The sequence below is a fragment of the Triturus cristatus genome, chromosome 4_1 (assembly GCF_964204655.1).
Source record: "Triturus cristatus chromosome 4_1, aTriCri1.1, whole genome shotgun sequence".
Lineage (NCBI taxonomy): Eukaryota > Metazoa > Chordata > Amphibia > Caudata > Salamandridae > Triturus > Triturus cristatus.
In genome coordinates this window covers 501,576,550-502,467,123 of record NC_140585.1, presented here as the reverse complement: position 1 = coordinate 502,467,123, position 890,574 = coordinate 501,576,550, and the positions used below count along the sequence as shown (strand labels likewise).

At 45.2% G+C, this 890,574-nt stretch overlaps 2 protein-coding genes and 1 non-coding gene across 3 annotated transcripts; 2 read left to right on the top strand and 1 right to left on the bottom strand.

Annotated features, from left to right (window-relative positions):
* Nucleotides 1-123,532: 123,532 nt before the first annotated feature.
* On the bottom strand, nucleotides 123,533-170,282 carry LOC146855155 (uncharacterized). Its single transcript, XM_085652736.1, has 5 exons — nucleotides 170,246-170,282; nucleotides 132,376-132,483; nucleotides 126,619-126,697; nucleotides 126,005-126,105; nucleotides 123,533-124,602 (listed from the first exon to the last, which is right to left on the bottom strand). Exons 2-5 carry the CDS (start codon nucleotides 132,412-132,414, stop codon nucleotides 124,345-124,347), a joined length of 477 nt encoding a protein of 158 aa, XP_085508862.1. The 5' UTR covers nucleotides 132,415-132,483; nucleotides 170,246-170,282; the 3' UTR covers nucleotides 123,533-124,344.
* A 105,372-nt stretch (nucleotides 170,283-275,654) lies between these two features.
* On the top strand, nucleotides 275,655-827,434 carry ST8SIA1 (ST8 alpha-N-acetyl-neuraminide alpha-2,8-sialyltransferase 1). Its single transcript, XM_085652735.1, has 5 exons — nucleotides 275,655-276,290; nucleotides 420,698-420,842; nucleotides 626,298-626,407; nucleotides 701,165-701,257; nucleotides 823,206-827,434. The coding sequence occupies exons 1-5, from the start codon at nucleotides 275,662-275,664 to the stop codon at nucleotides 823,678-823,680; spliced, it is 1,452 nt and encodes a 483-aa protein (XP_085508861.1). The 5' UTR covers nucleotides 275,655-275,661; the 3' UTR covers nucleotides 823,681-827,434.
* Nucleotides 656,159-656,262, top strand: LOC146855154 (U6 spliceosomal RNA). The gene has a single exon (XR_014958928.1). It is a non-coding gene; the product is annotated as a U6 spliceosomal RNA (small nuclear RNA).
* Nucleotides 827,435-890,574: the final 63,140 nt, after the last annotated feature.

The following is an 890,574-nucleotide window of genomic DNA, read 5'->3' as shown; positions in this document are numbered from 1 at the left end:
TCTCTTGCCGATAACTGCACCTCTCGCCTCTTTCTGTACCCCTCTTGCATCTTTCTACACCTCCTTTGCCTCCTTCTGCACCTCTCTTGCTTCTTGTTGTACCCCTCTTGCCTCTTTCTGTACTTCTCTTGCCTCTTTCTATACCTATCTTGCCTCCTTCTGTACCTCTCTTGCCTCCTTCTGTACCCTCTTGCTTATTTCTGTACCCCTCTTGCTTATTTCTGTACCCCTCTTTCCTCTTTCTGCATCCCCCTTGCCTCTTTCTGCACATATCTTGCTTCTTTCTGCACCCCTCTTGCCTCTTTTTGCACCTCTCTTGCCTCTTTCTGCACCTCTCTTGCCTCTTTCTGAACCTCTTTTGCCTGTTTTTAAAAACTCTGTTGCTTCTTTCTGTACCCCTCTTACACCTTTCTGCACCTCTGTTGCTTCTTTCTGTACTTCTCTTGCCTCTTTTTGCACCCCTCCTGCCTACCTCTTTCTGCACCTCTGTTGGTTCTTTCTGCACTGCTCTTGCTTCTTTCTGCACCTCTCTTGCAAATGTATGCATCCCTCTTGCCTCTTTCTGCACCCCTCTTGCCTCCTTCTGCACCTCTGTTGGTTCTCTCTCTGCACTGCTCTTGCTTCTTCCTGCACCTCTCTTGCCTCTTTCTGCAACTCTGTTGCTTCTTTCTGCACCCCTCTTGCTTATTTCTGTACCCCTCATGCCTCTTTCTGCTCCTCTCTTGCCTCTTTCTGCAATTCTCTTGCCTCTTTCTGCAACTCTTGTTTTTTTCTGCAATTCTCTTACTTCTTTCTGTACTTCTCTCGCCTCTTTCTGTATTCAAATGGGAAGTGCAAGCTGTCAAGTTTAAAGGTCTGCGTGCTCTCGTGACTGAAGGTATGTGTCTACTTGTACATGTATTCTCACGTGTTATGCATCTGAAGATGGTAGCCTAAAAAGTGGGTAGCTTCTCCTATAGGTGGTCAAATCTTCTTAGTTCTGCTCTGTCATTCGGTTGCACTGGCAGATGTCTTATATATACAGGTGTTATAGAGCCCCTCAAATATACTATTGAATACCCATGTGCCCTGTATTATGAGCAGAACGAAATGCATACACCTTTTTGTAAACAAATTTACAGAGTATGCTGTTTGAAACACAGGTATTCAAGTATTTGTATGTATACTTTTTATGTGACATGTCACTAGGTAAAAACAGAGAAACGCATGCATACCTTCACAAACTTGGTAAGACTTACAACAGTGATATGCTTAGGATTGCTGTTTTATATTTGGTAGGCCTAACATTCCGAGCAGTCGATTAATAGTGAAAATTCAAGAGAAGTGAGGTTTAAGACATCTTGGGAGAAGGATTAGTGATTAGGCTACTTTGTATGAGTCTGTTGTAAGGTACAGTCGAAGTAGGCCTCTTTCTGCACCTCTGTTGCTTATTTCTGCACATTTCTTCTTTCTGCACCGTTCTTCCTCTTTCTAAACTTCTGTTGCCTCTTATTGCATTTCTCTTGCTTCTTTCTGCACCTTTCTTCCGCTTTCTGCACCTCTCTTGCCTCTTTCTGCACTTCTCTTGCTTCTTTCTGCGCTTTTCTTCCACTTTCTGCACGTCCTACGTATGTAGGCATAGTTAGAAATTAGCATTTAAAAAACCTTAGAAATACACTGAAAAAAGCTGAAGTTTCAGGGACGTTATATTTAGTATTAGCATGTAAAAAACATAGAAATTCAATGAAAAAACAACGGTTTCAGGGACGTTATACTTAGGAATTAACATTTTAAAAACCTTAGAAATTCACTGAAAAAAACACAGGTTTCAGGGACGTTATAGTTAGGTTGACATTTCACTTGTACATAACCAGAGAAATTTGGCCGTTATATATAGCTGAGATATAACTCGTGTCCCCGCAATGAACTGCTGATGACGTCACATATTACATCACTCATGACATGGTCAGTGACATCACTGATGACATCTCAAATGTATCACTGATGGCATCATCCACTTGATATCTGATGTACCTCCTCACACCTTATTATATCCTTTCATACACCCACTCGATAATACATACTACCTTTCTCGAAACCATAGACATACCAATACCCGTTAGTACATTCCCTCTCACTGATTCATAGGTCTACACACAAATCCACTCACCCATACAGTCACTTTTACACGCAGTCACTTATCAATACAGCCACTGATATATGCACTCATACAGACACACACACACTGCCATTCACCTATAGTTACTCACACACGTAGCCAGTCACCCAAAGAATCAATCATACTACCATTTACTCATCTTACAGTTATACACACACCACCTGACTTATTCATACAGATAGTAACACATACTTACACTCTTCTACAATCACTGACCCAAGCACACACTCGCCCATATAGCCACTCTCACACTCACTCACAAATACAGTCACTTATATACTCTAACACTCACATATATTGCCTTTCACATATGCAGTTACTCACCCATATACCACTAAGACATCTATACACTCACTGACACAGCCATAAGAACATTGACACAGCCATAAGCACACTCACTCAACCATACCGTCCGTCACAGATGCACTCATGAACCCATACACCCAGGGATTCACCCCCTCAAACATCCATGCAGGGAGTCACACAGCTTCTCACCCCCCCACACAGACACTCAGGCACCCATACAGGTACTCAGACAACTAATCAATAACCCATATAGACACTTGTGTACCTACTCACCAACCCATGCAGCCAGTTACACACTACTGACAGACTGATACACACATTTACACAGATTATTTACTCACCCATACATTCACTCGGACATGTTTAATCACTCACTCATACAGTCAGTCACGCACCCAAGAAATCATCCATACAGACACTCATACACCCACTCATTCTTCGAATACACCTTGGTGTGTGTGTGTGTGTATATATATATTTATATATAACATTCTTAAACTTTTTATAAACATTCACAGGATGATGTCATCAGTGATGTCACTGATCATGTCATGAGTGATGTAATATGTGATGTCATCAGCAGTGCATTGCAGGGCACAAGTTATAGTTAGCTCAGCTAACTATAATGTCTGAATTTCTCTGGTTTTCTACGAGTAACATGTCAGCCTCACTATAACGTCCCTGAAACCTGTGGTTTTTTCAGTGAATATATATGTATTTAAATCTCTTCTATCAGTCTTTCAGTCTGTTTGGCACTTTAATTTTTTGTACACAATAAGGAGCATCAGAGGGAATAATCAATCTGGTTGCCCGCCACTCAATTAAATCACAACATATAGAAGACCTGATTGTACTTAAACACCCACCAAGTTCCAAGGATACCAAGAACAATGTAATATCTATGCTCAAATGCTGGCTTCTCAAGAATGCCAATAACATCCGGAATCTGAGTGTACAATTCTTACTGTTTGTCAATCCACCACAATACAAAAAATCTTGTTAAAGTAATCAAGAAAAAAGTGTGTGTAAGGTCAGAAAGTACCTCATGTAAGCATCACCAATGGAGCTGCTGGTTGGTACTCACCAGTTTGCTCATGTTTTCATCATTGTTGACTTTCATGACCGTGGAAAAAGAAAGAAAATTGGTATCAAGATAATGTTCAAGAGGTGAAGAAAGAAACAGAAATAATATGTGCGAGAATGCACGCAAGTGCTAGTGTCATTCTATACCCACTGGACCCCGTGGTGAAAAAAAGAGCAAAATTTGCTTCTCCAAGCTCAAATGAGTTGTGACTCACTCGCACATACATGTACTTTATTGGATGCTGTGAGCACACTCAGATTAAAATGAACGGTATGCTTCAGACCATTTCATTTAGGAAAGGTAAACATGTTTCATTGCCAATACCTTGTGGCAATTTCATCAGGGCTTCGGGGACCAGTCTTCACCTCACTGGTACTTCAAGCTTAGCCTATGGTGATTGACAAACAATAAAAGAAAGAAAGATGGTGCCAACCAATGAAGACATTTTGAAAGGTTAACCAGCATTGCCTCAACGTTAAAACATGAAAAGCAGTGGTGGTAATGTATTTACCAGGTGGTTGCTGTCTGAATTCATACCGGCAATGCAACTCCTGGGGAGTGTTCACACTTTTCAGCCACGAGGTCCAGGAGGCGTCAACGATGACCAGGAGCTGGATTCGAGCTGTGCCACGAAGTCTGTCAAGTGCTGCGGTGTCAGCGACCAGAATGGACCCAACAAGCCTTGGCAACGGCAATTCAAGTGGAAATAGAAGAAAGACGTCAGTGCACACCAGCAAGGTCTGGGGAACTCACCCAGTGAGGGTAAGTCAGGGCACGTCTAGAGCAACCAGGAATGCCCAAGCAGAAAAGGAGTTGCATTCGTGGGGACCCACTAGCCAACAGGCTAGCGATTGAGAAGGAGCCTCGCGCAGTCGCACTGTAAACTGGCCCACGGGTCACTCGTGGAGTGGAGGCCAGAGATCTTCGGTGCAGTCGGTGCTCAAGGCTGGGGCTACTCAGAGCCCAAAGCACAACTTCGAGGAAGACCAGAAAGATGATGTACCAGCAAAAGTTTACGGTGTCCAGGGGTCATGGTTCCACGTCACCCACGAGAGCCACAGGCCTCAGCTTTGCTGTGGACTCAAGGTAGCCTTGGGGGAAGTCTGGAAATCTACCTCTGGTGATGCAAAGACTTTGGCGTCCGGCAGGAGCTTCAGAGTGCAGACTGGACAGTTGCTTCTTTGGTGCCTGCCAAGCAGGGGAGTCACTCCTTGACCCCAAGGGAGATTTCTTCAGTCTTCTAGTCGAGATAGAAAGTCGAAGGTCCAGGATATATGTTGCAGAGTTTCGTCCAGGGTAATCCAAAGTCTCAAGGACTGGGTTCCTATACTTATACTAAGATAGGGGGTTGGACATACTCTGGGGACCCACCTATGGGAGGGTTTGGAAAGAGGGGTGGTTACACCCATTTCCTTTGTTCAGTTTCACGCCAGTCCAGGGGCAGGTAGCCCCTGCAACCGGTTTGAACTGGACTATGCACAGGGACACCAAGTGTGCCCCCAGTGCAGGGCTTCAAAGCACCTGAGAGTGCTCCCGCCCAGCCCCAATACACATCTGCCTGTCTGGGGAGGTGGTTACACCTCCCTGTGACAGGAAACCTATTGTCCAGGCCTCCCCTGCCGGAGTTTCGGTCAGCAACAGGAGTCCAGACCCGTGTCTGTGGCAGTGGCATCCATTTTGTGATGCCAGGACTCTAGAAAGTCTTTACCGGTTAGACCAGTGGGTGCATGTCTCTCCCTCTAGAAGGGTGGAATGCTACCCCCGCCACCAGAACTGGCGGGGAGGCAATATTCCAAAGTGTTTGACACCAAACACGACATGTTTCCGTGCAGCCAGTCCAAAGTTAGCATTTACCGCGAGGTTATAATGCACTTAAGAGTATATAGTCAGGCTGCACTACAAACAGCATCAGAGGAGGTACTCCGAATGCTGCAGAGGGGCTCTGCTCATGCAGGGGCACCCTCCCACATAAAAACCAAGCACTCTGCCTTCAGAATTGTTAAGGCCTGCCATCGGAGTGACTTATAGGTTTTATAGGTTTTATATGTGTGTGCAATGGTAGTGATATAGGTAGCCTATACCACAGTAAGGGGTGCATGCACCACCTTACCCAGGCTGCAGTAGCAGACTTGTGGTGTCATTTTGGAGTGCTTCCCAGGGGTGGCATAATACATGCTGCAGCCCCTGGTAGGCTTCTGAGGTACCTATGCCCTGGGTACATAGTATTCCATATACTAGGGACTCATAAGGCACTCCAGAATCCAATTAGAGATGTACCTAATGTACATGGAAACCATTTTAGAGAGGAAGCAGCTAGGCTGGGGTCCTGATTAGCAGGGCCACATCCAGACTAAGGTCAAAAAACAGTGAAACACCAGCAAAAAGTGGGGGTACCCATGTGAAGCAGATCCTACTCTCCTACACAACCCCACCCAAACGCATGAACATTAAACTAACCCTGACCAGTTGAGTCTTCATGTTCTAAGTGGAAATACCTAGAGAGTCCATCTGCATTGGCATGGTTACTCCCAGGTCTATGTTTCACTGTAAAGTCCATCCCCTGCATGGAAATGGACCACCTAAGCAGTTTGGGGTTTTCACCCTGCATTTGTTTTAGCCATAAGTGGGGCTAATGGTCTGTCTGAACAAGGAAGTGAGTACCAAACAAGTATGGCCTCAACTTCTTCAGAGCCCAAACCACAGCAAAGGCCTCCCTCTCAATGGCTGACCAACGTTTCTCTCTAGGAGTCAGCCTTCAGCTTATGAAAGCTACTGGCTGATCCTGACCTTCATCATTCAATTGTGACAGTACAGCCCCTACTCCCAATTCAGATGCATCTGTTTGGACAATGAACTTCTTGGAGTAATCAGGACTCTGTAGAATGGGAGCAGTGCACATGACCTGCTTCAGGTCATCAAATGCCTTTTGACAGCTAGCTGTCCACTGAACATTTTTGGGCATTTTCTTAGAAGTTAAGTCATTCAGTGGTGTCACTATTGATCCATACCCCTTGACAAATCTCCTATAGTTCCCAGTCAGGCCTAAGAAGGCTCTCACCTGAGTCTGGGTGGTTAGAGCAAACCAGTCCATGATGATCTGGATTTTGCTCTGCAGGGGTTGAACCTGGCCTCCACCTACAAGGTGACCCAGGTACACAACCTGACTCTGCCCTATCTGGCACTTGGTGGCCTTGATAGTGAGACCTGACTTTTGCATTGCCTCCATAACATTCCTTAGGTGGACCAGGTGATCCTCCCAGGTGGAGCTAAAGACAGCAATATCATCTAGATAAGCTGCACTGTAGGCTTCCAGACCTATGAGAACTGCATTCACCAACCTTTGGTAAGTGGCAGGTGCATTCTTCAAACCAAAGGGCATCACCACAACTTGGTGTCGAAAATGCTGTTTTTGGTTTTGTATCATCAGCTAGTCTGATCTGCCAGTAGCCAGCTGTCAAGTCAAATGTGCTAAGGTATTTGGCTGGGGCCAAAGTATCTATGAGCTCATCTGCCCTTGTAATTGGATGGGCATGAGTCCTAGTGACTGCATTGAGACCCCCTGTAGTCCACACAAAACCTCATCTCTCTTTTCCCACCACTGGTGTGAGGTTTTGGTACAAGGACCACTGGACTAGCCCAAGGGCTATCTGAGGGTTCAATAACTTCCAAATCCAACATGTTCTGGACTTCTGTCCTGGTACAGTCCCTGACATGGTCAAGTTGCCTATAAATCTTATTTTTAATAGGCAGACTGTCCCCAGTGTCCACTTCATGAGTACACCTGGTAGTCTGACTTGGAGTCAGAGAAAACATGTTTCTGAACTGATTGAGCACCTGTCTGCAATCAGGTTGCTGCTGGGCAGTGAGGCTGCCTGCCAAGGCCACACCATCAACTTACCCATCATCAGGTTTCTGTGAGAGGAGGTCAGAGAGTGGGTCACTCTCTTCCTTCTGTCCCTCATCAGTGGCTATGAGCAAGGCCATGTCAGCCCTGTCAACATATGGCTTTAGCCTGTTGACATGGAGAACCCTGTGGGGACTCCTGGGAGTTCCTAGGTCTACTAAGTAAGTAACCTCTCCCTTTTGTTCAACAATAGTGTGGGGTCCACTCCACTTGTCTTGGAGAGCTGCTGGGGCCACAGGGTCCTGGCTGGTAAACAGTCAGTACAGCCTTTTGGTCATGCCAGGCTTTTTTGCAGTTCCTGGCTAGCCTCAAGGTGTTTAGTTGCCTTTTTCATGTACTCAGCCATCCTGGAGCAGAGACCAAGTATGTAGTCCACTATGTCTTGCTTTGAGGGCTTGAGAGGTAACTCCCATCATTCCTTCAAACACAATGGACCCCTGGCAGGGTGACCAAACAAATGTTCAAGCCAACCCCCTTTTGTGGCACCTCCCTGTATGCAAACAAAAGGCAGGGCAAGAGAATGTTCCATCTTCGCCTGAGCTTTTCTGGGAGCCCTTTAATCATGCCCTTTAAGGTTTTGTTGAACCTTTCAACCAAACCATTGCATTGTGCGTGATAGGGTGTGATGAACTTGTAAGTCACCCCACACTCCTTCCACATTGCTCTTAAGTAATCAGACATAAAGTTTGTATCTGTCTGATACTACCTCCTTAGGAAACCCCACTCTTGAGAAAATTCCCAACAGAGCTCTTGCCACCACAGGTGCTGTGGTGGTCCTAAGGGTAATAGCTTCTGGGTACCTGGTAGCATGATCCACTACCACCAGGATAAATCTGTGCACAGATGCTGTTTGGGGATCCATGGGAACAACAATGTTAATCCCCACCCTTTCAAAGGCCCCCCCCACCACAGGTAGTGGTATCATGGGGGCCTTTATAGTGCCACCTGCTTTGCCAGTGGCTTGGCAGTTCACACAGGAGCGACAAAACTCCTTTGTGTCTTCAGACATGTGGGGCCAGTGAAAGTGGAGGACAAGTCTGTCCCAAGTCTTGTTCTGGCCCAGGTGTCCTGCTAAAGGAATATCATGGGCTAGGGTCAATAGGAAGCCCCTGAACTTCAGAGGTATAACCAACCTTCTGGTGGTACCAGGCTTGGGTTCTCTACACTCTGAATACATGAGTCCATCATCCCAATACACCTTATGGGAACCACTAGCATTCCCATCAGCAGCTTGCTGTCTGAGGGGTTCAAGAGAGGGGCAGCTCTGCTACTCCTGGCTCAGACCTGCCCTGGAATGGCCCCCTGTACCCAAGAACTCAACCTGATCAGGCTCAAGCTCCTCTGGGACAGTTCCTTCTTCAGGACTGTGATCATCTCCCTCAAGAGACTGATCCTCCTTCTGAGTCGGGGGGGAAGGCTTAACCCTTCTGCTCCTCCTCTTGGATGGCACTTGGTCCATTGTTCCAGAATCCAAGGCCTGTTCAGTCTCAGACATATTGGCCTGTGACCTGGTCACAACAAACACATCTGCAGGGATGCCCAGCATTTCTGCATGAGTCCTGAGCTCTACGGTGTGAGACGCTGACGCTTCGCGCTCACGCTGGGAGGCAAATCAGGGCTGCGAGAGCAACTTTCAGGCATCTGGCATTTTTTATATTTGTTCCTAGTTTTAAAAATATTTATTAGTACCTCTCTCCCTGCTGTCACCTGTGCTATTCCGACCGGTAGCGGGGCCCGTCCGTGCGAGTTGGCCCGTCTTCCGGTGGTCAGCACTCTAGTCTTTTTTGGCACTAATATAAACAGCGCCCTGGCGGGAGCACGCAGCGGACGCGCGCAGCGGGCGCGCCGAAGGCACGCTAAAGGCAAGCCAGTCTGCGCCAGTCAGCGTCTGGAATGTGTCCGTGGCCACGACCCCTGCTTCAGTGGCATCAGTCCATTATACTCCTCAGGTGCTTTACAAGCTCCGGCCGCCACCCTGTGGGGCCGGTGTCATGTTCAACCGCTGGGATGATCACGGTCTGCGCCGTTGCATCCACTGTAATTTTGCACCATTTACCAAGTTTAACATCACTAGGCCGAGTCATGCTGATGTTGCATGCCACACCGCGTTGGGTGGTGAGGACACTCTTTCTTCTCCAGTTGCCCTTCGCACAGGCATATTACCTGTCGCGAGTGGGACAGCGGAGCATACCCCACTGAAGAGGTTTAAGGGCATTCTTTTAAACGTACTTTTGGTGGCCAAGCACAAACTTGAGCTTGAAATTCTCTTAAGTGCACGTAATCCTGACATGTCTTTTTTAACCGAGACCTGGGCGGAGGCTTCCTCCGTCCCTGATTGGAATGTCGCTCTGCCCCCAGGTTATGCTGTCATGTCATTGGATCGCTTAGGCAGTAGAGGTGGGGGTATCGCCATTGTCTATAAGCAAACTTTCACTGTCCAGACCAGGAATGTTACAGAGCTTCATACTGAAGCACTTCATTATGTCGTCAAGTGGAAGGAGGTTATGATTTTTCAGGGCCTGTTGACTTATCGACCCCCTGGCCCTGTGGCTCCCTTCTCTTTGGCTCTTATGACATACTTGGAATCCTGCACGGATTCAGACTCATTTTCCATCTTGGGTGATTTTAATTTCCATTTGGAATCGATTACTTGTTCTGATACGAGCACACTCTGTGATGTTATGGCAGCTTTTGGCTTTCATCAGTTAGTGACTGCACCAACACACGAAGGTGGCCATACTCTCGATGGACTGTTCTCTAATCACCCAGATTCTAACTACTGTAGGGCTGTCCCGCTTCCATGGACTGATAATAAGGTCGCGGCCAGGTTTGCCGGTATGAGCACCCCTCATAAACCAGTTAAGGTCGTGTTCGGGCGGTGGTCTAAAATCACAAGCACTGATCTAGTGGCCGCCCTTATTAATTTTCCCCCAATCTTAGATGCAGATAATGAGGTGGCTACGGCACAGTTTGATGACTGGGTCAGAGCAGCAATTAACCTTGTTGCCCCTATACAGACAGCCACTCTTAATAGGCGTCCGGCGAGGGCCCCATGGTATAGCCCTGATTTCAAACTTTTAAAAGTCCAATGTAGACGGTGTGAGCGCCGGTGGAGACAAAACTATACCAGGGCCAGTAAAGATCTTTACAACGTCGCCCTTTATAAATATAAAGTGGCCATTTATGCAGCAAAGACATCTTATTTTACAGGGAAAATCTTGGCCGCTGGTAACTCCACTAAAGAACTTTTTAAATCGGTATCTTATTTGGCCAAACCTCAGCAGGGCTGTTCATTCAGCCCTGATCAGGGTTTCTGCGACCAGCTGGCTTCCTTTTTCTATGTCAAAGTTCAAACTATGTATGAGGAGTTGTCGAATCTTGCAATCCCAGCTCGTGGCCAAGACATCTCCCACCAACTCTGCCTGTTACCTGCGACCAGGCACAGCGGTTTTTCCAGCTTTGGTTCCCTGACGGTTGAGGCTGTAACAAATCTGCTAAAGTCCACTAAGTCAGGGTCTGTCTCTGACCCCTGTACCCCGTCAATTTTGCATTCGGTTGCAGACGAGATCAGTTCCATCCTTACGCCTCTAATTAATCAAGTTCTGCTATCAGGGAACTATCCCATTGCGTGGAAGACGGAGAGTGTTAGACCAATTTTGAAGAAGGCGTCGCTTGATCCTGCTGAGCCTAAAAATTACCGACCAATTTCGGGTCTGCCTTTTGGTGCTAAGATCTTGGAAAAGCATATGAATACCACGCTTGTTGAATAGCTAGACCGTAATTGTCCACTTGATCCTGCTGAGCATGGATTTCATTCCAATCATTCTACTGAGTCTGCTCTCATTGCTGCAGCAGATGGAATCCGTATGGCAGTCGACGGAGGGGGTAGAGCTATTTTAGTTCTCCTCGATCTGTCGGCTGCCTTTGATACCGTTAACCATACGGTCTTAGTGCAGCGTCTAAAGGAGGCAGGCATTAGTCACTGAGCCCTGGTCCTTCTTTCTTCATTTTTGCAGGACAGACAGCAAACTCTCAGTTGGGAGGGCTTGAAATCAGACAATTTTAGTCTGACCTGTGGCGTTCCGCAAGGTTCTGCTTTATCCCCTACCTTGTTTAATCTCTATGTGAGACCCCTTGCGGGCGTTGTGAGGAAGCATGGCTTTTCTTTTGTCTCCTACGTGGACGACTCGCAACTGGTCATTTCGCTAGCAGATACTCCTGAGTTAACTGCAGGGCGGTTCCACCTGTGTCTTAAGGACATTATGGCCTGGATGTCGCTTAGCTTTTTAAAAATTAACATGGAGAAAACCGAAGTTATGGAATTCGGGAAGGGACCTCCAATCTGGAACAACCTCTGGTGGCCACCGGAGGTAGGACTTTGTCCTCTCCCTGTGGGAAAGGTTAGAAACCTTGGCGTCATATTTGACACAAAGATGAATATGTCAGCGCAGGTTAATAGCATAACTTCTGTTTGTTTTCTCCTGCTTAAGTCCCTCCGTAAGATCTTTCCTTTTATTCCCGCTGCTCTTCAGAAGACGGTGATGGCTGCTCTTTTTATGTTAAGACTTGATTATTGCAACGCTATGTTTTTGGGCATGGACAAGTTTCAGATCAGCAAACTTCAATCTCTTCAGAACGCTGCTGTCCGTGTCCTGTTGCAAATCCCCAAGGGCCACTCCATCTCCTCTGCTAGGAGATCGTTGCACTGGCTCCCGGTCCAACAGAGAGTGGAGTTTAAGGCTTTATGCCTTGTCCATAGGGCACAATATGGGGGTGGTTCTACCTACTGCCATAATATTTTTTAACCTTACGTTCCCCGTCGGGATCTACGCTCGGCCAATCTTGGCCTTATGTGCATCGCTAGATACAGACGTGCCAGATGGGGCGGCCGCTCATTTTCCATCTGTGCCTCTCAATTATGGAACAGGCTTCCAGCCTCTCTTCGACTGGATCCAGACCTTCTTTCTTTCAGGACAGCTTTGAAGTCCAGGCTGTTTAATGTTCTCTAGTTCTCCAGCCCTCTCATCTCCATTGCTCCTCTCACACCTCAGCGCCAAGACGCCGTTGGCATTAGAGCGCTTTATAAGCCTTTTTATACTTATACTTACTTCTGCCCAAGCTGAAGTCTCTAGATCATTGCCAAGCAAGCATTCGACTGGTAGGTCTGCACTCACCACAACCTTCTTAAGGCCAGTTACCCCTCCCCGGGAGAAGTTAACAACTGCCAGAGAATGGTCTGTTCTGACGTTGCTAGCATTGGTCACTTGGTACATTTCACCAAGTATAATCTGCCCAGGGTCCACAAGATCTTTCGTCACCATAGTGACACTTGCTCCTGTGTCCCTGAATGCCAAAGCCTGTACTCCATTGATTAAAGGCTGTTGCCTGTACTTGCCCAAGTTACTGGGACTCACAGAGGGGGTCATATCCATGCCCCCATCACAGACAAGAACAGCCCGAGTGGTTTCTCTGACTAGGCCAGAGCCCAGCTCAGTACCCAGGGTCAACCGTACTAAACCCTTGGCTTGTGTATTCTCACCACTAATTGTAACTGCACTAGGGGGAGCAGGTGCCTTAGGGGCATTGGTGGGGGCTGGAATATTCTCTTTGAACTTGGTGCAATCACTGGTCCAGTGTGTCTTTTGCTTACAGACTTTGCACCATGGTTTCTTTTGGCCTTTCCCTTTCTTAGACTGTGAATCCCCACCTGAAGAAGATTTTTGGGGACCTTGTGAAGACGTCTGGTATTTACCCTTCTCCCCACCCTTGTCAGAGTTCTTAGAATCTTGCTTCTTAGGGTCACCACCTTGGTTCTGTACCTTCTGCCTCACCCTGGTTCTGACCCATTTGTCTGCCTTCTTTCCCAATTCTTGGGGAGAGGTCAGATCAGAGTCTACCAGGTGCTGGTGCAACAGCTGATTTTGACAGTTATTAAGAATCTGCTCCCTCATTATCAGATTGTACAATCCTGTGAAGTCACATACCTTACTGCCCAATACCCAAACTTCCAGAGCCTTAGCAGAACAGTCAACAAAGTCCACCCAGTCTTGATTGTGTGCCTTTTGGGTATCCCTGAACTTCAACCTGTATTGTTCAGTGGTTAGGCCAAACCCATCTATCAGCGCACTTTTCAAGACCTGGTAATCATCAGCATCCTTTTCTCTTAGAGTGAGGAGCTTATCTCTACCTTTGTCTGCAAAGGAGAGCCATAAGATTGCTGCCCACTGCCCTTGGGGGACCCTCTGTACTTTACAGGCCCTCTCCGAGGCAGTTATCCACTTGCGGATGTCATCCCCACTCTGGTAGGGAGGGGCAATCTTACTTAGGCTTCTATGGTCATGAGACCTTTTCCCTATCTCTAGGGAAGTTGCTGCCACCAAGGGACTCTAGTCCCTCCTTTTTCTGTAGAGCTCTAGGGCTTCCTTATCTAGGGCCATCTGCTGTTTTCTGAGGTGAAGCTGAGCTTGCTCATACCTCAGCAGTCTCTCTCTCCTCTCCTGGGAGGTTTCCCTCCCTCTGTGAGAAGAAATAGAGGTCCCTACAGATTAGGTAGACTGGACAGACTCCCTTGAGAGAGATCTATCCCTTCTAACCCAACCTTCAACTCTTCCTGGAGGGACAAAGAGGGGAGCATTGTGCTCTTCCTCCTCCTCCTCCTCCTCATCCTCATCCTCATCCAGTGGAGCTGGGTTGTCCAGATCCTGATCATTGTCATTAGTCTTGTCAGCAGCAGAGGTTGGGCCAGGGGGAGTTCCACCCCTAGGTCCACCCTCAACTGCTGCCCCACCCACTCTGCCTACCCCTTCAGGTCCACTAGGCCCTGAGAGATCATCCAGCCCGAGTATCTCCAAGAGATGCTGGGTGGTTGGGCTTTTGCCTGTCTTCAGCTTCCTAATAGAACATAAGGCCCTAAGCTGAGATCCTCATACTTATAGGGGAGAAGCCCACTGGCTTCTGGCAGGGACCCTGTGGTGTGGTGTATTGCAGTATCTACACTAGTGTGGCCTACTAAACTCTCTTGAGTTGTAGAAAGGGTGTGCTAAGCCCTTGACACACACCTCTAAATTCAGTAGGACTTACTGTATACTAAGCTTGATATTATATGTATCTAAGGTACCTTTAGTGGTTTTCAGTTGATCAATTCAATTGAGATTATCTGGTAAACAATAGCAAGCTGGAATCCCACACGCTGCACACCAATGTGAGAAGTTGGCCTGGTATATGCTGTCCACTAATTAAAGTGGGCACCCTGCACCAGTCCAAACAACCCCTTATGGTGATAGGTTAAAGACAACCTTTATTGAAAGCTATCCTAGTGGTAGCTATGAAGAGCAGCCTTCAGGCTAAGTCTTGAAGGAATGTAAAGCAGCTTGTTTTACCAGTCTATAATCTCTTGAATGACCAAATGAAAGGACAACCACACCAGGTATATATTCAAAATATATGTATTTAAGATAAAACACACCCCTCTAGTCTCTTTATGAGGCTGGAGTTCGAAGTACTTAAGTTACAAGTCAGTATTCAACAGTAAAAGCACAAATACACGTTTGGGCCCTAAGGGCGTACCAAACCATATACCAATAAAGTGGTATAAGAACCACGACTGAACTAGACACAAGGCCTAGAGCCTTTAGAAGTGCTTGGGCCCCAAGGAACCACCCAAGGTAGTGACGTAGGGGACCCACGGGGAACGCATGCAGTGTTAGAACACAGGCGCAAATCGCCGTTTACATCTATGGGGAAAGTCACGGTTGGAAAATTACAAGTTAAGGACACTTGGAGGACGAATACAAGCAAACCCTTTTGGACTTAGAGGTGTCTATGGCCAACACCCACGGGAGCACCGGAGTACTCGTGTTACCTCAGACCTAAGTCTCTGAGGAATGTAAAGCAGCTTGTTTTACCTTATAATCTCTTGAATTACCAAATGAAAGGACACCACACAGGTATAGACGCCGGCTCCCGACATTTAGCGGCCGGTTCTCGGCTCTGGCCCTTTGGCCCCCGCTGACTTTCTGCCTCCATACAACCGTTGAGTCACGGAGGGTGATCAGCTAAGTGTGGCAGAGTGCAGTCGAGTCTCACCCCCCCACGCTCCGGTCTATACTGCTGCTGGGAGAGCATTGCATGGAGCTAGCGCCGGAGGAGCGCTAGAGTAGCTGAGGGGTGTGGGGCGAAAGCTGCGAATTCAAGCGGCAGTGTGCTGTGTGCAGTGTGGAGCTGAGAACAGGAGCAGCAAGCGGAGTGGAGCCTGGGTAGCAGCTCGGAGTTTTGGAGACGCCTGAGACGCCTGAGCCTGAGCCGGGAAGTCGCTAGAGGAGGAGGAGTCCGCTCACGGAGCTCAAGGAGCTGGAACTGAGGGTAGTGCACCGTATGGAAGCTTGGAGCTGGAACTTGGGGGACTGACCGGACCGGACCGGAGCTTGAGCTCGAGCTCGAGCGGGACTTGAGCGGGACTGCTACGGCCATTGTTTTTGCTCGCCTGCTCCCGTCTTTCTGTCAGCCCCTTCCCAGCCCCTTTCCAGCCGTAAGAGCTGCCGTGTTGTGCCGTGTTGATCGGCGGTCTGGATCGGTGGGCTGGAGAGGAGCGGAAGAAGGCTGAGAGGCTGTGGCGGCCTCCAGGGGGGTTTGGATACTCGAGACCTGAGGACCACAGAGGACCGCAGAGATAAACAAAGGAGGAGTCGGTGGAGGAAGAAAACGGAGAACAGTGCACAAGATACAGCGGGCTGTATGGTGAGGCCTTTTAACTTACTATCTTACTACCTTACTGACTCTACTGACTAGTGATTACTGATCCGTTGGTTTATCGCACAAGCTTGCAAGCTTACAAACTTAGAAATTCTACCACACTCCGGATACGCTTCCCCCCCCCCCCCCAAATTGCTACGAGGTGTGCCAAATGCAATCTATTAAGAGCGGAAGATAAGATATCAATTCATGAAAGACACGACACTAGGAAATTTTACAGTAGCTTCAACCTAAAACCGGCCTGCAGTATCCCGCACGGAAATATGCGATCCGGAAGGATAAGGCAACAGGAACCTGGTAAACCTGCCAAAAGAACCAGGAGAGCAAACAAAAAGTCTACAAACAAGAGTAGCACCGAAGCACTCGTGAGGGCTATAGATGATGTCCACTGTCCAATCTCCCCGCTCCTTACCAGTCCTGAACCCTCATCAAGTGGTATGGCTAGCAGCTTAAGCTGTGACTCCAGATGGCCTAAGTTAACATACCAACCGAAAATGTACACAAAATTCCCATTTTTAAAAGACGCTGGGCCGGTACTGTGCTTACATAGTAGTAAAGTAACCAACCTCCCTGACCCACTTCAACCTCTCAATGCACACCAAACGGAACACCAGCTGGTACAGCAGCGGCAGCAGCAGGGGTCAGACTGGAGAAACCTATCAGCTACTGGAAAAAGCTGCGACATGGGCATTTGCGATGTAAGCCTTAAAGAGGGAAAAGACGCACAAGCCGTAACCAAGGAGGCAAGGACCCAGGTATTCAAGGAAGATAATTACCTGGGACACGATGACCTGAATCAATTGGAGACAACCCTGCCGACAAATAAAGTACTAGATAATGGGAGGCGGCATATCACACTCGAACAAGTGGCGAGTCGCAGAGTGACCACCGCAGAGGGAGGACTTGAAGGTAGGGAGGGAAGAAAGGGGGAAAGCACTAACAACACCATCCTCTACAAGCAAGATAAGGATGGACCCTTGTTCAAAATGTTACCACTGCAATTGGGAGGAGAGGCGGAGGCTCCTGGGAATCAGAAGCATAGCCCTGCCGCTCACGGTTCGTTACAGCGACCGGATACGGCTTCGTGGGCTAAAACAGAAGATAACCCTAAGAATAACTGCCCCAACCTGGGCTTTTTTTCTGGACAGGACTCACCGGATTCACTGGATAGACTTGGATTACGTAAGCACCCGGAGGTTTGCACAGCTAAGACGACCACGTCTAATATGAGCAAAGCAGATAGCACAGACTCTTACAATACGACAAAACAAACAGAGGCCGAAATATCACCAACCTTACAAGACGCGCACACTCAACTACTCCGGGCAAAATCCAATACCCAACTCAGCCCGGTCACTCCACAACTTGAGTGCATTACAGAACGACCACCAATGTCTCAGGAAATTGAACTAGAGACATCTTATCTTACACCCGAAGAATGGGAGGGACTAGTCGCGTCCTATTCTGCCGCCAACGGAGGCGAGTCAGAAAGAAGAAATAACAACTCTCCAAATTTCAACATCGGAAAAGATACATCATTGGATAAGGACGACATCTGGCCCACACTACTGCACACAATGCAAATGTCTGTGAACGCACTGCAGTACCATTCAGACAAGATGGACCTCCAGTTGTCAGTCCTCAACTCACTCTCCATCTTTGTCGCTGGCATAGATGACAAGCTGGCTGACCTCAACAATTTGATCAAGAGGGCACAGTCAGAGACAAAATTCGCCCAGGCCAGCTGCACCTGCATAACAATTGTAGACAAGCTAGCAACATTACCATCGGCACTGCATAATCTCCTTGCTGACATAAGGAAAGCAGTGCCTGCCCAATCAATGCCAGGAGAGATCCCCTCCAGCGTCAGTGGCCAAGAAATGACCAAGCTAAGCAAATTCCAAAGACGCAAGGAACAGGCTAAGCAAATCGTAAGTGCGGCACTAACATCAGATGGTAACCAGCCTTGCGAAGATGGGGACTCATCCATACCAGGGCCAAACGCCAGTGCATTATCTGAAGGAGCAACAGCAGCCCTAATGAGTAACACTACTCAATCCAGCAACTCCCTCGAAAAACAGGCACCGACTGAAGGGGCACAACTATCCGCCAAACAGCGGAGAAAACAAAGAAGGAAGGGGAGAAACCAAAACCTCATGCAGGCGTCGCCTCACAACAAGGATAGAACCAACAGGACCCGGGACGAACTAAGGGATGACCAACTAGTGCATATGTGCAGGGGGGAAGAAGATGCGGCCCTGGGGCAGGAGAAAAAAAAGAGCCCAAATCAGGAAAAAGGATTATAAACTATTGTACGAACAACTGCCATTGAATTGATTAGTGATGGACTGGAGCAGAAACCAGGGAACAACAGCGGGAGTTCTACAGGGGAACCTCCGATACTAAAAATAATGGACTGTACTCTCAATAAGGTAATACAGGGTTCAGCTTCATCATCAACTAATGGCTCGCGGGAGTCAGCAGGAGAAAAAACAGTCCCACAAAGCAGAATCGGCATGGAGGTGGTGATAATTAAAACATCAGTACTGAATATGGAGAAAGCTTTAGTAAGCGACAGCCAGTCATTAGGCTTGACTATGACATCACGGGGGCTATCACTGCCAACAGAGACCTCAACAGCGGCAGAGCCCATCATGGCTCAACAAACAGGGCGCTCAGATGCTATGACAGCAATCATGTTCCACCCAGAGTACATATCAAGGGGTCGGGTCGACATACTAAATAGGGGCAACATCTTGCGTTTACTGAGGTCCATCAATACGCTTGAGAATATAAAAACTACTGACCTGGAGTCAGTTGAGTTTATAGAGTCACCTGATTGTCCAGGATCAGAGCTAACAAAAACAGTATGGGCTTCACCAGACTTAGCCGGGAGAGTCTTAAAGGAACAAAATAGGTTCAATGAATGGGGCATCAAACTTCAGCCACTACCAAAACCAAGGTATCCCGACCCCCTACTGGCCGAATCAAAGTACCAAGAAGGAAACCCCGGTCACGAACATTTGAGCTCATGATTATTCTCAGTTCTGAGAGGGGCGCGCAGTAAAAGCATAGAGTACAGGGCAAACGGAGAACACAATGTATTGAGGGCACCCGTGGACAGAAGCAGACCCACACTGGAATGGAGCAGGGTCTCCAGGACAATAAACACCAAAACTGGAAGACCATGACACTCTAAGCATAATGTATCCCCACATAAGAACTTATTGAAAATCTGTTCCTGGAACATCAATGGGCTGGGAGACAAGACCTCTGACCCAGAACTGCTAGCCTATCTACATAAATTTGATATAATTTTGCTTCAGGAAACATGGAGCGAACTACCTACGGCTCTGCATGGCTATAACATGCTCCATTTACCGGCAACTAGAAATGCAAAATTCGGTCATAACAAGGGATGTCTTGTTACATACACTTCCATAAACAGTATTTACGCAATAGAACCCCTACCATACAATCTAGCGCCACCAAATGAAATGCAAGTAAACCGAATTACCCTACAGGGGAAGACAAGTAAAGAACATATAATACTTGTAAATCTCTACCTGCACCCACGTGACAAAAACAAAGGGAGCCAACAACTAAAGGAGGAGTTGGTGAAAATTATAACAGGAGAGAAGACAAATAATTGGAAAATCACCGAAGACTTCAATTAAAACATGCTGAGGAGACGAGCTAATGACATCAATCCAGAGGAGGACCCATTTGCTTGGGAGGAAATGACCCAAGACATCAGCACAGTTGGAAGACTCACTAACACCACGAAAAATCTATTATCGTTCCTAGAGCAACTGGGCGTACATGCATTAAATGGCAGATTCCCGGGAGATCGCCCGCAAACAGCAACGTTCAATAACACTGTAACAAGGACAACAATTGACTACACATTCTGCTCATGTTTACTAAAATAAAAAACTTTTGCATCGGGAGCAAAGATTTTAGTGACCATTTACCCCAGGAAATCACGGTAGAAGAGCCATCACTCTATAAACTGCCCCCAGCAAACACATTCTACTCAGAATATACCAACAATGAGAGAAGAGTAAAATGTAGTACTAAAGACCCTGAAGGTCTACTCTCTCGAGCGAAACAACTCTGAGAAGAAGGGAAAGCAGCCACCCCCGATATAATTGGAGGCTGGGAGGCATTCACAAACACCCTACGTAACAGCTATGGAGCTACAAACGGCAACCCTCCAAATGGGAGAGAAAAACATCAGCAAAATCCTCGCCCAGGCCTCACTATATGGAATAACATCAAATTAAAAAAGTTAAAAACACGGATAAACTTCACACTGCGGAGACTGAAGAAAGATCCTTCGGCATTGCAAGAGCTGAGGCAGTTAAAAGCGATTCGGAAAAAAATTATCTGGCAAAATAAAAAGGAAGCCGAAGAAACTCTTTGGGCCAAACTCCTGTATGATATTAAGAACAACAACAGCGCCCAATTTTGGAAGAAAATTAATGCCCTATCTAATCCTCAAGGTCAGTGTATCAGTTCCAATGTCACAGAAGAAGCATGGACAACTTTCCGTGAACCTCATTTTAATAAAAATCAGACCCCCCAAACTGGCTCAAACACTCCTGCGTCCAGCATGGAAACTCAACCGTCCCAGCTGAATCTGATTGCAGAAAATGGGCAGAATTGTACAATTATAATAACAAATACACAAATTCACAAAAGAATCTTGAAAGGTAGACGCAAAGGAGCTCCTGGGCCTAATGGGATCCCGCCGATATTATTCAAACAAGACCCTGAATTTTGGGCTACCGCCCTAAAACCGTTTTTTGATAGAATCCTGCAGACGTCGATAGTACCATCATCATGGAGAGGCTCAATAATCTCTCCTATCTACAAAAAAGGCAACAGGAACGATCCAAGGAGCTACCGATTGGTAGCCCTTTTGGATAATGACGCCAAATATTATGCCGGGGTGCTCCTCCAAGAATTAATAACATGGTCTACAGAAATTAAAGCAATACCCTATAATCAAACCGGCTTATGTAGAGACATGGGCACTGCTACTAACATCTCCGCCCTCTCACTAATGATAGACGCTGCACTTCTAATCAAACAACCTTTATACATCTGTTTTATCGACTATAGTTCCGCATTTGACCATATAAACCAACATTCTGTGGCAAAAACTAAAAAAGCTAGGTATTCCACCACTGCTATTAACACAACTAATCCTTCTGCACAGTAACACCTGGGTACAAGTAAAGTTGGGGGAAGGAGACCATTTATCAAAAAAGATTAATACAACCTCAGGATTAAAACAAGGGTGTGTATTAGCCCCGACACTATTCAACTTATTTATGTCCGAGCTCTCAATCCAACTTAATGGAAGCAATGCGCATGCTCCGAAGCTGGGAGGTTGCCAGCTAGCTAACCTCCTATACGCAGATGATTTAGTTCTCATCAGTCCGACACCCATAGGATTACAACGCCTGCTGGACATCACATCAATACTCAGAAAACAACAAACTAAGTATCAACCAAGACAAGACAAAAGTCATGTGTGTAAATTACCGGAAAATAAAAACAAAATACAACTGGCACCTGGCAAAATACAAGCTTGAAGTCATTCAAGACTACAAATATCTGGGGGTTATGATCGACAGCAAAGGCAATTACGAAGCACAGTTCGAGGCAATAAAAAAGAGGGGGTTAACAACAGCAGTAGCTTTAAGAAACTTGAAGAATATAACCGCTGGACCAAGCTATCTCCCACTGACCAAGGTGATTCAGGCCAAACTGATACCATCAATCACCTATGGAAGTGAAGCCATGAGAGGGAGGGATGCGGAAATATTAAATGGCACAATCACAAGAGCACTGAAAATAATTTATGGGCTGCCTGGATTTACCTCTCCGGCACAAATGAGGTTGGAATTTGGGATACAAGGGCAGGAGCTAGCCAGAAAAGGAGCTTTTGTTAAAACCTGGTTCATGATAAAAAAAGGGCAGCCAGGAACGCTGAATTTTTACTTGTGGAGAGAAGTGGAAACAATAGGAACTTGCCCAGCCAGATATTACTTGAACACTGCACTGGACCAGCTGGGGCTACGGCAACTCTGGGCAATGCCTGGGACCATGGCTAGCTTCAAGAAAATTGTAAACAACTTAGTCAAAAAAGAGCCCATTTTACAAGATAAAGCAACCTTGATAAAACGCTCACATGGCTGGCTTACGATACAAACCTAGAGGAAAGCGACTCCTCAAGCCTACCTCCTTTCTAACTTCTCTAGAACCATTAAAGAAAAATTCTTGAAATTTCGGTTAGGTCTATTACCGATGGCATACCATCTGCCTCCTTGGCTGCGCCCTCCTAAACCAGCAATGTGCTGTCTTTGTGGTGAAGGAGAGGAGGACATAGTTCACATCATAACGATTTGCCGTGAGCTGATGCGAGAACGCCGGTAACTACTTAGACCTATCTTTAACAAAAACCAATTACGGTCGTGCAGACAAGCGGTGCTTGCAAGCTTCTCTGGTGAAGACGTTCAACTAACCTGTTGCTTAGTAAAGTTTTTATCTGTAGCTGACCTTCGTTTTAAAAATACGTGTACTGCAACAGTGTTTTAAGCACATTACCTCAAGCTTTTTTTGCACAAGTAAATGCCCTAAGAAAATCATCAAAAGGTCATTTAAATGGCCATCTTTCCTCCTTGTGGTGGCACTATGCACTTTAAATATGCACTTTAAATCTGCACTCCTCGGCCTGATATCATTTTGCAGTTAAGACTCTGATTAGGGGGGGTAATTTTACCTCACGTACTGCTGCTAATATTCCCAATAGAAATGAAGAAATAAGATTATGGGCTACCAAGGCAGGGGGAGTGGATATTCTCTGCAATTTTAAATGTGTGTTTTTAATCAGCTGTTTATTTTTCTTTTTTTTTCTTTTACTTTTCATGTTAATAAGAGATGGTCAATTTTTGTAATGGTTTTAATTAACTGTACAATAAACATATTACTTACTTACACACAGGTATATATATAAAATATATATGTATTTATTTCTAGAAACACTCTACTAATCTGTTTATGAGATTAGAAGTCAGGAACATATGCACAAATCAATGTTTCACAACAAATTAAGCACTTATATGGCTGGGGCCCTAGGGGCGTACCGGACCATATACTAAAAAAGAGGTATAAGAAGAACGACTTGAGAAGGGCTAAGGTCTTCAGAAGCACTGGGGCCTCACTAATCCACTTAAGGCAGGTCAGTAAAGGACCCACGGGAGACGCATGCAGTGTGAGAACACAGCCGCGGATCCCAATAGACTTCAATGGAGCAAGTCGCGGTTGGAATTTTAAAGTTTTAGGGTACTTCGGGAGAGTCTACAAGCAAGTCACTTACAGGGTAAGTAGTTCTAGAGCCAAGTTACCTCACCCAGGGAAGCCGGGTGCATAGGTGTCTTTTGGTGTTGGGTCGCGGCGTCGTTTTCAATGGGAGCCAAAGAAGACTTGCTGCTTGTGAAGACAGGAGAAGTGTCCGGTGGAATCCAAGGCTGGATTCTGAAGAAAGAAGACCTGAAAGCAGTGGAGACAGTGTTCAAAGTGACTTGCCAGTGACCCGGGGCCAGGAAGCTGGATGCCCACAGAAGTTGGGTGTTTTCAGGTGATCATGGGTGTCTTGACTCTTCAGCCACGAGGTCCAATGCACAAGTTTGTAGAACGTCGTAAAGGGGTTGCACTCCACAATAGTGCACGGTACCCAGGTATTGCTGTTCCTCGTCACTCGTGGGGTCCACTCGCCTCAGTTTTGCTGGGGACTCACAATGGCCATCGAGAAGTCAGGAAATCTACTTCTGGGGCTGCAGGAACTTCGGACTCCGGCGGGAGCGGGAATGTTTGCAACCATTGATGCAAAGTTTTGGTGCCTGCCAAGCAGGGGAGTCACTCCTTGACTCCAAGGGAGATTCTTCAGTCTTCCAGAGGTAGTGGAACGTCGAAGTTCCAGGATTCTTCTTCAGAATGTCGTCCAGGGATATCTCGTTTGCAATGGCAAGGTTTCCCTATCTCATACTAAAGGAAAGGAAGGGACTAGCTCTATGACCACTCCTATGGGTCCCTTTGTCCAGTTTCGCACCAGAGCAGGAGCTGGTAGCCCCTGAACCGGTTTGAGCTGACATATGCACAGAGGAGCCTACTGCTCCCCCAGTGCAGGACTTCAAAACACTCTAGGAGTGCACCCACCCAGCCCCAATACACTAAATCCTGTCTGGAAGGTGGTTACACCTCTCTGTGACAGGATGCCTATTGTTGGGCCTCCTCCACTGCAAGTTTCGGTCAGCAGCAGGAGGGCAGCCCAGTGTCTGTGCTGGTTGCATCCATTTTGTGATGCCAGGGCTCTTTCAGGATCTACTGTGTTTCCACAGTAGGTACATGTCTATCCCTCTAGAAGGGTGGGATCATACTCCCACACCAGTTACTGGTGTGGAGGTATGATTCCAAAGCGTTTGACACCAAACATGACATGTTTTGATGCAGCCATCCCAAAGTTAGCATTTACCGCTAGGTTAGAATGCACTTAAGAGTATATGGTTTAACCGCATCCACAAATAGCCACAGAGAATAGACTCTGAGGGCTGCAGAGGGGCCCTGCTCAGGCAGAGGCACCCCTTCATATGTAAACCAAGCACCCTGCCCTCAGGATTGTTACGGCCTGCCTTAGGGGTGACTGATAGGCTTATATGTGTGTGTAAGGTGAGATATAGGGAACCTATACCTCAGTGAGGAGTGCTAACACTACCTCACCCAGGCTGCAGTAGCAGGCCTGTGGTGTCACATTTAGTCTGCTTCCCAGGGGTGGCATAATACATGCTTCAGCCCCTGGTAGGCCTGTGAAGTACCTATGCCCTTGGTACCTAAGGTACCATATACTAGGGGCTCATAAGGTACCACAGTATCCAATGACCAGTGCATCTAATATGCACTCCAAGTTGTTTAGAGAGAACAGAGAGGCTGGGGCCCTGATTAGCAGGGTCCCAGCCAGACTATAGCCAGAAACCAGTGTATACATCAGAAAAAAAGTGGGGGCAACATAAGTGCAGATCCTACTCTCCTATACAACCTCCCCCCAAACGCAGGGACACTAAACTAGCCTTGACAAGTTGAGTCTTCGTGTTCTAAGTGGAAATACCTTGAGAGGCCTTCTGCATTGGCATGTTGGGTCCCAGGTCTATGTTCCACTGTATAGTCCATCCCCTGTAGGGAAATGGACCACCTTAAAAGTTTTGGGTTTTCACCTTTCATCTGTTTGAGCCATAGGAGGGGCTTGTGGTCAGTCTGAACTATGAAGTGAGTGCCAAACAAGTATGGCCTCAGCTTCTTCAGGGCCCACACCACAGCAAAGGCCTCCCCCGCTATAGCTGACCAACGTTTCTCTCTAGGGGTCAGCCTTCTGCTAATAAAAGCTACTGGCTGGTCTTGACCTTCATCATTCAGTTGAGACAGTACAGCTCCCACACCCAGCTCAGAAGCATCTGTTTGGACAATGAACTTTTTGGTGTAGTCTGGACTCTGTAAGATGGGGGCAGTGCACATGGCCTGCTTTAGGTCTTCAAATGCCTTTTGACAGCTAGCTGTCCACTGAACCTTTTTGGCATTTTCTTTGAGGTAAGATCATTTAAGGGGGTCACTATAGATCCATATCCCTTAACAAACCTCCTATAGTACCCCGTCAGGCCCAACAAGGCTCTCACCTGTGTCTGGGTGGTCAGAGCAACCCATTCCATGATGGTTTGGATTTTGCTCTGTAAAGGTTGAATCTGGCCTCCACCTACAAAGTGGCCCAGGTACACAACCTGACTGTGCCCTATCTGGCACTTAGTGGCCTTGATAGTGAGGCCTGCTTTTTGCAGGTCCTCCAAAACATTTCTGAGGTGGACCAGGTAATCCTGCCAGGTGGAACTAAAGACAGCAATATCATCTAGATAAGCTGAGCAATAAGTTTCCATACCTGTCAGAACTTTGTTCACCAACCTCTGAAAAGTGGCAGGTGCATTTTTCAAACCAAAGGGTATCACCACAAAGTGGTAGTGCCCACCAGGGGTTGAGAATGCAGTTTTGGCCTTGGCATCCTCAGCTAACCTAATCTGCCAGTAGCCAGCTGTTAGGTCAAATGTACTCAGATATTTGACTGAGGCCAAAGTATCAATCCGTTTATCTGCCCTGGGAATTGGATAGGCATCAGTCCTGGTGACTGCATTGAGGCCTCTGCAGTCTACACAAGACCTCATTTCTTTCTTACCACCCTGGGTATGAGGTTTAGGCACAAGGACTACTGGACTAGCCCAAGGGCTATCTGAAGGCTCAATTACACCTAGTTCCAACATTTTCTGGACTTCAGTCCTGATACAGTCCCTGACATGGTCAGGTTGCCTGTAGATGTTACTCTTGACAGGCAGACTGTCTCCAGTGTCCACCTCATGGGTGCACCAGGAAGTCTGACTAGGGGTCAGGCTAAACATATGTCTAAACTGTTGCAGAACTTGTCTGCATTCAGTTTGCTGATGATCAGTGAGGCTGCTTGCCAAAGCAACACCATCTACTGACCCATCATCAGGGTTCTGTGAGAGCAGGTCAGGGGGAGGGTCACTCTCCTCCTCCTGTTCCTCATCAGTTGCCATCAGCAAGCCCTGTCAACATATGGTTTCTGTTGACATGGAGCACCCTAAGGGGGCTCCTGGGAGTTCCAGGATTCACCAAGTAGGAGACTTCTCCCTTTTGCTCAACAATTGTATGGGGGCCACTCCAATTGTCTTGGAGAGCTGCTGGGGCCACAGGCTCCAACACCCACACTTTCTGTCCTGGCTGGTATACAGTCAGCACAGCCTTTTGGTCATGCCAAGTTTTTTGTAGTTCTTGGCTGGCATTCAGGTTTTTAGTTGCCTTCTTCATGTATTCAGCCATCCTGGAGCGGAGACCAAGTCCATAGTCCATAACATCCTGTTTGGGAGGTTTGAGAGGTAACTCCCAGCCCTCCTTCACCAAGCATAATGGACCTCTTACAGGATGCCCAAACAGAAGTTCAAAAGGGCTGTAGCCAACCCCCTTCTGTGGAACCCCCCTGTATGCAAACAGAAGGCAGGGAAGTAAAATGTCCCATTTTCGCCTAAGCTTTTCTGGGAGGCCTTTAATCATTCCCTTTAGGGTTTTGTTAAACCTTTCAACTAACCCATTGCATTGTGGGTGATAGGGAGTAGTGAATTTATAATTTACACCACACTCCTTCCACATTGCTTTTAGATACCCTGACATGAAGTTGGTACTTCTGTCAGATATAACCTCCTTAGGGAAACCCACTCTGGAGAAAACTCAATGAGGGCTCTTGTCACCACAGGAGCTGTGGTGGTCCTCAGGGGAATTGCTTCTGGGTACCTGGTGGCATGATCCACTACCACCAGGATAAACCTGTGCCCAGATGCTGTTGGAGGGTCAACGGGACCAACAATGTCAATCCCTACCCTTTCAAAGGGTACCCCCACCACAGGTAGTGGTATCACGGGGGCCTTTGTTGTGCCACCTGACTTGCCACTGGCTTGGCAAGTGACACAGGAGTGACAAAACTCCTTGGTGTCCTCTGACATATGTGGCCAATGAAAATGTGGAACAAGCCTATCCCATGTCTTGTTTTGGCCCAAGTGTCCTGCTAAAGGGATGTCATGTGCTAGGGTCAAGAGGAACCCCCTAAACTTCTGAGGTATTACCAACCTCCTGGTGGCTCCAGGGGTAGGATCTCTAGTCTCAGAATATAGGAGTCCCTCATCCCAATAAACTTTATGGGACCCACTAGCACTCCCAGCAGCCTGCTGTCTGAGGGGTTCAGGAGAGGGGCAGCACTGTTGCTCCTTGCTCAGATCTTCCCTAGAAGGTCCCCCTGCCCCTAAGAACTCAACCTGATCAGGTTCACGTCCCTCTGGGGCAGTTCCTTCTTCAGGATCTGCTTCTCCTCCCTCAGGAGGGGAATCTGTGATCTGAGAGAGAGGGGAAGGCACAGCCTTAACCCTACTGCTCCTCCTCTTGGGTAGCATCTGGTCCATAGTTTCAGGATCCAGAGATGGTTCAGCTTTATGCATTTTGGCCTGTGACCTGGTCACAGCAAATACCTCTGCAGGTATGCCCAACATCTCAGCAGGAGTCCATAACTCTACTTCAGACCAGGCTGAAGTTAGATCATTGCCCAATATACATTCGACAGGGAGGTCTGCACTGACTGCTACCTTCTTGAGGCCAGTTAGCCCTCCCCAGGAGAAATTCACAACTGCCAGACTATGGTTGGTCCTGACATTGCTTGCATTGGTAACTTGGTACATTTCACCCAGGATGATCTGCCCAGGGTCCACAAGATCCTCTGCCACCATGGTGACACTAGCACCTGTGTCCCTGAATGCCAAAGCCTGTTTGCCATTTATTACAGGCTACTGTTTGTATTTGCCCTGATTACTGGGGCTCACTAGGAAGGACATATCAATGTCTCCATCACAAACCGGCAATGCCTGAGTGGGTACTCTGACTAGGCCAGAGTCCACTTCAGAACCCAGGGTCAACCCTACTACACCCTTATTCCGAGTACCACCTCCACCAGTAGCTGTACTAGGGGGAACAGTTGCCTTAGGGGCAGGAGTGGTGGTGGTTTGGTCTTTGGACTTGTTACAGTCAGAAGTCCAGTGCCCTTTCTGTTTACAGAATTTGCACCAGGGCTTCTTTTGGCCTTTTCCTTTGTTGGACTGTGAATCCCCACCAGATGCAGATTTTTGGGGCCCTTGTGAAGACTTCTAGTCTTTTGACTTATCCCCACCTTTCTCTGAGCCTTTAGGACCTTGCTTCTTAGTGTCACCCCCTTGGTTCTGGGTTTTCTGCCTCACCCTGGTTCTGACCCATTTGTCTGCCTTCTTTCCCAATTCTTGGGGAGAGGTCAGATCAGAGTCCACCAGGTACTGATGTAACAACTGGTTTTGGCAATTATTAAGGATCTGTTCTCTCATCATAAGATTATACAATCCCTTAAAATCAGTAACTCTGCTACCAACCAGCCAAGCCTCCAGAGCCTTGGTTGCACAATCAACAAAGTCAGTCCAGTCCTGAGTCTGTGCTTTCGGGGTGTCTCTGAACTTCACCCTGTACTGTTCAGTGGTTAAGCCAAACCCATCTATTAATGCACTCTTCAGGACTTACAGGGTAAGTTGGAGTGCAGTTGCAGTGCATCTAATATGCACTCCAAGTTGTTTAGAGAGAACAGAGATGCTGGGGCCCTGATTAGCAGGGTCCCAGCCAGACTATAGCCAGAAACTAGTGTATACATCAGAAAAAAAGTGGGGGCAACATAAGTGCAGATCCTACTCTCCTACACTAATGTACATGGAAACCATTTTAGAGAGGAAGCAGCTAGGCTGGGGTCCTGATTAGCAGGGCCAGAGCCAGACTAAGGTCGAAAAACAGAGACACACCAGCAAAAAGTGGGGGTACCCATGTGAAGCAGATCCTGCTCTCCTACACCACGCAAGAATTTCACTCGGCCTAAAAACCCCAGTACTTATGTTGGAAAGCCAAACTGTTATCGTTGTGGATCCAACGCGCATGTGGCAACTAGTAAAGAGTGTCCTGCATGGGGCAGGATCTGTCAAGCATGCGGAAAAATTGGACATTTCCTTAAGGTTTGCAGAACTTTGCGTTCTAAGAAGATTTACACGGTAAATGAGTCAAAGTCTGAAGTAGAATCAGATGAGAGTGAACTACTGGAGAACTTGGTGCTGCTGGTCGCCATTATCAACAGTGAAGATGCACAAAACCAACCAAGGTGTGATGTCGGTGTGAATGGTGAAGATGTCGAGATGTGGGTGAATACTGGGTCAAGAATTACAGTTCTGTCTAAGGACACTTACAGCGGTCTCAAGTGCAAGACACCATTGGAATCCAGCAGAATTATTCCAGGTGCATATGGTGGGTTCAAAATAAAATTGGAAGGGGTCTTCAAGCTGGATTTGTCGTTTAAGGGGAAGAACACCTCAACAGGGGTCTTTGTAGTGAATTCCAATGTGAACATTCTGGGTTGGCTGGAACAACAAAAACTTAAGATGATGATTAACCCTTGTCAACCACCGTATGTATTCAGCATTCAAGATGACGGCTTGGAGACCATTCTCAAGGAATTCGAGGGGGTGTTCAACGAGCGATTGGGATTTTGAACACCAGATTATCCTGAAGAGTAAAGCATACCCAGTGAAACAGAAGGTCAGGAACATACACTTATCTGCCCACGCTGAAGTCAAGACAATCCTGGAGAATTGGTGCAAGGACGGTATTATTGAGCCAATCAATGCATCTGAGTGGTTGTCACCCACCATGGTTATCGCGAGGAAAAGGAACAGAAAGATCCGTTTGTGCATTGACATTCGTGAACTAAGCCGCCACGTGGTAGCTGATTGCCAACCCCTGCCTTTGATTAACGAAATGGTAATGATGTTAGGTCAAGCGAAGATCTTCACGACACTAGACTTCAGCACCGCCTACCATCAAATACAATTGCAAGATGAATCAAAGAAATACACAGCATTCATCACACCGGAAGGAGCGTATCGATTCCGCAGGTTACCCTTCGGGTTGTGTTCAGCGTCAGCTGTATTTCAACGCACGATGAACCAGTTGTTCAACGGCATGGAAGGAATCAGATCGTTCCTGGACGATGTTCTGATTTACAGCAAGACAGAAGAGGAACACCTGATCATCCTGAGGAAAGTTCTTCAGAGGATTCAGGACAGTGGTCTCACATTGCAAAAAGGCAAGTGCAAATTCCTAAAAGGAACTGTTCAGTACTTGGGACATCTCATTGATAGAAATGGTGTACGACCCAAACCGCCCTTGATTTCTGCAATTTCCTGTTCACTTTATTCAAAAAATAAGGAAGATCTTGCATCTTTCTTGGGAATGTGTGAATTGCATTCCAAATTCATACAACATTACGCAGCCAAGGTTGAACCGCTTCGGAAAATGGTGAAGAAGGATGCGGAATTTATTTGAGATGAAGAATGTGAACAAAGCATAAAGACCATTAAGATGGAACTTGGGCAAGCACCATCTCTCCAGTCATTCGATGAGAAGTTTCAAAGCACTGTAACAACAGACGCCAGCCAAATCGGGTTGGGGCTGTGCTTAGCCAAATGACTGAGAACAGGGAAAAAATCATCGCATTCACATCCAGGAAGTTAAGGGGCCCAGAGACAAAGTACTCAGTAATTGAACATGAATTGTTGGCTTGTGTTTGGGCTGTCACAAAGTTTAAAAGTTTCCTGTGGGGCAAGGAATTTACCATCCGTACTGACCACACACCGTTGGTCAGTATACTTGATGGAAAGGGTTCCAGCCAGCCTTCGCCAAGAATTGCGAAGTTGGCATGCAAATTGCAGCAGTATCAAGTTAGGATGGAAAACATTCCAGGCTGACGGAATGTGTCGGCAGATTACTTTACACGTGCCCCATGTGAGGATGATTCTGAGTGCGAAATGGATGAATAAGATCATCTACTTTTTGCATGCTTATTTGAGGTTCATGAATCCAATGGTACCATTACTAAATCAGAATGGCCAGAAGCTATAGAAGATGACACAGCGTTAGAAGGAATTAAAAAATAGGTGATCAAAGGTTGGCCACGTGAAAGGGCACTTGATGAAGCACTTAGACCCTACTGGAAAATTAAGGAGGATATTGGTGTTGTCGAAGATGTCATTCTCCGGGGTGGAACTTTAGTAGCACCACTGTCCAGGAGAAGCAGGTTGGTGACTTTAGCCCACGATCGGCATGTAGGAATGACAGGCACCAAACAGATTGAGGGAAAGGTACTGGTGGCCCTCCATGGATCATGACGTTGATATATTTGTTACTCACTGCTCAGTTTGCAATGAAGCTGACAAAACTTTGACGACACACCATTGCCCCATGACCTCTGTTGAACTACCAGAAGGTCCATGGATCAAAGTTGGCATCGACTTCATAGGTCCCAAGAATGCTTTGAGTCTAGAATTACGCTATGCCATAGTGTTGATTGATTATTTCAGCAAGTGGGTGGAAGTCAAATTCGTGTCTCAACCTTACCACACGTGAGGCAATTGACTTCTTGAACGAGTTGTTTTGGAGGGAAGGTTTTCCCCATCAGCTTGTCTCCGACAACGGAGTGCAGTTTGTGTCCTCGGAGTTAGTCTCAGTCTTTAATATAAATGGCATAGAGCATGTGAAATCCTCTTTATATTACCCACAAGGCAATGGCCAAGTGAATTAAAGAAACCATCCAAATGGCCTTGAAGTCACATATTCCTGTTGAGGCAGTACTACGCACTAGGTTGTGGTCGTACCGTACCACCCTCCACAATACCACTAGTAGAACCTCATTTGAACTCATCAGGGGTAGGGCAGCGATCAGACGTTTGCAACCACATTGGTCATTGGCTTGGAAAAAATGGGAAAATGAGAACCACAAAGAGAGTGAGAGCAGGATGAGAAGTCTGGTGGATGAGCGCCAGAAGCGCATGCGCATAAATTATGACACTAGGAATGCTGTACAAAAGATGTCTGTGTAGGAGGGTGATGTGGTGGGAGTGAGGTATCCCAGGAAGGGTGCCAACATGAGCAAGTACAGTGAACCTAGGCGTGTGGTCAAAACAAAGGGTACTGCCGTTCTCCTTGACAATTGTCAATGGTGAAATGGTTCGAAAGTTGCCAGAAGCAGGATCTCGGAGCCTGTGAGCAGGCCTAATGGATTGCAGAACGATGGTCTGGTGTCCTCTGCTGAGTCACGCATGGGTGATGCATTTAGGGATAGCACTAATCCTGTGTCTATTGACGATATTCCCAGAGTATCTCTTCCTGGTTCGGCTACTGGTCCTGTTGATACCATTCGGAATAGGAGAAAAATTGATCCACTTATAATAGTTAAGGATTATGCAATGTTTTAGCTCACCTTAGGGATAACAAAAGTGTTTCCTTTGCTTATTTGAAAACAATGTATTCCAATGTTGTTTTTTAAAAAACAGGAGAAGATGTAATATACTGTCACCTTTCATCCTGTCTTGTCCCTTCCCCGTTCCCGTCCTACCTGCTGTGTCTGTGCGCGTGGCTCTCGGCGCGCGTTTAGAATGTTAAGGTTGAGCGTGTGGAAGCCGTTACTCTAACGGGCATTCCGTGTCATTCTATGAATAAAGCTGGTTGCTTCCTTCACCTCCGCCTGTCGCCTCATCATTACACATTCCTGCAACTCACTGCCTGAGGCCTAGGCAAGCCACCCCTCTAGCAGGATGTGCATACCCTCAGGTAAGGGTGCAGTAGCTTGAGCCCTGTAATCCTACAGTGTCTATGACCATTCTTAGACATTATTAGTGTAGTAACGCCATAACAAGTATATGGTCTGGGAGTTGGTCATTACGAGCTCCACAGCTCCATAATGGCTTTACTAAAAACTGGGAAGTTTGGTAGCAAACTTCTCAGCACATTAAACCCACACTGATGACAGTATGGGATTTGTGTAAAAGGCACTCAGAGAGCATCTTAGAGATGTCCACCTGAAAAATGACCAGCCCATGTGTAGTTCCTGAATGGCTGCTTGCTATTTGCCACCGCCAGAAGGGTAGAGAGCCTCTGCTCTCTGGGTCCAGAAACAAAGCCTATCCTGGTCAGATGTATCATGCCTACTCCCCCAGGATGGGCCTGGTCCACATAGGAGAAGCATCAAAGGACAGCTACCTTTGGAAGCTGTCCCTGCCTTTTGCTGCCCCCCAGCAACTGGCTTCCACCGGTTCTGCCCCCCACTTTGGTCTGGAGAATCGGCAGGAAAACCAAGCTAGGAAGAGAGGTGTGCACACCTTTGCCAACCCCACCTCTCAGGGGGTGGAGGTGAGATTAAGCACACATCTCAGTCGCCTCCCTCTTAAAGTTGAGGGGTCTCAGCCAATTAGTTAGAGGCTCATGCCGCCTCCCACTGGAGGGTGGCATAATATGGGGTGTACCATCACCAAGGAAGGGGCCCATTGGTCCTGACCAGCACACCCCTTTTAACGCCCCTAAATTTAGTATATAGGTGCAACCCTGAACCTTGCATCCTCAGATTCGGGGAAGAAGAGGACACCAATTGCTTTGGCCTATCCATGACATGCCTAAGGCGAGAACACCGGCGTGTCCAGCAGCCAGCAACCCCCAGAGCCTCGAGGACCTGCCTACAGTCAACTAACTAACTCTGTCTCCTGTGAGCACCGGGTTTGCTCTAGCCAAGACTCACCCACAGAATCCAGATTCAGGCCGCTCTGCGATTCTGCACCCAACACCCACAGCCCGAGTCTGAGTAGCCCAACACCACAAAGAGGTATCTTCAATGATCCTGTCCTGGGATCTGGCGATCCCTGACCACCGTCAAACTTCAAGACAACACCTGCAGCCCCAACCTAAAGGGTCCCCGTGACAGGAGCTGATAAAGAAACCAGATGCCAAAAGACACCCCTGCACCTGATGCCCCACGGCCTTGGATGGCCCAACCGACTGTGTCCAGACATGTCCCAAGAAACCAACTTACCTCTCCAGACAGTGGTCGCCTTCAGAAAGTCTCCCTGCCCGACCCTGCCGCAACTTTGCCGAATAGAAGGTCTCCATTGGAAACCACAGGGTCCCCGACATTGTCTTGGTACCCGGCCGCCCCTGTGCAGCTGGTGGTGCAGCTCCTGTGCTGATCGTTTAACAGAAGGCCCCCCCTTACCCAATAGGCTAAAATTGGGCCCCTGCATTCTGCACCTGGCCGCCCCAGAGCTGCTGGTGGTGCAATTTGAGTGCCTACCTAGACCTTGGAGAACCTTGCTCCTAACCCCCAAAACTCCCACTCGTATGTCGAATACTTGCCTGTGAAACCGATAACCTTTTTTCTCCCGTAAGGATCAATGGTATGTGTTTTTGGCCCTAAAAATGTTTCAAGTGTTGAACTGATGTTTAAATAGTAACTAACCTGCAAATCTTTAAAAGTCTTACTTACCTTGTACTGTGAGATCCCTTGGTATCAAGGCATACCACCCCAAGTAGTCTATGTAATCTAAAAGTAATTTAAAAGTATACTTTAATCTAGTTTTTGAAAACATACCAACCTGTAACAATGGCAAATCCATTCCCAGTTGCATTTCTGTGTAAAGGTTTACAATTGAAAGTACATTTCACCTACCTGTACCAAGTCCTGCTTGGTTCTAGAAATAAAATATAAGTATACCTTTTTTCATACTTACCCAATTGGTCTGGATTCTGTCTCTGAGCATGTGCTATCAGGCTTGATTGACTGAATACAATAAATGCTTAACACACCCTCTGGATAAGCCTAACTGCTCGCCCACACTACCACAAAGAGACCTGTTAGAACTTACCTAATTTAGCCTCTGCTATACTTCCGGGGACTCAGTGCACACTATATCTTACTTTGGTATAGTATATGCAGATCCAGCTTTCTACATTGGTGGATCAGCGGTGGGATGTAAAGTCTTGCATTTATTGGACTAACTTAGTTAACCGGTGACCACATGACAAGAATCCAAAAAGTGACTTTAGTACAACTCATTTTTTAAATTGACTATTTTTCAAATTCCTAAAAAATTCTTATCTGATAGACTTCTTGCTGCAGATTCTTACCTTTGAATTTCGCAGGCATCAGGCTGGATCTGGAAACTTTTGATCGAGCAGTACCCCTTGTGTGTGCCGGCAAGTGGCTCAATTTGGTTCCGCGTGACATCGATGGCGTCTGTTATGACGTTGCGGTAACCTATACAGGCGCCAACCATGCGCACGGACGTTAATACTTTTCTTTCCAAGCAAGTTAAGTGCCGATCCGGGAAGAGCTACCCCTCTGTTGCTTTTTGACAGGCCTTTTGTCGACTTTGAAAACATATCAAATTTGTGTGCGAGGTTGCCTTTGAGGAAGACAGGGTTTAAGCCATGCAGTGCTTATCACTGCATGATGTAGGTTACCAACCCCCACCTCGTCTGTCTCTGGTGTCTCGAGCATGACCACAATTTGCAGTTGTGCTCGGACTGTTGGGCAATGGCTCCAAAGGCCTTGCGGAGCAGGCTAAGAAGCTCCTTGTGGCCCGGCAATCGGCACTGTCCAGCGAGACACCGTGGAGGTCCCGGTCCTGATTGAAGAAGAGAAGGTTGCATGACCACTTCCGGATAGCCAAGTCCTCTTCGTCCCACTCGAAGTCTTCAGGACACTTGGAGAAGAGGCACAAGAAGAAGTAGTAGTCCAAGAGGACTTCATCCTCGCCTCGACTGTCGTGGGTCGATGAACAAGGTAAGCACCAACTCTCTAGGCATGGTTCTGCAGAGCCAGAGCCAGGGCCGACTTTGATCCCCCCTCCCTTTCCGGGAGCCAGAGTGAACCCCTCTCAAATTAAAGAATTTTACAAAGCCATGCTCTGCGTCTTCAAGCGGGCACACCCCTCTGGTGCGCCCTCAGGACCCGCGGGGTCAGAAGGGGCCCCATCGGATTAGATGCCATCGGCTCCGGCCATGGCGCAGGTGGGGCCTCAGGGATCTGGATCAGAGTCGATGGCAGTCGTGTCATTGTGACCTCTCCCTGTGCCTGTGCCAGTCCCATCCTTACCACCAATGACACAGAGTCGGAATGGGGTAGCCTGATGCTGCTTGAACCCAGGGGATTTATTTTGTCACCTGAACACTTTGAAAATGTTTTAGACTCGGGAGAGGAATGGTAGGGGCCTATGGACCATTCGGAACACCAGGATGACTCTGCGAAACAGATGAACTGGTATGGGGCACCTGGGGAAGCCAGTGGACTGGACAATTCCCCCATATATTGGCATGATGTCTCTGCCAACTGTGGCTACGGAGTAGGGGGCATCTTATGCCATGGTGATTAAAAGGGCAGCCGAGGTCCTCGGGCTAGAGCTGCCCTCAGTGCAGATCAGGACTAATTTCCTGACGGAAGTGCTTCAGCCTGTGGCTTCCACCTCCAAACCCATTTTGCCCTTTAACGAGGCACTAGCTGATGTCCTTCTAGGCATGTGGTCCAAGCCTAGCACAGGGGCTCCTGTGAATAAGACAATTGCTCACCGCCATCGCCCAGCTCCGAGCAACCCAAAATTCCTCAGCCAACACCCCAACCCCGAAAGCTTGGTGGTGCAGGCTTCTACATCCCAGGGCGCATTCCCTTCCGCCCCTCCAGATATGGAATCCAATAGGCTGTAGTCACTTGGTGTAGGAGGCTGGCTTAGTATATGGTGCTCACTTATGTAAGTGTAGCACCCTGCCTAAACCAGACAACCCTTATGGTGATTTTAGTTGTCTTAGACAACCTTAGAAAGCTCTCTAAGTGGTAGCTGTGGAGAGCAGCCTTCAGGTTTAGTGTAAAGGAGCTTGTTTTACCAGCACTTAATCTTATGGTATGGGCTAAGTGAAAAAGAACCTCATAGTGTAGTTAAAAAAATATGTTTCTATTATTAACACTCACTAACACAATACAATATCTCCTACCCGGAGATATATGCACAGTACACACAATACTTTGTCAATAGACTACATAAAAAGCACAGGCTACACAGTGGTCTCCAGGAGGAGACCAAACCATATACTAAAATAGTGGAATGCAAACCACGACAAGTCAAGAGTGGACCCCAAAGACGTAGAATAGTCGGGGACCCAAGGAACCACCCAACATGAGTAAGTAGGAACCCCGCGGAGGCCGTGTGCAGAGTGGGAACATGACCACAAACTCAATGGAAGTCTATTGTAAGTCGCGGTTGAAATGTTAAAGAAGAAGGACCCTTCCCAGTGAACCCTGAAGAAACTCAGTGGAAGACAGATGGTTGGAGACCCACCCCTCCCGTGGATACCCCAAGAACCAGGATACCTACACCAGGGAAGCCGGATGCATAAGTGTGCAGTGGCATCGGGCACTGCCGTAGACTACACTGGAGGACTTCAGGAAGATGCCACTGGCGAAGAAGGTGAAAGTGTCTGGTGGAACCCAAAGGTGGATTCGAGATGAGAAGTACCTACAAGCAGAGGGAACAGAGTCTATTTCACTCAGGAGTGACCAGGAGGCATGTAAGACGAATGCCCACTGATGTTGGGAATGCAGGAGAGTTGACGGTGCCCTTGAAGTTGAGCTGTACGGACCAGGAATGCTGATGAAGGCCAGGAGCCATGCACGAGCTGTCCCACGTTGGATGTCAAGAGCCAAGGGGTCAGTGTCTGGCAGGGGCACCCACAAGCCATGGCAGCGGCAAGTGACGTAGTTGGAGAAAAAGGTGCAGTTTCGGGACTAGCAAGGTCCAAGTGAATCACCACAAGCAGGTAAGTCAGAGCAGGCCTTGAGCAAGCAGGGGAGCCCACTGGAGTCAAAGAAGACCCTCAAGAGGACCCACAAGCCTGAGGCATGGGAGTCACAAGAGGACCTCGAGCAGCGCACGAAAGGATGAAGGCCCACGGTGCAAAGGATGCGGTGCAGGCGAAGATCTTGGTTGCAGGAGATGCTTGAGGCTGGAGCTTCTTGGAGCCCATAGTTCCCGGGTGAAGAGAGTCAACAAGCCTTGGCAATGGCAAGTCGGCACTGTGCACAGGGGTGCTGCTCCGGTAGTTCCGATGAGGGATACTGGCCTCGAACTTGCTATGAAAACAGTCCAGGTCTTGAAGGAGTTGTAGAGTCACCACCTATGTTGCTGAACCTTTCGGAGTGCGTAGGAACTGGGAAACAGCAGACCGGTCAGCAGGGTTGCGGTGCCTGCAGATGCAAGGAAGTGATTCCTTCACTTTAAGGGAGATTCCTTCAGGTGTCTTGGATGTCCACCGGCCTTATGAGGAGTTTGTATGGAGCACAGGCACAGACATTGCAGAACGACTGGCAGGACAACAAGACCAGGAGCAGCAAGAGTCTTGCCAGCTGCAGTCTCAAATTCAAGAGCAAAGTCCAGAGTGCCCAGATGTTCGAAGATGAAGTGGTTTCTAATCTGAATCTTATTCTATGATGAATCTAGGGACCCACCCACAGGTAAGCCCTTCAGTACCCTAAGGAAAGGGTTGGAACGATTCAGCTGTCCCTCTTAGAGGAGGGGCTGGACAATGGGGAGTATACTCCCATGTCCTTTGTCTAGTTTCACTCCAGAGTGGGAACCAACGGCTCACTAGACTGGACAATGCAAGCAGGGCACCAAATGGGCCCTTCAATGAGTCTGAGGGGTGCTGGCCAGCACCCCGCCCTGTCCCACTACACTAAGTCCTGTCTGAGAGGTGGTGACATCTCCCTGTGGCAGGAAACCTATTGTCCTACCTTCCACTGCTCGAGCTTGGCTCAGCAGCAGGAGGGCAGTATCGTGTCTCTGGTCAGCAGCAGCCATAGTCATAGTTTTCTGTCCTGGTCTAGAAGACAGGTACCGGGAGCATGGAAGGCCTCCAAGAGGAGCTTTACAGTGCGTGGAATCATACCCCCACACAGTCTACAGTGTGGGTGTATGATTCCAACATGTTTGATACAAAAAACAACAGGGTTCATTCTAGCTAGTTTAGAGATGGTCACCGCGTAATGACGCATGGCCACTCTATATCTCGTAATGGATGTTGCACTTACAACCCGGTGAATTGACTCCGTGGGTTGTAGGGGTGTCCCGCTCATTCAGGGGCACCCACACACTTAGAACTGAGCACCCTAATTTCAGGATTGAAAGGCCTGCCTTAGGGGTGACTTATAGGTTTTAAGTACAGTGACCTCTGATATAAGGAAGTTTATATCTGTTGTAAGTGGTGCTAGCACCAGCTTACACAGGCTGCAATGGCAGGCCTGTAGTAACCATTTGAGTGGTCTCTCATGGGTGGCATAATACATGCTGCAGCCCATGGTGGACCCCTGGTGTACCTATGCCCTGGGTACCTTAGTGACTTATAAGGGTACACCAGTAGCCAATCAGGAGTGTACCTAAGTACTCACTGTAGTGCTAGAGGCACTCTTGTGCTTTGACACCCTGTAATGACCTTTGACTACCATTATTTTAATTTACTCGGTGTGTTATTTTATCCTAGCCTGAATGTACAACGTCCTACATATGCCTGTTTCTCTTAAAAGTTTCTTTTTTGTAATCTTGCAATATCTCAGTGGGAGCTGTCACGGAGTAGGACAGCCTTGCCAAGAACAGAACGTGTGGGATGTGCATTTGAAAGCATGAGGGAGAGCGGTGTGGAATGTTCTTTTTGGTCTCGAAAGTGAGGTGTTGTGAGCAGTGGTACACAAATGTACACTGTGGTGTACATTGAGAGATGAAGTATGTGATGCTATAGGACATTGAGAGATGAAGTATGTGGATCTATAAGCAGTTGTGCACAAATGTGCATTGTGTTGTACATTGATAAGTATTATGAACTTCTTACTATTGGCTTTGACATGGCCTCGTGTCATCTTGTTTTCTGACTCTGCCTTGCTTGAGCTTTTTCTGCATGCACAGCAGCACTTGTAAGTTGTTTGGGTTAATCACGTTCAAGGATTTTTTTGTGAGAGATTGTTTAATTTACCCTGAAAGGCTTTCGTGAGCTTCTTCAAGATAAAGGCTGGAACATGCGAGATTGGAGAGGGAACGTGGGAACTCATTCCTGCCATTGGAATGCTTGCTTGGAAGCTGCCCAGTTTTGGTAAGATTCCTCTGGCACGGTGGGAGGTTTCTCTCGAACCTTCTAGTGTGTTTTGAGATTATAAAGCTCAGGGTTGTTGACTTAGAAACCGGGATTTTGGAATCCGAAGGGGGACTGACGCGTCCACTTCGGGGCTCTGGTTGCTGAGGCTCTTATCCCCGGCTGTTTAATTCCCCCGGTCAGGAGTGAGCTAAAATGCAGTGTTTGCACCAGGTAAAGTGTTGAGTTTTGATTATTGCCCATTGTGATGTTTGGCCAGTGGCTTTGATCATTTGAGGTGCTTGAGTTTTGATTATTGCCATTGCGATGTTTGGCCAGTAGCTTTGATCATTTGAGGTGCTTGAGTTTTGATTATTGCCATTGTGATGTGTGGCCAGTGGCTTTGATCATTTGAGGTGTTTTCTTTGTGATGTGTTAGTGAGTTGAGGTGCACATCCAAAGTAATGATTTGATGTATCTAGAGTATATATATCTTGGTGATCTCTTGCAGGACGTCCATTATATAATATTTTCTTGAATGTTAGATCATATTATTTGCTGCTTATTCATTCATATTTACCAAGTGTGTTATTATTGCTGGCATATAAACATATATATATATATATATATACACATTACCTACTGGCAGTCGCCAGTAGGTAGTTATAGTTAGTTAGGACCTATTTTCCATAGAAAATCCGCAACATTCTATTTGGAATCACGTTGGCTCCGGTTGACGAATCTTCGCAAAATTTTAAAAACTTTTGGCCAGTTCCGGTCCGCTCCTATCCTGAAAATTCGTCAAGCGGGGGCCGAGAAAAAAGGGCGGTCCCAAAACGCGTTTTCCCCATGCATTTTCCCATAGGACCTGTTGACGCAGCTGCAGCCCGAACTGCTGAATGGAATTACACCAAATTTGGCAAAGAGGTAGTCCTCAGTTCAGACTCGTACCTTTTGCTTAAATGGTGTAAATCCGTTCAGTAGTTCCTAAGAAAATTAGAGTTAAAAAGATAAGTATATCTGGGCGGAGCCTAACCCCACATCTCATCGTGAGATCTGATTGGCTGTCAGTACTTCATCCAATAAGTGTTCGCAGCCATCTTGGGACCAATATACATGATAGCACCTCATTAAAAAGCATTGCAGTTAATAGAAGGTTTTAAGACTTTAGTTACATTATAAATCATTTGTTGATGGTACCATACTCACTTTAGGAATTGTGGTGTGTTCTAAGGTGATTTTACCATGTGAAAAAGCCTTCTGCTGTGATATCATGAATCATGTTTGAGAGAAACTATTTTCTCATGCTTTTCCCACAGAGGTTTGGAAGGTGATCTATAAGGTAAACTGAGAGCATATTTTCTGTAAATTCACATTATCTTTCTCAGTTAGGTGAGAATGAAGTCTGACATTCTCAGTAGAACATGTACATCCAACAAGGGCAGAGACTGTCAGTTGATTCCTTTGTGTTCTACTGCAGCTTTCCAGAGTGTTCTAAAGAACAACTAGAGCTCTAACAGTCCTACTTATGACAAACGTATTGCACACCTGAAGACATCTTGATTGGAATAAAGTGGTAACTCTAAAAACATTTAATTTAAAAAGGAACTAAATGAGGGGGTTCATTTTGCCATAGAAAGTATGATTAGTGCTGCAGAAAGAAAAATTAGGGCACATTTTGAGTGACTTCTCAAATCCTCTTCTATTTCATTAAAACATTCTGACATGCAGACTGAAACATGCACTTTCAATACCAGCAGCAGACTTCCCTGGTGAGCAGTAGCTTTACTACAGTGATCTAATGTGCAACTAGAGTGCTAACATTCTGAATTTATGGCAAATGTGTGACACATCTGAATGCCTTCTTGATGGAATCAAAGTAAAAAACTGAAAGTATTTCCTACTGAGGAGACTGTAGTAAATGAGGAAATTAGGAAACTTCATAACAAATAAGTCTCCCAAAATGGCCACCAGAGACAAAAGAGCCCAAATGTAGAACAAATATCACCCAGATGTAGCCCAAGTATAGCCCAATGACAGAATGTCCCAGAGTGTTCTAACGAACAACTAGAACGCTAACAGTCTTACTTATGACAAAAGTGTGGCACACCTGAAGCCATCTTGATTGGAATAAAGTGGTAACACTTAAAACATTTAATTTACAAAGGAACAAAATGAGGGGGTTCATTTTGCCATAGAAATTATGATTAGTGCTGCAGAAAGAAAAATTAGAGCACATTTTTACTTCTCAAATCCTCTTCTATTTCATAAAAAAATTCTGACATGCAGACTGAAACATGCACTTTGAATACCAGCAGTAGACTTCCCTGGTGAGTAGTTGCTTTACTACAGTGATCTAATCAGCAACTAGAGTGCTAACATTCAGAATTTATGGCAAATGTGTGACACATCTAAACGCCTTCTTGATGGAACCAAAGTAAAAAACTGAAAGTATTTCCTACTGAGGAGACTGCAGTAAATGAGGAAATTAGGAAACTTCATAACAAATAAATCTCCCAAGATGGCCACCAGAGACAAAAGACCCCAAATGTAGCCCAAACATCACCCAGATGTAGCCCAAGTATAGCCCAATGACAGAATGTCCCAGAGTATTCTTAAGAACAGCTAGGGCGCTTAATGTCTTACTTATGACAAAATTATGGCATACCTGACGCCATCTTGATTGGAATAAACTGGTAACACTTAAAACATTTAATTTAAAAAGGAACACAATGAGGGGGTCATTTTGCCATAGAAATTATGATTAGTGCTGAAGAAAGAAAAATTAGGGCACATTTTGAGTGACTTCTCAAATCCTGTTCTATTTCATTAAAAAATTCTGATATGCAGACTAAAACATGCACTTTTAATACCAGCAGTAGACTTCCATGGTGAGCAGTAGCTTTACTACAGTGATCTAATGAGCAACTAGAGTGCTAACATTCAGAATTTATGGCAAATGTGTGACATATCTGAATACCTTCTTGATGGAATCAAAGTAAAAAACTGAAAGCATTTCCTACTGAGGAGACTGCAGTAAATGAGGAAATTAGGAAACTTCATAACAAATAAATCTCCCAAGATGGCCACCAGAGACAAAAGAGCCCAAATGCAGCACAAATATCACCCAGATGTAGCCCAATGACAGAAGTGTGCAAAACACTTATTGTTTGTGTATTTGCAGTTTTATATAGTGCAGATTTGTCAGGTATTGGAGTGCTTTACATGAGCATTGGTTACATCACACAAGATCAAATTTATTTTGGTTGTAGACATGGGGAGATTAAGTGATTTGACCAGAATCACAGAATGTTGAGCTGAAGCAGAAACTCCAACCTGGTTCCCCAGTTGCAAAGTCTGCAGCTCTGGAAGTAACACCACATCCTCTCCCCTAGGTGCAACATTTAATCAAGTGGTCAACTGGATAAAAATACATAAAGATTACAAATAATTTAAAAGTTCTTTGTCGCTATTTGAAAACTCAGAAAATATGTCCTCATTTTAGTTATTTAGAGCATTAACCATAATTTTGATGCAAATAAGCCCCTCTCATATATGTAATTTCTAAAGGAAATGCTCTAGGTATTACAGTTTTGATTACATCAAGATGACGTCAGGCGTTCCACACTTTTGTAATAAATATAGAATGTTAGCAATCTAGTTGTTCATTGGGATACTGTTGAGAGGCAGAGGCCAGGGGCACGGACTCTGAAAATTGAAGGCAGGTAGGAGAGTGCAGAGGCAAAAATTTGACCACACTAGGCAGGCAGGAAGGGCAGTGGCAGCACAACAGACTATGGAGGGCAGTGGAAAGGGGGGCAGGGGCAACAAACCAACAATACAGGACTGGCAAGAGAGTGTGTGGCAAAATAATAGACCATTGTGGGCAGAAGGAAGAGGCAGTGGAAGTACAACCATACATGCCAACAGACCCATTTCAGCCAGGAAACGTCCAATGTTTTTAAGCGCAAATGGGCTTTATTTGGTCTGTCTCCTGTCTACAATCTCCCCTTTTTCAATGTAATTCAAAGGGGAAAATCAATACCCCAGTTTTTTTCAAAATCTCCCTCTTACCAAGTTCAAAATGTTCGCAAGTATGGTACATTGGATCATGGTAGGCAGGAGGAATTGGGGTAGGGACATGGACTCGGATAACAGAGGACAGGAGGGACATGGAGAGGTGCACCAAACTGACCATACAGGGCAGGCATCAGGGTTTGCAGCAGTACAATACACCACACAGGGCATGCGGGACGGGAGTGCAGCGCAACAATCCATAGAAAGCAATAGGGAGGGGACAGGACCATGCACATGAACAACAGAGAACAGAGGGGAAAGAGGCAATGGTAGCTACTGACCATAATGGACAGACAGGAGAGAAAGCTGCATAACAGACCATAAAGGGCAGGAGGGACAGATCAGGGGCATTACAATGGAACAGACAAGCACGGAGGGAGGAAATAGGGGTCTGCACATGGAAACAGAGGGCTGGGGGCAAGGGGGCAGGGCAGGAGCAGCAAGATGACCACAGAGGTCAGGCAGGATGGGCACTAGAAACAAGACACACCATGGAGAGCAACAGTGGGACCATGGAGGGAAGGTGGGAGGTGGTCAGGGGCAGCTAGCTGACCACACAGGGAAGGTGGGAGGGGCCATGGCAGCACAGAAGACCACGCATGGCAAGCGGGAAGGTTAGTGGCAGCACAATGGCTATGATGGGCAAGAAGGAGGGTGCAGGGGCATGCACAAAGGACCATGGAGGATAAAAGGGAGGGTCAGGACCCGGGCACAGACAAGAGAGTTCAGGGAAAGGGGCCTCACAACAGACCACGCAGGGCAGGCAGGAGGAGCAGTTGCAGCACAACAGACCAGGGAGGGCAGAAGGGTGTGGCAGTAAAATGGACCATGGAGGACAGGAGGAAGGGGATAGGGGCATGGCATGTGGACCGGCAGGGTGGAGGTGGCAGGGACAGGTTACAGTCATCTGACAATGCTAGGCAGGTGGGAGGGAAGTGGCAGCTCAACAGAACACTCAGAGTAGATAGGAGTGGCAGGTCCATGGAATATGGTGGGCAAAAAGGATGGAGCAGGGGCATGCACAAAGACATCGGAGGGCAGGGGGAAGGAGAATAGGGACAGCAAGCTAAGCACAGAGGCTAAGCAGGAGGTCAATGATGGGCCATAGAATTGGGCAATGGAGGGCAGGAGGAGTGGACTGGTACATCATGCTAAATGGAGGGCAGTGGCAGCACATCAGACCATGCATGGTAGGCGGGAGGAGGCTAGTCCATGGATTCAGACAACAGAGGATAGGGAGGAGGTGGATGGGGCAGCAAGCTAACTGTTCAGAGAAGGTGGGTATTAGGAACTTTATTGTTTTTAAAATGTGTGTCTGTGCGAACTACTTAAAATATGAACAAGTATGCAGCATAATCTCACTTTTATTCAGGAAGAAGAGGACGTTTGTGACTGTGACTCCGTGCTCACTTGGCAGAAACACCCCCTGACCCTCCACCCCCATCGCAAAATGTAACGCCCGTGAAAAGGGTAGGTGGATGCAGTGTTATACAGAACATAGTCCTGAGAGCACGATTGAAAAGGAAAACTAGATATAGTATATGGTATAAACTATGCACCAAAAAGTGTGATATAGGATGAACCGGGGTGTGAAATATAATATGCAATACATTGTGCGCAATGACAGATTCATTGGAGAGCGCGAGATAGCACAGGCACTAGCGCGTGCTATGCGATATGCGCCTTGGAGTGTAATATGCACAGGGCAGTGTTGTGTAACCTAACTAGACTCTAAAGTTGTAATATAAAATATGTGCTGGGGAGTGTAACGTTGCATATGCACTGTGACAAAGATATGGATCCCAGATTGTAATATATATGGCATAGCACTGTGCGTTATAACATAGGCATCGAGGAAGGCACGTTAGATGGGGCAATATAACCAGTGCGAAGGCAAGGGTGGCATGACATATTCACGGGCTGGTGGTACAGTGCACATGGGCTAGAGAGTGTCATAGCAAACGCACTAGCTGGTGGAATACAACACAGAGGTGTGTGGCACTCGGCGGGCACTGGTGGGTGTAACACAGCATTGGGCTCAGCCAGGAGCACGCTGTGACTCTCAAGTGAGGTTCGTCTCCTTTCCAGAGAGTAAAATAAAAACTATTACACATCCGGCGGTAGATGTGTGTTTTATTAACCGCGAGGGGAGTTTCTTGCATAGTTTGGTCAAATTGTTGTCGAATCCCCTTTGAATGGCTTGGTGTGGGTATGTATTAAATGTGCCCGTCAATAGCTACCCATGTTTGTATAAATAAACAACAAGGGTGTCTACTTGGAGAGTACCCACCGGCAGGGGCGCCGGGATTAGGCACGGTAGGGCGTCAGACACGTCAGAGGTCACTAGCGGTGTAAATACATTCCACGTGGATTCATTGTATGCATAGTCGCCTTTTAATGAATATCACGCAAATCGTCATGGTGATAGGTACATAAGGTTTGTCCAGCATGTCCTAGGTGTTTCTATAAATATATATTTTTTTTAAATAATAAACAACAAAGGCCGGCCCCGGGGGATGGGGTCCCCGGGGCCATAAGTGGCCTGAGGAGGGGAGCAACGCAGAGGTACCTATTGGTCTAGTTGGACCCTAGGGACCGTCAGGATTCAAGGGGACTTAATCTCCCAACTTAAAACGGCCACAGGGTGTGTTTACACAGTGGGGACAGGGCCTGAGGTGACGTGTGCAAACACGCCCTGTGGCGCGTTTTAAGAGGTTGTTTTAATCCCCTGCCCTATTATAGACTAGGGGCTTACAGGGGAGGTCATGCTAATCACAGGGGGACCCCAACGCATAATTTTCCCTAGTGTATGTAGGTGTTTTCACTGTATTCTAAGTGTCTTTTAACATAGCACTGGCTCTAGGACTGGTTAGTCAGACTCAGTTACCACCAGTATCCGTCTGAAAAAGTTGAGGGTACAGGATGATTTTTTTGTTTCTGCTCTTCTGTTTGTTCTTCTGCACGTTATCCTTCTTCCTGCACTTTTCTTCGTCCTTGAGGAGTTCTGTTGCTTCTTTCTGCATTTTTTTTTTCTTTCTGTGAGTTTTTTCTTTTTTCGTCACATGTCCTGTCTCTGTAGGCATAGTTAGAAATTAGCATTTAAAAAACCTTTGAAATTCACTGAAGAAACCATAGGTTTCAGGGGTGTTATAGTTAGCTGGACTTTTCACTCGTACAAAACCATTGAAATTCCCCCGTTATAGTTAGTTCTGCTAACTATAACTCGCGCGCCCGCAATGCACTGCTGATGACGTCACATATTACATCACTCATGACATGGTCAGTGACATCACTCATGACATCACTGATGACATCTCAAATGACATCACTGATGACATCACTGATTACATCATCCTTGTGATAGAGTGGCAGACCTTTGATACACACATTCAAAAATAGAAACTAAAATTTTCAAAACAATGGACATACCAATACCAGTTACAACAACCTATTCAGTAATTCTAGGATCCACATACACATCCACTCATTCACTAACAGTCCTATACAGTCACTCATACATGTACTCACTCATCATATGTACTCATACACCTATACATCCTGTTACACAATGCCACTCATCCATAGAGTTACTCACACACATAGTCACTCATGCTAATAAAGAATCAAACATCCATTTACTTGCATATACAGTTATACACACACCACCACACTTGCTTCTACAGAAACTTACACATATTTAGTCTTTTAAACAATCACTTATAGAAACACATACTTATTCATACAGGAACTCTTCCAATCTCTAACTCTCTTATATACACCAATAGTCACATATACTAGTTTAAAACATATGTAGTTACTCATAAAGACACTATTGAGACAGTCATTCACTCACTAACACACCCATGCACACACTCATCCACCCATACTTTCCTGCACACATGCTGTCTTCAACACATACAAACAGTGAGTCACTCATTCATGCACCTATGCACTACTGAACCATACAGACACTCGTACTGATACTCAAAAAACCAACTAATAACCTATATAGACACTCATGTAGCTACTCACCAACCCATGCAGCCACTTATACACAAAGTGAGAGACTGATACAGATATTTATATATTTAAACATTACTCACTAAGCCATGTATTCACTAAGATACACTTAATCAGTCAGTTATACAATCAATTTTTCAAAAACAAATCATCCATTTAGACACTTATATACCCATTTATTCTTCCATCGACCTTGAGATATACATATATAAAACATATGTAATTTTCAGAAAAACACACATTCACTGGATGATGTCATCAGTGATATCATCAGTGATGTCATTTGAGATCTCATCAGTGATGTCACTGACCATGTCATGAGTGATGTAATATGTGACGTCATCAGCAGTGCATTGCGGGCGCGCGACTTATAGTTAGCTGAACTAACTATAACGGGGGAATTTCAATGTTTTTGTACGAGTGAAAAGTCTAGCTAACTATAACGCCCCTGAAACCTATGGTTTCTTCAGTGAATTTCTAAGGGTTTTTAAATGCGAATTCCTAACTATAACGTGCCTGAAACCTATGTTTTTTTTCAGTGAATATATATATATATATATATATATATATATTATCTACTGGCGGTCGCCAATAGATAGTTATAGTTAGGACCGTGTTTCCATAGGAAATCCGCAACATTCTATTTTGAATAACTTTGGCGCCGATTGACGAATCCTCGCGAAATTTTCAAAATAGGTGGGGCGCTTCGCTCCGCTCCTTCCCTGAAAGTCTCGGGGGGATTCGTCAAGCGGGGGCTGAGAAAAAGGGGGGGTCCCAAAACGCGTTTTCCCCATGCATTTTTCCATAGGACCTTTAGTCCAAGCTGCAGCCCGAACGGCTGAACAGAATTACTTGAAATTTGGCAGAGAGGTAGTCCTCAGGTCAGGGATGTGCCTTTTGCAGGTCTGGTGTAAATCTGTTCAGTATGTCCTGAGAAAATAGCATTTAAATCAATATATATATCTATAGGCGCGCACCGTGCGCGTACGGTAATCCTTACCGTACGCGCACGCTGATGTACGCGGGCGCGATTCTGATTGGTTGTTAGATCTTAGTAAACATTCGAATCGGTCGAAACCAGGAAGTGTCGGCCGCCATTTTGTCTCTCGCAGTCTGAGGGGGTGAAAAACAAAGGTGGATAACGTGAAAAGGGGGCAGGCTGGACAGTTCCTGACCCCCTAGCCTTGGTCAGGGGGTCCCAGAAGGATCCCCAAGGGCAAAAATGTATTTTAATTTTTTTACTAAAAATCGCAGAGTGCGCGTAGCGTACGCGCACGGTAGAAACAGAAAAATTCCGTGAACTACGTAACGTGGGAGCGCGGTGCGCGAAGCGCACCGTGCGCGCACGGTACGCGCACGGTGAAAAACCTTAAAATAAATAAATAAATAAATACATAACTTGGCATTTAAAAAACCGTACAAATGCACTGAAAAAACCATAGGTTTCACACACGTTATAGTTAGGAATTAACGTTTAAAAAACCTTGCAAATTCACTTAAAAAACCATAGGTTTCACACATGTTATAGTTAGCTGGGCATTTCACTCGTGAAAAACCATTGAAATTCCCACGTTATAGTTAGTGCAGGCAACTATAACTCACGCGACCGCAATCCTCTGTTGATGCTAATACTGTATTTAGACACTTATTTACCCATGTCTTCTTCCATTAATTTTTAGCTATACATATATTACAAATATTTTTTTTTCAGAAAGACACATATGTCATCAGTGATGTAATATCTGACGTCATCAGCAGAGGATTGTGGTCGCGTGAGTTATAGTTGCCTGCACTAACTATAACGTGGGAATTTCAATGGTTTTTCACGAGTGAAATGCCCAGCTAACTATAACATGTGTGAAACCTATGGTTTTTTAAGTGAATTTGCAAGGTTTTTTAAATGCTAATTCCTAACTATAACGTGTGTGAAACCTATGGTTTTTTCAGTGAATATATATATATTACCTACTGGCGGTCGCCAGTAGGTAGTTATACTTTGACCTTTTTTACATAGGAAATCTGCAACATTCTATTCCCAATAAGTCTGGCGCCGGTTGACGAATCTTCGCAAAATTTTCCAAACTGTTGGCCAGCTCCGCTCCGCTCCTACCCTGAAAGTTTTGTGGTGCTTCGTCTAGCGGGGGCCGAGAAAAAATGGGGGTCCCAAAACGTTTTTTCCCCATGCAATTTCCCATAGGATCTGTTGTTGCAGCTACAGCCCGAACCGCTGAACGGAATGACACCAAATTTGGCAAAGAGGTAGTCCTCAGTTCTGACTTGTGCCTTTTGCATAAATGGTGTGAATCCGTTCAGTAGTTCCTGAGAAAATTAGATATAAAAGTACATAAATATCTATGGCCGGGGAGGATCCGCAGACCCTACACGCACCGTAAGCGCACCCTCCCCGAATAAGCGCGCACCCTCCCGATCGCACGCTGAATGCTAATTGGCTGTCGAGTGTCTGTCTACATTCTAAACCAGGAACTGTTGGCGGCCATTTTCTGCCTCGGTAGAAGCGAGGTTGAAGAAGCAAGGGGAATAAGTGTGTAAAACATATAAAGGGGGCAGAGTGGAAATACTCTGACCCTCTAGAGGTGCTTAGGGGGTCCCAGAAGGACCCCCTGGGCACCCCTTTTTAAAAAAAAAAAAAATGGCAAGATGCGCGCATCCTATCGCGTTGGATGCACGGATTCTCTCGCGGTGGGTTCGCGGATACAAGGAAAAAAAAAAATGAAATTGTTGGGAGATAAAGATTAAGGTTAAGTGTTTTGTTCTTGAGTGGCTCTAAAAAGAGCCATTGTGTTCATTCAGAGTTTTTGGTACTTATTAGTAAGTACCTATACAGAGTCTAAAGTTGTTGAGGAAGACTCATCAGTAAAGTGTACTCCATCTCTCCTATACATCTCTTGCATATGAAAGCGCAGATTGTTATTGTAAATGGACCCCATTCTGTAGTCTTGGAGAAAAGCAGAAACAGATTTATTCACATGTTTCCTAGCTTTCTCAATCTGTGGACAAAAATGATCGGACCAGTTCCATTTCTGCCTTTGGCATATGTTAGAATACACAAAGGAAGTTTTAGGGAAAAGTGAAATCAGTTCTGCAAAGGTGTCCTTCATAAGCATTTCCAGACCTACCCCAGTCAAAGTGCCTAGGTCATTGCCACCTCAGTGCACTATTATGAGGTCAGGGTGTTGGATTTGCATGAAGGATTTCACCAATGGCATCAATTGGTGCCACTTTAACCCTCTCTGTCCAATCCAGTTAATGTCTACATTTGGCAAACCTAGGTCTTTGTGAATGCCTTTGTTTTCTGCATACCTTTGGCTCCAGAAAATGTAGCTGTGTCCCACAATCCACACTGTAAGCATCTTGTAAGGAGGTCTGGATGCACTCAGATGGTCTCTGTAAATGAAATGGCAGTTTGGAAAGTAAGATGTTTGTAAAATGGTGGCTAAGATGCAATTTTGAAAAAAGACAAGAAATCATTGGTTGTTTGACAACCTTCTACACTGAAAGGTAGGGTGTATATTTCTGTTTTTTAAACACATGATTCTCATTGGTTAACAAAAACGGATTGTAAGGAACATTATATATGATAAGCTGATATGTTGAAAAGTCAAGCACACTTGCTGTCTTGATTAGCAACATTGTGTGTGCTGAACTTGTGACCTGTGTGCTCAGTACAGTGTTCCATGGCCTGTTTCTATGGTAACGGGCAGAAGGCAGATTGGGGGAAGAGTTGAAGTTTATGTCATTTGGAAAGGGTTGAAATGTTTAACCAATAGAAATGTGTGTTTGCTTTTGAATTTATGTGGGAAGGAATGTGATTTGATGTTTACATGTATATGTGTGGAAAATGAGAGGGAAACTTTGCCATTGTTTGGTTCTGCTGACAGGTGCACTATGCAGAGATTCTGTATAAGAAAATCTGGTGTGTGACTGATATACTTCTTAATCTACAAAACATCTTGAAAGGTGAGTTATTTAATTGTGAGGGGATGTATGTAGACTATTTTTATTTTAATCAGACTAATGTATTTCTTCTGCTAAAGTGTAGGGAGTACTTTTTTTTCTCTACAATCTTATTGACAGTGTGTGTGCATGTAGAAACCATTCTGTGATAAGCATTTGTTTTTTTCATGTGTTTGTAGACAGATAACTATGCAGTTTTTATATTTTGGTAGAATTAGAAACCAGTCATTGTTTATGAATTTGTGAAATGAGTTATGTTTCTGCACTAAAATGTAGTACTCCTTGTAGATGAAGAAATGTGTTTTGGTATAGTGCAAGGGATAGTGTTGTTTGTCTAGAATCACACAGTGAGTCTGTGTGCATTTGGGAACCACTGTGAGAGAAGCATTTGGTAACATTGTGTATTTTCTGACAGATAACTCTTTTAAAACGTGTCATGTTGTCAAGTTTTGGTAGTATTAGAATCCAGGCTTTGCTTATGCGTTCATTAAATGAGTCAGGCTTTGACACAAAAGTGCAGTCCTGAAATATGTAGATTGTGTGCAGTTCCCTTACCACTTCTACTGTAGTGAATGAGTTTTGGTAAACTCCTAGGGATAGTGGTGCTTGTCTAGAATCATACTGTGAGTCTGTGTGCATATTGGAACCACTGTGAGAGAAGCATTTGGTAATATTGTGTATTTTCTGACAGATAAGTCTTTTAAAACGTGTCATGTTGTCAAGTTTTAGTAGTATTAGAATCCAGTCTTTGCTTATGCGTTGATTAAATGAGTCAGGCTTTGACACAAAAGTGCAGTCCTGAAATATGTAGATTGTGTGCAGTTACCTTACTACTTCTACTGTAGTGAATGAGTTTTGGTAAACTCCTAGGGATAGTGGTGCTTGTCTAGAATCATACTGTGAGTCTGTGTGCATATTGGAACCACTGTGAGAGAAGCATTTGGTAATATTGTGTATTTTCTGACAGATAAGTCTTTTAAAACGTGTCATGTTGTCAAGTTTTAGTAGTATTAGAATCCAGTCTTTGCTTATGCGTTGATTAAATGAGTCAGGCTTTGACACAAAAGCGCAGTCTTGAAATATGTACATTGTGTGCAGTTCCCTTACCACTTCCATAGTAGTGAATGAGTTTTGGTAAACTCCTAGGGATAGTGTTGTTTGTCTAGAATCACACTGTGAGTCTGTGTGCATTTGGGAACCACTGTGAGAGAAGTGTTTGGTAACATCGTGTATTTGCTGACAGATAACTATTTTAAAACCTGTCATGTTGTCAAGTTTTAGTAGCATTAGAAGCCAGTCTTTGCTTATGCTTTGATTAAATGAGTCAGGCTTTGACACAAAAGTGCAGTCCTGAAATATGTAGATTGTGTGAAGTTCCCTTACCACTTCCACTGTAGTGCATGAGTATTGGTAAACTTCTAGGGATAGTGGTTGTTGTCTAGAATCACACAGTGAGTCTGTGTGCATATGGGAACCACTGTGAGAGAAGCATTTGGTAACATCGTGTATTTGCTGACAGATAACTGTTTTAAAACCTGTCATGTTGTCAAGTTTTAGTAGCATTAGAAGCAAGTCTTTGCTTATGCGTTGATTAAATGAGTTAGGCTTTGACACAAAAGTACAGTCCTGAAATATGTACATTGTGTGCAGTTCCCTTACCACTTCCACAGTAGTGAATGAGTTTTGGTAAGCTGCTAGGGATAGTGTTGTTTGTCTAGAATCACACTGAGTCTGTGTGCATTTGGGAACCACTGTGAGAGAAATGTTTGATAACATTGTGTATTTGCTGACAGATAACTGTTTTAAAACATGTCGTGTTGTCAAGTTTTAGTAGCATTAGAAGACAGTTATGGCTTATGCTTTGATTAAATGAGTCAGGCATTGACACTAAAGTGTAGTTGTGAAATATATAGATTGTGTGTAGTTCCCTTACCACTTCCACTGTAGTGAATGAGTTTTGGTAAACTCCCAGGGATAGTGGTGCTTGTCTAGAATCACACAGTGAGTTTGTGTGCATTTGGGAATCACTGTGAGAGAAGGATTTGGTAACATCGTGTATTTGCTGACAGATAACTGTTTTAAAACCTGTCATGTTGTCAAGTTTTAGTAGCATTAGAAGCAAGTCTTTGCTTATGCGTTGATTAAATGAGTTAGGCTTTGACACAAAAGTACAGTCCTGAAATATGTACATTGTGTGCAGTTCCCTTACCACTTCCACAGTAGTGAATGAGTTTTGGTAAGCTGCTAGGGATAGTGTTGTTTGTCTAGAATCACACTGAGTCTGTGTGCATTTGGGAACCACTGTGAGAGAAATGTTTGATAACATCGTGTATTTGCTGACAGATAACTGTTTTAAAACATGTCGTGTTGTCAAGTTTTAGTAGCATTAGAAGACAGTTATGGCTTATGCTTTGATTAAATGAGTCAGGCATTGACACTAAAGTGTAGTTGTGAAATATATAGATTGTGTGTAGTTCCCTTACCACTTCCACTGTAGTGAATGAGTTTTGGTAAACTCCCAGGGATAGTGGTGCTTGTCTAGAATCACACAGTGAGTTTGTGTGCATTTGGGAATCACTGTGAGAGAAGGATTGGGTAACATCGTGTATTTTCTGACAGATAAGTCTTTTAAAACTGGTCATGTTGTCAAGTTTTAGTAGCATTAGAAGCCAGTCTTTGCTTATGCGTTGATTAAAAGAGTCAGGCTTTGACACAAAAGTGCAGTCTTGAAATATGTACATTGTGTGCAGTTCCGTTAACACTTCCATAGTAGTGAATCGGTTTTGGTAAACTCCCAGGGATAGTGGTTGTTGTCTAGAATCACACAGTGAGTCTGTGTGCATTTGGGAACCACTGTGAGAGAAGCATTTGGTAACATTGTGTATTTAGTGACAGATAACTCTTTTAAAACCGGTCATGTTGTCAAGTTTTAGTAGCATTAGAAGCTAGTCTTTGCTTATGCATTGATAAAATGAATCAGGGTTTGACACTAAGGTGCAGTACCATGTAATATTCTCTTCACTGTGGCAGAACTGAAAATTTAAAAGTTTTACCAAGGCACTGTCCTAGAAGTAGTCTGATGATTTAGTAAGTTTCTAAGTACTTATGTTGTGAACCATTCATTACCAAATAGACTGCTTCAAACGCCTATTCACTATGCATGTAGTCCTCTAACCACCTACACAGTTGTTTTTCACACCTTCAATTCCCTAGTCAGTATCCATACACTTCCAGGAAACACCTTGTCACTCCCTTTGCAGTCCTCTAGTGACTCATTCAGCACCATGTACTAATCCATTCACTGTGCCAAAATCCAAACACTTATAAATTCACCAAGACACTCTCTTTGCAGTACTCTAATCATTCAGTCAATGCCTAAGTATTCATGCACTGAGCCAGGCCTTAGCACATGGACTGTTTCAAACCCCTATCCACTATGCATGCACTCTTCTAACCACCTAGACATTTGTCTTTCAGACTTTCAATTCCCTAGTCAGTATCCGTACCGTCCAGCAAACATCCTGTGACTCCCTTTGCACTCCTCTAGTGACCCATTCAGTACCAAGTACTAATCCATTCCCTGCGCCAAAAGCCTACCACTTATAAATTCACCCAGGCACTCTCCTTGCTGTAGTCTAATCATTCAGTCAGTACCCAAGTACTCATGCAGTGAGCCAGGCCTTAGCACATGGACTGCTTTAAATGCCTATCCAGTATGCATTCAGTCCTCTAATCAGCTACATAGTTGTCTTTCACACCTTCAATTCCCCAGTTAGTATTCATACACTTCTAGCAAACACCCTGTTGCTCACCCAGTGTGTCTCCTTATAGTACTGTAATCATTCAGTCAGTTAGCATGTAGTCTTTTAGTAAGGTAGGCTTTAGGGCATGAACTGCTTCAAAGTAGTATGCACTATGCATGTAGTGTTTTAACCATCGTCACACTTGTGGTTCAGGGCTATAGTTTCTTAGTCAGTTTTTATACAAAATGTGTTTGTACAGTAATGGAATAGTGTAAATTTGAAAGTTATTAATATACATTTATTTGTGATTCTTTTTTACAGATACTGTTTTTCAACGTTAAAATAGAGAAATTATGCCAGAAAAAGAAAAGAACAGAGACAGGAGGATTATTTGAAGAAACCTCAACCACAAGTATTGAATGAACAAGATAATGTGGCTAAAAGGAAAAAATCTTCTGGTAAGATCACAAAGCAATTTATAAAAAATGTTTGTAGGAGCAAACAGAATGTAGATAATGCTGGAACTTCTGAGAATTTTTCAAGTAAGAAAAAAATTCAAAATAAGAGGAATAGTAAAAAAGCAAATGTTCAGTCAAAGGAGATAAAGTATGGTAAAACAAGGCAAAATCAGTATAAGGAATTACGCAAAAAAATATTTTACAAGAGAGTAGTGCATAATTTGCTGAAAGATGTGAAGAAATGTAAAAAGAGAGCTTTATTTTATAAAAAGAAGAAGCATATTGAAAGCATTGTGGAAAAGGCTTTTGAAGTCAAAAGAAAACTGTTTATTTTAGTGTTCAACAGAATCCGATCACTAGATAAACCAATATATGTAATGAAGGCCAAAAGTAGGAGGAAAAGAGTTATTAATAAAAAAAAACTTTGTGATGTTTTTTTGGGAGAATGGAAACACAGTTCTAGTTCAGAGCCTTTTTTTAATGAAGAGAGTTATTCACTGAGCGAAAAATTATTGTATGCAGTTGACACCAGTGGTAGAGGTTATGAGGTTAGTGACGGTTGTCCAATGGAGAAAGAGAAAATGGTTGAAAGAAATGCAGAAGAAGTGATAGCTGATGAAGTTTTAGGGAGACGTCCTAAAAACCCTGTGTACACTTGGGATTGAAGTAGTGTTTGCAGTGTACGACAGAAATCTATTGAAAAATTATGTCGTTTTTTAAGAGCCTATACTAAAAAAAGTGTAAAACAAAAGATTAAGCTGTTGCAAGGACTAGACCCTTGCAGAGTGAGAAAACATACTGGTTTGCAAAGTCATTCTCTGGCTTGTCTTTCTAGGAAAGTTTGGCAAAGTGTTTTTCACTATTTCAGAATGCTGGCAGTACATCATACTCAAATGCGGAAGTTAGTGAGAAGGTTGTATTATGCAAAAAGTCCAGCACTAAAGTTAAGTGAGTTGAACAGTGCTCTTTTGCATGGGTCAGTATCAGATGTGAAGCAGGTCTGTGAGGATATTGAGTTTTGTTACTTTGGGCCTCAGCAAGAGAGTGAAGAAACTGACACATTAGTAGAACAAAATGTTGAAGATAATGTAGAACCCGTAATTACAGAAAAATTTGAGGATGAAATCACAAAGTTTAAGGTAATTTCAGGTGACAGACCAAATGTTTATTGTATTTGTTGTCGGCGAAGTCACTATAAAAATCAGACTAGGGGTGTCAATCTGTATTTTAAAAGTGAAATAGAAGATAATGATAAGTGGATGGAATTTGCAACTTATTTGTTGGTAGAGGATTGTTTTGATTTGGGATGTGAGCAGCGTATTTGCAAATATTGTTATAACAAATTAGATGAGAATAAAATGCCTGCTAGAGCTGTTCATAATAATCTAGAGTTGGTTGCTATTCCTCCAGAGCTGATAGATTTAAATACGTATGAGTCTATTCTCATACAATGTGTTCACCCGTTTCAGGCTATTGTTCGAATGGAGCCCAAAACAAGTAAATAACCTCCATCAGAGTTGCAAAGAAAATTGAAAGGAAGAGTTGTGTATTTACCATTAGATTTCAGGAAAAATATTGAAACTATTGGTGTAGATCATGCAGAAAATGAGCCACTAGTCATTCTAGTTAATGGTGTTCCTACTAAGAATAAGAAAATCTGGCAAGAGTTAGTGGATGTTAGAAAAGTGCAAAAGGCATCATTGTATCTGTTAAAAAATAATGAGTACTATAGAAATGTGTTTGTTGGAGAAGAAGAAATAGATTTAGCAGAAGATACTGAAACATTAAGTGGACAAATTGAAAAAGTGGACATGTCCAGATGTGAAGAGATCTATGAACATTACAGTGTACATCCACTTCATTCCAAAGAGGTGATGGGGAATACGATTGAGTTGTTTCAAATGAAAAAAGCAACAGGAAGTCCCATGAGTGTATGGGAAGAGAGCTTGGAAGCTCGTTGTTTCCCGCATTTGTTTCCAACAGGAAAAGGTGGACGATATGATGAACGTCCTGTGCAGATTCCTGCCTCTGAATATCGGACAACAAGATTATATGGAGAAGATCCAAGATTTCGTCAATATATCCCTTATATGTTTCATCTTCTGTTTGAAAGTGACTTGTCTGGACTTTCATATGCAGTAAATCACATTTTAAAAACTGGAATGCATCTTCAAAATGTAACTGCAAAGGATTTTATGGATAAAGTGCATCAGAGAGATGATCATTTAGAATCTCAGTTGATTAATCTGATGGCATGTCAGCGTGAGACTAATGAATATTGGTACCGTCGACATGGAGAACTGAAATGTATGCTACGGAACTCCTACATGGTTCGTTACACTAAGCTGCGCTGAGTATGCTTGGGATGATTTACTTGAATTTCTTCGAGAGGCAAATTCCAATATAAAAAATATTGAATACAAGACACCTGGAGAATTGTGCTCTTTGGTTCCTGTCAATGTATGCAGATATTTCAATCATAGATTTGAAGCTATGATGTCTTTCATCTGCAATAAAAAGAATCCTCCTCTTGGAGAAGTTGTGGATTTCTTTTGGAGAAAGGAGTATCAAGCAAGAGGTGCTCCTCACATACATATGTTGTTATGGGTCAAGGGCGCCCCCAAATTTGGAATAGATTCAGATGAAACTGTTTTGTCTTTCATTGAAGATTATGCCACATGTGCTCTTCCCAATAGCAGAGAAGACAAAAACTTAAAACAACAAGTCTTATGATTTCAAAGCCACAGGTGTGGAAAATACTGTCGACGAAAGTACAAGTCAAAGGATAAGTTCTATACCAAATGTCGTTTTGGATTTCCACGTCCTTTATTATCCAAAGGAAGAGTGAACAGTTTTATGTCAGCTGTACGACATACCATCACAAGAAAGTCTCAGAAAAACACCTACAACTTAAGAAGAAGCGAAGAATCAAAATACATAACTGACTACAATCCATTTATTTTATCTATGTTGAACGCTAACATGGATATTCAGTATGTTGCGGACAATTCCATTGCTGTTGCTCGATGTGTAACGTCTTACATTACTAAATCAGAAAAGACTGAATTGAAAGAAATGTGGGAAGAGATTTCTCACGAGAAGACTCTAAGTAAGAAATTATACAGTTTCAGTTTGAAGATGTTATCGCATCGTGAAATTGGAGCATATGAATGTTCAGATCGGTTATCATCTGCAGGTCTATATTCCAAAAGTAGGGGGGCACTAGGTGGCGCTGGACCGACATGGCCGCACTCTAGTGAGGCTCCAGCCAGCCAGGAGAAACTACACCCTGCAGCACCATCCTCTTGCCAGACACAGATGGATAAATGACACGGATGTGTAGCGGAACATGCAGTGACCGCTTGGCGAAACTTTGACGGAGATCGGAGGTGTAGCGGTGAAGATATCGGACCTCAAACTGGCCGGGGGGAGCACAGGGAACGTTGCTGAGCACCAGAGCGGCTACCTCTATCACCCTACACCGGGGATCCGTGGGGCCTGCCTGACCTTGCTCGGGACGCCGGCCTGGGTCCGTTGCTGCCGCCGCTCTCGGTCGCTTGCTGGTGAGGTGCCCCCCCCCCCCTTCTTGTGGACTGGAGTGCTGCCGTCGGGGGTGGCGATCATTCTGGGAGCGGGCTCTGAGGGCTCGAGCCTGGAGCATTGCTGTGCCGGGAAGCATCGGCGCCATTTTAAGGAACGGTGAGGACGCCGCTGCCACATTTATCTGCCCGCGCTGAGTGCCCCTGGGACATGATTTGATCTGTGTGCTAAGGGGCGCCTGTGTGGAACTGGTAGAGACACTGAGGGACAGCATTGCCTGGTTCCCGACGGGGGTACTTCCTTCTTGCTCCCCCTTGCCGGAGGACGCTGGGACCGAGTCTGCGGAGGGACCTTGACCCTTTACCTGGCTCACTGCCCGGATGCGTCCACACCGGTAGGTGCACCGCCTAGACATTGCTGCGGCGCGGGGGGCAGTGGAGGCACTGTGGACCCTGACCGCATCTGGACAATGGCGTGGCCCCTTGGTTGACTGTCTGGGCGGACTACACTCCAGGCGCTGGGTGGGCTGGCTCCTGGTTTACCTACCTGAGACTAGAGACAGAGTGTGCCGGGTGGCACTGTGGCGCACACGGACTGCTGCTGGATCCTCGTGGCCGGGACATACGGCGCCAACCGGAGGCCGCAACCCGTACAAAGACCTACCTCTGTGGTCTGGACTAGCGCACTCCGACAACATGGGAAAAACAGACACGAAGCAGTCCACGCTGCACTTCAGTGCCTCAAAAAAGAAAGCACGAACACAATCCGTGGGTAGGGTGGAACCGGACCCTGACGACGAGCCTGAGGTGGATTGGAAGGCCCTTCTTGTGGGCAAGCAGAGGAGCCTAACCTCCATCGACGCCAAGATTGATGGCATGAACACTCGTCTGGATGAGGTGGTGCACCGGCTGGATCAGCACGGGGAGCGCCTGAAGGAGGCGGAGGGACGCATATGTGAACTGGAGGATGGAGCCGGGGTCGGCACAGCTAAACTATCTCAGATGGATCGACTGCTCAAGGTGATTGCGGAGAAGAATGAAGAGTTGGAGGCGCGTTCTTGATTGAATAATGTCCGCCTGATTGGCCTTGCGGAGTCCAGTGGAGGGGGACGCATGGAGGAATTCATAGAGCGCCTACTGATCGACACCTTCGGACGGGACTCCTTCTCGCCGCAGTTGGTTGTGGAGCACGCCCACCGTTCATTGGGGCCACGCCCGGTCCCTGGAGCTCCGCCGCGGCCTGTCATTATCAAGTTCTTAAACTACAGAGACCGTGATACCCTACTGCGTCTTGCCCGGGAGAAACAACCGATACTACATGAAAACACTACCATTTCGTTCTATCCGGACATTACCCAGGCGGTACAAGAGGCCCGCCGCAAGTTCATGGGAGTGAAGAAGAAACTCCTACAGCAAGATATTCCCTATTCTATGCTATATCCTGCCAAGCTCAAAATCATGTGCCATGGCAAACCCTTCTTTTTCAGTAACCCACAGCAGGTGGAGGACTTCCTGAAAGAGCAGCAGCCTGCCACTTCGCACCGGCGCAGTCCCGGGGTGATGTCCGGATCCCGATCTCCGACTTCTGCTCCTGACTGATGAGTGATGCTGTCATGTTGACATTTCTTGTTCTTTTCTCTCCTCTTTGCTCATGCCTTCTTCCAGATGCAGTTATGGACTGGCTGAATTCACGGGACGACTGCTTTGAATGTGGTGGGTGCCATCCCAGTCTTTTTGTTTTTTCTGAACTTGATGCGGGCAAGAGGACATAGAAACTATGGGCCCCACTCGTAATCCTACCCAATACCTTTGACGTACTGGCAAGGACATCGATGCTACTATTCGCCTTGGCACTCCCCCCCACCCCACTTATGCCCCTCGCCAAACATGGTGGTGGTGCAGTGGGTGCAATATTGGGATAGGGGAGGGTAGGTCCAGCTCACTGGTGTCCCCCAGAGAGGGAATACCCCACAACACTGGTTATGTTTCTTATAGGGGACGGGAGGGGTCTGGATCCCGACAGGTTTGGGCTGTCGTGGTGGGAGGGGGTAGGACGGGGCATGGAATCATTGACAGGAGAAATGTTCTTAGGGAGGGTCTCCTCCGACGAGTTGGGGAAGTCGGATGGAATGCGAGGGGGGGGAAATGTAAATGCAAAAACACACTTGGACATCGGAACACACACTCTTATACACTTAAAATTGACGTTTTGCAGTCCCCATGCTGGGTCCTGGGGAAGGCGGTACGACATATTAATCATGTGGAGGGGAGGGGACCGCGGGGTGCGGTGTTCGGTTGTGAGACATGCCCGGGACTGCCACTTGGTGCAACACCGTGTGATGGCACAAGGGGATGAGTTTACACAGCGCGACCCACATAACAGGGTCAATGTCTTGACGTGGAACATACGGGGGTTGGGAGACCCGCATAAGCGTAGACAGGTCCTGGGTTACCTCGATCGCCATCAGGTACACATCGCACTGCTGCAGGAAACCCACACAGACCCCCGTCGATTACCGACATTTGCATCTAGGTGGGCAGCTTACAGCCTTTTTTCCTCATACTCGACATACTCCAGGGGAACAGCCATACTAGTCAAAAAACATACTCCATTTGTGCCTTTGGGGGAGAAAACTGACGTGGAGGGGAGGTTCTGTATCGTGTGGGGACGGGTGGGAACTGCTACCATCAGCATTGCATCTTCCTATGGGCCCAACATTGACGAACCCGCACACTTTATCTCCCTGTGGGAGGTCATACTGGATATAGGATCCACACACCTAATCTGGGGAGGGGATTTTAACGCCCCCCTGAACCCTGCTCTGGACCGATCTAATGCAGGCACTAAATACCACACGCGCACTCAGGCGTACATTTCTGATTTAATGGTTCATCATTCGTTGCTCGACGCCTTGCGCCACATTCACCCGGATGTGCAGGAAGGCACACACTGGTCGGCGCCGCACTCTACCTGGACTAGGTTAGATTATATTTTACTCTCCAGAAGTTTGGGGTCCTCTCTGCTATGCGCACAACACTTATCTCGTACCTATTCGGACCATGCACCTGTGTTGATCACTCTGGCTAGGACTGGACTGGTCGGCGCGCCGCTTCCCTGGCGCACGCAGCCTAATATCCTCCTAGATGAACTTTTTAAGGCCGAAATGTCCCAAGAGATCACAGAATTTCTAGATCGGAATAGGGGGTCAGTGGACTGCGTGGCGACGGTGTGGGAGGCCTTTAAGGCCACCATGCAAGGAGTGTGCATTTCCAAGGGCTCGGGGGTTCTGCGCTCTCTTCGCACCATGCTGACCTCCTTGGAATGCGAGTTGCACGTGTTAGAGACTGCCCCCAATTTCTTGGATGACCCCAAGGCGCAACTCGACTACCGCACCAAACTTACCGAGTTCAAGGCCACTGCTGAGAGAGAAGTCCATTTTCGCGGTAAGCATTTTGTTGCGCGAGCGTATGTGGAGGGTGAACGACCCGGCAGATTTCTGGCGGGAGTGGTCTGCCCCCCGCGCTGCGCCAACCACATACTGTGAGTCAAGACCCCTGACGGCACCTTGCAGCGCAACACGCACTCTATACTCTCCACCTTCGTATCTCATTATTCCGCCCTGTACACATCCAAACGTGAGTCGCCATTAGAGATGTCTGAGTACCTGTCAGAGATCACTCTCGGATGGATCTCCGATGCCCAGCGAGAATTCCTTGCGGCTCCCATAGGGCTAGCCGAAATCAAAGACGCCATAATGCAAACGGCATCGGGCAAGGCGCCGGGCCTGGATGGCTTCCCTACAGAGTACTACAAAACCTTCATTGACCCATTAGCGGCAGTGTTTGAGGAGGCAAATGAGACTGGGTCCCTGCCGCCCAGCATGTCTGAGACCCTAATAGTCTCTCTTCTCAAGCCTGGAAAGCCCCCGGACTGCTGCGACTCCTACAGGCCCCTTTCTCTCATTAATTGCGATGTGAATATCCTAGCCAAAGTCTTAGCGAACCGCGTTAATCTCTTGGTCGGAGGCTTGATTCTGCCAGACCAGGTGGGGTTTATCCCCGGCAGATCTACCTCCCACAACTTACGGACGCTTTTCTCGATCCTGGAAAACGCTGACCACTCTCTCGCCCTGGTGGCGGTGTTTCTAGATGCCACCAAGGCATTTGACTCGGTTGAAAGGGACTACCTCCATTTGATTCTAAAAAACATGGGTATGCCGTTGGCCTTCTCCAGATGGATTCACATCCTGTACCGCCGCCCTATGGCAAGAGTCCTCATTAATGGGCGTGTCTCTGATCCATTTCTCGTCACCAGAGCTACCAGACAGGAGTGCCCACTGTTGCCACTCCTCTTCGCCTTGGCGATAAAACTGTTGGCGTCCCGCCTTAGGCAGATTACCTTGTGGCATCCCTGAGATGCCAGCGGCGGCAAATTTTATTGTCACTGTACGCGGATGATCTTACACTAAACATCAAACATCCCCGGGATAATTTAAACCCCATACTTAGGGAATTCGTGAGATTTGCGCTGTACTCTGGCATACAAATAAATTGGGGCAAATTCACTATCTTCCCTCTTACAGATGGTATTGACAGAGTCCCGCTCGACTTTACACTGGAGTGGCGCGAGACCGACGTGAAGTACCTGGGTGTGTGGGTTTCCAGGGACAGGCAGGAGGTGATGTGCATGAACTATGGCAGGGCCCTTGAAACTATACAATCGAATGTGATCAGGTGGCTGATCCTACCGCTGACCATGGCCGGTCGGATCTCACTTATAAAGATGATTATACTCCCCAAGCTGCTCTACCTCTTCCTCAATATACCGTTTCACCCGGGTGGCTATTTCTTTAGGACATTATGATCAGAACTCATCCGTTTGGTGTGGGGAGGAAAAAGGCAGCGGCTTAAATGGAGTGTGCTTGCGTGCCCTTACATACAAGGCGGGTTCGATATGCCTGACTTCGAACTTTACTATAACTGTGCGCAGGCACACTATGCGTACTATTGGTACCGGCCTTCCCCTTTCATGCCACAGACTGCGGTTGAACACTGGCTGGCGGATCCGATCCCGCTTGAGGGAGCGGTCCTTGCTGAAGTGCCTTCGTCTTGCGCAGACCACAACCTCGTTCATTCCACGGCACATGCCTGGAGTGTTCTTGCTGGCCACATGGGTACGACGCTCCTCTATTCCCCACTGATGCCCCTGGTGTATCACCCGACCCTCCCACTCTTAGGAGATAGGCTGTTCCAGCACATAAAACTAAAAATGGGGATCACGAGCTGGGGTGACTTATTCCATGAGGGTAGATTTCGCGACCTCCCGCTCCTCTACAGGAACACTGTCCCCACCCCCCTGGAGGTTTTCGCTTTTATCCGGCTCCGCAGTGGGCTACAGAAAATATTGCCGGCATATCCGGATGAGCCTACTGTTCTGGAACGATTCCATTATATGATTGACTCCCCTTCCCCATCGCACATGGTCTCATCTCTTTATCGACGCCTATATAACCGTATCGGGGGGAAGTGTTGAGGTCCCGGGCCTGTTGGGAGGCTGAGATTGGCATTGCCCTTACGGATGACCAGTGGGAGTTTTGTTGTCTACAAACTGAAATGATCTCCTCTAGAAGTAGGTTTCGCGTTATCCATTGTAAGTTCCTACACCGCCTCTACTGCACTCCGGCGCAGATGTACAGGTTTAATCTTCGCGATAATGATCACTGTGACAGGTGCCGCTCTCCTCGGTCGGATTTCCTACACCTGGCCTGGACCTGCCCGAGCATAGATGAATATTGGAGCCAGGTATACACGGCCCTGGGGGAAATGCTGGGGTCTCCACTACAGCCCTCTCCTTTACAGGCACTACTGGGGTACACCCGAGACATACCTAAGCCAGATCGCCGCTTTGTTACTAGCGCATTATTGCTTGCCAAGCGTCGCATAGCGTGTCGGTGGGGAAGGGGGAGAAGCCCCATATTCAAGGAATGGCTGCGGGATTTGCTCACTTGCCAGGAAAATGTCCTTCTATACTCGGAGCCGCTCCCGCCCACATCCCGCCCCCCTGACATTTGGGGACCCCTGACGCGGTACCTCGCTGCGCATGGCGATCGGCCATCGTCCTCTGCTGTCACTGAGGGATAGCCCCCCTACTGTCTGGTTTCGCCGGGGGGGGAGGGTGCCTCGCGGGCGCCTTTCAAGGATGGAATTACATGCTATCTGCCCATTCTTGTAACGATACTCCTGGGATGGAGCCTTCCCTGGGGATGACTGTTCGTTGCCTGTGGCGTCCCCCTCTCGACCCACTTCCCTGCATTCACATAACACTTCAGCACCGACACTCCTGAGGACGGACGGTGCGTGGTTCCCCCCGGGGGGGGGGTGCGGAGGAGGGGGATATGAAGAGGGAATGAACTCGACCAATAATGGCCTTAGAAGACTTGCACAGTTGGATGTGGCCGGAGGTATTCCGCATACTGAATGGAATCGCTGAGTGGGCCTGACCGGTTGGATGGGGCCTTATAATAAATTGACCGACGCTCTGGGGGCCCATAGTTACTATGACTATGTAACAGCCTCAAGTGTAAAAAGTCAAGAATAATGATGATATTAAGATTATTCCGTATATGGACAAGTGTGTTGCATTAATGTATCTTGTTGTATAAATACTAAATAAAGAGTTAAAAAAAAAAAAAAGTCTATATTCCAAAAGTAGAAGAATCATTTGGGTGAGTCTAGGTCTTGCAGGAATGCGAAATCGGGTACTGAGAAATTGAATATTTAGCAGAAAATGACCCTGAAAGTACAGATATTTTGAAAACCAATGTGTTGGACACATACTATCCAAATAGAAGTCATCATCTTGAGGACATGTGTCTCTATGAAGTGCTGCAAAACTACACTTTTAAACGGAATACTACAGAGAACATCAACGATGGAAAATATGGAGTGATTGGTTCCGAAGGATGTCTGGTGAAACAAAGGAAAGGAAATTTAATTAATCACAGAAAACTGAGTTGCGACACTGCTGACAAAAGGGAATTTTACTATTTAGCCCTTTTGCAAATGTTCAAACCATGGCTTTCAGAACTGGAATTACTTGGAGATTTTCCCAGCTATGAAGATTCATTTAATGCTTGTAAAGATAGCATACAATGCAGTGCTTTCGCAAATTATGTCAAAATGTTGAATGATGAAATTGATAAAGAAGCTATAATTGCAGCTGAGATTGCTAGAGACAGTTCTCAAGACAGTCAAAGTTCTGCTGCACTGAGTCAAGATCCACTAGGACAACCAATTGTTGAAAATGAAGCAGCGATTGCAATCAATGATTTGGAAACAGCGATGTTTCAAGCACAAGAAGATGCAATACAGTTAGGAAACTTGGAAGAGCAACTAAATATTGAACAGAAACAAATATATCAGCAAGTGAAAGAGCAGATTGACCATGGATTACTTCATGAAAAGAGAGGGTGCTCATGTACATCATTCCAACCTATCCGAATGTATGTGAGTGGCCAAGCTGGAACAGGAAAAAGTTTCTTAATTAAAGTAATTACAAGTTATCTGCAAAACACAACTGAGTCGCATTTGTCTTGTGTTGTCACTGCTCCAACTGGGTTGGCAGCACATAAAATTAAAGGAATTACTTTACATCGTTTACTAATGCTACCAGTAGAGCATGAGAACAAATTGGAATACCACAAGCTATCTGGAGAAGCTTGTTGTGAAGTTTCAAGAGTCCTGAAGAAAATTAAACTTCTCATTATTGATGAGGTAAGCATGGTTTCAAACTTGATGCTTGCCTTTGTGCATTTAAGAATGCAGAAAATTCTTAAAACAGAGTATGACGTGTTATTTGGAGGAAAACATGTCATCGTTTTTGGAGATCTACTGCAACTGACTCCGGTAAAAGGACAACCGGTATTTAAAACACTTGCTCATGAAGATACCAGAAAGTCTCTTGGCGGTGTTGGTAATGTGAACATTTGGAGTTATTTTGAATACAAAGAACTGACACAAATATGCGACAGGCAAATAATGCTGAATATGGAAGTATTCTTCAAGATATAAGAATTGGAATTCTTTCAAAACAAGGGAAAGAAGCTTTGGAGAGTTGATTACTTTGCAATGTCTTTCCAAATGAAAATGCAGTTCCTGCAAAAGTGTACGTGGAAATTGCTAAAAATAAGTTAGTGATTTGCTTACTGCCAACAATGCATGAGTGTTCAATATTCAACAAAGAATTATTAAAACTGGAAAATGAAGAAATTGTAAAAATGGAAGCCATTGATAAAATACTGCATGAAGGAATCACTATTATTTTGACGGGTAAGTTGAGATCAAAACTGGATTGTTTGGAAAAAAAAATATCTAAAACTGCTGGTTTACAAAAGACACTATTAGCGTGTGTAAACTGTCGGGTAATTTTAAGGCGTAATTTGGATGCAGAGAAAGGTTTAGTTAATGGTACAATGGGCAAAGTGGTGGATTTTGTGAATTATCAGAAAAAAGAAGGAATTGAATTTTTAAAAATTAAATTTGATCAGATTGAAGAAGTTAAAGAAATTGGTCGTTGTTCAGTTAGTTTTTTGCTTGTTAAAGATTTATATGTCCTTAGGAAACAATTTCCATTTTCTCTGGCATATGCAGTGACTATTCATAAATCTCAAGGATTAAGTATAGACAGTGCATTGGTGAACATTGGATCTACCGTATTTAAAGAGGGTATGGCATATGTTGCTTTGTCGCGAGTCAGAACAATATCTGGATTATTTTTGATTGATTTTGATGAGACAAAGGTTACTGCAGATGCAAACTGTGTAAAAGAGTATAATAGGTTAAGAAGGGTGTATGCTCCAAATTTAGGTCAATATCCTGTATTTGAAAAGCGTGTGGTTGGTCGAAATAGAAGGTTAGAGAATATCTGTTCTGAAGGTGTCAAAAAAGAAAAGAACAAGATAATGTTGTGATTGCAGGTAAAAAGAAATTGGACACTGTTGAAGGGATTGTTGGTTATCAGTTTGAAAATAGTTCTGGTGTCAACTGCTATGCTAATGTAGTGGTCAATGTTGTTTTTTTATCTTGAAGGTTTGCAAGAACATATTATGGAGAATCGGCAAAAAAGATTTTGTTCTCTGTTGCATTCTGTTTATGAAAAATTGACAAGTGATGGAAGTAAAATACAATCTGTTTCAGATGTTCGTAGTCTTTTGGATGTGTGTTCTGGTTCTACACAATTTACACAAAATATCCAACAAGATCCTCAGGAATTTTTAATGTATATGCTTACCATTTTTGAAAACGAAGGTGTAGAAATAGAAAATATTTTTGGCCTTTCTTACAAATGGGAACATTATTGTGAAAATTGCATGTATACATGTAGCACCAATGTAGACACTGAGAGATTTCTGTATTTAACATTATCAGACTGTAAATCAGTGTCTTTCCTATAAATAAATTAGTGAAAGGTGCAATTCAAAACATGGAGTGTAGCCAATGTAAATCAGAAATGTTATCCACATTATTCTTAACAAAATATGGAAAATACATCATTTTAATGATGCAACGTTGTACAGCTGACGGAAGAAAATTGGATACTTTAATAAAACAATTTGTAGCAGCACAACTATCAATATCAGGATGAACTTTTGTAGCAATTGCAATAATTTTCCATGATGGTCCTTCCACCACATCTGGACATTACACTGCCTATCGAAAATGTGACAAAGGCTGGACACTTTGTAATGATGCCCAGTTGGTTTTCAAACAACGTTTGCCTAGTGAATTACCAAATTCCTACCTAATATTTTTAAAGTCAAAGTTTTAGGAAGATAATTCACTCTCTGAGGAATTTATTATTATAATTTAATAGGACAACCATTGGGCAATTTACATAAAGAAGAAGTGCAAAAATACCATTTGGCCTCAAGGAAAGGTATATTTTTGATTTATGGACTTTTTGGTGGTCATTTATTCGGTGATTATTTGAATACAGCAACATTTACAGTTTTTATAAATTAAAGTTATACAATTTTGTAATCTGTAAGCATTTCATAAATGTGTGATTTGTATTTTCTGGTATTTTACTGAGAATAGTATGTTGTTTTTCTTTAACAATCTTTCTGATTGGTTTTTTTTCCCCGCTGTTAAGTGATGAGTACGATTGAAATCACTATTTCTAGTGAAATTCAATATATTCTGAGAACAGCGAAAAAGGCAAACAAATTACTTTGTGGAAATTATGCTGTGTTATAAAAAATGTATCATTACATGTTATAATTTTTTTTTCTTTTCTTTCACAGATCCAAATTTTAAAACAAGCAATTTATATGAATTTAGACTGCAATGAATATATGAAAAAAATGTATACCATTTTTTATTCCTATTATTGTGAAGGTAAGTTTAACTAAGTCTCAATATGCAGAATGACGAGGTCTGCAAGAAGCTACAGAGTTGAAACATGTTTCTAAAAACACTCTGTTTATACGTATGTAGTTTTCAAATCTGACGATAATCAGATATCATGTGACCTGCAAAACAAGAGATTTGAGGGGTTCATAATATTTCTCATTGTACCTATTGAAGGACCGCAATCATTTCAATCATTCTTCTTTGAACATCTTTGGAGACAAAACTCTGTGCTTACCTTCTATCACTCGCAAGGAATTTTGAAACCGGAAATATGTCACTTTTTGTAACATAGTTATTGCGCAAGACACTCTTTCATATTTACAAAGAGAGGAAAAGGCACTCTGTGCACTTTCTATACTCCATGTAAATACAACCTCATCATACACACCACTTTGCGTTTAAAGGGTGTTCTATAAGTGTTGTTGTGCATGATTGCACTGAATACTCATAGAACAAGACACATGTCCAGATTTATCAGTAATCATGAATCTCGATGTGTGTGAATGGTGCACCATTCTAAAATTGGTGTAGGAAAGCACAACAAAGAGAATTGTTTTAATTTCTCCACATTTTTATATCTTCAATGCATGCTAAAATGTTCAGCATACATTGAAGGAGAAAAATGCGTTTTCTGATTGTTTTTGTGCAGGAAGGTGTGTCTTCCTGCACAAAAACAAACAGCACATGGCACAGATATCCTTGCACTATGGTGCAAGGGTGCCTGTGTCACCACATGGCTGCAATTTAAGCAGCCGTGCAGAGAGAAGCATAGATTTGCAACATATTTATGTACATATGTTGCATCCCTGTGCTTCGGAAGTACTACAGCACACTGTAGTTAAAGAGGTTACTGTGTGATGCTGCAGCACTTCCTCATAGTTCTGCAGTTATACATTCACCATACGCTACTAATGCATTAATTCAGTCAATTACGTACTACACATACATTCATCTAAACTTTCACACACTAACAAAGAAATGTAGCTCTTTTTTTAAACCAGGAAAGTTAGTTCTTACAAGAACTTTTTTTTTTCTTCTTTCTTCCTTTATAATTTTTTTGGGGTTTTCTGAACAATTTTTCAATTTTTTTGGTTTTTCTGCAAAAACAAAAAACAAACAGGAGAAACCAAACAATGAACTTCAGGGAACAATTTAAAAAAAACCCTAGCAAATGTAACTTTCTTGCCGGCGGCAGATCAGATCGATCGACTGCTCACCATAGCACAAAGTCGCATTGCACTTAGTGCAGAGTATTTTTAAATATTGAAATTGAGGACGGATGTCCAAGGTTTGGGCTGATGGATGCACTCTTGATGTGCTCGGCTGTGATGAGGTGGAAGGCGCAGGAGCAGGAGTGTTTCTCATCCGTCGACACTCTTCTCGTGCAAGATTGTTTGGATGAAGGGTCCTCATGTGCTTCATCATACTTGCTGTGCTGCACGAGTATTTCTTGTTAGGATCCCCTCGCGACAGGACTCTTTTGCAAATCTTGCACGTGACCAAGGTGACATTGGTCTTATTCTGCCCCTCGGGAAAAGTAAAAAATTTCAATACCACTGAAGAAAAACGTTCTTTGGGTGGTGCCTCCTCCAAAAATTCATCCTCAGAAATATGAGGAGATGCAGGTGATGCCTGCCGCCCTAAAGCCATTTTTGGTTGAAAAAAGTTCGAGCTAAGTGTAAACTTAGTCTAAAACATCTTCTTCTCTCCAAAGAGATGGTCCTCTAAAGAAGGTCAAAGAAGAATGATTGGAATGGGTGGGGTCTTTCAATAGTTAGAAGAGGAAGTGTAATGAACCAATCAAATCTCTTTTTTTGCAGGTCACATGGGATCCGCGCACCCTGCGCTTACGCATCGCGCATCCGCGAAATTGAATTAAAAAAAATTATAGGATTAGATGTAAAAATATATTAGTTTTAAGACTAGTTTAGAGTTTATCTTCAATTAATATTCACATGAAATACATATATATGTTTTTTAAATGTTAAATATTTCGTGGGATCCGCGCACCTACCGTGTCATAGACGCAGATGACGCATCGCGGAAGCGCGTAAACGTCGCGTTACGTACATCGAACGTGTCGCGTAAAGGCTGGGAGTCACGTACCGGTCGCATTGCAATCGCGCACTAAACACGTACCCAACGCTTACCATGCGCTAATGCTATCGCGTAGGGATCGAGAACGGTGCGCTTAGGGTGTGCGGATCCAAAAACATTGAAAAATATATATAAAATAAAGTTTTGAACATATAGTTAAAAAAATATGCTTGAAAAACCCATTAAGTTCAAATAATATTTTTTAATTTTTAAAAGAATTAATTGAAAAAATAAGTTTAAGAAATGGTGATAAAAAAGTATTTTAAAAAAAACTTAATTAATGAAATTGACACACTGAATTTGAAAAATATACAAATCTAATCAAAATCATTAAACATGATATCTTCAGAGATACGTTATAGATAGGAATTAGCATTTAAAAAACCTTTGAAATTCACTGAAAAAAACATAGGTTTCATGCACGTTATAGTTAGGAATTGGCATTTAAAAAACCTTTGAAATTCACTGAAAATACCAAAGGTTTCAGGGGCGTTATAGTTAGGAATTGGGATTTAAAAAACCTTAGAAATTCACTGAAAAACCATAGGTTTCAGGGGTGTTATAGTTAGCTGGACATTTCCCTCGTACAAAACCCTAGAAATTCCCCTGTTATAGTTAGTTCAGCTAACTATAACTCGCGCCCCCGCAATGCACTGCTGATGACGTCACATATTACATCACTCATGACATGGTCAGTGACATCACTGATGACATCACTGATGACATCTCAAATGACATCACTGATTACATCACTGATGACGTCATCCATGTGATAAATTACTGCATCTTCTCACACCCTAATTTAACCGTTGATACACCAACTCAAAATTACAGACATCCATTCTCAAAACCATAGATACTCCAATACTAATAACTACATTCCCATTCATTAACTCTTAGGTCTACATACACCTCCACTCACTCACCTGTACAGTCACTCATACTTACAGTCACTCCGTACAAGACTATCATATGCATTTTTCTACACCTACATAGACACTCTCACACCACCAATCATCCATAGATGTACTCTCACACCTAGTCAGTCATGCAAATAATTAATCACACTCCCATTTACTCACCTATGCGGTTATACACACTCAAGTTCACTTACTCATAAAAATAGTACCACATTCTTTCGCTCTTATACAATCATTGATACAAGCACACACTCATCCATACAGCCACTCTCACAATCACACACTCACATATACCCACTTATATACTCTTACACGCATATATACTGCCTTTCACATATGTAGTTAGTCACACATGTACCACTGAGATATACATTCAATCCCTAACACACCCATACATACACTCACTCAACCATACAGTTCATCACAGATGCACTCCTAAAACCATGCACCCATAGAATCACCCACTCACACATCTATGCACAGAGTCACACACACCCTAACCACACAAACACTCAGGCACCCATACAGATACTCAGACAACCAATCAATAGCCCATATAGACACTCATATAGCTATTCACAAAACCATGCAGCCACTTATACACCAACAGCCAGACACATACAGACATTCACACAGTTTAGTCACTAGTCTGCAGTAAGATACATTTAATGACTCACTTATAGAGTCAGTTACGCACCTAGAAAATCATCCATTCACACACTTGTACACCCACTCATTCTTCCACAGGCCTTTCACTATAAATATATAAAACATATTTATACTTTACAGAAACACACAGTCACTGGATGGCGTCATCAGTGATGTAATTTGAGATGTCATCAGTGATGTCATCAGTGATGTCACTGACCATGTCATGAGTGATGTAATATGTGACGTCATCAGCAGTACATTGCGGGGACGCGAGTTATAGTTAGCTGAACTCACTATAACAGGGGAATTTCTAGGGTTTTGTATGAGGGAAATGTCCAGCTAACTATAACACCCCTGAAACCTATGGTTTTTTCAGTGATATATATATATCCAAGAAAATGTTCTCCAAGCAAAGGGGCCCCCATCCCTGCAGGGCGGCTTCACGGACACGGGCATGGAGCGACCCGTGAATTGGAACACCAAAACACACAAAAGAAGTGAAGCCCAACGTAGAAATCACTGGCTTTATTGCATTGCATGGGTAGCAGGACATCTCCTTACGCGTTTCAGCCGTTATTGCTTGCCTTGCTCACAGGTGAGGTGAATCTTTCACTAGGTGAACTTGCACTTTTAAACCCTCAATGTTCACATGACCCAGTGCAAACCTACAATGTCCATAATGTACCTGGGTTGTTGTTACTAACCGAGGTAAGTATATAATACAGCTTACTAGCATCCAATCCCCACAGTTTGCTGACATCATTGGCACAGTGCCTAACTCTGGAAAACCAAGTGCACTGTAATATTTCAAAATAAAGTGTCACGTACTTTTGCAAAGTTCACCTAAATGTTTAAGATCCTCCTGATGTACTGCAACATATCACACTCACAACGCAATGCCATGAAATCCAAACTGGCAAAAGGAGTTTTGCCTCCTCTTTTCGCTCCCTTTCGCGCTGTCATGCAGAAATACCTTGGAAGTCCTTTTGTCTGCATTGTGGCGCGCGGGACATGCTCCCTTATTTAAATCCAAGAAAATGTTCTCCAAGCAAAGGGGCCCCATCCCTGCAAGGCGGCTTCACGGACACGGGCTTGGAGCGACCCGTGAATTGGAACACCAAAACACACAAAAGAAGTGAAGCCCAACGTAGAAATCACTGGCTTTATTGCATTGCATTAGTAGCAGGACATCTCCTTACGCGTTTCAGCCGTTATTGCTGGCCTTGCTCACAGGTGAGGTGAATCTTTCACTAGGTGAACTTGCACTTTTAAACCCTCAATGGTCACATGACCCGGTGCAAACCTACGATGTCCATAATGCACCTGGGTTCTTGTTACAAACCGAGGTAAGTATATAATACAGCTTACTAGCATCCAATCACCACAGTTTGCTGACATCATTGGCACAGTGCCTAACTCTGGTAAACCAAGTGCACTGTAATATTTAAAAATAAAGTGTCACGTACTTTTGCAAAGTTCACCTAAATGTTTAAAATCCTCCTGATGTACTGCAACATATCACACTCACAACGCAATGCCATGAAATCCAAATTGGCAAAAGGAGTTTTGCCTCCTCTTTTCGCTCCCTTTCGTGCTGTCGTGCAGAAATACCTTGGAAGTCCTTTTGTCTGTATATATATATATATATATATATATATATATATATATATATATATATATGTCTTTGTGTATTTCAATGCTGTGCATTTGGCATCTGAGAAAGCCTTTCTGTTAGAGAGCATTGTGTAAAATAAAACCCCAAGCCTTATTCTAAAAGAGAGAGTCTTTGCATTTTGTAAAATAAAACCCTTTTCTAAAGGTGTTGTTTGTTTTGTGTTAATGTGTCCTGCTTCGTTGGGTTGAGCCACTGTGAGGGAGATTCTGTATTATCTGATAAGCAAAGCAAGACACTCACCATGTCTAATTTAGGGAAAAAGCACAGAGACAGGGGTCCCGATTAGCAGGTTCCCAGGCAGACTAGTCAGTAAAACATAATGACACCAGCAAAAAGTGAGGGTAAGCATGACAGCAGATCCTACTTTCCTATACTTGGTAAGAAGATGTTTTCTTCCTCCAACCTCGCATTCCGGTCGGTGAATACTGCATGCTTATTGGGCCATTTTTCCCACTCCCTTTGGGTAAACGGTTGTTTAATTGCTGCTACAAATCCCAGAAGAGGCTCGGCCTCTCAGGCAGTTAAGGATGGGAGAGATACATCAAAATTTGCCATAAGGTGTGGCCTTAACACAACGGATTTGCTGGGCAGATTGATTTCCACAACATAGGCCTTCAGATACCATGCCTGGCTTAGGACAACTAGCTTCTCAGGCGATGTCCAGGCAAATTTGATGGACAGGCTGTTTGACCCGTCTTTTTGGGAAGAAGCCAGCCCTAGTGAGGTTCAAGTACTCTCGAGTTATGGCCAAATCCTTGGGGCTCTTTCCTACACCTCGTAGCCAGTCTAGCTTTCGCCCCTTTGGTGGTAACAAAAGGGGTGGCCAGCCATGTCTGCCCTATCACAGCTATTGTCCTGCACAGACTTCCCAAGATTTGCAGGGACGTGGACGCAGTTCATTCCGACAAAGGAATGGAAGCCAGAAGTCACCGGCCACCCTGCCCTCGGCAGCCGCAGTCTCCAAGCATTCCTAGTCTGACTCTGCAAGACCACACCACTCCAGTTAGTGGGAGAATCCATCATCATCTCCCCGCTAGGGCTCCATAGCATCGGACAAGTGGGTCTTGCAGATCATTTAGGAGGGCTATTCTATGCCTTTCCTTTCCTCCTCCCGTTCTGCCAAATCAAGAACGGCTGGTGGAGGATCATTTGAAATTGCTCCAAAGGGAAGTTACAGCTCTCTTGGCCAAGGGAGCTATAGAGAGGATCCCAGATTCAGTAGTAGGCAGTGACTGTTATTCCCACTACTTTCTGATTCTGAAGAAGAACAAAGGGTTGCGGCCCATTTTAGATTACGTGACCGTCAATCTCTTCCTCAAGAAGAAGTTAAAGATGCTCACTCTAGCTCAGGTCTTGTCTGGGCAACAAGACTGGATGGTAGTGTTGGACCTGCAGGATGTGTATTTTCACATCCCCATCCCGGTCCTACCAGGCCACAGGTGTTACCTGGGGTTCAAGGTAGGCCGTGAGCACTTTTAGTTTACCGTGCTCCCCTTCGTCCTTACCAGTGCCCCATGGGTGTTCACCAATGTGATGGCGGTAGTCGCAGCTTATCTGCGCAGGCTAGGGATGTCAGTCTTCCACTACCTCGACAACTGGCTGTTGAAGGTGTCCTGCCACCTTCAGACTACGGCGGACCTCCTATATTCTCTAGGGTTCTCTATAAAAGTGCCGAAGTCACGCCTGACTCCTTTTCAGATGCTCCTTTTCATCGGAGCGGTTCTGGACATAGTGCAGCTTTGGGCTTATCCTCCCGAGCAGCAAGTCCAGGATATTCATGTTATGACTCCGAGCTTTCTAAGGTTGTCTAAGACCACTAAAATCGCCATAAGGGTTGTCTGGATTAGTGCAGGGTGATAGACTTACATAAGTGAGCACCATATACTGAGCCAGCCTCCTACAGTCTCTTTCAACATTGGGGAGATCCTTCGTTAGATCTGTTCGCGTCTGAAGAGAACGTGCAGTGTGACTAATACTGTGCGCTGAAGTTTCCAAGGCAGCTATCGCTCGGCGACGCCTTTCGTGTCAAGTGGAACTCAGGCCTGCTGTACACCTTTCCGCCCACACCACTCCTGCCCAGGGTTCTGAAGACGATCAGGAACAGCAGGGCCCAAGTCATTCTTGTGGCTCCAGACTGGGCAAGGAGAGTTTAGTATCCAGAGCTTTTTAAAATGAGCATCGATCCTCCAATCAGGATACCCCTGATCAGGAGGATATTCTGTCGTAGCAGCAGGGGAGGGTTCTCCCCCGAACCTGTCAACTCTGCGTCTCCATGCGTGGAGATTGAGCGGCGGCAGTTGATGGCTTTTGACCTTTCTCCCAAGGTATGCAACATTATCTTGGCGGCCAGGCGGCCCTCCACTAAGATGGTATACGCCTGTTGTGGCAGAAATTTGTATTATACTGTACAGAAATGTCTATTGACCCTCTTTCTGCTTCTCTTTCCACTGTTCTTTTATTCATTCTATCCCTTCGCAGCAGGGCTCAGTGTTGGGTACTCTCAAGGGTTATCTTTCTGCTCTGTCTGCTTTTTTGCGGCTGGCAGATCAACCCTGTCTCTTTAGATCTTCAATTGTAAATAGGTTTCGGAAATAGCTGTTTCACTTGTTTCCACCCAAGCCCTTTGTCATGCCACAGTGGGACCTTAATTTGATCCTCCCTTTTCTTATGTGTGCTCCTTTCAAGCCTCTGCACAGTTGTTTTCCCCGTTCGCTTACAATAAAGACAGCCTTTCTTGTGGCAATAACATCTGCCCGGAGGGTTAGTGATTTGCAGGCGTTATCTTGCACGCCTCTCTACATGAAGTGTTTCCCAGACAAAGTGGTGCTTCGCACCCGTGCTTCATTTTTGCCAAAGTTTGTGACCTCATTCCATCTGGGTCAATCCATCACGCTGCCCACCTTCTTTGCTCACACACGTCCCTCTAAGGAAGAGGAGCATCTCTACTGACTGGACCTAAAAAAGAGCGTTGTCATTCTACCTTTACTGCACCAAAGAGTTCCGGGTGGATGACAAACTCTTTGTGGGGTACGTGGGAGATAAGACAGGTCGAGCGGTGCAGAAAAGGACCATTTCTCACTGGGTATTTCTCTGCATTAAGATCTGCTATACCCTGGCTAAGAAGCAGCGCCCTGCGTGATTAAGAGCCCATTCCACCAGGGGAAAAGGCTGCAACTACGGCCTTGGCTCAGGGTGTCCCAGTCCAGGACATCCGTCAGGCAGCAGGGTGGGCATCTTTGCACATGTTTGCCGAGCACTACTGCATGAACAGTCCGGTCCGCAGGGATGAGAATTTTGCCCATTCAGTCCTGCAGGACTTCCTAGTGTAAGGTATTGGTCCGCAACCCACTGCTGGGATGATACGGCTTGGGTATCTAATTCAAAGGTAAGGAATCTGCAGCTAGAAGTCTATCAGATGAAAAAGTTAGTTACCTTCGGTAACACATTATCTGGTAGAGACTGTATCTAGCTGCAGATTGCTTACAGCCGCACCCATGATTCCCCACTATGCAGACTGATTTTGTTAGGGCTAGGGTTACTCCCCTGTTCAGGGCCCTAGATTTGCACAACACTATGCCAGTTACTTCGCAGCTCTGCACTTCTGGTGTGGAAAAAAGTTCTGATATTTGCACGTCTGGGTGGCGCCTATATAGGTGACTGTGACTCCTTGATGGATGCTGCCGACTACGTCACGCGGAGTCATATGGAGCCAGCCAACGCAATACCCAAGGGGTATTGCTTGAGCAAAAGTTTCTGGATCCAGCCCGACGCCCGTGAAATTCAAAGGTAAGAAATCTGCAGCTAGATAGAGTCTATATCAGATAATGAGTTACTGAAGGTAAGTAACTTGTTCGTTAGGACCTTGTATTAAGTCACTGTAGCATTTTTTTTGAAAAAGTAAAAGTCACTGAAGATAGAGGGGAAGTACTTAGAACGTTTTGTGTAGGTCTTCTAAAAAGAACCCCACTTTAGGAAAATAATGAGCAACACAGGTAATATGGCTGAGGAGCTCAACCTCAACCCTTATTCCAACCTAGAGGTTGGAGAGTTAAAGCGTCTCTGTAAGACTAAGCAAATAAGAACTGGGTCCAACCGCCCGGTCTGAGAACTGCTCTCTCCCCAGCAACTCCGCTGTCTGTGTCTTCGCCGCTGACCCCGCTCCAACTCCTCCCAGTAGGAGTTTGAGGCTGCCCAGGTCTGTGATTGCGCCCTTTCTGCTGTTTTGTGGTTCTGCTCTGCCTTCCACGGTGTTGTTCTCTGTTTAACTGTTGCCTGCCTTGGACTCTGTTTTGTTTAACTATTGTGCCTGTCTCTGTAATTCATTGTGCTGTACTACTGACTGTTGCATGTTTCGCTTATTGTGCTCGTTTTTCTCTGTATTTGTTTTCCCTGTTTTCTCCCCGCTGCTGACGCCCCTGCGGCCCCTCCCCCCTGACAGTTCCCGTTCCTGCCTCCCAGCTGCACGTCCAGCCCCTCTTCCCTATTTTATGGCAACTGCTGCGAGGGAGTGTGAACAAGACCTCCGACCTCCCGGTCTGAGAACTGCTCTCCTCCCAGCAGCTCTTCTGTCTGTGCCTTCGCTGCTGACCCAGCTCCACCTCCTCCCAGTAGGAGTTTGAGGCTGCCCAGGTCCGTGATTGCACCCTCTCTGCTGTTTTGTGGTTCTGCTCTGCCTTCCACGGTGTTGATACAAGATTCACAGATAGGACTGACTTCACCGCTCAGGAGGAGGGCCTGCCATCGTGCACAAGAGCTCCCTCCGACTCTCCACCTCCACCATGAGCGATCCCCTCTCCAACACTGAGCACCTCCACTTCCAGATCCAGACCAGCCCTAGAACCACGCTGTGCGGGACCCTCACCAAAAGATCCCCTGGCCTCGCCCCTCTCCGGCTACCACCATTGCTGACCTCGTCGCACCCCACTCCATTGCCTACATGGACTACATTCTCATCAGAGACCTGAACTTCCACCGTGACAACCTCAGCGACCCAGACTCAACCACCCTCCTGGACAACCTCGCCACTAAAGCAGCTCGTCACCACTTCCACCCACAGAGCCGGACACATCGTTGACCCTATCTTCGCAGGAGGGACAAACATCCACTTCAGCCACACCACTCGTCCCCTTTGGACTGACCACCACTGTGTACACTTCACCTTCAACACCACCACTGCACCCAAGCCAGTCCCATGCCCACCATGAATGAACTGGAGCAAGGTCACAGAGGAGCAACTCATCACCACCCTCCTCCACGACCCCCCCTCCGCCACAACTGACGCCAACTCTGCAGCCAAAGAACTACACCGCTGGATTACAATCTGCGCAGACAAGCTCGCACCCCTCCACCACCCCGTCAGACAATGCCCGCTGAAGGCCGCCTGGTTCACCATGACCTCCAAGAAGCCAAGTACTCCTGCAGACACCTTGAGAAACTCTGGAGGAACAGGAAAACCACCGAAGACCATAACACCTACAAGAACGCCATGACTGAATACCACCAGCGCATAATATGGGCAACCGCCCTCGACTGGATCTGCTCCTTCCTCACTGGCAGAACCCAAAGGATCAGACTCCCACCCTTCCTCTCCGAACCCACAGAGATCAACTGTGGAGTACCCCAAGGATCCTAGCTCAGCCCCACGCTCTTCAACATCTACATGGCACCCTTCGCTGCCATCATTAGACAGCATAGGCTCAGCATAGTTTCCTATGCCGACAACACCCAGCTCATCCTCTCCCTCACGAAGAACCTCGAAGACACCAGACTCAGCTTCCAGGAAGGAATGAAAGAAGTCACAGCCTGGATGAACAACAGCTGCCTTAAGCTCAACTCGGAGAAGATGGAGGTCCTTGTCCTTGGACCCTCCTCCACTGCCTGGGACAACAGCTGTTGGCCTTCCGCCCTCGGAAACCCACCCAATCCATCAGACCACACCCGAAAACTCTGCATCATTCTAGACTCCGCCCTCACCATAACTCGCCAGATCAACTCCATCGCCTCCATCTGCTTTAACTCCCTCCGCAAGACTTTCAAGTGAATCCCCCCTGAATGCAGAAAGACCGTCACCCACGCACTCACAACCAGCAGAGTGGACTACGGTAACACCCTCTATGCTGAAATCAACAGAACCCTGCTACACAAGCTCCAAACCATCCAGAACACCGCAGCCGGACTCGTCCTTGGAACCCCTCGACACGAGCACATGACCCAGCACCTATGAAACCTCCACTTGCTCCCCATCGAGAAGAGAGTAACCTTCAAGCTACTCACCCACGCCTACAAATCGCTCCACAACATCGGACTCAAATACCTCAACGAAAGAGTCTCCTTCCACGTACCCAGAAGGAACCTCAGCTCTGCCGACTTCGCCCTGGCAGACGCCCCGCGCATCCGGAGAACCAGAGCAGGCGGAAGAGCCTTCTCCTACATTGCAGCAAAGACCTGGAACAAGCTCCCAGTCGACATCAGACACTCCCCACTCGGCACACTTTCAGGAAGAGCCTCAAGACCTGGCTTTTCGACTGATCGGGAGCTGCACCCCCTCTCCCCCAGTGCCTTGAGACCCTCACGGGTGAGTAGCCTGCTTCATAAACCCCTTGATTGATTGAACCCTGCCAGAATACAACTCCAGGAGTTCTTGGCAGGGTACATGAGGGACCACCCCACAGAAGAAGGTAAAGGCCTTCAGGAGAATGGGGAATTTATTGAAGATGATGAGGTCCTAGACTAACCACCTCAACTACTTAGGGAGGAAGGGAACTTCGTGTCCTACCCTCCACACCCAAGCGGTACAGGGTCTGGCTCCTACAGAAGTAGGGCTAACTCCATACCAGACTGTGAAGACAACTTTAATGAGGAGGATCTCCTTTTAGGAAGGATGACCAAAAGACTAGGCCTGGTGAGTAGGCTCCTAGCTCTAGAGAAAGAGAGAGCAGAGATGGGCCAAGGACCCATCAATGGTAGCAGCATTTTAAAAAGCCAAGAGAAGGAAGAATCCTATGATCCTAAAATCCTCAGAGGGATTGTCCCTAAATTTGAGCATGTTGATGATATCACCTTTGAAAGGGCTTGAGAGTCCGGAAAAGTGAGGAAGACTCCCTGTGGGGCACTTCTTTGGGAATTGTGCTCTGGTAAGTGCAGCGACTGCTTCTGCCCCAGTAAGGGTCAGGAGTCTGAGTCCAATGAAGGGCACCCTGATCAAGGGATTTGGACTCACTACTGAGGAGTACAGAATTAAACTTAGAGGTGCTCAGAGATCAGAGTCAGTCCTGGGTGAGGTTTGTAGACTACTCAATAAAGACACTAGGTTGCTGGTTGGCTGGAAGTAAAGTGCAGAATTATAAGAAACTTTATAATTTGTTTATGAAGAAACTTATTTTAAGAAACTGCATTAATGAAATGTTGCATCACTACCTGGTAGACCGAAGTCCAATTTCTCCCCAAGAAATGTGAAAGAAGTGAGACCACTGGGTCAAGACGAGGGAAACCAAGGCAATAACTGGGGGTGACCAAAGGAAAGGGGTCACAAAGCATCCCCAGGGGAAAGAGGGTGAGAAACCCAAAGATAAAATACAAGAGTCTTCTGGAGGACCCCAAAATCCTGGTCAGGAACATTTCTCAACCCACTAGTAGGTACAAGGGGAAAGGTTTTGATCCTGCAAAGGCCTGGTGTTTCCACTGTAACAAGAAGGGACACCGAACTGAGAGATCCTGCCTGTCCCCAAAAAACCAGCCCGTAGTCCCCTTTCAGTTTCCACTGGTGTGGAAAATCTCCAGATGAGATCAATAGTGTGCCCAGAGCAAATAAGGGTCCACCCTGAGGCTATTTGGTCTCTGAAGGGGAGCTAGGGTTAGCCACTTTGGCTGTCTGGCCCCCTGATTTAGAGAAACACCTGCTGTACCCCTTAGAGAATGGGACTAAGATATAAGCCCTGAGAGATACAGGTGCCAGTATCACTATGGTGAGAGATGAACTGGTTTCTCCAGAACAATACCCAATTGTAAAAACGTATCCAGTTACTAATGGTGACAGTGTCACCACTAACCATGGTGATATTAGACTGCGGGGGAAGTTTGCTGGCCTGAAACAGGTTGTGGTCTCTCTAAAGTTCACAGCTGCCTGCTTGGAAATGATCTGGAAACCCTATCATTGGCTGAGGTAGAATGAAAGATGCATGCAGCAAGTCCCTGAGATAGTGTGTGATAGAGCACAGTGCCTAACCACCCAAGAGAAAAGTAAGGAAGACTGGTGAAACAGCTTCCACACAGCAAGAAGATCAGGACCCCTCTCCTCAGGGAGAGGACTTGTCAGCCCCAGAGGAAACTGAGCCCATGGAGCTTGACCCTTACGAGGTAGGGATTTTGGGACCAGGGTGATCCTCTAGGGAATAGCTGTGCCTTGGGCAGCAGGACTTCCCCTCTCTTGAAGGCCCGAGGCAGCAAGCTGCTGCACATGAGCATGGAGATGTCAGTGGCTCCCACAAGGTGTTTTGGGAGGAGACACTCCTATACACTGAGGCCAGATACCCCAAACCTGGTTCTACTAGGAGAATGGTAGTGCCTCAACTGTATAGGGTTATTTTGTTTACTCACTCTAGCCCATGACATCCCCCCTAGCTGGACATCTGGGCCAGACCAAAACTTGGGGGAAATTGGTCACCCACTTCAGAAGGTAAAGGAGTTTGTGAGCTCCTGTGTCACCTGCCAAGCCAGTGGCAAGACAGGAGAACACCCAAAGGCCCTCTTAATTCCACTACCGGTGGTTGGGGTACCCTTTGAGACGGTAGGTGTGGATATAGTGGGACCACTTTAATCTCCCACAGCCTCAGGAAACAAATTCATACTAGTGGTAGCGGATCATGCCACCAGGTATCCTGAAGCCATTCCCCTTAGGACTACTACAGCCCCTGTGGTAGCCAAGGCCCTCATTGGTGTCTTCACCAGGGTAGGGTTTCCTAAGGAGGTAGTATCAGAACGAGGTTCCAACTTCATGTCGGCATACTTGAAACACATGGGAAGAGGGTGGAGTGATCTATTAGGTCACAAAACCTTACCACCACAAACCAATGGTCTTGTTGAGAGAGTCAACAAGACAGTGAAAGGTATGATAATGGGACTCTCTGAAAAACTCAAAAGTTGATGGGATGTTCTGTTACCCTGTCCGCTTTTTGCCTACAGACAGGTGCCTCAGAAAAAAGAAGTGTTTTCAACCTTTGAAATTCTGTTTGGCCACCCTGTAAGGGGATCACTGTCTCTTGTGAGGGATGGATGGGAGAAACCCCATTGTATACCAAATCAAGATGTGGTGAACTATGTACTAAGCCTTCGTTCCAGGATGGCAGAGCACATGCAGCAGTGGTGGCCAGCACATTCACAGAGTGGCGGGGTGGGTATCGCGCAGGAGGGGGGATTGCGGAGGGGTAATTTAATAATAAAAAATGAAAAAAATGAAAAAACGTACTTTAAGGTGCCAGCTGCGTCCCGCATTGCGCCTGGTCAGGTTCTTCTTCCTTGTCCTAGCAGACACTGCGGCTGCACCAGACTCCCTCTCCAATCCCCGCGCTGCTCTCATTGCATGAGAGCAGCGCGGGGATTGGCCTGAACGGGCTGATAATACACTCGCTCAGGCACAGGGGGTCTGTGCTGTTTCTCTAACCCGGCTGTTCAATACAGCCAGGTTAGAGAAACCTAAGTGGGCATGTGTGTTTGGCTGGCCTGAGACAGCTGGCTAAATACACATGCTCAATTAGAGAGTGCACAAACCACTCCTCCTCCCCCCTCCCATCCTCCGGCCCCAATGCTCCCTACACACGCTGGCTAAGCCATCTGCCTAAAAATAAAACGATAATGAAATATTGTTTTATTTGTAGCTGCTGGCTCTGAGCCAGTGGGGTGATGCTCCTACGCCATGGTGGATAAGCTGTTGCTGGTTGAGAGATGTGTGGGAGGTTAGTACCACTAAATGTGGCCCACTGCAGTACATTAGTGCCCCTTGAGTGAAGTGGGAAAGGTTGGGCAGGTGTAACATTGCTTACCTCTAGCTCTTGTGAGGATTGGAGCAAAACACATTTCTATGCTGTACAGCAACTTTACTAACTGACACCAGTGTTTTTTTTGTGGAAAGTATTTCTATCTCTTGTTTATTCATTACAACGTTGGATTAAACTAAGACTGATTTATATGTCAGTGATACGAGTAGAACATCAAACATCCACCACAGAAAAACATGATCTGTTTCATTAGTCACCAACATATACCATTTATTTTGATTAGCCTTCTGAGAACATCAAAGTAAAGCAAGGCCAGTCCTAGCGATTGCCCAGAATTGCAATTGTCCCTTGAATTAGTAAGGAGCAATTCACATTCATCTAACTTAAAGTACAGCAAAACTTGAAATTCTGAGTTTATCGAATACAACTTAAATCTACATATATTGCCTTCCTTATACACATATACCTTCCATGTACTTTTGTATCTTTATTACTTTGCTTCTAATTCAGCATCTCCAATGCACTACCCTATATCTCACCCTATACCTCTCACAGTACATCCTCTACTTCCACTCACCGACTCATCTCAAACCTCATTCTACTACTCTCTTCAATTCACCATCCAATTTCTTACCCTATACCTCTCGCAGTATATGCTCTACCTCTACTCTCCGGCTCATCTCAAACCTCATTCTACTACTCTTTCCAATGCACTACCCTATTTCTCACCCTAATCCTCTCTCAATATATCCTTTATCTTCACTCTCTCACTCATCCCAAACCCCATTCTACTACTATGATCCCCAAAAGCGAAGGCTTTCCCGGGAACAAATACGGATTGACATGCAAATTGCCTGGAACATTATTCACAATATATTTAAATCCTTTGCCCTACTTGAAATTGACTTCTTTGAGGCATGTTTAAGGATTTATTTTATTGGGATAATTAGAAAGGCAATAAAGACTTCGAAATACCATATCAATGATTAACACTTTGGCAGTGCATTATGGACATTGGGAGTCCAGGACTGAACATAGCGAAAATGTGCAGTGAAAATTCAGGTTTTCATGTGATTGTAAACATTTTAAAGAAAAAAAATAAAAGCAATGTCAAGGATATTTAAATAACATAATTTCAAGGATTTACATTTTCACTGCCTCCCCTTATGGCACCCTGTACAAAGTCTGATTAATGAATGAGCTATGTTATCCTGTTCAAAGTCTTGCTTTACTGTTGATGGAAGTTACGTTTTAAAAGCAGAGTAACTGGTCACCTGGTATTTGGCATATGATTAAGACATGCAGAGGTTGAAACGAGTTATGCTGGAATCTTTGCTGTGAATAAACATATGACCAAAAGAGGATCGGATGGTGGGCTTGTTTCACGGTGCTGTCCTTTTGGCTCATGTGTCTTTTTTGGAACATGGAAAGCGGTGATGCTCACTCTACAAGCCCCGACCCGAAAGGCTGGGTGTCCCTTTCTGGCGTCCGATTCAGTGGGTGTATTTTGGAGAGTGAACACCCGCCGGTCGCGACAATGACTGCTGAAGGAAGTGAGCTAATCAAGGTGAGGCCACTGTGAGAAAACGGGGGGGCCGCCAGGAGAAGGTTACATTTCACAACACGTGAAGGCGGCAGGGTTTGCAATGAGGTATCCACCTCTGCACATACCGATCAGTGATTCTGTGAAATCACAGCAAAAGCTTTCCTGGGAACAAGTATGGATTGACATGCAAATAGCCTGGAACAGTATTCACAGTATATTTATATCATTTGCCCTACATACAATTAACTTCTTTGAGGCATGTTTAATGATTTATTTTGTTTGGATAATTAGAAAGGCTATAAAGACTTCGAAATACCATATCAAGTATTAACAACACTTTGGCAGTGCATTATGGACATTGGAGTCCAGGACTGAACAACATGGCGAAAATGTGCAGTGAAAATTGAGGTTTTCATGCGATTGTTAACATTTTGAAGAATTAAAGATAAAAACAATGTTAAGGATATTTAAAGAACCAGGGGGCATATTATCAAGCCAGGCGATAAAATTATCGCCGCTTACGGCAGAAAACTGCCGCTAAAACGGCGATAATGGGCTTGATAATATGCTCTATGGAATTCCAATTGAAGCCCATGTTAGACGTCCTTCGCATTTAACATGGGCTTCAATTGGAATTCCATAGAGCATATTATCAAGCCCATTATCGCCGTTTTAGCGGCAGTTTTCTGCCGCTAAAGTGGCGATAAGTTTATCGCCTGGCTTGATAATATGCCCCTTAGGGGCATATTATCAAGGACGGCGTTAACATTATCACCGGTTTAGCGGCAGAAAACTGCCGCTTAAGCGGCGATAATGGGCTTGATAATATTCCCTGGAGAATTCCAATAGAAGCCCATATTCACACCAGAACATGGGCTTCTATGGGAATTCACAAGGGCATATTATCAAGCCCATAATCGCCGGTTTAGAGGCAGTTTTCTGCCGCTAAAGACGCGATAATTTTTAACGCCGTCCTTGATAATATGCCCCATAATTTCAAGGATTTACTTTTCACTGCCCCACCTTATGGCATGCTGTACAAAAACGAACTTGCCGGCATTTCCAGTGATAGCATTACTGTTTGCTCAAATACCACAATTACAGTCCGATGGGCATATAATTCGAGATACCGCCTGCAGCATGGGCGATGCCCGTATTTCCTTTCATCTCGATGTTCCCTGACAAGCGACGTGCTTGAACTCACAGGATTTAGTGGGATGCTCTTGACAGTGTGAGTGATGTCCCCGAGGGGGCAATGGAGCAGCTCCGACAGAGCATCATTAATGGAGAGGACTAAATGTATTTTGGGACAATGATTTGCTGAACTGATAATTGATTGCTGGGATTTCTCGAATGATCTGCCCATGGGAGTTTAATTGTGGTATTGGAGCATACAGTAATACTATCACTTGAAATGCCGGCAAGTTCGTTTGACTGTATTATGGACTCATCAGCAAGATGACAACCATAGTCATTAAGTGATGTAACATGATTGTGCAGTCCGCTCTTGATGTTCAAATGTAACCCACTTATTGGGACTTCCTTAGGATACCTTTAAAAAACAATAATGACCCTTCTTGTACATCTCATTAATTGGAGGCTTTGAGTCTGCACAATTAAGGACAATGGATGATTTTATACGTGCCTGCGAGTGCCCGTTATTCCTTTTGGGAAATGTCTTTGCAATATATATATATATATATATTCCAGTTGAGAATTTCACCTACGTATATTGTGGGCAGCAAACAGGTTGTGCTCTCCCTGCCAGCAGATATGCCAAACATGTTTCGGGCCAACAGCCCTTGATCACTGGCGGCATGCAAGGCAACTTGATTCTTTTGGAATATTTATTGCGGCGAGCCTCGCCGCGGAGACGCCCCACCCCGTATCCAGTGGACCTGTAGTGCTGTGACGAGTGGCGCTACGTGGAGTTGTGAATACCAGTCTTTCTGGGACAAGGCAATATTGGACAACGCTGGGTTCCCCTGCCACTGGACCCACTTGGGGATAATTTTTGGCACAAAGTACTGTACAGCACCCACTTGGTTTCAGTAAGACTACTTACCCCAGAATGCATTGGCAAATGAAAAGTCCCATCTGGGCGGGGTTATGTTAATAAAGTCGACACAGCTGCCTGAACTTTGAATGCCGCCAGTGATCAAGGGCTGTTGGCCTGAAACATGTTTGGCATATCTGCTGGCAGGGAGAGCACAACCTGTTTGCTGCCCACAATAGACGTAGGTGAAATTCTCAACTGAGCTGGCGTTTCCTTGCAAGGCAACTTGATTCTTTTGGAATATTTATTGCGGCGAGCCTCGCCGCGGAGACGCCCCGCCACGTATCCAGTGGACCTGTAGTGCCGTGACGAGTGGCGCTACGTGGAGTTGTGAATACCAGTCTTTGTGGGACAAGGCAATAGTGGACAACGCTGGGTTCCCCTGCCACCAAACCCACTTGGGGATAATTTTTGTCAAAAAGTACTGTACAGCACCCACTTGGTTTCAGTAAGACTACTTACCTCAGAATGCATTGGCAAATGAAAAGTCCCATCTGGGCAGGGTTATGTTAATAAAGTCGACACAGCTGCCTGAACTTTGAATGCCGCCAGTGATCAAGGGCTGTTGGCCCGAAACATGTTTGGCATATCTGCTGGCAGGGAGAGCACAACCTGTTTGCTGCCCACAATATACGTAGGTGAAATTCTCAACTGAGCTTGCGTTTCCTTGCAAGGCAACTGGATTCTTTTGGAATATTTATTGCGGCGAGCCTCGCTGCGGAGACGCCCCGCCACATATCCAGTGGACCTGTAGTGCAGCGACGAGTGGCGCTACGTGGAGTTGTGAATACCAGTCTTTGTGGGACAAGGCAATAGTGGACAACGCTGGGTTCCCCTGCCACTGGACCCACTTGGGGATCATTTTTGGCACAAAGTACTGTACAGCACCCACTTGGTTTCAGTAAGACTACTTACCCCAGAATGTATTGGCAAATGAAAAGTCCCATCTGGGCAGGGTTATGTTAATAAAGTCGACACAGCTGCCTGAACTTTGAATGCCGCCAGTGATCAAGGGCTGTTGGCCCGAAACATGTTTGGCATATCTGCTGGCAGGGAGAGCACAACCTGTTTGCTGCCCACAATATACGTAGGTGAAATTCTCAACTGAGCTGGCGTTTCCTTGCAAGGCAACTTGATTCTTTTGGAATATATATATATATATATATATATATATTTTCTTTTAATCGATCATGCTGCAAGAACGCAAGAATAGTCGCACTCAGGATTTACAATTGACGGAGTAATTAGTATCTATTGACTTGACGCGTTTCGACAGCACGGTCTTTGTCAAAAAGTCATACAATGACCCGGAAGTAGCAGTGACCTTTAAAAAAACATTTCCTGTGTGGTAGTAAACATAGAAACACTGTGCAGGTTCATAGTCTGTCTTGGAATTCAGAAAACAGACTTAAAACTTTTTCATTTCATTGTAACAAAATAATCTGACAATTCGTGAAAATGAACATTAAATGCAATGCAACATTCGATAAAAATTCTTGTGTGAATTGAGAAGAAAAGAAAAAAGGAAGCACAATCCAAATTGCCAAGTGGCAGATTTAGTTAGTGCTGCAACTTGCTAGGCTACTCTAGAGCTCCGCGTGTTGTGCGCTATGGGCTTCGCTTTAAAAAAATTCTAGTGAGTGACATAACATAGGCTCTCATTAAATCAAATGGCCAGTGCCAGAATTAAATGTTAAAACCAGGGAAATGTCCAAAAAGGGGGGGGGGACACTGGGTTAAACCCACTCCGGATCAAATAAAAAATAAAAAAAAATTACCGGTTTTCACAGAGAGAAGGGGTGGCAGACCAGCATTGGTCAGTAGAGTGGCCGCTCTGTGGACATGGTTGGCTGTGGTGCATAGAGGGGTATTGGTATGGGCTCAGGACATTGGTGCTTGGATGCATCCAAGTGGGTAGGGTAGGTTAAGTTTGGGTGATGTTATACCAGCGGTGTCTGCCGAGGGCTTTGACAATGCGGTAATGTTAAAAAATCATCAATATCTCCCTAGCCTAGGTGCACATGGAGGTCCTCCTCATGGTTGAGGCCTCCGGGGGTCTTGCTTTGAAGTCTCACAATGTATTCAGTGTCGACGTATATACGTATCCGTAGCTACATATGCAACGAAGACTTGTTCAAACATTGATGACTTCAATTAACAGAACTAGGACTAGAAGTACATAACCTTTTCTTATACGCGGAACTACTCCAACTACTCTATTGCTCCCTCATCCTGAAGATAGCACGTTCATGACTCCTGGGTGGGCTCTCCTGCAGGCAAAATAAGCATATTTACATTTATAGTAAGGCATTATTACACCCTATTGAAAGAAAATGGCACTAGATGTGTTTAGGCCTATGCATACAGTGGGCTTTGCTTGCACCCCACAGTATTACTGTCATCTCAGGCTATGGCTAATTAGTATATGAATATTATCTTCCTATGTCTGCAAGAAGGACTAATTTATATCTCAGAAGTGCATTGAATCCTGAGTAAATAAATGTATTAATCTCATAGATGTGTTGTACACAGAAAGCATTTGTTTTTGTTTAGCATTTTTTACTGTAGCGTTTTAAAATATATATTTTAGTCTGGGCTCAAAATACAAGCCAGACTTATTGGCTTAGCCAATGCTTTTTAATCCTGCATTTTCAATTTAAGAAAATACTACTATATAAATCATTAGATCATTTTTTCATTTAGAAGTGCCCAACATAAAGTTGTATTACTCTGTACTTTGCAGGTGTTGTTTATTATGTGCACTACATCCTGAAATCAAATGTTTTATTAGTCTAGTTGTTAGCGATCATGGCTATGCACCAAAGTTCGCATAGGCACATGGATGAAAGCATAGTGTTGAAAATATGCGCTCTTCAACTTGCTCTTAACCACGAAGCTGTGCTATGCAACCTACAACGTCATTTGGTAGGGAGCCATATCTCCAGTCTGATTTCAGTAAAAGCCTGTCAATTTGAAAGGTAACTATTCAGTGCAGAAAAATGTGATCTTCTTGTTAGATATAATGAGAGTTTTGGGAACAGGGCACTGTGCTCTCCGCACTGTTATTAATTATTTTCGTTGTTTGAACCCACACACTTATATCACAGTTTTATTAACATTCTTTGCAAAGTCACCCGTTTTCGAACAGAAAGACTTTCCAAGAGGGCTTTTGTCATAGGTTCTCATTATCCCAAACAATGGAAATAATAGATGCCGTGCATACATAACATGACCGATATCTTGACAACAAAAAAGCCGTTCCAGCTGCCATCATGATAGGTTTATGAAAACAGAATCACGTTTTTAAAATGCTTGATGTGTATCTTGGTGTGAAGCATGAGCTATACTCTCGTTTGTTTTAGCAAATAGAATTATATATGGGTAATAGTGAATTAAGGGGATATTTTCCACAGCGGGGTTTTGAGTGACATCAAATAGGCAAGGAGTTGTCCATGAGGTCACGCAGAACCCCTTCATTCACTATTTATCTATAAATTTGTTGTGTATGGCCCCCCAAATCACCTGCCCCTGGTTTCAACTGCTATGCTGAGACGTCACAGGATTTTATACCCTATAGTTGAGGTCTTCAAGAAGGAAAAGGGGCTCAGATCTAGGCTGGAATTAGTCTCCCTGGACCTCCAATATGCTTACTTCACCAACTGACCCTCCCCACTCACAGGAGTTACCGCTTATGCACAGTGGGAACCCATCACTTTCAATATGTAATTCTGACAACGCTTTGCAAGTGACCAACAAAGAATTGGCAGGTTCCCTATGGAGATCGGTAATCCCTTTATTCCCATACTCGGATGATTGGCTGACGAAGGCTGAGTCCCCTGTGCTACTCAATCAGCATGTTCAGCTCACCATTAACTTACTGCATGACTTCGATTTACCATTAATGCCCAGACATCTCACCTCCTCCCCTCAAACAAGTTGACTTTCATTGGTGTGGTATTACAGATATTTGGGATACAATTACAGATATTCAGGATACGATTCTGATGTTTCTGAATTATACTCTGGTCTGGATCCCGAAAGTCCTACCCCTGCTGGGCTGATGGCCTCATGTATTATTTTGATACTGCATGGCAGATAACAGATGAGAGCCTTTCAGTGGTGCCTAAGATGACAGAGGACCAAGAACCAGGGGAGCACGTAGCCAGCCATGTGTGCAGATATTTCATTCGGCTCTCCCAGATCACTGTTGGTGAATGTGCTCCTCCAGCTTTACAGCGGGGCATCCCTTCAGTCCTCCACAGTCACAGGCTACCATTAAGCACACCTCCACATTGGGTTTGGGTACTCATCTGGGCCTCTGGTCCACATAGGAGCAACAGCTGCACAGAAATGTGCTGAACTTGCAGGCAGTCTGCCTCATCCAGAAGGAAGATCCTATCAAAGAACACAAACACCAACCACTATATCAACAGATAGGAAAGTGTGGAATCTAGATTCCAGTTTTGGGAGGCCTCACATATGTGGTAGTGGCCCTGGCGAAGGGCGCCATCACCAGTGCAGTGGCTCAATCCCTGGAATCAATGGTCTGCACCAGCATGCCTGGATGCAATCCATAAGTTATTTAGGGCATGTCCAGGAGTCCCATAATGAACATGCTCTTCGATGGAGATTTCCTCTTCCAGGAGAAGTCCAAGTCCACTTTGGAACGTTTTTAAAAACAGTACAGCCACTTCCAGGGATTCGCCAGTGGGTGGCCCGCATGATAACAGAAGTCTTCACAGCCAGTCCAGGATCCCCCACTGTTAAACCGCTTCTTTTAGAACAGGGGTCGACCTAAGAGAATGTCATAATCATAAGCAGCTTCCGACTCATAGATTCTTTGACTCTTCACACCACCACCAGTTTCCAGTAGGGTCTCCTACTTTATCACCAATTAGGGGATAGTTACTGCAGAAATGCTGTTGCTCCCTCTTACTGCAAGAGCTACATCTTTCCCGTCCTAACCTCTCTCCCAGGCCATCCTTCTATCAGTCCATGCTCTTGAGCACACTCCTCTATACTGGAGATAGAAGTCCTTGACCTGTTGAACAATTGAAGTGGTGCCATAGAGGAGTGGGACACCGGATCCCTCAATGTGAGGAAAGATGGTGACTTTCCTCTCACTAGAGCACCAGCAGTGGGAAGTTCATCAAGACATAGGGCACAAGATCTTCTCCAAATTGGGATGACCAGGCATGAAACTCTTCACCACAGCCCAGAACAGCACGTGTCCTAAATGTTGCACCTACACTTCCTGCTCAATAGTTTCGAGCAAAAATTATCTTAATTATCCCAGATTGGCATGGAGGATTTGGTATTCCAGACATTTGGATCTCAGCATTTGGTCCTCCTCTGCCTCTACAACACAGGATGGATTTGCTTTCAATAGAGAATTCTCAGGCCCTATATCTCAACCCTTTGAGCCAGTAGATTGAGCAATACCAACCAGACTCCTACCATCAAAAGCAGCAGACCCCATCTTGGCTGCCAGAAACCCAACTACTAAATCAGTTTAAGCGGGCTGCTTGGCGAATTTTGTTGCTTGGTGTGAGTTGAAAGGTGTGAACCCTTTCCAGTCCTATCTATCCAATGCTCTGTGTTTGAGCTTTATCTTCCTCAGCAGGGCATTGCAGTGTCCCTGTGTTAGGATATTTGGCAGACTTGTTTACGCACATGTGCCTTTCATGATCAACCCTCTATTGAAGTACCCTTAACGGTGCATTTTTTTTTTTACAGGTTTATTGAATCTGTGTCCTCTCACACGACTGATAATGCACAGTTGCCCGGTCTGTTTGCTTACATTAAAGACTATGGGTCCAATTTAAATCCTGACAGAGGTGCAGCCCGCCAAATTTAGAAATGTGTACTGGCCCAGTGGACATTTCTAGCATTGGCAGGAACTGCAGTCACAGTTGTTCCTATCAATACAGTGTAAGTTTGATGGGTGGCTCCATCAGCATGACTGTGCCGTATGGCAAACTTTCAATGTTACAAAAAAACGAGTCAGGTTATTATTAGTGCGGTATGCGATGGCGCCTCACAGAGTCCCGCAAGTTATGCAAATTACAAATTCAATGTGGTGCTACTGGCAAAGGGAAAACCTCAAACCCTTTATGGGGGACAAAAATGTCCCACAAATTATACTTAATGGCCTGTGTACACACGAAGTTCGATGTAGACAACTAGTACTGTCTTGTTCTTGATCCTATTCTGACTATATATTATTCATACACATCAATTCAAACACAATGATATGTGTTGAACACTTCAGATGATTCGTGTTCGTTATGTTTATTGGAGATCTCAATGCCCAGCCGACACGTGTTTCGTCAGGGTCAACACCCACGACTTCTTCAAGGCTGGAATAATATACAATAGTAGGTTTCAACATACAACAAGCTATGCAACATACTGATGATGACTTAACATCAAAAGTGAATCACCCTGAGTGACAGCCCCGCAACACAAAAAGAGAAAGTAACGAAAATAAACATGTTTTTCATATTTCTTATTACATGTCACAGAGTCCCAGTGCAAAAAATGAAGTGACAATATATAAAACACGAATAGATTACTCAATGGGCACAATGGACCTACATAAACATCTATGTACGTCTATTGAATCAATGTTCTGACATCACAGTATCCTCAACAATTCAGCCAAAAATTATTGTTAAAGCCCTGAACATCACAAACAGTTTTCTGGTATGTTTCAGATTTGCAATACCCATCTTTAAACAGGTTTAGTTCAAGAAAAGAATGAAAGAAGGAAGGGAGAAAGTTAAAACCTAATCCTACCTTCACGGCACGAAAAAGATACAATTCATTAAGTTCTGTAAAAAATACACACAAAAGAACACATAAAAAAAGAGAGGGTGGTGAAATCACTAACAAGTACATGTCATGGTGAGATTATTGCAAGTGAAAATGCACCCAGGGGGGACTTACCAGAGTGCCAGTAATCATTCAAAACGATGCTAGTACTCAGGTCAAATCAACTTAAGAGTTGTACTTCAGACCCAAAGAGCTGCAATTACGCACAAGTGAAACGCAAGGATCAGGTTACGCTATCTACTATAAATAAATAGCCACCAATACTCAAAATTAACGTGTTCAATGTTAGTTTGCGCAACACATAAATTCAAATCCGCCATGACAAAGAAAGAATCTCTCTAAATATGTACAAATATCAAGAGGAGGAAAAACTCACTACAATTTGTTAAACAAACTAAATTACACCACCAAACGGCTGATAAATCCAATGGCAAAAAATTGCAGCTGATAATAAAATGATCCAAAAGTGACAAAATGTAAAGCTTATCACCGTGTGAGAGCTGGCAAATCTATTAATTGTCTAACACGGTTGTAGTGTACATAATTGTTTGCAAGTGCAACAAACAGTATGTTGGCAGTACCATCAGCGAGCACATACGTGCCCTAAAACAAGTAGATGCCAGGTATCCCATGGCCATTCATGCATCATTGTGTCCTGCACAACAAACCTATAAACAGTTCAGTTTCTTTGGTATTGAACACATCCCACCAAATATGCGGGGTGGTGACAGAGAACTGATGTTACGCAGGACTGAAGCGACTTGGATAATGAAATTGAAATCGGCTCGGGCTCAACACTGATCATGAGTTACAATTATTTCTAGTGAACGGAGTTGGGTTTCTAGATGTATCTGTACCATTATGGCAAGAGAATTCTTGCAAATGATGTTTTGTGTAAAAACCCCTTGCCCATACATGTTTGTGTGCGAGGCATCAGGGGTGAATCCAACCTATTGTGTATTCTTAACATGTAGCAGTACTTAGTCTGGATTTTACGGACATGTGCACTGAATTAATTTTGAAATTTGTCTTACTTGACTTCATTCACTGGTCATTGTGATGTTTACATTATTCACTTCATATTTTCACACTTTGTCCATTTCTACTTGTCTTTTGTGTCTCGTTATTGGGCAGTGATCTGATTAGTATTTGCATGCACATTATCACCTCTGTGTGGTGATGCGTTCCACCGTTTGCTGTTCTCCGTTTTCTTCTTTGATAATCATTATTTGCAAATGATTCATTTATATCATTACTTAGACGCGGTATGGTTTTACAGTGCTCTTACATTCTATTTTAACCATGTGATTAGACACCTCATTATTTGAGGTGGCCTTGTCCTGAACGAGGAGCATCTCTAAACTTATGGTGAATTCTCCCGCTTGGATTTGCTCCGTTTTTTGACTATGGGTCCAATTTAAATCCTGACAGAGGTGCAGCCCGCCAAATTTATAAATGTGTACTGGCCCAGTGGACATTTCTAGCATTGGCAGGAACTGCAATCACAGTAATTCCTATCAATACAGTGGAAGTTTTATGGGTGGCTCCATCAGCATGACTGTGCCGTATGGCAAACTTTCAATGTTTTTGTTATTTTCAAAAAGAAAATCCCGAAGCAGGAGTTTCCTCCCATGTAAAGGTGGGCATTAGTCACTTTTCAGTGCCCCTTACCATGATGTTTTTTCTGACAGTGACGAGCATTGAAAATTGCCTGTATGACCGCCCATCTAAATTAGGTGGGAGGACATACAGCCAAACCTCTGACAGCCCTTGCTCGGTTATGCCCTCGCAGAAGTTTGACCACGGCAGAGAAGGAGTACACTCTGCCGTCGTCAAACCTATTGTCTGCCTGTTTCTAAATTAGTTGTGCGGACCATAATGTTCGCAGGGAACTCATTCACCGTTGCTACGGAGCACCGTTTCTGCCAACATTATAAATCAGGCCCTTTATTCCTCTGTTTTTTCCCTCTGGCGTTCATGCCCACTCCACAAGAAAAAAGCATGGCTGCGTTAGCTAGTATCACCTGAGCCATCCTATGGCTGAAGAATACCTGGCAGCCACGAGGATCACTTGACAAATTTTGTGAAATATTACAGTCTTGCAGCTCAGGCATGCAGTGATGGATACTTTGCCAGGACTGCGTAGTATGGCTTTGCAGTTTAATCAGCCCTATACGATCCCACCTCCTTGGGGGTATTGCTTTGGGGCCTTGGGTCCTTTTCATAATTTGAGAGACTGACGCAGCACAAAGAGCATTGGTGCAGCTTAGATAGAGGCGTTGTGTCTTCCTACACACTATGCAAGGTGCCCAAGTAAAAATCAGGAAAGTGTATTTTCCAAGAAGCTGCAGAACTCTCATGATGTTTGCAAATGGTGGTGGCCATTCTTTAAATTATTGAGTACAAGTACCTTATGACCCATAGCGTCTTTGCTAGGCAATCGAGGTGCATTGTTGTAGCAGCGAAGACCTTGTTACCATAATTAATGGAAAACTTTGGAGATTATTAACGTTTTGGAAGCATGCTTGAAGTCCAAGCTGAATAAAGAGACATTTTCTTAGGAATCAAATCATATTGTGGAACCAACTTCCTGTTTCAGAGATAACCTTTAAAGACTCTGAACTCGCATTTATTTTGCACATTTCTTTCCTGAACAGGAAGGATGCTCAACTCTAAAAATCTTCTTGTACTTTTCTCATAACATATGTATTATGTTTATGTAGTGATATGAGATTAGGGAAGTGAATATGGTATTAATGTGAACTGAATATTACTGATGAATATTTATTATATTACAGTTTAGGAAAACATGATTGCATATTTATTTGAACCAGAGAGTGAGATATTTGTAAAACTCATATGACCTTGATTACATAGATAATGTTTATGGTTTGGTTCCAGTAATGGCAGAGTTCGATAACACAGTCTGCGAGGTCGAGATTTTCTGAAGGTATATCATTTTCAAATGTTTCACATTTGGCTCTACCAGTATCTCTTTTCTCATAAAGAGTCTCTCATAAACTGCACCAAACCTCAGCATGAGGAGTGCCCCAGAATCCCTATTCATGTTAACGCAGATACCTTTAAGTGAAACTAAATCAGAAGGCTGTTAATTATTTGGTATCGGTTAATTATTCTCACAACACAAATTTCAGTGATTTGTAATACAAATTATCCACTGTTGAAAGTAACTTAATTAATCCTGTCATTCACACCTCTGCTGCAGCATTTTCCAAAATGCCCCATATTATACATGCACACTTGATGGCAGGATGTCCTTTGCGATAGGCCATGTTCCCTGAACTTTTCTGCATCCTTGCTCTGAAAAGGAGTTTTAGATTAAGCATCTATAGTTTTAATTGACTAATTTGAAGCCTCTGTGTCATTCTTCCACACACGCTAACGAGAGTTCAGAGGTTTGCCTACAGTTAAAACTTAATTCAATTTGGGATACCATTTCAACCATAATTATTCTTTAGCTCTGATAATTGATACCTAAGGCATTCATCAGTGGATTCTCAAAGTTACATGTAGATACTAATTAAAAACTATCTTTATAAAGTTTTTTGGGTTTTTTTTACAATCCAGGTACAATTCAAAATACACAGTAGTTAACAGATCACTTCATTTGGCAACTTGCATGATAATATTGCTCATGTGCTTTATCATATGTTCTGTTGGCAGTATGTATAGTTGCATTGGCAACAAAGGCACAGGGTATTTCAATCAGACGCAGTCAAGTGTGTCCCCCCCAGTGCATTGCCTCCTCTTGGCTAATAGCATCATCATATCCGGCGAGCGCCAGTCGGGATGTCCTTGACATAGCAGGTCAGTGCCACCAGAGGTATCCTTGGTACCGGGCGGCCAACCACTTCCTTAAAGCAGGTTTAAATGTCAAACCAAAAGGCTGCCATCCCAGGACAGCCCAAGGCCAAGTGTACAAAATCAGCATCTTTCCAGCTACACACTGAGCTCCTAGCGTCAGGCAGGTCTATCTTGCACAGCCCAGTCAGAGTGTGGTAGATACAGTGAAGGAATTTTATAAGGATAAGTCATTGTCAGTAGTTGGAGGAGAGCATGCGTGTCGTGGCACAGCAATATCTCCATTTCTCCTCAGTTAAGTCTTCCAAGTCTGCTTGCCACCTCTCAAATGCCCTTGGGCTTTTTCCTGCATAACTATGTATACTCTAGTAAACGGTTTCCTATGGGAGGAAGTATTGAAGATGCAGTCGTGTGCATGGAAAGTGTCCGGCTCCTTAAGGAAAGGTGCTATAAAACTCTCCTGCAGGTGCTCTGTACTCAATAGTACAGGGCAATATCTAGCCGTATGCAGTGCTTGCAGGCCTGCACTTCTTGTAGGGAGATGAACATATCCATCAGGTATAAGTCGCCCATTCTCTCAAAGCTCTAATCTCTTAATTGTTATTGCACCCTCTCTTACAAGGTAGGGACAATGTGGGATTATCAGGAGCTGCAGGCCAGCACAATAGAGGCAGTTCAGTCGATCCCTTCAATCTAGCCTGGCATATACCCAAGTTGTACACCTAAAAGTGTCAATCGTATCTAAGTCTTGTCGGCGTGGCACAGATAGCCATAGGTAAAGGGCATGAGTGCACATTGTCCGCGTCTATTGCAGTGTGAGGCAAATTTGTGTGGGATAGAAACAAAATAGGGCAAATTGGGCCTGCGTGCAGTAATAATACAATTCTATCTCAGGAACACTCAATCCTCCCTGCTAATGGGCAGGGCCAGAATTTCACAGGAAAATCTTGGTTGACGACCAGCCGACTCCAGCTTGGTCAAGAGTGAATGAATGCGATTAAAAAAAGATCTAGTAAGGGGCATGGGAATATTGGCAAACAGGTAAAGTAATTTGGGTAGCACCACCATTTTTGTAATAGCTAATCTGTCAGCAAGAGACAACAGCAGGCAGTTTCATGCTGGTACCTGCTCTTCTAGCCACATTCTGGCTCTTCCATAATTCGCTCACCAGAGAATGGACAGATCTCTACTGTCATACAAAGACAGAGAGGACATAAGGCCCTGGTCGTATCATCCCTATATTAAACACAAACAGACAACCAGGTGAAGGTTATTTTTATCAGATGGCAGTTCCTGTAAGGAGAATCACGAGATTTTGGTGTAGATACTTTACCCACAACTTGTCATGGCATGCTTCTTCATATGCGCCTAACCACCATGGCTGACTCAACCAATCATGGAAGTTCTTACATAAAGCACAACTGGATAATAGCAGGGATCCAGGTAAATACAAATATCTTGGGTATACCCAAGAGATTTCCTTTTAATTTTTTTGAGTACCCTAGGTCTGGCTAAAATCAAAACATGACAGCTGTATGATGGGTAATCATGACTCATCCACCCTTACAATAATGCAAACATGTTTTGGACTTTTTCGTAAGGGTCAGAGACCTTTGTCAGGGCTGTTGGCCTCTCTGTCTAGCTACTTGTTGGGTCATCTTTTCATTCTTTCAGAGGATAGTTGAAAGTATGTTTAAAGGTATGTCCGGAGTCATGGCCTTCCAAGATGGTGTATGGTGAGGACCAGAATCAGCATAATGATAGATTGTGCAAGGTTTTGTCTTTGTTAAAATCAAAGGGTGTCACCCTTGGCATGGACAAATGCAAAATCAATTGCACAAATTTGGACGACTTAGGGTACAAATCATCTGCTGATGGTGTTCAACCATAGCACAGCTTGGTTAAGGCCATTGAAGACTGCAAGATTCCTAACGATAAAGAACAGTTGAGATATTTCATGGGTCTCATTGAATTTTATTCCTGTTTCATTCCCAATTGCGCGTCTAAAACTTTCAACATTAGATCTCTTCTCAAGAAAAATGTTTGTTTCTCTTGGAGTGATGCATGCACTAAAGAATTTAATCAAACATGAAGTAGCTCATGCCATTCCTCTTAAAGCTTTTGATCCGTGTGATAAAACTATTATCATGACTGATGCCAGCCAAAAAGGTTTGGGTGCCGTTCTTTTACAGAATAGAGATGGCAAGGATTAAGTTATCGTGTTTGCCTCAAGGAGTTTACATGGAGCTGAGTCCTCTTATTCTATCATTGAGCGTGAAACTCTTGCTTGTTGGTGGGGCGTCATCATTTCAAGCATTATTTGTAAGGATCAAATTTCGTAGTACGGGTTGACCATAAACCACTTATTGATCTGTTCACTACTAAAGGCGGAGGAAAAGCAACCCCCAGAATTGCAAGATGGCAATTCAGACTTATGGAACACAACTTTAACATTGACTATGTACCAGGAAAAAAAAATCTACTTGCTGATTGTTTATCTAGGCTACCATCTGACGACAACATAGGTGATCTGACCATAGGTACTCATGAGGATTCCGAATTGGTTTGTTCTGTTATTGATCAATCTGAGAGTGTTATTTCAGAAAGGGAGTGGAGAGATGCTTCTGAATGTGATTTGGAGTTTAAAGAAATTTAGAATTTTATATGTCAAGGATGGCCTCACAACATTGACTAACACAATTGTGCTCACAAGTACAAGCATGTTTTTGATGAACTATCTACTGTTAATGGTCGTTTATATAGACCATCTTTATTGGTTGTCCCTGAAGCCATGAGGAACAAAGTTCTTAAATTGGCCCATGAAGGCCACATAGGTATGCGTGCCATGAAAAGAAGGATAAGGGAGAATTTTTGGTGGCCGGCTTTAGACAGACAGGTAGAACATCTTGTTAGAGATTGCATGTAATGTGCCATTAGAGACAAATCGCAAGTAACCTGTCCTTCTCCTATTGAAGCCATAGAATTTCTTGACAAACCTTGGTTTAAGGTTGCTGTTGATATCATTGGCCCTTTGAATTTATCTGCTAATTTATCTGAGTATGGCATTGTTCTTATGGATTTTTACAGTCGCTGGCCAGAGATCAAGTGGGTAAAGTCTGCTGACTCATCCTCTATCAAATTTCTCAAGTTACTTTTCAGTAGTGAGGGTGTTCCGCAAGAACTTCTTTCTGATAATGCCCCCCAATTTATTTCAACTCAATTTGAAGAATTCCTATATTCTGTTGGTATTAAACATGTTACAACTTCACTGTATCATCCAAGAAGCAATGGTCTTTTGGAACGCTTTAAAAGGGTCATTAAACAGAATGTACAATTAGCTAAAGCTAGTGGATTAAATTGCAAGGCAGAAATTGAAAAACTCCTATGGGCTGTTTTACTACTCCAAATTCTGACACTAAGGTAACTCCATTTGTTTTGTTAAGAGGTCGCATACCTTCCACTAAACTTTTGAGAAGATGGATGGGTGATAATGAGTTTGTTGTGTCCAAAGGAAAAATTGATGATGTTAGCAGGAAACGTGTTGTTGCACAAAACAAATATAATCAGACACAGTTCAATCCTATTTCTAACAATTGAATGTTTGTGTGGGAGACTGGTGAGGGTGAAATGTTCTAGGATTTTACCCAAGGGAGAATCGAAATTTTCTGTTCTCAAGAAAGTGGTAAGGGTTAATAAAGGTGCTGTCAAATTGGATGATGGTAAATGGTGGAACAAAGGGAAGATTGCTGTGTCCAAAACAGGTTTGGGTGTTCAACCTAACAAAAACATTAACAGTAACACTAACTCCACTTCCCGTTCTCCGTCTTCTAGGACTGTCAAGTTACCCTCCAAGTTTAACGATTATATTTTGCAATAAGTTTTATGAAATTATATACAATGTTTGAATATTTCTACTTTCCTTGTTCATAATCATATTTTATGTATTATTTGTAATTTACCTTCAATATCAATTTTCTTAACTTCCTGTTCTCATTGTTTTTGTTTATTGCATTTTATTGTAAGGGAAAAGATGTGTTGGGTCATCTTTCCATTCTCTGGACGTCTAGAACCTTTGCACGTCAAGAGAATGGAAAGAACTTTGTGGAGCTGGGATTCTGCAGCAGTTGATCACTGCCTGCTGAAGAGTCGGATCGTGTTTTCTTGGTCCTGTTGACTTACCTAATAAATCAATTTAAAGAATTACCTGTATCCTGGAATATTTACACTACTCAATTGTGCCATGCAGAACAAATGAGGCCCAATACTCTCCCCTAATTGTAGTCACTTCTTGGACATGAAAACCTGTAGAAAGAAAGAAAAAGAAATCCATTTGGGAATAAACAGTAATGTTACATCACATTGTGACTCACATTTATATTCTAATGACCATACCATGCATAACTTTTTCATGCTGCAATAGGTTGGAGAATGTTAGTCAGTCGCTATAGACTTATTGGCTATTTTCCATGACTCAATGGTGCAGCACTGCAAAATACTACACAACACACGTTTGAGCATGCAAGAGTGTCATTCACATTGAACATGAATACCTTCCCGACTACACCCCCCCAATAAGGAGTCCAAATGTGTGGAGTCTTTTGGGAAGAGGGTATTTTCTTCCACCATCTTGGCCTTCAGTCCTGTGAATGCCAGCTGCCTCCGGGGCCACTCTTTCTAGACTCTTTAGTATTCAGTGGCCCAAGTCTTCCCAGGAGGCCGGACTAGTCCTAACCCAAGCCATTCAAGATTGATGTTATGCAGCCAAGTTCACAATTCGTTGTGGTTTGGACACCACGGATTCCTTTGGGCGGACCATTTGCATCAGTGACCCCATTTGCCGTCACGCCTGGCAGCAGTCAACTGTTTTTTCAGGCGATGTCCAGTCGTAAATTCTGGATCTGCCCTTTGAAGAGACTCCTTTTTGGGGCCTAGGCAGATTCTATTCCTTGGTGGTTCAAGGAAAGCAGAGTCACAGCACGCTCCCTGGGCTTACCTGTCATGCCTCACCAGCCACATCAACCTAATAGTTCCTTTCGTGGTTTCCTCAGACATACCCAATACCATCAGAAAATTCAGCCACTGAAAGGTGCCCCTCAGTTTCACAGCACCTACTTCTCCTGCAGTCAATGTCAGTGAGCCTCTTAGTCCACTGCCTGCCACCCCCTCCTACAGCCCCACCTGCCAAACCTGTTTAGTGTGCCATTAGTGGATAACAGCCACCTGATTGGAGGTAGGATCCAATAATTCTTGCCAGATTGGCAGACCATCACATCAGACAGGTGGGTCCAGTAGATAGTCAGGAAGGGGTGCACCTTACCGTTCTTTGCCACTCCTCTGTGCTTTCCACTGTCCCCAGAGCAGCAATCAAAGTGCATAAATTAAAGTATGGGAACTGTGATCCTGGGTACAATGTGGGACGTGGTTAGCAAGTGTGGGGGAAGGGTCAGAGACATGGCTAAAAAAATATTCTGCAACTTTGTTGGCTTTTCACTTACAGGCAACTGCATATAAATTATAATACACACCTTAAATGCAAAATGAAGGCTATTTAAATTCATTTTTCTGATAGAAGACCTCGGTTGGTCAAAGTGATCACTTCAGATGTTGTGCTCATAGTGCTAAGAGTTCTAAGCATGTGACAGAAAGTACTGTAAATAAGTCAGTTTAAAAAGTGTATTATATACAGTATAAGATAGGTAGGATGTTGCAAAATGTGCAAAAAGCGATATATGTTTACACTGATTTCAAATGTTATCATTTTAGTAACCGCCAATTATACCTAGCGCACACCCTTTGTAATGGTTCCTATCAAAGGGGCAGATTCTGTCAATTAAAGGCTATACTGGCTCCCAAGTAGTCTTTAGATTTTCTGATTAAACAACTGCACATATTTAAATTTTTCAGGTAGCCAGCACCTTGGAGAAAAGGCTTGTTTCTTCTTTAGCTGCCAGTCTCTTCTTTCAGTTTATGGTAGAGGAGTCCCTTCATCCCCCTTTCAACCAGGAATGGTTGTTTTTAGATAAAAATATGCCACTTTTTTGATCAAATAAAGCTTGGGAACATCGTTCCCCTACCCAATTCAATCTTTGCCCCAGAGCGACTGAGGGAGGACCATCTGTCCATCTTACAGCAGGAAGTGCAAACCCTTTTGCCCATCGGGCCTATTGTGAGGGTGTCAGCGCCAAAAGTACACAATGGTTGCTATTCCCACTACTTTCTGGTACCCAAGATGAACAGAGGTCTTCATCCTATTTTAGGCCTGCACCCTCAACGCCTTCCTTCAGAAGAAACAATTCATGATGCGCACATTCAACCAGGTATTGGCAGCCCTCTTCCCTGGAGTCTAGATAGTGGCATGGTGTAGGACACCTATTTCCATATACACGGCCTGCAGCACTACCTGATGTTTGTGGTGTGAAAGGAGCATTTAAAGTTTGCGTGCTCCCCTTTCATGTCACCATTGCCCCTCGGGTATTCACAAAAGTGATGGCAGGGGTAAAAGCACACCTTCTGAGGTGAGAGTTTCCAGTCTTACCCTACCTCAACAGTTGGCTGTTGAAGCAGCTTTGCCTGAGGGAATCATCAACGACCTCAGCCTACAGCAAACCTCCTGTCATCTTTGGGTTTGTACCAAAGTCATACCTGACTCCTTCTTAGACACTCCCTTTCTTCTGACTCATTCTGTTTAGTGTGCTTCCCCCCCAGAAAGCAGAATCCAGGCTATAATACCAATCTTTCAGATCCTGTCCTGGATTTCAATGAGGCCAACTCAGAGACTACTGGGACTGATAGCCGCCGGCATTTTGCTGATCAAGCAAGCCAGGTGGCATATGCAGGCTCTTCAGTGCAATCTGAGGTGCAGTGAACCCAACATCAAGGGTATCTCTGACTGTGTCCAGATGTCAGAAGAACTGTATAAAATCTGCAATGTAATTACCATCTCGCAATTGAGTCATAGGTAGACCATTCTTCATACCCCACCCAGAGTCGAGTGGCGACCAATGGGTCCCTTCTGGGCTGGGGCAGCCATCTGCTAGAAGTAGATCAAAGGCCCAGCTCTATATCATCCTCTTGAAGCAGAGGGGTATCAACTTGGCTCTGAAAGCTTTCGTTCAGTCCATGAAAGGGGAGCTGGTGCAGGATCTTACAGACACCACTGCCAAGTGGTATTGCAACAAGCAGTGTGGTCAGGGCAACTGTTCCCTATAATGTGCGCGCTTGTGCACGCGCGCACGGAAGTCATTCTGAGTGCACAGTGTCTCATAATTAGCATGCACACACCACATCCCGCTAGGGCTCGCTTTCAACAGCAATTGGCTCTGGCACTTGCTCCATTTATTTTCTTAATAGTGCGAGTCTGCGGGGCAGATTGTGGGCCTTTGTCTAGGTATTCGTGTTAATCGCAGCGCCGTCATGTGTTGCAATTAACATTAATACTTTTACAAAGGCAAAAAGCACAAATAAAGCTAAATAAGAAAGTAGCAGGTCCAGTACCCAGGCTCCCAGAGGTAAACGTAATAATTACTAAGGGGTGACCGTTCCTAAAGAGAAGAAAGGGGGATAGGACAACCTATTCTGGTTGTGAGAATGTGACTGTCTCAGTATGGTTGGGTATAGTACAGGGTGGGGAAATTCTCCTTTGGTATATAGTGCCCTCACACACCCTTGTGAGTGTCATGCTTCATCATTGGGAATTGCTCCTCGTGGGGGTGGCGCTGCAGTCCCTCACGGGCCCTGCGAGAGGGCTCTTTAGCGGAGATCTTTTTAGGAGACGCCGCAGTTGTGCATGCGGGTGTGGGGGCCTAAAAGTGGTGGGTGAGTGAGTTAAAATTGTCTTCGACGATACCCAGAACTGTGTTTTATTCAGGGGTCCTGAAGACAAGGTTAAAAAATGCCAATGGGATGTGGAGATCCTCCTTCAAACAAATGTGGAGGAGTGGTGAATATTTTTCACTGCTCTCGCATCCGTGAAGGAAAAATGTGTGTGAAAAGATCTATTTCAGGTCAATATGTTTCGCTCTGCGAGCGGTCCCTAGTGGATCCAAGAGCGCTTCGTCAGGACCAAATACAAGAGCGAAAAATCAAGTGAAAATAAAGAGAAGGAGTCAGGGGAAAGACGCCCTATAATCCTTTGATACCTATAATGCGGTTGCAGTGTGTATTAACACGGACTAGAATTCCGAATAGAATCCTGTGTTCCAACCCCTATTTAGGATCGGTCAGTCTTGCCAGCGGTCAGGGACAGATGCGGATGAAAATATTCAGTTAACCCGCATACTGATGTGAGCCTACCCCTCCGTTCTTGCCACCGGTGGTAAGTTCTGTGTACCGTCGAAAACAATTTTAACTCACTCACCCACCTCTTTTAGGCCCCCACACCCGCATGCACAACTGCGGCGTCTCCTAAAAATATCTCCACTAAAGAGCCCTCTGGCGGGGCCCGTGAGGGACTGCAGCGCCACCCCCACGAGGAGCAACGCCCAATGATGAAGCATGACACTCGCAAGGGTGTGTGAGGGCACTACATACCAAAGGAGAATTTCCCCACCCTGTACTATACCCAACCATACTGAGAGAGTCACATTCTCACAACCAGAATAGGTTGTCCTATCCCCCTTTCTTCTCTTTAGGAACAGTCACCCCTTAGTGAATATTACTTTTACAAAGGCCCACAATCAGCTCCGCACTATTAGGAAAAGAAATGTAGCAAATCTAAAGCACGACGTGTGCTTTCAGAATCTGAAAGCACACGTCGTGTTTGAGACTCTGCATTCCTTTTCCTAATAGTCCACAGCTGCGGGGTTGATTGTGTGCCTTTGAAATAGAACTCATGTTAATTGCAGTGCACACGGGTGCTGCAATTGACATGAATACAATCTCCAAGACGCACAATCAGCCCGCAGCCGTGCGCTATTAAAAAAAGAAATGCAGAGTCTTAAACACGACATGCGCTCTCAGATTCCGAAAACACACATAATATTTGAGACTCTGCATTACTGTTTTTTTAATAGTGCACGGCTGCGGGGCTGATTGTGGGCCTTTGAAATAGTATTATAGCTGCTAAGGTTTCAAATTGCTTATTCTCAGTCCACTCTTTAAGGGTGAGCCAGGATCTTCTGACAATTTACTTTGAATGCGTTGACACAGATGTCTCCCCAATCTGCATCCGCTCAGGCTTCGGCCACGGCACCTAAGAAGTTAAATCCTGCCAGGATGCTCACGATTTGTTTGGATGACGCCTTAATCCACAGAACACAGATGTCACCCTAAAAGACTTCAAACTTTCTGAGATCATTTGAATGGTGTAGAAAAAGTATAAAGCCTGTTGGTGACCGAGGAAACCTGCAGGGTCTTGAGGACCCCGGGAGGTGCTGGATGTTCCCTATGGGCCTGACACCCTACATTTTGCAGCGCTGGGCACACGAGGGGTCTAGGCTTTATCCTGTCTATGGGCTGACCCCTGCTGCTGTCTTCTGGGACCTGCAGGCTCACCAAGGGCCATGGCAGTAGTGGGATCGACCTGCCCTGGCATTTACATGAGGGAAGCCCCACCTGGCACGGCCTCCATGAGGTCACTCAGACATCTCTTTCGTGGGCCTTGCTCCCTGCCTTGCACCAGTGAAACCAAGCCAATGGAACCCAAACTGATGAGGGGATACTGGAACTCATGAGGTGAGACAGGGCAGACCCCAACAGCGCTTGTACTTCACACCTGCAGAATGGGGTCATCCTAGGGCAGCCCTCACCCTTTCCCCACTCTTCTGCCGCTCAGAGGGTTGCCGAGCCTAAGTGAAGCAGGGCAAGACGACCTAAGGGACCACACCAGACTGCGCATTTGACTGTGGGTGACTAGCTCGTAAGCATTCTATCATTGCCCCATAATGATGGCCTCAACTGTTGTGGACCTGCGCCACATTGAAGGGGAACTGGGGCCGCAGACTTGCTCATACCCCACATGAACTAGATTTCGCTACTCAGCTCAACGCTATCATGATGGGGAAACCTTCATCTGTCAGGCACCTGAGCCCATGTCCTAGCGAGCCTACTGCCTCCACAGACCAGTCCATGGGTGCCCTGCAACCTCTAGAAGCCACCCTCAACACACACTCTTCTCAATTCGAGAAGGTACTCCATGCTATCTTGGACACTAAAACGTCGCACTTAGGGCGAGAAAGCAAAAGAAACACAATTGATGGATGGAATGCAGAACAAATCAAAACATTCACCCCCCAGTGAAGAGATCTGGGTTAAATCCATCATTCTTTTGCTCACCATGCCACCCCAGTTTAGACCTGGCCATATGCAAATCCGTCTTGACCCTGTGCCTCATGGGAACAGTCCAGCCCGAACTGTCAAGCCAGGTCCTCCCTGGACCGGAAACAAGCATCCTAGGACCAGTTTTAGGGTTTCACCCCGAATGGGACGAGTATGCCCAGATGTGGGTCCCGTGCTCTCCATGCCACTGGAATCAAGCTATCCTGGCTGAAGAGGGGTGAAACCCAGAAACCGGTCCTAGGATGCTTGTTTCCAGTCCAGGGAGGACCTGGCTTGGCAGTTCGGGCTGGACTGTTCCCATGAGACACAGGTTCAAGACTCATTTGCATATGGCTGGGTCCAAACTGGAATGGCATGGTGAGCAAAAAAACGATGGATTTAGGCCCAGATCTCTGTACTGGGGTGAATGTATGATATTGTTCTGCATTCCGTCCATCAACTGTTGGTTTTGCATTTGTCACCCCGAGTGGGACGGGTATGCCCAGACGTGGGTCCCGTGCTCTCCATGTCACTGGACTCAAGCTATCCTGGCGAAGAGGGGTGAAACCCCAAAACCGGTCCTAGGATGCTTTTTTCCAGTCCAGGGAGGACCTGGCCTGGCAGTTCAGGCTGGACTGTTCCCATGAGGCACAGTTTCAAGACTGATTTGCATATGGCTGGGTCCAAACTGGAATGGCATGCTGAGCAAACAAACAATGGATTTAGGCCCAGATCTCTGTACTGAGGTGAATGTATGACATTGTTCTGCATTCCGTCCATCAACTGTTGTTTTTGCATGAAAGAAGAGATAGCCTCACTGCACTGCAGAGCAGAGGAAGCTGAAGGGTACTGTGGCACAACATCTGCTTTCTCGGCTTCCCGGAGCACTCGCAAGGCCCCAGTGCTGAGCTCTTCATCGAAACGTGGCTAATAACCATGGTACTGGAAAACAAAGTTCCAAAACTACTCTCTGTGGAGTGGGCGCACCATAGCCCTGGCAGGCTGCCACCACCACTTGGAGCGCTACCATAACAAATCATTGCTCGTCTCCTCAATTACTGGGACTAAGACCTAGTCCTGCAATGATTTTGAACTAAAGACTCCTTGCGTAATGAAAACGTGGAGATTGCAGAATATCCTGACTTCACAGCTCATGAACAGTGGCTTTCGACTCCTACTTGAAAGTTAAGTAACGTCTCCGGGAGCTGCAGCTAAAGTAATTGAATGCAAGACTAATTCCCACTAGTCTAGTGGGAATCAGTCTTGTATTCAATTGCCCGCCCGTTCTCAGACCTTGAATGTTTTTTAGGGGGTACCTTTTTTCATATAGTGTTTGCAGCAGCTAAAGTACGCACTCTTGTTCTCAACAAAGCTCAAAGTACTGGATGTTGAGACCTCCCACATCTTCTCAACACCAAAGAATGTCTGTACCTGGCTCCACGCTAAAGGTTTGGCTCACAACTCCATGGAGAACCAGGCAGACGATCATGGGTGGTCCACAACCTAAACGCAGGAACATTTGTACATGACCTGCTCAGGACCAGGCAGCCGCAGAACAGGCACAAGGGGTAGCACTGGCTTCACAGCAAAAATCCTTTTGCCCCTTTAGTACATGGACTTGCGTCGGACATTAGCAATTCCAGGACCTCTAATACAAATGCTGGTCATGGTCTGGGGCTAATACCAAGATCAGCTGATGATCTACTGTGAACACCCTCCCTGGACTGAACACCAATTTCTGGCAGGGGAAGGGAACTGTATAGGCATGCGTTATCATTGACAAGCGTAGGGTGGGATCATCGGAGCCACAAGACGAACCCTCATTTTTAATGAGGAAAAAAGAGCTCCTGCCGATGTGGTGGCTTTGCCACCCTCAGGCCCCATGCTTGCCTGCTGCAGGGGGTGTCAATGACTGACGGTGCTGGAGGCTGTGGTACTGCTAATGGCCTCGGCCCTAGTGAGGAGTCACATGCAGCATCGCTGAGCAAGGAAGCTCTGGGCCTTCAGCATAAAGAAGACTAACAGCAAAGAAAACAGCTGCGCACATGCACTTCTTCAGTTCTGCCATGTATCCCCTTCCATGGTCTGCTATGGCATTATGTCACTGTGCATATACGAATCCTGATGTTCAGCTCCCTGGTATCTCCTGTGCATGCACATATTGTTGTATTTAAAGTAGAACCTTTCTTTACACCCCTGAATTTCCCTCATCATTCCTGTGCACGCAAGAGCCCTTACATTGGCCCCTCACAGGTATTTGTATTTGTATTTGTATGTTGATTTATAGAGCGCGATTGCTGCCCGGGGGCGTCCAAGCGCTAAGAAGCCAACAGAACAAGAGGAGGTAGCCAGGGCGTTATTGAGCAGCATTGAAGAGGAATGTTTTTAGCTGTTTCCTGAATGAGGTAAGATTGGGATTTTTCCTTAGGTGGAGGGGTAGGGTGTTCCATAGCTTAGAGGCGTTGTAGGTGAAAGTCCTACCGCCAGTTCTGGATTTTTTTATTTTGGGGATTGTGGCCGTGAAGGTCTGGTTGGATCGCAGATTCCTAGTGGGAAGGTAGTGTGACACTAGGTTGCGAGTGATGAGAGGGCCCGTTTTCCAGAACGCCTGGTGCGCAATGCATAAGGCTTTGAATTGTGTTCTTTGGGAAATGGGTAGCCAATGCAGTTTTTTCAGTCCATTTTTGACTGATTGACGTCGAGGGATCTGAAGCAAAGTGCGCGCGGCACAGTTCTGCACCGTCTGTAGTCTCCGTATCGTGTACTCTGGGGCGGCGAGGTAAAGGGCGTTGTTATAATCCAGTCGTGACTGGATAAGGCCCTGAATGGCTACTTGTTTTGCCTCCATTGGTAGAAGATGGAGTACCTTTCTTAACACTCTGAGGAGGTCGAAGCAGGTGGCTGCCAGTTTGGTGGATTGGGTGCCGAAGGACAGAGATCTGTCTAGCCACACCCCAAGGCTCTTGATGCTGTCCTTTGGGGCCGGAGGGGTACCCAGGCAGGGTGGCCATAGAGTGCTGAGGGAGTTAGGGTTGGCAGGGCCCAGGAGCATAAGCTCTGTCTTGTCTCCATTCATTTTTAATGAGGAGGAGGACATCCAGTCCTTGACTTCCTCTAGGCATTTCCTCAGCCCTCCTTTCGAGGTCTGGTTAGCTTCCTGTGCCAGTGAGACCACTAGCTGAGTGTCGTCAGCATATGAAATGATCTTAATTCCATACTGACGAACAACTTCAGCCAGTGGCCTCATATATATGTTGAAGAGTGCCGGGCTCAATGAGGAGCCCTGCGGAACTCCACATTTTAATGGTCTGCTAGTAGAGGAAGATGTTCCATCAAATACCCGAAAGGATCTGTCCTGTAAAAAGGATTCAAACCAAGATAAAGCATTGTCCTTAATGCCGATGATTGCCATGCGGTCCAGCAATATATCATGGCTGACCGTGTCGAAAGCCGCGCTTAAGTCAAGGAGGATCACTGCCACTGATCCTCCCTGGTCCAGGATGTTTCTGGATTCCTCGGTGATCATGAGGAGCGCAGTTTCGGTGCCATGTCTTGGTCTGAAGCCCGTTTGAGTAGGATCAAGAAGCTGGTGGTTTTCGAGATATTTGAACAACTGGCTGTTGATGTGTCTCTCTAGAATTTTACTAAGCCAGGGAAGGAGAGAGATTGGGCGGTAGTTGCTGAGGTTCGAGGGATCCAGGTTGGGCTTCTTTAATAGTGCTCGGACCATGGCTTGTTTCCATTGTGGCGGGACTACGCCAGTAGAAATGGAGGAGTTAAGGAGGTCCATTATGACGGGCAGGGTGATAGCCGAGGCTGACATAATGATGTCTGGCGGGGCTGGGTCCCCCGGAGACCCGGATTTGACTTTTTTTGCCAAGGACTCAAGAGTTGAGAGGTTAAGAAGAGCAAAGTGGTCCAAAGTGGGGGAGGAGTTCAGGTCAGAATTGCTCGCGGTAGAGGGGGTGCTGGGAGGAGCGGGGAATGATTCATAAATGGTAGTAATTTTTTGCAGGAAAAAATCTGCCATGTTGTTGCAGTGTTCTGCGGTCTTGGTCTCATCTAGACTGGGTGGGAATTTGGTGAGGCTTTTCACGATACGGAAAATTTCCCTGGGTTTAGATTTCGCTCGGATAATTTCGTTGGCGAAATAAGCTGTTTTGCTGGCCTTGATTTGTTCTTTATATATTTTAAGTAGTTTTTGGTATTGGATTTTGTTTTCTGGCAAAGAGTCCAGGCGCCATTTCCTTTCCGCTTGTCTACACTGACGTTTTATAGCTCTGAGGGGTTCAGAGTACCACGGAGCTGATTTATGACAGCGTTTTGTGGTGGTTTTCCGTTTAGGTAGGGAAAGATCAAGTGACTTGGTAATCCATTCCTCATAAGGTGGAAGCCTGCTTTCCGAGGTTACCTGTTCACACCTGAGCTGCTGCAAGTGCATGGCCTGTGGGCGCAGGCCGAGCCCTCCCCTCACGTTGGACCTGGGATCCTCGGGGCTCATGCACCAATGCACACCTGTCAGTGACTGATGCCAGACAGGGCTACCGGGGGCTCGTGTGCAAATCACATGCTTTTACATGTGAGTGCATGCAGTGTTTACCAGGAACCCTCTCCAAGGTAGACATGCCCAGTACAACGCTTCCCATCCTCGGCCTCATGACATCAGAGCTGTGTAATCGGACAGTACGTAAAATGCTTACTTGAAACAATGACACAAGCAGTAAGCGACTCGTTCGATTTTCCAGTGTCCCGCCTATAGCACTATGTGGCCAACACTTGCCGCAATGCTGTTAATTCAGCTCCAACACTCGTGGTCACTGACTCCTTTTACACTGGCATTGTCAAGGTGCTACAAATAAGTGATTTATGCATTTTAATGTGGTGTTGTGGACCATGCCTAATGCGTGCAACTTGGCAGGGCTGGGGTATTCATGTTAATTGCAGCGCACACGCATGGTATGGTTTCCAGCGCACTTAGCCTTGGTTGCAGTGCACAGTGACCATACACTGCCGTACATAGAGGAAAACAATTAGAGGGAACATTGGTCCGGGCCCTGTGCCTGTTGGGGTTATTTATCTGGAAATGGCTGGCCCATCAAAAGAGCTTCCTGGTGGGAACCACCTGGCAGGATCTTTGAATGCCAGGGTAGACAAGCTCAACTGTTGATGCCTGGAAGATCAGTATGGTATCCAGAGCTCATGGGCTTCAGCATCTGCCCCTTCACCCCCGATCAGACTTCCCTTGCCAGAATACCGGTCACATCAGAAGGGTAGGGTTCTGCATCCAGGGCCTTTGCAATCTCTAGGTTCCTGCATGGAGATTCAGTGGCGACAGCTGAACACCTTTGACCTTCCTCTGGAGGTAGTGGTCGTTATCTTAACAGTCAGATGTCACTCTTCAAAACTGGTCGTAAGGACAGATTTGTAGTTTGGTGCAGCACACTCCAGATTGACCCACTCCATGCCACATTATCTTGAGTTCTGTTTGTATTGTCTTTTGCCCGGCAAGTTTTTTCTTTGGGTATAATTACAAGCTACCTTTCAGCTCTTTGGGCTTTTTTTTTTGTTGCAGTTTCCAGGCCAGCTCTCTTATTTAATTCACTGGTCGTGATGCACTTTTAGAAACTTCTCTAACACTGGTTTCTTTCCTCTCCTTTTGTCATGCCTCAGTGTGACCTTAACTTGGCACTCACATATTTGATGTGCACTCCTTTGAACCTTTACCCAGCTGTCCTCTGCAACTCCTCCCCCTCAAGACAGTGTTCCTCATTGCCATCACCGTGGCAGGTGACCTTCAGGCTCTTTGTGCTAATCTGCCGTACACCACCTTCTTCCCAGATGAAACTGCCATTATCTTTCTTACCAAAAGTCTTGACAGTTCCACATCTGTCAAACCAACACCCTCTTGGTGGTCTGTGATCCACCTGACCCCTCAAAGGAGGAGGGCCACCATTGTTTCGACCCCAAAGGAGCGCTGAGCTTTTACATCAATTGTACTAAATGCAGGTCAAACTATCAGATTTCTGTGGGATTCACCAGGGCAAAAGAAAAGGTCATGCAGAAGATGACCATCTCCTCCTGGATCATACTTAGGACTCACAGTTTTATGGCATTTCTTTTTTTAACATTTCCATATGAATTTATTCATATTTATTTTTTGTGCCATTTTATTGGTGTTTTTCAATATTTATTTTGTGCTTTTAGAATAAATGGACCTGTAAAATGGTACATTTCCATGTTTATTTAACTCTTGGACGTGCACTCATACATGGATTCTTGTCACGTTGTAGCAAATTAAGCAGCCAAGTATCACAAAACACTACACTCACAGGTACATATTAGCGTTATACTGTAAATATATTTTAACAAATGCCTGCATTTAAGGAAATCTCATCCTATTTTTTTTTTTAACTCACCATGCTGTGTATCTGCTCAGCTCTTGCCTGACGCCACTGGTGAGTTCAGCCATTAAATATTGGCGATGTGATGAATGTCTGGGTGAAATCATTGACGTTGTAGCTATGCAGTATGGGTGTGCACCACATGTACCTTGCCTCCAATGTGATGTTTTGAGGAAGTGTGATGTGTACAAATCAGTGAGTGAAGATGGAGCAATGCATATGTCTTCCTGATGTAACTTTGCACATCCCCAGTCAGTGATACCCGTGCAAGTGATATCTATAGGTTCTGTCAATACAGCACATGCATGTGGATTACAGAGCATACAGATAGGAGAGGAGACATGTGAGTGGTGTTGCTGAGGAGTATGACTAGACCTGGAATGCATGTACATCCTTGACTGAGATGATTGTGCAAGTGGGCCCGATCATGCGCATGGAGGTAGTGGTTTTCATGCAGTGCATGGTCAGACAGGTCTGCACAGTACTATTGTAGGTATGCTGCATACCAGCTTCACAGAAGTACCAGGGCGTAGCTTTAAGCCAAGGATATAAATCGCACGATCACCAAACACCTAGCAAATATGGCACTATGTATCTCATTGGCATGTTTTGCCACTGCAATGGTATTGCCAAGCTGTCTCCTTAGGGGTCATTTCCCCTGGTAGACTCAGGGGCAAATGTACAAGCCCTTCTCACCGAATGTGTGACATTACTCTGCATGCATTTACCCCGCATGCTTTTGCTCTGCAGTTATTTCTGCGCAATATATTTTACAACACAGGCGGACGCAGCTGAGTGCACCGCTTTCACTTGTGTCCTTATAGCGCTTTCTGATATAGCGACTTTTTAACAGAGTACAATTGAAGATTATTACCTTTTTAAAATTGTAGTTTGATGTTCTGAATCTTGTGCATTGTGCCGCGCTGCTCCCCGGTCCACCTTGGGTCCTTATACCGCTTGAGTGGAGGGAGTATTGGTAACGCTACAATCATTTTCCCCTCTTCCGAGTTGGAGACCAGAGGGGGTGGAGTCTCAACCTTCTATTTAATTTCATGCCATTGCTCAAGCGCAGCGGACGCACCAAAGGCAAGCCAGTCTGCGCCCGTACAGGACCAGGGGCCACACATTATGCCCGTTTTGTAACCTATTCTGCACCAGACCTTAAATCATTGCAAGGGACTTGGCCTATTTGCTCTCATACCAAGGCTATATTAGATACACTTGGAATTCTGTCCTATGGGAACCCCCTCTCTGATAGCCCACCCAAAGTCTCAGACCAAGAGCCGACTTTTAACGACCAAAGCCAGCCACCACCAACTATGTTTACACATCAGAGGTCGGGGGGGACTTTCAGTGTATTATCTTAACACATGCTCGATGGTGAAACATCAACTTGAGATTTTCTGTCTTTTGGACTCTTCTAAACCCAATATCCTCCTCCTCTCCGAAACTTGGCTGACAGTGGATTCTGCCCCCGATATCCTTGCGGCACTCCCTGGCCATTACTACATCCTCCAGGCAAATAGACCTGCGGGCAAAGCAGGAGGAGGGATTGCAGCGATAGTTCACCAGAAACATAAATTTACTTCACTAATCACCTTAGGTATTCCCTTAGTTGACAGTCTCCTACTAAAATTGAAGTCCCATCTCTCTCTCCATTCATTTGTGCCTTATTTTACAGACCTCCACACCATATGCCTACATTCCCCCAGTTGTTGGGCGATATGATTGCAGAGGTGTTCATCAACAACGCTCAAATTTTGATCAGTGGCAACTTCAACTTCTGGCCTAACGACCCACAAGAAAGTCTTTGCTCCATCGAACTTGCTGAACTCTCAGTAGGAATTAATTGTATCCAACACAAAGGTAGCCACCCATGCCAAAGGGCATACCTTAGACCAGGTTTGGAGTGCCAATCTGGAAATCTCTCATCTACAGGTTCTTCCAGGTACATGGTCTGACCACTACCTTCTCACCTTTCTTATCCCTAATGTCCGTCTAGACCACGTCCCCCTGCCTAGCAATTTTATGGCCAGAAATTGGAGTCAAGCAGATATTGATGAACTCAGTTCTCTGTTTCAGCCCTGGTGGTTCAGAGGAGTCTCCCCCCACACAAGCAGAAAATATTAATATCTGGCTAGACTCTGCCAGAGATAGATTAGTACTACTGAGGAAAAGTTAAAACAAAGAGGCCTCACGATGCCCAACTTTGGTTTTCGGCAGATTTGTAAAGAAACTAGCCTTGAGGCAAGCAGAATGCAAATGGCGACAGGACTACTGTCCTAATCAAAAGGCTATTTTTGTGTCTCTGTTAAGAGATTACAAAACAAGTATCCTTCAAACTAAGGCAGAATACTTTTCGGCTAAAATATTAAGTTCACCAATAAAGCGAAGGATATTTTCTCTATAGTGGATGAACTTTCCAAACTAGACAGTCATTGCTAAACCTGTCCCATCACAATCTTTATGGGACACGCTCAATACCTTTTTTATTGATAACATGGATACCATCAAAGCCAGCATCCCTAAATCTATTACACCTCTGGTTCCCCAACTCTTTTGTATGAACTCTGTGCTCTTTGATCATATTCCACCTATTACTAGGGATACCCTCCTCGCCCCACTCAATAAAGTTGGGTCTGGCTCCCCAATGGACAGCTGTCCTCCCTATATACTTCGGGAAATTCTCGCACAGTCCCGATCCTCCTTTATTGCTTCTTAACAAATCCCTTGCTCAAGGGACTGTCACCAATCTATTTAAGATGGCAGACGTTGTCCCCATTCTTAAGAAACCCAGCCTCGACCCACTAACACCTGGTAGTTACCGCCCCATCTCCTTGCTAAGTAAGGTCTTAGAAGCTCATGACGCCACCTGTTTTAGCTCTTTCATATAAAAGACTCACTACATGGATTCCCACAAGGCAGGCTTCAGACCTGAACACTCCACCGAGACGGTTATCTTGGCAGTGATGGATGAACTGAGAAGGGGGGCCCTGGTGCTTCTTGACCGGTCGGCTGCCTTCGACACAGTCAATTACCATCTTCTGATCAACCGCGTCGGTCACGCAGGGATCCAGGGTCTGGCTTTGAAATGGACTACTTCCTTTCTTAGCAATCGCTCCCAAACAGTACGCCTGGCCAGCTTTATGGCAGAGCAAACAAAATTGACTTGTGGAGACCCGCAGGGCTCATCCCTTTCACCTTTACTCTTCAATTTGTATATACTTCCTTTGGTTTTGTGTAAAAGAGAGGTCGTAGTCTTTATACACTGACGACCTTCAGTTGATATTTAACATCAACACTTCTGTATCATCTGTGTCCAGCTTCCAATCTACTATGAATTTCATCAGGGAATTGGATGAACACCAACCAACTTAAGCTAAACCCAGACAAAACTGAGCAGATTCTTACTGGCGGGTGGGCTAATCCCTGGAATCCCAACTTTTGGCCACCATCGCTAGGAAGTCCCCACCCCCCCCCCTTCCAGTCAGCTCAGTAAAAAGTCTGGGAATTATCAGCCATGATTTAACCATAAAGGCTCAGGTTAGCTCAGTGGTCTCTGCGTGTTTTTTCCACCTCCGTAGAATTCGGAAAATTAGAAGATTCCTTTCCACCGCAGCTGTGACCCAAGTGGTTCTTGCCTTGGTCATCTCACGTATTGACTACGCCAACGCTCTGTATGCTGGCATACCAGCCTACCAGTTACATCGGCTGCAACTAGTCCAGAATCAGGCCACCAGGCTTATCTTTGGTCAGCCTAAACATCAACATGTGAGTTAGTCGGTGAGAAGCCTTCATTGGCTTCCTTTACTCCCAACGCTGTATATTTAACTTGGGCTGTATCATCTCTAAAGCCCTTTCAGGACACGGGCCCGCTTTCATCACCTCCAATATACCATGGTACATTCCCTCTCGCGACCTACGCTCTTCAAAAAAAAAATCTTGCTGTTCTCCCATTCTTTTAAATGAAAAAAACATGGAGGTCTTAGATATATGACCTTGGCCCCCCCAGTTCTGGAACTCCCTCCCCCAAATCTGCGTTCCACCGAATCCATACCAAGTTCAGGAAATTACTTAAGACCTGGCTATTCACCCAGCTATACAATTGAAAACCCACTCTTTATTTTGTAACTGCCGCAGTCCTTCCTCAGCGCCAAGAAACCGCCGTCTGGTGCGCTCTATATATCATAGATAACATAGCAGGCCTCAACAATACTATTCGTTAAAACGCATTATAACACAATTACCATTAGGACTCCAGGGGGGGGCGTTACTTTGGGGAATGCATTGTAAAATTGTCAGCGGAGTAAGAATTGCAGATTTATAAAATTTTAATAAACTACGTTTCCACCTCACGCCAGTACCGCGTTACCCATTGTTAAGGTGTGGTGGAAACAGGGCCTGCGCCTCATGTACAAGTCAGTGTTCAGCCACCTAACGTGTTTCCATGTGTGCTGCTTGTTGCAGCACAAATGCAAGTATGGCTGTTCCAGGATTGCTCATGTGTAGGAAGGGTAACCTTCTTACACATAAACAAGCCTCCCCTGCACACAGACACTTGTGCACAGGTACCTGTGTTAGCACTGAATTGATGAACTTCATGCTGTCACGGGGGGGGGGGGCATGCAGGGCTGTACCTCATTGTACATATGATGCAGCACTGTTACAGAAGAGGATGAGCAAGGCGCTACACCCAGAGGGCTAATGCCTCCCTCCTCCAATTCCTTGTACATGTCACCATCAGAGTATGTCACAGCACCATCATTTGACACTGGCAGTCTCATTTGGTTGTGACACTACAGGTCACATGCCATGCACTGTCATGTCAGTCTCCCCAGCATGTTGTTACTGATCCTGGATTCAACATTTAATTGTCCAGGTCACTTTCTAACTTCCAACAGTTACCTTAAAGTGTAGGCTCCCATGTTTCACTGACCTTTTGTTTCTGAGTTAAATGGAAAACATGGACGTAGGGACATGGGCTTGAGCAGATATTTGACATTGCAACTCTCATCCATCATGAAGATGGATGTATGCGCATGAAGATGGATGTATGCGCCGGGTACCACAAGTTCCGTCCACCCCCTGCATATCACATGAGCCTGGCGCCAATTCCATCTGCCATGCACAGACATCGGCACACTTGATGCATAATGCAAGTGTGTCAGCATCATTTAAATTGAATGTTCCTCTTCATGGAGGCTCAACCTCCTGCCCATGCAGAATGTTGTCATTTTGCAGATCAAATGTGCACGGCCTATGGCAGAATAGGCCTGATTCACAAAAGGGATCTGAGAGAAAATCCTAACTATACGACTTACGGTATTCACAAAAGGCATTTAGGAGTAGTAAAGTTAGGAATCTTAACTCTACTACTCCTAAAAGCCTTTTGTGAATACCGAAAGGTTAAAGTGAGGATTTTGGCTCAGATTACTTTTGCGAATCAAGCCCACAGTTCTGCTACACATAGGAGGGGAATGTAGCATTGCTCCCTGTCGGGCCAGTGTCATAGCCACTTCTCCAAGCTGCTACTTTTGGCATTTGCTCATAGTGATGCCACCCTTGAAACGGTGGTAGAGCATCTAAATATATGCTGACAGTGCACTACACATCCCTAGACACATTGCCCTATCCGCTCACAGCATGAGAGGGTTCCTTAATTATGAGGCATTGTTAGGCCACAGGAAGGGGCTGACTGAAGTCTTGCACTATGGAATAAGCCCCTATTGCCAACACCACTTCACTGAAGCAGGCATTGTTGTTCCAATAGCAGCTGGTAGACATATGCCCCAACGATTCATCATCCATGTGAATCTGGTGTGCTCCATCTTGGAATGCAACAAGCCCCATCACAACAAGCTTTGTCCATCCCGTAGAGTGAGTAGATCTGCCAAGTGAGACTTAGTAGCAATGGTGAAGGGAGACACTACTTGTGGCATGCGACTGACTTGGACATATATGCACACATGCCTATTTCCATCATGTACGTAGGACTAAATTGAGATCTTGCTAGACTGGTGTATTTGAGCAATGAAGGCACAGCTAGTTCACACATACCCAGTCATCTCACTGCCTATCTGGGACACAGTTAAACATGGACATTTCTCATATGTCCCTTGGTGTACATTTTGATGGATTCACTGACCCAACATTTTTACAGACTTCTATACTTGAATGGTCATTGACCACACACCTGTGTAACTTAAATTTTTATTTTATTGCGCATTGTCTGTTGGGAGACTGGGCCAGTACTTGGCTCAAACAAGCCCCACATTCCAGAGATGCCCAGGGGAGGGCCTGAGAGTACTGCACAAGTGACATGTCCTGAGGAAGACGTTGAGTTCAGTCAGCAGGGTCAATGGGAACACAAATCATGGCTGTCCATACTGAGGTACAAGGTGAGTGTCAGAGTGAATCTGGGACAGTGGAAGCTGATGTTTCAGGGCATGATGCTAAGCACTGATCCAAGGCAAAAAAGTCAATTTCGCACAGAGGATGCTACCACTTTCTTCTTTGCAGTAATGCAGATTCATCCACATGTTAGTGCTCGGATGGGTCATGTGACTCACATGTGCATGGTGGTAGATTGGCTGCAGCATTGTGAGGCACTGACACATCAGGGGCGGAGATGTAGCAGCAGCAGCATTCATCTATGCCAAACCTTGATGCAGTGATGATCAGCTCCAGGGCATGGAAGATTCTAGCTACGTCTCGGTGTGCAGACTTGGCAGCCATTTGTTCCGCTTGCATCTGCTCCATTATCATTCGCATGCAGGCCAACTCCTGGCTGACAATCGCTGGAGCCACTCTAACTGGACAGTTGTTCTTGTCTGAGTCATAACTCCAGCAATGTCAGCCATGGAATGTCATATAGCATGGAGAGGACTGGACTGTAGGTGTCTGATGTTCTGTAGGTGGTCCCGAATGGGACTCAGACACCCACGTACGGCATCAAGTTTGGCCACAGGCTGACAACCCTGCCCAGACCAGCCATCTCTTGCTGGACCTCTACTGCACGGCATTGAAATGCCAGAAGGGGGTGCTTAAGGTCCTCGGAGATGGCTGTGGAGGTAGGTGCTTTCTGGTGGGTGGTTTGTGCAGGGGATGGAGTTTCCACAACGCATCTGATTGGCCTTGCTTCCGGAGATGGTGTGCTAAATGAGTAAGGCAGCTGTTGGCGAGTGTCCTGGTTGATGGTGGCAAGTTCCTCATTCCTTCTTCAGTGAAGTGGGACAGGCTGCTGTACAGGAGGTGATGTTTCTCTCTCTGCAATGTAAAGGGAAGATGCAGTTAAATGTGTTTCAAGTATGATCATGCATTGGTGATTTTACAAGCAGACTGCATGGCGATGTCTATTCTGACTGTTTAGGAGGCAATGCCTGATAGTGATTTGTACAACATCATGGATGTGATATTGTACATAATCACAGTTTAGAGCTATGTCAAATATGAATGGTCAATTTCTATACACAAGCGGCACCAGTTGTGTCCTCTGTTTAGAAGTGATCTAGTTTGTACCACATTGTAGTGAAAGCTCAGATTTATGTGTCTGTGCACTGCATTGTGAGAGTCACCCTGCAGCTTTGGTTTTACTGCCACTTATCCCTTTCAGCCAGTGAGCCTTTCACTTGTGTGCATTTACAATGATGAGATGTTGCAAGTTGGAATAAATATGGGGTTAATCATAGTTGGGACACTTGTGCATCGCTTGGCAGCAGATGTCTTCTTTACATCAGGGGTTGTATGTACAAGAGGCAGTGTCTGAGTTTGACCTGCTCCTTTAAGGATGAACTCCACACTCCTCTACTGACCATGGCCTGCACCATGTTACAAATGCTTAGGGTGCAGGCATGCAATTTATCATGCACTGTTACTTGTCAGTGTGGCTCAGTCAACTTTGCTGGGTAGTGCATATGTGCATGGGTTTCATGCGAGAACTGTTGTGTGGGGAGGGACCCCCTTTAGGCAGATTGGCAAGGATGTGCTAATTTCTGTTTCCATGTGCGCTGCACTTGTTAAAAACAAATGCAGAAAAAACAAATTTAATCATTCATTAAAAACTGATAAATGAGTTTTAAAAACATTCTGCTTGAAAATCACGTTATATAAATAAGATGAGACAATGTTATCAATACCAACTAAGGCAACACAAATAATATACCTCTAGACAATTCATATACAGGGACAAACATCAAAAAAGCACAGGAGAATACACACAAAAGACCGTACAATTTGTCATAAAAAGATACACATCCGTGTTCCTCACAATAGAAAATGGAACTCGATAATATGTGCCCTCTTTGTTATCTGTAGTTCATCATTACACGGATTATGTAGAAGGGCATCTATGCGTTTCGATGGAAAATTTCAATTAGACCATCTTTCTCAAGACCAGAAGTGTGACTCAAAACATACATGTTGCCAGAAAGGGATAAAACTATCTGTATGATGAAACACAAGTATACAGATATAACACTATGTAACTCATCCAAATTGTCTCAATTCAGTAAGCTCAGCAGTAAAATATCTTAAACACACCAATTAATTGCATCACACCTATAGATATAAATGAACTTCATAGTTAATTCCACATTTTTAATAAAATCCAAATTACTATTGGCTTAAAATTATATTTCGTGGTTTTAGCAGACTAGTCGGGCATACATACCAAGACTCCCCTCCTGAATCCCATAGTCACTCCATCAACCTCACTCTTCATGTAACCTGGCACACGGTCTTTCAAAACCGGAACATATTGTGCAGGTTCAACTGTCGTTCAAACACAGAAGCAGTATACAAGTCAGTTAAAAAGACTCACCCTCATGCTCCATTTGTCACCTCGTATTCTTAATTACACTTTTTAGAGGTAGTTGGAATCTGCCAGTATCATCAAAACCAATGTGGAGATGGTAATCCCTTCCACTATCTCCTCCTAGGTTAAAAGTCAGGAAGTATCCGTCAATGCAGATAAATTTAATTTGCCTTGAGGTACTATAAATCAATTACAATTTTTCCTTCTAGTTTAAATTATTGTAAACTACGACCTTCTGATACTATCTCACCTCGTTCTATATATAAGAGATGGCTAGATATATTTAGATTCCTTTAATTGTGGCTTCTCTTTTGAGGCGCTACAATGAGGCTGCCACCCTCCAATCTCTAGGTAAATCCTCAGTTTTCATAATCTGAAGAGATAGCACAAACCTTCAATCTACAATGCTGTACCCTTCGCCCGGAACTAGTTGTTCCCACATCACCCTCAATCTAAAGTACTTCACATACCAGTAGGTAGGGGGGCCCATCCCAAACCTCGTGTGGCACAAGCTGGTTTAGTTGCAGCAGTACCCTTCATAAATTGGGTCTGAAAAAAACCAAGAGAAACAGTAGAAAAAAAATATATATATCCACTCCCCCAAATCCCACCTCGAAAGATTTAACTTAGCCCATGGTCCACGCCTAGGTTTTTTGCATAATGGTGGCTTTGAACTTATCCCTCTTGTGGCTCATTACTCAAAAGCCTAATCCTCCTCCACTTATTGCTAACCTCTTAAGTCACCCCTGGTTTTTGCCCATGCATCGGGTTACATACCTATCAAAGTGCTAATGCGCTGTGCGTGTTCGCCGCATAGTATTGGAAGCAACTTACTTGAGTCAGACTGCCTCTATATATGTACCAGAAGACAGTTCAAGATACAAAGCTCACCTATCCTGTCTTTTAACCATGTTCAATCGGCATACTCGTTAACCTCAGCGGAGGTCCTGCATGGTGTGACTCTACCAGGTTGGAGTCAGACATAGAAGTACTTCTGCAAGTCTGAATAAATTGACAGCTATATTGAAATGTGCAATGAAGCCGATAAAGCTACAGTTTTTGCCTACTAGATACCACCCCTGCAAACACCAACATCGTAAAAGCTAGTCCATGCCCTAAGGTAGAGAACTCATTCGTACTATAAGGCCTAATTGTTAGCTCCTTAGCACCATTTCAAACGTTATAAAATATACAGGTAGAACATACTCATAATAGCAAAAAAGAGAATTTAAGAAGGCATCTAAAGCATCAGACCTTCCAAGTTCACCTATTAACATCCAAAAGGTGAACTGCATACAAGGAAAACAGGCAAACCACCTTGTTACATCTGAGACCTTGTGTCCCCTGTAAGAATTTAATGTATCCCTAAGATTTGCACCAAACTGATGAGTCTGAATGCACTATCAAACCATACTTAAGGGGAGACGTGGACCAAGAGAACATACCCTTACAGTGTTTGGCTTATGCCCACAGATAGTCATGGTGTTTTTAGGTAATGGTGTCCCAATTTGCACATATACCATTGTTCCCACTTCTGTTTTTTCATGTTACTTTCCCTGTCTTGTTAATCTTGATTTTCTCTCAAATGTACCACAGTCATCACAAGCGTGGTTGAACCTGAAGTAATGATCAGTAAATGGTGCATTTTCTCTTTGTAACGTGAATGTGTTCCAGTAGTCTGAGTCTCAATTCCCAAGGCACCTTGCCTACGTAGCCCAAGCCACATGGGCAGACCAAGATATAAACCATATTTTTGCTGCGGCCGTTGTTTAATGAACCAGCAGTAAGGGTGGTCGCATTAAAACAAAATCTCTTGGTCACTATATAATTGTCGCAAAATGAGCAATTACCACATTTGTGGTTTCCTACTGCTTTTTTAAGAGTGGTTTGTGTATTTTCATCAGTGGTTTTAGATGTATTTCAGGGAATTCCATATATTTGTTGCACCTGAACCCAAAAAGGTTTGTCTAAGCGATGTTCACGACCTTTTTAGAATTTTCCAGTTCCATTAACTAGGTTTCACCTGGTTACTCAGGTTCGGGAATTGGCTGACAAATACCACCCTCCATTTCCTTTTTTTTTAAGGTCTCTAGTCATATCGAGCATATACTCACGATCATAAATTCTAGCTCACTAAAAGAATTCAATTTTTGAGGGCAGCGACAGGGGACCATAACACCAGACGTTTTGTTGCCAAATGTGCGGAATAGACAAAAGCCGTATCCAATCTGTGGTTATGGCATACAGCATACCACCATGCTCTATAGGAAATTTGTGTACAATCTTTCCAATTAACAGTAATTTGTTGAAAAGCGACTGCAATTAGCAAATCGATAATCTTAACATTGGACAATGTGTTTTCCCAGGCAGGAGAGACTGCCAAGAAAGACATTGGTGAAGGCAAAAGAACATGTAGTACCAAAAATTAGATTAATTTGAGTCCAAACTTGCTTCCAATAATCACTTACATGTGTACACGAAAACATGTGGAGCAGGTCAGCGTTTGGGGGAAGAGCACGTCCAGCATGTATCCGGTACATCTGAAAAGCGTTTATGCAAGGCCTGTGGTGTTAGTAAGAGCCTGTTATATATAAAAAACAATGTTTGTGTGATACTGGCAGCCCTAGAGGATTTACGAATCTTAATCCTTAAACTCTTCCAGACAGGAGTTTGCCAAATCACGTTCCTTTGCTTCCTCTATTTTTTATTTCTGCCTGGTTACGTGAATGTTCTGCAAGAAACTGTATCTGGTAGAAGCTTTATGAGTACTCTAACATGTTGTGAAATTGCAGCAGGGAATCGGAATTATTGGAAGAGCTGGATGCGCCGGGTAAATGGGTGAAAGCATTCATCGCAGCTTCCTTTAGAAGGTTATATTTGGTGATGAATGAAGGAGGGAGGTTAAATGATTGGCTAAGCGAGGGAAAAGACAAAAAGTCGGAATGGGAAAATAATTGGTGAACCCAGAGTAATCCCCTCTGTCTCCAAGACTTCCAATAGAAGGGCCTGTTGCGAATGAGAAGATTTCTGTTATGCCAAATGGGTGTTTGGAGGAAGAAATCTTTAGTAAGTTTAGTAGGGGGATGCAATAGCCGGAGGAGCTTGGAAGTCAGTTTGATAATAGGAGTCGTAATAGATTGCAGTGGACGCGAAAAGGCGAGGTATTCCTGAAAAGAAAAGGGAGATATAGAGAGACATTCGATTGAGGTCCATAAAGGACAGTCACCCGTAGACTCGAGCAACCAAAAAGATGCCTGGTGTACAAGAAATGCTAGGTGGTACATTCTGAAATCCGGAAAATTAACTCCACCTTTATCTTTGGAGCAAATTAACCGTTGCAATGACATTCTGTGCGTTTTTTTATTCCACAAAAAGGAAACTAGTATAGAGTTAATTTTATTAAGTGATTTAATAGGAATCGGAACTGGCATATTAGATATAGTATACAAGACTATAGGTGACAGCATCATTTTTATTGTATCCAAACGACCCCACCAAGATAAGTAAAGAGGATGCCATCTAGTGGTCAGGTCCGAAAGCTTCTGATTGCACTTGCTCATACACAGTGCCACTGTATCTGAAATATTAGGTGTGATATACAATCCTAAGTACTTAATATGCTTGGGGCTCCATGTGAAGTTAGTCACTATAATCTGGTTGGAAAGTAAATTTGGTTAGGGGTAAAATCTCACACTTGTCGTTATTCAGCTTATATCCAGAGATGAAGGAGTATGCTTGGACTTCAGCTAGAAAAGCAGGAATCGATTCGCTTGGTTGAGAAACAAAAAGCAAAATATCATCAGCATAAGCTGCCATTTTAATATGAAAGTTAGAAGTTTGAAAGCCATGTAAGCAGGGATTGTGGCGTAATTTAGAAAGGAAAGGTTCTAAAGCAAGATTGAACAGAAAGGGGGATAGGGGACACCCTTGACGAACTCCCCTACCTAGGTCAAAGAAAGAAGAAATTAAACCATTAGCACATACTGCAGCCCGAGGATTAGAATAAAGAAGGGAAGCCAAAGAAATAAATTTAGGACCAAAGCCGAACCAGTTAAGAGTGTAGAACAAGTAAGTCCACTCAACCCTATCAAACGCCTTCTCTGCGTCCAATGCTATTGCTGCTAGGGAGTGCGTTAGCCGAGACGATTTAGACAGGATGTTAAAAAGAAGGCGGGTATTGTCCGTGATAAAACGCCCCTTTACGAAGCCAGACTGCTCTTTCCCCAGTAATTTTGGCAAATAAGAATCTAATCTAATAGCCAAAGCTTTGGAAAAAATTTTGTAATCAATATTAACTAGGGAAATGGGTCTATAATTTACAGAATTTGGAATCTTTACCCTCCTTGGGAATGAGACAAATATGCGCCTCAGAAAAGGAACCAGAGGATTTCTTGGCGGAGCAAAAAGACTGTCAAGAGGTATGATTTAGGTAATAGGGTCTTAGCAAAATGGAGGTAAAATTCAACAGTAAAACCATCCGGGCCAGGCGCTTTATCTTTAGGGTGTTGAAGCGCATCTGCCAGCTCTTGCTGCGTAACATCCGATTCCAAAGGGGATAGATCCAGAGAGGAAGGATTCAGTTTTGGTATAGTAGAAAAGAAACATGAGGGAATCAGTGGGTTGCGTTTCAGAAGAATATAGAGATTGATAAAAACGGGAGAATTCATTTAAGATTTCTTCATCCTTAAATTTTAGATTGGAATTACTATCGTAGACCGAGTCAATGTTCAATTTGTTTTGCTTGACTTTTAGATATTTAGCCAGTATTTTCCCGGCCTTATTCTTGCCACCATAAAACTTTGCACTGGATTTCAGCAAGTACAAGGAAGCATCATCTGTTGACTTCTTATTGAACTGCAGTTTAGCATTAATAAGAGCAGCTAGACATTCCTTTGAGTGTGATGTGTAGTAAGTGTTCCAACTTTGATGTCTTGAAGAAGAATCTTGGTATGCAAACGAGCAGACCTTAGTTTCTTAGCAACATAACGGATAATAAAGTCCCTTGCCGATGCCTTATATGCATCCCATATTGTTGAGAACGATAGGCAATCAGTTTGATTAAGTTGAAAATATTCATTAGAAAAATCATTGAAAGAAGCAGTAAAGTCTGGGTTTAAGAGAAGCGCATTATTAAAACGCCATCTCCGAGGGGTTAAGGATTTGGGTAAAATATCAATACCAATCACAACGGGAGCATGGTCTGAAAGTAAAATAGGGCCTATCTCTGCACGTGTGAGTGTTTGCGATATGTTATGGGACACAAAAATATAATCAATCCTAGATTGGTGTGGTGGGTAGGTGAATAAAAAGTGTATTCTCTGATTGCAGGGTTACACAAACACCACGCGTCTAGAAGCTTGTGTTGGGTAATGGCATGAACAAATGACTTGTGCTGTTTGGTAGGGACAAAAGGGAATCTGGAATGCCTGTCAATAAATGGGTCAAAAACCTGGTTACAGTCACCTGCCAGTATAAAATTGTCCTCCATAGCATGTGCAATCTGTCGAGCTAGTGTAGACCAAAAGGAGGACTCGCCCGAAGTAGGGGCGTAAACATTAAGAAGAGATGCCGGTACTCCTTTTAACAATTTGACAAGCAACCATCTGCCCTCCCCATCAGATTCTTGTGATACAAATGAGATTGGAAGTGACTTGCGACATAATATTGTTACACCGTTGCGCTTCCCATCACCCGGGGATGAGAAAACTTCTCCCACCCACCCTCTTTAGTTTTGATGACTCGATGTCCGTTAAATGAGTCTCTTGCAAAAACACCAAGTCAGCATTCAACTTGGCTAAATGGGTGAGAACTCTTTGCCTTTTGATGGGCAAATTCATACCCCTTACGTTCCATGAAATAAATCAATGACATAAGTAATTAAAAAGATAATGATCCAAACCTGTAAAACGCATAACCATTCCACTAGTGCAGCATTGCATGTAAATGAGTAAGAATAAAGAAAGTGAGAGGAAAATGACTCATATAAAAGATAAGGAGAATCAAATAGCATAAATGTTGAGGAAAAGAGGAAAAGCTGGAAAAAAAATAGACAAAACTTATTTGTGAGGGAAAGATAATGACGCCATATGCTGGAAAGAAAGTAGGAAAGTGAACGAAGATAAGTAGGACAGAAAATAAGACTGGATAGGAATAGAAGGGACACCTGAAGCGAAAATAAGGGAAAAAAGAAATACTGAACAAAAGAAAAAAACGAAAGACATACCTACAATTAGGGAACGAGAAGTTGGGGGAAGGTGGAGCAGCATGAAACAGACGGGCCTTGCGGTGAAGCTCAAACCGGAACCAAGGGGAAACACGCCAAGACATAAACGAGACTGTGGAAAAATCGTGAAAGGTAAGAAATAATTTAGCCATTTCTAAGAGAAAAGAAGGAACAATATACTTAATTATCTAAATAAATAACAACTCCTGCAATCAACTGGGGAAAAATAAAAGAGAACAGTCTTAACAAGAGATTTCAAACCAATCAAGTTCCATGAGAGGAAGAGGGTCTCGAAGAATCCATTAAGTATATCTTGTGTGCATTGATGAAACTCTGCAGACGCACTGGGTCCTCATAGGAAGTAGTCTTGTTGTTGTAGGTGACTTTGAACAGACATGGGTGGTACAGACCATATCTAGCTCCCATGGATCGAAGAACCGGTCTCATGTCTAGAAAGGCCTTGCGTCTTGACGCCGTAGCTCTGGAATAGTCCTGCGCAAAGAATAATGTAGCTCCTGACCAGGTAATCTGTTGACGAGCTTTAGCAGCAGCTAGAACTTAACAAATCAGTGTACTCCAAAAAATAGAGAATGACACCCCTCGGTTTCTGTGAGGACGCTGTTGCAGAGGCAACACGCCCCAGCCTGTGAGCATGTTGTATGTTCAGCATGGGGACCTCTGGCAAATGAAGAACTTTCGGGAGGAAGGACTTGAAGAAAGCGACAGGATCTGTACCCTCAACTCCCTCTGCCAGATTATAAATGCACAGGTTGTTCCTTCTATTTCGATTTTCAAGGTCCTTGACTTGTTTATGTAACGTGGATACCTGGGATTGTAAGGACGTAACACATTTGGTAGTGTCTTGAAAAGAGGAGACATTCTGTTCCACTGTTGTAAGCCTGGCATCCATCTGTGACCAATTATCCGAAAGAACTTGTAACTTGGAATTAGTTTCCTCCATAAACGGCCTGAGGGCTCGTATTTCCTGCACCAGTTCCATGGAAACCGGAGAATTCGATTTAGGTGGTGACGGGGGGGGGGGGGTCTTTTTTTTGACGTTTCATATTAGCCTTGCGGTGACGGCCTGTGCAGGTTCCATACTTGCGTGACAAATCCGGTGTGAGGAGACCTGAAGCAGTAACTGAGAAAGCTCTGTAAAGACTTTTGAATTTTTAATGAAAATGCGTTTAGGTTTCGAAGTGGCATAGGAGGTCCCTTTAGTGCGTCCCATAAATTCGCTATGGTCAGAATGTAGGACACAGACCCAAACCTCAAAAAATATGTAGGAAGCGCGAGGTGGGCAGCAAGAGAAGAAATGACTAGGTAAATGAAAGGAAAGTGGACAAAAATAAGCAATAGGACCTAGTGTTGATCTTGATTCTATTTGGTTACCAGCGCAGGACAATAGCTGGCAAGCCTGAATGAGGCAGTCAATATGTGAGGAGACAGGGACCCCCCCTATATGGGGAAATAAACGTTAAATTGCAGCGTCACTGGCTTATAGAAAGTTGCTGACCTCTTAACTTAAATGAAGCATCCGTTGGAATTATTAGGGCTTACCTTGGCGGTTCAGGTGCAGTCACAGAAAAATTAACAGGTGAGGCAAAATGGCGGCTGCATCCTAGTCAACCCGAAACATCCAGAAAAAATAAGGGAAACTTAGGTTGCTGCGCCCCCACATGAAGACAAAATAGCCAACTGAAGTTTAAAAGGGCAAAAATAATGAAGAAAGACCACTTCATTTGTGAGCTCGTGTCCTGTCAGCCACGGTAAAAAAAACGGAAAAAAACCAAAATGGCGGCCGGCATAGCGCGATTTCACCGATGCGCTCAAATTGCCAAATAAAGCCACAAAGATTACCAGAAGGGCTTCTGCCGTTGCAGCATCCGTGCGAGCGTCAATTCACCCGCATGCGTCTCCACGAAGTAGACGAAATGTGAAGAGACAGGCGCTGTTTCCTCGCTCCGGTCCGGGAGCCTCACCCCGGCACCGCCATCTCCGCTGGGCTCCAAGCCACACCCCCGCCCATAAGATTCCTGATCTAGACTGGTTGCTGTTCTGTGGTTCATGAAGATGTTCCTCTTCGCTTCTAGAGCCAGACGTTTCGGAGAAGGGGATTCTTTTATTTCCTTCTCTCAAATACACTGAGAGTTGGGCTTATCCCATCTTTGTTCCCTTCTGATATTGTAATATTCTTTCCCTAAATAGGGATAAACCACTTCCGAATTAAACTTTCCTACGTCTTCCTTTAATTTATTGGTTCATGTTAATACTCTGTAGCTATTGGTTTCTTGTTCAAGTTTCTTTTTTGCCTCTTTGAATGCGGAGATTTTCCCTTCTAATACTTTTTCTATAATCACCGCTTCTTGTGCTGTTTCTATGATAAGAATGATCCAATCGTGGCTTCAACGATTTGCAATACGAGTCCAAGTTTCAATAAGTTTGTTCTATGAATGATCCGGGCTCATTTCTAATTTGAAGCTCAATGGTATCACTCCAGGTTTTAGATACTCAATGAGATTCAGTGTGTAGCTGAGTGTGGATCAGTTTTTTCTTTAAATTAAAAATCTTAGTTGTTCCTGGTTCAACTGATTTGTGGTAGTCTTGGTACTATTACGTGGATTCTGGTAAATTAATCGAATAAACTGATCTGGGAATCCACAAGTTTTGACATTTTCCAAATTAATGGTCACGGGTGCTCAGTCACCTCACAGTGAAAGATCCTGAATGAGAACGGTTGCACTCAATTATAGAAACAAACAAACCCCTTTATACCAAAGGAATAGGGTTCAAATAATCAAGAGAAAAGAAAATCTTCCTTTGGATTGTTTCTAGTCCATGCTATTTAGAGAGCAGTCATCTTTTGTTCCTCATACACACAAGGGGGATCCTGCAGTCAACCCAAGGTCAAAACAAGAAAACTTTTAGAATATATATCTATTTATTCTTCTAGAAAAACAAATACAGAATAAACACAAAATGAATAATTCATTAAAATGATAAAAGCTTTAATATATTTGCTTGAAAATCATGTTACATAAATAAGTTGACAAAATGTTCAATATCATCTAGGAAAACTAGTATACCTCTAGACAATTTCAATTAGACCATCTCTCTCTAGACCAGTATTAGGACTCAAAACATACATGTTGCCAGAACGGGATAAAAATACCTGTATGATGAAACACAAGTATACAGATAACACTATGCAACTCATCCAAATTGCCTCAAATCATTAAGTTCAACTGTAAAATATCTTAAACACACCAATTAATTGTATCACACCTATAAATTAACTTCATAGCATATTCCAAATTTTTAATAAAATCCAAATTACTATTGGCCTAAAATTATTATATTTCATTGTTTTAGCCGACTAGTCAGGCATACATACCAAGACTTCCCTCCTGAAACACTTTCTCCATCAACCTCACTTCAAGTAACCTGGCACACTGTCTTTCAAAACAGTTGAATCTGGACCATATGTCCCGGTCGTTCAAAAACAGGGAAGTGGCATTTCCAAGTCAGCTCAAAAGACTCACCCCCAGTCCTCCTTTTGTCACCTTGTATTCTTATTAAACTTTTTAGAGGTAGCTGGAATCAGCCAGCATCAAACCCGATGGAGAAAGTGATCCCTTCCACTATCTCATCGTCTCAAATTAAAAACCAGGACGTATGTGGATGCAAATAAAAGTATTTTGCCTTGAGGTACTATAAAATCAATAAAAATTTTAATCCTTATAGCTATACTATCTCTCACCTTGTCCTATGTGGAAGATAGAGATGATTGCTCGATATATTTTGAGATTGCTTTATCTGTGGCTTCTCTTGAGGTGCTACAATGAGACTGCCACACTCCAATCTCTAGGTATATCCTCAATTTTCATAATCTGAAAAGATACAGCACAAATCTTCAATATACAAAGCTGTACCCTTAACCCGGAACTAGTTGTTCCCACATCACCCACGACCTCAAAGTACTGCACATACCTGTAGGTAGGGGGCCCGTCCCAAACCCTCAAATGTTTACTCAAAGCTGGTTTAGTTGCAGCAGTACCCTTCACAAATTGGGTCTGAAAGAAAAAAAGCAAAAAAATCTATCTAATCTGCCAAAACCCACCTCGAAAGATTTAACTTGGTCCACACCTATGTTTTTTTGCATAATGGTGGCTTTGATCTTATCCCTTGTGGCTCATGACTATCTTCATCCACTTATTGCTAACCTCGGTTAAAAGTCACCCCAGGTTTTTGCCCACGCGTCGTTACATACCTATCAAAGTGCTAATGCGCCGTGCGTATTCACCACGTAGTATTGAAAGCAACTTACTTGAGTCAGACTGCCTCTATATATGTACCGGAAAGTGGCTCAAGATACCAAGCTAACCTATCCGGTTCGGTCTTGCAACCATGTTCAATCTCATGGTGCGACTCTACTGGGTTGGAGTCAGATATAGAAATACTTCTGCAAGTCTAAAAATTGACCGCCATATTGAAATGTGCAATGAAGCCAATAAACCTACAGTTTACCTACTAGATACCACCCTGTTAAAAATCAAAGGAGCAAACAGTCATAAATGCTAGTCCATAGCCCTTGGATAGAGAACTCCTATTCATACTATTAGGCCCAATTGTTGGCTCCTTAGCTCCATTTCAAACATTATAAAATATACAGTCAGAATGTACTCATTAAGGAAAAAGAGAATAGAAGAAGTAATCTAAAGCATCAGACCTTATAATAAAAAGAAACACTGGCTCCATCAACTGATGCTTCAGTACGAACCGGGTCTTCACATTCTGTCTGCAGTGAGTACGGAAGACGCTGATCTGCTGCCTCACGTCTCAGTTCACCAGCTCTCGGACCTCAGCCCCCAGCCCCCACTGGTCCCCGTTGATTTCTTTCTTCTACATGGAGGCCCGTAAAACCATCTTTGACTGAGGCAACCAGCTGAGTTGCCCCCCCCCCCCATGGTGGGCAGAGCAGGTTGAGCTGCAGCAGAAACAAAGCGAGAGGCAGAAAGCGGAGTGGAGAAGAGGGGACAAATGGAGAACTGAGAACGGTGACAGAGGGAAGCAGATTGAACAGCAACTGTAAACAACCCCCCCCTGTCTTTTTGCCCCGCAGAAGCAGCTCAGTGGTCTGAGACCGGGTGTGAATTGCAGGTGTGGCCAGTGGGCTCAAGGATAATTGTGGTAAGTGGTGTCACCACAAACAGGGGACCACGCCAGAACTTAGGAAACCTTCCAAGGTCTTCCAAGGTCCCCAACCTCAGTAGGTACTGTTCTGCCTTACATCTGCATCGGGTCTGCCTCATAGCTGCTTCCACATTAAAGTGGAAGTATAAATTGGTAAAACATTCAAAACGCTCGCTGGCTTGTGTGTTTGCTTGTCTGCCTGCTGCCAATTTCACAATATACATCAGTTATTGTCACCCATTACTTTACTTCAGATTAACCAGACCATAACCCATTCACTTACCATTTTGTCAGAATTACCAGACTATTAAACCCCCTGAAAAGTAGTGGCAGAATTTCCTAAGAGTTGACTGATTGAGTGAACTCACTGGATATACGTTAATTCAAGTCTTACGCTCGCCCAGTGTGTTTTATTGGTGATTGTTGGCTGCAATATGAGATCTGGTTGCATAAGGGGTCAAGTGCAACTATCATTTCAAGAACAGTTACAAAAAATGCGAAGAGTTGCCAGGAAAATGCTAACTCGCTCCAAAAAGAATACCCAGGAGGCAAATGAGTCTACCAACGAGTGTGTATTGGGCAAAAATGGGATAAGAACAAACCCGGGTGTTGCCTTGAGGACTGTGGGGCAAAGTAGTAACCCACTCTGGAGGAGGGGAAAGTATTAAGGATTTCTTTATACAGAAGGGTGTTCAAAACTAATACAATGGGGATGCTGAACTGCCCCCTGTATTTGTAATTTCGACAACAGATCTAGCCGCACTTGAGGACCCTACCGACCATACCGCCCCCCCCCCCCACCTCCCCCCCGGAGGAGTTGAGAGATAGTGGAAACCAGTATTCAGCTCTATACAATCAATACAACTAGTCAAATTAAACCAGAACATATCTTCTGTGAAAAGAAATCGCCGTACAAAATGGTAGTTAATGCACAAGTTCATCCTGTCCCAACCAACGAGTATATAAAGGTGGGGACAATCAAAATGATGACGCAGCTTGGTGCTAAAGTTGACCAGACAGCGGACACTTTCCTGGACTTTTCAAGCTGCTCCATGACCTTGAATGACACGGATGCCTCTTGTATGTATGAGGGAAGTGCAGGTTAACAAAGTGTTACAAGGCCTTTTGATACCTAGGATGCCTGCTTTTGGGGTGGACGAGAAAAGTGGGAAACCAGGATCACCTATTTGAGATAACAAATGATAATATATTAGGCATATTTGGTCTAACAATGTGATGAACAGGCTCCGGATGATCATGCAATTTTAATTCCTGTAAAAAAATGAAATTACAAATAACCATCAGGGTGCTCATATTTTAGGTCAAGTTGATACTTCACTGAATCCGGTTGATCTTATTCCTGGTAAGCCTGACCATTCACTGAACACTGCTGACCTTTAATTCCTGGACAAATATGATGTTTTACCCAATGTTGATGCACATACTATAATGAATAAAAGTGACGATGATATTGGTGTATGGAAAGTTTGCTAAATACAATGAATGTTATAAAAAGTGCACTTGATTTCCACTCAAATAAACTTGAAATTCAGGTGGATCTAAATACTTTAGCACTCTATGTGGCCAGTATGGACTCAAAACCTGACAGGATTGGTGGTGAAGGCCCAGACTGAGGTTAATGACCAATTGATAAGATGCACATGGTCTCACATTTTGGATAAAATGTGATCTCCCAGAAATTGTAGGGTCCCTTGTGAAAGTTAAAACAGTAAGGTATCCTGTTTTGGGTCGCTGTTCGGTTTGTACCAAGAAAGGGGGCGATACCGTATATTGTGAAAATAAGATGCAGCAAGAAGTTGTGACAAAGGTGGGTTGTGATAACTCTGGATTTCTAGAGAAGTAGAAAGGGAGTCTGAGGTCAGCTTGTGTTCGGATGTACAAGTAGAGGATGGCCAGGTCTTGCATGGAACCAAGTATGGCAAATCACTGATTACTGCTAAACCACAGTGCTCAAGCTCTGTGGATAGTCTAAGCAATTGTCCCATTATCTAAACGTTCAAGGAAAAGGCTGCGGAAAGCGCAGAAGGCCAGGAGGTCAGCTGCCTTAGTAGCTACAGCATCAAAACTTAAGGATTATCCTATATTTAAATCAGTTAAAAAAAAATGTACCCCGGGTTGTCATGGCAGATGGATTCCACTATAGTATTGCCGGTTCCAATAAGTAATAATAAGGGATTTGCAAATGGTAATGATGTTCTTAAACCTGATGGTACAATAAGATTGGATTTGGGAGTTTCCAATGATGAAGGGGTGTCTAGGTTGGACAATAAACCACAGGGGTTTGCCTAAAGCTACCCTGAAGCGGTTACGTACTGTAGCTCTGTTAGAATCTGTTAATACTCAGTCTCTTTTACAAATATCTTCTAAATCTGCTTTACCAAAATATAGTAATTTGCTTATATTGAACTCTGTGTGGTAGACAGGATCATAACTGTAGAAATGGGGACACCAAGCTAGTAATGCATCCCCTGTATGAATCCCAGGGGCCCTATGATAGTCTTAATCTGTGTTTACTCCTGAAAATTCTTTCTACTATCCCCAATTTAGAGTTTATTAAATCCACTGATTTGGAGTCAGTTCAGTTTAAACAGGTACAGCCCAACTCTTGGAGTCCACTATTACAACTTGGTCCTCTAACGATATTGTTACTAAGATCTTAGAATCAAGTTTGTATTTTATGGAATATGGAATTAAGGTTGAGATTTGGGCTAGTGTACAATATCCTCGGATCTTGAAAGTACTGGCCCTTAAGGCGGATAAAGGTTGCAAACCAGTAGAAAGTAACAAGCTTAATCCTGTACTTACAGCAGCAGGCCCATTAAACAAATCGATCTTGCAGTTCTGGGCTGTTGATCACCAATTCCCAAACAGAGTAGGCTCTGCGAGTGGCTACCCAAAAATGTGAGAATGGAGGACTGGCCTTGGCGGCCTTCATCATTGGCAAAGGTTTCCTGTGGAGACAGTAATTGAATAACCAGAGCTATGGATGGTAATTTAAATGAAATAAGTCTATGCTCCTGGAATGTCCACGATTGCTCCATTTGTCAGACCCAGATAAAATATTTTTAAATTAATTTGCAATACTATTATTCCAAGAAACATGGTGTGAACAGATGACCCCTTTGTTTGGATTTAACGACTATAGTATACCAGCAGTGAAAACCAAAATATATGGCCGTGCTAAATGTGGATTGGCATGTTACATTGCGGCAGACTTAAACCTAGTTGTGGATATGGTAGATTTCAATCTGGGTTGGCTACAATGTCTTGTGGTAAATACCACTGATCGTATAATTGTTAACGTGTATCTGAGTGCCAGTAAACACAAGTCTGCACAGTTATACATCTTGCGGGATGTGCTGACCACATTAATAGATCAACACCCTGATGCTGGTTTAATAGTATCAGGTGATTTTAATTTGCAACTAAGCCGGTTCTCAGATTGTAACCAAGTCTGAAGGTCTGGCAAAAGAACGCTGTGACATTATGTCGGAGGCTGGAGTCAGCCAGTTAAAAGAAAAATCTAGGTTTACTCCAATGTTTAAGAATTCTAAACATGGTTCAATCATTGATTGCACATTGATTGCACATTTGTATCAGACATCCTGAGATCAAATATGTCTGACTATAAGGTAAATCGGCCAGCCAGAAAGTGATCACAACCCTGAGGTTGTAAAACGTAATCTTATGAAGTATCACTAAAACAAATTATCTTCCCAATATAGCCCATTCTGCATATAACCTGAAGAGGCTGGTTTGGCATTTAGCCAAAGAGGAGGAAATTATACAAACCGCTCAGGTATTACTAAAGGAATGTGACTTGGGAGCCCAGGGAGTTATGAATATGATTAATAAATGGAACTTTATTACAAGGTCCCTTGTGGGAAATTTGTAGCCGGAAAGACTAGGAAAATTAATACTCATGTAAATACTCAAAATATGGTTTCCCGCCAAACTACAACAGTTAAGGAAATTACTTAACAGAGCTGTTCGGGCAGCATATGCACAGATTGCCAGTCCTATTCTGTTTATAGAGAATATTTGAAGGAACTTAAGACCTAATAAACAAGTCTGGAAAGCTAAACTTAAACACCAAACTGGGTTATGGAATGGCTTATTTTCCGCCTCAAAGCAAAACAATGCAAAAAATATTTCTGCGGTTATTAATAAGCTTGAAAGGGGAGGCTGTAGGGCTTTTTCTGTAAATATATCAGAATCCAGTTAGGTAACGTTTATAGCTAATTTGTATGGTTCACCGGGCCAGAGGGAAAATCCTATTGATACATTAGATGGATGTGTGGAGAATATTTTATCAACCAATGTGGGGAATGGAGTGTGCCTGGATTTGAATTCCATTGACCATCTTATCGACCCCAGCTTTGATCCAAATCTTGACCTGGAAATCCCAAGTTGTGGTCAAGTATTGACCCTGCTAAGTAGGCTTCGAGCAAATGGTGCCCCCGGACCCACTGGGTTACCCAATGCCCTGTTTCGTGCTAATGGTGACATGTGGGCTGGCATTATGCATAGTCTATTCGGGAAGTGCTAAATCTGGGAATGGTCCCAGAATCTTGGCAAAGCAGCATACCGCAACCTATTTAGAAGAGCGGCCCAGTGGCCAACCCTGCTAACTATGGATTAATATCGCTTACTGATATCGATGCAAAGGTGTTTGCTTCTACTCGATAGAATTGGAAGATTGGGCGACGCAGGAGGGCATTATTCCATTTAATCAGACTGGTTTCCAGGAAGGACAATCTACTATCACAAATCTGCTGGCTTTAACCTTACTTGTGGAGAGGGCTGTCATAAATAAACAAAATGTATACATTGCTTTTATTGATCTTAAGGCAGTCTTCGACTCTGTGCCACGAAACCTGTTATGGAAAATATTGGTGGATCGGGCATTTCAAGGAAACTGTTGAAGGCTCTCGTTCTTTTGTATACCGATACTTGGGTTCAAGTTAAGTTGGGTGATGGCAATTCCTTATCAAGGAAAATAAGAACATATAACGGCCTAAAGCAGGGTTGTGTCCTTGCCCCCTGTCTAATTTATTCTCATCAGATCTTTCCCAACATTTGGATGTTGTTAATGGGCATGTTCCTAGGATTGGGGGGGGGGGGGGGGGGGGGGAGGAGGGGTCTGGGGAGGAGAGGGGGGAGAAAATTAGTTACCTCCAGTATGCCGATGACACCATCCTCGTGAGTCATACTCCTATCGGCCTACAAAGACTTAAACGCCTTTGATGACTACACCCAACAGAACGGCCTTTAATTGAATGTAAAAAAAACCAAAGTGATGAAAATTGGTGTAGCAAAACAGAAGTTTAATACCTGGAAGGCCAGAGCAGGTATAATTGACACTTAAGACGTATAGATACCTTGGGGTGGCGTTTGACAACTGTCTTTTAAATTTCATCTTAAGGATCTAAAAGGGCCAAGGCTGTGACCTTGAAACGCTTTTAAATGTCTTAAAAAAAAGTTACTGAACTGCCAATCATATGATTTTATTCTTAAAAGTAATTAAAGCCAAATTACAACCAACCCTCATATATGGTTCTCCCATTATTAGAGGGAAATATTTGAAGATGCTTGACCTATTGGTTGTCAAGGTCTTCAAAGCAACTTTTGGGATTGCCAAATCAGTGTGTCAAGCAGGAATAAGAATGGAGTTTGGTCTCCAGAGAGCCTGGTATCAAAAGGAGCTTTTTTTTAAAAACGCATGGAACGCATTGTCATCAGTACCAGCATCCTTAGGGAACATTTCATGGCAAGAAATAGACAAGTCTGTCTACGCGGCTAAATGGAGATCTTACATTTTAAACTTCCCTAAGAGATATCGTCCTGCAAATTGCACTGCAAGACCTGAAAATGCTCAATTACAATTTTTTTTAAAAAGATTATTAAAACTGAAGCGATAAAATTGAACTAGCAAAGAAAAATTATGCATGGTATGTGATTAATTCATACCAATACCTGCGTATTCAGCCGTATTCAAATGTTTTTTTCCTCAGCGAAGTTTAAGGTTACGTATGGGATTAAACCCAACAAAGGAGGGCACGCAATTGTGGATCAAGCAGTGGCCACACTCTAACTGCAGACTTTGTGGTTGGCCACAGAAAACACTATTCCATATAGTGTGTGCCCCAAGTTGATTAAGCTTCGACGTACCGTTTTGAGACCACATTTCTTGAAGAGCTGGGCGAGATCTGCTTGTCAGGTCTTAATCAGGTCACGATCTCGTGAATCTACTCCATTGTGTCATTTGGTAAAAAATGTATTGGCAGTTGGAAAAATGTTTGATACAATAAAGTAGATCTCCAGTACTTTTATGGTTGTGCTGACTAATAGTATTTGGCTTATAATATTTACTACTTATTAGAACATTGGAACGTTGGCAGCTCCATTGAAGACAATGGAGCGCTCCGGGCTAATACTGGCTGGTATAAGCCCGGAGCTCCAACATTCCAATGTTTGTCTTTGTTCACAGCTCTGGCTGTGAACAAAGACTTCAGGGAGCCGGAGGGGATTTGAATCCCCTCGCGCTCCCTTACGGGCTTCGTTTTGTTAGAACATTCTGCCCTCTAGTGGCAGAATGTTCTAATAGCCTTATAGCCCTTCGTAGCAGGGCTATACCGCTGTTAATGTCCCGCTGCTGTTGTTAAAGTCCCTCGCCTTCGGCTCGGGCCTTTAACACTGCAGCGGGCCATTAACAGCCGGTATAGCCCGCTACGGCGGGCTATAAGGCTATAATAATACTACAAGTGTGACATTGACATGTTAATTCAGATGTGCCACTACCACTGTAATTGATGCAATTCACTATTGTTTTACTAGTATGGTCGTAATTATTGCATATTAGCACTTTACAGTACATTGACGCACTTTATTGCTCCGATATGGTTGCTGCAATAATTGCACATTAGCACTTTTGAAATGTAATTTGTGCATGAAATTTACTTTAGAAACTTTTGGTTTTAGGTAATTTTGCCTCGCATCAATGCTTTGAATTACATGTGTAAAGTTTCCCAGCTGAAATTAATGGTTATTCGTTAGAATATCTTTCCATTACATACAAGGAAATAGTATGCTGTGCACGCCATCACCTTTAAAATATAAAATGTGCAATATTATTCTGTAATTGAGGTTATGTGATTGGATTTTATTTTGATAGGTTTTAAAATTGTATGTATAGGACTGTTTCTTATTTTATGTGATGGGAAGAGGTTTTGCTCATAATGAATTTACTGATTAATCTAGTTTAAGATTGAGATGTGAAGTTGTTGCAATTGCAATGATTTTAAGTAATCAAGCAATAAAGATTACTTTAATACAAAGTTCACCTATTTACAGCCAAAGGTGAACTGTGCATAAAGGGCAAACAGGCAAAACCACCTTGTTACATCTGCGACCTTGTGTCCCCTGTAAGAATTCAATGTATCCCCAAGATTTGCCCCAAAGTAATTGGAGTCTGAATGCACAATCGAACCACACTTGTGTATGTGCAGTAAGGTACCCCTTGATGCACATTCTTGCACACGACTCAGCCACACAGGCACATGCAGATGCGTGGTGTTAGAAAGGGGGACAGTTTGACACCCTGCCGCATCTCCAGTCAATGTGCCCTTTGCCATTTCATGTTGCCCTTATTTTGTGGTCGGATGTGAATCTTGGACTAGATTTGGGTTACTTTTCTATGCACATTTCCAAGTCTGTGAGCCCACCAATATTTGTCTTGCAATGTATTGGTCGAGTAGGGTGAGGTGACTATGCCACCAGGGACAAGGGTATCCGGGACATGATCCACAGTCATTGTGGGTGTGCACCGAGATATTTAATTGGGCACGAGTGCCATTGGGCCAATCCACCCCAGTCCCCGGTTGTTACTCACCCTGTTGCTGGTGTCTGGTCAGCAGTATCCTGTCCTAGACCTCCAGCTCTTTGCTGATGACAGCAGACATCTGTCCTCCAGCGCATCCAGTATCTCCTGTGGCGCTGGACTCCCACCTCCAGTCTGCATTGCTGCTTTGAGATTGGCTGCAAGTTTCGCCTTGGTCTTGCGTTTCGCATGCCGCCAGCACTTCTTGCAGTCATCTGTGGTCCTCCTCAACTCTCAAGACCGCATTCACCTTGGCTGCGATGGATTGCCATATTGCATTTTTTGTTCTCAATGACTCGGAGCTGACAAAAAACGGTTCTCCTGTCACCTCCGCAATTAGTACCTGGTTTTTCTGCTGACTGAACTGTGTCTTCCTTCTCTTCGCCTTGCCTTTCCCCTGGGTCTCTGACTGGTCCTCCTGGGTGTTTGGGGGGGGGGGGGGGGGGAGGGGGTTTGCTTAGATAGTGGATCCAGCTTCCTCCATGTTTTTTTTTTTTGTTTTTGGGCTACAAAGCGGGTGTTTTATAGTGTTTTTCTTCAGCCTAACATGAAAAATGTTCTGTTCTTAACGTGGGAAAGTTCACCTTGTAAGAGAAACTATCCCCATTTAGCAGTGTGTTGTAAATACACCCCTAACATGGCAATAGTTTTCCAGGGTACACTGCAATAAAAAAAAAAAAACTCCCGCTAACTAGCGTTGGTTATAGTTCTCCAATTCTTGTATATATGCCCCAGGGTTTCTTTTAACAAGGTCTCTATAGAGAGCATTACTAAAGAATTCAGTCTTTCCTCAATGATGGTGTTCCTCAGGAATGTGTTAATTCGGTTTAAAATGGAAAAAGTATTCAGCCTCTGCTGTTGTCATAGGTATGGCAGTGACTTTTTTTTAGTAAAGCCACAATCTCTGTAAGTAACTTTTCCATATTAAGTTTCTGAATGAAAGAGCAAAGAAATGGCACCAGTGGCCTCCCAATACATATGCATCAAGTACAGTTAACTTGTTTTTCTGATCCTATTTGTTGATCATAGGATAAACTACCACAGCCTCATTCAGTGCTTGCTTTGGGAAGGAAGTATCATTTTGCAGCAATGTGGCACTCCACAAATGCTTTGTAAAAGAAAAACGTTCCTGTGCATGCACAATTAGTGTCCTATCTCCTTTGCAGTTTGGACCAGACTGCTGTTTTTCCTGCGGTTTGAGGAATAAGAATCTAGTGGCAGCCTGCTGACTAAATAGCCAATCCCTTCTGGCTTTGTTCATGCTGGTGACAGACCAGTAGCTCTTGGCACAAAGATAGTATCCATTTCTAATTTTTGTAACTGGTTGTATGATATGTTGACATGATACATTTCATGAAATAACAGAAAGAACTAAAACGGTCTTTTGTTCTAGCAAAGCCATGGGCCTCATTCGGACTTGGATTCAAAATTGGTTTCTATGGTGTGAAAACATCTCAAACTCGACCCTATATTAGGTTATTTGAACGTATGTAAAAGTTCCAGTGAGCTGAGGGTGACCCCTGGAAGCCTTTTGGCCTCAATTTCCTGAATACTTCTGTTCAGTAGGGTAGGGGGGACAGGACCGCCTCTTATATCCAAAAAGAAAGTGTGCCTCAACTTTGCTACAGCTGGTTGCATAAAAGATTTAAATTGTTGATCATACCAGTGCATATATTGGGCAGTGGGGCACACAACTAGTTTTTGTACTCCCAAAGATTCCATTAATTACTGAAGCACCGTCATAGCGTTGTGCAATACGTTTGAGGCTACTCTGGAAAACTCACTCAGTTCATGTAGTATAGCTAAAGTAATGATTTCTGCACTACAGTCTCTTAAATGTCTGAAACCATAGACCCTCTCCACAACTTCACTGTCATAGTCAAGGTACCAAAAGAAGAATACAGACTGATTTAGTGGGCTCAGTGGGAGTAAGCCTGAAAAACCACAAAGTATTTGTTATATGCATATAGCTTCTTACAATCTCTAGGATACACTCAATTTTGTGTAGTTTTAGAGGTGCTCTTAAAGACTGTAGCACTTGCTTAATATGCTATAATTTCACTGTCTGTGCTGGCTATTAAATTCACAAGGCCTCTGAATATACCAGGATTTGAGGAACATTTTCAGATTCAGCATGCCCTTGTAATGCCAGTTCATAAGCACCACAGAAACGAATGCAATCATTTCTTTGACAGTATGGGCCTATCAACTGCTGGTGTGTTCCTTTGATTTGATGCACGCGCCTCTTATGTGGGCTTCAATCTGTACGTCTTCCAACATCACCAGTCTCAACTTTTCCATATGGATTCTTGTATACAGGTTTCTTTATTTTATCCGACAAATGCTTTAAGTCTGTTACTCTTTTTGTCCAAGGAATGTCAAACAGCAAGCAGAACAAAATGTTAAAGTACACCCCGTAGCCCAATCAATGTGTGTACCAAGTGTTTGAGAATAAGTCTTCACTCCATCTTGTATCTTCGTTCAAGTTTTAGGTCCGGCTGGTCAGGTCCTAATTGTTTTACAATTAGTTTCTCTTTACGTCTCAGTCCAATGAATGGCCTTGCAAGTAGCTGCTCTGCTGTATTCATGGTGTCTTATCAATATTAAAGTTACCTGTCAATCAAAATACAATGAATAATGTTTAGTGCAAAAACATCAAATGTCTGTAAATACATATCTTGTGCATTAACACAATTTCCAACAGCTCCCCTTTGCACAATAGGTCTTAAAAATATAGCCATATAGCCTGCTGCCTCTGTATGCCATTCTGGTTGCAGATTGTCTGATTCAGTGCCTTCAGCATCGAGCCACAGGTGAGGGCCAATAGTAAGGCAAGGATAGGGCCTTTTCACAACCAGTACAGCCAGAGGCAGCTTGGCTATAAGGCTATTACATTCCATCCACTGAAGGTAGAATGTTTGAAATTAAAAGGGGGAACAGAAAGTCAAACATTGGAATTATGTTGGAGCAGAAGGCTTACACAAGTTATCCGAGAAGCAATTCATAGTCTTCAGTAGAGCCCTCAGTCAATTTTTTAATCATTACACAGTTCAATCCCTTAAATTGATATGGATGGCACCCAGCATGTAGACCACATACATATCCCTTAATTACAATGTTAAATACATGGCATCAGTTAACTAACCTTAAAACGCTGGGGTTGTGTTGTAGGCGTGCAAGAGCAGGAAAGAAGGTTGGGTTCGCTTTTGCTTTGTCAAATTAGAAAGTTTGTCAGGCTTTACCAGATGCTGAAATTATAACACTTTGGTCAACCAAACAAATCACACCAAAGTCACATGATGCCTGAAAATTATTTTAGGTGAGTGGAGTGCCTTTGGATCCCAAGCTTTAGTTTTGGCAATTTAATGGTAGGCATTGGCAGACGTGCTGTTACTATTGCTCACAACAAGCTTTTTTAGAAATTAGGATTTTGGAGTGTGGCTTGAGGCATCACGATGGCAGTTGCACTCTAAGAGGGCTCCGTACCCCTCGGTCATCTGCCTTTACTGCCAGCAGAACCCAGCACCATATCTAGATCAGCAAAGGACCGCAGCAGCCTCCTGTAGATGCACCAGTAAACCAGAGCCCTTCATCAATGTGGTCGATGCAGGAATTCCTGTTTTCCGTGCAGTGGGTGCTTATGGCCTACAAGATGGTGACCCCGACTGGACACTGAGCAATGCAGTCGCAGCTGGGGCAAATGTGGTGCACCACAGGAGAAGCAGCTGTAGCAGGAGAATGTGAGCAGACTTCTGGAGGATTCGTATTACCAGCACTCCACCAAGCGCAGCCATATGTAGGGGTTTACAGACCACTGGGTGGGCAGACCAGCCTGCTGCACTGTTGTGGCCTGGGAAACCCCTCACAGGCTATCATTGCAGGCGTAGGGCAAACAACCTGCACTGAGCCCTCTGTTGTATGCTGCTTTCCCTGGAGTATGGAACCTGCAGATCCTGCACATGCTTGGCCACGGCAGCAGGAGACTAGCCCAGCGACTCTTGCTGATCTTCTGGTGCTGTTGCCCCTTTCTCTGCTAGACAGCCTGCTGGGCACCACCCATAGGACGCTGCAACCAATTTAACCGAGTTCTTCAGTGGGTCTCACCTGCTGCGTTTCCATCCTGCTGGGCCAGAGCAGATTGCAATGAAACCAGTACGGGGAGTGTAGGGGTGGAGGTGTGTAGATGTTCCAACTTTTCCTGCCTGTGACTGGTAGAGCTCCAGTCTGAGCAGTCCAATCTGACTTCATGGGATTTGTGGCCCATAGACCTGTGTTCTTTAGGAGTGGGACCCTCTTTAGTACCTCCATTCTGATGGACACAAATCAGGCTGGCTATGCTACCACTGACGCCGCATCCTGTGTCCAAGGCTTTGGGGCACAACTAGCTGGAGCTCACCTCTGTTGCTGCCCTCCCCTCCAATGAGTATAGTGGCTGCAACCCACTGGGCTCCTGCAGAACTGGTTCCTTTGCCACTGCTTCCTGGTTTGGCCCAATGTGGGCAGAAAAGTTTGCAGGGCTGTCAACTTGGCTGTGCGACTCCACTAGGGTAATTGAGAGCTGCCTAGATTATAGTTTTGTTACCAGAGGGAAATGGGGGAAGAGACCCACGAAGCCACCAGCCATCCCCCTCGTTTAACTGTGTAGCAACTAATACACAACACAGACAACCGAAGCTGGAGGAGATTAGACAAATGCGTCAAAATCGAAGGTGTTCTTAAGATCCTCCAGGCCATACATCCCTCATGGGCTGCTTTTGAAACCAAGATTGGTGATGTCTGCCTAGATGTGGCACTTCACCAGGACCTGCATAATGCCACCAGTTGCATTGTGGCAGCAGAGTGCCATTTCTCCACAGTGGAAGATGAGGTCCCGACCTCAAAGCCAAAGTGGCCCACCTCCGAACCCTCACAGGAACTTTATCGCGCTGAAGATACCAAAAACCTGTCAAGACGCAATAACCGGCGCTTTGTGGTATTCAGAGGACAGGATTCTGACCCATACAGGTTTCTGGAAGAATGGATTAAATCCTAGGTGCCAAAGTGTGGAAATATGGATTTTTATGATCAGTTATGTCCCCTATCTTGGACCCCAACGGTTCTATGTGCATGTTACAAGTACATGTATGTTTCCTCCAGTTCCAGTTATGAAGACGCAAATACATGTGCGTCCACCGTTAACATGTCCTCTTTCAGATCCGCCATGAATGGGCCGGATATTCCATTCCTAAGTACGAAAGGCCACCGCCTTTATATGGTTCACTTATGCCATTTTACAGTCCAGGCAAGTAGGCCCTGATTCTGTCATCAAGCTTTTCTTGCTTTCTGTCTCTGAAGCTCCAGTCCGAGCCTGCATCTGTGACCATGAACTTTGTCTCATCCTCTGCGCGGCTCACGATGCCTGACATCAGCTTGCTGCCTGCCAAGAACTGTATTTCACCTTCGGAAATTATCTGCTCCGCTCCCTGCCCAATGCATTCCTGTCTAGTAGCTTAAGTAAACATTCTGCCAGCTACCGAGCAAAGGCCCGGCTTCTCTGTCTTTATGCAAGTAATTCATAGCACTGTTACCATGGAAGATTCCTGCCCTTGCATCTAGCATAGACACTTAGACGCTTGTACACGCACTAACAGTCAGTATAGTCAGTATAGAATAAGATTCTACTCCAAGAAGGCCTCTCTTTTGGATAACATAGTTCTTTAAACATAGGATGTTAGATATGATTTGGGATTAGGTTGACTTGACCCTCCAGACATTTGTCGCCACATGTAGAGCTAAATGTCAAGTCCCCTTCACCCCCTAGCTGCACGTCAATCACACGTCATGCTGCTGCGCGCGCATTTCTGCCAAGTATTTCTGCTGACATTGCGAAATTCTTTCATGTAACCACCCTCTTATGACATCACATCTGATGACGTTCTTTAAACACACCCAGTTACGCCTATCTTTGCCACGTATGAATATATTATCTCCACTATCAATTGTTACGCCTCTTGTATTTGCTTCACTGTAATGCTTATTGTATAAAAGTAATTGATTGTCAATAACGTATGTACTTCACTTCCTGAACCTTCGTGGTGATGGAACCTGGAGCAACCGATTATAATCGACCATTGGAATAAAGCCCATTCCGAACCTCTAATACCACGGATTCTGCCTCTTATTTACTGAGCTATTTTATTATGTTTCTGTATCAAATTAAGTCCCGGTAATTAAATTATTTACCACAGCCTAGTTTGTTGTGGAGGGGCACACAGATCTGCCCCCCCAAGTCTCCTCAAGAGGTCTGCAGACATCCCAAGACTTCGCAGCCAGACCGAGGACCGTGATTTAGACGTGCACTCACGTTAGCGTAACTAAGATTATTGAAGCTGAATACGGAAGTTACAATTTACGGATTTTCACCATATATGCTTTCCAGACTGATACACCATATTCCCTGCTTGGGTGGCCAGGACGGAAATAGGACTGGTCCTAAGGTTACTGTCCTGAATCGTATTCACCGCCTTACCCTGAGGAAGTCGCGGGCACTCCCGGGCAACGAAACACGTGTTTGCTGGACCAACGAAAGAGAAAGAAAAAAGAGAAGATAATTAAACTGCAATAATTCTTGGAACTATTCTGTCTATATTTTGTGGATAATATATCTACATATGATATGATGGTTGTGCTCGGGTTTTGATACAAGACATCCCAAGATAGTGAGACTCTTCCACTTTAAGTACAGAGACTGCATCCTGAGGGAGGCCATGTCCCATAAAGAAGTCCACTATCAAAATATTAATCTTCCAACTATACCTGGGAAGTCCAGGCTAAACATGGGTTGCATTAAGCTGTTAAGCAAAATCTCAGATCTCCGGACGTTCCCTGCTCATCTCATTATCCAGGAAGGTAGATCCCATTTTTTTTATATCCCTAAACTGCCTAGGACTGGCTTGCAGAGAGGGCAACCGAGCCACACATTTCCAATAGTCCTCATTTACCCAGCAGGCCTTGGCCACTGGGCAGCAAACGATCTGACGTCTGAGGCAGACCTGCAGCTGCTCCCACCCAGGTGTAATGCTGGGACCAGGTCACTCCCCTCCGTTGGAGTTCAGCAATCCAATTTGTCTGAAATCCTGTCAGACAGGAGGGCCCCGCAGGGAGAAACCCCCGCCACAGAACACTTGAGCCAAACTCCCTCACCAATTGACACGGTCCATGGCTGGATCTGTAATGGAGAGTTGAGGTTCCTGAACACTATTGTTAAGTGTCCTGAATATGCACAGTTGTGCGTGTCATGCTGTATTGATCCTACTAACAAGAGGGGTCCACCATACCACACCCGATCAAATTTTCTTGCTTCGTTTTCTTACTTAGTTCTATATAGTTTGGGTTCCTGTTAATAGGGCAACAGATGCTTCTTGCATGTATGTTACTGTTTTATTATCCATTTAGGTCTTATTTCTTCCTTCCATTGTTGCATTGACCCGATATGTAAATGGCAACAGGCATCGTACACTTTAGACTCTTCTCCAGTAAAGCTCTGCCCTCCTTGGTGCACAAGACCAGTGGGTTCCCTGCTTAAGTCCACATTGACACCGAAAGCCCTACCATGACTCTGTACAGTGTAATATTGCGGAAAGTCAGTGGTCTCCTGGAAAAAGTTAAAGCATTGCCATGCTGCGCTACACTCCCCGCTTTCTTCCCTCTATTTGAATGCTTCAAGAGACTCGCCTGCTGAGGACCAAGGGTCAGTTTCTCGCAGGACAGGGCCCATCATCCCTTGTAAGCTACTTTTTTCCCCATGGTGGTGACCTGGACCCACTCCGATCCAAGGCCAGTATCTCACCCTTGCAGGCTCTTTAGAAGGAGAGTCCTTAAATCATGGATTTACGCCCCTCCAGTGGCATTAGACTCCTTCCTGAAAACTCGTTGATGTTGCAGGGCTTCCGCCTTACCATTATAGGTACGGGTTTTTACTGCAGTCCTGGATCAACCCCAATGGATTCCACAGGCCCCATGCCACTCGAGCTCGATCATTGCAGAACTGGGTAACCACACTAGGTCTGTGCAATATCTGGAACCCAAGGCAGCAGCAGTACACACTGCAGCTGCACATCACACGTCGATGAGCATTAACGATTTTAACACCAGCTCCAGATGCTCTAGTTTCCCACATTCAGATACACCAATGTGGACTTTCCAACCACACTCCAATGCCACTTCAAATAAAGGACCCAGATACACTCAGCTGACCAATGTGGCGGCTTAATGCTTGGTATTGCCAAGATAAGACATACTTGGGCAGTGGGAAAGGAAAGACTTTCCAGCTTAAGTATGGGTCGATGAGATCACCGGGTATCCTCTGGGCGGTATGCAAGGCCACACTGCAAGGTCATGCCAAAAATATTCGAGAAGCACAATGTAAGCAGTACTGTTGTGTCACATAATTGGAGGCTGAAGCGCTCCCAACTGGAAAGACAACTTGCCCGTGGCTCTGCTGGAGGTGCTGGAAGGCAACGTGCTAGTCCAGGAGTAGATTCCCCTCCACTCTAGAAGCAGCATTGCAAATTTGGTGGGCCATGATGGCCCCCGTCTAGGGGTAGGGACAAAAATGGGTAACTATTGCGCTGGCTTCCCGGCCTTTAGCAAGTAGGGTCATCCCAGGAATTATAGCAGATGCAGGCCATGCATATCACACCTCCTCAGACATTGCCCAAGCGTTTGCAGATTACCATTCGTCTCTACACGCCCTCTCCACTCCCAGCGGGTAAAATGGAGGCACCTCTCCTGCATGGGAGCACTGGCCCGATTCAGCTGCTGAACATAGTGTACTCCTATTACTTTGGAAGAGATTGGTGAGGTTCTCATTGATGGCGGCAGGCAAAACATCCAGCCGGGTACCCTACTGAATTCTATGCTGAATAGGACATACTTGCCTGCTGCCTCCTGGATCTTATAAAGGCATTGAAGGCTGGATCACGACCTCCCCCACCCCCTCGGTTTCCTGTGCAGACTAGCGACTCATCTCCCTTATCAATGGGGAGGTGAAAATCTTTGCTGCAATTTTTGCCTTGTGGCTCCGGCAGGTCTTTTGGTCTTAATCCATTCTGATCAGTGCAACTTTATGCCTGTGCAAAGCACAAGACATGGCTTGTGATGCCTTAAAGTGGCACTTGCACATCGCCACCTCTTGCTGCATCCACTGGCCCTTCTTTTAATACTATTTGAAAAAGCATTCAATACTGTGGACTGGGGGTATTTGGCCAGGGTACTTGAGAAAACATTTTGGAATCCATTTCTGGAACCTGGGTAGGGTTCTGTACACTAATCCTACTGCCAGAGTCCATGTAAACAGCAGTGTCTGCTGGATTCCCCACACAGCAAGGAACCGGTCAAGGATGCCCCCTATCCACAACCCTTTTGCACTTGCAATTGAACTCTTAGCAAGGCTCATACAAAGCACAGATTCGGGGGTGGGAAGGGTTACACTGGCATGAGGACTGCATTGCCCTATATGCAGATGTCCTTTTATACCCAACAGACCCAGCCTACAGTGGCACCGGGCATCTTTGGATTCTACAAGTCTTTGGAGGCCTTGGGTCTACAAGTCAATGCACCCAAATCTGCATTGGTCCCTCTGGCACCCTCCTGAGCCTGTACTAATTGGCAGACGAACATTCCCATCGGTTATCGCAGATTACAATACCTGTGTGAGTGGATGGCCCTGCATCCTGAACTGGCATGGTCCCTTGATGTCATCCTGCTGGTTCGCAAGAGTACGGCAGATCTTGAAAGATGGCAAGCGATCCCTCTGCACTGAATGGGGAGAATAGCATTAAACAAAATGAGACTGCTGCAAATTCCTCTATCTCCTGCCAATCTTTCCCCACCAGATTCCTCACCACTTGTTTTGCGAGATGGACTACGATAGCATTTCTCTGGCATAACTCACAACCTTGACTAGCATTTTGGACTGGTCAGCAGGCCCCCTATGATGGTGGGTTGGGCACATCCAACCTCTACTTATACTATCTGGCATAAAATCTACTGGTCATTAAACAAATGGCAGCAAGGCGGTTGGTCGAATCCAGCTGACAAACTGGAATTGAGTAGACTGGACTTCCCCAAATCCTTGCAATGCTATATGGAGGTACAATTCCCACTACACTCACCGAGATAACCCAGCTGGTGTTTTGGGGGAGGGGTTAGATGGCAGCCCACCAACATGGGATGGTGGGCCACACTTACACAGCAAACTCCCTTATGGCATGTTGCTGAGGGAGACAGCATCCCTGGAGGGGGGGGGGGGGGGGGGGAGGGGGGATCGTATTGTTTTCAATGAGATTGGAGCATTTTTTAAACCAACCAATAAAATAAAATAAAGTTTTCCAATGATGTAATGTGATCAAATAGATCTTTGCACTGTATCCAATGCCTATCCATGTACTTCTGCATTCTGGAACTGGTCCCAAGGCAATGGTAATGTGCAGAGCGTTAATATGCAAAGTACGTGCCACATGCAGATCACACAAGTGCATATAATGTAGATAGTTCAATGGGTTACTGCTTTTGTTACTTGCAGTTTAAAAGTAAAATTCCTAACATAAGAGCTATTAACTCCGCTGCATACAAACAAGCTGCACATGCAAGGCATAAGTTAGTGCGTTATGATTTCTCCAGGCATTATCCTAATGTTGCTAAAAAAGGATTCATTTGAGTAGAAATAAGTTAGTATTTTCAACACAACGACGGTGTTTTAAATGATGAGTTTGTGGGGCTCCAAACCACGCAGCCAGTTTTAAACTATACTGCCTAACAGTATGTATAACTGGTCACGGCTTCATCGTGTAGTCCTTTGTCTTATGTAACATTCTCTGCATGGATTTACACAAGTCTGATCCATGGTCTCCAAGTAATGTATTTGAGATGTAAAAGGATCCGAGACTACACAGCACTAAAACAGGAAATACGAGACATGGGAGAGGAGGGACACTGTTGGAGCATGGTAGTGAGGGAATCTGGAGAAGGGTGAGCAACCATCTGTAAATTTCAGACCATCTGCAAATTGGACCTCACGTCCGTGGTCCATGAGGATCCCTTTTACGGACGCCTTTTGTCCGTAATTTCGGGCCTTGCAGGGAACAGAACTGTTCCCTGCATGAAGCCACAACTCCCTAATAGGGGCACCTCACACTCTACGGAGCACAAGAGCAGCCCCATCCTGCCCTTTTTAGGTAGAGGACCGTCCGGTCTGCCGAAGGCAGAACCGGAAGTCGGAGATTTAATGTTTGAGAGTGGCTCCTTAGCCCGCCTCTTTTTGCCTCTCCTCCATTGGCTGGCTTCCTAAACGGAGGCCAGCCATTGGAGGAGAGAGCCGTCCCTCCAAATAGGCTCCGTCTTTTTCAGATTCGGGGGCGTGTTCCTTGCTGTTCTCTTTTGTTTTTCCTCGGAGAAAGGCGGTGGTGTTCATGGCGTCCTCTCCCCCTGCTCTTGGTTCCCCTGTTCGGCTGTCTTACGTCTGCGAGCGCCGCATCCACGGGCCGTTTGTTGTTGCTGCTTTCATTCTCCTCACGTAGGTTGTGGCGCAGTTGTTGTGTTGTGCATTAACAAGGAAATGTCGCCAGTCTTAATTCCGCGTGTCTGATTACAGACGGTGAACAGAGTCGATGAAAGAAAACCCTTTTATGGCTTCGAGGGAAAAACGTGCTCTTAAAGTTTTAAGACTGAAAGAGATTGTTTGTATTCTTACAAGGATGTATGCTACCACTAATCGTTGATGGCCGGGCTGCCGAGTCACTAACGAGGGCTTCCTGCCCAGGGCCCTAAAACAGGCATGTTGTTTCCTGCTGAACCCAACACGCCTGAACTGCGAGCAGCAAACATCCCCTCCTGCGTGATCCAGCAGGGGGGCAAAGTCAGCACAGATCCAGGGACGCCAGGCGAGGGCAGGTACTGAACAACCAAAACCAAGGCACTTACACGTCCTGATGCCCACTTATACCCGGGGCCGCTAGAATTATGCAGCATCGGAGGACCGAATTATGAGGCATCGTAGATTAAGGCGGTGTAGATTAAGTTATGCAGCAAGAAAAGGACAATTGTGTGGCTTAGTCATATCTGTGGCAATATTGCTTCACTATTTTGTCTAACATAGTAACAGTGTGCAAATCCATCACCTTATTAGTGCTAGTTTAACGCCTGCACACAGCAATCAGCAACTGAAAGGGGAGTAGGTACACTCTGTTGCTGTACACCACCGTGTGCGATGCTTCATTGGTACCCCGAGATCCTCTGTGCTACCCACTTTTTAATTCTGCAAGTGATGTAAAGCCATAAATACGTGGACAACGCTGAGGCCGCAGAAATGCAAAATTCCAATGCCCTGCTGTGCTCCCCTTACCCACAATCACTGCAAGCAACCACTTATACAACCTGCCCAAAGCCGGCAGTCTGCAGGCTCGAATCGAGGCTGGGCTGGCCCTTCTGCTACTCTGGCATTTCCCAGGAGGCTGCAGGCTAGGCGGCTACTTTCAGAGCAGGACAGGCTGTTGTGGCCCAATCATGTCGCCATTACCCCATTCCGGTTTCGGCCTGGGGCAATATGAGGCTGGTTTGAACATTCCTGGCCCCTGAATTTGCATAGAGGGCTTTGTGTAGCGTACTGCAGTCTAATACTTCATAGCCACCGATAGAAGAGACAATTTAAACACAATCTTGAAAGTGTGACTGGAATACAAAAGAAAATGTCAGATGGACACCAGGCACGAAGGGAAGTACAGTTTCAAGGCCAGTGCCAGATGGAATAGGTGTAGTCCTTCTTTGCTTATCACAGATTCAGAGACAGGTTGGACTAGGCCATTCAATTACTGGGGAGGGGCACAGGGGTGAGACTACACACCAAGATGTCCACTGTCTTGGTTGACCGAGAGGCGACGAGCTTCCAAGCCGGCCAGCAGGGCACGCACATGGCAGCACCGCTCCATAAGGCATATTGGTTCCGCTCAGTAAAGTATTTCCGTCTCACCTAATGCGAGTGGCTGATTGGGTGTATCCTTCCTACCTCTACCATGCCAATCGATGTATTGAACTGCATGAGGGATTACTTTACAACAATAATCCTCTCTATCCACCCCTACTGGCTTCCCTCTGTAGTCTCACTCTAATATTCTAATGCTGCCTGCATCGGTACATTAAAAACAGGCCTATTGGCTTTGCTGGAAATGGAATATTTACTCTAAAGTCGAATTAGAAGGAGGTGGAGTCATGGGGAGTGGAGTCATTAAATGCAGCGCCGTGATGCGTGGAGTGAATGACAGCAGCAATAATACTCTGTCCCCAAAACACGGCAACAAAAAAAATGTGATAATAAAGCATTCCCGGGTCACAATATGAATCATAAAATAGAATAAAAAGTTAATGTGCCCACTAGAATAAAAGGTTAATGTGCCTTCGGCAAAGCAGAACGTGTAAGTGACAGATTTAAATTTCATGTAATGCGGCACAGTGGGTTAATACGTTTGCTGCAGATATCCTCATTTCACCTGCTGGTCGTAAGTTACAATCTTTGTAACATACCTCCGTTATTTATGTGCTCATGTAACCTGCTAGGCATCACTTTGAAACCCCGCTGGTTTAGAGTCAATATTTAGTTAGTCTAAGGGTCATAAGGTTTAGTAATAGACATAATATTAAAAGCCACATTATCCAGTTTGCATTAGGTGCTATGTAAATTATTCAGATTAGTGTACTTACACACAAATGCACTGAAAAATTTGTTTTTTTACAGTTTTATATAGCGCGAATTTGATGCAGAAGTGTTGGAGTGCTGTATGCGATGAGCACCAGTAACATTACACAAGGACACATTCATGTTTGGTAGGCACAGGAAGAATAAGTGATTTGCATAGAATCACAGGACATTGAGCCGATGCCAAGACTAACCTGGTTCCCCAATTGCGTGGTCTATAGTGCTTTCTTTATGTTGTGTTATTGGCTTTTTAAATTTGCATGGTTAGCAGGCTGACTCCTCTTGAACCGTGATCAAGGCTACAGCCGAAACGCGTTGGGACTTAGCTGCATCTCAAGGAGCAGGAGTCCCCTAACTGAGAATATGAAAATATATATATATCTCTACACACTGAAAAAAGGTACAGGCACGTTATAGTTGGGCTCAGATTTCACTTGTACAAAACCTGTGAAATTCAGCAGTTATAGTTGCCTGAGCTATAACTTACACCCCACAATGCACTGCTTATTACATCACTGATGACATGGTCAGTGACATCATTGATGACATAATTAAGGGGTGTGTTTTTAAGAGATTATGGGTGTTAAACATATATACTAACCTACTACAAAAGTTAATTTAGTATACTAGGTGAACTACTACCAAGTGATACTACTTCTAACATATCAAGTGAGTAGATGTGTGACTGTATGTATCCTTGTATGTATGGGTGTGTAAGTGGCGTTATGGGGCACCTGCAGCGATGCCTACGCCTTTTAAATATGCTTTTCCTTTCCAGAGCTCGCCACCCGGTGAGAAGTGTTCATTAGGGCTCTCCATCTCACTACCTCACTCTATCTACCTCACTCTGTCACTACCTCACTCTCTATTTCAATACCTCATTCTCTCTCTCACACTACCTCACTCTCTCTCTCTGCTAATGCAATAGGTATCACATATGCAAAAAAAAGCTAATGCCAATAGAAATGACAATGCCATTTATTTAGGGATACTAAAATGATAAAAAAAATAATGAGCAATACCAATAGCTCTACCTATAATATTGCCGAGACCATTGCATTGTAAATGCTTGTTCATTCTGTATGTGGCCGATTGCCACATACAGAATGACAATGGCCCAGTCTGGGCTGTTGAAGCCTGTGGTGGGCCTCCCCAGCCTCGGTCTAGGGCAGGGCATTCTGTCAGGTGGCAGAAATGTGCCAAAAGGACAATGCTGCTAGGTGAGAATCCAGTTCAAGAGAATAAGCTGGTGAAATGTTAAGGGGCTAGAGTTCAGTCTCGTCCTTTTAGAACGGACGCATTTTCAATATTCAAGGAAGCCATGATTGCTGCTTTTTTTTATTTTATGCAACTAACCATTGACAAAGCCAATAGTTCTGGCTTGTTGCAGATGTAACATTACTTGTTGTATCCTATATCTGGATACAATGGCAGAAGAGGCAAAATGCCAGTTGGGCAGTACACTATACTAAGCACAGATTTTTTTAGCTTGGGTGTTTTAAGCCACACCGTTAATTACATCAAACACCCCCTTTGGAGAGAACCCCCCTCGTTTTTTCATCCCACTTAAAGCACTGGAAACACCATGTCACAGTCACCTCATGGCCTGGCACTGTGCATCATGCATGACTCATGACTTCAACTTTTTCAGGTTGCCTATGTGCAGGGACATAGTGAATCCAACCCCTTGCTTTAGGAACTACAGCAAGGGTGATATTCTTGATGGGCCTCTTCTGTCTGCAACTCTGCCGACAAAGGCTTAGCTCATAATTTGAAAAGGTGGGCAAGTGTGTAAGTTAAGGGATGGGTGGATGACTAGATAGATTAGTGAAAGGGTGAATGGCTGATAATGAGAGAAAGGGTGGATGAGTGAGTGCAAGGACAAATGAGAGAAAAGGTAAATAGATGGATATATGGGTGGAAGGGTAGATGGATGGGTAAAATGGTGGCTGGATGAGTGAAATGATGGATGGATTAATTGATTAGTGAAAGGGTGAATGGATGGACAGATGAGTAGAGGGACAAAAGGATTGATTAATGAGTGGAGGAGTGAAAGGATGGATGAGAGAAAGGATGGATGAGTGATAGATCAATGGATAGATTCATGAGTGGATAAGTAGATGGATGGTGGAATGAAGGATGGCTAAGTGAAAGGGTCAAATGAGAGAAAGGATGGATGACTGAAAGGGTGAATGGGTGGAAGGATGAGTGCCTGGGTGGATGGGTGAGTAAGTGAACAGATTGCTGAATGGGTGAAAGGCTAATAGGCTGGATGGATGGATTGGTGGAAGAGTGGATGGATAAGTGTACCGATGGATAGGGTGAAAGGTTGGATGATGGATGAGTGAGAGGGTGGATGGATAGGGTTGCAAATGGTTGAATATGGATGGGCTTAATTATATACTATTGTACGGCCTCGTCTGATGTGTGTCTGTAAAACGTACCTTTTGTCCCGAAGTTTTGTTCTGAATTTTGACCCTTTGTCCTGAATTTTTACACAGTCCTGAAATTGCACACATGCCAGATGTCCCCCTACAGCACAGGTATAGTGGAAATTTAAATCCAGCAGCAACCATCTGCGTTACAGCGCCAGCCAGCGTGGGGCTGGTGGCCCTAGCCCATGCACAGCACGAAATCGGAGCTGGGAAGTGGAGGCACACACGCACTACCATGATTGAGGAGAAACGGGACCTGCCAGGTTCGATCGCAATGCGACCTGCGGGCGAGAGAAACAAGCATTGGCATAGCCAATAGGTCTCGCTTTTGGGACCTTGTAAGTGTTTAGCCATGCAACAGTTGCATAACTAAATACTTGTAAGGTCCCAAAAGCGAGACCTATTGGCTATGCTAATGCTTGTTTCTGTTTATTACTGCTCTGTATTAATGGCGGCGCATGGGTGCCACCATTACTACATAGAAGTAATAAACAGGAAAAAAAAGCGGAGAACATCAAAGCGGCTGTGCTGCTGCGAAAGTGAGGCGCACGCGCCCGTGCACATGCACTGTAGCTCTAGGCTACAGCGGTAGCACTTTTGAGCCCTCACAAAATGTCTTGCCAGACCAGCGCATGCGCTGGGTCAGGCGAGACCTAAAAATTGACACCAGGGGTCAAAGGTTGAGCGATATCACTTCCTGTTATATCTTGGAAGTCAAAAGTCCTGTTACATCATGTTATGTGAAATTATCTGTTCAAAAGTTGGCCAGTGCCATTTTCGTTATCCCTGTGTGTCTTTGAAGAAGTATTCCAGATCTGTACAAGCTGGATAAACACACCGGAGCACTTAACAGGGACTTCTTGGGGAAGAGAAAAACATGTAGCGCCATGGATACCTAACCGGGGTTGTGAAAAACGTAAAGCATCTTACAAAAGCACACTCATGAACTCTTGCTATTTTACGAGAGGTCTCGTAAGTATTTTGCTACAAAATTATATGTCTCCTGGTTTTGCAAAAATTTGTCCCATCATTTTATGTTGTAAAGCAATTTGATACATTTGGGCCATGTCCGCGCTGTATAAAGTTGCCAAAAATAAATAAATAAACCTAGATTAAAAATGCACGCTTCTGTCAGTTTTTAAACATGTGCGAGGGTTTGTTTACTCTGCCGTCAATCGCGGGTGGCTTTTTATGAGCAGCAGGAATTCAGTGCCTACAAGCTTAACATTTTCTATCCTTCGTTTTAGGCACAGCTCGGGTTACCTGCTTCCGTGGGGGCCCAGCTGATGCAAAACCCTGTGCATGCAGGCTGCCTGGGAAGAAGCAGGAAGTAAACTTACATGAAGCCATAAATAAAGCGCTTCTCTGAGGGGTGGCAGTGGGATGAGAGGGACATTTGTTGTGCTTGCAAACATTCCAGGGCAGGCTGCAGCTGCCAGCTCGGATTGCCATGTCCATGCTGTGACCCGAGGCAGCAGCAACCCCTCCAGCTCGCACCTTGGCAGCGGTGATCAGTGGTGTTTCCTGGGCCAGATCTCTGGTTTTCAGACCCAGCCACAAAGACCTGCTATTGATTTCTGTTCTTTGCGTCCGAGGGCATCTGACAAGATGTTATTTTCTGCGGACTATTATCGCATCTGTAACAGCCCAGATGGGAGTCATGGAGCATTAAAAAAGAAAAACGCTGTAATGCAATACTGCCTCGCTCACAACTAAAATATAGCTAAAGAAAGCTGGTGTGAACAAAAAAAAGCACACAAAATCAAAACTCTATAAATACAATACTGCCTCACTCGTTACTGAAGCAAAACTAACTAGACAGCATGCGGGAGGAGGGAAGTGAGAGCAGAGCATCAAAGGGCTGGGTGAGAAGGGAGGGGGGAATGCAAGGAGCAGAGGAGCAGCTGTGCACGTGCACGCCATTGTGCACTCAAGCTCTAGGCCAGCAAAACCATGTGGGTAGCACTTTTGAAAACCCACTTACAAAATGTCTCAAAGAGACAGCTTTCGCTGTCTCAGCGAGACCTAACAAAAGGCCCTACAATCAGTGAGAATCCCCACACCACATGACTGGAGGAAACTGGTCGGAAGGCACCCGAAAACCGCACTCCACTGCGAGGACCTCCATCAGAACTACCCATAATGGAGGGGCTTTTTTGACTAGACTGTGTGAAGGGTGGAGCAGCCTTGACAATCAGTGGAAGCAGACCCTGCTTAAGGCCTGCAGGGAAGAAGAGGCTGAGCCACGGCAGACTCCATATCATGCTGGGTATTCAAGAAAACAAGACTAAATTTAATACACAACCTGACAGGTGCTGCAATCTTAGTGTTACACCCTCCTCCCCCACCGAACTGCTCACACCGCCTGCAACTACTCCCCATGGGGAAGCAGTCCAACCCAGCACCCCGTGAAGCACCAACAATAAAACTAGGATCACGGACTGCCACCCAAAGGCACCCCAAGTACATTTTTGCAGGCACGAGTAAGACATACTCCCCATCAATCAATATTCGTCCCAGTAGAAGCAGTCTGATGTGCACGAAGCAGTGCTCATGGAAAAACCAGGCTCACCCAGTTATTACATTTCTTGCCACCAAATCCCACTTCAATCCCCTTCTGGCCTCCCCACCCCCCACTAAACTTGGTCTTTCCTTTCCTGGCTTGATCGTAAATGAAGGGGACTTTTTTTGGACTAATTTAATGTTCAGTCGACAATATTGTGCCACCTACAGTACTACCAACTTACTTTTGCTCAGAAAATAGACTCAAGTCCCAGATCCGAATCTGGACTACTCGACCCTGCCTGGCCACAGCAGCATCAGCTGAGGCTGGTGTGTGGTCTAACTCCACCTTGTTTGCCGAGGGGTGGTTGGGAAAGAGACAGGCTGAAGACATCCCCATAAGCCAAAGCATTGATTGGTCATGCTCCGTGGCTACTAGCCTCCCATCCCTACGGTCCCATATGAACAACAAACTCTGCACCAGAGGACTATATTAGGCATGGCAAACGCGTCCCTCAACAGTCCAGACACACTTCTCTTGCCGTTACACAGCAAGTGTAGCACCAGGATTGGCTTGTGCAGGTAAATTCACTGTTTACTAGGTGAGGGGGGTCTGCAGTATTGAGTAGCCCCCCACTCACCAATATGCAGCACAGAGAAGCCGCTAGTGTGCATGTCGGGCTGGCCAAGAATGGCAGTCATCCAACCAGACAGGCTCACTTTGGCCTAGCTCCCTTGTGCTTGTTTTTTGCCACCCACTAGCAGCATGTCCATGTCTATCACACTGTTGAAGCCCCACCCATTTCAGAGCAGGAGTCACGGGCTAAGAGTGCACATTTGCACAACTTGATATGAGGGACAAAATATTGAGTTGGGTAATGCCCCCAACACCCCAAGACAGAAACCGCCACTGGACATTGCTTCATGTGTTCATGAAGCACTGTCTTGACAGCTAGGTTCTCCAAGAGTGGCATTTTCGCTGCTCAGTCCTACAGGACATCTTGGTTTGAGTCAATGTACAGACCCACTTCCTAATAAGTACTGCACTGGTATCACATTTAAGTGGTGAGGAATCTGTGGTTAGAAGTCTATCAGAAGAACAAGTTACTGCTCTCCAGTATTGCTCTTTCTAGTAGAAACCATCTAAAAAAAAAAAAGCAAAAATTGACAATTTAACAAGGGCATGGAATGACGTAACCAACACAAGGAGTAGTCTAGGGTAACAGACATGCCAAACTAGTGACAGTGTATGGTCAATGAGATGACATAGCACCTCAATGATCAAGTAGTTTGTTATAGGGCAACAAGTAACTACTCTATTTTGCACAGGGTCGGAGTCATCTGGTGCGACCAACCCTGGATTTTCTAAAATATCAGTAACCAAATGTTTAATCTGTAAATCAGTCCATCCTCAAAACAGATCTTTCACCCAGTGATGGAAGGAATGTAGAGAATCTGTTAACCGTCATCTAATAAACACAATAGGGTCACCACTAGGGAGTGACGAATGATCACTGCTAGTGAGGAGTCATGCCTGGGAGATCTGAAATGTTAATCAGAGGAGCATACTTGCAGAGACCAAAGTCTTAGTCACAATTATGGGAAGGAGGGGCGCAAGGGAATCACAAGGGCTAAGTAAATGTCTAGTTTTGAGCAGGACCATAGATATGAAGAATGCCATGGTCTCTTCTCCCTTGCTCACTTTTCCACTGATTCAAGCAAGCCTGGCTGAAGACGGCTGAAATGCCAGAAACTGGTCCTAGAAAGCTTGTTTCCGGTCCAGGGAAGGCATGGCAGTTCTGGCTGGACTGTTCCCATGAGGGACAGGGTCAGACTGATTTGCATATGGCCATGTCTGAACTGGGGTGGCAGAGTGGGCTAAAGAACGGTGATGGATCAAACCCAGATCTGTTGACTGGGTGAGAGTGTTTGATTGGTTCTGATGCTCCGTCCATCACCACCCCTTTTGTACCGCTATGGTCTCTTCTCCAGCATAGGGAATTGGGACTTTGTTCTGATCTATAGATTTATGCTGGAGATCAGTGCAAATCTAGCACTTTCTTGTAGTTGAACTTCAAAACAAGCCTCTTTCACATCCTTGTCAGTAAGAAAGCAGCATAGTGGATCAGTCCTTGTTGGAGTATGTAGCTGCCAAACATTTTATCCTGCAGCAAACCTGGGAGTGTTCATGCATTGTGTATTTGTTGAACAGTACATTCAAGAGCTGCACGGTACAAACCATCTCCAGATTTTCCGAACTGGCAAGGTTGGTGTCAGTGGACTGGTTCCCATGGTGCAAAACAGGCAGATCATTCTCTAGTAGTGTTCTAAAATATGTTAGCTACTCATCTGTGATCATGATGTAAATTGAGACAATGCCCAGCTACGAACACAGACCTACAGAATAGTGAGCTCTTGATAAGCCAATTTAGTGGCCTGTGGAAGAATCAATGTGTAGTAATCAGATTCAGTTTGAGCTAGGCATAAAATCAAGAATGTTGAATTGGATTAGTAGATTTGGCTACTCCTGGTTTGTAGCCCCATAGCAACGTACCTTGTCATCGACTCAGTCTAATGTATTTAATTGCATGGTTAAAACCTTTGCTAAACTGCAAGCATAAAAAATACAAATTTAAAATGAAGTGCAGTCAAAGTTACGGTAAAAAGAAAAATTAACTTAAGACCTAGAATTGTGCTTAAAGTATCAAATTGCCAACACTGTTAGGAGCATATTTAAGTGTACTTAAGTGCAAAAGCGGTTTAAAATGGAGCCAGTAAAACCTGCCTGTTCAGGTAAGAGACCAGTTGAGTTTAAGACCATTTGGTTAAGGCTGGAGTCTTGACCACAAAGTCTAGCTGTTAAAAACCATGTACTGGAGTACCACAGTGCTAGAGCTGTGAAAGATAAACTAAGATCAGCCGCTTCAGTATTAGAGACCATTTTGTTGACAAATGCTCGAGGAGGGGTACTGGAATCTTTGCCTCAAAATCTAGAAGTGTTAACACTTAAGTTCAGCCTGATGTTCGACCCATTGTAGCGCTCCATGACAGCTCGTCTACAACTGCACACCCCCAGAAACATGAGATAAGGGCACACCAAGAGTTCGTGCTCTAAAAGGAGTGCCAGGTAAAAGCGGATAATTGATTCTTTTGCTTCATGGCACCATCTGCATGACGAGTCAGTAGTATCTGCCAGTCATCTGGGACCTTAGTCCAGAGATGGAAAGGCACCCATACATTGAATCATGAACGGAGGCTGGATCTTTTGAGTAAAGACTAACCAGATAGAGTATGGTTTGTCGGGCGCTCTAACAAAAACGCAATAGTATATTTAAGTAGTTGAATTATTTTTTTTCTTAGTATCTTTTGATATTAAAGTATGAAAGCACATAAGATCTGTTACAATGCAATTATTCCATAGACTACATTTCTAGCCAACTTCAGTCAACACGTTTCGCAGCAAACAGCCTCATTAGGGCGGAAAGGAGATTAATTAAAATTAATTCCCAAAATACAAACTGAATTCTCATTAGTGTCAGCTATTTAGTATCCAAGTAACACTTTTTAAAGTACATTCACAAATATATACTGTATCCAACGGCACTATACATCTTACGTTTTGACAAGTACATGATACTTAGTTAAACATTACAAATCAGGTCCTATTCAGCAGTTACTATTTGCCCCAATGGGAATATTGATAAATACAATGTTTATATACACCACTATACATGTACGTATAAAAACGAAATCTCATTTCTAATTTATCCAATATGACCTCCCCTCAACCCAGAGTCTGGAATGCATGGTAAGGCAGGCCCTGCGACCTAGGCCTGAAGCAACTGATTTACCGATCAGGGGTGGGAGAGGACATGTTACCCTAGAAACTAATGCACAAACAGCAAAACCCAGATCAATCCCACAGATAGGCATTCCACAATGTTCCACAATGGTCTTAGGAGATTGACCCCCAATGAAACAAAATTAATAACGCAGGGTTTTAAGCTTTGCGGTATGCGATGGCGCCCACAGTGTGTACGTAGAAGTCTAGGGCTGAAAATGGAACGGTGCAAATAGGACGAGGGGAAAAACAAACCCTAAATCCCTCCAGTAGACCGAAGTCTAAAATGAGAAAACATAGGATGCCTATGCACACGTTGTCAGATAATACTGTATCAATACAGAAAGTAATGGAGAGAACAGAAATTTAGACAATTTCATGAGTCCAACCTTGTTGGAACCTTGTTGGACTCATGAAATTGTGTCTAAATTTCTGTTCTCTCCCATTACTTTCTGTATTGATACAGTATGATCTGACAACCTGTGCATAGGCATCCTATGTTTCCCCAATAAAACAAGTTCGGCCAGAGGGGTACACGTACCCAAAGCACAATAAAGTCAGATGCCACCCCAAGTTACATTTTGAATACCACATGCACACTGATCTCATTTTTCCTGTTGGAGATGTGCCACATAGCTCCACATTGTGTCCATGCAGTGTCAAGACCCACCTGCGCTTTTTACCAAATGAGGAGATTGGAGTAGATTACTCCATGACTAGGCCCAGATTCCCGTTCTAAAAAGAATGCACAAACTGTTTCATTACACTTTGTGAAATGTTTAAAATGATGGCCAAAACCAAGGTACTTTGAGACAGTTCAGACAGACTGTTGCCTGCTCTCCCAGCCACTGCATTTAATTAAACAAACTGTTCCTGTTTTGCCAAACGCCTCTCCTCTCATTTTTGAGGTAAATTGATATGCAAGCAACCCAGCGCCTCGAGACCCTCAGGGATGAGCAGCCGCACTCGGAATTGAGTATTATGTGAAACGTATAACATTTTGGTAAACAATGGTCAATGCTCACCTTTAAAAAAGATTGTTTTTTTTAAAAACACCTCTTGAGCTAGTAAGGTGAAACATTACCTGTAATTATCATTACAGGTAGCACCAAAGTTTATGGATTGAATTTTAAAGTTCTGTTTTCCCACAGATATCTACAAACGTAAAAGTTCAATTGGACTCATATCAGTAATTCCAATACTAAAAAAAACACAAGAGGGGTGTCTCTGCTTACCTCTTATATGGGCTCTTCACAGAAATATCACAGACTATTGGCGTCTTGTCCTTTCCGACTATTCCATGCCCATAAGGAATCTGTCGCACAAGAGTAAAAAAACAAACCAAAACAAAGTGCTAAAAGTACTTTGCTTTTCAAATGCGGAATAGGAACAGACAAACCACCCTTAACAAAACCAACCATCGAAAACGGACTATATTCAGCTCAAATGGAATCAGTGCAGTTCAGGGTCGGCTTTAGTGCTGGGGGCGCCCGGTGCGACCATCATTTTTGGTGCCCCCATGACCTGCTCCTCAGATTCTTACTACCGCCGGGCAAAAGTGCCTCATCTCGCCAATCATTTTATTCCTAAACACAGCGCCCCCCTGTGGTCAGTCCCTTCCTCCACTGTTCAGCGCCCAGTGCGGCCGCACTGCCCTAAAGCTGGCCATGTGGCAGTCAACGTGATAGACATGATAAAAGGAGTCAATTCGGAGCATTCGAAAACGGATTCACTATTGCCAAGGTGAAAATACAGCCAGCTTTAACCAGACATGAACGCGATGCGATTCTAAGCGTCCCGTAGTAGCCACACTGATGCCAAATTGAACTACTAAACAAACAGTTCATTGGGCTACGTAGTGACCGGCCAGATTAACACATTGGCTGCAAGGAACGATAGTTGGAAGTAAAAATCCGTTGCTACGCGTTCCATATTAACTATATATAATCATCAAGATATGCAAATTATTTCTCTCCAACAGGACTAGTAATTTTCACTTTAGAACTCCATAAAAGAGCAATCCGAATCTCTAGCTCGAAAAATCCCGCACTTTACTGCCATTCAACATCAATTCAAACAGCGCGCGCGCGCGCCTGGTAAAGGCGAGGCGCTACCCAGTCTAAAGACTATGAAATTCGCCATCATCCGCCTTCACATCCTCCTATCTAGCTGGGGGGAAAAAACGATAGAAAACCAATCAGAACACTTGGGTCCGGTGTATAGCGAGTCCACGCTGCAGCGAAGACCATGGACTGTCGCATTAAAACCACTTACCTCTCCATCAAGGCAAACGTTCACCCGGACGTCCACGTTTCCGAGGAGAAAGGGGCGCACAGAACCCGCCTTTATATATACCCTACACCTGATCACATCATCACTAATTGGTTGCACCGCAGCCCAAGAAACATTCAAAACACGTTTGTTCTCAGTGAGTTGTTAAGCCCGGACCGGATTTGTGAGCTGAACTGGCACAGAAAGAAAGCTGTCCAGAAGAGGATGACAATATATTAGTGGCAAGCATATCGGTTCTCATCCAATCAATCTAATTCAACAAATAAACCGAAAAGATTCATATGTGTATTCATTATACAGATAAAAAAAGATAAAAGGAAAACCAGTAACTATGAAATCGACAAATGTGGAAAAAAACCTAGGGCCTCATGTAGGAAGCCAAATACCGGTCGGTAACGGCCGATTTTCGGTAATAATACCGTTACCGACCGGTATTTTGGCCATTGGTATGTAGGGGGAATTCGGAATTTACCGAATCGGTAAAATTACCGATTCGGTAATAATACCGAATCGGTAATGTTACCGAATCGGTAATTTTACCGATTCGGTAAATTCCGAAAGCAAAATCGAGATGTAGGGGGAGTGTGTGTGTGTGTTTATGAGTCGGTATTTACCACCAACTTATAGTTGGTGGTAAATAATGAATGTATGTGTAAATGCATTTTTACGCGCGTAGCTGTGTGCAATGTGGCATACATACATGCCCTTAGGGCATGTATGTGTGCCACATGTGCACACATGGCCGAAACAGGGGTGCAACAGGGTGTCAATGTGACACCCTGCCACCCTTGTATGTGTTCCCCCCATTACCGAATCGGTATTTACCGATTCGGTAATGAGGCATACCTTCCCATCAATGGGAAGGTATGCCTCATTACCGAATCGGTAAATACCGATTCGGTAATCACCGACTAGTAACGAATCGGTAACAATTACCGACTCATTACCTACATACGAGTTACCACTTCTTAAATACCGAGTCGGTACGGCTCGGTATTTAAGAAGTGGTAACTGGTACGCTACCTACATGAGGCCCCTAATGTGAGGGGTTCGAGCTCATGACCTCAGAGCATTGATAACCACTCCACCCTCCCTACCAGTCGGCTATTCATAATGGCCCGCCGCCGTGAAGCTTGTGAGATGTAAACTAAGCCCAAAGTCACACTCAAAATCATTCGCTCCCAATCAGAGTTACAAGTTTAAAGATACAATCAACCCTGTCTCGATTTTTTTTAAAGAAAAGAGAAATACATTCAAATAAAGTATATCAAGACGGCCTTTCGCAGAAAAACCAAACACTTATATAGCGATCCTCTATGGGGATCCGAAGTCTGTATCTGACCACTCTGGTACTATCCCCCTTTGTAGTTTGAAGGTTGCTTCCCACGAACATGTGCCCTCCAGGTGGCTTCTGCCCCCACACCCTCCGTGCTGCTTCTCACTACCCAAACACGCAGTGTTACTATCTCCCACCCGGTTTAAAAAGCTAATTCGTCCCACATTGCCAGCCATCTTCATTGATTTGTCTGTTGCCATTTACATTTTTCTTCCACACCCTACAGCATGGGGACAAAAAGACTTCCACTACGTCAAGAACTTCTACATTGACGTTCTCACTCAGCGTAGCCTCCCTGGTAATGTGTTTGTCACTGTCCTGTACGTTTACATGCAGATCTCAACAGCAAGGGGCAGATTTACAAGAAACTAACGCAGCACGGTGCAGCAAGTAATTTTGCTGCGCGGTGCTATGTTAGTTTCGAAGCACAGCGATGCGACATATTTACAACAATATGTCGCATCTCTGTGCTTCCCCCTGCGTTGGCGCACCAACTGCTGCCATGCGCCAACGCAGGCACCCTTGCACCATGGTGCAAGGATGCCTGCGTCGTGGGGAGATTGTTTTTGTTCAGGAAGGGTTCCCGTCCTGCACAAAAACAATCTGAAATGCCGTTTTATATGTGTGCTGCATTAGCACACATAGAAGTTGAAAAACAGCATTCTTTCGATGATTGTTTATGTGCAGGAAGGGCACCCTTCCTGAACAAAGACATTCATTAGAGGTGATTTCCTCTTTTAATGTGTGCTGCAGAATGCAGCAGGCATAGAAACAGGAAACAACAAGCATTGGCATAGCCAATAGGTCTCGCCTTTGGGACCTTATAAGTGTTTAGCCATGCAACAGTTAATCTTGTTGCAGTAAGGATATTGTGCCACATAACTAAATACTTGTAAGGTCCCAAAGGCGAGACCTTTTGGCTATGCCAATGCTTGTTAGCTGGTAGCGGCTGGACAGAGCACGCGCATGTGGTTTAAAAGGCCAATCGTTGCCATAGAAACAAACGCCGTCACACACATGGCTGCCGGAGACATGGCGCACCTAAACGAACTACAGAGTCAGACACCGAAATAACCCCTATGATGATAGTGGTATTCAAGCGGGTATCCACTAGGTCTATGCCATAGGATGCAGACTCCGCATTTGATGTGCCCTCGCGATGCCTTGTTAGCGACCTGACGCGCAGCTCATCAACGGGCCTGATTTACAAACAAACAAGCACATTCTAACCAAGTTCAAACACAATCTGTAATTAAACCGTTCCACCAAAGACACCTGACGCTTGAGCCGGGTGTATGGAGAGCGCGCGGCTAGCGAGGTATTGAAATAGCCATTATTTCTTTTTATTCTGACTGCTGCTGCTTATTTGCACATTGCTGATCTTGCTGAGCTCATTTGCACATTTAGTGATTTTACCCGCCGAAGCAAGGCGGAGTCGCCATCTTGGGTGCTCCGAGGTTAGCGCTCTAGGCTTCCTCACTGTTCTCTACTTAATGACGATGCCTACACGAGCGCGCAGGGGACGCGCGCAGCGAGCGCGCCGCCGGCGCGCCCAAGGCAAGCCCGTCTGCGCCCGTCCGCGCCAGACCGGGCCCAGGGGCCAGGCACGCTGCCAACTACATCACATACTCGGCCCATTCACTTAGAGATCTGCAATTTTCATATCCCCCTCCCTCCCCCGCCACTTCCAGACGAATTATTACAGCTGGCCTCACGCGCCCTGGTGTACATCTCTCCAGTCGGCCTCTGCCCCCTGCTAACTCAGCCAGGAATGACACCCCTATCCGGGTGCTGTATTTGAACACCCGCTCCCTAATTAAACATCAAGTAGATATTTTCATCCTTTTATCTAATGAGAAACCAGATATACTTCTTCTTACAGAAACCTGGCTGACCTTAGATTCGCTTCCTGACATCCTGGCAGCCCTCCCCCAGATTACTATATTCTCCATGCCGACCGTTCCGGCAATCGCTCTGGGGGCGGGGCGGCAGCTATTATTTCTAAACACGTCAATGCTACCTCCATTCCACCTCTTGCCCTTCCGGAAGTAGACAATTTAATCATTAGCCTGAAAACCAACGCAGGGGTTTTAATACTCCTCCTCCTATATCGGCCTCCACAACCTATGCCGCTCTTTGCTTCCGCTCTGTCCGAACAACTCTCTGACCTACTGACATCCTACCCCAGACTAGCTCTTTGTGGCGACTTTAATTATTGGTTTAATGATGTCAACGCTGGGCCACACGCTACAGCACTCTTTGATGCCCTCTGTAGCCTTAATTTGACCCAACAAATCTCCTCGCCAACCCATATCAAGGGCCACATCCTGGATCAAATTTGGACCCATAATATAGCGCTCTCCAAGCCATTTGTGTCCCCTTGTGTCTGGTCAGACCATTATCTAATTGATTCCACCCTTACGGTCACTGGTTGGACTCCTGCCCCTTTGCTGGCTGGTGACCTCTCTCGTAAATGGAACTCTTACGACTCCCAAAGCTTCTTTACGACCTTAGCTAACACCCGCCCTGCCATTGACATCTCCGCCAAGATCGACATGTTGGACAGTGATATTGGCACCTGGTTAAAGGTGGCTAGCGATCAATTTGCCCCTCTTACTAAATTCCCCAGTACTAGGCATTCCAACTCTCACAGATGGTTCTCGGGCGACCTTAAGAAGCACAAACTGAGGGTGCGTGCTATAACCTATTGTTGTTGTTGGTGCATCTTCCTTACTACTGTCCTGTCCCTTGCTGCTCAGCCATGAGTGATGTCACTTGGAATGTTGAGTGTGTGGGATTGGAGGAGTTGGCAGTTGGAAGAGATGGGCTGAGCAGCAGGGAGGCTGCTCCTGGTGGGGCTTTACTAGAGATCTACAGGGCTTTACAGGAGCTCTACATGGGCTTTACATGGACTTTGTAACTTGATGAATAAACCTATAACTTGTTCTAAGTGACCTGTCTACGAGACATCTTTCATTATTACAGTGCGCCAGCTGGAACGGACTTGGAGACGTGACTACTCCGAGTCAGACAGATTACTTTACATTATAGCCCGCAGAGAATACAAACACGCAATTCTCCTAGCCAAATAGGAACATTTTGCTACCAGAATCCTTTCTGCGGATAACAAATCGAAGGAGGTTTTTAAAATCATGAATGAACTAACCTCGGATGATAGAACCCTCCCGGGTCAGACCCCTACTCAAGAGACCTGTGATGCCCCCAATCTTTTCTTCATCGAGAAAATTAATAAAATTAAGGATTCCATTCCCCCCCTCTCCTTGATACTTCCCCCAGTCCTTCCTTTGAACAACTCTTCTACTTTCACTCACTTTCCCTTCCTCAACCCCACCTCACTAGCTGATCTGGCAATCCGGGTAAAATCAGGTTCCCCCAACGACTGCTGCCCCCCTGCGATCCTGCGGGACGTCTGCCTCAAATTACCCAACTGCATTCTACCCCTATTGAATGGCTCTCTCAGCACCGGCAGCGTTCCTAACTCCTTCAAAGAGGCCATTCTGGTGCCGCTTTTGAAGAAACCTGGTTTGGACCCTGCGGAACACACTAACTACCGCCCTATATCGCTTTTGCCTTATTTCTCCAAACTTATTGAGGCTCACGTCACCCAGTGTCTTTCCAGCTTCATCGAGACCTCCGGTTACTTGGAGCCCAACCAAGCTGGCTTTCGGCCATCCCACTCCACTGAGGCTGTTATTTTAGCAGTTCTGGACACTCTGAGGCGGAATGCCGATATAGGGATCCCCCAGGCCCTTGTACTCCTGGATTTGTCCGCCACGTTCGACACGGTTGATCATAACATCCTTCTCCAACGTGTCGAGCAGGCGGGCATCCAGGGCCCGGCCCTGCAGTGGACCCAGACCTTTCTGAAGGACAGAACACAAGCTGTCCACCAGGGTCCTCACACTGCGCCCAAAACCCCCACCACTTGTGGGGTCCCTCAGGGCTCTGCCCTGTCACCTCTGTTGTTCAATCTTTACCTCCGTCCCACTCGCTTCACAGCTGGGACGTCACAGTGTTTAATTATGCTGATGACTTGCAGATTATCTTTCCACTCGATTCTCCGGATGCTGCAAACAACTTCCGTTCCACCATGATACACATCCAGGAGTGGATGGACTGCAATCAGTTAAAATTAAACCCCGGCAAAACGGAGCTTCTCCTCCCTGGCTCTAGTTCCTCCTATTGGGGCCCACAGTTTTGGCCTGATAACTTTGGGCCTCCCCCGGTCCCTCTGAAATCAGTAAAAAGCCTAGGCGTGACCATCGATGCCGAACTTTCTCTCAGACCTCATGTGGGCACTGTGATCTCCTCTTGTATGTTCCAGCTCCGTAAAATCGGCAAAGTGAGTCACCTACTATCATCTGCCGCTCTTATCCAGGTAGTCATTTCCCTGGTACTTTCCTGTCTGGACTTCTCTAACTCCTTGTACTACGGCCTCCCGAAATCCCTGTTGCACCGTCTCCAGGTTGTACAGAATCAAGCAGCCCGTCTAATTTACAACTCTCCCAGATGGCAGTCGGCCAAACCTCTGCTACATAAATTGCACTGGCTACCCATAGAACAAAGGGCGGCATTCAAGCTGGGCTGCCTCACGTTCAAATCTCTCCACTGCCCCAGTCCTGCTTTTCTGACGATTCTCATCAACCCTCACCGCCCTACATGCAATCTACGCTCAGCCCTCCTTAACCTGCTTGTTGCCCCTAAATCTAAAACCAACAAATTTGGCGGACGCCGTTTTTCCAACCTTGCTCCTCAGTTTTGGAACCCTCTTCCCTTACCCATCAAATCCAGCGACTCTCTTCTTCATTTCAGGAAATTGCTTAAAACTTCTCTCTACCTGCTAATTCCTACCTCCTCTGGTCCCCCTGACTCTCCTCGGTCTTTTTTAGCACCAGGAAACCCATGGTGTCAGTGCGCTCTACAAATATCACTTAACATAACATAACATAACATCAAAAAATAAAAATCTATTCATAATGACAAAATAAGGAAACACGTCTCTCTGCACTCACCAAGAGATGTGAACTCTGAGGGTAACCAGCGACGTCTGATTAACCAGCAGCGGCAGCATGAACGTACAGTTGCAAGCAGGGGGCGGAAGAGAGAGAGAGAGAAAGGGAGAGAGTGAGAAAGAGAGAGAGTGGGAAAGAGAGCAAGAGAGGGGGAGAGAGAGCGAGAGAGAGAAAGAGAGATCGGGAGAAACAGAGAGGTAAGGGGACATGCATCATAGTGGACATGCATTGGAGTAGCACCATTACACGAGGCCAACAGATGGAGCCTGGTCCTTAAGTTTGCTCAGTGTTGTAATGATAGGACCCTGACCGAGACTTGCAGACATGTTGTTGAGAGATTTAAATGCTAAACAGATTGCTTATGATTTTTTTTTACTTAAGTCAGATTCTTTGAGCTTGTAGTACCGCAAGTGGGTTTGATAGGTACAACATGGGATAGCTATTAGTAGGGTGAGGGGTAACTGATGTGGGCTTCTTTCACGACTGTGACTTGCGTTTTCTCCATTTCCCATAAAATAATATATTTTATTGCAACAGATTACATTCTGATTGGACTTTGAGCTTTACATGTATTGATAGACAGATGTTTACAGGGTTGGCCATAATAGATAAGATACACTGCAAAACACGTAAAGCCATCCTGATATATTACTTCCTTTCTTACGCATCTTCACTAACTGTGGAACTCATAAATATTTGCTGTTAAAATGGATTTCCTCAAAATGAATATATTATGCATTCCCTAATTTATTGTCAGCACTACTGTTCAATGTGTTAAACACTGGCCACTGGCATCTGCTGTGATCTGCAGGTCACATGCTCTATACCCACTAAAGCTAACACAGCCTTCCATCATTCAAAGGCCAGTAAACCGAGTACCAGTAGGTTGGGTAAAATCTACATTATTTACACCACTAGAAATAAAGAAAACTGTGGACTGAGGCATTGTAGATAACAAACTAGTGTTATATATGCTTCTGCAGGCCCCTGCAGCACTTCAATAAAAATAGGTTCGGGTTGCACTGTAGAAGATGCTAAAATATACACGTTATTATATGGGTGGACTGATTGGCTGCCCAACTATATTACAAATGCGATAGTGTGATGCAAATGATAGAAAAAGACAGTAGACATGCTTCCTGGGAACATACATGTTTGGTTGTGAGTGACCTGTATAGCCGTTTTACATTTAAAATAAGATGAAAAACAGGAATGGTTACAAGGAGGTTACTACCATCTAAAGGAACCACTGAAACGTGATCTTTCCGCCTGTCCACACTTTCTATGAGATGAACAGCTGAAAGAGTTTTCCAGTTCATGCCAGCCCTGAAAATGACTGCGCTATCCAATGAAACAATATGGAGTCTAAAATACAGGTTGTTGGATGCATCTGGCCACTCACAGGACTTCTCAAGCTAACAAAACCTTTTAATTTACACTTCGGCTACAAATAATCTAGGTAAAACGAAACTTCAAAACAAAAGTGCACAAAGAAACAGGACAGCAAGAAATGGGATAAGAATGTGATAAGAATTGTATCCTGGTTCTACTTTCGATAAAGTTGCGGAACTTGTAAACCGCGCATGCGCTGTGGACGGGGAGAGCATGGGACGCGGCACTAGGACCTCTCTTAACATCCTTGAGGCGCGACTATCTAGAGATAGGCAATTTTAAAAACAAATGTTTAACCAACGTCAACTTTTACTCACATTGCCCAGAATGCACGAAATGTGTGCTTCATGTAAATAAGATAAAAACCCTAGTATTACCGTATCATATTATTAGCTTCAGATGCCTATATTGAGGGATCTTTGAAATTTCAACTGAGGGGTTTAATGGTTTACTTTACACAGATATTTATTTTTGTTGTTCCTGGCATAGGCTGCGAGATTCAATCAAAACAACCACATAACTGTTGAACTCTGAGGGCAACCAACGACATCTGAATAACCAGCAGCAGCAGCATGAACGTTCAGTTGCCAGCAGGGGGCGGGAGGGAGAGAGAATGGGAAAGAGTGAGAAAGAGAGAGAGGGGGAGAGAGAGAGCGAGAGAGGGGAAAAGAGAGAGCGAGAGAGGAGGAAAGAGAGAGCGAGAGAGAGAAAGAGAGAGCGGGAGAGACAGAGAGAAAGAAAGAGAGAGAAAGCGAGAGGAGAGAGAGAGCGAGAGAGCGTGCTCGTGCAGTCTTCTCATTTTCAAGCACTGCACTCGTGCTTGTGGCGCGGCGCTGCGTGCTCCCGAAAAGTGGATGCCGCCACATGCACGAGTGTGTGCTTGAAAATGACCAGAGCGATGGCTAAAGGCCCTCCTAAGCAGCACATGCGTGCTGCGTAGGCGAAACCTAAAAAGACTGGAGAAATGAATACATTTCTCCTCTTTGCGCCTCCCTACGCCTCCCCTGGGGAGGCTTAGCATTCACACGCATTTACAGATTTACGATTCCTCGTAAATCTGGAAATGTGTCTCGTTCCATGGGTGTTGCGTGGAAACACCCACAGCAACACCCATGGAACGCCCCTTTCACTCAAAGTGCTGCGTGTAAAGGGGTCATATTCACAAGGACAAGAAAAACAATGCAGGGTGGCTTTTCCTGTCCTTGTAAATATGGGGCAGTGTATTGCCCTGCCAGTGCATCACAAAAAGTGACCTACTGACAGCGCAAGGGGCTTGTAAATCTGCCCCTTTGTGTTTTGGCAGGAGGGCCAGAATGCACTGTTTAATAATAATAATAATGTTTCACAGTGGGCTCACGATTAATGCGTGTCGCTTACCTTAAGTCACAATCTCTTCCCAGTATTTCTGTACCTACCTGCACACCTAGAACATGTATATAAAAGTTATGCTATAGGTTCCGCATCCAGGACAACTTGGTGACTTTTGCAGAAAACTTTTATGTAGCCTTTTCGGGGGTGAGGTAAGTATGATGTATGTTAGACCTGGCATCTTTGGCGTGGTTACCCCTGACTTTTTGCCTCTACCTCCTGTATTTTTGATGCTATGCTGGATTTCGATTTTGCTGGTTTAGATGCTTTGGGCACTTTGCCACTGCTGATCAGTGTCAAAGTGCAAGTGCTCCCTTGGTAAATTGTTGTATTGATTGGTTATCCATGATTGGTATATTTGTTTCACCTGTTAGCCCCTAGTAAAGTGCACTGCGTGTGCCAGGGCTGGTGATTCAACTGCTACTAGTGGGCTGCAGCACTGATTGTGCCACCCACAGGAGTAGCGCTAAAATGATGTCTTAGGCCTGCTTGCAGTGCCTATGTGCAGTCCAGGACTGCCATGTCGACCTGGCCAGTGCACCTACTGACCAGGCCTTATCCTTCCCTTTCTGTACATGTCAGGCATCCCTATGGTGGCCCTAGGTACCCCCCTGGGCTGGGTGCAGTGTATCTGAAAGGTAGGGCATGTACTGAGGTGTGTAACATGCCCTGGTAGTGAATTACAGCCATTTTCGTTTTTCACTGCTGAGAGGCTATCTTGCCCATAGGATAGAATGGGGAAGGCTGTTTACATGCCTATCTTCCCATAGGGGCAAGATAGAAAATCCAAGTTTGGTATCTCTGTGTTCAGAATTTAATTATTCATCTTTTTAGCAAGATGGTTTTTAAATTCACTGTGTGGGAATAGCACTTTTTAGAAAGTAGCTATTCTCCTGTTTAACCTTCCTGTGTGCCTGTGTGCTGGTTGGCTGACTGGTGTCAGGTGATGTGCTAGGTGGCTCCAGGAGCCTGGATGAGTCAGCAGCAGGGTGAATAGGGAGATCTGCTTTAGATGGGTGGGAGGAGTAGTCCCTGGGTCTGAATAGGGCTGCCCCTGACAAACACAAAGCTGGCTCCACCCCCTGCTGGCCAGGCTGAGGACTCTGCCTCTGCTGGCACAAAGAAGGCTCCACCTCCTGCTGAGCGTCTAACGACCCTGCCCCTCACTCTGAAAGGAACCAGGTGCTCCAGAGCAGAGCACACCCAGGAACCGGTTTGAGCAGGGGAATCCCCCCACTGGAACAAAGAGAGACAAAGACTTGGAGGGGTATAAGAAGAGGACCCCAGACACCTAAAACTTTAGATCACTTTGGAACTAAGAAGAAACCTCTGCCAAGGAGAAAGCTGGAAGAAACTGAAGAGGAGAAGACTGCCTGCTTGCTGTTTTGCTTTGCTGCCAAGGAGAGGGGAAGGACTTTGCTGTGTCCCCTTCTTTTGATTCTGATCTCCAAGGGCCTGAGAAGAGCTGGCTCCCTGTTAAGAAGTCCCAGGAACAAAAGGACTTCACCACCAGCTCCCCTGGAACTCTGCTGAAAGAGTTCTGACCTGCCTTGGAGTGCTTGTCCAGTCTTGGGGCCTCAGGAGGTCGTTTTGCTGTGTTTGGGAGCTGGGAAGCAGAAGCGTGAACAAAAGTGACTGGTACCCGACGCATCATCCGATTGCGTGTCGCAAGACGAGAGTGCGAGGAAAATTTCATCGCGGCACCATCGCAACACGCAGGGTCTCCGCATCGCCGAGTGCGTCGAGCATTGTCCCGAAGCGTGAAGCTTCCTGCCATTGCGAGGGTTGTCGCAGAACCAGTTTGCGGGCCGCACCACTGCCGGTGCGTGAAAAGTCTCCAATCGCTGCGTGCGTCGACGCAGAGTCCCGTTCCGTGGCGCATCGAGAGTTGCGGCGCCGGAAGGCAACGCTGCGCCACGCATCGCACCACATCGAAGAGTGTCGCATCGAACCTGTGCGTGAAGCTTCCCCCTAAGAAACCTACGCAACGAAGGCCAAAGTCATCGCATCCTCCCCTTACAGATCGGAGCCAGCGCATCCACCTCTGCTGCGTGAAGCAGGGCTGCTGCAAAGCCTCCCCAGGATCTCAGGAGTATCGCATCGCCTTTGCAAGCTTCCTTGTTATAGCTTTTGGGAACCTTATCGCAACTACAGGTACTGTTGGGCACGAAAGTGTCGCATTTTGTGCATTGAGAGTCGCATTGTGCAGGACACTGACTTTTACATCCTGGAGTACTTTCTGCAAACTCTGAACTATCTTTAAAGTAACCTTTTTGAATTATATGTTGGTTTGTCTGTAGTATTTGGTCTTGTGAAGTTTTTAGTAAAGATACATTATTTTTCTAAAACTGGTGTGGAGTAAATCTGTGGTGTTTTCACTGTGTTACTGTGAGTGTTGGTACAAATACTTTACACATTGCCTTTGATAGCCTAGACTGCTCAGGCCAAGCTACCTAGAGGGTGAGCAGGGGTTATCTTAACAGTGTATCCCCCTTTCCCTGACTAGAAGCAAGGGTCCCTTCTTGGACAGTGGTACCTACCCTGCCAACTAGAGACCCCCAGATCTAACATTGGTGGTCAGCGGTGAGGATTGAACTTGTATTTGTACTTGACCCACAGTAATTGGTGTACATCACTAGTTTAAGTGCAGACCAATAGACAACCACATACTATATTTTTGATTCTATTTTTGAGTAACTCTTCAAGAGCATCATGTCTCAGGTGGCAACAAGCGAGAAGGCAGAAGTGGAGTTTTCCATTGCGGATTTGTATTCGTACGGAGTGGTAGCACTCAAGCAATTCTGCAAAGACCGTGGTTGCCCCTTTAAAAGCGGAGCTAGAAAAGATGAGCTCCAAAAAATCTTGAAGGCCTGGTGGGAGGCCCAAGAGGAGGATGATGCAGATGAAGAGGATGGTTTTGTTCCCCAAGATCTGCCCGTGGGCAGAACAGTCTCAAGGGCTGGCAGCTCCCATTCCAGTAGGGGGCTCACTCCAGAGGAGCTGGAGGAGAATCAAAGGGTGAGAGACCATGAAATGGAAATGATGAAAATGAAAATGAAGCAATTGGAAGTAGAGAAGGACAAGGCGGCGGAGGAGAGCAAGAATGCCCGTGCCTTGGAAGAGAAGAAATTGCTTCTGGCTCATGAAGTGAGCATGAGAGAACTGGACATCAAGGCCAAGCAGGTGGAGTCCGGTTCAAATGGTGGCAGCGCACAGCCAGTGCAGGGGGGTAAAGTATATATCCCCAAAGATTTAGTACAGAATTACAATAGGAGTGAAGATATCTATGCCTGGTTTACATCGTATGAGATAGCATTAAGAATGAATGGTGTGCCTGAACAGCATTGGGGGGCGGGCCTGTGGAAACATTTTGAGGCTTCTGGGAGGAGTGCTCTAGAGCCCTTAGAATTAGCAGGTGCCATGACCTATCCCAATATGAAGGAGGCCCTATGTCTCAGGTATGGACTTACTCCAGAGCAGTATAGACTGCAGTTTAGGAATTCCAAGAAGAAAGAGTCTGAGACTTGGATGGAGTGTGTGAATCTGTACTCGCGGGCACTGGAAGGTTGGATGAAGGGCAGCAAGGTAACTGATTATAAGGGGTTGTTACATTTAATTAGTTGGGAGCACTTGAGTAGTCTATGTGTTCCAGAGCTGCGCCAGCATCTTTTAGATAGCAAGTTGACGGACCCCATTGAGCTTGCTAAGGAGGCGGACCGCTGGACCAGTACCAGGGTCCACAGAGGAATTGTGGGTACCATTGCCAAAGGTGGGCAGGGTCCCCAGCAGAAGAGTGGGGGGGACAAGGGTAACCAAAAGGAGTTCTCACAAGGGCCCCAAAATAGTTCCCAGGGTATGCAGTCCCAGCCCCCCAAGTCCAAACCCAAACCAACCTGGCCCCCTAAGGGCAGGTCGGATAACAAGGGTCCCATTAAGTGTTATCACTGTCAGGAATTGGGTCACAAGTCTCCTGTGTGTCCCAAGAAATCCCAGGCACCCACTGGTGCTCCAACACCGGGGATAGCTAGTGTAGCTTTTGGGGGGGATTTAATTTCTAGTGATTTGGAGGGTTTAGCAGTTATGTCCCTTGTCTCTTTAGGAGACACAGAGATGGTCCAGGAAACCCCTGTCCCTGATAACACTAAGAAGTACAGGCAGTGGGTGACCATCAATGGGAGGAGGGTGGAGGCTCTCAGGGACACTGGAGCCAGTGTGACTACGGTCAGGTGTCAGTGGGTCCCTGAGGAGCTGATCATTCCAGACGTACTTCACCCAGTAGTGTCAGCTGACAACTCTGTGTGCCTTTGCAAGGTAGCACATGTTCCCTTTGAGTGGGGGGGGTCTCAGGTCCTCTCAAAGTTGTTGTGAGTCCATCCATGCCAGTTGACTGTCTGCTAGGTAATGACCTGGAGAGTTCCCCGTGGAAGGAGGTGGAACGCCAGGCTCATTTGGAGATGTTGGGTTTGCCTGAGTGGGTCTGTGTGACCACCCGGTCCATGGCAGCCAGACAGGGTTGTGAAGCAGACCTGGAGCCTGAAACAGTGGCCCAGGTCCCTGCCAGAAAGAGGAAGGGCAGGGGGCGTGGTGCGTCCACCCCCGCTGTTCCCACGGTCCAGGAAGGAGCAGAACCTACGGGGGATGCCCTGGTGCCTACAGGGGAACAGGTCGCTGAGCTGGGAGACATACCTGAGCTGACCCATTGGCAGCAAGAGGGTGGTCCCTCCAGAGAGGAGTTCTGCCGTGCGCAGAAGACATGCCCTACTCTTGAAGGTCTGCGGCACCAGGCTGCAGACCAGGCAGCAGGTGCTGATCCGAAGAACTTTTTTCTCTACTGGGAGAATTACTTGTTGTACAGTGAGCCTAGGTTTGCTGAGCCCAGTGGATCACGTACCCTGGTGGTACCCGCAGGGTTCAGAGACTTCCTACTGGGTCTGGCTCACGACGTGCCGCTTGCAGGACATCTCGGGCAGGACAAGACCCGGCAAAGGCTTGCCACCCACTTTTACTGGCCCGGGATGAAGACGGACGTCGCTTCCTTTTGTAAATCATGCCAGACTTGCCAGGCAAGTGGCAAGGCTGGAGGAAAATGCAAAGGCCCTCTCCAGCCTTTTCCGGTAGTGAGCACCCCTTTCGAGCGGGTGGGAATAGATATTGTGGGGCCACTGGACCCCAGGACCGCCTTAGGCAACAGGTTCATCCTGGTCCTGGTGGATCATGCCACCCGGTACCCGGAGGCTATCCCTCTCAGGACAACCACAGCCCCGGTGGTGGGCCGTGCGTTGATGGGGATCTTTTCCCGTGTGGGTTTCCCCAAAGAGGTGGTATCTGACCGGGGTACCAACTTCATCTCCAGGTATATGAAGTCTCTGTGGGAGGAGTGTGGGGTAACTTATAAGTTCACCACTCCTTACCACCCTCAAGGAAATGGGTTGGTTGAAAGGTTCAACCGGACCCTGAAAGGCATGATCATGGGGCTGACAGAGCCCATGAGACGGAAGTGGGACGTCTTTTTGCCATGCCTATTATTTGCCTACAGGGAGGTACCACAAAAGTCTCTAGGGTTCAGTCCCTTTGAGATTTTGTACGGGCACCCTGTTAGAGGACCTCTCAGTCTGGTGAAGGAGGGTTGGGAGAAATCCCCGGGGAAAACCCCTCAGGATGTGTTCAGCTATGTGCTGTCCATCCGCAACCAGACACAGCGCTTCCGGGCCCTCGCTCAGGCGAACCTGGAAGCCAGCCAGGATGAGATGAAGAGGTGGTATGACCAGCATACCATTCTGATGGAATTTCAACCTGGGCAGATGGTGTGGGTGATGGCGCCAGTGGAGCCTTGCGCGCTCCAGGACAAGTGGACTGGGCCATATGAGGTGGTGGAGCGCAAGAGTGAGGTGACCTACCTGGTCAACTTGCGATCTCCCAGGAACCCCATGAGGGTCCTACACGTGAACCGCCTCAAACCCCATTTTGAGAGGTCTGAAATAACAATGCTACTTGCTACAGATGCAGGTATGGAGGAGGATAGCGATCCTCTTCCTGACCTCCTGGCAGCTAAGGAGCAAGATGGGTCAGTGGATGGAGTGGTCCTCTCGCCCACCCTGACCCCAGAACAGCAGAGGGACTGTCGCCATGTGTTGGGTCAGTTTGCATCTCTGTTCTCCCTGACCCCCGGTATCACCAACTGGTGTGTCCATGACGTGGACACGGGAGATAGCATGCCTGTGAAACAGAAGTTTTACCGGGTGGCTGACAAGGTCAGGGCCAGCATCAAGAAGGAGGTTTCTAAGATGTTGGAGCTAGGGGTGATTGAGCCCTCCAGCAGCCCCTGGGCTAGCCCAGTGGTACTTGTACCGAAAGCTGCTGCACCAGGTGCCACTCCAGAACTTAGGTTTTGTGTGGACTACCGTGGGCTCAATGCTGTCACGAAGACTGACGCACACCCCATCCCCAGAGCTGATGAGCTCGTGGATCGGTTGGGAGCTGCCAACTACCTCAGTATGTTTGATTTAACTTCTGGGTACTGGCAGATTGCCTTAACTGATGGGGCCAAGGAGAGGTCTGCGTTTTCAACGCCAGAGGGGCACTTCCAGTTCCGTGTCATGCCCTTTGGGTTGAAGAACGCCCCTGCCACATTCCAGAGACTGGTCAACCAGGTACTGTCCGGGCTGGAGCAATTCAGCGCCGCATATCTGGATGACATTGCTGTGTTCAGCTCCACTTGGGAAGAACACTTGCAACACCTCTGCGCAGTGTTGAAGGCTCTGCATAGTGCAGGCCTCACTATCAAGGCCAGTAAGTGCCAGATAGGGCAGGGTTCGGTGGTGTATTTGGGACACCAGGTAGGAAGCGGCCAGGTGGCGCCCCTACAAGCCAAGATAGATACCATCCGGGCTTGGGAACCCCCCAAAACCCAGACAGCGGTGAGAGCCTTCTTAGGACTCACCGGGTACTATCGCCGTTTTGTCAAGGGGTATGGCACCATTGTGGCTCCCTTGACAGAACTAACTTCCAAGAAGTTACCGAAGAAAGTGATTTGGACCAGTGCCTGCCAAGAAGCTTTTGATGCCCTGAAGGAGGCCATGTGTACAGCACCTGTACTCAAGGCGCCTGACTTCTCCAAGGAATTCATAGTGCAGACAGACGCTTCTGAGCATGGAGTGAGAGCGGTGCTCTCACAACTAAATGATGAGGACTTGGACCAACCGGTAGCTTTCATTAGTAGGAGGCTACTTCCCAGGGAACAGAGGTGGAGTGCGATTGAAAGGGAAGCTTTTGCTGTGGTCTGGGCGCTGAAGAAGCTGAGACCCTACTTGTTTGGGACTCACTTCCGGGTTCAGACGGACCACAGGCCCCTCAGATGGTTGATGCAGATGAGGGGTGAGAATCCTAAGCTGTTGAGGTGGTCCATTTCCCTACAGGGGATGGACTTTACGGTGGAACACCGCCCCGGTACAGAACACGCCAACGCTGATGGTCTGTCCAGGTTTTTCCACCTTAGCGATGAGAACTCCCAAGAGGGTGGGTAGTTCTCCCCACTTTCAGCTGGAGGGGACACGTGTTAGACCTGGCATCTTTGGCGTGGTTACCCCTGACTTTTTGCCTCTACCTCCTGTATTTTTGATGCTATGCTGGATTTCGATTTTGCTGGTTTAGATGCTTTGGGCACTTTGCCACTGCTGATCAGTGTCAAAGTGCAAGTGCTCCCTTGGTAAATTGTTGTATTGATTGGTTATCCATGATTGGTATATTTGTTTCACCTGTTAGCCCCTAGTAAAGTGCACTGCGTGTGCCAGGGCTGGTGATTCAACTGCTACTAGTGGGCTGCAGCACTGATTGTGCCACCCACAGGAGTAGCGCTAAAATGATGTCTTAGGCCTGCTTGCAGTGCCTATGTGCAGTCCAGGACTGCCATGTCGACCTGGCCAGTGCACCTACTGACCAGGCCTTATCCTTCCCTTTCTGTACATGTCAGGCATCCCTATGGTGGCCCTAGGTACCCCCCTGGGCTGGGTGCAGTGTATCTGAAAGGTAGGGCATGTACTGAGGTGTGTAACATGCCCTGGTAGTGAATTACAGCCATTTTCGTTTTTCACTGCTGAGAGGCTATCTTGCCCATAGGATAGAATGGGGAAGGCTGTTTACATGCCTATCTTCCCATAGGGGCAAGATAGAAAATCCAAGTTTGGTATCTCTGTGTTCAGAATTTAATTATTCATCTTTTTAGCAAGATGGTTTTTAAATTCACTGTGTGGGAATAGCACTTTTTAGAAAGTAGCTATTCTCCTGTTTAACCTTCCTGTGTGCCTGTGTGCTGGTTGGCTGACTGGTGTCAGGTGATGTGCTAGGTGGCTCCAGGAGCCTGGATGAGTCAGCAGCAGGGTGAATAGGGAGATCTGCTTTAGATGGGTGGGAGGAGTAGTCCCTGGGTCTGAATAGGGCTGCCCCTGACAAACACAAAGCTGGCTCCACCCCCTGCTGGCCAGGCTGAGGACTCTGCCTCTGCTGGCACAAAGAAGGCTCCACCTCCTGCTGAGCGTCTAACGACCCTGCCCCTCACTCTGAAAGGAACCAGGTGCTCCAGAGCAGAGCACACCCAGGAACCGGTTTGAGCAGGGGAATCCCCCCACTGGAACAAAGAGAGACAAAGACTTGGAGGGGTATAAGAAGAGGACCCCAGACACCTAAAACTTTAGATCACTTTGGAACTAAGAAGAAACCTCTGCCAAGGAGAAAGCTGGAAGAAACTGAAGAGGAGAAGACTGCCTGCTTGCTGTTTTGCTTTGCTGCCAAGGAGAGGGGAAGGACTTTGCTGTGTCCCCTTCTTTTGATTCTGATCTCCAAGGGCCTGAGAAGAGCTGGCTCCCTGTTAAGAAGTCCCAGGAACAAAAGGACTTCACCACCAGCTCCCCTGGAACTCTGCTGAAAGAGTTCTGACCTGCCTTGGAGTGCTTGTCCAGTCTTGGGGCCTCAGGAGGTCGTTTTGCTGTGTTTGGGAGCTGGGAAGCAGAAGCGTGAACAAAAGTGACTGGTACCCGACGCATCATCCGATTGCGTGTCGCAAGACGAGAGTGCGAGGAAAATTTCATCGCGGCACCATCGCAACACGCAGGGTCTCCGCATCGCCGAGTGCGTCGAGCATTGTCCCGAAGCGTGAAGCTTCCTGCCATTGCGAGGGTTGTCGCAGAACCAGTTTGCGGGCCGCACCACTGCCGGTGCGTGAAAAGTCTCCAATCGCTGCGTGCGTCGACGCAGAGTTCCGTTCCGTGGCGCATCGAGAGTTGCGGCGCCGGAAGGCAACGCTGCGCCACGCATCGCACCACATCGAAGAGTGTCGCATCGAACCTGTGCGTGAAGCTTCCCCCTAAGAAACCTACGCAACGAAGGCCAAAGTCATCGCATCCTCCCCTTACAGATCGGAGCCAGCGCATCCACCTCTGCTGCGTGAAGCAGGGCTGCTGCAAAGCCTCCCCAGGATCTCAGGAGTATCGCATCGCCTTTGCAAGCTTCCTTGTTATAGCTTTTGGGAACCTTATCGCAACTACAGGTACTGTTGGGCACGAAAGTGTCGCATTTTGTGCATTGAGAGTCGCATTGTGCAGGACACTGACTTTTACATCCTGGAGTACTTTCTGCAAACTCTGAACTATCTTTAAAGTAACCTTTTTGAATTATATGTTGGTTTGTCTGTAGTATTTGGTCTTGTGAAGTTTTTAGTAAAGATACATTATTTTTCTAAAACTGGTGTGGAGTAAATCTGTGGTGTTTTCACTGTGTTACTGTGAGTGTTGGTACAAATACTTTACACATTGCCTTTGATAGCCTAGACTGCTCAGGCCAAGCTACCTAGAGGGTGAGCAGGGGTTATCTTAACAGTGTATCCCCCTTTCCCTGACTAGAAGCAAGGGTCCCTTCTTGGACAGTGGTACCTACCCTGCCAACTAGAGACCCCCAGATCTAACAATGTAGTACACTAAAATGTGACAATTTGAAGCTCGTGTTACTGGCTTTTTTGTGTACTAATGCAGGGGTGACTCTCTACTCCTTATCTACAAGGAGCACCCCAGGTCCTCCTTCCATTTTGATTAGACTGCCATTGGGGTTTTCACTCTGTCCTCTTTCAGGGTTTTAAAAAGTCTAGCTATCAAGTGGCCACCCACACCTCCCTCCATCATTGTCTCCAGTGTAGCAAATGCTCAATACGGATTCGGGAACTCAGTCTAAACGTCTCTGGCTGTATTGCTCAGTTTAGCAAATTGTTGAAACTGGCCTTGGCTGACCCCAAAAGTCACACAGGCATCCTTAAAATGTATTAATGAATCCACCTACTATAAAAAGCCTCTCGCCCGCCATCCCCCTAATGACATATGCCGTTCTGTATCCTGGAATGGTTTAGCCCACTCCAGCTGCAGAGATCTCGAGAATGTTGGTCTACATAGCACTCTTGTAACTGTCATGTCCCATGCTACTGCAACTTTGGTGACAAGTCCAAGGAGCTCAATGATTTCATGTGACCCCTCCATTAGACAATATGGTAGCTTTTCCATCTCTTCGTACCCTTCAGCAATGCCTTTGCCCTGTTATCTCTCACCGCATGCCTGAGAGGCTCCCAAACAATTGTAACTCATGAATGAATCTGGAATCGCCGTTTTCGGAGGAGTTAAGTAAAGATTTGTCTGCGTACATTGATACTACATATTTCGTGTTTCCTTTTTTTTTTTTTTTTTTTTTTTTAATTTTTTTTTTTATTGTTGAAACTGAAGGTGTCATACAACATTCAAGTTAATACAGAAAGTGTCGCATTACAAAAACCAAAACATCTCAGATACAATGAACCAAGATCTTTGTACAATAACAAAAGCAATTTGAAAGTGACCTGAATGAAAAGAGAGTCAAAAAAAGTTTTCCCAAATTTTTTCGAATTTTCTCCCCCCACCAATCCTCGCTGCAAAGTTACGCTCACTAATCTTAACTCTTTGCATTTTACGCAACCATTCATAGAAGGATGGAGTCTGAGTTGATCGCCAATTCTGAAGAAGCAATGATCTTGCCACTGCCATGCAAATAAACAGAAGTTTAGCATGTGAGACAGAGATATTTAGATTCTGATCCAAACCGTGCAGCATCAAATTGGAATTTAAAGATAACTGGATATGAAAAATAGAAGATAAAAAAGCAAAAATATCTCTCCAGAACTCTTTGATCATGCAACATTCAACTGTGACGTGTGTCCAGTTAGCGGGGGCAAAACTTTGACAACGAAAGCAGATCGGTGTATAATTACTAAACATTTTGGCAATTACCGCCGGGGTATAGTAGAGGAGCCATTTCCCAAAAAATATCATTCTACGCCAATTGGCTCCCCGTAATGTGGAGAAATTATAATTATTAATGGTCCGCCACGTCGTTAAAGATAGAACCTGCTTTTCGTGTTCCCACCATTTTTTAACTGCTTTCGATTCTAAATCGTCTTGTTTGATCTGAGCAAGATGACGTTTCCACTCACCAGGTTTCCTTATTAAAGTACTATTGAACAGGAGATCGTTGTTAAAAGGGGAAATCTGAGTAAAGGAGGTGGGAGCAAGCGTCAGTAAAAGTTTATAGATTATATGATAAGACCCGGCTAACAAAAAGTTGCCTGAAAGTAGTAGGCGCATCTCGGGCGAAGTTAACCACCTAGAGTGATGTAAAAAGTCGCCTACTGTGCTAAAGCCGGCTTTAGACCAATAACCCATTAAATGCGGGCTTACCCCCTGCCCTCTTGAGGAGAGTAAATTAATCAGCGAGGAGGAGGTATTGAAAAGAGAGAGAGAGTATCGACTAATCAAAGCCTTACGCTTCATAAAAAACCAAGCAATTATTTTATACCTAACCAATTTTGGAGATTTGGGTATTTGAAGAGGGGAGGATATTTGACTCTCTGAAAAAATTAAATCGAAAAAAAAACTAATATAATCATTTGGAATCGGAGTAGGGACCTTGAAACGAGTTAAGTACTGAGCAAAATAGGCGTAATAATACTCTCTAATGTTTGGAAGTGCAAGACCGCCAATATCTAAACCCTCATAAAGGGTAGTCAACGCAATCCGGGGCTTTTTATGTGACCACAGAAAGCTTGAGAATAAGGATTCTATTTTAGAAAAAAAAGACCCTGGGAGAAAACACGGAATTGTTGAAAACAGAAAGTTAAACAATGGTAAAATGGACATTTTAATCAGGGCGACTCTACCTAGTAATGATAAAGGTAATTTATTCCAGCGAGTTAACATCGAACGAACCCTTTGGAGAAGGGGAACAAAATTTAAACCGAAAAGATCTGTAACTGAAGAAGAAAAAAACACCCCCAAATATCTTTTAGGTTTATTATTTATGCAACCGCGTAGATCCGGATATAATTCTGGAATGTGATTGCCACAAATCAAAATTTCGGTCTTTTTTTTATTAATCCTGTAGCCCCCAAAAGATTCATATTGCTCAAAAATCTGAAATGCCTGAGCTTGAGACTGCAAATCGGATTTAATGAGCAACATGATATCGTCAGCATAAAGTTTTATCTTAGACATAAATGGGATTGGGGGTGAAATCTCTGCAGACTTTCGAATAGCTATTGCGAGGGGTTCGATAAAAAAGGCAAAAAGAATCGGTGATAAGGGACACCCCTGACGAGTTCCACGGTTAACTGCAACAGATCCAACCAAATGTGAATTAATAATAATATTAGCTTTAGCACCAGAATAAAGATTACGAATGAAGTTAATAACGATACCTGGAATATGAAAGTGCTGCAAAATAATAAAAAGTGTCTCCCAAACCACCAAATCAAAAGCGTTTTCTGTGTCGAATAACAAAATAAGTGCAGGGATTCTCCGTGTCTCCAGGTAATCCAAAGCTTCTGCCAGATAGTGAGTATTAGTCATAAGCTGTCTACCGGTAATAAAACCGTTTTGGTCTGTATGGATCAAATCAGAAGAGATGCGATTAAATCGAATAGCCAATAATTTAGTAACGATCTTGTAGTCCGAATTTAGAAGAGTAATGGGGCGATATGAATTAGGATCAGTAGCATCTTTCCCCTTCTTCAAGAAGCTGACCACAGTGCCCTCGCGAAAAGAGTCAGGGATTGAGGCTCCAGACAACATAGAGTTGAACAAAAGTAACAACAAATTAGAGAAAGAAGAAAAAAAAACCTTAAAAAACTCTGCAGGCAGTCCATCCGGACCGGCAGCTTTCCCTGATGGAAGATTTTTTACCACCCCCTCCATCTCTTCCAAAGAAAATCCATCTGCCATGGTTAAATCTTCGGGGTGGGAAAGAGAAGGAATCTCAGCCTGCCGTAAAAAGGAGTTTAATTTAGACTGGTTAATTTTAAGCTGGTGTGAATATATATTTTGATAATGGCAATGCATTATTGCACCTATTTTATCTGGGTCTGTTGTGGATTGATGTGAGACCGGACATTTTAACTCCCGAATTAAATTAGATGCTGCTTGTTCCTTGGCCTGCCAGGCCAAGAATCTCCCAGTGAAATTACTTTCTTCATATATTTTTTGATATTGGGTACGAAAAAATGCCTCGCCCTGCTCATATAAAAAAGTAGTGTATTTTTGTTTAGCTTCAACTAATTGTTCTTTAACCAATCGTGAGGGGTTTTGTTGCCTTTGGACGCTAAGTGTCTGTATACGAGATTCCAATAGTTTGATTTGAGCCCTGGATACCGTTAACATAGCCGCATCTTTCCCTATGATGATTCCGCGAATGAAAGCCTTTAGGGCATCCCAAATTATACTTATGGGGGCAGTGCCCATATTAAGAGTTATAAAATCTTTAATCTTGTTTTTTAATTCAGAGACCCATTTATCATCCCTGAGATAAGCTCTATTGAAGACCCATCTTTTAGGGGATCTTCTAATATCCCCAAAAACGAACTCCCGAATAAGCATAGCGTGATCTGAAAATACATTGAACACCGTATTACAAAAACCGAGTTTAAGGTTACGTGAAGCTATAAAAAAATCAATGCGGGATGAAGATTTAAATCTACCCGACCAGCAAGTATAATCTCTTTCATATTTCGTGTTTCCCATCATGATTCCTCATTCCCTCATTGTTAGATCTGATACCATTGGCGTGAGTCTCCCTTCCATTTTTTACTGATTGCCTCCTCTGTTTTTGATCTGTTTGTTGGTTTTAGATGCTTTGGGCACTGTGCCACTGCTATTCAGTGCCACAATGCAAGTGCTCCCTATGTTAAATTGTTGTATTGATCAGTGACTCCATGATTGGGTTATTTGGTTTACTTGTCAGACCCTAGTATAGTGCACCATGTGTGCCCAGGGCTTGTAAATCAAATGCTGCTGGTGGGCTTGCAGCACTGGTTGTGCCACCCACAGAAGCAGCCTGTAAAGTGTGTCTAAGGCCTGCCACTGCAGAGCCTGTGTGCTACAGTAATGCCAAGTCGACTTGGTAAATGAACCCGCTTGCCAATCCCTAAACTTTCCCTTTTCTTAATATCAGACACCCCTAAGGTAGGCCCAAGGGCAGGGTGCCTTGTAAGTATAAGGTAGGACATGCCCTGGTGTGTGTAGCATGTCCTGATAGTGAATTACAGCCATTTTCGTTTTTCACTATTGCAAGGCTACCAGTCCCCATAGGCCAGAATGGGCAGTTTGATTATAACACCTTATAATCCTAACTGACCCAGGGAACATGGTAGAAATTCGAGTTTAGTATGCCTGAACTCAGAATGATAAAATACATCTTTTAGTAAAGTTGGTTTTAACATTCTGGGGCCGATTCCGATTCCGGCCGCAAAACGAACCAACCGACATGGACCCGGACCAGTTACCGACCGACACGGACCTGCGCCGTACGACCCGTGCAGTACGATGCAACGCGTGTGAATTACAACCGACGCGTACGGAATACAAGCCGTACGACTGAGCCGTAGGGAAAATAGTGAACCGGCCGGAAAACCAACGCGATTTTCACCGACCGACACAAACCCAGAATGAACCCGACCGACCCGTACCCGCGATGTCCGATCCGCGCAGTACGATGCAATGCGTGGAAACTCAGACCGACTTGCACGGAGACCAATCCGCACGACCGACACGCACAGAAAACCGGCCCCACAAGCAATAGAGAACTTTGCGACCGACGCGTATGAAACACAGAAGATAGGCAGCGTGAACGAGGTGGAGAAGCTCGCACGAGACAACAGCAGCGTCCGTATCTGTCAGATGAACCTCTCCTTCATGCCTACAAAACCCAAAGGAAAAAAGACAAAAAAAGGACCAAACAAGCAATGACAAAGCCAATAAATATTTTAAAAAAACCTGAGACAAAGACACACCCACAACTCCAAATATATAAAGGACTACAATCACTACCATCATCCCTTGCAAACAGGAGATACAGCCAGCACCAAACACCATTACACAGCAACCACAGACACACTCACAACTCACCCATCACACAACTCACACACCATCAGCACCTCATCCAACATCACACATACATACAGCCAGCAAAACCAACACCAACCCACCCTCACTTGCACCCTCACATATACATCCCTCACCACCACCACCCATCACCATGCCCCCAAAGAAGAATCCAAAGTTCACAGATAGTGAGTTAGAAGTGCTGGTAGACGAGATCATCAGAGTAGAGCCACATGTGTTTGGTACATTGGTCCAAAGGACCCCCATGTCACAGAAAACCAAGATGTGGGCGAGGATTGTGGACAAGGTGAAGGCTCAAGCATCAGCAAGGCAGCAGAACAGGTGGTATGACGTGCGCAGAAGGGATAAGAAACTCATTGAAAAAGATCACGCCCTGAGTTAGTGCACTGGCGGTGGCCCTCCTGCTAAACCAGTCTACTTCAGGACCTGGGAGGAGAAGGTGCGGGACATCCTACCACCAGAGAGCGTCCATGGGCTAACAGACATACCAGAGCCTGATGAGTACACAAACAACATACCCAAGATTGTGTGGCAAGGGCACAGTGAAACCATGCACAGCAAGCAAAGCTACAGTAACCAATAGATAATCATCCCAAGATGTGTATGCCAGTCAGACAAACACAATACCTGCCATCTCATAGTGACTTGGAACTGTGTCATGACATGCACCAACCTACAAACAAATAGAGAAAGGCAGTGGCACAAATCTAAATAGACACTGCCAGACAGTTTGCCACCACAAACACACTACCTCACAGTGCAGCTGACTGACAGGAAGGAATTGTGGGGATGCAGGTGAAGTGAGTGTACCCCAAAGCATGATGGGGTTTGTAGTCACAGATAATGCTCCCCCTCAAAATTGGCCCATCAAGACCTCTCTGAAACATGCCCACATCACAGGGAGTGGAAAATGACTGACAAGATGGCTGACACTGGGAAGGGGGGTGTAGCCAAGAGTATGATGGGAGTCGCAGTCACAGACAATCTACACCCACTCACATGGCCCAGCAAGCATACACTGAACCATGCTCGCCTCACAGGGACTGGGAAGGGACTGACAAGATGTATGACACTGGGCTCTGTTGTGGGGAGCACAAGGCCCTGCTGGGAACTGGGCTACAACAAACACCAGGACTTCACAGTCAGCCATCTTGCCATTGATGTCACACCCCCTCACAGGGAAGCAGAGTCAAGAGGGAGGAAGTATGGGCATGCTGGGAAGGTGGGTGTAGCCAAGAGTATGATGGGAGTCGCAGCCACAGACAATCTACACCCACTCACAAGGCCCAGCAAGCATACACTGAACCATGCTCGCCTCACAGGGAGTGGGAAGGGACTGACAAGATGTCTGAAACTGGGCTCTGTTGTGGGAGCACAAGTCCCTGCTGGGAACTGGGCTACAACAAACACCAGGACTTCACAGTCAGCCATCTTGCCATTGCTGTCACACCCCCTCACAGTGAAGCAGAGTCAAGAGGGAGGAAGTATGGGCATGCTGGTAAGGGGGGTGTAGCCAAGAGCATGATGGGAGTTGCAGTCGCAGACAATCCACACCCACCCACATGGCCCAGCGAGTTCGAACTGAACCATACTCACCCCACAGGGAGTGGGAAGGGACTTACAGGATGTCTGACACTGGGCTTTGTTGTGGGGAGCACAAGGCCATGCTGGGACATGGGCAACAACAATATCAAACTCTGTCCGTGACAAGCTGGGAAAAAGCAGTGTACAGGCAGGCATCTGTTCGTACAGTAGAAAATGTCATGTTTGTGAACCATCGATGCATGTAGAAACATAACTCACATCGTGTGTCTCTTCCAAACACAGGTGGTGCTGGGGACCCAGCACCAAATGAAGAGGATTCCCAGGCCCAGACTCTGGTGGACATGGAGCTCTCTGGTTTGACTCTGTCTCTGTCCTCTTCGGATGACGACGACCAACCTGGCCCCTCCGGTGTGAGTCATCGTGCAGCACCAGCAGCATCAACATCTGCACCCCCTGTACCCACGCCTCCAGCATCTGTAAACTGACAGGGCACCCCTGCCAACACAGACAGACCAAGGCCACTGAACACCCACAGCACAGGGACACAGAACCCCCCGGAAGCTACAGCAAACACCACCAGCAACACCACCCAAGGGGTCCCAGTGTCACCTGTGCGTCCCGCCGCTGGTCCTGCCCATGTGGATAAGGGTGCTGGGAGGGGTGGGAGGCAGAGGGCGCGCCTTGCAGAGGGGTCTGGACTGCATGATGACCCCCAACTGGTACGCATCATAGATGCGTACCAGGATAGCACCGGTGGATTTGGCCAGGTAGTGGGGATCCTCAAGGACATGCAACAGGAGCAGGCGGCCCACCATGGCTGCATGGAGGTCAAGTGGGATGCCCTTACTGTGGTGCATCGGGTCATACTCCAATACCTCCGCCAGATCAACACAAACCTGTCCACACCTCCCTGTGTGGCCACAACATCTGTTGCAACACCATCTGCCAGCGCCACAGGGAGGGAGGAGGACTCTGGCGGAGAGTCCCCTGTACCGCAGAGACCTGCACCTGAGGATCCCCCCCCCCCCAGGAAGAAGAGGGGTCGTCTGAAGAAGGACATGTGAGAGGCAGATGTCCCAGCACATCCCCCAGGGCCTCTAAACCTGTTCTGGACAATGTTCTTTGTGCGCAACTCGTTCACCTTGTTCAATCGCACACAACTCGCCCACATGACATGGAGGGTTCATGTTGGGCCAATGTAGCAGATGACTGTGGACCCTACTCCGAACATTTCATCTACCAGCACTTCCAACTCTAATGTGAACTTTGGATTCCAAAACCAATGTACAGCACCCACCATCCTGTGCACTTTCCTCACACATGTTCAAAAATAAAATCACCAGTACACCATACTTGCCTCTGTTGTGATTCCAAATTGTCATGTGTCATGGAGATGTCGATATGCTACACAACACAGTGCATGCCAAATACTGCAACAATGTGACCAACGTTAGGTGAGTCATGGTGATGTGACACGTGTGAGGGAGACACACCACTATGGCACCACAACACATACTCACCATGACCATGTTACTCATCACGCACAATGATGTTGACTTGAAACACATAGGTATGCACAACCACAACACCTATCCACAGTCAGTGGTAACAAGTCCACAGGTGAGGTAAGCAAATGTCAGTCAGATGTGGGAAGACTGACAACACACCTAACAAAGCATAGCACAGGTTCATTACACATCAGCAACATGTTTATTCAAAAATAGTTGCAAGGCAATTGTATGTTACGGTGGACACACGGTCACAGAGTGTCTGAGAATTGTAGTCCAGGGGTGTGTGGCACATCACTTGATGTCAATTGACTACTCCCACACTGGTGTCGGATTCTGGGTGTTGGGGGTCAGTGTTGAACATACAACAGGCAAATTACCCTGTGAAGGACAGACACAAGACACAGTCAAAAGCACAGCAGAACAGGAGAGAAATGCAATACACATGCACAAAACATGTCGCAAGAAAGCTACAGAAAAACAAGTCAGCAGTACTACCCTACTGTGGAGTACACACCACCTGAATGGACACATCACTGCACACATCCAGTCAAGTGGCACACAGACACACTCAGATAGCAACAGAGCAGCCACAACACATTCCAGGCTAACTCCATACATTGACATAACAACCCTGGAAACTCACATTCAGGTGAAGAAGTTGTTGATGAGCTGTGAGCGGACGTCACCCTCATCTTTATCATCACTGGCATCTTGGCCCAGGCCGGGATCCTCCACAGGTGCCGGAGGTTGGTCATCGTCATTCTGGATGAGAGGCACCTTCTTCCGCACTGCCATGTTGTGTAGCATGCAGCATTCAAGGATTATTTTGCACACCTTTGCAGGTTCATATGGGAGGGCCCCTCCGGTCTTGTCCAGGCAGCGAAAGCGGCTTTTCAGGAGGCCGAATGTCCGCTCAATCACCCTCCTGCTCCGACCATGTGCCTCATTGTAGCGCATCTCAGCTGGTGTCACAGGGTTCCTGAGGGGTGTCAGCAACCACGGCATGTTGGGGTATCCGGAGTCACCTACACACACAAAAATGAACAAGTAGCTGAGTTTTATAGGAGGGCGGAATACAACATTGACAAACACACACAATGAGAAACAGTCAGTACACACCGACAAGCCAGGCATGCTGAGCTGGCATCTGTGACATCAGCGTAGAAATGAGACTACTCCTCATTATGTATGCATCGTGCGCAGGACCAGGAAACCGTGCACACACGTGTGATAGACATGTCTGCAAGACATACTACCAGAGGATTGATCGAGTGGAAATGTTTCCTGTTCCGGTATGCCTGCTCATGTGTCTGTGGTGGTATCAGGGCCACATGTGTCCCATCAATAGATCCGATGACGTTCGGCATCCTCCCCAGTGTATAAAAGGCATCCTTTATTTCAGGGAGTTCAGCTGGGCTCGGGAACTTGATGTACAGGTCTAGGAAATGCAACATGTCCTCCAAGACATCGTGTAGCACCCGACTAAACATAGTTTGCGACATACCACCAGCAGTAGCCACAGTGTACTGGAAGGAACCAGTAGCAAAGAAGTGAAGGGCTGCCATCACCTTCACCTCTGGGGTCAGTGCTGTAGGGTATGTCCGGCCAGGTAGCAGATGTGGCGCCAACTGCTCCGCCAACTCCTCAATCAGTGGCCTGGTGAAGCGGTCTGGTCGATGCAGTCGCGTTCCTGCATGGTTGCAAGGTCTGGGAACGGTCGATAGACAGCTGGTGCCCTGCAGAACAGAGAAGAATGTCGGTTCATCCACCCATGTGGCCATGACCAGGCTCAATATCAAATGATAGATCATGACATTACACAATGTACTGAGGTGTGTGCTGTTGGGCATGTACACATATGTCACCTACATGACCATCACCTCAGATCTCAATTCCACATGTCCACATGAGTCCCATGTAGTGCAATGGCCCATCATCTGGCTGTGTCACCCGACCTATGTAGTGCTGTGACGTTCCAAACAAACACCACAGTGACAAGTGAGGCCTGATGTCTCCCAGGCATCACAGATCTTTGCCATGCAGAAACCCAGGGTCCCTGTATTGCCACATCGACACTGGCATGGACATGCGTATCACGTACACACCACAAGGCAAGCATGAGTCCCACAGGTAGTGGACACTGTTGTCCCTCTAGGCCCTACATGTACGTCTCTTAGTCACACACACCATCAAGGTTGATGCATATACCACATGGATGTGGACACTGTCACCCATTGGGCACATTTGATCAGACACATCTGAGACACAACATGCACACAGACTGTGGGTGCACATCAGTATTGTGGCTCCAGGTTTCACTGGGACGTACATGCCATCACCCCCAGGACAGGGTGTATGTGACATGGCCCAAACATATCCAACATGAAACTGTGTCCGTGACTCATGCCCATTACTGTACATTTGCACATCACAGTGGTAATGTGCACGACACGCAAAGGATTCTGCCCCCATGTACATGTGCACAGCCTGGGAGTGGCTGCACAAAAGTGCCACCCAACAAACCAAATGTGCCCCCCCAAACACCCAGGGAATGCAGCCTTACATGCCATGGGACACTGTATGGCCAATGCTGTAGTGTGGTAGGTGTGCACAGGTGTCCCTGGCAAGACATTGTGTGTTGAATCCGTTGAATAGTCACACCAATGAGGTCCGACGCGGGTGACAATGCGTACGCATTGCACGGTTCATGACCGAGCCGTGCGTACGCTTTGCCATTGACTGCAATGAAGTCCGACGCGGGTGACAATGCATACGCATTGCACGGTTCATGACCGAGCCATGCGTACGCTTTGCCATTGACTGCAATGAGGTCCGACGCGGGTGACAATGCGTACTCATTGCACGGTTCATGACAGAGCCGTGCGTGCGCTTTGCCATTGACTGCAATGAGGTCCGACGCGGGTGACTATCATGCATACGCGTCGGGCAGGCTGGTCCGAGACAGGCGTACACCTTGGCCATTGAATCGTATGGAGACGGGTGCGTTGTACAGTCAGTTGACCGAGCTGGGCGCAACCATTCGCTCTGGACTGTCATGAAGACGGATGCGGATTCAAAACTTGTACGAGTTGTGCGCTGGAAATTCAGTTGGATGCCTACAACAATGTTGCAATTACTAGCGTTTCATGAAGGTGAAGATTTGAACTATGCGGAAGGCGTGTACAAGTCGTACATTTAATTGGATTGGCCAGATTCATAGAATGCAACCGTGTTGGACCTATCACTTGGGTCACATGGCACAGATTCTGCCTCTGCAGCACAGATATAAGGCTGGCCGGCCCCCAGGGAGCTCACTTGCCTGCACTACATGCTACTGGACCACATCCCTGCTACCACTGCTGCTGTCTCTGCATCCTCTGGCTCCTGCTATGGCACGTACTCTGGAGAGGGCCCCAGCCTTCACTGAGGAGGAGAACCAGGCCCTGCTGGACAGGCTCCTTCCACAGTACAGCAAACTGTATGGGAAACCAGGGGAGCAGGTGAGTGTGCAGTCCACTGCCTTCCTAATTGTGCATGTTGTCTGACTAGAAGTACTAGCAGTGTGTACACCAGTGGCAAGCATTCTCACTGACTACTTTCATCACCCAAAGTGTGTAGGTACATGTAATGAACAGATGTCCGGCTGCTAAAGTGCATTAGTGCAAGCTTAAACTTCCGAGGCATTGTTAATATGTCAGACATGCAGGTGATTTGTCCTTCCCCATGGTTGCACTACCTGTGTAACTCATTTCCCTTTGTGATGATGACATTTATCTCCAAATGTGTGCAGCACAAATATGGGGCATATTTGTTAATGTACTTTTAACGTTGTCATCCTCACAGGTTGATGCCCACCAGAAGCAGGAGATATGGCTGACCATTGCCCGGGCAGTTCGTTCAGTGGGGGTCTACAAGCGCCGGATCCGCAACTGCCAGAAGAGGTGTCAGGACCTTCAGGGCAGGACCCGGAGGATAGCTAGAGTCCAGCTGAAGCTGTCACCTCCACGCAGGAGAGGCGGACACCGAACCCTGACCCCCCACATGCTCCGGATCCTGGCGATGGTCTTCCCGGACCTGGATAGGCAGTTGAAGGCCAGACAGCAGCAGGAAGGGGGTAAGGCCATGCCTAATCTGTGTACTATGTCTGACATGCTAATTGCAGTCTTTTGGCCTGGTCACACTTCCACATTACGTAGGTCTTGTAGTCCAATACTCAGGTCCCTCAATTGTGTGATGCACCCTACTCATCTGTTCCACAGGTGTGGCCCCTGCAGTCAGCTATGCTTCAGCTACCGGACAGCATCTGTTCCCGTGACTCTGTTGTGTGTTTCATGGGTGGTTCAATTGTTTGCCCAATGCCTGAGATCTGACATGTGATCTGTGTGTGCCCTTAAGATGTGTTCCAGTTGCTGGTCTGACTCGCCACATGTGGCTGGGGTATTCCAAACAAACCCATGCAGCAGGGGACTCCAATTTTGGGGCCTCAGGAGTATGTATATCAAGTATGTCACACTTGCTTAGCCACCTGACTACTGTCCAGGGCCAAACACTGTTTCACGTAGACCTGGGAAGTCATGCCTCCTCAAGGGCATTTAGAAACACTCTGTAATCCCACTTCTGTGTATCAAATTACAGGTTGTGCTTAGTGACATGTGCCTCCAGGTGTCTGCCTTTGTGTCATTATGGTGTGGCTTGTTGTTACGTCCAAGTGGGGTGTCCATGATTTAGAGGGTCAGCAGGACATCTGAGATGTGACTGTGAGAGACAAGACCTGTGTGACATATAGGTGTGTGATCATCTGACAGCGCACAATGGTGTATGCCACTGTGTCCTTCAGGCTGCTGGGTTACATGCATGGCAGACTGTGATGTCAAAGTCAAAGTCAAAGTCAAAAGTTTGCTTTATTCGGTCAAAATTTAAAACCATCAAAGCACGATACAATAATTCATGGTACGGGCATGTACAGAAAGACAATCCCAAAAAACTATAATACAAAACATTGGCGCAAAACACAAAAAAAGTATGTCCAATAAATACATCTAATTAATTACAATTCTCTAAAAACATTTCTATATCACATTCCAAATATCATGATTTTAAAAAACGGTTCTCAGAGGGCCTAGGGATCATTAATAATGGGAATTAAACCATATTTCTGCGCCTAATAGCACTTGTAATGAAGCTTGCTACCCTAAAACATACTACCGGGGAATCAAGCATTTGCAAATAGACCAATGCAGGCCTCACTTGTACAAAGTTTAGTTTCTTCAAGATAGGCACAATGTACTTTTTACGGGGTAAAGAGTAAAATTCACAAAAGAAAACCATGTGCAACAAATTTTGTTCGGAAGTGTTATCACAGACTGTGATGTGTTAATGTACAGGGAGTTGTGTTTTCAGAGACTCATATGTCTGATTTGCATGATGTGGGGTCTTCTGAGTCCTGGATATGTTGTTTGCAGGGGATGGGCAAGTGCACCTGTCATCTGCAGAGTTAGCTTTACCCCTGAGCTATGATTGTGAGACATTGCATACTGTTGTTGTCTGGATGCCCTGCCCCTGTGACAGGAGACAGTGTTGACTGACTTTCAGGGCATGCCAGTGCCATGGCATCTAACTTGCTATGAGTGATCTTGCATTGTGTTCAAGTGTGCACCATACACCCCATTGTGGCATTGCCCATAAGGACATGAGAACATCATAGTGTGTGTTGCTGGCATGCATCACAAGCATGTGAAATGAGTCTCTGCCCATCCCTTCACCCGGACACCTGTACTGAGTGTAGCAAGAGATGTGCTGTGTGTATAGTGACATACTCCTACATGTTCACTTGCATGTCCAACAAATGTGTGGGTGGTGCATGTCGGGCCATTGGGGTATTAGCATCCAACATGCAACGGACATATGTGTGAAAGTCAAGGAGGGATATGTGTGCCATGGTTGATGTTGAGAATGACAATTGGCTTATTATAAACAGTCTTGGCACTTTGAGCTGTGTTCAGCTGATGATGCCAGGGCTTGCCCTGTGATGTGATGTACTCACTGTGGTGTGTGCAGTCAGTGCAGGTGACTGATGTTGTTCTCTTACTTCCTATTCCTATCCAGATACATCCACGGCCACAGGAGGGGACAGCTCCAGGGACGAGGAGGAACCACAGAGCCTGACAGGGAAAGAAGGAGAGGAGTCGGGGGGACCCAGTGGCACGGAGGGCGAGTGGAGCCACACAGAGGAGTCATGAGCACCATCCCCCCCAGCTGAGGGCCACAGAAGCTCTGAGGATGACTCCTTTGTGGAGGCGGGTGTCAGCAGCCACCAAACCCCAGCTAGTGAGGCTGTCCCCGCCACCACCCCCACCACCACCACCATCACCACCCTCCCATCGGCTCCCATCCCAGAGGTCCCTGGAGCCTCCCGTTTTCGGGAGCATGTCTCCTTTGTGCCGCGCACCACACCCCCTTCCCCTGTGTCCCCTGCTGCCCTGAGTGAGGAGTCTGTGGACTTACTTAGACAGATCCATGTAGGGCAGACGTTGATGCTGAAGGTCTTCCATGCACACACAAGTCTGTTGACGCAACTGGTGTCGTTCATGGAGGGCATTTCCTCGGGCATGTCTGCCCTACAGAGGACCAATCAGTCCATGGTCTTGTCCCTGATGGCAGCAGTGTCCCTCCTCCAACAGTCCCGCACCCCTCCTACCCCTGCACCACCCATGTTTCCTAGCAGCCTACCTGTCCCAAGCACACACACACCTGCACATTCTCACAAAGCCACAGACACAGGCAGCACACAAACACCCAAACCAAGGTTTAGACATGCACACAAGCAAGCGCAGGGGACTGATACCACACTCACAGGGGATGGTTTGCAGACTCACACACAGTCATCCACAACCAATCCGCAGTCCTCCGAAACCTCTCCCTCCCAGCCCCCTTCCATTGCCTCACCTGCAACCTCATCTCCACAGAAGCTCTTCCTCTGTGACCTTGGCCTCTGGCCCACCGACCCAGCAGATCCAGATTACAAGGGGAAGAGGAAGTCCCCACACACAGAGGGGAGTGCCCCTCACACCCGGACACCCTCCCCCAGGCACAGTCAGACCCCAACCGGCAAGTCCCACCGGAGCCAGAAGAGCAAGACCTCACCGTCGCCATGCAGCTCCAAGGCGAAGTCTCCGTCCTCCATCCCCCAGGCCACCACTCCAGAGGTTCCACCGCCACTCCCTGCCCCGGGTTCCCCCACCCACAGATACACCATCCCCAAAATGCTGAGGCCCTCCCCCCCTACCACTTGCTCCTCCACACCTGGTCAGACGGTTAGTGCCACTGATGTGGGGACCGTGTCCCCCCCCCTCTGTCCTGCTGACCTCACCTGCACCCTATTCTGCTCACATGGATTTAGGCACTGCAGTGGAGTCCACGACCACCCCGTCTGACTTGGGCACTGCAGTGGGGACCCAATCTACTCCATCTGACCTTCCCACTGAAGTTGTGCCGGCACCCACCCCATCTGACTTGTGCCCCACAGTTGTGACTGCACCCACCACTTCATTCAGCTCCACTGCAGTTGCAAGTGTCTCTCCTGCATCCACCACCTCTTTACTGCCTCCTTCTGCTGCGCCCTGATCCTGATCCTGTCCCTGTGGTGCCTGGCCTGCCCCCATGTATGCCCCTCCGAGGGGATGTCCCCTGTCCTTAGCAGTGCAGGCAAGCAATGTGTGACAGTTGTCACTCTCCTTGGCATTTGATAATGGACTGGCCATTGGCCTTTTGTTTGAATTGACGTTTAACATTAAATATGCTGAATAAAGCTTTTTTTCTTTATCCCTGTGAACTTGATTTAGCTGTACATTAGGTTGATGATGTGTAACATGCCCTTGCACCTGTAATGCTTGGTTTCCAATGTTGAATACTGATGTGAGGTACTCCATGTGGTCCATGAGATATGTATCCTATTCTGGTCGGTATCCACGTCATCCTTTGCAGCTACCTGGGTGTGTCATGATCAACTATTTGTGGACATCTCTGTGAACATTTCATTTGCATGGTCACATCTCTGGCTTGCACCCATGCACATTTGATGTGCTTCCCATTGTCCAATTTGTCTATTTCACAGACTTTGTGCGCATCACCACTGGACCTACAGGTGTGGGCATCATTGGTATAGGAGCCACTGGGTCCTATGTGCAACTTGCTGTACATATGTTTTGAGTATGTGCAGATGACTTAGGGGAGACTCCCGTACCCAGGCTGTTGTGACCAGAGCCTTTATTGTGTGGTAACTGATGACTGACTGACCAAGTGTTCTGCTGACATGACTGAGACGTGCTGTGACTATGTTTGGCACAGCTGGGCTTACACAGGAGTTGGGTCCCCTCAGGTAAGTGTGTTGTCCCGTGACATAGCCTGGGCCCATGGTGTGTGTTGTATGAGCATGTGTGTGTGTGTCCACATCCCTTTTCATACACAGGCAGTGTTCCCTTGATATGTTCCTGTTGTTGATGCTTGCTGAGTGGTACTGTGTTCTTCCCACAACTTTGCCATGGGCTACCAGATGTGTGGGTGCATGACACACTACTGTTAATTGGTCTTTCATCATTGGGATTTGTCAGTTCTGAGTGGTGATGATGTTGTCAGACACAGATGGAACACAGTCAGGGGTCCCAAGGCACTTGTTTGTTCGCAATATCACGTAGTTGTCCCTAGGTGGTACCTTTCAGTGATTGAGACATGTGTATGTGTGTGTGACTGCTCCCACTTGTCGGATTCAGGGCTGCAATATTTGCAGGTGTCAGCATGTGTGCCTTGTGGTTCCCCTTGGCTTCTGCATTGCCCTGGGACTGTGGCAGGTATTCGGAGGGTTACGTGAGCTTTGACGTAATGGCCATGTACCGCATACTGTGCAGTATGTCTGTCATTCACCAGGGTTGTAAACTGTCCTTGTGTGATGAGTCTGTGCACCTTAGTTCCTCCCAACATTCCTGTGTTTGTCATGGGTGCATGTGCAATGTCACCTGTCCATGTGTGCTTCACAGATGCACATTGTTGCAGTTCAGGGTGTGTGGTGTTGAGGGTGGACTGATGTAAATGTTTGCATGGATGGGCCCCTAGCTCCCGTTTGTCCATGGATGACGGGCCATGCTGAGTGATTTGTGTTTGTGTATGTGTGATGTACGTTTGTGGAACAGGACACATGTTGGGGTTTCCCAGTTTGTACGACATCTACCTTTGTCATCACAGTGGAGGTGTCATGCATGCTTGTGTCACCCCAATGTCTGGTCCCTGGGGGTAGTGCTGTTGGGTGTCAGTCTCTTGCTGTGTTAGTTGGTGTTCATTCCAGCTTGTGTCACATGTCTGGTGTGCTCCCTCTCATCTCACAATACCTGATTGCCCACTAAGGGTGTCCCAATGATGGTTTACTTTTGTATGGCACTGTGTCCACATCCGTGTCACTGTGGTTCAGCCCCCCTCATGTGTTGTGTAGTTGCCTGGGGATACTGAGACAAACACACACACACATGTTGTGTCAGATGTGCAGTGTGAGGTTGCCTGTTTGTGCATCTGCATCAGTGCATTGGTATTGCTGTTGTGGGCCATTGCCTGGATGCTGTTTCTGTGATTTTCCCTGCTGTCCCTGTGAGTCATATCACATCATTGGGCACATTCATCCTGGTTGTTAGGTGCCATTGCTGGCATGGAATGTGAGTTTGTGACCTGACACCTACAGTCTACACAGGTTGTTTTGATTAGTGTGTCTATTTTCGAGATGTGTGTATGCTTTGTGATGGTCACTTCTGCTCTTGTGTCATTGTACACTGTATGCATTGTCAGCCCCCATGGGTGGTGCTTGTCTGCACATGGCCGAGAGTATGTTAGGTTTTCACAGCAATGTTAGCCTCACCACATCTGGTATGGGATACAACCACTACTTTGCCCCAGAAGTGTTTGATGTGTTGGGACCGGGAATCATACATGCTGTTTGGCATTTGCAGCTTTGACCATGATGACACTTACCTTTTGGTCACTGTGATGAGGGGGGGTTTAGACCCCATCACCACAATGCTCGACATTTGCTGCAGTTTGGAAGCCCACACTTAACTTTTGTTCTACACAGTGAGGGGTGTTAGTATTACAATGACACAGTGCTATAGTGATGCTTGCCTTGTGTAGGGCACACTCATTTGTTGGTCACACATGTGCTGTTAGTTACAGTGTATGTTCGAAGTCTTAATCACTGTTGTGGGCATTTGTCACAGACTACACACTGTTGTCATGATGTTAGGGGGGATGTATTTTGCTGACATACCTAATGTTGGAGTATGATGGATGTGTGGCACATCACCCATCTTATGAGTGGGGATGGCAGTGGTGATGGACAACATAAGCCCTATGAGTGGGGGTGGCAGGGGTGATGGGCAACAGGTCCCCTATGTGTGGGGGTGGCAGGAGTGCTGGGCAACAGGTCCCCTATGGGTGTGGGTGGCAGTAGTGCTGGCCAACAGGTCCCCTATGGATGGGGGCAGCAGGGGTGATGGGCAATAGGTCCCCTATGGGTGGGGTGGCAGGGGTGATGGGCAACAGGTCCCCTATGGGTGGGGGTGGCAGGAGTAATGGGCAACACAGTCACTATAGGTGGGGTGGCAGTGATGCTGGGCAACATATGCCCTATGAGTGGGGGTGGCATGGGTGATGGGCAACAGGTCCCCTATGGGCAGGGGTGGCAGGAGTGCTGGGCATCATATGCCCTATGAGTGGGGGTGGCAGGGGTGATGGGCAACAGGTCCCCTATGGGTGGGGGTGGCAGTAGCGCTGGGCAACAGGTCCCCTATGGGTGGGGGTGGCAGGGGTGATTGGCAACAGGTCCCCTATGGGTGGGGGTGGCAGGCGTGATGGACAACAGGTCCCCTATGGGGGGGTGGCAGGAGTAATGGGCAGCATAGTCACTATGGGTGGGGGTGGCAGTGGTGCTGGCCAACATATGCCCTATGAGTGGGGGTTGCAGGGGTGATGGGCAACAGGTCCCCTATGGGTGGGGGTGGCAGGAGTGCTAGGCAACAGGTCCCCTATGGGCGGGGGTGGCAGTAGTGCTGGGCAACAGGTCCCCTATGGGTGGGGGTGGCAGGGGTGATGGGCAACAGGTCCCCTATGGGTGGAGGTGGCAGGGGTGATGGGTAACATAAGCCCTATGAGTGGGGGTGGCAGGGGTGATGGGCAACATTAACCCTATGAGTGGGGGTGGCAGGGGTGATGGGCAACATAAGCCCTATGAGTGGGGGTGGCAGGGGTGATGGGCAACATAAGCCCTATGAGTGGGGGTGGCAGGGATGATGGGCAACATAAGCCCTATGAGTAGGGGTGGCAGGGGTGATGGGCAATATACACTCTATGAGAGGTGGTGGTAGGGGTGATGTGCAACATAAGCCCTATTAGTGGGGGTGGCAGGGGTGATGGGCAACATAAGCCCTATGGGTGGGGGTGGTAGTGGTGCTGGCCATGCAACCCCTATCTTGGCCTGTTGTTAGTGGCCAGGATGTGGATCCCCTGTGTGTTTGTGTACCATTTTGCAGGTACGTGTCGTTTGTTTGTGTGGTAGGTGTCTGACTTACCTCGTGGCGCCGCCTACTCCACCGCCCTGATCGACAATCTCGCCAACCTCGGACTCAAACAGCTCGTAACGACTCCTACTCATGCCGCTGGACACACGCACGACCGCCCCTTCTCCGCAAGCCCCCACGTCTCCTTCAACCACACCACCGAACCACACTGGACCAATAACACATGCGTCCACTTCACCTTCAGAAAACCCACCACACATCCCCGCACCCAACAGCTGCCACGCCGCTGCTGGGGCAAGGTCACCGAGGACCAACTGACTACCGCCCTCGCCCTGAGACCACCCACCGACCCCACCGACCCAGACACTGCCGCGACCAACCTCACACAGTGGATCAATGACTGCACCAACACCCTCGCCCCTCTGAAGACCTCTACAACCAACCACACCAACAAGAAAGCCGCCTGGTTCACCGAGGACCTCTGGATCTCCAAGCACACCTGTCGGGAGCTGGAGAAGAAATGGCTCCACGACCGACAACCACACAGCCCTCAAGAGCGCCACCCGCAGACACCACCAACTCATCAGGACCGCCAAGAAGACCACCTTCAAGGACCGCCTAGACAACAACGCACACAACACCAAAGAGCTCTTCAGCATCGTGAAAGAACTCTCCAACCCCAGCTCCAACACCAACGACATCCCGCCATCTCAAGACCTGTGCGACTCCCTGGCCACCTTCTTCCACCGCAAGATCACCGACATCCACGACAGCTTCAACTCCGACCCCCCCGCACCCAACACCGAGGCCACCTCCCCTGCAACTACCACTCGCACCAGTCGCCTGACCGTCTGGTCCAGCGTCAGCGATGAAGACACCATCAAAACCATGAACTCCATCCACTCCGGATCCCCATCGGACCCCTGCCCTCACCACGTCTTCAACAAAGCCAGCACAACCATCGCGCCCCACTTCCGAAAAACAATCAACTGTTCCTTCGAGACAGCAACCTTCCCAGAAAGCTGGAAGCACGCCGAGATCAACGCCCTTCTGAAGAAGCCCAAGGCGGACCCCAAGGACCTCAAGAACTTCCGGCCCATCTCCCTGCTCCCATTCCCGGCAAAAGTGACTGAGAAGATTGTCAACAAACAGCTGACCCGCTACCTCGAAGTTAACAACATCCTGGACCCTTCCCAATCTGGTTTTCACAGCAACCACAGCACCGAGACCGCCCTCATCGCCGCCACTGACGACATCCGGTCTCTGATGGACAAAGGAGAAACAGCCGCCCTCATCCTCCTGGACCTATCAGCAGCCTTTGACACGGTCTGCCACCGCACCCTATCAGCACGCCTCCATGACACCGGTATCCAAGAGAAGGCCCTGGCCTGGACCACATCCTTCCTCTCCGGCAGAACCCAGAGTGTCCACCTCCCACCCTTCCTCTCCAAAACCACCGAGATCATCTGCGGCGTCCCACAGGGATCCTCCCTCAGCCCGACGCTGTTCAATATCTACATGGCACCTCTCGCCCACGTCGCGCGACAACACAACCTCAACATCATCTCCTACGCCGACGACACCCAGCTGATCATATCCCTCACCGAAGATCCCCACACCGCCAAAGCTAACCTCCACAGAAGAATGAAGGCCCTAGCCGACTGGATGAAGGACAGCAGACTAAAGCTGAACTCAGACAAGACGGAGGTCCTCATTCTCTGCCCCACCCCATCAGCCTGGGACGACTCTTGGTGGCCCACATCGCTAGGGACAGCCCCGGAACCCACGGACCACGCACGCAACCTGGGGGTCATCCTCGACTCCACTTTCTCCATGACCAGGCAAGTCAACGCCGTCTCCGCGTCCTGCTTCAACACCCTCCGTATGCTCCACAGGATCTTCAAATAGATCCCCTTCGACACGAGAAAAACCGTCAACCAGGCCCTCATCACCAACAGACTCGACTACGGGAACACCCTCTACTCAGGAACAACAAACAAGCTCCTGAGACGCATCCAGAACGCCTCGGCCCGACTCGTCCTCGACGTCCCCCGCCGCAGCCACATCACACCCCACCTGAGAGGCCTGCACTGGCTCCCCGTCAACAAAAGGATCACCTTCAAACTCCTCATCCACGCACACAAAGCACTACACAACACCGGACCCACTTACCTCAACAACCGACTCAGCTTCCACACCCCCACCCGAAGCCTCTGCTCAGCCAACCTCGCCCTCGCCACAGTCCCCCACATCCGGAAAACCACTGTCGGCAGCAGATCCTTCTCCTACCTCGCCGCCAAGACCTGGAATACTCTCCCCACCATCCTACGACAGACCCAGGACCTGCTGGCCTTCAGAAGACTCCTCAAGATCTGGCTCTTCGATCAGTAGCACCCCCCCTCCCCAGCGCCTTGAGACCCTCTCGGGTATGTAGCGCGCTTTACAAATGCAGTGATTGATTGATTGATTGACTTACTGTCTGCGCCTTCGGCATCGGTTCCTGATCCGGTCATAGATGTAGAGTACTGGTATGACCTTTGCGATGGGATTCATGATGTGTTCGTCTCGTACACGCTGGTTGTTGCTCCGTCTCGTACCCGCTGCAAGATGGTCCGTCTCATAGCCGTGGATTGAGTTGTGGCGCGAATCGTAGCTGATATGCTTGTTTTCCAGATGCTGTCACGTGCCATACGTGGCGACCTGTCCGGCACGTAGGAAGTACGCTTCGTATTTGTCAGGGCGGAAACTGCTGTGGAGACTGCTTCCGGGCAACTCGGTTTGGCGTTAGGTGTTACGGCTCGGACGGAGAATGAAGCTTGACACAGCCCACATGTCGGTCGTGTTTTTGGCAGTTATGCGCATCGTACTTCATCTACAGGACGGACCGGCTACGGGAACGTGTCGGTCGCACGGTACGGCTACGAACAGCTCTCGGAGAGCTGTCCGACCCGTATCTGAATCGACCCCTTTGTGTTTGAAAATACCACTTTTAGAAAGTAGGTATTTTCTTACCTAACCCTCCAGCCTGCCTCTGCTAGCTTGTGTATTGTGTTTCTGGTTTTGTGAGTGACAGGGGCTGGGGGATTCCAGGAGACAGGGTGAGTCAGCGTAGGGCTGAATAGACCTATCTGCATGTAGAGTGGTGGGAGGAGATAGCACCTGTGTCTGAATAGGGCTGTGCCTGCCTTTCACAATGCTGGCTCAACCTCGTGTGGTGCGTCTGATGTCCCTGGCCCACACTGTCAAAGGAAAGAAGGAGTCCTGTCAACAAAGTGCTCCAGAACTGGTTTGGGGTAGGTACAGGCCCCTCTGCCTCCAGAGGAAAAAGGATTTAGTAGTATAAATATGGGGACCCAGACCCCAAGACTTTAGATCACTACTGGAACAACAAAACGAACCTCTGCCAAGGAGAAGAACCAAAGGAAGCTGTAGGAGTTGGACTTCCCCCTGCCAGTGTGCTGTGTTGTTGTGTTGGCCTGCAGTGGTGTCTTCATAGCCAAGGAGAGGAGAAGGAACTTTTAAAGAACTTTCATCATCTTGCAGAATATTGCTCCAAGGGCTTGAACTTGTGCTTGCCTCCTGCTGAAGTCTCAGGGACAAAAGACTTCACCACCAGCTCCCCTCGGAATTTTCTTGCTGGGAATTCTGTCTCCAGAAGCCTGCGTATCGCTGGGAGCAGGAAGCGTGACTCAACGAGAAGAAGCGTGTTGCCGCTGCAGCTGTTGCTGTCGCATTTATCATCAACTGGAACTATGTTACTTCTAACATCTTTAAGCCAATTTTAAGTACAGTTTAATGGATTTTTGTTGTTTGTGGTCTTATGTTAAGTCTATATAAAGAATACTTATTTTTTATAAAACCTGTGTGGTGTTCATCTGTAGTGTTTTCACTGTATTACTGTATGTATTCCCAAATGCTTAACATACTGCCTCTGAGATAAGCCTGTCTGCTCATGCCAACCTACCAAGGGGGTGAGCAGGCGTTATCCAGTAGTGTAATCCCCTTTCCCTGACTTAGAAGCAAGGGTCCCTATTTGGTCAAAGGTACCTACCTCTGCCAACTAGAAACCCCCAGTTCTAACGCTCATTTATTCCAGGAGATGAAGTGCCAGGATTCTAGTGCCAAAGTGAATGACAATGCCAAAAGAGGGCAACCTTGACTTGTGTCCCTCTCTATAGCCCATTGCTCTGAGACACATCACCCTGTTTTGACTCTGTTTACTGGATCAGTATATAGCAACTTGATCTATCATGGGAACTTTGGTTCGAATCTGAGGCTTACCAACTCTGCATACACAGAGACCCAGTCCAATGAATCACTATCTTTATCAATGTCCAGCATAATCAATGCTTCTTCAAGATCCGTATCTGCCACCACATCCTTGACATTGTGGAGTCTGCACAAGTTCATATGTGTAATAGGGCCAGGGATGAAGCCACACTGGTCCAGGTTAACCAGGCAGGCCATCACTGCGTTCAGTCTATAGGCCAAGATCTTGACTAATATCTTTATATCAGCATTGTTCAGGGAAAGAGGTTTGCAGGAGCCAAGGTCACTTTGGACCCTATCTTGTTTCAACATCATCAAAACCAGGTCTCCCGCATAGATTCTGGAAGCCTGCATTGGCGAGGCGACTCCTCAAAGACGTCCAAAGCTTTCCATGAGTTTGAACTGAAATCAGAGGCAAAACTCAGGTGGTAAGCCAACTGAGCCAAGAGCTTTGTACGGAGCAGACTAGTACATATCTACGGGCCATGTTTCCAAACAACCGATTACGATGCTGGATTCAGACAGCCTTTCTGAATCGTGTTGTCCGACTCAAATCTGCAGTCAGAATCAGACTCTGGGGTGCATGGTGGGCCTACCTGCACCCGGAGCCTTCCCAATCGTGCCTGTGGGAGTACCCATGGGTCCCCCCCTTACCAACCGTACACAGTGTGGCAGGCAACAGGGGGTGCCCGCCACAGGGTACCCGATTTTCCCCAGCCACCCCTTTCTTCAATGGGAGCTTATGCATTCATTCTGGAAAACAAAGGCCCCATTGAAGTCAATGGGAGTCCAACCAAATCGTATCTGGAAGCATCCGGATGCATCAGACTCGGTTGGGTGGACTCTCCTAATCCGAGTCGGTCGTAAGCCATTCCCAAACCGATTTAGTAGAAATGATTTCCTAACTGCATCGGAATCAGGCCCTAAGTGTAGACACACCAATAGTACTGAGGTAATCAGCTACCTGATCTGCCAAAGCATGTGTGGTTTTTCTGTACAATGCTCTCAGATTTTGGCAGTGCTTAATTTGTAACATAATAAGTGCCGATGCCCAAAGCACTGCTCCAAGACAGTGGCCAGTGCTATTAAATGTTCCTGTGCCAAATCCGAAGGCTGCATAGTCCTGAATCTACTTCAGACCTCTTTAATTCACTGCCAGATGCTGCCTGTCCCTTTATCTCACTCTTGCAGTCTCCTGCTTTCTCACATATTGTCTGTTTTTCCGTCTTCTCTTCCTTCTTGTTTTCCTTTTGTATGTTTTCCTCTCTGTTGCTCTTGGGGAATGTTGGATAAAGAAAAATAGGTGCAGGTAGGCCCAACCAGCCCCAAAAACGAGTGCCGGTGGGCCCCACTGGCAACCACCGGCTCAAACTAAGCATTAGGTTTAAAGTGATATAGATGCGAGCTTGGATGTTAAAAATTGAACTATATGGGCCTTGATAACTGACATAATATTGTTGCATACAATATCGAGACACAAAAATATTGAAAATTAAATATTGATAGCAAAAATATTGACATCCTATACTTAACTATTAAAACCAGGAATATCTAGAACACAAATATTGTTGTTCAAAAAATATATTTTTTACTTATATTGAAAACACAAATATTGGAAACAACAATATCATTACCTTTAAATAAACATCTCATATGCCAAAAATCTTGGTTCACCCAATATTGAATACAATAATATCACCAAAATAATTGGTATCATTAATAAATATTTAACATATCACTTTTTACATAAAACAATTATTTGAAATAAGCATTTAACATTGTATACACATGTTCAAATTAAATATAAATATATTACTTCACCAAAATATTTTGCTTTCACCCCGATAAATTATATAATTAAATTAATAACAATACAACCCTGAAACATTTCGACAACAACCTAAATATTTATAAATATATATATAAATATATTTATATTCAAAACTATCAAGCCATATAAAATACATTATAAATAAAACCTAAATTAGCGTTTACCATAGAAGGATGGAACTGATAAAAAAAATCAAACTAAAACTAGACCACCCAATAAAATACAATTATAAACAACTTTAACCAATAAAATCATACAAACAATTAAATCACCAATATAAAAAGCACACTAATTTAAACAACTAAATAGTTCAAAAACTACAAACTTTGCAAGACGAGGAAACTTTGCTGGATTCTCTGACCAGACCTAAAGAAGAAATATGTAAATCTCAACAACTACCGGAACAAGTAAGTAAAACTTATATTTAAACTAAAGTGTGCTTGTTAAGAATCTAAAAAATGTAAAATAGCAAATAATTAATAATACACTCTCCAACGTCTATCCCTTTACATATACTTTCTAAAGGAGGAGGGAAAAGGAAGATGGCGGATTGATTCCGCTTCTGAGGACGCCTCCTCCATCTCTCCCATGGCGGCTCCCGCTGGTCTACTGCTATACCCTTCCTGATGGCCAGCCGTGAATAAACTTCAAAAGATAGGGAGTAATGGATTTAATCGTCTGAATGGGATAATTAAAGAATTAAAGAAATCGGAAGCTGCTTCGTTTCCTTACCTGCTGCCGCCGCCGATGTGCCGTCTAACGGAACTCAGGTGCGCGGTGTTTGGCGTCCGCGCGGCGAGCTGGCTGACGTTTGGAGCGCCTGCATCGGCTGCACCTTGGACACTGTCTCCTCGGCGCTTCTCTCGCGGGCTTTGTGGATGTGCAGGTAGGCGGGAGAAGCTGGGCTGTGGCCGTGGAAGTTTGTGCGTTTGTTACGGAGGGGTGTGCTTCCAGCCAAGAACAGTGGGTCCTCCAAGGACGACCCGCCGAGGTCGGGCGGGTGTTCCAACGGCGGTAGCAGCGAATGCCGTTGGCTTTGCTGATGGAGAGGCCACGGACGGTGTAGGTGGGATAGAACTCCCGCCAGTTGTTGACTGTGGGGTAGTGTCCGAGAAGTTTCTGACAAGTAACGGAGCGTCAAGAGATGGTTCACTCTCCGACCCTCAGGTGGGCAAGCCTATGCTAAAACGTTTCCGTTCTGGCAAAGTTACAGCGCTGCTTCATTCCTGCGGCTCAGAGTCAGCGATTCCAACTGCTCAAATGGCTGATGTTCTAAATGCTGCAGTCAATGAGGGTTGGGGTGGACCGGTAGACTCTGCAATAACACCTACTGCTTTTTCTGAAGGAGACTCTAATAGTAGTACAAAATTGGGAATTTCTGCTGCGGCTGGTGCAAGTTTGGTCATTTCTACCCCAGAGGTAAATACAGAAGTGGATATGTCAACGTCGTCCTCTAACGAAGCCTCTGGAGACATTCTGATCCCAACTGTACCTCCCAAAGCTGATTCTACCCTGCAGCCATTGGGTCCAAATAATGAGGGCTCTACGGTGCTACTTAATAGCTCCCCAGAGAATATGGTTGTGAACAGACTGGGTAGCAATGAGAGTGATGTGATCAGTATCATCATCATAAAATACTTTATTTCGTTTCTTTTACAAACCATAAAAGTGCGTATACAATATACAATACTTTGTCACAGAAGAAAAAACCATACATTTCACCAAGTGCCAGTGCAAAGGAGGAAAGACATTGATGGTATAGGCACATAAAAAGGACAGAGTTTCATGATTTAAACATTACTGGTCCAGACAGTTTTTCAGTCTGACAGATAATTTTAAAAACTCCTTGATTTGGAGGATACTGTCACTGTGCAAAAGCTGCAAATACAAAAGTGCCGGCCTGATTTGTTTAAAACCAAGTTATTTTAAAAGAGTTACTAAGTATCGCTTGCGTGGAAATTCATAAAATTTACATAAAAAAATAAAATGCAGCATATCCTGCGGAGACTTTCCGTCGCAGCCGCAAGGCACTGCTGATTTATTAAAAATATCAGTCTTAGGTCTAATAAGCAGGTGATGGAACAGATTAAACCAGAATCTGGTCAGTGAACCTGCCAGGTATGGTTCAAGAGCCTCAGTAGTCTTTAGCATAACAAACTTCCTCACACTATGTTTCTGAAGCTCCACTTCTTCTCTCAGGGTCCTCCTGTCCATCAAGAAGGCCTGTTTAACGAACTCCAGATCTCCCTTTGAAATTAGGCATGGATTGGCAAAAAGTTCAGATCGTCCAAGTTTTGCAAAGTTTGACTTTAAATAGTTTAGCCAAGGGGTACACATTGCCTTGTCCAGGCCCATAAAGTCCTTCACAATTAAATGTGTTAGGGGTATGTCCTCATTTAGCCATAATTTGAGCCAGCAGGTCAAGGGACGTAGAGAAATCAGATCACATAAATATTGCGTCCCCAACTCCTCATGTACAACAAGGTTAGACGTACCAATGGGGACACACAGTAGGCGCTTCATGAATGAATTTTCCACGATCTGTAATTGCTCCCCGCCAACATACCCCCAGATTTCGCTGCCATAAGATGCAGTTGCCACGGCCTTAGCATTATACAATTTCAGCATGGCGCAAATGGGTTTTTTCCCCAGTTTGGCAGCAAGGTTGAAAATAGATGCATTAACCCTCACCATTTCTCCTTTCTTTTTTACAAGATGAGGTTCCCAATTTAGTTTTGTATCAAAAAGAATTCCTAGATAGGAGAAAGTTTTAGATAAGGGAATTACTTCTTCACCAATCTTAAATGAGAAGGACCTTTTTGGTTGCTGACCAACTTGTAGAACAAACGATTTTGTATTATTTACCAGAAGGTCTCTGTCCGTCATAAACAAGCTAAAAACATTTAACAAGGATTGAAGCCCCTTCTCTGTTCTTGAAATTAAAACCGCATCATCTGCATAAAGAAGTATTGGAATTCCACGCCTGCCTACTCTTGGGCAGTCAGCACAAACATCCTGTAACACACCATCTAACTCATTAATATAAAAGTTAAAAAGAAAGGGGTCCAGAATACAGCCCTGCCGGACACCCTTTCCAATGCTAAAGTTATTTGTTACTCTCAGATCTTGGGAGTATCTCACGTTGGCTCTGGTATTACAATGTAAATCAACCAGAAAATCAACCAGACCGCTATCTACCCCCTTCGACCTCATGGACTGCCACAGCTTTCCCCTGTTTACACAGTCGAAAGCGGAGGACAAGTCCATAAAGGCGAGATGGATGGTGCCTTTTTGTATTATGGTGTATTTGCTTAATATCAAAAAGAGGTTGAGGCATTGGGTTATTGTCGAGCGGCCTTTACAAAAACCATACTGCGAGGGGGACATAATATTCTTTTCCTCAACCCAATCTGTAAGTCTTTGCAGTACAATTCTTCCTACAATCTTGACCATAGAGTCTATCAGTGTGGGCTACCCTTGTCCCCCTTCTTAAAAACCGGGACAATTGTAGAAACACCCCACGATTGTGGACATCCTTCTTTCACAGCAGCATTGAAGACAGACTCTAAGATGGGTGCCCAAAAATTAGGTTCAGACTTAAATAAGTCAGGGGGAATCCCATCAGGCCCATGGGCTTTCCCACCTGTGAGCCCCAAAATGTCCTCAAAAACTTCACCTCTGTTAAAAACAATTTGTTCACCAGTATCAATACAGGCAGAAGTCGTAATCGCATCCACTGTACAACAGTATAACTTCTTAAAATGCGCTTCCCAATCCTCCTTGGATATATGGCTTTCTAGGCCGTCTCCCGGCTCCTGGGTCAGGAACGGTTTCCTCACCAAGGCCCAAAATCCAGTACTCCTCCGAAGGGTGGCAGGATCTAGAATCTCTGACCACGCCTCTTCCCTAAGGGATTCCTTGTGTAGCAATAATATTTTTATAGGTCTTTCGACACAACTGGACATCAGCTTTAATCCTAGGTTTTGACGCCAGTGCCGCTCTTAGATTTCTGGCGGCTTTTGAGCAGTCGTGATTAAACCACCTAGGTCCTTTAAGATCCGACTTCTTTACAGGTGCTGATAATAACTGAGACACCTTATCCGCTAGACATTGAAAAGCATTTAAGACAGTATTTGGGAGTGCACCCTCTTGTGTACATACCGTGATTTCATCTGCACATGTAACTTTAATTTCATTATACAGCAGATCGGGGGTAACCGTGGACCATCTCAACCGGCGTCTGCCGTCTGTGGTATTCACCCTACCAATGGAGGACTCTACTCTTTCTTTAACTATCAGTGGACCCCTCATGAAAAGAGTGAGAGGATTATGGTCACTGAATTCATTAGCTTCAATGGAGAAGGATCCCACAAAAGACTGCATTACTGGTGTTAACAGAACAAAGTCTATAAAGGTTCCCCTCCCATTCCCCTTAAATGTTGGGGTATCAAAGCACTTGATAGGGGCCATCAAAGCCATCGTAGTTGTTAGGTCCAACTCATTAAGCATGTCATTTAAGTGTTCCCCCTCAGTTGTATGCTCAAAATGGAAATCCTCACAACGTGAGCAATGAAGTTCTGTAATCATTTTAAAAAGGGGATCTCCACAGGGATGCACGTTAAAATCCCCCATCACCATGAGGTTGTGAATGCAATCCTTCATAGAGTTACTAATAAAGGCGTTCAGTGTTACTATCTGACTGGAAACAGTACTTAAGTTAATAGCATTATAGAAATTGACCAGGCCGGCCCTACAGTTATCCCCTGTTAAAACCAACCCAATAATACCAGTATGGTTTGTTGTGATTCTCCGTACCTTACAGCAAAGTGCTATAGAAATAAACACAACCATTCCCCCTTTGGGTCTGCCCCTAGTGGTCGCTACTGCAGGAACATAGTAAGCCTTACACCCTTCCAGAAAATGATTGCAGTCAGTTGACCAGGTTTCCTGCAAACAGATAATTTGGTACTTCTTAATGTACCCAATCCAGTTGCAGTCCACCATTTTTGAGCCTAAACCCGCAATATTCCAGGAGATTACGTTATTTGAGTTTGTTACTGCCAAGGTACTCTCCATACATCCCAGGTCCTCTGATCTTCGAGTTACCTACCTCATGTCAGTCACATGACTCTAATCCCGAGAGAGCATCAAATCTATTATGTGTTGCAATATTGAGACCATTCCCACTCTGGCTACCAACATTGTACAAATAAGCTCCATTGGGGGTCAATGGCTGTAAAGATATACATGATCTAAGAGGCCCAGGGGTCGGTGGATTTTTAATCAGGTGGGAGTAGAAGTACCCCAGAGGGCGTATGCAAATACTATTAGGAGTATGAACCATTGATGCTGCTCTTAGTAAAACTGTGGCAACATGTTGAGGATGCCTGAAGTTAACAATAATACAGTCACCATTTGTTAACTTACTAGATGGTCCGATCCAATTCACCCTTCTTGTTGTTATTATTTGGTCAGCAAATTTAACAGGAAACCCACAATTTTTATTGAGCCAAGAGACCGTTCTATTCTTTAAAGAATCATGAGTTTCCTTATGGGCCTGATATGCATGGGACTCAATGGGAGGGACATTTGTAAGTACAGCCACATAAGGTGCACAGTCAGGTGGAAGATTGACATGGCGAGTTTTCTTTACATAACTGTGGACTGACATTCCCATAGGAACTACCGTAGCCCTTATGTTCTGCATAATTGGTGGGTTGGGATCAAATGGGGCAGGCTCAGCAGCAGATGTATACTGCCTAGTATTTTTTAAATTACCTCTGCCTGTTCCCAGACCCTCAACTGTTGGTTTGTTATTCTCTACATTTGAGTTTCCTGGTGCTAAAGCCAAATGCGATGTTAGCAGCCCACCTAGTCTTTCCACTTCCAGAGCCATTATGTCTAATTCAGATAACAGGGGTTGCAACAGCTCAGTGATTTTTGCCTCTATTTTTTCTGCCCCAATTACGGGTTTATTAGCCTTAACCTTAGCCATTTTGCCAAGCTTGACAGTAATCCTCAGCACGTCACAAGTTACCGGCGAATAAAAAACAAGCTACTAACTTCTAGTGACAAACAAATCAAATTAAAACAAATTAAAACTCACACTTTGGTGAGTAAAACAGGTCCAAAAGGTCAGAGTACAGGGTCCATGGCCCAGCCCAGCCTCTTCTGGCCTCTTCTGGCCTCTTCTGGCCTCTGAGGGCCTGCCCTTTGCCCGGGCTTAGCCCAGCTTGCTCCCGCGCGGGCAGTCAGGTAAGATTTATGTGCCTCCTGGCGCTCCTTTGCCTTTGCCGTAGGCGGCTTCCGGCCGCACTGCACGCTGGGACTCGTAGTCCCCACAACCCTGGCTCCCCTCCGCACTGCGGCCGCACTGGTGGCAAGCAGGAAGTGCGGCGGCGGGAGAGAAGCGGGAAGAGTCGCAGATCTGCCCCGTCAGCAGGAGTAAGCAGGCGCTGGTACTGGTGTGAGAGCCACAAGTGCGCTGGTGGCTGCCAAAGAACTCAATTGCACACAATACCACATCAATCTTCGAAATTCTGGCAAACTGACCCAGCTAAAGCCAAAACCTCTGCTGAATATCAGCTCTATGCCAAAAGTTTATGTGCTCGCAATATGTCTTTTACAAAAGCAGCCCCTGATTTTTAAGAACAATAAGGTCCGAAAAACAGAGCAAGATAAGGGAGTAACCGGAAGCAGCAGATTACCGGCAGAGGCCAGCTAATATTGCAGATATTTATTAGCTTAGCAAGTCAGAGAGAAGATTTCAATGAGCTTCAATCCGTCGGGTAGTGTGCTGCCTTACGGTCCACGCCGTCCTCCTTCAGCTGCCTTCCCCTCCTCACCTGCAGCCAAGCTGTGGAACCTTTTGTGCTCAAAGTACTGTGGAAATATGGATTTTTCTGGTCAGTTATGTCCCCTATCTTGGACCCCAACGGTTCTATGTGCATGTTACAAGTACATGTATGTTCCCTCCAGTTCCAGTTATGAAGACGCAAATACATGTGCGTCCACCGTTAACATGTCCTCTGTTGATCCGCCATGAATGGGCCGGATATTCCATTCCTAAGTACGAAAGGCCACCGCCTTTATATGGTTCACTTATGCCATTTTACAGTCCAGGCAAGTAGGCCCTGATTCTGTCATCAAGCTTTTCTTGCCTTCTGCCTCTGAAAGCTCCAGTCTGAGCCTGCATCTGTGACCATGAACTTTGTCTCATTCCCTGCGCGGCCCACGAAGCCTGACATCAGCCTGCTGCCTGCCAAAAACTGTATTTCACCTTCGAAAATTATCTGCTCCGCTCCCTGCCCAATGCATTCCTGTCTAGTAGCTTAAGTAAACATTCTGCCAGTTACCGAGCAAAAGCCCGGCTTCTCTGTCTTCATGCAAATAACTCATAGCCCTGTTACTATGGAAGATTCCGCCTCCGCATCTAGTGTAGACACTTAGACGCTTGTACACGCACTAATAGTCAGTATAGTCAGTATAGAATAAGATTCCACTCGAAGAGACCTCTCTTTTGGATAACTTAGTTCTTTAAACATAGGATGTTAGATATGATTTGGGATTAGGTTGACTTGACCCTCCAGACTTCTGTCGCCACATGTAGAGCTAAATGTCAAGTCCCCTTCACCCCCTAGTTGCACGTCAATGACACATCATGCTGCTGCGCGCGCATTTCTGCTGACATTGCGAAATTCTTTCATGTAACCACCCTCTTATGACATCACATCTGATGACGTTCTGTAAACACACCCAGTTACGCCTATCTTTGCCACGTATGAATGTATTATCTCCACTATCAATTGTTACGCCTCTTGTATTAACTTCACTGTAATGCTTATTGTATAAAAGTAATTGATTATCAATAACGTATGTACTTCACTTCCTGAACCTTCGTGGTGATGGAACCTGGAGCAACCGATTATAATCGACCTCTGGAATAAAGCCCATTCCGAACCTCTAATACCACGGATTCTGCCTCTTATTTACTGAGCTATTTCATTATGTTTCTATATCAAATTAAGTCCCGGTAATTAAATTATTTACCACATGAATGGCGCCCGAATAGGGACCCTTTCTCATCTCACGCGCCGGCGGTGCGTTGCAGGCCCGGTCTCCTGCCACAGCTGGACGGACAACAACGCGTACCAGCAGGATTTCCTGTATCTCCCTCCGGTCAAGCGGGGGCGACTGAGGCTGCGATCAACACCCAGACGAGGCGGTGAGAAGTGCGAAGTATCCCGACCAGAGCCTAGCTGAGAGAGCAAGATCCGAGGTATACAGAGGCCCACCAGTTTCCGAAGTCCTAAGTCGAGTCCAGTGTCCGAAGTGTTCGAGTCGAGTCCAGTCCGGTTCAAGTTCAGTCCAATTTCCGAGGCCTTCCGTTCCGAGCTACCCGGTGAGTACCATTACTGGGGAGGCGTTCTGGCGTGCACATAAGTCGTGCCGGTCCAGACGGGTTTGGGTACACAAATCCGGTCTGCACTGTTTCAGCAGTGTATCTATACTGTTTAGCAGTATATCTAGTATATCAAGTATAAAAATTCAGAATAATTCAGTTCAAGTCGAGTATCATGTTTAATGATTAAGTTTTTCTTAGATCATCGTCGTCATCACTGTTGCTCAGTTAAATGTTAAATGTTAAATGTATTGATACGTCCTGCATATTGTGGTATGAATGACTGTTCATTATTGTGTTTTATTGTATAAAGTTTGTTCAAGATCAAGTAGCAGACCAGTTCTCAATATGCCGCTCTTTTCAAAATTAAGACAGATCACAACTAGAAAAGGGGTACTCGAAGAAGCTGTTCCCATTCCTCCTAGGGACACTCCAGGGTACTTCATGTATCATAAACATGGCCTAGACGCCATATTGTTTCTCGATTTATGGGTAGACTACACTAAGGAATTACCAGAAAGTCAGAGGTGGCCCGCAGCTGGGACCTGGGATGCAGAGTGCATCGTGAAAGTAGAGGAAGAATTATGGAAAAGGAAAGCTAGACAATCACAGAAAGACGCCATTGAATTATGGCGTAAAGAATCGTTTACGTACAGAAAAAGCACGTAGACAGGAAGAGAAGAGTAAAGAGAATTCAAATGAAGTCCGAGAAAATCTATTAATTAAAGAAGGTGCACGAGTGAAATCGGAACAAGTAGACAGACAAAGAAATGCCCTTATGAATGGTATGTATCCCCTTCTGGCTGAAGGATTACCTAAGGCTACTCCAGGGATACCAAAAGACTTGCCAACCCCATTATTTCCGATAAAGATACATCCTAAGGGGCATCCTAGAACCGCAGAAGATGTTTTTCTTTCCTCATATTTAGATGACGCAGCTCCCGAGTATGCTAATCCCGCCCCACATAGATCGCCTGCCAGGGAGGTTCATCGCCAAGATCCAGTACCCGTATCCTTACAGCAACAGGTTCTGACACAAGTTCCGGCAAGCACATCTGTTTCTGCATCTGTCCCTACAGCCACTTCTATAGCTGTCACTGCCACACCTATAGTTGCTGTATCACGTTCAACGAATCCTTTCGCACCCGATACCCCAGACGGGGCTACCGGAGGTGCTACCAATATCTTTTCTACGCCACCTAGAATAAATAAACTTACTTTTCAAGAGTCAGCACATCCACGTACCCCCAAACTCATAAATGCCCGCACGCTTAAGGAACTTCTAGTAGATTGTAGATATGACCCTGTGCCCGGCAAAGAGGACGAAATGATCATGGCATCATTACGTATCAGACGAGCCGCGGTGTATTTAGGGAAGTTACCTGGAATGACTATGCATCTAGATAATATATATCATTATGTCCAAACAGGGCGAGACTCTGAATGTATTAACAGAGCTATGGAATACCAGAAAGTGGAGATACAGGGGGAACTGTTACGTTTCCTCATAAATTAGCCAGAATATATCAGAAGAGAGACATGATAGGCAAAAATGTATAATAGCCATGTGCAGAAAGATCCGTAAAGAAATAGAACGCCTACACGAAGAAAGATTAACGGTAGACCAGTTTGAACAAAACGAGGAGGAAGAAGGATCAGGACCGTCCACAGGACAGTCAGAAACCATAGCCTATGTAGGTAGAGGAAGATCTTGTAATAGTACTAGATATTTCACTGACCCGATACGTCCGATATGTCCAGATAATAACAGGAATTTCCAAACACCTATAATAAATATGAGATCCCCTGAGCATTCATTCCAAGCCGCTGACAAATTACTACGAGAACGAAGGGGTTATCATTTTCGCGATTCTATGGATGAACAAGAATTAGCCAGGTCAGCCGTTCATTGGATTGACAGTCCCGGAATGTATGGTGATAATACAGTAGCACACACATTTTTGAATCTCACCCCAGATGAACAGCGTTTAGCTGGGATTTATATGATTCAACAACTTCTTATACTATATAAAAGCCAACATTCAGATCCTGGTCCCTTACCTGATATATTGACCGAATTACTCACGAATAGATGGAAAGGTTCAGGTACTAAGTTAATTAAGGAAATACTAGAATCTAGAAAACAGTACATTCTTTTTATATGCCCAGAACATGTCTCACTGCCCACTAAGGAAAGAACCACGTATTACATGGACAGACAGAATCCCTTACGAGAAGTGCACCCAATACAGGGCGAGGACAATCAGTTTAAACGTGTATATGTGTATACGCCCATATCAAAAATAGAATTGTTAGAAATGAAGAAAGTGGTACCCAGTCATGACAAAGACCCAGCGGGTTTCCACCGAGAAATTAAAGACATGTTACTCATGGGAGAGTATACCTATCCCGACATTATGACAATATTAAAGGTATTAATGCCTGCTGGCATTTATGAAAAACTCAAGGAAAAAGAATGGGAGGTAGGAGACCAAAAGATAGACTGGACAGCATTAGAAAATGAAGAAAAGGCCCGAGGTCCAGGTTCAGGGCTTGGGGACAAAACTAAAGCACTGCCAGGTTTATTAGTACAGGTACTGCCACGTTTATTAACTACGAAAAAGGAAGACTGGGGTGCAATTTCAGCCTGTAAACAAAAGCAAGATGAAGACACTAGTGATTTCTATGCACGATTTGAAAAATGTTTCGGTATAAATAGTGGCATAAAAGCAAGTAGCGAATCATACCCACATCTGTTTGTGACAAAATTAGTTGAAAATTCCTTGCCCCAAGTGAAGAATAGAGTATTAAAATTCGAGAGTACCTGGCAAGGTAACACTCCATCACAAATGTTACAAATGTTACAGTATCATCACAATAGAATTAGAGAGGAACAAGATCATGAACAAAGACGCATGAAAGACACGAAAATGAAGATGCTAGTCTCCCAGACAGTTCCAGCTGAAGGACATAAAAAGGGTACGACACATTCTGGCGATTTAGCAGGACCTGTAAAAGGGACATGCAACTATTGTAAACAACTAGGTCATCATGTACACGATTGTCCAGTCCTGAAGCGTAATATCGCCACGGGTATTACAAAAGAAAGACCACGGCCACTTAGACAGGATCAGAATGAACAAGGAGCTTTGCAGCATGCACAGTCCATGTCAGCTCCACCACAGACTATACAGTTTGTGCCAGCTGCACCAGCGCTGCCTGTTGCTGCCACACAAACCACGACACGACAAATGTACCAGACCGCACAGTATGACTATTCTGATTATCAACGATATGCATGAACCAGCCTAGAGAGGGAAGTTGACTTACCCCTTATCGAGGTCCCTGTAGACCAAGAAGGACCTTATGTACATAGTGAATTATTAGGCCAAGACAGAAAATTTTTACTCGATACAGGGGCAAGTCGAACAACCATAAAACGTAGTGAAGTTCCAGGGGCACCCCTCTCAGGCTCACAGAATATTTCCCTTGGTTTTTCAGGAAAACCTATTGTTAATGAAGTATCACAGCCTCTTCCACTTACGATAGGACCTTTGACCCGAACTACAGATTTGTTGCTTACTAAATCATGTCCAGAAAACTTGTTAGGAATAAAGACATTGAAAGCTCTAGGAGCTATAATATGTTGTTCTCCGGAAGGAGTAAGATTGTTTTTACGTGATTTTAAAGGTCATTATGTGTCTAGAGACATGGATCCCCGATTGCAGACTTTACCTACACATCTATGGGCACAAGGCCCTACTGATGTTGGTTGCATGAATATTACACCATATCGAGTTACACTAAAGGCAGGAGTGGTACTACCACGAATGCGACAATACAAGTTACCCCCAGATGCTGTAATGGCTTTACTGCAAATCATTGACGAACTCATTGCCCAAGGAGTGGTTGTAGAAACAGACTCCAATGTATGTAATTCACCGATAATTCCGATTCTTAAACGAACAGATCCAAAGGCCCCGCCAGTATATCGACTGATTATTGATCTGCGCGAATTAAACAAGTGTATTGTGCCACAATTCCCTGTGGTCCCCGATATCTCATCATTACTGACAGCTATTGATTCCGAAGCAACATTCTTTACTGTAATTGATCTCAAAAATGCCTTTTTCAGCGTCCCAATAGATCCGGAAAGCCAATATTTGTTCGGATTTAGTTTAAATGGACGTAGCTTTAAATTCTCACGCGCACCTCAAGGATTTACAGAAAGCCCCAGCATCTATAGCCAAGCACTGAAACGAGAACTCGACAGTATCCACATGCCAGTTAACACTGCTTTGCTTCAATATGTCGATGATCTGCTGATCACCGCCCGAAGCGAACCTGAATGTGAAAAAGCATCACTGACGGTTTTACAATTTTTAGCCGAAAAGGGGCACAAGGTGTCCCCTACTAAGCTGCAATTCTGTGTCCAGCGAGTTATTTACCTTGGCCACTCGCTGTCCAAGGAGGGAAGGCAGCTTACATCCGACCGCATTCAGTTAATAGCTAACATGCCAATACCCAAGACACAAAAGGAGGTGCGGGCTTTCATAGGCCTCACTTCATATTGTAGACAGTGGATCCCTCAGTATGCATTTCTAGCAAAACCCCTCATTCAGTTGACAACACAGGAGGCAGCCACATCGACTGTTCTCCCTTGGACTCAGGAACATACACACGCTTTTGAAAGCTTAAAGAAAGCTCTATGCCAAGCACCTGTTTTAGCGACACCATGTTACAGTAAACAGTTTACACTCTTTATTACAGAACGCGAAGGTACTGCCTTGTCAGTACTCACACAGGAACAAGCAGGAGCACACAAACCATGTGCTTATTTTTCTAGTACATTAGATCCCGTAGCTCAGGCTCTGCCTGCGTGTCTGAAATCAGTGGCAGCAACAGCTTTAGCAATCAGACAAAGCGATGCCATAGTGTTAGGACATCCATTGACAGTACAAGTACCACACGCCGTAGAGGTTCTTGTGAATAGAACACAAACACAACACTTAACTATTGCGCGACTCACTGGGTATGAACTGACATTGTTTCAGCCACATATAGAAATCAGACGTTGTAACACATTGAATCCTGCCACACTTTTACCTGTAAATGGAACAGACCCATTAGCCCACGATTGTATTGATGTTATTACAATCACGACGAAACCCAGACAAGACTTGACAGATGTCCCATTGTCAGATCCAGACCTGACGTTGTATGTAGATGGTTCATGTATGAGAACAAGTACAGGAGAGTTAGTGGCCGCTTACGCAGTCACCACAGACACTGAAATTATTGAAACCAAGTGTATAAATACCTTGTCCGCTCAAGCAGCAGAGCTCGTCGCTCTGACACAAGCCTGTATTCAAGCCACAAATAAAAAAGTCAACATATACACTGATTCACGTTACGCATTCGGAGTTGTACATGACTTTGGCGTGCTGTGGCGAGAGAGAGGTTATTTAACTTCTCACGGTGCCCACATTCAGCACAGACCCCTCATTCATGCCTTATTAGATGCAATACATTTGCCCACTGCAATATCGATTATGAAATGTAAAGCTCATACGAAAATTACTGATATCGTTTCTCAAGGCAATGATCTAGCTGACAGAACAGCTAAACAGACTGCTCAAACTCAAACATCCGACATGACAAAGACAATAGTCCAGATACCACTACATTGTATGATGGTTAAGGACCCCGCTCTTGATGTAATTGACATACAGACATATGCTACACCAGACGAAATAAAGAAATGGACTGAATTAGGAGGGATCCAAACCGATCAAGGATGGATGATGAAGGAAAAATCTGTGTGGTTCCTTCCTGATTCAATGGTCCAAGTTATAATTAACACTATACATAGTCCTGCACATCTAGGAGAGAAAGCAATGCTAGACAGCATTCAACATATTTGGTTCAACAAGCATTTACGAGCAGCAGCGAAACAAAAAGTTCGTACCTGCATGATATGTTGCCAGTTCAACCCAGGAAAAAGCGTTCCCGTAGAACAGGGTGGATTTCATCCTCCTGATCATCCTTTTGAAGTCCTCCAGATGGATTATATCCAGATGGAACGATGTAGAGGATTTAAATATGTTCTCGTAGTTGTGTGTACTCTTTCCCGTTGGACGGAGGCATACCCGGTTTCAGATTACACTGCCCCGACTACTGCCAAACAGTTGGTTCGAGAATTCTTCCCACGATACGGTTTACCACGTGTTGTTCACTCAGATAACGGCCAACCGTTCTCATCTGAATTAATGAAACACGTTTCACTTTTGTTAGGCTATCAGTGGAAATTCCACTGTGTCCGACACCCCGAAGCAGCAGGTCTCGTAGAAAGACATAATCAGACTCTGAAAATAAGATTATCCAAAATATGCAGAGAGAAAGGTGTTGACTGGGTAGTAGCATTACCAGTTGCACTCTTTTACACAAGAATGGTAGCACACTCTCGAACAGGGCTATCCCCGTATGAAGTGATCTTCGGCAGACCACCAAATATGTGGGGGACGCCTATACCACGCAAAATAACTGATATTGACTGTAACATGCTGACAGATTACTTGGCTTCCTTGATGTCTGCACTACAATCTTGTCGTTCACAGGTAGCTGCAGCTTTTCCTGACAACACTGAGGTGAAACCCCATGACGTGGTTCCGGGAGACTTAGTCCTCGTGAGGAACTTTGATCGCAAGACTCAGCTGGAACCTAGGTGGAGGTCCCCTCAGCTGGTGTTGCTCACCACAAGAACAGCCGTGAAGATCGAAGGCAGAAAGGGATGGATTCATTCAAGTCATATCAAGAAATTTCATGGACTAAAATCAGATGTGAATACCTCACCTTGTGTGTCTTCACCCATTAACTCAAAACTTCCTTTTGTGGAAAAAAGTGACTCTGAACACTATAAATTAAAGCTCAGGTCCAATCAGTCGAGCAATTTGATTGTTTAAGTCCTCTCCAAGGTGAAGCGGTTGAATTGTCTCTGACATGTATCCCTTGGACCTGAATAGAGAAAACACCCGAAAAATGTTGAAACGACAGGCGTACTGTAAATCACTGTGTAGTCATTGCATAGTGACGTTATTAATTTTATTTTTCTCAAGTCTTCTAATAATTATTGCAAGTATATTGTTGCACATATATTACCCTATTTCTAGACATGTTTACAATGTTACTGCTGAACATTCTTTTAGTAAATTACCTCCGCTTGAGTTGTCTTATAGATTTGCACTGCGCAATAACACGTTTATTAGTATGTTGCATCATTCCCATCAGGTTAGCAATGCTACAAATTGTTGGATATGTGGCCGACTCCCTCCCTATCAGAATTATAAGGGAATTCTACCTCTTTTTCCATACCCGTTCACACACAACGGCTCCTGTGGAGCATGGTTTAGTTTAATTAATTCCCAAGATTCGAACTCTGCGGTTTATCAAGACAATGGGGTATGGGGAAATCTGAACTTAGTTTTACTTAAGGTCTGCCACCCCAACAAGGAGGGACTTCCCAAAGGAACAGGAACTGATCTAGAAAATGAAGTATATGGATTAGGTAACTTTACGCTTAATCTCCTGATCTTGAATGTCGAATCCGAAGCTACTTCAATTTTGCCCGCTATGTCAATACTTCCAGTAAAAGGTGAATTATGTATAAGAAAGAATGGTTCCATACACATGGGCCATAGTAAATGCACCACTGTAGTGAAATTTAGTGATCAAGGCAAGTCTACATTTAGAGCTTCCCGCCATTCCTATTTCATATGTGGTCAGACGGCATATGTACGTTTGCCTCTAGATTGGGATGGTACTTGCTACATTGGATTCCTTTTGCCACCTGTTTTTCTAGCTCCTCCCGATTATCACAGAAATATTCATTTAGTATATAATAGAGTAAGGAGAGATCTCCCAATAGTCGACTACACTGAAACAGCATGGGAAAAATACACAGATTTCAATAAAGGTCTCTTTCCCTATATAGGTACCGTCACTAATAGTAAGCTGATACGTAGATTAACTAGAACCCTTGAAGCAGTAGTGAACGAAACTATTTCCGCCTTAGGCAATTTAACAGAAGAGCAGTCTGCTATGCGGATTGTTGTGCTTCAAAATCGTCTTGTCCTTGACGTCATCCTGGCTGATAGGGGCGGAGCTTGTAGGGTCATCGGATCAAGCTGTTGCATTTTCATACCAGAAAATTCGCCATCTGTATATAAACCCATAACTCGCCTTCACAAGATTGTAAGCCAGATACACCAGAATCCAGGCACCTGGACTTGGTCCGGTTGGTTTTGGAGTGTATTATCTACCTTTGGATGGAAGGTCCTATCCTTCCTAGGTATTGGCCTTCTCATACTATTCAGTTGCTGCTTATGCCTGCAATGTGGACCAGCGATTTGTGGTCTGTGTACCACATCGTGCATTCCACATCAAGATTTTCATTCAAGATCCCGGAAAAAGAAAGAAGAACAAATGATGCTATATGAACAGATCAATGGATTAATGAAGATTGATATCTCTTGACGGGCAAGTAGGGGACAAGGAGGGAATGTGGAAATATGGATTTTTCTGGTCAGTTATGTCCCCTATCTTGGACCCCAACGGTTCTATGTGCATGTTACAAGTACATGTATGTTCCCTCCAGTTCCAGTTATGAAGACGCAAATACATGTGCGTCCACCGTTAACATGTCCTCTGTTGATCCGCCATGAATGGGCCGGATATTCCATTCCTAAGTACGAAAGGCCACCGCCTTTATATGGTTCACTTATGCCATTTTACAGTCCAGGCAAGTAGGCCCTGATTCTGTCATCAAGCTTTTCTTGCCTTCTGCCTCTGAAAGCTCCAGTCTGAGCCTGCATCTGTGACCATGAACTTTGTCTCATTCCCTGCGCGGCCCACGAAGCCTGACATCAGCCTGCTGCCTGCCAAAAACTGTATTTCACCTTCGAAAATTATCTGCTCCGCTCCCTGCCCAATGCATTCCTGTCTATTAGCTTAAGTAAACATTCTGCCAGTTACCGAGCAAAAGCCCGGCTTCTCTGTCTTCATGCAAATAACTCATAGCCCTGTTACTATGGAAGATTCCGCCTCCGCATCTAGTGTAGACACTTAGACGCTTGTACACGCACTAATAGTCAGTATAGTCAGTATAGAATAAGATTCCACTCGAAGAGACCTCTCTTTTGGATAACTTAGTTCTTTAAACATAGGATGTTAGATATGATTTGGGATTAGGTTGACTTGACCCTCCAGACTTCTGTCGCCACATGTAGAGCTAAATGTCAAGTCCCCTTCACCCCCTAGTTGCACGTCAATGACACATCATGCTGCTGCGCGCGCATTTCTGCTGACATTGCGAAATTCTTTCATGTAACCACCCTCTTATGACATCACATCTGATGACGTTCTGTAAACACACCCAGTTACGCCTATCTTTGCCACGTATGAATGTATTATCTCCACTATCAATTGTTACGCCTCTTGTATTAACTTCACTGTAATGCTTATTGTATAAAAGTAATTGATTATCAATAACGTATGTACTTCACTTCCTGAACCTTCGTGGTGATGGAACCTGGAGCAACCGATTATAATCGACCTCTGGAATAAAGCCCATTCCGAACCTCTAATACCACGGATTCTGCCTCTTATTTACTGAGCTATTTCATTATGTTTCTATATCAAATTAAGTCCCGGTAATTAAATTATTTACCACAGTACCTCAGGCAGGAATATAAATTTGGCTGTGTTTTTTTTTTATGCTCTCACCGAGCACAGACACAGCTCTTGCCAGTGCCAGCAGCCTCCAGCCTCCAGCCTCCAGCCTCCAGCAGTTTAGCAGCTCACATACCTCCTTAACACTCGAGGACTCAGTCTCCGTGTCCTCTGGCTGCCCTTTCATCAGAGTCCAGAAATCACAACTCAGATAGAAATTCGGTTCGTTTTGGCTCCGGAGCTCCTAACACAAATGCTAGGTTCACATTAGCTTATTTCTACTGCTCTGGGACCGAGAAAAGGCCCTGGCAGCGTCTTGGCGTTCCCTGCGTCCATTACAGCCTTCACTGCTGTCTCCTCTGCAGTGGGCGGGGCACTGTGATCAGTATCGATGTTGTCATTGGAAAGGGGGGGGCTATTGGTAATTTAGAGAATGATTTGGAATCTGCTTCCCATGGTATTGTCCAGCTCCCAGTCTCTCAGAGCAGTAGTTGTTGCTCTGACAACTGGGGGACTATTCGCAGCTCTAGAAACAACACCCCGGAGGGGGGGGGGGGAACTCAGAAGGGAAAAGGCCCAAAACAGGGTAGGACTGGGAAAGGTGGTAGAGGTCGTGGGGGTGGGGCCAGTACCAAGGCTCAGTTATCAGAGGCACTGGATCGATTGAAGGGGGCAGCGAATACCACTAAAGCGGGCTTGGAGTTGAGCCCTCTACGGAAATGGGTCTCTTCAAAGGGTGAAGTGAGGTCAATTGTTTCCAGACTATCTAATTCAGGATCATTTGGCCCTACTGCAACCACAACTTCTTCAATTCGGAATAGTCAGTCAGATTTTGCTGCTGTTACCCCGCCAGCTAATCTCTCTGAGTCCTCGCAGGTAGCTGAAACAATCAAAGCACCTACTGTTTGTATGTTGGCTCAAGACAGCTCTCAGAATGGGTCTCAGAAACTACCTCTTAAATGGGTCTGGAGCACATTCTCATGGAAGGATCTGCTTCCAATATATTAAATAACCAACCTGCGATTCTTGGATCCTTGCTTTCAACTAGTGACTTGTTGCGCAAGGAAGTTTTGGGAGCTGACTGCAATCCTGGTCTGAGCCTGCAGGATGAAGAGCAGGATGATGAGCCATCTCTGTTTAGAATCATGCAGGCACTTAAGATTCAGAGAGCAGAAGCACAACTTCACTATCTACAAGCTGGGGTCGATAGCACTGAAATTAAAAAATCACTGTCGGATGTTACCACTAAGGTGTCCCACCTCATCTCTGAGGTCTCCAATCTCCAAAACAGGGTGGCAGTCGTGGAGGAAGGTAATACTTTAATCACGAAACAGGTTATATCACATGAGTCACAGTTGGTCATGGTTCAATCTAAGCTCGAGGACCTTGAAAATCGACAGCGGCGTCTGAATTTGAGGATTTTCGGGATCCCGGAGGGCAGTGAAGGATCAGACCCCCGGGCATTTATTGTTGGTCTGTTCCAAAGGGCATTTCCGGACCTGGAAGACTGGGACATGGACACACAAGTCCAGAGGGCTCATAGGTTACCGCTTTATCTTTCACAAGGCACTCGGTCCAAAATAAACTTTGCTAGGCCGATTTTGGCTTTTTTGGGTAACTTTTTGCTGCGTCAGGCTATATTTTTTAAGGCACGCCCTACAGCCCCTGTTAAAGTGGATTCTTTTTCAATTTTTGTGCGGTCCGATCATTCTAAGCATACTATGGAAAAGCGTTGGCAACTCCGTCAGCTTATGGACTCTTTCAAAGTTATCTGCTCACAGGTTTTGTTACAGGAGCCCGCTCGTTTGAAAGTTATTAAAGATGGTCACACATATTTTTCCTTTAATGAGCAGGAAGCAAGAAAAGCTCTTTGTAAGTGGCAATCTACACCAAAAGACTGATTTGTAATCTTATTTGCCATGATTTGGTTGTAGTTGTTCGTGCCATTTTACAGAATTTAAGGGGCTCTATCAACTTATTCCGTTTTTTTCTTTTTTATAATATTTTCTCCCTTTGGTAAAACATCTTTTCGGGCTGGCACGGGAAGGTGTGTGGGGTAGTGAGTGCGATGGGTATCCGTGGGGGGTGGGGGTGGGGCGCTCTCTAAATGCTGTCAGATCAGGACAGCTAAGTAGGGGGTTGATTCCTTTTCTCAAGATACTGGGTGGGGGGTGGGTAATGGTAGGGGTGGGAAGAGCTGGGATGCATGGTAGTGGAAGGTGGGGGTTAAATGGCCACGTTACAATTGTAATTGCACAGAAAATGTTTACACAAGTTTGTTACTATAGGTTATTTACAGATGGAAATGGAGATCGATGTGACATAGTAAAAATACCTTATGCCGAATGTTAAATTTATGAGTTGGAATGTTTGTGGGCTGAACCAAGCCAATAAAAGACGGCTGGTTGCGGAAGAATTGAAGGTGTTTAAGCCCGACATAGTGGGACTTGTTGAAACTCATATTGCCTTTAAAGATAGAAACTATTTGAAACAGATAGGTTACGAGCTGATTGTATGTACCTCACAGTCGGCATCCATTTGGGGGGTTGCATTGTTGAAGACTAGACATTTGGATGTCAAGGTTTTACGCATACATGATGACTCCAAGGGAAGATGGGTGATTGCTCACCTCTCTGTGTGCGGTCAAAAGATGACAATATGCACGATTTATGGCCCTAACAATGATTATCCCGATGTGATTTCATATCTCAGTTCCGAACTGTTGGAATGGTCTGGGGATCTTATTATAATGGGTGATTTTAACTGCATATTAGATAAGAAAATCGATACCACAAACATAAAAGCAAGACTTAGAATGGTTCAGGTGAGGGCAGCTATACAAGATTTGCTTCATCTACACCAATTGGAGGACGCTTGGAGAATGCTATACCCCACAATGCCAGAATACACTTTTTTTTCTTATCCGCATAAACAATACTCTCGAATTGATATGATTTTTACCAAATATGCTTTGCTGGAGAAGTCCTCTATGGTGGTTTGTCCCAAGATCACATCGGACCACAATCCTATTATGCTCACTGTCTTTATTGACCCCAATGTTGCAATACAAACCAGGGAATTCTCGTTTCCGAGGCATCTTCTCAATAATCTAGACTATATTACTCACATGCAAGAGGTCCTCAGGGACTATATAGAAAATAACCTACATTCCACATCCCTTGCTGTGGTTTGGGATTGTTTAAAGGCATATGTAAGGGGGTCACATTTCAGTATATTGTTAAACAGAATCGGTCTTATTTCAATCAGCTTGATAACGAACATAGGTTGTATATGAACTTAGAGCAGCAACATGCTCAAGCAATGGCCATGAAGGATACTGAGGGACAACGAATATACTTACAGATTATTGATATAAGAGCAAAGCTTAGTAGAAGGCTTAAAGATAAAGCAGCCAGTAATTATACTAAGTTTAGAACTAGGCAGTACGAGTACGGAGATCGGGTGGGACGAGTTTTGGCCTATCAATTAGCTGATCGAAGAGCTAAAGTTCATATTAAGAAAATCAATGGGGCAAACGGTGTTGTTTTTTCGAAACCGCAAGAAATTGTGGAGCAGTTTAGGATATTCTATGCGGACTTGTATAATGAGGCAAGCAGTTTCAATTCTCAACTAGCCATAGATTATATACAAGAAAGTGGGATACCTGTGTTAGACTCTTTTTAAACTTCGATACTGGAGGGAAACGCTGATCTAGCAGAGCTTAATCTTGCAATTGGGGCTTTACCCACTGGTAAAGCAGTGGGTGAAGATACTATTCCACTTGAATTTTATAAAACGTTTAGGGATGTTCTGACCTCAGTTCTTCTCGAGTTGGTTAATGAGATACTCGAAGGAGGGGATTCCCCCCTCGTGGAACAAAACTAACATTATTGTTTTTCCAAAAAAAAGGCAAACCAGCTGAAAATATGAGCTCATATAGACCAATATCCCTAATTAATTCAGATGCTAAAAAAATTTCAAAGCTTTTGGCATCTCGCCTAGCTCCACTGATTCATTTGTTAGTTTCAGAGGAACAGCATGGTTTTATCCCTGGCAGGGACACCGCTGCACATATAAATACTGCTATTGCTGCATTTGATGCCAACCATTTGGATCAGTGAATTGGGATGCTGATGTTGGACGCCGAGAAAGCCTTCGACCGGGTGGCCTGGGGTTCACTGTGGTGCACAATGGCCTCTTTTGGTCTCGGTCGGAGGTTTGTCTCGGCGGTACAGAAACTTTATGTAGACCTACCGCCGTAATTAAGTACAGTGGTTTTGCTTCTTCTTCTTTTAGTATTTTTCGAGGCACGCTGCAAGGTTGTCCGCTTTCTCCCTTACTATTTGCGTTGTATATCGAGCCTTTTATTAGACACCTACTTCACAACATGCTTATTTCACTGTTTTTTTTTAATGGTATCTCTTTAAAAGTCACTGCGTATGCAGACGATATTGCTGTATTCACTACAAGGCCAGTAGAAGCTATAACACTGATAACCCAAGAGGCGCAACGGTTTGGGTCCTTTTCTGGATACAAACTTAATCTGAATAAGACACAGTCAATTCTTAATTTTACACCGATAGTAGTCCCACCTTTGTTAGGCATCACAGCATCTGCTATGTATTTAGGTGTGTGTCTCAGTTCTCGTACCGATGACCTTTTTGACTTAAATTATACTCCACTGTTGAAAAAGGTCACTATTGATCTCCGTCGGTGGCATAGGCTACCACTGACTATTATTGGGATGTGTAATATAGTTAAGATGAATATACTACCTAAATTTCTTTATTTCTTTCGCGCCATCCCACTAAGAATCCCGGCGACCTTTTTCAAGCGTTTGGATAGCGTTATTGGAAGCTTTGTCTGGGGGTATCGGAGAGCGAGAAGAGCTCTTAGATATATTAAGCTGTCTTTTGAGCAAGGTAGTTTTAAACTTCCGAATTTCAGAATTTATTTCTGGGCTGCTTTTGTTAGTCGGATCCAGTGTTTACTTAAGGGACCTGATATGGGTAAACCTTGGCTCGCGTACCAATTAGACCCGAACTACTACAAAAGAGTTCAATTTAAGATTATTCAGCATATTTTTCGTATTTGGCAGGACATATGTACAAAATTTAAATTGCCAGAATAGGATGAATTTATTTTTCTATGGGGTAATCCGAGGCTCCCTGGTATTTTCTTTGATTCAGTTGGGAGAACTTGGTAACAACAGGGTATTATACTGTTGGGGCATCTATATGATGAACACAGCTTGAAGTCATTTCTTTCATTGACAGAGGAATTTGGGGTAGCCCATAACTCATTCTTCAAATATTTACAAATTAGGATTTTTTTTATGCAGGGCAAAGGCCTGTTGGCTCTTTCCCCTACAACAGAGGTTCTTTGGGTAATTTTTAAAAATGTGGGGCGAGGCCTCATAGGGAGAGCATATCGATGTTTTACAGATGTTTCAGAAGATGATGTTATACAGGTCACAGCCAAATTGAATAGCATGTTTGATACTGAGGTGACTCCTGATGAGGTTTCGGAATCATTGGCTAGAATTAGCTCCTCAGTCACTTCAATTAACTTAAAATTGCAACAACATTGTATCTTGTTTATGCTGTACTATACTCCAAAGGTTATTTCTAAATGGGCCGTGTCGCACAACTCTTTTAAGTCTTACTGCCCTAAGTGTAATGAATTTGCTGTGGATTTACGTCACATGTTTGTTTCATGCTTAAAGCTTGCTGATTTTTGGCATACGGTTGCTCAGGAGCTGAGTAAGCTAACAGGTAAAGTTACAGTTCTATCTGAGAAAGAAATTTTACTAGGGTCACTGTCGGACACTGGTAATGTTTCAAATTCTCTAGTGTCAATTTTTATTACATGTGCTCGTTTGTGTATTGCCAGGGCATGGATCGAAAAATCTAGTCCTAATATTACTGATTTCTGGTTACTTTTGAGGGGGGTCTTTGAAATGGAATTGGCACTTGCCAAAGCAAGGGGATTGCGATCGATGGTTAAATTTGCCAGGCTTTGGTCCAGCCTTCAGTGGGGCTAATAGCATTTAGCACATATTTTGGTTTTGTATTATTCACTATGATATCTGTTTTTTTGTATTTAGTGTTTACATTCATCTGTAATTATTGTATCATTTGGGATGATAATATGACATGTATATTTTCTATCTGTGTTTAAGTGGCCAATAAAATGATTAAAAATAATAAATAAAAACTAAAACATATACTTTCTAAAAGAGGAAAATATGACTTGGAAAAATGATAACCTGCCAAAACAAAAACAACTATCACAAATCAGCAAAAATATATAAGAAAGTAAGCATACATAAATTACTAAAAACCTATAAACTCACCCAAACAGTGAGTAAAAATAAATCTAATGACCTAAAACCTCTACAAACTACCAACAAAGTAACATTTAAAATGAAACTGACATTTTTTTCATCCAACAGGAAAGAAAGCACCTGCTTCACATTAGAACAACCCCAACAAAAAAGCTGCAAAACAGTCTGAAACAGCTCAGCAAAACATACACGTAACTATACAAAAAAGAAGCAGTTTCATAATTTTACTTATAAATAACAAACATACCAATTAAATAAAATTGTGAATATATATATATATTTGTCGACCGGCGCCAAAGTTATTGGAAATAGAATGTTGCGGATTTCCTATGGAAAATAGGTCCTAACTATAACTATCTACTGGCGACTGCCAGTAGATAATATATATATATATATACGCGAAGCCTCTGAAGAAGAGAATCCTCGAAACGCGTCAGGCTTCATAAGGCTGTTTTAATCTACTGGCATGCTGAACTGTGTCCATACCTTTTCGTTAAAGGCTGGTAACCTTTCATCCCAGCTCGAGTGCGTCTCAAATGGGTTACCATTGTTTGTGCATATATATATATATATATATATATATATATATATATATATATATATATATATATATATATATATATATATATATATATATATATATATATATATATATATATATATATATATATGTGATCAAGGGCTCTTGAAGTCTGAAACGCATCGTGCGTGGGTTGTAAATCGTAATAAACACTTTACCTGAAGTTCAGCGGGGTCTGAGTCTCCTTCTTCGCCGCCGCTGTGTGGAGGTCGGAAGTAGTGGGAGTTGGAACTTTTCGATACATATATATATATATATATACATATATTCACTAAAGAAGAAGTATTTGCCGTGTCAGCCCCCCGCCACTGCAATCCGAGGAATTGGCGAACACTCGGCGGTCCCGTGGTTTTGTTAACGGCTGAGTGGAGTCGGAGGACGCCGTCAGTTGCTACCAACTCATACGGGTAAGCAGGAGTGGTTCCACCTCTGTGCAAGTAATGCGGGTTTTTGGGACTGTGCAACAATGAAATATTGCCGACATTGAGAACTTTAATACCTTTAGTCGGTCATACTCAGTGCTTCATTTTCTAACGTGCATCCGACAGCAACCATGTCATCATCAGCAGACGCACTGCGGGCTAGAGAAGCCGTAGCAGATGCTTTATTTTCAAACATACCGGACACTAAAGCTGTGCCTGATGAATCAACTACAAACACGAGTACTAATCAAACTCTGAAAAGCCTGCTTAAAAGCTTGGAAAAGTTATTACGGACTGAGTTAACCAAATGGTGGGAAAAGAAGAGTTTGGAAAAATACAAGGAAGTAGGAAGAGTGCCCCGGGGGCTTAGAATACTCATTGCACCATCTTTTGAGAAGCCTAACCCATTAATGCTAAAAGAATGGGCTAACAACAACTTAGAGGCCTCTATGAACATGGTATCTATCCTCATCAAATATGCCGAAATTGACAGAGAAGAGATCAGAAAGGAGATAGATAAAATCAATGTACAATTAGAAGGTCATGAACAAAAGGATTTTATCAAAAAGAGCAGAGAAGATATCGATATAAGGCTCAAAAAACATGAAGAAACTATTAAGGCCCGAAAAATTTGGAAATTTGCTCGTGACAAAACTGATTACGAGACTTGCAGAGTATTTACATTTTCAAAGAAATTTGACAATGCAAAAAGACAAGCATTGGCTCCGAAATCAACAGCTAGTAACATCACAACCCAATGCACTAATGACCCATCCAGCTCAGAGCTTAGTTCTATAAGCAGCAACTATGAGTCTGATGAGAGTAGTAACAACCAACTCACAAAATTACCTACCGGCTTTACACCATCAGAGGAACTAGGTTTTCTCATAGAGGACCGCCGACAAACATTACGTTCTTACGATCCAGAGAAGAAAAACGGCGATGCAAAAACATATCCAGAAAGCAGAGGCGGAAAATCCAGAGGTGTAGGCAGAGGGGGCAGAGGGAGGAAATGGCCCCCAAAATAAATGAAACTACAATCTCAGACAAAACAGTTATTAACTTATCTGATATAGAACTATCAATTCCTGAATTACAATTACTTTCGCTTGGTCTCTCATATTGTCCTAACAACAATTTCAAGTATACTCAGTCACGAGTGGATGTCTTCAAATTTATTCGGAAGTTAAAATTGCTTAAACATTTTAAACTGAACAAAACAGATATGACTACCAATATGGCTCCCAGCAACACATCTGAAGGCAATTTACAAGTATCAGACATTCAGTTACTTAGATCTATGCACACATTAGCTCAGTCCAATGAAATGTCTACTAATTCGACTCAGGAAGATCTATCTGAAGTGGGCATTAACAACACTGCTATTAGTTTAACCCCCTTTCGTCCACCATCTACATTTGTACCAATGATGCCTAAAGATGCCATCGATATCTTTAGTGACTGTGTAATAGAGGATTTGAAACAGCTCAATAAAGCAGTTTTACGCAAAAACAAACAAAGAAAATACAAGGAAATCCAATATTCCATCCTCATGCGTAAACTACAGTCCAATGGAAACATCATTATTAACAAATCAGACAAAGGGGGCAATATAGTTCTCTGGCCCCGAGAACTATACATGCAAGAAGCCTATAAACACCTGAATGATGGAAACTGTTATAGAAAAGCTACGTTCAATGATTTAAAAAACATCAAAGAATCAACCTATAAGGAACTGCATCAATGGAAAAGAACAGGACTCCTCAGTAAAAATGAATTTGAATTCCTTAAAAATGACTATCCCATTACACCTGTACTATATTTCATCCCCAAGGTGCATAAAAATATCACGCCCATACCTGGGAGACCTATCATTTCTGCCCAGAAGGGACTATTAGAACCGATGTCCAAATATGTGGATTTTTTCTTGCATGAATTTGTAGAAACTCTTCCATCATACATACGGGACACTGGTCATTTTTTATCTAAAATTCAAGGAATCGAATGGAAACCTGAGTATGTTCTGATTGTCATGGACATATGTTCCTTATACACGAGCATTCATCATTTGGATGGAATAACAACAGTAAAATACTTTCTCTCCAAACGCAACATTGAGTTTTATCATCACAATGTAATGCTATTGAAAATGATTGAAATTTGCTTGCAAAATAACTATTTTCTATTTAACAAAGAAGTTTATCAGCAACTACGCGGAGTGGCGATGGGGGCGTGCTTCTCTCCCAGCTACGCGTGTCTTCACGTTGGCTGGTGGGAGGAGCACGTCCTCAGAACCACCCATGGGGTGCTGTATGACACTCATGTCAAACATTGGTGGCGTTTCATTGATGATGTTTGTGTTGTATGGGAAGGGTCAATGGAATCAGCCAGTCATTTTGTCAATGAAATTAACATTAATAACTTGAATCTGATTTTTTCTGCTACAATCAGTAATGAATCTGTGCAGTTTTTGGATGTGGAAATCTATATTAAACATAATACAATCCACACCAAATTACGTAGGAAAAGTACTGCAGGCAATGCAGTACTTCACGCTAGCAGTTTGCACCCTAACCATTTAATAAAAAGTATCCCCTATGGGGAATTTTTAAGAATAAAACGTATCTGTAGTTCTAAAAAAGATCAGACGCTCTGTCAAAATGAAGCATTCCAAAGATTTATGAGACGTGGGTATAAAGCCAAAGATCTAAAATTGGCCATGGATAAAGCCAATGGTCAGTCTTTGGATGCTGGTTTATTTGACAATTCTAATGCTAACACCCCGAATATTCAGAAGTCAGAACCAACGAGAGGTGACAATATGGTCAGACTCATTACTACATTTAGCTGTCAGGACAAACAGTTTAGGAAAATTATATATAAAAATTGGCCCATTATTAAAACTGACCTGACTATGTCTCGAATGGTGCCTGTTTTACCTACTCTTACATTTAGACGCGCACCCTCTATGAGAGACGCATTAGTGAGAACTAGTCCTGAAGTTATCAGTTCTTCTAACTGGCTCAGTAAAAGAACTGGTTTTTTTTAATGTAGTTCGTGTCGAGCTTGCAAGTTTGGAAAAAATACTCAAGAATTCATTACAGCATTTGAGTCTAAACCGCTTAAAATCAATACTCTGCTAACCTGCCGGACAGAGTATGCTGTCTACGTATTAGAATGTTCTTGTAAATTGAAATACGTAGGCAGCACCAAACTGCAAGTATTTAACCGAATATTGCAACACTTACGAGCCATTGTGAACTCTGACCCCAGCTACCCAGTGGCCAGACATTTTAAGTATGTCCATAATAATGACCTCAAAGATCTGAATTATTATGTAATTGATTCTGTACCAAGGTCAATCAGAGGTGGCAACAGGGAGAAAAGGCTCAGGCAGTTGGAATCTCACTATATACTTACATTAGACACGAAAATGCCGAATGGTTTAAATACAGGAGAGGACCTACACAATTTTTTATGAATTCCATTCTATAATGTAAGGTTTTCCCCTTCAGCCTAATGCATACAGCTATTTCGGTCTATATTAGAATTGTCCACCACACTGACTTCAATTTATTGCTTCGTGTCAGGGCTCCTGGGGTATGCCCTGTTTTAGTTAGGTTTTTACTACTGGTTTTATCTGGATTCTCTGGCTTTTACTCGTGGTTTTAACCTGGCTTTTACTGGATGTGGCTCTTTGAGGGCAATGATATGAACAATGTTAGAAGGTCTCTTTCTTTACGATTTCATTATTATAATCACTCTTATTTCCACTTTTTAGATTGCAGTGTTTATGCCTTGTTGTTATGCATTTTCATTATCTTAATGTCATATTGATGCACTTGCACTTTATCTTGACATTTTATACAACCATCATATTGCTCTTACACAGTAAAGATGAGCCAGATTTATGATGATTGATAATGATATGCACTTTAGCAGGATATTCACACTATAAACGTGATATCTGTTCATCTTTTTGCACTTGCACTTTAATTTTATCATCTACAACCAGTATTCAAACTCTGAGAGTTAAGAAGTTTTTTTTGTATATAAATGTTGATTTATCAGGATATGCACTTTAGAGCACCTTTCTGCATTTTATACTTGATATACGATAGTAGCAAAGTATTTAGACACATATAGAATTCTGTGAAAGCATCTTTACGGCGTTTTCTAACATTCCTTTATAAATAACTGAATTTTTTAGCTAATAAGTTACATAACTGAACTGGTTATCTATGTGCTATAAGTAACCATGATGTAATGAGTTTACTGTAGACACTTAACATTTGCATTGTGTGCAGTGTTTGAAATTTATTTGTTTGACTGCGATTGTATTATATACAACGGAAGTATTTTGTCTATTTTTATTGATTGCAGCCAAAAGAAAGAATGTGTTTTTTTAACTTTAAAAAAAAATGTATTTAAAGATGATTGGCCCGTGTTGCGTCATGTGATCAAGACAGCGTCTTGCTGTCGAAACGCGTCATGCTGGGCACTTGCTGTTTTGAAATGTAGCTGAATTAGGATGCAATAAACTTGCACTGGAAACGCACGTTGTGGTCCGTACCTGCTTTCTCTGTGGAGTGAGAATCGAGTCAGGAACTCTTATCTTTATATATATATATATATATATATATATATATATATATATATATATATATATATATATATATATATATATATATATATATATATATATGTGATCAAGGGCTCTTGAAGTCCGAAACGCGTCGTGCGTGGGTTGTAAATCGTAATAAACACTTTACCTGAAGTTCAGCGGGGTCTGAGTCTCCTTCTTCGCCGCCGCTGTGTGGAGGTCGGAAGTAGTGGGAGTTGGAACTTTTCGATACATATATATATATATATATATACATATATTCACTAAAAAAACATAGGTTTTAAAAACGTTATAGTTACAAATTAGCATTTAAAAAACCTTAAAAATTCTCTGAAAAAACATAGGTTTCAGGGACGTTATAGTTAGTTGCACATTTCACTCATATAAAACCAGAGAAATTCGCCTGTTACTTAGTTGAGCTAAGTATAACTTGCACCCCCGCAATGCACTGCTGATGACGTCACATATTACATCACTCATGACATGCTCAGTGACATCACTCATGACATCACTGATAACATCTCAAATGACATCACTGATGACATCATCCACAGACTGTGATTTCTAAAAAGTTCAAGAATAGTTTATGTTTATATGCTAATGTCTATTCAAGAATGATTTGTTGCGTTAGGACCTGTGTATGTGCTAAAGTGTCTGTATGTGTGGGTGGGTGTGTGACTCCTTGCATGGATGCGTGACTGAATAATTTTGTGCATGTATGCATTTGTGAGTGTATGAGCTAAGGACTTTATTGGTGACTGAACGTTTGTATAGCTTGATTGGTAAATGCAACGATGTGTTACTGATATATGTGTAAGTAATTACATATGTAAAAGGCAGTATTTTACAGAATTAGAGTATATAAGTGACTATATGTGACAGCAAGTGATTGTGACAGTGGGTCTATGGATAAGTATGTGGTTATGTCAATAATTGTTAAACACAGTACATATGTGTATGAATAAGTGATGTGCTGTGTGTATAACTGTGTAAAAAAAGTAAATGGCATTGGAAAGAATTCTTTGGGTGACTCACTATGTTTTAGATTAACTGTTAGGGTAAGTAGCAGTGAGTGAGTATTTATATAGGTGTATGAGTGGATATATTATTGGCTGTATTGATGAATGACTGTGTGTATAACACACTGTATGAATTTGTGGGTGGATGTGTATGTAGACCTATAAATCAGTAAGAAGCTGTGTAGTAACTTCTGTTTGCATGAGCATGGTTTCCATATTAGTGGTATGTACTTTTGAGTGAGTGTATGAAAGGTATTATTTGGTTCTGAAGAACTGCATCAGAGGATCACGTGAATGATGTCATCAGTGATGTCAATTGAGATGTTATAAGTGATGTCACTGAGCATGTCATGAGTGATGTAATATGTGACGTCATCAGCAGTACATTGCGGGGCCGCAAGTTATACTTAGCTCAACTAACTATAACGGGCGAATTTCTCTGGTTTTATATGAGTGAAATGTGCAACTAACTATAACGTCCATGAAACCGATGTTTTTTTCAGTGAATTTCTAAGGTTTTTTAAATGCTAATTTCTAACTATAACATTTTTAAAACCTATGGTTTTTTCAGTGAATTTCTAAGGTTTTTTAAATGCTAATTTCTAACTATAAAATTTTTAAAACCTATGGTTTTTTCAGTGAATTTCAAAGGTTTTATAAATGCTAATTTCTAACTACAATGTCCCTGAAATCTATATTGTTTTTAAGTAAATTTTTAAAACAAACGTGCATACTTTTTGGAGTAAAAAACTAACTGTAACAGTAGTCTGTTATAAGTTATAATTTAACAATTTAACAATGTTTAAAACTTAATTAGCTCTAATTAACATCTTAGTGTGGAAAAAATGTGACTTCGAACAACAGCGTTCACTGTTCGATTCCCAGCTTGCCGGCACGTTAGCCCAACACTATGTCACTGTGGGCAATACCTTGCTTAATCTTCCCGAAAGCCCACGAGTGCCGGGACACCTCTCTGGAGGTAGCTGTACGCTTTACAAATACTGCCATTTTTTACATTTTAAACCATAGTGATGAGAAATATTGGCACGTATTTTTTTTCTTCTATTCTGAACTATATTTTTTTTATATCTTCTATTTAGAATTACGGGAATTAATAGATGTTTTTAGTCACGAGAAAGGAAATGACTAAGTTTGCTGGGTAAAAGTTTTTAAGCTCTCCAACGTATGTACATATTAAGGAGCTTATATGTGTGAGGATCGAAACCTTTACCGCTTCACATTTTGTAACTTTTCCCAAAACGTGCAAAAGTTAAACAGTGAAAATGTGAGCACGTGTCAACTGTAAAACGTGACATCTAAATGGGCTGAGCCGCATGTTACTCCCATAGACTACTCAATAACCAAAAAGTATATAAACCACACCCGTTGATCAATTCGTTTTGTTTTTGTGAGTTAATTACGCGTGTCCATTCTGTGATGCAGGTTCCATTTTCTAGCGTCGGATTCTTCTTTTGCGACGACAAAACATATTACGGAGTTGTAAGTTGTTTGATTATGGCATAGCAGATATTTATAATAGGTAGCTATTTGTGATTATTTAAAGATTTGTATTTAGAAAAAAGTGTTATTGATTGTTTTTGCCATTTATATGTAACGTCAGCAGCTTGTATTCAGAAACAGACCGAATAGAGAAAACACTTTTCCTTTTCTGGCTCCTTTGAGCTCATATAGTGTGACTTTGTATATTATAATATTGACACTATACTTGACCTCAGAGGTGTTGGTGACCCGTGGGCGTGAAGACTAAAGATTTATACGTCAGCAGCTTCTGGTTCTTACTCTGTTTCTCCCCTGGAATCATATAGTGTGAGTATGTATTTTGTAAAATTCACATTCATACTGACCTCAGGGGAGTGTATGACCCGTCGACGCGAAGACGAAAGATTTCGAAGTCCCGGAGAAAAGAAGCTTTGAACATATTCACCGCTGGAAAATATTTTCCTTATTATACTACTATCCTGTATGTTCTTAAAGGAGTACATGATCTGTTAGCAGAGCAGTGAGCGACCTCTAAGCACTACGACAGAACTTTCCCAAGTTCTACAGAATAGAAATTGTAAAAATTTTGATTTTTTTTTGTGGTCCTTATTCTTGTTCGCCTGTGGAATACTATAAACTCACCCTGTATATTTTAATACTGTGACTTTATACTAGTTCAAAGGGGTTGAAGATCTATCTGTGCGAGAAATTAACAACATATACTACAGTTATTTCCGTTGATAACTTAGTGCCTCACAGTTTGTAACACTGCTAATGTTTTATAAAATAGTAGTTGCTAAAAAAAAATTGTATACATAGTGCTTCATTTAATATTTTGATAAAGCGTACATTTCTATGTACTATGATGTCATTTGTGTCTAACTGTTTTTTACTTGTTATTGTTGTTGTGACCTGAGATGATGTAGTGTGGGAGTGTTTCTTGTAGCACCTCTTTTCTACTTTATCTAAAAGTAACTGATGCCCTTTTATATTAACAAGAAAATGGTCAACACTTTTACAAACTATAGGTGACAAAAAAAAGTGAGGGTGTGGCCACGCTTAAGGGTTATTTTATGAACTGCGTTTTTATTTGTCACCCCTCTGATATATACAGCTTCACTCTCCTAAGGAAGCATATTTGTGATTCCTTAATAAAAACTGTTTCAAACCTAGACTGAAATTTTTGCAGCGCAACCACACCTCCCCATCAGAAAAGTAAACACCACATTCTAAGTAAATAGCGCTCCTGGGAAGTATCCCACCCGCGGACTTAATAAAAAGAAGACCGCAACACACTCCCGCCGTGATTTGTAGGCCCCACACAAATTATATAAATGGCCCTTAAAATATATAAAAAATATTTTTTACCTTCACAGTCCCTGTCCACCACCTTGTGACCACTGTACAGAGTTACTAGTGTTCCTACCCTCCCCTCTACTACTTTTTTTTCTGGTACTCCTTTGAAGTGCGTAACAAAATGGATGACAACAGTGAACCGTTCCCAGCCAATAAGGAGCAAAATAGTACTCGGAACCCTTTAGCCAATAAAATGTCCATGGTGTTCCGCAGAGGGGGAGGGAATGGCTGCCAACAATGGGTTACAGCCAATGAACATTAAGCTTGGGAAGGTCCTGCTTGGAACACGTCAGCCAATCAGATGTCCCTGCTACTCCACCGAGGGGAAGGGAATGGCTGTCAACACTTCTACTTTCAATGGTTCGCAGCCAATGAACATTAAGCTCTGGAAGGTCCTGCTTGGAACATGTGAGCCAATCAGATGTCCTTGCTACTCCGCGGAGAGGGAGGGAATAGATAGCAACACTTCTACTTTCAATGGTTCGCAGCCAATAAACATTAAGCTCGTTGTTGGAACACTTCAGCCAATTAAACGTTAATTTTCTTCCGCGCACAGGGACAGAACAGGCCCTCCCACATAATATTAAATTTCCTCTAACAAAGTGATGCTATCCATGATAAAAGTGAACACCGCATTATAAGTAAACATTACTGCGCATTATATTAAAGGAAGGCCACAATACGGCGCATTGTTGTTTTCCCGATATGATTTCCACAAGCCTACTGAACATTGCCGCAATACCGCGCTTCGTTGTTTTGCAGACGTGATTTCCACGGCCTACGCAACATTCACACTACCTGTGTGTGCACCCTACACACTGCTTGCCGCAATACGGCACACTGTTTTCCCGACGTGATTTCCAGCGACAACGCAACCTTTGCCGCAATACCGCACCCCGTCTTCTGCGGACGTGATTTCCATGGCCTACGCAATATTCAAACTCCCTGCCTCTGCACCGTACAGACTGCTTAAACTAAGTCCACAGTGTTCCTACTATACCCTCTTGCTCGTAAAGCCTCAGCCAATCAGATGTCAGAATTCTCAAATATCGATATCTGTAAATTTGAATATTTCTCAAAAACTACTGAACGGATTTATACCATTTAAACAAAAGCTTGCTTTCTGGACCAAGACCTTTCTCCCTGCCAAATTTGGCGTAATTCCTGACCTGTAGCCTTGTCTAAAGTTTCCTATGGAAATTGCATGGAGAAAACCTGTTTTGGGACCCCCTTTTTTCTCAGCCCCCCCTTGACGAATCACCCCCAAACTTTTAAGATAGGAGCCGATCTGAAAAAATTATATTTTGGGAAACTTTCATAAACATTCGTCAAACGACGCAAAAGTTATAAGCAAATCCAAAAATGCTTTTCCTATTTAAGCTTGGTCCTAACTATAACTACCTAGTGGCGACCGCCAGTAGGCTATATATATATATATATATATCACCAAAACTGCCCAGCAGATGAGGCCGCAGCACACAGTAAGTGAAGGAACAACCTTTATTTTCCACAACAGACAGCTTACGATTCCGTTTTTTATTCCTCCTGGCCTGACGCGTACGATTCGGGGTCCCAATCGGGGCTTGAATCAGACTCTTTAAAAGACTTGTGACTCTTGGGACCCACTGGAAGGTTAAATTTGCATTATTTTACCACAAGGACCAGCATGCATTGGTTGAAAGGAACGAAGAAGGCACACCTGGTGCCAATTGAAAGAAACGTTAAAACATGCAGGGAACTTGTGGCAGCACGAAATCCATTTGCACAAGGGGCCTCTGAGGAGAAGGGGGACACCCTTTGAAACGCGTCAGGCCGGGAGGAATAAAAAACGGAATCGTAAGCTGTCTGTTGTGGAAAATAAAGGTTGTTCCTTCACTTACTGTGTGCTGCGGCCTCATCTGCTGGGCAGTTTTGGTGATATATATATATATATATATATATTCACTTAAAAAACCATAGGTTTCACACGTTATAGTTAGCTGTACATTTCACTCGTAAAAAACCAATGAAATTCCACGTTATAGTTAGATCAGGTAACTATAACTTGCGCGCCCACAATAAACTGCTGATGACGTCACATATTACATCACTCATGACATGGTCAGTGACATCACTCATCACATCAATGATGACATCTGAAATGACACATTGTGGATTGCGGTCGCGTGAGTTATAGTTCCCTTTACTAACTATAACGGGGGAATTTCATTGGTTTTTTACGAGGGAAATGTCCAGCTAACTATAACATGTGTGAAACCTATGGTTTTTTTAAGTGAATTTGCAAGGTTTTTTAAATGCTAATTCCTAACTATAACGTGTGTGAAACCTATGGTTTTTTCAGTGAATATATATATATTTATATCCAGAAAGTCGCTCCTTCCAACTGCTTGGGCTCACGCCGGCAATTAATCCTCAAACAAGTTTTCCAGTAAAATGCGCTCTCAGCAACAAAGGATCCACCAGGTTTGCAAAATCCAAGGGTGTTTATTCACTTACAACATGTTTCGGCTTACACGGAAGCCTTGTTCACGTAAATGAATGTGTTTCAAAGCAGAACTAATAAAGCATTGGGCAAATACTGGACACAAACAAAGGACTGACATAAAGTAGTTTTTCGTCAAGATGCGTGGCAGACATATTGTTATGTATAATAAATATACGAATGGAAATAGCTCATGTATGCATGCAGGTCGTAAAGATTACCGCAATGGTGTCACAAAAGAAACGTAATAAAACGTTAAAATCATACAAGTTTTGTACACTTAAATAATGTACTTAAAAACAAAACTGAACTGATAACGCTTTAGGCAATTGCAGGACACAAATGAAGGACTGAAATCGAGTACCTTACGTCAAACTGCGTAGCAGACATATTGTAATTTGCGATAAACGTATAGAAGCAAAATAGCTCATACATGCATGCAGATCGTAAACGTTAACCCAATAAAGTCGCAAAAGAGACCTAATGCTACATTAAAATCATACGATCAATACATTCTATAAATTCCCTCAGTTGAGAAGGTTTATGATGTAAACATAATGATGTAATCATAAATAAATATGCTCCTACAAGCATGAAGTCTGAAATGGTGCCAAACATCAAAATAATGGCTAATGTCCCACCATATATACATCCCATATCAATATGGATTGGCTTGCTACCTAAATAGGCAGCGGCTAAACCAATACCAATTTCCACATACAAAACGTCTCTTCATAACCATAGGTCAAATCAAATTGATAATCAAATTGTTACATACCCATGAGATGTTGTCAAATTGCAAACTGCGAGGACAAGGACATGAATAAGTTCAAGTTACCACGTAGAATACGTAAAAATAAGTGGGTGCATGTATTAACCATCACATGGAATTAGTCCAGTGTCAACCATCTTATCTGAAAGTTCACAAAGTCTATGCTGGATAAAGATATATATAAAAAAAGTTATGTATAAAGAAAATATATATATGAGAAAACATGCACGATCCGTCCGCCAAATTAGGCCAATGTCCTCAACATGTAAGTAAACTGCTGGATTGTTGTGCAAATGACCAGAGTCACAGGGCGTTGGTGTAAAGTGATAATGGCTGTATCACATAATAGAATTGTTGTAAAGAGTTGGAGACGTAAGGTGGTACTTGCCAGAGATGCCCATCAGTGAAGGCGTGCTCAGTGATAAGATGGTGAAAAGGGTAGGTTGCCCGTGAAAAGTGAGTGTTGTGGTTGGGCCCCTTCCTTTCCTCCTGTTAGAAGAAACATAATAAAACAACATCAGATGCTATAAAAATGTAAAACAATACAACAGAATAAACTTCTTCTTATGCACTAAACTGAATGGTAGGAGGTAGAGGAAAGAATAGAGCAGATATGGAGCAAACATGGTCAATAAAAACCCGTAGGTGTAAAGCAAAGGAAACCTTATGGAGATGGCGTAATGTCACTATTACTCCCTAAGATGTACTGCTAGTTCCTCATCTTGATTAAGACCCCCCCGGGTCTTTGGACTGAAAATCAACAATGTACTTAGACTCTCTCTGCCTGAGTTTTAGCACCCTGTTGCCTCCTCTGGGGTACCTGGTGATTTGCTCTAAAATAAAGAATCTAAGTAGTGATGTATTGGAGAAATGTTTGTCCCTGAAGTGTCAGGCCACCGGGTATTTTTCATCATTATGCACGATGGCTCGACAGTGCTCAAGAACACGTTTCTTGGCTAGTAGGGTGGTACTCCCTATGTACCAAAGTTTGCAAGGGCATTCAATCACATAAATCACGTAGGTAGAGCTGCATGTGAGAAATTGTTTGATCTCTTTCTTGATACCATTGTAGTTGACCATGTTGGTAAAAGTGCTGTTATTACATGCCTTACAATGGCCACAAGGAAAATATCCCTTGAGGCCATGCTCGTGCCCAGTTGAATAGATGGTAACATCACTTTGACCAACATATCCCTGATACTCCTGCCTTTCCTGTAGGTCACGCTAGGCCTGTTCGAGATACATTCCCCAATTATGTTATCACATTTGAGGATGTCCCAATTTTTGGATAATATCCTATAGATGTTTTTAAATTCTGCATTGTAAGTCATGATCAGGCGGGTGTTACAGTCAGTATCATCTTCAGCTTCAAGGGGCTTGTCAGATAGAGTCAGAGATCTAGGAACATGATCAGCTCTATTTTTGGCTTTACGAAGCACCCAATTGGGGTAGCCCCTGATTTTAAAACGTACTAGCATTTCACTGCATTCTTGCTGGTATGCCGATTTTGTATTGCAGTTTCTTTTAGCCCTCAGCAGTTCCCCATAAGGGATACTCCATTTCAGGGTATCCGGATGGCTGCTGAGGGCATGAAGGATACTGTTGCCTGCCGTGGTTTTCCTGAAAAGTGTTGTATGCAATTGATTGTCCTTGATGTCAAGTCTGACAACTAAATATTCAGCAGAGGTTTAACTAATATGGCTGGTCAACACAATATTGTTTTGGTTAGTGTCCAGTTCATCAATTAACTGAATCGCTTCCAGTTCCCTCCCATTCCAGATGACGAATAAATCGTCAATGTAACGCCACCATGTGGTGATATGTGTGAGATGCCCTGCATAAGCCGGGCTGGCAAAGATCGCCTGCTCCCAGCGCCCCAAGAAGAGGTTCGCGAAGCAAAACACGAACCCGTCGCGGTACCAATCAACTGCCTATACAGGACACCATCAAATAGAAAGATGTTATTTGCAAGACAGAATTCCATCATGCTCAGCAACATCCTGTTGTGTTCCCTGAAACGTAAGGGCCGAGATTTTAGGAAATGATCACAAGCTTCCAGGCCCTGACGATGGTCAATGATGGTATATAATGACTGGACATCCAGTGTTATGAGGAGACAATCCTCATCCCACTGTACCTCCTGAATTTTGGTAAGGAAATCCTTAGTGTTTTTGATGTGACTGGACAAACTGCTGACCCATTCCCGGAGGTAGTGGTCTACATATTTAGAAACATGTTCGGACACACTGCACCTGAAGGACACTATGGGCCGTCCAAGTGGATTGTCCATCTGCCCTATTTTAGATTAAGGTCGACCTAATGGGTCTGTTCTGAAATATGAGTTCCAGATTTGATGCATTAGACATCCCAAGCCAAGAAAAGTGAAACAAAAATTAACCATATTCTCTGGGGTGTAGAGGATGTGCTCTGAAAATGCGATTGTGGCAATAGGGAATAAAACGTTAGTGCAATAGATCAAATATTCAAAATGCAAAAGAATGCTGAATTACTTGAGTAATCTGATTTCTGTCATTATAAATGGTTTTTAAAATTGTTTCTGGAGTAACCATTTGCTTCTGCTAGCAGCTATGGTCCATCTGCCTGTGAATGCAGAAGTAGATGCAGAATATGTCATCTGTGAATGCCAGGACTGTGAGCTATATTTTTGTAATCAATTTAAATAGTTTTTATTGTTGCACACTTAGAAGCAAGTTAGTGAGAGTTAAGGCAATTCAATCAATTGTGAACGAATTTTGTGGCATTTTGTTTGTGTTGTGGCCAGTACTGCACGAACGCCAACCTTAAGCTCCAGGATGAAGGAAGCCTATGACAGGTGACAACTGACCCTGTGTCCTGTCAAAAGTTTTGCATTTTTATTTTTTCAAAGGTAATGCCTATCAATGTTCACGACCACCAGGAAATACTTTTTTAAAGTATGCATGTGAGGGGGAGGGAGGAGCCAAACGTTGTAATCTCACCACCTTGCTCAAGGGTTGGGGATATTTTCAGTACTCCTACCTTCACTGCCTTGCCTTGCCCAAGGGCTTGTGTCATTCAGTGCCTCCATCTTCACCAAGCACATTCTAAGGCCAGGGGGTATTTATTTACTCCTTCCCTCTCCTTGCTCAGGTGTGTGCATTTAGTGTCTCGCAACCTTGAACAAAGGCAGCAATGTCAGTCCTCTGACGTGCCAAAATATATAGGGTTATTTAAGCACCCCCCGCCTTGTCCAGGTGTGGAGGTTGTCGGAAAGTGGATTTTTAGAAGTGGCAGATATGCATTTACCACTGGCAATAAGGCCACTGACACAATATAGGGCTCAGAATAGGTCTTTGAAAATTATTCCCATGCTCAAACCCTTGGCAGCTTGGCTGCGAGCAGGCAGGCTTAGCTTCAAAGACAGGTTTGTAAAGTGTTTAAAAACACCAATTTAGTAAATAATTAAGACACAATAAAAATCCAACACCAATGTATAAAAATAGGCAATATTTTTATCTTTAAAATATCACCAAAACAAAAAGAATCCACTGTAGGGAACCAGAGCTATGAATTTGTAAAGATTAAACACTTTCTAGTGCTTAGAAACCAATAGTGCCACTTTTGGACATTTGGTTGCCTCTGACCGGGACAAAGTGAAAGTTTGAGGCTGACTGCGATAAAGCCCTGGTTGCATACACTAAGTGGGAGCCCCTGGTCAAGATTTAACACCAGGAGAGATTTTTAAAAACGGTGGGGCTTATTTACAAGCCCCTTGCGCCATCATGAAGTAACTTTTTCCCATATTAAAAGTGACGCACCCCGGAGCAAGGGGCTTGTATTTGTAGTTATTTTGTAGTTTCCTCACCTACTGGGGTATGTTTTAATAGTCACTCGTATGACAGAAGGGGGGGGAATATTGAATGCTCACCCAAGCTGCCTCATAGAGCTTTTTTTCTTTATTTAAAGCCATGTCACATTGACAAAGCCAATATTACTTGCACAGGTGAAACCTTTTGCCAATGCTTGTTAGAATAGGGCAGCAGGACAACTCTGAAGAGCCACTTGGTCCTCCTTGCAAAAGTGAAAGTGGTTTAGAGGTGTGAGACAGCAGGGCTATCCCACTTCTGTCTTCTCCGGTGTGAACAGGGCAGCATGACTGCATACCTGGGCCTCCTTTCATCCTTATATTTACAGCGGTGGAGGAGGCCTGAGACAGTTGCCAACTGTTTGCAAATTGTCAACAGCGAAGTGAAACCGCTGTCAGCAGTCCTGGCCCCTCATTTTTGCACATATAAAGCGGTCCGGGACACCTGACATCTCCACCACTGCCCTGTGCACAATTCCAATCCAATCCAAATTTTCTTTATTTCGGCCAATTAGGCCATAAAACATACAATCACACAATACATTTAAAACAGTCACTAAGAATAAAAACAATTAATAGAGTCAATAAAATCAGTATACAAAAGGTTACAGACATATAGGTAGTGGAATTCATTAAACAGAACAGTTATTAGTTAATTTAGACCTTATCTGCCACATAGCCGTTAAAAATTTTGCAACTGCAAAGACTATATGCGGATCAGTGTTCGTTTTCAATATTCTGTACAGCTGCAGATGACTCCTAATGCCCAGGTTTCTGCATAGCGGAGCTAGCCAATATCTTCTTGGTCTATTATAAGCTGGGCAAAAGAACACAATGTGGGTTTCTTCCTCATCATGAATGCAGCAGCCTGGACAGATTTTATCATTCTTTTTTGTCCAATTGTGGGTAAAAATTTTAATAGGGAGAGTCCCTAGCCTCCATTGTATGAACAATTTTCTAGATAAGATGGGGAAAATAATGTCCATAAATCCCTCAAACTGATAAGAGCCCTTGAAAGTCAAGAATCGATCAGTCAGGGACCCTTTGTTAGGTGCAGAGACCAGGGAGGCATAATGTTGCTCCCTATATATACCCACAAGGCGTTTGCGAGAAACCCCATGACAGCCTTGCTCAGGCGACTCCCATAATTCGGGGAGTCCCAGCCGATGAAGTTCTTTCTTTATGGAGGCTAGCGAGGGGATTTTATCGCAGGAATTCAGATTCATGACATGTACAAGCTCTTGCCTATAATGTAAAAGCTCAACAGTAGACCAGAGCCTGTGCCAGAACCTTAATGGCATAAGTTCCAGGTCATCTTTTATAGAGGGTAGGCCCATATCTAGTCTTAGGGGAAGAAGGGGTGTACCTCGGGGGAGGGCCAGGAGACGCCTTAAGAAATTGTTTTCTACATTAATAATTCCTGTGCCCGCCTTGTATCCCCAGAGTTCTCCACCATAGGATGCAGCTGCTTTGGCTTGAGACTTGTACATTACAACTGCCGGGCTAATTGATTTGTAGGTGGAAGAATTTGCCACCTTCAGAATTCCCCCCGACAGTTGTGCAAGTTTTAAGCGACTGATTGCTACGTGAGGTTCCCATGATAGGTTCTCATGCAGCGTTACCCCTAGATACTGAAAGGTTTTTACTCTCTCCAGTGTTACTGAACTCAGGGATGGGTTTGGTCTAGTTTTGGCTGTAGGATTGAATATCATAAACTTGGTCTTCCCTGTATTTATTTCCAGGCCGTGTTGGCTACAGAAAAGGCCAAAACCATCTACAATCCGTTGGATCCCCATCGGAGATTTGGACAGCAGGAGGGTATCATCCGCAAACATAATGGCCGGTACCCTCCTGCCGGCCAAAAACGGGGCGTCATTATCATGAACATTGTCAAGATATGCAATTACATTGTTAACATAGAGGCAGAACAGGGTCGGGGCAAGAACACAACCCTGTCTAACCCCTCTATGAACTGGAAATTTGGATGTCAGCGCACCCGTCCTTCCATACCTGACCTGTGCAAAATTGTTTTCATGGAGCCTAATAATGGCATTTAATAGATGGAGTGGGACTCCCAGCCCCATTAATGTCTCCCATAATTTCTTCCTGGGGACCAGGTCAAAAGCTGACCTCAGGTCCACGAACACCATGTACAGCCTTCCCCTCTCAATGCTCACAATTTTCCAGTATAGGAGTACGAGGCGGAAGATCTGATCCATGGTGGACGTGTTTTTCCTGAAGCCAGCTTGTAAGGGGCTGAGAATTTTATTTTCCTCCATCCACTCCGTGAGGTGGTTTAGGAGTAGGCGGGAATACATTTTCTGGGGGACATCTATGAGACTTATTGGCCTGTAGTTGGCTGGGAGTAGAGGAGAGCCCTTTTTGAAAATGGGCACTATCTCAGCCCCCAGCCAAGTACAAGGAATCTCCATCCCACCCAGAATGGCATTAAAAAGGGTGAGAAGATAAGGGCCCCATATGTCTGGGTATGAGCGAAAAAGATCGCCAGGCAACCTATCAAGACCAGGGGCCTTCCCCCTCGCCAGGGCTAGAATAACACTGACCACCTCAGAAAGAGTAAATTCCAAGGCTGGTACTGGGGCAGGAGCAACAGTAAAAACCCTGTCCCTTCCACCATCAATTTGAGGTGGTTCCTGGTACAGTTGGCCAAAATGGGCCTCCCAAACAGATGCTGCAATATTTGGCTCTATTGCAGCTTTGGGATCTGGCATACCAGTATTCACCAGGGACCAAAATTTCCTCAGATCTTTCGCTTCCAATGCTGATGTTAAATCCTGCCATTTGTTCCAGTCCCAGTCAGCTCGCGCCACTGCCATGGTTTTCTTATAAATCCGTCTAAGCTCAACAAGTTTGCGCTTGTCCGAACCTTTTTTAACACACTTCAATAGTTCGGACTTAGCCTTTTTACAAGATGCATTATACCAGGTTGGGGTTCGAGTTATTTTTTTCTTTAGGGGTAACACTGGGTAAAAGACCTCACCTAAAAGGGCCACCAGTTCTTCATGGATGCGGGCTAATTTCTTATTAAATTCCAGGTTTCTTGGCTGCGAGATTAGACTGTCCGTTTCCATTAGCTTCGGGAGTGCTAGCCGAAAAATTTTACTTAGGGACTCTTCTGAACTCGCCAGTTTCCCCCATTTAATCCTACGTCTATTGGAACTAATTAGCAAGTTCCCAGGATCTTGACTGGGCTCAACGGCAAGTGATCGAGCAGCACCTTTAGGGTGCGCCATATACATTACAAGTGCATTATGATCACTGTCCGTTCTTGCTATTATTCCAAAATCCTGAATCTTGGGCCAGAGACTAATATCTACAAAAATATAATCTAACCTAGATTCATGGTTCATCCTATTAAAAGTGCATGCAGAAGGGGTATCTGAAATACTACGGCCATTGCATGCCCTTAAGGAGAAATTTAGCGTTAAGGACAGAATTTGTACTACTAAGGGAGACCAGATTTTAACATATGGGGATTGGCAGCGCGGAACACCCCAAAGGTCATCTTCCGCTGCGAGGGCTCCTTCCTTAAGGCCTTCTAAGGGCTCAAAGTGACAATTCAATTCGCCTCCCAGGACTATCTTAAAGTCATTAGGGAGGCTGGCCAGGAAGCAAGTAAGATCATCAAGTGTGGGAGATTCCATGGCCAACTTGGTGGGGCGGGAGTATACATTAATGATTGCTAAACTTAAAGCGTTAGGCCACCTGAGTAGAACACACTGAATATCCTGCGAGAGAGTCGGTAGACTCTCCGCATTACACCCAATGTGACTAGCTACCCAGATCGCCAATCCTCCGGAGGGCCTCCCTCTACCTGACCAGATCGCGTTTATTTCAAACACAGCATACCCCACTCTAGATAATGGTTCCCTTGCCCATGTCTCTTGGAAAAGGCAGATGTCGCTATTTGCTATCAAGGAGTCCCAGTCGCTCGTGTCAAGTTTATTGACAATGCCAGCGACATTCCAGGAGAGAACCTTTAAGTAGTCGTCAAACGGGTCTGGATCATTTCCACCACTTTTAAGCGGGGCAGCTTCCGTTGGTGAAGCCAAAAGCCTGGGCAAAGATATTTCCAAAGTTGATGGTTCCATCGGGTCTACTTTATGATGTGTTGAGACTGGCAATTTTAACTTGTTATTAGTACAGCACAATATAGTTTTGATTTTGGATAAATCAGTTTCTTGACCATGGGGGTTAATAGATGTCAGGTTCTCCCCACGAGGGGCACCATATTCTTGAATGGCGATATCTATTTCGCATCCGCCATGCCCCTGACCCTTAAAAAGTCAATCTATCTGTTCAAGACAGCTGTATCTATTAGGATGTAAAAAGTTACCAAAGTTGGTACTGGGAGCATTACGGGTGGGCCTGACTCTGCGGCCATCAGCAGCAGATCCGACCCGGGTCCAACCATTGTCATTGTTCAGAATTGGCTTATGGATATTGGGATAAAAATATGACAGGTGGACCACTTCGATAGATGTAGACCCTATGTTCCCAGTCCAATTGCAAATATAGGGCACAATTTTAGGGTTCCTAAAATTTACAATTATGCAGTCACCAACACATTTCTTATCGGTATAACCGATCCATGGAACTCTTCTTACCATGAGAATTTCTCCCTTAGTATTAGGTGGTAATGGCCTATGAATATTTAGCCAGCTAGTGACCTTGTTGTGTAGAGAGTCGTAAGGTTCCACCACACTTCCCTCAAACGAGGGTACTCCCTTCAGAACAACAGAATAGGCAGCAGCCTCGGGAGGCAAATTTATCACTTTGCGCCAGTTTTGTTGGCTGTCTTGCCTGTCTGTAAGGTTCCTTGCATCATTTGGTAATTTTTCCTGATCAGAACCAGAGGCCGGACCGGATAAGTTCGGCCTGCTGGTAGATCCTGTGATGGATTGGTGGTTACAGGGTAGTGCGGGAACAGATTTTGACAAAGAAGCTGGCTGAACATTTTCCAATGGGGTAACTGTGGGAGGTGCAGGGGACGAGGTGATAGGATTAAAAGGTAAATTAGAAGTCCCTATGGGGTGCCCAACTACTGCATGCGTACCTGCTCTTTGGTCTGAGACTAGACCTAGTAATCCCTTACGCAGATCTATTAAGCAGATTTCTATGTTGGCCAAGCGGTCTTCTAAGGGAGTGAGCAATTCCCTCAAAAGGGTGCGTAAACCAATGAACATACTATCATGCATCCCGGCAGCGTTTTGTTGGCTAGGTGGATTTTTTGCCGGGGTGTGTTGGTGCAGGGCTTCGGGTTTACGGGATGGGACCAGCCCTTTGCTAACTATGTCCTGTTTAGTTCCCCTGACCCTAAAGTTGGCTTTAGGGGCTTTAGATTTCCCCCCCCTTGTTGTATAAGCCCTTTTATCCATTTTCGGGATTGCTCCCTCCTTCTCCCCTGTGTGGGCTGGATCAGGTCCTTGGTAATGCTTGTGATCAAATCGGTAACAACTACCTCAGCAGTGGTGTGTGCTGTGGGGCCCTTGCAGTTTGGAATACTAAGCTCTGCTTGCTCAGAATTAACACAATCAATAGAGGAGGTAATGGAGCAGTTAATATCAGATGAGACTGGGAGAACAGACAGCCCAACTACCCCCCCTACAGGAAGTGTTATGGGATTTGGTGGCTTGACGGGAGTGGTAACGTGTGCAATGGGTCCCAAGGAGGATCTCCTCACCCAGTCTATTTCTTGGGAGATGCGTCTTTCAAGAATGGAGATCTCATCCACAAGAAGAGACCCAGCTTTAGCGAAGTACGTATCCAATGTACCTGTTGGCCTTCCCGTCGCCATGGCACTCTTGCTCCTGGTTTCTCTCGTAGTTATAGTGTCACCAACAGCACCTGGTATATGGTGGATTACAGACAGGCTGAGGTGCCCCACGCCCTCCCTCGCCCGTACTCGAACGGCCTCAAACGGCCCGCTCTTTGCCCGGTCTTCGCTCCGGGCGCGTTCCGCTGGCGCGTTCGGGTGATAGGCTTATACTAGGGGTCGATAAGGGGGCGGGGCCGGGAAGAGTCACCAGGTGTGCCGAGTAAGTTGGTGTTCTGCTTGGGTTTTCGGATCAGATAGAACCCGCTCATCAGAGCCTCACTAACCCTGCCAGAACGTTACCCCCTCCCCCTCCCTAGGGCCTATTTACAATAGGTAACCACATATATCTACCACCTAAGGACAGGGAATTCCTACTATACATACCAAGACCTCTTATAATCGGCGGCCTCGCGATCCCATACGAATCCAGACCTCTCTACCCAGACGGCAGTCTCAGCACAAGTGGCGGCCTCGCGATCCCATACGAATCCAGACCTCTCTACCCAGACGGCAGTCTCAGCACAAGTGGCGGCCTCGCGATCCCATACGAATCCAGACCTCTCTACCCAGACGGCAGTCTCAGCACAAGTGGCGGCCTCGCGATCCCATACGAATCCAGACCTCTCTACCCAGACGGCAGTCTCAGCACAAGTGGCGGCCTCGCGATCCCATACGAATCCAGACCTCTCTACCCAGACGGCAGTCTCAGCACAAGTGGCGGCCTCGCGATCCCATACGAATCCAGACCTCTCTACCCAGACGGCAGTCCATACGACAGTTCATCCTATGATCACCATAACATACAAAAAGGGAATCAGTCTCACTATTCATCAGATCACACAAGGACTGCCAGTTCGAGCATAGCCTGTTCTCCGGTTCGAGGGGCTCCTCTCTCCCTTATTCAGTTACCACTTACCTGATCAGGGTTAACATCTGTTCATGTAGCCGCAGCTGACTAGAAGAATAGGCTACCCTCTCATACAAGAACACGCAGCACATGTTGGTTCACTACAAACTGGGTACTTTATTACTCATTATATACGCAATCACATAACATTACAATATAACACATAACCTGCAAAGAAAAGTGAAAGATTAAGTTGTGCACTCTAATAAGAAAGGGTCGACATCACCTTAGTAGTGTGTAGCCTGCACTCAGTGGTCATCTAGGTTCCCTTCTCGTCTGTGCCTCGGCTCGCCTGGAAGTCACACCTCCGCAGTCACGGATACACGTCTGCACCACTATGCGCTGTTCCCTTCACCCTTCTCCGAGTCATTGGGACCTCTTCCTTATCGGCTACTCTCTCCTCTCTGGCTATTCTGCTAGGAGAGTATCTGTCTCTCGGTTTTTCTCCGCCTTCAAGATGGCGTCTGTCTTCCCTGGAATAAGTAGTAGCTTTACTGCTAACGGCTAGATGCCGCCTACGGACTGAACATGTAACTGCCTCAGACTTTCACTAATATAGAGGTGCGTTTCCTCATGGAAAATTCCGGCCCGTAACCTGCCGCCCACCAAATTCTTGTACCTCCCCGTACCAAGGACACGTTCCCAGCCGGCCGGCCTGATGTAGTGTCTTCGGCATGAAGAAAAATACAATCCTTCGATAAGGGCCGGCCTGAACCGGTTCTCTCCAAGCGAATAACACCTCATAACTAAAACATTACATTTGACCTAGAAGCATCCCAAGCTGCCGGAGCAGAAAGAAAGATGGAGTCTCTCCCGTTTGAGGCCTACCAGGCCTGAATTCAGCACGGCTCCATGAAATACCCTCACTACAGGACAGGTTATCCCTAATACTAACGAATCTATCCCCTAGGCTATGTGTGCAAGCCCTGATCTATGGGGAAGAGCACAGGATCATGTCGAAGTGCCTAGTAAATAGGCTCCATTCACTACTCTAACCCTTAGACTTGAATGGTAAGAGACTGAAGTCACATTCAATCACCTTTCCTCACAAGAAGGCCGGGAAAATCGAGCAGAACATTTCACCCTTGACTTCAGTCTATTATACATTCATTAAACAGAACTAATATCTGTGGAAGAATAATATGAAACAAAACTAACTGATCTATGTCTAGTACCAGGTGTGCAGAATTGAAGTAGTGAAGGAATACACTGAATAAAGCAACAGATAGAAATCAAAATGCCGATAGTAACCAGAATACCTCCTAATATCGGACGTAACATATGCAAATCAGGTAACCAATTAAAGAGCCAGTCAAACCAGCCCTGGTCAATGTGTTTTCTAACTTCTTCTGTCAAGTCATGTAGTTTATCAATGTGAGCTTGAATGGATTTTGTATGATCAGACAAGTTAAAACAACAAAGACCCTCAAAATCAGAACAATCGTGTCCATGTTTAAGCAAAAGATAATCAATGGCCGCTCGATTTTGCAAGATAGCTCTACGTTCACCCTGGGCGTCTAATAGCATGTCAGACAGGACTGTAGAAGTATGATTAATGGATTTTACCATCCAGCAGGCCATTTTCCCAATAGATTTGGCATTATAAACTGCCAAAGCAGGAACACCAACAATTGAAATAGCCAGGCTAAGGTATTCAGACTTGGAATATAAATGCAAAGATGAGTCACAATCCTCCTGTAACCTCACTGTATCTCGAATCACACGAGAGTTGGCATTCGGATGTGATGAAAACATTAACAAGCTCAGTCTAGTAATGGCACAAGGGCCTCCAGAAATATTTGCAGGGATATATGGCCAGGAAGTATTACCACATGAGAAAAGCCATCCGGCAGGTAGTAACATTGTGCGATAATGACTGGGGGTAACTACCAAACTCTTGCAAGTCATGTTATTCTGAACAGAAGTACATGTTTTCGGTGTCCTTTGAAGGCACAAAGTTCGTTCATGAGCGGTGAATGAAGTGGCACCTTTCAATCTTAAACGCATACATTCAGAAATCGCACTAGGATCACAAGTAAGGAAAAAACACAAATCACCCTGTGTGATATTATAGGTAACTATTTGGGACTGGATGGGGGGTATCGGGTCTGACAGTCCAGTACACAAGGGGCAATACTCATGGGTAGCAAAATCGCCCAGAAGAACATTGGGGCGAGCATTCGATATATTGAAAATATGAGTCAAAGTCTCCAATGAAGCAGGGACAGCAACTAAACAAGTCGCTAGAATGTCAGTCACCGATCTCATCGGTGTCAAGCAGAAATGAGGGGCTTTAGTCACTCGTTTGGCTAACGTAGTCCAAAAGTTCGACGACGAATCCCACGCAGCGAAGGAACGCGACACTCGGGTTCTCAACTCAGTCCGGGTTGATGGGATCCCTCCTCTCTCGTCGTACCAGCCCAAAAGGAGTCCAACGCCGACACATCCTGCAGCAACAGTCCAAAGAATGATCTGAAAGAGAATCAAATACAGGCATTATTCATTCTCGTAAGTAACATTTGTCAGCCGGGACTGCTTCCCAGCTATCTTTCCCTGGTCTCATAACTAAAATGGTGTTGTCTTGACCGGTTGCAATGACCTCTGCTTGTTCAGGGGGATTCTTAGGCGACTGCACCCAAACTCTGGCCCCAGGATTATCTGTGGAGCCAAAACCTTTCTGGCCTCGTACAGTTAGCAACGTTGGGGCAGTGCCTTTTGTGATCTCACCACTGAAAACAGGCATTATTAGCAATTGAGCCACTCGGTCAGTTTGATGTATCAGTAAGTCAACCTCACTGCTATTCAGCAGGAGCACCTTAATCTCTCCCTGATAATCACTGTCAATGATTCCTCCAAGCACCTGAACGCCTTTTACAGCCAGCCCCAATCTAGGGGCGATTAATCCGAAATTCCCAGTTGGTATATGAACACCAACACCAGTTTCAATGATGACTCGATTCTTACTTTCTATAACGGTGTCATCCATGGCATGCAAGTCTAAACCTGCCGACCCTGGGGTCGCTCTACATGGAGCCAAAGCTCCGGGAGTAATTTCCCAGTACATCACAGTCTCTCTGATTTCATTGGGCTTAGCATCAACATTCGGAGGAAACAAACGCATAAGTGGGGATTCAGCATTTAGAAAAGGACGGTTATTCAAAATCAATAGCGTTGAGGCAAAAAGTCTCGCCAATTCTTATACTTGTCATCTGTTAATTTACGTAACTGATCTTTCAGCAGGCCATTCAACCTCTCCACAAGACCCGAGGCCTGTGGATAATATGGTATATGAAACACCCATTCAATATTGTTTTCCACACAGAATTCCTGTACCAATCTTCCACGAAAATGGGATGCATTATCAGATTGAATTTGGAATGGCACACCATAATACATCATAATCAATTCCAATGTTTTAATAGTATTCAATTGGGTAGCTTGCTTACAGGGAAGGGCCACCAGCAGGCCACTGTATGTATCAACAATAGTGCAAACATATTGACAATTCCTACTCATAGGAAGTGGACCGATGTAATCAATCTGCCAAATTTGAGCGGGCAATTTCCCGCGATGTAAATGACCTTTAACAATTTGGGGCACTTTGCGCTGCCTGATATGCTGACAAATGGGACAATGTAGAATAACATTTTTGATTAAATCTAGGGGAATATAAATTCCTCGATCTGCAGCCCACCTTCTAGTGGCTTTCTCTCCAAAGTGTCCTGCTTTCTGGTGGGCCCATTTCGCCAATCCCGCAATATCAGAATCTTGCCTGTCCACCACTGCCTCAGCAATTTTAGATTTCTCATCTGCAATGTTATGAAAGAATTTGTCAAGAGAGTCTATCGGGGTATGAGCATCCACATGGAAGACTGTAACAGTACTCTGTGGGAGCATTTCCCAAATCTCCTGCCATAATTCTTTTCCCCACAGTTCTTTTGAATGCAATTTCCAACTATGGGAATGCCAAGTCGGTAACCAAACTGCCAGTCCATTGGCAGTAGACCAAGAATCGGTGAAAATATGACATGTGCCAGGTAACTCCTGTTTCAGAACTTGATAAACAGCATAGAGTTCAGCAAATTGACTGCTCTTACCCTCACCAGTTGTACTCAGCAATTTTTGTGTGATCGGATTATAGGACACCGCCTTCCAATGCCGTTTCGTCCCTATGAACCTTGCTGAACCATCCGTAAACCAGACATGGTTTCTGTCCTCCGCGGACAAATCATCAAAAGGTCTACCCCACTTAACAGGAGACTCCTGTACTAAAGGTACGGAACATTCACTCTCAGTCTCAGTCGATGGCGCCCGCGCCACCTGCTCATGCAAAGATGCAACTCCTTTTTGTCCCACACGTGCCCTGTCTTGTATATACCATTTCCATTTAATCACACTCGCCTCTTGAGCGTGTCCAATTCGGTGAGTTTTCGGCGAACTCATAACCCACTGCATGATAGGAATTTCAGGTCGCAAAACTATATCATGTCCCAAAGTCAATTGCTCGGTATCCACCAGAGCCCAATAACATGCAAGTAACTGTTTCTCAAAAGGTATATAACGCTCACCAGCATCAGGTAACTTTTTGGTCCAGAAACCTAACGGTACTCTACTCTTGCCTTGTTTCTGCCACAAACTCCAATTCGCATAAAGGCCTTGTACAGACACATTCAAATCCACATCACCATCACATACAGGCCATAAATCCAGAGCATGCTGAATTGCTTCTTTTGCCAGACTGAACGCATCTTGCTGTGGTTTATCCCATTCAAATGCATTCTTTTTACGAGTGACATGGTACAAAGGGGCCAATATTTGACTCAAATGAGGAATATGCTGGCGCCAAAAACCAAACAAACCAATGAAGCTTTGGGCTTCTTTCCTATTCCTCGGAACTGCAAAATCAAGAATTTTCTGTTTAACCTGAGGGATCACTTCTCGGTGCCCCTCATGCCAATTAATACCCAAAAATTTCACAGCCTGGGACGGACCTTGTAATTTATCCGGGTTGATTTCCCAACCTTTCTCACGCAGGCACTCAATGACTCTGTCCAATTGGGTCTGAACTTCCTCTTGTGTTTCGCCTTGGATCAAAATATCATCAATATAGTGACATATCTGAATTTGCGGATGAACCGGTACCTCAGCCAAATGCTCTGCCACCAGCCGGTGACATATCGTAGGACTATGCACATAGCCCTGGGGAAGACTTCTAAACGTCATCTGACGCCCGTTCCACGTAAAACTGAATTGTTCCTGACACTCAGGGGCAATCGGAATCGAAAAGAAAGCATTAGCAATATCAATGGACGCATACCATGTACCTGGATGTTTTTGGATTCTTTCAATTAGGGTAATAACATCCGGTACTGCAACAGTCAAAGAGGGTGTGTGTCTATTCAATTCTCGATAATCAACAGTCATGCGCCAAGAATTATCACTCTTACGTACAGGCCAAACAGGATTATTCCAAGCAGAAGTAACTGGGGTTATAACTCCTGCATCCACCAACTCCTGAATAGTGGTACTAATCTCTTCATGACCACCTGGAATACGATACTGCTTCTGACAAACCACTTTTGTCGCCTGGGGAACTTTTATGGGGGGCATTCTTAAACGACCAACCCGTACAGGCCTGGACGATATATAATGTTTAGTTCCAAATTGGTAACATCCATCATCTAAGTGCAAAGTCATTCCTTTCAAAATATCAATTCCAATTATGAATTCTAAGAGTGGCACCACTAATACAGAGTATTCTTTTCTAGGAATTCTACCTATTCTCATTTCAAGTAAAGTTTGAACTGCTGGAGTTTCCTTTCCACCTAATCCGGTAATTGTAAAAGGCTGACCTTTAAACTTCTTTGATTTTCCATGAATAAGAGTGGCCTCCGCTCCTGTATCTACCAATGCTCGGGCCCTTTGGACATTACGATGTCTCCAATAAATATCAATATCTACATAGGGTCTATTATCTCTGTGAGCCCATCTGTGTACTGGAGCTTGACCTATTTCCTAGTCATTTTTACTGCGTTCTGTGTACCAGGATAAATCAGGATAAAGACTCTCACGTTTCTCAGGTATCGATACCTCCTGTTCATATCCATCTCTATTACGAAATGGATTCCTGTCCTCTGCATTGTACTGCGGGTTTCGATCGGCTAATCTGTGTCGATCCTCTCTCCTTCTCAACTCAGGGGATTGATCCCTATCATCTCTACGTCTGCTGTTAACATAATCATCTCTCCCCCTTTCTCTTTCCCCCTCTCTCTCTCTGTCTCTCTCACGACGGGGGGACAAATCACGTACATAACGTCGATCATCACGACGATCAGAGCGCCCACGGCGGTCGTCATCACCGCTACCGTCAGAAAAACCACGATCACACTCAGTCGTCCGAACACGCCGGGCACCCTCCTTTCGATCCAAGCCACGTTTGCGAAACATTTCCCACAAACGAGAAGTAGTCTCACCGTCAATGTCCTCCTTCCGCACACCATCGGCCATAAGACCAAAAAACATATCACGTCTAGTAAGTTTATTGTCACCAGGAGTACGAGTGTCAGGCCGGGACTGCCGTTCAGGTTTACACCACTCACCCAACTCACCGAGTTGGCGTACCGATTCCAGCACCATAGATAACATGTTACCAGTCTGATTAATCAATAAAGTCATCATGACCTGCTTATAAGCAACAGGGGAAGAACGAATAATGCGATTCCGCACAGAAGATGTCAACAAACCATCAAGCAACCTGTCAGCAGTATTCAGAAAAATTGCCGTTTTCATCACCTCCTCTTTGAGACGTTGTGTAGCATCGCGCAAAGTATACCACGGTTTGTCATTCACAGGCCAGTCAGACTCAGTAGGATATTTTTGATTACAACCCTCAGTCGCCAATTGAAGCAAAGTAATTTGACCACCACCATTAAAGTTACGAAAATGATCCTGTACAGTAGAATCCGAACTCAGGGAACAAAACTTCAAACAATCGCCAGCATCCAACATAATGCCAGCAGCGCCCAGTTCATAAAGGCGCACCATCCATGTGAGTAAGGTCTCACCAGCTCGCTGCCGAAATCGCTGCAAAATATCACTAATTTCTTGTTGAGTAAAATCCTCCAAAGAGTCTAAAGCAATTACATTCGGAGCACCGGGAGCCTGCTGCAACTTCCGCCGAAAAACTGGATGCACCGAGACCGCGGGACGAGCATCACAAGGAGCTCGATCAGTACACGTAGAGGAACAATCAGTGTAAGAAGCATCGACCCCACTCGAAGGACGAGCGCAATCACGGGGTGCACCATCAGAGGCGCAAGAAGCAGACTTACAATCACGGCCGGAGCGAGAGGACTCGCGCTTGGCAGACTCCTCACCCGAGGAACGAGAATCACTCGAGTTCCAGATATTACCATCCCATTCATCAGGATTCCAATCCAGTCCGGCTTTCGCCACGACCAGACGCACCTTTCGCGTCGAAACCCGACCACGCCGATTCTTGTATTTATAACGAGCAATTCGCACAGCCGCCCTCTCGGCAATAGTTTGGTACGTCTCAAGTTTGTCAGCAAGCAACTTATTTTGACACCGCAACAAAGTATGAGCATTCTGAATCTCAACAAAGTTCGCTTCCACATCCTTATGCAATTTCTGTAACTTCAACAACCTCTCATGCAGAATCCTGTACGCAGACAGAACAATCCAACCTCTGCGCCCCAAAACGGGAAGCTCATCACCCTTAGATACCGGCGCCTTCTGTAAACAAGTAATCACATTAGCCGGCTCCGCCAGCTCCAAAAAAGAATTCCAATTCTCACTCAAACCAGTAGAATCAGCCCACTCACGGGCTAAGGCTTCATAAGGCGTTGAATCCCAGCCGGGAATATCAACGGGCAACTTAAAAGTAGATTTCGACTTTCTAGAAAACATCTCGGAAAAGAAAGAGAAAAAAAACTATACACACAATTATATACAAATAATATACAAACGAAACCACGCACGCGCCGAAAGCAAACACGATACAACCACAACGCACACAGGTTTCGTAAACGGTTCGTGACGCCAAATGTTCTGCTTGGGTTTTCGGATCAGATAGAACCCGCTCATCAGAGCCTCACTAACCCAGCCAGAACGTTACCCCCTCCCCCTCCCTAGGGCCTATTTACAATAGGTAACCACATATATCTACCACCTAAGGACAGGGAATTCCTACTATACATACCAAGACCTCTTATAATCGGCGGCCTCGCGATCCCATACGAATCCAGACCTCTCTACCCAGACGGCAGTCTCAGCACAAGTGGCGGCCTCGCGATCCCATACGAATCCAGACCTCTCTACCCAGACGGCAGTCTCAGCACAAGTGGCGGCCTCGCGATCCCATACGAATCCAGACCTCTCTACCCAGACGGCAGTCTCAGCACAAGTGGCGGCCTCGCGATCCCATACGAATCCAGACCTCTCTACCCAGACGGCAGTCTCAGCACAAGTGGCGGCCTCGCGATCCCATACGAATCCAGACCTCTCTACCCAGACGGCAGTCTCAGCACAAGTGGCGGCCTCGCGATCCCATACGAATCCAGACCTCTCTACCCAGACGGCAGTCTCAGCACAAGTGGCGGCCTCGCGATCCCATACGAATCCAGACCTCTCTACCCAGACGGCAGTCCATACGACAGTTCATCCTATGATCACCATAACATACAAAAAGGGAATCAGTCTCACTATTCATCAGATCACACAAGGACTGCCAGTTCGAGCATAGCCTGTTCTCCGGTTCGAGGGGCTCCTCTCTCCCTTATTCAGTTACCACTAACCTGATCAGGGTTAACATCTGTTCATGTAGCCGCAGCTGACTAGAAGAATAGGCTACCCTCTGATACAAGAACACGCAGCACATGTTGGTTCACTACAAACTGGGTACTTTATTACTCATTATATACGCAATCACATAACATTACAATATAACACATAACCTGCAAAGAAAAGTGAAAGATTAAGTTGTGCACTCTAATAAGAAAGGGTCGACATCACCTTAGTAGTGTGTAGCCTGCACTCAGTGGTCATCTAGGTTCCCTTCTCGTCTGTGCCTCGGCTCGCCTGGAAGTCACACCTCCGCAGTCACGGATACACGTCTGCACCACTATGCGCTGTTCCCTTCACCCTTCTCCGAGTCATTGGGACCTCTTCCTTATCGGCTACTCTCTCCTCTCTGGCTATTCTGCTAGGAGAGTATCTGTCTCTCGGTTTTTCTCCGCCTTCAAGATGGCGTCTGTCTTCCCTGGAATAAGTAGTAGCTTTACTGCTAACGGCTAGATGCCGCCTACGGACTGAACATGTAACTGCCTCAGACTTTCACTAATATAGAGGTGCGTTTCCTCATGGAAAATTCCGGCCCGTAACCTGCCGCCCACCAAATTCTTGTACCTCCCCGTACCAAGGACACGTTCCCAGCCGGCCGGCCTGATGTAGTGTCTTCGGCATGAAGAAAAATACAATCCTTCGATAAGGGCCGGCCTGAACCGGTTCTCTCCAAGCGAATAACACCTCATAACTAAAACATTACATTTGACCTAGAAGCATCCCAAGCTGCCGGAGCAGAAAGAAAGATGGAGTCTCTCCCGTTTGAGGCCTACCAGGCCTGAATTCAGCACGGCTCCATGAAATACCCTCACTACAGGACAGGTTATCCCTAATACTAACGAATCTATCCCCTAGGCTATGTGTGCAAGCCCTGATCTATGGGGAAGAGCACAGGATCATGTCGAAGTGCCTAGTAAATAGGCTCCATTCACTACTCTAACCCTTAGACTTGAATGGTAAGAGACTGAAGTCACATTCAATCACCTTTCCTCACAAGAAGGCCGGGAAAATCGAGCAGAACAGTTGGTCAGAGAGCACCCTGGTCCTCGCAGTCCCGGCCTCTCAAGCTCCGCAACGGCCTCTCCACAGGCAGCGCGACTTCCCCTCCAGTCGGTGTGGCAACAGCAGGGCACAAACCAGCTCCGAGGTATCCCACAGTCCGTGTCAGGTTCAGCGATCTTACAGGCTCAGGCCTCACACAGCAGCCGTGTTACTCTCCAGCCTTAGAAGTATCACAGCTGTGCACAATTGCCAGCAGTCCACCCTTCTTCGTCTCATTTCTACCCGTGTGAAACAGCGGTGGGGCAGCTGACAGGGCACCTTGGCTGTCTTCAAAGTGTAAGCCCCGTACACTCAGAGCACCCTGAAGTAAGTCGGTTCAGGGTCTTCGCTACACATAAAACCTGACTCCGTGTTTTTATAGACAACAGTGTTTCCCTTTTATAATAACAACAGTGGCCGTGTAAAAGTTGCACATACCAAACCGACATCTCTTGTTTCGCTGAGGGCATCTTTGTCAGGGCATCCAAGTTTTCTTTTATGTTTCTAAGTTCAAGTTTAGAAACCAGCACTTTTAGTAAGTACAACTCAGTGCAGAGATATAATTTAATATTGTAAATTTGAAAACAATTGTTAATGGTTTTGTTTCCAATTTTAAAAACACTTTATCATATTTTACATGACTTTCGTTGCGCGATTTTCATGCTGAGTTTTTTTTTTCCACTTCAAAAAAGGCCGGGAAGTTCAGACTTGGTACGAGTAGAGAGTTTCGATTGTTTACAGAAATGTTTAAAGCGAAGCTCAGCAAATCTTAAATCTCGAATGTTTTCAGAATTCAACGGGAGATCGACGGCGGAAGTGAACGTCGGACAGGATTTGCGAAAAAATGCCAACGGAAGTTTCGTTTATTGCCGACAGCAGTGTACAGATGCCCAGAGTTTAATCTGTAACAAGATTAAATGAATAGATGAATGAATAAATAAGTAAATAAATAAAAGCGAATATACCAAAATCTGGGTTGCCAAATACCAAGGCTGCCCAGTCCTGATTCAGTTCCATTTCGTGTTTTTTGTCCTCCAACCATGCACTTCCTCTATTTTTCTCACTCTTACCGGTTCTTTGTCATCCGTTTTTATTATCTATTTGTCTTTTCCTATCGTTCTCTTCCTCTTTCTTTTACCATTATCTTTTCTATCTCTCTTGTTTCGGGTCAAAGGTCGATGTTGAATTATAGGTCTGGACTGGTGCCCCCCCAAAAAGTGCCTATGCCAACCATCCACTTGAGATGTAATATGTCGAATGATTTTGGAGAGTGGGTGAAAACCACATAGAAGTGTTGCCCCGTGTGGACAGGGTTTGGCGGGGCCGGCGGTACACTGGACAAAATAGACAATCCTCGTCAGATGTTTTTCAGGCAATATTTTACTCCGACAGATATGGAAAATTCGTTAACGGTATAAGCAGGCACTAGCAGTATTTTCGATCATAATTGTGTGAAAGCCATCGTAGACAAAAAAAAGAAAATGTCATCTTAAAATATGAACGAGTTGAATCGATAGTTTTTGGGCAACTGATACCATCGATTACGTACAGAACAGGGTTAGCCACTTTCCACTTCTGCAAATATTCCATTTAAAACTAGTGTTATGCAATGCATTGTTTCCACAATGTCACTAATGTATTTACAATCTAAGATGCTTTGCTTTTTCTTCGGTCTGTCGACAATACTTGGCAAGTTAAATCCGATAATTCAGAGGAAGACCGCGGGGTGGCGCAAAAGAGCAACGATTTAATTCTCCATCTCTTGTATCACCCAGTTCGCGGTCCTCAGCACTGCAGCCCCTCGGCCTGCTCCACAATAAGGAACCAAGGGGGCTGCTGCAGAGCGGGCACTGCCGGTTCACCTTCGGTGAGCTAAAGAGTTGGAGGAAGTGATGCGGCATGTAGCCGGAAAAGTGCCCCTGTAAGCCCCCTGGAGGTGTGCTACTGCGATGGGAGGGACCCGAGTGCAGGGCACTCTCCGCGGTCCGCAGACCGGTGTCTATTGAACATTCATTTAGTATGAATGAAGGGCAGTGAGTGTTTGCACGTGGGGGAGGGGGTGTGGAGGGGGGAGGTTAGGGAGCTGTGAGGGGGTCGAGCGGGGATGTCCACCATTAGCCCATGCTGTCACATTCAGGATCTAACCGGGCACAGGGGATATTTCGGAAAGACAAAAAAAAAAATCTGCGTTTCATCAGGGGTTTGGCTGGAAAGGCTTCGGCGCCCCCTCCTGTAGCCTGCCGGAGCAGGAGGGGAGGGGAGCTGCAGTGCACACAGGAGGCGCTTCGGTGGGGAGATCCAGGAGCAGACAGGGCGAGGGAGCCCACTAGAGGGAAGCCCACGGAGGATGCTGCGGGGAGGGGGTGGGTGGGGAAGAATGAGATGAAAACCGACCACACCTCAGGGGGAGATATTAACCGTCAAGGACTGGATGGAGGGCCGGGACGCAGGGCTGTGCTGGGGAAGGAGGGTGCTGGTGAGATAGAGGTCAAGAGGCGGGGAGATTTACTGCTTCAGGCAGGAGGGGTCACTGGAAAGGCAGTGACAGCGCAGAGGGCCAGGAGGAAACACACAAAGGCAGAGCATCCCCGCCCCCCTCACACACCCCCCTCACACACAATATGGAGATGGAGCAGGAGGGCTGCTGGCGCTCATAGGGCCGCCAGATCTCGGAGGGGCTCCGGGGAGAGGATTCTGGCGCCGACAGGAGGCTCCGCGGTGCAGGCGGCATGGCTGCCTAGCGCAGCTGACTCCCGGTCAGGGGGCTGCTGCATGGAGCCGATGCTGGGGCGGCACGGTGCGCCGGCCCGGGGCCTCTCGCGGAGGATGCTGTGGTGCAAGTGGCCCCGCACGCGGCTGCCCGTGGGGGCCAGCGCCCTGTGCGTCTTCGTCCTGTGCTGGCTCTACATCTTCCCCGTGTACCGGCTGCCCGAGCAGAAGGAGGTGGTGCGGGAGGTCCTGCAGCACGTCGGAGCCTGGAGGAGGAACCTGACGGCAGCCAGTCAGTTCAGGTACCAGCGCGAAGGCGCCGTCTGTGCTCTGCCCCACACCCTCATCCCCGGTCTCTCCGCTGCCTCACACCGCGCACCAGCCTCTGCAACCCCGCCGTCCCTCGAGAGGCTCTCCTAACACCCCAGGCATGCCGTGCCCAAGGGTTCCGGTCAAGTACAAGTGACATGGGGCTTACTAACCCAAATAATGCGCTCAACGCATCCCTGCACATTCGGGTACCAGAGTAACTGCTCGTCTGCTCCACTGTCTGCAGTTCAACTTACCTCACCCATTCATTCATATATTCACATACCTTCTGACACATCCGTTGTTCGCTATATCCGCCGCTCTGCTTCACACTTTTAATTTGTTTATGTGCTGAAAAACACCAGTCCATGTTTCAAACCTCAGCGCTCATCTTTCATCCCTTGAGCCTGAATTGTGAGTGTTTGCGCGGATCATAGACCCCTCAGAAGTGAGTATGAGAGTGTATGAAGGCTGTCTGAATGCATGGATCGCTTGCTGGACCACGGCGCATTTGTTAAAATGAAGCCCATTGTCCTCGTGTAGCCGTATATGGTATATCAGTAGCGCGAACCTAGCCGAAGGCAGCGGAGCGCGGCGGAGAGTGTACCACTGCTGGGGAGGGTAAACGAGGCATAAAGTTACCCCGTAATATGAAAGATGTGTTGTGGACGGTTAACGCACCGTAATGTAGAGTTCTTTAACGAGGCGAGATTCGACTATTTCCTAAATTGGAGAAGTGTGTTTAAAACATGAACTGTGGTCCACGAAACTGAGCGTCAAGTCCCGGGTGCAGGCTGTCAGTATACGAGAACTTGGGCTATCTGGCTGCTTGGTCGTGTTAGAAGTTTGGTTCATGAATCATTCTTATGCTATTTTCGAGTGTGCTCAATTTTGTTAATTTGGGGTTAATACATAAGATTCTCCTAAAGTTATCAATCGGCGATTTTTTTAAACTTCTTCCTCTCAGAGACTGTGATAAAAGCGCCTCATTGATAGCAGTGAACGCCGGCGTGAAGGGGGTCAGCAGCTGTTTCCTGCCTGTACTACACGTGACTCGGCGGAGTTAGCTATCGGGTCTTAGACGGGAAGAGGCCAGGGCTGCCGGCGCCGCAGTCCGCGGATCACATTCCTGGAGCAAGGAGGCTCTTTTCGGACAAAGAGGGAATGGCAACTTGTGCCGCGCTCCCTGGCAGAGCAGCTGCCCCCTGGCGGACAGAGCGATACACCCCGGGATGATGGGGGTCGGGAGGAGGGTCTCGGCTCGTGAGTGGGGACCAATTGGAGCCCTCAGTCGGCACTTCCTCTTAACTCAGGGTCACTTCCAGATTGTGGAAACAGAGGGCTGCCACTGTGTTCTGTACAAAGCCCAAATAATTGTCAAATCTCGCGCACTGAACTAAAACAAAGTTGCCTGCTGAGGTGGTATGGCCCAGAGTTGTCCAGCGCTTGCTCAGATGGCGGTAAATACACGCTCAAAAGATATGACGGCTGGATGGGACAATATATTTTAGGAGATGCAAAAATAACGCTCCATTCAGACCAATAGAAGTGTAAGGACATTAAATTCCATTTGCAATAACATAGCGTCGGACACGTGGTTTGTCGGCCTCTTTACAGTGACTCCGCTTGAGATGCTATTTTTTTCGACATGCTTCATATTTAAATCAGACACGGATGTCGGGAGCTCTCGTGATTCAAGAGTTTGGAGTGTTGCTGACGCAGAAAGATAAAAACAAATGAACAGCCGCTCGAGACTTACGGAGAGGTGTCATTGCATTCTCTGTTTATTGGGTCTAGTTTTTGCCTATTCCCTTAACTGATATACGTTCGTGTTTTCTCTGAATTTGGTTAAATTCCCCAGAGTCCCAGATATCTCAACCTAATCTTCCATGCGCGAGCTGGGCAATGTTGATGAACTGAGACTGCGCGCGCCACACAACTAACTGCATCCTCGGTGCTGCTTCCGGTCGCCGCTGTGTTTGCAACGAGTACATGCTGGGTACTAGCCTTTCCTTCAAGTCGAGCCAATCTTAAATCGCATATTTAAAGATAAGTGCGCGCAGCGACTAGGCTGACGTTCGCAGGCACTGACGTGCACACAGCAGTGTTACAAAGTTTGTAAAGGGCAGCATAATTATCTAAAGGTGAGTGGCAGGTTTAGATAAAAAAAAGATGTAGCTGCCAAAAACAGCTACTCTGTTGTGACTGAGCAGCAGGGAGAAAGAACCTAGTAGAGCAGACCTAAAGGTTGTACAAACGTTAGGGTGACCTGATATTGAGAACCAAAACCGGGACATTTTGGAAAAATAGAAGGTGTACAATTTTTCATCCACGGAATGGCGCAGAATGACAGCTCTCATCAACATAGAATCACAGAAGACGCATTAAGAAAATAAATAAAATGTAATTTCTTCAGCCAACATCATACCCATTAATTAAATTGCTTACTTATAACAGCTGCTAAATAGCACTGCTTTAGGACACCCAAAAAAGTGTCTCTCACTGTCTTCAGTTGTCCCCCTATTAAAAGCGGGACAGAAGCCAAAATTGCCGAAATCTGCCGGGACAACTGGTGAAAAACCGGGACTGTCCGAGCAAATCCTGGACGTCTGGTCACCCTAACAAACATGGGAGTCGTTATGGATAGCAGGGGGTAGCAGCTGCTACCCCGGCCTTGTCCCTTAGTACCCCTGGCTACACCTGACTTTGGCAGTTGCAAAGGCAGTGCTAAGAAGAGATAGACTGGCATATTTAAACAAGCATTGGCAAGGCTAGCTGTTAAAGGTTAGTGCAGGTTTATTAATTTTGCCATGCTTGTCCGTATTGGAAAATGAAAGATCAGGGGCAGGGTTGTCATGTAGAAGAACTCATGCGCTCCCTTAGAGTGTTGAATAAGAAAAAGGTCTCCTCAAGTGAGTTGTGGAAGTATACACCTCACCCAATCAGAAGCAATGTAAAGCAGCAACATTTCTGTGGTGGAGCAAACACAAGAATGGGGAGGCAAGTCACCAAATAAGGGACAGAGAATTGAAATAGGCACAACATCTATCCATCAAAGTCCAAGGGGCTGACCCAAAGCCCACTCTATAGATTTTATTGTTAGCAATAGGTCTTCAAAAAAAACAGCTAAATCTGTCTGTAGTTGAGACTTAAAAATGACCTACTTTCAATTTCCACTCACTTCCTTTACTAAAGTAGCAACTCGCCGCATACTGTGCATAGTTGCAATTCATAATTGTTTAATTTTGGCCTTTTCGGCCAAGGTAGTGCCTAGCAAACTGCTGTTGAAAGTCCTTCCTGGAGCAGGACAACACCAAGCATGAAAGCAGGATTTTATCTCAGTGGATTTGGCCCTTTAGGCTCGCTCACACAAGACCAGCGAGACAGATCATGTAATGTCTACCTGTGCCTGAGCCCTTCCACAGAAAAGCCACCATCTAAGTAATCAATGAATTACTAACTTCGAGCTGAAGCGTCATGGAAACCTTGAGGCTAAGTCAGTTGGAGAACTCTGCATTTGCAAAATATGCATATGTGGTAGATATAGGTGGAAAATTGCAATGTATTTTAAGTGGGCTTTACAGAAACTGATAAATGTACTAACTGGCGTTGAGGAATTTGCACAGTGTGGATTAGGGGTGCTTGCTTAAAACTTTCAAATCATACATAGCTATTTGGACATAAAGGAAACTTACACATTATAATACTAGCGCATAATGGAAACAGGCAATTGTATTTTACTTGTATATTGCCCATATTTCTCTTTCCTTTTCTTATGCTCCAATTATTTATGTTAGTCACTAGCTTGCATTGTCATTCTTGAAAAGTCTCAAGTGCTGTATGCGTTTTAAAATAATTAATGTGTTTTTAATCTCATCTGTTTGACAGATTTGAACATGTTTTAATACATATACCATTATGTCTTGTGCGCTCAACAATAATTCGTTATGGTGATGAAAACAAATCTTCTCAATCCGTTTGACAGTATTGCACTTTGGCTCTTTGAATTTCAGTCATAGTATACAATTTGTGCCCATTTACTTGGACATTTTATATTGTCTTTTTGTCCTGTGAAACAGTTGTATTAAGTGTGCCTGCTATGCAAGCTAGATGATGCTAGCCTGAAATCTAATGAGTCGCAGATTAGGTATTCGTTTGTATCTCATGTCTTTTATTAATTTGCTTCATGGCTCTTGCAGTCCTGCGCTAATCATTTAGAAAACAAAATGACATGTACCATGATGTGAAACAAATACACGCTTGGGTTTACTACTGACATCTGACATGGGGTATTTCTCCCCAAACTCTCCAAATACATTTTTACTGTTGTGCGCAATGTCACAAGTCCTTCTGCAAGAGCCATCACCGAATGTTAATCATAGCTGCTTGCATGCAATGCAGATCTAACCAGTGTTTTAAATGGAAAAATAGAAGTGCAGGTACTCTGTACCAGATTACCTGCTTGTTCCTGAGAAGTGCCGGTACTCTCTAATTAAAAGTATACCATTTCTCTTGAGAAGTGCCAGTACTTTCCCTCCCAAAATAAAAAAGTGCTGGTACTCCATACCGGACAGTACCGGTCCATTTAAAGCACTGGATCTAACTCATGGGAGTGTAATGATTCTGGATGCAACACAAGAGCAAGTGGCACAGCAGGGAGTCTTGGTGTTTCACCACAGCAGGGCGTCTTGGTGTTTCACCACAGCAGGGAGTGATGGTGTTTCACCACAGAAGGGAGTAATGGTGTTTTACCACAGCAGGGAGTGATCGTGTTTCACCACAGCAGGGAGTAATGGTGATTCACCACAGCCGGGAGTGATGGTGTTTCACCACAGCAGGGTGTAATGGTGTTTTACCACAGCAAGGAGTGATGGTGTTTCACCACAGAAGGGAGTGATGGTGTTTTACCACAGCAGGGCGTGATGGTGTTTCACGACAGCAGGGAGTGATGGTGTTTCACCACAGAAGGGAGCGATGGCGTTTCACCACAGAAGGGAGTGTCTGTGTTTCACCACAGAAGGGAGTGACGGTGTTTCACCACAGCAGGGAGTAATGGTGTTTCACCACAGCAGGGGGTGATGGTGTTTTACCACAGCAGGGAGCGATGGTGTTTCACCACAGCAGGGAGCAATGGGGTTTCACCTTAGCAGGGAGTAATGGTCTTTCACCATAGCAGTGGGTGATTACTCTCATACATATGGCCCTCACAGAAAACTTCTTCACCTATGAAGACCAACTGTATCTACAAATACACGGAACTTCAATGGGCAGTACATTCGCCCCCAGTCTAGCATGTATGTATGTAGGTTACTTTGAAGACCAACATATATGGACACCGAATCCGTTTCTGAGAACATCTGTAAATGGTACAGATATATTGATGATGTCCTGATGATTTGGAAGGGAGCTATGACGAGTCTTAACAACTTTAAGATCTGGATCAACTCTCTAAACCCCCACCTTCACTTCACAATGAATGTACATAAAGAGAGTATTTCTTTTCTGGATGTCACACTTACAGCTAAAGAAGGTACACTGGAAAGCTCCTTGTATTCAAAACCTACAGATAGGAACAGCCTACTTAGGTTTGATAGTGCTCACCCACGTTCCTTAAGAGAGAATCTCCCTGTAGGTCAGTTCCTTAGGATACGCAGAAACTGTTCCAATCTTCAGACATACAAAAAAGAGGCAGTCATTCTGACAAACAAACTGAAACAAAAAAAGTACCCCATTAAAATCATTGAGAGAGCAAATAAAAGAGCACGTAACACTCCACGTGAGGACCTCTTAGAGACACATATGAAAGAACAGCAGGACCAACTAATATGTGTCACTACATACAACTGTTCGTCTAATGACCTAAAGAAGATAATAAATAAGAAGTGGCCTATACTTACGTCTAACAAACTATCATTTGAGAAACCAATGTTTTCATTTAAGAAAAATTCAAGTCTAAGAGATGCTCTGGTACATACTAATACCTTTACACCTAGATCTACCAATCAGATGACCCTATAGGAAACGCCACCTGTTGTGGGACACTATCCTTGTGGTTCATGTGTGGCTTGCCAGTTCACTGAACATACAAAAACATTAGAACTAGGTTTGCAGTCACCATGGGAACAAAGATCACATACCAATTGCAACTCCGAGTCAGTCATTTATATGATCAAGTGCCCGTGTAACATGGTGTACATCGGGATGACTAGCCGGAAAGTGAAGATTTGCATTAGCGAACACAGGAGTACTATAAGGAGAGCAGTGACAGCCACTAGACTCACAGCACATTACCACGAAAAGAACCACAAGGACACAGAGATCAGATGGACTGTATTGGAAAAAATCAAAAGTACGGGGAATCAACAGAGAAAACTGCTAGAGCGAGAACAACGATGGGTGTATCGTTAAAAAACCCATGAAAAGGGCCTTAATGATTCTATACCATGGAACCAACTGAATAAGTAAAAACTATTCACCCGTCATAACTCTGCCTCTAATACCCGCATTGTGATTATATTCTCAGTATATCTGAAATGAAAATCCTAAATAATAATTTGATTACCATCTGTGGGCATGACCTCCCCCCTTTTTACAAAATTTATACAAGCTTCTGCTAGTGGGGCTCCATGGCACTTGTGACTCAACAAATCCATCTAATCCTATATGACAGGTACATTAGATGCAATAATACCCACTGTGGGGGCATCTTTACAAACATACACTAGAAACAGTTCATAACTGGACTCACGCACAATGCGCCCAAGCAACCCGCGATTTGACATTAATATCTATTTGTCATTCCAGGACATTGTGCCGTCCCATTCGGGACAAAATTAAGTAGTCAGCAGTAAGATCAAGACCTTTTTGATTTTAGATGATAAGAACACACATTTGGTGTATTCTCTTCTATCGCGGTTCTCCTGTAATAACAGACCACATCTCCCAGGTTTCTCTGAACTATTGGGACTACTTGTGGAGTTTACCCTCCTCGGGTCGTGTATAATCAATCCCTTGATAAGCTACATCAACAGACATACTTTTTTCCCCCACCGTGTTTCGTGTCAGTAACTCGCTTTGAAAAAAATATTCTTGTGTAATAATCATATTAAAACAGCCTCTAAATTGGTTTGATCTAAACACAAGTTTTCTTGTTCACAAACACGATAACCCGGATGTGAAAACTACAATTCCCTTGGTTTCCATCCAGGGGGACTACAATCTGACGTCATTGACCACGGGTTCAGGCAGAACCAATCCCGCGAGAAACACGCAGATACGGAAGTATAAGGTAACCGATCCACGACACAACGGCGCAAAAAGCCGGAGATCGGGACCGAGTAGGTTGAGTGGCGGGGCAGGACTCTTGACAAAGTAAGTGGGGAGAGCACTGTGAACTATCTCAGATATGGGCACATTTGACCTTTCTACCAAGACGAAATCTGATACTCCTATTTTTTAGTTTTCTTGCCACGCTGCACTCCCAATACTCCTCCTCTCCTTTTCTTCTCTTTTCCATTCCTCTATACTTTGGGAACCCCGCTGACAGGGTTTGACTATAGAGCTACCCCGTTTAGCCCACTGATCTCCTGAGGAATGGATTACATCTGAAGTTCGGGTAAGAGACGGGTGCATTTAGAACAAATAACGATGCACCAATGTATCAAGGATGTTTTTAATAATCATGCATGGTACATGCTACTATGTTATTGCACAAAAACGGGATGAGTGTTGTTTAAGAGCGGGATATGTGAGAGTTTTTTTACATTGATAGTACTCACTAACTGGCATGAAGAAGCAGTTAGGATGCGAGTAAAATCGCCACCGCACAATATATCTGTCACTTTGATTAATTGTGTACAGATACAGTTGCGAGTGGCACATGTGTGGACACACGCGAGCACCATTTTGTCATAGAAGGACCTGGCACTTTTTGGTGTCGTTGTGTTGTCAAAAGCACGTTGTGGGACACATTACTTTGGAAAATCCCCCAAAAAACCTACAAATATTAGATGTATGTTTGTTTGTCCATGTTTTTCTCTTACATATGGAATACTATGAGTGACGGATTAATCTATCAGTCATCTACGCAAGGAGCAGCTACTCTGCACTTGCCTTAATAAACAGAATAGGGAATTTCCTTTCTGCTTTCCAGGGAGGCCACTCTAGCCCTGAAGAAAGTCCTGGACCTTTACGGCCACAAAAACGGACTGAAACATGTTGGCACTAGGGTCTTAGGACCATAACCCTCCTAAAAAGACCCCATTTTAGCAATTTTACTAACCCAGCCAGACCCAAAAATAAAGGGAAACTGGGGATCTGCCTGAGGTTTTTTAGTATTTAGTCCCCCCTGGTCTACATTATCTTCAAAGAGCTCCCAACATTGTGGTTGAGCCCACCCCGACTTTTAGGCGTCGGGGTGACCCGATGATGAAGCATGACACCACTAGGGTGTGTGAGGGTACCTAAACCAAAAGGAATTGCTTCCTTGCTCACCTATTGGTGAAGTTAAAATTTCCCTCACCAGACACTTCACATCATTCCAGCTACGTGCTAAAATACCGACCACTAGCTGGCTAGTTGGAGTAAAACCATTTGTGAATTTGATTATATAGGGAGGAATTACTCTGACTCTGAATCCTCTCCACCCTCTAGGCAATGAAAAATTTTCAATAGCCTTTTTGTATCCTAAAGTGATGATATGTCACCACAGAAGGGGGTGATGGTGTTCCACCACAGCAGGGAGTAATGGCATTTCACCACAGAAGGGAGTGATGGTGTTCCACCACAGCAGGGAGTGATGGTGTTTCACCACAGCAGGGAGTGATGGTGTTTCACCATAGCAGGGAGTGATGGTGTTTCACCACAGAAGGGCGTAATGGTGTTTCTCCACAGCAGGGAGTGATGGTGTTTTACCACAGAGGGAGTGATGGTGTTTTACCACAGAGGGAGTGATGGTGTTTCACCACAGCAGGGAGTGATGGTGTTTCACCACAGCAGGGAGTAATGATGCTTCACCACAGAAGGGAGTGATTATGTTTTACCACAGCAGGGAGTGATGTTGTACCACAGAAGGCAGCGATGGCGTTTCACCACAGCAGGGAGCGATGGTGTTTCACCACAGAAGGGAGTGATGGTGTTTCACCACAGAAGGGAGTGATGGTGTTTCACCACAGTAGGGTGTAATGGTGTTTCACCACAGCAGGGGGTGATGGTGTTTTACCACAGCAGGGAGCGATGGTGTTTCACCACAGCAGGGAGCAATGGTGTTTCACCATAGCAGGGAGTAATGGTCTTTCACCATAGCATGGAGTGATAATGTGTCACCACAGAAGGGGGTAATGGCGTTTCACCACAGAAGGGAGTGATGGTGTTTCACCACAGCAGGGAGTGATGGAGTTTCACCACAAAAGGGAGTGATGGTGTTTCACCACAGCATGGAGTGATGGTGTTTCACCACAGCAGGGAGTGATGGCGTTTCACCACAGAAGGGAGCGATTGTGTTCCACCACAGCAGGGAGTGAGGGTGTTTCACCACAGAAGGGAGTAATGGCGTTTCACCACAGAAGGTAGTAATGGCGTTTCACCACAGCAGGGAGTGATAGTGTTTCACCACAGAAGGGAGTGATGGTGTTTCACCACAGAAGTGAGTAATCGCGTTTCACCACAGCAGGGAGTGATGGTGTTTCACCACAGCAGGGAGTGATGGTGTTTCACCACAGAAGGGAGTGATGGTGTTTCACCACAGAAGTGAGTAATGGCGTTTCACCACAGCAGGGAGTGATGGTGTTTCACCATAGAAGGGAGTGATGGTGTTTCACCACAGAAGGGAGTGATGGTGTTTCACCATGTGTCTGAGTCTTATTATGCTCAATACTGTTTTGTGTGTACTGTATTGTTTGTCAAACAAGGACTATGTCTGGGGATTCTCTCCTCGCTCTCTATTTGCTGTATCACGGATGGATGTCTGTGAGAGTGATGTTGTGCACAAGATTTTGGAGTCCGCCAAGGATGAGCTCCAGTCCTGCCATCTGTAGAAGGTAGATGCAGGAGTTAAGAGAAGGAGTGAGCTACCAGAGTGGCAGAGTGGGAAGATGGACACCTGAAGAGATAGGGGGTTAGGTGTGATTCAGAAGGGGCAGAGGGCAGGAGTCACAATATATTCTCAGGAGTAAACAACATAGCTCTTGAGGTAACATATTTCATAAATCACCCGGTGCTTTTCTTGGAATTGGACTGAGAGAGTCCGGAGGTTCTCTGGAAAGCCAGAAGTGTTTTAATGATCCACACTAACTTCATCATCAAAAAGAGCTTTGGGTGGGGTGGCCCCTCATTCCATGTCATTACTAACAACACTCTTGTCAGTCCTGGACGTTTGTGTGACATAATGCATTCTGGGTATTGCAGTCTTGGTTTGAGCCCATTGGCTAATCTAATTAGACTAGCAAAGCGGATACCAATTACCAGTACTAGGAGCAGTGTTGGTGATGACATGGATTGCAGTGGCCGCCCTCGCTGCAGACGGGAGAAGGGCCCCCAAGAAAAGCAGCATTTGACTAAACTAACAGGATTCCTGATAATAGATGACACGGTGGAACTGGAGTCGTTCGTATGAGATTAGGAAGTAACGGAGTGAAAAAGCCAGTGTTGACTGAAAAGGTGGACGTATGGAATGTGAGAACAAGAGCTCAGAGCAAACTGTAACACACTGTGCTGTACACGTACTCAAAAAGAGCACCACAATCCTCAAGAGAAAATAAACAAAAGTCTATTCTCTTGATCTGTTGCATTCACTGAGATGTTAGTGGTTGACCATATGTTTTAGGAGGATGTTCTGTAATTTCCATCTCAAGCTGACACACGTGTTTGCATTATATATAGGCTTGCATTGTATAGTAAGAACTCAAGAGGAAACATATTTGTGGAAGTTGAGCCCGGCACAGTACTGCGGTCTGTACATTTTCAGTTTCCTGGTCTAAGTTAAATGAATTAAAGACAGTTAAACCTAAATTGCTGGTGTAGATAGTTGTTAATAGTACCAGCCCTAGGCTTCATATGATGTGGTTTTGATATATCTGCCCATCAGGCTAGTAGATACTCAGCACCTCAAAGTTGAGGCACTTTGCTTTCATGGACAAAGTAAATATTTAAATATTTAAAAGCGTAAGGAAAAAATATTATTGAATGAAAGGCAACGAGAGGCAAAGAGAAACATGATGCTATATTGTACAAGCCTATAGCAGATATAAAAGCTAATAAAGATATAAAGAATAAACTGAGCTGCAGTGTTGCATAAATTATGACTTTGGCGTAACTCTACAAGGTGTGCTTTTCCACCCACGGGTGTCAAAGGTGAACTTGATTCAATGCGCCAGCAATGAATGTAAGAGACAAGTTATTGTAGCCACGCAAGACACTATTCAATGTGTAATTTGTTTAGGAATGTTTGACATTATGTGCATCAGGGTATGCATCCCAGACGTTTCCTTATGAACATATAAGGCAAAAGGATGTCAATTCAGACTATGTTATTTCGATTATATGTCTGTATGTGCTCTTATTTAGACATGATGAGTAGGAGACATTTGACCTAGATGAAAGTTGCTTTAGAAGCTGTATCTATGTCATTAATTGAAGAACTTGACAATATCATAGTTCCTAGAAAGATAAGGTCTGGCAATATCTCAGTTGAAAGGCAGACATGACAATGATTCTGCATATATCAGGGAATATGGTGGCTTTCAATGTCTAAGTTAAGATAGATGGCAGTCTCAATGAGCCAAGATGGAGTCGGGCCTACATAAGGGCTTTCAATGTCTAAGTTAAGATAGATGGCAGTCTCAATGAGCCAAGATGGAGTCGGGCCTACATAATATGAGGTCAAAACCTTAAGGACAGCAAGGGCATGGGTAAGTAAATATAACTTGTTTTAGACATGTGAAGTACTCCATTTGCAAATCATACTCCCTCAACCCTTCAGTTCTCCTTGCAGTTGTGAGAATTTCCTTACCCAAATCCTTGCATTGAAACACCTGTACCAAAGGCTTATGATCCAATCTTATCACAAAAGCCAGGTGCTATAATAATACTCTAACATAGTGAACAGCCTAACTGTATTTAAGGTATCCCCTTTCAATTACAGAGTCATTATCTGATCCCCGTAAAGACAAAAGCAACAACTTTCTCCTGTCAGTTGTCAATCAATGAGAGACCCTTCAAGGAGGAAACAGCCATTACAACGCAGCTTTTCCCCCGCATATACTTAACCACGCATGCGTTACAAAGCATGCACTGTTACCACGCACAGCTTTAACCATGCATTCCTTTACGTTGTAAAGCTATGTGTGGAAAAGTTATGTGTGTGGTAAAAGTGGTCTATCGGCGTCCTTAAAGGAAACAGATCCTTCCGTTTCTTCTGTATGATGTGCGTCGCATCTCAGAAGGGCTGGAGAAGTGACGTCGTGGAGAGGTAAGGGGGATTTTAAAGTAATGTGTTTAAATGTATTTAATGCATTTATGTTTTAGCGTATTTAGGGGAGGGGTAGATTTTAGATGGTCTGGGGGCCGGAGAGGCAACGGGAAGAGGGTTCCTCTTCTAGGGCACAGGGGCGTGGTAGTTGGAAGAAGGGCCCGGTGGTTGGGGAGAAGGGAGTCGCGCATGGGGTCGTTTTTAGGGTTCAGGGCAGGGGAGGGGTATATACTAAAAGGTCCACTTTTAGGGCTCAGGGCAAGGGAGGGGTAGTTTTTTGACAGGCTGGGGGCCGGCGTGAGTGAGGGGTAGGGGTCAGCTGCTAGGGCTCAGGGGCATGATAGTTTGAAGAAGGTCTGGAGGAAATGGAGTGGCGCAGGGGTCTGTTTTTAGGGTTCAGGGCAGGGAGGGGTATTTGTTAGAAGGGTTTGGTAAAGGGAATGGGTACTTTAAAAAAAGGACAGGGCGCAGGGACTGGACTTGGAGCAGGGTTCAGGAAACCACACATATTCCCTTAACTTGCATACTTTTACAAAGCTATTCGATGTAAAGGTATGCATGGTTAATGCATATTCATGGTAAAGGTTAATTGTGGTAATAGCAGTCGTGTGGTAATCCATGCATTGTAAAGGTATGCGTTGCAATGGAATGCGTTCTACTTTCATACAACCCTTCAAGGTAGCTAGATCCAGTGGTCACTATTGTCCCCTTCATGCTGAATTAACTTAACAAAGTGGAATAAGCAAGCTCTTATTTAAGGACATCTAAAGTTTTTACATTTTTCTGTTCCCGTAAATCCAACACCATTGTTGTGTCATGAATCCCCTTCTTGGGACACTCAATCTGTGCACAGTTATGCACAAACTTAGACTTATAGTTTAGTAGCTCTAAGAATGACCAATTTCATCTTTATTTTAGGTACAGAAACTTTGAGACCAACCTCCAACAGAATTGATTTAGGTTTGATTTCTTACCTAGTTATAACGTGGCCAAGATATTCCACTATACTTACTCTGCACTGACATTTCACTGATTTCACCATTGGGTCCCGGTCTATCAATCTCTTCAACACCGTACTTGACACTACATAACGCTCTTATACTTTGTCGCTATAAACCAATATATCCTCCTGAAAGAATATATTATTTTCTGTAACCACTTGAACATTCCTCATGTTTTTTTGGAAAACTGCCACAACAGATAAAAAGCTAAATATCATGTGCGTAGATATTAGAATGCCCCTAATGGAGTGACAGGAGAAGTGAGCTGTCAAGAATCTTCTTCTAACTTCACCTTAAGATAGGCAAAAGTTAAATCAATTACACAGAAAACACTTTCACTCTCTAAGTTAACTAATGCCTCTGACATTTTTGGATGTGGATAATGGTCAAATCAATGTTTTTGTTGAGGTCACAAAAGTCAACCCACATACAGGTACCTTTGACATCTGCCTTAGTCATCTGCACAGTCTGTGCCAACTACTCCAAAGACTTACTTTCTTCTATCACTACTGCCTTCACAAGCCTCCTTACTTAGGGGCTTATTTATTAGCCCTTGTTTCACGTTTGCGCTGCTGGTGCGTCACTCTTCGTGATGCACCAGTGGCGTAAAAAATGCAGCATGTTGCGTCATATTTACAAAGTGACGCATCTAGGTCGCTGCTTCACTTTGTAAACCCCTGCTCCACATTATACCCGCGTCTGGTATAATGTATGCAGGGTGGGCGTTCTGACGCAAGTAAGCCTCGTATAAGTGACGCAGTGAAATCTATGAGATTTCACTGCTCCACTTCTAGGACGCAAACGCGCCAATATCTTACGCCTGCCTCACAGCAGGCGTAAGACTGACGCAGGCACATTGAAATGGGACTTGGCCATGTTAAATGACCCATTGCTGAAGTTACGTCGCTTTTGTGACACACTCCAGCAATGCGTCATTTTTGCGCCTACAAATACTGACATATCTGTAACTCCTTGCGACATGATGCGTCATATTGTAAATATGATGCATCCAGCATGTCGCAAGGAGGGCGCATTGAAAAGTGACGTATCGCTGTTTTCACGCAGCGATACATGACTTTTCATAAATGAGGCCCACAGTCTTTTAAATGTTTCATCATTAAATTAGTCACTGGTCTTATTCCTTGCCTGTTTTGCTCCCTTCTAAATTATGTTCATGTTCAATGCCCTTTAAGGATCCACTTTTTGAGTATATTTCACCACATCCTCACCCTCTGAGTACCTAGACCCCAACATTACCTACTCTTTGATTCTTTGATTACTTTCCACCTCCCTTTAAATACTATATCCATATGCAACATCCCATACAATCTTTTTTGGTCTTATCATATAACTCATAACTAATAACCCATTCCTTTAACTCTCCCAGACGCTTTCCAAAAGTAATCTCAGATTCCTTACTGAGGAAGCTGTAAAGAGATCCTGAATGCACCAACACTTTTATCTCTTTATTAATACCACATTCTTGCATGATCTTTTTTCTAGACCTGTGATACTTTTTTGTTACTGTAGAACATATTACTTTCACCTACTTTCAACTACCCACTAGTTGAAACTTCCTCATGAGGAGCACCCTAGCATAATCTCCTTTTTTCCACAATTAAGAGAAACTGGATTTCTGAAAGGACATGTGACCCAGATTGTCACAGTAAATTTGCTTCTTCCACCTCAAGATGTTTAAGTATTCCATTGTCGTTATTTGTTTTCATTACTTCCTGTTAAGGTCCACTTCTTCACACTCGCTGTATCACAATCTGCTATAGGCCTTCCAATAGGCTTTTGTCTAGTCTGGGTTTTTAGCCAGAAGTTTTTCTTGAACCATCGAATTATTTGTGCTTTGCTACAGCAGGTCACAAATCGAAAAATCAGTCAGTTGCCCAATGTTTCACCTTCTCAGACCAGCAATATAGTTATTTTCATGCTCCTTCTTCCCATGTACCTTATAAAAGAACTTGTATCGCTCTAAGACTACATTGATCCTTGGCACAAAATGCATTCAAAGCATTCATGTAAACATTTCATATATAATGTTGCTCATCTTAACCCTTACCATTTTCTATTTCAGAAATACTTTCATATATGTTGTGCCCAAATTGTAGAGCAGTGCATTTTGTTTGTGCAGAGGAGAGAAAATCTTCCCTTCAGTAGCTATTAGTTAGGAATCAAAAATTCTCTTTCACTGTTTCCATGGAAGTAATTGTTTACATGCTTTCAGAAAGAATCAGCAGAGTTTACAACATGTTTACAGCCACCAATTTTATAACAGGCTAACATAATAAAATAAGCTAAACAAAAGAAAAACAAAAACTAATATTGCAAGCAAACTCCACAGTTCAAACTCTTTCCACCAGTATAGTATCCTACTATTAATAACATTCAGTTTAAAGTTCAATAATCCTTTATAGTTCTGCTTAGCAGGTTCCTTCTTCGTGTATACATCGCTTTCATTATTGCCACACCTGCCACATTCCTTCTTCGTGTGTACATCGTTTTCATTATTGCCACATCTGCCACATTAAAACATCCTTAGTGATCCAGGCACAGTATCTGTGGTGAATACTTATACAACAAGGGAAACTAGAGCTCCCGGCACCAATAGTTTCTACTAAACCAATCGTTAAAAGAAGGAAGGACTTGCATTGGACACCAAGACAAAAGATGAAATCCACTTAAAGTGAAGTCTACACTGTAATACCAATTCACCACCAAAACTGTGACTGCCTTCCATTCTTGCCAGGCTGATTGACTACATTTCATGAATTCCATTGACCCTCACTAGCTGACTGACTACCTCCCATCAGTCAATGTCTATGGCCAATTTCTGCAAACACAATACGTTTCAGCTCATTCCAATACAACGGAGGACACTTTCCGCTGCTCAATAAACACCTCCAAAGATCCTTTTATGGCTGTCTTCAAACAGCAACTGCCAAACTGGAAACAGTGTTAGACCCATAGCGGCTGGCAGGAAATGAGGATGGAGGGCAGGAGGGAAGGAGGGTGGCAGGGGGAAATAAAAAATACCACTTACGTCTTCGCAGGCCACGTCTCTCCTCCACCGAGTCCGGAACAGGGAAGCATCCAGGCTCTCCATAGCCAATCACAACACTGCAATGCAGCGTTGTGATTGGTCTGAGCACCGTGGATCGACACTCAGATGGGGACTGGGGTTCTGGGCATGTTTCCTACCGGCTGTGTAATGCAGTCTGGTGGGGAACATGCAAAGTGCGCATGACTGTTTGACCGCCCTGTGCCTCCAGCCCCGCCCTAACCCAGCACCGAACTTTCCAATAATAACTACGTTATTATCATTTTATTTTTCCTGCTCAAAGAGCAGTGGGGCGATGCTCCTCCACCTTAGCGGAAGACCCGCCCCTGTGCTAGACACACATTCTTCTTGATAGAGTAACATTGCAGAAGTGAGGTGGACAACATACCAACATTCCAGCATGATGAAAATTCATGTACCTGTAAATTCCAAGTACAAATCATAACATGTACCTCCAAGATATCTTGTATCAGTGGAAGCACGAGACCACGTTCTGAGTTGAGATAAGTCACTGTATATTATAGAAATAAAATACACACTGCCATACACAAAGGGACATCCCATTGCACATTCGTTTACTTATAAATGACCCCAGCCTTTAATTTTGATAGTTTAATGCGCCACACAACTCTTCTATGACTTAGAGTAGTTTTATATCAAATGAAAAGGGGTGCTATGTCCTATATATTATTGTTAAGAAGTTTATTTAAAATATACAAATGGCACATATGGTCAGATATCTATAAGGCCAGATTAACAATTACATAGACTTCTGCAATCAGATATTAAAAGCGTTGATTACAATAGAAATAGAAGAGTTGAATTAGTTATTTTTTATAAGTTTCATTTTAACAATCAGTGAAAAACAAAAAAGATTGTAAAAGATGGTCCATTTAAGAACAGCGCAATGACGCTACCATAGAAATAGAGAGGAAATGCCTATCTTTTTATGTAGAGAGTTCACCAGCCTTACTGCGGAGTCTACGAGCCATAAAGATACTATTAAATCATAGTTTGTGAATACCGAAAAAGAGTAAACTTGCACAAGAATGTAAGTTTACCTGTGTGAACCAGGCCCCCCACCCCCCGCCCCGAGTTTCATGCCCCCGAAATCATGTACAGGAATGGGCATCAAATTAAACAGTTTTTGGGGATTAGTTTTTTAGGTCTCGCCTGACCCAGCGCATTCGCTGGTCTGGCAAGACTTATTGAGAGGGCTCCAAAAAGTGCTACCAGGCCAGCCTAGAGCTACAGTGCATGTGCGCGGGCGCGCCCGTCGCACTTTAGCGCGATTGCTTTCACTTTCGCGGCCGCGCGGCCGCTTTGATGTTTGATCGCGATCACTTTCGCGGCCGCACTGCCGCTTTGATGTTTGATCGCAATCGTGATCACTTTCACTTTCCCGGCCGCAAGGCCGCTTGGCATAGCCAATAGATCTCGCTTTCGGGACCTTATAAGTATTTAGTTATGCAACTGTTGCATGGCTAAACACTTATAAAGTCCCAAAGGCGAGACCTATTGGCTATGTCAATGCTTGTCTCTCCTTGGAATCCGACAGTTCTAGGCGATGCCAAATCCTCCCACAATTTGAAGGTGGATAAAACCACCAGTGAATTCCGATATCTGTCAAACTCATTAGTCGTGAAAGAAAAGCATACTACGGAAACACACCCATGCACATATCTCACTAGGTACAGAGAAGTACATTTCAAACAGAGTTGCAAAAAGCATTGCCCGTAACTCCCTAAAAACCACAATACGCACACATGCCCGAAAGCCCTTTCTGTGACGTCCCCGCTGGCCACGTGAGTAACTTTGGATTTGGAACAGAGCCCAGGCTGTTAGAGAGTTATGCCTATCACGGTACATTTCCTTTTGTGACGACAGAGCTAAGCAAAATCACAAGGCCGCCGCCTATGCCACAATCCAGGCAGTGTTCTTCATTTCAACTACTAAAATTACAGTGGCTGCACAGATAAAAAAAAACATATAATTAAATAAATAACATAATAATATTGACTTGATCAGGGTGTTGTTATTTGTACTTATGCATTCCATTAAATAGTCAACATAGCCTGGACCATGAGAACAGGACGGTATTTGTGGCAATTTGACTGAACCCACTCTCAGTACCGGCAGCGAAGGGAACTCGCTCACATTTTGGTGATCTGTGTTTTTGTCCTGCAAAGAGGTGGATCAGCGGTGCACTCTCTGTTTTCGTGCCTTATATGTAAGATACAGGGAGTAATAACCATAACCATCCTGATGTGGAGAGCATGGAGAAAAGGCACCAGTGGCCATTTTGGAGAACTCCACACAAGAAAATAGACCCCTAGGGATATGTCACATCACATTCCTAGAAGTGTACCTAGAAACCACAGCTTTCCAGACATACTTTTGGGAATGCTTGAGAATAGAAAGAAAATGTACAAATATGCTCAGAGGGAGATGTAAATCTCCGCCCGTACCTTTACGTAATTTTTGTGAATGGGGCCAAATATAGTGGGTTAACAGTTAAAGTGAGAAACCGTAAGTAAAATGAAAAAGGCATGCATTGAGAGATATATTCAGGGAAACTATAATGGTTTATTTCAAGAGGTTCCTTCAGTCTGTGTTTTTATATCTGGTATATGTGATTCTGTTTAGTGACTTGTTTCTCTTTCCTGTCTGGTATGCATGTATGCACGTCACTGGAGCCAGCTGTGCTTGCATTGCCTTCTGATTCACTGTGGCTGTTCAGTTGATGTGTGAATTGAAGATGTTTCCTTGAACCAAAACTGCGAACTGTGTTCTTGGAATAGTGACTCGTTTTTAAAACGTGCTTTCCAAATCATACTGGTATAAAAAATATATATATATATCAAGCTCCAGGTTGTCCCTCTCATAGAAACGCTGTCCACAGTGTTCAGAAGAAATCCTTTTATTGGTAAAAATGCCTCCAGATGCTATCGATCTGGCCAGCTGTAACATCGATATAGCCTGACGTGTTTCAAAGCCTCAATGCTTCTTCCTTAGAGGCACGACGAACAGTCACGCATTGATAGGCACACCTCCTTTATGTAAATACCACGCCCTCAAATGGGCAAAGAATTCTGGATCTTGTGGTGTGCCTAAACGTAAAGCCCTGTATGGGCACATTTTAATTAACACTGGCATTTCAAATTCAAAAGCCCTCCATGGGCCTTAGCGCCCAGACGCATCATAAATCCACGAACAATGTCCCACTATTGAGGCCAGGTGTATACCGAGCCCCGCGGCCCCCAACAATCACAGGGTGGTGCGTCACTCGCTGCAAGGGCTGCCGCGTTTTAACATCAAGCTCCAGGTTGTCCCTCTCATAGAAACGCATTCCACAGTGCTCAGGAGAAATCCTTTTATTGGTAAAAATGCTTCCAGACGCTATAAATCTCCCAATCTGTAACGTCGATATAGCCTGACGCGTTTCGAAGCCTCAATGCTTCTTCCTCAGAGGCTCGACGAACAGTCATGCATTGATAGGCACACCTCCTTTATGTAAATACCACGCCTTCAAATGGGCAAAGAACTCTGGATCTTGTGGTGTGCAACCTGGAGCTTGAATATATATATATATATATATATATATATATATATATATATATATATATATATATATATCCACCACGATCGTTTGTTTTTAGTCAAAAAATTAATGATGCCACAGCCACCAATCCTTTGAACAGCGTGTTTATTTTACTTCAAGTTTTGGCCAAATAACTCGACGCGTTTCGGAGAAGACCTCCTTTCTCACGAGTACGAGTGTAACGTAAAGTGCAAGTGTTTATACACCATTAGTGACACACCTCCTCTTAATAAACAGTGAAGACAGATCCAATGGCATATGCGAGTACATGGCGCTAGAAAGACAGACTTTAAATGCATTCAAGTTATTTCAAGTAATCTTGTAAAATTGATGTGTTTCAATGAATGAACATTTGATCAAAAATACATTTTGGTCGTATTTTCAGAAAAATAAATGACATAAATTGCACAATTCATTTCTGCGCCCTAATTTTCATCGGCTTGTGTCAGCCATGTTGTCCGTGAAATAAAGTTGAACCAACTTTATTGTTCAAAATAACGCCCAAGGTTATGACGTCAGTGTTGCCCTAATGGGCATTGCGACTATTACAGACGCACGGCCTGACTGTACCAAATGTCCATTTATATACAAACAACAGTATAAAAGTGTTGATAGGCACATTTATTGCACATTGTATAATTCCAATTGACGTGCTACTTATTAATTTCATATGTAAACTCAGAAACCTATTTACAAATTCCAGACGATAGCCCCCGCGCATTTAAGAACACTTTTTACCACAGTATGAAAGTAGAACAAATTCCCACTGGGGTTTGACGTGAGTGCCATTACGGCAAATGTCCTTAAAGGGCTACCTGTACTGTCTTTAAAACCACAGAAGTCTTTTGATCCAACACTTAAGTTACAAGGGGGTTGACAACTTAGATGTTACCACGCAACCCACGGGGGCTATACGTCTGGAATTTGTAAATAGGTGCCTTTATATTCACACAGTCAGTATGTATTGATGTGCTGACCTTGACCCTATGACCACTGTAGGTTTTATATATCTGATCTGTGAAGAGAGCATTCCATCTTCCTCTTTTTAAGTCCCAAAGGACAACCAAGACTAACTACTCACAGAAATAACCAACCAACAGCACACTATAGAGCCACCTTTTGTTCTAGTATCCTCACCCTTCATATGGTATAGTAGTTCTTTCCTAATCTGGGCATCCTTTTCACGCAGTTGTTATACAATTGTTTAAAAAGAGAGGGAAGGAAAGAAATAGATGAAATGTGTGTGTATGTGTGTGTCTGTAAGTGTGTGTGTAGAGGCTGGTTGAACTACAGTGCAAGACATTATGTTGCGACCAGACTCTTTACAAATTAGCCCCTAAGTCACGACCAACTAACTCTCTGAGAGGCCTTGAGTAGAGCCTTCGATATCTGCGAGTATCAGATAAATCGCGAATACCCGAAGGTCTGCAGGCATAAAGTGTAATATAAAAAAACTTGACATAGTAAGAGAAACAACAGAATGTATTTCAAGGGTAAAAAGTACACACGACAGCAGTTTCTTGCAGGGAGAAACCGCACAATTTCGTGGGGCACATGGGTATAAGGCCATATTTTGTGCTGCTTAGGACTGTAAACGGATCAAAACATTAGAAATATGTAAAAATCCACATTAAACTGGAAAAAGAGCGTTATTCTTATTTGGGGGTTCTAAACCTTTATAAAATGTGGGTGCCTTAACTGCAAAACTGTTGATTTTTTAAAGATTGTACAGTAGCAGACAGATATGTATTTAATGCATAATTTCATTTTCTCCCAATGTGGTTAAAAATTAGTTCAACATAGGAGACGCTTCACGCAACCATCATTCTTACGCCCGCCTTCGACCACATTTCCAATTAATCTATGGATTTAAATGAGGCTGGAACTAATGGAGCGCTAATAACCTGACGCCGGGGTGCTATCAAACCGGCCGGCTCCAATATTACAAGTCAGATTCAATCAATCAATCAATCATGTAACTTGTAAAGCGCACTACATACCCGGGTGGGTTTCAAGGCGCTGGGGGGGGGGGAGGGGAAGATGTTACTGGTCGAAGAGCCAGGTCTTGAGTTGTCTCCTGAAGGTCAGCAGGTCTTCGGTTTGACGTAGGTGGAGGGGGAGGGTGTTCCAGGTCTTGGCGGCGCAATGGGAGAAGGATCTGCCTCCGGAGGTAGTTCTCTGGATGCGTGGGACCGTGGCCAGGGCGTGGTCAGCGGAGCGGAGTTTTCTGTTAGGTACGTAGAAGGAGAGTCGGCTGTTGAGATAGGCTAGGCCGGTTTTGTGGAGTGCTTTGTGTGCGTGGATCAGGAGCTTGAAGGAGATTCTTTTGTCGACGGGGAGCCAGTGCAGGTTTCTCAGGTGGGGGGCGATGTGGTCGCGGCGCGGGACGTCGATGATCAGGCGTGCAGAGGTATTCTGGATTCTCTGTAGTCTGCTGATGAGCTTGGACGAGGTTCCGGCGTAGAGGGCGTTTCCGTAGTCGAGCCTGCTGCTGACCAGAGCTTGGGTGACAGTTTTCCTCGTGTTTGTCGGGATCCATCTGAAGATCTTGCGGAGCATGCGGAGGGTGTTGAAACAGGTGGAGGAGACTGCGTTGACTTGTTTGGTCATGGAGAGTTTTGAGTCGAGGATGACTCCCAGGTTGCGTGCGTGGTCGGTGGGGGCCCCCAGTGACGTGGGCCACCAAGAGTCGTCCCTTGCAGAGGGGTTGGACCCGAGGATGAGGATTTCTGTCTTGTCTGTGTTCAGTATGAGGCAGCTGTCCTCCATCCAGTCGGCGACAGCCTTCATTCCCTGGTGGAGGTTGGATTTTGCGGTGAGGGGGTTCTTGGTGAGGGAGAGGATCAGCTGAGTGTCGTCGGCGTAGGAGATTATGTTGAGGTCGTGTTGTCGGGCGATGCGTGCTAGTGGTGCCATGTAGATGTTGAACAGCGTCGGGCTGAGGGAGGATCCTTGTGGGACGCCGCAGATGATCTTGAAGGCCTTGGAGCGGAACGGGGGGAGGCGGACTCTCTGAGTTCTGCCGGAGAGGAAGGAGGTGGTCCAGTCCAGGGCTTTGTTTCGGATCCCTGCGGCGTGGAGGCGCGTGCGTAGTGTGCGGTGGCAGATGGTGTCGAATGCGGCGGAGAGGTCTAGGAGGATGAGGGCCGCCGTCTCGCCGTTGTCTAGCAGGATCCTGATGTCGTCTGTGGCGGCGATGAGGGCGGTCTCGGTGCTGTGGTTGCTGCAGAATCCTGATTGTGATGGGTCTAGGATGTTGTTGTCTTCGAGGTGTCGCGTGAGCTGGGTGTTTACTATCTTCTCGATGTCCTTAGCTGGGAACGGGAGCAAGGAGATGGGCCGGAAGTTTTTGAGGTCGCTCAGGTCTGCTTTGGGGTTCTTCAGTAGGGCGTTGATCTCTGCGTGCTTTCAGTTCTCAGGGAAGGTGGTGGTCTCGAAGGAGAGGTTGATGATTTTGTGCAGGTGAGGTGCGATGGAGTTGCTGGCTTTGTTGAAGATGTGGTGTGGGAGGGGGTCTGAAGGGGAACCGGAGTGGATAGATCCCATGGTCTTGATTGTGTCCTCGATGCTCACGTTAGCCCAGGTAGTCAGGGTTTCGTGGGTGGTGGGGTGCGGTGGGTTAGGTGCGGTGTGGTCGGCAGGGGTCGTCCGGGTTCTGAAGCTGTCGTGGATGTCGGTGATTTTTCGGTGAAAGAAGGTGGCGAGTGAGTCGCACAGGGCTTGTGATGGAGGGATGTCGTTGGCGTTGGAGCTGGAAGAGTTCCTTCACGATGGTGAAGAGCTCCTTGCTGTTGTGCGCGTTGTTGTCAAGGCGGTCTGTGAAGGAGGTCCTTTTGGCGGTCCTGATGAGGTGGTGGTGGTTGCGGATGGCGTCTTTGTAGGCAGTGTGGCTGTCTCGCATCTTGTCCCTGTTCCGTGTGTTTTCCAGTTTCCGGCAGGTGCGTTTGTAGTCGAGGAGTTCCGGGGTGAACCAGCTGACTCTTCTGCTGGTGCCTCTGTTGGTGGGGTTTTTCAGCGGCGCGATGGTGTTGGCGTAGTCGTTCATCCAGCGTTCTAGGGAGAGTGCACCATCATCCGGGTTGGTGGGGTTCGTCGGAGGGTTGAGTGCGAGACTTGTCTGGAGTTGTTCTTCAGTGATTTTGCCCCAGTGGCGGCAGGGGGTCTGTAGGGTGCGGTGGGGTGTGAGTGGTTTTCGGAGGGAGAAATGGATGCAGTGGTGGTCGGTCCAGGTGAGTTCGGAGACGTGGCTGAAGGTGACGTGGGAGCTTGAGGAGAAGATTGCGTCAAGTGTGTGGCCGGCGGTGTGGGTCGGCGTTGTGACGAGCTGTTTGAGTCCGAGGTTGGCGAGATTGTCGATCAGGGTGGAGGAGTTGCTGTCGTTGTTGTTTTCCAGGTGATAGTTCAGGTCTCCGAGGAGGATGTAGTTGGTGGAGGTCAGTGCGTGTGAGCTGTTGAGGTCGGCGATGGAGTCGCAGAATTGAGCCCGGGGTTCTGGTGGTCTGTAGACGAGGGTGCCTCTTAGGGTGGTCTTGGGGTCCGTGTGGATCTGGAAGTGCATGTGTTCGGCGGTGCTGAGGGTGTCGTTGGTGTTTGTAGAGATCTTGATGGTGTTTTTGTGAATGATGGCGATGGCTCCTCCGGCTCTGTTTACGCGGTCTCTGCGGGTGATCTTGTACCCGTCTGGGATGGCTATGGTGATGTCAGGCGCAGAGGTTTCGTTCATCCAGGTTTCGGTCAGGAAGGCGACATCCGGAGATGTAGTGGCGAGTAGGTCCCAGAGTTCAACGGCGTGTTTGTGTGCGGAGCGAGTGTTGATCAGGATGCATCTGAGCTGGTTGGTTTCCGTTGTGGTGGGTGTCTTGGCGCTTTCGTTGCAGGAGAAGTTGCAGTTTCGGCAGGTGAAGGGGCAGTGAGTGCGCCTCAGGGTGACCTTGCAGCAGGTGTGGGTTCTTCCTGGGTTGAGAGCGATGAGGGTCTTGGCATCGTAGCGGAGGCGGTGCTCCTCGTGGCTGGCGCGGGGGCCAGGGGTTCTGGCGCTGGGTGCGGTCCAGGCGCGGACGGGCACAGACGGGCTTGCCTTAGGCGCGCAGTGGCGCGCCCGCTGCGCGCAGTGGCGCGCCCGCTGCGCGCGGCTGCCATATATGGAGAGGTGGGGAGGGAGGAGCAGCTGGGAGGCGGGAGGCGAGGGACGGGAGCGGCGAATGGGTGCGGAGGGGGCGGGCCGCAGGGGAGGCAGCGGCAGAGATGGGACACAGGGGACCGGCGAGGTGGTACAGAAGATAAACGGGGCACAAAACAGGGTCACAGGCACAAATTAAGCACGCGGACGGCGAGGTGGTACAGAAATAAAAAGGGGGCACAGAAGCGGAGCGGCGAGCGAGGGGCAGGGGGCACAGACAGTCACAGGTACAGAATCAGGGTCACAGCGGCAAAAAGCAGAGGAACAGCACAAGGGGAAATGGCACAGAGCAGAGCGGCGAGCGAGGGGCAGGGGGCACGGCAGTTACAGGCACAAAATCAGGGTCACAGCGGCAAAAAGCAGAGAAACAGCACAAGGGAAATGGCACAGAGCAGAGCGGCGAGCGAGGGGCAGGGGGCACGGCAGTTACAGGCACAAAATCAGGGTCCAGCGGCAAAAAGCAGAGGAACAGCACAAGGGAAGTGGCACAGAGCAGAGCGGCGAGCGAGGGGCAGGGGGCACGGCAGTTACAGGCACAAAATCAGGGTCACAGAGGCAAAAGCAGAGGAACAGCACAAGGGAAATGGCACAGAGCAGAGCGGCGAGCGAGGGGCAGGGGCCACGGCAGTTACAGGCACAAATCAGGGTCACAGAGGCAAAAAAGGCAAAGAGACAGCACAAGGGAAATGAAACGAACCTAAGGCCACCACTGGCCACCAGGGATGAAGCGCAGGTGGAAGCCTGCGTGTGGTGGAGGGCCGCGACTTCTGCAGCGGCGACTGCGGGGGTGCAGGCGGAGCTGCAGCGGGGGGGGGGGAGCGACCTACAAGAAGGTACCGGCTGGCTCAAGGCGCGCGAGACGCTCTTCGAGCGAGGAGGAAGGCTCATTAGAATGTCGGCTTTGAGATGAAAGAGGCTATTTCCTCATCCAGCTCGCTTCGTTTCTGTTGGCTCGTGTGTTTTATTGAAATTGCTTGGGAAACATAAGACAACAGGATGCAGGAGGCGATCTACTGAACTCAGGAAAGACCGAGATAATTCTGTTTGGAAAACCCTGCCCTAACTGGTTGCCGGCATGGTGGCCGGATGAACTGGGTTGGGTTCATTACCTACCCCAATTCAAATGCAAAAAACTTTAGGGGTAATAATTGATGACAAACTAAACTTTGAGCTCCAAGTCAATGCGGTCACCTCTTCCAGTTTTTATTTACTCAAAATGTTAAACAAAGATTCGACTGCATATTCCTTAGCACAGTAGAGAGGTCATAATCACCTTGCTAGTCTTCTTCAAGTTAGACCACTGCAATGGCCTTCACCGTAACACATATGTGAAACAGCTGTGAATGCTACAGCCGGTTCAACATGCTGCTGCCAGGCTTCTGCTGGGTATTCCAATGTTCCAATTGATGGCTAAGCACATTCATAATCTGTGTTGGCTTCCGGTAAGAAGCCACATCAAATCCAAGGCCTTGTGCATCACACACAAGGCGTTGCACAACATAGTTTCAGAGGCGGTCGTTGAAGTGACACCCCCCCCCCCCACCCCCCAACAGATCGCTCCGCTCGGAAGGGGCAAAACTTATGCTCCTACCCAGGTTCCAAAAAGCCAATTGGGGTGGCAGAAGCTTTACAGTAGGATCCATCACACTCTGGAATAGCCTCCTGATCTTTATCAGGGCCTTGCCGACAATAACGGCCTTTAGGAAGGAACTCAAATCCTGGCTATTCTGCAATTAGTGCAAGTCTCTCTTACTCGGGACTGCTAGCGCTAAGACACTGGTTGGTAGTCATGCGCTTAACAAATCACTATAATATAACATCTACAGCACCCCTTCACCAGGAATGCTTCAGTGTATAATGAATATGAGAATGGAACGTTTTAGTGACCAAATGAAGAAGCATTATGATGCCAGACTAAAAAATAATACTTAGTTGGTAGACATTTCAGAAGGCCTAGAGTGGAGGGGGACATGCCTACAATAAATTAACACATGAGCGCCGACATTTACAAATACATTGTGTTAGGGTTATGCTCCTTTTGTAATGCAAGTCAGACACAAAGTGTAGTGTTGGTATTTGCAATCCAACCCAAAAGAAAAGTTAAACTGCACAATGTGCTGCCTTGCGTTATTTTGCTTCAAGGAGGCGTTGCATGGGTTGTACCTGGGCGTGCCCTTGCAGCACCCAGGAAAATTGACACAAATCCCTATCTACAAAAAATTGCCCACAGGAATTTGCACCACAATCCTATGCCTCCTGCAGGCAGTTGACATGAAGAGAAATGCATTGATTTCCCTTGTTTTTCCCTCTTTGCATGTGTTCTGCATTCTACTGCACACATACAAAGTAGGAACGCCTTAAAGCATAGCTTTGTAGTGGAGGGGACCCCTTCATTAAAAAAAGTTTACAGCAGACTATGGCGCAAAGGTTTCTGCATTTGTGCGTGGCAGACAAACATGCACCAGAAAATGGAAAGAGCAGAACAGAACCACCTGTTAGTGGATAAGTTTACTTGCTGTGCTGCTTTGCTTTGGTGTTCAGTAAATCTGGGTCTAGTTCTGTTGAAATGTGAAAAGAGTTGTTAGGACATGTCAAATCGAACGGTGTATGTTCCAGTGATTGGTAGGAATGACATGGGGAGAGAGGGCTCTTACGTGTCCCTATTCCATTATTAGCTCTACACATTACTCAATTTTGGCTCAAATCGTTTTTACCTTTTTTCCTGCACCGTTCTAGTTTCTGTGATATGGCAAATGGCCCGCGTTCAAATGATGTAGCCTTTAAATCGCCGACCTAGAATAAACTATGCTACCTTAACTGTGGGTTTTTGCCTTAGGGTTCATAAGACTGCTCTTGCCAGTGCCGCCACTGGCATTATTGATTACCACAATAGTATTTACCACTAGTAGCAATTCCAGGCTGCTAGCGTTTGGCATGTATTACAATAAAGTCCACAGTACAGTCTAGGTGGATGGTACTTTTGACAGCATGCTCCTTTACCGCCCGCTGTGTTTCCTCTGGGATTTAGAAGTGTTAGTTCACTGAAGACATTCCTAGAACTCACACTTCCTGCTTGGGCCTCTAGACACTGATTTTAATAACCTGCTTAACCAAACAGGATAGACTTGCAAGTGTCACGAAGCCAAAGGATTACCACCTAACATCCATAGGCAAATATCAAAGGGGCCTATGCGTAGGGACATCCTGGCTAGATTGGCTGACTAAGAAGACACAAGCCAGGCAAGCAGTACAGCCAGGATGGCCCGTGGAATTCCCCATGTGGCTTACAGGTCAAGCAAGCACCCTTGTTGGTCATTAACAGCCATTAATGGGCTGGCATGTTGGAAGATTTCCCTATAGGATGGTTCATCACTGGGGCAGATGGTGGAGGAGCAGGCAGTCATTACTGTGATTTATCTTTGCCTTCCAGAAAGTGAACACAGATATTGAGTGCTCTTTGGATGGGGTGCAGAGGATACATCTACAGATCCCATTTGCGTAATCACCTACCCTTTTAAGCGTCTCTGCTATTTCTGTCTTTCTCATTGATAAAGAAATAATATTATTTTGCTGTCAGTTTCATGCATTTGCTAAGGGTCTGGCCAGGCAGCTTACACTACCCCAGCAATGAAAAAATGTGGCTTAGAAAACACCCGGTGGTAGAGTCACAAAATGACAGATGTCAAAAGCGATACTGCGAAAATCCCTCAACTGAGTGGAATGCATTACGAGAAGGTAACACATCCCAACATAATGATGCAGAACAGCTTCTGTCATCTGTTTGTATTCTGTTGGCAGCGTACCACTCTGAGTCATGTGAAATGTTACACTTTAATCATAAATTAAGATTAAGAGAGCATGTATTGATAAAACACCTGATACATACAATTGAGTTATTTGCAGACTTCTTAGCATAATACAAATAATGTTCAATAATATAAAAAAATAGGTCCTGTTAAAGAAATATGGTTGAGACAGTATATCTCTGTAGGGCATTTATTATTTAAAACCATATTTCAGTTGTGCTGGTAAGTATTTGGAATGTTACGAATTGAGGGTTCTGGTGGTGCAGTTAGAATCGCTTGGATTGAGGCTCACAGTTTTATCTGATGACTGTTCACCACATAAAATAAAGCAATATTTTCTTCAAATGTTCAGTTTATGTTAAGAATGGACCACAAATCTTTTGTGGGGATATTGTTTCCTAGTAGTAGATTGACATCAACTACCATTCAGCTGAGTTGAGTTGAAAATTGTACTGCATGGAGGCCGAATTTATTCCAGTCAAGAAAAATCTGTGGGGGGATTGTTTATCTCAGCTTCCTTGTGTTATACCTTGTCTGGGAAAGATGTTGATGGACAGGAGCAAGCTGCAGTGAATTTTTTGTTATTTTGGGGAGTTTAATATTCCTGAAGGAGTGAGAGTTACAACAAACGGATGTTATTATGACTCGGGTGAAGCAATGCGAGCAGGAAGGTTATTCCTGTGTCAAGACATTGCAGGTTGTGGTGCACCTGTGCTGAGAAATGTTAGGGGCATTAGGAGTCAGTTCTGTTGTGTTGACTATAGCAGGCAAGTTCATTCTGCCAGAAGGGGTAAACTCTCAGATCTTGGTGCCTGCTTGTGATTGTGAATGCTGGTATAGCTGCAATGAGTAGATTGTTCAGAAGTGATGTTTGGTGTTTGAGCATGGGTTTTGAGGCTGATAAGTGGCCATGTGATCGTGCTCTCTGTGCTTCCAGTGGCAATGTGTTAAAAGTGGATTTGGCACCTTTAATACCTGTGAACTGGTCTCAGTAGGAGTGGCAAAAGTGATGCTTGATATCTTGATATTTTTATCCTATTTCAATGTTGCCACAAACTAACCATTTATTATTTGTGTGGTTATTAATTACTATTCAAATCTGTGGTAACATACGCCGAGCGCGGTTGTAGAAATTTTAGAAGACTTTTTTTTTAAAACCAAGAAAATGATTACAGGTAATGATCTGCAGCTAGCTTTTATTCAGATAAAAGTGCAGTTAAGTGAATACAGTATCAAGCCCATCATAATGTGTAGTATATAATCTGCAATGTAATTCCCATGTTTAATGTTGAAAAAAGTTCCAAAGGAGAGTTCGTAGAGTAAATTGAAGAGTGATATTCCATGGTTGGAAGTTAGAGACAAAATGGGGTATTATAGGATTCTGCCAAATTCTACAACAGGAGTGTTTCCTATCAAGTTATTGGAAGACAGTACTCATGTATCAAGCATTTGTCTCTGCGGTTAAAGAACAACGTGCCGATGAGAAAGAACAACAGTGGTTCAAGTCTAAGGTTGGTCTGAGCCTGAAGGGGAAACAGCAGACTTCATAAACGTATTATGATAAAAAAAACTGAACATTACAACACTTAGTTTTGTGGTTTATAGTTCTACAATAGTGTTGAGGCAGTGGTGACTAATTAAAAATCTACATTTCTGAATCCTTTTGAAGTAGTGATGTGAGAACATAGAATGTTGGGCATGTTGCTGGGTGTGGTAAGTGGTGTGAGGATTTATCTGAAAGTGAGTTGTTAGATGTTTGTGATGGTTTGAGTGAAGTTGCAAGGTTTGATGAGATAGTGTTTATTTCAATTAGGTTAGTGCTTCGAAGTGGTATCATTTAATGTTGTACTTGTTCAAACGTCCCCTATTTGTTGCAGTCTTTATCTCATTTTTATGTGAGCCTGTATCCCCATCTTACTGTTTCAGGTTACTAGTTTTCTCTGGGTATCTTTCTGTTCTCATTTTACTATTCCTTATCCCTCTCAAGTGTTTCTGCATTGTTCTGACATCATCTACTTTCAGTGGCTCGTCATATCCATTTTGCAGCCAATGGCCTATTGAGGTCTCCATTATGTTCCTTCTTTGTTCCCTTCTGTTAATTACTGCTGATGCTCGCCTAAATCTTTTAGATCATCACTAGATTGCACTCTGTCACTGCCTTTAATCTAATTTTACTTACTAGGAGTGAATGAAACCTTGGACCTCCAATGCCCTCCTCTATTACTTTTACAGAGCTGCATGGCAGTTTGTGCTTTTAGGGTGCTGTTACATCTGTCACTTTTTCTCTTAAAATTCGTGGTCTTGTTTTTCAAAGGGACAGGACACTCATGCATTGCTTTATGAAGCCTAACTCTCGAACATGTAGTAATAAAAGCTATCATTTTCACACAATTTTGTAGTATTTGTGAGCTCCACTGCCTTTTGACTAGGTTCATGTTATAGACATATCACATATGTACCTACATACACACATGCGCTATTGAACCTGGGCATTCTGACAGAAACTTTGGGTTGTGGGTTCTGTGGTTGTATTCCCTTGGGCTGAGAATCAGGCTCTGATGGGACGTTTGTGGGCTGCGTTAAATAAATGCCTATTTTCTTCAATTACCCCTATAGTTTTACTTGCTATACAGTGTCACTTCTAAACACAATAGCAAGGTGACCTCCTCTTGAGTGTCCCTTCTTAATAACTGTTTGAGAGCACAAGAAACTCGAGGTGGATTTTTCAGACCATGTGGGTGGTTATCCTTGCCACACCAAGGCATGCAGAAGAGACACTGTGAGCGTCCTTTTGTCTTAGAATTCTTGCTTTAGTTTACCACAAAAGTTGAAAACAGAATTGCCCACTTCTCTATTTAATTAGGAGTTCAAAGGACAAATAATTTCTTAGTGTTCCTAAGCCCCTTTGCCTTTACATGCGTCTGTACCACAGCACTGCCACAATTCACCAGCTAAGGGCCTGGTTCACGATTATGTTTCTATTAGGAGAGGTGACGTGTTCTTGAAAGACTCATGGCTTACTCCCGCATCGCAGGACTATTCCAGGACTTAACCAGTAGAACACTTGGCTTACTCCTGGAGTTTAGAAGTTAGGCAGAAGTAATACAAGAGTATGTCTCAGCAAAATCCATTGCGCGAGGTGCCTCAGGATCCAAGCTATACTGATGAGCCTAGTAAGTCCAAAACCAGTCTAAGTTTGCTTGTGATCCTAAATGGAGCTGGCCTTACCTGGCAGGTCACGATGGAGATTTCCTGTGAGGAACAGGGTCAGTGCTGATTTGCATAAGGCAGGCGTCTGTCTAGAGTGGCACAGTGGTTGAAAAACGATGGGGTGGAATGCTACCCTAAGCAATTGCCATTGTTTTAGACTATTTGCAAGCATTCCTCCAATCACATTTTTTTGTGGTTGACAGCAAAATATTTTTCAGCATGTCCGAAGTATTTAGGAAAGGCCAACAACAGGTCAAGAAACAGAGAATTGATTGAGGCACAAATGAGCTGGCTCCTGTTGCATGTTTGTGTGCGCGCCTCTTGCTTTGCTAATGATGTCCTTCAATTAGAAACGCCATGGACATCCTTACAGAACAATAGACACACAATGTCGGTTTATTCGATGCTAACTGAAAGAAACCAGGCCCCTCCATTGCTACTCTCACTCATGGGCTGACACAACACGAGAAATACATTTAAAACCAAACACACATGCACACTTTATACCTACCAAAGTGCAACAAAATAAAGAACAGATGGCACCCAAAGAATAATATATTCAAACTCCTATATTAGTTACTAAACTGATGCATTTTAATCAAAACTTTTATTATATTCTTTAGCTACAGAAGAGGATAAAGCCCATTCTTCTTAAACCATTAGATAAATCATCAATAAAAAGAATCATGAATTAAAAAGTGCTATAATTTCAAACTTAAACACCTAGTAAAATAATATATTGTAGTTCATTACATATAGTTCATATTTAGCGCACTGTTAAAACTGCTTGAGTTATAAAGTGTGAAACCAGATTTATGTTATTGTGAATTTCTCACCATCAAGTAGCACTGGCCCCAAAGGGCTAATAAAAGGAAATTGCAGTGGCTTCATAAGCCGTTTTTATGCTCTCCTTCCCTTGCCTCTGGTCCCCGAGTCCAATTACAGAATGACTCCTGTGGGTCATTACTTAATTGCCCATGAGTCTAAATGACCCCTAATTTAAAACAACTAAATGTATAAGCGCCCTGTGAGCCCTCGGATATAATTGTTTTGCCTACATTTACCCTAATTTGGTTTGAAATTGCTTTGCATTGAAACTTTGGAGTTCACTCAAATAAAAGTATTCAGTTGCGGTGTTGATTTTAAAAAAAACCTTAGGAAAAAAGCGAATGTGCATAACTGTGAAGCAGTGGTCAATCGAATAATGTTTTTCCGGGTCAAGCCTGTGTTTTTTTGTATTCTGTGCTGTGAGAGTCCTTTTATATCAGAGCTGCTGAATTAATTTTGTGTTACAAATCAGGAATGATTCAGTCTGTACCAACTGGTAACATTGGAGCTACTGTTAAGCAGTTCGTGCATGAATAGTAATGCTGCAATTATTTACTGGTAATAGCATTGCTCTGAGTCCTTCTCTCGCTGTGCTCTCACAATGTACATACAATCCATACGGCACATCTTAGAAACCCTTGTGAAGGGATTCGGTCGACTGAAATATATTTTCTTATCTACAATCCTCTTTGATGCTCAAATAGCACAGGCTCACTTGACCTTTCCCTCAGATTACAGGTCACTTATTTTTACCATGTGGCTTCTGTCAGTACCAGTTTGGTATGTCACACTGACTATGCACACCTACACACCCAGGGAGTTGCATACCTCTTCAATGGATTAATTGATAGAGGTGGGCCTACCACAAAACTAACGCAGAGAACTGAGCCAAAGCTGAGCCATGCCAGTGGATCAGACAGGGAGGTCAAAGGTAACTCCGTAGGTTGGTCTAGGAGCCCAGGGCTTGATATTCTGGGTGGACAATGATTAGCCTGTCTTCACCCTAAGATAGAGCCTTCCATCCAACTACCTGAAGATGTTGGTGAGGGAGTAGACATAAATATTGAAATGCACGAGAGACAAGGAAGACTCTCTGACACTCCCATGGTGCTTTGAGATTGAAAATGGACCAGTTTTACTGATCGAGTTGAGTATTTCTAGAATGATGAGTGTCCCTTGAGGACCTCATCTTCTTCTCCCGCACAGCATCGTCTTCATCCATTACAGCTCTCAATTCCTCATTTGGGAATCAGACCCTCTGAAGGGCGAACAGCCAGGTGGCAAGGATAAAGATCATTACAACGTGTATAACTTACACAGTACACTGAACTTGACCACTTGTAGGTGTTCCTTTATTTTATATTTTAAAGGTGAATGAGCAACGTTGAGGTAAAATAGTTCGTCCAGGATCACGTTTTTGGCCAAGTGTGGACATTGACAGTTACAGACCATGAATTCAGGCATATACATGCTCAGCTCTGTGTCTAGTTTTGTAGGTAAGCCAACGATTTTTGTCTTGTTGTCTTTCATGAACTAAATTAGTTCCCTATGTTCAAAAATGCTGCAGTGCAACATTTATGCAATAAATGACAGATCAACCTGACACCATGGAAGAAATATTTCTAGAAAAATAAGCCATGTGTGATTTAACCAAAAAGGGGGCAAGAGCACAGCTAAGAGTGATTATGTGAAAAATTTGTGTAAAGCAAGCTACATGGGTTGAAAGAAATATATACATCATGTATTCTCCATAATGCCAGGACATCACACCATGCTGGCATCCTTTGACTTATGTGACAAAGCTACTTCAGAAAAAGCCCCACGATTCACTAGTTGTACTAAAGGCAAGAAGGAGGCACACAGAATGACCAGTCTCCTGGGTCACATTTTCTAATTGGGACAGATATGTGAAATTCACTGTAGTTGATGGCATTATAGTTTCACTTTTTTCATTTATGCTTATACTATGTTGAACGCCAAGATCTTTCATTAGTAGGACCATGTTTTCTGCAACTGGGGATTGGGTAGAAGTTCCTTGGCTCGGTTGTGGGTCATATTTAAAATGCATCCTTTGACTGAACGAGACCGAGGCATTTGGCTTCAGCCAGTCCCGGGCCTCGGTTGGCTCACCTAGCTATAGTGGTAGATCTCTGCTATGTCTGTGCTCTGACATATAAACAGGTCAGCAAGTTCATTTAAATCATGGCACTCCACTTTTTAAACAGTGTTCCTCAGTCAGAGCTGCAGCATCCCTTCCTTGTGCATTGCTATGGTGTACATGCAGCATCTCCAGCTCTACTTAGTTTGAGCCTGTAGCACACCTGCTGGTCCAGAACAGAAGCCCGCCCACAACTCAGTTAAAACCCAAAATTATTTCAGTGTAGAAAGTCCTTGCTTTCTTAGAACTCGACCATATGCCTCTACCACCGCACCTCAATCCTGATCTGCCGTTCCACAGGCTGTTCCCCTGTGGACCCTCACACAGATCTGCCTATACTGAGCGCTGCCTTGTATCAGCCCGTGCTAGTCAAGGACTCAAATCCACACACAGCCAAAGCAATGCAACTCAAACCCGATGTGTAGAATCCCTTGCTTTTTCGATCTGCTGGTGATACTGCAGCTCTACAAATCCAGTGCAAATCTCACCTGCAGCACCCCTGCTGTTCTGTTACTTGGAAGTGCACCTCATTTTTAATGCACCTAATTTTAATCTCCAGCACGTCCTAAATTCTCAGCTGGCTTCCCATCCTGTGCTGTTATAGTGCAGGGTACAGCAGCACAACTAATGTACCTCAGTTCTGGCCCGCGGCACTCAGCAGTGGTGTTGTGTGTGGGGGTCCAGAGGGGCGGTTGCCCCGGGTGCAAAATTCTTAGGGGATGCAACATTTTAAATGAAAGTATTGCACCTCCTAACCCGTGGACCATTAGCACTTCCTGAGCTAATGGTCCACAAGTTAGGGGGTGCAATACTTTCTTTTAAATTTTCACCCTGGGCGCTGGCAACCCACGCTATGCTGCTGGCACTCAGCACTGCAGTTACCTGGGTACACACACACATGCAAACACACATAGACCGGACAATGCAACTTAATCCTCAGCCACGGCATCTCTTGCTATTCTGATAATCCCATCCGGCCACAGTTCTGCCAAAGCTCTCAACACTTACCTAAAGTAACCCATAATATTCCAGTACTGAGACCCCCACATAGTCCTTCCACTCACCTCTGTAATCAAATTTGCCCTTCCCAGATGCACACAGCCCTGCCAGTGCAGCTCCCTCCTCACCTGCACTGTCCCTCCTTTTGAAGGATTGGGGAAATCTATCCCTACAAACGCACCTCACTCATTGACTGAAGCCCCCTCTGCTCTTTCCCCTCTCTGCTGCACCAGTGAACATCCATAGAGATTTGCAAACTGCACACATGCTGATGTTCCAATACGGAGATCCACCCATAGCTTTGTCAACCTACAGCAATCCTGATCTCCAGCCAGCAGAACGCTTACATTCTCTCTCACCTTCTGCATAGAGTTCGAAATTCCCAATGGCATAGGGATTTTTACACAAGGCACGTCTTGTACTCCTTTCTTGTTAGCTGGATAGGCGTGTGGAGCAAAGGTCAATTAACCTGGCTCCCTCCAACTGAAATAGAACTGTGTCCACCCAGTGCACTCCAGCAACACCCTAGCTGATTGGCTGTTTGCCCTGTGCTTAGAAATGCGCCTGCAAACTTCTCATTGTGATTTGTGTATTGAATTCACGAGGGCACTCTGATACATTTGTTTGCTCGGTACCCACGGGAGGCGATGGTTGGAGTATTAAGTAAGCCCCATGGTCAGAAAACATCCATTGGTTTTTGGTTGACTGCATAGAGTGCTGTGGACAAATTGCAGCGTTATATATATTCATGCTGCATCATGGCTGGACCCAGGCTCGGATTTCCATAGAATATTGCCCCTGATATCGGGTGATTATGTGGTGAAGTAACATTTTATTGTGTTAGCTTGGCGGTACGAGGGAGTATTTGTGGTCATTTGGTGCAGTAGAAGATTTTATTCTGGACTGAGTTTCCCTCTGCGAGAAGTTTCTTTGCTACTGGGCACAGATGGTGATTTTAAGCCAGAAAGGACCCACATTCTGGAAATCCGCGTCAGTCACGAAGGCAGGTATAGGGGAACAATTTTTGGTATAACTTTGCTAGTTAATTGCTGAGACGTGAATGAAGTATTTGGATATTTAATAGCAGCACAGTTCGTACTACTGATCATTTTTTTCAATGATTACCTACATTAAGCCCACTATGTGGCATATCGACTGAATAAATGGAATGCGTTCATTATAATGACATGCAGTTACTCATATTTAGCTTCACAACCGTATTGTTTTTTAAAACATATTTTATTAACTTTTTCCAGAAGTCACCCATATACTATAGACGATTCCCCCATTCCCACTCTCGCAGGTTCCTTTGTACATCATCAAACTCTGCCTTCATCTCATTATCAAGCATGTCACGGTTTACCAGACATTATATTCAATTTACAATTTGTCACGTGCCTTGTCTCATAGTCCGGTGCAAGGGAGGTGTGCTGCTCGTACCATTCCAGCTGACCCCCCTCCCTCATAGTTCTCCCATGTTATTACAATTTGTGTAAATTCCCTCAAGTGAATCAACAGAAGCAGGTTCCAGCGGCGACTGGCATTTAGGAAGAGTGGGGGAGGGGGAGGAAAATGGGTGGTGGGTGGGTGCATGCAAGCATAATGAGTGTAAATAAAAAGAAAAATAACCACTTACCTTGCTTGCTGCATGACTCCGTCATGCTCCTCGCTCCGTGTTGTGCTCTGTCTCCTCAATTCCTCTAACCAATCCTGGCACTGCTCTCATGCTGGTATGGAGCAGCTGGCTGGACACTGTTTCAGGCCCTGGAGGCCTGTACTTGGTCTCCATCCAGCTGTCTCAATCAGCTGGGTGGAGAGGTTTAAAGTGCGCATGTCAGTTTGGCAGGCACATGACAGCCAGCCAAAGTGACATGTGCACTCTGAAACATCCAGCCATCCACTCCTCCTGTCCTCTGCTGTCAATCGGCAGCAGAGGACACACCTAGCATGTCTTTGGGCACTGGACTGGCGCTGCTGTAGCACGCACAATGGAAAAAAAAGGGCAACAAAATCTTTTCATTGCCATTTTTTTCCCTGCGTGGCTCGCAGTGGGCGGGGGGCGCAGCTCCCCAGCCTCGAGAAGAAACCGCCGCTGGCAGGTAAATGAGGGTCTCTCATCTGACTTCTTAATAAATTACTCTACACCAATATCCTACTCCACCAGTCTATTACGCTTGCATGTCCAGATGTCTATGGAGCGAAGCATGCTTTTTCCATGACCAGTGAACCTCATCTGCTTCCCATGCCTTAATCTGTGGTGGCTCTGATGCTTTCTTGAATATACACAACAAAGTACCTCTAACGCCATCAATCGGTTATTCATTCTGCCACAGTGGTTATCTCAATTGAACCTGGGCTACCATTTATTTATGGAATCATTCAATATTTTTCAAATGCAAAGAAGAGGTTACCATCACATAGTATTTTCAAGACATATGACCCCTTCTATTTTGAAACAAAGTGTTTTAAACACAAATACAAAAACACATATACACTATTTACATTGCAAACATTAATGTGACCTAATACTTAGACAAACAACATACAGACAACCATGTTCTAGGTTAGGACAGTGCTAATACACATTTCTTATTGACAACAGTAGTCAGTCCTACGTTCTTATCATGTAATTGGGACTTTATTATATTCGGTCCTCAATTATTTCTTAGTTCAGGTCCTAGAGAGGTCAGGGACTTATTAGCAGACTCCAATGCAGAGCATCAACTATTCAGCTCGAGTGTGCCTGATATAAAGCAATGTCTTCGAGTTAGGTAGGTCTCAACTTCTCTTTTTGACAAGCCAACGCGTTTCGACCTTCAGTTGATAGGACCAAATGCAATCTTTCAAGCGAAGGTCTTCTTCAGGGTGGGGATTTAAGGTGATAGGACTTTAAATGCCGTTTTGTGGCTCACGTGGCAGAATAACTTAGTATTCCTATGTTCCTTTGTGTGGCATTTCAGTCAGGGCAAAATTCATCAAGTCTTAGATTGCTGTCACGTTTCTTTTGAGGGCTCTTCTTTTGCGGAGTGCGGCTCCCGGTCTGCGGTGCCTTGAGGATTTGGTCGCTCAGTCCATTATAACTCCGTGTCAGCGATGTGTTAAGTTGCTTCGGCATTGAACTCCCGGTCCGCAATTGTCTGATGCTTTCTTGGGCATTGCTATTCAACGTTTGGCTAATTCTAGCATCAAGTCCACAACCCTGCTTTGAAAAAGCATTCAATAAACACACTTCAGGCGACACAGGCACCGAGATTTCTATGGCATTGTTTATATTAGTCACCACCTCGCACCAATACTCCTGAATAACAGACCACTACCACATCATGTGGAGCAGGTATGCATTGAGTGAATGACACCTTTGACAAAATGTTCTTCTTATTTTAATCAGAGTGAAGTAAACTCTGTGCAGGAAATTATACATCAATTTGAATCTGCTGATTCTAGACACATGGGCTACATATGCTGCTGAGATTTTCCAGGCCTTATCGCTTAAGTCCTTAACCATAGCCTCCTCCCATGCGCTCTCAAACCTGTTAGTGGCTGCCATTAAACCTCCTTCATCTGGCTATATAACTGTGACAATACTGTACGACCCCTTCCCCGTGTAATGGTTGCCTGGTACACAATATCTATTGCCAAGAATTACTCTGGTGCTATCCATTCCAGAGTCCCTCTTGCACTTCCTTAAAGTCCCTTAACATCCTGTGGGTACATATCTCCCACCGTAATAGACAATAGATTCTTCCACAACTCCCCTGCTGATTCAGAAGGTATGCCTGTCCATCGCTTCAGGCCTCTGATAGGATTCTTGTTGCATGAATTGAAGCCTCATCTTTTTAATTTGTGTATCTATCTCCTCTAACAGTATATTGCTACTGTCAGTATTGTAGTGGGGTGTTTACTGATGGGTCTCGCACCAAAGACAGTGTGTGCCCCTCAGCGAGTCTGGTGATGTGGCTGCTCTCAATAGCTTTACCACCTGGGCTTTTAATTGAGCACCAATTTTCCTCCAATTGTGCTGCGATGTAACAGCATTTATAGGTAGGAGAATCAAGTCCTCTGTACTTTTCTGGTCGCTTCGATTTAGCTAGTGTTACCCTTCTTTTTCCTCCTTTCCAAAGCAACCCAATTAACAGTGTTTCCAGGTCTTTAAATAATGAGTGGGGGCAGTTCTACAAATGAGTACAGGAACCTAGGCAGCATGATGTTATGATATGTTATGTTATTTAAATTTATGTCTAGGCGCGACAGCTACCCAAAAGGGTTTCCCGGCACCTGGCAGAAACAACAGAAGATAGGGGAGCAGAACTTACTGATTAAAAAGCCATGTTTTAAGAGATTTACGAAAGAGTGTAACGTTCATCTGTGTACGAAGTGACAGCAGAAGAGCATTCCACAGAATAGGGCCCAAGCAGAAAAAATAACTGCAACCCATGCAGTATAGTCTGATCTTTGGCACCTGTAATTTAGCCTGAGTGTCTGAGAGTACGGGAAGGCAAATAGAGATGGACTAGATTTTGCACATACATGGGAGCCATGCCGTGCTTAATTCTGAACATATAGTTCAGAGCTTTAAACTTAAACTGATCATTTTGGAAAGGGCTATCCTGCCCATCATCAAGAGGGGGTTCTCTATTCGAAACTGTATTAAGCTCCTGAATACCTATGTCAACCTCAAGATGTTCTATAAGGTCTCTATCCACATGCTAGACTTCAATTTGCTTAGTACCTAATTGTCATAATTCCAAGGTTCAGAGGGGCGGACTTCACCACGGTAGTTCCGCTACTGCTGTGTTGCTTGGAATACATATGAGTACCCCAAATTTACTTTCAACCCCCATAGTCCCATGTTTCCACCTGCTTTATTTCTGGGATTTGTGTTTTTGGTTCTTTAAGATACATTAGAATGTCAACTGCATAGGGGAAATTGTGCACTTTGATCCAGCCACTTACAATGTATCCACTGTTCCGTATCACCTGAACTTCTCTGCCAGAGATTCAATGGATAATGCAAAGAGTGTGGGCGACAGAGGGCACCCCTGTGTTATGCCTTTTCGTATTGCCATACTTTTGAAAATATCTATTCTGTTCAGATTCTGGTTAACAGTTTAATCCAGCTGAGCTCTGCAGGCCAGATCACCTTTTCACTAAACCAGCATTTACAAAGGGCCTCCCAGGAGGTCATGGGCAATTTCATTATCAAGTGCAGTCCCTGATGCAGGCTGTCGGGTACCCTACTGGGGCTTCCATCAGCACATGAAAAACATACTCAGGTTTTTGGATGTGCTGAGACCCAGCACAAAGCAAATTTGGTCCGGGTCTATAAAGGCTAAGAGCACTGGAAGCAGGTCAGTGGCGTCTACAATGTACTTAGGACCTAATAGTCTGCATTGAGCAATGCCAATGGCCTATATGATGCTTTGTCCACTGGGTCTTCGCCCTGCTTAGGAACGACCATGATTACCGCCTCTCTCGTGGTTTTTGGAAGTGTTCCTTTATCGCCCCAGTCATTAAACAACTCCAGCAACGTTTTTACTCATTTGGGTGCGAATGTGTCATAGAAATCAATCAGTAAAATGTCTGAGCCTGATGTTTCATTTTTACGCATTGTACATGCGGCTACCCGTATTTCTTCTATTGATACCAGCTGCTCAAGTGTGTCTTTTCATTGGGTAGAAGTTATAGATTTGTTAGTGCTCATCAATTTGAGAGCACCACTGAGTGTGATTAATAGTGGAGTTGAGCTAAGCCTCTTCAAAATGCAAGTCCTGGTTCAGGTGATTGTTTGTACATTATTTTCTGGTAGCCCACAATATTATTTATTTCCTAAACATAGCTTCGGCTTTTAATAAAAATTAAAAACTGCATTAAAGCAGAATGTTCTAAATACTGTCAAACAGATGTCTATGCAATAAAACATCAATCATGCCAACAGAGAATAGCAAATAAACTCACACAGTGACTCATGTCACATAGAACGAATGCTCTGATTGCTCTATTGAAATCTTATCAAATACCCCTATTTCAAAGATAGGTCATGTAAACTGTTTTTGTTAAAATGGTTAGTGTTGCGGGATCACTGAAGTATAGACTGAATTTACTTACTGACAATAGGGTCCAGTACAAAAATGAGAGTTTGACCCTATTCACGGGCATCGTGTTCACCTCTGTACAGTGACAATATTTGCTGATTATCTTCTTGGATTTACGACCAGAGTCACAAGCCAAGAGAATGGGCCAGCTTTGAATAGAATTAGAATTTATGGACATATCTAAAAATAAATGCCAGAATATCGTAGCTGGACTATTGGCTGACATAAGCAAAATCCCCTAAATATTCTTTACAAAAATATCGCCAGCTTGTAGTTAATACTGGAAAATCTACACCCAAAGGGATACATTTTTAGCAAACGATATTTAGGGGGCGGTGTTTAAGTCAGGGGCTATTTCTGACTATGGTATTCTGACACACCTGCTCATCTTCACGCATTCCATTTCGTCTTATTCAAAACCCATTGGTTTTGGCTACTACTTTTATTTCTCAAACATTATTAATACCTTGTAGCAGAGGATATTTAGCTTGTCACTGAAACACTTGCAGGTGTCTACTTCGTTAATCCTGTCTCATTTTACTCCTCGTTTTTCTTGCTCACTGAATGGATTTGCTGTTCTGTACAGAGAGCATCTTAATTCAAAGCAACACAGGGTTTAAACAATGTACCAGTCAGAGGTAGCTCAGTTTGGGAACTGATTATGTGCATCAGCTTGCTGGCTCAATAGCTGTTTGACTTGGGTACAAATATATAAATCCATGCTGCACAGAAGTAGATCTCTCTTACATGGATGAGAATGTCTACATCATTCATTCATTAATTGTGAATTGTGTCCCATATATTGTCCCATATGTTGTTTACTAACATACTTAATTTTAACCAATAACACTCTTTACTTTTTAGCGAACGACAAACATTACGTTCTACCAAACTTCAGTGGTGTAAATAAAATTAAAGCCTGACAAATATTTAAATGTGAAGCCTCCCACTAATGAATATAACATTTGTTTTTGTATTTCTCAAATGCAACCGCAAATTACATTTGTTTTCCAAAAGAAATTTAAAAACAACTTCGAGGTTACATTGCTCAAATATATTCATCCCTAAATATCCTGCGTTTCGTTTGACCAGAGAAACCCCATTTTCCCACTCGGTGCATCAAAAGCCTCCATCTTTCCACTCCACTCCCAGGTACCTTCTTTTGTGATCGTGGAACTAAACCAACAAACTTACAAAGTCAGAAGGAGATTCGTATTAAGATTTCCCAGCAAGAATGTGCTGCACTTGTACCTTTTGAATGACTCACAAATACATTCTCCTAAGGGTGTTGTACTTCTGCCTATTTCACCAACCACCAGGCCCAGCTTTCCACAGCCCACCTTGGCAATGGAAATGATGGGGCCGGATTCTTGCCTACCTGGTTACCTCCAAGAATCCTCTCAGGTCACCAGGTTCTTTTTATCTGCTAAATAGTGTGGAGGGGAGGAAATATAATTATCAGACCATAATCACCAAAATTAGACTTCATTTGGAAAGGACTACTGATTCCGAATCTAAAATTTATAGGATTTTATTACAACCAAAAATAGCTGAACATACAGACACCTCAATACAAGGTGTAGGTGGTAAATGGGCACTAATACAAAGGCAAGCCTAAGCAGGATTCTCATCCGACTCAAAACAAAGAGAATCACTGACTCCAAAATCATCAAGAAAGCGATTGTTAAGCCAATATCCAAATTAGTAATCATCAGTCTAAAAAAGGAAAGCGTAAGTCTATCCCTACACTAGCTCTAAGGTGACCTCCCTACTTAGCATTCCCCTTCCCAGGCAAGAGAATCAAAAGGTGTCAGAAGTGAAGACTTCCTAAGAAGTGCATTCACTTAGTCAGAGCTCGATCTAAGATGCTCTTTCTAGCTTCCCGTCTAAACCTCAACTGCTCAACCCTCGGGGCACTGTCCCTAATACAAAACCCCAAAATCGTAGAACACGCCTTTCGGCACACCTCTTCAGCCAGGTCTTCTCCCAGTAGTTTTCCTATAACTTTGTCTAGCGTCCAACGACGGTTAGCTTGACCTTGGGTCCCAGGCACCTTCTCCGCTGAACGTATCATCCTCACATTCCAGTGTACTCCCCTGTTGGCTTCTCGCAGCATCCTAACTCCTAAAACAAAGAGCTAGTCTCACTAACGAGTTAAATGTCCTTGCACCTGCAACAGAAACATGGGAACAAAAACATTTCACGTCTCCAAGATTTTATGTCTCCCTGCAACCTAAAGCCTTTACTAAGGGAAATCATTTTCGGCCTACAATGTCAGCTAACATAAGAAAAAGAACAGGCCTTTCTCTTTACATATATGCGATCAGGCCTTTACACTATTAATCACTTTATTGAATCACATTCTAAGCATTGATTAATTATTCTCATGTACTTGAGTAAGCAACTTGCACGTGTAATTCTAACATGGCACACGTTAACTTAATACATTGCGTTGCACAAAACTAATCATTATACATTTTACTGAATACATTCACCATAAGTTGCAGCGTTACTCTTCACAAAAGCATTATTACAATTCTAATCACCTCTATGTTAAACGATTACAGCAATACATTTCTATGGCACTACTTAACATACATCGATTAATATGCGGGTGCTGACTAACGGTGAATATGATGCTCTCCTACAATTTCAGAATCACATGACGCTCTATCAGTTACTTAAAGCAATCCAACTCCTTCCTAAATGCACAGCCTGTGCACCTGATGCCCAGAAACAAATCTACCCCCTCTCTTTTCTCTTCTATGTGCTTAATGCTTTACGCAATTGTTGATAGAATGAAAAATAAGCATTTGCAATGCAATAGGTTTTGCATTTGCGAGAGTTTAAGCTATTGGCATTGTAAATGACAATGCCTTTTATTTATCTATTTTGATAACTAACACATAAATAAAATCATTGTCATATCCAATGCCAATAACTCAAACGCATGTAAATGCGAGACCTATTTCATTTCAAATAAGACCGCGCCATTGTTCCGGGCTGCTTGGAAAGTGAAAGCACGCATGGCATGCTGATTGTTGCAGGAGAGCAAGTCGTGCCTGTAATAGGAGAAACTCATTAAAGAAAACAGAAGACAAGCATTGGCATAGCCAATAGGTCTCGCCTTTGGGACCTTATAAGTGTTTAGCTATGCAACAGTTGCATAACTAAATACTTATAAGGTCCCAAAAGCGAGACCTATTGGCTATGCAAAGCGGCCGTGTGGCCGCGAAAGTGAAAGTAATCGCGGTAAAGCGCGGCGCGCGCGCCCGCGCACATGCACTGTAGCTCTAGGCTGGCCTGGTAGCACTTTTTGGAGCCCTCTCAATAAGTCTCGCCAGACCAGCGCATGCGCTGGATCAGGCGAGACCTAAAAAAGGGCCAGTCCTCATGGGAGGTTACAAATGAAGACAAGGTGGTACTACGGAGAGACTAACCAGCCTATTAACAAATTAGAAGCCAGCATTCACCAAGGACAATGACACAAGCCAATGACAAATATGGGCGGGGAGTGGGCAGGGCTTCAAGTCTATACTCAAATACAGCATGCCTCACAGAGTAGCACATGCGCTGCCCAGGCTCGACCTAAACAAGGACACAACAGATGGGAAAGAAGAGTTCAGCAGAGTGACTGAAATCAGTCATGGAAAGAAGCCCAAGCACACAATAATGTGCACTTTCTCATTAACATCTAGGAAGTTGGGAGACTGGGCGAGAAAGAAAGAATTACATGGGAACTTAATTCTAGAAGCGTAGTGTATTTTTGGAGATAATTACTTTTGTTAGCTCAGTTGCTCGGGTTCAAATTCCTTAAAAATTAAAGACAAGAGGCATTTGGCAAAGAAGGAGCAGTTTCATTTAATTAAACAATGCGTCCGGGAGAACAGTTACAGGCACAAGGTCTGAGGACTGTCTCAATTTATACTGGGCTGCCTCAGAGTCATAAATCAATGGTCAAATGGTAACTTCAGTTGGGTCTCAACCTTGCGTGGACACAGTGTGGCCAGTGGTGAATGTGTCCAGATGTCCAGCGTGGGGAGCGTGTGCAAGGTCCTGATTGGCTATGTGTTCCTAACTCATGTGGCATATGACTTTATAGAGTTTTTCGAAGTGCGTGTACCCCCTCTGGCCATGTGAGCTTTACTGTGGGCAATCTCTCATGACCATTGTGCCATGTGTTTGCCTACCAGCCATGCACTCTCCCACCTGTGACCCATCAATCAGGGATCTAGGGCCTAGGTCACAGGGAGGTACTTCTTACTGAAGCCTCAGCACACGTGTTAAATATACGTGTTTTTGTTAAGTTCACACATGAAATATGAGTACATAAAAAAAAATTCTTTTTAAACACAGATTACAATTTTCTTCTTGTCTTCTTTATTAAGACGAGTCTTGGTGAGATGTCGAGATTACAGCCAACACGTGTTTCGTCACATCGGGAGTGTACTCCCGCGACTTCCTCAAGGCTGTACAAATAAACAGAAAGATGCCAGCTCATACCGTGAAAGTACATACAGTAACTGAAATCCACAGTAGTCAACAATAAGTTTGGCATTGTGATCCCAAACACAGTGAATAATTGCGTGGTGGAAAATTAAATTTCCAAAAGAAAGATAGGAACCCATAAGGGGAATGATGAGCAAAAAGTCTTCGAAGCAAACCAAACACATGGAGAGAGAAAGGCCCGATTGTGATACTACGTGATAACTTGGTGAGCTACTGGTTGTGCGAATTACTGATAACATTATCGCCGTCGTGGGAGGTAAGTGCCATGTCATCGTTAAAACAAAACGTGACTGAATAAATAACACCCAAAATGCCGAGGTGGATTATTTACCTCTCTTTGTATTCTTGAAATCTCTGGTAACACCGGGGAAATAAAATAAAAGTGAAAAAACATCAGAATATGATCCAACCGTCATTTCAGTGAGCAAGTTTTGAGCTAAAATATGGCCAAACCTACTTTAATTGTGGTTGTAATTCCGGCCCACAAGGGGTTCTAAGTTCAATGGTAGAAACAAGGGATTCCACAGAATCAACAAGGAGGTGTTCGTGTGCAAACACTTCTCTATGGAGATGAGAAATACATATGTCAAGGTCCGGACATACTGTAGCGTAATCTTGTTATTCCAAACGACACTACCTATCAGAGAAGACAACTTATGGTCTAGGCTCGTTTTCCCGTATCTGCTAATTTCAAAAAGTCCCACCGCAAGTCAAATGCAGAATATGCACGACCAACAAACAAGCTATGATCTATAAGTCTCTAGATTCATAATATCTTTTGGAAATTTAATTTTCCACCACGCAATTATTCACTGTGTTTGGGATCACAATGCCAAACTTATTGTTGACTACTGTGGATTTCAGTTACTGTATGTACTTTCACGGTATGAGCTGGCATCTTTCTGTTTATTTGTACAGCCTTGAGGAAGTCGCGGGAGTACACTCCCGATGCGACGAAACACGTGTTGGCTGTAATCTCGACATCTCACCAAGACTCGTCTTAATAAAGAAGACAAGAAGAAAATTGTAATCTGTGTTTAAAAAGAAATTTTTTTTATGTACTCATATTTCATGTGTGAACTTAACAAAAACACATATATTTAACACGTGTGCTGAGGCTTCAGTAAGAAGTAACGTTAAGCTCTGGCTTACATTTGTAGAGTGTGTGGTGTCTCTACGCCTTTCAGCACCGTCGTATTAGAGAACCAATAATACTTGTGCACTTTCTCTGTAGCGCCATATACCTATGACACATACCACAGACCCGTGAAACTTGCGTCTTGAGGTAGATGTAGAGTTCGGGGCAGGTGATTTTATTAATAGGGATTATAGTTCATTTTTATAGATAAACATATCGATATCCATATTAACATCTCATTTGCTGGTAAATGTTACTCTTTGATCTCTGTTCCCATGCTCACCGTTGCTTCCCACTTCGAAATACCTCTGCCCTTAGTATTTATTCCTTTTCTCCACCTACTGCCACCATCACTTACCCTATGCCCCTTCAAATTCTACCCTCTGCCCCACAGCTTAAATTGTGATCTCCATGTTAGCCAGGCAGATTTTACTGACCAAGATGATTCCATGTGTTCCAAATTTCCTTTGTCCCCAAAGAAGGTCACATGTATTTTTCTGAGTTACAAGACAAAAATGCCGCTTGGCAGCATTTGCATACTAGTTCAATGTAACTTACTCCGTCCTGAATTCCAATGGATAGAAGGGCTTAGGCGTGGCCCACTTTACTAAAAATAATACCGACATTTATAAAGCGCAAACAGCTACCTCAAACAGAGGTCGAACTTGTGGTAGATGTGTCATCATCTCACCCTGCATACCCTGGCATTAAATTAATAATTGAGGCTGTGATGAAACATCTTGGATTAATCACCTTTTGCAGGTAAGCATCAGTGTACATCAAGGAGGAGGCTACCCCCATAAAACAAGAAGTTCCAGTATAAACTGGTATGTCTACTACCAGATGTCAACGATGGTAAAAAGAACAACAGTTATACAACTAATAGATGCAGGCTGCTGTGTGCTAAAAAATATAATTGTTTTTAGTTTTCTTATTAACCTTAGCATTCTCTCACTTAAGCATCTGCTAGTAGTAAAAATACTTTTTTCACAATCATACAATTCTTTGTTTTGTCCACTTGAAATATTTATGTTGAATGACATTTCTAATTATGGATTTTTCACATGATCTAGGATATTTCCATCTTCCTTTGGTAACTATATACTGCTGAGATTACTATGGGCTCCATGGCCACTTGTGTCATGAAGAGTACATGATACTTGCTGAGGACTCATGATTGAATAGTGCACAGTACAGCATAAATGGATTCTCCTTAACTCCCACAAACAATGTCACTATATTTGCACAAAGATTTACCGACTCATTCAAGATTTATATGCCAAGCATATTATTTCTTATCACTTATAAGACATTTTTTAATTTGAAAATATGTTTGCATTAGAAATCAACAGTTATGAATAAAAAAGGAAACAAGAACACACATCACAATTATATCCCTCTTACTTCCAAACATGAATCCATATATCAACATCATTTATCTTGATTCTGTATGTATACATCAGCTAATTATTGCAAAACGTACTTTAACAAAAATATATATTAACCATGGTAACAGTAATGCATTGTAATTAGGTGATGCTCTGTTGTGTTTCAGTTGTTTATGATCTTCTACGCCACCTTCCTCAGGACAAATGTACATTCACACAGAAGTATACAAACAATCTACTGTGACTTTTCGTCAAGTGAGTTCTTCTAGTAGCTTCCAATCACAATTCATGGAGTCAGATATATAGTTCGATTTTCAAACAGGTTGCTATCCCTAGCTGAGGGATGTATGTCGTTACAACGCACACTTTTACAACGCATGCACTTACAACGCATTTTTTACAACGCAAAATCCATTACAACGCATTCCATTACAACGCATGACACTACAACGCATTTTTAAAAACTACCTTTACAACGCATTCCATTACAACGCATACTACCTTTACAACGCATACCATTACAACGCATAATATTAAATTGCATTTAAGGTAAGTATTAGATAGTATAGGGGTAAAAATTACTTTTCTAACTCCAGGGGGTGCAACAGTAGGGTAAGTGTTGGATAGTATAGGGGTAAAAATTACTATTCTAACTCCAGGGGGTGCAACAGTAGGGTAAGTGTTGGATAGTATAGGGGTAAAAATTACTATTCTAACTCCACGGGGTGCAACAGTAGGGTAAGTGTTGGATAGTATAGGGGTAAAAATTACTATTCTAACTCCAGGGGGTGCAACAGTAGGGTAAGTGTTGGATAGTATAGGGGTAAAAATTACTATTCTAACTCCAGGGGGTGCAACAGTAGGGTAAGTGTTGGATAGTATAGGGGTAAAAATTACTATTCTAACTCCAGGGGGTGCAACAGTAGGGAAAGTGTTGGATAGTATAGGGGTAAAAATTACTATTCTAACTCCAGGGGGTGCAACAGTAGGGTAAGTGTTGGATAGTATAGGGGCAAAAATTACTATTCTAACTCCAGGGGGTGCAACAGTAGGGAAAGTGTTGGATAGTATAGGGGGAAAAATTACTATTCTAACTCCAGGGGGTGCAACAGTAGGGTAAGTGTTGGATAGTATAGGGGTAAAAATTACTATTCTAACTCCAGGGGGTGCAACAGTAGGGTAAGTGTTGGATAGTATAGGAGTAAAAATTGCTATTCTAACTCCAGGGGGTGCAACAGTAGGGTAAGTGTTGGATAGTATAGGGGTAAAAATTACTATTCTAACTCCAGGGGGTGCAACAGTAGGGTAAGTGTTGGATAGTATAGGGGTAAAAATTACTATTCTAACTCCAGGGGGTGCAACAGTAGGGTAAGTGTTGGATAGTGTAGTGTAATATTATGCGTTGTAATGGTATGCGTTGTAAAGGTAGTATGCGTTGTAATGGAATGCGTTGTAAAGGTAGTTTTTCAAAATGCGTTGTAGTGTCATGCGTTGTAATGGAATGCGTTGTAATGGATTTTGCGTTGTAAAAAATGCGTTGTAAGTGTAGTGCGTTGTAAAAGTTGCGTTGTAAAGGTTGTTCCCCCTAGCTGAGCTTTCAAGTTGTGCTCATTATTAAAATCCCTTTTCAGATTTTTCATTTATTTAATGTCCCATAGGCATTCCCCTATTAGGATCACACCTCTTCTATTGTTATGTAGTGGCATACGGAGACCTCACAATGTCTTTCTTTATATAAAGCCAAATCACCGAGCTAGAGAATCCTCCTGGTTTGTCTGTCTGTGATAGCTTTAGTTACCCTCCTGCTCATCAGTTGCAGTGTTCAAGGAATGAACTAAGGGTTATGGTCATTAAAAGGGCATAAAACTGATACTATATTTCCCCTTTCCACACCTCTGAAGTTGGTGATATGATAACGTTCCACCACTGAGAAATCCTCAGTCAAGTAAATAATCATTTTCAGAAATCTTTATCAGTCCTTCAAACTTATTGTTGCAAAGGATCTCTTTGGCTTCAAGCAAAAGTTAAGCATTGTTACCCATTAAAGACCCTTGGGTCCACTTGAGTCATTCCTCACATCCACAAGTTCCACGTTGGCGTTTGTGTCTTTTCGTATTTAGCTGCAATACTGTGGAAAAAATTGCCAATTTGAATCCATCTACTGGATGATCATTTCCTTTTTTTTTTTTAAATAAACTTTATTAGCATTTCAAAAAGAAAACTCAAGTACATGTATCATTTTGATGAGCATAGACCTTCAATACTCTCTTATAGCTGGAATGTCCTCCGCTAACCTTTTTACATGTTGGTACAGTTTTCAAATTACAGCTTTATATTTTGACAGTTCCAATTTTTTAATCTTGTTATTATCAATGTTTTTCCAGCATATTGTGTCGTAGTGCCAAATTAACCCTGCAACTCTCTCCCAACCTCCCTGTCGGATAACTGTCGGGCCACTGTATTCCTTGCCGTCTATGTGAAGCGTCTGCGTAATGAGTCATCTGTTCCATTAACCTACGGTCTTGTGTTCCCCAGAGTCTGTGAGCTGTCTGTCCCAGTCTGTGAATTCGCTCCTATTGGGGGTTGTAGCTCGTTTATCATCACCGACCATGCCTGGAGGTCATCTGCTAGTTTTCGTCTCTTCCAACTTGCGCCATTCTCACTCTCTCAGCAATTGCCCATTCATACATGTCTTTCAGCCATCTGTCAAGCTTCGGGGGTGTCGGTTTTTGCCATTCAATTGCAATGCGTCTCTTTGCGATTATTATGCCCAGAATCACAAATTTCCTGCTCAACTTTTAGTTTTTTGGTGTTGGGAGAAGAACCAGTATTACTGTCTGCACCTCTTTGGGGACCTGCCAACCCGAGGCAATCCTTATTTTTTGTAGTACCTCCTCCCAGAACGCTGCCACTGGTGGACATGTCCATACCACGTGTAGGAAGTCGGCCTCTGGTTCTCGGAATCTGGGGCACGCATTGGAGCGCTCTGGGTAAATCTTGCTGAGAATTTTCGGCATGAGATAGGCTTGATGGACATAATTATGTTGTAGTAATTTAAAGCAGGCGTTGGAGCACCCCTGTTTTACCCCTTCATGAATCCTACCCCAGTATGTGTTCACCTGTCGCTTCTTCCCATCTTGCCTGTACTGGGAGTGTTTTCCTTGGTAGATCCTCGCAGATCGCTTTGGAGAGGTGGCTTATCATATGCCGTCCTTGTGCCATAGCATCACCTGTAGAGTTCTTGTTACCGGTGGTTCCTCTGGGAATGTTGGCCATATCTCCCTGGCCACCTGCGATAATTTTGTATATTGTAGGTACTGTCCAGTACCTAGTTCAAAGGAGATCTCCGTATTTTCCTGTGAGATAAACTGCCCGTTGTGGTATAAATCACCCATTGACTGAACACCTCCCTCTTTCCATTTTTGGATCTACATTGATTCCGCAATCTTAGCAAACCCAGGCATTGCCCATAGAGGGGCTTCGGGTGCATATGGTGCATGCCTCACCACTTTTCTGACCGTGTTTTCCCAGACCTCCTCGACCTCCCTAATAAGGTTTGGTACTGCACCGGGAACTCCTCTACCCCTCATTAATAATTCCGGAAGAGAGCCGCCCTCGTAAGACCCCTCCAACAGTCTTTTTTCCCAGTTATCCTGGTCATCCAACCAGTGGATTGAATGCTGTAATTGTGCGGCCATATAGTAGTGTTCCATACATGGGACCTCCACTCCCCCCATCTGCCAGGACCTCTGTAGCGTTGAAAAACTAACACGCTTGCATTTGGGACCCCACATCAGGTCCGTCATCAGGATTTTAAATTCTCTAAAGATGCTGGGCGGAATTTTATATAATGAATATTGGAGTGTAGATAAACATCTCGCTAAAATGACCATTTTCGTGATTGCAACCTTTCCCATCATAGATAGGAGCAAATCCCTCCAAAAACGTACCGAGCCACGAATCCCTTCTGTCACTCTGCCCATATTGAGTTCTAAGAACCGCTCCACTGGCTGTGCCAGTCTGATCCCCAAATATCTAGGGAGGTCCATCGTCCAGGGCAAGCCCACTTCAGGTAGCGCGTCCACAGGCCGGCATGCCAAACACCCCAGTGGCAGCAGTTTCGATTTCTTTGGGTTCACTCTGAGGTGCGACACCTTCCCGAACTCCTCCAGAATAGTCCGCAAAACTGGAATTGAGTTACTTGGCTGACTACAATACACCAGAGTGTCGTCGGCATACATTGAGACTACATGGCTAGTATTCCCTAGTTTAATACTCCATTCTGTTAACCGATTCCTGAGCTCCCATGCCAGGAGCTCCATAGCCATAGCGAATATTAGAGGAGAGAGGGGACAACCCTGTCTCATGCCCCTCTCCAATTGGAACGCCTTGGAAATTCTACCTCTGGTCTCCACCCTCGCGCTGGGCCGAGCATAGAGCAACTGTACCCAATTTCTAAACCCCCAGCCCATTCCCATTTTTTGCAGTACTGTCCATATTAAGGCCCAAGCCACCAAGTCGAACGCTTTTTCAATATCTAGGACTAGGGCATGTTCCCCCTGTAATAAATTTGGGTCTTGCCATACATGGGCTAATCGTCTCAAGTTAAGCATGGTGTTCCGCCATGGGATGAATGCTGCTTGATCTGGGTGGATCAAATGCGACATATGGGGGAGGAGTCTGCTTGCCAGAACACCGCTCAGCACCTTCACATCTATATTGAGGAGCGAATTCGGTCCGTATGAATTGGGTTGTTGTGGATCTCTGTCTTGTTTTGGGATCATAATCACTAAGGCTTTCCGCATAGAGTCCGGCAACCTCTTCGCATGCAATGCCTCGTTATACACCTCCACTAATCTGTCCACTAATATTGGTGCAAATTGTTGGTAAAATTCCGCTAGGAAACCATCGTTCCCGGGCGATTTTCCTGATTTTAGTTGTTTAATAGCTCCCAGAATCTCTTCTCTTGTGATCGGCCCCCCTAGCGGTTCTTCCATCCCCTCTGCCAGTTGGGGCAATTCCACTGATGCCAGAAACTCCTCTATTGCTGTACTCGATGGCTCGGTACCCCTCCCATATACTTTAGCCAGATGCTCAGCAAACAGGTCCGTGATCCCCATTTGTGTATACACCAGTTTCCCAGTTCCATCTCGAAGCGACAATATTGGTTCCTGGGACAGTAATCTGGCTAATATGGATCCCGACTTATCTCCCTCATGATGGAGTCGCTGCCGGTATGCCCTGTAGTCATACTTTTCCAGTCGCTTCCATGCCTCTAACAATGCAGCGCTGGTCTCGCACCACTCCCCCCCTCTGCGGGGTTTCATGTAACCTCTCCTCAAGCCTGGTCAGTCTATGTTCCTGACCCTCTATATCTTTTATTAATTGCTGCCGTACCCCGTATGCTGTGTGAATGCAGACCCCCCTGAGGACCACCTTCATGGCATCCCATTCAAATGCTCTGTTCGAGGCTGACCCCCAGTTTTCTTCAAAATATTTCTTTAGCGCCATTGCTACCGCCCTCTCGAACGGAGGGTCCAGCAATGCGTCTGCCCTAAGGCACCACGTAGGAATAGCTGGATGATCATTTCCTTATTAGGAAAATCCACAATGTTGTACATGTTCTATTCAGTTAAATTTCCAGTGCGAGGATTCCAGCTAGAGCAATTTAAAGCTGTTAAAATCGAATCATTATCATCATTTGATTATGCATTCATATATGTTTGTGCATAGTTGGCTGTGACTAGCGTGTGTGTTTGAATGAAGCTGGTGTTTTGTGTGTATATGCTCCACAATAAACAGCTGTGCATACACGAAATGTAAGCTCTGGGTGAGTGTCCATGCTTGTAACATAATGTCTACAGATACTGCACATGTTCCTGTTGTCAAATAATATTTACCTAATTAGGAAGAGCTAGTATCCATCTTATTTGACTCGGGCTGCTTCAATTAGAGCCATTAGATCCAAAATAAGGGGCTGTTTTTCTGAACAGGTATAAGATTCTGGAGACAGTGGCTTTTTGCCTATTAGTAACCACATGATGTACGACATGATCCACATAAATAGAATTTAGAGCAAAATGTACAAAAAACTCAATTGACAATGCGCTAAATGATATGAATTATTGCTAAAAACCCCTGGTTACCATGCAACTTTGTCTTAAACAATTTGTTATGTATGCAAAGTGCATATTACATACACAAAAGCAATACTTCCTGCAATACTGGCTTTTGAAATGTTTTATATAATCTTTTTTATATGGTATTTCGGGATTTTATTTTATTTATGTGTAACAAACATTTGAAATCAACTGCGATTCAGAATGTATTTGGTATGGGTGTGATACAATCAACTGCTGTTTTTATTTTTAATTTGTACATTTTTATGGGATTATTTTAAATAATTAAAAATAAAGATCTATTGATTCGAAAGAATGGAAGATAACAATGAAATGATGCCCGTTGTGTCTCTGTCACAGTTGAGGGTCCTTCCTGTCCAAACCATAATCTTCCTGAATACAAATTAAGCTGCTATACTGAATATAGTTTTGTAAAAGATTTACATGAAAATGGTGCTCAATTTTAGGCTGACTATAACTTTCTAAGCACACATGTTAAGCGAAAATACTTTGTTTTGATCAATTGCAGCTCCTCAATATACCCTCAAGTGAACCCTGGATTGTACACCACAGAATCCAGTGAGATTATGCCGTCACAATACCTTGTGCATACGTCTAATAAACATGTACGGCATTTTTCTCAGAATCCTCAATGTTGCTCATACATATTTTAGGTCCCGGATATTTGTGACCATGGTGAAAAATCATAGCGCAAACAGCTCACATCACTTCATGCATGTGTCTGGTTGGAATAAAACTGCCAGAAAAAATTACAGAGCTATATGGACCGGGTATTATTGATGATATAATTGTAATGTATTTTTTAAACAAACGTAATTAAGCAACAATGCCTACTTGTTAGAAACTTACCACACAGAACAGTCTCCTTTCCCCTCTTGCGACAACTTCACTGGCTCGATACGCAAGATAGTTAAGTTCAAGATATGTTGCATTGTATACAAAGTTTTGAATGGCAGAGGACTCAGTTATTTAACTGAAAAATGTATCCCATACCAGCCAAATAGATCCCTACGATCAGGAGAGAAATCCCTGCTTGTGACTCCTCATTTTAGAAAAGATCGTACGGGTGGCAAAGCATTCTTCTATTTAGCCCCTCCATTATTGGAATCAGCTCCCGATCCATCTTCAAAAATGCTCTGAATATCTTCTTTTTAGAAAACTTCTTAAAACAGAGCTTTTCTGAGTCTTTGTAATCTGGTCTGTACTGACAGCAATGTTTCCCACAGCGCGGAGATACCCCTTTGGGGGTGATTCAGGTGCTTTATAAATTAAATAAATAAAATGTACAAGTAGCCCAATGAGAAAGGTCAGTTAGCAAGAAAATGCTGAAGACAGTCACGTCCAATTGGCCTTTACAACGCGATTAGGAATTGCTTTGATAAATCTTAAAGTAGCACAAATACGTTTGCACCTTCTAATCCTCAATTCTTTTGGGGTGCTTTTTTTTATCCCACACAGACCTGAGATTACCATTGGTTTGTGGGATTTGTTGACAAAGAAATTGGTGTCAAAATTCACAGTAGAGAAGAAAGTGGGCTAACAAATGCTTGTGTTAAAGGGATGTAACAATACAAAGGGCAAAATATTTCTGTTGCTAGATGGAAAGCAGTGAGCACGAAAAATCTCAGTGGAACCTGCACCATTAAAACGAGAGATTCCTCTTCTGCCAGTGGGCCACCGACTCAATCATCATAATCCTATATAAATTATAAAGTAGAAGATATGTTGTCTTCATCCTGATAACAAGGTGTTGTAAAGGATCCATTTCTCCTGGGCATGGCATGTCACACTGTGCCAAGTGTATAATCCAGGTTGAACACAGGCACTGAAATTGAATCTGTGGACCAAACGGAGAAAGCTTTTTCCATGTTTATCCAAAAACTTTTATCGACTGTGTGCAAAATTGACTTGTGGTTCACAATGCCAAATCACAAGTGATAACTGTATGAGAAGTGTTCGTAAAAGAGTGTCAAAGAGTGATTACAGAAGAGAAAAAAAATTAATGAAAACCAACAGTCACACGTGTGTGTCTAATGCATTTACCATGCTTATTTCCAATTCGCATATTCTACCTGAGTGGTCCAACTTTCCATATTGAAGCAAGTTTTTGAAAGCATACCAATGCTTTCAATATTCACAGGAGTACAAAAGGAAGAAAGACTTTTCCCGGATAAAATTCTTTAGCCCTCAGACTACAGATTCTGTATTTCCTAAACCTATGTATGACACAAGTGGGTTTAGGAAAAAACGGTTTCTGTTAAAAATTAATATAAACACCATACTTTAAAAAAAATATTTGCCTGACTTTGGAGGGAATTTACAAGCCATTTTAGCAACTTTCCAAATGAAGAAAATGGTCATAAAACTCTGTACTGTGTACTGTACACCATCCATTAGAATAATTATTACTGTCTTTGTGAATCAGTCACAATTTCTTAACATGAATTTTACGGTAATAATCTACAAAAAGATACAAGGAGACTCATTTTGGGCACCTGACATGATACGTAGGACTATGGTCATTTATTTCTGAAAGTAACATGAAAGTCTTATACAAGATACTTTGGTAATCTTGAGTTTTTTTGAGTTTAGTGGCAACTTCTGTTTAACAAGCATTTTCAATGCAATGGTCTCGGCATTGGTAAAGTTAGAGCTATTGGCATTGCTCATGACATTATTTTTGTTTATGTTTTTGTTTTTAAAACATTTAACCCCTTCCCCGCTCATGACGGAACCGTTCCGTCATGAGCCACGGTTGAGCTGTGCTCATGACGGAACGGTTCCGTCATGACACGCCCGTTGGCGGCCGCTCCGCCTGCGCGGCGCTGTTTCCCCGCCTGTGCGGGGGGACAACGCAAATGGGCGGAGTCATGACGGAACCGTTCCGTCATGAGCACAGCTCAACTGTGGCTCATGACGGAGCGGCTCCGTCATGAGCACAGGCCCACCGCGCTGCCCCCCTGCCCCCCCCAGCGCTGCAGCGGAATGTCCGCAGCAGCGAAGGGGTTAAAGAAACGGCATTGTTATTTACAATGTCAATAGCTTAATCACTCTCAAATGCGAGACCTATTGCATTTGCACCCACACACAGAGCCACCTACACACACACTGATTAAGCAATTGACATTGTAAACAACAATGCCGTTTCTCTACATGTTTTAAAAACAAAAACATAAACAAAAATAATGTCATGAGCAATGCCAATAGCTCTAACTTTAACAATGCCGAGACCGTTGCATTGTAAATGCTTGTTCCCATTCTACCTGTATATGGTGAAACTTAATGCCTGACTATCTTTGAGCTCAGCTAGATTTTCTAAGGTTTAGGAAACAACTGAAAACTTGGCTTTTCTGCTCCTTTGTTTAAAACTCAGTTCCATGCATTTGTTCTGTCACCACATTTGACATTAACGTCAAAGCGCCAATTGGTATTTGTGAGCTTTATAAAATTATTAACATTAACAAAATTATTAACAGTAACAAAAGTATCCATCAGAAGAAAAGTTACTCAACTGCGGTAATGCTCTTTCTGGTGTATTTTCTAACTAACCACAGATTCCTCACTCACCCACCCACCTCCCTATTCGGTGGAATGGACCTTTGGTCAATACTAAAAAAGATTCCGAATTAGAGATCTGCACACTGGCACAATCTGATAACTAAGGGCTCCACATCCACTAACGGATATCAGCTTGTGAAAGTGGCAGTTATATTGCAGCCCCTTAGAGAATTGATTAGAAAGGTCTTTGCCCAGGCACTTCCCGTGTACGTCTTGCGCAGCGGGATACCCGGCGGCTGTAAATAGGCACCTCCTTGTGCTGGGTGCAACGTTGGTGTTGTGGGCTGCTCCTGTGGCGCAGATGTCTTTGGCTTTGAGTCCTGCCCCTGCACTGTCTGTGGTGTCCCGTGTAGCCAGATTCCCGCGGAGGTAAATAGGTGCCTCCAGGCGCTGGGTGCATAGTCAGCGGTGTGGGCAGCTCCTGCCGCACTGATTTCTGGGGCTTCGAGTCCAGCCCCTGCACTGTTAGCGGTGTCCCGTGCAGCGGGTGTCCCGCGGCTGTAAATGGGTGCCTCCGGACGTTGGGTGCAATGTTGGCGGTGTCGGCGACTCCTACCGCATTGATGTCTGGGACTTCGAGTCCTCCCCTGCACTCTTTATTCTAGTATTCAGGGGCCCTCCTTTGTTCTTTAGGCAGGGTAGGAATTGTTGTAATTAGTGTCTCCCCTCTACCCCCTCCCATGGGGGCTCGGTCTAGGTGGGAGGGGAGCCCTCACGCTGACTGAAGACAAACTAGAACTTTAGAGGGAAAACAGTCCCGGGCGAGGTGGAACAGCAGGGCACCCCCTCCTAATGAAGTGGCAAGTTCAGACTTCACTCGCTGCTGCTGCCTGCCTGGTGCCACTGCCTTTACTGTGGCTTCAGCCATGCCACAGCAGTAAGCGGCAGTGGTCCACCCTCGCTGTATGCGCTGCCTAATGCTCATATTCATTTTTGGGCGGGTGATCCCGGCCACAAAAAGTATTCTTCTGGCTGTGAACGCGACAGAAGCTCCAAGCCTGGGAATTCCCCCTCCAAAGGTGCGGCGCATCCTCCCTCCCCAGCGCGCCCGACTGGCCGTATTCCCGGGGCAGGTGTCGAAAAGAGTCTGGAAATGCTCGTCTTTCGTAGACAATTAAAATGTATATGTAGATTCTTTAAAAAAAACGCTCAGGATTACAAAATAGTTTCTCGCTAACATGATGTCACCTGGTAATCAAATGTCTGCCGCCATACTGCCTGCACTCGAGGAGGCCTGGGTGTAATATTTTCAAGCTGGCTTCCTCATCCACAGCAAGCTGTTTTCTAAGGACAGGTTCCACTTTTCAAATCAGACGCCGGGACACCACCGCCTTTCTCCGAGGCGAAGCAGAAATGCCTCGGAGAAACGCAGTGGCGTTTTCGGATTCGGGGGCGTGTTTTTCTTTTCTCTCCTCTTGCCATTGGCTGGAGGAGATAATTAGAAAAGTATCGAAAAAACACGACCCCGAATCCGAAAAGGACGGGGCCTGTTTGGAGAGACGATCCTCTTCTCCAATGGCTGGCCAGCATTCAAGAGGCCAGCCAATGGAGAAGAGGAGAGAAGAGGGGCGGGTTCAAGCCCCTCTTCTCCAAAACATTAAATCTCTGGACTTCCGGTTCTGCCTTCGGCAGACCGGATGGTCCCGAGACCTAAAAATGACTGGTTGTGAAATTGCAAACATGAATATTTAATACTGAAATATTTTTTGAAGCAGTCACCACATCAACACTGTCATGAGTCTTCAACACTTTAACCATGATTACGAGTATAGGTGCTATTTATCGCACCTAATAAATACCAATACCAAAGAGCAAGTTATTTATCGGGTGCCAAAAATAGCAACTATTATGAGTTTATGAGTTTATGAGGAATAATATGCAGATTTTGATGTTTAACGCACTCAACTTTACATGGTACTTTAAATAGAGTATGCTTTTCCCCCATCAAATTTCATCAGTTTTGACTTGCCAAAATGTAACGACGGTTGAGCCATTTAACGCATTCGATAGTTATCAGATACGTTAAATACCTTCCCCCCCGTAATACCGACCCATGTGTAAGAGTCGGAATACACAGTAATCAGGCCCTTGGAGCAGGAGAAAACTCAGCACTCTTTGGTGTCTTGATCAACTGACTTCTAAAGAATGTTCAAGTACACTTTAAACAGAGTTCAAAATACATCACTAAACCTACTCTACCTCGTGGCCTACATGGCCAACTTGACAGACACTTTCAACAGAACACCACAGAACACATCCCTATCTTTTCAAAACAAAACGTGTGGAACAGTTCCATCCACTAAATATTATAAGGAAAGAATCCATAAAATGCATGAATTCATAACCTTTGTATAAAACATGAGCAAAACATTACACAGAAACAATATAAATCAGAATAAAGTAGCAATCTAATGACCCATCTAAAGGGACAAGGATATAATGAGAATACATTTAGACATAATCCTTCAGCCATAGTGGCTTTCTCTTGAGTCAGGACACATTTATGAGCAGAGCTTCCACTACACGTTCCTTCCCTTAAGTTGGAAATGAATTCTCTGACCTTTTGGATCCCAAGGAACAATCTCAGCCTCTTTCTTCTTATTGCACCACTTGCCTCCTGCAACACGAATCACTGGCCTAGAGACAACATCAAGACGCCCCCCTCCCCCAGACTGATATTCAGTATCACCAGCTTTGATGTCTCTTTTCTTGATATGATGCCTGGCATTATATCCAGTCTTTTTTTGATCAATTCTTTATTAGATTTTTGAACATTTTCTTTTACATTTTATTAGTACATATTATCATAATACAGCCAACAATAGTGATACAGAACACGCTGTGCTGCCCTCATATCCAGCTACTACAGGATTCAGCCAAAAGTGCATATCATATGCTTAGGGTGTTTCACAGAGGGGTAGAAGTTTTTTTCATATCCAGTCAAATATTCAAGTTTTGTCTTTCTAAGTTTTACTCATGTGTAGCTAGAAGCAGGAACTCCGCAGACCACATTCACTGTGTGGGTATGGCCGTATTTCTAGAGCGCCTGATGATTTAAATCTTTACAAAGGAAAGGGCAGTCAACATACATCTCCTTCAGTGTGAAGTAGCATTACCCAAGTCTGACAGAAGTATTTAATTTGGCTAATTTGACAAGGGGTTGTATAAGGCAGGTATTGGTGTCACACAGTGTATGCAATACATCATTCTTGTAGTTTGTTAGTCATATAGATACCCATAGAAAGTTCATGAGGTCACACTCATTTGCCCCACATCTCCAAACAAATATCATCTGCCAACCTTTTGGCCCTTTTTATTAGGTCTCGCCTGACCCAGCGCATGCGCTGGTCTGGCAAAACTTATTGAGAGGGCTCCAAAAAGTGCTACCAGGCCAGCCTAGAGCTACAGTGCATGTGCGCAGGCGCGCGCGCCCTGCTTTACCGCGATTACTTTCACTTTCGCGGCCGCACGGCCGCTTTGCATAGCCAATAGGTCTCGCTTTGGGACCTTATAAGTATTTAGTTACGCAACTGTTGCATGGCTAAACACTTATAAGGTCCCAAAGGCGAGACCTATTGGTTATGCCAATGCTTGGTTTATATTGGGACCAATAGTGTAAGTATTTGTATTTAAGCCTAGACAAGTTTCTGTTGTGACCGTCAAGTTAGTTTTTCCAGGGTTTATATGTGATGTATGTTTCCAGTTGTGCCTGCCATAGTTGTTTTGTTTCCTACTTGATTGTGGTAGAGTAGATTCCGGTGATAAGAACTTGCGATATGCCTGATATCATACCTTTGCTCTCTGTGAGTAGTTTAGGAGTATTGGGTCAGGGCCAAATCTACCCCTTATGCAATGTTGGATTTGCCGGTGTTTAAAGCTCTGTGAGGGAGGCAATCCGTATTCCATCTACAATGTCTACAATTATTTCAAGGAGTCATTCTGAATCATATCATCCAGCATAAGGATACCACACCTTTCCCAGATATGCCATGGAAACATCTTTCTAACGAGGTTTCTGTCTGCATGTGCCAGATGGGTGCTATAGCATGTATAAGGCCATTTTGACCCGCTTCTTGTGTAAGGAGGACCACAATATAACAGTGGGTGGGTCTTCCTATGGTCACTTGTAGAAGAGGACATGAATGTTAGGTAGTTGTCTCCGTGTTTGCCCTCTATGGCCACCCACAATGGTGGATCTTCTTGGCTGTTGGTCAGTTGTTCTAGTTAGGAAGTCTGGTGGGTTAGGTGATACAGGGTCATTTCAGGGAGCCATAACCCCATAGAGGATGCATCAATATGTAGTTTGGAAAGTTTGAACCTTGTTTTACTGCCTCCTCAGACAAAATCATGTATGCATTCGTTTATGACATGCCTGATGACCTTGACATGGAATATGGCCTTGGGGACTAGGAGAGGTAACATCCCTAGAAGATACTTGAACACAGGATTTGCCTCTCTCTTTATTTATGGCGCTTCAGTTATCTATCTCTTTCCGCCCATTTCTTGATGACCAGTCTGAGTCATGCATGTTCTGAAGGTGACGCCTCATTTGTCCATCATATTCTTTCGAACAACATGAGTCGAATGAGCTGTGAAATTTCCATTACATATATGTCCCTTAATTATTGAAAATGTTCCAAGTCCCCATGTTCCGAAAATTCCCTACTCTTTCTGTATATAGTTATTAACATCATGGCTAGTTCCAGTAGTCGATATCTAATTTCCCATTTTCGAAGCTGTGATCGCAATGCTAAAAATGTCTTCCTTTTGATCGTAGTCTCCTGTGGAATCTGTTGATAAGAAGATTTTCTGTTCTCTGTACAGGAAAGGACCAGTTCCTTTTCACGCTATGTTGCTCGCCTAGCATGGCTGTTGGTGCTACAGGAAGAATGCAATCACCAACCAGAATGCATTCAGTTTCTGGTTTGCCCTGTAGCAGATCCTGTGTGCTCTTTAGAAATCAAGGGGAGGGTCAAATTGTTGGCGATTTCTGGGACAAATGTTGGGAAGTCGATCATCTAATCAAAATCCAGCACCTTGGGTGTACCCAAAAAACTGACATTATTTTTGTGCCTCAACCTTCCATATCACCATATGCTTTTTTTATGTGCAATAGTTCTTGTCCTATATTAGGAGCTTCTGCCATGCGGCCTATATGATCCTCCAGGGTTCCCATTCATTTGTCTGGAGCCTAATCATGTTTGTTATGTGGTCAGGTTGGACCTAAGGGACATCAAGTCTCTCACCAGCGTCTCAAGTATAATTTCCACCATTTTTCTGATGCCGCTTTCAGTTTACCTGTGAATGCCTCTGTGAAAAGGAGCAAATGAGACAGTTTGTTTTTAGACATTTGTGAGGATTTGTTATGATGGTGATTTTTTCAATAGTGAAGCTGTAAATGGCTTGGATGTTATCATGTGAATGACGCTCCAACGGCATACCATGTCATCACTCTGGCTAAGAAGGAGGTATCAGGGTTATGCGATGGAGAATAATTACCCAGTCTCTTACTTGCTCCTTTACACTCGGGTCACATAACAGGCTGAGGGAAGGGCTGCTTATATGCACCCAGTGAATATTGGAAAGGCGGCATGAAAACTCCGAGAGCAGGTCTGTACATATAAGTCACTGGTTCTCAGTTCTCAATGGTTCCCCAGAGGTAAAAAGCAAGGTGGATAAGGAATATCTGTACCCTAGTGGCAATGAGGGTTTCTAGGCTTCTCTCTCCAGGCTTGTCTCTGACCTGTGTGCCCACTGGCGGTATTTTAAGGGATTTTATCATGGAAGTAGGAGGAACAACAACTTTGCTTGTCTTAAAGATCTCTTGTTTTACTGTTAAAGTGTCTTTAATTATTTGCCCCTATTTTGTGCTTTGTGCTGGTGGCGCCTCCTTGCAGGTCACTGTGTTGAAAAGAGGTGGTGGGGGGCTCCACTGTCACCCCATCCGCAGCAGCCTAGTCACTTACTCTGGTTCATATATAAAGTGGTCCAGAGCTCCGGTCCAAATATGCGCAACCACTCACCACAACCTTTCAATACAATAAGCAGGGTGACAATTCAGGCAGCCAGGCAGATCCGTATAATTCACCCACTCCATTCACCACCATCCTCCTGCCTTCAGGGGCGATCGGGACCTCTCAACCGCATTACATATTGATGCCTTCTGTTTAAGGTGAGAGTGGGCTCTGTGAGGGGTGCTGTATCACTGTGATGGATGTGCTTAGTACTGTGTTTCCTGGAAGTTTCCACTCTTCATGGTCATCTGTGTATTCCGGTTCATAGGCTACTGAGCGGCTTGCTTTTTGTACGCCTCGTTGGTACTCCATTTGGTGGGACCTTTACCTGACATGGACCCTTCCTGGCTCAAGGGACATTGCAAGGCTGACCATAGGTCCACAGTAACGTTTCAATGTTTGGGTGCTGCGAAGCTGAAGTGTTTTACTGGGACACGGCCATCAGTTTGAGGCCAAGCTCTGCCCCACCATACCTAGTCTTGGCTCTGTCTTGCTTTGCCTTGATTCTGGCATTAATGGTCTGCTTGCAATAAGTCCCACACTTCCTTCCTCTAATACTGCATTTATGCTTGTGTGACTTCACTGAAGTGCCTCCCTTGTGCCCCTAGAACACTTCAAAAGGTGTGACCTTTGTCGTAAAATGGGGTGTTGAGAGATGAGCCCACATGTCTCTCACAACTTCCTGTACACTCGCATGCTGTGCTGCTGCCAATCAGATACCTTCACTGATGACCTTTCACATTTCCAAGCAAACCATTTCCTCGCGGAGTTACAAGGTCATCTTACAATGCTTTCATTACTGTTTATCATTCGACATCATTTGGACACCATTGTCATCATTGTCTGATGACAACTTTTTGCAAGCCTTAGTGTGAAAAACTTCGCCTCAAAAATCAGAATACGTCCCTTGTGTCTGAGTACCTCACAAATGTCTCTTCAGTCCATTTCGTCCTGTAGTCAATCAACACCTACGCAAAACAGAGCACATTTTGCAAACCTTGAAAACCTTGAAATGGCTCAAGGAAATCTATTGCTACCTTTTCTCACAATTAATTTCAAACTGTTTCAACGAAGCACATTGAAAGAAAAATGAATTTGACCATTTTACAGCCTGTGTGGTCCATGGAGGGGGTCAAGGCTTGCATCCAAAAACCTGCCCAATTAATTGAACATGCCTCATCAGAACACTTGGTTTGAAATAAAATGTTGAAAGGCAAATCCCAGTTTCAATCACCCAAGCTCTCCCACCAGCATAATCCTCACAAATAGCACCTGGTCATAGAAACTGCTACCTTCTCAAATAGTGCTCACGCATGATGGGGTGCGTTAATCGGAAGGCATAAATCAGGCATCAAGATGTATAATGCATACAAAACCCACTGTGCTAGGGACAACTAAACTCACCTTTTTGCATATATGCATAACCTTCAACAATAATCCACTTCTCTGCCAACATTCTTCCATAACTCAGTTTAGCCTAAATCCACATTCCTTTCTTTTAAATTGCTGCAGAAAGAGGCTAAAAAATAGATCTGACCCCTGATGTCATAGATTTGTGCTTGTGGCACCTGGGCAGAATATCAGTTATTTTGGGACTGCTGATAAAAATACCTGTTCCCTTTGAGTTATCTGCTCAACAAGGACTAATGCTTGAGGCTCATACTGCTTTATTCCAATTATAAGTGAAGACCCGTTCGTTCATTTTCAACAATTTCTTAATATTTAGTTTATTATTTATTTTTTCATTCCTTGTACATTCCTTGTACTTGTAGAGCATATGATTACCCATCGGGGCGTCCTGCCACTTGCTGCAGGGCAGACCCCTCATTTCTTTGGAGGGAAAGTGTATTGTTTGTTGGGACTGACTGTGCATTGTTTGTGTTCTCGCCTCTTTATGTGAATGTTTAACTCTGTTGTACTTTGCATGAGTGCCATTTACTTTGTTGATTTATGATATATGGTCAAGTGTTTAAATGATGGTATAGACTGATCTAACGCTCCGACACTCAGCTCTCAATTATCTGATGGAGGTAAGATTTTATTTCCAGCAGTTGAAGGGGCTAAGGACTACCAACCAGAATGAAAAATAGAAGAATGTTTTTTCCACCCTAGATGTTGTTTATTTATGGCTCACAAAAGCATGGGTTCATATTCTAAAAGGCTGTGACTCATGCTATTGCAAAATGCCAACCCTAACGGGCACTAGCACAATTGTGTATACGGCGGATGCCGGCACAAGTAAACGTGGTGAGGCAGTGCAGGGTGGGGGGAGTCGACAGACGACAGAATAGGTATAGTTAAATAAATAAAATATACCTATTCAGTCATCTGTCAGCTTCCCCCCTGCTGCGCCCAGCCCCGCCCACCGAGCTTTCCTGAGCCGGCCACCGCTGCGTGTATAGTTCCTAACTCGTCTATGGTTCCCATCTCTTTCAGGACCATGGTAGGCCAACCATTCACCTAAATATACATGCCCGACTATCACCTTCGATAAGAGCTATTACAAGTCCTGAAGCATGCTCAACTGCAATGCTTAAAACTCTAACAAAACTGCAGACATTGCCTTAGTAGTTCTGCACTGTGGGCACCAGCTGGAAGCCATACTTGGTCACTCCGCAAACCCTGGTCTCACCCAGCCTGTCTGCCCTGTGCTCTATGCAGCATTGCACCTGGTCTGTTTAGTCATCGGGCGTGCTGTGCTATGAGGTGCCTTTTTATCTTTCAAGTGGACTTTTCCCCACCATTCTATGCCACAGGCATCAGAATGAAAGGAGGGAAAGACCCATCTCAAAATCTTTGTAAATTATTTTACTTTATTTGTTTGTAGGAGGCGCTTAGTTCACCTACCTCTGTATTACACGTGTTGAAATAGTATTACTTTTACTCCTTATATTATATGGATTGCAGCTGAAAAAATACTTCGAACCCCACTTACAAGCAAACCTATTCTGGGCTATACATAACAAGAGAAAACTGGGGATTTTAATTATTGCCTTGTGCTGGCGCTTCCCTTCTTTGGAAGGTGTTCAGCAAATATTACGCGTTTTCCATTGAAATCAAAAAATAAAAATATTGGAAATACATTTATCACATTGATGAAATGTATGCCTCGTTCAAGGACACTAAATAATTCACCGTGTAATGAAAGTTCCAGCCTAGAATGTTTTATGGCTCTTTTTTAATGGAAAACACTACTCAATATGCATAATATACTTGTATGATTTCATTGTGGTACCTGATGTAGTACAGACATTTAGTCAAATATGCTTTCCTTCCATTTCCTCTCTAGGCAGGGGGAAGCTGGCTGGAGTGAGAACTGATCACTATTAAGCAACTATCCAGCCACTGGACGGAAGATCTTTTGGAGGAACGTTAAGCGAAAAACTCACTGAAATCATTTTCTGACCTATTTCAGGAACTAGGAGCATCTTCTAATAATTAGCACCAGCCCGAGAGTAGGATCATCGATCATGGAAGAAGGGGCCAAGTTCAGTTTCCACAGACTCTAGCACTTTCAATTCAATTTAATTTTATGTTCTCGATGATTCTAGCAGCTTTTCTACTGTGGTTCATCAAATGATTGCCATGTGAGGCCAGCAGCCCTCAACTACATGCACAGGTAAGTGGCCTCGGAGTGTGTCAGAAGTAGGCAGCTTTTCTACAGATAATACTGTGAGTGTCAACGTAAAACGTAGATTCAGATGAGAGCTAGCCATGAGCAGTGGCCATGGTTTGTTGAATTTACGCAACGACAAGTGAATGGTTAGACACGGAGCTGGATTCTATTCTTAAGGCATGACTGACATATCACAACCACGCACCAAAAACAACAACTTTCCTGTTGTTCATATTCTTTCCCCCAAGTGTTCTTGCTAGGGGGCTGATTACGAGTTTGGCGGTCCTGAGACCGCTGTACCTGTGGTGGCGGTTCGACTGCCGCAACTTAGGCAGTCCGACCGCCTGATTACAAGTTTGCAGTCGGACTGCCTCCAGCCCAACACAACACCACAGACACCGCCAGGATCTAGGATCGCTGCGGAGGTGAAGGCGGTGCTGATTGGCAGTGGTGCTGAGGCAGACACTGCCATCGGGATTATGACTTCCCTTTTCAGCAGCCTTTTCATGGCAGGAGCCCTGCCATGAATGGCGTGAAGGGAGGAAGGGGCCCCAAACAGGGTTCGTGGGCAATTTCACCCGGGGGTTAATGCATGGGGGTACTTGTGCCCCCTCTCCATGCACTGTCATGCACAACATGGTGCATGGCACACACTGCATGGACATGCAGATGGCGCTGCAACGTGGTGACATCTGCTTTGCACCTACTCAATGGCCGAGCCATACTGCTGTGGTGGGACTTCCGACTACGGACCGCTGGCCCAGCGGTCCACTCGGAAAATGGCGGTCTGAACACCGCAGGTTCTCCCGACCGCTACAGCGGCAGTCGGTGTACGGACCGCCAATGTCTTAACCAGGCCCTAAGTGTTCATATGTAAAGCAATACATTCTTACGTGGAATCTCCTTTCTTCAAAGAAGGACATTTGTATTGAACTTTGCTCCACTATATCCCTTTTCTGTCTGATAAATATATCAATTTATATTACAGTATGCGTCTTCAGTTCAGATGCATTGGCCGGCATATACTGAAAGATAGTATTAAATATATATTTTAATGCCCACTCAGGCAGTGTGAAAATCAGAAGGTCATCAATATACATTAGAAGAGTACAATGAATCTCTGAATTATGGGTGTTCAGGTTTGGGTTTTACTGTCATGAAACAGACTGAGAGAACGAAAACCTTAGGCAGGCAGGAAGTCGTCTGTTGAAATTTCACACTGACAAACACACAATGATAAGAACAAGGCTCATTCCACTGTGTAAGAGGTTCATGGTGCCTCAGGAAGAAGGGAAGTTGACACAAACAAAATCTTGATACCCTTCCAAGAATGCCTAGCACTGTCCTTGGAAATATAAACTTACCTAAACGTTTGGAAGTAAGTGATCCAAAACACAATTGTACCTGCCTTTTACACTGGAAAAAGTTAAACTATATTATCTAAAAATAGTTGCATGGAAATTGAACTGGTTATAAAAAATATTTCAACTTACCAGCCTCCACAATTTTACAAGACATGCAGTTTCAACACTAAAAGCTATCTGTCAAGCCTTTTCCTTCTCTACATCGTATCCTGACCCCAGCTCAGAAGCTTGTCTCTTATGTTTCACAGTGCACTATTCATGTAGATGTTGTTCTCTGGTATTCACTCTGCATAAGGGTTTTGATGTCGATGCAGTGAGTGAGTGGACAGAAGAGCTATACTTCCCAGGCCCTTTATATTTTACTCACACACCACAAACTCTGAGATTCAGCGGGTCTGCATACAGGGCCTTGTCGTCTGTACCCAAAAGAACCCTGAGAATTGAATGCCAGATTCATCAAAGTGTTGTGTTGCCCTTGCGTCACACAAGGTAAAGCAAGGGCAACACTAAAGTCAGATTTGCCAGACTACTCAAGACCACCGTGTGTGGCCCTTTGGTGCTTGGTGAACCTGGAGTAGCGCAAGGTTGCTGCTTTGCTTTACTCTGCCCAGGGAGGTGCTCAATGGGTGGAATGTCGGATTTCTCTCATATCCCTCATATCCTTTAGTCGCATTCCCAGATTTACCATGAGTGGTCAACCTGGGAATACGTAAAAATACCACATTTTCCCTGGGGAGGTGTAATGAGGAGAAATATCTCTATTCTCTTTGTTTTTTCCTCTTTCCTCATATGCTGCATTCTACAGCACACAAAGAAAGAGGAAAAAGCCTCAGAGGATTGTTTTTGTGCCGGAAGGTGTCTGTTCCTTCACAAAAACAATCTTGCCTGCAATGCAGATACCCTTGCACAGTGACAAATGGGTGCCTGTATTTGCGCTAGGCAGGCAAAAGTGCACCAGTGCAAGGAGAGGATAGAAGTGCACCATATAATGTTGGAGCTAACTTTGCACCTCACTCTGATCAGGTGCAAATACTAATTGTGCCCAACTTTAGCTTTTTCCCAGATCAAGCATATTAGGGGCATGCATATTCACAAGGACTTATCTCCGATTTATCTCCACCTTAATGCAACAAAAGCGGAGATATATTTAACATCCCATTCACAAGCAGGTGCAAACCGCAGACATCGCCAGTATTCCCGCGATAACTGCCCCAAAATCTAACACCACGGCGGACACCACCAACTAACTCTAATGAGATGCAGAGTAGGCGTACCCGTGCAAAAACACACGAAACAACCACACTACTTTCACAACGATCTGACAGAACTGCGAAGAGAACCAAAAACTGATGATAAGCCACGGTGGCCACAGGTATTTAACACCTGCCTCAAGCAGGTGTAAAGACGGACACCTACCTGCAGTTGGCTACAGAGCCCCACACACAACCATACCTGAAGAACAAACGATGCCATGGAGCTACTCATCATGCAGCTCGAAGCCCCAACAGGGCCACAACACCCACCGCCACCACCCCCCGGGACCAGCACCACCCCCAGGACCCGGACCCGGACCCGCAACCTTCCCCCCCAGACCACCATAGATGCAGCGTAGAGTAAGACAGTGGACCTACCGAAAAAGCACCACCCTCACAGACCTAACGCCCATGAAAGTCATTGCACATTACAGGCTCAAAAGGACAACCATTCTCCGCATCATGACACACATCGCCCACAGGCTGACAGTACCAACACAGCGGAGACAGTGGACCTACCGAAAAAGCACCACCCTCACAGACCTTATGCCCACGGAAGTCATTGCACATTACAGGCTCAAAAGGACAACCATTCTCCGCATCATGACACACATCGCCCACAGGCTGACAGTACCAACACAGCGGAGAACCAACATCCCACCTCAGACAAAGCTGCAGGCTGGGCTGCACCTGTTGGCCTCGGGGACAATCCAACCAACTGCTAGAGTGGGAGGAGTCTCACAGCCAGCCCTTTGAAAGTTCATCACACCTGTCCTGGATGCCATCCTCAGCTTCATACCTCAGTACCTTCACTTCCCCAACACTGCGCAGGAACAGCTGGAGACAAAGCAAGGCTTCTACACCATAGACAGATTCCCGGCCGTGTTGGGGGCAATTGACTGCACACATGTTCCACTTGTGCCCCCTTCGGATACTGCACACCACTACCGCAACAGAAAGCACATGCATTCCATCAATGTGCAGGCAATAGTGGACCACCGGGGACTCTTTACCAATGTCGTCGCCAACTACCCAGGCAGTGTGCACGATTCCTCAATCTTCCGACAGTCCATCATCAACCAGCGCTTCAAGGATGGCACATATGGAACTGGACTGCTTGTTGTTAAGTACCAAATCAACACACCACACATCCCACTGCCAACTACGCACAAAACACATCAGTGGGGATGCACACGTGACAAAGCCACATTCGACATGTCAGACTACACGACCACCTACCAGACACAACTACACCACTCCATGGTCATTCGTGGCTACTCCCTGAGGGCTGGCTTATACTCACCCCACACTTAGCCAGCACAGGCGTCACTGAGTTAGTGGGCCTGCCATCACATCCTGCCGGACCAAGTATTGACTCTTTTCTCCCTGCACTGTCACAGGTGATCAAGGATATGCACTCTGCCCTTGGATGATGACACGCCTCCGGGACCCGAACACACCCGCCCAGAGGCAGTACAATGCGGCCCACATATGCACCAGGGGCATCGTTGAACGCACATTTGGCGTATTGAAGTCATGTTTCAGGTGCCTGGACTGCACAGGTGGGAAGCTCCTGTTCAGACCGGACATTGTGTGCAAGATGATCATTGCATGTTGTGTGTTGCACAACATCTGTGTTCGCACCAGGGCCCCATGGATCCCAGTACCAGAGGTACAGAACGATGATGATGGTGATGGGGCAGGTAGGCCACATCCCACTGCAGCTGCGGCAAGAATGGCCCGTAGGAACTACATCATTGATACCTACTTCTCATGAGCACGTCACATTGTGTCGGTCCGTGGCAATCATGGGACAGTAGTAGATGTCCAATTGCACTGCATGTGTGAATTAAATATTTTTGCAGGTTAACGTTTGGAACTGTGCATTGTCATTTTACATATCCCTGGGGTTACAGATGTGATTTGCCTGGTTGTGCACATTTGCCGGTCCAGTTGTGTCCTGTGTTCAGTTGTGGAGGGGTTGATGTTTGTACCGGGATGTTGCCAATGTCGAGGTGCACTTCTGCTTATGTGCGTATGCTGCACGGTGGGTGTGTCGCTCCAGCGGCTCCGATTTGACTGCCACTGGTCTCTTTCATGCTGTGTGCCTTTCGGTTCTTTCCTTCCACAGTGCTTGGATGTTGTGGTGTGCATGTTGTCCTCTGCAGTTGGCCAGGGTGCATCCGTGGTACTCCGCTGTTGCTGTATTTTGTTCAGTGGCAGATTTCATATGCTGTTCTTGTGCTTGTTCCTGCATTGCCCGTGAGTTTTGCTGCCCTCGCGCTGCTTATCCCTGCTTTCCTCATCGCGGAAGGGCTCATCGCAGGTTTTCTGGTGTGGTTTGTGTTTTTATCTCTGTTGGGGTGATTGTATCGCAGACATTGTCCACGTTATCTGATGGCTATCAGATGCTAACACCTTGTTGTGAATTCCACGTTGTCACTGGGTTATTTTCCCGCGCTAGGCTGCAATATTGAAAGTTACTTTACGCTACTCTTGCGGTAGTTATCACACGTTCTTGTGAATATACCCCGCAGTGTTTCCTCAAGTCGATGACACTAAATGTTGAAAAATGTTGTGATGGCTTAATAACCCTTACACACAGGTACTTGAAGAGCATTCTTCTAATTTTGGGCAAGCTTTAGCACGGAGAGTTTCACTCTCATCTATCTACCTTCTACTTGCAGCCCTTTAAATTGTGAGATGGATGCGGTTCAAGCTAAGATGAAAGGGAGCTTGGCTCAAGAACAACGAAATCTTGTTTTCTGCAGTTTACTGCTTCACCACCGCCCACCTTTTCCTGCAGCCACCTCTTATATAAATTGGCAAGTGCGTCCTCTCAGCATCAGCCTCATAAACGCGAACGGTGCCGCGCACGATGGTGACGCAAGTCCGTAGTCCTTGCAGTGTCATTACTAAATGGCACAGTCACTGAATGACACATTTATAATCAGCACTTTTGGGCCGTAGCAGTCGATGTCGGAGAAATTGCCACCTACGCCACAGTACACTTGTGTTGTTAGTGCGTCGTCGTCTACCCTCCTCTTCAGTCGCTGGGGCTGCAAACTGCACACGCAGCAGGATTGTAATGAAACGCCTCAGCCGCACAGTGACTTCCGCAAAGGCATCTCCCTACGCCAGCACTGCATTATTTTAGAAACCATCAATAACGTGCAGAAAATTATGTCGTAACATTTGCGTCTTCTATTAAGACAGCTGGCGTGATCAATGGGTTCTCTTTTTAGCGCGTTTTGTCTGAAATGCCAAAGATTGGGGCCGCGTAGTTTCCGCTACGTCGTGTCAGAGGAAAACCGCAGAGGAAATTAAGGTAATGTAATCAAAGTAATATAGGTGCCAGCGAGAGCCATCCATCTTGCAGACACTGCTAGTACTCCCCAGCGGTTTCCAAAAGAAGAGACGAGTGAAGCTTTCTGCTGTAAATACCGCTCTGAGCAGGCGACGGACATCCTATCAACATACACATCATTATGCAACAAAATCCCCAAATAATAAAAAAGTATTGCCAATATGGTTTGAAACAAATAGAGGTGCTGATGTGTTTATCACTAAGTAATCATAACCTAAACTGAGGTGGGAGAGCTGTCAGTACATTTGGTTTCATGTTGTAACCCCTACACTGTGTTAGTACCTTATAAACTCATCAGACACAGCTGTGTGCGATGTTGGTAAAGTCTGTTTTCCAGCTCCATCAGGCAGGTCCGGTGTTTTGTACAGAGCTCGTTATCCTTGTGCAGTGACTGTGCAAGGAAAGGTTGTGCAACACGGAGAGCAACCCCTGCTTCTGATCCAGGTGGAATGAATCCGACCTTGTAAGGAGTCAGCCAATGGCCAAGCCATCTGAGTGGGTCGTCGAGTGTGTCTATACAGTACACACTGTATTCCGATGAATGACATTTGCGAGTCACAACAGATTGCTCAAGGTTTGTCCATAATTCTCTCACCATGCGCTTCAAAGTATATGTAAGAGGCTGTGGAGGTTCGAAGACTAGCTAGCTCTCACTTGTCGTCCCTGCTAAGAGCGCGGTCATAGATTCCCCTTATTGTTAATTCTTGAGATGTTCTTCGTAGAGTAGACACATACTGCGAACGATACTGAGATGGCCAGCTTGTTTCCTGAAGGTTCCGGATGCAGCTTCTAGATGAAAATGTATTTGGATAACAACCTGCCTTAGAACAGAGCTCAACAGGAAACCTAGAAAGTAACAAATGATCAAGTTGTTGTTGCCTGTTTATTCACTGTGGGCAGTTGTCCCCATCACTAACCATTGCGATTGACACTAATTGGCTTTGTAGCTGTCAGTTGTTGCAGAAGGCAGAGATCAAATGCACGGCTGTGCCAATCTTATCGTTACCTTACGCCTCTGTAGCCAGAGCGGGACTACTATCATGGGTAGGGAACTATCGAGGGTATATGTGACGCTGCTGTCAATGCTGTCACTGATTTCAACATAAAGGAAGTGCTATGGTTCGAAAGCTTTCCACCCATCACAAAGAAGAAAGTAGAAAACACTCCTTTAATCCTCCAAGATGTGACATATATGCTGTGTGAAAAGGTTCGCACTATGGACCAATATTATTTAATGCCGAAATGTGGCTTACGAAATATTGCTTTCAGATTTTGATGTGGGACATGATGTGTTTCCACTCTTATGCATTTAATTTGTATCATGTTCAAATGCTTTAACCCCTTCGCTGCTGCGGACATTCCGCTGCAGCGCTGGGGGGGGCAGGGGGGCAGCGCGGCGGGCCTGTGCTCATGACGGAGCCGCTCCGTCATGAGCCACAGTTGAGCTGTGCTCATGACGGAACGGTTCCGTCATGACTCCGCCCATTTGCGTTGTCGCCCCGCACAGGCGGGGAAACAGCGCCGCGCAGGCGGAGCGGCCGCCGGCAGGATTGTCATGACGGAACCGTTCCGTCATGAGCACACGACAACCGTGGCTCATGACGGAACGGTTCCGTCATGAGCAGGGAAGGGGTTAATACATTCCTTATTTACTCTGGTTTGATATTCCCTTTAACCTGGAAAGGAAGAATCAGCAAAGTAGGCCATAGACAAGGGTGCACGGATCTTTATCAGGACTTCTCAGGGTTGTGTTGAACCCATCTTCCCGAGGCATTTTAACAGCTATGGTTTTCACACTGAGCATGTTGCACAAGGGCTCCCAAGACATTTGTATGGACTGCTGCAATGACGCTAGGAAAGAGTCATAGTCTTTCAATTGTTTGTCTTTACATTCTTTTATTCAGATTTTTAAATGATATCATACACTAAGAAAAACTTTGGATACACGGTACACGTTGGATATCGCTCAATAGCAAGTGGTGAGGGATAAAAAGTACTGCACCGTATTCCCTGAAAGAGAGCATAAGGTTAGATACAAGTTTCATACAATTATATGTGAGGAAGATCAAACATGGCTTATCTACTTCCATCAACAATGGGTCAGAGACAACATTTCTTAGGGTTCCTTCCCCGACCTCCCCTTTGTCAAATCTGGTGTCTCCTCCTCGTCTTCCATTTCCAGGCCATAATACTCTAACCATGGTGGCCAAATCTTTCAGAATTTCTTGGGGCACCCCCTCGCCTTGTATGTTATTTTTTCTGCTACCATGTACAAGTCTAGACACGTCCTCCATTCTTTGAGCGTAGGAAGTTGTTGGACACTCCAGTATATAGCTATGTCCCTCTTGGCCATAACCAACCCCAAATTAGCAGGCATGAGTTTTTTTACACAGTAGATCAACCTCTGTAGGGATTCCCAGTAGGACGTATCTAGCGTCCAACTCAAGTTGAGCTTCCAGTATATTATTAAGTTCCCTCAGTATCTTGGTCCAATGTGTTTTTTGATTAGGCTACACTCCCATAGGGTATGTATGAATGTGCCGCGTTCTGTATGGCATCTAAGACACTCCAGGGTGCCTGCTCTCCCGATATTGTGTAGACTAGCTCAGTCATAATAAGTCCTGTGGAGAATTTTATATTGAATCAGTCGTAGTCTCTGTTTTATCGCCACTTCACGTGGGTGCATAAGGGCAGCTTCCCAGTCAATGTCTTCAAGTGGACCTGTGGTGAGTTCCCATTTGGCCCTGAGTGGACCTAGTTTGTCAGGCATGTTATTAAGTAATGTCTTGTACGTCAGTGACATAGCCTTGGTAGGGATCTCTTCTTGCAGTAGTCTGCCCTCTAAGGGGGAACATTCTGGCAGTGTTGCGGTGTCTAATCCCTCAGCCCGCCATGCATTGTGTAACCTAAGATAGGCATAGTTTTGGGTGTCGCTTAGTTGAAATGTGGATTGAAGTGTGCTAAATGGTGCCAAAGTACCTTTTTCCAATTTCCTTTCCCCCAATTTGGAGATCCCTATCAGATCACACTGTCCAAAGCCTCTAAGCTTCCTGATTTCAGTTAATTTCGTTCCTTCCCACAAAGGGGTTTCCCTCGTAGGCTTCTTGTCCCAATTCATGGTCTTTTCGGCACTTTTCCATGCCTCCAGTACCCTTTGAGTGGCAGGCAAAATGCGACTACTACCCTTGCCTCCATAAATATAATGCGAATGTGAATGATCTCGCAATTAAAGTCGCTCCAGTGCATACGTGGGATGGTCTCGCATTGCATTGACCCATTCATTAATTACAATGAGATGGGCCGCTCTATAATAGGCTCTAATATCAGGGAGGGCCAGGCCCCCATTGTACGGGTTCTGCTGCAGCGTTTGCAGCGATATTCGTGGATGGGCTCCATCCTAGAGAAGTAGACGTAGATCATCATTTAGAGATGCGAAAACGTCTCCGGTATTTTACAGTAGGTGTTCTGCAACACATAAAGTAGCTGTGGGAGTGTGACCATCTTGTACATGGCGGCCCTACCCATGATTGTCAATGGGAGTTTCCTCCACCTCTTGACATCTTCTTGAAAGTTTAAGAGGACTCGTTTAATATTATGCTCTAGGCTGGTGGCCACCTCAGTGGTGATATAGAGCCCAAGATAAGTGAACCCCTCCGTTGAGGTCTGTAGGCAGCTCGGGTAAATATGGGGGACCGTGACCCCACCCACTGGGTAGAAGGCGGATTTACTCCAATTGATCTTATAGCCTGAGTGTCGACCATAGTCTTCAAATATTTGCAGAATTTTGGGGAGTGTCTCGGTCGGTTCCGTAAAATACAAGAGGATATCATCCGCATATAAAGATATGCGTTCCTCATCTAGGAGGCGGGACTCTTCCACAAAACCGCCTAGTCCCTGATAGGATCTAATGACACATGCCAACTGTTCTAGAATTAGGGCAAACAACAAGGGCCACAGGGGACATCCCTGTCTAGTACCTCTCTGGACAGGCCAGCTCGTCGTCATTACCCCATTGACCTGGACGTTCGCCTCAGGGGCATTATATAGGAGTATCAGCCATTCCCGGTAGACTGGACCAAATCCAAATTTCTCCAGAGTACATCGCATGAAAGGCCAGTGTACAGTATCGAATGCCTTTTCGGCATCAAGTGAGAGGAGGACGTGTGGGCTGTCCCTATTGTGGACCGTGTCTAACCAGTTAGCCAACCATCTTAGGTTAAAACGTGTGGTCCACTTCGGCATGAAACCTGATTGGTCTTTATGTATTAGGGGGATAATAATTGCCAGAAGGCGCGTCGCCAGAATACTGGCCAATATTTTGGTTTCAATATTGAGCTACGATATGGGTCGAGAGGACCTGCAGTCCTCTGGAGGTCTCCCTGTTTTATGAATCACTACCACTGTTGCCATTCAGAGATCTTTGGGGAGAATCCCTTCGTCTTTCGACGCGTTGAACATGCGCAAAAGATACGGGCCAGCAGACTGCTGTTTAGTTCCACCTGTAAACCGTTAGGGCTCGAGGTTTTCCCTGACTTCTGCCGGCCAATGGCCTCCGTTACTTCTTCGATTGTCAAATTCTCATCTAGCCTATCTCTCTCCTCCTGGGAGAGTGAGGAAGTTTCAATTGCATCTAGGTACTGAGTTATTTGTACTTCACTCGCCTGTGTTTTGCTTCATTGGGTGTGGTGTATATGTGACCTCGGGCCTGTATGGCTGTCACCTATCTCGCCTCTATTTCTTTTCTACTCAACCATGCGAGCAACTTGTCTGCTCTGCACCTGTTTCGTATAGTTGATGCTGAACTGCTAACTGGCGAGCCTTCACCTCCTGCGTGACTCGCGCCTGATATTCTCTTTTTGTTATTTCTATTTGGTGGAGGGTAAGGCTGTCTATAGCAGGGGGGATCGCTATTCTCCAAACTGAGTAAAGTACATTCTAGGGCCTATATCTCTTGAGTTTCTTGTCTTTTTTTGTGGGCAATCATATTTTGTGCCCTATCGCGAATTACTGCTTTAAAGGCCTCCCATCGGGTGACCGCAGATTGCACTGAGCCGTCATTTTCCTTAAAATATAGTTCAGAGTCTATCCGAAGTTCTCCAGCCACAGCCCGGTCTTGCAGGCCCCAGGAGCTCAGTCTCCAGTGGACTTCCCTATCTCTACATCTTTCTGCCACCGTCAATAAGGGCTGCGAGTGGTCAGAAATGCCTCTAGCCAGATATTCCACCTTATCGATATTTCCAATCTCACCCGCTGGAGCTAAGAGATAATCAAGTCGAGAAAACACCCTGTGAGCCCCAGAGAAATAGGAATATGCTCTCATGGTTGGATGATGGCGCCGCCACAGGTCAGTCAGTCCCAGGGTAGCCTGAAATTTGGCTAGATGTGTGGGTCCATGTATCTCGGGTCGTGACTAGTGAAGGTTCAAGCACATCGTTGAAGTCTCCTAGAACGTGTGTATCGGACTCGGAATGTAGTGGCGCAGTCAATTTGTCTAGTGTACGTTGTTGCAATCGTGGGGGAGCATAAACACTGATAAGTAAAAGTTTTTTATGATTCCAGGTCCCCTGCACTGCCACGTATGTCCCGCCCGGGTCTACCCATTGTTTCATAACAATGGGTAGACCCGGGCAAGGAGATTTCTTAAATTAAAATCGCCACCCCTCTAGAACCTTTGGTAAACTCTGCATGTGCCAAGGTGAGATATTGAAATCTTCCCAGGAAGGAACAATGAGAGCCCATCAAATGCATCTCTTGTAAGAAGACTATATCAGGTTTAAGTCTCTTAAGATAGCTAGCTACTAAACCACGTATTACTTTGTTGCCTAACCCATTGACATTGCATGCCATTACTGTGTATCTACTCTCAGCCATGGTGAGAAAGCCAACGAGTCATCACAGTTCCAACCCTCTCCAGGAGCACAAACATCATTCCTCAATCCCCTCGCAATCTCGGTATCCATATGTATTAAATGAGAAAAACAATCCCCCCTCCCCTCACCGGACTCGTCCCAAAACAGTTAACTGTGCCCCACACCCCCCCCCCACCCTCCCATTACCCACACCGCCCCCCAACTCGTCAACATGACATGACAGCTGTGGCACGCGTAATCTACCAAGAGGTCTGTAATCCTCCCACCCCCCTCAGTTCAAGTAATTATTTAATTACACCTCACATTGTACTTCCCTCTAGTCGGGCCAAAGATGTGCAATGTCTGCAAGGACCCGAGAATGTCTTACTGTCTGTTGGTGGCGGTCTGGCCCCGGGAACTCAGTCCTTTTCGCCATTACTACGGTGTTGTTGCTGCTGGATATTGGCTTCCGTCAGGATTCGGTCTGGAGCCTCCAACCACTGAATACTCTCAAGCAATGGAGGCTCACTGTCTACATCTGCCGAATCTTTTCTCTCTGATTGTTCTGTGGTAATATACTCACTCGACCAGCGCGAGAAAGGCGCAGCTGGCCCAAGAGTCATGTCATCCTCTGAATCTGAAATTTGCGGCCTGCCCTCCACGTGTCTCAGGGGCCTCAGCGGTGTTCTAGTGGTGGGTTTCCGTACCTTCAACATTCGTCTCTGCCGCTTCTCTTTGGGTCGTTCTTGACTTGGACCCTGTCATCCAAAGGTTCTTGGCCGGAGACAGCTTACGCCCTAGCGAGGGCCGTTCCTCGATCCAGGACCATGCTTCCTCTGGGGACTGAAAGAACTGTGTGGCACCCTGAAAAATAACCTTGAGCTTGGCAGGGAATAATAGCATGTACTGAATCCTGAGTGTTCTGAGTTTCACCTTGATTGGGTCAAAAGTACGTTTCTGTTTTTTCACATCACGTGAATAATCCGGGAATACCATCACTCGTGAATTTTCGTATTTGACCTCTCCCTTTTTCCGAAGCTCATGGAGTATTAAATTCCGATCTTAGAAGTTTAAGAAACAGGCAATCAAGGGGCAAGGAGGGGTCCCCGGTGGTGGATGGACATTTCGCATCCGATGTGCCCCCTCAATGCCAAAACAGGTAGAAAACTGCGTGGCAGGGAGGACATTCTTCAAAAAGGTCACGAGGAACTGGCCTGGGTCCGCACGCTCTGCATCTTCCAGAAGGCCAATAAATCTGAGGTTATTCCTGCGGGTCTTGTTTTCGGCGTCATCGACCCTCCAAGCCACTTCTTTCATTGTGGCCATAAGCCCTGTCACATCTTTGCACATAGTATGGTCCAGTTCAGAGACGCGGTGTTCTGCTTCAGTAACTCTCTCTGAGACTTTTCTTACATCGTGGCATAGCAGTGTGACCTCAGAGCATATCTCCACCATCTTCCCCTCCAGGCTCTCTCTAGATGTGTGGATCACTTGCAATATGGCCGCGTTATTTGGGAGAGCTGGGGTACCTCCCTCTGCCCTCATCGATGTGGGGAACACCTTAGTGACCCGGTCCAGCTTCCCCTGCCTCAATGACCTAGGCTCCTTGTCTCTAGCCATCTTAGACGAATCAGGGGGCGGCTGCAGGTAGGCGTTGTCCCCTCAGCCACACTATCAGCATCTGCAGCCCGCCAGTCCACGGGTCGCCAGACCACCAGACGTAGGAGTGGTATCTGAAGCGCAGGAGAGGGTGGCTCGCACACCACCTTTTCTCTTTAGTTATGTCGGTCTGGAGTTTGAGGTATCTTGCAGCCTCCTTTCCCAAGGCAAGGACAGTACCAGGTCCAGTGAGGACTCTAGGCGACGGGCACTTCAACTCGTAATAAACAGGGCCTGCATGGATCATGAGGCGCTGGACTCTGGCAGCGTGGCCACTTTGGAAATCAACTCAGAAGGACTATGTGTGGCTCCTACATAGATCGGTATGCTGTATGCCAACCAGGCTAGTCTGTGGTGTTGCTGTTACACACACTCAGAGTCTTTGTCCCGGCCACGCTCTCGCCCTTCACCCCGGTGGCCCACACTCCTCAAGGAGAAACCCGGGGAGGAAGGGAGAAAAGGAATCCGACTGTGGGCCCTCCAAGTTATTGCTAATTGTCCTGGGCTCCTAAGCCCACTCCACCTCCTCAGACCAGCAGCCCTCGGCCCGCGTTGCCACCACTCCTGTGGGTATTCCCAAGGGGTAATGAGGGTCGGATCAGCTTCTCTCCCGCACCTGCTGCCGCTGGTACCTGGAGAGAGGTGCATGCTCGAAATCAGGTGCCGTAGTGGGTCGCGGCCTCCCTCTCAAGCCACCCCTGTCGTCTTTGCCCGAACGCGGAGAGCCAGACAGCCCCTGCGGCTTCCTTCCGACAGGTCCGCTCCACCTCAGGGTGACAGGGACGGCACCTCTGCCAGTCGGACACACTCCGCTCCACGTCACTGCCTGGGCAGCACTTAGGTCTCACACCGCAGTGAGGTGGCAGCTCAGTGATCCGCAAGAGTGCGCTCACCCTCTGCCTCACCGTCTGGGCCGCTCATCATATTGCGGACTCCTTGCAGAGTCGACGCGTCTCATCAGTCCGTTTCAGTGGGCACCATCTTGGGAAACGCCGTGCGGGTCACGATCAGGAGTCAAAGAAGTTTAAATCTCGGCCGAACTCCCCCGCTACTGCTTCATAGGGCCAGTTTCAGCTTCAACCCAGCATCCGATCATAATTTGTATATTTAGACGGCGTCAGGGGACTGGATAAAGAGCAGGATTTGGTCAGGACCGGAGGAGCCGACGAGAAACGCTGCTACTCGGCCATGTTGCTGGCCACGCCCCTGTCTTTACATTCTTCAGCACATGAGCCGTCCCAAAAATTAGTAGACCTCAGGCAGAGCAGAATGCGGAACTCCAGACTTCCAATCGAAAACAAAACAGGGCAAAACATACAAAGGTAGAATTGATCACAAAAATCCCAACGCATTCTTGTGGTGGATGGGCTAGTAAAGCTGGGCTAGGTTGATGGATGCCTCATTCGATGTAATGCTGCACAGGAATCCCTACCTTAATAAAATGCGATCAGAAGATCCAAAGTTACAGCTTTTTCAGGAGTTGGCCTAGCGGCTAGGGCGGTCGACCCCCAATCTGGGGAACTGGGTTCGAGTCTCGGCAATGATGCTGAACATCCTGTGATTCTGGGCAAATCACTTAATCTCCCCGTGCCTAACAAAAATGAATGTGTGTCCTCTTGTAACATAACTGGTGCTATGTAAAGCGCTCTGATACCCGATTCGGGTCAAGTTCGCGCTATATAAAATGCTGCAAAAAAAGAAAACAACAACTATTGCTTACTTAGGGTCCAAAAGGATTACAACTCCAGGCTACAAATGTGATATGATATTTTGTCACCCGGAGAGATTAAGTGATTTGCATAGAAACACAGGATGTTGTGCAGCGCCATCGAGACTCGAACCGGGATCCCCAGCTCTCAAGTCAGCAGTTCTGGCCGCTGCACCACACCCTCTCCACTCCTGCGTTATCTGTCAGGGAGTTCTTTCCTTCTCCCAGACCATGATTGATGAAAACTGCTCTTTATTCATTACATAGGTGAAACCGATGCATTACCAATGCTTGTTAGCTATGTTTTCACCAATCATTGATGCTCAGTTTTTGTGCTTGTTTTTTTCTGCAAGTTGAATTTGCTGTTATGATGCAAAATTTTGGAAGGCTTCCATTATATTGGTGATAGCTTATTGCACTGACCAGCTGAATGATAATGGCATATTAAAATTGTGCACTCTCTTCCAGATATCTACTGTTATAACCGTTTCTCTGAAATAAAAATCAATCAGGTATTAGATGATGAAGTATACAGAGATAATTATGTATGCTGAATCCACACATGCTTTTTCCATCAGTGGCTGTTTTCTAGTGTTAGTAGAATTATTCTATTTGCTGTAACATTCATTTGTTGAAATGTTCCCCTGCTCTGTCCTCTGTGAGTATTTTAGGTAGAGGGGACACCGAGGCCACCGATCCCTTGTTTTATGGGGTTGATTGTTTTTTAACTGCTCCACACTGCTTTCTCTGTGAGTTGCTTAGTGTCTCTGCTGTCCAGTGTAGTTTCTGGATACACAGTGCTGTCTGTATAGTTTCACTGCACTGCTCTAGATGAGCCTGAGATGTGGCGAACAAGCTGCATTGGCACGACTTCCTAAATCCACAATGCACCAATGCTGTCATTGTACTTTCGACTGAGAGATTCGCTCAGTCCCTCAGCCATTCATTGACTCCCTCTGCACTCAGTGGGCACCACAGGGGGACTCTCTGTGCAGAGCAACGTCAATGTGAAAGATGGAAGCAAGGGCGAAGAACTATCTTCAGATGCTAATCCAACAGTGTGGCTCTGGAAAATCTCTGGAATCTCCAGGAGAAAGCTGCCTAAAGGAAGGTTTAGCCTCCGGGTGTGCAGGGATGCTGGGGGAAATGACGTTTTACGGAAGCAGGTGGTAGTGCTAACATGAGCAGATGTTATAAATGTTTTTCCATCTCCGGAGGAATTATAATCTTTGCAATTATGCCTCTAGGAAATTTAAAGTCTCTTTCAGGGAATGTATGAATTACCAACTGCAACTATTTCTGTGCACCTCGGTGGCACTCAGAGGACCAAAAAAAACACTTAAAAATGTGCATTCTACATCTTCAGTCCCCAAGCGTGTTTGCAGCAGATATTGGTAACATGTTATTAAAGCAGGGGAATACAAGGACATCTCCACCAAACAAAGATGCACTTATTTATTTAGTTAAGTGGAAGTACCCCTGTTTGGTGGAGATTCACCTCTTTGTAGTCTCATCGTCTTCTCTTGACGAGGATTCAAATTATCACAGATTTGTGGATGAAGACGCTTGAGGAACAATCACATTGCTGAAATTTTATGCACACCTAATGGTCCTTTATATAGCTGTAGTATAGAATATGCACGAAACATTTACCCAAAGAGGTAGCACCTACTAATTAACCAAATGAAAGTACTCCAGTTGGGTTGACGTTTTCTGCAAAACCGGGAACTTTTCATGGAAAAAATTAGGTTTGATTCTGACCCTGGTGCTGATTTCATCGAAATTAAACCTCAGCGGGAACCACTTACAAATATAAATTTAACAGGTGCCACAATTGAAGCTCTACTTCAATAAAGCACAAACGATCTTATCTTCTTGGGCTTGGCGAAAGCAAAGCAAGTGTGTTTCCCCTCTTATTCCACATTTAAAAATGATATGAAATTCATAATAATGTTGATCTATTGGAGCACAATATGATGTGTAGTGACAGTGATCAGTGGTTTCTTTCTTGTCATCTCCTGGTTAGAGCAGAGTCCATGATTCTCCTGTTTAAATATCCTAAATATGAAAATGCCCCAAATCCATAGCACCACTCACACACTCAATTACAGACATACACAGGCACTCATACACCCACTCACACACCCACACAGGCACTCGCAGACCCATGCAGGCACTCACACACCCACTTAGACACTCATACAGGTACTCAGATACCCACTCACAGACCCACACAGGCACTCACAGATGCACACAGGCACTCAAACATCCACTCACATACTCACACAGGTACTCGCATACCCACTCACAGACCCACACAGACACTCACACAAGCACTCACACACCCACTCTCAAAGGTGACAGGTTAGAGTTAGAATAAAAAAGTTTTGAAACGGAGAAATTCACTGAAAAAAACAAAGGTTACAGGGACGTTATAGTTAGGAAATAAAATCTAAAAATCTCTTAGAAATTCACTGAAAAAAACAAAGGCTACAAGGATATTACAGTTAGGCTCAGTTTTCACTTGTACAAAGCCAGTGAAATTCAGCAGTTATAGTTACCTGAGTTAACTATAGCTTATGCCCCTGTAATGCAGTGCTTATGACCTCACATATTACATCACTCATGACATGGTCAATAACATCACTGATGACATCACAGATGACATCTCAAATGACATCACTGATAACATCATCCACAGAACCACTCACACACCCACTCACACTCCACAGAACCTCTCATATGACCACTTACACACACACACCCACTTACAGACCCATAACAGTACTCATATACCCACTTACTCCTCCATAGAGGCACTCACTCACTCACTCATACAGCCCCTCACACAACCATTTACTCATCCATACAGCCACTCATACAACCACACACTCACCCTTACAGCTACTCACACACCCACTTATTTGCCAACATAGTAACTCACACACCCACTCACTCAACCCTATAGCCTTTCAACACAGCTGCTCACTCACCCATACAATCATTCACACACACCCCCACAAAACCACTTACATACCCATTCACTCATCCATACATCCATACAAGCACTCACACATCCACTCACTCACCCATGCAGCTATATATATATATATATATATATATATATATATATATATATATATATATATATATATATATATATATATATATATATATATAATCTACTGGCGGTCACCAGTAGATAGTTATAATTAGGACCGTGTTTCCATAGGAAATCTGAAAATTCTATTTTGAATAACTTTGGCGCCGGTTGACGAATCCTCGCGAAATTTTCAAAACTAATGGGGCACTCCGCTCAGCTCCTACCCTGAAAGTCTCGGGGTGATTCGTCAAGCGGCGGCCGAGAAAAAAGGGGGTCCCAAAACGCGTTTTCCCCATGCATTTTTCCATAGGACCTTTAGTCGAAGGTACAGCCCTTTATCACTGTTACGGATCACAGTTTCTTTGTTAAGTTTAAGTTTAGTCATGAGGTTATTGTATTTGATTTCTTTCTCACGATATTGTCTCTTGGCCATCATGGTTGTCTTGTTGAGCCTCTTAATTTTGGTTGTCACTGCTTCGTGGAATGCATCGATGGAATCATGCAAAGTGATAGGATTAAAGGTGGATTTAGGTTTGAAGTGCGTCAATGCAGTCTTTGTAGACGATGTTTGTGTCATATCATTATCGGGTTGCTGTGAGGATTTGGGGGTTTCTCTACCATCCCACAAATCTTGTAACTCCTGGGTTAGCGAGAGGTTCGTATCATTGATGTTATCTTGATGTGTTTGATGACTACTCAACATTTGATTACTGTTGTTTTCCTCTGAACCCCTAAGCATGTGGAATTTCTTCAGTTTTAGTTTTCTCACCCTTTTGTAAATATCCATTCTTGTGGATGCGTAGTCAAAGTTTTTCGATGGGCAGTAAGAGAGGCCTAAGCTTAGGATTTCAATCTCTTCAGGGCATAGTTCAATTTTCGAGAGGTTAATGATCGTGTTGTTATTCTTATTGGTTATATTTATTTTCGTTTCCAATAACCTCGACCCCTCCACTTGTTGCCGGCGTCTTCTGTTCGCTTTCCGCCTTTGCCTTCGTTTGAAGTAGGCGTTGGTCCTGAGAAGTTTTTTTGCGCCCTTGGTCTGAGAGTTGCTCTCCTCTCTTCGCACAAAAAATTCAATTCTTCCCCTGGGGAGGGTTTATTTTGTGCAGGTGTAGATTCAAGTACTCGCATTTCGGATTCTGAGTCACTCCCTGCTGCCGAGCTGAGATCCGAATGAGTCATTTCAATATTCACTTTGGATGCAGCTATTGTTGTTTTATTGTTGTTTTATTTTTAGAGACTCTGAGGGCATCGTACTTTTTAACGAAAGTGAAGATTTGGCCTAATTCGTAATCATTTTTGTCCCTTATGAATTTCGTGGCCTTGCGTTCTTTGATTTTGTCTTCCTCTTTCTTAAGCCTTATAAGCATCTCTTTACGTAGTTTAGTAATTTCCTCAGTAGTGGTGATTTTATCAAGATCATCGTTAATTTCATCGATTTCATTCAATAACCTGGCTCGATCTATGTCTGCATATTTTATTAGGATAAGTGTGAGCTTCCGGGAGGAGTCGAGATTACATTCAGCCCATTCGCGCATGAGATCGGGGTTTGGATCTTCATATGTGGGGGCAGTAGTATGCGCAAGCCTCGTGGTATTCTCCCCACTTCAATATATCGTTGTAATGAGCGTGACTCCCACCATTTACTTTGTTCTGCGCGCATTTTCTTCTCTAGTATTTTAAATTTGTATTTAATTGAGTTTGTTTCAGCTGTGCTCGCTGTTTCAGTTGGTTTAAGGGTGCGTGTGGTCTGAGGGGTATATATATATATATGTATATGGTCAATACTCCTTTTCTTGGCCGGTTCCCTGTACCCAGAACCAGAAAGGGAACGGACTCCGCCTAATTTTGTGCAAATTTGTTTTATTCTTTCGTGCTATGCCGCCATGACACGTTTCAACCCACCAGGGGCCTTGATCACATGACATGCTGACGTTGCCCCCCCCATTTAAAGTGCCCAGTGTATGTAAACTTCATAAATACAGAAAACAGACTACCCGTCTGAATTTTGATTTACACAATTAAAGCATTTCAAGTTTTTGCAGAATAAGTGCATTTTGACATAGAACTGATCCATAGATGTTGTTATTAAATTCATGTATAAAATACACTTTGTTTTTGTATACATACCCAATATATACACGATTCGAAATTATCATAAAATCTTAATGCAAAATTTTATGAATTTTTTAAAACCCTGAGCAAATTACGCAAAATTATTTTTGTATAAATACAGTCAGGTGATGATTACTTTATAAACAAAAAAAAATCCCCAAAGACTTTTGGCATGTATACTAAATGCACCTGTAACTAAACAGGTCACACCTAATCTGTGTAACATATTCAGATTATTGCCTTATTCTCAAATGTCTTTTTGGCAGATGTTGCTAGGAACAGTCATGTCAAAATCATACATATGAGTATATTGCCCATGTGGGCCTATACACAGCTACTTGAACAATGCATAAATATGTGCAAAGTTACAAAAACCGTGTTAATTTGCATGTTTTTTTACTGCTCTCATATGATACCCATGCAAATAAAGTTCAAAAAGTGCCTTAAAGTGCAAATAGATAAAATAATTATTTTTCCAAATGCGAACCCTGGTTCACAATAAAACAAGGAAAGAGAGGGGGGGAGTTTTATGTCTGAAGAGGGAGCAGCTTATTAAACTCCAAAATCAGGTATGTTTCAGTTTTCTTATAGCCTGAACTGATATGTATTGCTAGATTGATCTATAGCCAAGTGTACAAGTCTTCGGTAGTGTTCAGCCCATGTGGGCTTTTGCTATCGAATTCTAGGATGAGCCTGGTTTCCAACCTTCTAAGTATTGCTTCTCTGTTGCCTCCTCGTCTTAGTGGTGGAACAGCATCCACCATATAATATTTTAAATGGTCCAGATTGTTGGCATGGACCTCTTTAAAATGCCGGGCCACCGGCTATGTAGTATCCAAATTATTTATGGCTAGAAGGGGCTGGAGAATTCTCTTGTGGACCTGCAGTTTTGTGCTGCCTATATACCACAGTTCACAAGAGCACTCCAGCACGTAAACAACAAATTCAGATTTGCATGTTAGAAACTTGTCAATTTTAACGGGCCCAACCCTGAAAGGAGTGCAATAGGAGGTTTTACTCACTCCATGTTTACATGCCTTACATACTGTACACCGGACAAACTCTTTTGGTCTATCATCCAATTGGCTTCAGTCCGAATTTTAGGACTACTACTGACTAGAAAATCACTTGTGCTGGGAGCCTTTCTGAATGTGATCACTGGAGTAGTTGGAAGCTTATCTCCAATGATCTGATCACTACGCACTAAGTTCGAATTCTTTTTGATGATTTTCCTCAAATCATCTTTTTATTTATTATATGTTAGAATCAACCTAGGGTTGTTTTCAATAGTTCCTGTTTCATTTGTCCCTTTCTTTTTTCTGCCTGATGGTTTTAGCAATAGGTCTTCTCGTGACAATTCCGTAGTGCGGTGTATTGCTTCCTCAATGGTGTGTTGTGAGTAGCCTCTGGCCAGGAAGCGGTTTTTACATTCCTCCTGTGCTGTTAATAGATCTTCCTCATTGCTGTATATTCTGCACATTCGCAGAATTTCTCCATATGGGATGCTGCAGATAGTGTGTCTGGGGTGGAAGCTGCTCGAGTGTAAAATCGTGTTTCCTGCTGTAGGTTTCCAATGTAATTTGATTTCTAACCTACCATCTACCACATAAACTTCTACATCTAGGAAGCAGATGGAGCTTTCACTGATGTTATAAGTGAAGTGCAGGTTTATATGGTTGCAGTTTAGTTTGGTTATAAACTCTTCTGCACTGTGTCTGTCACCCCTCCAAACCACGTACAGATCATCGATAAAACAAACACATTTTATCACATTATTCGCCATTATGTTCTCATACAGTGTTTTTAAAATCTTCTCCTCCCACCATCCCATGTGGAGGCAGGCACAGCTTGGCGAAAAGCTCGCCCCCATTGCTACGCCCCTTACTTGATGATAGACCTGTTGCTGGAATAAGAAATAATTATTTTCCAAACAGAATTTTGTAAGATCTATCAGCATCATGTTATGAGCATAAAATTCAGTGGGTCTGGTGCCAAGAAAGTGTTCAAGTGCTCCTATTCCATTGTGATGGTGTATTGAGGTGTACAGATTAGAGACATCCATTGATATCAATAAGTAGTCTTTTTGCCAATGGAAATCCTGCATTTGTTTTAAAAAAATCTGTAGTATCCCGTATGTATGATAGGGGAGCTTTTAATATATATATATATATATATATATATATATGTACACATATTGGGATTTCACGTACCTTACAAATGCTTACCTTGCATTGTAAAGTCATGTGTGGTAAAGGCTTACGTCGTAAAGGCATTGCAAAGTAATTGATGTGTGGTAGAGGCATGTGTGGTAAAGGCATTGCGTTGTAATTGATGCATGGCAAAGGCATGCATTCTAAATGCATGCGTGCTAATGTCATACAACTGTCTGGGGTAAGGTGACCAGATATTGAGAATCAAAAACCGGGACAGGTTAGATATAAAAGTAGGACTAAAGTCTTTCATGTTAATTTCATGTCAGGCCTGTCCCGGTTTTTGCATATCCATGCAAATGTAAATGCATGTGTGTGTGTATATATATATATATATATATATATATATATATATATATATATATATATATATATATATATATATATATATATATATATATATATATATATATATGAAAAGAACTTCGTCAACTGCTGCCACAATCACTGGAAAGACGAAAACGGACCCAAGTCCATTCGGTGCAAGGTAGTTTTATTTCACCATGGGTGCCCCACGCACCGCCATGACGCGTTTCGGCCTCAACACGGAGGCCTTGATCACATGACGCATGTGGTAGAAGCCAAGAAATTTAAAGTGCAAGTATTCATAACACGTGACAGTCGGGCCAATAGATATAGAAAAAAAATATATATATAGCCATGAGATCTCAATCCGAACTCAGTGACTGCAAGGATTTAAAATGTTGATACAACTGTTATCGATTTCGGCGCAAAGTGTGCAAAAAACAATTGTGCAAAATTGCAAAATACAGAATATGCCAAGTTCATCAAAATTGACAGTCCATATGGACAAAAATGGTATTCAATTAGAATAATAATGCTAGATGTTTTTTTACATAATACCGTTTAGCCAATGCATAGACTGTGAAAAATACAATATATCAGTTACTCAGTGTGATAGCAGCAATATTGAGCAAATGTGCAAACTGGGCAAGGTGCAAATTTCAGAAATGTTCCCCGTAATGAGGTAACAACTAAATAATGTATAACATGCTAAAGTGCAATGCAATCACATCTTTTAGCAAACAGTTCTGCTGCAATATTGTTCCTAATGAAGCAGCAACAACACCACAATTATTGTTCTCGGAGACCCCAATATTAACACACAATTTGCCAAGATTGTCATCAGAGTATCTGGCCTACAATCTCATCGCACTCAGAGAAATTAAAATAGAAAAAAACATACATTAAATAATGACAGTTTCCCTAAGTCTCCCCACATACTAGACCTGGAATCTTTTACTGGAAGAAAATTAATATCAACCATCTTGATTGTAAAAATCATACAACTTTCTAGTTAAAGGAACAAGATTACTAAGTCTCTGGGAGAGCATTGATAAATATCTATTATTTCATAAATATTTAAACCATAATCTAAAAGCTGCGATGATATGATACCAAAAGCCTTGTTGATCACACATCTAATCTGCCCTAAAAGGTCACGAACCAGTGAAGTGTAAAAAAAAAAGGGGGGAGGAGTGAGGTGATTTTGGAATGGAGATAACTAAAATACTAGTAATCTGTGCTAAAAATATATACAAAAAAACAGCGGCTGAAATGGACAACCCACGCTTCAACCATATATGAATGCGGGATATGACCCAATTCTAAAGATGTCGTGCCGTTACAGTCAACTGCCTGATGGGGTACTGAATGAAATTATAGACAGGCAAAAAGATCCTCACTCGAATTAAGGCCATTGGGGGTTCTGGAATCCAGCTCAAGAATGTACCTGGTCTCCAACTGCCTAAGCTGGGACTTACGGTCACCCCCCGGCTTAGCCGTGGGACTGCATCCACTACAAAATAACTCAAAGAGTCTAAACAGCTGCCGTGGATCTCTTTAAAATGTCTGGCAACTGGGTAAGTTGCGTCGTTGTTGCTGATAGCCCGCATGTGCAGGAGAATGCGTTTGTGAACCTGCAACTTGGTACTACCAAAATATTGCAGGCCACACGCACACTCCAGCACATACACGGCATATTCAGTTTTACACATCAATTTTTTCGATATCTTAACAGGAACGTTACTGAAAGGAATATTGTATGTTGTCTTGTTCCTACCCAATTTGCAAGCTTTACAACTAGCACACTTGATGAAACCTTTAGAGCTCTGTAACCACAAATTACTTGTGTTGATTTCTGGGCTGCTCTTCACCAGCATGTCATTCATGGAGCGAGCCCTACGAAATGTGATAGCCGGGGATTTAGGCAACAAATCACCCAATATTGGATCGTTACGAACAACCGGCCAATTTCTATAGAAGATCATGCGCAATTTGTTATGTTGCCGGTTGTAGGTGGTGATTAGCCTCAGTGGCTCTAGGTTGGAACTAGAAGATTCGGATGATGCAATAGAAACGGAACTGTATTCTAGTGCTGCAGAGCGAGAGATGGAATTAGCTTTCTTCACCGCTATGTCAAGCATTTTAGCGGTGTATCTTCTGGCTAAGAAGCGTTGCCTACTCTTCAATTGGGCCTCCACATAATCAGTGTCCATACTGCAGATCCATCTGATGCGCAGCATTTCCCCATAGGGGATACAGCGTATCAGATGGTCAGGGTGGTGGCTGGAAGCATGCAGAACTGTATTACCTGCCGTGACCTTACGATGTAATCTGGTCACTAGGTGATTGTCTTTGATAAACACTTCTACATCTAAAAAATTCACAGAAGCTTTGCTCACATGTGCCGTGAATTCAAGATTAAGGTTGTTCACATTAATTTCTTCAATGAACACATTGGCTGTTGATTCAGACCCCCTCCAGATTATAAAAAAATCGTCTATATAACGATACCAGGCTACTATATGATTGTCCATAGCATAGCCGAAGCGGGTCCTGAGGACCTGCTCCTCCCACAGTCCCATATGTAAACAAGCGTAACTGGGGGAGAAGCAAGCCCCCATAGCCACGCCTCTCATTTGTTGAAACACCTGGCTTTGGAAAAGAAAATAGTTGTTATTCAAACATGTCTGAATCATATCAATCAGGATTTTACTGTGTTGCAACATGTGAACAGATTTAGTCCGCAAATAGTGTTCTACTGCCCTAATTCCATCCAAATGATGGATGCTGGTATACAGGGCAGTGACATCCAGCGTTATTAGTAGATAATCATCCTGCCAGGTTACAGTTTCTATTTTCCTCAAAAAATTCCCCGTATCCTGCAAATAAGAGGGTAGGTTCTTGACATGTTCCTGGAGGAAAAAATCAATATACCGTGAAACATTTTCCATCATGCTGTTTCTTGCGGAGATGATAGGTCTCCCCGGAGGTTTAGCTGAGTCCTTGTGCACTTTAGGAATAAAACAAAACCAGGAATGACCGGATGGTTGGTTTTTAACAACTTAAACTCATCACCACTGCGTAAACCCATGCTCTTCCATGATAGCAGCTTGGCATTGAGTTCATTCCAAGCCCTATTGACTGATTGCCAATCACCCCGTCTGTAACATTGACGATCGTTTAGATGATGGAGAGCCTCTGCCATGTACATTGATCTGGGCCAGAGGACAATATTGCCCCCCTTGTCCGATTGTCGAATTACCACATTGTCATTGCTTTGCAATTTTTTCATTAAACTACCAAAGCAGTTGTTCTGTCTCTGTCATTTCTGTTGAGCCTGCAGGGTCGAGATATGCAGTTTTTTAAGTTGGGTAATTACCAAATCATTATAGATGTCAATGTTATCATGTACCATGATGGGATTGAATTTAGACTTGGGTTTAAAACCGGAACATCCAGGCATATCCAGTCTTGGCTGCAAATTGTACTCAATGGGTGTTTCGTCTAATGTGCCTTCCCTATGTAAGTCCTGTAAGTCACAAAGTAACTCATATTCCCCTACTGTTGTTCAAGATGGACTCAAGTTAACAACTGTGGTTGTATCTGGAGTTGCGCGTTTGGGTGTATTCAACAGGTGGAACTTCCTAAGTGTCAATTTGCAAATGTATTTGTACAGATCAATGCGGGTCTGCGTGTAGTTAAAGATGTTGGGTGGACAAAAAGATAATCCTAATGATAGGATTTTGTTTTCAGAGGTAGTGAGGTGCATATCAGAAAGATTGATGATGGAAAGAGAGTCATTAAACAGAGGAATCATTTCCGATTCCATTTCCTCTGTGACTTCTTGAAATTTGGTTTGTCCCCGCTGTCTGTTCTTGCGGCATTCTCTGCGCTCACGGCATTTAATGTTTGCTCTTTGTCTGTTTTTCGGTTCGACACCCGAGGTCTGAGAGTCTGTCTGCGATCTTGGCGCAGACAGTCCACCTCTTGGCCCAGGGAACATTTTGTAAACCCCAATCGTGAGCTGGTGGTAGCTTGTTCATTCTCAGATTCGCTGCCAGGTATAGAGCTCAAATCTGATAGAGAGGATGATGATTGGACTATAGGATTTACATTCTGTGGCACAGGCTGCAAATGTGCCGATATGTTGGTCTTTTTGAACGAATCAAATGTCTTTGCGAATGTATATATATATATATATGCACACGCATTTACAAGGCTACCTTAAATAAAAGCTGTGGCAGGTCCTCCACCCTGAGGACCCCCCCTGCTCTGTTTTTCCTCTGCTGTGCGCAGGCAGCTGACCTCCTCCTATGTTGCCTGAAAAGGCAGATAAAAAGTTTAATCACTTTAGAGGCATCTCTTGAAAGGAGAGTAAAAGTTAAATTTCTGCTTAGCAGGATTACTTTATGTTATTCCTAAAAAACGGGACATTTCTTGAAAATTAGGAAAAGTGTCGGGACACTGGGACAGTCCTCTTAAAACCAGGACTGTCCGGGGAAATCCGGGACGTCTGGTCACCCTAGTCTGGGGGGGACACATGCTGGACAATTGTATGCCTCATTGAGCATGGTTGTTAACAGATTCTTGAAGACTGGTAGGCGAGTTAATCCAAAATTAATATCATTATTTCTAATAGTGGTATGCTTCTGCATCCCTTCAACCACTATCTCTAGCCCCTTTCTCTTTCTCTCCCTCTCTCCCTCTCTCACTGTTTCCCTCACTCTGTCTCATTGTCTCTTTCTGTCTCCAACTCTGGGTGGGTTTGTTTCCTTCTGTCTAGTTGCTTAAACTAAGGAGCCGATTACGAGTACGGCAGTCCCAAGACAGCCATACCCGTGGTAGCGTTCCAACTGCCACCTACTTGTTGGACCGACCACCCTATTATGAGAAGGGCCGTCGGACCTCCTCAAGCCTGCTGCAAGACCGCCACCACTGACAGGATCGTGGAACGTGTGGTGTTGGGAGCCTGGTAGCAGGGGGGTATGGCGGCAGTGCAGATGTAGGCACTGCCGTTGGAATCTCAGGTTGCATTTCCAACGACCTTTTCATGGCGGGGACCACGCCATGGAAATGTCATTGAAAAGGCAGGGACCCCAAACAGAAACCCCAGGTGTTGTAGCCCATTGTAAAGTGTGGCTGGGGGCACATGTTGTGCTCCCCTATGCCTGCACTGATGTGTGAGCACTGTTTGCCATGCACAACATGATGCATATCAGCAGTTGGCACACGACATTTCAGGCGCTGTAAGGCAGCGGCAATGCTTACAGGCTCACTCTGTGAGTCTAAGCATGCTGCCGCCATAGGACTGCCGCCAGCACACTGCAACCCCGGTGGTCATCTCAAAATGTGGCGTTCGGTATGCTGCCTGTTTGGCCATCCGTCGATCGGACCGCCAATCTTGTAATCGGGTCCTATGTCCTTACTTTAGACATCTGTACTATTATCAGTGTGCCATGTACAGTCTCATATCTCGCTGATACATTTTTGTTTTATGTTTAGCCATCCATTTTTAGATTTAGTATATGCTGATGTACCTTCCTTGAAATCCAGATAGTGCCAACTGAGCTCTCCAATGCATTGTATGAAAACAAATACATAAAATGTGCAGGGATATGCAGATCTGTTATGTAGCATGTATTGTGTCACGGACCTCATTAGCGGAGGCCTGTGACTTAAACTGCTATAAGAAATGTATAATCTAAGGAAGTGGTTTTTGAATTGCTGATAAAAGCAAGGCAAATAAATAACTAAACATGCTTAAAAATGAATTTTTGGTATTTTTTAGTCCTGGCAGTGACAAAGCCTTTATGGTTTTAGTATAATTAGATGTGTAATATACCTACTTAGAGCCAGCCCTCTTCATCCATTGGTCTGTTATTGTGTCATTCACATTTGTTCCACCCCCTGTAGAATACAGCATGGTGTCATGGGTCAGCCCATTTCAGCTATTGGCTTATTTCACTGTGAGTCACGCCATTCTGCACCTTCACAAGGAGCACATCCACGCACAAATTCCCTTCAGTACCAGGGACTACTATCGCAATGTGTGCTTTATGAGATCAAAAAATATATTTGTGCTTTTAGCGAGTGTTTTGTTTTTCAGATTGATGAACGCCTTTCAGCTTCCCCAACAATAATGTTTTGTTAAAAAATGACAAAATAAAACAAGCATTGGAAAAGCCAAAAGGCTGATAGCCAACGCCAAGGTTTGTTAACATACTGGCATTAAATAATTTGTGGGCTATTTTCAATGGTGTTTCATCAGTTTGTTCGGCTAAAGAAAACATTAGTTATAAAATAAACATGGTGTAAAGAGTTATTTAAAATTGTGTAGGACATTAGAAGCAAGAAAGTGTGCTTGCAACGCAGTTTTGCACGAAACCCATTTTCAGTTTTTTAAATGAAATATGTGCTCAAAATTGTCCTGGTTCAAGGTAATGTTGCATTGTTTTCCCTGTTAGTTAACTGCATGTGCTACAAGCATTGAGAGCAGTGATAGTCTTGTGAGAACACGCGTTTACTTTATTGATGTGTTTATTTTAAATTCATTATTATGCTCGATTTTTTTAAGTACTCCGTGCAAAGGTGTGTACTTTAATGATAGTTAGATTTTTAAACTTCACTGCCAAATACAGTATCTCATCAAACATGCATAATCATGCAATGTAATATCTTTAAAAAAAATTCTGTCCGCCTTTTATTTTCTCGTAAGTTTAAGAAATGACTAATACAAGTTTTCGCTTTACAACCAAGCATTGATGTGGGTGAGTGAGTGAGGTCTGTCATGGTCTTGGGTTTGGAAATATATGTTTTAGATCGCTCGGCAGGTTGTAATTAGAGGAAAAGAAAAATAATGAATGCCTTTTTAGGACTTGCTACTGACTTCATTATGTTCATCCAGACTGTATGTCATCAATTAATTAGTTGATCCAATTCAGCCTTTGGTTTGTTAGGTTTGCATCTTTTGCCCTTACATGCTCAATAATGATGTGATGTTCTAAGAGAGAATGCATGGATGAACACAGTGAGCAGTGAAAGACAAGCAATATGTTTGGGTTTTAAATTATCTTACCACGTGAAGTAGGTGAACATGGTATCCTGCTGAAAGCGGTAGGGCCCTGGAGAAAACCAGGAAAGCCAGGATCAGGCCCCACAGTATATAGTAGCACTGATTTTAAAATGTATTGCTTGATTAAAAGGAACACAGTAACACAAAACTGTAGTTTATATTTAGATAATTGGAATGTGAATGCTGTGCCTAGGAGCTGCATTAGCTTAGTTTGAAGAAGTACCATTCAATGTCAAATGTTTTTGTTCTGACACAGTAGTCAACATTGTCAACATTGTGGTTGGGACACACAAACAAAGTAAACTCACTAGACGCCACAGTTTGGATTCTTTTTGTGATTGTTTAATGCATTTGACTGTTATTATTCATATGTTCCTACAATTGGCTTCTTGAATACTATGAGTTGCATCATTACACATGAATCTGCTTTTTTAATGTCCTTTATTTTGACTGACCTGGCAGAATTGGGTGATCTGGCCTCTGGAGGCACATTTATATCTGTAGAACAATTTAAATCTAAGATGATTATAATGTACTGGCATTATACATATGTCAGATTCAAACGTGATCTACATCAAAAGCAATGCATAGCCCTAAATCCCTAAGCACAATGCGAAAGGGGCCTAAAGCTAGAAATTGCAACAAACAATGAGCTATGATTTTCAGATTAATTCAGCATTTATCCATAAATTATCATTACAGATGTGTATAAAGATACTATTACACATTTGGACGGCTGTACAATATTGTTCATAACAATATGACAAATATACTACATGCTGGGTGGATAACACTGGGGTTCTCACTATGGCCTTGTACTGTGCTGAGGTGAGACTTTTTTTAGTTCAAGGTTCGGCACATGATTAAGAGTGTAAATGATTTTTAATTGTGACTAGCTAATACAATATATTTTCCAATGCTTCCTTGATGCTTTCGAAAGCTTGATCACGCTCTTCAGTCCAATCGTACTGAGAACCCTTTTTTTTAAAAGCACTCTCAAAAGTTGAGAAATACTGGTGACATTTTTAATGACTTTTGAAAAACATTCTGCCAACTCCAGAAATGAATGTATCTGGTCTTTGTTCTCTGTTTAGGAGCCTAAATTATGCTGTTTGCCAGGTCAATTTTAGGACTTATGCCCTTACCTGGAACAGTTTGACCTAAATAATCTACAGTTGAATTTACATTTCTCGTTTTTTATGACCAGTCCTGCATCTTGCAACTGCTCCAACACATTCCTTAAACCTCATTATGCTGCAGCTGATTTTTTCCATTAACTAGTATGTCACCCTGAAACAATAAGACTCTATTCAAACCATCAGACAGCTTCTTCATGACCCTCTGAAAACATGCTGCAGCTGAAGAAAGACCAAAAGGTATGCGAATGAACCAAAATGCTCCCAGAGGGGTCACAAACGATGTCAAAGGTCTAGAATCTGGATGCAGCATAACCTGTTGGAAAGCAGAGGGCGAGTCCATCACACTGAATATATGCACAACTTTAATTAGGGACAATGTTTCTGAAAATGCTCGACAAAGGCTGCCTACATTAACCACTGACTGAACTTCCACTAACTGTTGAAAAAACTGCGCGCTGTCTCCTTCTCACTTGCCCGTACTCCCTGCATCTACCGAAGTAGAAGTGGAGTATGCTCCTTATCCCACATTGCAGCAAAGACCCGGAACAGCCTCCCTACGCAACTCTGGATCATCACCTCACTCCGGAATTCTGAATGGCTCTCAAAACCTAGCTGTTCGAATAAGCCTCCACGACCTGCTGGCACCTGGATACCCAAGCAAGTGATTGAATTTCATAGCGTGGTACGGTGTCTTCCATACCTTAGCACCTGTCAGCATACAGCCAAGCAGCCTGCCACCACTGAAGATGAGTGCCGCTGTGCAGGCCTACCATGCTAACTTCATCCTGCGGTCCCTGTTCCAACGTGAGGTCAGGACATGCCCCAGCAGAAGTGAAGATGCTGTTACGGGGTTGGCTATGTGAACCACAGATGCCATGCTGTTAGAACTGCAATGCCAACTAATAGGTAAAGGTTGGGCTTGTTAGAAGGTGGTTCTGACACTCTGGGCCGCCCGGATTTTTCGCTTTTTGAGCACCTAATTGTTGAGCTTTTACTGTGGGGGGAGCCTCATAAGTTGGGACTCACCCACAGTGAACTCAGGATGTAAGAGACTGCATGGGGATTTTACTGGTGTTCCCCTGGCTTGACCAGGCCACTGCACAGCAGCTGGAGTAAGGGACACCGGGCTGGTTATTTGCAGACACATGTGTACATACATGTGCACACATGTACGGGCTGCGCAGGGGAGATTCCTAGTGTGCGCAGTCCAGGAGCAGCTACAAAGTGAATGGTGTGGCAGGACTTATGCAGTATTGGGTGGTGACATGAAATAGGCTTTATACACTGGAAAGAAACATTCCAGGGAAAGTCAGTGTGTTTTACTGTGTTTTCACTTCATTATTCCCCTATGGGAATGTGGGGCCCATGTATAGATTAACTTCCATTAGGTTTACAGATTCCAGACACGCACTTAAGTCCAGTGTAGCGAATGTGAAAAGAAGTATTCTGCAGAGTCCACAATCATATTTGCACTGCTTTTGGGTCATCCAGAACTGTCATATTTCTCTGAGCCAGCCAATACCAGACCCAGGCTGAGGGCTGACCTCAGCTGGATGGATTGAAAACCTTTCTTCCACAAGCTAGGGCCGACTCTCCACGAAGAGAAGATGGGTGGGGCTACAGGCCAATCCATCAACCGCTGTCGCTGGGTGCCAGGCACCAGGCTGCACCAAGGAGGGAAGGCACCGTGGGCGGAAGGGGCTTCCGAGACATGTGGCCTGAGACACTGGATGACGCCATTTTGAACAAACCCAGAGGCTGGACAAGAAGGAGGGAGCAGGGGCAGGGAAGTGATGTGTCGCTGTTTGATAGGACCAACAGAGACTTCCTGCCTGCCCCCTACTCAACTTTTAAAAAGTGCTTGCACAGGAAGAGAAGCTCTCTCTGGGGTGTGGTCTGCTGAGGCTGAAGGTGCTGGAGCCTGGCGCAATGGGCAGTTGGAAGGAGAGACCCCCTGACTGCCCCCAGGACCCTAACAGCACCAGAAGAAGAGCCCAGGACCGGTGCGCAGGAGCAGTGGCCTCTGCGCTGGGAGAAGAGAGGCCAAGGAGGAGAGCCAGGCGAAAGGCTGGCGCAGGGAGCCAGTGAAGACAGTTCCCTGCTGAATCCACCCTCTCAGAGACCCAGAGGGCAGAGGAGAGTGTTCTCAGTGGCTGAGGCTGAAGGTGCTGGAGCCTGGCGCAATGGGCAGTTGGAAGGAGAGACCCCCTGACTGCCCCCAGGACCCTAACAGCACCAGAAGAAGAGCCCAGGACCGGTGCGCTGGAGCAGTGGCCTCTTCGCAGGGAGAAGAGAGGCCAGGGAGCACAGCCAGGCGAAAGGCTGGCCCAGGGAGCCAGTGAAGACAGCTCCCTCATGAATCCACCCTCTCAGAGACCCCGAGGGTGGAGGAGAGTGTTCCCAGTGGCTGGGGCTGGTAAAGAGGAGCATGAAGCGCCCCATAATGCCTTGCCAGGCATTTGGAAATCTGCTGTTTTGGTGCTTTGTGGCCCCCAGAGGAGGGGGGTCACCCTCACTTGTGAAAAGGTGCAGGGGGAGCTGCTGGAGAAGCGCAGTCTTCCCCCCTCCCCCCCCCCCCCAGCACGAAGAAAAGTCCCACCCTCAGTGTCATGGGGACCTAAAGGAAACTACCCCTCAAGGGCTCAGCTAGCATTTAAACACCTTCTAGGCTGGAACTTTTGTTCTACAGATGAGGGTGTGTGGAGAAGTGCATCATGAAGTGAAGGGCTGAGTTGCGGATGTGTGGAGAAGTGCATCCCCTGGAGTTGAAGTGGTTTAATTGCACCGAAATGCATTTACTAGTGGTTATTTCTTTTTAGGTGGACTGAAAGTCACATGTGTAAAGTGAAGTACCTGTGTAAGGTGATGTTAAGCTAAATGGAGTTAGGTTGCTGGAACTTCCTGCTAGGGGGTCTGGCTGTATATACGTAATCCCAGGCTTTTACCTGTGATTCCTTTTAAAGTGAAGAGGCGCACTGCAGGAGAAGTGTAGTTGCCAGGAGTACTTCTTTTGAAGGGACTGTAAGTCACATGTGTAAGGAGATGTCATAAGCCAAGTGGAGTTATGTTGCCAGACAGTCCTGCTAGGGTGTCTGGCTGTATATGCGTAATCCTGTGATTTCATCTGTGATGCGTTAGGGGCTGTAATTGCAATGCATTCAAATGATCAACCATGGTGATGAGTACTGTCATTCTAAAGTGTGCGTAAACATGGATTCTTGCTGCTACGCTTAGGTGATGACCCCAGACTGCTAGCCCTTCAGATATAGAGGTGCTTACTTTATGGTCAGTAGGAGATGCTCAGTCAGGGTCATGTGTCACCAAGGCAGGATTACCCCTTTTTAATGCTTTTTGAGGTAATGGTGTGGGTCGCCACTGGGATGGTGCCAGTGCGCAGGGCCCTCGCTCCAGGTTATGTTCAACTAACTGCATTGGGGCAAGTTGATGTGCATACATGGGAGTGGTGGTACTAGACCCCACCTCCCCCTGCGGAGGGGTGGAGATGTTATGCAATGTCACAAAGTAATTCCAACAGCTTATGTATATTTGTAAATTGGTGCATAGTATTGAGTAGTGTGGGTGTTTAATAAATGTACTCTTACTTTTATAAAGCAAAGTACAGACTGGACAATCAATTATTGAGTGTTATTTTTGCGCACCTGCAAATGGCGATTACTAGCCCACACCACCTCCCTTGAGTAAGCCTCAGACTGCTCTGCAACGCTACCCTCTGAGAGTCAGGCGCTACAATTGGGTGTTTGGTTCCCAGTGAAGGACAAATGTAGTCATGTTATTTGTGCAGGCCTCACAGATGCTGCCTCGTTTTCCAACAGGGCTTAGCCTGCAACTGGTACAAGCAACTAGAATGTGCAGCCTGCTGTCTGGATATTAGACTTAGGACTTTTTTGCCATGTAATCACAAGAGCTAACGATATATGAACTGAATTGCACATTTGTTCACTAGCATCTTTGAAGTAATCTTCATCTGAGCCTAATTAATATCTTCGCTCTAGGGCTGTAGTCATTAGATACCTCATATTGCAGAGAGACAAAATACCAGAAAGATGCGCTTTGCCTAACAGGTTATAACTCTAACTGCAGTCCATTTGAACGGTTTAGTATTTACTTTTGTTGCGAGATCAAAGTACTTTCTTTTAACTAAAACATACGCACTGGGCTGGACAATACACTATCGTGTCTGTTGGTTGATTATTGAGGTCTGAGCTCTGGTCCCCTACACTTTCTTCCTGAGAAGCCAATGACTGCACATCCTTCTTATCTTGAGAGTCAAGTGCATAAAGGGTGTATGTTGCCCAGTTTTTGCAGAGCTGTAGTAGGGTGGACCACAGGGCCTCAGTAGCAAGCAACAGCAACCACTTTGGTTGGGGCCCAGTAGCCTCTGCCTTCCCTGTGACCCACAGATGGGACCTGATAAAGTCGGAAAAAAATCCCTTTGGATCTTTCCCCAGCTGCTCTAAACCTAAAGGGCATATTTGCAGGTTAAGTGGCGAAGCGTGTGGTTAAGCTAAGAAGGCTAACGACATGCTCCGTCACTTTAGAAATGCAGGACTGCACCATATTTATAAGAATATGGTGCAGCTCTGCGTTTCTCCCTGCGCTGGCGCTATATTTAGCTGCCACGCGCCAACGTAGGCACCCTTGCTCCATAGTGCAAGGGTGTCTGCATGCAGGCAAAGATTGTTTATGAGCAGGAAGGTGTCCCTTACTGCACATAAACAATCTTTAAATGCTGTTTTGTAACTTCTATGTGTGCTGCTCAATGCAGCACACATAGAAGTTGCAAAAAGTGATTTTTTTTAAATGATTGATTATGTGCATGGAGGGACACCTTCCTACACACAAACAATCATTGGCGTTTTGCTGTTTCCATGTGTGCTGCACAATGCAGCACACATGGAAACAGCATAAACAAGGAGAAAATAAAAATGTCTCCTCATTTACCCAAGGTAAGACCAGGTTTTCCCTGGTCTTAATTTTGACGCTGCCCCAATTTACGCTGCCCTTGTAAATATGGGGCAGCGTCAAAATCAATGGGTGTTGCGGTGGTACGCCCACAGCAACACCCATTGCCCTCCCCTTTCACGCTAAGCATAGCGTGAAAGGGCACCTTATTTACAAGGCAGCGTTAAGCCACGTTAAGTGGCTTAACACCACCTTGTAAATAAGGCGAAGCCTATATCGCCACCACAACGTCACTAAGAGTGACGTTATGGTGGCGATAGGGGCTTGTAAATATGCCCCTCTGCTCCATATTGCTCACTGGTATCCCGCCTCCATACATCAACAGTGGTTTGGGCTAACCACTGGGGGTAATTAGCAGAAATGTGGTTTATATTGTTATAACCCACCAGAGGATACACTAGAGCTGCTCAGAACTATATCGAGGCACCTCTGGCTGCTTGGTAATGCACACTGGCATTGCCTCAGTGTAGGTATTAACACACTGTGCAGCAGGGAAGCAGCAAGGGGGCTGAAGGAGTACGAGGAATAATTTAGACCTGTCAATGTAAAAGAGGATGACATAAAGGGGCGAGTTATAAAAGGGAAATCTCTAAGGCTGCTTTACTAAAATTCAGACTCATATTTGGGCGCAATTTACGACTCCTCTCACATGTATGAGGTCATGTTTCGCGCGTCCTCAGACACAAAGGGAGCTGCGTGCAGAGGAGCGGGCCAGGCCAGCAGTGCAAGGGCTGCTCGGCTCTTCTCGACCGACCCTCCATAATACAGGCGTCACCGGCTGCAATAGTGTCCGGTGACCCCCAGAAACCATAGGAGTGGAGGGACAAGGGCCTGCTGCCTTTAGGAGCCGCCACCCCTACTCTCACATGTCAGGAGACACTGCTCTGCATAAAGGCGCCGCCGCCGGGCAGGGTCATTCAAATTTCCTATTTTTGCCCCCAAATTAGGATTAAATATAAACCCTACACATCCGCTCTCTTGCAGGGCTTGAGCGTGAGACGCCCTTCTCTGGCACTCGTGGAAAGCACACTGAAGATGTTGCATCCATCTCGGTAAGCGCATTACGGCAGATGGGATGATTGTATTTACTTTTCGATTCTTTAGCAAGTACTTGGCCAGCCAGTGCTTGAAATGTCCCTGCGCGTGCTTCGCGCTCGAAGGGGTGCTTGCTTGCTGCCTATCAGCAGCTACTGTGAAAACACAAACAAACTGTAAGTGCCGCCCCCCTGTCGCGGACAACCAGAGAGCGGTGCCCCTTAGTGAACAGTGGTCTCCCGTCTGCATTCCTCGATTGTGCCCTGTGCCCAATCCGGCCTTTCGTAGCAGAACGGGCAGCAGTCACCGCGGGCTCCTTGTGAATCAGGGGTGCACGCCTATCTGCCACACACTATTGGCCGTGTTCACCATGATATAAAACATTCCCATTGACAATGTGTACGCAACAGATGCCCTTCCACTGATATATGTATGAGCAGCACGAGAAATAGAGGGGAGCTGTTCCTGACCTCTTTTCACCGAATAATCCACATTTCATTCCGCCGCGCATTCCTTGGAGTACGTGAATGCACATATAACTACTACCCAGCAATGATTATTACGCCTCTTGTGTTCTGTGTCGTACTTCTCTTTCTCCTCTCTTGTCACCCGGTGCCGGCCCCTCGTGGTGTGAATATCTCCCCGTCTCAGGCGCTGCTTCAAGGCCCGCCATGGAAGCCTGTTGTCTGCCTTTACCTGCCAGTGAAGAGAGGGGCAGCAAGCGGCAGCGGGACATGAACCACAACACACGCCACGGCGACCGAGCGAACACAAGACATCCTTTGTTGCCGAGAGCAGCTTCATGAAATGATGTCCATACAGAGCTAGCGTTACCCCGAGCCCTGTGCATAAAGAGCCCAGTGTGCAGCGTAATTGGAAATTGGCCGAGCGGTGAGCAAGGAAAAAGCCCGCCTGATGTTAAGCCCTGAAGCAGGCCTTGAAGGGATACTAGCCGAACGTGCTGAAAAGATCCTGTCAGGCTTGAGTGGCGTCTTCTCATCAGCAAGTGATAATGGAAGCATGTTATGTGGCTGATAGAAACTTCTTTAGATCAACTGTTGCTGTCCTGTAGTTTACATCTTGCCTGCTTAGGTAAGGGAACTGTCGTCTAGTGATGCAAATACAAGGGTGGAGGAGCGTCGGCCCACTGCTTTCTCGCAGTGCGAAAAGCAGAAACATAAAATGGTAAAACTACCGTTTTATGTTTCTGCTTCTCACACTGAGAAAGCAGAAGTGTTTGGTTGCGGGCGGGTGGGTGGTCGGGTCTGCTCTACGAGCAGGGCTGGGCGGGGTAGGAGTGGTGTACCCACTCCTTAGTGAGTATGACTGGTTTGGTCGGCCCTCTGGACCCACCCAAACCAGTCATGCACACTCTGCCCTTTCCCCATGCAGGCTGCAATGCAGCCTACATGGAGAAAATGGCCTCCCCATAGGTGCCTGGCTGGGCGCCGTCCCGATCAATCACAATGCTGCCATTGCAGCGTTGTGATTGGCTTAGGGGAGGGAGGCTGCCTGCTTCCTGTTCCTGCCGGAAGCAGGAGAGCAGGATCAGGAGCCGAGAAAGCGCGGGACCTGGCCTGCCGGTGGACAGGTACGTTTTAAAAATGTATTATTATTACATTTGCCACCCCCCCAGCACGACCCCCCCGCGCGACCCTCCCCACGCGACCCTCCCCACGCATCCCCCCGCATGACCCCCTGCCCCCACACCCGCTAATAACGCTGGCCGCGACTGTTCAAATAATTCATAGCTGCCAGGGTTTCGGATTGCTTTGTGTGATATTTTCATAATTGCAGTGTAATTATAAGTGACATTTCAACGACTATGAGAGACGCTTTCTCGCAAGAAATTCAAGCAATAAAGAGGAGGGAAACATATAACTAATATCAGAAATACACCCAAAGTCACTGAACTTAAGTGCGCTCACGGCAGGCAGCTGAAAATTGAGCAGAGCAGAGTCAGGCTGCGTGACTGCACAGTTCTCAGACTCAGCACACTACAGGCCAGGGGGTCTAGGCAGCATAGAATGATTGAAGCATTAATTGTATTTATTAATAGCAGCCATAGCAAGTTAGCTAAACTACTAAAACACAGATGCCTTAGCCACCCTTTGCCCACACTGGGCCCCCTGCAGTGGCGGCTCCTCCACTATGGCGGAGGAGCGTCACCCTACTGCTTTCAGGTAGTGCAAGAAGCAAAAACATAAAATGATTATAACTTTCAGTTATTATCATTTTATGTTTGTGCTGCTTTGCAGGCGGATGGGTGGGCGGGGCTGCTCTGCGAGCAGGGCAGTGGAGGAGTGGTTTGCCCACTCCTAAGTGCGCAATTACTGTTTGGTTTTGCCCTCTCTGGCTGCCCAAAGCAGACATGCGCACTTTCCAACTTCTCCGCGCAGGCTGCATTACAGCCTGCATGGTGAACATGCCAACCCCTTCAGCCCCTGACTGAGCACTGTGTCACAGCACTCAGTGTTGGGATTGGCTTAGGGGAGGAGCCTGGCTGCCTGCTTCCTGTTCCTGAAGTCAGAGGCAGGAGAGCAGGAGCAGAGACGTGGGACCAGGTGGCTGCAACGTAAATGATTAAAAAAAATATTCTCCCTCCCACCTGTAATCGCGACCCTGTGCTACTCCTAGACCCCCACAACCTCTGTGCCCACCCCCCCCACCCGTGAGCCATGCCTGTCACCACTTGCCCCCTGGATCCTCCTTGCTGCTAGCAATCAATCAATCAGATCAGAATGCAGAGCATTAGTGTGGACTCGAGGGCCTCTCTGTCTCACGTGGGACCCGGCCTACAACAAATGGGTGTGAGGCCCCAACATGAACAACATGGACCTCAGCTGTAATGGTCTTCTAAGTTGCAACAGTGGTGGACTTGTTGCTGTCACCTATGCTCTCTTGCCTGTTCAGTGCTGCAGTGCAGGAGTCGGACTCACTGTGCAGGCATCACTTGCAATGCTAGCAGGGCAGCGGAGGAGTGGTTTGCCCACTCCTAAGTGCACAGTGACTGTTTGGTCAGCCCTCTCTGGCTGCCCCAAGCAGTCATGCGCACTTTCCAACTTCTCCATGCAGGCCGATAGTTATCCCAGGCAAGCGCTAAAAAGCAAAATTGCCCCTCAGAGCGCACTCTCTTTGCCACTTACTTGCGAGGAGAGCCACGGCATTCTGATTTACAGGTCGACCTCCTGCCTCCTCAGAGTCTGGCCACAATGACGCACTCCCTCTGCATGGCAAACGTGCACTGTCCCCGGCATCATACTCACTCAGGCGCAGCTGAGAGCTGGCTACACTGTGGGTTCCAGCGGCTGCCGTGGTCCGTGAGGTTGGGTCCGCCGGTCACGAGGTCATTTAATTTTAATTTACTGCAGTGCTGCCATGATCCTAGCCAGCCTCCCAAACTTTTAACTGCAGCCGGCAGCAGGAGAACGTGGCGTCCCTGCGGCACCTCTCTGCGCAGGGCATTATTTTAGTTTCCTTCTAAGTATTGATAGATTGTAAGCAGCCAGTGAACTAGTAGCTACTTGCTCAGCCAGCCGCCAAGCATGCTGGGAGCAGCGTGCATGCCATGGTACGCTGCCACTCCAGCTTTAGTTTAGTCATGGAAGCACTGTGAAGGCTTGACAGAGTAGGCAGGCCAACGTGACTTTGCATTTCAGTGCAGTGATGCAGAGCAGCACACTAAAATGCGTTACGCTAATGCCTGATGCGTGGTACTTGGCAGGGCTGCAAATATACCCTTTTTACATACGTGTTCATTGTAATTGTAATTGCATTTATATAGCGCTTACTACCCCTGACGATCATGAAGGTATTAGAGGTGAATACTGGGCGTAAGGATGAGATGATAAAAATACTGCGTGTTAATACTATTGGATGTTTTTTTTCAAATGTAAACATGTATTGACAAAGGCAATAGGTCTCTCAGTTTCGTCCTTTTCCCTTGCCAATGCTTTCTGTCAGTGCTGTGAAGTATTGGCAAAAAAAAAGAAAGGAGCATAATGGCATGAACACTCGTATATGTGTCATATAACTGTTGGATGCTACTTCATTTCGTATGCATGCACATACTTGATGGTGTACGGGCACGCATGTGTGATGGTGTATATGTGCATATGGCTTATGGGTATACGCATGTGATGGCATATGGGCACGTATGGGTCACCACGCAAGTGCATGAATACCGAATGACGTGGATACCATTTTATATTTTTTTCATGTACCATACCAAGATGGCGGATGCCACTTGAAATGATAAACAATATACATTTTTACTAGTGCTAAAGTGCTTTTTGAAAATGGACTAGCCTCGGGGCTAATGGCAGCTGCCAGGAATGTGAAAACTCTGAAACAAATGGGAGGGGTGGGGGAACAGTGGAGGGGAGGGTTTGGGTGGGGAGCGAATGGGGCGGAAGTTAATGCGGGTGTTGGAGCAACAGGAAGTGTGCAGGGGTGAAACAGAGGAGCTTGAGATGAGGAGGCGGGTAGGATTTAAATAAAAAAAAAAGCAAAATAACCTGGGTGGGGAAACAATAGATGAGATTCGGATAAGGGGGAAGAGGGAGCAACACAGAGTGTGTAGGAGTGGGTTGAGTATTTGGGGTGAGAAGTAGCACACGAGGGAGAGAGCAAGGAAGCTAAGCACCTTCATGAAGCCCATAAAAAAAAGAAGAAAGTAGTTCATTGAATGTGAGCAGTGAAAGGATGAATGTAATCCATTCAAAAGTATGGCCTAGGGGAGCGATAAACACAACAAGAGGAAGGAAAGCCATCAAAGAAGAAGCAAGCTAATAAGTGTGACAAGAACGTCAAACAATGGTATGCAATAGACTGGCTCAAAGTCTATTTTAACTTTTGTATCGTCCGCAAGTGGTCTTTCAAAAAAAGTTAGAAGCGGTGTGTAGGCTAGACATAAAAATTAGGAATAACCTGCTATAAACATGTTACCATACAATTTATCATGTTTTTACCTTATATGTTCCAGCAATATTTTGCTGGTTGTTTTGCGTGATGAAGTGAAATCATGTCACAGTTCAGTCTTTACCACAAAAGTTTAAATGTGCTCGAACAGTAAAATGAGCTACTTGGATAACCACTCATATTGGCAGTTTATCAGTAGTTTGAATGTACACTTATTTTTTTCCACCAGGGGGAAAAATTCCTGTGGTCCTAGAAATCCTAATTAATTCAGTTTCACAACATGCAACTACTGATCCTGGGTTTGTTTCTGAGAATTGTGAAAGAAAATAGCTGGAAAAATCACAAGTTTGCATCCCTAAAGGACTGGCTCAGCCTTCCATCCTTCTGGAGTCGATGCATTGAGTACAATTACATTGAGTAATAGAACACCTGTAATGTACAGCTCTTAACTGCCTTACATACAGAATGTTGGGATACTTTAACCGCATGAAGAGTATTGGGCCAAAGAGGAGCAGCACAGACCACATACTCAATTCTTGTGTGAAAAACGCTGCCTCATTGAAGACAGGTGCACATCACAGCAATAAAAACCCTAGGACTTCGCTTCCCATAACAAAACCTCACTATACAGAAATTCACCTAATTACACTTGCCCCCCCACTCCTAACACTCACGCCAACTTTACATCTTTATCTTGCAAATGTGTAATTCTTACCCTATTACTGAACTGTTGACCTTTAAATTCCAAAACACTTTAACCTACATCGATTAACATCTAACTATCTAAGTTTCCTCCATCTTAAATGTGTTGCTTCCTCCAGGTGTAACTTTATTGCAACCCCTCATTGTCCTGATTCACTATAATCTTAATCTAGAACCATGGCAATTAAAACTGCCTATTGCTATTCAGAAAAGGCCTCCCCTTGACATTCCCCCCCTCCCAGGAACTCCTATCATACCTCTTCACATTCAGTGTTCTCTCCAGCACTTCCTTCACTTGCAAAAAATAGAGCTCCATCCCGTAACGAGAAAAATAAACCCCATCACCCCTAAAAAAGTCAGGGGAATCATATCTGAACTCCAGATGCTCTACCCGCCCAAACACTTCATCCCTACAAAACATTTGCATGTCCCTATTTATTTTGCGCCTGGCCTTATCAATGGCGGTCCGCTTCGTCACTCTCCTCCACTGTCTCCTCAGAATAAATGTCGTCCACAGGACGAAGGTTCCTGACCACTGTCTATTAATTTCAAACATATTGCTCTTCATCTCTTTCAACAATGTCAGCCCTTTGTATACTACCAAATCGTTTTTACCCAGGTGCAAGGCTAAAACATCTGGACATCTATGCCTCTTCAATAACTTATTGAAGCATTGTAGCATTTCTCGCCATCTCATTCCACCCTTCCCGTGCCAAGTAACTTTAAAGATGTGTTTGTGAAGCCTAAGTTTAGTGCCTTGTCCTTCCTGGAGTTCGTGCCTTTCCGCCCATTTAATAAAGAAATGTCCTATGATCCAAATCAACAAATCGATTGCCTCCAGCTCAGCAACTGCACCTGAAGAGAACAGCATATGTGAGCTACAACTAAAATGTCTCATGTCATAAACCACCCCTTTCCCCCAACCGCACCTACTGATGATAACACTCTGGTGACCAACTCCCAACCTGTATGATCTTACCCCTGCCCCATCCCTGCTGTGCTGGCCACACCAATCCTGAAAGAATGTGTTCCATAATCACCTGAGGATTCCCCCAGACTCAACAATGCCTTCTGCAGCACCTGCAACAACTAGGATGAAGTCACCCACCCCATTAGGGCGGGTTAAAACTGCTCCCTGAGAGATCCACCAATATTCCTCAGCATTGCACCCCACAATACCTGGCACAATCCCGTAACTGGGAATGCCTGTAACACCACAGTCTTCCTCTTGGTCCTTTGGTCCATCTTATATTGAAGAATGTGCAATTCTATACTGCCACTCATGCTCCCCATGTCCGTCCAGTCCACCCCAAGGACCCTTTTCCTCCCCAGTTGTTCGGACACCTTTAAGGACCTGAAAAGCATCCACAACATTATTTGTCTGGAATAAAACCGTCTCCTCTTCCCCATTGCATAATGTTGGCAGCATCCCCAATACCTTGCTGAGCAAATGCCTTGATAAAGGCCTCCTCACCCGCGGCCGGTGACCCCGTTCCCTCACCCACCCCTTCAGCATCTTCTTTCCCAGCTCTCAGCCCGATGGTGCATAGCCAAAGAAAAGCTTGCCCATGAAGGCACCATTGGAATGCCTTTGAAAACCTCCAAGAACCTGCGCCACATATGCAGGTCCTCTCTCACACCCACAGACAATTGCATGTGGTGATGAAGCAGCGACAGCCCAGTTAAGGACATGCCCAGTCATCTACAGGAAGTCCTCCCCGTCCATACTACCCGACAAGTAAAATTCAAGTGTCCAGGAGGACCTGCACTTCCAGTCACCTTGGGCTTCTCCAACATTTCCTCTAACCACAGTTGCATAGGCACTTTGTTGTTGACTGGGAGTCGCACCTCCATGGATGCTGAGTCCAATTCGATACTCGGAAATGAGAGTACTATGCTCGGCCCCATTGGCTTTTCCTGACCCGGCCGCACCCCAATGTCACCCATGAGCTCTTTAAAACTTGCAAATTGTTGTTGACAGTCCACAGAATGGGGTTGACCCACCATAAAGGTAGTGCGCCACGTCCTCTTTCTCATGTGCCACCTGAAAACCCACTGTAGGAAGGACCTGAACTGCTCAAACGGAGCGCAAGAGATGGAACACCCCACGGGTGTACTGGCTATTGCCAAAATGCCTACTTAATGTTGAACTTAGCCATCTGCACATCCTTTCCCACCTTTTCCACCAAAGCCATGGCCACATCCACTGATGAATAGGATACAGATGCTACCTCCCCTGGAATGAAATCATTGATGTAACTCCATTTTGGCCATGACAAGTGCCGGATGAGGCAAAACTACCCTTTTCCTTTTTGGCACTACCACAATGGGTGATACAATCAAATTGGGCATCGACCATGTAGTGAATGGCTCAACCATTCAGCCCTCCTGCACTTCCTTCTGTAGCATTGCCCGCACCACCTGCTTATGGGACTGTGTTGATTTCAAGTTCTTCACTCACCTATGTACCCATGGGCCATTGTACCCCAGCCTAAACCCTCTTGAAAGCCTACACTCAACAATTGTGCACCCCCCTTGTTGTGTTATTGTGTCAATTAAATTTCCTAGCGTTCCACTTCAATTGGCGTATGAGCCCTTGCCAAGATTGTCATGTTTGCCACGCCCCCCCTATTTCCTATCACCTGATTACCCTGTTGTCCACTGTATAACCTCTGATGTTGGTTCCATTGGCCATCCTGAGCCCCCTGTTTACTACCCCTGCCCATAGCATTGCACAAGGGTGTGCCTACTTGGGCACTTGGTGAATTTGCAGGGCCGGCTTTAGTGCTGGTGGCGCCCTGTGCGACAATGTTTGTTGGCGCCCCCCCAATGACCACCTCCACCACGGATTCTCTCACTAGCACCCTTTAACAGTGACCAAGTCTCCATAACCACACTCTCTCAGATGCATTGAATTAGTTATATAGCGCCACTCATACCAGTGTAGGGTGTCCAAGCACTTTGCATCACACACACATTACACAGAGACAATTAATCATACGTGTGTAAATCAGTGTATAGGAAATGTTACATAAGCCAAAGGACTAAAAGTGTAGGAGTCACATGTCATCCATACTGGTAGGCAATATAGTTTAAGAGTGCTTGGTGTGGAGAAGCACAAACTCAGAGTCGAAAAAGAAACAGCATAGTTGGGAGTTTTCTTTAATAATAAGAATCGATTTTTAGCCAAATTAACCCTTTTTGCAACATTAATCAATGTTCTAATAATGTATACTTTGCAGTGTGTATGCAGTTCTAGGATGAAAGTTAATAGCTCACTATTCTATATTAGAACTTTAAGTTATAAATTGCAAGTAACAAAAGGATGCCTCTTGAAAGCAGTAACCTGCTGATCTGTTTACATCATACGCACTCTGTAATCTACTTGGTACACGTTCTTTGCAGCAGGCATATTAACCCTCTGCACTAACTTCACCTAAGTCAAAACCTCAACTATACAAAATGGTGATCTCTCTCCAGGAAGATAATTAATCACACAAGTTATCTTGATATTTATGTGAGGCCTGGTAATTGCGGGGGAGGGGTAAGGAACGCTGCAGCAGGTGCTTCAAAAGCATAATAAACTTTCAAACACGGCGCCCCCAGGAAGCCAGCACCCGGTGCGGTGGCACCGCTCGCACCGCCCTAAAGCCGGCCCTGCGAATTTGTGCCAGAATTTAAAGCACTCCCTCATACAGAGGCCTTTATTAAAATCCCAGCATGTCCAAAGTGCTCCTCCCTGCATCTTGCCCACCATCCTCACCCCTCCTCTGGTGGGGCCGGGCTGAAAAGGCCAGGATACAAATGGTAGGCAACTTGCTGTAAATGTGATTTTACTGAATTTGACTGAGCCCATTGTCTGCTGGTATAGATCAGTGTCAATCTCTCCCCATTTTCCTTCATGATCCCATTCTAGCTGTGCACAAAACTCCTCATCATAATGGGCCCAGGCGTATCCGCCGTACAAGATCTGCACTCTTCTGGTCATGTCCATGTATTTGAAAAGAAAAACACACCTTTCAGGGTATTTTTTGCCGTATACACTCAATCAAATTAAAAACACTACCGTCCAGTTTTGGATTGTCGTAGGCACCTTAGGTTTTTATAACTCTAAGTCTACCTCCTTGGAGTCCTCTTTAGCCCTAAGTTTTCTATCGGCGAGCTTCAGCATCTCTACATACTCCCCTTTCCATATCTTTTCTTTGGTTGCCAACATTAAATGAGCATAGAAGGCAACTCATTAAACTTGATTTCCTCAGGCTCCTTCACTACCATGTCCTGTGCTCCTGCCTTATCAAGGCCACCCACCCCTTCCCCTTTTGCAGGTGGCGTGCCCTGTTCCCCTTTTGCCCATGCTTTGGGTGACCCTGCCTGTGATGCCTGTCCAACTACCCCTTCTATCTGCACTTGGCCGACCCTGGACTTACCCTCAGGAGGCTGTGCCTCTGTATGGACCCTGGCAGCCATGACATACAAACCTTTCCTTAAAAGTAGTGCCCAGCTGCCTCCTTTCCCCCCAGCATTCACCCCCGCGGACACCTTCTTTGTGTCTACTGCTTTAGCTCTGTAATCTCCAGCACCCTTACCTGGCATCAAGGTCGGATTCCGCTCTGGATCCAGCCACCTAATCCTCTGCAAAGCACCACCACTAACCGCTAATAACCGACATGCTCTCCGTCCGGCATGACACTCCTGCAAAATACTAAGAACAACCCTATTATCTGAACCCCCTGCCCGTACCGCTTTGCCACCATCTGTTTTCCTCCCTCACTTGATCCTCATCATCTACCAATTTACCTTCTTCCAGACTCAATTCCTCGTAATCCAACTGTGAAAGAGCTTCAATGAACCCTACCTTGCTTCTGGAGCCCTCCTGGCCATGCCTCCACCTGCTATTGCTCTGTGCGCTGCCCGCCGTCCCAGATGCCACACTGAGCCATCCAGTTTGATGCACTGCCGAGGCCATGCTAGACCTTCATGTGGTGGTGTTGTTACCATCCCATGTCACTAGGCTGGCCACTCAAGACCCTGCCATTTCTTCCCCTCCGGGTCTGTGATCCGCACAAAGCTTTCCTGAGTCCGCATGGCTGCTGTGGTGCTGAGCCTGGAATATAAAAGGAAGGAGCAGCACCATGGCGGCGGGCACACTCAAGGCCATTACTTGCCTCTATCAGAGAATCGCCACGGAACATCTAGCTCCTTTGACTGCGTTGAAGGATAAGTGGGAAACTGATATCGGGAAACCTATCCCGGAACTGATGTGGCCTACACTACAGAGACGGGCCTGGAAGAGCACGCGTAATGCCCGGTTTCAACTGGTGCAGTACTTCACCCTGCATAGGGCATACCTGACGCCAGCTAAATTGTTTCAGTATTTTGGGGGCCCCACACCGCAATGCCCTCGTTGTGGGGAGGAGGGGGCTGACTTTAAGCACATGTTTTGGTCCTGCGATGCTTTAAGCGGCTACTGGGAAGAGGTTATCGACTGCTTGGCCCAAGTGACAGGGCGGGAATTGCGGGTGGAGATGGGAGTTTGTTTGCTGCTATGGTTTCCACACACGCCGCGCACGAAAATCACGAGCAAGTTTTGCGACCTGGGGCTGGTGGTGGCCAAACGAGAAATTACCCTCCACTGGAAGTCGAGGACGGGTCCCAGCTTCACGAGTTGGAGAGCGACATTTACCAAGTGGGCGGGTAGCGAGGGCACGCTCCGGCTGCAGCTTGCGCTTAGGGGAAGCGATGACAAGGCTCTGGCCATGGCTCGGGCATGGGAAGCACTAGTGGTTGATCTCCAGGGGTGGGGAATAGAGGGGGAGGGGGGCCCTGCGGCACTGGAGCACCCGGCAGGAACCTAGGGGTGGGGGAGGCTAGCTGATTAGCTCATGGGGGCCGGGGGCTTTCCTTTTCCTTTCTGCTTGGGGCCTGTCTGTGGTGGTGGGGGGTGGCTCGTGGCTCCTAACACGGCTACTTCTGATAGAGGTTTATCCTGGTAGTTGTCATCTCGGCACACTGACATGTGGGTGGGGGGGGGGATGTATTCGTTCAGGGGAGGGTTTGGGGACAGCACATTGGTAGGTGGAAGTGGCCCAGATTGTACTTGGACGTGGTTTTATATGCGGATGGCGGCCACTGGCCAGATGAACATTGTGGATGTCAACTGTGTCTGAGTAATGCAATAAAAATTGTTTTTGCAAAAAAAGGAAGGTGCAGCATGCCAAGGTTAGTGGCCTTATCTACCTGCTTGTCACCCTGTTCCAGTGCCCAAAGCCAACACCCCCTACTGCCCTGCCCCGGCCGTCCTACCACCTCTACATCACCCTTCTGTGCCTGGTCCCCTGCCAGAACCCTGGCCCGGCTCACTGCTGCCGAGGTCCCCCCTCGCCGCTACGTAGCAGCACCCCTCTCTGAACCCTGTTGAGTATATATATCCTATGAGAAGGCCTTACTTCAACTCTCAGCCTCTCCCCCTCCTCATACCCCCGTCACTGTCATCCTGCTTGCTGTCCCCTGTCCCTGTCATCCTGCTCCTCTTCATCGCTCCATTCTAGCATTGCCCCTACCAATGCTGTGGCAGGAGCCCCATGTGGCCCATGGCGTCTCCTTTTTCCACCCCTCTTCTTCATCTGGCCGCAAGTGTGAGACCGGGGCAGACTCTGGGACTCACCCGTCCTCTTCTGACCATCGGGATTGCAGAGCCCTGGGTGCCCTCTCTAACCATTCTCCATTCAACAGCAACACTAGGGGCCTCTGCCCTGCTAACCCGTCCTCACTATCCATTCCCCTACCTCCCTGCTCTGCCATGTCCTGCATGGGCCTTCTATTCGCTTCCTGTATCATCCTGCCTCTGTTTGAAGGTGCCCGGCCCCGCTGGCCCCCATCTGCCTCTTGCCTGCATCTCCCTTCCTATGCATAAAGGGGCCAAGACCCAGAATGCCACTCTTCTGGACAAGTGCTCAAGACCTCCCTCACACCCCTCCTGCCTCTCCTCCATGCCTTCACCCTCCCACTTCTTGCCCCTATACGATGTACTTCCCCCGGGGCCTCGGAAACGCCCAGCTGCTGCCTCCTGCACCCCTCCCTCTTTACAGCTTGCAGGGCTCCGACCTGCCCTGCAGGCCATGCCCTCACCCCGCTACCGTCCTGCTGGCAGTGTTGCCAGATTCGGCTATTTCCAGCCCAAATTGGGCGACATTTTTCCCATATATGTGGGGGGAAAAACTAATTGCGGGCGGCTACTTTTTGGGCATTTATTAGCCCATTGTGCACATTTTTTTAAGCTGGGGCGGCGCCTCAGCAGTGCCGGATATTTTATCATGATTGGCTGCCAGCCCTGAGCGAATGGGCACAGTAGGCGCACTCGCGCAGCATCACTGGGCCTGATTGGCCATTTGCCGCACTGCACGCACCACCTGAGAGGATACAAAAAGTGTACCTTCATGTTTGGGTTTCAGGGTCGTCAATCTGGTAACGCGCGAAAGCATTACCAATGACGGCCCTGCAACCTTTATTGTCCAGAGCACGCCCACGGCAGTCAAGGAGCAGCACGTGCATATGTGTGTCTGCAAGCACACCTGCTGCAACGTGTTGCCAGCCACCATAGTGAATAGTGCGGTGGGCGTTCAGTCTGTGGGTCACAGGGCCATCAATCTTGTAGTGTGTGAAAGTGCTACCAGTGACGGCCCTGGCAATAACTTTTGCCCAACGCCTGCGGCACTCTTCAGAAGTAGCGGTCACGCACTATACACGTCAGTCTCTCGGCAGGCGGTGGTGAAGTGAGTTGGGATTTGCTTTTTCACTCTGTCACTGTCTTGTCACTGTTCTAGAGATACAGTGAGTAACTGAGTGAAACCGACGCAGCAATGGACTTCAAGAGTCCCACTTCGGGAGACCGATGGAAATTGGAAATCAGCCAAGGTAAGCAGACAGGCAGTAAGGTAGAGGCTGTTGATGAGGGTGGAGGAGGGTTGTGAATGAAAAGGGAGGAGCACTAATTGAGGACTATTATATGGGAGAAAGACGTAACTGCTCCTAAATATCGTCAACTCCCCAGTGCTATGTAAATTCCCACCAAAGACTATTTGAATATTGTGAATCCCTCTAAATGCAACGCAGGCCTCTCATGGATACTGCGAGAAGCCAGCCTGAATATGCATGCCCCACCTAAATTACGCAAAGCCCAGCACCCATGAGCCCCTTCCTAATGCTGAGCGATGTTATTGTGCATACTCTGTCACCCAGTGTGACTCCCCCACCCCGTCCCCGCTCCTAAATTCAGTGCCAACTGTCCCCAAAGTCTCCATGGATACAACTTTTCAGATTCTGCACATTATTTACTAATCACTGTTTTCTGGTGTGTTAATCGAAATGGTCAAACTGAACTACACCAAGACTACAAGTCCTAGAATTAACCAACTAGGGTAAATTAAGTACTAAGCCAGAAAATGTGTGCTTTTGATATGGACTCTTACGATAACCTTAATATGTCGCTGTACTTAATTAAATATACCTTGTGTGTAGCCCTCTTCTACCAATGATTACCCTGTGACGTTCCTCTGAATTTCTTAAAAAGAATGCACCGGGCAGAGAGGGGGTAGCCTGCCCGAGGGCATCTACACGTACAGTTCCACTCAAGGACCATATCCAATCCTGGTCTGCGGGCTTGTTATTTCTGTCTCTGTGCCAACAGTACACTATGACCATACAATAGGTTGCTGTGTTGTGAATAAACATGTTTGGAACAAATCCACATGTTGCTCTGCAGGACACTTTGGTGTGCAATGCATATGTCTCTCTATGGTAGGAACTGTGCCAGCATTGCTCCAGTCTAAGCTAAAAGAAAGATTCTTCCGTGAGCCAGGTGCTTAGCGAGTTTTTTACAGATGCTTTTCGTTAAATGAAAGATGGAAAATATACAGTGGCAACTTTTGTTATCACATGAAGATGCTGTGAGCCCTATTTATTTAGTTGGCTTTTTTATCATGCTGAATAGACCGCGAGGTAATGAAGTGCTTTATTTAGCTGTATACACAGATTAGAACATCCTGTTACTGTATTCACGTCATTGTTTAGAATAATGTAGGGCGGCATCTCACTGTGACAAAAGGGTGTGTTTGATTGTTTGATTGACCATTTCGCAACATCTTTATTTTTCCCTACCAGAGTGGCACCTCCTCTGGTCGAGGCGCAGCCCTTCATTGCTGCTTTGTGGCAGAGCTTGGCGCGCTTCACCGGCTCTAGGCAAGCTATTTTTGCAAGTACTGCTACTCCTTTGCCCCCTTCCAGCCCTCTGCCCCCACCCATGCTCTGCCCCATGGCAGACATTGCCACTGCCCAGGATGGAAAACATCTTCCCTGCCCTGCACATGTGTGGTGGGGGGCGGAGCGGACGCCCTGGCTGTAGTAGCGTCTGAGCAGCATGTGCACTGTCCCAGTGCGGCGCAATGCACGGGTTGACTCTTGAAGCCTGTCTCTGGCCTGTTATTGAGCCGTTTCAGGTGAGCAATGGCCATACACAGGAGCAGGGAGGCACCGTCTACATGCTGCTTACATGCCATCATTGCGTTGCCAGCAGCAGACGTGTGAACTGCGGCGCTGAGAACAGCTCACACACTGTGGCCGCAGCGATGAAAAGCAATCGAAGAGCTGCACTGTGCTTTTATTTTGAGGTATATTCTTCCTTTGTTCGTCCAAATAATTATCTTCAATGGTGTTCTTAGCGCAAACAGGTTATATTCTTTGTCTTAATAAATAGCAATTGCTTAAACTTTGGCCATTTATGCATCTGAAAAGAGAATCAACTAAAGTTATTTTGAAAATGATTCTTCCATTACACTGCAGCAATTGGGTTAGGAGAAAGGCTGGTTAAAAGGAGTTAAGGAAAAAGAAACTTGCATGAAGAAAACACTTGAGCTAAATCATCTTAAGAGGAAAGGGACACACACAGAGGAGGCAGAGGAGTTAGAGGGGTGATGAGACACACAAAGAGGAGGCAGAGGAGTTAGAAGGGTGATGAGACACACAGAGGAGGCAGAGGAGTTAGAGGGGTGATGAGACACACAAAGAGGAGGCAGAGGAGTTAGAAGGGTGATGAGACACACACAGAGGAGGCAGCGGAGTTAGAAGGGTGATGAGACACACACAGAGGAGGCAGAGGAGTTAGAGGGGTGATGAGACACACAAAGAGGAGGCAGAGGAGTTAGAAGGGTGATGAGACACACACAGAGGAGGCAGAGGAGTTAGAAGGGTGATGAGACACACACAGAGGAGGCAGAGGAGTTAGAGGGGTGATGAGACACACACAGAGGAGGCAGAGGAGTTAGAGGGGTGATGAGACACACACAGAGGAGGCAGAGGAGTTAGAGGGGTGATGAGACACACACAGAGGAGGCAGAGGAGTTAGAGGGGTGATGAGACACACAAAGAGGAGGCAGGTGGGATATGAGAGGAGAGCAAAATATGCATAGAAATGCTTAAGATTCAAAAAGGACCAATTTTAAGAAAGGAAACTAAGATAGACAAGGAGCAGAGAGAGGGGTGTGATGGGAGGAGAGAGACATACTTAGTAGAAAGACAGATAGATGGGAAGGGAGGCAAGACTGGTAAAGGGAGCAGAGATGGACAGATAAGAGGATGGAGGGAAGAAAAGACAAAGGAAACATAAGCTAGAAAAGCAGCAAGATTAGGAGGAGGAAAACGAAGGGAGAATGAAGAATCAGGAGGGAGAATATGGAGCAAGGAAAGACTGAGTTGGGAAGGGGGGATGAGACTGGCAGAGTAGAGGGTGGGATGGAAAATTGGGAGGAACAAGCCAATAAAAGAAGAGAGGGGAATCAATAGCAAGTTGCAAGATGGAAACAGAGGAAGTGGAGATGATGTCAAGATAGTTTGAATGTGTAACAAAAAAGGGAAGAGAGGATTGTGCTAATGCGGAATCTAATGTTTTCTGAACAAAGTGCTGAATCTGGTGGGGAACCTACAGTTTATTTTACATCACTTTCCTTGGGGATAGTACTCCCAGGAAATGCCGCCAGTGGATTACCCTTCTTTTGTCACTTTGTAGAAATCTTAGGATTTCCAATTAAACACAACTCGAAATAAGGCCCGCGCCAGGGCCAAAGACAAAAAATTGCATCTTCCCTCCCAGGCTTTTTCCTGGAAGTATGACGCTTAAAACACAAAACAACAAGCCATTGAAAGTAGAAGGGGAATGGTTCACACCTGCAAATGTTGAGGATCTTACTGCAGGCAATCCCTGACTGCTGCCATATGTGTTAATTTTGGACGGTGTGCCACTTGTTATCATGGCCCAAAATCATTCAACAACACAAGGCATCCATATATACACAGTGGAAAGAACATTTGGGTAACATAGGTGCGAGCTTGTCTATGCTTACTAAGGATAGGCATCATTAAGACCTCACAAGATCAGGAGCATTGCATCTGTTTAGAGTCGGATTCAACCTGGTCACATTTTATACAAAATGGGCCCTCTCCGATATTTACTTCATGACACTTAATAAGTGCTTTTTTTAACTTCCTATGAAGTGTCTCTCAAAAGTCACACATAAGGCAGTCACTCCTAAATGCACAGGAAACATGTAAATGTCACACAAGCAAGCGGAAACCTTGGCAGCTATGGTCTAATGTAGCTTTGGAAGGAATACATTTGAGAAAGAACCTTGAAGTAACATTTGCAGTTTAGACCTCAGTACAGCTGAACATTAATGTAACAGTAAAAGTGTACTAAAACCGCACATAAGTTTTGCTCTTGGGTTTCAAAATGAGGTGTGATTGCAGATTTTGACTGAATAATTATACACATTTAATGCTTGGTCCACAAGTGTAAATATTTGTATCAGGTGAGCAATTGCTGCTTCTCTAATCCAGAATCTTTTTTTTACTGTTTGCTGAGCGAAGGGCGGGAATTAAAAAGCGAACAGGTCCAGCACGGACACGTTTCATAATCAACTTAACCACAGAGACGTGCAAGGTTTAGCTTTATCCCATGGCAACTTGGGTACACATGTTAAACAAGCTGTTGAAAAGACTTGGGGCAGACTAGTCTCTTTCCGCAGGTGCCCAGTTAACCCCCTCCCACTATCTGTATACCGAATAGAATTTACATTCATCCTTAAAATGGTTTCTGATGACTATTTCCGCATAATTTGAGAGTTGCGACTTTGCGCTGTTTTTTGGGCTGATGCTGGTTTGCGTTGGGCTTATTTTGGGCTTATACTTGAGCGGCTTTGGACTTGGGACGGGTCTCAAAATCTGGCAACACTGCCTGCTGGGCCGCCGCGCTGTGCCTCTCACAGCACGCAAAGCCTCATGCACTCCCTGGAGCCACACTCTTCCCTCTCGAAGTGGCCGCTGGCGCTTACCTTAGACCACACCTCGTGAGTATGCCTGCGACGCAGTGGCGAGCAGGCCAAAATTGCGACTGCCACACCTCTGTGAGCCGTCATTTGAGTTAGGGAGGTACCACAGACTTTCTAGGACCCTGGTAATTCGAGTTACCGCCTAATTTGCAAATTGCGGCGGTGGGATTTCTTTATTCGAATATGCCTGCAGTTATGTGTTAACCCTGTCCTGAGGAGGCCGAAGAAGGAGTAAGGCCGAAACGCGGTTGCGTAGACACTTCAAAAGGAGGAGTCGCGGAAATATAATATTGTGCTGATTGTGTTTGATGGTACACTAGGATGGTCTATACTAGTTAAGAGACCTCAGTGTATTATCGAGACTACCTCCTAGTGGTCCTTTTAGAAATTGTAAGGAGGACACTAGTAGAAAACAATTTGTTTTAGGGTTAGTATTGATGTCCTACTGTATGTTTTGATTTATGTCATGTATTGTGTATGTACATTTTCTTTGTGTATACATGTTCTTCTTCATGAGCAGATGTCATTTTCTATGTAGTATGAAAATATTTTGATAGAATCTTTTTAGAGTAATTACCTAAGAGAGAGTAATTAAACGTGCTCTACTCAAAAATTTTCTCTGAGTATTAATTCCTTTAGACCATTTTTTGCTTTGTATGATATTACGTAACTTACCCAGGTTTATAAAGGGTCAATTGGGTATACCCCTGTTGTTTGCACTTTTGCCACACCTCTTACCACATGCCGAGTTGGGCGCACCACTACCCGTCCGCTCAATGTGAGGAGATCCATGCGCACTGCCTCACTTCCTACACTAAATTATACAACTACTCAGAAACAACTTGCTACGTAGTGGCCACCGTATCACCTACCTAAATGGTGCCTTTCATCCTAAAATGGTTGCATACAAATTGGTCTGAGAGCCCAGCAGTCTAAAGCCCTACTATAGCCCAATGAAGCCCGATGTAGCGTGGGCTGTCCCATTGTCCCAATCTCCCGGGTAGAGGGGGGGACACACATCCCTTCAGTCGGGTGCCCCCAAAAGCTCAATGTAAATATCCTCTGTAAGTGCACAGCACCGCTGGCAAGCAATGCACATGGCAAACGTATAAATATTACACAGTGCAATGCAGACGGACTTAAAAATCACATTCCATGAAAACACAAAGCATAGAATAATATGAAACCAACATGTAGTTAAAAAAAACAGCTTTGTGAACATCCAGTTCAGATTAAAGTTGCAACAGTTTGAACAGTGCACAGGTTCGCCAGCTTGCATAAGATCCACCAGCGAGCTATTTGAAAGAGCCCCTGCTTGTACACCTAAAGTACTACTCAACCCACACCTAGGTAGCATGACGCGCTCAGCGTTAGATTATTTTAGAGCTCGTGCATATATGTGTTTATATTATGACTGTTTCATCCAACCATGAGTGCTCCAATGTTGATTGTAAGGGAGTGGTAGACAGTTTCATGGAAAGCCTTTGTAACAACGTGTATGGCTTGTCGGCTAAGGCAATTCGGGGACTTTAATACAATTTAATGAAGAATATGATAAAAGGGGTTTATTAATTAATGGAATAGATACTCACGTGGAACGTGACTGCTTCCTGTGACGGTGAACAATGACGTTACTGCTTAGATTTTTCTTGTGTAATTTTAAAGCTGGTGTTTGTCTTTTTGTCATGGTTGGATGGGGCTGCATTTATAGTGCCTACACTGACTAAAAAAATGGAAAACTAAACTGAAAAATTCCCAAATTGGAAGGACTTGAGGGGCAGTCGTGCTGCAGGGGTGGTAGCAGTTGCTGAGTCGGCCTGGGAAAGTTTGCTAGTTCTTTCCTCTTTAAACTCTATTATAGATCATTTAATAACTATACCTTAGCGCGAAGCTGCAGATATAATTACAGTACGCGAGTAAAGACCATATAAGCAGCCAAGCGACAGCAAAAATACTTTAACTTCTTGGAATGAGCCTGCAGGTATTTTTTTAATATGCTATGTGTTGTAAGGTACTCTCAGTATACAATGTCACTATTGCCACCTCACTTAGCACTCGCAGTGACTCGCCACCACCTCTGTATGTAGCCACACAAGATATATGTCCCTACACAAACTATTACAGTCACAGCCATCATATACATTGTTTGTGCAGCATTTCAGAGAGAAATGCTCACTTTTCTACAACAAATAAACACTAATCATGAACCTGAGTAGGGCTTGGGAAGTGCACATACTGCATTGAATCTTACCGCTTGCTTGATGCTGAACCTGCTTGCATTGCAAATATATTGTGTTATCGTCTTGTTAGCACAAAACCACCCTGATATCGCTGTTTCTAGCCTTTCCAAGTGACTTATTACCATGACTGGAAAGGTTCAATCGAAAGCTGTTCAATACAGACATTGTAACCCCTTCACTGCCCATGCAGGAGTTGTTTGGGCCCTTTATCGAGTAATGAGAAAGTGCTTAACTGGTTTTCAGGTAATGTGCCCTCTTGATCTGAGCGTAGGGTTCTAGGGACAACTTATTATTGTGCACTTGGTCAGGTCTTGAGGTTCTCTGTTGGATTTTAGGTGGTTTGACTGGGGAACGAAAGATGCCCCACTGAGGCAGGTATTAATAATTATCTTTACTGTCTTTATTTTTGTTGCCTTTGCATTTAAGCAGAGCATGTCCACAACTGCACATTGCAAAAACATGCTCAAAACCCCGGATTACTTACTGGTAATCTTTACACTGAGTCCTTTTCTTCTGAGCCCCAGTCTTTAATCATGGGATTGTCCTACCTCAGACAAAGGCACATTATTTGCCTTTTAAAACATTTCTTAAAAAATCTAACCCCCTACCTTCCTCAAGGGAGGGGATTCTATGGACAACCTCGAGGAAGAGCTCCTGAGAATCCTTCCTAAACCAGACAATAGGACAATGCAAACCATATCAAGAGGCCTCGAGTCCTTCATCCAGAGTATATCACAAGAAAGTCGCAAATAATCCTAAATAACCTACAGAGGATGCATGCTTAGCGCTGCACAACCAAGTAAAATTGTAAACATACATGCAATAGAACCCACAAATTTCAACAACATTGGTAAACGTGAATGCAAATGCAGCTACTTTTGAGCACACTTTCTATGTTTAATATTTAATAAAGGTAACGCGATGCTCACGTGTCAGCTTGAAATATATCGGTCATTTTAACACCAGTTTTCTCAGCCCAGGGAGCTGCCACTACTCTGGTGGATCTTTCCTGAATCAAAAAAAGTGAGCAATCCTGGCATGCTCAAAAGCCAATGATCGGTTACAGAAATCCGCCTACTACGGTGGGCTGCAGAGGGTTTCCCTTTTCTCTCTGACATAAACATGGCAGACATTGAAGTGGCTATTTAAAGTCCTTAGTGCGCTAAATGTATATCTTCACAACCATGCCTACATCCAAGGGATCAAATGGGTACCATTCCCTCTGAAAAAAGGACTGGAGAACAATATCAAGGTGAAGGTACAACTTTGAAACAGAATGAAGGGAAGGACATAAAACCAGACATCACTACAGAAAATCCAAATAGGGAGAATGACAGAAAACAGCATCCAAATCACCAATGTGTCTAATCGAGGTTAGGAAGGCAAGGAAATAGACTTCACAGAAAAGAAATTAAGTTACACATCAAGAGGATCGTAGAGAGGGTGAAAAAAGAGCATTCAGGACCAGGGACAGGTCTTAAGTGGGAATCAGATCCAACCCATAGGTGAGCCAAATCAAATCACTAAAGAAGCTGAAAAGAAAAGGGCACTCTCATTCCATCTCCGGGTGTAGCTATACATGGAAAGGGGTGAATATGTATGACATTCACATCAAGAGAAGATCATTTATTGGTGACCATATGACTTGTGGTTAAGGAAGCTGAGACTGGTGCTCGCCGAACTTTAAAAGGCACTTCCTCTGATGGCTGCCATGAGGTAAGGCCAGCTAACAGTATTGAAAGCCTTCTCTAGGTCTATCGACACTAAGGCCATATCCCAGTCACTGACATTAATTTCATGCAAGACATGCTTCAGTCTCCGGAGATTATGGGTCGTACTATGAGCAGGCATAAAGCTGCATTGGTCCTCGTGTACCAAGCCAGTCACTACCTCACGCAACTGGTTCGCAAGTATTTTACAGTTCATAATAGTCAGGGGAAGAGAAGAAGATGGATCCTCCGGGGGTCTCTCCAGCTTCAACGTGAGACAGATGACGACCTTGCACATAGTAGGAGGCAGGATCCCAGCCTCCCTCGTTTCCTAGGACACCTCCAACAATTCCACAGTAAATGCCACTGTAGGAACTCAGCAGGCAGGCTGCCCCACCCAGGTGCCTTTGACGTGGTAAGTGAGTGCGAGCCTTAGTTTTTCCAGAGTAACAGCTGCATCCAGGGTTTGTGCCTCCTCTCCTGATATACGGGGAAGAGTCAAATCAGAAAAGAACCTCTCCATCAACTCTGGATGATTATCCAATCAGCCTGGTATACTGCCTTAAAGTGTTTTACAAGGACTCCAAGTACCTCCTGACACCTTGTCACGTATCAGCCAGGAGCCCTCAGGCAAAAAATAGGCAGGATTTCACACTCACGCTTTAATATCCATTCTGGCAATCGACTAGTCTTATTTCCCTCCCTATGCAAATGTCTACGATAATCAGTTAGTGTGTGACGGTTTAGGTATGCCCAATTTTCACCCATGGTACGCTGGATAGCCAGTATGTTCATCCGTGCCTCTTCTGATAATGCTTCCCTCACGTTGAGCTCAGCCAATCTAGTTTCACCAGCAGCGATGTCTGCAAGAAATTGCCGAAGCACCCCACAAGTAACACCTATGCAGGCACCTCGCACTACCGCCTTAAGTGCATCCCATTCCATGGTTCTGGATGCAGCAGTGCCCCAATTGCTCTCCAATTATTCATGTATAACCATTTGCAAAGTCTCCCGACTGGCAGAATCAGTCAGTAGATCAGAGGGCATGCGCCAACTTCCACGACATGTGCACCTCTGCCCCAGTGTAGGCGCAACAGTACTGGTGCATGATCGGACACTGCCCTCTAACAAGGCCGGCATATTGTCAAAATATTGAGCATCATCATTGTTCGGGCCATAGGTGTTCAGTATGATAATGTCTTCCCCATCGAGTTTCTCCTGGAGCAATAGGTAACGCCCCTCTACATCTGCTTCACTGTAGTTGTGTTGAAATGAAACCCCAGGAGCCACCCATATGGCCACCCTCCATGCATAGGATGTATACGTTGCCGTGAAGAGATGTCTCCTCCATTGTTTCATCAATTTGTGTACAACGTCCCCCATTAGATGTGTCTCCGGTAAACAGGCAATATGGATTCTGTGATGCTTCAGAAATGAGTAAACTCTGTAGCACTTAGTATAGCTTCGGAGACCTCTGACATTTCAGGTTACAATACCAACATAGTCAGCCATTGGGTATGACTGTCTCACTTTTCCTACCCTGTCCATTTGAACTCCTGAAGTATTGTAGGGCAACCATAGAGAAAGGCTGCAGTAGCCTGGAGAGTCCCTGCAAATGCACTGCAATGAACAAACAATCTCCCACCAGAACTCGGGAGCTAAAATGACAATCAATCAGTTAACATTCCTCTCCCCTGACAAACCATTCCTGAACAAAACTGTGTGTTCGTCCATGAGTGTTCTGCTGCCAGGACCTACAGCCAAAAACCTCCCTCCCCAACGAAAGCTTACCACTTAACGTGGGCGATTCCCCTACCCTCCCAAACAAAACATGTATTATGCGCCACATCAGTTACATCCAATAAGCAATAAGTGTGGTTGTTCCTTGTGCCCCCTGGTATCCTTATCTCAGATTATCCAGGTCTCCTCTAATCCATTCGTGCCATCAGAGACCACCACTTTGGCTGTTGTAGATACCATACGGTCCAGAGCGTCAGTCACAGGAGTCTCCAGCGCCATGGTGCCATCCTCTTGAACAATGACCCTCGCAGCATTTCCCCTTCATCCATCTGGTTGTTCTCAGTGTCCGTCCTGACGCTCTAGTTGGAGCACTGGGATGCGGCCCTTCCCTGTGATCCAGATTTCCAGGATCCACATCATTCCTTCGCCACTTTGTCCCACATCTCCAACCAGTGCTATACACCCTTAGCTGTGTCAAAAAAGTGTGACTTGCCCTCCGAAATAACTCTTAAACGGGACGGAAACAGGAAAATATACCAAAGACCCCTGTCTCTTGGCCTCCAAAAAGGACCTATGATAGGCCTGTACTTTTTGCGTGTAATCTGGGTAAATGGAGCATTTATGATTTTCATAAAAGCGGTCAATGGAGCTGCCTGTAAAATGCAATCTCTATTGTTCAGGATGCATGGTATAATATGGCGTGGCAGAGACCCTGGTCTTGGGGACTACCAAAGCATGGTGAACCCTCTCGATTACAAACTGCGTCGAAGGGCCAGCAGGCTTTCAAGTATCACGTATCCATGATTCAACAAACCTCTCTGTCTCACCCCTCTCTGCTCGTTCAGGAAAGCCCAGAAGACAAACGTTGTTCCTACGGGAATGCCCTTCGATGTCCTCTGCCCGTGCCTCCAGCGCCCCCGCCTTGAATGCGAGGCCCGCCACTTTTTTTTCAAAGATGTTACTTCAGATTGGAGATCAGCAATGGAGCCTTCAATCGGTTTAACGGTATTGGACACTTTCCACAAGTCGGCGCGCAAGAGATTGACCTCTATAGAGACGATCTCAATTTTCCCTTCAAGGATTTTCCTGGAGCCCTGTATAGCTGCCATGATGTTCGCTTGGGAAGGCTCCTCCGGTGACGAGGCCCCCCTGCATCGTCTGCGAATTCTCATGGCACATCATGTGGGCATGTGCGCGGCGTACTGTTCAATGGTGCTCCTCTAAGGGGGCTCGGGCAGCCTGCCTCTTCCCATGTCGAGGACTAGCCGGCAGAGAGAGAGTGCAAACAGACATGCAAGGTGAGAAAAAAAGGGCTGTTTCAAATGTGCGTCTCCTCACTCCTCCACTCTGCAGTAGTGACCCCCCCAAAGGCCAGCCTCAGGCCCCACACCACAAGGTGAAACTCAATGGTGCCTCCACCCGTTAATACAGCCCCAGGCCACCACGATATGATAATGTCTCAAAGGTCAGTCCAGGAAATCTCAACTGCCCGTGTTAGTTCAGAGCTAGCTAGGATCATCAGAATGGGCTCCACTCAGAGGGGGGAACGCGCCAGTGGTTCCAGCCAGGATAGCTCTGCCCCATGCCCAGCAATATGGCCTCAACGCCGCCCCAGCTGTCACCAAGATCAATACCGCAGCAGGCCCCTTCATCGACTCCCGTAGCCTCACCTCCTCATTGGGCCTCAGATGAGATGCACTTTGGCTTCTCCAGGGCAAAAAAAGACTGTCAGCTTCAGAATGCGTGGAACGAGCCACACAAGCAACCACCAGCACTCCTGTGTCTCCGGGACCTCCGCGAGGCAGGATCTGTTGGGGCACACCCCTCAGCCCCGCTACCCCTGAATGGGAGCCGCCCACCAGTGAGGGCCGCCACACCACCACCGTTAATACCTCGATGAGGCAGAATGTGCCGGGCTTCACCGCTCCTCTTATCCAACACAGAAAACTAATGGTCAAAGCAGTTGTCCTATCAACTCTACTCCAATGCATTTGTATTGCAATATACCAAAATCTTCCAAAAAAGAAATTGCAAAACTTCAACTTGTTCAAATTTGATCCACAAGGATCATTTTCAGATTGAAGAAGAATGGCCATGTTGACTTCTTCAAGGCACAGCTATCATGATAACCACTGAAAACCAAAGACAGCACCTGGTCCTCTGCTTTACGTGGAAATCCATCTACACAAAGACTCTTGGATACCCATCAGACCTCTCCAGTTCCATCAAACATCAAAAGTGCTGTGCCCCTCTTGTGAGCGCAAATAAATCATCACAAAATGGGAGGCAAAACCCTGAAAGTGGCTGGAGGAAAACTATCAAACAACCTTCCAATATAGATTTGGTCACGAAAGGACTGCAAATCCTTCAAAAACGTCCTAAAGCAACTGCATATTTTAAGACAATTATTAACCATTAATGTTACTTCAGAAAAGCAAGTAACTAACTAGCCATCCAGCATTCTTACAGGTGCTCTCACACCCATGGGATCTTTACAGCGTGACCCCTTGGCCTCTTCAACCTTCTGCTAATAGAATAAAATCCATCTTTCCAACGATATCTCACAATCACCTGACCACTCTGTCATTGTGTCCCAATGCCCCTCTCGTACTCCATCTAAGCCCCCATTTTACCTCCTCTCCATTAATTCTCTTCTCTCAAATAGATTGTTACAAGGATAGTTATATTGTTTACTATCGTCAATACTTATCTTGCTATAAGAAGAAACTGACTTTTTTGGAACCGTGCCATTTGTTGCGCCTAGACACCCTTGGATATTAGCGCGCACTATAAATCTAAATTTCATTTCATTTCAATAAAAAGGTTTCCTTTAAAAAAAAAAATCAAAAGCAACTCTTTTTTCCACCCCATTTTCCAATTGATGTGCTTTTCTACCAGACCTAGCATTATTCTTACCTTCGTTTAATGGGTCTTGCGTTAGACAAGACCTTTTGATTTACTAAAATTATATGAATATTAAACTTACATGTAGGTGCTTTCAACCAACCCTCTTTATCCAAAGGGACATGATATTGTGTCATCCACATTTTGTGTCTACTCACTACAGCATGCAGCGATGGACAGTGGGTTAACCCACTTAAGACATTGGCTAACTTCCCTGCGAGTGACGACATTCTGTTCTTTCACAAGGAGGACATCCACATGCAAAGTAGTTTCTTTCAGTGCCTGGGCTATTTTGGCAATGTGTGCTTTTTGAAACCAAGAATTAATTTTGTTTTTAGCTCATGTTTTTTAAGATTGACTGGGGCTCAATAGCTTCCCGACAATAAAGTTTTGGAAAAACCATAACAAAAACACGTGCACTGACAAAACCAAAAGGCTTGTTCTATTTTGAATGTGGTTATCTAGTTGGTTGTTGTGACCAAACACATGGGGCCTTGCATGCATAAATAGGCTGAGTTATGAGCTCAAAACCACTTTCCCAATTCAGGGAAATTGGTTTTGCATTTGTGAGTATATTTACACATAGAACATTTTGCCTGAGTACATCTACTCCTGCGTATTGTTAGTAGTCATTTGAGGACAGAATTACCCTCAAGATTGTGTAGATGTCCAAACGTACATGCTTATGTGTATTCACAAATAATTTTCTGATCCTTTTCATTCTTGGAATAATTCAGACATTTACTCCTGTGAAAGTCAAAATTAAATTTATTTTCAGGGTGGGAAGAGGAAGAGAAGACTTCCCAAAAATTGTGGGGTTTATTATGTACTAGAAGGGCTTTTTCCATGTGCATTACAGTGCAGTACACATGCACTGTTGGAAAAATGTGGTGACTTTTTAAAGTTGCTCCACTATTATGCCTGTCTCGAGGAGGTGTACATTTTTGGCGCAAATCCAGTTTAACAACGATAGATTTGTGAGAAAACTCATGGGTGGTTGCATCTGAATACACATGCACCACCCATAGTATGCCCCCTTGACACAAAGTAGCGCAAAGTAGTGCAAAGTGCTACTTTCTATTAGTTTAGGCAACTTTCCAACATAAATCATGATTTGCGTTGAATCGTACATTTCACCACAACACTTTGCGTTGGGTTTGCGTGAATTTTGTGACACAAATCTTCTCAAATTGTTAGTAAATCTGTGCTTAAATAAATCTCTTCGTACATTTTGCAGTTTTCAAATAATGACTTGCATATTCACAGTGCTTTCAGTCACAGGATGTGACCACGTAGCACTATAAACACGTCACTCTTCCCTGTTGCATGAACTATAATTCAGTCCTGTTACTGGTAACACAGACATCTGGGACCATATTAAGGAAAGGGTCACTGGCCCTGTTTGCACGAGGGCACACCTTTAAACAGCTGTGCTGACCAAAACAAGAGACAGCCAGCGTATTACAAGGAATGCAATGCCCCCCCCCCCGTGCATCCGTAAACTCACACTGCCCTCGGGGCAGTGCATTTATTGAAATTCAGAGTGGCTGCTTCAAAGCTGCTTCGTGTTTCACAGTGCAAATGGCAACCCGCTGGCACTTTAAGGACGTGAGAGGGATCCCCCTGCACACGGGTACAGTGAGTGACTGCACCCGCCTGCAGGCGCTACATGCGTGCCAGTGTTGGCAACATTACGGAACAAGCATCTGTGGCCTCTTCTGTAATACCATTGTACCCCCGGATGTACAAAGCTGGTGCACATGCCTTTTACACCCACGGAGCACAATGTATAATATGGCTCCTGAAATAATTGCATTAATCAACTGAGCTTTCATAAAAGAATGCATTTTCCAGCCATTGCTTTAACACACACCCCATAATTGTGCTAAATACTTCAGTCGGTAGATGAATTGCACAACGTACAGGGAATATGGGGAGTGTCCCTTAGGCCCTATTAACAGTGGAGTCCAGCACACATTAGCTGAAGAATTGTGTGTGTCCTAGAAGTAGCAGCAGCCAAGTTTAAGATGTACATCTTAGCTGCTGTGCAAAATGTCTATTAGTTATTTTTTAAAAGTACCATGATGCTCCAGTGCTCCACATCACAGTGTTTGTTTAGTTTCAGCCTATTGCACAGCAATCCGTCTACCTCCCAACCCTCACCTCTGTTTGTCCCGTTCCGCTGCCCTCCTCCTGTCATGTTGTTGCTTGCCCTCTCCCACCCCGTCCCTTGTGGCTTGTTTTGCGTTCGAATCACACTGAACGTGCAGTGCCACTGTACTGCTGCACTGTAAATATAGCACTTGCTGTATTGTCTGGCGCCTACTTTAGTGCTGTAATTAACAGGTTTCACAGTTTTACCAATACGTCTCCACTTATTTTGCGAGCACATACAGAGTTATACCAGTCACGTTACATTAGGCTTGTCACCTGACCGGTTTTCTACAGGCACCACTGGTATTTGCATGTCTCTCCCAGTACAAAAATAACAAAAATCACCCAACGCCAGGTTTTTTTATCCCTTATCTGTACTTATTTCAAACAGAATATATCAATAGAAAGCACATTTAAATGTGTTCTAGAGCTGCACTAATGACCCCGGAATAATAATGAAAGTAAACAAAGGCAGACAAGTCATGTTACAAATCAATACATTAGATTGTGTTTAAAGCCCTACTCCGCAGGTGGGCCATTGCAGCCTCTTAAACAACAAATGGCTGGTATTTTTCCCGTGGAAAGGTGGCAACCCGTCCCTAATGCACATCGTGAAGAACGTTGAGTCACACTGAATCAACATTTGGAGGAGGAGCTGAGACCTAATAGCAGGAGCGGCCGACTTTGGAATTGGGAAACAGGTTTGAGTCTCGGCGCCCGCTCACAATCCTGTGATTCTAGGCAAATCATTTAATCTTCTGGTGCCTATGAAAAATACAAAAACACAAATCTTATTTTGTATAACGTAATCTTGTGCTCATGTAAAGCACTCTAAGGCATTTTGGGCCAGGTTTCTGCTATACAAAACTGCAGAAAAAAAGAAAAAAAAGGTTCTTCACATCACATGGTGTAAACACGGCCTCCTTGAACGAGCTAGAAAACCCTTGCAAGGAGTAAATTCGTGACTGTCTCTGAGTTAGCACATTCCGGGTTGTAGTGCCTCCCCTGGTCATCGAAGCACAAAATGACTTGAGTAAATTCATGACTGTCTCTGACTTAGCACATTCCGGGTTGTAGTGCCTCCCCTGGCCATCGAAGCACAAAATGACTTGAGTAAATTCATGACTGTCTCTGACTTAGCACATTCCGGGTCGTAGTGCCTCCCCTGGTCATCGAAGCACAAAATGACTTGATTTGAACCGCGTGGGAGGGGCAGGCTGGAAAGGTCAAGAGTGGTGAAAGACATTTGTCAGAGTTGTATCCTGACTTGAAGTAGCTGTCAGAAGTCAAGGGTGGGCGCAGCTGGACACTGTCACACCTTTTCTCTACACTGGGCAGTGCTTCAGGGCACACAATAATGTACAAACTACATGGTCAAACTAAGACGATAAACATGCAGAACACTTAGACAAATGTGGAAGAGACAACAAGCATTGGCAAAATACACTGGGTCTCGCATGAGTGAGATCTGTTGGCTTTGTCAAAGTTTTTTAGCCGTGTTGAACAGGACTGTGCTCCTCTTATTCTCTCATGCTCGCCCTGTGTTTTATTGGGTACTACTCTGTAATTATACCCGACGATGACAGTATATTATTTCGCTGCCACCCTGGCAGCGCTGGCGTCGGTGCATTTATGTAAAGGAGATAACTGGGTGTGTTAGGGCGAAAGGTATTTCACTGAGGAGTCGGACAGTGCCAACATTCATGTTCCGAGGGCGGAAAGTGGTGGCATATGAGGCTACAGTCACGCCCTTTGCCAGTTCAGAGCCCGCTTTTGTGAAAAACACTGCAACACCCATTACACGTTGGGGCGGAGTTCATGTAAGCAAAGCATACCTTTTACACCCTGCTTTTGTGATGCTGCGGCACAAAAACTGCACTATGCAAAATTATTATATATATGTGATGTGTTTTCAATAAACACAGCGCTATAGTACCCTAAAACCGCAGTCCCGGTCGCTTTTTTTTCTTTTCCAGGTCTCTTCCAGCCCTTTGAAACTATGGAGTGTTGCTAACACCTGTCCCAGTGGCTTGAAAGATCTTTCATTGTGACAGCCCCCCACCCTAAGGAGTGTAAATTCCCCTTCACACCCGATTACGGCAGACCTTTCACACGTCATGCTTTGTTAATGCTTCACAATCATCTCACTAGGGAAGCAGGGCGTGAACAAAGGGCCAGGCTTCAGTCCCTCGCGCCACAGCAGACGGCTTGAGCCTCGCGCAGGAAGAGCGCGGATGCATCCTGCCCTTAGCACGGTTCCCTTCCATCACTGGGGCGCGAATTCTTTCTTGAGGTGATAAGCGCCCCCTTCGTGTTACTTCAGATTTAGGCGAAGGCCAGCTGTGGTGCATCCCCCCCCCCCCCCCCCCCCCACCCCTTAACGCATCGCTGCGCTCTAGGAGCCGGGTCACACTGTGACAAGAGAGTAGTAGGACATTTGTTACGGTTTTTACATAACTCTAAAATGGAGTGTGATTGACGTGTGGCGCTTAAGAACTCATCATTTTATAAATAAACCTAGTGATTAAAGCTGGCCTTCAGTGCCTGCTTTGTTACAGAGACCTCCGCTGACATACGGCCTTGTGCTTTTTGTTTGAGTGAAGATATGCAGTGTAAAATCACAGTAAAATGTATAATAAGATAAGATAAGGTTACTAGTGACGTCATTAGAAAGTGAAAACGAGGCCAGAGGCACAAAATATGTGATCATAGGTTGATTGTCTTGCTTTCATTTCGCAGAAACGTTCATGGACAATAGGGCGCTGCTGCTTTTTATCAGAATATTTCTGTAATGCTTACCCTGGCTGCCCTGTCCAACTAGCGCCTGTGGCTAACAATAGCCAGACAGGCTCTGCTTGCCCTTACGAGCCATTCGCTGGGCACGAGCAGCCGCAATCAGTCATTAAAGCAGTGCCTGCTCAAGTTCCTTCCATCCCTCTGGTGACTTGGCCTTGCCCATAAAACAAACTAATAACAAGCATTTGCAATGCAATAGGACTCGCATTTACGCGAGTTTGAGCTATTGACATTGCAAATAGTAATACTTTTTATTTTTGGGTTTCTTTTAAAAACATAAATAAAACGTATTGTTATTTACAATGCCAATAGCTGAAACTCTCGTAACTGCGAGACCTATTGCATTGCAAATGCTTGTTTTAGTAGCGGCTTTTGTTGGACCTGCACGTACTTAATTGTTTCCCAAACTGTTTGAAATGGGTTTTAAAATGTTTAGAAACATAATCAAAATGTTGACGTTGCTTTATCCAGAGAAAGATTGGGTAAATTTTGGAGGGGAGAGGCCCTTGACACCCCATGAATTTACTATTGAACGGCATAATGCACCCCCTGCATATAGCATAACGAGAGGCAATCACTGGGGGCGTAGTTTTGGCAGTAAGATGGAGAGTGTGGGGGTCTAAGTTTTCCCAACAATCACGCTGGTTAAAAATAAATTATATGAGAAGCCGGGCAGGAGGGGCCTTTAGAGGCAGTAGGAAGGGAGAGGAGTGCAGATTGAGAGGGGTACCTAAAAAACACAATATTTTGTAAAATAACCATTTTTAAGACCTTTAAAGAGAGTTGTTGCCCTCGTAAATGGGGTAAAGTATGGGGGCATGGAATAAATTCAGAGGAGGCATATGCGATCCACCACCGGCGCAGGAAGATGAAACCTCAGACACAGACTGATAGGCGAGACCACAGGGCGGACATATGGGGCGTAGATATCAGAGATGTAAAGTTACAGAGAGGTGATATCAAGGGGCTAATGGTGATATCATGTGTTGTACTGTTCTATGCTATGAGAAAAGTGTATACCCAAATGTTATTCTGTACTGCTCTAAAGAAAATAAAAATCTTCATAAAAAAAAACTGAAAAAAAATAAATAAAAAAGAGTTGTGTGTGTGTGTCTTTGTCTGCATGTGTATGTGTATGTAAAAATCTCAAGTGAAATCCGACAAAACACCTCCTCACCCTACTCGATTTAAAGCACCTGTACACAACTATTTACTACAGGATACATTGGGGGTGTAAGACCCTAAACACCCCCCGAAACTATGCCCCTGACAATCACACACAGAGGACAGTGAATAAACAGATATAAAGAAATAGGAAATAAATGCACGGATAAAGTAGTGGGGGTGACCTCTTTTTGGATGTGTCCATAAAATTAACCTTTTGTCCTAAATGTTACCCTTTTTCCTGCATGTTTAGAGTCCTGCCCTGAATTTCTGGTCACCCTAGTATATTCCATAAAACAATAGTGGTGGTGTCACGCTAGTGGCATGTAATGTAACCAAGGCCATTAGAATTATGAGATTATGCGACCACGATGATTTTCAAATAATTATTAATTTGCCGCATTTCCCACATAATCCATCATCTACTGCATAATCTGCAGATTTTAACAAAAAAATGTTTGTTTTCAGCTCAAACTGTTCAAAAGTTTCTAAATAAGCACCAACATGTGTTGTCCTTTGCAAAGGTTGACTTTCTGTTGCTTTTTTGCTCTGTTTGGGTGCTAAACTGGTACTAAAGAGTTGCAACTAATGCCCAAACAGTTAAACAAGTTTAAAAATGACAAAATAATGAAGTACTACTATCCCAAAATGTGCCGCATAATTTGCCTTTTGTTGCCGCATAATTTACTCGACCCTGATACATAATGTGGGCCTCTTCTGCCACATAATTACTGGAGCCTAGAATGTAACTTTAGAAGATGGTCTGGCACTGAAGCGCCTTTGAATTTGAATTTGTGGAGGGGGAGGAGGAGGCAACAGGAGGGAGAAGCACCCGACTCCTCTCCAGCAGAGGCGATAGAAGGTGGAGGCGAGAGCACGGACCCCTGACCCACCCAAGGATGTTCACCGTCAACGTCTCCTCGTCCATGTCCTATGGCCGGAGCCCGGGGCCCCCGCCCCCCAACAGCGCCTGGCGGAGAGGAGGAGAGAGATACGGGGTGGGAGAGGAGGGGGGAGTGCTGAGAGAGCGGAGAGAAGAAGTTACAGGAGTAAAAGAGCTGCGGGGCAGATTAGATTGGGGAGAGCATAGGGCAGTGGAGAGAGAGCGGGGGGTGCTGAGGGGGTAAGAGGTGGGAAGAAGCTACAGGAGTAAGATTGCTGCGGGGCAGATTAGATTGGGGAGAGCATAGGGCAGTGGAGAGAGATGGGGGGGCTGCTGAGGGGGTAAAAGGCGAGAAGAAGCTACAGGAGTAAGAGAGCTGCGGGGCAGATTAGATTGGGGAGAGCATAGGGCAGTGGAGAGAGAGCGGGGGTGCGGAGGGGGTAAGAGGCGAGAAGAAGCTACAGGAGTAAGAGAGCTGCGGGGCAGATTAGATTGGGGAGAGCAGAGGGCAGTGGAGAGAGATGGGTGGCTGCTGAGGGGGTAAAAGGCGAGAAGAAGCTACAGGAGTAAGAGAGCTGCGGGACAGATTAGCAAAGGGAAAGCTCAGGGCAGTGACGAGAGAGGTAATGATGGGGGGACGGGTGGACAGGTACGAAAGGCGGCCGCGGGCAGTGGTGAGAGACCTGAGGGGGAGACAATAGGGTAAACGAGTAGGTGGGGCAGCCTGCCGGGTTGTGATAGAGGGCAGAGGTAAAGAGCGTGTGCCAGGGGGAAGGAGGCGCAGGAGGTTGTCGATAAACTGATGAAGAGGGGAGATGACAAGGGGGGCAGGAGTGGACAGTGGTGAGAGAGCTGAGGAGAGGGGACATATCACGAGGAGGTGGAGTTATTAGGAGTAAGAGAGGTGGAGGGAAGGGTGGCCAGGCGCAGGGGGGATAAACAAGGGGGTGGACTAGAGTGAGAGGGAGGTGGGTGAGAAGTAATGATGGGGTGGGAGGTAACAGAAGAAAGGGAGGTAATGGAGGTGGGGGGGACAAGTAACTCGATGGGGCCATCTGCTTGTCACAGCAGGCTAGCGCCTTGGGTGGTCTCTCTCCACCGGCCCCACCCCTCCTCCACGCAGTGACACATACCCATGGGGGGCGACATGGCACGTTTACGTGCTAGCAAAGTCTGGTTGGGATCTCAGAGCTGTGCACGAGCCGAGCCGTAAACCACTTGCACAAAAATACAACAATTAACATAAAATATGATAGCGAGTCTTCAAAGTTCAAAAAAATGTTTCTTTAACCTGTGGAAGATTTGACATTAACAGGGCACGTTATAGGACTGCCCTGATAAGCACTTATTAAAAGTGATAGTTTTGTACAAATGGTAGCCTGAACTCACACTTTCTCAAGCGCTTTCATGCGTGACGGTGATAACGAAGAAAAAAAGAGTTTTGGTAAAAACAACATTGGCCTAAAATCACACAATGTAAGCAGGTGTCTATCCGTGTTTTCTGGTTACACTCTGTACAAACAGCCAGTCAGTAGGTTTCTGTTTTGTGTTTTAACCTCTTAGTGCATTCTTCTGCTGTTTTTTAAATATAGCGGCCACAGGTATTGGAGCGCTTTACCTGGGCATCAGTTGTATTACACAACTATCCATGCATTGTTTATAGCGGGGAGATGAAGTGACTTGCCCAGAATCACATGATGTTGAGCCGATGCCGAGATTCGAACCTGACAGCTCTGGCCTTAACACCAAATCGCGGGTAGAGGCAGGCAAAAAGCCGCATCAAGGGTCGGCTCGGTATGATCTCGCAGTTACAACAGCACTTCGAGCCGAGCCAGAGCCAGGCTTCATGTTCGAGTCTGGCGAGTGGTCTTCAGTCAGTCCATGCTCTGCGAAGCACGGTGCATTCTGGTACTTGTAGTTCCCGGTTAAACTACTGGCAAAAACACAGCCTTGTTAGGTAAAAGTTAAGGATTCTTTCTTTGAATAAAAGAGAGGCCTATATCTTTCTTTCCTTCTGCCACCACCTAGAAGACATATTAACAGATTATAATTTTAAGATTGCAACTTCGGCGCCTCGAGCACAAAAGAAGTATGCTAGCGCTACAGATGGCGCTAAAGAGCAGATCATAGACAGGCTCAAACATCCTGTGATTCTGGGCAAATCACTTAATCTCCCCGTGCCTGGATGTGTCCTTGTGTAACGTAACCGGTGCTCATGCAAAGCGCTCTGATACCTTCGGTCGAGTTCGCGCTCTAGAAATGTGCAACAAAAACAAATCACTTATCTCCCCGTGCCTAAAAATAAATGTGTCTGTCTGGTATGCAACTGGTGCTCATGTAAAGGCTCTGATACCTTCGGTCGAGTCCGTGCTATACACAACTGCAAAAAGTAAAAAATGTGAATGACATAACAGCGGGCCAATGAATGAAGAGGAGTGGCTGAATGCCCCTATAAGTAAGCGTATAGTGTATGCAATTTTAGCAAAAACAAAAGGCATTAAAAAACACAGCGTGAAAAGAGAATGAAAATAGATGTGCGACAGAGGAAGAAGGGGGGTGGCGGGGGGCGTTCAGTAACATGAGAAACAAGACAAGCCCAGCGGAGCTTGGCGGGGACGGGGGAGCGCATTCCAGGCGGGGGAGCGGACCCTTTGAAGTGCGATGCCAAACGGATTGCATGGCGGCACGATGCACGTGATTGTGCGCGTGCTCGCCATGCAATCCGCTTTTCGGAGCACTTTTGGGAGCCCCTTACAATAGTCTCGCTTTGCGATCGCTTACGCGATAGCAAAGCGAGACCTAAAAATGGTTCTCTGGTCTATCTAGCTCTCACCGAACGCCCTACGAACACAGACCTGCTTTTTAGGACCCATGGCTGTGGAGCTTGCTTTATCTTATTTATTTTGTTCTTTAATTGTAGTTTTTGTAGTGTCATATCCCCTAGGGTTTTTTGGGCGGCTATTGCACAAGTAAAAAGTGCAAAGAACTAGATAATGATATGTCAGTATTTTACCATGGATATTAAGGATTCACACCAGTGACTAGGGGCTCCAGAATATGGGTCAGTGCAAACATTTTCACAGGGGCCAAAAGTTTGGTCTGTGTTGTGACTGAGGGCCGCATCATACGTTTACATTTTCTCTGCAAGATTTCTTTAAAATGAAGAAGGTAAGTTTAGCAGTGCAGGACACATTAGTTACTTCCTTTATTTTACTTCAATTAACCTTCTAATAATGTTTTGCCTGTGTGTGGAGCATTGTTTTTGTTATTGTTGAGTAGAGTAAACAGCAGCCCAGTGCTGCTGTTGACCAGGGGCCGCATGTAAAGGTCAGAAGGGCCGCATGCGACCCCCGGGCTATACGTTGAGTATCACTGCTCTAGAACATAGTGACATCCTGCAGCAAGGGAGCTGCCCGGAGGTTTTACAAGTGACCTGTGGCTCTTGCACAGGTGTAGGGATCTCAGTATTCCTTTTTACTACTGAAATCTTGCCTCATGGACTCATTTGTGAAGCTAGTGATTTCACCCTTTAGTTAACTGGTATAGTCGTTGTTTTACTGTAGTTCATTACAGCGTTGTCTTTTTATTTTGTATATGACTATGCTCCCTACCTTATCAGCTGGTTTAATAAAATGTGGTTGTTCTTACTACTGGCATGACATGCTTGAAAACGCAGAGACAAATGTACTACATCTAGTATATTGTATTTCCAACTGTAACTTGTTAAGGCCAGGGAAGACTTACTACTACACTGTGAACATCTTTTTACAAATCGTACTTGCTATAGAGTTGGAATGAGACAGAGGGTGTACACGAAGAGAGTATAGAATTGGATCCTTTCTCTGAGGTATGGCATGTGAGGTCATTAGGCTGTATACATGATTTAAAAAAATAAGGATAGATTTATTTCTGTATTGTTTGGGCTACATTTATCCAGTATCAATTAGATGTATTTCTATTCACTGGTATATGTGGACAGCTTTGGAGCATGTGTAGAGCTCTTATTTGTAAAAGGTTCCAAGTGACGTCGGAGAACAGGGATGACACCCGCACAATGGCGCCCAAAGTTAGTTCACCTGTCCTGCTCACCTGGTTCTAGCAGAAACCCTTGGTAACTGATCAGCTGGAGTGTGCAGCAGCGCTTTCGGGTGACCAGGGCTATTTTTGCTGGACTCTCAGCAAGGTGGCGCGCTCTACTGAAATGTCTGGCGCTCCCTGCACTTGGAACATTGTGGGGCAGATTTATAAGCCCCATGTGCCACTTTTGCGTCACTTTTCCCATGTTAAAAGTAACGCAAAAGTGGCGCAAGGTGCTTGTAAACCTCCCCCTGTCTATTGTCAGTGTGCTTAAAGTAAGCCGTCTGGCCTCCGCGCTGTGTTCAGTAGCGCTGCACAAACACTCGAAGGAAAATAAAACGAAGCACACTTCCGCCATCAGGGGTGCTGGTGTGAGGCTCCCTCCCCTTTGCACTTCAGAGACAGGAGGTGGCTGCTGAGTGACTGTGACGGTTTTCTCTGTTCAGTGCCGCCTCCATATATCATTAATACACTCCTCTCTACATCTCACATTGTTAGTCAAGTGAATTGAGTTATATTGTAATTAACCCTGTGGTCGCGGCATATTGTACGAGAGTTGTGAAATGGGACAGGATTATGACTTTATAATTTTGTTTTGAAACAAAAACTGCATATATACCTAAATATAGTTATGGCGACGTGGTTGAGATTGCATTTCACATCGTGGCTGATGCGTTTCCCAGCATTTCCCACCGTGGAGCCTGGTCTCGTGCTGAGTTTGGAAGCCAGGTCCCATGCAGAGCGCGGTGCCTTTAATTGAGCTGCAACAAATGACCTTTTCTCCTCTGCTTCCTTTGTTAGGAGTCTGCTGCAGGACTGCTGTGACCCGGGTCACTTCTTCGCACTGACACAACAGAACACCCCCGTGGGAAAGAATCTGTGGTTTGACGGTGAATTTTTTCACTCAGTAACGATCGACAACTCAACGCGCTCTCTATTTCCGCAGGTGAGTGCACAAAAGACCCACGCTTTCCTCTGGATGCTGAAAAAGAGAAAAAAATGCACATTTACTGTAAATCTCTTTAAAAAATATTTCGACCTTATTATGTACGGGCCGATTGCAAGGGAGTAGGCAGATAAATACACTACCTCCCACTCAGAGCTATTTTCCTCGTGGCACTCAGTAAGTGAGGCAAGCGAGCCCTTTCACTTGCTTCCCCAGCCCAGGGGAATTCTGAAAAGTGTTGCAAATGGTACATGCTACACCTTCTTTCTTAAATAATTCGGCCATCTTTCCTCCCTTCTCTTCATTCACCCTCCCCTCTTGTAATCTATGCACCCTTCATCCATCCTTCTTTTCTCCTATAATCCATTCATTCTTTCTCCTATTAATTGCTCATTCTCTTCATCATCCTTCGTTCCATCTTTCTTCCCAGCCATCTCTCCCTCCTGCTATCCATCCATCCATCCATCCATCCATCCATCCATCCATCCATCCATCCATCCATCCATCCATCCATCCATCAATCCCTCCCTCCCTCCGCCCATTCAACCTTCTCTCCATCCTTTTCACAGCGCTCCTTTATGCCTTTCAGTTTGTTCGCTCTTACTGCATGTTATGCTCTACTACTGAGTCTACTCCAACGCCCCATCGTGCGGTGGTTTCTACAAGCTTTTATTTGGGGGGCCACAGAGGGACCACTGTCACTGATCAGTCAAAGCGCCAAACTTTAACGTTTTAAAGGTTTTGTGGTACACTCACTTCCCAATGGCACCCACACCCAGCCCAAACTGCTAAAGTAGGGGGGCTCCTGACGCCTCTGACTGAGCGCTTGGAAGGCACGTTTCAAAGATAGGAGCTATCATGATCCAGCCTGGGAGCACTAATGTTAAACTTCCATTCTCCTCCCGAGGTATTAACGTTTTAATGCTAGTTTTCTGCTCGATTGTCTAGTTTTTTCAGCAGTCTTCACAGGTAGCATTTCAAGCAGAAGCTGTAGTTACCAAAGCTGACATCCAGTGTTGCACGTTCAAAGTTGCGCAGTGCAAACCGGACACATTTGTCAATCAGTCGTTGGAGCACAGGTGACATCATATGTCACACCCTGTCGTGCATCAGTAATAACAAAAGAAGTGTGAGATTAGAGAGGATAGAGATGGGCGCGAGAGTGGAAGAGAAGGGCACTAAAGGGTGAGACATGAAAAGGGAAGATTGCGGAGGGTGGGCTTGATAAAAGGGTGTCACCCACTTCCTGTTATGGGGCTAGAACTTTTATTTATTTATTTAGTTGTGCTTCTCTGTGGCACAAACACATGTAAAATAGTAAAAACAATTACATTGGTAAAGCATCCATATTCCACCGAGTAAGTAAAGCAAATTACAGAATTTGTTTGACTCTTCTTGTGTCTCCGTCTATCCATGGCAAGCCACTGAGTATTCTATACTTAACAACATATGTGAATTAATTTAAAGACATCATCTTGCAGATGAGTGCAGTCAAAGGAATTTACCATAGGATTTCTGCCATCTTGATAGAGGGCAAGTAGGTAATAATGTTTGCTTGTGGTATGAATCCTTCCTTGAGTGAAATCATTAATTTTGTAGCGCTTGTAGCGCTTGGATGTCGGATCTTCCTCCGTAGACACCAGTAGCCCTTTAAAGTATGGGATTTTTATTTGAACATGACCAAAGACAATGTAATGATGAGATTCTGGGTAGGATGTTGATTCTGCATAATTATGGATTTGACACATTTGTCAAATAATCTATTGATCGGTGGCTGCATAATCAACATTGTTAAAAAAATAGTTTCTAAGTCAAACAGAGCAAAGCTTACTAAGAAGATTGTATTTGGAATGCTGCATAGCTTCTGACACCATTCTTAAATTAACTGGTCAGCTTTCTCCGCTTGTTGCTTTATTCAGGAATTAAATAGGTGTGTCTTTCTCCCTTGTGGTGGTAATATTTTTTGTATATTCTAACTCCTGTGGAGTTAGTTGTAGTAAATTTGAATTTTATGTACAACCCTATATATTTACAATAATTTCATGCAAGGAAGAAATAATGAATTTGTTTTTTACATGAAAATGTTTCATTTTATTGATGGTAATTTATGTGAGCGTCACAATGTTCTCGGATCAGGTTTGCATCTTTTGTATGACCGATGTTTTACCTCTTTTAGTGGATCCTTGGCCAACACTTGCCTATTGACTATGTTGTGTTCAAAATTGTTTTTCAGAGCTATTTCTTTTTAGAAAGTGGTGCTTCTTCAAGACATTTGGTGTGAACACAGAACAATTCCGAAATGAAACTCAAAGATATAGGTGTTCACACATAGTTTGCGAGCATAAAGCTAAGGCGGTGCAGTTTTGATTAATGTGTTAAAACATAGGTCTGTGATCGTCTAATTGTAGCACTGCATATATCGTTCAGTGAGGGAGCGGTATAAGTGTTCTAAAACAGTGTTCATTAATTGCTGGAGAGTAACATTCTACAAAGTAATTCATGCAATTAGATATATATTTATTTTCAAACATTCTTTCGAAAGAAACAGTTATATTTTCAAAAAGACCCAGTTCCACCCTTATCTACTCTTGTGTGTTGAAATGCAATAGTAACTAGATAATACTACACACTGTGAAGCATAATTTGCCTCTTAAAGAATAATTTGCAGCATAATATATAATTTGCTTACCTCAGAAAGCAATCACTCCCTCACAAAGCCTGTTCAGCTTTGCTTTATAACTCCAGTGGCTTTAATCATGACATATCATTGAAAAGGCAGATGTCTGCAGTTTTTAAACTATGAAATTTTCATATGCAAAACACATAACCTAGCCCTTGCAGACTCAGCATTTGACTTATTGATTAGGGTCAACATTTTGTCCAAGGTTGATTATGCGTATGCCCTGTCTGTGAGTTTTTAATCTAAGGAATCTACCACAGTTTGGTCTTGTCCATGGAGTTGAAAGTCTAGTTGTTCCTAAGACAAGCTTTTGACAGTAAGTTAGTGTTTTCAGACTATTAGTTCCTAACCCCCATTCCTAGATAGACCCATTCTTGCAGACTGTGAGTAGTTTTAGTAGTGGAGTCAAAGAAATACAGATCAGACAGAGAATGACAGCGAGAGAACAGAACAAAAAGGGTAAGAAATCTAAAAAAAAAGAGGTACGTTCGCTGGCGGTAGCATGGGGAAGAAATGATTGCAGGGCTGGAGAGGGAAGATGAAGAGAAGCATGGAGAAAAGAGATTTGAGAGGCAGATCTCAGGGAAGTGTAATAGATAATAGAAGATTAGGAAGGAGATGAAGAGAATGAGGTCAAATGTGACAGGAAGTGTGTATATGACAGAAGGTGGCATTGTAAAGAGGAGCAGTGAGAAAAGAAAACTGCCACCTTAGTGCATGCACATGATGCACAGCTTTACTTTGTTAAGGGGTTGTAGGGCCCCAGTCTCCGTCTAGTGCATCCGGCTCTGGTGCGGTCACATGCAAACTGGCCAAAGTGCCTCTTTAATAATATTTTAAACTTAAAAAGGGCTCAAATGTTGGACTTTCGAAGCACAAGGGTAAACTACTGATTGCTCATCAAGGGAGCCGTTGGAGGTACCAATTGGGAATAGGACAATAGTTACAGATCTGTGGTCAAAACCATTGGCAAACAAGCATGACAGCAGAGCAGCCTGGATTAGTGAAACAAAGCCTCAGGAGGGGAAGGTAGAGATGTCCTTGTAAAAGCTAACGCACCAGCTCTAAAGCCATCATGTCGCATTGAGTACTAATGATCCTGCTTTTAGGTATGAAAGTGAGGAGCTGAGACAGAGATGAAAAGAGCATCATAAGAGGGCTCAACATTTCAACGAGGAAGCCCTTGGAGACACTTCTCCACAAGAGCCTGGACTGGCTAAGAGAAGAATGGCATGTGAACCACAAACCTACAGGTTGCCAGTTGGTGCTAATCTCAGAGTTAGACACATCAATGCAATTTACCAGCATAAACTGCTGGAGTTTGAGCCACACAGTCCCTTTGAGGAGATACGGTATATAAGCTCGCCCTCGAAACTTCCTATTGAATTTCACATCAAAGGATCTGTCCTGGAAGACTGCATGCATTTATGATAGAAAACAAATTCCATTTGACATGTAAACTCACATACATTATGGAAATCTTCCACAGTGCTTTTAACACCCTTACGTACCATGCATTCACTACCCATATTCTTACTCTCACCAAAGTCCTGCCAAATATGAACTTGTAGGCAGTGCTTCAAATGGGCAGTTACTGTCCAGTACTGAAAACCTACACTTCTTTAATTTGGAAGGGAAAGAGAGTACCTGCACTTCTCACCATTCTTGCAATACATTTAATGTGAGAGTATCATCACTTCTGAGGAGCAAACAGGGACTCTAAAGAGTGAGTACCTGCACTTATATATTTCCATGTAAAGCATTGCTGGTAGGAAAGGAAGAAAGAGAGACTCTGGGAATGACCAGGCTGTCTCTGGTCTCCACAATTTTCTGAGCACCTCAATCTAAAACACATCCTCTCTGCCGGCATCCATGTTCCCTTTTTGATTCCTGTTTGACCTAGCCCCTTTTTCAGGGTTATCCCCAAACATTTGCCTTATTCCTCCTATTTTTCTGACCTTTTTGTTGGCTTTAGGACTCTGGGCACTTTACCACTGCTAATCAGTGTTAAAGTGCATGTGCTCTCTTCGTTAAACATGGTATGTTTGGTTTACACCTGTTTGGCATACTTAATATACCTGTAAGTCCCTTGTACAGGGGTATCCCATATACCTAGAGCCTGCAAATTAAATGCTACTAGTGGGACTGCAGCACTGCTTGTAACACCTACAGAAGAAGCCTTCCAAACCTGTGTCAGGCCTGCCACTGCAGGACCTGCGTGCACAGTTTACTGCCACATTGAATTGCCATTTAAAACAACTTGCCAAGCCTTAAACTTCCCTTTTTACTTCATATAGGCCACCCCTAAGGTAGGCCCTAGGTAGCACTTGGACAGGGTGCTCTATAAGTAAAAGGTAGGACATGTGCCCTTTTTGAGTGGAATGTCCGGATAGTAACAAACAGACTATTTTTTTTCACTACTGTGAGTCCTACTCCTCTCCAAGGTTAGCATTGGCAAATCCCTTATATGTGTTTAAGTGCTAATTCCTGATCTGACAACAGTAGTGTTGCCATGCTCGGTATGTATAGTTTGGTAGTGATAAATCATGCTTACCATTGTAGGTGGATTTCTCCTCATGTTTTAATGTTTCTATATGTGTTGATTTCTGCATCACACATAGAAAGAGCAAAACAGCATGAATTATTGTTTATGTGCAGAAAAGTGTCCCTTCGTGCACATAAACAATCATTAAAAAAGTGATGATTTGCAACTTCTATGTGTGCTGAAAATGCAGCACACAGCCGTTTCAAATCGCCATTTGTGATTGCTTATGTGCAGGAAGGGAAACCTTCCTGAACATAAACAATCATTCCCTCAATGCAGACCCCCTTGCATTGGCACTAGGCAGCTTAATTTACCACCAGGGCTAGGGAAAATGCAGGGATGTGCCTTATCTTTGCGAATAGGGCTCATCCCTGCGTTTTTGGAATGGTGGATTGTGGCGTTAGCATTTTGTGCTTAACCCCTTCGGTGCTCATGACGGAATGGTTCCGTCATGACCCACGGTTGAGCTGTGCTCATGACGGAACCATTCCGTCATGACCACGCCCGCGCAAGATTCCGCCAGCACAGCGGCGGAATCTGCGCAGCATCGAAGGGGTTAATGCCATGCTCTGCCATTCCCTTGTAAATATGCCCCTTTGTGCTCTTCAGCCTGACTCTAGTCCAAGTCTGAGCCCGATTGACAGCTACACTTTGTGCATACATTCCAGACAGCCACAACACAGAAAGGGCTGGGTGTGATGAGAGAGGCATCTGCAGCCACCAGCATAATGATAGCCTTCCTGGGCCGGGAGAGAAGAAGGCGGGCTGCACTTACATTTGCATAGGCTGCGTACTTGCCTCACACAAAGGACTGATTTACCCACTACGGTACGTCTGGAGCCAGGGCTGGGATTGAAAGATGAGTGATGTGCACCTGCAAGGTTTCTTTAGAAGGGCCTCCTAGATCAAAGACATTTGGACTATACGTACAGGGGCTCTGACCCCATGATTTTAGAGCACTTTTGGAACTGGGATGGAACCTCTCTCAGAAGGACTGCTGTGCTGTTTAAAGGACTCATCTTGACTGCTCTTCAGCTGTTGTCCTGCTGCCTGCTACTAGCTGGGTGCCCTAAAGGATTCACTGGTTTGCTTTTCTGCTGTTATCCGACTGCCAGATGCTCCCTGACTCTGTTATGCCTAGAGGATTGTTGGACTGATGGGAGGTACTGCCATTTGGGCCGACTGCCTGATGTCCTGGTCTCCTGCTCTGCTCTTGTGTCCCAGTGCTCTGCAGGGACTGGGTGGTTGGTTCCCCTGTGCCTGCACCTATATGTAATTTAAAGCGCGTGGTGAGCGCTTGGTGTTTTACTTCTCCAGTGTGGATGAAATGCGAAGAGACACTTCATGAGGGGAATCCCAGTCGGCTCCTTTCATCGTCACTGAGAGTGAGGGAAACCCCCCTAAGAAAGACTCTCCAAGGCGCGCTGAGAGCGACGTTGCACCAAAGAAATCCCTCCGTGCGGCCCTCCCCGTCCTAACACATATTGACTGAGGCAAGCCGGAGGAGCCTGCCCCATTTTGAGTGGCTTTTGTAAGGGTTCCTTTAAAGATGATCCAGATAACTTCCGGAAGCGTTAGATTAGGTAGAAAGTAATGTAGTTTATTCCAATACAGATGACCCACGACTTGTTCTTTCAGTAACTCAGTCTTAATCTGAATGTCACACCAACATTCTAGAATCAGACCGAGTCACAGAGAACCCTTACATTACTAAGATACCTTAAAGTAACAACAGCAAAATGGGCATTAAACAATACATAACAACTTACTACACACCCTCCTTTTTTCACAAAATAGAAATTGACTCAAACTATGAGAAAAAAATATCTTTGAGAAAGAAGACAATGAAATGTAAACCACAATGAGATAAAAATAAATACATAAATAAAATGAAGAATTAAGTCATGACGTAGTCACGGAAACGGACAGGTGGTGACCTTATTCTAGAACCAGCAAAAGTGCCACAACTACCATCACCTTCTCCTTTATGAGATTTAGAAGAAGGTGAGACTTGATGTGATGATGTTACATTAGAATCACCTCTATCAGTTTGATCTGAATGACTAGGAGATGAGTGACTCGAGGAACTAGTTTGAGTGCAAATATTGTCGCAGACACCAAACCAATCCGAACCCAAATTTTCAATTACATTGGTGTTATGTTTGTATTCACGAATAATGTCAGCTTGTCGATTGGTTATTTTAATAAGTGCATTTCTGTTCCACCAACCTCTATCCTGTAAAAGAACGGACATGCGAGAAACTCTTATAACTTGAACAGGAGATGAAAATTTTGAGTGACCTTTAGAAAATTTAATTGGTGTCCTGATCAAAACCCAATCACCAGGAAATAAATGTTTATCAGAAACATGCATGCGTTTATCATAATCATGTTTGTAGCTGTCTTGTTTTGTAATTACTTTATCTCTAATTTTGTTTAAATCAAGAGGAGCATGCGAAGATTTCTCAAATAACCATGAAGGGTTAAGTTTAGAAGTTGGTATGCGGCCTCTTAACAACATAAAAGGTGAAACACCTGTGGTAGTGTGTGGTGTGGTATTGTAGTTCCAGACTTTCTGGAATAAAAAAGAAGGAATGTTTAAACCACTACTGACAGCTGTTTGTACAGCATCTTTTATCAACCGGTTGGCACGCTCAACAAGTCCATTTGTAGATGGACTGTACAAAGGAGCTAGGGTATGTTTGATATCTAATTTCCTTAAAAACGAGTTAAAATCATGAGCAGTAATTGAGCAGCCTAATCATGACATCTGTGCTGCCACAAACCACCGGGAAAGAGAAGGCATGGGGAAGTCTGAATTCCATTGTTGAGCATTGTTAAACAGTGGTCCGAGAGGCCCCGGAGGGCCCCGAACATACTGCAACGTCGGATCCCCTTAGTTGGAGGGCTGCAGTGTTTTAAGTAGCTGCGCCATGATTATTCTGCTCTGCTGAACAGCGATATGAGAGGCCGCCGCAGCAGCGTGGTCGCAGGTGGTTGCCTTGCTGATTCTGCTTGTGCAGCCTTGCTCCTGGATTGGGCAAGGTTTGGGTGTGTCTGCATATATCTTGGGGCACTCATTTGATTATCACCACATAGGGTGAGACCTCGAGGAAGGCCACGTTTCGTGCATGGAGGAAATCCCTTCAAGTTTCATATTACGTGTTATAGGCATGCAGGTGCCTCTGAGCCCATGGCCTGTTCCTTAATTTCCATATCTCTACTAACAGGCGAACAGGTGGGCCTATATCTGTGTTTTTTTTTCTGGTGATAATATGCTTTACTGCTACATTCAGGCACTAATGTTTTGTGATATATACTGTTTTGACTCTGGTAGTACCATGATAACAGTAAGGTCGCAAGATGTTTATAATGGGCCCAGTTATCATGCTTCATATGTTTCTGGTGACGTGATGATTTATGCGTTTTGTTATCAAATAAGGTCACCATACTTATACTAATATGGTGATACTCTGGTAATTCATATGTTGTCCTCTAACCTAGCTGCTGCATGTCATGCCCTGATATTCTAGTGTATGCCAGTTTGATTACTGCATTGTCAGATTTTGCATAATGTGCACAGTTTTCACGATTCATGTCGTTGTGGTCTGCATGTTATGTACAATATACGATATATTTTTATACAATCCTGTGTGGAGTCTCTTTTGTGGTGTGTTCATTGTGTTACTGGTGTGCGTGTGTTGAGCAAACGCTTTACACGCCGCCTCTGGGGACAAGCCTGACTGCTCTGTGCCAAGCTACCGGGAGTAGGGGCACACGTTATATTTGGTGTGTAACTTACTTGCCCTGACTAGAGTTGTGGGTTCTAACTGGCTTAGGTGCAAACCCTAGCCAACCAGAAAACCCATTTCCAACATTTTCTTTTATTTTATTCAACATGTAATCGGAACATACAATCAAATCCATTGGGGAGTTTTAAGAGCCACACTGACATTCTTGTTTAGTCAGTAACTGACATAGGTACTTCCCTTGAAGTTTTTTCTATTCTTTAGTTAAAAATATACATGAATACAAATGAGAAGCTAAGAAAAGAAAGAATTGATGGAATTGGGTAAAAAAGCAATTTATACAAAAACCCTTGGGTTAGGATGTGTTTCTTCACTGATTCATGATTATAAACCCGTATTTTCATATTTTATGCTATAACAAAGGACTTGATTTTAACTTTGGCAGAGGGTTACTCCATCCCAAAGGGGATGGCTCTTCCGTCTACCTTTTTATAAGTACCATAGGATATAGAAAAACGTTGACACGCAGTTGTAGAGCATAAACAGCTGTTTATGCTCTACAACTGTGTGTCAACGTTTTTGGAAACTATTGCACATTTGTTTTTGTTCTTGCCATATGGATTGATGTGATTTAAGATTAAATACATTACTGACTTCTAATGGTCAGTTGTTACTTTCTGTGGTGCTGTGCTCTGTTTTCGCATTATTTAACTGGATAGTTGTCATGTTTATGACACAGTAACCCATCTAACAAAATTCTAATTCAGACCTAGAGTCTTCCAAGTATGACCTGTATGATTTGCTCCTGGTAAAAAAAAATATGTGGGATTATTGCGCCCAGGAGTACTTGATGCAATAATACTGCATCACTTCGGTGAGTGTCTTATTATGCAGGAAGAAAATTCATTTTAAGAGCCCGACATATGCTAGGGCAACACCAGGGTTTATTCCAATAAAAATGGAGGCACAAGGCATGCAGAAGTTCAAAAAGTTCTGGAAACGCCAGGCAGACACGTTTCAGCATTCCTCCTTTCTTCAGTGCCGGTTTGAGTTTCCACGCAGAGTCTCTGGCTTAGGGGTCTGTTATGAGTCCTGTGATGCTCTCATTGGTTCTGTGTTTTGTTCCGCCCCCTGCTCACAGCTGTAGTGCATCCTGAATTCCAAATTGGGACCAGAGGCATGCTGGTCAATAGAATCCAAGCGGCAACCCGTACAGTGAGGGGCTGACAAACACCAAGTGGTGTGTCTCGTAGACCTTTAGTTCTCTGATCCCAACTTCGGCGATGTAGTAGCTGGAACCCGGTGTTGCCCCTGCAGTAAAATACTGCATCCTCTCTCCCCATATGCGACACATCGAAGCGAATGCTGTTTAAGCCACTTGTGGGGGTGACACGCTGTATACACATACGAAACATCCAAAAGGTGCTGGCTCGCGTGTCACGCCAGACCGAGAGGGCATGCCGGTAGCCGGTGCCTGTGTTACCGGCAAAACATACTAAACTAATGCCCACTCAGGAAAAAGAATGAGCCCGACATATGCTAGGGTAACACCAGGGTTTTTCCAATAAAAATGGAGGCACAAGGCATGCAGAAGTCCAAAAAGTTCTGGAAACGCCAGGCAGACGCGTTTCAGCATTCCTGCTTTCTTCAGTGCCGGTTTGAGTTTCCACGCAGAGTCTCTGGCTTAGGGGTCTGTTATGAGTCCTGTGACGCTCTCATTGGTTCTGTGTTTTGTTCCGCCCCCTGCTCGCAGCTGGAGTGCATCCTGAATTCCAAATTGGGACCAGAGGCATGCTGGTCAATAGAGTCCAAGCGGCAACCCGTACAGTGAGGGGCTGACAAACACCAAGTGGTGTGTCTCGTAGACCTTTAGTTCTCTGATCCCAACTTCGGCGATGTAGTAGCTGGAACCCGGTGTTGCCCCTGCAGTAGAATACTGCATCCTCTCTCCCCATATGCGGCACATCGAAGCGAATGCTGTTTAAGCCACTTGGGGGTGTGACACGCTGTATACACATACGAAACATCCAAAAGGTGCTGGCTTGCGTGTCACGCCAGACCGAGAAGGCATGCCGGTAGCCGGTGCCTGCGTTACCCGCAAAACATACTAAACCAATGCCCACTCAGGAAAAAGAATGAGTCTGACATATGCTAGGGCAACACCAGGGTTTATTCCAATAAAAATGGAGGCACAAGGCATGCAGAAGTCCAAAAAGTTCTGGAAACGCTAGGCAGACGCGTTTCAGCATTCCTGCTTTCTTCAGTGCCGGTTTGTGTTTCCACGCAGAGTCTCTGGCTTAGGGGTCTGTTATGAGTCTTGTGACGCTTTCATTGGTTCTGTGTTTTGTTCCACCCCCTGCTTGGAGCTGTAGTGCATCCTGAATTCCAAATTGGGACCAGAGGCATGCTGGTCAATAGAGTCCAAGCGGCAACCCGTACAGTGAGGGGCTGACAAACACCAAGTGGTGTGTCTCGTAGACCTTTAGTTTTCTGATCCCAACTTCGGCGATGTAGTAGCTGGAACCCGGTGTTGCCCCTGCAGTAAAATACTATATATATATATATACATACATACATATATATATTGAGAATAAAAAGATTGTGGGTTACAGGTCAATTGCCCGGCGCTTAAAACAGTCTCAGACACTGGTCCCCACCAGTGTAGTACAGTATATTGAACACAGATTCTTCTGAGATCAATGTAAGTCTAACATTCAAAAACAGAAACAGATGATAGGTCTTCTTATTCATTCGTTTTTATTCTTGTTCCGTCAGAAGTCAAAGTTCACAAAAATAACACACAAAGTGCCAACACGTGTTTCGTGCCAACTGCGCTTCTTCAGGGCTGTCACATAAACAGAAAATAGTATACTTTAGAACTCATAAGGACATACTTTTTCATTTACAAACTACACACATTTTGAAAAAAATCAATATTCAAATAAAGAGGAACTCCATCTTTGTATTATTCATATATACATACTTGTTTGTATACAAATTACACATACATTGTATAGATCAATATATTCAAATTAAATTAAAGAGGAACTCCATCATTATACATTTTAACAGTACCCCGTAACTCAATACAGAAAGGAGTTGGAAAAAGGAGTGAAAAGAGAAAGAAAGAGAAAAGTGATAATTGGGTAATTCAGTAATTCGGGGGATTCATGGAGGACTGGCCTAAGCTCGAAATTTTGTAAATGTGAGTATTTAATAGCTATGTGATCTAATAATCGGTTTAATGTACGAAAAAAAATTGTACCTTTTGATTCCTTATGTAATCTCTGTTAGAGTGGCTCCAATGTTGTTCCAAATTATATCAGGCTTCCTATTTTAAAACCAGTTCCTAAGGGATAAATCTATTATTTAATATAATGTTCAATGACTTGTCTGATTAGACCCACGTTTATTTATACCAAACTAAAATAAAATAATCTCACCTTATTTATGTTCAAATTCCACTAATCAATATTAGTCAATTAGAATCCGGTCAAATTGAAGATTTATATATTTAGCGCTCCATGATAAGATCTAAAAAACAATAATTTAGAGCAAACTTTTAGATCACCCTGGACTTGCAAATATAATTCCAAATAAAACAATACCTAGCATCTAAAATTGGGATTCGAACTCCTAACGCTGTAAACACATGATTATACATCTTCTGACCAGGTGAGCTATCATGTTATTTGTAAACAAGATGTGTAATTAGAAGGATAGGTTATTTGAATTTATTACCCTGGACTTGCAGATATAATTCCTGTGTTACAAAAGTAATACCAAGCTGTCTACTGGGTTCCACTCTACTCTCAATGTTCACTACAGACCATCTATGCACAATTAATACGACGTTATGAGTGCAGTGTTCATCTAGATAGAACAACACTGCAAATAATGAAGATAGTACTGAAAGTAGATCACCACAGGTCAAATACCTTTCTATTTACTATCAGATAAGTTCTGAGAGTAGCAAGCAAAAGTACAGCTTCATCTAAGCAAGCAATATTTAAATCCCCACAGTTAGACTCAAATGCGGGTACGCATGGATTCCTTCTTACCGCTCAATCGATTAGCATCCAGAACTCGATCCGTCTGTTCAGCAAGGGAACCAAACGGTGTTACCCTACTTCTATTTATACAAGAATAAAAACGAATGAATAAGAAGACCTATCATCTGTTTCTGTTTTTGAATGTTAGACTTACATTGATCACAGAAGAATCTGTTACATATATATATATATATATATATAGTGCAGCATTCAAGAAATTCAAGAAGAATGCATGTATCCTTTCGATTCTTGAGAGCAGAAGAAGAGACTTGACAATGGTAAATATGGGGTAGAACAGAATGTATAAAAATACAAAAGAAATTAACAAGTGAGAGCAAAAATAGAACAGAATGTAAGTATAGGAAGACGAGAGAAAGGGACAGGCAAGTATGTAGAGAGAAAATAAATTATTAGATAAGGGAAAGGATTGGCGTTTTTATGTCTTCAGCAAACAGAAGAATTCATTCACTGAGCAAAATGATCGCCTCCCTTTCTTGAATAATTTCTGTATTGTCTGTACTGGAGAAATGTGGAGGAAAGATTCAGGATCCTAGAGACTGTTTTTGTGACTGTTTTTATCAGTTTCGAGTGATGGTACAAGCCAAGCACGCAATTGGTTTTTGCTTACAGGTAACAAATTGCACTTGGTTCCACAGTGCCAACCAGCAATTTGGAAAGCAGGGTGCGCAATTTCCAGGAATAGTATTTTAGTTTCTATAGGACCTCACAACAGCCACCTGCCAGCTGCTAAAAAAACCCAGTCTTGACAGATATGGGGTATGAACCAAAGGGTTATTGCATAATTCCTTTAGGATCAGTTCAAATAGACGTAATGTAGATTATAATAAATCATCAAGTCTCAGCTGCAGACAGCTTTATCTGCCGGTTGGCAGACCTATTGTTTCCCTTTCAGAACATATGCTTCGAGTAGGCTTTGAGGCTGTCTGTCTTAGTTTTCTGCTCTTGATTTCTTTATTTAATGGCATTCCTCCTTAACCTTATGTTTATCTCACCTAGAAGCATTTCAGTCACACTCTGTTCTGAGTGGATGAGTTGTATTCTTCCACTGCATAGTTGAAAGGACTCTTGTTTTCTTTTTGCTTTATTTACTCCATGGGAGTGCATGTTTCCTCTCTCTGTCTGTCCCTTTTTAGGTCGAGGCTAGCAACAGCGTGCATGCGCTGCTCGCTCTGTGAGACTGCTGTAGTAGAGTATGGGATAGAAGCTGTGCCCACTCTCCTCTCCTATTTTTCATTGGATTGTGCCATTGTCTCTCGTAAATGCTGCCTTCATATTTGTTAATAGGCTTGTTAGTCCCTCCTTAGTACGGCCTTATCTTCATTTTCACCCTCCCATGGCGACTGGCCCTTTTACTTCGGTTGTTACACGGCACCTGTTATTTAGTCTGGAAGTCCTCTTTACTTTATTGAGTTTCTCTTACTGCAGGCCGGACATGTGCTGCTTCAGCTGAAACCGCTTGTGTCTTTTTAAAGCAGCACAGCCGCCCCTGTAACACGGGCGTCTGCTTTCAATCACTTTAACCAGGCATTATCTCGTGTTTGTTTTAAACCACTCCCCCCCAGTAAAATGGGTTTAGAAATGATTAGCGAAAGTCATGTGAATTCCAGGTAGCACATGATCCTGTGCTAATGGGCTGAAGCTGAGAACCACACATCTGTGTTACAGTCATCTGTACTAAAGCCACCTGACAGGCTGTTTTCAAAAGCCTGTTTTATTAACAATAGCACCACTACCAATACCACCACTACCAATACCACCACCTCCACCAATACCACCACCACCCTCAATACCACCACCGACAATACTACCACCACCACCAATACCACCACCAACACCATCACCATCAACACCACCAATACCACTACTACCACCACCAATACCACCACCACCAATACCACTATCAATACCACCATCAATACTACAACCATTACCACCACCACCAACACCCCCACCAATACCACCTCAATACCACCACCATCAATACCACCACCAATACCACCTCTACCAACACCACCACCAATACCACCAATACCAATACCACCAATACCAACACTGCCAATTCCACCACCAATACCACCACAACTGTCAATACCTCCACTTCCAATACCACAACCAATACCACCCCATCACCAACACCAATACCACTACCACCACCACCACCAATACCACCACCACCAATACAACCACCACTAATACCAACACTGCCAATACCACCACCAATACCACCACCACTGCCAATACCACCACCACCAATACCCCCACCAATACCACCCCCACCACCAACACCACCACAATCAACACCACCAATACCACTACCTCCACCACCACCACCAATACCACCACCAATACCAATACCACCACTACCAATACCACCACCAAAACCCCCACCACCAATACCACCACCACCAATACCACCACCACCAATGCCACCACCACAAATACCAATAACACCACCACCAATACCACCAATACCAACATCAATACACCAATACTAGCACCCCTACCACCAATACCACCACCACAAATATCACCAATGCCACCACCACAACCAATACCATCACCACCAATACCACCACCACCAATACGACTACCACCAATACCACCACCAACACCACCAACATCACCAACACCACCACCACCAATACCACCATCAATGCTACCACCACCAATACCACCACCGCCAGCAATACCACCACCTCTACCAGCAATACCACCAGCAATACCACCACCACCTATACCACCACCAATACCACCACCACCACCAATACCACCACCACCAATACCACTGCGTAAACCTAGAAAATGCTTCTGAATGCTACCACCAATACCACCACCAATACCACCAACACCAATCCAATACCACCACTACCACTAACAATACCACAGCCAATACTAATACCACCACCACCACCAATACCACCACCACTGATACCACCACCACCAATGGCACCACCAATACCACCACCAATACCACCACCACCAATACCACCACCAATACCCCCACCACCAATACCACCACCACCAATCCAATTCCACCACCACCAATACCACCGCCAATACCAATACCACCACCAATACCATCACCACCAATACCACCACCACCACCATTACTACCACCACCAATACCACCACCCTCACCCCAATACCACCACCAATATCACCACCACCAATACCACCAATTCCACCACCACCACCATCCAATACCACCACCAATACCAATATCACCCCCAATACCACCACCACCAATACCACCACCACCAGCAATGCCACCACCAACAATACCACCACCAAAACCACCGCCCATACCAATACCACCACCACCACCAATACCACTACCACCACCAATACCACCACCACCAATATCACCACCACCAATGCCACCACCAATACTACCACCACCAATACAACCACCACCAATACCACCACCACCAGTACCACCACCATCACCATTACCACCAATACCACCACCACCAATACCACCACGACCACCAATACTAATACCACCACCTCAGTGCCTCTCGCTCACTAGTAATAGCAGGGGCACTTTATAAGGCCTGAGCTGCAGCCGAGGCCATCCCTTCCTCCCTCCATGCCTGTCTTAAAGCACAGGCCACTCTGCACCAGGAGGTGAAGCCAGGGCCCTACTACAGCTGCAGTGTTTTTTATGAGGCCAAAGATAGCAATGACATTACACAAATTCACACTGCACACTCAAATCACGGATAGGGCAGGAACTAGCCCCCTCTCCCGCTCTTCCTCCTGAGCAGGAACAGTGTAATCACAGAGCGAAAGGTGTTGGAGCACTTTGTTAGTGTTTATAGCTCGGATCATATGTAACTCTCACTACACACTTTGCGTCTTTGTAATTTACAACACTTACACATATTCTTCACTGCACTATTTATCACTACTTTGAAGATGTTGCAGGCTGGTCTTTTCCTCTGATATTTACAATCTAACAAGCGGTTGAGAAGGCCCTTTATTGCAATGCAATAGGTCTCGCATTTGCGAGAGTTTAAGCTATTGACATTGTAAATGACAATGCCTTTTATTTATGTTTTAAAATTCAAAACAGAAATAAAAGGCATTGGTATTTACAATGCCAATAGCTCATACTTGTGTGAATGCAAGACCTCTTGCATTGCAAATGCTTGTTACTCTTCCTCTCCCTTCCCCTTCTGCATGCTTTGTTTTCTCCATTGCCCCATTCTTCTCTCCCAACTACCTGTGTTCTAATTTTTAGTTTTTTATGATTGCCTAGTACGTGAATACCAACTTCCTGTATTCACACCCATACTTCCCTTGTGCCCACCAGTCGCTCCTGACTGGATAACACTTTATGTTGACATACTAACGAGTGCTGGTCACTAAATGTGACTTCTCCGTGTTATTTGCACTCTAAAATGAGTTATACCTGGAATTCTGCCATGCACCTCCATTACTCTTTGTCCGTCTATCGTTCCACTACCCAATTCAAAAAATAAAATACATGTCCTGCCATCGTCCACAACGCTCAAGGATTTTTGCTACCTTTGACAAATATTCAAAAGTAAAATAATTGATGGCCTGTCACCTACTCGTCCCATTGGTGACATCACGCCGCACTCCCCTGCTCAAATAATAAAAACTAAATTATCTTGTGTGCTTAAACCCACCCACCCCAACTCACTCACCGCCTTACATTTTTCTCCCTACCTGAACCTGTGGTAATAAAAGCTTCATGAGGACCCACTCGCCTCTGTGGACAGCAATTTTCTATCCGCGCGGCTTGTGAAGATCCAGGGCTAACAGGATATAGCAACTGGTGGTAGCTCAACACTGGCTGCATTCTCCTTCCGGTCAGCAGAGACTCGAGAGAGAGACATGGATAGGTGGGCGAGACTGCAGAGCGTCACTCACCATCCACCACTTCACTTTTAGAGGCTTGGGTGAGACTGAGGAAATGTCACAGAAACGAGAGAGAACTCCAGCAGTGAAAAGCAGGTTTTGTTTTTTTAATAGTGTGATGTGAGAAAGCCAAAGAACCGGATTTCTAAATTGCCATTTACTTACACAATTAGCTCCCCGGCTCATGAAAGCAACAGCATAACTCAGGATGTCTTCCAATACTTAGGACATGATCTTGTCTGTCTGCTGATAAGTTTTTTCAGATCCATGAGTAGCAATCGCAACATTTTTTTTTATTTGACAAAGTTAAACATCTAAAAAAGGAAATATTTACAATTAATACCAGAAAGTCTGCATCAATATGGTGTGTTTCTTGGAAGAATACATGTATCGTCAGTGCCTGTACGTGTTCCAGTTAATAAAAGGACATGGCATTGGACCCTGGCTCTTTTCATCATAGGAAGATAACCCACATTTGTCTCAGGGTCACTAAATATTAGGGGGCTTATTTACAAGCCCCTTGCGCCACCGATACGTCACTTTTTGTGACCCACCGGTGGCGCATTTTCCTGCGCCCTATTTACAAGGACACGAAAAACCACCCTGCGTGGCTTTTCCTGTCCTTGTGAATACGGCCCCTTTACACAAGGGGCGTTCCGTGGGTGTTGCTGTGGGTGTTCCCACACAACACCCATGGAATCTAACACATTTCCAGATTTACGAGAAATCGTCAACCTGGAAATGCTTCTGAATGCTACGCCTCCGTAGGGGAGGAGTAGGGAGGCACGACAAGGAGAAATGTATTCATTTCTCCTTGTTTTTTTCCTCATTCTGTGCATGCTGCATTCTGCAACACACATAGAACGAGGATATAAGGTGTCCCTCCCTGCACATAAACACTCACTTAGAAAAATTAAGTTTTGCAAGTTCTGCGTGTGCTAATGCAACACACATAGGAGGTGCAAAACGCCATTTCAGATTGTTTAAGTGCAGGAAGGGAAACCTTCCTGCATATAAACAATCATTCATGTGACGCAGGCATCCTTGCAACCATTGTTGCACCTGCGTTTGCGCATGGCAGCCAATTATAACCACTGCAGGGAAAGCACAGGGATGTGACATATTACTGTAAATATGTTGCATTCCTATGCTTTGAATGTGCCGTAGCGTGGCGCAGCCAAAGGGCATTCGGGCCGCGCTGCGGCACTTTGTTTTAAATGCGGCCCTAGGGCTCCTACCCTCCTCCCTCTTCATTAAACCTGCAAGTCCTTAACCAGTGTTAGAAACGTGACCACTTTCAAGAGGGCTACAGTATCTGCCCCTGATAGGCAGCCATTGACAGCGTCGTTGACGAGACCACTCAAATAGTTCTCTCCAAATAAGGCAGGGAGGGCATAGACAGAGCAAACGGACAGAGAGATATTGTCAAGTTCACAGTGGTTGCATTGAGCTTCTGCTTTTATCATTGCCCATCTATTCCTAATTACTGGCGAAGCATTGTGATTCCAAAAGCTCACAATTCGCTACATCATAGTGGGATGTATAGATCCTGTAAATAATGCTGTGCAACTGGTCCATTATGGGATGTCAGTAATGGTAATCTTACTTTGTAGCATCCAACATGCATGTTAGAATGAGAAACTTGACTATATGATTGTTTTAATCACCCGCGTATCCTTTGTATGTTACTTGCTCAAAGGCATACTTTTTGGGTGCAATACTTTGTCGGTCCACAGCAATGCCTCTATAGTGAGTTGACCACTCGTACGAGCTCCCCGAGTCGCATAAACAGACTTTAAAATACTTCATCCGCTTTCATGGCTGTTTCAACTCTTCTAAATTCTAATGCCAGCTTGAGGTACACTAACCCCTACGTTAAAACATTTAAAAAACTTTTCAGACTTTGTTGTGAGAGCCGAACAAAGTTAATCTTCTTAGGAGTAAAGGTATCTGGGATGTTCTTAGTCAAATCATTTTTTGTTGTATATTTTTTAAGGGCCTCTAAGAAGCGTTGGGTGTTAAGCAGTAGAGTAAAGTCGTTGGCATATAACATCTAGGTAAAAGGCTGATTGTCTAGTTTAGGGGCGAATTGACCCTACTCATTTAAATTGGGTTAAGTGGTATTCATATACATGTTTAAAGAAGCAGGGCATGAAGATGCAGCCCTGCTTGAGGCCATTTAACACTCAGATTTGTCCTAACAGTCAAACCGTCTACACATCTGCACAAGCACCCTGAAGGGCAATTAAAAGATGCAATAAATTGGATCATTGTCCATTAGAGCCAACTTCACCGTAGCCGCTGCCTATCGTTTTTGTCAAATGTATATCTATATTTCACATAGCAGCAGTTGACTGTCTTTCCTGCCAAGTGTCTAAATTGTGGCTGTAACTAACACCATCACACTACCACTGCACTCCTTCTAACTCAAGCTCAGTTGACATGGGCTTAGTGAACATCTCTTAGAGCCTACTCATGATTTCAAACACAACCTACGTGCACACCGCAGTTCCACTGAACTACATGTTATAGGCACCATATTTCGCTTTTAAGAGCACTTGAAGTCCTTTCCATTTAAGACACTGCGGCCCAGATTCTCGTAGCTGCCAGGCAACGCAGCGCAGCACCCGCACAGGCTGTGCTGTGTTGCGTGACAGGGAGAGAGCAGGAGAGTGCTATATTCACAGAGATACTGAACTCTCCTCTTCTCTCCCTAGCGCCGGTGCTGATTTCAGCTACCGTACGCCAGGCACACACCTTAGCGCCATAACTATTGGTTCCCTGTATGTCCAGTTAGGCAGACCAGCCACAATTAGGATGCACCACTAAGGGCCTGATTACGAGTTTGGCGGTCAATGGGACTGCCAAACTCGTTGTGGAGGTGCAGTGGTGGTCGGGGACTGCAGCACCAGTGGTCCGACTGCCATATTACAAGTACGGCGGTCGGACCGCCAGAGAACCACAGCAACTGACAGGGATCCGTTTTCCCTGGTGGTGGCGCGACGGTCTGAGGCTTGGTGGTGCTGCTGCGGCACCGGCAAGCATGTCATGAGTTTCCTCACTGACCTCCTTTTCATGGCGGTGAGCCCACCATGAAAAGGTTGGCGGTGAGAAAACTTAGGGTGGCACATGGAGAGTCCCCTATCTTTCTGCACCCCCAGTTCTAGCACGGCATGGACTTTACAGTCCAGGCCTCACTGGAACGCACTGTGCCTCTCCCACAGCACTGCCTTTCTAAAATCTCCTATGAGCCTTTGAAAGGCAGCGCCGTGGGCCAACAACCGCAGGACCATGCGGCTGGGTTACAACTTATATTCCGGTGGGTGGTCGGTGGTGGAGTTTGGCGGTGTGAGAGCAGGGTGGTGGCATGCCACCCTGCTTCCACACAGCCAAACCCATAATCAGGCCCTAAGTTTTAGAAGCCCAGAACTGAAGGAATCTCTGAGATGGCGACCATTGAATGGATACTCTGAGAGGATGACGACTGAATGGGTGCTGAGTCTCCCTCCCATCCAGCTGCCCGCCCCTCAGCCGCGACACATCATGGGCTGTTATTGAGTTGGACCACTACCCCCAATAGCTGATTCGCACTACCAGCTGGGTTTCAAATGGCCACAAAACAGCGAATAAATACATAAGCGTTCATGCTAGCTCATTTGTTCATAATATTTTGTATGATTCTAAATGACAACAAAAATAATACCTGGATAAGGATACTTATGCATGATGTTTTTGATTTTATTTTCGCTTTAGTAGTATTATTAAAACCTGTACTTCACAGGGCTATCTTTTGCCCCAAATCCCTTCTCCACAAAAATGGCCTCTTGTTAATCATAATGTATATCATGTGGATGCTGTGATGGTGGTGCCATCCTGGGCACTGGTGAATTTTGCAAATGATTCAGCCTTCCGTCTCATGGTTATATTGCCAGCAGAAATTCTCAACGGCGCGTGCAAGCCTTTATGCCCCTTTAACCCACTCAACCGACAATGACATATCCCAAAATATATATTTGTGAGTTCGCAGATTGCATTTTTCTTACATTGCACTTTCCAAACGAGCCCCTCCAACCTCCTTTTCGTAAAAAGAGAAAAGCGCGCACTTGGCACTTTTATTCCAGTTGAATGAATGTTTCCTATTAGCCTCGGAAGCTTGGACGGCAATCTTGCAAACATTAGCAGCCTCACAGAAACATTCAAGCAGTGGAAAGCCACACATTAAAATGTTAATATAATGTCCAATTTAAATGAATTGCTGCTAGGCTGGCAAAATAGGAAACCGTGTTCCTTTGAAACTACAATGAAAATATTGTATTTAGTCTCATGTATTCCTTCGTGGTTAAAGTGCTCGAGCAAGCTAAAGCTGACAAAACTGGGTGCTACAAAGCAGCAGTTACATTGGGGTAACTCGATCCTGCCTTTGTGGTAAAACATTCAGCAACCGCGATCTGAGACGTTCTCACCGTTTTGCTGCATTACATCTGTGCTGGTAATACCGCAGTGCCTCACGCTACTTATGGGCAAAGGTTTCGCACAGTAAGCGGGTGCTGGTGAACCCACCTGCGAAGATCGGAATGAAGCAGTGGTAATAGCTAAGATAAATCTCTATCTAGCTAATTGCATGGAAGGCTAGAACTGGTGAACCATTTATCTCAGAAATTACCGGTGGGTTTCGGTAATGTGTGAAATGCATGTTATTGGAGCCAACAGATTTCCACATCACCTCGGCATGTGTCCAGATGTAGTGATTCTGTATGTTACAAACTCAAGTGGAAACCACCACAAACCATAAAAGCGAACAGATCATACATAGCTATGTAGCATGCTCCAAACTCCGGATATCGGGGCACGTACCAGAGGTGATAGACAGTGTTGGCATTTTACAGGTGTTGTAACCATGAGTTTCCACTCTAGCCAGGGCTGGAAAATGCAAGGGACACGCAGTAGAACCGGTGCATGCAATCACCAGTGTTACAGCATGCTTTACCACATGTCTTTTCCAGTACTGGACTCTCATAATGGTACCATATGGACCATAATCTAAGCGGTGTCAGCACATTTACAATTAAATAAATAGCTGACCTAGAACTATCTAACACTGAACAAAGTGGTATAGTAAGGATTAACGCAATGAGTAAACTCTGGAGCAGGTATTCTTAATGTGTTCTTAGTAGAGAATGTGAAAAGCATAAACCTGGAGAAGCAAAGAACATAGGGAGGGAAGGGCTTAGAGTAAGATGGAGACCTGCTAGGAGGAAGAAATGGAATCTGAAAAATCCCAGAGGTCTTGTTATAAGAAAGCAAACACCAAATGCAAAACACAAAATAAAGTCACGTTGCGAGCAGGGAGACGGCAAATCAAACGGCTGTGAGCCTGCTGAAAGGAAACACCTACAACATCCCAACATTATAACACTTCATGAAATAATCTGGGCAGCCACTCCGCAGACACCAGGAAAGCAGAGACACAGCAACAATACCCACTTGACCCACACACCTCTTCAGTGCATGGATAAAGCAGCATATCATTGATTACTGAGATGCAGACATCTTGTGAGCTCACCTCTACCTCATACCACATGGCTCTGCCCACAAACCATCTGTGCGTGATACCGCAGGAGCAGAAGAGCACGCACAAAAATCATTTTCAGGCTCAGGCACACCCTCCAAGACTACACTGACCAGCAATGCATACAGAAATTCCGACTCATTAGGAATTCATACTCAAAAAGAACACCTCAGTGACCCAGTCCTCCTGTTTGACTTTTTAACTTTTGCATCTGAAGCCTGAAAAGTGTTGCTCCCAGTTTATATCTGATAGCACCCAGAAAACAAATTTAAGGCCAAACATTTAGGAGCTCACTACAGATAAGCCTTTAAAGACAAGCAACATAAGGTTCACTACTGATCAATGTAGTCTGTATGCGTTTAATATGCCCAATTTGTGCAGCATTCAGGGTCACAGTGAGGGAAAACAGTGACGGCTTATTAAGGTCTTGGAGAACAGTACATCCACAGGAAAGGTAGGGAATTATGGCCTGATGTACATACTCCCGAGTCACACGGGAGTCACTGTGTTTGCACAAGAACTGGTTTGCAAACAGTAATTTAACTTGCACTTCATTAGATGTATTGATTTGTTGCAGAATAAAAATGATTGTAAGATTCACAGACCCTTGCAACATTGATATGAATGAGAAAATATTTGCTAACATTCTCTGCATATTGGGTTAGGTTGGGGCTTATCTCCAAGTCTTCCTGGACCTCTCATCCACCTTTGCCACAATTGATCCTGAGGGGCTTCTACACATCCTAGAAACTTTCATAGCTTTCTGGAAAAATGTGGTTCACAAGAGAGAGAGAAGAAGATCAGTTGCAATCTCCCAGATACACTTGCATCACAAAGGGCAACTGCTGGTGTCCGTACATCTGTTATGGATATTCAGATAACAAAAGGAAAGAGAGGAAGGAAAAAGGGCTGGGTCCCACTCGGTTGAATATTGACCCTCCAACTATCTTAGAGTGGAAGGGTATCCAAAGATATTGGAGAAGACGCCTCACTCACTTATTGTGACATGCTTCATCATAGGCGTCTCTCCACACCCAGGTGAGATGGTACTACCTGGGTGGACTCAACCAAAAGATGTTATGGGAGTTCTTATAATAAAATATTGACTGGCCATGCAGGGAACCAGGTGAGTGACGTTAAAAAAACCTATAGGTATACCCAAACCATATATTCATTCATAGGGTACCTGGGGTACTAGATAAAAAATGTGATACAAAAGAAGAGGGGTTTCTTGAACTTTATTTGTTCAGTTATACCCACATCAGAATGCCAACATGTTTCGGCCCACAACTAGAGCCCTAACGGGTCTGGGGCCTTCTTCATTGCTGGAATATATACTCTTAAGTATCCCTGCTAAAAATATATCGCACATATTGCATGCAATTATGAGGCCTAGTGCGATCACCTGTTTGTTTGGTCTTCCAGTAGTATTTCTACTGTGTAACGCTACTGAGCATCATACAGGTCAGAGGTTTGTTGCTGTCTTATTGTCAAACATTTGTCAAAGTACATGCACCGCCGGTGTTCCTACGGCTCTCGTCCTGCCCGCCGCCGACGGTAGCAGGGATACTTAAGAGTAGAGATTCCAACCCTGAAGAAGGCCCCAGACCCGTTAAGGCTCTAGTTGTGGGCCGAAACATGTTGGCATACTGATGTGGGTAGGACTGAACAAATAAAGTTCAAGAAACCCCTCTTCTTTTGTATCACATTTTTTATCTAGTACCTCAGGTACCCTATGAATAAATATATGGTTTGGGTATAGCTGTAGGTATTTTTAACGTCACTCACCTGGTTCCCTGCATGGCCAGTCAATATTCTATATAAGAACTCCCATAACATCTTTTGGTTGAGTCCGCCCAGGTAGTACCATCTTACCTGGGTGTGGAAAGACGCCAATAACGAAGCATGTCACAATAAGTGAGTGAGGAGTCTTCTCCAATATCTTTGGATACCCTTCCACTCTAAGATAGTTGGAGGGTCAATATTCAACTAGAGTGGGACCCAGCCCTTTTTCCTTCCTCTCTATCCTTTTGTTGTCTGAATATCCATAACAGATGTACGGACACCAGCAGTTGCCCTTTGCGATACAAGTTTCTGGAAAAATGCTCTTGATGAGATTCTTCTTCATAACCAGTCCCAAACAACTGATTTAGCTTATCCATGAGCGTCCCCAACTACATGGAACTCTCTTCTAAAAATGTGTTTCAATTTTGAAGAAAACTGAAAACTATTCAATCACTACAGTGGCAACTATTCACAAGTATCCTTGCCTATGTTTTTGTGTAATTATTCCTAACCCCTGTGGCCCTAACTTGAACCTGTATGTAATTATCTGCATTTGGTAACCCTCTTCCTTGCTTTCCTTCCCATAATCCTCTTCTATCGCTTCTCTGTTTGCATTACATTTTATTCTGCTTTTCACTGCTTTATAAAGAGAATCCAGTTTTCTACTGTTATTGTTATGCAAACCACCTAACACCCTTGTTTGGGTGGAGCAATACGGTGTAAAAAAGGTAAAATAAATCTTAAATCGATGGATTATATCATCAAGGGGTCAGCCTATAGTTGGTTTTACATACTGTAATGTGGTATTTCGATATCCTACATCAAATCTGAGTTCAGCATGTACCAGTGGTGTGTGCTGCACAACTGACGATTGACTAAAGCCGATAAAGCATTGTGAGTCCTTTCTGTGGATCTCATCACAAGCCAAGCGGAATTAATGAGATATTTACCACACATGGTAACTACTATTACTACAGAGTGAGATATTTACCACGTGATTAATTCTACCAATTCCGACGTTTTTACTTGCAAATGAGGAATAAAATGTGGAATCGGTATTTAACACTCCAAATTCCACGTATTGCCTTTTTTTAAGTGCTTTTCTCACAATACATTTGAGTAGCTTTGAGCTGACAGAATTTATCAGGAGAAAGCTGTGAGGGTGTAATAATGAACATACAACTCATAATTCTGATGCCTTGTGCACATGGATCGGGTTCTAGCCCTGCACTTATAATCCAAGCCTGAGTCTAACCTCCCATAAACTGAAATTCCTTGTTATTACGCTATTCTGTAAGAGAGTTTGAGTGTACAATGCTAATTCTTCGAATTCATTTAGGAATCTAAAAATGTATCCTAGAGGGTGACAGAACGCTGCTATAAAAAATGAGCTGTTAAAGGCAATTGCACATTGTGTACCGATGCGTTTCTGAGCTAAATGGCGTGTTTTGGACTTCTGTGCCTGTCAGCTTGTTTCTGGCGCATCCGTATGGTATTAATCGAAACAGGGATGCAGGCAGTAATACCCATGCAAGAATGTGCTTCTTAAAAGCAATATTGTACAAGTAGATGGTGCTAAAGGATGTTGACACGTTCACCAGGTACCTAGAAAGATGATAATTTTCCAGCACTATGGGAGTGCATCAAAATGATTTCACATAAAACTTAGAGTATATTACTGCTCTCACAAAATGTTTTATGAAAACAGCAGGCAGTTTCCTGGAAAACAATGACAAGAAAAATACATTAGCAGGGTTATTATAACTGCTAAGGGTCGAGGGCACGGCAAGAACATTTCACCCTGGAAGAAAACGTGAAATCTTTATTTTAAGGGAGCTTATGAAGACAAGGCATCAGAAAGAAAAAGCAGTGTTTTCCTGAATGCTCACCATGGCATTTTATTTATAATATTCCCCTTAGCCCAGCAACATACTTTTTGCCTTTGACGTACGTGTGCTTCTTAGTATTGCCATACAATTTTATTTTTTCTATTAACCATGACAACCATGGAAAATAACAGTCAAAAGAAGGCCTGAAATAAATCGAAATAAACCAGTTTTTCTCAAATTTGAAGCACCGTCAACAACTGTTGTAAGACATTGGGTTCTTGGTTGATGGGCTTGGAGGATCAACTCAGGCAACAACTATAATCCTTGTGAGAGTGAACCACAAAAACACTAAATTAACCTATTCTTAACCCTCTGGTAGCTTGGCACAAACCAGATACGCTTAACTAAGAGGCAACATGTAAAATATACATTCAGCACACAAACAGTAATAAAGTGAAAACACACCGCAAGATCCCAAACAAATTTCACAAATAGTGTACATTCCTATAAATAAAATGATACCAGAACAATAAAAATCCAATCAGTAGAATTGGAAATATTGACTTTTACATTTTTTAGTAAAAATAGCACCAAAAGCACCAAGCGACAACTGTCATTATCTGGTTTGCGCCAGACTATCAGGCCAACCATGATGCAGCAATACACCCTGCCCTATGAGCCTTTAGGGCCTACCTTAGAAGATACTTATATATATTTAAAAGAAAGGTTTAGGCGTGGCGAAAGGATTATTTTTTTAGGTTGAAAATAGCAGCTTAAAACTGCACTACAAGCTGCAGTGGCAGGTCTGCTTGAGACATGTTTTAAAAGGCTGTGTTAATGTGTTTTACAATACATACTGCAAGCCCACTAGTAGCATTGAATTTACAGATCCTAAGTACATATAGTACCATTTACTAGGGACTTACATATAAATTAAATATGCAAATTAGTTGTAGACCAATTTTACCATGTTTGAAGGAGAGAGCACAAGCACGTTAGATTTGGTTGAGGGTACAGAGTCCGAATGCCACCAAAAACGAATTCAGCAAAACAGGAGAAGTGAAGGTAAAGGTTTGGGGGAATACCATAGCAAGGATGTCAGGTTTCATGAATTTTGATAAATGCATACCACATAGATCCCTATTCAAGAGTATGGTTTGTTAAATTACTGATCAGTTTGTGCATGTCATGGAGTTATTTCTGTTCTATTTGCAACAAAAACATGTTTTTCTATCATTGTTGTCATGTACCATATATTGGACGTCTGAACTCTCACGCAAGACACACATCATACATACATACATTATAAAGTTCACATAAAAGACAATTACAGCAGGATATGCAATCCAAATCAAATTATTCTTTATTGGCTACTCCCAATTTATCCCTATGCATTTCAGCCTTCCACCAAATTTCATTGAATCCACTTGTCAATATGAGAGATTGTACATTGCTTTTTAAAATTATTATAGAAGACTTTATTACATTATTAACCATTCACTGGCTTGAGGTGGGTGAGGAATCTTTAATCTATAAAAGGGTTTTGGTCTTGTAATCAAAGGGGCATAAAATATACCTTCATTATCATAGATGAAAAACATACTCCACCCAAAAACTGACATCCCAATTTTAAGAAGGAACTCAAATATTTGGATCTTTGTGATGCAGTGAAATTGCTGCCTTGGGAATTCATTGTTTTGAGGCTAAAATATGCCAACGCTATCCATTTATTTGGGTTTCATAGTTCTGGTTGATGGTTAAAAAACTGAATTAGCAAGTTCACGTTTCTTCCATTGGTGATAATCCAAAGATATGCAGAGTTTATTATTCCGCTAGGCAGCCATTGTTTTTCCATAGTTTAGTAAGATTCGATCATCTTCCTGTAGACGACCAGGCCATGACGTAGTGCAATCTTGAAGTTATGATCCTTGCAAATCAATGACCACAGTTACATGTACAAATCCACTCTGCTGGTCCCTGGGATACTTAGATTTATGAAAGTATGCCAACATGGCTAAGAAAGGATTAATGCTTCCTACTTTAGAAGTTAATTTTCCATACATATTTACTTGTTCCATGAACGTACACATTACTGTCTTTGAGAGAATGAGCAATAATGTCCTCATCAATAAACAAGTAGAATTTGTGTCCTCAGTTAGTACACAAGCAGGGTAAACAGCGTCAGGACTGCACACCTGCAATGTCTTCAGGAAAGAAGCACAGTTACACACATTCCATGTTCTTATATCCATAAGACTGTACATGCACTGATGCTCTTAGAGGGTACACAGATGGAAGGCTGCATGTTCCCAGTGTCCTCAAGGCAAAGGGAGAGGCCAGTGCCATCAATATACATGCAGAGGTTCATCTGAACAAGTCTTCACAGTAAGTTTATGTCAGCAGTATGAAGATATAGCTGCACTAGGGCTCCTCTAAGTGAGGTAGATTTGCTCATTTCTGTGTTCAACATGCAGAAATAAAGATGTAATTTCACTAGTGTCCACTGATCACAGCTATGGCTCCACATGCACATTATCTTCAGCACAGAAACAGCTATGCACATGCACCAGTGTCCTCAATAATGAGATTTGTTCCTACAAAATCAATTCTGCCTGTATTCATCAAGCAACAGAACTTCACATACAAAATGCATTTAAAGGGAGTACTCATTGTGATCCCTGGAGTGGTTTGAGCCATTGACCACTTGCATGACGCAGCTTAACTCCCTCTTAGGACCGCTGCATCAAGCTGCCCCTATTCTTTCCACAGTGTTTGACACCCCACCCCATCCTTATCAACCTACTGCACAAAGCTGTTCTCCACGGTCCTTCACTTTTCTGTATTTGCTCTTTCTTAACAGGCTGCGTCCACTTGATCAGCCCGGCCCCTTTCACCTTGGACACTGTCAACCTCATCTAACATCTATGGGGTTCCTCAACTAATCTAGCTCAGCCCGACTCTGTTTACTGTGCACATGACCCTCCTCACTTGTAACATCCAGACCACAGAATATAACATCCTATCCTGTGCTTACGACACCCAGCTCACACACTCTCTCTCTCTCTCTCTCTCCGATAAGACGCCAAACACATGGACCAACTTCTCCTCCAGCTTGACTAAAGTCGTCGGATGATGAAAATGGAAGTAGTATTCTTCTGCAAAGACACCTCACTTTGTGACTCCACTTGGTGGCCTGCTGAACTCAGACCCACACTCCTCGCCGCAACCCACGCAAGGAACCTCAGAATAGTAATTGACTACCATTACACCTTGCCTGGCCAAGTGAACGCAGTCTCCATTACTTGCTTCCACCCAGTCAAGATGCTTAAGAAGATCTTCAAATGGCTCCTCGCCAACACGAAAGACCACCACTCAAGCACTTTTTACCAGAAAGCAGAGCTACAGCAAAGCTCTCTATGCTGGAATCAACGCTCAACTGACCAGAAGATTCCAGACCTTACAAAACTCAGTAGCCAGGCTTAGCCTCAACCTCCCACACACATATCACCTGCACCTCAGAAAGCTCCACTGACTCCCTAACCTCAAACAAGGACTCTTCAAACTCCTCATGCACAAATACAAAGCTTTAGGCAACATTGACCCCTTATTCTTTAACAACCGGATAAACCTCCACAGACATACCAGACACCTCAGCTCAGCTGGACTCCTATTCACACACATCACCCACATATGCAGAACTACATCTGGAGGTCATTCCGTCTCCTAACTCACTCCTAATGCCTTGAACGACCTGCCCTTGCACACCAGAGCCTCCTCCTCAGTTCTTGAATCCTGCAAATAACTGAAGACCTTGCTCTTCACGTCGTCCTGTCCTTACTCGGCCCATACAGTTCCTGTTTCAGTGGCAGGATGCCGTCCCTGGTGAGGTGTGCGCTATACAAATACACATAACAAAACACAACAAAAAGTAATATAGTATAAAGAAACTATTATCAGGCTGGCTTTAGGAAATCTGTATCTACCATTGATCAGATTTTTAGGTTTAATATGCTCTACTGGAAAACTGTCATGGTTGAAGGTGGATCCCTATACACAGTTTTTGTAGATCTTCGATCAGCCTTTGACTTGGTCCCACGTACCAAGCTATGGGCTGTTCTTCGTGAATTAGGAATTCCACCTTCCCTTCTGGACATCATAATCCGATTACACACTGAAAACTATGCTAAGGTTAGATGTGGGAGAGAGGGAAAATTATCAGCTAGTTTCCCTGTCAACAGAGGTGTCCGCCAGGGCTGCGTCCTGGCTCCCACTCTTTTCTGCCTATACGTAAATGGAGTTATCTCCTACCTAAACAAGGTTTCAAACAGAGATGCCCCAAAGCTGGCTGGAGCGGGGATTTCGGCAATTATGTTTGCAGATGACACCTTGCTACTTGCCAAATCCCCTATGGGTATCCAGCGGGTATTGGATGGGTTTGTTTCCTTTTGCCAGGACAGGGGCTTGGAAATCAATACTTCAAAAACAAAATTCATGATTCTGAATCCCCCAAAAAAATCCCGGCCAAACCCAACCATTGACGGAATTGGTTTGGAGAGAGTCCGTGTGTTTGAGTATTTAGGAGTGACAATAAATGAAAACTTCACATGGACTCAACACCAAACCAAATCACGATTAAAATTAACACAGAAAACTGGGGCGATTGCCAAACTCTGGAAAAACTCCTACATAAAACCAATTGGCCCACCTTTAGAAATTTATAAGGTACAGGCCAGAGCGGCAGTAATCTATGGGGCGGAACTATGGGGCAATAATTGCCTGCAATCATTTATGGTCGTGGAAAATAACTTTCTACGACAATTATCATCTCTACCGGCTAGCACCCCACTTCTTCCCCTTAGGCTGGACCTAGGAATTAGATCCATTAAGGAGGAATTAGCTTTAAAGCCTCTAACCTTTTGGCGACGTTTATGGGCAACCGCGGAACTCAATACATATAGACAAGAACTTTCTGATTTACTGAAGTACCAAATTATACAAAACCTTCCTTGGTTAAGGTATATCAAGACAGAGTGTGATAGGTTGGGTTGCCCCTCCCTATGGAGTTCTCCAGAAACTGCATCCAAGGCCATATCACGTAAAGCCCTGGTAACATTGTTTTATGAAAGAAATTGCTCGGTCTGGCTGACCTCTGATAACTTGGGCTCTATGACAAGATCATTCATTTTAATGAAAGATTATTATAGGTTGGAGATGGTCTTGGATGATATTTACCCCACAACCTTAAGAAAAATGTATCTACAATGGAGATATAATTCCCTTCCCATCCGCGCTCTTACGAATAGATGGCGCCCTTCAACTGATCTTAATTGTCCCTCTTGCACCACCCACCCTGAAAATGACCTCCATGTAATTTTCTTTTGTCCTTTATACATAGAATCCAGGAAAAAATGGATTATCCCCCTATGCAAAAGATGGGGTTTTAGAAAACACATGGAGGCATATCGATTATTGAAAACGGATCTATCGCCTCTAACCGTTTTTGCAGTTAGTAAATTTTTAGATGCAATGTGGAAAATAAGGAGAAAGCATTGTAAATATGATACTATCTAGTTTTACACTTCTCTGTTAGACGAATGATGCAAACTATGTCTGTTAACGTGATTAGTGGCTTTTCCAATCATAACTGTATGATGGATATACTCTTTTTCTTTTTTCTTGATTGTAAAAACTATGAAATTTTATGTCCAATTGTGTTATAATTGTGGAATTTATGTTTTTTTTTCTGTGTTATCTTTTATGACTAATTGTAGTCGAAATAAAGATTAAAGAAAGAATATAGTATAAGACAACACAACAAAGCATTGGACCAAAGGGCTAAAGATAGTACAGTAAACATCCTCATTCGTGGCTTGCAAGAACCAAGCTAACAGCATGTGTTACTTTAGTTGCTGATTAACCTTGATCTGGAGTTGTCTTTTTTTCTATCTTTATTTGATGATTCATACCTAAACAAAGACGTGTAATTTGATAATGCAGCTGCTTTCAGACAATCTGCAGAAACAAAATGTTCTGTCCCATATCGTTTGTTTCCATCAACAAAATCGAACATTAGGGGTCAACACATGAAAGGATAAACTAATATCAGTCCACTCTCAAGCCTGTTTACCTTTCATTCTTTTGTAGGGAAGAACATTAATGATAGTACAACAGAGGCATTCTGAGGTCCCCATTCAATTCAAGTGATTCATTTAAAGTTTTATCTGATGGAAATGAGGACAAAAAAGGTTAAGAGCTCTGATGGAAATCACATTGTCTTCTAGAATTAAACAGATAACGTAGAAATTAAGAGGAGTGAAATTGGTTAGGTAAAATTCGTGTGGTCCAAAATCTAGAACAGGAGCACTCATTGGTAGGTGAGGCATGTGTATCCATTAATGGAGCATTTGTTATGGCTGTCAGGTGGCTGAAAAATCAGTGAAGCAAAACATTGTGTCAGATTCTAATTAAGATAAGGAAATGCCACCGTGACCTTTGAAGCATGAAAAGGGAAAATATCAAAGAAACATGAGGCGAAAGGGACAGCCCTAAAACTGTAGTCTATTTAGAGCTAATTATAATTCTTCCTTTAAAAAAATGTTATGATGAGGAAAATGGAGGGTCATGCAGACTAGCAGACTTTAAGGGTAAAGATTACCACACAGGAGGGTCATGCAGACTAGCAGACTTAAGGGTACCACACAGGAGGACATTGACGTTTTCTGGACACATATGGGGAATATTTAAGTTGACTGCATAAGCAAATCACTATCAAGGGTTAAAATGGGAAGCTTGAGTCTTCTCTCTCAGGCAGCCACAGTGGACAATACAGATCAAATGAGCTCCCAGAGTGCCTTGTTCAATGTAAAAAGCTGACCCAGTCTTTTTGTCCACAGTCCATAAATAAGAGTATAAATATATCATATTATATTAACACTACCACAGAAATAGTTTCAGCAAGGAATTGGCAATCAATATGATTGTCTCATCGGTTGTTTCATCACTTTGGATCACTTTAATAAAAATGATTAATTAAAAATGAACCCTGCCTCATTATAGTTTTACATGAAGTGTTCAAATATTCCATTTAATAGCCATATTTTTTTATTTTTTTATTTTTTTTTTGAAAAAGTTTTATTTGAGCAATAATTCGGTTACAAGTACGGGCCTACAACCACCCGGGCCGGCCGCTAGGTACAGAAGGAAATCTACACATATCAAGGCTACAATCAGTTCCCAGGGCACTGCCCTGCAGTGGCTCCAGATAGTTCTCGAGGAACAGGAAGCGTAAGTCCAACAATCACAAAAACAAAAGGACAAACAATACACAACATAAGGCGAGTTATGAGGGAAACCAGTGCGGGCAGGCTCCCCCCGGGCAACTCCAGTCAGGACAATTGAGCAAACCGCTAAAGAGAGGAGTACCGGGAGGCCGGGGACGGAGGGGGGGGGGGGAGGGGGTCAAGGAAGATGAACGTCCATATGTAGTTGTTCCAAAAGGCGCCAGGAGCCATCAAGGGTCAGGGGGACATGGCGATATCGGTATCTACCAGGGGGGGCGTACAGATGCCTCCGCGATACGCGTTCCATTGCCCCCAAATTCTACCCCATGCCCCCGGCTTGCCACGGGCCACATACACAGTCTTCTCCCTAAACATACACCAGTCCATATTCTCCTTCCATACTGACACGGTGGGCGGCCGTTGAGCGCCCCAAAGTTGCGCTATGTCCCTCTTGGCAATCATGTTCCCTAGGGCCGCCCACCGAGTCTGAGCCGCGCTGTAGTCATTGGGCTCCCACACATTCAGGACACAGCGACGCACCTCCGGCAGCAGCACAACCCCGGTGACCTGTCCCATAACCGTGTGGACCCGGCGCCAGTAGTCCGCCACCTCGCGGCACTCCCAAAGGATATGAAGAAAGGTGGCGCTGAGCCCACAGCCTCGCTTACAGAGCCCGTCGCCGGAAAATCCCATCGAGACCAAGCGCGGACCCGTCACATACACCCGGTGGAGAATCTTGAGCTGTACCAACCGAAGACGAGCCGGAATGGCAACCTCCTTGGGGGACGACAGTGCAGACTGCCAATCTTCGTCGTCCAATTCCACCCCGTCCCCAGTCCAAGCCTCCCGAAGGCGAACAAAAAGGTCCGCCCGGTGATTAATTAATTTTTTATAAATTAAAGAAATAGTACTATCAGGGACATGTCCGTCAAGTATGCGGTCCTCGAGGGGCGAGGAAACAGGGATCTTGGTCCCCTCCCCGAAGACCGAGAGCAGGGCGTGTCGAACCTGGGCGTAGCGGAAGAACTCCCTGTCGGTCAGCTCGTATTCGGCCTGGAGCACCGCGAAAGTCTTTACCGCGCCCTTGTGCCACAGGTCTCCCACTTTGCTGATACCAATCGTGTCCCACTGGTCAAACCCCTTCGTGGTCCACAAGCTACCCAGGCGGTCGGAAGCAAACAAGGGAGTAGCACATGTTAATCGCTCACTCCAGCCCATGGCCGCAGTGGCAGCCCTCCAGGTCCGCACCGCAATCTTAGTAGGACCCGTAAGGGTCCGGCCAGCCAGGCGGGAATAAAGTGCCCTGTTGTAGTTCCCGCCGGGAAGCAGGAACTTGTCCATCTCATACGCCGGATTCAAGCCGGGCGCATACGTGGCGTGGTTAATGGCAGATAGCTGCGAGGCCCAATAGTACCTGCGAATGTCAGGAAGCGCGATGCCCCCGTCATACCAGGGGAGAGTGAGCTTGGCAAGAGCAATACGCGCCCGCCCGTCCCACACCAGTCTCCTCTGCAGGCTCTCCACCTCCCGAAAGTAGGCCACTGGGATAACATCGAAGGAGTTCTGGAGTGCATAGAGGAACCTGGGAAGGGACATCATTTTAAACAGCGCGGCCCGACCCAGCGGGGACAGGGGGAGCCTGCACCACCGGGCCGTGTCCTCCCGCAGCCGCCGAAGTGGACGCAGGAGATTCTGCTCATAGCGAGCCACCGGGTCCAGCGAAACGTATATCCCCAGGTACTTAAAGCCGCTCAGAGATATCTGAATCGGGAGCCGAGGCGGCAGGAGAGGAGGACCACCAGAGATGGGATAAACGCAGGATTTAGACCAATTGATCGTGAGACCCGAGTTGTTCCCAAAGGAGGTCAGAACGTCAAAGAGGACGTTGAGTGACTGCCGCGGTGAGGTGAGATACAGGAGAATGTCGTCCGCATACAGCGAGACCCGATCTTCGAAGCCCGGGCCCCACCGGATCCCTCTAAGCGAGGGCTCCCAACGGAGCCAGGCAGCGAGTGGCTCCAGGGCGAGAGCAAAAAGCAACGGGGACAACGGGCACCCCTGCCTCGTGCCCCTGCCGAGGGCAAAGGGCCGAGAGACCCGCCCATTCACCACCACTTGAGCCATGGGTCCCGTGTAAAGGAGCCTCACCCAGCCAATAAATCCCTTTCCAAAGCCGAATTTATCCAAGACGGCCCAGAGGAATGGCCACTCAATAGTATCAAAGGCCATCGTGGCATCCAAAGAAACCAGCACGGCCGGTTCGGAGAGGAACTCCGCCCTGGCAAGGGCATCGTGAAGACGCCGCAAGTTAAGAGCGGTGTTGCGGTGCGGGATAAAGCCGCATTGGTCCGGATGAATAAGGTCGCACACGACACTCAACAATCGATTGGCCAGGACTTTCGCCAGGATTTTGGGCTCCGCATTGAGCAGTGAAATGGGCCGGTAAGAAGTACAGCGGTCTCGCGGCTTGCCCTCCTTGGGGATAACGACTATAGTGGCCAAGCGCTGGTCGGCCGGAAGGGAACCCGCCGCGAGAGAGTCGCGGAACATGCGGCTGAGGAAGGGCGCAAGCTTATCAGGACGCAATTTGTATAGTTCAATGGGCAGACCGTTAGGACCCATAGCCTTGCCCGAGCGAAGGGAACGGATCGCGGTCGCTATTTCATCCGACGACAAGGGAGCGTCCAGCCGCTCCCGGTCCTCAACGGACAGGCCGGGCAGAGCAATATCTCTCAGTAGGAGGCGAGAGTCATCCTCATCCCTGTCAGTCACCGGGGAGTACACCGCCCGGAGGTGGTCAGCGAAACATTCCACAATCTCATCCGGCTCAGTCACACACACACCGTCAGCAGCACGCAACTCGGGGACCACACGATTCACTCTCTCCTTTTTGTCCAGCCACGCGATCAACTTTCCCGCCTTGTCCCCCGCGTCATACAATCGGCCCTGCTGCTCCCTATACATAGTTTTGGCCGCGTCAGTGACCAGGGACCTATATTCGAACTGTTTCAGGCTAAGGGCATGTAGCCCGTCCGGAGTAACATTCGCCTCCAGGGCCGACTCCAACCCCGAGATGTCAGTCTCCAGCTTCACCACCGCCTCGCTCCTAACCTTCTTGGCCACCACTATCTGGGCGAGGGCGTGTCCGCGTATCACAGTTTTAAAGGCTTCCCAAAGGGACAACGCAGACGACACCGACCCCTCGTTTTCACTGAAGTATTGGTCCATGGCCCTAACCAGGCTGTCACGAGTCGCAGGGTCCCGCAGGTACCAAGGGTTAATAGGAGCTATCCGCCCTGCAGACCGCGACCCGGTGTCAAAGAGAAGCCACAGCGGAGAATGGTCGGAGATACCGCGCGCCAAGTGTCTGACCTCTCGAATCCGACCAGTCTGCGCCGCGGGCATAAGGAAGTAGTCCAGCCTAGAGAGACTCCCATGCGCCCCCGAATGAAAGGTGAACTGACACTGGGTCGGATGCATTAGTCTCCAACTATCCACCAAGCCGAAGGTCTCCAACATCCCACCCAGCCATGACTGGGCAGCGGGGAGGGTCCTCGGTGGGTGACGATCCAGTTCACCCGAAACCACAGAGTTAAAGTCCCCGCCCATGAGCAGGAGGCCGTCCGGAAGGTCAAGCAGCATTCGACCCAAGTCAGTAAAGGTGGAGTTCTGGAGACCCGGGGGGACGTAGACTGAAACCAGGGTAAGGGGCTGCCCCTCCCACCTCCCAATCAAACACACATAGCGCCCTCTGTCATCCGAGACTATCCTCGTGATCTCCACCGGAAGGGAGGTTCGCAGGAGAATGCCCACCCCCCTGGAGCCCGTTGTGAAACCAGAATGGGCTACGAGGCGGTATCCCCCCCTGTTCATCGCATGGCAGACATTGCCGACCAAGTGCGTCTCCTGGAGAAACACCACATCAGGAGTCACACGACGCAAATATTGCAGTACAACACCCCGCTTAATACGATCCCCCAACCCATTGACGTTCCATGACATAAGCCTCAACCCGTCTCCCCCCATCCCCTCCAATAGATCAAGAGGCCCCCAGCCCGCAGCACGGTTCCCAAATATGGACAAAAATCAATACCTCGCCCTGTAAACAAAAAACACACAACAAAACAACCCCCCTTCCCCCCCAACCCCACCCCAAGTCCAACTCCCCCCACCCTGCACCCCTGCGGGCCAATGACCCCCCCCAACTTGCAGTGTGCCTGTCGCCCCCCTAACCCCATTCTACAAAAAGACCCCGGAGGAGGAAAGGGACCCGAACCCGCCCGCACCCCTCACGGGTCCTGGTAAGACACAGTATGCAAAAGAAGTAAGACCCAACTGTACAGTGCAAAACCGCAAAAGCAAGGACCAAATGTCAGTCTAAGGGGACCCGTCACCTGCGGTGCCCCCAGAGGGCCCGGGCCGGCCACCCCCGTCCGGCAGCGAGTCCAGCCAGTCACTTGCGGCCACAGGAGAGTCAAAAAAGGCTGTCCGCTCTCCATGCTCCACTCGGAGTTTCGCCGGGTAGATCATCGAATACTTCAGGCCCAGCTCGCGGAGACGGCGCTTCACCCCTTGGAATCCCATCCGCTGTTTCTGGACCAGTTGCGTGAAGTCCGGATAAAAATTGATGGTCGAGTTCTCGTAGCGGACCGGGCCACGGGTCCGTGAAGCCTGCAGAATAGCGTCGCGGTCCCTGTAGTGGAACAGTTTAGCCACGATAGGCCTCGGGGGGGCCCCCGGCCGCGGCCGGCCGCCCGGAACTCGATGGGCCCGCTCCACGGCGAAGAATTTGCTTAGGCCAGCCGGGGACAGCTGTTGCAGGATAAGTTCCTCGACCACGAGGTCCACCGGGCGGCCGTCTGAGGACTCCGGTACACCAATGATGCGGATGTTGTTGCGTCGGGCCCGTCCCTCGAAGTCCTCAAGCCGCCGGGCCATATGGTCGTTGACCACTCTAATGTCCCCAAGCGCGGCCCGCAGATCCGACACCTCCGCACCCAGGGTGGAGGTCCGTGTATCAAGGGCCTGGACCTTCTCGTTGGTTTTGGAGAGGTCGGCCCGAATCAGGGTGACATCGATTGCGACAGTGTCGATCTTACGGGCCAGGGCCTCATATTGCGTCGCGATGGTTTCCCTGATGCCCTCGATGGCGCCCATAATGTCCTGCAGGGAAAGTTCCGCAGAGACGGTCGTGCCTCCCCCTGCAGCATCCGGGGAGAGGCCAGTAGCGCCAGGGGGCCCCCTGCCCTGGGTGTAGCGGTCCATGTTGTTGCTCTGGACCGCTCCCCCGCGCAGAGAAGCCTTGGTCTTGCGCCCCTCCGGACCCCCTTTGCCCGCCATGCGAGCGCAGTCTCTCAATGGGACCTCCGATCAAAAGGTGTGCGGGCGCCAGCAAAAGGACCACAAACTGCCGATGTGGGGGTCGGAGGCGTCAGGCCCACCAGTAGCAGATGGAAGCAAGCCTCGGGCAGAGGCCCAGGAGGCACCTCGCCACCTTGAGCACGCACGCCAGCCGATCTCCTGAAGGCCAAAATCGAAACCGAAAGCGCTGACTCGGCAACTGGCACCGCGCTGAGGCCGCTGTTGTTCAATTGCAGCCCGGCCCCACGGGTCACCTTCACCCCGGCCACCTCCGCCGGGTGGGTCCCAAAAGTTCCGACGACGACAACTCAGGATTCCCAGGTCCAATTAGAGTTTTAAAAAGAGATATATGATCAGCTGGTCTTCATCTCCCAGATTCCATAAACCAAATCAGGATAATCTCAGGATATATTCCGAGGAGCAGAAAGGGTCCGGGGAGCCCTGTGCTCACGCGACCATCTTAGATGCGCGCTAGGCTCCTCCCCCCTTTAATAGCCATATTAATGCTATCATACACCTCGTATTTGTGAAAGTGAGGGCAGTTATTCAAGACTTATTATATTATAGATTCACTCAGCAAGCAATCTAACGTGCAATGGACTAGAGTAAGTGTAGCAGAATGAAGATCAGCACGGAGGAGTATTTTAGCCAAAAATTCTATGCATATGTTTGCATAAGGTACTATATTTTGAGGGAGGTATCCCAATCAGCATAAATCAGCATATAAATTCATGGGAATATATGTTTGCATTACTCTTCCATCGGCCTATTTGTTAGCTTGTCAGTTGTATGATCATGAATTGTGTCGCATATTGACATGTGTGAGGTTTACTGCATCCTGTGAGAGTAACATTTTGCATATGGCGGTCATGACACTCAGAATGAAACCATGAGTATCTACAGTGAGGGGACAGGACAACATGTTAAAGCAAGTCATGTGTTTTTGAAGGAATTTTACCATCAATGCTTGAAACCCTTTCTGATAACATTTGGCGAGCGAACTGATAGTGATGTTTTTGATTTATGCCTAACTCTGAAAAATGAGGGCATTTGTAGGAAATTGGCCATTTTCTTGAATATCGTTGTATCTTAAATATTTTATGAGGTCGATTTAGCATGTGTATTGTTTATAGTGATATATATTGAAAAAAAAGATTTTTTATTAACATTTGTTATCCAAATATACAATAGCACTAAATATATTGATCTGAGTTCAGATTGATGGGTAGCCCAATAGTCATCCTTGTTAGGACGAGATGTTTGATGAAACAGATCTTTCATGTTTTGTGAAAGCAATTTTAAAAGAGAGTGCCTAAGAAGATATTTATTTTGCTGATTTATCATGACAGACAAACAGACAACTTGAAATGGACCCGACTGGAAGCTTTCAGCATTAAGTCTCCCAGGTCCCTACCTCATCTCTCTGTGACTCTTGCTCCTATAACCAAGGTTCAAATGATACTTCGCTGGATAAAGTGAACCTTTAATTCTTATGCTTTGTTGTGATTACCAATGGGTACACTCAATTTGGCTTTCCAGTTCTTTTAGCTTTTCCAAGAGTTTAGACTTACAATGTGAATGAGAAGTGTATACTTCAGTCTTTATCTAACAAACAGTGGCGGGGTGAGGCTGTAGTACAGTGGTTCCACCGGGGCCAGCTGGGCCTGGGCAACTCTGCACTAACTGGCAGGTCTAGGGTACATAACTGATAGCAGTAACACCCCTCCCCCCCCAGAAATGGTTTGGGCTGATGTGTAATAAACTGTCAGGCCCACTCCTCTTCACTCACAGCGCAGATGACGATCAGTGCTGTGAATGGAGCTGCCATGCACTACACTCTTTGCGCAGAAGGCAGGATGTGCCTGACCGGCTTGAAAACTGCATCACCGAATACAAAATGAAGGACCTTACTTAGACTTTGGCCATTGGGACACTTCTTCAAAACGTGATGAGTATTCTGCCCTGGTATATTACAAGTGATATAGGCTATAATGCATTTGTAACACAGTGGATGGGACAGCCGCCCCTTTTGGGACTGAGTATCCTGCCCATCACACTCTAAATAAGGCCCTACGTTCTTTGAGTGGTCGGCTGCTTGGTTTTAAACAAATTGGTTACAATTTTTCCCACCCTGAAACAAAAAGGCATTCCACTTTGAGTGGGTGAGCTCAGATTTCGAGCTCTGGATACTCACAGTTCAAATGGACCAAGGGAACGCAAGTGCTACATGAAGCCTTTGAGACAAACTATGGCATTCGATGATTGGGGCCATCCTGGGCCACAGATGGGTACTCATGCTTGTTGTTATCTTGAAATGCCAGTCTTCTCCCCATATCGCCATTTACTTAAGGATCTGCTTCCTGCTAAATAGAGGTTGCAGAGGGACCTGTAACTTGCATTGTAAGTTACCTCTTGTGATGTTGAAGACTCATGCTTTCAAATACATTTTCGTGTTGAACAATACCCACACAACTATTACTTATTCACTGGCCCCACTAAAGCAGAAATTATGAAGTTCTAGAAAAAGAATCAGAAAAATTATTTTATTGGTTGTTTAAAGAAAATGCACATGAACTCAGGAGGCAGCAAAAACGAGGGAATGATTCAACAAGCTAAGCAAACACCGGTCTATGACAAATTCTCGAAAAATTTAAAATAATGTTGGTTATAGAACAAAACGAGTTCCTACTTAAATATGTATTAAGTCAAAATGTCACTAAAAAAGTTTCTAATTTATAATGACCATTTCATGTTTCTAATGTTACTTCACTGTCAAGAGTTATTAGACTATTTATTTCCATAAAATAACAATTTTCTGACTTATAAAATCACAGATGATATTTATCTTCTTTAATATGGCCTGTTTAGGGTAGAACAACTCACTGTCAGGCATGGTTCAAACAGAATAATGTATCCCTTTAATTAAGAATAATTACATGATAATGTCTCTACAATAACGAAGATGAATTTGAGAAGCTGAATATTTTGCCATTTCCCTCACCCTCATGGCTAGCACTTTATTAGTTCTTAACAGTACCTACTTTGAGCCGGTGGCTGCAGATGGGGCCCACTGGCACTCATTTTTGGGAACCAGCACTTATTTTATAACATCAGATTTTTACCCAGAGCAAGAGAGAGAAAAACACAAAAGAGGAAAAAAGGAAGAAGTAAAGATGGGAAAACAGTCACAGAGAAAAAAACTTAGGCATGAAAAAAGCCTGAAAGTATGAAACATTGGTATTCAATACCCCTGATATTCGAGAGCGCCAGGGTGTGGACCTCTTTGCAAAACTTTGGGACCTGGTACTTATTCATTTACAAATTAATTGCTGTTTCTTAAACTCTACTAATCACTAACGTTTTTATTGTCAGCTTTATCAGAGGCTTTGATGCCTGAGCTGCTCAAATATGGTTGGATTACACCGACTGTTAACACAAAGACTAGCCGTACTAAAGCACTTTTTAATTAACAACATCTCTTTTTATAGATATGCTAAACATTGACGATAATACAATTTAAGGAACAATTGGAATCTAAGAGGATTTCAAGTAACTCTATTCTGGACTCATGCCAAACCTAGTAACTAAGCAGTTTCAGACATCCTAACTTGCTTATTAGATATTAAGCGCCTGGGTGAGCTGATATTCTCATGCTACACGGCCCGGATATTCACACAATACTTGAATTGTCAGTAGCTTATTACAGCATTTAATTATCCAGGCTAAAGGAGAAAGCAACTTTATCCGAAAACCATTTGTTTGAGAGTGGTTAAACAAGGATTTCATACTAGGCCCGTCCCAGAGACCCCTGGAATAAGCAAATGTTCTTAACCGTCACTGCTTCACTTCATGAAGTTAACAAGTGGTCTTGACTATCACAGCTTCAGTTCATGAATCTGAAATGTGTTCTCCATTGTCACTGCTTCAGTGTTTTTGATTGTCAAAACTTTAATGAGTTAACAAGTGGTCTTGACTGTCACAGCTTCAGTGCATAGAGTTTCCAGGTGTTCATGATTGTCACAACTGAAGTTCAGGAGTTAACAATTGGTCTTGACTGACACAGCTTCTGTTCATGGATTTAAAACATGTTCTCGAGTGTCACTGCTTCAGTTCATGGAGATACCAAGTGCTCCTGACTGTCAAAACTTCAGTACATGGATTTAACAAGTGGTCTTGACAGTCACAGCTTCAGTTCATACATTTAACAAGTGGTCTTGACAGTCACATCTTCAGTTCATAGGGTTACCAAGTGTTCATAACGGTCACAGCTTCGGTTCATGGATTTAACAAGCGGTCTTGATTTTCACAGCTTTAGGTCATGGAAATAACAAAGTGTTCTGGACCTTCACAACTTCAGTTTATGGAGTTAAAAAGTATTCTTGACTGTCAGTGCTTCAGCTGATTATTTCATTGGCCGGTTGTTTACCGACTGTGTGGTAGTTCTGTACATTGTCTAACTTTTTTATTTTAATAGGTATTTTTATTGAGTTTTTCAATACAGAACAATAAACACTTTGACTGATGAAAAATACATAGCATCACCGTGAATGTTATATGTAGCGGAAGCAGGGGATATGGAGATGCGGGATTCAGAGTGCGGGTTCCAGTTGTAACAATGAAGGCCAGAGGTGTCATGCGGCCACCAGCACAGCTGAATGCTAGCACGTGCAGACCTTGTATCAAAGTATGGGGGTAAATGAAGGAGAAGATCAGGAATGGGGTGGAGATCAGGGCACAACTGGAAGCAGAGTATTAACTACATCCGGGCACTTGATTCCAACAGGGCTGGACTATTTTGGCAGTGGCAGGATTAGGGGAAGCGAGAGGGCCCATAAAAGGGATTTGTGTCGCAGGGACCCCAGTCCAGGATGAGGGGACTAAGTACCGCAGGGTTGTGGCGCAGGGTTCCGGGCGGCAGAGTGTCATTGTAAGACTGATGAAGTGATCAAGGAGGATATCCCACACGAGGGAAATGGGCGCCTATGGATAAGATGGACTTCTTCAAAGCATAAGGTCTCATTCTCGGCCGCACGCCACTGCTGCACAGCCCCATGCTAAGACATCAATCAAGGGGGCTGTGGTGAGTGCCAGTTAAGGGTGATAGTGTGCTTAGCGAGGAGTAGTGCAAAACTAACAAAATATGCCCTAACTGCTACGCGCTTCCCATGTTTAAATATGCCCAGGACTCAGGCTTTTTCCGGTAGGTCCTTCACCTCGAGGAGTGTCCCGTGGATCACCTGCCAGTGAGCTGAGGAGGCGGGATAGGAGGAGAGCATGTGCTGGAGGTCTGCTGAGAACTCTTGGCAGCACGGACAGCCTAAATGGGCCATGGGGAAAAATAGTTAAGCTGGTACAGGGTAAGGTATGCTCTATGGAGTAGGGTGAATTGAATGCTCTGAAATCCAGCGTTGCAGGAAACTAGATGTGAATATTCAAGAGCTCAGTCCCATACAGAGTCGTGGAGTTACGGACCAATATCTGTGCCCAATTTATCCCTGAGGCACCCAAGTGGAGCTCCTGTGGGTTCCTTCATGGCCCTGTAGAGCCATGTGCTAAGACGATGGCCAGTTCCCATAGTAAGTAGTGCCTGAATAACAGAGTTTGTAGGATATTCAGTATCAGCTATAGACCATTGACCGCGAAGTGCGTGCTGCATCTGGTGAAATTGCAGGAATTGACCCCTGGGGAAGGAAAAGTCCTCAATCAGTCAGTCAATTGTAAGATTTTGACCATCTAGAAATAGGTTGCTCACTGTGGAGGGAGAGCAGTCATTCCAGGATGTTAGGTTTTTTATGAAGAAGATTGGTAAGGGTGTGGTAGACCCTGTTGGGGAAAGGCTGGGGTGCATGGGACCGGCCGGTAGGTAATGGCCAGTGTCAGCTAAATATACTGTAAATGTGTGGCAGATGTTGGCGAAGGGGGCTGCCCTAAGCAGTAGGAAGCCTTTGAGATCTGAGAAGGTAAGGAAGCATGTGTCTGCGTGTACTACAGCCAGGTTGCACTGCGCTAGCCAGTGTGAGACCCATTGAAGTTAGGATGCCAGGTAGTAAGCCTCAAATGAGGGTGCGCCCAGATTGCTCTTTTCCATGGGGAGCTGCAGTTTCTGTAGAGCTATAACATGGTGTTTGTTTTTCCGAGTAAGCACTCAAAGTAGAGCATCTAGATCACGAAAAAAACTGCAGGGGAGAACAACCGGGAGGTTAGCAAAGTAATAAAAGAAGGCGAGGCAATATATTCACTTTGGATATGGCTATTTTAACCATCGGGGCTAGCAGGAGTGTTTTCCAAAATTGGACCTAGGATTTCAGGGCTGTGAAGGTTCTCCAGAGGTTGCCTTCACAGAGATCCACAGGGGAATGGTATAAACGTACCCCCCCGGTACTGAACTGTGCCGCCCTGGGAGCCCCCTAGGGGAAATATGCTGGATTTTGCTCAAGTGACCTGTAATCCGGTTATGTATGCGAAGGAACAGAGCATAGTGTAGATGGGGGAGGGGTCTGCCTGGATGTCTCATATATAGAGAAGCAGGTTGTCTGCATAAAAGGAAACCGTGCGGGTCGTGCCACTGAGAGGGACTTCCCAGGCTTCTCCCACTTATCGAAGCCAGACGGCCAGAGGTCCCATTGAGAGTGCAAACAACAAGGGGTATAGGGAAAAGCTCTATCTGGTGCCCCTCTCCACAGGGAACTCCGGGGAGACCAATCGGCCCAATCAACTCTAGATTTGGGAATGGTGCACAATAAGGGTGTGTACGCTTGGATACATTCACCCACACCCAGAGTGATCATCACCTGGAAGAGGTAATCCCATTCCAGGGTGTCAAAAGCCTTTTCTAAATTGAGAATAAGGCAAGCAGCGTAGAGGAATCGGTAGGGAGCCTTGTTAATCAGATGAAAGAGGCGGTGTATGTTTTGGGAGATGCTCCACCTGTGTAGAAAACATTTTGGTCAAGGTGGACTTAGTCTGGCAGTATTTGGGCATAGCGGTCTGCAAGTATTTTTCCAGGGATTTTGTAGTCCGTACCCAGTATAGCATGGGGCGATAAGATGTCAGGAGGGTCCGATCCTGGTCAGGTTTCGGTTGTGGGGTCAGGATGGATTTGCAGAGGAAGGCGATAGACTCTCAGTGCACAGGGCTACGTCGTAAACCTCCGCTAAATGTGGGGCAAGGAGTGAATTGATAGTACAGTAATACTCAATTGGGAGACCATCAAGGTCAGGTGTTTTATTTCTGGACAAAGTGTGGATGGCGGGTTGGATCTCTGCGGGGTCGCTGCATAAACCGAGGCATAATATGTAAATAAGGTTTCCAGAATAGTCTGCTGGGTGTAGAGGGAAACCCAGCTAGGTAATGTGATCTCGAGGATGGACCCAGAACGGGAGTCCTGGCAGTCTAGCAAAGCTAGTAGTAGGCCTGTCTTGTCTCCCTTGCAATGTGCTTTAGCTACATATGCCCTAACATTGTAGCAGTGCAGCTGGTCCAGTACTACAGCCTAAAGAGTCCTGGCATCTGCAAGTGCTGTCTGGAGGCACCTAGGACTGCTGCCTTATAAAGGTGGAAAATCAGATGTTCGGCCTTGGTTGACTCCCAATCAAGCATTTCCAGACCCCGGATATCTTTTGAATGCAATTTCCATTCATAACCACTTTAAAAGCGTTCCACTCAACGGCACAAGAAAAGGACGAGTTGACCATGGTGGAAAATATTGGGTGATGTGTAGAGTGTTGGAGTCTTGGGAGAAGGGTTCTCCAGTGTTTCCCGTAAAGGCATCACATGGGTACTGGGGCTAGTGGGACGTTCCAGGACAGATCAACTATGTGGGCATCATGATCAGAAAGTATGCAACCCTGATAGTCCATCTGGTAGATAGTGTCTATGAGAATAGTCGTTAGAAAGGGTTGATTGAGCTGTACGTATAGGTCATTTACCATCAAATAAAAAGAGCAGAGATCCACTCTCTGGGATGGGCCAACCGTTATGCGTCTATCAATGCCCAGCAGTTAGTCCACTCCCATAGGTATCCTGCTTGCATGTTGGGTGTGCGCGGGGCAGCAGGGGACAGGAGTGGTCCAAAGAGATATTGAGTGAGCAGTTATGGTCACCCACCAACATCCGTGGGGGCCCCATTTTGTGTGCCTGGTATGTGATTGTGTAGCCCAGAAAGCGCCCTGCTTTGTGTTAGGAGCATACATATTGACCAGGAGGACCCTAGAGCCATCTAGACAGCCCCTGCAATAATGAAGTGACCCTCCTTGTCCACTATGGCATCAATTTCTTGATGAGTGTGCTGTGTGCAAATGCAGTAAAAGTGGTGGCTATGATATGACCTCATATATATATCTAACACACAAAAAAGGAGCCTGAGGAGGTCTAGAGACCTGCTGGGCCAACTCCCCAAATAACAATATCACAAAACACAGCAAGGCCATCTGGGTCTATATGGAGAGATAAGAGAAACTTTCTGACCTACCCTAGAGTTAGTTTTATCTCACTCACCCTTTCTTTGTTTTTCCTCACCACACTCTGCCCACATCATTGGTTTTAGGAAACCTCTTGGGAACACATTGAAAACAGCCCTGAGCTCCTCCCTCTCAGAGAGGGGGTCGTAGCCTACATTTCAACCAGGTTGCGATTTGAAGAGGTTTCTCTATGATGAAGCATGCCACCCATGGGTGCGTGTGGGGAACCATATCTGTAAAAGGGATATCCCAGATCCTTTCATCTCTTATCTCTCCATATAGACCCAGGTGGAATTGCTGTGTTTTATGATGTGACCTCTCCATCGCCTATGCAGCTGCTGCAATTCAGGCAGTGTAAGGTGTGTCTCCTGGTGGAAGACGATCTGGGCATTGTGATGCCTTGCATAGGAATAAACAGTGTAACGTTTCTTCACCGTGTGCATCCCTCTGGTGTTTAAAGTCAGAAACTGGGTGTCCACCCGAAGGCCATGGCAGTGAGAGGGTATGGCCTCTTGTTCAGGGCCAAATGTCGCGGGAGTCTTCCCCATTATCCTTGGTGCGTAGTCAAGGCAGAGAGTATAGTAGCCCTGGTATAACTACTGTGGACAGAGGTGTGGGTGAGGGTAAGGTGCAACAAAACAATCGGGATGTGCTACAATGGTACCATATCTAAACAGGTGAAAACCTAGTCCCATGTCCGAAAGTGGGGCTTGTGGCTTGACTGGGGAAAAAAGGGCAAAGTGAGAATGGTGAGCGGCCACCTACATTTTGCAGGAGGGTGGTGGTGGGGCCTGACTACTGGGGCAGGCCAAGGGTGGAAAGAGGAAAACAATTATATTGAGGAGGGGTCTGGGAGCCGAGGCAGGGACCATCTGTGGTAATCGAGTCATCATCGGTCGGGAAAATATGTGGAGCCAGGTCTTCCTCCGAGGAGCCAGCACTGTCTCTCAGCAAAGCCACCACCTGAATCACCTGCCATCAGTCCTCGATGAGTTATTCCAGGGGGGTAAGCGTATGGGTTTGGGGGGCAGGGAGGTCCCCCTACTCTGGGCATCTCTTTTGCCTCCCTATCCCAAATGGATTGGAAGACATGACACTGAGGGTTTATTGATGTTCCAGCCTGCTGCTGATCTGACCAGCCCTGCACATTGCTAGGGTCAATAAAGAAAAGTGATTTGCCATCAAGAGTATTTTTAGGCGTGCCAGGAACAATAGGGAGTATTTATTATTGGTGCTCAATAAAGAGGATCTCTGGCTTCGTACTGCAGGAGTGTAGTCAGGGCAAAGCATGACTGTCTCATTCTCCAAAGTCAGAGGTGCCTGCTGTGCGTGCAGCCCGCAGGATGGCGTCTTGATCCCCATAGTGGAGTAGTTTGGTCAGCATTGGGTGGGAGGTTGCGCTCGGGATTGGTGGCCTCGCTGGGACCCTGTGCGCCTTCTCCAAGGAGAAAATTTAGGTAAGGTCTTCTGCGGGAACAAAGGAACAGAACCAGTTGTCTAAGAATCTCAAAGAGTCTCGGCCTTCCAGACCTTCTGGAAGGCCCACAATACGAACATTGCTTCTCCGGGAGTGACCCTCGGCATCATTCACCCGCTCTTCTAGGATCTTTACTCTAGACTGAATGTCTGACAGTGACCACTGTGCATGCAAGGCTGCAGGGCTGCTATTTCCTTTTCTCCCTCTGCTATGTTATCGGACAACTTTCGATAGCCATCTCTCAGGAAGCCGAGCTCAGTCATCGGGGTTCCTACCGCCGACTCTATGAATAGGTGGGAGCTCCTGAAGGCCGCAAGGAATTTGTCAATAATGGTACGGCTGGGTGTGGCAAGCTGTCTTGGGAGTTGTCTGGGTTAGGAGTCTCCAGCACCGTGGTCTGTTGCCCCAGCACTAAGTGCAGTGGTACAGGCACAGGCGCCTGTTGTCTGCCCATAACGTTCGCCGGGGGATAGAAGGCAAAGGAAAAGTTGTCTCCGGGGAAGTTATGGGGCACTAGGGTGCCGGCAAGTGCAGAACAGGATGGGCCGGTCCGGGCATCCTGCTACACTCGTCAGGAGAGGCATTACTTCGCAGGTTGGTCTGCTCTGCAAAGATTCAGTCAACTAAGGGGCCTGCAGTGCTCCAAGGCTTAAACAGTATGTGGAGGGGGAACCAGAGGCCCTGTCAGGGAGTGCCTAAGAAACCAACAGGGGACTCCCCTGCTCCCTCTGCATAGGGGGGTCCTCACCTAGCTGTTCACCCACTCCCCCAGCAAGTGCGGTGTCCCTTCTCTATGGCGCAGGTTACAGCAGTCAAAAGGTCCGAAGCTGCGCCACTCCGTTCTGAGTCTCCCCTATACTTGTCCTGCTAGGCATGGCAGCCTAGAACATTGTATGGGCCATCAATTTGCTCGTCCCTGGCAGCTCCTGCTATCAGTAATGCCCCTTGTCTACAAGGGTAAAGCCCAGACACGAATCAGTAGCTTGTGGGAGCAGGAGTGCATCATCAGTCCCGCGACGGTCCCTTACCACCCAAAAAGTTCCAGATGGCCCCCCCGCCAGGAGGGCGTCTTGTGTTGTAAGTGCAGTGAGTGGCTCCCCGTGACTCCAGGGCATCGTCCGCTGCTGTTCGGCTGTCCCTGGACAAGAAGTGCCCTTCACAGGTATAGCAATGTCGGGCAAAATTGTTGTGACCTCATGGGCCGTGTGCCAGCTGATCTCAAGCCTTTTTGCCTGCGGAGGCTTCTGCTGTCCTCCACTCATGTTCGCTGCCTTCTCCCTGGGTCGAGACAGTGGCTAGTGGTTAGGCTCCCTCCTGGCAGGCGCAGCCCACCCAGCAACAAGTATGTTGTTTATGTCCAGAGGCTGTGCAGCACAGCAGTTCTCGCAGGCGCAGGCCTCAGTGTCTGAAAAGCTATAGCTTTTGTGGCTTTGCAGCCGATGCTGCCCAGGTCGGTAAATATGGCTGAATTTGGCACCAACCGATGCCCCCTGTCCCCACTGTACGCTGAGCTGTAGGCTTGCGAGCTGAGACAGGCCCCGTAGGGAGATGCATCAGGATCATGGTGGCTAAATTTGCAGAGCTCTAGGTAGGAGCGTCCGCCATGGTAGCTGGCTAAGCCACGCCCCCCTGTTCATCATCTAATGAGGGATAATTGACTAACTGAATTGTTTATCGTGCCCTCTATCTGCTATCATCCATTGCTATTCCCGATATCACTCATTTCGCATTTGACTGGTTCTGATCCTACCTGTCTAACCAGCCATTATCTATCTCCTTGGGCTTCGTACTAAAAAGAAATCTTGTTTCCAACTTCTCCCCTCCATCTGTGAATCTCTGGAGATCTTGCAGCCCTGTGTCAATCATATTGTTCATCGTTCTTTAGTTTCTAGCTCTTGAAAAGAATGATTAATTAATTCACCCCAGTGCACCAAGCACCTTTGACAGCTCCATCCTTTCCCCACTCGATGCCACAATTCAGCTCCCGCTGCCAGAAAACACCATTCTGCTGTTCATCTGTAACACGAAGCGGGAGTCGTTTATATCCACTATTCCAATGGCTGCCGGGTTTCAGGAATTAAGCACATGAATCATTCACTCCTGGTTTACCGCGCACTATGTTTCGTGTAGAAATGGAATTGGTTTTTCAAATAAAGACAAATACCTAACCGTACAAATACTTTATATGTATTTCAAGGAGACTAAGCATTGCAGCGTTGACAAGACCGTTGGATTTTAAAAATGTTAAGAGTAAAATGTATATGTTTGTTCAAAGCTCTCCAGCTAAAAAGACACAAAGTTAATTACCTGAAACTGGTAAATTGGACTCAGGGAATCACATACAAATTAACTGCTGAGAACTAATTAGCAAGATTTACAAAAAAAAAAGAAACCTTCATAAATGCTTTAGAATAACATAACATCATTATTTTGCTTAATGATATACAAGGAAAATTACAAATAATGTTCGTTTCTTCAAACCTATAGCAGGCACCAGAGACACAGAATGCAAATTAAAAGGATTTCATGAGGAAAGAGCTGCTTGATTATTCATGTTTTTACACAGCGGTATTTCTATTACCGTGCAAAGAAAATTAAATTCACCAGCTTGAGAGAAATATCCTTCCCAGAACAGTGCTTTGGCGAGAGGGCGGCTACGGGGTAGAATAATAATATTAAAAAGTGACTGCGATAGCACTACATAAATAAATAACCGTTATTATGTGGTCGCTAAACTGTGGAATTCATCAATATAAGCATTACATGTTTTTGATGGAAACCCCAGAATCCGCAAATATCGATTCCAAAGGCAAAGTTGTTATTAATTGAATTCCTATTAAAACTTAACAGCTTCAAATATATGGGGCCACCACATTTATTAAGCAGTGGTTACAAAAATACTGGTCGCAATTTGCAGCCAGTGTAGTATTTTACGAACTGACCTATGTACCAATAGGTCGGTTGGTAAAATGCCGAATCATAGTGGGTCTCAATTCGACGTACCACTTGAATATTAGTGAAGTAGGTTGTAAATTGTGAACCACTGGGATTCGATGGGATCACAGGGTTGGTGGCCAGCTGGGGGCTGCGATTCGCTTTTAAATTAAATAATCTTTTTTTTAATACAGCACATTGTCCTTAAAGAAAAACAAGCATTTACAATGCAATGGTCTCGGCATTGTTAAAGTTAGAGCTATTGGCATTGCTCATGACATTTTCTTTTTGTTTATGTTTTTGTTTTTAAAACATTTAAAGAAACGGCATTGTTATTTACAATGTCAATAGCTTAATCTCTCTCAAATGCGAGACCTATTGCATTTGCACCCACACACAGAGCCACACACACAAAGCCACCCACACACACAGAGCCACCCACACCGAGCTATTCACATAGAGCCACCTGCACACAAATAGAGCCACCCACACAGAGCCACCTACACACACACAGTTACCCACACACAGACATAGCCACCCATGCATAGAGCCACCTACAAAAAAAGCCACCCACACAGAGGCACACACATATACACACACACACACACGCATACACGTGTTACCATCCTTGTGGGGACTATGTGTGAACACCTGCCTTGTGGGGACTAACCTTTCCCAATGTTTTAAAAACATACCAATAACAGAAAAATGTTAAGAAAAAATTCATTATACAGGATCCTGCTTCAAATCTGCAAATATATTGTTATTTAATCACGCGCACAGAACCATCTTTGTGGGGACTTGAACGTGTCTTACTATCCTTGCGGGGACTTACTCAATAATTATCATTTCTGATTGAATACATTCACAAACAAATGACTAAATGTTGTTTTTCTCTGCTTTACCTATATTACATGATAGTTTAGACATATATGAATATCTATTTGTGTCCTAGGACCATCCAGCAGATATAGTTTGAAGATAATGCATTTCTCAGTGGAGAAATATAGTATATAAAGTAAATGGAAAGGGATTTTCAGATATCTAGTCTATTGCTGACTTCTCACAAAAACTGAGGGATAAGGACATAGTGATTAGTTAAATTCCTGTAAATGCCAAAGAGCATACACTGTGGTAAGATGGGAAAGCCAAGTTGAGGTTACTTTGTTTTTGCATGAACTCCACCATTGTCTAGGTATGGATGTACAATAATAGTCCCCAAAGATATAGCATGTGTTATGTTATATAGCTATCAGAGATAGTGTGCTGTGATAGTAATTTTCAAGCCCCCTCAGAGACAGTGCATGATTATATTGATGCCCTGGTTCCCAAAGATATAGTGTTTAATTATAGTCACTCTCAAGTACCCATAGACCGGGTGTGATTATATTTATGTTAAAGCCCCCGCAGAGATGGTGTGTGATTATAATAATACTCAATTCTCTGTAGCGATAGGGTGTGATGATAGTTGTGTTGAAGTCACATGAGATGGTGTGTCAGAGTGATGCCCAGGTTGCTTCACAGATAGCATGTCATTATAGTCATGCTCAAATCCTCCAAACGATAGGGTATGATTATTATAGTCGTGCCCAGGTCCCTAGAGATATAGCGTTTGGTCATAGTCATGTTTAAGTACCCCTAGAGATAGTGTATGAGGATTGTGATGCTGCAGTTAATGCAGAAACAGTGTGTTATTACAATAATTCCCAAGTCCCCACAGAGATAGTGTAGGATTAGTTATGTTCAAGTCCCTGCATAGATAGTGTGTGATTATAGTCATGTTCAAGTCCCCACATAGAGAGTAGTGTGATAGTCATGTTCAAGTCCTACAAAGTATGCGATGATATTTATGCTGATGTTCATGCATAAGCAATCTGTCATAAAAGTTGTGCCCAGATCTCCACAGATATAGCATTTAATTATAATCACTCTCAAGTTCCGAAAGAGTGTGCGTATATTCATATTCAAGTTACCCTCAGGTGTAGGGTATATTTATAGCTATGTTTAAGTCCTCACAGAGTAAATGCATGGTTACACTCATATTCAAGTCCCCATATAAAAAGTGTTATGATAGTCATGTTCAACTCACTATATAAATAGGATTAGGATAGAAATATTCAGGTTCCTGGAGAAATGGTGTATTATATTAGTCCTGCTTAGATTCCTGCAAAAATGATCTTTGATTATAGTGATGTTTAGGTGGGGTCACAGGTAGTGTGTGATTATAGTCATGCTCAAGCCCTGCAGAGGTATTGTGGGATTATAGTGAAGCACATGTCCCCACAGAGATAGTGTGTGATAGCACTCATGTTTAATCCCCCACAAAGATAGTATGCGATGGATTATAAGATTTGTCCTGATCCCCACAGAGATAGTGTGTTATTATAGCATTACCACTGTCCCTAAAGAGATAGTATGTGATTATAGACATGCCCAGGTCCCCACAGAGATACTATACTGCGTGATAATAGACATGCCCCAGTCCCCACAGAGATAGTGTGTGAATATAGAGATGTCCAGGTCCCCATGGAGATGGTGTGTGACTATAATATTACCATGGTCATCAAAGAGAATGTGTGCGATTATAGACATGCCCAGGTCCCCATGGATATAGTGTATGATTAAAGATATGCCCAGGTCCTCACATAGATAGTGTGTGATTATAGGGATGTCCAGGTCCCCACAGAGATAGTGTGTGATTAGAGACAAGCCCCGGTCCCCACAGAGATAGTGTGTGAATATACACAGGCCCAGGTCCCCACAGAGATGGTGTGTGATTATAGTGTTACCATGGTTGTCAAAGAGAATGTGTGTGATTATAGACATGCCCAGGTTCCAGCAGAGATAGTGTGTGATGAAAGACACGTCCCTATGGAGATAGTGTATGATTAAAGATGTACCCAGTTCACCACAGAGATAGTGTGTGATTATAGGGATGTCCAGGTCCCCACAGAGATAGTGTGTGATTAGAGACAAGCCCCGGTCCCCACAGAGATAGTGTGTGAATATACACAGGCCCAGGTCCCCACAGAGATGGTGTGTGATTATAGTGTTACCATGGTTGTCAAAGAGAATGTGTGTGATTATAGACATGCCCAGGTTCCAGCAGAGATAGTGTGTGATGAAAGACACGTCCCTATGGAGATAGTGTATGATTAAAGATGTACCCAGTTCACCACAGAGATAGTGTGTGATTATAGGGATGTCCAGGTCCCCACAGAGATAGTGTGTGATTATAGACATGCCCAGTCCCCACAGAGATAGTGTGTGATTATACACATTCCCAGGTCCCCACAGAGATGGTGTGTGACTATAGTATTACCATGGTTGTCAAAGAGAATGTGGGTGATTAGAGACATGCCGAGGTTCTCGCAGAGATATTGTGTGAAAAAAGACATGCTCAGGTCCCCACGGAGCGAGTGTGTGATTAAATATATACTCAGGTCCTCACAGAGATAGTGTGTGATAATATGGATGTCCAGGTCCCTACAGAGATAGTGTGGGATTATACACATGCCCTGGTCCCCACAGAGATAGTGTGTGATTATACACATGCCCAGGTTCCCACATAGATAGTGTGTGATTAAAGACATGCCCAGGTCCCAACGGAGATAGTGTGTGATTGAAGATATGACCAGGTCCTCACAGAGATAGTGTGTGATTATAGGTCCTCACAGAGATAGTGTGTGATTATAGGCCTGCCCCGGTCCCCACAGAGATAGTGTGTGATTATACACATGCCCAGGTTTCCACAGAGATAGCGTGTGATTATAGGGATGTACAAGCCCTCACAGAGATAGTGTGTGATTATAGACATGCCAATGTCCCCGTAGAGATAATGTGTTATTATAGACATCCCCAGGTCCCCACAGAGATAGCGTGCGATTATAGGTATGCACAGGGAGATTGCACAGAGTTAGTGTGCGATTATAGTTATGCTCAAGTCTCCAGAGTGATGTGTGTAATTATAGGGATGTTGAAGAACCCATATATATCATATTAGTCTAGTTGCTTATTAAACTAATTAATCCACTTGAGGGATATGTGTTTCACCTCTCTCTCACATGTTTGAATCCGTGTTTTTTCACTCAGCCTTTCATACTTCCAAGATTCATACAATAAGTACCATTTACTTGGATAACAATAAAAATATGGAAGTCGGCTCCAAGACACCCCTAGGTGTGAATGTGTACTTTATATATGCACATGAGATGATGTGATGTGATATGATAATAGTGGTACTTAAACTACCACCAGAGATAGACTGGAATTATGACATATCTATTAATCCCACTTCAAATGCAGCATTAACTGATTTAAACTGTGTCCCTCCAGGAAGTTACACACTTCCTTAAAAATCCAAGTATCTGAGTTCTCATTCTCTTTTCTAGCCACCGTCTTAAGAAATCTAGTCTCCATCAGGAAAATAAAACTTTTTTTTTGAATGCAACAAACTCCCCATGCTGATTCTTCCTGACCCTTTAGGATTCTTACAATAGAGAAATAGATTTAAGAACTGGCACATCTTTATAATTTTTGTCTCTATAATTCAAGAATGTAATTGTCCTCGCCTCATAAAGCTCTTATTTCTCTCAAAGTATTTCTTCTACCTGGGGCTTTTTCTAGCTACCCAGGCTCATTCATACTCAAATATGTATAAATGTACATAAACCTTGTTTAACAAACTTAAAACATTTATTGTGTTTGAAGCACAAATTCTGTAATTGGGTTTCCACAATGGGGCTAGTTGTCCTTTGTGCAAGAGTAGAAAAAAGTCAAGTTGGCAGTGTTACATCCGCCTTTTTATTGGATAAGATACATTCTCAAAATGTGCCCAGGTGAAACATGGGAAACTTTCACAAAGTTGAAACATCCATTTTAGAACCAACATTTTATGTTTGGAGCATAGGATAGAAATTCTTAAGCCAGGCTTGTGTTTTTTTGTACAAGAGTAGATAAGGATAGTTTGGCCACGCGGTGCAACAGCCTTCTACATGGAAAAAGGTACCTTCTCAGAAGTGCCAACGTCAACTACAATAGACTTTCTCAGTGTTTAAGGTCTTATTTAAAGGTCAAACCATATGCAAGAGTCTTACCAATTGTATTCCTGAACTGAACTGGTATGCTCATTGTGTAAGAGTAGAGAAAGTTACTTTGGCTGATGTACAGTGGTCTTTTTCATGGGAATAAAAACCTCAGAATGCTCCTACTGTAATTAAAGAAGTCTTTTGCAATGTTAACAAAAACATTTTTGAGGTGTGAGGCCAAATGTTGTACATTGGTGTGTGTGGGGTATTGTTGGACCCGGCCTCGTGGCGTGGTCCTTACCCCCGGGGATTGTGCCCGTTCCCCGCCCCGGCCTTCACGGGCCACCCTTCTGAACTGCACCGAGGCCCTTCATCCTGAGCTGCACGAGGTCGCATACCTCTCGTGGCTCCGCCATCTTGTTGGCATCCACGTGACTCTGTGCGCCAGCCAGCGCGACTCCACTCAACCCGGCCTCGACCCCAGCGAAGCCCCGACATCGGGGCACCACGAACTGGCCAGGGGGTGCCGCAGGAACCATTCATCGCCCCCGGCGGAGGACAGTATCGATGGGACCCCCAACTGTCCTCCCCTCTCGAGGTGTGATCGCCCTGCAACTCCCTTGGGCCTGGCGCCTCTCCTGCTGGGCATCTGGCCACCTCCACCCGGCCTCTCCGCCCCCCCCGGGCGCCTGGGTCCGGACATCAAAGGGCTCCAGACCTATATCTGGGGCGACCCCGCCACAGATCGGCAGTTGTATCCCGGAGTCGAGAGCCCTGCTGATTGAATCGCGGCTGACCCTACGGAGAAGAACTCTTGTCGGAACCATCACGAGCCCTGCTGACTGCGTCGCGGCTCCTTCTTGTGAACACTTTGAAGCCACCTGGAACATCGGAGCCCTGCTGACGCTGTCGCGGCCCAACCTCGCTGAAACCTCCCTCGGAGCCCTGCTGACGACGTCGCGGCTCGAGCTGAGCAGAAACCATCTTGAGAGCCCTGCTGATTGGATCGCGGCTCTCCACGAACTGTACGCCGGAGCCCTGCTGACGCCGTCGCGGCTCGACCCCTCCGAGATCCGGAGGTCCTCCAGCTTGAGGATAAGAACTGGGCCCCAGGTACCCTCGTACCGCACTCCTGCCAAAGACTGTCCCGCTACCCCTACCCTTCCAAAGAGACACTGAGACTTTTGGTGGATCCCTCGATCCCTTCGTGTAAATATTGACCTCGTAACCTTTTTATTGCTGATAAAGAATTGCTTGTCTTGAGACAACCTCCTTGAGTCCTGTGTGGTGGTGTTACTGTGCTAGTACGTGATAGGAGAAGGATCTCTCAGGAGACTTCTCGGCAGCGCTCGGCTACTTCGTACAGTGTGAGGGCCCCCCCTTGGTGGTCTCGCCGACTCCTCGGGGTCCGCCTTCCAACATTTGGTGGCCAGCGACGGGATCCGAGCCGAACGCAGTACGTACCAGCCAGTACCCACTAGCTACCCATCCAAACGTACAGTAATCATGAGCAGCCAGGAAAACAACGCGACAATGGAGTTCCAGCCCGAACGGCTGGAAGAATATACGCACAAAGAGTTAAAACAGTTCTGCAAAGACAAAGGCATTGCAACCACCGGCCTAGGTACCAAAGAAGACATGCAGAAAGCTCTGAGGACATGGCTGGAGGCCGGGGCGTGCCCCTCCCAGGAAGAGGGGCCCTTGCCCCTGACTGAGACCACATCAACCGCACTGACTCCGGCAACCGGAGGAAGAAAGAGCCTAGAAACCGGCCTCTCCGAAGAAGAAATACGAGAGCGGGAGAAGGTCCGGAACCACGAGCTAGAGCTCGCACGACTGCGGCTGGACGGCGAACTCCAGCTGGCGGAAAAGAAACTGGCCCTAGAGCAGCTACGGCTTCAAGAGGAGATAGAGGAGAAGAGACGACACCGGGAGTTGGAGGAAAAGAAACTGACCCTTGAGCACGAGCGCAGTCTCAAGGAGCTCGAAATCAAGGCCAAGAACGGAGGGACCAACGCCCCCAGTACTAGAGACACTCTACCGCCCCCCGAGGCCAAGGTGCATATCCCGAAGGAGGTCGTCAAGGAGTACTACAAGAATGACGACATCCAACAATGGTTCAAGGCCTACGAGGTGGCCATGACCTCTCATCGGGTGCCCCGAAAAGACTGGGGCGCGGGCCTGTGGGGGCGGTTCCTGAGTGAGGGTCGAGACACACTGCTCCAGCTGCCGGAGGAGGTGATGACCTCCTACGATCACATGAAGGAGGCCCTGCTCACCCGCTACGGGCTAACCGCGGAAATGTACCACCAGCGGTTCAGAGACTGCAAGAAAATCCCGGGTACCACCTGGGTGGAGTATGTGGACTTTTTCAGTCGGGCCCTAGAAGGGTGGATCAAAGGTAGCAAAGTAACCACCTACGGGCAGCTGGTCGACCTCATCGTGTGGGAACATCTCTCCAACAATTGCTTCGTGGAACTGAGACAGCACCTCCTCGACAGCAAAATGACCGACCCGCGAAAACTCGCCGTCGAGGCCGATCGATGGGTCAACTCCCGGGTCCCCCGGAACTCAATGGGGGAGTACCAGAGGAACCCCACCGGGCCCCCCCGCCAACGCGGTGGAGGGGGAGGGCCGAACAGGAACCGAGACCCTCCCGCCGGGGCCCCCAGGAGCCCCCCTCGAGGGCCACCGCAGCTACAACTCTCCCCGAGCCTAGCCCGAAGGGGGGCGCCCCCGGCCAGATCCGGACCACGGCCACCAGTAACGTGCTACGGCTGCCAACAAACCGGACACTATGCCAGCGATCCGGTCTGCCCCCTGAACCGAAGAAACGGGGCCGGCGGGCCCCCGCCCCGACAGCTGGCGGCCGCCGCCCTGGGAGGAGAAGAAGAGGAAGAGGAGACCCTCGACCGAGGGACCACTGAATGGGAGCCGGCAGCCATGTCCCTGGTCTGCCTGGGTAGCCGAGAAATGGTGCCCTGCACCCCCATCCCAAGCAACACCCAGAAGTACCGGCAGCAGGTCACGGTCAATGGACAACGGGCCGAAGCCCTTCGTGACACCGGCGCCAGTGTCACCGCTGTCCGCTGCCACCTGGTGACCCCCGAACAGATCCTACCGAATGTGCTGTGCCCCGTCCGGACGGCCGACAACAGCGAAAGCCTGTGCCAGATGGCCCTGGTCCCCTTCGAGTGGGGAGGGGTGACGGACCTGCTGAAGGTGACGGTACGCGACGACGCCCCCGTCGACTGCCTCCTGGGGAACGACTTGGAGAGTTCCCCCTGGGCTCAAGTAGAGCGACGAGAGCACCTCCGAATGCTGGGACTATCTGACTGGGCCTGCGCCATCACCCGGTCCATGACCGCCCGGGCCCCCCGCTCATCCTCGGCCTCCGGGGCCGCCCAGCCCGAGGGGCTCGCACCCCCTCCCGCCAGCAGCGAGGGGGAGGCGGACACCGACCCTGGACCTAGTGAATCCTCCCCCGAAGAGATGGCTTCCCCGTGCGCCCTACCAGAGCTGACACAATGGCGACACGAAGGGGGCCCCACCCGTGAGCAGTTCCAACAAGAGCAGCAGTCCTGCCCCACTCTCGAAGGGGTCCGCCAGCAAGCGTCCGCCCAAACCAACGGGGACCAGACCGGCACCCACTGGGTCTACTGGGCCGAGGGCCTGCTATACAGTGAGCAAAAAGTGGCAGAACTCGGGGCCAGCCGAGTGTTGGTGGTTCCCCTCCGCTTCCGGGAGTTCCTGCTCAACCTGGCACATGATGTGCCCCTCGCCGGACACTTGGGGCAAGACAAAACGTACAGCCGTCTGGTGACCCACTTCTACTGGCCCCGGATGCGGAGAGACGTGGACAACCACTGCCGGTCCTGCCAGACTTGCCAAGCCAGCGGGAAGACGGGGGGTCGGGTCAAGGCCCCCCTCCAACCCTTTCCAGCCGTCAGCACCCTGTTCGAACGGGTCGGAATCGATATCGTGGGGCCCCTGGACCCCCAGACCGCCCTGGGCCACCGCTTCATCCTGGTCCTCGTGGACCACGCCACCAGGTACCCGGAGGCGGTCCCGCTAAGAACTATAACGGCCCCCGTGGTAGGCCGGGCCTTAATGGGGATCTTCTCCCGAGTGGGATTTCCCCGCGAAGTGGTGAGCGACAGAGGCACAAACTTTATTTCCAGGTACATGCGGTCCCTGTGGCAGCAGTGCGGGGTCACATACAAGTTCACGACCCCCTATCACCCTCAGGGGAACGGACTGGTTGAGCGGTTCAACAGAACACTAAAGGGAATGATCCAGGGCCTGGAAGAGCCCCTCAGGCGGAGATGGGATGTCCTGCTGCCGTGCCTCCTGTTTGCCTATCGGGAGGTCCCGCAGAAGTCCCTGGGGTTCAGCCCGTTTGAACTATTGTACGGACACCCGGTCCGCGGACCGCTCAGCCTGGTCAAGGAGGGCTGGGAGACGAAGCCCCAAGGCGCCCCTCCTGACGTCTACCGATACCTCCTGACCCTCCGAAACCAGACCCGCAAGTTCCGAGCCATGGCCGAAGCCAACCTCGAGGCCAGCCAGGAGGACATGAAGCGGTGGTACGATCGGAACTCCTCTACCATAGAATTCGAGCCAGGTCAGAAAGTATGGGTCATGGCCCCGGTTGAACCCGGCGCCCTCCAGGACAAGTGGACCGGGCCCTTCAAGGTGGTGGAGAGGAAAAGTCCCGTCACCTACCTGGTCGACCTGGAGTCCCCCCGGAACCTCCTCCGGGTCCTACATGCTAACAGGCTAAAACCCCACTTTGCCCGGACCGAACTGAGCCTGCTACTGGCGACCGACGAGGGGGGCGAGGACGACTCCGAGCCCCTGCCCGACCTCTTGCAATCCAACGTCCATGATGGATCAATCAAAGGTGTCCAACTCGCCTCTTCCCTGACTCCGGAACAGCGCAACGACTGGCAGCAACTGCTGCAGGACTACGCAGCCCTCTTCTCCCTCACCCCGGGGGTGACCCACTGGTGCGTCCACGACGTCGACACCGGGGAGAGCCCCCCCGTGCGACACAGAGCCTACCGGGTACCCGACCGAGTGCGGTCATGCATCCAGGCCGAAGTAACGAAGATGCTGGCCCTGGGGGTCATCGAACCCTCCGACAGCCCGTGGGCCAGCCCTGTCGTCCTGGTGCCAAAGGCCGCAGCTCCCGGCCACCCCCCGGAGTTACGATTCTGCGTGGACTACCGAGCCCTGAATGCAGTGACCAAGACGGACGCCCACCCTATACCCCGGGCCGACGAACTCATCGACCGCTTAGGGGCCGCTCGCTACTTGAGCACACTGGACCTCACCGCCGGATACTGGCAGATCCAGCTCACCCCCGGCGCCCAAGAAAGATCCGCCTTTTCGACCCCGGATGGGCATTACCACTTTCGGGTGATGCCCTTCGGAATGAAGAACGCCCCGGCCACTTTCCAAAGACTGGTGAACAAGGTTTTGGCCGGGCTTGAGGCCTTCAGCGCGGCCTACCTAGATGACATTGCCGTGTACAGCAACAACTGGGCAGAGCACCTCCTTCGCATTAAAGCCGTCCTGGCCGCCCTCCAGCGGGCCGGGTTCACAATCAAGGCCAGCAAATGCCAGATCGGCCACGGATCCGTGACCTACCTGGGCCATCAAGTAGGGAGCGGGCAGGTGGCCCCTCTCCAACCGAAAATAGATGCCATCCAGGCCTGGGAACCCCCCACTACCCAGACCGCTGTCCGGGCCTTCCTGGGTCTCACCGGATACTACCGGCGGTTTATCCGGGACTATGGGAGCATTGTTGGCCCCCTCACAGAGCTAACGTCCAAAAAGCAGCCCAAGAAGGTGCACTGGACACCCCGCTGCCAAGCAGCCTTCGACACCCTAAAGACAGCCATGTGTACTGCCCCGGTGCTGCAGGCCCCTGACTACAATAAGGAGTTCGTGGTGCAGACGGACGCCTCCGAGTATGGGATCGGGGCCGTCCTGTCCCAGGCCGATGAAAAGGGGCTCGACCGACCAGTGGCCTTCATCAGCCGACGGCTACTGCCCCGGGAGCAACGATGGAGCACCATCGAGCGTGAGGCCTTCGCTGTAGTGTGGGCCCTCAAGAAGCTCCGGCCCTACCTCTTCGGTACCCACTTCCGGGTCCAGACCGTCCACCGGCCCCTGCGGTGGTTAATGCAAATGCGGGGCGAGAACCCCAAGCTGCTGCGATGGTCCATCTCGCTACAAGGGATGGACTTTGACGTTGAACACCGGCCCGGCAATGACCACGCCAACGCCGACGGCCTGTCCCGCTTCTTCCGCCTTGACGAGGAGAATCCCCAAGGAGATGGGTGACTCTCCATGCCTTCGGCTGGGGGGGACGCCTGTTGGACCCGGCCTCGTGGCGTGGTCCTTACCCCCGGGGATTGTGCCCGTTCCCCGCCCCGCCCTTCACGGGCCACCCTTCTGAACTGCACCGAGGCCCTTCATCCTGAGCTGCACGAGGTCGCATACCTCTCGTGGCTCCGCCATCTTGTTGGCATCCACGTGACTCTGTGCGCCAGCCAGCGCGACCCCACTCAACCCGGCCTCGACCCCAGCGAAGCCCCGACATCGGGGCACCACGAACTGGCCAGGGGGTGCCGCAGGAACCATTCATCGTCCCCGGCGGACAGTATCGATGGGACCCCCAACTGTCCTCCCCTCTCGAGGTGTGATCGCCCTGCAACTCCCTTGGGCCTGGCGCCTCTCCTGCTGGGCGTCTGGCCACCTCCACCCGGCCTCTCCGCCCCCCCCGGGCGCCTGGGTCCGGACATCAAAGGGCTCCAGACCTATATCTGGGGCGACCCCGCCACAGATCGGCAGTTGTATCCCGGAGTCGAGAGCCCTGCTGATTGAATCGCGGATGACCCTATGGAGAAGAACTCTTGTCGGAACCATCACGAGCCCTGCGTCGCGGCTCCTTCTTGTGAACACTTTGAAGCCACCTGGAACATCGGAGCCCTGCTGACGCTGTTGCGGCCCAACCTCGCTGAAACCTCCCTCGGAGCCCTGCTGACGACGTCGCGGCTCGAGCTGAGCAGAAACCATCTTGAGAGCCCTGCTGATTGGATCGCGGCTCTCCACGAACTGTACGCCGGAGCCCTGCTGACGCCGTCGCGGCTCGACCCCTCCGAGATCCGGAGGTCCTCCAGCTTGAGGATAAGAACTGGGCCCCAGGTACCCTCGTACCGCACTCCTGCCAAAGACTGTCCCGCTACCCCTACCCTTCCAAAGAGACACTGAGACTTTTGGTGGATCCCTCGATCCCTTCGTGTAAATATTGACCTCGTAACCTTTTTATTGCTGATAAAGAATTGCTTGTCTTGAGACAACCTCCTTGAGTCCTGTGTGGTGGTGTTACTGTGCTAGTACGTGATAGGAGAAGGATCTCTCAGGAGACTTCTCGGCAGTGCTCGGCTACTTCATACAGTGTGAGGGCCCCCCCTTGGTGGTCTCGCCGACTCCTCAGGGTCCGCCTTCCAACAGGTATACAACTAGACTTACTAAAATGGGCCGGTGAATTCTTTGTTCAGGAATATAGAAACATAATTTGATGGTCATGCGCTAGCTGTTTTTGTGTTAAAAGAATCCTTAAAATGTGCCCATGTCAAAGTTGAAATACATGTTTTCAGCAGGGGACATTTTGTACATAGAGTCTCAAACACTAATTTTTCAATTAGGTTTGTGGTTCCTTTGTGCCGGAGTACAAAAATTCACTTACAGTTGTGTAACAACACTTTTCATGTGGAAAGGGACATTTTCCAAAATGGCACATGTTAAATATGGCAATGAAACACACATTGATTCCAAAATGTGATATAAGCATGTTGTCAAGAATATCACCTCTGCAAAAATATTGTGGAACTAAATATCAAAAGTAAGAATATAGGTTCTATTATGCAATATCTACATGAAGAAAATTGTTGTCATTAATATTCTGTACTTTAATATAGTTGTATTAAACACTGATTTTAATTAAATATATATATATACATACTAAGAATATTAGTATAATCATCTTTTTTTAAATATAGTTTGTAATTTTCATTGAGTAATTTAATTTTTATTATGTAATTAGTAGTTTATAATTTAGTAGCGGTCATTTTGTTTGTAGGGGAATATGGTGGCAAGTTAAATACATTTTAAATAGTAGTTTTTAATATTAAGTGATATAAGGTAAAGTAAATATTAATTTTTTTCTTATGTAAATGTTTAAATGTTTTAATTGTTCTTTCATTTATTGGGGTTTCATTTTGCATTTTTAATTGATATTTTGTATAGTATAATTAGTCATCTATAATTTAGTAGCATGTTGTATGGTTTGTAGGGGAGTAGGGTGAGATAATATTTTAATTAAAATTGTTTTCTTTATGTTTTAAGCTATTTAAATATTTAATTTATAAATTATTATATAATTATTTCCTTGATTATTTAATATTGTACAATTGTTCTTTTACTTGGACTGTGTAAGAAATAATTGATAATATTTATAAACAAGTGCATATTATATTACCATTTATTATTTTTATGTTTCTTTTATTTTAATTTTATTTTAATTTTATTTATATTTCAATTTATCTTTTTGGTTTTGTGGTTTTTGTTCAGTAGTAGCGAGTGAAATGAATTCCATGTATGTTTAGTTCAATATTTAATTTATTTATACATTTATTTTGTATATTTATAAATAGGGCTCCCGGTTTTTTGGTATTTTTTTTTTTACATTTCCATCTCTATTTATCCATATTTATTTTTTGCTAATTTTATCTGTATTTATCCATATTTCTTTTGTGTTTGTGGAGAAATTAAGCTGAAATTAGTATATTTCCCAATTTATATAACCGATAAATATGCACACATGCTTGAATGCCTGTCAGGTTTCAATGCTGCGAACATCCACAGAAGATAAATCAATGCACTTATATGAAAATATGATCAATTTCAGTATCAACCTTGTGCATATCTACTGCTGTTAAATCCTCTTTACTAAAATTCCTTTCTTTTTTAATCCCTTACCTATCAATCCATGCAGCTATTGGCCTGGCAGTCATGGCAGACAGTATTTAGAATTACTCCAAAAGCAACCCAATTTCCATTTTTATCCACATTTAAAAATAAATACAGACAAGAAATAAATGTTTTCTGTCTGTATTTATGTGTAAAAATCAGTAAAAACGGAAAACAGGCAGATTTATAATACATTTTGCATCCTATTTAAATTTATACAAGATAAAGTTTTTAGTTTGAATATGGTTAATCATGTTATGTTTTTAGATATTTAAATATTTATTTGAATGCCTGTGTTGGAATGGTATATGGAACCTTTCTGTAGTCCAACCCTTTCACTGCTGTTGCTTAGATTGGAAATAGTAAATCTAGCCGATGCAAATCCAATGCATTCCTTATTGTTGCTTAATTGGAGTGGGGATAGTAAATCTAACAATTTCAAAGTCCAACGCTTTCCCTACTGTTGCTTAGGATGGAGTGAGAGTAGTAAATCTAACCCCTTTGAAGTCCAATGCTTTTCCTTCTATTGTATATATTGAGGTGGAAATAGAAAATCTAATCCCTCGGAAGTCCAACACTTTCCAAGCTTTGCGTACATTGCAGTGGGAATAGTAAATCTAACCTCTCTAAAATTCAGCAGTTTTCTTGCTTTTTCTTAGGGTGGAAAGGGAACAGTATATTTGACCGCTCAGAATTCCAAAACCTTCCCTACTGTTGCTTAGACTGGAGTGAAAATAGAAATTGAACCCCTCTGATGCCCAGCACTTTCCCTACTGTTACTTAGATCGGAGTGAGAGTAGCAAATGTAACCTGTCATAGTCCAACACTTTCCTTACTGTTGCGTAGACTGGGGTGAAAATGGTAACTCTAATCCCTCCTAAATCCAAAACCTTCCCTACTGTTGCATAGGTCAGAGTGGGAATAGTAATTCCAACCCTTCTGAAGTCCAATACTTTCCGTACTTTTGCTTAGATTGGAGTTGAATAGTAAATGTAGCCTCCCTGAAGTCAAAAGTTTTTTCTTGGGTTGCTTAAATAAGAGTGGGAATAGTGAATCTAACCTCTCCAAAATCCAAACCTTACTCTACTGTTGCTTAGATCGGAGTCTGAAGTCCAATATTTTCAATGAGTTTGTTTATGTTGAGTAGGAATAGTAAATGCGACACCTTTCAAGTGTAACACTTTTCATACTTTTATTTTAATTCGAGTTCGCTAATTTTTTTGCTGTTTCTTTTACTTGCTCATATAAATGTTTAAATTATATATCTTTTTATGTTTATTATTGTTTTAAAAAAATCTATATTTATTTTAAATGTATATTTTTATATTAGTTGTCTTTATTTACCCAATTGTGTTATGTCTTTATTATTTTTTCTACAATTATTTTCATTAATGTTAATATTATTCATGTAGCTACAAATTATTGTTACTTAAAAAAAGTGCAGTTCACCCTAAACTCCTATAAAATATATAGAAATTTATAAGTAAAAATCTCCACCTATTGCCACTTAAATAAAGTAGTAATAGATAGTGAACAACCATTAAACCTAATACTAACCTATAAGTAACACCCTAAACCAAAATGCAGCGAAACATAGACCAGAAACCAGCAAAATTATGATAAAAGCTACATGACTGCCTTTTACCTTTGGTAAGCAGAGCAATTAGCAAATCACATATTCACTTCAAAGCCCCATGTATACCATGAACATACCATGGTATAACGAGGCACAATATATAAGTATATTTTTTTAAAGTTATAAGTTTAGCATTACTTACACTATTTACAAATACTACACCATTCCACTTTGTCAGTCCATTATACACAACTACACTGTAAGCTATTCCACTATACGCCACTCCTGTACTCCATCTCACTCCACTCTAGGCCACAACCAAAAATGAACATCATAATGTATATTCCTGCCAAATGACATTTACATTCATTCACACACATTCATGCTACGTCTGTTTCAATTAACACACTCCACTCTGACATCTCACTTTACACCACTCCACTCTATGCTATTCCTCTCTCCACCATTCCACTTTACGTCAGTCCGTTATACACCACTGCACTGTACGCTAATCTACTGGATGCCACTCCTCTGTACTCCACCTCACTCCACTTTAGGCCACTCTATGCTACACCACTCTACTTTATGATATTATACTATACACCACTCTATTTTATTATACTCCAGTCTATGTCACTTTACTGTATATCCCTCCACTGTACAACTCCCCACTGTATGATATTCCCTTGTATGCTACTCCACTCTGACATTACACTCTATGCTACTCTGTGCCACTACACTCTGTGCTACTTCATGGTACATCACTACACTCTACGCTAATCCACTAGATGCCACTCCACTCAACAGCACTCTACTATAATCAACAGCAGTATACCACACTTCACTCTGTTACAATCCATTGTATCCTGCTACACTGTACAACACTACATTGTATGCCACCTCATTGTATGTCACTACACTCTACGCTTTTACAGTCTAAGCTATTCCAATGTATGACCCTGTAAGCTATGCTACTCCACTACATGCCACTCCACTGTACATCACTGGACTTAATGCCACTAAACACAACACTACTCCATTGTACGGCACTCCACTCTATGCTACTCCACTGTACTCAACTGTACTCTACGCTATTCCGCTCTTCCCCACTCCAGTGTATGCTATTCCGCTGTACGCCACTCCGCTGCTCGCCACTTTATGCTACTCAACTTTATGCCACTACACCGTACCTCACCACCCTCCATGCAAGTCCAATCTACACTACTTCACTGTACGCCCTGCCACTCTATGCCACTCTACTCTACGCTATTCCAGTCTATGCCACTGCACTGTATGCAGGTCTACTCAACCATACTTCACTGCATGCTACTGCACTGTATGGAATTCCAGTTTACGCTATTCCAATGTATGCCATTACACTGTACAACACTCCAATCTATAGCACCCCACTGTGTGCCATTACACTGTACACAAACCCACTCTACACTATTTCACTGTATGCAACTCCACTGTACCACTCTCCACTGTATGCTATCCCACCCTATACCACTCCATCATACACCACTCCACTGTATGCCACTCTACCATATGCTGTTGCTTTGTACATCACTCCACTGTATGCCACTCTGCTGTACACCACTCTACTCTATCCCACTTCACTGTTTGCCACTCCGCTCTATGCCACTCTGTCCTATCCCAGTTCACTGTTTTCCACTCCACTCTACGTCACTCCGCTCTATGCCACTCCGCTCTATGCCACTCCGCTCTACGCCACTCCGCTCTACGCCACTCCGCTCTACGCCACTCCGCTCTACGCCACTCGAGTGAACCTCATGCCACTCTACTCAACTCCAATCTAGGACACTATGCTGTATGACAGTATACATTACAACACTATCCTCCACTGTTTTGTACCACACTCCATTTAATAAAACTCCACTTGACAACAGTAAACTATGCATTTTTAAACAACATTTTATTACAATTTTAAAAACCATTGAAATCACATGAAATAAACTAAGGTTAAGGATAAGATATAGTTAGGAAAACTTTATTTCTTCTTTGTACACAAACCAAACAAACTACACAAACATTAGAAATTCTAAAGTTAGAGTTATAACTTCAATTTATAATTTGCGCACCACTTTCAAATTACTATGTCATAGTTATAACTCACATTTATACTTATGCAACACCTTCACATTTCTAGAATTCATGCACATACCTACACAGCCTTGTCAACTCACTTGCCACATTGAATGGACTATAACTCACCACTCTCACAGAGATGGTGCGTAAAAATAAACATGTTCAAATCCCTACATAGATAGTGTAAAATGTAAATCTAGTATTTGTGAAGCGCACAGCTACCCATAGGCATCCTGGCGCTGGAGGCCGTCGGGAAGATTAAGCGAGCTATTGCCCAGAGTCACATGGTGCTGGGCTAACCTGCCGCTGGTGCCGAGAATCGAACCATGATCCCCAGCGTTTGGCGTCAGTTGCCCTGGCCGCTGCGCAACACCTCTTCCCTGTGTGACGATAATGTTCAAGTCAGCACACAGATAGTGAGTGAAGATAATGATGTTGAAGTCTTCAAAGAGATAGTGTGTGACCATAGTCATGTTAAAAATCTGCATAACATGGTCCAGTCCCCACCAACAGAGAGCTTAGAGATTATCAAAGTTAAGTCTATATAATGTTAATGTGTAAAGATAATGATATTCAAGTCCCCACAGGGATAGAATATGATTATAGGCATGTTTAAACCTTCGCATAGTATGTGATGTTATGTTAGGTAAATTTTGTAGAGCGCACAGCTACCCAAACTAGGGTTTCCCAGCGCTAAACCTGGCAGAGGACCAAAAGCAGTAAGATATAATCAAAGAATTAAAATTATTGATTAAATAGCCATGGTTTTAAAAGTTTACGAAAGCTCGGAAATGAGGTTTCATTGCGAATGACAGTGGGGAGAGAGTTCCAGAGCACTGGACCTAGATAGGCAAAGGAACGACCACCCATTCTTTTAAGTTTGACACTAGGCACCACAAATTTACCCTGAGTGGCTGAGCGAAGCACACGAGTAGGCAGGTAAGGGTGAACCAAAGTTTGTAAGTATTTTGGAGAAGAACCAATTTTAATTTTGTGCATATAACTCATGGCTTTAAACTTCACACGGTTTTCAACCTTAAGCCAATGAAGTTTATGCAGAGCACTGGAAGTTGAAGAGTGTTTGGGAAGCCGGCATAACAACCTAGCAGCAGAGTTTTGGACCACTTGTAGTTTCCGTATAACATCCTTATTAGAACCCAGATAGAGGATGTTTCCATAGTCCATTCTCGAGGTCACAAGCGCCTGGACTACGGTTTTCTGGGCGGAAACCGGAAGCATCCAAATGATTTTTTCCAACCATTTTAAGATGGTAAAACAAGTGGCAGCTACATTTACAGCCTGCTGCTTCATAGATAGATTATCGTCAATCAAGACTCCCAAATTGCGGACATAGGCAGAGGGCTGAGGGAAAGCGCCCATTTCACATGGCCAATGCTGAGGGCCCCAGAGATTTTTATTTTTCCCCAAGATGAGGACCTCGGTCTTTTCGCCGTTAAGCTTAAGAAGATTACCTTGCATCCACGATGCAATGTTTCTTAGACCAGTCTGAAGCACTGAAGGTCCGCACAACTGTCCTGTGGAAAGGGAAAAGATGATCTGGGTGTCGTCAGCATAAGAGAACAGGCACAACCCTGATTCCTCTATCATCATTGCCAGGGGTTTGATGTACAAATTAAATAAAAGGGGACTCAAAATAGAGCTCTGAGGCACCCCATAGGAAGAGGGGTACATTTTAGAGGTGGCTCTGGATGAAAAAACTTGAAATGTCCGCTTGACAAGAAGAGACGCGAGCCAGCCAAGTGCTGTGCCAGTAATACCAAAGGATTGAAAGGAGTTTAATAACACGGTGTGGGACACCGTATCAAATGCAGTGCTCAAATCGAGCAATATAAGAGCTACAGTATAGCCAGCATCCAGTCGCTGTCGTAGCACCTCTGATACTCCAAGCAGAGTTGTCTCAGTAGAAAAACCTGCCCTGAAACCGGACTGAGAGGGATGTAAAAGGCTAGTTGAATCCACAAAACAAATAAGTTGCTGATTAATATGTTTTTCCAAAATTTTGGAATAAGTGGGAAGCAAGGAAATAGGCCTAAAATTAGACAGCTGGGAAGGATCCGCATTGGCCTTTTTCAAGAGAGGAAGGACCATCACATGCTTCCAATCTGAGGGGACAACGGCTTCTTGGATAGAGGCATTTAGTAACTGCATAATGAGCATCAAAGAGGATGAATCCAACTGCTGCAGCACAGAAGCAGGGATGAGATCACGAGGAGAGCCAGATTTAATACTATTTAGGATTTTTTTTAAAGAATTAAAATCAAATAATGTCCAGGTTTCAAGTTTCATGGAATAACTCGCTCCATGGTCAGACTCAATCATGGGAGATGACATACCAGATGCCACTGTCTGAGTAGTTTGTAATGCAGAGTATATTTGTTCAACTGTGTTCACAAAATAAATTGCGAGGTTATCGCACTGTTGTTCATTAAGGATAGGTGGCATTGACTGTGTGTCCAAACCAGCAAGTTTTTTTACCATGCTAAACAGAATACGTGAACAGTTCTGGGCATTGGAGATAGTGGAGGATACATATTACTTTCTGGCTAATTTACAAAGGGCTTGATACTGTTTTAAGACTAACTTATGGTTGGATTTAGAGTCCTGTGAGTAATTCCTCCTCCAGATCCTTTCCAGAGTTTTAAATTTGGTTTTCTCAACTCTCAATTGTTCCATAAACCAGGGAGCAGGGGGACGATGGTTATATTTCTTTTTTGTATTTAATGGAAGACAACATTCAACTGTATCCGAAATCCATTCATGTATCATACTAGATGAGTCAGTTGATGTTTGTTCAATAGTAGGGACGTTATCAGTAAGAGTCCTATTAAAGAATTCAAGGTCCAATTTACTCCAATTCCGAATACTTTGAGGACTACTTGCAGAAGCTGTGATTGGAGTCAGTGAAAAAGTGCACTGAAATTTGGTAGCAAAATGATCAGACCAGCATAAAGGGAGAGCAGGATCACAGTGAAGGCAAGTCAAATTAGGATCCAACAAATGCCCGGCCACATGCATGGGGACGCTATTACCAAGTAAAAGATTTAAAGCTACAAGGTCCGCATTCAGTGTACTGCTAATCATACAATCCAAGTTTTCAAGATGCAAGTTGAAATCCCCCAGTACGGTGAAATTTGACGCTTTGAGAAGGTATGGCGCAACTAGCTCTGGCAGTAACAAAGCCCAGGAGTTAGAGGGTCCAGGGGGGCGATAAACAAGAGTACCTGAAAAAGTAATTTGCGGTGTCAATGTAATTTTAAATAAAGCTGCCTCAGAATTTGAAATAGCTACATCTTCCAATTTACATTGATAAGATTTATCATAAATTATAGCAATTCCTCCACCCTTTCCGCTGACCCTGTCCCTTCTGGCTATGGTATAATTAGATGGTAAAGCCAAGACAACATCAGGACCTGAACTGGAATGTAACCAGGTTTCAGTAAGAAAGATTGCATCAGGATGTTCACTATTTAAGAGGTCAAATATATCCATCTTATGTTTGGGCAGTGAACGACAATTCACGTTCCAGAATGTAAAAACTTTACTAACAGCATTCTTACCTGACAACAAAACAGTCTTTCTTAAAGAAGGGGGGAGGGGGAACTAGTCAAAGTTTCGTAGCTCTTATCTTTGGGGAGTGCCGAGCAAAACGAGAAATTGCAACAAGGACAGCAGAAAACATTGTTTAAAACAGAGCTAATGTTACAATTTAAATCTATGCATGGGCTATATTTCAGTAGCTGTTCGGGTGAATACCTCAATGAAGCAGCCAAATTAGGTAATAATTGGCCAGGGTTCATGGCCTCTGGTCCCGGAAGGGCGCGGAAGGGCGCGGACGGGCGCAGATGGGCTTGCCTTTGGCGCGCCTTTGGCGCGCCGCCGGTGCGTCCGCTTACTGCTCATTTAAATAGAGAATGAGACAGTGCGGCGTGCAAAGACTAGTGCGCTGACCAGGAAAAGCGTGTGGCACCCTGAAAATGGCCACCGCACGAAAAATAGCATATCAACAATCAAAGTTTAAAATATTTGTGCAAAGTGGCAATGTTCAATTTGATAAAAGCAGCATAAGTTCTCAGAAGTGAGGCAGAGAAATACAGTACAGTCATGTGCAATTTCATTAGTTTCAATAAAAAAACACGCTGAGGAAAACAAATAGAACCTGTCAGCAAGGTTTCAAGTTTCTACTGATATGCTGTGTTGAAACTATTATGGTCAAGTCCATATAGTGGTAGCGAGAATACCCTCTGGATGATAGGGCACCCTACAAATCTGCACAACATAATGTGGTGTTTAAAAGATAATGATATTCAAGTCCCCACAAATATATTGTGTGATCATAGGCATTTAAGCTGGAGCATAGTGTGTTATTATAGGTGGCCTCAGGTTTCTACTGACATTGTGTGTAAAAAGTCTCATGGTCAAGTCCATACAGTGATAGACATGATACCCTCCCAGGTGATAGTGTGCTCTTCAAATTTGCATAAATAGCACAACTTAATATGAAAATAAAATGATATTCAAGATCTCGCAGAGATAGTGTGTGAAGGTAAGCCTGTTCAAGTACTCACAAAGATAGTGTATGGAGATAATGTTCAAGTCTCTAGACTGCTAGTGTATGCAGATGATGATGGTCAAGTCCCCACAAAGATAGCGTGTGATAATGGGCATGTTCAATAACTCTCTTTCTGTGTGATAATTGTGATGTTCCAGTTACTACCGATTCAGTGTGTGAAGATTATCATGGTCACGTCCTTACAGTGGAAATGCATAAAAATACTGATATTCAAGTCCCACAGAGTTGGTATGTGAATATAGGCATGCTTAGGCCTTCACGTAGTATGTGATTAAAGTTGTGATCAAGTCTCTACCAACATACTTTGTGGAGACTATCATGATCAAGTCCATAAAGTGACAGCCAGTATACCCTCTCTGGTGATAGTGCACTTTACATATCTGCATAACTTAACACAGTGTGAAATGAGAATGATATGCTAGTCCCACAGAGATAGTGTGTGATTATAGTGATGGTCAATTCTCCACAGCGATAGAGTGTGGGTATTGGGATGTTCAATTCCCCACAAGAAAAATGTGTAGTATCTGAGGTGTTCTAATCTTCACAACAATAGTGTATGGTTATTGGAATGTGCAAGACCTCTCAGAGATGGTGTGAAGATAAACATTTTCAAGTCCCTGCATAGTTAGTGTGTGACGATAATGAAGTCTCCACAGAAATACTGTGTGACCATGGGCATGTTCAAGAATCTGCATAACATGTGATTATAGTGATATTCCAGTCCTACCAACATAGGGGCCTATTTATCAAAAAGTTATGCAGTGTAGCAAGTCATCGTGCTGCGCCGGATGAAAGGGAAAGAGCAGGAAAGCGTTGCATTTGACATAATATGGCGCATTCCTGCCTTTTCCCAGTGCTGGCTCACAATGTGCTGCCTAGCACCAATGCAGGCACTCTTGACCCATGGTGCAAAGGTACCTGCGTTGTAATCTGGATTGTTTTTGTGGAGGAAGGGGCACCTTCCTGCACAAAAACAATACTTTGAGTCATTTTCCTCATCCTATGTGTGCTAAAGAATGCAGCACACATAAAAAGAGGAAAAATCGACCGACTGGGGTTTAAGTGGTCACGGAGATAATGTGTGAATTATATGGATATTCAACTCAAACAAAGATGGTGTGTAAAGATTATGAAGTCTAAAGATAGTATGTGATTACAATGCTGCTCAGGTCTCCCCAGAGTTAGTGTGTAGTTTTACTTATACAAAAGAAGTCCCTGCAGACTCTTTTTGTTACAATAGTCATGTTCAAGTTCCCAAAGATACAGGGGTTGATTCACAAACTGCATTCGTAGAACATAAAGTAGGACTACAGTTCACAAACATATGAGTTGTACTCACAAATGTAAACCTACATATAAGTATATCTACAAGTGTAAGTTACACTTTTGAGCAACTTTACCACTTCAGACTGCTCACCATTTACAAGTGTAAAGTTACTGAAAAGTTTATCCTTACATGTCCCCACCCCCTGAATTTAGGGGCAGGAGCCTAATTTATGAGCTTGAAGTTACAACATGTTACTTTCCACACCTTGTCAAGGATCTCCACTACAAGGGCAGAAAACTCTCAATGGTAAAGCGTATGGAAAGATTTAAAACTTTATTAAACTTTGAAATAACTTTATTGTAAATGTAGAGTGACAAAAAAAATACTGCATTACTAAATGAATTTTTTTTAAAATGGTTATTTTGACTGTATACCATTTAAAATAAAATAATTTAGCTGACGGTTAACTGGAAAGAAATTCTCATCTAAAGTAAAAATATATATTTGTATTAAGTATTTAAAAGTATTAGAAGTGGCGGATAGAATTAACAGTAATTTGATTATTTTTGTAATAAATACTAATGCTAGAATAATTTTTATATTTACAAAAAGATCAATGCAATAAAACATTAATAATTATCTATTTGTTTTAGATTTTTTTAAATAATAAATTAAATATAACTATATTTTTAAACTCTTTACATAATTAAATACTGTTCTTTATTTTAACATTAGGCCTTGGGTTTTTTATTTTAAATCACTACCTTTAATATTTTTATGGGAGTGTGCTGCAATACCTGTACCACAAGAAGTGCCATTACTTTTTCACAGGAGAGGGTCTGCTATTAGCACTCAACACAACCCTCAACCTGAGATCAGATCTGCAGGGATTCACCAAGGTAATGTCAGCTGTCTTGCAGTACTTGAGAGGGCCTAGGTTTGCAAATATACAGCTGTTAAAAATATTGGCTTTGGAAGTGTCAACACCTTAGCATGCCTCTGGTTCCCCTCACCAGGTGACATCCTTCATCGTCAACCTCACTATCTTGGCAAACAAGACACAATCTCTCATATTTAAAGGTAAAATACTACTCTTTATTCTGGATTAAATTAGCTCTGAAGGATCTCCCCATTTTCAACCGGTTTTAATAAACAAAACTGTCAGACTTTCATAAGAATCTGGAAATCTTTCAAGCTTCTTCTCAAATCTTTGTCTAAGGAGCGATTCCTTCACCATCTTGGTATCAACACCTCACTTAGAGGCCCATTAGTATGTCGGGCGGATCGCCACCGCCCGCATGGCGGTGGCGATCCGCCCGACATTTTCTCCCGCCCGCCGGCCAATTCCCCCCGCCATATTACTATGGCGGGGGGGACCCCGGCAAACGGAAAGACTGTCCGCCGGTTTTCCGCCGGTAGGCAATCCGCCCGATTGCCTACCGGGCGGAAAAGCTGTTGATATGGTGGCGGTGTCTGTTAGACACCGCCATCCATATCAGGATGCATGCGGGGATTTGCCGTTGCCGCCACGGAAAGGCATGCAGTCTTTCACATTGGGGGCCCGTAGTGGGCCCCCAGGTAATTTTGGGGGGTGGGGGGTGCACATGGGGGTTCCTATGGTACCCCCGCCCCCTGCATTTGCATGTACAACGTGGCAGGCACAGCGCTGTGCCTGTCACGTTGTTCATGCAAATGCACAACTTGCATTTTTGGCTTTGCGGCGGGGGGTGCTTTCTGCACCGCCCACCGCAATGTTAAAAATGTGGGATGCGCCTGCCAGTGTGGCGGGCGCATCCTAATTGTATCTGCGGGACCGCTGCATGCATTGCAGGCGGTCCCATTTCCCAGGGACATGCTTATGGTGCCCTTAGATTATGCTCAGATCAAGTGTGAAAGCATGAAATAAGCTTCTGTTCCAGACAAAACTATAATTCTGTCAGACAGGCCCTCCTATATTGCCTGCTTGGACTTCATTTGAAATCTTTCACAAGTTGGGTTCTGCTTCCTTGTGATCGTATTCACATAACCGGCAACAAGATAAAAGGGTGTGCCAATGCTTAGCCAGTGATTAGCAGCATGCGCTTCTGAAAGTAATACACAAAGCAGGTACATGTGCTACTCTCAATTCATTTTTATAAACATTGTGTTTAGATTTTATGAACACTGTGGTTGTTTAGAGCTAATGATAACGATAGTTGGGCCATGTTTGACATTTTGTTTGGTAAACTTTTAGACCCTTCCTTGACAGTCACATGACTCCCTTTGGGATTTGGAATGCATGGGAATCATATCTGCATGGAGATGGAGGTCATTGGGGTATAGGAGTGGATGTATGGTACTGATATAAGTGATTCTTATTTCTATATCTAAACTCCTTGTTCATCTACTAGACCTTTGTGAAATCTGCATTCATCATCTCTGAAAACCAAAGTAATTGTATGGATGGGTCCATAGCTTATGCTGCAGGTGTCAAATTGGAAGCAACAAACCCTTTTTTGGGCAACTTAACATTTTTTAAATCTCACCAGTTGGCATGGTTTTTATTTTATTTTATTTTACGAAAGCAGCATTAAATGGAAATGTTCTTCATGCTACTCATGTCTGTGGTAAATGGTTTTAGACGGGGAATGCAACAAAGATTCTCCAAAAGAAAAAGTCCCAAGGTGGGCATCCTGGCAGGGGAAAATACCAACCAAGCAACTTGCCAGAAAGTGGCCATTGTGTTTCTCGACTGTCGCCTAGGACTGGTCAATGGCAAAGTAATATCCTGCAGTCTCCTGTATCTGTGGTTGCAATAAAGAGGATGGGGAAGATGCAAAATGTTGCCCTTCTTTAAGGGGACATTGTTTTTAATGTGCATGCCTTTCAATAAAGTGCAGCAGTCACTGAGGTGAATAAGCTTTGCTTACCGGATGACTTTATGCTGAGACACCCATCCAGTTCACAGTTTAGGTTAGCAAATCATTGCATTTTTGAAAGTTTAATCTTTATTCAATTTACCAAACTGGATTAATGCATCTGATTACAATGATTTTTGAACGTGAGGCTCAGACCTAAAAACTTGAGTCCTGGCAAAGAGAGACCATTGAGTTACCCCAGCGTAATAACTTCTTTACTGTGCCTATACCTTTCTCCCAGATATCTCTCCATTTCATCCCCTTAATTTCTCTTACTCGTCCTCATTCCTCATATGGTTACTAGATTTAATTAACATTGTCATGCCACCAAGAAATCTATTTTCCAGTCCTGTACCTTCTAATGAAAAAACAAAATCACTGTATTCTGGTAATTGTTAAGCCTGGGCACAGCACTACGCTACGCTCGCGTAGTTTGCGAAGTTCGCGCTACTTTGCACTACGCGAACTGCACGTAGCAGAGTGCGAACACACGTAGCGTAGTGTTGCGTAGTGCTGCGGTCATTTTTTGCTTGCTTGCGGTCCTCAGCGTCAAGTTGGTGACCGCGAGCAAGCAAAATGACATCCCGGCGAGACTTTTTCCTTGTTCGCGATCAGCAACATCTAGTTGGTGATCGCGAGCATGGAAAATAAACCTCCCGGCGAGATTCCCAACGCGAGGAGGTCAGGCTTCTCAATGCGAGTGGTCACGTATGCTCGCGACCGCTCGCGATGAGAAATTACCAGTTCGCGTTGAGAAAGCTGCCTCTCGAGTAAAAATCTACTCGAGCAGCAGAAAACTACAGCTCGCACTGTGCAAGATGCCATTTTCAATGATTGCACAGTGCTGGTTGCTTGTCCGCACTGTGCAATCATTGAAAACGACATCTGGCACAGTGCGAACAAGGTACTACGCAGTTCGCAAAGTGCTACGCATAGCTCGCGTAGTGCGAAGTGCACTTTGCGTAGCTTCGCGAAGTGCTACTTCGCGAGCTACGCCCAGGGTTAGTAATTGTAGTCCTGCTTCTCATCACTTGATATAATGTAATGGCATTGACTCAAGTAGTTGTTTCCTGGTAACATGGAGTCATGTGGTAATTCTTCAATTTCATCATTTTCTTCTCTGCAGATTTTTCCTTTTGCTTCAGATTTCATTATTTTGTCTCTCACCGATATCTACAGGTTTTCACTATTCAGATGTGATTCAGTTTGATCATAAAGCTTCCAGATGGCTTTGTTATCTGGGGCATCTTCTTCCATTCCTGAGCTCTCATTCAACGTCTTCTTAATACTTTCACAGAGTTGCAGTGCATATCAACTTCAATTCAATGTTGTGAACCAGAAATCTAGATTACAATGGTTTATTGAAAGAAAAGCTGAACTTGAAAATCATGCCCCAGCTGAGATTGGGTCATCCATTTTGCCCTCCCTGAGATTACCCTATCTGTTTTCAACCCAGCCTTCAGTTTTCGCCAAAAGAGAAACTTTATTACTTCATCCACAGATCTACCAAATTCATAGATGACAGCTCTCTATATTGATTGTGGTAAAATGTGATATTGTTCCGGGTGTTCTCTCTTTAAATAATAATGCACACTATGAGATTCAATTCACCTTTACTTCTCACTCTTGGTGGTAAGACTTCTGTCAATGCAGATGTGAGGTTCCAATTGTGCCTAGGATGCAATTCTTTCCACAATATCTGGGGTCAGATTGTGCCCAGGTTTCACTTGGGTCCTCTCAGATGCTGGAAGGGATTGTGATTCAAACAGACTTAGATTAAGGGAGACAGGATTGGGGGCAGCAGGAGGGAATTTAAAAAGAGAAACTTACAGAGGGACAGGGGCACAGAGAAAGACACAAACAGTGAGAAAGATAGCGAGGCAGAGACAGAGGTAAAAAGTGGATAGCCATAAGTATAGATAGATAGATAGATAGATAGATAGATAGATAGATAGATAGATAGATAGGATTTGAAGTGATGCAGATTGAGTTCAGAGTGTGCATGTCTTCCCTCTCCTCTTATATCTCTTTCCTCCTGTCATTTTTGTATATTTCCTTATAACTTTATCACCCCTGTTTCTCTGTGTGTCTGCATGTGTTTCTGTCTCTCCTGCTCTTTCTCTCCTTGACTCCACCACTCTGCCTTTTCCTGTATCTCACTTCCATTCTCCCTCTGCATTTGCCTATACTCCTCAGTCTTTATCTTCCCTTGCTGCTTCGCTCTGTGTCTCTCTTGCTCTTTTTCTCTCAGTTTTTCTCTTCCCTAGTTTCTCCATGTCATTATCTCTGCCTATCTTTTTGCTGTCTTTATCCATCCTCCCTTTCCCAGCATATCTCATGGCTTTTCTCTAGCTCAAATGTTTTTTCTCTACATATTTATTTCGATTTCTACACCCTCTCTCTATTTTTTTGTTCTGACTTTCTCTGTCCGCCTTTATTTTTTTCTCTGTCTCTCTCAGTGCATCCTTGTATTTTTGTGGACTCTCCTCCAGGGGTTTTCTGTATTTCTAGGTCTGTCCAGATCTTTCTCTCTCTCTTCGCAAACATTTCTCTCGAATAGCACTCGTTACATCGCATAGAAATACCATGCATGCCTTTACAAAGCGGGTATTACTACTCGATGTCAATTACAACGAGTACCATTACAATGCAACATTTTACCACAACCATACCTTTACCACGCATGCCATTTCTACGCCAAGGCATGTGTGGTAAAGGTATACTCATGGTAAACGTTTGCAAGGTAAGTGACTCCAACCTACCCTACCCTAATCCCTAATGTAGTTCCACTGTACCAGCCTCCCCAGACCCCCAGTCCTCTCCCTACAATAACACTACACTACCCTGCACAACCCCCGACACTATACTAATTCCCCGACCCTCCTCCAACACCCAGTCCTATCCCTACAATAACACTACATTACCTTGCACAACCCCCCCCCGACACTATACTAATTCCTAAAACACTACCCTACACTACCCTACACTACACAAACACCACAACTCTACCCTAAACCCTAACACGCTACCCCCAGCACGACCCTCCACCTTCCCCCAGTCCTGTCCCTACACTTTAACACTATCCTGCATGCCCCCCCTACAGTACCCTTAACCCTAAAACACTACTCTACACTACACAAACACCACACCACTACCCTAAACCCTAAAACACTATCCCTAGCATGACCCTCCCCTACGTCCAACCCTACACTACACAAACATTACTAAACTACTTTGACACTACCCTAAACCCTTAAAATGTTAACCCCCACCCCAAGCACAATCCCCCTTACCTCTCTCTCCTCGTGGTTCCTCTCTCCTGGTTCCAGCGTCGACAGAGGGGCGGTGCACGTCGTGAGGAAACGGAACAACCCAATTTTCTCACAACGATGTGGATAACCATTACATTGCATGCGTTTTAAAAGCGCATGCGATATAATGGTTTGCGTTGTAATGTTAGTCGTTATTACTTCGCATGCGTTTTTACGCATGAGATGTAACAACTTGTGTGGTAACAGCCTCGTTGTAATGGCTGTTTACCATTTCTCTCCTCTATCTCTCCCAATCACTGTTTCTGTCTGTCTCTTCCTGTCTTTCTATCTCTATAGTCTCTCACTTTCTCCCTGTGTCTTTCTTTCTCCTGCTCCACATCTCTTCCTTTCTCTGACTTTGTCAGTCGCTCTTTATCTTTGACTTTCTTTCTCTTTTTGTTTCTCTGTCCCCATCTCCTTTTTTTGTCTTTCTCCCCATCAGTACAGTAGCTACTGTGTCATGGGCCCTGGTGCAAAGGAGGAAATATACCTACTGACTGCTGTCTGAATTATGAAATTCAGAACGAATCATGGTTCAGTGTGCCCCTCAGTCCTCTGGGCACTGGTGCACTACACCTGCTGTACCAATGTAAGCTACGCCCCTGCTCCCCATCTCTTATCTGTCCTAGTGCTGTCTTATTATCTTGTACAAATTATAAACAATAAAGTGCCCAACGCATTACATTTGTATCTTATGCAAACTGAAAAGCTCTGAAATTCATTGATTGGTGATGGCTCTTCTTAATAATTCCCCATGTGACCAGTGTAGGCAGGATTTGTGGGAGCATGAGTCTTACTTGAGTGCACTTTCTCCTCACATCTGCGTGAACAGTAGACACTTCAATCTCTTCAATCATTATACTTCTTGAGTGTTTACTAATGTTGATTTAAGGCATCCCTCTCCCCTCTCTCATCACACTAACTCTCGTTATTTCTTCCTTTGCACACATTCCATATATCAGACCCCTGTCTATTTCTCTCCCTCATCCCATTTCCACCTGAGCTCTTTCATAATTTCCTTCCTCAGATCTGTTAATTTTCTCCCTCGTCTTCCTTGTGAGACCGACGTCCTATGTTTTTTCATTCCTCATATTAAACTTCCCCAAAATTCCAAACACTCATTTCTTAGATCCTTCAAAGTTCGACGTTCTCCCTCTCTTGCCCCGGTCCTGCCATTTTGCCCTTCTTCTCATCTCTCCATTTGTAATGCGCATTACCTTTCAATGTGAGGATGTTAAGAAAAAGCCCCAAAACACTGTAATATAGCTTGTGAAGAGATCGAGATGTTTTTCACTTTCACTGAGTACAAACCTCTGGACAGAAGGAATTCTCTGTGAATTACAATAAAAACACCAGCACATTTAAATGTCCAATGCACTTTAAGATTACAACTGTTGTTGGTAAAGTAGCTAAAATTTCGAGTCTGAGATTAGAGATAGCTTCTTTTTAGATGCCCGAGCCCCACCCTTGCTGCTGTCCGGGTGTCAGATCCGCGGCATCAGAAGCTCCTTCTTCCTTTAAAGGTGTGCTCTTGGAAGCAGGGCCCATCCCCCAATCTGGGAAGTAAAGTGACTTCACCGGCTTCCAGCACTCGGGCCTTTTGACGTGCTAATGGGCCCTTTGTTATGCATAGATGTGTCTGCATGACGTGGCTGGTATCTTGTCTCAAGCCAGATACATTCAACATCCTTGCTGGTGGACTGAGGGCGAGGCTTTATTTACAGGCTGAGGATAGTAGAGTTAGTTTAAATTGCTCCTCAAATGCAATGTGATTTTTTTTTCCTTCTTACACTTGAAATAGTTCGGTTTTTTACTGAAGTGCATTCAAGATTATATCACATGCACTATTCTCAAAGCGGTGATTAGTTTACAGGCACTTTTGAATCTGTTAGTTATTTCAAGAGTGCACTCCGATTACGATAAAAAATTATGACACAGAAAAACGGGTACTCAGATTTTAAAATACGATCTATTTTATCACATCTCTGTGAAAGGATTTACGGCTTCAGTGTCATGGTGCCTCCTAATAAAAGACCTAAATATGTTATAGATAAATAGGAAACAGGTGAAAATAGGAAACAGGTATATCCAGCGGCTGTATGGCCGTGGCGTGAGCACAGGATAAACTCAAGATACATTTTTAAACACAAACAGGATGTTCAGAATAAAATAAGCGCACATTTTATCACAGGTATGTATATTCTCGCAGGTATGTTTTCCGTGTGCAACATAAATGTTTTACGAAGATTATTTTAATCTTAGAGGTAGAAAGACCAGCATTAATAAAATGGTGTGCATGTATAAAACGGTGTTCGTGTAACACATACAGGAAAACCCATTATTTTTAAAAGAATTTGCTGAGTATACAGTGGATTTTCTATATACACTGTATTGTGAATTAAAGTGTAAAAATTGTTAAATAATAAGGCCATAGAACGATTTGCATAGTTTGCCTTAAATTGCATAATATGCCTTGTTGTTGCTTCATTATTTTGCTTTTTTATGGCACATATTTTGGTGAACCCTGGCATCAATCTTTCCTCCACAGTACTTTTCCTTCGGTGGCCCTGATCAATGCTCTTTACACTGTGCTCATTAATTCAGCATGGAGTTCTGTCTAATGCTGCTCCGACAGATGAGCTCCTTATTGGACATGTTGAGCATCACTTCAGGCCTTCTCCAAGCAGAAAATATAACACATTCTTACTGTCCCCTGGAATCACGTTTAGTCACTAGCTAATATTAAACGGCTGTACTGTAAAGCACACAGTACAAACTATGGGGCAGATTTACAAGCCCCTTGCGACATTTTTACCTCGCTGTTGCATCACTGTTGTGACGGGACGTATACATTGCACCACATTTACAATGTGACGCATCTAGGGAGATGCGTCACATTGTAAAGCCCTGCACCACACTATACCTGCGTCAGGTATAGTGTATGCAGGGTGGGCGTTCAGACGCAAGAAAGCCTCGTAAAAGTGATGTAGTGAAATCTACAAGATTTCACGGCGCAACTTCTATGACGCCAGTGCATCAAAACCTTACTCTTGCTTGAAGCAGCCGTAAGGAGTGACGCAGCACAGTAGGAATAGGCATTCCTGAGCATTGCTGCAGTTGTGTCAAGCTTGCGACACAACTCCAGCAATGTGTTACCTTTACGCCAACAGATGATTGACACACCTTTCAATCCTTGCGCCATGGTGCGCTGCATTGTAAATGTGACGCATCCATGGTGGCACAAGGGTTTTTTTGAGTGACGCAAGTAAACTGACGCATCCCTGCTATAACGCAGAGATGCGTCAGTTTCTTGTAAATCTGCCCCTAAATGTTGTTTTTCATTTCAACAAAAATGTTATGGCTAGGCATTTGAAGAGGAGGATCTGAGTAGCACAAGCGAAGGCTACAACTAATCCGGCAAAGATCCTGCAATTATTTATGTGATAAGCAACAGAAAATGTTTTTATGTTACTTGATGCCCTGACCAATATTGGGTACATTAAAACTTCTGGCTGTAAAATACTGTCGAAGTGTCCCAAGAGTTCTCCCAGTGATAAGATGGGTGTGTAGCTCAGAAGTATGTCAATGTTTACAGTAAGGAAATGCAAACGCCTAAGAGAGAGGCTGACAAGCTGGACAAATAAGCAGACGTTCTGTCTCTTAAGAATCTGAGGTAACAAGGGACTTCTTGATAAGAGCTACTGAGCTTGTGAGAAGCTGCGCCAGGGATTGGAGAACCTGAGCTTAGGGGGACTGACGATAACCCAGAAGAGCGCTGAAAGTCTGAAACAGTCTGATGCACTGGTTTGGCATCTGAAGCCCTGTTCTCCCGGATTTCAGATTGAACAGAAGGTCCCATTCATTTTTACAGTTCTAACACCATTACAATAAGGACTTCAATCACACTCCTTTAATAGTATTTTCCTCTTGCCTCAGCCCAACTATTGAAAGAAAATTGTAATTGAAGTATGCATTGGTTATGGGTTTCTTCTCGGCCTATTATTTAGTGGCGCACATTCATTTTTCTGTTGGTGGGGAAATACATAGATAACAATATAACGACTTTGCAAAGTTTTCGGATTTCAACAGCTTTGGGAAAAAGGTGAATATTTCCACCAAAAGAGTTGTAGATACATATTTATCTTGGGAATCATTATCCCCCATGAGAGGGCTTTCATAAAAACAAATTTGGCATCAACATCTCCAGCTAAAGTAGGTTTCTAATGGATACTGCTCTGTAGATTCCTTTAGTGTACTTCCTCAGACACCAGAGTGGATTTCAAAATATTTTTGTAGCGGTTCAGAGACACCAATATCAGTTGGGGCACTTGACACTCTAAAAAAAGTCTTGTGACTCAGTGGAAAGTGACATACATTAGGTATAAAGGAAACTCAGCCGTTGGTGACATAAGACCTTTTTTCCATTTCTCCATTGACTAAGGTTCCAAAGCAACCGATATTGCTCCAGTCCTATTTTTTATGCATTTACTTCAAATTTGGGGACATATCCATTTCAATGTCGTTGGAGTTCAAGGCCTGTGCCAGCGCTCTCTATTTATGGATCTGCAGTAGGGGGCAGATTTATCATTTTTTCATTCAACACAACGGAGCAAGACACCTTGTTGTGCTGCACTGCGTGAAAGGGAGAGGGCAGGAATGTGCCATATCTTTCAAGATATCGTGCATTCCTGTCCTCTTCTTGCACTGTCATACTCAGTGGCGCATACTACCAATGTAGGCACCCTTGTACCATGGTTCCTACTTTACAGGCAGGATTGTTTTTGACCTGGAAAGGACACCTTCTTGCACGAAAAACAATCCTAAAATGCAGTTCCTTCTTGTGCTGCAGAACATTTGGAAAGAGGAAACAATGAGGAGCAAGAATGATATTTCTCCTTGTTACACTTCTGGTGGAAAGGTGTACAATTCTGATGCATTCCTAGGTCTACCAGTTTTGGAAAATCTGGGAATTCATCAGCATGCATTGGTGGATGCTTGGGAACATCCACACTCCACTAATGTAATGCTGCCACCACACAGTGTAACACAAGGCAGCAACTGGAGAAGTGTGGCTCAATGATTAGAGCGGCAGACCCTGATGCAGAGGTCTAGCCCGGGACCAGGGTTCAATTCCCTGCTTCGGCGGGTCTTGGGCTCAAAAAAAAAAAAAGAAAAGAAAATTCCATGGACCTGATATTTCTCGCCTCGGTGCCTATTCCAATCATGGAGTCCCACTCTGCAACTCTGGGCAATAGCTTGCTTAATCTCCACAATGGCCCCCATAACGCTAAGGATGCCTGGCCTCCACCTTGGGGGTGCCCAGGAGTGGACGCCTCACAGGGAAAGCCAGGATGGGTTCCACAGCGGTATTCGTACAAGCGCCTTGAGACCCTTGCGGGTGAGTAGTGCGCTATACAAGTATCAAATTTACATTTTTTTTTCAAATTTACAACTTGTGCTGCTTTGCGTTACACTAGATTTACCAAGCCATGCAGGGCCACGCAGGGTGACCTTGCATGGCTTGGTAAATTTGAATTTTGCATCGCCCAGCATGACCATGCAAGGGCACAGTAAAATATTGATAAATCTGCGCGTAAGAGTGGATTCGGCATCTTGAGTACCGTCATACTGCCTCAACTGTTCTTTCAGATCAGATTTACCTTTATTCATTTTGGGTTGCAGCCCAAGCCTAGCAACAACATATATTCTTTATAAAATAAATTTCAACCCAAAAAGAAATAAAAGCAGTTGTTTACATGACACTCTGATAGGCTTTGATTACAGAAATGAAAAAGATTAATGATCACCATCAGTCATCGATAATGAAAAATATACAAAAAAGCATTAATAATTTAAAAGCAAAAATATTTTTTTCTGCCATCCATTAAAGTAAAATATGACATACATCTTGATTTAAAACAGGGGTGAGCATAACTGGCATAACCCAGCCTAATTACCACAAAATTACTCATAATTAGTCATAATTATGTGAGAGGCGTAATCCAGCATTTAGTGCTATTTTCTTAGCTCAATATGCACTCTTGCGTCTAAAATGGTCCATAGGATGCATTTTGCACTGTGAAAATAGCACTAAATGTTACTCAGGAGATGAGAATCACAAAGAGTGGAACTGGGTGGTCTGGCATTAACCCTTGATGCACATATCACTGTGACTGACATCCAGGTATAAACTCTGGTCACTCACATGAATAATGTTATGGACATTCAGCTTCAGAGTTGTGCCTGCTGTGGCAGATCTCTTTTATGAAAGAAGATGAAATGGAGGAGTGCCCATTTCAAAAGAAGCAGAACTCCAGTATAAAACTTCAAAGTCAAAGACCCTAAATTACATTTGGTCTCAGGAAAAACTATAAGACGTGGAAGATGAGTTCCCAAAAACTGCCAAGCAGCCACATGGGCTCTGTGAGAAGGAGAAACAATGCAAGACTTCTGCCTGTGACCAGGACTGGGGGCCAAGGCTTGCTATTCTCCATGCTGAGTGAGAGAACATCACTAAGGGAAACCAAGACTACCTGCCTTGGAGTGTGAAGCACCAGTGCCTGCCTGCTTGCAAAGACTATTGTGCTCTGTGAGGAGAGCATTGGAGGGAGATAGGTCCAGTGGGGAGACCTACCATGAGGACTTCCCGTGGAGGTGTGAGGATTTAGCTGTGCACAAATCGGGCCATAGTCCAAGTGGGGGACAGTTTTCAGTGACCCTCGTATGCCAGAAGAGGGCGACCGTAGAGTGAGCCTTGTGTTGAGCAATATGCGTTTCTTGTTACATCTCCACCGCCACCCAGCGATGACCCCATATGCCAGAGAGCGACACCGGAAAAAGTATTTACATGAGTGCCAAGGCTTGTGACTGTCTGGGCCCCGGTGCTGAGGCTGGAAGAGAGTGCAATCTAATTTACCAGGAGGGGCTGCCGGTACCAACTTCATCGAAGGAGAGACTGAGGCTACGACTTGTGGGTTGATCCATGCTGCAAGGGTGCTGCCCCCGGCGAACCTTGGAGGACTCCTGGAGATGCCATGGAGGACGTTGCATCCTTGCTGGCTCCAGTCGAGAGCTCTAAGGAAGGATTCCTCACCCCTGTTGTACCAAGTCATCTTAGTGCTCCCTCAACAGCAAGGGGCCGCTCTGATATCGGGATGACCTCTGGCCAGGCCACTCTGCTCAGAGTGCCTGTGCTGCCGAGTGCTGCAGTGAAGGGCAAAATCAGCCCAACTTCTCTGGGTAGTTAAGGACCAATGTGTGCGAGTCGGAGGTACTCGCTGCATCACTGAACTCTGCTGTGCTGCAAGAGCAATTAAGACAAGAAATGGCCTGTTGGGCACCTTGGGACTTGCTGCTAAAGGTGCTGCAGCGCCATAGATACTTTTGACTGAGATCCTGAGGAATCAGAAGGGAGAACTCTTGACTATGAACTAATACTTTGCATTACCTGATTCAGCCACCAATGAATGGGAAATAACTCTGAACTGGTTACACACAGGAAGGTGGGACAGGGATTTGCCTCACAACTATCACAGCCACGACCCCAAGAGGAATTGTGTTGTTGCCTCTGAATGTCATATTCCTTTGCATGTGTATAGTTAGAAATAAAATACTACTTTTTCCTATAAATTCAAGTATTTGGCAGGACATTGATTTATTGTTCACACTGTTTTCACTTTGAGTTGTGAGTTTTGTTCACTGACCAGTAGCAACCCCCCCCCCCCCCCCCCTCAAGGGAAACTTGACTGCTTGACAAGAGCTACCACTGAGAGCCAGGTGCAGAAAGAGTGCTTGTCCCAGTTACTCAGAATCCACATAGTAGGTCGGGTGCCCCGACACCAGGATTAGCAGGCCTCAACCACCACAGTTGGGCCCAGTAACCCATGCCTGCCCTGTGGAAATCTGAAAGGGATTCATACATGAACTCCACAAGGATACCTTATGTCTCCACTTTTATTTGCCTTACCAATAGAACCACTAGTGACCACTTTAAAACAAGATCCAGAAAACATGAATATTTCTTTCAGGCATGGGACATAGGATTAGCTTATTTGGTGATGTGCTGGCAGCACTCCAGACCAAGTTGGAATATCTGGGTGTAAGTTTTATGCAGCTAGGAAGCTGCTTCTCCACTCTTCTCCTTTCTCCCCTTCTCATGTACTAGGGTGCTTCATGTACAGAAAACAGTACAGGTGTAGTGCTTCCCTACTTTAGATATCAGTCTTTTTGAATCTATAGCAGTGTTCCTTCTCTCACCTGTTCTCTGGGCTGTGGTAGGCCTCAGATTGGTATCCAGCACAGAGTCCTTTTTCACTGGAGACTTGATGGTTGTAGTGAAGTTATGCTGCTGCCCTGCTCAAGTTGGGCTGGTGCAGTCTCCATGACAGTGTCCTGGAGGCAATGGCGGCAGCTATCTTCAGACAGAGACAGCGTCAACAGGAAATGGACCCCGAGGTTGCAGCAGGTCCACTTAATCTGGACTGGTGAGTCTTGGTGATAGTTACTGGGTCTCCCTGGACAATGAAGTGATGGACTCTTCCTTCAGATACCGATCTGGTGAGTTGGTAGCTTCAATGCACTTTTGCAGCAACAGGTGGTTCTAATTGAGCATGCTGAATGCCCCACGGGCAGCCAATGAGTGCTTTGACAGACAGGGACAAAGTGCCTTAACTCAGCAGTTTCTCCTCTTTGCCTGCATTGTCCACATGGCAGAAACTTTGCAAATGCTGGAGGTAGGCCTATGTGTAGTCCATTCAGGGCACCCAATGTTCTTCTTCAGAAGCGTGGACAAGCTTGGGCACATCTAGGGAACACTGCAAGAGCCACAGTCATGGCAACAACTGAAAGGTTGGGAACACTAACCAATGCTGAAGGTCAGCACAATATATATAGAAATCCCACTAGAAGGAGAAACCGGCTGCACTATATGGAGTCCTAAAAAATATTTTATGACAAATCAAAAAGAAAACTCTGTGTTTTGTCCAGGTCTGGTCTTAATCACAGTGATCAAGACCACATCTGGTTGTAATGTGTTGCTGTTTCTGTGAGCTCACCTATCTCCTAAAAGTCTCTAGTGCAGGCTTCTGCATCAGATGTTAGGCTGGTTTGCACATGTTCGCATGAACAATGGTGTCTTTTCTCACACTTTTCTGCATCACATTGTGGTTGCGCAACTTTGCACTTGCTGTGACAATTTGAGCATCCTCTTTCATACTCTCCTAATGCCATAACGCTCCACTGATAGGCCATACAGATTCACACACTTTCAGTCCATCCATTTACCAGCATGTAATGCCAAGACATCCTGGGACCATACCTTTTCACTATGAATTGTCACATAGGATTAATGACGGAATATGAGTATAGGTCATCTACTGTTCTCAGGCATGACATCAAAGCACTACCCATGTACCCCCCTTGACAAACTCACACTCTTCCAAACATAGTACTACCACACAGTAGGTTGTGAAAGGCACAATGCAACTCAATATGTTACCTTCCGATTTATTGCCATTACAGAGAGGTCTCCGGATTCAAAAATCCAGATTAAAAAATAGACATATTGGCTTTGTCAGTGCTGATTTTCATTTGAGTTACACATAACACATTACAAGTGATAGTCAAAAAACACTATACTTTGTAAATATGAAATTAAAAACATTTTAAAAACAATGCCCTGACGGCCTTGTTAGCACTCATACAAGTTTGCGCCCCTTGCAATAATGGTTAAAAATGGGTATGTTTTTTATGCAGCACAGTTATACCCTAATAAGCAATATATATATATATATATGGTTTTGCACAGTGTGCAATGAAATTAATCAAGTGTAGGTAGCAACAAATTTGGTACATTGGGTTAAAATTGCTTGCCAAGGATCACACAATTTTGGAAAAGAAGGTTAGGCATAACTTCTCGGCGTAAGTGCCTCATGGAGACTTAAATAAATATGCTGCATCCAGTATACGTGACATGAAGAGTTTGCAATCACAGCATATAAACAACACTATAGCATTAATCTTTTTGGAACACATAGCTCTTAATGTCAACACAATACTAAAGTGCAATTACAGAGCAACTCGATTTTGCAGACATTCCTGGTTTAAGAAACAACTATTTAATAAGGCCTTAACTTCATTCCCGTCAATACAGTTGATTTGTTTTGGCTTATAACCGTCTGACTCAGAACTTTTACCACAAAAGGCAGAGCCCACTTTGTTTAGAATGGCTCAGGAGGAGGGCAGGGGGGTTAGCTTTAACCTGTTCAATTGTATTGACATGAATGCGCTCACCATTTAATCTTTGATCATCTTATTCAGGCCTCTAAAGACGGGCGGATGTGCCTTCAGTGTCAGAGTAATACATACCTGTTTTTCATCCCATTACAAATAAACGGCTAGAAAAAATATCTAACACTCATTCATAGATTGAAGAAATGCTATGTTTTTTACTGTGGAAAAAGTGTTGCATTTTAAGTAGAAGGCATGGTGCCTGCAGTTGGTTTTGCATATCTAACCGGCTACTCGTTTTACTGACCTGGGCAAATTTCACTATGCCAGGAAAAGAAACTGTTACAGCTGGTCAGTAAATCTCTGCAATATGTGTTTAACGCAGTAGCGCTGTAATAGAGTGTGCACAAACACAATTTGCCTGAGATTGTGTCAATTTTAAACTCAGAAAGAGTGTTTTATTGTTTATTTTTAAAGTTTTGTATTCATTGCGTAAATGTTAGGCCTGTTAGGCTCATGAGAAATTCAGTTAGTGAAACTCACAATTAGGCCTGGGCTAAATTTCCGTTCCGCTCGCGGAAATTGCGATAATTTGACATTTTCGCGTTCTGCGGAGAGCGCGAAAATGTCAAAATTTCCGCATTCCGCAGCTTAGCGATAATTTGTTTCTTGCTCGCGCTGTAAAATAATACATTCTCGCGAGCGAGATCGCCTTACCTGAATCCCCGCGTTCGCCAACAAGTTTTCCCGATCCGGTCGCGTTCTCCACGAGATGTTGGATTGTTGGTAGCCATTTGCGCTGTCTCGCGACAGTTCGCGCCCGCAGTAATGTCATTGGTCGCGCGACCATGTCTTTATTCTCGCGATCATGCACCGCGAGAAGAGTGAAAACAAGATGGCCGCGCCCGCGAGCAACCGCATGGGTAAGTTGGCGAGCCGCGACCACGCAGAAAATACCGCGAACGGGCGGGAAAAAAACTTTCGCATCTTCACGATATTTCCGCGTGTTTGTGGAGAAATTGAAGATTTTCGCGATAATTTGCGAAAGTCACTTTCGCAAATTTCGCCCACCCCTACTCACAATGCATAAAATGTGTGAAATTTTCATTTTGCATATAACAAATTGAACATTTCTAGCAGGAAATGTTCTCCTTAATTCTACACGATAGAGTATCCACTTTTACCAAAATAACATCCAAATGAAAAGGTACTCATATATACTTTCAGCTTAACTGTGAGCACCCATAAGAAACCAAGTTATATTGCGCACAAAAGTAAAGGCCTAGTTGATATGCATTAGTCATGATCAATAATTGAACTATAAGGTAATGTGAGATCTTTAATAGGGAATCGGTCATGTGTAGGAAATGTAAAATAATAACATTCAATCTATTGTGCATTTCTTAGCTTTTCAAAGAAAACAACCAGCAAATAAAATAAAAGTGCAACGTCAATCGCTTCATTTGATTAACGTTTTGCTTCGAAACAAAAGTTACATACAATTAAAAAAGCCATTCTAATCAGTTATTCCGTTTTGTGATGGATAAGCTCCTTCAAAAGCCCTATCTTCTATTGCTAGATTGGATTCAATTACTGAAGTGTGTTTAATATGTTAAGTGTGTTTAAGGCTGCAGTACCACCTCCTGTCTATGGGGGCAGAGCTGAGCAAAAAAATAAACACACATGGTGAAACACAGGTCCCCACAAGGCACTTTTTAAAAAAGTTGTAAAAATTGACACAGATGTTTCTGAAGTCATTTCCAATCATTTAGAAGACTTTACCTTGTGGGGACTTGGGTTCAGGTCCCCACAGTGCAATCAAGTCCCCACAGCGTGAGTGTGTTATCATACTCAAGTCCCCACAAAGATAGTAACACAAACCCACACACACACACACACACACACACACACAGCCTACCATACACACACACAGATCTGAGAGTGGCTGTTGGGGAAATCAGGGACTAAAGACGTGAAAGACTAAATACCGCTCACCTGGGCCGGTATCCCGCAACACTCGCTCCAGCTGCGGGAAGGTAAATTCGGGCAGCTCCAGCAGCGTCCCGTACCGCTCCAGGAATGAGCAGACCACCGCGAAATCCGGCAAGGAGCCCGGGCAGGTGGCTTCTTCCACGGGCGCCTGCGTCTCCGCTGCCTCCGCGGCCGCCATTATGGACCTGCTGGGGAAGGAGTTAAAAATCATGCACATGGCAAAATGAATGCACAAGTAGTCTACATGTTCGCTGTCATAAAAGCCAAGGATGTGCAAAACTTAACTACAGAGCAGGTTCTTTGCTCACTTAAAGATTGAACCGTACCTTTAAGTTAAACAGCAAGTCAGGCTACAGTGACAAGTTAAGGTACACGTGACTACACAAACAAAGATGCTGTGGAGGAGGGAAAAATATAACAGCTGAGGGAGATATGGACAATAGGAAATAGATAATCGACAGTTTTGACGCGTTAAGTATAAAGCAACATGGCCATACAGGAAAAAGATAGTAGGTTTATGGTTATTTGTATTCCGCTTGCTCTTACGAGGCCTATTGGCACTATTCTGGTTGGTATGTATGTATTACTCACAAGGCTGTCAGTTACCCTCGTGCTAAAGAAAGGGTTAAATAAGTCATGAGAATAAAGATGTGTGCATCGTCCGCATGTAAATAGTAGTTAAAGCGAACATCTTTGTATATATCCCAAAGGACCACTTTAGATTTCAACTGGATAGATTTTGTGGGTTGTATAATGCGTATGTGCAATAAAATGTCATAAAATATTGCATGGCCGATTAATTTGGGAAAAGCAGACAGGAGCACCCAAAGAGCAAGTAGTTTAACGATAAAGGGCATGTGGACAATTTTGTGAACCAGTGCATCGGTAGAGTTTGTGATATGTTAAGGGGGGGGCGCGGGGGGGAAGATGTCTGAACCCCCAGAAAAAAAGGAGTACTTTGGAATTAAATGAACGTGAGAATGGAAAGGCGAATCCGGCGCTTCACGAAGTATCAAAAGTACACAGCTCCTTAAAGAGATAAGTAAATTGACCTTTCCCAGTTTTTTGTGCAGTCACGTGACTCTGCTTTACCTATTTTAACGAACACATTTTTACATTACATGCAACATACGCAGAGTGTTCTGAAAGAACTTGAAAGCTGATAATTTCGTATCAGCTATAAAGGACTGGGGAAGAGACAATCACTCCACATAAATACAACGGGCACTACAACGTGTCTCCTTGCTAAACCCACGCCTTATCTGCGTCCTAATTTCACAGAAATATGTATATCTGGTAAAAATCGTAAATAATTAGATTTGCAGCAAATTAAAGCAATACTGCTTTCTCACTTACATTTGAATGCTATAGAAAAAAAGATAAAATAAACATGAATTAACACCTATGTTTAAAAAAAAAAAAAGTCTGCTCCTATTAATTAAGCGCTAATCACTCTGAAACATCAACGCCAAAGGGCTTGGGCCCTGGTCGTCCTTGAGCATGCAGGACTATTGGTGACAGCACTTAGAGCTCGAAAACTCTCGAGGACCCTCTGCACCCTCAGTCAAAGACCCCTCTAGTTCTCACCTTCGTTTAACAGCGACCGGTTCGATGCCCTTCACAAGCAGCAGCAGAAGAAACAGAGGCCGCCTCCCACAACGGAACTGCAGGCGAACACCCGCCCCTCTCCACAGCAGGGGTCAGGAAGAGAGCACTGCACCGATTGGTTCAAAACCTGTCAATCAAACATAAAAAAAACAACAATCACGGTAAGACCCTTCCCCGATTCGTTCCAAAAAGCACGTAAACAATGTGACACGGTAATTTGCGCGTGATTAATGGAGGCATGTAAAATATAATTTTAAAAATGAAGGGGGTAAAAAGCCCTAATGCGTTTATGTGTTCGCAGAAGGAGGTATTTAATGAATTTCATTTTCTTTAAAACAAGTTTCTTGTCCATTGGCGAAAAGTCACTTCTCTAATTTAAAGAAACCGACCTATTGCAATGTGGCCGCGCAATTCTTACCACAGTTCTTACTCTATTGCTTTGCATACTAGTCTTTTGATTCTCACATGAAATAGTTCCTGTGACTTGCCCTCCAAAGTGTTTCCGGGTCGGCGTACATGTGGATGTTTGTGGCTGTCCTGATGCTAGAACGGCTATTAGTAGACCCAGCTGCTTAGCGCCGATCGGGAAACAGAGGCGCAATAAGCGAGTGCATATTGCTCACTGCTTGAGCGGCCTAAAGAGGGCATGTTGGCGCTATGTGAAAGGCATTAAGGCGCGGCGTTTGAAGCTGCAGCGTGGACCCCACTTACCTTGTCTGGGTTCCTCCTCTGTGGTGGCTAAACACCCAGCCACAGACAGCTCTCTTCCACAGACCCCCTGTCTGACTGTCCCACTCCAGCCCCAGACTAGCAGGCCGCCCCCACAGCAATGCCCCTTTAAACTGCTGAACTCTGCACACATGCTCGCTGGGGACCCCTACCGACTCCCAGCCCGCAGGGCGGGGGCAGAAAGACGCATGTGGGCAACAAACGCGTCCTGCTCAACACAGTGCCCATTGCCTGCAGCACAGGCGGGACGGTTAACAAGCACACCACTGCCTTTCTCCGAAGAGAAGCAGAAATGCCTCGGAGAAAGGCAGCGGCGTTTCCAGATTCGGGGGCGTGTTTTTCTTTTCTCTCCTCTTGCCATTGGCTGGAGGAGATAATGAGAAAAGTAGCAAAAAACACGCCCCCGAATCCGAAAAGGATGGGGCCTGTTCGGAGAGACAAAGCCTCTTCTCCAATGGCTGGCCAGCATTTAAGAGGCCAGCCAATGGAGAAGAGGAGAGAAGAGGGGCGGGTTCAAGCCCCTCTTCTCCAAAACATTAAATCTCGGAGCGAGACTGCGCAAGCGCAGCCTTCGAGCCGAGACCTAAAAAGGGATCCATTTAAGTTGAAAAAAAAAGTTTTGCAAACATTTCTTAAGACTAAGCCACTTGGACCACTTCCTAGCCTTAAAATATGTTTTTATCAACATTCACAAAGAGAAAGGTGTCCCTTGGGGACCCCATACCATTTCCGAATGGTTTACCACTACATTTGTGTAGTTATTAAAATATTACTGTTTTGTGACCGGATTTCAGTTTGAACCTATTACTACATTCCATTCTAAATCGCAATTTGGATAGGGTGCCCTAAACATGTGACTTTGAAATACCAATTTAGTATGTAATTTCAAACCCAAGTTATGATTGTTACGTGTTACCGGATTGCAGTTGGTTTTTGGTACACACCAGAAGGTCATTTTGCAGTGGCAAACTGTCTCATTTTGCAAATTCAACCCTTTGTCACTGTAAAAAGCCTTAGTACATTTGGCCTAAAGTTCTTTAATCAAGGGTCAAGCACTTAACAGGGGTGTCAAATCAAAGAGATGCTTTTACCCAAAAATATACAAAAATACATGTGGAAACTGAGTTATGGTTCTGGGGTTAATAGGAAACACCAATTACTTTTACTACTTATGGTCTGCAACGGTCATAATGAACAGCATGAGACATGTTACTCTTGCTAGACTACTTTTTTCCTGTGCCATTGGGAAATGGGTGCTTTGCAAATGGTGGGGGATGTCAATTTTTACGTCAGTTCTGTGGGTTGCATACCATTATGGTGAATTGGATGGTTTATAGCATTTGAGCCAGAACCATATGGCTGTGGGTTTTTATCATGCCATGTCTAGGTTCTTGTATGATACACTATATTCCCAAACCCCCATTAGGCCAGGCCCTGTGCCCAATCCACGTTGCTTTCAACTGCGTGCAGTGTGGATTGGCCGCAAGGTTGTAGGGCTTAACTGTGACAAGATTTCTTCTAATTTGAATTAATAGTTCTAAAAAGACAATTAGGGATTGTTTTTATGTTTTTTTCTTCGAGTTTTCACATTTTTAAACAACTTTTGTGGCACTTTGAAACTTTTGTTTACCAATGTTCTTCTATTCATTGCCTGCCTCTTCAGCGATTTTGTTTGACGCGCCATATATGCTCCTTTTTCTCCATCGAGTAGAGTGCGAACTTTCTGAGGTGTGGATTCTTTTCCTCCCTTTCTCTCTGTAGGATCTTTCCTCAAACACTCAGCAATGAGCCAGCCTCCTGTGAGTCAGCACAAGCACTCTTCCTCTGTCAGCTTCAATGCTCCTTCGTGTGCTTTTTTAGGTCTCGCCTAGCTATTGCCTAGCTATTGCCTAGCAATCGCTATGCGAGACTCTAGTAAGGGGCTCCCAAAAGTGGATTGCATGGCGAGCACGCGCACAATCACGTGCATCGTGCCGCCATGCAATCCACTTTTGGGAAGCGCTTTTTAGGCCTCGCCTAGCTATTGCGTAGCAATCGCTATGCGAGACTCTAGTAAGGGGCTCCCAAAAGTGCTCCCAAAAGTGGATTGCATGGCGAGCACGCGCACAATCACGTGCATCGTGCCACCATGCAATCCACTTTTGGGAAGCGTTTCAGCCCACTGGCGCGTGCACCTACTTCAAAGGGTCCACTCCCCCGCCTGGAATGCGCTCCCCGCCCCTTGCCGCTTCAAAGCCCGCGTTTAGCGAGATTAAAGTGACACTTCAATCTGGGCACGAGACTGACGTACAGCAGCGCACGGGGAGCTCGAGCCCACGGGAAGACACACGCTACTTTTGTCTTCCTTGTTTGTTTAGACAGTTATACAGACGCTGGCTTTTCACTGACGAGACCACTCGATTGTGCTTGATTTCAAACTTATGTCTCTTTTAATAGTCCCGTCCGGTTCATTTTGGGTAGGGGTGGTCTACAGTTTATTTCAACGAACCTTTCGAAGTTTTAGAGCTGTTCTCTCATTCGAGTATTTTCACCAGTTCCAGCTCCCTTTCACCAAGATCACTTATGGCTTTTCTTCTTCACGATGTATGTCGGCAGAGCGCTCCTGCGTCTCATCAAGGGCAGAAAGCGCTATTTAAATGCTAAGCTAATACAATACACCGCACTCTCTTCCCACACAGCTGCTGCTCGCTACTCTCGTGGTGACGCGGTTTTCGCTTACTTATTTGTTGTGGAGAATCTAAATTATATAGATCAATTCGTACTCATAGGGGTGGTTAGTCGCTACAACTCCCAAAATTCATTCAGGTGTTAAATGAAGACTTACGTGGAACATGGTATCTCGGGTGTCGTTTTTTGTCATACCTGCAGTTAAAATGTCTCATTCTTTTCTGGTGGCATGTACACGTTCCATTGTCGAGATTGCCACAATGGGTTAGGTTTTTGGCAACTCTCATATCAAGATTGGGGGACTTAACGTGGGTACTTGATGTAGATGCACAGCTGCTCAAGTGGCTGCTTGTCATGTGTACCACTTTCATCCAGCCATGACTATTTAGTGAACAGCACTTTGCATTCTGGGACTTGTAGTTTATATTTTACAAGCTTGGGCCTTTGCTTTAAGAGGCACAGCATGTAATATGCTGTTGCCTGTCTAAGATGTATAAAATGGCATGCAGCCCCTTTTGCCTTTGTGGACCTTATGCCCTTGCTACCTGGGCAATAAATACACTCATGACGTGCCCGACACCCTCGCTCTTATGATGAAATAAGTGTATGTTGGAAGGCGGTTAGGAAAGAAACATTCCCACAGCGCCCTCTCATTTTCATCCTATCTCTTTGTTTCCTGTTCTGCTTCTTGCCTTGGGCTATCTGAGATTTTGACAGATCGAATGTGTCTGCTTGGATTGTTTGCTTCTGTTAGACTTTCCTGGAAGCGCGTGCTGGGTCCCAGGCCTGTTCCTAGTTTTGAAGCCGCGTGCTTTTACTTTTGGTAATATCGTTCCGCGGATTGAGGCGAGAGCGCTTCTCTTGATGGAGGTCGCTCGCAGGAGCCTTTCTCATGTGACAGGGCGCAGGCTGGGCATAGTGAGAGGAAAGCAAACATTACATCTATCACTCTCTGCCGGTTCACTGCCAAGGGTGGCTTTCAAACATCTGCCACACACACAACCACACAAACAACCACACAACCACAACCACACACACACTGCCACAACCACACACACACAACCACACACACACAACCACACACATACACACAACCACACACACACACAACCACACACACAACCACACACACACACAACCACACACGCAACCACACACACACACACAACCACACACACACAACCACACACACACAATCACACACACACCACACACACAACCACACACACAACCACACATACAACCACACACATAACCACACCCACACAACCACACACACACAACCACACACACAACCACATACCCACACACAACCACACACACAACCACACACAACTACACACACACAACCCCACACACAACCCCACACACACAACCACACACACATCCACACACACAGCCACACACAACCACATACACAACCACACACACAACCACACACACACACAACCACACACACACAACCACACACACAACCACACACACAACCACACACAACCACACACACACAACCAAACACACAACCACACACACAACCACACACACAACCAACCACAAAACCACACACACAACCACACACATAACCACCCACACAACCACACACACCACCACCACACACACAACCACACACGCAACCACACACACAACTAAACACACAACCACACACACACAACCACACACACAACCACACATTCTCACAAACACACATCCATACACATACCCACAACCACACCCACAACCACACCCACAACCACACACACAGAACCACACACCCACAACCACACACACAACCACACATACAACCAAACACACAACCACACACACAACCACACACACACAACCACACACACAACCACACACACACAACCACACACACAACCACACACACACAACTACCCACACACAACTACCCACACACAACTACCCACACACAACCACACACACACAACCACACACACATAACCACACACACAACCACACACACAACCACACACACACACAACCACCCACACACCCACACACACAACCACACACACCACACACACACACCATACACACAACCACCCACACAACCACACACACCAGCCACCACACACACACAACCACACATGCAACCACACACACAACTAAACACACAACCACACACACACAACCCCACATCCTCACAACCACACATCCACACACATACCCACAACCACACCCACAACCACACCAACAACCACACACACACACAACCACAACCACACACACAACCACACACACAACCACACATACAACCAAACACACAACCACATACACAACCACACACACACACAACCACACACACACACAACCACACACACAACCACACACACATAACCACACACACAACCACACACACAACCACACACACACAACCACCCACACAACCACACACACACAACCACACACACACCACACAACCACACACACATAACCACACCCACAACCACACACACAACCACACACAACCACACACACACCCACAACCGCACCCACAACCACTCCCACAACCACAACCACACACACAACCACACACATACACAACCACACACACAACCACACACACACACAAACACACAACCGCACACACACACACAACCACACACACAACCACACCAGGCATTGGCATAGTCAATAGGTCTCGCCTTTGGGACCTTATAAGTGTTTAGCCACACAACAGTTGATGTGGTTGCACCAAGGATATTGTGCTGCATAACTAAATACTTAGAAGGTCCCAAAACCGAGACCTATTGGCTATGCCAATGCTTGTCCTTTTAGTAGATATTCCAAAGGAAACGTGGCCTGATGTCCTGCACTGACTTTCAGCCATAGATTTTCTATGTGACCTTGTGTACATTGATTTTTTTTCCTACCTGGTAGATGGTAGGAAATGGTAGCTGGTAGAACCTCTTGCAGCCATCAGAGTCCTCACTGCCTTTGTCTCACTTTGCTGACTTGCAAAGGCACTGCACGTCTTTCTCCTCCTCCAGTGCTGCTGCTCTTGACGGGTCAGCAAGACTTTACTCTCCTGACTCTGCCAATTCTCAAACTCTGGGAGTGTAGGTTCAGTAACAACCTCTTGCATCTCCCGATTCTCTCAAAATAGTGCCTCTTCCACTTCTTACCAAGAAAGTGTCGCCTTTTCATTTGGATGAGATTACAGGAGAAGCAGCCCATCATAAACTCTAAATGGTCTTTAAAATCCACAGACCATTCAGGAAGTCTTGCACTGTTGCCAAGCATGCTGGGTGCTCTGCCTCGAGAGCTAGACTGCAGACTTGGCACTGCCAAAAAAAGGTTTTTTTCAGTATCAACCCAATCTCCCCTCTCCCCCAAAAATGAAATCTGATATCAATGGAAAGTCTTTTTTTTACAGTTCGCAGATGCCCCTCGGAACTGCTGCAGCCCATCCGCTTACTAAAACGGCCAATATATACAAAAGTGTTGACAAGTTCTAGTCCAGCTAGCACCTTTGTAAAATGCTACTATCTCACAAACTGCTGAATAGATTTACACCAAACCATGAAAAGCACAGTTTCTAAGTAACGTTTTATACTCATATCAATTTTAGCATAAATCTGTTCAGCAGTTTTTGCTACAACCGTGAGCTGAAACTTCTTATAGGAACTAAAATGGGAAAAATGTATTTCTTGGCAACCCCCTTAACGTTTTCCCCATGTCGGGAACTGCAAGAACATTGGCATGCCAAAGCTTGGCTGACTACTCTAATTGACTGCCAAATTTGGTGTAAATCCATCCAAAATGTTTGTTGGAATTTGGCCACCTCTCTACTTGGGAAAAGTACTCTTTCTAATGCCTTCCACCACCTCGATATGCATGCATTGGAATGAATTGATCAGGTTAGCTCAATTTTGGGATTCTAATAGTGCACTGATGTAATCATTAGTGTGATAATTATGGGCTTGCTTAGGAGTACTGATGACCAAGGCGGATTGTGTTCACTATGAGATGGGAAAAGAGAGAAGCTTTTCGATCCTTAGAGTAGAGGTTCTCGTGAATTTCATAGGGTGTCAATTATAAAATTATTGGATTGCAAAGGGCAAATGATGAAAAGAAGATTAGCAAATTGGAAATGTAATCCTTTCAGGTTGCTATCTAATGCGTGGATCATGATATTGGCATTGTTATAAATGGAAATTGACAGTTCAGCCTTGAGTTGGTGGGTGCTGCTACAGGAAATTTGTGGCTGTAAGGAATTTTAGTGACGCGTGTCACTTTAAAATTGAAATTGCATGTGAAATGTGTACTATTGACCAGCTTGTTTGTGTTTGGTGGTGCTAAAAATAGGGAATTTGCGACGCCTTGGCTGTCTCGCAGTCAAGAAACTGTGCATACTGCCGCTGTACAGCTCATGTGTGAATCTTTAATTACTTGTTGATAATCACAGTTCCATTTTTTCATTTCTCCAGCTTGAAAACTCTGCATACATTTGCAACAGGCGAGCTGAAGTAGTTTTCCTTGCTGACTATGGTCAAAGCCTTCTTCAGTCTGGGAGTGTTGCATATTTAAATGTTCCCCCCTCTGTTGGCAGAAGGGCTATCTCATTTTATGGCTGTGCTGACATATTTGTCTGGTGTTAGTTTTTTAATGGTATTCTCAGACTACCTTACTATTTCAAAAATACACCTCTTTGGCAGTGACTGATATTGGTGTTATCCTTAAATAGTTACTTAAATCACGGAATTATAATTGGCAAAATGATTAATTTGCCAATACACAGATATAAGCAAAGGGTCAGAATTTAATCATAATAATTGGCAGTGAATGCAAATGAGGTATATGTTCCTTGGACCTTATATTGGCGATCTAATGTTTTGCAATGTTTAATTTCTCTCATCGTCACATTCCATTTTCGTGTACATAAATCGAGATTTTATACCTCCGCAGACTAGGTAGAAATCTAACAGCATTTTAAGATGTCCGACAGATAAAAGAGCAGAAAGAAGTGAAGATTGAGACACTATATTATGTACTATGAACATGCCCCAGTAACGTTATTTATCATATGAAGCTAACATCAGAGAATACTTGTGAGCTTTCATTTCGGTTTAAAAACATTAAAAGCATACAGACAACATTTCGCACAATACAGTACATCATAGAAATTGATGTCAGTCTTAAAACTTTTACATTTCTTTGCAAATACCTAAAGCTATAACGATAAAACAGGTAAAAGAATAAAATCAATCATATTCAATCTACTCATTAAAATTTCAAGCTCTTTTTTAAGCGTATTAGAATTACAGCAAAGAGGAATCTACTGAAGCCAAAGACTATGGGTTGGGATGTATCTGTTTAGGTCTCGCCTACGCATCGCGCATGCGCTGCGTAGGAAAGAGACCTTTAGCCATCGATTCAGTTTAGCTGCCAAAAACGTGCACACGTTGCATTGCCTTCAATGGCAACACGTGCACGTTTGGCCATTCCCTTGCGGGAGCGAGCTTTGACATATGGTTCCTGCTCACTTCCGCAAGGGAATCGGTGCAGGCCCCCTCCTCTCTCCCCTCCCCCTGCTGCCTCCTCCTCTCCTCGTCAGCGCGAGGCGCGAGCTTGTATTTTTTGGATCCATTTCACAGGGAGGCAACTAAATGAAAGAAGGAAAGAGAGGCAGTGTGTGTTCTTCTGGTATCTGGTTAGGTGCCTGGTGTTCAAAGCAAAGTGTTCTGCTGTGTTCGCAGTTTTCAGAGGGCTTGCCACAAAGTTCGTCCACCTGTTTTGTTATGTGTTTATTACTTGTGGAGAGGTGATTTTTTAACTTTATGATAATGACCACAAATCATTTTTTGGGCGCCTTTCTTGCAGCTTTTTATTATACAGTTACGATTTAGTATGTCGATGGGCGGGTCGGGTGATTACATCCTTCAAATGCGGATTATTGTAAATGCAAAGCTTTACATCCTCCGTCGGATCCCTTGATACCCACGAGGAAGGAGCGCCGTGGTGCTGGAAGAGGCGTATGGCTAACTTTTCATTCCGTGACTGATACTTGTTTGAGCTATAAGGAGGATCCCGCAGGATCCGCCATGTTGCAGGGACCATGCAGGAATCCTGCTGTCTGCTCTACTTCCAGAAGGGATTACCGACAACGCTGATTTGAGATTTTCGGTCCTCGCAGCGTGACTGATGGTGATTGTGAACACAATGACAGCAGTGTGACCCTACCGTGTTAGTTCACCGGGGACATACTGTGCATTTAAATGGACTCTATTTAAAGCCATGCGCCATCCCGGCCCGTGTCACGGGCTGATCTCCGCGTGTGCTCTGCGTTTGCATGCTATAGATCTCTGGCGCAGCATCTTTGTATTGTATCCATATGGCGTGCACACTAAATGGAACGTGCACAGCGCATTTTTTATCTGTTTGCGCGGTGTGATTAGTAATTTTGACACTTCAGTGAAAAACACGTCTTCTTTAATAAATTTTATAATTTCTACGAAGCACGGGAGTAGAATTGTGCCTCCGTAACTCGCCTTGTGATTTATTGCGCAGCTGAAAAACAGGAGTAACCGCGTGTGCGAGTCTGACGATAAAGAGCAGAGATTCTCGACTGTACTGTGCTATGTGCATGTGTGCGATGCGATTCTCTTTTCAAAAGATAGTTTGACCTGCCTGTGTCCTTGTGTAACGTAACTGGTGCTCATGTAAAGCGCTCCAATACCTGCGGGCAGAGTTCGCGCTATATAAATCTGCAAAATATATATAAAAAAAGAAAAGAAATGAAGCCATGCTTCTGAATCGCTATTTCATGGGTGGGTGTGTGGGAGCCTGGGAGGGGTGGTGGTGAAGGTTAGGAGAGCGGAAAGACGAATGCACCAAAAGTGCACATGGACATCTCACTACTTCTCCCCTCCCTCCACGCAGTCGTTTGTATTAATTTTTTTGTGGCAGTGTATCGAGGAGGAAGGCGCTTTCTAGCACATGACCAAGGAGAGGCTGGAGAGCTGGCGTTGCGCATGAAAGCAGGCGCTCTTCTCGCCACTGACTTGCTAACGATGCTGACAAGCGTATTTATTCAGGCATAGTGGTCTCCAAACCCGTCAGTCCGCAACGTACTGGAGATGAATACATGATTTGAATGTTCAACCATGTGCGGCAGAGGTGCAGTTGTGCCAAGAAACTCCCTCTGCCCTTGGCTGCTGGGTTAAATTTGCATGTGTGGGCACCGTGACGTACTCAGATATTTATCGCCTATTAATGATGTGAGGCAACATTCCGTGATGGTTCCAGACTCCATGGATTCACTTCCTCCTTCCTGGCACCCCCGAGGCTTCAGGGCGCTGTGCCCCACGCCCCTCCAGCGGGCGACCATGTTGGCTTTTCAAGGCACATGCCAGGATCCCTCAGTGGAAGACCTTAGATATTGTTTGTGAATATAGAACAAGAGCAAAGCTTTTCACTCCACTGCGTAACGTTTGAGGCGACGCAGTGGGTGACAGGAGCCCCTTGGGGTGCCGGAGGGCCCCCTAGCTCTGTGCCCTGGCCTGAGAGCTGCTGAGGGCTGACTGGGTCCGGAAGGTGGGGGACCGCCTCCATGCACTTTGCAGTGGGGGCCGTCATGTTTCTTACGTCACTGATGGAAACTCGTGCCTGGGGTCTTTAAGAAAACCTTTGCGTAAAACTGCGCCAGGGTCAGCGATCGAAGAATGAGGAATTAAAAGCGGAATCTGTACATTTGGGTTGGAATCCCCTGGTCACCCCTCCTTTCCCTCTGCAGCCGAAGTTCCTGGGGTCTCACGCGGTCCATGGTAACTTCCTGTCCAGCAGGGGGCAGCTCTTCCTGTCCAGCAGGGGGAAGCTCTTCCTGTCCAGCAGGGGCAGCTCTTCCTGTCCAGCAGGGGGGCACCTCTTCCTGTCCAGCAGGGAGCAGCTCTTCCTGTCCACGAGCCATCCCCGTCCTCTCCAAGGATGCTCTTTGAGTTTTCCAGATTACACAGCATTGCTAGTTTCGGAATTCATTTTTGGGCATTACCCCAAAACCCAACATTTGATGGGATGTGGTCAGAAGTGCGCAGCAATGCAGAGTTGAAAAGTGCACGCACAATATCCCCGGATCTCCGAGACTCAGAGTTCAGAGCGGTATGCAATGTGTACATTACAGTACCATGCATTTATTTACATGAAAACCAATGCAATGGTCCCCAACCCTTGAGTCAGCCAGAAAGAATTACACACCAGATTTTTCTAATGGAGTATACCAGGCAAAAGACTGGTAGATGTACCCCACACGGACCCCTGAATATTGTATGCTGACAGCAATTAGGAGTAAGTGTACTCCATCGAGGTATCTACCGACAAGACGTTACCATCCTCAGTGAACACAAATGTGATACTTCTGAAGTTCAAACGCTGCTCTTGGGTGGAAGAAGCTATGGAATTGTGCATCTAAAGCCTGCAATACCCGCCCCTGCTTATCGAATCCATGAGTAACCCGCTCCCTTCCAGGAAAGCTTTAAATCATGGGGCCTCATTTATGAGTTATTGCCAGCGGGCAGCGCTGCAGGCCTTCCTGCTGCGCTGCCCGACGGCAAAAGAAAAGGGCAGGAATGCGCTGTATCTGCCAGATACAGTGCATTCCTGTCCTTTTCCCCTGGGCTTGTGCACAATGGACTGCTGTGTGCCAACGCGGGCACCTTTGCACCATGGTGCAAGGGTGCCTGCGTTGCGGGGATGTTTATTTTTGTGCAGGAAGGAAAACTTTCCTGCACAAAAACAATCACAAGAGGCTTTTTCCTCCGAATGCAGCTCACATAGAACAAGCATTGGCATAACCAATAGGTCTTGCCTTTGGAACCTTATAAGTATTTAGTTATGCAGTACAATATCCTTGGTGCAACATCATCAACTGTTGCATGGCTAAACACTTATAAGGTCCCAAAGGCGAGACCTATTGGCTATGCCAATGCTTGTTTTAGAATTCTTAAGGAATTTCCTAGTCCCCATATTACAACACATTGGTTTAATCCACTTCCTTCTCAGGATGGTGTATGCAGGACAGAAGAGTAGCATGTGTGCGAGGTTTTCTTCCATGTATAAAGTGCATAGTGTGCAAAGGGCCTCACCCTCAGCAATAGGACCAGGTGACCATCTGATCGTGTTTGATTTAATCTGGAGAACATCAAACAGAAACTTCATATATAATTGTTTTCCTATTTGTGGGTGTACATTATCCAAATAGGGTTCAAAATCTGGAAGCGGTTTGACACTCATTTGACACTCAAAAATTGTGTAGTGAGCCTACCTACACTTAGGTTACGATGAACACTATTAAATACGTATTCCCAACAGATACGTTTCAAAATCTTTTTTGAGTAGCCTGTCAATTGGTTGGGGGCCTGCCAACCAGTGCTAAAGTGCTTGCGCTCTCTCCCCATAAACATGGCAGTATTGGTTCATCCCAAATTGGCATATTTAATTTACTTATAAGTCCCTAGTAAAGTGGTAATACATGTACCCAGGGCCTGTAAATGTAATGATACTAGTGGGCCTGCAGCAATGATTGTGCCACCCAGTTAAGTAGCTCTTTAACCATATCTCAGGCCTGCCTTTGCAGAGCCTGTGTTTGCAGTTCACACTACCATGTTAACCTAGCAAAATATACCTTTTGCAAAGCCCAAACCTTCCCTTTTTAGGTCTCGCCTAGCGACGCAGCGCATGCGCTGCTCGCTTGTGAGATCTATTGTTGTCGATTTAGCTTCCGAAGGGGGACAGGAGACGTGCATGCGCCCAGACAGGCGATGTACACGTTTACGGCTTGCGTCGTTTGAGCACAATGCACGCATGGCGCTCTTTCACTTTCCTAGTTAGTTTCAGTGTTGTGCTTTACTTTGTACCCACCCTCCTCCCGTTGTTCGTGCGCAACGCGCACTTGTCCCGCTTTCACTTTCCTAGCTAGTTTCAGTGTTGTGCATTACTTTGTACCCACTCCCGTCCCATTGTTCGTGTTCTCCTTCCTCCCGCCCCCTCCCGTAAACCGCGCGCGTTCCGTGTTGTGCTTTACTTTGTACCCACCCCCCTCCCGTTGTTCATGTTCTCCTTCCTCCCGCCCCTCCCGTTGTCAGCGCGTGTTCCGTGTTGTGCTTTACTTTGTCACCACCCCCCTCCCATTGTCCGTGTTCTCCTTCCTCCTATAAATAGGTTATGGCAGTCTATAAACCTTTATTATATGATCCGATGGCTGTTTGCTGGCATCATTACAAGGCGTCAGTTTCCGGCTCGTAACCTGCTGTCCCAACAAGTTTTTTTTCATTGTCCGGCCCTGCTCTCCTGAGGGAGGCTGCGCGCGTCACAGGGTGAGCCGCAGATAAACGGTGAACCGGAGAGGGGGGGGATAGGATCTCCCAATGACTGAGACCTGGTGGGACGGGATTATAATCAAACCTGTCCTTCTCAGACTAATCCCGCACAGTATAGACTCCGGACCGGCGAGCATCGTCCTTCGGTCTCTCTCTCCAAGGTACAAATTTTGTCATCTGGGAGGGCTCTGGGGACAGGGTGTAGTGCCGAGAACGGGCCGGCAGGTGGAGACTTCTAATTTGAGGGAAAGTTATTACATCATTCATTCCAGGCCGAACTGTTTTTTTGTTTTATTCAATATTTATGTTGGCTTCCGGGACATATGTAGTGCAGCACGGCAATTGAGGGAGAAGTCTAGTAATGTTGCAATTTCAAGGGCAGTTAGTTGACTTTATCTTTTAGATGATTTTCGCAGTTTGGGGGGAGGGGTTAGTTGTTCTCAGAGAGATCTGATTTTACATTACTCATTGCATGAAGGTTACGATGATGAATGATATCAGGTCGATTATTTTGGAAATACCACAAACTCATCTAGGCTCTTCGACGGTGTCTGTGAAGGTTATGGAGGTAACCCTTAGTGCACCCATTTAACCCCTTGTTCTGCTGTGAGCCCCTTCACATCAGGAGTTAAAGCAACAGTTCTTCCTGTGGTCTTTTTTACTAACAGTCCAGCTGGATCACCTCCCGATTTTTAAAACACATTTATTAGGCCATTTCACTTTTCTTTTACGTTATTGATATGAAGCAGCGCGAGCAATTCTTTGAGTAGAGGCTGCACTTTTAAAGTGGCAGGGCAAACACTTCTCAGCATGCAGCGAGCAGACCACGCTTTAAATTAGATAGTATCAGCACTTGTCAGAATGGCTGCTATACCTTCAATGTGAGAGTCAGGGATTTAAGTGGGATGAAAAAACTGGAGGGTCTCTAAAAGGGGCGTGGAAAACCAGTGAAAGTGGCGTGGGCAACACAATTAGGGGCACAGCCTAAATCATGATAATTAGAATTGTGTGCTTAATTCATTCCTAAAGTCACATTCAACAAATGGTAATAAAATAACAAAAAGTTATATTTATTTATTTTAAACAATAAAAACAACAAAGCTCTCCCCTCTTTCGGCTGGGGGGGACGCGTGTTAGACCTGTCAGCCCTAGGGTGGTCTTCCCCTGTATTTTTGCCCTTGCCTCATTTTTTCCACCCTCATTTTTGTGTTGGACTTAGGTGTCCGGGCGCCTTTTCATTGCCAATCAGTGTTAAGGTGCAGGTGCTCCCTTCCCCTAAGATGGCTGCCACAGGCCCCTGCTACTGTGGAGTGGCCTTTCTAGTGCACCCTAGCTGCCAAGAGCTGGCTGGGACCCCACAACAATGTTGCGACACCAGCTCGCCTTTTTTGTCCTATACCTAGAGTGGGGAAGCTCCTGGAATGTGCTGGAACCTTCTAGAAGAAGGGAGGGGTTTTACTTTTGGTCTACTTAACAGAGGGAGGGAACTTTTTCTAGTCAGTTGGAGTAATGCAGACCTGGGGAACCCACGCAGGAGTTTTAGGCGGTAGGGCCTAGGCAGGGACTTATGCCTCTGAAGGTGACAGGGTTTAGGCACTGCCCTTTAAGAGAGTGAGGGATCCTGTCCTACCCACTGATCTAGCCCAGCGGTAGGGAAACCCAGGGGCCATCTGCCAAGCTTGACTAGGAGGGAACTAGTCACCAACTCAACCACCCCCCCCCCAAGGAACAGAACCCCTAAGGGCGCCAGAGACACCTGCGCCAGTCACACTGCTAAAACCTACTGCTAAAACCTATTGCTGAAGTTTACTGCTGAAACTGAATACTGAAACTGATTTCTAAAGACTCACTACCGGACTGCTGGGGGACCCACCAGGCACTAGCGCTGTGACCCCTGCGCTCCCCGACCTTGCCAGGGACCCCCCCTAGCCAGCCCTGCCACAGGCGCTGGGCGCCGACGTAACCCCTTAATTTCTGCCCCCCCCCCGGTGAAGGGATCGAAGGTACACTCACCGCTGCGGCCCGGGGCCAAGAAGCCGGTTCCCATCGTCACCTGGGCCCGCGGAGAAGCCCGGGGCCCGCTGCTGCCGTCGCAGCCGAGGTATCGCAGTCCGAGGGCGGAGAAGGCCGCCGGAAAGCAGCGAAGGCCGCGTAGGCCTGAAGCCAAGCACTCAAGTCACCTGACGGGGGCGGACTGCTAAACGCCGCCCCCGCCGTAACCCCATTGGTCGACTGGGCCGCGCCCCTGCAGACCGCACTGCCATTGGCGGCTGTGGGCGCAGGTTCCTGAGGTAGTGAGGAGGTCCCCAGATCCACCGGTGAGGCCAGTGGAGCTCCCCGGTCACGTCTGACCCGACCGGGAGCCCCGTGCTTTGTCCCCCGTGCCACTCAACTTGGCGGGAGAAGCCCGCGAGGGAGGCCCTCAGCCCGGACATCGCCGGGCGGCCTGGAATTCCGCCGCGAGGTCCCCGCCGGGCAGAGCGCTGATTAGCGCGAGGTACGTGAGGAGGAGGGATCCCCTCCCACCGGAGAACCCGTCGCCAGGGCTGAGAGAAGGCCGAAGAACAAGGTAACCCCTGGGGGAGGCGGGCGGAAGGCCGTAAGTAGGCCCAGAGTTCGCCCCTCCCCTGGGGAGATTCCTCACGAGGCCCAGTGAACCACGGCCCTCCCCCGGACCCGGGTTCCGGGTCACCAGCACCTCTCACCCTCGGAAGGGCTCCCTGAAAATACTGTGGGCCCCAGTGGGGAACTGGCATATTAAGCGCTATTGGGACACAGAGTGCCACGTCCTATTAGAGGGCCAGATGGGGGGATGCTGTGGTTCCCCACCTTGTTGCCAATGCCCCATGTGAAGTGCTAGGAGACTGCAAACAGCGCTAGGTGGCCAAGTCGTGTTGAGAAGCGCTATTCAGGTGTGAGGTGCGGCGCTATGTTCTGAGGCCTGATTTAACGCACTATCCCAATGCCATGTGCAGTGCTATGTTAGGAGCCATGATGCAGAAGCGCTGTTAACTTGCTATGTTGGGAGACAAGATTCAGAGGTGCTATCCCTGTGATATGTGTAGCGCTATGTTCCTAGAGCCTGAGTTAAAGTGCTATTAATTTGATATGTGTAGCGCTATGTTCCTAGAGCCTGAGTTAAAGTGCTATTAATTGGCTATGTGTAGCGCTATGTTTCCATGCCCTGATTTGAAGCGCGATTAGTTTGCTATGTGTAGCGCTATGTTTCCAGGCCTTGTTTTGAAGCGCTATTAATGTGAGATGCGCAGCGCTATGTTTAACCTCTATTTTTGACGCTCCCGCAGGATCACCAGGTGACACGCTTGGGTTCCATACCAGGTTTAGTGTATTCAGGTATTGCCATTGAGTCATAATGAAATGCTTTTGAACCTGACGTTTTACTGTATTCAGGTGTTGCCAATTTAAAGTGTAATGAAATGCTTTTGAATGTATCCTGGTACTGCCAGTGAGAACATAATGAATTGCCTTTGAACCTAATCTGAACTAGATAAACTGATTGATTTTCATTGAACGTCCTGTGTGGTGTCAGTTATTGCGTGCGCTTCCTGCTTCAGGGGATGTGTGTGCTGTATGGTTGCTTCACACTTAAGCCTACGGGTGCCCAACCGCTCGAGTCACGTTACCCCCTTAGGGCCCGGTGACCCCAGGTCCTACATTGTTGGCGAGCGGTGGGATAAGGACCTGTGACCATACAGCACCCTCCGGTGAAGCGGAGGGCGCCGCAATTAGACGCCTATTGTGTTTAAGCTCTGCAACTGTTTGTTACTGCATTGATTGAATTCCACTGTCCAGACTTAGGGTGTAGAATCCTAGTTAGCCTGACACTCTCACCCGTATCCTAGTATTTTTTTCTCCTTGATATCTAGGTCCCCACCTGTCACGACGGAGTTCCGGTTACGTGACCTTGAGGGGTATACTGTAAGGCAGCTGAGAGAATTCGGGCAGGGGATGGGGGTGCCTGGGGTGCGGAGGGCCAAAGGACTGGAACTCCGTACCGCCTTAAGGGCATGGGTAGAGGCCCACCCAGAGGGGAGAGGGGATGAGGGACAGGAGGCGCAGGATGCACCTCAGGAGGAGAGCGCGCAGGAGGTACTAGACCTGCTCAATGTGGAGGAGTCTGAAAATGGGCCACCAGGGAGACGTTCTGGGGCCAGCAGTAGGACAGGGTCTAGGAGGAGCGCGTCCCCAGAGGAGTATGAGGACAGGAGGGAGGAGAGGCGGTTGAAGTAGGAGCTTGCCAAGTTAGAACAGGAAAGGGAAAATAGAAGATGGGCAATGGAAGAAAAGAAGCTGGCACACGAGCTTCAGCTGAAAGAGTTGGAGCTGCGCGCTCTCCAGTTGAATGCGTCCAATAAGGACGATGGTGGCAGCGTACCAAAGACTCCACAGGAGTCAAAATTCTATTTACCCAAAGACGTCATTGCCAGTTACACGAGGGGGGATGATATCGCCAAGTGGCTGGAGGCATACGAGGTGGCGTTGACAGCCCATGGGGTACCTGAGAGTAACTGGGGGGGTGGACTGTATCGCTACATACCTCCCGATGTGAGGGACACCATTTTGTATTTAGCGAAGGCAGATCAGGTCAGGTATGCCCCCATGAAGGAAGCCCTGCTTAAGAAATTTGGCCTCAACCCCAAGAGGTATCGGCAGAAGTTCCGTGGCAGCCATAAGCTGTCCATGCAAAATTGGGTGGATTTCTTTGATTACGCCCGTAAGGCACTAGATGGTTGGGTGCGTGGCAGCGAGGTTCAGGACTACCAAGGGTTGTACAATCTTTTTTTACGGGAGCACCTCTTGGATAAGTGCTTTCCGGAGCTGCGCCAACATCTGGTGGACCGCAAGTTAACAGATCCCCGTGAGCTTGCAGAGGAGGCAGATATTTGGGTGAGCACCCGGGTGTCTCACAAGGGGCCCGGGGGAGATGGCTCGAAAGGCGGACAGGGTTTCCCCCAGAAGAGAGAGGGGGGAGATAAAAAGGTGGAGTTCTCAAAAGGTCCCCAAAATAAGTTTGGGAAAGGAGTAGGAAACCCACCCCCGTCCAATTCCACAAAACCCACTTACCCTGACAGGAGTCAGCAGCCAAGGATTGTGAGGTGCTACGAATGTGGGGAGATTGGACACTACAATGGAGATCCCAAGTGTCGCAAGCGACCCCCAGCCCCAACGGGGTAAGTAGTGTAGTGCTTGGGGTGGAGCTGCCCTTAGATAGGGAAGGGGAGTGGACAGGCCTGACCCTGGTTTCACTCGGGGATAGAGAGATGGTTCCCGTAGTGTCCCTACCCCCGAATACTGCTAAATACCAGCAGAAGGTGAGAATTAACGGGGAGGAGGTGGAGGCTCTGAGGGACACAGGTGCCAGCATGACCACCGTAGTGAGGCGGCTGGTGTCCCCAGAGCAAGTAGTCCCCGAGGAGTTCCATCCGGCCGTATTGGCTGACGGCAGTGTGAGTCACTATCCAGTGGCTCAAGTTCCCTTTGAGTGGGGAGGAGTCAAAGGCCTGCTGAGAGTTGCGGTGAGCCCTGCCTTGCCTGTGGGGTGTTTGCTAGGGAACAACCTGGAGCACACCAAGTGGAAAGATGTAGAATTCCGAGCTCATACAGAGATGCTGGGGTTACCAGGGTGGACTTGCGTAGTCACGCGGTCCATGGCTGCCCAGCATGGAACTCAACCCGGGTTGGAGCCTGGGTTAATGGCCCAACCCAACGCGGTGGAGAGGAGAATGTGGTGGAGGACACGCCTCGTGTGATGGATAGGGAGGCCGCAGAGGTGCCCCCGGAGTCCGCGGAGGTGGATGCCGTTCCCGTGGGGGACTTGCCGACCCTTGCCGACTGGCATGTGGAAGGAGGGCCCACCCGGGAGGAATTTTGTCAGGCGCAAAGGGAGTGCCCCACGCTTGATGGCATGCGGCACCAGGCCGAAGCCCAAGTGGCTAATCAGGAGACTGGCGGTTATCACGTATATTGGGAGGATGGCCTCCTGTATAGTGAGCCTAAGGTGCCGGTGCATGGATCTTCAAGGGCCGTAGTGGTCCCTCAATGCTACCGGGCCTTCCTGTTGGAGTTGGCACATGAAATTCCCTTAGCCGGACACCTGGGCCAGGACAACACCTTTGCGCGGTTGGTCCCACATTTTTATTGGCCCAGGATGAGAGTTGCCTCTGACACCTATTGTAAGATCTGTAAGTCTTGCCAGGCAAGTGGCAAGACTGGGACTAAACTGAAGGTCCCTTTGGAACTGCTCCCGATGGTCGGGACCCCCTTTGAGCGGGTCGGAATCGACATTGTTGGACCATTGGACCCTCCGACCGCAGCAGGACACCGGTTCATTCTGGTATTGGTGGACCACGCCACTCGGTACCCCGAGGCTATTCCTCTGAGGACCATCACTGCACCGGTGTTGGCGCGGGCCCTGTTGGGGATTTTTATCCGAGTGGGATTCCCCAAGGTCGTGGTGTCAGACAGGGGCACTAATTTTATGTCGGCCTATATGCAGGCCATGTGGAAGGAGTGTGGAGTGACCTACCGGTTCTCCACTCCTTACCACCCCCAGACTAACGGGCTCGTAGAGTGCTTCAACAAAACGTTGAAAGGACCGAAGACACCGTCCGCACGATGAACTCCATCCACTCCGGATCTCCCACCGACCCCTGCCCTCACCACATCTTCAACAAGGCCGACGCTGTCATCGCACCCCACCTGCGGGACATCATCAACACCTCCTTCGACACCGCTACCTTCCCGGAGAGCTGGAAGCACGCCGAACTCAGCGCTCTACTAAAGAAGCCATCAGCCGACCCCACCGACCTCAAGAACTACCGTCCCATCTCACTGCTCCCGTTTCCTGCAAAAGTCATCGAGAAGACCGTCAACAAACAGCTGGCCGCCTTCCTCGAGACGAACGGCTCCCTCGACCTCTCGCAGTCTGGCTTCCGGGCCAACCACAGCACCGAGACCGCCCTGATCGCAGCCACCGATGACATCCGTACACTGCTTGACAACGGAGAAACAGCAGCCCTCATCCTCCTAGACCTCTCCGCGGCCTTCGACACTGTCTGCCACCGTACACTAGTGCAGCGTCTCAGCAACGTCGGAATCCAGGAAAAGGCATTGGAGTGGATCACCTCCTTCCTCGAAGGAAGGACACAGAGAGTCCGCCTCCCCCCGTTCAGATCTGAAGCCACCGAAGTCATCTGCGGCGTTCCTCAAGGATCCTCGCTCAGTCCAACACTCTTCAACGTCTACATGAGCCCTCTCGCAGACATCGCACGCCAGCACAACCTCAACATCATCTCCTACGCCGACGATACCCAGCTGATCCTCTGCCTCACCAACGACCCCGCCACCGCCAGAGCCAACCTTCACGAAGGGATGAAAGAGGTAGCCGAATGGATGAAAAACAGCCGCCTGAAACTGAACTCGGACAAGACGGAAGTCCTCATCCTGGGATCCTCACCCTCCGCCTGGGACGACTCATGGTAGCCCCCCGCCCTAGGCAGCGCACCCAAACCAACAGACCACGCACGCAACCTGGGCTTCATCCTGGACTCCTCCCTCTCCATGACCAGACAAGTCAACGCCGTCTCCTCGTCGTGCTTCAACATCCTGCGCATGCTACGTAAGATCTTCCGGTGGATCCTCACCGAGACCAGGAAGACGGTCACCCAGGCCCTCGTCACCAGCCGTCTGGACTACGGCAACTCCCTCTACGCCGGATCCGCCGCCAAACTCCAGAAGAGACTCCAGCGGATCCAGAACGCCTCAGCACGACTCATCCTGGACATCCCCCGTCGCGGCCACATCTCCGGACACCTAAGAGACCTGCACTGGCTCCCGGTCAACAAGAGAATCACCTTCCGACTCCTCACCCACGCACACAAAGCCCTACACAACCAAGGCCCAGGATACCTCAACAGCCGCCTCAACTTCTACGCTCCCAAACGCCAGCTTCGATCGACCGGCCACGCCCTTGCCACCGTCCCCCGCATCCGAAGAGCCACCACAGGGGGACGGTCCTTCTCCTACCTCGCCGCCAAGACATGGAACTCCCTCCCGACCCACCTCCGCCTGACCCAGGACCACCTCGCCTTCAGGAAGCAGCTCAAGACCTGGCTGTTCGAGCAGTAGCGGACCCCTCTCCCCCAGCGCCTTGAGACCCTCTGGGTGAGTAGTGCGCTATATAAATGCTTGATTGATTGATTGATTGAATGATCCGGAGCCTGCCAGAGGGCTTGAGGCGTAAGTGGGACGTCCTCCTCCCTTGCCTGCTGTTCTCCTACCGTGAGGTGCCGCAGAAGGGAGTCGGGTTCAGCCCTTTCGAGCTGCTCTATGGCCATCCCGTTAGGGGGCCCCTCAGCCTAGTGAAGGAGGGGTGGGAGAAGATTTCGCAGAAGCTTCCCCATGATATTGTCAGCTACATGCTGGCATTCCGCAGCCAGATGGCCAAGCTGTGGAAGGCGGCCTCAGAGAATCTAGAGGCTAGCCAGGCCGTCATGAAGGAGTGGTATGACCGCAACGCTCGGGCGGTAGAGTTGGACGCTGGACAGAAGGTGTGGGTCATGGAACCTGGGGAGCTTTGTGCCCTCCAGGACCGGTGGACTGGTCCGTACGAAATTGTGGAGCGACGAGGCCAGACCACCTACGTAGTTGACCTGAAGACCCCCCGTCAGCCCCATCGGGTGCTCCACGTCAACCGCCTGAAGCCGCACCATGAGCGATCTGAGCTTGCTCTCCTCATGGTGATGGATGGGAGCGAGGAGGAAGAGAGTGAGGCTCTTCCTGACCTTCTGGCGGCCCAGGAGAAGGATGGCTCGGTGGAGGGCGTAATTCTCTCCCCATCCTTGACCCCAGAGCAACAGAGGGACTGCCGCCAGGTGCTGGGGCAGTATGCCTCGTTATTCTCCCTCACGCCTGGAATCACTCATTTGTGTACCCATGATGTGGACACAGGGGACAGCCCACCGGTGAAGAACAAGTCTTCCGGCTATCTGACCGAGTGAAAAACAGCATCCAGAGTGAGGCAGCGAAAATGCTGGAGCTGGGGGTGATCGAACCTTCCAGCAGCCCGTGGGCTAGTCCGGTGGTGTTGGTGCCGAAAGCGCCCCCCCCGGGCACCACACCAGAACTTCGGTTCTGTGTGGACTACAGGGGGTTGAACTCTGTCACGAAGACAGATGCTCACCCCATCCCACGAGCAGACGAGCTTGTGGACCGGCTGGGAGCAGCCCGGTACCTCAGCACCATCGATTTGACGTCCGGATACTGGCAAATTGCCATGGCCGATGGAGCAAGGGAGAAAACAGCGTTCTCCACCCCCGAGGGCCACTTCCAATTCCGAGTGATGCCCTTTGGGCTCAAAAATGCTCCGGCCACGTTCCAGCGGTTAGCGAATCAGGTACTATCTGGCCTGGAGTCCTTCTCAGCGGCATACCTGGATGACATAGCTGTCTTCAGCAGCACCTGGGAGGACCATCTGCAGCACCTCCAGGAGGTATTGCAGGCACTGCAACGCGCTGGCCTAACCATTAAAGCCAGCAAGTGCCAGATTGGACAGGGATCTGTCGTGTACCTGGGACACCTGGTGGGCGGGGGTAAGGTGCAACCCCTCCAGGCCAAAATAGAGACCATCATGGCCTGGGAGCCCCCCAAGACCCAAACTGCGGTCCGAGCTTTCCTCGGCCTCACTGGGTATTACCGCCGGTTTGTCAAGGGATATGGCACCATCGTAGCCCCCTTGACAGAATTGACGTCCAAGAAACAACCTCGCAAGGTCATATGGACAGCTGCTTGCCAGGAGGCATTTGAAACACTGAAACATGCGATGTGTACCGCTCCAGTACTGGCAACCCCAGATTTCAGTAAAGAGTTCATTGTACAGACGGACGCCTCAGAGCACGGCATAGATGCGGTGCTCTCGCAACTCAACACCGAAGGCCAAGATCAACCTGTGGCCTTCATTTCCAGAAGACTCCTCCCTCGGGAACAGCGATGGAGCACCATCGAGCGGGAAGCCTTCGCTGTGGTCTGGGCTCTGAAGAAATTGAGGCCATACCTCTTTGGATCTCACTACCTGATGCAGATGAGAGGCGAAAACCCTAAGTTGCTGAGGTGGTCCATTTCCCTACAGGGGATGGACTTTCGGGTGGAACATCGGCCCGGAGTTGACCACGCCAATGCTGACGGTCTCTCCCGGTTTTTCCGCCTTAGCGATGAGAACTCCCTAGAGGTTGGGTAGCTCTCCCCTCTTTCGGCTGGGGGGGACGCGTGTTAGACGTGTCAGCCCTAGGGTGGTCTTCCCCTGTATTTTTGCCCTTGCCTCATTTTTTCCACCCTCATTTTTGTGTTGGACTTACGTCTCCGGGCGCCTTTTCATTGCCAATCAGTGTTAAGGTGCAGGTGCTCCCTTCCCCTAAGATGGCTGCCACAGGCCCCTGCTACTGCGGAGTGGCCTTTCTAGTGCACCCTAGCTGCCAGGAGCTGGCTGGGACCCCACAACAATGTTGCGACACCAGCCTGCCTTTTTTGTCCTATACCTAGAGTGGGGAAGCTCCTGGAATGTGCTGGAACCTTCTAGAAGAAGGGTGGGGTTTTACTTTTGCCGCCTTAGGAGGTGGTCACCTGACCTAGGGCTACTTAACAGAGGGAGGGAACTTTTTCTAGTCAGTTGGAGTAACGCAGACCTGGGGAACACACGCAGGAGTTTTAGGCGGCAGGGCCTAGGCAGGGACTTATGCCTCTGAAGGTGACAGGGTTTAGGCACTGCCCTTTAAGTGAGTGAGGGATCCTGTCCTACCCACTGATCTAGCCCAGCGGTAGGGAAACCCAGGGGCCATCTGCCAAGCTTGACTAGGAGGGAACTAGTCACCAACTCAACCACCCCCCCAACCCCCCCAAGGAACAGAACTCCTAAGGGCGCCAGAGACACCTGCGCCAGTCACACTGCTAAAACCTACTGCTAAAACCTATTGCTGAAGTTTACTGCTGAAACTGAATACTGAAACTGATTTCTAAAGACTCACTACCGGACTGTGACCCCTGCGCTCCCCGACCTTGCCTGGGACCCCCCCTAGCCAGTCCTGCCACAGGCGCTGGGCGCCGACGTAACCCCTTAATTTCCGCCCCCCCCTCGGTGAAGGGATCGAAGATACACTCACCGCTGTGGCCAGGGGCCAAGAAGCTGGCTCCCATCGTCACCGGGGCCCGCGGAGAAGCCCGGGGCCCCGCCGCTGCCGTCGCAGCCGAGGTATCGCAGTCCGAGGGCGGAGAAGGCCGCCGGAAAGCAGCAAAGGCCGCGTAGGCCTGAAGCCAAGCACTCAAGTCACCTGACGGGGGCGGACTGCTAAACGCCGCCCCCGCCGTAGCCCCATTGGTCGACTGGGCCGCGCCCCCGCAGACCGCACTGCCATTGGCGGCTGCGGGCGCAGGCCCCTGAGGTAGTGAGGAGGTCCCCAGATCCACCGGTGAGGCCAGCGGAGCTCCCCGGTCACGTCTGACCTGACCGGGAGTCCCGCGCTTTGTCCCCCGCGCCACTCAACTTGGCGGGAGAAGCCCGCGAGGGAGGCCCTCGGCCCGGACATCGCCGGGCGGCCTGGAATTCCACCGCGAGGTCCCCGCCGGGCAGAGCGCTGATTAGCGCGAGGCACGTGAGGAGGAGGGATCCCCTCCCACCGGAGAACCCGTCGCCAGGGCCGAGAGAAGGCCGAAGAACAAGGTAACCCCTGGGGAGGCGGAAGATTCCTCACGAGGCCCAGTGAGCCATGGCCCTCCCCCGGACCCGGGATCCGGGTCACCAGCACCTCTCACCCTCGGAAGGGCTCCCTGAAAATATTGTGGGCCCCAGTGGGGAACTGGCATATTAAGCGCTATTGGGACACGGAGTGCCACGTCCTACTAGAGGGCCAGATGGGGGGATGCTGTGGTTCCCCACCTTGTTGCCAATGCCCCATGTGAAGTGCTAGGAGACTGCAAACAGCGCTAGGTGGCCAAGTCGTGTTGAGAAGCACTATTCAGGTGTGAGGTGCGGCGCTATGTTCTGAGGCCTGATTTAACGCACTATCCCAATGCCATGTGCAGTGCTATGTTAGGAGCCATGATGCAGAAGCGCTGTTAACTTGCTATGTTGGGAGACAAGATTCAGAGGTGCTATCCCTGTGATATGTGTAGCGCTATGTTCCTAGAGCCTGAGTTAAAGTGCTATTAATTTGATATGTGTAGCGCTATGTTCCTAGAGCCTGAGTTAAAGTGCTATTAATTGGCTATGTGTAGCGCTATGTTTCCATGCCCTGATTTGAAGCGCGATTAGTTTGCTATGTGTAGCGCTATGTTTGCAGGCCTTGTTTTGAAGCGCTATTAATGTGAGATGCGCAGCGCTATGTTTAACCTCTATGTTTGACGCTCCCGCAGGATCACCAGGTGACGCGCTTGGGTTCCATACCAGGTTTAGTGTATTCAGGTATTGCCATTGAGTCATAATGAAATGCTTTTGAACCTGACGTTTTACTGTATTCAGGTGTTGCCAATTTAAAGTGTAATGAAATGCTTTTGAATGTATCCTGGTACTGCCAGTGAGAACATAATGAATTGCCTTTGAACCTAATCTGAACTAGATAAACTGATTGATTTTCATTGAACGTCCTGTGTGGTGTCAGTTATTGCGTGCGCTTCCTGCTTCAGGGGATGTGTGTGCTGGATGGTTGCTTCACACTTAAGCCTACGGGTGCCCAACCGCTCGAGTCACGTTACCCCCTTAGGGCCCGGTGACCCCAGGTCCTACAATATACAAATGTAGGAATATAAATGTTACATTAAGATGCTTGTATGGTTAGCTGGCAGCCGTGCTGGGGTGCCTGCTTTCTCTGATCAGAGCTAAATGGATGGTAGCCTTTTCTGACTCCGAGCTGCCTTTCCTGGTAAAGTATAATTCGGAGCAATGCCCTATGTTTTCTGTAGCCTTCCTTGTTCGATGCCCAGGCCGACATTCGCCTACAGTTGTATCTTCAAGAGCAATCTGTTTTTGTTTTGTGTCGGTAGCTATCTGCTAGTAACAGGCTCCATAGATCTACTAAAGGCATCGGCAAAGCACTTTTCTGGGAGAAAGCTAGGGGTAGATTAGGGTCTATCTGTCATTTCCTGGTTCAACTGTTTGTTCCTGCTTTGGATAAACTGGAATTACACGCTGAGTGGTAATCAAACTGACACTGAGTTAATTATCTGAGCTGCGAAACCTGGCTTAGATAATCATAGGAGAGGAGAAAGAAAATTGGCAAACCATTAGATAGTGCACATTGTCTTCAGGATAAAAAGTCCAATGTGTTTTATTGTGGTTTACAATACCAACGCATGCAATTAAATTACCGCTACTGCAAATAAAATGTACACTAACAACTTAGAATATCTCAAATTGTGATTTTATTTTTGCAGGGGGAAACAGGTTTTCACTCGTCCCCTTCCTCACCACCTCCACCACTTCCTTAGCCCCTCTTCGCCATCCTCTCTGACCCAAGAGAGACCTCCTGCCTAATAACGGCATTTAGTCCTAATTGCTGTGACAATGGCGCACTTCCTTGACTAAGTTTTCTTCTGCAGTGGGTGGGGTGGAAAGGAAGAAGGCAAATGTGATTTTTTCTCCCTCCCCCCATCCGCTTCCAGTCTCCTATGATGGCCTCTAGTTCGGCAAAAAGCACGCTCGCCTCGTGTACTGTTCATTCTTTTAGGAAGTTGGATGTTTCCATCGCAGACTTGTGGCTTCCGTGTATAAACTGCCTTTCCAGTGTAAATCCTGACAAAGAAATGATAGTGTTTCGTGACGATGCCACCTACTCCAAGGATTCCAGCCTTGGAGGGGCAGCTTCCTTGTTGGAAAAAATCCAACGGGGAGGGACTTTCTGTGTTTCTCAGATCAGCGAGAGCATGGCCCCTTAAATACCCAGCCGTTGTTTTAGGTACTTGACAAGAGCGAGTTACGCACAACATTCAACTTCCTCTAGAATTTTGAATGAAGGGCAGTCTTTTAAATCTAAAGGCATGCTAGGGCGGTTAAAAATCAGATTTCTAAAAATGTAAATAATAGGGTCAGTCTTTCTACAGGCTAAAGAGAGGTGACAAAAACGGAGAAAGAAGCAGTTTCCTTACTTTGACATTGCAAAAAAAAAAAAAAAACTCTTCGCTTCCGTAAACGTGATTACATGTGCAGGTGGTTCCTGGCCCTGCAGAGGCGTCCATTGGAGACATGTCTTGAGTTTTCTGGGTGGCATGCACACATGCCGGTTCTCTTCCCTCCACCCAAGAGGGTTCACCGAGCAGCGGTAGCTCTGGCAATGTCTTCTGCACTCAAGGCCCCGAGGACTCAGTGAGCGGTTCTTGGGCTGCGAGCTCACTGGGCGGAAGAGGGCTGGCTGATGGGACTGTTCTGAGGCCGCCTTTTAAAAGTTGTCAGCAAAACTCGAAAAGCGCTGGTAATGCCCTAGCAGCATAAATGAATTTTAAAGATGTGAAAAATAGTCTGCCCCGTAAACCTCTGTAGTATAACTAACTGCACATGCATGGCGTGTCTCACTGGACATTATTTACTCCTGAGTGTCACCTGAACCCAGTGAAAATGGGGGCAGCCCCCGAGCAGAGGATGAATATCCAAATTATTAGGTGTACTCCACCAGTTTTTGTGTTTGTATAACTGTACACTGAAAGATTCCTATATAACAAGCATTTGCAATGCAATAGGTCTTGCATTTACGCAAGTTTGAGCTATTGACATTGCAAATAACAAAGACTTTTATTTTTGTTTTTAAAACATAAATGAAAGGCATTGTCATTTACAATGCCAATAGCTTAAACTTGCGTAAATGCAAGACCTATTGCATTACAAATGTTTGTTATGCATGTAAGTCACCCCTATGGTAGGTTCTGGACAACCTTGAGGGTAGGGTGTACTGTATTTAAAAGGCAGGAAATTAAGTTTACTTTTAGAGAGTTGGCATTTTCTTACTTCAGCCATTTGGTGACTTTTGCCTGTTTCTGATCACATGTCTGGGTGACTTCTGGGCTTTGTGTATTCCAGCTAGACAGCCGCAGCTACACACAGTTGGAACTTAGGTCTGACTTGATGGGCCATCCTGGCAGGATTGGAGGGAGGAGCTGGACCCAGCCTCACTTACACCTTAAAAGTCTGTGTCCTATCCCCTCTCAATGGGCTGCATACCCAGCTGTAGTGAGTCTCGAGCCAGGGCAGGAAGGGCAGGGCCTCTATGAACTTCAAAGGCCTGTCTTTGAAATCTCCCTCACTTTAAAGGCACCACTGGGTAGAAGTACCAGACCTCAGACACCACCACGTCAGTACACTTTTGGACCTGTGGATACTCTGCCCAAAGGAAGGACTGCTCTGCTGCTGAAGGACTGACACTCTTCTGGCCTGCACTATGTTGGACTCTTGCTTTGCTCTGCTGATCTGCTGACTGCTGCCATCTTGACTGGGTGAGAAGGACTGGACCTGCGTCACTTGACCCCAGCACCCAGAGTGACTCAAAGGGCTAGATGACTGGCTTCTTGGTCTGAAGCCTCAGGGACATACCAGGCTTCAAACCACTGCACCTGGACTCTGCTATTTGTGAGTCTACCCTGCCAAGGTGTGCTACCCTGCCAAGTTGGAAGTGGGTCTAAGGTGCTTGTCAGCAGAACTGACACTTCTTCTCTGCTGTATCCCAGAGTGGGACTGATGCATCTCCTCGGATGAGCGGTGCATCCCTGAGCATTACTGACACTATCGTCTGGGATATGAATGTGCAGGGGAGTGTGAGAAGGTATAGCAAATGTTTGTGAATTCTCCAAAGTTATGAGCCTGTGGGGCTTTAGAATATCAGTTTAAATTCATCAACTGACACTTTGATGGTAATTCCTGACAGGTGTCACTTATGACTGTGATAATTCTGCACACTTTTGGCTTGTGTTCATTCCAAGGAGTGACAAAATTGCCCTTGTATTAGTTTTGCATGTACATTTTGTGATTTCAAACAACAAAGCTCAAAAAGGTACTGCATGTACCCCAACAGTGCCCTCTTTAGCATGCTTATATGAGCAATAGCAGCAAGATCAACAAGCGTGCTGGTGTCCATAGCAACTCCTGTGATGCAGTTCAGCACCAAAATAAATTCTATGCTTTACTTAGGTGCTAAGTGTGCCACAAAAAGTCAAATCAATATTCTTGTGCAATTATATTGGCATCTTAGGTCCCTTACAGAGGTTGGAAGAGGCAGGGATTACGGGTTCAGCATTAAAATGTCTCTCCTCTTTTTTAAATAAACATAGCTTTCAAGTCAGCGAAAGGACAATTCTTTCAGCCACCCATTATTTGAAATGCGGTGTTCTGCAAGGCTCCTCTTTGAGCCCGACACTTTTTAATCTGTATGTCCGTCCTTTGTCAGACATAATCTGCTCCTTATATTTCTCTATGTTGTCCTATGAGGACGACACACAGATTATTGTCTCCCTAACTCCCTACACAGTAATTGTCTCACAGCAACTCAATGTCTGCCTATGGCATGCTCCTGACTGGATGGCTGCAAATTGTCTGGAGAAAAAACTGCGATCTTGGTGATTGGCAACAACCTGTCACTCTGAGACCAGCTTAGCTGGCCTTCCTCTTTGGGCGATCGTCCCTTCCCCAAGGCAAAAGTAAAAAGCCTGCAGGTCACACTTGACAGCAAGCTCACCATGGGTGACCAGGCCAGGAAGTTATCTTCCAGCTGTTTTGGCCTTTTATGAGCCCTCCGGAAAACACTTAGTTGGCTCCCTCTCACCGTCCGGAGAGTGGTAGTTCAAGGCCTTATTCTAACTCTCCTTGACTATGGAAACTCCTTCTATTTGGGGAGTCCACTCTCAGTCATCAAAAGACTTCAGGTAATGCAGAATGTCGCAGCTTGAATCCTCTTGGGTTTACCCAAGTTTCAGACTGCCTCTCTGGCACTTACCACTCTACTTTGACTGCTCGTTAGCAAGAGGATTCAGTTTAAAGCATTGTGTATGATTCATCGCGCAAGACATAAGACGGGACCTCACATTCTCCATCGGAGGATCAGCCGTTATCAGGCAAATAGAGCACCCATATCTTGAAGCCTGCACCGTCTTTTCACCTATAGGGTGAAAATGCTAGATGTGTGGGGCACTCCTTTGCTTTTCTTGCCCCTAAACTGTGAAACGCCTTGCCACCTATTCTCAGATTAAATTCAAATCTACCCGGCTTTAGGGAACAATTTAAGACCCATCTATTTGCCTAATATCTCAGAGCCATGCCTAATGTACCTTAGCGCTGGGAAGCCAGTTGGGTAGCCATGCGCTTAATAAAACCCTTACAATTGAATTAGATTTTATGCAGCAGTGGCCGGTTTGCGCTCAGCAAATTTCACAAAAATTGATTTCTTCCAATTCCAGACAAATTGGCAGCCACAACCACACAGCTCTGTTTGCTCTGGGGGAGAAGAAGGGATATCTAAAAGAGAACAAGCATTGACAAAGCCAATAGGTCTTGACTAGGTGAGAGCTAGTGACTTTGTCAGTGTCTTTTAGCCATGTTGTACAGCAATGTGGCTATGCAACATGGCTAAAAGTAGAGTTTGAAAAAAAAAGTGCTATGACGCAATCAGTGCTGTGACCTCGTCATATGACTTTTTTCGATTGGGACAGCCAAAGCAAGGATGGGAGAAAGGAGTGGGAGTAGATGGAAGTAGCAGAAGCTACATGGAGAAGGGGTGGGTGGGTGCAAGGGTGAAGAAGCAACATAGAGAAAGGGTGGATGGGAGGGGGAAGAAGCACCACTGAGAAGGGGGGGTGGGAGGTAAAGAAGAAATAGTACCTCAATCACAGCACGAGCAGCAGATGGCCACTCATTCAGGAAAAAGCAATCGGGGCTTGGTTCATGCTCCACAGAAAAAAGGAAGTGATGCATGGCATGTGCTAGCTAATTAGGAGGAACAAAAGAAGAGAGACAATGACGCCAAGGAATAGTTAGCAATAGGTGTGCTCTCAGCCCTTCATTGTAAACAATACCCCTCACAGAGAAAGCACATGTTCTGTTGGCAGGCAAGACCTAAAAACAGGCAGTGTGGCACCACCTTGTTATTATTTTTTATTCTCCAAGTTGCCTACAGGCTTTCTCAATTAATCAATCAGGATTTATAAAGCGCAGCTAATCACCCGATAGGGTATCCAGGCGCTTGAACAGCCAGGGCTATTCGGAGTTACAGAAGTGAAGTGATGGTCTAGAGGTGTGTGGGGAGGTTGTCCAGGTCTTTGCTGCGATGTGGGAGAAGGAGTGTCCTTTACTTCTGCTTGGGAAGATGCAGGGAGTATGGGCAAGTGAAAGGGAGGCAAAGCGTAGTCCTATTGATAGTTGGTGGAGGTTCAGACAGTGGTTAATGTAGGTGGGTCCTTGGTTGTGTAGAGCTTTGTGTGCATGGGTCAGCAGCTTGAATTGGCATCTCTTCTGTACTGGGAGCCAGGGAGTTTCCTGAGGTGGGGTGTGATGTAGGTTCATCTGGGCAGGCCGAGGATGAGTCTGGCAGCGGTGTTCTGTATGGTCTGAAGTCTCTGTAAAAGATGTGTGGTGACTACTATCTAGAGGTCGTTGCTGTAGTCCAGTCGGCTGGTGATGAGGGCTTGTGTCACAGTGTGTCTCGTGTGTAGGCAAGCCACTTGAAGATCTTATGTAGTATGCACAGAGTGAGGAAGCAGGCAGAGGAGACAGGTTTGATCTGGGATTTCATACAGAGCTTGTTGTCAATGATGATTCTGAGGTTTCAGGCGTGGTTGGAGGGAGTGGGTGCGGGTCCTGGATCTGATGGTCACCAGGAGTCATTCCATGTGTTGCTGCTGTTGCCATAGATCAGTACTTCCGTCTTGTCTGTGTTCAGCTGAGACTTTTGCTCTTCATCCAGTCAACGACATTTGTCATGCATCTGTGGAAGTTGGTTTTGGTGATGGTGGGGGCGTTGGTGAGTGAGAGGATGAGTTGGGTGTCATCTGAGTAGGATATTATGTTGAGACCGTGGGATCTGACGATGTTGGCCAGAGGGGATCTTTGTGCATTGAAGAACGTGGAGCTGAGGAATGAGCCCTGGGGAACACCACAGGTGATCTCCTTGGGTCAGAGGTGAAAGGTGAGAGGTGGATCCTCTGGGTTCATCTGCTGAGGAAGGAGGTGATCCATCTGAGCGTGTCCCCGTGGATGCCGATGTGGTGGAGTCTTTCTGTGCACTGTAGGTGCAAGAATGACAGTATAAAGAACCTGGCAGTGTAAGTACAGAACTCTGGCTCTTCCTCTGCCCTTCTCAGTCATGACTGATATTCTGATTTTGCTGAAGAGTTCCGAGGCGATCCTTGCTCAGGTGCCAACTTTCTGCACGTCTGTAATACCTTCAGGCAGAACAGGTTTAAATCTGGCCCTAAGCACTTAAGCGTGGCTTTTCACTTTTCACAATATTATTGAACTGTATATTACTCTTTTGTGGGGTAAAGCATACGACTGATTAAGTAGAACTTTTTTTTTGTTTCCTTTCACTAATTTAGGTATACTTTAGCTCCCAAGAGCGGATATATATCCTCCTTGCATTCCTAAAATTAAAACAAATATTGTTCATCGTGATAAACATCAGTTCCCATGCTGTCCCTCTGCGAATGAGTAGTCTCTGAGAAAGTGTTTACTCTAAGCTGAATTGTATCGCCCTAAAGTGCAGTGCGATCATTTCACAACAGCGTAATTCATGGTTATTATTTTTTGGCAAACATAGCTGTGTTTAATGGTATTTCTATGTATGCGTTTATTCATTTATGTAGTACATTTAATAACAGGGACGTTTTGCTTAGTTTGTTTTGTGTTCAGCCATTTCCTTTTTGTTCTCTGTTTTTTTTCACAGGCCATACGTATTACTTTTAAATTCTCTTCGTTTCGTTTTTGCACCAGGAATATGTTTGTGTGCACTGTGTAGATACATATTTTAACGAGCCGTCATAGAGAACACAAATACAGTATGTTTCAGGTAAAATTTCATTACCATTTTGCGTATTTAGGCCCAAAATTCTCATAGATTGGGAAGGAATACAAATATTGGCAGATCTGTCAGTGTTCGGGGTGCTTCGTTGCCAGCGCCCAGCACATGCAGTGAGTGCCTCAGAGGTCCCAGGCCCCCCTGACAGCAGTGCTTAATTTGTAAAATATGAAGTCCAGGTGCTCAAAATTTTTCGGGAGGCCACACCCACTTCCTCCCTGGCTCCACCCACTTTCTCTACTGGCTCCACCCAAAAACTATCGGCTCCGCCCACATCCTCAACTGGCACTGCTGAAAGTCAGATGTAATACCCGATCTGAATTTAAGCAAGGGAGCCATCCCGCAAGTAAGGATTTGATAGGAGGTTCCCCTGCCCTCTGAACATTTTGAAGAAGTTTAAATCAAAAGTGCATTTAAAGCACAATTTTGGAATAAATTAGCTAAAACGACTAATGCGTTGGAAAGAGACACTTGAAAAATTCTAGTGCTCTATGTGCCGATTTTGGGAAAGAACAATACTGGGATATGCCATTTTTAACAGAGACTAATTGTATCATGAGTTTGAAGATACAACTATTACATATCTTATGCGTCAAAATAAATCAAAATGTTCTGAAATCACTCTAAACAGAAAAATTGAATAAAAACATGCAATACACTTGAATGAGCCACTTTGTCACTTCCAGTGGCCGAAGGGGGTTTGATTCATAAATGGTAGAGTATTCCGTTCAAGTAAACAATTTTAGAGAAACAAGTCAATAAAGATGATTACCAATTGGGCTTGTTATTATAACTTACTCCCCTGGAGCAATATATGTGCATTTATTAGAAATTCAGAATAGTAAAAACACATGGACCTTAACTGGCGTTTCCAAATGTAGTTCTGTATCACACAGACAACCATCCCTACACTTTGGTCCACCAGTTATCTTTCACCGCAACAAATTCAAGACACCATCTTTGTGAGTGTGTTGGTTGGCTAAAGATAGCCTTTTCGTAACAAAAGTGATGCTGGCACTCCATCATTACCATGTCAAAATATTATCTGACTTTTAAGAGATTCCTTTCATTCTTTTGACAAGAGGGAAGCAAGTTAGCAACAGTCAGTTGCTGTTAAATAAATCATTGCTTGCTGCACTGGTGCTCTGCCTTCCTGACAACCTACATTACCATGTGCAATAAAGATAGTACCTTTCACAAAAGGTCTGGTGTTTCCTGGGAGTCTATGGGAAATGTTGGTGCTCGTGCAGTAACTAAGCAAGCACCAACATTTACATGTTCCCGCAAAAGTCAGTTTACTAGCATAGGTGATAATTTTCACCTCCGATAAATTCGAACACCTCGCGGTCGGATTTATTGGATGTCTGGATTATCACATCTAACACCGGACGGAGAATGCCCAGTGTGCCACAGGGGAAAATGCGCAAGACAGAGAGATGCTGTGAAATGAAAACAGTGATGCCAAATGGGCAGGAATTGGACTTGATGACATGACCAGAAGCCAAGCCGGCCCCTTATAAAAGGCAGGAATACTCCCTACTACTGTAGAATGCACCTCAGCACCTCAGGATTGTGGCCGTAAGAGACCAAAATAACCCGTTCAGCTCTCTGTTCTTCTTGTCCTTTCTCTTCCCAGGTACATATGGGCATATGGGATGAATGAAACTCAGGCTTTCATTCACAACTGCCTCACTCCATTTACTCAACTCCTGAGCTGCTGAGCAAAGGGTCAGAGTCTCCCGCTCTCTCGCCTTTCTTTTCTCAGGATGTCATGCACAAGCTGTTTACGCGGGCTGTCATCACTTCCTGCGATCATTAGGGGGCTTTACCGTCAAGCACTGGATTACTCACGAGAAGTGAGAGTAATGTCTGTGCCTGTCCAGGTGTGTCAGAACCAGTATGATCATCTCAGGATTGCTAAGGCATCTCACATTCCACGTCATGCATCTCAGTGACTGAGAGGACTCCTATAATAGCCATGATCTGAGATCATATATATCCGTTGCTGTCTGTGTATGTAAACCATCATATAGCTGCTCCCAGCCAATCTTATGTCAGGACTGGAGGCGAGGTTGTGCTCATCTTTCTCCCTTTATTTTGACTACAGCAGCTTCAACATTTAACAGAAAACTATCTTTCCCGTGAACCACCAGGAATTGAAGTCAAACACAGTTTAAACCAATCAGAACACATAATGTGCCATAATAGTCCTTGTCTCTCATCGATGCTCCACTTTCTTGCCCCAGCAGAGCACAGATGAGACATAAGAGTCTCTTAGTTAACTTATCCTGCAGACATGCTGTTCATATTTGTGCTTATCAGTCTAGCTTTGCTTTATGTTAATGTTGTGCCTACAAACTGGTCTGTTTTTTGGATTTTTCAGTGACAGAACGCACGTCAGCGGTCTGATCGAGCCGAGGTGTATACTTTTAAGGCATCGGGACAGCGTGACCGCCAATTGACATACACCCAGTAGGGCTCTCCAGGGCCATAAATAACATTGGGAGTGCAAGAAGCGTGTCTCGATGCTCTGGGCACCCTAACTTGTGGTCTTGTATCACTTGTGCATGGCATCCTATAACATTGAAAACAACAGATGCACAACAACCCACACACATATACAAACATGCACAAAGCATAGAATGTTGTTTTCAGGACTCCAGAGTCATCGTGAGCAGCAGAACTTCACACGACTGAGCTTCAAGTGTGTATTCACCCCTCACAGGTACAGACCTGCTACTGTAATTCACCAATCATGGCATGCTGCCATTTCCGCACTCGCTTGAGGCATGAAACTAGTAAACCCACAATAGGGACAGTATGCTTGGTGCACCCCTCCCAGTTCAGGACCGGGTCCAGAACATATTATTGTCAAAATATTGTTACTCAGGCAATTTACACACATGGGATTAGTGTGTGTCATGACAAAAGTCAGAAACCCAGGAATGCAGGTCGGGCATGCAGGTCTGGCAGGGCACATGGGCAGTCATGCAAATTACATTTTTGTCCTAACCATGCCATTTTTTTTAAACTTAGTGTATTTGATTCATAGATCTTTTTTCACTTGGTTGATTTTGTGTGCTTTAAAGGTAGTCAATCATAAACAGTAACAAAATACTGCTAAGTTAAAACATATTTGCCAGCTGCAAAACAGTTTAAAATCCTAAATTTTCCCACAAGGATCCATGAACATACAGAGGTCAGAGGCACACAGCCTGCTTAAGTTGCACAGCAGCTGACCCTTTCTTTTCTAAACATCCAAACTAAAACAGTGCTACAGATAACAGTTGTGTGTTTTTTTTGTTTGTCCCTGAATTTTAGGAAGTGAAATGAGCAGGGAAAGAATGTGATCACTGCATCTTCTCACGAGGGCATGCTTCTCTAACCCCTTCTTGCATGATGGCATTAGCATTTTCTAACAAACGTGACACATTGGAAAGGGAGCCTGTGAAAAGGTGCTCCCTCCCCTTTTGCAAAGCTCAGCCTCTCCTGTGTGAACTTTGGCCTCTTCATCTCTATATATTTATTTTTGTTCTGTTTCCGAGAGGAAGTGTAATAAACTTTTACAAGCTTTCAGTGAGCCCCCCACCCAATTCATCCATGTCTTGAGACCCCGGAATAATAAGTAAGTTTCTGTCTGAGAAACACGTACATGGCCTGGTGTTAAAATAGCACCCTGCTTAAGGGGACGCTGTCAAAGGCATGGGGCTTGTGGCGATGTTTTGGAAGCCCCTGGGCCACTGAGTAAAGCGGTCTCTTCCAGCTTCAATAAATCTATCAAGCCGGTTTCACTTTTTTTCCCAGACATCACAAACTAGGGCACAGCGAAACTAGAATTATCAAGGGAGAATTTTCTAAATGTGTGGGCCTAGGGCACCACCACATTCTGTCACCTTTTGTCCTCTCGATCCCAAAACTGGACTTTGTGTGAGCAGCCCCCACGAGGAAAGGTGCCCACGAGCCAAGGTGCTTGCGCATGTGCGGCCGATGGGTCGGAGGTTGCTGCACAGATTCTAAGAATTAAGTTGCTGACAGAGTGATAATCTCTCTCGTGTATGTAAGAAGGTGCAAACAGCTTGACAAAGTAAATGCAAGTGCGGAGTCAGAAAAACGATTAAACCTTAACGTAGTCTGCCACTGCCCGGCCCGGGACAGGAGAAGGCTGGATGAAGGGCAACAGGCCCGGCTCCAGGAATTTTTATTTGGGTGGGCCAAGGGTGCATTTGGGTGGGCCACTGTAGGCTCGATTTGTCGCATATATGTCTGGGCAGGCTTGCTTCAGGGCTCTCCTTTATCTCTTCTTAGTCTTGTAAGGTGCAGTAAAACGCACTCTTTTCCAAGTCTCTTTCTCAATGTTATCACTCTCAAAAAGTGTTTTTTCAATGTAATGTCCCTTTGATGGGAAGAGGAGGTTTCTGAGGTGTATCGGGCAAGTGACACTTCTCGGGCCCCCTCTGTGCGAGCCTTCAGTAAGAATCCCTCTTCATTGCTACCTCCACCTGACCCCTTACTCTGCAACACACTCCCTTACAGGCTTGATTATCCACTACTCCTCTCCAGTGCACCTTATCTCACAGCTGACCTTGGGCCCATATCAGGCACCATCGGGCTTCACTTTCATTTTTCCCAGTCAAAACATTAGTAAAATCACCTTCAAACTTAAAACATTGAATATAGCAGTAAATATAATTAGCATGCACTTTAAAGTATGTTCCACAGTAGCCCTTATGACTCGACTGCTAATTAAATAAACAAAAACAGAAAGGCCATGATACGGCCGGCTTCTGCGCTGATGCGAAAGTCTTTTTTGGCGCCACACCAATAACCTTTACTAACACCTTCCAACAGTGCCCCGACATTGACCTCCTCGGATTCCCTCACTGCCACCCTCCACCAGTGCCCCTCATCTTTACGTAGCCCCTTTCTCATATGCATTTCATTTGTTGTATAGCGTTACTCATATCAGTGTAGTGTGTGTCAGTACTTTACACCATGCACACTTTATACAGAGACAATGAATCATACAAGTATGTAAATCTGTCTACAGGGAATGTCACATAAGCCATTGAGGATTACAAGGTGTATGAATCACATGTCATCCATACTGGTGAGCCAGATATTTTAAGAGGGTTTGGTCTGGGGAAACACAACCTTAGGATTCAAAGAGTATTCCATGGGGGTCAGCTTTACTGATAAAAATGTATATCTGCTCAAACATACTCTTTTTAGCAACATTAGAATAATGAAAGACTGGGGAAGTTCTAACTATATCACAAAACACAAAAAGCGAAGTTGTAACTATCCCATTCATGTTTGTTTGCAGCTCTTTGGTGACAATTCATTGGTCACTGTACTATGTTAGGATTGTAACTTCTGAACTGCAAGTAGCACAAGGATCTCTGTAACAAAAGCAGTAACCCACTGAGCTTCCACATAAAATACAGTTCATCTGCATTTAAAAACTACCAACAGACAAATGATTGCTCTCCAGCAGGATCATTAATCACCAGCGTTATCTGGGCATTTTGCATTGTCTTATTGTTGTCCTGCATCGGCCACGATAATGATAAAAACTGTAACTGTTTAAATGAAGCGCCCACGAAGTATGTGTTCTGCTGGGCATGTGCAGATATTAAAAAGAAAAACAACTAGTAACACACTCTCTTACCTACTCAATGAGTCAAACTTTGTGTCACAGCCTGATGTGATAAGCAGCTGCAGGGGTCTGGAAAGATGAATAGGAATAAACAAACTTCTTTTCTCCTGCGCTGCATAGAAAAAGAAATATCCACGCAGCAGGACAGTAGGCAAAGGTTACCTTTGTCAAAGAAAGGATTTGTCGCCTTCCGCCATGGTCTTATGTCCTAACGATTAACCCCATTACACCGGACTTCATTGCCGAGCCGGAGCTAGCCTACCACCTGATCTTTGCAGACAGTGTGACACCACCCTTCACGCTCTCACCCCCCAAAAAAGCAGCGTTGCTACTTACAGATACTGCTGGTGGTGGTGGGCAGCCGGGCACTGGCCTGCCTGGCTTAATTCAATAGGCGGCCTAGGCCTGCTACTGCCTGCACTCGACTGGGGAGAGGCTGTGGTCCGTCGGCTAGAGCTGCCGCCTCTGGTGCAGGAAACCAGGGTTCGAGCTTCGGGGTCGCGTCCACATCCTGGGTGCAGGAAACCAGGGTTCGAGCCTCGGGGTCACGTCCACATCCTGTGATTCGTGGCAAATCACTTCATCTCCCCGTGCCTGAATATGTAATGTAAATACGGTGCTCATGTAGTACAGCGCTCCAATACCTTCGGGTCGAGTTCGCGCTATATAAATATGCAAAAAAATTAAACTCGACGGTGGGGACGGTGCGTGCGGGTGCGCCTTGGGCGTGGCACTTTGAAAAAAATCTACGCACGCACAGCTCTCCACTCGCAATACAGCCCCCTGCCCAATGAGTGTCTCCCAGCCCTCCCATTGGCAGCAACGCCTACGGCCGCAGCCCGCCGCCCGCCGCCTGCCGCCTAAAACACATTTGAAATGCGCATCGCATGATCGTCATTGAAATAAATAAAATGAGTCGGGCGGTCTGCGCGCGCGAGTCTGAGCCAGAGCTAAATTAGTTTTAGATACTGAATGTCTACCCACATTTACATTGCCTGACATATGACGTGTCGTGCAGAGTCATAGTTGCAGATGCTTGGTATTATGTAGACCCGGCCCTGATAAATAAGTGCCGGTGCTAAGCACCGGAAAGCACCGGCACAAATTAAGCACTGCCTGACAGACTCAGATTCAGCCACCGGGGGGTCACAGGTGGGAACCGAGACTGAACTCAGTGAGTAGAATAAGAAAATCACTCATTGCCGTTCAGCTCACTCCTGCCAACTACCCGTTAGGCTCACTCCTGCCAACTACCCGTTAGGCTCACTCCTGCCAGCTACCCGTTCAGCTCACTTCTGCCAGCTACCCGTTCAGCTCACTGCTGCCAATTACGGTGCACTCTGATTCTGGGTGCGGCGCAGGAGCTCGCACCCTGCGGAAAGTGCAAGGGCTGCAGGTCATCCAACTCCAGTGGGCGCTGCCACTTCCTGGGAAGATGTCAGAGGCAGGAAGTGGTTGGGGGAGGAGGGATTGGACAAGGCAGTTCACTCTTAGCAAGGAGACAGACGAGTCTGAAGAAAGACCCGTGCCCAAGGATTCACGCACTCTCTACTCAGTTACTAAAGGGACTCAGCAGACTACAAGAATGGCATTCTGCCCTCTCCCTTTAGCCATTTCCCAGTATTCCCAATGCCTGTGGTTGAAAGTTGGATATCGGCATGGGTGCTCCGATGGTCTGGACAAGGTATCGTCATCCCCATTCTACTCCGCGTGTGTTTGAAAGTCTGCCAATGCTTGTGATTGTGAGGCAGCTTTTGACCGTGATTCTCGGTGGAATAGGATAGCCATCGCTGCCTTATGATGGACATATCTCGCCTAGGATGGCCATCTCAGACATCCCACTGCTCACATGTGACGGCCTATCCTGCCATGCGGTGCCCATTGCTGGCATGTGTTGACATTCACTGCCATGTGATGACTTTTACTGTCATGTGATGGTATTGATTGATATGTCATTTCCATCACTGGCATGTTATTACCATTCTTGTAATTTGATGCCTTACTCCATCCAGTTCAGATTCTGTGCCATCAGTGTCCACAGCAATCTCTCATCTGTCTGTCTACTTCTTGATTTATCAGCAGCACTTTATACTGTAGATCATCCCACATTACTTTCCTCTCTCCACAACATCCAATCACATGGCCTTCTCTACAGTGGTCCATATCATACCTCTCTGTCTTCTTCTTCTTTGTGGTATGGGACTCCAAATGTATCCCGCTCATCTCTTTTCCTGTTGGCATCCTACAAGGTGTAGTCTTAGGCCCACTACCATTCTTTCTCTGCAGCCATAGTGATATTATACCCTCATTTGGATTTCCCAAGAATTTTCACAGGATCAACACACAAATCTTTACCACCTTCTCGACCCCCCTCCAATCAAGCATCGCTGATTGTTTCACTATCATGTGCCACTGGATGGCTCTCTAATCACTTATGCTCAACTCTTCTAAAATGGAGATCTGGGCTGGTGTTATTGTCATATTTGCTAATCTTTGGTCTGGATTTCCATTCAAGGCACTCCTTCTATTGATGTGTGGATGGAGGGATTATTTAATCACTTTTAGCCATGCCATGCATTACACATATTGGCAGATCTTATGCCTGTATTCCAGTTATAACAATATTTGGGATGAACTAGTTGTTACCTAACATGTCTTTCTAAACGTAGAGAAGATGGGGTTAAGCGATAGGATCCACAATTAAAAAGCTGTACGAAGTCACCAGTTACTAGCAATTACGCATATGCATAATGTGTACCTTAGTAGGCTTGGAAAAGTGGTTCGCCCTCAACCAATGTGTTGACTGATGAACTACTATGTTTTTATGAAACAATTTAGATAACGACCCAGATTTATGAAGAGCTTGTGTCGCTTTTTGCGTCATGCCATGTGATGCATTATTCTGCCCTGGGAAGGCATTCCATGAGCAGAGCATGGGTGTTCCCATGCATCCACCCATGGTTTTTGATGCATTCCCAGATTTACTTACAGAAGCAAACCTGGGAATGCGTCAAAATGCTACGCCTTCCCAGGTGAGGTGTAACAGGGAGAAATATGTGTTCGAGGCATATGAGCTGCAGATTGTACACTTAGCATAGATCGCCATCTGGTGTTGGGCCCGGATGTTTGCAGTTTGTTTTTGTTCTTTGGACAGTCTTTGGAAGTCACGAGTTCGGTGACTCCGTACTGCGCATGGGCTTCGGCTCCATCCTCAGATTGTTTTTTTCCGCCATCGGGCTCGGATGTGATACTTCGTGCTCCGGCTTCGAACTTCTACGGTTCCAGCCTCGACGGAAAATCCTCGTTTCTTCGAGTTTTCTTCATCATCTTCATCTCTCGAAGCGGCACTTTTCTCCATCCCGTACATCGGCACCGGCCTTCGGGCCCTCCTCGACTCCGGTCCCGGCCGATGGAAAGGACTCAGTTCAAAAAGTGCCCAAAATGTGGGTCTAAATTTCCCCACACCGACCTCCATCAGGTGTGTAACCTTTGCCTCTCTCCAGAACACAAGGCTAGAGACTGCCCCGCCTGTAAGTCTTTTCGATCAAAGAAGACCATCCGGGATCGAAGAGCTCGACGCACCATGGCGCACTCATCCTCCGCAGCTCCACCGGACATCTTCGGAGACGGCGCCGAAGCTTCGGGGCAACTACACACCGAGCAGGAGGACGACGTCGTCAGCGCTTCCGAGGCCGACGACTCCGACGTGGAGGACATCACACCGGTGCAGCGGGTCGTGAGTACTGTACCCCCTCCCACCCCCGCGCCCAAAACCAAAGAGACTCAGGTTACACCCTCGCCTGCAGGCCTGGGTAAAACCAAGCAAAAAGCTTCTATCACCCCACCTTCGGGCCCGGTGTCGAAGCCCCAAAAGTCTCACGGCAGCTCGGGCTCGAGCCAGCCGACGCCTGGTGCCGAAAAACAGCATCCGGCACCGAAGAAAGTAATACCCAGCTCGACTCCGAAGCCACCGGTGCCGAAGCCTGGACTCTCAGTGCCGACCAAACACAAACAAAAATCTGTCGGCACCGACGCTCCGGCGCCGAAAACTCCTTCGACGCCGAAAACACCGGAGGCCCCAAAAAAGGCACAGAAACCATCGAAGCCCTCGGCTCCGAAATCATCGGCGCCAGCGGACGATTCAACGCCACTGGCCCTGTTTACACCAGACCCTTTGCAAAAGACTCTATCTAAAGATCCAAAGACTGGGCTATTGACTTTACTTGTCAAGAAAAGACGCCTTGACACTCCGGCTCCTCCTCCACCACCCAAACGGAAGGACTCTGCTACTTCTCCCCTCAGAGTGCCCTCCCCACTACCTCCTCCTCAGCCTCCTCCACCTCCTCCACCCCCTCCCCCTCCCAGGTCTCCGCCACCTTTACCTCATTACTCCCCGACCCCGTCCCCAGATCCGGATGACGGGGACCCGGATTATGACCCGGCGGACGCCCCAATGGACCCCACTCCACCAGGGACCCCAGACCCATGGGAAGACTACCACAACCCTGACATACCTGATATGCCTCAGGACGACCTATACCCATCTAGGCCGTCTCCCCCAGAGGACTCCTTAGGGTTCCATCACTTAGTGCAGAGAGCAGCACACTACCATGGGGTGGACATGCACAGCGAACCAGTGGAAGATGACTTCCTACTGGACACATTTGACATTCAGGACAAATCCACGTCTATTTTGCCCATGCTTAAGGGTGTCACCAAGCATGCTGCAGAGGTGTTCAAAGACCCTGTCAGGGCCAGGGTACTGAACCCTAGAATAGAGAAAAAGTACAAGGCGGCACCCACAGACCCTGCATACATTAAGGGCCCTGCTCCCTTAGATTCCCTAGTTGTCTCCACAGCTAGAAAGCGGGCTAACTCCCAGTCCTCAGGAGAAGCCCCACCGCCAGACAAGGAATCTAAACTTTTAGACGCGTCTGGCAAACGCACCGCCTCCCAAGCTGCAAACATGTGGCGCATTGCAAATACACAAGCACTATTTGCGCGCTATGACAGAGCACACTACGACGAACTTGAGGCTCTTATGCAGCACCTTCCAGAAAAACACAAGCGCAAGGCTCATGACCTGATACAGGAGGGTAAACTAATTACAAACACCTCCATTAAGTGTGCCCTCGATGCAGCCGACACCGCTTCTAGAGCCATAAATACCAGTGTCCTGCTTCGTCGCCATGCCTGGCTCAGGATCTCAGGGTTCAAGCCTGAAGTCCAGGCGTCCATCACCCCTTTGACCAACAAACTCTCTTTGGGCCAAAGGTGGACGAAGCGTTGGAAAAGATGAAAAAGGACACAGACACAGCAAAGTCTATGGGGGCACTCCAAACGCAAGCCACTAAACGTTCCTTTCGACGCTCATCCTTTCGTGGCACAGGCAGAGGCTTCTCCACCGATAGCGCCTCTACCTCCTACAAGTCCCCTCCTCAAAATACCTTTTCAAAGGGCAATCAAAGGGGTGGTTACAGAGGCACCAACAATAAGGGCAGGGGCAAAACTAACAACACCCGTTCTGCCACCCCACCCGCACAATGACTTCCCTCCGCTCCCCCCAGACCATCCCACTCCGGTCGGGGGCAGGCTACAAAACTTTATCCACACATGGGAGTCCATAACATCGGACAAATGGGTGACCCAAATCATTCGGTCAGGGTACTGTCTCGAGCTAACATCTACCCCACCCAATATCCCACCAAGGCACCGTCCAATGTCTCAAGAACATTCCACACTGCTCAAACAGGAGGTAATCTCCCTCCTCCAAAAACACGCTATAGAGCAGGTCCCCGTCAATCAACAAAATCTAGGGGTCTACTCCCTATATTTCTTAATACCAAAGAAAGACGGGACCCTCAGGCCCATTCTGGACCTCCGGCCTCTAAATGCCTACATACATTCAGACCATTTCCACATGGTCACCCTACAACAAGTCCTCCCGCTCCTCTGTCAGGGAGACTTTCTCACTACCTTGGATCTGAAAGACGCATACTTTCACATTCCAATACACCCCTCTCACAGGAAGTACCTCAGGTTCGTGGTGGACGGGCAGCATTACCAATTCACGGTTCTCCCCTTCGGGGTCACCACCGCACCACGGGTGTTTACCAAATGCCTAGCGGTAGTAGCAGCACACCTCAGACGTCAACATATTCACGTCTTCCCTTACTTAGACGACTGGCTCATAAAAGCCGCGTCCCACCACCAATGTGTGCAACATACAAACAGCACCATTCAACTGCTCCACCAGCTAGGCTTCATGGTGAACTACCAAAAGTCCCACCTCATACCATCTCACACAAAGCAATATCTCGGGGCCACTATAGACACCTCCAAGGGTATTGCCTATCCAAACTCAGCCAGAATCACAAGCATTCAAGCCTTACGCAAAACATTCCTTCCTCAACACTCTCTTCCAGCAGGAGTGTTTATGAAGCTCATAGGAATGATGGCGTCTTGCATTTTCATAGTGCCCCATGCAAGACTCCACATGCGTCCACTTCAAGAGTGCCTAGCACAACAGTGGAACCAGGCCCAGGGTCAGCTGACGGATCTGGTGTTGGTGGACGGCCGCACACATCACTCTCTGCAGTGGTGGAACACCACAAACCTTTCCAAGGGGCGGCCGTTCCTGGACCCGGTTCCTCAGGTGATTCTAACAGCGGACGCATCGCTCTCCGGCTGGGGAGCGCACCTCCTACACCTCACAATGCAAGGTCTATGGACGCCACAGCAAAAATCGCTCCACATCAACCATCTGGAGCTCTTGGCGATCTTTCTAGCCCTAAAATCTTTCCAAAAACAGATTTCAGGCAAAGCAGTCCTCATTCGCACAGACAACATGACTGCAATGTATTATATCCAAAAACAGGGGGGGACACACTCTCCCCAGCTCTCCCGCTTAGCCCAGAGCATATGGAGATGGGCAATTCCCCAAAACATCTTTCTCCTAGCGCAGCACGTTCCAGGCGTACAAAACACCATGGCAGATCTGCTCAGCAGACAAACGCAGCAGCTACACGAATGGGAACTGCATCTACAAGTTCTTCACCCATTCTTCCAACAGTGGGGGCATCCTCACATAGACCTCTTCGCCACCCACGAAAACAAAAAATGCCCAAGCTTCGCCGCCAGATACCCACACCCATTGTCCAAGGGCAATGCGATATGGATGAACTGGTCAGGCAGATTTGCATACGCCTTTCCACCTCTCCCACTAATTCCATTAGTGGTAAGGAAGCTACAACAACACTCCCTCACACTCATTCTAGTAGCTCCAACGTGGGCCAGGCAGCCGTGGTACACCACACTACTACAACTATCAGTGGTACCACATCAAAAACTGCACCTATCCCCATGCCTCCTAACCCAGAACCATGGAGAAATCAGGCACCCGGACCCCGCTCAGCTCAACCTTGCGATCTGGCTCCTGAAATCTTAGAATTTGGATATCTTAACCTTCCCCCTGATTGCATGAACATCATCATGGAAGCCAGACGTCCTACCACTAGAGCATGCTATGCCGCAAAGTGGAAAAGATTTGCAATTTACTGCCGTAATAATACAATAAACCCTTTAGATGCATCCATACAGCACATCATATGCTATCTGCTCCATCTTCACAGGTGTAACCTGGCATATTCATCCATACGCCTACACCTAGCAGCGATCGCTGCCTATCTACAAAACAGACAGCATTTATCACTGTTCAGAGTGCCCGCTATTAAAGCCTTTATGGAAGGCCTTAAACGAGTAATTCCTCCCAGGGCACCACCTTCCCCTGTATGGAATCTAAATGTAGTTCTTACACGGCTAATGGGTCCACCCTTCGAACCAATGCATAAATGCGAGCTACAGTTCCTCACCTGGAAAACAGCTTTCCTCGTAGCTATCACTTCCCTTAGAAGGGTTGGTGAAATACAAGCGTTCACTATACAGGAACCCTACTTACAAATACATCACAGCAAGGTCATACTTCGTACAAATCCGAAGTTTCTGCCCAAGGTCATTTCCCCCTTCCATCTCAATCAATCGGTGGAATTACCTGTCTTTTTCTCGCAACCTCAATCTGTTGCAGAAAGGGCCTTACACACCCTTGATGTTAAGAGGGCTTTACTGTACTACATACAAAGAACGCAACCTTTCAGGAAAACTAAACAATTGTTTGTTTCCTTCTCTCCACCACATAAAGGCAACCCCATCTCTAAGTCAGGGATAGCTAGGTGGATTGTAAAGTGCATACAAATTTGCTATCAAAAGGCAAAAAGAACATTATCTGTTCCACCTAAAGCCCACTCTACTAGAAAGTTAGGGGCTTCTATGGCTTTTCTAGGGAATATACCCTTAGATGACATCTGCAAAGCAGCCACATGGTCGACACCGCACACCTTCACAAAACATTACTGTGTAGACGTGCATTCCAAGCAACAAGCTAGTGTGGGCCAGGCTGTACTAAAGACACTTTTTCAAACCGCTGCAACGGATACCGGTGGTCGCCGCTAAGGTTGGGTACTGCTATATAATCTATGCTAAGTGTACAATCTGCAGCTCATATGCCTCGAACGGAATATGCTACTTACCAGTATGCATCTGTTCTTGGCATGTAGAGCTGCAGAGTTGTACACGCCCACCCGCCTCCCCGGCTACCTGTATCCGTTCCAGTCCATCTTAGTTAGATACAACACACATGGGTTTCTCACTGTTATTACTACGCTCCATCATTTCCCTGCTGGCGAAAAACAATCTGAGGATGGAGCCGAAGCCCATGCGCAGTACGGACCGAAGGAGGAGTCACCGAACTCGTGACTTCCAAAGACTGTCCAAAGAACAAAAACAAACTGCAAACATCCGGGCCCAACACCAGATGGCGATCTATGCTAAGTGTACAACTCTGCAGCTCTACATGCCAAGAACAGATGCATACTGGTAAGTAGCATATTCCTTATTTCGTAGCACACGTAGAAAGAGGATACACACATTTGCAATGCAATAGATCTTGCATTTGCGAGAGTTTAAGCTTTTGGCATTGTAAATTACAATGTCTTTTATTTATCTATTTTGCTAATTACCGCATAAATAAAAGGCATTGTCCTTTTGCAATGCCAATAGCTCAAAGTCTTGTAAATGCGAGACCTATTCAAACAAGCGGCCGCCATTGTACCAGGCTGCTAGGAAAGTGAAAGCATGCGTGGTACGCTCAATGTTACAGGAAAACATTTTGTGCCTGCAGTAGGTGAAAATAGTGCTTACAGATTAAACAAGCATTGAAAATGCAATATGTCTCACCTTTGATTAAGTTAAAGCCATTTGCTTTGCTAATGGTATTGTATAGCAAAGCAAATGGCTTTAACTAAATGAAAGGCAAGACCTAGTGCATTTTTTATGCTTGTTTTAACCAGTTACACACAATTCTACTTGTCAGCACCAAGTATCACTGCTCCCCTGAGGCAAAAGCAATCCTTGCATCAGGGTCTCACTGCGTAGCTGAAACAGATTGTTTGCCCTATTCTTCTTATCTGACACTGGCCAACAATACTCCAGATAGGAGGCAACTCCCATACTTATGATCCTGCCCCTAGGAGTCTTCATCTTGCAGCTGACTCTGGCACCAACATCCATGGCCCAGGTGCAGAGTACAATTCCAAGAAAGCTTGAGCCGAGGACAACTGAGAACATTAGGAAATATATCATTGAGATGTTGCTCTAAGTTTTGGACTTCACACATTTTTTTCCAGGCCTTACCCACTATGCTGCTTCTTTAACAGGACGTACTGTGGATCTCCAGACAGCTAAAGGGACCCCCAAATAGATCTTCCTGCCTGGAGTTAAGTTGGAATACATTTACACCGAGGAATCCAAATCTCTGCCTTGATTCACCCCGGTCTACCTTAGATAATATGATTGTGCTTTGAAGATTTAACCACTTATTTTTAGCTCAAAGCCTACCAGAGAGTGTAGCTGTCTTGTTTGCTAAAGACATCTTGGGGGCATTGGCTTTGTTTGTCTAAAACACATTGGCATCCCCAATGCTGTACAGCATGGCTAAATGAAAAAGTGCCTAGGACGCGGCAGCTGCGTCATTTTATAGGTGCGCACACCATGCATGCGCACGCCTACAAAATAACATGGGTGCTTTTGTTGCCTTTGTCGTTCCATGCTGGATTGGTAAAGAAAATGCATTGGCAAATGCATTAAACACAGGGGGAGGAGCATCATATAATGTGTGGGTGAAAGGAGCAACACAGGGCATAGGGACAGAGGCAAAATGGACGGAAGAAGTAGAAAGAAGAAACAAGCAATACGGCGACGTGGAGAGGGTGTGGGGAGAAGCACGAAGCAACAGGGGAGGACACTGGAGTGAGCAAAACATGGAGGAGGTGGGGATAAGCACAGTCACAACTAATCAACACAATGCATGGGAGAGAAGTACATAAAAGAAACCGCTGGAATACATTTACTCTTGAAGTGCTTAACCAAAAAGAGAAGAAAAAAAGCAGTGCAAGCACAGAAGCTAGCCAATCAAAAGAAGTGGCAAAGAGGTAATAATGGTCTTTGGAAGGGACAAGCAACAAACACCAGATTGACCATCTGGGGCAGGCGAATGAGTGAAAGGAAAGCTAAATCAATGAAAGCAATGGGTGCCCTCAATCCCATGTAAGTCCTTAGTAAGCCCACAACAGGTTTTCTGCAGTCAGACAACTGTGCAATCCGGTAAGCACAATCTAAAAACCAAGAAAACCCAAAAGCTTTAAGGAGGGGCCAAAGGCTGGATGAAGTCAAACTTATCACTACGCTCCTTCCCAAACTGGAATTTAGCATTACAACAAGCCACATCACTCTTCACAGCAGAATGTAACCTCACAAGACTAGTATACAAATAAAGCGCTGTACCATGGCCCTGCCTCTTAAATATATTTATATATATATATATATATATATATATATATATATCTATGATCTACTGGCGGTCGCCAGTAGATAGTTATAGTTAGGACCGTGTTTCCATAGGAAATCCGCAACATTGTATTTGGAATAACTTTGGCACCGATTGACGAATCCTCGCGAAATTTTCAAAATAGGTGGGGCGCTCCGCTCCCCTCCTTCCCTGAAAGTCTCGGGGGGATTCGTCAAGCGGGGGCTGAGAAAAAGGGGGGGTCCCAAAACGCGTTTTTCCCATGCATTTTTCCATAGGACCTTTAGTCCAAGCTACAGCCCGAACGGCTGAACAGAATTACTTGAAATTTGGCAGAGAGGTAGTCCTCAGTTCAGGGATGTGCCTTTTGCAGGTCTGGTGTAAATCTGTTCATTAGTTCCTGAGAAAATTGCAGTTAAAAGCATATATATATCTATAGGCGTGCACCGTGCGCGTACGGTAAGCATACCGTACGCGCACGGTGACATGCGCGAGCGCAATTCTGATTGGTTGTTAGATGTCAGTAAACATTCGAATCGGTCGAAATCAGGAAGTGTCGGCCGCCATTTTGTCTCTCGCAGTCTGAGGCAATGAAAAACAAAGGGGGAAAACGTGAGAAGGGGGCAGGATGGACAGGTCCTGACCCCCTAGCCTTTGTCAGGGGGTCACTGAAGGCCCCCAAGGGTAAAAAAATAAATATTTTTTTTTGTGAAAAATCGCGGGGTGCGCGCACGGTACGCGCACGGCACGAACAACGCATCGTGGGCGCTTGGTGCGCGAAGCGCAACAAGTGCCCACAGCGCACGCACGGTGAAAAAACTTTAAAAAAAAAAAAATACATAACTTAGCATTTAAAAAACCGTACAAATTCACTGAAAAAACCATAGGTTTCACACACGTTATAGTTAGGAATTAGCATTTAAAAAACCTTACAAATTCACTTAAAAAACCATAGGTTTCACACATGTTATAGTTAGCTGGACATTTCACTCGTGAAAAACCATTGAAATTCCCCCGTTATAGTTAGTGCAGGCAACTATAACTCACGCAATCCTCTGCTGATGATGTCAGATATTACATCACTGATGACATATGTGTCTTTCTGAAAAAAAAATATTTGTAATATATGTATAGCTAAAAATTAATGGAAGAAGACATGGGTAAATAAGTGTCTAAATACAGTGATGTAATATCTGACATCATCAGCAGAGGATTGCGGTCGCGTGAGTTATAGTTGCCTGCACTAACTATAACGGGGGAATTTCAATGGTTTTTCACGAGTGAAATGTCCAGCTAACTATAACATGTGTGAAACCTATGGTTTTTTAAGTGAATATATATATATATATATATATATATATATATATATATATATTTTTTCTTCTTTTTTTTAATTAAACACCCTTAAACTGCATATGAATGATCGCCGATAGAATAATGGCATAAAAAGTATTCTACAATAAAAAGACATCTATTAAAACTCAAAGTTATTATAAAAGTTAAAAGGAATAAACAAAATGTTCAAATGATCCAGTAATTGTGGCAGGGATGCAACAACTCACTGGTGTTGGGCACTCGCGAGCCAAGCTAAAGAAAGGTAACCGGAAACTAGGATAAACATTAAAAGCCCCTTTAAAGGTGTCATTTTGGAGGCCACTTCATTATCAATATTATCAATATTTTTTGAACTTATGAAATTTATATTCAAAAATATATCTTAAAATCATACTTGTTCAAAAATCAATTAACTTTGTAGTGTTTTGCCGACGCGTCGAACTCTCAAGAAGGAAAATAATGCGATGATTACAACTTTTAAGTCGGCTCCCTCCCACGAACGCACCTGCAACTTTGTTTTATCGGACTGTGGCACAAATAAGTTAAGTGTTTTTCAAGGAACGACCTGCAGCTTTCGAAAGACCACAAAAATGACTTGAATACAATGCAAAGAAACAAACAGGAAGAATAAAGCCAAAGGCATATATCACTTCCGCACATGAGCTCTGTGCCAAAAATAAACAACCACGCAAGAGTCTCACCTGCCTTCCGTGAATACAACACTGAAGTGCACAAGTGCGATCTCCCAACAACCGTAGCACATAAAAAGTAGGCACACGTCACCTCGCCGATGCAAACAGCGCCCCGCATTTCTCCTAGCCCGCAGGGAGATTAATACTTACTGCCCGCGCTGGTCAGGAAGCAACTTCCAGTATTAGAAAACTAGCAACAGACACGGCACTCCCCCGAGTGCCGCACCTTCGGATCAGTTTCCGGAACACGCACAGCAGTGCCGTTCCAACAATGAAAAATGCAAATGTATACCATATTCTTTTGCATTTTTTTCCAGCCCCAGTAACGTTTTCAGGGAAGCAACTGGACATGCACAGTCACGCCTCCTCCTCCAGGACACACGACATGAAGTCGGCTTTACCACTCAGTGTAAATATTGGGATGTTATCATTTGTGGATCAGTTTAATAAAACTTTCTCGAAAAGACGACCAGATTTGTTTACGGAGGTTGCAGGAAAAAGTTATTTTGAACTAAATAGTCGCTAAATCAAGCTCTCGGCTTTGGCAAAGGCAGCCGCTTGTTTATAATTGCACCGCGCTTTAAGTGAAAGCGCAATGCAAAAATAAACACGCGGCTGCCTTTGCCAAAAGCGAATGCTAACAAAAAAGTGCGTAGCGGCTAATTAGGATACACTGTCTCCCGCCGCTAGTAAGAGATCCAATCCCGCTGGGCGTGGATTAAAGGAGACAGGGTGGCAACAATGAGGGATTCACATGCCTTCGGTGCAATCATTGCACTGCTTTGGCATAATTCGTGACGCCAAATGACGCGCACGAATCAAGGCTGAAGGCGTAGCTGGGACATGGCTTCTGGAATCGTATCGATTCTAAGAAGCCTCGTAAGACAAGAGCAGCGCATGCGCTGCTTACGTCACGAGACCTAAAAAGTCTGAATGAATGATATCAGTATTGGCAATTTTTGGGTTGTGTTCCAATGTATTTTGAGTATTATTTTCTATAAAATGAAATAAACTATGACAGATCAATTATCATAAATAGTAATATGATCTTAATCAGCTTACTGGGAAACATATGAGCATAACATATATGTTATGCACGTGCAGCACAGTTACGTCTCAGCGCCTGAGGATATAGCAAGGACTCTTGGACAAACAGGGCCTGTTTGCTGTGACCGTCCGCCTCTATACATGATGTGCAGACAAAAAGAGGTGTAACATCAAAAGCCTGTCCTGCTGATGTGCCCCATGCATTGCACGCAGTAGAACTGTATGAGGTTGTATGCTCATCTCTGTTGTATGCTTTTAGAATTTCTCAACTCTGAGACTGTGTTGCTGAGGGAGCTTCGCATCTGATCTCAGGTGGATTCTTTGCGGATAGCTGCTCCTTGTCAGGTCACAGATCGCTGGGCTCACATCCCAGGATGTTCGGGGCTACTCTGAAGTGTAAACTGTAGATTGTGGAGGCTTATGGCGGCATTAAGGCCTCCAGCAACCTTGAAAGCTGCACACGCGAGACGGCGACAGCACATGAAGCTCATGGGGGCAGCTGTGAAATGGTGAGGGCTGAACAGCCAGACAGGAGTGGAAACTCATTAAAGAAAATAGTTCTTACAGCCTAAAAAAGACATAGCATGTAACAACCGCAGTAAAAGGGCCAGTCCTCATGGGAGGTTACAAATGAATACAAGGCGGTACCAAGGAGGGACTAAAAAGCCTATGAATGAATCAGAAGTCAGCATTTACAAAGGGCAATGACACAAGCCAATGATAAATATGGCAGGAGAGTGGGTGGGGCTTCTATTTCGTTCTTCAATACAGCATGCCGCAGAGCAACGCATGGGCTGCCCAGACTCGACCTAAAAAACTCAGGGGATTGTTTTTGTGCAGGAAGGTCTCCTTTCCTGCAAAAAAACAATCCTGTCTGTAACACAGGCACCCTTGCCCCACAGTGCAAGGGTGCCTGTTTTGGCACTAGGCTGCACTCAGTGATGCATCGCAGGAAGAGAGCAGGAATGTGCCATATATCAAATTAGAAATAGCACAATCCTGTCTTCTCCCTGTCATGCAACGCAGCGCAGCAAGGTGTCTTGCTGCGTTGCATGTCTTAAATCTGGTCCTATGTGTTTAAAGCTTGAGAACTGATATAGTCGAAACATTTATGATTTTTTTGTGGTATATTCAAGATTCCATACATAGAATAAATAGAAGAGGTTTTGCTACATATATTAATGTCATCAATTGATTGTAAATGGTGTTAAAGCGGTGCCTTTCAAACTTTCTTATTGTAATGTAATACATCACATCTTCAGAGATGCATGTAGGTTGTGATGGACTGATATATCCTGAATAGAAATCAAGATAGATAGTGTATTTGTATTGTAACCGTTGCAATACAATTAAACAGCAGATAAGATCATTATTACTTATAATGGTAGTAAAAAGACATTTACACATTCATATTTCTTAAAAACTATGGCGGCTGAGAAGTAGCTCATCGTAAACGTTCTGTTTTTGCTTTAGCGCATGTTAGAGGGAGCAATTTTCTCAGTTCCAGCCCGCCTCATCCCATCACACCTGATGCCAAGGCTGAAGCAAAGTGCTCTTAGTGCAAAAAGTGCTTAAGTTCCAATTAAAGTGCTGATCACATATTTCAACCCGGCATAATTTACTCGTTGTAGGTGGCGTTTTTCAGGGCTAATGTGATAATTAGAAACTGGCCCCTTCCAAAGTGCCATCTGCAAAGTAAATAAAAGTGAAATTGTTCCAAAGAGACTGTCCTTGGTCAGGTTCACGTCCTTTGTACCGGCATTTTTTCCCCACCAGTCTCAGGAACAAGAGGGCAATTCAGCTGTGGGTGACCAGGTGCAAAGCAGGCCAGCACTGCTTGTCTCCGAGTGCATATCTCGTTGGTTGAAGTGGTGTTTTAGTAATTGTTTCTGTTCTTCCAGCAGGTCTTCACATGTACACAGACGGTGTAGCAGGTCTTCTGGTGCTGCTCCGCATAGGCAGCAGGTAGAACCCGCTTTTTCCTTTAGCCAGTGTGAGAGATGTTGTATGCAGGGTAAAAGGCTAAGTCGGTGCTTCAGGAACTTAATTTTGGTGGCTTTGGCGTACTCCAGGTCAAATTAGTTCTGAGCAAATTGGGCTGTGTAGGTGTTCAAAGTCATCCATCCGTGAGCCCTTTTTGAAAGAGAAGCCTTATCCTCAATCCACGAGAAGTACTTGACCATTTTCCAAACTAGTTTTTTTTAATGTGGTGTTGTTTGCAGGAGTGTCCCAGGGCTGGTTTAGCCCCCGACTAGTCAGGCTACTTTTGAGATATTTAGAAGTGGGTGAGGCGGCTTGTAGTTGTATCCCTTTCCACAGGTATTGATTGAGAGTTCCTGGTGCGGATTTCCGGGCTTTGTCCCAGGTGATAATGTATGCCCGCTGTCTTGCCAAAGACTGTTTCTGTATGCCAAATTCTAGCCTGATTTGTGCTGGTGAGGTATATTTGGGCAGGCCAAGGATAACACTTTACACTGTTTTAACTGTGTTGTCAAGTACCTTTGCATCCCTACCCCTCTGTGCTTCGCTGCCATAGGCAATTGGCGCGTACCACTTGTGCCAGGGTCAGTTTTGACGGGCTGCTTAGCTTGTAATTAAGGTCTTTTAAAAAGACTGCTTGGGAGAGGCCTTTGCTTCTGATGCTGTTTTTCTGGGCAATAAAATGGCTGCCTTTATCTATAATCACACCTAGATGTTTATATTCTGATATAACTTCAATGTGCGTGCTGCCCCAGAACCAAACTGCGGATTTCTTTCGGTTTTTGCTAATCATCATGATCCTTGTTTTCTATAGGTTGATGTTTAGGCCGTTGACTTTAGAGTAATCCTGCTTGGTGTTCAGAAGGTGTTGTAGGCCCACTTGTGTGTGACTGATCAGGACTATGTCGTCTGTATAGAGGAGGCATGGTAGTGTTAAGCCTCCTAGTCTTGGTGCATGTGAAATACAGATGTTTAGTGCCCGGACGAGGTCTGCTAGAAACAAGTTCAACAGGGTGGGAGCTAAAACACATCTGTGTTTGAGCCCTTTTTCAGTTGGTATGCGCCTTGACAGGAGTGATCCATCACCCAGCTTTATCTGGACCCATGTGTCTGTGTGCAAATTGATTATCAAGTTCCGCAGGGGCGCTGTGGAAAGCCCCAGCTCCTCACTTTGGGCCACAAGCTGTTGTGATTTACGTGATCAAAGGCCGCCTTATAGTCGTTAAAGCATAGGTTTAATGGCATTTTTGTTGATTCCGCCTTGTTGATTAGCATTGCCATGGCTAGGATGCTTGTTGTTGTTACGACGGATTTTGCAAAGCCAGTCTGGTTAGGTGATATAACTGATTTCTCTTTGGCCCAAGCCTGGAGCTCTTCTAGTAGTGTTCCTGCGAAGAATTTTGCCTCGTTGTCCAGGAGTACCACTTGCCGGTAGTTTTTGGGCAAGGACTTGTCACCTGACTTGAAGATTGGGGAGATTATTGATCCTCTCCAGGAGCGTGGGAGTATGTTCAGTAGCCTTATTTCAGTGAAAAGAGGTTTGAGCACCTCGGCCCAGAGGCAGTGCTAGTTGCATTTTGTCAGTTGGGTTATATTGGAGGTGTCTCAATGTGTGATAAATTGAGTTTTTAATAAGCTTAATTTTCTTTTTGTCAGTTTTTTTTACGTGTGCTTCATACTGCTGTCTCTCTGTGGGATTATTGGTCTGATCGAAGTGGCATAAGCTGCCATTGTTGTGGTAACATTCTCCCATTTCCCAATTTCGCTTGATCCAACCCATGACTCAAAATGAGGCTTTGCGTTTTCCAGCAGGCTGCTGTCCGCTGCTTGTGCGAACTTGATTCTTCTAAGGTTGATAGTAATCTGTAATCATGGAAGGATCAGAGACTGAGTGAACATAGGCATGTTTGTCCTGAGCATGATTTCTTGAGGGCGATGGTCGCTATCAGCTTTTTCACCCAGCTGAATAGAAATCAGAAGTGCCAGTGAATAACAGATATAAAACGTCTGGTCTTCGGAGCACAGGGTGGCAGTACAGTGCTTACTGAGAATTGGCATTTTACTTCCAGTGAGCTTAATGTACTCATTCTTACGAGCCAGAAAATGGAAATAAATGTAGAAAATCACTTGATAAGTCATAAGACAAGGTATAAGATGTCTAGATAAAAAAGGAAACAAGAGAGCTGATATATAATTGTCGGGTTAGCTGGTACGATAATGATGTTCTGTTTCCATGCCCACTCACTTCCCTACCCTACTTTCTCCATTTCCTGTGTCATCCTCTAGAGGTATGGCTGCACCTTCTTCACACTGTTTTCAAACTATGTCTTGATGCCACCCAAATTATATAATTTGCCGGACATATCGAAAGTGATTTATATTGATTTTAAGGATGCTGGGGGGATTTGGAATGCACATAGATTTGAGAAATAGGAGAGACTAGGATGGACTTGGAGATCAAACAAATCAGGAGTGAAGGTATAACCTTGACAAAAGTCATGTCAAGAGGGCAGTGACGAGGCTGCTCTAAGGTAGGGATACCCAAAGTATTTTACAGTTAACAGTCCAATGATGCTCAGACTGGTATGCCTAAGGACGTGCCCTAGCTTGATTGATAGTGACATCTGTAGCAGAAGTACATATCTACCTCATTGTCCCAATTTTTGCCATGGCACACCCTTAATGAGTGCCTGGCGCAAACCAGCTCAATTGTGGAACAGTGCGGTGTCCCCAGCGCAGCTGCTGTTAGTCTACACTGTGCTCGGGAAAGCGGATCAGTGCATGGAAACTTGGACCAGTTACAAGAGTGCGTAAATTGCTGACACCACAAGGACACATCGAACGCTAAAGTGGGAGGTTTCAGAACAGATTTCAGGATTACATTTCACAAGATCATGGCTTTGTAGTTGGCTTCCAACTTAAAATCAATTCTGCTGACTCCATGAATAGCACAAAGCAGCGCGATGGTGGTCGCCTTCACGGGATATCAGGTCCTTCTGCTGATGCAACAGCTCATCTTTTCTGTTTAAGTAGTGCTGTGCATGTTTTAAATAACTGGAAGAAACGTGGGCCCTTTTTGACTGTAATAGAAAACTCAATTTAGCTGTAGATCCAACCCAAAAATCCCAACGAGTACTGAGGAAGGCTGTGCCTGGACTCAAAACAAAGATCAAAAGCATTTAAGTCTCCCCTCATTGGCTTTTACTCTGTGGTAAAGTGAAGCTGTTCTGAATTATACATTTACATTCAAGTGAGAACTTTTTTTTATGGGAATAGAGAAGGGAGGATAATTTCATATGATGCAATACACTATTCACATTGAATGCACATCAGTGCTGCTCGCAGTTTCCTACCCATGGTTATGGCTTTTCTCTTTGGCTGCTTTCATGGGGCTGTCAACAAGGTTTATATAGATTCACCAGAAGAAATCCCATTGTTTGAGAGTGATTCGGTCAGAACCCATCCTTCAGAGTGCTGCTGCCTAAGGGCATTTTTGCAAGCCTGGTGGGCAACAGACCGCCAGACGCATGGGGGCAAGGTGGTCTTCTGACCGCCCCATTACAACCAGGGCAGTCAGGCCACACATGGACAACCGCAAGGTGTTGCATCGGTCTTGACGCTGCAGTAGGCTTGGCGGTGCCGTTGTGGCCCCCCAAGTGTATTACGAGTTTCCTCCCCACCACACTTTTCATGTCGGTCGAAAGTGTGGTATGTGGAAACAAAGGGGACCCTACAAGGACCCCTGGTGCCTCTGCACCATGTGGATGCACACAGGGGTGCATGCACACCGGTACCTGCACGGCATGGACTTCAGCAGTCCATGCCGTGCAGGTACTACCTTTGACGGTCCCATTGCGGTACTTATTTTATTGCCACCACCGTGGGAATACCAAACAACTGCCCACCAGACAGGAGAAAATTCCTGATCTAGCGGGTGGTTCAAACATGGGTTCGGCAGTGCAGGAGTGGGGCGGTCATGCAAACGCAGGCGATAGAATGGCAAAACAAGGAGAAATACTTTTATTTCTCCTTGTTTTGCTTTTTTATTTGTACAGTATTTTGCAGCACACATAGAAAGTGCCATTTAATGATTGTTTATGTGCAGGAAAGTGTCCCTTCTTACACATAAACGATCATTAAATAATGACGATTTGCTACTTCTATGTGTGATGCGTTGTGGAGCACACATAGAAGTAACAAATCACCATTATTGATTGTTTATGTGTAGGAAGGGACTCCTTCCTGCACATAAACAGTCATTCCCTGCAACGTAGGCACTCTTGCACTATGGTGCAAGGGTGCCTGCGTTGGCGCTAGGCAGCTAATTTTAGCACTAGTGCTAGGGAAAACACAGGGATGCACCATATTCTTGTTAAATACAGCGCATCCCTGCATTTTGGAAATGTCGGAGCGTGACGCTGCCAAGTTTTGCCAAGCTCCGCACTCAGACATTTCCTTGTAAATATGCCTTCATGTTTCCTGAACCAGTGTGATAAAGGTGTGGTTAATTAATGCAAAACTCAAGAATGCTGTGAAAGAGTGGGTAGTCATAAGGCAGCACTATATAACACATGATTTACTCAACGCTGCCAATTCTGCCACAGTGAATGAACTAGCAAACTTTCTTGATGAAATAAAAGCTGTGGTCATTACCTTTGATAGTTTGCTCTTTCTAAGTGATGGATATGGTCATACACTCACAAACTCTCATATACACAAGCATACACAAATGCGCACACGCACACACACATAAACACACGCACCCCCACGTGCATACACTTGCACACATATATCCAAACATGTATTCAGACGCACAAATATGCATGCACGGAAACAAGGAGACCTGCACATAGATGCTTTAGCATACATACAGATAGAATCATGCATGCATCCAGATGCAGGCACGCGTGCAATCAAACACAGTCTCTAACACAGGAACGTTTACAGACATGGCATGTTCAGACACATAAATGCACACACACTCGCACACATGAATAAATACACATGTACAAGGAAGCATGCATATAAACATGCATAAATACAAGCTCAGATGCAGATGCACAATCATGTGCACACACGCACACAGAAGCAATTACATGGATAGTGGCTAGGAACATACAGTATTTTGTGTTACTGATTTCTAAACACGTGTTCCTACCATAGTTGCCTAATTATCTGGAGTAGTGGGCGGGAGCATCCTTGTTAATGTGTTAGCAGGAACTTAAGACCTTCTGAGCATGCTTGTGTAAGCCCTTTCTAAAGATGCTGTGTCTGTGCTCACAGATTTCCTATACTGCTAAAACCTGCTTTTCAACCAAGCATGTCAACTATTGGCTCCAAGTAAGCACTCTTTCACACTGCATCTTAATGCCACATGCTGCAGAGATCTCTGCGATCTTGGCTCAGCACACGGGTTAAATATGCGCATAGGGAAACTCATTAGACAAGTGTGCTTGCGTTCAGACTGAAGCAGGGCCTGGTTGCAGGTCACCTCGCTTTTCTAAGACCTCTTTTATGCTGATGCGAGTTGTGTATGCACACTGCTTGCTCTCTTCTGGCGCGTCAAGGAGCACATATCCTGCTGCGTTGCAGTCTTCCTGTCTATTGATCACAGTAATGTTACCTCCGACCTTCTAGAGCCAAGTCAGAACTCTCGTCCCTTTGGGCACTAGGGACTAAATTTAAAAAAGAAAAGAGGGCGCTTACTAATATAAAATAAACCGCTTTAATACTGAGTCTGCCATACTTCACATGTCCATGGTAATAACTAACAGCTAATGTTAAACCTGGAAAATAAGGACATATATTGTTTAGAACCGTTTTTATTGGTTTCATGTTTGCACATGTTCATACATTCAGTCTCGATTATTCACACTCATTTTTTCTTTGGCTTTCTGGCTGCACCTCTAGCTTGCATTTTCAGTTCTAGTTACAATCTCTGACACATTAATAAAGCATTAGAATGTCACTCCTCTTTCAAGCCTGATGAGTTGGGGTCTTGCTATCGGCTCACTTTGTTTTATCCTGCCACTTTGAATTACACCTGGACTAGAGTTGAATGTGAAATCTTTAAGCAGATGTCTTAAAACCTTTTTGCTCTGAGCCCCAAGAAGCAAAATGTTTTGAAGTCGGATACCCCTCCACATTTTTATGGCAAGGATTGGGGAATAGAAACGGCAAACTGAGCGCAGAGGTCAGGGGTACTTTTTCTACAACTTATAAATCACACTAAATATAAGACGTATACAACAGCAAATGCATCCATCTAAAGCAGTTATAGGCCTAAAAATAGCGCTCCTCATAGTTTGGGTGTTGCGAGCCCCTCGCACTCCTGGGCCCCAATGCAACTGCACCTGCTGCACTAATATTAACTTCCGCCCAGACAAGCCGGCTATCTCCTCTGTACTTTTCACCTCTTAACCCGCCATGTCCGGCCATCCCTCCAATCTTGATATAGGCTCTCTGCCCTTTCAGGAAAAAATGAGCTTCCACATGTTGTTTGCCTTTTTTTCTGCAAGAGAACCAGCAATCTTAATGCTAGAAAGCAAAATAAACTCCTGTGCACCTTTTTTTTTAAAGTGGGACAATCATAATTGTGATGCAGTGAGCCCCTCAGATACCTGGGCCACGAGGGCTTGTGCATCTGCTTCACTAAAGATAGCTACTGCTTTTGCAAAGACGGCCTTCTCCTCTGCCCACCCTTTGTTATAAAACATGTACTCCCATCTTGCCACATCCTTTTCTCTGCCATCTATCTGACGCAGTGCTTAATTTGAGCCTGTGGTTTCCGGTGCTAAGCATCAGAACTTAATTGTGAACACTGGCCCTTTTGGTAGTCTGCCATATGGTGGCGTGGTTTGTCCAATTTAGAGAGGAGCACAACAACAGTCATTTATTAATTATATATAAATTAAAACTAATACCTACTGTCCAAGCCATTTTATATAGCTCTGTGGGCCTGGAATAGTCTACATTTTCACACTTGCAGGAGTGTGATAGTTAGTAGCTGTGCTGATACTGTCACTGGCAGCGGTGCCACAGGCAATGGTTGGTGCCAGCTGCAGTGGTCTCTTGACAAGGGCCCTGGCACCTATTTTAGTACAAATTAAGCACTCATGTGAGGCCAAGCATAGGTGTCTCCTCTGCTTAAATTTTTCCTCCTTTGGGCCATTGCTGAGAGGTCCAAAGCAACACTGGCACAGCAAGTTCTTGCCATATATAAGCAAAAAAAATGAGCCCCACACAGTGCTCCTTCTTCTCGGTCATCTCTTTGACAATGTCCCTGAAACTTGCTCCTTTCCTCTTTCTTATGGACCATTAATTGGAGGATCAGGGCTCTTCTTCTACCTACCACCTTTTCCGAACAAAAATGCCTTTAATGGTAAATGCTCCCTTTGAGGTGCCTCTGCCTGAAAGCGAAGGGTGGGGAGGTGGTGCAGAGAGCTAAAAAAGAAACCGACTTCTTACCTGTCATTAATTGACTGAGTCACTTAAAGCCAAGGCCACAGAAATTATGAGATTCTGCTGTAGCAGGGAGTTCCACACAATTATGTTTTTTTGGCATTTGCTACATATTCCTTCATCTGCTGCATAATCTGCAGATTACAAATAAATGTGATTCTAGATCGAACTGATCCCAAATTACTAAAAAGTAGTGCCATGTGTGTCAGAGCAGTGGAAGGCCCTTCCCAAAGGTTGACTGCCCATCTTTCAGTTGCGTATTGCTGTATTTTGGTGTCAAACCAGAACTAATGAGGTGAAATATTTCCCCAGACAGTATTACCATGAGTAAAAATGACAAAATAATGAAGTAACATTAACAACAAAATCTACCTCTGCAGCATAATCTGATCCTCTCCAGCTTCATAATTCCAGTGGCCCTGTTTAAAGCTTCATGGTGACAAAGTTTTATCCTTTTTGAGAGATAATGTAGAGGTGTTATCAGTTGAGTTCTAGAATAATGGAGACTCATAAAAATGTTTGCAATAGCTACAGTCTGATAAGCTATATTTTGCAAGCGCTTTTTAAAATAATTTTGCAGTATCCAAGTTTAGACTGTGTGTAATAATACTATTTTAAAATAATTATTTATACATTAGCAGTGCTTTCTGTCACGGTCTGAGACCTTGTCCCACTATACATACAAAGGTCAATAGTCCCCAATGTACCAGCTGGGGTTAAATTCTGTGTCTCAGGTTTTACGCACACAGATGTCCGCAGTGCTGGCATCAGCCAACCGAGGTTTCATTATCTAATAGAATATCATTACCACTGGTTAGTTTAACTTGCATTTATGTTTCAATTAAGCTGTTTGTGTGTTTTTTTAAATGCAGTTACCTGACGGTGAAAAAACAAAATACTTTGACAATTTTGTTCTTTTGCTTTAGCCACATCTTTGACCCTGCCACCACACTCTCGACACCCCACCCTCACTGCACTCCGGGTCACAGTTCCATGATTTTTAATGCCCTTCAAGGGCTGTGTGTAAATTAAGACCGCCTGGAAATGTAGCAAATAAACAAGGCAGTGCTTCCAGGCCATCCTCATGTATAAGTTCTTGCAGAGGCTTTGCTCCCCCCTAGGAAACCATCCACGGACCCCCACGGGAGCCTGAACCACAGTTTGAAGACCTCTGTCCTAAAGCAAGGATCATTTGTAGGTTGACCAATAAATCTTTTTAAGCAACCCATCTGGTTTTTTTAAGTTGTTCTCTTTTTGCCTATTTCCCTCAGAGGGCTTTTCTCTGATCCAGGAATCCATGGAATAAAGGGGCATAGCGATGGAGACAGCCTTACAATTGTGTAGGGTGGACTACTTTCTCAGACACATTTATGACTCACCTTAGTTAATGTGTCTAGTTTGAACAACAGCTTAACATGATTGCCACCTTCCCCTTAACCCTTACGTAGTGATTGGTCTTTTCTGCCTTTTCCTCTTACTCTGTGTTGTTCCTGACCTCCAGGTTGCTTTAACTTCTACAGTAACTCATCCCACTTTTGAGCTCTTTCAGGATCAAATAACCATCTCTATTTATCTTTGTGGAGCACTTCTGCTTCCTGATTTGGCCACTTAGTCACTTCTGTTTTCCACTTGGAAATTGAGGGTGCTCTATCAGCTCTCTATTACATTATTAGCCATATTTGGTATATAAGCAGTGGCTGATTGAGAAACCTACTTGTGTTCTTTGGTCGTTTTAAATGTAGATATTAAGCCATGGAAAGCGCTCTTAGGCTTGCATAGATTTGGTCTTCCTGTGATATCCTTGTCAACTCAGACCATTAACTTTGTATTGTTTGGCATTCCCTTAAAATATGCAATATCCCAACCCCCTCTGTCCTACACCTAGGATCTTCAATGTTGGGGAGTCCATAAAGCTTACTCGGAATGAGATAAGTTCTGTGAAGTATACTATATTACAGTAATTACAAATGGGTATTCCCAGATGCCCAGGGTGCCTATGACAGTATAATAGTCCAATCTGTGTCCCTAAGTACCTTACCCAAGTCATGCATCCTTTTTCTCCTTGAAACTCCTAGTTAGGTCTATTTTTGATTCAGATTGAGTCACCTTATGTAGTGAAATACTCAAGCGTCAGGACCTACTCCTACTCTGAGAAGGTTTTAGGTTCCTCTCTCTACCTTAGTGCTGGTGTGTTGTCTTTTTGGGTCCATGATTTTGGCATTGGTCAAAATCTGCCCCCTGGGCACATTTTCAGTTTGAAACTGCTCAAAAAAGTCTTGCATCACTCCATTGGAGAATAAGTCCCCAATCTTACAGATTCCCACTACCTCCCATGTCAACAATTTATGCTTCCATTGCCGACCTAGGAGGCCCGGTAAACACATTATTGGAAGAGTGGGCGTGCAAGCATACTTAACCTTTGCACTGAGCAAGCATTTTTTTCCAGCAGGGTAAGGCTACTCTAATGATCCTGTGCTCTCTGTTAGTGTGACCTATCCTCATGCAGTGGCTTCAGTAGATCTTCTACTGAGAGATCTACCAGTTCCAAATTACTGTTGTACGCTTGAGGCAGAGTCCACCACTTTGAAATCCACTGCAATTGGGCTGCCAAATTACATCACATAAAATTCAGTTCTCCAAGCCCTCCTTCTGTTGACAGCATTTTGAATGTTTGAAGTGATACCCTGAATCTTCCATCGCTCCAAATCTATATGGTTAAAATATTACTCAATTATTTAAACTATTGTTATGGTAGCTGCACTGGAAGTTATGAAATAGCCTAGGGGGTACTACCATTTTCGCTAACATGCTCCTCCCTATTATTGACAATGGGAGAGTGGTCCAGAATCTGACCCAATATCTTATGGATGCTATTGCTTCCCTATGTGTCCTCTAACACGCCAGTCAAGTATTTGACTCCCATTGGCTTCAGCCAACAATACAGGAGTCTTGCCATCTGCACCTTACTTCTGTGTCTGCTCCTCCACCTTGTATCACACAAGCAAATGGGTTCTCCATGGGCAGAGCAAAAATGAGGGGAAAGAGCACACAACCCTGCCTTGCATCTCTTTTGATCTTAAAATCCTCAAAGATTTTCTGAGCCATCCAGACTATGGACTTGGGTTTTGAGTAAATCAAAAAATCTACCTATTCTAGAGTACCCCGTCTCCACTCGCCTGAGTACTGCATCAAGTATTTCAAGTCAACCGTATCAAGCTTTTTCAAGATCAACATAGACCATCAGAGAGCAAGGTATCTCTGTGGTGTCGATTCTAACACATAAAACAGTATTTTTAAGGTGCCCAAAGCGCTCCTCCCTGGAACAAATCCATTCTTATTGGAGTGTATCCTCGGAGCAAGTAACTCAGGATAAGGTTAGATATAATTTTGGTCAGGATTTTACAATCTTAATTTATGTTCCTGGTATGATATAATGTCTTATAGTAGGAATACAACTCCTGATGAATTGTGTTTCGTATGTATTTTGTTCAGGATTTTCAGGATAGTGGGGTACCCTTCTTCCCTCCTGTTGAGCTGTGCATGGAGTCGTACTTGATACATTCCCCTCTCTATTTTAGTACAACATATATTCCCTATAGTTCATATCTCTGAGTATATCCAGGGCCTGAGCATATTCCTCATTTACAGACAAAGTAAGTCGATGAGTAGAGTCCTTCGTTTAATCTTTCCTTTCTAGTAATTTTAGTCTACACTATATCGTTTTAAGATCCATGAGCATATTTCTACTGGTAACAATGGTCATCTTAATACTTAGTCCTCTAATAACAAGCTGTTAGAAATGGGGGTCTCTAGTTGGCAGAGGTAGATACCTTTGTCCAAATAAGGACCCTTGCTTCTAGTCAGGGTAAGGGGGATGTACACTTTAGATAACCCCTGCTCACCCCCTGGGCAGCTTGGCACAAGCAGACAGACTTATCCCAAAGGCAATGTGTAAAGTATTTGTACTCAAGCACACAGTAATAACACCACAAATGGACACTACACCAGTTTAGGGGAAAAAAGTATCTTTATCTGAACTCAACAAGACCAAAATGACAAAAATCCAACATACATGTACTAAGAATATGACTTTAAAAAGTTTCAAGCAACTGGGTCTATAGAAAACTATGGATGTGTGATTTTTTACTGTAGATGCATCACAATTCACAAGGCTAAACAGTCGCAGAGATGGGAAGTGTTGAGAAAGAAAGAGATGCATCAGTTCCTGAGACCATGGGGAGGAGATGCGACAGTTCGTCTGCACGCAGTAGAAGTGATGAGTCAAATCCGGTATGTAGGGGGAAGTGATGTGTCGACTTCAAGACGATTCTGGTCCGTGGGTGACGTATTTGGAAAACTTGCCACACAGGTACGATGTGTGGAAATCCGGGATGTGTCAGCGATAGATGTGGCTGCGTCGAGGCGTGATGCTTTGGTTTCTTCAGCCATGATTCCTGGATGCGTCAGTTCTTGCAGCAGCGACAGGCCCTTCATCCGTTCGGCTGTGGTGTGACGATGCGTGGAGATTCTTCTCGTACAGCGGTGCTGCGTCATAAAAACAGCCACAAGAACAGCGATGCATCGATTTCTTCAGCTCTTAGGTTTCTTCCAGCTCCCAACAGCAGGAACAACCTCTAGAGGCCCAGAACTGGAACAGGCACCTTTTGGCAGGTCAGAACTCTCAGCAGCAGAGTTCAGGGGAGCTGGGGTGAAATCTTTGTGTCCCTGAGACTTCAGAACAGGAGGCCAGCACACACATGCCCTTGGAGATCTTTGCAAAACCAAAGGGGATGATGGACGGAGTGTTGAACATTGCAAGCACTCACCCCCAGTCAACTGATCTGGGTTTAATCCATCATCTTCTTCAAGCACGTTCAAAGCAAAGTTCCAGTCTTTGTTCTCTCCTTGGCAGAAACAGCAACTGCAGGTCAACCCCACACAGCACACAGCAAAGGGGCAGTACTCCTCCTCATAGCTCTTCAGCTTTTCTCCTTGGCAAAGGTTCCTCGAGTCCAGCAGTAATCCAAAGTTCTGGGGTTTTAGGTCTAATACTTATACCCCAAAAATGTTTTTGTTCTCTTTGTGCAAGGGTCTCTGAGCCCAGTCCAAACCAGATCTGTCCTCACTGGTGCAATATGACCACAGGGGGTGGAGACAGCATTGTGCAAGGGAGACAGGCCCTATTCAGTTGCACTACTCTAAATTCAGCCAAGGTCTATTCAGGAAGGGCCAGGCACAGTGAATGCACATCCTCAGCCACCGCCACTCCAAAACCAGACAGTCAATACACAAACAGGCAGAGGCACACATAATAGTTAAACAGGAAAATGTCTACTTTCTAAAAGTGGCATTTCAAACACACAATTTAAAAACCATCTTTACCAAAAGATGTTATTAAATTCTGAGTTCGGAGAGCCTAAACTTTATTCCTCTATCTTGTCCCAATGGGAGGTTATACTTGTAAGATGTTACAAAGGATTTCCCATTCTATTTTGTAGGGCGGATAGCCTTTCAATAGTGAAAAGCGAAATTGGCAATATTTCACTATCATGACATGTCACACACACCAGTACATGTCCTACCTTCCCCACACACTGCACCCTGCCCAGGGGGGCACATTGGGCCTACCATAGGGGTTTTTTACATGTAAGAAAAGGGCAGGTTAGGGCCTGACAAGTGGGTGCATCCAGATTAGCATCTCCCTAGCACACTTAGAATACATTGTGGCATAGAATTGACCTTTCCATCTTCTTTTTAGTTTTTCTCACTGTATCTGGTCTAATTGGATCGCTTGTAACATTGTTATGTGGGCCCCCTTTCTTTTAAGGTATGAATGTATTCTGTATCTTATGCCCCTATTGTTCATGTGAGAAAGTGCATTCTATTTTCCTGTAATTGTTTGTTCCTAATGTGACTTCTATCGCTCTCCAGCCATCCCCAACATCTCCCCCAACCACCAAATGCTGGAAGGAAGATTGGGACCTGAGGCCGAAACTATCCAAACATTTCACCAACTCAACTCCCCATGCAGAATGGTTAAGCAACAGCCAACCGCCCATGTCAATATTTATATATTCGAACTAATTTCTGATCTCTTAGATACTCAGAGAGACTTCCAATTGCAATAAGGCTAGTTCCTCCCGCAGGCCCACTCATTCTATCTTATGAAATCATGAGTCTCAACAGCATCTAAATAGGTGCATGCTGTCTTAGGTAGACCTTTATTTGAGCTCCTGTCCCTGCCTCACAGGGCAGTGCATACTCTATAGAGTAGCATCTTGGGGTGCACCTGGGAAGAACAACAGAGATCAGAAACTGCCTCAGAGATCATTGGCTTGTCTGGGTGAGATATCTGAGGGCTTTTCTTTATTTGGAAAGATTTTCCTTGACTCCTTGATCTGAGAACTGACCAAATGAGTCAGAGGCAGAGTCTTCTTTTGTAAGTCGTGTTCGTAGTCCATCATATCTTGCCACAGTTTCAAGTGGTACTTAACTGCTGGCTTGGGTTTTTGCCACCATTGCCTTTTTAGACACCCCAGGTCCCAATGTTCCTCTTTCTCTTTCTTCCACTTACAGCTCACAGTTCATAGGACTTAATCACAGTTTCAGGAGGAGTGCTTCCTTCCATCCAATCCTAAACCTCTTTCGTGTCTGTGAAGAGGCAGATTTTCCCATCTTTAATTACTTTAAATGTGGCTGGGAAGAGCAATATATATATTGTATCTTCTTGCCCCTTAATTTCCATTTCCAAGAAGGAGGCCTTTTGTTGCTTGACCATCCTGGTGTAGTCAGTAAATATTTGCACTGTGCCATGTTCAACGTTGTGTGGGCCTGCAGTCCACACCCCCTTCAATATTGCGTACCTATCCCAGCAGTGAAGCAATCTAGCACTTCCGGATGAGGAGGGTCCACAAGTATGGTTTTTGCAGGGACCCTTTTAACCCTTTCAAAGGCATTACACTTAGTCAATATTCGGGGGGCTACCAACTTTGCTATCCAGCTGTCCAGGGACTCTATAATATGTGTCCCATGAATTTCCTCAGGGAATCCCACCACCCAGATACTTTATCTTTGAGAATTGCTCTTGGAGCGCTCTGTACCCCAAAAACCTCACCCGCTTGCTGAGTTCCTGGATTTGAATTTTCATACTTAAGGCAGTCAGCTTTGGGCTTCAATGGCCATTTTGGTTTGTTTCACCCACTAAGAGTTTTTTTATGGACTACCCTGAGAAAATGAATGTCAACCACAACAATGTGTATTTTCATTTGAAGGGCATCATTTGCAGCAGTTATTACTTCAAGTATTCTGTTTAGATTTGTCTGCATGGGTTTCTGGAGATTCCATGTGCTCGACAGCAGAGGCTCATTGGCGGTCATTGGGCTGCAATCACTGTTGGTCTTAGAGGCTTCTGATCCTGCCCATTGCATTTCTCTATTAACTGCAGGATAATGCCTTCAGCAAACAGATTTAGATCAGATCAGTTGTAATTGAGATTACATTGCTGTACTCTGTCATTCTCCTTGTTTACCAACATATGACACTCTTTTAGAGGGTCTAGCAATGACACTCAGTAGAACATATTTAGCCCCTCCATGACCCCCATCCCCCATGTAGCCTTCACAATCCCCTATAGCAGTGGTCTTCAAATGTTTTAATGCCATGCTCCCCAGTGAAAAAAAATATCTTTGAGCACCCCTAGAATAAAAACATATATTTATGTGATGAAATTGACAATGTTTAAATATGTTTAAATATATTAAAACATTGTAGTAATCTTCAATTATGCTTTTTAAAAAATGCAATCAAATACATGATTGCAAACATACTATTCTGGTCAGTTAGGTCTTACTAAAGATTAAAGGTATCCACAGTGTGATTCTTTACAACTGAGTTTGAGACCTTCACCCTTTGACACCTACTCCAAGCCACGATATAAATAACAAAAGATGGCAGGGATGGCCCAATACAGAGTAGCTTGCAGCCTCTCTTTTTTCACTAAAAACAGAGCACTGTTATCAGCATGATGCATCTGTTGGCCGGTGCCCACCTGGAATCAATTAAGGCACACTAGGGGGAGCATCCCCCAGTTTGAAGACCTCTGCCCTATAGGATGGCCCCCTAGACACTTTTAGGAGATCTCATGAAGGTAGTGGCTTATCTGTTCTGTAAGACAGTCGGTCCCCAGTCACTATGTCCTGCTTTTAAGATGATCTTAGGGATGTGGCAATCAGCTTCCCACTCGCTGAAATTGCTCTTCGCCAATGAGCAGTTTCCTTCTCAGGGAGGGTGTAGTTAGGGATGGCAGAGAGAGTGCCAACTGCTGCTCAGGTTTAATATGCTGCAGCTCCTCTCCCACATGTTGCCCACCTCCCTACGGAGTCCGCTTGTGTATCTCTGCCTGTGGTTCCTTATCTCGTTATTTGTGCCCAGGCACGCCTTGGTGCCTCCTCACATCAGTGGCAGTCTGGCTTCACTCAACACTTTGATGCATCCAGAAAGCCTAACTGGGCCTGGTCCTCTTTGGTGAATCTCCACCAGTCTCTACCTCATCACACCTCACTGCCACCTGGCACCCGCCGCCACTGAATGGAGTTGGTAGGTCTAATTCCTGCTGCATTGTCACCTCTACACTCAGGGACCAGAGAAGAAGCAAATGGGAGTGCTCCACTGTCCAGCAACAGCTCTGGCCCTTAGGGACCTCGCGCACTCTGCAGCACCCTATTCGGCACACAAATGGGCAGGATCTCTCAATCACCTGTTGTGTGGCTCAGCCGGTATTCTCTTCTGTCCCCTTAGTGCTCACAGGACTCTGATATCTCCATCTCATTCCCTTCACAGAGGCTATCAAATATGAATTACAATGGATAATGGAAGACAGTGGGAGCCACCAAGCTGTGCTCCTTATTCTATTGCTGATTAGCACCATGCCCCCCAAAAAAAGTAGCTCATATTTTTTGTTATAATTAGCTATTTTAACACAGTAGTTACCAAATGTAATAAGCGCATTTTGATTTAGACAGTAAAGAACTTTAAAGCAGTGTTATAAAATTAGACACTAGCAGATGAGTGCACAGGGATCTTTTGAACATCAACAGATTGTGTCAACCAATAGGATAACTTGGTGAAAATTCCTGCAGGAGTTCTGGACAACTCCCAAGCTTCCTATGCCTAACATTTATACAGCCTGGATTGAAATGTAGAGAATTGTCCCTTTAATTGTCTTAGTCCTAAGACTTAAATGCGTTAGTACTAGAGAAGTTCAATGTAGGACCCACACATCTTGCGGTTCATACCTTGGATCTAATTCTGACCAACTCTCCTAACATCAGTTGTGAGGCCCCCTGCCCTCTTACATGGTCTGATCATTCTCTACTTAGTTTTCAAATAAAAGGTTCTAAGGCCACTCCTGCTTCTACCAAATCCTCATGTAGCATAAAAACACGATAGATCGCTTCGCAGACGCATTCCTGGCCAATGTCAACCTGGCATTAGGAAACATCAAGGATTGTTTGGCTAGTTACAACACCATAGTAGAAGCAACTTTAGATCAATTTGCCCCTTTAAAATCATACTCCAATATGACCAGACGCATGCATGCAGCATGATTCTCACCAGGTCTAACTAAGGAAAAAAGCCTTTGTAAATAACTGGAAAGACGCTGGCGTCTCTCCCATGATGCAAATGACAAAAATAGATACAAGATCTCTTTAGCCCAATATCATAAGAACCTAAAGAATGCGTGTAGAGCACACAGTGAGTCGCAACTTAATCAGGCGTGGAATTCCTCTAAAGAACTCTGTTGCATCCTCAACTCCTTCACAAATCCTAAAGTATGTCACAATGAAGTAGCCCCATCACAAGATCTCTGTGATAAGATAGCTAGTCACTTTTCTTAGAAAATTGAGATCATTTATGATAAAATCATTAAAGAGAGGGACCTAATGATTGATACTTCTATCCACCGCCCCTTACTTTCACCTGATGTGCATTCTCTGGAACGCTTTCCCCCTCTTACATCTGATACTGTGGAGACTTTAATGGAAACGATCAAGTTAGGCTCCCCTCAGGACATTCTTCTGGCTAAAGTATCGTCCCTACTGAATAAACAGTTGTCCCCGGCCGTCTGCTCAATCCTCAATCTCTCCTTGAGCAAGGGCCATTTACCATCTGAATGGAAGGCCGCCCAAATAATCCCTATCCAGAAGAAACCCAAAGCCTTGCGGGATGATCTAATTGCAGACCCATCTCTCTGTTAACGTATTTCTGTAAACTCTTGGAAAAACACATTAATAAACATAACTTCGAGTGCATTGAAGTAACGAGTAGCCTCGACCCCTCCCAGTCTGGGTTTCGGCCTAGGTTTAGTACAGAGACAGCGCTGATTGCCGTTACTGACAACTTGAGACATTCCCTGGACAATGGGCAAGCAGTACTGTTGGTGCTGCTCAATTTGTCAGCGGCATTTGACACGATATCCTGTTCCATTCTGCTGAACAGACTGAGGGAGATCGGAATCCACGGTTTAGCCTTTCAGTGGTTATCATGTTTTCTAACTCACTGCACCCAAACCATCAACCTCAGCGCCTTAGATCTCGAAACTCGGAGTTGACCCAAGGAGTACCACAGGGAAATTTTCTTAGACCCAGATTGTTTAACATTTACGTGGCTCCTCTGGCAGATTTATTCAGGGAACGAGGCTCCATTCCAATCTCATATGCAGATGACACTCGGCTTTTGACAAAAACTCTCCAAATATCCAGTTGACCTTTTCAGAAGGCATGACAGCTATTGCTGCTTGGATGAGGAACAACTTCCTGCAGTTAAATGCAGGGAAAACAGAGATTATGCTATTCAGAGATGCCCCTCCGTTCTGGTCTCCAGAATGGTGACCCACCAAACTGGGTCCCGCCTCAGCTCCTAAAACTGTGGTAAAAAATGTAGGCGTACTCCTGGACCAAAAACTTACAATGAAGGAGCACGTCACTACCACCGTAGGCTCATGCTTTCATACGCTAAGCCTTTTACTGAGGTTTTTCCCTCTTCTCCCTCTGAATGTGCATAAAACACTCCTCCAAGCAGTAGTAATTAGCCGCCTAGACTATTGCAATGCTCTTCTGATTTGAGCTAACGAGTCCTCCCTCGATAGATTTCAGGTGGTTCAAAACACAACGGCCCGCCTTGTCTCCAACTCTCCCGCTAGGGCCGCCAGTTTCCCCCTACTTCAAGGATTACACTGGTTGCCAATCCACAAGCGGATCAGTTTTAAAATCTGATGCATTGTGCACAAAGCACTAAATGGCAATAGCCCTAGCTACCTAGCAGATAGGTTAACCTGTTACCAGCCTCCCAGAACACTCCGTTCAAGCTCTAAGTTGCTACTTTGGGAACCTCATGTTAAGAAATCCCGCACAGGTGGGAAAGCCTTTTATTACCTAGCCCCCTCAAATCAAATCAAATCAGGTGTTTGTTAAGCGTGACTACTCACCCGCAAGGGTTTCAAGGCGCTGGGGGACTGTGGGGGGGGGGGGTGTTTGCAGGTTCCAGTCCATCATGGAGGGGGTCTGTCGAAGAGCCAGGTTTTGAGGTTTCTTGTGAAGATGGGGTGCAATGTTATCTCTCTGAGGTGGAGCGGAAGGTCGTTCCAGGCTCTGGCTGTGAGGAAGGAGAAGGAGCGGCCTCCCGATCTGGCCTTTCTGGTGTGGGGGACCACAGCGTAGGAGAGCTGGGCTGATTGTAGGGTCCTTTGGGGTGCGTGGAATTTGAGTCGGCTATTCAGGTATGCTGGTCTGGTGTCGTGGAGGGCCTTGTGAGTGTGGGTTAGCATCTTGAAGGTGACTCTAGCTTCGATGGGGAGCCAGTGGAGTGTGCGCAGGTGCTGGGAGATGTGGCAGTGTCTTGGCAGGTTGAGGACCAGTCTTGCGGCGGCGTTTTGGATGTTCTGTAGCTTGCGGGTGAGGTTTGTGTTTATTCCGGCATAGAGTGCGTTGCCGTAGTCGAGCCTGCTGGTGATCAGGGCGTGAGTGACAGTCTTTCTGTGTTCGAAGGGGATCCATTTGAAGGTCTTACATAGGAGGCGGAGGGTGTGGAAGCAGGAGGACTAGACGGAGTTGATCTGGCGGTCCATTTTGAGCTCTGAGTCCAGGATGATTCCCAGGTTGCTTGCATGGTCCGTGGGGGTGGGCGGGCTTCCGAGGGCGGGGGGCCACCAGGTGTCGTTCCAGGCGTCTGGGATTGGGCCCATGATGAGTACTTCCGTTTTGTTGGTGTTTAGTTGTAGGCAGCTGTTTTTCGTCCATTTGGCGACGGCTTCTATGCCTACTCGAAAGTTGTGTCTGGTGGTGTTGGGTTTGTTGGATAGGAAGAGGATGAGTTGGGTGTCGTCTGCGTATGACACAATGTTGAGTCCGTAGGTTCTGACGGTGGGGGCGAGCGGAGCCATGTAGATGTTCAAGAGCGTAGGGCTGAGGGTGGACCCCTGGGGACTCCGCAGATGGTAGGTGTAGGGCCCGAGAGGAAAGGGGGGAGTCTGACCCGCTGTGTTCTGCCGGAGAGGAAGGAGCGGATCCAGTCGAGGGCCTTGTCTTGGATCCCTGAGTCATGGAGTCTGCGTATTAGGGTGCAGTGAGACACTGTGTCGAACGCCGCTGAGAGGTCGAGGAGGATGAGGGCTGCAGTTTCTCCTTTGTCCAGCAAGGTACGGATGTCGTCTGTTGCGGCGAGGAGGGCGGTTTCCGTACTGTGTTTTTTTCTGAAGCCAGATTGGGAGGAGTCGAGTATGTTGTGCTCTTCGATGAATGTGGCGAGTTGTCTGTTGATGGCTTTCTCAATGACTTTCGCTGGGAATGGGAGCAGGGAGATGGGTCTGTAGTTTTTGAGGTCGGTGGGGTTTCTTCAGGAGTGGGTTGATCTCAGCATGTTTCCAGTCGTCAGGGAATGAGGCGGTTGCCAAGGAGCGGTTGATGGTGTGGCAGAGCATGGGTGCGATGGTGTCAGCGGCTCTGTTGAAAATGTGGTGGGGGTAGAGGTCCGTGGGGGCCCCGGAGTGGATTGACTTCATCGTCTTCAGTGTGTCTTCAGTGGTGAGGGCTGTCCAGTTGTCGATCGCTGGCTTCAGGGGTCGGGGGTGGTTGGTGTGGGTTCAGTGTGTTAGTTGTCTTCGTCAAAGTTGTCGTAGATGCTCTTGATTTTGTGGTGGAAAAATGTGCTGAGTTTGTCGCAGAGGTCTTGTGAGGGAGGGATGTCGGTGGATTCGCTGGTGGGTTGGGCGAACTCCTTGATGATGTTGAAGAGTTCTTAGCTGTTGTGTGCATGAGTGGAGATTCTGTCTTCAATCGCTTTTTTCCTCGTTTTTCTGATGAGTTGGTGGTGGGCGTTGGTGGCGGCTCTGAAGTTGTTGTGGGCTTCTGTGGATTTGGTGTTCCTCCAGGCCTTTTCGAGGCGGCGGCAAGTGCGTCTGGACTCTCGAAGTTCGGTGGTGAACCATTTAGCTTTCTTGGCGTGGGTGTTGTTGTTTTTCTTGAGGGGGGCTATGGTGTTTGGCGCTGTCGGAGATCCATCTGTGCATGATTCGGGCTGCGGTGTTGGCGTCGTTGTTTTCCGCGATGGTTGGGGTGGAGTTGCTGAGTGATAAGGGTAGCTGGTCGTCGGTGATTCTGGTCCAGTTTCTTAGTGGGAGCAGGTGCTGGTGTCTGTGGATGGTGGGTGTTCTGAAGGTGAAGTGGACGCATCGATGGTCAATCCATGGGAATTCGGTGGTGTGGCTAAAGGTGATCGAGTTTCCTGTTGTGAAGAGGGGGGTCGAGGGTGTGTCCTGCTGAGTGCATGGGTTCGGTCACGATCTGGCAGAGTCCAATGTTGTGGAGGTTGTCCAGTAGGGATGTCGTGCTGGGCTCCTACTGGAATCAACTTCTCAGCCACATTCAGAAATGCCCAGACTATATTTACTATTTCGAAAACTCCTAAAAACTGAGCTCTTCTGAAATCTATTCTCCTTTCTAACTGTTGCACTCCCGTAGCGCAGAGATACCCCACACGTGGGTGATTCAGGTGCTTTATAAGTTATAAACTAAACTAAATTAAACAAACACAGCCTCACACAGTGGAAGTCAGTAAAGAATAGACAGAAGGTTCTTTATGAGGAATTGGAAGTGAGCATCTGGAAAGCATGTGATCACTCACAGAATATTGGAAACAAAAATATTGTGTTGACAGAACAGTGTGTCAAAAACATTGAGGACCAAAATATCGAGGAAGGTAAGTGCAAGTAGGTAAGTATAGATTTACTATTCTTAACTGCACATCTATATACTTTGAAGATATATATATTGCCAAGGTACATATATGTGGAGCTACATAGAGCAATACTTTTCTACCAATGGAAACTTACCTTCACTATATTATTGTCCTCTATATTCTTGGCACAATATTTAGTCCTCATAATTTTTTGGGGGGTATTTTGTCTAAAAACCAAAGTTTGACACGTGTTCTTGGAAAAACCTTGGTAAAAGGGGATGTCTCCAGCCTGTCTCCAAGAACCAAACATAGCCAGGAGAAAAGATGCCCTTCGCTGTGGAAAGTTGTGGAATGCTTGACACATCAGAACATAAGAAAATATGGAAAATGACTTCAGGAGAACAAACATGGATAAATGTCTATTATATCCTGTTTTAAGTTCTGGTTACACTTAGACCCTGGAAAAGAATTTTGATAAAATGCAAATATCTGGGATGAGGAATTATGTAGAAATTACGATAATTATTCCATCTTGGGTGACCAGCTTCGGAAGGTAGGTCAGCGGTCTGCAATTCCTCAAAAATGCCAGGATCAATGTAGAGATTCACCATGGTAAACCCCCAGTGCTTTGAGGACAATTTATTTGGGCACAGCCCTCGACATCCGATTCTCCCTACTTCCTTCTGTGCTTTCCGTTGTATGTCCTTTATTGCTTACTACTAATTTGCATTTATTTGTTCAATAACTGTAATGAATGTAACAATTTTGTTAATGATTCATTGCGCCCAGCAGATAGAGCTGTACAAAACTAAGGGCAAGATGTCCAGCACATTTTTCCTTTCGCAATCAGGCTGATTTGGAGACTTGGGCTGTTTGCGACCCAAAAAAGCAATTAAATTGTACAAAATGCAAAATGCAATTTGGCAACTTGTTACCGAAGCGTATTTTGCATTTGTGATTCGGTATTTGATAGGGGCATGTTTAGGACTTCCCGTACAAATACCGGATGGTATGGTATGTATTACTGTGTTACGACCGAATCCCAGTCACATAACCGTAACACTTTAGCACCAGTTTAAAAATTTAAATAATATGTTTTAAGAGCAGGCAGTAGCACCACGGATCCCCTGCCTACTCTTAAAAAATGAAACTTCAAGATTTCATTATTTTCTTTTTAAACACATCCCGTATTTCTTTAAGGAAATTGGGCTTCAATTTAAAAAAAAATGCTTTATTAAAAAGCAATCACAAACATGGTGGTCTGCTGACCTCAGTAGGCCACCATCCCTGTGATGGCTGTGGTTCCTAATGGGTCGCAAACTGCAACCAACCTAATTAATATTCATGATGTAGGTTGATTTACGACCCACAAGGAATCCCTAAATGAAACTCAATGAGTTTCATATATTAGGAATACCAATTTCCTAACTGCGATTCAGAGAGATTCACAATTAGGAAATTGGTATTTTTAATGTTGGTACATCTGGCCCTAAGTTCTATGTATACTTAGATGGAGAGTTGTAAATTGATCACTTACTTACATCCAATGGCACAAGGTTTTTGGCCATCATCTGATTAAAGATCTAAATATCACACTTGCACTAGTAGTTTTCAATACTGTAAGCACCCAAAATTTGGAGGACATTTTGTGATTAGTGCAGACCAAAGCACTTACAACAAAAGCCACCTATTTTCGATGTTTCTGCGTCTTCGGGCTGACAGAGCTTGGCTGTCATTACAGAATGGAGCTGTAACAGATCGTCCTTTCAATTATAATCATCAACTTTCACACAATTTAATGTTCCGTCTATGATGAGAGGTTTGGAATAGATTTTAAAGTTTTATTTCCCATTAAGAGATTATTATTGTTTTGTCATTTTCTTCAGATTAGTAAATTTGCAGAATTATCAAGAAAAGGTTTCATTAGAATTAGCATAGTATAAATAATGTGTTCCATAAAGGAACTAGTTCCTATCGTAATCTAAGATTAAATTTGAGTATCCGCCTTCACGGGCAGTGCATGCCCCGGCCTGTGGACCAGGGGTGCTGCTGAGGCATGCTGCTGCCCCTGCCGGTTGTAGGGACAGGGGCAGACCCAGAGGGTGAGCACATGCCATGATGAGTCCCCATCCGATGCAATCCTGCAGGCGATAAGGGCCCAGGGAGAACCGGTGAGATCCGATGGAACCCCTCTGGATCCCCCCAGTGTTTACCGCCGTGTATAGATCAACAAACAGCGCTGGTTTTGACAATCAGCACCCGATTGTTACAGAGAAGTGTCCCTCAAGATGGTAGAGGAGGGCTGTGACTAGCAGACCCAGCCATCGGCACCGAAGATCTGCTGTTGAGATAGGCCTGGAGCCTGAGACTAGGGGCAGGAGCGATGGAGTAGCAAGAGTTCCTCCGCCCCCTCCCGGGGTGCCTTGAGGACAGACCCTGCAGCGTGTAGGTCGGGACCCAGTGGCAGCTGTGGGTGCTTGAGCCCGGTGGCAGGCCTGCTTTGTGGCAGGGATCTGCCTGCCCCTTAGGCCATCACCAGCTCTGGCATGCCTCCAGACCCAAGCTCACCGCCTGTGAGTGCAACAGCACCTAAAGCCCTTGCTGAACATGCCTCTCAAGAACCACAGCAATCGGGAGATCATGCTGTTTAAATATGTAATACATATTTGTCCAACTCTAATCAGTTCAACTCTTCTTAAAATGTAACTTTGTGTGAATTTGCAACTTGTATATATGTAACTCTAACAGCTAGTATCTGTAGTAGACATACGTACTTACTACCATTCTTATGTGAGTTTAGAGTATATATGTTTTGTATCTTTTATGTCATTCATGTACTCTGAAGTCCTTATGTAATGTAACAGTTTCGATTGTAAAGCGCTCTGACACCTTCAGGTAAAGTTCACACTTTATAAAAACGCATAAATAAAAATAAAATAAATAAGAGCCCTAACCTGAATAGGAACCCATAAAGAGTTCTCTTGGAAAAGAACAAGATTATGAAGCATTTAGTTAGCTAATGAAACAAACTCCCCATAAAGAGTAGTTCAGGATACTCAGCCGAGTATCCTAACAAGTTACAGTAGCAACTGGTACAATAGGTCAAAAAGACGTGATCAAAGCAGTAGTTATGATCAGCTGTATAGAAAATCTCTACACCAAAAGATCAGGATAATAGGAAATCACTGTTAGCAGTAGTTTACAGCAATCTGGGTAAAAGTAAGGGAAAATAATGCATAAAGCATCGACGGTAAGGTAACATAGAAAAAGGTATTAAGGCAAATCAGGACTGAGAACTCTTTTCCTAGGAACATGAATATATCAAAAAATTAAAATCTTTTGCAACATTCAAAATGGCGTAGTCCAATGGAAGCGAGTCTTCCGATGATCTGTCGTCTCTCCTCCCATTTCCCACGGCAAACATTAATTCCGGTGAGTAGTTATATAAGTTTCAAATGTGTCTTGCATTGAATACGAGAGAAGACTCTGATGAGAACCCTTGTGGGTCTATTCTATCAGCTGTTGTCTGTATACCATTGTGTGGACAAAGGGCTAGTCTAAATCCGTGAAACATTTCCATCATTATGTCTCAAGAAGTGCTTGCTAACCAATATCTTCAGAAAGTTTAACATTGCTAATTATCTATTGATTACAAAATATAGCAAAATACCGTTTTCAGTGAAATCAGGAAATCATATGGTGTGAAAAGGCTAAAGAAATACATCATATGGTGTGAGGAAGCAAAGAAATACATTTCTCTTAGCACAGCGCATTTTAATTGATGAACGATTTTACCGTTAGAGGATTAGGTTGACAGTTGCTATAAGCATCTTATTCTAATGCCAAGTAGAAGTTGACAAACTAAATTTGAGTCCTAGTCATGGTGGCACATGAGGTATGGGAGCCCACGGTGGGGCAGATTTATGTTTCCTGGCGCATCCCTGCAAATCAGCAAGGATGCGCCAGGAATGATGCATCACGCAAGTTTACCCTTGCGCCACACATGATGCGCCGCATTTACAATGCGGCGCATCATGGCGCAGGAATAAACAGATGAGTGACGCATCCGATGGCGTAAGGTTGGCGCAGGGCTTCAGTTGCGTCGCAAGCGCGACGCAACTCCAGCACTGTTCCAACCTACCCTATCCCTAACATGGTGCGTTGAGCCTTACGCCTGCTTCAAGCAGGCGCAGGGTTTTGGCGCATCAGCGTTGGGAAAGTGACTCAGTCAAATCTTATAGATTTGACTGAGTCACTTTTCAGGGGTGTTCCTGCGACGGAACGCCCCCCCTCTGTCGACACGCCCACGTGAAACCTGACGCAGGTTTTACGCGGCGCAGGGCTTTACATCGTGACGCATCTCCATAGATGTGTCACGATGTAAATATGGCGCAACGTGGCGCAGGGTTTACACCGCCGCTGCGTCACAAAAGTGACACAACGGCGGCGTAAAAGTGGCGCATCTCCAATATAGATCTGCCCCTATGTATTTAAGCTGCATGCCTATTTTTACTCGTTCAAAAGCATCGTATCCTATGGTTAAAGCTGTGTTATTTATTTAGCACATTTTAATGACATTTGCTATTTTTTTCGGTGTCTCTTCTACAGATATGGTAACGTTAAACACATTTTGTAGAGTCAGGCCCATTTTCTTCATTGTTAACCAAGGCAAATTTTACGAAGAATGTTTTAACCTAGACAATACCATTTTGGATGCATACCTCTAAGTGACAAAATTCTTAATAAAATGGAAAATGGTACAATGCTCTTAACGATACATTGTTCTGTTTAATGATTTATTTGTTTCCAGGTATCTGTTATAAATGTAAAAGGCCAGAAGGATCACCTGCTTCAGTAAAACTCTGAAACCAGATGGTATTTCTGATAAAAGACGCTATCTAGCACAGTTCCGTCATCCACACTGATGTATCATTCTGTAAGCTGCTACTGTTATTGTGTCCACCATCCACCTGCAACTGCCTCACAAACCTAATTATGCAACATACATCAAACGTATCACTTAGATAAGTAGTTGCAGAAGGGGAACGCTTCGCACCAGGCCTTTTAAAGTGAGAACGATCATTTGCTTTTGTGTAGCACAGTCGGCATTTAATGAGCATGTGCGTCTTTTTATTCTAGGCTTTTCTCTTGACGCCTTTTCCTTTCGAAAGTATATTTGCATATTTATGTTTTTGGAGACAACAAAATCCATTGTGTGATTAGGAATGCACATCAAATCCCAATTAATGCATTTCTGGGTAAGATATTGTATTTCAGAACAAGTGCAATCAACTACAGAACCTCAGTTGCATCGGAAATCATTTTGCACAATGTGATATATGAATATAGAGCCATAAGAAAGCATAGTTTTCACTCTGGTGTGCGGGATATTTTCATTTTAAAGCAGTGCTGTTTCTGAAGGTGAATTTTAGGTGCAGGCACACACTGCGCCACTGATAAAATTGGTGTGGCCACCTACAATGGTTGACATAACAAGTAAGTCTTTATATATATTACCCAGCGACTGTTGCCACTGCCCAGTTATAGTTAGTTTTTTCCACAAATTAGCAACTAGGCTGGATTGCAAGAGAAAGGTCGTGGGAAAATCCAAAGATTTTGGAGTAGACGCCTCAGCCACCAGATAGTGACTTCATCATCAGTGCCAATCCACACCCTGGTAGGATGGCACCACCAGGGAGTACTCAACCAAAGGTGGAAGTTATTATATAAATTGGCTCGTGGAGAAACTGACCTTTGCTGCCCTGTGAATCCCGCTCCGAGGGCTGCGAGGTCCAGCAGCCCTTCACTTCCTGCTGCTGCTGCCTGCCTCTTCCTCTGGACCCGCCCCTGGACACAGGTTTAAAACTCGCGGCCCCCGCTCCGCGGGAGCCGCTCGTGGAGAAACTGACCTTTGCTGCCCTGTGAATCCCGCTCCGAGGACTGCGAGGTCCAGTAGCCCTTCACTTCCTGCTGCTGCTGCCTGCCTCTTCCTCTGGACCCGCCCCTTGCTGTGACTATATCCCTCCGTCCATTCATTTCCGCAGCGCGGAACGCAGCGCGGGCGAAGCCCGGGCCAAGGGCGGGCCCGTTTATGCCCGTTCGTGCCCGAGTGGGTCCGGTCCGGCCATACCCTCTTAGTGCTCCAGTTTTGTGAGTATATTTAAGTTTGTCCTGTTTTACAGGAGAACAATGGTGAATAAAAGGGGCCTGAAAACAGGCCCCACTGATCATTTTGCTGGTTCGCTGGACAAATTTATCGTAAGAGCAGCCTCCATACTTGAGAACGAAATCGCTATTACTGAGCGTCGCCTGTCTTTGGATCCATCCTTTTCCAAACGCTCGTCACTGGGTTCTATTGCATCTAGTCGCTCTCCTGTTATTCCTCCTGCTATTATGCCCATCCAGGCTACTACTAACGGCGAGCTTCATCCACCAACCTTATCCACTGTTTCTACTGATGAATTTGCAGTTATGCCTGGAAATGTTCCCGTTGAGGTATCTGGCTCTGCCATTGACTCTGTGGCTCCGGTTCGGGTTACTGGTACCATTCCCAAAAGGAAACGAAACGGGCTATCACCAAAACGCAGAAGGAATAAAATCCAGAAACCTAACCCTGATATTCTGGACTCTTCTTTGACTGTATCTACAGCCACTACCAACCTAATCTGCTCAGAGCACCATTCCCCAGATGTAGTCTCTCCGCCTTTTGATATAGACTTGCTACTTGGGAAAATGTCTACAGTACTAGACATAGCCATGCAGCCGCTCGAGCTTAGATTGGTTGCTATAGAAAAGAGGTTGGTTGCTCTGGAGACAGCAATACTGAAATATGATGAAAACATACAATCTACTATTTCACGTCTGCCCCCATGTCGAACCCAGGTTAATACTCCAGAAGATCTAACAACCCCACAAGACTTAACTAATACCCAGTCGACGCAACATCGGGGAGCTGCATGCAATTCTCATCAGAGTCATAGACGGGTGTGCCTGTTTTACAGAAACCAGCTGCCAACAATATGACAGCTGGCATCCATCAGACAGATATTCCTTGTACAGATCCTCTTGTTGAGATTCCCTACCAACAGGAATTTCCACGGATTGACCTTCCCCCCGAAAGTGCCCCCTACGTGGTTGTCTTGACTAATGTTCCTAAATTGACTTCTAAGAGACCAGAATCCTTTCAGGAACTTAAAAATAAAGTGATGTTCTGGTTGAATGCTAATAGACCCCTGCCTACGAACGTACGGTCATCCATTTTATTTGTTAGAAGAGTTGGTTGGGTGGGCCATAGACATAAAAATGTGGGTGGTGACTGTGTCATTGTTAATTTTCAAGCACATGAGGTGGTTGCCCACATTTGTTGCCCCGCCTTTGATAATCCTCCTTCTAACATTAAAACACTTCCTTTAGGTTATTTCTACCCCCCGTCTACTAAACTCCCTTTCCCATGCCTAAGGCCCCTCGCTCCGTCATATAATTATGCTGACAGAGAGCAATATAATGAGGGAATGTGGGGTAGGCAACCTGTTAATGGAGTTTTGGGGTTTCCTACCCATAATAGGTTTAGCCTGTTGGATGAGGTAGAATGACTAGATCCACAAGCTAGTTGTTTACCTTCCCTCACACACACTGTAGATGAGACCGGTGCTAAGGGAGGCTATGGAGACTCACAAGTGCCTACTTCTGTGGCCTCTGTACCTTTGGTAGTTGAATTTACTTCCCCCAATCCTTTAGGTCTTATGGGGGATGTCCTCGCCCAACTTTCGGCTCTGAAGGCTGTCCCTGTGACTCAAACTGCAACTATTGACACCTTAACCACTCAATCTAACCTTACTGAGCTTTTTCCTGATTCTGATCGCCAGCTTCAAGTTCTTAGCTGGAACATTGCAGGCCTAGCTTCTAATACCTGCAATCCAGAGTGGTGTTCCTTTATGGACCCCTTTGGGATTTGCTTATTTCAGGAAACATGGTCAACCGAATCTATTCATAGACTGGGGTACATCACTTACATGCAACGTGCTATAAAAGGCCTCCGGGGGAGACCTTCGGGGGGTCTGTGTGTTTGGGTGGGTACTCATCTTGGTTTTAATATTAAAAGGGTTGAAACGAATTGTAATGATATAATATGCATTCTTCTGTCCCATAAAAAGACTCCCAAGATTGCACTTATTAATATTTATTCTCGTCCAACTCGTGGTGGTGGTTCATCACCCACCCTTGATTCCTTGTCAACCCTTTTGGAATTACTTACAGACGACGTCGTGTTGATGATTGGAGGAGACTTCAATTGCCACTTTGAGCCTCTGTCTGGAGTAACCTCGCTTACACTTGAGGAAGACGAGGCTAGATTAATACCATCCACTAGTATGTACCCTGCTAAACAGTGGACCCCTCTGGTACTCCAGCTTACCTCCCTCACGTACGCTTTCTCCATGAGAGCGTGTAATGGTCGCTTTAGTGGAGATATACCAGGTCAACCAACGTACAGGGGTATGGGTCACGAAACTGTGATTGATTATGTTATGGTTAGTCTAGACTTATGGCCCCATGTGCTGGACTTTAAGCTAACTAGGCGAACCGAAAGCGACCATGACCCCCTGATAGCAGTATTAAATTTTCACCTATTGAGCACGGGGTCAGATATGGTTACTCTTCCAGCAGATAATCTAAGAGCTATACAAGGGGGGAAGAGGATTCGCTGGCAAACCATTAAACAGTCAGACACTGCGATAGCCAGCTTGTACTTAAAAATACTCCCCCTGCTTGATATGGTGTTTGAATGTGATATTAACAATACTGCAGCTGATGGAACCACGGACCTGGTTAAAATCCATAAGGACCTCGTAGAAGTATTGAGTGGCTCTTTCTACACCACTGGAACAGTTAAAGCAATGAAGTCGGGTAATAAAAATTCCTGGTTTACAAAGGGTTGCAGGTTGGCTAAACAGGATTTACTACAGGCCATTAGGGGGGGCATTCCTTCACATATCCGGGACGCCAGGCGGGTCTATAGAAAGTTAATTCAAACTGCCAAGACTGAGTGGGAAGAGGAAAGATGGGCCGCTATGAGATTAGCTCTTGTGGCAAAAGATCTAAGATCATTCTGGAACCTTGTCCACTTTGGGAAACCGGAGGGTATCTCCCCGATTGACCCAAACATCTCTGAAGATGCCTGGGCTTCTCATTTTGAAAATTTATATTCGACTAATACAATCAGGACTGTTGACCCCCCTGCCACTTTACTAGATAGGGATCCCTCCTGGCTCGTCTCTCCCTGGACCCTTTCAGAAGTTGATCTGGCTTTGGATCAGCTTCAAGTAAATAAGGCCCCAGGGTTAGATCGTATTCCCGGGGATCTATATAAGGACGAACCGAAGATCTGGGCCCCTTATCTTCAAATCCTCTTCAATGCCATTTTACAAGGTTCACCGGTACCATCAACCTGGAAGGGTGCGGAAATTATCCCCATCTTTAAAAAGGGATCTCCCCTTGATCCAGGTAACTATAGGCCCATAAGCCTAATAGATGTGAGCCAAAAAATCTATTCCAGGCTTGTCTTGCAACGGCTATTGAATTGGATAGAAGAGGAAGACATACTAACCCCACTACAAGCAGGATTTAGGCCCAAAATGTCAACTATGGACCAATTATTTAGGCTCCAGATGCTTCACTGGAAACATGTTATACTGGATGGGGGGAGTTTATATATGATTTTTGTGGATTTGAAATCCGCTTTTGATATGGTGGCTCGTAATCAGTTATGGAACCTACTCTTAGTCATGGGGGCCCCGCCATATTTATGCTACCAATTGAAGATTCTTCACGATGAGACTTATGCTAGAGTCCGTTACGGAAAACATGGCAATTTGACTGGACCCTTCCCTGTTGAAAAGGGAGTACGACAGGGATGCGTCCTTGCCCCAACCCTGTTCTCTCTCTTTCTTAACGGGCTTATTGCTGATCTACAGGACTCACCTGACATAGATGCACCTAAATTGGCCTCTAGAAAATACCCTGCTCTTATGTTTGCCGACGACACCCTGCTGCTGTCAAAATCCCCAATGGGTATGCAGCGGGTGTTGGATCAGTTTTCCAATTTCTGCAAAAAGAGAAACTTGGTGGTCAATATAGGTAAAACGAAGTATATGGCCTTTAATGTAAAACCCTCTACCTATCCGCATCCTAAAATGGAAGGTATTGCTTTGGATCGGGTTAATACTTTCGAGTATCTAGGTTTGACCCTGAATGATAAATTGGGCTGGTCACCACAAATGCGTAAGGCAAACTTAAAACTTAACCAGGCTGTGGGGGGCATCCTAAAAGTCTATAAGAACTGTCGTACAAAAATCATAAGTGCTCCCTTAGAAATTTACCGGGTGCAATCTCGATCTTCTACATTGTACGGGGCCGAACTGTGGGGTCATTCCCGTGCAAATGATTTGGTCACCACAGAAAATACTTTTATGAGGAAACTCGTATCCCTTCCAACTAACACGCCGCTTATGCCACTGAGGTTGGATCTTAACATCCGTCCCATCTCCGAGGTCGTTGCCACTAGACCGGTGATGTACTGGAAAAGGCTCTGGAGTACACCAGAGCTGGCATGTTACAGAGACAAATTGAAAGTAATCCTGGGTTTACTTGGGGCCGATAAGATTCCTTGGCTCCAATATGTCAGGCAGACCTTAGTTCATATTGGTCTTGCGCATCTCTGGGTTAACCCAGAGGTTTCTACTCTAGGTATTTCCAAAAAAACCCTTGCTTTAACCTTTAAAGATTACTTCCTAACGAAAGCTTATAGTTCAGTCAGACTATCCAGTCTGACAGACGCTTTCCTCGATGTTAAATCTCACTACGCCTTTGTTCCCGACCTTGATGCTATCCAACCCATTTTAGCAAAGAAGCTGTATCTACAGTTCAGATATGGAACCCTCCCCCTTTATTCTTTTACCGATCGATGGGTGGGTGGTTCCCAGCATATTTGTCCTGGTTGCTTATCTGAACTAGAAACTACGATTCATGTTGTGCTATTTTGCCCCGCATATGTCGGTATTCGGAAAAAATGGATTATACAATTATGTTTAAATTTGGGTACTAGGAGTTATCTCGATTTCTTTAGGATCTTGCGAAGTGACTTAAACTCAGTTGTTGTGGCTGCAGTTTCTAAATTTTTGTTTGCAATGTGGCTAATTTGCAGGAAACTAATAAGTAACAACAGCTATTGACCTTTCGGATTAAATAGGGGGCTGTCTACTGATTAACTAATATGACATTTTGTTTTTTATTATGCATTTTTATATTAGCAGGAATATGTACTTTTAAATGAACTGTTTTATATTGTACTTTTATGATTCAAACAAATCGCAATAACGTTTTTTGGAATTGGAATTGGAATTATATAAATTGTTACTGAATTATAAAGCAGGGATCCAGAAGAAAGTGATAAAAATGCTCAGAGTATACCCAAGGAGATTCCCTTTATTATTTGGGTATCCTAGGCACTGATATGGGGATACTTCTGAGTAAGAGAAATGGAATAGAGCAGAATACAGGATATTGACAGAGACATACAAAACCAGCGGGAGAAGATGTGGCCTAAATTTGAAGATCAGCTAGAACTGATGATCTTCAAACTGAGGAATCAGGTTTAAGTCCCGGCATCAGCTCAACATCCTGTGATTCTGGGCAAATCCATCCATGCCTTAAACAAAATGGGTTTGGCATTAACCTACCAAAAACCAAATGTCAGTTAGGAAGAGAATTAAAATAGATAGAAAAAGGTAAGGTTGCCAGATGAAAAGATAAGAAAAGGTAGAAAGAGTAATGTATAGACAGAGAAATGTAGAGGAATAGGTATTGTTTAGAGTGCATTAGAGGGGCAAATATAGAGGTAAGGAGAATGAAATGTAGAGAGTGGCAGAGTTGTGCATTACTCCAAAGGGTAAGGTAGAGAGAGAGGTAATGTAGAAAAAGACTTGAAGACAGCACGAGGTAAAGGTAGAAAGAGAGACTTGAGGAAAAACAAATAGGTGCTACGAAGAGAGAGAGAGAGAGAGTGAGAGAGAGAGAGAGAAATCAGAAGAGAAAGAGAAAAATGCTTCAGCTAAAGAGAGTAGTAGGAATAAAGAAAGGTAGAGAGAGGGGTGAAGGGTAAAAAGAGAAATGTGGTGTACGGTAAAAAGAGGAGGATTTGAAAAAAAGAGTGAGGTAGTTTGTACAGAGGTAGGGAGTTGCGGGAGGAAGAGATGGTAAGCTAGAGAAGGTTGAGAAAGACAGCTGAGGTGGCAGGAGTGAGCTGAAATGAGAAGAAGGTCTGGATAAAGTAATTCTCAATCAGGAAATAAAAACAATGCTAGTCACAAAATTCAGTTCATAACTTACCTAGGAGCCAGGCTTCCTGTCTGTTGTAATATTCCGTTGTAGCACTCTGTACAGTAGGTGAATCAACTCCACTGAACGTTCTAGAACTAAAGGCGTTTACTATCAAATGAGAGCATAATCAAAAAGCAAGATCATGGCATATAAATATCAGTTGTTTTTAGTCAAGTAAAAAGGCATCTTTGTTTTTAGTCAAGGAAAAATACATCTTTTCAATTAATCCAGTGGGAAATATGTTAGCGGTTTTATGATCTGGGTTTTCTAGACCTTTCTGGAAAGTTATCTTAGATTATTTGAGTGCCCATGGTGCCATCATGTAATAATATCTTTGTTTCAGTGTGACAAAAACATGTGCATAATTTATTCATAAAGAGAGTTGAGAGCACACTGCCTCACATGCCAGCACTGTTTCTCCCTTTTTTATTATGGTAAATGCAGTACACATTTAGTGCTTACTTCAATATTAACTGTCATTTTTCACCAAAGTTGGTGCAGATAGTGCTGTACATCTTTAGACAGATGTGTTTCTGGATTTTATCATTCATCAGTGAGAACAAAAAATGGTTTTATCTGGGGTTGCTGGAAATGCTGCCAAAGTCTACACAGGTCTCAGTCCCACTCACAGGCACACAGGTGCATCTCCAAAGCTCATCAGCTCACTAGCTCAAGGGAACCTTTTTAAACAGAAGGGGGATGAGAGCACACTGCCTCACATCACAGCATAGTTCTCCCCTTTGCGTTATGGTAAATGCAGTATACATTTAGCTTTTACATTAATATTAAATGGCGTTTTGCACCAACTATGATGAAAAACAATAGCTGATATTTAACTAAGCACAAATATTGTACTGTATTTACCATAATGCTAAGGGGAGATCTGTGCTGGGATGTGAGGCAGTGTGCTCTCATCCCCCTTTTGTTTAAAAGGCTCGCCTGAAACCAGCGAGCTGACGAGCTTTTGGAGATGCACCTGTGCACTAGTGAGAGGTACTGAGACCTGAGAGGACTGGGGCAGCATTCTCAGCAGCCCCTGATGTGATTCGTTTTTCTGACCTCCACTGATGAAGAATAAAATCCAGAATCACGTGTCTAGAGATGAACAGTACTATTGGCACCTACTCGGTGATATACTAAAGCTAATATTCAACTAAGAACAAATATTGTACTGTATTTGCCATAAAGCTAAGGGGCAAATTGTGCTGTGATGTAAGGCAGTGTGCTCTCATCCCCCATCCATAACTTTCTACAACCCTAAATTAATTCTAAATGTATAATGTTAAATGGTACTACCATAGGAGTTTTGATTGTGATGAGATATTTATTAATGAGTTATAGTTCCTTGGTAATTGATTATCACTTCATTATAGAGGGGATGATTAGCACCTCTCTCAATTCAAAATTTACTTCTAAGCTTCTCAGACAAAAACCTCCGGACAATATAGGTAATCTATACCTGGGCTAGTCCGAGAGTCTTTCAGTAGACCCGGATATTTAATCACTGTAGAATGTGCACTTGAATAGTGGTGAACAATAATGAACCCTGATATCTGTTTAGTGGGATTATTGAATACTGTTTCATGATGTGCAGTTTTTGCATGGAGAACCTAATGCTGTATCAAGTACATATAATAAGCCTAATAGAAATAACCTAATAAAGAAATTAAATGACATTAGTTATTTTGGTCGTATGATAGGCTTCATAGAAATAACTTCAGGGAAAAAAAATGTTTTAGTTATTTTGAGACAAGGAAAACACAATTTCTGAGGCATATAAGAACCCTCTTCTTACTATTAATCTCTGTCAAGTTGGGATCAATGGATCTTCATGGTGAAAGGTATGACAACGTTAAAATTTGATTTGACTTCAAAAGAAGTACAGTATGGAGAATTTGGTTAAAATTATGAGTCAATACCATGACATTTATGGAATCTTCTAGCTAATAATTTTGCCATATACAAGGGAATGGAAAGGTCACCAAGCTCTACAAGTTATTTTGAACCCATTTATAGTAACTGCATCTGATTGTGACTTTATGTTTCCAAGACCCTTGGGATGATGGATAATCTCACATGGCTTGACTGTGGTTACTTTTAATCGCTTTTCTATATGGTGGGCAACGATCCGGCTCACAGTATGTTAGACAGTAAGGGGCTGATTTACAATCGCCTTGCGCCACTTTTATGTCATTTTTAACATCGGAAAAGTGACGTACTGGTGGAGCACGGGGCTTGTAAATAAGCCCCTAAGTAGCTCTAACATTGTCCCGTGCATATTGTACTGGACACATGGGGGCCGATTCACAGAACTAACTTAAGACAAAATCCAAAACTTACTACTTTTGGTATTCACAGAAGTTAGGATTTTGTCTTAAGTTTGTCTTAAGACAAACTTAAGACAGACTTAAGACAAACTTAAGACAGACTTAAGACAGACTTAAGACAGACTTAAGACAGACTTAAGACAAACTTAAGACAAATTTAAGACAGACTTAAGACAAACTTAAGACAAAATCTTAACTTAAGTCTGTCTTAAGTCTGTCTTAAGTCTGTCTTAAGTTTGTCTTAAGTCTGTCTTAAGTCTGTCTTAAGTTTGTCTTAAGACAAACATAAGACAAAATCCTAACTTCTGTGAATATCAAAAGTAGTACGTTTAGGATTTTGTCTTAAGTTAGTTCTGTGAATCGGGCCCACAGTTTGGACCTGTATTTAAATCAAGGATCAGTAAAGCCATTAGGTCTGGCTTGCATTCTGAGTCCTGACTAAATGATTAAAGAAAATGTTCGCTGGTTAAAAAAACTAAAGAAAAAAATGATTGTTTTAGATGTATGGTATATATAGTAGATAATGAATTTGAAGCCACATGCATCATTGCAAATACCGGTGCAAATCTGCCCCTTTGCGTCCGGTGTTTTTGCATTTGGGATGCATCATCCCAAATGCAAAAATCGCAATTTAGGTAATCACAAAATTTGCCGAATACTGAAATTGCGATTGCATTTAGGGAATCGCAAATTGTGATTCCCTAAATGAAATGCAACAATAAAGAAATTGCGATTTCTCAATTAAGAAACGCAAATTACCATCAATTCAAAGTTGATGGTAATTTGCGAGAACTTTCAAAAATGCACAAAAGGGCGTTTTTCAAAGTTCTATGTTGCACACATACATGTGTCCTTTTGGCACCCTTGCACCCTTGAAATTGCATGCGCAATTTGCGAGTACCTATTTGGTACTTGCAAATTGCGCATGCAATTCCTATTGTTCCTATGGACCTTTAGGCCCATAGAAATGAATGGGAAGCAATTCCTTAATTGCGATTCGCAAATTGGGAGTCGCATTTAAGGAATGTGTAGGATCCGCAATTTATTTTGCAATTCCTACCTGCATTAGCATTTGCGATTCCTAAATTGCGATTTCTTAAAATTCGCAATTTAGGAATCGCAAATGCAAACTTTGATGCATGTGGCCCTTGATGTGCTATGATACCATGTACTTTTGAGACCTTAAATAGTCCTGCATGCATTGCTATTGCCCATACACCAAACAGTCAACGGCATGAGGTGAGATAGTAATACTACTCTGGGTGTACCCAAAACCCAATCATGAAGGGACTGTGATGTCCAACCAGACCTAAAGACATAAAAAATAATTATAGTGGTCCAAGATGTCATCCATTAATGTCCATGTTAAGTACTCATAGATAGGTTGTGCAGATTTGTAAAGAGCACTGTCACCTGGGAGGGTATCCTGGCACTGAGCAAGTGTGAGTCTAGCCCCACCTAGAGCCTAGTCAGCTAATTGAAGAACCAGGTCTTCAGCTTCAAGCAGAATTCAAGAAGTGAGGAGGATCTTATGTTTAGCAGCAGGTCGTTCTACGCTTTAGGAGAGATGTAGGATAAGGCTCCACCGCCAGATGTGGTTTTCCATATGCGTGGGATATGTGCAAGTAGGAGTCCAGTTGAGCAGAGATGTCTGGGGAAAGCAGATGCGATTATTGAGGTATGCTGGGCTAGTGCTATGTAATGCCTTGAAAGTATGGGTGAGTAGTTTGAATTGTGCTAGATTGTGAATGAGTAGCCAGTGGAGCTTCTCCGGGTGTGGCAGGATATGAGTGAGGTGTGAAAGGTTGAGAGCGTTTCTGGCCACAGAGTTCTGAATGATTTGCAGTCTTCTGGTAATTTTTTTGTTGGTCCTGGCATAGAGAGTGTTCCCCTGCTTGCTTGTGACCACGAAGTGCGTGATGGTTTTCCAGATTCTGATTGGGAGCCATTTGTAAATTTTCATTAGCATCGTCAGCATCTTCAAGCCTGAGGCGGTGACAGCGTTGACTTGAGTGGTCATGTTAAGTTTGCAGTTGATGATAATGCCAAGGTTCTTGGAGAGGGTGGTGGTTTTGGGTATTGGCCACCAAGTGGAGTCCCACGGTGATGTGCTCTTACCGAAGAACATGATTTCAGTCTTTTCGGTGTTCAAATTTAGACAGTTGGTCTTCACCCAGTTGACGATTTTAATCCTGTAAGTACTGAACTTGATCCGGGTACCGGGCGTCTTATTACTGACCAAGGGAATGAGTTGCATGCCACTGGCATAGGAAACGACAATAATGTCGTGAGAGCAAATGATGTTGGCTAGAGGGGTCAATCCTGCATTGATGAGGGTCTGGCTCTGGGATGATCTTTGTGGAACTCCACAGATTAGGTCACGGGCAGAAAGGAGCAGATCCATCAGAGTTCATGCCCTTGGATTCCGATGTTGTGTAGGCGTTGGATGTGGATGATGTGGAAGACTGTGCCAAATGCTGCAGAGAGGTGAAGGAGAATGAGGACCATTGTGTCTACTCTGTCCAGAGTCATGCAGATGTCATCTTTGGTGGTAAGGAGGGCCGTTTCCATACTGTAGTTGGGTCTGAAACCAGACTGAGGGGTATCAAGGAGTTGGTGGTCGTTGAGGTATTCAGTGAGGTGTCTGGTAATGATTTTCTTTAAGACCATGGCCGAGAATGGTGACAGGGGGATCAGTCTGTAGTTGGAGAGCGTTAAAGGGTCCACAGAGGGTTTCTTCAACAATGGAGGGACATTTGTCTGTTTCCAAGCATGTGGGAAGTTTACAGAAGAGGTTTAAGAATTCGGAATGGGTGTGAGCATGGCACTGATAGGTTGTAAATATTTATCAAGTGATTGGTATTTAATTTCCAATAATGGGTTGAGCAAATAGAATCCTTCCATTTATTCAGACTGGATACTGTAAAAATCATTCCACCATAGAAAATTACTTAATTCTTGCCAATGTAGCTAATTTAGCTGTAATAAATACATTTTCCTAATAACTGTAGATTTATTGATATAAGGACAGTGTTCATTATGACACCTTCTATGGAAAGTACTTTAGAAGCAGGGCGTCCCTTAGGGGCTTCTCTTATGGGTTCCTGAGAGGGATCCAGCTACTTCAATTGGAGACTTGGCCAATGTTTCACCAGAAGGACAGATTTCAGGTGCACCAATATAATAGTTACAAAAAATGGTGCTTAAAAAGGCTGCTTGCTTGTACCCGCGCGAGTCACTGTCTTTTGGCTAATTTATGCAAGGTGTTGTGTGCCTTCAATAATCCCCTTAAATGTTGTCTCTGTATTATTATTATTATTATTAATATTTATAGAGCGCAACAGCTACCTCCAACGGAGGTGTCCCGGCGCTAGCATCCATCCAATGAGGGGGGTCAGAGAGAAAGACTAAAGGGTGAGATTGTCACTAAGGAAGGCCAAATAACCAAGTTTTAAGGGCCTTCCTAAAAGGCGTCTCTGTAGGCGTTCCTGCTCTCCAGCTGACAACAAAGACTTTTAGAGTTATACTTTGCTGGGTCTTCAGCACTTGCTTGAAAAGCTGGGGACTTATTCTTCAGTCAACAATTTGAGAGCCAATCTAAACAAGTGTAAACTAATGAAGGTATATCTATGAATGGAAGTTTCCACACATGCAGATTTAAAACCTACTTATGTAAAAATCCATACTTAAATGCAATTCTCTAACCCTGAGCATAAAGGAGATCTCAGTATAGGAAATATAGGACAGGCACAGGCTGCTGTGTGCATGCTTGTGAATTACATTGATATGAGTAGTGTTACTGTAGTACTACTAAACCTAATACAAAATGCACTGGGTCCCATGGACTTCAAAGTAAAATGGGTCCACTTTATCTCGGCCAATCACTATACCGCAGGTAATTGGAGGCTCTTTGGGTTTTGTATGGCTCCTCTGGAGTTCTTCTGGACCCTTCACTCTCACCAACCTCTATTTAATGTTGATATTACATCACTCTGTAACACCATCTGTGGGCTGGCAACTGTGTCAGCGACACTCGGATGGTGAAAATTAGGCAACTGGATGAAACCAAACTTTCTGGAACTGAATAGTAAAAACACTGAGATCATGGTACTGGGCTTTCTTCTTGGATTAAAAGTGTAATGTGCTGCCTAAAAATCTCTTCTACTCCTTGGAAAAGAAAAAAACCTTGGGTGTTATGCATGATGTGACTCTAATCAGTGTGAAGTAAATCCAAAAAGTCATAAGCAGTATCCTTTATTCCGTTGTTCTTCGAGGAGGTTAAATCATATTTTATCAGACAAACGGCAAAATTTAGCAGTTTGAGCCTTGTCAATTTAAGACTCGATTATGCAATCTAGGTGGGTTGATGCCAGTCAATAGCATGCACCAAATGCAGGTGTGCCACATGTGCTGGACCTGAAGAAACACAACCACGTGTCATGAGCTTAAAAGAAATGGAGGCAGTTCTTGGTTTAGGAATGTGCTCTCTATAAATGGCTCGGTCTGCATCATCTTTACGTGCATGTGACGTCACCCTACCAAAAGGACAAGATTAGTCTTCCGACTCTAATAGAACCCTTAGGTCAACAATGTCTGGGTTCAGGCTCCCTGTGCCCTTTCTTTTTTTTTTTGTTTTTTGTAAATTCTTTTTATTAAACCAATTCGACTGAAATACATCAATTACACATTACCAGGCGACTTCAGTTTCTATCAGCAACAATTTCTCATTCCAATATATTTTGCAAGCAATGTTTCCTTGCGGCTAGGGGGTTTCACAAGCCTCGTCAACTGCTTGCTGGCTAGGTGGGGAACACACATCACCTCTATATTGGTTCCAGGCTCCCCAGACCCCTACTCCACTTCCCGGGGCATCCCATGGCTACAAACACCGACTTTTCCCTAAACATGCACCAATCTAAATCCTCCTTCCACCTCTCCAAAAGGGGCGGCTGAACCGCACCTCACAACTGCGCGATGTTCCTTTTTGCAATCATGAACGCCAGCGTAGCCCACTGCTTAGTGCATGCGTTGAGGTCAGTCGGTTCCCAGACATTCAGCAAGCACCGCCGCGCCTCTGGCTGTATATCGACCCCTAATACTGTCCGCATGGTGCGATGTATGTCTCTCCACTACGCCTCTATCCGCTGACAGCTCCACAGTATGTGCATGAAGGTCCCAGTGTCTCCACACCCCCGTCTACACTCTTCGCTCTCCGCCCGCCCCGTGCCCTTTCTTATAAGCTCTTTCCAGGGGCTATCACATTATTGAATGCAGGTTTGAGACACAAATCATCTTATAACAAATTCAAATCCATACTAGGAAGTGCTCTGCTCACAAGAGTCCCAGCCCTCCTCAGATTAAAACGTGCTACACAGTCGGCTGAAACTCAACTTACAATGCAATACCTTTTTAATAAAAAACATTTTTTATAACATACAAGCTGTGGAGTCCCTGTATTTCTCTTCTTTTAGCTTTATATGTTGGTGATGTCTTGGGTTTGTGAGATGGGTAGAGCCATAGCATGCTGCAGTTTACAAGAAATGGATAGAGCTTGGCCCTTACCATAGCAGGATCTTGTCTTTTCTATTACACTAGGTCTCTTGCTATCAATACTACCCCATAGCTGCTTCGGTTCACTGACAAAATATCGATGTTAAAAATATAGAAGTAAAAAATATCGATCCAAAAATATATGTCAAGAAAAGTTCGGTGCACTCATGGGGTTTATCACAGGCTTACATAATCCGCAGACGCATTTCTGGCTTCTGGCTTCTGCCTTCTTCAGTGCGGAAAGCCTTAATTAATGCAGCTCAGTGACAGAGCTGTATTCCCCAGAGGCCGGTGGTGGGGTGTCTGCACTTCTGGCACAATACTTTGTTATCCGGGCCTTAATGCTCCATTCCGTGCTTTTGAAATGCCACTGCCACCACCTCCAATCACATTAACTGTGCTTCCATACCCATCGCCTGCTGCTGGATGTTATATTCGGCTTCCCTATGGGAGTCCTTCTTATAGTAGGGCACCCTGGCTTTGTATAAGCCATAACCACACTAGGTCAACAGAGTCTGTCAGCGGCGGTTCTGGGAGCCCCTAAATGAAATACGACCACAATTCCACCTTCGGCCACCGAACTCATTTGGTGGGTGCAACCGAAAATAAAAAAATAAATATTAAATATGTTAAATAATAAAATGTATATAAAAAAGTAGATGTAATATATATGAAAAAAATATGATCAATAAACTTAATTTAAAAAAGTTAAACACACATACATAATAATCCATATATATTTACTTTGAAACAATAAACTATACATTTTCATTTATTTTATAATTTTAGACAGTAGGGAAAGTGTTGGATAGCAAAGGGGTAGAAATTGCTATCCAGTGAGTGCAACAGTAGGGAAAGTGTTGGATAGCTAAGTGGTAAAAATTACTATTCCTACTCCAATGAGTGCAACAGAAGGCAAAGTGTTGGACAGCAGAGGGGTAAAAAATTACTATTCCCACTCCAGTGAGTGTAACAGTAGGCAAAGTGTTGGACAGCGGAGGGGTAAAAATTACTATTCCCAATCCAGTGAGTACAACAGTATGGAAAGTGTTGGATAGGGCAGGGGTAAAAATTACTATTCCAACTCCAGTGAGTGCAACAGTAGGGAAAGTGCTGAACAGTGGAGGGATAAAAATTACTATTCCCACTCCAGTGAGTGCAAAAGAAGGGAAAGTGTAGGATAGCGGAGGGGTAAAAATTACTCTTCCCACCCCAGTGAGTACAACAGTAGGGAAAGTGTTGGCTAGCAGAGGAGTAACAATTAATATTCTCACTGCAGTCAGTTCAAAATTAAAAACAAACAAAATGTTAACAACAATACAAATATTTTAAAAAAACAACATACATTAATAAATATATAAATATGTTAAAAATTCAAATACAAATATATTTAATATTGCATTTAAAGAAACATATTATGATGTTAAATACATATAACAAATAATTACTCTTATTATATTAAATAAAATAAAAAATACTTTTCAAACAAATAAATAGTTTTATAAAAAATGATTTAGAAACAAAAACATTAATTATTACATAAATTTACTTTTTCTATTTCCTACCCTATCAATCAAGCATTTGTAGAGCGCAATACTCACCCGCAAGGGTCTCAAGGCACTGAGAAGGGGAGGAGCCACTACTGTTCGAACAGCCAGGTCTTGAGAAGTCTCCTGAAGGTCAACAGGTCCTGGGTCTGTCGCAGGTGGATGGAGAGGGTTTTCCAAGTCTTGGCGGCGAGGTGGGAGAAAGATCTACCGCTGGTGGTCGTTCGGTGGATGCGTGGAACGGTGGTGAGGGGGAGGTCGGCGGAGCGAAGCTGGCGGTTGGGAGTGTAGAAGGTGAGACGTTTGTTGAGGTATGAAGGTCCTGCGTCGTGGATTGCTTTGTGAGCGTGGTTGAGGAGCTTGAAGGTGATCATCTTGTTGACGGGGAGCCAGTGCAGGTCTCTTAGGTGGGCAGTGATGTGGCTGTGGCGGGGGATGTCGAAGGCAAGGCATGCGGAAGCATTCTGTTTGAGTGGGAGTTTTTTCTGGAGTTTAGTCGTGGTTCCCGCGTAGAGGGCGTTGCCGTAGTCCAGCCTGCTGGTGACGAGGGCCTGAGTGACCGTCCTTCTGGTTCCGGTGAGGATCCATCTGTAGATCTTGCGAAGCATGCGGAGGGTGTTGAAGCAGGAGGAGGAGATGGCGTTGACTTGCTGGGTCATTGACAGTGATGAGTACAGGATGAACCCCAGGTTGTGTGTGTGGTCGGTGGGTGTCGGTGCAGTTCCCAGCGAGGCCGGCCACCAGGAGTCGTCCCAGGTGGAGGGGGTGGAGCCGAGGATGAGTACCTTCATCTTGTCCGAATTCAGTTTCAGGCGACTGTTCTTCATCCATTCGGCGACGGCCTTCATTCCTTCGTGGAAGTTGGTTTTGGCGGTGGCAGGGTCCTTGGTGAGGGAGAGGATCAGCTGGGTGTCGTCGGCGTATGAGACGATGTTGAGGTCATGTGATCAGACGATGTTGGCGAGCGGTGTCATGTAGATGTTGAAAAGGGTCGGGCTGAGGGATGATCCTTGGGGTACACCGCAGGTGATCTTGGTGGCTATGGATCGGAATGGGGGAAGGCAGACTCTCTGGGTTCTGTCGGTGAGGAAGGTGGTGATCCAATCCAGGGCCTTGTCACGGATCCCTGTGTTGTGGAGGCGTGTGCGTAGGGTGTGGTGGCAGACGGTATCGAAGGCGGCCGAGAGGTCCAGGAGGATGAGGGCAGTGGTTTTGCGGTTGTCTAGTAGGGTCCTGATGTTGTCGGTGGTGGCGATGAGGGCGGTTTCGGTGCTTTGGTTGCTGCGGAATCTGGATTGGGACGAATCCAGGGTGTTGTTCTCTTTGAGGAAGCGGGTCTGTTGTCTGTTGACTATCTTCTCAATAACTTTCGCCGGGAACGGGAGCAGGGAGATGAACCGGAAGTTTTTGAGGTCCTTTGGGTGACATTTCCAACTCGATATTCTGTCTCAGCACTAGCTGCTTCATCATAATTCGAGATGTCATGACTGGACTAACATGCAGCTGGATTATTCTTGTGTGTAGCACAGTGTGTCAAACATTTGGTGATTGCCAAGGGAAACCAGCTATATATGTATTTGTATAGTTGTTAAGATATTTATGCCTATGCTCCTTTTATAGCGTCATACTTTTGCTATAAAGAATGTGACCTGACAGGCAGTATACTGTAAAATGTGTCCTCCTTTGGCACAGTTGTGCTATTTAAACTGTATGCACAAAATGGAGCTAAGTCCCCAAGGAGTGTATTATACATGGTGCCACCAGACGCACTGACACTCATTGAATCTAGAAGACACCGAGATAGCACGTAACTCTTGTAAATGGTGTGGAAGCCTTAACCCACCTATAATACACCCACACCTACTAGTCAAACATTCAATGCCCACGTGCAAGACTAGGAGGAGTTGTATGAATGGAAACATTATTGAGACTACATTACATTTTACAATGTGTTTTCGTTCCATAGTCCATGCTCTAATGAATCTTTCACCTGGTTCACACATTTCTATTGACAAGATTCACGTGCGTTAAAACTGAGATCAGGTATATCCCTGCAATCTGTAGCCCAAACCAGGGCATATTTTTAGTCATTTTCACTACTAGAGGGTCCAAGTACCTACTTTTGACGAAAAGTGAGATATGGTAATCAGTTCTTGCATGTGCAAGAAAATAAAAACATTTCTTATTGTTTAAAGATTGCTTACTGAATATGTTACATGGAAGTCATGAATACTTTAGAGCAGATATATTATTCAGCGAGAACATCAATTAGTGTAAAACTTTGCAGAATGTAATTAAAAGAAACCTACCGGAGAAAACCCTTCTAGCTCCCTGGAAACAGAGTGGGTGAGAAATGTCATACTTACTGACACTTACAACCAGATTCCACTGCATTGTGATTGTAAGCCTTAATTACTGTATGCGGGACCACATAGTTACAAAGAAGTAACGTTCTCTCAATCTCTTATGAAGAAATACAAATGTTTTTGTATACGCTTGTAGCTTATACAATTTTTTTTTTAAAGCAAGACATTAGACTAACCACTATTAGGAGAACAGCAGGATATACAGTAATGGGCGTATCCAATGGATTTAATGACCTCCCCTTATTAATAACTGTTTTCAGCCTAGTTCATTATTTCGACAAAATAAGCACTTTGTGAGTTTCCTGCTAATTGATGATTAGGCTGTACACTTTTTAGGTCCAGCCTAGCGCAGCGCGCATGCGCTGCCCGACTTTATGTAAGGGCTTTAGAAATCTCACCACACGCTTGTTTTGTCCCTGGCTAGTGGCCTTTGCGTGTGTCTTTTTAACAAAGACAGCACGCAATTGGGCAAAAGCGGTAGCATGTCCCGCCTTTGCTCCGCCAACGGCCCATTGCTGTGCGGTTACCCACAAAGGCACCATCTGGTTTGAATTATCGTGCCCAGACGCGTGCGGGATAATTCAAACCAGATGTCTCGCTATGGTGCGCGCATGCACCACTCGCGTGCTTGTTCTAGTTACATCCAGCCATTCTCGACTGATATTTTTCTTAAAAGATTAATGAGCGTCCTGTCTTCAAAATTCCAATGACGCTTTTACTTCAATTTGAACACTTGTGTAATTTTCCTTTTTGTTCTTTTAATTTTCCATTTTAATCTTGAAGGTATGCATACTCGAATGCAGTGCAAGTTTAGACATGTTCAAAGTAAAGTTTCGTGCAAGTCTGGCAAGCATGTTTAGCTGGGATTGCATGTATATTGCTTGCTCCTAAATAGCTGTGTTACTTCAGGAAAGACGTGGTCATTTGCTTTCATTTTAAAGTCGTTATGCTATAGCTGCACAATACTAAAGCGCTTTGCAGAGTGCGTTTTTATTGGTTTGTATAGTTAGGTGTAGAACCCACAATTGCGCGTCCGCCTCTGGTGAAGTGTTGCCGGGTGTTATTGCTTGCAAGGTGAGGAGCCCCATGCCAGGGTATAGCAGGATTGTAATAACCACAACAGAAGGCAAGCCTTGTCACGTGGCCATGGTCACTGAAAATTTGTGCTGCCTTTGACATTTTCGGCGGAATTTCCTCCAAACCTAAAAACTAATTTGTTCATTTTGTTTTGTACGAAACGTGCCGCCTATTTCACATCATAGCATCGCGCACTTCTCGCGTGCTTGTTCTGGTTACCTCCAATCATTCTCGACTGATATTTTTCTTAAAAGATTAACAAGCGTCCTCTCTTAAAAATTCCAATGACGCTTTTACTTCAATTTGAACACTTGTGTAATTTTCCTTTTTGTTCTTTTAATTTTCCATTTTAATCTTGAAGGTATGCATACTTGAATGCAGTGCAAGTTTAGACATGTTCAAAGTAAAGTTTCGCGCAAGTCTGGCAAGCATGTTTAGCTGGGATTGCATGTATATTGCTTGCACTTAAATAGCTGTGTTACTTCAGGAAAGACGCGGTCATTCGCTTTTGTTTTAAAGTTGTTATGCTATAGCGCAATACTAAAGCGCTATGCAGAGTGTGTTTTGATTGGGTTGTATAGTTAGGTGTAGAACCCACAATTGCGCGTCCGCCTCTGGTGAAGTGTTGCCGGGTGTTATTGCTTACAAGGTGAGGAGCCCCATGCCAGGGTATAGCAGGATTGTAATAACCACAACAGAAGGCAAGCCTTGTCACGTGGCCATGGTCACTGAAAATTTGTGCTGACTTTGACATTTTTCGGCGGAATTTCCTCCAAACCTAAAAACTTTTTTTTCATATTGTTCTGTACAAAACGTTACAATCAGAAGAGGGTGCTGCAGCCTTTTTGGTAATCTCAGGCTCCAGGCACTAGTTCGCCCTCTGGGCCTGTCATCATTCGCGGCGCAGCACCACACTTCTGTAGTGTCTCCTGCCTGCGTCTCGCTTGTTCTCGTAGAGTGGCGTCCCATTCACATTGCGGGAGTCTGGGCGGATCGTCAGCACCTATATTTTGATTGTTGTCCTTGCTTTGCTTTCAGCTATTGTTGCAGATGTTATTCCTGCTGTGATTGTGGCTGTAGTCTGAGCTGTTGTATTTACTGTTCCTTTTCCTGCTGAGGTCTCTGCTGTGGTAGAATTGTGATTAATGTTGTTGTTGCTGTAATGGGAGTAGTTGTGGTTGAGTCTGCTCCTACTGAGGTTTCAGCAATAGTCCCTGTTGGGGCAGAAGCTCTGGTCATTTTTTTTGTTGCACCTGTAATTGCTACTATTGACTAGTGAACTATAGTGCAAAGTTAATATAAACAATACTAATAACAAGGTAATACAATCATGGAACAAAATGCTAAAATGCTATTACAAAAACAGTAGGTTGCATTTACAAACATGTATGCCTACACATACAAACTTTTTGCTTTACGTCTATTTGCTATAAACAAAAAGCCAATAGGTATCGACTTCAGGACCTTATAAATCTTTAGCCATGCAACACTTTATATTACTGCACATAAAAATATCTGCTGGCTAACTACCCACTTACAAGATACCAAAGGCGAGACCTATTGGCTATGCCAATGCTTGTTTTAGATGGAGTCGTGAACTGATTTGCCTTTCAATATCCACTGCAACATAGGAGCAATGCATATGCAACAATGAGTCATTCTGCTCTCCGGTACTTCTTGCTGCATATGCTCCCTTTCTGGGGCCCTTTTCACATTGCCGCTTTTCCTCTACTACCATTGTCTCATCTCTGTACTACCCTAGGGCCTCGGGGCGGAGTTCTAGTCACCTCCCCTAGCAAAACCAGGCAGCTGTGGGTAGCATTGTCCTTTGTTACAGGTAGCCGCGGCCCGTGCAGGTAAGACCGGTGGTGGTGTGTGTGTGTGGGGGGGGGGGGGGGGGGGGGAGGGTTAGACAGACGTCAATGAGGGAAAATGTATTTTTTTATTTATTTTCCCTCGTCATCATGTGTCGAAATCCCCACCCCCACCGGGCCCCACCGCTCTTACACGCACGGGCCGCTCGCTGCTGGTTACAGGGATGACCCTATGAGGCTGTTTGCTGCAGTCCCATTACGAGGTCACCAGCAGCACTCTATCACTGCAGTGAATGCTACACGTTTTGCTCTTCATCGAAGTTTATTCTATACGGAACGCTAATTGTAGGAAACTAACAAGGGACACCATTGTTATACAGCTCTGCACGGGATACAGGAAGCTGTTGCTCTTCCACAGAGTCAGTTGTTACCACTGGAAGCAACAGTCCTGGAAGGAAGGTCTTAAATTACCCTCCCAGCTTAAGAGTCTATTCAGGCCATACTCTCCATGAACCACACTTCCTTGTTATAACAGAACATCTTGGGCATATTTCCAAGGGGATTGCGCCACTGGAACGTCACTTTATAGGACGTTCCGGAGTCGCAATGCCCTGCACCTTATTTACAAAGTGGTGTTAAGCCACTTTGCATGGCTTAATGCCACTTTGTAAATATGGTAACCTGTGTGAAAGGGGCGTGCAGTGGGTGTTTATCAAATAATGACAATTTGTGACTTCTATGTGTGCTGCAGAATGCAACACACATAGAAGTAGCAAATCACCTTTATAGATTCTTTATATGCAGGTAGGGACACGACCCTGCACATAAACAATCATTCCCTGCAATGAAAGCACCCTTGCACTATAGCGCAAGGGTGACTGTGTTGCCATTAGGCAGCTATTTTTAGCGCCAGTGCAAGAGAAAACACAGGGGTGCACAATAATGTTGTAAATACGGTGCATGCCTGTATTTTTGAAGTGACGCAGCACGGCGCTGTAAATCTTGCTGCAGCACGGCGCTGTAAAACCTGCTGCAGCACTGTGCCATTTCCTTGTAGATATGCCCCCTCATACAATAATCAGGTGATAAGAATTGGTTCCTGAGCTTGTATCATGTCAGACAGCTAAGTTTGAGCTGAATGGATAGTCCTTGTAGTGCTTTTCAACTGTATAAAATGAATGTAGGCCTTGGCACTATCATTGGGGGTTGCACTCTGACATTATGCTTCTCATTCTAGGGATGATTGCTTCCTGCACTGCCAGGAAGGATTATGGCTGCAACATTGTGCATGCTGGCTGAGCAGGTACACCGTTTGCTTGTCTTGACACTTGACAACATGACATGATTTCCATCATTAACGTCACGAATTGGGTGCAGAGTTATAGCAAGCCGGAATTCCTGATTCTGGTAGCTTTATTTACTGCATGCTTCACCCTTATTAGAGACCCGGCAGCTTCTGCTCATAATCAAAGGACATAACGTGGCAGTTCACTGACCCCGTCAATGCTTGTGCATGTTAGTCGTGTTCAGTGAGGTACTTTCATTTCGGAATACAAGACATACAGATAGCTGGTCTGTGATGATTACATCATTAGTAGCATGTGTGACAAACACGATGGCTGTTCCTGTGCGCGACAGATGGTCCTTACTTTAATCAGACGTTACATGGTTACATTTTGAGTGGCTCTACATGATTGTACTATGTGCTCTACAGAACTGTTAGCCACTTTCACCACTGAATGACACACATTTTTACAATAATACTGTACGAGGCTGAGCTCTAATTATTACATGAAGTATTTAGCATCACTCTTGGCTTCCTCTCTGGGGACTACGACCAGACTGAAACTCAATATTGTGGACATTTTGATTGCGCTTGGTGGTATCTGGCGGTATTTAGTGGGTGCCTTTATTTACTCTCATGAGCCTCAAGGAAAAATCTTACACAAGCCCTTTCTTTGAGGTAATGTCAATACATGTCATTATTCCTACCAAGCCTGGATTACACGGCTTCTGCTTGACCATGGTGACAGTAAGCAAGTCTGTCACTTGCATCACCTCTGAGAACTGGCTGGTAGGACCAGGATCAGAAATGTCTCCACTTCACCAGCTAAGTGACCAGCTGAGCCAAAATTTGAATATTCTGCAGTAGAAGTAAGAAAATGAAAACCTTGTACGGTGTTCAACATTACCTGTATTTGGACCTTAAAAGACAAAACCAAAAAGTTGCACGCCGTTATTTAAAAAACGCGAGGGGTACTTCTGTAATGAGGCCTTGGATGTGCTAAATATAAGACTTTTCTTGAATGAGAATATTACATTATTTCAGGATTTACCTGTGGCATTTTTTTTGTTCCAAATGGAGTGTTTTATTTAGTAGAAGCAGTGGACCTTAGTATTTACTTACTTACCTATCATGTATGCTGTTTCTATGATGTTCTTGGCCCAAAAACTACTATATAAATGTTCCTTTACATGCGTTTTATAATGTTTTTAATGATACAAATGTATTAATTAACCAAGCAATATCAATCAACTTGAACTGCTACATAAAGGGAGTAGTTAGGGTTTTGGTTGAAGCGAGACATCCGAAAAAAATTGGTGAACGTCCCATCTGCCTTATTTAGAGCGTTTATCCATTTTGCAATATGGCAGACCAGACATCGACCAGTTTTTGGTAGATGTCCAGCATCCACCAAACTCTAAATAACCCGCCATAGCCTTTTTGCAATGAAAGGGTCATTGTCAGTGCTGTATAAGTATTTAAATGTTTCCATTTTAAATTCAATGTGTTCCGTTGAGTCTACTTAGGACAGTTAATGGAGCATCCTGTTTCCTTGGGTCATTTTGAAACCTACTGAGGTTGAGGGAATCTTACATAAGGCGCAGCCAACATAACCTGTTGGAATCCACCAGCTCTCTGACGGCCTAGGGACATAGGGGCTAGATTTATCATAGTATTGCATTGCCCTTGCATCACGCATGTTGTCGTAAGGGCAACACAATACTAAAGTCAGATGTACCACGCCACGAGGCCACCTGGCGTGGCCATGCGTTGCTTGATAATCTGGAATAACACAAGGGAGCACAAGTCACTGCCTTTCGTTACTCTGGACTGGAAAGGCATTCCATGGGTGAGCGTGGGTGTTCCCACACATCCTCCCATGGATGTTGGTGAATACTCGGATCTACCAAGACGGGTATACCTGGGAATGCGTCAAAATACCACACCTTCCTAGAGGAGGCGCAACGAGGAGAAATATCTTTATTACTCCTCGCTGTTTCATCTTTCTAAGTGTGCTGCATTCTGCAAGAGGAAAATGCCTCAGAGTATTATTTTTGTACAGGAAGGACTACCTTCCGGCACAAAAAGAATCCTGCCTGCAACACAGGCACCCTTGCACCATGGCGCAAGAATGCCTGCATTGGCGCTAGGCAGCAGATTGTGCGTCTGCACATGCAGAGAGTAGAATAGTGCCATATATTGGTTAATCTGGTGCAATTCTGTCCTCTGGTTGTTACACAGTACATCCACTTGCTTACTGCATTGAGCCAAAGATTGCTAAATTTGGGCCCAAATACCTTACGATGGGTCCAAATGCTTTTCCTTTTGTGTACCTGCGACACTACGGTTAGACAGATGTGCGTGGCAGCATTTCATCTTCACTGAAATATGATTGGTTTATGCTTTTTGATTTTTTCAATTGAATCCGTATCTACGACATAACACTCTGATTCACTACTAATAACACGTTTTTGGTAGTAGTTGTCTGAATAAAGGTGAATAGGTATTTTTGGCAGAGCACCTACTTTTGTGTACCTGAGAGAGAAGACTGACTGAACTGACATAGTTAGTTAGTGGGAGTTAATAGGACAATTTCAGTGTGTATATGTAGCAGAATGAGTTTCCACACCCACAGCAGCGATTGTGTTTGTTAGGATGGTCAATCACCCAAGCTAGCTCCCTACAGGAACAGTTAATTAGATTAGTGTTTAGGTCCACGCCACAGGGGAACGCTTCTATTTCTATTTGGCACCTCTCATCGATTGTACATTCATCTTATTGATCATTTGTGGAGACCTTAATGATTAACTTTAGAGGAGCGTAGAAAGGGATCATTTCCCTGCAGGCCATCATGTTAGATTGTTGGGAAGGACCAGAGAAGTGCATTACTTCTCTAGTGCCATATGCCACATACCAGTCTTCAGAAGGTGGAGGCCATAACAGCAGATGCTATGGTACACGCAAAACTAGCTTTAGGTGAAGGTGAGTTGGAAGTGACTTGTCAATGTGAAAAACTAATCGCAGGTGAAAGGCCTTAGATAGAAGCGTGAGGTATCGAAAGAAAATAGCAGGCAAGACTAAATGCCAAGTAGTTTAATAAGAAGGCAGTGGTCAACAGAAATTCTTTTTTGCCCTTGACAGTTCACAAAACCTTTGCCGGAAATAACAGTTCAGGTACCATAGTGTCGGTTATGACAACTTTACAGCAAAATGAGCACATGTTGGTAGATGGGGACTGATCAGTTGTCCATCACAACATCATTTGGGGCGCAATAGACACAACGATGGAGCTCCCCACACATGCCCATTATTTTTCCCTTTCTAAACAGTGTTATCTTTCATTTTCGGTGGATTCACCCATTATCAATATAGCATTAAAAATAATTTGGAACATGACAATGAAAATATGCACAGCACCCTTCCTCGTGGCTTTGATGTGATTTCTCTTTACATGGATATGTTAAAAGCACAAAGTTGAGAATGCACACTCTCAAAGTTTTCCAATTTACAAGTTTTGAAGAAAATGTCCTTCTTATTATTGTTAATACTACCGCCCTGTACCTGTGTCATGTAAAGGGTTCTGCTGCGAGGGATGGCCTTTTTAAACATTATCTGTGAAAAAATGAATGTATAAATCTGAAACAAAGCCGCCATGATTCCTTTTATTGCTTTCCGTTTATTGCAAATCTGTGTGGCCTGTGAATGATGACAAATGGCCTTGATTTCTGTTTAAGGAAACTCCATTTAAGCTGCCGCTGAAAAAGTGCTCTGTCGTTGGAAACGGGGGGATCTTGAAGGGGAGTGGCTGCGGCAAGAAAATCGATCAGGCTGATTTTGTTATGCGGTAAGATGGTTACAATCCTAACAGAGTATTTCCATTTTTACTCAGTATTTTGCGTGCAACAATCTTTTTTTAGCGGTGTTATGATGCGAAGAAGGATCACACGCTGGCGCAACGTGCAAAATGATTTATTTGATAGAAAACCCACTAGCAAATCGGACTCAACACATTTCGGCTCGTGACTGGACGCTTGTTAAGAGTACAGAGCATCTTGGTCATGTTACCATGTAAAGGGAAGCCAAAGAGAGTGAAGTGAGACTTTACATGTCAGCAGCAAATATACCTGTGCCTTCTTGCCAGTCTAATTTCTTTTTTTTCTGATTGCTTTCCTTCCTCTTCTTCTATTTTTCTTTACCTGGAGCACAGCTTCTTTACCAACCTTTTGATTGGACGACTTGTATCCTTCTTGTATCATTCCACAGCTCAGATTCAGTGAACTGCTTTTTTCTTTGACGTTCAGCCCTTTGTGAGAGTGCCTGTGCTTTCCCTCTCTCTCTTTGTCTGTCTCTTTCTATCTTTCTCTTTCTCTCTGTTTTCCTTTCTGTTTATGTCTTCCCCCTATGCTGCTAGCTCAGTATGACATTTCTTTTTCTTTTTTACAATTGCCATTTGTGTTATAAATATTATTTTCTCTCTTTTTCGCTATCTCCTTGCTTGGATTATATATGTTGATTATTCAGATATAAATGTTGAAGTATACAATGAACATTCCTTCATGTCATTATTCATTGAAACGTGACAGTGAAGTCTGCTTGAATATCTTCATGCTATTTTGTATGAATTGAATTTAAACAAAGGGCATGGTTCTGCAGAATATAAGTAAGTAAAAGGATGCCAAGGCCTTTTTGCCTAATTTGTTATTCAGAAAGGTTTAACAATGCTAAAATATGTTATGTAAGCTAAGAACAAAGTGTGAGTTAAAGAAAAGAACTTTGTACCAGAGACTTGAGACTGAGGCCAAACAGAACCGGATCACCTTCCTTTGCTGAAGGCTACTGGGAGGGGCATTTAGCCTTCCCTCGGTCGTCTTTATCTGTCAGCCTGCCTGTCAGTGCAGACAAGAATAGCAGATGCTGCTATTTTGCTGAACATTGGCTCAATTGTTCAAACGATGTATGTGAGTGTGAACGATCTGTGAAACTCAAACTAGGCCCTTTCTTTGGTGCTAAGACCAGTTTAGTTCGCCAGACAGGCAAGGGTGTGACTGTAAATAATGCCACATAGAAAGGTTCATGAATTTACCAATATGTTGGAATGTTATTTGCTCTTCACATTTCAGGTGAATTTCATTGCTAGTTTATTGTTTATATTCACAATGGTTACTATTTACATTGTGAGCACCAATATACGTGTTTGATTTTAAAAATGCATCTGTATAATGTGCCTTCGGTTTCACAGTGTTCTTGAATGTATCTCTCTATAATGCAAAACAGTTTGCGTTCCAGTTCTTATCCTCTCATAGGGTTGATAGCTACCTGAAAAGAATCTTACTTAGGCATTTCTCAGTGGGTTTCGTAGTGGTAGCAGTCCAGTTGGATTTGTGTCTCGGGTTGGCATGAGTGACAAAGTCCTCAGTAAAAGGGGGTCTAGAAAGCCTATTGCCAGGTTGTGTTCTGGAGAACAATACAAAAAACATATCTTTTGCACACTTCCTGTGATGCTGTTTGTTGTGTGTCTTGTCCCTGCCTGGTAAGTTGCTACCAACCCCTCTGCTTTAGAAAAAGTTTTTTCACTGTAGCTCAATTTAATTTTTCTTTTACTTACCAATCCATCTTGAATCGGTATACAATAAAATGGCACGCTTCATTTAATAGGCATGCTTGCTGATGCATGCACATGTATGAGCCACCACACATGCACATGTCATCATCACTCGTGTATGAACGAAGGTCATAACACATGTGTGTACATACATCACAACGCATGCACACACATACATCACATTCCTACAAAGTGAAGTGTCTGTTATTGGTCATTTCACTGCTTATTTTTTCTTTTTCTTCTTCTGGCCATCCTGCACATCATCAGCAAAATGTAGGCTCTACAGATGCTCTACAGCAAAGCCAAACGTTCCCAAAGGCAAGACCCATTGGCTTTGACAATTCTTGTTTACATGTATATGTAGCACCTCTGTACTGCAGTTTCTGTATGCTCTTATTAATTCACCATAGGGGATACTCTATTTCAAAACAGTAGAATGATGTCATTTGCCTAGAAGAATGCTGTTACCTGTTATGGGCTTAATGGGGAGGGATGTGTGAAGTTGCTGCTTCATGTCAAAAGTGGTGTTTCACTGTACTTCCAAGTCAAAGTCAAATCTTTGATACGTGGTTGTATTGACAACTCATTCACATTTCATTCAAATAATAATCATCAATATATTGTAGCCATAATAATCAATTACGATTTATATCCTGTCTCCTTTCCCTCTATCAAATTTAACTTGTTAACATAGAAACTGATGTGGTGAATATCCCTTTTATAGCATATATAAGGGTTTCATTAAAACCTCCCAATCATTAACTCAGTTGAATCTGCCATCATATGGTATTGCAGACTTTTCTTAATATCGTTCAAATTTGTATATAATTTATATATAAAAAATGCTTTGTTACCTTTATTTGAAATTTAAAATTGATTCGTTAGACATGTAGGAGTAATGTAAATTGTATAATCACAAATATATTTTAAAATCTTTTTCGATCTGCTTGTACTATTATTAAAAGTATTATCTCATCTGGAAGTATGCAATCTATCAGAAGTTATATATTATATGTATCTTTACTTTATACATATATAACACAGTGGCAGCTTCTACTGTTTAGTTAAGGTTTAGCCATACTTTCCACTGAAAATGCATTTTTGTTTTGCCTATAACTTATGTCACTAATGAGTGTCATCTGCATCAACTTTGGCACTTACCTAGCATATGCAGCTCATGTTCAGCATATCAGTTATCATGCAGTTCTGTCCAGGGACAAAAAACATGCAAGGGAGAAGCCAAGCAAAATTTATTTTCCAATTTTTGTTTCTATAGGAATGTATTCTCACCACTACAGCAAAAGATTGTGAACATATTTATGGCAAACGTGGTGTGTCTGTTGAACTTTATTAGAAAAAGAGGCTTTTCATGGTTTTGTCTACATCCATTTTCTAAATATTTGTCTTTGAAAAAAGTGCTGGGTGGGCTAGAAAGGGTTAACACTTTATGTGTTTTGACAGTTGAAAGGGCACTTATTGATGTGCTTATGAATTTGCTTATGACAGTTGAAAAATCACTTTTGATTTGCTTATATTTTAAGTAGCTTTTTTTGAATGTACATGAAATGCAGCAGATTCTATGCATGCTAGGCTTCCTCCTAGTATTTTCAAATTGGTGCAGTTCCATTAATGGAGAACCCATTTAAAAAGAGGGGTGGGGGCCGGTGTTCATTTGATTATAACCTTGCCACTGTTGAAGAATCTGCATAAACTTTGGCACACATTTTGAATAATTTGCTTTATATTTGTTAGTCAACTTTTTGGTCAATCCATCAAGGGCGTCATAGTTAAAGAGAGGGGCAAAACATTTTCATTTGCTAATGAAGTTGCATCCAGTGCAGGTATTTCCGTTTCATGGCAGATTCAATGTAGGGGGTGGGTTGCAAGTTAAATAGGGTGGAGTCAAAACATTTTTGATTTGCTAATAACGTCAGCATCATTTGGTGGATCTGCCCAAACGCTAGTAGAGACCTAACATGTTAAGCTTACTCTTGGTGTTCTTGATTTCATGCAGGTCCAGCACAGGGGGCACATTTAAAGGAGGATCAAAAAGTGTTCCTTTGCTAATAAATGTGGTACCATTTGATGAATCCGCAAAAAGCTTGCCAGACACTTAGCATATTTAGCTTTGATGGAATGTCAAGTTTTGAGCAGATCTGTCATAAGAGAAAGGAGGCAGCTTGTCATAAGGGAGAGGGCAAACAATAATGCGGAGTGGAATAAAGTCTCAATCACTAATTACCCCCCACTCTGCATGTGACTGAATGCTGTTTGTATCAGGGATCCTAATTGTGCATGGCAGGTGAATGCAGCACATCATTTGAAATTCACTGGAAAAAACATTTAGATATTAATTGTGGTTCAGGCAACACAAAACCGAAAAAAGCCCTGAAAATCACCAGTTATGGTATGCAATGTACAATGCCTTTCCAGACACATATATTTACGATTTCGAATAAATGTGGGAGGGACAATGGGGAATGGCTGGGAAATGGGGAAAAATTACCACAAAATGGATGAGGTTAACAGAAATTGAAGGAGCAGTATAGGAGGGATATGTTAATACAAAACACACAACCACATAAGAGTAAGCCAATTGCAATTCTTAAAATAAACGTATAAATCGACTTCAGTAGTACTACTGTCAAAACATTCCCAAATTACTCCAGCACAGCTTTCGAGTATGTCAAGCATCATACATGGCCAACCACTGGCAATGCAACACACACCAGCAGAAATCAGTGGAACCAGGCAACACAATAACATATTTTAAACTAAAAAATTGAATGTTCTTTTTTTATGTAAATAACAACATTGTAATAAATTATATTGTAAATGTAATAAATTGTAATACATATATTGTAAATGATAACATACTATTTCTTATTTAAATCACAAATAAAATACATAACTTTCATCCACGATTGTGGCACCTGCAACACAAATGATACTGTAAGAGTTTGGGAAGGGAAACATAATATTTAAATTATTTTTTAATTTTTTATTTTTTTAAATTATGTTAGGTTGAAATATCATAATATGTTAAGGTTTTATGCAGATGTGTTGTCCTTTGTTGCTGTGGTGGTCTTAGTTGTTTAATAGTTTTAATTGAAAACAAATAATCAATTATAGATATCCTTTTAATCTAAAAGTAATTTTCCTAATATCCACTATTTCTTTCTATAGGCACATCTCCAGCCCAGTAGCGTAGATCTTCCCCAAAGAGCTGGAAAGTTACTAATAGTGACTTTTCAATCCTAAATTTAGTCGTAAGAGTGTCCACCTTTTTATCTCAGGTAGAGACTTGTAAGTTTACTTCTAGGTTTAAATCTACACATGAAAATGGTGAATCCATGAGGAGAATTACACCTAGGTGTAGATCTATACATGAGGAGATCTACACATGAAAGCTTACCTTTGTGAATATGTTTCAAAGTATTTATGTAGGTGGTATTGCTATAGCACAAACGTACCAAAAAGGCAGTGGAGGGCTGTTCTAGGCCAAAGGTAAGCATGGCTTGTTGACTGTTAATGCACTGTAATGTAGTATATTTTAGAGATGGTCCGACTTCAACTCTTTCCTAAATTGGAACAGTGTTGGATACGGAGATGGTATTCCAGATACTGGGTATATAAATGGTAATAACCTACTTTTTCTTGTTCGCACTTATTCTTCGGTCTGATAGTATCCTGCCTGAAGGTTTGCTGAGAACCACAGGAGACGGCAAGCTTGTCCGCAAGATAAGCTGGGGTTCTGGTCATGATGGCTTTGTAAATGATGCAGCTGGGTTTGAACATGATGTGGGCTAGCAAGGAAATTTAATGGAGGTCTATCATGATGGGGTAGTGTAATCATATTTCCTCTGGCCCTGGACGAGATGTGTCTTGGTGTGTAGGATGAATTTAGGGGTGATAGTTTGGAGTCTGGAAGTCCATTGAGCAGGGCTTTACCAACACCCAGATGCAAGACTACAAGGGCTTGAACAGCAGTTCTGAAATCGATTTCTAGAAGAAAGTGTTTCACTTTTTGTAGGAGAGAGCTGGTACCAGGCCATCTTTGTTTTATGGCAATGTTTTTCCTCTGGGTGAGGTTGATGTCGAGGTTGTCTGCAAGCTACATGGCATTCATCAAAAGGTGAAATTTGAAGCCACCAAGGCTCATGCCACTGAGCCAGGCTTGTCCTCTAAATTGTTTGTTATTCTTGAGAAATAATAGGGATTTAGTTTTGGTTGAGTTGAGCTTCAGGTAGGGACTGGATATCCAGGTATGCAGATAGTGTTTAAGGTGCTGTATGTCACAAACAGAGGAGACTTTCAAGTAGAGTTGTATATCATCAACATATTGGTGAAACCTGATGCTGTTATCTGTGAGTAGAGTACAATGCAGCTCCATGTACGATTTGAAAGTGAAAGAAGACAGTATGGAACCCTGTGGGACTCAGCAAGCAGGTGGTAGGGATCTTTTGGGACCTGGAGGTGCCTCGGTGATCAAACTAGTGTTGGTTTAAAATGTAGGAGGAAAACCAGTCAAAGGCATTGCTGGTGAATCCCACTCATGACTCCAGGGTGCTCATGAAGGTGGTATGATTGACTCTATCAAGGACAGCTGAGAGGTCTAGCAATATCAGATGGCAAATGTCATCTTCATTTGTGGTCAGCATCTACGATATGTAAGGTAGTGGTATCTATGCTGCAGCATAATCTGAACCCAGACTAGTTGTCATGCAGGAGATGGTCAGCATTAATGTGATCTTGGAGTTGAACATAGACTGCTTTTCTGAAGATCTTGCCAATTAATGGTAGGTGAGTGATTGGCCTTTTCTGGTTGAGGTGATCAAGGTCTAGTTTATGTTTCGTTCGGTGTAGGAAGATTTGCCCTGTCTTGGAAGCTTCTGGGAAGAGTGAGTCATTGTCACCCACGCTGTGCCCTCCCCGTGGGTAGAAGAAGGATACGTCTGGACAAGGGATTCAGTTTGGGGTATTTATTAATCACAAAGTCTTGCTCTCTCTCTCCGGTCTGAGGATTCCCGGTCTTCCCTTCTCCTCTCCGAGGTCTCCCTCCAGCGGTAGGTCTCCGGGGTATATGCAAGGAAGGGAGAGCAATATATTAGTGACCTGCTCTTTCTTTGTGGGATTCTGAGGGGGGAAAGGGTGTGAGGAGTCACCGGGGTCTTCCACCAAAACACTCGTGCTATGCTGAGATTTGTGCGTGTATCGAGTCCTTCCCCTTTTCAGAAGGAACCAGGGCCCCTAGACGTCCCGTGACCTCCCCGACAGCTATCTCCCTCCCCGTGTAGGTAATAGACCCAGGACCCGGCCCCGTACCTTTCCCAGCCACCCTCCTCCAGGAGAGTGGCGGGGCGAGACGCCGTGTAGATGGCCTCCTGGCTCTGCAGCTCTTCCGTCCCGGCTGGTCCGGACCTCCGAGTCGCCTCTTCCGGACTGCTCCACCTCCTCCGTCGTACTCCTACTTCGCTCCGCTCCGCTACCGACCACCGCCTCTCGTTCTCCGCTCTTCTCCTCGCTCGCCTTCTCTGCTACTCCTGGCTCTCCTCCATGGGCTTTCGCGCTGGCTTCCTCGCGGGCTTCCGTCTTACGGGAGATGGGCGCTCCTGATTGGTTCCCTGCCGCTGACGTCACAGGGGGCGTTACCTCGTCCGCGATGAGCCAGCCGGCGTTAAAGGGGCCGCCAGCACCCTGCAGGAGAGGTGGAAAGCTGTCATCAATGAGGGTTGCCTCGTACCCCTCCTCCTCTCCCGAGGCCTGGCGACAGTCATTGACAAGGGTGAGTAGGGATGAGAGAGCATCCCCAGAGAGAGCTATGATGAGGGATGCGGATAACACATCAACTTGATATGATCTTAAGAAGTAGCTTTGAGGGAGTTGAGTATGTCAGTGAGACAGTCCTTTGCAGGGACACTTGCAGGACTCAGAGAATGTTGGCTATGAGTTGAATCCCCTGAGTACAAGAGCCAAAAATGTTTCTCGGCCTGATTTAGTATTTGGTGCATGAACAACTCCATCTCAAATGTGACAGATATCCTGTGCTCCTTATTTGAGGTGCAATAGGGTAGAATTCACTTATAGTAGGAGGGAGGGGATATCAGTCATTTGTAGGATGAAGTAACCCATCTGCCAAACTCTCAATCAAGTCCTATATTTGTAGCTCTTGCAGTGTCCATGGTTATCTCACCTGCTCATCAACTTCCTTTACTTCATAAGTGGAAAAGGCAGTAGGTGACTGTGTTTCATAAGTCAGAAAGTTCAATAACCACAAAGACATAAATCTGCATTCCTATCTTATTAATAACTTTGATGCTCGCCACTCTCTCTGCTCAAGCAAATAGTGCTACTGAACATACTTGCAACAGATAATCCAAGAAAGTATATATTGTTCTATAAGCTATAAACATGGCTGACAAGATGATATCATCAAATATAGTAGTTTCTCCAAGAAACTTAAAATAAACCATGGAGATGGGAAGACATTTTTTAAAGGCTGTAATGAATATATATTTATTGATTTGTCAATAAAAGTGTAGTTAAAAGAGTTTTGTGAACATGTCATGCCATTCAAAATAATTGCAAATCTCTAATTCTTTTTCATTCCCTTCAAAATGAGTGAAAAAAACACTTTTTGTTTGTTAATTTTGTGTTGTAGAGCTTTAAGAAGCCGGTGACATTTCTTGTGAGCCATGTTTTGTGCAGTCAGTAAAATATTTTTTATTTCGTAATGTCAATATAAAATACTAGTATGAGTTAGATATTTTCACTGATGAAAATAGATATGAGACACATGGCAAATTTACATTCACTTCCTTATAGCTGCTTTGAGCATGTAAATCATTTCGATTTATTGAATCATTGATAATGTTTCATTTACGTTGAGGATCCAACATCACTATCATTTCAGCCCTCTCTCCTGGAAACTATATAAATAGAGATATGGTGCATGCATGTGGCTGCATTGAGTGAATAGCTGGTAGAACATAGATCATGTATGTAATGTTACTGTGTATATTCATACCACTGTGTTCCTCAATTAGTTGGCATTTCGGAGGCCTGGTATGGCCTGTCTGCCTTTACCACGCATGCCATTACTCCGCAGGTTTTACAATGAATGTGTCTTTACCACGCATATCAATTCAACAACATGCCTTAGGGAAAGCACTAGACTTTGGAGCATTAACATTTTCTATTCCAACCCCTGCCTGTGCAACAGTATGGAAACCGTTGGACTTTAAAGTCCAATGCAGCTTTCCCTAAGGCATTTTGTTGTAACCATATACGTGATAAAGAAATGCATGGTAAAGATGCACTTGTTGTAACTCCTGAGTTGTAGCGGCAGGTCATGGTCCACACCACATTGTAAATGCTGTTTCTCCATGTCTGGGTCGAATGCCACTTAACTTTACCAGGGGAAAAGATACAGTGACTTGGATCGTCCATTATGAAGCTGTTGCTAATTTCACAAATGCTTCAACTCCTTTAAATGTATCTGAATTGGTGGTAAATAATGAAGATAATTAGATCCTTTGCAAGACCAGGCAAATATATTTACTCTTATAGAGCCATGTACTTACTTTTGCTCACAATGCCATGTGACTGCATCAGAGACAGATAAAGGATTACCAAAATCTTATGAATACATCTTTTTCTACCCTGAGTTTTCATGTAAGAAATCTGTGCATTCTAGAATTTGTTATACTGGTTTAGTTTGATTAAAGAAATCAGACTAAAATGCTTGAAACCCATCATTTTAAAAAGTGAAATCCGGAACTGGAAAAGTTGTATTCCATTCACATGGTTCAATCGGATAACCCTAGCCATATAAGATTTGGGCTAATGGTTTTAAAACAGAGCCTGATGTACAAGGCCATTTAATCAATATACCAACTCAATATCATTGAGAGTTTGAATTTAATCTCAAAACAGAAATGAGAAAATTATATATAGTAAAGAAAAAATTAATCTATTTATCTAGCTTAACCACAGTAATTTTTGTGAGGTGCCTTCGTAGCAATGTTTGGCAACCAGGATTGGATTGGGATATAAATAGGCGCGGTCAATTAAATAAAAGTGCCCCGCGTTACAAAAGCATATAGTTAAAAAAGTGGTAATATATGGGAAATAAATAATAACAAGCATTGGCATAGCCAATAGGTCTCGCTTTTGGGACCTTACAAGTATTTAGTTATGCAGCACAATATCCCTGGTGCAAGAACATCAACTGTTGCATGGCGAAACACTTATAAGGTCCCAAAAGCGAGACCTATTGGCTATGCCAATGCTTGTTTACATAGTAACTGTTGAGTATCAGCTACGTCCTACTCCGAAATAGACAGCTAGCATGTCAACCGACCAGAGTGCGAAAGAGAGAGATTTAGAGAGAGAGGTTTAGAGAGAGATTTGGTATTTACACGTGTGTAAAGGTGTTGGAGGCTATCATGTCTGCTTTTAAGGAACAGAGAACTTCTGTATGTTCCTGTGTCCAATGTTGGACTGATAAATCAGGTTTGATTAGGTCGTAGAAAGGTTTTACTTTCTCTGCAAAATGTATATTCTGCCCAAATTCAGGAATCCTAAAATGGATTGTAAACCTTTCAGAGTCTTTGCATTGAAATATCACATAGTCATTGTCTGTCTATCCTTATGGTGAGCAGCATTCTGTAAGCTTATTAGAGGCATGTTTTTTCCTGGAAATAAACTGAACCACTTTTTTGAAATTTCCAGACTTCATTGTCGCATCTGATGAACAAGAAATGGGTGAAATGTATAGAATGTAGAACGAAATGCAGCCTCATAGGCTTATATTGAAAGCTGAGAAACGTGTATTGTGTCTTAAGACTCCTGGGGCTTCCCCATCCCATTACATACTCTACTGGCAGTTCCCCACAGATGCTTCTTTTTCATAGTTAAATATGTGATGTATCCGTTTTCCAATACCCAAACTGTCCCCTTATTTGTTACTGCAAGTAAGCACCTCTTCTGCATTGTAGGATCTTCATTGATCGCCTAAATGTTAGAGTTGTAAGCTATTTTTCTAGCAGGTTACTGTTGGGCGGCAGGAAGAAACAGAACAAAACGTAGTCTTGAGTGTGAAGAGCGTACTTTGAAAAAAATGTTTATTTAAAGAGATTTCTCAGGGGTTAAATATTTCTAATCCATGCCGTAGTAGCTGCTTTCTCTTACTGATTGATCCTTAGGCTTTTTAAAAGAGGTTTTGTTCGCTAATTGATAACAAAGTGATACAAGCTACTATCTGTGTAGCAATAGATTGATTGGATGTGCCTTGACCCTGCCTGATTTGGCAAAAAGTAACAAAAAGCTGTTGTTTTTCCCCATGTAGTTTGTTTTATCAAGGTAAGCTTACATTTAAAGACGAGAAACTGTGTCCTAAACTTACACCACCTCCAAAAACATCCTTTAGACTGCCAACATATGAATGCTTGTTCAATTTTAATACAAGCATTTGCAATGCAATCTGTCTCTTTTGTGAGAGTTAAAGCTATTGCCGTTGTAAATGATGTTTTTTACCTATGTGTTATGTTTTGGAGTGTAGTGGATGTATGTAGTGGGGAGTGGAATTATGTGGGCTGTCTTGGAATTGTTTGTTGTGGGATAGGTAGTATGTGTAGAAAGTAGTTATTGAACATGAGACGGGAGCGGCAATAGTGTGTGAGAAAGATAGAAAGAAGGTGCGATCAGGCCATAGTTACAAAAAGGGAGGTTTTGTGTATGCAGAAGAAATCCTAAGAAGAGGAGTTGACTGAGAGGGTGGGTTTGAGGGACGTAAACTTTGAAAAGTGACGGGATAGAAACTGGGTATGTAGTGCTGAAGTTTGCCATATGAGAGATGCGGGATTATGGCATAAGAAATCGAACTTAATAATAAATATGAGGCAGAATAAGAAGTAACAAATGTCCCCAATGACGGACGAATCAAAAAGGATTGCAAAATGTAAATACAGTAATTAAATTATACCAGTCCGTACCAGATTTGTGGGCATCACAGATTTTCCATAAACAATCACTGATCTACTTCTGAGTGAATGGGCCCCAAGACTGGTGTTGAAAATGAACATGCAAACAATGGAGCACTACTAGATGGCCTTTGCCAATGTGGACATTAGAAAATAAATATACTAAAACACACAAGCATATGTACCCTTTCACCCTCACAAAAAGTGTATGTTATATTTCAGAACGATGCAACTCCATGGAAAACTCACACTCATTAATTACATTTCTTAGCACCTAAGCAGCAACAACAGAGTAAGTGGAGGACAGCAAACATCAAAGACATCCACAATAGGGAAAGAAAATACAAGCTTTTATCCAAGTACGAAAGGTCAGTGGGATAAAACATTTGCTGCAGAGGACCCTATAATTCCAGGGCAATGTGCAAGTCTGGTTAATAAACTGGGAGGGGCATGCGCCTACTACGATTAGCTGAATGGAACATGCAAATCATTTATTAAAATTATTGGAGGTTTTAACTCAAACATTCCTACCAACGTCGGTGCTCCAAGGTCACAAAGTCCACTGCGGCAGTTAAGTGATTGGGAAAGGATAAAATACTTCTCTGCCAGCTGCGATCTGAACCATCAAGTAAGATGTCGGCCGAACCAGGAAGTGACACAACTGAACAAAAGAGAGAAGACAAACCAAAGCTTTGACCTCTTGCAGTTAGGCCTTATAGACGCTGCCTTCTTGACTGGTTATTTCTGCCTGTCCGCTATGAAATATGAAGTGGTTCTGCCATTTACATTTACATTTACATTTACATTTCTAAAACAGGTCATCGAAGTGCGCCAGGATTGGAAGTGGTGACATCCACAGCAAATGTGAGGAGATAACAAGATTGACAGCCGTGTTTACATATACACACACAAGCACTACGTTAACGAAAGAGAATTAACCAACGCGCTTCATTTTAAAAGAAATAAACAGTAACCCTAAACGTTTTAAACGCACAAGGCTTAAAAAATATATAACTGACATAAAAGTATTTTGCAAAGCAATTGGGCAACACTCTGTTTTAAAAGAGAGAAACAGTGACAGTAAATCGGAAAAAATAAATCCGAAAAAATTTGGATAACACACTATGCTTTAAAATAAGCACACAATTTCAAGACTAGATTGAAACATGATTTACAAACCACGCAGTGCTTGAAATTCCATTAAATATCCATCTCCGACAAGAAACAATATTATGAATAAGGAATGACATTTGTCGTGCGTCATCCTAGGCACAGGGAGGGGACGGGAAAAAGGGTCGCAAATGTGCATGAAATGCTTGGCCTGCTTTCTCCGGAAGTGTCTGCTTCTAGTGCCCCGGAAGTCATTACCTTTGCGGTTTTAAGAGGTCGGACATTACCATAGAGAATATATGGATTAATCTGAGCAGTTTCTTGCTGTGTTGCGGACATTCTGACAGCGGACCCAAAGCATACACTTAGAGCTCCCCCTTGTGACTTAGACGTCAGGGCCTACTGTCAGCTTCTTCACCGCGCTAAGCGCAGGGCATATAGGAGCCCTGAAATGGAAGAGGTTAGTTATCGAGAACACGCAGAATGACTTGCTTGGGACCCTAAATGAGGTGTAGTAACCAAAAAAGAGCATGAAAAGCCGTGCGGCCGTGAAAGTGACGCGGCCGCGTGAGTGCAGAGCGGGAGGGGGGATAAAAAAAGAGCATGAAGAGCCGCGCGGCCGTGCAAGTGCAAAGGGGAGGAGGGGTAAACAAGTCATCGCGATCAAGATCACTGTAAAAGCGAAAGTGATCGCGATGACGCAGTGCTGCTGGCTGGCCTAGCACATGGCGGCTGTGCGCGTGCACTCTCACAGCAGCACTTAAAAATCTCACATACAAAATGTCTCTCCGAGCCAGCGCATGCGCTGGGCTCAGCGAGACCTAAAAACCAGCTCACCTGGCCATAAAACCGGCCCAAAATGGGTAAAAAACAACCAGGCCATACACTGATCTGTCGGACCAAACCATTGGGCACTGTCTGATTGTCCTATAGGCCAGTCCGAACCTGTTGCCAAGCAAATGTTGTCTAAACTAAATGACTGCGTGGTTAGTAATATCATCATTCTAGCCTAATTCAAGCCTACAAAGACTTATCAGGGACAGTGGATCAAGAATTTGTCATGTGTAATCCTGTTTCCAAATATGTGATTCTTAAAAGGCAGCCCCTGTGCATCACCTTTAAAGGCCTTTTCATGCAGTTGATGTTCCAGGCTTGTGGGTATTGGTTATCCTCTCATTAGGCACTTATTCGTTTTTTTTTAAACAAATGGTGTAGCACTGTTTTTTTACAACCAATACTCAGACTACAGAGAGAACAAGTATAACCATGTTGGTGCACCGCTTTTGAGTCGCTGCGCCTCTTATAGTCCCTATGAACTGGATGATGCAGTCTTTCTATCAGCCACTTTCTGTGGCACATAGTTGAATAATAGCACAATTCTTGCTTCTTTACACTGATGATTTGCTTGGGGTATTAGCATAGAATGTATTGGGGAAGCTTAGAAACGTTTGAAATGCTTGCAGAGTTATCTTCATGAGAGGTAGTGTTTGACGGAGTAAAGGAGTATGGATATTTCACTGATTATTTTATTGCTCTCCCAAGATCAGAAAAGTTAAACTAAATTAATGTGATGAAAGTCCTCTCCATAGTTTGGAAATGCTATATCACCTTACCTGTCAATTATTCTGGCAGACCCTGTGTTTCTCCCAGAACCTGGAGAAACATGTGTGTTCTCTAAAAGTGCTCCCTTCTTTTGCTTTTCTGTTTGGTGGGGCCGTGATGACCGGAGGACACAGAAAATTCTACCTATTCTGAGTGAGATTGAGTACTGGTCCCTCAAGTCAAGCAAAACAGTGACCAGTCCTAGTAGCAGTGGATTAATATACTTTAGTATTCAGGTGTCATCCATGGACTGTGCAACTTGGATATGATAGACCTAAGAAGAGCAATGGACAATGAAGAGCTGCTGACCCGAGAAGCGACAACCTGCTGCAGAAAATTGGTGCCAAACCCCTTGCTTCCAGGACTCAACCATCGTGGCCTGCTGTTTCATCCTGCAACTGTTAGGCCTCCAAGAACCCCGGAGCACCTCCAGCCTTCGAAAAATTGCCAAGAAATTCCCTTGGAATCGAGGAGCTACTCTCCTGTAACCGGCAGGCACCAAACCGCAAAGTCCAGTTTAGCTTGTTTTTGCTCATAGGCAACTCGGACATACCACCAAAGCAAGAAGAGGTACGTCAGCTCCGCAGGGTCAAATCTGTCCTCCCACCAAGTGAGAGGACACCAGGGCCTACAGGAGCCGTACCGTGCCAATACCCGGGGTACCGGACCCCTTGCACCAAAGATCAAGAAGACAGAGTCCGATCTGGACTCTAATGACACAGGACACAGACACCCATTGAAGGCTTTTGAGATCCCTGAGACCCGTTCTGTGAGTGGCACAACTGTCCAGGAATCGCCTCTGCAACCTGCCTGCTCCTGACTGCGCAGACCAACTCCTGGCTGCCCTATTTCCTCTGCACCCAGCCCGCCTGGCCTGAGTAAAGACGAACTATCTGTGCTCCTGTGGTCCATTAGGCCCTTGCAACTTGACCTCTTAAGTGGTACTCCCTCATACTTACCTTAAGCCTATTGGTGCAGTGCGTTTTTAGGCAGCCCCCTTTTTCATAGCGCTACTGCTAGAAACTACCTCAGCACCCTGCTCCCATCTGAATCTGGGATGCTCCTGAACTTCTGCTGCTGGAACATTGGACCTGGCTTTGCTACTTACCCTAATCCAGAAGGTGAACCTCGAGAACCCACTGTGTGAGTTTATATGCTTTTCCCTATTTTCTCCTATTGACTTCTATTGTGCGTAATTGCGCACAACAGTGATTTCTTTTTCAAACTTTAAAAATTCATAACATAAAAAGTACTTACCTTAGAAAAAGTGATTGGTCTGAAAAATTATATTAAAATCAATGTTATTTTCACAAATTGGACTTATTATTGAGGGTTTGTTTCATTTATTGCCTCTTATTTTTTCTATCAGCCCCAAGAGCCCACTGGTAAATCTGTCAGTTCTGAATGAACTGTGCTGTTCTTGCAACCCTTACATCTCTTTTTTCATCCTTAAAGCACAACCGTTTAGCTTTACATTTCTCTGACAACCTGGAGTTTTGCAGACTGCTCTACCAATATTGGCAATCAGAGCTTCCCTTGCTGGTCTTCCGAACACTTCTGCTGTATACACACTTCCACTTCCTTTCCACTTTCTCTTTGAGCTTTGCAGAAGGCCTCAGTTCTCAATGCTAACACATCTGTCAATAAGAGCCCTGTTTACTCAAAGTCATCTAAGTTTATCTATCTACATTTTTCCTGACCCCATCCTTTGCTCATCAGTTCCTTCTTTGGATTGTGAGGTCCATATTTGCTGATTGTCACAGACCTTTGACCCCCATTGTTAGCTATTATCTTTACTGATTTCAACCCTCAGAACTTTCCAAACCCTTCCTGCTATACTTCACAGACCATAATACTTTTCAACCATTCAACTTTAGACCCGTCTGCCAATTCTTAGTCCCTCTGCCTCCCGATCCACCCTCAGACCACTGTGCCAGCATTAGACAGCAACTGTCACTCATAATTGAAAGTTGCACATTCTGATTTTTTCAGCTCATACATACCATCAATGCTTTAGGTAGGCTCAAAAGGTGGGGTTCTCTAACAATTGACACGATAAGGAGGATGACTAAAAGCCATTTACAAGAGAGACATTCTAATAGGTGTGGCCTGGGTTCTGTACCAGTCCCTTTGGTTCTCCTTGTTCAGGCTTTCCTGGTCCTCATGATCTTTGTCCACCTTGTCCTCATATCCCATGTTCTGGTCTTCCAACTCCATGTCCTCTTCTCATACGGTCTGGTCCCTTGGGCTTCCTTTGCTTGTTCTGATCCTTCTAGTCCACCTAATCTTCCTCACTCTAGACTCTGGTCCTAATAGCTGTGGTCTAACTGCTCCTGATCTCCATAGTCCTTCTGGTCCTCCCCCCTCTGGTCATGGTACTCCTGACCCTGGTTCTCCAAATTTTCCTGCTCCTTGTAATCCTGGATTTGTGCTAACGCATTGTTGTAGTTCTAATCCTCTTTTTTTCTGGTCATCCTGTTCCTCCTCCAAGCCATCTTGGCCCTAGCAACCAAACTAGGTTCTCCCAGCTCCTTTCATCCTGGTCATTTCCAACTTGTTCTGGTGCTCTTTCCCTCATGAACTCAATCCTCTTTGTCCTATGAGGTGATGTTTTACTCCTCCTGGGCCTCCATACCTTGATCTTGCTGGTCCTCTTCATAATGTGGTCCTCCTTTCTCTTTTGGATCTGATTGTCTATGAATCTTCTCCACCCTGGTCTTTCATATACTGCTCTTGCAGTCTTCCTAAGTCTGGTTCTGGTCTGTCTAATCCTGTTCTTCTTATACCTGGTCTTCACAGTTCTTGTGCTCTGGTCCTCCTTGTTCGGGTCTTTGTATGCCTAGTCCTTTTAATCCTGATCGTGTTGGCCACCCTGATCCCCCTAGCCCCCACCCCCATCTTGGCCCTTATGATCCTGTTGAACCTTGTCCCCCTGATTTGATTCTTCTGATCTTTCTCATCCTGTTCATCAGATTCCTAGGCCTGTTGCTCCTACCAGGTCTCTCATATCCTAGTACTGTCCTGTATGGTCATTTTAGTGGCTGCAGTCCCGGATTTAATAATCCACATTTTTAAAGCGCGAACAATCACCCGTAAGGGTCTCTAGGCGCTGGGGTCTGTCGGGAAGATTAAGCAAGCTATTGCCAAGAGTCACATGGTGCTGGGCTAATCTGCCTCCCGTGCCGGGGATCGAACCGTGATCCCCAGATTCCGGAGTCAGACAGCTGGCCGCGGCGCCACACCTCTTCCCTTGGATCATCCTAGTCCTCCTGGCCATATTCCTTGTCATCTTGGTCATTCTGATCCTGTGCCCACTGGTCCTAGCCCACTGTGTCCTGGTTCTCTATGTTTGGGCTGTCCTAAGCCTGATTATTTTAGACTTGGTCCTTCGGGCCATCGGGCCCAGTTGCATTGGTCTTGCTGATTCTGGCTGTCCTGATCCTCCTCACCTCGATTGTGCTACAACAAGGCCAGGTCTTTCCACTTCTCCTGGTGCTCTGGGATTTGGTTCTAAAGTTCTGCCCCCCTAGCATTCTTGGTCCTCTTCATCATGATCCTTCTAATCCACCTTACTTTGGTCACCCTCGCTCTGATACTTCTGGTAGCCCAGGCCCCCCTAATTTCCTGTGTTTATTAATTTCTACTGGTTCTACTGCCCATTGTGCTCATTTTACTGATCTTCCTAGTCCTCCTTAGTCTGGGTCTTATCCTCCTGGCCTTCCTGTTTCTTGTTCTTGTGACCCTACATCAATTTTTCATGGTCCTCCTAGTTATGGTACTCCTGGTTCCGAACTTTCTGTTCTTCATCCTCTTGGCCATTCCGTAGTTAGCCCTGTTCCTTCTGGCTGTTATCATCTTGGTCCTAATCCTTCTTACTCTTATTCTGCTGATCCTTGTATGCTAGGTCACCAGAACACCTATGCTCAGCTTCGCTCTCACTCGCACACATACCCCTCATTCAGAAGAGCAGAACAGGAGGTAGTTCATTCTTATACACCACATCAAAAACAATGAACGGCCTCCCTCAACTCATCAGGAATTCCTCATCACTTCTTGAGTTCCATAAGAAGCTGAAGACCAGGTTCTTCGTATTACTCTGAAGGGACAATCACCTACACACATGCTCAAGTGCCTGGATACCCTCACTGGTGATTAGTGTGCTATACAAATAGATATAGCAGGGCAGTCATAAGGCCTATACATGTGCTCATTGTATCCAAAGGGGTCATAGGTGCCCTGCACCTGTTCATTTCATGAAAGGTAGCCTTGGTCCACCATCTCTTACTTGTTGCATGTGTGTCAGTCAAGAGTCAACTGCACATGATCATTGCATGCACCGCAGTGTCAGTTCTCCATCTTGTATGCAAGGCTGTTATCAGGCTGCTTGCCCCTGTTGCCTCTGTTGCCCCTGTTTATTGTTCTCCAGCTCTCATTCATTGCATGATGTGCAGGCACCCTGCGCATTCTGAATTTTGTGTAAACTGTTTTTGCACCTCTTTGGGCATGATACTGAAAGAGTAGAAATGATGCTTTTGCTGGAATTTTACGTATACAATGCTTCCAGGTAAATACTGTACAAGTAAGGTATCTTAAGGTATTGGGATATGCTATTGTTGCTTGCTTGATATATTATTGGGTCACTTGCCTTGGAAGTGAACAGGAGTTTTTAGGTCTAGCCTACTAGACAGCATTTGTGCTGTCTGTTGCAAGACATATTGCGGCTAACCACGTATATTCAGTGGCGGCTCCCCGAGGAAGTGCTGCGAGGCGGTGGGTGGGTCAAGGTGGGGGGGGTAGTGGAGTCCGACATATGACCGACAGGAGTAAGGTAAGTAATTAAATAAATAAAACTATTTACCTTGTGCTGGCTGCATCGCCAACTCTACTGGGTAGGCCACCCAGCTCACCGTAAGTGCCTGCCAGCTTAAACCTTATAAGAGCCAGAGAAGGCGACATTTCATGGAAAAAGAAGTCTGAGACACACACAATACTTAAATCATGGCATAGCCTTCATGTCTGTACTGTATCCTTTAATCTTGTTTTGTCTTAAAATTTGAATTACCGGGTTAACACCTTCCATTGCATTATCTGCTAAAAGTCAATTTAAATTTATAAATATCATCAGGGTTCACACTACACTGTTATTTTCGATCATATCTTATTAAAACACAGTTCCGAATCTTTCAGTTTTGACTTTCACCTCTCTGTTTCAGAGCATTCCATGTAACTTTGATTTGGCCTCTATGGGTTGCCTACTTATTGCATCTCATCATCCACGGTTATGGTACTTACAGGGAAACTCTCAAACAAATGTAAATGTTTTAAACCATCATTGATAAATGGCAGCTTTAAAACTGTGAATCACCATTACATGTTTTAGTGTTTAAAAGCGGTGAAAGCATTGGGTGTGTATCCCTACGGTAAAATTCTAGTATGGTTCTTTCAACCTGTCTAAATGTTCTCATAAACACTTTAGTGTTCGACAGGCCCCATGCACAGATGGTGGCCCAGTATTTACAGTGAGGGGAGTGCTAAGAGGCACACTGATGGGTCAGCATTGGAGTGCAAGCAGCACTTTCGTACCTTTTCTAAGCACCTAAGCGTTTTCGGAATCGACAAGTAAATAACTTCTCTGTCATGCATGATTGGAAGAGTATTGGCTTTATTGCATGTGGTGAGCCTCAAAAGAGTGTGGGGGTTGGGGGTGGCTTTCTGTATAAACAGACCACTAATTATTTTCAGTTGAGGCCCATTAAAATGTTTGTTTTAGGGAGCAGCCAGATCTTTATTTTATTTTTTTAATTCCCGGTGATTGCTCATTGTCTATTTTTCCGTAGGTTGATCCAGAACTTCCAATTCTGTGTAGCATACCTAGATGTTTAGTGTGACACACAACATCACACAATTCCACATCACACATTTCAAAATGACCCAACATTATTACATTCCACATAATACCACTCAATGCATCATGATTCAACTCCAATCTGCTCAATACTGCATAAATACACCCTGCCATAAAACCACTCTATGCCGAATGGCAACAATCCACAAAAAAATTCATGCCAATAATTCCAATCAGTATAATTTCACTCAATGCCATGCCACACAATTCAGCTCCACACATTTCCATTTCATACCACATAGTTCAACACCACATAACTCAACTTCACCACACAATTACGGAACACACCACATACATCCAATCCACACCACAGAATTCCACATTAGGCCCCAAAATTCAATGGCACACCACATAATTAAATTCACCATATACCACTGCACAACACAAAATACCATTCCACATAATTATACTCCATGACACACAATCCCACTCCACATAATTCCAGTACACTCAGTACCACATCGTTACTATCCACATAATTCCACTGCACACCATGTCACTTAATTCCACTACACAAGCCCACTCCACACCACACAATTTTATTTTATTAATTATGTGATTTCAAAAATTGGGGATAGTGCCAAAGCGCAACAGTTCATTCACGAACCGCGACGTAGTTTTGGTGTCAAAGCGCAGCAATTTTGCTCTATTTATGGGTGTTGGGTGTGGGGTTGGGCTTTACACTTTCCAAGTGCACACAATAATAATAATAAGATTGCACATCTTTACTTGCTTCTTTATCCTTCCTGCAATTATCACTCTCTTTTCCAAAACTAAAGTCTGATGACAAAACATAGGTGCCGGTGCCCACCATCTGTAACTGCGGCACATATTAAATTAAGCACTGCTGCGACTGCATCATTTTGCTAAGATTAATCTAACAAAGCCTCATGTAGACTGGATAATTCTGCTTTCAAAGGACACATCGTGGGACATACTTTGTTTATCTTGCTTTTTTTTTATTACTTTTTTTCTGCTAGTCCCGTCATCTTCATACTCTTGCTGCATCTGCACACTGCTGCTGAGTCTCTCACTTCTTCATCTGTTGCCCCCCTTACTGCACTGCCTTTTTAAATTAATTTTTCCATTGAGGTCCCCGCAGTTTCTTGCACACCAGGCTGCCTGTTTAATTGTGTCAGCGGTCATGCCCTTTTTTTAATTTACCATTCTTAAATGTGCATTTGCCATGTTGGGACGGTAAATTAAAAGTGGCAAAATGACTGCTAGTGTGTTATGAAAGACACACACATGCATACTGGCAGGCATCTTGGAATGACGAAAAAAAAATCAGTGTTCCAAAATGGCTACCAGAGGCGTGCATGCATGCATCTATCTTAAAACAAACTGGCAGCAGTTTCGTGTTTTTTTCGTGTTTTTTGCAAGGAGTGCCAATGCAAAAACACAGTGGCATAGTCAATAGGTCAGCATTTCCCTTCTGAAGACGAGACCTATTGGCTTTGCCAATGCTTGTTTATCCATGTCATTCCAAGAAACAGGTGCGCACGACTACAACAATCATTCTGTCCTTAATGCACAAGGAAAAAAACACACTTATTACTAACCTACTAACTATTTACCTCTGATCCTGGGTTCGGAATAGCGCCTCGTCAGGGGTAGTAGGTGCTATATAAATACAAGTTACAATTACAGTTTACTCACCTCATGCTGACCGTGCGATTTCCATCACTATCCATTATTAAATACAGGCAGATAACAGATCTTGTAAAACCCACCCTGAATCTATTTCTCTCGCAAGCTACGTGCAGGGAACTGTGGTGGCCATATACAGTACAGACCTGTACGAGGCCGTGTTTTTAAAATAGCTAAGCAGGGACCTTGTTCGTTCAGGAAGACATTTATTAGCCTTCACAGAAGAGGAAGCTTGTCACTATTAAAAAAAAGAAAAGCCAATCATTCTATTAAATATCTCGACGCTCCATTTGATGAGCAAATTATCTGCTCTATTTCTTTTCCATTTCAGCCTGAAATGATACAGTTTCTTTTTAGTAATGTCCACCTCAATCTCTGTGCTGGGACACTTGTTGCTTTTTTATGTTTACTGAAAGTGCGCCACATTCCTGGTGATTCTCTTATCATCCGATTCTGCAGTGATCATAGTTCCTTTTTGTTTGGTGACCACTAGAAGAGTTTCATGAAAACGACAGTCAGTCTTCTTTTGCTGCTCTTGTTTCACTAGTACCCAGTCACCTTCGTGGATCACGGGTGGGGCAGCTCTTCTGCGACGATCTGCATAAGTCTTCATCCTCTCCTTCCTGAGCCGATCAGTGCTAGCTATGTCATCTGGGTCAGACCCATGGATTACTGCCTCATCAGTCCAGTCAACCATGGGTATCCTGGTGCGCACTGGCCGGCCCAGCATCAGGGTCGCGGGACACTTACCAGTTGTAGAGTGAGGCGTGTTTCTATACGCCCGCAGGGCTTCATTTAAGACCTTTTGAATGTCTTGTCGCGGCGCTTCAGCCTGTTGGATGGCTTTCTTTAAAGTGGACATAATCTCTCGATCATTCCGTTAGCCTGTGGCCACAGAGGGGTAATCTTGCGATGTTTGAAGTTGAGATGTTTGGCAAAGTCTGCGAAATCTTGACTGTTGAATGGGGGCCCATTATCTGTTTTCACTATTTTGGGAATGCCCCAAGCGGCAAACACTTCATCCAACACAGGTATTGTGCTGGACGCTCTGGTTGATGTAATGAGTTGTGCAATCGGGAACCGTGAATACTCATCCATGATGGCCAGGATATATTGTCCCGACTTAAATGGCCCAAAAAAGTCTACAGCAATTTGGTGCCACACACCCTCCGGCAATCGGGACATTTGTAGCGGTGCTGAAGGATCAGGTCGACTGACCAGTTGGCATTGGGGACAGTCCTTCAGTGTGATCTCTACCATTTGATCTAGAACTGGAAACCACACACACTCGCTCCCTCAGGGCTCTCTTGGTGGCCACAATGCCTCTGTGGCCTTCATGTGCCAGGTTGATGATGCCTTGCCTTAATTGTTTCGGGATGACTATTCGATTGTCTCTTAGTATCAGACCATTTGTGGCTACTGACAGTTCCTCCTTCACGTGCTTGAAGGCTGCAAGTTCATGTCTGTCAACAGCACTGTTTGGAGTGTCAACATCTAAGTGTCTCCAGTCATTGCCCTGTATACGGCGCTTGACCTCTCGCAGAGTGACATCTTCGGGAGTGGCATCTAAGATGGCTTCCAGCGGGACTGCTGGTGGTCGGGCCTGATCCACCATGAAACAGATATATTCCTCGGCTACAGATGATCTGCACTTTGATGTTTCTTTAGGGTGTCTTGACATATAATCAGCCGGGTTCTCTGCTTTTCCGGGCTTGTGCACAATGGTGTACGTGTTTTCTTGGAGGCGAAGTCCCCAGCGTTCTATTCTCGGTGGCATCTTAGCTCGAGGATTTCCAAAAATGGTAATGAGGGGCCTGATGATCGGTGATTAGCGTAAAGTGTTTTCCGTATATGAAAATGTGGAAATGCTCACAGGCCCAGACAACAGCCAAGCTTTCTTTTTCGGGCTGTGAATATGCTTTCTCTGTCTCAGACAGACTTCTGCTTGCGTATGCGATTATGTATCTTTGATCACCTTCTGAGTCATATTGAGCTAAAATTGCTCCCAACCCCACAGGACTGGCATCTACGGTAATTTCTGTCTTTTTTTTCGGATCAAAGTAGGCCATGTTGTCGGCTGACTCCACAGCCACTTTAATTTCATTGAATGCTTGTTCACATCCCGCTGACCACTGGAATGGGTGACCTTGTTTTGTGAGCTGTCTCAGGGGATGGCTGATGGTTGCATAGTTTTGGATATACCGAGCACAGTAGCTGGCCATCCCTAAGTAAGAGCGAACGTCTCCTGCGTCCCGGGGGCTGGGGGTGTCATTCGGCGCCACCACTTTGTCTGGATCTGGTCTCATTCCCGCCTGGGAAAAGATATGGCCAAAGAACTTCAATGTGGACTTGTGGAACTCACACTTGGCTTTTTTTAATGTGAAATTGGCTTCCATTAGTGCATGACAGACTCGTTCTAAGGCAGTGTCATGTTCTTGTGTTGTGGACCCATACACCAGGATATCATCGCTATAGTTGAGGGCATTGGGGATGTGATGAATCGTTTTCCTAATGGCTTATTGAAAAATTTCAGCAGCGGACGAGACTCCGAAACTGATTCTTTTATATCGTAAGAGGCCAAAGTGGGTTGAAAAAGTTGTGATGTAACGCGACTGCTCATGTAATTCCAGTTGATGATAACCTTTATTAAGATCCAGTTTGGAGAATATTCTTGCTCCATTGAGTGACGCAATCATGTCACTGATATGTGGCCCTGGGTGTCTTTCTCTTTCAATGGCGGTGTTAGGCGCCCTCATGTCGACACACAGCCGGACTTTGTCAGGTTCCCTTCTTTTCGGCACTACAACTACCGAAGAGACCCAGGGTGTAGGTCCATCTGTCCTTTCAATGATGTCGGCTGCGAGGAGATCTTGTAGCTCTTGTTCAACTGCATGCCGGAGATGAAAAGGTACCCGTCAATGGTGTTGCGCTACTGGATCTATTTGTTCGTTGATATGTAATCGAACTTGGAAATGAGCCATCTTTCCCAGGCCAACAAATAGTTTTGGAAATTTCCGAGCCACATCAAGTTCATCATCAACCCTGTACAAAATGTCCACTAGTCTTAGCCGCTCGGCAGTCGGAAGACTCAGAAGGCAGTCAGCCTCTCGCCCTTCAATGACATGGATGTACGCAGAAATGGTACGATCTTTATATGTAAGATGCGTTGAAAACTTCCCTAAACATGGGAGTGTTTTTTTTTTACATCCACGTGTACACCCTCACATGAGCCGGGCTTAGTCGCGGGGGTGGTTTCATTCGCTGATATTCCGCCACTGGCATATAGTTTAAAGAGGCTCCGCTGTCCATCACAAATTTAGTCCGGTGTTTGCCGACTTGGATGCTGAGCCGAGGGTATTTCTTCAATCTGTCAGGGTCAGCGACCATACACACATATTCATCACTGTCCTGCGAGATCGGAGACAGTGACCTTGATTCTTGAGACAACGTGTGTCGACATCTATAGCTTCGGCGAGATTGGCAGCTGGAACGGGAGGATCCTGTTGACGAGTCTCTGTGATCACGTACTGCTTTGGCCTGATGACGCGTGCTCACAGATCGAGATGACCTTTCCTGATCTTTCTGTTTGTTTTTTCTGTAACTTCCACACACGTTCTCGAAGTGGTTCTCCCCTCCACACTTCCGGCATGTCTGACCCATAGCGAGGCACCCGTCCGTTTGGGGAAAGTCATAGCCACACCGATAACATTTAAGATGCCTCTCCCGCCGTCTGTTATTTCGACTGGAGCTACAACGTCGTCGGTGTACAGGCTGCTGTTGCATCTTGGACTGCGACGACCTCTGCTTCACTGGAGAATATCTGTGTGTGTTGCGGGATTGATGTCTGAAAGCTTGTTCACGTTTGTCACTTCTCCCTGCTTCCATCTTTTTGGCATGCTCCTCAGCCTGATCATGCACCCGTGTCATCTCTTCAATTTCGTCCAGCGAATAGCTTTTCTTTAACAGTTTCCGTCTTAATGATACGGACTGACATCCTTCAATGATCCTCAGACGAAGGGCATCTTCGGTCGAGAAAGAGTCAAACTCGCAATAGCGTGCCAGACGTCTAAGGCGAGTGATGAAGGCACACATGGGCTCTTCTTTTTCTTGAGCCGCCAGGTTAAACGTGTATCTCTCATAATCAATGTTCTTTTTATGCAAAAATTTCCAGTTTAAGGCTACACACACATCTGTGTAGGATGCCACATCGGCTGCAGGGAGCTCTTTTATGATTTGGCCGACATCTTTTCCTATGAGATTGCGTAGTGCTATTAGCTGTTGACCGGCGTCCGTCACGTGCGACCCTTTCATAAAATCTTCAAAGTCCTCAAGCCACTCCTTCCACCGAAGACCCATACCTCCTCCTGTTTCAAGGACCAGCGGTTGGGTGGGCGCAGAAACGACACTCCGAGCATCCCCATGTGTCCAGTATTGGCTTGCGCCGAGCCTGCTCGAGGAGATGGTGGCGTAGACATGGTGAGGAAAACAGCCTTTCAGTTGAATTTATCAGTGCTTGACAAGGTTTCACAGTTTCTCAGGTGAGTGTATCAATGCGGGATTGACGTTCAGGCTAGTCAGTCACATTTACTAATGATTGATGACTCTGAAGCTCTTTCATTCGAATTTAACAGTGCTTGATGACTTCCAGATCATTAAGTTGCATGTATCAGTGCTTGATGACTTTTTAGGTTCTTACATTTGAATTCGCCAGTGCTTGATGAATTTCCGACTATTCAGGTGCATTTACCAATGCTTGATGACTTTTAAGCTTTTCCGTTTAATTTGCCAGTGCTGGATGAATTTCAGATCATTCCGTTACATTTACCAGTGCTTGATGTCTTTTAGGCTTTTCAGTTGCATTTACCACTGCTTGGTGTTGGTTTCTGAACCTCGCCTGACTTCAAAATGGCCGCCAGAGATTCCTCGCAGGGGATTGGTGCAGGCGCCTGACTCAAAGATGGCCGCTGTGAACTCACGCGCCCCTCGTGATGCAGCCTCGCACACACAGGCAGCAGCGTCTCAGGCAACTGGGCCTCATCCAGCACTCGGGTACGAAGGAAGACACTCACCCACAGGTAATCAGGGCACAGGAGACACGCGACTGGGGTGGGCACCCAGATCGTCTTTGCGTGCAGGGAACGTGAGACCTTCACGCCACTCCACCGTCGGGGGGGCCGCATCACGGCGCAATGTTACACGGTCCTCCAGTCGGCCTCGCTCCTGTTCTGGGGTCAGGACGCTTCCCGCTCATGTGCTGGGCTGGGGCGGGGAGCCCTCCTGGTGTCCTGACCCCGGGTCGTTCCGGCGCTGGTGCTTTATTGCAGCGTCCGTCCCTCATGTTCTTCATTATGTGGTTGTGGGTGGAGACTGCTGGGCTGCCCTTTTTAGTTGGTTTTTCCGGTCTCACATTGCGAGATTTGCTCGCCATGAATGAGAGGGCTTCCTCTCCGGTGCCTGCGTTCTTTGTCCACGCAGCATGATGTCCTTGAGCTGCAGGAGGGTGTTCTTTTGCAGTTTTTCGTGGGCTGTTTTGCAGGATTGGTTGCTTCTGCTGTCCTGTCTGCGCTGCTGGTACCTGCTGCTAAGCCATCTACTGCTGGTGATGGGGTAGTCGATTTTTCCCCTGCTGGGGTGTGCGTTCAGGGTATGTTTTTTTTTGGTGGACCATGGTCAGGTAGTGCTGGGTTTTATCCCTGTTTCATTATCTCCTGCGTTTTTGTTCCTCTGTGGTTGGCCTGCCCTTTCGTACTGTCCTGTTGGCCGTACTGGCTGAGACGTGGCTTGGCTTTGCCATGCTGGGTATTCCTCGCTTTCTGGGGACACAGTTTCGCCTGGCGGTCTTTGTCACCCGGTATCCTCCAGTTCCTGTAGTCACTTCTTGTTTGCTCCTTTTTCCTCTTTGTTTTCGTAGGAGGCTTCCCTGGCCGTCCAGGTTGGGCGGAAGGTGGATTCCGCTCTCAAGAGTTCGTATGTTGCTTCTCCTTTTCGGGTGCGTGCTTGCTCTTTTTCGGCCTGTGCTTCGCCGGTCCTTCTCTTGGGTTTTGAGTGGTTGTTTGGCTGCTTATGGGATCTGGGGGTCCCTCTTCCTGTCTTGGCCTGGATGGTTGGGCCTTCTCCCCGGCTGCCGGGGCGGTGGTGGCGGGTGTGAGGTCTCTCTGGCCCGCGCTTTGGTGCCTTGTCCCTACCCTGGTGCCTTGGTCCACTGACTGCCTTTTGTGGATTCTTGGCTTTTTTGGCTTCCTCTACAGGCTGTCTGTGTGGGGGTGCTCTGTCTTATTGTCGGCGCTTTTGTGGTCGGGGGGCTGCGTTTCGTTTGGTTCCCAGCCTCTGCGGCGCCTGCTGCTGCCCCTGGGTGTCGGTTGCATGTTGTTGTGCCAAGGAGGAGCCACTGTGGCCTGTTGGTTGCATCTCTTCCTCTTCAGGTTATGTGTTCCACTCCTTTTGTTCGACTGCTTGTGGGTTCCCTGTCTCATTTGCTAACGTAGTTGCGCTTTGGGGGCTGGACTCGGTTGTTCCTGGATCATTGGTCCGGCCTGATTTCCGACTGGTGGGTCCTGTCGGTCATCGCTCTTGGTTGCCGGTTTCCATTCCGGGGCCGTCCACCTTTTTCGGCTGTTTTTGCGGACGCCCCGTTGTCCGTTGGTCCGTGGTGCATTCTGCCATCTTCTTTGGTGTTGGCCTATTTTTTGTCACTGCACACTGTTGTGCTGGTTCCGGTGGCGGAGCGGGACCCGGGGTCCTCTTCCTCTCTGTTCCTGGTGCCCGTTGGTTCCTTCAGTACGGTTCTGACTCCCGGGGCTTTGATCAGGTTGGTGCCGCTGGGTCCCTTTCGGTTGTTCCAATTGCGGTCCGTTGTTCCCCTCTTCCCGGTGGGTGATTTTAGGCTTCCCTGGATTTGGGAGTCGCCTGTTTTTCGTGTTCCCATCCTTCCGGCTGGTCTGCGGTTTCCTGTGGTTTGCTGTGGTTGGGTTCCGTTACCTGTTTTCAGGTGTTGCCTTTCGGCCTCTCTCCTGCTCCTCAGGTTTTTTCCACGGTGCTGGCTCCTGCTGTGGGGATTTGCTGGCCTGGTTCCAGTTTCTGGGGTTCGTGTTGGGGCTGGCTGTTTTCTCGTCTGATTCCTGTTCGGGGGCTTCAGTTTCTCGGGACCGGTTTGCCGCTTTGCAGGGGGCTGTTTTCTTCCTCCAGATCGGTTCTCTGCCCTGTTGCCTCTTCTGCGGGTCCTGCTGGGTCACCCTTTTGCCCCGGCTCGGGGTTGGTTTTGGGTCCAGGGGGTGGTGGCTGCCTCCACGGCTGTGGTTCCTTGGGCTCGCCTGTACCTCGTGTCCTTGGTGTTTCTTCTGTTGTCCTTTTTCCCTGTGGGTTACGGGGCTCTGGTTCCTCTTTCCCCTTTTCTGGTTCCTTCCTTGGACTGGTGGCTTTGCTCTCCCAACCTGGTGTGGGGGTGCATTTTCTGCTCCCTTCTCTCCTCTTGTTGTCCTTGGACGCCTGTCCTTGGGGTTGGGGGTCACGTTGGGGTCCTTGGTGGACGACGAGTCTGTTGTTTTTGCCGGCATTCCAGTGGCTCGTTGTTGCTTGGGCCTTCTTGGGGGTCCAGGTGCATGTCTCTGTTCCTGCTGGCTTCCATGTTTTTGTGTCTGAGCAGCATCTCCTCTGTTGGATTTGAGGTTACGTTCGGGGACGTCTGCGTTTTCGTTCAGGTGGCTTGGGCCTCTTCCTCCCGTCCTAGGTTTTGTGCCATCTGGTGCTCGCTTCGGCGGGACATATCTTATATTGGGACGATGCGCAGGTGATTGGCATGGCCCCTGCATGGGGATGACATGCATATTCATGTAGCGTTCCCTCTGTTCCTTTGTTCCGGGTCCTTTGTCTTCAGTTTGGGACTCTTTGGTTCGGTCTTGTTTGCTTCCCCTCCCGTCTCTCTTCTCCCCCGGTTTTTGTTCCGGGGTGGTCTGTCCTTTGGCTTGGGGGTTGCTCTCCCGTTTCCTTTCTGTATGCCTTCCCTCCTGTTTTCTCCTCCTGGGGGTACTGCGGAGGTTTCGGGGGCGGGGAGTGTCGGTGTCTGTGTTGTTGGGTTGGCCTCGCTGTCTTTGGTTTCCGCTCCTGCTGCTGTTGGCGGGGGTCGTATTTGTCCGGCCTCCCTTGCCTCCGGCTCCGCTTCTGGATCTGCAGCTGTCTTTGCCCTATCTTTGTCGCTTGCTTCTGCCTGCCTGTCTCTTGAGCAGCTGTCTTTGGCGTCTTTGAGCTGTTCTTCTGTGGTGGCTTGTGGCGTGCATTTGTCGCGTCGGCCTTACGCTCTTTAGAGCTGTGATGCACGTTGGGGATCTTTTGTCTCCTGGTGTTCTTCTCTGGGTCTGGATCCGTGATGGGGTTCCTGTTTCTGTGCTGGATTTCTCCAGGATGGGTTTTTTGTTTGGCCTTTCCCCTTCCACTTTGTCTGCTCGTTGACGGCGGTTTGTGCTTGTCAGGGTCTTGGGGCATCCTTGAAGGTTGTTGCCCCTTTGGTGTGTCGGCTTCTTCGGAGCTTTGGGCTTCGTCGTCAGGGCTCTCCTGTGCTCGATTCTTCTTGGGGTTTTGTCTGCTGTTTTGCGGGATCTGCGGTTGCCCCCTTTTGTGTCCTTGTTGGTGGCCGACTTGTTGTGGTTGTCCGCTGCGGTGGCTTTTTTGCTGGCCTTCATCTCCACTCGTCGGTTTGGTGAGTTGGGTGCCTTGCTCATTTCGTTTCCTTATTTGCAGTTCCTGCGGGTTCGGGTTGTTTGCGACTCGATCTGGCTTTTCTGCCTCTGATTTCTTCGAGTTTCCTTTTGCAGCTGGAGGTGATACTTCCTGGTTTGCCTGCTGAGGGGGATTCTCCTGTTCCCCCTTCTTTGGATGTTCGCAAGGCTCATCTGATTTACTTCCAATATTCGCTGGAGTTTTGGGTTTCTCCTGCCCTGTTTGTCTCCTGTGGGGGTGTGGCTACGGGGAAGTGGGTTTCCAATTCTTCGATCAGTCGGTGGGTGCGTTTGGCGGTTTGCCAATCCTGTAAGTCTTTGGGTCTGCCACCTCCATCTCAGGTGCAGGGTCGTTCACCGCGTTCTGTGTCTGCTTCCTGGGCTGAGGCGGCGGGGTCTCTATCCAGGAGATTTGTGGGGCGGCCACCTGGCGGTCCCGTCACACTTTTGTGTGACATTCTCGGCCTGATGTTTTACATGCCTCTTCTGACGAATTTCTGTTGGCGTCTTGTACGCTGCTGTTCGTTGACACTTTCTTGATTAAAGTTTTGTACTTTTGCGTGGATTACTGGTGTCCTGCGTTTTTTCTTCTTGGTTCTCTGCTTGTGAGTTCCTCAGGTAGTAAGGACTGGGACGGGGAGGACCCATGAAGGGGTAATGTCTTATTACTTACCGGTAATCTTCCCAGTCCTCTTCCCTCCCTCCCTCCCGCTGTGTTTGTGTCTGAGTCTTGTTGATAACATCGTCAAGCACACATTATATAAGGTAGCACCACTTTGAAGCCAGAGTGATAAGGGTAGGGCACAAACCAGTATTGGACGAAAACCCTCACTCACCCGAGGGTGACATGCTTCATCATTGGGTTCCTCCAACACATGGGGACCGCAAGGTACCCCATGTGGGCTACAACTTAACCTCTAGTGGGAAGGAGCTGGAGTGCGAAGCACGTATAGAATCTCCCAATTCAAAGGTAAGGAGGGGCAGAGTGCAAAAAAAAGTAAAGTGGTGATTAAAAACTACCTACTCTGGGGCACCAATTTTTCTTCTTCTTCCCAAAAAGTGGTAGTGTTTAAAAAGCAAGTGAAAATAGGGTTAAATATATATACCCTTATTCTACTACGGTCAACATGTTTCAGCCATAAATGACAGCTAAGTTCTTGGCTTTCTTCAGGACCTATAGACCTAAGTCACTCTGCTAAGAAAGTGCAAAAAGATATATATGTAAAAATAATACTAAATATTCATTGCCAAAGCCACAATACTTGACCAATCCTGTCAATCCTCTTTTAGTTGGTAGTCAAGGGGCTCTATATATTGTCAGTGTCATCCCAGTCAACCGTCATCAGAGACACTCACGTCTGTCGGTTTCTACAAATTCGACCGGGATATCCTATATGTGTCTCCGACGGTGTTGATAACAGGCATGGCGGTGGACGGGAGGGGCTTATGTAACCTTTGAACTTTGGATTTCTGGCATTTTGATTGGCAGGGTGGAGGCATTACTGCCTCACGTAGTAAGGACTGGGACGGGGAGGACCCTAATCGGGGTAATGAAGATTACCGGTAAGTAATAAGACATGAGTTGATATGCATCAGAAGCAGTTTGAAATCACTTTTCTCTTGTGACTTGAAAGCAGGGTAAACGTGAATGAATGCGCATTGCAGTCTTATAAAATCATTTCACAACACGTATTTTCTGATTCATTAATAATGGTTCATCCAACTGATTGATTAAATTATTTTTTGAAAATAAAGTAGAGTTCTAAATGCTTGTCCCTTTCTCATTTAGTCTTTTTATTATTGAGTCGAAACCCCATAGAGTTGTAGTCAAAGAGAGAGACAGGCACGGTCATAACAGATATATTTCAGATTTTGTTTTTATTGTGCTATTCCTTGTCTCGGAAAATTACTTGCCTGTGTTTTGTCCCATAGACACTTGCCCCTTCTTTAAAATGATAGTCTTTGAAGGCCTGTGGCCAGCAAACCAAACATTAAACCTCAACATGTGTGTGTTTCCCTGTCAACGCTTTACAAAAGTTCTAAAGTTACTCAGCTCCATGCCTGAGTAGCTCATCCAATCTACGATGTGTTCATTGCAGACTGAGATTTGGGGCCTGTTTTTATTCATTATGAAAATTAAGAACATTCCTGGACTGGCTGAGCTACTTACTCGTGGAACTAGGAGCTTGAGACTGGAAAACCTTTTAAAAGGACCTCTTTTATCTTTTGGTAATATCCGATCTAAGCATGCTATAGAAAATGAGGATTGTCTTACTCTGGCTGATTTCCATTATTATCTCTTTTAAGGCATAGTTCTAGATATAAAGTTACAAAGAACACAATTCTAATCCACATCATGGGTTTAGTTACATGGGTCATGCCCTTAATAAATGTTCCTTAATTATGCTTCTTAGGCCATGCCCCTTCAGAGACCCCTCCACCTTTTCCCATTCCACCTAAAGCTTGCAGCCAGATGTCTTCTTTTCTTCATTTCTCATTTCTGAAAAATTGCATGGAAAATGTTAAAAGCAGGTTATTAGGACCAAATCTGTCATCGTGTGAGCTAAAAAAGGCTTCCCTTGAAGCTTTCGTTTGTAAGTGGCTTAGTGGGATGCACCATAACTGCTCTGTTGTAACATCCATACTAAAGAAAAATGAGGTTTCAACCTTTTTAGGTTTCACCTGCACAGAGCTTGTGCTGTGCTTGTGAAATCATTAGTTTTTAATATATCTTAAAAGGGACTTTCATCTGACATTCACTTTTTATTGGGCATATGCTTGCCAGTTTACTTTGCTCCGTTTCAATTGGTTGTAGCCTGTTCTCCCTTCTGTGTCTCTCTTATAATTTTTCTGTGCCCTAACTACTCATTCCCATCCATCCTGGTGGTTCAAACTTTTCATCAGTTTAACGCTGCATACCGTTTACTGTTTACATTTTGTTAACTTTCACTCTAAAAGACCTAATATTGCTATATTTGATTACTAAACAGGCAGCCTCAAATTCAGTTATCTTGCAGGCGCTAGGGTCATGATTTTAATGGTGCAGCAGGTGCAGTGGCACCGGGCCCAGCAGGTTGTCAGAACTCCTCCAAGCACCTAATATTGCTATATTTTAATACTAAACAGGTAGTCACAATTGCATTTACCTTGCGGTTAAAAGGGGAATAATTGGAATGGTGCAGCGGCACCATGGTCAATAGATCTAAGGACCCCACTAAACACAGATTACTGCTAAATTTTACAACTAAACAGGCAGTCACAAGTGCAGTTATCTTGCAGGGTCTAAGGTCATGATTTGAATGGTGCAGCAGGTGCAGTGGCACCAGAGCGAAAAGTTGCAGAACTTCTCTAAACACCTAATATTGCTATATTTTACTACTAAACAGGCAGTCATTAGTGAAGTTATGTAGTAGGCACTAGGGTCATGATTTCAATAGTGCAGAAAGTGCAGTGGCACCGGGACCAAAAGCTCTAGGCACCCCACTAAACGCTGATCATTGCTCTATTTTACAGCTAAACAGGCAGTCACAAGCGCAGTTATCTTGCAGGTACTAAGGTCATGATTTGGGTGCAGCAGTTGAAGTGACACCTGGACCAAAAGTTGTGAATTTTGTTTCCTTATGTTAAGGCTTCAAAGCTTTTTATTGTTTACCAATACTTATCTTCCCCTGGCTGCATGCATTTAAGACATACTTATTTAACTCTACTTAAGTGGGTGGAGCTTTTTACTAATTTTCACATTCGTTATGATATGGTTCCACTAATAAATTGCATCTTTTTTCTGTGTCATGTGTTTGTTGCTAATAACATTTTCTTTTTTCTGTGTCATGTGCTTGTTGTTGGTGCATTATGTAACGTAAACACGAATGAAGGGATTGCAGTGCTTTACATGAGCACGCACTGTGGTGCTCTGAAGGGATGTTTTAATCTCCTTAATAAGTTGGGACCGTTTCTGTATAATATTACGGGGGCAGATAGCTGCCACATAGTCTTGGATTGTAAACACAGTCATGTACCTGTTCTAAAAATATTCTTCAGGTTATGTGATTGCAGCCTGTTCCTACTACTGGCCAGGAAAAGAGGGTGTATAATTTCAAGAGCAGTGAATTTGAAAATTCCAGCTGTTGGGCATTGTTGTCGCATTCTGTCAAAGCTTGTCTTTGTTAGCAAGCGTGTTTGTTGACTGTATGGGATTTCTGCTGCTGTGCTTTTTTTGGAAAGTATCTATTATTTTGGAGTACTTTTAATTTTAAAAAACTGTTTTTTCTTTTTTGGTGTGAGTTCTCCACTTTTTAACACCAGGGGGCAGATTTATGAAGACTGGCGTATACCTGCATATTAGCAGGGATGTGCCAGTAAAGATACGACACGCAGGAATACCCTTACGCCACCACCAATGTGTGGCATTTACAATGCGACGCACCGTTGCGCAAGGATAGTTAGATGCGTGTTGCATCTTCTGGCGTAAGGGCAGAGCATTGCTGGAATTATGTTGCAAGTGCGACGCAACTCCAGCAATGCTCAGGGGAGCCCTATGCCTAACATGCTGCGTCACGCCTTACGCCTGCTTCAAGCAGGCCTAAAGGTTTTGACGCAGTATGGATGTAAAAGTGACATAGTGAAATCGCGTCACTTTTACGGTGGCGCATTGTTTACGACACCGCTGCATCACAGAGGTGACGCAACCGCGTCATAAACATGTCGCAAAGGGCTTGTAAATCTGCACCCAAGCGTTTAGCTTATTAAGCAGGTAGGTGTTAAGACAAGCTTTTTTTTGACTGCCTTTACTGTGCACATTATGTGGTTCTAGCACCAAAAACATGTTATATTGTTTGCTGTATTTTCCATTGGCCATATGTATAACCAACTTGGTAACTGAGCGATACTCTGTAAACTGAAGCAGTGTGGCTTTCAATTTATGGGATGTTTTCAGGCAGAGGTTCCAAGAGATATTATAGACATTTGAGCAAAGCTAAAATTACTTATGATGTCACCTGGAAACTAATGGTGAGAACTATCCCCCTTGTTGGTAGCTACTTACTAACATTTTTATGTTATTCATGAAATCGCCCACAAGCTTACCGCTTAAGGTAATTTAGAGTGTAGCTGCGGAGAAAGGTAGCAGTCCTGGTTGACGCAGACGTGGAAGGTGCATTCATTGTTCCTCTACAACTCAAGTCAACTAAGTAGCTGCCTATTTCGTCTCATTTAAAATTGTTTGGGATAAAATGCCTGTGTCCTGCCACCCTCAAGAGCTCCCTGAGGTATATTTTACATATATTTTTTAAAGTATCTGGCATCCTGGTCCCATCCCCCCCTGGTTTTTTCTCCCCTCCCTCAATGAACAACATGTTGCTACTCTCTATGAAGGCATGGTGTAAGCACCCTACTCGATCAGACTCTCATTGACAGCCGTAGTCGAGCATGGTAAATATCTGGTGTCTCTCATGAGTCTGTACATGCTCAGTGTTTGCCAGGGAGTCTGTAGATAGTAGCATCAAACTGGCACTTTCCTTTCACTGCTTCAAATGGGTCTTAGGTGACCTGGGAGAGGGGGAGAGATATTAGAGGGGATGGAACACCATTCATCACTACACCACTTCTCTCAGGCCCATTGGAGGTTATGGTGCCGGAATATCAAGTTTATTGTGTCACAAGCAGACTGTACAAAAATATTGATGACCGAACTATTGACATTCAAGTATATATAGATAAATATAGGTGTTCGAGGCATATGAGCTGCAGATTATACACTGTGCATAGATCGCCATCTGGTGTTGGACCCGGATGTTTGCAGTTTGTTTTTCTTCTTGGACAGTGTTTGGAAGTCACGAGTTCGGTGACTCCTCCTTCGGTCCGTACTGTGCATGGGCTTCGGCTCCATCCTCAGATTGTTTTTTTCCGCCATCGGGCTCGGATGTAATACTTCGTGCTCCGGCTTCGAACCTCTCCAGTTCGACCTTCGATGAAAAATCCTCGTCCATCGAGATTCATCAGACAAAATCATCTTCTTTATCTCTCTCTTCTGCACTTCTTCGATTCCAGGCATCGGCGGCGGCCTTCGGGCCTATCTCGACTCCGGTCTCGGCCGATGGAAAGGGCTCCCTTTAAGAAGTGCCCTAAATGTGGATCTAAATTTCCCCACACCGATTTACATCAGATGTGCAACCTCTGCCTCTCTCCCGAACACGAGGCCCGAGACTGCCCCGCCTGCAAGTCTTTTCGATCGAAAAAGACTATTTGGGATCGAAAAGCTAGACGCACCATGGCGCACTCATCGACCTCGGCTCCACCTGACATCTTCGGAGAAGACATCGGAGCCTCGGGACAGCAGCACACCGAACAGGAAGACAACCCCCTCAGCGCTTCCGAGGCCGACGACTCCGACGTGGAGGAGATCACACCGGGGCAGAGGGTCGTGAGTACTCTACCCCCTCCCACTCCCACGCCCACACCGAAAGAGACTCCGGTTACACCTTCGCCTCCGGGCCTAGGCAAAACCAAACATACCGCTTCCATCACCCCACCTTCGGGCCCGGTGAAGAAGCATCATAAGTCTCCCGGCGGCTCGGGCTCGAGCCAGCCTACTTGCGGTGCTGAAAAACACCCTTCGGCACCGAAGAAAACCACACCAAGCTCCGTTCCGAAGCCATCGGTGTCGAAACCTGGCCTCTCGGTGCCGACCAAACATAAATGCCTCGGTGCCGAAACTCCAGTGCCGAAACCTGCCTCGGCACCGAACAAAAAATCGGAGGCCCCGAAAAAGCATGGCACAGATAAACCAAAGAAGCTGTCGGCCCCGAAAACATCGGCGCCAACAGATCAACAGTGCCGGAGGAACTATTCACACCAGATCCTCGACAAAAGACTTTATCAAAGGATCCAAAGACTGGACATTTGACTTTGTCTTCAAAGAAAAGACATTTAGACAAGCCAGCTCCTCCTCCACCGCCAAAACGGAAGGACTCTGCCACATCCCCTTTCAGAGTACCCTCCCCACCGCCTCCACCTCCTCCACCTCCCCCATCTCCACCCCCCCACCTTCTCCACCCTTGCCTCATCGCTCTCCAACCCCGTCTCCAGACCCTGATGACCAAGGGGACCCATACTATGATCCAATAGATGCCCCACAAGACCCCACCCCTCCGGGAACACCAGACCCATGGGGAATTATCATAATCCAGACGTCCCAGATGTGCCTCAGGATGATCTTTATCCATCCAGGCCATCTCCACCAGAGGACTCCCTGGGGTTCCACCACTTGTTACAACGGGCGGCACATTATCATGGGGTGGAGTTACACAGTGATCCAGTTGAGGAAGACTTCCTACTTGATACCTTTGACATCGCAGATAAATCTACTGCCATACTACCCATGCTTAAAGGGGTGACCAAACATGCAGCAGAGGTTTTCAAAGACTCAGTCAGGGCTAGGGTCCTAAACCCCAGAATAGAGAAAAAATATAAGGCCGCCCCCACAGATCCTGCCTATATTAAAGGACCTGCACCCTTAGACTCATTAGTGGTATCCACAGCTAGGAAGCGGTCCAATTCTCAGTCATCGGGTGAGGCTCCACCGCCCGATAAGGAGTCCAAGCTCCTAGATGCGTCAGGCAAATGCACTGCCTCGCAAGCTGCCACTATGTGGCGTATCGCCAACACGCAAGCGCTGTTGGCACGGTACGACAGAGCGCACTATGATGAGCTGGAGACTATCATGCAACATCTCCCAGAAAAATATAAAAATAGGGCTCATGAACTAATACAAGAGGGAAAGACCATTACCAACACCTCTATTAAATGTGCACTTGACGCAGCAGACACAGCTTCCAGGGCTATAAACACCAGTGTTCTGCTTCGCCGCCACGCCTGGCTCAGAATCTCAGGCTTTAAGCCAGAGGTCCAAGCATCTATACTGAACCACCCTTTTGACCAACAACACTTATTTTGCCCGAAAGTAGACGAAGCCCTGGAAAAAATGAAAAAAGATACAGATACGGCGAAGTCTATGGGAGCATTACAGTCCCACACTCCTAGACGCTCTTTTCGCCGCTCCTCCTTTCGAGGCACTGGCAGGGGTTACTCTGCCGATAACGCCTCCACATCCTACAAGTCCCCTCCTCAGACTATCTTCACAAAGGGCTATCAAAGAGGTGGATATAGAGGAAACAATAATAAAGGCAGGGGCAAAACCAACACCGCCCGTTCTGCCACACCGCCCACACAATGACTTTCCCCCGCTCCCCCCAGACCATTCCACTCCAGTCGGGGGCAGACTACAAGACTTCTTTCAAACCTGGGAGACCATAACATCAGACAAATGGGTGACCCAAATTATTCGGTCAGGGTACTGTCTCGAACTAACATCCACCCCCCCAAATATTCCACCCAGGCACCGTACAATGTCGCAACAACATACCACATTGCTGAAACAAGAGGTAATCTCCCTCCTGCAAAAACAGGCTATAGAGCAGGTCCCCATCAATCAACAAACTTTAGGGGTCTACTCTCTGTACTTTCTGATACCAAAAAGAGACGAGACTCTACGGCCCATTCTAGACCTCCGGCCTCTAAATGCATACATACATTCAGACCATTTTCACATGGTAACTCTCCAACAAGTTCTCCCACTCCTCTGCCACAAAGACTTTCTCACCACACTGGACTTGAAAGACGCATACTTTCATATTCCAATACACCCTTCTCACAGAAAGTACCTCAGATTTGTAGTGGACGGCCAACATTATCAGTTCAAGGTTCTCCCCTTCGGGGTCACAACCGCACCAAGAGTGTTTACCAAATGCCTAGCAGTAGTGGCGGCACACCTCACAAGAGAACACATTCACGTCTTCCCTTACTTGGACGACTGGCTAATAAAAGCCACGTCCTACAACCAATGTGTGCAACATACAAACACTACCATCCAACTACTTCACCAGCTAGGTTTCACGGTGAACCACCAAAGGTCCCAGCTGATACCGTCTCACATAAAGCAATACCTCGGTGCCACTATAGACACCTCAAAAGCTATAGCCTATCCCAATTCAGCCAGAATCGCAAGCATACAAGCCTTGCGTCAAAGATTCATTCCTCAGCACTCTCTCCCAGCAGAGTGTTTATGAAGCTAATAGGGATGATGGCATCTTGCATCTTCATAGTGTCTCATGCAAGACTCCACATGCGTCCACTCCAAGAGTGCCTGGCACGCCAGTGGAACAAGGCCCAGGGGCAACTGACGGATCTGGTGTTGGTGGACGGTCGCACCCATCGCTCTCTGCAGTGGTGGAACACCACAAATCTTTCCAAAGGGCGACCGTTCCTGGACCCGGTTCCTCAGGTAATTCTAACAACGGACGCATCGCTCTCCGGTTGGGGAGCGCATCTATTACACCTCACAGTGCAAGGTATATGGACGCCACAACAAAAGTTACTCCACATAAACCATCTGAAGTTATTGGCGATCTTTCTAGCCCTGAAATCATTTCAGAAACAAATCTCAGCCAAAGCAGTCCTCATTCGCACAGACAATATGACTGCAATGTACTACATTCAAAAACAGGGGGGGGGACACTCTCCACAGCTCTCTCGGTTAGCACAGAGCATATGGAGATGGGCAATCCCGCAAAAAGTCTGTCTCCTGGCACAACACGTCCCAGGGATACAAAACACCATGGCAGATCTGCTCAGCAGACAAATGCTGCAAATGCACGAATGGGAACTGCATCCACAAGTTCTTCACCCATTCTTTCACAAGTGGGGGCATCCTCAGATAGACCTCTTCGCCACCCATGAAAACAAAAAATGCCCAAACTTCGCCGCCAGATACCCACACCCATTGTCCAAAGGCAATGCGATATGGATGAACTGGTCAGGCAAATTTGCATACGCCTTTCCACCTCTCCCGCTAATTCCATTAGTGATAAGGATGCTACAACAGCACTTCCTCACACTCATTCTGGTAGCTCCAACATGGGCCAGGCAGCAGTGGTACACCACACTACTACAGCTCTCAGTGGTACCACACCAAAAGCTACACCTGTCCCCATGCCTCCTAACTCAGAACCATGGAGAAATCAGGCACCCGGACCCAGCTCAGCTCAACCTTGCGATCTGGCTCCTGAAATCTTAGAATTTGGATACCTTAACCTTCCCCCTGATTGCATGAAGATTATCAGGGAAGCCAGACGTCCTACCACTCAAGCATGCTATGCCGCAAAGTGGAAAAGATTTGTTGTTTACTGCCGTAACAATACAATCAACCCTTTAGATGTATCCATACAGCACATCATATGCTACCTGCTCCATCTACAAAGGTGTAACCTGGCATACTCATCCATCCGTTTACACCTAGCAGCAATTGCTGCTTACCTGCAAAACAGACAGCATTTATCACTTTTCAGAGTGCCTGCTATTAAAGCTTTCAAGGCCTTAAAAGAGTAATTCCGCCCAGAGCACCACCCTCACCTGTGTGGAATCTAAACGTAGTTCTTACAAGGCTGATGGGACCGCATTTCGAACCAATGCATAAATGTGAGCTACAGTTCCTTACTTGGAAAACAGCTTTTCTCGTAGCTATCACTTCCCTTAGAAGGGTTAGTGAAATACAAGCGTTCACTACACAAGAACCCTTTCTACAGATACATCACAATAAGGTGATACTTCGCACAAATCCCAAATTTCTGCCCAAGGTCATTTCCCCCTTCCATCTCAATCAATCGGTGGAATTACCGTTTTTTTTCTCGCAACCTCAATCTGTTGCAGAAAGGGCTCTACATACACTTGATGTTAAAAGGGCTTTACTTTACTATATACAAAGAACGCAATCTTTTAGAAAGACTAAACAGTTGTTTGTCTCGTTCTCTCCACCACATAAAGGCAACCCCATCTCAAAATCAGGGATAGCTAGGTGGATTGTAAAGTGCATACAAATTTGCTATCACAAAGCAAAAAGAACATTATCTGTTCCACCTAAAGCCCACTCTACAAGAAACATAGGGGCTTCTATGGCGTTTCTAGGGAACATACCCTTAGATGACATCTGCAAAGCAGCCGCATGGTCAACACCGCACACCTTCACAAAACATTACTGTGTAGACGTGCACACCAAACAAGCTAGTGTGGGCCAGGCTGTATTAAAGACACTGTTTCAAACCACTGCAACGGATACCGGTGGTCGCCGCTAGGGTTGGGTACTGCTATATAATCTATGCACAGTGTATAATCTGCAGCTCATATGCCTCGAACGGAATATGCTACTTACCAGTATGCATCTGTTCTTGGCATGTAGAGCTGCAGATCTATACACGCCCACCCGCCTCCCTGGCTACCTGTATCCGTTCCAGTCTATCTTATTTAGATACAACACACATGGATTTCTTTACTATTATCACTACGCTCCATCTTTTCCCTGCTGGCGAAAAACAATCTGAGGATGGAGCCGAAGCCCATGCGCAGTACGGACCGAAGGAGGAGTCACCGAACTTGTGACTTCCAAACACTGTCCAAGAAGAAAAACAAACTGCAAACATCCGGGCCCAACACCAGATGGCGATCTATGCACAGTGTATAGATCTGCAGCTCTACATGCCAAGAACAGATGCATACTGGTAAGTAGCATATTCCTTACTATCTTCACTTCACATCGATGTACCTTGATGTTATCTACCATCAAGGTACAAATATTTGGAGTTAAGATTAATAAATGTATTTTTAACAATATATACTTACGGCTGCAACATTTTGGGTGTCAATATTTTTGTTAAAGTATTCTTGTAGCACTATTTTTTTGAAGTTGATATTCTAACATACAACCAAATGGAAATCTGGAGGAGGCATCAGATTTGCAGTGACCCGTTCACTGATTCTCTTGAGTCTCATGTGGTCAGCTTTAAGTTCATCTTTTTAACTGCTCTTAATTCACAGAAGTGAATGCCCATGATTCAATTAATCTATTATCATTGAAGTTGCTCTTTAGGAAATGAGAGCAGCAGGGCAACCAATTAACAGGAGAGGATTTCATTTTTTTAAAATAATAAAGTAACAATTGATCCTAGCATTGGTCTTTCAAAAATACTTGTGAGCCCAAACTGGCCATAGAACAAGAAAGAGACAATGCCAATAAAATGGTGAAAATAAGCCATATTTTTTTGTCTAAAAAATCTAAAAGAATAAAAACCATTTGTTAGCCCAATTTAGCCATCAATGCAATTGTATCTAGTATCGGTTATCTGTTTTATTTACATACTGGATAAAATTGACTTGACCTCAGTGTTATTATTCAAAGAAATAATACTGGTGCGAAATTAATGTCTCCTTCGTGGCATATGGGTGTATACCTCTGCCTTGAGGGCCCAACTGTATGTGAAACGGATATAACTTTTATTTTGGCCCCAGCGTACCCCAAGGATTATCCCTCAGCCCCAGCCTGTTCAACATCTACATGACTCCCCTCGCAGATGTCATTAGATCCCAAGGGCTCAACAAAATCTCTTACGCTGATGACACTCAACTAATACTCTTACTCAATGAGGACCCCTCCAATGCCAAAACCAACTACTGCAACACCATGGCCAACGTAGTCAAATGGATGAAATACAGCTGACTCAAACTCAGCTTCGACAAATTAGAAGTACTGATCTTCAGGAAGAACACCTCTGCATGGGACCACAACTGGTGGTCAGCGGAACCTGGACCTACACCCACATCAACAGACCATGCACGCAACCTCGGAATAATCCTTGACAGCCAACTGACCATGAAACGACAAGGTTCCGCAGACTCTTCAGATGGATCACTACAAACACCAGAAAGACCATCACGCTGGCCCTTCTCACCAGCCGCCTCCACTATGGCAACGCTCTCTACACTGGAATCTCCAGCTAACTCCTCAAAAGACTCCAGACCCTGCAGAACACCTCAGCCAGACTCATCCTGGACCTCCCCATTCAGAAGAGATGCCATTTTAAGATTCTCATGCACACATACAAAGCTCTACTCAATCAAGGACTATCCTACATCAACCACTGACTGAAGTTCCACCTGCCCTCAAACCACCTGTGCTCTGCCTCACTCGCCCACACACACACTCCTGGCATCCATCGCAGCTGCAGCAGAGACAGCTCCTTCTCCTTCATCGCCGCCAAGACCTGGAACGACCTGCCCTTCTTCCTCCGAACAGCACCCTGTATGGCAGACTCAGAAAGAAACTCAAGACTTGCCTTTTCGTTAGAGACACAACACCCACAGTGCAGCGCTATACGAATGCTGACTGATTGATTGATTGGCATCATGCTAGCCTAGTGTATGAACAGCAGCGTCAGCCTGCTCATGGTAAGGTGAGGTGCAGGACCTTTTCTGTGACCTGGAGGGGCACACAAATTGTTCCCATACAGTAGGCATTGAACTACTCCCCAAGCCCTGGGCATATCATGTAAAATGGTGGTGTCAACCTACTGTGTTTTGTGAATCAGCGGTGTGACCAGACCTTTATCTCTGTCTCAAGGAGAGGCTAGCTTACTTACCCTCTCACATGAAATCCTACTGGTATGTGAACCCACAACCTATGAGCTGTCATCCTGTGTCCATGTGCAGTGAGTGTGTAGCACACGTACGGTAGTAGAACACCATGTGTTGTGTGAGTCTGAGAACTGGAGCCAGTGGGATCCATTAAGAATGCCACTGTTTAGCACGGCACAAGCGAGAGGATGAGTAATGCTTTCCTAGACCGTCTCAGTGCATTCAGTGAGGGCTCAGTGAGCAAATGGCTCCTAATTAGTTCTTCCTGAGCACTGCCATCTGGTAAATGGCAAGCCTAAAGTGTGGGACTGCAGTTTCTACTGTTCAAGGTGAGGACATTTCTGGCAGGGGCTGCCTTTTTATCTGTCACTCACTACTGCTTCAGCACATCTGGTGACAACTAGAGGCCTCATTAAGATGGCGGTCGGACGTCGAGAACGGGACTGCCCGACTATCTGTCAGCAGTCTCGCCATCGGCATTAGAATGCGACCACCTTCAAGGCGGCTGCAATGTGTATTCTTTGTATTGCGGCATGTGCTGCGGGCTGCATGCTGTGCCTGCCACATGGTGCAGTGATATGTAGGGGGCCCCTATCGTAGGTCCAGGGGGCCTGTTATAGGCCCCCAAGTCCCTTTCCCTCCTGCCTTTTCATGGAGGGTTAACTGCCATGAAACAGCCGGCAGAAAGGGACATTGTAATCCCTACGGCGGTGCCTGAGCAGGCACCCGGCTATTGTAGGGATTACTGTCCCTCCGATGGTCGAATCCATGGCGTTCGGTCTGTCCGACCGACCTCCATCCGTCCACCATCATAATGCGGCGGGTGGTAAAGCATGTTGGATGGCAGTGAGACCGCCACCTACGGCCTGACGGTGGCGGTCCCACACCATCACAATGAGGCCCTAGGTACAGAGATCTCACACTTCATTGTGATTGTGTTTTGGATACTCCTGCATAAAGGCTGCATCTAAGAAGAAGCCTGGAAATTATATTTGAAGGTGAACTGATCCAAAATGATTCTGAAGCCTTAGATAGGGTATGCACATTCTCTCTCTGGAATAAAGTAGAAAAGGACAAAAAATGGTTCCATGATGCAATTGCATTTGCCACCCACGTCATTTTTTTAGGTGCACACATGCATGATGCTTGTGCCTACAGAAAGACACAGGCGCCATTTTCTTATTTTTTTATTTTTATTTGCTGATCCAAGATAGAGGATGGAATTAGATCAATAAATACAAAAATGACACGTAAATAAAAACATTACATTTTGCTTGTATGAAAGTACATTTTGAGAGGCGAAGTGGCACAGCAGCTAATGGCAGCTGCTGAGCCCTCCTGATTTATTGTTTTAGGAAAGGACAGTGAGGAGTGAGGAGTGAGGTTGCAGTAGAGGCTATTATTGGCAGTTTGAGCCTCTTGGCACTATTTTTATGAAATACTTTAAAAATTCATGTCTCCGGTTCTCCTTATTGAGTTTTCACATGTTGCTGCCATTATGTTTATAAAATTTTACTCTATTTTCGAATTCATTTTTATTGTTTTGTATTTCAACTTTATTACTGTTTTAGTTCTGCCTGAATACTTTACACAATGCGTCTATGTTAAGCTTATCTGCTATATGCCAAACCTACCAGGGGGTAGAGCTCAGGTTAATTTAGTGATTTTAAGGGTTCACCCTGTCAAAGAGTGTGATTATTACTTGTACCTACACCCATTACTAATAACCCAGTTTCTTACACAACCAAAGTAGAATGCAAATAAGAGTATCAATGAAACCTGCAAATAGCAAGCAATGAATTTACTGTAAGCCCAGAATAAGATTTTGCTTTGGTCCACAAGAGTTCTTTCTCATTTAGACAGCTAAATCTGTCTGACATAAGAGATATAAAAAAATGGACAATATTGCGGTTGATTTATTGTAATTTTTTTAAAGGCTAATCACTGGATTACTGGATACTTTAAACGTTATGAAGTGTTTTGGAATGAGTTACTGAAGTTGGTTAAATGAGAAAGCCCTTCAATATAGATTCGTCTTACTGTCAAGCAGATTTGATATGATGGCTCACACTGCCTTTCTGTACAAACTAGCGCAGATGGAAAAGCAATAATGTAACTCATACATGGTGTCAGGATTTTCTCTCTAAGGCAGCCTTGAGGATGGATGCAACTGGGACCTTTCCTAATTCATTTCGCAAACCTTTAGTATTGGGTTGCACAAGGCGTACCATTCACCATAGACTTTTCAATATGTCTTGTCATACTTTGTACGCAGCTGAAAGAATTTAGCCTTATGGTAAAAGTTTATTCAGGTGGCAGCTGACCATTTATGGAGATATTTTCTGATATAACTTTTTTAGCCCTTAGCCCACTGCCTGACATTTATCCTATACTGTGTGAGTCTCTGTTGTCTCTACTTGAGTCTGTACACAAATTAGATTATTGTCTTTGGTTGCAAATGTAACATTGAACTGTACATATTTTCTACCATAACTGATAGGGAAGTTACTGCAGTGGCAGGTAAAATGAAACACATGGATGAAATGAAGTAAAATCCAACTTCTGAGGGTCATTCTGGATTCAGATACAAATTTAGAGGCTCAGATTCCTTCTGTATTTTAAAGTTCTTTCTGTCAATGCAACACCTTCAAAAAGCTCAGGCCCCTTTCATCACCTTGGCACAAAGCTTTTGATCTTAGCATTCACTGCTGTGCATGATGGCATGCACATATTACAGCAATCTTTTCTTAATATATCATTATAACTACAAATCAGGGGCTTTTTCATGTAAAACACTTTGGGCTTGATTATTAGTGGGCTGATTAATTCTGACCCAGGCGTAAACCCCTGTTAACGCACGGGCTGGAATTATAAGTTTGAAGGTATTTAACATATCCGATAATTATTGGATGCGTTAAATACCTCACACTCTGGTAAATTTCAGCAGCTCAAACCTACCGAAATTTAACAGGGGAAATGCATACAGTATTTAGTATTTGGACTTTTGGTGAGTTGCACAGTGATGCCTACATAGAGGGAGTTGCGTAGTCGAACCTGCTGGTGACGAGCACTTGCATAATGGATCTGCGGATGTCCAAAGGGGCCATGTGAAGACTTTTCTGAGCAGTCTGAAGGTGTCGAAGCAGGTAGATGTGATAACATCGGCCTGCTTAGACCTAGACATTCAGCTGTCAATCACAATGCCCAAGTTCCTGGCAGCATTGGAGGGGCGAGCATCAGTCCTAGCTAAGAGGGCCATCAAGCCGGGGGACCAGAGGGATGTGCCTTTGCTGGGTAGAACCACTTTGGTTTTGTCACTGTTGAGTTTGAGGCCATTCCTACTCATTCATTGTGCTATGGAGGACAAGCAGCTGACGAAATTTGTTTGGATGGTGAAAGTGTTTTTTGATAGGGAGAGAACGAGCTGTGTCATCTTAGGAGACTATGCTGAATCCATGGGAGCAGATGGTGCTGTCAACGAGGGACATATAGACATGATCATGGTGGGCCTTGTAAAGACATTGAATGAGGACAGGGTAGGAGACAGTATTGATAAGTGAACTAGGATGAATGAGGGTTTCTCAGTGCTGTGACTGGGTATGAAGCCAGATTGTGAAGGGTCTAGGAGCATCAAGGTGGTTGGCCGGGCGGGTATTGATGAGCTTCTCCAGGACTATGGCTGGATTCGGGAAGAGGGAGAGGGGCCTGAAGTTGGCCATGGTCAGGGGTTCTGACTAAGATTTTTGAGGTGTGGTGAGATGGTGGTGTGTTTATCAGGAGTCCAGGTAGGTGGCAGTGGACAGAGATAGGTTGAGATCAGAGTGAGAGCTTTGCAGATGAGGCCGAAACCATTAGCAAAGATGTAGTGTGGACATGGATCCAAGGGGGCACCTGAGTGGATGAGTGCATGGTGTTAGCGGCTTTCGTGGTGGCGATGGTTGCCCAGGTGTTCAGGATGCTTGCTGGGACGTTGCGGTCTTTTGAGTGGAGGACATCGATTGTGGTTAGGTTTGTTTGGGGGGGGAGTTTTTGTAGATGGTATTTAGCTGAGAATTAGTTGGATAGTAGATTGCAGAGTTCCTGGGAGGGGGTGATGGTCATGGAGCTGGCAGGGGGCGACATGAATTACTTTTCAATAAGAAAGATCAGCCAAAAAAACCTTTTACGTTAACGCCATCAAAGATGCCAGCCAAAAACAAAAGACGCTGTTTAAAATAGTAAAATCATTTACTCAACCCAAAGCACTCCTACGGGAAATTCCCCCATCTCAAGATCTCTGTGACCAAATCTCTGACTACTTTGAAGATAAAATTGCCTCCATCCAAAACAACTTTCCCACCCCGGATACCCCCCTTGTTCCCCCCCTCCCGGACTCTAGTGTCGGCACTCTCAGTAGCTTCTCACCGGCCACGTTAGCGCAAACCAGAGAAATCATCCTGGCCTGCAAATCTGGCTCACCATCTGATCCCTGTCCCCCAAAAATTCTGCACCAACTAATCGAGGTGTTGAATCCTACGATCAACAAAATAGTTAATTCCTCACTCCTCACAGGGTCTGTCCCCAGCCGATGGAAGAAGGGAACTGTCAAACCCCTTATGAAAAAGGCCAATAAATCCCCGACAGATCTGACCAACCTCCGCCCGATTTCACTACTCCCTGCCTTGGGAAAAATAACGGAGCAACTAGTCTACAGAGAGTTAAAACGCCACTTGGAAGAAAACAACATTCTCCACCCCAAACAATCAGGTTTCCGTCCAAAACACTCGACTGAAACCGCACTGATAGAGCTATCAGACACCATCAAATTGTTACAAGATCAGAGGAAAAATTCAATTCTTATCCTCCTTGACTTAACGGCGGCGTTTGACACCATTTCCCACTCCATCCTTATCAGTAGATTGATGGAAATTGGCGTCACCGACACTGTTTTAGCCTGGATTAAGTCTTTCCTCACCGATCGCTCACAAACTGTCACCCTAGGTCCCTTCCACTCGAAAGAGAAGATGGTCTCGTCTGGTGTACCACAGGGGTCCATCCTGAGCCCCCTCCTTTTCAATATTTATCTCATCCCACTCCTATCCCTGATCGATTCCTTCGGTATACCAGTCACCTCGTACTGTGGTAAATATTTAAATTACCTGTACTATTTTTTATGCGGTAAAGTCTAGTAAGAATAACTCAGTCAAAATAAGAGGCAGAATCCGTGGTATTAGAGGTTCTAAAAAGAACTTTATTCCTTACAAAGGAATTATAGTTCGAACCAGGCAATCTTATTCCATCACCACGAAGGTTCAGGAAGGGATAGGCAATACATTATTGGCAAGTAACAATATATATATAAAAAGCATTGCATTAAGACAGATGCAGGAGGCGTAACAGCTGATAATACAGATAAGAATACACATACGTAATGAAAATAGGCGTAAATACAGGCGTATACTAGAAACGTCATTTAAAATGATGTCACAAGTGGGTGGATCCATAAGAGAATCCTGCAGTGTCAGCAGAAATATTTGGCAGAGATGCGCGCGCAGCCGCATGACGTGTGATTGACGTACAACTAGAGGGTGAAGGGAACTTGACATTTGGCCCTACATGTGGAGACAGAAGTCTGAGGTGTCAGGACAACCTAGTCCTAAATCATATCTGATATCTTGTGTTTAAGGAACTATATTATCTGGAAGGAAAGGTCTTCTCGGACAGATCCTATTCTATACTGACTGTTAGTGCGTGTACAAGCGTCTATGTGTCTACATGCGATGCGAGGGGGCAGGAATCTTCCATAGTAACAGGGGCTATGAATTACTTGCAAAAAGACAGCGAGGCCGAGCCCTTTGCTCGGTAGCTGGAAGGATGTTTACCTAAACTACTAGACAGGAATGCATTGGATGAGGAGCGGAGCAGATAACTTGAAGGCTGAATACAGTTTTTGGCAGGCAACAGGCCGTGTCAGGCACCGTTAGCCGCGCAGGGAGTAAGACAAAGTTCATGGACACGGATGCAGGTCCAAGCTGGAGCATTTCAGAGGCAGAAGCAGAAAAAGGCTTGATGGCAGAATTCAGGGCCTACTCGCCTGAACTACAAAACTAGAAAAGTGAACCACATAAAGTCGGTGGCCTTTCATACTTAGGAATGGAATATTCGACCCATTCATGGCGGATCTGAAAGAGGGCATGTTGACGTTGGACGCACATGTATTTGCGTCTTTATAGCTGGAACTGGAGGGAACATACATGTACTTATAGCATGTACATGGAGCCGTTGGGGTCTAAGATAGGGGACACAATTGACCATAAAAATTCATATTTCCACATTCCCTCCTTGTCCCCTACGGACCCTCATGAAATATCCATCTTCATCAATCTGTTCATATAGCATCATTTGTTCTTCTTTCTTCTTCCGGGATCTCGAATGAAAATTTGAAGGTGGGATACACGATGTGGCACATAGACCACAAATCGCTGGCCCACATTGTAGACACAAGCAGCAACTGAATAGTATGAGAAAGCCAATACCTAGGAAGGATAGGATCCTCCATCCCCAGGCTGACAACACGCTCCAGAACCAACCGGACCAAGTCCAGGTGCCTGGATTCTGGTGTATCTGGCTTACGATCTTATGAAGTCGAGTTATGGCTTTATATACTGACGGCGCGTTTTCTGGTATGAAAACACAGCAACTTGATCCGATGACCCTACAAGCTCCGCCCCTATCGGCCAGAATGACGTCAAGGACAAGACGATTTTGGAGAACAACAATCCGCATCGCAGACTGCTCCTCTGTTAAGTTGCCCAAGGCGGAAGTAGTTTCATTCACTACTGCTTCAAGGGTTCTAGTTAATCTACGTATCAGCTTACTATTAGTGACTGTACCTATGTAGGGAAAGAAACCTTTATTGAAATCTGTGTATTTCTCCCATGCTGTTTCAGTGTAGTCGACAATCGGGAGATCTCTCTGCTGTCTATTGTGTACTAAATGGGTGTTCCTATGATAATCAGGCGGGGCTAGGAAAACAGGTGGCAGAAGGAATGCAATATCATCCCAATCTAGGGGTAGGCGTATGTATGCGGTGTGACCACAGATGAAGTAGGAGTGACGAGAAGCTTTAAATGTAGACTCGCCTTTATCACTGAATTCTATTACAGCGGTACATTTACTATGGCCCATGTGTATTGAACCATTCTTTCTTACACATAATTCGCCTCTAACTGGAAATACTGACATAGTGGGCAAGACTGATGTGGCTTCGGATTCAACATTCAGGATCATGAGATTAAGTGTAAAGTTACCTAATCCATATACTTCATTTTCTAGATCAGTTCCTGTTCTTTTGGGAAGTCCCTCCTTGTTAGGGTAGCAGACTTTAAGTAAAACTAGGTTCAGGTTTCCCCATACCCAATTGTCTTGATAAACTACTGTATTTGAATCTAGGGAGTTAATCAAACTAAACCATGCTCCACAGGAGCCATTGTGTGTGAATGGATACGGAAAGAGGGGCAGAACTCCCTTGTATTTCTGATAGGGAGGAAGTCGGCCACATATCCAACAATTTGTAGCATTGCTGATCTGATGAGAATGATGTAACATACTAATGAAGGTGTTGTTGCGCAGCGCAAATCTATAGGACAACTCATGCGGTGGTAATTGGCTAAAAGAATGTTCGGCAGTAGCATTGAAAGCACGCTTGGAAATAGGGTAATACATGTGTAATAATATACTGGAAATAATAATCAGAAGACTTAGAAAAAACATAATTATCAATGTCACTATGCAGTGACTACGAAGTGATTTACAGTACGCATGTTTCTGTCTATTTCTCTCTCTATTTCGGTCTAGAGGGTACATGTCAGAGACAAATTCAACCGATTCACCTTGGAGAGGACTTAAACAATCAAATTGTCTGACTTGCTAGACCTTAGTTTCAGTTTATAGTTTTCACTCTTGGTTTTTTCAACCAGGGGTAGTTTTGAATCAGTCTGTGAGGGAATGCAGGGCTGAGGGTTCACGTCGGACGGTAGTCCATAAAATTTTTTGATGTGGCTCGAGTGCAACCACCCTTTACGTCCCTCAATCTTCACGGCTGTCCTTGTGGTCAATAAGACGAGCTTCGGCGACTGCCACCGAGGCTCCAGCTGGCTCCTCCTGTCAAAATTCCTCACAAACACGAGGTCCCCCGGAACCACGTCGTGGGGCTTCACCTCAGTGTTGTCGGGAAAAGCTGCAGCTACCTGTGAACGACAAGATTGTAGTGCAGACATCAAGGAAGCCAGGTAATCTGTCAGCATATTACAGTCAACATCAGTGATTTTACGAGGTATAGGCGTCCCCCACATATTTGGTGGTCTGCCGAAGATCACCTCATACGGAGATAGCCCTGTTCGAGAATGTGCTACCATTCTCATGTAAAAGAGCGCAACTGGTAAGGCTACTATCCAGTCGACACCTTTTTCTCTACATACTTTGGACAGTCTAATTTTCAGAGTTTGATTATGTCGTTCCACTAGACCTGCTGCCTCGGGATGTCGGACACAGTGGAATTTCCATTGGTAGCCTAACAGAAGTGAAACATGTTTCATTAGCTCGGATGAGAACGGCTGGCCATTATCTGAGTACACGATACGGGGCAAACCATTCCGTGGGAAGAATTCTCGAACTAACTGTTTGCCAGTAGTCGGGGCAGTGTAATCTGAGACGGGATACGCCTCTGTCCACCGGGAAAGAGCGCATACAACTACGAGGACATATTTGAATCCTCGACAACGTTCCATCTGGATATAATCCATCTGGAGAACTTCAAAAGGGTGATCGGGGGGTTGAAATCCACCCTGGTCTACAGGTACGCCTTTTCCTGGATTGAACTGACAACAAATCATACAGGTACGTACTTTCTGTTTAGCTGCTGCTCGCAAGTGTTTATTGAACCAAATGTGTTGAATACTGTCTAGCATAGCTTTCTCTCCTAGGTGCGCTGGACTATGTATTGTGTTAATGATGACCTGAACCATTGAGTCGGGGAGAAACCATATAGATTTTCCCTTCGTCATCCATCCTTGATCCGTTTGGATCCCTCCTAATTCAGTCCATCTCTTTATTTCTTCTGGTGTAGCATGTGTCTGTATGTCAATTACATCAAGGGTGGGATCCTTAACTGTCATGCAGTGTGTTGGTGTCGGAACTATTGTCTTTGTCGTGTCAGTTGGATGAGTCTGATTCTGAGCAGTCTGTTTAGCTGTTCTGTCAGCTAGGTCGTTACCCTGAGAAATAATGTCCGTTACTTTCGTATGGGCTTTGCACTTCATGATAGATATTGAAGTAGGCAGATGTCTTGCATCTAACAGAGCTTGAATAAGGGGACCGTGCTGGATGTGGGCACCGTGAGAAGTTAAATAACCTCTCTCTCGCCAAAGTACGCCGAAGTCATGGACGACTCCGAATGCATAACGTGAATCTGTGTATATGTTGACTTTCTTATTTTTGGCTTGAATACAGGCTTGTGTCAGAGCGATGAGCTCTGCTGCTTGAGCTGACAAGGTATCGATACAATTTGTTTCAATAATTTCAGTATCTGTTGTGACTGCATAAGCGGCCACTAACTCTCCTGTATTTGTTCTCATGCATGAACCATCTACATATAATGTCAGGTCTGGATCTGATAATGGAATATCTGTCAAGTCTTGTCTGGGTTTCGTCGTAATAGTAATAACTTCAATGCAATCATGTGCCAATGGGTCTGTTCCATTTAATGGCAAAAGTGTGGCAGGATTTAATGTACTACAACGTCTGATTTCTATGTGTGGCTGGAATAATGTTAATTCATAACCCGTCAGTCTTGCTATAGTCAAGTGTTGTGTTTGGGTCCGGTTCAGGAGAACCTCTACTGCGTGTGGTACTTGTACTGTCAATTGATGTCCTAACACTATGGCGTCGCTTTGTCTGATTGCTAAAGCTGTTGCTGCGACTGATTTCAGGCACGCAGGAAGAGCCTGAGCTACGGGATCTAATGTACTAGAAAAATAAGCACATGGCTTGTGTGATCCTGCTTGTTCCTGCGTGAGTACTGACAAAGCAGTACCTTCACGTTCTGTAACAAAAAGTGTAAAACGTTTGCTGTAACATGGCGTTGCTAAAACAGGTGCTTGGCATAAAGCTTTCTTTAAGTTTTCAAAAGCTTGTGTATGTTCCTGAGTCCAAGGGAGGACAGTCGGTGTCGCTGCCTCCTGTGTTGTCAACTGAATGAGTGGTTTAGCTAAAAATGCATATTGGGGGATCCACTGCCTACAGTACGAAGTGAGGCCTATGAAGGCCCGTACCTCCTTTTGTGTCTTGGGTGGTGGCATGTTTACAATTAACTGGATGCGATCAGGTGTGAGCTGTCTCCCCCATTTGGACAGCAAGTGCCCTAGGTACACAACTTGCTGGACACAGAATTGTAGTTTCGAAGGGGACACTTTGTGCCCCTTGTCGGCTAAGAAATGTAAAACCGTCAGTGATGCTTTTTCACATTCAGGTTCGCTTCGTGCGGTGATCAGCAGGTCATCGACGTATTGAAGCAGGGCAGTGTTAGCTGGCATGTGAATACTGTCAAGTTCTCTTTTCAGTGCTTGGCTATAGATGCTGGGGCTTTCTGTGAATCCTTGAGGTGCGCGTGTGAATTTAAAACTTCGTCCATTTAAACTGAATCCGAACAAATATTGGCTTTCCGGATCGATTGGGACGCTAAAGAAAGCGTTCTTAAGATCAATTACAGTAAAGAACGTTGCTTCTGAATCTATGGCCGTTAATAATGAAGAGATATCTGGGACCACGGGGTATTGTGGTACAATGCATTTATTTAATTCTCGCAGATCAATAACTAATCGATATACTGGTGGTGCTTTTGGATCAGTTTGTTTAAGAATCGGAATTATCGGGGAATTACATATATTGGAGTCCGTTTCTACAACCACTCCTTGTGCGATGAGCTCGTCAATGATTTGCAGTAAAGCCACAACAGCATCTGGCGGTAATTTGTATTGTCGCATTCGTGGTAGTACCACTCCTGTTTTGAGTGTGACTCGATATGGTGTAATGTGCATACAACCTACATCAGTGGGGCCTTGTGCCCATAAATGTGCAGGTAGATTCTGTAACCGGTGATCCATGTCTCTAGACACGTAGTGACCCTTAAAGTCACGCAAAAAGAGTCGCACTCCTTCCGGAGAACAACATATTACAGCTCCTAGAGCCTTCAATGTTTTTATACCTAACAAGTTTTCTGGACATGATTTCGTAAGCAATAGATCTGTAGTCCGTGTTAATGGACCGACTGTAAATGCAAGTGGTTGCGATACTTCGTTAATAGTAGGCTTTCCTGAAAAACCAAGGGAAATATTTTGTGAGCCTGAGAGGGGTGCCCCTGGGACTTCGCTGTGACTGATAGTGGTTCTGCTTGCCCCTGTATCGAGTAGAAACTTTCTGTCTTTCCCTAATACTTGACTCTGTACGTAAGGACCCTCTTGATCTACGGGAACCTCGATAAGGGGTAGGCCCACTTCCCTCTCTAGGCTATTTCATGTGTAGCGTTGATACTCTGGATAGTCATTTTGTGCATACTGGTACATTTGTTGTGTCGTGTTTTGTATTGCAGCAATAGGCTGTGGCTGTTGTTGTGGTTCGGTCTGTTGTGCAGCTGGCAAAGGCTGTATATTCTGAGGTAATTGTTGTTGGATCTGATCCTGTCTAGGCGGACGTGGTCTCTCTTTTGTTATACCCGTAGAGATATTATGTTTCAAAACTGCGCAATCGTGTATATAATGACCTGGCTGTTTACAATAGTTGCATGTCCCTCTAACAGGACCTACTGAATCATTGGACTGTGTCATACCCTTTTTATGACCGTCAGCTGGAACTGACTGAGCAACAAGCATTTTCATTTTCGTGTCTTTCATACGTTTTTGTTCATGTTCTTGTTCTTCTCTAATTCTATTGTGATGATATTGTAACATTTGTAACATCTGTGACGGTGTGTTACCTTGCCAAGTACTCTCGAATTTTAATACTCTACTCTTAACTTGGGGCAGGGAATTTTCAACTAATTTTGTCACAAACAGATGTGGATACGACTCACTACTTGCTTTTATGCCACTATTAATACCAAAACATTTTTCAAATCGGGAATAGAAATCACTAGTGTCTTCATCTTGTTTTTGTTTACAGGCTGAGATTGCACCCCAATCTTCCTTTTTCGTAGTTAATAAACGTGGTAGTACCTGCACTAATAATCCTGGTAATGCTGTAGTCCTTTCCCCAAGCCCTGAACCTGCAGCTCGGGCCTTTTCTTCGTTTTCTAATGCTGTCCAATCTATCTTTTGGTCTCCCACCTCCCATTCCTTTCTTTGAGTTTCTCGTAAATACCGGCGGGTAATAGGACTTTTAATATTTTCATAATGTCAGGGTAAGTATACTCTCCCATGAGTAACATGTCTTTTATCTCACGGTGGAAACCTGCTGGGTCTTTGTCATGGCTAGATACTACTTTCTTCATTTCTAATAATTCAATTTTAGTTATGGGCGCGTACACAAACACGCGTTTAAAATTATTGTCCTCACCTCTTATTGGGTGCACTTCGCGTAAGGGATTCTGTCTGTCTATGTGATACGTTTTTCTTTCCAACTTGGGGGGAACTGAAACATGTTCTGGGCATACGAAGACAATATACTGATGTCGATATTCTAGAATTTCTTTAATTAAATCAGTACCTGAACCTCTCCATTTATTCGTGAGTAATTCTATCAGTATATCAGGTAGGGGACCAGGATCGGAGTATTGGCTTCTATATAATATAAGGAGGTGTTGTATCATGTATATACCAGCTAAACGCTGTTCGTCTGGGGTAAGATTCAAAAACGTGTGTGCCAACGCATCATCACTGTATTTTTCAGAACTGTCAGCCCATTGTACCGCTGACCTGGCTAATTCTTGTTCATCCATAGAATCGAGCATATGATACCCCCTTCGATCTCGGAGTAATTTATCAGCAGCCTGGAATAAGTGTTCAGGGGACTTAGTATTTAACATAGGGGCTTGAAAACGTCTGTTATATTCTGGACGTATCGGACGTGTCGGGTCATTAAAGTATCTGGTATTGTTACAAGGTCTTCCCCTACCTACATAGGCTATCGTTTCTAATTGTCCTGTGGGCATTTCTGATTCTTCCTCCTCCTCTCCCTCTGATTCAGTTTTGTCTGCCTCCATTCTGGCTTTATGTGTTCGTTCTACTTCTTTGCGGATCTTTCGGCACATAGCTGCTATACATGTCTGTTTATCATGTTTTCCCTCGGATATATTCTGACCCCATCGGGTAAGTACTTGCATTTCATCCTGGTCTACCTCGGACCTATCTCTGTCTCTGATCAAGCAGTTTATGAAGAAACGTAACAGTTGTCTCTGTATATCCGCTTTCTGGTATTCCATGGCTTCGTCAATACTTTCAGGGCCTTGCCCTGTTTGGACGAAGCGATATATATTGTCTAAATGTTTAGTCATTCCTGGTAGCGTCGTTAAATATAGTGAAGCCCGTCGTATACGTAGTGATGATAGCAGCATTCTATCATTTTTACCGGGCACTGGATCATATCTACAATCTACAAGATGTTCCTTAAACATGTCGGACGTTGCTATTTGGGGTGTACGTTGGTTTGCTAAATCTCTAAGAGACGATTTACTTCGTGATGGTGGCGTGGCAAAAATTGCTGTCGCACCTTCTGAGGTGCTAGGCACAAAAGGATTTGTGGGGTGTAAGGTAGAGACTGTGGATGCAGGAAAAGCGGTGGAAACAGATGGACCTGTGGGATTGTGCGGAGGAGTTTGTTGTTGCGGATGTGGGGGCGGATGATCTCGGCGTTGAGCACCATCGACAGGTGGCGTGTGTGGTGGACCATTAACATATTCTGGAGCTACATCGTCTAAATAGGAGGAAAGGAAAATATCTTTTGCGGTCTTGGGATGTGCTTTAATCGGGAGTAATGGAGTTGGCAAATCTTTCGGTACTTCCGGGGTGGCCTTAGGTAAACCTTCGGCCAAAAGAGGATACATACCATTCATAAGAGTGTTTCGTTGTCTGTCTACTTGTTCTGTTTTTACTCGGATACCTTCCTCAACTAATACGTTTTCTCGGGCTCTATTTGAGTTCTCCCTACTTTTCTCTTCCAGTCTGAGCGCTTTCTCTGTGCGCCTATGCGATTCTTTACGCCATAACTCAATAGCGTCTTTCTGTGACTGTCTGGCTTTCTTTTCCCATAATTCTTCTTCTACTCTCATGATGCAATCTGCATCCCATGTCCCAGCTGCGGGCCACCTCTGACTTTCTGCTAGATCCTTGGTGTAGTCCACCCATAAGTCAAGATATAATACGGCATCTAGGCCATGTTTATGATACATAAAATACCCTGGAGTGTCCCTAGGTGGAATGGGAACAGCTTCTTCGAGTACTCCTTTTCTAGTTTTGATCTGTCTTAATTTTGAAAAGAACGGCATCTTTAAACCTTGCTACTTGATTCTTACTTGAACCGGACTTGAATACAATGAATACAATAAACACAATAATAAACACTCATTCATACCACAATTTTTGAACACCGTAAAACATTTAACATTTAACATTTAACTTTTAACGAACAATGATAATTAGAAGAAAACTAGTTACTGACATAATACTAATACTAGATGATATTGAATTATATACATGAACATACTGGATATACTGCTAAACAGTACAGATACACTGCTAAAACAGTGCAGACCGGATCTGTGTACCCAAACCCGTCAGGACCGGCACGAATTAATGTGCACGTCTAACTGCCTCCCCAGCAACGGTACTCACCGGGTAGCACGGAACGGAAGGCCTCGGAACTGAACTGAACTGGACCGGACTCGACTCGACTCGGAACTTCGGAACCTGGTGGGCCTCTGTATACCTCGGATCTTGCTCTCTCAGCTAGGCTCTGGTCGGGATACTTCGCACTTCTCACCGCCTCGTCTGGGTGTTGATCGCAGCCTCAGTCACCCCCGCTTGGCCAGAGGGAGATACAGGAAATCCTGCGGGTACGCGTTTTTGTCCGTCCAGCTGTGGCAGGAGACCGGGCCTGCAACGCACCTCCGGCGCGTGAGATGAGAAAGTGTCCCTATTCGGGCGCCAATTTATGTGGTAAATATTTAAATTACCTGTACTATTTTTTATGCGGTAAAGTCTAGTAAGAATAACTCAGTCAAAATAAGAGGCAGAATCCGTGGTATTAGAGGTTCTAAAAAGGACTTTATTCCTTACAAAGGAATTATAGTTCGAACCAGGCAATCTTATTCCATCACCACGAAGGTTCAGGAAGGGATAGGCAATACATTATTGGCAAGTAACAATATATATATAAAAAGCATTGCATTAAGACAGATGCAGGAGGCGTAACAGCTGATAATACAGATAAGAATACACATACGTAATGAAAATAGGCGTAAATACAGGCGTATACTAGAAACGTCATTTAAAATGATGTCACAAGTGGGTGGATCCATAAGAGAATCCTGCAGTGTCAGCAGAAATATTTGGCAGAGATGCGCGCGCAGCCGCATGACGTGTGATTGACGTACAACTAGAGGGTGAAGGGAACTTGACATTTGGCCCTACATGTGGAGACAGAAGTCTGAGGTGTCAGGACAACCTAGTCCTAAATCATATCTGATATCTTGTGTTTAAGGAACTATATTATCTGGAAGGAAAGGTCTTCTCGGACAGATCCTATTCTATACTGACTGTTATTGCGTGTACAAGCGTCTATGTGTCTACATGCGATGCGAGGGGGCAGGAATCTTCCATAGTAACAGGGGCTATGAATTACTTGCAAAAAGACAGCGAGGCCGAGCCCTTTGCTCGGTAGCTGGAAGGATGTTTACCTAAACTACTAGACAGGAATGCATTGGATGAGGAGCGGAGCAGATAACTTGAAGGCTGAATACAGTTTTTGGCAGGCAACAGGCCGTGTCAGGCACCGTTAGCCGCGCAGGGAGTAAGACAAAGTTCATGGACACGGATGCAGGTCCAAGCTGGAGCATTTCAGAGGCAGAAGCAGAAAAAGGCTTGATGGCAGAATTCAGGGCCTACTCGCCTGAACTACAAAACTAGAAAAGTGAACCACATAAAGTCGGTGGCCTTTCATACTTAGGAATGGAATATTCGACCCATTCATGGCGGATCTGAAAGAGGGCATGTTGACGTTGGACGCACATGTATTTGCGTCTTTATAGCTGGAACTGGAGGGAACATACATGTACTTATAGCATGTACATGGAGCCGTTGGGGTCTAAGATAGGGGACACAATTGACCATAAAAATTCATATTTCCACAGTACGCCGATGACACACAACTCATCGTGCCTCTAGGGGACAATTCCACTGATGCCGAGCTCAACCTTAAACTCTGTTTAACTGAAGTCTTCCGCTGGATGGATCGCAACCATTTAAAATGCAATTCCAGCAAAACTGAGATCCTTCCAATTGGAAAAAACGCGTCCTTCTGCCCAGCCCTCTGGTGGCCAGATGATTCAGCTGCTCCCCCCCAGACTGTTACATCCGTCAGAAATCTTGGCGTTATCTTTGACTCTGACCTCTCCTTTGACATACATGCTAGAACGGTAGCTGGCAAATGCTTTGGAACAATCAAATCACTCAGAAAATTCTTCAACTTCCTTCCTACCGATGCCAGGAAAACTGTGACAGTAGCGCTTATAATTTCCCGCCTAGACTATTGCAACGGCCTTCTTGCAGGGGCAAAAAAGAACACGCTATCAAAACTTCAAAGTGTGCTTCACTCCGCCGCACGATTGGTACTCAGGCTACCTCGCAGATCCTCTATCTCTGCTGCCCTCCGTTCACTACACTGGCTACCTCTCCATAAGAGAATTCTCTTCAAAATACTGATCATTGCCTTCCGTGCCTTCAACAAAACCGGCCCTAAGTACCTCTCCAGACGCTTTCCCCACTACACCCCCAGCCGTTCCCTCCGCTCGTCTCTTGACAATCTCATCCTCCCTGCCAAATATAACCTAAAGACTAAGGGCGGCAAAACCCTAAGCTCTCTGGCCACTAAAGCATGGAACAGCTTGCCCAAAACTCTCCGACATTAGACGCTTGAAAAATCCTTCAGAAAGCTCTTAAAGACCTGGATCTTCAACCTCTCCGATGATTACGCCAAAGCGGCCATCTAAACCCCCCTTCAACCTCAGGATTGATTAGTCAGGATCTTCAGCGCCAAGATGCTCCCTCCGGAGCGAACGTCGCGCTCTACAAATAACCCCTCAAATATCAAATATATCAAAGATATTTGGGGTACAGTTGGAGCGGTTGTGAATCTACTCAATGCGGAGTAGGTGCTTAGTTGTTTTGAGGCACTGCTGGTAAGTCTGGAGGATTTATTTGAAGGAGTCTTTGTAGGTGTTATTGTGGTAGTAGTACTACTTGTCACTCCTGCTGCAAGCAGTGCCACTTCATGAATCGGAGGTCAAGCTGTATACCAGTTGGCCTGTGGCTTAGAGAGAGTTGTGTAGGAGGTTCTCTGGGGAGCCAGGGAGTCCACGCAAGATGTGATCCACGTTATAAGGTTTGGGATGGTGGCCGGCGGAGTGGTGGGGGTGGCATCAAGATCGGAGATTGGGGATCCAAATGTACTCTGAGATTTTGTCTAGTGGTGTCAGAAGGCCTGTGTATCGGCGGTTCTGGACTGGTTGGGCAGGTATATTCTGAAGTGGATGACAGAGTGGTTTGTCAAGGTGAGAGGGGTAGAGAAGTTGATGAAGATGGGGTGAAGGAGGTGTCTGGCCTTGTGAGTTGGGTCGTTCATCTGCTGGCTGAGTTCCAAGATGCTGAAGGCTTCTAGGAGGGTGACTGAGTAATGTGAATCATTATGTACCAAAAAGAGTGCTGCAGTCAGTAGTTGTCGACCTCTTAAACTTCAGTAGATTTTCACCACAGATAAGATGTTTGAGAAGGTCCCAAATACTTCTCTATTTATGCAGTCAAAGTGTGGAACTCTTTCTCCATCATGAACCGCACATGATTGCGCATGGCTACCTTTAGAATACAACTGAAGACATATTCTTTTAAGGCAGAGGTCTTCAAGCTGGGGGGTGGTTGGAGGGGGACTGAATTGATCTAGGGGGCAGAGGTGTCTAGAGGAGCATTGGGTTGAAAACAGTGCTGTGTTTTTGATGACAAAATGGCGAGTGGCAGTGAAGCACCCTGCAATGGACAATCAGTGACCTCTTCTCACTCATGTCCGGTCTGGGAGTTGGTGTCAAGGGGAGGAGGGCAATTGACCATCAAAGTCCCTTCCCACTTCTGATAAAGAATGACACTGTGGCTATTAGTTATGAACAAATATGTTAACATTTTTCTACAAGAAGGGGGTGTGGCATTAAAATGTTTGAAGACCACTGTTCGAATGACTGTTATTAGTCATTAAATATCCGGACCTAGAGACCATGGTCTTCCATAGTGCGCTACATAAAGTCTAACAATCAATCAATCAATAATTAAATTAATTAGTTAATCATAAGGATCTTGTCTCTGAAATCACATTGAGTAATTTAGGGATGGGTTGAGCGTCTTCTCCTGCATATGGCATAATTTATGTTTAGCCCTTATTCATGCCCTTGTCTTGAGTTATCACATTTCGCCATTTCATTGGGGTACAACTTCTCTAGTCCTGAATTTTCTTTAGCAATTAAATGTTGTCTGATGTGTTAGCACATTTGATTTTAATTACAGTTAACTGGAACACAACTATAAAAAAATCATTTGTTTCATTAATTGTGTCTAATGGCTGGAAATATACTGTACACACAGTCATTTAATAACCCTACATATATTGGACAACCTTTCAACCTTGCAACAAGCACTCCTGTCAGTTGTACAGCACATAGGCCAAACTCACACTCATGTATGCTTTCCAGCACAAATCCATCCTGGAAACCCTTTATCTGGTATCTTGCCCTCACCCCAAAAGTTGCATCATTGTATAGTTGCCATTCTGTTCCCTCTATACACACATACCGACAATGGCCATGTAATTACTGCATCAAACAATATTGGGCTACTTGCGCTTTAACTTAGCAATACTCAAACCTAGTTGTGTGTACTACTAAATGGTCAAAAGAGTTCATACACGATATTTTGTGCATCTTAAGCCTCAGAAAATAGCCCTGACTGGGTGGCCTTCAACATTCTCCACATAATTTATCAATCCCTCTGAGACTAGCCTATGCCTGGTGTCATGCCATCCACCCTTCCAAGACTGACCGTATACCTGCTTCCATACACAAGCTCACATATCTGACAACCTACTGCCTACACTCCTCGAAAACAGACCACAAACATGCCAGCCTAAATATACTCAAAACGGATCCCTGTAACTGGCGCACACAGACCTCATAAACTATGTGTTGACAAACACAACACAAAGCAGACCCTAAGACTCTACACAGATTTTGCATATCATGCAGGGTATTCACACAAGAGATATATTTGTTTTAATGGATAACAGAATCATGATATGTGTGATTCTCTCATAATGGAATCGTGCACAGGTCAAACAGGGTTGCAGTAAGTGTATATTGCACATGGAATGGGACCACTGCCTAGTCCCAAAAAAGGTTTTCAAAACATGTTTCTAACACAGCCTCTTTTCCTTTAAGATAAACCAACAGTAGGAGGCTGGCTTAGTATATGCTGCACACTTATTTAAGTGACGCACCTTGCACTAATCCAGGCAATCCTTATGGTGATTGTGGTGATCTTAGACAACCTTAAAAATCTTCTAAGTGGTAGCTGTGGAGAGCAGCCTTCAGGCTTAGTCCAGAAGGAGTGTTAAACAGCTTGCTTTACCAGAACTAATCATATAGTGTAGGATAAACGAAAAAGAACCACACAGGGTAGTTATAAAAACAGTTATGACTATTATACACACTCACTAACACATTGGTATATCTCCTATCCGTAGATATCAACTCAACACACACAATATTTCAAAAGTAGAACAGGTAAGTAGCATAAATACACAGTGGTCTCCGGGGGTTGGAGGCCAAACCATATACTAAGAAAGTGGAATGCGATCTGCAACTGAAGTTGAGACGTGGACCAGGAGACTCACAAATGCTGGGGAACCAAGAAACCACCTGAGATAAGTACCTAGGAACCCCACGGAGGCTGTGTGCAGAGTGGAAACACAGCCGCGTACTGAATGCAAGTCAATGGGACAGTTGCTGTTGCAGTTTTCAAGAAGAATGACCCTTCCTAGTGGACCCTGAAGAAACTCCATTGAAGATGGAAGGTTGGAGAGTCACCCCACACGTGGATACCCCCAGAACCAGGATACTTACACAAGAGAAGCCGGGTGTATAGGTGGAAGTGACGCTGGAAACCACCATAGACCACAATGGAGGACTTCAGTAAACATGCTGCTGGCGAAGGAGGTGAAAGAGTCCAGTGGAATCCAAGGATGGATTCGGGAGAGGAGTACCTGCAAGCAGAGGGGATAGAGTCTATTCCACTCAGGAGTGACCAGGAAGCATGGAAGACCAATGACAGAAGATGCAGGAGAGTTGACAGTGACCTTGTCACTACAGCTGTGAGGACAAGCGACGCAGAAGATGCGGTGTTGGGACCAGCAAGGTCCAAGGGACCCAACAACTTCCTATGGTGCGGGCGCACCATGGACTTAAATAAGCCCTGCTAGCGCCCTGCACCGTTACAGCTCTGCTCATGCCTCTTTGGACAGCTGATGTTTTTACTTTTAGAGGACTTGTCTTCTTACTACCTATGTGTTTCTTTTAATTAATGTAGTCTCATACTGTTTTAATTTTACCTTCATTGCTGCTATTTTGCCTCTTTGCACATTTTGCTTGTTGTTGTGCCTCAGGGCTGCCCCGTTCCGCCGCCGCTCACGTGCCGATTGTGCGGAGGGCGGACCCTTAGCTTTTAGTCACTTGCTGCACTAACTTCCGGGGCAGACGCGGTCTAGTCGTCCGCCGGATATTTATTACTTAAACTTCCTATGGTGCGGGCGCGCAGCGGACGCCCGCAGCAGGCGCACCTATGGCAAGCCCGTCTGACCCCCGTCCGTGCCTGGACTGCGCCTAGTGCCCAAAACCCTGGTCCTTTGCCCCCACAAACTATTAGATACTCTATCAGAGAGTTATACTCCTTTGATAAAACAAAGGAAAACTGCTGTGTGTTAGGTCCTGGGGTTAGTACTGTTAGCTGCGCATGCGGTTTTGTACTCCCACAATCGCAAAAGATTTCTGCCTTGCAATCTTCCCAGATTTCAGAGAACTATGTCCCCCATGATAGATCCATGCTTTATGGTGGTCTTGTTACTGCTAGATCACTGGTAAAGCATAGATATGAAGTTGCTCATACTATAGAAATCCTGGGATTGGATATTCCATTTATAACAGAAACTTGGGCCGATGCTGCGTCAGATCCCGATTTCATCACTGCTACCTCTGCGGGTTTCAGAGTGATCAGAGTGGACAGGTCATTAAAACGAGGTGGTGGAATAGCCATTATTTTTAGAGAACACTTCTTAGTCACCTACTGTGTCTACTCCTTTTTATGAGGCTCTCCAATTTACTTTTGCACTTAGCTCCAAACTGACCTTCAAGTGCATTCTACTGTATCGACCCCCAGGCACAAGAAGTGCTTCTTTAACTAATCTTGACACTCTGCTTGAACCAATCTTCTCAAATAAGAACTTTACCATTCTTGGAGACTTTAACTTCCATCTGGAAGATTTAGATAACAGAGAGACGGTGGTGCTTTCAGATGCCCTAGGAGCGCTAGGACTAATCCAACTGATACAGTCACTCACCCATGTGTCCGGTCACACGTTGGATGGTGTTTTTTCCTCAGCCCACGGACTTACAGTGAAAGAAATCCTCCCTCTGCTATGGTCTGACCACTCACTTATTAAGTTTAGTCTTCCATGCATTATGGTCGGACAGGCAAGCACTATCAAGCCACCTGTCTCTACCTTTAAAGCATGGAATAAAGTGGATAAATTAACTCTTCACACCCATCTGGTGTCCTCAATTTCAGGGCCATGTGGATTCTGCCGTCACCAATTATACCAATTGGATTTCTGAGGCAGTTAACGCTTCGGTACCCACAAAAATATTAACCGGAAACAGAACGACTCCATCTGCCCCCTGGTTTTCTGAATCACTTTGGAAGGAAAAACAGAATTGTCGCCGAATGGAATGGCGCTGGTGAAAAACTATGGTGAGTCGGAAAAACAAGCTTACAAGACAGCCTTACTGGATTATAAAAAACTTCTCATACTAGAAAAGAAAAATTATTTTACCCAACAGATTGAGTTAGCTAATAATTCTCCTAAGGAATTATTTTCGGTTATCAATAAACTTGCTACGCCCAATAACACAGGAAGGAGGGTTAATCAAAAATTTTGTAACAACATTGCAGCAACTTTCAAATCCAAGGTTCTGGATATTTTCAAAGTCTTTAAAGATGGCTTTGGCCCTTGTTTTTTACCTCAAATGTGTGGCACAGACCTTAACAATTGTATTTTGTTCAATTTTTTCCTGGTCTCTGCAGAAGAAGTAGGAAAGCATATTAATGAAGCTAGGTCAGGATCTCCTTGGGACCCATGCCCACTGGCACTTCTCAAAGGATTAGTAGATCTGGTCCCTGGGCTTGCGGAAATGTTTAACCTGATGTTCGACTCTGGTACCTTTCCCACTAGTTGGAAGGAAACATCCATCCTGCCTTTATTAAAAAAGCCTTCTTTAGATGCCACCAACCCCATCAACTATCGACCTATTGCTAGATTACCAATGCCAGCTAAGATAGTGGACAAAATTATGAACATTCAACTGTCTCAATTTATCAATGAGAATAGCCTGCTGGATCATTCCCAGTTTGGTTTTCATAAGGAACACATTATGGAAACAGGGTTTATTAAAGCGACCAAAGAGATCAGAGCGGTGATGGATGGAGGAGGCACAGCTGCTCTTGTGCTCCTCGATCTGTCTGCCGCTTTTGATACGGTTGATCACACCCTTTTGCAAAATCGGTTGGAGAAGCTGGGAGTGGGTGAAGTGGCCCTGGCACTGCTGTCCTCCTTTTTAAAGGATCGGAAATCTACGATGTCTATTGACGGTTTCAACTCGGCTTCTTATGTTTTGCCTTGCGGCGTCCCTCAGGGCAGTTCATTGAGCCCCTCTTTGTTTAACATCTATGTCTCCGAACTGGCCCCATTGATCCGGGATTTCGGATTTAGTTTGACGTCATACGTCATGACACCCAGATTGTGGTAGCTGCATGCAAACATCAAAACTCCCCCTTTCAGAAGTTTCAAAGCTGCACGAGCAATATTAATAAATGGATGACCACATTGCCTCAAACTTAATTCCGATAAAAAGGAAGTCTTGATTTTTGGCAACTTGCAGCCTACCTGGAGCAATATGTGGTGGCCGGCGGAGATGGGCATTCCACCCAAACCAGCGGCGAAAGTAAAAAAATCTGGGTGTACTGATTGACAATAGATTAACACTCTGTCAACAGACTAATGCCGTTGTCTCTGCATCATATTTTCTTATAAAGAAAATAAGGAAGATATTTCCGTATATTCCGGTGAATTCCAGGAAAACAGTAGTCACTTCTCTTATTCAATCTAATCTAGACTACTGTAATAGGCTATACCTGAATGCCCAGAAGCAGTGCCTAAAGAAGCTCCAGATGATTAAAAATTCTGCTGCACGCTTATTGCTCAATATTCCCAGGCACATACCGGTTTCTAACGAAATGCGTAAATTGCACTGGCTCCCGGTGCTTCAGCGCATCAAATTCAAGGCACTGTGTTCTGTCTACAAAGCCTTGAATCATACAGGCCCCTCTTTTCTTCAGAATCTCTTTGCATGGTACCAACTGACCAGACATCTTCGGTCGAAGGGGGCAAGATTGCTGTTGGTGCCTAGAATTCGTACTGCACATTGGGGTGGCCGCAGTTTTCATTACGGTACATCTAAACTCTGGAACTCTCTTCCACTGGAACTTAGGAATGCCAGCTCTTTACTGGCTTTAGAAAAAAATTAAAAACGTGGCTTTTCCAGTGTTAGGTGTAGAGCTTGCTGTTTGGAGTCCCCAGCGCCAAGACACCTGTGGGTATTTGTGCGCTTTTATAAATCTCATTAACATTAACAAGTGCAGGAGAGTCAGAGCAGGCCCGATGAAGCAGGGGAGCCCACTGAAGCCAAAGAAGACCATCAAGAGGACCCACAGGCCAAAGACACAGGAGTCGCAAGAGGACCTCTAGTAGCTCATCAAAGATACAGGCCTACGGTGAAACAGATACGATGAGGACAAAGACCTTAGTAAGAAGCGATGCTGGAGGCTGGAGCTTCTTGTGGCCTAAAAATCTCTAGATGAGAGAATCAACAAGCCTTGGCAATGGGAGGTCAACACAGTGCACAGGGGTGCTGTTCCAGCTGATCCAACAAGGGATACGGGCTTCTAACTTGCTAAGAAGACAGTGCAGACCTTGAGGGGGTTGCAGAACCCCCACCTTTGTTGCTGAGATTTTTGGAGTCCATCGAACCTCAGGAGCAGCAGACTGATCAGCTTTGTTGCGGTGCCTGCAGATGCAGGGGAATGACTCCTTCACCTCAAGGGAGAATACTTCAGGTGTATTTGATGCCCACAGGCCCTGGAGAAGAACCAGGATGAAGCACATGCATAGACGACGCAGAAGACTTGCAGGACGATGAGACCAGGAGCAGCAGGAGTCTTCCTTGATGTTGTCTTGGTTCCAGGTGAAATCCAGTGAAGTCCAAGGTGCCCAGGTGGTTGAGGTTGAAGTGGTTTCAGATCTGGATCTTGTCCCATGATGAATCTGGAGAGATGCCCACAGGTAAGCCCTTAAGTACCCTAGGAAAAAGGTTTGGACAATTCAGGGATCCCTCCCAGATGAGGCGCTGGACAGAGGGGAGGATTCTCCCATGTCCTTTGTCTAGTTTCACACCAGGGCAGGAGCCAACAGCTCCCTGAATTGGTTTGAACTGGAGTATGCAAGTAGGGCACCAAATGTGCCCTTCAAAGCAGTCTGGTGGTGCTGGCAAGTGCCCCACCCCCAGCCCAATACACTAAATCCTGTCTGGGAGGTGATCACACCTCCCTGTGAAAGGAAATATATTGTTCTACCTTCCCCTGCTCAAGCTCAGCTCAGCAGCAGCAGGACGGAATCGTGCCTGTGGTTGGCAGCAGCACTAGCTTGTTGTTAAACCCTGAAAGTGTAGGATTCTGACATGATCAGTTTTGGTGCAGCCAATATATAGTTGGACATCTCGTAATTGACTTGATGTCCACTATATGTATTACATGGGTGACCACACTTATAAAGCCTGGTGAATCAAATCTGGGGCTTGTAGGGGATGTCCTGCTCATGCAGGGCACCCTCACACTTATAACCTAGTAACCTGCCTTCAGAATTGAAAGGACTGCCTTAGGAGGCGACTTATAGGTTTTAATAATAATAATATCTTATAGGTTTTAAGTGCAGTGACCTCAGATATAGGGAAACTTATATGTTGTAAGTGGTGGTAGCACCAACTCAAACAGGCTGCAATGGCAGACCTTTAGTCACAGTTTGAGTGGTCTCTCATGTGTGGCACAATACATGCTGCAGCCCATGGGAGAGCCCTGGTATACCTATGCCCTGGGTACCTTAGTACTAATATACCAGGGACTTAGAAGGGTACACCAGTAGCCAATTGGGAAGGTACCAAAGTACTTACTATAGTCAAATTTAGGGAGAGAGCACAATTACTGGGGTCCTGATTAGAAGGGTCCCATTCAGACTAGTCATTAAAACAGCATAACGCCAGCAAAAAGTGGGGTAACCCTGAAAGCAGATCCTACTTTCCTACACCAATTGTATTTTAAAAAAAAGATTGCTTTATTTAAAAGGAATCACAGACATGGTGGTCTTTGGACCCCAGCATGCCACCATTCTTGTGATGGAAAGAAATCTTTGTGGGTCACATTGGCAGCCTCCCTCATTAATATCCATGAGGTAGGTCATGTTCTGACCCAGTACGATTCAGATTTTTAAGAACCCACCTATTAGTACACAGGCTGGTTTTAAATATCTTTAATGGTCGCAAAATTACTGGTCACAAATTGCAAGCAGTATTTTGCGACCAGTAAATAGTACATATAACCCCCTGATTCTGCAGGAAGGCCTCAGATGTAGTCCCTATGATCAATGCCGTTAACTTTAAGTGAGACAGTAACCATTATCTAGAATGATGCTTGTCAGAGTGTTGCCTTATTCTGTCAGGGATGATTCGGCCTCGAGAGACTCCCCGGAGATCCACCACATCAAAACAAGTTAGATTACCTAGAAAACAGCGGGAAGCTGTAGAACGGAGGCATGCAGACACGAAATATTGAAAGACAAACTAAACTCATGAGATCAGCATTTCCATTAATTTGTTTTAGGTCCACCGAGTACAAATGATCTAAATCTTGCAAGGGTTACTTTAGCAAAACTTCAGGGCTTCATTTACAAGGCCCCTTTTCCACCAGAGCATCACATTTTGGCGATGCTCTGGTGGCGCTGTGTCCTGCTCCATGTTTATGAGCCAGCCTTGTAAATATTGTTCCTTTTGATGCAGTTTTCTGCACTAAAGGGGCATGCAATGGGTGTTGCTGTAGGTGTTCCCCTTTTTGACACTGCCCCAGATTCAAAAGGAATCCTAAATCTGAGGCAGCTTCAAAAACTTAAGCCTTCCAGGGGCGGTGTAAGGGTGGCACAACGAGCAGAAATACTTTTATTCTCCTAATTTTTCGCTCTTTCTATGTGTGCTGCAGAACAAAACCCCTTTAATGATTGTTTTTGTGCCGGAAGGTGGACTTTCCTGCACAACAACAATCATCAACCATGGTGCAAGGGTGTCTACGTTGGCGCACGGCTGCTGTTTGTGCATTGGTGCTGGGGTGAGTACAGCAATGTGCCATATTCTTGTATGTACAGCACATTTCTGCACTTAGACAATGACGCAGCTCAGAGCAGCAAAATTGCTTACGGCACCGCACTGCACCATTGTCTTGTAAATATGCCCCTCAGTTTTTAGTGGTATACATTGTACATTTTGTGCTACTGTTACTTCACCAAGATTGTGCACAAAAGGTCAATGTAATAAAGTGGTGCCCTAGTCCCCCATGCACATATAAGAATTACACAGACACTGGAACATGCTTAATGGAACTGGCCCAGGGCACTAGCGCCTGGCCTCATTTATTACCAGGATCACATGTCCTGTGACGCCTGTGTTGGATGGATTCAGTAGCGGCTCGTGGAGGGAGTGCTTCGGGGTGGGGCAGGTGAGGGGCAGGGTTGGGGGTTGGAGGTAGTAAACTCCGGCTCACGGCCGACCGGAGTAATGTAAATAAATAAATATATAAAACGGATTTCATTGCATGCGCTGAAACGCCAAATGGCAATGCAGCGCCCGCAATGTTATTCGTTTTATTTATTTATTAATTTACATTACTCCGGTTGGCAGTGAGTCAGAGTTTACTATCCCTCCCCTGCCCCACTGCCCTGCAGCGCTCCCTTCATGAGCCGCTACTGGATGGATGGATGTGGGGTGGAGTGTAAACCAGCCCTCGGGGAGTGGCTGGCACCACAAACACTAGAACAGTGACCAGCCGGTCACTACAGCCATTACAAGACATCCTTTCTTCTAAGATTTTGGTAAGGCTTTGTAACATTTTACTGGCAGTGGGGAGGTAGCTAAATATTCTTTAGGGGGAGGGAGCCTGATCTTAGCTGACTGATTCTTAAATGCTCTCCTGTAATTGCTTGTTTATATTCCCTGCAGTGGATTTTCTGTTTTGACATCACAGACAGCGCCTTTGAAAAGGATGTGGAATGTGCTTTACATATATTTGCCATAATTATTTTAGCATTTAACTAGCTATTTTGAATTCATAGGCTAGTAATTTATAGCAGTAAAAGGATACCACACATTTTTAAATTTCTATAATTTTTGCTGTTTCAAAAATGTACTGCAACCGTCTGCTTGTTACTCTGTATCCTGGGACACTGAATTCTAGTCCATGGGGCAGTTTAGGCCATGAGACTCAAATACCTTTTTTTCTTATCCTTTGTCTCACTTTACCCCCATTCTCTGGTTGATTGTGACCTGTTTGTTTATGATTCAGTAAACACGATAACGTGACCAATAACAGTATAATTCCGTAAGCTTTCTTTAGTATGTGGTGAGCTGACGGTAATGGGTAGTAACCTATCTGTAAACAAACCCGTTCTTTTCTCTTCCTTTAACCTTCTCTGTTCCATGGATATAAGACGTTTAAGCAGTGAATGAAACACCTTTATTGTTATGCAGATATATATTAGACACCTGGAGGAAGGCATGTCCGAACTTGGGGCCTTTTTATGATGTCAGTGAGTCCTACACCTATAGCTCGTCAGTAGTAGACCCACCGACCTCGGCCCCTGCGGTCCTTCCTCCACATTACGATGAGGCGGGCGGAGGCATCTGGCGGAGGAACCATCCGCTCTGCTTCTGACGGGCTCAAGGAGCCCGTTGGGGCATCAGAGAGTTAGTAATCCCTACAATGAGGGCGGTGCCTGCTCATGCACCGCCGTAGGGATTACAATGTCCCTTTCCACCTGCCCTTTCATGGTGGTTCTTGTGCCATGAAAAGGCAGGTGGAAAGGGACTTTGGGTCCCCTTCCCCTCTGGCACTACGTTATGGGGATTAAACATTCTTGTACCATGTGGCAGGCCATGCATCGTGCCTACCACATAGTGCAGGGATGTTTCTAATGTGTTTGTTTTCTATTGGGGTGTGTACTGCAGCACACGCTGCAATAGAAAATATACACATTGCAACCCTAGTGAAGTCGGTCTCATTGTAATCCGGGCAGCGGGACCGCCAACTTCTAGTCGGGCAGTCCTGCTTCTGCCACGGTGCTGGTCAGACGAGAGTCCAACTGGCATCGCAATCAGGCCCTTGGTCCACAAGAGCAGTATACATGCCAGATGTTTAGGATGACCAATGACTGTAAAATAATCTTATTTGGCTATCCTGATAATACAAAAACAACAGTTGATGGACAGAATGCAGAATACTGTCATACATTCACCCCAGTACAGAGATCTGGGCCTTAATCCATCGTTTTTTTGCTCACCATGCCGTTCCAGTTTGAACCCAGCCATATGCAAATCAGTCTTGACCATGTGCCTCATGGGAGCAGTCCAGCCTGAACTGCCAAGCCAGGTCCTCCCTGGACTGGAAACAAGCATCCTAGGACCGGTTTCGGGGTTTCACCCCTCTTCAGCCAGGATAGCTTGATTCCAGTGGCATGGAGAGCATGGGACCCACGTCTGGGCATACCCTTCCTACTCGGGATGACAAATGCAAAAACAACAGTTGATGGACAGAATGCAGAACAATATCATACATTCACCCCAGTACAGAGATCTGGGCCTAAATCCATCGTTTTTTTGCTCACCATGCCGTTCCAGTTTGAACCCAGCCATATGCAAATCAGTCTTGACCCTGTGCCTCATGGGAACAGTCCAGCCCATAGTGGGCAAAAGAACGATGGGGCAGATTTACAAGCCCCTTGCGCCACTTTTGCGTCACTTTTCTCATGTTAAAAGTGACGCAAAATTGGCTCAAGGGGCTTGTAAATCTGCCCCGATGGATTTAACCCAGATCTCTTGACTGGGGGAGAATGTTTGCATTGTCAGCATTCCGTCCATCATTTGTTTGCTGTAACACTTTTCGCCCTAAGTGGAATGGGTATGCCCAAACGTAGGTCCCTTGCTCACTGTGCCACTGGATTCAAGCTGGCCTGGCTGAAGAAGGGTGACATACCCTGAAACCGGTCCCAGGATGCTTGTTTCCGATCCAGGGAGGACCTGGCCTGGCAGTTCGGTCTGGACTGTTCCCATGGGGCACAGGGTCAAGACTGATTTGCAAATGGCTGGGTCCAAACTGGGGTGGCGTAGTGGGCAAAAGAACGATGGATTTAACCCAGATCTCTTGACTGGGGGAGAATGTTTGCATTGTCAGCATTCCGTCCATCATTATTTTGCTGGAATACTTATCCTGAAAATACAGCATGGATTCGGCCATTGTGGACCAGCACTGGATACCACATACTACAGTGCAGTGTCAAGGTCCTTCATATTATCTACCTTACATTGTGAAATAAATGTTTTTCTCTATATTCCGATGCGTAATTTGCATCTTTGCATTTAATCTATAATATTGTTTAGCCAGATGAATCGATCAGTCAGCAGGAAGTCTAAAGTGTTTGCATATAAGATATCAGGATGTTTTAGGTTATATTATAGTTCACCAGTTTTCTATTACTTTTACTATACATCGCGTTTAAGAGAGCGGAAGTGAAACACTAAAAGATGCAGATTTTGTTTCCACAGGTGCAATCTCCCTCCTTTGTCTAGAGACTACAGTAAGGACGTTGGAGCCAAGACACAACTGGTCACAGCTAACCCAAGTATAATCAAAAACAGGTAAATGGAATTAAACATTATGCTTCTATGCAAATCTGTATGAAGGTTAATCATGAGGGGAAGGTGGCTTTATTAATGGTACCTTATGTGCATAGTATAAAAGGATACAGGCAGATTCAATGTACCCTGTCCCTTGTACCTCCTTCCCATTTTTCAATCAAAGGAAATAGTTTATGTTCAAGAGGTGCTCCAATGAAGCCTGATCAAGGCTGGACCTATGAGTTGCTTATACATGCTACTATTTTAAGATGTGCGCAGCGGAATCTAGAACGCTCCACTGTCCAATGGTCTGTAGCCTGCCTTAAGCGGGTGCATAGATTTGAAGATGTATAGATGTTCTGAGGCCTAGAAGAAGTGTGAGTGCTCTGATGAGTGGTGAGCTCTGTTTCTCTCCTTTGACCCTAACAGGTGAAGATGATGATGCCCTCTACGAGGCCGAAGGTATCCACTGCTACTTTCATTAGACATGGTGCTCTTCTGGAAATCTGCAAGTCTGCCGGTTTATTAATCTTAGCATTCATGCTATGGAAGCGCTATGAAGCTGACTGTAATGTAATGCAATACTATTCACGACCTTTTGGGGAAGAAGCGCTGCAACGAGAGTATACACTCATCACTTCTGTATTTTAGGCCTTTTGAGTCAGCACTTGGTGACATACTGAGTGACGTGTTTCACTCAATGAAGGTGGATATCATGAAGAGGAGACTACAGGCCTTTGTAGCTCTTGCATTCCGCGCCCCTCCCCCCGCCCTTCAAAGAGCAGCCTCTTGGCCCAAAGCATCTGCACATCTGTGGAGAGGCATTCCTGAATTAACTTTTAGGGAACCTTCACTAAATTTTGCAGAACACCCCATAAACGTGTGGTAAGCCACTAAGCCTAAAAATGAGTGACACAGTCTCAGATTTCTGCTTCGGGCTGTCAGCAGTTGGAAACTAGTTTCTTCCACATCTTTGAGATCAGACAAAGCTGACAGTTATCTTTTTCGATTTAGTATTCAAACACTGGCGATAGTATATTGTGCAATGCATCTGGAAGAGTGTACTGTGACACCACCAGAGTGTTCTTTTTGGATGTTAATTTATATATCTTATTGGATAGTTGGCCGGCCTCCTTTTCCCTGGAGTGCAGCGTGCCATTGGCGCCGGAGTCTGCAATGGCCATGTTCAAGAGGTATTCTATGTTTCCTTCTTTCTAAAATGTGTGCAGAGTGCAGCACACATAGAAAAGGCAAAATCAAGGATTTCGCCCCGTGTGCCATTCTAACGCCTGCTCTTGCATTGCGTTCATTTACAGATTTACACCTCCTTGTAAATCAGGGGCAGGGTCGAAAAGCTAGGGGTGTTGCAGTGGAATGCCCACAGTTTAGCATCGCGTGCGCTAAATAATACGCGACACTCACGGAGCTGTTTAAATCCGTCTTTATTCCTTAACTACTTGCTCCGAGTGCCTGCGCACTTGCGTCGCCCCCTCCCGTCATCTTCCTGCCATGCCTGACCCAGAAGTCCAGGACTCGGTCAGGCATGGCGACGCGACACACAGCAAGACCTATTGCATGCCCCTTTCACGCAGTTACCTGCGTGAAAGAGTAGCATATTTACAAAGCGGGTTTAAGCCACAAAAAGTGGCTTAACCCCACTTTGTAAATATGGTGCATGGCATACCGCCACCGGAGCATCAAGTAAAGTGACACTCTAGTGGCGCTACGGACTTTTACATATGGACCTTAATTTTCCAATTTCAGCGAGCGGATGCCTTCCTTATTGTCTCCCCCAAATGCAAACCTGCAATGATGTATTCCAAGAGCCAGGCATTAGCTGTGAAAGTTGCTGTTTTTTTCTCATACCATCACCTTCAACCACAAAACAAACAGCAGAAATGTCATATGAACTGCAGCTGGGAGGGCAGGCCAATCTCACCACACGCAATCAGAGTGCGCACGCACTTTACACTGGGCCACAGTGCTAAAGTGCGCAGAGGCCAAAAACAACTAATATTAGGTCACATGAAAAGGCAAAAAGTTTAGGGGTGAACCTGCCAAAAGGGCCAGTCCAACATGGGACAATAACAATCTGGCAATGAGTTTGCCATCACACAAAAAAGTAAATTGAGGTATTATGAAATTTGAACATAAGTCCTAGTTGTGGTTTATTTTATTTCGTAGTGCTCTCAGACCTTTAAAAAACTTGCTAAATTATATTACTTGAAAAGAAGAAAAGGTACTTGAAGACAAACTTAATAACCTCGAGTTGAGATGTACGAAATGCAGTTGATATGTCAGACGCTAATGTTTAAGCCAAGAAAGTATACCTCTCTATCTGTCTGTCCTATCCCCTTCCTTTCCTTCATTTCTAACTTTTCTGTCCTTTCCTCCTTACATTTCCTTCTCTATCAAAATCTAACCAGCAAGAGGGTAACCACATATACAGCATTGTAGTAACAATCTATGCCAGAGGTGGCTAACCCTGCAACATTATGTGTGACTGTATACAGTATATAAAAATAATAATAATAAAATAAAAAAAAGAAATGTTGTATTTCGACATCTGTTTAAATAATATTTGTCATTTTAACACTTAATACCACGTTTCTGACTTTTCTAAATATTGGTGCAGGTACTACTAATAAACATTTTAATGGTCCTCAATTTACCTGCCTCAGAAGGATGAAAGGCTGAGCCTGTCTTGCGGAAATCAAACTTTTAATCTGACAATAACCAGTGGTGGCCAACATGGCTTGCAGGTGGGGGGGGCGGGCGTTGGATGTCATGGGGTCGTGCAGGGGGTAGGGGGTATTGCGATTGCGAGATGGAGTGAGAATAATTTTTTTTTTTACAGGAAAAAAATAGATCTTTCCTTGCCTTTGGGACCCGCTTCTCTGCTTCTGCTCTCCTGCCTCCGACTTCAGGAACAGGAAGCAGGCAGCCAGGCGTCCTCCCCTAATCCAATCCCAACTCTGCAATGCAGCGTTGTGATTGGTCTGAGTGCCCAGGGGCTGGAGGGGTGGGCATGTTCTCCATGCAGGCTGTAATGCAGGCTGCATGGAAAATGGGGAAAGTGTGCATGACTGGTTATATGTTATATATGTGTGTGTGTGTGTGTGTGTGTGTGAGTGTGTCTGTGTGTGTGTGTGTGTGTATATATACAAGTGTGTTGGGAATTCTGGAGGGAAAACTCCTCCTTCATGGTTTCAAAGGATTTCATCTCTCTGTCTAACATATCCCTTCTGTACCTATAGTGTCCCATTTCCTAAAACCGGACTAATTCCATGCCTCCTGAAGCACAGCAATATTTCAGGAGGAATCTCTGCAGTAATTCCCCCTTCTAATGTAATACATATCAGGACCTGCCTCCACACCCACAGAACTTCTACCGTGAGTTGTGGAAGATCTCCCACTATATTCTCTAACCTCCATCGCCTGTCTAACAATACACAGTTGTCTGATGCTGTGGAGAGATGGCCTAGTCCGCTACCACCAACTGCGATGCTCAGTAATATGTTCTCAACTCCAGAAATGCAGTACCCCTTTAGTGTGACTCCTATAGAGTGTGGTCAATTCTATTTTACCCAGACCTCTATTCCAGAGTGATGAACAAAGTGCTGTGTTCACAGTTTTGAGGAACTACTCCGCTACAAGTTATAGAATTTGTGGATCATTTTGCACAATGTATAAAATGTATAGGTTAGGAAATAGTTTTATACAAAACAGCCTGGCCTAGTAAGGGATAATGTTAACCTTCTCTAGTGGGTCACTTTCATCTGAAATCGCCTCAGAACAAACTCCAGTTTATTTTCAGCACACGTGGTGAAGTCATTAGTAAAATAGACGCCCAACTATAGACTTACCTGGTTACTTGTAGCTTGCAATACCAGGTAGAGGGGGGCCCCTCTTAGTATGCAGTTTATTTTAATCACTGAGTATCGACCGAACACTTTGCATATTTAACAACTTCCGAATCCAGTAATCATTTGCAATCACATATAATTAGAAAGTATCCACATATAGAGAGATCCTGTTATTGCATTCTCTATCCCCCTAATTCCACTAGCTAGCACATCATTGCTCACCAAGCATGACATTGGTTCAAGCACTAGTACAAAGAGCAGTTGGGACAAGTGAAAGCCTTGTCATAGCCTGCGAACGAAGCGGAAAGGGGGGAAGTGGCAGCATGCCGTTAACCTTCACCCTTGCATTTGAGGTAATATACAGGAGTCTCATCCACGAGAGGAACTTTGAGCATAGTCCTATATACTGAATCTAAAACCTTTTGGGCATCAAGTGGTAAAAAAAACATTCTGGTCTCTAATTTAGCATATTTAAAAAAAACACAACAATCTACACAGGCACAGTCTTGTTGACCAATAAGGTATACATTTAGACTAATTTGGATGCATGAGTCCATTTTACATTGCCATCCTATATAATAGGTTGGCTAGGACCTTTGCAAAAATGTTAATCTCAGGATATTGTGGTGATATGGTCTATACATGGTGCATTTCTCAGAAGCTTTCCTGAATTTATACATTAGTATTTTGTGGCCGTTCATGGCCACACTTAAGTCTGCTGGCACACACCCCATCAATCTAGCCTCTTCAAACATACACGAGATATGTGCCGCCATTTCCATTTTACTAGACCAACCTACACATTTTAACAGGTAACAGGTCTCAGGGCCTTTCCTCCCTTAAATTGACTTATTGCAGTTCTACTTCTTCACCGTCACATCCACTTTTACTGTCTTCTGCACTCATTTGTAGAACTTGTACCTGCAAAAAAAGGATCTTTGCAATGTGAAATACCTGCCCATAACTCCCTACACTTAATATATGTATACATATAAGCTACTCAAAATTTAGTGTCTTTCAGCCTAAGTTTCAGGAATTAGAACATTTACAGAACTAGACTATTTACTACTGTATGTTAGGGATAATTAACTGATTACTGTGCATTGTGGTCCTATTTATTTCTATAATGCCGCTATATCTTAGGAGTTGTAAAGTTAACTTTAAGAATAGGAAGAGAAATACCATACAAGAGAAAGAATGTATGGAAACTGGTGACGATTTTGGGGAAGACAGCCACAATCAGGTTTGGAAATGTTGGGTCTTTAACAAAGGAATAAGGAAATAACTCTTATCTACCTATTAAAATTGCTCCTGATTGGCCAAAATCTTTTAAAATGTAATTTCTAGTTAGTTCAACCACTCCTGCTAGTTGACAGATGCAAGAACTTTGTTTTGCTACTACTTTGACTCATAATAAATTTCGGAAATATCGTGGAATTTCGTAGTCTTACATTGGGTTTTTCTTTAGGCACAGTTTCCAAATATTTCCACAAGTGGTATTACTATTAAATAGTCTGCTGCTGCCAAGGTCCATGGTTATACGTCAAGTCTGGGAATCAAGTCCCTGTTGTGGGAGCACGTTGGATAATCGCACTGTGTATTATGTGTCTGTTTCGAATGCTTGTTTCTACAACAGTATCTTTCAAAATGTGGGCTATATTTGAGTCTCTGGGAGTGTATGTCACAGCCAAAAAAAGTTAATGGGAGCTCAATTATAGTTAATATGTATAACCACATAGTACCATGTGTTGTACAGCCTTGACATGAGATGCCCATTCCCACAAGACTACAAAAGAGTTGTTTCCTGTAATAAAGTTCTGTCTTGAAATTAGTAATGGTAGTGTATGCCGGTAAATGTAGTATGAACAAAATATATAAAGAAATGTGCTTAACTAGCACCATGTGCCTCCACTTTTCGAAAATGTGTTCTGGGCCAGGGTGCACAGATATCTCCTAAAAGGTGTTTTTATTAAGCCCTTGTAGAGTGAGATATATACACTGGTTCCAGTGCGTTTTAGAATGCAAAAGATTGCCCCAGGAACCAAAACTCGAAATTCCAGATCAAACTAGATCTGCAGGTCAACAGTACCTTAGAATGCCACCTTTGTAATGCCTGCTGCTAACAATGTCTTGAGCAAGAACCATAAACCCACTGTAAAATGTGCTCTTGTTATGCACTTCCAGACTCAATAAACCTCACTTATTGCCCAGAAAAATTACATGTGGTATTACGCATTATATAAGAACAGTGAAGGGAGCAACACATACATAATTTTCACTTGGGCTCTGGAGATGTTTCGGTCCTAACTCTTCAAAGTGTTACATAAAACGTTTGTGTCTGGTTGCGCCCCTGGTGGCCAGACCACGGTACGATGTGTGTGTGGGGCTGAGACCCTGTCATCACGACACAGCATACAGGTGTGCATGAGACACACACGATGACAGAGTCCTCCACAGGATGCACTCAAACAGGCTGAGAGGCGCTGGCTATGAAGGGGGCCGAGGCTTTAATATGGCAGCAGCTGGCGCTGCTACAATTCAACAATGTTTAGAACAAATATATTGAGCGCAGGCCTGGCTTTTTTCATGGTTCTGAAGTTAAATTGAGAAAATACACATACGTTGTTTGCATGAAGTTCATACATATTTAAAGTGTTTTCACACGGGCTTCCAAATTATGTCATATTTTTTTCAGGAGTACTGCTGTTTCCTGGCTTGTTATCTTTGGTTATTCTTGGAAAGTGCTGTAATGGACAGTAACTACCCTGTTGTTGACCCCGGCGCTAAAGTGCGACATGGAAGGGGCGGCCGGATGTCTGCTCGTGAGAGTTCCAGAGACTGATTTAGACTCGCCAGCAGACAGGAAAGACACGGTTACTATTTGCTTCCGACACGTGTTTGCGTGAACCTAATAATTGCAATTATGAAAATCGGGTTTGGACCCAACATGATCTTGGGGTTCTTGTAACGCACGGTGATAGCGATCCATGCTTTGAACCAAACTGCATTGGAGCCAGGTGTGTGGCTGTTACTGATAGGAACACACCACTCAAAACAAACACATCATAGCCACGACTTGGGTATTTATTTTGGGAGGTGCCTTTCGTTTGGCTAAAGTTGACTCCATTAACAATCACATTAAATGTAGCTTCGATCTGAGGCTCGGATGTGGGTCATCCAACATGTTGAGAAACTTTTTTATAAAACCTAGAAGGTTATTGAATATTAGATTTAGTTTGAGGGTTAGGGTAGTATAGAAGCTTTTATACTACAATTTTTCATGAATTTAATACAACATTTAAAAACAGTAATGAACTGTAGCGGCTCCTCGAGGAAGTGCTGTGGGGTGGTGAGGCGGGGTGGGGGAGGGGCAGGGTGGAGGGTAGTAAACCGGAATTGAGCCGAACGTAGTTGAGTAAAGAAATATATACAACGAATTACACTGCGCGCTGCATCGCCGATTTGGCGTTGTAGCGCGCGCAATGTAATTTGTTTTATTTATTTATTTCTTACTAGACTTCTTTACTAGACTTGGTCCTCACTAGTACAAAACCAACCTATGAAAAAGACCTGGACAAGGCCGTTTCTGACTACCATATTTGGCGAGGTGAAGCAATGAATTGCATGAATCATTTAGTTTCTGAGAAGAAATGTACAAATCATAGATTAACCCCCACTGAACCCTGGTTCTCGGACAAACTCAAAACTCAAAAGCAATTATGTTGTAGGCTAGAAGGTAAATATAGACACATTTATAATGCCAGGGAAAGTGACCTATATAAAAACTCCATAAGAGAATATGAAATCATGATCTTAGAAGAAAAATAGTTTTACTTTACAAATAAAATTGAAACTGCCAAAGATTCTACTAAAAAGCTTTTTTAGATGGTTAAACAGCTCACCAATATCTCAGAAAATAAAACACTAATGCTAATCAACCCATTAGCTACTTTTTTCAAGCTAAAGTTGAAGATCTCTATGGATCTTTCACTGCCAAATCTACACTGACCACCTGCTCCTCCGGTGAGCTACCCCTTTCAATCAATGTAGAAACACTGACCTCCTTCTCACCAGTTACAGTGAATCAGGTGCCCAGACTGACTAAGTCCATGAAGTCTGGCTCCTCAAATGACCCATGTCCTCCAAACATCCTTCAACAGGTTCCAGAAACAATCTCGAATTACTTGATATATTTAACGATATGTTCAGCTATGGTTATTTTCCAAAAGCTTGGGAAAAAAAGCAACTATCTTACCCCCAGTGAAGAAGAACAATCTTCCCCTTACAAATCCGAGTAACTATCGGCCAATATCCCGACGACCTTTCTCGGCCAAAATAATCGATAAAGCCATTAACCAAGAGCTGGCTTCCTTTATAGATGCAAACAATTTATGAGACCCAACTCAGTTTGGTTTTAGAAGCCAACACAGCACAGAATCTGCTCTGATTGTGGCATTCGAGAATATGAGAACCACTATTGATAAAGGAGAAAATGCTGCATTAATCCTGTTAGACTTCTCCGCGGCATTTTACACTATCAATCATGATATTCTGATTGACCGGCTCTATTCATTAAGAAACAGAGGAATGGCGTTAGCCCTTCTAAAATCATTCCTACCAGAATGGGAACAAAGTGAAGCCCTGGACGAATTTGTATAAAACTCTTTTACTCTCCCATGTGGAGTGCCACAGAGAGTCTCCTTAAATCCCACTCTTTTTAACTTACATGTCACACCACTAAATAAGCTTATAAAAACCTTCAGGTTCACAGTGATATCTTAAGCTGATGATACCCAGATTGTGGTCTCGGTCTCAGGTAATCCGGACCACGCTGCTATGAAATTTCATGATTGAATGAGGCATATAGGAGACAGGATTAATAAAAATCCCTTTTGGTCTCCAAGTTGATGGCCTCAGGAAAAGGGTGCTTTGCCTGCACCAGTAGAAAGGTAAGAAATTTAGGAAAGCCAGATCAACCAGATCACAGCATCTGTATTCTACACCCTTAAGATGCTTAGGAAAATCCTTCCATTTATCCAAAAAAAAACGACAAAAGTCAATGCTAACGGCATTAATACTGTCTAAATGAAACAAGACTACTGCAATGCCATTTACACCAACATGCAACACAAATCGGTTACCAAATTGCAGACACAGCAAAATGCTGCAGCAGGACATCTATTTAGAATACCTAAGCACCAGTCAGCAGCTTTAGCATTTCAGGAGTTGCATTGGTTACCCTTTAAAAAAAAGAATTGCTTTAAGGCTTTATGCATTGCCTTCAAGGTACTTCACAACTCAGGACCTGTATATTTAACAGTTTTTCCTGGTACATTTCTTCTAGACCACTCCGGCCATTAGCTGCAAAAATGTTATGGTTCCTACATTTAGAAAATCCCCATGGGGAGGTAAAAGCTTTGTTACCTGTACTAGCAAACTATGGAACACTCTCCCTCTCAAACTAAAAGAAATGACAAATCTTCATTTTAGGAAAGCATAAAAAACCTGGCCTTTTGACCGATAGGTATCCTGAAGTTTGTCCTGATAGTACCCCACCAAATATGTAAAACCCTCTCATACTGAATCAGCTAAAGGCAGCGTGAAGACGTCCCTGGGCATTCAATCGCTTTATAAGAATAATTAACATAACATAACCTTGCTAGTCAATGCTAGGTAGCTGCTGAAGACTGCACCAGCTGGAGTCCCCAGATTACCCCTTTAAGCACCAACTATTGTGTCTATGAAGAGGGACTGAGAGAATAAACAACAATATCACAAATGGTATAATGTAAGCAAGACGGTTTTAACAGAGCATGTGAAAAACCATTGCAGAGCAGAAAAAGGAAGACTCATAGTCATTGATTCTTTTGGGGAGTGCACAAGGCATCATATATTTAAATAAGATCAAGGACAGTTGTATCAGCACTGTAGGCAAGGAAATGCAAGAAAAACAACCGGACATTGAACTTGGTGCTATAAAGTGCAAGTGGCAAGACATGTGGCGACGCAAGTGGCAATGTGTATAACAGCGAGAACGGCGCAAGGTGATTTTTTTTTTATATACAGTGAAGTCTGGTTCAAATATTGCTTTCAACAAAGTTTAAAATCATTTGATTGAACCATGGTAAACAATGCGCTATGATGTGGCGCTGAATGGTCGACGGCGTTTCGATCCTTTCAAGTCAGGATCATCTTCAGGACCAGGTTGTTGTTTTGAAACGGTGCTGTACAGGGAAGAAAGGGGAGGATGTATGGGGGTGGGCGGGGAGGGCGAGTGTCAGGTGTGCCGGTCTGAGAGGTGAGAGGGGAGGAAGGGGAGGGAGGGAGGTGCGGGAGTGGAAGAGGAAGAGGGGGGAGAGAGCGGGGGCGCAAAAAAAGGAAAAGGGAAGGAAAGGAAGGGGGGATCACACGTATTTCCAAAGTTGTTCACTTATAGGAAGGTGCTGGACGCTCGAAGGACCAGCCATCTGTAACTGTCAGCCTGGAGTATCCTGATACACAGCTAGCTGTACGGTGTCATATGTAGCACCTTCGGCCAGCCCTGCCTTTTAAGCCAGCACAGGATCAATTGGAGGGTTAGCATGAGTGGAGGGTGTTTCCAGGGCCTAACTGGCCATTTCCCAGAGGGCTGGAGCCATTAGAGGCTTTTTAGGTCAAAGCCTACCAGTCAAGTTCAAATGTTTTGCAGGCTCTAGGGCCATGATTTGAATGGTGTAGCATGTGCTGTGACACAGGGGTCAAAAGCTCTAGGAAACCCACTGAACACCGATTATTGCTATATTGCACTACTAAACGAGCAGCCACAAGTGCAGTTTCCTTGCACGCACTAGGGTTGTGATTTGAATGGTGCCACAGGTGCAGTCACACAGTGGCCAAACACTCTTGGAAACCCACTGAACACTGATTATTGCTATACTTTACTACTAAACAAACAGTCTCAAGTGCAATTACCTTGCATTTATTAGGGTCACGATTTGAATGGTGCAGCAGGTGCAGTGGTGCAGGGCCCAAAAGACCTAGGAAACCCACTACACAACAATTGTTTCTATATTTTACTACTAAACAAGCAGTCAAGTGCAGTTACCGTTCAGGCACTAGGGTCATTATTTGAATGGTGCAGCAAGTGCAGTGTCACAGGGGTCAAAACGTCTAGGAAACCCACTGAACATTGATTACTGCTATATGTTACTACTAAACAAGCAGTCACGTGCAAATACTTTGCAGGCTCTAAAGCCATGATTTGAATGGTGTAGCAGGTGCAGCGGCACAGGGTCAAGAGATCTACAACACCCACTGAACAACGAATATTGCTACATTTTACTACTAAACAAGCAGTCACAAGTGCAGTTATCTTGCAGACACTAAGGTCATGATTTGAATGGTGCAGCAGGTGCAGTGGCACAGGGGTCAAGAGCTCTAGGAAACTCACTGAACACCAATAATTGCTATATTTTACTACTAAACAAGCAGACATACGTGCAATTACCTTGCAGGCACTAGGGTTCATGATTTGACTGGTGCAGCAGGTGCTGTGGTTCAGGGGCCAAAATGTCTAGGAAACCCACTCAACACCAATTATTCCTATTTTCTACTACTAATCAAGCATTCAGGAGTGCTTTTATGGTTCTTTTGTAACCATTGCACCCAAAGTAACACACAGCCTAAAGCATCACTTTAATAACAACTGTAAACTATTGGAGTTTTCTGCCTACCTATAACTTATTTTACATTTAGTGCATTTATATGACACATTTTCACAGTTTTTCCATGGTCTTAAATACTTTTGAAACTGAACACACTAACACCTTGGCAAGGGCATTCTCCATTCCATAACATTAGCACTTCACCCATTGTAAACACTATATGAATACTTATAACTTGCAAGATGGAATTCAATACCAGGCATTGGCAAAGCTGGTTGAGCTCGCCTATGCCAAATCTATCGGTTTGCCAATTTTTTTAGCCCCATTATTCAGCAGCGCTAGCTTCAGTGCAGCATAACTGGAAAACAAATGCTGGCTGTTTTTATATTAGTTTCAGACATTTGCAACATAGCTAAAAAAACATTAGAAAAGCCATTAAATCTCACATAGGGAAGACCTATTGGCTTTACCAATGCTTGTTTTGAAGGTCGAGGGCTGCCACTTCTGTCATTGTCTCTAGCTCTGCATGATTTATGGCCGTGCAGTGGGGTCTTACAAAAACAGAGAGATAAAAAGAGATGGAGAGATAGAGAGAGAGAGAAAAAATGAAAGACAGGAAGGGAACGACTGGTTTGACACATTTTTCTAGGGCTGCTTATCATTATAGAGGGGGGAATCTATCCCTTTAGAAATGATAAAAAGGAGGCAAGGGCAGTGTTGCTTCAAACATGAGCCTGGAAGCTCTGTTAATAATTCATCCCTAGAAACAGCATCAAGAATTCAAAATTCATATGTTTCAACATAAAGACTAATTCAGCCATTTAATCTTAAGAGGTAGATAAAAAAGCGTATCATAATATTGTTTAGTAGAAAATAACACGTTAATTATAACAGTGAAGGATGAAAAAGTGGAGGGGACAGAATGGCAACGTCAGTAATTGTATCAGGAGCACCTCCTTAAACCATTACTGCTCCTGCCTCACCAAGCTTGCAGCTCCCATGCCCTGGTTCGAGTCATGGGAAGCTCTGGGTTTACACCTGCAGCCTCCACTGGCTCTGTGATGTGGACTCTGCCACTAGATTTCACTGCCTGGAACCTCCATTAAAAGAATGACTGTCCCAGGAATGGAAGCACGATGCCCCCAATGCTAGTTAGGGCCAATGTTTTTTTGCTAGTTTTCAAGACCAAACTTGTACATTTGTGGCTGATTGGCAAACTGTTCTACCTTCAGAGCAACTGACACTGAAGTTTATAGATCCCTGTCACCAGGGTGGGAGATTTGTAAATATGGTGGGTGGTCCTCCGCCCGGGCAGTGGAGGTCATAGCATCTGATGATTTGGCAGGCTGGCAGGGTGTTCCCACCAGGGTCTATATTAACCTTTGAATTAATACTGTGAAATTCACTTACTCACAGTTATGCACATTTTTGGTTGGTTTCGAGTCTCAATAATACTTACCAATGTTTGGGCTAGGGTGAGACTGTCAAAAGATAAAAGGGTTTATAGAGAAATGTCATAAGTAAAGCAAGGATGTTTGCTCAGCAGCCTGTCATTTAGTATATTTGTAATAGATAGATCCGCAGAATTGATTGGGTATCGCCCCGGTTGGTCACTGCATACACCGTGCTTTATTTGTTATTCATGAATTGATAACTACTGATCAAACAAGCACTGACGATGAATAACTGTGCAGGTGAAAAACAATATGGTAAACATGATAAAGATGGGAGTGGTGGGGTTCGGAAAGAAGCCAGCCATAGATTCTTGGTACATTGGTCAGGTTATACCTATGTGTTTGCATTTATCTAGTAGAGATCTAGCTGTAGAGCTTTGTATGTTATGAAGGGCGTTTGGAAAAGATGCAAGATCATGTGCATTAGGAGAGGGTTTGCATCTTGAGATGACATGATTATATTACATAGGAAGGGGTGGGAGCACACTGCTGACCTCCCAGCACAGTTCGCCCCTTAGCATTATGGTAAATGCAGTTTGCAGTGCGCGCTTACTTGGTATTTTGCTGGAGTGTTCCACCAAAGTTGGTGTAGATTAGTGCTGTCATCTCTAAATATTATATTACATTACTGAATTTCACATGTGTACATTTTAAGGTAACGGGAGATTATGTAATCCTGCTGAAATATTTATGTATCAAGGTGCTACTACAGTGAGTCTACTAAACATTCCAATGGTAGATCTAAATAAAAGTCTTCCTGCAAAAACAAAAAACAAAACAAAACAAAAAACAGGAAATTATGTGATTTGTCAAGAGTCACATAATTTTAAGATGTGTCAAAACCAGGGTTTATGCCCAGTTCCCTTGTGCCAAAATCGGCAGGTGGGCCACTAGACTCCTAATCATTCTCCCCACCCTCCCCCCCATGATGTTTAGAGAGAGGTAATAGAATGCCACTACCTGCAGCTCCTGATCAGCCACCAGTTAAGAAGAGCCTCACTGGCATGCAGAGATAACAAGCATGTGCACTGCAATATGTTTCACATTTATGAGAGTTTGAGCTCTTGGCATTGTTCATGACAATGCCTTTTATTTATGTGTTGTTTTTAAAACAGATAAATAAAACACATTGTTATTTACTAGGAGAGAGCGTGGCCTGCCTGCAACAGCAGGCAGGACAAAGCTATTTGATAAAATAGTGTTTGGAGGCTGTAATTAAAGCTTACCAAGTAACAAAACATGTAACGGGTTGTCGCCATGGGAGGTTACACAATGAGACAAAAATATGGACCACTAAGCCCTTTGACCAATGAGCAACCACAGCTTACAGGAGACAAGGACACAAGCCAATGAAAAATGTGGGCGGGAGTGGGCGGGGCTTCAGGTCTATACTCTAATACAGCATGCCTCGCTGTGCATGTGCTGCTCAGGCTCGACCTAAAAATGTGAATTGATCAGAGGGGACCACCCCTCTTGTACAAACATTACTGCCAATGTCACTGTAATATTGCCACTACTGCTGCTGTTACTACTTAGAATAACAGAGTTTTATGATTTCATAGTGATGCAAATAACACACATTCCTATTGGCCAGTATAATGGTCCTCCTTTTATTGACCTTGGTTAATGAAAGACCATGTCTAACTATCAGACTGTATGAGGAGAAAACAGGAAAGAGGGGCAAACTGACATGCATCTCCTTCGCATTCGTTGCATAACAGCCAGATGGCACAAATGTCACATTCTGTGACATCATTTCATTTGATGTCATAGTGCATTTGTAATACTAAGTAGTCCCCCCCACTTATATTTTTTGCGACTCGCGCCCTAACCCAAGTGCTCTTTGAATTTCTGCACTGGTATTTTCTTATACAGTTTGGGCCAATATATGATCCTAATAGTTACTAGTTTTCTCACCTAAAAATCGAAGACTTGCATGGATGCCACACCTGACATAGGGCCACTTGACAGGCCTAATATTAGTTTTTAAGTGAAGGGTCGAACTTATTGAATATTTTCCCGTTTGAAGCTAATGCAGATCGTAAAAGGGGCATTTTGTTCAGGCATATGGAGCATTTAAATGAGATGCATTGAACTGAGATGCATGCTTGCAAACTGCGCCCAGAAGTCTTGCGGTTTTGTAGATATTGCAAAGATCCTTACTCACAGATAGAAACTGCACTTGACACACCTATTGCCCCCTTGTGGCTGTTCTGACCTAACACAAGGATGCCAATGGGGGAAGGTGCGTTGTTGTGGAAAGGAAGCTCTCTCTGCGGACTCCCTTCTAAATGCACACAGCACCACCAGATGCGACATATACTTTATACCATAAAATATGCGATATAAAATGGAATTTGCAGAAATATTAGTGTTTTACAAAATTTGAAGAACTGATAGAGTTAAAAACAAGCATTTGCAATGCAATCGGTCTCGCCTTTGGGACCTTATATGTATTTAGCTATGCAGCACATTAGCCTGGGTGCTGAGGCATCTACTTTTCTTTATCATGCGTGACATGTCAGGTATGGGAAGACATGGAGAGAAATATTGCCTTTCAGCAGAAAATGGTATAGTCCAAAGCTCTGTTTTTATTATAAAATCAGGGCCTTCAGTAGTCATCACTGAAAATATAAGATTTGAAAAAATATTATTGTCTACGGGTGCTCGTAGAAGACAATTTCTATGGACTGGAATCTAGAGAATGCTAAAGTGATTCTGGTATTTTACTGACCTCTGCTGGTCGTTTTCTATCAAGAAAGATGAATAGAGGCAGTTGCCAGAAAAGTAAAAAGAAGAAAGTCTCTCAGCAGAAAGCAATTCTGGTATTTTACTGACCTCCGCTGGTTGTTTTCTATCAAGACAGTTGAGCAGAAAAAAAATCCCTAAGCGGAAGCAGACAAGTCCTAAGCCTGATCTCCAGAGCCCACAAGGTGCAGACACATATAAGTCTATTATAAGTATATACTAAAGTATATACAAGAGGTCTTGAATGCTCGACCTAAAAAGTGACCATGCAGAGCGGATCGAGTGGCACAGGATTATGACATTCTGCATGCTAATACAAAAGGTAATAACACAAATTAAAATTGCATTATCTAGCTGCACCGTGTCATTTTAAGATTACTCGTCGAACAAATCTAGACTGTCCTTTGAGCCCAGTTAAAAATGTAGCCTGAGTCTGGTAGAGTGTGGGCTCAGCTGGACGATGCAATAACCAGGGCACTTCCTGTTTATAGTGGGTGGGGCTCTGGAGACGCCCGCCTATAAGAGAACATACCTTCAAATGCATGTATTCTCATTCCCACTCTACAGACCAAAGTCCAGAAAATTTGCCGGAGAAAGGAAGTGAGTAAAATCTCTCTCTCTTTAAAATTAGAGAGAATTTCTGAACTAAATGGCCCCACGTGAACCAACATATTCCCGAGTAAGGATCATGAACATCCAGGGATTGGGCATTGGGTACATACAGCAAAAAGTTCAGAGCTCGTGTGGAACGATTGTGCCTGTCTAGGTCTTTTCATCTGCTTTCAAGCTTTGCTTGAGTCTTTCTGCTCTTTGCCATGTAATAGCACTAACTACAATGATCGGTTTGATGTCTTGGATGCCTTTTGCTGTCTAGCAGTTACAAGGTGTATGTCCCCGTGGGGATGTTTTCCATTTCCTCGTTTTCAGGTAGACCCTTTTTACCTTGTAGTTCAGTCTCTTAAGCTAACAGAGGTATGTATTCTATTAGGAAGTGGAGGATTTTCCTACGAAACAATCTGTGTGGTGCTTCTAAAGCAATGCTTAATTTATTAAAAAACATAAGTGCCAGGGCCCAAGATACTTAACAGACGTCCACTGCACTTGGCACCGCCCACAGCTCATATTGTTACTTTTGAAAGGCCAGCGCCAGCATTACCTACTGCCAATCAAATTCACACCATTCTGACATTTTGGACTATTAATCGTTTCTCTGATGTACTCTTCTAAAAATATAGACACACAACAACACCATGTGGTGGGTGGACTCTGGAAGACATGTGCTGGTGTTTTGAAATGAATGCCGGTGTCGAACACTGGAAAACATTGGCACAAATTAAGCAGTGTTCTAGTGCAGATTTTTTTCAAGTGAGAATGTCAAGGGAGCAGGCATGCAGAAGCCACAAGGTGACTCATAGACAAAGGGATCCCTAGAAAAACAATGGGTGCCGAAGGGTTCGCAGTATATCAGTAAGAAAAAATGCTCTACACAGGTAGGTGCCAGTATTCTCAGGTGTGCAGTTCTCTTTGACTTTCCCCCACACTTATCAAATTGGGTTGCTTACTGGGTTCTAATTCCAAAAATATTTTTGCAATTCTAAATTGTACACAAAAAACTGTTTGCAAATGCAAATTTCGCACAATGATTCCCAGTTTAAGGATTTGTAGATTTTATGTTCACAGACTGTATTTATGAAAGTGTAAATTCAGACAGTTTGTCATATTTGATACATTCCCAAGTATAGGGTTAGGTGCCTCACAAAAGTTGGGGAATTTCATAAACTGAGGCACATAAATGGTGGCCATCTTTCAAATACATTAGCATTATTTTAGCAAACCTATTCAAAGAGAGCTGTGATGGAATGCGCATGCAGGGCCGGCTTTAGCACTGGTGGTGCCTGGTGCGACAATGTGTGCTGGCGACCCCCATCCATGGTGGAGGTGCTGACCACATCCACCACCGAATCCCTCACCACCACCACCTTTTAACAGTGCCCCTCAAGTCCCCATAGCCACTCTCTCTTTTTCAGATGCATTCAATTAGTGATATAGCGTCTCTCTTACCAGTGTAGGGTGTCAGAGCACTTTGCATCACACACATTACACAGAGACAATCAATCATATGTGTGCAATATCAGCGTATAGGAAATCTTACATAAGCTAAAGGACTACAGGGTGTAGGAGTCCCATGTCATCTATACTGGTAGGCAGTATAGTTTAAGAGTGCTTGGTCTGGAGAAGTACACACTCAGAATTGAAAACGGAACACCTTAGTTGGGGGTTCTCTATAATAATAAGAATTGATTTCTACCCAAATGAACCCTTTTTGCAACATCAATCTATGCTCTAATATATACTTTGTAGTGTGCTTGCAGTTCTTTGTTAACAGTTAACATTTCACTGCTTTAGGATTTTAATCTATAACCTGCAAGTAACAAAAGGATGTGTCTTAGAAAAGCAGTAACCCACTGACCAATTTACATTATATGCACTGTGTGATCTGCATGGTACATGTTCATTGCAGCAGGCATATTAACCCTCTGACCTATTTTATTATCACTTAAAACCTCAACAAAACAAAACTCCGATGTCCGAAACTCCGATCTCTCTTCAGGAAGAATATTAATCACCTGAGTTATCTTGACATTTTTCTTTTGCCTGGAAATTGCGGGATGCAAATAACGTTGCAGCAGGTGCTTTTTAATACCGAAATAAACTTGCAAACTTGATGCCCCCTGAAGTCAGCACCCGGTGCGGTGGCACTCGTCGCACCGCCCTAGAGCCGGCCCTGTATGCATGCATTCATTGTGGCCATCTTTGAATGAGTTTGCTAGAATAATACAGACATGCATTCCAAGGTGCATTCTGCCATGTGTTCACATGAGCACTCACTCACGTTAAAAAACACAATAAGATGAATGCCCACCAGTAGCATTTTGGATGCCAAAATGTTTTTTAAAAATGCAGTGAGGGCGAGGGAAGGGGTGCAAAGAGACGAGGAGCATGGGGAAAACAAAAGGGTGCGGATAATAAAAATTATATAACAAGTTAGATAGGGGAAGCAACGGATAAGCAGGAGGGGCATCACGAAGGAAGGGAGACATTGAAGGTGGAACAGCACATGGGGGAGAGAGGAAGAAAACAAATGCACTCCCTTAGAGTGCTTACTGTAAAAGAAGAAAGTAGTTCCCTGAATGCAAAAAACTTCAGCAGTGGAATGATACAAGTCGATTAATTAGAACACTGTGAGACCAAAATGATCCTGGGTGGGACAAAAACATGAGTAGAGGGGAAAGCATTAAATAATGAGGAGACAAGTGAAATGGCGATATAGACAACAAAGGCATCCAGTTTTGAGCTAGTGACTGACCAATGCCCACTTTAAGTACATGTCATATATTTTTTTTTTTAGTTTAAAAAGCTTTATTGCAAATTATAAACAAAGTAAAACATCATTACAGAATAAATAATTTACAATGAAAAAACAGCAGTATTACATTATAATATTATTCAAATGAGTCCCATAACTGGGAGATAAAACTATACTAAGAGAAAAGAGCTTTTTAAATTTAAATAGGAAAGAGAAGAAGAAAGAAGAGAGAAATAAAAAGAAAAAAGAAGAAAGCGGGGAAGAGAGAAGGAGTAACAAAAAGGAAGAATATCAAAACAATATTTATAACGTCTGCAAGAGTAAAAAGTAGACAGATGGTATGGAAGGAAGAAGGTACTTTAAAGGAAAACACAAACAATCAATCAGGGTACATGCTTAGAAAGGTATGCAGTAAAAGGTGACCATAATAAATCTCTTTTAATTAATAAAGGCACAGAAGTGGCGAATGCGCAATCCAGCCAGTGGTGATGACATAACAAGTTCCACCAAGCTTGATATGAAATTTTGGAAGTATCTTTCCAATTGGTTGTGATAATTTGGAGGGAGATAGCTATAAATAAATCTATGAATTTTCGGGCATTGCAATGAGCATCCCATATTGGTGAGGAGCCTCCTAGAAATATGTGTGTAATGTCAAAAGTAAAATTTGTGGAAAAAATGTCATTTAATTTGGACCAAATACGAAGCCATAGGGATTTAATCAATGGACAGTGAAAAAACATATGGAGAAGATCACTGTCTTCACAAGAGCATGACCAGCATTTTTTAGAATCAAGTAATTTAAATTTGTATAAGACAGAAGGAGTAAAAAAAAGAGTTTGTGTAGTACTAGCAGAACGGGAGGAGGTATGTATTTTGGACCAAACAGATTCCCATAGCTGCAGTGAAAATTCTTGTGTTAAGTCTTGATCACATAATAGTTCTATTGGCGACTTCGATCTATCAGCTAAAGGTTTGGAGAGCAATTTATAGATGGCAGCAGCTCTGAGAGGGGTAGAAAAATCAATTAGAGAGGAAGCAGCCTGAACAGGAGATAATTGAGAAAAAGTATGATTAAGAAAGACTGTCAAGTGGGAGTAGTGAGAAGAGTGAGCGTTGGAGATGCCGAAAGATTCCTGAATGTCTGAGAATTCCCTCAGCAAATTGTTCTTAATTGATCAAGAGTAATGATACCTTTATCAATCTATTCCTTCCAGAAGAGCGCTCTATTATTAATCTTTAAAAATGTATTATACCATATTGGGGTTTGGGAGAGGAAGTCCCTAGGAGAAAGATGAGATGAAGCAGAGAAAGGGCTCTGGAATGGTTAAAAATGGGAGTGGAAAGACGTTTCGGTGGTTGCGATAAACGAGTAGCTGAAAGAAATGTAAATGGTAGAAGCTGAGCGAGCTCAAGTGTACTCCAAGCTGTTACAGGAGGGCAAGTAGAATCTGATAAAAAAGGCCAAATTTGCTTTAAGGTGAAGGCAGAGGGATATCGAATGATGTTCGGGAAATTGACTCCACCTACGTCTTTGGGTTTCTGGAGACGAGAGAGAGAAATCCTAGCTTTACGATTATTGCATAAAATTTTTGTTAAAGAACGATTAATGGTGCTAAAGAAGGAAGGCGGGAGAGAAACAGGAAGCATAGAGAGATACAAATTAATAATAGGGAGAAGCATCATTTTAATAGTGGCTAATCTACCCCACTAAGATAAAAAAAGAGGGGTCCATCTCTCAATAAGGGCAGAACGTTTTTTAACTATATCTATGTGGTTAATCCTAACGGTTTCCCTAATATTGTTAGCATAAAGGATGCCTAAACATTTTATGTTTTTAGGATTCCAGAGCCATGATAGACAACATTTGTTTAAGGGCAGAACTTGAGATTTATCTATATTCAATTTATAGCCGGAGACTGATTAATACTCTTGTAATAAGGAAAAAAGAGCTGGTAAAGAAGTGGGGGGGGGGGTTGGAGATGTAAAGCAGAATATCATCTGCATACGCAGTAAACTTGATGTCAATATTTTGAAATTGAAAACCTTTGTATAAAGGTGAGCGCCTGATTTTTTTGAGAAAAGGCTCTAAAGCAAGAATAAAAAGAAGAGGGGAAAGGGGAAACCCTTGTCTTGTTCCTCTATGAAGAGAAAAGTAATTGGATTGACGTCCATTAACCCATATAGAAGTAGAGGGATCAGAGTAAAGCAATTGAATGTAACGAATGAATGGGGGGCTAAAACCGTGCCATCTCAATGCTCCAAACATAAATCCCAGCTAACCCTATCAAATGCTTTTTCAGCGTCGAGCGTGATGGCAGCAATAGGAGAATCCATTTTAGAGGCAAGGTGAATGATGTTAAGGAGGGTTCTCGAGTTGTCGGTTATAGACCTTCCTTTGACAAACCCAGATTGATAAATATTGCTAAGATCAGGAATCACTTTGTTAATACGGATGGCCAATATTGCGAAGATTTTACAATCAGTGTTAATTAAAGAGATGGGCCTATAATTTTTACATAAGGAGGGATCTTTATCCATTTTAGGGATTAAACAAAGCATGGCTTGGGTGAAGGTTCCCATTGATTGCCCTTCACAAAGAAAGTAATTTATCAATGATAGTAAATAAGGTATTAGAGATTTTTTAAAGTATATGTCATATATTGAAAGCTGTAGAGAATAAACAAAACAATAAAGCTGTCAGTAGTAGAGAACTAATAAAACAATATTTAAAGGGGGTCCAAATGGCAAATTATAATCCCTTGCTAGGTAAATATCTGCTATAAAAAATAACGAATCTTGTGGAAATGCCAGGCCTCTGTTGCACAGCGGTCTTCTTTTGCCTTTACAGCAGGTTATCTTGAATTAGTCATGATTTCTGGCAGCTGAACAAAGCTGGCCCTAGTAGGCCATACTTACAATGTGCCATTCTTCTTAGACTACTTTTAATCATATACATTTGTTAGTTTTAACATAGATGTTTTCATAAATTGCACCACATTATTTCATGATTATTTTGTATAAAAACTATCCACATTGTACTTCTTTGTCCTGTCAAAAAATAATAACATAAAATAACTTATAAATAAACAAAAAAATGACATCAGAACAAGACACATTAATATATTGATTCACAAAGTACTACTCTGTACCCCACTCGTAATCGACTATCTTTCATTCATATCCACACGCTAGCAAACACTGCCCACATACAATTCTCATGACCCTAACTTCTTTCAGTCGTCCATTGCTGTGCCTTGGTCGAGGGTGTCCACACAATCTTGGCCAATGTTCGGTTCTGTGGATACACAGTTTGCTTGCCCACCTTCTTCAGGACCTATGTCCGATAGAAAGATTCACCCAGTACAACAAATGGGGATACATTAAATTGTACACTGATCCTGTATTTCTGCCTTCTGGCTAACTCAATTGAACTACAATCTTCTTTTACTTATCCATATCATCTCTTCCTTGTATGGTAAATAACAACATCACTGGATCATCTCCATGTAGTCGAATTTTAAATCCAAAATTCAACGCCAGTCAATCTTAGATCTTGTAAAACATTGCAGTTATTGATTCTCACACTTATGTTCTCTTCCTTCTCCCGTTAAGTACTCTGGCAACTTAATCCACACCGCGGGGGTCTTACGGCAGGCGTCTAGGGCATCTCACGCCACTCCACAAGCCAAATTATAGTTAATGCACTGCATGTGAGTATTCTGTCTTTTGGAGAACCATAATATACATACTCATCACACTGCACACCGCCACAAAAAAACAGGTCAGACTCTTGTTTGTGATGGAAGCATTTGGAAAGCTGTTCCCCGCCCTGCTGAAAGGCATTGCACTGGCATGCTAACGGGAGATTGTGTAATAGACAAATTATAATTAATAAAAAGTAATATGGTAGAAAGGTTTATGAATAAATTAGTAAATAAGTGAATCTGTACTATGCATTTAATAAAAATCATTGCAAAGCTATATAGCAGCATTTTCTGATAGGTTCTCATGATTATAACAGTGCTCGAGTGATATTAGAAAAGAAAAGAGAAAAACATGAATTAAAATCATTACAAAAATATGTAAGGCATTCTTAAATGTTGGCTAAAGTTTAATTTGATTAGAACATGTGCTGCGAATGTTCGTTTAAAGGGAGTGCTAAATCTAGCCAGTTTGTATTTGCGCAAAAGGCTCCAGGGTTACTTTTATAGAATTTATTTAACTAGCTTGCCTAAAACACCGATATAAAAATTACGAAGCCCCTGTCTGCATGTCCATAGAATTTAAAAATTCCTTCCTTGCCAGAAAGCAAGTCATTTAAAATATCGAAGTACACATTTATTTAGTTTGATTTAAAAAAACAAAAAAACCTTGTCAGTAATAGATTACCTGAGCCAGTGATTCCTTCCTGCGTGGACATGAACGACAGCTCATAGTTGGGTGAGTATGTTTCTGTTTTGCCTTTATGTCGCCCAGATCAAATAGTCGCAATCAATCTCGCGAGGTCTTGTTTTAATCTTATTGTTAGTGCCTCCATCAAATAAGGTGGTGCCTACCCTAGTGAACGTAGGGTTCAGTAAAGGGACAATGTGCTTGATTGAGAAGCAGGAGGTGAGGTATGAAGCAAAGGAGCACACACACTGTTGTTTTCTTTCTATTTGAAGTGCGACCAAGATGGGGTTGATCCCCCAACTTCAGTCAGCTGTAGGGTTTCTATTGATTTAACCATAGCATCAAAGTGAGTTCTTTTTATTTGCTTGCAAGTTCGTCCCATAGGAAAGTGGTTAGTGTGCCCTGCATAATAATCGTCCTGTCTGGTGTGTTGTCTGATTTGCTAAGTTGAATTCCAGGCGCATTTGGGGCTGGGCGGATAATGCAGGTAGAGTGAACAGCCAAAGATGACACTGCAATTTCTAGCTGTTTGATCGTTGATGCAGGGAACACTTCACAGCTGTAGCCGAATGATGACATGCACTTTGCTTTGATCTCAGCAAATAATAGCTGCCAGGTTGTTTGTTAGTTTCAGAAGAGCATACGTCACATTGTTTGCTTTAGTTGGAGCCGTTGCTGTTACCATAGGCCCCCATATTTATGCGAATTAGCCAGCTTGTTTCTTTTGTTATAAAATTATATTGGCTCTTACTGATTTTCGGGTTGCCGATGTCAAGTAGATTGGATTTGCTTTAAAAGTGATAATTTGCACTGTCGGTCCCAAGCAGGTTAAATGTCTGATGTTCCTGTTTTATCGTGCGTCACGGTGTCGTCCACATACATCAGTAGTTGAATGGGACTCTCCTGTTTCCGGCACTCAAGCTCTGTTGTTAATGCTCTATTATTTACCAGTAATCCTCGTTACTCCTGGTCCCGTTGTCCTCGTCCCATTCATGACAAAGTGGAGATAACCATCTCCCGACAGAAAAAAATAACTTTTCTGCCCAAACTCTCTATTGCAGCGGTTCCTAACCTGCATCCCAACTGGAATATGGGCACCCCCACTGAGTCAATATTGGAAGCTGGTGACCCCTGACCTAAGCAATGTCTAGGATTGAACCTCAAAACAATCCACAAAACTGTAGAAAAAAGTCTACAACAAACAAATACTCAAATATTGAAATATTTTATTGAATTCACAATCAAATATAGAAAACGTTTTCAAATTTTTCATTTCTATATACTTAATTAAAAAAAATATATATTATTTTGAATATTATTTAACTTTCTAAAAAAGTTGCGGGCCCCCTGAGTAGGCCTCGTGGACCCCCAGGGATCCTCAGCCCACATGTTACGAACCACTGCTCTAATGTTTTCCTGCAAATGAACGTGCTTCAAAGAACAGCTCAAGGAGTATCAGCATTTTAGTGTCAGCCAACTCTCATTTAATCAACAAGACTGAAAACTATTTAGATGCAATGAGCGAGCTACAGTGTAGTAAACCTGAGATTTTTACTCTCCCAGCATGCAACTCTGGTTCGGGCATATAATGTAGAGGTTATTAGAACATTGGAATGTTGGGAGCTCTGTTGAAAACAATGGAGTGCTCCGGGCTTCCAATGGCTGGTAGAAGCCCCGAAATCCAACATTCCAATATTGGCTTTCACAGCTTTTGCTGTGAACTAAGGCCTCACAGAGCCCGAGGAGATTACAATCCCTTGGGCTCCATGAGGCCTTTGTTTTATTTGTTAGAACACTCTGCCCTCTAGTGGCAGAATGTTATAATAGCCTTATAGCCCTCCGTAGCTAGGCCATACCGGCATTAAAGCCCGCTCCCTTCTTAAAGGTCTTCACCTTCGGCTCAGGACTTTAACGCTTGAGTGGGTCTTTAATGGCCAGTATAGCCCGCTATGGTGGCCATAAGGCTATATATTAGATAATCCACAAACAAATAACAAATTACCCTCCAAGTCCATCCCACCCCAAGCAAACACCTTTAGACAGGCCTATAAATGGCCTATTAGGCTCATCCCCGCTTTCAATTGCAAAAAGCACTAAAAAGAGTTTCCTGTTACACCTGGCTAGTGGCCACTCACTCTCAGTTTCTCATTTCCACTGTGTACAATACACCGCTCACCCGTTCTATGTCATATTTTAAAAGCAGAGCTTTCAATCAACGCAGGGCTCACAAGATACTGTGCTCATCCAGTGGAGAAGGGGACTAAGTGTCACTGGCCTAATCATAGAAACAGCGGATGAACAAGGGAGAACCATGATCTTGCATACTTGATAGTTAAAAGAGGCTATTTTGAAAAAAGAGACATTACCATGGGGCTATGGGTAAATAACCACAGTCAGAGGGTCGAGAGTGGCGTAAACGGTGACGTTACTCCATGAAGAAAGTGTGACTACAGGAGAACGTTCCCACTTGTACCCCATGTTGAGAACGGCAACAGTGAAACTCGGGAAAATGTTCAGAGTATGTCGACTAGTAGGCAAGTATTGCCAGCACTAATAATCCCTGCCATTAGGTATTTACTATTAGGAGGGATTGCAAAGAACATTGGGATATGTATCCTGAAGAAGGCCTATGACCCATAGGGGCAGTGGGTAGAGGTTGAAACATGTTGATAGTGGCAGTAATTGTAATGGAGACATAATCTCTCCAATATACCCATTCTAATTTTAATCCTGTCAATGGTGTCCCAGAATAAACTAAGTTAGGGCAATCCACCTAGACAGTTTTAATATTCTTTCTTTCTCTGCATTTGGGATCCCTTTCAAGGAGAAAAATGTTCTGTCTAAAACAAAAAAAAGCTCTCCACTCCGAGCGTTGGTCTGCGCCAGGGTGTGTTAGCGGCCCAATGATGAAGCATGCCACTACTGAGTGGGTGAGGGCAATATTTACAATCTTTTGGGTTTTCCTCCCAAGTTGTGAAGTCATTTGACCAATGTTTTAAATTCTCAACGTCCAAATGGGATGCTCAGAACTCTACATTTGTTTTTTCAGTCCTTCTCCGTTTAGTGAGTTTTTTAGGGTAGCCTTTTGTAGAACAAGGGAAGGCTTAATCTCTAGTCCTTTGTGTTGTGTTGGGTATGCTATAGGTAAATAGCCTGAAAGCATGCAAAAATGTATTTTCGGTAAAACACATACAAAAACGTATTCTTTTTATCTTTCTGTTAGAATGTAGGTTTATATTTTTTCAAAAACATTTCAAATATAGAATTTTTTTATTTTAACCATGTTTTAACAAGCGTTATCCAAAGCAGAAGAAGACATGATTTCCAACTACCGGGAAATATCCATGAAAACAAGTAAATTGTATACATTGTTGGTCTAGCAATCTCTCATTCTTTGGCCTTGGCATGAAATATATCCAATCGAAATGTCATCCAAGGATAATAAAGGTGAAAAGAGGTCGGGCGCATGTACAACTACAAGACTCGCTTGAGAGCTGAGCATTGGTTCTGTTTTCTCTCCACATCGATACATTGGGGAGCAGAGCAGGATGGAGGAGTGATGCTTAATGTAAACATGTGTGCGTGCGTAGCATGTGAAAGAGAGCAAGCAGCTCGGCAGCACGTTGCAGGGCCTTTATAAAAAAACATGATGTACTAATTTGCTTTTGCAGTTTGCATTGTACACAGTAATTCCAAAGTTTGAAAAAACCCTGCATAATCAGTTGTGCTGTACACATAGTCACTGGTGTTCCAGTGCTACATAAATTAAAGGGCACATGTTTTTGAAGGTGGTTGGTTGTTTGAAGGTTCTTTTTGCCTTTTAAATGTGTATGATGCTGACTGTGAATACAAAGGGAGGAGATTGGAGTGGCTAGCAGCAATTTTGAAAGAGGCTTTGGGGACCCACATGTTTATGAGCGGTTTCTTCTTCAAGTCATTATAAAAAGTCTTCAGTCAGGCCATGATGAAGGCGCTCTTTGACCTCGTCAGAGATCTGCGGTGACCTTTGGAGTCAGGGCGAGGTACTGATAGATAATTGAAAGCAAACATGTTCTCAGGCATGGGTTATGAACGTATAACATGAAGATGTGTACATACACTAATTAGACAGCACCGTAGTAAGTATTCGGCAAGCACTTTTATAAGTGAAACTTAATGGTGAAGATATTGCATGCATCTCTGACACACGTCCCATGATTTATTTTACATGCGTTATGAATCATTGCCCATGACAGGTTTATGTGCGAAGAAAGAATCATCGCGTGCACCCGCTTTGCATGCATTTTCAAAAAAGAGACTGAAGGCAATGGGGGCTGAATTATGGGGTTGTGGAAACTCAATACCTTTCTGTGTAGAGTGCATTCCGTTAAATGGCCATCGTTTTGCGCTAGTCAGCACGGCGAAGGAGACCTGAGAACAGGCGGGGGTACTGCACTTAAAAGCCAAACAGAAATCTCTGCTCTCTTCACTGACTTGGTACTTTGCTGATTTTTATATTGCACCCCTCCAAACCTCCCACCTCCCCCATCCCGCCTTTGTGAATCTCGGTCCACAGTCTTATGTGCGACCTCTTTCATCAATGCAGGCCATTGCCACTTTTTTGTTATTTGATGGCAAGGATCGCCCATGCCCCCTCACTCACAGCAATCTCAAGGTTAAGAAAAGTCAAAAGGTAGAGGAACCTTAAATTACACTCTGCCAATTTATCTTTACTTGTCAATTATAGCTGGGATAATATTTTTGTTCCTAAATGTGTGTCATAGCGCAAATCCATCTGTTTTCCAGGATGCTCTTAATGCATGCAAAAAATGAAGGAAACAGGAAGTTGTAATTGTGTTCTAGCCCACACAATAGTGCTGCGAATGGCCCTAACTAACCCATGGGCCTATACCGATTGATTTGATGGGTCCCTTTTTCAGCGCCATTCAGTTGCTGGTAGTTAATGAGAGGGCCTCTGTGCAGCCCACTCCTCCCTGGACAGCGTTTCTCATTATTATTAATGCAATAAATTGGCTCTTTTTAGGTCTGGGCCTGGAGACAGCTGTAGCAGTCTCCCCAGAGCTCTTGTATTCAATACCTATATAATACATCATATACATGTAGATGGGCTTAGGGTCAGCGGTTTTCAGCCATTGCTCGTTCTTCCGTGATTGCGCGAATCTCTTGCAGTAAAAGAGGAAGCAGAGTTGATGCTGTTGCCGGGTCAACAGCCATGTTTTGTCCAGCCTGTTTCCGGCAGAGGCTCCATTGTAGGATCGCTCTAATGGTTCTGTAGTCAGTTTCCTTATTTTATCTCACAGCACAGTGTAAAGTGAAAGTTCTGAGCACAACTCTTAGCTCGAATTTAAAGCCTCTGTGTTGGATGTTTACAAACAGGGAGGCTTAGGGTCGTATTTAAATGTTGGTGGAAAGGGTAATCCATCGCAAGGGCAACTGGGGGCCCTTTCTGCCAACATGGAGGTTCACCCACCTCATTTAGAGATGGGTGGGGCTTCAGTGTAGAGAGAGTGGAGACTTCTTCATCACTACCACCAAAACACACCTCCGATGGCCCAAAGGAGTAAGGGCCATCGGAGGTATGGCCATGTCTCCGCCCTCCATCTTTAGATTTGGCAGACACATGGCCTGTTTTCACTGGCATGGAAAACGTGGTAGTAAAAGGCCGTGTAACATTTTGAGTGACCCCTCATGCCCTGGTTGAATGCTCCCAGGGCGAGTGAGTCAGGGGGTAATTGCTCATTTTATTTTCAAAAAGAAAATCCTGCTTTGGAATTTAAAAAAAAATAAAACAAAAAGTTGTAAGTTTGATTTACAGCTCTGTCAAACTTACAATGCATTTGTAGAAAACTCTGTGATGGCGTCTCCTGGAAATGCTAGAGATGTCTGAAGGAGCAGCAGGCGTCTCCAAATACAGCGGGTGGACTACCCTCACCATGGCAGGAATAAGGTACTCTGCCACAGCAACATTAATTACCCCATCCGCCAATAATAAAATGAGCCCCTTAGTAGGCGAATGCGCTGAGCTCACCTTTCTGAGTGCCTGAATGGCTGCACCAATGTCACCTTACACAAAATGCAGAGGGTCTGGGAATATAATTCTACGGCACACAAATGAGGAGAGGATTGCATTTCTATGAGCTACCTAGTCGATTTCCCCACTTCAAACCCTTCTGCCGTGGTTTTTGTCTCACAGAGTGCAACTTGGGGAAGTAAATTAACCTGAGCATGGTGCGTCTGCCTCAGCCACCGAATATGACTTTTTGTTTGGCAAGATCATTTTTATGCAGATGGTGATGCACTGCCTTTAACAAGAATGCAATCGCTGAAGGTTAAATCATCATGCATTGTTCATTGGCATCCTAAAATACCAATTGGTGCTCAATTCTGGTGATATTACTAGTAGTGTTCTCTCAATGGAAAGGGGTAGGTGTGTATGTACAAAGCCTAAGTGGGCATCATAGCACTTGGAACACAAAAGTGGGCATCAAGGGAATGGCACCAAATTGCTTCTCAAGCACGAGTCTGTGAGTGAGGGCCTGAGGCAGCAGCATGTTCCATAGCAGTGTAACACGCCTGCTCTGTTCACCACTGGCGGCACAACACATAGAATACTCAGATGGGCACGTACACAACTAGTATCCAAAACCGTCGGCCCCTCCACAAGGGAGCACAGGAATTTACTGTGCATGTATCTTGCGGCAATTGACGGGGATCACTCGTCCTGACCTTTGGTATTTAATTCTCGGCTTGCAGTATATCTATTCGTGAGTTGACAGAGTCATGTGCTATATCCTGGTGGTAAACAACTAAAAACTCTCTCACAACAGCGAAGGCAACAAATAACCCCAAATCATATCAGATTGAGGGCAGAAGGACATTCTTAGTCATGCCAGGCATCTCTCCATTAGAGAGCAATACTTTCCATGTTAATCACACTTTCATGTATTTGTTTTGTTAGCTCTTGAGATAATGAGTGAGTTGGAGTGAAAGGCAGGAGGCTAGAAGACTCGACATCCAGTAGAATGAAGGTTGACCACATAAACTTCGAGATGTATAACAGTAAATTCCATGGGTGTTTTTTTTACCAAGGGGTTCTGTTGTGACATTAAATCGACAATGAAAATGAAGCTCGAGTTCTATATGATGTCTCTCAGAACTCCAAGGTGAAAAACATTCCCCTAATTCACTTTTCACCATCTATAATTTTGTTATGTATGCTCCCCATAAGCATCGGTCACTGCTTTCAACTTCTTCACAATGGCAGAAGAGTATTGGGGGAGCCATACACAACATGGCCTCTCGTTCCTGAGCTAAATATGAACAAAATATCCTACCTGACACCCTTAACCTTTCCCCACCACCTCCCCTGCCTTCCTTTCCCCACCTGCAGCTGTGCTTCATGCTTTGTGCCAAAGCAGACAAGCAGCGCTGCTCTGACAGGCTCTGTGAGAGCCCTGCCAGCCCAGGCTGGAGGCCTTTATGATGTAGCAACAGCGGGTAATAAGTTTTGTTATCAACTGTTGCTATGTCATAGCAGTGAGTTACCAGATTTAGAATCTGGTGTAAATGACAGAGGCTTCCTATGGAAGCCATGCATAACATATATAGTAACTTCATTATGGCTAAGCATAGCTCCTATCATCTAAACTGCCCTGAAGTGACCTCAGAGAGCTGTTAGTGCCTTGCAAAAAGTGTTCTATACATAAATAAACTTCTAGCAAAATGCTACCGGTGACGAACAACGCTTTTAAACAAAACACTTTTCCAGTCCTTTGGTCAAAACTTTCCATTTGGAAATATTTCCATCCAACACTGATCTCATATCCAACATAGCCACTTGAGGGCCAGATCTATGTCATAAGCTATATTCGGGTGCCTTGAATTTAAATAGAAATCATTAAAAAGGCATTCATTATCCTTTGAAATCTGGCATGTATCTGGTTCTAAGACACTGATTCTATGCTTAAAAGTGCCTCCATGACTTCCTAACATATGACATGAGGATTGCCAAATAGCGCTTCATTTTTTCTATGTTAAGTGCTTGTTAAGCTGACAAGAGTGCACTAAGTGCTTGAATTAAAGCTTGCTCTCATACACAACTCTCAGCTTTCGTACACAACAAATCTCTCAGCTCCAATTATAACTGGTTTAGGAAATCTGACTTTTCTGCATAGTCATCCCAGATTTTTCACCTTTTGCTGGACCCTCTATTTTTGTTGGCTTTAGAACTCTGTGCACTTTACAACTGCTAATCAGAAGTAAAGTGCCTGTGCTCCTCCTTTTAACCTAGCCGAATTGGCACATTCCTAATTAGTGAATTTAACTTCCCTATAAATCCCTAGTTTATGGTAGAGTATGTACCCAGGTCCGGTAAGTTTAATGCCACTAGAGGACCGCACCACCTCTTGTTCCACCACTAGAGTGGCAGTGCAAACATGGCTCAGGCCTCCATTTTAGCCTGACTGAAGCAGGTTAAATAAAACCTTTTGACAGGTAGAAACCTCCCTTTTAAATATGAATAAATCACTCCTATGTAGGCCTTATAGCTCACAAAGCAAGGTGCATGGTATTTAAAAGTAGGGCATGTAAAAATGTAATCTTAACATATCCTTACAGCGAGTAGCACCCAAATGGTATTTTCACTGTAGGACTTAGTTGTCCTATGTGTAAAACCAGAGTATGCATTAAAATACGAATTCTGTATCTCAGGAATGAGACAAGTAAAACAAATAATTAAACATCTATTTTTAATAGTTATTAAAATCCAATTCAATGGTAAAGTTGGATTTTTAATATATGTTACAGAAAAGTAACTTTTACATAGTTACCTTTCCCCTGCCTGAAGTTCTGGATGCTAATTCGCATTTGCACTCTAGCTTCTCAGACAGAAATTAGTATTGAATAGGTGTTCAATGCCTCCCAGGAGCAAATAGGCTGACCTGAATGGGCAGAGATGACTCCTCTGAACCCCAGAGAATATGGAGTGTGGAGGCTGAGGGCAGCCTTTTTGACACTACAGTGTCAAATCCTGTTTGACAAGTCTGCTGGGTTTACATATAACTCTTGGGGCACACATGAAAGGGGAGAGAACAGGATGTCAAGACAGTTTTTGTGGATCCGCTCTTTGGTTGCTGAAGGAATCAGCTTTTGTCATACCAGATTTCTGTCTCTGGGTTTACTGTGGGTACAGTTGTTGCCTAGAACTGGATTTTAGTGTTAGATGTGGAGAACACTATGATTACCACAGTATACTCCCCACCCACCCCCATTCCTCAGAGCCTAAGTTTAGTGCTATTGTTAGCTCTGATCTGATAGGTGCCCTGAAGGACTGGACCTGCTCCCTCATGTACCCAGGACAAAGAAGTGTCATAAGGCTCAGCTGTTCAAGCTACAGGGATACAACAAGCTACAAGAGGCCTTTTCTAGATGTATCCAGCTAACCAGTGGCAGTTGGAACTGGACTGGATCCAAATATTTGCCTCTGCTTGACACCCTGTGAGTCTCTAAGTGCCTCCCCTGAGGTCTGGGAGGGGCTTTAGAAGTGTGCTTTTGTGGTGGATTGGGACTTAGTCAGAAGGTGAAATCTTTGACCAGGACAAACCTAGCTCTATCGTAGTCGGCCTCAAATTGTGCGTAGGTCCTGGTCTACCGTGACCATAGCCTATCATAATCTCTTTGTACTCCTTGTTGCTATTCAACTTAAATCTTTAAAGATCCATAGCTCTGGTTCCCCTTGTTGGCTGTTTGCCATTATTGTGTCACTTTGTTACATTGTACTCTATTTTTCTAATTTGCTTTTAGGATTTTTGTTCTTTTGCATTATGACTTTTATTAGTGTTTTGGTACAGCACAAAATACTTTACATATTGCTCTAGGTTAAGCTTGTCTGTTTGTGTCATAGCTACCAGGAGGTTGAGCTCTGGTTAATTTAGGGACTTTGAGGGTTCACCCTGACAAGTATTGTGATTGTTCCTTGAAGTGGGTAGTGACCACCCGAGTACCCGAGTAATAATCCAATTTCTTTCACCTGATCACTAAGTTTGCACATCCTCACTAAATACCTATGCCAGTGTTGACTCTGCTGACAACTAACCAATTTAAAAATGCAGAACTTGGAAAAAAATAACTTCACATAGAGATTCAACAGTCAAGAAATGTGCTCTCACTAGGCTGCATTGCTGTGCTCAGTGAATGATCAAACATGCATCCCAGCCCAATGTAAAATACTGTAAATGCAAACAGGCATGTGTGCAAGGCACACCTCAGTGTGTTCTGACCTTCTCATTCTTCTGGACTTAAGTATCCCTAAGTGCAGTGACCATCCACAATTTTCTGAGTCCTTTTTGGAACATGGGTTGTGGTCCTGCATTCTTTCTATGTAGTCTAGTATTACATTGCACAGTTGTGCAATCCCTCATGTGGGCTCTGGCCATGACTTGTCGGAAAGGCTTGAAGGCTATCAATGGTAATCATCCAGCCAACAAGGCACGCAGGCTCCATCCTCTCACCGACAGGAGAAGGAGAGTGTGCTGCAAGGCCATAAGAGTGGTGGAAATCAGATGCATAAATGACATGTAGCATAACTAATGTTACAGGCAAACTCGCAAACCACCCACAACCTTTATTGCTTAGGGTTGGGAGGAATTTGCGTAGTCGCGCTACGCAAAGCACCGTGAAACGGTAAAAAATCTCCATGAGCACGCAGAGGTCCACGAACACGTGGTATTGCTTGTTCCGCCCGTTCACAAAGCTTTTTTCCTGGTCACGAACGCTGTTTGCGTGCTCGGGGGGGAAATATCTCGTGAACATGCATTTTGAAAGCGCAAACAAGCAAAAAATTCCGCGAAGCCGTGGATCGTGGAATTTTTGGTAACTCCGCGTTCTCCGCGGAATGCACAATTACCCAAATTCCACAAATTCCGCGAGCGGAACAGAGTTTACCGCCCAGCCTAAACTTAGACCCCCAAAATTCAGAAAAGGTACTAGATCTACATAATAAAACACAATTATATGTATTTGCCCTGCCAACCAGACAGTGGATAAAAAATTGATGTTTAGCTGACAGACATCTATTGCGATATATTCACCTAAAATAGCCCATACCTGTTGGCTAAGTCGCTGCTTGTTTAGTTCGATCTCAGAATAGATTTTTCTCCCAATTCCGCATGGATAAAGAAAAAAATGCAGGTTTTGGGTCATGTTGCAAATTGTGGGGCAGTATCAAGAAGAAGTGCGCTGGCTCAACGTAGACCCGCACACCTTTTCTTTTGAGACGTCTAAAGTTTATACATATACATTGAAAGGTCTTCGAGTTAATGCATGAACATTAGACATTACAAGTTTGAAAAAGGAGGTGCCAATCATTGCTCACTCTTTATGCTTCCTGCATTAATTACAAGTTATGTGTCTTAACGTTTAGACACCTCAAGTGCAAATACTACAGGCACTGGGCTCAGCGCTGCGCCTGCGCAGCTCTCCATGATGCTGCCCGCAGTTTGCATTGTGTTAGGTGCAGATGACTGCTGACGCAAGCAAGATGCTGAATAAACCACACATGGCACACAGAGTGAGATTGGCATCAGCCCTCGCTGCTTCGTGCAGATTTTGATGTTATAAATAATTCCAGTTGGAGCTAAACAATTACAAAATAATGCACTACACAATAAAAACTGTGATGAAATCATCGTTTTTAATTAGCATTATACAAGGTGTGGTCGGTCCTGTGCAAATGGAGCTTGGCGCTACCTCACGTTTCCTCTGCATTAATGCTTTAAAAAAAATATATATTTTACAGTAGAGTCAGGGTGGGGACACTTGCTTTGGCAGTCAAAGGTGCCCATCCCAGTGCAATGAGTAACTGAGAGCCATACATGAAGTATGAAACAGCCTAGTGTAATGTCTACAATCATGTTTTAGGTTTTTGTATAGTATAAAAAATAGTCCTCAAATTTACATTCCATTACTTTAAAAAAAGTAAGCATATAGATTTTGACAGTATTAATTGTAAGATTGTGTAGTTTGTAAATGTTCTACCAGCCCATGCTGCGGTGTGTTATAAGTAACTACAGAAGGCGAGTTTTAGAGACGTTTCTTTTTTTTTGTGTGCATATTTATATAGAGCGAACTCGACCCGAAGGTATTGGAGCACTTTACATAGCACCGTATTTACATTACACATTCAGGCACGGGGAGATTAAGTGATTTGCCCAGAATCACAGGATGTGGACGCAACCTCGAGGCTCGAACCCTGGTTTCCTGCACCAGAGGCGGCAGCGCAGCTGACGGACCATATCCTCTCCCTCTTTCTTCCCTCTATCTTGTCTTCTTTTTTGATTCCTTCTATCGGGCACTTAGGACGTGTACTGATGACGTAGATCAATCGAAACCAGAGACTGAAGTTTCGAAAAAGGTTATTGAGGTCACCAAGAGGCACTTGTTAAAAGCACATACTCCAAGCTGTTTTTGGCGCTTTAATTGGTGATCGAGGACGCCTGTTAGTTTGGAAGGTCCCATGATACACAAGTGGTCATCTTTGTCAAAGAAAGACCCCGAGTGTTGAAGATACTTAGGTCCCAGAAATGATTAGGTCTTCATGTCGAACTTGCGATACTTTTTTGGCAGTACCACGGTCCTACCTGTGCGGGTCTGTCTCGGCGGAGTGCCTACCCTCATGTCTCTACAGCCACCGTGGGGGGCAACGTTGATTGTTTCCTGGGATGGGTCACTAGTGACAGTGCCGCTCACACCTTGCTCTGTTCGTCTTGCCTGCCACTCAGCGCCTCCTGGATTCACCTGTGTTGTGGTGGTGTTCGCCTCTTCTGTATTGGTGCCTTCTGCGCCCCCGCTAGGTGTTTCTGTGTCTCTGTTATTTTCCTCTTCCTCCCGGTTCCCGTAGTTACTTTCATCCAGTGAGGTCTCTTCTATCTTGGCCCACTTCATAACCTTGTTGCACCTGCACATTCTGTCTAGGGACCATATCTTCCAGTCACTCAATAAGGCTGACCTGGTGCACATTTCTTTGACCTGAAGGGGTGCGCTGTACTTGCTGTCGCCTTTCCTCCTCAATTGAGCGAGCTTCACTCTGACCCATTCCCCCTTTTCCAGCATTGCTTCTTTGACATTGTGCCTCCTGTTGTAGTGGTCCATGTAGATCTTTTGTGCTTTCTCCAGATTGCTGTGCACTACCGCCGGAGACCATTTGCTTTGTATTGTGCGCTGTTTCCACGCCACATTGTCTTTGATGAATGGGTCCCGGCCTCTCAATATTTTGAATGGGCTGTACCCTGTCTTAGTGGGAGTGATTCGGTAGGCCCACACAGTGCACTTGAGTTCCTTCTCCCAGTTCTTCCCAACGTTGATGGCCGCTTGGATGGATCCCATGATGACCCTGTTAAATCTTTCGGCCAGGCCATTCCCTGCTGGATGGTATATCGGGGTGTGTTTGATCTGTATTCCGTTCCTTTACATGAATGCGTTCCATTTCGCAGACGTGAATTGGGGTCCATTGTCACACGTTATCACTCGTGGAATCCCTTCTCTCAGGAATGTGGATGTGAGGAAGGCCAGTGTTGCATCGGTGTCCACAGTCTCACATATCTCAACTTCCGGCCACTTGGAGTACCGGTCAATGAGCACGATGGCATACTTGGGTACACTGTTTGCATCTAAAATGGGGCCCAATATGTCCACTGACAATTCTTCCCATGGATTCGCTGGGTTGGGGAACTTGCCCAACAGGGGTCGCATCGTGGTCTGTGTTTTGTCTTCATTGCTGCACTGTTTAAATTCTCTAACATGCCTCTCTACCTGGCTATCCAGCGCCAGCCACCAGTATGCTTGTTTGGCTCTTTGTTTAGTTTTCACTATTCCCAAATGTCCTTCGTGCAGAATAGTAAGTAACCGGGTTACCAGCCGTTCTGGGGGCACCATTTTGTCTCCTCTGAGCACGAACGTCTCGTTGTCTCCTACTGACAGCTCTTCTCGCACTTCATAGAATTTCCGCTGTTCAGTGTTTAAGTGTTTCTTTTCCGGCCATCCCATGATTATGAACTGCTTGATTGCAGTGAGGCTTGTGTCCTCCTCGTATGCTCTCTTCCATTCTTGTGCACTTATGACCGCTTCCTGGTCCTCCATGAATGCTATGGTGTAGTCGTCCTCTTCCTTTGACACCGGTGCGTTCTCCATTGCTGCTGCCCCTGAGGAAGTCAGCCAGTTTGTTCTTGAAGCCAGGAATGTATTGGACGTCGTATACATAATCCAAAAGCCGCAAGGTCATTTTTGCTATGCGAGGCGTAGCCGTAGTATGTCCACTTGAGGTAAGTACCTTCACTACCTGCTTGTGATCCGTCAGGAGCAGGAATCTGGAGCCCCACAGGAATTGGCGGAATCTTTCCATTGCCCAAATTGCTGTTAACATCTCCTTTTCTACCACACTGAATTGTTCTTCATTCGGGGCCAAGGACCGGGATGCAAAGCTAACTGTCGATATTTCACCATCTGCGAATTGCTGCATCAGGACCACTCCCAATCCTCTGTCACTCGCTTCCGTGGTGAGAATGGACAACGCCCGTTGGTCAAATCCGTGTAGGGGTACTGCCTCGCATATGTTTTCTTTGATTTGCTCGAATTCTTCCTGCATTGTTTCCGACCAAGTGAAGGCGGTTTTCTCCTTTAATAACTGACGCAAGTTGTGTGTTTTGGTGGCAAAATGAGGCACGAACTTGCTGTAGAATTCTGCCATTCCTAGGAATGACCGCACATCATCCTTATTCCTGGGGGTAGGTGCTTCCTTTATAGCCTTCGTGTTAGCCCGTTTTGGTGCGATGCCTTTGTCGCTTATTTCATGTCCCAGGTAAGTGACCGATGACACTCCAAACTTGCACTTGTCCCATTCAGCGGTAAGGCCATTCTGCCCAAGTATTTTAGGGACTTTGAGGGTTCACCCTGACAAGTATTGTGATTGTTCCTTGAAGTGGGTAGTGACCACCCGAGTACCCGAGTAATAATCCAATTTCTTTCACCTGATCACTAAGTTTGCACATCCTCACTAAATACCTATGCCAGTGTTGACTCTGCTGACAACTAACCAATTTAAAAATGCAGAACTTGGAAAAAAATAACTTCACATAGAGATTCAACAGTCAAGAAATGTGCTCTCACTAGGCTGCATTGCTGTGCTCAGTGAATGATCAAACATGCATCCCAGCCCAATGTAAAATACTGTAAATGCAAACAGGCATGTGTGCAAGGCACACCTCAGTGTGTTCTGACCTTCTCATTCTTCTGGACTTAAGCATCCCTAAGTGCAGTGACCATCCACAATTTTCTGAGTCCTTTTTGGAACATGGGTTGTGGTCCTGCATTCTTTCTATGTAGTCTAGTATTACATTGCACAGTTGTGCAATCCCTCATGTGGGCTCTGGCCATGACTTGTCGGAAAGGCTTGAAGGCTATCAATGGTAATCATCCAGCCAACAAGGCACGCAGGCTCCATCCTCTCACCGACAGGAGAAGGAGAGTGTGCTGCAAGGCCATAAGAGTGGTGGAAATCAGATGCATAAATGACATGTAGCATAACTAATGTTACAGGCAAACTCGCAAACCACCCACAACCTTTATTGCTTAGGGTTGGGAGGAATTTGCGTAGTCGCGCTACGCAAAGCACCGTGAAACGGTAAAAAATCTCCATGAGCACGCAGAGGTCCACGAACACGTGGTATTGCTTGTTCCGCCCGTTCACAAAGCTTTTTTCCTGGTCACGAACGCTGTTTGCGTGCTCGGGGGGGAAATATCTCGTGAACATGCATTTTGAAAGCGCAAACAAGCAAAAAATTCCGCGAAGCCGTGGATCGTGGAATTTTTGGTAACTCCGCATTCTCCGCGGAATGCACAATTACCCAAATTCCACAAATTCCGCGAGCGGAACAGAGTTTACCGCCCAGCCTAAACTTAGACCCCCAAAATTCAGAAAAGGTACTAGATCTACATAATAAAACACAATTATATGTATTTGCCCTGCCAACCAGACAGTGGATAAAAAATTGATGTTTAGCTGACAGACATCTATTGCGATATATTCACCTAAAATAGCCCATACCTGTTGGCTAAGTCGCTGCTTGTTTAGTTCGATCTCAGAATAGATTTTTCTCCCAATTCCGCATGGATAAAGAAAAAAATGCAGGTTTTGGGTCATGTTGCAAATTGTGGGGCAGTATCAAGAAGAAGTGCGCTGGCTCAGCGTAGACCCGCACACCTTTTCTTTTGAGACGTCTAAAGTTTATACATATACATTGAAAGGTCTTCGAGTTAATGCATGAACATTAGACATTACAAGTTTGAAAAAGGAGGTGCCAATCATTGCTCACTCTTTATGCTTCCTGCATTAATTACAAGTTATGTGTCTTAACGTTTAGACACCTCAAGTGCAAATACTACAGGCACTGGGCTCAGCGCTGTGCCTGCGCAGCTCTCCATGATGCTGCCCGCAGTTTGCATTGTGTTAGGTGCAGATGACTGCTGACGCAAGCAAGATGCTGAATAAACCACACATGGCACACAGAGTGAGATTGGCATCAGCCCTCGCTGCTTCGTGCAGATTTTGATGTTATAAATAATTCCAGTTGGAGCTAAACAATTACAAAATAATGCACTACACAATAAAAACTGTGATGAAATCATCGTTTTTAATTAGCATTATACAAGGTGTGGTCGGTCCTGTGCAAATGGAGCTTGGCGCTACCTCACGTTTCCTCTGCATTAATGCTTTAAAAAATATATATATTTTACAGTAGAGTCAGGGTGGGGACACTTGCTTTGGCAGTCAAAGGTGCCCATCCCAGTGCAATGAGTAACTGAGAGCCATACATGAAGTATGAAACAGCCTAGTGTAATGTCTACAATCATGTTTTAGGTTTTTGTATAGTATAAAAAATAGTCCTCAAATTTACATTCCATTACTTTAAAAAAAGTAAGCATATAGATTTTGACAGTATTAATTGTAAGATTGTGTAGTTTGTAAATGTTCTACCAGCCCATGCTGCGGTGTGTTATAAGTAACTACAGAAGGCGAGTTTTAGAGACGTTTCTTTTTTTTTGTGTTTATATTTATATAGAGCGAACTCGACCCGAAGGTATTGGAGCACTTTACATAGCACCGTATTTACATTACACATTCAGGCACGGGGAGATTAAGTGATTTGCCCAGAATCACAGGATGTGGACGCAACCTCGAGGCTCGAACCCTGGTTTCCTGCACCAGAGGCGGCAGCGCAGCTGACGGACCATATCCTCTCCCTCTTTCTTCCCTCTATCTTGTCTTCTTTTTTGATTCCTTCTATCGGGCACTTAGGACGTGTACTGATGACGTAGATCAATCGAAACCAGAGACTGAAGTTTCGAAAAAGGTTATTGAGGTCACCAAGAGGCACTTGTTAAAAGCACATACTCCAAGCTGTTTTTGGCGCTTTAATTGGTGATCGAGGACGCCTGTTAGTTTGGAAGGTCCCATGATACACAAGTGGTCATCTTTGTCAAAGAAAGACCCCGAGTGTTGAAGATACTTAGGTCCCAGAAATGATTAGGTCTTCATGTCGAACTTGCGATACTTTTTTGGCAGTACCACGGTCCTACCTGTGCGGGTCTGTCTCGGCGGAGTGCCTACCCTCATGTCTCTACAGCCACCGTGGGGGGCAACGTTGATTGTTTCCTGGGATGGGTCACTAGTGACAGTGCCGCTCACACCTTGCTCTGTTCGTCTTGCCTGCCACTCAGCGCCTCCTGGATTCACCTGTGTTGTGGTGGTGTTCGCCTCTTCTGTATTGGTGCCTTCTGCGCCCCCGCTAGGTGTTTCTGTGTCTCTGTTATTTTCCTCTTCCTCCCGGTTCCCGTAGTTACTTTCATCCAGTGAGGTCTCTTCTATCTTGGCCCACTTCATAACCTTGTTGCACCTGCACATTCTGTCTAGGGACCATATCTTCCAGTCACTCAATAAGGCTGACCTGGTGCACATTTCTTTGACCTGAAGGGGTGCGCTGTACTTGCTGTCGCCTTTCCTCCTCAATTGAGCGAGCTTCACTCTGACCCATTCCCCCTTTTCCAGCATTGCTTCTTTGACATTGTGCCTCCTGTTGTAGTGGTCCATGTAGATCTTTTGTGCTTTCTCCAGATTGCTGTGCACTACCGCCGGAGACCATTTGCTTTGTATTGTGCGCTGTTTCCACGCCACATTGTCTTTGATGAATGGGTCCCGGCCTCTCAATATTTTGAATGGGCTGTACCCTGTCTTAGTGGGAGTGATTCGGTAGGCCCACACAGTGCACTTGAGTTCCTTCTCCCAGTTCTTCCCAACGTTGATGGCCGCTTGGATGGATCCCATGATGACCCTGTTAAATCTTTCGGCCAGGCCATTCCCTGCTGGATGGTATATCGGGGTGTGTTTGATCTGTATTCCGTTCCTTTACATGAATGCGTTCCATTTCGCAGACGTGAATTGGGGTCCATTGTCACACGTTATCACTCGTGGAATCCCTTCTCTCAGGAATGTGGATGTGAGGAAGGCCAGTGTTGCATCGGTGTCCACAGTCTCACATATCTCAACTTCCGGCCACTTGGAGTACCGGTCAATGAGCACGATGGCATACTTGGGTACACTGTTTGCATCTAAAATGGGGCCCAATATGTCCACTGACAATTCTTCCCATGGATTCGCTGGGTTGGGGAACTTGCCCAACAGGGGTCGCATCGTGGTCTGTGTTTTGTCTTCATTGCTGCACTGTTTAAATTCTCTAACATGCCTCTCTACCTGGCTATCCAGCGCCAGCCACCAGTATGCTTGTTTGGCTCTTTGTTTAGTTTTCACTATTCCCAAATGTCCTTCGTGCAGAATAGTAAGTAACCGGGTTACCAGCCGTTCTGGGGGCACCATTTTGTCTCCTCTGAGCACGAACGTCTCGTTGTCTCCTACTGACAGCTCTTCTCGCACTTCATAGAATTTCCGCTGTTCAGTGTTTAAGTGTTTCTTTTCCGGCCATCCCATGATTATGAACTGCTTGATTGCAGTGAGGCTTGTGTCCTCCTCGTATGCTCTCTTCCATTCTTGTGCACTTATGACCGCTTCCTGGTCCTCCATGAATGCTATGGTGTAGTCGTCCTCTTCCTTTGACACCGGTGCGTTCTCCATTGCTGCTGCCCCTGAGGAAATCAGCCAGTTTGTTCTTGAAGCCAGGAATGTATTGGACGTCGTATACATAATCCAAAAGCCGCAAGGTCATTTTTGCTATGCGAGGTGTAGCCGTAGTATGTCCACTTGAGGTAAGTACCTTCACTACCTGCTTGTGATCCGTCAGGAGCAGGAATCTGGAGCCCCACAGGAATTGGCGGAATCTTTCCATTGCCCAAATTGCTGTTAACATCTCCTTTTCTACCACACTGAATTGTTCTTCATTCGGGGCCAAGGACCGGGATGCAAAGCTAACTGTCGATATTTCACCATCTGCGAATTGCTGCATCAGGACCACTCCCAATCCTCTGTCACTCGCTTCCGTGGTGAGAATGGACAACGCCCGTTGGTCAAATCCGTGTAGGGGTACTGCCTCGCATATGTTTTCTTTGATTTGCTCGAATTCTTCCTGCATTGTTTCCGACCAAGTGAAGGCGGTTTTCTCCTTTAATAACTGACGCAAGTTGTGTGTTTTGGTGGGAAAATGAGGCACGAACTTGCTGTAGAATTCTGCCATTCCTAGGAATGACCGCACATCATCCTTATTCCTGGGGGTAGGTGCTTCCTTTATAGCCTTCGTGTTAGCCCGTTTTGGTGCGATGCCTTTGTCGCTTATTTCATGTCCCAGGTAAGTGACCGATGACACTCCAAACTTGCACTTGTCCCATTCAGCGGTAAGGCCATTCTGCCCAAGTATGTGCAGTACTGTGGAGAGCTTGGCATCATGGTCTGCTTTGGTCTTGCCCATTACTAGGATGTCATCTTGGAAGTACTGCACCCCATCTGTGTGTCAGAAAAGTTGATGCATTCGTTTTTGGAAGACCGCAGCGGCAGACGCTAGGCCGAATGGCATCTGCCGGAACTGGTAACATCCAAATGGTGTAATAAAGGTGGTTAGTTTCTTGCAGGTGGGGTGCAGCGTGATCTGATGGTAGGCCGAGGTGAGGTGTATGTTGGAAAACCATTTGATGCCCTTCGTCAGGGCTAACATCTCATTGAACTTGGGCAATGGTAATTTATCCACTAAAATGTTTTTGTTGATCTCCCTCAAGTCGATGCAGAGGCGTACCTTGCAGTTGGGTTTCCTGGCTATGACCAGGGGTGCCAGCCATTCTGCGCTCTCGATCGGTTCTATAATTCCATTATCTACTAAGCGTTGTAACTCTTGCTGTACAGCTTCCCTGCTCTGGAAAGGAATGTTCTGTACTTTGTGGCTCACTGGTTTCTCTCCTTCCTTGAGGCAGATCTTATGAGTGAACTTCGTCAACTTGCCGATGGTGCCTCCGAATACCATCGGGAATTCCGCCTTCCATTTGTCTGCCTCATATGCTTGCGCTGGGGACGTCATCAGGACTTGCGTTGTGCCTCCCGGGTTCAGTTGGATTCCGAGTTCTCCCTGATCCACCCATCCTAAGGCCGAGGGCCCTTTCTCTGCTACGTAGAGTTTTCCTTCCGCCGTGTGGCCTTTGAATTCGAATTGGAGGGGACGGTACCCCACCATGGGAATGGGCTCCCCTGTGAAAGTGACTGGACGGATGTCCGGGGCCAGGAGGTGTGTGCCTATGGTTGGCGCAAAATCTCTGTCCCAGATGCTGCGTCGTATGATGGTGTATGGGGAACCCGAGTCAGCTACCATTGCCACTTTGACTCCCCCGACTGAAAATTCGCACAACGGCTTCCGCGTGCATAAACAGTCTATGCCTAAGACCTGGTCGTCTATGGACAGTACACTTCCGTCGTTGTCGTCGTCGTCCCCTCCTTCTTCCGTCTCGGAGTCTTGGGCCACGTATTTGACAGTTGGTTTCTTCGGTTTGCGCCTGCAGACCTTCTCGAAGTGTCCCACGATACCGCAGTACAGGCATTTGGCTCTGAAGGCGGGACAACGTTTGTCGTTGGCAGCGTGTGCTTGACTGCCACACCTGTAGCAAGAGTTCTTGTCTTCCCCTTGGTGTTTCCGGTTCGTCGTGCCTTGGGAGCATTCCTTTTGGACTGTCTTGAGCTTCCCGTGAATGGCTGCTTGCGCTCTTGGGGGTGGCATCTGATACTTTGCCCACTATGGCTTTGCTGGCACTTTCTTTCTTTGCGGCTTCCGCGCACCGTTTTGAGAGTTCCGCTTTTTTGACCATGGCCACTATTTCTTTGAGGGGGGCTTCTCCGCTGACCCACAACTTCTCCTGTATGGATGTATTCACCGTGTGCATGATGATTTGATCTCTGATGAAGTCATCGTGGAGCACTCCGAATTTGCAGGTAATCGCTAGTCTTTTCAACACCGCTACGTAGTCATCCACTGATTCCCCCACGTTCTGTTTCCGTTGAAAGAAGTTGAAATGGTCTATTGCAATGCACACCACTGGCTGATAATGGCTGTCCAAGTCCTCAATGGCGTGTTGAAACACATCATCGTCCTCAGGAGCCCTGGTCTTCTTTACCAAGTTCATGTACACCCTGATGCCTTCCGGACCCAAGTTGTGCAAAACGATCTTCTTTTTCCGTTTGCTCGGAAAAACTTCCTCGCCTTCGTCCTCCAGGGCTGACAAATAGTTCAGTAAGTATTCCTTCCAATCCTCCCATTTCATGGCCGGTTCCCCCGGTTTCGGTAGGAAGGGGACGGGGTTTGTGAGGGAGAAGGTTTGGGCACACATGGCAGCTTGCCGTCTAAGTGGGGCGTCGTCTGCTCTGTGTGGAGGGCTCCCAGGCGCGTTTTGGTCTTGCGGATCCGCCGCGTCTGCCTGGGCTTCGAGGTCTTCAGCCATGTTGCCTTGAACCTGGTGCGCCAGGATTGGTTGTCCACTTGTTCCGCGTGCCTTCTCCTTACGGGTTCGTGGGTGCCTGGCGTAGCTGCTGCAGGTCTCCCCAACCTCAAAAGGGGGTCCGCCACCTTCCTGGCCATTGCGCGGGGTATGGGGTGATGCCTCCTAGTGCTGAGTAGTTCCCACCTACTCCTTGCGATTATGCCCTTGTCAGTGGGGGGCCCGGTGCTCGAGACTGCTGGGCCGTGGTTTAGGGTACCGTCCGCAACCCTAGGGTTGGAGACTGGATGTGCTTCCTAGTCAGCGGTGGCGCCATCCACCAGCTGCTGCACTCTGGGACCGAGGCCTGCTGTGTGGCTGTAGTGGAACCCTGTGCTCTGGCCCTTGTGGTAGAACCCTTCCTGCTGTTGGGGGAGGGGTCACTGTGCCCTGCTCCTGGCTTCCACTGCACCCTCTACATGGATGCTGGCGCACGCACCACCTGCTGCTGGCTCCAATGCTGCTGCTGCGGGGGAGTGGCACCGCCTACTCACGGTTCTGCTGCTCTCTCTCTGGCACAGGTGTGAGGCTGGACAGCTGCATTGCTGCTGCCAGTGTGGCCCTCCGCTTGTCTCTCACAGCACCGCTTTCCGCTTATGTGTGTCGGCTCCCACGCTCCCCTGCTCCGCTCTTTAGCTATGCTTTCGTCGCCACGTGTGGTTGGCTGTCACGTCGTGGCCCAGCTGTACCGTGTCTGCCTCCCCAGCCTCGTCGCCAATTTGTTGTGAGGCGTTGGGGTACAAACGAGGCAGACACGTGGTGTTTTATAAGTAAAGCTTTATCGATGCAGAGAGTGCCGGGGAAAACTCTGGCTTAGCGCCGTTCTCGTTCACACTCCGGAACTCGCCCCCCGCGCCCCTAGTGTCTTTCGTCATGAGAACACGGAAACACTAGAGCGCAACACTACACCGAGTAGGCTTGCATGATGTAAACAAATTCTCTGTTCGCTCTAACTTTCTCATTGGTTCAGTGTACATTATTTTCACGTGCTCCAAGAATGAAGCGCCAAGGCTCATTTTTTCCAGTACCTTAAGCAATAAGTATCACCTGAGTTATGTGTTTCTTTATCTAAATAAATGACTAATTAGGACCAATCAATATTATTTACCCAGAGTAGACGATTATATCACCTCCAGAAATCATCCTAGTCAATCTCTGAAGCACGAAACCAGTTCAGACGATACGTTACCTCCATTAATCTGCATTTTCACCTCTCGGTTCAGGAGCGAGCTGGGACTGTAGGGAGCACACTCATCACTGGGTTTCCCTTTTTTAGGGTATACACCTAATGTGGTTTGCTATAACTGCCCCAGGTGCTTACCCTCTACCCGGGTACATTGAATAATTCCACAAGGTGCCTGTCTTATGTCAGTAGCAGTGTCTTGAACAACTCTTCAGGCTGTCTCCATATGTGTCTTGTCTGCTTCTTATGAGTACATTATCTTAACATCAGGCTGAAACTTTTCCATGACCTGAGTATTTCTTCAGGGCTTTCTGAGATACGCAGTCGTGCGATATTCTATAAAGGCTTGAACAATAACCTTGTGTCCTAGAACCTGCTGCCTATGAGTGTCAATAGCTGACCTTGTACTTTGTCTCTGTTCATTACCCCCAGGTCCCTCCTGTACTCATCCCATTCCTGAACAAAGTGGAGATGACCATCTCCGCGACAGAAAAAAGAACAGGAGCAAGCTGGAATACCTAATCCACTCCCTCCCACTGGGAGTACATAAGTGGTATCAGCCCAGCATGCAGCCTGTTCTTTTTTTCTGTCTTCCAACAGGATGGGAAGTGTTTGCTGACTAACCTGATGGATTCGTCGCTGGATGTCTCGTCGGGCTGCTGGGCTGTCCTCGACGTCCTGTTCCGCGTTCTCCTGGCCTGCCGGGCTTGCCTGGAGCCGCGTTGATTGGCGCCCGGCCCTTTGCGGCTGGGGCGCCGTTCCTCCCGATCTCTTCTGGGTTACAGCGCACGTCTTCCTGTGGTTTGGCCGGTCTGGAAGACGCGCTGCTGCAGATGTTTGGCGAGTCAAGGGCCTGGCATTTGGAGTCCTGCTAGCCTTCCTTACTCCGTGACGCCCCTGCTGTTTGTTGTGGCATCGGAGGCCGATTGCTGCAGTCCTCTCCTCCTCCTGGCGCTGGTTTCCTGGAGGGCGCCTGGGCTGGCTATTGGGGGCAGTGAGCTTGTGGTGTGCTTTTCCTGTCCCTGTGGTGTGTACCGCGTAGCGGTTCTTTTTTTTCCTTGCCATGTTGGTTCCATGGGTTTGTTGCTGGTGCTCTTGGACCCGGCGTCCACGGGTCTCTCCCTGTGCTGGATGGTTCCTGTTGGGGCCTTTCTATACAGGCTCGTGGCACTCCCTGTCCCTGCGTGCTAGGTTGGGTGCATTGCGTGGGCTGTGTCTCTGTCTTGTTTTCCAGTGCTGCTGGGGGGTAGTTCGGGGGCTTCCTCCACAGGTTGTGGGTTCCCGGGCCTCCTGGCTTTCTGCTTGCTCGGCGCTTGTTGCTGGTTGGCGTCCGGGCTGGTGGTTGGGGGACGGTCTCTGTGTGGTGGTGTTGGTCTGTGCCCCTGGTAAGTACCGCGTAGCGGTTTATTTCTTCCCTGTGCTGTGCTCTGCTGCTGTGCTGGCCTGCAGCCTTGGCTCCCTGTTCCCCCCTGCTGGGGGTGTGCCGGGGCTGGGCGGGTGCTGTGGGCTTAAGCCCGTACCCCTGTGAACGCGTCTGCTCTCATGGGCTCTCCATTTTTGGGCAAGGAGCAGGGTGTGCCGGGACACCCCACCCGTGCTCGCGGTTCTCAGCTGGGGATCAGATGGGCTGGGCCCGGACGATGCCTCCCCACCGTCCGGGCCTCCCTCTTCCTGCCTGCCGCGTGGCAGTGTGCCCGGGATGGGCTCTGTCGGTCCCAAGCAGTCCTACCCCGGGCGTCCGGGCCTCCCTGTGCCTGAAACCCACGGTCTCCGAGTCCCCGGGGTACGCAGCCCCCAAGCCCTGCAGGGGCAGGTGGGAGCCCTCCCGCATAGGCTCAGGGCGGGCAGATTGGCATCCTTTCGGTCCCGACCATCTGGTCGCAACTATGCCTTCGGCCATCGGGTCGCACGCAAGGGTCCAGGCTGGTTCGTACCCTCTGGCCGTCCTGCCCTGCGTGCTTCTGTTCTCTCTGGTCGGGCCTGGTTGGTGCCTGGTTGGGTGTACGCCTGGGTTTGCCTGTTGCTCTGGCCTTCTTAGGTCCTGGTGGCTTGTTGTTTCCTGGGCTTCCTTTGGCCGCCTTCTGCCTGTCCGCCATGTTGATTCGGGCCTGGTGCGTACCTGTCTGGGTGCCTGGGGTGCCTGCCTGCAGCTTCCAGTACTGGGCGCTGCTTGGGTCCTTCTGCGGGTGTTTGCTTGGCCCGTGCTCGGGGTGCCTTGTTTCTTCTTGCCCTTCCGCGTGTTCGCTCGGGCCTCCCTGTTTTTGGGTTCCCTTGTTTTCTGTGTGTGAGGGGGCTGTTGTGCCCTCCCTCTGTCCTGGTGGCCCCTTGGCCTTGTTGGGCTGTTGGCTCCGGGGTGGTGCTGATGGTGCCCCTGGTGGGCTTTCTGGCTGGAGTGGTGTTTGCTTCTCTCCTGCTGCCGGGTTGTGTTGCCCTGGGTTGTCTGCTGGGGTTTGGTTTCCAGTTGTGGTTTCCTTCTCCCCTCTTGTGTTTCTCTTGGTGGCTTGGGGCACTTTTGGGGTCCTTTGCCTTTCAGCTGCCACCCCTTTGACGCCTGTGGTGGCTGGATGTTGTTGTTCTTCCTTGGCCTCTGCCTTGGGTGGCTCCTTGTTCTTTGGATACGCGGCTCAAGTGCCCCACCCTGTCTGCTGGTTCAGGCTGCCATGTGCCCTTTCCCTGCTTTGTGGGTGCCGGTCTGGGTGTCCTCTTCGCCATGCCTGCTCTTGGTCTTGGCCGGTGAGTTTGTTGGTGGGTCTGCTGGTTGTGGGTCTGGTGTCGGCCTCCCCTGGTGTGTGGGCCGCATTGCTGCTTTCCCACTCCTCTTTGTTGGCCTAGTGGTGGTGCTTGGCTTTGCCTCAGCTCTGGGGCTGTGGCCTTCCCCTTGGGGGCCTGTCGTTTGACTTGTGCTTTTTTTCCCGCTCCTGTGCGGGCTGCTTTCGGCCTGTAGTGTCTCAGGCCATTGCTCTCTTGTTGGCTCTGCGTGGTTCGTTCTCCCCTTTTTTGGGTCTATTCCCGCACCCCCCGGTGAGTTGTGCACCTTGGTTTCTCCGGGCTCCTCTCCTTTGGTTTGGTGGTGCCTGGGGTGTTCCGGGGTGCTGTTGGGGCATGGGCTCTGCCTCTGTTGGGATTTGCCTGTGTTTGGCCTCCAGTTTGCTTGTGCGTATGGGTCGCTGGTGCCTTCTCAGCTTGGGTGTGTCGGGTTTTTTGTCTGTGGGGCCCTTGGTTGCTTTGGGGTCCCCTTTGGGTCCTTTCCTGGCCGCTCGTTCTCTGGTGCTTTTGGGGCCTCTTTTCAGCCTCTTGGTGGGCGGTGGTTCTGTCCCTGGTGGTCTGGGTCCTGGGATGGTCTTGTGTCCTTTCCTGTGCCGTTCCTTTGCACCTGGCTGTTGCGCTGGGGCCTTTGGGTGGGTTCGCAGTTGTGGTTGCTGTTCTCCCTTCCTTTCTTCCTGCTGCTTCTTCTCTCTTGGTGGTCTTGCTGTGGCTGGCTCCTGTGCCTTTCCCTGTGACCCTTCTTGGTTGTTTTTTTTTTGGGGTTGGTCGGTTGGAGCTCGACCCCTGATCCTCGGCCAGAGATCAGCTCTTCCCCCGCAGCTCCTCTGTGCTGTCCTTGGCCTGTGGTCCCACACAGGCAGGGTTCGAGTCTGCACCTTGCAGGTGCCTGTTGCTGGTACTGTTTTTTTTCGCTCTGCCTCTCCCCTGCATTGTGCCCTCATATTTCTGTTGTGGTCTGTGTATTACTGTGACATTGTTTTATATTAATTCTCTTGATTCCACCCCGCTTGACTCCTCTCTGTGTCCCTCATTCATTTGGCCCTCTGCTTTCCCGCCCATGCCGCTCCCGCCACCCAGCTGCTCCTCCCTCCCCTACTTAATGGACCGCTGGCGGATGCGCGCAGCTGGTGCACCGCTGGCGGGCCGAAGGCGTGACTAAGGCAAGCCCGTCTGTGCCCATCCACGCCTGGACTGCGCCCAGCGCCAGACCCCCTGGCCCCCGCGAGCGCCACATCACCCGACGCCGATACAACGCCAACACCCTCCACGCACTCAATGCCGGCCGAACCTCCACCTGCTTCCAGGCCACCCCGTAGCTCACCCACGGACCCTTCACCTGCCGAAACTGGAGCTACACCAGCCAGCGCACACCGGCACATCCTGCCCATCCCACCAGAGCAGGCCACAACAATCTCAGATGCATACTACTTAACACCCGCTCATTCCACAAGCACGCAGTCGAACTCTGGGACCTTCTCAATTCATCCTCCTCGGACGTCGCTTTTCTGACGGAGACCTGGATGAACGCCTCCTCGGCGCCCGACATAGCCATAGCCATCCCGGACGGATACAAGATCACCCACAGGGACCAAAACAACATTATAGGAGGAGGAATCACCATCGTCCACAGGAACACCAACAGAATTTCGACCAACACCGAAGACTCCCTCAGCATGGCCGAACACCTACACTTCCAGATTCACATCGACCACAACACCACCCTCAGAGGAACCCTTGTCTACAGACTACTGGGCTCCCTACCACAGTTCTGCGACTCCATCGCCGACCTCATCAACACACACGCCCTCACCTCCACAGACTACATCCTCCTCGGAGACCTGAACTTCCATCTCGAGAATGCCAACGACAGCAACTCCACAACCCTGATCGACAATCTCGGACTCAAACAGCACATCACAACACCCACCCACTCTGCCGGACACACACTCGACCCCATCTTCTCTGCCAGCAACCACGTCACCTTCAGCCACACCACCGAACTCCTCTGGACCGACCACCACTGCATCCACTTCTCCTTCGAGAAACACACCACGCACAGCCAATGAATCCCACACCGCAGCTGGAACAAAGTCACCGAAGACCAGCTCCTCACCAGTCTCACCCGAGACCCGAGCCCACGGACACCAACGCAGCGACCCACAACTTCATACAATGGATCGACGACTGCGCCAACACCCTCACCTCAATCAGAAAACCCTCTAACAGGCGCACCGACACGAGAGCCACCTGGTTCAACGCCGACCTCCAGACTTCCAAGCAAACCTTCAGAAGACTCGAGAAGCAGTGGCGTCAAGACCAGACACCAGACAGCCACGCAGCCCTCATGAACGCCAGACTCAAGCACCACCAACTCAGCCGATCCGCCAAAAGGACCTCGTTCAAGGAACGCATCGACAACAACGCACACAACAGCAAAGAGCTCTTCAACATCGTGAAAGAACTCGCCTCCCCAGCTCCAGCTCCAACAGCATCCGGCCGTCGCAAGAGCTCTGCAACTCCCTAGCCACCTTTTTCCACCGCAAGATCGCAGACATGCACGACAGCTTCGACACCCAGCCCCCGACTACAGACGCCGACACCCCCGACTCAACACCCACCAAACACACCGCCCTCCTGCTCTCTTGGAACAACGTCAACGAAGAAGACACCATCAAAATCATGAACACCATCCATTCCGGATCACCCTCTGACCCTTGCCCCACCACATCTTCAACAAAGCAAGCTCCATCATCGCACCCCAACTCTGGAAGATCATCAACAGCTCCTTTGAAACTGCCACCTTCCTGGAGAGCTGGAAACACGCCGAGATCAATGCCCTACTCAAGAAAACCAAAGCAGACCCAAAGGACCTCAAGAACTTCTGACCCATCTCCCTGCTCCTGTTCCCAGCAAAAGTCATTGAGAAGACCGCCAACAGACAGCTGACCCACTTCCCGGAGGAGACAACATCCTGGACTCCTCCCAATCCGGCTTCCGCAGCAATCACAGCACCGAAACCGCCCTCATCGCCGCCACCGACATCAGAACCCTGCTGGACAATGGTGAAACAGCGGCCCTCATCCTCCTGGACGTCTCAGCCGCCTTCGACACTGTCTGCCACCACACCCTGCACACACGCTTCCACGACGCAGGGATCTGTGACAAAACCCTGAACTGGATAACCTCCTTCCTCACCGGCAGAACCCAGCGAGTCCGCCTCCCCCTTTCCGATCCAAAGCCACCACAATCACCTGCGGCGTACCCCAAGGATCATCCCTCAGCCCGACCCTCTTCAACATCTGCATGGCACTGCTCGCCAACATCGTCTGAGCACACCACCTCAACATCATCTCGTACGCCAATGACACCCAGCTGATCCTCTCCCTCACCAAGGACTCGGCCACTGCCAAATCCAACCTTCACGAGTGGATGAAGACCAGCCGTCTGAAACTGAACTCTGGCAAGACAGAGGTCCTCATCCTGGGCTCCACCCCCTGTGCATTGGGCGACTCCTGGTGGTCAGCCACGTTGGAGGATGCCCCGACACCCACCAACCACGCATGCAACCTGGGGTTCATCCTGGACTCAACACTCTCTATGACCCAGCAATTCAATGCTATCTCCTCCTCCTGCTTCAACACCCTCTGCATGCTCCGCAAGATCTACAGATGGATCACCACCAAAATCAGAAGAACGGTCACCCAAGCCCTCGTTAGCAGCAGGCTGGACTACAGCAATGCCCTCTACGCGAGAACCATTGCCAAACTCCCAAAAAGACTCCAATGCATACAAAACGCCTCATCCTCAGAATCCCTCGCCACAGCCACATCACCGCCCACCTGAGAGACCTGCACTTGCTCCCGGTCAACAAGAGGATCATCTTCAAGCTCCTCACCCATGCTCGCAAGGCACTCCACAACGCCGGACCAGTATACCTCAATGAACGACTCACCTTCTACACCCCGAACCACCAGCTTCGCTCCGCTGACCTCGCCCTCGCCACCGTCCCACGTATCCACGAACAACCAACAGTGGAAGATCTTTCTCCCACCTAGGCGCCAAGACATGGAACACCCTCCCCATCCACCTGCGACAGACCCAAGACCTGCTGACCTTCTGGAGACTTCTCAAGACCTGGCTGTTCGATCAGTAGCTTCTTTATCACCAACCCCCTCTAGCGCCTTGAGACCCTCACGGGTGAGTAGCGCGCTCTACAAATGTTTGATTGATTTGCCTCTCTTTCCGGGTTCTGGTGGCGCCGTGTTGTGGGCCTCCTGGCTGGCTGGCCTGTCGGTTTGTCCGGCTGACTTCTTGGGTGTTTCTGTGCCGCCTGCGTTGTTGGCCTGTTGGCCTCCTGGTTTGTCCTGCCTGTTTTGCCCTTCTGCGGCTCCTCTTGGGGTTCACCTTGGGTAGTTCTTTGGTGTCTTCCTTTGTCCTCCTGGCCAGTGGATCGGCTCCTGGTTGGTGGAGGTTCCTCCTTCCCGGTTTTGGGGTTTTGTTTCCCTGGTTCCGGGTTCGGCCCTCTGTTGTTCTCTCTTGGATGTGTGCTGGTCTTGTGCGGGGTCTGCTTTGGGTTGCTCTGCATTGCTCTCCCTGGCCTCTGTTGGACGGGTTGCTGGGTTCGTGTCCCTGTGTCTCCTGCTTTTGAGGTTGTGGCTCGGGCCTGGCCGCTTGGCGGGTTCCTGACCCCAGGTTCTTCTCCTGGTGTGGTGGCCTTTTCCTGCGGCTGTCCGGTGTCTCCGCTGGGGTTGGCCGCTGGATATTCCTGCCCTGTAGCCCTGGCCTTCTGTGGGGTTTCTGTGCCTCCAGGTTCCCTGTTGCTGCTGTTGTCGGCTGTGGGGGTGAGGGGGTGCTTGCTTGTGTTCCTTGGCCCCTTTCTTCCTAGTTGCTCCTCTGGGTCGGTGCCTGTTTACTTGTCTGGTTCCGCCCTCTTCGGTCTTTGCGGCTCTGCTGGTGGTTTCCCCTGGTGTGTTGGAGTTGGTCCTGTGGTTGGTCGTATCATTCATTGTTCTCTTGCTTTGGTGTGCCTTTTTGGTCTCATCTCCCTTCCCCTCGCCTTTTGGTGTGGTCGTTTGTGGGTTCGTGCAGCTATGGGTCGCCTTCTTCCCTGCTCTGGGGGTTTCGCTCTCTGTCTTGCCCCTGCTGTGTTCCTTCCTGTTCAGCCTGCTCTCGTGTGGGCTCGGGTGATGGGCAGAGTTGGACTGTTTTGTCCCTGGTGGGGCGGCTGCCTGGTGGTGCCCGGTGCTGTGGGCTTCGCCCTTGGCGGGTTTTCTCCCAGGTCGGTTGCACTTCCTGGCTTTGTTGCTCCGTTGGGGCGCTTCCGCTTCTCCTGGGCTCCCTTCCCCTGGTCGCTCAGGGGGGGGGGCTTTGTTTCTGCCCCACTGGATGTTCCCTTGGGGCTTGGATCTGGGTGCGGGGCCTCCTTCTGGCATGCCTGGAGGGTCTTGTGCACTTTTGTGGTCCTTTCTTGGTCATCCCCTGCTTATTTTTGGGGTCTCTGCTCTTTCGGCTTGGTTGGGGGCGTGGCTGGTTGTGTGCTCCTGCCTGCGTTTTCTTCTTTCTTGTGGGCTCCGTTCTGCTTCTGTTGGGTGCCGTTATTTTCGGTCTGGTGCCCCTGGCGTTGGTGGGTGTCCGGAAGGCCGGGCTGTTTGCTTTGGTATTCTCCACTTTGTTCAGGAATGGGACGAGGACAGGAGGGACCTGGCGGTAATGTCCTATTACTTACCGGTAATCTTCATTACTCCTGGTCCCGTTGTCCTCGTCCCATTCCTTAGGCCACTCCCTCCCTCCCAGGCGGCCCGCCTTCTGGTTATTGGCTTGGTATATTCAGGCTTCATGCTGGGCTTGTACCGCTTCTGTAATCCCAGTGGGTGTTTTTTTTTTCTGTCGCGGAGATGGTCATCTCCACTTTGTTCAGGAATGGGACCAGGACAACGGGACCAGGAGTAATGAAGATTACCGGTAAGCAATAGGATATTTACTTACTCACATTGTCAATTTGCTGGTTTTATGATCTCTTCTAAACTCTTGTGAGTTGGGCCTTTGCAGCCTGCCCGGGCCATTTGGGACTCGGCCCAGGCCCAGGCCCACCAGACATACCTACACTCCAATTCAACAAGTCCTTTCTGTTTTTCCAACTACTCTATCTCTTAATTTCCTTTATGTTTCACTCATGCCATGGCGCAAACCCTTACCTCTGCTTTATACAATTTCCACATAACTACTGTAAAGCACTAATTCACTTCTTGGTTTAACCAAATTTTAACCTAGAATACAATTCTACTTTACCTATCTTTTTAGAATGTGGAAAATAGTAAATGTATGTCTTATGTATATGCAGGTACCTTCAATACCTTTAGTGGTTATTCACATTGAATAAAACACATCTATATTTAAAAAAAATATTCACATTGTCTTCCGTTTATTAATGTGTATATTTTCAAGTGCTTCCATGTAGTTTACCCTGGTACGTGTTCTGGTATTTTACTTGCCTCATAAATAAGGTCACTAGGTGATAATAGGCAGGGCAGCTTGTGGTTGTAGATCCTTCTATGACTACTGGCCTAGCCCTAGCAACTTCCTAAAGTTGTTTTCTTGTTAGACCCAATCTGCTGTCTATACCTGCCCATGTGATCAATTGCAAATGTCATTTGTAATGATTACCCAATGATGTACATAAGATCTTGTTTTCTTGAGCTCCTATATTTCTTTAAAATATGTCCCCATCATAAGATTTCTCATGACAATTGTTTTTGCAATAAAACATTGCAGAAGAACTATTTGAAAGGCAATCCTTAGACGTGGCCAATTTCGCTTAATGATCACTCTACTTTATTGATCTGGCAGGTCTAGTTAATTATATGTGATCCCCTTAATATGTTCCCTATTGAGTCTCCTGTATTCTTCTATCATCCTTAAACATACTACAAGAGTGCTAATTCTGAAATTTTTAGTGGCAAAGTTCAACAATGGGGAAGCCTACTTGCCTTGACATATTCCATATGGCGTAGAAGTCCACTTGTGCAGCTTTTCATGGCTATTATTATTATTTTTTTTTAACAAAAGCTTATGTACAGCTGGATTCTAGCCACAGGGGAAATTGTGTGCATATTCTATCATGTCATAAATGTTAAGCAGTAATTGAATGAACCACGGAAAAACAACTAAATAAAAGAGACACACTTAATTCAGAAGAATTAAAATAACAAGAAGGGGTGCTACAAAAACTAGGGGGCATATCATCAAGGGCAATATCGCCGCTTTAGCGGCACTTTTTGCTCCTAAAGCGACGATATTTTTATCACCCTACAGCAAGCTGTCGCTAACAGCTGTTAGCGATGGCTTACTGGCAATAGCGCCCACGTCATTGCCGCTTTGCATGTCAGTGATAATTATCGCTAATCACATGCAAAGTAGGCGTTCCCTATGCGTTCCCTCTGAAAACAACCCTGGAAAAGTCGCTAACTGCACATCGCAGTATCATCAAGCCAGACCCTGATACCCAACCGAGGATATCGCCATCAGCTAACGTCTGCAAAATGTCAGACTTAGCTATATTTATAATGGGAGGTGGATTCTAAGCCTAAGTCCACATGTCCCTATTAACAAGGATTCCCTTAGCGCTGTAGTTGCATCGCTGGATTTCCAGTGATGTGCCCTCATTACGCCGCTATCCCCGGAATTTTTATCGCCGTGGAGATAAGCGTTGATGATAACGCATTATCTCGGCGATAGTCGGGTTTTATACAAATTTGCTCTATGTGCACTCTGCGATGTTTATCGCAGTTTGTTGGTGACATGCCCCTAGATATTTTTGGCTAAACATATTTAAGGAGTAATTGATGGCTGGAAGTGGGCAGAGTTATTCTAATATCTGTAATGATAGCTTTCTTACTCCGAGGAATTAGACAAGACCTTTCCCACACTAGGGTCTTTAAATTTTTTCCTGTTGAAGATTTTAGGTGAATTGGCCTTTAACTTGTAGAGTTTATAATTCTTAGATACATTTGAATTGTTCTTTAAGGAAGTAAAGCTTAGAGAAGTAGACATGCATTCAAGTTAGGCAGGAGTCCTTGAGAGCAATGCGGGTGCCATTGCAGTGTGGTGAAGAGTCGTGGTGTGATTTGAAGTTTTAGCTGTGCTAATAAGGACTGTGAGAGCTGAAGTTACATTTGGAAGACCAGCAGAAGGGTGTGACCACTTCGGATTTTGAGGGGGATAAAATACAAGTTAGCAGTCCAGCAAGAATCTCAGACACTTATTACATGACAAAATATTATGGGATATTGTGGAAAGAAAGTATTGGAAAGCACTTCAATACCCCATCAGAGATACCAAACGCTATATAAATGCAAACCTATTTCCCTTCTCTATCCCTCCACTATCCTTCTCAATCCAAATAACTAACATATCCACCACTCAAATTCCTTTCATATTTTCACTGTAGTAATTCACCACTAATCCTTTATGAGTTTCGAAGTAGAGTGCTGCTCGCCGACAAAACGCTTCAACACCTATCAAGGGTAGCAAGCACTTTATGAATGCAAACCTTTCCCCCTCTTCTATCCCTCTACTATCCTTCTCAATCCAAATAACTGAATAATATATCCACTACTCTAATTACTTTCATGTATTCACTTTACTAGTTCAACACTACTCTTTTATGGGTTCCGGAGTAGCGTACTACTCGACGAAAAAGCGCTTCAATGCGTCATCAGGGGTAGTAAGCGCTATTTATTTTATTTTATTAATTTTAGAAGTTTTATATAGCGCTGGCTGGACCCAGAGGTATCAGAGCGCTTTACAAGGGTAGGAAAGAGGTCATATAGCGGAACAATGAATCAACAGTAAAACAAATCAACATGTTAAAAAACTAAGAACTGCTTAAGTCAACAAACATTACAGAACACCAACAGAGAGAGTCAAGGCAATATACATCAGTGCTATTAAGATGTGGGAGATCATGTTTAGAGTGGTGACGTGAAAAAGGGGAAAGGCAGGTGGACAGCTGGGGGTGGGAGGTTAGATGAGCAGACAGGGAGGAGAGAGGCAAAGGGGACAACTTTGGAGGGAAGGGACGGGAGAGAAAGAAAACTGAGAGAGATAGAGGAGGAGGGAGGAGGGTAGGAGGGAAATCAGCACCAGTAGGATGCAGGGGCAAGGGGATGGGGGAGGAGAAAGAATGTAAAAAAAGAGAGGAAAAGGAGGGGCAGGGAGATTAGAAGGGGAGAAGGGCAGATAAGACATTAGGCATTGGATCAAGTCATAGGTTAGACACCCCAAAATTTATGGAGGAGGTGTAATTTGAGGTCTGTTTTGAAGCTGGAGAAGGAGGGGTTACAACGTAGGTCTTTTGGAAGGGCATTCCAGATGATTGGGCCGTTTCCAGAAAAGGAGCGACACTGAGTGGATTTCTTTTTTAGCAAGGTAGGGACTAGGAGGAGAGCGTTAGAGCTTCTTAGGGGTCTTGTGTTGCCTGCTTTGCAGATGTTGTTGGTGAGGTATGTCGGAGTATTTTGGTGAAAGACTTTATGTGTTATACAAGCAGTTTTGTAGGCAGACCTGCCTTCGATGGGGAGCCATTTAAGGGTTTTAAGGAAAGGGAGATGCGGTCGAAGCACTTGCAGTCGGTGATGAGCCTTGCTGCAAGGTTGAGCACAGATTTAAGCGGAGCAAGGTGAATTTTGGGGATTCCGGTGAGGATGGCGTTGCCATAATCAATGCGCGATAGGACAATAGATTGGACATCAAGCTTAAAATCTTCAGTGGGGATGAAGGCTTTAATCTTCTTTAGATGATGGGGGGGTTAGAGGGTTCCTTTAGCAGAGTTTTTAATGTGAACATTGAGGTTTAGGTTAGTATCAAGGGAGATACCCAGGGATTTTACTGAGTTGGCAAGGGATAGGGAGCAATTGAGGGCATTGAGGTTAGAGATTCAGGATTGAATGGGTAGGAGGTTGTTTTTAGGGGAGAAGAGAATGATTTCAGTTTTTTGGGGGTTACGTTTGAGATGATTTAATTGGAACCAGGATTGAATCTTGGTGAGAGTGTTATTGAGGTGTAAGATATCGGTGTGGGTTTTGATCTTATGGTAGATTTGGGTATCATCGGCATAGAGGTGTTAGTTGATCCCAGCTTGTTTAAGTATGAGGGTGAGGGGTTCCATAAAAAGGTTAAAGAGAGAGGGAGAGAGGATAGATCCTTGGGGAACTCCAAGGGAGACCGGAGTGCAGTTAGATAGGCAGTTGAGTATTTATTTTGCTGTGATCGGTGTTGGAGGTAGGAGACGAACCATATATGAGTCGTGCCATTAAGGCCGAAATGATCTCTGAGAACATTAAGTAGAGCCGCATGATTGACCGTATCGAATGCAGCTGAGAGATCAAGGAGGATTAGTAGGCAGGTCTCGCCATTGTCAAGGGAATGGTGTATGTCGCCGACAATGTTGAGCATAGCAGTTTCAGTGCTGCAGCCTTTCCTGAAGATTGTAGGGGGTCCAGTAAGTTGAATTTATGAAGCTGTTTATCTAATTGGAGTAGGACACATATTTCAAGGGCTTTGGAAAGCAGGGGAGAGGTTAGAGATGGGGCGGAGATTGTTAAGATCATTGGGATCAGCCATAAGGTTTTTAAGAATGGGGGTGATTTGTCCAAGTTGAAGGGAGGTGGGGACACAACTCGAGGCCAAGGAGGTATTAATGATAGAGGTCCAGGATGGGGTGATGATGTGTTGAAGGTCTTGGACTAGGTTAGATGGGAGGGGGTCTTTGGTGTGGGAGGAAGGTTTAAGTTTAGAAATGATGTTAAAGAAATCATGTTCGGATACTGGGTGGAAATTATGCCAGGAAGCATTGTTTTTGAGTTACCAGTTAGTGTGATTGGTTTCAAGAGGAGGGGAAATGGGTAAATGCGGAGAGAGATTATGGGTGGATATTGTAGAGGAGGTGTGTAAGGAAAGGTGAGAGTGGGGAGAAGGAGTAAGCTGGGAGGTGGTGTGAGAATTGTGATCCGAGGGTGCGGGGAATGGGGAGAGGGTAATAGAGGGGATGTCTGGAGTGATTTGGGCAGTGGAAGGGATCAGAGTGAGGAGGAAGGATTGTTCAATCTTCGCGATTTTATCCAAGAATAAATGAGCAATTTCTTCACATCTGGTGGTCGAAGCCAGTGGTATAGATGGTGCAGAAGAAGTTTGGTTACGAACAATGTTGAACAGTTCTCTGGGTCTGTTCTTTGCCTGATCGAGATGAGATCGGAAGAAGGATGATTTTTTTTTTTTAATGTGTTTCTTACAAGATGATCTGGCTAGTCTGAGTAAAGCTATATGTGCGGGAGAGGGATGCTGTCTCCAGGTTCTTTCCGTCAGTCTCAGTGTCTTTCTTTATTAAGCTCTCAGCTAAACCATGATTTGGACAGGATAGTTCTTTGATTTCTTAATTTCATCGGGGCCAGTTGGTCAAGGGTATCTGTGACTGCTTTATTGAAGTGCTCGGTAAGCTCATTTGCATTTTGAGGGAGGGATAAGTAGAAGTTGAGCATAGATTTTGGACTTGAGTACTATAGGGGGGATGAGGTTTAGATTTCTGGTCAGTTTCCTAGGTTTTATGATTTTGGTGGGGAGGGGAGTTGCCATGGCAGCTATGGTGAACAGGACGAGATGATGGTCAGAGCAGTCGATGGGTATAATATTGGATAAGAAGGCCAGGTCCTTATTAGTGATGATAGCGTCAAGAATGGCTCATTTGGAGTGAGTCGGGGATTGACATAGTTGTATGAGGTCATTGATCTCGAGGAGATTGGTGAGGAGGGTGATAGAAGGATCGTCGGTATCATTCCAATGGAGGTTAAGATCTCTAAGGAAGAGATTTTTAGAGTTAGATATTGAGGATTGTGTTAGAAGGTTGGATAGCTCATCAACGAAGGGTAGAGGGTCACCGGGAGGGTGGTAGATATTATGTAGGCAAATTGGGAGGGAGCCGTGAACTTTAAGTTCAGCTTCAAGATATTTGAATGTGGAGTGTTTGAAGATGTAAACAAGAGAGATCTGAATTTCGTCTTTGAATATGATGGCAAAACCACCACCAATTCTGTCAATTCTATCTTTTCTGAGAATAGAATATCCTGGAGGGGAGAGTAAGTCCAGGATGCTCGTAGAATGATTGTTAAGCCTGCTTTCAGTTAGGAACGCACTCACAATAGATTCACTAAGGATAGTTTCGGAAATTTCGGTGGCGTGTCGGACAGCGGAACAACAATTTACAAGCATACATATATAACTGCAATTACAATACAATACAATAAACACAAGCACTTCATTAATATATCAGCTTAAGAACTCAATCTTGACATGGTTACATATTGGGGTAAATTGGAGTATCCAGTTTTCATTCAGACAGGAGTTTGGCTTAGTGATGTCATCAGATGAGCAGAACATTAAATAGAGCACAATACCATCTGATTATTGACAGATAGAGGCTCTCTGCACTGTCACCAAACTCCCAATGGGAGTTATGCTTTATAAAGTATGCCTAAGTGGTGAATGAGAGACTGAGAGATGAGCTGAGTATTTCTTTGTTACTTTAAGTACAAAAAGTACTCTTTTTCTTTCACATAAGCTTTTATGAAAGTAATCAATCCATTATAATAGTCAATTAAACTCAATAGAAGACCAAGAGGGTTATGTAGAGTACAGAGGATATGGGACTTTTGTCACAAATTGGCAGTTGTCCCATTTCCCCTCTTCAAAGTGTAAACCAATGTATACCTTTATACAATTAGGTTAAATATAGATAGGTATACACATTAAATAGGGCAGATAAGACATCCCCCACACTTTAAATACTCCCCAAAGGTATTCTCTTTTTATAGCCTTAACAAGCTGAAAGATAACTTCCTATTTCTGTTTCTGCCAGCAGAAAATGAGCAAAATTAATACTTCTTTTAGTGGTGATCAGGCAATATATTGGCGAACTGTTTTTAGGTAGTGCAATACTAGATCAGGAGAAACACAGTGCCTACACTGAGGAGTTTTCTATCACAACATTGTATTTAAAAATATTGTATCAAGAATATTGACTACCAAAATATTCTAGAGGGTAATATCCATAGTTCAGTACTGATTTACTATTTTAACTCAATATCACACGTATCTGATCATATATATATATGTACCGGATCCTTGCATCTGCCGTGAGGGAAACCGCTTGGCTGTTCATTTCATCGCCGTGATGGGAACGACTTGGCAGCCCACTTCATCGCCGTGAGGGGAACGGCTTCAAAGCAATCACCATCACCTACATTTCCCAGCAGCCCCCAGCCAGACGTGAGGAGTTAGCGTCATTCCTGCGCCCACAGCTCCCTGAAAAGCGCTACGGCACTCATGCAGTGCGGGACGTGCGTGGGCAGCACCTGGGCGAAGCCCGAGCCAAGGGCGGGCCCATCCTTTCCTGTCATTGCCAGGAAGAGGCAGGGAAGGGCCACCCCTCTTTCAAGTTGGACTGAGGGTTTTCCATCAAGTTCAAGAGGGTCCCTGTTACGGTTCCACAAAGCTGCACAGCCGTGTAATGGATTAAATCCAATTAATCAAATTTATTTCATTTTTCTTTGCTTTAACGTTTTACTCCTTTCACTTTCACCATACTTTTCACCTTGGTTCAATTCATTTTATTCAATGTATTACTTTCCGTATTCCAAAGAGCACTCAGAAGCATGGGGTTTATTCCATGTCATGATTTATTGTCAACAATCCATTGCATTTCGGGAGAAACCCTCCCTTCGTCAGGGACATCTAAAAGTATAAACAAATACATATCTTTAAACGCTTTATGCCAGTATTAATTACCAATATACTATAACCTCACAAATTGCATTTATCAATCATTCACATGCCGGTAATCATTAACATTTGCTGCACTTTTATATTGGATGCATTAAAAAGCCGTTCGGTATTCACTTTTGCTTAATTGCTGTTTTGGTGCACCCTTAATTCACCCCCTCACTACCTTAAACAGAAATCCCAAATTATCACAGTTCTATTACGGTCACATTTTTAAATCTGAACTTACCGTGACATGTAGACAAATCATATTACTTAAAAATGCATTCCCATTTGGCCACCTCTATGTAAAATGATACCCAGGTTTTCATTTTCCTAGCGTGCCGTAGCACGCATCTTCATTGTTCCAACAAGCTGGTTTGAAACTCTCTCACCCTTATATTAGTATATGTTCCCGCCCTCCACAATGAACAACAGGTGATACCCTATGAGAACCTCAATCTCTTTAACGCTCTCAATTTGGAGTTCCTCATTCTACCAGAATGCAATTCTTTTTATACTCCTCCCCCCAGTTTATTTTACATAATAACATGCAATTACGACTCTATAACTTTCTCCATTTACCCCGTGATGTCTGGCATAAACTCATCTGAATAAAACTGAAACTTCCACTATGATGACTGCGAGATTTTAATAAATACTTTTCCGGCATGGCACGTAATTCATCCCATACTTCCAGTGACCTTTACATTGCTGCTATTATTTCAACTTCCTTTTCTTCAATATTTTTCACTGTGGGTGCTATCTCATGAGAGACGAAAAAGTTCATGCTATGAGTTCACAGAAAATTAGATGCACACCGGATTGCTCCATTGTTTTTCTTCATTATTATTCAACCAATTTCAGCGTTTTGGCGTGCAAAACTTTCTCCGTGCTCGTCTTGTTGCGCTGCAACAATAACAACTTCAAGAGGGTCCCTGTTACGGTTCCACAAAGCTGCACAGCCGTGTAATGGATTAAATCCAATTAATCAAATTTATTTCATTTTTCTTTGCTTTAACGTTTTACTCCTTTCACTTTCACCATACTTTTCACCTTGGTTCAATTCATTTTATTCAATGTATTACTTTCCGTATTCCAAAGAGCACTCAGAAGCATGGGGTTTATTCCATGTCATGATTTATGGTCAACAATCCAATGCATTTCGGGAGAAACCCTCCCTTCGGCAGGGACATCTAAAAGTATAAACAAATAGATATCTTTAAACGCTTTATGCCAGTATTAATTACCAATATACTATAACCTCACAAATTGCAGTTATCAATCATTCACATGCCACTAATCATTAACATTTGCTGCACTTTTATATTGGATGCATTAAAAAGCCGTTCGGTATTCACTTTTGTTTAATAGCTGTTTTGGTGCACCCTTAATTCACCCCCTCACTACCTTAAACAGAAATCCCAAATTTTCACAGTTCTATTACGGTCACATTTTTAAATCTGAACTTACCATGACATGTAGACAAATCATATTACTTAAAAATGCATTCCCATTCGGCCACCTCTATGTAAAATGATAACCATTTTTTCATTTTCCTAGCGTGCCGTAGCACGCATCTTCATTGTTCCAACAAGCTGGTTCGAAACTCTCTCACCCTTATATTAGTATATGTTCCTGCCCTCCACAATGAACAACAGGTGATACCCTATGAGAACCTCAATCTCTTTAACGCTCTCAATTTGGAGTTCCTCATTCTACCAGAATGCAATTCTTTGTATACTCCTCCCCCCAGTTTATTTTACATAATAACATGCAATTACGACTCCATAACTTTCTCAAATTACCCCGTGATGTCTGGCATAAACTCATCTGAATAAAACTTAAACTTCCACTATGATGACTGCGAGATTTTAATAAATACTTTTCCGGCATGGCACGTAATTCATCTCATACTTCCAGTGACCTTTACATTGCTGCTATTATTTCAACTTACTTTTCTTCAATATTTTTCACTGTGGGTGCTATCTCATGAGAGACGAAAAAGTTCATGCTATGAGTTCACAGAAAATGAGATGCACACCGGTTTGCTCCATTGTTTTTCTTCATTATTATTCAACCAATTTCAGCGTTTTGGAGTGCAAAACTTTCTCCGCGCTCGTCTCGTTGCGCTGCAACAATAACAACTTCAAGAGGGTCCCTGTTACGGTTCCACAAAGCTGCACAGCCGTGTAATGGATTAAATCCAATGAATCAAATTTATTTGATTTTTCTTTGCTTTAACGTTTTACTCCTTTCACTTTCACTATACTTTTCACCTTGGTTCAATTCATTTTATTCAATGTATTACTTTCCGTATTCCAAAGAGCACTCAGAAGCATGGGGTTTATTCCATGTCATGATTTATTGTCAACAATCCAATGCATTTCGGGAGAAACCCTCCCTTCGGCAGGGACATCTAAAAGTATCCCCAACGCAAACATACGATTACATAGAACTTACACTATGTTCTACCGAGTTGGCAGAAAATCTCCTTGCCTTAGAATTTAGAACATGTCCCCCATCTGCCTCATCCATACAATTTAGGAGCGTTCGCTCGCACATTAGGGGTGGGACAATTGGCACTCCAGAGCAAGGGACATCTATAGAAGCAGTCGACTGACTAGAGTCCATCCATTCTTCTAATATGCCTCCAAATACCACTATCTGTAGCTCCAAGGATAATTCACAAATCTCTTTATCAAATTTAGATTTACCAGATATTGCACAAACTTCTCTACTGAGTTCAGACATACAAGATAATGCATTGGGCAATGATGAGAATGGGGGCTTAAGTGTCAACACTGAGGCTGACCAGAGGATATTTGAGATTGGGTTAGGTAAACCTCGAGCTTGCCCTGAAGCGTCTGGTTCTCTGGCACAGTCGAACCTGTTCCAATTGACAAACGATAAATTGACTTTGATCTCCACGTTTAGTAAATTTAGGATTATATCGTGGAACGTTGCAGGTTTACAAAATAAGCTCTTAGTCCCTCATTTTAATGAACTTATCGAGGGATTTGATATATGCATCTTCCAAGAGACCTAGAGTCTGGTGTCACTACACAAAATAGGGTATGCGTGTTATTGCATTCCAGCTACTACTGTGGGAAGAAGGCGTCCCTTAGGAGGTTTGATTGTCTGGGTAAACATTGCCCTAGGTTGTCGTGTTCTCATGCACCCATTTCTAAGCCATGATATCATGAGACTGACTATCAGGGGCCCAAAAGGTGGGGATACTTTAGATCTGTTCAACGTCTATAGCAGAGGAACTAAGGGGGGCAATCAATCACCCACCATCACGCTTTTAGAACAGGCAATTTCCAGCTGCTCGCCAGGTAATCGTATTATGGTTGCAGGCGATTTAAATTGCACTTTTGAGCCTTTGAGCTCAGATGATCTGCTGGAGTACGAAAGGGCTGATGGTAAATGGGTAGTCCCTCGACTTAACTTATCTCCCATCAAAAAATGGACAAGTTTAGCCATTGGAGAAAATGGAGAATGTATTCGTTACATGTATTTATGTGTGGAGCAACAAAATTATAGACACAACAGCACCAGGAAGAGGAAGAAGCAGGGAGTGGGGGATTGGGGGGAGATGGGCAGAATGGCACACATGCACATTTAAGTACAACACACATATAGACTAACAATGGCCAAAATGAAACACACCAACAAGGAGCACAAGTCACAGAACCCGCCAACATCACACCACTGAACGAGCATAGAAGTGAAAACCACGCTGCATTCATACAGGATGTGTACAAAGGCCAGTCGTTGGTGTTGTGGGATGTCTGCGACCGTGTTCATCATGGATGAGATGCCCAGCATGTGGCACATGGTCGAGTTCACTGTGTGTTATGTTGCCAAACGGCTGCTCCTCCCTCCCACAAGCCCCCACACTTTTGTACGGTGCGCTGTTGTATCTCGTGCACTCGTACGGCACACCATTGTAATGCCTATTTGCGCATGTCCTGCTACATTCCAACTACACCATCACAGTGCCGTTTAGAGGTGGTGCATGCCACTTTACAACATCGACTGCTGCGGCTCTTGTAGCAGGCCACACCAGAACACAGAGACACACTTACCGCACTTCCTGTACACGGACATGTCCGAGACACCCCGTTCCCCTTGCCGGATAGGCACACCCCTGCACTGACCTGTGAACCCCAGACCAGCGCACGCCAGTTGTGCATGCAGGAGGATGCGTGCATAGCTACACGTCCAGGCTCACTGCCAACGCTGAGGTGACAGCACACTGTGATGTTGCAGGGCTCGTGCCTATCATGCTAAGACAATGACCACAGGGACACACTTGCTAAGATGTGGGTTTGGGGGGCATTGGCGGTCCTGGAGTTGTTGAGATGAGTCTTCTGGCCCTCATGGGTATCCCTGTATCATGCTCATTGACTCTATGGCACCTGTGGGTGTTCTGGTGCAGCTCTTGGCTGTGTTCCCTTTCATGGTGCAGGTAGCTGTCCTACTTAACACCAGCAGAAAGCAGGTGTAAAATCCCTGGTGCTAACGTGTCTTATCACCGGAATTTGTTTCGCATTGCAATTGGTGTGAAAGTTGTGATGTGATTTTTTTTGTGTGCAGAACAATATACGAACTGAGCAGTGTATCTCGTCAAGATCCGGGCACCTGATGCACTATTCCCAATCAATATAAATACAATGAGATTTCTTAATAGATTTTGTGTGTACACTGTAAGTGCAGCCAATACCTCAGTGCAATTCAATACAGGATTTTGGTATTTAGAATCAATCGGAAAGGTGCACCTCGTGTCTTTTTGCACGGGAACGGCTAGTCTCCATTTCATTATCAGCACTTTAACGGAAGTAAAGTTGAGATAAATCTAACACACTATTCAGAAGTTGGTGCAAACTGCAGATATCACCAGTATTCCAGCGATAAGTGCCCCAAAATTTAACACCATGGTGGACTCCATCAAATAACAGTAATAAGAACAAGAAAGAGTCACACAGCAGTTAAGAGAACAACCAAAAACGGTATTAATTTTTTTTTCAAACTTTATTTTTTATAATCATAAATATGTAAACGATAAACTATTTTCAATCTTTATTTTTTTATTAACATATATATGAATGATAAACTAATAAACAAAATGTATCAAAAATAATACAAAACCCTGGGCATTAGGTGTACCCAGCCCTAGTTCTGATCTCTCCCCCCTCTTGAGATTCCTATGGATGGCTAGGATCCCCCCTCTAGGGGAGCACGTGTTGCTATTTCCGATTGAGGATTGCCTTGTGGGTTTGTTTGTATTTGTTGTTCTTTAAGTTTAAAATGGAACCGTATAGTGGGGTCTGGATAGTGTGGCTCGCAACGATGTTACCTCCTGTGCATACTCGGCCACGGCACCATGTGTTTTATAAATGTATATCGTATGCTCCTTTCATTGCTAGCGGCCGGCCGGAAGGTTGTAGGCCCATACTTGTATATTTTTGAGTCTTGTAATAAACGGTTTCAAAAAAAAAAAAAAAATAATACAAAACAACAAGGCGGAACACTCCTGTGGGGACCATGGATGTCGACGACAGACCTGGAAAATCAGAAAGATTGTTAAAAAAAAAACAACATGCTATTCTCAACAAAATACCACAAGAAACAAATCACAGATATATAAAATGCATACAGCTAACAAAATTTTATAAGTTTAACTTACAAAAACTGTAAATGTTGCCGCTTTAAAATATTTATCGAATCTGAGGATTTTTTTTTGCAGAAGGCACCACGCCCACAACGTTTTTCTTCAGTGGTGAGGAAATGTTTTACTTTTCCCAAGGGGCAAAAAAAGACCAATGCCACCTTGGTCACGTGCAAGATTTGCAAAAGAGTTCTGTCACGAGGGGATTCTAACAAGAAATACTCATACGGCACGGCAAGTATGATAAAACACCTAAGGACCCTTCATCCGAACAATCTTGCACGAGAAGAGTGCAAACAGATGAGAAACACTCCTATTCTGTATCTGTAAAAAAGAATCACAAATAAATGTATATTAATAACTTTCAAAATTATACTATTCCATTACTGTACGAACACATTTTATATAAATACTGACTAAGAAACTATGTCCCTGAACCACAAGTGTGACGATGGTTAAAACACTACATGCATAGTGCATACTACTTTGAAGCAGTTCATGCCCTAAAGCCTACCTCACTAAAACTCTACATGCTAACTGACTAAATGATTACAGTACTATAAGGAGACACACTGGGTGAGTGACAGGGTGTTTGCTAGAAGAGTATGAATACTAACTAGGGAATTGAAGGTGTGAAACACAACTGTGTAGGTGATTAGAGGACTGCATCCATACTGCATAGGCATTTAAAGCAGTCCATGTGCTAAGGCCTGGCTCACTGCATGACTACTTGGGAACTGACTGAATGATTAAAGTACAGCAAGGAGAGTGCCTAGGTGAATTTGTAAGTGCTAGGCTTTTCGCACAGGGAATAGATTAGTACTTGGTGCTAAATGGGTCACTAGAGGAGTGCATAGGCAGTGACAAGATGTTTGCTGGACTGTATGGATACTGACTAGGAAATTGAAAGTGTGAAAGACAATTGTCTAGGTGGTTAGAAGACTGCATGCATAGTGGATAGGGGTTTGAAGCAGTCTTTGTGCTAAGGCCTGGCTCAGTGCATGAATACTTAGGCACTGACTGAATGATTAGAGTACTGCAAAGATAGTATCTTGGTGAATTTATAAGTGTTTGAGTTTTCGCACAGTGAATGGATTAGTACATGACGCTGAAAGGGTCACTTAAAGACTGCAAAGGGAGTGACAGGGTGTTTCCTGGAAGTGTATGGATTCTGACTAGGGAATTGAAGGTGTGAAAGACAATTGTGTAGGTGGTTAGAGGACGGCATGCATAGTGGATAGGGGTTTGAAGCAGTCCATATACTAAGGCCTGGGTCACTGGATGAGTACTTGGGTACTGACTGAATGATTAGAGTACTGCAAGGAGAGTGCCTGGGTGAATTTATTAGGGTTTGGCGCAGTGAATGGATTAGTACATGATGCTGAATGGGTCACAAGAGGAGTGCAACGGGAGTGACAGGGTGTTTGTTGGAAGTGAATGGATACTGACTGGAGAATTGAAGGTGTGAAAGACAAGTGTGTAGGTGGTTAGAGGACTGCATGCATAGTGGATAGGGGGTTGAAGAAGTCCATGTGCTAAGACCTGGCTCAGTGCATGAATACTTAGGCAGTGACTGAATCATTAGAATACTGGAAAGAGAGTGTCTTGGTGAATTTATAAGAGTTTGGGGTTTGGCACAGTGAATGGATTAGTACATGCTGTTGAATGGGTCTCTAGAGGACTGCAAAGGGAGTGACAGGGTGTTTCCTGGAAGTGTATGGATACTGACTAGGGAATTGAAGGTGTAAAAGACAAGTGTATAGTATGTTAGAACACTACATGCATACTGCATAGACATTTGAAGCAATCTATTTGGTACTTAGAAACTGACTAAATAATCAGACTACTTCTAGGACAGTGCTTAGGTAAAACTTTTAAGTTTTCAGTTCTGCCACAGTGAACAGAATAGTACATGGTACTGCACTTTAGTGTCAAACCCTGACTCATTTTATCAATGCATAAGCAAAGACTAGCTTCTAATGCTACTAAAACTTCACAACATGACAGGTTTTAAAAGAGTTATCTGCTAAAAAATACACAATGTTACCAAATGCTTCTCTCACAGTGGTTCCCAAATGCACACAGACTCACAGTGTGATTCTAGACAACAACCACTATACCTAGGAGTTTACCAAAAATCATTCACTACTGTGGAAGTGGTAAGGGAACTGCACACAATCTTCATATTTCAGGACTGCACTTTTGTGTCAAAGCCTGACTCATTTAATCAAAGCATAAACAAAGACTGGCTTCTAATGCTACTAAAGCTTGACAACATGACCGGTTTTAAAACAGTTATCTGTCAGCAAAAACACGATGTTACCGAATGCTTCTCTCACAATCCTTACCCAAATGCACACAGACTCACAGTGTGATTTTAGACAATCAACACTATCCTAGGAGTTTACCAAAACTCATTCACTAGTCTAGAAGAGTTAATGGTACTGAACACAATCTACATATTTAAGTACAGCACATCAGTGTCAAAGCATGACTCATTTAATCAACGCATAAGCAAAGACTAGATTCTAATGCCACTAAAACTTCACAACATGACAGGTTTTAAAAAAGTTATCTGTCAGCAAATACATGATGTCACCAAATGCTTCTCTCACACTGATCCCAAATACACACTAACTCACACTGTGATTCTAGACAAGCACCACTATCCCTAGGAGTTTACCAAAACTCCTTCACTACAGTGCAAGTAGTAAGGGAACTGCACACAATCTACATATTTCAGGACTGCACTTTTCTGTCAAAGCCTGACTCATTTAATCAAATCATAAGCCATAACTGTCTTCTAATGCTACTAAAACTTCACAACATGACAGGTTAAAACAGTTATCTGTCAGCAAATACACAATGTTACCAAATGCTTCTCTCACAGTGGTTCCCAAATGCACACAGACTCACTGTGTGATTCTAGACAAACAACACTATCCCTTGCACTATACCAAAACACATTTCTTCATCTAGAAGTAGTACTACATTTTAGTATAGAAACATAACATAACTCATTTCACAAATTCATAAACAATGACTGGTTTCTAATTCTACCAAAATATAAAAACAGCACAGTTATCTGTCTGCAAACACATGAAAAACACAAATGCTTATCACAGAATGGTTTCTACATGCACACACAATGTCAATAAGATTGTAGAGAAAAAAAGTACTCCCTACACTTTAGCAGGAGAAATACATTAGTCTGATTAAAATCAAAATAGTCTACATACATCCCCTCACAATTAAATAACTCATCTTTCAAGTTCTTTTGTAGATTAAGAAGTATATCAGTCACTCACCATATTTTCTCTTACAGAATCTCTGCACTGTGCACCTCTCAGCAAAAAAAGAATGGAAAAGTTTCCCTTTCATTTTCCACACATATACATGTAAACATCAAATCACAATCCTTCACGCATAAACTCAAAAGCAAACACAGATTTCTATTGGTTAAACATTCCAACCCTTTCCAACTGAAAGACATTTCAACCCTTCCCCCAATCTGCCTTCTGCCTGTTACCATAGAAACAGGTCATGGAACACTGCACTAAGCACACAGGTCAGAAGTTCAGCACACAATGTTCCTACACAAGAGAGGAAGTGTGCTTCACTTTTCAACTTATCAGCTAATCATATATAATGTTCCTTACAATCTGTTTTTGTTAACCAATAAGAATCATACCTTTAAAAAACAGAAATATACACCCTACCTTTCAGTGTACAAAGTAGTCATACAACCAATAATTTCTTGTCTTTTTAAAAAAAAATTCCGTGGATCCGCATACCCAACGCGATAGGATGCGCGCACTGTGCGCGCATTTTGCCGTTTTTTTTTCTAAAGGGGGCCCCAGGGGGTCCTTCTGGGACCCCCTAAGCACCTCTAGAGGGTCAGAGTATTTCCACTCTGCCCCCTTTATATCTTTTACACACTTATTCCCCTTTCTTCTTCAGCCTCGCTTCTACCGAGGCAGAAAATGGCCGCCAACAGTTCCTGGTTTCGAATGTAGAGAGACACTCGACAGCCAATTAGCATTCAGCTCGCGATCGGGAGGGTGCGCGCTCGGTTCGGGGAGGGTGTGGGTACGGTGCGTGTACGCTCCGCGGATCCTCCACGGCCATAGATATTTATGTACTTTTAACTCTAATTTTCTCAGGAACTACTGAACGGATTCACACCATTTATGCAAAAGGCACGAGTCTGAACTGAGGACTACCTCTTTACCAAATTTGGTGTCATTCCGTTTAGCGGTTCGGGCTGTAGCTTCAACAACAGATCCTATGGGAAATTGCATGGGGAAAACGCGTTTTGGGACCCCCCTTTTTTTCTCGGCCCGCTTGACGAATCACCACAAAACTTTCAGGGTAGGAGCGGAGCTTAGGGGGTCCCAGAAGGACCCCCTGGGGCCCCCTTTTTTTTTTAAAAACGGCGAAATGCGCGTAGGGTGCTCGCATCCTATCACGTTTGGTGCACGGATCCTCTTGCGTTGGGTGCGCGGATCCAAAAACATGGAAAAAAATATATAAAATAAAGTTTTGAACATATAGTTAAAAAAATATTTTGAAAAATATATAAAAATATGTTTGAAAAACCCATTAAATTCAAATAGTATTTTTTAATTTTTAAAAGAATTAATTGAAAAAATAAGTTTAAAAAATGGTGATAAAAAGTATTTAACAAAAACATAATTAATGAAATTGACACACTGAATTGGAAAAATATAGAAACCCAATCAAAATCATTAAACATGATATCTTTAGAGATAAGTTATAGATAGGAATTAGCATTTAAAAAACCTTTGAAATTCACTGAAAAAACCATAGTTTTCATGCACGTTATAGTTAGGAATTGGCATTTAAAAAACCTTTGAAATTCACTGCAAAAACCAAAGGTTTCAGGGGCGTTATAGTTAGGAATTGGCATTTAAAAAACCTTAGAAATTCACTGAAAAAACCCTAGGTTTCAAGGGCGTTATAGTTAGCTGGACATTTCCCTCGTACAAAACGCTAGAAATTCCCCTGTTATAGTTAGTTCAGCTAACTATAACTCACGCCCCTGCAATGCACTGCTGATGACGTCACATATTACATCACTCATGACATGGTGTGCCTATGGTTTCGAGAATGGTAGTCTGTATTTTAGAGGGGTTGTATCAAATGTTATATTAGGGTGTGAAGAGGTGCATGAGATGATCATGTGCATGATGTCATGAGTGATGTCATCAGTGATGTCATTTGAGATGTCATCAGTGATGTCACTGACCATGTCATGAGTGATGTAATATGTGACGTCATCAACAGTGCATTGCGGGGGCACGAGTTATAGTTAGCACAACTAACAATAACGGCCGAATTTCTCTGGTTTTGTACGAGTGAAATGTCCAACTAAGTATAACGTCCCTGAAACCTGTGGTTTTTTCAGTGAATTTCTGAGGTTTTTTAAATGCTAATTTCTAACTATAACGTTCCTGAAACATCTGTTTTTTTAGTGAATTTCAAAGGTTTTTAAATGATAATTCCTAACTATAACGCCCCTGAAACCTATGGTTTTAATATACACACACTATCCCTAAATAATGTTCTACCGATTTTAGTTCCATTCCATTCACAGCTCATTTCAGATGTCATGAATGATGTCATGAGTGATGTAACTGACCATGTCATGAATGATGTAATGTCTGAGGTCATTAGCAGTACATTGCGGGGGCGTATGTTATAGTTAGCTCAGGTAACTATAACTGCTGAATTTCACTGGTTGTGTATGAGTCTAACTATAACGTCCCTGTAATCTTTGTTTTTTTCAGCAAATTTCTAGTTTTTTTAACGTTCAGTAAGATGCATATCACAATGGATGGTGGGGAGTTGGAAGCAGGGCCTGGCCTGGCATTGTGCTTGCTGCTCCTGTCTCCCCTCCTCATTGTCCATGTCCCTGCTCCCTTATTACAGCCCTGTGTGGCCGTTGTTCTACCACTGGCCTTCCCGCCTTCTCTGAACAGTTAGCCCCATCCACCTCCTCCCCATCCTCTGTTGTCTGAATCCATGCACTAGCCTCCTCCCTCCGGCCATGCATGGTCTGATGTGCTGCCACTGCCCTCCAATTAGCATGATGTCCCAGTCCACTTCTCCTGTCCTCCATTGCCCAATTCTATGCCCCGTCATTGACCTCCTGCTCAGCCTCGGTGCTTAGCTTGCTGCCCCTACTCTTCTTCCCCCTGCCCTCCAATGTCTGTGTGCATGCCCTTGCTCAATCCTTTTTGCCCACCATGTTCCATTGACCTGCCCCCCTATCTGCTCTGAGTGTTCTGTTGAGCTGCCACTCCCCTCCCACCTGCCTAGCATTGTTAGATGACTGTAACCTCTCCCTGCCACCTCCACCCTGCCTGTCCACGTTCCATGCCTCTATCCCCTTCCTCCTGTCCTCCATGGTCCATTTTACTGCCACACCCTTCTGCCCTCCCTGGTCTGTTGTGAGGCCCCTTCCCCTGAACTTTCTTGTCTGTGCCCAGCTCATACCCCTCCCTTCTGTCCTCCATGCTCTTTTGTGCATGCCCCTGCCCCCTCCGTCTTACCCATCATGGCCATTGTGCTGCCACTAACCCTCCCGCTTGCCATGCATGGTCTTCTGTGCTGCTACGGCCCCTGCCACCTTCCCTGTGTGGTCAGTTAGCTGCCCCATACCCCCTCCCATTTTCCTCCATGGTCTGTGTGTATGCCATTATAGTCTCACTGTTGCTCACCATGGTGTGTCTTGCTTCTAGTGCCCATCCTGCCTGACCTCCATGGTCAGCTTGCTGCTCCTGCCCTGCCCCCTTGCCGCCTGCCCTCTGTTTTCCATGTGCAGACCCCTATTCCCTCCCTCCTGGCTTGTCTGTTCCATTGTAATGCCCCTGATCCCTCCCTCCCTCCTGTCCTTTATGGTCCGTTATGCTGCAGCTTTCTCTCCTGTCCGTCCATCATGGTCAGCTAGCTGCCATTGCCTCGTTCCCCTCTGTACTCTGTTGTCTATGCGCATGGTTCTGTCCCCTCCCTATTGCTTTCTATGGATTGTTGTGCTGCGCTCCCTTCCTGCATGCCACATGTGGTGTATTGTGCTGCTGCAAACCCTGATGCCTGCCCTGTATGGTCAGGTTGTTGCACCTCTCCATGTCCCTCCTGACCTCTGTTATCTGAGTCCATGTCGCTACCCCAATTCCTCCTGCCTTCCATGATCCAATGTACCATACTTGCTAACCTTTTGAACTTGGTAAGAGGAAGATTTTGAAAAAAATACTGGGGTCTTGATTTTCCCCATTGACTTGCATTTAATACCTAGAGCATTTCCTTTAGAAATTATGTAGACAAGAGTGTCTTATTTGCATCGAAATTATGGTTAGTGCTCTAAAAAACTAAAATGAGGACACATTTTCTGAGTTTTCAAATAGCGACAAAGCACTTTTAAATTATTTGTTATCTTTATGTTTTTTTATCCAGTTGACCACTTGATTGAATGTTGCACTTCGGGGAGAGGATATGGTGTTACTTCCAGAGCTGCAGACTTTGCAAATGGGGAACCAGGTTGGAGTTTCTGCTTCAGCTCGACATTCTGTGATTCTGGTCAAATCACTTAATCTCCCCTGTCTACAACCAAAATGAATTTGTCCTTGTGTGATGTAACCAATGCTCATGTAAAGCTCTCCAATACCTGACCAGTCTGCACCATATAAAACTCCAAAAACACAAAAATAAAAAGTGTTTTGCACACTTCTGTCATTGAGCTACACGTGGGCTACATCTGGATGAAAATTGTGCTACATTTGGGCTCTTTTGTCTCTGGTGGTCATCTTGGGAGACTTAATTGTTATGAAGTTTCCTAATTTCCTCATTTACCACAGTCTCCTCAGAAGGAAATACTTTCAGTTTTTTACTTAGAGTCCATCAAGAAGGCATTCAGATGTGTCACACATTTGCCATAATTTCAGAATGTTAGCACTCTAGTTGCTCATTAGATCACTGTAGTAAAGCTACTGCTCACCAGGGAAGTCTGCTGATGGTATTCAAAGTGCATGTTTCGGTCTGCATGTAAGAATTTTTTTAATGAAATAGAAGAGGATTTGAGAAGTCAAAATGTGCCCTAATTTTTCTTTCTGCGGCACTAATCATAATTTCTATGGCAAAATGAACGCCCTCATTTTGTTCCTTTGCAAATTAAATGTTTAAGTGTTACCACTTTATTCCAATCAAGATGGCTTCAGGTGTACCACACTTTTGTCATAAGTAAGACGCTTAGCACACTAGCTGTTCTTTAGAACACTCTGGGACATTCTGTCATTGGGCTATACGTGGGCTACATCTGGGTGATATTTGTGCTACATTTGGGCTCTTTTGTCTCTGGTGGCCATTTTGTGAGACTTATTTGTTATGAAGTTTTCTAATTTCATCATTTACTACAGTTTCTCAGTAGGAAATACTTTCAGTGTTTTACTTTGATTCCATCAAGAAGGCATTCAGATGTGTCATACATTTGCCAAAAATTCAGAATGTTAGCACTCTAGTAGCTCATTAGATCACTGTAGTAAAGCTACTGCTCACCAGGGAAGACTGCTGCTGGTATTGAAAGTGCATGTTTCAGTCTGCATGTTAGAATTTTTAAGAGGATTTGAGAAGTCACTCAAAATGTGACCAAATTTTTCTTTCTGCAGCACGAATCATAATTTCTATGGCAAAATGAACCGCCTCATTGTGTTCTTTTTAAATTAAATGTTTTAAGAGTTACCACTTTATTCCAATTAAGATGGCTTCAGGTGTGCAATACGTTTCTCATAAGTAAGACTGTTAGCGCTCTAGTTGTTCTTTAGAACACTCTGGGAAGCTGCAGTAGAACACAAAGGTATTAACTGACAGTCTCTGCCCTTATTAGATGTACATGTTTTAATGAGAATGTCAGACTTCATTCTCACATGACTGAGAAAGATAATGTGAATTTACAGAAAATATGCTCTCATTTTAGCTTCTAGATCACCTTCCAAACCTCTGTGGGAAAAGTATGATTCATGATATCCCAGCAGAAGGCTTTTTCACAGGGTAAAATCACCTTAGAACATACCACAATTCCTAAAATTAGTATGGTACCATCAAGAAATGATTTATAATGTAACTAAAGTCTTATTACCCATTATACGTTCTCATTTTGGTGTCCCTCTAAACCTTCCATTCACTGCAATGCTTTTTAATGAGGTGCTATCATGTATATTGGTCCCAAGATGGCTGCCAACACTTCTTGGATGAAGTGCTGACAGCCAATCAGATTTCACGATGAGATGTGTGGTTAGGCTCCGCCCAGATTTATAAAGTTCTTTTTCCTTTAAAAATTAAAAAACGACTGAACGGATTTACACCATTTAACAAACAGGACTCCTTCTGAACCAAGGGCTACCTTTTTGCCAAATCTGGTGTAATTCCGTTCAGCAGTTCGGGCTGTAACTTTGTCTAAAGTTTCCTAGGGAAAATAACATGGGGAAAACACGTTTTGGGACCCCCTTTTGTCTCAGCCCCCACTTGACGAATCACCAGAGATGTCATCAGTGATGTCATGAGTGATGTCACTGACCATGTCATGAGTGATGTAATATGTGACGTCATCACCAGTGCATTGCGCGTGAGTTACAGTTAGCTCAACTAACTATAACGGGTGAATTTCTCTGGTTTTATATGAGTCAAATGTGCAACTAACTATAACGTCCCTGAAACCTATGGTTTTTTAGTGAATTTCAAAGGTTTTTAAAATGCTAACTCCCAACTATAACGTCTGTAAGACCTATGGTTTTTTCAGTGAATATATATATATATATATATATATATATATATATACATATATATATATATATATATATATATATATATATATATATATATTACCTACTGGCGGTCGCCAGTAGGTAGTTATAGTTAGGACCCTGTTTCCATAGGAAATCCGCAACATTCTATTTGGAATAACTTTGGCGCCGGTCGACGAATCCTCGCGAAATTTTCAAAATAGGTGGGGCGCTACGCTCCGCTCCTACCCTGAAAGTCTCGGGGGGATTCGTCAAGCAGGGGCCGAGAAAAAAGGGGGGTCCCAAAACACGTTTTCCCCATGCATTTTTCCATAGGACCTTTAGACACAGCTACAGCCCGAACGGCTGAACAGAATTACTTGCAATTTGGCAGAGAGGTAGCCATAAGGTCAAGGAAGTGCCTTTTGTAGGTCTGGTGTAAATCTGTTCAGTATTTCCTGAGAAAATAGCATTTAAAAGCATATATATATGTGGGCGGAGCCTAACCACACATCTCATCCTGAGATCTGATTGGCTGTCAGCACTTCATCCAAGAAGTGTTGGCAGCCATCTTGGGACCAATATACATGATAGCACCTCATTAAAAAGCATTGCAGTTAATAGAAGGTTTTAAGACTTTAGTTACATTATAAATCATTTGTTGATGGTACCATACTCATTTTAGGAATTGTGGTATGTTCTAAGGTGATTTCACCATGTGAAAAAGCCTTCTGCTGGGATATCATGATTGAGAGAAAAATATTTTCTCATGCTTTTACCACAGAGGTTTGGAAGGTGATCTATAGGCTAAACTGAGAGCTTATTTTCTGTAAATTCACATTATCTTTCTCAGTCATGTGAGAATGAAGTCTGACATTCTCAGTAAAACATGTACATCCAACAAGGGCAGAGACTGTCAGTTGATTCCTTTGTGTTCTACTGCAGCTTCCCAGAGTGTTCCAAAGAACTACTAGAGCGCTAACAGTCCTACTTATGATAAACGTATGGCACACCTGAAGCCATCTTGCTTGGATTAAAGTGGTAACTCTTAAAACATTTAATTTAAAAAGGAACAAACTGAGGGGGTTCATTTTTCCATAAAAAGTATGATTAGTGCTGCAGAAAGAAAAATTAGGGCACATTTTGAGTGACTTCTCAAATCCTCTTCTATTTCATTAAAAAATTCTGACATGCAGACTGAAACATGCACTTTCAATACCAGCAGCAGTTTTCCCTGGTGAGCAGTAGCTTTACTACAGTGATCTAATGAGCAAAAAGAGTGCTAACATTCTGAATTTATGGCAAATGTGTGACAAATCTGAATGCCTTCTTGATGGAATCAAAGTAAAAAACTGAAAGTATTTCCTACTGAGGAGACTGCAGTAAATGAGGAAATTAGGAAACTTCATAACAAATAAGTCTCCCAAGATGGCCACCAGAGACAAAAGAGCCCAAATGTAGCCCAAATATCACCCAGATGTAGCCCAAGTATAGCCCAATGACAAAATGTCCCAGAATGTTCTTAAAAACAACTAGAGCGCTTACTGTCTTCATTATGACAAAAGTATGGCACACCTGAAGCCATCTTGATTGGAATAAACTGGTAACACTTAAAACATTTAATTTAAAAAGGAACACAATGAGGAGGTTCATTTTGCCATAGAAATTATGATTAATGCTGAAGAAAGAAAATGAGGGCACATTTTGAGTGACTTCTCAAATCCTCTTCTATTTCATAAAAAAATTCTGACATGCAGACTGAAACATGCACTTTTAATACCAGGAGCAGACTTCCATGGTGCAGTAGTTTTACTACAGTGATCTAATGAGCAACTAGAGTGCTAACATTCAGAATTTATGGCAAATGTGTGACATGTCTGAATACTTTCATGATGGAATCAAAGTAAAAAACTGAAAGCATTTCCTACTGAGGAGACTGCAGTACATGAGGAAATTAGGAAACTTCATAACAAATAAATCTCCCAAGATGGCCACCGGAGACAAAAGAGCCCAAATGTAGCCCAAAATCACCCAGATGTAGCCCAAATATAGCCCAATGACAGAAGTGTGCAAAACACTTATTATTTTGTGTTTTTGCAGTGTTATATAGTGCAGACTTGTCAGGTATTGGAGTGCTTTACATGAGCATTGGTTACATCACACAAGAACAAATTCATTTTGGTTGTAGACATGGGGAGACTAAGTGATTTGACCAGAATCACAGAATGTCGAGCTGAAGCAGAAACTTCAACCTGGTTCCCCAGTTGCAAAGTCTGCAGTTCTGGAAGTAACACCACATCCTCTCCCCTAAGTGCAACATTTAATCAAGTGGTCAACTGGATAAAAAAACATAAAGATAACAAATAATTTAAAAGTGCTTTGTCGCTATTTGAAAACTCAGAAAATATGTCCTTATTTTAGTCTTTTAGAGCACTAACCATAATTTTGATGCCAATAATACCCTCTCATATATGTAATTTCTAAAGGAAATGCTCTAGGTATTACAGTTTTGATTACATCAAGATGATGTCAGGCGTTCCACACTTTTGTAATAAATATAGAATGTTAGCAATCTAGTTGTTCATTAGGATACTGTTGAGAGGCAGAGGCCAGGGGCACGGACTCTGAAAATTGAAGGCAGGTAGGAGGGTGCAAAGGCAACAATTTAACCACACTGAGCAGGCAGGAAGGGCCGTGGAAGCACAACAGACTATGGAGGGCAGTGGAAAGGGGGGCAGGGGCAACAAACCAACAATACAGGACTTGCAAGAGAGGCTGATGGAGGGAAGATCTATTACGGGTCAAGGAAGCTAGGGGCGGTCCCCAGATCCCCGGGAGCCACCACAGAACTGAGCAGGAGAGTGAGTCAGGGACAAAAGGGGCACCTTAATTTGAGCCGGGGTGCCTAGGAACGCTTGCTCCAAAAATGAAGAAAACAGACATATGAGACATGGAATTGGAGGCAGAATACAATGGCAGTTTAATGAGAAGATGCAACTTCAAAGAAACCGCAGAATAGAGACATAAAGTACAAAATACAGAATCCAGATAATCATACAGCTGTCATAATATTCTCTGTATCTCAATTAATGTACTGACAGAGAGAGAGAGAAAACACATCTATAAATGCATCATGAGAAACAAGTTACACCAAGGAAAATGTTACCTAGGAACACTCACGTTTACTCTTAGAGCAAGCATTCCTGCAATTACAATACAAAATCTTTTAAATGCAAAAGTAAAGAGAACAATGGTTAAACATAACATGACATTTCATATAGGTAAAATAGAATAAGATACTTCAAGCAAAGCAGAGCAAGACATTTTAAGCAAAGGAAGACAAGAGCTCCCAGCTCTTGGGGAAAACCTGCACTGCCTGTTAACCTACATACAGACGGCGAGGTAGTCCGTCGATATCTGTGGGTGCTCCCTTTTTATATCATTTTGTGGGCTCCTTTGCACGCTACATCTACCTACGTATGCTACCCAAAAGCTTCGTCTGCAGATTTTACCAGACATTTCATCATTTACCCACTTAATGCTGACAATGGACTGGGTGAAAAGGTCAGTCTCTCAGGCCAATCGCTTATCGTAAGTTCCAGAGAGCAAGCAGAAAATAATGGGTATTGTACGGGAATTCAATATATTCATGTATAAAATCTCCTCAGTTCTCCTAACTTGACGCTCTGCGGTTGCCACTTCCTTAAAAGCGGGAAACCTGCCCAGGAAGCAAGTACCAGTCCAGGATGCAGCCTACTGTATGTCGACAGCTTCAGGGGGATGTTGAACTTTGATACCGATCACGGAGCACTCGGGTAGGGTGGGGGCTACTAGTTTGGATCAGAAGGCCTCGCAGACCTGCCTTCAGACTGCTATACACTAAAATTGCAGAGCTATGGTCAATTTAACAAAGAGGCCTACATATTGAACAGAAGGGCCTACACAGGGGTTTTATGCTGGCTGAGTGGTAAGGATGTCTCAGGATAATTATATAGCAACACAGGACCCGCTGGTCAATTTAATACGGCCTACAAATGCAGCTGGCAGGGCAAGGACAAGGGTCTCATACTTCAGGTGTGGACAGAACGGGCCAGGGGCCCCCTGTGATACAAAATCTACCCTCCTTCAAGGCTGTGGCAATGTAATAGACCATTGTGGGCAGAAGGAAGAGGCAATGGTAGTACAACCATACATGCCAACAGACCTGATTCAGCCAGGAAACGTCCAATGTTTTTAAGCTCAAATGGCCTTTATTTGATCTGTCTCCTGTCTACAATATCCTCTTTTTCAATGTAACTCAAAGGGGAAAATCAATACCCCAGTTTTTTTTCAAAATCTCCCTCTTACCAAGTTCAAAATGTTCGCAAGTATGGTACATTGGATCATGGAAGGAAATGGGATAGGGACATGGACTTGGATAACAGAGGAAAGGAGGGACATGGAGAGGTGCACCAAACTGACCCTGCAGGGCAGGCATCAGGGTTTGCAGCAGCACAATACACCACACAGGGCATGCAGGACGGGAGTGCAGCACAACAATCCATAGAAAGCAAGAGGGAGGGGACAGGACCATGCACATGGACAACAGAGAACAGAGGGGCAAGAGGCAATGGTAGCTAGCTGACCATAATGGACAGACAGGAGAGAAAGCTGCAGCATAACAGACCATAAAGGGCAGGAGGGACGGATCAGGGGCATTACAATGGAACAGACAAGCCAGGAGGGAGGGAGTAGGGCTGGGGGCAAGGGGGCAGGGCAGGAGCAGCAAGATAGCCATGGAGGTCAGGCAGGATGGGCACTAGAAGCAAGACACACCATGAAGAGCAACAGTGAGACTGTGATGGCATACACACAGACCATGGAGGGAAGGTGGGAGGGGGTCAGGGGCAGCTAACTGACCACACAGGGAAGGTGGGAGGGGCCATGGCAGCACAGAAGACCATGCATGGCAAGTGGGAGGGTTAGTGGCAGCACAATGGCTATGATGGGCAAGAAGGAGGGTGGAGGGGCATGCACAAATGACGATGGAGGATAGAAGGGAGGGTCAGGACCTGTGCACAGACAAGAAAGTTCAGGGGAAGGGACCTCACAACAGACCACACGGGGCAGGCAGGAGGAGCAGTTGCAGCACAATAGACCAGGGAGGGCAGAAGGGTGTGGCAGTACAATGGACCATGTAGGACAGGAGGAAGAGGATAGGGGCATGGCATGTGGACAGGCAGGGTGGAGGTGGCAGGGACAGGTTACAGTCATCTGACAATGCTAGGCAGGTGGGAGGGGAGTGGCAGCTCAACAGAGCACTCAGAGTAGATAGGAGTGGCAGGTCCATGGGACATGGTGGGCAAAAAGGATGGAGCAGGGGCATGCACAAAGACATCGGAGGGCAGGGGGAAGGAGAATAGGGGCAGCAAGCTAAGCACAGAGTTTAAGCAGGAGGTCAATGATGGGGCATAGAATTGGGCAATGGAGGGCAGGAGGAGTGGACTGGTACATCATACTAAATTGAGGGCAGTGGCAGCACATCAGACCATGCATGGCAGGAGGGAGGAGGCTAGTCCATGGATTCACACAACAGAGGATAGGGAGGAGGGGGATGGGGCAGCAAGCTAACTGTTCAGAGAAGGCGGGTATTAGGAACTTTATTGTTTTTAAAACATTGTGTCTGTGCGAACTACTTAAAATATGAACAAGTATGCAGCATAATCTCACTTTTATTAAGGAAGAAGAGGTCGTTTGCGACTGTGACTCCGGGCTCACTTGGCAGAAACACCCCCTGACCCTCCACCCCCTATCGCAAAATGTAATGCCCGTGAAAAGGGTAGGTGAACACAGTGTTATATAGAACATAGTCCTGAGAGCACGATTGAAAATGAAAACTAGATATAGTGTATGGTATAAACTATGCACCAAAACGTGTGATATAAGATGAACCGGGCGTGAAATATAATATGCAATACATTGTGCGCAATGACAGATTCATTGGAGAGCGCAAGATAGCACAGGCACTAGCGCGTGCTATGCGATATGCGCCTTGGAGTGTAATATGCACAGGGCAGTGTTGTGTAACCTAACTAGTCTCTAAAGTTGTAATATAAAATATGTGCTGGGGAGTGTAACGTTGCATATGCACTGTGACAAAGATATGGATCCCAGATTGTAATATGTATGGCATAGCACTGTGCGTTATAACATAGGCATCGAGAAAGGCACGTTAGATGGGGCAATATAACCCGTGCGAAGACAAGTGTGGCATGACATATTCACAGGGTGGTGTTACAGTGCACATGGGCTAGAGAGTGTCATAGCATATGCACTAGCTAGTGGAATACAACACAGAGGTGTGTGGCACTCGGCAGGCAATGGTGGGTGTAACACAGCATTGGGCTCTGTCAGGAGCACGCTGTGACTCTCAAGTGATGTTCGTCCCCTTTCCAGAGAGTAAAATAAAAAGTATTACACATCCGGCAGTGGATGTGTGTTTTATTAACCGTGAGGGGGGTTTCTTGCATAGTTTTGGTCGAATTTTTGTCGAATCCCCTTTGAATGGCTTGGTGTGCATGTGTATTAAATGTGCCCGTCAATAGCTACCCATGTTTGTATAAATAAACGACAAGGGTGTCTACCAGGATTAGGCACGGTAGGGCATCAGACATGTCAGAGCTTCACTAGTGGTGTAAATACATTCCACGTGAATTCATTGCATGCATAGTCGCCTTTTAATGAATATCACGCAAATCGTCATGGTGATAGGTACGTACGGTTTGTCCAGCATGTCCTAGGTGTGTCTATAAATATATATTTTTTAAAAATAATAAAAAACAGTGGCCGGCCCTGGGGATTGGGGTCAAAAAAATATAATTAGGAGACTGGCCCTGGGGGATGGGGTCATCAGGGCCAATAAATTAGAATAAGAAGGGGAACCAAACAGCCCCCCTTCTTAAAAAACTAAAATAAATAAAAGACTGGCATCGTGCCGGAGGCCATGCCCCCTCCATGCAGCACTCTGCAAACGCGCCCCCAACAGGCATCTCCAGTATGTGCCAGGGAGCTGCGCTGCAGCCAGGTGTTCTGAGGCCAAGCCCCTTTTTACACCTCTCTGCAACGCAGCTCTGTGGCACTTACTGGAGGTACCTAGTGGTCTAGTTTGACCCTAGGGACCCTTAGGATTCAAGGGGTCTTAATCTCTCAACTTAGAACAGCCACAGGGCGCGTTTACACAGTGGTGAAGGGAGGGGACGGGGCCTGAGGTGACGTGTGCAAACACGCACTATGGCACGTTTTAAATTGGGGATATAATTTCCCTTCAATACTGAGGGCCCCTGGGGGCTAACTAGCCCACCAAGTGCTTCCAGTAAGCGCCACTGAGCTGCATTGCAGAGAGGTGGTCCAGGCCGTGCCACTTTTTACACCTCTCTGCAACGCAGCTCTGTGGCACTTACTGGAGGTACCTAGTGGGCTAGTTGGACCCTAGGGACCCTCAGGATTCAAATGAACTTAATCTCCCAACTAAAAATGGACACAGGGCGTGTTTACACAGTGGTGAAGGGAGGGGACGGGGCCTGAGTTAACGTGTGCAAAAACGCCCTGTGGCCTGTTTTAAGAGGTAGTTTTAATCCCCATGCCCTATTATACACTAGGGGCTTACAGAGGAGGTCATGCTAATCACAGGGGGAACCCAACGCATAATGTTCCCTAGTGTATGTAGGTGTTTTCACTGTATTCTAAGTGTCTTTTAACATAGCACTGGCTCTAGGACTGGTTAGTCAGACTCAGTTACCACCGGTATCCGTCTGAAAAAGTTGAGGGTACAGGATGATTTTGCAACAAGGCTTCTTTCTGCTCTTCTTTTTGTTCTTTCTGCACGTTATCCTTCTTCCTGCACTTATCTTCGTATTTGAGGACTTCTGTTACTTCTTTCTGCACTTCTTTTGTTTCTTTCTGTGCATTTTTTCTTCTTTCTTCACATGTCCTATCTCTGTAGGCATAGTTAGAAATTAGCATTTAAAAAACCTTTGAAATTCACAGAAAAAACCATAGGTTTCAGGCACGTTATAGTTAGGAATTAGCATTTAAAAAACCTCAGAAATTCACTGAAAAAACCATAGGTTTCAGGGGTGTTATAGTTAGCTGGACTTTTCACTTGTACAAAACCATTGAAATTCCCCCGTTATAGTTAGTTCAGCTAACTATAACTCGCGCGCCCGCAATGCACTGCTGATGACGTCACATATTACATCACTCATGACATGGTCAGTGACATCACTCATGACATCACTGATGACATCTCAAATGACATCACTGATGACATCACTGATGACATCATCCTTGTGATCGAGTGGCAGACCTCCTCTCACCCTAATATAACCTTTGATACACACATTCAAAAATAGAGACTAAAATTTTCAAAAAAATGGACATACCAATACCAGTTACAACAACCTCTTCAGTAATTCTAAGATCCACATACACATCCACTCATTCACCAACAGTCCTATACAGTCACTCATACATGTACTCACTCATCATATGTACTCATACACCTATACATCCTGTTACACAATGCCACTCATCCATAGAGTTACTCACACACATAGTCACTCATGCTAATAAAGAATCAAACATACATTTACTTGCATATACAGTTATACACACACCACCATACTTACTTCTACGGAAACTTACACATACTTAGTCTTTTAAACAATCACTTATAGAAACACATACTTATTCATACAGGAACTCTTTCAATCTCTCACTCTCACATATACTCACATATATACACCAATAGTCACATATACTAGTTTAAAACATATGTAGTTACTCATAAAGACACTATTGAGACAGTCATTCACTCACTAACACACCCATACACACACTCATCCACCCATACAGTCCTGCACACATGCTGTGTTCAACACATACAAACAGTGAGTCACTCATTCATGCACCTATGCACTACGTAATACCCCCCACCGAACCATGCAGACACTCAGACTGATACTCAAAAAACCAACTAATAACCTATATAGACACCCATGTAGCTACTCACCAACCCATGCAGCCACTTATACACAAAGTGAGAGACTGATACAGATATTTACATATTTAAACATTACTCACTAAGCCATGTATTCACTATGATACACTTAATCAGTCAGTTACACAATCAATTTTTCAAAAACAAATCATCCATTTAGACACTTATATACCCATTTATTCTTCCATCGACCTTGAGATATACATATATAAAACATATTTAATTTTCAGAAAAACACACATTCACTGGATGATGTCATCAGTGATGTCATCAGTGATGTCATTTGAGATGTCATCAGTGATGTCATGAGTGATGTCACTGACCATGTCATGAGTGATGTAATATGTGACGTCATCAGCAGTGCATTGCGGGCGCGCGAGTTATAGTTAGCTGAACTAACTATAACGGGGGAATTTCAATGGTTTTGTACAAGTGAAAAGTCCAGCTAACTATAACACCCCTGAAACCTATGGTTTTTTCAGTGAATATATATATATATATATTCAATGTATGCAGTTGTGAAGTTAAGAATAGGGCGAAGGTGGAGAGGTCTCCCAGATCATTTTGTTGTTGGGAAACAGTTTAAGAAACGACTCAATAATAATGCTCAAAAGTAATTGCTGTCTGAACAAGTAATTATGAGAACAGGTGAAGCACATTTTTGATTAGATAAAGATATATTTTTCCTTGCCTGCTGCCGACTCTTCAATTTCCTCTCAATAACCTTTCGCTTCTTCACTAAAAGTAGTATGCTTTTTTTTTTTTTTTTTTTATCCTCATCTCAAAAAGCAATGATCCTGGAAACCCCGGCACCCCGGTAAGACCTACCCGAGCTGGCAGAGTGATTGTGAGGCCTAGCCGCTTCAAAGACTTTGAACTAGATGGAGGGTGCATACCCTAGAGACTGTGATAAAATTTCTCACCTCGGTCTTCCTAAGGGAAGGCATCCCCAGAACGTTATTGAGTGACAACAGACCCCAATTTAGATCTGAAAAATGGAACAAATACGCGGAGCAAAATGGGATAAAATTGCTGCACACGGCGGTGTACCACCCGTCGAGCAATGGACAGGTAGAGCGCTTCAATAGAATGCTAATGGGCTCTATCCAAGCAGCCATCATGATGGGGAAAGACTGGGAGCAAAAAAAAAAAAAAAGTAGTATGCTTATGTTTCTCAGTATCTCCTTGATGACTCTGTGGTTCTGATCCAAGGGTTCTACTCTTATTGCTGTCTCATCATTTCTGTTTTATGGTCATTCATTCTTTTACAATTTGGTGTGCGGTATGTTTATTGTTGAGAGGGCAGACCCCTTCTTTTCAAAGAGATTCTTGATGTGCTTGGATCTCGCAATTCACCTCAGAGGTCTGCTTCCTGCATTCCTTGCATGTTGTTGAAAAATTATGCAGAGAAGTTGCTTCAGGTACTATATCTTCTGTCTATGAGAGTTTTACCTGCTAAGTTTCAATTGTTCACTTTCTCTTCCTTGCTGTATTTGGTCTACCTCACAGCAGTCAAGTCTGTGAATTTGGTCTGGTCTTGTTTAATTTGCTGTTGTGATCAGTGCCATTCATTCCAGTGACCAGGTTTTTGTTCCTTGGGTTGGTCATCTTCTGATTCATGGGTTTTAATTCCAGTCCTGGATTTTCATTTCACACCCTATAACATTCTGGGAGTTGCGTTTCTAAATCATGTTGACTTTTGCATGGTTCTCCTATCACCAATGATTCTTTCCAAACTACCTCCAGGGACAAATACCCATTTCCCTGGAATGGGTCAGGTGGGCAAGACTTGCATTGTATGTCCCTCTGTGAACTTTAGGGATAGTGTTAATTTTTCCAGAGCTGCTTTGAGTTCCCAGCCCATCCCTGCAGTCAGGAGGACTAGAAAAGCTGCAGCAAGATATCTTAGACACTGAGTATAATGGAAATGTATGCAAATCCATTCTGAGATCCCGTGAAGCAGAATTTCCGAGGCAGTCGGAACTGCTGCATGTAATCCTGCAATTATGGGTTAAACCCCAGGGAATGAAGGCTACCTGTGCGGAACTGTTTCTTTCAGCCAGAATTTCACATGGAATTACCTATTCCATGGGGTTTAGCCAGGTGGAGTAGCTTCCATTTCTGAAGCCAGTGCAATGGTACGGGGGCCCATAGGCATGAGGGTCCCAGTGAACCCTGATCATTGTTGTATTCCACAGCTCAAACAGCTGCCTGGTTCCTACTTTGTACTAGGGCCCATGACACACTGACTACCCCGCTGGGTTTTAAGCAGGTGGCAAATGTCTGTGAGGGCTTCTGTGGGGGACAGGAGGCGGAGTGAATTCCACTTCGCGTAACTCATAATCGGGGCCTTTGTAGGGGAGCGTAAACAACATATTTTAAGCTTGTTCTTACAAAGGGTACTGTAGCACGTACACCTCATGAAGCAGAGGTTGGATTGGGACCGAAAATAGGTCTGGGCACCAAAATAAACAAGCATTGGCCTAGCCAATAGGTCTCGCTTTTGGGACCTTATAAGTATTTAGTTATGCAGCACAATATCCTTGGTGCAACAACATTAACTGTTGCATGGTTAAACACTTATAAGGCTCCAAAGGCGATACCTATTGGCTATGCCAATGCTTGTTTTTAAATGTGAAAGATTACAACTGAATTGAAAACGGGGAGCGTGCCATTTATTAATACTTGATTATATTTTATAAACTGTAAACTAAACCGGAAATATAGCGAAATATGGGGGGTTTCCTGAATTATATGATCAGCCTGATGCACAGCAGTTTACTTTGCAACAGCAAAAACATTACAGTGAAAAAGGGCGAGACACAAATATTTAAGTGTAATTCTGTTAGCTCTGCGGTTATGTAGTGTGACGGAGCCATCGTGGAAATAGATAGACACAATTTTACCTTCCCCGGTTGTCGAGTGTAATCAAACTCTCGAGGGGGAGAAGGGTTCAAACTCCCTTCAGGCCGGCCGAGTGCACTTCGGACCGCAGTCTGCTCTGCTTCATGTTACAGCCCTATTATGTGCACAGGAAACAGTGCTTCAGACGGTTCATTTCACAGAACTATTAGGCGCTGCAATCATGTTGTCGTTGGCATACAGCGTGTCTGGGTCCAGCAAGAGCAAGTGACGGTTCACAGTACCCGCGAGGAGATGGGCCTCGCAAGGGTTGCATGATGGGAATGTGCACCAGCCTTACTGTAGCCCAGACAAACGGCTTAATTTCCTGTTTATACGCATCGGCTTTAGGTTTCTGGATGTCAAACACTGTAGCCTCCAGCTTGGTCTGAGCGCTCAGCAAAGAGTCTGCTCTTCTAATTTAGATGTTCGGTAACTGAATAAGCGAGAAACCCATTCCAAAATGACTCTGGCGAGTTCGAGATGGGCAAGACAGATGTGAGTAGTTCACCCTAACTTGTTTTTAGGTGTGGCTGGGGCCTGCTTTAGCTCTTTTTAGAGGTCTGTGGTGAACAAAAAAGATACAAAAGAGTGGCTTTGGTTCATCTCCCTTTTAACATGTCTTGCTTTGGGTCAGCCCTCTTCATTCCTTGTTGATGAGTTATCAATCACGTTACGAATCACCTCTTTACCGGACTGCATCTGTTTCATTGGAGCATGACGTGTACGAGGTCTCAAAGGTTGCTTTGATTACAATTTAAGGGCTATAAAGCATTGTTGTTTCTTTTGCTCCCTTCTGCTTGCGCAGCTGTGCACGCGCGTGATCGGCCGTGAGAAGCGATCTGTGGTGGGGGAGGGGGAGAAACGGGAGTTGTGTGACGGAGAAAAGACAGATGGTGGCTGCGCGCGTGCAGACTCGTGTGCACGCAAGCTTGAGGTCACCAAAAGCCTGTGGTGGCACTTTCAAAAGCTGCTTACTAAATGTCTCGCAGAGCAGCACATGCGCTAGCTCAGGCTTTATATGTGTTTTCTATAAGATACTGAAGCCCGCATGGATTTGAACTTAGGACACGCAATATTTGTTTAATATAACGGAAATTGACAGAATAAACTGGACCAGCAGACCCTTAAACAGGCCCACATCCTGCCCCAATGAAACACGGCTCACGCACTATTCTGTAAGACCAGCACTTCGGGCACTGACTGACCTTGCATGTGGCTGCTTCATGATTTATGGCCAAGCAGACAAAATGCCTTCCTCTAAATGTATTAATGTGTGTGCAAGTTATTAACCCATATGCTGCAAAAAATATTTACATATATGATGGTGTTTTATGCACTTTGTTCGCATCAGTTTATTTATACATTGCGCAATGAAATACGGAGGCCAGCAATGAATCTCAGCATCTGGCTGATTGCCAAGACGAGAAGATTCAGGCACACATTCACATTATCTAGTAAACACACGGAATGCGCTCGAAAAGTTACTTCAATATGCAAACTATCACCAACCCCATCCGCATTGATCCCCTTAACTCCAATCCAGCCAGTCCTCCAACTTCACATAAAGTACAAGGAAAGTACACTACATTCTGCATTCTCATGATTTTAATATTAAAGTGTAATTTTGCTACGTGATTGGGTTAGAGGGCACCACCTGTAAAGTGCAGTGAATGTAACCACATCCTGCATGTCAACATTGTAATATTTAAGTCTAATTACAAATATGTAACTAATTTGCGGATTTTCTGTCTGTGCTTATTGTGCTGCTTTCCATTTTTATTATTATTTGTCTTTTGCTTTTGTCTTTTTACTCTATAATGCCTTTTTTGTTAAAGTTGGCAACAATGGCAGTTTACTTCAAATCCTCTGTAGTTATCTCCAGTTCTGCTATTCCTCATTTTCTTCCAAAGCACACTTGATTTTGGGCTTCTGCATTGTTCTATCACACTTCATTTGTGTGCAGTCTTCACCATATGTGTCACCTTCCATGCGCTCAATCACTCATTCATATATTCACTCAACCGACCATCCACAAACCTACACAGACTCACCAACAACGAATGACGAGTACCTTTCAATTTGAAACCAGTCTTCATTCCAACTTGGGAAATGTAGTGTGCGTTCTAGTTCTCGCACGCTGCGTGGCTACGCAGCGCGCGAGGGCAGAACGCGCTAGAGGGAAATGCACATGCGCGATTAGCAGGAAGGCAGAGAGCGGAGCCGCGGCACGGAGCAGGGTGTGCTTGCCCGGCGCTCTTGTGTGTGAAGTATTTGAATAAATATATACTGTGTTCCTACATCCCTGAATTGTGTCATCCTTCAGCGGGGTTACAATCAACTCTACAGTGGCGACGAGGGTGGGATTCTGCTATTACAGACAGCAGAAGGATCCCGACCCAAGGACCAGGAGCGCAGGCCGGAGCAGCATTGGCCAGCCAAGGGGGAAGACAGGAAGAAGAACTATCCCAGAGAAAAAACACACGAGGAGCGTGGCAGAGGCAGCAGATATAAGGTACAGAGCATGTGCAGAGGTCGATAGACGGCGCGCAAATATCAAGAAGCACGCGAGAGGCCTAGTCACAGTGAACCTGGCGGAAGCGGCAGCATGCAGCGACGGGGGGTCGGAAGAGGAGCGACAGCAGGAGCAGGCGCAACCAGAGAGAGGAGACACGCCAGATAGTCCAAGAGGGTCAGGAGCGGCGCCAGGAAGGAGGGGAGAGATGAGCACCCAAGGATCTTCACTGACGGCGCTAATACCGTTTCTGCCAAGACCAGGAGAACCCCAAATGAAGTGGGAGGATTGGCGGGAATATTTTAAGAACTACCTAGCGGCCCTCGAAGATGAAAACGGAGAAGAGTTCCCCAGCGCGAGGAAGAAAAGAATACTCCTGCAAAATTTAGGTCCGGAAGGCATAAGGGTCTACCAGAATCTCGTGCCGCAACTCAGGCAAAACGCGGACGATGACGTATTTAAACATGCCATGGAGGACCTTGATGCCCACTACCGCCCAGCGGTGAGTGTCTCGATAGATAGGTACAACTTCCAACAGAGGAAACAAGAGCCGGGAGAAACCATCGATGAATACGTGGCGGCCTTGAAGAAACTGGCGGTGACATGCAAATACGGAGCTCTGCACGATGAGTTCATCAAGGACCAAATCGTCATGCATACTATGAACAAAAGCGTACAAGACAAACTGTGGGCGAATATGAGGCGCCACTAAAAGAAGTGATTGCGATGGTGAAGAAAGCGGAGTTGACTAAACGGTGCGCGGAGGCGGCAAAACGAGAGGTGGTCCCAAAGACCATGGTGAACAAAGTGGATGACGCAGAAGCACAGGGAAGAAGCAAACAACTGGCCCAGGAGAGCAGAGGACCCCCGAAGTGAAAAGGGAAGACGGGACAAACGTGGAAGCCGACAAGAGACAACAATGGAGCTTGCTACAGATGCGGCAGCCCTGCACATACAGCTCAGGACAAGAGATGCCCGGCGTTCCGTGCGAAGTGTATGTTCTGGAACAAGAGCAACGGGAAGAGGAAGAAGAGCAGGAGGAAGACGTGGAGGTCCTGTGTATCGAGGATCAGGTGCTGGGGATAGACGGGAAGAGAACCCGCAAACCCCAATGCGACATGAAGATTGGAGGGGTGAACATCCAAATAGTAATAGATTCGGGATCCCCGTACACCATCATCCAGAAAGCGGTATGGAAGGAGCAGTTTGAACCCACGTTGGGAACAAGGCTGGAACCACCAGACATTCGGCCGGTATCGTATACAGGGGAACCGATACCCATGGTGGGGTACAGGAAACTGACCTTTGAATTCCGGGGAAGACAAGCCGAGTGCAAACTGTACATAGCGGAGAAAGGCCCCTCCGTACTGGGATGGATGGACCAAGGGGATCTAGGGATCAAACTAGACCCAGGAGGCGATACACAAGTCCTCATGACAGCGCCAGGGAGCTGGCCGGTACTGGAAGCGATGAAGCATAAATTCCCGAAAGTGTTTGGAGGAAAGGTGGGGAAACTGGAGAAATTTACACACAAGATAGTACTTAAAGAAAACTCCAGTCCAGTGTCCCACAAAGTCAGAAACATACCCCTAGCGGTGAAAGATGCGGTTCAGATGGAGCTACACAGATTGGAAAAGGAGGGGATAATAGAGCCGATCGACAGTGCGGAATGGCTCGCCCCCCTGGTAGTGGCGATGAAACCAAATGGGAAAGTCCGTCTGTGTGTGGACCTTCGGGAACTAAACAAGTGTCTCATAGTAGAGAAATTCCCATTACCTCGCATCGAAGAAATGCTAGCCAAGACCAAAGGGGTAAAGTGGTTCTCCACCATCGACCTAACGTCCGCCTATCACCAGATAGACCTACACCTGTCAAGCCGGAAGTTGACATCGTTTATCACACCCTTCGGGTGCTACCAATTCCGGAGAATGCCATTTGGCCTCGCCTCCGCAGCGGCGGTGTTCCAAAAACTGATGCATCGTCTGTTTCAGGACATCGAGGGCATCCAGTATTTTCAGGACGATATACTTATGATGGGAACAGATAGAAGAGACCACGATGAGAGACTGGAGAAGGTACTCAGAGTACTAGAAGACAAGGGCCTGACGGCGGAATGGGAAAAGTGCAAGCTGGGAATGACATCAGTCACATATCTTGGGTACGAGATAGGAGGACACGGCATCACCCCTAAAAGAGCAAATGTGGAGGCGATATGCAAGGCGACAGCACCCAACAACAAAGAGGAAGTAAGGTCCTTCTTAGGGATGGCAGAGTATTACAGCAAATTCGTACCACACTTCGCCACCAAGACACATCACCTCCGACAACTAACGAGGGACAAAACGACCTACAAATGGACGGAGGACACACAAAAGGAATTTGAGGCCCTGAAGAAAGACATCAGTCAAGCGGTGCCCTTGCAAGGGTATGATCCACTCGGCTGGTCGATTCTGACGACAGATGCCAGCGAAAAAGGACTAGGGGCAGTACTCATGCAGGAAAGAAGTGATGGACTGGTGGAAACACTCAGCTTCGCGTCCAGGACACTATCACCCACTGAGCAGAAATACAGTGTGATTGAGAAAGAGATGCTAGCTGTGGTGTGGGCGATGGGAAAATATCGCCAATTCTTATGGGGCACAAGATTCCTGCTTAAGACGGACCACAAGCCTTTGGTCAAGGTGCTCACCTCAAGCGGGCATGCTGGCGCCACACCCTGCATAGCAAAAATGACGCTCAAACTGCTAGAGTACAGATATGACGTGGAATATATTCCGGGGACGAGGAACAAGGTGGCAGACTATCTTAGCCGAGCAGCAGCCATGGAAGGTGCCCCGGACATGACCCCCGAAGAAGACGAGATGGTGGCAATAATGGATGATCCAGAAAGGGTGATAAGCAAACAAGACTGGATACAGGCGTATGGAGAAGATGAGGAAATTTGCAAGGTCAAAGAACACATAATAAGAGGATGGCCGGAGAAGAAACGGCTAGGAGAGGCACTCCGAAAATATTATGAAGTACGAGAAGAGTTATCGGTGGGGAACGAAGGAATATTCCTGTACAGGAGAGACAAAGTGGTTCTTCCAGCAGCAGTGGTCCCCCGATTAATCGCAATGCTACACGAAGGGCTCTTAGGAATAGTAAAATCTAAGGCGAGGGCGAAGCACATGTACTGGTGGCCAGGAATGGACGCTCAGGTGGAAAGGCAAGTGAGAGAGTGCAACCAGTGCCAAAGAGCAGACAAGACGCTGGTTCCCCTACGGCCGGCGCTGGGGAAATTCCCCTTACCAAGTGGGCCATGGGAAGACGTGGCGGTGGACATCCTGGGACCGGTGCTGGACATCCACGGAACGCCCCAATACCTCTGTGTCCTGGTCGACAAGTATTCCAAATGGCCGGAGATACACATACAGGAAAAAATGGAAGCAGAGACTGTGATAAAATTTCTCACCTCGGTCTTCCTAAGGGAAGGCATCCCCAGAACGTTATTGAGTGACAACGGACCCCAATTTAGATCTGAAAAATGGAACAAATACGCGGAGCAAAATGGGATAAAATTGCTGCACACGGCGGTGTACCACCCGTCGAGCAATGGACAGGTAGAACGCTTCAATAGAGTGCTAATGGGCTCTATCCAAGCAGCCATCATGATGGGGAAAGACTGGGAGAAAGAAATACAGAAAACGGTGTGGGCCTACCGCATCACCCCCACGGGGACGGGATACAGCCCCTTCCAAATACTAAGGGGGAGACACCCCTTCACCAAGAACAACGTCATGTGGAGGGAAAAGACAATAACAAGCAAATGGTCTCCGGCGGTAGTACAACACAACCTGGAGAAGGCCCAGAGAGTGTACACGGAGTACTACAACCAGAGACGGAAGGTAAAAAACACCACCCTGGAGAAAGGGGAGTGGGTGAGAGTCAAGTTAGCGGTTCGAAGGAAGAAGGGAGACAGCAAGTACAGTCCACCGCTACAAGTGGAGGAGGTATATGAGAGAGCCGCCCTACTCAGCGATGGGAACGTGTGGTCCCACGACCGCATGGCGAAATGCAACAAGATCTTAAAATGGCCAGAGGAAGAGAACGAGAAGTTAGCCCATGAGACCTACACAAAGGACATTGAAGGAAGAAAACTCCCTGAAGGAAGAGGCATACCAGAGAGAGAGTACGATGGGGAGCAGGGAGACCGGGGGACGACGGAAGTGGAAGAGCTACCGACGGAGGAAGGCCACAGCCCGGACAGAGCGGGGCGAGGTGATCCCCGAGGCATGGAGGGGAGCCCAGCTGTAAGCAATGATCCTGGAAACCCCGGCACCCCGGTAAGACCTACCCGAGCTGGCAGAGTGATTGTGAGGCCTAGCCGCTTCAAAGACTTTGAACTAGATGGAGGGTGCATACCCTAGAGACTGTGATAAAATTTCTCACCTCGGTCTTCCTAAGGGAAGGCATCCCCAGAACGTTATTGAGTGACAACGGACCCCAATTTAGATCTGAAAAATGGAACAAATACGCGGAGCAAAATGGGATAAAATTGCTGCACACGGCTGTGTACCACCCGTCGAGCAATGGACAGGTAGAGCGCTTCAATAGAATGCTAATGGGCTCTATCCAAGCAGCCATCATGATGGGGAAAGACTGGGAGAAAGAGATACAGAAAACGGTGTGGGCCTACCGCATCACCCCCACGGGGACGGGATACAGCCCCTTCCAAATACTAAGGGGGAGACACCCCTTCACCAAGGACAACGTCATGTGGAGGGAAAAGACAATAACAAGCAAATGGTCTCCGGCGGTAGTACAACACAACCTGGAGAAGGCCCAGAGAGTGTACACGGAGTACTACAACCAGAGACGGAAGGTAAAAAACACCACCCTGGAGAAAGGGGAGTGGGTGAGAGTCAAGTTAGCGGTTCGAAGGAAGAAGGGAGACAGCAAGTACAGTCCACCGCTACAAGTGGAGGAGGTATATGCGAGAGCCGCCCTACTCAGCGATGGGAACGTGTGGTCCCACGACCGCATGGCGAAATGCAACAAGATCTTAAAATGGCCAGAGGAAGAGAACGAGAAGTTAGCCCATGAGACCTACACAAAGGACATTGAAGGAAGAAAACTCCCTGAAGGAAGAGGCATACCAGAGAGAGAGTACGATGGGGAGCAGGGAGACCAGGGGACGACGGAAGTGGAAGACCTACCGACGGAGGAAGGCCACAGCCCGGACAGAGCGGGGCGAGGTGATCCCCGAGGCATGGAGGGGAGCCCAGCTGTAAGCAATGATCCTGGAAACCTCGGCACCCCGGTAAGACCTACCCGAGCTGGCAGAGTGATTGTGAGGCCTAGCCGCTTCAAAGACTTTGAACTAGATGGAGGGTGCATACCCTAGAGACTGTGAGGACTGCCTTTTATCAGGGCCATGGAAAAGGAGGGAGATATGTAGTGTGCGTTCTAGTTCTCGCACACTGCGTGACTACGCAGCGCGCGAGGGCAGAACGCGCTAGAGGGAAATGCGCATACGCGATTAGCGGGAAGGCAGAGAGCGGAGCCGCGGCACGGAGCAGGGTGTGCTTGCCCGGCGCTCTTGTGTGTGAAGTATTTGAATACATATATACTGTGTTCCTACATCCCTGAATTGTGTCATCCTTCAGCGGGGTTACAATCAACTCTACAGGAAACATAACCAATGAGACAGAGAGACCTTGCTTAACCCTCAGACTCCAGGTAAACATGTTGGAGTTTATTAGCTAGATTGAAATTATAGGTATTGCTAAATTATTATGTGTTTATATGCACCCTGCGTAATTGCAGTGTTGCCACCCCAAACTGTGTGACTAACCCCAAAAGATTTTTTATATGAGAGATCATAACGTGTGAATTTGTAACTCACACATTCTCACATAGGTACCTTGGCACGGAACATCAGATGGTAATGCCACAATTGTATTGACCTTGGGAGGATCAGAGGCTGTGCGGACCATCCCGGATTCCAACCTGTACGCAAGGGGAGGCCCAACAGGGGTCTCTATAGTGAATGCAATTCGAATAGCAAGCATGCTGGGAGGGAGAAAAGGACAAAAGGTGTGTCTCGCAGATTTCCAGAAGAGACGATAGATTTTAGCAGAGTCAGTATTGATAGTGCCGTCTTGTTCTTTACAGGAATGTAACAGTGACGAAAAAGCAAAGCCTTTTTGTGCCGCTTTTTGCATCACCATATTTTATTATTATGTTTAGAAACCCAGAAGTGCTCACCTGGAGAGTAACCTTCTAGGCTGGGAGACCGCCATTTTGCTACATGTTAAGGAGGCAGATAGGATGTCATAGCACTATTTAAATAAGTACATCGGTTATTTAATATATACAGACAACTAGCATTGTGCAAATGAATTAAAGAATGGAGTCATTAGGGGGTATATTAACAAGGGTTTTATCTACGCCCTATTTACATCTAATGAGATGCAAAGTGGGCGTCACTGGGCAGTACAGCCTTGCAAATATCGCTGATGTGCACATCGTGATATTTACAAGGCTGCCCCAGCATTTTAGCAGACGTTAGTTTTTGTAGAAAACCACTGTTTTCTCAAAAAACTAACGTCTGCTAAAATCCGGATTTACCCATCCCTAACATAGGGGGTGGATTAAGCTGCTACGACCACAGGGTCGTATCAGCAAGGTTATCGCCCTTTTGCAGGGAACATCGCTGGAAAACCAGAGATGTTCCCTGCAAAACAGCGATTTCCCCCACTGTCTCTGGAATTTTTATCGCCCTGGAGCAACGCGTTGTTGATAACGCGCTACCAGGGCAATACATTCCAGAGATAGATGGCTATGAATAACAAAGCACTAAGTCAAGTCAAGTCAAGTCACAAAACTTATATAGCGCACTACATACCCATAGGGTTTCAAGGCGCTTAGGAAGGGGAGGAGGATTACCTTTCAAATATCCAGGTTTTAAGTTGCTTTCTGAATGCTAGGTGGTTCTGGGTGAGGCGAAGGTATGCGGGGAGAGAGTTCCATGTTTTAGCAGCCAGGTAAGAAAAGGATCTGCCTCCCATGGTGGTCTTGTTGATGCGAGGGATAGTGGCGAGGGCTTGGCTGGAAGAGCGTAGTTGGCGGGAGGGGGTGTAAAAGGACAGACGTGAGTTGAGGCATTCTGGTCCGATGTCGTAGAGTGATTTGTGTGCGTGGGTAAGCAGTCTGAAAGTGATCCTCTTATTGACGGGTAGCCAGTGGAGGTCTTTGAGGTGACCAGAGATGTGTTCGTTGCGTGGGATGTCTGATATGATTCTGGCTGAGGCGTTTTGGATTCGTTGGAGTTTCTTCTGGAGTTTTGCGGTAGTACCTGCGTAGAGGGTGTTTCCGTAGTCCAGTCGGCTCGTGACCAGAGCGTGGGTGACAGTTTTCCTTGTTTCGGTGGGGATCCAGCGAAATGTTTTTCTGAGCATGCGAAGAATGTTGAAGCAGGAAGAGGATACGGCGCTGACTTGTCTGTTCATTGAGAGTGAGGAATCCAGGATGACGCCTAGGTTCCGTGCGTGGTCCGTCGGGATGGGTGCTTTTCCGAGGGCTTCCGGCCACCAGGAGTCGTCCCATGAAGAGGGGGACGTACCTAGAATGAGTACTTCAGTTTTGTCTGAGTTCAGTTTCAGACGGCTGTGTTTCATCCATTCGGCAACTTCTTTCATTCCTTCGTGTAGGTTAGTTTTGGCGGTGCTGGGGTCATTGGTGAGAGAAAGGATAAGTTGGGTGTCATCCGCGTAAGAGATGATGTTGAGGTTGTGATGGCGTGCGATGGCCGCGAGGGGGCTCATGTATACGTTGAAGAGGGTGGGACTGAGTGAGGATCCTTGTGGTACGCCGCAGATGACTTCATAGGCCTCGGACTTGAATGGTGGAAGGCGGACTCTCTGGGTTCTTCCGGTGAGGAACGAGGTGATCCAATCAAGTGCTTTTCCTTGGATCCCGATGTTTCTGAGGCGCTGTAAAAGGGTGCTGTGGCAGACTGTGTCGAATGCTGCAGAGAGGTCAAGGAGGATGAGGGCGACTGTGTCTCCATTGTCCAGTAGAGTTCGAATGTCGTCTGTTGCTGCGATGAGGGCGGTCTCAGTGCTGTGTTTTGCTCGGAAGCCAGATTGTGAGGGGTCGAGGGATTTGTTGGCTTCGAGGAAGGCGGCGAGCTGGTTGTTGACAGCTTTCTCGATGACTTTGGCCGGAAATGGAAGAAGCGAGATGGGGCGGTAATTTTTGAGTTCGGTGGGGTCTGCTGTGGGTTTTTTCAGAAGGGCAGTGAGTTCAGCGTGTTTCCAGTCTTCTGGGAAGGTAGCGGAGTTGAAGGAGCAGTTGATGACGTCTCGGAGGTGCGGTGCTATGACGGAGTCTGCTTTGTTGAAGACGTGGTGAGGGCATGGGTCTGTGGGGGATCCTGAGTGGATGGAATTCATCAGGCGGATGGTGTCCTCAGTGGAGATTGGGTTCCAGGCGTTAAGGGTGTTCACGGGGGGAAGGTGTACAGCAGATGGTGGGGTGGGTTGGTTTCCGGGTTGGTTGTCAAAGCTGTTGTGGATGTCTGCAATCTTGTTGTGGAAAAATGAGGCTAGGGAGTCGCAGAGGGTTTGAGAGGGGGTGATGTCGTTGGAGTTGGCCGAGGGATTGGAGAATTCCTTGACGATGTTGAAAAGTTCCTTGCTGTTGTGGGCGTTGTTGTCAAGTCGATCCTTGAATGCTGTTTTCTTGGCTTTTCGGATTAGTTGGTGGTGAGTACGGGTGGCGTTTTTGAAGGCGTCCTTGGTGCTGGTGGTAGGGTCTTTTTTCCAGGCCTTTTCGAGGGAGCGGCAGAGTTTCTTGGATTTCTTAAGCTCATCGTTGAACCATGAGGCCTTCTTGTTGCCGGGTTTGTTTTGACGTTTTTTCAGTGGAGCTAAGGTATCAGCGGTGTTGGATAGCCATAGGGTGAGGTTGGCGGCGGCTTCGTTAACGTTAGAAGAGAGGGCTGGGGTGTTTTGAAGGAGTAATGCGGAGATTTGGTCCGTGGTGATTTTGTTCCAGTTTCTTTGCAGAGTTGGTTGGAGGTGGTTGGTGGGTTTGGGCTTGTTGTAGGTGAAGTGGACGCAGCTGTGGTCAGTCCAGATGAGATCCGTAGTGTGGCTGAAGGAGACATGATTGCTGGGAGGTTGTCCACGAGGGTGGCGGTGTTGTGGTCGTTGATCTTTTCGAGGTGAAAGTTTAGGTCTCCCAGAAGGATGTATTCTTTGGAGGGGAGCGCGTGTGGGGTGATGAAGTCCGTGATGTCTTCACTGAATTTTGCGCGGGGTCCTGGTGGCCTGTAGAGGAGTGTGCCTCTGAGTGTGGTCTTGGGGTCGGTGTGGATCTGGAAGTGAAGGTGTTCGGAGTTGGCGAGGTTGGCGTCGGAGCTGGTTGAGATGCGGATGGATTTCTTATGGACGATGGCGATTCCTCCTCCAGTGTGGCTGGTACGGTCTTTGCGAGTGATCTTATAGTCTTCAGGGATGGCAATGGTGATGTCTGGTGCGGAGGAAGCGTTCATCCATGTTTCCGTAAGGAAGGCGATGTCCGGAGAAGTGGTGTCTAGTAGATTCCATAGGTCGATGGCGTGCCTGTGGACCGATCGGGTGTTGAGCAAGATGCATTGTAGGTGGTTGGGGTCGGGTATCTGTGGTGTGGTCGTAGTGGAGATGTTGTTGGTGCCGCTGAATTTGCAGGAGAAGCAGGAGAAAGGACCGTGAGTTTGTCCAGGGGCGGCTTGGACGCAGTTGGGGGCGCGACCGGGGTTAAGGGCTAGGAGGGAGGCGGCATCGTAGGTAATGCGGGGGGGCTGGGCAGCGCGAGGGGCAGGGGGTCTGGCGCTGGGCGCGGTCCAGGCGCGGACGGGCGTAGACGGGCTTACCTTTGGCGCACCTTCGGCGCGGGTTGGGCGCGGGCGCTGCGCGTGAACGCTGCGCGCGGGAACAACTGTCATATATGGATAGTGGAGGGGGAGGGGCGAGGGCGGCTCAGCTGGGAGGCGTGGCGGGCTCAAGGGAACAACAACAACAGTAACAGAGCCAAAATGGAGGGGAGGGCAGAGCAGGGCGCCGATAGCACACGATGTCAATTACACAATGCAGGAAAGTAATGGAGCGACCAAGCAAGCATCCGGTGAAGCAGTGACCAGGCGGTGGGAAATGATAATGATTCCTGGCGCTGTTTAAATAAATAATTAAATGCTCACACGCTCTAAAATCTTTTCGCTATGCAAATATAAAGTACCGCAACTCTGAAACGCTGAAACGCTATGGCGCTATTACAATCAATGAATCACTCAGCTTTGTAGCACAATACCGCCTTTCAGCAGCAAGCAGGCAGGGGAGCGACCACTCGAGGCAGGAGCAAGGAGTGGATCACGGAGCACAAAGGTCAGAGGGCGCTCTATATTGTTAGTGGGAGGGCGGCTCAGCTGGGAGGCGTGGCGGGCTCAAGGGAACAACAACAACAGTAACAGAGCCAAAATGGAGGGGAGGGCAGAGCAGGGCGCCGATAGCACACGATGTCAATTACACAATGCAGGAAAGTAATGGAGCGACCAAGCAAGCATCCGGTGAAGCAGTGACCAGGCGGTGGGAAATGATAATGATTCCTGGCGCTGTTTAAATAAATAATTAAATGCTCACACGCTCTAAAATCTTTTCGCTATGCAAATATAAAGTACCGCAACTCTGAAACGCTGAAACGCTATGGCGCTATTACAATCAATGAATCACTCAGCTTTGTAGCACAATACCGCCTTTCAGCAGCAAGCAGGCAGGGGAGCGACCACTCGAGGCAGGAGCAAGGAGTGGATCACGGAGCACAAAGGTCAGAGGGCGCTCTATATTGTTAGTGGGAGGGCGGCTCAGCTGGGAGGCGTGGCGGGCTCAAGGGAACAACAACAACAGTAACAGAGCCAAAATGGAGGGGAGGGCAGAGCAGGGCGCCGATAGCACACGATGTCAATTACACAATGCAGGAAAGTAATGGAGCGACCAAGCAAGCATCCGGTGAAGCAGTGACCAGGCGGTGGGAAATGATAATGATTCCTGGCGCTGTTTAAATAAATAATTAAATGCTCACACGCTCTAAAATCTTTTCGCTATGCAAATATAAAGTACCGCAACTCTGAAACGCTGAAACGCTATGGCGCTATTACAATCAATGAATCACTCAGCTTTGTAGCACAATACCGCCTTTCAGCAGCAAGCAGGCAGGGGAGCGACCACTCGAGGCAGGAGCAAGGAGTGGATCACGGAGCACAAAGGTCAGAGGGCGCTCTATATTGTTAGTGGGAGGGCGGCTCAGCTGGGAGGCGTGGCGGGCTCAAGGGAACAACAACAACAGTAACAGAGCCAAAATGGAGGGGAGGGCAGAGCAGGGCGCCGATAGCACACGATGTCAATTACACAATGCAGGAAAGTAATGGAGCGACCAAGCAAGCATCCGGTGAAGCAGTGACCAGGCGGTGGGAAATGATAATGATTCCTGGCGCTGTTTAAATAAATAATTAAATGCTCACACGCTCTAAAATCTTTTCGCTATGCAAATATAAAGTACCGCAACTCTGAAACGCTGAAACGCTATGGCGCTATTACAATCAATGAATCACTCAGCTTTGTAGCACAATACCGCCTTTCAGCAGCAAGCAGGCAGGGGAGCGACCACTCGAGGCAGGAGCAAGGAGTGGATCACGGAGCACAAAGGTCAGAGGGCGCTCTATATTGTTAGTGGGAGGGCGGCTCAGCTGGGAGGCGTGGCGGGCTCAAGGGAACAACAACAACAGTAACAGAGCCAAAATGGAGGGGAGGGCAGAGCAGGGCGCCGATAGCACACGATGTCAATTACACAATGCAGGAAAGTAATGGAGCGACCAAGCAAGCATCCGGTGAAGCAGTGACCAGGCGGTGGGAAATGATAATGATTCCTGGCGCTGTTTAAATAAATAATTAAATGCTCACACGCTCTAAAATCTTTTCGCTATGCAAATATAAAGTACCGCAACTCTGAAACGCTGAAACGCTATGGCGCTATTACAATCAATGAATCACTCAGCTTTGTAGCACAATACCGCCTTTCAGCAGCAAGCAGGCAGGGGAGCGACCACTCGAGGCAGGAGCAAGGAGTGGATCACGGAGCACAAAGGTCAGAGGGCGCTCTATATTGTTAGTGGGAGGGCGGCTCAGCTGGGAGGCGTGGCGGGCTCAAGGGAACAACAACAACAGTAACAGAGCCAAAATGGAGGGGAGGGCAGAGCAGGGCGCCGATAGCACACGATGTCAATTACACAATGCAGGAAAGTAATGGAGCGACCAAGCAAGCATCCGGTGAAGCAGTGACCAGGCGGTGGGAAATGATAATGATTCCTGGCGCTGTTTAAATAAATAATTAAATGCTCACACGCTCTAAAATCTTTTCGCTATGCAAATATAAGTACCGCAACTCTGAAACGCTGAAACGCTATGGCGCTATTACAATCAATGAATCACTCAGCTTTGTAGCACAATACCGCCTTTCAGCAGCAAGCAGGCAGGGGAGCGACCACTCGAGGCAGGAGCAAGGAGTGGAAAATTGCAAGGACATAGGGGCATATTATCAAGTAACGGCTTTAAAATTATCGCCGCTTTAGCAGCAGAAAACTGCCGCCAAAGCGGCGATAATGGGCTTGATAATATGCCCTTGAGAATTCCCATAGAAGCCCATGTTCTGGTGTCAACATGGGCTTCTATTGGAATTCTCTGCGGCATATTATCAAGCCCATTGTTGCAGCTTTAGCGGCCGTTTTCAGCCGCTAAAGCGGCGATAATTTTAACGCCGTGCTTGATAATATGCCCCCTGGTTACTTAATGCAAGTGTATTGCAGCCTCAGGATGGCCTGACAGTAGAAGAGGTAAGGGCTACAATGCTAAATCCTTTTTAATTGGGCTGAATTAGCATGTACATTGTAGTGGGCAAAAGGAAGAAAATCCGAAGACCATGTGAGAAAGTATATAATTTTTAAAGAAGGAGAGTTGATAAATAGAATATGTGGTTAATTATTTAACACTTCTATTTTTAACTAATAGTTGACTAGGTTACTCGTTCCATTAAATGTGTGCTGAATTTCTGCTGAGTACATCTGGTGATGAGGCCATTAATTATAACTTAGATGATAGAAACGATTTAACATCAGAGACATTTTGCAGCTGAGAGGGTTGGCCTAGCGGTGAGAAAAGAAAGAATATTACTACAGCAATAGTTGCAACAGTAAAATGTCTTGTTTGTTCTTAAAATCAACAATGATTTGTGACAAGCAAGCAGATAAAAGATTTTTTATGGCACAAAACATTACTGATACAGTTGTTTGTGGAATTGGTTCTAGTGTGTTGCCAGAACCGATAAGCTTGGACAGTATTTTTCTCTTGCCTTCCACGCAGAAAATGTGCAAATGAAAATAAACACACTTCTAAGTGGCGACAAGCTTAGTGGATCACTACTGGAGGCAAATTGGGACTTGGCATATTTACAAGGAAAGTGGCGAAGCGTGTCGTCAAGCCAAGAAGGCTAACAACAGGCTCCGTCGCTTTAGAAACGCAGGGCTGCACCATATTTACAAGAATATGGTGCAGCCCTGTGTTTCCCTCTGTGCTGGGACTAAATTTAGCTGCCTAGCACCAACTCAGGCACCCTTGCATTATAGTGGAAGGGGAGTGATTGTTTATGTGCAGGGAAGGACACCTGAAATGGCAATTTGAATCTTCTATATCTGCTGCATTAAGCATAATTAAGTTAAGTTAATTAATTAAGTTACATAACGTGATTTTTTTTTTTATGATTGTTAATGTGCAGGAAGGGACACCTTCCTACACATAAACAATCAAATGTGTTTTGCTGTTTCTATGTGTGAAATTAAACATTTCTCCTCGTTTGGCCAGGGTAAGACCAGGTTTTCCCTGGTCTCAATTTTGTCCCATATTTACGCCACCCTTGTAAATATGGGGCAGCGTCAAAATCAATGGATGTTGTGGTGGAACACCCACAGCAACACCCATTGCCCTCCCCTTTCATGCTATGTATAGCGTGAAAGGGTGCCTTATTTACAAGGCGGCGTTAAGCCATGTTTAGTGGCTTAACACTGCCTTGTAAATAAGGTGAAGCCTGTATCACCACAACAACGTCTTTAACAAGCATTGGCAAAGCCAATAGGTCTTGCCTATAGGTGAGCTATTGGCTTTGGCAATTGCATGGGGGTGCTGATCAGAAAGGTGGATTAATTAACTATAAGTGTGCTTAATGGAACATCCCCTGAAACAATATTCATACAAACTTCATCATACCCAGAATTAGCAGCAAAGCACCACGAGTGATGCACAATCCTTACTCAGGCCAGCGCTGGCAGTATGGCACTGCTTGCGACCCACAACCCTCCCCCTTGCCTTTCCTGGTAGGAGGGCACTGCAAGTTGCAATACAACAATCACCCTGGCCATCTTCCCCTGTAATTAGAGAGCAAGTGAAATGTACCCCTCGCCCAGGCCCTTCCTAGACCGAAAAAACAGCGAAACATTTCTCGGCGCTATAGCCTGGCCAGCAGAGCAAGTAGCAAAATGCCCTCAAAGCCTGGATATAACCCAGTCTCTCACAGAGAACAATGGGTGATAAGATAACATGTGACTTGTGGCCAACTCAATTTCCCTGACAGACAGCCAAAAGTAGAAATATCACCACCCATAACAATCACTCGTACAAGCATATTTGGCTGCTACCCCCTTCCCCAATAAGAATCCATTCTGGAAAATCAGATGGGGGAACAAAAAAGCCAAAACTAATCTATGCAGAGCACCTACCAAGTCCGCAGCGGAGCCTCCTCCAAACAGGCCTGTGGCAGGTGGAGCAGGGAGTGCACGGAGCCCAGGGCAGGGGCACTGCTGTACACCAAACACTATCTTTTAAGCGGATGGGACATTTGCTTACGATCTCTGGAAATAAACAGTTATAAACATTAAGGGTGAGAAATTCTAACCCCAGACCAGCTATTAGAAATAAAGGGGGTGGGTGACATATGCACTACTGCGAGGAAATTATGTTCATATGGAGTTGGTGTTACCTTAAATAAAGAACAATGAATAATCCAGATAAACGGCATGTCCAGTGAGGGCGAGGAGAATTAATTACCACTCAAAGACGCATTCTAGGAGGGGTGTTATATGTCACCTTAAATGAGGGGGTAAAGGTTAGGAGTAAAAAGATAATTAGCTAATATTTCCAAAGAAGCGGAAGTTTAAGAGACAGTGACAATGTAAGAAAAACAAGCACGATAAGAAGTAGGAAAACAAGCGTGGCTACGCGGCTGCGAAAGTGAAAGCGACCGCGCTAATTTGAAACATGATCCCCAACTGATGGCACCCTGCGCGCCGCTGCTCGCTCCCGCAAGCTGGAGGCTGTGGGAGTAAACATTTATTGGTGGGACATGCACCCGCCTTTGGCCGCTTGCGAGCTTTCATTTTTGAAAGCCGCACGCAAAGGCCAATACAATGTGTGGAAAATCTAAAGCCACACGCACAAGTTTTCTAAAAGTCTGTACTGAATCCAAGAGGTCCTCTCCTAGGGCAGCGCATGCGCGCTGCGCTGGGCTCGACCTAAAAATGACGTTGTGGTGGTGATAGGGGCTTGTAAATATGCCCCTAGGTTTTTCAGAACATGTCAGTCAGAAAAAAGAGCTCCTCCGTATTTGCAAAGAATGTGAAATCAGTGAAATCTATCAATCAGACAAATTCTGCAAGCATTGCCAAAGTCAACACATCTCGTCTATGAGAGAGATTGGCTTTCTCAATGTGTTTTCATGGTGTTATACAGCAGTGTGGCTACTGTGTAGCATGGCTGAATTTAAGGAAACAAGCATTGGCATAGCCAATAGGTCTCGCTTTTGGGACCTTATAAGTGTTTAGCCAGAGCAGTGCCAATGTCTTTAAGCTATGTTGTAGAGCAGTGTGGGTGCTCTGCTGCATGCTGAAAAGTTATAATAAAAAAGTGTTATAAGTGAGACCTAAAAAATGAGGAACTGCATTTTTTTCAGTGCTCGCATACAGATCAAAATGTACTAAAAAATGCAGCAACTTGGGCTGCTGCACAGTGGAAGGACCTTCCCAAAGGTTGACTGGTCACCCTTCTGTGGTTTATTGTTGTATTTAAATGTTAAAGACTTACGAATAGTGTGAAATATTTGATATAACAGTATTAACATGGGTGAAATGACAACATAATGCACTAATGATGTTAAAAAATATGCTGCATAATTTACCTTTTCTTGCTGTATTATATTATTAACTTCGACACATTATTTGGTTGTCTCCTGTCAGATAATTTCAGCGGTCCTGGGTATAACTAAATGCCACTGCAGCTATAAGAATATGCTACTGCAGTGTTTTCTATATAATAATGGATTAACCACACTTGCCACATAGGGGGAACAACCTTTACAACGCAACTGTTACAACGCACTACACTTACAACGCATTTTTTACAACGCATAATCCATTACAACGCACTACACTTACAACGCATGACACTACAACGCATTTTTAAAAAAATACCTTTACAACGCATACCATTACAACGCCTACCATTACAACGCATAATATTACACTACACTATCCAACACTTACCCTACTGTTGCACCCCCTGGAGTTAGAATAGTAATTTTTACCCCTATACTATCCAACACTTACCCTACTGTTGCACCCCCTGGAGTTAGAATAGTAATTTTTACCCCTATACTATCCAACACTTACCCTACTGTTGCACCCCCTGGAGTTAGAATAGTAATTTTTACCCCTATACTATCCAACACTTACCCTACTGTTGCACCCCCTGGAGTTAGAATAGTAATTTTTACCCCTATACTATCCAACACTTATCCTACTGTTGCACCCCCTGGAGTTAGAATAGTAATTTTTACCCCTATACTATCCAACACTTACCCTACTGTTGCACCCCCTGGAGTTAGAATAGCAATTTTTACCCCTATACTATCCAACACTTACCCTACTGTTGCACCCCCTGGAGTTAGAATAGCAATTTTTACCTCTATACTATCCAACACTTACCCTACTGTTGCACCCCCTGGAGTTAGAATAGCAATTTTTACCCCTATACTATCCAACACTTACCCTACTGTTGCACCCCCTGGAGTTAGAATAGTAATTTTTACCCCTATACTATCCAACACTTACCCTACTGTTGCACCCCCTGGAGTTAGAATAGTAATTTTTACCCCTATACTATCCAACACTTACCCTACTGTTGCACCCCCTGGAGTTAGAATAGTAATTTTTACCCCTATACTATCCAACACTTACCCTACTGTTGCACCCCCTGGAGTTAGAAAAGTAATTTTTACCCCTATACTATCTAATACTTACCTTAAATGCAATTAAATATTATGCGTTGTAATGGTATGCGTTGTAATGGTAGTTTTTTAAAATGCGTTGTAGTGTCATGCGTTGTAAGTGTAGTGCGTTGTAATGGATTATGCGTTGTAAAAAATGCGTTGTAAGTGCATGCGTTGTAAAAGTGTGCGTTGTAACGTCATACATCCGCCACATAGCACCTGCCTTATCATTTGAAGCACTCAGCAAAGCACATTTAATTTCTAATCGAAAGGGATCAAAAGTAACCACCAAAAAAGTGTGACAGGCATGTGCTGAGCTTTGGCAGATGCTCCATCAATTTCTGTACTTGTGTGTTCAGTGCTACGTATTACGTGAAACTTTTGACCAGACAACATTAATGTGCATTGAAATGACAAAATAGTGCCACATCATGCACCATATGTTTGTTTTCTAGCCACACAGTTTGTCAAAACTGACGTATATTTGGTCCTCCACTGCCACATAATCTCAGTGACACTGGCAAAGAGAATGTGCTGTAGCACAAAGCCATCATGCTCAGAGATAGGCGGGAAGCCCATGGCGAACAGTAAAACAGTCAGGGTGCAGTCATGGACTTAAATGCGCGAGGCAGACTTTTTATGTGAGCAATAACAGAGGTTTCACCAAGGACGTTCTGCAAGACGAGCACCCACTACTGATATGCGTATAGAAAGCACTTCAAACTCTCAGGGTGGCCCCCCCCCCACCGAAGGCGCAGCATCCGTCAGTAAGAACGAACTGATTGGTAATCAGCTGCTGCTAGAGCACCTCCAAGTCTATATTGTATGTGTAATGTCATTTATATAGTGCTTACTACACCTGATGAGGGATCAGGATGAAAACGAACTCACCAGCACCATGTGCACAATGCATGTTAGGGCACGGGTTTATTTGATGGTTGTTCTAGTTTCAAACCCATGACCTGCCAGCACATAATATGCAAGTAGCAGAAGTTTGATTCGCTACGCCCACATAGCCACTGCATTATTATTTATTTGCAAAACACCTGCCACCGAAATAGTATCTCTGTCATGAGCAAACGAATGTCTCTTGTGCGCCATTTAAGTGCACCACAGGGATTTGAGAGGACACAGGGCAGCCTGGGACAGGCAGATGCCACAAGCGTATCACCTCAAACTGCTCCAAAATGTCTCGTCTCCAGAGACGCTATCGGGTGAAGCATTGGACCCCCCCCGTTACTGCCCTCCGCCCCTCAGGTTCTTCTCATCAATGCCTGGGAGAGATGACAGATCATTTCCCCTTGGAGGCCGCGTCACTGCACAGAACGCAGCCTTAATCTCCCGCTCAGAGATACATCTCAATGGCGATGAGCACATGCCCCACCACCGAATTAATGACCCCGGGATCTCGTGCGCTGCTTCATCACCACTTCCAAAATGCTAATAAGGTGGCAGGGAACAGAGGAGCTTGAAAAATTAGTGTGATATGGAGAAGTAGTGGGGCAGAGAGAACAGAAGGAAATGCGGGGAGATAGTGAAAGAGGCGCCTGCAGAGACGCTGTGGTATAATAATAAGCAGGAGTGGTAGAGAGCGCAAATCTTAGAAGTGGAGAGACGGACAATTAGTACATGCTGTGTGGAGGCGCAAAATTGCGTGATTTTTAATGAAATGTAATAAAAACATTGCAGAATTATCCACAGTGACACTTTTAAGATGAAATGCGGTTTGCTGCGTCTTCATGACTTTCTGCCATGCGAGCATGCCCTTTACATAACAAGCATGCGAGTGGTGCGCACGCGCGGGCCACAGCGAGCCATATGTTTTGAATTATCACGCACGCGTCTGGGCACGATAATTCAAAACAGATGGCGCCCGTGCGGGTAACCGCAAGCATTAGGCCATGGGCGGAGCAAAGGCGGGACATGCACCCGCCTTTGCCCAATTGTGTGCTGACTTTCTTAGAAAGACGTACGCAAAGCCCAATAGCCTGTGAACAAAAACAAAACACACGCACAAGCGTGTGGTCAGATTTTTTAAGCCCCTTACAAAAGTCTCGCCAGGGCAGCGCATGTGCGCTGCTCTGGCGAGACCTAAAAGCACTATGACGGGATCATCGCTGGCCGCGTAATAGCACTTTTTTTCTTATCTTTCAACGATGCTGCACACAAAAAGGCTAAATAAAACATTGCCAATAGCTCTGACATGGGCAAGAATTATTGGCTTTGCCAAGGCTTGTTTTTCCTGGCGGAAGGCGATGTTGCAAGCAACAATGCAAGAGGAGGGCAGGATGGGGCAAGCAATGATGCGACGACAATAACGGGGCCCCTACTATGCCATAATGAGCACTGTTTCTTGCCTTAACTGTACATCTGCATGCTGTAGGTGCACATGTATTGCACAAACACAGGGTAAAAGTGCACATTAATACAAAACTAACAAAAGGCAAAAATGTTGACTGCCTCTAATGCCAAAAGTTAGATTTGCCACATTAAACAGGGTCTCCAACCTTTTCTGCACTGAGAGCTACTTGTGTGCAATGAAACACGTTGAGAGCTACTAATATTATTATTGTTGTATAGTTTCAATTTGTTTTTTATATATTAATTCAACCAAGCAAAAACTTTCTAATTTAATAAGCTGGGCTGCAGACAGGTGAGCTACTCACTAAGCTGGGCTGCAGACAGGTGAGCTACTCACTGGTAGCTGGAAGGTTGGAGACCTTGCTTGCAACCAATGGGGCAGAGAAGTCACTGCAGTTGATACTGGCGGTGCAATATGATTTTTATAGCTTTAGTGATACCTGGCTACAAAAGGACCTTTGTGATTCATAGTCTACTGCACGCCATGAAGTTAAGCGAGAAAAGGTGTTCAGGAGTATCCCTTAGAGCAGCTTCTACCATCTTTCTAGAATCTCTACCTACACATTAGTTGTCCTGTTATCGAGTGAGTGTACACGCTGAAACAAAGCACAAAATGCTATTGTGAAGCAAATGGCGAGATGCTAAAGAATATACACAACACAGACTACATTGTAAAATGTTGACAAGTTAAAATAATTATTTCACTTAACAGCGGTTCTATACCACTCATACCTCGTCTGACATATATGCAGAAGGGTTAGCCGTTCCTCACAGCAATTTCTGCGTCCCTGTTTTTATGTACTATGCCTGGGTGAAGTCCTCACAAGACAGACTCCAGTAGCAATAGGGCATCTAGCATTGACCTCTTCATAGTGCTTTTATTTTCTTTTACTTTCAACCATGTTGAAAGTTAAAAAAATAAAAGTGCTCTGATGTGGCCATAGTGCTATTTTTTTGTGGGAGGGTGGCAGTGGTGGGGGAAGGCGAAAGGGGGAGCAATAACAAGAGTACAGCGGGGATGGACAAGCAAGGACAGGGGAGTTAGTCAATGATGGGGGCCAAGGGGAAGAAGTTGGGTGGAGGGACAAGATTGGGGGGCTGAAGCAGTGACAGGAAGGAGGTGGTGGGAGGGATAGGGCAAGCGCCCATGGAATGTGGTTAGGATAGGAGGGGCGTGGACAGATGGCATGCAAAATGATGCTTTCTTATGAAGTGCATCACTAGAAAAAGAATGTACCTCTGCAAACGAATGACAATGGAAGGACACTGGCAGCAAACAGGAAACTGTACTTGGTCCATGCTCCATGGAATTCGATATACACAGGAAGAAAACAGGAAGCTGGAAGAACTGACCAATGAGAAGCAAGGGAAATAAGAGTGACATTGAAGCCAACTAATGCTAAGTAAGGTAAGTAATGGGTGGGCTCTAATCCCGTTTCTGAGTTTTATTATTTTTTTTTTTTACAAGAGGCTTTTGGGTGACAGCCACGCTCAACAGTTCCTGGAGGGAAGTAGCTCAAATCTCTATAAGGCATCACTGGTGCTCTGCAAGCATGCTGAACTAGTTAAATGACTCCACTTGTAGGATGGGCTAGGGCTTTGGTCTATTAGGAAACAACAGCCCGGAACCAAAACGTTTTTAAAAGACACACTGTCTATGTAAAGAATATTCTAAAATAATACTCATGTATTACCCAGCTATCCATGAACTATCAAGGCAAGAAAGAGGATAAAAAAGAATACTCTCACAAGGAATTAAAAATAGGACCCTAGACACATGGTTGATAGAAAAATGGTTGATGCTTTTTAGTAGGAAGTCAAACAAAACCCAAATTGGTGCCTCTTTATGATAAACCACATAGGGCATTTAAGGGGTTGGAAAGTTCTCTCACAAAGAGCCACAACTTGAACAGGCATAGCTTCACACACCTCGGAAGAAGAGTTTGTGACTTACCACATAATTGATAATCAATGTTTCTTGTGATTGACAGAAGATTCCCGCAGGCCATGGGTTTACACGGAAGGGTTGGGGAGCAATGGAAGAGTGGTGGTGGGGTAAAAAAATGCTGCTGACCTACAGTAACTACAGAGAGTGCTGAAGGAGTAAAGAATACATATAAAAACTGGCAATTTTGCTCTCACTACATGCAAAAAAAGAGGATGGGAAAGGCTTCGATAATCCTAGATTGCTTCTGCAGAATGTTAATGAGCTTAGTATTACTAGAGAAAACTCTGTGCATGAAGTGATAGCAAAATGGCCCAACGCATGAGTGAGAGAGCACAACATGGGCTCCTGTGGGAGGAGAGAAGCACATAACGGAGACAGCTGAAAACACGTGCTCTCATGGAGTGTTTAAGCAAACATAAAAAAGGTTGTTCCCTGAATGTGTATATGTGACCAGAGGAAGGACATAAGTAAAGAAGATATGCTCCAGGTGAGGCACAAACACATGATGAACAAGGCAAACCATCTGTCTGATCGGCTTGATCTAAAAAGGGATTTGTATAGTATATTACAATGGTCTTTATAGTTTTATAAGGAGGCAAAAGAAGAGATTGTTCTAGTTGCTGTGCTCTATTGGAATTACAGTGGAATTAATTTTTGCCCCTCACTAGTGTAACCAAAGAAAATGTATACCTACCTTTGCGCATAGTGTCCCATAATTTCGCCTTTATTTTCTCTGTAGTGCTCGAGAGAACAGTTGTTGGTACTTCTTTTTGTCGATAGCCCCTTTACTCAGGATGCCACTGGTAGCCCTTTCTTTCTCCAACAGAGAGACCACAAGTTAGCCTTTCAAGTGCTCTACACATAAAGTGAAACAACAGCTCACTGAATAAGGATATAACATGTAGATATCACTACTAAGGCCCCAGTTAAAATGTGTAAGTGTTTCCTGTGAGTCTGCATCTTGAACTGGAGCAGATTTCAGACTTTTTGCCATCCACAAAGAATCCAACGAGCAGTACGGAAACCTATTACAGCCTTAGATTACAGGTTGTACTTCACATTATAAAAATGCCACCTGCTGCATTTTCACCAGGTGAAAAATTCTACATGTCTCAATGAAACATAAAGAAATATTTGAGCCCCCATGGTCCTAGTGTGAAAACCCATCGTATACTGTGAGCAAGAAAAGTCAACTATCATGAGGTAGCTCTACCGTACATTGATGGCCTTATAAAGAGTGTAGCAAAACACACAAGATGATGGATGGAATGTTGCACATTGGCAAAACATTCACCCCCAGTCACAGATCTGGGTTTAATCCATCGGTATTTTGCTCACCACGCCATCCCAGTTCAGACATGGCCATATGCAAATCAGTCTTGAACCTGTGCCTCATGGGAACAGTCCAGCCCGAACTACGAAGCCGTGTCTTCCCTGGACCGGAATCAAGCATCCTAGGACCGGTTTCGGGGTTTCACCGCTCTTCAGCCAGAATAGCTTGACTCCAGCGGCGTAGTGAGCACGGGACCCACGTCTGGGCATACCCTTCCCACATAGGGCGAACCGCTTGTGTGTTTTGCTCATAAAGAGTGTACTAGTGTTGGATGTTACAATGATCATGAAAGATAAAATGTCCTGGTATTTACCTTGCATTTTTGTACTTGTTAAATTCTGGCAGGTTTGACTGGCGGAAATTTTATCAGGTTTTTATAGTACCCAGTAATAACTGGGTGAGTTAAACATTCAACCACTTACAATTATTGCAAATAGGCATGTGCGCATAGTTTGAAAGTCACCTCCACCTAGATGGTTATTACTCACTGAAGGCTCTCTCATGCCCAGGAACAAGTCAATTCTGAGCATGTGTCAAGGACTAGAAGCTGAGAGGGTCTGTTAAATCCACTTCTTGATTGCCCGAGGAAATGGTGTTTCCTCCTTGTAAACACACAAAAGTTGATGACCCCTGGAAATTGCCCATGTTTAGCAGGTGATGGGTGATGGGTGGGAGCTATGAACAGATGTGTGATTGATTATAAACACATCTGGCATGGACTGATTATTATTGAGCAATTATCACAGTATCAGAAGGCTGCATTTACTAGATGGCTACTCCTGGACCCAGAAAGCACAGTATGCAACAGTACAAGAGGGGGACTCAGTAGGGTCTGTGGGTCAAGAACTGGGCACAAAGGGCATGTGAGATTGGACAAGCAATCTTTTTCACCTGTAACATTCTGTAATTCTATTAGCAATCCTTCATTCCTGCATGCATTTTCAGTTGCAATAATTATTGTGTGACTAAAGAATGGAAGAAAAGGTGGAAGGATGGGTGGATGTTTTGTTGTTCCTCCGGGGATTCTGACTTCAGGCCCACTTAGCGTTTAAAACCTCGGTGTACAAAGTCATATTTAAGTTGGAAAATGTAGTGGACTGTCAACACTCAAGCAACAGTAGGCCTGGCGGCATTTCAATTACACCGGAGTAATTTTGGTAATTCTGTGTTACTGTTTGACGTAGAATTACCGAAATAACACAATTGAGCCTACTTGCGTAGTTAAGAGTAATTTGGGGAAAAGAATCTTACCTCGAGAGCACATTCAGCGAATGCGAGTGGCTGCTCGCGCTAGCTATTTGTGTTCTGCTGCATTTAGCGTTATTTCTTAATTCAAAATGCATCTACGCATCCATTTTGCATCCACACGTTCATTTGCCTTAAGAAAATAGCGCTAGAAGAAGCTAGTTGGGGGGAAATTCTACCGACAACAGCACATTTAGGGGCATATTTAGAATAATGTGTTGAAGCGTGTCGTTAAGCCAAGAAGGCTAACGACACGCTTCGTCACTTTGGAAACGCAAGGCTGCACCATATTAACCAGAATATGGTGCAACCCTGCGTTTCCCCCTGCGCTGCCACTAACTTTAGCTGCCTTGCGCCAACGCTAGCACCCTTGCACCATAGTGCAAGGATGCCTGTGTTGAGAGGTAGGTTGTTTATGTGCATGAAGGTCCCCCATCCTGCACATAAACAATCTTTAAATGCAGTTTTGTAACTTCTATGTGTGCTGCTTAATGTGGCACACAGAGAAATTGCAAAACTGCATTTTTTTTAAATTATTGTTTATGTGCAGGAAGGAGGACCACCCTGCACATAAACAGTCATAGGCAATTTGCTGTTTCTATGTGTGTTGCATAAGGCAGCACACACTGAAACAGACAAAAACGAGGAGACATAAAGCATTTCTCCTCATTTCGCCTGTTTAAGAAAAGGTTTTCCCTGGTCTTAATTTTGGCACTGCATCCTATTTACGCTGCCCTTGTATATAGGGGACAGGGTAAAAATCAATGAGTGTTACGTCCACCACAATACCCATTGACCTCCCCTTTCACACTAAACACAGCGAGAAAGGGTGCCTTATTTACAAGGCAGCATTAAGCCATGTTAAGTGGCTTAACACTGCCTTGTAAATAAGGCAAGTCCCTATCGCCATCACAACGTCAGTGACGATAGGGGCTTGTAAATATGCCCCTTAGTGCTATGTCTTAGTGTAAAATGCCTTCTTCCTCCCATTCTGGATGCAAGGGGGGCATTTTGCGATAAGAAAATAGTGGCAAATGCTGGGTGCTCATGCTCGCTATTCATGTTCTGTGGCATTTAGTATTATTTCTTAGCGCAAAATGTATTCTCGCACTCATTTTGAATGCAAGGGGGCATTTTGTGTTAGGAAATAGCGGTAAATGCATAATTTCTCTGCTCGCGTAATTATGCACGCTACATTAAATTATGCGAGTTACGCTCACCATTAATCAATACATGACTTCTTAAAGAATAACCTTCTACTGGGTGATGAAAAACCTCATACTCGATGCTGATCCAGTCTTTCCCTTCTTTGGACTGCACACCTACAGGTAGAAATAACTGCACTCTACATTCCCATTCCTTCTTTGATCTCTTAGCTGTTATCATATATCTAGTGCACATAATTCAGTAGCTGTATTTCAGTATAGTAGCAGGATATGTAATTAATTTCATGTTATGCTGAACAACATGTATCCAGCCTGGGCTTTCATTCTACAAATCACTTTTATGAGATCCCAGATGATTAGTTGAGGTGGAGGCTTCTAACAAAGTAGTAATCCAGTGCCTCCTTTGGGAAAACACTATTGACTCTCCGCTGAGGAATAAGGAATTACCTGGTGGCATTGGTAATTCCACATCCACTTGCTGCAGGGATTCCTAATGTGTCCCTGGCTTTCTTCCCATAGATTTCACCTGGTTGAAGCAGATGGTATCTTTTGAAATTGTGATGGGCCTGAAAACAGGAATCCCAGTCCTGTCTGAGTTAAAGGGGTTTTCGTCATGAAGCCCATAGTATATGAAGGTTTTAAAAAATGTTACAACGCTGTGTTATTGCACATTTTGGTAGCCTCTATTTGTTCATATTCTCAGCAAAAAAATAGGATGCATGCAATAAATCTTTTTTAATGGGACACATGGGCTAACATAATGCATTGTAATGAGGCAAGTGGCAGGCGAAGAACATGGCGCTGAAGCTAAACTCAGATTCCTGAAGTATGAAACTGGCAGCTTAACCAACAATAAAGCTATTAATTTTACATGATTCAACCGAGTTGCCTATTCTTGAGTTTTTGTAAGGATTTGGTAGAATACTGCATGCAGCGTTCATAACACTTAACCTAAAAATGGTATCTGTTTAGGCACCCTTGCTCATGGGTGTTGATGAAATACCTTTAGATATAAATGGCTTGTATAAGGATGACAAGGTTCACAGTTCACTCAACTTATATTCTTAAAGTGGGGGAGTGTTTACTAATATATATGAGATAAAGTAACCCCTATTGTACATTATAAGTATATTGCAAGTCACCAATGGATTCCAGGACCATACTAAGGAATGAGGCTGAAGGCAACATTTCACTATAAGGCCGTGAACTCTGAGGAGATGTGCAATATCCTTTTAATGGACAGCAAGGGGCATGTTATTCTTCTAATACCAGTGGCGGCTCGCATAGGGCGTGCTGCAGGGCAGTGGGGCGGGGGAGAGGCAGGGGAGGGGCAGGGCGGAGGGGGTAGTAAACTCGGACATACGACGGAATGGAGGAAAGTAATTATTACGTTCCTCCATTTCGTTGTATGTCTGAGTTTACTACTCCCCCCCGCCTCTCCACAGCCCCGCCTTACCGCCCCACAGCACGCCCTATGCGAGCCGCCACTACATGGTCACTCCATCACTGTTTCTACAAACCACTTAAATATTTTTGTCTTACTAAATCGTGTTCTCAGCAGACATAAGAGATAGAAGTGGAATCTGTACATACTAAGAAGCAGTTAGTACTTTTTGCAAACAATATTAGAATTAGTTTAATGCTAATAAGATAAATAAATGATGTGACTCCGTTTGTGCAGAAATATGCAGAGATTCTACCTTTTGGGGAAAATAAAATAAACATGTTGACGTAAATATCTCTTTACTACTGATCAATTAAGCATTTTAGAAATTCATATCGGAAAAAGGAAACGCCAGATCCTGCTTCCCTTGTTTATACTGCAGTAACTATGCACTGTGACCTCCTTTTCACCTTGGCTGCTAGCAGTACGCTTCGTGATGTCGAACCTCGACTGTAATAGTACACTTAAAAAGCTATGCCATTTCTTTATTACAAGTGATTTGGGACGTCACAACTGGGCTGTAATAAGTAAATTGGAGATTGGCTTGTGCATGGAGTGTAGGCTCCCATGGTTTACCTTCCGATATATGTTTACACTGTATATTTTATTGTATTTGAGGTACACTTGTTGTGTCTTACAATTAATAACAGTAAAAAGCATATAACCAAGCGGTACGAATACATTAAAGTAAATATGCACTTCCTGCTACTGTGTATCATGTCCCATGCAAAGTATGTGTTTATGAAACTTAGCACATGCCTTGCAAAGTATGGAGGGAGACATTGTGCAATCTTGCTACAAGTGGCTTCTTGTGAGAGTTTGCGAGAGTGAGGAGGTCTATCATTTGTCGCCCAAAGAGACACGCATATAACAATTCGACACAATCTCTTTTCTGCTACAACACTAAAGAGAGAGCTTTGTGTGTTCCATTTGTTTCCTGGTGACTGCAGTTCAAATACAGCTGTGCAATACGTTAACCTGTTCATGATTTATCTAGGCATCTGCCGGCTAATATTACTCTTATATCAGCCTTACTTGTTTCAATGCATTTTTCCAAAGCTATCGTAAATGGCTACATATCTGAAGAAGAAGCGTGTGCAGTACCTTTTGAAAATTGTATCATAATGTGGAAGGAAAGTTAGCATCGCTTTACTGCACTAAACTTATAACTTAAACCAGATATCTCAAGCCATGAAACAGTGACGCACTTTGTCTGTGAGTTGCAGTGGACAACACAAATGTGAATTATCAGGCTTTTTAGTTCTAGCCATGCGCTGCCCAGGCTTGAGGCATGCTCTATTCGAGTATGGACTCCGCTCACTCTCCGCCCATATTTTTCATTAGCTTGTGTCATTGTCCTTTGTAAATGCTGGCTTCTGATTCGTTAATAGGCCTGTTGGTCCCTCCTCAGTACCGCCTTGTCTTCATTTGTAACCTCCCATGAGGACTGGGCCTTTTACTTCTGTTGTTACACTGTATGTTTATTTAGTCTGTAGGCACTATTTTCTTTAATGAGTTTCTCCTACTGCAGGCTCAACGTGCTTTCCTGCAACATTCAGCATGCCATGCATGCTTTCACTTTTCTAGCAGCCTGGGACAATAGCGACTGCTTCTTTGAAGTGAAATAGGTCTCTCATTTACAAGAGTTTCAGCTTTTGGCATTGTAAGTGACAATGCTTTTTATTTATGTGTTAATTATCAAAGCAGCTGCATAAAAGGCATTGTCATTTACAATGCCAATAGCTTAGACTCTCGAAAATGCGAGACCCATTGCATTGCAAATGCTTGTTTTACAGTGTTCTCAAATATGTAAATCAGTGCCATACAGTCGCTGATCTAAATACAGAGAAGTCCTCAATAGCAAAACTCTGCAAAAATTGTATGTGGTGAACATGTGCTCACGATTCTGTTGTCTTTTTAGGTTCCAGAACCTGCTGTGGTCCAGGAAGGCCTTTGTGAACAGCGTCACAATCTACAACCACAGCCACGTCTACATGCCAGCCTTCTCCATGAAGGGCGGCACCGAGCCCTCCCTGAGGGTCTACTACAGCCTGGCAGATGTCAGTGCCAACCAGTCAGTGTTGTTTGCCAACCCGGACTTCTTGAGCACCATCAGCAAGTTCTGGAAGGGCAAGGGGGTCCACGGGAAGCGTCTCTCCACAGGGCTCTTCCTTGTTAGTGCCGCCCTTGGCCTCTGTGAGGAAGTAACGATTTATGGCTTCTGGCCTTTCTCCATGGACTTGCTTGGGAAGTCTATCACTCATCATTATTATGACAATATGCTGCCCGACACCAGCTTCCATGCCATGCCAGAGGAGTTTCTGCAGCTCTGGTTCCTGCATAAAAGTGGGGTTTTACGAATGCAGTTGGAGCAATGTGAGGGCCCAAATGTGTAAAAATCCATCCAGCCACCAGGTGGTGCTGTGATGGAAATCGTTGCTTTCTTTTGGAGAGAAAAATAGAAACTGCTAAATAATTTACATGGATTTTGCACGGACTGGGAATAAACAATGTTCTTTCCGACAAGAAGGCAGCTGGAGAAGCCACGCTGGACTCTAGCTACGGTTTTCTCAGCCAAGAAAAAAAGCTCAGCATGATTTTGTGCGAAAGAAGAAAGAGCAAGACTCGATTTATTGAAAGAACAAATTTGCGCTTTGCAGAATTGCTTTCAGTTTTATTGGTACAGGATTAAAAGGGCATTATTGGGTGGGGCGCGGTGGAAATGCAAAGTGGAGCGAGGGGATAAGGCCGTGAAATGACTTTTGTTTACAGTGCCAACACTTCTGGGCATTTTGATCTGGCCTGGCAGCTGTACAGTTTTCTGATTTGGATTGCTGCTTTACACGGGCTATTTATTCTGTAGCTCGGCAACTACAGAACTGAATGTACTCCTAATTTCAAGATCAAAGAAATTATTCTGCTGGAAGTCCACCTCACGTATGCAATATTATTTTTTAGATAGCCGTTTCAGCACACAATGACCAAAATGTCTCATGTTAATGTATATGTTGGAAACGTCCAATTCATACTGTTCTTCTTTGGGTCACCATTATTCCTATTAACTGCCTTATTTATTCCATTTTGCGCTCTTCCCTTCTCACCGCTATTGGGCCATAACTAGTGGCTAAAATATTAAACGAATGCATTAAGCCGCTAGATTCCACACCCTTCTCTTCAAACTCCGTCCTCCTATCCTTCGATATTATTGGCCCCCGGGTAAAAAGTTATGGTGGTCTCAATATTTATACTACTGTAACTGCAGCAATGTTATTTCGAATATTAGTGCTGCCACCTTACCAGATAACTCTATGGTCTAAATCATCACTGCTAGCAGTGCCTGGAAATGTGAATTCTCGTGCCTCCCTTTTGATTCCTGGGTCTCAATGCTGGAGCAGAAGCTAAACACTGGATAATATGTGTATTCCAGGTTTATTTTAGTGTCCACAATACATGTTCATGTTTTGTTAACCTATAACCATAGACCCACGAAAATATGTAGCTTGACGGCAGACTGTGACCTATTGTGCCCCAATGCCGTCCCTAGTCAAGAGCACTTCTGCTTCAGACAGACCACGTAAGGTTATGCCGAAAGGATCATAGAGACGTGCACGCAATTCAGTACTTAACTATGGGTGAAGTGCTCAGCATTTTGTTATGTGTCTTCATAGATTCAAGATGATGTAGCGCAACTTTTTTTGTGGCAAGTGGTGGCCATAAGAGGCCCTTTGCAATGGAACAATGTGCATGACTCCTGCATTGCCGATTGCATTCCCTAGCCCCGGAAGCATGCATTTCTAGAATACAGCACAGCATGGGAGATGACGTGTCTGCTTTTCACGGGAAAGCGCAGGCATCAGACTTCAGAGAATGCATTGACATCCTTCCCTAAGTTGTGTGAAACTGCTGACCCTGCCGTGTCTGTGTGTATGTGAGTGCTGCTCTTCTTTTCCTGAAACCCCTGCCGCATTCTGAATGCTTCAGTCGCAGCGTGGACTGAATTCCTTTTGATTTCACGGTCAGTGAACAGATCTCATCGGATCCACATCTCTCGAGACGCAATAAGCTCTACTGTTAGTTCTTGAAAGCTAAGGTACTGGTTTTGAATGTTGTTTGTATTTTATTTACCAAAATGCCAATTTCTCATTTGAGTGAGAATTCTAACCAAAGCTGACTTCAACCCAGTAATGTGAGCAGCCCAGAACATCCCACCTTCACGTCATCTGGTCGACATCTAGCGCCAATATACAACCAAACGTATTTTTGGGGAATGCGAATGCCTCCTTGTTGGATTTCCCTCCTTGTTGGATTTCCTCTGCGGTTCTTACTTTATGATTTGTTGTTCTCTGAAAACAATTTTCTGTGGATTCATCCCAATGCAATACAACCCGAAGTTGTCACCTAACATGCAAGCATGTCTAGAATTCTCCATAATTATTTGTAATTCTGAGCAATACTGTGGAATTACATTGATCAGTGTGAAGATATTTCCCCATTGATTCAATGACGGTCATGATCACTGAGTAACCAGCGAAGAGCTCACCAAAAACCATGATGCGTTCCCCTAGACTGAACAGGAACTGGGAATGGATGCAAAATGAATCCTAATAGCTTGCCAGGTGCACCCAGATTTGCAGAGTTCGAGCTGCGCAGCACAGTACACAGATGTGCTGTGTTGTGTTGTGCACAGGGAAGCACAGTGCAGAGCAAGTCTGCAAAGATGACCTGTTGTGGGTGCCATTTCCTGAGCCGGCACACAAGTAGGCTGTTTTGCTTCGTTCAAAGCCTTGCATCATGGTGCAGAGGTGATTTTGTGCTGTACAGAATGCAATTTGTACTGAGAGCATAACATTCTGGTGCAAAATGTTATCCATAAAAAAATGGAGAAGGGCCCGACGCATTGGATGTGCGCTGTGCTGCAGTGCTTCAGCTTTTGCGGTAAATCACTACATTCCCCGTTGAATGTGCTTGCTTCCAGAAGGCCTTAGATTTTGATGCAATGTCCGGTCAGGCTACCTTATTTACAAACCCAGTGTGCTGCAAGAACGTCACTTTTTAATATTCTGGTGTTTTACTGGGTCTTGTGTGGTTTTTCATGGCCCTGTAGATATGGTGTGAGGCAGTGCAGTGCAAATCGCTGTGTTGCCTCACACTGCCTGGTAAAGCCAGGCCATGGGGTTGTGGTGGATGTTCCCAATCAGCGCCCATGGTTTTTGACACCTTCTCAGATTTACAACACAGCGTAAATTTGGGAATGGGTCAAAACCCTGTGCCTCCCCAGGGCAGGCATTACAATTGTTTTTGTGAAGGTAGGTGTCCCTTCCTGCACAAGCAACCTGATTTCAACGTAGGCACCCTTGTACCATTGTGCAATGGTGCCTGCATTGGTGCGTGGCAGCCATTTGTGCACCAGCGCTGTGAAAGAGGACAGGCATGTGCCATATCTCATAGATACAGTGTATTCCTTCCCTTTTGACTCAGGGCAGCGCTGCAAAAAGCCTTGCAGCGCTGCCCTGCGCCAATATGTTGTAAATGAGGCCCTAGGCCTTGCATCGAAATTTATGGGTGTTTGCCATGATTAGCCACAAGAAATGGCACGTTAATGTAAAAGAGCAAAAAGTAGATTTAGTGTTGTGAAAAAGCCTCCTTTCCAGCGGAAAGTACCTTTTGCGCTGGACAGCAAATCCCTGCTGGTGCTTTGCGTCACGCCAGTGTTTGCTTAAAGTAATGGTAAATCTGCTCCCTGGTATTTCAAAAGGTAAAATAAGGATAAGGCACCAGAATATCATGAACTAAATTTCATCTGACCAAAATATTGTGTCCTATATGTTGTTTACAAAATAATCAACCTTTTGGAGTTAATAACTTAAAATTACACTCGGAGGGACAATCAATTTGGTAAACAATATCTTGGACAGGACAGTTATGCCAGACGATATTTTTGTCAACGATGTTCTGACATATAACTAAAATAGGTTTCTTTGCATATGAAAAATGTGAAAAGGTTACTGTCTAGGAATGTTCCACTGTCAAAAATATTTTTTGCTGGTCTTTGGTAGGTAATCTTTTTTATTTAATTTTACTGTTCATGAAAGTTACATATCATTGGTTATTTGATTAGAAAATTAAAATATGATGCAATGGCATAATGCAGTTTTCTTTGTATTGAATTTTTTCAATTAGTCATTTAAATTTCCTCATTCTTGAAACAATCAGCTGTTTGTGTATCACTCATTTTAATAAGCAGGTGCAAGGCTTCAGAAAGTGAATTTTCAAATGTGAATGTGTAGACAGCTTCCTCTCAGATCTATGGCACTTCTACTTTTTATGCTCATTTTGATTCAGCCCATCGTAGTTCTGCCCTTCTGCTCCCAAATTATTTATGTTTCTTCCTAGCTTTCCACCGCTTTCCACCACTTCAACTGCTTGGGTTCCTGTTGTTTTCTTTCTCATACAATGTTGACCACTTTCTTCCTTGCCTACCAGCTTGGTGCTCCCTCTGCCTGTCTCTCTGTTTTTTTAACCACCCTAATTTATTGACTGCAAGGATCAGTTGCGGCTCCTCCACTAAGGTTCAGCAGCATTGCCCCACTGAGCAAAAATAAAAACATAAAATTACAATAACGTATCGTTATTGTCATTTTATTTTTCCTATTGCATGCAGCCTGAGTGCAGTGTGGGGGCGGGGCTGGCCAGAGCAGGGGAGGAGTGGGTTGCACTCCCAAAGTGCACATGAACTGTTTGGCTGGCCCTCTTGGGCCGACCAAACAGTTCATGCGCACTTTGCATGTTCCTACCAGGCTGCATTGCACAGCCTGGTAGGAACATGCACAGGCTTCCCGTTCGAATTTGAGCGCCGTGGATCGGCGTCAAGACCAATCACAACACTGCATTGCAGCATTGTGATTGGCTCAGGGGAGCCTGTGTGCTGGGTTCTTCCTGCTGCTGGCTGGACTGCACGAAAGAATAGGATGCAGGGGAGGCGGCAGCAGCTGGCCATTCTAAGGTACGTTTGTTTTTCTTAATGACCCCCCCGCCCCACCACCCCCGTTTGGTGGCAGCCGCTATTGACAATGATCACTGTTACCTTGTAACTTCCAAGCCCTCAGCCATGCTACTGCCTGTGTTCTTGCCTCACTCTCATGCTGATGCTTAGCACCACCCACACAAACATTCCACCCATCCAATATCCCCTACCCAATAGCCCTCTATCTGGAATTCCCTCTGGTGGCCAGCGGCGGCTGGGCAATGCCCCCTCCCGGTCACTAAGGTAAGGAACCTGGGTGTGATTCTGGATGACAAACTGGATATGTCTGCCCAGATTAATAGCTTAACGTCATCATGTTTTTTTCTCCTAAAAACTCTCCGGAAAATTCTCCCTTACATCCCTCAGGCGCTCCAGAAGACTGTGATGGCCGCTCTGTTTATGTCCAGACTGGACTACTGCAATGCCATGTTTCTGGGGATGGATAAGTTTCAGGTGGGAAAAATTCAGTCCCTACAGAATGCTGCAGTTCGAGTTATCCTGAACCTACCTAGGGGCTGCCCTACCTCTGAAGGGAGGAAATCCCTGCACTGGCTTCCGGTCCAGCAGAGGATTGAGTTTAAGGCTCTCTGTTTGGTTCACCGGGCCCATTTTGGGGGCGGCACCAATGATGGAAGAGATAGATTCAAACCCTATCTCCCGCCCCGCGCTTTACGGTCTGCTAACCAAGGCCTTATCTGGACCTCGAGATTCAAATTGGCTAGATGGGGTGGTTGCTCTTTTGGCAGGCGTGCAGCAAGATTGTGGAACCTCCAGCCTTTGGAGCTGCGACTTCAACCCGATCATACCCTCTTCAGGAAAATGCTAAAGCATCGCCTATTTAAGGCCCAACCATAATTTGGTTGCTCTCTTGCCTGACTACACACACCACAGCGCCAAGACACCTTCGGTATTAGAGCGCTTTAGAAATTTCTTTATACTTATACTTTTTATACTTATAGCAGTTCACCATCAATTCAATATTCACCAATATTCACAAATGTTCATCATTTGTCACCCAGTCACCATATACTAACCATTTGCCATCTATGCACCATTGACCATTCATTCAATAATCACTTACACACGTCATTCACTAATTATGATACACTGCAATCTACCATTTGCCATCCATCTTTCATTCATTCACTCTTCATCTAACATTTATCATCCATCCACTTACCATACATACACCATTCAGATTCATTCACGGGCATCTATCATTCCTAGTACTCTCATGTATTCACCATGCACCTATCATTCACCATCATTGCACCATTCACCATGTGCCATCCTTTTAGCATCAGTTTACTATCCATTCATCCTTCACTCACAATCCACTATCCAGTCGCCTGTTCACCATTTACCTTCCATCCACATTCCAATCACTATCCATTTACCATCCACTGTACACTGGTTCACATACACCACCCATTAAGCATGCACAAGTATATACTCAATACCTGTATAGCAGAAATCTAGCTGAAAGGCAGTTGCATGCTGAACAGGGTCAAAGACAAAGACTAGGTAAATGTGGTACTGTGTCATGATGCAATGTGTATCTTCAGCATCCTAATCTGCAGCAAGATCGTGGCAGACCTGATGGATATAGTGGCCTCATTCCAGATCCTGGGAACAGAGACCTGTTGACTGGAGGACTTTAAATTGTCAACCAAATAAACATGAGTGTTCGTTGTGCTTGCTTTGTAAATGATGCAGCAGGATTTGAAAATAGTGTAGGTCAGCAAGGGGAGCCAGTGGAACTCAATCTGGCATGTGGTGGTGCTTTCATTATCTTTTCACCAACTGTTCACCATACACTGCTACTTGACCATCCATGAATTAACCCCCATAATTCACTATTTGTCGTCCATCCACTCTGTGTTCATTTTGTACTATCAATTCAATTCACCCTGCGTTCACCATCTGCCATCCATTCAATCATTATCTGCCATCCATTCACCATCCATCTATTCACTGCTTGAGAAATGGCTTTAGGGACTTGATGTATTACTCCAAGTGACCCATGTGTCTCACTTGCTTGTCAATTCAATCATGTTATCTATATGCTCAAGAGGGTGAATGAATGTAGTAACATTATTTTCCAGTTGTTCACTGTTAGACTTGGCATCTTTGGAGTGGTTTCCCCTAACTTTTTGCCTCTACCACCTGCATTTTTGATGCTGTGCTGGATTTCGTTTTTGCTGGCTTAGATGCTTTGCGCACTTTGCCACTGCTGATCAGTGTCAAAGCGCAAGTTCTCCCTGTGCAAATTGTTGTTACAATTGGTTCTCCCTGATTGGCATATTTGATTTACTGGTAAGTCCATAGTAAAGTGCACTGAAGTGTGCCAGGGCCGGTAAATAAAATGCTACTAGCGGGCTTGCAGCACTGATTGGGCCACCCACACGATTAGCCTGTAAATGTATATTAGACCTGCCACAGCAGTGTCTGCACGCAGTTTTGTACTGCCATGTCGACTTGGCAAGTGCACTCACTTGCCAGGCCCTAACCTTCTCTTTTCTTACATGTAAGGCACCCCTATGGTAGTCCCAAGGTACCCCCCTGGGCAGGGTGCAGTGTATGTGAAAGGTAGGGCATGTACTGGTGTGTGTGAGACATGTCCTGATAGTGAAATACTGCCAATTTCGTTTTTCACTATTGAAAGGCCATCTTGTCCCATAGGATAGAATGAGAAATGCTTTGTAACTTCTTACAAGCATAACTTCCCATTGAAACAAGATGGAGAAATAACTTTAGGCTCTCTGAACTCAGAATTTAATAACACATCTTTTAGTAAAGATGTTTATTAAATTGTGCGTTTGAAAATGCCACTTTTATAGAAAGTAGGCATTTTCTTTTTTAGCAATTCTGTGGGTCTCTGCCTGTTTGTGTATTGACTGTTTGGTGTTGGAGTGACAGGGGCTGGGGATGTACATTCCCTGTAGAAAGCCAATGGGGGGTTAAGGTGTGCTTGGCACTACTTGGATCACTCAGAGCTGGGCTGTATAGACCCTGGTTGGATTTAGAGTAGTGGGAGGAGATTTCCTTGCACCTGAATAGGACCTGTCTCCCTTGCACAATATGGTCTCCACCCCCTGCGGTCGTACTACACCAGTGAGGACAGAACTGGTTTGGACCGGACTCAAAGACCCTTGCACAAAGAGAACAAAGACATTTTGGGGTATACGTATTAGACCTAAAATCCCAGAACGTTACATCACTTCTGGACTCAAGAGGAACCTTTGCCAAGGAGAAGAGCTGAAGAGCTGTGAGGATGAGTACTGCACCTTTGCTGTGTGCTGTGTGGAGTTGGCTTGCAGTTGCTGTTTCTGCCAAGGAAAAGACAAAGACTGGAACTTTGCTTTAAACCTGCTCGAAGAAGATCTCCAAGGGCATGTGTGTTCTGGCCTCCTGTTCCGAAGTCTCAGTGACACAAATACTTCACCCCCAGCTTCCCTGAACTCTGCTGCTGAGAGTTCTGACCTTCCAGGAGGTGCCTGTTTCAGTTCTGGGCCTCTGGAGGTTGTGCTTGCTGCTGGGAGCTGAAAGAAACCTGAAGAACTATGAAAATCGACGCATCCCGCTTCTTACGGCTGTTTTCCTGATGCAGCACCGCTGTATGAGAAGAATCTCCACGCATCACCACGCCGCTGCCAAAACCGACGCTGTGCCTGTCGCTGCTGCAAGGACCAATGCATTGAGAAATCGCGGCTGAAGAAATCGACGCAGCGGCACTCGCCGCTGCCTCATTGATCACCGCTGACCCTCAGATTTCCACGCTTCGTACCTGTGCAGCAAGTTTTCTCGATGTGTCACCCGTGGACCAGAACCGTCTTGGAGTAGACGCAGAAATTTCCCCTACAGACCGGATTTGAAGCATCACTCGCCTCCCCGTGGTTTCAGGAACTGACGCATCTCTTTGTTTCTCCGGGTGTTTGGCCTTGTGAATTTTGTCGCATCTACAGGTACTTTGAGAGATATCACGCATCCATAGTTTTCTATGAACCAAGTTGTTTGAAACCTTTTTAAAGTCATATTCTTATTAATTGAGTGTTGTTTTTTTGTCATTTCGGTCTTGTTGAGTTTAGATAAAGATACTTTATTTTTCTAAACCGGTGTGGTGTCCATTTGTGGTGTTATCACTGTATTACTGTGTGTTCTGAAAACAAATACTTTAGGCACTGCCTATGGGATAAGTCTGTCTGCTCGTGCCAAGCTACCGAGGGGGTGAGCAAGGGTTATCTAAAGTGTGTATCCCCCAAATCATTTTAAATGTGCCACTTAGGCAAAAAAGCTTCAAGCGTCTTGTTTGATAGACAAACATTTGTCTCCTCTTGATCATTTTGCATATATTTAGGTACACATTCAATTCCATAGTTCTTTGGGCTGTAGGAGCATACCTGCACCCTCCTTCATGGCTATTGTAGTTAGAAAGAGCCTGGATCTCAAACTGTCATAAAGAGTGAGCAGTTCCATATTAACGTAAGGGCTTCTATTTCATAGAATCTCGTCCTTGGTATAGTGATCCGCTGTCTTTTCGCTAGGTTTGCACAATAGAAATACCCTATGCACACATACAATCTCCTTTAAGGGGAGTTACAACTTACATGCATGGCTGTCCTGAGTTACTCATTGATGTCACAGAATCTATGACTGTGAGCGTAAGCACAGTTCATACTTTCCTTCTCTTGTCTTACAATTTACCAGGGGACAGATGTTTCCTCTGGTATATCTTTTGATCCACAGACATTGAGACAACTGTAATGTCAATTTAATCAAAGAAAATGAGTTAATTTGGTAACTAGATGATCCAGTTTTTCTCTGAACCAACAAAGCAATCTGTATTGTTGGACGTCATCTGGTCAATCCACTTCTGACGCAAATCATTTGAAAGGGCACATCGACAATCATGGTTCAAGCACACTAGTTTAAAATATTGTTAGGAATACTCTTAGGAAGTTATTGTAGTTCAATAAGGAAATGCCCATTTGAAAAATTGTCACCACCCATACCAATATATCTCTCTGAATTTTTTTTTGTACATGCCACCTGATCATGAGGGAATATCAAGGGAAATTCCAGAAATGCATATGCCACTAGATTTGAGACCACACATCTACGCTTTTCACAAAAAAATGCTAAAGGAGTAGAGTAGCCCAGCTCTTATGCTTTCTCATTTACCAATAGAGAAATAGTGTTTTTTCTTCCTTCCCTCACTCACCAACCTAGTTGGTGACATGCTTCATCATCGGGCCCCACCAGGAAATACCGAATGCCCCACTGCAAACCCAGTAAACACCGGGTTGTGGTTAAAATCATCCTTTACCCCTCCCCCACACTCAGTGCCAGCAGAAGTTACAGCCTTTGAGCAGGCAGTCTTTCCTGAAATAGAGACATTTGTAGAGTCCAAAACATTAAAATACTTAAGTACAGCTGAGTTTCAGGCTCTCCAGAGCTTACAATCAAACACTGCTATTACAATAAAACCAACAGATAGGGAAGGGTGTGGTTATCCAGAATACAGTGGATTACGATAGAGAATGTCAACGCCTCCTGGATGACAGGAAGAACTACACACCAGTACCTACTGACCCATCACCTGAACTGAAGACCCGGATTAAGAACATAGTGAAAGAGGCAAAAGAAAACAGCCAAATCACCAAACATGAGGCTGACTTCCTGACAGTGGGAGATAACGTAATACCCTACTTTTATACATTACCTAAAACGCATAAAAACAGGATTCCTCCTGCAGGACGCCTGATTGTCTCGGTTATCGGCTCTTTACATGAGCCGTTGTCATGTTTTTGTGATTTTTTTCTCAAACCATTAATCCAACAGACACCAACGTATCTAAAGGATAAAAAGAGCCTCCTATACCTTTTGCAGGAAGTGACAATTGATGAAGATTCAACCATACTTGTGACGCTCGCTGTAGAGAGTCTTTATACAAGTATTCCCCAGGACGATACCATCAGAGTCCTGGGTGAGGCATTGGACGGAACTACTTGGGTATACCAGACACCAAAGGAGTTTATATTGGAGTGCGCCTCATTGGCACTCAAATATAACTTCTTCGAATACAAAACCAACATGTTCCTTCAATCAACTGGGACTTCGATGGGCAGCACTTTTGCCCCGGGTGTGGCGGGCCTCTACGTTCATGATTTTGAACGCAAATTTATTCTAGCTGCTGACAACCCATATATCTCTTCCATAGCCTTTTGGAAGAGGTATATTGACGATATCCTCATGATATGGAAAGGATCAGAAGATTTCCTAAATGACTTCCTACTTTGGATCAATACCCTCGACTTGAACCTCAAATTCACCCACACTTGCAACAGACAGGAGGTTGTATTCCTGGATGTGGTTATCTCTAAATCAGATGGGAGTCCTACCACCAAGACACATTATAAACCAAGGGCGAAAAATAACCTGCTAGAATTCTCGAGCTTCCACCCAAGGCCCCTACGGGGAAATTTGCCATATGGACAATATCTTCGGGTTAGAAGAAATTGTAGCAAATAGGATGATTTTTGCAACCAATCAGCTGACTTGACCACCAGATCAAAAAATCGGGGCTACCCGGAAAGAGTCCTCAACAAAAGTTACAAAAGAGCACGGAACCAGCCGACGGAGGCACTGTTAGAAGACAATCCCAGGGAGAGTAAAGAAATCCCCCTGACCTGTGTCCCGACTTATAGTACTGCATCCAATAGTGTTAAAAACGCTGGAGTATAATAACTAGCAGTAATAGGACATGGGAAAAGCCCTTGTTTTCATTTAAAAAGGGACGGAGCCTCAGAGACACCCTGGTTCACACACGCCCTAGAGACAGAGCTACCATGAACACTCCATCTATAATCGATGCATGGGGTTTGCCGAAAGTAGTGGGTCATTTGCCTTGTGCAAATTGCAGCATTTGCCCCTAACAACACACACAAAGGTCCTCGATCTTGAGCCAGGTAAAACGTGGACACAGCGTGCCCACACTAACTGCAAATCCACGAATGTGGTCTATCTGATCACATGCCCGTGTGGGTTGCGTTATGTGGGCATGACAACACGTAAAGTTAAGCAACGCTTGTTTGAGCATATAAGCAACATCAGGTGTAGGAGAGTCACGACCAAACTAAGTGAGCACTTCCTACAACAGAACCACACAACGAATGACTTGAGGTGGACAATTATCAAACAGGTCAGAGCAGGGAGAAATATACAACAGATCCTGTTAGAAAAAGAGCAAAGGTGGGTCTACCATTTGGGCACACACATACAAGGGCTCAATGACAACATTCCTTGGGGCACAGTGCTGCGACTTTGATTTCTCGGTACCCTAGGACTGATAAATGAAACACTTTCACTTACATTGGATACTCCCCCTTGAATTTCCCAAGATTACAACTGGATACATCCTTTTCCGCCTCCTGAGGATGTTACCATGTAAGATGAATCATGTTACATGCTTATTCCTCACCCTACAACACACATGACTCATAGACTGAACCTGCCCTGTGTGTTCTGACAGCTTTTCCTTCTTATGGCTTTTTCCCCTACAAAAGCCATTTTTTCCTCATTTATGTTTGGCCATTCTTACTTTGAGTTTTGCTACTCTGCAGTTTTTAACATTGATTACAGCAGTATTGGTATAGTGCGCTGGCCGATACCAATAAAGTTTCTTTCGAACATACTACACACCGAAGTTAGCAGTGTAGTAGATCACAGTTTGCTACTGTGAACATGAGCTCTGTTTACAGCCACGATTGGCTGAGTTGCCTATACACGAAAGACATTACACGGGATTGGCAGAACTGATCCAGCGTCTTAGACGCACACGCGATGACACGTACAGTCATGCCCACGCCCCCGTCCGGGTGGCGTTTCTTCGCCTCCCCATTCATTTAAAACAACACAAGTGACATCGGATCACCCATCCACGGGGTCCGGTTAATAAGAGTTGCAGCAGGTGCCGAGCGGGTGCTTGGCTTTGACGGCGTGAGTGAGACTCCACTACAACACAAGATAAGTAACTCGCTTGCCGTTTGGTGTCAGAATTGATTATTTTTTGACCATTTCTTCCCCCTCCCCCTCGTTTTTCCCTACAGGGTGTGCCTACTTGCCACCACCCCCCTTCCGAGACCCATGGTGTGATGAATCATTACACCACATGTAAGATATCTTCTTAATATGTTTCTTTTACTCGCCTAGATACCTCGGCTTGTTCCTTAGATATAGACAGCGTTTTTCCACAGATCTACTGATACTGTTAACGCCCTAGCTGGCATGCAGGTGATATGGTGCTTATTATAAGGTACCTTCACAATATAACCTGGCTTAGTCGCCACTACTACCGATAATGTGAAAACATGTGCACGTTATTATTCACCATCGTACACCTTTGCTCTCAGAATTATGATTACAGTGCACTTTGAGAAGAGCACCAGTGCATGATAAATCTCAAATGACAAACGCACGATTACTGCAATTTGAATAATCATTGTTTTTTTTTTCTTTGTGTGTTTGTCTTTGTCTGTCTTCTGTTACAGATATATTTTGGTTCCTCCAAATATGAGGAACACCTAAGTAACAGTGTGTTACTATAATTAAAATTTTTCACATTCTTGACCTCAGGTTAGGGTGGGCCTTAGCGCGCCCATAACGCCGAGGTTATCACTTTGGTCCTGAAGAATGCCTGGCTATTAGCATTATATAGGCAGAAACATGTTGACCACGCACAGTGGGATATAGCTGATTAATCTATCCAGCTCATACATCCCCTACTTTGTTTTTATTCATGTCTGATTGGCCAACTAATAAAATTATTTTTGGACACAATCTTGGCATTTTTAAACCACCACACAATCACTTTCACTTGTCACTCAAATAACACAAACCCGCTTTGCAGTAATTCTGGCGTTCAAGCACACCAGGGGGGCATTTGGCCTTTCCTGGTGGGGCCAAATGATGAAGCATGTCACCAACTAGGTTGGTGAGTGAGGGCTTTCTAAAGAATCAAGGGGCATATTATCAAGAAACGGCGTTAAAATTATCGCCGCTTTAGCGGCAGAAAACTGCCGCTAAAGCGGCGATAATGGGCTTGATAAAATGCCCTTGAGAATTCCCATAGAAGCCCATGTTCTGGTGTCAACATGGGCTTCTATTGGAATTCTCTGCGGCATATTATCAAGCCCATTATCGCCGCTTTAGCGGCAGTTTTCTGCCGCTAAAGCGGCGATAATTTTGACACCGTGTTTGATAATATGCCCTCAAGTTTGATTCTTCATGCTTGCTCTTCTCCTGAGAAGGCACACTTTTTCGTTGTTTTGACTGTACAGGTTTTCCAGTCAGTCATGGCTGGTGATGTATTCAGGCACCAGGCCTCCGCATACTATTGCCTCCCTTCGACCCTGCTTCTCTGCTGTATAAGCTAAAGGGGGTTGTGGTTCATTGTACTGCCAATTTCCAGGTTTTGTCCTATGAGATGGCAGTTTTACCTCTGGGTTTTAGTTCTTGCTTTGCAGACATACCTGTGAAATCTTAATGAGAGGCTAAGGCGACCAGACAACAAGCAATTTCTAAACAGAATGAGCTATAAATCAGCATCTAAAAATGTTGTATAAGCAAAGTAAATTAATCAAAGAATAAACACAGGTTCTGAAACTGCATGCCACATATACAATTAAAGAAAAGGGCTACTTGATGACCCCTTCAGCAAAACCGTATGGGGACACATATGGGACAATGTAGCCATCTTCAAAATTACATGGTTTTGATGATCAGCCCTTCCTTGCAAAGTCAAATCATGAAAAATACAGGTACACCAATGGCTAAAGAGGTCTGACCTGCAGCCCAGTCTCTCTCTCCATACTTTCTATTATAATTTTGGGAAGATTTGAGAGGATGTGGTTGTCCTGGCAGCTAAAACTGTCTGCAGCCCGATTACAAACCACTAAAAGAAAACTAACAATACACCCTATGATTAGAATCATAACCATCAGAGCAGATATATGTACTAAGCAAAAATCATCAAAATTGTCCTACTTTCCTTTACATTCAATGTGGATGTGTGACAGGACACATTCGAAGCTACACTGAACATAAACAAAACATTGTAAATCAAAGGTGGTGTCAGTCACGGTGTTACCATTCTCCATTCCACCTTCAAGAAAATTTGCTTTGAATGGTTCCAATAACACCATAATTCAGGATAAAGGTAATAACGTGGCCTTTGTGATACCAATCCATAATAAATGTTAAACATTAGTAGTGCCACAAAATCTCCCTGTTTCAGCGTTATGTTACATTACCAAAGAATTTTATTAGCTGTACTTTTCACACTCGTTTCAAGCCATTTTATGTCTTTCTAGCAGCACTGAGTTTGAGCATAAAAATCTGTCTAATAAACTGATACCCATCCCAAAAACATAGGCAAGATATCCACAAAATCATCTCTAATTGTGACTGCCACCTATTGGCTAACTGAGATATTGTTCAGAGACAAAGCAGTCCTGTTGTCAACACATCCACCCCCCCCCCCGCAACTGAATAGTTCTGAAGAATACAGAGATTTTAAAAGGAAATCTATAGCTTTTGGCTCGTATCCTAACTTCTCTTGCATTGAAGTCCATAAAGCAATATACCTATCATCTGAGTGCAATCTACATTATTCAGATCAATCACATCTGTTTTATCACAGCAATGGCTTATCACTGTCCTGGATAGGACAAAACGTTTTTGGATGGATTCCGTGAAATAACTCTTTAAATTCAGCCCAAAGCCAACATAATCCTGAATATGGGGAATTTCATTCTCTGGGTCAGGTCAAATTCAAATCCTATGACAGACCTACTTGAGAGCATGAACGCTTCGGCCTCCAACAGGCAGAAAGCTGCTCCACGCACATAGTAGGCCATACACAGCATCCCATTTCCACTTGCAATCTTGAAATTTTGAACATGACAATGCAACCAAAAGTATGGTATCATTCCTCTCCACAACCTGTTCAATAAATCAATCAGCTCATTATAAACGACCCAATGACACATAATGCCTTTGGGGAAACAAATGTTGAGGAGTTTTGGTCAACTTTCAGTCACAAACTCCAACCTGACTCGAACGACTCTGAAACCTTGTTCAACTACGGGAAACAGCCTTTACTACGCAACTGTTACAACGCATGCCATTACATCGCATGCCCTTGCAACAAAAAAAGTGAGCAGCAGTGGGTAGAAGGTGTTGGATTTAACTCCAACACCTTCCCTACTGTTGCACACACGAGTTGGAATAGAAAATTAATCTATTCCAACTTTCAGAGCTCCCCCGACAGAAAGTCGGGGTAAAGGTTGGCGTTGCAACGACATGCGATGTAATGGCATGCGTTGTAACATCACATATTCCTCAACTACACCTACCACAATATATCTTCCACTCTAGACATGTTATCACCAGTCCAAACTAGAAAACTAAGCAGGGCATGAAACAACTCGGTGCTCACGTGGAAAACTAGCTGTACTGAAACGAGTCCATCATAACTGGGATGGGAAATGGCTAAAGTCAAAATTTGATGAGACCGAAACCTCACTTACAGACATATAGGGGAGACTACAATAAAGCCATCCATAAATCAAAAACACTTACTTTACTACATCACAGTATTGTGGTATCTATTTAAATGAAGAAAATATTTGCTATTTATCAAGTATTGTTGAAACCTTATGTCTTGAATATTAAAACATGCACATATCATTAAAATTGTGCAGCTCTACCTGAGTTTTTTTTAGTCCAAATTTGCCAAAATCCACAACTCAACAATACCCCAGAACAACTGCTTTACACTTTTTTCTTGTATCTATCATTACTATAAGTTTTCACTGCATTCAAACCTTTAGCCATTAGAGATGACTGAGGTGCTAACTGCTGAATTCAAAACAAAGTGCCCACCTTACCAATAAGCCCCTGCTCTTCTGCCTGCTTTAAACAACTCTAACCCACCCTTGAAGTAAATACAACATGCATAATATTATGCATCTAACATGTTTAGAATAATTTCTACCCTTCTGAAACATTCCATCATCAACCTGCTTCCAAAATGACCCTGGGGATAATAGAAAATACTGGCCATTCTTGAACACTCTCTTCCCCAGCAAGAGTATGGAAAGAGAAGGTGACAAGATATATATAACTTAACCATCTTCTCCTCAACCATCAGTCTAGATCTAGGCCAGGATATTGCACGGAAGCACCCTTGGCCATCATCAGAGGAGAGGTACTTCTCTCTACAGGTGAGGACAATAAACAGCACTCACACTCCTTGAACTTTACCCTGCCTTTGACACTGTTGACCACACATTACTGCATGAAAGACTAGAACAATGGTCGTGTGTAGCTGGACTGTCTCTTATATCGATCCAAACATTTCCCTCCAATCACAGCCACAAATTAAGGATGGCATAATTTGAGTGTGAAAACACTCCATGTTTTGTGGTATTCTCCTAGATTTATCCCTTTCCTGTTTACTGTTCAACATTTACATTCATCCTCTGGCCCAGTTTCTCAAGCAGTGCCAAGTGTTCTTCCAAATATATGCAGACAAAATACAAAGCCAGTTTCAGCTGAATAACAGACTAGAACATCCATCCAACATTACTTCATATGTGTTCCACTGGATGAATGAGAGGTTACGGTGGATAAATAATGCCACAAGAGAAATCTTATTATTAGGATGATGGGTACCCATTTCACCACCTGTCAAGTTCATGGCTGCCCGCACCATAATAGCGGAAACACCACACATCTTAGATCTCACCAGAATGATACATCTCCTCGCCTTTGGTATGTGGGTGTATGTAAGGTGCACCTAAATGGTAGTGGGACTTGCTTCAGGTCCTCTGGAAGGGTGTGGCATGAATCAAGCAGAAAAGTAGTGGGTCAAAACATAGAAAGAACATTTTTGCTTTGATATGCCGTGATCTTGTTGGACTCCGGTTAGATCTCATATAGTAAGGGGGATGCCTCACCTAAAATAGCCCTGCCCATTGAATGAATGCCACTCAGCATTGGCCCTGACACAAAGCACCAGCTTCTAAAGACCATTTTCAGACTGGAGATAAACTAAATCTCTCATCTCTGCATCCCCATTTCAATTCCTGACAGCCAAAATTGTACTTGACTTCCTAAATTGTACTTGATGTCCTGATCCTGCATTTTGGTATCCAGACCTATAAAGAGAAAGCAAGACAGGTCTTAAACTTGGCCCTTTCTTCAGGGTCATCCCCAAACGTTTCGCCTTCTCCTTCCTGCTTAAGACTCTGCACACTGCTAACCAGTGAGAAAAAGTGCTGTACTCTCTCCCTTAAACCTGGTACAATTTGCATACACCCAATTGAAACATTTAGTTTACCTGCAAGTCTTTAGTCAAAGGGTACTACATGTACCTAGGGCCTGTAAATTAAATGCTACTAGTGGCCCTGCAGCACTTATTGTGCCACCCACTTAAGTAGCCCTTTTAAACAAATCTCAGGCCTGACAATGCAGCCTGTGTGTGCAGTTTTAAACTACCATTTCGATCTGGTAAAATCAGCTCTTTTCCAGGCTTAAACCTTTCTTTTTAATACATACGAGTCAGTCCTATGGCAGGCCTTAAACAGCACACAGGGCTGGGTGCAGTGTATATTTAAAAAGTTGGATATGTATTTTTAACTTTTACAAATTCTGGTAGTTAAAAACGTTTGAATTTGTTTTTTAGTACAGCAAGGCATGCCCCGCCCATAGGATGGCATTGGGTTACCTTATCACACTTAATAAGTGATAACATTCAATTGGGAGTAAGCAGGGATGTTAAGTCGCAATTCTGAAAATGCTACTTTTAGAAAGTTGACATTTTCTTCTCCCAAACATTGGGTAGCTGATTGTCTTTGTGTATTTCTCCCAGATGTTGAGAGAAAGGGGATCTAGGTGTTGGCAGGTTGGGCCATCTCTGACTTGCTGAGGTGAAGGAGATGTCAAGTACAACACTTGCACATCACAAAGGTGCTGTCTCAACACACTCACAAACTGTTTCAACTGGTCTTTTTGGACCCCAGACAAGGTGGGACCAAGGAAGGAAGGAGGGTAATTCTGGATACCTTTATAGCGGAAGGACTCAAGAAACCTATGCATGAAAAAGAAAAAAACACACTGCAGTTCCATAGGCTCAGTTAATTTCTTTTATTTGAACAGCTTTATTAAGATATAGAATAGTGCATATACAGTAACTACTCAAGAACTGTATGACATCTAAGTATTATGAAAACTAATACCAACAGAAAAAATTCTGAAACATAAAGTAGTACAATCTTGTTTAAAGATGAGATGTATAGAATAAGAAAAAGAGAAATGAAGGGGCGGTTCAGTTAAGGACAGATAAAGGAAGACGAGAACAAAGAAAGAAATACTAAAGTCAGTGAAGAGAAATATTGAAGTTATTGCATCCTATACACATCAAGTGAGACATTTGAAATGATATACTGAGAAACACTTAGACAATTTTCAAACAAGTATTGTGACCAATATATATGTAAACTGGATAGATAAATTGTTAAAAATGGGGTTTCTGGTTGTCCGAGCATGCACCCTGTACAAGCAGAAACCACAACTCTAGTCAGGGTAAGCTAAATATACACTAAAAGATAATCTGTGGTCACCATCCGATAGCTTGGCACAGAGCAGTTAGGCTTCTCTCCAGAGACAATTTATAAAGTATTTCTGCAACACATATGTATATATATATATATGTATATATATTTTTTTAAAGTCTGTTTATTTAACATTTGCTCAGTCAGAGTACACATAGTTAACAGTATGGCCATATCATAGTTGAGAACCCTCTAGTACTTTACCCCTCTCGCCCCCTGAGTCTGGCATTTGGGTTTATCCTCAGTCCCAACATTCTGGATTTATGTATTAATTATTACAAATAGCCACAATGAGGTCCTTTCACTCTGCAGCTAAGTGTGACCACTATCTTATTTAAACCCCCATATGCCTCCCAGATGCCTCACACTTTTCCCCAATTTTGGGGTTAGACCTGGCTGTCGTACACAACTTTCTGTGCTCTACTGCACCAATCTAAGGGGCCGATTAGGATGGCGGTCGGAAAACCAGCCCGACCACCATGGAAGCGGAAAACAACCGCCCGCCTGTACCGTGGAAAAACCGGCAGCCAAATTAGGATCATCTGCCAAAAACACCGACCGCGGCGGAACGGGGCCAAAATCCGTCCACAGCGGTCGGATCCACAGTGGAATAACACTAACCCGCCGCAAGTATAGGGGAGACACCGCACGGGAAATTAGGATATCCCGATGGTCCAGCGGTACGTTCCGCTGTTTCTGACTGCTGCCGTTGCACACTGGGATGAATGGGAGAGCCAGCGGAAGAGCTGCAGCATAGCCACCGCTGCAGACGATCCGTGAAAAATATGGCGGACGAAGCAAAAAACCCACAATAAGGACAAAAAGTGCACACAGCAAACTAGCCATGCCCCCCAAAAAACACACCCCAATGACAAACCACATGGCAAAAAGAAAAATACAATTCCCAGAACAACACACACAACACACCTGACAGCAACACCCATTTGGACACACCCACATAGCTGAGTATAAAACCAGCCCCTTCCCTGACCACAATCCTTTGCAACATTCCAAGACTGAAGGCCACCAACCCTCACAACGAAGGATAGGCAAAGCAACACACCAACACTACTCACATCACACACTGCACCACCACCACTTCCACAACTGCACCACTAACCCCCCTGCACATCACACACCATACACATCACATCCACACCCACCACTCACACCCCTGCACCCACAACCACTTTGCACACCACACACCATGTCAACACATAAAATGCCCAGATTCACAGAGAGTGAGTTGACAGTCATGGTAAATGAGATAGTCAGAGTGGAACCACAACTGTTTGGTAGCCTGGTCCAACAGACACCATTAGCCACAAGGACACAAATGTGGGCAAGGATAGTCCAAAGGGTCAATGCAGTATGGACCACCCTGCGATCCAAAAAGGAGATCATGAAGCGGTGGAATGATCTGAGGAGGGTTGTCAAAGAGAGGAGAAGCAAGAACCGTGAGATGGCTCAGAGGACTGGTGGTGGCCCTCCCATTCCACCAAAACCATTCACACCATGGGAGGAGAAGGTGCTTGCCATACTGCATCCAGAGAGTCTCACAGGAGTAGCAGAGGGAGTGGAGGCTGGTAAGTACAAACAAATGACTACCACCACACTGATATGTACAGGCTTGCACAACTACAAAGCTACACCTCCTAGGACAAATTCCATTAATCTACACCACACACCCACAAAAACATGTCTCACAGATCCAACATTCACCCACTCCTATTCACCCTAAACGTAGCTACCAACATTACCATGGGGGCATGTGTACAGGCAGTCAGCACTACAACTCCCACCAGGCACCCTTGTCCTTCAGCATCAGCAAGATGGAGCCCAACCCCAACCCACCCAGAAGCATGTGTCAGCCATTACACAACCCACATCAAACTCACAGGTAGGTATCCATCTTCCCTGGGAGGGTGTTTGTGAGTGGGAGGCCTGTACCACTACTCCCACCATGAACCCTTGTCCGCCAGTACAGCAAAATCGAGCTCTCCATACCACCCAGATGCATGTGGCATATAATGGCCCACCTCAAACAAACTAACAGGTAGGTAGACATATTATTCTGTCTTATGGCACCACTGAGCAGGATGTAAGCCTCCACCATGCACACACAGATGTGTCACATTACAAAGCCAAATGTGAGCACGTAACAGGTAAGTAGCCAGTACATGCACCCACACATTTGTCACAAAAGAAATAGTGCCATATGACAACACCTTATCTTTTAGATTCCAAACGATTATACACCATGCAATAGTCATATGTATATATGGATCTCTATTTACATTGATTTCAAAACAGTTGTACAATCAGAATAAAGAGAAATGAAAAGTGGACAAAAGGTGTGTGAGGAACAAAATTCATTTATATCAGTGAATGGTAATAAGGGTACATAAAAATAAGACAGTTGTATATCAAAAGGGAGACATGATTATACATTCAGTTATTACTCCACTATACAATATATCAAACACTTTTTCAAAGATATATGACCAATTATCTAGAAAGAAGTGTGACAGTCGACGTTTCGGTCTTCATATGTGAATTTGTGAGACCATCTTCAGGACAAGAAGTTAAAAGTTGACCCCTACAAGTTAAAAAGTATATAATGAATATATAGACTATACATAACACACACCTAAGCCAAAAAACTTTAATAATTACAATTTGACTAATCAACGTATAAAGGAAATCAATTTTATCGTTTAACAAATGATGTATCAGTCAATTAAACATCCAATAATAGTTAGACATACTAAAACGGTGAAACACTTAAATCAAGGCAGAGTGGTCAATTATATTAAGGCTCCATCTTACTAAATTATTTACACTGTGCTTCAACCATGATCGTTTAAAGTATGAATTCATGTCCTTTCATTTCACGGACAGACATTGCTAAATACTTATTCTGTATCTTCACTAGTAGTGACATATTCAAATGGCATATTATAAGGAAAAAACTCGATTTGTCCTTTCCGTAAAACTCAATAAATTGTATGGATATCTACAGGTTGTTATAGATGCCTGCGGACATGTATGAATCGAATCACAACAAGGTTTTAACAGAATAAGGGGGAAATCAATCATAGTTGTACTTCAAACGGTGAAATTATTCATATTAAAATGTGAGAAGCTGTTATTGAATCACCGTAATAATCAATAAAGGTTCAATATGTACTCTAACCAAGAGAGATATCATTCGACTAATGCAAGTAATCGAAGTAATTTTACCTCGTAATGTTTGATTTAATTAGAAAAGTCGCGGATATCTTGCTTTCTGTGGGTTGAGATTTGGATCATAACATCTCGGTTGGCGCTATGTAAAGAAAGATCGTATCGTAAATCTTCACTGCTTTAAGGCGACTTAACGTGTATACTAACCCAAGAAATAAAAGTATATCACAGTACCTTTTAAATTTAAGGATATTTGAGAAGCAAACTGTCAACGTATTAACGGTACTGTATGGTTGCGGGCAGAGTACGGCATTCGGGCATTTAAAAACTGCAAGAGGAGAATGAGAGCATTTAGTCTGTTATAGTTACAGTTGTTAGTGATCGCATACAAATTAAGTGAAAGAAATATCAACCGACCTAGTGATGGTCTTATTGTTGGTTCAGACGAAGTAACGCCAAATATGAAGGGCGCTCTATTCGCTTCCTGCGAAAATCGAGGACTGGAAATTGCTGCCACAGTTAGGGGGCGTTTTACTTATTTCCCTCGAAAATTACTGTAAAGGGAAAATGGGTAGTATTAAGTTAAATTGTACTACCTTGGGGACATTGTTGGCAAAAGCCAAACAGGAAGATATCAACTAACCTGGCGTAAGTACAGCAGTCATCTCAGTTGAATCGCGGCGTGTAGCACTGGGATTGCCGAGATCGGGTTGTCTTAAATATACGTATTGCAACGGTATAGAGATAGGACTTGAAATTAGGTCACATGGTATGCCGGTAAAGATATACGTGTCGGCCATGTTGGAGTGGGGTAATAGCATCATGTTGTTCGAGTTTTAAGGTGGATCGGCAGCCACGCTCGAATGTAATATGTCTGTTAAGTTCTTTTAGTATATTGGTAATATACTAATTATATTCTGTTTTCACATATTCGAACCCTGTGGTCGACGTATATAGAACAAAGTATTGGGATGTACCTCCAATTAAACCTGTGTAACAAAAAGCTGAAATTAGGACATTCATTATATGTAAAGGACGGAGTTTGTTCATCACATGGTGTCAAGGATTGTATATATACAGACACATATTGTGTTCTCTATGCCACACCATTAAGACTACTACGCCATTAATACAGTCAAAAATTAGATACTATACATTTTTGTTACATGGTTATTACAAATATTTATATTACATATATTCAAAAGGCTGTTAAAATCAAGAATATCCTTATTATCATCAGTGGTACTTCGGTTAGCGGCTGTAACATTAACAGTTTAATACACAAAGATATAGATCAAATCATCGTATAACCCTATATACTGTTAAAAAATAGCTCACAGGTGGTTTGATCAAGTATATATCAACTATTATACATAGGGCTATAGCTATTGTAGATTATACGTCATAAAGCGGTATCTATTACAGATTACAGATTCCATATCGCCAGATTGTAGCTACAGTCTACAGACATGCTAAAGTGTGCCATTCGGATGTTGAATTGAGACCACGGTTGATCAAATCTGTCATACAGATCAATCTACCTTCCTTAATGGTCAAGAGTCGGTCTACATTACTTTGTCTCTTAGAGGGTTTGATCACATCTAGTACCCACCATTTCATATCTTTATCTGAATGACCCTGTCTCTGATAATGCTCCACTAGTGGTGCGTTTTCTGTGTGGCATCTTATCCGAGATTGATGTTGTAGGATCCTTTTCTTGATTGGTTGAACTGTTTTGCCAATATAATGTAATTTGCAGGGACATTGTATGCAATAAATTACATTACATGTATTACAATTTGAGAATGATTTAAGGGCAAAGGTAATACCGTTGATGGTACATTTTTTAATTGTTTGCGAGGTGTTGCATGCTAAACACATATTGCACTTGAAATGTCCGACAATGGGGACCAGCTGCCTCATGTTGTCTACTGTGTTGTTAGGACGGTCTTCATACGCTTTCACCAATCGATCTCTAAGGTTAGTTCCCCTTTTGAAAGAAAATAGGGGTTTTGACTGGAATTCAGGGAGATTTCTTAATAAATTCCAGTGTCGACTGACAATCTTCTTTATAGCATTAGCGTGAGTTCCGAAAGTCGAGACACAAACCAGATGTGGTTGTTGTGGCCGATCTTTCACAGTCAATAACGTTTCTCTGTTGTTATACCATGCACGTTTCATGGATTTTTTTAAAAGTTTGGAGGGGTACCCCCTAGCTTTTAATTTTTCTGTAAGTTTTTTAGCCTCAATGAAGTAGTCATTTTTAAAGGTACAGTTCCTGCGTAAACGCAAGAACTGCCCAAAAGGGAGGCCATCTTTGAGGGCTTGAGGATGGTGGCTCTGATATTCAAGCAGAGTATTTCTGGACGTTGGTTTTGTATACAAGGTGGTATATAGATGGTTAGTAATATCATTTTTGATAGTTATATCCAGAAAATTGATCTCCGCATTGTTAGATTCCATGGTGAATTTCAGGTGTGGATTTCTATGGTTGAGCCAAACGTGGAAGGTGTTGAGTTCTTCCTTTGTGCCATGCCAAACAAGGAAGACATCATCTATATAACGAAGCCACTTCCTGATGTTGGAGGAAAATGGGTTCGTTACATTGAATATAAATTCGTTCTCAAATACAGAGACATAGATATTCGCAATGTCTGGGGCGTAAACAGCTCCCATCGCTACTCCTTTTCGTTGTTGATAAAAAGTATTTTGAAAAAGGAAAAAATTCTCACACAGAGAGATACGAACACATTCAATAATGAATTCTGTAGGCACCTGATGTGGTCTGGCTCTAGTGTCTAGAAGGTTGCATAGAATCTGTAGAACTTCCTCTTGAGGGATGTTTGTATAGAGGCTCTCTATGTCCATAGAGACCAGATATTCATTCAGGGGATCAAAGTCAAAGTTTTCGACTATGTTAATCACGGCCATAGTGTCCCGAATGTATGCAGGATGGTTAACAGCAAATGGTCTAATAAAGAAATCTGCATATTGGGCCAATGGCTTCAAGATGGAATTGCAACCCGAAACTATCGGGCGCCCAGGTGGATTTAGAGGGTCTTTGTGTACCTTTGGGAGCAGGTATATAGCAGGGACAGTCGGAGTTTTATTAATGAGGAAGGCAGATTCTTTCTCCGAGAGCCAACCACCATCGAAACCTAACTTGCTGAGTTTTGATATTTCTGAAGTAAGTCTGTTTGTGGGATTAGTTGCAAGTTTCTTGTAGTGTATAGGGTTGGATAATTGTTTAAGAGCCTCTTCAGTATATTTGTCCTTGTCCCAAAGGACTATCCCACCGCCCTTGTCCGCAGGTTTTATCAGGACATTAGGGAGTGATTGAAGATTCTGCAGTGCAACTTGTTTTTCTTTAGAGAAATTAGATTTATACTGTATTTTCTGTTTGAAGAGATTATCAATCTCAATGAGAATTGCATTCTCAAATGTTAGTATTTCCTTTTTTACCATAGAGTTGCTCGGGTAAAATGTTGATTTGTTTTTTAGGCCTGTGACATCGTTGTTAGGACAATTTTCCTTTTCTGTGAAAAAGTTTTTTAATCTCACAGTGCGGAAAAATTTATAGATTTCTAATTTGGTGTTGAATAAGTCGTTCTTGTAGGTAGGCACAAAGCTCAACCCTGAAGAAAGAACCGCAATTTCTTGTTCAGATAGGGTATGTGCCGATAGATTGAAAATTGGTATTGTTTGGTCAGGTGCTACCATTCGTAATACTGGTTGCGTGTCTGACGGAACCCTGGTGTATATTGGTTGCGGTACCATCCTCGCTTGGAACCCCGTTGTCTCCGAGGGGGACCTGTCCCTCGGCGGTCCTGCCCTAAAAAATTCTGTCTGGAGGTGGAGGGTTGTTGATCGTAGTGGCGATAGGTTGTATCTATAGATTGATCGCTACCGGTATCTGAATTAGTATCAGAGAAGGTAATTCTCTTCTTTGGTATTTGGGCAGAATTTTGAGGATTATAAAAATCCTTCTGTAAGTATGGATACGTTTTTTCTTTATTGTATCTTTTGATATCGTTTTGCAATTTCTCAGTTTTTTTATGAGCGTTGAATTCCTCGAATTCTTTGATTGTTTGCTGTACCTTGTCAAGAAGGAATTTACCGTTAGTAATGGCAGGGTCACCTAGTATCTTTTTTTCTAGGGTTTCAATTTCTTTAGCTAAGATCTTCAATTGTCTAATGGCAGTTTCTATACTTAGAACCATCCAAGTGCGAGAGCATTTGTTGGCAGAGAAGCTAAAGCCTGTTTTAAATTCCTCGTCATCTGTAAAAATTATTGGGACATTTCGGATCTGAAGACCCGTTGGAATGATATTCGCATTCAAACAGTCCGTCAGAAACTTAGCATGAAGTTCTGTTCGTACTAGTTTCTTTTTGAGACGCTCGAGTTGATTAAGATCAGACTCATAGGGAAAAGTGGCGGTGATGCCTTTATTGCCCAGCAGTGAAGGGCCACCAGCAATTTTCAGTATATATTCATCAGTATAGGATAATGTCTCTGCTTCAGACATCTACGTATTTGTTTTTAGAGACAAGCAAAAAAACAAAAAAAACACTTAAGAGTGATCCACAACAGACAATTGTCTGCGCTTAAACACAATCTGTGTAATGGATAACCCAATATACCCTTGAGGGCTTGGGCAGATAATATGTATGGGTAGGATGTGCCTTCAAGGAATCTAACAATGCGGAGATCAATTTTCTGGATATAACTATCAAAAATGATATTACTAACCATCTATATACCACCTTGTATACAAAACCAACGTCCAGAAATACTCTGCTTGAATATCAGAGCCACCATCCTCAAGCCCTCAAAGATGGCCTCCCTTTTGGGCAGTTCTTGCGTTTACGCAGGAACTGTACCTTTAAAAATGACTACTTCATTGAGGCTAAAAAACTTACAGAAAAATTAAAAGCTAGGGGGTACCCCTCCAAACTTTTAAAAAAATCCATGAAACGTGCATGGTATAACAACAGAGAAACGTTATTGACTGTGAAAGATCGGCCACAACAACCACATCTGGTTTGTGTCTCGACTTTCGGAACTCACGCTAATGCTATAAAGAAGATTGTCAGTCGACACTGGAATTTATTAAGAAATCTCCCTGAATTCCAGTCAAAACCCCTATTTTCTTTCAAAAGGGGAACTAACCTTAGAGATCGATTGGTGAAAGCGTATGAAGACCGTCCTAACAACACAGTAGACAACATGAGGCAGCTGGTCCCCATTGTCGGACATTTCAAGTGCAATATGTGTTTAGCATGCAACACCTCGCAAACAATTAAAAAATGTACCATCAACGGTATTACCTTTGCCCTTAAATCATTCTCAAATTGTAATACATGTAATGTAATTTATTGCATACAATGTCCCTGCAAATTACATTATATTGGCAAAACAGTTCAACCAATCAAGAAAAGGATCCTACAACATCAATCTCGGATAAGATGCCACACAGAAAACGCACCACTAGTGGAGCATTATCAGAGACAGGGTCATTCAGATAAAGATATGAAATGGTGGGTACTAGATGTGATCAAACCCTCTAAGAGACAAAGTAATGTAGACCGACTCTTGACCATTAAGGAAGGTAGATTGATCTGTATGACAGATTTGATCAACCGTGGTCTCAATTCAACATCCGAATGGCACACTTTAGCATGTCTGTAGACTGTAGCTACAATCTGGCGATATGGAATCTGTAATCTGTAATAGATACCGCTTTATGACGTATAATCTACAATAGCTATAGCCCTATGTATAATAGTTGATATATACTTGATCAAACCACCTGTGAGCTATTTTTTAACAGTATATAGGGTTATACGATGATTTGATCTATATCTTTGTGTATTAAACTGTTAATGTTACAGCCGCTAACCGAAGTACCACTGATGATAATAAGGATATTCTTGATTTTAACAGCCTTTTGAATATATGTAATATAAATATTTGTAATAACCATGTAACAAAAATGTATAGTATCTAATTTTTGACTGTATTAATGGCGTAGTAGTCTTAATGGTGTGGCATAGAGAACACAATATGTGTCTGTATATATACAATCCTTGACACCATGTGATGAACAAACTCCGTCCTTTACATATAATGAATGTCCTAATTTCAGCTTTTTGTTACACAGGTTTAATTGGAGGTACATCCCAATACTTTGTTCTATATACGTCGACCACAGGGTTCGAATATGTGAAAACAGAATATAATTAGTATATTACCAATATACTAAACGAACTTAACAGACATATTACATTCGAGCGTGGCTGCCGATCCACCTTAAAACTCGAACAACATGATGCTATTACCCCACTCCAACATGGCCGACACGTATATCTTTACCGGCATACCATGTGACCTAATTTCAAGTCCTATCTCTATACCGTTGCAATACGTATATTTAAGACAACCCGATCTCGGCAATCCCAGTGCTACACGCCGCGATTCAACTGAGATGGCTGCTGTACTTACGCCAGGTTAGTTGATATCTTCCTGTTTGGCTTTTGCCAACAATGTCCCCAAGGTAGTACAATTTAACTTAATACTACCCATTTTCCCTTTACAGTAATTTTCGAGGGAAATAAGTAAAACGCCCCCTAACTGTGGCAGCAATTTCCAGTCCTCGATTTTCGCAGGAAGCGAATAGAGCGCCCTTCATATTTGGCGTTACTTCGTCTGAACCAACAATAAGACCATCACTAGGTCGGTTGATATTTCTTTCACTTAATTTGTATGCGATCACTAACAACTGTAACTATAACAGACTAAATGCTCTCATTCTCCTCTTGCAGTTTTTAAATGCCCGAATGCCGTACTCTGCCCGCAACCATACAGTACCGTTAATACGTTGACAGTTTGCTTCTCAAATATCCTTAAATTTAAAAGGTACTGTGATATACTTTTATTTCTTGGGTTAGTATACACGTTAAGTCGCCTTAAAGCAGTGAAGATTTACGATACGATCTTTCTTTACATAGCGCCAACCGAGATGTTATGATCCAAATCTCAACCCACAGAAAGCAAGATATCCGCGACTTTTCTAATTAAATCAAACATTACGAGGTAAAATTACTTCGATTACTTGCATTAGTCGAATGATATCTCTCTTGGTTAGAGTACATATTGAACCTTTATTGATTATTACGGTGATTCAATAACAGCTTCTCACATTTTAATATGAATAATTTCACCGTTTGAAGTACAACTATGATTGATTTCCCCCTTATTCTGTTAAAACCTTGTTGTGATTCGATTCATACATGTCCGCAGGCATCTATAACAACCTGTAGATATCCATACAATTTATTGAGTTTTACGGAAAGGACAAATCGAGTTTTTTCCTTATAATATGCCATTTGAATATGTCACTACTAGTGAAGATACAGAATAAGTATTTAGCAATGTCTGTCCGTGAAATGAAAGGACATGAATTCATACTTTAAACGATCATGGTTGAAGCACAGTGTAAATAATTTAGTAAGATGGAGCCTTAATATAATTGACCACTCTGCCTTGATTTAAGTGTTTCACCGTTTTAGTATGTCTAACTATTATTGGATGTTTAATTGACTGATACATCATTTGTTAAACGATAAAATTGATTTCCTTTATACGTTGATTAGTCAAATTGTAATTATTAAAGTTTTTTGGCTTAGGTGTGTGTTATGTATAGTCTATATATTCATTATATACTTTTTAACTTGTAGGGGTCAACTTTTAACTTCTTGTCCTGAAGATGGTCTCACAAATTCACATATGAAGACCGAAACGTCGACTGTCACACTTCTTTCTAGATAATTGGTCATATATCTTTGAAAAAGTGTTTGATATATTGTATAGTGGAGTAATAACTGAATGTATAATCATGTCTCCCTTTTGATATACAACTGTCTTATTTTTATGTACCCTTATTACCATTCACTGATATAAATGAATTTTGTTCCTCACACACCTTTTGTCCACTTTTCATTTCTCTTTATTCTGATTGTACAACTGTTTTGAAATCAATGTAAATAGAGATCCATATATACATATGACTATTGCATGGTGTATAATCGTTTGGAATCTAAAAGATAAGATTGATCTCACTTATAGGTATATATTTATCCTATAAACAAGTCACACAACTAAGTTTTCAACAAACCCCTTGAAGGCACATCCTACCCATACATATTATCTGCCCAAGCCCTCAAGGGTATATTGGGTTATCCATTACACAGATTGTATTATATGACAACACCAGCCTTCTCATTGCACAAATATGCACACCGACCCCATTGCCACGCACAGTGTGCACACAGGTATGCAAAGGAAACTGTCACAGCTACCAAAGTGTGACAATCAATCATAGGCATTTATAAAGCGCACTACTCACCCGGAGGGTCTCAAGGCGCTAGGGGGGGGGGGGGGTCCGCTACTGCTCGAACAACCAGGTCTTGAGCTTCTTCCTGAAGGAGAGGTGGTCTTGGGTCAGGCGTAGTTCGGTGGGGAGGGCGTTCCAAGTCTTGGCGGCCAGGTGGGAGAAGGATCTACCTCCTGTTGTCGCTCTGTGGATGCGGGGGACGGCTGCGAGGGCAAGACTGGTCGAGCGGAGGTGGCGTTTGGGAGCGTAGAAGTTGAGGCGGCTGTTGAGGTAGGTCGGGCCTTGGTTGTGTAGGGCTTTGTGTGCGTGGGTGAGGAGCCGGAAGGTGATTCTTTTGTTGATCGGGAGCCAGTGCAGGTCTCTCAGGTGTCTGGAGATGTGAGTTCGTCTGGGGACGTCGAGGATGAGTCTCGCCGAGGCGTTCTGGATCCGCTGGAGTCTCTTCTGGAGCTTGGCGGTGGTACCGGCGTAGAGGGCGTTGCCGTAGTCCAGTCGACTGGTGACGAGGGCCTGGGTGACTGTTTTCCTGGTCTCGGTGGGGATCCACCGGAAGATCTTACGTAGCATGCGCAGGATGTTGAAACAGGACGAGGAGACGGCGTTGACTTGTCTGGTCATGGAGAGGGAGGAGTCCAGGATGAAGCCCAGGTTGCGTGCGTGGTCTGTCGGTTTGGGTCCGTTGCCCAGGGCAGGGGGCCACCAGGAGTCATCCCAGGCGGAGGGTGAGGAGCCCAGGATGAGGACTTCCGTCTTGTCTGTGTTCAGTTTCAGGCGGCTGGTCGTCATCCACTCAGCCACGTTTTTCATCCCTTCGTGTAGGTTGGCTCTGGCGGTGGCGGGGTCGTTGGTCAGGGAGAGGATCAGCTGGGTGTCATCGGCGTAGGAGATGATGTTCAGGTTGTGTTGGCGTGCGATGGCCGCAAGGGGGCTCATGTAGACATTGAAGAGGGTGGGGCTGAGCGAGGAGCCCTGAGGGACGCCGCAGGTGACTTCCGTGGCTTCTGATCTGAACGGGGGCAGGCGGACTCTCTGTGTCCTTCCGGTGAGGAAGGAGATGATCCATTCCAGTGCCTTCTCCTTGATCCCGACGTTGCTGAGGCGCTGCACTAGGGTGCGGTGGCAGACAGTGTTGAATGCCGCGGAGAGGTCCAGGAGGATGAGGGCCGCTGTTTCTCCGTTGTCCAGCAGGGTTCGGATGTCGTGGCAGCGATGAGGGCGGTCTCGGTGCTGTGGTTGGCCCGGAAGCCTGACTGGGAAGGGTCGAGGGAACCAGTCGTCTCGAGGAAGGCTGCCAGTTGCTTGTTGATGGTCTTCTCGATGACTTTGGCTGGAAACGGGAGGAGCGAGATGGGGCGGTAGTTCTTGAGTTCGGTGGGGTCCGCCGTTGGTTTCTTTAGTAGAGCGCTGAGTTCGGCGTGCTTCCAGCTCTCAGGGAAGGTGGCGGTGTTGAGGGAGGTGTTGATGATGTCCCGCAGGTGGGGTGCGATGACAGCGTCGGCCTTGTTGAAGATGTGGTGAGGGCAGGGGTCGGTTGGGGAACCGGAGTGGATGGAGTTCATCGTGCTGATGGTGTCTTCGAGGTTGATCGGTGTCCAGGCGTTGAGGGTGGTGGTGGGGGGCGTTGGTTTGGTCGTGGGGAGCGTTGGTTGTGTTCTGAAGCTGTTGTGTATGTCAGCGATCTTGTTGTGGAAGTAGGAGGCGAGGGAGTTGCAGAGGTCTTGCGATGGGGTGATGTCGTTGGTTCCGGCGTTGGGGTTGGAGAGCTCTCTGACGATGTTGAAGAGTTCCTTGCTGTTGTGTGCGTTGTTGTCCAACCGGTCCTTGAATGCTGTTTTCTTGGTGGCGTGGATCAGTTGATGGTGCCTTCGGGTGGCGAGCTTGAGGGTAGTCATGTTGTCCGGCGTTGGGTCTCTTCTCCATGCTTTCTCGAGGGCTCGGCAGTTCTTCTTGGAGCTCTTGAGTTCGTCGGTGAACCAAGGGGCCTTCTTGCTTCCGGGTCTGCTGGGTGGGGTCCTCAGAGGGGCGAGCTCGTCCGCGCAGGTGGAGATCCATTTCGTGAGGTTGTCGGCGGCTTGGCTGGGGTTCGGTGAGCTGGCGGGAGGGTGCTGGCTCAGGGATGTGGTGAGTTGTTCGGCTGTGATCTTGTTCCAGCTTCTTCGTGCGGCCTGTTGCTGGTGGTGGTGGACCGTGGTTCTTTTGAAGGTGAAGTGGATGCAGCTGTGGTCCGTCCAGTGGAGTCCAGTGGCGTGGCTGAAGGAGATGTCTTTGCTGGACGAGAAGATGGCGTCGAGTGTGTGTCCGGCGAGGTGGGTGGGGGTGGTCACCAGCTGCTTGAGTCCGAGGGTGGCGAGGTTGTCAAGCAGGGTGGTGGTGTTGCGGTCGTTGTTGTTCTCCAGGTGGAAGTTGATGTCCCCGAGGAGGATGTAGTCGGCCGAGGGGAGGGCGTGCGGGCTGATGAAGTCGGCGATGTCTTCGCTGAATTGAGTGCGTGGTCCTGGGGGTCGGTAGATCAGGGTGCCTCTGAGGGTGGTCTTGGGGTCGGTGTGGATCTGGAAGTGCAGGTGTTCGGCGGATGTCAGGGTGTTGTCGGCGTTGGTCGAGATACGGATGGTGTCTCTGTGGATGATGGCGATGCCTCCTCCAGTCTGGTTGTCGCGGTCTCTCCGGATGATCTTGTAGCCCTCTGGGACGGCGATGGCGATGTCGGGCGCTGAGGAGTCGTTCATCCAGGTTTCCGTGAGGAAGGCAACGTCAGGAGCTGTGGTGTCGAGGAGGTTCCAGAGTTGAACGGCGTGTCTGTGGACGGAGCGGGTGTTGAGCAGGATGCACTTGAGGTGGTTGCTGCTGGTGTTCGGCTTGGCGGGTGCTGGTGCGGGGCAGGTCCGGATGCAGGTGAACTTGCAGGTGAGGCAGCTGAAGGGTCCGTGGGTGCGTCTCGGGGTGGCTCGGTAGCACCCGGGGGTTCGGCCGGTGTTGAGTGCATTGAGGGTGGCGGCATCGTAAGTCCGGCGGGTGGGCTGGGGTCTGCGGGGGCCAGGGGTCCTGGCACTGGGCGCGGTCCAGGCGCGGACGGGCGCAGACGGGCTTACCTTTGGCGCACCTTCGGCGCTCATTCGGTGCTCCCGCTGCGCGCGTCCGCTGCGCGGTCGCTCTGGGGGCGTCATAAGAGGGGAGCCGGGAGGGAGGGTCTGCGGGGAGGCGGGGAGCGCGGAACCAATCGGCGGGCGGGGGGGCGGGGTCTCGTGGGCAGTGGCGGGAACCAGGGGGCTCGGTGGCGGCGCTTGGCGGCCCTGTGGCGGCTGGGGCGGCGCTCGGCGGCCCTGTGGTGGCTCAGGCGGCAGGCGGCAGCAGGAGGTCCAGCAGGTAAGGAGCAGGCGGGAGGTGTGGGAGCGACCAGGCCGAGGGCACAGTGGTCACACCTGGGACGGGGGAGAGGGTCCCCTTAAGAGGGGAGCCGGGAGGGAGGGTCTGCGGGGAGGCGGGGAGCGCGGGAACCAATCGGCGGGCGGGGGGGCGGGGTCTCGTGGGCAGCGGCGGGAACAAGGGGGCTCGGTGGCGGCGCTTGGCGGCCCTGTGGCGGCTGGGACGGCGCTCGGCGGCCCTGTGGTGGCTCAGGCGGCAGGCGGCAGCAGGAGGTCCAGCAGGTAAGGAGCAGGCGGGAGGTGTGGGAGCGACCAGGCCGAGGGCACAGTGGTCACACCTGGGACGGGGGAGAGGGTCCCCTTAAGAGGGGAGCCGGGAGGGAGGGTCTGCGGGGAGGCGGGGAGCGCGGGAACCAATCGGCGGGCGGGGGGGGCGGGGTCTCGTGGGCAGCGGCGGGAACCAGGGGGCTCGGTGGCGGCGCTTGGCGGCCCTGTGGCGGCTGGGGCGGCGCTCGGCGGCCCTGTGGTGGCTCAGGTGGCAGGCGGCAGCAGGAGGTCCAGCAGGTAAGGAGCAGGCGGGAGGTGTGGGAGCGACCAGGCCGAGGGCACAGTGGTCACACCTGGGACGGGGGAGAGGGTCCCCTTAAGAGGGGAGCCGGGAGGGAGGGTCTGCGGGGAGGCGGGGAGCGCGGGAACCAATCAGCGGGCGGGGGGGCGGGGTCTCGTGGGCAGCGGCGGGAACCAGGGGGCTCGGTGGCGGCGCTTGGCGGCCCTGTGGCGGCTGGGGCGGCGCTCGGCGGCCCTGTGGTGGCTCAGGCGGCAGGCGGCAGCAGGAGGTCCAGCAGGTAAGGAGCAGGCGGGAGGTGTGGGAGCGACCAGGCCGAGGGCACAGTGGTCACACATGTAGAAGAAAGTCTGGGCACAATCATGCACAGCACCTATTGACATGTGCATCGCCATGGGGCCAGAGCAACAAGGACCAAAATAAGAAAGCCTGTGTGGTGGTATGAATCAAGATATGCACATGACAGTACAAAGGTATGCAGGAGATGACAATGGCCAGTCCAGATGTGACGTCTGCCAGGTCAGACAAATCAACTAAGAGTCATCAATGAAAAACATGTTGTGCCAGTCCCTAGATGGCAACAGGTCCCTGTAATCCTAAATTAGGCACGGGTCACCTGGTATGCATTGACACCTCACACCATGGACAAGTAATGCATGTACCTCTGCATCATGTCAGGAGGCACAGTAGTGCACATAGAAAACAATGGGATGATCAGTCAATTGTGTAGTGTACAAACAATAATTGACACACAGCTAACACAAAGTTTGCGGGGTGCACTACAATGACCATTTCCCATCTGATCCACAGGTGACCGAGAACTCACTGCAGAAGACAACACCAGCAACCTGCAGAGCCAGCCTCCCCCCCGGTACATGGACTCTCAGATGTTGACTCCCAGGATTCTCTGGACGATGAGCTCGAAGCCGGCCCATCTGGTGTGCCAGGGAACAACAGGTCTCAGTACCCAATTGTCCCCCCACCACATTTGCTGCAATAATAACTTCACTGCAGACCCCTGCTGTTACGGCTTGTGCGTCTACCGCCACCACCACCACCACCACCAGTGCTGCCTGCAACACCCTCCCTGTCCCAGAGGATGACCACCCCACACCACCGACTGAGGAGGGCAGGGAGAGGATGCGGGTGCCCACAGTGGTGAGGCAACAGGTCAGTGGCAGCAGGGTAGGTGGGAGGGGCAGGGTCACCCACAGACACCAGGAGGCTGGGACCCAATCCCTGGACCACATCACCAGAGTCCTTGGCGCATATGAACAGACCCAGGGACAAACAGGCCGGTCGGACGAATTGCTGATGAGGTCCATCGACACCCGCATGGGACAAATTGTGGACCTCTTGGGCCAGCATGTGGTGGTTCTGAGGGACAGGCCTGCGCCACAACCATCGCCTCCACCTCCCTCTGGTGGGCCGCCGGTTGACAGTTCACCATCCTTCCCTGCGCCCACAGAGAGGGGTGAGTCCTCAGACCCCACTGGCCCTTCAGCAGGGCCCCCCCTGCCAAGCGACGAAGGGGCCGTCCTAAGAAGACCCTGGGATTATCTGGAGGCAAAACACCTGCCGAACGCCAGTCACGGAGCCAGCCCTGATAGCAACCCTCTTCACCTCTGCATTGACTTTTTGGACTGTCCTTCCCCACACTGCCTTGTGAATGGCATCTGTCTGTTGGACTGGGTCACCACATCAATGTGGTGACTACTCGATTATCTCATTTACCATAACTGTCAACTCACTGCTCCACCACCACCTAAATGAAAATGTACACCCCCCTCACATGTCACCATTGTAAATAAAAAATCCTTACACACATGTTGTCGTGTCTGCTCCGTCTTTATTGCAGGATGTACAGTCTTCAACATGATCACAATGTACCAGGAGTATGGACTGTATGTAGGCAAGGAGAAGTTGAAGGCACATAGGGAAACACAACAGAACAACATTCACTGGTCTGGGTGTGGCATCACACAACACCTACCATCAAGATAAGCCAACATGCACACGTCACAATGGGCAACAAGCTTCAACATACACGTCCTGTTGATGCTCCCAAATGCAAGCCAAGTACAGGGTAGTCAGTTCCTCTTATAAAGCATATATGGCATGAGCAAGGACACTGTCACTGCGTGCCACAGGATTCAAGTCGCTGGGGGATCTGAAATTTCAGATCATGTTGCCCTCACACACCTTTTTAGGGGTGTCATGCTTCATCATAGGGCGCTCCTCGTCGGACCGGCGCTGCAATGTCCGACGGGCCTGGTGGCAACTTTGGCGGAGTTCTTTTGATCTGTAGAGATGCCGTATGTGAGGTATGTATGTGGGCAGTCAGTGCTATGTGATTTAGTAATGTGAAAGTGAATTATTAAAAAAGGCTCCAGGTCTGTCGTAGTTTCTTTATTCACTCCTTGATCTGGGTCTTAATAAAAGCAGTGGACCCACCTGTCGGGCTTAAGGTACCTTGGTGGCTTACTTAGTATCAGGTCGACATGTTTCGTGTCTTAAGGGCTCCTAAATCGAGCGACACTTCTTCAGGACCTAAGTATGACGAATCAGATTGAAATACTTCGAATCAGCTCCACCTCCCGAGTTGGGGGTGGGGGGGGCGTAACTGTGCCAGTGGTGAGTCCCAAGTGAGGAGTCTCACCCAACCTTTCAACCTAAGTCAGAAATTAGAGACAAAAGAAAGGGGATAATGTAAGAAGGCAAGGGGAGCGACATATAGAGAGAGACTTAAGACGAGTTTAAGCTGTAGGTGAGTGAAATCTAAACAATTAGTGTCTAAATCTCATCGATTAAAGATAGAAAGTGGCCAAACAATGTGATAGCTAGGAACCTCATCACAGAATTCCTGGACGAGGCGCTCTCGTGAATAAAAAGGTTAAAATACGTACACTCTAACACCAGCTGACAACCCAGTCAGTCGTGAATTAGATGGAAATACAAATTGTGAATGAGCATCACTACCCTATAATGTGACCACACAACGAATCACATATGTGTCTTACCTATGGTCGGCAGTGGGTTGTGACACATGGAGAGGGGGAGAGTCAGCTCAATACATTAAAGGTAGCCAACTGTTAAAACAAAAGAAAAGCCAAGGAGATATTAAATATCACAAACCCACTCAGTAAAGTCACTGAGAAGCGTCACAGAAAAGTACCTCAGGGTAGTCCACACTGTTACTGTGTAGATTACTAGATATCAGTAACAGGGGTGTACACACAAACTATAGTGGGCTAGGTATTGAAGGTGCAATATAAACACTCGTAGTGCTGCGCTAGAATGCCCCTTTATAGTGTTTAATTTAAATCACGATGTTATCAAAAAATATATATATACTAGAACAGAACTGTAAAGTCTCGTAAGCCATTAGATGCAACAGAGACAGACGCTATAACTAAGTCCTGTGTAGGGACGCAGCGTTGTGAGAAAACGTAGTTTAACAGTGACAACGCCGGAAAAACCAGCTCCGAATATACCGCGCTGTAACCGCGGGGCAGCGGAGGGCCCGGCATTATACCGGAGGCAGAATCAAAACCAAAAGGGAATCTCCTAAATGCAGTATATTCTAAAATATATACTAACACGGAACTGTAAAGTCTCGTAAGCCATTAGAGGCCACGGAGACAGTCGTTATACCTAAGTTCCGTTATGGGACGCAGCGTTGTGGGAAATAATCTACCAGGGTGAAAGCCGGGAAATCCAGCCCCGACAATGCCGCGCTGCACCCGCGAGTCAACGGCTCGCGGGGGTGTGCAACACTCACCTGTGAGGTCAGAGGTCGAGTTCCCCTCTTACCAAGGCTCTCCCGCTTCCAAGTACGAACCGGGATGTCAGTGTCGCTGTCTTAGAACCTCCGAACCTGTCCGGACGTTGACTTCCGGCAATGCGCGTGATGACGTGGTGAAGGAGGGAGGGTAGGGGGCATGGTAGAGAGCCCGCTTCTCACTGGGACAATGCCTGACTTAGTAGTAAGAGAAGGCAGCAAAGTAACAGAGGTAGTGACGGTGGGAATGATCTGTTATGAAAGATGTATAAGGAATGTATACGGAGACGAACCACAAATTGTAGTATTTTCCAGTATTTGCTGAGAATATCAGAAAGAAACTCAGAAAAAAGCTATTGGTGATGTGGAGCAGATATTGGTATCCGTAATTACATGTATGAACAATAGTTATAATTTAGAACGGATATCAAGATGGTGAGGTGATAAATTGTTGGATGATGAGTAATTGAACCACTTGGTCAAAGGACCTGGTGGTTCCTTTTTCGTGTAGTGTTGTAAGAGTAGTATATTACAAACACCGTTAGTACATAAAGGGGGTAGGGTGTCAGACGGTCTAGTGTCTGCTCTGAATCTCAGACCACGGAATCGCATCATTCAAACCCGTTTTCTGAGTGGACAGACGGAAAATCCAGCGTTGTTCTGTCTCGAACAATTTGTTTACTGACCAGCTGGGATTACTTTCAATTATTGTCCAGACCATTTCGTCCGGCCCGTGTGGGTGTGTCAGGAAATGGGTACTCATTTTCGTTGATTGCCGACCGCAGCGTATATTGCTGCGATGTTCCATAATCCTTACTTTGACGGGACGCAAGGTCAGCCCTACGTATTGTAGATTACATGGGCACTTGACAAGGTATGCACAGTTCTTTGTGTTGCAGTTCGTATGTGATTTCTGAACCCAAATTTTACCTTCTTCCAAATTGAGTTCCTTGGAGGTCCTCGTAAGATTACATACTCCACATTGGCCACATGGAAAGTGGCCCCGTACTGGTGTGGTGTTCCAGAGGGTGCCTTGTGTAGCTTTTTGCACAGTTTTTGGGCGAGTATGTATCAGAACGTCTCGCAGATTATTTGTCCGTTTATTAGCAAACCTTGGTAAGGGTAGGGAGAGGTTTCCTGTTGAAAGGATTTTCCAATGTTTGCGGATAATCCTTTGGATAGTGTTTGATTCTGGGGTAAATGTCGTAACACAAGTAATTGCTTCATCGGTCTTCCTGTGTTGGACCTCCAAGAGTGCTTCTCTATTGTTATTCAATGCTCGTTTCCTTGACTGTTTTATGATGTTCTGGGGGTAGTCACGAGCTGCGAGTTTGTTGCTCAGTGCTGCTGCTTCTTTTTTGTAATCCACGATTGAATCACAGCTCCTACGCAGACGCAGGAACTGTCCAAACGGAAGGTTATTCCTCAGTGCTCTCGGATGGTGACTCCCATATAGTAGTAAATTATTGCAATCCGTAGGTTTAGTATATGTATGCGTTGATATCTTACCTTCACTCAAGTTGATGGTTAGGTCTAGGAAATGTATCTCTGTGGATGATACCGTTTTGGTGAATTTGAGATAGGGGTCCAATGAATTGACCCACGTAAAAAAAACTCTCACAAGTTTGTTTATCTCCCTTCCAGAAGATCAGAACGTCATCTATGTAGCGCTTCCACATTATGATGTTACGTCTGAAAGTGTTCTCCTCATTCAAGTGTAGTCGTTCAAATTCTGCTACGTAGAGGCAGGCCAGGCTCGGTGCAAATGTACTGCCCATACAAGTGCCCTGTATCTGATGGTACATTTGGTCTTGGAATTCGAAGAAATGTTCTCGCATTGCGAGAGTGGCACATTCCAGATGAATGCTACAGGTGTCTCTGATGTCCAAGTCTCTGCGAGGAGGCGTTCCTCTACTACTCTCAAGGTCTCCTCTTGTGGAATATTAGTGTAGAGCGCCTCCACGTCCATTGTCATTAGCAGATCTATTTCCTCACTGGTAGTGGTATTGGAGATGAGATTCAACACATCCCTCGTATCTTGTAGGTAGGAATGGATCTTCTTAACCAGGGGTTGCAAGAAGCAATCGCAAAATGTGCTCAGTGGTTCCAACAGTGAACCTATCCCGGATACTATAGAACGTCCTGGGGGTGGTAGTATCCCCTTGTGTATTTTTGGGAGGGTGTAAAATGCCGGATTAACCAGGAATTCTGCCTCGTTCTTTGTAATCCAGCCTTGTGTTTCCGCGGAGGTCACGATCGATTTAATCTTGATTAAGAGTCTTCCCGTTGGATCTTTTGCAATTTTCTTATAGTGTCTCACTTGTGCTAATTGCCGGAGACATTCCTGATTGTAGTCTGAAGTATCCATTAAAACAATCGCCCCTCCTTTATCTGCTGGTTTGATGGTCAAGGTGATGTCATCAGACAGATTTTTGATGGCCAGCCTCTCTTCTGTGGGTAAGTTATTGAAGTGTGGTACCATACTGATGCTGTCTACATCTTTAATGACTGCTTGCTCAAAGGTTAGTATCTCATGGGGAGTCATTTGATCCAGTGGGGTAAACTTTGATGGTTTCCGTAGGTCTGTATCAGTAGGTTCCTGGTAACATGATCACAATGTACCAGGAGTATGGACTGTATGTAGGCAAGGAGAAGTTGAAGGCACCTAGGGAAACACAACAGAACAACATTCACAGGTCTGGGTGTGGCATCACACAACACCTACCATCAAGATAAGCCACATGCACACGTCACAATGGGCAACAAGTTTCAACATACACGTCCTGTTGATGCTCCCAAATGACCTGTCCCAGAAATATTGGCAACCACTGCTGAGTCTACAACTGGCTGCTGTTACAATTCTCATATACCCCTTCACGACAACAGCAATATCATCAGACAATGGGTATGTTGTATATTGTCACCCACCTTCAAGTGAAGTAGTGGGTGATGAGCTGTTCACGCAGGTCAACACCTTCCTCCCCTCCACTGTCCTCATCACTGGACACAAGTTGGTTTGCAGGCAGGGGCCTTGGGTCCTCATCATCAACCAGGAGAAGACCAAAAGTATGCTCCACCACACGACGTGTCCTCCCATGGGCCTCTTTGTAGCGGACTTCAGCCGGGTACTGGGATTCCGCAGTGGGCTCAGCAACCAGGGACGGTTGGGATATCCAGAGTCACCTAGGTATGACAAACACAAATAGACATTGCAATGTCGCTGAGGCAGAAGGTAGCAGGTCACACACCCAGCATGCCATACGACTAGGCATACTCACCCACAATCCATGCATGCTTGGGAAGCAGACTAGCCATCAGCTGGGGCCCAATGCTGTTCCGCAGGATGTAGGAGTCATGGGCTGAGCCTGGGAATTTGGCACACACGTGGGAGATGATCATATCTGCCAGGCACACCACTTGCACATTTATGGAGTGGTAATGTTTGCGATTCCTGTAAATGTGCTCACTTGCCTGTGGTGGCACATCAATGGCACCAACAACATGGGGGATGTGTCCAAGGGGATAGAAGTCTCCCCTCACACCTGGCAATTCAGCACCCCTGGGGAATTGGATATATCTGTCCTTGTATATCATCATGGCGGACAGAACATCACGCAGCACCATGCTGAACATCGGTTGTGACATCCCACCAGCACTGGCCACTGTCTGCTGGAACAATCCAGTGGCAAAAAAATGCAGGGCCGCCATCACGTTATAAGTTGGGGTGAAAGCTGTTGGATATGCCCGGCGAGGCTGCAGGTGGGGCTCCAACATATTATAAAGGGTTTTTAGGGTGGCTCTATCCAGACGGCATTTCCGGATGATCGCCACATCCTCCATGTCCTCCAGCATTGTCAAGTGACGAATCAGATTTGGCCTCCTCCTAGTTGAGATGAAAGTGGAATCATGTCAATGCAATACATCATGAGATGGGCACAGCATCTCACGTTCTGGATGACACAATGACAACAATGACTGCAATCAAAATTGAGTTACAGACCAGCTTACATGTAGGGGCACCTTCAGCTACACACAGGGCACACCTGTCAACTTACACAAAACAAGCACCTCAAACACCACCTTGGTCAATGTAAATGCACATAGGGATATGGCCACATTTCACATGGGCACGCCTGGGAGTATAGCATCCAGCATATGTGTAACAAATCAACCCCACTGTCTCATACCTAGCTGCTGTACCTGTCACACCTTCATGTGTCATTTCAACCTGGCACACATCCACAACACAATGACCGCAGTCGGGCGCATAAATGACGATTGTGTGCATGAGCAGACATAAGAGGCCATGCAAAAAAGTACATTATTCATTGAGTCGAGAATTGCTGTGATTGTCACTGCACCTCAACATATTGACATGTGTACACATTGTAGAGTCCAGAACAACACTGTCCTGCCGACCCAACCATTAAATTCATGAGTGACAGGTGAGGGAGTACAGGTCAATCTACGAAATCACATACACAAACATGGCATGTGTAGTCACCAGTGGAGTAAATGGAACATTGGCATCGTGTGCACAATGATGTGCCATTGACCATGTGGGCACTGTGCACTGTTGATGTTTGCCAGATGGCCATTGCCATTGTATGGCACCCATATTGCGGTAGCTACCGCCTGTCCCCAGCGGTGTGTCACCAGCACCCCCCATTCACACAAGTGCGGTAGTGATAGGCATGTAGACATGGGAAAATGGTGTTTGGCATGCTCCGCCGCCAAAATCGTGGTGCCTCATGTCAATATATAGCACCCATATCATGGTGGCTACCGCCTGGCCCCAGCGGTGTGTCACCAGCACCCCCCATTCACACAAGTGCGGTAGTGATAGGCATGGAGACATGCCCAAATGGCGGTGGGCATGCTCCACCACCCATATCGCGGTAGCTACCGCCTGTCCCCAGTGGTGTGTCACCAGCACCCCCCATTCACACAAGTGCGGTAGTGATAAGCATGGAGACATTCCCAAATGGCGGTGGGCATGCTCCGCCACCTAAATCGGGGTGCCTCGTGTCAATGTATAGCACCCATATCGCAGTAGCTACCGCCTGTCCCCAACGGTGTGTCAAGCACCCCCCATTCACACAAGTGCTGTAGTGATAGGCATGGAGACATGCCCAAATGGCGGTGGGCATGCTCCGCCACCCATATCGCGGTAGCTACCGCCTGTCCCCAGCGGTGTGTCACCAGCACCCCCCTTTCACACAAGTGCGGTAGTGATAGGCATGGAGACATGTCAAAATGGTGGTTGGCATGCTCCGCCACCCATATCGCAGTAGCTACCGCCTGTCCCCAGTGGTGTGTCACCAGCACCCCCCTTTCACACAAGTGCGGTAGTGATAGGCATGGAGACATGTCAAAATGGTGGTTGGCATGCTCCGCCACCCATATCGCAGTAGCTACCGCCTGTCCCCAGTGGTGTGTCACCAGCAACCCCCATTCGCACAAGTGCAGTAGTGATAGGCATGGAGACATGCCCAAATGGTGGTGGGCATGCTCTGCTACCCATATCGTGGTAGCTACCGCCTGTCCCCAGCGGTGTGTCACCAGCACCCCCCCCAATTCACCCAAGTGCGGTAGTGATAGGCATGGAGAAATGCCCAAATGGTGGTGGGCAAGCTCCGCCACCTAAATCGCAGTGCCTCGTGTCAATGTATGGCACCCATATCGTGGTAGCTACTGCCTGTCTCCAGCGGTGTGTCAAGGACCCCCATTCACACAAGTGCAGTAGTGATAGGCATGGAGACATGCCCAAATGGTGGTGAGCATGCTCCGCCACCCATATCGCGGTAGCTATCGCCTGTCCCCAGCGGTGTGTCACCAGCACCCCCCATTCACACAAGTGCAGTAGTGATAGGGATGGAGACATGGGAAAATGGCGGTTGGCATGCTCCGCCGCCTAAAGCGCGGTGCCTCATGTCAATGTATGGCACCCATATCGTGGTAGCTACCGCCTGGCCCCAGCGGTGTGTCACCAGCACCCCCCATTCACACAAGAGTAGTAGTGATAGGCATGGAGACATGCCCAAATGGCGGTAGGCATGCTCTGCCACCCATATTGTGGTAGCTACCACCTGTCCCCAACGATGTGTCACCAGCACCCCCCATTCACACAAGTGCGGTAGTGATAGGCATGGAGACATGCCCAAATGGCGGTGGGCATGCTCTGCCACCCATATAGCGGTAGCTACCGCCTGGCCCCAGCGCTGTGTCACCAGCACCCCCCATTCACACGAGTGCAGTAGTGATAGGCATGGAGACATGCCCAAATGGCAGTGGGCATGCTCTGCCACCTAAATCGCGGTGCCTTGTGTCAATGTATGGCACCCATATCGTGGTAGCTACTGCCTGTCCCCAGCGGTGTGTCAAGCACCCCCTATTTACACAAGTGCGGTAGTGATAGGCATGGAGACATGCCCAAATGGCAGTGGGCATGCTCCGCCACCCATATTGCGGTAGCTACCGTCTGTCCCCAGCAGTGTGTCACCAGCACCCTCCATTCACCCAAGTGCGGTAGTGATAGGCATGAAGACATGGGAAAATGGCGGTTGGCATACTCCGCCGCCAAAATCGTGGTAGCGCACACCGGGCCCCTGTGGTGCGTCACCACCATAGAGCATGCTCTAGAGCCAATGGGAACCTTGATTGCGGTGGCATGATGCAATTTTGAAAATCACGGTAGGCGTGCTATGCCACCGCGGAGGCAGTCATTGGACGCATTTGAAAGAGGCAGAGCTGGACCACCAATTGCAGCAGTTTGGCACCTTTGAAACGACCCCAGGGTGCTATATATGTGTGGGAGGGAGCCTCACATTTCCACTGCTCCCAGAGCCTGCTGCCTGAGACCCCTCACCTGCTGCTGCCTCCAGGGACTGCTGCCAGAGACTCCTCACCTGCTGCTGCCTCCATGGACTGCTGCCAGAGACCCCTCATCTGCTGCTGCCTCCAGAGACTGCTGCCTAAGACTCCTCACCTGCTGCTGCCTCCAGGGACTGCTGCCTGAGACCCCTCACCTGCTGCTGCCTCCAGGGACTGCTGCCAGAGACCCCTCACCACCCAATTCTGCCGCTGTTGTCTCATGTCCACAGTGATGGCAAAGACAGAGAAGATCCGTAGCAGTACCTTCACGAGCGAGGAGCTGGAGGTCCTGGTGGATGAGGTGCTTACACAGTACCCAAGGCTATATGGTGCCTCAAATGTCGTGGTAAGTCCTCAACAGTGGGGGTGTAGGGCAGGGGGGGCACACATGTAGTTGAACTGATGCAGTATGTGCCTGAGAGTGTGGGGTTGTGTCATGCACTGCCTAATATGCTATCTCCAGGGGGAAGGTGTGTGTACCCAATGCCATAGGTTTCCCTGCCTGCACATGTATGTATTAGTAACCTGTGTCGTGTTGTCTGCCATACAGTGATGCAGAAGGTTGTTCATGCAGGAGTCAGGACAGTGATTGCTTGGCTGAATGGCTGTGTGTGCCCCTGTTGTCCATCTCAGTGTGAGCCCAGCTGGCCAGCACAACCCCTGCCCACAAATACAAGGACACATCACTTCACTTACAGAGTATTACATCCTGTGGTCACGGAGGGACAGGAGACGGACACCAGTGGGGGTGAAACTAGCACAACAGCTGCACAGGAGCCCAGTGACACAGATGTCACCAGCGCCTTAGAGGGGGACAGGAGTCTGCTGGAGGAATCCCAGCCTGAGACGCAAAGTACCACATCATCTGATGCCAGCGGGGATGCATCCATGGCGGGCACTGAGAACGGGGACTCTGCATCATCTTCCACCACACAGCGGCCAGTGCCCTCCCTCCCAGCAACTTCCTCTGGTGCTGCCCGTGTCCGCCTCAGTAAGAGGGGAAGAGTGTCCTTCACCCCTGGCACCGCTGCCCCTGCCCCTGTCCCCCCTGCTGCCATGAGTGCTGAGTCTGTGGACCTTTTGCACCAGCTGTGTATAGGCCAGACAGCTCTCCTCAATGCCTTCATTGACCACGACAAAAAATTGGCCCAGGTGGTTGCTTTCATGGAGGGCATACATTCAGACGTGTGCGGGCTGCACCGGACTGTCCAGGCTTTGTCCTCCACAGTGACGTCTGCCCTTCAACAGGCACATACTCACAGTCCAGCTCCGGTCCCTTTATCCATCACCCTGGCAGTGGCCACGTCTGTGGATAGTGACCACGGTCCACATACATCAAAGTCACGATACGGCACACGAAGCACACAGCAGCAGCAACCCAAGCGGTCCTGGGTGCAGACACCATACCCACAGTAGACCAAAGCCACCCCAGAGCGCAGAGAGAAAAGCCCGTCAGGCGACACCAGGGGACAAAAAGAAAAGCAGCAGACCTCAGGCACACATGCCTCAGAGGCATCCCTATCCAAGGACTCTCCTGTCCCTAAAGCATCTTGCAAAGAGAAGCATACAGTTTCTGTGCCCACCAAGGAGGTGGTGCATGCCAAGGGTACACCTAGGAAGGGCTCCAAGGCAGAATCACCCACCACCCCGACTCCCATTCCAAGCCCAGTGAAGCAGGGGAAGGAGGGCACTGTAGGGGTGACACCTAGTAAACAGGGGAATGGGGGGCAGAGGCGAAGCCAGGCAAAGTGTATCGCTGGGTCCAGCACATCACCAGAGGGGGTGCCAGCGTCTGCACCTGATGCAGATTTGGTGGTGAGTGTTCCTGTTGTGTCCACACCACTTCACATTGATCCAGAGTCAGCCAAGCCATTTAGGATCCCCAAGAAGAGGAAAGGCACCCCTCTACAATCTCCCAGCCACAACGTGTCTCCCGTCTGCATGACTCCACCTCCACGTGCCAGTACACCACCTGGTCCAAGGAGCCCTCCGGCTTGCCAAGCCACTGATAGCTCTACCTCAGCTGGTCTGCTCTCTTCCCGGTCAAGTGCCCCGACAGTCCCTGAGACACAGCCAGCTCCCAGTCCGCCTGACAGCCAAGTCTGAATGTTAGTCACCCTCACACACCTGTCTCTCACACAGGTGGGCCTGTACTGCACTTTGTTACCCCCCGACTGTGTTGCTGAGCATGGAAAGGTACAGTCGCACACATTCCCTGTGCAGCCTCTCCTGGACATACCCTGCACTTCGTTTCTGCCACTGGCCTTGTTGCTCTTTGCTGTGTTCAAGTATTCCCTGTGCAGCTTCTCATGGACTAACTCTGCACTTAGCCCTGGTCACTGGCCTTGTTGTTCACTGCTGTTTTGCCCTTGCCTGTGCAGCTTCTCGTGGACCTACTCTGCACCCTGGACTGGCCACTGGCCTTGTTGTTCACTGCTGTTTTGCCCTTGCCTGTGCAGCTTCTCATGGGCCTACTCTGCTCTTAACCCTGGCCACTGGCCTTGTTGTTCACTGCTGTTTTGCCCTTGCCTGTGCAGCTTCTCATGGACATAGTCTGCACTTATCCCTGGCTACTGGCCTTGTTTTTCACTGCTGTTTTGCTCTTGCCTGTGCAGCTTCTCATGGACCTACTCTGCACTTAGCCCTGGCCACTGGCCTTGTTGTTCACTGCTGTTTTGCCCTTGCCTGTGCAGCTTCTCATGGACCTGCTCTGCACCCTGGTCTGGCCACTGGCCTTGTTGTTCACTGCTGTTTTGCCCTTGCCTGTGCAGCTTCTCATGGACCTACTCTGCACCCTGGACTGGCCACTGGTCTTGTTGTTCACTGCTGTTTTGCCCTTGCCTGTGCAGCTTCTCATGGACATGCTCTGCACTTAGCCCTGGCCACTGGCCTTGTTGTTCACTGCTGTTTTGCCCTTGCCTGTGCAGCTTCTCATGGACATACTCTGCACTTAGTCCTGGCCACTGGCCTTGTTGTTCACTGCTGTTTTGCCCTTGCCTGTGCAGCTTCTCATGGACATGCTCTGCACTTAGCCCTGGCCACTGGCCTTGTTGTTCACTGCTGTTTTGCCCTTGCCTGTGCAGCTTCTCATGGACATACTCTGCACTTAGTCCTGGCCACTGGCCTTGTTGTTCACTGCTGTTTTGCCCTGACCTGTGCAGCTTCTCATGGACATGCTCTGCATTTTGTGCCTTGCTCTTCTCTTCTCATGGTGCCTATCTATGCAATATGTGAATAAAGACAGTTGCCCCTGTTGTCTATTTTGTCAGTGTCCTTACTGAATAAAGTTCTTTTTCTGTGTGTATATGGTTTACTGTGCCACATGGGCTGTGTGGCACTTCAACATAGTCAATGTTTTGGCTCACTTACTCTATTTTTTACAGGGGTGACAGAGACTTCAGTGTTTCCTGACCCAGATACTTGTGGGGGCAATGATGTCAATTTTTAATGGAAAGCAGTTGTCATTTTCTTAATTTTTTCATGTTTGCTATATTGTACACATGTCAGGTTGGGGGGCACTGCCAGCACAGAGTGTGATTCTATCCACAGTATTGCAGGCAGGCTGGCCTGGGTCATCATGTATGTGTATTCTTCCTGTATGTGTGCCCAGTGGTGTATGTGTGTGGCCATCTTGTGATGGCCAGTCATCCTAGTCCCATGGCTTACTTTCCATGTGTGCTCTTGGATGGTCAGGAAGTGTGCAGTGTACAGGGGGTGAGTTTGTGGGGAGTGTTGATGTGTGCATGCCCCTGCATTGTCAACTACACACATGTGTCAATCAAGTGTTGTATCCCTGTTGTTTTGATTGTTCAGCCCTGTGGATGTGGTTGTATGCACATGTGTAAGTTGTATGTTGTGCACTGTGCAGTGTGTTTGTGTGTCCTTGCAGTTCTGTCTGACTCCTACTTGTTTTTGTCACTTGTGAGTATGCAGAGTGTGTGACTGGCAAGTCAGTGTTGTGTTTTGTTGATCATCCATGTGTCTTGTTGCTGTTTGTGGTCACTGTGCAGACCTGCTGCTCCACACTGCCAATGTGGTTGTGTTTTCTCATGCATTGCTGTCACTTGGTGCCTTCTTGCCTCCAGTGTGGCATGTTGTGTGTGTTGTCATACCATCCCCTATCTGTGCTTCAGATGCCTACCCATTGTGGGTCTGCACTCCCTCTATTTGTGTATGGTACACTCCTGCCATGTCCCCTACTGACATGCAGTACACTCCACTTTGATGTCAGCTGTCCCTTGGTTTACATGTGTGTGTGTCTCCCCATCACTTCATTTGTGACACCATGCTTTGTGGTGCAGTTCTTTGGCCAGGATCAATGTGTCACTCAGGGCATTTCCCCAATGGGTTGTATGTGATGTTCCTGTGCTGTTTGGCAGTCATAGTTGCTCATGTGCAGTTCAACTGTGTGTGCTGCCCAGTCCTCTGGTCAAGTTTTTTCCACCTTTGTGTCCCAGACTTGTGCATCTGTTGGTGTTGTGTTGGATGTATGTGTGTTGGCTGTGGTATTGCTTCACTTCCTGGGTGTGCTGTTGTCTTTGTGCTGTGCTGATTGGTGTTGTGTGGGTTGATGTTATGTCACTTATGTCTGTGTGTGGCTGGTATTGATTTGTGTGCACACACTGCTTGTTGTGCATGCAGTGCTGTGTGTGTATGTTGCCTTGTCATTGCCTGGTGTGCATCCCCTGATGTCCTACTGTGTTTGCTATGTGATTTATTTGCCTGTGCATCTGTTGTTTGTTTGATGTGGCTGTGTTGTTCTGTGATGGTGTACTTCTTGTCTGTCTTGTGGTATATTGTCTGTGCATTGTTCCTGAGTGATGAGGTTGTGCACTCCTGTTATGTCTGTGCTCCCATTGCCTTTCCACAGTTTAGCTGCACAGGGCATGTCTGTTCTTGTTGTGGTTCTGTGTGTGTTTCTGTTGAGTTATGTGTTTGTCTGTTGTTTTTGTGCAGACATTTGTTCTGGCATCCCTGTGTGTGTGTGATGTTTGTGGCTACCCCCAGGGTGTGTTATTGTTTGTGTGTGTATTGACTGGCAAGTATTGCCAGCCTTTAGTGTGTTTGACACTGATGTTGTGTGCTGCTGGTGTGAGGGGGGTATGTGTGTAGATTCCTACTGGTGTTTGGCAGTCATGGAGTGTGTCAATGTGCCCTGTGTGTTGTGCTGTTGGTGTACTCCTGTGAAGTAGTTGTATACATGTGTGCCTGTTCACAGTTTGACTTCAGAGCCTTCCTTTCATCCTTGTGCATGGTTTGCCTTGCTGTCTCCCTGTGTTGTTGCACTGAGCTGTCTGTGGTTTGACTTCACTGACTATACCAGCCATGTGTGCTTTGATGGTCTGAGGGTGTTGTTCTCTGTTCCTTGTCTTGCATGTGATGTACACATACTTGTTGTGTGTCACCATGCCCTTACATTTGTGTGCAGTCCACTTTGGCTTTCCTATTTGTGAGGTGTGTATGTGTCTGTGTGTCAGTCTGTCGTATGTATTTGTGACTATGCAGGCTGTGTGTCCATTTGGATGTTTGTTCCTTGTATGTGTTCATTTGGTGCTTGTACTCATTTTTGTTTCCCTGAGTGTGGTTTTGTTGTGGTGTGTGTGTTTCCCTGGCCCTGTGCTACTGTGCTGTGTGTTGTGTGTTTGTGTGCAGCCACTCCTGCAGTGGCTGTCTCCCTGGTTGTTTGTTGTGTGGTGCAGGGTGTGAATTCCCCTGGCTTGTTGTTGTGCATGGTGGTGCACAGGAAAGGCACATGGCATGTGCCTTCAGGGGGTGTGCTAGTGTGTGGTGGGAGGAGGTGTGGCCCTGTGAACGTTGTGCCCTGCCCATGCCTGGCACTGGCCCTGCCTTCTGCATTGTGCACTTGTATTCCCTTGTGTTCACAGCTGCGGTGACGTGACCGGGACATTGCTGCATGATCGTGGAAGATGCGTGTCCAGGATAAAGAGGGGTGACTTGGTGGCAGGTGGGTCATGTGTGGGTGCCCTTGTTGATGTGTTCCTGTCCCCACCAGGGTGTCTGATGTGGATTTGGACCCTGTGTCAGCCCATGTGGTGTGTGTTGTGTTTTTTTTATTGCGCACCTGCGGCGGCGTCTGCGGCGGTCCATGAGTTACTGGTGATGTAGCAGGTACAGCACCAGAAAAACGTGTAGAGCTGCATCCATGGTGGTCGTGACCGGGTGATGTGGACCGGGACTCTGGTTTCGCGCTCCGCTGTCGAGCTTCCACCGTCTCTGGTTGGGAGGTTTCTCCGCTGCGGTGCATCTGATTGTTTGGGGCATCCTAATTTGTGGAGCAGGCGGACGTCATTCCGCACGGCGGTGAGTCTCCATTGGCTCCCACCACCGCGGTGGCAGGCTCACTTTGATGGCGGTGCACATCGCACTGCGGCGAACGGGAAATGGGCTATGTTTGGCCATACTAATATGGCGGACGTGAGGACCGTAGCTCGCTGGCAGAAAAATGCATTTTTCCACACCGCCAGCATCGCGGTGGTGCCACTGCCCGACATCCTAATAGACCCCTTAGTCTTTCTTTCCAAATGGGCACTCTCAGCGGAAGATTCGCTGCCAAGGCCCTGACTTTATTCCTTTTGGCTACCACTGCAGCTGCCATAAGCCAATCCTTGTGTTATTTGCTCCAAACCTCCTCTCCTGTTACGTACAGCATAGTATCTTACCCCGACGACACCCAGTTCATCCTCTCTCTCACTAAGAACCCCGAAGACACCAGACTCAGCTTCCAAGAAGGAATGAAAGATGTCGCAGCCTGGATGAGCGACAGCTGCCTAAAACTGTACTCAGAGAAGACCGAGGTCCTCGTGTTTGGACCCTCCCCCACAGTGTGGGACAGCTCCTAGTGGCCCCCTGCTCTTGGAAACCCGCCCACCTCGACGGGCCATTCCTGGAATGTCGGCATCATATTGGACTCCTCCCTCACCATGACCAGCCAGATCAACGCTGTCCCCTCGAACTGTTTCAACTCCCTCGGCAGCCTCAGAAAGAACTTCAAGTGGGTCCCCCACAAATGCAGAAAGACTGTCACCCACGCACTGCTAACACTATGGTAACACCCTCTATGCTGGAATCAACAAAACCCTGCTACATAAGCTCCAAACCATCCAGGACACCACAGCCAGACTCATCCTCGGAACCCCACGACACAACCACATGACCCCGTACCTACAAGACCTCCACTGGCTCCCCATCGAGAAGAGAGTAACCTTCAAAGTACTCACCCACACCTACAAATCCGTCTGCAACATCGGACCCAAATACTTCAACGAAAGAGTCTCCTTCCACGTACCCATAAGGAACCTCCGCTCCGCCGACCTCGCCCTGGCAGAGACCCCACACATCCGCAGAACCAGAGCAGGCGGAAGAGCCTTCTCCTATGTCGCAGCAAAGAACTGGAACTAGCTCCCAGTCAACATCAGATGCTCCCCCAATCTTAACACCTTCAGGAAAAGCCTCAAGACCTGGCTCTTCGACTTATCTGGAACTGCACCCCCCCCACAGCGCCTTGAGACCCTCACAGGTGAGTAGCACGCTTTATAAATCCCTGATTGATTGATTGATTGATAGAATGTGCCATCAGGCCTCCAGCAGGACCTCCCAGTCCACCACCTCAGACAGGACCCCAGTGACCTCCCCCCAATACGTCTGAAGCTGGGCACTTCAGAGTCTATGAAAAAAGTTGCTCACTGCCTCACAGCCCTTGCACATTTGTCCGTATCTCTTCACACAAGTCCACAAATTAGCCACCTGGAGGAGTAGGATCTGTGTAGTATTCTCAATTGTATCAAATGGAAACGGGATCTAATGACCACCTCTCTCAGACCTTGGAGCGACTCAGCCCAGTCATCGTCCTCTATCAACCCATTATCAACTTCCTAGGCCTCTCGCAGGGCCTTTAGGAGGTCAAGTGAATTATCCATGCTCTTTCTATACATTAGAGAGGTGGCATTGGACTCCATTGGGTCTAGTAAGAGCCTATCTTCTAGGGGCGTATGTTCCATCAATTGATCTCCCTCTTTTTGAGTCCTCCTTAGAGCGTGGCCCAACTGCAGGTAGTGAAATATTTCAGTGTCTGCAATGCTGTACTCGACCTTCATGTCCTGCAAGGACATCATAGCCTGGTTTCTTCAGATGTCTCCCCATGTGTCAATTCTCCCACTTATGGAACCCCTCCATATTTCCTACCTCGCTCAACAGATCACTGTACCACAAGGGACTTTTCTCCGTAAGCATATCTTTGCATTTTAGGAATTGATTGGCCTCAAGCCATATTAATACCACCATATGGGTGCACAGTGGCAACTGTCTCCACTTCCTCCTGCGGTACAGTGCTGCAAATAGTTCCACTGGCCAATCGTCTGACGATCGACCAGATAAGCCGGTTCCTCCCTATGTATGTAAACCCACTCATTTACTGTGATCAATTGCTCCGCCTAATAGTACTTTCTAAAATCGGGGACCGCCAAACCCTGTCGTAAACGTCTCACTGCAGTTTATACAACGCAATCTGAGAGCTTCGCACGCCCCATAACAGTCTGCGTTGCTCCCCATCCACTTTATGGAAAAAAAATTGTAGGAATTTTGTATGATGTATTTCGTAATACATATAGGAGACAAGGAAGGCCCATCATCTTGAACAAGACTGCCCTGCTCATCAAAAACAGTGGTAAACCTTGCCAATGTGAAACCTTTCTTCTGAGTCTAGCTGTGGAGTCCGATTGTCTGTTATGAACACGTCAGGCTTTGTAGAGACTAGAATGCCAAGATACTTAAATATAGTTTTCACCACTAAAGGTGTGCCCCTAGCCAGTCTGGGAGGGCCACTCCTGGATAGAGGGAGAAGTAGAGACTTGCCCCAGTTAATCTGTGTAGCTGCCGAACAGCCAAAACAAGTGGATCAGCCTAGCCACCAACTGATATGGATGGGTGGCATATAAGAGGATGTCATCGGTGTAGAGCGATGTGTGCACCTCCCCTTCCCCAGTCCTTTTTATGCCTGAGATTAGAGGATCCCTTCAGAACCAAGCTGTCAAAGGCTCTATCACCAGTTTGAAGATAAATGGGAATAGCGGGCATCCCTGCCGTGTGCCCCTGCTCAGTGGAAATGACCGGGAAATCCCACCATTGACACAATTTCCCATGCCACTGGAACGCGATACAGAAGTTTAACCCATCTTATAAAATCTGGGCCAAATCCCATCCCCTCATGTGGTGCCACCACACCCGCAAATACCTTTTAGAGTTTAACTGGAAGACCATTAGGGCTTGCAGCCATCCCAGACTGCAGGTTTTCAGTGGCTCCCACAATTTCTTCCACTGTTAAAGCTTGATCCAATGCAGCCCTGTTTTCGGCTGACGTACAGGAGAGATATGTCTTCAGCAGATCTATCTGAGACTGGCATATACAACTGTTCATAATAATCAGTGAATGCACCCACTATACCCCCTCCAGTCGTTTTTGTTGTCCTGTCTGTCTCCTGTATTTTCCAAACCCAGTTCCGTCCCCTTTTGTGCCACTTCAGCCATGCGGTCATTTTGCTTGCCTTGTCCCCTACATCATACAATCTTCTTTGCTTCATCAACTCCTGTGCTCGGGCCCTGTCCTCTGCCAGGTCCCTCGTTCCTGCTGCTTCAATCGGATTAGATGGGAGACCGAGGGAGAAGGAGTCTCCCCAGTCAACACCCCATCCTCCAGTTGATCTATTTCCCATTCTAGCTTATTGCAGGTCAATCTCTGTTCCGTCTGTCTACCCCAGATCAGTGCCTGAGCGTGCCCCAGTATAACCGTCTTGTATGCATCCCACGTCGTGCATGCCGAGGACACTGTTCTTTTATTCTCTTCATAAGTCAGTTCATTCTCTAATCTGTTTCACAAATGTTTTTTCCTTAAAGAACCCGGAGTCTATTCTAGGGGGGAAAGTGTCATCCCACAAAGTGCCTCTCTGTGGGACTTCCACTGGTGAATAGTCCGAAATACCCCATGTCCTGTGGATCACAGAACTAAATAGGCCTGCGTGAGAATAGTGCATGAGAATATGGTCCAGGCAGAAGTAGCTACCATGTGCAGCAGATTAGTACATGAGATGTTGCATCTCAGGGTTGTGGTTCCTCCACAAGTCAAGCAATCCCTTTGCCTCCATGAATTCTCACAAGGGCTGCACCCACACCCCATTACAGGAGCACATGGCTCTATCCATCTCAGGATCTATGACAGCATTCATGTCTCCTCCCAGTACCAATATGTCCCTTGGGAGGTCTAATATCAAAGCACTCAGTGCTGGTAGTGCATCTCCGTAAAGTCTGGGGGAATACAGACCGAGCACAAATTCACTGTCATTCCCTCCCATATATCCATAACTGCAACATATCTTCCCAGTGGGTCGTGTTATTTTTTGGCTAGGTATAAATGGGGTTATGGTTCGGACAAGTATTCCTACTCCCCTGGAACCAGATGTATAACTCGCATGTGGATTGAGCGCATAGCCATAACGGTCCAACGCTTTCTAATGATTGCCCTTCAAATGGGTTTCCTGCAGGAGGACTATATCTGCTGCATGTCTTTTAAGGTACTGTAGGATTACTGTCCATTTAATTCTGTTCCACAGACCATTGACATTCCAGGCCATGATTTTGATTGTATCAGTCCTGTGGGTTCCTAGGGAGTGTGTATCGTGCAGTCCCTCGGTCTCTGGTGCTTGGCTTGCATTGTCATGTGTACCGATTCAATATGGCCTGCACGCTCGCTAGCGAGTCTAGGAGCGGATCTCCCCCTCTCCAGTCCGTTGAGGTCATCTGTCTCTCTGTCCCTGTGTCTCCTGAGCTGGTATGTAAGTACACAGTAAAATATAGCAACCTGGCTAAAATAACCACAACTTCATAAATCCCCTCTCCCTTCTACCCTGCTTAGTGGGTTAAGATTCTCCTACCTCTCCAACATGCAGGGTACCTGTCACCCCAGTTACAACTTAAGTCATACCAGGGTGAGCTGGTCCGACCCTTTAGCCTTCTGACACATCACTTTTCGCTAATATATACAACTGTGTCCATGGTTCCCTCTCTTGAGCGGTTTGTAGTTTTACCGCCCTGGCTCCCTCCAAGTTCTGTTGCCCCCCCACAGCATTCTTCAAGCCTAAAAGGATACAGCTTATATTCGTTCACCAAATTTGATGAATGTCCCTCTCTCATGTAGACTGTCCACTCTTCCCAGCCTCCGATGTCGCTGTTTTGTCTGCGCCAATGGTTTCAGCCTCCTCCTGCCGGATGTCTCTGCTCGAGGTCTCTCCTCCCACTTGGTTGATCGCCCCGCCTCTGTAAACTTCCTGTGGCAAACGGTGGCCCACCACTCACTAGCCATCTATCCATTCCCATGCCTCTTCATGGGAATTAAAGTGCCCCGTCTTTCCATTGGCTACCACCCTGAGAAGCGCCGGGTAGAGCATCATGTTTTGATTTCTCTGGTGTGCAGTATCCTCCTTACTGCCTCAATGCTCCGGTGCTGATGTTGAACCTGTATTGTAACATTGGGAAAGAAGTGAATCATTGTGTTCTCATAATGAAGGTCGCCATGGGAGTGTGTGGCTTGCAGGATAGCGTCCCGTCTCGGTAGTTCCGTATCCTGACTATGATCGAGCACAGGGGTGCTCCAGGATTCAGTTTATGAATTGGTGCTCAATGTGCTCACTTGATCATGAAGAAGTTTGATAAGCATTTAGGGCGGAGGTGGTTCAATATTAAGTCCTCCAAAAATAGATCGACGCTGGGTTCCTCTGCTCCCTTTGGGACTCTGACCACCCTTATGTTGTTTCTCCGTGTACACCCCACCTGGTCCTCCAGTTTTGCTACCATGGTCGCTTGTTGCTTAGTAACTTGGTCCACTTTGTTCTCTAGGTGTTTGAACGCCCACTGGAGTTGCAAGATATTTGTTTCAGCTGTAGTAACCCTGTATGAGATTTTACGGAAATCTGCCCAGAGGAGGTTCACGTCTGTTGTGACTGCATCGAGCTTTGGTTTGATTGTCCCCTTGAGATCCGCGATGACCGCCATGAAAGCACTAAGAGTGGGTTAAGGAGATTACACCCAATCCTACATGTCCTCCGGACCTGTCGATGGGGAATTAGCTGTGGCATACTTGTCCATTTTATTTGATTGGCCCGTGCCTGGCCCTTTGGCCTTACCATAGTGCTGTCCGTGACAGGGGCCAGCCCTCCCCAGGCAGGCACCGCCAAGTGAGTGTTCACCGTCGCCCCTCTTCCACGGTTTTGTACTGTCCTCACAAATTGCCGTGTTGGGCCACTGTATTTCTGGGAAAGCTCCACTCTGGATGAAGTATATTTCAGTGCGGGAGCCATTCTTCGTACCTTGAGGTCATCGTCATCTACCTGGCCACGGCGTCACTCGCAGGCCACGTTCCTCGGCCTTGCTGCGGGCACCATCCACTGCAGTCTTGGTTACAAGCGCGGGCGAACCTCTCCGTTCCGGGTCTGGCTGTCACCGGAGAGGACCACTGGCCCAGGGCCTCCCCCGCCTGGGTCCAACTGAACACAGTGCCTTGCCTCTCGCAGCTTTCGCTTGGAGTTTGGGCACCACTCCTCTGGGCTCAGTCGAGGCCTTAGTTGCAGTTGGCCTGGGCTAGTTCTGCCTGAAGTCCGGTGATTGCCCAATCCTCGTGTCCCAGTGCGGAGTTGGGTGGGGGAGAAGGCGACTGTTTTGCATCCCTGCAGCATGCCTTCTCAGCCTAGTGGCCTTATCTCGAGCGGGGACGGATCTATGGTCAGATTTTCCAGTGATTTAGAAGGTATCTGCTTGGAGCTGTTCTACATGACAGCCATCACAGTTGGTGTTCAAGCCATGCCCCAAATAGATAATATTTTTATGACCAAAGCAACACTAGAGTGACAGACATCCAATAAGTAGAACCATAATTATTGATTTTGAAATATCAACTCAATTTATAGTGCTTAGAGTCATAAAGCTCCAACAGGGGACATCTGGTTGTGCTAGACCGGGGTAAATACCAAATTCAGGCAAACCTTGATGGAGGGCAAAGCGGCTACAGGACTCATGCAGGTCCTGCTGAAATAGTACCTTGTATAGAGGAAGCGTCACCGTCAAAGACTCTATGTGAGGAGCAGAGGAGGTAAGGCATTTTGATTGATCCCGTGGATGCAGGCGATGTGTCGGTTCTGATCCACGCAGAAGATGAAGGCTTCATTGAAGAACACCTTTACAATGCAGGTGATGCAGCGTCATAGGGACTAACTAATGTTTAATCCATAACATGGAATTTTTGTATTTAATTTAGAAACATGTTGCCAATTGTGGCGGGGTGGTGGGAACAGACTCTCCAACCAAGCCAGTGCGGTGCAACGAGGGTTTTATTTTAGACAACAGTGTCTTTTGACGTGCTATTTGTCGTCTCGTATTCGACGCCGGGGGGAGGCTTCTGCTCCTTCGATGGGGCTCCAGATTGAGTATCGGCTGTGTAGTCCGCCTTTCGTAGCTTCGTGACTTGCTTCCGTCTGCTGGAGGGGCTCCGGGGTGTTCGTCCCAATGAAGCAATGCAAGACAAGAAGACACCAGGTATTAGGACACCGATCCTTTCCTTTTATCAACCGGGGCCGGGAGTGAGGGAAACCAAGTGCTACTGTGTTCGTTTGTACCGCAACTAGGTGCCTTCGTGCTCGGTGAGGGGAGGGGGGTGTTAAGATCACTAGTACGGTGGCAATTTACTTTCAAGGTGGTGGCTGCGTCTTCCTGCCCACCCAGCCCGCTACTTTCCCCCGTACCTGCTCAAGCCACGCTCCTCCCGTGGGAACGTGGCGGGGCGCCTCGTAGGATCGTTGGCCTCCTGGCTTGTCGCGGTCGTCTCCCCTCCGCTCGGATCTCTGGTCTTGGCTCTCTTCTCCACGTCGCTCCTCTTCCCAACTCCTCGTCTTTCTCCACTGCAACACTCCGTCCGCCTCCAGGGAATCGCCGTCCGCCGTCTTCCGGGTTTCCTCTGTTTTTATCCCGCCCTCTACCAAGACGTCATCAGGGGGCGTGGTTTCGTCCTTGAAGTAATCCGTCTTAAAGGAGCCCGGTTCCGACTCCGATGTCCAGTCCTGTGATGGGTAGGGATACCACGCGTCCTCTGCTGATCGTTCCAGTGGCTGCTGTAGGGGAAGAGAGGGTGGTGAATCCCACCAATTCCAGTCTGTCGAGGCGGCGCTCTCGTCCCCGTCACACACCTCCCCCCCTGGATTCTCCCGATCGGGGAGAGGAAAGACTCGGGACAGGTAATCCGCATTCCCGTTCTCCTTCCCCTTCCTGTGTCGAATAGTGAAAGCATAAGGCTGGAGGGAGATGAACCAGCGGAGTATTCGGGGATTTTGACTCCTGTTTTGACACATCCACCGGAGGGGTGCGTGGTCAGTATAAAGAATGAACGGTTTGCCCTCTAGATAATATTGTAATTTGTCTATGGCCCACTTGATAGCTAGACACTCTCGTTCTATCGTGGGGTACCTGGTCTCCCTAGGGAATAGTTTACGACTGATATACAGTATTGGGTGTTCCAGCCCATCACCCCCCTCCTGGGACAACACCGCCCCTATTCCCAGGTCGGACGCATCTGTGGCCAGTATAAATGGCTTGGAGAAGTCAGGTGTCACTAAGATGGGGTGGGTGGTGACAGCCGTTTTGAGACCGCTGAATGCGTTCAGTGCCTCCACACTGGGAGTTAGGAGCTCTCGGGGTTTTACATCTTTCCGCAGGAGTTCCGTGAGGGGGGCTGCTATGTCCGCAAAGTTGGGTATGAAGCGGCGATAGTAGCCTATTAGACCCAGGAACGCCCGTACTTCTTTCTTGTTCCTAGGGAAGGGGGTCCCCTCGATGGCTCGAACCTTGTTGAGTTGGGGTGTGATGGTGCCTTCACCTAACACGAAACCCAAATAGTTCACGCTGCGAAAAGCTGCTCGGGATTTTTTTGCGTTGACATGCAGACCCGCCTGTTGTAGAGCGTTGAGTATGGTCTGTAGATGTTGTAAATGTTCGGCCCAGGTGTTACTATAAATGACGATGTCATCTAGATAGGCTGAGCTAAATGTGTGATATGGCCGGAGTATGGTATTCATCAAACGCTGGAACGTGGCAGGCGCCCCATGGAGGCCAAAGGGTAGAACCGTGAATTCGAAGAGGCCTTCGTCCGTGATAAAGGCCGTCTTCTTCCTGTCCGATTCTCTGAGAGGCACCTGCCAGTACCCCTTTGTGAGGTCCAACGTGGTGATATACGTTGCTTCGCCAAGTTTTTCGATAAGCTCGTCCACTCGTGGAATAGGGTAGGCATCAAACGAGGAAATGGCATTCAGTGCTCTAAAGTCCATGCAGAATCGCCTCGACCCATCCGGTTTAGGGACCATCACAATGGGGGAGGCCCAATCGCTCTTTGAGGGGCGGATAACCCCAAGCCGTAGCATGCCGTCCACTTCTGCTTTGATGGCTTGTCTTCGGGCCGCAGGGATACGATACGGCCTTAACTTTACTCGTTTTCCGGGTTGCGTTTCGATGCTATGTTCCACCAGTGTCGTTTTCCCAGGGATGTCCGAGAATGTATCCTGGTAGGGTAACAGCGTCTCTTCTAGTTCTTTCTTCTGCTGTTGCGTCATTTCCTCATTGATGATCAACTCGTTCAAGGTGCTTCTCTTGTTGATGGTGGGGATGAGAAGGTGTAAAGCTTTTGGACGGGGCCCAATCCACTTCTTTAGTAAGTTTATGTGATACGATTGTACCTTGTTTGCCATCAGCTTCAGGCGGTAGGTCGTGTCACCTATGGTATCAACCACTTCGTAAGGCCCCTTCCATTCGTGTTTCCCTTTTCCTGCGATAGGAGGCAGTAGGAGCAAGGCCCAATCCCCTTTTTTTAATGAGTGCAGCTTGGTCCCGCGGTCATAGGTTTTTCTTTGTTTTTTCCTTCTGTTTCTCCAGGTTGGAGTACGCCAGGTTTCGCAGTTTACCTAACTTGGACTTGAGGTGCTGTGTATAGTCTAATACGGACCTTTGTTCTTGCTCTTCTTCCCTCTCCCAGGCGTCTTTCGTAATTTCCAGTAAAGACCTCGGTTGTCGTCCATACAAAAGTTCGAAGGCGGAGTAACCAAGGCTACTCTGTTTCTGGGCTCGTATGACATAGAGCGCCAACGGCAATAGCCTATCCCAGTCAGAACCTTCGGTGGCGAGCAGCTTCTTCAGGGTTGTTTTCAACGTTTGATTGTAGCGCTCGACCAGACAGACCGTCTGTTTGGGGGTGGTACACTGACGTGCGCAGGTGATGTATTTTTAACGTTTTGCAGACTTCCCTCATTAACCTTGATGTGAACGGGGTGCCCTGGTCCGTGAGGACCTCTTTCGGGAAACCGACTCGAGAGCATAACTCAATGAACTTCTCCGCTATATGTTCCGTTGTGGGAGTCCGCAGGGGAAATGCTTCTATGTACCGGGTGGCGTAGTCCACAAGTACCAGCACATACACGTGACCCCTTGTAGACTTGGGTAATGGACCTATCAGATCCATGCCGATCCTTTCAAACGGTCGGCCTATGGTGGGCATAGGTCGCAGGGGTGCAGCGGGTGGTCTTTGTACATTCTGTTTCTGGCATATTTCACAGCGCTGACAGTATTCTTGCACATCCTTGTAGATTCCAGGCCAATAGAAATGTCTAAGGATGTTGTCGGTGGTCTTCTCTTTCCCGCTGTGTCCGGCCGTCAGGTGGGTATGTGCAAAGAACAACACTTGTTCCCTAAAGGACACCGGTACTAGCAACTGGGCATCCCCTCCTTCCTCCCCTTCCCTATACAGGAGGTCCTTTGTGATGCTAAACCTGGGATACCTTTGTGTCTCCTGATCTTGGGTGGCATGTGCGCTCTCCCACGCGTTGACCAGCGTGGGATCACTGGCCTGCGCAAACCGAAAGCTGCGGTCTAATACCCAAGGGTCCGGGGAGAGTAGTGCTGGTACAGAATGGGGCCCGGAGGAGGGGGGAAGTGACAGGGACCTTTGGAATAAGGACAAGAACCCCGGATTGTCTACTCCCAGTATCATGTCTTCTGGAAGGGAATCCACCACCCCCACCCTCACCTTGTATGGCTCCTTTTCTACGTGAGTCAGGGTTACTTGGGCGAGGGGGTAGGGCCTAACATCCCCGTGTACACAACGTATGTAAACTTGGGCGCCCGGGACGTATTGTGAGGGAAGAACCAACCTCTTGCGAACCACGGACTGTCTACACCCTGAGTCTAACAGGGCCTGAACCTTCAAACCGTTCATCCTTACACTCACGTAATAGGAAGAACCAAATTCGTCAGAATACAGAACGGTCCGGGGGAGGTATCCGACCTCCATTGGTTCTTCTGTGGGTTTTCTTCGGGGGCAGAGTCTCGCAATGTGGCCCCATTCGCCGCAGTCAAAGCATTGGGGTCCCCGGGTCGGTGGTCCCTCCATTCTCATAGGCCGGGGTCGGGGAGGTTCCGGTGCTGGTTTCGCCTTCCTCTCTGCTTTTACCATTGGTAGCCCTTTTGCATTTTTCTCGGTGTCCCACCCTAGAGTCTTTGGTTGGGCCCGAGCATAGTTAGCGGCCATTTCAATAGCTTGCTCTAGAGTAAGTCCTGTGTGCTGTTTTAGCCACCGTTGAGTTGCGTAGGGCAACGAGTCCATGAACTGCTCCATGTATATTCTGTTCATTATTTCCTCCTTCGTGCTGGAGGCCGGGCGTAACCACTTGTCGGCCGCCATTTTTAACCGGAAGAACAATGTCTTTGGATTCTCCCCAGGGGAACCCCGTTCTCTCCTGAACCGAAGTCGATAGGCTTCCCCGTCTAGCCCCAGGTGATCTAGGATGACCTCCTTAATGGTCGTATAAGGTGAGCTCCCCGTGGGGTTAGTCACCTGGTAGGCGAACTGTGCCTCCCCTGATAAGAGGGGGGCCAGGAAGAAAGGCCATTTATCCTCAGGCTAACCTAAGGCCCTGGCGGCCCTTTCAAAGTTCATGAGGAAGACGTCAGGATCCTCCCCGGACACATACTTTTGTAAAGCCATCCCTGATGGGTTCGGAAGGGTCAGGGGTCGGGCCTCCCCAGGGTGTGAGACCGTAGCCACTGGGCCCACCTTCTGAAGACTCTCGATCTGGGCCGTTATGGTGTTTTGGAACTGTTCTATATCTGCTTGGGCCGATGTCATCTGCCTCTGTACAGCCCATTCCAGCTTTTCTTGCCCCTTGATGAGGTGTTGTATGAGCGCGTCCATCTCGGTACTACAGACAGACTGTGATGGTGATCCCACTTCTGACACCAGTTGTGGCGGGGTGGTGGGAACAGACTCTACAACCAAGCCAGTGCGGTGCAACGAGGGTTTTATTTTAGACGACAGTGTCCGTTGACGTGCTATTTGTCGTCTCGTATTCGACGCCGGGGGAGGCTTCTGCTCCTTCGATGGGGCTCCAGATTGAGTATCGGCTGTGTAGTCCGCCTTTCGTAGCTTCGTGACTTACTTCCGTCTGCTGGAGGGGCTCCGGGGTGTTCGTCCCAATGAAGCAATGCAAGACAAGAAGACACCAGGTATTAGGACACCGATCCTTTCCTTTTATCAACCGGGGCCGGGAGTGAGGGAAACCAAGTGCTACTGTGTTCGTTTGTACCGCAACTAGGTGCCTTTGTGCTCGGTGAGGGGAGGGGGGGTGTTAAGATCACTAGTACGGTGGCAATTTACTTTCAAGGTGGTGGCTGCGTCTTCCTGCCCACCCGGCCCGCTACTTTCCCCCGTACCTGCTCAAGCCACGCTCCTCCCGTGGGAATGTGGCGGGGCGCCTCGTAGGATCGTTGGCCTCCTGGCTTGTCGCGGTCGTCTCCCCTCCGCTCGGATCTCTGGTCTTGGCTCTCTTCTCCACGTCGCTCCTCTTCCCAACTCCTCGTCTTTCTCCACTGCAACACTCCGTCCGCCTCCAGGGAATCGCCGTCCGCCGTCTTCCGGGTTTCCTCTGTTTTTATCCCGCCCTCTACCAAGACGTCATCAGGGGGCGTGGTTTCGTCCTTGAAGTAATCCGTCTTAAAGGAGCCCGGTCCCGACTCCGATGTCCAGTCCTGTGATGGGTAGGGATACCACGCGTCCTCTGCTGATCGTTCCAGTGGCTGCTGTAGGGGAAGAGAGGGCGGTGAATCCCACCAATTCCAGTCTGTCGAGGCGGCGCTCTCGTCCCCGTCACACCAATTTAGTTATTTCTTTTGCCTCTAGCCCTGATGAAGTCCATGACTCATAACTGTCAGGACGAAACACGTGTTGGCTTGGCCTGATGGCATACAGTGAAGATTGTACTTCGGAGTAAAGACAAGACATGAACAACGTGCATTAAAAAAGGACTACTTTATTGAACTGCAATTTGGACTTTGATTCGTGCTCTACCACTGAACCACTTTGCTCGGTTTTCAATTTTGGTTTCTGGATGCGGCGTCGTAGAGCTGCGCAGTCTGTCAAATTGATGTCATCGAGCGGTAGCCGCATCAGCATCAAAGGGCGATGTGATGGTTCCAATCAGAGCAAAGACATCGTTGCATTGGTTTTGATGGATCAGCACAGCCAAAATCACCTTTCAAGGGCCCAGGACTGGATTGGCACCACTTGGCAGGGCAGGACTCACAGATGGCAGAGTCTAGGTGTTGTTGCAGGGTTAAAGGAAGTCTTTGATGGTCCTGAGGTTTCAGAGCAGGGGACAAACCAGCAAGTTTTTGGAGTCACTCAAGATTCAAGTGAGAAGGGTCCGGTCCTTGTCCTCAGCAGGGCAAATTTCAGCAAGGCAGCACAGCAAAGCAGACAAGCAGTTCTTCCAGAGCAGCAGTCAAGCACAGTGACGCTCCTTGTAGCACACCAGTCTTTACTCCTGGCAGAATTCTTCACAGGTACAGTAGTGTACTGTCTTGTAGGGTCAGTGCCCCAATACTTATATGTAGTTGTGCCTTTAAAGTGGGATTGACTTCAAAGTAGGTTCATTGAAGTGCACACAGGCCATTTCTTCTCAGCCCTGGCTCCAGACTATTAATAGGGGGTAATCAGCCCTTTTTGTGGGAAACAGGAGACAGCCTATTTAGGTGTAAGTGTCAGCACCCACTCTCTTCCTGCCCAGTAAGAGCTATCAGAATGCAGATAAGTTCTATATCACACCTACCCTTCCTATGTTTGTGGTTGTCTAGAGGGAATGCACAAAGTATAGCTGTCACTCACCCCAGATGTGTATTGGAGACAGGCTGCAGGCACACAGATCAGTTAGATCAGAGACATGCCTACTTTCTGAAACCGGTCCCAGTATGCTTGTTTCCTGTCCAGGAGGACCTAGCTTGGCAGTTCGGGCTGGACTGTTCCCACAAGGAACAGGGTCAAGACTAATTTGCATATGGCTGAGTCCTAACTGGGGTGGTGTGGTGAGCAAAAGAATGATGGCTTTTAACAAAGAACCTTGTGATTGTGGGTGAATGTCTGCATTGTCCAGCATTCTGTCCATCAATTGTTTTTTTAGCATATGTCGCCCTAAGTGGGAAGGGTATGCCCAGACGTAGGTCCCGTGCTCACTACACCACTGGATCCAAGCTAGCCTGGCTGATGAAGGGTGGTGCCCTGAAACCGGTCCCAGGATGCTTGTTTCCGGTCCAGGGAGGACCTAGCGTGGCAGTTGGGGCTGGACTGTTCCCACAAGGAACAGGGTCAAGACTGATTTGCCTATGGCTGGGTCCAAACTGGGATAGTGTGGTGAGCAAAAGAATGATGGATTTATCCAGATCCTTGTGACTGGGGGTGAATGTCTGCATTGTCCAGCATTCCGTCCATCAATTGTTTTCTTTTGCATATGTCGCCCTAAGTTGGAAAGGTATGCCCAGACGTGGGTCCCGTGCTCACTACCCCACTGGATTCAAGCTAGCCTGGCTGATGAAGGGTGAAGCCCTGAAACTGGTCCCCAGGATGCTTATTTCTGGTCCAGGGAGGACCCAGCTTGGCAGTTCGGGCTGAACTGTTCCCACAATGAACAGGGCCAAGGCTGATTTGCATATGGCTGGGTCCAAACTGGTGAGCAAAAGAATGATGGATTTAACCCAGATCCTTGTGACTGGGGGTGAAGGTCTGCATTGTCCAGCATTCCGTCCATCAATTGTTTCTTTTGCATAATTTCTATAAGTGGCATTTCTAAAATTGTAATTTTCAAACCAACTTTACCATTAAAGAAAATTTACAAATATCATTCCAAAGATATGAGACCTGATGGCGCTACTCTTTTCTAATCAGGAATTACAGCTAAAAAGAGTATTAAGGAATTCTCAATGTTAACCTGTGAGAGAAGTAGGTTTCACAGTAGTAAAAAACACATTTGGGTGTTTTCAGTACCAGAGCGTTCAAAACTTAAAGG

Coding starts and splice junctions, on each gene's coding strand:
- LOC146855155 (XM_085652736.1), bottom strand. CDS start 132,414: ATGCTGCTCCACCTTCCCCCAACTTCTCGTTCCCTAATT. Junction 126,698..132,375: donor CAACTTCTCGTTCCCTAATT/GTAGGTATGTCT, acceptor GGTTTTTTTCAG/ACCCAATTTATGAAGGGTAC. Junction 124,603..126,004: donor GATTCAGGAGGGGAGTCTTG/GTATGTATGCCC, acceptor TTTACATTGCAG/AGAGAGAAACATCACCTCCT.
- ST8SIA1 (XM_085652735.1), top strand. CDS start 275,662: ATGAAAACCGACCACACCTCAGGGGGAGATATTAACCGTCAAGGACTG. Junction 626,408..701,164: donor CAGGCTGATTTTGTTATGCG/GTAAGATGGTTA, acceptor TTGTTTCCACAG/GTGCAATCTCCCTCCTTTGT. Junction 701,258..823,205: donor CCAAGTATAATCAAAAACAG/GTAAATGGAATT, acceptor TTGTCTTTTTAG/GTTCCAGAACCTGCTGTGGT.